General features: G+C 44.9%; 1 long non-coding RNA gene across 1 annotated transcript; it reads right to left on the bottom strand.

The window, feature by feature from the left end:
- Nucleotides 1-472,898: 472,898 nt before the first annotated feature.
- On the bottom strand, nucleotides 472,899-1,001,911 carry LOC146790002 (uncharacterized). The gene is made up of 5 exons (XR_014969890.1): nucleotides 1,001,775-1,001,911; nucleotides 803,676-803,696; nucleotides 797,295-797,318; nucleotides 574,601-574,766; nucleotides 472,899-473,167 (listed from the first exon to the last, which is right to left on the bottom strand). It is a non-coding gene; the product is annotated as an uncharacterized LOC146790002 (long non-coding RNA).
- Between the last annotated feature and the right edge of the window lie 151,522 nt (nucleotides 1,001,912-1,153,433).

Below are 1,153,433 nucleotides of genomic sequence, written 5' to 3'. Positions count from 1 at the left end.
AATTTTCTATCCTTTTTTAAAGACTATGGTTAAATTTTTAAAATTCTATAATATGTTTTTTTTAATATATTTTATAAAATAAACATGTAAAATTTATTAGCAATACATTTTTTCCTTTTTTTTAAATTTTTTTTTAGTACGCGTACCGTAAGCTTACGGTAAGCGTACGGTTTACGCAACGTCCGTAATTTATCTACGCTGTTTGCGTATAGTTACGCAATTTGCGTAGCCGCGCGTCCTCCGCGTGGGACGCGTACGCGTGTACGCTACACGCGCACGTTACGCGGAAGTGTCGGGTAGTGACTGTTATGCGCATGCGCGCAAGCGCGTGTCTTTTTTACGCGCATGCGCACTTTTGCCGTAAGCGTACCGTAAGCGTACCGTAAGCGTACGGTAGGTCATGTGATCATGAAACACAACTTTTGATTGGTTGAAACTACTTTCAGTTCTAGAACTCTCCTACACCACACCCATTCCCCTCATTTCTGCTTGTGATCCCTTGGGAGAAGGAGCTGGTTTGTCTTTGGGATACGATGGCAGAACAGCAGAGCTCTTCTGAGAGTGAGGCTAGCACTAGCAGCACTGTCTTGAGGCAGAGATCGAGGAAACAAAAGCCCTCTTATGTATGGGATTATTTTACTTTTCCTGAAGGCCAGCAAAAGGTGAATGCACCCTTAGTAACTTGCAGGCTGTGTCAGCGTGTACTTTCTAGAGGTAATCCTGACAGGAAGTATTCCTTTGGGAATCACACCATGAAGAGACACCTCCAGGATGTACACAGAAGGACACATGGTCATCTTTTTGGAGGTAACTCTTCAGAAAGACAAGCAAGTACATCCACAGCAGCTCAGCCTGGACCATCATCTGCAGGGCTGACTCCTTCTTCTGCAGGTCAGGTGAGCCCTTCATCTGTGGGGGGAGCATCTCCTTCTGCTGGCCCTCTGGAAATTAACCCTCGTTTTCTGAGGGTTGATATTCGATGTGCCTCTTGTCATGATCTAATTTGTCATAGGGAGACCAGTGTTTCCCTAGTGAACAACAAAATAGATCAGCACACTTGTCACAGAGACTAATTTTTCCATGCTTTCTTTCCTCTGTCCCTGCATGAACACAATGGTTCTTTTAAGAGCCAACCTTATCTTTCATCTTTTTTTTACATATGTTTTTAAAAACTTTTTTTTTTTTTTTTTACCGTACGCGTACGGTGCGCGTACTTTTTTTTTATTTTTAAAAAAAAACACTAAAAATCAATTATCACATTACAAGGTCCTTGAGAGACTACAATTATTATTATTGACTTACCATACTCACTCAAAAAAATATTTATTCATTTGTTTTTTTAAAAAATAGTTTTAAAAATGGTTCTAGTTTTCGAAAATGTTCTATATCAATCTGAAAAAAAAGAAAAAAGTATTAATATTTTTAAAACAATTTATAATACAGTACACATATTTACATTTTTTTCCCAAAAATATTTTTGCCTTATTTTTGCTGTTTTCAGAATATATTGCATTTCACTATAAATTGTGAAAGCAATTGCATTCATCATTTTACAGCGGGCAAAAAAAAATAACAATCACAAAGATTGTAATAAAAAAGCCCAGAATCTCTTTTTACTTAAACTTAACATTATAGAAATGCATAATATTCTAAAAAAATATCATCTAATACCAATAGTTATTTCTTTAAAATACCGTCTGATATGTTTGTTTCAGAAGTATAATCACAATATTATATCTCAAATAACTCCAAAATACATCTGATTCCATTTCCTTTAGGCCAAATAGTAATTTTAAATTTTTTTGGGGAATAAATTTCAAACGGTAATCCAATAAAATTCTAAAGTTTAATTTGTCCAGATCTCACCGATTCTCTGTAACATTTAGGTTCACGAAAATTTTTTGAATAATTTATTAAGTCCACAATAGAATTGGTTACTTTTCCGCAAGGCCAAATAGTAATTTTTAAAATCTTTTTTGAAAAAATTTCCAATGGCAGTCCAATAACATTCCAAAATTTAAATTGTGCAGATGTTACCGATTATCTCTAAATTATTGGTTTTTCAAAGTTTCATTTAAAATTAAAAAAGTCCACATTACAATTGGTTATCTTTCCATTAGGCCAAATGATAATTTAAAAAATCTTTTTTCTATAAAATTGCAATGGTAATCCAGTAAAATGGTAAAATTATTTTGTCGAGATCTTGCCAAATCTGTCTAAAATTTAGGTTTCAGGAAGATTAGATAGGAATTTGCTAAATCAAAAGGCAAACGTTGCTTGAAAATCAATTGGGAATCATTACACAGTGTCCAGCCTTTTTCACATTTAAGATAAACTGTGTAATGTCCAGAAGTAACAGTAGGTCCATCATGGAAAATTATTGCAACAGTTACAAAAGTTTTTCCTGAAATTGATAATTGCTGTCCTGTAAACTTCTTTATTAAAGTATCCAATTTTGAACCATCAGCTCTACATCGTTGCATCATTAAAATTACATACTGTCCGTATTCCTTTAAAATTAATGTTGAAAACATGTCAGATTTACACTCACCACATTTCATGCTATGATTAGCATCTTTAACTAATTTTGCAAAAGTAACTGTTTTACTCTCTGGCAATGTCAAATAAATAAACCTTTCATTATCAACATTAGAGCCACATATATTATAACAATTTTCACAACTATGTTCCCATTTATAAGAGAGACCAAAAAAAATTTCAATGGGAACTCCTTCTTCTTCCACTACCTGAAGAAAATACAACAATAATTCCTGTGCGTCTTGCTGTACATTTTGAGAAAACTGTGTTCGTCCTGAACATACATCTAAAAGTTTTCTAATTTCAGTAGCACTTTCTATTTGAGTTTTATCTTTACTTAGCTTTTGAAAAAGGAGAGTCAGCTCTGAACAGAATCTTTTTCCCTGATTTACTATTATCTGCTCTTGCAAACTTTCCAGATAAAATGCAACATTCAGCACTACATTTGCGTAGCAGTTGACACCAGAGCTATTTTCAAAATGACATCCTACAACCTGTTCTTCATTTTCCTTTTTCTTTTTGCTTACAATTACATCACTCCTCTTTTTTTTCCTCTTCTCTACATCTTCATTACAGATATTCTCATTTCTCCTTTTACGAGAAACTACACGTTTCTCCAACACAGGATACTGACCTAAATGAGGAGCATAGCTTCTTCTTAATCTATTATACTCCTTTACACAGTTTGTATCAGCACTAACTTTTGAATCATCAAAGTCTATCATGAATACACCTGATAATGTTTTCACTCGTGACAAAGCAACATATGCCATACCTTCTTTGAACACAGTTGAACCAATGTTCACAAATGCACAATCTACAGTCAATCCTTGAGACTTGTGAATAGTTACAGCATATGCTAGAGAAAACGGAAACTGCTTCCTACGTACATATAAGTCTTTCACAAGCATGAAACGAACTGTACAACGACAAATATCTTTAACTTCTTCTAACTGATCAAATTTTATTTTTAAACATTCAACTCCTTCTTTTTTCTGATAATTAATAAAACCCACAACTCTTCCCATCGCTCCATTAACTAAACCTTTTTCAACATCCAAATTTCTTCTTAAAAATACTCTACAGTTCATGCAAACATATAGATTTTTTTCTAATCCAGCTGTTTTGGAGATGTTCTTCTCTAGTGAGTCCAATTTATTTTTCATTTTGCCTGTTACTGTGACAGTAATTCTTCCATCCTCAATTTTGTCCACTGCTTCCAATTTCCTGATCTCTTCCTTTTCCAATTTCAAAAGCTCCTCATTGAATATTGAGCATTCACGTAGAGTTGGCATTAAGCAGATGACACTTTTGTTTTCTGCAATGTTCTTGTATATCTTCTCTGCAACTATTTCTTCCTTTGGAAATAAATTATGTAGCAGCCGACTCTGTAATGCTTTTTTGCCAACTTCTGTGAGTAGTCCAATCCTGATATCTTTCAGAATACTTCCATATTCTTCATCGTTTGCTTGCCTCATATTAGTAGTAAGTTCCTTGTACTCAAAGAAGGACCAAATATTTGTATTTCCGATGCTTCCCAATGACTTCTTCGTGTCTTCATGTGTGACAGTATTAAACACTGGTTGTACTTTAACTGGAGTAAGTTGCAAAAGATCTCCAAAAACTATGACGTGTTTTCCACCAAATAACATGTCATAGTCTGTCTTCAAAATTTGCTGCATTCTTAAATGCACAAAGGCAAGCATTAAGTTTGATACCATGCTCACCTCATCAATAATGAGAACTTGCATCTTCTTCAATACTCTTGAAACTTCCAAGGATGCTTCTCCAGTTAGCTTGTTGAATTGTATTTTGTTCTCATGCTCCACTGGTAACATTAGCAAACGATGTAAAGTGATTCCTTTTATGTTATATGCTGCTAACCCAGTTGGAGCAGTAACCACACAAGACAAAGTAGAATCCGTTTTTTGCTTTAGGTAGCTTCTGATGACTTTTATTAGGAAACTTTTTCCAGTTCCAGCTTGTCCGCTTACATACATCCTGATTGGATGAAATGATGTGCATGAGCACTCTTTTTTTTCATGTAGAAATCCGTGATCAATTTTGTTTTTGATCTCTTCATAAATTTGTTGCTGCTCTTGATTCAGTTGTCTTTCCAAATTTTCTAAGTCTATAAATTCTTCTCGAGCTTGATTCATAGCCGTTTCCACTTCATTCATGGCTATTGATGCTTCATTTTCAACGATTGGTTGTCCTAGGGGATCTTGACTGAGTGTTCCTGAACTTTGGCTGTCCTGAGAACTATCTCTAGCTATTTCTGCTGCAATTGTAGTTTCCTGTTCAATTTCTTCATTTAACATTTGCAGATAAGTTGAGAATGTACTGCATTGTATGCTGTCTTTGCAAGCATTAAAAGAATCTTCATAGCTCTGGAATTCTCCCAGTAGTTCATCCTCTGTACGCCATGGTTTAAACAACTGTAAAAGAGCCAAGTAGTAAAATTCCTTCTTGTCAGTAGTGTCGCAACTCAGCTTCCGGTGATTTATCAAACTTCCTTTTGTTTGCTTCACCAAACATCCTTCTTCACCAACGACTTTATATTTTCCATTGTTGATGTCTTCTGCAGCTTTCCGTGAATAAATGTAGTTCTGCAGCACTTCATAGAGACACATGTTCTCCAGATGATGACTTCTCTTGGGATAATATGTGTCCAACATGTTTGATTTCAAAATATCTGTACTTTCTGGGTCATTCTCGGCCAAATATTCAATTTCTCCTACAGATTTCAGTACCCGATTTCTCATTGCTGCAAGGCCTAAACTTGCCCAAATTATTCTTCTTGACTTCGAGTAGAGACTTGCAGAAGATAACCTATCTGAACATTCGTAGGATCCAATTTCTCGATGCGATAACATCTTCAAACTGAAACTGTACAGCTTCTTACTGACAGTCTTCTCGTGAGAAATCTCTTCCCACATTTCCTTCAATTCTGTTTTTTCTGATTTTGTAATGTAAGACATTACATATCGAGCAACAGCAATGGAATTGTCAGCAACATACTGTATATCCATGTTAGCGTTCCACATGGATAAAATGACTGGGTTGTAGTCATTTATATTTTTTGATTCTTCTTTTCTTTTAAGGTTGTAGGTATTCTTAGGTGATTTTCTTGTGATAGTATGTCTCACAGCTGACATAAAACTGTTTACTCTTCCATTTGAAAGAACAGGTCTAGGAAATCCAAATCGACATTTAGTGTAGTATTTTTCTTTGCTCTTGTATTTCCGTCGACAGTATTTTCCACACCGATGACTTTGGAAACGTAAAACTTGCTCCTTTAACTTGTTCTCTTCTGTGCTTTTTGGTATAGCACATGTTGCATATTCTTCAATGTAAGATAACACTGCTTCATCAGTATCTGTTCCAAACTTTGGGGCATCCTTGATCCACAACAGCATATGAATATGAGGAGCACCTCTTGCCTTGTACTCTTTTCTCCAAAAGAAATCCACTACTTCTCCAAGGGGTGGATTTTTTTTATTGCAGATGAAGGACATCATAGCCTCAAATCTATGATTGAAATATCTGCAAACATTAACCGGATCCAATGAGCACAGTTCTCCTGCTGTCTTGTATTCGATGTTTTTAATGTTTGAATTGGCCTCTCGTAGAAAATCCAGTAAATCATCCCAAGCATACTCGGCACAGCTTAGCGTAAGGAACCATGTTGGTGTTCCTAAATTCCGTAACATGCATTTTAGTTCACCATGGCGTCTGTACCAATATTCATTTGTCCCACGCTGACAAGCCATCAGATTGATCAGTTGTGTTTCCAAATGATCATCTCGGTGCTGCACTTTCTCCATAAAATCCTTAGCAGACACATTTTGTAAATGTACTCCACTTTTTAAAATGTGATTTACTGCATAAGACAGTGCAGACAAGTCGCTTTCAAATAAAAGATGGAACAAATAAGGAATACTTTGTCGAAATCTGGGATCTTCAGCATATAGTCTTGTAGTCCGATACTCAGAAGCTGGAATCTGTTCTGGACGTTCATCGTATCGTCCTCCTTTTCCTTTAGGAAACAGCTGGGGAAAACATCGAGCTTCCAAGCTCTCCTCCCATACACTCACGGGAGTTCCTTTTGCTTTCTTCATCTGAAAGAGATCAATATTGTCTCCTGTAGGAGAGTAGGGTCTGCAATCCTATGATCACCCAGATTTTTTACTTTTGCTTCATTGGTTTACGACTTTCCCCGGCTGTGGGCCTGCCAATCAGACCCACAGCCTAGCTGTTCTCTCTCGAAATTAACACACATGTACATTAGGTGCATCCACTAATTGGAACTGGGCCGCCTTGTCAGTCCCTGTCTCAGCATACCACAGGTATCCAGGGCATCGGTGTATCCAGGGCCTACCAGGGGCTGAAGCATGTATTATGCCACCCCTGGGATGGCCGCCCAAATCTGACACAACTGGCTGCACGACAGCTGGGGCCACGTGGTGTAATCACCCGTTGCTGTAGGTGTAGTATTCCTACACCTAAACCCTGAAATGGACACATTGATTCCTATCAGTCACTCCTATAGCAGGCCTTATCAATCCTGAAGGCAGAGTGCAGGGAATCATGTGGGACGGTGCTCTGGCGCGAGCTGAGCCCGTCGACGGCTTGCGGAACCAAGTCCTAATAGCCGTTCCATGGTGACGCGGGCCAACTACTTTTAATGCAGTATAATCCTTGCGGTTATTTGCTAAGCTTGGCATCGCATCACCTACACATGTCGAGTAAGGTGTCATACGAATGGGAATACGAACCCCTCGCCAGTCCTGGTGACGGGGTTAGCACTCCCCCCTTTTAGAGGGACACGACATGGAAGTAACCTTGAACCCCGGTTAAAGTTGACTCAAGCCTCAGCATCACAAAATGGATGCTGCCACCAGACACAAGTCTGACCTCCTGCTGCTGGGGGACCTTCCAGCAAGGGGAGCTTGGACAAAGGGTTTCCTGTCGAGGGCGGTGTTAGCACCATCCCAGACAGGGTTTGTGTATCCCAGGTAGGCAGGGCTGAAAGGAAGGTGATTGCAAGTGGCACCCCGGTGCTCACTGTGCATAGCCCGGCTCAAACCAGTTTCGGGGGCACACCAGCCCCTGAGCTGGCGCGAAGCCGGACAAAGGATAGGGGTGTAACCACCCCCCTCCTGGCTCCACCCATAGGTAGAACCTAGTCACGGGCCAGCCCCTTTTCTTAGAATAAAGGTAGGAGCGAGTCCCCTTCCCAAATTGGATAATCAGATAATCGGATAACTCCGAATCACGAACCACTTTCCACGAAAGGAACTCTTGACTATTTCTGAAGACTCTCCCTTGTGGCTAAGGAGTAGCCACCCTGCACCAGCAGGCACCACCTAAGCGCTTGCGGTTTGCTGTACGTCTCCTACGGATCAAGACTGCCCAGCTCGACGAGACCCGAGTTCCCTGCCATCTCTGACCTTTTACCTACCTCATCAGCCCAGCTGAGAGTCGTAGGTGTGACGAGACCTGCGGGACCGGCTATCCTCAGAACCTGCACGACGCTTATCTAGCACACCCACCGAGGGACCCTCGAGTGAGTGCACCTAGGGTTTGAGAAGCCCTAAACCCTGAGCAGCTCCAGCATCGAAGTCTGTCTCCCCAGCATCCCCGAGATCTGCGTGGGGGCCCTTCCGCTTCTTGCTGTTCCCAGCGTTGTCCGACCACTTGCCGACCGGCTTGTGGCCCTCTTCACGACGCTCCAAGATTATTTGCATCACCGGTCTGGTTGCTCCAGACTGGCTCTTGCTCCCCTTCAACAGAGGAGTACCACGGACCCTCCTGGTCCACTCCCGACGCCATCTTGACTCCCCCGCTTGGGTTGCCACTGCCAAGATCCGCTGCCCCTTCCTGGGCCCAGCATCATCGACAGCAGACACCTTCGTGGGACAGCTCGCCCTCCATCCTGGTCGCCGCCGCGCCTCCTGGTCCGAGGAACAGCCGAGTCCGACGTCACCCACTCACCTGGTCGAGGTGACTTCAGCCGGTACCCCCCTGGTACCCACACGATCGCTGGCTAGCGGTTGAGAACTGAGTCCCCTCTGCTTTCAGGTTTCTTTCATCACCGATCCAGGCTTGGATCGCTCTGAACATCGTCACTGGTCGCCTGCCAGCAACTTCTTCTTTCAGGCTCCTGAGACTACACGAGGACTCCCGACATCTTGCCGAACTTCACGCAGCCGCAGCCTCCGGGCTAGGTAACTCGAGCATCTCGGTGCTCCATCGCAGGTTCGCTCTACAAGTGTCCAGTTCCTTTTTCGTTTAGTCCCACTGATCGGAACACTCCGGAATCAGTACCTCCAGACTCTAACCATTCGCATTTCACTGTTAGTGTAGATGGTTTCTCGTGCCCCTCGGGCATTTGTGTAAATTGTGCAACTGAAGTATTTTCCTAAGAGTTTTGTAGTGTGCTTAGCTCCCTGACTCATAAAGAGCCAGGGTAGTCTTGTTATAAATAAATATCCTTTTATTTTCATAACAACTTGTGTGGTGTCCTTTCACTTGGTGTTCAAGGGGTATATGTGATGGTAAACAGCTGGCTTAACACGCCCTCTAGAGTTTAGCCTAAGACTGCTCGTATCCACGCTACTAGGATAGCTGGTCTATAAGGTTGACTTACAACCAATCATCAATAAGGGTCGTTTGGAATGATACACAGTGATCACTAGAATAGTGAGCACTACATATCAGGCCAACTTCTCACATTGGTGAGCAGCGGTTGGGATTTGAGCTTGCTGTTGTTTTACCACACACGTATCCTAAGAATATCGCAGTGAAAGATCACATAAGTACCCAGGTACATATAACTTAACTTAGAATACTCCGAGTTCTACTGAACCGGCTGTTGTAGTGTAACAGGGCTTAGCACACCCTGACTACAACTCTTAGCAAGGGATCAGTAGGTAAACCCATAGTGTAGGTAGGTGCAACACTTACACCTCACTAGAAAAGCATGTCGGTCCACGGAGAGTCTGCAGGGACTCCCTTAGTGGTCAGTGACCCTCCACAGGTCATGTCACGATATGCAACTCTTAGCTTCAAGGAGATGAGACAACTGTGTGCCTCCAGGAAGCTAAACCAGGGTTCTAACCCTACCATCGCAATACTGATAGGTCTCTTAGAGGCGTACGATGCTAGGAGGTCCTCTAACCCAGGTCCCCCCAGTGCAGATGGGAACATGCCTCCCTTAGAGGGAACCCTCGGTGACCCAGACCTCGACCTCCACACAGAGGAGGAGGACGAGGACGAGTTATCGGGAGACGAGGCAGACAAAGGTCCAGTGGTAGTCGGCAGGCTTACAAGGACCAACTTAAGCAGGCATGAGAATGGAACTGGGGGAGCCCCGGGCCCACGCTCAAGCAGGCTTAACCTTGGGAACGGACGAGCTAGGTCTCTCTCCGGAGGCTCTGGCAGATCGGTTCATACACATGTCTCTCAGGCACCTTCTCAGAGAGGAATGACTTCCCCTCAGAGGAGGGAGCATGAAGCGAAGATGCGGGAGGTCAATCTGAGGATCGAGCGGGAAGAACTTGCCCTCGCCAAAGAAAGACTTGCCTTGGCCCGAGAGCAGAAATTAAGTGGGTTAGATCCCACTGGTGGCAGCATTCTCAATAGAGAAAAAGACAGGGGTATAGACACTAGACACCTGAGTAAAATAGTGCCCCCCTTTAAACAAGGGGACGACATCCACAAGTGGATAACTGCCTTGGAGAGGGCCTGCACTGTCCAGTGCGTCCCCCCAACTCAGTGGGCAGCTATACTGTGGCTTTCCTTTGAAGGTAAAGGAAGGGACAAGCTCCTCACTACAAGAGCTGAGGATGCTAACAACTACCAAGTCCTGAAGAACACACTGATTGATGGGTTCGGCTTAACCACGGAACAGTACCGGGTGCTGTTCCGGGACACCCAGAAAATTCAGTCTCAGGATTGGGCTGACTTTGTCGATTGTGCCACTAAGGCTTTGGAAGGCTGGTTGCTGGGTAGCAAGGTTACTGATTACACAGGATTGTACAATCTTATCATGCGAGAACAGATTTTAAACAACTGTCAGAACCAATTGTTGCATCAGCACCTTGTCGACTCGGATCTGACCTCTCCCCAAGAATTGGGAAAGAAGGCAGACAGATGGGTCAGAACAAGGGTCAAGCAGAACCAGAATCAGAACCAGGGTGGTCAGAAGAAAGCAGACCAAAAGGGTAACAAGAACGAACAAAATGACCAGAAGTCTTCGACAGGTCCCCAACAAACCAAAGAGGGTGGGGGTCAGGCTTCACAGAAGAAGAAGACTCAAGAAGGCCAGTCAAAAAGGTGGTGCCAATACTGTAAAAGTAAGACTCACTGGTTTAGTGAGTGCACCAAGAAAGGAGGGCAAACTCCTGCCACTGCAGCCCCTAAGGCACCTGCGCCCCCTAGTACAGTCAGCAGTGGTAGTGCGCCTCCCAAGGCATTAGTTGGGTTAACCTTGGGAACCGAGGGGAGTGACGACTTAGTCGGCACGCTCACTCAGGCCGTCCTTGTCTGTACAGGGGATATGGATATGTCCCCTGATGCCAGTCCCAATACTTTGGGCAAATACAGACAGACACCTTTGATAAATGGAAAAGTGGCTCAGGCCTACAGGGACACGTGTGCCAGTGTCACCATGGTGACGCCTAACTTCGTGGACCCTGGACAGATCATGCTAGGTACCAGTTACCTAGTGACCAATGCCAGCAACGTCACTACCAATCACAGTATGGCAGTTGTTGATTTCTCCTGGGGAGGGGTAAGTGGCCCGAAAAAGGTTGTGGTTAGTTCAGACCTCCCCGTAGAATGTCTGTTGGGCAATGATTTGGAAACGTCACAATGGTCAGAAGTGGAGCAGAGGACTCACATGGAGATGTTAGGCTTGCCAGCACATGTCCTTGCTGTGACCAGGTCACAGGCCAAAAGATGCCCCACTGAACAGGTGCTGGATCCTGGAAGAACGGACCAGACACCTTCCAAGAAAAGGAGCAGTAAGGGTAAGGCTTCGCCTTCCCCCTTGCCCCAGGTCGTGGATCAAGTCTCCGAGGAGGCTGACCTTAAAGAACTGAGGGAAACTGAGCCGCAAGAGCTTGAACCTGGTCAGGTTGAGTTTCTGGGCTCAGGGGGACCCTCCAGGGAAGACCTGGGGAAGGCACAGTTAGACTGCCCCTCACTTGAACCCCTCAGACAGCAGGCCGCTGCTGAGGCTGCAGGGAACGCCACAGGTACCCACAAAGTGTACTGGGACGATGGACTCCTGTACTCCGAGGCAAGAGACCCCAAACCTGGTGCGACCAGGAGGCTGGTCATCCCCTTGTCTCTGAGAGGTTTCCTTCTCACCTTGGCCCACGAGATTCCCCTTGCAGGTCACTTACGCCAGAATAAGACTTGGGACAGAATTGTTCCACACTTTCACTGGCCCCACATGTCCGAAGATACGAAGGAGTTTTGCCGCTCCTGTGTCACTTGCCAAGCCAGTGGTAAGTCAGGTGGCACGACAAAGGCCCCCCTCATACCACTACCAGTGGTGGGGGTACCCTTTGAACGAGTGGGGATCGACATTGTCGGACCAATGGAACCCCAGACAGCATCAGGGCACAAGTTTATACTGGTGGTGGTGGACCACGCCACCAGGTATCCTGAAGCTATTCCCCTTAGGACCACTACAGCACCTGTGGTGGCACGGGCCCTACTTGGAGTGTTCTCCAGAGTGGGCTTCCCTAAGGAGGTCGTCTCAGACAGAGGTGCAAACTTCATGTCGGGATATCTGACTGCTATGTGGAAGGAATGTGGTGTCAACTACAAGTTCACTACACCCTATCACCCACAATGCAATGGGCTTGTTGAGAGATTCAACAGGACCCTAAAAGGGATGATTCACCGACTACCTGAAAAGCTTCGGCGGAGATGGGATGTCCTGATACCCTGCCTCTTGTTCGCCTACAGAGAGGTCCCGCAGAAGGGGGTTGGCTACAGCCCTTTTGAGCTTCTGTTCGGACATCCTGTAAGGGGACCCCTTTGTTTGGTAAAGGAAGGATGGGAGAGACCTCTCAGAAAGCCGGCATCAAACATTGTGGACTATGTGCTCGGTCTCCGCTCGCGGATGGCAGAGTACATGGAAAAGGCGTCTAAAAACCTGGAGGCGAGCCAAGAATTACAGAAAGCTTGGCACGACCAAAAGGCTGTCCTGACTGTGTACCAGCCTGGACAGAAGGTGTGGGTGCTGGAGCCAGTGGCCCCAGCAGCACTCAAAGACAAATGGTCTGGGCCCCACACGATCATTGAGCAAAAGGGAGAGGTCACCTACTTGGTAGACCTGGGAACTCCCCGGAGCCCCCACAGGGTGCTCCATGTAAACAGGCTCAAGGCATATGTCGACAGGGAGGGCATGGGCTTGCTCATGGCCACAGATGAGGGACAGGAGGAGGAGAGTGACCCTCTCCCAGACCTGCTCTCTCAGAACCCTGACGATGGATCAGTAGATGGTGTTGTCTTTTGTGGCAGCCTCTCTGGACATCAACAAGAGGATTGTAAACAGGTTATTCAATCCTTTCGACATATGTTCTCTCTGACACCCAGTCAGACCAAGTGGTGTACCCATGAGGTCGACACTGGGGACAGTCTGCCCGTAAAGAGTAAAATCTATCGGCAACCTGATCATGTCAGAGGCTGCATCAAGACGGAGGTGCAGAAAATGTTGGAGCTGGGAGTAATTGAACCCTCGGACAGCCCCTGGGCTAGTCCCGTAGTGCTCGTGCCGAAACCTCACACCCAGGGCGGTAAGAAAGAGATGAGGTTTTGCGTGGACTACAGAGGTCTCAATGCGGTCACTAAGACTGACGCCCACACGATACCAAGAGCAGACGAACTTATCGACCGGTTGGCCTCGGCCAACTACTTAAGTACGTTTGACCTGACAGCTGGGTATTGGCAAATCAGGTTAGCTGAGGAGGCCAAGCCCAAAACAGCATTTTCTACCCCGGGTGGGCATTATCAGTTCGTGGTAATGCCCTTTGGTTTGAAAAATGCACCTGCCACCTTCCAAAGGCTGGTGAATCGAGTTCTCACTGGGTTGGACGACTTCTGTGCGGCGTATCTGGACGATATCGCTGTCTTTAGCTCCACCTGGGAGGATCACCTGGTCCACCTGAGGAAAGTGTTAGAGGCCCTGCAGAAGGCAGGCCTCACTATCAAGGCCACCAAGTGCCAGATAGGGCAGACACAGGTTGTATACCTGGGCCACCTTGTAGGTGGAGGCCAGGTTCAACCATTGGAGAGCAAAATACAGGCCATCCAGGACTGGGCTCCTCCAACCACCCAGACTCAGGTTCGAGCTTTCTTGGGCCTGACTGGTTATTACCGGAAATTTGTCAGAAATTATGGATCCATTGTGACCCCGCTAAACGACCTGACAAGTAAAAAGATGCCAAAAAAAGTTCAGTGGACAGCAAGCTGTCAGAAGGCATTCGATGACCTAAAGCAGGCCATGTGCACAGCACCTATCCTAAAGAGTCCAGACTACTCCAAACCATTCATTGTCCAAACAGACGCTTCGGAGCTGGGTGTGGGAGCTGTTCTATCGCAACTGAATTTTGATGGTCATGACCAGCCCATAGCTTTTATTAGCAGGAGGCTGACCCCCAGAGAGAAGAATTGGTCAGCTATTGAGAGGGAGGCCTTTGCTGTGGTTTGGGCCCTGAAGAAGTTGAGGCCATACTTGTTTGGCACTCACTTCAAGATTCAGACCGACCATAAGCCCCTCTTGTGGCTAAATCAAATGAAGGGTGAAAACCCCAAACTACTTAGGTGGTCCATTTCCCTACAGGGGATGGACTTCACAGTGGAGCATAGACCTGGCACTGATCATGGCAATGCAGATGGGCTCTCCAGGTATTTCCACTTAGAGCAAGAAGACTCACCTGGTCAAGGTTAGCTTATTGTCCCAAAGTTTGGGGGGGGGTCATGTAGGAGAGTAGGGTCTGCAATCCTATGATCACCCAGACTTTTTGCTTTTGCTTCATTGGTTTACGACTTTCCCCGGCTGTGGGCCTGCCAATCAGACCCACAGCCTAGCTGTTCTCTCTCGAAATTAACACACATGTACATTAGGTGCATCCACTAATTGGAACTGGGCCGCCTTGTCAGTCCCTGTCTCAGCATACCACAGGTATCCAGGGCATCGGTGTATCCAGGGCCTACCAGGGGCTGAAGCATGTATTATGCCACCCCTGGGATGGCCGCCCAAATCTGACACAACTGGCTGCACGACAGCTGGGGCCACGTGGTGTAATCACCCGTTGCTGTAGGTGTAGTATTCCTACACCTAAACCCTGAAATGGACACATGGATTCCTATCAGTCACTCCTATAGCAGGCCTTATCAATCCTGAAGGCAGAGTGCAGGGAATCATGTAGGACGGTGCTCTGGCGCGAGCTGAGCCCGTCGACGGCTTGCGGAACCAAGTCCTAATAGCCGTTCCATGGTGACGCGGGCCAACTACTTTTAATGCAGTATAATCCTTGCAGTTATTTGCTAAGCTTGGCATCGCATCACCTACACATGTCGAGTAAGGTGTCATACGAATGGGAATACGAACCCCTCGCCAGTCCTGGTGACAGGGTTAGCACTCCCCCCTTTTAGAGGGACACGACATGGAAGTAACCTTGAACCCCGGTTAAAGTTGACTCAAGCCTCAGCATCACAAAATGGATGCTGCCACCAGACACAAGTCTGACCTCCTGCTGCTGGGGGACCTTCCAGCAAGGGGAGCTTGGACAAAGGGTTTCCTGTCGAGGGCGGTGTTAGCACCATCCCAGACAGGGTTTGTGTATCCCAGGTAGGCAGGGCTGAAAGGAAGGTGATTGCAAGTGGCACCCCGGTGCTCACTGTGCATAGCCCGGCTCAAACCAGTTTCGGGGGCACACCAGCCCCTGAGCTGGCGCGAAGCCGGACAAAAGATAGGGGTGTAACCACCCCCCTCCTGGCTCCACCCATAGGTAGAACCTAGTCACGGGCCAGCCCCTTTTCTTAGAATAAAGGTAGGAGCGAGTCCCCTTCCCAAATTGGATAATCAGATAATCGGATAACTCCGAATCACGAACCACTTTCCACGAAAGGAACTCTTGACTATTTCTGAAGACTCTCCCTTGTGGCTAAGGAGTAGCCACCCTGCACCAGCAGGCACCACCTAAGCGCTTGCGGTTTGCTGTACGTCTCCTACGGATCAAGACTGCCCAGCTCGACGAGACCCGAGTTCCCTGCCATCTCTGACCTTTTACCTACCTCATCAGCCCAGCTGAGAGTCGTAGGTGTGACGAGACCTGCGGGACCAGCTATCCTCAGAACCTGCACGACGCTTATCTAGCACACTCACCGAGGGACCCTCGAGTGAGTGCACCTAGGGTTTGAGAAGCCCTAAACCCTGAGCAGCTCCAGCATCGAAGTCTGTCTCCCCAGCATCCCCGAGATCTGCGTGGGGGCCCTTCCACTTCTTGCTGTTCCCAGCGTTGTCCGACCACTTGCCGACCGGCTTGTGGCCCTCTTCACGACGCTCCAAGATTATTTGCATCACCGGTCTGGTTGCTCCAGACTGGCTCTTGCTCCCCTTCAACAGAGGAGTACCACGGACCCTCCTGGTCCACTCCCGACGCCATCTTGACTCCCCCGCTTGGGTTGCCACTGCCAAGATCCGCTGCCCCTTCCTGGGCCCAGCATCATCGACAGCAGACACCTTCGTGGGACAGCTCGCCCTCCATCCTGGTCGCCGCCGCGCCTCCTGGTCCGAGGAACAGCTGAGTCCGACGTCACCCACTCACCTGGTCGAGGTGACTTCAGCCGGTACCCCCCTGGTACCCACACGATCGCTGGCTAGCGGTTGAGAACTGAGTCCCCTCTGCTTTCAGGTTTCTTTCATCACCGATCCAGGCTTGGATCGCTCTGAACATCGTCACTGGTCGCCTGCCAGCAACTTCTTCTTTCAGGCTCCTGAGACTACACGAGGACTCCCGACATCTTGCCGAACTTCACGCAGCCGCAGCCTCCGGGCTAGGTAACTCGAGCATCTCGGTGCTCCATCGCAGGTTCGCTCTACAAGTGTCCAGTTCCTTTTTCGTTTAGTCCCACTGATCGGAACACTCCGGAATCAGTACCTCCAGACTCTAACCATTCGCATTTCACTGTTAGTGTAGATGGTTTCTCGTGCCCCTCGGGCATTTGTGTAAATTGTGCAACTGAAGTATTTTCCTAAGAGTTTTGTAGTGTGCTTAGCTCCCTGACTCATAAAGAGCCAGGGTAGTCTTGTTATAAATAAATATCCTTTTATTTTCATAACAACTTGTGTGGTGTCCTTTCACTTGGTGTTCAAGGGGTATATGTGATGGTAAACAGCTGGCTTAACACGCCCTCTAGAGTTTAGCCTAAGACTGCTCGCATCCACGCTACTAGGATAGCTGGTCTATAAGGTTGACTTACAACCAATCATCAATAAGGGTCGTTTGGAATGATACACAGTGATCACTAGAATAGTGAGCACTACATATCAGGCCAACTTCTCACATCTCCCATAACTTCTTTCGAATGAAGAGGATGTATGCTAAAATGTTCATAAATTTCTTCTTCCTTTGACTTGTCCACTTTTTCAATTTGTCCAGTTGGTGTTTCTGTGTCTTCTTGTAAATCTTCTTCTTCTTCTTCTTCTATATAAATTGATTCATACCATTTGTTATTCTTTTTCAAATACAAATTTGCTCTTTGTACTTTCCGCACATCTACCAGCTCCTGCCAAATCTTCTTATTCTTTGTAGGTACACCATTAACCAGAATAATTAATGGTTCAGTTTCCAAAGTATCCACATCAATAGTTTCCATATCGTTTTTCAAATCCAAGGGCAAATACACCACTCTACCTTTTAAACCTCTCAGTAAATCTGAAGGAGGTAATTTACCAGTTTTGGGCTCCATACGTACTATGGTCTGGAACGGATGAACACATTGAATGAGTATAGACTCATATGTATTTAATTCAGAAAGTTCAGCAGGAATAGCATCCAATTCTAAATTATTATGTACAGCTCTGGTCGGCATTCTATTTTCCTCTAACTTGTTGTAACAGTATTTACAAATACGCTGATCTTCACCCAATTCAAAACAATTTTCTAGAAATATATATGTGCAAAATCCTTCCACTTATAATTATCTTCATTTTCACTCTTTCTGTAGAGATCAACATTCCTAGTTTGTTTTCTATAATGAGTTCTGCGGCAACAAATACAAGTAAAATTTGGTCTTTCATTAGAGACTATTGCAAATTTTGTTATGTGATCATTAAATGTGTTACTTACAGAGGGTTCTACATTCTCTTCCACTTCTTCCTCATTTACTGTGTCCTTCTCTGCACTGTTTTGTTCAGGACCAAAGTAACAAAACTGAATTTCATCAACAACCTTCTCTACATCTGATACCGTTCCTCGGAACAGAGCCCTATTCAATTCATTTAACTTTATTGCTGGACTTTTGGCAAAATACAACCGTCTCACAAACTTTCTCATTTCAGTATGATGAACAGCCAGCATCCTAAAATGATGGAAAACACTATTGCACACTTTTCTAGATAGACAAGCCAGAGAATGACCCTGCAAACCAGTATTCTCTCTCACTCTGCATGGATCCAGACTTTGAAGCACCTTAATCTTCTGTTTTACACTTTTTTTACTATATTCTCTTAGAAACTCTCGAAATTTGTCAATAGATTCCTGACGCACAGTGCAAATACTACTACAATTCCAAGTGTACACTGGGGCTTTAGGACGTCTCCCCATTGCCTCATCTGCCATCACTTGTACCTCATCTCTTGGAACCATTATCTCCTTCTCCATTATGCAACCATTTTTTACTTCGTATGAACGACCTCTGGTGTCAACTGCATGCAGCAAACTATTACTTTGAAAATAGCTCTCTTCATTAAAAAAAGGTTCACTACTTGAACTATGCATCCACTTTCCTAAAAACACTTTACAAAAGTTTGTTCTGTTCACTACTCTTTTCCTTTTGCTATGTGATTTCAGTACATTAACCATTTTGTCTAATGTACGCATCCTATTCAAAATTAAAATGAATAGTTTCCTTTTTAATTCTAATGCCTTTGCTGCAATGGCTTCAATTTCTTTTTTTCTCTTAAAAAACTTAGCCTTTTGCTTATATTTCTTCACATCCTTTATCAAATTGGACATAACTCTTCTCTGAAACATTTTTCTACGTATCTCTTTAAACGCTGTTTTTCTGTTTAAGTTTAACTTTTTAGTTGCAGAAGGTATATTTGCATTAACTAAATTCTCAATTTTTTCTTGTCCTTTTTGTTTGAAATCATTCTTTCCTGTACAGACATTTTGTACATTTTTCCTTTTTTTGAATATATTCCTTAGAAAATCTTTTTTTTGCTTACCAGAAGATTTTTTCTTCCTTCCAACATCAGCATCTTCTACTAACTTTGATCCTCTAGTTGTCTTCAAATATAGTTTTTTTTTTTGCGTTTTTTGAACTCTGGATTTTGTAGGCATCTTTAATTTTGTTCACTGCTCTTCAGCAATACCTGAAAAAAACTAAAAAAAAATTCCTTTATTTTATTTAAATATATTACTACATTTCTTTTCACAATAGTCACAAAACGAAATTTCTTTGCCAATTTGAATGCACACTAACTGCTCTTTTTTTTGGGCAAGTGAAAATCACTTTTACAAACTGTCACATTATGAAACCACTTTTCAGATTTTTTAAAAAGCCCATTTCCAGACTGCTACACTCCAGCAAGGGCAACCAGCCTTAGTGATGCTGAATGTATTTGCATTACAGACTGAAACCTGAAAACCCCACTCGCTTGTAAATACTGTGCATGATTATACATGGCAAGCACATGGGTGTGTGCTAAGAGTCTGCTTCTTCCCCCAAAAAATCGCTCCCCCTTTCCATCTAATGCAACTGTGAAATCACCAGAGCAATACGCAATAAATCTCTGCCTATAATTCCTCTCTGCACACAGAGTCATGTTTTCACATTAGTCCCAAAACGAAATTTCTTTGCCAATTTGAAAGCACACTTACTGCTCTTTTTTTTTTGGGCAAGTGAAAATCACTTTTACAGACTGACACATTATGAAACCACTTTTTTCGATTTTCTTAAATGCACATGTCCAAACTTCTTTTTCAGACCACCTCCATGTGTAACCTGGGTGGCTGCCTACACTCCAGCAAGGGCAACCAGCCTTAGTGATGCTGAATGTATTTGCATTACAGACTGAAACCTGAAAACCCCACTCGCTTGTAAATACTGTGCATGATTATACATGGCAAGCACATGGGTGTGTGCTAAGAGTCTGCTTCTTCCCCCAAAAAATCGCTCCCCCTTTCCATCTAATGCAACTGTGAAATCACCAGAGCAATACGCAATAAATCTCTGCCTATAATTCCTCTCTGCACACAGAGTCATGTTTTCACATTAGTCCCAAAACGAAATTTCTTTGCCAATTTGAAAGCACACTTACTGCTCTTTTTTTTTTGGGCAAGTGAAAATCACTTTTACAGACTGACACATTATGAAACCACTTTTTTGATTTTCTTAAATGCACATGTCCAAACTTCTTTTTCAGACCACCTCCATGTGTAACCTGGGTGGCTGCCTACACTCCAGCAAGGGCAACCAGCCTTAGTGATGCTGAATGTATATGCATTACAGACTGAAACCTGAAAACCCCACTCGCTTGTAAATACTGTGCATGATTATACATGGCAAGCACATGGGTGTGTGCTAAGAGTCTGCTTCTTCCCCCAAAAAATCGCTCCCCCTTTCCATCTAATGCAACTGTGAAATCACCAGAGCAATACGCAATAAATCTCTGCCTATAATTCCTCTCTGCACACAGAGTCATGTTTTCACATTAGTCCCAAAACGAAATTTCTTTGCCAATTTGAAAGCACACTTACTGCTCTTTTTTTTTTGGGCAAGTGAAAATCACTTTTACAGACTGACACATTATGAAACCACTTTTTTGATTTTCTTAAATGCACATGTCCAAACTTCTTTTTCAGACCACCTCCATGTGTAACCTGGGTGGCTGCCTACACTCCAGCAAGGGCAACCAGCCTTAGTGATGCTGAATGTATTTGCATTACAGACTGAAACCTGAAAACCCCACTCGCTTGTAAATACTGTGCATGATTATACATGGCAAGCACATGGGTGTGTGCTAAGAGTCTGCTTCTTCCCCCAAAAAATCGCTCCCCCTTTCCATCTAATGCAACTCTGAAATCACCAGAGCAATACGCAATAAATCTCTGCCTATAATTCCTCTCTGCACACAGAGTCATGTTTTCACATTAGTCCCAAAACGAAATTTCTTTGCCAATTTGAAAGCACACTTACTGCTCTTTTTTTTTGGGGCAAGTGAAAATCACTTTTACAGACTGTCACATTATGAAACCACTTTTTTCGATTTTCTTAAATGCACATGTCCAAACTTCTTTTTCAGACCACCTCCATGTGTAACCTGGGTGGCTGCCTACACTCCAGCAAGGGCAACCAGCCTTAGTGATGCTGAATGTATTTGCATTACAGACTGAAACCTGAAAACCCCACTCGCTTGTAAATACTGTGCATGATTATACATGGCAAGCTCATGGGTGTGTGCTAAGAGTCTGCTTCTTCCCCAAAAAAATCGCTCCCCCTTTCCATCTAATGCAACTGTGAAATCACCAGAGCAATACGCAATAAATCTCTGCCTATAATTCCTCTCTGCACACAGAGTCATGTTTTCACATTAGTCCCAAAACGAAATTTCTTTGCCAATTTGAAAGCACACGCATGCTGAATGTATTTGCATTACTGAGTCCAACCTCAAACCCTTAAACTATTCTTTTTTTTCCAGTACACCTTAATTTATTGTGAAAACATACTCCATATTATTTACATGTTCCTCACATTTAAATTTCTCCCAAAACAGAAAATGATAAACGCAACTACAACAAAAAGAATTTCCCTTTCTATTATTCATTTCTTAAGTTACCACATACATCCCCTCTCAAACTCTAAACTCACCTTTAAAATTAGTTAGTTGTGAAAGAAATGTGACACTCAAACAGCAGATTATCAGAGCCAGGATCTCTGTTGTGTTCACCTCTCTCCTCTCAGCAGAACCAGATAATGGCAAACTTTCCCTCTATTTTTCCACACATATACATGTAAGTTTCAAATCTCAGTGCTTCCCCCTTTTTTTCAAATGTAATCACACATTTCTATTGGTTGAAAACCAACCCTTTTCCAAAAGTACCCTGCCCCCAACTTGACTTCTGCCTAGTACCCTTCCCCCAACTTGACTTCTGCCTGCTACCATAGCAACAGCTCATGGAACACTGCTGTGTGGAGTTAGGTCAGAAGTTCGCCACACAATGTTTCAATTCCACAGAGCAAGAGTGCTTGACTTTTCAAACCTAACAGCAAATCCATAGTACTGTTCTTTGGTAACACATTTTTTTGTACCAATACAAAACATGCTTCTATTAGTTTACACATACAGCCTAGTTTTTATTCTAGAATGGTATGAAACAGCCAATCAGTTCTTTTTGTTTTGAAAAAAATATGTATGCCTCCATTTCCAAACTGTCTTTCTTTTCATATTGCCATTCTACTGAAAGACACCTCCTGAGTGCATCCAGTTCTCCTTTGAAGATGTTCACAGTGTGGATTGTAGGGCACAGCTATGTCTTCTGGAGTGAAAAGTTTGCAGAGAAAACAGATATGGTGAGAGACCTTGCTTTGCCAAATGTAGACATTAAATGGATTGGTCAGAGAGGGTTAAAGTGGCACCAATTGATGCCATTGGTGAAATCCTTCATGCAAATCCAACACCCTGACCTCATAATAGTGCACTGTGGTGGCAATGACCTAGGCACTTTGACTGGGGTAGGTCTGGAAATGCTTATGAAGGACACCTTTGCACAACTGTTTTCACTTTTCCCTAAAACTGCCTTTGTGTTTTCCAACATATGCCAAAGGCAAAAATGGAACTGGTCCAATCATTTCTGTCCGCAGATTGACAAAGCAAGAAAGCACGTCAACAAATCTGTTTCTGCTTTCCTCCGTGACTATGGTATGGGTGCCATTTACCACAACAACTTGCGTTTTGACATGCAAGACATTTATAGAGGAGATGGTGTGCACTTCAATGATAAAGGAAACAGAGTCTTCCTCTTGAACCTTAGACTCTGCATCGGTACTTACTTGTAGGTACCACTAAAAAATCATTTCATAAACACAACGGCTCTTTTTAGAGCCCCCTAATATCTAAACACTTAAATCTGAATTTCATTTATTTTTTTATTTTTTTTTCTACCGTACGCTTACCGTAAGCTTACCGTACGCGTACCCCGTGATTTTTTAAAAAAATCAATAAATGTTTTCTTTGTACTTTACAGTCCTTCTTTGACCCCCTCACAAATGTAAGGGGGTCTGTAACTCTCCTCATTGCCCCCTTTTCCTGTTTTCACTCTTTTTTTTCTGAGTGAAACACACAAAATGGCGGCCGCCGCTTCCTGGTTTCGGCCGATTCGAATGTTTACTAAGATCTAACAGCCAATCAGAATCGCGCTCGCGCACGCCACCGTACGCGTACCGTAAGCTTACCGTAAGCGTACGGTAAGCGTACCGTAAGCGGGCTCAGATATATATATTGATTTAAAGGCTATTTTCTCAGAATCTACTGAACAGATTTACACCAAACCTACAAAAGGCACTTCCTTGACATAGGGACTACCTCTCTGCCAAATTTCTAGTAATTCTGTTCAGCCGTTCGGGCTGTAGCTCGTTCTAAAGGTCCTATGGAAAAATGCATGGGAAAAACGTGTTTTGGGACCCCCTTTTATCTCAGCCCCCGCTTGACGTATCCCCCCGAGACTTTCAGGGTAGGAGCGGAGCGTAGCGCCCCACCTATTTTGAGAAATTCGCGAGGATTCATCGACCGGCGCCAAAGTTATTCAAAATAGAATGTTGCGGATTTCCTATGGAAAAGGGGTCCTAACTATAACTACCTACTGGCGACCGCCAGTAGGTAATATATATTTTATTCACCAAGATGCCCCAGCATTGAAAGGTGCACTCGACAGCACCCCTTGCCATCCGGCTCTTCCAGCCTCACTGCAGCCTGCCTTTCATTCATCATAGGGTGTCCTCATGCCGACGCGTTTCGAGGCTTAAACGCCTCTTCTTCATGGGCTTGGAAAGAACAGGCATTCAAACAATCCACTTCCATATGAATGTGCTTTTATTGAATGAAACGCCCTCAGTGGGCTTGGCTTAGTGCAGACTCTATTAGCAAAGCATTATGGGATATGTTGTCGCTGGAAGTACATATCATTAAATCCTTCGTAGGTAGAATATCCCGTTTCCAATAGTAAATGCATTTCTATACCCTATAGTAGGTAGATGAGTTCAAAGCAGGCATCCATTTGCAGATGGGGCGCTGTGCTTCAAAGAGAGAGCATATTTCTCTCCACGGTCTTCCATTCAACAAGGAATGGTGCTCCTTTCCACGACGCACCGCCGTGTCGAAATATTATTCACCAAGATGCCCCAGCATTGAAAGCTGCACTCAACAGCACCCCTTGCCATCCGGCTCTTCCAGCCTCAGTGCAGCCTGCCTTTCATTCATCATAGGGTGTCCTCATGCCGACGCGTTTCGAAGCTTAAACGCCTCTTCTTCATGGGCTTGGAAAGAACAGGCATTCAACCAATCCACTTCCATATGAATGCGCTTTTATTGAATGAAACGCCCTCAGTGGGCTTGGCTTAGTGCAGACTCTATTAGCAAAGCATTATGGGATATGTTGTCCCTGGAAGTGCATATCATTAAATCCTTCGTAGGTAGAATATCCCGTTTCCAATAGTAAATGCATTTCTATACCCTATAGTAGGTAGATGAGTTCAAAGCAGGCATCCATTTGCAGATGGGGCGCTGTGCTTCAAAGAGAGAGCATATTTCTCTCCACGGCCTTCCATTCAACAAGGAATGGTGCTCCTTTCCACGACGCGTCGCCGTGGCGAAATATTATTCACCAAGATGCCCCAGCATTGAAAGGTGCACTCAACAGCACCCCTTGCCATCCGGCTCTTCCAGCCTCACAGCAGCCTGCCTTTCATTCATCATAGGGTGTACTCATGCCGACGCGTTTCGAGGCTTAAACGCCTCTTCTTCATGGGCTTGGAAAGAACAGGCATTCAACCAATCCACTTCCATATGAATGCGCTTTTATTGAATGAAACGCCCTCAGTGGGCTTGGCTTAGTGCAGACTCTATTAGCAAAGCATTATGGGATATGTTGTCCCTGGAAGTGCATATCATTAAATCCTTCGTATGTAGAATATCCCGTTTCCAATAGTAAATGCATTTCTATACCCTATAGTAGGTAGATGAGTTCAAAGTAGGCATCCATTTGCAGATGGGGCGCTGTGCTTCAAAGAGAGAGCATATTTCTCTCCACGGCCTTCCATTCAACAAGGAATGGTTCTCCTTTCCACGGCGGGCCGCCGTGTCGAAATATAATTCAGCAAGATGCCCCAGCATTGAAAGGTGCACTCGACAGCACCCCTTGCCATCCGGCTCTTCCAGCCTCACTGCAGCCTGCCTTTCATTCATCATAGGGCGTCCTCATGCCGACTTGTTTCGAGGCTTAAACGCCTCTTCTTCATGGGCTTGGAAAGAACAGGCATTCAAACAATCCACTTCCATATGAATGCGCTTTTATTGAATGAAACGCCCTCAGTGGGCTTGGCTTAGTGCAGACTCTATTAGCAAAGCATTATGGGATATGTTGTCCCTGGAAGTGCATATCAGTAAATTCTTCGTAGGTAGAATGTCCCGTTTCCAATATTAAATGCATTTCTATAACCTATAGTAGGTAGATGAGTTCAAAGCAGGCATCCATTTGCAGATGGGGTGCTGTGCTTCAAAGAGAGAGCATATCTCTCTCCACGGCCTTCCATTCAACAAGGAATGGTGCTCCTTTCCTCGGCGGGCCGCCGTGTCGAAATATTATTCACCTAGATGCCCCAGCATTGAAAGATGCAATCGGTGCAGGAAGCCTTCAGTAAAATGGTTTCCTGAAACATCACGGATCCTACTAAGGAGAAAAAAAGCTTTAATATATGAAAGGGTAACAGAAACCTACTAAGGGAAGATTTAATGCTCGAAGGGGGACTACAGGTCCCAATATGCTTTGCAATAGACGATGTATTAAACCAAGCCCACTGTGGGTAATGAACTAATCAAATATGCAAATAAATGAAAATAAAAGAGAGCTTCTTCTGTTTCTCCTTTCAGCAAGCCTGTGAACAAGATGTGAGAGACATCGAAATGCGTCAGTCGATTACAAGATATTCCGCGATGCCAAGGAGACTGAAAAGGGAAGTCCTGAGGGACGGCTTCCTGCCGAGTGACCTGCCAAGCTTTCGGGCCTTTGTTTAACATGAATTTTACTCGGCTGCCCTGCCGGGGAGGGGAGCACCACCTTTAGAAGAGGGGCTGTGACTGGAACTTTTCTAAAGTCAATCGGCGCAGGAAGCCTTCAGTAAAATGGTTTCCTGAAACATCACAGATCCTACTAGGGAGAAAAAAAGCTTTAATATATGAAAGGGTAACAGAAACCTACTAAGGGAAGATTTAATGCTCGAAGGGGGACTACAGGTCCCAATATGCTTTGCAATAGACGATGTACTAATCCAAGCCCACTGTGGGTAATGAACTAATCAAATATGCAAATAAATGAAAATATAAGAGAGCTTCTTCTGTTTCTCCTTTCAGCAAGCCTGTGAACAAGATGTGAGAAACATCGAAACGCGTCAGGCGATTACAAGATATTCCGCGATGCCAAGGAGACTGAAAAGTGAAGTCCTGAGGGACGGCTTCCTGCCGAGTGACCTGCCAAGCTTTCGGGCCTTTGTTTAACATAAATTTTACTCGGCTGCCCTGCCGGGGGCGGGAGCACCACCTTTAGAAGAGGGGCTGTGACTGGAACTTTTCTAAAGTCAATCGGCGCAGGAAGCCTGCAGTAAAATGGTTTCCTGAAACATCACGGATCCTACTAAGGAGAAAAAAAGGTTTTAATATATGAAAGGGAAACAGAAACCTACTAAGGGAAGATTTAATGCTCGAAGGGGTACTACAGGTCCCAATATGCTTTGCAATAGACGATGTACTAAACCAAGCCAACTGTGGGTAATGAACTAATCAAATATGCAAATAAATGAAAATAAAAGAGAGCTTCTTCTGTTTCTCCTTTCAGCAAGCCTGTGAACAAGATGTGAGAAACATCGAAACGCGTCAGGCGATTACAAGATATTCCGCGATGCCAAGGAGACTGAAAAGTGAAGTCCTGAGGTACGGCTTCCTGCCGAGTGACCTGCCAAGCTTTCGGGCCTTTGTTTAACATAAATTTTAATCGGCTGCCCTGCCGGGGCGGAAGCACCACCTTTAGAAGAGGGGCTGTGACTGGAACTTTTCTAAAGTCAATCGGCGCAGGAAGCCTGCAGTAAAATGGTTTCCTGAAACATCACGGATCCTACTAAGGAGAAAAAAAGCATTAATATATGAAAGGGTAACAGAAACCTACTAAGGGAAGATTTAATGCTCGAAGGGGTACTACAGGTCCCAATATGCTTTGCAATAGACGATGTACTAAACCAAGCCAACTGTGGGTAATGAACTAATCAAATATGCAAATAAATGAAAATAAAAGAGAGCTTCCTCTGTTTCTCCTTTCAGCAAGCCTGTGAACAAGATGTGAGAGACATCGAAACACGTCAGGCGATTGCAAGATATTCCGCGATGCCAAGGAGACTGAAAAGTGAAGTCCTGAGGGACGGCTTCCTGCCGAGTGACCTGCCAAGCTTTCGGAATTTTGTTTAACATATATATATATATATATATATTCACTGAAAAAACCATGGGTTTCACACACGTTATAGTTAGGAATTAGCATTTAAAAAACCTTAGAAATTCAATTAAAAAACCAAAGGTTTCACACATGTTATAGTTAGCTGGACATTTCACTCGTAAAAAACCAATGAAATTCCCCCGTTATAGTTAGTTCAGCTAACTATAACTCGCGCGCCCGCAATGCACTACTGATGACGTCACATATTACATCACTCATGACATGGTCAGTGACATCACTCATGACATCACTGATGACATCTCAAATGACATCACTGATGACATCATCCAGTGAATGTGTGTTTTTCTGAAAATTAAATATGTTTTATATATGTATATCTCAAGGTCGATGGAAGAATAAATGAGTATATAAGTGTCTAAATTGATGATTTGTTTCTGAAAAATTGATTGTATAACTGACTGATTAAGTGTATCTTTTTGAATACATGGCTTAGTGAGTAATGTTTAAATGTGTAAATACCTGTATCAGTCTCTCACTTTGTATATAAGTGGCTGCATGGGTTGGTGAGTAGCTACATGAGTGTCTATATAGGTTAATAGTTGGTTTTTTGAGTATCAGTATGAGTGTCTGAGTGTCTTCATGGTGCGGTGGGGGGTATTACGTAGTGCATAGGTGCACGAATGAGTGACTCACTGTTTGTATGTGTTAAAGACAGCATGTGTGCAGGACTGTATGGGTGGATGAGTGTGTGCATGGGTGTGTTAGTGAGTGAATGACTGTCTGAATAGTGTGTTCATAAGTAACTACATATGTTTTAATCTAGTATATGTGACTATTGGTGTTTATAAGTGAGTATATGTGAGAGTGAGAGATTGGAAGAGTTCCTGTATGAATAAGTATGTGTTTCTATAAGTGATTGTTAAAAAGACTAAGTATGTGTAAGTTTCTGTAAAAGTAAGTGTGCTGGTGTGTGTATAACTGTATATGCAAGTAAATGGATGTTTGATTCTTTATTAGCATGAGTGACTATGTGTGTGAGTAACTCTATGGATGAGTGGCGTTGTGTAACAGGATGTATAGGTGTATGAGTACATATGATGAGTGAGTACATGTATGAGTGACTGTATAGGATTGTTGGTGGATGAGTGGATGTGTATGTGGATCTTAGAATTACTGAATAGGTTGTTGTAACTGTTATTGGTATGTCCATTGTTTTGAAAATTTTAGTCTCTATTTTTGAATGTTTGTATCAAAGGTTATATTAGGGTGAGAGGAGGTCTACCACTCTGTCACAAGGATAATGTCATCAGTGATGTCATTTGAGATGTCATCAGTGATGTCATGAGTGATGTCACTGACCATGTCATGAGTGATGTAATATGTGACGTCATCAGTAGTGCATTGCGGGCGCGCGAGTTATAGTTAGCTGAACTAACTATAACGGGGGAATTTCATTGGTTTTTTACGAGTGAAATGTCCAGCTAACTATAACATGTGTGAAACCTTTGGTTTTTTAATTGAATTTCTAAGGTTTTTTAAATGCTAATTCCTAACTATAACGTGTGTGATACCCATGGTTTTTTCAGTGAATTTCAAAGGTTTTTTAAATGCTAATTCCTAACTATAACGTGTGTGAAACCCATGGTTTTTTCAGTGAATTTGCAAGGTTTTTTAAATGCAAATTTTTTTTTTTTTTTCTTCTTTTTTTTTTTACATATTTTTATTTTAATTTTCTAAACTTTTTTAAAGGTTACATTTTTAAAATTCTACAATATGTTTTTTTTAACATATTTTATAAAATAAACAGGTAAAATTTATAAGCAATACATTTTTTCCTTTTTTTTTTATTTTTTTTTAGTACGCGTACCGTAAGCTTACGGTAAGCGTACGGTTTACGCAATGTCCGTAATTTATCTACGCTGTTTGCGTATAGTTACGCAATTTGCGTAGCCGCGCGTACTCCGCGTGGGGCGTGTACGTGTGTACGCTACACACGCACGTTACGCGGAAGTGTCGGGGAGTGACTGTTATGCGCATGCGCGCGAGCGCGTGTCTTTTTTACGCGCATGCGTACTTTTGCCGTAAGCGCACCGTAAGCGTACCGTAAGCGTACGGTAGGTCATGTGATCATGAAACACAACTTTTGATTGGTTGAAACTACTTTCAGTTCTAGAACTCTCCTACACCACACCCATTCCCCTCATTTCTGCTTGTGATCCCTTAGGAGAAGGAGCTGGGTTGTCTTTGTGATACGATGGCAGAGCAGCAGAGCTCTTCTGAGAGTGAGGCTAGCAGCACTACCTTGAGGCAGAGAGCGAGGAAACAAAAGACCTCTTACGTATGGGAGTATTTTACTTTTCCAGAAGGCCAGCAAAAGGTAAATGCACCCTTAGTGACTTGCAAGCTGTGTAAGCGTGTACTTTCAAGAGGTAATCCTGACAGGCAGTATTCCTTTGGGAATCACACCATGATGAGACACCTTAAGGATGTACACAGAAGGACACATGCTCGACTTACTGAAGGTAACCCTTCAGTAAATCAACCAAGCACATCCACAGCAGCTCAGCCTGGACCATCATCTGCAGAGCCGAGTCCTTCTTCTGCAGGTCAGGTGAGCCCTTCATCTGTGGTGGGAGCATCTCCTTTTTCTGGTCCTCTGGAAACTAACCCTCGGTTTCTGAGGGTTGATATACGGTGCGCCACTTGTCATGATCTAATTTGTCATAGGGAGACCAGTATTTCCCTAGTGAACAATAAAATAGATCAGCACATTTGTCGTAGAGACTAATATTCCCACTCTTTCTTTCCTCTGTCCCTGCATGAACACAACGGCTCTTTTAAGAGCCAACCTTACCTTTCATCTATTTTTTATATATTTTTTTAAAAACTTTTTTTTTTTTTACCGTACGCGTACGGTACGCGTCATTTTTTTTTATTTTTTTTAAAAACACTAAAAATCAATTATCACATGACAAGGTCCTTGAGAGACTACAATTAAAAACTGCAAATGTGATTGTAGAGAAGTGGAAAAAAGGGACCATGACATTATTGACTTACCATACCCACTCAAAAAAAGATTTATTCATTTAATTTTTTTTTTAATTGCTTTAAAAATGGTTCTAGTTTTCGAAAATTTTCTATCTCAATCTGAAAAAAAAGAAAAAAGTATTAATATTTAATAAAACATTTAATAATACAGTACACATATTTACATATTTTTCAAAAAATATTTTTGCCTTTTTTTTGCTGTTTTCAGAAAATATTGCATTTCACTATAAATTGTGAAAGCAATTGCATTCATCATTTAACAGCAGGCAAAAAAAAAATTAACAATCTCAAAGATTGTTTTTAAAAAAGCCCACAATCTCTTTTTGCATAAACATAACTTTATAGAAATGCATAATATTCTTAAAAAATATCATCTAATATCAATACTTATTTCTTTAAAATACCGTCTGATATTTTTGTTTCAAAAGTATAATCACAATAATATATGTCAAATAACTCCACAATACATCTGGTTCCATTTCCTTTAGGCCAAATAGTAATTTTAAAATTCTTTTTTTGTTTAATTTCCAATGGTAATCCAATAAAAAAAAAAGTTTCAATTGTACAGATGTCACCGATTCTCTGTAACATTTTGGTTTCCGAAAGATTAATTAATAATTAAATAAGTCCACAATAGAATTGTTTACTTTTCCGCATGGCCAAATAGTAATTTTAAAAATCTTTTTTGAAAAAATTTCCAATGGCAATCCAATAACATTCCAAAATTTAAATTGTGCAGATGTTACCAATTTTTTCTAAATTTTTGGTTTTCCAAAGTTTCCTTAAAAAATGGAAAAATTCCACATTACAATTGGTTACCTTTCCATTGGGCCAAATGATAATTTATAAAATCTTTTTATTTGTAAATTCCAAATGGTAATCCAATAAAATGGTAAAATTGTTTTGTCCAGATGTTGTCAAATCTCTCTAAAATTTAGGTTTCAGGAAGATTAGATAGGAATTTGCTAAATCAAAAGGCAAACGTTGCTTAAAAATCAATTGGGAATCATTACACAATGTCCAGCCTTTTTCACATTTAAGATAAACTGTGTAATGACCAGAAGTTACAGTAGGTCCATCATGGAAAATTATTGCAACTGTTACAAAAGTTTTTCCTGAAATTGATAATTGCTGTCCCGTAAACTTCTTTATTAAAGTATCCAATTTTGAACCATCAGCTCTACATTGTTTCATCATTAAAATTACATACTGTCTGTATTCCTTTAAAATTAATGTTGAAAACATGTCAGATTTACACTCACCGCATTGCATGTTATGATTAGCATCTTTAACTAATTTAGCAAAAGTGACTGTTTTACTCTCTGGCAATGTTAAATAAATAAACCTTTCAGAATCAACATTAGAGCCACATATATTATAACAGTTTTCACAACTATGTTCCCATTTATAAGAGAGACCAAATCAATTTGCAATGTTAACCCCTTCTTCTTCCAGTACCTGAAGAAAATAAATCAAGAATTCCTGTGCGTCTTGCTGTACATTTTGAGAAAACTGTGTTCGTCCTGAACATACATCTAAAACTTTTCTAATTTCAGTAGCACTTTCTATTTGAGTTTTATCATTACTCAGCTTTTCAAAAAGGAGACTCAGCACAGTACAGAATCTTTTTCCCTGATTTACTATTATCTGCTCTTGCAAACTTTCCAGATAAAATGCAACATTCAGCACTACATTAGCGTAGCAGTTGACACCAGAGCTATTTTCAAAATAACATCCTACAACCTGTTCTTCATTTTCCTTATTCTTTTTGCTTGCAATTACATCACTCCTCTTTTTTTTCCTCCTCTCTACATCTTCATTACAGATATTCTCATTTCTCCTTTTACGAGAAACTACACGTTTCTCCAACACTGGATACTGACCTAAATGAGGAGCATAGCTTCTTCTTAATCTATTATACTCCTTTACACAGTTTGTATCAGCACTAACTTTTGAATCATCAAAGTCTATCATGAATAAACCTGATAATGTTTTCACTCGTGACAAAGCAACATATGCCATACCTTCTTTGAACACAGTTGAACCAATGTTCACAAATGCACAATCTACAGTCAATCCTTGAGACTTGTGAATAGTTACAGCATATGCTAGCGAAAACGGAAACTGCTTCCTACGTACATATAAGTCTTTCACAAGCATGAAACGAACTGTACAACGACAAATGTCTTTAACTTCTTCTATCTGATCAAATTTTATTTTTATACATTCAATTCCATCTTTTTTCTGATAATTAATAAAACCCACAACTATTCCCATAGCTCCATTAACTAAACCTTTTTCAACATCCAAATTTCTCCTTAAAAATACTCTACAGTTCATGCAAACATATAGATTTTTTTCTAATCCAGCTGTTTTGGAAATCTTCTTCTCTAGTGAATCCAATTTATTTTTCAGTGTGCCTGTTAATGTGACAGTAATTCTTCCATCCTCAATTTTGTCCACTGCTTCCAATTTCCTGATATCTTCCCTTTCCAATTTCAAAAGCTCCTCATTGAATATTGAGCATTCACGTAGAGTTGGCATTAAGCAGATGACACTTTTGTTTTCTGCAATGTTCTTGTATATCTTCTCTGCAACTATTTCTTCCTTTGGAAATAAATTATGTAGCAGCCGAGTCTGTAATGCTTTTTTGCCAGCTTCTGTGAGTAGTCCAATCCTGATATCTTTCAGAATACTTCCATATTCTTCATCGTTTGCTTGCCTCATATTAGTTGTAAGTTCCTTGTACTCAAAGAAGGACCAAATATTTGTATTACCGATGCTTCCCAATGACTTCTTCGTGTCTTCATGTGTCACAGTATTAAACACTGGTTGTCCTTTAACTGGAGTAAGTTGCAAAAGATCTCCAAAAACTATGACGTGTTTTCCTCCAAATAACACGTCATAGTCTGACTTCAGAATTTGCTGCATTCTTAAATGCACAAACGCAAGCATTAAGTTCGATACCATGCTCACCTCATCAATAATGAGAACTTGCATCTTCTTCAATACTCTTGAAACTTCCAAGCATGCTTCTCCAGTTAGCTTGTTGTATTGTATTTTGTTCTCATGCTCCACTGGTAACATTAGCAAACGATGTAAAGTGATTCCTTTTATGTTATATGCTGCTAACCCAGTTGGAGCAGTAACCACACAAGACAAAGTAGAATCCGTTTTTTGCTGTAGGTAGCTTCTGATGACTTTTATTAGGAAACTTTTTCCAGTTCCAGCTTGTCCACTTACATACATCCTGATTGGATGAAATGATGTGCATGAGCACTCTTTTTTTCATGTAGAAATCCGTGATCAATTTTGTTTCTGATCTCTTCATAAATTTGTTGCTGCTCTTCGTTCAGTTGTCTTTCCAAATTTTGTAAGTCTATAAATTCTCCTTGAGCTTGATTCATAGCCGTTTCCACTTCATTCATGGCTATTGATGCTTCATTTTCAACGATTGGTTGTCCTAGGGGATCTTGACTGAGTGTTCCTGAACTTTGGCTGTCCTGAGAACTGTCTCTAGCTATTTCTGCTGCAATTGTAGTTTCCTGTTCAATTTCTTCATTTAACATTTGCAGATAAGTTGTGAATGTATTGCATTGTATGCTGTCTTTGCAAGCATTAAAAGAATCTTCATAGCTTTGAAATTCTCCCAGTAGTTCATCCTCTGTACGCCATGGTTTAAACAGCTGTAAAAGAGCCAAGTAGTAAAATTCCTTTTTGTCAGTAGTGTCGCAACTCAGCTTCCGGTGATTTATCAAACTTCCTTTTGTTTGCTTCACCAAACATCCTTCCTCACCAATGACTTTATATTTTCCATTGTTGATGACTTCTGCGGCTTTCCGTGAATAAATGTAGTTCTGCAGCACTTCATAGAGACACATGTTCTCCAGATGATGACTTCTCTTGGGATAATATGTGTCCAACATGTTTGATTTCAAAATATCTGTACTTTCTGGGTCATTCTCGGCAAAATATTCAATTTCTCCAACAGATTTCAGTACCCGATTTCTCATTGCTGCAAGGCCTAAACTTGCCCAAATTATTCTTCTTGATTTCGAGTAGAGACTTGCAGAAGATAACCTATCTGAACATTCCTAGGATCCAATTTCTCGATGCGATAACATCTTTAAACTGAAACTGTACAGCTTCTTACTGACAGTTTTCTCGTGAGAAATCTCTTCCCACATTTCCTTCAATTCTGTTTTTTCTGATTTCGTAATGTAAGACGTTACATATCGAGCAACAGCAATGGAATTGTCAGCTACATACTGTATATCCATGTTAGCGTTCCACATGGATAAAATCACTGGGTTGTAGTCATTTATATTTTTTGATTCTTCTTTTCTTTTAAGGTTGTAGGTATTCTTAGGTGATTTTCTTGTGATAGTATGTCTCACAGATGACATAAAACTGTTAACTCTTCCATTTGAAAGAACAGGTCTAGGAAATCCAAATCGACATTTAGTGTAGTATTTATCTTTGCTCTTGTATTTCCGTCGACAGTATTTTCCACACCGATGACTTTGGAAACGTAAAACTTGCTCCTTTAACTTTTTCTCTTCTGTGCTTTTTGGTATAGCACATGTTGCATATTCTTCAATGTAAGATAACACTGCTTCATCAGTATCTGTTCCAAACTTTGGGGCATCCTTGATCCACAACAGCATATGAATATGAGGAGCACCTCTTGCCTGGTACTCTTTTCTCCAAAAGAAATCCACTACTTCTCCTAGAGGTGGATTTTTTTTATTGCAGATGAAGGACATCATAGCCTCAAATCTATGATTGAAATATCTGCAAACATTAACCGGATCCAATGAGCACAGTTCTCCTGCTGTCTTGTATTCGATGTTTTTAATGTTTGAATTTGCCTCTCGTAGAAAATCCAGTAAATCATCCCAAGCGTACTCGGCACAGCTTAGGGTAAGGAACCATGTTGGAGTTCCTAAATTCCGTAACATGCATTTTAATTCACCATGGCGTCGGTACCAATATTCATTTGTCCCACGCTGACAAGCCATCAGATTGATCAGTTGTGTTTCCAAATGATCATCTCGGTGCTGCACTTTCTTCATAAAATCCTTAGCAGACACATTTTGTAAATGTACTCCACTTTTTAAAATGTGATTTACTGCATAAGACAGTGCAGACAAGTCCCTTTCAAATAAAAGATGGAACAAATAAGGAATACTTTGTTGAAATCTGGGATCTTCAGCATATAGTCTTGTAGTCCGATACTCAGAAGCTGGAATCTGTTCCGGACGTTCATCGTATCGTCCTCCTTTTCCTTTAGGAAACAGCTGGGGAAAACATCGAGCTTCCAAGCTCTCCTCCCATACACTCACGGGAGTTCCTTTTGCTTTCTTCATCTGAAATAGATCAATATTGTCTCCCATAACTTCTTTTGAATGAAGAGGATGTATGCTAAAATGTTCATAAATTTCTTCTTCCTTTGACTTGTCCACTTTTTCAATTTGTCCAGTTGGTGTTTCTGTGTCTTCTTGTAAATCTTCTTCTTCTTCTATATAAATTGATTCATACCATTTGTTATTCCTTTTCAAATATAAATTTGCTCTTTGTACTTTCCGTATATCTACCAGCTCCTGCCAAATCTTCTTATTCTTTGTAGGTACACCATTAACCAGAATAATTAATGGTTCAGTTTCCAAAGTATCCGCATCAATAGTTTCCATATTTTTTTCAAATCCAAGGGCAAATACACCACTCTACCTTTTAAACCTCTCAGTAAATCTGAAGGAGGTAATTTACCAGTTTTGGGCTCCATACGTACTATGGTCTGGAACGGATGAACACATTGAATGAGTATAGACTCATATGTATTTAATTCAGAAAGTTCAGCAGGAATAGCATCCAATTCTAAATTATTATGTACAGCTCTGGTCGGCATTCTATTTTCCTCTAACTTGTTGTAACAGTATTTACAAATACGCTGAACTTCACCCAATTCAAAACAATTTTCAAGAAATATATAGGTGGCAAAATCCTTCCACTTATAATTATCTTCATTTTCACTCTTTCTGTAGAGATCAACATACCTGGTTTGTTTTCTATAATGAGTTCTGCGGCAACAAATACAAGTAATATTTGGTCTTTCATTAGAGATTATTGCAAATTTTGTTATGTGATCATTAAATGTCTTACTTACAGAGGGTTCTACATTTTCTTCCACTTCTTCCTCATTTACTGTGTCCTTCTCTGCACTGTTTTGTTCAGGACCAAAGTAACAAAACTGAATTTCATCAACAACCTTCTCTACATCTGATACCGTTCCACGGAACAGAGCCCTATTCAATTCATCTAACTTTATTGCTGGACTTTTAGAAAAATACAACCGTCTCACAAACTTTCTCATTTCAGTATGATGAACAGCCAGCATCCTAAAATGATGGAAAACACTATTACACACTTTTCTAGATAGACAAGCCAGAGAATGACCCTGCAAACCAGTATTCTCTCTCACTCTGCATGGATCTAGACTTTGAAGCACCTTAATCTTCTGTTTCACACTTTTTTTGCTATATTCTCTTAGAAACTCACGAAATTTATCAATAGATTCCTGACGCACAGTGCAAATACTACTACAATTCCAAGTGTACACTGGGGCTTTAGGACGTCTCCCCATAGCCTCATCCGCCATCACTTGTACCTCATCTCTTGGAACCATTATCTCCTTCTCCATTATGCAACCATTTTTCACTTCATAAGCACGACCTCTGGTGTCAACTGCATGCAGCAAACTATTACTTTGAAAATAACTCTCTTCATTAAAAAAAGGTTCACTACTTGAACTATGCATCCATTTTCCTAAAAACACTTTACAAAAGTTTGTTCTGTTCACTACTCTTTTCCTTTTGCTATGTGATTTCAGTACATTAACCATTTTGTCTAATGTACGCATCCTATTCAAAATTAAAATGAATGGTTTCCTTTTTAATTCTAATGCCTTTGCTGCAATGGCTTCAATTTCTTTTTTTCTCTTATAAAACTTTGCCTTTTGCTTATATTTCTTCACATCCTTTATCAAATTGGACATAACTCTCCTCTGAAACATTTTTCTACGTATCTCTTTAAACGCTGTTTTTCTGTTTAAGTTTATCTTTTTAGTTGCAGAAGGTATATTTGCATTAACTAAATTCTCAATTTTTTCCTGTCCTTTTCGATTGAAATCATTCTTTCCAGTACAGACATTTTGTAAATTTTTCCATTTTTTGAATATGTTCCTTAGAAAATCTTTTGTTTGCTTACCAGAAGATTTTTTCTTCTTCCCAACATGAGCATCTTCAACTAACTTAGGTCCTCCAGTTGTCTTCAAATATAGGTTTTTTTGTGCTCTTTTTTTACTCTGGATTTTGTAGGCATCTTAAATTTTGTTCACTGCTCTTCAGCAATACCTGAAAAAAACTAAAAAAAAATTCCTTTATTTTATTTAAATATATTACTACATTTGTTTTCACATTAGTCACAAAACGAAATTTCTTTGCCAATTTGAAAGCACACTTACTGCTCTTTTTTTTGGCAAGTGATAAACACTTTTACAGACTGACACATTATGAATCCACTTTTCAGATTTTTTAAAAAGCACATGTCCAAACTGCTTTTTCAGACCATCACCATTTGTAACCTGGGTGACTGCCTACACTCCAGCAAGGCCAACCAGCCTTAGTGATGCTGAATGTATTTGCATTACTGACTGAAACCTCAAACCCCACTCGCTTGTGAATACTGTGCATGATTCCACATGGTAAGTAGCTGGCTGTGTGCTAAGAGTCTGCTTCTGCACCAAAAAAAGGCTCCCCCTTTCCTTCTAATCCAACTGTGAAATCACCAGAGCAATACGCAATAAATCTATGCCTGTAATTCCTATTTACACACAGAGTCATGTTTTCACATTAGTCACAAAACGAAATTTCTTTGCCAATTTGAAAGCACACTTACTACTCTTTTTTTTGGCAAGTGATAAATACTTTTACAGACTGACACATTATGAATCCACTTTTCAGATTCTGAAAACAGCACATGTCCAAACAGCTTTTTGAGACCAGCAACATGTGTAACCTGGGTGACTGACTACACTCCAGCAAGGGCAACCAGCCTTAGTGATGCTGAATGTATTTGCATTACTGACTGAAACCTCAAACCCCACTCGCTTGTGAATACTGTGCATGATTCCACATGGTAAGTAGCTGGCTGTGTGCTAAGAGTCTGCTTCTGCACCAAAAAAAGGCTCCCCCTTTCCTTCTAATGCAACTGTGAAATCACCAGAGCAATACGCAATAAATCTCTGCCTGTAATTCCTATTTGCACACAGAGTCATGTTTTCACATTAGTCACAAAACGAAATTTCTTTGCCAATTTGAAAGCACCCTTACTGCTCTTTTTTTTGGCAAGTGATAAACACTTTTACAGACTGACACATTATGAATCCACTTTTCAGATTTTTTAAAAAGCACATGTCCAAACTGCTTTTTCAGACCAGCACCATTTGTAACCTGGGTGTCTGCCTACACTCCAGCAAGGGCAACCAGCCTTAGTGATGCTGAATGTGTTTGCATTACTGACTGAAACCTCAAACCCCACTCGCTTGTGAATACTGTGCATGATTCCACATGGTAAGTAGCTGGCTGTGTGCTAAGAGTCTGCTTCTGCACCAAAAAATATAGTTCCCCCTTTCCTTCTAATGCAACTGTGAAATCACCAGAGCAATACGCAATAAATCTCTGCCTGTAATTCCTATTTGCACACAGAGTCATGTTTTCACATTAGTCACAAAACGAAATTTCTTTGCCAATTTGAAAGCACACTTACTGCTCTTTTTTTTGGCAAGTGATAAACACTTTTACAGACTGACACATTATGAATCCACTTTTCAGATTTTTTAAAAAGCACATGTCCAAACTGCTTTTACAGACCAGCACCATTTGTAACCTGGGTGTCTGCCTACACTCCAGCAAGGGCAACCAGCCTTAGTGATGCTGAATGTATTTGCATTACTGACTGAAACCTCAAACCCCACTCGCTTGTGAATACTGTGCATGATTCCACATGGTAAGTAGCTGGCTGTGTGCTAAGAGTCAGCTTCTGCACCAAAAAAAGGCTCCCCCTTTCCTTCTAATGCAACTGTGAAATCACCAGAGCAATACGCAATAAATCTCTGCCTGTAATTCCTATTTGCACACAGAGTCATGTTTTCACATTAGTCACAAAACGAAATTTCTTTACCAATTTGAAAGCACACTTACTGCTCTTTTTTTTGGCAAGTGATAAACACTTTTACAGACTGACACATTATGAATCCACTTTTCAGATTTTTTAAAAAGCACATGTCCAAACTGCTTTTTCAGACCAGCATCATTTGTAACCTGGGTGTCTGCCTACACTCCAGCAAGGGCAACCAGCCTTAGTGATGCTGAATGTATTTACATTACTGACTGAAACCTCAAACCCCACTCGCTTGTGAATACTGTGCATGATTCCACATGGTAAGCAGCTACCTGTGTGCTAAGAGTCTGCTTCTGCACCAAAAAGTGGCTCCCCCTTTCCATCTAATGCAACTGTGAAATCACCAGAGCAATACGCAATAAATCTCTGCCTGTAATTCCTATTTGCACACAGGGTCATGTTTTCACATTAGTCACAAAACGAAATTTCTTTGCCAATTTGAAAGCACACTTACTGCTATTTTTTTTTGGCAAGTAATAAACACTTTTACAGACTGACACATTATGAATCCACTTTTCAGATTTTTTAAAAAGCACATGTCCAAACTGCTTTTTCAGACCAGCATCATTTGTAACCTGGGTGTCTGCCTACACTCCAGCAAGGGCAACCAGCCTTAGTGATGCTGAATGTATTTGCATTACTGACTGAAACCTCAAACCCCACTCACTTGTGAATACTGTGCATGATTCCACATGGTAAGCAGCTACCTGTGTGCTAAGAGTCTGCTTCTGCACCAAAAAATGGCTCCCCCTTTCCATCTAATGCAACTGTGAAATCACCAGAGCAATACGCAATAAATCTCTGCCTGTAATTCCTATTTGCACACAGAGTCATGTTTTCACATTAGTCACAAAACGAAATTTCTTTGCCAATTTGAAAGCACACTTACTGCTCTTTTTTTTGGCAAGTGATAAACACTTTTACAGACTGACACATTATGAATCCACTTTTCAGATTTTTTAAAAAGCACATGTCCAAACTGCTTTTTCAGACCAGCATCATTTGTAACCTGGGTGTCTGCCTACACTCCAGCAAGGGCAACCAGCCTTAGTGATGCTGAATGTATTTGCATTACTGAGTCCAACCTCAAACCCTTAAACTATTCTTTTATTATACCAGTACACCTTAATTTATTGTGAAAACATAGTCCATATTATTTTACTTGTTCCTCACATTTAAATTTCTCCCAAAACAGAAAATAATAAACACAACTTCAACAAAAAGAATTGCATTTCTATTATTCATTTCTTAATTTACCATATACATCCCCTCTCAAACTCTAAACTCACCTTTAAAATTAGTTAGTTGTGAAAGAAATGTGGCACTCAAACAGCAGATTATCAGAGCCAGGATCTCTGTTCTGTACACCTCTCTCCTCTCAGCAGAACCAGATAATGGCAAACTTTCCCTCTCTTTTTCCACACATATACATGTTAGTTTCAAATCTCAGTGCTTGCCCCTTTTTTTCAAATGTAATCACACATTTCTATTGGTTGAAAACCAACCCTTTTCCAAAAGTACCCTTCCCCCAACTTGACTTCTGCCTAGTACCCTTCCCCCAACTTGACTTCTGCCTGCTACCATAGCAACAGCTCATGGAACACTGCTGTGTGGAGTCAGGTCAGAAGTTCGCCAAACAATGTTTCAATTCCACAGAGCAAGAGTGCTTGACTTTTCAAACCTAACAGCAAATCCATAGTACTGTTCTTTGGTAACACATTTTTCTGTACCAATACAAAACATGCTTCTATTAATTTACACATACAGCCTAGTTTTTATTCTAGAATGGTATGAAACAGCCAATCAGTTCTTTTTTTTATGAAAAAAATATGTATGCCTCCATTTCCAAACTGTCTTTCTTTTCATATTGCCATTCTACTGAATTACACCTCCTGAGTGCATCCAGTTCTCCTTTGAAGATGTTCACAGTGTGGATTGTAGGGCACAGCTATGTCTTCTGGAGTGAAAAGTTTGCAGAGAAAACAGGTATGGTGAGAGACCTTGCTTTGCCAATGGTAGACATTAAATGGATTGGTCAGAGAGGGTTAAAGTGGCACCAATTGATGCCATTGGTGAAATCCTTCATGCACATCCAACACCCTGACCTCATAATAGTGCACTGTGGTGGCAATGACCTAGGCACTTTGACTGGGGTAGCTCTGGAAATGCTTATGAAGGACACCTTTGCACAACTGTTTTCACTTTTCCCTAAAACTGCCTTTGTGTTTTCTAACATATGCCAAAGGCAAAAATGGAACTGGTCCAATCATTTCTGTCCGCAGATTGACAAAGCAAGAAAGCACGTCAACAAATCTGTTTCTGCTTTCCTCCGTGACTATGGTATGGGTTCCATTTACCACAACAACTTGCGTTATGACATGCAAGACATTTATAGAGGAGATGGTGTACACTTCAATGATGAAGGGAACAGAGTCTTCCTCTTGAACCTTAGACTCTGCATCGGTACTTACTTGTAGGTACCACTAAAAAATCACTTCCTAAACACAACGGCTCTTTTTAGAGCCCCCTAATATCTAAACACTTAAATCTGATTTTCATTTCTTTTTTATTTTTTTTTTACCGTACACTTACCGTACGCGTACCCCGTGATTTTTTTTAAAATCAATAAATGTTTTCTTTGTACTTTTCTGTCCTTCTTTGACCCCCTTACAAATGTTAGGGGGTCTGTAACTCTCCTCCTTGCCCCCTTTTCTTGTTATCACTCTTTTTTTTCTGAGTGAAACACACGAAATGGCGGCCGCCGCTTCCTGGTTTCGACCGATTCGAATGTTTACTAAGATCTAAGAGCCAATCAGAATCGCGCTCGCGCACGCCACCGTACGCGTACGGTAAGCGTACCGTAAGCGCACCGTAAGCTGGCTCAGATATATATATTGATTTAAAGGCTATTTTCTCAGAATCTACTGAACAGATTTACACCAAACCTACAAAAGGCACTTCCTTGACCTGAGGACTACCTCTCTGCCAAATTTCTAGTAATTCTGTTCAGCCGTTCGGGCTGTAGCCCTGTCTAAAGGTCCTATGGAAAAATGCATGGGAAAAACGCGTTTTGGGACCCCCCTTTTATCTCAGCCCCCGCTTGACGAATCCCCCCGAGACTTTCAGGGAAGGAGCGGAGCGTAGCGCCCCACCTATTTTGAAAAATTTGCGAGGATTCGTCGACCGGCGCCAAAGTTATTCAAAATAGAATGTTGCGGATTTCCTATGGAAACGTGGTCCTAACTATAACTACCTACTGGCGACCGCCAGTAGGTAATATATATATATATATATATATATATATATATATATATATTACCTACTGGCGGTCGCCAGTAGGTAGTTATAGTTAGGACCCTGTTTCCATAGGAAATCCGCAACATTCTATTTGGAATAACTTTGGCGCCGGTCGACGAATCCTCGCGAAATTTTCAAAATAGGTGGGGCGCTCCGCTCCGCTCCTACCCTGAAAGTCTCGGGGGGATTCGTCAAGCAGGGGCCGAGAAAAAAGGGGGGTCCCAAAACACGTTTTCCCCATGCATTTTTCCATAGGACCTTTAGACACAGCTACAGCCCGAACGGCTGAACAGAATTACTTGAAATGTGGCAGAGAGGTAGCCATAAGGTCAAGGAAGTGCCTTTTGCAGGTCTGGTGTAAATCTGTTCAGTATTTCCTGAGAAAATAGCATTTAAAAGCATATATATATGTGGGCGGAGCCTAACCACACATCTCATCCTGAGATCTGATTGGCTGTCAGCACTTCATCCAAGAAGTGTTGGCAGCCATCTTGGGACCAATATACATGATAGCACCTCATTAAAAAGCATTGCAGTTAATAGAAGGTTTTAAGACTTTAGTTACATTATACATCATTTGTTGATGGTACCATACTCATTTTAGGAATTGTGGTATGTTCTAAGGTGATTTCACCATGTGAAAAAGCCTTCTGCTGGGATATCATGATTGAGAGAAAAATATTTTCTCATGCTTTTACCACAGAGGTTTGGAAGGTGATCTATAGGCTAAACTGAGAGCTTATTTTCTGTAAATTCACATTATCTTTCTCAGTCATGTGAGAATGAAGTCTGACATTCTCAGTAAAACATGTACATCCAACAAGGGCAGAGACTGTCAGTTGATTCCTTTGTGTTCTACTGCAGCTTCCCAGAGTGTTCCAAAGAACTACTAGAGCGCTAACAGTCCTACTTATGATAAACGTATGGCACACCTGAAGCCATCTTGCTTGGATTAAAGTGGTAACTCTTAAAACATTTAATTTAAAAAGGAACAAAATGAGGGGGTTCATTTTTCCATAAAAAGTATGATTAGTGCTGCAGAAAGAAAAATTAGGGCACATTTTGAGTGACTTCTCAAATCCTCTTCTATTTCATTAAAAAATTCTGACATGCAGACTGAAACATGCACTTTCAATACCAGCAGCAGTTTTCCCTGGTGAGCAGTAGCTTTACTACAGTGATCTAATGAGCAAAAAGAGTGCTAACATTCTGAATTTATGGCAAATGTGTGACACATCTGAATGCCTTCTTGATGGAATCAAAGTAAAAAACTGAAAGTATTTCCTACTGAGGAGACTGCAGTAAATGAGGAAATTAGGAAACTTCATAACAAATAAGTCTCCCAAGATGGCCACCAGAGACAAAAGAGCCCAAATGTAGCCCAAATATCACCCAGATGTAGCCCAAGTATAGCCCAATGACAGAATGTCCCAGAATGTTCTTAAAAACAACTAGAGCGCTTACTGTCTTCATTATGACAAAAGTATGGCACACCTGAAGCCATCTTGATTGGAATAAACTGGTAACACTTAAAACATTTAATTTAAAAAGGAACACAATGAGGAGGTTCATTTTGCCATAGAAATTATGATTAATGCTGAAGAAAGAAAATGAGGGCACATTTTGAGTGACTTCTCAAATCCTCTTCTATTTCATTAAAAAATTCTGACATGCAGACTGAAACATGCACTTTTAATACCAGGAGCAGACTTCCATGGTGCAGTAGTTTTACTACAGTGATCTAATGAGCAACTAGAGTGCTAACATTCAGAATTTATGGCAAATGTGTGACATATCTGAATACCTTCATGATGGAATCAAAGTAAAAAACTGAAAGCATTTCCTACTGAGGAGACTGCAGTACATGAGGAAATTAGGAAACTTCATAACAAATAAATCTTCCAAGATGGCCACCGGAGACAAAAGAGCCCAAATGTAGCCCAAAATCACCCAGATGTAGCCCAAATATAGCCCAATGACAGAAGTGTGCAAAACACTTATTATTTTGTGTTTTTGCAGTGTTATATAGTGCAGACTTGTCAGGTATTGGAGTGCTTTACATGAGCATTGGTTACATCACACAAGAACAAATTCATTTTGGTTGTAGACATGGGGAGACTAAGTGATTTGACCAGAATCACAGAATGTCGAGCTGAAGCAGAAACTTCAACCTGGTTCCCCAGTTGCAAAGTCTGCAGTTCTGGAAGTAACTCCACATCCTCTCCCCTAAGTGCAACATTTAATCAAGTGGTCAACTGGATAAAAAAACATAAAGATAACAAATAATTTAAAAGTGCTTTGTCGCTATTTGAAAACTCAGAAAATATGTCCTTATTTTATTCTTTTAGAGCACTAACCATAATTTTGATGCCAATAAGACCCTCTCATATATGTAATTTCTAAAGGAAATGCTCTAGGTATTACAGTTTTGATTACATCAAAATGATGTCAGGCGTTCCACACTTTTGTAATAAATATAGAATGTTAGCAATCTAGTTGTTCATTAGGATACTGTTGAGAGGCAGAGGCCAGGGGCACGGACTCTGAAAATTGAAGGCAGGTAGGAGGGTGCAAAGGCAACAATTTAACTGCACTGAGCAGGCAGGAAGGGCCATGGAAGCACAACAGACTATGGAGGGCAGTGGAAAGGGGGGCAGGGGCAACAAACCAACTATACAGGACTTGCAAGAGAGGCTGTTGGAGGGAAGATCTATTACGGGTCAAGGAAGCTAGGGGCGGTCCCCAGATCCCCGGGAGCCACCACAGAACTGAGCAGGAGAGTGAGTCAGGGACAAAAGGGGCACCTTAATTTGAGCCGGGGTGCCTAGGAACGCTTGCTCCAAAAATGAAGAAAACAGACATATGAGACATGGAATTGGAGGCAGAATACAATGGCAGTTTAATGAGAAGATGCAACTTCAAAGAAACCGCAGAATAGAGACATAAAGTACAAAATACAGAATCCAGATAATCATACAGCTGTCATAATATTCTCTGTATCTCAATTAATGTACTGACAGAGAGAGAGAGAAAACACATCTATAAATGCATCATGAGAAACAAGTTACACCAAGGAAAATGTTACCTAGGAACACTCACGTTTACTCTTAGAGCAAGCATTCCTGCAATTACAATACAAAATCTTTTAAATGCAAAAGTAAAGAGAACAATGGTTAAACATAACATGACATTTCATATAGGTAAAATAGAATAAGATACTTCAAGCAAAGCAGAGCAAGACATTTTAAGCAAAGGAAGACAAGAGCTCCCAGCTCTTGGGGAAAACCTGCACTGCCTGTTAACCTACATACAGACGGCGAGGTAGTCCGTCGATATCTGTGGGTGCTCCCTTTTTATATCATTTTGTGGGCTCCTTTGCACGCTACATCTACCTACGTATGCTACCCAAAAGCTTCGTCTGCAGATTTTACCAGACATTTCGTCATTTACCCACTTAATGCTGACAATGGACTGGGTGAAAAGGTCAGTCTCTCAGGCCAATCGCTTATCGTAAGTTCCATAGAGCAAGCAGAAAATAATGGGTATTGTACGGGAATTCAATATATTCATGTATAAAATCTCCTCAGTTCTCCTAACTTGACGCTCTGCGGTTGCCACTTCCTTAAAAGCGGGAAACCTGCCCAGGAAGCAAGTACCAGTCCAGGATGCAGCCTACTGTATGTCGACAGCTTCAGGGGGATGTTGAACTTTGATACCGAGCACGGAGCACTCGGGTAGGGTGGGGGCTACTAGTTTGGATCAGAAGGCCTCGCAGACCTGCCTTCAGACTGCTATACACTAAAATTGCAGAGCTATGGTCAATTTAACAAAGAGGCCTACATATTGAACAGAAGGGCCTACACAGGGGTTTTATGCTGGCTGAGTGGTAAGGATGTCTCAGGATAATTATATAGCAACACAGGACCCGCTGGTCAATTTAATACGGCCTACAAATGCAGCTGGCAGGGCAAGGACAAGGGTCTCATACTTCAGGTGTGGACAGAACGGGCCAGGGGCCCCCTGTGATACAAAATCTACCCTCCTTCAAGGCTGTGGCAATGTAATAGACCATTGTGGGCAGAAGGAAGAGGCAATGGTAGTACAACCATACATGCCAACAGACCCGATTCAGCCAGGAAACGTCCAATGTTTTTAAGCTCAAATGGGCTTTATTTGATCTGTCTCCTGTCTACAATATCCTCTTTTTCAATGTAACTCAAAGGGGAAAATCAATACTCCAGTTTTTTTTCAAAATCTCCCTCTTACCAAGTTCAAAATGTTCGCAAGTATGGTACATTGGATCATGGAAGGAAATGGGATAGGGACGTGGACTTGGATAACAGAGGACAGGAGGGACATGGAGAGGTGCACCAAACTGACCCTGCAGGGCAGGCATCAGGGTTTGCAGCAGCACAATACACCACACAGGGCATGCAGGACGGGAGTGCAGCACAACAATCCATAGAAAGCAAGAGGGAGGGGACAGGACCATGCACATGGACAACAGAGAACAGAGGGGCAAGAGGCAATGGTAGCTAGCTGACCATAATGGACAGACAGGAGAGAAAGCTGCAGCATAACAGACCATAAAGGGCAGGAGGGACGGATCAGGGGCATTACAATGGAACAGACAAGCCAGGAGGGAGGGAGTAGGGCTGGGGGCAAGGGGGCAGGGCATGAGCAGCAAGATAGCCATGGAGGTCAGGCAGGATGGGCACTAGAAGCAAGACACACCATGAAGAGCAACAGTGAGACTGTGATGGCATACACACAGACCATGGAGGGAAGGTGGGAGGGGGTCAGGGGCAGCTAACTGACCACACAGGGAAGGTGGGAGGGGCCATGGCAGCACAGAAGACCATGCATGGCAAGTGGGAGAGTTAGTGGCAGCACAATGGCTATGATGGGCAAGAAGGAGGGTGGAGGGGCATGCACAAAGGACGATGGAGGATAGAAGGGAGGGTCAGGACCTGTGCACAGACAAGAAAGTTCAGGGGAAGGGACCTCACAACAGACCACGCGGGGCAGGCAGGAGGAGCAGTTGCAGCACAACAGACCAGGGAGGGCAGAAGGGTGTGGCAGTACAATGGACCATGTAGGACAGGAGGAAGAGGATAGGGGCATGGCATGTGGACAGGCAGGGTGGAGGTGGCAGGGACAGGTTACAGTCATCTGACAATGCTAGGCAGGTGGGAGGGGAGTGGCAGCTCAACAGAACACTCAGAGTAGATAGGAGTGGCAGGTCCATGGGACATGGTGGGCAAAAAGGATGGAGCAGGGGCATGCACAAAGACATCGGAGGGCAGGGGGAAGGAGAATAGGGGCAGCAAGCTAAGCACAGAGTTTAAGCAGGAGGTCAATGATGGGGCATAGAATTGGGCAATGGAGGGCAGGAGGAGTGGACTGGTACATCATACTAAATTGAGGGCAGTGGCAGCACATCAGACCATGCATGGCAGGAGGGAGGAGGCTAGTCCATGGATTCACACAACAGAGGATAGGGAGGAAGGGGATGGGGCAGCAAGCTAACTGTTCAGAGAAGGCGGGTATTAGGAACTTTATTGTTTTTAAAACATTGTGTCTGTGCGAACTACTTAAAATATGAACAAGTATGCAGCATAATCTCACTTTTATTCAGGAAGAAGAGGACGTTTGTGACTGTGACTCCGGGCTCACTTGGCAGAAACACCCCCTGACCCTCCACCCCCTATCGCAAAATGTAATGCCCGTGAAAAGGGTAGGTGAACACAGTGTTATATAGAACATAGTCCTGAGAGCACGATTGAAAATGAAAACTAGATATAGTGTATGGTATAAACTATGCACCAAAAAGTGTGATATAAGATGAACCGGGCGTGAAATATAATATGCAATACATTGTGCGCAATGACAGATTCATTGGAGAGCGCGAGATAGCACAGGCACTAGCGCGTGCTATGCGATATGCGCCTTGGAGTGTAATATGCACAGGGCAGTGTTGTGTAACCTAACTAGTCTCTAAAGTTGTAATATAAAATATGTGCTGGGGAGTGTAACGTTGCATATGCACTGTGACAAAGATATGGATCCCAGATTGTAATATGTATGGCATAGCACTGTGCGTTATAACATAGGCATCGAGAAAGGCACGTTAGATGGGGCAATATAACCCGTGCGAAGACAAGTGTGGCATGACATATTCACGGGGTGGTGTTACAGTGCACATGGGCTAGAGAGTGTCATAGCATATGCACTAGCTAGTGGAATACAACACAGAGGTGTGTGGCACTCGGCAGGCAATGGTGGGTGTAACACAGCATTGGGCTCTGTCAGGAGCACGCTGTGACTCTCAAGTGATGTTCGTCCCCTTTCCAGAGAGTAAAATAAAAAGTATTACACATCCGGCAGTGGATGTGTGTTTTATTAACCGTGAGGGGGGTTTCTTGCATAGTTTTGGTCGAATTTTTGTCGAATCCCCTTTGAATGGCTTGGTGTGCATGTGTATTAAATGTGCCCGTCAATAGCTACCCATGTTTGTATAAATAAACGACAAGGGTGTCTACCAGGATTAGGCACGGTAGGGCATCAGACATGTCAGAGCTTCACTAGTGGTGTAAATACATTCCACGTGGATTCATTGCATGCATAGTCGCCTTTTAATGAATATCACGCAAATCGTCATGGTGATAGGTACGTACGGTTTGTCCAGCATGTCCTAGGTGTGTCTATAAATATATATTTTTTAACAGTGGCCGGCCCTGGGGATTGGGGTCAAAAAAATATAATTAGGAGACTGGCCCTGGGGGATGGGGTCATCAGGGCCAATAAATTAGAATAAGAAGGGGAACCAAACAGCCCCCCTTCTTAATAAACTAAAATAAATAAAAGACTGGCATCGTGCCGGAGGCCATGCCCCCTCCGTGCAGCACTCTGCAAACGCGCCCCCAACAGGCATCTCCAGTATGCGCCAGGGAGCTGCGCTGCAGCCAGGTGTTCTGAGGCCAAGCCCCTTTTTACACCTCTCTGCAACGCAGCTCTGTGGCGCTTACTGGAGGTACCTAGTGGTCTAGTTTGACCCTAGGGACCCTTAGGATTCAAGGGGACTTAATCTCTCAACTTAGAACAGCCACAGGGCGCGTTTACACAGTGGTGAAGGGAGGGGACGGGGCCTGAGGTGACGTGTGCAAACACGCACTATGGCACGTTTTAAATTGGGGATATAATTTCCCTTCATTACTGAGGGCCCCTGGGGGCTAACTAGCCCACCAAGTGCTTCCAGTAAGCGCCACTGAGCTGCATTGCAGAGAGGTGGTCCAGGCCGTGCCACTTTTTACACCTCTCTGCAACGCAGCTCTGTGGCACTTACTGGAGGTACCTAGTGGGCTAGTTGGACCCTAGGGACCCTCAGGATTCAAATGAACTTAATCTCCCAACTAAAAATGGACACAGGGCGTATTTACACAGTGGTGAAGGGAGGGGACGGGGCCTGAGTTAACGTGTGCAAAAACGCCCTGTGGCCTGTTTTAAGAGGTAGTTTTAATCCCCATGCCCTATTATATACTAGGGGCTTACAGAGGAGGTCATGCTAATCACAGGGGGACCCCAACGCATAATGTTCCCTAGTGTATGTAGGTGTTTTCACTGTATTCTAAGTGTCTTTTAACATAGCACTGGCTCTAGGACTGGTTAGTCAGACTCAGTTACCACCAGTATCCGTCTGAAAAAGTTGAGGGTACAGGATGATTTTGCAACAAGGCTTCTTTCTGCTCTTCTTTTTGTTCTTTCTGCACGTTATCCTTCTTCATGCACTTATCTTTGTATTTGAGGACTTCTGTTGCTTCTTTCTGCACTTCTTTTGTTTCTTTCTGTGCATTTTTTCTTCTTTCTTCACATGTCCTATCTCTGTAGGCATAGTTAGAAATTAGCATTTAAAAAACCTTTGAAATTCACAGAAAAAACCATAGGTTTCAGGCACGTTATAGTTAGGAATTAGCATTTAAAAAACCTCAGAAATTCACTGAAAAAACCATAGGTTTCAGGGGTGTTATAGTTAGCTGGACTTTTCACTTGTACAAAACCATTGAAATTCCCCCGTTATAGTTAGTTCAGCTAACTATAACTCGCGCGCCCGCAATGCACTGCTGATGACGTCACATATTACATCACTCATGACATGGTCAGTGACATCACTCATGACAGCACTGATGACATCTCAAATGACATCACTGATGACATCATCCTTGTGATAGAGTGGCAGACCTCCTCTCACCCTAATATAACCTTTGATACACACATTCAAAAATAGAGACTAAAATTTTCAAAACAATGGACATACCAATACCAGTTACAACAACCTCTTCAGTAATTCTAAGATCCACATACACATCCACTCATTCACCAACAGTCCTATACAGTCACTCATACATGTACTCACTCATCATATGTACTCATACACCTATACATCCTGTTACACAATGCCACTCATCCATAGAGTTACTCACACACATAGTCACTCATGCTAATAAAGAATCAAACATACATTTACTTGCATATACAGTTATACACACACCACCATACTTACTTCTATGGAAACTTACACATACTTAGTCTTTTAAACAATCACTTATAGAAACACATACGTATTCATACAGGAACTCTTTCAATCTCTCACTCTCACATATACTCACATATATACACCAATAGTCACATATACTAGTTTAAAACATATGTAGTTACTCATAAAGACATTATTGAGACAGTCATTCACTCACTAACACACCCATACACACACTCATCCACCCATACAGTCCTGCACACATGCTGTGTTCAACACATACAAACAGTGAGTCACTCATTCATGCACCTATGCACTACGTAATACCCCCCACCGAACCATGCAGACACTCAGACTGATACTCAAAAAACCAACTAATAACCTATATAGACACCCATGTAGCTACTCACCAACCCATGCAGCCACTTATACACAAAGTGAGAGACTGATACAGATATTTACATATTTAAACATTACTCACTAAGCCATGTATTCACTATGATACACTTAATCAGTCAGTTACACAATCAATTTTTCAAAAACAAATCATCCATTTAGACACTTATATACCCATTTATTCTTCCATCGACCTTGAGATATACATATATAAAACATATTTAATTTTCAGAAAAACACACATTCACTGGATGATGTCATCAGTGATGTCATCAGTGATGTCATTTGAGATGTCATCAGTGATGTCATGAGTGATGTCACTGACCATGTCATGAGTGATGTAATATGTGACGTCATCAGCAGTGCATTGCGGGCGCGCGAGTTATAGTTAGCTGAACTAACTATAACGGGGGAATTTCAATGGTTTTGTACAAGTGAAAAGTCCAGCTAACTATAACACCCCTGAAACCTATGGTTTTTTCAGTGAATATATATATATATATATATATATAGATATATTTACTGAAAAAACCATAGGTTTCAGGCACGTTATAGTTAGGGATTAGCATTTGAAAAACATTAGAAATTCACTGAAGAAACCATAGGTTTCAGGGGCGTTATAGTTAGCTGGACTTTTCACTCATGCAAAACCATTGATATTCCCCCGTTATAGTTAGTTCAGCTAACTATAACTCGCGCGCCCGCCATGCACTGCTGATGACGTCACATATTACATCACTCATGACATGTTCAGTGACATCACTCATGACATCACTGATGACATCACTCATGACATCACTGATGACATCTCAAATGACATCACTGATGAATTTCAAAGGTTTTTTAAATGCTAATTTCTAACTATGCCTACAGAGATAGGACATGTGAAAAAAGAAGAAAAAACGCACAGAAGAAAAAAGAAATTCAGAAAGAAGCAACAGAAGTCCTCAAATACGAAGAAAAGTGCAGGAAGAAGGATAACGTGCAGAAAGAACAAACAGAAGAGCAGAAAGAAGCCTTGTTGCAAAATCATCCTGTACCCTCAACTTTTTCAGACGGATACTGGTGGTAACTGAGTCTGACTAACCAGTCCTAGAGCCAGTGCTATGTTAAAAGACACTCAGAATACAGTGAAAACACCTACATACACTAGGGAACACTATGCGTTGGGGTACCCCTGTGATTAGCATGACCTCCTCTGTAAGCCCCTAGTATATAATAGGGCAGGGGATTCAAACGCACCACAGGGCGTGTTTGCACACATCACCTCAGGCCCCGTCCCCTCCCTTCCCCACTGTGTAGACACGCCCTGTGGCCATTTTAAGTTGTGAGATTAAGTCCCCTTGAATCCTTAGGGTCCCTAGGGTCCAACTAGACCACTACGTACCTCCAGTAAGCGCCACAGAGCTGCGTTGCAGAGAGATGTAAAAAGGGGCATGGCCTAGACCACCTCTCTGCAACGCAGCGCAGTGGCGCTTACTGGATGCACCTGGTGGGCTAGTTGGCCCCCATGGTCCCTCAGGATTGAAGGGGAATTATTTCCCCAACTTAAAACACGCCACAGGGCGTGTTTGCACATGTTAACTCAGGCCCCGTCCCCTCCCTTCACCACTGTGTAAACACGCCCTGTGGCCGTTTTTAGTTCGGAGATTAAGTTCATTTGAATCCTGAGGGTCCCTAGGGTCCAACTAGCCCACTAGGTACCTCCAGTAAGCGCCACAGAGCTGCATTGCGGAGAGGTGTAATAAGTGGCACTGCCTGGACCACCTCTCTGCAACGCAGCTCAGTGGCGCTTACTGGAAGCACCTGGTGGGCTAGTTAGCCCCCAGGGGCCCTCAGGATTGAAGAGGAATTATTTCCCCAACTTAAAACGCGCCATAGGGCGTGTTTGCACACGTCACCTCAGGCCCCGTCCCCTCCCTTCCCCACTGTGTAAACACGCCCTGTGGCCGTTTTAAGTTGGGAGATTAAGTCCCCTTGAATCCTGAGGGTCCCTAGGGGCAAAATAGCCCACTAGGTACGTCCAGTAAGCGCCATTGCAGAGAGGTGTAAAAAGGGGCATGGCCTGCACCACCTCTCTGCAACGCAGAGCAGTGGCGCTTACTGGAAGCACCTGGTGGGCTAGTTGGCCCCCAGGGTCCCTCAGGATTGTAAGGGAATTATTTCCCCAACTTAAAACGCGCCACAGGGCGTGTTTGCACACGTCACCTCAGGCCCCGCCCCCTCCATTCACCACTGTGTAAACGCACCCTGTGGCCGTTCTAAGTTGAGAGATTAAGTCCCCTTGAATCCTAAGGGTCCCTAGGGTCAAACTAGCCCACTAGGTACCTCCAGTAAGCGCCACAGAGCTGCGTTGCATAGAGGTGTAAGAAGGGGCGTGGCCTCAGAACACCTGTCTGCAACACAGCTCCCTAGCGCATACTGGAGATACCTGTTGGGCTAGTTGGCCCTCAGGGACCCTCAGTATTGAAGGGGAATTATTTCCCCAACTTACAACTGGCCAGGGGGCGCGTTTGCCGAGTGCTGCAAGGAGGGTGTGTGGCCTCCGGCGCGATGCCGGTCTTTTATTTATTTATTTTTTTAAGAAGGAGGGCTGTGTGGCCCCCCTTCTTTTTCTAATTTATTTGCCCTCGGGACCCCATCCCCCAGGCCCTGCACCCTAATTTTTTTTGTTGAAAAAAATAAATTTGGAAGGGGGCAGCGTGGCCCCCCTCCCAAGGCCTTAATCGGCCCCGGGGACCGCAACCCCCAGGTCATGGCCTTTTTGTTTTTTTAAAATCTTTAGGAGGGGGGCTGCGTTGCCCCCCTCCTCAGGCCACTTATGGCCCCGGGGACCCTATCCCCCGGGGCCGGCCTTTGTTTTTCATTTTATTTTTTTTAAATATATTTATAGAAACACCTAGGACATGCTGGACAAACCGTATGTACCTATCACCATGACGATTTGCGTGATATTCATTAAAAGAGGACTATGCATACAATGAATCCACATGGAATGTATTTACACCACTAGCGAAGCTCTGACGTGTCTGATGCCCTACCATGCCTAATCCCGGCACCCCCGCCGGTGGGTACTCTCCAAGTAGACACCCTTGTCATTTATTTATACAAACATGGGTAGCTATTGATGGGCACATTTAATACACACGCACAACAAGCCATTCAAAGGGGATTCGACAAACATTCGACCAAACTATGCAAGACACCCCCCTCACGGTTAATAAAAGACACATCCACCGCCGGATGTGTAATACTTTTTATTTTACTCTCTGGAAAGGAGACGAACCTCACTTGAGAGTCACAGCGTGCTCCTGGCTGAGCCCAATGCTGTGTTACACCCACCAGTGCCCGCCGAGTGCCACACACCTCTGTGTTGTATTCCACCAGCTAGTGCGTATTATATGACACTCTCTAGCCCATGTGCACTGTAACACCACCCCGTGAATATGTCATGCCACACTTGCCTTCGCATGGGTTATATTGCCCCATCTAACGTGCCTTCCTCGATGCCTATGTTATAACGCACAGAGCTATGCCATACATATTACAATCTGGGATCCATATCTTTGTCACAGTGCATATGCAACGTTACACTCCGCAGCACATATTTTATATTACAAGTTTAGAGACTAGTTAGGTTACACAACACTGCCCTGTGCATATTACACTCCAAGGCGCATATCGCATAGCACGCACTAGTGCCTGTGCTATCTCGCGCTCTCCAATTAATCTGTCATTGCGCACAATGTATTGCATATTATATTTCACAAACGGTTCATCTTATACCACAATTTTTGGTACATAGTTTATACCATATACTATATCTAGTTTTCATTTTCAATCGTGCTCTCAGGACTATGTTCTATATAACACTGCGTCCACCTACCCTTTTCACGGGCATTACATTTTGCGATGGTGGTGGAGGGTCAGGGGGTGTTTCTGCCAAGTGAGCCCGGAGTTACAGTCACAAACATCCTCTTATTCCTGAATAAAAGTGACATTATGCTGCATACTTGTTCATATTTTAAGTAGTTCGCACAGACACACATTTTAAAAACAATACATTTCCTAATACCCACCTTCTCTGAACAGTTAGCTTGCTGCCCCATCCACCTCCTCCCTATCCTCTGTTGTCTGAATCCATGGACTAGCCTTCTCCCTCCTGCCATGCCTGGTCTGATGTGCTGCCACTGCCCTCCATTTAGCATGATGTACCAGTCCACTCCTCCTGCCCTCCATTTCCCAATTCTATGGCCCATCATTGACCTCCTGCTTAGCCTCTGTGCTTAGCTTGCTGCCCATATTCTCCTTCCCCGTGCTCTCCGAAGTCTTTGTGCATGCCCCTGCTTCATCCTTTTTGCCCACCATGTTCCATGGACCTGCCACTCCTAGCTACTCTGAGTGTTCTGTTGAGCTGCCACTCCCCTCCCACCTGCCTAGCATTGTGAGATTACTCCAACCTGTCCCTGCCACCTCCACCCTGCCTGTCCACATGCCATGCCCCTATCCCCTTCCTCCTGTCCTCCATGGTCCATTTTACTGCCACACCCTTCTGCCCTCCCTAGTCTGTTGTGCGGCAACTGCTCCTCCTGCCTGACCCACGCGGTCTGTTGTGAGGCCCCTTCCCCTGAACTCTCTTGCCTGTGCCCAGTTCCTGACCCTCCCTTCAATCCTCCATGGTCCTTTGTGCATGCCCCTGCACCCTCCTTCTTGCCCATCATAGCCATTGTGCTGCCACTAACCCTCCCACTTGCCATGCATGGTCTTCTGTGCTGCCATGGCCCCCCCCACCTTCCCTGTGTGGTCAGCTAGCTGCCCCTGACTCCCTCCCACCTTCCATCCATGGTCTGTGTGTATGCCATCATAGTCTCACTGTTGCTCTCCATGGTGTGTCTTGCTTCTAGTGCCCATCCTGCCTGACCTCCATGGTCATCTTGATGCTCCTGCCCTGCCCCCTTTCTCCCAGCTCTCTGTTTCCATGTGCAGACCCCTATTCCCTCTCTCCTGGCTTGTCTGTTCCATTGTAATGCCCCTGATCCGTCCCTCCTGCCCTTTATGGTCTGCTATGCTGCAGCTTTCTCTCCTGTCTGTCCCTTATGGTCAGCTAGCTACCATTGCCTCTTTCCCCTCTGTTTTCTGTTGTCCATGTGCATGGTCCTGTCCCCTCCCTATTGCTTTCTATGGATTGTTGTGCTGCACTCCCGTCCTGCATGCCCTGTGTGGTGTAGTGTGCTGCTGAAAACCCTGTAGGGTCAGTTTGGTGCACCTCTCCATGTCCCTCCTGTCCTCTGTTATCCGAGTCCATGTCCCTACCTCAATTCCTCGTGCCTACCATGGTCCAATGTACTATACTTGCGAACATTTTGAACTTGGTAAGAGGGAGATTTTTAAAAAAAACTGGTGTATTGATTTTCCCCTTTGAGTTACATTGAAAAAGAGGAGATTGTAGACAGGAGACAGATCAAATAAAGCCCATTTGAGCTTAAAAACATTGGACGTTTCCTGGCTGAAACGGGTCTGTTGGCTTGTATGGTTGTACTACCACGGCCTCTTCCTTCTGCCCACAATGGTCTATTATATTGCCACAGCCTCTCTTGCCAGTCCTGTATTGTTGGTTTGTTGCCCCTGCCCCCCTTTCCACTGCCCTCCATAGTCTGTTGTGCTGCCACTGCCCTTCCTGCCTGCCCAGTGTGGTCAAATTGTTGCCTCTGCACTCTGCTACCTGCCTTCAATTTTCAAAGTCTGTGCCCCTGGCCTCTGCCTCTCAACAGTATCCCAATGAACAACTAGATTGCTAACATTCTATATTTATTACAAAAGTGTGGAACACCTGACGTCATCTTGATGTAATCAAAACTGTAATACCTAGAGCATTCCCTTTAGAAATTACATATATGAGAGAGTCTTATTTGCGTCAAAATAATGGTTAGTGCTCTAAAAAACTAAAATGAGGACATATTTTATGAGTTTTCAAATAGCGACAAAGAACTTTTAAATTATTTGTAGGGGTGGGCGGAATTTGCGGAATTAACCTTCGCAAATTATCGCGAAAATGTTTAAAATTATCGCAAACAAGCAGAAATATCGCGAAGATGCGGAAGTTTTTTTCCGGCATGTTTGCGAGATTTTCTGCATGGTTGCGGGTCGCCAACTTACCCATGTGGTTGCTTGCGGGCGCGGCCATCTTGTTTTGAGTTGTTCTCGCGGTGCATGATCGCGAGAAGAAAGACGTGATCGCGCGACGCATGACGTCACTGCGGGCGCGAACTGTCGCGAGACAGCGCAAATGGCTAAAAACAATACAACATCTCATGGAGAACGCGACCGGATCAAGAAAACTTGTCGGCGAATGCAGGGATTCAGGTAAGGCGATCGCGCGCGCGCGAGAATGTATTATTTTACAGCGCAAGCAAGAAACAAATTATCGCCAAGCTGTGGAAACCGGAATTTTTGACATTTTCGCGCTCTCCGCGGAACGCGAAAATGTCAAATTATCGCAATTCCCGCGAACGGAACGAAATTTTTACCCAGGCATAATTATTTGTAATCTTTATGTTTTTTTGTCCAGTTGACCACTTGATTACATGTTGCACTTAAGGGAGAGGATGTGGTGTTACTTCCAGAGCTGCAGACTTTGCAACTGGGAAACCAGTTTGGAGTTTCTGCTTCAGCTCAACATTCTGTGATTCGGGTCAAATCACTTAATCTCCCCATGTCTACAACCAAAACGAATTTGATCTTGTGTGATGTAACCAATGCTCATGTAAAGCACTCCAATACCTGACAAGTCTGCTCTATATACAACTGCAAATACACAAAAAATAAGTGTTTTGCACACTTCTGTCATTGTGCTACATGTGGGCTACATCTGGGTGATATTTGTGCTGCATTTGGGCTCTTTTGTCTCTGGTGGCCATCTTGGGAGATTTATTTGTTATGAAGTTTCCTAATTTTTTCCTCATTTACTGCAGTCTCCTCAGTAGGAAATGCTTTCAGTTTTTTACTTTGATTCCATCAAGAAGGTCACACATTTGCCATAAATTCTGAATGTTAGCACTCTAGTTGCTCATTAGATCACTGTAGTAAAGCTACTGCTCACCACGGAAGTCTGCTGCTGGTATTAAAAGTGCATGTTTCAGTCTGCATATCAGAATTTTTTAATGAAATAGTGAGGATAGGAGCGGACCGGAGCTGGCCAAAAGTTTGGAAATTTTCACGAAGATTCATCAATCGGCGCCAACGTTATTCCAAATAGAATGTTGTGGATTTCCTATGGAAAATAGGTCCTAACTATAACCACCTACAGGCGACTGTATATATATATATATATTGTAATCAAAGTGCCCTGAAGCAACGGGAGCACACTCGACAGCGCTCCGCCAGCCGACTTTGACATGCAGCATGCCTCACTGCTCCACTTTTAAATTCTGTTGCCAACGCGTTTCAAGGTATAACGACCCCTTCTTCTTGGGCTGAAGACAAATGACATCTGAAACTCACACTCCTTCCATTTCTGCCTTTATTTATTTGCATAACTGCCCCCAGTGGGCGGACGCTTAGTGCAATTTCTGTTAGAATGCATGATGGGACACAGAGTCCCGATGTGAGCATATTTGTTCCTTCTGGTAAGTTCAAATGTACATTTGTTGCATTATCTTCTATTATTTCCTTAGTAGGATATCGAGCACTGAGGCAGGCTAATTTTCACATATGGAGCGCTGTGCTATTCCAGTCATGAAAAGTTCAAAACGGCAGCCTCACCAAACTGGTTTCAAAGTCCTCTCCCAGGCTGCCCCTCGCTCCTTCCAGTGCCGCCGCTGCCCACAGCCGGGACCCTGCCAGCTGTACCCGCTGATTGCTGCTCTTGCCCCGCCTGCGCCGCGCTGTTACCGCGTTCCTCCTGTCTCCCCTTGTGCTTCGGCTCCTGGTAGGATTGTACCTCTGTAACTCCGTCGCTGTTTCCCCCGGTGTACTGCTAGCCCCCTGTTTTATTTTCTGTATCCCCGCTCTGGTTCAGTATTGTAGTTTTGTCAGCCCCCTGTTTTATTTTTGTATCCCCGTTCTGTTAGTACTGTAATATTGTCCCCCTGTGCTTTCGGCGCCCCCGGCCCCTGCCGCGCTTCCCGCCACCTCCCCGCTCCCCGCCCCTCTCCTCTGCAGCCCTCCCCATTTGCCGCCCCACTCCCCGCCTCTGAGCTGCCCCGCCCTCCCACTGGACCATATGGGACAAGGCGGGCGAGGCGCTGTGCAGTGACCTCTGTCCCTCTGGGCCGGTCACCCCCACGCACCTCGCACACTCCTCGTGAGTGCGACCAGGCTGCCCCTCGCTCCTTCCAGTGCCGCCGCTGCCCGCAGCCGGGACCCTGCCAGCTGTACCCGCTGATTGCTGCCCTTGCCCCGCCTGCGCCGCGCTGTTACCGCGTTCCTCCTGTCTCCCCTTGTGTTTCGGCTCCTGGTAAGATTGTACCTCTGTAACTCCGTCGCTGTTTCCCCCGGTGTACTGCTAGCCCCCTGTTTTATTTTCTGTATCCCCGCTCTGGTTCAGTATTGTAGTTTTGTCAGCTCCCTGTTTTATTTTTGTATCCCCATTCTGTTAGTACTGTAATACCTCGACAAGGTAACGGTATAGTTGCGCTTTGCGCTGCGGTGTTCGCTGTGCATTTTTAACTCTCCCGTTTTGTATTTACTTTTATTTTATTTCATTACCCTTGGTTTTACTCTGGGATCAGGTAGGGGCTCCCCTCCCTCTTACCGCATTTAATTTGTTTAAGCACCGCCGTTTGGTGGGTCCTGGGTCACGGGTGGGTCCATAGTCCTGTTTGGGCACCATCTTTGGTTGGGCTGGTTTCTCTTTCCCCCGGCGGGTGCCATTTGGAGCGCTACTGCACCTGGACAGCCTCGTGGAACACCTATTTAAGGTGGTCCTCTTTTCACGGTAACCTCGACAAGGTAACGGTATAGTTGCGCTTTGCGCTGTGGTGTTCGCTGAGCATTTTTAACTCTCCCGTTTTGTATTTACTTTTATTTTATTTCATTACCCTTGGTTTTACTCTGGGATCAGGTAGGGGCTCCCCTCCCTCTTACCGCATTTAATTTGTTTAAGCACCGCCGTTTGGTGGGTCCTGGGTCACGGGTGGGTCCATAGTCCTGTTTGGGCGCCATCTTTGGTTGGGCTGGTTTCTCTTTCCCCCGGCGGGCGCCATTTGGAGCGCTACTGCACCTGGACAGCCTCGTGGGACACCTATTTAAGGTGGTCCTCTTTTCACCGGTAACCTCGACAAGGTAACGGTATAGTTGCGCTTTGCGCTGCGGTGTTCGCTGTGCATTTTTAACTCTCCCATTTTGTATTTACTTTTATTTTATTTCATTACCCTTGGTTTTACTCTGGGATCAGGTAGGGGCTCCCCTCCCTCTTACCGCATTTACTTTGTTTAAGCACCGCCGTTTGGTGGGTCCTGGGTCACAAGTGGGTCCATAGTCCTGTTTGGGCGCCATCTTTGGTTGGGCTGGTTTCTCTTTCCCCCGGCGGGCGCCATTTGGAGCGCTACTGCACCTGGACAGCCTCGTGGGACACCTATTTAAAGACGTCCCCCCCGCGCAGCGGGGTCACGCAGTGGGACGCCGTCGCTTAGCCGGAGTCGTGCCAGAGTCCTGCCCGTCTGCGCCCGTCCGCGCTGAGGACGCACTGGGCGCAACAGGTTTGCCTGAGGCTCTTGTGTGGTAAGTGTCGGGATGATTACCTATTCAAATCTCACTCTGCGATCTATTGGTCACTCTATTCCGAAGTGTGGTCAGTCTCAGATTCATCCGCTAAGTGGCCCCTATCGGTGTGCCTGCAGAAGATGGGCACTTGGCTCTCCTGTGTGCATCCGTAAGGGAATTTTCTCTACTACTCCTCGAGGTAAGGGCGTAATGCCTTCACTTCGAATATTTAGTTTAAATGTTAGGTCTCTGGTTCAACATCATATAGCCTTTTATGACCTCATACAGGAGGAGTCTCCTGATATATTCAAGATCACGGAAACGTGGTTGCAGGAACACGATGCAGCCATTATTAACTTGGCTTTCCCCCCGGAGTATTTCATCTTTACACTAAATCGGTCAACTAGAGGCGGGGGCATCGCCTTGGCTGTTAAATCTAGTTTCTCCTGTAGCTGGAAGGTCTTAAACATTGCTGGATGTGAAAGTGCTTCTTTCAAGATCTCGATCAGCCCCCAGTTTACGATCTTGGGGATGGTGGTCTATCGACCCCCAGGCAGTGATGTTGCATTTAGAGAAGCCTTCCCTGATGCTGTTAGCTCTTTGGCAATTGGCTGTGCCAATTTTTCTATTTTGGGAGACCTTAACCTCCACTTTGATAATAAGAGCATATCGGCAGTTAATAATATCTTAGCTGACCTTGAGGCCCTCCAATTGGATGAAAAGGTAGCCCAACCCACCCATATAGGAGGACACACGCTAGATCCCTTCTTTACTAATCTTTCGGAAGCCTCAATCTCTTCCATAACACCCTTGGGGTGGACGGACCATTTTTTAGTGGCCATTCGAGCTCCTTTGCCTGAGACTCCTTCTATCCTTCGTTCTAGATTCGTTTTTAGAAGGCATTGGAATAAACTTAGATTAGAGGATATACATGAGGTCTTGGCTGCAGATCCGCTGGGACCCTTGGAGAATGCTGAACTGGGTTATGACCAGTTCTGTCAGTGGATCACTAGGGCGCTTGACTTATTGATTCCTATTATGGCTAGTAAATCTCGCGCTAGAGATTCGAGCCCCTGGTATGACAGCACCCTACGTGCTTTAAAGGGTACTTGTAGGCGGGCTGAGAGAGAGTGGCGGAGGCACTATGACGCGGTCAAGAAAACGTTGTATCTGACCTCCGTCAAGGTCTACCATCGTGCCATATGTAGAGCTCGCGCGGCGTTCTACTCGGAAGAATTTGGCAATAGTTCCAATCCATCTAAATCTATATTCAAGGCCCTCAAAGATCTTTTGGCTAAAAGAACCTCTTCTCCTGTATTGGCTTCTACCTCTCATTGCAAGGCTTTGGCATCCTTCTTCTTGGAGAAAGTGCAAACTATTTACCGGGCGTTTTCTCTTACGGGGCCACCATTGGGGACTCTGGTGGCTGTCCCGGGTCTCCCTACCTTGGAGTCTCTTCCTCTGCTTCTACCGGAGGAATTTGATGGAGTAGCCCAAAAAATCAAGTCTGGATCTCCTCTGGATCCATTAAGGCCTGTCTCCTTTAGAGATCAGCTCTTTGTGGGACGCCCTATAGTGCTTTCTCTTATTAACAGCTCGCTGACGACGGGCATGGTCCCAGCTAAATGGAAGCGGGCAGTGGTCTCCCCTATTTTGAAGAAGCCTTCATTGGACCCTTCGAAACCGGAGAATTACCGGCCAATTTCTCTACTCCCCTGGCCGGCAAAAGTCATGGAGGCCCATGTTAACCAGGCTCTTTCTGACCATCTCATTAGAGCTAATATCCTGGATGATACTCAGCATGGGTTTCGTGCTGGGCACAGTACGGAGACAGCCCTTCTCGCCATGGTGGAACACCTGCGTAGGGTGTTGGATGAGGGACAGACGGCCGCGCTAATGCTGTGGAATTCTCTCTCGTTGGAGATTCGCCTGATGGACGACCTTTTGGCATTTCGTAAAGCTTTAAAAACCGCATTATTCTAATTTCTCCCCTTATTGTCCCCTGTTTTTTCTCTCTGTTGTTGTTAGGTGCGGCTATGTTTACCTTGTTATGCGCCAGGACGCCCCTTAGCTGGGGCAGCTGTGCGCAATACAAATGCCCCTAACATAACATATTGTCCCCCTGTGCTTTCGGCGCCCCCGGCCCCTGCCGCGCTTCCCGCCACCTCCCCGCTCCCCGCCCCTCTCCTCTGCAGCCCTCCCCATTCGCTGCCCCGCTCCCCGCCTCCCAGCTGCCCCTCCCTCACCCCGCCCCCCCACTCTCCTCACATGGCAGAGTGGCGCAAGCGTGCACACGCAGCGGGCGCGCCGAATGAGCGCCGAAGGTGCGCCAAAGGTAAGCCCGTCTGCGCCCGTCCGTGCCTGGACCACGCCCAGTGCCAGGACCCCTGGCCCCCGCAGACCCCAGCCCACCCGTCCGGCGTACGACGCCGCCACCCTCAACGCACTCAACGCCGGTCGAATCCCAGGATGCTACCGAGCCACCCCGAAACGCACCCACGGACCCTTCCGCTGCAACTCCTGCAAGTTCACCTGCATCCGGACCTGCACCACTCCAGCACCACCCAAGACCAAGACGAGCAACTGCAGCAACCACCTGAGGTGCATCCTGCTCAACACCCGCTCCGTCCACAGACACGCCGTCGAGCTCTGGAACCTGCTCGACACAACCTCACCAGACGTCGCCTTCCTCACGGAAACCTAGATGAACGCCTCGTCAGCGCCCGACATCGCCATCGCCATCCCAGACGGCTACAAGATCATCCGAAGGGACCGCATCAACAACAACACCGGAGGAGGCATTGCCATCATCCACAAGAACACCATCCGCATCACGACCAACACCGACGACACCATCGCACCCGCCGAACACCTGCACTTCCAGGTCCACATCAACCCCAAGACCACCCTCAGAGGCACCCTCATCTACAGACCCCCGGGACCTCGCACACAATTCAGCGAAGACATCGCCGACTTCATCAGCCCGCACGCCCTCCCCTCCGCTGACTACATCCTCCTCGGGGACCTCAACTTCCACCTGGAGAACAACAACGACCGCAACACCACCACCCTGCTGGACAACCTCGCCAACCTCGGACTCAAGCAGCTGGTAACCACCCCCACCCACTACGCCGGACACACACTCGACCCCGTCTTCTCATCCAGCAAGGACATCGCCTTCAGCCACGCCACTGGACTCCACTGGACGGACCACAGCTGCGTCCACTTCAGCTTCAGAAGGACCACGACCCATCATCACCAGCAACAGGTTGCACGCAGAAGCTGGAACAAGATCACAGCCGACCAGATCGCGACCGCCCTGAGCAAGAACCCACCCACCAGCGCAACGAACCCCAGCCAAGCGGCCACCAACCTCACGAAGTGGATCAGTGACTGCGCAGACAACCTCGCCCCCCTGAAGACCCCGCCTAGCAGACCCGGTAGCAAGAAAGCCCCATGGTACACCGACGAACTCAAGAGCTCCAAGAAGAACTGCCGAGCCCTCGAGAGAACCTCGCGCAGAGACCCAACACCGGACAACATGACTGCCCTCAAGCTCGCCACCCGTAAACACCACCAACTCATCCGCACCACCAAGAAAACCGCATTCAAGGAACGACTGGACAACAACGCACACAACAGCAAGGAACTCTTCAACATCGTTAAAGAGCTCTCCAACCCCAAAGTCGGAAACAACGACATCACCCCTTCGCAAGACCTCTGCAACTCCCTCGCCTCCTACTTCCACAACAAGATCGCAAACATACACAACAGCTTCAGCTCCCAACCGACGCATGCCACGACCGAACCACTGCCCCCCACCACCACCCTCCGCGCCTGGACCCCGATCAGCACCGAAGACACCGTCCGCACAATGAACTCCATCCACTCCGGATCTCCTACCGACCCCTGCCCTCACCACGTCTTCAACAAGGCCGACGCTGTCATCGCACCCCACCTGCGGGACATCATCAACACCTCCCTCGACACCGCTACCTTCCCAGAGAGCTGGAAGCACGCCGAACTCAGCGCTCTACTAAAGAAGCCATCAGCCGACCCCACCGACCTCAAGAACTACCGCCCCATCTCGCTGCTCCCGTTTCCTGCAAAAGTCATCGAGAAGACCGTCAACAAGCAGCTGGCCGCCTTCCTCGAGACGAACGGATCCCTCGACCTCTCGCAGTCTGGCTTCTGGGCCAACCACAGCACTGAGACCGCCCTGATCGCAGCCACCGATGACATCCGAGCTCTGCTTGACAACGGAGAAACAGCGGCCCTCATCCTCCTAGACCTCTCCGCGGCCTTCGACACTGTCTGCCACCGTACACTAGTGCAGCGACTCAGCAACGTCGGAATCCAGGAGAAGGCACTGGAGTGGATCCTCTCCTTCCTCGCCGGCAGGACACAGAGAGTCCGCCTCCCCCCATTCAGATCTGAAGCCACCGAAGTCATCTGCGGCGTTCCTCAAGGCTCCTCGCTCAGCCCTACCCTCTTCAACGTGTACATGAGCCCCCTCGCATACATCGCACGCCAGCACAACCTCAACATCATCTCCTACGCCGACGACACCCAGCTGATTCTCTCCCTCACCAACGACCACACCACCGCCGGAGCCAACCTCCACGAAGGGATGAAAGAGGTAGCCGAATGGATGAAGAACAGCCGCCTGAAACTGAATTCGGACAAGACGGAAGTCCTCATCCTGGGAGCCTCACCCTCCGCCTGGGACGACTCCTGGTGGCCCCCCGCCCTAGGCAACGCACCCAAACCAACAGACCACGCACGCAACCTGGGCTTCATCCTGGACTCCTCCCTCTCCATGACCAGACAAGTCAACGCCGTCTCCTCATCGTGCTTCAACATCCTGCGCATGCTACGAAAGATCTTCCGGTGGATCCCCACCGAGACCAGGAAGACGGTCACCCAGGCCCTCGTCACCAGCCGTCTGGACTACGGCAACTCCCTCTACGCCGGCACCACCGCCAAACTCCAGAAAAGACTTCAGCGGATCCAGGACGCCTCAGCACGACTCATCCTGGACATCCCCCGCCGCAGCCACATCTCCGGACACCTGAGAGACCTGCACTGGCTCCCGGTCAACAAAAGAATCACCTTCCGACTCTTCACCCACGCACACAAAGCCCTACACAACCAAGGACCAGGATACCTCAACAGCCGCCTCAACTTCTACGCTCCCAAACACCAGCTTCGATCGACCGGCCACGCCCTCGCCACCGTCCCCCGCATCCGAAGAGCCACCACAGGGGGACGATCCTTCTCCTACCTCGCCGCCAAGACATGGAACTCCCTCCCGACCCACCTCCGCCTGACCCAGGACCCCCTCGCCTTCAGGAAGCAACTCAAGACCTGGCTGTTCGAGCAGTAGCGGCCCCCCCCCCTAGCGCCTTGAGACCCTCTGGGTGAGTAGTGCGCTATATAAATGCTTTGATTGATTGATTGATTGATGGTGCAGCTCCCCACGGCCGGGCTGCTGTGTTTGAATATTGTAACCAAAGTGCCCTGAAGCAACGGGAGCACACTCGACAGCGCTCCGCCAGCCGGCTTTGACATGCAGCATGTCTCACTGCTCCACTTTTAAATTCTGTTGCCAACGCAGAAAGCAGAAATGGAAAGAGTGCGAGTTTCAGATGTCATTTGTCTTCAGCCCAAGAAGAAGGGGTCGTTATACCTTGAAACGCGTTGGCAACAGAATTTAAGAGTGGAGCAGTGAGGTATCCTGCATGTCAAAGCTGGCTGGCGGAGCGCTGTCGAGTGTGCTCCTGTTGCTTCAGGGCACTTTGGTTACAATATATATATATATTCACAAAAAAAAACATAGGTTTCAGAGACGTTATAGTTAGAAATTAGCATTTAAAAAACCTTAGAAATTCACTGAAAAAACCATAGGTTTCAGGGGTGTTATAGCTAGCTGGACATTTCACTCGTACAAAACCATATAAATTCCTCCGTTATAGTTAGTTCCTCTAACTATAACTTGCACGCCCGCTATGCACTGCTGATGATGTCACATATTACATCATTCAACCTTATCTGGTTAAAGAAAGAACTATAATTGCAAGGTAATGTGTGAAAGTTTGGTTGAATATATGTATGCAGCATGATTGACTGAAAGAATGCATTAGTAGTGTATGTTGAATTTATAGGTGAAGATTTATGAGGAAGTACTGCAGCGTGACACTGCAAGCTCTTTCACTGCACTGCACTGTGGCACTTCCGAAGCACAGGGATGTGACATATGTACATGAATATGTTGCAACTCTGTGCTTCCCTCTGCACTGCTGCACAAACTGCAGCCATGCAGTGACACAGGCACCCTTGCCTAATGGTGCAAGGATGTCTGTGTCGTGTGGAGATTGTTTTTGTGCAGGAAGGAACACCTTCCTGCACAAAAACAATCAGTAAAGGCATTTTCCTCTTTAAATGTATTCTGTGGAATGCAGCATGCATTGAAAGAGGAAATAATGAGGAGAAATGAAAACAATTTTCCTCGTTGCGCCTTGCTACACCAACTCTAGGATGTCGCAGCCAGCATTCACACACATCTCCAGATTTACGATTTCTCATAAATCTGGAGATGTGCCTTGTTCTATGTGTGTTGCGTGGCAACACCCACAGCAACACCTATGGGACGCCCCTTCAGCGCAAAGTTCTGTGTATGAAGGGGTCGTATTTACAAGGAGAGGAAAATCCACGCAGGGTGGCTTTTCCTCTCCTTGTAAATATGAAGGAGTGCCTGGCGCCATCACTACGTTACAAAAAGTGACGTACTGGTGGGGCAGGGTGCTTGTAAATCTGCCCCATAAGTGCTTAGGTATTGGCAGACTGATACAATAAGAATATAGTGCTGGATGGGTGATTGAAGAATTGCATGAGACTGACAGGAGGTATCCTACACTGCATGGGTACTACTTCAGTATTTAATGGAGTGGACCAATAGTATGTATCTGCTTAGAGATTTGTAGGGATTATGCACAGAATATTTTATGTGTACTTGTGATGGTGCCTAGATCATTTTATAAGAATACCTCTAGTAACTGGAATGATGACAGTGCTGCAAACAGAGTGAACACTTAATTTATAAGTGCTTACATATTGGTGAAGTGATAACATAAGTAGATAGTGGTAGATAAGTGATTAAAGAAGTGCATGGGACAGACTGGACGATTCCTACACTTCATGAGTACTAACTGGGTTTTTAGAAGAGTGTATCAATAGTATGTAGCTAGTTAGAGGTCTGCTTGGATAGTGCACAAAATATTATAGATGTACTTGTGTTAGTAGCTAGGCCATTCCATAAGTTCATGACTAGTAACTAGAATAATTACAGTATTACAAACAGAGTGTATAGTGAATTTATAAGTTCTTAGGTATTGGTGAAGTAATAGGATAAGTAGATAGTACTGGATGGGTGATTGGAGAAATGCATGGGACAGACAGGAGGATTCCTACACTGCATAAGTACTAACTGGGTATTTAGAAGAGTGTATCAATAGTTTGTAGCTGGTTAGAGGTGTGCATGCATAGTGTACAAAATATTGTATCTGCACTTGTGTTTTTGACTACACCATTCCTTAAGTATATGACTAATAACTGGAGTAATTTCAGTGTTGCAAAGAAAGTGTGTGCTGAATTTATAAGTGCTTAGGTATTGGTGGAGCGATAGGATACGTAGATAGTGCTGGATGGGTGAATGGAGAAGTGCATGGGACAGACAGATGGATTCCTAGACTGCATAGGTACTAACTGGGTATTTAGAAGAGCGTATCAATAGTATGTAGCTGGTTAGAGGTCTGCATGCATAGTGTACAAAATATTGTACCTGCACTTGTGTTAGTGGCTAGGCAATTCCTTAAGTATATGACTAATAACTGGAGTAATTTCAGTGCTGCAAAGAGAGTGCATGCTAAATTTATTAGTGCTTTGGTATTGGCAGAGGGATAGGATACATGGATAGTGCTGGATGGTTGAATGGAGAAGTGCATGGGACAGACAGAGGGATTCCTAGACTGCATAGGTAATAACTGAGTATTTAAAAGACTGTATAAAAGCTATGTAGCTGATTAGAGGTCTGCATGCATAGTGAACAGAATATTGTAGCTGTACTAGTATTGGTGCGTCAATGGTTTCGAGAATGGTAGTCTGTATTTTAGGGTGTGAGGAGGTGCATCAGAAGATCACGTAGATGACGTCATCATTGATGTCGTTTGAGATGTCATCAGTGATGTTATCAGTGATGTCACTGACCATGTCATGAGTGATGTAATATGTGACGTCATCAGCAGTGCATTACTTTAATCCAAAAAGCTGGCGGCCATATTGGCCTGGTCACGATGTGAAAATTCAGGAATTGATACAATAAAGAAAAGAAAACAAGTGTTAATATGCACACAATGTCATTTCAGCATATCTTGCCCCGTGACCGCCATACCTGTATGTTCGTCAACGTGACTTATTCATAATAAACATACTTAGAATTGCAAACATCAACATAAACAATGGATTACACATTACTATAAAGTGAAAGGCTATCGGCCATATTAATCTGGGCACGTTTCGTATTATAATGGTTCTTACACGAAAGAAAAGGAAAAAAGGGGTGTTAATATACACACACTATCCCTAAATAAAGTTCTAGCGATTATAGTTCCATTCTATTCACAGCTGATTAGAGAGGTCATGAGTGATGTAACTGACCATTTCAAGAATGATGTAATGTCTGAGGTCATTAGCAGTACATTGCGGGGGCTTAAGTTATAGTTAGCTCAGGTAACTATAACTGCTGAATTTCACTGGTTGTGTATGAGTGAAATCTGAGTCTAACTATACCGTCCCTGTAATCTTTGTTTTTTTCAGCAAATTTCTAGTTCTTTTTTTTAACGTTAAGTAAGATGCATATCACAATGGATGGTGTGGGGTTGGAAGCAGGGCCTGGCATTGTGCTGCTCCCACCCAAGCTTGCTGCTCCTGCCTTCCCTCCTCCTATCCATCAATTGTCCAAGTCCATGTCCCTGCTCCCTTATTACAGCCCTGTGTGGCCGTTGTTCTGCCACTGGCCTTCCCGCCTTCTCTGAACAGTTAGCTTGCTGCCCCATCCACCTCCTCCCTATCCTCTGTTGTCTGAATCCATGGACTAGCCTCCTCCCTCCTGCCATGCATGGTCTGATGTGCTGCCACTGCCCTCCATTTAGCATGATGTACCAGTCCACTCCTCCTGCCCTCCATTGCCCAATTCTATGTCCCATCATTGACCTCCTGCTTAGCCTTTGTGCTTAGCTTGCTGCCCCTATTCTCCTTCCCCCTGCCCTCCGATGTCTTTGTGGATGCCCCTGCTCCATCCTTTTTGCCCACCATATTCCATGGACCTGCCACTCCTATCTACTCTGAATGTTCTGTTGAGCTGCCACTCCCCTCCCACCTGCCTAGCATTGTCAGATGACTGTAACCTGTCCCTGCCACCTCCACCCTGCTTATCCACATTCCATGCTCCTATCTCCTTCCTCCTGTCCTCCATGGTCCATTTTACTGCCACACCCTTCTGCCCTCCCTGCTCTGTTGTGCTGCAACTTCTCCTCCTGCCTGCCCCGCGTGGTCTGTTGTGAGGCCCCTTCCCCTGAACTCTCTTGTCTGTGCCCAGGTGCCCTTTATGGTCTGTTATGCTGCAGCTTTCTCTCCTGTCTGTCCATTATGGTCAGCTAGCTACCATTGCCTCTTTCCCCTCTGTTCTCTGTTGTCCATGTCCTGTCCCCTCCCTATTGCTTTCTATGGATTGGTGTGGTGCACTCCCATCCCGCATGCCCTGTGTGAAATATTGTGCTGCTGCAAACCCTGATGCCTGCCCTGTAGGGTCAGTTTGGTGCACCTCTCCATGTCCCTCCTGCCCGCCGTTATCCGAGTCCATGTCCATACCCCAATTCCTCCTGCCTTCCATGATCCAATGTACCATACTAACGAACATTTTGAACTTGGCAAGAAGGAGATTTTGAAAAAAAAATAGGGTATTGATTTTCCCCTTTGAGTTACATTGAAAAAGAGGAGATTGTAGACAGGAGACAGATCAAATAAATCCCATTTATGCTTAAAAACATTGGACGTTCCTGGCTGAATTGGGTCTGTTGGCATGTATGGTTGTACTACCACTGCCTCTTCCTTCTGCCCACAATGGTCTATTATATTGCCACAGCCTCTCTTGCCAGTCCTGTATTGTTGGTTTGCTGCCACTGCCCCCCTTTCCACTGCCCTCCATAGTCTGTTGTGCTGCCACTGCCCTTCCTGCCTGCCCAGTGTGGTCAAATTGTTGCCTCTACACCTTCCGACCTGCCTTCAATTTTCAGAGCCCGTGCCCCTGGCCTCTGCCTTTCAACAGTATCCTAATGAACAACTAGATTGCTAACATTCTATATTTATTACAAAAGTGTGGAACGCCAGACGTCATCTTGATGTAATCAAAACTGTAATACCTAGAGCATTTCCTTTAGAAATTACATATATGAGAGAGTCTTAATTGCATCAAAATTATGGTTAGTGCACTAAAAAACTAAAATGAGGACATATTTTCTGAGTTTTCAAATGGCGACAAAGCACTTTTAAATTATTTGTTATCTTTAGGTTTTTTTATCCAGTTGACCACTTGATTAAATTTTGCACTTAGGGGAGAGGATGTGGTGTTACTTCCAGAGCTGCAGACTTTGCAACTGGGGAACCAGGTTGGAGTTTCTGCTTCAGCTCGACATTCTGTGATTCTGGTCAAATCACTTAAACTCCCCATGTCTACAACCAAAATGAATTTGTTCTTGTGTGATGTAACCAATGCTCATGTAAAGCACTCCAATACCTGACAAGTATGCACTATATAAAACTGCAAAACCACACAAAATAAAAAGTGTTTTGCACACTTCTGTCATTGGGCTACATGTGGGCTACATCTGGGTGATATGTGTGCTGCATTTGGGCTCTTTTGTCTCTGGCGGCCATCTTGGGAGATTTATTTGTTATGAAGTTTCCTAATTTCCTCATTTACTGCAGTCTCCTCAGTAGGAAATGCTTTCAGTTTTTTACTTTGATTCCATCAAGAAGGTATTCAGATGTGTCACACATTTGCCATAAATTCTGAATGTTAGCACTCTAGTTGCTCAATAGATCACTGTAGTAAAGCTACTGCTCACCACGGAAGTCTGCTGCTGGTATTAAAAGTGCATGTTTCAGTCTGCATTTCAGAATTTTTTAATGAAATAGAAGAGGATTTTGAGAAGTCACTCAAAATGTGCCCTCATTTTTCTTTCTTCAGCACTAATCATAATTTCTATGGCAAAATGAACCCCCTCATTGTGTTCCTTTTTAAATTAAATGTTTTAAGTGTTACCCTTTTATTCCAATCAAGATGGCTTCAGGTGTTCCATACTTTTGTCATAAGTAAGACAGTAAGCGCTCTAGTTGTTCTTAAGAACAGTCTGGGACATTCTGTCATTGGGCAATACTTGGGCTGCATCTGGATGATATTTGTGATACATTTGGGCACTTTTATCTCTGGTGGCCATCTTGGGAGACTTATTTGTTATGAAGTTTCCTAATTTCCTAATTTACTGCATTCTCATCAGAAGGAAATACTTTCAGTGTTTTACTTTGGTTCCATCAAGAAGGCATTCAGATGTGTCACACATTTGCCATAAATTCAGAATGTTAGCACTCTAGTTGCTCATTGGATCACTATAGTAAAGCTACTGCTCAACAGGGAAGTCTGCTGCTGATATTGAAAGTACATGTTTCAGTCTGCATGTCAGAATTTTTTAATGAAATAGAAGAGGATTTAAGAATTCACTCAAAATGTGCCCTAATTTTTCTTTCTGCAGCACTAATCATACTTTCTATGGCAAAATGAACCCCCTCGTTTTCTTCCTTTTTAAATTAAATGTTTTAAGAGTTAACACTTTATTCCAATCACATGACTGAGAAAGATAATGTGAATTTACAGAAAATATGCTCTCAGTTTAGCTTATAGATCACCTTCCAAACCTCTGTGGGAAAAGCATGAGAAAATAGTTTTCTCTCAAACATGATTCATGATATCCCAGCAGAAGGCTTTTTCACATGGTAAAATAACCTTAGAACACACCACAATTCCTAAAATGATTATGGTACCATAAACAAATGATTTATAATGTAACTAAAGTCTTAAAACCTTCTATTAACGGCAATGCTTTTTAATGTATATTGGTCCCAAGATGGCTGCCAACACTTCTTGGATGAAGTGCTGACAGCCAATCAAATCTCACGATGCCCAGATATCTGTGAATTTACTTTTGTTTTTTCTCAGGAACTACTGAACGGATTTACACCATTTAACCAAAAGGCACGACTCTGAACCAAGGGCTACCTTTTTGCCAAATTTGGTGTAATTCCGTTCAGCAGTTCGGGCTGTAGCTGCGACTAAAGGTTCCTATGGAAAACTGTATGGGGAAAACAAGTTTTGGGACCCCCTTTTTTGTCGGCCCCCACTTGACGAATCTCCCCGAGACTTTCAGGATAGGAGCGGACTGGAGCTGGCCAAAAGTTTTGAAACTTTTTGCGAAGATTCGTGATCCGGCGCCAAAGTTATTGAGAATAGAATATTGCGGATTTCCTATGGAAAATAGGTCCTAACTATAACTACCTAGGTAATATATATATATATATATATGAATGAAAAAACGCCACTGCCAGTGCTTCACTCGAACACAGAGACGAGAAGCGGACCCAAAAGGTATAGTGCCAATCAAAAGTGCTTTATTGGTTGCCCAGCCTGTCCGCCATAACGCGTTTCGACCCCCACTCGGGTCTTGATCACATGACACATTGCTGACGGTGCGAGTGGTATTTAAAGTGGTAAACAGGAAATGAATTTCAGGTGTCATTGCAGCCTGTTTGACATAGAAGAAATACTACAACATGTCGACTGATATACACAGTAAAATCAAACATTATATAAATACAAGAATAAATACGTACAAAAATATATATATATTTAAAACCTGAATATATCTAAAAACAGATTTTCCTATGTTACTGTGTACTTGTTATTAGGATTATTTACAATATTCACAAAAAATCCTTCTTTGCGACATTTACTTTGGGTGTCAAATACACCTCCCTGAGTTGATCGTATTGCTATCCTAAAATTCCAGGTCAATGTATGGCTGCCATTCCCCTCAGTGACCGGCTATCCTTTTCCATTCAATAAATTAGCTGAATAGATTAGTTTGGTACCGCCCAAGTGGGCCGTTGTTGTTATAGCCAATGACTCCTTTGTTACACCCACAATTTAAATAACCCACTCAAAAAGTTTGTGCAAAATAGTGCAAAAATAGTGCAAAAAGGATAATATCCTTCTTAAAAAAGATATAAGTTTAAAAACCAGTTACTTTCCTTTTTTACTAAAAAACAGTTAAAAGACGATATATGGGATCTAAATTCATATATAATATTACCAACTCCCGGTAATAGGTGTTTCATTTACATTTCCTCATATTTCATATCCCTTATCTATGAACTGTTAATGATTTAAAGTTGTCACACCCCACAAACTAGTCATGAAAAATATCCCTTATTTAAGTAATTTACTGGTTCTACAGGCAGGTAAAAAAGTCCTCACTGGCATTTAATCCGGCCGGATTTTTTGTATTGAGCTCTAAGATGTAACGTGTCTCCAAGAGGCGTAATTTGCCCTCTCGGTTACCCCCACGCTTCATTGGTGGAACCATGTCAATAACATAGTAATGAAGAAACTTGGGGTTACACTCGTGTACTAGCTCAAAATGCCTAGCGACAGGATAAGCCTGATCCTTTCCTGTAATTGCTCTGATGTGCTGGAGTATCCTTTTGTGGACCGGTAACCTAGTGCTACCCACATATTTCAGTCCACAGGGACACTCCAGCACATACACAGCATATTCTGTCTTGCATGTGGTTCTTTTCTTTATCTGGGTGGGTTCAGACTTAAAGGGGCTAGTGTAATGGGTTTTATTCTGTCCATATTTGCAGGCTTTGCAAGTAGAACACTTTTTAAAACCCTTAATTTGTGACATCCAGGTAGTCGGAGTGATCAGTTCAGGACAGTTGCTAACCAACTTGTTACTCATTGACACTGATCTCCTAAAAGTTAGAACTGGTTTTTTGGCTACTAATTCGCCAATGACGGGGTCCCCCTGTACCAAGTTCCAATTGCGGGAATAGATTCTCCTTAATTCCTGATGTTGTCGACTAAAAGTTAGAATGATCCTGGATTGTACACTCGAAGTATCCTCACTAGCGTTAACTTGTTTCTGTTTGGGGACCAAAGCATCACATCTAGATATAGCTCTTGTTTTCCTAATTGCGCTATCAATGATTTTGCCTGAATAACCCCTTTCCAAGAAACGTAGTTTACTCGCATTTTGGGCACGGATGCAGTCCGTATCGGAGCTGCAAATCCGTCGTATACGCAGCATCTCACCATACGGGATGCTACGTATTAAATGCTGGGGATGATGGCTAGAGGCATGAAGAATTGTGTTGCCCGCAGTGGGCTTTCTAAAATGCTTGGTGACCAACTTGCTATCCTGTACATAAAGTTCCACATCAAGAAAAAATGCAGAATTCTCACTTATGGCTGATGTGAATTGTAAATTCAGGCAATTCATATTCAATTTATCCACAAACGCCTCTGCACTCTGTATAGATCCTTTCCAAATAAAAAACAGATCATCAATGAATCTCAGGTATAGTACAACATGATTAACCACAATATCCTTGAGCTCGCCCATCAGAACCTGCTCCTCCCACAGTCCCATGTGTAAGCATGAGTAACTGGGGGAGAAGCAGGCCCCCATGGCCACGCCCCGGATCTGTTGATAAACCTGGTTATTGAAAAGGAAAAAATTCTGCTCAAGGCATGCAATTATCATATGTAGCAGCATTTTGTTATGGGACACACAGCTCATTGGTCTCAAGTTTAAAAAATGTTCCACCGCCTTCAGGCCATCACAATGTCTTATTGACGTATACAGGGAGGTTACATCAAGAGTCATAAATAACATGTCCGCCTCCCATAGTATATGTTCAACTTTGCGCAAAAAATCAGATGTGTCTTGTACATACGAGTTGAGCCCCCTCACCCACTCTTGAAGAAAAAAGTCCACATACTTGGAAGTGTTTTCTAAGGCACTATTAATAGCCGAAATAATTGGCCTGCCTGGTGGTTTGGCAATGTTCTTATGCACCTTGGGGATCAAGTAAAAAGTGGGGATAACAGGATGTTCCTTCTTCAGAAAACGATATTCCTCGTTGGTCAACAGGCCCCCACTTCTCCAAGCCAAGAGTTTGCGGTAGTGTTCTTCCCACGCCGCTTTGACAGAATGGATGTTACTCTTTTTATAGCAAGCTATGTCAGATAATTGTAGTTCAGCTTCCTCCATGTAAAGCTGCCGTGGCCATAAAACTACGTTGCCACCTTTGTCCGCTTGCCGCACAATTATGTCGGTGTTTTCCTCAAATTTCTTCATGAGTTGATGGTAACACAGATTCTGTTTATTTATACTGTGGCGGACTTTGTTGGTAGCACTGTATAGTTTCTTCAAGTCTTGCGCAACAAGTTCATGATAAACATCCAAATTGTCACGAAGCATGATCGGTTGAAAGGTGGATTTAGGCTTAAATGGTGTTTCAAATGCTCTGTTCGTGTTATGCTGTGAAAAGCCCCTGATGTTGGCTGCCCCTCCCTGATCGTTCTGCAGATCCCATGCTGTTTGAAAAAGATCTACATCACCAGCTGTTAATAACGGCGGACTTTCCAGATTTTCTGATGTTTGCAAATTATTTTTCCTATTGGGATGTAGGATATGAAATTTGCTTAGTTTCAGTTTCCGTACAAATCTGAAAGTGTCCATTCTTGTGTCAGCATAATTAAAATTGCAAGGGGGGCAGTATGATAAGCCTAATCCCAGGACTGTCATTTCCGCTGGTGTATATATATATATATATATTCCCATACGTTTGCCACAGTTGAAGGTGCACACAGTAACAGGCGAACCCAGCCTTGTTGGTAGAGTCCTTTATTCGGCAACAAACTGGCAACAGCGCTGAATATTTCATTTGAGCCCCAACGCGTTTCGAAGCTCCTTCTGCTCCTTGCTCACGGGGCGGCTTACAGCGTGCAGACGTAGGGGGAAAGAGTCCCGATTTGTCAAATTATGTTCTCCAATCGGCTGACGTCATCCTCAGACTTCTGGGACTCGTAATCCTCCTACCACCATAAGACCCATATTGGGTTCTGCCTTCTGTAAAATCATATCATGCTTTTGGATAGGGCCTTCAGTTCAGAGCCAGTTGAATGCATGCACAGAACCTGTCACTCTGCAATCTGGTTTCCGTGAATCGCGAAGCCTGCAGTCCACAATTCATCCAAGGGGCGGTGCTACCTTCCCGACCTGGCTCGGCCGGTGATATGTTCCCATACGTTTGCCACAGTTGAAGGTGCACACAGTAACAGGCGAACCCAGCCTTGTTGGTAGAGTCCTTTATTCGGCAACAAACTGGCAACAGCGCTGAATATTTTATTTGAGCCCCAACGCGTTTCGAAGCTCCTTCTGCTCCTTGCTCACGGGGCGGCTTACAGCGTGCAGACGTAGGGGGAAAGAGTCCCGATTTGTCAAATTATGTTCTCCAATCGGCTGACGTCATCCTCAGACTTCTGGGACTCGTAGTCCTCCTACCACCATAAGACCCATATTGGGTTCTGCCTTCTGTAAAATCATATCATGCCCTTGGATAGGGCCTTCAGTTCAGAGCCAGTTGAATGAATGCACAGAACCTGTCACTCTGCAATCTGGTTTCCGTGAATCGCGAAGCCTGCAGTCCACAAGTCATCCAAGTGGCGGTGCTACCTTCCCGACCTGGCTCGGCCGGTGATATGTTCCCATACGTTTGCCACAGTTGAAGGTGCACACAGTAACAGGCGAACCCAGCCTTGTTGGTAGAGTCCTTTATTCGGCAACAAACTGGCAACAGCGCTGAATATTTCATTTGAGCCCCAACGCGTTTCGAAGCTCCTTCTGCTCCTTGCTCACGGGGCGGCTTACAGCGTGCAGACGTAGGGGGAAAGAGTCCCGATTTGTCAAATTATGTTCTCCAATCGGCTGACGTCATCCTCAGACTTCTGGGACTCGTAGTCCTCCTACCACCATAAGACCCATATTGGGTTCTGCCTTCTGTAAAATCATATCATGCCCTTGGATAGGGCCTTCAGTTCAGAGCCAGTTGAATGCATGCACAGAACCTGTCATTCTGCAATCTGGTTTCCGTGAATCGCGAAGCCTGCAGTCCACAATTCATCCAAGTGGCGGTGCTACCTTCCCGACCTGGCTCGGCCGGTGATATGTTCCCATACGTTTGCCACAGTTGAAGGTGCACACAGTAACAGGCGAACCCAGCCTTGTTGGTAGAGTCCTTTATTCGGCAACAAACTGGCAACAGCGCTGAATATTTCATTTGAGCCCCAACGCTCAAATGAAATATTCAGCGCTGTTGCCAGTTTGTTGCCGAATAAAGGACTCTACCAACAAGGCTGGGTTCGCCTGTTACTGTGTGCACCTTCAACTGTGGCAAACGTATGGGAATATATATATATATATTTTCCTTGAAAAAACCATAGGTTTCAGACATGTTGTAGTTAATTGGACATTTCACTCGTACAAAACCATAGAAACTTCCCTGTTATAGTTAGTTCAGCTAACTATAACTCGCACCCCTGCAATTCGCTGCTGATGACGTCACATATTACATCATTCATGACATGGTCAGTGACATCACTGATGACATTACTGATGACATCTCCAATGACAACGTTGATTACATCACTGATGACATCATCCAGTGACTGTGTTTCTATAAAGTTTAAATATGTTTTATATATATGCCAAGGTGTATTGAAGGATAAGTGGGTGTATAAGTGTCTGGATGGAAGATTTAGTAGGTACGTCACTGACTGTTTAAGTGAGTTACTACATGTGTCTTATTGAATGCATGGGTTAGTGACTAAACTGTGTGAATGTCTGTATCAGTCTGTCTGCTGTTGTATAAGCTGCTCCATGGGTTGGTTAGTAGCTACATGAGTGTCTATATGGGCTACTGATTTGTTGCCAGAGTATTTGTATGGGTGCCTGAGTGTGTGTGTGGGTGCGTGGGAGGTGTGTGACTCTGAGCATACATGTTTGAGTGATTGATTCACTGGCTGTATGGGTTCAATAGTACATGTGGAAACAGCTATATGGGTGGGTCAGGTTAGTGTGTGTATGGGTGTGTTACTGAGTGAATGGATGTCTCAGTGGTACATGTCCAAGTAACTACATATGTAAAAGGCAGTGTTTGTGAGAGTTGGAGTACATAAATGACTATATATGAGAGTCAGTGATTGTGAGAGTGGCTGTATAGATGAGTGTTTACTTGTATCAGTGATTGTATGAGAGTAATTATGTGTTTGTTTCTGTTTGAATAAGTGATCTGTTGTGTGCATAACTCTATAGGTCAGTAAATGGAAGTGTGATTGATTCTTTGCCTGACTGACTAGGTGTGTGAGTAACTCCATGAATGATTGGTGCTGTGTGAGTGTATGTATAGGTGAATGAGTGCATATGATAGTGCTTTATTCATGAGTGACTGCATGTATGAGGGACTGTATGGGTGAATGAGTGGATGTGTGTCTAGACCTAGGAATCAGTGAGTGCGTATGTAGTAACTGGTATTGATGTGTCGATGGTTTTGAAAATGATACTCTATATTTTAGAGTGGATGTATCAGTGGTTATATTAGAGTGTGAGGAGGTGCATCAGATTTTCACGTGGATGATGTCATCAATGATGTCATCAGTGATGTCATTTGAGATGTCATCAGTGATGTCACTGACCATGTCATGAATGATGTAATATGTGACGTCATCAGCAGTGCATTGCGGGGGCACGAGTTATAGTTAGCTAAATTAACTATGACAGGGGAATTTCTATGGTTTTGTACGAGTGAAATGTCCATCTAACTATAACATGTCTGAAACCTATGGTTTTTTCAGTGAATTTCAAAGATTTTTTAAATGCTAATTTCTATCTATAACTTGCCTGAAATCTATGTTTTTGTCAGTGAATTTCAATGCTTTTTTATGCTAACTTCTAATTATAATGTTCATTTAACCTATAGTTTTTCCGATACCCAAGAAGGACTCAACACCCACTGCCACAACCCTCAGGACCTCCCCCGTATCACCCCTCTCCCTACTACCGTCAAGGAAGAGCAGAACAGGACAGCGAACCCTCCAAAAACGGCATGGTCCCTCAGCCATATAAAAGCTAGGGGTGGGCGGAATTTGCGAAATCCACTTTCGCAAATTATCGCGAAAATGTTAAAAATTATCGCAAACGCGCGGAAATATCGCGAAGATGCGGACGTTTTTTTCCCGCATGTTCGCGAGATTTTCTGCATGGTTGCGGCTCGCCAACTTACCCATGTGGTTGCTCGCGGGCGCGGCCATCTTGTTTTCAGTTGTCTCGTGGTGCATGATCGCGAGAAGAAAGACGTGATCGCGCGACGCATGACGTCACTGCGGGCGCGAACTGTCGCGAGACAGCGCAAATGGCTAAAAACAATACAACATCTCAAGGAGAACGCGACCGGATCAAGAAAACTTGTCGGCGAACGCAGGGATTCAGGTAAGGCGATCGTGCGCGTGCAAGAATGTATTATTTTACAGCGCGAGCAAGAAACAAATTATCGCCAAGCTGCGGAATGCGGAAATTTTGACATTTTCGCGCTTTCCGCGGAACGCGAAAATGTCAAATTATCGCAATTTCCGCGAACGGAATGAAATTTTCGCCCAGGCCTAATAATAGCTCAATGTTGGAAAATGTAGCAATCTTTTTTCCAGTAAATTTGAATGTTTTTTTGAAATAGTAATTTCTAACTTTAATGTTCCTGAGTCCTATGTTTTTTTATGAATTTCAAAGGGTATTTAAATACTAATTTCTAATTATAATGTTCATAAAACCTATGTTTTTCTTAGTAATTTTGGAAAAAGGAATGTGATATTTTGTAACTTTAATATCCTAAAAATTGTTTTTGTAGTTCTTTAAAATTTGTTACTTAAACTATATAAAGTCTTCGTGTTTTTTAAATATTAAACAGCTACATACAGTATGAAAGGGAGGCCAGCCCAGAGCCACATCTGAAGACCAACACATGTCATAGACCTACTGATCAAGCAGCTCCGCCACCCAAGAAAGCCACAACACCCACCACCACCCCCAGGACCCCCCCTTCTACCACCAAGGCAGCTCAGAACAAGACAGTGAACTTTCCGAAAACGGCATGGCCCCTCAGCCACACAAAAGCTGAATATTGGGACAGGTGTGAACAAACGATATGTGAAGGAAGCAATTCACCCATGAATAACAATGCACACAATGCAAAGTGTAGAGGTGATGTGCTGGATACATCTCAGTATGCAGAACACACACCTCTCCATGTGCACAAATACTACTGGTGCTTGTAGTGTTGTGGACGGTGGACCCAACCATGTTACCTTAAACACTAGGGAAGATCTCAGTCATGTAGCTGCGTCATCCCTCCCTGCAAGCATAAGCGTAAACGGAGTGGGCTGGTCTGACGTACGCCACTTCAGCGTAGGAGTGTGAATAAATAGGCCGGAGCTCTGGGCGTGGTTCACTTGTGGGAAGGCCAAAGCTCTGCCAGGGCGGCGCCCCTCACCCTGCCACGAGGCTGCCGTCATGACCGCCAGCCTCCTCAGCCGATCGCTGGCTTCCGCCACACAGGCCCCCAGCGGCACAGCACCGCGGACTTATGTCTCTACAAACTACTGCGTTCGATATACACTGCGGACAGCAATGCTTATAATTCAGATTGAGTCACGATTGCGGATGACGCAGTCCAGTAGGCAACAAACATTGCTTAAGTCAACACGACATGGCTGTGTGCCCTTCCTGACCGCTGCCTCCGGCCTACACTACGGTGAGTAGGGCTTACAATTCAGATCGAGTCGCGATTGCAAATGACGCAGTCCAGTAGGCAACAGACATTGCTTAAGTCAACACCACGTGCCTGTGTGCCCTACCTGACCGCTGCCTCCGGCCTACACTGCAGTGAGTAGGGCTCACAATTCAGATCGAGTCCCGATTGCAGATGACCCAGTCCAGTAGACAACAGACATTGCTAAAGTCAATGCCACATGCCTGTGGGCCCTTCCTCACCGCTGCCTCCTGCCTCCACTGCGGTGAGTAGGGCTCACAATTCAGAGCGACTCGTGATTGCAGAGGATGCAGTCCAGTAGGCAACAGACATTGTTACCAGAACGGCCTGCCCGTACGACACATCCTTGGCACAGTATATCCCATATGTGGAACTGTGTCCTGAGTCCTGAATGGCAGTGACCCCAAGTCCATGGCAGTGACCACAGCACCATACTCCCTTCGATCAGTGAGGCATATTTCCATATGCAAGCCCGGCGACGTGTGGTGCCACTAACCCTGTTCAACACAAGCCGATCCCACATGTGGAACTGTGTCCTGAGTCTTGAATGGCAGTTACCCCAACTTCGTGGTAGCGACCACAGCACCAGACTCCCTTTGATTAGTGAGGCGTATTTGCATATGGAAGACCGGTGACACGTGGTGCCACTGAACCTGAACTACAAAGGCCTGTGAGGCCACCAACCTATGCACGTGGCTGTGGGCCCTTGCTCACGGCTACCTCTGGCCTACACTGCGGTCAGCTGGGCTCACAATTCAGATAGAGTTGCGATTGCAGATGACGCCGTCCAGTAGACAAGAGACATTGCTTCAGTGCGTCCCGTCCTCACCAAGCATCATCACATGCTCATACACTCTCCATGCTTCTGGTGCCACTAACTGAGCACCTCAACTCAATGTCACGTGGCTATGGGCCCTTGCTGACCGCTACCTCTGGCCTACACTTCAGTCATCAGGGCTCACAATTAAAATTAAGTCTTGATTCATTAATTACAGAGTCCGGTAGGCAAATAACTATCACAGTCCTAAACCCTACATAATATCCTTTTAGTATCCTTGCTTCAAGAACTTTTTTTATATCAGTTATAGCTTTAGTACAATGACCAAATTCATCTTCAAGTGCAAACGAACACTCAATCGCAGTCTACACTGCGGGCAGCAGAGCTTGCAATTTGAATTTTAAATGCTAATTTCTAGCAACAAGATTGTACTCAGAAAATCCAACCCTTCGACAGTGTATTCTATACATATTTCATCTTTTCATGATATGCCTACACTGCGGTCAGTAGGGCTCACAATTAAAATTAAGTCTTGATTCATTAATTACAGAGCCCACTAGGCAAGCAACTATCACAGGCCTAAAACCTACATAATATCCTTTAAGTATCCTTGCTTCCAGAAATTATTTTATATCAGTTATAGCTTTAGAACAATCACCAAATTCATCTTCAAGTGCAAGCGAACACTCAATAGCAGTCTACACTGCGGGCAGCAGAGCTCGCAATTCGAATTTTGGACACGTGGTGCCACTAACCCTGTTAGACTAACCACTCCTGAGGCGAGATAGCCGGGAGACGTAATTGATTTTAAAGATTACTTTTAAAATTGTTGTGTTTTGATAAAGGGTTGCACTGCTTTTAAAAGATAGCTTTTAACTGAAAATCGCTTTTTAAAACTGTTGCACAATACCCCAGAACACTCCCCCACCTCACCTGTTGAGAACTCCCCGCGCTGCCGATCTCAGGGCTGCGGCGGGTCGGAGTTCTTGGCGCCAAAATCGGAGCGAGTACAAGCCACGCCCACCGACGCAGGCCACGCCCCCTTCGCTAGACCTTAAGAGCGAGAGGAACACAGGCCGCTGTCATAGACTAACCACTCCTGAGGCGAGATAGCCGGGAGACGTAATTGATTTTAAAGATTACTTTTAAAATTGTTGTGTTTTGATAAAGGGTTGCACTGCTTTTAAAAGATAGCTTTTAACTGAAAATCGCTTTTTAAAACTGTTGCACAATACCCCAGAACGGGGAACAACCTTTACAACGCAACTTTTACAACGCACTACACTTACAACGCATTTTTTACAACGCAAAATCCATTACAACGCATTCCATTACAACGCATGACACTACAACGCATTTTTAAAAACTACCTTTACAATGCATTCCATTACAACGCATACTACCTTTACAACGCATACCATTACAACGCATAATATTACACTACACTATCCAACACTTACCCTACTGTTGCACCCCCTGGAGTTAGAATAGTAATTTTTACCCCTATACTATCCAACACTTACCCTACTGTTGCACCCCCTGGAGTTAGAATAGTAATTTTTACCCCTATATTATCCAACACTTACCCTACTGTTGCACCCCCTGGAGTTAGAATAGTAATTTTTACCCCTATACTATCCAACACTTACTCTACTGTTGCACCCCCTGGAGTTAGAATAGTAATTTTTACCCCTATACTATCCAACACTTACCCTACTGTTGCACCCCCTGGAGTTAGAATAGTAATTTTTACCCCTATACTATCCAACACTTACCCTACTGTTGCACCCCCTGGAGTTAGAATAGTAATTTTTACCCCTATACTATCCAACACTTACCCTACTGTTGCACCCCCTGGAGTTAGAATAGTAATTTTTACCCCTATACTATCCAACACTTACCCTACTGTTGCACCCCCTGGAGTTAGAATAGTAATTTTTACCCCTATACTATCCAACACTTACCCTACTGTTGCACCCCTGGAGTTAGAATAGCAATTTTTACCCCTATACTATCCAACACTTTCCCTACTGTTGCACCCCCTGGAGCTAGAATAGCAATTTTTACTCCTATACTATCCAACACTTACCCTACTGTTGCACCCCCTGGAGTTAGAATAGTAATTTTTACCCCTATACTATCCAACACTTACCCTACTGTTGCACCCCCTGGAGTTAGAAAAGTAATTGTTACCCCTATACTATCTAATACTTACCTTAAATGCAATTTAATATTATGCGTTGTAATGGTATGCGTTGTAAAGGTAGTATGCGTTGTAATGGAATGCGTTGTAAAGGTAGTTATTAAAAATGCGTTGTAGTGTCATGCGTTGTAATGGAATGCGTTGTAATGGATTTTGCGTTGTAAATAATGCGTTGTAAGTGCATGCGTTGTAAAAGTGTGCGTTGTAACGACATACATCCCCCCAGAACACTCCCCCACCTCACCTGTTGAGAACTCCCCGCGCTGCCGATCTCAGGGCTGCGGCGGGTCGGAGTTCTTGGCGCCAAAATCGGAGCGAGTACAAGCCACGCCCACCGACGCAGGCCACGCCCCCTTCGCTAGACCTTAAGAGCGAGAGGAACACAGGCCGCTGTCAGAGACTAACCACTCCTGAGGCGAGATAGCCGGGAGACGTAATTGATTTTAAAGATTACTTTTAAAATTGTTGTGTTTTGATAAAGGGTTGCACTGCTTTTAAAAGATAGCTTTTAACTGAAAATCGCTTTTTAAAACTGTTGCACAATACCCCAGAACACTCCCCCACCTCACCTGTTGAGAACTCCCCGCGCTGCCGATCTCAGGGCTGCGGCGGGTCGGAGTTCTTGGCGCCAAAATCGGAGCGAGTACAAGCCACGCCCACCAACGCAGGCCACGCCCCCTTCGCTAGACCTTAAGAGCGAGAGGAACACAGGCCGCTGTCAGAGACTAACCACTCCTGAGGCGAGATAGCCGGGAGACGTAATTGATTTTAAAGATTACTTTTAAAATTGTTGTGTTTTGATAAAGGGTTGCACTGCTTTTAAAAGATAGCTTTTAACTGAAAATCGCTTTTTAAAACTGTTGCACAATACCCCAGAACACTCCCCCACCTCACCTGTTGAGAACTCCCCGCGCTGCCGATCTCAGGGCTGCGGCGGGTCGGAGTTCTTGGTGCCAAAATCGGAGCGAGTACAAGCCACGCCCACCGACGCAGGCCACGCCCCCTCCCATCCCACTAGAAAATGTGCCCTCCACAAATGCGCAGCGGACGCGCGCAGCGGGCGCGACGATGGCGCGACAGAGGCAAGCCCGTCTGCGCCCGTCCGCGCCAAGACCGGGCCCAGGGCCATATCCCCTGTCCAAAATAACCCCGATAAAATACTGTGGAAATACTCCAGCCAGGAACTTCGAGGGCTGCGACCAAACATCACATGCGCTCAAATAGAGCCACACAAAGAAGGTAAGAAATGTCTGTCTTGCCCACTCACATTCGACTTTGTTCCCGTTAAAAATATGGATAAAACCGAGATTCCAAGATATAGAAACCATATTTTGAAAATAGGTTTGATTAATGCTAGGTCATTGGTCAAACATAATATTCATACAGCCGAACTAATAGATGAACAAAATATTGATATATTATTCATTACCGAAACATGGGCAGATGAGGCATCAGATGCTGATCTGGCCTTAGCGATCCCGGAGGGATACTCTTTCTACAGAGTTGACAGAAAAATAAAACGGGGAGGAGGGTTAGCAATCATAGCGAAGGAAGGTCTTAGAATTAAAACCTCACATAAAGGTAGCACCCCAGACTGCGAAACATTAACCTTCCAAATAAAAATTACAAACAATTACACGTTTAATGGAATACTAATATATAGACCACCTAGTGCAAAAACTCCCTTAATAGACTTGTTAAGTCCATTTCTTGAATCTAGTGTGTCATATCCATACTATACCATCTTAGGTGATTTCAGTCTGCATCTAGAGAAAAATTCAGATCCTAAGACAGCAGCATTCATTGATGCAATGGCAAACTTCGACCTGAAACAGAAAGTACAATTAGCTACCCACAATGACGGACATACGATAGATGGTATCTTCACATCATGTCAGCGCTTAAACAAAATTGACACTCTCCCAATCCCATGGTCAGACCACAAACTAGTAAGATTCACTCTGGAAGTTAAAGAGGACACTGGAAGACCGGTGGAACATATTAAACAAGTAACCTACCGTGATTGGTCTAAAATTGACAACCAAGCATTTATAGAAAAACTCCAAATATCTCAGCCCACATTAGACGATAACAGTAATATAGCCTGCAAACAATTTAATGAATGGATAGATAAGGCAGTCGATCTGACAGCCCCACAAAAAAAGGCTACTCTTAAAAGAAAAACCCCTCACAACCCTGGTTCTCAGAAGCTCTAAAAACACAAAAACAAACATGTAGAAGAGCCGAGAAAAAATGGAGAAATAATTACGATACCCAACTCAGACAAGAATACAAAGATACCCTAAACAGCTACAAAAAACTAATAATAGTAGAAAAAAGTAAATACTTCGTTAAAAAGATCAACGAGTCAAAAAACTCCAGCAAAACCCTTTTTGATACTGTCAAAAAACTATCAAAGTTCGAAAACAACAACCCAGAAGCACTATCATCAGACTTCTGCAACATACTAGGAGAATACTTCGTGAATAAAGTCTCATCAGTATACGAATCCTTCAAAAATCAGAACACTGAGACAATAGAAGGGGACACATCACAGCCACCAATTCAACAAGATCAATCAGTTTTTAGATTTACACCACCTACAGCCGAACAGATTGAGAAAGAGATCCACACTACTAACTCAGGCAGCCCAATGGACCCTTGTCCACCCAAAATAATGCAGGTTTGTTCCATACAACTAAGCCTAGTACTGGAAAAATTATTCTCCAAAATTATCAACACCAATATCTTCCCAGACGACTGGAAGATGATATCTATCAGGCCACTGCTGAAAAAACCCAACCTAGATTGCGAAAATCCCAGCAATTATAGACCCATAGCCAGGATCCCTTTTGCCGCAAAAATCTTGGAGAAATTGCTAAATAAACAGCTATCCCAACATCTGACGGACGGAGATTGGCTGGATCACTCCCAGTTCGGTTTCCGGGTAGAACATGGGACGGAGACGGCCCTGATCACAGCAGTGGAGGAGCTTAGGCAAATAATGGACAATGGATCGAAGGCCGCCTTGATATTACTCGACTTATCGGCGGCCTTCGACATGGTCAGCCACGAAATCCTTATTACACGGTTAAAAACAGCATACATACATGACACAGCATGCGCTCTCACAGCCTCCTACCTAGAGAACAGAACTTTCTCAGTAGAATTAGGAGAAGCGAAATCCAAGCTGTTCAATCTACCATGCGGAGTCCCGCAGGGCTCATCGATGAGCCCTACTCTTTTTAATTTATATGTAGCTCCACTTGCACAAATAATAAGGAACAACGCTTTACTCCTATATTCTACGCCGACGACACCCAAATTGTAGTGTCAATAAGCAAGGAGGTACAGGACACAGCAGAAAAATTTCAAATCTGCATGACGAAAATCAGTCAATGGATGAGAATGAATTGCTTAAAGTTAAACGGGGACAAGAGTGAGGTCATGATACTAGGAAGAGACACAAACATATGGTCCCCCATATGGTGGCCTAAAGATATGGGAAGATGCCCAGAGCCGTCAGAAAAGGTAAAAAACCTAGGGATCATGTTAGACACTAACCTTTCTTTCGATGCTCAAGCCAGCAAACTAGCTTCGTCACTCTGGTACATTCTAAAAATGATCAAAAAGATTCTACCGTACTTACCGTATGATTCACGCAAGACAGTGGTGACAGCACTAGCCTTGTCCAGATTGGATTACGGGAACGGCTTATACGCCGGAGCAAGGAAGAAAATCCTACTTAAGCTACAACGCCTGCAGAATGCAGCAGCCAGGTTGATATTAGGAATACCAAAGTTCGAACAAGTAAGCCATAAACTAAAAAACCTGCACTGGCTACCAATTGTAAGTAGGATACATTTTAAATCATTATGCTTGGCATACAAGGCACTAAACGGAATTGGATCACAATTTCTAAAATCACATCTGCAACTATATGAGCCAAACAGATTACTCAGATCCAGCCAAATGAAATGCATCAGGGTCCCTAGATTTCGGAAAACTAACTGGGGCGGAAGAAGCTTCCTGGTACACGCAGCACGAATATGGAACCAACTACCACTAGACATAAAAACTAGTCCATCCCTGAAATCCTTCAGAAAGGAAGTCAAAACATGGCTTTTCTCCACACAGCTTTAGTCAACATCATCAGACCCAGTGGTATATCTCAGCGCCAAGACGCCCTCGGGCAATCGCGCGCTATACAAATAGATAAATCAAATCAAATCAACACAAGCCACGGCACATGGTGCCACTAATCCTTTTCAACACAAGCCGGCGACACGTGGTGCCACTAACCCTGTTCAACACAAGCCAATCCAACATGTGGAACTGTGTCCTGAGTCCTGAATGGCAGTGACCCCAAGTCCGTGGCAGCGACTACAGCACCAGACTCCCCTTGATTAGTGAGGCATATTTCAATATGCAAGGCCGGCGACACGTGGTGCCACTAACCCTGTACAACACAAGGCGTGACACATGGTGCCACTAACCCTGTTCAACACAAGCCGATCCCACATGTGGAACTGTGACCTGAGTCATGAATGGCAGTGACTGCAACTTCGTGGCAGCAACCACAGCACCAGACTCCCTTTGATTAGTGAGACGTATTTGCATATGGAAGGCCGGCGACACGTGGTGCCACTGAACCTGAACTACACAGGCCGGTGGGGCCACCAACCTATGTACGTGGCTGAGGGACCTTGCTCACCGCTAGCTCTGGCCTACACTGCAATCAACAGGGCTCACAATTCAGATAGAGTCGCGATTACAGATGACACAGTCCAGTAGACAAGAGACATTGCTCCAGTGCGCCCCGTCAGCACCACGCATCATCACAGGCTCATACACCCTCAATGCTTCTGGTGCCACTAACTGTGCACCTCAACTCAACACCACGTGGCTATGGGCCCTTGCTGACCGCAACCTCTGGCCTACACTGCGGTCATCAAGGCTCACAATTAAAATTAAGTCTTTAAAATTAAGTCTGCAATGCCCGAGGGGACGGTGCCGAGTTCCAACTGTGGGCTGCTTTTTGTAGAAGTCTGGGGGGCAGATTTTGGCGATGTTGCTGTTCTTCGGGTACAGCCAGTAGCCCAGTGTGTGTCTAAATGGCCTTTCTTGAGGCAGATGGGCGTCATTACCTCACGTTTAGCAACAGGCAGAGGTGTCACTTTCTTTCTCGCGCAGGGCCGGCCCATTAATGTATACATACCTACCAGAGCAGGGGGCCCGAGCAGAAGTGGCCTTACTTGTTTTTAAGTCACCAGTGTAAACGAATGTGTGCATTTTTTTGTATCTCCCCCACCCCCCCTTTTTTTAAATAAAAGTTCTCTGAAGCAGTGTTTTGAGGAAAGGCAATATGCAAATGCGGGCCATTTTTTTTAGCATGCTCGGATCGATTTTGAGTCCTAAACCAACCCTGCCATTGCTAATTCTGTACTATCTTTTAGATGTGGGAGCTTGAGAATACCACTAGGTTGCCGCACATGGTTGAAGACACAGAGGTGGCGTAAAAGGTGAGCTGTGACGATTTTGTGCACAATGTGTGCACTCAGTATGCCTCCTCATCTCTTCATTTCTCTCTCTCACACTCTTTCTATCTCCCTCTTACACTGTTTGTCTCTTTCTCTCTCTCTCTTCCTCTCTCTCTGTTTCTCTCTCACACTCTTCCCCTCTTTCTCTGTTCCTCTTTCTCACACTGTTTCCCTCTTTCTCTCTCTCTCTTCCTCTCTCTCACTATTTCTCTCTCTCTCTCTCTCTCACTTTCTCTCTCTCTTTTTCTTCCTCTTTCTCACTCTTTCTCTATGTGTTCCTCTCACTTTCTTTCTTTTCTCTCTTCCTCTCACTATTTATCTCTTTCTCTCTCTCTTCCTCTCTCCTTTCATGGACACATGACACACAATCTTATCTTGCTTTTTATCTAACAGGCTGTGAATCACGAATCAATGTTCACCCCCCAACACCACCAGAGCTGAACGCGTGAAAAATCTGCGATGATTCATGGCCATCCTGACAATCAACACCCAATCTGAATTGTGAGTTCAGCTGGACCGCGTGTACGCAACGGCTGAGGAGGTTGCTTCGGCACATGGTGGACCCTCTTACACACACACCGGTGGCAGAAGGTGAGCAGAGAGACTTCTTTCCGCAGCAGCGGGCAGTCACCTCTGGGTGGTGGGAATGGATAGTGTGCAGCAGTCTGTGCGCACAAGAGCGCATAGACGCCTCCAAGCAGTGGGAGTGGATGGGGTGCACCACCCTTATTGCGCATTACTGAAAAATAGAATTTAGCGTGTGCAGCTGTATATACCCTGCAATTACTAATTCTATACTATCTTTCCGATCACTAAACTTGAGGGCTGCACTATCTCCCAGCACGTGGTTGGAGACACACCGGTGGCATAAAGTTGAGCTGCAAAGATTTTCTCCAGTCTCTGGTCCTTTCTCTCTCTCACACTTTCTCTTTTTCTCTGTCTCATTCTTTCTTTCTCTCATCTCTTTCTCTCTCTCACTCTGTATCTCTCTCTCTTCATCACTCTCACACTGTTTCTCTCTTTATCTCCCTCTTCCTATCTCTCACACTATTTCTCTCATTGTCTTCCTCTCTGTCTCACTCTTTCTCTCTTTGGCTGGCTTCCTCGCTCTCTCACTCTTTCTCTCTTCCTCTCTCACTCTCTCTCTCTTTCTTCCTTTCTCTAGCTCTTTCTCGCTCTATTCCTCTCTCTCACTCTTTCTCTCTTCCTCTCTTCCTCTCTCTCACTCTTTCTCTCTCTCTTACTCTCTCTCACTCTTTCCCTCTCTCTTCCTCTCTCTCAGTGATTCTCTCTTTCTCTCTTCCTCGTATCTCACTCTTTCTCTCTCTTTCACTGTCTTTCTCTCTCTCACACTGTTTCTCTTCCTTGTAGCTCTCTTTCTCTCTTCCTCTCTCTCACTCTTTCTCTCTCTGTCTTCCTCTCTCTTACACTGTTTCTCTTCCTCTCTTCTTTGTATCTTACTCTTTCTCTCTCTCACTCTTTCTCTCTTTATCTTTCAGATCACTAAACTGGATGTCTGTACTATCTCCCAGCACGTGGTTGGAGACACACTGCTGGCACAAAGCTGAGCTGCAAAGATTTTTCCAGTCTCAACACTCCCTCTCCATCTGTTCCTTTCGCTCTCTCACACTTTCTCTTTTTCTCTGTCTCATTCATTCTTTCTCTCCTCCTCTCTCTCACTCTTTATCTCTCTCTCTTCCTCTCTCTCACATTGTTTCTCTCTTTATCTCTCTCTCATCCTGCCTCTCACACTGATTCTCTTGTTGTCTTCCTCTCTGCCTCACTCTTTCTCTCTTTGGCTGGCTTCCTCTCTCTCACTCTTTCTCTCTTCCTCTCTCACTCTCTCTCTCCTTTGCTGGGCGCATGATGCACCATCTTATCTTTCTTTTTGTCTTGCAGGCTGTGAATCACAAATGGACCAGCGATGACACGCCACGGATGTACATAGTTTTATTTGTTGTTGTTTTTGTTTAAATAAAATGTTTTATATGTACATCTATACATGACTAAGATTCTTTGTCCAACCACACAGGGACACTTCCGGGCCCAAGAAGGTTGTTGGGGGTATGTTGGTAATGTGGGAAGTGGGTTCGTTACCTGCTGATGTGGGTAGAGGCGGGGTGAAAGGGACATCTCTCACAGAAAGAACTCCGGTAAGTTTTCAGAAATGCCTCGGACAGATGCCAGCTGACGGACTGAATCACAAAATGGCTTTTCAATGCTTATGTAGTTTGACTTATGAACAGTTCGCACCCAGGCTCGCAGAGGGACAACTGTGGCCCGTCTGCTCTACTCACAGATGTAGAACTACGAGCTGTCCGCTCCCAAAGGAACAGCAGCGTATTAGCTCGCAGAGGTACAGGCACAGCAGCGTACTAGCTCGCAAAGGTAGAGAGCTGTGAGTCGATGGACTGGCTTAGCTGCGAATTGGTGATGTTGGGCACAATAAGATTGAAAGGGTTATCTTCCTACTGCTGTCCTAGAGTGGAAGTCGTACCTGTTTCTCCTTTATTCTTAATAAATCTTAAACCTTAACTGCGTCCAAATCATCATTACACAGAGGTCTGCTACATTAAATTGCATCGGAACCTTTCTTTTACATTTTCACTTGATGCGGGGCACAAGATGGCTGCTAACACTTCCTGGTTTGAAGTGTCAGCAGCCAATCAGACGCAAGCTCCTGCTCAGCAGTTAGGCACCGACCAGATATATATATTTTGTTCCTTTAATATCTCAAAACACTACTGAACGGATTTACACCATATCTACAAAAGCGTAATTCCGTTCAGCAGTTTCACCTGTAGCCTTGTCTAAACTTTCGTATGGAAAATGCATTGAGAAAACACGTTTTGGGACCCCCCCTTTTTTTTTACCCCCCCTTGACCAATCACCCCTAAACCTTTAAGATAGGAGTTGATCAAAAAAGAGAAACTTTTTGGAAAAATTCGTAAACATTCGTCAAACGACACCAAAGTTATAAGCACATGGAGGACTCCAGGAGGGCCTGCGTAACACCCCTCCCAACATGAGTAAAGCCCCGAGTCTGCAGGGACTCCAGTGGGCCCCCACAGCCCCAGCGAGCCCCCAAAATGTTTTTTTTTAATTTCCCCAAGACCTAGTCCACCCCGGGATCTCATGAAAATAAAATGCAGGGACCCGCAAAAAGTTATAAGCACATAGATGGCTCTAGGTGAGGAGCCGCGCAACATCCCTCCCAACATGAGTAAAGCCCTGGGACTGCACAGACCCCAGCGGGCCCCCATAGCCCCAGTGGGCCCCCGCTATTTTTTTTAATTCCCCTGAGACCTAGCCCACCCCGGGGTCTCATTAAAATAAAACGTAGAAACACGTGACCCCAGCACGAATTGCGCCAAATTCTTTTTTTTTTTAAATGTTTTTTTAGCCCGGGGTCCTTCTGGGACCCCTGAGCAGGCCTAGGGGGTCAGGGTGTTTCTACCCTGCCCACTTCTCTTGTTTTCTACCTTTCTTTCTCTGTTTTCTGGCGACTCGCTTCTACCGACAAACAAGATGGCTGCCAACTCTTCCGGGTTTGGAGTGTTCGCAGCCAATCACAGTGAAGCTTGTGCACGGCACTTAGGCTCCGCCCAGATATCAAAACTTTTATTTTTCTCAGCAACTACTGAACGGATTTACACCATTTAAAAAAAAGGATGCTTTCTAACCCACGCACTGCCTTTGTGCTAAATTTGTGGTAATTCCGTTCAGTAGTTTCAGCTGTAGCCTTGCACAAAGTTTCCTAAGGGAAATTGATTTTTTGACCCTTATTTTTTAAATTTCTCAAAAACTACTGAACAGATTTACACCATTTAAAAAAGGTCGCTTTCTGAACCAAGCACTACCTTTATGCCAAATTTGAGGTAATTCTGTTCAGCAGTTCGGGCTGTAGCTTGTCGCAAAATTTCCTATGGGAAAAACGCATTTTGGGACCCCCCCTTTTTTCTCAGCCCCCGCTTCATGAATCACCTCCAAGCTTTCAGGATAGGAGCTGACCTGGATAGACTTTATTTTGGGAGAATCTCACACTGATTCGTCAAACAACAGCAAAGGTATTAGCAAATCAAAAAATGCTTTTCCTATGGAAACATGGAAACTAGGTTCTAACTATAACTACCTACTGGCGACAGCCAGTAGGTAATATATATATATATATATATATATATATATATATATATATTAAACAATGCGAGAACGCTCGGTTGTCACTGCCGCGGCTCCAAACCAAAGGGCGCGTCATCTTCACGGACCAACCCAGCAAGGTCCGCATTGAATTCACAAAAAGTTCCTCTGGTAAAGGATGATGACACCGTGTCTAGTACTAATAGTAGATTTATTTGTCAGCTGCTGGACGCGTTTCGCCTGACCTGCAGGCTTGTTCACCAACAGTGTGAATAAAGTTTGCCACCATTTTTAAACACACCAAAACAAAGGTCACGTGATTAACTACAAACACAGTGTATTAAAAGAAAGACTCGTAGTTTTCCTCTATCGCAACATTGAAAACTTTTTTAAAAATCAGCAACCCACTGACACCAGTGTTGTATTTAATACCTAATATACACAAAGATCAATTTAATCCACCAGGCCGCCCTATAATCTCTGCCATCAAAAGTGCCTTAGCTAACACCTCGAAGTTTGTAGATTCCTTTTTATGTCCTTTGACTAAATGTCTTCCATCCTATATTCAAGATACAGGAGACTTCCTTAAACAGGTGTATGACTTACCTTGGGAAAGTGATTTTTTATTGGCAACTATTGATGTGACAAGTTTGTACACCAGTATTCGCCATGATGATGGCCTAAATGCAGTCAGGCATTTCTTAGGCAATCGGCCAGTCAAATTCTGGGCACATACTCAGATGCTAATAGAAGTGACGGCCTTCTGCTTGAAAAATAATGACTTCCTTTTCAATGGTGAACTATATCACCAGATATAAGGTACGGCGATGGGCACCTGATTCGCCCCAGCTTTGCTAATTTACATATGGGCTGGTGGGAGGAGCAGGTGGTCCAAAAGGTGTACCCTGAGATCTGGCAAAACAATGTGATGCATTGGGGTAGATTCATTGATGATCTTTACATCGTATGGAAAGGCACCAAGGAATCCTTAATCGACTTCATCAGAAGTCTACAAACAAATAAATCTAAAATTTAACAGTTCTATCAGCGACACCACGGTCAACTTTTTAGATTTAACCATCTACATTGATAAAGGAAAATTGGAAACAGTTTTGTATCGGAAGCCCACGGCAGGTAACACTCTGTTGCATGCCAAGAGTTTCCATCCTCAAAACTTAATTAACAGCATCCTGTATGGGGAAAGCCTAAGAACAATTCGCAACTGCAGTAACAGAGATAGTTGCGATGCAGAGCTTAAGCCACTACATGCATGTTTTCAAGCTACAGGGTATCCTGATCATTGTATAAATTCAGCTATTTCAAAAGCCAAAAAAAGAACAAGGGAAGAGATTTTGTTTAACAAAAGCAATACTAGAAAGAAAAAAGAAACCTAAATTCAAACGAGTGCAGGACGTTCAACACACAACATACATATGTGAGTAGCATTTTGACCAAACACTGGCACCTGATTCAGAGTGATCCAGTATTGGAAAAATAGTGCAATAAAGGTCCCAATTAACATTCAGGAAAGCTAGAAGTTTTAAACAAATGTTGGTCAGTAATGTGCTAAAATCAGTTCCAAACAAAAAATCATCTAAAATGTGGTTGAGCAAAAAAGAAGGTTTTGTCAGATGCACCAAATGTAAAACTTGTGTCCATGGGACTAACACAACCATGTACACATCAGGACTAGCCAACAAAGAATTTAAAATCAGAGGCCACTACACATGCAAAACGGACCATGCTGTCTACGTGCTTCAGTGTCCTTGTGGCTTGAAGTACGTGGGCAGCACGATTCTACCGGTCCACAAACGTGTGTTGCAACATCTAAGAGCCATTAAAAATGGAGATAAAGCGTATCCAGTGGCACGCCACTTTGAACGACATCATCAAAAAAATACAACTAGTTTATCTTATTACGATATAGACGCAGTGAAATTTAATGAGAGAGGAGGCAACCGTGAGAAACATCTGAGAAAATTGGAATCAATGTATATAATAAAATTAAACTGCAAAACTCCTGCAGGTTTAAATATGGAAAAACTTGCATACTCACCTGTAACAGTATATAAAATACAGTATTTGGAATTAAGCTTCTCCCCTGTTGTTTTTAAACCACTACACATTGCACAATTTTAGGTGTTATGAGGGATTGGCACACCACAATTGTCACAAAAGATATTGTAGATAAATCCACCTATTTGCATAATATATGCCCAGTTGGGCTTGAATATCTGTAGTATGTCGCGTAGACACTTGGTACTGATACTGGTTGCAGTACGTTTTTATTTTAGTACATTTGTACATTTAATAAGCATCATCAAGGAAATGTTTAATGTTGATACAACGGGCACTAGTCCTGCGTCAAGAGTATTTGTTTGTTGTCTATGCGTGATGTTACAATTTTTTACATTGCTAATAATTAATTGCGGATAATAATTTCACTCTAGATGTATCCATGCATTTGCGAATGATATCTCATTTAGAAGTGATATTACCAAGAAAAACGCTGAATTTATCAGGATTCAATGTTGCGATAGAGGAAAACAACGGGTCTTTCCTTTAATACACTGTGTTTATAGTTAATCACGTGACCTTTGTTTTGGTGTGTTTAAAAATGGTGGCAAACTTTATTCACACTGTTGGTGAACAAGCCTGCAGGTCAGGCGAAACGCATCCAGCAGCTGACAAATAAATCTACTACTACTACAAGACACGGCGTCGTCATCCTTTACCAGAGGAACTTTTTGTGTATATATAAATATATATATATATATATATATATATATATATATATATATATATATTCACTTAAAAAAACATAGGTTTCACACATGTTATAGTTAGGTGGATATTTCACTCGTAAAAAAACAATGAAATTCCCCCGTTATAGTTAGTTCAGATAACTATAACTCGCGCGCCCGCAATCCACTGCTCATGACGTCACATATTACATCACTCATGACATGGTCAGTGGCATCACTCATGACATCACTGATGACATCATCCTTGTGATAGAGTGGCGGTCGCGCGAGTTATAGTTATCTGAACTAACTATAACGGGGGAATTTCATTGGTTTTTTACGAGTGAAATATCCACCTAACTATAACATGTGTGAAACCTATAGTTTTTTAAGTGAATTTGCAAGGTTTTTTAAATGCTAATTCCTAACTATAACGTGTGTGAAACCTATGGTTTTTTCAGTGAATTTGTACGGTTTTTTAAATGCTAATTTATTTAGGTATTATTATTTTTTTATATATTTATTTTACAATAAACTACGTATTAAACATTTTTTTTTTTTTGGTTTTCACCGTGCGCGCACGCTGCGCGCACCCCTGCGATTTAAAAAAGGCTAGGGGGTCAGGAACTCTCTACCCTGCCCCCTTTTCACGTTCGCCACCTTCCTTTTTCACTCTCGCACTGAAAACAAACAAAGTGGCGGCAGACACTTCCTGATTTCGACCGATTCGAACGTTGACTAACATGTAACCACCAATCAGAATTACGCTCGCGCCCGTTAGGGTGCTCGCACGGTGCTCGCACGGTGCGCGCACCCTGCGCGCGTATAGATATTGATATGCTTTTAAATGCTATTTTCTCAGGAAATACTGAACAGATTTACACCAGACCTGCAAAAGGCACTTCCTTGACCTTATGGCTACCTCTCTGCCAAATTTCAAGTAATTCTGTTCAGCCGTTCGGGCTGTAGCTGCGTCTAAAGGTGCTATGGAAAAATGCATGGGGAAAACGCGTTTAGGGACCCCCCTTTTTTCTCGGCCCCCACTTGACGAATCACCCCGAGACTTTCAGGGTAGGAGCTGAACGGAGCGCCCCATTAGTTTTGAAAATTTCGCGAGGATTCGTCAACCGGGGCCAAAGTTATTCAAAATAGAATTTTGAGATTTCCTATGGACACACGGTCCTAACTATAACTATCTACTGGCGACCGCCAGTAGATAATATATATATATAACATTCTTTAACTTTTTAGAAACACTAACAGTCACTGGATGATGTCATCAGAGAAATTAGGCCGTTATAGTTAGGTCAGCTAACTATAACTTGCGCCCCAGCAATGCACTGCTGATGACGTCACATATTACATCATTCATGACATGGTCAGTGACATCACTGATGACATCTCAAGTGTCATCTTAAGTGACATCACTGATGACATCATCCAGTGAATGTGTGTTTCTGTAAAGTTTAAATATGTTTTATATATATATTTAAATGCCAAGGTGTATTGTGGAATGAGTGGGTGTATAAGTGCCTGAATAGATGATTTAGTAGGTGCATTACTGACTGCATAAGTGAGTGATTAAACGTGTCTTACTGAATGCATGGGTTAGTGACTAAGCTGTGTAAATGTCGGTATCAGTTTGTCAGTTGGTGTGTAAGTGGCTGCATCGGTTGGTGAGTAGCTACATGAGTATCTATATGGGTTATTGATTGGTTATCTGAGTATCTGTATGCGTGCCTGAGTGTCTGTGTGGATGGGTGGGAGGTGTGTGACTCTGTGCATAGATATGGGAGTGGTTGATTCACTGGGTGTATGAGTAGGCCTGGGCGTAGTTCACAAAGTAGCACTTCGCGAAGCTACGCAAAGTGAAGTTCGCACTACGCGAGCTACGCGTAGCACTTCGCGAACTGCGTAGTACCTTGTTCGCACTGTGCCAGATGACGTTTTCAATGATTGCACAGTGTGGACAAGCAACCGGCACTGTGCAATCATTGAAAATGGCATCTTGCACAGTGCGAGCTGTAGTTTTCTGCTGCTCGAGTAGATTTTTACTCGAGCTTCAGCTTTCTCAACGCGAACTGGTAGTTTCTCATCGCGAGCGGTCGCGAGCATACGCGACCACTCGCAATGAGAAACCTGACCTTCTCACGTTGGGAATCTCGCCGGGAGGTTTATTTTCCATTCTCACGATCGCCAACTTGCAGTTGCTGATCGCGAACAAGGAAAAAGTCTTGCCGGGATGTCATTTTGCTTGCTCATGGTCGCCAACTTGCCGTTGAGGACCGCGAGCAAGCAAAAAATGACCGCAGCACTACGCAACACTACGCTACGCTACGCGTGTTCGCACTGTGCTACGTGCAGTTCGCGTAGTGCGAAGTAGCGCGAACTTCACAAACTACGCGAGCGTAGCGTAGTGCTTTGCCCTGGCTTATGTATGAGTTCAAGAGTGAATGTGGAAATAGCTGTATGGGTGGGTGAGAGCATGTATGGGTGTATGTTGGAGAGTGAGTTATTATGAGAGTGTCTGTATGGATGAGTGTGTCATTGAATCAGTGATTGTATAAGAGAGTAAGTATGTGAGGTGGTGTGTGTATAACTGTATATGTGAGTAAATGGAAGTGTGAATGTTTCTTTGCATGATTGGCTAGTTGTGTGAGTACCTCTGGATGAGTGGTGGTGTGTGAGTTACTGTATAGGTGTATGAGTGCATATGATAGTGTTGTAATGATGAGTGACTGCATGTATGAGTGACTGCATGGGTGATTGAGTGGATGTGTGTGTAGAACTAGGAATCAGTGAGTGCGTATGTAGTAACTGGTATTGGTATGTCTATGGTTTCAAAAATGGTAGTCTGTATTTTAGAGTGGGTGTATCAAAGTTTATATTAGGGTATGAGGAGGTGCATCTGATTTTCACATGGATGATGTCATCAGTGATGTCATTTGAGATGTCATCAGTGATGTCATCAATGATGTCACTGACCATGTCATGAATGATGTAATATGTGACGTCATCAGCAGTGCATCGCGGGGGCACAAGTTATAGTTAGCTGAACTAACTATAACGGCCGAATTTCTCTGGTTTTGTACGAGTGAAATGTCCAACTAACTATAACGTCCTTAAACCTGTGGTTTTTTCAGCGAATATCAAAGATTTTTTAAATGCTAATTTGTAACTATAACATCCCTGAAACCTATATTTTTTAGTGAATTTCAAATGTTTTTTAAATGTAAATTTCTAACTATGCCTACAGAGGTAGGACATGTGCAGAAAAAGAAAGAAAGGTGCAGAAATAAGCAAGAGAAATGCAGAAAGAGGCAACAGAAGTCCAGAAAGACAAAGAAAGGTGCAGAAAGAAGCAAGAGCAATGCAGAAAGAACCAACAGAGGTGCAGAAACAGGACTTGTTTCAAAGTCATCCTGTGCCCCTAACCTTTTTCTGACTGGTACTGGTGGTAACTGACTCTAACTAACCTGGCCCGGAGCCAGTGCTATGCTAAAAAACACTTAGAATATAGTTAAACCACCTACATACACTGGGGTACACTGTGGGTTGGGGTACCCCTGTGATTGGCCCTAGTATATAATAGGGCAGGGGTATTAAAACTACCGCTAAGTCAGAGTGCAGAAAGATGCTTTTTTAAGTAGTAGTCAAGTTTACAGCGTGGTGGAGAATGGGTGCTGGGCCTCCGGCCAGTGCTCAGGAATTCCACTGCGTAGGACTTACAGGAGGTACCAGGAGGGCTTCTTGGCACCCAAACTCCCTCAGCAGTAAATTGGACTTCAGCCCCCATCCCGTCGTCTGCAAGGATGCGTGTTTGCAGAGTGGTGGAGAAAGGTGGGCATGGCCTCCGAAGACGTCTTATCAACCCACTGTGTGGAACTTACTGGAGGTAACAAGAGGGGTAGTTGGCACCCAAGGACATCCTTGGGGGCCAACTACCCCTCCTATTACCTCAAGTAATTCCATACAGCAGTATTGGTTAGTACTCTTAGCAGGCCACGCCCCCTTTGCCCACCACTCTACAAACGTGCTCCCAGGTGCGCTCTTGGATGGGGATTGAAGTCCCCTTCACTGCTGGGGCCACGCCCCTTTCTCCACCACTCAGCAAACGCGTCCCCTGGCGCATTGATAGTTAGGGAATTAATTCCCCTTGAATACTGAGGGTCCCTGGGGGCCAACTAGCCCACCAGGTACCTCCAGTAAGTGCCACACAGCTTGATTGTATAAGGTACCCCCCGGTAAAACCCTGCAATGTGTGGCAGGCAGCATGGGGTGCCGGCATTAGAGTGCAGGGTTTTACACACACACCCCTCATTTCCCCATGGGAGCCTGTGTTACAGCCACTTCTCAGGTATAACACGACCTCCTATAGGAAACAATGGGAACCCGACCAAACATTGTTTGGTGGCATTGTAATCTGGCGGTCGGAACTGCCGATCGCAAGTCAGTCAGTCCCAAATCCGAGACGGTGTCGGGCAGAGGCTTTCCGCCTGACCTCGTAATGAGCCCCAAAATCTTTTTGAACTGAACATCATAATTCTGAATCTTTGACCAGTGTGACAACCTTTTATGTACTTTAAATAAACTTTGTTAAACAAAATTCTTTGCAGCACCCACTACTTTTACCAGCACTGCAGAATATTCAAGATTATGCTTCACCATTTCAGATATTGTCAGATGTTCTTTTGGAAAGTACAAATGTCTTTCTTGTAGGCAAGCAAGCCTGTTCATTATATATTCTTGGACTTTCTAATGAACTGTATTTTACTTTATCAAGAAGCATATGCAACACAGTTTATAACTGATTGACATTTTGTAAACTAATTATTTTCTTTGATCAATTAAGGACTGTTGGTAGAATATTATGTGATTAATTTTTACTAATTTTGAAACTACTTATTTTAATTAATGCATGATTTAGTTTTTTATATTAATCTTTTCATAGTATTTTGAAAACCAATAGTCAATTGTTTTAGTAAATGCAATCAATATACATTTGTACAAAGACCGCACATATTCATGTGCACAAACGTTAACAAAGCACCCACAATTAAATTTGTTCCTGTAAAACTGTCATGAAAGATAATTACTGAAGCATCTCAATCTTTTGAAAGTGCCTTAAACGATGCATGTTTGTCCAGGGACAGTACTCATTCATTTGAGCACCCTTACTTTGAGACAAAATGAGTAGAACTTATATTTGAATTGGGCAACTCTTTCCTGTTCTGCAAAAGTAAGGGCCCGAAGTACAAAGGTGTTTTGTGGTCACAAAACCTGTGAATATCACATCCTTAGAGTTTGTGACCACTGAATATTATCTTAGTGCAATAAACAAATGTCATTTTATGAGCCAGAAAAAGGTTTTACAACTCAGAAAAGGGCTTTTGTGACCAATTCAGAATCACAAAAAGGAGTGAGTGCAAAAGAGGTGCTGTTCTCGTATTTGAGTCACTGTGCTGTGCTCCAGTGGCTCATGATTGCAATTACAGTTACAAATCATTGATCAATTGCTGTCATCTGAGACCGGGTAGTAACTGAGTTGCAAAGAGGAAGCCGTCCCTATTGGAATTGCGTTGGCAGTCTCAGGTGAAAAGACAGTGGTTTAGAGGACTACTGTAGTCTCGCCCTAATTTCATTCAATGCACTTTTTTTCAGAGCATCCCATGTCCATCTCACACACTTGGCGCCTTTAAAAAAAGTTTATATTCAAGGGATGGAAACCAGGTAGGGATATCTGCATTCTCAGCCATTTGTAGGGTGGTACAAAATTCCTGCTGCCTCATTAATATTAATGATGCTGGAGTTCTCACGCCATACACCAAAAATATATTTTGATATATGTCTGAGTGGTACAGTAGGTTGGTAGCATCTCAAAATGCTGAGCAAGTCAATGAGCAAAAACATTAACTGGTTCGCATAACATCAGACCTTTGAATCTTAAGGCCCAATGTATAGTTTAGAGGAAGGGTACTCCGTTTTAACGGAGACGCAATACCCTCTCTGCCAAGCTGAGGGTCAATCAGCCTCATTTAGGGGCTCATTTATGAGCCCCTGCGTCACTTTTGCGCCACCGGTGTGTCACTTCTTGTGACGCACCAGTGGCGTAAAACATGCGCCATGATGCGCCATATTTACAAAGTGACGCATCTACCTAGATGCGTCACTTTGTAAACCCCTGCGCTACATTCTACCTGCGTCAGGTATAATGTATGCAGGGTGGGCGTTCCCACGTAAGTAAGCATCGTAGAAGTGACGCAGTGAAATCTACGAGATTTCACTGCGCCACTTCTAGGGTGCAAATGCGTCAATATCTTGCGCCTGCCTCACAGCAGGCGTAAGACTGACGCAGGCCCTTTCACATGGGGCTTGCCCCATGTGAAAGGACACATTGCTGGAGTTGCGTCACTTTTGTGACACACTCCAGCAATGCGTCACTTTTGCGCCTACAGATACGTCAGAAATACTGACGTATCTGTGACTCCTTGCGACATGATGCGTCATACTGTAAATATGACCCATCATTGGAGTCGCAGGGAGGGCGCACTGAAAAGTGACGCATCACTGTTATCACGCAGTGATGCGTCACTTTTCATAAATGAGGCCCCTAGAGTCGAGTGGACCTTAAGTATGTCTGCTGCAGAGACTAATCTGTCTCCGCCGCTGACACACCTCACCTCAGATAGCCTAACAAAGTAGTGGCCACTGACGGTTTTCCCAATTGTCCGCACTCCCTATTTAAAGAGGAGGCACAAATGGCAAGTTTTCACCGTCTGTCACCAACCGGCAAAACCTGGCAACCAGGGGCAGTGAAAACTGAAAACTGACCCCGAAACCATGGCAACGGGGCCATTGGTTTATTTATTTTCCATGATAAATTGCCCTTGGCAATTTTATTTTGAAAATTAAGTAAAATCTTGAAAGTTTGATGCACGTGACACCAGTTCCTGGTAAACACAAGGCACTGCCGTTGGGCCAGCGGACACCTCTAAATTTGGCAGGCGGAACACCTTCGACATGGTCGGAGTAATGTACTTCGCCATGGTGACACAATCCCTCTGCCAAACTCTGAATCTAAATCTATTAGGTTTCGCTACATAAAGGCATAAATAGTGCTCAAGTGACCACAAACCCCTGTTCACAATGTATGTTCTAAAAAAAAAAAGAAACAGCACGAATTTAGCAGCTGGAGAACTGTATACTGAACTGCAGGCTACATACACAACTGCCTTCCGGGGGGAAGAAACACACGTTTTCAATGCGAGTCAATTTGCAGTTCGAGCCTAAATGTGCCCTCAACTAATGTTTAGTACACAACACTGCTACGCAGTAATTTGCCTGACATGATACATTGTTGAGGTGAGTCGTAATTTATTTGTATGACATAATTTCGAGATTCTTGTAATTGTTGCCCAATTTATATAATCAATATTCAATATAACATTTTCTTGAAATAATGAAAAGACAGAAAGGTTTTCTTTGCACATCAATGCGCTCTGCTTACCTATCTGGATTTTCCTGTAACCCGCTATTGACTGTTGTAGGCTGATTACAAAAAAAAAAACTAACCAAAAACACAAACGGCATCATCATGGCGATATGTTCTGCAAGAGGAGAGGGAGATATTCTGCAAGAGGCGATAGATGCTGGAGGCTGGAGGCCGATCTTTCTCTCAGATATTTAAATGTCTGATGGCAGCCACGCCCACTCGCCTTCCTTCTCGCTATTGGCACAAAGCACAAGGCAAGCCTCGCCTTCCTTTCTAGCACAGCCACAGCTAAACACGAGCCCAGCAACAGCTAAACACGAGCCCAGCAACAGCTAAACACGAGCACAGCTACAGCTAAACACTAGCACAGCAAGAGCTAAACGTGAAAGAACACAATCGATGGCTTGACTTTCGGTATCCTCGATCACATTCCTTTCACGTGGGCAATGACAAGCGCTTCTGTTTTATTGAACCCAGATGAGATAAGGTTTGTGACAAGAATAAAGTAAGTGCAACTCACTCCCATACACATTTCATTTTGAAGAATATTCTTTCTGCACCCTTCTTTTCTCTTCAGTTGAGCCTGGGAGCAGGGTCCGACTGGGACAGAAAAAGACCCGGGCAGCAAAATAAAAAAGACGCATCAACAGCCAAAAATACAGTCCATACACTTGTCCTTCAGACCAGCTCATTTGCCGCTGACCGCGGCCCCCACAGGGGGCCACTCGGCGGTCGGCGCCTTAGTGGCCCCGGGGCCCCGGTTACCCCTCCCCACTCTCTCCTTGGGGGGGGGCAGGGACTCAGACTGGTGCCCCCCCTCCGTGTCAGGGCCGGAAGTGACGCGCAATGCGCGTCACTTCCGGGCCCAGGTGTGAGGGGGAGGCTATTTAGCCTTCCCCCACCCTCACTGGCGACCTCTTTGTCGCCCACCTCGCCTTTTTCCCTCCCTACCGCTTACCCGGCGTAGGCGTGGTTGGGTGGGGGTTTTTGCTGAGCGTTGTAATGTTCTCCTTTTTCGTTGCAGGCGGAGTTACAGGGCGATCTGGAAGCAGGCCGGTACAAAGGGTACCTCTGCGCGGCACCACGTGGTGCCTGAGCCAAAACGAGGAGCCTCCAGAGAGGTCCCGGAAGCCGGTCGGCACCCCGCTAGGCCTGCGGGCGGTTGTGGGCCTGAACAACCGGGGGCTTGCTATGCGACGCTCCGCCCCGAGAGGGGGTGTGTGAGTAGAATTTCAACGGCACGTGATCGTAAAAGAATCACTTGGGGGGCAGCACTTGGGGGTCGGTTCCGTGCTGCCCGGCTCATCAGACGGGCAGGTGAAGTAGTTGGCCGCCTGCCCTTGGATCGCCCGTAAGATAACTGTTGGGGTTCTTACCGCGTTCGGGTTCTTTGCACGGAACCTGGAATGAAGGTTCCGTGCAGGGAATGTGGAGCGGTCGGGGTTGGCAGTTGCTGCCGGGGAATCAGAGCGTCTGGACCTGAATAAAGAAGCTCTACCTTACAACGCCGTATCTTCCTTTCATTGGCGACGGGCTGGTCCGGCTCTCGGTTCCCCCTTCATCGGTCCTGTGGTTCCGTTTCTGCCTGCACTGCTGTTGTAACGGCGGGAATTCGAGAAAATTGAGCGTCGTCGAGCTTTGGGATTGCCGGATTTGAAGTCTCCCTCCGCTGCTTTCTCTGCTGCTCTTCCTCCAGATTTGATTTGATCGTCGGCGGTGAGAGTGTTTGTTTCCTTCCCCTTTTGGTGTTGCTCGGCGCGTAGATCGGCGCGCGGCGTAAGCGCGAGCGTCACGCTCTGACGTCCCTCGCCTGGTTGTGTACAGTAACCTTGGCAACTGGATGTTCTGAAGCATGCGCTTTAGATAAAGGCTGTGCTTGGAGTTCAGCGTTTATCCTTGCAGTTTTTTTTGTTGTTGAGATGGCATATGGAGCAATATTTTGCATATGGAGCAATATTATGGAGGAATAGTTTTACCCACAATTCTTTAATCTTGGGGAAATGTACAGTCTTGTTCACGGGAAAGCACTTTTGCTTGTGCAGGAATGACTATATACAGTTATATGCACATATAATCATCCTTAAGCTCAAGAGAGCATCTCTGAAGTTTAACTAGTGTATTATATATTTTTTCTTTTTCTTTTCTCTCGCTAAAAGACACTTTTTTGTAGCAGTTGAAGGATTCCTAAGTGGCATTTGCAGCATAGTGTTAATCTTAGTGGCAGCAACTCACCCACGCAAGATTGACAATGGATAATATTACTGCTCCACCTCCATTTTTACAGTTACCTGGTCCTCCTCCTATGCTATGGCCACAATGGAAGGCCACCTTTGAGGCTTATTTGGAGGCAATCGATGGTGACACTTTCACATCCAAGAAAAAGAAGGCCTTACTAATGTACAATGTAGGTGCTGAGGCAAGGTCAATTTTGCAAACTTTACCTCTGGAGTCGGTGTGGACGTGCACCAGTGGTGGTGAAGATGGGGATGCACTAATTGTCGATGACTATGCTTCCCTGGTAAAAACTCTTGATAAAAGATTTAATCCCAAGCGCAATGTAGTTCTGGAACGGCACAAATTTTTACAGCGTGCGCAGATGCCTGGTGAATCCATTGATGACTTTGTTGCTGCTCTCAGAATTTTGGCTCTCAAATGTAATTATAGAGAATTTCGTGATGAAATAATTCGTGATCAGCTAATTGAGCGTACTTGTGACAAGAAAGTCCAACAGAAGCTTTTATCCTCTGATGATCCTGATCTTGAGACTGCTCTTATCTTAGCAAAGAGTGTTGAGCATTCTCAACTCTGCATGAAAGAGTTAAATACACCTGTATCGTCATCTGAAACCATTTCTGCATCTCAGGTCAAGCTGGTCACCACAAAAGCTTCTGTTAAACCAGCCAAGAGTAGTAACGTCAATGCTTCCCGGACACCATCTGTGTCCAATTTCCCCAAGGCGAGAGTTGAACAACATCCTTCGTGTTATCGTTGTGGTAGCACCTCTCATCTGGGAAACTTCAAGTTTTGTTATGCCATAAATCAGACTTGTTTCAAGTGCGGGAAGAAAGGACACTTAGCACGGATGTGCAAGGCAACTGTACCGCAGAGAGTACCTCCTCGTACTGTGAGGGCCATAGAAGAGGACTGCGTGTATGAGGATGATGAGCGCTACGAATTATTAATGTTGTCTTCATCATCTATACAAGAAGAAGGGGTTGTAGAGATAGCTTCTATCGGAGAGGGTCAAAGAAGGAAAAGTCCTGTGTGTATTATAAATGTGAACGGGAATGGCATGAAGTTTCTTGCTGATTCCGGTTCCCCTTTTACTCTGGTTAATGTCAAGGATTTTAAAGGTTTGGGCAGTATTCCGGTAGTCAACTCCTGTATAAGAATTTTTGCGTATGGTGGCAAAAGAGTGAAGGTACTAGGCAAATTCAAGGGAAAGTTAGAATTCAAGGGTGAGTGTATTTTCGGTACTATATTCATAGTGGAAGAAGGTGCGAATTTGTTAGGATGGCATGAACAAGGCGAACTTGGGATCATCCTTGATCCTAATCACGCCGACATGGTGCTGTCCAAACGGGAGGCTATACAATACTATGCTAGTCTTTCAGAAGCTCCTCCTGTACATACTATCACGACGGATGTGTGTGTTGAGAATGATTGGATTAAAAGTTATCCTGAGGTTTTTAGTGGGGAGTTGGGCAAACTTAAGGGTTTTCAGCACCGCATTGTCCTCAGAGATGGTGTAACGGCTGTGGCGCACAAGGTACGGAAAGTACCACTCAGTATGCGTGGGGAATTGAGGCTTGAGTTAGAACGGTTATGCGCATTGGGGGTGATCGAAGCTATTGAAGGGTCTGAGTGGTTGTCACCCATTGTTTTAGCGCGTAAGGCCGATAAGTCCCTTAGGATGTGTGTGGACTTGCGCGATCTGAATGCGTGCATCTGGGTGGATCGACAACCTCTACCCAACATTAATGAGATGTTGTCGACTTTGGAGGGTGCAAAATATTTTACTTCTCTTGACATATCTTCTGCATACCACCAGGTCGAACTGTGCAAGGACTCCAGACATCTTACGTCATTTGTGACTCCTGATGGAGCTTTCCGATATTTACGCATGCCGTTTGGGTTGGCATCAGCTTCCGCAGTGTTCCAGCGTCTCATGGGAAACTTGTTCAGGAACACTGTGGGAGTGGTGTTTTTCCAGGATGACATTCTTATTCACGGGAAGACCATACAGGAGCACGATGTCAGAGTTAAGCACGTTTTGGACATAGTCAAATCTAGTGGTCTGACGTTAAGAAGGGATAAATGTAAGTTTCTGCAAGATGGGGTAGATTACCTTGGTCACCATATCTCTGCTAAGGGTGTAGAACCAAAGATGAAGTTACTGGATGCCACTAAGGATGCACCTGAACCCATAAACAAAGACCAGTTACGCTCTTTTCTGGGGCTAGTTGAATATTACGCTAAATTTGTACCCAACTTTTCAGACAGAACTGTATGTTTGCGTAGTCTTCTTAAGAAAAATGTGAAGTATACCTGGTCTGAGCAATGTGCGTCTGATTTTAGGTTACTCAAGGAGGCTATAGTACAGGCACAGCCACTTAAACTTTTTGACATCAATGACAAATGCATTGTCACAACCGACGCCAGCAATGTGGGTCTAGGTGCTGTTTTAATGCAGAGGAGATCGGACAATAGGGAAGAAATTATTGCTTTTGCATCCAGAACACTTCGTGGTGCTGAAGGAACCTATTCTACCATCGAAAAGGAAGCGTTGGCGCTATGGTGGGGTGTACAGTATTTTCGTAATTTTCTGTGGGGTAACAATTTTATTCTCAGAACTGATCATAAACCTTTGGTAGACCTGTTTACCACCAAAGGTGGTGGTAGAGCTACACCTCGCATTGCTAAATGGCAGTACAGACTAAATGAGTTCAATTATTGCCTTGAGTATGTTGCTGGTGTGAAGAACTGTGTGGCTGACTGTTTGTCCAGGCTGCCTCTTTCTGGAAGTGTTACTGAACCTGCTATTGACTTTGTGGAAATGGTGTGTGCGGTCAGTACTGTTGCTGATACGGGAGCTGCCTTATCTGAAGGGGATTGGAAACTGGCCATTTCTGAAGATGTGGAGCTTTGCAGGGTAGTTGATTTGGTAATTCAGGGTTGGCCCAACAGTACTGCTATTCCTGAGGAATTGATTCCCTATTCGAGAATTAGCGACGAGTTGTCCCTGGTTGATGGGATTTTGCGCAGGGGTGGGTTGCTGGTTGTTCCCTTGTCATTACGCAAGAAAGTTTTAGACCTAGCCCATGAAGGTCATTTGGGTATTCGAGCTATGAAGCGGAGGGTGAGAGAAGATTTTTGGTGGCCAGGTGTTGATAGGTCCATCGAGCATTGTGTCAGGGATTGTGGTGCGTGTGTGCTGAGTGACAAATCTCAGGTAACCTGTCCGTCCTCCGTCTGTCCCGTTGCAGTCAAGGAGATACCGTGGTTTAAACTGGCTTTTGATGTGGCTGGTCCATTCAGTGGCTTAGGGGTTTCTCCTAAATACGTGTTAGTTTTGATTGACTATATGTCCAAGTGGCCGGAAGTTAAATTTGTGGATGGTATCAACTCAAGTGTGATTATTAAATTTCTGATGGAGGTTTTCCTTCGGGAGGGATTTCCGGAAGAATTGGTGACAGACAATGGTACGCAGTTGGTGTCTACTGAGATGCAAAGTTTTCTGAGCAAGCATGGCATCAGACACACACTTACCTCCCTTTACCATCCACGTAGTAATGGGTTGGTTGAGCGTTTTAATCGTGTCATCAAGGAACAATTACAGTTGGCCTCTGTTAATGGTTTTGATTGGAAGGTTGTGATTTCGGATGTGTTGTGGGCTATGAGGACAACTCCACACTGTAGTACTGGAATGTCTCCATTTTCCTTGTTAAGGGGGAGAGTTGCGGGTTCAAAGCTTAACAAGGATTGGATGCTAAGGAAGGCAGTGGATCCTCTAAGGTTGGGTGCGGTGGTGGATGTTAGAGCTGCCACTCAAGCCAGGTATGGTTCAGATTGTCCTAAGCAGTCTTCTGTGTGTGAAGGGGATTGGGTAAGGATTAAGAAACCTGTTTTTGTTCGTAAGGGTTTCTCTCGGTTTTCTGCTCCTGTTAAGGTCAGTAAGGTGAGAGATCATGTGGTTGTTCTGGAAAATGGCAAGGTCTGGAATAAGTCTGCTGTTTCTGTGGTGCCTAAGTCCAAGGTGGAGTTCGTGAAAACCAAATTTGGTGTTGATACTCAGGGTACAATTCTACCTTCCAGCACTGATACGCATGGTGGTTGCACTTCAGAAAGCAATCTTGCTCCTCAGCAGGGTCCTTTGAGAACTAAGTTTCTTCCTGCCAGAACCAGGTCATCTCCTGTTAAATTACAGGATTATGTTAGATTTTGACTTTCTGTATTTTGTGATTGATGTGTTTACATGTGGGTGTGTTCGTTTTTAGGTAATTAGTGGTTTGTGTTTTTTTTGTGAAGGAAGGGGGGTGTGTTGGGGTTCTTACCGCGTTCGGGTTCTTTGCACGGAACCTGGAATGAAGGTTCCGTGCAGGGAATGTGGAGCGGTCGGGGTTGGCAGTTGCTGCCGGGGAATCAGAGCGTCTGGACCTGAATAAAGAAGCTCTACCTTACAACGCCGTATCTTCCTTTCAATAACCCACCTATTACATATCCTGGAATTATGTAATAAACCTGCAGCATTTGTTACCCACTTACAACTGTTTCTTGTGTCTTCTTTGGGTAACCTAATTTGGGGGAGGGGGGAAAGCGGGGTGCCCCTGGGGGTACTATGGCACTCGCTACCTGTTTGCACTATAGGCCAGTCCAACCCTGTATGGGGGTGGTGAACAGTGCATAGTCTGTATAATGTAGAAGATTTTGTTTGTTTGAGGAGTCCCCTGCTGGCACTGCTGAGTGCTGTGGCTGATGAATCCTCAGGCTACCTAGTGTTTGACTTTAAATCTAGCCTCTTTCTTGCACCATCCTGCACTTCCGTCTCTTCTGAATCTTGCAGGTTATTTTCTATCCCTGTTGTTTCCCTTTGTCGCTGTGTTCCTGTCTTTCTTTTCTTCTGCCTTTCTCTCTTTTGCTCTGGGTCACTGGAGGCTCGCCTTAGGGAGCACCGGCAGCATATGTTACCCCTGTGGTGCCTTCTCCTTCTGTGTCGGAGAGACCCTTCTAGACTTGGAAATCACTCAAGAATGATTATTTACAGATGCGACCATAGTCAGTTTCCCAGCTGCTTGTGTTGGAGCTGTTTTCTGGTTAGCACCAAGGTGTGAAGTCACAAGACAGAAGAACTAGAGCATTTCACATATTATTATTATTTTCACTGTCTTAAAAAAATACCTTCAAATTAAATATGAGGTAAATATATTTGACGATACGTGTAGAGTAATGAAGGCCAGCAGTTATGTTCGATACTCTTTAAGATATGCAGAAAAAGTGTGTCACTGCATGTTTGCATGTAGTGGTATAATTGATGTGTTTATGTATTTAATTATGCTAAAAACGATCATATATAATGGATACAGGACACAAAGAGCCTTGAATGAAACATGGAGTTAACTTGTAAAGGCATTCCAACATATGCAGGTATTTGCAACATATTTTTAACCTCCAGAGCCATTTTAGGGAGACTGGAATTTGAGGTCTTCATGTTACACAAGTATCTTTGTAATACTCGCTAAACAATCTTACCATGATATGAGCTTGTGATCTGCAGGTTCAACACAGAGATCTGCTATTCAAATCATGTAACCATTTCATGATGATTTCAACTCTATTAGAACATTGTTACCATGACAATATCCTTAGGCAGGGAGTTTATTGTAAATTAATTAAAAACATACAATTATCTCCGTATATGTATATATATATATATATATATATATTCACTTAAAAAACCATAGGTTTCACACATGTTATAGTTAGCTGGACATTTCCCTCGTAAAAAACCAATGAAATTCCCCCGTTATAGTTAGTGCAGGCAACTATAACTCACGCGACCGCAATCCTCTGCTGATGACATCAGATATTACATCACTGATTACATATGTGTCTTTCTGAAAAATAAATATTTGTAATATATGTATAGCTAAAGATTAATGGAAGAAGACATGGGTAAATAGGTGTCTAAATACAGTGATGTAATATCTGACGTCATCAGCAGAGGATTGCGGTCGTGTGAGTTATAGTTGCCTGCACTAACTATAATGGGGGAATTTCATTGGTTTTTTACGAGGGAAATGTCCAGCTAACTATAACATGTGTGAAACCTATGGTTTTTTAAGTGAATTTGCAAGGTTTTTTAAATGCTAATTCCTAACTATAACTTCTGTGAAACCTATGGTTTTTTAAGTGAATTTGTAAGTTTTTTTAAATGCTAAGTTATGTATTTATTAATATTTTTTTCTTTCAGGTTTTTCACCGTGCGCGCACCGTGCGCGCTCCGTGCGCTTCGCACATCGTGCGCGTGCTGTGGGCACTCGGTGCGCTTGGCGCACCGAGCGCCCACTAGGCGTTGTGCGTGCCGTGCGCGCACGGTGCGCGCCCCCGCGCTTTTTCGTCAAAAAAATAAATGTTTTTTTTACCCTTGGGAGTCCTTCAGTGACCCCCTGACTAAGGCTAGGGGGTCAGTAACTGTCCACCCTGCCCCCTTTTCACGTTCTCCACCTTTGTTTTTCACTGCCTCAGACTGCGAGAGACAAAATGGCGGCCGACACTTCCTGATTTCGACCGATTCGAATGTTTACTGACATCTGACAACCATTCAGAATTGCGCTCGCGCACGTCACCGTGCACGCACCGTGCGCGCACCGTGCGCGCTTATAGATATATATGTACTTTTAACTGAAATTTTCTCTGGAACTACTGAACAGATTGACTCCAGATATTCAAAAGGCACATCCCTGACCTGAGGACTACCTCTCTGCCAAATTTCAAGTAATTCTGTTCAACCGTTCGGGCTGTACCTTGGACTAAAGGTCCATATGGAAAAATGCATGGGGGAAACGTGTTTTGGGACCCCCCTTTTTTCTCAGCCCCGCTTGACGAATCACCCCGAGACTTTCAGGGTAGGAGATGAACAGAGCGCCCCATTAGTTTTGAAAATTTCGCGAGGATTCGTCAACCGGCGCCAAAGTTATTCAAAATAGAATTTTCAGATTTCCTATGGAAACACGGTCCTAACTATAACTATCTACTGGCGACCGCCAGTAGATAATATATATATATATATATTTATATAATATAATATAATTATAACATAATACCAGAAAACATAAAACAATAAATTCAATAAAAACAAGAGAAATGAAAGAAGCGAAGATACAGATTCTATTGGAAACAGATCCTTCCTTTCTAAATATATTTTATTTATTAGGTTCAGGAGAGCACAAAATACATCACAATAATCAATTGACAAGCAAACCACCAAAGTCCATTTACAATAATATATTTGATTGTCACTTTTTTAAATTAATCCTCGATTGATTTCCCATCATTTTTTGGACTCCAGATCTCATTAAATGTACCACATACTTTTTTACCCTTTAATTCCATAACAGCAGCTTCTAGCTTCTGAAAGTCCCATAGTTGTTCTCATAACTGTCTCGCTCCCGGGTGATTTGTTTCCTTCTAATAGTGTGCAGTAGTCTGTCAATTACAATTGCATTGTATGTAAAGTCTCTATAATGTACAGCAGTATTGCTATCCATACCAAGTATAACACATTGCATAGTCAGTTGTATGCTATAAGCAAGCATCCTAGACAATGTATATTATCTGCAGATACTAAGGGCCTCATGTAGGTAGCCAAATACCGGTCGGTAACGGCCGAAATTCGGTAGATTTGCCGTTACCGACCGGTATTTAGTCAAGTGAGATGTAGGAGGCCAAAAACCTAAAATCGGTAAATATGAAGCGGTAAATACCGATTCATATTTTCCGAGTTCTAAAATACCGATTCATATTTACAGAATACATGTTTACCGATTCGGTAAATATGAAGTGGTAAATATGAAGTGGTAAAACGGAAAAAGACATGTAGGTAAATTCGGTATTTTAGAAATCGATGAAATTCGGTAATTAAGAGTCGGTAATTAACACAGATTGAAAGCAGGTGGTAATCATCAACAGTGCATAAAAGAAATCCCAAAATGCATCAGCGTGGACAACATGGCCGCTCTGTATGTCATTGCAAGGCGTCTACGTCTACAGGCAGCAGGACTGAGGATTTGGAGACGGGAGGAACGCATTTACAGACAGCGCATCACACTATTCCAACTGACTGAGGATGAGATACATGAAAGGTACAGGCTACACCCCCAAACCATCATGGACCTGATAAGGGACCTGCACCCACTCCTGGACCAGCCAACACCAAGGGCGCATGCCATACCACCACATGTGCAGGTACTCTGCAGCCTACATCTCCTCGCATCTGGCAGTTACCAGGTGGTGGTAGCTGCGGTGGGCGGTGTATCCCAGAGTTGCCTGTCCCGTTTCTTCAGGAAGTTCCTGGATGCCATGATGCAGAGAATGCACCACTACATCAGCTTCCCAAACACACAGGCTGACCTGCAGAAAACTAAAACTGACTTTTATCGCATGGCACAGTTCCCCCATGTAATTGGCTGTATTGATGGCACACACATCCCAATCTGCCCACCAGCTGCCACTGAGCACATCTACAGAAACAGAAAGTCCACCCACTCCATCAATGTGCAGGTTATCTGCGATGCAGGGAACATCATCACTGACATTGTTGCCAAGTTTCCTGGGAGCACCCACGACTCATACATCTTCCAGAACAGTGGGATCTACACACAACTGCTTGCCGGAGAATTTGGAGAGGGATACCTGCTAGGTAAGTAACAGTGACGCCCCATGAAACTTGCAAATCATAGTGTATTGAGGCATGTGACTGATGGTTCCCTTTTACTCACCTAGGCGACAGTGCATATGCCGTGCGGTCATTCATCCTCACTCCCTACCTACACCCATCAACCCACAGTGAGAGACGATATAAAGTGGCACACAAATCAACTCGCAACGTGGTGGAGCGCACGCTTGGACTTTTGAAAAGCAGGTTCCGCTGCCTCCACAAGAGCGGAGGCGCACGCCAGTACACACCCATCATCTGTTGCAAGATCATCGCCGCTTGTGCAATGCTGCACAACCTTGCCACGAGGAGAGGTACAGAGGTGGAACTCACAGATTTTGAGGACAATGAGGATGATACAGGACAGCCAGAGGCCAACACAGATGGAGTGCCAACAGCAACAGATGGGAGAGTGAGACGGGCAGAGATCACATGCAACTATTTCTGAGTAAGTAAGGGGACACAGGCAGTTGTTGGTTGTCATGTAGTAGTTTAATAATGCGCCACTACGCCACGAAACCAAGATAATGCAAATCAGGTAACATTGCACATTCACAAGTGTGAAGACCAGGGTTACGTCACCCAATAGTCTATTGCTACGCGGTGCAGCATCAAAGTTTGCGGCCACGCGCTACATTGTGGGATGGCACGGATTCAGCCTCCTCACTGGTGCCAGCCCCATGCCATCTGCTGCTCGTGCGTGTTTCTGGGATGGGGGTGTGATGCTGCTCCTGCTGCTGGTGTCCATGCTTTCAGCAGCATCCCCTGCACCACTTGTGGCCGCCTGACTGGTCAATAGGACCTCCAGGGCACTGGTGACCTGCACCATTCCCCGAGTGACGTCGCTGCTGCAGTGTGTCAGGCCCTCCTGCATGTTCACTGAGCGCCGGCAGAGAAGTGATGTTGCAGTTGCCAGGCGGTTGAGTGCCCTGGTGTGCCTGTCTCCCCTCTGCCGTTCCCGGCACCTTGCAGCTCTCTCTGCGTCCAACTTGCTGCACAACAGCTGCATGGACTGTGAGACGTCCTGCAGGCCCGCTGCCATGTCAGAAATCCCCGCCGCCATTGCGCCGATGTTCCTGTCCATGTGTCTGAATGTTGTTCTGAGTCCCCGCACATGCCGCTGAACTGAAATTACTGCCTTTGTTTGCAGGCGCTGTTGTTTTAACATGTTGGCCTCAAGGCCCCCAAAGACCCCATGGCTGAGATGGATTGGTGGTGGACTTAGCTCACGCGACCTGCGGCGCCGTCCTGCTCCCGTGTCTTCTCCCTGTGAGGTGGAGGGCCCAGTGGTATGTCTCCCATCCTGGGGCATCGTACTTGGCTCCGGGCCCCTGCTGTCATCAGATGATGTGTGCAACACGCGCAGCCTAGCAGCAGCACGCCTCCTCGACCTCACTATTGCAGGCGGTGATGTGGCCGGTGACTCCAGCATGAGTGGTGATGCTGGCTCAGGTACTGGGGATGCTGGCTCAGGTACTGGGGATGCAGGCTCAGGTACTGGGGATGCAGGCTCAGGTACTGGGGATGGTGGCAGTGGCAACGCTCTCTGGCCAGAACTTGTGCTGCCCATAGCTGAACTGGATTGACGGTGTGCCCCCTCTCCTGTGCCATCTGCAGTCCTGCGCGATGTTACGTCTGTGGACAGAAATGCAACATCAGCTCAGTGTACCTGAAGGCATGCATTGCAAGCAAGACAATAAATTGTTGTAACACTCTCACATTGTCCTCTGTCTGCTTTAGGCTAATGTCTGTACCATGCATCATTGTTCTGTGCTATTCTGTTCATGGTGGGGGATCCCTGACTACATCTCCCATAATGCATTGCCTGTCTGCAGTAACACATGGACTGGAGTGGGATACTCATTTCACATTGGGGGATGTGGGATAGGGGTAGGGGGGGCTACATTGCTGTGCATTCCTCTTACCTTGTTGGGTGGCGGCTCTGGCAGAGCTGTCGGCATCCCCAAGGCCCACGACACTCTCGGGCTCGATTGTCGACTGCACCAGTTCCTCCAGTTCGGTGAGGGCAGGTGCCCTGTTAGTTCCACCTCCTGTCCGGCTGGCCTCCTTCTGGATGTCCCCCATCTTCCTCTTAGTCACGATGCGCAGGTCGTACCAGCGTTTTTTCAGAACGTCAATGTCCCAGTGGGTCACTCCCACGGCATTTACCTGCGCCTGGATTGCCAGCCAAATGGTGCACTTCTCACACTCTGCCACTTGCAGGGATTGCCTCCCAAAAAGCTTCTGGTGCTGCTTCACCACCTCCTCCACTAGCACCTGGAGTTCCTTGGGGCTGAATTTCACCTTGCGCCTCCTTTCCCCTCCTGTCCTCTGGCTGGACATAGTGTAGTTTGGTCTCAACAATCAGCCACTGGCTCCCTGCCTCTCCTCTGCACTCCAAGCCTCTCCTGAGTCTGTTGATTGAGTGCACCTGCCTGGGTGTGGCCACTTCCTACTTGGGTGGGGTTTGGTTGCACAGGATTGGCTGTTTCAAACAGTCATGTGATTTTGTTTTTCCGAATCGGTATTTTCCGATTCGGTATTTACCGATTCGGTAAATTCCGATTCGGAAAATACCGAATGTTACCGATTCGGTAAATGTTACCGACTTGTTACCTACATATAACTTACCGATTCTTAAATACCGATTTGGTACGGGTCGGTATTTAAGAATCGGTAAATTTTATTTACCTACATGAGGCCCTAAGTCGCAGCTAGGACATTTAGAATGGTCTGACATCTTACATCTTACATCTATATAACGTATTACGTGTGTAATACAGTCTATCAATTACCTTGTGCTGTTGTAACCACAAATTCGAGCATTTTAACATCTTAAGTCCCATTTTTATAGCAAAATCATTTCCCTCCACAATTCTATTCAGTCACAGTTCATCAGACCATTTACCTGATATTCTATCTAACTCGTCTTCAAAACCATTGATAAATCTTACATATAGTCGGCCACTCTTTTGACTCATCAAGTATTCCTATTAATGGAATTCAATCTGTCCAGGACCCAAGCATTCCAATCTTGTCAAAGTAATCCCTAATTTGTAGATATTTGAAAACATTTATTGAAGAATCGAAAAATCCTTCTGTAAGTCACAAGAAGATGGTAATGGTTCACCGATGATTACATGTCCTATGAGCTTATATCTGTTAATGAAGGGGATCCGATATTTATTTTTGAGAGTGTCCCACATTGCTTGTAAAGTTATGGCGATCTTAAATGTACCTCTTTTAAAGTATTCTGGATCAAAATATCTTAACAAAACCAAATAGAGATTTGAACCATGGCTCATCTTATGCATTCATGTATATCTGCATTCAGGATGGTCTAGGATTAGAAATGTCATTTTATGCAACATGGGAGCCCAATAATATGATTTGAAGTCCGGAAATGCCTATTCTTCCTCTTTCATATGGGAGTTTTAGAAACCTAATTGCTTTCCAATGTTTCTGATAGTTCCAGTTGAATTGGATAAGTGCTGCAGCATCTAATTTTTTGAAGAATACATTTGGAAACAAAAGGGGAATGGAACGAAATAGCTATAGAAATTTGGGTCATGTAGTCATTTTTATAATTTTACATGCCTCTACCTTTGATAGGGAGAGTTTTTTTTCCAATTTTGAAACTGTCTATCACAATACCTCCTAAATTGTTCATTGTTGATACTGAAAATTTAATAAACTTGGCTATGTATTCTAATGGCCAAATGCACAGCTTTGTTTACAATATATTGATCTTTCACCTGTTTTTTATAATCAATGATCATTTGAGTTTTCACCATCTTTAATATATACCTGATACATATTCAAATTGTTCCTCTATATCTTGAAACTCTTTAAAGTCTCTAATACTGTAGATTAACAGTATGTGACATTGTCTCTGAATGTGGGAATTTTAAATTGTACAGCATTCAATACTAGAGGTTGCAGTAAATCAAATCAAATCAAATAAGCTTTATTCGGAAGGTTAATTTCAATCCATAAAAGCATATACAATATTATATTTCATTTTATACAATAAAAACAAATAACTTTAAAAATATATGTACAAGTTAGATAGCAAGAGACTTTCATGTAGATAATACTAGTTAGTATATGTGCAAATGGCAATCTATAGGCATGGAATAATTTCATCTTTAATTTATAAATTTATGAGTTTGGCTTTCGATTAAGAAAAGAGTGATATAGAACAATCAATACAACTTATAAAAGTACTATTTTTTGGAGAATCAGACATAATAAAAAAGATTAATGATGTTTTTAGAGCGGGAAAGAAGAAAAAATAACCCTCGTCTGCAGTATTGGGATGCATCGGGGGCTAACTCCAAAACAGCGTTTGGTACCTATTATTTACAATACTTCATCACAACAGCTCTAATAAACAATTTGCTCTATCCTCAATTATACTTGTGTACTATCACTATTAAAAGAGTCTAAAGCAATACTCTTTCGGGTTTTGATAAGATTTTTAAAAAAAATAGTAACATTAAAATTTATACACTCATTATCAAGACATTGGAGAGCCAGAAATGCTGGGCGACATTGTCGAATGCCCCAGATTTTAAGGATTGGGGTTAACCATTTCATTCTCAGGTCTTTATAGAATTTACAAAATAAAATGACATGAATGGTTGATTGTTCGGAGACAGAATCACATGGACATTTTGGTAAAATTTTTGACCAGTTGTTAACAGTTGGAAATGCCACCAGCCTATGAAAGATGTTCAACCGAAAACGAGTAAGTACAAATCTGTCATATCCTTTTTCACTTTTAAGTAAATAGAGTTGCATGCCAATTGAGGATGAGATCATAAGGTTATGGCTGACAGAAGATTTTGAAGCTTCAGTCGTAAATCTCAATCTCTCCATGTGATTCAGACAACGTTTGTTGAAATCTTTCCTTGAGACAGTCAGCATGGAGTAAGGGTTGTCAAAATATTCAGGATTCCCAATGTCTTTCATGAAGTCCCTCACATATCTTATCCATTCTATGTCACAGGAATGATCCAGTTTCAGAGCATCTTGTAGGACTAGCTGATTGAATCGATTTGTCTCTGACTTCCAGATACGATGCCACAGGATTGCGGGTTGGATTTTTATAATGTCTGTAAGATAGGGGACTCCCAGCTCAGCGTGACATACAAAGGTAGATGTAGACGATGGAACCGCCAATAAATATCGTAAAAAAGCGTTTTCCACTTTCTGCAGGTCATGAACGTTGCGGTGTCCCCAAATCCCTGCCCCATATGTCGCTACACTCCTACATTTTGCATTATATATTTTTAGTAATTCCAAGGGAGCTCTATTTCCTAATTGTTGGGAAAATTTAACAAGGGCGGAAGTGGCTCTCATAAAAAGGAGTTTTCTTAAAGTGATTGCTTGGCTCCAAGAGCCCTTTTCATCTATTAGAATCCCCAGGTATGAGTAAGTGGAAGTGGTGGCCAGTTTACTCCCATTTAGATAGATATCCTTTACCTTTTTATTTCCTTTGCCACAATTCATCACAAAGGTTTTTGAGACATTTATTCTCAAATCAATGCCTTGCATAAATTTATTATAGGATTCCAATGCCTGCTGAAGAGCTAAGGGTGTTCTTGCTAAAATAACGGCATCGTCCGCATAGAGCAATGCTGGTATGCGTCTGGTAACTGAATTAAGTTGCACTTGGGGGACATCCTGACTTCCCTCCAATAAGGCCTTCTCGAGACCGTTGGTATATAGGGTAAAAAGGAATGGCGCCAGGACACACCCCTGTCTCACCCCTCGATGGACCCTAAATGATGAGGTACATTCGCCCGCTCTACCAAATCGGACACGCGCTGAGGCATTACTGTAGAGCGCTTTCAGGAAGTCGATTAGGTGTTCCTTTACCTGCATTTCTTTTAAAATACACCATAATTTCGTGTGAGAGACGCAATCGAAGGCCGAGGAGAGATCGACAAAAGCTAGATGGAGTTTACCTCTCCTCGCCTTCGTATATTTAGCCAACAGAATAGCAAGGTTAAGGCCCTGATCTATAGTCCCCAGGCCTTCCCTAAAACCAAACTGTAGATCAGAGAGTATGTTCTTTTCTGTGGCCCATGTTTGCAACCTCGTAAGGAGAATCCTTCCTGCTACTTTCCCTAGTGAATCTAGGAGTGAAATAGGTCTGTAGCAGGAGGGATCCTGTCTATTGCCTTTTTTAAAAATAGGGACCATGATGGATTCTGTCCAACTATTAATAAGGTCCTGCGTAGAAGTCGCATTGAGGACGCGTGTTAGAATCGGAGCCCACAGGTCTGTGTTGTATTTATAAATATCTACAGGTACCCCATCTGGTCCTGGGGCCTTAGAGCCTTTACTATCATTTAATGCAACTAAGACTTCGTCTAATGAAAAAGATATCTCAATTGGGTGGACCACAGTGTGTTCAGGAAGGAGTAGTAATGATATATCCGTGCTTTCTGACACCTCCGGAGGCCCAAAGATTTTTGTAAAATGGCTCACCCATTGAGCTTCATCTATCGTTACCTCTATAGAGGGAGAATTATCGGATAGAAAGAATGGGGACCTAATTACTTTCCAAAATGCTTTACTGTCATTCTGGATACTGGCCCTATGTAGGTCTTCCCACAAGGAATTTTTTATTGTCTTTTTTCTAGTCCTAATAGCCTGGTTATATAATTTTCTTGCTTGCTGGACAGCATATTTGTCTCTTTCCTTATTATGGATGGCTTTTTTTAATGCACGATAAGCTTTTGTGCAATTTTTATCAAACCAACCTGTTTTCTTATGGTCTCCCATTTTTTTCTCCACGAACAGGCAGTTATTTATTGTTGCTGTAATATGATTAAAACTTTCTCTTACCAGTGAAGGGGGTGAAGTCTCGTTTAAAGTTGTCAAAATATGGGCTAAGGCCTTATTTACTACGGAAGATGTGGTAGTGTCAGGATCTACGAGTTCCCATTTCAGAGAATAGCCATTCGGACTATCAATAGCCAAATTGGCACAGGTACGATGTGATTTTTTCATTGTATTTTTATTATGAGAGGTGGGATTTTTACTCATAACCTTTATTGTTTGAGGGAAGTGATCACTGATAGCAATCTTATGTTTTGTAAATTGTTTTACCCTACTAGCTAAATTGTTTGAGACCAAAATGTAATCTATTACCGAGCCTGCACCTCTCCCATTATATATTGGTGAAAAAGGGATGGGAGGAGTTACTATTTCATTAGCAAAGGTCAGGTTCAGCATGAAAACAGTCTCACTCAGTGTGTTTCCAAAAGTGTTATGCGAGAAATGCGTTAGATTACAGCTCTCCTCGTCGATCAGACCACATAGCTGTTTGTTGTTGTTAGGACACAGATTAGCATTAAAGTCCCCTCCCCAGACAATCTGGGCTTTCCCTGATCTATTCATCTGAATATTGTGGATGATTTGTCTAAGTTGGTCAATTACTTCAGACTCTTTTTCTTTAGAGATGTTGTTATAAAAATTCACCAGCGTTATTATATCTTTCCTATCCGTTGTGAGGGAAAGAATTTGGTAATGAGAATCAGAGATTTCAAGAGTGATTTCTTTTACTGTCATCAAGTTGGAGACGTAGATGCATAAGCCTCCCTTTGATCTTCCATGAATAGAAGGACAGGCTGGCGTATGGAAGGTTTTAAAACCATTGATGTGAATTTCGTTTTGAGACCATGTCTCTTGAAGACACAAAATGTCCATATTCTTAATAAGATCAAGGAAGAGTTCGTTATGAAGTTTAGAATATAAACCCCATATATTCCAAAATGTAATGTTAAAATACCCTTCCTCTTTCCAGGGTGTTATAGATGGCTGGGGATCTGATCCTGATACATCTAGGTTGGATGAATTTAAGATTATGGGTTCCTCTCCGATTGTAACAGGAGCAAGTATTTCCTCGGGCAATGAATTATTCTGTGCCTGACTATAAGTACTGTCATCTCGTACTTCTAGTTGTTTTTCTGGCTCAGATATGCCCCGTTGAGATAGACTAATGGGGCCAATACCCAAATTTTCAAGTAAAGTCTCTGATTTGTTTATTAACTTCGGGGGTAGTCAGTCGGGATCCTCTAATGAGTTAAGTGCACTAAAGCGATTATGAACTGGAACACTAAACTTATGATTGGACATGATCTGGTGATGGGCCAGTTTCGCTAAGTCAGGGGGAGGACGATAAAAGAAACCTAGGGGGAGAATATTAATCCCCGTTCCAAGAGTACTCCTACCCGCCCTCCCCAAGATTTTTTCGACTAGCCAAGGTGAGCGGAAGGTCAATACCAGACAATCTCCGTTAAAGGGTTTCCTAGTTCCTCCTATCCATCCTATCCTGCGTGCCATCTTGAACTGTTCAAACAAGATTCTAGTCTCACCCACTCTGTCCCCCAACCAATGTAATGCTTTGTTCCTTAGTGATTCGCAAGTCTCATGATCATGTTGTCCTAATTGTGGTACATTTGCTAAAATCACTGTATAGGGAGTACAGGCTGGAGGAAGGTCCAAATGTGTGGGGGGTACTGACTTTAAATATGTAGTTTTCGAGGCAGGAGGGATATGTTTATCAGCAATTGGGTCACCAATGGTGGTATGATTTTGTTGTGTCTTGGGTATCCTAGAATGATTACTATGCTCGTCTGTAGTAGTGTTACCGGATACGTCAGTTTGAGGCAGGAGTCCTCGTGTTTTCCTGATATCGGTCACCTCACTTCTAATAGGCTTAGGACTAGGAGATAGAATAACCTTGATGTCGTTACCAGAAGGGAGCTCGGCCACAAGGGACTCGATCCGATCTAATCTGGCGCCAATGGACTCAACTGCTCCTCTCACAAAGGAGTCTAGGCTTTTTATGGATAAGAGAATACTCTCCAAATCAATCCCCTTAATATGTTTTTTGTGGTGTTTGCAGTTATTAATAATAATGAGGGGGTTTGTAGTATGCTAGATGGCTTATCTTGGCCCTTATTCTTTACTGTGTACTCTCTATCGCTGAGTGCACTTGGTTTACTCATAACCCTCGTACCCCTTCCTGATTTGCCAAACTGTTTCCTGACTATTTTTTTCTTATTCGTTTGTGGTGAAATTATGTCATCATGGTTGTTATGCACAATAATATCACAGGCAGTTTGTTGGATACAGCCATTGGCTGGTGGACCGGTGACAAGCTCCACGTTAGGAATAGGGTCTTGGGTAAGAGTGACTTGCTCATCCGCCTCTCTAACTTCTCCAGTCGTCAGCGTCCCTGCTGCTAAAGTTTGTTCTACTGTAGAAATTTGTTTCTCGATTGCCCCCATGGCCCCAGTTAGATATGTTAGAAGTGTTTGCTTTTTGGGTTTTTTAGTGTCCAATCCCTCTGGAGGCTCACAGCTCAGTGCTTTCCTTTTCCCCATGGTGAGAAGGACCTGATTAGTTTGTGGGGACAATATAGAATGTCAACTTGTTTGAGCTCTAGCTAGCAGATTACTATGATATGTGTCATTTGATTTCAACTCCGGAGCTGTTTCCACTATACCAGAAGATTACCTTCAGGATTACTCCGGTCCGTAGAAGAAAATCGGTTGAGGTGATGGGATGATGGAAGAGAAGGAGCAAGGCCACGAGGGAGGGCCCGGTCCGGACTCACACGGGCACAGACGGGCAAGGACGGGCCCGCCCTTGGCCCGGGCTTCGCCCGGGCGCCGCCCGCGCGCGTCCCGCGGTGCGGAGAGCGCGTCTCGGTCTTATGCCCCTCGGTCTGGTCCTGATGATGTCACTAGCATGCGCGGGGAATGAGCGGGGCTGCTGGGAGTTGTAGTATAGACCAGTATGCCCACACACTCGCCCCGGCCCGCCAATTCAGTCGTGCCTTCCCGAACGAAGTACTCCAAGAGGGTCATTTGCAGTGATTCCCTCACTCTGCTGGAAAACAGGCAAACAAGTAAGAGTGCTCCCGGTGTGCGCGTGGTTGCAGTATGTGATTCCTATTTATCTGTCTAATTTACTGCTCCAAAGAAGCAGCAAATTATAATGGCAAAATTGAATATTGTGAAGTCAGCCCATGGTTGTTATTCTAGCGTTTGGTGTTTCATATAATGCTTGCATGCACTCTATAAATTGTTTAGGGAATTTTATGTGATTTAGCCCTGCCCAAAGAAACTTCCAAGAAACAGAGTTAAATGCTTTCTCTGTATTGAATAAAATCATGCCAGCTGGATATTGAAGTGTATATGCCGCATTAAACGTGGCAGTGGCCATGTTAGTATGTTCACCAACATTCCAGCCTGGAATGAACCCATGCAGTTCATTGCTTACAAGATTATTTATGACTTGAGAATGTCGCACATCCAACGCCTTAAAATATATTTTTCCATTATCATTTATCGGGATATTGGCCGGTGCAAAAAACCTTTAATAGCTGGGTTATTTTTCTTTAGACATATAGCAATATTTACTTAATTCCAAGACAATTGTATCTCTTCGCCTACTTCAATCCCATCTGTTATCTGTACTATTAGAGGGGAATTTAATGGCTAAATCATCTTCCCTGGCAGCTATGCCCAATAGCAATGACCTTATTGCAATGTGAATTTAATCTGAGGTCAACTTCTTACTTAGCATAGTCTGCATTTCCTCATTTAGCCTGGACAGGTAGCTTTCCTAAACATATCCATTTTATAGAATTCTGCAAGGATTGACCATCTTCTGTATAGTTTCTCATCTTATCATGTTCCATGACAATTTTACCATGCATATCCTTTGTTTCTGCTATCAAGTTGTGATAATCTTTTACCCTTATCTTGTACACCAACAGGTTCCCCATGGATTCTCCATATTCCAATGCTTTACCTCTATGTTGAAAAAATTAAGCAGTAGCTTTTTTTGTTTTCTCATTGTGTACCTTCGCCCTTAATACTACAAGTTGCTGATATATCTTGCCCTTGTTACATGCAGATTTTTTAATAGCAGTTGCACGAGCTCTCTCCGTACCCTTCCCAGTTTTTCTCCCTTTATCTGTTTAATCTGACATATATTCAATTCAAAGAACTTTATTCGGTTATTAAAAAAATAACCATAAAAGCACAGTTTAAATATCACACCAAAGTTCCACAATTTTTACAGAAAGAAGAAAAGAATCAATAAATGCAAATAAAAACGTAATCATATTACAATTGATTTACGGGAATCTAAAAACATTTTTTAAAAACGCAATTACAGAAGCAATAATATAGGCATTGTCCAAATACTGCAGCGCCAAAAATGCAGGACGGCATTGTCTCAATTCCAATCTTTTAAGGACAGGAATAATCCATGTTTTCCTAGACTTAGAGTTAAATGTGCAAAAGAACAATATATGAATAGATGACCGGGCTGATTGATCATCACATGGCCAATTGCAGAGTGTTCTTGACCAATCATTTACCTCAGGAAAACTCAGAGATCTATGCAGAATATCTAATTTGAGGCGCGTTAACAAAAACCTATCATAGTCCCTAGTGGTTATCAGAATATATGGTTGTATATTTGCCGAGGTCAAAGTAAGGTAATGTGCTGCCACTGAAGTCTTGGCCATTTCACTCGATATTCTAGCTTCACTCATATATGACATGCACATATTTTTGAGGTCCTTCCTTGACACCCTACACATAGTAGATGGGTCATGATAATATTCGACATGGCCTATTTGAGTCAAAAATGTTTTGACATATTTCAACCATCTTATGTGTTTTGCCCCGTCAATACCCAGTGCATCCTTTAGAACATTGCGATTGAAAGCAGATTCTTCAGTCGTCCACACCCTATGCCATAAAAGGACAGGCTGTATCTTAATCACATCCCCTATATATGGCAAGCCCAATTCAGTATGACAAATAAATGTTGACGTGCTCTCGGGTACAGCCAAAAGATACCTGAGGAAGATGTTTTCTACCAATTGAAGTAAGTTAACATTAGCGTATCCCCAAATACCAGCTCCATAAATGGCAATTGCTACGCATGATGCCTTATAGCTACGTAACAGTTCCCCGGGAGAACGTCTACCCAATTTCCTACTAAAATTGGTTAAGGCCATCAGTGATTTACTAAATAACAGCCTTCTTGCTTTGATAGCCCTGCTCCAAGAACCTGACTGATCAAATAGGATCCCCAAATATGAAAAGGTTTTAGTATACTCTAATGCCCTAGTATTAATATAAACAGTATTTTTCTTTTTAATAGCCCCAGTCCCACACTTCATAGAAAACGTTTTTGAGCAATTAATTGTGAGGCCCAAATTAGTCATGAAGTTTGTAAAGGAAGTTACTACCCTTTAGAGACCAATGGGCGTACGTGACATCAGGACCGCATCATCAGCATAAAGGAGTGCAGGGGTAGGGTGAGTAGCTACCAGTGGCAGATCCCTGCACTCCTTAATTAAAATACCTTCAAGATTATTGATATATAAAGAGAATAGGAATGGGGCAAGGACACAGCCTTGTCGTCCTCCTCTCGAGACCCCAAAGTGCTTAGTGCAGTCTCCCCCCTGTCCAAAACGAACCCTCGCCTTTGCCCCCGAATATAACTGCCTTAAAAAAGAAATTATAGAGTTGTCCACACCCAGCCCCTCCAAAATTTGCCAAAGCTTTTCATGGACTACACAGTCAAATGCTGATGTTAAGTCGACAAATGTTAAAAACAGCCTTTCCTTTTTAGCTTTGGTGTATTTATCTAAAAGAATATGTAAATTTAGACCCTGATCAATTGTTCCCAGACCCTTACGAAAACCATATTGTAAATCACTTAAAATGGAATAATCCTCCGCCCACAATTGTAGTCTGTCCAAAACCACGCGCCCTATAATCTTAACTGTAGAGTCTAATAATGAGATTGGGCGGTAACAAACCGGATTAGCCCTGTCACCCTTTTTAAAAATAGGAACTATAATAGATTCGTACCAAGACGATAAAAAACCCCTGGAACAACATGCATTAAAAAGTTGTGTTAAAATTGGTCCCCATAGTTCCATATTATTTTTAAACAGGTCAACCGGAATTCCGTCCGGGCCCGGCGCCTTGCCACCCAAACTGGCTGTTATAGCCACATTAACCTCACACAAAGTGAAAACCAATCCACAGTCCTGAAAAATGGGTGTGGACTCCGGGGCAGCCTCATGTACCAAAATTCCCTGTGTATCCATTATTTGGTTAGAATAAAGCTTGGAATAATGAGAAATCCACTCTGACTCTGGGATAGCTATCTCTATAGTGGCTTTGGATTTATCAGCCAAAAAAGGCGCATTAACCGCCTTCCAGAATGCAGAAGAATCCCGGTCAATCGAAGCATCATGCAAAGCATTCCAGGCTTTCTCTCTTAAATGATTCTTTCTGGCAGTCAATGCCATCTTATAATTCCTTCTAGCTTCCCTAATAAGGTCCTGATCCTTCACTCTTGCCTTTAGTGCATGTTTAAGTTTAGTATAGGCCTTAGTACAGGTGGTGTCAAACCACCCTTCGTGATGATTCTCCCTCTTTTTAGCATTTACCCAGAGAATATCTTTAATTTGGGTTGATATAGTCAGATAGTTGTCTATAATTCCTGCGTAGGAGGAATTTTCGTCAAGACAGGCTTGAAACATATTATTGCACCTCTTCAGTAGCTTGGTGACAAACTCCTCCGGGTTTACTTTCGACCATTTCCAATGCATAACCATTTTGCCTACTCATGGTAATGTTCCTCAAAAGCTGCGTAGATCTGCCTTTTGTGTTAAAATCTTTATTAATCTTTATTAAACACCATAATATCAATACTTAGTGGAAAATGATCGCTTAAAGCGATGTCATGGGTGGTAAAGTTCCTAACACAGTGAGAATGTCTGCTAGATATCATAATGTAGTCTATTATTGAAAAGGCACCTCGTCCATTAAAAGTTGGACTAAATGGGACCTCAGGTAGACAAAGATTATTAGCGAACCCCATGTCACAGGAGAATGCAATGTCATTCAAGAGGTCTCCATGTACTGTATGCGAAAAATGCAAAAGACTGGTGTCTTTTCCATGTGATATCCCACAGGTGCCCTTGTCACCATTTTGACATAAAAGGCAATTAAAGTCCCCTCCCCAAATAACAAAAGCATCTTTAGTTGTCTGTGTTTGTAAGTTAATCAAGTTTCTATTCAAAGATCTAAATACTTCCTCCCACGTCACCAAGGAGGCATTATTATAAAAATTCAATATTGTCACGCACGATGCCTGATCTATATCCATACTAACGACTTGATAGTGACTATTACTAGTAACTAATGCAACTTTCCTTATATTTAGGTGGTTGCTAATGTAAGTTCAAAGTCCCCCTTTTGCTCTGCCGTGAATAGACCCAATTGCTGGAGTATGACATGTTTTAAAGCCACACATATGAATAGGCTCTTCCGCCCATGTTTCTTGTATACTTAATATCTCAAAGTTATTTACAAAATCCACCCATACATTATTGGCCACTTTTGTTCTCAGACCAGCCACATTCCAAAACACAATCTTACAGTTGTCGTTCTTCCCTTTACTGCCATTATTTCCTCCAGTTCCCTCAATGGGTGATGATATGACTTCATTATGGGGCATGGGGACATAATCCAAGGCAACCACCTCCTGTATTAATAGCCTCAACTACTACTATATTTACCGGTGTCACCTGGGGTGGTTGCACTACTTTTGTGACTCCAGGACTTGTTGTTAAATAGCCCTTGATACAACAATCCTCCAAGCCTCTGGTTATTGTGCCTTGAGTAGGGTCCTCTAATACCAGTCAGTCGACTTCCTCGAGATAGTTGAGTCTATCAAAACGGTTTTGAGTTGGAATATTAAACTGACTCCTGTAAAGTGGGGTAGAATTTTCCTGGTTAGGTCTGATATTGTTCCTGAGTGGCCATTTCTACCTATAGTACTTCTCTGAGCCTCATTTGTATCAGAGCCAATTCTCGTTGTGGTGCAGGCCTCCCCTCCAGGTTTTAAAGCCTCCTCAACTGTAGTAATCTGGCGTTCTATAGCTCCTACAGCTCCAGTAAGGTTATTAAGTAAGGACTGGCGGGAGTGCTCCCCTGCATTGGCAGATTTCTTAATCATATTTTTCTTTTCCCCATCCTCACAGTAGCACAAGCAAATCGCTAATACTAAAAATAAAATACCGTTAAACAATTACAAACAGCATAAATAATGAATAGAAGAATAAAAAAAAAGAAAAACAGTGTCCAAATCGTTTTCAAGTCACAGGAAGCCCTACAGAAGCCCCCCTTACTGCAAGGATGAATATGACAGCGCTATGGCCCAGCCCGGCCTCTGATGGTCTATGACGGGCGTACACGGGCCCGTCTTGGCCCGCTCTTGGCCCGGGCACAGCCCGGGCGTGCCCCCGCGCGCGTCCCGCGCTGCGGGACCGCCGCCGAGTTTTTCAAGGCCCTCCAGGGACCAGGGCTAAAGTGCTGCTGTGCTCGTCTGCTCCAGGGGCTGGGATAAAATTACTCCTTTTCGTGCTGCGGTCTCCCCTGACATATATATATTTTGGTGAGATACAGAATAGTACATTCTCTGATATATGTTCTAAGAGTGTCCAAGATAACATTTTGTTTAACAGTTCTAATATTGTTGTAAACAACCTCAATTATAGATTGAGTCATAAACTCTAGTTAAGCTGAGCTTTCGAGAGACATTTGAAACTTAAGTAGTTCTGAGTTGTGATCAGAAGAGTCTTTGGATCCATCTGGGTATGAATATTGGATTATATAAGAACATATCTATCCAATAGTATAGCTACTGGACACTTGAGTAATATGTATACCCTGACTCTTTCCGATGGACATATCTTCAAACAACCACATGTCCAAATACTGATTCTTTTAAAGGCTTCTCTAATAGTCACCAAATCTTACCTTACAATTAGCTTTTTTGGTTTTAGAATCCTGTATGCAGGTAAAATTACCATTAATTTGTTTTCTCTTTTTCACGTTCACAAGTTAACCTAGGCCTAAGTAGCATCAGTATTAGGCCTGTGCACCCCACACACTAGGAAATTGTTTGTTCAATATGTATCTGTACAATTGCCCTCCGGCAATATGCATTTGCCTTTGTCTTAATTTCCCTGATTTTACTACCTGTCTTGTCTATAACAGCTACACCCTTTGTTGAAGATTGTTGTGTTGTGTTCATGAAAGTCGTATACCCTATTGCCTTAACCATGTCATGTCTTTATAAGTAATGTGTGTTTCTGCTAGACATATGCTGTCAGACTTATAGTCCTCTAAATGTTATTGCATTGTTCTCCTCTTTTAGGGTTATTGGACCCACACACATTCCATGTAATCACAGTCAGTCCTGCCATCTTTGATTTGTTTAGTTTATGGAATCCAGATAAGTGGTAATCCTGTGATTCTCTGTGAAATCACACATATACACACCTCAGCAGATATATATCCATACTCCTTTGTATTTCTCTTCACCTAGTTACGTATACCACTCTTGTTCTTACTTTTTAAATTCATTACACCAAAGTCCCAACCCCCATCTGATTTCCTCTTCCTTTCGTCAAACATCAACAAGAGGGGGAATGGTCTCAACAACGCAGACTCAGCCCCACGTGCCGTTCCCCCGTAAGGCAAACCACTCTTGCCTTAACCACGCATATGCGTGGTTAAGTAATGTGTGGTCAGATGCAGAGCCGAAGGCGGGCACACAAAGAAAGAAAGATAAAGGTTTAGAAGAGGACATGGTGAGGTAAGAGGGGCTGGGGTCGGGTCTTGGGTGGGTTTGGTTAGTTTGTCGGGGTAGGCTCAGGCTGGGGTTTTTTATAGGGCAGGGAGCAGTTTTAGGGCTCAGGGCAGGGGGGCTGTGTAAGGGTACTTTACAGGTGTAGGGGACAGTTTTTAGGGCTCAGACGGTGGCTGAGATTGGGGTAGCTTTTAGGGCGTGGGTACAGTTTTTAGGGCTTGGGGACAGTTTTTAGGGCTCAGGATGGGGGAAGAGGGACAGTTTTAATGGCCAGGTGCCGTTTTAGGCCTCAGGGCGGGAGGATGGAGCTGGGTCAGGGCACTTTAGGGATGTAGGGAACAGTTTTTAGGGTTCATAGTGGGGTAGATTTTAGTGTGTGGGGACAGTTCTAAGGGCTTGGTTGGGGGAAGGGACTGCTTCAAGGGCTGGGGCAGTTTCAGGCCTCAGGGAGGCTGGGTAAGGGTACTTTAGGGATGTAGGGGACAGCTTTTAGGAATCAGGCTGGGGGACTGGTGAGTGGGTTGCTTTTGGTGCTTGAGGTTAATTTTTAGGGCTCAGGACAGGGGGAAAAGGGACAGTTTACAGGTGCAGGTGTATGATCTTTAGCACGCATGTCCCTTCATCCATCATTTCTTTTCCACAAAACTGCAGGGTAAAGGCACGCATGGTAAAGATGCGGTTGTGGTAGTGACCGCATTGTTCAGGCATGCGTTGTACTATCATATAACCCAACAAGAGGAAATAAACACCACCACTGCCATTTCCTACTCCCAACAACTCTAGGACCAGTACCCCATCACCCACTCACACCAGTGCAATTCTTGTTAACATCTTATCTCTAATACCTACTTAAAAAAACAAAATTTGATTGGCGCTGTTGTATCTTCTGGGCCATGATTCCAGAATCCAGAGAGTGCCTTTCCAACTTAATTATCTAAAATGACTCAATGTTTAAGAAGTCACTTTCCATTTTTCCACCTATTCTAGGGCTTGTAGCCCCTTTTTAAAGAAATTCTGTCCTCTTCTGATCAGGTTAAGCCTACAAGGTACCTGCATATAAACAGTAGCCTCCTAGTTCTTGCAATGGAGATGCGTGCTTTTGTAACTTCCACTATCGTTCAACAGTTTGGCTGCTGAAATCTGATATCACAAACAATGATTTCCATTCACAGTAGTAGGTAAGGCAGGTCTGACTTAAAAAAAATGTATTGTCTCAGAATGAAATGACCAATATGAATCTAGGCTGTGTGCCCGCTTGCATTTGAGACATAATATGTGAATGGTATAGTGTGCCTGCAGTAACTGGGAGTCACAATACCAGTTTTATAGATCTGCAAAATCTTTTCTGAAAAGATCTACATCAAAGGACGAGTCTCTTTCCTCTTCAACGGCCAAAATATGTATGTCAATTTTCCAGCTCTTCAGTTTTATTTTGTATTGCCTCCAGCATTGTCTGCTGCTCAGGCACAATCTCTTGTATTCTGGTATTAACTTCCTCTATTTCTGCCATTGGTTTTTATACATCTATGATTTGTGCTTGCATGTTCTCAATATTTTCATATATGCCTTGTACACATGCCTGTGCCTCCAGCTGTTCCTGTTTTACTCATATGTATTGAGAGACTGCCTCCTCACAGTGTTTCTGTATCAATTAAAACAGTTGTATCAGGGCTGGCTCGCAACCATCCTCTACAGTTGATATATCTTTACTAATGCTAGTACCCAATAAAGATTGATTTTGCCCCTTGACCTATAGACTCTTTAATGATCAACCCATCTTTTTGCTTTTGTAATGGTTGTACACTTTCTGCTTGTGTCAGTATATCCAGATTTATAGTCTCCCACTCCTGCGCTGATATTACTATCCCATCCAGGAAATATGTGCCTCTCTGGAGGCATTGTACCTGCCAAAGCCCCAGGCCCTGATGGCATCCCAGGAGACCTTTTTCGCTCTGATAGGGAGAACTGGGTAACTTACATAATGACACTATCTAATTACATTGCTGGGGGAAAGGATACCAGAATCATGGAAAGGGCAGAAGTGATCCCTATCTTTAAAAAGGGCAGTAGGACCAAGCGCTCGAACTATTGGCCAATTAGCCTGATCGATTGTGTCCAGAGGTCTTCTGCCACTGGCTTTTTGCTATGGTCCAGTATTGGATGGATGAGAATCATATCCTCTCTCCCTTTCAAGCGGGTATTCGACAGAAGACTGGCACAATCTAATAGGTCTTCTGCCTCTTCAAGCTGTACTGGAAGGTGGTTTTGCTGGGCAAGTGGAGTCTATACATAGCGTTCATTGACTTTAAATCAACGTTTGACCTTGTCCCCAGGGACAAACCATGGTGGGTGCTTAGGAATATGGGTATGCCCCCAGAAATCCTTCAAAAAGCTACATGAAGGGAACTTTGCCAGGGTAAGATGGGGTATTCAGGGACAGGTCACCAATCCCATTAAAATACAGCGGAGGTTCGACAGGGTTGCATCCTGGCTCCAACCTTCCTATCACTTTACATCAACCAATTGGTTAAGATTCTAGAATCATATCCTCTCTCCCTTCCAAGCGGGTATTCAACAGAAGACTGGCACAATCGAATAGGTCTTCTGCCTCTTCAAGCTGTACTGGAAGGTGGTTGTGCTGGGCAAGGGGAGTCTATACATAGCGTTCATTGACTTTAAATCAGCGTTTGACCTTGTCCCCAGGGACAAACCATGGTGGGTGCTTAGGAATATGGGTATGCTCCCAGAAATCCTTCAATAGGCTACATGAAGAGAACTTTGCAAGGGTAAGATGGGGTATTCAGGGACAGGTCACCAATCCCATTAAAATACAGCGGAGGTTCGACAGGGTTGCGTCCTGGCTCCAACCTTCCTATCACTTTACATCAACCAAGTGGTTGAGATTCTATCTACCATATCAGCAGACGCTGCCTCTTCAGTAAATCCAAAAATCGCCACTCTCCTATTTGCAGACAACACCCTTTTCGTTTAAAGACCCCTATGAGCTTACAAAAATTATTAAATCAATTCAAGCTCTTCTGCGATGGGAGGGGCTAGGAAATAAACACCTTCAAAACAAATCTAATGCTGCGGAACCCCCATAAGTCCTTCAAAGGAAATCTGCTTTTAGACAATACTTAGAGAGTGAGCACCTTTGATTACCTGGGAATCAAACTATCGGAAGGTATGGCCTGGAAACACCATCTCAACAAGGCCTACCTAAAATTCTCCCAGGTAACTGGGGCTCTGAGGAAGGAGCATTGTCTCTCTCATACCAAGCCAATAGCACCTGCCCTGAAACCATATAGCTGCAGGGCTGTGAGCAGTGCCCTTTATGAGGCAGAGATGTGGGGTATGGTAAGAGCAAGTGATCTCACAGCGAATATATCGATGTTACATCGCATACGATACATCGCATGCCATTACAACCTGTTACATCGTATACCATTACAACGCAAGTCATTACAATGACTTGCTGTAGGGGGCGCTGGATGGTGAAATAGTATAATTTAGTATTCCAACTCAAGTCTGTGCAACATTGCATTGTAATGGTTTGTGATGTAACAATGCAGTTTTTGCAACAACAACGTTGTAATGGCATGCGATGTATGGCATACAATGTATCAGACGTCTCCCCCTCACACTTATGGAGAACACATTCCTCAGAAATCTGGTATCTCTCCTACAAAGCACTCCTTTTGGTCCATTAAAGCTCGACATGGGAGTTAGGCTTATTAGTGACCTGGCGAAGCTTCGCCCCTTGCTATTTTGGCAGAGAATGGTCACCACTCTCGAATTGACACCCTGTGCCACAGCTTTTAATGAGGTCTGTGCTCTAGACACTACAAACAAAATAGGCAGGATCAAACCTGTTAAAAACCTTATGTCCAGCATTGTCCTATCAGGACATAATATTAGTTGTCCGCTAACCCATCCCAGAAGTCGGATCAAACTACTATACTAGGAATGGGTCGAGCAAATGCATACTCCAACAATAACCAGGGCAGACTAACTGAAAAAATTAGGGCCAGATGTGTTAAAGATTACGGAAATTGCTGTTAGCATGAGCTAAAAGCCATTTTGTTCCTAGCAGCCATTTTAGTTAGCCATATGCTTTCTCCCTCTTCCAGAGCCTTGCACATGCTCAGAAAGGCCTAGCTGGTAGAATGCACCTGCACCTAGTATAGAACTGTCAGGCTATTCTTACTGATGTAAACAGTTTAGTCTCCCATCCCACTTTGTTGAGCAAGCACATTTTGTCTACCCATATTAGTCAATAAGCATGCTTGTATGTGCCAGGACCTCCCCTTGGTTTTATGCTGACTATGTAACCTATGCATATATAAGGCCCCTGTTCTCTGTACTCCTTAGAATGCCTCCTACAGTGGCCTGAGGGTACTGTGTGACGCAATCTCCCTCATGTGAGGTTAATAAATATGTTTTCTTGATATTACAACTTCCGTGTTAATCTCTTCTTTGTAGGTTTAAAGGACCAGGTGTATCATTGAACCCCTTAGAAGGTTTTTATTTCTTCAAATGGCGCCCGATACGTGGACCTCATCGGAGAAGCGGCTATCCAAGGGAGTGCTCTTGATGGGAGACAGGAATCTACTGAGGAGGACAGGACAGGACAGGAATCTATTGAGGTGGTACCCTGCGCACAGAGATTCTCTGTATCTGCAGCCCAGTATATTTCTGGTCTTCCTGATATGATCCTCCAAATGTTTGCCGCTCCCGACTGAGAACTTCTTTGGCGTGAGTATTTTAAAACGAACGTTAGGTCACTCAGAACTTGGCAGTGAGAGGTTGTCGATTTGTGCTTGGTAAGGTTGTTGACATTTGATTTGTTTGTTTGGCCAAAGACTTTGGAATTTGGAAATATATGTAAATTACAATTTATGTAGGCAGGTAATGAGGAGATTTTTCTCTAACTTTTGAATAATTCGTAACGGCACATATTGTGTTAAGTGCCACTGCTGTATAATATTGTATATGCTACAATATTTTTGGCATGCCTGTTTTAAGCGCACATCGAAGAATGTGCTGCTTTCTTGGAGGTACCAATGTAAATCTTGACTGGACTCAGCCAGTTCCCCTGGAGGGGATACCTAAATAGGTTTAGGTTTAAAAACGTATTTCTTCCTTGGTGACTAAGTACCCCATGGAATTAAATATGTACATAAATAGGATCCTGATCTGTGCACTTTCACATTTATTAGTGGTGATATGCAGAGCACTTTTTGAGTGTTCTGCCAGCCAAAACTGCCGAATTTGGTGTATTTTGGCTTCTTGAAAATGGAACAGTCTTTGGGCTGTTTTTTGGTGCAGTTTTTTTTGGACTACTTTTGAGAAGCTTTTCTTGTAAATATGACTTACAATTAATATTTACAAATGGTTTGGTTTAAGTACAGTCGGTGGACTGTCTTTTGTTTCTGTTCGAAGTGTTGATTTGTGGGTTAATTGTGTGTTTGAATGTCTATGTGGTTTGTGTTTTGACATCGGTGGTACTTGTGTGAGTAAGTAGCGATTGCGCTCTTTGTGTAACAATGGCTAGCCTTAAGCGCGCTGTGTTGTGTGTTCTGAGTGTATGACCCCCTTCTGAAAATGTCTGGAATGATCTCAATGTGTTTTTTTTGTCATCATTCTGTTATGCAAAATATCATTGTATGAATTACATTTTAAAAAAATTCAAGAAATGAATTATGAAACACATGCTAAATAGCACATTGAAAGTAAAATAGTAACAAAGTCTGGATGTGCAAATTGCCACAATGCTAAAGATAAAATTAGAATTCACATTCAATAGGAATAAAATAGGCCTCATAGAAAGAAGGAAAAAAACAAAATTGTGTGCTTTGCAATAACTAGGACTAAGATATAAAATGTTACAGCATTTTCCTTAGATACATTGTATTAGATATTAAAAGGCATTCACATCAGATGAGTGAATTGGCTGTAATAAATACCACATTACAGAACAATAGATTTGTGCTGGCTTGAAAGGCATGTAAAGTGACGCCTGCTGGTCAGGAGCACAGCTGCATCAATAATACATTCTTGGTCCCAAGCCACAAGGACACTGCTGAGTCAACTAGATTTTAAGTTAGTGCAAAACACGGTATAAAGGCCTGCATTACAAACTGTTGATTTTAAAAGCTACCAAAGACAGTTTCATTATTTTGGATAACAGAGAAAAGATTGAAAGTAGGGATTTTCTTTCTTAATGCCTTTTTACATAAGTACATCTGTGGATCTGATGGTAAAATTATCACTGCTTCTTAAAAAGTGGCGCAGACTTTTCATATTTCAAGTAAGGCTTCTGTGCTTAGGGTTATAAATGAATGCGTTTAAATATGATAGGACAGGAATGAGGCTTGCTTTTCATATGTGGAACCACCAAATGGGTTGGTGTTATTTAAAAAAAAAAGGGAATTTTGATTATATGAAAAAAAGGTTTATTAAAAATAAGTGCACTAAATTCGTTTTTTAATCTCTATAATGCCTAATAATCATACTGTGAACTCCTAACACCAAAGTTGAATTTAAGCAGCGCTTTACCGCAATGGGGGGAACTAAAATGGAAAATGTCACTTTATCCAGGCATACAAAACTCATTTTTATAAAGATATACCTTATAAATTTCTGATCCCCCATTCCTGGGATATCTAGGGGACACTCTGGGGATGACTAATATGCCAAAACATTGTAGGTTATTCATTTTTAAGTGCCCCTAACACCAACGTTGAATTTGGGCAAAATGTACTGTTTAAAAGCAGTTCTGCCACTCAGGGCAGTTTTCAAACTGATCTCAGGCTTCAGTAATGCACACATGCAAGTATAGAACAAGCAGCTGACCTCTATACTGCTAGAAAAGCACACTACATACTGCACACAAATGAAAATAAGTATAAAAACAAGCAGGAGTTATTATCCTACCTCTAAGTTACTGTCAAACAGGAATGGAATAGGACTGCTTTTCAGCTGTGAGTCTCCATAAGTTGCTTTGAATTGGAAAAGCCGCATGGAAAGCCTTGCACAAAAATAGGACAGCTGGAAAGGGTTAAAGGACGAGTTCTGCATTTAGCAGCCTAGCACGGATAAAGGCAAGGTTTGCTTTGACCTCTGAAAATTTTTGAAAGACGAGATGACAGCGCAGGGAGAGAAAGAGAAGTTTTGCTTACTATTTCTGGCAAAAGCTAGTTTTTGTGCAGTCATATGAACAAAAGGAAATATAGTGGTATATGTGGGCCCTGATTAGAGCATAGCTCTGCCATGTATTGGCACTAATGCTTTTAGCTTAAAGATTACTGTGCAAGGGCTGAGATAAGGAGGCCATGGGATTTAGTTTGAATTCATGCGCCCTCATGTTACAACTAGTACAATTGCTAAAGGAATTGGTGGTTGGTTATTAATGATTTCTAGCTAGATAAATGTGCTATTTACCTCCTTCAAGTGCATTTGTGCCCAGCTGCCACAGATAGGGGTTGATAGTGTCGACAGAACTGAAACCTGTTTCAGGTTTCCTACTGTCGAAATGGGGGAAGGAGGTTAACTCCTCAACAAATTAAGGGTAGGCAAATTTATGTTTTCTCTCTCTTTTTCTCTCTCTCTTTTGAGCCTGTCTAAGCTGTCTGGGAAACAGCCATGAGACATTTAATTGGCTATTCAGTAATACTGTTCTAAAATTGCTAGCATTAATAAAATGAATAAATAAATATGCTATGTTACTGCCCATCCCGTCTGATGAAATTGTGAAAGGATGAGTAGTCTAGATTGCTGTTCCCTTATTTGACCTTTAAGGGGAACTAGATGTGGGTAGTTTATGTTCTAAAATTCTCAGGTGATAACACCATTATTGTTTATGTTATTCTCATGTTATATGACAGCCCTTATTAGAGCTGGTGAATGGGGTTTTTTCCTTTGAAAATGATGTTGCATAGTCCACATTGTGAAGAGTAGAATGCATAAGGTTTATAATGTCAGGGTAGATGCCCATGTGATCCTCGGCAAACATTTTTAAAGGAAAATATTGTTTTAATGGAGTTTGTTTGTTACAAAATGTTCTGCTGGTAAAATGTATGTACCCACTATGTTGAAGTCTTTTTTAGTTCTTTATGTAATATGAATCCCTGTTAAATTAGCAGTTTTATATTTTCCTGCTTCACCTCTAACATGAGAGCATAGTCCTAAGCATACAATATAGGTGCTTTTATAAAAGAAAAATCATTTTAGAAGTGTCTGCAGTCCTGTACAAGTAATGTAAAGATTATGAGTAAAATTTCCTTTTTTCTTGAGGTTCTTCAGATTAATAATATAGGAATACACAAATGTAAGGATATAGAGTATGTCTGTATTGTTTTTCTCTTTTCCTATGAATTTAGTAAATGAACACAGACTTCCTTAGCTGCTTCAAATAGTGTAATAGGTCCAGGGTTTTTACTCTCAGATAGATGAAGTGGTTCTTGGGTGCCTTGCTAATACATGGGGCCCCCAAGGACTACGAAGTATTCTGAGACTATCCTCTCTGTTGATAGATTATTTCTGTGCCTTGTCTAAAGACCTTTTCTTCTGTCCACCAATAGATATTTGCTGCCTTACAACCATTGCCAGAGGGGCCCGGACATCAGATCCAGCACCAGTCCAGCTTGAAGCCAAGGTGAAGAGAACCAGCACAGGCATTGCTGGCAACTAGGACCTCAGTGAAGGTAGAAGGCCGGAAGCACTGAGATGTGAAGTGTGTACCCCTGCCACTATCTTGGGCGAAAGACGGTGTCACAAATCAGAAAGGAGAAGTCATAGATCAAGTTTTTGGTGCCCAGCTGAGAGAGTGACAGACCGACAAGGTTGGCAAGGACGCTTTTGCTTGAGGTGACCCTTTTTGAAACAACTGCTGCTTCAGGTACTTGAGCATCAAGCACCTGAATCCTGGCTGTGAAATAAATGAAAATGTACACCTTTGTTTGTTGATCAAGAGATACCTGGGCACACTGGATACAATCTGTGGCCCCAACGAAAGAGCAGTGTGCCAGAAGAGCAATACAGGAGTTAGGGAAGGACTTGAGTTCTGGGTACAGGTGCTGTGCCTTTGGTGCCTGTTAGATTAACGTGAAGAAAACTGGTGCACTGCCTGAGACACTGGACAGGATCATTGAAAGACTTTTTCTTCTCAAACTGAGCCGTTAATGTTTTCCTTTGTTGTGAGTTGTGCAGCTCCACCGTGGGAACAACAAGAGTCTGCCTGTGAGGCTCAAATGGACACAGAGAGAAGACTCTCCTCTGGCTGGTTGTACAGCGGCTTCAATTTCCCAAGGACTTCTTTTTGCTAGTAATGTATCCTTTCGGTCGTCCCATTTTTGAGGAGGAGCAGCCCTTTGCGGCTCCTCGTCCTAATTCTCATGGCCCTGTGTGGTCCTCCTGGTCCCCTGGAGCCAGGATTGTTTTTGCATTAATATGTCTGACTGCTTTAATATTTGCATTAGGAATAATGTTTATTCTGCAAAAGAAAAGTTCATCTGAGCAGTTGACAAATGTTACTTTGCCCTTTCCTTGACTATAATGATTGATACACTAGCCCTCATAAAAGGAACACTGGAAAAATCTATTGAAAATGTTTTTACATAGAATTAGACTAGATGGTTCTAGGATTTGCTTTCTGCTTGGGGTTGAAAAATATTGATGTTTCTGTTTGTAATAATAGTCATTACTCTCTCCTGCTATCTGTATGTTAATTGTGCCCCAATGCTCTGTTCCCTTTGTGCTTCTGTCTATACCTTATATATGCCCGCTTAACAATATTTAGAATGAGAAATGCCCACCTAGCAATGGATTAGGATATTGATGAATTTATGAGAATAAATATGCAAAATATTTTATATGTTTCTTCTAGATCATAGGAATGTCTTGAGCTCATGCTAAAAGGACCGTCTGTTAAAGATTACAGGAACTGCTGTTAGCAGGAGCTAAAAGCCATTTTGTTCCTGGCAGCCATTTTAGTTAGCGATACCAAAGGGGATGCTGGACGGAGCATTTGAGCAAATCAAATACTCACCCCCAGTCAACTGATCTGGGTTTAATCCATCATCAATCTTTAGCTCACTCCACCACCCCAGTTGAGACATGGCCGTATGCAAATCAGTCTGACCCTGTGCCTCATGGGAACAGTTCAGCCCGAACTGCCAAGCCATGTCGTCCCTGGACCGGAAACAAGCATCCTGGTACCATTTTCGGGTTCATAACCCTCATCAGCCAGGCTATCTTAAATCCAGTGGCAAAGTGAGCAAGGGACCCACGTCTGGGCATACCCTGCCAACTTAGGGCGAACAAAGCAATACCAAAGGGGATGCTGGACGAAGCGTTTGAGCAAATCAAACACTCACCCCCAGTCAACTGATCTGGGTTTAATCCATCATCATTCTTTAGCTCACTCCACCATCCCAGTTCAGACATGGCCGTATGCAAATCAGTTCGACCCTGTGCCTCATGGGAACAGTCCTAGGATGCTTGTTTCCACTCCAGGGAGGACCTGGCCTGGAAGTTCGGGCTGGACTGTTCCCATTGGGCACAGGGTCAAGACTGATTTGCATATGGCTGGGTCCAAACTGGAATGGCATGGTGAGCAAAAAAACGATGGATTTAGGCCCAGATCTCTGTACTGGGGTGAATGTATGACATTGTTCTGTATTCTGTCCATCAACTGTTGTTTTTGCATTTGTCACCCCAAGAGGGAAGGGTATGCTCAGACGTGAGTCCCGTGCTCTCCATGCCACTGGAATCAAGCTATCCTGGCTGAAGAGGGCTGAAACCCCGAAACCGGTCCAAGGATGCTTGTTTCCAGTCCAGGGAGGACCTGGCCTGGCAGTTTAGGCTGGACTGTTCCCATTGGGCACAGTGTCTAGACTGATTTGCATATGGCTGGGTCCAAACTGGAATGGCATGGTGAGCAAAAAAATTTTAGATTTAGGCCCAGATCTCTGTACTGGGGTGAATGTATGACATTGTTCTGCATTCTGTCCATCATTAGTTCTTTTTGCATTTGTCACCCCGAGTGGGACGGGTATGCTCAGACATGAGTCCCGTGCTCTCCATGCCACTGGAATCAAGCTATCCTGGCTGAAGAGGGGTGAAACCCCGAAACCGGTCCTAGGATGCTTGTTTCCAGTCCAGGGAGGACCTGGCTTGGCAGTTCGGGCTGGACTGTACCCATGAGGCACATGGTCAAAACTGATTTGCATATGGCAGGGTTCAAACTGGAACGGCATGATGAGCAAAAAAACAATGGATTTAGGCCCAGATCTCTGTACTGAGGTGAATGTATGACATTGTTCTGCATTCTGTCCATCAACTGTTGTTTTTGCATTTGTCACCCCGAGTAGGAAGGGTATGCTCAGACGTGAGTCCCGTGCTCTCCATGCCACTGGAATCAAGCTATCCTGGCTGAAAAGGGGTGAAACCCCGAAACCGGTCCAAGGATGCTTGTTTCCAGTCCAGGGAGGACCTGGCCTGGCAGTTCGGGCTGGACTGTTCCCATTGGGCACAGGGTCAAGACTGATTTGCATATGGCAGGGTTCAAACTGGAACGGCATGGTGAGCAAAAAAACAATGGATTTAGGCCCAGATCTCTGTACTGAGGTGAATGTATGACATTGTTCTGCATTCTGTCCATCAACTGTTGTTTTTGCATTTGTCACCCCGAGTGGGAAGGATATGCCCAGATGTGGGTCCCTTGCTCTCCATGCCACTGGAATCAAGCTATCCTGGCTGAAGAGGGGTGAAACCCCGAAACCGGTCCTAGGATGATTGATTCCGGTCAAGGGAAGACATGGCTTGGCAGTTCGGGCTGGACTGTTCACATGAGGCACAGGGTCAAGACTGATTTGCATATGGCCATGTCTGAACTGTGGTGGCGTGGTGAGCAAAATAACGATGGATTAAACCCAGATCTGTGACTGGGGGTGAATGTTTTGCCAATGTGCAACATTCCGTCTATCACCTTGTGTGTTCTGATGTTATTCTACCCAGCATAAAATCCTGTTCACCAGGACATCTCAGTGACAATGTCTGGCCTCATGGTGCCCTCTTCTGCTACAGCTTGCAGATCTGTCCCGCTGGAGGTACTTGGCTTCCAAAAAGTTGTCTAAGTCTGAAGGTAAAAATCTTCACTGGGCTTGATGGTGACCTGCTCCCCATCCATGGCGACAAACCGGTCCTCGGATGCTTGTTTCCAGTCCATGGAGGTCCTGGCTTGGCAGTTCGGGCTGGACTGTACTCATGCGGCACAGGGTCAAGACTGATTTGCATATGGCTGGGTTCAAACAGGAACGGCATGGTGAGCAAAAAAATGATGGATTTAGGCCCAGATCTCTGTACTGGGGTGAATGTATGACATTGTTCTGCATTCTGTCCATCATTAGTTCTTTTTGCATTAGCCATTTTAGTTAGCCATGTGCTTTCTCCCTCTTCCAGAGCCTTGCACATGCTCAGAAAGGCCTAGCTGGTAGAATGCACCTGCTTCTAGTATAGAAATGTCAGGCTATTCTTACTGATGTAAGCAGTTTAGTCTCCCCTCCCACTTTGTTGAGCAAGCAAATTTTGTATACCCATATTAGTCAATAAGCATGCTTGTATATTTCAGGACCTCCCCTTGGTTTTATGCTGACTATGTAACCTATGCATATATAAGGCCCCTGTTCTCTGTACTCCTTAGAATGCCTCCTACAGTGGCCTGAGGGTGCTGTGTGACGCAATCTCCCTCATGTGAGGTTAATAAATATGTTTTCTTGATATTACAGCTTCCATGACAATCTCTTCTTTGTTGGTTTAAAGGACCAGGTGTATCAGTGAACCCCTTAGAAGGTTTTTATTTCTTCAAATGGCGCCCGAAACGTGTACCTCATCAGAGAAGCGGCTATCCAAGGGAGTGGTCTTGATGGGACATCGGAATCTTCTGAGGAAGACAGGACAGGAATCTATTGAGGAGGTACCCTGCGCACAGAGATTCTCTGTCTCTGCAGCCCAGTATATTTGTGGTCTTCCTAATTTGATCCTCCAAATGTTTGCCGCTCCCGACTGAGAACTTCTTTGGTGTGAGTATTTTAAAACGACCGTTAGGTCACTCAGAACTTGGCAGTGAGAGGTTGTCGATTTGTGCTTGGTAAGGTTGTCGACATTTGATTTGTTTGTTTGGCCAAAGACTTTGGAATTTGGAAATATATGTAAATTGTAATTTATGTAGGCAGGTAATGAGGAGATTTTTCTCTAACTTTTGAATAATTCGTAACGGCACATATTGTGTTAAGTGCCACTGCTGTATAATATTGTATATGCTACAATATTTTTGGCATGCCTGTTTTAAGCGCACATCGAAGAATGTGCTGCTTTCTTGGAGGTACCAATGTGAATCTTGAATGGACTCAGCCGGTTCCCCTAGAGGGGATACCTAAATAGGTTTAGGTATAAAAAGGTATTTCTTCCTTGGTGACTAAGTACCCCATGGAATTAAATATGTACATAAAAAGGATCCTGATCTGTGCACTTTCACATTTATTAGTGGTGATATGCAGAGCGCATTTTGAGTGTTCTGCCAGCCAAATCTGGTGAATTTGGTGTATTTTGGCTTCTTGAACATGGAACAGTCTTTGGGCTGTTTTTTGGTGCAGTTTTTTTTGGACTACTTTTGAGAAGCTTTTCTTGTAAATATGACTTACAATTAATATTTACAAATGGTTTGGTTTAAGTACAGTCTGTGGGCTGTCTTTTGTTTCTGTCCTAAGTGTTGATTTGTGGGTTAATTGTGTGTTTGAATGTCTATGTGGTTTGTGGTTTGACATCGGTGGTACTTGTGTGAGTAAGTAGCGATTGCGCTCTTTGTGTAAGAATGGCTAGCCTTAAACGCGCTGTATTGTGTGTTCTGAGTGTATGACCCCCTTCTGAAAATATCTGAAATGAGCTCAATGTGTTTTTTTGTTGTCATCATTCTGTTATGCAAAATATCATTGAATGAATTACATTTAAAAAAAAATTCAAGAAATGAATTATGAAACATATGCTAAATAGCACATTGAAAGTAAAATAGTAGCAAAGTCTGGATGTGCAAATTGTCACAATGCTAAAGATAAAATTAGAATTCACATTCAAAAGGAATAAAATATGCCTCATACAAAGGAAGGGAGAAAACAAAATGGTGTGCTTTGCAATAACTAGGACTAAGATATAAAATGTTACAGCATTTTCCTTAGATACATTGTATTAGATATTAAAAGGCATTCACATCAGATGATTGAATTGGCTGAAATAAATACCACATTACAGAAGGATAGATTTGTGCTGGCTTGAAAGGCGTGTAAAGTGATGCCTGCTGGTCAGGAGCACAGCTTTGTCAATAATACAGGGCTATTCTTGGTCCCAAGCCACAAGGACACTTCCGTGCCAATCTCTTCTTTGTTGGTTTAAAGGACCAGGTGTATCAGTGAACCCCTTAGAAGGTTTTTATTTCTTTAGATGTACGATGCTTTTTAGCATGCGCAAATCGGTCTTAGACCTGTTTGTGCACGCTAAAAAGCATTAGTCCATGTACAAACAGTATTTTGTGAGTCGCAAATAAATTGCGTCTCACAAAATACTATTTTGTGACTTGCTATTAAGAAGGGGCGTTCCCTTCCTAATAGTGACCGCAAGCCTATGTACCAATGTTTTACGACCACAATTGGGGTCGCAAAACAGTTGCAAATTACCACCTACTTCAAGTAGGTGGTAATGCATTCACAAATGGGAATGCAAATGCATGCAAAATTATTTTTTAAGGGCAGGCAGTGGTCCCAGGGACCACTGCCTGCCCTTAAAAAATGAAACAAAAACACTTTTTTTTAAAATGCATTCTGTTAGCCTTTAAGGAAAACGGCTGAATTTTTTTTAAAAAGCTGCTTTATTTAAAATCACTCCCAGACATGGGGGTCTGTTGAGCCCAGAAGGCCACCATCCCTGGGAGGGCCTGTCATTCCCAATGGGCGCATAAATTGCGAGAGGCTCATTAACATTCATGAGCCTTGCAATTTGCAACCCCATTGGGAATCGCAAACAGTGTTAAACACACTGTTGTACATGCCAAATAGCGCCTCGCAAATTGCGAGTCGCAAATGCGCAATTTGGCAGGGCATACATCTGGCCCTGACGTTCCCTAGAAAGCTATCTTGATATTATCAAGGTACAGGCTGACAAAAAGCTCTACTGCCAATTCAGGCATGGTAGTCTGCCAATTAATGCAATTACAAACTCCTGGCTGATTAACAAAGCCCAGCCAAAGGGCTGCCCCTGCTGCCCCTGCCTGCACGAATCGATGGGTCATGTTCGCTTTGCTTATACAGCATATGGAAAACCTGGGGGTAAATGGCTAACCCCACTTTGTCGACAACTTGGGACTCAAGACTTGTGTGGCCCTGCGCATATTGAAATCAGATGCAATACCTCCCCTCGTGTGCGCAACTGCGAAATTCTTGTGCCATTCTTGGGCGATCAGAAGGAGGGCACTGTTAATCCCCTTATCCACCCCTGAGATCCACAGATGTGACGACCCACCCTATCAATTACCATAATGGTCAATAATTTTAAAATGTAAACAGTCTTATTACCCTTAAACATCAACAAATTCTAGTTATTCCTCTTTCTGTTTTATTGTGAATTCTGGTGTTTTTAAACAAACATCTTAATCTTGTTGTGTAATGTCCATGAATGTAAACTTAGTGTCTGACGATCGCACAAATTTTAATGAATGCATTTGCACTTTAGACAAGGGCATCTGTCACTCTGTACAGTAACCTTTTGCCCGTCCGTGGCCTGAAAGCTATGAATTACATGACATTTGTTGTGCTTAGGTACCCATGATCGCTGCTACAGTTTCGACAACTTGTGTTATCTTATAACTGTATTTCTTTTTAATACTTACCTGCACGTTCCTTCCTAAACTGGAATGTCTGATGTTAATACTGAGTGTTTGTATCTTTTATGGTATTTTACAGAAATAATAATTTTGTCCCAGGGAAACCACAAACCAGCACCACAACACACTTAAGTCATCCAATGGGATTTGCAGCCAGCACTACTGTAGCCTGTGGTCATGTACAGAGCAACACTCTGGGGTTTTCCCTATAATAAGACCAGCTTTGCAACGCCATGGAAACATCAAATCACAAACTCGCATTAAAGCACCATTGAGAAAGTCAAAGGGAATCAAAACTACCTTACAGCACCACTGGATCACCATCCAATCCATCATTCACAACAACGCTGTGGAGTTATAGCGAGTCACCAAGCACATCCATCACAGTATTTGCACCAAATTTATAGGGGTGGCCATATCTAACAGCCGTTCAATCTCTCGACCACACCCCTTCTTCAAGACAATCATGGGATCAAACACTTTGTCTAAGCCATACTCACACACTCAGCACATCCGGCACCCACATCTCCCTAATCCACCCCACTAATAGACCGGGCACAAGTCTGAGTGTGTACTGCTTCACACGCAGGGACACCAACTGCCTCACAACATCCGTATGAGGCAACACGAAACAAGCACTGCGTCACACACAGGGATACTTAGTCCACCACAACACCCCTGTGACGATAACACAAAGCTGAGGCATGAAGCACATAAAAAGGTGGTCCACCAGATTCCCCCCCTCTGCCCCACTTTGTGAAGCGTTACAACAAACAAATGATGGACGGAATGCTGACAATGCATACATTCTCCCCCAGTCAAGAGATCTGGGTTAAATCCATCGTTCTTTTGCCCACTACACCACCCCAGTTTAGACATGGCCATATGCAAATCAGTCTTGACCCTGTGCCTCATGGGAACAGTCCAGCCCGAACTGCCAAGCCATGTCTTCCCTGGATCGGAATCAAGCATCCTAGGACCGGTTTCTGGCTATCAGCCGTCATCAGCCAGGATAGCTTGACTCCAGTGGCGTAGTGAGCACGGGTCCCACGTCTGGGAATACCCATCCCACTTAGGGCGAAAAGCGTTACAGCAAACAAATGATGGACGGAATGCTGACAATGCATACATTCTCCCCCAGTCAAGAGATCTGGGTTAAATCCATCGTTCTTTTGCCCACTACACCACCCCAGTTTAGACATGGCCATATGCAAATCAGTCTTGACCCTGTGCCTCATGGAAACAGTCCAGCCCGAACTGCCAAGCCATGTCTTCCCTGGACCGGAATCAAGCATCCTAGGACCGGTTTCTGGCTATCAGCCGTCATCAGCCAGGATAGCTTGACTCCAGTGGCGTAGTGAGCACGGGTCCCACGTCTGGGAATACCCATCCCACTTAGGGCGAAAAGCGTTACAGCAAACAAATGATGGACGGAATGCTGACAATGCATACATTCTCCCCCAGTCAAGAGATCTGGGTTAAATCCATCGTTCTTTTGCCCACTACACCACCCCAGTTTAGACATGGCCATATGCAAATCAGTCTTGACCCTGTGCCTCATGGGAACAGTCCAGCCCGAACTGCCAAGCCATGTCTTCCCTGGACCGGAATCAAGCATCCCAGGACCGGTTTCTGGCTATCAGCCGTCATCAGCCAGGATAGCTTGACTCCAGTGGCGTAGTGAGCACGGGTCCCACGTCTGGGAATACCCATCCCACTTAGGGCGAAAAGCGTTACAACAAACAAATGATGGACGGAATGCTGACAATGCATACATTCTCCCCCAGTCAAGAGATCTGGGTTAAATCCATCGTTCTTTTGCCCACTACACCACCCCAGTTTAGACATGGCCATATGCAAATCAGTCTTGACCCTGTGCCTCATGGGAACAGTCCAGCCAGAACTGCCAAGCCATGTCTTGTTTGTGAAGCGGCCTGAGCTCAGCAGCACCACAAAGGAGCAGGCGCGAGACACCATCAGCCATGCACAAGGCTTCCTGCTCCAAATGCAACTTCAAAACACACGCTAAATGACCAGGCAGGCGCTGGTTGCTGGGTCCCAGTTAGGGCACACTGGGACACTTCGGGGAGGCCTTTGGCGTGCGTCACTGTCATCAGATAAAGTGGCCTCCATTTACATGAAGGGAAAGGTGGGCATTTAAACACCATGCATGGAAGGTGTGCTTACCATGCCCCTTTTGTGTTCGCTTGTGGCTCCGGCACCCATAATCGGCATATGTGGCTTATGCGACCCCCTACCAAAATAATGAGACTCCCAAGTGGCTGCTACCCCAACAAAACACGGAATGCTGAATCCTACTTCCATGGTAATAACGAGCGAGGGCTTGTGGGTGGTAGAGTGTGGAAGTGGCTTCACACACTGAGAAAAACAGAAGGTTTTTCTGCTGTTTTTGCTGCTGAGCAGGATGTGGTTTACAGTGTACCCCTGATAAGGCAGCCAGTCGCCCACAGCAAAGAGAGGCACGGTATACACCTCGCACTGATTCACCATGCAGTTTTTAGGTCTCGCCTACGCAGCGCACATGCGCTGCCTAGGAGAGAGACCTAATGCCATCGGCACAGCTTTCCCTGCAAAGACGTGCACATGTTGCATTGCTTGCAATGGCAACGCGTGCGCGTCTAGCGATTTCCTTGCGGGAGAACGCGGCGCCAAATGGTGGTGCCATAAGGTCGCACGCTCCCACAAGGGAATCGCGCCTGCCCCTTCCCCTGCTGCCGCGTGAGGCACGCGCTTGTTTTCTAAGATGATAGCAGCAGAGGTCATTAGAGAGCCCCGCAGGGCCGTCAGGACTTCAGATGGATCTGCATAGCCAGGAGGAGGGAGAACCAATCACTTGATTTATACTTGCACGGACCCTGAGCACGGGGGCTCAGAAGGCCCATTCTGAATTGGAAAGCGAACACAGAAGTACATTCCGGACAGTTTTATATGCCAGCAAAGCCCAAACAGTGTCCTGGCGATGTAAACAAATGATGCTTACTTTTCGCACCTTGCTGAATTCCTTGTGATGAGTTCTAGCTGATACCCCTCAACTCGCCCATCCTTTCCAGGTGGTCACTCTCTTTGGACCAGGTGCTTTCTTTAAAACAAATGAAGGGCCCAAAGTTTTTCCCACCGTTTCCACTACAAAACACGCATTTGCAATGCAATAGGTCTTGCATTTATGCCTTTTATTTATGTTTTTAAAACGAAAACAAAAATAAAAGGCATTCTTATTTGCAATGCCAATGGCTCAAACTCGCGTAAATGCGAGAGCTGTTGCATTGCAAATGCTTGTTTAAATGAGGAGGTGGCGACATGTACTCTACGTTGGGCACGACGCGGTGCAAGACAGCCAGCTATGTAGAGATGAGACACCCACAGGTTTCTAAAACATACAAAGTGTGTGTGCGTATGTGGGGGGGATTATCAGGCCATGCGTCCCATGTGTGAGTCATACTAGGGGCCGACTGGGAGCGAGTATTGGGCTCTTTTGAGAACTAATTCCTGGAAAGAGTTTCTGCTTGGCTGCTTGAGCCTGGCGATGGTTGGAGCTTTTCTTGGGTGTGTGTGGTCCCCCCTCCTGGTGGCACGTCCTCTGGGTAACGAGACAGGGAGTGCCTCGTGTACGCTCAGTGGGTTGGGGTGCAGATGCCCACTGGCTGGGTTCAAAAGCTCCTGTGCGCATGTGACACGCACCCCATGCTGAGCTTAGAAACAAAACCATGGGTTGGAGGGCAGCCCTCTCCTCTGAGCACCTGATAGGAGATGCAGGGGTCAAGCAGGCATGGACAACATGAGTGTGGGTGGGGGAGGGGGTGAAAAGGCATGGACAACAGGAGGAAGGGGTGAGTAGAAAAGGCAGAACCTCATTAAAGAGCATAGTGCTCACAGTCTAAATAACACATACCATGTAACACTTGTAAAGTAAAGGGCCAATGTCCATGGGAGGATTCAAATGACGACATAAGTAGGGATAAACAACCCTATAAACTAATCCAAAGGCAGCATTTACAAAGGTGAAAGACACAAGCCAATGAAAAATATAGGCAGGGGAGTGGGTGGGGCTTCCCTCACGTACTGAACTACAGCAGAACTTCACCAGAGCTCTAGGCTCAACCTAAAAAATATATTCTGTGTACGCAATTCAAAAAGGAAGATCATCTTGGAGTCATTCTGCAGTCATCTGATTACTTCAGCTGAGCTATTCTTGTCATTATCTGGGGAAGTCATCCCAAGCCATCCTGAACTATGCCTATAGGGTTAAATATTTAAATGATTTGGCTGTTGAGTAATCACAGAAAGTACTCCAGGATTAGTTTGTGATTAGTTAATTGGAAAACATCTGATGATCATTTACCACTGCAGGATTATCCCATGATGATTTCAGGGTTAGATTAGATTACCGCCAGATAGGCTCCTGATTACTTCAGTTGAAAATATGTGATGATCTTTGTAGTGTCCTAGACAATTGTTTCGGGTTGTGGCAAAACCAGAGCTAATAGGAACGCAGAGCTTTGTGTGGGATTCTATTCCTGGGAGTTCGATGTCAGTTGCTGAAGACGTTGTGGTGGTTTGTCCAGTGTCGCAGGCAGATCTGTATGACATAAACCTTCATATTGGATACTCACCTGCAGTGGTTGAATTTCTTGCAGAAAGCCACATTTTAGATGGCAACGAGTGGCAGAGCTGCCAAATGACCCACGCGTCAGTCACGCCCTCAACAGACAGAGAACTAAACCCAAGTTATTTTGGTTCCGGGCTTCGTTTTGACTTCCACGTTTGGTTCTGTGCTGCCCTTTCACTCAGTGAGTGTTTTCTGCAGTCTCCTAACTTCTGCTATGCTTTTTGGGCTTGTCTGGTCCACCTCAGCTATTTGGCATCTGCATTTCAGATGCATTCCATGTCTATCGGCCATTTGAGAGTATCCTGGAGGTGACGTCAAGCACCCGCCTTTGGCAACATCTGTCTCTGAGCGTGCGTTTTTCCTTAGCAATGTGCATTCCCTGGTTACTGATGCGCTGTTGCTGTGTCGGCTTTGTCTTCCTGGTTTCCTTCAGCGATGTGCACAGCTTCACATTTTATGTGTGTGTCCAGCCTCCCGCATCGAGTGTGCTTGGAAATAAAGTGTTTTCTCATTTCCAGTTTTTCTAGAGGGTATTTACTGACACTGACATGTCTACATCATCATGTGTGTAGTGTGAACGGCATTGGTAACACATTTCAACGCCAATATGCACAGCTCCTCTGTTTCGTATGTGCATCGTTGTTTCACACTGATACACGCGGTTTGACTGCTGGTTATTTACAGCTGTCACTATTAGTTTTATGGCACTTCTTGTGTTGCTTCAAACTTTTTTGTAGGGGGAACATAGATCTGATTTGTTTTCTTGTACAGTGTATTATCTTTGCTTGTGTCTCCTGTCCAGTGTATTATCTATGGAATAGCAAATTTCTGCATCTATAATAGGTGGATACAATCCAGTATGTAAACCTCCCTCCTTCATTTTTGGAATCACCTGGAGAACCCCCTGAAGGATGGAAAAACTGGTTTGATGCAATTGAAACCTATTTAGGGGCTATAGTGGCTTCAAGGTTCTGTCCTGACCAAAAGAAGTTATTTTTGCTGCATTCCCTGGGTTTTGAAGGGAGTGCTATTTTTAAGCACGTACCCAACTCAGAAGGTACAGAGGTGGAACAATTAGATGACTATAGAGAGTGTGTTAATAAATTGGAAAAACTTTTGATGTTCAACCCAACATAGTAGTCTTAAGACCCAAATTTCTCACGAGGAAGCAAATGACGGGGTAAAATGACAAGATTTATGTTTCAGCCCATAGGAAACTGGTGGCGGACTGTTGTTTGGAATCTTTTACAGATCAGTTGGTACGTGAGCAGTTTATTTGTCATTGCTCTGAAAAAGCCATTCAACAAAAGTTGCTGCCATTAACTAATCCTACGCTGGAGGAAACCTAACCTATAGCCAGGAGCATTGAAACGTCGCAAACGTCCGTTAGGGAATATGAAGAACGAAAGTCTGAAAATGTGAAAATTGTTAAGCAGAAGGTCAAAGGTTCTGTTAAAGACTTTACTCAACTAAGGGAAACAAAAGCGATCATGTCTTTGTGCCTCATCCCGCACTGCTATCTTGAACTCATGTTTTTTATATATATCATCGGTTGTAAGTTGTGGGAAATTAAATTTTCCCTATCAAAATCGTGATTAGATCATTCTGCCTGATTCCATGACAGTAGTGGCACCCCTCTGCCTACCACTTATTAGATCATGAAAAAACAAGAGTAGGATGTGGTTAGTGTTACAACAGAATGTAGTCCCTGCGTGGTAATAGCTCTGTGTGTGTTCTAGGCGAGTCCGCTCCAGAACTGCTGCTGGCAGGATTTTGATAGGAAGTATAGGAAGGTGGAATCTGACTATATGGTTTCCCCCACTTTTATCCTGGTGTTTTGCTGGTTTATGACTTAGTTGGACTGGGATCCTGCTATTCAGGGCCCCAGTCTATCTGCTTTCTCTGTAAAATGGTTTGCATTTACATTAGGTACATATCTAATTGGATTCTGGTGTGCCTTATAAGCCCCTAGTATATGGTATACCATGTACCTAGGGCATAGGTATCTCAGAGGCCTACCAGGGGCTGAAGCATGTATTATGCCACCCCTGGGAAGCACTCCAAAATGGCACCACAGGTCTCCTACTGCAGCCTGGGTAAGGGTGTGCTTGCACCCCTCTTATTGTGGTATAGGCTACCTATATCACTACCATTGTACAGACACATATAAACCTATAAGCCACTCCTATGGCAGGCCTTGACAATCCTGAAGGAAGAGTGCTTAGTTTTGTGTGAGAGGGTGCCCAAGCAGAAGCTGAGCCCCTCTGCAGCTTTCAGAAATACTTCCGTATGGCTGTTCTGAGATACAGCCATACCATATACTCTTAAGTGCATTATAACCTTGCGGTAAATGCTAACTTTGGAATGGCTGCATCAAAACATGTCGCGTTTGGTGTCAAACCCTTTGTAATACTACCCCCACCAATTCTGGTGGCGGGGGTAGCATGCCACCCTTCTAGAGGGAGAGACATGTTCACTCTGGCTAAACCCGGTAGGACTTTCCTGAGCCCTGGCATCACAAAATGGATGCCTCTGCCACAGATACGGGTCTGGCCTCCTGCTGTTGACTGAAACTCCGGCAGGGGAGGCCTGGACAATAGGTTTCCTGTCAAAGGGAGGTGTAAAAACCTCCCCAGACAGGCAGATGTGTATTGGTGCTGGGCGGGAGCACTCTCTGGTGCTTTGAAGTCCTGCACTGGAGGCACATTTGGTATCCCTGTGCATAGTCCAGTTCAAACTGGTTGCAGGGGCTACCTGCCCCTGCTCTTGTGTGAAACTGGACAAAGGAAATGGGTGTAACCACCCCTCTTTCCAAGCCCACCCATAGGTGGGGCCTTAGAGTTAGTCCATCCCCTAAACTTACTATAAGTATAGGAATCCAGTCCCTAGGACTTTAGATTACCCTGGACGGAACTCAGCAACATATATCCTGGACCTTCGACGTTCTACTTTAAATAGAAGACTGAAGAAATCTCCCTTGGGGTCAAGGAGTGACTCCCCTGCTTGGCAGGCACCAAAGAAGCAACTGACCAGTCTGCATCGCTGAAGTTCCTGCTGGACGCCAAAGTCTTTGCATCACCAGAGGTGGATTTCCAGACTTCCCCGAGGCTACCCTGAGTCCACAGCAAAGCTGAGGCCCTTGGCTATCGTGGGTGACATGGAACCGTGACCCTTGGACACCATGATCTTTTGCAGCAACAGCATCTTTCTGGTCCTCCTCGAAGTTGTGCTTTGGGCTCCGAGTAGCCGCAGCCTTAAGCACCTCCTGCACTGAAGATTGCTGGCCTCCACTCCACGAGTGACCCGTGGGCCAGTTTCAAGTGCGACCGCTCGAGGCTCCTTCGCGATCACTAGCCCGTTGGCTAGCAGGTCCCCACGAATGCAACTCCTTTTCTGCTTGGGCTTTCCTGGTTGCTCCAGAAGTGCCCTGACTTACCCTTGCTGGGTGAGTCCCACAGACCTTGCTGGTCTGCACCGCAGTCCTTTCTCTGAATTCCAGTGACTTGCCGTTGCCAAGGCTTGTTGGGTCCATTCTGGTCGCCGACACTGCAGCACTTGACAGACTTTGTGGGACAGCTCGAATCCGGCTCGTGGACTTTGTTGACACCTTCTGGACCTCGTGGCTGAAGAGTCAAGACACCCATCAACTTACCTGAAGCACCCGACATCTGTGGACATTGGTCCATCCTGCCCTCGGTCACTGGCAAGTGACCCAGACTCTGTCCCCTCTGCTTTCAGGTTCCTTCCATCCTAGATCCGGGCTCATATCTCTTCGGACACTTCTCCTCTTCACGGCAGCAGCAGTTCTTTGCAGGCTCCCCTTGAAATCAACGACCCGACCCGACCCGACACCAAAAGACACCTATGCAACCGCTTCCCTGGGTGAGGTAACTCGAGTACTCCGGTGCTCTTGTGGGTGCTATCCCTAGATCTTCTTAAGTCCAAATGGGTTTGGTTATGACTCGATTAGAAGTGTCCCTAATCTTTAAATTTCCAACCGCAACATTGCCCATAGAAGATACGGGAACCCGCGGTTGTGTTTACACACTGCATACAGTCCCAGTGGGTCCCCTGTGTCACTACCTTGGGTGGTTCCTTGGGGTCCCAGCGATTCTACAGGCTCTAGGCCTTGTGTCTAGTTCAGTCGTGGTTATTATACCACTTTTTGGGTATATGGTTTGGTACGCCCCTAGGGTCCAAGCGTATATTTGTGCTATTACTGATTTCTGCTATCTTGTAACTTAAGTACTTCGAACTCCAGTCTCATAAAGAGACTAGAGGGATGTGTGTTAACCTAAATACATATATTTTAAATATATACCTGGTGTGGTTGTCCTTTCATTTGATCATTCAAGAGATTATAGACTGGTAAAACAAGCTGCTTTACATTCCTTCAAGACTTAGCCTGAAGGCTGCTCTCCATAGCTACTACTAGGATAGCTTTCAATAAAGGTTGTCTAACCTATCACCATAAGGGGTTGTTTGGACTGATACAAGGTGCCCACTAGAACTAGTGGACAGCATGTATCAGGCCACCTTCTCACAGGAAGAACTTAATTTCCCAACATCAGTTCAAGATAGCAGTGCCGGATGAGGCACAAAGACCTGATGACCTCTGATGCAGGTCTCTTCACACAACGCAGGATTTCTGAAGAAAAACAAAATAGCCCTGATGAAGTTGCGGGGATACGTCCCTGAAACAATGAAACATGTTTTGGCTAAAGAAGGTTTAATGGAGAAAATTAAAACACGACAATATAAGACAAGACAAGAATTCTTTCGTGTTCATTATATGCTTTGTTTACATTGTATTGGTTGATATAAATTGCGTGTGCTTCATGAAGCTAATTATGGTTGTCCAATCCTAGGATTGTACTTAGGGGAGTAGGGTGTATCTTCCCACTATTTGAAGACACAGCAGGTTAAATCCCTGGTCATTCACACTTTTATGGAATAATAATATGAGCGCCAGTATCCTCATAAACACCTGACTGTTCAAATCAAGGAAACAAAAGTGGATATGAATTTAAACAAAATAATTTATGTTTTAGGTGTGCAATCCTTCAGATTTTAAGAACAGATGGTCTTGCCGGCAAGGAGTGTTGCATGCAGAATTTGCAATAAGTTAGGGCACTTTGCCAAAATTGTGCCACGGTCAAGGGAACCAGGCAGGTAGAAACAACCCTGTTGTTGGAAATTGGGCAAAAGAAGTTTCTGAAAACCATTTGGACGGACTGCAAGAAGATCTACAGAACATGGTATTAGTGATCAATGATGACAAAGTGGAGTCAGGGGATCCATCCACCTCTGTGGACCCATATGTGGATGTCTCAATAGGAGACAGAGTTGTTAAATTTCTGGTGGACTCAGGTGCAAGAATGACTATGATAACCCAGGAATTATTTAATGATCTGTGGCCTGGAAGAGTATTGGATCCCTGTGACCGGCCTCCCGTGCCCTACGAAGGACATCAAATTAAATTGTCTGGGTTTTTTGAGGATTATAGAGAATTTTTTTATCAATTGTTGACATTTTTCCAATTTGCTGTGAGGGCCTTGGTTAAGTCCCCCACTGTTTTAGAAACTTAAAAGACTGTAAAGTAGTTAGGCTTTATGTCAGACAAAGAACATCAAATTGAATTGTCTGGGCTTTATGAGGATGTGTTAATTTTCAGATGGAGGACGATTTTTGGGAAGGTGCATGTTGTGGTTTAAAGGGGTGTGTATTCTAGGTTGGTGTCACCAGGGCTTGTTCAAGATGATTTTAAGACCTTGCACAATAGACCAGGTCTCCATTGTGGATGTAGGTGAAGCTAGTATGGTGGGTGGCTGTAAGGTAGAAGATGTTTGGGCATGTTCCCCCAGTGTGTTTTCAGATAGTTTAGGAACTATAAAGAGGGTTCAATATAAAATCAAGGTCACTTCCTATCAAACACAAGCTGCCGAATGCACCGTTCTCTGTCAGGGAGGATTCGGAAAGAGAGTTAGTCAAGTTGTGCAACAATTGAGTCATTGAACCAATTGAATCTTTTCTTTAGTTATCTTCTCTTTGTACTATCCCGTAAGAGGAATGGAGAACTCAGGATTTGTGCTATCTACACAACCTAAACAGGGCTATTTGGGTCAATTTACACCCGCTTCCGAAGATTTCTGAATTGCTAGCTGCGGTGTCGGGTGTGAAGTGGTTCAGTAAATTGGACCTTGCTTCTTTTTACCACCAGGTGATGTTGAAACCTGGGTCCAGACACTATACTGCTTTTTTTCTCTCCCATGGGTACTTTCAATATCGCAGGATGCCGTTTGGGTTAGCCTCGGCGGTGGCGGATTTTCAAAGGATCATGTACCAGATGTTGAGATATGTAAATGGTGTAGCTGCTTTCCAGGACTGCGTGTTACATTTTGCTAAAACTGAAGAAGAAAATGAGGTTATTCTTAATCTGGTTATATCAATAATCCAGGAAAATGGAGTAGTGATTGGCAAATGTGAATTTTGCAAAAACAGAATTGAATACTTAAGTCATGTGGTCTCGGGGATGGCATCGAGCCCAGGTCAGGTTTGTTTAAAAGGATTATTGAAGTACAGGCTCCTAGTAATAAAACAGCTCTTAAATCTTTCATGGGGATGTATGAATTTTATTCCTGATTATGCTTCTCACATTTTACTGTTGATTAAACTTTCGAAGAAAGATACCAAGATTAATTGGGCCACTTCATTTTAAGAGTCGCTGTAATGGAAAAAGAAACAATTGGCAAGTTTTAAAATGTTGAAACCTTTTGATCCCAAGCTTGCAAGTTGCATCACTATAGATGCTTCTAGTTATGGTTTAGGTGTCATTTTGACCCAGGAGAATGGGTCAGCGGAGAACACCACTAGTTATGCTTCCAGGGTGGTGAGGGGGCCAGATATTCAATTATTCAACCATTGAAAACTAATTTGCTGACTTGTTTAATTCAAACCATATGTCTGGGGTGCTAAATTCACTGTAAAAACAGATCATAAACCCCTGGTTGCCATTTTGTATGGTGAGGAAATTAAAGAACAAACACTCAGAATCTCAAGACTGTCATCCAAACTGTTACAAATTCACTTAGATATCTTACATATCTAGGGGGGCAAGAATGTGCTGGCAGCTTTTTGTCTCAGTTCGATATGCAGGAAGATGGTGTGGAAGATGTAGAGGCCATTGAGAAATGTTGTTTTATTTCTTCAGTGGATCTGGAGGGGATGTGTGCAGATACAGAGCATGATTGTGAGAAGGGATGGCTTCAGATGTAGTTATGAAAGTTGTAATGGGGTGTGTTGCTGGGGGTGGCCTAGTGAAAGGTCACTTTTTAATTTGTGTCAGCCATTCTGGAAAGTTGCTGATGAACTTTCTGTGGAATATGCTTTCCTTCTAGGAGGTGATAAGTTGGTACCGCCTATGGGGTTAAGGTTGAGGTTCATAAATATTGCTCTTGAAGGACACATAGGAGCAACATTAAAAAAAGGTGAGGCCCACTTTATGGTGTCCTTCTATGGATAGAAGGGTTGAGTAATTTGTGGACGAATGTGTGGTATGTCTTTCTTCAGAGAACGGGTTGAATGTGAGGAAACCACCTCTGAAGCCAATTGAATTTCCTGCGAGAGCCTGGGAAAACATTGGTGCTGACTTGGTTGGTTCATGTAATATGTTACCAGGGCAGTATAGTTTTGCATTGGTTGCGGTTGATTATATACTCAAAGTGGCCAGAGGTTAAGTTTGTGCCTGAACCCAGTGCCAGTGCTGTCATTGACTTCCTCAGGGAATTTTTTCTCAGGGAAGGTTATCCTCGTTTCTTGATTTTGGACAATGGGGTTCAATTTGTTAATGAGGAGGTTGAGAGGTTTCTCAAGGCTGGTGATGTCAAACATTCGAGGATGTCATTACATCATCCTAAAACCAATGGCCAGGTAGAACGCATGAACTGAGTATTAGTCAATTGTGTTCAGTGGGCAGTTGACAACAGGTGCATAGTGGTTAATGCAGTTAGGTGTTACACTTCAAGCTTTTTGTGCCCTGAACTGGTGTAACTCCCGCCAAAACTACGTCTCCCACAGTGCACCCTGTTTAGAATACTAAGCACAGCAAGCTAAATCTATTTAGCCTTCTTTTTGTTATCACCACTAGGCTCACATGATTACAATTACTGCCTGATTGGCTAGTACAAAGACAGCCTCTCAATGCTTGGTTTACTTGCCCTGGTTATTGTACCGTGCCCCTGCTTCTTTTCCTGCTGAGAAGAAAATGAACTGTTTATAATAAAGAACCTCCACCACGTTTGGAAATAGTTTCAGCACCCTATTTCGTCGGACAAAACATGTCAGTTCCCTTCATCGCGTTTATGCACACGATTGAAACTGACCTTGAATTTCCTTTCTACATCATGTCCCAAGACGCAAAGGCCGTCCAAACATTTGGATTCCCCTCTCTATTTAACTCCGCACTCCCGGAGCACTGGCAGCTGCTCTCCATGTTTATTTTGGATCAAGTTACAGACGCAATAGTCTGAAACTGTCACACACTTTCAAGTTATGCGCCTTGGCACATTTTAAAGCTGCAACCTTGATCGATCAGCTTCTTGAGACGCCCATTCCATTTAAGAAAGTGGATACTTTGTTACCTTGTTTACATTTGAATTGTGGCAGAAGAATGCCACATCTTTCTTCACGGAAGGAAGGCTTGTGTTTATTTAAGGTCAATACTGTAGAGTTGCGCTCTAGTCGTCGCGCTGACGCGATGACGTAGGCGCGCAGCGGCCATTTTGTGCTCAGTTAGTGCCGAGTCCGCGTACGGAGAAGACGGCCCCCGGCGCTCTCCCCCACGAGTATAAATGTGCTTTATGAAAATAAAGATATCGCTTCACGCCTCTTACATGTGTATCCTGGTAAGTCTTACCCTGCAAGAAACCCACTACAAATGGCGACGAGGACTGGGATTACCACACAAAACGGGGAAGACTCATAGAGCCTGCACGAGGTGTACACGTGGTACAGCACAAGATATCCACACAGGTACGCTGGAGGGAGAGCGGTACAAAAGGGGGTGGTGATGGACGGAGCATCAAAACCAATCAAACACTCACACCCAGTCAACAGATCTGGGTTTGATCCATCACCGTTCTTTAGCCCACTCTGCCACCCCAATTCACACATGGCCATATGCAAATCAGTCTGACCCTGTGCCTCATGGGAACAGTCCAGCCCGAACTGCCAAGCCATGCCTTCCCTGGACCGGAAACAAGCTTCCTAGGACCGGTTTCTAGCATTTCAGCCGCCTTCAGCCAGGCTTGCTTGAATCCAGTGGCAAAGTGAGCAAGGGACTCACGTCTGAGCATACCCTGCCAACTTATGGCGAACAAAGCAGTACAAAAGGGGGTGGTGATGGACGGAGCATCAGAACCAATCAAACACCCACACCCAGTCAACAGATCTGGGTTTGATCCATCACCGTTCTTTAGCCCACTCTGCCACCCCAGTTCAGACATGGCCATATGCAAATCAGTCTGACCCTGTGCCTCATGGGAACAGTCCAGCCCGAACTGCCAAGCCATGCCATCCCTGGACCGGAAACAAGCTTCCTAGGACCGGTTTCTGGCATTTCAGCCATCTTCAGCCAGGCTTGCTTGAATCCAGTGGCAAAGTGAGCAAGGGACTCACGTCTGAGCATACCCTGCCAACTTATGGCGAACAAAGCGGTACAAAAGGGGGTGGTGATGGACGGAGCATCAGAACCAATCAAACACTCACACCCAGTCAACAGATATGGGTTTGATCCATCACCGTTCTTTAGCCCACTCTGCCACCCCAGTTCAGACATGGCCATATGCAAATCAGTCTGACCCTGTGCCTCATGGGAACAGTCCAGCCCGAACTGCCAAGCCATGCCTTCCCTGGACCGGAAACAAGCTTCCTAGGACCAGTTTCTGGCATTTCAGCCGTCTTCAGCCAGGCTTGCTTGAATCCAATGGCAAAGTGAGCAAGGGAGTCACGTATGAGCATACCCTGCCAACTTATGGCGAACAAAGCGGTACAAAAGGGGGTGGTGATGGACGAAGCATCAGAACCAATCAAACACTCACACCCAGTCAACAGATCTGAGTTTGATCCATCACCGTTCTTTAGCCCACTCTGCCACCCCAGTTCAGACATGGCCATATGCAAATCAGTCTGACCCTGTGCCTCATGGGAACAGTCCAGCCCGAACTGCCAAGTCATGCCTTCCCTGGACCGGAAACAAGCTTCCTAGGACCGGTTTCTGGCATTTCAGCCGTCTTCAGCCAGGCTTGCTTGAATCCAGTGGCAAAGTGAACAAGGGACTCACGTCTGAGCATACCCTGCCAACTTATGGTGAACAAAGCGGTACAAAAGGGGGTGGTGATGGACGGAGCATCAGAACCAATCAAACACTCACACCCAGTCAACAGATCTGGGTTTGATCCATCACCGTTCTTTAGCCCACTCTGCCAACCCAGTTCAGACATGGCCATATGCAAATCAGTCTGACCCTGTGCCTCATGGGAACAGTCCAGCCCGAACTGCCAAGCCATGCCTTCCCTGGACCGGAAACAAGCTTCCTAGGACCAGTTTCTGGCATTTCAGCCGTCTTCAGCCACGCTTGCTTGAATCCAGTGGCAAAGTGAGCAAGGGACTCACGTCTGAGCATACCCTGCCAACTTATGGCGAACAAAGCGGTACAAAAGGGCGTGGTGATGGACGGAGCATCAGAACCAATCAAACACTCACACCCAGTCAACAGATCTGGGTTTGATCCATCACCGTTCTTTAACCCACTCTGCCACCCCAGTTCAGACATGGCCATATGCAAATCAGTCTGACCCTGTGCCTCATGGGAACAGTACAGCCCGAACTGCCAAGCCATGCCTTCCCTGGACCAGAAACAAGCTTCCTAGGACCAGTTTCTGGCATTTCAGCCGTCTTCAGCCAGGCTTGTTTGAATCCAGTGGCAAAGTGAGCAAGGGACTCACGTCTGAGCATACCCTGCCAACTTATGGCGAACAAAGCGGTACAAAAGGTGGTGGTGATGGACGGAGCATCAGAACCAATCAAACACTCTCACCCAGTCAACAGATCTGGGTTTGATCCATCACCGTTCTTTAGCCCACTCTGCCACCCCAATTCAGACATGGCCATATGCAAATCAGTCTGACCCTGTGCCTCATGGGAACAGTCCAGCCCGAACTGCCAAGTCATGCCTTCCCTGGACCGGAAACAAGCTTCCTAGGACCGGTTTCTGGCATTTCAGCCGTCTTCAGCCAGGCTTGCTTGAATCCAGTGGCAAAGTGAACAAGGGACTCACGTCTGAGCATACCCTGCCAACTTATGGTGAACAAAGCGGTACAAAAGGGGGTGGTGATGGACGGAGCATCAGAACCAATCAAACACTCACACCCAGTCAACAGATCTGGGTTTGATCCATCACCGTTCTTTAGCCCACTCTGCCAACCCAGTTCAGACATGGCCATATGCAAATCAGTCTGACCCTGTGCCTCATGGGAACAGTCCAGCCCGAACTGCCAAGCCATGCCTTCCCTGGACCGGAAACAAGCTTCCTAGGACCAGTTTCTGGCATTTCAGCCGTCTTCAGCCACGCTTGCTTGAATCCAGTGGCAAAGTGAGCAAGGGACTCACGTCTGAGCATACCCTGCCAACTTATGGCGAACAAAGCGGTACAAAAGGGCGTGGTGATGGACGGAGCATCAGAACCAATCAAACACTCACACCCAGTCAACAGATCTGGGTTTGATCCATCACCGTTCTTTAACCCACTCTGCCACCCCAGTTCAGACATGGCCATATGCAAATCAGTCTGACCCTGTGCCTCATGGGAACAGTACAGCCCGAACTGCCAAGCCATGCCTTCCCTGGACCAGAAACAAGCTTCCTAGGACCAGTTTCTGGCATTTCAGCCGTCTTCAGCCAGGCTTGTTTGAATCCAGTGGCAAAGTGAGCAAGGGACTCACGTCTGAGCATACCCTGCCAACTTATGGCGAACAAAGCGGTACAAAAGGTGGTGGTGATGGACGGAGCATCAGAACCAATCAAACACTCTCACCCAGTCAACAGATCTGGGTTTGATCCATCACCGTTCTTTAGCCCACTCTGCCACCCCAATTCAGACATGGCCATATGCAAATCAGTCTGACCCTGTGCCTCATGGGAACAGTTCAGCCCGAACTGCCAAGCCATGCCTTCCCTGGACCCGAAACAAGCTTCCTAGGACTGGTTTCTGGCATTTCAGCCGTCTTCAGCCAGGCTTGCTTGAATCCAGTGGCAAAGTGAGCAAGGGACTCACGTCTGAGCATACCCTGCCAACTTATGGCGAACAAAGCGGTACAAAAGGGGGTGGTGATGGACGGAGCATCAGAAACAATCAAACACTCTCACCCAGTCAACAGATCTGGGTTTGATCCATCACCGTTCTTTAGCCCACTCTGCCACCCCAATTCAGACATGGCCATATGCAAATCAGTCTGACCCTGTGCCTCATGGAAACAGTCCAGCCCGAACTGCCAAGCCATGCCTTCCCTGGACCGGAAACAATCTTCCTAGGAGCGGTTTCTGGCATTTCAGCCGTCTTCAGCCAGGCTTGCTTGAATCCACTGGCAAAGTGAGCAAGGGACTCACGTCTGAGCATACCCTGCCAACTTATGGCGAACAAAGCGGTACAAAAGGGGGTGGTGATGGACGGAGCATCAGAACCAATCAAACACTCACACCCAGTCAACAGATTTGGGTTTGATCCATCACCGTTCTTTAGCCCACTCTGCCACCCCAGTTCAGACATGGCCATATGCAAATCAGTCTGACCCTGTGCCTCATGGGAACAGTCCAGCCCGAACTGCCAAGCCATGCCTTCCCTGGACCGGAAACAAGCTTCCTAGGACCGGTTTCTGGCATTTCAGCCGTCTTCAGCCAGGCTTGCTTGAATCCAGTGGCAGAGTGAGCAAGGGACTCCCGTCTGAGCATACCCTGCCAACTTATGGCGAACAAAGCGGTACAAAAGGGGGTGGTGATGGACGGAGCATCAGAACAAATCAAACACTCTCACCCAATCAACAGATCTGGGTTTGATCCTTCACCGTTCTTTAGCCCACTCTGCCACCCCAATTCAGGCATGGCCATATGCAAATCAGTCTGACCCTGTGCCTCATGGGAACAGTCCAGCCCGAACTGCCAAGCCATGCCTTCCCTGGACCGGAAACAATCTTCCTAGGACCGGTTTCTGGCATTTCAGCCATCTTCAGCCAGGCTTGCTTGAATCCAGTGGCAAAGTGAGCAAGGGACTCACGTCTGAGCATACCCTGCCAACTTATGGCGAACAAAGTGGTACAAAAGGGGGTGGTGATGGATGGAGCATCAGAACCAATCAAACACTCACACCCAGTCAACAGATCTGGGTTTGATCCATCACCGTTCTTTAGTCCACTCTGCCACCCCAGTTCAGACATGGCCATATGCAAATCAGTCTGACCCTGTGCCTCATGGGAACAGTCCAGCCCGAACTGCCAAGCCATGCCTTCCATGGACCGGAAACAAGCTTCCTAGGACCGGTTTCTGGCATTTCAGCCTTCTTCAGCCAGGCTTGCTTGAATCCAGTGGCAAAGTGAGCGAAAGACTCACGTCTGAGCATACCCTGCCAACCTATGGCGAACAAAGCGGTACAAAAGGGGTTGGTGATGGACGGAGCATCAGAACCAATCAAACACTCACACACAGTCAACAGATCTGGGTTTAATCCATCACCGTTCTTTAGCCCACTCTGCCACCCCAATTCAGACATGGCCATATGCAAATCAGTCTGACCCTGTGCCTCATGGGAACAGTCCAGCCCGAACTGCGAAGCCATGCCTTCCCTGGACCGGAAACAATCTTCCTAGGACCGGTTTCTGGCATTTCAGCCGTCTTCAGCCAGGCTTGCTTGAATCCAGTGGCAAAGTGAGCAAGGGACTCACGTCTGAGCATACCCTGCCAACTTATGGCGAACAAAGCGGTACAAAAGGGGGTGGTGATGGACGGAGCATCAGAACCAATCAAACACTCACACCCAGTCAACAGATCTGGGTTTGATCCATCACCGTTCTTTAGCCCACTCTGCCACCCCAGTTCAGACATGGCCATATGCAAATCAGTCTGACCCTGTGCCTCATGGGAACAGTCCAGCCTGAACTGCCAAGCCATGCCTTCCCTGGACAGGAAACAAGCTTCCTAGGACCGGTTTCTGGCATTTCAGCCGTCTTCAGCCAGGCTTGCTTGAATCCAGTGGCAGAGTGAGCAAGGGACTCACGTTTGAGCATACCCTGCCAACTTATGGCGAACAAAGCGGTACAAAAGGGGGTGGTGATGGACGGAGCATCAGAACCAATCAAACACTCTCACCCAGTCAACAGATCTGGGTTTGATCCATCACCGTTCTTTAGCCCACTCTGCCACCCCAGTTCTGACATGGCCATATGCAAATCAGTCTGACCCTGTGCCTCATGGGAACAGTCCAGCCCGAACTGCCAAGCCATGCCTTCCCTGGACCGGAAACAAGCTTCCTAGGACCGGTTTCTGGCATTTCAGCCGTCTTCAGCCAGGCTTGCTTGAATCCAGTGGCAAAGTGAGCAAGGGACTCACGTCCGAGCATACCCTGCCAACCTATGGCGAACAAAACGGTACAAAAGGGGGTGGTGATGGACGAAGCATCAGAACCAATCAAACACTCACACACAGTCAATAGATCTGGGTTTGATCCATCACCGTTCTTTAGCCCACTCTGCCACCCCAGTTCAGACATGGCCATATGCAAATCAGTCTGCCCCTGTGCCTCATGGGAACAGTCCAGCCCGAACTGCCAAGCCATGCCTTCCCTGGACCGGAAACAAGCTTCCTAGGACCTGTTTCTGGCATTTCAGCCGTCTTCAGCCAGGCTTGCTTGAATCCAGTGGCAAAGTGAGCAAGGGACTCATGTCTGAGCATACCCTGCCAACCTATGGCGAACAAAGCTGTACAAAAGGGGGTGGTGATGGACGGAGCATCAGAACCAATCAAACACTCACACACAGTCAACAGATCTGGGTTTGATCCATCACCGTTCTTTAGCCCACTCTGCCACCCCAATTCAGACATGGCCATATGCAAATCAGTCTGACCCTGTGCCTCATGGGAACAGTCCAGCCCGAACTGCCAAGCCATGCCTTCCCTCGACTGGAAACAAGCTTCCTAGGACCGGTTTCTGGCATTTCAGCCGTCTTCAGCCAGGCTTGCTTTAATCCAGTGGCAAAGTGAGCAAGGGACTCACGTCTGAGCATACCCTGCCAACTTATGGCGAACAAAGCGGTACAAAAGGGGGTGGTGATGGACGGAGCATCAGAACAAATCAAACACTCTCACCCAATCAACAGATCTGGGTTTGATCCTTCACCGTTCTTTAGCCCACTCTGCCACCCCAATTCAGGCATGGCCATATGCAAATCAGTCTGACCCTGTGCCTCATGGGAACAGTCCAGCCCGAACTGCCAAGCCATGCCTTCCCTGGACCGGAAACAATCTTCCTAGGACCGGTTTCTGGCATTTCAGCCATCTTCAGCCAGGCTTGCTTGAATCCAGTGGCAAAGTGAGCAAGGGACTCACGTCTGAGCATACCCTGCCAACTTATGGCGAACAAAGTGGTACAAAAGGGGGTGGTGATGGATGGAGCATCAGAACCAATCAAACACTCACACCCAGTCAACAGATCTGGGTTTGATCCATCACCGTTCTTTAGTCCACTCTGCCACCCCAGTTCAGACATGGCCATATGCAAATCAGTCTGACCCTGTGCCTCATGGGAACAGTCCAGCCCGAACTGCCAAGCCATGCCTTCCATGGACCGGAAACAAGCTTCCTAGGACCGGTTTCTGGCATTTCAGCCTTCTTCAGCCAGGCTTGCTTGAATCCAGTGGCAAAGTGAGCGAAAGACTCACGTCTGAGCATACCCTGCCAACCTATGGCGAACAAAGCGGTACAAAAGGGGTTGGTGATGGACGGAGCATCAGAACCAATCAAACACTCACACACAGTCAACAGATCTGGGTTTAATCCATCACCGTTCTTTAGCCCACTCTGCCACCCCAATTCAGACATGGCCATATGCAAATCAGTCTGACCCTGTGCCTCATGGGAACAGTCCAGCCCGAACTGCGAAGCCATGCCTTCCCTGGACCGGAAACAATCTTCCTAGGACCGGTTTCTGGCATTTCAGCCGTCTTCAGCCAGGCTTGCTTGAATCCAGTGGCAAAGTGAGCAAGGGACTCACGTCTGAGCATACCCTGCCAACTTATGGCGAACAAAGCGGTACAAAAGGGGGTGGTGATGGACGGAGCATCAGAACCAATCAAACACTCACACCCAGTCAACAGATCTGGGTTTGATCCATCACCGTTCTTTAGCCCACTCTGCCACCCCAGTTCAGACATGGCCATATGCAAATCAGTCTGACCCTGTGCCTCATGGGAACAGTCCAGCCTGAACTGCCAAGCCATGCCTTCCCTGGACAGGAAACAAGCTTCCTAGGACCGGTTTCTGGCATTTCAGCCGTCTTCAGCCAGGCTTGCTTGAATCCAGTGGCAGAGTGAGCAAGGGACTCACGTTTGAGCATACCCTGCCAACTTATGGCGAACAAAGCGGTACAAAAGGGGGTGGTGATGGACGGAGCATCAGAACCAATCAAACACTCTCACCCAGTCAACAGATCTGGGTTTGATCCATCACCGTTCTTTAGCCCACTCTGCCACCCCAGTTCTGACATGGCCATATGCAAATCAGTCTGACCCTGTGCCTCATGGGAACAGTCCAGCCCGAACTGCCAAGCCATGCCTTCCCTGGACCGGAAACAAGCTTCCTAGGACCGGTTTCTGGCATTTCAGCCGTCTTCAGCCAGGCTTGCTTGAATCCAGTGGCAAAGTGAGCAAGGGACTCACGTCCGAGCATACCCTGCCAACCTATGGCGAACAAAACGGTACAAAAGGGGGTGGTGATGGACGAAGCATCAGAACCAATCAAACACTCACACACAGTCAACAGATCTGGGTTTGATCCATCACCGTTCTTTAGCCCACTCTGCCACCCCAATTCAGACATGGCCATATGCAAATCAGTCTGACCCTGTGCCTCATGGGAACAGTCCAGCCCGAACTGCCAAGCCATGCCTTCCCTCGACTGGAAACAAGCTTCCTAGGACCGGTTTCTGGCATTTCAGCCGTCTTCAGCCAGGCTTGCTTTAATCCAGTGGCAAAGTGAGCAAGGGACTCACGTCTGAGCATACCCTGCCAACTTATGGCGAACAAAGCGGTACAAAAGGGGGTGGTGATGGACGGAGCATCAGAACCAATCAAACACTCACACCCAGTCAACAGATCTGGGTTTGATCCATCACCGTTCTTTAGCCCACTCTGCCACCCCAGTTCAAACATGGCCATATGCAAATCAGTCTGACCCTGTGCCTCATGGGAACAGTCCAGCCCGAACTGCCAAGCCATGCCTTCCCTGGACCGGAAACAAGCTTCCTAGGACCGGTTTCTGGCATTTCAGCCGTCTTCAGCCAGGCTTGCTTGAATCCAGTGGCAAAGTAAGCAAGGGACTCACGTCTGAGCATACCCTGCCAACCTATGGCGAACAAAGCGGTACAAAAGGGGTTGGTGATGGACGGAGCATCAGAACCAATCAAACACTCACACACAGTCAACAGATCTGGGTTTGATCCATCACCGTTCTTTAGCCCACTCTGCCACCCCAGTTCAGACATGGCCATATGCAAATCAGTCTGACCCTGTGCCTCATGGGAACAGTCCAGCCCGAACTGCCAAGCCATGCCTTACCTGGACAGGAATCAAGCTTCCTAGGACCAGTTTCTGGCATTTCAGCCGTCTTCAGCCAGGCTTGCTTGAATCTAGTGGCAAAGTGAGCAAGGGACTCACGTCTGAGCATACCCTGCCAACTTATGGCGAACAAAGCGGTACAAAAGGGGGTGGTGATGGACGGAGTATCAGAACCAATCAAACACTCTCAACCAGTCAACAGATCTGGGTTTGATCCATCACCGTTCTTTAGCCCACTCAATTCAGACATGGCCATCTGCAAATCAGTCTGACCCTGTGCCTCATGGGAACAGTCCAGCCAGAACTGCCAAGCCATGCCTTCCCTGGACCGGAAACAATCTTCCTAGGACAGGTTTCTGGCATTTCAGCCATCTTCAGCCAGGCTTGCTTGAATCCAGTGGCAAAGTGAGCAAGGGACTCACGATGAACATAACCTGCCAACTTATGGCGAACAAAGCGGTACAAAAGGGGGTGGTGATGGACGGAGCATCAGAACCAATCAAACACACACACCCAGTCAACAGATCTGGGTTTGATCCATCACCGTTCTTTAGCCCACTCTGCCACCCCAGTTCAGACATGGCCATATGCAAATCAGTCTGACCCTGTGCCTCATGGGAACAGTCCAGCCTGAACTGCCAAGCCATGCCTTCCCTGGACCGGAAACAAGCTTCCTAGGACCGGTTTCTGGCATTTCAGCCGTCTTCAGCCAGGCTTGCTTGAATCCAGTGGCAAAGTGAGCAAGGGACTCAAGTCTGAGTATACCCTGCCAACTTATGGCAAACAAAGTGGTACAAAAGGGGGTGGTGATGGACGGAGCATCAGAACCAATCAAACACTCACACCCAGTCAACAGATCTGGGTTTGATCCATCACCGTTCTTTAGCCCACTCTGCCACCCCAGTTCAGACATGGCCATATGCAAATCAGTCTGACCCTGTGCCTCATGGGAACAGTCCAGCCTGAACTGCCAAGCCATGCCTTCCCTGGACCGGAAACAATCTTCCTAGGACCGGTTTCTGGCATTTCAGCCGTCTTCAGCCAGGCTTGCTTGAATCCAGTGGCAAAGTGAGCAAGGGACTCACGTCTGAGCATACCCTGCCAACTTATGGCGAACAAAGCGGTACAAAAGGGGGTGGTGATGGACGGAGCATCAGAACCAATCAAACACTCACACCCAGTCAACAGATCTGTGTTTGATTTATCACCGTTCTTTAGCCCACCCTGCCACCCCAGTTCAGACATGGCCATATGCAAATCAGTCTGACCCTGTGCCTCATGGGAACAGTCCAGCCTGAACTGCCAAGCCATGCCTTCCCTGGACAGGAAACAAGCTTCCTAGGACCGGTTTCTGGCATTTCAGCCGTCTTCAGCCAGGCTTGCTTGAATCCAGTGGCAGAGTGAGCAAGGGACTCACGTTTGAGCATATCCTGCCAACTTATGGCAAACAAAGCGGTACAAAAGGGGGTGGTGATGGACGGAGCATCAGAACCAATCAAACACTCTCACCCAGTCAACAGATCTGGGTTTGATCCATCACCGTTCTTTAGCCCACTCTGCCACCCCAGTTCTGACATGGCCATATGCAAATCAGTCTGACCCTGTGCCTCATGGGAACAGTCCAGCCCGAACTGCCAAGCCATGCCTTCCCTGGACCGGAAACAAGCTTCCTAGGACCGGTTTCTGGCATTTCAGCCGTCTTCAGCCAGGCTTGCTTGAATCCAGTGGCAAAGTGAGCAAGGGACTCACGTCTGAGCATACCCTGCCAACCTATGGCGAACAAAGCGGTACAAAAGGGGGTGGTGATGGACGGAGCATCAGAACCAATCAAACACTCACACACAGTCAACAGATCTGGGTTTGATCCATCACCGTTCTTTAGCCCACTCTGCCACCCCAGTTCAGACATGGCCATATGCAAATCAGTCTGACCCTGTGCCTCATGGGAACAGTCCAGCCCGAACTGCCAAGCCATGCCTTCCCTGGACCGGAAACAAGCTTCCTACGACCTGTTTCTGGCATTTCAGCCGTCTTCAGCCAGGCTTGCTTGAATCCAGTGGCAAAGTGAGCAAGGGACTCATGTCTGAGCATACCCTGCCAACCTATGGCGAACAAAGCGGTACAAAAGGGGGTGGTGATGGACGGAGCATCAGAACCAATCAAACACTTACACACAGTCAACAGATCTGGGTTTGATCCATCACCGTTCTTTAGCCCACTCTGCCACCCCAATTCAGACATGGCCATATGCAAATCAGTCTGACCCTGTGCCTCATGGGAACAGTCCAGCCCGAACTGCCAAGCCATGCCTTCCCTCGACTGGAAACAAGCTTCCTAGGACCGGTTTCTGGCATTTCAGCCGTCTTCAGCCAGGCTTGCTTTAATCCAGTGGCAAAGTGAGCAAGGGACTCACGTCTGAGCATACCCTGCCAACTTATGGCGAACAAAGCGGTACAAAAGGGGGTGGTGATGGACGGAGCATCAGAACCAATCAAACACTCACACCCAGTCAACAGATCTGGGTTTGATCCATCACCGTTCTTTAGCCCACTCTGCCACCCCAGTTCAAACATGGCCATATGCAAATCAGTCTGACCCTGTGCCTCATGGGAACAGTCCAGCCCGAACTGCCAAGCCATGCCTTCCCTGGACCGGAAACAAGCTTCCTAGGACCGGTTTCTGGCATTTCAGCCGTCTTCAGCCAGGCTTGCTTGAATCCAGTGGCAAAGTGAGCAAGGGACTCACGTCTGAGCATACCCTGCCAACTTATGGCGAACAAAGCGGTACAAAAGGGGGTGGTGATGGACGGAGTATCAGAACCAATCAAACACTCTCACCCAGTCAACAGATCTGGGTTTGATCCATCACCGTTCTTTAGCCCACTCTGCCACCTCAATTCAGACATGGCCATCTGCAAATCAGTCTGACCCTGTGCCTCATGGGAACAGTCCAGCCAGAACTGCCAAGCCATGCCTTCCCTGGACCGGAAACAATCTTCCTAGGACAGGTTTCTGGCATTTCAGCCATCTTCAGCCAGGCTTGCTTGAATCCAGTGGCAAAGTGAGCAAGGGACTCACGATGAACATAACGTGCCAACTTATGGCGAACAAAGCGGTACAAAAGGGGGTGGTGATGGACGGAGCATCAGAACCAATCAAACACACACACCCAGTCAACAGATCTGGGTTTGATCCATCACCGTTCTTTAGCCCACTCTGCCACCCCAGTTCAGACATGGCCATATGCAAATCAGTCTGACCCTGTGCCTCATGGGAACAGTCCAGCCCGAACTGCCAAGCCATGCCTTCCCTGGACCGGAAACAAGCTTCCTAGGACCGGTTTCTGGCATTTCAGCTGTCTTCAGCCAGGCTTGCTTGAATCCAGTGGCAAAGTGAGCAAGGGACTCACGTCTGAGCATACCCTGCCAACTTATGGCGAACAAAGCGGTACAAAAGGGGGTGGTGATGGACGGAGCATCAGAACCAATCAAACACTCACACCCAGTCAACAGATCTGGGTTTGATCCATCACCGTTCTTTAGCCCACTCTGCCACCCCAGTTCAGACATGGCCATATGCAAATCAGTCTGACCCTGTGCCTCATGGGAACAGTCCAGCCCGAACTGCCAAGCCATGCCTTCCCTGGAACGGAAACAAGCTTCCTAGGACCGGTTTCTGGCATTTCAGCTGTCTTCAGCCAGGCTTGCTTGAATCCAGTGGCAAAGTGAGCAAGGGACTCACGTCTGAGCATACCCTGCCAACCTATGGCGAACAAAGCGGTACAAAAGGGGGTGGTGATGGACGGAGCATCAGAACCAATCAAACACTCACACCCAGTCAACAGATCTGGGTTTGATCCATCACCGTTATTTAGCCCACTCTGCCACCCCAGTTCACGGCAGAGGGGACACCTGGGTCTCGAGCACCACCCATGAGGGCTTACAAGTCGTGATTGCACAAGGGACCCCCAGAGCCACAAGCAAGAACCCAAGTCATGGGGGCATAGAAGAGGAAGGTGGCACAAGTGCCGGAACCGCGGTGAGAGCAACCCATGTGGCAGGCAGTGAAAGGAAGGGCGTGATCCTCTCAAGCCACTGCAGAAGGCGCAGGCCCTTACATGGTCATGAGGGGGAGGTGCCCAATACGCAGCGCCCTAGGCACCTACCAGGGATAACATAAGAGGAAAAGGGGAGGCCCTGGCTGATCAAGCAGAGCGCTGCAGTGGCGCCGGAGTGGCCGCACACCAGAGCCCCCCACACCAGCAGAGATGGAGTGCACCAGGCAGCCCAAGGGGTGAAGACGAGTCACCGGAGAGAAGAGCGACACCAATCCCCTTCCTACCCAAACCGGGAGAACTGTCAATAAAATGGGAGGATTGGAAGGAATACTTTATATATTACGTGGAAGCCCTGTAAGACGAAGCGGGAGAAGCATTCCCCAGCAAAAGGAAAAGAAGTATTCTGCTGCACAACCTGGGACCCGAAGGAATCAGGGTGTTTCAGAACATCGCCCCCACGCCAAGGCAAGCAGCGGACGACGATGTTTTCCAACATGCGATAGATGACTTAAACAAACACTACAGACCAGCAGTATGCACGTCTATTGATAGATATAACTTTCAGCAAAGGAAACAGGTGGAAGGAGAGCCCATAGACGAATACGTGGCGGAATTGAGGAAATTAGCCATCACCTGTAAATTTGGCACGTTGCACGACGAGTTTGTAAAAGACCAAATTGTCATGCAAACCACCAACTCGGCGTTACAAGATAAGTTGTGGGTCAACGGCGATGCGACATTAAAGGAAGTGATAGCCATGGTGAAAAAGGCTGAGTTATCGAAGAGATGCGCTGAAGCGGCAAAAAAGGAGGCTACCCCGAGATCCATGGTGAACAAAGTCACGGAAGCCGAACCGCCGGAGAGAGGCAAAGGAGCAACGGGAGACATGAGGACACAGGGCAGGTGGTCACCCAGGCTGTTTCCGGGGAAGAAACCAGTCATGGAAGGCAAGGACATGTGCTACAGATGCGGCAGCAGGTCACACCCAGCGCACGACAAGCGCTGTCCGGCATTTAAAGCTAAATGCATGTTTTGGGAAATAATCGGGCACTAAGAGAAAGTATGTCGCCGCAAGCAGAAGACAAGAGCAGTCAAATATGTCGCACAAGAGGTGTAGGAAGACATAGGAAACGAGGATGATGATGATGACAGCGTGCTATGTATAGACGAACATGTGATGGGGATAAACTGCAACCGATCAAAGAAACCACAATGCGACCTGGTGATTGGAGGAGTACAAATTCAGATGGTAGCAGACTCTGGATCCCCCTACACCATCATACAACGCAGCGTATGGGAAGAACAGTTCAAGGACCACATTGGAGACCAGATGGAGCCCCCAGACATCCGCCCCATCACCTTTACAGGAGAACCCATCCCGATGGTGGGATACCGGCGCCTGAAGTTTGCAAGCTGTATGTAGCAGAAAAAGGTCCATCGGTCCTAGGATGGGTAGACCAAGGTGATCTCGGAATACAGTTGAATCCAAGTGGAACCACACAAGTCTTAATGACCAGCGACGAACAACGACCAGGCATAGGGAGGCTGAAGGCAGAGTTTCCCAACGTATTCGGAGGCAAAGTAGGAAGACTAACAAAATTCACGCACAGGATCGATCTCAGAAGGGATGCCCGGCCGTTATGTCACAAAGTGAGGAATATCCCACTAGCGATCAGAGATCAAGTGCAACAGGGGCTCCACAGACTGGAAGAAAACGGCATCATAGAACCGATCACGAGTGCAGAGTGGTTGGCCCCATTGGTGGTCGCCATGAAACCTAATGGGTTGTGTGTGGACCTGAGAGAGCTGAACAAAAATATCATAGTTGAAAGGTTCCCCTTGCCATGGATAGATGAGATGCTGGCCAATACCAAAGGAATAACGTGTTTTTCAACAATTGATCTCACGTCCGCCTACCATCAGATTGCGCTACACCACTCCAGTAAGAAGCTGACGTCCTTTATAACCCCCTTTGGGTGCTACCAAGTCCGCCGAATGCCGTTTGAGCTAGCTTCGGCAGCAGTCGTATTCCAGAAGTTAATGCACAGTCTATTTAGCAAGATAGAGGGTGTGCAATACTTTCAAGACGACATCCTGATAATGGGTAGGGACAAGGCGGACCATGACACCAAGTTATCCACCGTCCTCCAGGTGTTGGAATGGAATGGACTCACTGCGGAGTGGGAGAAGTGCCGGTTTGGGATGACGTCAGTCACGTACTTGGGGCATGTGATGAGTGATTAGGGGATCACCCCCAAACAGTCTAACGCCAAGGTGATATGCGATGCTCCGCCACCCAAGTCCAAAGAAGATGTAAGATCGTTCCTAGGCATGGCGGAGTTCTATAGCAAATTTGTTCCACCCTTTGCCACGAAGACGCACCACTTGAGACAACTAATATGGAACAAAAACAAATTTGAGTGGACTGAGGAAACATAAGAGGAGTTCCACAGGATAAAGACAGACATCAGCACAGCTGTCCCGCTGAGCGGATATGATCCCCGGGCCGGGACAGTTCTGACAACGGATGCCAGTGAGCAGGGTCTGGGAGCAGTCCTTATGCAGGAATTGGAAGGTGGAGATCTGGCTACCCTTAGCTTCGCATCCCGATCGCTGTCTCCCACAGAACAAAAGTACAGCTTCATAGAAAAGGAGATGCTAGCTGTAGTATGGGCCATGGACAAGTTCCATCAGTTCTTATGGGGAACGAGATTCCGATTGGGGACAGACCACAAGCCCTTGATCAAATTACTCACATCGTCAGGACATGCCACTGCGACGCCCCGCATTGCGAAGATGACGCTGAAGTTGTTGGACTACAGATATGATGTGGAGCACATCCCAGGGCAAAAGAACAAAGTGGCCGACTACCTTAGTCGAGCGGCGGCCATGGAGGAGGCCCCCAAGACGTCGGAAGACGAGGACTGTAAAGTGGCATTCATGGAAGATCACGAACAAGTAATAAGCATGCACGAATGGAGGGAAGCATACGAGACAGACACAGACATGGAAGCAGTCAAGCAATGCATCCTGAGGGGTTGGCCAGAGAAAAAGCACTTGGGAGCAATGCTCAGGAAGTTCTTTGAGGTAAGAGAGGAGTTGTCTCTCTGTGACCAAGGGATTTTCCTGAGGAGAGGGGAAAAAGTAGTTCCCCGAACAAGTTGATACCACACCTTCTGACTCTCATCCACGAGGGCCACCTGGGTATCGTCAAGACAAAATTGAGAGCGAAACAAGTGTATTGGTGGCCGGCGATGGACAACCAGATAGAGAGGCATGTGCGGGAGTGTAGCCAGTGTCAAGGGGCGGACAAATCCCTGAGTCTAATGCGACCACCCCTGGGGAAGTTTGACAACCCGGTGAACCCTTGGAAGGACCTAGCCATAGATATCCTAAGCCCGATACTGGACAATCAGGGCATCCAAAAATTTGTGTTGGTTCTTGTGGATAAGTACTCCAAGTGGCCTGAGATGGACGTACAAGAGGATATGGATACGGACAAGATACTAAAGTTCCTTACTGCAGTATTTCTCAGGGAGGGCATTCCACGTTCCATCCTAAGCGACAATGGGCCTCAATTTGTGTCCGACAAATGGAACACGTACATGGCGAGGAATGGCATTAGGATCAAACACATGTCGATATACCACCTCGCAGGGAATGGTCAAGCCGAAAGATTCAACCGAGTCATTATGGGGTCGGTGCAAGCAGCGATTGCGAGCGGAAAGGACTGGGAAAAGGAACTGAAGAGGATGGTGTGGGTGTATAGGATCACACCTACCAGCACGGGGTACAGCCCCTTCCAGATCTTGAGGGGTAGAGATCCCTTTACGAAAGATAATGTGGCTTGGAAAGAGTGAACCATCACGAGCAAGTGGTCCCCTGCAGTAGTGCATCACAATCTAGAGAAAGCTCAAAAGATATATGCGGAACACTACAATAAAAGGAGAAGTGTCAAAGAGACGGAGCTCGAGAAAGGAGAGTGGGTGCGAGTTAAGTTGGCCCAGTTGAGAAGGAAGGGGGACAGCAAATTCAGCGCACCAATGCAGGTGGAAGAAGTTTATAACCGTTCTGCCCTACTCAGCGATGGGAAGGTGTGGTCGCAGGACCGCATGTCCAAGTGCAACAAGATCATGCAGTGGAACGGATGGGAAGGAGGACAAGTGATACCGTCCCGGACTCAAGGGGCTGAGTCAACACTTACAGACAACAAAACAAGCAACCCAAGAGAAGGTGGAGGTGAAGCGGAAGTAAATGATAATGAGGGTCTGGGTAACTCAGAACTTCGGGGAAGCGATAGCAGATCTCCGGGGAAAGGAGTGATCCCAAACACCGGGGGAGGAGATGAGAGAACCTCCCAAGAGAGCGCCGTCCCTTCCTCAGGCACTCCTGTGAGATGTACCCGGAGTGGAAGGACAGTGATGAAATCTACAAGGTTTAGAGACTTTGAGATGGAGGACTGAAGGGAGAATGCACGCAAGTAATAATTTTTCTTGTTGTTAATGTATAAGGAAAAAAGGGAGATATAGGCACGCAAGTAATAATTTTTCTTGTTGTTAATGTATAAGGAAAAAAGGGAGATATGTAGAGTTGCGCTCTAGTCGTCGCGCTGACGCGATGACGCGATGACGCAGGCGTGCAGCGGCCATTTTGTGCTTAGTTAGAGCCGAGTCCGCGTACGGAGAAGACGCCCCCCGGCGCTCTCCCCCACGAGTATAAATGTGCTTTATGAAAATAAAGATAATGCTCCACGCCTCTTACATGTGTGTCCTGGTAATTCTTACCCTGCAAGAAACCCACTACAAATACCTTGACTTACAATTATGTCCGTGGGTTTAAACAGCAAAGAAAGTTTCCTACTGGTTGGGAGTATCATTGACCTTCTCCTGAATAATGGCCTGACACAATACCTTTATTTAATATTGTGAGTATATGGTGACATGAAGAGAAATGCTTAAATGACTTTGCTAAACCCTTAGTTAAGACGTGTTAGTTTTTTCTGGAGATAGTTTGAATAATATTTTCTTTTATCTCTTTTGTTTGTTATTTTTTCTGTTTACGAAGTGTTAGAGAAACAGTGTGGAGGAAACGTTCACTGTACAGAGCGAGCTCCCTTTGTCTTCATCCCCTGGTGGTCCATTCCGTTGTCCCTTCACCCCCTAGAAGGAGTAGCCATTACTAGAGTGATACTAAATACTCAGTTGGGCACTGCCTCGGGGGGAGTGGGGGTACATATTCGCTCCCGTGGATGCAAGCTCTTCTATAAGCCTGAGTTGAGTCTTGAAATTAGGTCTATGTTGTGGTTTTACCAGACCACTCCACTTCATCTACCCAAGTGCCGCCTTTTGAAATGCTGAGGAGCAGGATACTTGCTACCAAAGTATGCCCGAGTTGGATGAGCAAGTGGGTAAAGTTTGGCATGAATGTAGGCGTTTGGGATGGAAGGGCATGGACAAAGATGGAAGAAGCTTATTTAAGACAAATCACAATCAGGTGAACATGGTCATGGGGTGTGTTGGTGAAAGCGTACTCATTAAAATAGGAGGTTGTGTCAAGAAGGTTGGCAGGAAGTTTGATGGGCCTTTCGTGGTTGATAAAGTATGTGGGAGTGCGGTGAGAGTATTTGGTAGCAGTTGGTGGAATGTGGCAAGGGTGCTCAAATTCCCTCAAGGTTTGGGATCGGATAATTTGAAGGAGGAGCAGAAGGTTACCAAGGCGCCCGAAGTACGTCAGTTGGAGGAGGCAGAAGTGGAACCTGGTGTGTGCAGAAGCAACTGTTAAATACGGATTCATTTGAGGTTCAGGAAATAAACCTGGGTTCATGATCTGCTTCTCAATGATTTTGTAAGTATGTAACTTCCTGTGTTTTGTCCTGGTAAGTAGGTGGGAGAAGAAATGTGCATTATTTTACGTCTTGAAATTTTTTGTGTGTTTTTTGTAGTATTGTAGTATTGTAATTACCTTTTTCGTTTGTGTTTTTTAGAAGTATTTTGTTAGATAGGTTTTTGTAATGGGGAAATGTTTGGGCTGTTTAAAGCTTACTGTTATGTTTAAGGGAAAAAGTAAAATGTGGTGTCTTAGACAATTGTTTCTGGTTCTGGCCAAAAAACATTTGCCAGACTCATAGCTCGTAGGATGTAGAGCTTTGTGCGGGATTCTGTGTCTGGCGTCCGATGTCAGTTACTGAAGATATGGTGGTGGTGTGTCCGGTGTTGTGGCCCTCGCGGGAAGCTCTGTATGAAATAAAACTTCACATTAGATACTCACCTGCAGTGGATGAATTTCTTACCGAACACCACAATCTTGTGTTACTGCAAGATTATCTCATGATGATTTCAGGATTAAGGTGGATTACTCTACGGTGATCCTATGAGTATTTCAGGATGGGGCTGTATTATGAGGAAATATGAATTTTGCGATCAGTTATGTCCCCTATCGTAGACCCCAACGGCTCCATGTGCATGCTATAAGTACATGTATGTTCCCTCCAGTTCCAGTTTTGAAGACGCAAATATATGTGCGTCCACCGTCAACATGTCCTCTTTCAGATCCGCCATGAATGGGTCAGATATTCCATTCCTAAGTATGAAAGGCCACCGACTTTATGTGGTTCACTTTCCACATTTTACTGATCCAGCCTGTTGCCTGCCAAAAACTGTATTTCACCTTCAAGATTATCTGCTCCGCTCCTCATCCGATGCATTCCTGTCTAGTAGTTTAGGTAAACATTCCTCCAGCTACCATGCAAAGGGCCAGGCCTCGCTGTCCTCATGCAAGTAATTCATAGCCCCTGTTACCATGGAATATTCCTACCCCCTCGCATCTCATGTAGACACTTAGACGCTTGTACACGCACTAACAGTCAGTATAGAATAGATTCTATCCTAGAGACCTTTCCTTTTGGATAACACAGTTCTTTAAACATAGGATATTAGATATGATTTGGGATTAGGTTGACATGACCCCCCAGACTTCTGTCTCCACATGTAGAGCTAAATGTCAAGTCCCCTTCACCCTCTAGTTGCACGTCAATCACACGTCATGCGGCTGCGCGCGCATCTCTGCCAAATATTTCTGCTGACATTGCAGGATTCTCTTATGGATCCACCCACTTGTGACATCATGTATAATGACGTTATCTTAGTTACGCCCATATGTCCGCCTCTTTAGTTACGTATGCACATTTTATCTGTATTATCAGCTGTTACGCCTCTTGCATCTGTTTCACTGTAATGCATTTCCTATAAAACTGATTATCTGTCAATAATGTATGCCCTTCCTTCCTGAACTTTCGTGGTGATGGAATAGAAGCCTGCAATTCGAATTGTATTTCCTTTGTGAAGGAATAAAGCCTTTTAGAACCTCTAATACCACGGATTCTGCCTCTTATATTTACTGAGTTATTCTTACTAGACTTTACCGCATAAAAAAATAGTACCGGTAATGAAATATTTACCACATAAATTGGCGCCCGAATAGGGACACTTTCTCATCTCACGCGCCGGCGGTGCGTTGCAGGCCCGGTCTCCTGCCACAGCTGAACGGACAAAAACGCGTACCTGCAGGATTTCCTGTATCTCCCTCCGGCCAAGCGGAGGCGACTGAGGCTGCGATCAACACCCAGACGAGGCGGTGAGAAGTGCGAAGTATCCCGACCAGAGCCTAGCTGAGAGAGCAAGATCCGAGGTATACAGAGGCCCACCAGGTTCCGAAGTTCCGAGTCCAGTCGAGTCCAGTCCAGTCCGGTCCAGTTTCAGTTCCGTTCCGAGGCCTTCCGTTCCGAGCTACCCGGTGAGTACCATTACCGGGGAGGCATTTAACGTGCACATAGTCTGTGCCGGTCAAGACGGGTTTGGGTACACAAATCCGGTCTGCACTGTTTCAGCAGTGTATCTGTACTGTTTAGCAGTATATCTAGTATGTCTTGCATATAAATCAGTATTATCTAGTGTCAGTATTATGTCATTAACTAGTTTTCTATTAGTTATCATCGTTCGTTAAAACTGTTAAGTGTTAAATGTTTTAATACGTTCTATATATTGTGGTGTGAATGACTGTTCATTATTGTGTTTATTGTATAAAGTGTGTTCTAGTAATAAGGTCTAAAAATGCCGCTCTTTTCGAAATTAAGACAGATCAAAACTAGAAAAGGGGTACTCGAAGAAGCTGTTCCCATCCCACCAAGGGACACTCCAGGGTACTTTATGTATCATAAGCATGGCCTAGATGCCATATTATTTCTTGATTTATGGGTGGACTACACCAAGGATTTGCCAGAAAATCAGAGATGGCCCGCAGCGGGGACCTGGGACGCAGATAGCATCATGAGAGTAGAAGAAGAATTATGGAAAAAGAAAGCCAGACAGTCACAGAAAGATGCCATTGAATTATGGCGGAAAGAATCATATAGACGTACAGAAAAAGCGCTCAGACAGGAAGAGAAAGGTAGAGAGAATTCAAATAAAACCCGAGAAAATCTATTAATTGAGGAAGGTACCCGAGTAAAATCAGAACAAGTAGATAGACAAAGAAACACTCTTATGAATGGTATGTATCCTCTTCTGGCCGAAGGGTTACCTAAGGCTACCCCGGAAATACCAAAAGACTTAACTCCTCCACTGCTCTCGATAAAAGCACATCCCAAAACACATCCCAAAACAGCAAAGGACGTTTTTCTTTCCTCCTATTTAGATGACGTAGCTCCCGAGTATGCTAATGCCATACCACACACACCGCTTGCCGATGGTGTTCAACACCAAGAGCATTCGTCTGTACCCCCGCAACAACAAACTCTTACGCAAGTCCCAACAGGTCCGTCCGTTTCTACAGTTTTTCCCGCATCTACAATCTCTATCCTACGTCCAACGAATCCTTTCTTGCCCAGCACCTCAGATGGTGCTACAGGAGGTACGACAGACATGTTTGCCACACCGCCGCGAAATAAACAGACCCTTAGAGATTTAGCACTCCAACGTACACCCCAACTAGCGACATCCGACATGTTTAAAGAACAGCTTGTAGATTGTAGATACGACCCAGTACCAGGTAAACAGGACAAATTGCTCATATCATCACTACGTATACGACGAGCTACATTATATTTAATGACGATACCAGGAATGGTTGAACACCTAGACAATATATATCGCTTTGTCCAAACAGGGCGAGGTCCAGAAAGTATTAACGAAGCTATGGAATACCAGAAAGTGGATGTACAAAGACAACTACTCCGTTTTTTCATAAATTGCGTAATTAGGAATCAAGACAGGCCTGGGGCAGATCACGATACCATGCAAAGACTTGCCAAATGGGGTCAGAACATATCAGAAGAGAAACATGATAGACAGGCGTGTATAATCGCCATGTATCGAAAGATCCGCAAGGAAGTAGAACGAATACATAAAGAAAGACGAGAAGCAGACAGAGTTGAATCAGAGGAAGAGGAGGAGCAAGAATCAGAACAATTAGAAACGATAGCTTATGTAGGTAGAGGAAGACCCCATAATAATACTAGAGGCTTCAATGATCTGATACGTCCGATACGTCCAGAACATAATAGACATTTTCAAACCCCTATGTTAAATACAAGATCCCCTGAACACCTATTCCAAGCCGCTGATAAATCACTACGAGATCGAAGGGGGTACCACATGCTCGATTCCATGGACGAACAAGAATTAGCCAGGTCAGCAGTACAATGGGCTGACAGTCCCAGCGAATACAATGATGATGTACTTGCACACACGTTTCTGAATCTTGACCCATACGAACAGCGTTTAGCTAGTATATACATGATTCAACACCTCCTTATATTATATAAAAGCCAACACTCCGATCCAGGACCCTTACCTGACATATTGACAGAACTACTCACGAATATATGGAGAGGGTCAGGTACTGATTTGATTAAAGAAATTCTAGAATTTCGAAACCAATATTTAACTTTCGTATGCCCAGAACACGTTCCAGTTCCCATCATGGGAAGAAATATGTATCACATAGATAGACAGAACCCGTTACGCGAAGTACACCCAATCAGAGGTGACGGTAATAACTTTACACGCGTGTTTGTGTACACACCTATAACTAAAATGGAATTATTAGAAATGAAGAAAGTAGTACCCAGCCATGACAAGGATCCAGCAGGTTTCCACCGTGAAATAAAAGACATGTTACTCATGGGAGAGTATACCTACCCCGACATTATGAAAATATTAAAAGTCCTATTACCTGCCGGTGTTTATGAGAAACTCAAAGAAAAGGAATGGGAGGTGGGAGACCAAAAGATAGATTGGACAGCATTAGAAAACGAAGAAAGGGCCCGAGCTGCAGGAGCAGGGCTTGGGGAAAAGACTACAGCACTACCAGGATTACTAGTGCAGGTACTGCCACGTTTATTAACTACGAAAAAGGAAGACTGGGGTGCAATATCAGCCTGTAAACAAAAGCTAGATGAAGACACTAGTGATTTCTATTCCCGATTTGAAAAATGTTTTGGTATAAATAGTGGCATAAAAGCCAGTAGTGAGTCATATCCACATCTGTTTGTGACAAAATTAGTTGAAAATTCTCTGCTGCAAGTCAAGAATAGAGTATTGAAATTCGAAAGTACCTGGCAAGGTAATACCCCATCACAGATGTTACAGATGTTACAATATCACCACAATAGAATTAGAGAAGAACAAGAACATGAACAAAGACGTATGAAAGATACAAAAATGAAAATGCTTGTTGCACAGTCAGTTCCAGCTGATGGTCATCAAAAGGGTGATTCCGCAGGTCCAACGAAAGGGACATGCAACTATTGTAAACAACAAGGTCATTATATACACGATTGTCCAGTCCTGAAACATAATATTGCCACAGGTAGAACCCAGGAAAGACCACGTCCACCTAGACAGGATCAGAATCAACAACAAATCCCTCAGCATGCACAACCTAGGTTAGCTCCGCAACAATTAGCTCCGCAACAGGCAGCTCCACAACAGACCGTAGCACCACCACAAGCGCAGCCTATTGCTGCAACACAAGCAACGACACAACAGATGTATCAGTATGCACAAGCAGATTATCCCGATTATCAGCGATACACATGAAATAGCCTAGAGAGGGAAGTTGGCTTACCCCTTATAGAGGTTCCTGTAGACCAAGAGGGACCTTATGTACATAGTGAACTATTAGGGGAAGACAGAAAGTTTTTACTTGATACAGGGGCAAGCAGAACAACTATAAGACGCAGTGAAGTTCCAGGGGCACCCCTCTCAGGCTCACAAAATATTTCCCTTGGATTCTCAGGAAAACCTATAATCAATGACGTAACACAACCTCTTCCACTTACGGTCGGTCCATTGACACGTACTACAGATTTATTGCTTACTAAATCATGTCCAGAAAACTTGTTAGGTATAAAAACATTGAAAGCTCTAGGAGCCATAATATGTTGTTCTCCGGAAGGAGTACGACTATTTTTACGTGACTTTAAAGGTCACTACGTGTCCAGAGACATGGATCACCGACTGCAGAATTTACCTACACATTTATGGGCACAAGGCCCCACTGATGTTGGTTGCATGAATATTACACCATATCGTGTCACACTAAAAACAGGAGTAGTACTACCACGAATGCGACAATACAAGTTACCACCAGATGCTGTAGTGGCTTTGCTGCAAATCATTGACGAGCTCATTGCACAAGGAGTGGTTGTCGAAACCGACTCCAATGTATGTAATTCCCCGATAATTCCGATTCTTAAAAGAACGGATCCAAAAGCACCACCAGTATATCGACTAGTTATTGATCTGCGCGAATTAAATAAATGCATTGTACCACAATACCCTGGGGTCCCAGATATCTCTTCATTACTCACCGCTATTGACTCAGAAGCAACGTTTTTCACTGTAATTGATCTCAAGAATGCTTTCTTTAGCGTCCCAATAGATCCGGAAAGTCAATATCTGTTCGGATTCAGTTTAAATGGACGAAGTTTTAAATTCACACGCGCACCTCAAGGATTTACAGAAAGCCCCAGCATCTATAGCCAAGCCCTGAAACGAGAACTTGACAGTATCCACATGCCAGTTAACACTGCCTTGCTTCAATATGTCGATGATCTGCTGATCACCGCTCGAAGCGAACCTGAATGTGAAAAAGCGTCACTGACGGTTTTAAAATTTCTGGCCGACACAGGGCACAAGGTGTCCCCTTCTAAGCTGCAATTCTGTGTCCAGCGAGTTGTTTACCTTGGGCACTCGCTGTCCAAGGAGGGAAGGCAGCTTACACCTGATGGCATCCAGTTAATTGCTAACATGCCACCACCCAAGACACAAAAGGAGGTGCGGGCTTTTATAGGCCTCACTTCATACTGTAGGCAGTGGATCCCTCAATATGCATTTCTAGCAAAACCACTCATCCAGTTGACAACACAGGAGGCAGCCACATCGACTGTCCTCCCTTGGACTCCAGAACATACACATGCCTTTGAAAGCTTAAAGAAAGCTTTATGCCAAGCACCTGTTTTAGCAACACCAAGTTACAGTAAACAGTTTACACTCTTTGTTACAGAACGCGACGGTACTGCCTTGTCAGTACTCACTCAGGAACAAGCAGGATCACACAAACCATGTGCTTATTTCTCTAGTACATTAGATCCAGTAGCTCAGGCTCTTCCTGCGTGTCTGAAATCGGTGGCAGCAACAGCTTTAGCAATCAGACAAAGCGATGCCATAGTGTTAGGACATCAATTGACAGTACAAGTACCACACGCAGTAGAGGTTCTCTTGAACCGCACACAAACACAACACTTGACTATAGCGAGACTCACGGGTTACGAATTAACATTGTTTCAGCCACACATAGAAATCAGACGTTGTAATACGTTAAATCCTGCCACACTGTTGCCAGTAGGCGGAACAGATCCATTGGCACATGATTGTGTCGAAGTCATTACTATCACGACGAAACCCAGACAAGACTTGACAGATATCCCTTTGTCAGATCCAGACTTGACATTGTATGTAGATGGGTCATGTATGAGAACAAGTACAGGAGAGTTAGTGGCCGCTTACGCAGTTACAACAGACACTGACGTCATTGAAACAAATTGTATTAACACTTTGTCAGCTCAAGCAGCAGAGCTCATCGCTCTGACACAAGCCTGTGCTCAAGCCAAAGATAAGAAAGTCAACATATACACAGATTCACGTTATGCATTCGGAGTCGTCCATGACTTCGGCGTACTGTGGCGAGAGAGAGGTTATTTAACTTCTCACGGTGCCCACATCCAACACGGACCCCTCATTCAAGCCCTATTAGACGCGATTCATCTGCCTACTACAATATCGATTATGAAATGCAAAGCCCATACAAAAGTTACCGATATCATTTCTCAGGGTAATGACCTAGCTGACAGAACAGCTAAACAGACTGCTCAGAATCAGACTCATACAACTGACGCGACAAAGACAATAGTTCCGACACCAACACATTGCATGACAGTTAAGGATCCCGCCCTTGATGTAATTGACATACAGACACATGCTACACCAGAAGAAATAAAGAAATGGACTGAATTAGGAGGGATCCAAACAGATCAAGGATGGATGACGAAGGAAAAATCTATATGGTTTCTTCCCGACTCCATGGTTCAAGTCATCATTAACACTATACATAGTCCAGCGCACCTAGGAGAAAAAGCTATGCTAGACAGCATTCAACACATCTGGTTTAACAAACATTTACGAGCCGCAGCTAAACAGAAAGTACGTACCTGTATGATATGTTGTCAGTTTAATCCAGGTAAAAGCATCCCCGTAGAGCAGGGTGGATTTCAATCTCCCGATCATGCTTTTGAAGTCCTCCAGATGGATTATATCCAGATGGAACGATGTCGAGGATTCAAATATGTTCTCGTAGTTGTCTGTGCTCTTTCCCGTTGGACAGAAGCCTACCCGGTTTCAGATTACACTGCCCCGACTACTGCCAAACAGTTAGGTCGAGAATTCTTCCCACGGTACGGTTTACCACGTGTTGTCTACTCAGATAACGGCCAGCCGTTCTCATCCGAACTAATGAAACACGTTTCCCTTTTGTTAGGCTACCAATGGAAATTCCACTGTGTCCGACATCCCGAGGCAGCAGGTCTCGTGGAACGCCATAATCAAACTCTGAAAATTAGATTGTCCAAAATATGTAGGGAAAAAGATGTCGATTGGATAGTAGCCTTACCAGTTGCGCTCTTTTACATGAGAATGGTAGCACATTCTCGAACAGGGCTATCCCCGTACGAGGTGATCTTCGGTAGACCACCAAATATGTGGGGGACGCCTATACCTCGCAAAATCACTGATGTTGACTGTAATATGCTGACAGATTACCTGGCTTCCTTGATGTCTGCACTCCAATCTTGTCGTTCACAGGTAGCTGCAGCTTTTCCCGATAATACTGAGGTGAAGCCCCATGACGTGGTTCCTGGCGACCTGGTTCTGGTCCGGAATTTTGACCGGAAGACCCAACTGGAGCCTAGATGGAAATCGCCAAAATTGGTTCTACTAACTACAAGGACAGCCGTGAAGATCGAGGGATGTAAAGGGTGGTTGCACTCGAGTCATATCAAGAAATTTTATGGACTACCATCTAGTGTGAACGCTCAGCCCTGCATTCCCTCACAGACAGACTCAAAGCTCCCCTTGGTTGAACTAACAAACACTGAACTTTATAAACTGAAGTTAAGGTCTAGCAAGTCAGACAATTTGATTGTTTAAGTCCTCTCCAAGGTGAATCGGTTGAATTTGTCTCTGACATGTATCCTCTAGACCGGAATAGAGAAAGAAATCAACAGATGCAGCTTAAAAAGCATGCGTATTGTAAATCACTTCGTAGTCACTGCATAATAGCATTATTAATTTTGTTTTTTCTAAGTCTTCTGATCATCATTTCCAGCATACTATTGCACATGTATTACCCTATTCTTAAGCGTGCTTACAATGTAACTGCAGAACATTCTTTTAGCGAATTACCTCCGCATGAGTTGTCTTATAGATTTGCGCTGCGCAATAACACATTCATTAGTATGTTACATCATTCCCATCAGACCAGCAATGCCACAAATTGTTGGATATGTGGCCGACTCCCTCCCTATCAGAACTATAAGGGAGTTTTGCCCCTCTTTCCATATCCGTTCACACACAATGACTCCTGTGGAGCATGGTTTAGTTTGATTAATTCCCTAGATTCAAATTCCGCAGTTTATCAAGACAACTGGGTATGGGGGAACCTGAACCTAGTTTTGCTTAAAGTCTGCTACCCTAACAAGGAGGGACTTCCCAAAAGAACAGGAACTGATCTAGAAAATGAAGTATATGGATTAGGTAACTTTACACTTAACCTCATGATCCTGAACGTTGAATCTGAAGCTACACCAATCTTGCCCGCTATGTCAGTATTCCCAGAAAAAGGGGAATTATGTGTAAGAAAGAATGGCTCCATACACATGGGCCATAGTAAATGCACCACTGTAATAAAATTCAGTGATCAAGGCAAGTCTACATTTAGAGCTTCCCGTCATTCCTACTTCATATGTGGCCAGACCGCATATATACGTCTACCTCTAGATTGGGATGGTACCTGTTACATAGCATTCCTTCTGCCACCTGTTTTCCTAGCTCCTCCTGATTATCATAGAAATACCCATTTAGTACACAATAGACAGCAGAGAGATCTCCCAATTGTCGATTACACTGAAACAGCATGGGAACAATACACAGATTTCAATAAAGGTTTCTTTCCCTATATAGGTACAGTCACTAATAGTAAGCTGATACGTAGATTAACCAGAACCCTTGAAGCAGTAGTGAACGAAACTACTTCCGCCTTAGGCAATTTAACAGAAGAGCAGTCTGCTATGCGGATTGTTGTGCTTCAAAATCGTCTTGTCCTTGACGTCATCCTGGCCGATAGGGGCGGAGCCTGTAGGGTCATCGGATCAAGTTGCTGTGTTTTCATACCAGAAAATTCACCGTCAGTATATAAAGCCATAACTCGCCTTCATAAGATTGTAAGCCAGATACACCAGAGTCCAGGCACCTGGACTTGGTCCGGTTGGTTTTGGAGCGTGTTGTCAGCCTGGGGATGGAGAATCCTGTCCTTCCTAGGTATTGGCTTCCTCATACTATTCAGTTGCTGCTTATGTCTACAATGTGGGCCAGCGATTTGTGGTCTGTGTGCCACATCGTGTATCCCACATCCAAGTTTTCGTTCAAGATCCCGGAAGAAGAAAGAAGAACAAATGATGCTATATGAACAGATCGATGGATTGATGAAGATCGATATCTCCTGAGGGTCCGTAGGGGACAAGGAGGGAATGAGGAAATATGAATTTTGCGATCAGTTATGTCCCCTATCGTAGACCCCAACGGCTCCATGTGCATGCTATAAGTACATGTATGTTCCCTCCAGTTCCAGTTTTGAAGACGCAAATATATGTGCGTCCACCGTCAACATGTCCTCTTTCAGATCCGCCATGAATGGGTCAGATATTCCATTCCTAAGTATGAAAGGCCACCGACTTTATGTGGTTCACTTTCCACATTTTACAGATTCAGGCGAGTAGGCCCAGAATTCTATCATCAAGCCTTTTCCTGCCTTCTGCCTCTGAAAGCTCCAGTCTGAGCCTGCATCTGTATCCATGAACTTTGTCCTACTCCCTGCGCGGCTAACGGTGCCTGATCCAGCCTGTTGCCTGCCAAAAACTGTATTTCACCTTCTAGATTATCTGCTCCGCTCCTCATCCGATGCATTCCTGTCTAGTAGTTTAGGTAAACATTCCTCCAGCTACCGTGCAAAGGGCCAGGCCTCGCTGTCCTCATGCAAGTAATTCATAGCCCCTGTTACCATGGAATATTCCTACCCCCTCGCATCTCATGTAGACACTTAGACGCTTGTACACGCACTAACAGTCAGTATAGAATAGATTCTATCCTAGAGACCTTTCCTTTTGGATAACACAGTTCTTTAAACATAGGATATTAGATATGATTTGGGATTAGGTTGACATGACCCCCCAGACTTCTGTCTCCACATGTAGAGCTAAATGTCAAGTCCCCTTCACCCTCTAGTTGCACGTCAATCACACGTCATGCGGCTGCGCGCGCATCTCTGCCAAATATTTCTGCTGACATTGCAGGATTCTCTTATGGATCCACCCACTTGTGACATCATGTATAATGACGTTATCTTAGTTACGCCCATATGTCCGCCTCTTTAGTTACGTATGCACATTTTATCTGTATTATCAGCTGTTACGCCTCTTGCATCTGTTTCACTGTAATGCATTTCCTATAAAACTGATTATCTGTCAATAATGTATGCCCTTCCTTCCTGAACTTTCGTGGTGATGGAATAGAAGCCTGCAATTCGAATTGTATTTCCTTTGTGAAGGAATAAAGCCTTTTAGAACCTCTAATACCACGGATTCTGCCTCTTATATTTACTGAGTTATTCTTACTAGACTTTACCGCATAAAAAAATAGTACCGGTAATGAAATATTTACCACAATTATTACAGAATAATCTTGTGATTACTTCATAATAAGGATGCATTACTCAAGGATGGGCCAAGGATAACTTTAGAATGGGACTTTATTGCGAAGCAAACTGATTTTTGGTGGGCTATGAAAGTTGGAAAAATAAATAAAGATGCCTTTAAATTCAGTTTTTATCGTCGCATTTGCTGGTGATTCTTTGCTTTTGTTCCTCTAACTGCAATGTGAGAGGAGTTTTTTAAAAGTGAATTATGTGACAATGTAGGAAGTTCATTTTTGCAATACACAACAAAATGTGAATAACTGCAAACAAACAATATTTATCTAGCAGTTAGGAAAGCAAAAATGAATATAACTATGCAATCCTGGTGTCTTTTTCATCTCTTTAGTCTTCTGTCCCCACCCTATCTACTTGAATCACCAACAGTATCTTTTTGTCCTCATGGACCGTGTCCATGACCTGCACATTATACACTGGTGATATTAAAAAGGTAGTATTTATGTCTGTGGCAAGGGTGTTGTCTGTCCCAATAGCCGTCTCAGCATGGCTGCCCTGTAGTGTAAACACCATGGTAGTGTGCCCTGATTATTATCGAAACCCAACTCTTCAGTATTTAAAACATCTTTCATTACCTGGGATGCACTTTCACTTTTCCTCTCACTTTTACTATTGGTTTTTGCTGTCATTTACAGCAAAGTCAGCAAAAATGCTGCCAATTTCCTTATTACTCATGTTAAGTGTGGCTTCAAGCAGGCTGCCCATACTGCCTCTGCCAGACGGAACATAGGAATTGCCTCTCTCCCTGTTCTGTTGCTGCAGAACGCTCTCTTTTCAGTCTCATTCACCTGCATGCTGACTCTCTGTGTCATATGTGCTCCAGCAACAACAACTGTGGCTGCCATAGTTGCAGCATTCCGGGAAGGCTTGTGATTGTAATGTCAGCCTGAGATGGCACCTAACCTACTGACACCTCCCCCTCAACTTCCACCTTGTCTTTGCCCTCCAATGGACTTAGTTGCAGTGCGTCCATGGCATTCGGCACAAGACCATGGTCATAGTGGGTGCTATGACAGATGCTATGGGAGCGAACAAAAAGGCACACAAAGGTAGAAGCAATTGAGAGGTCTACCACATCAAGTTATTTGGTGCTGTAGATGCCCATAAACATTATCTTAATGATATAAGTAGCATTACGAAACTAAAGGGGGCACCCTGCAAAGTACAGGAAGGCCCCCCAACCCAGTAGGCGCTGTTAGGCTAGTGGCCAGCCACCCGTCCACAGTGGTGGAGGAGTCCCCATGGAGTTTGGATGCCCCCCGCACCACAGGGGCTGAGGGGGCTAATGTTATGCCACGGACTTCACTGAATATAGCCAATCTGGGATCAACCAGTAATCATTTATTTGCTACTGTAGCATTTGCTAGACATCTGGAGGTGCTGAGGTGAGGACCAGGTCCCTGCTTCCGCCCTTAACAGCCACCATATTTCCCTAAACTCCAAGAGCGTTCTTTGTTCGACACAAATTCTGCAAAGCAAATGATCATGGAGGAAAAAAAATGGTTTCACCTGCACAGCGCCTTGGGCTGTGCTTGTGATATCTATTAAATTGAGAATATCTTAAACGGGGCTTAGATCCTGCATTTTTTCTTGTTTGTCCGTGTGTTGCTTGTCAATTTACTTATCTTTCATTTCTTATGGTTGTAGCATTTTCCCTTGTGTGTTTCTCTTATTAGTATCCCATGGCCAAAGTAATAATTCTCGTCCGCTTTGGGGGATGGAACTTTTTTTTTACTATGTTGAGGCTAGACAGCATTAGCTGTTTATCTTTATTTATCCTCCCGGGCTGCACGCACTTCAACGTCTGGCTGCACGCATTTACAGTGTGCTTTTAAATGTAATGTTGTCCTGTTAGCACACATTTTTAGGTCGAGCTAGGAAGCGCATGCGCCGTCTCTTCAAGACCTGCTGTAAACACTCTACCAGAGTGTAATGTGGCATTCTGGGCTGCTTCTTGCAATTTGCTAATTCTTCGTTGCATTTTGTTTCCTTGCTCCTTATTTGTTACCGCTCCGATACATCATTTCCGGTTTTATTTGAGGATCACCGGCTAATTACTGTTCCCTTTCTCTCGTAAATGTTATCTGTTATTTGGGGACTACTTGTTCTTCTTTTGCAGAGCAGCACGCTATGCTTGGACTCTAACAATGGCGGCTGTGCAACTTTCCTTTTGTTGTGCACGGCTCGCCCAAATTCGATTTTTACAACACTGTTTTTTTTTTTACCAGAGCAGTAGTAGCAATGGCAGGCACGCGTGATATTTTCAAAATGCGCTGCTTGACCGACTTGCACCTTTTTGTTTTTTGAAACGTTATTGTTTGGCAGCGCGGCACGCTTTAAACAATAACTACCGCGTGCCTTTCTTTTCCAAATGCCCTTCCGCTCTAGTTGCACATCTGCTTGATGCGAAGATTAACCATATCACAGACGTGCTCTGATGATCCATCCCGCTTGGACTCTAACAATGGCGGCTGTGCAACTTTCCTTTTGTTGTGCACGGCTCACCCAACTCTATTTTTACAACATTGTTTTGTTTTTTTACCAGCGCAGTAATAGCAATGGCAGGCATGCGTGATATTTTCAAAATGCGCGGCTTGACCGATTTGCACCTTTTTGTTTTTTGAAACTTTTTTGTTTGGCAGCGCGGCACGCTTTAAACAATAATTGCCATGTGCCTTTCTTTTCCAAATGCCCGCTTCGCCCTAATTGCACCTCTGCTCAATGTGAAGATTAACCGTATCACAGACGTGCTCTGCCAATCCTTCCCGTGGTGTGATCGTCTTGCACTGTCCTGCCATTTCCCTTGCGCCAAATTATGAATTAATACTGTAGAGTGCAACAGTAACTTTTGCACTTTACTGCTGAAGATAAAATTAGCAGGAACAGGGAGCATATTTAACTAAACTAGGGGGAGGGCGTATGTGATTAAGACAGACACAAGTGCACTTTTATACTATTTTATTTCAAGTCGTTTCGAAATCCTTCAATATCTGAACACTTGTTCATTGCCTCAGGATAAATTACACAAGGTAACTGAACGCATTATTTGCAGGTGCCATGCAGCCTGCGGGTCACATTCTGAAAAGGTGGGAGGAGCGCATTTAGTAATACTTGGCTAATACTGCAGAGATTATAGTTAAGAAAACAACGAGAGAGGAAGGGAAAACAACACGATTACTCCCCTCAAGGGAATGAACTCAGAAACAACAAAGTCAGTGTAGAAAACACAAGGGGCTTTTTTTAGGTCAGAAGAGCATAGATCTACAAGCTCAAAACAAACACTTATGTTGTTGAGAAGAAAAACATCTACACAGATCATGCAGGTTTTGTATAAAGCCCTCACTCGCCAACCTGGTTGGTGACATGCTTCATCATCGGGCTCCACTGGGTATGGCTGAATGTGATGGCATTCGGCCATACCCAGTGTTGGCGAGTGAGGGCTTTATACAAAACCTGCATGATCTGTGTAGATGTTTTTCTTCTCAACAACATAAGTGTTTGTTTTGAGCTTGTAGATCTATGCTCTTCTGACCTAAAAAAAGCCCCTTGTGTTTCCTAATACTGCAGAGAGCCAAGCAATGGGAATAGTGCTATTCTTTAATTCAAGGTGGTGGTCTAGTGGCTGTGTTTTGGTCTTTGGAATACATGATTGAGTTCTGGCTTCTTCCGGATATTGATTTGTGAGATTCAACACAGATGGGGTTAACATCATTCCTTATGACTAGGACAGCTTGTTTAGAGTGTAGAAGGGGAGGAAAGAGGGCTTCCCTGGGGGCACACTATAACCCAAGGGCAAGGCATGCTGAAGTGTGCGCAGTCTCTGCCAGTCTCCACTTTGGAACCCTGCAGCTCTACCTGCGGCTGGCCGGGGTGTGGTGCTGGCGGCTCCCTGGGGTTGCCTTTACCGCTGCTCCTTAAGTGGTCGTTAATTGGCTGGGAATGGATAGCTTTACCCTGCTTCCGCTGCCGGCCTAGATGTTTGTCCTGCACACTTTGTCTGCTCTGTTTACTTTGCAGGCATAAAACTAATCCCTGGGGGTAATCTGGACAGCAATGTTTGAAGTACTTCACAAGGAAATCTTTGACAATTTTTCATTGGTTATGCTGGAAAAAGTAATATTGTATACTCTATAAAGGGTTGTAATGTTCATTGACAGCGATCTCTTTTTCTTCCTTTCTTCTCCTTCACCCATGTCTGTGTTATTCTGTCATGCTCTTTTATTACCACCTCACCCACCATCTCTATATCCCCCTTATCTTAAAGAGGGGACTTTGGCCCAACTGTAGTTCCCCATACAACTCTTGCATTGCAGCAGTCCTGCTTGGCTGCTGACATGAAATACGAAGATAACAAGGGTTAAGTGGTAGTAGAAATAATCTAGGTTGAGCCAAGGGCCATTTCTCCCCAGGCAGCTGTGTATCAAAGCACTTTCAAACTTTGAAAGTGTAACCCCGGCCGACTCGTATCCCTGTAATGTGTGTGTATGCACCCACACAAATTCACACTCTACATAGTTCCACTGAAGTTCATACCATTTTTTTACTCTGCACATAATTCAAAAGCACATCATACCACACTATCCCACACCACACAATTCCAAAACACATCTCAAACTTGCACTTCCACCAACCCGATCATCTCTCCACCACACACCCACTGCCCCATCTCTCCCTCACTCTGCCACTACCCCCTCTCATCTCACAATTCCCCTACCCCCTCTCATCCCTCCCTCACACTCCTAGCCTCCTCTCTATACTACCTGGTCAAAATATTACCTTCCTCTATCACCTCACACTGTGCAAAATTCCATCTCTTGCCCCTCCACCCTGGGGTGCCCCTCGTACTCATCTCTCTCTCGTACACTCTCACACTTCTCTTGCTCGCTCATGCACTCTTTCTGCCACTCTATTATTTCAATTCAGATCTTCAAGCACAATTTCCTTCTGTGCCCTATCAACATTTCCATCCCTCAAACCCACACTCTCCTCTTTTTTAAGCTCTCTTCGACATACACAGGCGCTCCCTATGTATGCGTCTATGGACTGCTGTCCCCTTAGTTCTCTTTTTCTCACACACTTTCTGCTCCTCTCTCTAGACTTCATTCCTCACTTCATGCACAAACTACCTATTCCTCTCTATCTTTCTTTCCATCTATTCTATCCAGCTCACACCTATCTATTCACACCATATTGCATAATTCCAAAACACAAATACACCACACAATTCCACCCCACACTATTTCGCAATTAACCGTGCCAATTCAACCTACATTATTCCACTCCAAACCATATACATCTAATTCACTACAAAACACATTGTCATTTACAATACCAATAGCTCTAACTCTTGCACATGCAAGACCTATTGCATTGCAAATGCTTGTTACCATTGCTTTCATTTGTATGTTTTTCTTCGCTCCAAAGCCTTTGAACAAATTCTCTCCTCCCACCGAGACTCAAACCCGGTTCGGCCAGCTTCAAATACAAACGCTACGGCTGTTACACCAGATCCTTTACCCTTGTCCACACACTCCATACCAGTGCATGTGTTTTAACTCAGTCGACAGTTAATCGTATACTCTCTCTGCCTAAAGCTACTACTGGCAGGATGTTTTTCCCCCTTCGTTATCACCCACCTACCCTGCCCACAGCTCACCACCTCCCTCTACTATGTCCAGGTCGGATGGCTCAGTGGATTAATGTTCCACTCCAGGGAGCTGTGTTCAACCTAATGGTCACAGGTTCAATTCCTAGTTGGTTCACTCAGTCTTTCATCCTTATGAGGTCGATAAAGTGAGTACCGTTGGGTAACAACAAACATCTATTTTTCAGAGTAAAGATACCCTTCTGGGTGAATTTGCGCTTTACAAATACGTGTTATGTTCTCTAGCCTCTGGTGTGGTTTTAATGCAGAGGATGTGCTAGGCCGCGTTTAATGATCCAACTTTTGTTTTGTGCTCAGCATGACTTAAAGGCATGAGTTAGTGGAAAAAGTTGCGCTAAGGTCTGCCTTCTTGCAGCTCAAGATCACTTTATTGCGATGAGAAGTGAAACCGCAAAATAACATTTTCTGCAAGGAAATGAATCGCTATTTCAATTTGAAAATTGACGGACAAGCTGTCTTTTCTGCTCCAATCGCGTTTTGTAATAGGGTGATTAGGGGAGCAGTCGAAGGTTCGTTGGGCCCTGCTGGTGGGAGAATGAGGGGGTGAAGACCCTGGAAATAATATGGTTTAACCAAACCTCGTTGAAGCGCACATGCCAGATTCGAATCTGCTCTAGAATGCCAACATACTATGGGGCAGATTTACAAGCCTCTTACGCCACTTTTGCGTCACTTTTAACATGGGAAAAGTAACGCGAAAGTGGCACAAGGGGCTTGTAAATCTGCCCCTATTTATGCAATGGAGGCATTTGTATTGGAAGGTGGAACGACTTAACATGAAGACATTTAATTATGTGGCTGCCGTTTGCACGTTAGTGGCACACTAGGGCATGTTGAATTCTTGGACATGCAACTGTGTATGAAAGTTCATTAGCTCTGTATTTTAGCAAAACTGTGGTATTATGGGCTTTTATTTGATAACTCATTGCATTCTGGGAGTTATAGTCACCCTAATTAGACCACGGTTCTAGGAGGCAGATTTATGAGGCCCGTTGTGACGTTCCGTGGCGCAGAAGCCTGCGTGATATTTATCAGGCAGCACTGAGCCACTTTTTGTGTCTTAATGCTGCCTCATAAATATCAGTCCCTTTAACGCAGTGTTCTGCGTTAAAGGGGCATGCAATGGGTGTTGCTGGGGGCGTTCCCAGCAACATCCATGGCCTTTTGACACTGCCCCAGATTTACGAGAAATCGTAAATCTGAAGCAGCGCCAAAAGCTTACGCCTCCCCAGGGGAGGCATAAGGGAGGCGCAACGGGGAGAAATATCTTTATTTCTCCTCGTTTTTCCTTTTTCTATGTGTGCTGCATTCTGCAGCACCCATACAAAGAGGAAAAACCTCTTGTGATTATTTTTGTACAGAAAGGTTTCCCTTCCTATACAAAAATATTCATCCCCGCAATGCAGGCACCCTTGCACCATGGTGCAGAGGTGCCTGCGTTGGCGCAGGCAGCCCATTGTGCGCCGGCGCAGGGGAAAAGGACAGGAATGCGCCGCATTTTATAGATACGGCGCATCCCTGCCCTTTTCTTTTGCCGTAGGGAAGCGCAGCAGGAAGGCCTGCTGCGCTTCCCTACGGCAAAACCTCATAAATCTGCCCCTAGATTTTTTTGAAGAAGTCTGCATAGGAATAAGAGATGCCATTATCTAGTAACAGTACTGCTAGAGATAGGCGAGACTCGAACCCGGTTCCCCAGTTTCAAAGACTACCTTCCCATTGGTTGCCTGTTCGTTTAGGACATACCTTCTCCTGAGGGGGCGGCAGTCATCCCGTGTTATTCCGTAACCTATTATCGCCTTTTTGCCTGAAGCTAAGGCTGCGTCAACGGCGCTGCTCATTTTATTACGTGTTATTGTGTCCCCGGCACCGGGCCATTGATTAAACAAAGGCTGTACACTTTCAAACAGCTTCTGACAGTCAGATGTTGATAAAAATCAATCTAGATGTGTATGGCAAAAGCAGTTAAATTATTTAATAAATATAATTATGTCTATGCCCCCTCTGTATTTTCCACCATGTAGACTGGGTAGTTCGTTGTGGCGTCTGTAACTGCAGCATTGCTCGAGCGCTATATTAATCAGAGAAATGAATGTGTTAATATGGGAATTATACTTTAGAAAGTTAACGTCATTTAAAAACATTTTTACATAAGGTAAGGAGGGCATCCAAATTAGGTAGCATTTCAATGTACACCCTTTAACGAAAATGCATGGCTTATTAGGTCACACCCAGGGCCGGCCTTTAGCATGGGCGAGCTGGGCCGTTTATAATTAGTGGTGTGCTGGTGGCATCTGTGATAGACTCCGCAGGTTCCATTATTATAAGTTCTCAACGGTATCAAGTAATGGTCTGACTGCATAGTAGTCAGACCCTGCAGGAGTGGACAACCTTAGGAGGATATTATCAACAAGTGGCGATATTTATCGCTAACCGCCTATAGCGTGACTTTTTTTATCGCTGTCTACCACGGGAAATTATCGCTGTGTTAGCAGCGTATTAACAACACGCCGCTAACAGGCGATAGTTTCTCTTACTGGCTGAAATGTCCGGCAATAAAATTAGCGGAACGGCGATAAAAATCCTCGCGCTAACGTTATAAAAGTGGTGATAAGCCAATTAGCAATAAAAAACGCATTTTATGCATCCCAACATGGGTGATTTTTCCCTCTAACTTAAAAAATTGCCTAACAGTCCACCTTCCATAGAAAAGATGCCCCAAAAAAAAGTTTAATGATGATTGGAGCAGCCAGGGCCAAGTGCAGCACACATAAACAACCCCCTCAAGCCACCCAACATCCAGGATGAGAGCCTGGAGGCCCCACTGGATCTGCGTCTTGAGCCTGGATGCCTCCCTGGACCTGCGTCTGGTGCCTGAATGCCCCGCTGGACCTGTGTCTGGAGCCTCGATGCCTTGCTGGACCTGCGTCTTGAGCATGAATGCCTCCCTGGACCTGCATCTGGGGACTGGATGCCCTGCTGGACCTGCGTCTGGAGCCTAGATGGCCCGCTGGACCTGCGTCTTGAGCCTGGATGCCTCCCCGGACCTGCGTCTGGAGCCTGGATGCCCCACTGGACCTGCATCTTGAGCCTGGATGCCTCGCTGGACCTGCGTCTGGAGCCTGGAGTAGGATCTGGAGGAGCTGTGGGGTCGATGAGCCGTGCCGGGACACATTGATGCATGACGATCGCCAGCACCTGGTGGTGAAGTCTGGCAGGTCGCATTGAGCCACGTAGCTGACTTGTGTGAGAAGACCGCCTTGCGACCCGTGGAGCAGTTAATGGTAGAGGCGCTCCTGCGCACCAACATAGAGAGTTCCGCTTCGCATACTACAATCCACCACTACACAGGGGTGCACGGAGGGGATTACCAATGGTGTGTGCCATCTCCCTGCATCACAGGCCGGATGATGTTGGGCTGGCCGTACGCTGTGGAGGCTGAGGCCCCTGTGCTACAGTGAACTTGTATGGCATGAGCGCTGAGCCTTCACGGCTAAGGGGACCCTGCTACATCAACTGCATCGGGAGGTCCACCAGCATACTAGGCGGCGACTGCTGCACCCAGCCGAGTGAAATCACACCTGGCTGAGGCTCCTGCTGGCTGAGTCACAGATTTGGAGAGAGTGCAGTGGATTGTGCCACGGTGTCAATGTCCAGGTAAGGAGAAGGTGGCTCGCATAGCGCAAGAGGGCCGGGGGGGTGAGTCGCTCATGCCTAACACACATAGATGACACACCCCCAGTGGCGGCTCTTCCACTATGGTGGAAGAGCGTTGTGTCACCGCCTCAAGCAGTGCAGAAAAGGAACAATCATCACATGACGATAACTCAATCAATAAATCAATCAGGGTAATTGTAAGTGCGCTACTCACCCATGATGGTATCAAGGCGCTGACGGGGGGTGCAGGACTGTTAGCCGACGAGCCAGGTCTTGAGGGTTTTCCTGAAGGTGTTCAGGGAGGGGGCGCGTCTGATGTCTGCCGGCAGCTCGTTCCAGGTCTTGGATGCAATGTGGGAGAAGGATCTGCCACCTGCTCTGGCTCTGTGGATGCGCGGGGTTTCAGCCAGTGCGAGTTTGGAAGATCAGATATCTCTTTTGGGTACTTGGAAGTTGATTCAGTCGTTGAGGTGAATGAATGAATGAATGAAATATTATTTATAATGCGCAACTATGCCCAGTGGGCGTCAAGGCGCCTAAACCAAAATATAGAGCTGATAGCAGACAGAAACAAAACCTACTGGTATGCCTTAATAAAGAGCCAAGTTTTCAAGGACTTCCTAAAGAGGTCAAGGGAAGGAAGTCGTTTGATTTCAAGGGGGAGTGAATTCCACATTAGAGGTGCCAATATGGAAAAAGCTTTGGACCCCCATCTAACCTTCTTGGCTCTGGGGATTACCAGTTGGTGTTGCTCGCTGGAACGTAAATATCTACTCGGAACATATCTGGTAAGTAATGAACCAAGAGCATCAGCCGAGCCTGCAGTTAGAGCCTTAAATGTAAGGCAAAGAAGTTTGAAAGTGATCCTTGACGGAATGGGGAGCCAATGGAGGTTCTTCCTCGCTAAGGTCATTGATGACAACCAGGGCAAAGCGAGGGCAAACCGCGCTGCAGCGTTCTGTATGACCTGTAGACGCTGGAGCAAGCCCTTGTTGGCCCCGGCGTACACAGAGTTACAGTAATCGAGCCTTGAGCCAACAAGGGCAATCACCACCTGTTTCCGCGCCTGAGGGGACAAATAATTCACAATCCTTTTTAGGGTCTTGATGACACCCCAACAGGTCGCCACCGTTCTATTCACCTGTAGCTCCATGGAGAGCTGGGTGTCAAAGATGGCACCTAGGTTTCTAGCAGATTTGGTAGGTATAGGGCAGCTGCCTAAAGAGGGGGGCCACCAGTCATCTGACCATATGTCCTGGTCCTTGCCAAAGACCAGGACCTCTGTCTTGTCCCCGTTCAACTTTAGGGAGTTGGAGACCATCCAATCTGCAACAAGTTGCATGCAGGCCCTAAAGTTAGAGGCAGTTTTACTGACAGAGTGGGTCAGGGATACCATAATCTGCGTGTCGTCCGCATACGACACTACCTCCATCCCCTGAGATCTTACAAGTCTTGCAAGGGGGGCCACATAGATGTTAAACAGGGTCGGGCTCAATGCCGACCCCTGTGGCACCCCACATTGCAACGACTTGACAGGGGAGAGGTATTCACCTAGCATGACACGTTGCTCTCGATGTTGTAAGAAGGAGCTCATGAGACTGAGCGCTGGTCCGACTACCCCTGCCTCCCTTAACCTGGATGTTAAAGTCAGGGGAGACAGGGTGTCGAAAGCTGCTGAAAGATCAAGCAGCACCAGTACGGAGGTAAGACCCAAATCTACTTTTCTGCGGATGTTATCCATGACTTTTGTCAATGCAGACTCCGTGCTATGTAGCTTTCTAAAGCCGTGTTGGGACCCATCCAAGAAGCCAGAGGCGTCGAGGAAGTTCGAAAGATGGAAGTTCAAATGGGTCTCCAACATCTTAGCAGGGGCTGGCAGCAGAGAGATGGGTCTAAAATTTTTCAGCACTCCAGGGTCCAAGGTGGTCTTTTTCAAAAGCGGCTTTACGATGGCTCTCTTCCAAAGTGATGGAAAAATGCCCTGTTCCAAGGCTCCATTCATTACCTCAAGCATCGGAGGAAGAATGATTTCTCTGCAGTTTTTAAGCACCTTGAGGGGCAGTGGGTCAAGGGGAGATGAAGATTTAGTTTTATCCAAGGTATTTGGTCCATTGTTGTGTAGGCCTTTGTCGGCGTGAGTGAGGATTTTGAAGGTGACTCTTTTCTCCATGGGGAGCCAGTGGAGTCTACGTAGGCATTGGCGGATGTGTTCATGCCGAGGAATGCCGAGGATGAGTCTGGCGGCGTTCTGTAATGTCTGGAGTTTGTGGAGAAATGACTTGTAAATGCCGGCGTAGTCTGCATTTCATTAGTTCAGTCTGCTGGTGATGAGTGCATGGGTGACTGTCTTCCTTGACTCCGGGGGGCTCCATTTGAAGGTCTTGCAGAGGATGTGGAGGGTGTTGAAGCAGCTGGAGGTGACGGTGTAGACCTGTCGGTTCATGGTGAGGGATGAGTCGAGTACGATGCTGAGGTTTTTGGCGTGGTCGGAGGGGGTAGGTGGGCTTCCGAGGGCAGCAGACACCAGTTGTTGTCCCATGCTGAAGGGGTGGTTCCAAGGACGAGGACAACTGACTTCTCGGCGTGGAGCTACAGGCAGCTGTTGGTCATCCAGACTTCGACGTCATGCATTCCTTTCTGGAACTCGAGTCTGGCGGTGGTGGGGTCTTTCGTGAGGGAGAGGATGAGCTGGTTGTCATCAGCATAGGATACGATGTTAAGGTCGTGTTGTCAGACGATGGCGGCGAGGTGGGCCATGTAGATGTTGAAGAGGTTCGGGCTCAGAGAGGACCCCTATGGGACTCCGCAGGTGATTTATGTGGGATCGGAGAGGAAGGGTGGCAGTCTGATCCTTTGGCTTCTTCCGGTGAGGAATATTCGGATTCAGTCTAGGGCTGTTCCTTGATGCCGGGGTTGTGTAGTCTGGTGACTAGTGTGCGATGGGAGATGGTGTCGAAGGCCGCTTAAAGGTTGAGTAGGATGAGGGCTGCAGAGTGGCCTTGGTCCAGGAGGGTGCGGATGTCGTCTGTGGTGGCGAGTAGAGCGATCTCGGTGCTGTGGTAAATGTGAGGAGGGAAGGGGTCGGTGTGGGCCCCCGAGTGGATGCCTTTCATGGTCGAGGCAGTGCATTCGGTTGTGACCGGAGTCCAGGTGGAGATGGTGGGCTGGCTGGTGTGTCAGGGGGCGGGGGGTCGGCTTTGTCATCTGGTGGATAGTAGGCAAAGTTGTTGTAGAGTTTTTTGATCTGGAGGTGGAAGTAGGTTCCACACTTATCGCAGAGGTCTTGGGACGGGATGATGTCTGTGACTTTACTGCGTGGGTTGGTGAGTTCATGAATGACCTTGAAGAGTTGCTTGTAGTTGGTGGAGTTGTTGAGGATTTGGTTGTGGTAGTCCGTCATGGCGTCCTTGTAGTTGGTGTAGATTTCGGGTGTCTTGGTGTTTCTCCAGTTCTTCTCCTGACATCTGCAGGTGCATCTTGCTTCTTAGAGATCGGTGGTGAACTAGGTGGCTGTTAGACCTGTCAGCCCTTTGGGTGGTCCCTCCTCATCATTATTTATTTTGTCCCACTTTTGCCTCAAACCCTGTTAGTATTTTTCCTTTTTGGGAACCACCAGACTTTTTAGTGTTGATGCAGGATCAGGGAGCCATTTTCCCTACCCCTGGAACTTCTGTCTGAGGGCCTGAGACACAAAATGGTGGCCACCCATTGTCACCTGTGACATCACTGGAACCTACTAGCACCTTCCAGAACATTCTAGAACCCTGTGACAGTGTGAGGCAGGTTTGGAATGTTGGGAAGCCAGCTCAGAGTTGACAGTTGGAGTTGGCAGTTGGCACCTGACTGGTGAAGGGAGAGCAGCACAACACTGAAGGAGGAAGGAGTGAGGCAGCAGGGGTGGAAACTTGTGCCTGGAGTGGGGTCCATAAACCCACCCTTGATACTAGTCCCTACTGACTGAGCCCAGCCTGGAGCCCTGTGTGGGATAAAGTCAAGAAGAACCAACACAAGGACCCGAACAGCCGGAACAGGCCTTGGAAGTGAAGAACAGCAAGTTCCTGACCTGTTTATTGGTTTCCCGGGAGTCCGACGTCGAGAAGCCTAGAGACCTGGGGCTGGAGGTGAAGAAGCGGCGCTGACTGGAAAGCAGACGTCGTACCCGGAGCCACCAGAGGTCGAGAGAGGGCGCCGACGGAGGTCGTGGAGAGTACCAGAGGTCGAGGAGGAAGACACCTGAGGTCGAGTGTGCGGCGTCGACGGGGGAGTGAAGTCCGCCCTCCGCAGTCGCCGGAGACCAAGGTGAAGCGTACCGGAGGTCGGGAGTGGAGATCGCACTCCGGAGCCGCCAGGACCAAGGTGAATCGTACCGGAGGTCGGGAGTGGAGATCGCACTCCGGAGTCGCCGGAACCGGAGGAAAGGAGCACCGGAGGTCGGGAGTGGAGGTCGCACTCCGGAGACACCCGGAAGTAGGGAGATCGTGACCCTGTGACGCCGGAGACCGACATCGAGCCGAGGCCGTCCGCCGACATCGATCCGGAACCGCCTCATGGCGTCATCAGGAACTGACATCGAGCCGAGGCCGACCGCCGACATCGATCCAGAACCGCCTCACGGCGTCAACAGGAACTGACATCGAGCCGAGGCCGGCTAGCGACATCGAACCGGAACCGCCTCTCGGCGTCGACACGACTCCGGCGGAGTCGGAAGTTCATAAAGAGGGCAGTAAGTGGAATAGAGGGCGCCTAAGGCCCTGTGGAGCCCTAAGAGACCATCCTAGGGGCTAGAGAGGTGTTAGGACCAGCCTGGGAGTGCCAGGGGTGGACTGAGACTGATACAGTGACCTGCGTGAGGGGTTGTGTAGGTTGGGAGAGCCAGATTCCTAGATTACACTTGACCTACCTCAGTTTTAGCCTCAGCCTTATCCAAGCTAGGTGGGACACCCTCAGGCCATCCACATAACCACAAGCTGTGATTGGGCCAAATCAACCCATAGTACCTTACCAATGAGACCTGATTTGAAAGTGTACTGATGGCTTATATTTATTGAGAGTATTGTATTCTTTGTATTTATCCTATTTATTGTCTCACAGTATTTATTGTCTCACAGTATTTATTGTCTCGCAGTATTTATTGTCTCACAGTATTTATTCCCTCGCAGTATTTATTTGCCTATGTATTTTATGCACATCTATTTATTCATTGATTATTTATGACCTGAGCTTATTTATTTGACCTACCCTTTTTTTTTACAGAAGAAGCTTTGTGTACTGTAAGTGTGTTATTATTTATTTAACCTGCAACTAAGAGAAAACAAGATAAACACAGAGATATTTTCATAAATTTTTACGGTGTAGAGTCGTTTTTGGAACGGATGAACGCATGGTTATTGTGAGGGTGTGACGTACGCTTAACACTGTGCCTTCCTTACCGCTCGAGCCAAGCTACCACAGTGTGTGTTGGGAAAAACCGGGTGACTGCTAACCTCGGTTGCCCGGGGTTTTCTAACATAATTGGTGTTCAGTGGTGGGATAGAGCTGTGCTTGCGTCCACTCGACAATAACTGTGGGTAGTCCATAGGCCTACACCGGGAGTTTTCTCAAAGCGGCCTTCCTAATTTTGAGTTTTGTTTTTTCCAAATTTACTCTGGTGGTGGGAGGAGGTATTATATAAGGTACCCCCCTGCATAGCTTCTGTAAACACCTGTCTTCTAACCTGAGTGGGCAAAATGGAGTTTGTACTGGAAGATGTGGAGACTTATACTGTGGCCCAACTCAGGGAGTTTTGTCAGAGAGAGGGGGTGTTTTGTCCCCAGGGTGCAAAGAAGGGTGAGCTCCAGACCAGCCTGAGGGCTTGGTGGGAGGCACGACGGGAAAGTAAGGCTGAGCAGGAGGACAGGGATGGAGAGCCTGTTAGCGAGGGGGCTGGGTTGTACCAATCTGAGGTGGGGAACCTGTTAGCGGGGCCCAGAACACTTTCCAGGAAGGGCAGCACTGTCTCTAGCGGGGGCTTATCTGAAGCAGAGTTAACTGACCGGAGGGAGAAAAGACAGCTCACATGGAGGTTAGCGGAGCTGGAGAAAGAAAAGGAGGAACGGAGGATGGCTCACGAGTTGAGGCTCAAGGAGATGGATCTCCAGATCTTACGAGTCGGGGCACAAACTGTTCCTAATGGTGGCAGCAAAGACCAAGAAATCACCAGGGAACCCAAACCCTACCTGCCAAAAGACATAGTAGCTAGCTATAGTGCGGGGGATGATATTGCCAAGTGGCTAGCGGCCTATGAGGTCTCTTTAAGGGCCCATGGGGTTCCAGAGAAGTGCTGGGGAGGGGGATTGTACAAGTACATGCCTCCAGCTGGTAGGGATGCATTATTGGCCCTAGAGCAGGATGAGCAGACCCACTACCCCACCATGAAAGTGGCGCTCGTAAGAAAGTTTGGACTAACACCCGAGAAGTACCGACAGAAGTTCCGGGGTAGCCACAAACTGGGCACACAGAATTGGGTGGATTTCCTGGATTATGCGAAGAAGGCATTAGAGGGTTGGATTCAAGGCAGTGAGGTGAGGGACTACGAGGGGTTGTTTGATTTAATGTTGAAGGAACACCTGCTCGAAAAATGTTTCCCTGAACTGCGTCAACACCTGGTGGATAGCAAGCTGACCAGTCCCCGGAAGCTTGCTGAGGAGGCGGACATTTGGGCTAGTACCCGGGTGTCCACAAGGGGGACTGGAGGGGATACTCAAAAGGCCGGACAGGGCGCCCCCCAGAAGAAAGAGGGAGGGGAAAACGAAAAGGAGTTCTCCAAAGGCCCCCAAAATAGTTTCCCAGGGAAGGGAACAGGATTCACCCCTAGGGCTAACCCACCCAGAAACCCTAATCCTGGCCAGAGTCAGCAGCCAAGGGTTGTCCATTGCTTCGAGTGCGGTGGCGTTGGACACTATTAGGGAGATGCGAAGTGCCCGAAAAGACCACCCCCTCCCATTGGAGGAAAGGCCCCCGGAGTAGTTAGTGCAGTGCTCGGGGAGGAGATGCCCTTAACTAAGGGAAGGGAGTGAGCGGGTGTCACTTTAGTGTCCCTGGGAGAACGGGAGATGGTTCCTAAAATCCAGGTGCCCGCAAATACCGTAAAGTATGGGCAGTGGGTCACCATCAACGGCCAAAGAGGGGAGGCTCTGAGAGACACAGGAGCCAGTATGACTATGGTACGTAGCCAACTGGTGTCTCCAGAGCAGGTAATTCCCGATGTACTCCACCCAGCCGCGATGGCTGACGGCAGAACAGGCCACTATCCGGTGGCCGAGGTTCCCTTTGAATGGGAGGGGGTTGCAGGTTCACTTCGAGTTGCCGTAAGCCCTGCCGTGCCAGTCGATTGTCTGCTGGGGAATGACATGGAGCACAATGCTTGGAAGGAGGTGGAATACCGGACTCATGCTGAGATGCTGGGTACACCTGACTGGGCCTGTGTCAGCACAAGGTCCGCGACTACCCGGAGGGGGAGTTCGTTTCGGCTGGAGCCTGGAACAAGGGCCCAGCCAGCTGCCGACCAAGGGAAGAACCGAGGACAGGAGGAGCCTGCCTCGGCATCCACGCCCCGTGTGACGGATAGGCCACCGGAGGTGGTGGACCAGGAGTCCGCGGTGGGGGATGTTACCAAACTGGAGGACCTACCCATCCCGGCTGAGTGGCACGTGGAGGGAGGGCCGACCAGGGAGGAATTCTGCAAGGGCCAGAGGGAGTGCCCTACCCTTGAGGGACTGAGGCGACAGGCCGAAGCCCAGGCAGCAGGGAACGTTGAGGGGAACTACAACGTTTACTGGGAGGATGGCCTCCTCTACAGTGAACCCAAGGCACCCCTACATGGTTCGTCACGAGCCTTAGTAGTCCCTCAACGTTATCGAGCCTTCCTACTGGAGTTGGCTCACGAGATCCCCTTGGCAGGACACCTGGGGCGAGACAAGACCTTCGCCCGTCTGGTCCCACACTTTTATTGGCCTCAAATGAAAGTGTCGTCCGACACCTACTGCCGGACATGTGTGTCTTGCCAAGCCAGTGGGAAAACAGGGGTGAAGCTGAAAGCTCCCCTGGAACCACTTCCTGTCGTTAGCACCCCCTTTGAAAGGGTGGGCATCGACATTGTGGGTCCGTTAGATCCACCTACTACAGCTGGTCACAGGTTTATCCTGGTTCTGGTGGATCATGCCACACGGTACCCAGAGGCAATACCTCTGAGGACCATAACAGCACCTGTTGTGGCTAGGGCCCTGATGGGAATCTTTACCCGAGTGGGTTTTCCCAAGGAAGTTGTGTCCGACAGGGGGACCAACTTCATGTCAGCGTACATGCGGGCGATGTGGAAGGAGTGTGGAGTGACATACCGGTTCACCACTCCTTACCACCCCCAGACCAATGGTCTGGTGGAGAGGTTCAACAAAACCTTGAAAGGCATGATCAGAAGTCTGCCTGAAAGCCTGCGGAGGAAATGGGACGTCCTCCTACCCTGTCTATTGTTTTCCTACAGGGAAGTGCCACAGAAGGGAGTGGGCTTCAGCCCCTTCGAGCTTTTGTATGGGCACCCTGTACGTGGACCTCTCAACCTGGTGAGAGACGGATGGGAAAGAACTCCCAGAAAGCTTCCCCAGGATGTGGTGAGCTACATGCTGGCCTTCCGGAGCCAAATGGCTAAGTTGTGGAAGCAAGCTTCTGACAACTTGGAAGCCAGCCAAGCAGTGATGAAGGCGTGGTATGACCACAATGCTCACCCGGTGGAGTTGGAGCCTGGCCAGAAGGTGTGGGTGATCGAACCAGGAGAGCTTAGCGCCCTCCAGGATCGCTGGTCAGGACCCTTTGAGGTTTTGGAGAAGAAGGGTAAGGCTACCTACTTGGTGGATCTTAAGACAACTCGTCAGCCCCTACGGGTGCTGCATGCCAACCGCCTCAAACCCCACCACGAGAGGCCCGAAGTCATTTTGATGATGGTGACTGACGGAGCAGAGGACGTGGAAAGCGAGCCTCTCCCCGATTTGTTTGCGTCTCAAGAGAAGGATGGGTCGGTGGAGGGAGTGATTCTCTCCCCATCTCTAACTCCTGAACAGCAGGAGGACTGCCGCCAGGTCCTGGGACAGTACTCTTCGTTGTTCTCCCTTGTTCCGGGTAGGACTCACCTGTGCGTCCATGATGTGGACACAGGAGACAGCCCACCTGTGAAGTCCAAGATCTACCGGATGTCAGACAAGGTGAAGGCCAGCATTCACAGTGAAGTCACTAAGATGCTGGAGCTAGGAGTGATCGAACCTTCCAGCAGCCCCTGGTCCAGTCCGGTGGTGTTAGTACCAAAAGCTGCACCACCGGGTGCCCAACCGGAACTGAGGTTCTGTGTGGACTACCGGGGACTGAACTCAGTAACTAAGACTGATGCTCATCCGATCCCGAGGGCGGATGAATTGATTGACCGGCTGGGAGCTGCCCAATATCTAAGTACCTTTGACCTTACTTCGGGGTACTGGCAGATCTCTCTGACTGATGGAGCAAGGGAAAGGTCAGCCTTCTCCACGCCCAATGGCCACTACCAGTTCTGTGTGATGCCCTTTGGGCTCAAGAACGCACCTGCCACGTTTCAGCGTCTGGTGAACCAGATCCTCACTGGAATGGAGAGTTTCTCCGCTGCTTATCTGGATGACATAGCCGTCTTCAGTAACAGCTGGGAGGATCACTTGCGTCACCTGCAAGCTGTTCTCCAGGCCCTGAGACAAGCTGGATTGACGATCAAGGCCAGCAAATGCCAGATCGGGCAGGGGTCGGTAGTGTACCTTGGACACTTGGTGGGTAGGGGAGCGGTGCAACCCCTCCAGGCGAAAATCGAGGCTATCATGGCCTGGGAACCCCCCAAGACCCAGACTGAGGTCCGAGCTTTTCTGGGCCTCACGGGATATTACCGTCGCTTCGTGAAGGGGTACGGTACCATTGTGGCCCCCTCACGGAGCTCACGTCCAAGAAACAACCTCGACGGGTAGTCTGGACGGAGGCTTGTCAGCAGGCCTTTGTGAGACTGAAGCAAGCCATGTGCGAGGCCCCGGTCTTAAGGGCCCCAGATTTTTCCAAGGAGTTCATTGTCCAGACGGATGCATCGGAACATGGCATTGGGGCAGTGTTATCGCAACTCAATGAAGAGGGTCTGGATCAACCCGTGGTCTTCCTATCCCGGAGACTACTTCCCAGGGAACAGAAGTGGAGTGCAATAGAGCGTGAAGCCTTTGCAGTGGTATGGGCTCTGAAGAAGTTGCGGCTATACCTGTTTGGCTCGCACTTCCTGGTTCAGACCGACCACAGACCCCTTCGTTGGCTGATGCAGATGAAGGGGAGAATCCCAAGCTGCTAAGGTGGTCTATCTCCCTACAGGGAATGGACTTTCAGGTGGAACATCGGCCTGGAGTGGACCACGCCAATGCAGACGGTCTCTCAAGGTATTTCCGCCTTAGTGATGAGAACTCCCAAGGGGTTGGGTAGCTCTCCCCACTTTCAGCTGGGGGGGACGCGTGTTAGACCTGTCAGCCCTTTGGGTGGTCCCTCCTCATCATTATTTATTTTGTCCCACTTTTGCCTCAAACCCTGTTAGTATTTTTCCTTTTTGGGAACCACCAGACTTTTTAGTGTTGATGCAGGATCAGGGAGCCATTTTCCCTACCCCTGGAACTTCTGTCTGAGGGCCTGAGACACAAAATGGTGGCCACCCATTGTCACCTGTGACATCACTGGAACCTACTAGCACCTTCCAGAACATTCTAGAACCCTGTGACAGTGTGAGGCAGGTTTGGAATGTTGGGAAGCCAGCTCAGAGTTGACAGTTGGAGTTGGCAGTTGGCACCTGACTGGTGAAGGGAGAGCAGCACAACATTGAAGGAGGAAGGAGTGAGGCAGCAGGGGTGGAAACTTGTGCCTGGAGTGGGGTCCATAAACCCACCCTTGATACTAGTCCCTACTGACTGAGCCCAGCCTGGAGCCCTGTGTGGGATAAAGTCAAGAAGAACCAACACAAGGACCTGAACAGCCGGAACAGGCCTTGGAAGTGAAGAACAGCAAGTTCCTGACCTGTTTATTGGTTTCCCGGGAGTCCGACGTCGAGAAGCCTAGAGACCTGGGGCCGGAGGTGAAGAAGCGGCGCTGACTGGAAAGCAGACGTCGTACCCGGAGCCACCAGAGGTCGAGAGAGGGCGCCGACGGAGGTCGTGCAGAGTACCAGAGGTCGAGGAGGAAGACACCTGAGGTCGAGTGTGCGGCGTCGACGGGGGAGTGAAGTCCGCCCTCCGGAGTCGCCGGAGACCAAGGTGAAGCGTACCGGAGGTCGGGAGTGGAGATCGCACTCCGGAGTCGCCGGAACCGGAGGAAAGGAGCACCGGAGGTCGGGAGTGGAGGTCGCACTCCGGAGACACCCGGAAGTAGGGAGATCGTGACCCTGTGACGCCGGTGACCGACATCGAGCCGAGGCCGTCCGCCGACATCGATCCGGAACCGCCTCACGGCGTCATCAGGAACTGACATCGAGCCGAGGCCGACCGCCGACATCGATCCGGAACCGCCTCACGGCGTCAACAGGAACTGACATCGAGCCGAGGCCGGCTAGCGACATCGAACCGGAACCGCCTCTCGGCGTCGACACGACTCCGGCAGAGTCGGAAGTTCATAAAGAGGGCAGTAAGTGGAATAGATGGCGCCTAAGGCCCTGTGGAGCCCTAAGAGACCATCCTAGGGGCTAGAGAGGTGTTAGGACCAGCCTGGGAGTGCCAGGGGTGGACTGAGACTGATACAGTGACCTGTGTGAGGGGTTGTGTAGGTTGGGAGAGCCAGATTCCTAGATTACACTTGACCTACCTCAGTTTTAGCCTCAGCCTTATCCAAGCTAGGTGGGACACCCTCAGGCCATCCACATAACCACAAGCTGTGATTGGGGCAAATCAACCCATAGTACCTTACTAATGTGACCTGATTTGAAAGTGTACTGATGGCTTATATTTATTGAGAGTATTGTATTCTTTGTATTTATCCTATTTATTGTCTCACAGAATTTATTGTCTCACAGTATTTATTGTCTCGCAGTATTTGTTGTCTCACAGTATTTATTCCCTCGCAGTATTTATTTGCCTATGTATTTTATGCACATCTATTTATTCATTGATTATTTATGACCTGAGCTTATTTATTTGACCTACCCTTTTTTTTTTACAGAAGAAGCTTTGTGTACTGTAAGTGTGTTATTATTTATTTAACCTGCAACTAAGAGAAAACAAGATAAACACAGAGACATTTTCATAAATTTTTACGGTGTAGTGTCGTTTTTGGAACGGATGAACGCATGGTTATTGTGAGGGTGTGACGTACGCTTAACACGGTGCCTTCCTTACCGCTCGAGCCAAGCTACCACAGTGTGTGTTGGGAAAAACCGGGTGACTGCTAACCTCGGTTGCCCGGGGTTTTCTAATAGTGGCTTTCCTGGGGTGCTGTTTGTTGGGCTTGCGTAGCGGGGCGAGCTTGTATGCGCCGTTGGAGATCCATGTGTGGAGTTCTCTGGCTGCAATGCTGGCGTCGGATGTGTTGAAGGCCGGGGTGGTGGTTAAGGTCTGGCGGCAGTGTAGGCAGGAGAACTGGTCATGGGTCGTGTTTGGCGAGGCCTTTTGTCAGTCTCTGAGTTTTCTGTGGTTGAGTGTGTGGAGGGTGGCTGAGCTGTAGCAGTGGCTGGCTCGAGTTCCAGGGTTCCTGGCACTGGTCGTGGTCAGGTCACGGACAGACTCAGATGGGCTTAGCTTAGGCACGCCTTCTGTGCGCCAGCGGCACATGTCCGCTGCGCAACCGCACAGCGTCTGCCATTTAGGAGGGGGAAGAAACGATCAGCTGGGAGGGAGCAATGGGCGAGGACATGGGTGCGGGGCCACAGGGGCAGCAGCATCAGGAAGCGGGAAGTGCAGGTACCGAGAAGCCAAAAAACAGATCACAAGGTAAAAACAAGGGATAACTAACTGATGTAATCATGCTATGTATCCTAAGGGGGTGGGAGGGTGGGTAGGATGGCTCCAAACACAGAGCAGGGCATGGGAGGATTAGCATGCCCACTCAAGTGCGCAATGACTGTTTGGTCGGCCCGCTTAGGCCATCCAAAGCAGTCATGCGCACTTCCCTGTTCGCAATTCAGGCTGCATTACAGCCTGCATGGAGAACCTGGCCACCCCTCTGGCCCCTGGCTGCATGACTTGTCCTGTTGCCGATTACCAATCCCACCGCTGCATCGCAGTGTTGTGATTGACTCAGGGAAGGGAGCCTGGCAGCCTACTTCCTTTTCCTGGAAGCAGACGCAGGAGAGCAGGAGCTACAAAGACACGGGACACAGCTTCGAGGTAAGACTTCCCTCAATAAATTTTTAACAACACACACTCACACACACATCCCTGGCGTCTACGCACCATCCAGTGTTATTTAAGGCATTTACCACCTCACAGCTGTCCAGCACACCCCGCACTTCTCAATGGTGGCCGCTGTGCGCCCATGCACAGCGGGCGTACCACTCATGTGCTAAGGGCACATAGGTAGTTGCGATGCATGCCATCACCTTTCATTCCATTCCAATGCATACTAATACTTGGCACATTGCAACAGTAGAGTGAGTGTTGCATAGCGGAGACATAAAGATCACTGTTCCCACTTCGGTGAGTGCAACCCAAAACTAACCTTTGCACCACAAACCCAACCATGAACCCTGGAATTCCTTTTTTGAGCCCCCAATACACACACAAAAATCACATTTGAGACAAATGCACACCCCATTTTTCATATTTTATCCCAACAAACACCCCATTTTTCATATTTAACCCCAATAAACACCCCATTTTTCATATTTTACCCCAGAAAACACCAAAAAAACCTGACTTTTCATATTTTACCCCAGAAAACACACAAGTTTTTATATTTTACCCCAACACCCCATTTTTCATATTTTACCCCAACAAACACCCCAATTTTCATATTTTACCCCAAGACAAACGTACATTTTCAAATTTTACCCTAATACCCTTACACACCTGAGAAACTTTAAATTACCCCATTACTGACCTCACAATGCGTTGTGATCAAATGCGATGTTAAGGCACCCGCATTGTCGGAGTTGCGTTGTTAACAATGTACTGCTTGCGTTGTAATGGTAGTCTCCCGTGCAAAAGGCAACCCATAGGCTATGCCGTTTGCGTCCGTCTGCCCCTGGACCTCGCTCAGCACCAAGGAGCATTTCTCTTGTACACTCCACCGATACAACGCCAGCGCCCTCCTCACCATCAACCCTGGACGCCACCTCGCCTGCCAGGACCAACCTCTGTTCCATGCCGGACATCGCCTTCGCCATCACTGACGGCTGCAGTATCACCCCCAAGAAGCACCCCGACCGTCAAGGAGGAGGCATTGCCATCACCTACAGAGGCAAACTCCGACTGATAACACACTCTAATGTGCCAAGGGTGACCATGGACCACGTCAACTCCCCGTTTTGGACCAAGCCCAAGATGATCCTCTGTGGCACCCTCATGTGGAGGCCCCCCGGGCCATGGCCCCCCATTCTCAAATACCATTGTAGACCTCATTACACCCCAGGGTCTCCCATCCACCAACGACATCCAACTCTGTGAACTCAAGTTCCACCTGGACAACCCCAGTGACCAGAGTACCACCCCTTCCTGGGGAGGGTCACCGACATCAGACGCAAGCAGCAAGTCACCTCAACAGGCCACATAGCAGGACACATGGTCAAGCACGTCACCTCCACCTGGGGGTATTTCAACTACAGCTAAAACACCAGACTCTCCTGGACCGGCCATCATTTGTAACATCACGTCTTCACCTTGCCCACCGTGCGCCACCGCCATCATCGCACGCCCTCGCAGCTGGATAAAGGCCAGTGAAGAACATCTCGTCAACTCCCTCCACATCAACACTCCACCAATGCTTCCAAACGATGACACCGCAGCGCGCAACCACCACCGATGGATCTCCAACAGCGCCGACATTTGGGCACCCGTTATGAACAGCACTGGGTCAGTACCTTCCGCCTGCCTGATGGCAGGCATGAGGGTGAGGCAGTGTCACAGGGATAGGCTGACCACATGCATTGCTGGAGTTGTGTCATGGTTGTGACACGACTGCAGCAATGCGTGCCTTTAGCACAGGCAGATACGTAAGGATTCCTGACTTATTTTTCATTACTTGCATCATGGAGTGCTGTCCAGTGATTACAGCGCATTCATGCTGTCGCAAGAAGGGTGTAGTGAAAAGTGTTGCAACGCTGTCTTGTCGCAGCGCAGCAACACTTTTCATGACTGTGGCACAGGAATGCGCACTATCTTATTGATTGTGTGCATTCCTGCACTGTAGTTTTGTCGCAGGGCCACGCTGCAACCTTGCTTGCAGCGCTGGCCAGTGCCAAAACCTGCAGATATATGGGCCCAGGTTTTTCACCATTTTTAAGACCAGCTATTTTCTGGTCTTAAGTAACTGGCTCTAACTGCAGTTAGAGCCAGTTTTTTGACTCTTCAGAATTTCAGGGAGCCCCTTCATAATATTGAGTAGTGGTGTTTGCGTGACTTTTTGCACAGGAACGCCTGCTTTGCATGTCATTAGCGATAAATATCGCTAACATGCTTTGAGATAAAAAAACGGGGCGCTATCGTAAAAAAACTTGCGCTAATGCCCGTTAGCTGCAGCTTGCTAATAGGGTGATAAAAGTGCCGCTAAAGCGGCGATTGGCGCTTGATAATATGCCCCTTAGAGTCCTTGTGTGAAGGATAAGAATGTTGCTGCTGGCAAACCACCTTGTAGAGCACCACTTGTAATGATTTTCAGCATTTAAGGCATTTCAATAATCTTGTACTTATGATTAAAAAGAGATATTTATTTGATTTGTATTAAAACTAAGCCTTTACATTACTTTGTGTTCAAATGGTGAGTCTCTCCTTTTAAACATCACATTTGTGTTGGTCAATTCATGTGAACCCAATGCATTTCATTGCAAGCCGTACCTGCACTCTCGCAGGGGACTTTTAACTTAGTAAATACTTACTGTACCAATGCGTGCGTAAACAAGGCTTTCACTCTCATTATAGCATTCTGTTGTTCTTCTGGATGTTTTTAGAGAGAGTTCCTTGTGAGAATCCTTTGTTGCCAATATTCTAAGGGGTGCATGGAGCTGGGGACATTAAGGTTATTTCAACAGCAGCACCCCTGCCATCTTGCTTCAGCCTTGTCTGGGTCCACTGCTCATTTCGGTTTGATATGCAAGTTTAAAGCAGTTTTATTCACCTGTGGCCCGTGCAGGTAAGATATATACATTTCTTTATTCGGATGCAAAGCAACCATATAAGATACAATACATCATGTAAGAAATAAGCACACAATTCATCTAAAAATAAAAGGAATACAGTAAAAGTTTAAAAACAGTACGCATAAATAAAACCCACATCACTTAATCAATCCACTCTAGATAATCTGGATTTATAAGCGGCCCGCAAGAAACTTAACACTGCACAGAGAGTCAAAGGACTAGGTAGCAGCTGTAAATCCAAAAGGGCCACTTTAGCATGCCTGAACTTCAAACATTTGAGCAGGGGCTGGAGAAAACGTTTTCACAATAGGATAAAATGTAATGTGCCCTGAGGAGATTGAAGCCACAGGGACCTCAGTGATTTGGTGAGCGGAAAAAACCCACGGGGATGCTAAAATGTGGTGAAGTTGATTAAATCTAAAACGTGTGATTACGAATCTGTCATGAGCACTAGTTAAGGCCAGGAGGTATGGTTCCATACCTGATACCGATTTTAACATTACATATGCCCTGACTGTAGGTTTGCTGAGCTCCAGATTTTCACGGATCGAGCTTAAAAATTTGTAGTGTAAATCTTTTATAATATTAACATTCCCCTTATTTAAAGTGTCATGTGCAAAGAAAATATCTGGCCTACCTATTGTCTGAAAGGAGTCCCTTATATGATATAGCCAAGGTATTTTATTACCATGCTCCGATTTCAAGCAGTCCGATGCAATTATACGATTTAAATGCTTGTGCTCGGAGGTCCAAATTTTCATACAGCACACTAGGGGTTTGGTTGCCACTTGGTCTGCCAGAAAACCCACCACAAGCTCTTTGTGTACAGTCCACAGACATTTATTTTCTGCCACCTGTAGCCTATGTGTGGGCACGTACCCCCAAATTTCACTCCCATATGTTACTCTTGAGATGCCCTTGGATTTATAAAGTTTAAGGATCACCCATATGTTACTTGTAAGATGCCCTTGGATTTATAAAGTTTAAGGATCACCTCCGGGGCCCCTGAGCCTAATCTATTCGCAAAACTAGTAATAGCTCCCAAGGAATTATTCAGCTCATTCAACTTCCCTTTTAAAAGGGCTTACCACTTTAGCTTATCATCGAATAACACTCCCATATAGGGGAAGGACGGTACCCTACCAAGAGTATGGTTCCCGGCTTTCAAGCTTTTTGGGCTGGATCCCCCGTGGGCCCACCACCAGTACATACAACTTGGCAAAGTTCACTGACAGATCCAGCCCATCCATAAATGCCACAGAACCATCTATTAGGACCTGCAGGCCCTGGCCCGTATGGGCCATGAGTACCGCATCATCCGCATAGAGTAGGCATGGCAAAAGTCTTGTGCCTGCTCGAGGGGAATCTCAAGGCCATTAATATAAACCATGAATAAAAAAGGGGCTAAAATGCACCCTTGACGCACTCCCCATGTACAATTAAAATGTTTGGAGAGGGTACCCGGATGTGAGACTCTCACTGTTGCCGATGGTATGAGCGGTGGAGAGGTGGTGCCGGGTTGGGGAGATTCAACAGACGACCACGAGGGAAAATTAAATACCTACATTTTCCCTCGTCGTTGTCTCTTGAAAATCCCCCCGACCCGGCCCTACCGCCCCACCCCTATTACCTGCTAAGTTGTCCATCCTAGGCCCGCATGATGGATATGAATTGACACGGACAATAATCAGTGGTACTAAAAACTGCCCCTGAGCACGTGCACTCAGGCTCTTCTATTGGCAGGGTCACCTGACTGGTGACGCCTGTGTTGGATGAGTGTGGGGTGGATGTATGGGCCCGCCCTTAAGGGAGTGGCTGGCAAAAATACTAGACTGTGTCCAGCAGAACACAACATTCCTCCCAAATTTTATTGTAACAAAAATAACAAACAAAAGTCCAAACTGTAGGGAGGAATGAGAAGACAACTAAAAATAAATGAAGTCTCACAGTTCTGAGATGCATTTCGCAGGACAGCGGTGGACAGGTGCAGCTGGGAGCACCTGGACATCTTGGCACGTATCCAAACTTTAACCAGGTATATCTGGACATGAACACGATGCTGATGAAGTCCGGACCTTTGCGTCAGTTGAGGGACAGTCCACCTATGTGATGTTCTTCGGCCCAGCGTACTCTTGCTGTGAGGCAATTGGTGTCTTATAGTTCAAACATAGATGCATCAGGAGCGTAGGTGGAGTCCATTGTAAACACCTGATGACAATGCTGCTTGATCCCTTGAAGACAGTCTTGACATTCTGTGACCTGTTGGAGCTTCTGTTGCCTAGCCTGGCTACTTTGTGGAATCCATTGGTGGGGCAAAGTAAAGTCCATCTCTCATGCATGGGGGAGGCCCCTTGGATGAGTTGCCATGGGACTGCCTATGGGCTGCACTGGGTCTGCACGTGTCTGCATCTGGACAGCCACAAGACTACCTCAGAGCCACCGTCTAGTCACTCGTGCAACGTCAGGGGTGGATGTGTTCTGGTCAGAACATGCTCTCACTACTGGGATCAGGATGTAAGCCAGTTAGACAAATGGTCACTGGTTCTACGGATCGTCACTCTGTATGGCAATGGTGCAGGACTCCAGTCATGTTATTTGATGCTCCAGGGATGGTGGTGATGCATGGGGCATCTGATGGAGTGGCTGCCATGAGATGACTGGTACGACAGGTGGCGATGACTTAAATTGAGTAAGGGTGACTGGCGAATGTTGGCAGTCATAGAACTCGTCAGATACTCGGTGCGGCTCTTCTTATTCAGCATGTGTGTAAGCAAACAGGGATGCCTTTTACTTTAAGCAGCTGGTGACAGGTGGCTGGGTGGTCAGACTGTGAAGAATGGGGCAGATACACAGTTCGCGCATGTAGGCGGCTTATGCTTGGTACTCCCACTGAACTATTTCCTGTGACATCACCGCACCCCGGTGGCAGGCTGGCATGTATTAGTAGGTGCACTCAGGTGATGGTACGAGTACTCGCTCGTGTCCCCTTTTGTTGACTTCTCCTGTGCACCTGTTGTTGTCTGCTTTTCTGTGATAGGATTGTCACCCTCCTATCTCTCCACTCCTTTTCTTCTCTGCAAATGTGGCAACGTGCCACGCTCTCTTTTCCTTGGTTCTTGCTTTATGTGTAATGTTGCGTCTGGCCACATGTCTTCTTTGTAACCATTGCAAAGTGGCAACAGGACACGCAATGCATGTCTTTTCTACACATGCTCTGAAAAGTGACGACAGGCCACGCATTCTCACTGGGACCTTCTGCTCACTCCGTCCTGTCCTTTGGACTATGCATCTTCTCCCATCGCGGACCAGTCACCGGTCCGGTTCTGTCTATAGGACTGGGCGTCTTTGCAGGTGTGTCAGCCATTTCATGGATGGCAGTGGAGGTAGGTGTGCTTTGATGGATCTTTCTGCAAAGCCTTCCATACCCTTCTCCTCGACAAGGCACTCTGGCTGCAACTCAGGATCGCTGTGGGAGGTCAAAATCTCCTCTTTTTTTGCAGTTGTGACAGCTTGCCACTGGGAGTGTGGGAATCTCCTCATGCCTGTAATGGAACGATGCACACCACAGGCTTAAGGCAGTGTTGGAGGCACTCTCTGAATCATCTCAGGCCCACTCCAGGGCACTGCAAGTGCAGGTAGGTTGAACACAATCTCCCTCCTTCCTGCATTTGGGCCATATGGGGCCCTTCTATGGGATCTCCTTGTTGCTTCGCAGATGGGGGGTAATCTACCTCCCGCCTACTCTTCGCTCATGGGCACTGCTCTTGCATCTTGAGGCTGTGCCGTCATGACGTTGGGTCCTGCCTTGGTTTCTGCATTCTTGGCATTACTTTGCGTGACATTCTCATTGGTGGATCAAACAGTAGCTCTGTGGTGCTGGTCGGCCAGCTGGTGCTGCTCATTTCATGAAGCAGTGCAGTGTCAGCATTCCCTCTTGGCATTCTCGCTGTATCCCTTGCATCTGGACTCTCTCTGTATCTTCTTTTGGGGGCATGCAGTGTGCAGTGTGTTTCTGCTGTCCTGTTTTCACTTTTCTCTCTCTTGCAGGTTCTCCTCCAGAACCTCTTTGCGAGCCAGCAACTGCTGGTGATGCAATGATACCACAGGAGGAAAACACTCTGACAACCGGGAGGTGCTTGGGTGACGATTCACTATCTGCTGCCCAGCAGTCTGATTAGACTGGGAGGCAAAAAGTCTCTTCTCTCTATTGTATGCAGTGGCAGTATATGGCCACCAGGTGGCGCTCTCCCAGCCAGACTTTGCTCTTTTCTTTCTTGTGTAGTGTTTCTGGCCAATGCAGCATGCTTGGGTTAGAAGCACAGTCTCTTCAGGCAACCACTGGGGCACTGCTGTACCATGGACTTGGTACAACCGCTCCCCTGTAATGCCCCGGGTCAGCCTTCTACCTGGATCAGCATGCAGTGGTCCCTGTGCTCTTTGGCAACCGCAGTCTCCACTGGTGCATGGGAGACAGGGACCTTTGTGCGCAGGTACTTGGGTAGCTATGGGGGCAGGTGCATTCTATTCTCTGACTGTCCTTGCTCCTCTGTTGCATTGGTGGCCACCTGCCACCGGGGACATACATGCTCTTTTCCTCCTCCACTGAAAGTGACGGCCAGCTCCTTCTCCTCTCGCAGGGCAGCTTGGAATGCCTGCCGTTCTCCACCAGGAGGTGTTCAGTGCAGCACACAATCAATGGCTGTGTTGTATGCTGTTTCTTAGGACTTATAGTTTTTCCCGTCCTTGCAGCAGCAGAACAAACAGTCTCTTGGTCAGTTTTAAGATCTTTCAGGCCAGCCTGGCCAGGCAGTCTCATCCCCCTATGCTACAGCAACTGTTCTCCCTTCTACGTGGCTTGTGGGGGTAGCAGCTTGCCACCAGTGGGTGCACCACATCTTTCAGCCATATTGAAGATGGTGTGCACACTGGCACACTTCTTGGGGCCGCTACCCTGCAGGGATGAGGGTATGTGGGGCTGCTGGGAGTACAGCTGCTGCCACTAGAGCTGGACACATGCAGGAAAAGCTATGTGGTGCTGCAGATACCTACTTCTTTACCTTCGAAGCCTTCCTGGTTCACCAGTTGCCCTCCTTTCCCATGGACGCTGCAGGGCTGAGAAACGCAGGTGAGATGCTATACTTCGTGTTGGGGCTGGGTTTCACAAAACAGGAGCGGCTCGTGTGTATTTGAACTATTCCGTTTCTTCGTAAACAGTGTGATTTGTTTGAGTGCGACCCTGCACCTAACCACTAGGTGGCACTACAGCCACCATGCCTCATCGACCGCAGTGGCCTCTCTCTGGGAATCCCGCTGCGGAGGGGGGGTCTCTCCTGGTGCCGATAAGGCCTCAGGCACTGAATTTCGCCGCTGCCATGTCGCACATGAAACGGGTGAGTTGTGGCTTCCCCATTCCTGCCAATTGTAGGCACCTCACAATCTTATATTACTGGGTGACCAGGCGATTCATGCTCATTTTATTGCAGGTGTTAACATCTGGAACCAATAGTAGTCTCGGGCCAACGTACAGCATGCTCATTGCTCTGTCATGCACTCGAGCTGTTTCTGCTTTACCTTCAGGGTCTGTGTCTGTGGTTGCAGCGTGGAGGTGCATCACGTGTGGCACTGGCCTTTATGCTGCTGCATCCAGTGTTCCTCCCTGGGCTTACCTCATGCCTAGTAGGTAATCGAGGAATGATTCAAGTTCGCCGCTACTTGTAGGAGTCTTGGCAGAGAGGCATACGGCCTGTGCCCCCTTTTTCCACATGCTCTTTCTTTAGGGGACACAAACACATGCAGGCGGCTGCCAGGCTATGGAGGTCAGACGCCGTTGTCCTCGCTCACTGGGTGGTGGTGTTTTGACCCGGTCTTGCCTCAGTCACAGCCTTGTGAACGGCAAGTGCAGGGATGCCTCGAGCTATACTTTCCACCCCAGAGGAACAGAAAAATGGGCACCAGCTGGAACACACAGGGTGGGACCCGCTCGTCACCAATGTTAAGTCATGGGCCCTAGGGCAGCAGGACACAACACCCACTAGCCCCCTTTTTGCCCTTCCTTCATCCTGTCATCTCTGCCGCTGGCCACGGCCCCCGCAGGGGGCCAATCGGCGGTCTGCGCCTTAGTGCCCCCGGGGCACCGGTCTCCCCTCCCCACTACCTCCCATAGGGAGGGGGCGGGGACGCCGACCGGAGCCCCCATCCTTGGGCTGGCCGGAAGTGACACGCAATGCGTGTCACTTCCGGGCCTTGGTGTGAGGGGGAGGCTATTTAGCCTTCCCCCACCCTCCTGGCGACCTCTTTGTCGCCCACCTCGCCATTTCCCTCCCTACCGCTTACCCGGTGTAGGCGTTGGGTGGGGGGGGGGTTTCTGAGTGTTGTAATGTTTTCTTTTTTCGTTGCAGGCGGAGTTACAGGGCGATCTGGAAGCAGGCCGGTACAAAGGGTACCTCTGCGCGGCACCATAGGGGGTGCCTGAGCCAAAACCGAGGAGCCTCATGGGAGGGTCCCGGAAGCCGTGTCAGAGCCCCACTAGTCCTGCGGGCGGTTGTGGGCCTGAACAACCGGGGGCTTGCAAAGCGACGCTCCACCCCGAGAGGGGGGGCGTGAGTAGAAGTTACCAACGGCACGTGATCGTAGAAAGAATCACCTGGATGGCATCAACAGCGGGCATCGCTCCCGCGCTGCCTGGCTCATCAGGCGGGCAGGCGACCCAGTTAGTTGCCTGCCCTTGGATCGCCCGTACGATAACCCACCGATTACATATTCTGGAATTATGTAATAAACCTGCAGCATTGTTACCCAACACCAACTGTCTTGTGTGTGTCATTTGGGTAACCTACTATGGGGGAGGGGGGACAGCGGGGTGCCCCTGGGGGTACTATGCTGACACAAACCAACAATACCATCATCATCCTGAGGTGAGATGGGGGAGTTCCGTAGATATTTGTGTTCAGGGGCCAGTCAATGCTTAGCCAGGGACTGACCAGTGTACACAAAAGGGGCTGCTGTTGCCACATTTAATTCACGACCATCAGCAACGGTGCCAAATTTCTGTCTACCCAGGGAGCTATCTTAGCAAAGGCCTGCTCTGATCACACTACACACATTTTGTCCTCCATTATGACATCACATGAAATTGCATCACAGGTCCTTTGGTCACAATGGCACCACAGGAAATTGTGTTTTGGTGATATTTGACACTTATGGCATCACATGAAGCGTCTACGCTCTATAAGGCCCTATAAAGTCCTCCTGGGTGTAGTTTACTGTTGAGTTAAACATCTCAGTGAGGAAACCCTTTAATTTGATATTTGGCCACATTCTTTTGTTAGGGATTCTTATTCGTAAATTAATCACATAGGTTGCATATTATAAGGTGTTATAATTCTATTTGCAACACATTATAAGGTCTTATTGTTATAAACAGTATAGTGATGATTGTTATCTGCCTGACTTTTTAGGTTTTGCCTGCACAGTGCTTGCACTGTGCTTGTTTGGTTTGTCCTCCACCTTTACCTAATTTCCTGTGGCTGCATTTCAAGCTTGCTTGTTGGCTGCATGTTTTCTTTTGTCCTCCACCCTTTACCTAATATCCTCATTTTATATTACCACCAGTTACTGCACAATATATTGCCATTCTCATTAAGTAATTCATAACACATTTACGGAGTTTCAGCAACTGATATTGCACAACTGCTCACAAAGCTAAAATATACAAAAAAAAGTATTATTAATCACATATGCGCAACCTATTGCATTTGCCAATGCTTGTTTAATTTTTACCATCCTATTCATTTGTCAGGCAGTGAGAGTTATAGTCCTAAATTTGACTAGATTTGCTGTTATTCAGAGGTCATTGCAACTCATTCATATATCAAAATGCTTGTTGACACTTCTTTTAATAGTATGGCTTGACAGCGCAATTAACACAAAACAATTATGTCAGAATCACAAGCATAGGGTTCTGGCTCCCTCCACATAGTAGGAGCCAGGAGTACGTGTTTTTATTGGGCAGAAATTGTGTGCTTGCCTTTCACAAAGCTGTGATCATTTTGTTTATTTATCGAGCTATCTGAGATTTAATCTTTAGGGACAAACATGACGTTGTAATGCTAATAAAGTGTCTCACACAATTAGGTAATTAATGGTGTTTTTCTCTGGCTGAAGCACAGCTGGACGGAGGATGGGCATTACCCTATGCCATTCTTTTAAAGCCAGATCTATTGGCATTGCCAATGCTTGTTGATACCAAGTGGTCTAAACCATTTTCTTTGTTCCAGTTAGAGAGATGGACAAAGACATAACCTGAGAGTTAATGGTTCATGCTTATAACCACAAAAACAGTAGGGAGCATTTTGAACAATGTTTTTATGCTGGCCAGGCATGTCTAAATTCCATTAAAGGACAACACGAAAAAACGAAATATGAACAAAGTGATGTTCTTGTTCCTTTTAACAAACGGTATGAGGGGTAGTTTGACAATTTATTTTCAGAAAAGCTCGAGTGGTTTTTAGGTTTCAATTTGTCATTGCCACTTATAAAAGACATAGCTTGTGTCTGTTTTTAGCTACAAATTCAAAGTGCCCCTGAGAAGTTGAAGAGTCCCATAAACCATGTAGCTGAAACGTGTACATTGTATTATGTACATAACAAGTACAGGGAGATCATCTAAAATGGCTTATTGCAAGTGCATGCCAAACAGTTTAGCTAATGGAGTTATCATTGGCAAAATGCATTGCATAGTATCTGACCAAAAAAAAGAACATTAATTTTAGTGATGCTTGCTACAAATTAAAGTCGCATCAAATTTCCAGGAGGTGGAAAAATTCGGTAGATGAAAGATTTGCCTAAATAAATTACACTATGTTCTAGAAAGAACACAGTATAATTTATTTAGGAAACATTTTCCCTGTAAAGGCAGCCAAGCCTCAATCAACAAGTGGAAGTACTTTAGCATTTATTACTGATGTAGGAGATTTATTGAATGGATTCCAGTTTTTTATAAAGGTGACAGATGGCATAAAACAGAGAAACAGATTTCCTTTTTAAGTAGACCCCATGTTCATTTGGTGATTCTTAATCATTCAGAAAACCTTGATCATCCATCTATACTCTGAAATTACAGCATTTCTTATGTTTCTCTACTCCAGCATGTCCAACAAACCACCTATTCAGTTTGCACATTTGATTACTAAACATCAAGACTGCAGATTACTTTGTGTTGAATATTATTGTATTGTTGATGTAATGATTATTCCGGGCAGCCATGGGTTTCTTCAGGCCCTATGCTCTATTTTCTTTTTTCTTGTGTGCTTACTAGTGTCAATTTGAAGTGAAGTTTTTTCTCAACCCAGTCATCCCAGATTTCCCAGTATTTTGTTTTCTTGACCTGTTTGCCCGAACGATCTAACAAAGATACCCTTTGAATAGAAAAAATCCATTCCTCCTCCATTGGGGAACAAGAAAGGATCCATTTAATACATAATTCCTGTCGGTCAAGGAGAACCAGTGCAAAAAAAAGAGCTTCATGATTTTTTGTTAGAGTTTGGTTATCAGGATCCTCTGGTAACACACCAAAGATTATAGAGGGAATACTAAGCTTTAACTCCAGACCCATAATATCTGATATGGTCTTACCAATTTTCTGCCAGAGGGCTCTATTGTCTAAAATAATTTTGTCAGCTGAATATTGCAGGAATTGAAGACAAAGAGTGTCTAATTTTGATGAGTAAGAACCCTGCACTTTGAAGACGCCTGGAAGGTCTGCTATTTACAGATTGAAAAGCAGCAGACCCAGCACGCAGTCTTTCTTTAACCCTCTGTTGATTATTATTTTTCTTGAAACATCAATTTTATGTACTACTTTTATCTGAACTCATGTGTTTCAATACAGTGACTGGATGCCCTACAGCAAAGGGGGAGGAATTCCCCATCTAGGCAACTTTCATCATAACATGAAACAATTTACTCAATTAAAGGGCATTGGGTGAACAACAAACAAACTCAATTTTTTGACCTTCAGTGACTCATGGATTAGCATCAACAGAGGAAGTATATTGTCAATATGTTGCCGCTTCCTCTGAAGACTGTGTCAATGGATTTACATGTTTTGATTGAGGCCAAAATTCCAGTCCTTAAGTCAAATTTGGCATACTGCTTGGCTTTCACATAAAGCAATGCAATCATTCGGTAATCTGGTGCTTGCATAGAATCAACTTTTTTAGGTCTCGGCTTGACAGTGCATGCGCTGTCTCAAAGAGACGTGTGGTGTTCAATCTGTGGGCTTCAACCTGCCAATAGGCTTTCCATTTGCTTGCTCCATCGCCACTCTGGTACTTTTTGTCCTCATTTGTCATGCCATGAATACATAAATAACCAAACAAGAGTCCCTCCAAGAAGACAAAACAGAAATAAAAAAGCAACGACTCCAACCTCGTACTGGAAGGGAAAAGTTTTTCTTTTTACGTAACTCTCACCCACCAGAGTTACCCTTTGGTGGCATGCTTCATCACAGGGCTCATCCCTAACCTACTATGGAAAGGGGCGGTACAAAAGGGGGTGGTGATGGATGAAGCATCAGAAACAATCAAACACTCACACCCAGTCAACAGATCTGGGTTTGATCCATCACTGTTCTTTAGCCCACTCTGCCACCCCAATTCAGACATGGCCATATGCAAATCAGTCTGACCCTGTGCCTCATGGGAACAGTCCAGCCCGAACTGCCAAGCCATGCCTTCCCTGGACCGGAAACAAGCTTCCTGGGACCGGTTTCTGGCATTTCAGCCATCTTCAGCCAGGCTTGCTTGAATCCAGTGGCAAAGTGCGCAAGGGACTGACCGTCTGAGCATAATCAGCCAACTTATGGTGAACAAAGCAGTACAAAAGGGGGTGGTGATGGACGGAGCATCAGAACCAATCAAACACTCCCACCCAGTCAACAGATCTGGGTTTGATCCATCACCGTTCTTTAGCCCACTCTGCCACCCCAGTTCAGACATGGCCATATGCAAATCAGTCTGACCCTGTGCCTCATGGGAACAGTCCAGCCCGAACTGCCAAGCCATGCCTTCCCTGGACCGGAAACAAGCTTCCTGAGACCGGTTTCTGGCATTTCAGCCGCCTTCAGCCAGTCTTGCTTGAATCCAGTGGCAAAGTGAGCAAGGGACTCAACGTCTGAGCATACCCTGCCAACGTATGGCAAACAAAGCAGTACAAAATGGGGTGGTGATGGACGGAGCATCAGAACCAATCAAACACTCACACACAGTCAACAGATCTGGGTTTGATCCATCACCGTTCTTTAGCCCACTCTGCCACCCCAGTTCAGACATGGCCATATGCAAATCAGTCTGACCCTGTGTCTCATGGGAACAGTCCAGCCCAAACTGCCAAGCCATGCCTTGCCTGGACCGGAAACAAGCTTCCTGGGACCGGTTTTTGGCATTTCAGCCATCTTCAGCCAGGCTTGCTTGAATCCAGTTGCAAAGTGAGCAAGGGGCTCAACATCTGAGCATACCTTGCCAACTTATGGCGAACAAAGCAGTACAAAAGGGGGTGGTGATGGACGGGGCATCAGAACCAATCAAACACTCACACCCAGTCAACAGATCTGGGTTTGATCCATCACCGTTCTTTAGCCCACTCTGCCACCCCAGTTCAGACATGGCCATATGCAAATCAGTCTGACCCTGTGCCTCATGGGAACAGTCCAGCCCGAACTGCCAAGCCATGCCTTCCCTTGACCGGAAACAAGCTTCCTGTGACCGGTTTCTAGCATTTCAGCCGTCTTCAGCCAGGCTTGCTTGAATCCAGTGGAAAAGTGAGCAAGGGACTCAACGTCTGAGCATACCCTGCCAACATATGGCGAACAAAGCAGTACAAAAGGGGGTGGTGATGGACGGGGCATCAGAACCAATCAAACACTCACACCCAGTCAACAGATCTGGGTTTGATCCATCACCGTTCTTTAGCCCACTCTGCCATCCCAGTTCAGACATAGCCATATGCAAATCAGTCTGACCCTGTGCCTCATGGGAACAGTCCAGCCCGAACTGCCAAGCCATGCCTTCTCTGGACCGGAAACAAGCTTCCTGGGACCGGTTTCTGGCATTTCAGCCATCTTCAGCCAGCCTTGCTTGAATCCAGTGGCAAAGTGAGCAAGGGACTCAACGTCTGAGCATACCCTGCCAACTTATGGCGAACAAAGCAGTACAAAAGGGGATGGTGATGGACGGAGCATCAGAACCAATCAAACACTCACACCCAGTCAACAGATCTGGGTTTGATCCATCACCGTTCTTTAGCCCACTCTGCCACCCCAGTTCAGACATGGCCATATGCAAATCAGTCTGACCCTGTGCCTCATGGGAACAGTCCAGCCCGAAACTGCCAAGCCATGCCATCCCTGGACCGGAAACAAGCTTCCTGGAAAGGGGTGGGCTACGACCAGTGGATACGCGGGAGCACTAATTTTGTGATGTTCCTATACATCTATGCTGGTTGGGATGGTATTGGTATGGGTTCTTTAATGCATAAAAAAGATAAAAATACTAGTGGGAAAAAAGGTATAATTTATTAATTTCCCTAGCTAATACGATTAAAAAATTGGGCTGCTGGGAAACTACTAGGGTATATGACCCACCGTTTCCCTGGTCAACTAGTTTCAAACTCTACCCCAAGGATTTGCTTCAGGATCTAAAGGAGTTGCTGCTCCCACTCCTATAGTCAACTGATCTCTAAGTAAATAGCAAATAAAGAATTTAAATAAAGGGAAAGAAATACAGCACCAAATTAGTCTGTTCTCAGGTTTTCTTAATCACTATACAAGTTGGGGAAGACAAGAAAAGAGTCATTAAAAATATGTACGGCACATGGGCCTTATACAAGATTTGTTCTTTAAGCATTCTAATAGTGATTGGGCTATATATTTCTCAAAAACATGTGAGCACACTGTGAAATGTGATAATTAAATAGAAAGAACATGGACGTACCCTCCGCCTCCTATGTAAGACCTTCAAATGGATTCCACTTGAGCACAGAAAGACCGTCACTCATGCCCTTGTCACCAGCAGACTCGACTACGGCAACACACTCTACGCCGGAATAAACAAAAATCTCACCCGCATGCTACAAAATGTCCAGAATGCCACGGCAAGACTGGTCGTCAACCTTCCAAGACACTGCCATATCTCCCAGCACCTGTGCACACTCCACTGGCTCCCCATCGAGGTTTTAATCACCTTCAAGATTGTCACCCACTCTAACAAAGCCCTCCACAACACCAGACCAGCATACCTGAACACATGACTCAAATTCCATGAACCCCAAAGGACCCTACAATCAGGCCAGCTCTCTTACGCCATGGTCCCCCACACCAGAAAGACCAGATTGGGAGGCCGCTCCTTCTCCTTCCTTTCGGCCAGAGCCTGGAACGCCCTACCGCTCCACCTCAGACAGACAACATCACTCCACATCTTCACGGGAAACCTCAAAACTTGGCTCTTCGACAGACCCCCTCCTTGATGGACTGGAACCTGCACCTCCCCCCCTCCCCAGTGCCTTGAGACCCTTGCAGGTAAGTAGTCGCGCTTAAACCAACACTTGACTGATTGATTGATATTCATTACACAAAATACACACTCATATCATACTAGATCCCAACTAGAAACCATAGGTAACTAGGAGACATTACATACATGAAAGCTACCATCTTCAGGCCTCTGATTCCAAATCGGTCATGAAGGGATGCCTGTAGTCAGACCTTCATCAAGGCTACTCCCTCACTGGGGAAAAGAGCCCGTTCTCCCGTGGCTCCAGAGATACCGAATGGGCGTGGTGGGTTGCTTTTTATGCGCAGAGGCGAAACTGTTGTCAGCATCCTAGTGGTGTTAGCGGTGTTGGACTGCTAACCCGCTAGTGGAGTGTCATACTCACTTCCTATTTTAACTTAGGTGTGCTCAGGGAAACTGGGTTCGCGCCTTGGCTGTCTAATACTGATTGCTTATTCAGTGACCGTTTACCAAAAAGGAATACAGTGAAAAAGGGTAAAGGACACAAAAAACAAAAGGCAAATAGTACAAAATGAATAGTAAAAAGGTGGCTCAGCACTTTGCAGAAAGGGGAAAAGATATCAGTAATTCGTTTACAGCACCATGTATATTAAGAAAGATTGGGAAGAAACCTGTTGGAAGTAAAACTCAGTTGGGAAGGAAACTAAGTTAGTAACAAAACACCCCATCAGTATATTGGATTCCGGTGCACGTATGGATGAACCTTGGATTTCAAAGGATGTTGTTAGCAGTCGACCAGTTGTTGTGTGCTGGACCTTGAGCCAGGCAATGGGTATAAACCCATTGCACACCGGGTAGTCATTGTACCAAATGGGGTACTACCACAATTGTGCACTGTCCAACTATTGTTAAGGGTGCTCTTTGGGGAAGTCCAAAAGTTTATGGAGAACCACTGGAGTGGACTGTAGGGTGTGCGGTGTAGTCAGGGGGACATATCCAAAATTATCCACATAAATACTCTCCACACCATGCCACATATTTTCCCTCAACATAATTTCACTCAACGGCACACAGATGGGCGCGACACAATGCAACTAAACACATTTCCATTCTACACCATATAATTCCACAACAAACCACATAATTCTACTCCACAATGCAATTCCACTACACACCACTTGTTTATAGACCCCCTGGGCCCAAACATATATTTTTCTCCTCGCTAGGAACCCTTGTAGAAAACGCGTTTTTGGGAAACTCACAAACCATATTAGGGGATTTCAATTTCTATCTCGAACAGGCAGATGAGCCTGATACAGCCCGCCTTCTTAATATCATGGAAACAGCGGAGTTAGTACAGCATGTAACTGGCCCCTCGCACACAGCTGGGCATACCCTAGATGGGGTTTTCTCTAATACCCCGGAGTTATCCTTTATAGCATTGCTACCCCTGGCCTGGTCAGACCATGCGGGAGTTCGCTTTAATCTTAATCTTATACCGCACATAGCTAGTGATCAGTATTTAACTGATAAGAAAGAAATTAGAGCCTGGAATAGGGTGCATGCAGAGGACATCTCTAATGCTCTGACTAACATTTCTATACCCATTCCTAGGAACGCGAACGAGGCGGCACTGGCCTATACCAATTTGCTCACGCAGGCATGTGCTGACCTAGCTCCTCCTAAACAAGTGCTTCTCAAAAGGAGCGTACCTTCAGCCCCCTGGTACTCGATCAACCTCAAAGCACAAAAATGCATCTGTAAGAGATTGGAGCGTAATTGGAGGAAGAATTATTCCATTACGGAAAAAAGGGAATACTTGGCTAGCCTAGCAACCTATAAAGGTATGCTGCGCAAAGCAAAACAGAAGTATTATGCCACCCGGATTTCGGCAGCTAAGAATTGCTCTAAGGAGCTGTTTGCCACCATCACAAAATTATCCTCTCCTGCACCGACCTCCATCTCGGCTAGCACAGAGCTCTGCGAAAGCATTGCCTTGTTTTTCTCCACCAAGGTTAATAATATTTTTACTAGCCTTAGCAACTCAATCAGGTGGGAGGAGAAGGCAGAGGAAAGACCTACTGAAGTGGACACGTCATCTATTACCCTGGAGGAATTTGTTCCGCTTACAGTACAAAATACCCTGGATTTGCTCACTAAAGCTAATTCAGGTTCCCCTCTTGACCCCTGTCCACTAAGGATTACTAAACTAGCACCGGGGCCGATAGCCAACCTTCTCACACCCATCTTTAATGGGATGTTCCAAGAAGCAATCTTTCCTAATATCTGGAAGATGGCTTCTATTCTCCCTCTACTGAAGAAACCGAGTTTAGACGCGACGGACCCTAACAATTTTCACCCTATTTCCCGGCTTCCCCTCTCGGCGAAACTTGTGGAAAAGGCAATGAACACACAGCTTACAGCATTCATAAAGTCATCATCCTTGCTGGATGTATCCCAGCATGGGTTTAGGGAGGGTCACAGCACCGAATCCGCTTTGATCGCGGCAACATATCAGATCAGGTTAGCAGTTGATCAAGGCGGCAGAGCAGCCGTGATCCTGCTGGATCCATCTGCCGCGTTCGATACGGTCCATCACGGATTGTTGATGGACCGGCTGAGGAAAGGAGGTGTTCGGCAAAAAGCATGGAAATTGCTGAACTCCTTTCTCTCAGAGCGGAGTCAAACAGTGGCATTGGGGAATTTTACATCTCGCCCTTTCTCCCTGCCCTGTGGGGTACCACAAGGGTCCTCACTAAGTCCAACACTTTTTAATGTCTACGTTGCCTCCCTTGCTCCCATCATTAGATCTTATGGGTTTAGTGTCACGTCATACGCCGATGACACACAGATCGTCGTGTCTCTATACCCTGGAAGTGATGTGGGAATGGATGTCAATTTCCAGGCCTGCATGTTGGAGGTGGCCCGGTGGATGGCCAGCAACTGCCTCAGGCTAAACTCTACGAAAAGTGAGGTAATGCTGTTTGGAAATAATCCCAGCTTTTGGACTCCTACCTGGTGGCCTCAGGAACTAGGAGCCTGTCCCAGCCCAGTAAGTACTGTAAAAAACCTTGGGATGGTGCTGGATGACAAACTCACTATGACACTACAGATTAAGGCAGTAGCATCTAAAACAGGCTTTATTCTAAGAATGTTGAGAAAGATCCTGTTTTTGCTTCCTCCCGAAAGTCGACAAACGGTGGTCACCGCTCTTGTGTCCTCCAGACTCGACTATTGCAACAGCCTTTATCTGAATATTCAGGAGAATCTGATGCATAGACTGCAGTTATTACAAAATGCGGCGGCCAGATTACTTACGGGTATTCCAAAGTTCTCCCCGATTTCCAAGGCTATCCATGATTTGCATTGGTTGCCTATCCACAAGAGAGTTCAATTTAAATCCTTGTGCTTGGTGTTCAAGGCCTTGAAGGGTGAAGGCGCAGGTTACTTGACTAAGCATCTTACTAGGTATGTCCCTGCCCGGCACCTTCGTTCAGCAGAGGCCGGACTGGTCTCCATTCCTACCATAAAAAAAGTCCGTTGGGGAGGACGCAGGTTCTCTTATGGGGCTGCCAAGCTCTGGAACAAACTACCTCCCCATTTGAGACTTATGGAGAATCTTCTCCTGTTTAGGAAAGCTCTAAAAACTTGGTTGTTTCAATAACTACGCCAGCTTAGAATTCAGGATTTGTGGACAGCGCCAGGACACCTACTTGGTAATCGCGCGCTTTATAAAACACCATAACATAACATAACATAACACCACATACATCCAATCCATACCACATAATTCCACATCATGCCACAAAATTCAACACCACACCACATAATTCCACTCCACTACATGCCATTCCAAAACACATAATGCCAGTCCCCATAATTACACTCCATGACACATAATACCACTTCAAGGGAGGCTTCAGCAACAATAGGATACCATCCATCTGAGTCATTGACATATAACATCTCAATATGTGCAGTCCAGCTTTGCTCAGAGACAGAGTTGCCTGCCGCAGTTGAGTATTGTAAGTCAAGCTTACTTATAAATTGCCAGAACGTTCTTGAGCATTTTGGCCCATAGATTTGTGTTGCTTATAGCAATTTTCATCCAGTGTGAGCCCTCCTTGCTTCCCAAACCTGTAAGAGGGAAGCCCCAAAGGCCTTCCATGTTTGCAATGCAACCCTTAGTCTCTGCTGCTAGCAGCAGATGACAGTCCCCAGTTTACACTCCCACTTTGGGCTAGAAAACCAGAGGGAAAACTTAAGAAGAATAGGAGGTGTCCCCACCCTTGCCAACTCCACCCCTAAGGTGGGGGAAGCGAGGTGTAGTGCATCTTTCAGTCCCTGCCATCTTGAAGATGCAGGTACCCCTCCAATCAGTGCTAGGTCTATGCCCCCTCCCAGAGGAGGGTGGCATAATTGAGGGTGTAGTCACCCTAGGTAAGGTGCCCATTGGCCCTACCTGCTACTCCCCTAAAATGCCTCCTAAATTTTGTGTTTTGTTGACTCCCCAGACCTAGAAACTAGATCTGCGCTGACCTAAAAAGCAAAAAGATGACACTACAGAGATCAATTAAAAAGACAACTGCTTTGGCCCAGCCCTACTGACCTATCTCCAACTTCTGCAAAGATGTGACCAGTCTTGCAGCCAGTGACCTCTGAAAACCCTGAGAGGACTGCTGCCTTTGAAAAAGACTCCAATCTCCTGTGGACAGTGGATTTGAACAAGCGAAACAAGCTCCATGAACCCCCCGATCCAGTGGATCTGCGTCTCCTGTCCAAGCTGCACCCGACGCCATGGCCAGAGTCTGAATGACTCACCTGGCAGTGAAGTCTCCCCAGCAATCCTGACCCCGTGTACAGCATTGGCTGACCTCTCCTACCCTCCACAACTGTGCCTGTTGTGTAAATCCAGAGACTTCCCCCGACCAGCTCTAGTAAGAAGACTCCAATGCCAAAAGGCACCCCTGCACCTGAAGCCCCTGGTCCTTGGTGAGCTGAACCGATGGTGCCCCTATGACCCCCTACACTTCTACTTACCTCTGCTGTTGTTCTTCCTCCTGCAACCTACGGTGCCACGCCTGCAGCCTCTTTGCCAAAAGAAGGATTCCCATTGAAACGCATTGGGCACCCGAGGTCGAAATTGCACCCGGCACCCAGCTGCCCCTTTGCCACTGGTGGTGTATCTTTGGTGTTGCTTTGTGCCCCAAGTATTCAATCTAGCCAACATAGCCTGGCCCCTGCAACCGATTTACCTACCTGCAAGCAGTGTAGCTCCAGGCACCCCCAGCTGCTATTGAAAAGCTTTGGGCTGAACTCAGATTTTGAACTCTGCACCCAGCCGCCCTGTGCCACTGGTGGTGTAGTGTTGGTACCTACCTGACCCTCGCCCACTACTGACCTTTGATCCCGAAGACTGGAACTGTAAGATGCTTAACCGCAAAGGATAACATTGAACTGTCCTGAAAAAATTCTAAGTGTTGATTTTTCAGAGAGCAAAGTATTTTTAATTAAAAACGTACTTACCTTATTATGAAGATCTTTGTCTTAAACAAAAGTACAAATAAAGTATAATTTTATGAAATCGGTCTGGGTCTCCTTTTTGAGTTCTGTGTCTATTATTGATCAATGTAGTGCAATAAATGTTTTACACTCCCCGTGTTGGGCCTAAGGTTGCTTGCCCACACTACCACTAGTAGAGCACTTTGGGTTTTAACATTGAGCCCTGTACACTTTTGGGGAACGTGCTATGCGAACAAATGATGGACGGAATGCTAAATGAATCATACATTCACCCCAAGTCAAGACATCTGGGTTAAATCCATCATTCTTTTGCTCACCATGCTACCCCAGTTTAGACCCTGCCATATGCAAATCAGTCTTGACCCTGTGCCTCATGGGAACAGTCCAGATCGAACTGCCAAGCCAGGTCCTCCCTGGACCGAAACCAAGCATCCTGGGACCGGTTTCTGGGTATTACCCTTCATCAGCCAGGCTAGCTTGAATCCAGTGGCACAGTGAGCAAGGGACCACCGTCTGGGCATACCCATCCCACTTAGGGCGAAAAGTGCTATTCAAACAAATGATGTACGGAATGCTGAATGAATCATACATTCACCCTCAGTCAAAAGACCAGGGTTAGATCCATCGTTCTTTTGCTCACCATGCCACCCCAGTTTAGACCCAGCCATATGCAAATCAGTCCTGACCCAGTGCCTCATGCGAACAGTCCAGACTGAACTGCCAAGCCAGGTCTTCCCTGGACCGGAACCAAGCATCTTGGGACCGGTTTTTGTGTATTAACCTTCATCAGCCAGGCTAGCTTGAATCCAGTGCCACAGTGAGCAAGGGACCCACGTCTGGGCAAACCCATTCCACTTAGGGTGAAAAGTGCTATGCAAACAAATAATGGACGGAATGCTGAATGAAACATACATTCACCCCCCAGTCAAGAGATCTGGGTTAAATCCATTGTTCTTTTTCTCACCATGCCACCCCAGTTTAGTTCCAGCCATATGCAAATCAGTCTTGACCCTGTGCCTCATGGGAACAGTTCAGACCGAACTGCTAAGCCAGGTCCTCCCTGAACCGGAACCAAGCATCCTGGGACCGGTTTCTGGGTATTACCCTTCATCAGCCAGGCAAACTTGAATCCAGGGGCACAGTGATCAAGGGACCCACGTCTGGGCATACCCATCCCACTTAGGGTGAAAAGTGCTATGCAAACAAATGATGGACGGAATGCTGAATAAATCATACATTCACATCCAGTACAAAAGGGGGTGGTGATGGACGGAGCATCAGAACCAATCAAACACTCACACCCAGTCAACATATCTGGGTTTGATCCATCGCCGTTCTTTAGCCCACTCTGCCACCCCAGTTAAGACATGGCCATATGCAAATCAGTCTGACCCTGTGCCTCATGGGAACAGTCGAGCCCGAACTGCCAAGCCATGCCTTCCCTGGACCGGAAACAAGCTTCCTGGGACCGGTTTCTAGGATTTCAGCCGTCTTCAGCCAGGCTTGCTTGAATCCAGTGGCAAAGTGAGCAAGGGACTCAACGTCTGAGCATACCCTGCCAACGTATGGCAAACAAAGCAGTACAAAATGGGGTGGTGATGGACGGAGCATCAGAACCAATCAAACACTCACACCCAGTCAACAGATCTGGGTTTGATGCATCACCGTTCTTTAGACCACTCTGCCACCCCAGTTCAGACATGGCCATATGCAAATCAGTCTGACCCTGTGTCTCATGGGAACAGTCCAGCCCGAACTGCCAAGCCATGCCTTGCCTGGACCGGAAACAAGCTTCCTGGGACCGGTTTTTGGCATTTCAGCCATCTTCAGCCAGGCTTGCTTGAATCCAGTTGCAAAGTGAGCAAGGGGCTCAACGTCTGAGCATACCTTGCCAACTTATGGCGAACAAAGCAGTACAAAAGGGGGTGGTGATGGACGGGGCATCAGAACCAATCAAACACTCTCACCCAGTCAACAGATCTGAGTTTTATCCATCACCGTTCTTTAGCCCACTCTGCCACCCCAGTTCAGACATGGCCATAGACATGGCCATATGTAAATCAGTCTGACCTTGTGCCTCATGGGAACAGTCCAGCTCGAACTGCCAAGCCATGCCTTCCCTGGACCAGACACAAGCTTCCTGGGACCAGTTTCTGGCATTTCAGCCGTCTTCAGCCAGGCTTGCTTGAATCCAGAGGCAAAGTGAGCAAGGGACTCAACGTCTGAGCATACCCTGCCAACATATGGCGAACACAGCAGTACAAAAGGGGGTGGTGATGGACGGGGCATCAGAACCAATCAAACACTCACACCCAGTCAACAGATCTGGGTTTGATCCATCACCGTTCTTTAGCCCACTCTGCCATCCCAGTTCAGACATGGCCATATGCAAATCAGTCTGACCCTGTGCCTCATGGGAACAGTCCAGCCCGAACTGCCAAGCCATGCCTTCCTTGGACCGGAAACAAGCTTCCTGGGACCGGTTTCTGGCATTTCAGCCATCTTCAGCCAGTCTTGCTTGAATCCAGTGGCAAAGTGAGCAAGGGACTCAACGTCTGAGCATACCCTGCCAACTTATGGCGAACAAAGCAGTACAAAAGGGGATGGTGATGGACGGAGCATCAGAACCAATCAAACACTCACACCTAGTCAACAGATCTGGGTTTGATCCATCACCGTTCTTTAGCCCACTCTGTCACCCCAGTTCAGACATGGCCATATGCAAATCAGTCTGACCCTGTGCCTCATGGGAACAGTCCAGCCCGAAACTGCCAAGCCATGCCATCCCTGGACCGGAAACAAGCTTCCTGAAAAGGGGCGGGCTACGACCAGTGGATACGCGGGAGCACTAATTTTGTGATGTTCCTATACATCTATGCTGGTTGGGATGGTATTGGTATGGGTTCTTTAATGCATAAAAAAGATAAAAATACTAGTGGGAAAAAAGGTATAATTTATTAATTTCCCTAGCTAATATGATTAAAAAATTGGGCTGCTGGGAAACTACTAGGGTATATGACCCACCGTTTCCCTGGTCAACTAGTTTCAAACTCTACCCCAAGGATTTGCTTCAGGATCTAAAGGAGTTGCTGCTCCCACTCCTATAGTCAACTGATCTCTAAGTAAATAGCAAATAAAGAATTTAAATAAAGGGAAAGAAATACAGCACCAAATTAGTCTGTTCTCAGGTTTTCTTAATCACTATACAAGTTGGGGAAGACAAGAAAAGAGTCACTAAAAATATGTACGGCCCATGGGCCTTATACAAGATTTGTTCTTTAAGCATTCTAATAGTGATTGGGCTATATATTTCTCAAAAACATGTGAGCACACTGTGAAATGTGATAATTAAAAAGAAAGAACATGGACGTACCCTCCGCCTCCTATGTAAGACCTTCAAATGGATTCCACTTGAGCACAGAAAGACCGTCACTCATGCTCTTGTCACCAGCAGACTCGACTACGGCAACGCACTCTACGCCGGAATAAACAAAAATCTCACCCGCATGCTACAAAATGACCAGAATGCCACCGCAAGACTGGTCGTCAACCTTCCAAGACACTGCCATATCTCCCAGCACCTGTGCACACTCCACTGGCTCCCCACCGAGGTTAGAATCACCTTCAAGATTGTCACCCACTCTAACAAAGCCCTCCACAACACCAGACCAGCATACCTGAACACATGACTCAAATTCCATGAACCCCAAAGGACTCTACAATCAGGCCAGCTCTCTTACGCCATGGTCCCCCACACCAGAAAGACCAGATTGGGAGGCCGCTCCTTCTCCTTCCTTTCGAGCAGAGCCTGGAACGCCCTACCGCTCCACCTCAGACAGACAACATCACTCCACATCTTCACGGGAAACCTCAAAACTTGGCTCTTCGACAGACCCCCTCCTTGATGGACTGGAACCTGCACCTCCCCCCCTCCCCAGTGCCTTGAGACCCTTGCAGGTAAGTAGTCGCGCTTAAACCAACACTTGACTGATTGATTGATATTCATTACACAAAACACAAAATACACACTCATATCATACTAGATCCCAACTAGAAACCATAGGTAACTAGGAGACATTACATACATGAAAGCTACCATCTTCAGGCCTCTGATTCCAAATCGGTCATGAAGGGATGCCTGTAGTCAGACCTTCATCAAGGCTACTCCCTCACTGGGGAAAAGAGCCCGTTCGAGCATCATAACCAATCAAACACTCACACCCAGTCAACATATCTGGGTTTGATCCATCGCCGTTCTTTAGCCCAATCTGCCACCCCAGTTAAGACATGGCCATATGCAAATCAGTCTGACCCTGTGCCTCATGGGAACAGTCGAGCCCGAACTGCCAAGCCATGCCTTCCCTGGACCGGAAAAAAGCTTCCTGGGACCGGTTTCTAGGATTTCAGCCGTCTTCAGCCAGGCTTGCTTGAATCCAGTGGCAAAGTGAGCAAGGGACTCAACGTCTGAGCATACCCTGCCAACGTATGGCAAACAAAGCAGTACAAAATGGGGTGGTGATGGACGGATCATCAGAACCAATCAAACACTCACACCCAGTCAACAGATCTGGGTTTGATGCATCACCGTTCTTTAGACCACTCTGCCACCCCAGTTCAGACATGGCCATATGCAAATCAGTCTGACCCTGTGTCTCATGGGAACAGTCCAGCCCGAACTGCCAAGCCATGCCTTGCCTGGACCGGAAACAAGCTTCCTGGGACCGGTTTTTGGCATTTCAGCCATCTTCAGCCAGGCTTGCTTGAATCCAGTTGCAAAGTGAGCAAGGGGCTCAACGTCTGAGCATACCTTGCCAACTTATGGCGAACAAAGCAGTACAAAAGGGGGTGGTGATGGACGGGGCATCAGAACCAATCAAACACTCACACTAAGTCAACAGATCTGAGTTTGATCCATCACCGTTCTTTAGCCCACTCTGCCACCCCAGTTCAGACATGGCCATAGACATGGCCATATGCAAATCAGTCTGACCTTGTGCCTCATGGGAACAGTCCAGCTCGAACTGCCAAGCCATGCCTTCCCTGGACCAGACACAAGCTTCCTGGGACCAGTTTCTGGCATTTCAGCCGTCTTCAGCCAGGCTTGCTTGAATCCAGTGGCAAAGTGAGCAAGGGACTCAACGTCTGAGCATACCCTGCCAATTTATGGCAAACAAAGCAGTACAAAAGGGGATGGTGATGGACGGAGCATCAGAACCAATCAAACACTCACACCTAGTCAACAGATCTGGGTTTGATCCATCACCATTCTTTAGCCCACTCTGCCACCCCAGTTCAGACATGGCCATATGCAAATCAGTCTGACCCTGTGCCTCATGGGAACAGTCCAGCCCGAAACTGCCAAGCCATGCCATCCCTGGACCGGAAACAAGCTTCCTGAAAAGGGGCGGGCTACGACCAGTGGATACGCGGGAGCACTAATTTTGTGATGTTCCTATACATCTATGCTGGTTGGGATGGTATTGGTATGGGTTCTTTAATGCATAAAAAAGATAAAAATACTAGTGGGAAAAAAGGTATAATTTATTAATTTCCCTAGCTAATATGATTAAAAAATTGGGCTGCTGGGAAACTACTAGGGTATATGACCCACCGTTTCCCTGGTCAACTAGTTTCAAACTCTACCCCAAGGATTTGCTTCAGGATCTAAAGGAGTTGCTGCTCCCACTTCTATAGTCAACTGATCTCTAAGTAAATAGCAAATAAAGAATTTAAATAAAGGGAAAGAAATACAGCACCAAATTAGTCTGTTCTCAGGTTTTCTTAATCACTATACAAGTTGGGGAAGACAAGAAAAGAGTCATTAAAAATATGTACGGCCCATGGGCCTTATACAAGATGTGTTCTTTAAGCATTCTAATAGTGATTGGGCTATATATTTCTCAAAAACATGTGAGCACACTGTGAAATGTGATAATTAAAAAGAAAGAACATGGACGTACCCTCCGCCTCCTATGTAAGACCTTCAAATGGATTCCACTTGAGCACAGAAAGACCGTCACTCATACTCTTGTCACCAGCAGACTTGACTACGGCAACGCACTCTACGCCGGAATAAACAAAAATCTCACCCGCATGCTACAAAATGTCCAGAATGCCACCGCAAGACTGGTCGTCAACCTTCCAAGACACTGCCATATCTCCCAGCACCTGTGCACACTCCACTGGCTCCCCACCGAGGTTAGAATCACCTTCAAGATTGTTACCCACTCTAACAAAGCCCTCCACAACACCAGACCAGCATACCTGAACACATGACTCAAATTCCATGAACCCCAAAGGACTCTACAATCAGGCCAGCTCTCTTACGCCATGGTCCCCCACACCAGAAAGACCAGATTGGGAGGCCGCTCCTTCTCCTTCCTTTCGGCCAGAGCCTGGAACGCCCTACCGCTCCACCTCAGACAGACAACATCACTCCACATCTTCACGGGAAACCTCAAAACTTGGCTCTTCGACAGACCCCCTCCTTGACGGACTGGAACCTGCACCTCCCCCCCTCCCCAGTGCCTTGCGACCCTTGCAGGTAAGTAGTCGCGCTTAAACCAACACTTGACTGATTGATTGATATTCATTACACAAAACACAAAATACACACTCATATCATACTAGATCCCAACTAGAAACCATAGGTAACTAGGAGACATTACATACATGAAAGCTACCATCTTCAGGCCTCTGATTCCAAATCGGTCATGAAGGGATGCCTGTAGTCAGACCTTCATCAAGGCTACTCCCTCACTGGGGAAAAGAGCCCGTTCTCCCGTGGCTCCAGAGATACCGAAGGGGCGTGGTGGGTTGCTTTTTATGCGCAGAGGCGAAACTGTTGTCAGCATCCTAGTGGTGTTAGCGGTGTTAGACTGCTAACCCGCTAGTGGAGTGTCATACTCACTTCCTATTTTAACTTAGGTGTGCTCAGGGAAACTGGGTTCACGCCTTGGCTGTCTAATACTTATTGCTTATTCAGTGACCGTTTACCAAAAAGGAATACAGTGAAAAAGGGTAAAGGACACAAAAAACAAAAGGCAAATAGTACAAAATGAATAGTAAAAAGGTGGCTCAGCACTTTGCAGAAAGGGGAAAAGATATCAGTAATTGGTTTACAGCACCATGTATATTAAGAAAGATTGGGAAGAAACCTGTTGGAAGTAAAACTCAGTTGGGAAGGAAACTAAGTTAGTAACAAAACACCCCATCAGTATATTGGATTCCGGTGCACGTATGGATGAACCTTGGATTTCAAAGGATGTTGTTAGCAGTCGACCAGTTGTTGTGTGCTGGACCTTGAGCCAGGCAATGGGTATAAACGCATTGCACACCGGGTAGTCATTGTACCAAATGGGGTACTACCACAATTGTGAATTGTCCAACTATTGTTAAGGGTGCTCTATGGGGAAGTCCAAAAGTTTATGGAGAACCACTGGAGTGGACTGTAGGGTGTGCGGTATAGTCAGGGGGACATATCCAAAATTATCCACATAAATACTCTCCACACCATGCCACATATTTTCCCTCAACATAATTTCACTCAACGGCACACAGATGGGCGCGACACAATGCAACTAAACACATTTCCATTCTACACCATATAATTCCACAACAAACCACATAATTCTACTCCACAATGCAATTCCACTACACACCACATACATCCAATCCATACCACATAATTCCACATCATGCCACAAAATTCAACACCACACCACATAATTCCACTCCACTACATGCCATTCCAAAACACATAATACCAGTCCCCATAATCACACTCCATGACACATAATATCACTTCAAGGGAGGCTTCAGCAACAATAGGATACCATCCATCTGAGTCATTGACATATACCATCTCAATACGTGCAGTCCAGCTTTGCTCAGAGACAGAGTTGCCTGCCGCAGTTGAGTATTGTAAGTCAAGCTTACTTATAAATCGCCAGAACGTTCTTGAGCTTTTTGGCCCATAGATTTGTGTTGCTTATAGCAATTTTCATCCAGTGTGAGCCCTCCTTGCTTCCCAAACCTGTAAGAGGGAAGCCCCAAAGGCCTTCCGTGTTTGCAATGCAACCCCCAGTCTCTGCTGCTAGCAGCAGATGACAGTCCCCAGTTTACACTCCCACTTTGGGCTAGAAAACCAGAGGGAAAACTTAAGAAGAATAGGAGGTGTCCCCACCCTTGCCAACTCCACCCCTAAGGTGGGGGAAGCGAGGTGTAGTGCATCTTTCAGTCCCTGCCATCTTGAAGATGCAGGTACCCCTCCAATCAGTGCTAGGTCTATGCCCCCTCCCCCAGGAGGGTGGCATAATTGAGGGTGTAGTCACCCTAGGTAAGGTGCCCATTGGCCCTACCTGCTACTCCCCTAAAATGCCTCCTAAATTTTGTGTTTTGTTGACTCCCCAGACCTAGAAACTAGATCTGCGCTGACCTAAAAAGCAAGAAGATGACACTACAGAGATCAATTAAAAAGACAACTGCTTTGGCCCAGCCCTACTGACCTATCTCCAACTTCTGCAAAGATGTGACCAGTCTTGCAGCCAGTGACCTCTGAAAACCCTGAGAGGACTGCTGCCTTTGAAAAAGACTCCAATCTCCTGTGGACAGTGGATTTGTACAAGCGAAACAAGCTCCATGAACCCCCCGATCCAGTGGATCTGCGTCTCCTGTCCAAGCTGCACCCGACGCCATGGCCCGAGTCTGAATGACTCACCTGGCAGTGAAGTCTCCCCAGCAATCCTGACCCCGTGTACAGCATTGGCTGACCTCTCCTACCCTCCACAACTGTGCCTGTTGTGTAAATCCAGAGACTTCCCCCGACCAGCTCTAGTAAGAAGACTCCAATGCCAAAAGGCACCCCTGCACCTGAAGCCCCTGGTCCTTGGTGAGCTGAACCGATGGTGCCCCTATGACCCCCTGCACTTCGACTTACCTCTGCTGTTGTTCTTCCTCCTGCAACCTACGGTGCCACGCCTGCAGCCTCTTTGCCAAAAGAAGGATTCCCATTGAAACGCATTGGGCACCCGAGGTCGAAATTGCACCCGGCACCCAGCTGCCCCTTTGCCACTGGTGGTGTATCTTTGGTGTTGCTTTGTGCCCCAAGTATTCAATCTAGCCAACATAGCCTGGCCCCTGCAACCGATTTACCTACCTGCAAGCAGTGTAGCTCCAGGCACCCCCAGCTGCTATTGAAAAGCTTTGGGCTGAACTCAGATTTTGAACTCTGCACCCAGCCGCCCTGTGCCACAGGTGGTGTAGTGTTGGTACCTACCTGACCCTCGCCCACTACTGACCTTTGATCCCGAAGACTGGAACTGTAAGATGCTTAACCGCAAAGGATAACATTGAACTGTCCTGAAAAAATTCTAAGTGTTGATTTTTCAGAGAGCAAAGTATTTTTAATTAAAAACGTACTTACCTTATTATGAAGATCTTTGTCTTAAACAAAAGTACAAATAAAGTATAATTTTATGAAATCGGTCTGGGTCTCTTTTTTGAGTTCAGTGTCTATTATTGATCAATGTAGTGCAATAAATGTTTTACACTCCCCGTGTTGGGCCTAAGGTTGCTTGCCCACACTACCACTAGTAGAGCACTTTGGGTTTTAACATTGAGCCCTGTACACTTTTGGGGGACCGTGCTATGCGAACAAATGATGGACGGAATGCTAAATGAATCATACATTCATCCCAAGTCAAGACATCTGGGTTAAATCCATCATTCTTTTGCTCACCATGCTACCCCAGTTTAGACCCTGCCATATGCAAATCAGTCTTGACCCTGTGCCTCATGGCAACAGTCCAGACCGAACTGCCAAGCCAGGTCCTCCCTGGACCGAAACCAAGCATCCTGGGACCGGTTTTTGTGTATTAACCTTCATCAGCCAGGCTAGCTTGAATCCAGTGGCACAGTGAGCAAGGGACCCACGTCTGGGCAAACCCATCCCACTTAGGGTGAAAAGTGCTATGCAAACAAATAATGGACGGAATGCTGAATGAAACATACATTCACCCCCAGTCAAGAGATCTGGGTTAAATCCATTGTTCTTTTTCTCACCATGCCACCCCAGTTTAGTCCCAGCCATATGCAAATCAGTCTTGACCCTGTGCCTCATGGGAACAGTTCAGACCGAACTGCTAAGCCAGGTCCTCCCTGAACCAGAACCAAGCATCCTGGGACCGGTTTCTGGGTATTACCCTTCATCAACCAGGCAAGCTTGAATCCAGGGGCACAGTGATCAAGGGACCCACGTCTGGGCATACCCATCCCACTTAGGGTGAAAAGTGCTATGCAAACAAATGATGGACGGAATGCTGAATGAATCATACATTCACATCCAGTCAAGAGATCTGGGTTAAATCCATTGTTGTTTTGCTCACCATGCCACCCCAGTTTAGACCCAGCCATATGCAAATCAGTCTTGACCCTGTGCCTCATGGGAACAGTTCAGACCGAACTGCTAAGCCAGGTCCTCCCTGAACCGGAACCAAGCATCCTGGGACCGGTTTCTGGGTATTACCCTTCATCAGCCAGTCTAGCTTGAATCCAGTGGCACAGTGAGCAAGGGAACCACGTCTGGGCATACCCATCCCACTTAGGGTGAAAAATGCTATGCAAACAAATGATGGATGGAAAGCTGAATGAATCATACATTCACCCCCAGTCAAGAGATCTGGGTTAAATCCATTGTTCTTTTGCTCACCATGCTACCCCAGTTTAGACCCAGCCATATGCAAATCAGTCTTGACCCTGTGCCTCATGGGAACAGTCCAGACCGAACTGCCAAGCCAGGTCCTCCCTGGACTGGAACCAAGCATCCTGGGACAGGTTTCTGGGTATTACCCTTCATCAGCCAGGCTAGCTTGAATCCAGTGGCACAGTGAGTAAGGGACCCACGTCTGGGCATACCCATCCCACTTAGCGTGAAAAGTGCTATGCAAACAAATGATGGACGGAATGCTGAATGAATCATACATTCACCCCCAGTCAAGAGACCTGGGTTAGATCCATCGTTCTTTTGCTCACCATGCCACCCCAGTTTAGACCCAGCAATTTGCAAATCAGTTTTGACCCTGTGCCTCATGGGAACAGTCCAGACCGAACTGCCAAGCCAGGTCCTCCCTGGACCGGAACCAAGCATCCTCGGACCCGTTTTTGGGTATTAACCTTCATAGCCAGGCTAGCTGAAATCCAGGGGCACAGTGAGCAAGGGACCCACGTCTGGGCATACCCATCCCACTTAGGGTGAAAAGTGTTATGCAAACAAATGATGGACAGAATGCTGAATGAATCATAGATTCACCCCCAGTCAAGAGATCTGTGTTAAATCCATTGTTCTTTTGCTCACCATGCCACCCCAGTTTGGACCTAGCCATATGCAAATCAGTCTTGACCCTGTGCTTCATGGGAACAGTCCAGACCAAACTGCCAAGCCAGGTCTTCCCTGGACCGGAACCAAGAATCCTGGGACCGGTTTCTGGGTATTACCCTCCATCAGCCAGGCTAGTTTGAATCCAGTGGCACAGTGAACAAGGGACCTATGTCTGGGCATACCCCTGGACTCTGTGCATGGTATTACCACCTATTGGCAGTTTCATATACAGAGCCTGTTTCCTACATTCAACTACAGTCCCCAGCACATATCTTCAAGTTTTAAGAAAACACACAGTGATATGCGATAGTACACGCAATTCAGAAACACAGTAGTCAAATTCTTCCTTTCTTTATTCTTTTCCTCTTTTTTTTTAAACTTGAAGATTTGTGCTGGGGACTGTAATTGCATCTTGTGTTGGCCTAGGCCACAATTTTAGGGAGACTGGTGGTTCTCTTCACCTTGCAGTACCTTTACCTGATACTGTTCTATTTGTTGATACCTGTGTGACATCACCTGAGTGGCGCCAGCTCACCTGTCTTTATACCACCGACCGTTTGAATCTCAGTTTTCTACATTGGAAGTGGAGGCTCCTCTGCAATGGCGGAGAAGTGTAACCCCACTGCCTGGCTCAGAGCCAGCAATTGTAAAATAAAACTATGTTCTTGCATCGTTTTATTTTATATTTCCTGCCTCTTAGCCAACAGTGTTGCGAGGGGCAGGGGTGAGGCATGGGAGGGGGAGGAGGAGTGCTAGTGCACTCCATTCCCTAAGTGCTCATGTGTGTTTGGCCGACCATCTCAGACCAAACAAAACACACATGCGCACTTAGGTTTTCTCCAGCCCAGCTGCATTGAGCCCCACAGACTCCCTGGTCTGATCAGGGAAGTCTATTTCCCGAGGCTGCTGGGACCAGCAGGCAAGAAGAAGAGAGGTGGGGCAACAAGAAGCGACGTGGGAGGCGACCAGCAGCAAAAGGTAAGTTGTATTTTGTTATAATATATTTTTCACCCCGCGCAACACTTCTCGCGCGACTCCACCCACCCCACCACCCTTTGTTTATGGCGGCCGCTGCTGTACATTGGTGGTGCAGCGGTGGGGTACAAGACTTTGACATTTGAGGTACCACTTGATTGATAATCACTTTCCCTGAGGAAATCCCAAAAATATCTTTATAGAGAAATTTTTCATCAATTGTCGTCTGTTTTCCAATTTGCAAAAATAGTGTCAAGGCCTTGGTTAAGTCCCCCACTGTTTTAGAAACTTAAAAGACTGTAAAGTAGTTAGACTTTATGTTAGACCTGGCATACTTAGCATGGTTTTCCCTGACTTTTTGGCTCTATCTCCTGTGTTTTTGATGCTGTGCTGGATTTCGTTTTAGCTGGCTTAGATGCTTTGGGAACTTTGCAACTGCTGATCAGTGTCAAATTGCAAGTGCTATCTGTGTAAATTGGTATTGTGATTGATTATCCATGATTGGCGTATTTGATTTACCAGTAGGTCCCTAGTAAAGTGCACTGAGTGTGCCAAGGCTGGTAAATCAAATGCTACCAGTGGGCCTGCAGCACTGATTGTGCCACCCACATGAATAGCCCTGAAAAGTTGTCTCAGGCCTGCCACCGCGGTGCCTGTGCGCAGTTTATTAACTGCCATATCGACTTGGCAAGTGTCAAGTGCCATCATTGGGGCATTAGCCCCCAATCTGCCCCACCGGGGTGGGGGGGCAAAAAGCCCACGAGACGCCAGGGGTTGGTTTTTGGGCAAATTTGAATTAGGGTGAGGGGTGCCCAAAACGGGCAGGCCCATGCCCCTACCCGCTGCCCCGCAAAAATGACAGCCTTTCTGCCCCCTCGGGGGGGAGATGGGGCAGCAGCCCCATCAGAACGTGTGGATTTGTTAGGTTTCCCTAGATGGCGGCAAGCCCGGGGCCAAAAAAACAGGTGCCCACCCCAAAACCAGGTAGTTTTGTTAGAAGTAATTTTGAATTCTCCATTTTCAGCTAAATTTGAGGTTTGCAGGGGCTACTGGATAGGATATGTTTGGGAACCCACGCAAGCCATACCTGGCTGGACTCCCCCCTGTGTATAGTTTTCAGAAATGTGTGGGTTTGGTAGGTTACCCTAGATGACCGCCGAGCCCGGGGCCAAAAACCCAGGTGACCCCCCTTGTATAACGAGGTTGTTTTGTGATAGGTCATTTTGATGTTGCCTCAATAGGTTTTGGGCCCTTGCCTGTCGCGGGTACTTGACCCACCCACGCAAGTAAGGTATCATTCGGAAGACCTGGGGAAACGCTGGGTGGGAGGAAATTTGTGGATCCACGTAGATTCCAGAACTTTCCCACACAGAAATCTGAGAAAAAAAATATTTTTTCAGCTAAATTTGAGGTTTGCAGGGGATTCTGGGTAGAAAAACGTTAGGAGACCCATGCAAGCCATACCTCGCTGGACTCCCCGGGTGTCTAGTTTTCAGAAATATGTGGGTTTGGTAGGTTTCCCTAGATGCCCGCTGAGCCTGGGGCCAAAAACTCATGGGACCCCCTTGCAAAACCAGGTTGTTTTGTGATAGGTAATTTTGATGTCACCTCAATAGGTTTTGGACCCTTTCCTGTCGCGGGTACTTGACCCACCCACATGAGTGAGGTATCATTTTTCTCGGGAGACCTGGGGGAATGCTGGGTGGGAGGAAATTTGTGGATCCACGTAGATTCCAGAACTTTCCCACACAAAAACTTGAGAAAAAAGTGTTTCTTTCAGCTAAATTTGAGGTTTGCAGGGGATTCTGGGTAGGAAAACGTTAGGGGACCATGCAAGCCATACCTCGCTGGACTCCCCCGGGTGTCTACTTTTCATAAATGTGTGGGTTTGGTAGGTTTCCCTAGATGGACGCCGAGCCCAGGACCAAAAACTCATGGGACCCCCCTTGCAAAACCAGGTTGTTTTGATGTCGCCTCAAATGGTTTTGGGCCGTTTCGTGTCACGGGCACTAGGCCTACCCACACAAGTGAGGTACCATTTTTCACGGAAGACTTCGGGGAAAGCGGGGTAGGTGGAAATTTGTAGACCCACGCAGATTCCAGAACTTTCCACCACAGAAATGTGAAGAAAATGTGTTTTTTTGACACATTTTTAGGTTTGCAAGGGATTCTGGGTAACAGAACCTGGTGAGAGCCAGTCAAGTCACCCCATCCTGGATGCACCTGTGTGTCTAGTTTTAAAAAATGTATAGGTTTGCTAGGTTTCCCTGGGTGCCGGCAGAGCTAGGGTTCGAAAATCGACAACTAGGCACATTGCAAAAAAAGGGTCAGTTTTCACTATGAAAATGTGGTGTGTCCACGTTGCGTTTTGGGCCGTTTCCTGTCGCGGGCACTAGGCCTACCCACACAAGTGAGGTACCATTTTTCTCGGTACATATTGGGAAACGTGGGGTGGGTGGAAATTTGTGGATCCACGCAGATTCCAGAACTTTTCACCACAGAAATGTGAGAAAAATTTGTTTTTTTGGACAAAGATTTAGGTTTGGAAGGGATTCTGGGTAACAGAACCTGGTGAGAGCCAGTCAAGTCACCCCATCCTGGATTCCCCTGGGTGTCTAGGTTCCAAAAATGTATAGGTTTGCTATGTTTGCCTAGGTGCCGGTAGAGCTTGGGTTCAAAATCTACAGCTAGGCACTTTGCAAAAAAAGGGTCAGTTTTCACTCTGAAAATGTGGTGTGTCCACGTTGTGTTTTGGGCCATTTCCTGTCGCGGGCACTAGCCCTACCTACACAAGTGAGGTACCATTTTCTCGGAAAACTTTGAGAAACGCGGGGCGGGTGGAAATTTGTGGATCCACGCAGATTCCAGAAGTTTCCACCACAGAAATATGAGGAAAATTTGTTTTTTTTGACACATTTTTAGGTTTGCAAGGGATTCTGGGTAACAGAACCTGGTGAGAGCCAGTCAAGTCACTCCATCCTGGATTCCCTAGGGTGTCTAGTTTTAAAAAATGTATAGGTTTGCTAGGTTTCCATAGGTGCCGGCAGAGCTAGGGTTCGAAATCTACAGCTAGGCACTTGGCAAAAAAAGGGTCAGTTTTGACTGTAAAAATAAAAGTGTGTCCACGTTGCGTTTTGAGCCGTTTACTGCCGCGTGCACTAGGCTTACTGTTGGACCAGACCTCGTGGCATGGTCCTGGCCCCCTTTTCAGGCCGACCGGGGACCGCTTCACCCTTCGGGGTCCCCCCTAGATCGTACACATCTACCCGCCCCAGCCAACGTGACCCGGCTCCTCCCGGCCGCGGCCCCAGCGAAACCCCGACATCGAGGCACCAAGATCCGGCCAGGGGGGCACCACGTGGCCACTCCCTCGATCCCGGAGGAGGGGAGTTTCGATGGGACCCCCAACCGTCTCCCAACGCCTGGGTGCGATCACTCTCCAGCCTCCCTGGGCACTGGCGCCTCTCCCGCTGGGCATCTGGCCTCTCCCAGCCCGGCCTCTCCACCCCCCGGACGCAAGGGTCCGGACATCTAAGGGCTCCAGACCTATATCTGGGGCGAACCCGCACCAGGACAGTAGTTGTATCCTGGAGTCGAGAGCCCTGCTGATCGGATCGCGGCTGACCCTACGGAGAAAAGACTCTTGCCTGGAACTATATTTCGAGCCCTGCTGACTGCGTCGCGGCTCCACCTTGCTGAGAATAAGATCCTCACGGAAGCCTCGGGGCCCTGCTGACGCCGTCGCGGCCCAACCTCGCTGAACTACCATCGGGGCCCCGCTGACCTCGTCGCGGCTCGACCTAGCGGAACTATCATCGGAGCCCTGCTGACTTTGTCGCGGCTCGACCTCTTCGAGCCGCCCTTGTGTCCGGCTCCCGACGCTCCACTCCCGGAGTCCCTCCCAGCTTGAGGCGTAATTCCTGGGCGCAGGGTACCCCCGTACCAGGCTGATACTGAGACTGTCCCGCTACCCCTTCCCCACAAAGACATTGAGACTCTTTTCGGATCCCCCGATCCACCTGTACATATTGCCAAAGAAACCTACGATAATTGCTGATAAAAATATATGAGAACTGATACCAGTGTCGAGTCCTGTGTGGCGGTGTTACTGGGCTAGTACGATTATAGGGGAAGGACCTCTCCTAGGAGGCTTCTCAGCAGCGCTCGGCTACTTCCTTGCCGTAGGAGGCCCACTGGGTGGTCCCGCCGACTCCCCAGAGGTCCGCCTTCCAACATTTGGTGGCAGCGACGGGATCCGAGCCGGACGCAAATCGTACAGCAAGTAACTCACCCGCTACCTAACCAGACGCAGAATAACCATGAGCAGCCAGGAGACCACCACGACCGCGGGGTTCCAACAAGAACGGTTGGAGGAATATACCCACAAAGAACTCAAACAGTTCTGTAAAGACAAAGGCATTTCGACCACCGGACTAGGCTCAAAAGAGGACATGCAGAAAGCCCTAAGAGCCTGGGTAGAGTCCGAAGTAGCGTCACCCCAAAGCGAAGGAACGTCAGAACGAAACGTAGCCCTACAGCCAACCATGGCCCCGGCAAATGGGGGAAGAAACAGCATGGAAACTGGCCTATCCCCAAAAGAGATACGGGAACGGGAGAGGGTCTGGACCCATGAGTTAGAACTCGCACGACTCCGGTTGGACAGAGAACTCCTGCTGGCAGAAAAGAAGTTGGCCCTAGAGCAACTATGGTTGCAAGAAGAGATTGAGGAAAAAAAACGGCACAGAGAACTGGAGTAGAAAAGGCTAACCCTTGAGCACGAGCGGAGCCTCAAGGAGCTTGAACTTAAGTCCAAAAAGGGGGAGACCGGCACCCCCGGAAACAAGGACACTCCTCCGCCGACAGAGGCGAAGGTACATATCCCCAAGGATGTCGTCAAAGAATACTACAAGAACGACGACATCCAACAATGGTTCAAAGCCTACGAAGTGGCCATGACCTCCCATCGGGTACCCCGGAAGGATTGGGGTGCCGGCCTATAGAGACGATTCCTCAGCGAGGGTCGAGACACCCTGCTACAGCTCCCGGACGACGTGATGACCTCGTACGATCACATGAAGGAGGCCCTGCTCACCCGCTATGGCCTCACCGCAGAAATGTACCGCCAGCGCTTCCGAGACTGCAAGAAACTCCCCGGTACCACTTGGGTGGAGTATGTCGACTTTAGCAGAGCCCTGGAAGGGTGGGTCAAGGGCAGCAAAGTCACCTCCTATGAGCAGCTGTTCGACCTCATTGTCTGGGAGCACCTCTCCAACAACTGCTTCGTCGAGCTGAGACAGCACCTCCTCAACAGCAAACTGACCGAGCCGCGGAAGCTCGCCGCCGAGGCCGATCAGTGGGTGAATACCCGGGTCCCCCGGAACTCGATGGGGGAGTACCAGCGGAACGCCACAGGACCACCCCGCCAGCGCGGCGGAGGAGGAGGGTCATACCGGAACCGAGACTTTACAGCAGGGCCGCCCCGGAGTCCTCCTCGGGGTCCGCCCTTGAACCGCACGTCCCCGACCCTAGCCCGAAGGGGGACAACCCCAGCCCGACCAGGACCTCGGCTAACGGTAACCTGCTACAGCTGCCAACAACCAGGGCACTATGCCAGTGACCCAACCTGCCCCATGAACCGACGAAGCGGGACCACCGGGCCTCCGCCCCGACAGCTGGCGGCCCCCGCGCTGGGGGACGGGGAGGAGGAGGAAGGAAACACCGACTCCGGGTCCACCGAGTGGGAGCCGGCCGCCATGTCCCTCGTATGCCTGGGCAGCCGAGAAATGGTGCCCCAAACCCCCATCCCGAGCAACACTCAGAAATACCAGCAGTGGGTCACCATTAATGGATGCCGGGCCGAAGCCCTCCGTGACACGGGAGCCAGCGTGACCGCTGTCCGCTGCCACCTGGTGACCTCCGAACAGATCCTGCCTCATATACTGTGCCCCGTCCGGACGGCCGACAACACCGAGAGCATGTGCCGGATGGCCCGGATTCCATTCGAGTGGGGAGGAGTGTCAGGGCTGCTGAAAGTGACTGTCCGCGACGACGCCCCGGTGGACTGCCTCCTGGGGAACGACCTGGAAAGTTCCCCCTGGGCCCAGGTTGAGCGCCGGGAGCATCTAGGGATGCTGGGACTGCCCGAATGGGCCTGCGCCACCACCCGGTCCATGACCGCTCAGGCTCACCGACCAACCATAGCGGCGGCCCCCGACGAGCCCGAGGGGCCCGAACCACCACCTCCCTCTGTCGAGGAGGAACCCGACGCGGATGCCGGGCCGCCCGAACCTCCCCAGAACGAGATCGCCTCCCTCGGGGAACTCCCTGAACTTGCACAATGGCGCCACGACGGGGGCCCCACAAGGGAACAGTTCCAGCAAGAACAGAAAACCTGGCCCTCCCTCGAGGGGACCCGACGGCAGGCTGCCGCCCAGGCCGCCGGCGACCACACGGGAACTCACTGGGTCTATTGGGACAATGACCTGCTCTACAGTGAGCAGAAGATCGCAGAACTAGGGGCCGGTCGAGTGCTGGTGGTCCCCCTCCGATTCCGAGGTTTCCTACTCAATCTGGCACATGATGTGCCCCTCGCCGGGCACCTGGGGCAAGACAAAACATACAGCCGCCTGGTGACCCACTTCTACTGGCCCCGAATGCGTAAGGATGTGGACAATCACTGCCGGACCTGCCAGACCTGCCAAGCCAGCGGGAAGACTGGGGGACAGGTCAAAGCCCCTCTCCAGCCCTTCCCGGCAGTCAACACCCCGTTCGAGCGAGTAGGGATCGACATAGTGGGGCCCCTGGATCCCCGAACCGCCCTGGGTCACCGCTTCATCCTCGTTCTAGTCGACCACGCCACCCGATACCCTGAGGCCATCCCTCTCCGAACTGTGACAGCCCCCGTGGTGGGCCGGGCCTTGATGGGGATCTTCTCCAGAGTGGGGTTCCCCCGGGAAGTGGTGAGCGACCGGGGTACGAACTTTATATCGAAATACATGCGGTCCCTATGGCAACAATGCGGGGTCACCTACAAGTTCACCACCCCGTACCACCCCCAGGGGAACGGACTAGTCGAACGTTTTAACAGAACACTGAAAGGGATGATCAAGGGCCTGGAAGAGCCCCTGAGGCGGAGATGGGACGTCCTGCTGCCCTGCCTCCTATTTGCCTATCGGGAGGTCCCGCAGAAGTCTCTGGGGTTCAGCCCCTTCGAACTCTTGTACGGACACCCTGTCCGAGGTCCCCTCAGCCTGGTCAAGGAAGGCTGGGAGACGAACATCCGAAATGCCCCTCCCGACGTCTACCGGTACCTCCTGACCCTGCGGAACCAGACCCAGAGGTTCCGGGCCGAAGCCAACCTCGAGGCCAGCCAAGAGGACATGAAACGCTGGTATGACCAGAACGCCTCCTCCATTGAGTTCGAGCCCGGCCAGCCAGTCTGGGTCATGTCGCCCGTGGACCCCTGTGCCCTCCAGGACAAATGGACCGGGCCCTTCAAGGTGGTGGAGAAGAAGAGCCCCGTCACCTACCTAGTCGACCTGGAGTCCCCCAGGAACCCCCTCCGGGTTCTACAGGCAAGCCGGCTCAAACCCCACTTTGCCAGAACGGAACTAAGCCTGCTGCTAGCTACCGACAATGGGGGCGAAGGAGACTCCGAGCCCCTACCCGACCTCCTGAGGACCTCCGACCAAGACGGCTCCATAGAGGGCGTCAAACTCTCCACCACCCTGACCTCGGAACAGCGCCACGACTTTCAACAGCTGCTGCAACCCTTCGCTGCCCTCTTCTCCCTCACTCCCGGGGTCACTCCCTGGTGCGTCCACGTTGTCGACACCGGAGACAGCCCCCCTGTGCGACACCGAGCCTACAGGGTGCCCGACCGAGTGCGTGCCTGCATCCAAGCCGAGGTCGCCAAGATGCTAGCCCTCGGCGTCATCAAACCTTCCGACAGTCCCTGGGCCAGCCCAGTGGTCCTGGTGCCGAAGGCCGCCGCCTCAGGCACCACCCCGGAACTCAGATTTTGCGTGGACTACCGAGGGTTGAATGCCGTCACCAAGACCGATGCCCATCCCATTCCTCGGGCAGACGAACTAATCGACCGCCTAGGAGCAGCCCGCTACCTAAGCACCTTCGACCTTACTGGCAGATCAGGCTCACCCCCGGTGCCCGTGAGCGATCTGCCTTCTCCACTCCCGATGGGCACTACCACTTTCGGGTGATGCCCTTCGGCATGAAGAATGCCCCGGCGACCTTCCAAAGACTGGTGAACAAGGTCCTGGCCGGGCTGGAAGCGTTCAGCGATGCCTACCTGGACGATATTGCCGTATTCAGCAGCCACTGGGCCGAGCACCTGGGGCACCTCGGGGAGGTTCTGGCCGCCCTCCAGAGGGCCGGACTCACGATAAAGGCCAGCAAATGCCAGATAGGTCAGGGATCCCTGGCCTATCTGGGTCATCAAGTGGGGAGCGGCCAGGTGGCTCCCCTCCAACCAAAAGTTGACGCCATCAAGGCCTGGGAGCCCCCCGCCACCCAAACCGCTGTCCGGGCCTTCCTGGGCCTCACGGGCTATTACCGGCGGTTCATCCAAAACTATGGGAGCATTGTGGGACCCCTCACGGAGCTTACGTCCAAGAAGCAACCCAAAAAGGTGAACTGGACGCCCCGCTGCCAGGCGGCCTTCGAGACCCTCAAGACAGCAATTTGTACCGCGCCTGTGCTGCAAGCCCCCGACTACAGCAAGGAATTCATAGTACAGACCGATGCCTCGGAGTACGGAGTTGGGGCGGTCCTGTCCCAAGTAAATTCGGAAGGCCTTGACAGACCAGTGGCCTTCATCAGCCGGCGACTGCTGCCCCAAGAGCAAAGATGGAGCACCATCGAGCGAGAGGCCTTCGCCGTAGTATGGGCCCTCAAAAAGCTCCGGCCCTACCTCTTTGGCACCCACTTCCAGGTCCAAACCAACCACCGGCCCTTGCGGTGGTTAATGTAAATGAGACGAGAGAACCCAAAGTTGTTGCGATGGTCCATCTCTCTGCAAGGGATGGACTTCACAGTGGAACACCGGCCCAGCAACGACCACGCCAACGCCGACGGCCTGTCCCGTTTCTTCCGCCTTGGCGAGGAGAACCCCCAAGGAGATGGGTGACTCTCCCTGCCTTCGGCTGGGGGGGACGCCTGTTGTACCAGGCCTCGTGGCATGGTCCTGGCCCCCTTTTCAGGCCGACCGGGGACCGCTTCACCCTTCGGGGTCCCCCCTAGATCGTACACATCTACCCGCCCCAGCCAACGTGACCCGGCTCCTCCCGGCCGCAGCCCCAGCGAAACCCCGACATCGAGGCACCAAGATCCGGCCGGGGGGCACCACGTGGCCACTCCCCCGATCCCGGAGGGGGGGAGTTTCGATGGGACCCCCAACTGTCTCCCAACGCCTGGGTGCGATCACTCTCCAGCCTCCCTGGGCACTGGCGTCTCTCCCGCTGGGCGTCTGGCCTCTCCCAGCCCGGCCTCTCCGCCCCCCGGACGCAAGGGTCCGGACATCAAAGGGCTCCAGACCTATATCTGGGGCGAACCCGCACCAGGACAGTAGTTGTATCCTGGAGTCGAGAGCCCTGCTGATCGGATCGCGGCTGACCCTACGGAGAAAAGACTCTTGCCTGGAACTATATTTCGAGTCCTGCTGACTGCGTCGCGGCTCCACCTTGCTGAGAATAAGATCCTCACGGAAGCCTCGGGGCCCTGCTGACGCCGTCGCGGCTTAACCTCGCTGAACTACCATCGGAGCCCTGCTGACCTCGTCGCGGCTCGACCTAGCGGAACTATCATCGGAGCCCTGCTGACTTCGTCGCGGCTCGACCTCTTCGAGCCGCCCTTGTGTCCGGCTCCCGACGCTCCACTCCCGGAGTCCCTCCCAGCTTGAGGCATAATTCCTGGGCGCAGGGTACCCCCGTACCAGGCTGATACTGAGACTGTCCCGCTACCCCTTCCCCACAAAGACATTGAGACTCTTTTCGGATCCCCCGATCCTGAGGTTCTGGACTTTTAAGAGTCCAGAGGTGTCAGGGAAACAACACCCGAAGACCCCTGAGTTCCTCCTGTCTCGGTGCACGAATAAACAGAGACACGGGCTTCTCGATGGCGGCGTCAAAGACCAAGGTTTATTTACTGCAGGGATACAGAAATCATAGGAACCACACAGAGGCAGAATCTACGAGACTGTTCAAATTGCATTAAGTGGGTCACTCCTTAAATACACGCAAATTGTCTTTAGGCAACATTACACGAATATTTCTCATGCCCAACCCGGTATCCCAAAAAACAGTAAATTTGACATCAAACAATAATTAGTTGTAGGTTTTCAGTATTCGATCGGGTCCTCTCGACAGTTTTCCATTCTTCGCCCGATCCTCCCCATCATAAAAATCGTAACCTCCCCATTGTAAAAGCCCAGAAGGAAAGGAGCAGAGCCAGGTGCAAAGGATTGAAATGTAGGATAAGAGGTGTTTATGGATCATAAACGGGCATTGCTACCGTCTTCGGCCTTTCAGTCAGGACAACGGACACGAGAACCAGTATAGCAGGACTGGCCTCAGGCAAGGGAGGCAGCTTGATTCTGCCTAGTCATGCAGCGTCAGCCTTTCTCGGGCTCGAGCTTACGTGTCCTTAACAAGGTTACTCTGCCGGGGTCATCGTCCATTCATTGACTATGTGAGGGCAAGAAACAAGATGGATGCCGTAACTAAAATGGATGCCATGAATTTTACGACAGAATGCCCTATTTTCCAGTGAATTCATGCTAGTTGCGCAGCGAAAACACTGTCATGTATACAATGGATCATTTGCGGTTCATTGGTACCGAAATCGTGTCAGTACTACGATACCGAATTCACGGGTTCGGATCGCTACAGAACCTCAGACCGTCCTTTTGCCCTTACATAGGCAATAACTCACTCTATGTCAGAGTCCATTTCTATGTTCATCAGGTCACTGATGTGTTGTTGCAGCATTACTCTATCTCGTGGCGTATCTCTAAAAACAGGTGGTCTTCTTACGCATGTTGAAACGCAGAGATTACATAAGGCAGGACCACACTGAACAATGAGACAGCACGAAAATAAAAATACTAATGCAACACCAGTGACTATCAGAACCTTCCATCCCCACGCAGACAACAGGCTCCAGAACCATCCCATTAATGACCAGTCACCTTCCTCTACATGAATAGAGTCAGAGATCTTATGTAACTTAGAGATGGCCTTGTATACTGTTGGCGCATTATCTGGAATAAAAACGCAGCAACTTGATTGGATCATTTTACATACTCCACCTCGATCTGCAAGTAACACATCAAGAACCATACGGTTCTGTAACGTCATGAGGCGATCCGCTTGAAGCTCAGCTGTCAAATTACTAAGGGCACCCGCAGTTTCAGTGATGGTGGATTCAACTACCCGTGTTAGTTGACGTAAGTTTCTACTGTTGGCCATAGGCCCCCAGAATGGGAGGAAACCCTTGAAAAAGTCTCCTGCCTCTTGGCCAGCAGTATCTTCTTTACTGAAAACACCTCTCACAACTCTAGTTTTGTGATAATCCGGTGCAGCAGTATTTGTCGGAGGTAACAGTTGAGCGATATAACATGAGCCTGAGAAATCAGCAGGCAGCCATGTATATGCTCTGTCTTGGCAAACAAAATAGGTACCCTTAGCAGCTAAAAATGCAGGGGAAGACTGTGACGGGAAAACATAGGTTTCGATACAGTCACTTTTCCCTAGTCGAGCTTTCGGATTCCTCCCATTTCCTTGCAAACAGACTTGACCTTGGTGGGGTACGACCCAGATCGGAGTTGAGCTCTTACGTTTGTTCTCACCCAGAGTAATGCCATATTCCGTAACATTCCAACCCATGTAAACTCGTAATTCATCCTTGGGAATGTACGGAGTATTATTGACATCTCTCACCATGTCAGTGATTCCTTTTACCAAGGCTCTATTAGCAGAGTTATACCGAGTGGAACGCGGAGGTCGTGGGGGATAGGTCTCTAGGGCATAAGCGAACATGGTCTGAAATGCCCAGAATGATCCATTATAACTAAAAGGCAGAACCAAATAAGGGATGCCCTTGTCCATGGTATGTGGTATCAAGCCACATACCCAGCAGTTTGTTGTGTTGACCACTAGTTGATGTTGGTGCAAGAGCTGAATGAAAGTGTTATTTATAAACTCAGAGCGTCAAGCTTGCTCGTGGGCAGGAAAAGGATGGAAAGAATGAAGAGAAACAACAGTCGGAGAAACAGGAGCATGGGGAGATACTGTAGATCCAACAGGTGTAAAGATCAACTGAATACCAAAAATAATTCCGCCTACCAAGGTTATTAAGACAATCAGAAGTGTCAGAGTACATTGCATTAGGAAACATTTACTGTACAATATGTCATATAATTTTGTCTTGTGAACATTTATGACATTAACCCGTCGTAATTCAGGAAGCTCCATCTTCTACAACCGTTCGCAACGGATGGTTTGTACCTGTTAAAAACTTGCCTCTGTTTATCCTGGGAGTTCCCAAGACAAACAGAAGAAACCGACCTATTGTCTGATCCCCTGCAAATTAAAACAAGGCACACGTTACGACCCTACGGTAACCCAGATGGCAAGGTGAAAGAACAACAAAAAAAATAAGAATTCTAGCAAACTTCCTGACTGAATGGAATGCAATACGATCAAAACAGTTTTACAGTTTTTCAAACAGAAAGGTAATAATGCAATGTCATTAGTTCATAACATGAGAACGTAGATTATATCTGTACTTTCCGGGTCTTGTCTGGTCTTGGAATAGTTGGTCTACAGGTGTGGAAATGTTCAACTCCACAGGTGACAAGTGTTCACTTTGTACAATACTCGGTTCAGGATTGAAAGGAGCGGTTCCTGTTGAGGTGTCAAAGTTCTGTGTTTCTGTTCGTGGGTGGTCCGTTAGGTACTCTGCATCACTGAAAGGGATGTGCCTAGGAACAGGTTCTGTCTCGGATACACCAATTCCCTGTCTAACCCAGTTGTCATAGGGGAGTGGAAGAGGGACGCGCTTCGTATGGCTGGCGTGCACCCAATTTTTCCTGCCAGCTAGGCGTACTGCAGTTCTGGTTACGAGGAGGACCTGGAACGGGCCCACGAATCTTGGCTGAAGGTTCCGAGTACGTTCAAAGTTCCGAACTACCACCTGGTCGCCGGTTTTCAACGTGTGGCCTGGACTCTCTGGCAGTTTAGGCAAGGATTCGAATACCTGTTGATGAATAAGGCTCAATTTAGCAGTCAGATCATGAAGGTAATCAATCAACATTGGGTATTCAATCTGTTTAAATTCCTTTGGCCTAGGGACTCCCCAAACATTAGCAGGGCGGCCGAACACAATCTCATATGGGCTAAGCCCTACTCGAGAGTGTACAGTCGCTCTGGTGGACAGTAAAGCTAAAGGCAGTGCGTCTGGCCAAGAGAGACCAGTGGAAGCTTGAATTTTCGCAAGTTTCAGCTTCAGGGTGCCATTGTACCCTTCAACCAAACCCGCTGACTGTGGGTGATTCGCACTGTGGAATTTCTGAAAAATACCCAGACCCGCACACACACTTCATAACTTTCCCTACAAACTCACTTCCATTGTCCGACCAAACAATCCGTGGCATACCATACCTAGGGAAGTATTCTTTGAGGAGGATTTTGGCAGTGGACATAGCAGTGTTATCCTTTAACGGATATGCCTCAATCCATCTTGAGAAGGCACAGACTACCACTAGGACGTATTTGAGATTGTTACACCTGTCCATGTGGATAAAATCCAACTGAATCACTTCAAAGGGACAAGAAGGGGGAGCAAAATGGCCAGATGGGGTTGGGGTTCCCTTGCCAGGATTATGCATCAGGCATACCATGCAATTTTTTACCACTCTTTCCGCACACTTAGTAATTCCATCGTTCTTCCATACTGGAGCTAACATTTTACAGATCCCTTTCGAACTGATGTGCGCCGCTCCATGCGCCATCGTGACTACTGCAAGTACATACGCATCAGGTAACATCCAACGCTGCTGTTCAGACAAATCGACCCAACATCTACTTGAATCCATTTTACCCGTTTTCTCCTTCCATTCATTCTTCTCATTTTCAGTTGCTTCATTCTGGATTGCTTTCACACTTTCAATCGTATTCTCACACATTCCTGATTCTGCAATCCATCTTGCAGACGTTGCAACGTACATTCGGCTCGTCATGTTCTTGGCCGTTTCTTTAGCGACCTCATCAGCAAACGCATTCCCACGGCCAACATCATCCGTAATCTTCCGATGTGCACTGCACTTCACAATTGCAACTTCATTCGGTAGGGTCAGGGATTCCAATAGATCGCTGACTAACTGTCCATGTTGGATCTTAGTCCCATGTGACGTGAGAAAACCTCTTTCTCTCCAGAGACGCCCAAAATTGTGTGCAACGCCGAAGGCGTACTGGCTATCAGTAAACACATTCACTCTCTTTCCCTCAGCTAAAACACACGCTCTTGTTAATGCAATTAATTCTGCGGCTTGGGCAGAATTCTGACTCACTCTTGCAGTCTCAACAATCGTACTCAAAGTCGTAACTGCATACGCGGCCGTCACATCACCATTCTGTAGTTTGAAACATGACCCATCGACATATAAAGTGCCGTCTGGGTCTAGTAACGGAGTGTCTTTTAAATCAATCCTACCTTTTGTCTCTTCCTCAGTTCTAAAACAACAATCATGGGGCTCCGAATCACTCGACTCCTGAGTAGTCGGCAACAGTGTTGCTGGATTCAATATGTTGCATCGCTTGATCTGAATGTGACTCGCCAAAAGCGTCAGCTCATAGCCTGATAGTCTGGCACTGGTGAGGTGCTGAGTTTTCGTTCGATTCATGAGTGTATCCACAGCATGTGGAACCATGACTACTAACATGTTGTTCATGACTAGTCCAGCAGACTGTCGAATAGACACTGCAGCTGCTGCTGTAGCTCTCAAACAACTTGGCAATGCTCTGGCTACCGGATCTAATGTGGATGAGAAATATGCACAAGGCCGCTGTTTGTCACCAAATTGTTGCGTTAATACACTCAACGCACAACCTTCTCTAACATGGACATATAGAGTAAACGGCTTACTGTAGTCAGGAGTACCCAACACAGGAGCTGAACACAGCGCATCACGTAAGTCGGAGAAGTTCTGTTGACATTCATCAGACCATGGCAAAGGGCTCGGAACACCTTTTCCAGTCAGGGCTACCAACGGTTTTGCCATGAGGGAAAAATTTGGGATCCATTGCCTACAGTATGACGTAATACCCAAAAACGCACGCACTTCTCTTTGTGTGCTTGGTACAGTCATCTGCGAAATTGCTTTGATTCTCTCTGGGGTCAACCTTCTTCCCTCCTTTGACAAAAGATGACCTAAGTAGGTCACTTCTTGGCAACAATATTGCAGTTTAGAAGGTGACACCTTGTGATGTAAGTCCGACAAATGACGTAACAAAGAAATTGTAGCTGCTTTGCAAGTTTCCTTGTCATCAGCGGCTAGTAAAAGATCGTCTACGTAATGGATCAGAGCAACACCATGAGGAAGTACAAGGGCATCTAATTGACTCTTTAATGCTTGGCTATAAATTGAAGGGCTCTCACAATAACCTTGTGGAGCGCGTTTGAATCTGAAACTGCGACCTCCTAAGGAGAAACCAAAAATGTCTCTACTTTCTTCGGCTATGGGAATGCTGAAAAAGGCATTTTTCAAGTCAATCACTGTAAACCATGAAGCTGAGGCAGGAATCAACGTCAGTAATGCAGTGATATCTGGTACCACAGGAAACTGTGGAATCACTATTTTGTTAACCTCTCTGAGGTCAATCACAAATCTGTAAATTGGAGGTTTGGAAGGGTCAGTACGTTTCAAAATCGGCAGAACAGGACTATTGCAGATGTTTCCTCTAGTTTCCTCAATCACATCTTTCTGTATTAAGTCTTTCACAATCAGCAAGAGTGCTCGTTCACCCTCATTCGAAATCCGATACTGTGGGATTCGTGGAAATTTAACATTAGCTTTCAGACTTACCACATAAGGGGGAATTTCCAAGAGGCCTACATCGTTAGGACCAGTTGCCCAAAGAGTATCAGGGAGAGAACGCAGCTCCGGTGGGAGCTTATCCATCGACATGTACATTGGAGAGATGACTCGTTTGCCTAATGTGAGCTGTACTCCCGAAGGAGAACAGTACAGTGTCGCATGCAGGCGTTTCAACAGATCTAAACCAAGCAGATTCTCATTACCACCGGTTGTTAGGATAAGGGGTGCTTCTAGTTCGCATGGCCCAACAGAAATTGACAAAGGACTAGAAACAGGATTGTGAACAGGGGCGCCTGAGAAACCTACTGAAGTGTTCGTTAAGCCAGACAAAGGTGCGCCAGGGAGTTTCGCATGCATAATTGAACTTTTTGCCGCACCAGTATCCAACGGAAACGGTTCGACCACGCCTGAGGTAACTACTGCGACATAAGGTCCACTCTGATCAACTGGAACTGATACTACTCCCTCTCTCTGCCTGCGGCTGTCCTATTGTTCGCTTCTTTGGATCTCTTCATTATGATCATAGTAATCTTCAACATGATACTGTGGAGATCTACCTGGTTGCGTAGGTTGTATATTTCGCTGATCGAAATAATTCGATTGGCGATCAGTCTGTGGTGTCATCGTACCACGCCCTCTACCTCTAGGAGCTTGTATAAACCCAACATTACCTCTCTGAGCTGGGACACCACTAGTTTGTGGGTGCAGAACTGGACACTCATTCTTATAATGACCCTCCTTTTTACAATAAGCACACTGATTCCATGCTAACTGTTGCCGGGGAAAACTATAATTAAACCTTTGGGCCGTCCCTTGCTGGAATTGTGGCTGCTGCTGAAACTGGGGTCGCTGCTGTGAATCTGACTGATTTGAACGAGGTGGATACGCCTGTTGCAAAAGAACTTTGGTCTTTAAATCTTTCATTTTCTTTTCTGATTTTTCCTTCTCTTCTTTCTCTCTATTCTCGTAATACTGAGCAGTTGCAAGTATCTGTGCTGTCGTCGACACTGCCCATGCACTTTCAGAATCCTTTAACTTGTTACTAAGCTCAGGTAATAAATTAAACACGAACTTGTCGACAAACAATCTCTGGCCTCCCTCAGTACTCATATCTTGCCCACTGTGATCTACGAAAGTCTCTTCAAATCTAGTGAAGAATTCAGAGACGCTTTCGTCCTTCTTTTGCTTGCATGCCGATAATTTATCCCAATTCACTCGTAATGCTGGCATCAGCGTTTTCATCAGAGTAATTATTCTGCCAGGTAAGGCAGCAATCAGAGGTTCAGGTTTAGCACCGCCAACTTGTTGCGCATCTGCCGCTATAATAGCTGGCCAATCACCTCCTAAGGCGATTGGGTGGTTCTCTTGCCGAATTTTGGCCCATATAGGCTGTGGCACTACATTACCAAACAACATTTCAATGTCTGCCAAATTCATGATACACGCTTGAACTGTCTGCGTTAACTCTTTGTAATAACCAGCAGGATTTTTACGTGGGTCTGGTAATGCTTGTTTTACTGCTAATACTTCAGCCCGTTTCCAAGGGATGTGTATCCACACTCTCTGGAAATGTGCCGGAGCAGCTGCAATATTATGAGCCGCATCAGCTTGAACTGCATCACGCCATATCGGTGGAACTTCCCTCATTGGATATTGTCCTCGTCGTTTCCTAGTAGTAATCGGTGAACCATCAGGGTCTCTTGTCGCTCGAAGAGGGGACTCATCCCTATAAGCTAAAATCAGTTCTATTGCTACCCTTACCTCTGGACCTATCACCATTCCTGTAGCAAATTTCTGTTGAATATTTATCAGGTCAGTGGGGACGGAGTCTAAATCATCATCTTCCCATTCCTCACGCACAAGAGAACACATCACGTCAAAAACATAACGTTGAGTCGGTTCATTCCATTGCAGAAATGTCTCTAACACTCTTCGTGCATCATACTTCGCAGCTTTCGACATCCACCTAAGAGCTGTCGAATCTAAATTGTCTCGTTCTTGGGAACCAGGAAGCTGGCTACGTCTCTGTATAGAGTCAGAAACGGGGGTCCCAATTAAAGACCCGTAGAGAGGAGTTAAGATATTAGTTACAGAGTCGGTTATTTTCCGACGAACGGAAAGCGGAGTCAGAATGTTCACAGGGTTCGGGAGCAAGGTAGCTGGAGCAGATGAAATAGTAAGGGTGGGAGTAGCAGGTAAAGCAGTTTGCGAAACGACAGGCAAAGGCGGAATGGGCAACCCAGGAAGAGGGGGTGCCGAAGGAACATTAACCACGGGAACGATAGGAGCTGTAATCAAAGGAAGTGGAGCAGCTATTCCAGGCTGACCAGCAGCTGGCTGTACAACGGGTACTGTAATACCTTGTGCATACGGTGGAGGTGAATTCAACAGGTAAGACAACAGAGGATCCTTTTCTTGATCCTCCATCGGCTTAGCAGGACATGATGGCAATACAGGGTAACATTTATCAATTGCCAAACTATATTTTCTATTCGCCATCTCCATTGCTTTCTCAGTCTCGTTGACATGCAACTGCCTAGCAGACTCCATTAAAGTCAACCCTTTCTCTTTCTGTTCTTTCTTCGTTTTCCTAATTTCTCTCTGTTTGGCTTCTTTGCGCCATACGCGAAAAGAATCAAACATTGCCGGCCGGGCTTTTCTCTTGAATAGCTTCATTTCTAAATTATCTAGTATTTCTGTTTCGAAGCTACCATGCGGTGGCCAACTAAGGACACCATCTTTTTTGGTATAACGGACCCATACTTCATTATACGTAATAGGACCCACACCATGTTTACAATAGAGCTCATACGTAGGAGTTCCAATCGGAGGAACCGAACATGAATCCTCCAACCGGGAATCCCCGTTGCAACGTAACCAGGACAAGAAACAATTACTACTGGTAGTCATGACAACAAAAACAAATTCCAACAAATATGCGCAGAGAACTTAGGCCTACCAAAATGAACCAATACCAAAACAAAGATTATCTAAACAAGAGCAACCAATGAAAATCTACGAATCAAACCAGAGCAACAAGGAACAACCAGATCGAGCGTAACTAAATACTTAACTGAAATGTGGAAGACGTCACCAAGGAGAACCCGTCTACGTCTCGCCGTACTAAGGTCTGCACCTCGGGTCCAAGACAGGGCGACAGTCAGGGCAGCGGTCCTCTGTAGCCGTCTGGGAACGGGAACCCTCGTGGAAGAGATCGTCGGGCCACTTTTACGACATGCAGGGATCGATGAAGCGGGGTACCTCCCTCCGGAATCTTCACACGAAACTTCTCAAACTTTTCAGGCTTTGGACCGGTACCGGATGACGTCGCCCTACGTTGGGCGCCAATTTGAGGTTCTGGACTTTTAAGAGTCCAGAGGTGTCAGGGAAACAACACCCGAAGACCCCTGAGTTCCTCCTGTCTCGGTGCACGAATAAACAGAGACACGGGCTTCTCGATGGCGGCGTCAAAGACCAAGGTTTATTTACTGCAGGGATACAGAAATCATAGGAACCACACAGAGGCAGAATCTACGAGACTGTTCAAATTGCATTAAGTGGGTCACTCCTTAAATACACGCAAATTGTCTTTAGGCAACATTACACGAATATTTCTCATGCCCAACCCGGTATCCCAAACAAACAATTAATTTGACATCAAACAATAATTAGTTGTAGGTTTTCAGTATTCGATCAGGTCCTCTCGACAGTTTTCCATTCTTCGCCCGATCCTCCCCATCATAAAAATCGTAACCTCCCCATTGTAAAAGCCCAGAAGGAAAGGAGCAGAGCCAGGTGCAAAGGATTGAAATGTAGGATAAGAGGTGTTTATGGATCATAAACGGGCATGGCTACCGTCTTCGGCCTTTCAGTCAGGACAACGGACACGAGAACCAGTATAGCAGGACTGGCCTCAGGCAAGGGAGGCAGCTTGATTCTGCCTAGTCATGCAGCGTCAGCCTTTCTCGGGCTCGAGCTTACGTGTCCTTAACAAGGTGACTCTGCCGGGGTCATCGTCCGTTCATTGACTATGTGAGGGCAAGAAACAAGATGGATGCCGTAACTAAAATGGATTCCATTACTTTTACGACAGAATGCCCTATTTTCCAGTGAATTCATGCTAGTTGCGCAGCGAAAACACTGTCATGTATCCAATGGATCATTTGCGGTTCATTGGTACCGAAATCGTGTCAGTACTACGATACCGAATTCACGGGTTCGGATCGCTACAGAACCTCAATCCACCTGTACATATTGCCAAAGAAACCTACCATAATTCCCGATATAAATATATGAGAACTGATACCAGTGTCGAGTCCTGTGTGGCGGTGTTACTGGGCTAGTACGATTATAGGGGAAGGACCTCTCCTAGGAGGCTTCTCAGCAGCGCTTGGCTACTTCCTTGCCGTAGGAGGCCCACTGGGTGGTCCCGCCAACTCCCCAGAGGTCCGCCTTCCAACACTTACCCACACAAGTGAGGTATCATTTTTATCGGGAGACTTAGGGTAACACAGAATTGCAGAGCAACTGTTATTTCCTTTTGACTTTTGATGCATTTCTGCCTTCCAAATGAAAGACAATGTGTAAAAAAGAAGACATTTTGAAAAATTAACTATAATTATCATGCTAGTATGGGTACTCACAATTACGGAAAGGTGCAAATATCTACTGTTTATAAACTATATATTTTGTTCCTAGTTCATAAATACATAGGTGTCTTTCATACCAATTTTTCCATGTATATATTTTCCCAAATGAATTGTTCTATACCCAACACATAATAAAAAACATTGCAAGACGCTGCTCAGTTATTGGCTCAGGGTTCGTCGGGGTCTTAGTGAACCTACAAGTCCTATATATCCCCACAACCACAAAGGTCCAGTAGATGTAACGGTATATTGCTTTCAAACAGTTCTCATAATTCGAAGAAGTTGCAGGTGAAAATGTTGGCACAAATGGCTGCTTTTTTCAACTAATTTTCATTTTTTCCTATATTCAACTGTTAGTTTCTATAAAGAAACCTTGCAGGATCTACACAAATGACCCCTAGCTAAATTCAAAATTTTGTCCACGTTTCAAAAATGTATAGCTTTCCAAGATCCATTATTGCTTTCATTCCCATTTCTACCTTTAACTGGAAGAAGTCTGAATGCACAAAAAATACCAAAAATAGGCTATGTCCGAGAAAAATGCCAAAACTGAGTAAAAATGTTAGCTTTTCTGACAAAAGTCTGCTTGTTACCGAAAGCTGGGAAGATGGTGATTTCAGCACCACAACCTCTTTTTTGATACGATTTGCAGGGAAAAAAACAGATGCTTTCATCTATAGCACTTTTTTCCCAAAAAAACAAAATGTTGCTGTATTTTGGCTGATTTCTGAGTCCCCTCCAGGGGAATCCACAAACCCTGGGTACCTTTAGAATTCTCATGATGTTGGAAGAAAGGGGCGCAAATTTGGCGTGGATATCTTATGTGGTCAGAAAGTTACAGGGGCCTAAGCGCAAACTGCCCCAAATAGCCAAAAAAGGCTTAGCACAGGGGGGAAAGGCCTAGCAGCAAAGGGGTTAATATTCTCTTAACAGTATATAGAAACGAAGATTCCACAAACACTTCTATATGCTATAGAGACAATAAATACTAACCAATGGCACTTCATGTAGAAGGTTGAGGTTAAATTCTTCACACTATTTGCATTTTAAATTCTATGGTCTCATTAGAAGCCCTACGTTTGGAATTATTATTGGTGATCACATTTATTATCTATTACATGCTAAAGAAAAGTCTTTTAGGAGTCTTATGGCTTCGGAATATCTTGCTCCTACTATGTATACTGGATAATTTTTAATTAATATTTCAACTGCACTCCAGCACTTTTCTTCGACTAGATTAGATATCCAGACTATGAGCTATGTTCATCTTAAAAACTATCCAAAATAGAATATGAAACATTTTTCCATGGAAAATGATACAGAGATATGTAAAGCAAAATGTTGTTTCCGTAGTATTACTCAATCATGTCAGGCAGCAGTTTCTCAAGTGTAATTGGAATCTGGAACATAGAGTGTGAAGATGCATAATGCTATGTAGACTGAAATGTTTACAAGTAAAAACCATTACAGATGCATGGCAGAATGTAATTTGGAACGATATAATATGCACCTTATGTTATAATGATGTACAGACCAACAGAGACTTTTAAAACCACATTTGAAGGACTTTGGTATTTCAACAGCAAGAGCTGCAATGGATAAATTGGCCAGTTAATAAAATAATGTATTGTATATTTTAGTTCCTTTTTAAATTTGTATTAATGGCTGGAACTTGTTATACTGTTGATCTCAATGTAAGAACTAAACCTGTAATAAAAACCTAAAATCTTGAACTTTGATCTCCACCAGTGCCAACTTCCACACACCCCTCATAAATGCCAACCCAAAGGGGACAAAAAACCATGTGAGATGGTACACCAATGCACTCTGAGAGTCTAAGAGACGACACAAACAGAAAGAAAATGGAGAACCTCACAAGAGCCTGCCTCCAGGAAGACCTACAAGACCTTTCTCAGGAGCTACCACCATGAATTAAAAGAGACCAAGAAGAAAGCTCTGAACCAGAGGACTGAAGCCAACCACAACAAATAGAAAGAACTCTTCACCATCATTAAGTAATCTACCCATCCTGCAGCCACCTCCAACTCCATCTCCCCATCACAAAGTCTCTGCAACCAACTCTCTGACTTCTTCCAAACAAGATATCTAAAATCTAAAGGAACATCGACCCTCAACCACACCCTAACTCTCTTCCGACCTCCACCACTAAGGTCACCCCATTCACGGAGTGGACCCCGATGACCAATGAAGACACAGAGGCTATAATGGCATCCATATACTCGGAAGCCCCCATAGACCTATAGCCCCACTTTTTCTCCAAACTAGGGAGACCCACGATCAGCATGACACTCACAACCGTCATCAACACCTTCATCGCTAAAGCCACTTTCCTGGATGCCTGGAAACACGCAGAAGCCACCCTTCTCCTCAAGAAACCATCTGCGGACCCCAAAGTTCTCAGCAACTACCAACCCATTTTCCTGCTCCCTTTCCCAGCCAAAGTCATAGAAAAGTCCATCAACCATCAGCCCTCCCACAACGTTGAGTACCACGTTCTCCTGGAGAACTCACAATCATGTTTCTGCAGCAACCATAGAACTAAGACTGCACTCGTTGCAGCCTCTGACATTTGCACCACACTAGATCAAGGCCACACTGCTGCACTCATCATCCTGGACCTCTTGGCCATCTCCCATAGCGCACTCATTTCCAGACGTCATGAAATCGGAATCCAAGGACCAGGTCTCTAGTGGGTAGCCTCCTTCCTCACTGAAATAACGAAACAGGTCAAATTCCCTCCATTCACCTCAGAACCCAAGGACTTAATGTGCGGAGTCCTGCAAGGCTCTTCAGTCAGACCCACTCTCTTCAACGTATGCATGGCACCTCTAGCAAGCATCATTCTGACCAACAGACTCAACATCATCTCTTAGGCTGACAACAACATCCAACTCATCTTATCCCACTCAGAAGACATCAACACCACCAAAATTTATTTCAAAATGTGCATGACCAATGTGGCTTGCTGGATGAGAGACAACTACCTCAAACTCAACGCTGACAAGCCAGAAATGCGGATATTCAGCAACAATAACTCACCCTGGGACTCCATCTGGTGGCCTACAGAACCAGACCCCACCCCTCACCCTCCAACGAACCTGGGCATCATCCTTGACACCAACCTCACCATGAAACATCAAATCAACACAGTCACCTTTGCATGCTTTCACATACTTTGTGTGCTCAGACAAACCATCAAATGGCTCCCATCTGACACCAGAAAGACCATCACCCTGGCCCTCATCACAAGCAGACTGGACTACTGTGACACCCTCTACTACAGCATCTCCATACACCTTCTACACAAGCTGCAAACCATCCAAAACACCACTGCCAGACTAATTCCCAACCTCCCTAGCCGCACACACATCACCTCTGAAAACTACACTGGCTCGCCATTGAGAAACGCTGCCAGTGCAAGATACTCACCCTCCCCTACAAGGCTCTTCACAACCAGGGTCCCATCTACCTCAACCACTGTCTACACTTTCACCTACCAACCATGAACCTCTGCTCTGCATCACTTGCTCTCGCCCAAACACCCCTGAGATCCATAGAAGCACAACAGGAGGTAGGGCTTTCTCTTACCTGGTAGCCAAATCCTGGAACGGCCTCCCCCAGCACATCAGGACAGCCACGTCACTTATGGAGAAACTGAAAACCTGGCTTTTCAGCTGATCTTACTTGCAGAACCCACACATACTCAGTGCCTGGATACCCTCTCTGGTGACATGTTTCACGCTCTACAAATCCATGTTACATTACATTATAGGCCCATTTTTGTTTTTGTCATGTCCAGGACTATTTTGGTCTCACCGAGTTGTTCCACTGTGACATTACACCTATCATTACAGGGAGAGAATGTTTTTATCCCACACTTACTCTCCCTTTCCTTCTATCAACCCGTACAAGGAACGTTATGCAAAAACTGACTCACTATTTTCTTTACATATTTCAGAAGCAAGTCTATGCAGCTAAATGTGAGCATGCTGAGTAATAACTAGCCACATTTTGAGCATTATATATTTAGTATTATGTGATTTGAAAATTGCAGTTTCAAAAACATTTTTCACTCTAATAGCCTTATGATCGAGTTTTTCTCATGAGCACTTCTACATGCAGATTGTTTACCTGCTGAATAACACAGAGTTTAGACTAGATTCAGACACACATAGCTTTGCTACGTTGGAAGAGTATGCCAGCTGCATTTAGTCACTTGAATTATATAGTGCCCACCCTAGCGCCCTGACATCTGTTTAGTTTTTTCCACACCTTTCGATGCAAGTCTGTTGCTTCTCTTAGCCTGAGGTGGTTCTTTGCTCACCAAAAATCTACTTATCAATAAGTGTAGTTCTATTAGGATCTTGCAACCTATGTCTGACAATGAAGGCAATTAGGAAGAGGGAGGCCAAACCCTTCATAGTCAAGGCTGAAGAAGATTGTCTTGGTGACTGCTGATTGAGGACTCTGTATAGGTTGAGGTCTGCTTTACTCACCATCATTGAAGTCCTCCCAGGAGAAGAAGATTGAGATAGTGAGAAAAAGAAGCACCCAAGATGTTCCAGAAGGCTGTTGAGGTTAAGAGGTAAGTCCTCACTTTGATCTTCCCTTCTGGTTCTTTCTTCGCCAGAGCTGGCAGAAATGTACTCTTCATAGGAGAACACACAAACACCAGCAATTGTCGTACTTTAATATTCGGGACCGCGTAGGGGACAGGGCCCTACCCCTGTCTATCTTGGTATTAGCGAACCGCAAATGGTAAATGCGGCATGTACGAGTGCTTTATATATCGTTCTAGCTATAAACGCACTGTGTACACGTTATTCAGCTTCACTACGCGGGTTCCATTTTGGAAGCAGTGGCCATCTTGTCATTGCCCTCACATAGGCTATGATGGAGTTAATACGGGCCTCACAGTACATGGGCTTTCCCTCTGACTTCTCTGTGACCTGGGCAGCTGGCTCTGCTGCCCCGGGTCAAACCGGTCTCACGAGCTCCCCTTCCTCCGTCCACCTGTGATTAGCATCAGGGTTTGACCCATCATAAAACCCTTTCATTCTACACAATCCCCCGGCTAATCTCTTCCACACCTGCTTGTTCCTGCTTTATGACTTGTTTCCCAAAACAGGAGATGCTCATGTTTATTGGGGGGTCTCTTTACATCAAACATGGGATCTGAATCTTACTGTGTAAATCATTGTGGGCTGGCCGAACTGGAATGTGGGATGGTCATCATGACTCTGCTTTTTCGTTTGTAATGTATACCCTTATATGACCATATCGTAAACCAAGGAATGTGTGCCTGGAGCATGATATTTTGTACTTAAGGAGAAGTCCGTTCCTATGATTTTCAGCAGTCTCCTGAGAACATACACGCTGTTGTACTTCTAGGATACCTGTAATTGGTCTGCAGCCAATAAACGAATCTTTGACTTCACCCAGAAGACTCTGTGTTTCTGTAGGTCCGGAACAGGGTGAACCCAGAAGTCATAGGGTGTGTGCCCCTGCACCGCTGGGACTAAAATACCCAGTACTTCAGTTTGGCGCCCAACTCGGGACGATTTCAGCGGTACCAGTCCAAGCCAGAGGTTCGTGAGGAGCTTCGTGTGGAAATTCCGGAGGAAGGCCGCCACTTCATCGACCCCTGCATGTCGACGTGGTCCGAAAGTCTTTTCTGCGAGGTTCTCCGCGTCCCGACGGCTACGAAGGACTGCTGCCCTGATTAATCGACCTGTTTTGGACCCTTGACGAGTTTGAGAGAGCGAAACAATCGAGAGAGTCTTCTGGTGACGCCATCGATCAGCAATATTCAGTTAAGTATAAGTGGAGCGTCTCCCATTTGTTTTGGTATCCTTCGGGATCATTTGAATTGGTACTTTGGAGTTTGCAAACGCCAAAACCAGAGGACTCGTGTATTCACGAGGCTATCGTAATCGATAATCCTTTGACGTTTGGATCTAGACTAGTGAGCGAAGATGCCTGGTTCTGGACTATTTGGTAGATTATTCTGTTTGGGTTGTGGAAAAGATTTCCAGCTAGAGGAATCATGTCCGGTTCCTCCGGTTGGAACTCCAACTTATGAGCTCTATGTAAAACATGGCGTAGGCCCCATTGCATATAACGAAGTATGGATCCACTACTCCAGGAAAGATGGTGTTTTAAAATGGCCCCAAAATGGTAGTTTTGATACCGATATTTTAAATAATCTGGAAATTAAATTGTTTAAGAAGAAAGCCCGGCCGGCGATGTTTGACTCTTTCCGCTTATGGCGAAAGGAAGCCAAACAGAAGGAAATCAAGTTAGCGAAAAAGAATAAGAGAGAGAGAGGTATGTCAGTAATGCAAGCAGCTGTACAATTTAAAGACAATGAAGAGGAGCAAATGAATGAGCAATTGCACAGGCAGCGTAAGTTAGGGATTGACAAATGTTACCCAGCTTTGCCACATTCTAAGCAGAGTGAGTCCGAAGAAAAGGAGAAAGATCCCCTGATGTCACATTTGTTGAGTTCGCCACCCCGTATGCTCAAACTGCCACGGCGCCTCCCCAGCTTGTAAATATGCCGCCTCCAGTGCATGTACTGCAAGCCTTGCCGCAACCGCCAGTTGCTTTGCAGCCAGTTCCTATCCCTGTAGCGCAGCCCTCTCAAGGACCGCCAGTTGTGCTTCCAACTGCCCCCGCACTTCCTGCGACTTTGCCTAATCCAGTAACTGCCTCCCCTAACACTCTTCCTTCCACCACTCCAGTATCTGTCTCTACATCCTCTTTTCTTCCCTCTGTTTTTCCCCCTGTTCTCGCCTCAGCTTCTCCTTCAGCGCGACAGCGCTTAGCTAATGTGGTTACTACATTAATGTCTCCTCTCTTTGGGTCATCTGGTGCAACTCCTGGTGTACAGCGTAAGCAGTTGCGCAGCCAATTGCCTAACCCCGATGAGAAAAAGGTAATAGATCACATGGCACGTAGATGGATCGTTTTTCCTTCACTGTATGATGTGGAATCAGTTGTCAACACTTTCCATCAATGGGATGCCCCGAAACAGAGATATGTGTTTGAGAAAATGTGCGAAATTCTCTGTGAAGAATTGGAAGATAGTGGTAGAAATCCAAACCCGCAGGAATTGTGTAGAGTGAGGTTCGATTTTGGAACTGGTATAATTGTGGACCGCGAAGTAGATAAAGCAGTTGCGGTTGTATTGTCCTTAAGGAATGACGATTGCCAACAGTCATTGTTTGAGCAAGAGGTCCTTGTGGGGAAAAAGGCAAAAGCGCGACAATACCCTATGAGAGAAGTTCCCCCGGTATGGAAGGAAGCGGTTGCAGCTGCCGGTGGTAACCCCGCTGTGGCAGCGCATTTCCAGCGTGTTTGGGTGCATGTTCCATGGAAGCGCTCTGAGGTGTTAGCACTTAGGCAGTCCTTGCCTGATCCCCGTAAAAACCCAGCAGGTTATTATAAAGAGTTGTCACAGACGGCAGGGTCATGCATTATGAATCTGGCCGACATAGACATGTTGTTTGGCAATGTTGTTCCACAGCCTCTATGGGGATCAATTCGTAATGTAGATCACAATGCAGAACTAGGGGATACATGGACTAACATTGTTGCTGCTGATGCTAGACAAACTGGTGGTGCGAAACCAGAACCTTTAGTAGCTGAATTGCCTGGTAGAATCATTACGTATATGAAGACAATAATGCCTGCGATGCGCGTAAATTGGGATAAGTTATCTGCATGCAAGCAGAAGAAAGATGAGACAGTGTCAGACTTCTTTACTAGGTTTGAAGAAACGTTTATTGATCACAGTGGGCAGGATATGAGTACTGAGGGTGGCCAACGGCTGTTTGTGGATAAGTTTGTGCAGAATTTACTTCCTGACCTGTGTAAAAAGTTAAAAGATTCAGAAAGTTCTTGGGCTGTTTCTTCTTCAGCGCAAATACTGGCTACTGCACAGTATTATGAAAATAGAGATAAAGACGAGAAAGATAGAACGGAGAAGAAAACGAAGGAACTAAAGACAAAGGTCCTTTTACAGCAGGCCTATCCGCCACGTGGAGGTGGCAATAATTATAGGCAACCCCAAGGTGTCTATCACCAACCCCAACAGTTTCAGACAAACCAGCAAATGAACGGGTATTACCAACCACGTGTCCCTGTAGGTCCCAACCAATGTTCATACTGTAAAGAGGAAGGTCATTTTAAATACAGTTGCCCTAAATTAATGCAGCGGAACGGTAATATGTATGGCGCAAGAGGTAGGGGTGGTCAGCAAGCTCCTAGAGGCCGAGGGCGTGGAAATGTTCCCCAGAACGCGCGTTCTCTGCCGCCTCAAAGTACCATCAATAGCTTTGATCAGCAAGCTAACGCGACTAGTAATACGGCACAGTATTATAATAATGATTATTATGCAGAGGACGGTGATGCAGAGAGTAATGATTACTAGGACAGCCATAGACAGAGAGAGGGAGTTGTTTCAGTGCCAGTGGATCAGAGTGGACCGTATGTTGAGGTGACTACAGCAAATGTAACGGAGCCTTTTCTGCTAGACACTGGTGCTGCAAAGAGTTCAATCATGCATTCAAAACTCCCTGGCGCACCTTTGTCTGGCGATATAAATGTTTCAGTAGGTTTTTCTGGCGCCCCGGTTAGGAACCCGATTTCCAGTCCCATGTCACTTTCTGTTGGACCTTGCGAGCTGAAAGCGCCCCTGATTCTGACAACAGGTTGTGGTGAGAATTTGCTGGGATTAGATTTGTTGAAAAGATTGCACGCTACACTGTATTGTTCTCCTTCAGGAGTACAACTTACATTAGGCAAGAAAGTGGTTTCCCCAATGTACTTGTCTAAAAACACGATGCCACCTGAATTGTCATCCCTTCCGGATGCCCTTTGGGCTACTGGTCCCAATGATGTGGGCCTCTTGGAAATACCGCCATATGTGGTGACTCTAAAGGCTAATGTCAGACTGCCACGTATTCCCCAGTACAAGATCTCTAATGAAGGGCAGAAAGCATTGTTAGACATTGTCAGCGACTTGATTAATAAGGGTGTGATAGAGGAAACAAGAGGCAACGTTTGCAATAGTCCGATTTTACCTGTCTTAAAACGAACGGACCCTTCACAGCCACCTGTTTACAGATTTGTGATTGATCTTAGAGAGGTTAATAAGATTGTTGTGCCACAGTTTCCGGTTGTCCCTGATATAACTGCCTTGTTAACGATGATTCCAGCCTCTGCTGCATGGTTTTCAGTGATCGATTTAAAGAATGCTTTCTTTAGTATCCCAATTGCAGAAGAGAGCAGAGATATTTTTGGTTTTAGTCTGGGAGGCCGAAGCTTCCGCTTCAAACGCGCTCCCCAGGGCTACTGTGAGAGTCCATCCATATACAGTCAGGCTTTGAAAGCGCAGCTTGATGCACTTATTTTACCTAGTGGCGCTATCCTGATTCAGTACGTGGACGATTTACTGATCGCCGCGGATACCGAGAAGATTTGTAAAGAAGCCACATTGTCATTGTTGCGCCATTTATCCGCTTTCCATCACAAAGTGTCTCTCTCTAAGCTGCAATATTGTCGACAAGAAGTGACCTACTTAGGTCATCTCTTATCGAAGGAGGGAAGGAAACTGACCCCAGAAAGAATTCAAGCCATTGCACAGTTGAGTGTGCCGAAAACACAGAGAGAAGTGCGTGCTTTCTTGGGCATCACTTCATACTGTAGGCATTGGATCCCTAGTTTTTCCTTATTGGCAAAACCTTTGTTAGCCTTAACATGCAAAGACACACCGAATCCTATCCCATGGTCTGAAGAGTGTCAGAAAAGTTTTGTGGAATTGCGTGATGCATTATGTTCAGCACCTGTGTTGGGTACTCCCAACTACAGTAAGCCTTTTACATTGTATGTTCACGAGAAAGATGGATGTGCGTTGTCAGTGTTAACACAGCCTTTTGGCGACAGACGGCGCCCATGCGCATATTTTTCATCTACCTTGGACCCTGTAACGAGGGCATTGCCAAGCTGTCTGAGAGCGACAGCTGCTGCAGCGATGTCTATCCGACAATCGGCTGGTTTGGTAATGGACAATACATTGATTGTCATGGTTCCACACGCTGTAGACACATTATTAAATAGAACTAAGACACAACACTTGACCAGTGCACGATTATCGGGCTACGAACTTACACTGTTAGCTAATCACATACACATAAAGAGATGCAATACGCTGAATCCAGCTACATTGTTGCCAATTCCAGCAGACTCAGATGAGATTGAGCAACATGACTGTCTGTTCAGAACAGAAGAAGAGACGAAAGGGAGAGTAGATCTGAAAGATACTCCCCTGACTGAGTGTGATGGCACTTTATGGGTAGATGGGTCATGTTTCAAGCTCCCTAATGGTGACACGACTGCTGCATATGCTATCACGACCTTACACACGGTCGTGGAAACTGCACGAGTGCCACATAATTCGGCCCAAGCAGCAGAATTAATCGCCCTCACGAGAGCATGTGTGTTGTCTGAAGGAATGAGAGTGAACATATACACAGATAGCCAATTTTGGGCGTTTGTGGAAGGAGCGTGGGTTCCTGACGTCGCATGGAGCTAAAATTCAGAATGGCAAGTTGGTGAATGATCTCCTTGAGTCACTGACCCTACCGTTGCAAGTTGCGATCATGAAATGCAGTGCGCACAGGAAAGTTACAGATGATGTTGGACGTGGGAATGCGTTTGCTGATGAGACCGCGAAAGAAACAGCACAGAATGTGAAGACTAGAATGTATGTTGCAGGTCCCGCAAGATGGGTTAATGATGTGGGAATGTGTGAGAACACAATAGAGAGTGTGAAGTCGCTTCAAGCTGAAGCCACAGAGGAAGAGTTAAGCAAGTGGAGAGAAAGTATGGGTAAGTTGGATGAGAATGGTTGTTGGATTGATTTGACAGAACATAGGCGATGGTTGTTGCCTGATGCATATGTGCTTCCAGTGGTTACCATGGCACATGGAATGGCACATATCAGTACGAAAGGTATATGCAAGTTGTTGGCTCCAGTATGGCAGAATGCTGGGATTCCCAAGTGTGCCGAGAATGTGGTCAAGACTTGCATAGTATGCTTGAAGTACAACCCTGGTAGGGGAACCCCAACTCCGGCTGGTCACTTTGCACCCCCATCATGTCCATTTGAAGTTTTGCAGCTGGACTTTATTCACATGGAAAGATGCAACAACCTGAAATATGTATTGGTGGTTGTTTGTGCTTTCTCAAAATGGATTGAGGCTTATCCTCTGAAAGATAACACTGCCCTATCCACAGCCAAAGCCCTTGTGAAGGAGTTTTTCCCTAGGTTTGGGATGCCAAGAATGGTGTGGTGTGATAACGGAAGTGAGTTTGTGGGTAAAGTGATGAAGAATGTATGTGAAGGGCTAGGGATAAAGCAGAAGTTCCACGCTGCAAATCACCCCCAATCAGCTGGATTAGTAGAACTCTACAATGGAGCCTTAAAGCTCAAGCTGGCCAAAATCCAGGCGAGCACCGGTCTTAAATGGCCTGACGCTCTGCCTTTAGCACTCCTGTCCACCAGAATGACTATACACTCACGAGTGGGACTTAGCCCTTACGAGGTCGTCTTTGGCCGCCCGGCTAATGTATGGGGCGTGCCAAGACCGGCGAAATTTAGCGAAATAGAGCATCCAGTACTGCTCGATTACCTGTATGATTTGACTGTTAAACTGCGTGTTTTGCACCAACAGGTACATGATACTCTTCCCCAAGCCTCTGAACCTCCTGGACACCCCATCAACCCTGGTACGTGGGTGCTAGTCCGAAATTTCCAGCGCAAGAGCAACGACGAGCCTCGCTGGATCGGCCCTCATCTTGTTCTTCTTTCGACAAGATCAGCAGTGCGAGTGAAAGGGAAGAAGCACTGGATTCATGGTACTCACTGCAAAGTAGTCCCCTTGCCTCTGCCATATGACCAGTGGGTCAAGGAGGGTATTGCCGACTCAGAGACAGACATTGTACCTCGCTTCGTACCATCCAGTGACGCACGCATAAGAGGCACAGTTTCAGACCAAGAGAGTGACAATATTCTGCAGGAAGCTGTGCCACCATCGAGTCGATTGGACACCACTGAGCCTGAACTTTTGTTTCAAGACCAAACAGCACCTGGCCGTCTCCGCTATAATTTGAGACCTAGGCCCATGGACAAATAAAGATTTCCTCATTATTTCCCTTTTGACATTTTTTGCTCTCCCATCTGAAGGACTTTCTTGATTTTTGTTTTTCGAACCACCATCCGGGTTCTGCCGCAGGGTCGCGGTGCCAAGACTTTGGGGTACAGGCCGAAGACGCTAGGTCGACGGTTCTGGTTAGTCTAGGGCGTTTCCCTGGACTGACAGGCGTACTCCTTAGCAGAAGAAACTCATCCACCGCGAGCGGCCCGAGTAGAGGATGGAGTTTTTTAAGATGGAGAGACCGATTGAGGAAATGAACTTTAACGCAAGGATGTGTAGAATTGTAAAAAGTAAATGTTTTGTCTTTTTATGCCTTTTTACACTGTGTAGCACAATAATGTTTATAGTAGGATTTGTGTTCTTCTCCGCTCAAAAGCCCATTGAACCCACTCAACAGCCTATATCTCTTTCTACTGCCTCCTCTCACTCTTTTCACCCTTTGCCTGAGCACGAACAGACCAGACGATCAGAGTTTGTAAATAACTCGTTTATCCAGCTCTTGCACCAGCACCAACTGGTAATGAATACGACCAATTGCTGGGTGTGTGGGTTAATGCCACATACCATTAACAAAGGTATTCCCTACCTGGTGCTGCCGTACAGTTACAATGGATCGTCATGGGCATTCCAAACCATGTTTCTCTATGCTCTAGATACATACTCCCCTCGCCAACCGCGTTCCATCAGACCTATCACCAATAATAAGGCTTTGATGAAAGGAGTTGCCGATATGAGTAGGGATATCAATGCATACTCATCTATTCCCAAAGAAGAGTTGAGACCTTATGTAGGATGGAACGCGACGGGGTATAGTATTAGTCTGGGTGAAAGACAGCGAAAAATCTCATCTCCAATCTGGGTCGTACCCCACATGGGTCGGTTCTGCTTACAGGGTAATGGTCAGAATCCTAGAGCTCAACTGGGAAGAAGTGACTGTACTGAAACGTACACCTTCCCGTCGCAGTTTTCCCCTGCGTTTCTAGCTGCTAAGGGCACATATTTCATCTGTCATGACCGAGCATATACATGGCTGCCCCCTGATTTCTCGGGCACATGTTATATTGCGAACTTGCTACCGCTGACATTTACTGCTGCCTCTGACTATCACAAGACCAGAGTTGTGAGAGGTGTGATTAGTAAGGAGGACACTGCCGGTCAGGAAGCAGGAGACTTCTTCTTGGGTTTCCTGCCGTTTTGGGGACCTATGGTCAATAGTAGAAACCTGCGACAACTGACACGTGTGGTTGAATCCACTATAAATGTAACGGCTGGTGCCCTTAGTAATCTGACAGCTGAGCTCCAAGCGGATCGCCTTATGACTCTGCAGAACCGCATGGTTCTAGACGTTATTCTTGCAGACCGCGGTGGGGTATGCAAGGTCATCCAATCCAGTTGCTGCATTTTCATACCAGATAATGCTCCAACAGTGTATCAAGCCATCTCCAAACTCCATAAAATATCTGAAGCCATACACGTGGATAAGGGAGATTGGTCACTGGTGGGGTGGTTCTGGGAATTGATATCTGCCTGGGGTTGGAAAGTTCTGATGGTCATTGGAATGATCTTAGCCATTCTTTTCCTGTTCTGTCTGTGCATACAGTGTGCTCCCGCGATATGTGGCCTCTGTGCTACCTCATGTGTAAGGAAACCTGTATCGAGGGACGAACTAAGTAATAGGATGATGCTACAGCAACATCTCCATGACTTCGTGAACATTGACCTAGACTCGGATTAAGATGAGTATAGTGATTGCCTATGTAAGGGCAAAAGGAGGGTCTGTCGTACTTTAATATTCGGGACCGCGTAGGGGACAGGGCCCTACCCCTGTCTATCTTGGTATTAGCGAACCGCAAATGGTAAATGCGGCATGTACGAGTGCTTTATATATCGTTCTAGCTATAAACGCACTGTGTACACGTTATTCAGCTTCACTACGCGGGTTCCATTTTGGAAGCAGTGGCCATCTTGTCATTGCCCTCACATAGGCTACGATGGAGTTAATACGGGCCTCACAGTACATGGGCTTTCCCTCTGACTTCTCTGTGACCTGGGCAGCTGGCTCTGCTGCCCCGGGTCAAACCGGTCTCACGAGCTCCCCTTCCTCCGTCCACCTGTGATTAGCATCAGGGTTTGACCCATCATAAAACCCTTTCATTCTACACAATCCCCCGGCTAATCTCTTCCACACCTGCTTGTTCCTGCTTTATGACTTGTTTCCCAAAACAGGAGATGCTCATGTTTATTGGGGGGTCTCTTTACATCAAACATGGGATCTGAATCTTACTGTGTAAATCATTGTGGGCTGGCCGAACTGGAATGTGGGATGGTCATCATGACTCTGCTTTTTCGTTTGTAATGTATACCCTTATATGACCATATCGTAAACCAAGGAATGTGTGCCTGGAGCATGATATTTTGTACTTAAGGAGAAGTCCGTTCCTATGATTTTCAGCAGTCTCCTGAGAACATACACGCTGTTGTACTTCTAGGATACCTGTAATTGGTCTGCAGCCAATAAACGAATCTTTGACTTCACCCAGAAGACTCTGTGTTTCTGTAGGTCCGGAACAGGGTGAACCCAGAAGTCATAGGGTGTGTGCCCCTGCACCGCTGGGACTAAAATACCCAGTACTTCACAATGGCTCCAGTGCCACTTCCAACACCAGTGTCTTTCACATTATCGGCACCGGGCTACTGTCTTTTGCCAGAGTCAGGAGTTGATCCAACCCAATTTCTCCATACTATGGAGATTTTCAGGCGGGCATTGGTCCCCTCTACAGTACTTCCAGCTCTTATTCGACCTTATGGGCCTGTGGGTTTTCGCTAAACCCTCCATTGGAACAACTTATAGTGCCCTATGATGTCTTTCTGATGCTAGGACCTTTGCCAGTTCTTCTTTCCCTGACACCAATACTGGTGCTGATTCCTGCATCACAAAGCCCCCACCTTGGGCATATCTCAACCTCCTCCACCAATCCCTCATAACGTTCTATTGGCCCCAATAAAAACTCTGCAGTCTAGGAGGGAGGCTCAGCCTTGACTTGAAAAGGAAAAGTACAGACAGGAGTGTACTGGTGCCTGTCAAAGACATAGGAACATCATGCAAGAGATATTTGGCACATATTTGGATCCTTGCTAATATTCTGAGGCACAAGATGATACAGTGAACCATGAGCACTTTTAATCCCTCCAAACATGAAAGACAGATGATCTGCTAGCCTTATGGAATGCAAGTAGGCTGAACATATCTCCGGATATAGATATGCGTCCACTTCTGGGTCCGTCCCTAGGTAGTTAGCATCATTTCATGCAATGCTCAAGAAGGCAGCAGAGGTACTTCAATTGCTTTCCCCCATCTACAGACTACTACCATGTCAGCAGAGTCTCTACTCCCAGTTAATGAGACCATTCTAATGGTCTTTAAGAATACCTGGGTCATCCTTCCCTTTTGGTGCACCCTTCCCCTGAGATTCCAGTGGTTCAGACTTCTTCTACCATTAAGCTTAATCTTGGACCCTTCCCCACCCATCCACCTGATATATAGCCTATAAAGTTAGAAGTAATGGGGAAGAAAGTATTTTCTAGTGGCTGTCTAGTGTTGCGCTCCTTCAAGGTTGCATTTCCACCACAACGCTAAACACATGCCCTGTGGAACATGGCTGAAATGGTGATGCATGAGGCAGCTGAATCAAGACACCTTTAAGGAGAAAATATATGATGGTCAGGATAAGCCCAGAAATATAATCAAAGTGGGTCCTGACAAAACACGGCCAGTGGCCATGGCCATGATATCTTTAGAGGCCTTTCTCTGTCATGCCTAGTATATTCCACAGACTTTTTAAGCAGTGACCTAACCACACTAATGACATCCCATTTGAAGGCAAACATCTTTTTGAAGACAATGGAGATGTGGTGTGGGAATGCTTTAAAGTGAGAAGTGTGATCGCCACCCCACACCACCGAAACCATGCAACAACACAAAAAACTGTTTGTGTTGTAATGTAAGAGAAAAGGCAAAAGGGCAAAAGAAGAGGCTCCTCCTCTCCAGCAACACCAGAAAATATGCTTAATCTTGCTCCTGAAGGAACCTATATGGCTAGTGGGCAGATGGTATCTCCTTTCACCAGGCCTGGGGGGCAAGAACATGGGCAAATGAGTCCTTAAAATTGTAGGAAGAGAGTATGCCCTACGTTTCCAGCAGTAACTCCCCCATTACCCATCTGAAAGTCCCTTCAGTCAAAGGATCAGAGGACCATCTGCAGACACTGAAGCAGGAAGTGGCAGCCCTGCTACAGAAAAGAGTGACGGAGTTGGTGTCTGTCGGAGGGATGGGCGGAAACAAAACCTAGGAGGCCGTATGTGGTGCTCAATTTTGATAGATTTATTGCTTTTGTGACAGTGTAAGAGGAAATTTCTCTATAGGTCCAGTCTATATTTTCATGGGTCTTTGGTGTCTTTGGATGGTTCTGTCTCCTTTGGTGTCTTTTCATGGACTGCGCCTCGTCTTTCACGTATTGGTTTTCCCTTTTTCTTCCACTTTTCTTTTTCGCGTTCTCAGGTAGAGGAGGGACGTTCCTAGGAGGCTCAGGAGAAATGAGAGAGGATGGTGAGTAACCGGAGATAATTTTGTCCTTTTGGGATAGGCCTCTACCACACCGAGTAAGTGCACGAAAGGGAAGGAAAAAAAAAACACAAGGATCCCTCTATTAGGAGTGATGGGGTAGGGAGTGGTTTGGGAAGTGCCAACGTAAAAGGGAAATAAATAAACGATGTGCACACTGTGGGCTCTTTGGGGCATATCAACAACAACCGGCGATAATTATCGCTGAGCGCACTTAGCGCTCGGTTAATTATCGCCAGCTAGCGCCGATTTTTATCGCTGAGATAGCGTGCTATTAGCAACGCTTATCTCATCAGCGATAAAAATCCTAGCGCTAACTGGCTAACGTGAGATTATTGCTGGAAACCCAGCGATAATCTCACGTTAGCTAGTTGATAGGGACTCACAAACTTACCCATGATATCCACCTTCCATAGGATATCATGGCTAAGTCAGTCCTGAAGCAGACGTAAGGAAAGTAGCGATAACAGGGGTTATCGCTACTTTTCCTGACGCTATGCTTCATAGCGTTAGGCTTGCTGATAGGAGAAATGTCGCTTAGCGACATTTCTCCTGTCATGTCAGGTCAGGAACGCCCACTTTGCATCTCATTAGAGATGCAAAGCTGGGCGTTAGGAATCCTGACGCTAAAGCAAGGTTTCACGCGTTAGCGTGACCTTGCTGATTAGACGATAAAATTATCGCCGCTTTTCGGACGAAAACGGCCGCAAAAGCGGCGATATATTTTTATCGCCTGCTTGTTGATATGCCCCATAGTCTTTTTCTTCTCGTTTGGTAATGGATATCTATCTTTCATCCAGGAGTTAAACTGGCAGTAGCTCGTCCCCACTACATCAACACAATATTAAACCCAATACTTAGGGCTGATTTATTCAAATGAAACACAAGAATAGCAAACAAAATAGATATTTTTAATGAAAGGCCCCAACCACATTCTTCTTTACTGATTTGTGCCGGTTTTCGATAGCCTATATCTCACTGGCATTTGGATTTGGCTAACGAAGGTCAAAAGGTTAACCCTTTGAGCGCCCTCCCTGTTTTCTCAATGCTCGTACTCGGCTTTCTCGTCGGAGAAATCGACACCAGTTAATTTTCCCCACTCGGGCAGTACATCTCTCCCACAGTGCCTTAACAGGAATTTGAGTAAGGTGCTATTCTCAGTGCTTCCCAAGAAGGACTGTAATCTTTGCCGGATCCTAGACCTCAGGGTACTAAACTTTTATATGCACAAGGAAAAGTTCATGATGATGTCTCTGGCTCAGGTTGTTCTGACCCTGAAAGCACAAGGCTAGATGGTGTCAAATGACTTGCATGATGTGTATTTTAACATACCAGACCTACAATCACACAGGAGGTACCTAGGCTTTATTGTAGGGTTTGCAGATTCCTGTTTGCATTCCTCCTGTCTAGGTTGACATTGTCACCACAAGCTTTCACAAAGGTGATGGCAGTGGTCGTGTCCCATTACAGGAGGTCAAGGATCTCGATATTCCCCTACTTTGACGATTGGCTGATCAAAGTCAACCCACCTTAGATGGTGAAACATGAACTGCAGGTAACAGCATCCCAATCGTGCAACTTAGGTTTTCCCATCAAGGCGGCCAAATGTCACCCAGAATCTTCTTTGCCCCTCATTTTCATAGGGGCAGTAATTAAAACATCACTCTGAGTCTTTCCTCCTCCATTTAGGATTGAAGGCATTTGGGATATGTCCTAGTAGGCTGCTTCACAAAATTCAATACAGTAGAGCCCAAAGGCTGCAATTAAGATAAACAGAGGAGTAGTCAGACAAGTTCAATGGAATACTAAGGTTGCTGGTCCATTGACAGACGTCATCATCTTTTATTTTAATAAAGAGAGATGCCCTAAGGCACTTTACTGCTCCATCTAACATGGGTATTGCTTAAAAAGGGCAAGGGTGACTCCGATGCTGGGACTAAAGATGAACATTGGCATTGTGCAAGTAGTGGTGGTGCTGAAGCACAATGTGGGAATCGCTGGGGTCAACATGAAGTAGGTAATCTGTCTTTTCCTTGCATCATCTCTCCTGATCAAGTAAACTGGTGGAGAAGGTTTTGGCATTGGTTTACGAAACATAAAAGATGCTTGGCAGCTGCAAATACGGTCTGTTGCTAAGGGCATGAATATAAAAGCATGCTAAACATAAAACATGTTCCCCTTGTAGTACATAGTTGCCGTTTGTTTTTTAATAACTGTGACTTTCTAGGACATCAGATTTCCCACTATATTTGTGGCTTGGGCAGCACATGTCATGGTCATAGTCATATTTATCTTTATTCAGAGTCATAACTGATAACCATAAAAGCATTTACATGAAAAAGACAGCTCATATCAGTTTCATTTCATTACATCTAAGAGAATATAACCATAAAAGCCACAAATAGCAACTATTCGCGGTCAATCTCCCAATGTGCACAAACAATTTAATTAAATAGACTTCATAAAAATTTCAACACTTCACTAAAATGTACCTCCCTCCCAGAACCTATATATTATGTTTATACTAATGTCTTCCTAAAATAATTAAAGTGCTTTTGGTGTTCTAGTGCGATGTTTTTCCTATAGGTTTCCTGGTTCACTACTCATCCACGCCAGTTATCACCGTGCCACCATAAACCTATATTCCCTGTGCCGTGTCCCCAAGCAGTATCTAAGTTCATCCTCTTCCTCGCATAAAAAACAGCCCATAAAAAGGATGACATTCTGCAACAAATTTCTAACGACGGCTGTGATTGAAGATAAAAATATACAGGGCGACATTGTGTAAAATATAACTGCCTTATTATTGGTAAAATATGTTGCTTCCTGTATTGAGAATAACATTTGCAAAAAAGGACCACGTGCATTGTATTCTGGGGCATTTTATGATCACAGGGACAGTTTATTAAATCTATAGACCAATCATTTGTAATAGGAAAGGTGCAGAGTCTATGGAATATATCCAGCCTAAAACATATGAGGACGAACCTATGCCTTGAATTTAAAACAGATATCAAATAGGGCTGCATGTTAACAGTGGTTAATGTCAGTTGATTATGAAGATTTTGGGAGTTCGGTTATCAAACTAAGATCTTCCAAGTGAATCATTGCCTCCCTTTCCAAAGCTTTTCTGCTGATGGTAGCTAGCGTATCAGGTTTATCAAAATAATCGGGATGAGCTATATCCACAAAAAACCTCTGTACATACGCAAGACAAGGTATACTCAGGTATGTAGATGATTTAAGACAGTCAGCTATTATCGCTCGATTAAGGACTATGAATTCTGAGTTTCGGATCATGTGCCACAGCAGAATTGGTTCCAGTTTAATTAGATTTGTAAGGTAGGGTGCACCAAGTTCAGAATGAAGTACATATACTGCTGTACTTTTAGGGACTGCTAAGAGTTTTCTAAAAAAGTAATTCTCAATAACTTGTATGTCTGCGCAGTTCTTGTGTCCCCTAATGCCCGCCCCATACAGTGCTATGCTAATGCATTTTGCTTTGTATATCTTCATCATTATATCTGGGGGGCTAGTGCCTAGTAGTCTTGCAAAGCCTCTGAGAGCCCAGCAGGCCTTACTAAAGCAGATTTTTCTATTCTCGACCGCCCTACTCCATGACCCATCTTTGTCGAATAGGACTACCAGGTAGGAAAATGTATTGGTGAAACTGATGTTTGTTCGATCTATTGTTATGTTTCTACATTTTACACTACTTTTACCACACTAAATTTTGAAGGTTTTGATTGATTCACTCGGAGACCCAATTTATTCATGTAGTCGACAAAGCTAGTCAGGACGTCTATAGGGCCATTGGAGTACGGGCCATAAGGACTGTATTGTGGAAGATCTTTACAAGCAGCCACAAGTTCTTCCCCCACACTGTTTATGTATAGGGAGAACAAAAATGGGGCCAACACGCATCCTTGTCTCACTCCTCTCTCCAAGCCGAAATCTCTAGTGCATTCCCCCCGGCACCATATTGGACCTTCGCTCTAAATCACGTATTTATATATCCCTCAGGAAGCTAATGATCAGACTTTCCAGACCCATATCTTTCAGTGTTAACCATAGCTTTACGTGAATTACACAATCAAACGCCAATGTAAGATCAACGAAAGCTAAATAGATCTTACCTATTTTAATGTGGGTATATTTGCCAATGAGCATATTTAGGTTGAGACTTTGCTCTATTGTCCTAACCCTGGGTCGAAATCCATATTGCAGATCGGACAATTTATTATGGGTATCCACCCACAACTGTAATCTCTCCGGGATAATACGCCACGCTATATTTGCTAGGGAGTCAATCAGGGAGATTGATATGTAGCACGCTGGATCACCTTTTTTATAAATCGGTACAATGATTAATTCTCCCCACGAGGGTATAAAACCTGATATGCAACACGCCCTCAGTACTTGTGTCAACAGTGGTCCCCAAAGGCTGATGTTACCCTTATATAAATCCACTGGGACTGCATCTAGCCCTGGTGCTTTCCTACTTTTACTGGATTGGATCGCTTTGTTAACTTCCTCTGAGTAATAGAGGGGGTTTGTGAGATAGGTGCTATTTCAGTAACAGTTTGTCCCTTATCTCATTGATTTACTGTGACGAGTACTGAGTAAATACCAGCAAAGTGCTTAATCCATTCCTCCTCCAGGATAGCAGTCTTGATTTTAGGCGACACCTCTATATTCCACGGGGAGGAATTTACTATTTTCCAAAATGTTCTCTCGTCCTTACTTGCACCTGCCTCCTGTAGGGTCTCCCAGGCCACCTCTCTTAAATGCATTTTTCTTTTCTTTACTGCCTGTTTGTAATCTGCTCTAGCTTGATGAACCTCGCTTTCACACCTTGGTGTTTTATGTAGTGCCTCCTTCAGGTGTTTGTGTGCTTTGCTAAAGGGAGAGTCAAACCACCCTTTATCAGTTATTTTTTTAATCCCTTCAGTGACAGAAAGATTCTCCTTTATACACTTTGAGATAGCCAGAAAAGCCCTAATGATTTCATTTGGTGTTGTTTCTTCACACATATCAAAAGCACCCTTGTTTTTAAATATTATCTGTTTTAATAGATGATTTGGGTTGATATTCGACCAACTCAGGGTATACCCATTGCGTCGTGCTAGTTCAATGTCCTCTACCTGCGGGATAACATTATTGTTTCTCTGTTTACAAAAGTGTGAAAACAATAATTGTAGGCTCAATGGGTAATGGTCACTTAAAGCTATTGAGTTTGTACAATAATAAAAAATTGAGCCAACTCAGTGGTTTGACATTAAAATGTGGTCTATGATACGGTTATCGGTCGACCCATTATAGGTTCTCATGATGTGCATATGGAATTGAAATTTTATTAGCAAATGACAAGTCATATTTATATATTAATTCATTTAGCTTATTTCCATATGTGCTGTGTACAAAGTGTGATTGACATATTTCGTCTATATTTGCCATTCCGCACATTTTTTCCACCTTATCATTACTGCACTGTTGTTTATTAAATTCACCCCCCCATAAAATGGTTATATATTTTGTACTGTCTACACTGATGCATTCTAAGTCATTATTTATTTCCTGTAGGATATCCGTTATCATTCTTGTAGTGGCATTGTTATAGAAATTAGTGATTACTAGACTGACATATCCTTTTGTATTACATACCAGTACTTGGTAATATGGATTGTTAGTCATAAAGTTTATACCAGTAAACTGTATAGTATTATTTAAGTAGGCACACAGACCTCCCCTTTGCCCTGAAATGGCTTGATGGAAGTAAAATATGTTCTGTACCCATTTATATGGATGGCTTCTGTGAGCCATATCTCCTGAATACAGATAATTTTATAATTTCATATAAATCCTAGCCATTCTATGGTCTGTATTTTACCACGCAAACCCGCCATATTACAAAACAAACATTCAAGCAACTTAGGTTTATTTTGTTCTATACTCTGTGTCTGGGTATCTGCAGTATCAACACTGGGGGTATGAGTGGTAGTGTTGGCCAGGTAGGGTTTTTTTTTTGTTTTCTCTCCCTGTTATCTTCACTAAGTAATGGTGGTACAGAAGTAGTGCTAATATCACCCACACATCCAAACAACTCAGATCTATTTTGTTCTACCCTCTGTATTTGAGTATCTACAGTTTCTGTAATGGGGGTCTGTGTGGTAATGCTGGCCAGATAGGGGTCTTTTTGTTTTTTCTCTCCATTATCTTCACTAAATAGTGTTGGTATAGGAATAGTAGTAGTGCCGTCCAAAGTTTTGACGTCAGGGGTTTTCTGTAGCTTTTCTTCCTCATTTATTTTCCCTCTGCTTTAAGTCAATCAGTGCCATCCATCGAGGATAGACATTGAAATCTATTATGGGTTGGGATTATCGGAATTTGTGGCCTCGGTCCCTGGTCGTACCTAGCATGTGAAAAGAGGTCATTTCATAAGTATAAGGGGTGATAAAAATAGCCCAAAGGGCAAGAAAAAATGCCATATCCAAGGGTGCCGACGGTCTCAGTCCTAGCCAGGACAGAATGGAACAGCTGAGGCGATCTAAACGTCAATACCATTCAATCGCCATCATGGGTTTTATGCCCATTCCCAACCACTTAACTCTCCTTATCATCTTAAATTCATTAAATAATTGGTCGGTTAATCCTGATCTAACACCCAGCCGGTTTATGGACTTATTTTGCAGGGAAATCCAGCTCTCCTTTTCATTAAGAGGTAGGGGGGGCACGTTGGTCAAAACTACCACATATGGGGCAGCTGCTGGTGGGAGATCCAAATGGTCCGCTATGTATTCAGCTACCTTTTTATCCTGATTACTCACTTGTGGAGTGGGCATAACTACACTATTTTTGTTACTATTCATGTCCCCATCACCTGGCTTTGACCTGGCCCATCGCTGCCCTCCTGTGTTTTTGCTATCTTTATTATTCAAAGAGTGTGCTGTTGTTCCTGTCACTATTATTTTATCACTTGTACATTCAATTGAATGTCCAGTTACAGCTTCTGTATTTGTGAGGGGATCTACACAATGATTTACGTTATATTTTTGACCTGCTGAAATATTCGTCAAAAGTTCCAAACAGGAATTAGTTCTTACTTCAACTTTCGTTAATCTAGCTTGTATTTTGCCCATCATGTCTTTCACATATTGATCAAGCATTTGTACGGCCTCAGTCAGGGTATTTAATTTTCCAGCAATTTTATTAAGGATCAGATCTGCAGTATTAGCTGCTGTTCGTATTTCTGGTTGGATCAGGTCCTGCTTCTGCGAACTACTCTTTTTATTCCTGCTCTCAGGTCTCTAATAGGAAGAGAACCTGCACAGTGGGCTTGGGGTTTTCTTTTACGCCGTTTAAGTGGTGGAGAGTTAGATTTGGTTGGGGAAATACTATCATTGATATATTGTATGCACCCATTAGTCTTGTTCACGCCTCCCCCTTCACTCTTTCTTCTAATTTCCTTTGCTGCTGTTATATATTCCTTGGTAATAGTACCATCAATAGGTTTCACTTCTAGATACTAGTGATCTGAATGGACATTTCTCTCTCAGTCTCCTTTCTATGGCCCCTACCCCCCCCCCCCCCCGTGTCATAATATCACAGATCGTAGGTTCAATCATACATATCTGGTCTCTGCTGGCCCCAGCCGTTCCGCTCCCCCCCCTATTAGTAAAGATTCCTCAACAGTAGAGATCTGCTTCTCGATGGCTCCCATTGCGCCAGTGATATATTTTAATAAAGATGTCTGTGTTTTGTCTCTGGGACAGATTTTTCCGGCAGTGGCTAGATGCTTTCTTTTGCCCATGTTAACATAAACTATCTCCAATTCCCCCTAGTTGCCACTGTCTCAGGGGTTGTCTCAGGGGTAGTCTCGCCAGACTATGCTTCAGGAATAATTAATGCTGTAAATCGGCAGAATTGTAAATTTTGTCTTATGGCTCAACGGCTCAACTGTTCCAATAGTTTGCCCGTCACCCCCTATATCTCAGGCACTCGCTATAGTCTCTGTGTCAACAGTCATATCAGGATCAATGTCTCAAAGAGAAAATAAGCGTTTGCCAGTACCTTGATCAAATCGCCTTGTTGTCTTGATATCACAGCTTGCTTCAATGTGGCAAGAGACGGAGGGATGCCAAAGACCAAATGTAGGGTGGGTGACTCCACCCTGCCTACTCCTGTCGCCAATGGTGCAGGACAGGACCGCCCTTGGTCTGGGCTTTGACCGGGCACGGCCTGGGTGTATCCCGCGCCGCAGGGTCAAGGCAGCGCTTTATAGCGCGATGGTCACGCCTCCCCCCACAGCAGCTGAAAGAGATTAGGCAAGGTGGTACACCCTCGGGCACCGAGTCCCACCAGAGTGATGAAACAACAGGGTCCCGTGAGCAAGCAGGACAGGAGGTCGATGGCAGCAGGAAACCAGCCCGTGTCCCTCACAGGAACAATCCCTGCAGCAAAGTGGTGCATTAAAAGAAATCTCCAAAGCGTCCCGCGCCGCAGGGGTCGAGGCAGCGCTTTATAGCGCGATGGTCACGCCTCCCCACACGGCAGTTGAAAGAGATTAGGCAAGGTGGTGCACCCTGGGACACCGAGTCCCACCAGGGTAATGAAACAACAGGGACCCATGAGCAAGCAGGACGGGAGGTTAATGACAGCAGGAAACCAGCCCATGTCCCTCACAGGAACAATCCCAGCAGCAAAATGGTGCAGTAAAATAAATCTCCAAAGCGCCTGTCTACGGGTATGCACAGAAGCAATATAGCAATGCTTACCATACCACTTGTGTGCCTCAACTGCACTGAATCTTCTCCTCTCAAGTCATTTTGTGTATATGGAAGGCTAGCTAGGTTTAAGTGCTACAGATATTAGCAGATTAAGCTTTTTGTGACCAAGTATCTCATATCATGTGTTGATTTGGTTTCCATTCAGAGGGAATGTGACCTAGTCTTTGGGGCTGCACCATTCCAACTGGTGCAGAACCAAGGCAGATTTGGATATGACTTTTCCTTGGCTGTTTAAACATTTGACCTATCACGATTTATTATATTTCATGTCAATTGTGACACCTTCAGGGAGCGAGTGCTTTTTCACTTTTAACATGGTGCATTCTGGAACTTATAGTTTTGCTTTTCACATTGCAAGTACGGGTTCAAAATACAAATTTGCTAAATTATAGGAAGCCAGGAATTGCCGAAGGTATGGCACATAGCATTGCACCACTTGTTAGACATGTATGGAAGCTAAAGTCTTACAATCTTTCCTTTTGAAGTGTCAGTAGGTAGGGAGAGTAACCCAAGATGAAACTGTTTTAAGTGGGAATATAGGGTTAAGAATCGATGTCTTCTGGTTCAACAGTGGTTACCTACTGCACCACAATGACTCCATGGAATTGTCCCACACCACCGCAATCAATACTATACTTTTGGGAAATTTCAACACTTTTCCTATCTCTGGAGCTCACTAGTTTATTAAATCGACTATAGGCTTTCCATAAGAAATTGCGTTATAGGTTGAGTGTGGTGGTAACTCCACTCAGGCAACAACCATATTTTTTGTCAGGGTAAATTATAAAAGTCACTAAATTATCCTGTGCTTGCTCCTCTGGTAGCTTGGCAAAAGAGCAGTCAGGCTTAACTTAAAGTATTTATGCAGCACCCAAACAGTAATAGAGGGAAATACTGGAAAAATACCAACCCAACTTAAAAACAGAGAGAACATTTTAACAAATAAAATGATACCAAAATGAATCAAATCAAATCAGAAGAACCAGAGTTAGTAATTTTTAAAGTTTTTAATTAAATCTAGAGCCTAAAAGATCAAAGCAATAACCACGTGAGCCTGTTCGGTCATGACTGGGTCAAAGTCAACCGTCAAGGCTTACCACAATGGTATGCGGGTCAGATAGAAACTGGTGGAATAGGTCCTGTCTTGGCTTATCTTCGGACCTAGAAAAACTTAAATCAAAAAAGTCTTGAAGAAGGTAGATGGAGTTGCTTGTCCCACATGTTTGTGTGACGTTTCCTGCCATATGGCAACGTGAATTGGGTGTTGGGGGAAAATATCGTGTGAACTGCACCACACGGTCACGCATGGGCACGGCCATCTTGTTTTCTTCTCTCTGTTAAGGTGCTGGGGCCTACTTTTCATTCCTGCCTATATGTTTTTAATCCTTCTTTCTAAAAACTTTTTTTCTGATCTTTTTAATTTATTTTCTTTGCCTCTGTCTTCTTAAGTGTATATTTTGTGTTGTTTTCTAATTTTTGTGTGTTTTTTAGTGCGTTTTGTATATTATATTACTTGCTTTCTAATTTTTTTTACTTCCTTTCCTCGCATCCCCTAATTTTTTACTTTCTATGTTTTCTTTTCCACCCACCAGCATTATGGCAGAGGGCGTCACCCAAGCAAAGAGGAGCCGCCTTCCTTGCGGAAGGCGGCGCCCGGAAGGGGTGCAACCCCAGGCCTTGTTTTCTGACATGGAGGTGGAAGAGCTTGATTTTTCGTGCAGTACCACCTCGCCTCCAGTCTGGCAGCAGGCAGCAGGCCTGGGTCTGGGTACATGATCCGGGAGCACAAGCAGAGGTGGGCAAGGGTGCGCCAGAGAGTGCATCGCTGCTCTGGGATCCTGCACACCCATAACCAGCTGACGCACTGGTGGTCTGATATCCTGGACCGAGAGCAGTAGCTGCTGGACCTGCTAGGGGCTGAGGTCGCGGGTCTTGGTGAGTAGCTAATTATAATTATTATTGTGTATTTTATGTTATTGCTAGTATTTTTTTCCCCAATAGCAAGCATGCTGCTGTTCACATGCAGGTAAGTTACATTTTAAAATCTTATAATATGTATTTGTTACTCTAGACAGGTGCTCGGCTCTATCTAATAGAACTTGTTTGCAACTTTGCGCTCGTTTTGGGCTGATTATGTAAGAGAACTTAAGTTAGGTAATGCAGACTAGAGAGACTCCTTTCTTTTGTCCTGTCACTAAGATAGTGGTAGTTAATTAGTTACCTAGTATTAGTAATTTTGCAGCCCGCGTACTGTCACTTCAGTCCTTAGTAGAACTTTTTTGTGGTTCGTGTAGTGAGTGAATAGCAACCAACAAATTTGGTGTATGCAGTATGCATGCGTCCATCTATGTATTTAAGACTAAATGCAGACTTCGTGAATTGGCCAGTGAAAGGGGGTTGAGATGATTGCAAATGAGACCAGAACATAGAAGCAAATATATTTTTTTGAATTGGCAGGCTAGGTAGGTTTAGGATTCAGAATTCAGAATGGAAAGGTGGAATAATAAAGATAGGATGGTCCGCGACCATGATACTAGTCTTCTACTAGTCGGTCTGCTTTAGCAATAGTCAATGGTTTTGCAATAGCCATTTCCTGTCAAAAAATTGTTTTGGAGGATTATTTAATATTTATTTAACACAAATAATTTTTTGTTTCTTTAATTATGTCTTACATGATCATCAGCATCCAGGGACAAGTCAAGGTCAACGAAGATGGGTGCAGGAGCCGGAGGTGCCTCCCAGGATCACTCCTGACCTGGTGGCTCTGCTGGCCCCAGTAAGTCTTCCTGTTGTTAATATTAATATATAGTTCCCTAACTTTTACCGCTCCTTATTTTGAACTATTATTTCCATTTCCTAATTTTATTTTTCCCCAAATCCTCTTCGATCTATCTGTTTCTAAATTCTTGTTATCCCTGCAATATCCTATTTACTAACGTATAATAATAATAATAATATTAATAATAATCTTTATTCAGCAGTAATCACAGCCATAAAGGAAACCACAGTTAAAAACAGCATCAAGTACATTTGTTAGAAGCAAGTCATCCAGGTGTCAGAATCTTAGATTGTCTTTGGCCTCAGTACAATTTTGTTAACATGGGTCAAAAAAAATACACATGTGAAAAATAAAAACTATTACAAATTCATTAAAACCAAATGTGCAAAGACGAAGAACTCCCTTTGAAAATCAATCACATCTTGAATTCCCTTATTTAAATACTGCTCTTAAGAAAGGTATAATAATAAAAATAGTTTGAACAGTTCAAGTGCAGCACGTGCCTGCTTAAACTTCATTTCTGTTAGGTAAGATTTGAGATACAGATGCCTAGGATAGGTATAATATTTGCATAAAAATACGAAATGTAGGGTATCCTGTGGAGACCTAATGTCGCAGCCACAGGGACCTCTATCTTCTGTACGCAAAACAAAACCTGAAGGCGATGCCACTAGATGATGTAACATATTTGGTCTAAAAAGGGTAATTAAAATCTATCATGGGCACTGGTAAAAATGGAGAGATAAGTCTGCATACACGGTACTGACTTAAGTTGGGCAAACCCTCTCACCGTAGTTTTTCTGAATTCCATGCTCTCACGATCTACCATGGATTTTTTGAGAAACAGGTCTTTGACCAGATGTTTGTCCTGTTTCCCTAATTGATCATATTTTATAAAAATATTGTCTTCCCATTGCTGATAAAGTTTCCTTTATATACCTTAACCAATTTTAGGGGGGGATGCACACCATTTGCACCATATCTTGTTCTGGCTTGTCCGAATGTACTCTAGTATGCGAGCAGCTTGGTGAACTTGATGAACTTCGCAGCAGTCAGGTTCTTACAAGAGGTCCGTTGGGGCACAGTCAGAACATTAGAAATTCGGAAAAAAGGCACATGATGTCGATTGGGGACAAAAAATTAAGACAGTAAAACAAAGAAGAGGAGTAAAAGGGTGAATGAAACAAGTCAAAAGTGGTTTAAAAGGAACTAATTATTGCTAATGTGACACATTTCGCAGTACATTTGGTTTGGGGCGCAGACACCCCCCATTTCTCAGTGGCTTTATATACCTTACCCACTGAATTTTAAGAGCATAGTCAAGTGATAGGCAATCCCGGATTGCAGCGTGGATAAAGAATGCCTATACATTAGACCAAGAGATTCTACCACTTTTCAATATATTCTTCCTTGTGTTAAAAATGTATAATGAACATGGTGGGGAGATTGTGTTTGACGCAAGATACTGTCATGGGAAACACGATGTGTTTTTAAAATACCCCTCACACACTAAGGATCCCTTAGTATCATGCTTCATCATGGGGGTCTTCCCGTCCTTCTACGAGGTGGGGCGTGCTGCAACCTACAGAGATGTGGGAGCACTTGATAAGGTGACAAAAACCTATGTGTAGTGCAGAATTAGGACGTTATTCACTTCCCTAGCTGGAAACGTTAAAAAACTTGGGGAATCATAGGAGGTCTACTATTATGAGTTGCCTCCTACTTGGTCCACATGTTTCAAAAGCCACCTCCTGTCTTTCTTCTTCAGGACCGTGCCTGATCCTTACTTCACTCACATATTATTTATATGTAATATATGTGCCTAATTTTGTTCAACCACGAAACATGCTCAACTAAGCATGCAAAAAAATCATACCTATTTGTTATCTTTTATGACCTGTAAAGAATTTTAAAAAATGACACAGTAATGCATTATTTTAAACATATCACCATCATGTGGAACAAGGTAGTTGGCAGGAAATACCACAGTGATACATTTTTCTCAATGTGATCAAATCACACCACACTTATACTTCTAAAGTGGTTGCTGTGCTACCCAATGGTGGTTTCAAGTCACTTTTCACGTTGTTGCGACACACATAACAACACTTTAAAACACCTAAAATCACACACACATTTATATGTACAAAACACACACAAAAATTGCCTGATGTTTATAAAGGCATTTCATGCTCATATTGCTCTTCATTCTTACGTAATTCTCTATTCAATTGTGGGTAATGCATACACTATTTTAGAGACTCTAGGGCTTCATGAGCTTTCACTGAAGGGGAGGGCGCCTGTAGTCAAACACTGCGTGGAAGAACGGTAAATGGTATTGTATTAGTTAAATACACGTAGTTGTTAGTCTATAGGCCGTGGGGGGGCTATATTTAAAGACCCGCCTGGGTCTTACTTACATCATCAAGGATGCACACTCGCCCTTAAATACCTTCATGTGGCTCCGTGGAACGCTGACTGAACGTCGGGTGCATCTATTTGTATTGCCTATTTACAGAAAGCCGGCTAAACTGGAGATTAACTGCTAGAATGTCAAAGTCCCTAAATGGCCGCCTGTATTGTGCTGCTCTTGATCTCGTAAAAAATTCTCTTCCTGTGAAACGTCACTAGTGCACTATTTGCCCGATTATATCAAGAATGGTTCATGGACAGGAGAATAATTGTCTAAATCAGAGTATTGGTGCCAGGCATTGATGTATTTAGTAGCCACCCCGATGTAGATACCGTAATTCTTTCGAGGTACTACTAGGGCGCTGTATTCACAACTAGAGTGCTATTTCTTACAAAATGGCCATTGTGAGTGTACTCTTCTTATTCTTGGTAAAAGACACACTTCCTGTTCGCCACCTGTTACCCTTAAAAACTATATTGTAACTCAAAACTAAGTGGCAACCCATATTGTGCTTATTAATTTAAAAGGTGTGCCATATTTCCTACATCGATGTGCAGCAGTATTAACTTTTCATTTTTGCCAAATAATGACACAGAGGCCCTATTGATGCCGGAATTTTGTGGGGTTGTGTACAGGAATTGCGTTATTTAGTGCAATTCAAATAGCATGATGTTTATCGTAAATTAGTTACTCATAGCACTATTTATGCAATAAGAAAAATTTGGCTTCCGGAATTACATTGTTCAGTGCAAATAAATTGCATGATGCTTATTGAGAAAGCGTTACAAAGTGGCCATTGAGAAGATGTTGTTCCCAGTACTCTAGAGACACATTCCCTGTCTATTTCTGATCAGCCAGAATCGTACACCCCATGTTTTTACAATCATTTGTGATATTAGAATATTTCACAGATATTGTATGAGTAAGAAATTCTTATAGTTGTCCCCAGGGAATCTCATCTTTCAGTCCAGTGTCACATGTTTTCAAATGGAACAGCCACCTCTGTTCCTTTGCAAAGAGACATCTTTCATTTGTAACTTGTTCTATCAGGGTCCATGAGATTTCTTCATGAGTGTGTCCTTTGTCTAAGAAATGTGAGGCCATTTTTGTGGTACTCTTCTTGCACTTGACGTTACTCTTGTGCTCTCCGATCCTGGTCTTCACCGGGTGTGTGGTCATGCCCACATATTCCATTGAACAAGGACAAGTAATCAGGTACACAACGTTCTAGCTGTTACATGTTGTGAATGTCTTTTGTGGACGCTGCACATAGGGTGGAGTTGGGAAACCACGTGACAGGTGTGATCACAGGTGGGGCTGGGAAAGTTAAATTAAAAAGCGGGTATTTCCTGAGAGTATGGGATGTTGAAAACCGTGGTTCAGCCGGGAGTTTGAGTGGTCGAGACTATGAAGATACTGCAGGTATATATTGGGCTGTTAAGGCATGGATACATTGGGTCAATTGGAGAGATTAGATCTTGAGTGAGGATATTTGAGGAGTAAGGAAGTCATTGAAAATATATTAAAAGAAAGTAGTTAGGATTGGAAAGAGTGGTTTAGAAGTGAGTATGGAAAGGAGGTGGAAGGTTTAAATATGTACTTGTGGGTGAATGGGGTTTCTAACAGGATTTGAACACTGTGATTATACAGGCCGTATTAACAACTGAACTAAGAAAAGCAAAAACCGGGGAGTTGGGGCATGAGTGAGATGGGCGGTATAATTGAGAGGTTGAAAACTGCAGTGCGCGGGGATTGAAACAATGGGTATTTTATTTGGGATACGGAGGAGTTTTGGGTTAACATCATATTGGTAACTTTGATGAATCAGGAGGATACATGTTCATGGATGGGCACGTTCTTTTATAAGGGATGTTTATATTTTTATATTTTGATGTCACACAGAGCAATATAAAGTTTGCGTTTGAAATTAATTTTGATTATGAATTGTATAGGGCTGATGTGTACTTTTAATATTTATAGATACCCCTGAGGAAGGTCTGAAGTCAGACCGAAATGCATTGGGTGAAAAAATATGCAGAAGGAATGGAGACAGATTACGTGCCTGGGAATAGGCCCGGATGGGCAATTCCAGTGTGATTTACAATGCTTGAAAAAGTTGATCTTCATTTCCTTGACGTAACGGATAAAGCTGGATGAATTATGCAAATTAAATTTGGATGAACTAGGACAAAATTATTGAGTACGTGTAAATATTTCGCAAATGTGCAAAAGGCTGTGCAACTCACTGTGACATGAAAACTTGCGTGTCACAATCCTGGGATGCTTATTTCAATACACGTTTTGGAACGGAGCGTGAATGAGTGTATGCAAAAAAGGAACAAAGTTTGAAAAACCAGGAGTTCTTCAGACTCCTTGCAGTGAGATTATCTTTAAATGCCGATCCACTTCTGAATGCACCCACGAGGATGAATCGCGATTAAATTGGTAACAAAAACACAAGGTTACGTCAAGGATACTTCCAAACAGATGTCATCTGGACAGAATAAGTCATCAAAAGAAAGACATTTCAAACTATACGAATCATGGCTGCATTATTTTTTTATTTTTTTATTTCTGATTAAATAAGTGTTTTCAAAGGGACTGATTGATGTTTATACAAGGAGTATGTAACATTTTTTCATCATCACGGTTTAAGTTTATTTTTTACCATTACGGCTTTAGTTCATTGGTAGATAGATCAGGGGAGGTTGCACGATTACGGAGGCTGCACATAGGGTGGAGTTGGGAAACCACGTGACAGGAGTGATCACAGGTGGGGCTGGAGACGGTAAATTCAAAAGCGGGTATTTCCTGAGAGGACGGGATGTTGAAAACCGTGGTTCAGCCGGGAGTTTGAGTGGTCGAGACTACGAAGATACTGCAGGTATATATTGGGCTGTTAAGGCATGGATACATTGGGTGAATTGGAGAGATTAGATCTTGAGTGAGGATATTTGAGGAGTAAGGAAGTCAATGAAAATGTATTAAAAGAAAGTAGTTAGGATTGGAAAGAGTGGCTTAGAAGTGAGTATGGAAAGGAGATGGAAGGCTTAAATATGTACTTGTGGGTGAATGGGGTTTCTAACAGGATTTGAACACTGTGATTATACAGGCCGTATTAACAACTGAACTAAGAAAAGCAAAAACCGGGGAGTTGGGGCATGAGTGAGATGGGCGGTATAATTGAGAGGTTGAAAACTGCAGTCGCGGGGATTGAAACAATGGGTATTTTATTTAGGACAAGGAGGAGTTTTGGGTTAACATCATATTGGTAACTGTGATGAATCAGGAGGATACATGTTCATGGATGGGCACGTTCTTTTATAAGGGATGTTTATATTTTTAAATTTTGATGTCACACAGAGCAATATAAAGTTTGCGTTTGAAATTAATTTTGATTATGAATTGTATAGGGCTGATGTGTACTTTTAATATTTATAGATACCCCTGAGGAAGGTCTGAAGTCAGACCGAAATGCATTGGGTGAAAAAATATGCAGAAGGAATGGAGACAGATTACGTGCCTGGGAATAGGCCCGGATGCGCAATTCCAGTGTGATTTACAATGCTTGAAAAAGTTGATCTTCATTTCCTTGATGTAACGGATAAAGCTGGATGAATTATGCAAATTAAACTTGGATGAACTAGGACAAAATTATTGAGTACGTGTAGATATTTCGCAAATGTGCAAAAGGCTGTGCAACTCACTGTGACATGAAAACTTGCGTGTCACAATCCTGGGATGCTTATTTCAATACACGTTTTGGAACGGAGCGTGAATGAGTGTATGCACGCCAAACTTGAATAAAAGTAAAGGAACAAAGTTTGAAAAACCAGGAGTGCTTCAGACCCCTTGCACTCATGCCCACATATTCCATTTAACAAGGATAAGTACACAATGTTCTAGCTGTTACATGTTGTGAATGTCCTTTGTTCCCACTTCGTGCCATCCGGAAAGGTGATTTCTCTGCTCTTTTTTGTCAATGGGCAAACTTTGCATGTACCACAGGGGTGGTGTCCTGCGATTGGAGACAGTGATCTCGGTTGGCCTATATGTCCACTATCACATGGTCTTGTGTGCACAACCATATCTCTAAGACTCTTCCCTCTACTATGAGAGAAGATTGGTTTTGGTAGGATCATTCCGCCGCTCTTTAAGATACGCCAATTGTTGTTGACAATCTTGGTTGTCTGATTAGAATTTGTATTGAATGTTGTTATGCAGATGGGACGTTTTTCATCTTGCTTTGGAAATGAAGGTTCTAGCAGACTTTCCCTACAATTGTTCCGTGCTCTTTTGTAGGCCTGGTCAATCACCTTCTTTGGGTACAATCTTTTCTCCAGCTTCCTTTTCAAATCTTCTGACCGATGATTAAAGTCAGTGATTTTTGTACAATTCCTCCTTAAGTGTAAAAATCGGTTATAAGGAAGATTGTCCTGAAGGAGTCTTAGGTGGAAGCTCTGATATAACAACAAGCAATTTTTGGAAGTGGATTTAAAATGTGTAGTGGTCACAAGTTTTCCCTCTCTTGGATATATATTCTAGTCGAGGAAGACTAATTCTTTGTTAGAAATGGTGCCAGTAAATTTCAAAAATTCATCTCGGTAATTTAGCCATGTAATGAAACGTCTGGCTGTGGTTTCATCTCCATCCCGGATGATTAGTATATCATCAATATACCGTTTCCATATGTTGATATGGTTACGGAATGGGTTGTTAGTATGCAGAATCTTCTGTCTCTCCAGATGGTGAACATAGAGACCAGCAATGCTGGGAGCAAAAGTGCTCTCCATGCTTGTCCAGTGCTTTTGAAGGTACAGGGTCTTATTGTACTCAAAAAAGTTCTCTTTTAGTGCTAGGCTACAGCATTCCATGATGATATTTTGTGGTGTTTGATAGTCCCAATCTGTATAAAAAAGCACCACCTCAATGATGGTCAAAGTCTCGTTGTGAGGAAGGCTGGTATACAAACTCTCCACATTACAAATAATCATTAGATGGTGCTCGGGATCAAAAGGCATGTCCTCACGAAGTATCAGAACATCCTTAGTGTCCTTCAAGTATGTGGAGGTTGTTTGCACCATTTGTCATAAGTAGGCATCTGCAAATTTTGAGACAGGTTCTAAAATGGATCCTTTTCCTGATACTATTGGGCGTCCTGGTGGATTCTTCAGGTCCTTATGTATCTTGGGGATTGGATACAGATATGGGATCCTTGGTGAGTCTTTAATCAAAAAGTCACCTTCTTTATTTGATATCTATCCGTGAGCCAAGGCCTCTTCCACCATACTTGTTATTTGTACCTTTATTTGATCCGTTGGATCATGATTTAGAATCTCGTAATTTTGTTGGTCTTGAAGAAGGCATCTGCATTCCTGGTCATATTTGTCAGCTGATTGTATTACTATAGCACCTCCTTTATCCGCTGGCTTTATTACGAGGTTGGTGTTGTTAGTTAGTTCCTTGACGGCTGTTATTTCTTCCTTTGTGATGTTTTGAAAGACCCGGTTAGCAGTAGGGTCCACATCCTCCAGTTCTTTCATAACTGCTTTTTCAAATGTGAGCAGTTTGATAGGTAATGTAGAATCCAGGGGGGGGGGTAAAGGTAGATTTCAATTTCAGACCCGTGTCTCCATCTGGTTTCTCAGATTGTAGTTTATCTTTAAAGTAGACTTGCAATTTCAGTCACCTCATAAATTCTTGCATTTCTTTGCATAGGAGAAAGTTGTCCAAATTTGCATTTGGCACAAAACCTAGTCCCTTTTCCAGGATTCGGTTTTGGTCATCCGTAAGAGTATGGTCAGTCAGATTTACCACCAGATTCATTTCCTGCTTGTTGATGCACCCGTCATGCTCCTCGTTGATACTATGGGTTGCTCTTCCTCTCTCGGTGTCCAATGCACATTGTTTCCTCTATGGTTTCTTCCTTTATTCTTCCCTTGCCGCATTCCTAAAAAATGGGTCTGCTCAAAAAAGGGGAATTCTTGGGGAGGGTAATTCCACGGGTGGTATACTCTTTGGGGATGTTTGTATGAAGGAGGACCTAAGTGTTGTGGTGGATACATGGGTGGGCCTTGGTAATGGCCCCATCCTCTAGGTCCATAATGGTTTGGGCCTGTAGTTACTCCTTGCCCCTTGGTATCTGGGACTCTTACCCCGACTAGAATCCGAACTACTTGATCCTGAATCACATGACTCATCGTCTGTTGTCATTTCCTGGGCGTTTATCTGTGGTTTCTAATCTTCCCTGGTATATGGATATACTCTTTCATGGCTGAAACAGCTAGTGTCCTTTTTTAACTTATTGTACTTGCTCTGTTTTAATGACACTTCAAAATCATTCAATGTTTTGTTCAATTCTTCCAGATGTTTTTTAAAAGTACTTGGAGATTTGTAGCTTTTTAAGCGTACTTCAATTTCTTGAATCTCAATTTTCAGTGCTTGTGCTAATCTACTGGCAGTTCTTATTATTAGCACCAGCCAATCCTTGGTACAGTGCCATGATATTAATGACCAATCTTTTTTGAATGTTTTGTCTTGCTGGAAAATAAATGGCTTGTTTCTAACTATTAGTCCTTGTGGTGCTGCGTTTGCCTTCAGATACTCGGTCATTAGAAGGCCATGTAAAGCTGTTTTTATTTGGGTTTGTCTCAATTGTGCTATTTCATCCCAATCATTGTTAGTGGTCGGTTCAGATGTGTTAAGACCTTCAAAATTCCCTAGGGATGAAATATTATTGTTTATTTCTTCTTTGGAAAATGTGAGTCCCATGTTTTCTGCCATTTTGTCGGTGTGTGTGTTTTTTTGTGTCTCTTGGTCGAGTATCAAAACTGACTTAGAGGTAGAGGGTACGTATACATATATACCTTTACTATTAAGATTCTTAGTATACTCCCACAGCTGCACGCTGTCAATAATAAGCAAAAAATCAAAAAGGGGGAGTGGAGAGGTGGAAGAGTAGAATCATCCTCCCATACAAACTGTAATTAAACAAAGAGATTCTACTACTTTTCAATATATCCTTCCTTGTGTTGAAAATCTATAAAGAAGGTGGTGGGGAGATTGTGTTTGACCCAAGATATTGTCATGGGAAACACTATGTGTTTTTAAAATACCCCTCACACACTGAGAATCCCATAGTATCATGCTTCATCATGGGGTCTTCCCGTCCCTCTACGGGGCGGGGCATGATGCAACCTACAGAGATGTGGGAGCACTTGAGAAGGTGAAAAAAAGCTAGGTGTAGTGCATAATTAGGAGTGGTAAGGTCAGGAAAAATGAATGGTGCAATGTTAAAAGTTGCCTGGCTAGTGGAAAAAATAGACTTTATTCACTTCCCTAGCTGGAAACGTTAACAGACTTGGGGAATCGTAGTGGGTCTACTATTATGAGTTGCCTCCTACTTGGTCAACATGTTTCAAAAGCCATCCACCTGGCTTTCTTCTTCAGGACCGTGCGTGATCCCTACTTCACTCATATTATTTATATGTAATTTATGTGCCTAATTTTGTTCAGCCACAAAACATGTTCAATTAAGCATGCAAAAAAATCATACCTATTTGGTATCTTTTATGACCTGTAAAGAATTTGAAAAAATGACACAGTAATGCAATATTTTAAACATATCACCATCATATGGAACAAGGTAGTTGGCAGTAAATACCACCGTGATATATTTTTATCAATGTGACCAAATCACACCACACTTATACTTCTAAAGTGGGTGCTGTGCTACACAATGGGGGTTTCAAGTCACTTTTCACGTTGTTGGGACACACATAAAAATACTTTAAAACACTTCAAAACACACACATTTATATGTACAAAACACACACAAATATTGCCTGATGTTTATAAAGGCATTTCATGCTCATATTACTCTTCATTCTTACGTAATTCTCTAAGCGATTGTGGGTAATACATACACTATTTTAGAGACTCTAGGGCTTCATGAGCTTTCACTGAAAGGGAGGGCGACTGTAGTCGAACACTGCGTGGAAGAATGGTAAATGTTATTGTATTAGTTAAATTCACGTAGTTGTTAGTCTATAAGCCGTGAGGGGGCTATATTTAAAGACCCACCTATGTCTTACTTACATCATCAAGGCTGCACACTCGCCCATAAATACCTTCGTGTGGCTCCATGGAACGTTGACTGAACGTTCGGAACTTCTATTTTTATCGCCTGCTTACTGAAAGCCCGCTAAACTGCAGATTAACCGCTAGAATGTCAAAGTCCCAAAATGGCTGCCCGTATTGTGCTGCTCTTGGTCTCGTAAAACGTTCTCTTCCTGTGAAACCTCACTAGTGCACTATTTGCCCAATTATATCAAGAATGGCTCATGGACAGGAGAATAATTGTCTAAATCAGAGTATTGGTGCCGGGCATTGATGTATGTACTAGGCACCTCGATGTAGATACCGTAATTCTTTTGAGGTACTACAAGGACGCCGTATTCACAACTAGAGCGCTATTTCCTACAAAATGGCTGTCGTGAGTGTGCTCTTCTTATTCTTGATAAAAGACACACTTCCTGTTCGCTACCTGTTATGCTTAAAAACTATATTGTAACTCAAAACGAAGTGGTCACCCATATCGTGCTTATTAATTTAAAAGGCGTGCCACATTTCCTACATCGATGCGCAACGGTATTAACTTTTCATTTTTGCCTAATAATGACACAGAGGCCTTATTGATGCTGAAATGTTGTGGGGATGTGTACAGGAATTGCGTTATTTAGTGCAATTCAATTAGCATGATGTTTATCGTAAATGAGCTAATGATAGCGCTATTTATGCATTAAGAAAAATTTGGGTTCAGGAATTATATTGTTCAGTACAAATAAATTGCATGATGCTTATTGTGAAAGTGCTACTTAAAGCGCTATATTATACAAGGGGGCCATTGATAGGGTGCTGTTCCCAGTACTATAGAGACACATTCCCTGTCTATTTATGATCAACCAGGATTGTACACCCCATGTTTTTACAATCATTTGTGATATTAGAATATTTTATAGATATTATATGAGTAAGAATTTCTTATAGTTGTCCCCAGGGAATTTCATCGTTCAGTCCAGTGTCACATGTTTTCAAACAGAACACCCACGTCTGTTCTTTTTCAAAGAGATACCTTTCGTTTGTAACTTGTTCTATCACTGTCCATGAGATTTCTTCTTGCGTGTGTCCTTTTTCTAAGAAATGTGAGGCCATTTTTGTGGTACCCTTCTTGCACTTGACGTTACTCTTGTGCTCTCCAATCCTGGTCTTCACCAGGCATGTGGTCATGCCCACATATTCCATTGAACAAGGACAAGTAATCACGTACACAACGTTCTTGCTGTTACATGTTGTGAATTTCCTTTGTTCCCACTACGTGCCATCCCGAAAGGTGATTTCTCTGCTCTTTTTAGTCAATGGGCAAACTTTGCACATAACACAGGGGTGGTGTCCTGTGATTGGAGACATTGATCTCGTTTGGCTTCTATGCTCACTATCTCGCGGTCTTGTGTGCACGACCATATCTCTAATACTCTTCCCTCTCCTAACGAGAAGATTGGTTTTGGTAGGTTCATTCCGCTGCTGGAACAATCTTCCTTATGACCAATTTTTACGCATAAGGAGGAATTGCACGAAAATCACTCACTTTAAACATCAGTTCAAAGATTTGAAAAGGAAGCTGGAGAAAAGATTGTACCCAAAGAAGGTGATTGACCAGGCCTACAAAAGAGCACGGAGCAATTGTAGGGAAAGTCTGCTAGAACCTTCATTTCCAAAGCAAGATGAAAAACGTCCCATCTGCATAACAACATTCAATACAAATTTTAATTAGATAACCAAGATTGTCAACAAACATTGGCGTATCCATTTCCCATTAAAACAGCTTTATTCGACAGATTAAGTCATAAAAGCAGTTACAAAAATACAGATGTAATTAATTATGTAAAACAGCTGCCATAATGAAGCGTATAAACTGGATGAGAGGGCATACAAAAACATCAATAAAATCATTTAAACATATAACAGGATGAAATGGCATGCATAAGTAGCCTTTAAAATTTTTGATGTATGCACTTATCATAAAAGTTAATAAAATCATATTTAAAAAAACATAATAAAAACATTTGAGGGGGGCGTGGCTAACTGCCGACGGGAATGGCCGCTCGGTAGTTTCACTCCGTAGTGCCACTCCTGCAATATCCAACTAAGCGTCTCCTGCGCCGGCCTGCTCTCTGCCCCGAAGCCGGAAACCTACTGTCGGGAGGCCCGCGGATCCCCTGGCAGAGTTTGGTGTTGATCGGAGCCGGTGCGCGGACAGTGCTCCGAGGGCCCTGAAGGTGGAAAGCTCCTGACCGGCGGTGGTGCTGCGACGCGCGGCCTGCGCGCTACGCAAGTTCGGGGCGGCGGCCTGGTCCGGAGATTGCAGCGGCGAGGGGAGGGGAGCACGCACTGCGGGGGAATCCTCCCCCAGGGTACTGATGGCGACTGCGGAGGAAGGCCCCCACCGCTAGTCGAACTGAATGCCTGATCGGACGTAAGAGGGCCATAATCTGTGATGAGCCTGCAGGTGGGAGATCGCTCAATAGCATCGGCCTAAGAGGTAGCAGTAAGTGTCAGCTGGAGTGGGGAGCAAGTGATGCTGGGACCCCTGGAAGGGCACTAAACAGAAAGAATAGGGACCCTGCGGGGGGGAATAACGCCTGTGGCTGCTACATATTCATGGTTCATTGGACGCTTGCCGTGGAGGGCGGCGGAGCCGGGGCGCTCACCCCACTTCGGAATTACTAACACAGCGGAGCTGCTGAGGGGCGACCCGGGGCTGTGTAGAGTGTGGACGACGGCGAGCCTGCGGGGGAGCTCCTGCGGGTGGGGGCTCTCGGGCCATGGCCAGGGCTGCCCCATCTGAGCATGGATTCGAACTGGCAGGAGAGCTCCTGAAGCAAAATGGGGGCCAGGCTGGGGAACCCGGGGACTGCACTCGGGGTAATGAAGGACTCTACCAACGGCTGGCACCAGATACTGCGGACTTTAGAAGACAGAGCTCTGGTCGCCCGGGCGAAGTGGTGGGAAAGGCGGATGCCCATCTGATTGTGGTCCCGCTGCCGTGCCTGCTCCCCGGCGCATGAGGCGACCCTTAAAGGAGGAGTGAGAGAGAGGCGCCTGCGGTGAAAGCTGGACCGGACCCCTCAAGCTAAAGCCCACGGGCGGGTCGCATAGACGTACTCGGGGTCTGAGCAAGCCAGATCTTCCCCCCGAGTTGGCTGCCTCCTGCGAAAACCGACAGGCCGAGTGGGGCTCTCACTGCTGGCGGCGGTGATTAGCGGGGGCGCCCAGATCACCGGAGAGGGTATCGGAGACTGAAAACATGGCGACCGGTAGGGCGAACCGGACTGCGACCCAGTCGAAATTGGATAAATTAGCATGGCAGAAGCAGCAGGCGGAGGACAAACAAGAGACCGGGTCACCAGGAGACACCTCGGAGCCTTCGAATAGGGAGCTACTGGAGGCTATTATGGGGGTAAGGACCTCCCTGGAGGTGAGAATCGACACGGTGGCCACAGACGTGATGCTGATCCGCGAGAATATGAAGAAATTGACGGAGAGAATGGGGACGGTAGAGAGCACCACCAAGGAACTGGTCACTGACACTGCCCTGCTCAAGGAACAGGTCAAAGTGCTTAGCTCCTCCCACGAGGCGATGGCCCTGCAGCTGGACGACTATGAAGGCCGAATGCGCAGAAATAACATCTTCATTATTGGGGTACCGGAGCGGGCAGAGGGGCAGGCGGTGGACCTATTTGTAGAATACCTGGTCCTTAAACGTCTGCAGCCCAGAGGACTCTCCAAATGCTTCACTATCGAGAGAGCTCACCGGGTGTTTAATTTCCGTGATCGTGATGTTATACTGCAGACGGCAAGGGCGGCCCCACCGCTCACAATGGAGAACAGTCAGATCATGTTCTTTCCGGACTTCACACTGAGAGTGCAGAAGCAGCGTCGCGGTTTTCTGGAGGTCAAGCGGGCACTACGGGAGCAGGAAATCAAGTATGCTATGATGTTCCCTGCCAAGCTACGGGTGGAAGCAAACGGAAAATCGTGGTTTTTCACCCAAACGGAGAAGGTTTGGGAATGGCTGGAAGGGTGGTGCAAAGTAGAGAAAAGAAGTCAGAAGACGTCCTCAGTAGCAGATGATGATGCGGATTGGCACCAACACAGGCGCCCCCGGGTGCAATCTGGCTCGGATCTGCAGGAGTTGGCAGGAGGGCGCTAGCCGGGCGCCGGGTGAGACTTTTTGGTTTGACTATCTAACTCTGGGCACCAGATGGATACTGGGAAATGCGACACTGGTGCTAGAAAGCCCTACAAGCAAGGACCTTTATACAAGGGGCTGTTTAGGGGTGGTTTGGTGCTGATACACGGGGGACAATAACGTTATTGACTCATTGGATCTGTTCCACTGCAACCACTACGTTAATTTGCCAAGTAGGGTAATGCCCACCTAAGTGGACTGAACTGCTCATGATTGGCCTTGGCCCGTAATAGGGGTAATAGATTAAGACATGTATACCTGTGATGGCACCGTGTGATTTCAGGGGGGGGGGGATTGGGCCAGAACCGAATGGGCCTTACATGATGTCGGGGCAGGGGGCGGGTAGGGGGGGCGCTAGTAACGGACTCATGACTGCACAGGGAGTGGGGTTACTTGCGTTCCCTAGAGTTGTTCATGGGGGGCGACAGGCACTCTGCAGGTTGGGGGTGGCGGGCAGTTCTGGACCCGCTATGCAGGGAAGCAGGAAGGGGGGTTTGTTTTCAAGGCATGAGTTCCAGGGGAGTTTTGTTAGTTGGGGGGAAGTGGGGGGAGTTGGCAGGATACAGTGACAGTATATATCGACTCGAAATGAGTGGTTGTTATGTTCAGTTGACAGCGGAAATTAATCGATGCTTAGGAGATATTGTGGAATGTCCAGTGGGTAAGCGCTTCTCTTTACGGAGGAGAACCAGCCATCGCGGGCCCCTGAGGCAAATCGACCAGTCACGACCAGGAATTCATGGTGATAGGGCAGGGGCTTAGACTTGTAACCTGGAACGTCAATGGGCTAGGAGACAAGATTAAGAGGGGAGTGGTGTTGCAGTATGTCCATCGTCAGAGGCTAGATATGGTACTCTTACAGGAGACCCATCTACATGGACACCCATGTAAGGCCCTAGACAGGAAGGGGTACCGTATGTTGGCACACTCAGGTTTCACTACTGGCTCTAGAGGAGTAGGAATACTACTGAGGAAAAACTGTCCCTACGTACACTACAGGACCTGGACTGATCAGCTAGGGCGATACGTAGCCTGCACAGGCATGTGGGAAGGTAGAGTTCTTAATATAGTCTCAATATATGCACCTCCCGGCCTACAACGTACAACATTGTCTGACGTAGCGACTCTGCTTCTAAACCTTCCAATGGGTACACTAGTGATGGGGGGCGACTTTAACTTGACGATGGACGGATTAGTGGATAGATCTACCCCAGACGTGACCCAGCAAGTGGTTCCCAGTTGTGTGATTTCATTGAGGCCCTGGGGATGGTGGACGTCTGGAGGTGGGCGCATGTCAGGGACACACACTTCACATTTCAGTCGGGGGTCCACGGGAGTCAATCAAGAATAGATTACCTATTTACACACGCACAACATATCCATGACTTTTCGGACTCACGGTGTCTGGCGTGGGGAATCTCAGACCATTCCCCGGTGTGTACTGTCTTGGGTATGCAGCGCCTGCCACACCCAGGCCCCATCCAGATTCCACCCTGGGCACTAAAGGTCCCTCACATCAGGGACACTTTGAGGACGGAGACGGAGTACTATTTTGCAGAAAATACTGGTTCGGTCACATCAGCGGTTACACTATGGGGGGCATACGGTGCGGTCGTCAAGGGAAGGGCGTTGTCGGTGATTGCTGGCCATAGGGCCGTGCACCGAAGAAGAGTTCAGGAGTTGGAGGCGGACATTCTTCGTCTTAAAGGTGTGAACCGGAGACAGACACTCAACATCTATTAAACATAAAACGACAAGACTACAAACAGATATTACTAGAGGATGTGAATGGGAGACTGTTGGCCAGCCGGCATCGTATCTACGAGCAAGGAGAGCATACAGGAAAGTTACTAGCCTGGCTGGAGCGGAAGGAAGAGGCAGCACGTTGGGTGTGCGCACTCAAGGGGGCTGAGGACACCAGATCACAGACCCACGGGAGATCGCTGAAACATTTGCTCGACACTACAAAAGTGTCTATGAAGCCACGGTTGCCTCCCAGGCGGCATGGGCGGCAGATCTCCTAGCCACTATCGAGGTGAGGGGTTTATCTGAGCAGGACAGTATGGCACTAGAAGCTGAGCTGTCCACTGAAGAAGTACATAAGGCCATACAAGATGTCTGCTCCGGAAAAGCGTCGGGCCCAAACGGCATCCCGATTGAGTTAATTAAGCCTATGGCCTCCTTGTTGGCACCTCACCTTCTCAACCTTTATAATGAAAGCTGCGAGCATGCCCTTCTACCAGAAGATGTCCAAGAAGCCGCTATAGTGGTAATCCACAAACCCGGCAAGCCGGTGGACGAGTTTCAGTCATATAGACCTATCTCTCTGATCGCCATAGAGGCAAAGATATTGGCCAAGCTACTGGCGAATCGTTTACTCCCTTATTTGCCAGACTTGATCCATCCGGACCAGTCTGGATTCACGTCTGGACGGAATACGGCACATAACCTGCGATGGGTCAACGGGGTGATAGGGCGGGTACATACCCTGGAGGAAGAGGCAATAGTGCTGGCGCTCGATGCGCAAATGGCGTTTGATACCGTGGCATGGGAATACCTGTTCGCAGTCCTAGACCGAATAGGTTTTGGCCCCAAGTTCAAGAGATGGGTCCAGCTGTTATATTCGCAGCCTAGGGCCCATGTCTTAGTGAATAACCATCGCTCCACCTCCTTCCCCCTTGGCCGAGGCTTTAGGCAGGGCTGCCCACTGTCACCTCTGCTTTTTGCTCTGGCTCTCGAGCCATTGGCGGTTTGGATAAGGGGGGATCCTGGGATCAGAGGCATGAGATGGACGGAAGAGCACGAGGACCGAATATCATTATATGCTGATGATATCTTGCTATACCTCGCCTCCCCAGCTCGTTCACTACGTCGGGTACTCCACATATTCCCGATCTTTGGGGCACACTCAGGGTATCAAATAAACTCCTCTAAATCCCAGATGTATTCCCTTTGGGGAGAACCTCCTCGAAGTCCTCGAGGGTACTCTATCCCGGTGGCCCGCCAGGGTTTCCTCTACTTGGGGATATTTATCACCACCGATACTGCATTGTTTTCCGACAGGAACCTCCATGGGGTGTTGCGGCGGTTTCGTACAGATGTGGGACATTGGAAGACCCTCCCACTGACATTGTTGGGTAGGGCGTCCCTATACAAGATGCTAGCTTTGCCGCGTTTTCTATACGCGTTACAGAATACGCCCAATCTGGTCCCCAACTCCTACTTTTCGCAGATTGAGGCAGCAGTACGAGATTTACTATGGGACAATATACCGCCACGCATAGCAATGGCTAAGCTAACAATGGGATGGTATGATGGGGGAATAGGCTTGCCAGACCTGCACCTGTATTACCAGGCCTCGCAACTGACGGCCATCAACAATTGGGTGTTCAGGAGACATGACGATCCGAGCTTTCGCACAGACCATTGGCTAATGGGGAAGGGGGGCTATAACAGAGCCCTTTACACCAATCACAAGAAATTGGGACTGACCGGCCCGACGGCGCGCACAGTTGAGGTGTGGCATGGAGCGCAGAACCGGATGGGATGGCGGGGACGTCTAACGAAAGCAACCCCACTATGGGAGCCAGACATCTTGGGGAGACTAAGCACATATGCGGGGTTCGATAAGTGGGAACTGATCGGCATCGCCAAGGTGGGCGACATGTGGGTTAAAGGAAAAAAGGCATCATTCCCGGAACTTCAGGCCAAATATCAATTAACTCCATCGGAGGGATTTCGCTACCTGCAGATTAGCCATGCCATAGAATCGGCTCGACCTAAAAATGCACCCCTTCCGGACTCCTCTCCCCTGGAGGATAGGCTCTTGTTGGACCCTATGAACCGTAAGGCCATATCACTCTCATACAGGAAGCTGATTAACAACTGGACGGATCCGATGTCTCAGGGCGGCTTGGGAGGCAGAAGTAGGGGATCTGACTGATGAGGACTGGCGTGAGGCACTGTCCTCGCCCAGAGAGGTGGCTATCCCAATGCGTCTTCGCCTGGTGCAGCTTAAAGTCCTACATAGGGTATACTATTACGCTACTTTGTTGCACAGACTTAATAGGCGGACAGACTCGCTATGCCTTCGACGTTGCGCTCAGACGAGAACATTCCTTCACGTCTTATGGGGTTGCCCCCTCATACAGAGATACTGGGTCAATGTTACCAGACAAATGGCTAGGGCATGTGGTAAGGCAATACACCCAACACCCACGCTGTGTCTGCTTAATATATGGGAAGCGACGGACCTCACACAGATTGAGCAAGAGTGGGCCACAGTGGGGTGGTGTGTAGCAAAGAGGAACATTGCCCAGCGTTGGGGAGTTGACACCATACCACTAATGACAGAATGGGCCAAGGACATGGATCATGCCATGCTTGCTGAGAAAACGGTGTTCAAGGGGAGGGGGTGCCCACGCAAATGGGATCACAAGTGGGGAAAATTGAATAAATATGGAGGAAACATATGTATCTCTCTGACAATAGAACTCAGGAAAGAGAGACAGCAGATACTTATGTGGGGAGCACGGGATCAGTAGCACACTGGTTGAGGAGTCCTAAATGGCCAGAGAGACACGACGACTCCTAGCCCGGAGACATGTAAGCGCATTGTTACAATCTGTACTATGTCTCTTTAAGTGCATGTGCCAGTCAATCTGTATGGCAGCATGCGCTGTGTTATGTTTCATTTTACATTCTTTATTCTGAATTGGAATGTAGTATGTTGATTCCAGTGGAAGCTCAGTTGTACTGGAGATCTTCATCTGGGAACAACATACTGCCGTGCTGTGTTTAATAAACACCATTTGAAGTAATTTGGATTGCAGAGTTTTAATATTGGCGACGAGGGTGGGATCATCTCCTGTCAGTTTCAGCACGGGTACGGAGAGGAAAAGAATCCAGAAGTTGAAGATATATATTTTTTTTTTATCGTGTGGAATCTACGTTTTTATTCGCTGGAAAAGAAGGAAGAAAAGGATTTGTCCGATTTCCAGTGTACATGAGCAGAAAGAAGTTTTGTTGTTCATACCTTCGCATTTGAGATATCTTAATCGCAAGACATTTGAGGAGACCGGCTCAGTTTTAAAAAAAAATAATTCTTACCGGCATCAAGTCTTCAGGAGCGAGCGCCGTATCCTGGCAACGTTTTGCAGTGACACTACGCAAGGTGCGTCATCAAGTAGAGAGAGCGCGCTTGTACCGTAGTCTAGCAGCGTTGAAAAGGGGTGTGGCTACTGGAGATACGTCATCCCGTTTTGGACGCAGGATCGTAACTGGGTTTTCAGCGTTTGTAAGCGTCAGCTACAGGAGGTTCGTCATCACGTACGGACGCAGTATCACCATAGACGACGTGTAGAACGCTGCGAGAGAATCACCATCTCAGAAGAAAACAACTCGTACGGAGAGTCGGCGCACAGCATTAAAGCGTCATCAGTTCCTAGGCAACTGGGAAGGAACTCCGAGATGTTGTTTTCGTTGAGGATTATAATGCGTTTGGAGAACCATTACGCATGTAGTAAAATCCATTAGGTTTGCAGGTACGGAGGGCAAAATTGTGCGCATTTGTTTTGAAAAGTAACATTCAAGTTTCCCAATTTGACAATTTGGTAAATAGGAGCTAATGTTTGTTAGACTTTCTTTTTGTGTGTAATTTTAAAGGAAAACAACGCGTGAGACATTTGGAATTTAAGTCTGGAGTTTGACATTTTAAAGGAGATGTATACACATTTTTAATTATTTTTCAACGTATTCTGTTTTTAAGCGTTTTTACCAAGAAGACTGTTTGGGAAATTTTTCAACTGTTAAAAATTTGTGGAGGTCTTAGTGATTAATAACTTTATATAAAGAAGCATGCAGTTTGATCCCCCAGCTAAATTTTTACAAAATAAGGGAGATCCACCTTTACCTTGGACAAGGTGGAAGGAAGAGTTCTTAACATACATGAAGGCGATTGATGGAGAGAGAATGGGGGCAGAGAGGAAAAAGAGCATTTTACTTCATTGTTTAGGGTCAGAAGGACAAGATGTTTTCAGGGCATTACCGCAAGTCACAACATTAGTTGGGGAAGAAAATCTGAATGTGTATAATGAGGCTTTACAAAGACTTGAAAAGCGATTTAAACCAACAACCAGCATTGCTTTGAACAGATTCAAATTCTACACAAGGGCGCAAAAAGAAGAAGAATCTTTTGATGATTTTTTAACAGCGTTAAGATCATTGTGTGTGCATTGCAAGTTTGGGATAATGGCAGATGAAATGATTAGAGATCAGATAATTGTTCATGTAAGAAACAAAAAGGTACAGGAAAATTTATGGGTGATGGGTAATCCTACTTTGACGGAAGCAATAGCTAATGCAAAAGCAGTAGAACAATCTGAAAGCTGGATGCAAACAGTTAGACAAAGTACGAAAAAGAATGAGTGTGTGGAAGAAGTATGTGTTTTAAAGAACAATGTAGGAAATGGTATACAAGCACAAAGTAACAAGCAGGAAGTTGGTCAGAAAAAGGCCATAATCAACAGATACAACAGCGGAAATACTTTTAGAAGTAATGTAAACAAACAAAGATCTGTTGTTAAGTTTCGCAGGGATGTGTGAATATTACAGTAAATTTGTAAATAATTTTGCATGTAAGATGGAGCCATTGAGGGAGCTACTCAGGAAAAATGCAGTGTACATTTGGGGTGAAAAACAACAGAAAGCTTTTGAAAGTATAAAAAAAGAAATTGTTTGTGCCCCCACTCTGAAACCTTTTTGTGTAAAGAAGAATTGCATCATCACAGTAGATGCAAGTTTGTATGGTATTGGTGGAGTACTTTCGCAGAAATATGGAAGAGAGGAGTGGAATGTTGCTTTTGCGTCAAGAACGTTAAATGAGACTGAGAGGAAATATGCGGTAATCGAAAGAGAGTTACTTGCTTGTGTGTGGCCAATTGAGCATTTTAGATTGTATGTTTGGGGTAATAAGTTCACCTTAAGAACAGATCACAAGCCTTTAGTAAATATTCTTTCTTCTGGTGGAGGGTGGAATTCGACTGCAAGAATTGCCAGACTTGCTTCTAGACTTCAAGAGTATAATTTTAACACAGAGTATGTTCCAGGGAAAAATGATGTAACAGCTGATTTTCTGTCAAGATTACCGTGTGGTCAAGGTGGGGTGAATATTGTAACTGAAAAGGAGTTTGTTTTTGCTATCAGGGATATTATTCCCCCACAGTTTCAAGAAATAAGTGAAACATTTTGGGAAGAGTGTGTAGGAAGAGACAAGGATTGGTCAGAAGTTAAAAAATATGTTATGGAAGGTTGGCCAAAGAAGGACCAAATTAGACCCGAGTTGTTATCTTTTTTCAAGGTTGCAGATGAATTAGGATGTGAAGGAGATTTCCTGTTCAAGAGTTATAAGTGTATTCCTCCTAAAGAAATGCAAGAAACCATTCTTAAGCTTGCTCATAAGACACATCCTGGGATTTCATCCATGAAACGTCTTGTCAGGAATTATTTTTGGTGGCCTGGTATGGATACGTTTATTGACAGAGTAGTCAGAGATTGCGAATTGTGTGCTTCAAGTGAGAAAATGTTGTTTACCAAAACTTCTCCATTGAGAATGGTAGAATGGCCAAAAGCTCCTTGGCAAAAATTAGCGTTGGACATTTCTGGTCCGTTCAGCATGCTTCCAGAAAAATGTAGATTTGCTATTGTTTTAGTAGATTATCATTCTAAGTGGCCAGAAGTAAAGTTTGTAAGTAAAATTACGACTGAAGTTGTTTTAAATTTTTTGAGAGAGATTTTTGCAAGGGAAGGGTGTCCGTCGTACCTTGTCACCGACAATGGAGTTCAATTTACTTCCTCTGTTATGAAAGATTTTGTGAAGGAGTGTGGCATAAAGCATATTTTAACGTCTCTTTATGGTCCACATGAAAATGGTCAGGTAGAGAGGTTCAACAGAGTTTTGAAGGAGTACGTTGTGGAGTCTGTTAAACTAGGTGGAGATTGGTTAAGTAGTGTAAGGGAGAGGTTATGGCTTTATAGAATCACTCCCCATTCGACAACTGAAGTCAGTCCTTTCAAGTTGTTGAAGGGTAGGGAACCAGCCTCTAAAATCTGCCCTTGGTGGTTTCATCAGAAGTGTGTCAAGCAACATTTGAGCAGCGAAGGTGTTAATGACATTGCGGTTAGAGTGGGGAACAAGCAGCAGAAAACTTGTTCTTGGTTTGATAAGAAGTGGAAAACTCAGTTTCCTTCTTTTCATGTTGGAGATTGGGTCAGGATATTAAGACCTGGCATTGTCTGTAAGGGTTCTAACAGGTATGGTAAACCTATGCAGATAATGAGAGTTTTTAGGAATTCTGTTGTAACACAAGATGGGAAGATTTGGAATGTTAGGAGAGTGGCTAAGTGTCCTTCCATTTTACAAAGTTTTGCTCAAACAGATTCACCCAATGGAACTGACGTTGAGGTTGGTATGGGAAGTGGGTCTGACAAGCAAAATGATAAGTTGTCTAGTTTTCCCAATGTTAGAATTTCTAACCGTGTGAAATATTTTCCTAAGAAATTAAATGATTATGTTTAGTTTATATTTGTTTAATTTTTGATGCAGTTTTAGGTTTTGCTTTGTATTTTCCTGTTCACTGTATTTTATTTGAATAAGGGAGATGTGTTACAATCTGTACTATGTCTCTTTAAGTGCATGTGCCAGTCAATCTGTATGGCAGCATGCGCTGTGTTATGTTTCATTTTACATTCTTTATTCTGAATTGGAATGTAGTATGTTGATTCCAGTGGAAGCTCAGTTGTACTGGAGATCTTCATCTGGGAACAACATACTGCCGTGCTGTGTTTAATAAACACCATTTGAAGTAATTTGGATTGCAGAGTTTTAATACGCATATTGCAGGGAGAGATTGGCGAGGTATGATTTTCAGATACCCAGGACTTCAGTGTGGTGGAGGGGCGTGGAGGATGGGTTGTAATGGTATGGACTGGCATTTCTACGTTGTCAAGTTATCTGTCTCTGCTGCTGTCTTTGTTACTAATAAAAATGTTTTATAAAAAAATCATTTGAGATATTTACAAATCGCAATCGCAACACAGTTTGTAGTTAAATTTGACACTTGATACGCTCCACCTTCTGCAGTAATGGCTCGATTGGATCTAATTAATCAATTTCTCTCTGATGTATCCTGGCCTATTCATCAGAAATCAATCGAACATCTCTACAACAAGAAATCAATTAGCTGTATTTCATCGCGTCATCATTAATCCTCACCTAGACGTAGGGATTTGGACCTTAATAACCATAACCACCCTAGAAATTTTGCCATGGCTCTGGCAATTGTTGCGGAAGTATCGGTCCGCTAGATTATTTTCAGCTTTGCTAGCCCTTCTTGTGCCCAGGAGCTTACAAATTGGGGGCAACCAGACACGACGCAGGACAACATACGCAGCACAAACAAAGAGTAGGTGAGCCAAAGTTTCTTTGCTAGACTTACAAACCGGATATATATCAACAGTAGATTTGTTCCATCTAGCAGTGAATGCTCTTACTGGCAGTGTGCCTACCCTAAATTGGAAATAGAGCTTCAGATCTAGCGGTTTTGTAATTTGGTCCCAGTATGGCTCCAGCTTTGGGATAACTTTATGTTCCATAAAAAGGCAAGTTAGGGAAGATGGCTCACTCAATCTAAGAGTGTTATACTGAGTCCATTCCCAGTATTTGTCCTTCAGGATCTCCTTTGTGTGGAAATTAGAATTTACAGGATCGATCCATAGTGAAGTCATACCTATGATAGACAAAGTGTCTCTAACCGCCCATAACCATTTTATACGGTGCGAGCTATCAGCCCTTATTATATCTAGAAAACCTGTCACATAGATTGAAAGCTCCGGCGTAGTCCAAAGTCTCCGCCAATAAAGTAGGGGTCGAAGTTTGGCTATAGCTGCAATGGGTTTTCTCCCAAGGTCAAATAATAACGGGACACATTGGGGTACTTTGTGGAAGCCTAGTGATTTTCCTCAGGAACCTATTTTCTGAAGACGTAAGAGTGGGTAGTTTCTCACATCACCAAAGTTCAGAACCGTAGAGAGCTGAGCTGAAAACTTTGATACTGTAAATTTCTAGGGAAGGGCTAATGGGCTTAGTGTGTGTGGAGTTATGTTCCTTGTGTAACACCCCAACAATTGCCTATGTTTATGGGATGCTAGTTCGATCTGGTGGTCCCATTTCATATTTTCCTGGAAGTTAACCCCCAGGTAGGAGAACTGCTTCACCTGTTCTAGAGGCCTATCGTTCATTCGGATGCCCCCCTTATAGGCCCTATGTGAATTAAATTCCATCAGTTTTGTCTTTGACACATTGACCTCCAAGCCCCGCTGTGAGCAGAATTCCTCAAAAGTTTTTAAGGCTTTCTGGAGTCCGCTTGGGGTCTTGGATATAATCAATGTATCGTCAGCAAACATTAGTATTGGCATTTTTTCGCCTGCTAGTACTGGGGCATCCGAGGGGATAGAACTCATGTAGTCCGCTATTCCATTAATATATGATGAGAATAACGTTTCTTAAACAGCGGCGGAATTAACCTACCAAAACCAGTCTTATCCCATAGGAGAGGGAAGAGTATTAGAGATATGGTCGTGCACACAAGGCCGTGTGATAGTGGACATATAGGCCAACTGAGATCACTGTCCCCAATCACAGGACACCACCCCCTGTGGTACGTGCAAAGTTTGCCCATTGACAAAAATCACTTTTCGGGATGGCATGAGGTGGGAACAAAGAAAATTTACAACATGTAACAGCAAGAACGTTGTGTACCTGATTACTGGTCCTTGTTCAATGGAATATGTGGGCATGACCACACGCCCGGTGAAGACAAGGATCGCAGAGCACAAGAGTAACGTCAAGTGCAAGAAGGGTACCACAAAAATGGCCTCACATTTCTTAGAAAAAGGACACACGCACGAAGAAATCTCATGGACAGTGATAGAACAAGTTACAAACGAAAGATATCTTCTTGAAAAGGAACAGGTGTGGGTGTTCCGTTTGAAAACATGTGACACTGGACTGAAAGATGAGATTCCCTGGGGACAACTATAAGGAATTCTTACTCATATAATATCTGTGAAACATTCTAATATCACAAATGATTGTAAAAACATGGGGTGTACGATCCTGGTTGATCATAAATAGACAGGGAATGTGTCTCTATAGTACTGGGAACATCACCTTATCAATGGCCCCTTTGTATATTATAGCGCTTTAAGTAGCGCTTTCTCAATAAGGATCATGCAATTTATTTGCATTGAACAATGTACTTCCTCAACCCAAATTTTTCTTATTGCATAAATAGTGCTATGAGCAGCTCCTTTACGATAAACATCCTGCTAATTGAATTGCACTAAATAACGCAATTCCTGTACACAACCCCACACAATTCCGGCATCAGTATGGCCTTCGTGTCATTATTAGGCAAAAATGAAAAGTTAATTCTGTTGCGCATCGATGCAGGAAATGTAGCACAGCTTTTAAATTGATAAGTACTATATGGGTGGCCACTTAGTTTTGAGTTACAATATAGTTTTTAAGTGTAACAGGTAGCAAACAGGAAGTCTGTCTTTTACCAAGAATAAGAAGAGCACACTCATGACAGCCATTTTATAAGAAATTGCGCTTTAGTTGTGAATACAGACCAACAAATGGGTTTAGGCTCCAAGAACCAGGGTCAGGTAGGGCCATATAACTTGTGAAAAAACGTAGGGGTACTTAACACCTGTTTGACTTCTATGCTATTTCTTTAAAGCAACAATCAAACACCAAAGGATTATAGTTTGATCTGGTTATTTATTTAACCTTTTCATTCAATGGTTTTTTATGTTTTTTCACACTAGTTTAAATGCATGAAAAGAATAACACTTTTCATTCCACAAGACATAAACGGTTTACAAACAAAACATTTAAAATTTCTACAATAAACATTTAAAACAGGTGACATCACTAAATAAATCAGATCACTATTATTACAATACACCATATCATGTTTCTTAAACAGAACAAACCTAGAGGATAACACACAATCTACCTCAAAGGAATGCTACACACAGGGAACAACAACTACAACTGGAGGGAGACACTTTTCATTTTGTTTCCCTCTGTTTAAATTGATATTGATTAATTTACGGTCCCTCTGTGTTGCTATATGCCAATGCGTTTCGAATCCCTGGCAAGAAGTACTGAGGCTCTCAAAAAATCACCATTTTGGGACTTTGACATTCTAGCGGTTAATCTCCTGTTTAGCGGGCTGTCAGTAAGCAGGCAATGCAAATAGAAGCTCTGAACGTTCAGTCAACATTCCGCGCAGCCACACAAAGGTATATACCGGCGAGTGTGCAGCCTTGATGATGTAAGTAAGACCTGGGCGGGTCTTTAAATATATTCCCCTCACTGCCTATAGAATAACAACTATGTGAATTTAACCCCTTTGCCGCGGCGGGAATTCCGCCGCGGCGCGGGGGGGTGCGGGCGGGCAGCGAGGTGGCGCTGTGCTCATGACGGAGCCGCTCCATCATGAGCCACGGTTGAGCTGTGCTCATGACAGAACGGTTCCGTCATGACTCCGCCCAGTTGCGTTGTCCCCCCGCACAGGCGGGGAAAAAGCGCCGCGTGGGCGGAGTGGCCGCCAACGCTCGTGGCATGACGGAACCGTTCCGTCATGAGCACACAGCAACCGTGGCTCATGACGGAACGGTTCCATCATGAGCGGGGAAGGGGTTAACTAATACAAAACCATTTACAGTTCTTCCACGCAGTGTTTGACTACAGGCACCCTCCCCTTCCGTGACAGCTCATGAAGCCCTTGAGTCTCTAAAATAGTGTATGTATTACCCACAATCGCATAGAGAGTAATGTCAGAATGAAGAGTAATATGAGCATGAAATGCATTTATGAACATCAGGCAATTTTTGTGTGTGTTTTGTACATATAAATGTGTGTGTGTTTTTAAGTGTTTGAAAGTGTTTTTATGTGTGTCGCAACAACGTAGAAAGTGACTTGAAACCACCATTGGGTAGCACAGCACCCACTTTAGAAGTATAAGTGTGGTGTGATTTGATCACATTGAGAAAAATATTTCACAGTGGTATCCCCAAGTTTTTTAACGTTTCCAGCTAGGGAAGTGAATAAAGTCTATTTTTTCCACTAGCCAGCAACTTTTAACATTGCACCATTCATTTTTCCTGACCCTACCACTCCTAATTCTGCACTACACATAGCTGTTTTTTTGTCCTCATCTCACCAAAGACTTTCACAGATTTAACAAGCCAAATGTTTTCATTCCTGGGGGCCCCTTTAGCTCACTGTTTCCGTCTAGGCCCCATGGCCTTCCTCACGTATTTGAGGACTGGTGTAATCATGGGACCTTAGGGGGATGGAGCACTTTCAGATCTTATTTCATTGATTGATCAAATATCTCTGTCGTGCCCATCCTATCAGGGGCTGCCAGGTGCTGGATAGGCTATCCTCCCTGGTGTCTTGATCTAACAGTGCCATGTTGAGAGCGGCTCTCAGCCATTCCTCCTTACCCGGAAGGGTGGTATCTTTCCACTTGATACACATTTCTCTTCTTGCCAGAAGAATTAGATATAAAACAAGGGCCATATGTTCCTGTGAGAGCACACCGCTGATCGAGTCATTCTTACCAAAAAACACCAGGAATAGATCTCCTACTATATCTATTTCAAGTATGGATGTTAATGCATCACCCACTCCTTTCCAGTATGTGGTTAATTCCGGGCACTGAAAAAAGATATGCATATCATTGTCATTAACAAGGCTACATCTTGGGCAGCTTGGAGGCGGGATGGGTGCAAATTTAGCAAATTTGGCTGGAGTATAATATAACCTATTTATCACGAAAAAGTGATTTTTCTTCAGGGAGGCAGGCTTTATATATTTGTATAATATCTTCAATGATGGATCGAATAATTCATCAATATGGATGGCCAATGGTGTTTCATTCCAAACTAATGTTCGGGAAGGGATCTTGACTTCCTCTGCTTCTTGAATTCGTGCATACCATAGAGCTATCTCCTTCTTCCTCGGTCGTGGATCTTGTAGTAATTGCTCTAGTTCCCAATTCCCGGCGATGTCACTTATTTCTGATTCATACCAACTCTTCAATTGAAGATATTTGATCCTTGAAAAAAGAGAGCCTATCTTAGCTGATAGAATTTCCCAAGAAAAAATGCCCTCTGAATCTACCAGATCCGACCATCTCAGCATACCTGAGTTTTTAATCGGTATCGCCAAACTATCACACATACAAGGTGGTGTCCCAGGAGAATCCCAAATTGGAGCAAAGTCAGAGAAGTACCCTATGCCCCATATCCTCCTGATATTATACCAATTTGATAGGGCTGATTTGAAAACCTTTAGCCGAACCCTTTTAAAAAACCTTGGTACACCAAATTTACACAAAAACCCACCTTGACAGCTACCACCCTCGACTAAAACCATTTCCCCTAGTACTCTCCCCCAGGCAGTTAATTCAGGATAAGTTAGTAGCATTCTGACACCTTTAAACTGAAAGTCCATCAGATACCAGTTAATGTCAGGTAGAGCTAGTCCTCCTTTAAGGAGCTTCCTCCTAAGCTTTTTCCACGACATCCTAGCATTTTTTTGACCCCATATGAAACTGCCTATTTTCCCCTGTATCTTACCTATAACTTTACTGGGGAAGGTTAGCGGGTTTGCATTGAAAATATATGTCAATTTAGGAAGCACAGACATTTTAACCAAATTGACCCTCCCGTAGATAGTCAAAGGGAGGTTCTTCCATTTAGCGAACAGATAATCTATGTCCTTTTCGATTTTCCTGAGATTTATAGATGGAATTTTATTTAAATCTTTGACTATTTTAATTCCAAGATATCTAAATTCTTTACTTACAGGGCCTCCTTTATATGTAGTGTTCCAACACATTACTTTGGTCTTATCCGAATTAACAAGGTACCCTGAGACCTTACCGAATTCCCTTAACGTGTGTTCCAATTGTGGAATTGTATACTCTGGATCACTGGTATAGACTATGACGTCATCGGCATAAAGTGCCAGTTTACATTCATAACTTGATGATTTAAATGGAATGATAGTGTTATCCAGTCTAATAGTTTGAGCTAGAGGCTCTATAGAAATATTAAATAGAAGGGAGACAGGGGACATCCCTGCCTAGTCCCTCTCTGAATTGGGAAACTAGGAGTAAGTGAGCCATTCAGAAGGATTTTAGCCGAGGCACCTGAGTAACAATGTTTAACAGTCTGCACAAACACTGGATCGATTCCCATGACCTCTAAAACGCCCCAAAGATACCTCCAACACACACGGTCGAAGGCTTTGGCGGCGTCGATTGCCACTACTGCCAATGGATCTATTCTTGCCTCTGCTAGGTCGATGTTGCCTATCAATAATTGGGTTTGTTCTTGAATTACCCTCCCCAGCATAAAGCCCTTCTGAGGTTCTGGACTTTTAAGAGTCCAGAGGTGTCAGGGAAACAACACCCGAAGACCCCTGAGTTCCTTCCTGTCTCGGTGCACAAATAAACAGAGACGCGGGTTTCTCGATGGTGGCGTCAGAGACCAAGGTTTATTTACTGCAGGGACACAGAAGTCATAGGAACCACACAAAGGCAGAATCTACGAGACTGTTCAAATTGCATTAAGTGGGTTGTTCCTTAAATACACGAAATATGTCTTTAGGCAACATTACACGAATATTTCTCATGCCCAACCCGGTATCCCAAACAAACAATAAATAGACATCAAACAATAATTAGTCGTAGGTTTTCGGTATTCGATCAGGTCCCCTTGTCAGTTTTCCATTCTTTGCCCGATCCTTCCCATCATAAAAATCGTAACCTCCCCATTGTAAAAGCCCAGAAGGAGAGGAGCAGAGCCAGGTGCAAGGGATAGAAAAGTAGGATAAGAGGTGTTTATGGATCGTAAACGGGCATGGCTACCGTCTTCGTCCTCTCAATCAGGACAATGGACACGAGAACCAGTATAGCAGGATTGGCCTCAGGCAGGGGAGGCATCTTGATTCTGCCTAGTCACGCAGCGTCAGCTTTCTCGGGGTTTGAGCTTACGTGTCCTTAACAAGGTGATTCTGCCGGGGTCATCGCTCGTCCATTGACTATGTGAGGGCAAGAAACAAAATGGATGCCGTATCTAAGATGGATGCCATGATTTAGCGACAGAATGCCCTATTTCTCAGTGAATTCATGCTCGTTGCGCAGCGAAAACACTGTCATGTATATAATAGATCATTTGCGGTTCATTGGTACCAAAATCGTGTCAGTACTACGATACCGAATACACGGGTTAGGATCGCTACAGAACCTCAGACCGTCCTTTTGCCCTTACATAGGCAATTACTTACTCTATGTCAGAGTCCATTTCTATGTTCATCAGGTCACTGATATGTTGCTGAAGCATTACTCTATCTCGTGGTGTATCTCCAAAAACAGGTGGTCTTCTTACGCATGTTGAAACACAAAGGCCACACAAGGCAGGACCACACTGAACAATGAGACAGCATGAGAATAAAAATACCAATGCAACACCAGTGACTATCAGAACCTTCCATCCCCATGCAGATAACAGGCTCCAGAACCATCCCATTAGTGACCAGTTACCTTCCTCTACATGAATAGAGTCAGACATTTTGTGTAACTTAGAAATAGCCTTATATACCGTTGGTGCATTATCTGGGATAAAAACGCAGCAACTCGATTGGATCATCTTACATACCCCACCTCGATCTGCAAGTAATACATCAAGAACCATACGGTTCTGTAACGTCATGAGGCGATCTGCTTGGAGCTCAGCTGTCAGATTACTAAGGGCACCCGCAGTTTCTGTAATAGTGGATTCAACTACCCGTGTTAGTTGACGTAAGTTTCTACTGTTGGCCATAGGGCCCCAGAACGGAAGGAAACCTTTGAAGAAGTCTCCTGCTTCTTGGCCAGCAGTGTCTTCCTTACTGAAAACACCTCTCACAACTCTAGTTTTGTGATAATCCGGTGCAGCAGTGTATGTCGGAGGCAACAGTTGAGCGATATAACATGAACCTGAAAAGTCAGCAGGCAGCCATGTATATGCTCTGTCTTTGCCAACAAAATAGGTGCCCTTAGCAGCTAAGAATGCAGGGGAAGACTGTGACGGGAAAACGTATGTTTCGGTACAGTCACTCTTCCCTAGTCGAGCTTTCGGATTCCTCCCATTTCCTTGCAAACAGACCTGACCTTGGTGGGGTACGACCCAGATCGGAGTCGAGCTTTTACGTTTGTTCTCACCCAAAGTAATACCATATTCCGTAACATTCCAACCCATGTAAACTCGCAATTCATCCTTGGGAATAAACGGAGTGTTATTGACGTCTCTAACCATGTCAGTAATTCCTTTTACCAAGGCTCTATTAGCGGAGTTATACCTAGTGGAACGCGGAGGTCGCGGGGGATAGGTCTCTAGGGCATAGGCGAACATGGTCTGAAATGCCCAGAATGATCCATTATAACTAAAGGGCAGAACCAGATAAGGGATGCCCTTGTCCATGGTATGCGGTATCAAGCCACACACCCAGCAGTTTGTTGTGTTAACCACAAGTTGATGTTGGTGTAAGAGCTGAATGAAAGTGTTATTTATAAACTCGGAGCGTCGAGCTTGCTCATGGGCAGGAAAAGGATGGGAAGAATGAAGAGAAACAACAGTCGGAGAAACGGTAACATGGGGAGATACTGTAGATGTAACAGGTGAAAAAATCAATTGAATACCAAAAATAATTCCGCCTACCAGAGTTATTAAAACAATCAGAAGTGTCAGAGCACATTGCATTAGAAAACATTTGCTATACAATATTTTGTATAATTTGTCTTGTGCACATTTATGACGTTAACCCGTCGCAGTTCAGGAAGCTCCATCTTCTACAACCGTTCGCAACGGATGGTTTGTACCTGTTAAAAAATTGCCTCTGTCTACCCTGGGAGTTCCCAAAGTAAACAGAAGAAACCGACCTTGTGTCAGGTTCCCTGCAAATTAAAACAAGGCACACGTTACGACCCTACGGTAACCCAGATGGCAAGGTGAGAACAACAAAAACAAAAAGATAAAAAAATTAGAGCAAACTTCCTGACTGAATGAAATGCGATAAGATCAAAACAGTTTTCAAACAGGAAGGTAATTATGCAATGTCATTGGTTCATAGCATGAGAACGTAGATTATATCTGTACTTCCCGGGTCTTGTCTGATCTTGAAATAGCTGGTCTACAGGTGCAGAAATGTTCGAATCCACAGGTGACAAATGTTCACTTTGTACAACACTCTGTTCAGGGTTCAAAGGAGCAGTTCCTGCTGAGGTGTCAGAGTTCTGCGTTTCAGTTCGTTGGTCCGTTATGTACTCTGCATCACTGAAAGGGATGAGCCTAGGAACAGGTTCTGTCTCGGATACACCAAATCCCTGTCTAACCCAGTTGTCATAGGGGAGTGGGAGAGGGACACGCTTCGTATGGCTAGCGTGCACCCAATTCTTCCTTCCAGCTGGCGTACAGCAGTTCTTGTTGTCAGGAGCACTTGGAACGGGCCCACGAATCTTGGCTGGAGGTTCCGGGTTCGCCCAAAATTCCGCACCACCACTTGATCACCGGGTTTCAATGTGTGGCCTGGACTCTCTGGCAGTTTAGGCAAGGATTCGAATACCTGTTGATGAATAAGGCTTAATTTAGCAGTCAGGTCATAAAGATAATCAATCAACATTGGATATTCGATCTGTTTGAATTCCTTTGGCCTAGGGACTCCCCAAACATTAGCAGGACGACCGAACACAATCTCATATGGGCTAAGCCCTACTCTAGAGTGTACAGTCGCTCTGGTGGACAGTAAAGCTAAAGGCAGTGCGTCTGGCCAAGATAGGCCGGTGGAAGCTTGAATTTTAGCGAGTTTTAGCTTCAAGGTACCATTGTACCCTTCAACCAAGCCTGCTGACTGTGGGTGATTCGCACTGTGGAATTTCTGGATGATTCCCAGACCCGTACACACACTCTTCATAACTTTCCCTACAAACTCACTTCCATTGTCCGACCAAACAATCCGTGGCATACCATATCTGGGGAAGTACTCTTTTACCCAATGTCAGCTGTACTCCCGAAAGAGAACAGTACAGTGTCGCATGTAGGTGTTTCAACAGATCTAAACCAAGCAGATTCTCATTACAACCTGTTGTTAGGATAAGGGGTGCTTCTAGTTCGCATGGCCCAACAGAAATTGACAAAGGACTAGAAACAGGATTGTGAACAGGGGCGCCTGAGAAACCTACTGAAGTGTTCGTTAAGCCAGACAAAGGTGCGCCAGGGAGTTTCGCATGCATAATTGAACTTTTTGCCGCACCAGTATCCAACAGAAACGGTTCGACCACGCCTGATGTAACTACTGCGACATAAGGTCCACTCTGATCAACTGGAACTGATACTACTCCCTCTCTTTGCCTGTGGCTGTCCTAGTACTCGCTTCTCTGAATCTCTTCTTTATTCTCATAGTAATCCTCAACATGATACTGTGGAGATCTACCTGATTGCGTAGATTGTACATTTCGCTGATCGAAATAATTTGATGGGCGATCAGCTTGTGGAGTCATAGTACCACGTCCTCTACCTCTAGGGGCTTGCATAAATCCACCATTTCCTCTCTGAGCTGGGATGCCACTGGTTTGTGCGTTTAGTACTGGACATTCGTTCTTATAATGGCCCTCCTTTTTACAATAGGCACACTGATTCCATGCTAACTGTTGTCGAGGGAATCCATAATTAAATCTTTGGGACGTCCCTTGCTGGAATTGTGGCTGTGGCTGGAACTGGGTCGCTGCTGTGAATCGGACTGATTCGGGCGAGGCGGATACGCTTGCTGCAATAGTACCTTAGTCTTCAAATCTTTTGTCTTCTTTTCTGACTTTTCCTTCTCTTCTTTCTCTCTATTCTCGTAATACTGAGCAGTTGCTAGTATCTGTGCTGTCGTCGACACTGCCCATGCACTCTCAGAATCCTTTAACTTGTTACTAAGCTCAGGTAGTAAATTAAACACGAACTTGTCGACAAACAACCTCTGACCTCCCTCAGTACTCATATCTTGCCCACTGTGGTCTACGAAGGTCTCTTCAAATCTAGTGAAGAAATCAGAGACGCTTTCGTCCTTCTTTTGCTTTCATGCTGATAGTTTATCCCAATTGACCCGTAACGCCGGCACCAGCGTTTTCATCAAATTAATTATTCTGCCAGGTAAAGCAGCAATCAGAGGCTCAGCACCACCAACTTGTTGCGCGTCTGCCGCTATAATAGCTGGCCAATCACCTCCTAAGGCGACTGGGTGGTTCTCTTGCCGGATCTTGGCCCATATGGGTTGTGGCACTACATTGCCAAATAGCATTTCGATGTCTGCTAAATTCATGACACACGCTTGAACTGTCTGCGTTAACTCTTTATAATAACCAGCAGGATTTTTACGCGGGTCCGGCAGCGCCTGTTTTACTGCTAATACTTCGGCCCGCTTCCAAGGGATGTGTATCCACACTCTATGGAAATGCACCGGAGTAGCTGCAATACCATTAGCCCCATCAGCTTGAACTGCTTCACGCCATATTGGTGGAACTTCCCTCATCGGATATTGACCTCGTCTTTTCCTAGTAATCGGTGAACCATCAGGGTCCCTTGGCGCTCGAAGAGGGGAATCATCCCTATAAGCTAAAATCAGTTCTATCGCTTCCCTTACTTCTGAACCTATCACCATTCCTGCGGCAAATTTCTGCTGAACATTTACCAAATCAGAGGGGACAGAATCTAAGTCATCATCATCCCATTCCTCACGCACAAGAGAACGCATCACGTCAAAAACATAACGTTGAGTTGGTTCGTTCCATTGCATAAAGGTATCTAACACTCTTCGTGCATCATACTTCGCAGCTTTCGACATCCACCTAAGAGCTGTCGAATCTAACATTTCTCGTTCCTGGGGACCAGGAAGCTGGCTACGTCTCTGTGTAGAGTCAGAAACGGGGGTCCCAATTAAAGACCTGTAGAGAGGAGTTAAGATATTAGTTACAGAGTCAGTTATTTTCCGACGAACAGAAAGCGGAGTCAGAATGTTTACAGGGTTCGGGAACAGGGCAGCTGGAGCAGATGAGATAGTAAGGGTGGGAGTAGCAGGTAAAGCAGTTTGCGAAACGACAGGCAAAGGCGGATTAGGCGACCCAGGAAGAGGGGGTGCCGAGGGAACATTAACCACGGGAAGGACAGGAGCTGGAATCAAAGGAAGTGGAGCAACTATTCCAGGCTGACCAGCAGCTGGCTGTACAACAGTTAGTAACTGTGGTGCTGTAATACCCTGTGCATACGGTGGAGGTGATCTCAACAGGTAAGACAACAGAGGATCCTTTTCATGGTCCTCTATCGGCTTAGTAAGACAAGATGGCAATACAGGGTAACATTTATCAATCGCCAAATTATGTTTTCTATTCGCCATCTGTATTGTCTTCTCAGTCTCGTTGACATGCAACTGCCTAGCAGACTCCATTAAAGTCAACCCATTCTCTTTCTGTTCCTTTTTCGTCTTCCTAATTTCTCTCTGTTTAGCTTCTTTACGCCATACGCGAAAAGAATCAAACATTACCGGCCGGGCTTTTCTTTTAAACAACTTCATTTCTAGATTGTCTAGAATTTCGCTTTCGAAGCTACCATGCGGTGGCCAACTAAGGACACCATCTTTTCTGGTATAACGGACCCATACTTCATTATAAGCAATAGGACCTACACCATGTTTACAATAGAGCTCATATGTGGGAGTTCCAATCGGAGGAACCGAACACGAATCCTCCAACCGGGAATCCCTGTTGCAACTTAACCAGGACAGGAAACAATAACTACTGTTAGTCATGACAAACCAAAGACAAATTCCAACCAAAATGCGCAAAGAACTTAGGCCTACCAAAACGAACCAATACCAAAACAAAGATTATCTAAACAAGAGCAACCAATGATAATCTACGAATTAAACCAGAGCAACAAAGAACAACCAAACTGAGCGTAACCCACTTAATACTTAACTGAAAGGTGGAAGACGTCACCAAGGAGAACCCGTCTACGTCTCGCCGTACTAAGGTCTGCACCTCGGGTCCAAGACAGGGCGACAGTCAAGGCAGCGGTCCTCTGTAGCCGTCTGGGAACGGGAACCCTCGTGGAAGAGATCGTCGGGCCACTTTTACGACATGCAGGGATCGATGAAGAGGGGTACCTCCCTCCGGAATCTTCACACGAAACTCCTTGAACTTTTCAGGCTTTGGACCGGTACCGGATGACGTCGCCCCACATTGGGCGCCAATTTGAGGTTCTGGACTTTTAAGAGTCCAGAGGTGTCAGGGAAACAACACCCGAAGACCCCTGAGTTCCTTCCTGTCTCGGTGCACAAATAAACAGAGACGCGGGTTTCTCGATGATGGCGTCAGAGACCAAGGTTTATTTACTGCAGGGACACAGAAGTCATAGGAACCACACAAAGGCAGAATCTACGAGACTGTTCAAATTGCATTAAGTGGGTTGTTCCTTAAATACACGAAATATGTCTTTAGGCAACATTACACGAATATTTCTCATGCCCAACCCGGTATCCCAAACAAACAATAAATAGACATCAAACAATAATTAGTCGTAGGTTTTCGGTATTCGATCAGGTCCCCTTGTCAGTTTTCCATTCTTTGCCCGATCCTCCCCATCATAAAAATCGTAACCTCCCCATTGTAAAAGCCCAGAAGGAGAGGAGCAGAGCCAGGTGCAAGGGATAGAAAAGTAGGATAAGAGGTGTTTATGGATCGTAAACGGGCATGGCTACCATCTTCGGCCTCTCAATCAGGACAATGGACACGAGAACCAGTATAGCAGGATTGGCCTCAGGCAGGGGAGGCAGCTTGATTCTGCCTAGTCACGCAGCGTCAGCTTTCTCGGGGTTTGAGCTTACGTGTCCTTAACAAGGTGATTCTGCCGGGGTCATCGCTCGTCCATTGACTATGTGAGGGCAAGAAACAAAATGGATGCCGTATCTAAGATGGATGCCATGATTTAGCAACAGAATGCCCTATTTCTCAGTGAATTCATGCTCGTTGCGCAGCGAAAACACTGTCATGTATATAATAGATCATTTGCGGTTCATTGGTACCAAAATCGTGTCAGTACTACGATACCGAATACATGGGTTAGGATCACTACAGAACCTCACTTCTGATCGGGGTTGATTAAATTAGGTGCCAATTTCGCCAGTCTCCCTGCTAATACGCCCATAAAAATTTTGGAATCTGCGTTAACCAGGGAGATTGGACGATAGGAATCTGCCGCTAGGGGGTCCTTCCCTGGTTTTAGGATTAACATTAACGTGGCCTCACTCCATGATCTTGGCATCACCCCATTGGAACAGTAGATTGAATTAAATAGCCTATGGAGTACTGGTAGGAGATCGTCTTGAAATAGTTTATATATTTCATTGGGAAGGGCGTCAAGCCCAGCAGCTTTTTTGTTCTTTGCTCGCTTTATTTGGTTCGATATCTCCTCTATTGTAATGGGAGCATCCAGTGCCTCTTTGGAGGCCTCCGTTAGAATGGGAAGAGACTTGTCTTTTAGCCAGTGGAATATCTGGGCTTGAGTGGGTTTTAGATCCTCCTTATATAAATCTGAGAATAGTGATAGCAGGGCCTTCTGTATTTCTTCCAGATTACTTGATTTGTTCCCATTACTATCAATATTTAACTCATTGATGTCATTCTTTGCCCGGTCTAGCCTAGCCTTCCAGGCCAGAATTGCCCCTGCTTTCTCTCCATATTCAAAGATCTCCATATTTCTGACCTGCCACTGTGCCTTACATTTCTGGTCTAAAAAAGACCTAAGATTTTTTCTGGCCTCCTTCAGTTTACTATCTATCGAATCTAGTTCCCCCACGTCTCCTGTAATAGCATCCCTCCTTTCAGTCTCCAGAGTAGCAATCTTTCCCTCAAGGACATGTAGTTCATGGGTCTTGATTTGGTTTTTAGAACTTATTTGAGCATGTAGTAGGCCTCTCAGGTTAGCCTTGTAGGCATCCCATACTTGATCAATTGAAGTTGATCCCAGATTGAAGGAAAAAAATTCTAAAGAAGATCTACTAATGGATTGTATTATCTCTATGTCCATTAGCATTACTCTATTCAGTGTCCATCTTGATTGAGAACGATTGTTACTTGCTGCATAGACTGCTAATGAGGGTGCATGATCTGATAAATGGGTTGGCATGACCGTAATGCTGCTAAAAAATGTTAGCGCTTCTTTATTGACCAATATATAGTCAATCCGTGAAGAATGTCTATATTTTTAACTGTAATATGTAAATACCTGGGTATTGCCTTCCTTAGATCTCCATAAATCAGCTAGGTTTAAGTTTGAAATTGGATTTTTCATGACCCTTTGTGATTTAGGGGTTGCTGTGGTGTAACTTGAATGGGAACTGTCTTTTACTGGGTCGAGTTTTACATTAAAATCCCCTCCTACTATCAGAGGGAGGTTTACCAGCATTAAGCTTCCTTGTAGTTTGACTAAAAATGAGGGGTCATCTGAATTCGGCCCATAATAAGATGAACAAGTCATCTCGGCTCCCCAAAAATCCAAGAGGGCAATTACCCATCTACCAGATTGATCCGTTTGGACAGACTTAATCCTGCAGGAGAGACCCTTCTTAACAACAATTGCTACTCCACGGCTATTCATTACTTGTTGTGAAACACAAAAACACTGTACCCAGGGAATCTTTGAGAAGACCGCATGAAATTCAGATAAATTTAAGTGTGTCTCCTGCAATAGACATATCTTTACCGGTGCAAGCTCTAAATACTTTAAAATCAATCTTCATCTACACTCACACCTCAAGCCATTTAAGTTCCAAGAAATATAATGAATCTTACGGCCGTCTTTTGGGCTACCCGTCATTACCATGGAATTTCTTATAATTAAAGCACTTCCTTATTACTCCCTTATTGAAAAAGTGTAAATCTTGGTATGATGAGGCATTGTTGTTTATTTTTTCCCTACTCTGCTCCCCACCCAGTGTTACCCCCCCTCCTTCTCCTATACCCTTAACCTCCCCTGAGTGCCCCTTTATTCCCCCATACCTCCCTTTCCCCTGAGGAACCCTCCCTTCCATTAGGCTAAGCCTGTTCGGGTATTGCTCCCTCTGACTCTTCCTTAACTAAAAACTATAAATATCACTTGTGGCCCAAAAGGACCAGACCCTCGAGCTTGACCACTATATCCCTCTCTTACTACCCACCCTTTTTTTCATGTTGGATTTTAGCGATGAACGTATCGACCTCTTCTGAAGATTGTAGCATGTACATGTGGTTCTTCCACATTACCCGAAGGGTGGCAGGAAACCTTAGTTGTGCTTTTGCCCCTAAGCTGTTTATCTCTTCCAGTCTCTTCCCCAATTCCCACTGTCTCGTGGCCGTTATGGGAGAAATATTGGATCTGATGGTAAAAGAGAAAGTGGGGTAATCGGTAGATGGCGAGGATATAGTCCCTTCTTTTAGTGCTGCTGTGAGGATTAGCTCCTTAACGGAATATGATAAAAAGTTCACTAATATTTTACGTGGTTTTTGTTTCCCAGTCTTTCTTTTGAAGGGATCTCTATGGATCCTTTGAATCTCATAATTAAGATCAATATTCGTCTGGCTCTTGAGGATTGTGGCCTTTAACAAGGTGATCAAAAATCCCTTTAAGTCTTCCCCTTCAACTGCCTCTGGGACATTTAAGAGTTTTAAATTGCTTCGCCTCGAGTGGTTCTCTAGGCGTTCCAGGTCATCCTTCAATTCTTTATTCTGAGCGGAAAGAGAATCTAACCTTACTGTGGTAGTCACTAAAGATTCTTTCAATTTTGGAATCTCTTCCTCAAGTGTTTCGGTTCTTGCCGTGATCTCCTCCAATTTTTTGGCCAGAGTCTCACAGGATGACCGAATAGCTACCTGGTTTGCCTCTGAAACAGTAAATCGCGTAGCCATCTCCGCCTGATTTGTTTCTGAAATAGTGAACCTGGATGTCATCTCTTCCTTCATGGCCAACAATAGGTCGGCTAATGAGCATGGATTTAAAGTTGAAGTAGATAGACTTGAATCGCTCTGGTTAACTCCTTGCCCTTTTTCCTCATTCTCTTGTTCTTGATCCATTTCTTGTACTGCCTCTTCTTGTTCCTCTAGCACTAAGAATCTATTGGTGAGATCTATCTTTGGATGGATATCCTGTTCCGGCAGCTTTACAGGGTCAATTTTTACAGATTGTGTAGTTTGCTCTTGGGTTAGATGCTTTTGGTCACTAATCTTGGCCGTCTTACTCTTTGCTGACCTCCACACCTTCTCTTTAAATGTAGAATTGGGAGGCAGGTGGGGGCTAGAGATGGTATATTCAACTTGACTGTCGATGGGAGAGCTGATCCTCCCCCTGCATGGGGCTTGGCATGATGTTATTTGGTGGTTGCAGCGTTTTAGCTGAAGATACAAGTGAGATAACCTGGTAGAAAGTTTTCAATGATGGATTGACTTTGGTTTTAATTACAGATTTGTTTTCCTCCTTTCCTGCGGTCTAAGCTTCCCCTGCGACTGTTTGGCAAAGGTTAACTCCCCAGGCAGTTCTTGTACTTCCAACGCCTGCTTACGCTGTCCTGGTATTGTTTGGAGATCGTTCCTTACTTCTGGAACTATTGCCAGAGGCTGTGGTACCCTCTGAGAAAAATGTATGATGTCTCTATTAGCGGCTAGGTGCGCTGCTCTTGCTCGTAATGAATATCCATTTAGTTTTGGGGGGGAGATGCCCTCTTGAGTATTAGCACTTTTCTCCATACAATCTTGAAAACGGGCAGCTCCCCTTCTCGAACAACATCACCCCCTGTGCTCACCCTGGTGTCGGCTACTCTCTTTACCAGTCTCTTTACTAATCCCAGCCCCACCAATGAGAGGGAAGGAGAGACCAGCCCCCCGGCATCCCAACACTGTAAACACACCACTCCCAGAGACCTCGGTCTGAGCCTTTCGCACTGACCGGGCCCCCCCTACCTTCAGTAACACCAGGTAGTTGGCCTCTGGATGCTGTGCTGGGCTTCCCCACAATGACCGCCAAAGCAATGAGTACAGGCCGCTGTTTCCACGCGCAGCCGCCGCCGCCTCCCACCTCCAGCGCGGACCTTCGGGAACTGCTCCCCCTCGACCCGAAGATCAAACGCGTTCGCCTCAACCGCCTCAGTCGTGGAGGGACAGGACTGCCAGTGCCTCCAAAACTCCTCTCCCATCGCCGTTCAGAAAGCGGGACCCGATGCGCTGGACGCCACCCGAAGGTAACCGCATTACAGCCTAATTACTAGCCCGGCATCAAGCAATCTTAAGGGAGACCGAGGGAGCGTTACCGCGACCGCTCACATTACGGCCGCCATGTTCCTCGTATCTCTCCAGGTGTGTTCTCCACATAGCTGTTTTTCACCTTAGTGCTCCCACATCTCTATAGGTTGCATCACGCCCCACCCCATAGAGCAGTGTTCTTCAATCTGTGGGGCGCGCCCCCCAGGGGGGGCGCGCCACCATCCCAGGGGGGGCGCGCACTCCACACGAAAATCTGATGGCTGATATTCGGACGTAACGGAGGTTTTCAACACAGCGGGATGGCAACCCTCACGCCTTCAGCCCTTGATGAGCTGTTAAGAGGTGCTTGAAGGTGACTGAGAGGGAGGGGCTGCAGCTTCAGGAGCAGGGGCATCTATTCAGATGCAAACAGCCCTGAATGCGTCTCTGCAATGTAGAGGGGCCTCACACATTCCCTTTTCTGCCCAGGGCCCCAAACATCCTAGAACCGGCCCTGATTACCCCGAGGCAGCACGTGGTTCTCTTCACAGAGCTTAATTACTGTCACTAAATTGTAAGCAAACCTCAGTTCTGCAAACATGCAGTCTATAATTGGAATAAAATAAAGAAATGGCACAATCGCACCCACACTGATTAAACAAAGTATGGAGGACAATCAGTTAAATTAGTTCTCTTGGAGTATCTCCTTTAAGTACTGTACATCACAGTGGGGGATGGCAAAACTAACATTTTGGAAAGAGAGCCTGTCTTCTCGTTGTCTTGTCCAGGAGGGGGTGAGGAGCCCTACCCCTCCCTGGAATACTTGAAAACTGCATGCCCACCCCTGTGCCCACCCTGGTGGATCCTGTTCCCCCTCCTGTGATGGCTCCTGCCCCCCCCCCAGTGATGGCTCCTGTCCCCCATGTGGTGGCTCCTGTCCCCCCCCCCCTGTGGAGGATCCTGTCTCCGCCCTGGGTGGATCGTGTCCCAGTCCTGGAATGGCTCCTGCAGCGAGGGTGAAGTTTTTGATGGGCCTCTTCTCAAAAAGGCTCAGCTCAAAATTAATATGAAAAGGTGGGCGAGTGAGTGAAGGGATGGGTGGATGGCTGGATGAATTAGTGAAAGGGTGAATGGATGAATGAAAGATTGAATAGATGGAGAATGAGAGAGGCTGGATGGATTGATGAGTGAGTGGAAGGATGGTTGAGAGAAAAGGTAAATAGCTGAATGTATGGGTGGAAGGGTAGCTGGATGGGTAAAAGGGTGGATGGATGAGTGAAAGGATGGATGAGTGAAAGGATGGATGAGTGAAAGGATGGATGAGTGAAAAGGTGGATGATGAGTGAGTGGGTGGATGGATGAGTGAAATGTTGGATGGATTGATGAATTGATAAGTGCAAGGGTGAATGGATGGAAGGATGAGTGAAAGGGTGGATGTAAGGATGGATGAGTAAGTGAAAAGGAGGGTAGATGGACAAAAGGATGAATAGATGAGTGAAGGAGTGAAAGGATAGTTGGATGAGAGAAAGGATGGATGAGTGATAGGGTCAATGGATGGATTAATGAGTGGATGAGTAGATGGATGGGTGGGTGGGTGGATGGAAGGAAGGATGGCTAAGTGAAAGGGTCGATGGAGAGGGAAAGGGAGGATGGATGGATGACTGAAAGGGTGGATGGGTGGAAGGATGAGTGACTGGGTGGATGGATGAGTAAGTGAAAGGATGGCTGGATGGGTGAAAGGGTAAATGGCTGGATGGATGAGTGAATGGATGGGTAGAAGAGTGAATGGATGAGTGTACAGATGGATAGGGTGAAAGGGTGGATGGATGGATGATGGATGAGTGAAAGGATGGATGAAGGAATGGTTGAGTGAAATGATAGATGGAAGGATACGTGATGGATAGGTTTGCAAATGGTTGAATATGTTTGGATTTGGCTGGGCTTACATATATACTATGGCGTGACCTCCTCTGATGTGTCTGTAAAACATACCTATTGTCCTGAAGTTTTGTCCTGAATTTTGACCTTCTGTCCTGAATTTGTGTCCTGAATTTTGACCCTTTGTCCTGAATTTTTACACTCACCGTCGGCAGTAGCAAAAATCCATCCACAGATTGACCGTCTCTGTGGTGAAAAACAGGCACACCCGTCACATTAATGTTGGTGGTGTTATTATCAATCTGTCATGTGTAAAACAAAGCATCCTAGTAAAAACAGTTTGCACACATTTTATCTTGGAACATTTTGTTTGTTTTGAGCTGTGTAATAAGCCTGTCATTAACCACACCCACTCACAAACCTACAGTTCACTAAACTCCCATTGCGTTGAACATTATTTGCCGGATATGGCCCGGGATATGCGGGTGGCAGTCAATTATGTAGTGTACAAGACACCAGAAATTTCTGTCAGGTGGTGGGGGGGGCCCGACATTTCAAAAAATTCAGTTGGGGGGGCTCAACCTACAAAAGTTTGAAGACCTCTGCCATAGAGGGACGGGAAGACCCCCATGATGAAGCATGACACTACAGGATTCTTAGTGTGTCAGGGGTATTTAAAAAAAAAAAACACAGTGTTTCCCATGACAATGTCTTTATGTCAAACACAATCTCCCCGCCACCTTCTTTATAGAGTTTACCTCACACTACCTCTCTCCTTATATATTTTGTGGACTGCCTAGTGGTGTTACTGTAAGACACAGAGAACACATTGGTCCTTACTACTACTAGTACCAGTGCTACTGCTCTGCCTTGCAGATTGAATGCCCAAGAAAGGTATTCAGCGTATGTTTGTTGAGATGAGAAGGCTTTCTTTTACTTTCTCATGCTCAATCAGTAAATGATGGTCATGTTGGATAACCCAAAGTTGTTTCTTCTTCTCCTCAAGATTTAGTATTATAATTAGCAGCAGTTGATGGTGAACTGATTACAAGCACCTTAGCTGGAAGGAAATATGAGGAGGAGGTGGATTGCACCATTACATTTTTCAACCCAGAAGACAATATGTCCGATTGTCCGCCAAGTTGGTCACTCTTTTTCTTTTAAAAAACTCAGATTCACCAATAGCTCTAGCCACTGAGTCCAGTCCTTTACAGATAGCCTTCTTGAGAGGCTTTTCAAAAATTGCCATCAACAAAATGCCCAACTGGATATTTTATCATTTTTGATAGGACATAAGGTCTACTCTGTTCCCACATTGTAGTGATGTGTGTGGTGTATGTATTGTATTTTCAATCTTGCTAGTGAAAAAAAAATAGGGGAGGCGTATAAGGCATATATAAAATATGTAATGTTTTTTTCTAGCCATAATTTCCACCAGTGCTGACATAGTGGGGACTGCGACACCAGCCAGCAGGGAGCAGATGCAGCAACTGCAGGGGGTGAGCCAGCAGCAGTGGTGGGCAGTGGTAAGTCATATTGCTTGGTTATTGACAATTGAATTTATACACTCGCTGTAAGGGTGGACACTGTACACTGTGCAGACTAATTTGTGAAGAGTTGAAGAAGACACCTTTTACTTAGCATTAGCGGAAGTAGAGTAACTATTGGCCTCTTCTATCTTCAAATAAGCAGCGAACGCTTTATGAAGAAGACTAGGAGTCGGACCTTGATGGGTTGACGGAAAAGAAGAAGGATGGAAGGAGGAAGGACGGGTGACATGTAATTTATGACTTGCAGAGAAGGATACGTGGGTGAAGACGGCCCGGGATGCATATATAGGTGGCTGATAGGATGCATGGGTGGTTGAAGGATGGGTGAAAGGTGGAAGAAAGGATGCCTACCGGGGGGTTTGATGGGTCAAACTCAAAGGCAAGCAGGGACGGATGGGTGGTTAAATGACAAATGTATGTTGGTGAAAGGTTTGCCTGGATGGTATTCAGTCATAGGTGAAGAAGGGATGAAGAGAATATAAAATAAACTTATACAGTGCCTGAGCAGTAAAGCCAAGGGTGAAGAATAAAAATAATGCTAGAAGACTAATGCAATGATAAATGGAAAAATCAATAGGAAGAAGAATAAACAAGGATTTGTTCTCCAATTTTTTGATTCAAAGGTTTGAGGTTGCATTTCAGACTACTCCATTGACTCATAGTAGTTTGAAAGCACAACATGTATATGTACCCACCCATCATCAATCATCTCCCTCTGACTCCAAGGCCCACTTTCTCCCTATTAATGTCACCATCGGCTGCATGGTTACAATAGTAGTATCTCACGTCATGTGACATACTGCTGTATATCATCATTCATATTATTAATCATATCATCTGCCTTGTTGTGGTCAGGGTGAAAGTGAAAATTATCATTTTTCATTGATTTAACAGCGCATGGCCATAATGGAAAAACAAATAATTGTGTAGTACAGATGCCCCACCTGCAGACAGTAGTAAAGTATTGTGAATCTGCGACACAAGTATGTCTTTCTAGTGCGCAAGCTGAGCTGACATGCTTACAAGATTAATTTAACTAAACAAGGGAGAGAAGAAGAATACTGGTCTATTACATAGTGCCTAATGCCTGAAAATCTAATAACATCCAAATCTTAGGGGCCGAGGAATCGAGGATACCACAAATGTTATGTACTGATAGTGCTACTGTGCCACTATAATTTTATGTGTATAATTTTATGTGTTACTGTTTTGCTAAGAGCATTGGTTACAATTGTCTTTTTTCTTTTTTGATATAGCTACTCCTTCCCAACCCAACAGGTAGGAAATAGCAGCCAAGACCCGGCAACGGAAGCTGGAGGTCATCAGGGCAGAATACCAGCAGCTGGTGGCCTTGGAGTAGGAGGAAGAGGAGGAGGAGGAGGCAGCAGCAGCAGCTACAGCCTCAAAAGCCCTGGGCCCCAGCCAGGCCCCCCCAGTGCCTCTGGTGCTAAGGTGCCATCCCCAGCAGCCTCCCCCGCAAGTCTTCAACCACTGCTGCTCCCCTGTACACTTCATACCTTTCAGAACCTCATGTTCCTCAGGATAGAGCACCTGGAGGCCAGGATGGAGGAGCGTTTCAACCAGCTCAATAGGAAGATCCAAGTCCTAGCTCACCGCCAGATAGACCTCTCTTGCCTCTTTTTTTTGTTAAAGTACTTTATTAGGTTTTACAAAACATTCAAGAGACTTAGTTCTTTCCATATGACAATTATAATGACATCTGGTAATCAGTCAACATACATCACAGTTCCACAGATTAGCAGGCTGCTGATGTCCGATGACATCATGTTATTGATCCACCCCCACTGCAGCCCACACCAAACTCAACCGTCTTGCACTCACTTGTAATAAGATCCAGTAGTTGTCAAATATAGTCACCCCCTTATCATATAAGCAAGCTACACCATGACATTTTGAGAATATCAGGCCAACCGCCAACTCTCTTGTCCCTTTTTTAATCTTTTTTTTGGTGGGTGGGAATTGTTGGGGAGAGGGTGGGAATGGGGGAGTTTGGGAAAACTTGGGTGTACTATTTTTTATGGACATTTGATTTTTATGGACAATTTTAAATTTGGAGTGGACTTGCTTTACTGGACGTTGGTTGGGGTTAGGGAGAGGGGTGGTGCTGATGTTGTGGGTTCCTTTCCTTCTAGTTTATATTTGTTAGGGGAATACATTTATAGTTTTACATATGATGTAAATTTTTTGGGGGGAGTTACTTTTTTACTTCATACTGTTTCATTTTCTGCAGGGCCGCAGCCAGTTTTTGAAATCTGCTGATAGTGTAACACACCAACAGATAGATGCTATACACTCACTTATCCTACTACTGCCAGTCTCTCCCCCTAGTCTATGCAGTCTGCAACTATATTTACCCCTATTGACTCAGAAGGGGAGTTGCTGTGTGAATTAATTTCCATAGTATTATGATTATTGCATCTTGAATGAATCCCCCACAGTTCTTCTCTTACCTGTGATTAGGTGAAGCAATGGCTATATGCTGATGGTTTCCCAAGGTGCCATGGTGGTGCTAGAAGTAGACAGTAGCAGCATGATAGCGGACCAGTCAAATACTAGTGAAAGCACAAGATTTAGCATTGAGATTCCACTCCCTTCTAGCAGATCTCAAACTGTAGGATGAAGAATATTCATCACAGGGAACTAATTAAATTGACAAATTGAGTTAATGCCATTTTATATACAAGATTTGCAAAAAACATGAGACAGTCACCTGAGGGAGACTAGACCAAGTAGAGTACGACTAGTTTAGTACACAAGAAAAATATTGCCAAATGAAAAAACATGATAAGCAATTCTAAAGTAAAATATAAAAAAATCAGAACGGTGGGCTAGTACAAGTTACAAACTGAAGTCAACTTGAGCTATGAAGTGGAGTGGACAAGTGTAATCTTCAGTGCTGGAAGCATGATGATGCTGGCAAATATGATGGATTATGTTTCTCAGATTTTTTTTAAATATCTGATACTTTCTGTGAATCGGTGGGCAATCTAATGTATATATAATACTGCCAGTGTGGGCTATACGTAGAGCAGAATAAGATCCTCGCCCTGCCTGCACTTAAGTTGGTGGTGCTATCACGACATCCACCCCACCAAGTTTGTGATCAATGAATATTGTAAATTAAATTTAGTCATACCTCAATAAATCGCACAGCTCAGGGGAAGATGGTTAGGGGTTCTATAAACGTATGGGAAGGGGGATTGAGGGAAAAGTTTGACAAAGACAAACACTGCTACTCATGGACAACACATTCATCTTGGCGGCCGACCATCATAAATCTGTTATGGAAGGAAAAGGAAATGCATGCATGGTGATGAGTACTACACTAGTACAGGTAAATCAAATCTACTGTCTGCCACCAGAGAGACCCAAATTACATCATGTTCTAGTAGTGGGCTTTGAAAGATAGGAAATTAAATTAAAATATCAGTAGGAGTCAAGTAAACAAACATAAAAACACACACAGTTGTAATGATTGAAGAGAAAAAATTATACTTTATTGTCAATTTGGGAGTTGCACCTCTGCATTTCTCGTGGACTGTCCGTTAATCTTGGGTGCCTGGCGGATGTGGTTCAGTAAAGTAAGTGTGAGTTATTTTTCGAGTATGACGCAGGGTAAGAAAGAGCCTGTAGATGGAAAACAGATTGTAGGGTCAAGGTGAAAAGTTAAACTGCATAAAGAAGTGCAACAAAAAGACTTTCAGAGGCAGCATTGCTAAATGCCTGTTTCTGGCAGTTACCTCCAAAAACAGGCTCTGCACCCAATTCCACTTAGCTTTAAATTTGATCAGACAGCATTGAGCACAGACACACAGCAACATAGTATTTCCCCAACTAAGTTAAACATCAATGCACGTATCAGTCAGTAGCACCACACTGACCACCACCACTACACAGACATGTGTAGGTCTGCTGTTGTGGTTTACCTTCAGGCCACTTCAAAGTCATCATCATCCAAATCGGTTGGTTTCAGTGAATTTGAAAACTTGCATCTTCTTCTGGTGGCAGTTCTCGAAGTAGTCATGCCCACGCCCTGAGTCATTCCATCATCTCTGATCCTCCTGAATCTGACTTGACGCAAAGTAAAATGTCCAACTCCATACCAACAGTGTCCCGAGTGAGCCCGGACTCAAAATGCAATGGACCGGTCTGTAGTAGTTCAATTGTTTTTATTGAACAAAAAGAAGAAAAAGATTGACTTGAATCAGTCACTTTTAGTGTATAGAGTAGACTAGAGTAGACTAGGTTTGTGTTTGCAAGCTTTGCATTAACAAAGTGACTGGTCGGGTCTGATTCTTTGAGGGAATGTAAGTAAGCATGAAACAATTTTAAAAAAGCAGTCTGGACAGTGTGGAGTGGACCCAGTTAAGGAATCTCGCTATCTGCTCTTTCAAAGGGGAAGTAAAAAAAATAACCTTCAGTGGGAAATTATTGATCAGACGTTGGTAGGCTACCATAACATTATGAATCTCAATCATCATCACTAGCAAATTAAGAGTAACAAACAAACACCAAGTCTCACACTGCCTGTCACCATATGAATTATCTCTTCTTCTCAAGTCTCAATTCAAATAGACAGACACATGATGATAATGACATATTATCAATAACAACAAGTTGACAATACAACAAACAGCAATCACTCAGCTTGCAATGCATGATCATTTATTTACCTGTTCGTCTGGTGTGCTCACCGTGATAGATTGGTGGCACATTACAGAATACAGATCATCCATTTCTTCACTGTAAATCGAATTTTCTAATAATTTCACGTGGGGCAGTCCCTCTAGGCTAGGAGGAAAGGATAGATAGATAGTCAGGGCCCAGGGTTGGAGGCAGAGGCAGGCACACATTTGTTTGTATTCTCCATCCAATGTCTGGCTTGAGGGAAATGGCTTTAGGGCAAATCAGGACTTCTTCAATGCACACAGTTGCAACTTCAATCTGGCAATAAATTATGTCTAAGAGTAAGACGGTGGGATGGATTGGTCAACCAAACACACACAAAAATAATAAAGTAAATAATGTTCCTTAGCTACATTTTTTTGGGGGGAGAGATTTGGGGCGTCAAAGAAAGAAAGAAGGAAACTAGAAAAGCCTTGCAGTCAGGGAAGTAGAGCTTGTCCTCAAACGCCAATGGTTCTCCCAGAAGTAGGTCATCTAACACACTACTTCCATGACCTGAGTTTCCATCATCTTCCTCCAGTGGTACTTCAGATGTGGTGTAATCCGGTGGTATAAAGTGCTGATCCATTTTGATCATGGTTAATCGCTCCAATTTTTGGGGCAAGAGACTGGTCCTTCTCACTGTCAGAACGGCACCAGCAGCACTGAAAACATGCTCAGCAGAGACACTTGCAACTGGGCAAGCCAGATAGCTTATCGCCAGCCTGCTGAGCACTGGCCATTGGCGCCTTTTCCCATACCAATACAGCAATAGTTTTGATCAAAGAAGACCTCAGTTGGGTAATCCAGATAGTCCTGGACCATCTGCTCAATGGTCATAGGTGCCCTGCCTTGCTCTGCCTCTTTTGCCTTTGCCTCAGCACTGGATTTAAGCTCTGCCAGTAGAAACCAATCCTTAGCCGATTTTGGGGCTGATGCTCCTGTTCTTGTTGTAGATGTTGTTCTTGCTATTGGTGGCATTAGCTGCTGTGAACCAACCCCACAGCCCTCAGGCTCTGAACTTTAAGGCTGCCTTGCTGTACTTGTTGTGCCCTGGAGGAGCGGGACTCTAATTCTCAGCCGTTCTTTTCCTAGCTGACTGGCTTGCACAGCTATCTGAGTTTTATAGTTGGCAACATTCCCATCTGAAAAATGAATGAAAGTGTCCAGCAATGGTTTATACCATGGATCAAGAATTGTGGCACAAATGTAATAGTTGGATTGTACAATGTCTCTTTGCATCCTTGCATTTGCAGATAAGCAAAGGATTAAGCCCTCCTTCAACTCATATGCTTCTTTTATTTCCTCCACACCTGCATACATTGCAGATCCCTCCTTTGGCTGTTCCTGTAGCGTGGGCAACAATGGAATAGCTTGGCCATTGGTACTGTCCTCCTTGCTGACTTCTCGTGTGAATACCTCGAAAGGAAGTAGCATCTGTGTCAGGCATTTAACCAGGCCCCATTGATCTAGCTCAATGATCATGCCTTTCATAGTTGCATCCCCTCTTTGCATGATATATTTATTGATGGGTCTGTACTGCTTAAAACAGACGTTCAAGCATGTAATGAGTCGAGTTCCAACGTTTTGTTACCTCCTGTATAAGTGCTTAAACTGGCATTCTATTATCACGTCAAATGATCCTCAGCTGCTGACGACTTTAAAAGAATAGCTGAAATGTGTGCAGATTCTTCTGCAGGTGGTCAGTGAGTTGCTGACTCAGTCTTCTTTTTTTAGAAAGTCTTGAACAATGATGTTAATGCAGTGCCCCAAACACAGGTCCCTGAAATAACCACCATCGGCCATGGCCTTGACTAGATTACTGCCATTCTCTGTGGCAACAAAACCAATGTTAAGCCCTCTTGGTTGAAGCCATTCAAAGACCTTAGTGCTAAAGTCTTTCAAAATGTTTGCAGCAGTATCGGATTTCGCCATGGAAAACATCGCTACTGTTGCATGCTTCGAAAGCGCCAAAAGAAATCTCAGCAGTGTCAACACCTGCAAATTTCTTTTCTCTAACCACCACAAAATAGATCCAGTGTGCAGTGATGTACATGTAATCAGTGGCCTGGCAACTCATCCTCATTTCTGTCGTCAGGTAGATAGTGTGAACAGAACTGCTACAAAGCTTGTCCAAGCACTTCCAGCACATTGTGATGTAGCTCTGGAACCGCATCTCCGGCAAAATAGGGCCGGCTGGGAACCTTCCATTTTGGGCAGATGGCTGCCACAAATTCAAGAAAACTCACCCCTTCCACAGAAGAAAAAGGGCAGAGGTCCCTCGCCAACATTTTACCCAGCTTTGCATTGTACAAACGTGCTGTTTGGTGGTTGCATTCGTACTGCCCTCCGGCCTAAACATGCCGAGAATGGTAGCCTGGATTTTTTTCTTTTCTAGTGCCACTGATGCAGGTGTCTTCTTGAGAGCAGACATTGGTAGTATCAATGCGTGTTTCGGTGCAGTAGTCACTGTACTCTCTTGCCTTGGACCCCTAGGTGTCTCAACCTGACTCTTGTGCCATTGTGATGTTGCTGATGATGATGTAGGTGATCCCCTCTACTGCTGGGGACAGGGCTGCTTTGTTTACCAGAGAAAATGTTTTCCTCTTCTTCACCTTCCACCGTAATTGGATCTGATTCCCTGCTCAGCCTTTCACCCCCTCCACCAACAACACTTGCAGTTTTTTGGCCGCTAAGGTGCTTCTCCAACTGGATCTGTTGTAGGGATTCTGCGTATGCACAGAACTATGCGCAGGAAACCAGAACCTTAGAGAATTGTGGTGTACCAGAAACTCCCCTCAGAACTAAGAACCCCTTATCCGACTAGCTTAGTGTCACATTCGTTATCCGAGATTTAGCTCGGCGGTCCCAATGTATAGACAACCCAGAACATGCGACTTAGTTATTCTCAGGAATGGTGGGAACCCGAAATACCCGTTTGCACATATATATCAGTCCACAACAGAATAACTAAGACATATTAAAGTTTAAAGAATTTATTCATAAACCTCGAGTCCTGTTATACAGTACTTTGGCTAACATAAGTAGACAAATGGTTAAGATCATTACCATTAGCATTGTTACAATACCATAGAAAATGAAAGGAGCGATCATATTACTAATGACAGTGGAAAACAACCACCCTCCTTTCTCTAGCAGCTAATAAAATATTATTAGACTATTAGAAGGTCTCATAGGCTTGCATAGGGGACCCCATACCGTATAGATCAGCTTAGGTGTATCATATCACAGGATCAGCTCAGTGTTCTCTGCAACAGCTCTTCTATCGAATGCTCTAACAATATGCTGCGCTGTGATATTAAAGCCCACGACATTCTGGTATTTGCAGCTGCGTGCATGTTGTGACTAAACAGTGGTACGATCACCCTGAACATAATCAGCCGGCACCGTCTAGTGTCCTAGAACAGTTCTTTACTCGATGTACAGACCAAGGGCACTAGCAACTGTTAAGGATGTATAAATAACATTCACTTGAGACAAGAACGAGTCTGCATTTCTCAAATGAATAACATGTAACAACAGTGTCGGGTGCAAAGGCAGCAAAAGCAACAAGATGGTTTTCCAACAGCTAACGTGATTGAGCTAACTTAGCACTGTAAATAGGGAGTGGCCTAAAACCATGTGACATCCCCCTTTGATCGAACCACTGTACAACCAGGGGCGAATATCCCAACAGAACGCAGAGTTCAAGATCAACGATGCAGACTAAAGAGCTTGAAATGTGAGTTCAGAAAATGAGAGGAAGAAAAAATTTCGAAGAAGAGAGAGGAAAAAAAAATGTAAAAACACAATCCATCGTCCATAGAGGCTAACGATCGTTTGTGAGAAGATAGAAAAAAATTCACTCCATTGAACTCGCCATCAGGCATTCAATTTAGGAAAGTATAAGCAGCATATGCAGCTGCAGCTTCCAGTAGAAAATCATTGGAGTCATCCGCAAAATTGGCTGTCATCCAATTCAGTAAAGAAAAAGAACACATGTGTTCCACAGGGAAATGAGCATCAAGCACTCCACGTGGACAAGAAGCAGGAATCTCGATGTAACTTCGTGCCAGGAAGTCAACTGCTGCTTTCTCGATATCCCATAATCCAAGGACTCCATGCGCCGCACCCAAGGCCATAAACCCGACTCCAGAACAGTCAAACTCATGAACCACTAAGGGATACATCAGTCGATCAAAATCCAGGTCAGGTGACACCAAGTTTGACAGACACATATCCAGAGCCCATTGGAACGGACATTCGAGACAGTGAAAGACAGGCTGTACACAAGTGAAAAACGGGAACCGGAAGGATAATCCATAAGCGACACTCAAGGTAGCCAGTGGTAAAGTCCCATAAGATTCCCACATCCGGCTACGCAGATTGAACATGCTGAATCCGTGGTCGAGTAGCGCAAGTCGTGCAGCCATAGCGTAGTGCGCAGACCAACAGGAGTATGCCAGCAATTAATGCGAGTATCAGAGGAAACCCTCCGAAAACCCCAGAAAAAATAGAATGAAAAATAGCTGGTATTATACCAAAGATAGACTGGAAAGACGTCACAAGGCCAGAGCCTACAATTTTAAAAAAATGGACCAGACCAGTCGTAGAAGAAGCATTGAAGATAGTGTGTATTAGTGTGCCAAAATGTAGGGGGAGGTCAGTATTCAAAAGCGCTTGAACTTCCGTGCGAGTGTTCGCCACCTGAAGGAGAAATGTTTCACGTGACGAAGTCAACGCAACCTCCTTTTGAGACAAAAGAGCCCTTATTCTGCTCATCCTATTGAACTCTGCTTTCAAGGTTGGAATCGTCGGCCAGATGGATATATCCAGTCGGCCTTGTGGGGGTGGGAAAAGCACGTTATTACAGCAAATTACTCTCCTTGAAACTGAAACAATATAGGGAATTCCAGCTAACATCCCACAGCAAGCCTCACTATTTAAAAGCAAATAACTACCATTAGCAAGCAGCGTAAATGATGGCGTTATAACTGGCACAGGAATGCCCTTCAATACGCAAGCTAAATTAGGGGCATTCATATTACATGATCCATGTAATTGGATATGTCTACATACTACAGAATGATCAGGAGCAGACGTACACTCCTCACCCTTCAAATAAACTTCTTTGCCGTCTCTCTCACATCGATATGTAAATGGGAGAGACCAGACTTCATGCAAGAATGCAGAACCAAGTTTTTCATATCTGCCTAAGGCATAATGTTTCATGCACGAACTAAACCTATACATAGAAATCGGTAGAGTGACCATCCCATGGATAAGCCACACAGCATAATCCGACTCAGCAACAGAAAAAGGCAAAGGTTCTAACTTTTCTATATGCAGTAGTGAATACGTAGCATCTTTCATGGACATGAATTGCTGCTTTGCTGTCAGATTAAATGGGCGGAATAAAGAAGAAATATTCATGTAATCCCACGGTACTTTCCCCGCCTTTAACGTCTGCAAAGTCCAAGCAAATTGCATTATCGAACGTAATTGATTTTGACCATGATACAACACAGACACATCGTCCTGGACAATATCTACAACAGATGAAACAATGTTATCCAATGTATATATTCTTGAAGATAAGGTATTAATACTATTATCTATTACTGCCAATACTTTTTCCATATTGGCTTGGTCAATAGCACGGAGTCTGGAAGCAGCCTCAATCTGTGACAACTTCCATACCTCGTTGTAAACAGCATACACCCATCTTTTGGATCTCCCCAATGCAGGACCTTTAACAAAATCATTCAAATCAATTTTGTCATGCAAACGTGACAAGTGAATTTTAACAGAATCTAATGTGGAATGTTGCAACCATGTCTGGCACAATTTACCTACTGAGTAGGTAGTGACAGTGTGTGAGGAAAGAAAACGTGGGTCTACTCTATCCTGTATGTACCCGGGAATTAACCCCAAAAATCTACGTTGACAGGCATCCGAACTTTTCTGCCATACCAACCAACCTTTAGGGTCTAATGCACTAATATTGAAGGTGGAATTGGAAATAAAAGACTGCAACATAGTAAGGGACAGATCTGTGTGATTCTCCCAACCAGGATAAGCTCTCAGATCCGGGATCGAGGGGGAGTTTAATTTTTTAGAAATAGCCAATCCAAAACAGGTTGTCTGAAAAATTGTGGAATTTAAAAATAACATGTGGTTTGGGATGAGGCAGGCACGATGTAAAGCTTCTGTACCTTGTACTTGCCAAGATTTAGTTCCCCAAACCGATTTGAGATCAATAGTATTTTTCCAAACGTCATACCCTCCAATTGCCAAATCGTCCATGAAGGACTTAGAAAACAACAATTTAGTGTGGGTCAAACGCACCTTTGAAATAGGTTCGTCTCTAAGCTTAAAATAAAAAGATGCATTATTGGATACACTGAAATCCGAAAAATATGAAAATTTTTCGACCAATGTTTTTGAACTACCAATCTTCGGGGCAGGGCAATGTTCCCACTGCGTAAAGTTGACTAAACTACGAAATGTGTTTGCCCTATGAAGAAAATGTGTGCCATAATGTTGATAACAAAACTGCTCTGCATAGTTTTCATTATTCAAATACAAATCCTCAGCATCAAATGCGGCATAGTATTTTAAATCAGAAAACAGTGTCTCTATAGTTTTAACATCCCAATCATCAGAGCGAATGTCTTGCTTCACCACATCACCCATAGAAACACGATATACAGATGGCACATTAATCACTTCCGTGGGCCCATGAATTTGAAATTTAACTGCATCCCATGCTATTCCATCACGGACAGGCCAGGCGGTGATATTTACAAAAGTCTGGTCCCTCTTCATGATGTGCGACGATGAATGTGGGGCCAAAGTTCCATTGATTAATCTAATTGTAGAACGTTCATTCAGGTAGTGTCCATTTATCAGCCTAAAAAACACCACCACAAAACCAATGGACATGAACAAAAAAATGCAAATGAGCACCAGCCAACCAAAAATTGTCTCTTGAACCAGGCAAAAAATTTTGAAAATTTGGAAGGGGCAGTGGAAGTCAATGATTCAGTTCCAAAGGAAGAATTAGACTGGACAATGTCAGTTGAATGCAAAAGGGGCAAAGGGACATCAGCAGGATAAGAATACTCAGCATCATCAGGCAAAGCACCATCCGCAGGTGAAACAGCAGAATCAGAAAGTACTTGCATTTCAATGGCAATCTCAGGCACGATGTCAGACGGTGGAACCACAACAGAACTGCGCATCATCGAAGGGCAAGAAACTGAAGGTGTCAGACTATGGAGTATCGGCCACCCTGTGTAGCTTGACATTGTCAACTGAAATGTACTTGTTGTCTCTGTGACCAGGAAGTGGAGGCAAAACAATTGTGCGGGTACCCTCAACTCCAAGCACCGGCACTGGTGCACGATAAGAGGGGCCAAACTCCTTCTTCTTCTCCACCTTCTCACGGACCAGATCACCAACTCTGGGTAGCCAGCCGACTACCGGAATCTGAAGTCCAGCTTCGGTCGCAGAGGATATGTGCTCTTTTGCTAGAGTGTCTCTTGTTTCTTGAAGATTCTGTAAGACAGTACAGTGGTCATCTAAGTCAAAAGGCGCGGCTGCCGCCGCCATGTCGAGACCCTCAAGGTCAGGGACAAACATTCGAACTCCGAAGAGCATCATGTACGGGGTCCTCCCACCCAGAGACCTTCTAGGGAGATTATTAAGTGCACGTTGAACGTCATACAAATGGGCTAGCCAGTTTTTGCCAGTACCTAACACCCTGGCTGTCAATGATTGCTTTAGGTCACGGTTCATTCGTTCCACAACACTATTGCCCTCAGGCCGGTATGGAGACGAAAATTTGACTTGGACCCCCAAACTTCTCATAGCTTCTTTGTAAGCCTTAGAGGCGAACGCAGGGCCCTGATCAGAGTGAAGGGTGCCACATGCAAAACTCCTTATAAAGACACGCAATGCTTTGATGACAGTCCTGGCATCAGCACTCCTGTGTGGCCACACCCAAAGAAAACGTGTGCACGAATCTACTGCAACCAAGATATACTTGTACGCAGTGTCAGAGGAAAAAGGACCGCAGTGATCTAAATAAACACACGCTAGTGGTTGATTAGATATATGCAGCTGCGTTTGTGGTGGACGCGCCACCGTAGATGGCTTTATTTGTTGGCAAATCCCACAATTGAGGACATAAGTCCGCGTATGTTTGTACAAACCGTACCACCAATAACGCTGTTGCAACAGTGACACAGTTGCGGACACTCCGGCGTGCGCAGACGCAACACCCCCGTGCGCAGCTTGTACCAATGCAGGCCTGCAGTCCGAATTGGGAATAACCCTATCCCCAACATCATTAATCCTCACTAATGGGACGTTATCAGGACTTAAGTGATAATGGTATAGAGAAGGGAAACCTCTAGGGAAGTTCGTCCCAGTCTCTGATGCAGCAATAGCTGCCAAGATGTCATCATCGATCTTACTTTTGGATCTTGTAACTGCTGCTACTAAGTTTGTTGCCACTGCTGTTTTAGCTGCCTCGTCAGCCAAACTGTTACCGACAGCATGGACGCCAACTCGTTGGTGACCAAGAGTGTGAATAACATTCACAAGGGGTCGACTGCATTTTAGTTCAGCCACCCTAGCCCAAAGCGTTTTATGCTTCACTGTGCTACCTTTTGAATCACGAAATCCATTCGCGATCCAAAACATCAGATTGTCGTTGTAAGATTGAACACAATAGTAAGAATCACTCACTATAAGAGTTGTGACTCTGTAATCAGCAAACTCCAGTGCAAGCACCAGAGCTCTAAGCTCCGCCAATTGTGCGGTACAATCACCCAAAGTCTGCGTATGCACCGCATCCTGTATGAATTCTCCATTCACGAAAGTACCAACAACAATTGCGCAAGCCGCTGAATAAGCGTGCCTTGATCCAGTTGCGGGCTGCGCGGACCCATCAGTGTATATGACACAATGGAACTCCTCCAACGGGCGCAATGTAAGTGGAGCCGGATGAACTAATTCATACTCCAAACTCTCCTGAGTCTGAAGTCCTGCGTCAAAGATGTATTCGACATCAGGCGAGGCTAAGGAGGTCGCCCATTGTATCCACCTTGGATGCAAAGCTTTAGAATTCGGCACACTTGCTTTAGTGACTGCCTCTAGGGCAGGAAATGGTGTCACCACCATCATGCGCTTCCCCTGTGATAGCGCTCGTTCTTTCAGGATTGCCATCTGAACTGCTGTCAAAACTTTTTCGACAGTGGAGAAACGGATTTCAGCCGAAGTATATAAATGAGATTTGTAAGCAATGGGAACAGTGTCGCCTTCATTGTATGTTAAGTACGTGAACCCCTCCACACCCGGTAAAATTCTTATGACCAGGTTTGTGTGGTTATCACGAGTTTGTAAATATTTCGCAGTAAGAAGGTCAGACTGCAAAGAGTGTAATGCAGCCGAATGTTCTGGCAGCCAGCAAGATTTGGTAAAAGTAGGTTGCACCAAGGCATATAATGTCTTGATACGCTGGGCATATTCAGGAATGTAGGTACGACCGAAATTCAGAAAGCCCAGCAATGATTGTAGTTGTTTCAGTGTCGTAGGGATACGAAGGCGTGCGCATTTCTCAAGGAACTGCGGAGCCAAGCCTCGGCCCTCATTGTTGAGTTCGTACCCCAAGAATAAAACTGTGTACTCGGCAATGTGGGACTTCTTAAAGTTAAACTTGTAACCAAAGTCCGCAAACATAGTAATTATGTTGTCCACGTGAGCAAGGTGTGGAAGCAACTCGTCGTCTGTTAAGTAGATGTCATCAACGTACGAGTACGCCTCCGGGTCTACCATCTCTAAGAGAGAGACCACACGGGCAGCAAATACCCCAGGACTATTTTTATAGCCCATTGGTAGCCTTTTGAACACTTTTGTTTACCACCCGAAGTAAAAGCGGTCCACTCATAACTATGAGGGGATATGTTATGGCAATAAAAACCATTGGATAAGTCGAGTGTGGTTTTGAACCTTTTTCTCACAAGACTATCGGCGAGAGCTGAACTATGGGTATTTTGCACCGCACAATTCCGGCAGTGCGAGTTTAAGTGCCGGTAATCCAAAACTAGGCGGTACGATCCGTCAGGCTTCATTACAGTGAATAAAGGATTATTCATGGATGACACACACGTTTCCATTACTCCCTGATATTCCAATTGTTCAAGGATAGCCGCGACGTGAGACCTAGCCTCACGACGCATAGGGTATTGGGGTTGAGGCTGGGGGTCGGACCGCAATGGAAATTCGTGGAGGGTAGAACTTTTATCCCACCCCACCTGATTACGATACAACGCAGGTGCAAGCACCCGCGCCCACTCCTCGGCCAACTTCTTAGACTCCTCCTTGGGCACTACGTGTCCAAAAGAAGGAAGAATGACTTCTTCCCCCCTTGGAGCGTTTAGAACGAAAGCCGGGGGCCAATCTTTCTCCGCCAATAGTATATCATAGGTGGTCGTTAGATTATCCCAAAATCACGCGTTAATTTTCCATTGTATGTCACCCTTAATATTGAGGACTACGTCAAATAATCTCTCAGGGGGGGCTATGCGAGTATCAGCAGTTTCTACTGTTACATAGATTTTAGTTGCTGTCGCCTCCAGAAATGGACGCAGTGCTCCCCGCACTACTGTAACTTCCGCCGCGCTGTCTAGCAGCGTCAGTGCCCATTTCATGTTCAGAAGCTGTGTCCGCACCATCTGAGGCATACTTCGCTGAGATAGCAGCAACTTTCTTTTTCTGAAACGGAGGACGTGGACGTGCAGAATCCTCCTGCTTGCCTTTTCCGTCCGCCTGTCGGGGCTGGTCTCGTCCTTGAGCACCCCGGCCTCTCCCACGGTCTCCTCCACCAAAGTGTGAAGCCGCCGTTTCCTGTGAAGAACGAGGAGAGCGCTGGTCAGGAACCTGAAACCTATCAGGTGACTTAATACGAGAACGATCACGCAAATCATAAGTGCGTTCAACATATGCCTGAACTGGGGACGCTGGACGAGTCTCCTGTTTCTGTTGCTGTTTATCTTGTTTTTTAGCTCGCCAATTTTGTTTTGGGAAGTTGGGTTTATCGGCTTTTGTAGACGAACTCACTTTAGTGTGCTGTACTACATCAGGAATTTTGATGACGGGTTTCACGCCTAGGGCACTACGTCCAACCATCCTATAGGCTTTCGCAATTACTTTTGCAAACTCCCTCGGCTTATCGTCATCCGCAATAAGTGCCATCATGTTTCCCACTTGAAACTGCATGGCATCTCCTTTGAGATTTCCCATAATCATGGAACATACTATATCGAAGCTGTCGATAAGCCGCATTCCCAATTCAATAGCTGCTTCCGCCCCATGGTCCTCCTGGACTTTCTTGATAACGGAAGGTAGTACCGACATAGACGTAGTGCCGAAGCACTTCGAATTGGTCGCGGCAAAGACCTTGCCCCAATTGTCACAATCGACAATGTCTGGGACTAGTTCTTTCAGCAAAGTAATAGTGAGTATCCTGTGTTTATCCACAGGACTAGTGTTAGGAAACACGGCTTCTAGTTGATCGAATTTCTCTGCAAGCCAATAAGGATACTCATCCTTATTTTGGGGGCGCTTGCCAACAACCGCGTTTACCATTACAGGACTGATCACAACCGCATGATGGTGATCAGCCCCGTGTCCCGCAACTGCAGGTGCCCCCACCCTTACAGTGCGCGACACATACTGCACTAACGCCCTATGGACCGTAATCAGGGTCGTGTGTAGTATACGTAAGCTATCCACTCCTACCGTCAGGTAGCGTGGATGAGGTGTATGTCCGGCCAGAACCGGCCAAGTAGCTCCTTCAATAGACAAAGGACCCAGTCTCGCCGGGGTGACCGTGTGGGGGAGGGCGCCATTAAACCAAATAGTGTGCTGCCAGGTTGAAATAGGAATTTCTAAAGCCATATATGGGGTATAATGAAGAGGCACCTGCGTAGCAGTGTATTTGTGGAACGTTTTATCTGTATCTTCCACAGCCTCAAAGGTAACCCAAGAGTAAAACAACTCATAAGGGTAAGTGGCACTTGCACTTACGACAAACACCACTGCCATCCCGTCATCAGGCACCCCATACGTCCTCAAATGAGCACGCAGAGACACCCTACTATGAGCGGGAATATCTACCGCCATTAGGATTAAAAAGAAGACACAACGAGATCTTCAGTAGCACTTGGGCTTAGATTAGTGTAACCTTTTTTATTATCAAGCTTGAAAGAACCTATAGCCTAAAACCTAGGTAGGTTAAACCGTCACTCCCGTTATCCGGAAACCAGAGTGAGGGCGTTGTGGACTAATAAAAGCACTACTAAGGCATCTCAGATATTAAGACCAAACGTTAGGTGCGCCATGTTGTAGGGATTCTGCGTATGCACAGAACTATGCGCAGGAAACCAGAACCTTAGAGAATTGTGGTGTACCAGAAACTCCCCTCAGAACTAAGAACCCCTTATCCGACTAGCTTAGTGTCACATTCGTTATCCGAGATTTAGCTCGGCGGTCCCAATGTATAGACAACCCAGAACATGCGACTTAGTTATTCTCAGGAATGGTGGGAACCCGAAATACCCGTTTGCACATATATATCAGTCCACAACAGAATAACTAAGACATAGTAAAGTTTAAAGAATTTATTCATAAACCTCGAGTCCTGTTATACAGTACTTTGGCTAACATAAGTAGACAAATGGTTAAGATCATTACCATTAGCATTGTTACAATACCATAGAAAATGAAAGGAGCGATCATATTACTAATGACAGTGGAAAACAACCACCCTCCTTTCTCTAGCAACTAATAAAATATTATTAGACTATTAGAAGGTCTCATAGGCTTGCATAGGGGACCCCATACCGTATAGATCAGCTTAGGTGTATCACATCACAGGATCAGCTCAGTGTTCTCTGCAACAGCTCTTCTATCGAATGCTCTAACAATATGCTGCGCTGTGATATTAAAGCCCACGACATTCTGGTATTTGCAGCTGCGTGCATGTTGTGACTAAACAGTGGTACGATCACCCTGAACATAATCAGCCGGCACCGTCTAGTGTCCTAGAACAGTTCTTTACTCGATGTACAGACCAAGGGCACTAGCAACTGTTAAGGATGTATAAATAACATTCACTTGAGACAAGAACGAGTCTGCATTTCTCAAATGAATAACATGTAACAACAGTGTCGGGTGCAAAGGCAGCAAAAGCAACAAGATGGTTTTCCAACAGCTAACGTGATTGAGCTAACTTAGCACTGTAAATAGGGAGTGTCCTAAAACCACGTGACAGATCAAGTGGTGTTTTCTCAGAAAGGTTGTTTGGCCTCTGGTATCATGGTTTGTACCAAGCTTACCCCGACGAACACTTGCTACACAAATGGAGAATATAGCAATGTTTGCCTCCTTCTTGCTAACCAAAGAGAAGTCCAAAACTGGGGATGTCAACTTTCTGATGCTTCTGGTGCGATGTACAATGTCAAATGAACTGGTAGGTTGGCATGATGTTTGACTCTCTGCAGTACCTATTTCCACTGAGGTGGTTGTGGTGGATGTAGGGTGCTATCAGGACTTTGTAAATATGACAGCTGGAGGTGGAATTGGTGGTATCTGTGTTGGTTGTATGTGTGGTGCCACATCCCTCACAGCAATTTGGGCAGGGGTAACTTCCAAGATGACTGGCTCGTCATCATCCTCCTCTTCTACATCTTCCTCCATAACTCTAAGGCTTTCCAAAACCTTCCTTTTCCCTGGCCTTGTCTTGTGACGTGTCTCACTTTCAGACTGAGCTAGGATCCATGTGTTGTCTAGATCACCAGAAGGGGGGCTTGGAAAAGAAGTTGGTGGACTAACGCTCTTTTTCCTTGCTGGGGATCTGGAAGACAATGGATCTTCTGAAAGAGTAGCTTGCGCTTCTTCCTTAGCAGGAAGCTCGATCTGCTGACCTGCCCCTATTTCAGGAGGAAATACTACTATTGGTGGTGGTTGCATCTGTTGTTGCCCACTTATCTGAGTTTCCTGCATTGATTGGGTACTATTTTGCGATAATGATAATTTAATTTAAGCATCACTGCTCATAGGCATTGTCATGATTAGACTGGCAGCATCTGCAACAGACATGGGCTTGGGCCTAGGTTGGTGGGGTGGGTTGGCTGATGCATGGTGCTGCTACCAGCTTGTTACCCGGACAACGCTGCTGCAGGTGCAGTTTTTTGTTTCCCAAAACAGGTACTGGGCAACATACCGGTGGTGGTGCGTCGCAGTTCCTTCTTCTTCTCACTGGCAACTTTGACTTCCTTGGAACTGGTACCTTTCTTTGGGGCCATCTTGAAGCTGTCAGTTAGCACGCAGCAGCACTTGTTTTAGATTCACAAGTTGAATAGCTGTCTGTGGTCACAAGTCATGTGATGCCGTGCGCAGGCACAGGCCTTCTGTCTGGCAGGGTTGTATTATGGAACAATGACCACTTGAATAACTACGGTCTAAACAACTACTCTATAACTCCTACTTAGTCTAAACAACTAAAGTTTTAACAACCATTTTTTACAACTACTATGCCTGTACCACGATTGCCTTTACCCCATTAATGTATCTATTTTACAGGTAAGTGTAAACATATATATATATCTCAGCAAAAGATTCCTTTTGGAAAAAGGAAAGTCGACGCCTTGTCTGTTGCGCACAGTAGATTTATTTTGTCAGCACAAACGTTAGACGCGTTTCGCCTGTGGAAAAGGCCTGTGGAACAGGCTTGTTCACTAACTATTCGCATAAAGTTTTTGGCCATCTTTAAACAAACAGTGATTATGTGATACGTGATGAACTACAAAATAATAGATAGTGTAAACAGACATGGACAATACATTGTTATCAATGTATGGACAGCCCCAGTGGGCTACTGCCGCAATAGACTAATTAGTACAAACAATACAGATAATCCACGGTTGCGAAGAGTCAGGCCCAAGTGGGCAGGCTTGGCACTGGTCTAAAATCATGAGCCAATTCATTGAGACCACCTCTGAATTGCATTAGTCTGTATAAAGTGCTTGTGCTATAATTAAAATAAGTTCTTAACATATTGAATCTTCAAATTAAGTTAAAATCAGGCTGTCCATACATTGATAACAATGTATTGTCCATCGTTCGAATCTCTTTATCTCATCAATTTTATTTAAAAATGTGAATTGTTTGCCTTAAGTTTAGAAATTGGTACAATAATTACTGTATACAATTTACAAGCGGCGTTGAGGCATGAAATTGTGTGTATAACTTATCGACTGTCCATAATTGTAACCATGAGCCGTTACACAAGCTAATTCCGTAGGGAACTACCAGTCTGTTTACACTATCTATTATTTTGTAGTTCATCACGTATCACGTAAACACTGTTTGTTTAAAGATGGCCAAAAACTTTATGCGAATTGTTAGTGAACAAGCCTGTTCCACAGGCGAAACGCGTCTAACGTTTGTGCTGACAAAATAAATCTACTGTGCGCAACAGACAAGGCGTCGACTTTCCTTTTTCCAAAAGGAATCTTTTGCTGAGATTTTCGGGCCGGGCTTTGGCGGTCCGTTCGTCGACGCGCCCACTGTTCTGGAGGTGGTGGGCAGACCAGAGCACCTGGAGAAGGAATATATATATGTATATATATATATATATTACCTACTGGCGGTCGCCAGTAGGTAGTTATAGTTAGGACCCCTTTTCCATAGGAAATCCGCAACATTCTATTTTGAATAACTTTGGCGCCGGTTGATGAATCCTCGCGAATTTCTCAAAATAGGTGGGGCGCTACGCTCCGCTCCTACCCTGAAAGTCTCGGGGGGATTCGTCAAGCGGGGGCTGAGATAAAAGGGGGGTCCCAAAACGCGTTTTTCCCATGCATTTTTCCATAGGACCTTTAGACAGAGCTACAGCCCGAACGGCTGAACAGAATTACTAGAAAATTGGCAGAGAGGTAGTCCCTATGTCAAGGAAGTGCCTTTTGTAGGTTTGGTGTAAATCTGTTCAGTAGATTCTGAGAAAATAGCCTTTAAATCAATATATATATCTGAGCCCGCTTACGGTACGCTTACCGTACGCTTACCGTACGCGTACGGTGGCGTGCGCGAGCGCGATTCTGATTGGCTCTTAGATCTTAGTAAACATTCGAATCGGCCGAAACCAGGAAGCGGCGTCCGCCATTTTGTCTCTCGCACTGAGTGTTATTTATCAAACATGATGCCCAAAAACATGTTACGGGGCTGTTTTGACAACTCCCTCCCACATAGTCATGTTGAGGGAGTCCCCAAACATCCCCCAAGAGCAAAAACGGTTTTATTTTTTTTTCGGTAATTTCGCCGAGTACGCTTACCGTACGCTTACCGTAAGCGTACGGTAAAAAAAAGAAATAAAAAAACACTATCCACACTTACCCCACCCCCTGTGCTTTTGGTGGCCGTAGGCCACAAAATGTACAGGGCTTATTACATCAGTAAAAAAACTATATTTTGGCAACATGAAATTATAAAATCGAAATAAAAAAAACACTATCCACATTGACCCCACCCCCTGTGCTTTTGGTGGCCGAAGGCCACCAAATGTACAGGGCTTATTAAAGTTGATAAAAACCGTGCACGGAACGCACTGCGTTAAGTGGGCGCGCACGCCTCGAATGGCGTAAAGTAACTTAGCATTTAAAAAACCGTACAAATTCACTGAAAAAACCATAGGTTTCACACACGTTATAGTTAGGAATTAGCATTTAAAAAACCTTGCAAATTCACTGAAAAAACCATAGGTTTCACACATGTTATAGTTAGCGGAAATTTTACTGATAAAAAACCAATGAAATTGCCCCGTTATAGTTAGTGCTGGCAACTATAACTCACGCGACCGCAATCTTCTGCTGATGACATATGTGTCTTTATAAAAAAAAATATTTGTAATATATGTATAGCTAAAAATGTATGGAAGAAGACATGGGCAAATAAGTGTCTAAATACAGTATTAGCATCAGCAGAGGATTGCGGTCGCGTGAGTTATAGTTGCCAGCACTAACTATAACGGGGCAATTTCATTGGTTTTTTATCGGTAAAATTTCCGCTAACTATAACATGTGTGAAACCTATGGTTTTTTCAGTGAATATATATATATATATATATATATATATATATATATTCACTGAAAAAACCATAGGTTTCACACACGTTATAGTTAGGAATTAGCATTTAAAAAACCTTAGAAATTCAATGAAAAAACCAAAGGTTTCACACATGTTATAGTTAGCTGGACATTTCACTCGTAAAAAACCAATGAAATTTCCCCGTTATAGTTAGTTCAGCTAACTATAACTCGCGTGCCCGCAATGCACTACTGATGACGTCACATATTACATCACTCATGACATGGTCACTGACATCACTCATGACATCACTGATGACATCTCAAATGACATCACTGATGACATCACTGATGACATCATCCAGTGAATGTGTGTTTTTCTGAAAATTAAATAGGTTTTATATAAGTATATCTCAAGCTCGATGGAAGATTAAATGGGTATATAAGTGTCTAAATGGATGATTTTTTTTGAAAAATGTATTGTGTAACTGATTGTTAAAATGTATCATAGTGAATACATGGCTTAGTGAGTAATGTTTAAATATGTAAATATCTGTATCAGTCTCTCACTTTGTGTATAAGTGGCTGCATGGGTTGGTGAGTAGCTACATGGGAGTCAATATAGGTTATTAGTTGGTTTTTTGAGTATCAGTCTGAGTGTCTGCATGGTTCGGTGGGGGGTATTACGTAGTGCATAGGTGCATGAATGAGTGACTCACTGTATGTGTTGAAGACAGCATGTGTGCATGACTATATGGGTGGATGAGTATGTGTAAAGGTGTGTTAGTGAGTGAAAGACTGTCTCAATAGTGTCTCCATGAGTAACTACATATGTTTTTAACTGTTATATGTGTCTTTTGGTGTATATAACTGAGTATATGTGAGAGTAAGAGATTGAAAGAGTTCCTGTATGAATAAGTATGTGTTTCTATAAGTGATTGTTTAAAAGACTAAGTATGTGTAAGTTTCTGTAGAAGTAGGTGTGGTGGTGTGTGTATAACTGTATATGCAAGTAAATGGATATTTGATTCTTTATTAGCATGAGTGACTTTGTGTGTGAGTAACTCTATGGATGAGTGGCGTTGTGTAACAGGATGTACAGGTGTATGAATACATATGATGAGTGACTACATGTATGAGTGACTGTATAGGACTGTTGGTGAATGAGTGGATGTGTATGTGGTTCTTAGAATTACTGAATAGGTTGTTGTAACTGATATTGATATGTTCATTATTTCGAACATTTTAGTTTCATTTTTTTAAATGTGTGTATTAAAGGTTATATTAGGGGAAGAAGAGGTCTGCTACTATTTCACAAGGATGATGTCATCAGTGATGTCATCAGTGATGTCATTTGAGATGTCATCAGTGATGTCATGAGTGATGTCAGTGACCATGTCATGAGTGATGTAATATGTGACGTCATCAGTAGTGCATTGCGGGCGCGCGAGTTATAGTTAGCTGAACTAACTATAACGGGGAAATTTCATTGGTTTTTTACGAGTGAAATGTCCAGCTAACTATAACATGTGTGAAACCTTTGGTTTTTTCATTGAATTTCTAAGGTTTTTTAAATGCTAATTCCTAACTATAACGTGTGTGAAACCTATGGTTTTTTCAGTGAATTTGCAAGGTTTTTTAAATGCTAATCCCTAACTATAACATGTGTGAAACCCATGGTTTTTTCAGTGAATTTGCAAGGTTTTTAAAATGCTAATTTCTAACTATAACGTGTGTGATACCCATGTTTTTTTCAGTGAATTTGTACGGTTTTTTAAATGCAAATTTTTTTTTGTCATTTTTTGTAACCCTTTGTATAAAATAATATATGTACTATCTCCTGCATTATGGAAAGTTTTTTTTTTTTATTTATGCATTTTTTTCCGTGCGCGTACGGTAAGCTGACGGTACGCGCTTCGTACGTCATAAGTACGGTGCGCGTACGTGAGTGACGTACGCGTACACCCGGAAGCAACGTCGCGGGTACGCAGGGGCGTGTAATGCGCATGCGCGATACGCAATACGTGCGTGACGTACGCGTACACCCGGAAGCAACGTCGCGGTTACGCAGGGGCGTGTAATGCGCATGCGCGATACGCAATACGTGCGTGACGTACGCGTACACCTGGAAGCAACATCGCGGTTACGCAGGGGCGTGTAATGCGCATGCGCGAGTGTGACATACGCGCTGCGTAAGCGCACCGTAAGCGTCACGTGCTCGCACGGCAGGTCATGTGACTTACAAAGAACACTTTTTATTGGTTGAAATTACTTTCACTTCCAGAAACTTCCCACACCACACCCATTCCCCTCATTACTGCTTGAAAGAACACTTTTCATTGGTTGAAACTACTTTCAGTTCCAGATTCTTCCCACACCACACCCATTCCCCTCATTGCTGCTTGTGATTCTCTAGGAGCAGGAGCTGGATTGACATTGGGATACAATGGCAGAACAGCAGGCCTCTTCTGAGAGTGAGGCCAGCAGCACCACCATGATCCAGAGAAGGAGGAAACAAAAGACTTCTTTTGTATGGGAGTATTTCACTTTTCCAGAGGGGGAGAAAAAGGTGAATGCTCCACTGGTCACTTGCAAACTTTGTGGTCGTGTTTTATCAAGAGGAAATCCAAGGAGGAAATACTCTTTTGGAAATCACTCTATGAAGAGACCCCTCCAGGACAGACACCCAAGGACCTTTGCTCGACATGCTGAAGAAAACCCTTCAGTAAGTCACCAGAGCCCAGCCTCAGATGCTCAGCCGAGTACATCATCGGCAGCTCAGCTGAGCCCTTCCTCTGATGTGGGAGCATCACCTTTTTCTTTTCCTGTGGACATCAACCCTCGATTTGGGAGGGTTGAAATGAGGTGTACAAGATGTGGTGGTCTTATTGTTTTTGGGGAGATCAGTCTTCCCCTTATTAACAATAAGATAGACCAGCATGTTTGTAGACGCTCATAATACTCCCATTCTTTCTTTCCTCCATCCCTGTATGAACCCAACGGCTCTTATAAGAGCCAACCTTACCTCTCAACTTTTTTTTATTTTTTCTTTGAAACTTTTTTTTATTTTTTTTTACCGTACGCGTACGGTAAGCGTATTTTTTTTTTTTTTTTTTTAAAACACTAAAAATCAATTACCACATCTCAAGATCCTTGAGAAATTAATAACTAATTTTTTTAAATCTTTTAGAGATAAAGTGGACCAGACCACAAAGTATGCAAGTGACCAATTGAGCATTCACCTTTTTCTCCCCCTCTGGAAAAGAAAAATACATTATGAATCCACTTTTCAGATTCTGAAAACAGCACATGTCCAAACTGCTTTTTCAGACCACCACCATGTGTAACCTGGGTGGCTGCCTACATTCCAGCAAGGGCAACCAGCCTTAGTGATGCTGAATGTATTTGCATTACTGGCTGAAACCTCAAACCCCACTCGCTTGTAAATACTGTGCATGATTCCACATGGTAAGCAGCTGGGTGTGTGCTAAGAGTCTGCTTCTGCACCAAAAAACGGCTCCCCCTTTCCATCTAATGCAACTGTGAAATCACCAGAGCAATACGCAATAAATCTCTGCCTATAATTCCTCTTTGCACACAGAGTCATGTTTTCACATTAGTCACAAAACGAAATTTCTTTGCCAATTTGAAAGCACACTTACTGCTCATTTTTTTGGCAAGTGATAATCACTTTTACAGACTGACACATTATGAATCCACTTTTCAGATTCTTAAAAAACCACATGTCCAAACTGCTTTTTCAGACCACCACCATGTGTATCATGGGTGACTGCCTACATACCAGCAAGGGCAACCAGCCTTAGTGATGCTGAATGTATTTGCATTACAGACTGAAACCTCAAACCCCACTCGCTTGTAAATACTGTGCATGATTCTACATGGTAAGCAGCTGGGTGTGTGCTAAGAGTCTGCTTCTGCACCAAAAAATGGCTCCCTCTTTTTCCTACTAATGCAACTATGAAATTACCAGAGTAGTACACAATAAATCTCTGCCTGTAATTCCTATATGCACACAGAGTCATGTTTTCACATTACTCACAAAACGAAATTTCTTTCCCAATTTGAAAGCACACTTACTGCTCTTTTTTTTGACAAGTGATAATCACTTTTACAGACTGACACATTATGAATCCACTTTTCAGATTTTTTTAAAAGCACATGTCCAAACTGCTTTTTCAGACCACCACCATGTGTAACCTGGGTGACTGCCTACATTCCAGCAAGGGCAACCAGCCTTAGTGATGCTGAATGTATTTGCATTACTGACTGAAACCTCAAACCCCACTCGCTTGTAAATACTGTGCATGATTCAACATGGTAAGCAGCTGGGTGTGTGCTAAGAGTCTGCTTCTGCACCAAAAAATGGCTCCCCCTTTCCATGTAATGCAACTGTGAAATCACCAGAGCAATACGCAATAAATCTCTGCCTATAATTCCTCTTTGCACACAGAGTCATGTTTTCACATTAGTCACAAAACGAAATTTCTTTGCCAATTTGAAAGCACACTTACTGCTCTTTTTTTTGACAAGTGATAATCACTTTTACAGACTGACACATTATGAATCCACTTTTCAGATTTTTTTAATTGCACGTGTCCAAACTGCTTTTTCAGACCACCACCATGTGTAACCTGGGTGACTGCCTACATTCCAGCAAGGGCAACCAGCCTTAGTGATGCTGAATGTATTTGCATTACTGACTGAAACCTCAAACCCCACTCGCTTGTAAATACTGTGCATGATTCAACATGGTAAGCAGCTGGGTGTGTGCTAAGAGTCTGCTTCTGCGCCAAAAAATGGCTCCCCTTTTTCCTACTAATGCAACTATGAAATCACCAGAGTAGTACACAATAAATCTCTGCCTGTAATTCCTATATGCACACAGAGTCATGTTTTCACATTACTCACAAAACGAAATTTCTTTCCCAATTTGAAAGCACACTTACTGCTCTTTTTTTTGTCAAGTGACAATCACTTTTACAGACTGACACATTATGAATCCACTTTTCAGATTCTTAAAAAAGCACATGTCCAAACTGCTTTTTCAGACCACCACCATGTGTATCCTGGGTGACTGCCTACATACCAGCAAGGGCAACCAGCCTTAGTGATGCTGAATGTATTTGCATTACAGACTGAAACCTCAAACCCCACTCGCTTGTAAATACTGTGCATGATTCCACATGGAAAGCAGCTGGGTGTGTGCTAAGAGTCTGCTTCTGCACCAAAAAATGACTCCCCCTTTTTACTACTTATGCAACAATGAAATCACCAGAGCAGTACACAATAAATCTCTGCCTGTAATTCCTATATGCACACAGAGTCATATTTTCACATTAGTCACAAAACGAAATTTCTTTGCCAATTTGAAAGCACACTTACTGCTCTTTTTTTTGACAAGTGATAATCACTTTTACAGACTGACACATTATGAATCCACTTTTCAGATTTTTTTAATTGCACATGTCCAAACTGCTTTTTCAGACCACCACCATGTGTAACCTGGGTGACTGCCTACATTCCAGCAAGGGCAACCAGCCTTAGTGATGCTGAATGTATTTGCATTACTGAGTCCAACCTCAAACCCTTAAAGTATTCTTTTTTTATACCAGTACACCTTAATTTATCGTGAAAACATAGTCCATATTATTTTACATGTTCCTCACATTTAAATTTCTCCCAAAACAGAAAATGATAAACACAACTTCAACAAAAGGAATTCCATTTCTATTATTCATTTCTTAATTTACCATATACATCCCCTCTCAAACTCTAAACTCACCTTTAAAATTAGTTAGCTGTGAAAGAAATGTGGCACTCAAACAGCAGATTATCAGAGCCAGGATCTCTTTTCTTTACACCTCTCTCCTATTCTCTTTCTATTGGTTGAAAACCAACCCTTTTCCATAAGTACCCTTCCCCCAACTTGACTTCTGCCTAGTACCCTTCCCCCAACTTGACTTCTGCCTGCTACCATAGCAACAGCTCATGGAACACTGCTGTGTGGAGTTAGGTCAGAAGTTCGCCAAACAATGTTTCAATTCCACAGAGCAAGAGTGCTTGACTTTTCAAACCTAACAGCAAATCCAAAGTACTGTTCTTTGGTAACACATTTTTCTGTACCAATACAAAACATGCTTCTATTAATTTACACATGCAGCCTAGTTTTTATTCTAGAATGGTATGAAACAGCCAATCAGTTCTTTTTTTTATGAAAAAAATATGTATGCCTCAATTTCCAAACTGTCTTTCATTTCATTTTCCCATTCTACTGAATTACACCTCCTGAGTGCATCCAGATCTCCTTGGAAGATGTTCACAGTGTGGATTGTAGGGTAAAGCTATGTCTTCTGGAGTGAAAAGTATGCAGAGAAAACAGGTATGGTGAGAGACCTTGCTTTGCCAAATGTAGACATTAAATGGATTGGTCAGAGAGGGTTAAAGTGGCACCAATTGATGCCATTGGTGAAATCCTTCATGCAAATACAACACCCTGACCTCATAATAGTGCACTGTGGTGGCAATGACCTAGGCACTTTGAATGGGGTAGGTCTGGAAATGCTTATGAAGGACACCTTTGCACAACTGTTTTCACTTTTCCCTAAAACTGCCTTTGTGTTTTCTAACATATGCCAAAGGCAAAAATGGAACTGGTCCAATCATTTCTGTCCGCAGATTGACAAAGCAAGAAAGCACGTCAACAAATCTGTTTCTGCTTTCCTCCGTGACTATGGTATGGGTTCCATTTACCACAACAACTTGCGTTATGACATGCAAGACATTTATAGAGGAGATGGTGTACACTTCAATGATGAAGGGAACAGAGTCTTCCTCTTGAACCTTAGACTCTGCATCGGTACTTACTTGTAGGTACCACTAACAAATCACTTCATAAACACAACGGCTCTTTTTAGAGCCCCCTAATATCTAAACACTTAAATCTGAATTTTATTTCTCTTTCTATTTTTTTTTTCTACCGTACGCGTACGGTAAGCTTACCGTAAGCTTACCGTACGCGTACCCCGCGATTTTTTTAAAAAAAATAATAAATGTTTTCTTTGAACTTTTCTGTCCTTCTTTGACCCCCTTACAAATGTTAGGGGGTCTGTAACTCTCCACCTTGCCCCCTTTTCAAGATATCACTCTTTTTTTTCTGAGTGAAAAACACGAAATGGCGGCCGTCGCTTCCTGGTTTCGACCGATTCGAATGTTTACTAAGATCTAAGGGCCAATCAGAATCGCGCTCGCGCACGCCACCGTACGCGTACGGTAAGCGCACCGTAAGCGCACGGTAAGCTGCCACAGATATATATATTGATTAAAAGGCTATTTTCTCAGATTCTACTGAACAGATTTACACCAAACCTACAAAAGGCACTTCCTTGACCTAGGGACTACCTCTCTGCCAAATTTCTAGTAATTCTGTTCAGCCGTTCGGGCTGTAGCCCTGTCTAAAGGTCCTATGGAAAAATGCATGGAAAAAACGCGTTTTGGGACCCCCCTTTTATCTCAGCCCCCGCTTGACGAATCCCCCCGAGACTTTTAAGGAAGGAGCGGAGCGGAGCGCCCCACCTATTTTGAAAAATTCGCGAGGATTCGTCCACCGGCGCCAAAGTTATTCAAAATAGAATGTTGCGGATTTCCTATGGAAACGTGGTCCTAACTATAACTACCTACTGGCGACCGCCAGTAGGTAATATATATATATATATATATATATATACTGAAAAAACCATAGGTTTCACACATGTTATAGTTAGGGATTAGCATTTAAAAAACCTTGCAAATTCATTGAAAAAACCATAGGTTTCACACACGTTATAGTTAGCTGGACATTTCACTCGTAAAAAACCAATGAAATTTTCCCGTTATAGTTAGTTAAGCTAACTATAACTCGCGCGCCCGCAATGCACTGCTGATGACGTCACATATTACATCACTCATGACATGGTCAGTGACATCACTCATGACATCACTGATGACATCTCAAATGACATCACTGATGACATCACTGATGACATCATCCAGCGAATGTGTGTTTTTCTGAAAATTAAATATGTTTTATATATGTATATCTCAAGGTCGATGGAAGAATAAATGGGTATATAAGTGTCTAAATGGATGATTTGTTTTTGAAAAATTGATTGTGTAACTGACTGATTAAGTGTATCTTAGTGAATACATGGCTTAGTGAGTAATGTTTAAATATGTTAATATCTGTATCAGTCTCTCACTTTGTGTATAAGTAGCTGCATGGGTTGGTGAGTAGCTACATGAGTGTCTATATAGGTTATTAGTTGTTTTTTTGAGTATCAGTGTCTATATGGTTCGGTGGGGGGTATTACGTAGTGCATAGGTGCATGAATGAGTGACTCACTGTTTGTATGTGTTGAAGACAGCATATGTGCAGGACTGTATGGGTGGAAGAGTGTGTGTATGGGTGTGTTAGTGAGTGAATGGCTGTCTCAATAGTGTCTTTATGAGTAACTACATATGTTTTAAACTAGTATATGTGACTATTGGTGTATATAAGTGAGTATATGTGAGAGTGAGAGATTGAAAGAGTTCCTGTATGAATAAGTATGTGTTCCTATAAGTGATTGTTTAAAAGACTAAGTATGTGTAAGTTTCTGTAGAAGTAAGTGTGGTGGTGAGTGTATAACTGTATATGCAAGTAAATGTATGTTTCTTTCTTTTTTTCATGAGTGACTATGTGTGTCAGTAACTCTGTGGATGAGTGGCATTGTGTAACAGGATGTATTGGTGTATGAGTACATATGATGTGTGAGTACACGAATGAGTGACTGTACAGGACTGTTGGTGAATGAGTGGATGTTTATGTGGTTCTTAGAATTATTGAAGAGGTTGTTGTAATTGGTATTGGTATGTCCATTTTTTTGAAAATTTCAGTCTCTATTTTTGAATGTGTGTATCAAAGGTTATATTAGGGTGAGAGGAGATCTGCCACTCCATCACATGGATGATGTCATCAGTGATGTCATCAGTGATGTCATTTGAGATGTCATCAGTGATGTCATGAGTGATGTCACTGACCATGTCATGAGTGATGTAATATGTGACGTCATCAGCAGTGCATTGCGGGCGCGCGAGTTATAGTTAGCTTAACTAACTATAACAGGAAAATTTCATTGGTTTTTTATGAGTGAAATGTCCAGCTAACTATAACGTGTGTGAAACCTATGGTTTTTTCACTGAATTTGCAAGGTTTTTTAAATGCTAATCCCTAACTATAACATGTGTGAAACCTATGTTTTTTTCAGTGAATTTGCAAGGTTTTTTAAATGCTAATCCCTAACTATAACATGTGTGAAACCTATGGTTTTTTCAGTGAATTTGCAAGGTTTTTTAAATGCTAATTTCTAACTATAACGTGTGTGAAACCCATGGTTTTTTCAGTGAATTTGTATGGTTTTTTAAATGCTAATTCTTATCTATAACATATGTGATTCCCATATTTTTTTTATTGATTTTGTATGATTTTTTTATTATAAATTCTTATCTTAAATGTGTTTTTTTTTAAAAAAACAAGTTTTTTTTTAACTTTTTATTCTCTTAAAACACTATGTTTTTTTGTAAAAAAATATGCAATATATCAAGTTTTCTCTTTTATTTTTTACCAAACAGGTAAGATATATTAGTATAACATAGAAAATATTGTTTTTTTTTTGTTTTTTTTTAAGTGCGCGTACGGTAAGCGTACGGTAAGCGTACGGTTTACGCAATGTTCGTAATTTATCTACTCTGTTTGCGTATAGTTACGCAATTTGCGTAGCCGCGCGTACTGTGCGTGGGGCGCGTAGGCGTGTACGCTACACGCGCACGTTACGCGGAAGTGTTGTAGAGTGACTGTTTTGCGCATGCGCGCGAGCGCGTGTCTTTTTTACGCGCATGCGCACTTTTACCGTAAGCGCACCGTAAGCGTAACGTAAGTGTAACGTACGCGCACGGTGGGTCATGTGATCATGAAACACAACTTTTGATTGGTTGAAACTACTTTCAGTTCTAGAACTCTCCTACACCACACCCATTCCCCTCATTTCTGCTTGTGATCCCTTAGGAGAAGGAGCTGACTTGTCTTTGTGATACGATGGCAGAACAGCACTCTTCTGCTGAGAGTGAGGCTAGCAGCACCACCATCAGGCAGAGAAGGAGGAAACAGAAGGGCTCTTTCATATGGGAGTATTTCAGTTTTCCAGAGGGTGAGAAAAAAGTCAATGCTGCCTTGGTGACTTGTAAGCTTTGTGGCCGTGTACTTTCAAGAGGGAATCCCAACAAGAAGTATTCCTTCGGGAATCACACCATGTTGAGACACCTTGAGGATGTGCATCCTAGGACACATGCACGACATACTAGGGGCAACCCTTCAGTAAGTCGAGCAAGCACATCCACAGCAGCTCAGCCGAGTACTTCTTCGGAAGCTCAGCAGAGCCCTTCATCTGTGGAGGCACATTCACCTTTTTCTGAACCTCTGGAAATGAACCCTCGGTTTGGTAGGGTTACTATGCGGTGTTCATTTTGCCATGATCTAATTGTTCATAGGGAGACCAGTGTTTCCCTCATTAACAACAGAATAGATCAGCACAAATGTCCAACCAGCTAATGTTCCCATACTTCCTTTCCTCTGTGCCTGCATGAACACAACGGCTCTTTTAAGAGCCAACCTTACCTCTCAACTTTTTTTTATTTTTTCTTTAAAACTTTTTTTTTATTTTTTTTACCGTAAGCGTATTTTTTTTTTTTTTTTTTAAATAAAAGAAAAAACAATTACCTCATCTCAAGATCCTTGAGGAATTAATAACTAAATACTAAAAATCTTTTTGAGATAAAGTGGAAGAAAGGGACCATCTAATTTCTCACTTACCTGACCCGCCCAACAATTTAATTTTTAATTAAAATGTAATTGAAATTACTTGAAAAAATGGTTGGTTTTTTTTGAAAATTTTCTTTCACAATCTGAAAAAAAAGAAAAAAGTATTAATATTTAATAAATCAATATATTACACAGTACACGTATTTACATGTTTTTCCCCAAAAAATTTTTGCCTTTTTTTTGCTGTTTTCAGAATATATTGCATTTCACTATAAATTGTGAAAGCAATTGCATTCATCATTTAACAGCGGGCAAAAAAAAAAAAAACAATCTCAAAGATTGTATAAAAAAAGCCCAGAATCTCTTTTAAATTAAACATAACATTAAAGAAATGCATAATATTCTAAAAAAATATCATCTAATATCAATACTAATTTCTTTAAAATACCGTCTGACATTTTTGTTTCAGAAGTATAATCACAAAAATATATCTCAAATAACTCCACAATACATCTGGTTCCATTTCCTTTAGGCCAAATAGTAATTTTAAAATTCTTTTTTGATTAAATTTCCAATGGTAATCCAATAAAATTCTAATGTTTAAATTGTACAGATCTCACCGATTCTCTGTAACATTTTGGTTTCCGAAAGATTAATTAATAATTAAATAAGTCCACAATACAATTGTTTACTTTTCCTCATGGCCAAATAGTAATTTTAAAAATCTTTTTTGAATAAATTTCCAATGGCAATCCAATAACATTCCAAAATTTAAATTGTGCAGATGTTACCGATTTTGTCTAAATTTTTGGTTTACCAAAGTTTCATTAAAAATTTAAAAAGTCCACATTACAATTGGTTACCTTTCCATTAGGCCAAATGATAATTTGAAAAATCATTTTTTTTTTAAATTCCAATGGTAATCCAATAAAATGGTAAAATTGTTTTGTACACATCTTGCCAAGTCTCTCTAAAATTTAGGTTTCAGGAAGATTAGATAGGAATTTACTAAATCAAAAGGCAAACGTTGCTTGAAAATCAATTGGGAATCATTACACAGTGTCCAGCCTTTTTCACATTTAAGATAAACTGTGTAATGTCCAGAAGTAACAGTAGGTCCTTCATGGAAAATTATTGCAACTGTTACAAAAGTTTTTCCTGAAATTGATAATTGCTGTCCTGTAAACTTCTTTATTAAAGTATCCAATTTTGAACCATCAGCTTTACATTGTTGCATCATTAAAATTACATATTGTCCGTATTCCTTTAAAAGTAACGTTGAAAACATTTCAGATTGACACTCACTGCATTCCATGTTATGATTAGCATCTTTAACTAATTTAGCAAAAGTGACTGTTTTACTTTCTGGCAATGTTAAATAAATAAACCTTTCAGAATCAACATTAGAGCCAGATGTATTATAACAGTTTTCACAACTATGTTCCCATTTATAAGAGAGACCAAACACATTTTTAATGGGAACCCCTTCTTCTTCCAGTACCTGAAGAAAAAACATCAAGAATTCCTGTGCGTCTTGCTGTACATTTTGAGAAAACTGTGTTCGTCCTGAACATACACCTAAAAGTTTTCTAATTTCAGTAGCACTTTCTATTTGACTTTTATCATTACTCAGCTTTTGAAAAAGGAGACTCAACTCAGAACAGAATCTTTTTCCCTGATTTACTATTATCTGCTCTTGCACACTTTCCAGATAAAATGCAACATTCAGCACTACATTAGCGTAGCAGTTGACACAAGAGCTATTTTCAAAATGACATCCTACAACCTCTTCTTCATTTTCCTTTTTCTTTTTGCTTGCAATTACATCACTCCTCTTTTTTTTCCTCCTCTCTACATCTTCATTACAGATATTCTCATTTCTCCTTTTACGAGAAACTACACGTTTCTCCAACACAGGATACTGACCTAAATGAGGAGCATAGGTTCTTCTTAATCTATTATACTCCTTTACACAATTTGTATCAGCACTAACTTTTGAGTCATCAAAGTCTATCATGAATAAACCAGATAATGTTTTCACTCGTGACAAAGCTACATAAGCCATACCTTCTTTGAACACAGTTGAACCAATGTTCACAAAAGCACAATCTACAGTCAATCCTTGAGACTTGTGAATAGTTACAGCATATGCTAGAGAAAACGGAAACTGCTTCCTACGTACATATAAGTCTTTCACAAGAATGAAACGAACTGAACAACGACAAATTTCTTTAACTTCTTCTATCTGATCAAATTTTATTTTTAAACATTCAATTCCATCTTTTTTCTGATAATTAATAAAACCCACAACTCTTCCCATAGCTCCATTAACTAAACCTTTTTCAACATCCAAATTTCTCCTTAAAAATACTCTACAGTTCATGCAAACATATAGATTTTTTTCTAATCCAGCTGTTTTGGAAATGTTCTTCTCTAGTGAATCCAATTTATTTTTCAGTGTGCCTGTTAATGTGATAGTAATTCTTCCATCCTCAATTTTGTCCACTGCTTCCAATTTCCTGATATCTTCCTTTTCCAATTTTAAAAGCTCCTCATTGAATATTGAGCATTCACGTAGAGTTGGCATTAAGCAGATGACACTTTTCTTTTCTGCAATGTTCTTGTATATCTTCTCTGCAACTATTTCTTCCTTTGGAAATAAATTATGTAGCAGCCGACTCTGTAATGCTTTTTTGCCAACTTCTGTGAGTAGTCCAATCCTGATATCTTTCAGAATACTTCCATATTCTTCATTGTTTGCTTGCCTCATATTAATAGTAAGTTCCTTGTACTCAAAGAAGGACCAAATATTTGCATTACCGATGCTTCCCAATGACTTCTTTGTGTCTTCATGTGTCACAGTATTAAACACTGGTTGTTCTTTAACTGGAGAAAGCTGTAGAAGATCCCCAAAAACTATGACATGTTTTCCACCAAATAACACGTCATAGTCTGTCCTTAGAATTTGCTGCATTCTTAAATGCACAAAGGCAAGCATTAAGTTTGATACCATGCTCACCTCATCAATAATGAGAACTTGCATCTTCTTCAATACTCTTGAAACTTCCAAGCATGCTTCTCCAGTTAGCTTGTTGTATTGTATTTTGTTCTCATGCTCCACTGGTAACATTAGCAAACGATGTAAAGTGATTCCTTTTATGTTATATGCTGCTAACCCAGTTGGAGCAGTAACCACACAAGGCAAAGTAGAATCCGTTTTTTGCTGTAGGTAGCTTCTGATGACTTTTATAAGGAAACTTTTTCCAGTTCCAGCTTGTCGGCTAACATACATCCTGATTGGATGAAATGATGTGCATGAGCACTCTTTTTTTTCATGTAGAAATCCGTGATCAATTTTGTTTCTGATCTCTTCATAAATTTGTTGCTGCTCTTCGTTCAGTTGTCTTTCCAAATTTTGTAAGTCTATAAATTCTTCTTGAGCTTGATTCATAGCCGTTTCCACTTCATTCATGGCTATTGATGCTTCATTTTCAACGATTGGTTGTCCTAGGGGATCTTGACTGAGTGTTCCTGAACTTTGGCTGTCCTGAGAACTGTCTCTATCTACTTCTGCTGCAATTGTAGTTTCCTGTTCAATTTCTTCATTTAACATTTGCAGATAAGTTGTGAATGTATTGCATTGTATGCTGTCTTTGCAAGCATTAAAGGAATCTTCATAGCTTTGAAATTCTCCCAGTAGTTCGTCCTCTGAACGCCATGGTTTAAACAGCTGTAAAAGAGCCAAGTAGTAAAATTCCTTTTTGTCAGTAGTGTCGCAACTCAGCTTCCGGTGATTTATCAAACTTCCTTTTGTTTGCTTCACCAAACATCCTTCCTCACCAATGACTTTATATTTTCCATTTTTGATGTCTTCTGCGGCTTTCCGTGAATAAATGTAGTTCTGCAGCACTTCATAGAGACACATGTTCTCCAGATGTTGACTTCTCTTGGGATAATATGTGTCCAACATGTTTGATTTCAAAATATCTGTACTTTCTGGGTCATTCTCGGCCAAATATTCAATTTCTCCAACAGATTTCAGTACCCGATTTCTCATTGCTGCAAGGCCTAAACTTGCCCAAATTATTCTTCGTGATTTCGAGTAGAGACTTGCAGAAGATAACCTATCTGAACATTCGTAGGATCCAATTTCTCGATGCGATAACATCTTTAAACTGAAACTGTACAGCTTCTTACTGACAGTCTTCTCGTGAGAAATCTCTTCCCACATTTCTTTCAATTCAGTTTTTTCTGATTTAGTAATGTAAGACGTTACGTATCGAGCAACAGCAATGGAATTGTCAGCCACATACTGTATATCCATGTTAGCATTCCACATGGATAAAATGACTGGGTTGTAGTCATTTATATTTTTTGATTCTTCTTTTCTTTTTAGGTTGTAGGTATTCTTAGGTGATTTTCTTGTGATAGTATGTCTCACAGATGACATAAAACTGTTTACTCTTCCATTTGAAAGAACAGGTCTAGGAAATCCAAATCGACATTTAGTGTAGTATTTTTCGTTGCTCTTGTATTTCCGTCGACAGTATTTTCCACACCGATGACTTTGGAAACGTAAAACTTGCTCCTTTAACTTTTTCTCTTCTGTGCTTTTTGGTATAGCACATGTTGCATATTCTTCAATGTAAGATAACACTGCTTCATCAGCATCTGTTCCAAACTTTGGGGCATCCTTGATCCACAACAGCATATGAATATGAGGAGCACCTCTTGCCTGGTACTCTTTTCTCCAAAAGAAATCCACTACTTCTCCGAGAGGTGGATTTTTTTTATTGCAGATGAAGGACATCATAGCCTCAAATCTATGATTGAAATATCTGCAAACATTTACCGGATCCAATGAGCACAGTTCTCCTGCTGTTTTGTATTCAATGTTTTTAATGTTTGAATTTGCCTCTCGTAGAAAATCCAGTAAATCATCCCAAGCGTACTCAGCACAGCTTAGGGTAAGGAACCATGTTGGTGTTCCTAAATTCCGTAACATGCATTTTAATTCACCATGGCGTCGGTACCAATATTCATTTGTCCCACGCTGACAAGCCATCAGATTAATCAGTTGTGTTTCCAAATGATCATCTCGGTGCTGCACTTTCTCCATAAAATCCTTAGCAGACACATTTTGTAAATGTACTCCACTTTTTAAAATGTGATTTACTGCATAAGACAGTGCAGACAAGTCGCTTTCAAATAAAAGATGGAACAAATAAGGAATACTTTGTCGAAATCTGGGATCTTCAGCATATAGTCTTGTACTCAGAAGCTGGAATCTGTTCTGGACGTTCATCGTATCGTCCTCCTTTTCCTTTAGGAAACAGCTGGGGAAAACATCGAGCTTCCAAGCTCTCCTCCCATACACTCACGGGAGTTCCTTTTGCTTTCTTCATCTGAAACAGATCAATATTGTCTCCCAAAACTTCTTTTGAATGTAGAGGATGTATGCTAAAATGTTCATAAATTACTTCTTCCTTTGACTTGTCCACTTTTTCAATTTGTCCAGTTGGTGTTTCTGTGTCTTCTTGTAAATCTTCTTCTTCTTCTTCTTCTTCTATATAAATTGATTCATACCATTTGTTATTCCTTTTCAAATACAAATTTGCTCTTTGTACTTTCCGTACATCTACCAGCTCCTGCCAAATCTTCTTATTCTTTGTAGGTACACCATTAACCAGAATAACTAATGGTTCAGTTTCCAAAGTATCCGCATCAATAGTTTCCATATTTTTTTTCAAATCCAAGGGCAAATACACCACTCTACCTTTTAAACCTCTCAGTAAATCTGAAGGAGGTAATTTACCAGTTTTGGGCTCCATACGTACTATGGTCTGGAACGGATGAACACATTGAATAAGTATAGACTCATATGTATTTAATTCAGAAAGTTCGGCAGGAATAGCATCCAATTCTAAATTATTATGTACAGCTCTGGTCGGCATTCTATTTTCCTCTAACTTGTTGTAACAGTATTTACAAATACGCTGATCTTCACCCAATTCAAAACAATTTTCTAGAAATATATATGTAGCAAAAACCTTTCCACTTATAATTATCTTCATTTTCACTCTTTCTGTAGAGATCAACATTCCTAGTTTGTTTTCTATAATGAGTTCTGCGGCAACAAATACAAGTAATATTTGGTCTTTCATTAGAGATTTTTTCAAATTTTGTTATGTGATCATTAAGGGCCTCATGTAGGAAGCCAAATACCGGTCGGTAACGGCCGATTTTCGGTAATTATACCGTTACCGACCGGTATTTTGGCCATTGGTATGTAGGGGGACAAACTTTGCTTTCGGAATTTACCGAATCGGTAAAATTACCGATTCGGTAATAATACCGAATCGGTAATGTTACCGAATCGGTAACTTTTCCGAATCGGTAATTTTACCGATTCGGTGAATTCCGAAAGCAAAATCGAGATGTAGGGGGAGTGTGTGTGTGTGTTTAAGAGTCGGTATTTACCACCAACTTATAGTTGGTGGTAAATAATGAATGTATGTGTAAATGCATTTTTACGCGCGTAGCAGTGTGCAATGTGGCACACATACATGCCCTTAGGGCATGTATGTGTGCCACATGTGCACACATGGCCGAATCAGGGGTGCAACAGGGTGTCAATGTGACACCCTGCCACCCTTGTATGTGTTCCCCCCATTACCGAATCGGTATTTACCGATTCGGTAATGAGGCATACCTTCCCATCAATGGGAAGGTATGCCTCATTACCGAATCGGTAAATACCGATTCGGTAATTACCGACTAGTAACGATTCGGTAAAAAATACCGACTCATTACCTACATACCAGTTACCACTTCTAAAATACCGATTCGGTATCGTTCGGTATTTTAGAAGTGGTAACTGGTATGCTACCTACATGAGGCCCTAAATGTCTTACTTACAGAGGGTTCTACATTCTCTTCCACTTCTTCCTCATTTACTGTGTCCTTTTCTGCACTGTTTTGTTCAGGACCAAAGCAACAAAACTGAATTTCATCAACAACCTTCTCTACATCTGATACCGATCCACGGAACAGAGCCCTATTCAATTCATCTAACTTTATTGCTGGACTTTTAGCAAAATACAACGGTCTCACAAACTTTCTCATTTCAGTATGATGAACAGCCAGCATCCTAAAATGATGGAAAACACTATTACACACTTTTCTAGATAGAAAAGCCAGAGAATGACCCTGCAAACCAGTATTCTCTCTGACTCTGCATGGATCTAGACTTTGAATCACCTTAATCTTCTGTTTTACACTTTTTTTACTATATTCTCTTAGAAACTCACGAAATTTATCAATAGATTCCTGACGCACAGTGCAAATACTACTACAATTCCAAGTGTACACTGGGGCTTTAGGACGTCTCCCCATAGCCTCATCCGCCATCACTTGTACCTCATCTCTTGGAACCATTATCTCCTTCTCCATTATGCAACCATTTTTCACTTCGTAAGCACGACCTCTAGTGTCAACTGCATGCAGCAAACTATTACTTTGAAAATAACTCTCTTCATTAAAAAAAGGTTCACTACTTGAACTATGCCTCCATTTTCCTAAAAACATTTTACAAAAGTTTGTTCTGTTCACTACTCTTTTCCTTTTGCTTTGTGATTTCAGTACATTAACCATTTTATCTAATGTACGCATCCTATTTAAAATTAAAATGAATAGTTTCCTTTTTAATTCTAATGCCTTTGCTGCAATGGCTTCAATTTCTTTTTTTCTCTTGTAATATTTTGCCTTTTGCTTATATTTCTTCACATCCTTTATCAAATTGGACATAACTCTTCTCTGAAACATTTTTCTACGTATCTCTTTAAACGCTGTTTTTCTGTTTAAGTTAATCTTTGTTGTTGCAGAAGGTATATTTGCATTAACTAAATTCTCAATTTTTTCCTGTTTTTTTCTATTGAAAACAATCTTTCCAGTACAGACATTTTGTACATTTTTCCTTTTTTTGAAGATGTTCTTTAAAAAATCTTTTGTTTGCTTACCAGAAGATTTTCTCTTTTTCCCAACATGAGCATCTCCAACTAACTTAGGTCCTCCAGTTGTCTTCAAATATTGGTTTTTTTTGTGGTCTTTCTTTAGTCTGGATTTTGTAGGCATCTTAAATTTTGTTCACTGCTCTTCAGCAATACCTGAAAAAAACTAAAAAAAAATTCCTTTATTTTATTTAAATATATTGCTACATTTTTTAGGATCTTTTCAAATCTTAAAATGCTATGTACCCCTTTCCTACAAGTGAAAATCACAATAACACTATCACAAATTAAATATCTAAAAACAGTTCCTGTGTGCACAGAGAGTCATGGTTTGAAATTAGGCAGAAAACGAAATTTCTTTGCCAATTGCAAAGCATACTTTCTACTACTTTTTTGGCAAGTGATAAGTACTTTTACAGTCTGACACATTTTGAATCCACTTTTCACATTATGAAAACAGCACATGTCCAAACAGCTTTTTCAGACCAGCAACATGTGTAACCTGGGTGACTGACTACACTCCAGCAAGGGCAACCAGCCTTAGTGATGCTGAATGTATTTGCATTACTGATTAAAACCTCAAACCCCACTCGGTTGTGAATACTGTGCTTGATTCCACAGGATAAGCAGCTGGTTGTGTGCTAAGAGTCTGCTTCTGCATAAAAAATTAACACCCCCTTTCCATCTATTGCAAATGTAAAATCACCAGAGCAATACCAAACACCTTTCTGAGACCAGCAACATGTGTAACCTGGGTGACTGACTACACTTCAGCAAGGGCAACCAGCCTTACTGATGCTGAATGTATTTGCATTACTGACTGTAACCTCAAACCCCACTCGGTTGTGAATACTGTGCATGATTCCACAGGATAACCAGCTGGCTGTGTGCTAAGAGTCTGCTTCTGCATACAAAAAAATGGCTCCCCCTTTCCATCTAATGCAAATGTAAAATCACCAGAGCAATACGCAATACATCTCTGCCTGTAATTCCTATTTGCACACAGAGTCATGTTTTCACATTAGTCACAAAACGAAATTTCTTTGCCAATTTGAAAGCACACTTACTACTCTTTTTTTTGGCAAGTGATAAACACTTTTACAGACTGACACATTATGAATCCACTTTTCAGATTCTGATAAAAGCACATGTCCAAACTGCTTTTTCAGACCAGCACCATGTGTAACCTGGGTGACTGACTACACTCCAGCAAGGGCAACCAGCCTTAGTGATGCTGAATGTATTTGCATTACTGACTGAAACCTCAAACCCCACTCGGTTGTAAATACTATGCATGATTCCACAGGATAGCCAGCTGGCTGTGTGCTAAGAGTCTGCTTCTGCATACAAAAAAATGGCTCCCCCTTTCCATCTAATACAAATGTAATATCACCAGAGCAATACGCAATAAATCTCTGCCTGTAATTCCTATTTGCACACAGAGTCATGTTTTCACAATAGTCACAAAACGAAATTTCTTTGCCAATTTGAAAGCACACTTACTACTCTTTTTTTTGGCAAGTGATAAACACTTTTACAGACTGACACATTATGAATCCACTTTTCAGATTCTGATAAAAGCACATGTCCAAACTGCTTTTTCAGACCAGCACCATGTGTAACCTGGGTGACTGACTACACTCCAGCAAGGGCAACCAGCCTTAGTGATGCTGAATGTATTTGCATTACTGACTGAAACCTCAAACCCCACTCGGTTGTGAATACTGTGCATGATTCCACAGGATAACCAGCTGGCTGTGTGCTAAGAGTCTGCTTCTGCATACAAAAAAATGGCTCCCCCTTTACATCTAATGCAAATGTAAAATCACCAGAGCAATATGCAATAAATCTCTGCCTGTAATTCCTATTTGCACACAGAGTCATGTTTTCACATTAGTCACAAAACGAAATTACTTTGCCAATTTGAAAGCACACTTACTACTCTTTTTTTTGGCAAGTGATAAACACTTTTACAGACTGACACATTATGAATCCACTTTTCAGATTCTGATAAAAGCACATGTCCAAACTGTTTTTCAGACCAGCACCATGTGTAACCTGGGTGACTGACTACACTCCAGCAAGGGCAACCAGCCTTAGTGATGCTGAATGTATTTGCATTACTGACTGAAACCTCAAACCCCACTCGGTTGTAAATACTATGCATGATTCCACAGGATAAGCAGCTGGCTGTGTGCTAGGAGTCTGCTTCTGCATACAAAAAAATGGCTCCCCCTTTCCATCTAATAGAAATGTAAAATCACCAGAGCAATACCAAACACCTTTCTGAGACCAGCAACATGTGTAACCTGGGTGACTGACTACACTCCAGCAAGGGCAACCAGCCTTAGTGATGCTGAATGTATTTGCATTACTGACTGAAACCTCAAACCCCACTCGGTTGTGAATACTGTGCATGATTCCACAGGATAAGCAGCTGGCTGTGTGCTAAGAGTCTGCTTCTGTATACAAAAAAATGGCTCCCCCTTTACATCTAATGCAAATGTAAAATCACCAGAGCAATACACAATAAATCTCTGCCTGTAATTCCTATTTACACACAGAGTCATGTTTTCACATTAGTCACAAAACGAAATTTCTTTGCCAATTTGAAAGCACACTTACTACTCTTTTTTTTGGCAAGTGATAAACACTTTTACAGACTGACACATTATGAATCCACTTTTCAGATTCTGATAAAAGCACATGTCCAAACTGCTTTTTCAGACCAGCACCATGTGTAACCTGGGTGACTGACTACACTCCAGCAAGGGCAACCAGCCTTAGTGATGCTGAATGTATTTGCATTACTGACTGAAACCTCAAACCCCACTCGGTTGTAAATACTATGCATGATTCCACAGGATAACCAGCTGGCTGTGTGCTAAGAGTCTGCTTCTGCATACAAAAAAATGGCTCCCCCTTTCCATCTAATACAAATGTAAAATCACCAGAGCAATACGCAATAAATCTCTGCCTGTAATTCCTATTTGCACACAGAGTCATGTTTTCACATTAGTCACAAAACTAAATTTCTTTGCCAATTTGAAAGCACACTTACTACTCTTTTTTTTGGCAAGTGGTACACACTTTTACAGACTGACACATTATGAATCCACTTTTCACATTCTGATAAAAGCACATGTCCAAACTGCTTTTTCAGACCAGCACCATGTGTAACCTGGGTGACTGACTACACTCCAGCAAGGGCAACCAGCCTTAGTGATGCTGAATGTATTTGCATTACTGACTGAAACCTCAAACCCCACTCGGTTGTGAATACTGTGCATGATTCCACAGGATAAGCAGCTGGCTGTGTGCTAAGAGTCTGCTTCTGCATACAAAAAAATGGCTCCCCCTTTACATCTAATGCAAATGTAAAATCACCAGAGCAATACGCAATAAATCTCTGCCTGTAATTCCTATTTACACACAGAGTCATGTTTTCACATTAGTCACAAAACGAAATTTCTTTGCCAATTTGAAAGCACACTTACTACTCTTTTTTTTGGCAAGTGACAAACACTTTTACAACCTGACACATTATGAATCCACTTTTCACATTCTGATAAAAGCACATGTCCAAACTGCTTTTTCAGACCAGCACCATGTGTAACCTGGGTGACTGACTACACTCCAGCCAGGGCAACCAGCCTTAGTGATGCTGAATGTATTTGCATTACTGACTGAAACCTCAAACCCCACTCGGTTGTGAATACTGTGCATGATTCTACAGGATAACCAGCTGGCTGTGTGCTAAGAGTCTGCTTCTGCATAAAAAAAACCTCCCCCTTTCCATCTAATGCAAATGTAAAATCACCAGAGCAATACCAAACAGCTTTCTGAGACCAGCAACATGTGTAACCTGGGTGACTGACTACACTCCAGCAAGGGCAACCAGCCTCACTGATGCTGAATGTATTTGCATTACTGAGTGCAACCTCAAACCCTTAAAGTATTCCTTATTTTTAGCAGTACACCTTAAATTTTCGTGAAAACATAGTCCATATTATTTTACATGTTCCTCACATTTAAATTTCTCCCAAAACAGAAAATAATAAACACAACTTCAACAAAAGGAATTCCAATTCTATTATTCATTTCTTAATTTACCATATATATCCCCTCTCAAACTCTAAACTCACCTTTAAAATTAGTTAATTGTAAAAGAAATGTGGCACTCAAACAGCAGATTATCAGAGCCAGGATCTCTGTTCTCTACACCTCTCTCCTCTCAGCAGAACCAGATAATGGCAAAGTTTCCCTCTATTTTTCCACACATATACATGTCAGTTTCAAATCTCAGTGCTTCCCCCTTTTTTTCAAATGTAATCACACATTTCTATTGGTTGAAAACCAACCCTTTTCCAAAAGTACCCTTCCCCCAACTTGACTTCTGCCTAGTACCCTTCCCCCAACTTGACTTCTGCCTGCTACCATAGCAACAGCTCTTGAAACACTGCTGTGTAGAGTCAGGTCAGAAGTTCACCAAACAATGTTTCATTTCCAAAGAGCAGGAGTGCTTGACTTTTCAAACCTAACAGCAAATCCATAGTACTGTTCTTTGGTAACACATTTTTCTGTACCAATACAAAACATGCTTCTATAAATTTACACATACAGCCTAGTTTTTATTCTAGAATGGTATGAAACAGCCAATCAGTTTAAAAAAAAAAAAAAATATGTATGCCTCCATTTCCAAACTGTCTTTCATTTCTTTTTACCATTCTACTGAATTACACCTCCTGAGTGCATCCAGTTCTCCTTGGAAGATGTTCACAGTGTGGATTGTAGGGCACAGCTATGTCTTCTGGAGTGAAAAGTATGCAGAGAAAACAGATATGGTGAGAGACCTTGCTTTGCCAAATGTAGACATTAAATGGATTGGTCAGAGAGGGTTAAAGTGGCACCAATTGATGCCATTGGTGAAATCCTTCATGCAAATCCAACACCCTGACCTCATAATAGTGCACTGTGGTGGCAATGACCTAGGCACTTTGACTGGGGTAGGTCTGGAAATGCTTATGAAGGAGACCTTTGCACAACTGTTTTCACTTTTCCCTAAAACTGCCTTTGTGTTTTCTAACATATGCCAAAGGCAAAAATGGAACTGGTCCAATCATTTCTGTCCACAGATTGACAAAGCAAGAAAGCACGTCAACAAATCTGTTTCTGCTTTCCTCCGAGACTATGGTATGGGTTCCATTTACCACAACAACTTGCGTTACGACATGCAAGACATTTATAGAGGAGATGGTGTGCACTTCAATGATGAAGGGAACAGAGTCTTCCTCTTGAACCTTAGACTCTGCATGGGTACTTACTTGTAGGTACCACTAAAAAATCACTTCATAAACACAACGGCTCTTTTTAGAGCCCCCTAATATCTAAACACTTAAATCTGCATTTCATTTCTTTTTTTTCTTTTTTTTTTACCGTACGCGTATGGTGAGCTTACCGTACGCGTACCCCGCGATTTTTTAAAAAAAATTAATAAATGTTTTTTTTGTACTTTTTTGTCCTTCTTTGACCCCCTTTCAAATGTTAGGGGGTCTGTAACTCTCTTCCTTGCCCCCTTTTCAAGTTATCACCCTTTTTTTCCTGAGTGAAACACACAAAATGGCGGCCGCCGCTTCCTGATTTCGACCGATTCGAATGTTTACTAAGATCTAAGAGCCAATCAGAATCGCGCTCACGCACGTCACCGTACGCGTACGGTAAGCGCACCGTAAGCGCACGGTAAGCGCACCTTAAGCTGTCACAGATATATATATTGATTTAAATGCTATTTTCTCAGAATCTACTGAACAGATTTACACCAAACCTACAAAAGGCACTTCCTTGACCTGAGGACTACCTCTCTGCCAAATTTCAAGTAATTCTGTTCAGCCGTTCGGGCTGTAGCTGTGTCTAAAGGTCCTATGGAAAAATGCATGGGAAAAACGCGTTTTGGGACCCCCCTTTTATCTCAGCCCCCGCTTGACGAATCCCCCCGAGACTTTCAGGGTAGGAGCGGAGTGTAGCGCCCCACCTATTTTGAAAAATTCGCAAAGATTCGTCGACCGGCGCCAAAGTTATTCAAAATAGAATGTTGCAGATTTCCTATGGAAACGTGGTCCTAACTATAACTACCTACTGGCGACCGCCAGTAGGTAATATATATATATATTCACTTAAAAAACAATAGGTTTCACACATGTTATAGTTAGCTGGACATTACCCTCGTAAAAAAACAATGAAATTCCCCCGTTATAGTTAGTGCAGGCAACTATAACTCACTCGACCGCAGTCCTCTGCTGATGACGTCAGATATTACATCACTGTATTTAGACACCCATTTACCCATGTCTTCTTCCATTAATCTTTAGCTATACATATATTACAAATAATTATTTTTCAGAAAGACACATATGTAGTCAGTGATGTAATATCTGACGTCATCAGCAGAGGATTGCGGTCGCGTGAGTTATAGTTGCCTGCACTAACTATAACGGGGGAATTTTTCCTGCGTGCGTGTGCCGTTCATACCAGTTAATAAAGGTTAAGGGTTAAACCTTCTCAGCTGTCCGAGTGCTCCCTAAGCGTGTGGCGAACCCAGGAGCATGATATATATATATATATATATATATTACCTACTGGCGGTCGCCAGTAGGTAGTTATAGTTAGGACCCCTTTTCCATAGGAAATCCGCAACATTCTATTTTGAATAACTTTGGCGCCGGTCGATGAATCCTCGCGAATTTCTCAAAATAGGTGGGGCGCCACGCTCCGCTCCTACCCTGAAAGTCTCGGGGGGATTCGTCAAGCGGGGGCTGAGATAAAAGGGGGGTCCCAAAACGCATTTTTCCCATGCATTTTTCCATAGGACCTTTAGAACGAGCTACAGCCCGAACGGCTGAACAGAATTACTAGAAATTTGGCAGAGAGGTAGCCATAAGGTCAAGGAAGTGCCTTTTGCAGGTCTGGTGTAAATCTGTTCAGTATTTCCTGAGTAAATAGCATTTAAAAGCATATATATATGTGGGCGGAGCCTAACCACACATCTCATCCTGAGATCTGATTGGCTGTTAGCACTTCATCCAAGAAGTGTTGGCAGCCATCTTGGGACAAATATACATGATAGCACCTCATTAAAAAGCATTGCAGTTAATAGAAGGTTTTAAGACTTTAGTTACATTATAAATCATTTGTTGATGGTACCATACTCATTTTAGGAATTGTGGTATGTTCTAAGGTGATTTCACCATGTGAAAAAGCCTTCTGCTGGGATATCATGATTGAGAGAAAAATATTTTCTCATGCTTTTACCACAGAGGTTTGGAAGGTGATCTATAGGCTAAACTGAGAGCTTATTTTCTGTAAATTCACATTATCTTTCTCAGTCATGTGAGAATGAAGTCTGATATTCTCAGTAAAACATGTACATCCAACAAGGGCAGAGACTGTCAGTTGATTCCTTTGTGTTCTACTGCAGCTTCCCAGAGTGTTCCAAAGAACTACTAGAGCGCTAACAGTCCTACTTATGATAAACGTATGGCACACCTGAAGCCATCTTGCTTGGATTAAAGTGGTAACTCTTAAAACATTTAATTTAAAAAGGAACAAAATGAGGGGGTTCATTTTTCCATAAAAAGTATGATTAGTGCTGCAGAAAGAAAAATTAGGGCACATTTTGAGTGACTTCTCAAATCCTCTTCTAATTCATTAAAAAATTCTGACATGCAGACTGAAACATGCCCTTTCAATACCAGCAGCAGTTTTCCCTGGTGAGCAGTAGCTTTACTACAGTGATCTAATGAGCAAAAAGAGTGCTAACATTCTGAATTTATGGCAAATGTGTGACACATCTGAATGCCTTCTTGATGGAATCAAAGTAAAAAACTGAAAGTATTTCCTACTGAGGAGACTGCAGTAAATGAGGAAATTAGGAAACTTCATAACAAATAAGTCTCCCAAGATGGCCACCAGAGACAAAAGAGCCCAAATGTAGCCCAAATATCACCCAGATGTAGCCCAAGTATAGCCCAATGACAGAATGTCCCAGAATGTTCTTAAAAACAACTAGAGCGCTTACTGTCTTCATTATGACAAAAGTATGGCACACCTGAAGCCATCTTGATTGGAATAAACTGGTAACACTTAAAACATTTAATTTAAAAAGGAACACAATGAGGAGGTTCATTTTGCCATAGAAATTATGATTAATACTGAAGAAAGAAAATGAGGGCACATTTTGAGTGACTTCTCAAATCCTCTTCTATTTCATTAAAAAATTCTGACATGCAGACTGAAACATGCACTTTTAATACCAGGAGCAGACTTCCATGGTGGAGTAGTTTTACTACAGTGATCTAATGAGCAACTAGAGTGCTAACATTCAGAATTTATGGCAAATGTGTGACATATCTGAATACCTTCATGATGGAATCAAAGTAAAAAACTGAAAGCATTTCCTACTGAGGAGACTGCAGTACATGAGGAAATTAGGAAACTTCATAACAAATAAATCTCCCAAGATGGCCACTGGAGACAAAAGAGCCCAAATGTAGCCCAAAATCAACCAGATGTAGCCCAAATATAGCCCAATGACAGAAGTGTGCAAAACACTTATTATTTTGTGTTTTTGCAGTGTTATATAGTGCAGACTTGTCAGGTATTGGAGTGCTTTACATGAGCATTGGTTACATCACACAAGAACAAATTCATTTTGGTTGTAGACATGGGGAGACTAAGTGATTTGACCAGAATCACAGAATGTCGAGCTGAAGCAGAAACTTCAACCTGGTTCCCCAGTTGCAAAGTCTGCAGTTCTGGAAGTAACACCACATCCTCTCCCCTAAGTGCAACATTTAATCAAGTGGTCAACTGGATAAAAAAACATAAAGATAACAAATAATTTAAAAGTGCTTTGTCGCTATTTGAAAACTCAGAAAATATGTCCTTATTTTAGTCTTTTAGAGCACTAACCATAATTTTGATGCCAATAAGACCCTCTCATATATGTAATTTCTAAAGGAAATGCTCTAGGTATTACAGTTTTGATTACATCAAGATGATGTCAGGCGTTCCACACTTTTGTAATAAATATAGAATGTTAGCAATCTAGTTGTTCATTAGGATACTGTTGAGAGGCAGAGGCCAGGGGCACGGACTCTGAAAATTGAAGGCAGGTAGGAGGGTGCAAAGGCAACAATTTAACCACACTGAGCAGGCAGGAAGGGCCGTGGAAGCACAACAGACTATGGAGGGCAGTGGAAAGGGGGGCAGGGGCAACAAACCAACAATACAGGACTTGCAAGAGAGGCTGTTGGAGGGAAGATCTATTACGGGTCAAGGAAGCTAGGGGCGGTCCCCAGATCCCCGGGAGCCACCACAGAACTGAGCAGGAGAGTGAGTCAGGGACAAAAGGGGCACCTTAATTTGAGCCGGGGTGCCTAGGAACGCTTGCTCCAAAAATGAAGAAAACAGACATATGAGACATGGAATTGGAGGCAGAATACAATGGCAGTTTAATGAGAAGATGCAACTTCAAAGAAACCGCAGAATAGAGACATAAAGTACAAAAAACAGAATCCAGATAATCATACAGCTGTCATAATATTCTCTGTATCTCAATTAATGTACTGACAGAGAGAGAGAGAAAACACATCTATAAATGCATCATGAGAAACAAGTTACACCAAGGAAAATGTTACCTAGGAACACTCACGTTTACTCTTAGAGCAAGCATTCCTGCAATTACAATACAAAATCTTTTAAATGCAAAAGTAAAGAGAACAATGGTTAAACATAACATGACATTTCATATAGGTAAAATAGAATAAGATACTTCAAGCAAAGCAGAGCAAGACATTTTAAGCAAAGGAAGACAAGAGCTCCCAGCTCTTGGGGAAAACCTGCACTGCCTGTTAACCTACATACAGACGGCGAGGTAGTCCGTCGATATCTGTGGGTGCTCCCTTTTTATATCATTTTGTGGGCTCCTTTGCACGCTACATCTACCTACGTATGCTACCCAAAAGCTTCGACTGCAGATTTTACCAGACATTTCGTCATTTACCCACTTAATGCTGACAATGGACTGGGTGAAAAGGTCAGTCTCTCAGGCCAATCGCTTATCGTAAGTTCCATAGAGCAAGCAGAAAATAATGGGTATTGTACGGGAATTCAATATATTCATGTATAAAATCTCCTCAGTTCTCCTAACTTGACGCTCTGCGGTTGCCACTTCCTTAAAAGCGGGAAACCTGCCCAGGAAGCAAGTACCAGTCCAGGATGCAGCCTACTGTATGTCGACAGCTTCAGGGGGATGTTGAACTTTGATATCAAGCACGGAGCACTCGGGTAGGGTGGGGGCTACTAGTTTGGATCAGAAGGCCTCGCAGACCTGCCTTCAGACTGCTATACACTAAAATTGCAGAGCTATGGTCAATTTAACAAAGAGGCCTACATATTGAACAGAAGGGCCTACACAGGGGTTTTATGCTGGCTGAGTGGTAAGGATGTCTCAGGATAATTATATAGCAATACAGGACCCGCTGGTCAATTTAATACGGCCTACAAATGCAGCTGGCAGGGCAAGGACAAGGGTCTCATACTTCAGGTGTGGACAGAACGGGCCAGGGGCCCCCTGTGATACAAAATCTACCCTCCTTCAAGGCTGTGGCAATGTAATAGACCATTGTGGGCAGAAGGAAGAGGCAATGGTAGTACAACCATACATGCCAACAGACCCGATTCAGCCAGGAAACGTCCAATGTTTTTAAGCTCAAATGGGCTTTATTTGATCTGTCTCCTGTCTACAATATCCTCTTTTTCAATGTAACTCAAAGGGGAAAATCAATACCCCAGTTTTTTTTCAAAATCTCCCTCTTACCAAGTTCAAAATGTTCGCAAGTATGGTACATTGGATCATGGAAGGAAATGGGATAGGGACATGGACTTGGATAACAGAGGACAGGAGGGACATGGAGAGGTGCACCAAACTGACCCTGCAGGGCAGGCATCAGGGTTTGCAGCAGCACAATACACCACACAGGGCATGCAGGACGGGAGTGCAGCACAACAATCCATAGAAAGCAAGAGGGAGGGGACAGGACCATGCACATGGACAACAGAGAACAGAGGGGCAAGAGGCAATGGTAGCTAGCTGACCATAATGGACAGACAGGAGAGAAAGCTGCAGCATAACAGACCATAAAGGGCAGGAGGGACGGATCAGGGGCATTACAATGGAACAGACAAGCCAGGAGGGAGGGAGTAGGGCTGGGGGCAAGGGGGCAGGGCAGGAGCAGCAAGATAGCCATGGAGGTCAGGCAGGATGGGCACTAGAAGCAAGACACACCATGAAGAGCAACAGTGAGACTGTGATGGCATACACACAGACCATGGAGGGAAGGTGGGAGGGGGTCAGGGGCAGCACAGAAGACCATGCATGGCAAGTGGGAGGGTTAGTGGCAGCACAATGGCTATGATGGGCAAGAAGGAGGGTGGAGGGGCATGCACAAAGGACAATGGAGGATAGAAGGGAGGGTCAGGACCTGTGCACAGACAAGAAAGTTCAGGGGAAGGGACCTCACAACAGACCACACGGGGCAGGCAGGAGGAGCAGTTGCAGCACAACAGACCAGGGAGGGCAGAAGGGTGTGGCAGTACAATGGACCATGTAGGACAGGAGGAAGAGGATAGGGGCATGGCATGTGGACAGGCAGGGTGGAGGTGGCAGGGACAGGTTACAGTCATCTGACAATGCTAGGCAGGTGGGAGGGGAGTGGCAGCTCAACAGAACACTCAGAGTAGATAGGAGTGGCAGGTCCATGGGACATGGTGGGCAAAAAGGATGGAGCAGGGGCATGCACAAAGACATCGGAGGGCAGGGGGAAGGAGAATAGGGGCAGCAAGCTAAGCACAGAGTTTAAGCAGGAGGTCAATGATGGGGCATAGAATTGGGCAATGGAGGGCAGGAGGACTGGACTGGTACATCATACTAAATTGAGGGCAGTGGCAGCACATCAGACCATGCATGGCAGGAGGGAGGAGGCTAGTCCATGGATTCACACAACAGAGGATAGGGAGGAAGGGGATGGGGCAGCAAGCTAACTGTTCAGAGAAGGCGGGTATTAGGAACTTTATTGTTTTTAAAACATTGTGTCTGTGCGAACTACTTAAAATATGAACAATTATGCAGCATAATCTCACTTTTATTCAGGAAGAAGAGGACGTTTGTGACTGTGACTCCGGGCTCACTTGGCAGAAACACCCCCTGACCCTCCACCCCCTATCGCAAAATGTAATGCCCGTGAAAAGGGTAGGTGAACACAGTGTTATATAGAACATAGTCCTGAGAGCACGATTGAAAATGAAAACTAGATATAGTGTATGGTATAAACTATGCACCAAAAAGTGTGATATAAGATGAACCGGGCGTGAAATATAATTTGCAATACATTGTGCGCAATGACAGATTCATTGGAGAGCGCGAGATAGCACAGGCACTAGCGTGTGCTATGCGATATGCGCCTTGGAGTGTAATATTCACAGGGCAGTGTTGTGTAACCTAACTAGTCTCTAAAGTTGTAATATAAAATATGTGCTGGGGAGTGTAACGTTGCATATGCACTGTGACAAATATATGGATCCCAGATTGTAATATGTATGGCATAGCACTGTGCGTTATAACATAGGCATCGAGAAAGGCACGTTAGATGGGGCAATATAACCCGTGCGAAGACAAGTGTGGCATGACATATTCACGGGGTGGTGTTACAGTGCACATGGGCTAGAGAGTGTCATAGCATATGCACTAGCTAGTGGAATACAACACAGAGGTGTGTGGCACTCGGCAGGCAATGGTGGGTGTAACACAGCATTGGGCTCTGTCAGGAGCACGCTGTGACTCTCAAGTGATGTTCGTCCCCTTTCCAGAGAGTAAAATAAAAAGTATTACACATCCGGCAGTGGATGTGTGTTTTATTAACCGTGAGGGGGGTTTCTTGCATAGTTTTGGTCGAATTTTTGTCGAATCCCCTTTGAATGGCTTGGTGTGCATGTGTATTAAATTTGCCCGTCAATAGCTACCCATGTTTGTATAAATAAACGACAAGGGTGTCTACCAGGATTAGGCACGGTAGGGCATCAGACATGTCAGAGCTTCACTAGTGGTGTAAATACATTCCACGTGGATTCATTGCATGCATAGTCGCCTTTTAATGAATATCACGCAAATCGTCATGGTGATAGGTACGTACGGTTTGTCCAGCATGTCCTAGGTGTGTCTATAAATATATATTTTTTAAAAATAATAAAAAACAGTGGCCGGCCCTGGGGATTGGGGTCAAAAAAATATAATTAGGATACTGGCCCTGGGGGATGGGGTCATCAGGGCCAATAAATTAGAATAAGAAGGGGAACCAAACAGCCCCCCTTCTTAAAAAACTAAAATAAATAAAAGACTGGCATCGTGCCGGAGGCCATGCCCCCTCCGTGCAGCACTCTGCAAACGCGCCCCCAACAGGCATCTCCAGTATGCGCCAGGGAGCTGCGCTGCAGCCAGGTGTTCTGAGGCCAAGCCCCTTTTTACACCTCTCTGCAACGCAGCTCTGTGGCGCTTACTGGAGGTACCTAGTGGTCTAGTTTGACCCTAGGGACCCTTAGGATTCAGGGGGACTCTCAACTTAGAACAGCCACAGGGCGCGTTTACACAGTGGTGAAGGGAGGGGACGGGGCCTGAGGTGACGTGTGCAAACACGCACTATGGCATGTTTTAAATTGGGGATATAATTTCCCTTCAATACTGAGGGCCCCTGGGGGCTAACTAGCCCACCAAGTGCTTCCAGTAAGCGCCACTGAGCTGCATTGCAGAGAGGTGGTCCAGGCCGTGCCACTTTTTACACCTCTCTGCAACGCAGCTCTGTGGCACTTACTGGAGGTACCTAGTGGGCTAGTTGGACCCTAGGGACCCTCAGGATTCAAATGAACTTAATCTCCCAACTAAAAATGGACACAGGGCGTGTTTACACAGTGGTGAAGGGAGGGGACGGGGCCTGAGTTAATGTGTGCAAAAACGCCCTGTGGCCTGTTTTAAGAGGTAGTTTTAATCCCCATGCCCTATTATACACTAGGGGCTTACAGAGGAGGTCATGCTAATCACAGGGGGACCCCAACGCATAATGTTCCCTAGTGTATGTAGGTGTTTTCACTGTATTCTAAGTGTCTTTTAACATAGCACTGGCTCTAGGACTGGTTAGTCAGACTCAGTTACCACCAGTATCCGTCTGAAAAAGTTGAGGGTACAGGATGATTTTGCAACAAGGCTTCTTTCTGCTCTTCTTTTAGTTCTTTCTGCACGTTATCCTTCTTCCTGCACTTATCTTCGTATTTGAGGACTTCTGTTGCTTCTTTCTGCACTTCTTTTGTTTCTTTCTGTGCATTTTTTCTTCTTTCTTCACATGTCCTATCTCTGTAGGCATAGTTAGAAATTAGCATTTAAAAAACCTTTGAAATTCACTGAAAAAACCATGGGTTTCACACACGTTATAGTTAGGAATTAGCATTTAAAAAACCTTAGAAATTCAATGAAAAAACCAAAGGTTTCACACATGTTATAGTTAGCTGGACATTTCACTCGTAAAAAACCATTGAAATTCCCCCGTTATAGTTAGTTCAGCTAACTATAACTCGCGCGCCCGCAATGCACTACTGATGACGTCACATATTACATCACTCATGACATGGTCACTGACATCACTCATGACATCACTGATGACATCTCAAATGACATCACTGATGACATCACTGATGACATCATCCAGTGATTGTGTGTTTTTATGAAAATTATATATTTTTTATATTTATGTATATCTCAAGGTCAAAGGAAGAATAAATGGGTATATAAGTGTCTAAATGGATACTTTTTTTGGAATTTTTTTTGTGTAACTGACTGTTTAAGTGTATCATAGTGAATACATGGCTTACTGAGTAATCTTTAAATATTTAAATATCTGTATCAGTTTCTTACTTTGTGTATAAGTGGCTGCATGGGTTGGTGAGTAGCTACATGAGTGTCTATATAGGTTATTTGTTGGTTTTTTATCACTATGAGTGTCTGAGTTTCTGTATGGTTCGGTGGGGGGTATTACTTAGTGCATAGGTGCATGAATGAGTGACTCACTGTTTGTATGTGTTGAATACAGCATGTGTGCAGGACTGTATGGGTGGATGAGTGTGTGCATGGGTGTGTTAGTGAGTGAATGACTGTCTCAATAGTGTCTTTATGAGTAACTACATATGTTTTTAACTAGTATATGTGACTATTGGTGTATATAAGTGAGTATATGTGAGAGTGAGAGATTGGAAGAGTTCCTGTATGAATAAGTATGTGTTTCTATAAGTGATTGTTTAAAAGAGTAAGTATATGTAAGTTTCTGTAGAAGTAAGTGTGGTGGTGTGTGTATAACTGTAGCAAGTAAATGGATGATTGATTCTTTATTAGCATGAGTGACTATGTGTGTGAGTTACTCTATGGATGAGTGGCATTGTGTAACGGGATGTACAGGTGTATGAGTACATATGATGAGTGAGTACATGTATGAGTGACTGTAGAGGACTGTTGGTGAATTACTGTATGTGTATGTGGTTCTTAGAATTACTGAATAGGTTGTTGTAACTGATATTGATATGTTCATTATTTTGAACATTTTAGTTTCTATTTTTGAATGTGTGTTTCAATGGTTATATTAGGGGGAGAGGAGGTCTGCCACTCTATCACAAGGATGATGTCATCAGTGATGTCATCAGTGATGTCATTTGAGATGTCATCAGTGATGTCATGAGTGATGTCAGTGACCATGTCATGAGTGATGTAATATGTGACGTCATCAGTAGTGCATTGCGGGCGCGCGAGTTATAGTTAGCTGAACTAACTATAACGGGGGAATTTCAATGGTTTTTTACGAGTGAAATGTCCAGCTAACTATAACATGTGTGAAACCTTTGGTTTTTTCATTGAATATATATATATATATATATATATATATATATATGTACCAAAGCTGGTATCTTTTCCAAATCAGAAAAAAAAGCAGCAGCCACGGAGTCTTCAGGCTTTTAAATGCAGTAATTTATTGTGCAGAAACGGCCCTCTCTATGCGTTTCGGGACTGACTCTCTTGTTCACGAGTGCTAGGAGCTTTTTTTCGGATTTGGAAAAGATACCAGCTTTGGTGCATAGTGAGAGGTTTGCTTCCTCACCACAGACCGCCATTGACAGAGGCGGGGGAAAGGCGGTTTCGGTGCCTCGGCACCCATGTGTGAGTGTTGTATATATATTCGCTGAAAAAACCATAGGTTTTCACACATGTTATAGTTAGCTGGACATTTCACTCGTACAAAACCATTGAAATTCCCCCGTTATAGTTAGTTCAGCTAACTATAACTCGCGCGCCCGCAATCCACTGCTGATGACGTCACATATTACATCACTCATGACATGGTCAGTGACATCACTCATGACATCACTGGTGACATCTCAAATGACATCACTGATGACATCACTGATGACATCATCCAGTGAGTATGTGTCTTTCTGAAAAATAAATATTTTTTATATATGTATATCTAAAGGTTAATGGAAGAAAAAATGGGTAAATAAGTGTCTAAATGAATGGTTTTTTTTGTAAAATTAGTTGTATAACTGACTTATTAACAGTATCTTAGTGAATACAAGTATTAGTGAGTAATGTTTAAACATTTAAATATCTGTATCAGTGTCTCACTTTGTGGATAAGTGGCTGCATGGGTTGGTGAGTAGCTACATTAGTGTGTATATGGGTTATTAGTTTGTTTTTAGAGTATCATTATGAGTGTCTGTATGGTTCAGTTGGGGATGTTACTAAGCGTATGGACGCATGAATGAGTGACTCACTGTTTGTATGTATTTTGAAGACAGTATGTGAGCAGGACAGTATGGGTGGATGAGTGTGTGTATGGGTGAGTAAGAGAGTGAATGACTGTCTCAATAGTGTCTTTAAGAGTAAGTCCATATGTTTTGAACTAGTATATGTGAGGATTGATGTATATAAGTGAGGATATATGAGAGTGAGAGATTGGAAGAGTTCCTGTATAAATAAGTATGTGTTTCTATAAGTGATTGTTTTAGAGAGTAAGTATGTGTACGTTTCTGTAGAAGTAAGTTTACTGGTGTGTGTATAGCTGTACATGCAAGTAAATGGATGTTTATTTGCATGTGTGAGTATGTGTGTGAGTAACTCTATGTATGAGTGTAGGTGTGTAACAGGATGTATAGGTGTATGAGTACATATGATGACTGAGTACATGTATGAGTGACTATATAGAAGTGTTGATAAATGAGTGGATGCGTACGTAGATTTTGGAATTACTGAATAGGTTGTTCTAACTGGTATTGGTATCTGTATAGTTTTCAAAACTTTAGTTTGTATTTTTCAATGTGAGTATCAAAGTTTATATTAGGATAAGAGGAGGTCTGCCACTCTTACACAAGGATGATGTCATCAGTGATGTCATCAGTGATGTCATTTGAGATGTCATCAGTGATGTCATGAGTGATGTCACTGACCATGTCATGAGTGATGTAATATGTGACGTCCTCAGCAGTGGATTGCGGGCGCGCGAGTTATAGTTAGCTGAACTAACTGTAACAGGGAAATTTCAATGGTTTTGTACAAGTGAAATGTCCAGCTAACTATAACATGTGTGAAACCTATGGTTTTTTCAGTGAATTTGCAAGGTTTTTTAAATGCGAATTCCTAACTATAACGTGTGTGAAACCTATGGTTTTTTCAGTGAATTTGCAAGGTTTTTTAAATGCTAATTCCTAACTATAACGTGTGTGAAACCTATGGTTTTTTCAGTGAATTTGCAAGGTTTTTTAAATGCTAATTCCTAACTATAACGTGTGTGAAACATATGTTTTTTTCAGTTAATTTCAAAGGTTTTTTAAATGCTAATTTATGAATGTATTATTATATTTTTTAAATATTTATTTTACAATAAGCTACCTATGTATATAGTTATAGATTGACTGTATCCTGTAATATGGAATGGCTCAGCTCTTTTTTTTTTAATTTGGATAAAGTTGAACAGCGTAGTTAATATCTTCTATGAACTTATAATCAGTTTAATTTTTTTTTTTAGGGTTTTTGAAGGTGCGCGCACCGAGCGCGCACGGTGTGGGCATGCGTACGTGCTCCGTGTGCGCATGCGTACATCGTGCGTGCTCTGTGCATATGTGCGCCGTATGCGCATGCGCGCGTGCTCCGTGCGCACGTGCTCCGTACGCGTATGCGCACGTGCTCTGTGCGCGCATGCGTGCATGCTCCGTGCGCGCATGGTGCGCGCACGGCAAGTCACGTGATTACGAAACAACACTTTTCATTGGTTCATAGTAGTTTCAGCTCCAGAATCTTCCAACACCACACCCACTCCCCTCATTATTTCTTCTGATTTCCTGGGAGAAGGAGCTGAGCAGCTTTTCTAGTACTCCAGTACTTGAAAATGGCAGAGCAGCAGTCATCTTCTGGGAATGAGGAGGAGACCTTTGTGCCACCTAGGCAGAGGAAAAAGAAGGACTCATTAATTTGGAATTTTGTTACTTTTCCAGAGAGCCAGAAGAAGGTGAATGCTCCTAAAGTCACCTGCACTGTTTGTGGAGTGGTCTTATCAAGAGGAGATCCGAAAAAAAAATACTCTTTTAGTATTTTCTCTATGGTAAGGCACGTTAAAGGAGTACATCCTGTGGCTTATGCTCGGGAGTCTACTCGAGCTGCTGGAGACACCCCTCCAGCAGCTCAGCCAAGCACATCCGCAGCAGCTCAGCCGAGCACATCATTGGCAGCTCAGCCGAGCACTTCATCTGCGGCCGCAGCTTCACCTTCTTCTGGACCTCTGGATGTAATGTGTAATGTGGGTGTACTTGTAAAGCGCACTGTAACTCCATGGAGTATCCTGGCGCTGAAGACCGCTGGGAAACCCGTCCTGGTTTTCCCTGTGAGATGGTCCCTTTCTGGGTATCTCCAAGGTGAAACCAGGCATCCCCGGTGTCTGTGGGGGGGCCGTTGTAGAGATGAGGCAAGCTTAATTCCCAGAGTTGCCGAGTGTGTTCCTGGTTAGAGTAGGTACCGAGGCAAGAATTATCGAGTCCATTTTTTGACCCTGGTCCACGACCCTGCCACGTCGGGAATTGAACCCTGGTCCCTGGCCGATTCTCTGCTTACGGGTCTGCCGCCTCTAACCAGTGAGTCACACCTCTCCACTCACTGTGCACCCTCTGTTCAAGAGGGTTCATATACGGCGCAATCTGTGCAATGCTCTTCTCTCTTATGCTGACACCAGCATTAACCTAATAGAGAGGAAGATACAGCAGCACACATGCTCCACCCCATGATTTTTTTTCCTTTTTTTGTTCCTCTGTTCCTCAATTAACACAACAGATCTTTTTAGAGCCACCTAACATCCAAACACTTACACTTGATTTTTAATTCTATTTTTTTAATGATTTTTTTCTGCCGTGCACGCACCTCGCAATTTTTTGAAAACAAATAAAAAGTTTTTTTCACCCTTCGGGATCCTTCAGGGACCCCCTGACAAAGGCTAGGGGTCAGGAACTCTGTACCCTGCCCCCTTTTCACGTTCTCCACCTTTCTTTTAAATGGAAACACACATTTCTATTGGTTGCAAATTTCAACCCTTTCCAAATGATTCCTACCCCCAACATGACTTCTGCCTGCTAGCATAGCAACAGATCATGGAACACTGGTGTGAGCAGAGAGGTCAGAAGTTCAGCACATAATGTTTCTAATCCAAAGAGCAAGATTGCTTGACTTTTCAAACCTAACAGCAAATCCAAAGTAATGTTCTGTGGGAACACATTTTTCTGAACCAATACAAAACATGCTTTCAAAAATGTAAACATACAGCCTAGTTTTTAGTGTAAAATGGTCTGAAACAGCCAATGAGTTCTTTTTATTTAAAAAAAAAGTATATAAGCCTCCATTTTACAACTAGGTTTCATTTCATATTGCCATTCTACTGAAAGACACCTTCTGAGTGCATCCAGGTCTCCTCCTCACTCCCTGAAGTAGACTGCTGTTCTGCCATTTTCAAGTAAAATTGATAGCTGTTCAGCTCCTTGTCCCAGGAAATAAGAAGAAATTGTGAGGGGAGTGGCTGTGGTGTTTGAAGATTCTGGAAGATAAACTACTATGAACCAATGCTTCTGAGTGCATCCAGATCTCCTCCTCACTCCCTGAAGTAGAGTGCTGTTCTGCCATTTTCAACTAAAATTGATACCTGTTCAGCTCCTTGTCCCACGAAATAAGAAGAAATAGTGAGGGGATTGGCAAGGCATTTATAGAGGAGACGGTGTACATTTCACAGATGAAGGGAACAGAGTCTTCCTCTTGTACTTTAGACTATGCATCGATACTTACTTATAGGTACCAAAAAACACTCAATTAACACAATGGCTCTTTTTAGAGCCAACCAACATCCAAACACTTAAACTTGATTTTTAATTCTATTTTTTTACGATTTTTTTGTCGCATCTCTATGCTTCCCCTGCGCTGGCGCACAAACTGCAGCCATGCGCCGGCGCAGGCTCCCTGGCACCATGGTGCAAAGATGCCTGCGTGGTGGGGAGATTGTTCTTGTGCAGGAAGGGACACCTTCCTGCACAAAAACAATCATAAGAGGCTTTTTCCTCTTTCAATGCGTGCTGTATAATGGAGCACGCACTAAAAGAGGAAAAAACGAGGAGAAATAAAAACATTTCTCCTCGTTGTGCCTCGCTACACCACCTCTAGGGTGGCGTAGCATTCACACGCATCTCCAGAGTTACGATTTCTCGTAAATCTGGAGATGTGTCTAGTTCTATGGGTGTTGCGTGGGAACACCCACAACAACACCCATGGAACGCCCCTTCAACGCACAGTGCTGCGTGTGAAGTGGCTGTATTTACGAGGAGAGGAAAAGTCACGCAGGGTGGCTTTTCCTCTCCTTGTAAATATGGAGGAGCCCCCTGCGCCACCAGTACGTCATGAAAAGTGACGTAGTGATGGCGCAGGGGGCTTATAAATCTGCCCCAGAGATGTTAAGGACATTAAGGGTAAGACAGACAAAGGGAGAGAGACAGAAACAGAGACAGAGAGCAAGGAACTGAAAAGGAGTAAGGCCGTTAGCATGACTGAGACATATGGAGACAGGGAGAGAAACATGGTTGAAAAAATAGTGATGGAGGCAGTAAACCTAGGGGAGTAGTAGAGAAGGAGTGAAGGAGTTACAAAAGAGCAGTAAAAGAAGAAGAGAGAGGGAAGGGGAATGAGAAAAGCAGACTGAGGAGAAGTGAAGAAAAGAGAGCATGAAAGTGAAGGGGTGAGAAATACAGATATTTTAAACTTACCTGACCAACAAAATAACTTAATTAGAAATAAATGTTTTTTTTTTAATTGCAAGAAAAATGGATTCAATTTCCTAAATATTCTTTCTAGATCTGAAAAAAAAAGAAAAAAAGTATTAATATTCAACAATACATTTTAGAAAACAGTACATATATTTTCATTTTTTACAAAATAATTTTTTGCCCTTTTTTTGCTGTTTTCAGAATATATTGAATTTCACTGAAAATAGTGATATCAATTGTATTCATCACTTAACAGCGGGCAAACAAATAAACAATCTGAAAGATTGTTTAAAAAAGCCCTGAATGTATCCTCAGTAAAACATACCTTGATAGAAATGTAACATATATATTAAAAATATCTTCTAAGAACAATAATTATTTGCAATAAATAACGTCTGTAAATCTTGTTGCTTAAGCACATACACCAAAATTATATCTGTCAAAGAAGTCCACAATAAAAATATTTACCTTTCCATGAGGCCAAATGGTAATTTTTAAATCCTTTTAAGTGAAATATCCAATGTTAATCCTATAAAATTGAAATAATGGTTTCTTCAGATGCTGCAATTTGTATCTAAAATTTTGGTGTTACAAAAATTAAGTAACAATTTGGTAATTCTGCAGGCAAACATTGCTTGAAAATCAATTGAGAATCATTACACAGTGTCCAGTCTTTTTCACATTTTAGATAAACTGTGTAATGACCAGAAATTATAGAAGGTCCATCATGGAAAATTATTGCAACTGCAACAAAAGTTTTTCCTGATATTGATATTTGATTTCTTACAAACTTCTTTATTAAAGTGTCCAATTTTGTTCCATCAGCTCTACAACGTTGTATCATTAAAATTACATACTGTACATATTTCTTTAAAAATAATGTTGATAACATTTCTGATTTACATTGAGAACATTCCATGTTGTGATTTGCATCTTTAACTAATTTACTAAAAGTCACTGATTTACTCTCTGGTAATGTTAAATGTATGAACCTTTCAGAATCATTATTAGTGCTGCATGTGTTCATACAGTTTTCACAACAATGTTCCCATTTATAAGAGAGACCAAATATATTTTCTATTTCTACCCCTTCATCTTCCAGTACCATAAGCAGATACATTAGGAATTCCTGTGCATCTTGCTGGACATTTTGTGTAAACTGTGTACATCCAGAACATACATCTAAAAGATTTCTAACATCAGAAGCACTTTCTATTTTAGTTTTATCATTACTCAGCTTCTCATAAAGGAAACTCAGCAGAGAACAGAATCTTTTTTTCATGATTTAGTATTATCTGCTCTTTCAAACTTTCAAGATAAAATACAACATTTAGCACTACATTAGCGTAGCAGTTGACACCAGAGCTATTTTCAAAAGGACAACCAACAACCTCTTCAACATTGTCCTTTTTCTTTTTGCTTGCAATCACATCATTCTCTTTTTGTTTTCTCTTCTGTACATCCTCATTACAGATATTCTCAATTCTCCTTTTCCGACAAACAACACGTTTTTCAAACACAGGATACTGACCTAAATTAGGAGCATAGCTTCTTCTTAATCTATTATACTCCTTTACACAATTTGCATCAGCACTAACTTTTGAGTCATCAAAGTCTATCATGAATAAACCAGATATTTTTTTCACTCGTGACAAAGCAACATATGCCATACCTTCTTTAAACACTCTAGATCCAATGTTTACAAAAGCACTATCTACAGTTAATCCTTGAGATTTGTGAATAGTTACAGCATATGCTAGAGAAAATGGAAACTGCTTCCTACGTACATATAAGTCTTTCACAAGCAAAAAACGAACTGAACAACGACTAATGTCTTTAACCTCTTCAATCTGATCAAATTTTATTTTTAAAAATTCAATTCCATCTTTTTTCTGGTAATTAACAAAATCCACAACTTTACCCATTGCTCCATTTACTAAACCTTTTTCTACATTCAAATTACGTCTTAAAATTACTCGACAGTTCATACATACATAAAGATTCTTTTCTAAACCAGCTGTTTTCGGTATGTTTTTCTCTAGAGAATCCAATTTAGTTGTCAATTTGCTTGTCAATATAATAGTTATTCCTTCATGCTGTATTTTATCCACAGCTTCCATTTTTATAATCTCTTCATTTTCCAATTTCAAAAGTTCTTCATTAAATAAAGAGCATTCATGTAGTGTTGGCATTAAGCAGATTACAGTTTTTTTCAGCTATTTTCTTGTATATTTTCTCTGGAACTATTTGTTGTGTTGGAAACAAATTACATAGCAATCGACTCTGTAAAGCTTTTCTGCCATGTTCTGTGAGTAGTCCAATTCTGATATATTTGAGAATACTTGCACAATCAACATCATTTGCTTGCCGCATATTGGTAATGAGTTCTTTGTACTCAAAGTATGACCAAATATTCACATTACCTATACTTCCTAATGACTTTTTCGTGTCTTCATGTGCAAGAGTATTAAATACTGGTTGTCCTTTAACTGGAGTGAGCTGCAGTAGATCCCCAAAAACTATAACATGTTTTCCTCCAAATAAAACGTCATAGTCTGTCTCTAGAATTTGCTGCATTCTTAAATGCACAAAGGCAAGCATTAAGTTTGATACCATGCTTACCTCATCAATATTGAGAACTTCCATTTTCTTCAATACTCTTGAAACTTCAAAACATGCTTCTCCTGTTAGCTTGTGGTATTGTATTTTGTTCTCATGCTCTACTGGTAACATTAGCAAACGATGTAAGGTAATTCCTTTTATGTTATATGCTGCTAACCCAGTTGGAGCAGTAACAACACAAGACAAAGTTGAATCAGTTTTTTTCTGTAGGTAGCTTCTAATTACTTTAATTAAGAAACTTTTTCCAGTTCCAGCTTGTCCACTGACATACATTCTGATTGGTTCAAATGATGTGCATGAGCACTCTTTATTTTCATGTAGTAATCCATGATCAATTTGTTTTGTGACTTCCTCATAAATTTGTTGTTGTTCATCATTCAGTTGTTGTTCCAAATTTGGTAAGTTTATTAAATCTTCCTGAGCTTGATTCATAGCTGTTTCCACTTCAGTCATGGCTATAGCAGCTTAATTTTCTACGATTGGTTGTCCTAGAGGATCTTGACTGAGCGTCCCAGAACTTTGACTGTCTTGAGAACTGTCTCTAGGTACTTCAGCTGCAATTGTAGCTTCTTGTTCAATTTCTTCATTTAACATTTGTACATAAGTTGTGAAAGTACTGCATTCTATGCTATCTTTGCATGCATTAAAGTAATCTTCATAGCTCTGAAAATCTCCAAGTAACTCATCCTCTGAACGCCATGGTTTACACTACTGTAAAAGTGCTAAGTAGTAAAATTCCTTTTTGTCAGTAGTGTCGCAACTCAGCTTTCTGTGATTAATCAAACTTCCTTTTGTTTGTTTCACCAAACATCCTTCCTCACCAATGACTCTATATTTTCCATTGTTGATGTCTTCTGTGGCATTCCGTTTAAAAATGTAGTTCTGCAGCACTTCATAGAGACACATGTTCTCAAGATGATGACTTCTGTTTGGGTAATATGTGTCGAACATGTTTGTTTTCAAAATGTCTGTACTTTCTGGTTCGTTCTCTGCTAAACATTCAATTTCTCGAATAGATTTCAGTACCCAATTTCGCATTCCTGCAAGGCCTAAACTTACCCAAATTATTCTTCTGGATTTGGAGTACAGACATGCAGATGATAACCTATCTGAGCATTCGTATGACCCAATTTCTCGATGCGATAACATCTTTAAACTGAAACTGTATAGCTTTTTACTGACAGTCTTCTCGTGAGAAATCTCTTCCCACATTTCTTTCAATTCTGTTTTCTCAGATTTAGTGATGTAAGATGTGACATACCGAGCAACAGCAATAGAATTGTCAGCTACATACTGAATATCCATGTTAGCATTCCACATGGATAAAATGACTGGGTTGTAGTCATTTATATATTTTGACTCTTCTTTTCTTCTTAGGTTGTAGGTATTTTTCGGAGATTTTCTTGTAATAGTATGTCGCACAGCTGACATAAAACTGTTTACTCTTCCTTTTGAAAGAACAGGTCGTGGAAATCCAAATCGACATTTTGTGTAGAATTTATCTTTACTCTTGTACTTTCGTCGACAGTATTTTCCACACCGATGACTTTGGAAACGTAAAACTTGCTCTTTTAAGTTTTTTTCTTCAGTGCTTTTAGGTATAGCACATGTTGCATATTCTTCAATGAAAGATAAAACTGCATCATCAGAATCTGTTCAAAATTTTGGGGCATCCTTGATCCACAACAGCATATGAATATGAGGAGCACCTCTTGCTTGGTACTCTTTTCTCCAAAAGAAATCCACAACTTCTCCAAGAGGTGTATTTTTTTTTATTGCAGATGAAGGACATCATAGCCTCAAATCTATGATTGAAATATCTGCAAACATTAACCGGATCCAATTAGCACAATTCTCCTGCTGTCTTGTATTGGATGTTTTCAATATTTGACTTTGCCTCTCGAAGAAAATCTAGTAAATCATCCCAAGCGTACTCAGCACAGCTTAGGGTAAGGAACCATGTAGGAGTTCCTAAATTCCGTAACATACATTTCAATTCTCCATGGCGTCGGTACCAATATTCATTAGTCCCACGCTGACAAGCCATCAGATTAATCAATTGAGATTCCAAATGATCATCTCGCTGTTGCACTTTGTTGATAAAATCCTTTGCAGACACATTATGTAGATGTACTCCAGTTTTTAAAATGTGATTTACTGCATAAGATAGTGCAGACAAGTCACTTTCAAATAAAAGATGGAACAAATAAGGAATACTTTGATGAAATCTTGGATCTTCTGCATATAATCTTGTTGTCTGATACTCAGAAGCAGGAATCTGTACTGGACGTTCATCATATCGTCCACCTTTTCCTGTAGGAAACAGCTGGGGAAAACAACGAGCTTCCAAGCTCTCCTCCCATACACTCACGGGAGTTCCTTTTGCTTTTTTCATCTGAAACAGATCAATAGTGTTTCCCATAACTTCTTTAGAATGAAGAGGATGTATGCTGAAATGTTCATACATTTCTTCTTCTTTTGACTTATCCACTTTTTCAATTTGCCCAGTTGGTATTCCTGTGTCTGCTAGTAAAACTTCTTCATCTTCATCCATATAAATTGATTCATACCATTTATTATTTCTTTTCAAATATAAATTTTCTCTTTGTACTTTTCGTACATCTACTAGCTCCTGCCAAATTTTCTTATTCTTTGTAGGTACACCATTAACCAGAATAACTAATGGTTCAGTTTCCAAACTATCTGCATCAATTGTTTCAATATTTTTTTTTCAAATCTAATGGCAAATAGACAACTCTTCCTTTTAAACCTCTTTGTAAATCTGAAGGAGGTAATTTACCTGTTTTGGGCTCCATACGAACTATAGTCTGAAACGGATGGATTAATTGAATGAGTATAGACTCATACGTATTTACATCAGAAAGTTCTGCAGGAATATCAACCAATTCTAAATTATTATGTACAGCTCTAGCTGGCATTTTATTTTCTTCCAACTTGTTATAACAGTATTTACAAATACGCTGATCTTCACCCAAATCAAAACAATTTTCCAGAAATAAATATGTAGCAAAATCCTTCCACTCATAATTATTTTCTTTTTCACTTTTTTTATAGAGATCAATATTCCTTGTTTGAGTTTTATAATGGCATCTCCGGCAACAAATACAAGTAATATTTGGTCTTTCATTAGAGATGATAGTAAATTTTGTCATTTGATCTTCAAAATTTTTACTGTGAGTTCTACATTCTCTTCCACATTTTCCTCAATAACTGTGTAAATTCCTGCACTTTCTTGATCTGGACCAAAGTAACAAAACTGAATTTCATCAGTAACCTTCTCTACATCTGATAGAGATCCACGGAACAGAGCATTATTCAACTCATTTAACTTTAGTGCTGGACTTTTAGCAAAATACAATCTTCTCACAAACTTTCTCATTTCAGTATGATGTACTGCCAGACCCCTAAAATGGTGAAAAACACTTTGACAAACTTTCCTAGAAAGACAAGCCAGAGAATGTCCTTGCAAACCAGTATTCTTTCTCACTCTGCATGGATCTAGTCTTTGAAGCACCTTAATCTTCTGTTTCACACTTTTTTCACTATATTCTCTTAGAAAGTCACGTAATTTATCAATAGATTCCTGTCGTACAGTACAAATACTACTTCAATTCCAAGTGTACACTGGGGCTTTAGGACGTTTCCCCATAACCTCATCAGCTAACACTTCTTCCTCATTTCTTGGAACCATTTTCTCCTTTTCCATTATACAACCATCTTTAACTTCATAAGCTCGACCACTGGTGTCAACTGCATGCAGCAAACTATTACTTTGAAGATAACTTTCTTCATTAAAAAATGGTTCAGTACTTGAGCTATGCTTCCATTTTCCTAAAAACACTTTACAAAAGTTTTTTTTTTCACTACTCTTTTCCTTTTGCTTTTTGACTTCATTACATTGACTAATTTATCTAATGTAGGGATCCTGTTCAAAATTAAAATGAATAGTTTTCTTTTTAATTCCAAAGCCTTTGCAACAATTGATTCAATATGTTTCTTTTTCTTATAAAATTTGGCTTTCTTCCTATATTTTTTCACATCCTTTAGCAAATTGAACATCACTCTTCTCTGAAACATTTTTCTACGAATGTTTTGAAAATCTGTTTTTCTTTTTAAGTGATTCTTTCTTACTTCTGATTGTACATTAGCATTTAGTATTTTCTTTCTATTGTCTTGTTGTTTTCTACGTGAAACATTATTTGCAGTGGATATATTTTTTCTTTGTTTGAGAATATTTTAAAAAAAATCCTTAGTCTGCTTACCAGAAGACTTTTTCTTTTTTCCAACATGAGGTTCTTCAACTAATTTTTGTTGTCCAGTTGTCTTCAAACATAGATGTTTTTGCTGTTCTTTTCTCTTTTTTGATTTTATAGGCATGTTTAATTTATTTCAGTGTTGTTCAGCAATACCTGAAAGAAACTAAAAAAATAATACCTTTATGTAATTTAAATATATTACTATATTTTTTTTGAGCTTTTCAAATCCTATCATATGAGCTGTCCCTTTCTTACGACTGCAAGTCTTACACAATAAAAGCTACACAAATTAAATCTATGACAACAATTCCTGTGTGCAGACAGACTCATGGTGTGATTCTAGGCAGAAAGCAATATTTAATTGGCAATTTCAAAACACATTTACTACTGTGGTAGAGCAAGTGATAATTACTGTAACAGCCTGACACATTTTCCTTATAGTTTAGAGAGGCAGAAAAGAGCACATGTCCTAACAGCTACTTGAGACCATGAGCATGTGGAACCTTGGTGAGTGATTAGACTAGAACAAAGGAAATGAGCCTTGGTGACATTGAATGTGTTAGCGTTACACACTGCTATCTGAAATACCACACAGTGCTGAATACTTAGCATGGGAGTGCAGGAGAAGCAGCTGCCTGTGTGCTAAAAGTGTGTTTCTGGAGACTGTGTATTGTCAGGTGCAAGAGAGATCTGCATGGACGCTTGCACAACTGCATGAAGACTGCAGAGATGTATGTAAGAGTACATGTGTGGTAAGGGTTAATTTGAGTTTTGAACATGTAGGAACTACCTCACCCATTGCAGGAGTGGAAGGACAATCTACCATGTTGATTTCAAATGTGTTAGCATTTGCCTTTCATTTGTGAGATAGTGATTTGTGCTGAATGCTAACCATCACAGTTCAAGAAAACAAGCTGCCCCTTTCCTACGAGTGCAAGTCTTACAGAACAACAGCAACACAAATTAAATCTCTGACAACAATTCCTGTGTGCAGACAGACTCATGGTGTGATTCTAGGCAGAAAACGATATTTGATTTGCAATTTCAAAGCACATTTACTACTGTGGTAGAGCAAGTGATAATTACTGTAACAGCCTGACACATTTTCCTTATAGTTTAGAGAGGCAGAAAAGAGCACATGTCCTAACAGCTACTTGAGACCATGAGCATGTGGAACCTGGGTGAGTGATTAGACTAGAGAAAAGAAATGAGCCTTGGTGACATTGAATATGTTAGCGTTACACACTGCTATCTGAAATACCACACATTGCTGAATAGTAAGCATGGGAGTGCAGGAGAAGCACCTGGCTGTGTGCTAAGTGTGTGTTTCTGGAGAATGTGTATTGTCAGGTGCAAGAGAGATCTCCATGGACACTTGCACAACTGCAAGAAGACTGCATAGATGTATGTAAGAGCACATGTGGTAAGGGTTAATTGGGCTTTTGAACATGTAGGAACTACCTCACCCATTGCAGGAGTGTAAGGAAAATCCACCCTGTTGTTTTCAAATGTGTTAGTATTTGCCTCGCATCTGTGAGATACTGATTTCTGCTGAATGCTAACCATCACAGTTCAAGAAAACAAGCTGCCCCTTTCCTACGAGTGCAAGTCTTACAGAACAAGAGCAACACAAATTAAATCTCTGACAACAATTCCTGTGTGCACACAGACTCATGGTGTGATTCTAGGCACAAAACAGTATTCCTGGGTGATACCAGTACACCTTAACTTATGCTGAAGACATACTCCATAATATCTTACAAGTTCAAGGCAGTTAAATATCTTCCAAAACATAAAATGTAAAACACAACTTTAAAAGAAGAAACAAATTTCTATTATTTATATCAAAATACACCACATACATCCCCTCTCAAATTCATAACTCACCTTTAAAAGTAGTTAGTTGAGAAAGAAATGTGGCACTCACACAGCAGATTATCAGAGCCAGAATCTCTGAGCTGTACACCTCTCACCAGAACCAGTAAATGGCAAACTTTCCCTCTCTTTTTTCACACATATACATGTTAACTTCAAATCACATTGCTTCCCACATTTTTTCAAATGGAAACACACATTACTATTGGTTGCAAATTTCAACCCTTTTCCAAATCATTCCTACCCCCAACATGACTTCTGCCTGCTACCATAGCAACAGGTCATGGAACATGGTCTGGTGTGAGCAGAGAGGTCAGAAGTTCCGCACAGAATGTTTCTAATCCAAAGAGCAAGAGTGCTTGACTTTTCAAACCTAACAGCAAATCCAAACTAATGTTCTATGGGAACACATTTTTCTGAACCAATACAAAACATGCTTATAAAAATGTAAACATACAGCCTAGTTTTTAGTGTAAAATGGTCTGAAACAGCCAATGAGTTCTTTTTATTTTAAAAAAAGTATGTAAGCCTCCATTTTACAACTATCTTTCTTTTCATATTGCCATTCTACTGAAAGACACCTTCTGAGTGCATCCATATCTCCTTGAAAGATGTTCACAGTGTGGATTGTAGGTCATAGCTATGTCTTCTGGAGTGAAAAGTATGCAGAAAAAAGAGGTATTGTGAAAGACCTTGCTTTGCCAAATGTAGACATTAAATGGATTGGTCAGAGAGGGTTAAAGTGGCACCAATTAATGCCTTTGGTGAAATCCTTTCTACATCTCCCACAGCCTAACCTTATAATTGTGCACTGTGGTGGAAATGACCTAGGCACTTTAACTGGGGTAGGTCTGGAAATGCTTGTTAAGGACACCTTTGTGCAATTGATGTCACTTTTTCTACAAACTACCTTTGTATATTCTAATATATGCCAAAGGCAAAAGTGGAACTGGTCCAACCAATATTGGCCGCAGATTGACAAAGCAAGAAAGCACGTCAATAAGTCTGTTTCCGCTTTCCTCAGAGACTATGGTATGGGTTCTATATACCACAACAACTTGCGTTACAACATGCAAGGCATTTATAGAGGAGACGGTGTACATTTCAATGATGAAGGGAACAGAGTCTTCCTCTTGAACTTTAGACTCTGCATCGGTACTTACTTGTAGATACCAAAAAACACTCAATGAACACAACGGCTCTTTTTAGAGCCAACCAACATCCAAACACTTACACTTGATTTTTAATTCTATTTTTTTTATGATTTTTGTTATGCCGTGCGAGCACTGTGCGCGCACCATGCGCGCACCTCGCGATTTTTTGAAAAAAAATAAAATATTTTTTTCACCCTTTGGGGTCCTTCAGGGACCCCCTGACAAAGGCTAGGGGGTCAGGAACTCTGTACCCTGCCCCCTTTTCACGTTCTCCACCTTTCTTTTTCACTGTTACACACCAAACACACAAAATGGCAGCCGACACTTCCTGATTTCGACCGATTCGAATGTTGACTGACATGTAACCACCAATCAGAATTACGCTTGCGCACGTTAGGGTGCGCACACCGTGAGCGCACGGTGCGCGCACGATGCGCGCATATAGACATATATGTACTTTTAACTGCAATTTTCTCAGAAACTACTGAACAGATTGACACCATATATGCAAAAGGCACGTGCCTGACCTGAGGACTACCTCTTTGCCAAATTTCAAGTAATTCTGTTCAGCCGTTCGGGCTGTACCTTCGACTAAAGGTCCTATGGGAAATTGCATGGGGAAAACGCGTTTTGGGACCCCCCTTTTTTCTCAGCCCCCGCTTGACGAATCACCCCGAGACTTTCAGGGTAGGAGCTGAGCGGAGCGCCCCATTAGTTTTGAAAATTTTGCGAGGATTCATCAACCGGCGCCAAAGTTATTCAAAATAGAATTTTCAGATTTCCTATGGAAACTCGGTCCTAACTATAACTATCTACTGGCGACCGCCAGTAGATAATATATATATATATATGACTCCACAGCGGCAAACTAGTTCCGGGTTAGCCGTAGAAAAGGAGAGCACTCACAGGAATTTGCATAAGGTGCTTTTAATGTGCAGAACCTCCCTGCACTGACAGACGTGTTTTGGCACACCGCCTTTTACGACATTGAAAGAAGAACAAGAAGCAATAAGCCAAGGGGGACAAAGGGAAAACATGCAGGCCTATGGCGGAAGCACAATGACTGCCTTCACAAAATGGCTACCAGCCACATGGTCAGGCCACAACAAGAAGCAATAAGCCAAGGGGAACAAAGGGAAGACATTCAGTCCTATGGCAAAAGCACACTGACTGCCTTCACAAAATGGCCACCAGCCACATGGTCAGGCCACAACAAGAAGCAATAAGCCAAGGGGAACAAACTGAAGACATGCAGGCCTATGGCAAAAGCACACTGACTGCCTTCTCAAAACGGCCACCAGCCACATGGTCACACCAACAACAAGCAGGAGGCCTGGAAAACAATGAACACAAGCAGGCCTATGGACATAGACTTTACAAAAATGGTCACTGGCCACATTGGGGAACCAAGGCAAATGCTGGCTAACTATTGCAATGCAAAAACACTCCCACATTGGAGGTATGCTAAACAACAACACATCATTAAGTTTAATGCAACAATGCCCAAAACAAAAATCCACAGGGCTAATAAGGTTTACAACAACCACACACATCCAACAAATTCAATAACACACAAGAATAAAAAAAGTGAAATACCACAAAAAAACACATTTTGTATTTCAATCCAATGCCATCCATGTCCTGAATGATGTTTACATTCAACATAAACCACAGAAACATTTGTTTCATGCACTCATGAGTAGCTCTGGGCCTACTGGCTGAAAGGCCTATTGGCAGACTACTGGGCTACACAGTGAATTAAATCAATATTGCATATTGATTTCAAAACATGGAGAAAATGTAGTGAACTGTGCAACATGTTTCCTTTACAAAAGAAGAAAAAATACTTCCAAAGAAACAACTAGGCTCCTACTGAAACTACAGGCCACCCACCACAATACATTTTTAAAACACCGATGAAAAGTGCAAATAAATCTAGGTGTATGGCCCCAATCAAACAAACAGCTCCAGTTTTCCAACTTACTTGTGAAATCTCAAATTCAAAGTCCTCAACTTCAATGATATATTTTTCAGCAGACACAAAGAGTGATCCTTCCAGCTCCAAATCCTAATGAAAAGTGACCAGGCGATGGACAAAGTACTGGGAGGAGCCTATTGAACAGGAACAGAACATTGGAGAATCTGAGGCACTACTTTCCTCTTGGAAAAAAAGTCCAACAAGAAAAAGGACTCCTTGCACAGAAAAACTATAGCCAAATGTTAGATTGAGGAGTTTTTTTTACTCCACATCATCATTTTGAGTAGGTTTTGATGCTGCAGACTGCAGTTGTGGTAGATTCTGCTCATTCGGCATTGCGTTAGTCACAAAACCCCTGCTGGAACTCTACTGGCGTGCATGAATGATGTGTTGGCGACCGCAAACTCTCGCAGGACCATGCGGCGCCCTAGCAACTCTTGTTGTGCTCGGGAACACCTCCAAAATCTTGTCGGCAATAGCGGGCAGCCAGTAAGTCACTCCTGCACACGTGAAAATACATTTGGGTGCACCAACACAAAGCAAACTCTGCTCCGTTGCGGAGCATATCGGCAACTCTGTGTTCTATGCGGAACGCGGAGTTGCCAAAACTGTGCAAACTCCGCGGAGTTTTAAACCCAGGGTAAGATTTCAGTGGGGCAAAGCTGCAGGTTGTATAGGAGGAGGAGTCAACGATACCAGGGAGCCACTGAACGAAGTCTCGGTGACGCTGACAATGATGGAAGAAAGAGCTTAACTTTCAGGCCTAGGAGGTCAATGCTATCAATGGGGAGCAAGTCGCCATCCGGCTCGGTGAAGATTTCTACCTTCGAACTTAAACAACTTTTTAGAAGTCAAATTTCTTCAGCAGGATGAAGCTGCAGTCTGTATCCTAAGAGGGCTTTATGAGGCAGCATACCATTGCAGAGACGTCCCTCTGAAAGGGATTTGCTGTTGTGGAGATAAATGTAGCATGATTTATCACAAAATCGGGCTTGTGATGCACCTTGGATGGATTGGCTGACAGGTAGGTCCTGGTCTTCTGTCACTTCTCTAGGTATATTTTGTTGATAAATTTGTCCCTGCTTTTTGGTTTAGGCAAGAGCAGGACCATAAAACAACTTCCAAGAGTCCAGGATCTGGCGAACACCTCTCTGGGGTTAGGATCCACTCCAGAAGATTACAGCAGCATGGTTCCAAACCTTAGCAAAGTGTTATGTACCTGTAGCTTACACAGGAGCCCAGCCAACTAGCCCTGGAGTCACTCTGGTGGTCCTGGGTTCAAGTAGCTGATACAGTTCTCCTTCAAGCATTAAGGCAGTCCTTCAAGCAGCAAGGCAGTCCTTCAGAAGTCTTTCACAGGTCCAGGAGTGTATTGAAGGGTTGTTCTGAGAGTCCAATATTTATACCTGATGCCAGTCTTTGTGTGTGGTGGTAAACTCTGTCCTACCCCTCATCTGGTTCTGGGGGATTCTTTCCTTCCATTGTCAAAGGTCCAAGATGTCTCGGGTGAGTGCTGCAAGACCACCAGTAGCTAACATTTAGAGGCCCAGGGTACATTTAGTACCCTATACTAGGGACTTACGAGTAAATTCAGCATGCCAATGAGGTGCGCGCCAATGTTATCATGTTTTGTGGAGAGAGCACAACCACGTTATCACAGGTTAGCAGTGGTAAAGTGGAAAAAGTTCTAGAACTAATAAAAGCGAAATCTCAAAAACAGAGGGGTGAAGGCAAAACATTTGGGGTGACCCTGTTGAAAGGGCAAGGTCCCACACTTTATAACTAAGAAGAACAATGTGTTGTTTACTATTAACTGGCATGTTTCAAAAAGAGATGTTTTAGTAATTGTTCTTGGAAGAAGAGCATTTGAATAATGGTCTAAGTAAAGGAGAACTGTGAACAGGGAGGCATTAGAGGACGCTAAAATAGATGGCCGCAACATTAGACAGGCTACCATCTGATACTGGAATGTAAAGAACAAAACATCTAGGAGTGAGGAGATCTTTTGGAGGTGTTTTTTGAAGATGGTGTCCCCAGGAGCTTGCAAAACATACTGGAGGAGGAGAGCAGGCTGCGGCCTAGTCAGCAATGCATGTGCCATAATTAGAGAGTGACGTAAATATGGCGACATGGACCATGCCTGTAACAGTGCTAGGGGCACATCGGGTGAGTCAGCCATGATAGCCAGAGAATGTGAAATTCCCATAGAGAGATAATGTACAAAGGGAGCAGGGGTGACCTGCGCCAAAGGACGTAGCGTGGGATCGGAGGCTGACTTTATGGGTTCTGGGCTTAGCACCATTGGGACAAATTACTAAAAACCGTATTCATAGCTGCTAAATGTCACCGTGCTAGGCCATGAGAGTCTTTCCAACATACAGGCAGTGCGGCTGATGCAATCATGGCTGGTTGTGTGTGAGATTAAGGTGGTCCCCCAGAGTAGTTAACCCTTGTAAGCATAAAAGCCTACTTAAAGTGAATAAAATGCTGATGATTACTGCATGGGGCCTTCCCTGCTACTTGAGAATTAATCCATTGATTGATGAGTCTGAGACATGAGTTCACTGGTGCTGAGCCTTAGCATCTGACGGATTCTGCCTACATTGATTGCTGCACCATGGTAGGGAGGATATTCATCCCATATCTCCTCTAACACCAGAAATGGGGAAACCCAAAGGTAAACAGCCCAAACTAACAAGAGTTTGATAAGGCCAAGAAGGTGACCAGATCACAGGACTGTGTGGATGACCAAGGCACCTCACTTTGAGCAACAGAGGATGTTGTATTGGAGGCAAATCTGGTTGTTTAGTCCTTCCTACTGGACAAGAAAGGGTGTTTGCTAACAATTGACCCTAAAACAGACTTGCACATGCGCCCCCTTGATTACATGAAGGAGAGTCTTGATAATCAGCACACCAGCCTAAATATGGTGGAGCATTTCATCTCTAACATTGAAGACGACTCTTTGGTACAGGGGAAGATAAAGAAGGAAGTGCAGGTGGAATTGGGGAAAATCAAACCCAGGAATGAAAAATTAGAGGCTTGCTCCTGTAGAAGCAATCTACACACTCTGGGATTACCTGAATGTACCAACATGCAAAGCGTTGAGGACTATTTATTGAAAAATTGTTGGTCAACATCTTTGGGTATGAACATCTCTTAGCCATATTTGTGACTGAAAGGACACATCACACGCTGGTGCCTAGGGTGGCCTCCGGTGCTCCAGCTTGACCTGTGCGTTTCATATAGTGGATGCCTCTCAGACCATGGATTCTCAATTTTTTTTAACCAAGAGGTCTCCTACTCGTCCCTCCAAGACTGTTCAATTAATGAACATGAATGACTTCATACTTTTTTTACTCATCAATCTACTGTTTTTCCATCTCTAGATTCACACAATGCAGCTGATAAGATTGGTATCATAATATCTTTGTATTTCATATACGTTTACTGTAACTCATATACATTTACTATAATGATCGTTTAGATGCTTGAAACAGACATTAATGGAAGCACAACAATCAATTTACATGGATGACAAAACCACTGATGTTAGACCTGGCACCTTGGCGTGAGTCTCCCTTCCACTTTTTTGTCGCTGTGCCTCATGTGTTTTGCTGGTGTCACAGTGCAAGTGCTCCCTATTTAAAATGTATATGTTGGTTGGATTCCAAGATTGGCTTATTTGGTTTACTGTCAGACCCCAGTAAAGTGCACCAGGAGTGCCCAGGGCTTGTAAATACAAATGCTGCTGGTGGGCTTGCAGCACTGGTTGTGTCACCCACAGAAGCGGCCTGGTAAAAAGTATCTAAGGGCTGGCACTGCAGAACCTGCGTGCAGTCTGGTGCTGTCATGCTGACTGGGTAAGTGCACAAAATTACCAGTCCCTAAACCTTCCCTTAACTTCACATTAGTCACCCCTATGGTAGGCCCAAGGGCAGGGTGCATTGTAAGCATAAGGTAGGACAAGCCCTGATGTGTGTGGCATGTCCTAATAGTGAATTACAGCCATTTTCGTTTTTCACTATTATAAGGCTACCTGTTCTCCATAGGCCAGAATGGGCTGTTAGAATTGTTACATCCTATGATCCTAATAGACCCAGGGAACATGGTAGAAATTTGAGTTTAGTATGCCTGAACTCAGAATAATAAAATACATATTTTAGTAAAGTTTATTTTAATATTCTGTGTTTGCAAATACCACTTATAGTTGGTGTTTGCTTGCCTGACCATTTCAGCCCGCCTCTGCTATGATGTGTATCTGCCTGTCTGGATGTGTGAGTGACAGGGCTGGGGAAACGCAGAGGGGTAGGCCTAGGTAGCCTGGTGGTGAATAGGAAGATTGGCAGTCAGATGGGTGGGAGGAGTACACCTGGGCTCTGAATAGGGTTGTGCTCTGCTACCACAATGCTGGCTCCACCTCCTGTGGAGCGGCTGATGTCTCTGCCCTGCACCCTGAATAGAAAGGCAGAGTCATGTCAACAGAGTGCTCAAGAACTGGTTTGGACTGGGCAAAGGCCCCTCTACCCCAGAGGAACAAAGGAATTAGGGGTATAAGTATTGGGACCCTGCTCCCAAGAAATTAGATCCTGCTGAAACAAGAAGAACCTCTGCCTTAGGAGAAGGAACTGGGAAAGCTGTAGGAGGAGTACTGTCCCTGACCTGGGGGATTGGCCTGCAGTGGTTGCCTTGCTGCTGAAGGAGAGGAGAAAGACTACTAAAGTCTTTGCTTCAACTTGTGCTTTGAAAAGATCTCCAATGGCTTGAACTAAGCTTGCCCCCTAAACGAAGTCCCAGGACCAGTGGACTTCACCCCCAGCTCCCCAGAGTCTTTTGGAAGTGCCTGCTGCTGTTGTTGGGCCTTCTGAGGGACTGCGTGTCGCAAGGAGCTGGGAGCGCGACGCAAGGAAGAGAAGCGTGCCGCCGTCGGAGCTGTTGACGTCGCATCTCGCAGAGAGTGTCGCCGCTGCAGCATCGCATCGAGCGGAAGCATCTTGCATCATTCCGGAAGTGTCTCACAATGCCGAAGAAGCGTGTCACCATCGCAGCCATCGTAGCTGTCGCATTGCACCACATCGAGAGGAGAGTCTCGCATCGAGGAGGAAGCGTGTCGCCATCGTAGTTGTCGCATCGCACCGCATCCAGAAAAGCGCCTCGCATCCACGGAGAAGCATGCCGCCGTCGGAGCCGCTGTTGTCGCATCTCGCAGAAGGGGTGTCGCCGCTGCAGCATCGCATCGAGCAGAAGCGTCTCGCTACGTCGGAGAAGAGTGCCACTGCCAAGGCCGCTGTCGTCGCATCTCGCCAAAGGTGACGCCGCTGTAGCTGACGCATCGAGTCGAGCCTTCTCGCAACATCGGAGAAGCGTAACGCATCTGGAAGATCCTGTCTTTATTTCTTTTGCACGAAGAACTTCAACGCATCTGCATCGCTGCAACACTTTCGTTGCCCTGCGTGTCGCATCTAAGGTACATTGACTTAAAGTGTCGCATTTAAGAACTTAAGAGAAACTAAGCAATCTTCTACCAACTAATCAACCGTATTGTGTATTTTTAATCGTTTAATGGTCTTGTGATAATCCTATATAAAGAATCCTTATTTTTACTATAAATACCTGTGTGGTGTCCATTTGTAGTGTTGTCACTTGGTTACTGTATATGTTCACAAATGCTTAACCTATAACGCTCTGAGATAAGCCTTGTCTGCTCGCGCCAAGCTACCTAGAGCGTGAGCAGGGGTTATTTTAGGAGTGTAACCCCTTACCCTGACTAGAGGAAAGGTTCCCTGCATGTCACAAGTACCTACCTGTGCCAACCAGAGAACCTGGATTCTAACATTGGGGGTCAGCGGTGAGGATTCTGTATTTGCATTTGTGACTCATGTACAGTAATTGGTGAACACTACCTAGTGAGTGCAGACCTTGAACGCAACCAATACTTGTTGGTAGATTTATTTTGGGACTGTCTATTTTTGAGCACTGCCAAGCTTTACCATGGTGGAGAAAGCAGCATCCATAGTATCCGTGAATACTGAATTGAAATGGGAAGAAGAGAAACTAGAAAGCTACAAGTTATCACATCTGAAATTCTTTTGCAAGATGTTTAAGGTTTCTACAACTGGATGTAAAAACAAGGCAGAGTTCTACAAGGCGCTGAGGGCCTGGGTAGAAGCAAGGAATGCCAATGAGGATGATAGTGCAGATGAGCAGCTGGATGAGCCAGTGGGCTCAAGGGGATGGAGAAGCCCTTCCCCTGCTGGTAGCAGTGTTTCTAGGAAAAGTATATCTCCAGAGGAGCTGGCAGATGGAAGAGAGGGTAGGATGCACGAAATGGAAATGGCAAAGCTCAAATTGAATGGGCAGCTGGAGCTACAGAGCAAAAAGCTGGCTCTGGAAGAGAGAAGAATACAAATGGAGCATGAAACAAAGTTGAGGGAATTAGATCTGAAAGCTAAGAGTTTAGAGTCTACTCCCTCTGGTGACAGCACACCGTCAGTGCAGACAGAATCAAGGGTGTACATACCCAAGGATGTGGTTAAGGAATTCTTCAAGAATGATGACATAGGGCAGTGGTTTAAGGCCTATGAGGTAGCCATGTCTTCCTACCGGGTCCCTGAGAAAGATTGGGGAGCGGGGTTGTGGGGACAGTTCCTTAGCGAGGAGCGGGATACACTGCTGGATTTGCCTTCAGATTATTATAATTCCTATCCCCATATGAAGGCTGCTTTGATGTCTAGGTATGGGTTGACCCCTGAGTTGTATAGGCAAAGGTTCAGGGGTTGCACCAAGATTCCAAAAAGTACATATGTTGAGTATGTGACTTTCTTTTGCAGAGCACTGGATGGTTGGGTGAAGGGTAGCAAAGTTAATGATTTTCAAGGGCTTCTTGATTTAATGGCATGGGAGCACTTATTTAGTAATTATGTTCCTGAGCTACGCCAACACCTGATTGATAGTAGGCTGACTAACCCTAGGAAGCTTGCTGAGGAGGCGGACCGTTGGGTCAGTACCAGGGTCCACAAGGGTCAAGTGGGAGATTCCGCCAAAGGTGGGCAGGGTACCCAGCAGAAGAGTGGGGGGGACAAGGGTAAACAGAGGGAGTTCCAGAAGAGGCCCCAAAGTAATCCCCAAGGGAACCAAGGGAAAGGTTCTCAGCCTCCCCCACCACAGAAGCCGACCGAGGCCCCGACAGGTACACCTGTTCAGAAGGGGCCCATCAGATGTTACAAGTGTGGTTACATGGGGCATTTTGCCTCTGATGTGAAGTGTCCACTGTTTGGTAAACCTGCACCCACTGGTGCTCCCTCCCGGCAGGTGACTAGTGTAGACCTGGGGGAGGAGATGGGTGTCCAAGGTGGGTGGGGTCCCTCAGAGATGTCCCTTGTCTCATTAGGAGACTGTGAAGTGGTCCCCCAAACCCAGCTGCCTGAGAACACTAAAAAATACAGGCAGTGGGTGACCATAAATGGCCATAGGGTTGAAGCTCTCAGAGACACAGGAGCTAGTTTGACGGCTGTCAAGCGCCGCCTGGTGTCTCAGGAGCAGGTTGTCCCAGGAGCATTCTATCCGGTTGTTGCCGCCGACAACACCGAGAGTCACTGCCCAGTGGCTCAGGTTCCCTTTCAGTGGGGGGGGGTCTCTGGTACTCTCCAGGTAGCTGTGAGGCCTGCCATGCCTGTAGACTGTCTGTTAGGGAACGACTTGGAGAGCTCACCCTGGGCTCAGGTGGAGCGGAGTGCTCACCTGGAGATGTTGGGTATGCCGGATTGGGCATGTGTCACCACACGGTCCATGGCAGCCAGTAGAGGTACTCAAGAGGTCCTGGAGCCTGAGAGGGAGGCCCAGGGACCGGCCTTAAAGAGAAGGAGCAGGGGGCGTGGGAAGCCGGCTCCTGAAGTTCCCACGGTCCAGGAGGGAGTAGACCTTGAGGGGGATGCCCTGGAACCTACAGTGGAACAGATAGCTGAACTGGGGGACCTGCCTGAGCTGACCCATTGGCAGCAGGAAGGAGGAGCCTCCAGGGAGGAATTCTGTAGGGAGCAGAAAGAATGCCCTTCTCTTGAGGGTATGCGGCAGCAGGCTGCAGACCAGGCCAACGGTGATCAGTCCGGAACACATTTCATTTACTGGGAGAACGACCTCCTGTATTCTGAGCCTAAGGTTGCTGAGCCTGGGTCAGCCCGTGTGCTGGTGGTACCCCAGCGCTTCAGAGCCTTCCTACTGGGGCTGACTCACGATGTACCATTAGCAGGACATTTGGGTCAGGACAAGACCTTTGAAAGGCTTGTCACCCACTTCTTTTGGCCCCAAATGCGCAGGAGTTCAGATACTCACTGCAGAACATGCCAAACTTGCTAGGCAAGTGGGAAGAGTGGAAGGAAGCAGAAGGCTTCACTCCAACCATTCCCTGTGGTCGGTACCCCATTCCAGCGAGTGGGGATTGACATTGTAGGGCCACTGGACCCCAGGACGGCGATGGGCAATAGGTTCATCCTGGTCCTGGTGGACCATGCCACCTGGTACCCGGAAGCCATCCCTCTGAGGACAGTGACGGCCCCCGTGGTGGGACGTGCGCTGATGGGAATTTTCTCCCGAGTGGGATTCCCTCTAGAGGTGATGTCTGACCGAGGTACCAATTTCATATCTAAATATATGAAATCCCTTTGGCAAGAGTGTGGTGTAACCTACAAGTTCACCACACCTTACCACCCCCAAGGAAACGGGTTGATTGAGAGATTCAACCGAACCCTAAAAGGCATGATAATGGGTCTTGAGAAACCCATGAGGCGTAAGTGGGACGTCCTCTTACCATGCCTTCTCTTTGCTTACAGAGAGGTGCCACTGAAGTCTCTAGGGTTCAGTCCCTTTGAGATTCTGTACGGACACCCAGTGAGAGGACCTCTAAGTCTGGTTACGGAAGACTGGGAGCAATCTCCCAGGCAACTTTCCCAGAATGTATATAGCTACATGCTGGCCTTCAGGAACCAGACTAGGCGTTTCAGGGAACTTGCTGAGGCAAACCTGGAAGCCAGCCAGGAGGAGATGAAGTGGTGGTACGACCAGAATGTCACTCTGGTAGAGCTTCAGCCTGGACAGAAGGTGTGGGTCTTGGCCCCCGTAGATCCGTGTGCGCTCCAGGATAAGTGGACCGGTCCCTTTGAGGTTGTGGAGCGCAAGAGTCCTGTTACCTACTTGGTGGACCTGAAGTCTCCTAGGAACCCTTTGAGGGTCCTACATGTCAACCGCCTCAAGCCCCACTTGGAGAGGTCCCAAGTGAGCATGCTCTTAGCGACAGATGCTGGGATGGAGGAGGAGACCGAGCCTCTTCCTGACCTCCTGTCAGCCAAGGAGCAAGATGGGTCAGTGGATGGTGTCCTCCTCTCTTCCGCCCTGATCCCTGAGCAACAGAATGATTGTCGCCAGCTGCTGGGACAATTTTCTGATCTGTTCTCCCTGGTTCCCGGTGTCACTGATTGGTGCGTCCATGATGTGGACACTGGGGATAGTACACTTGTGAGGCACAAGGCCTACAGGTTGACTGACAGGGTAAGGGCCTGCATCAAGGAGTAGGTCTCCAAGATGTTTGCCCTTGGGGTACTTGAGTCCTCAAGCAGTCCTTGGGCCAGCCCAGTGGTCTTTGTCCCAAAGGCTGCAGCGCCGGGAGACACACCCGAACTCCGGTTCTGTGTGGACTACAGAGGACTCAATTCAGTCACCAGGACTGACGCACACCCCATCCCCAGAGCTGATGAGCTCATAGATCGGCTAGGGGCTGCCAACTACCTCAGCACGTTTGATCTAACGTCTGGGTATTGGCAGATCGCCTTGACCGAGGGGGCCAAAGAGAGGTCAGCATTTTCCACCCCTGATGGGCATTACCAGTTCCGGGTTATGCCCTTTGGGATGAAAAATGCCCCTGCCACCTTCCAGAGGTTGGTCAACCAGGTGTTGGTTGGGCTGGATTCGTTCAGTGCCACCTACCTGGATGACATCGCAGTGTTCAGCTCCACGTGGGAGGAACACCTGCGCCACCTCTGGGAAGTGTTGATGGCGCTGCAGAGGGCAGGCCTCACGATCAAGGCGAGTAAGTGCCAGATCGGGCAGGGTTCAGTGGTGTACTTGGGGTACCAAGTTGGGAGTGGCCAGGTGGCACCCCTTCAACCCAAGATAGAAACCATCCTGAATTGGGAGTCGCCCAAAACTCAGACAGAGGTGAGAGCCTTCGTAGGTCTCACCGGGTACTACAGGAGGTTTGTCAAGGGGTATGGCAACATTGTTGCCCCCTTGACAGCGCTGACTTCAAGGAAGCAGCCCAGGAATGTGATTTGGACTGACACCTGTCAGAAATCTTTTGAGGCCCTGAAGCCGCTCTGTGCACGGCGCCTGTGCTTTTGGCTCCCAACTTCTCCAAAGAGTTTATCGTTCAGACAGACGCTTCAGAGCATGGTGTGGGGGCTGTTCTTTCACAGATTAATGAAGAGGGCCTAGATCAACCTGTAGCCTTTATTAGCAGGAGGTTACTACCACGGTAACAGAGATGGAGTGCTATTGAGCGTGAGGCATTTGCTGTGGTCTGGGCGCTGAAGAAGCTAAGACCATACCTGTTTGGGTCTCACTTCCGGGTTCAGACAGACCACAGGCCCCTCAGATGGTTGATGCATATGAGGGGTGAGAATCCAAAGCTGTTGAGGTGGTCCATTTCCCTACAGGGTATGGATTTCACGGTGGAACATCGCCCTGGTACCGATCACGCCAATGCTGACGGTCTGTCCAGATTTTTCCGCCTTAGTGATGAGGAACTCCCTGGGGTAGGGTAGTTCTCCCCACTTTTCAGCTGGAGGGGACACGTGTTAGACCTGGCACCTTGGCGTGAGTCTCCCGCGTGAGTCTCCCTTCCACTTTTTTGTCGCTGTGCCTCATGTGTTTTGCTGGTGTTAGCTGCTCAGAGCACTGTGCCACTGCCAACCAGTGCCACAGTGCAAGTGCTCCCTATTTAAAATGTATATGTTGGTTGGATTCCATGATTGGCTTATTTGGTTTACTGTCAGACCCCAGTAAGGTGCACCAGGAGTGCCCAGGGCTTGTAAATACAAATGCTGCTGGTGGGCTTGCAGCACTGGTTGTACCACCCACAGAAGCGGCCTAGTAAAAAGTATCTAAGGTCTGCCACTGCAGAACCTGCGTGCAGTCTGGTGCTGTCATGCTGACTGGGTAAGTGCACACACTTACCAGTCCTTAAACCTTCCCTTAACTTCATATTAGTCACACCTATGGTAGGCCCAAGGGCAGGTTGCATTGTAAGCATAAGGTAGGACAAGCCCTGATGTGTGTGGCATGTCCTACTAGTGAATTACAGCCATTTTCGTTTTTCACTATTGTAAGGCTACCTGATCAACATAGGCCAGAATGGGCTGTTAGAATTGTTACATCCTATGATCCTAACAGACCCAGGGAACATGGTAGAAATTCGAGTTTAGTATGCCTGAACTCAGAATATTAAAATACATATTTTAATAAAGTTTATTTTAATATTCTGTGTTTGCAAATACCACTTTTAGAAAGTTGGTGTTTGCTTGACTGACCATTTCAGCCTGCCTCTGCTATGATGTGTATCTGCCTGTCTGGATGTGTGAGTGACAGGGCTGGGGCCTGGTGGTGAATAGGAAGATTGGCAGTCAGATGGGTGGGAGGAGTACACCTGGGCTCTGAATAGGGTTGTGCTCTGCTACCACAATGCTGGCTCCACCTCCTGCGGAGCAGCTGATGTCTCTGCCCTGCACCCTGAATAGAAAGGCAGAGTCATGTCAACAGAGTGCTCAAGAACTGGTTTGGACTGGGCAAAGGCCCCTCTACCCCAGAGGAACAAAGGAATTAGGGGTATAAGTATTGGGACCCTGCTCCCAAGAAATTAGATCCTGCTGAAACAAGAAGAACCTCTGCCTGAGGAGAAGGAACTGGGAAATCTGTAGGAGGAGTACTGTCCCTGACCTGGGGGATTGGCCTGCAGTGGTTGCCTTGCTGCTGAAGGAGAGGAGAAAGACTACTAAAGACTTTGCTTCAACTTGTGCTTTGAAAAGATCTCCAAGGGCTTGAACTAAGCTTGCCCCCTGAACGAAGTCCCAGGACCAGTGGACTTCACCCCCAGCTCCCCAGAGTCTTTTGGAAGTGCCTGCTGCTGTTGTTGGGCCTTCTGAGGGACTGCGTGTCGCAAGGAGCTGGGAGCGCGACACAAGGAAGAGAAGCGTGCCGCCGTCGGAGCTGTTGCCGTCGCATCTCGCAGAGAGTGTCGCCGCTGCAGCATCGCATCGAACGGAAGCGTCTCGCAACGTCGGAGAAGAGTGCCGCCGCCAAGGCCGCTGTCGTCGCATCTCGCCAAAGGTGACGCCGCTGTAGCTGACGCATCGAGTCGAGCCTTCTCGCAACATCGGAGAAGCGTAACGCATCTGGAAGATCCCGTCTTTATTTCTTTTGCACCAAGAACTTCAACCCATCTGTATCGCTGCAACACTTTAGTTGCCCTGCGTGTCGCATCTAAGGTACATTGACTTAAAGTGTCGCATTTAAGAACTTAAGAGAAACTAAGCAATCTTCTACCAACTAAGCAACCGTATTGTGTATTTTTAATCGTTTCATGGTCTTGTGATATACATTGACTTAAAGTGTTGCATTTAAGAACTTAAGACAAACTAAGCAATCTTCTACCAACTAAGCAACCGTATTGTGTTTTTTTAATCGTTTAATGGTCTTGTGATAATCCTATATAAAGAATCCTTATTTTTACTATAAATACCTGTGTGGTGTCCATTTGTAGTGTTGTCACTTGGTTACTGTATGTGTTCACAAATGCTTAACCTATAACGCTCTGAGATAAGCCTTGTCTGCTCGTGCCAAGCTACCTAGAGGGTGAGCTGGGGTTATTTTAGGAGTGTAACCCCTTACCCTGACTAGAGGAAAGGTTCCCTGCTTGTCACAAGTACCTACCTGTGCCAACCAGAGAACCCGGATTCTAACAACTGATATGATCCATACATGGAAAAGCTAATTGAAACATACTAAACAACAAGACGTTGTAAACAATACAAACATATTAATAACTAAATCAAACAAAGTGTAAATTCAATAGAACAGTAAGGGTTTAGTCTGTCCTATTCTTTCTTTTTTTTTCTCCTCGATATTAAAGCTCAATCAGAGGTCCAAATGAGGTCACAGTACTAATCAGTTAATCTTTGACTATCCCAAATTATTTAGTATTAGACTTTCTGTCCTATAAGCCACTCATTAAAAATGGAGGATGCTCCTGGCCTCGGCGCATGATGTGCCAATGCATTTCGACCTTCTTGAAGGGACATGTGGATTTTCTCAGAAGGTCTTCCTCAGGGCTAAGGAAGCTTTAGTGTAGGACACTGTAATTATAAGATGGGCAGCATGAGAATGTTATACCGTTCTGTGTAGGTATTGTTATGCTTAGTTTGATTTACATATACATACCGCACTTATGGCACCATCGTTTTATGCCATATACGTGGGAAACATGGAAGGAATGGCAATCCGTTAGGTTTGCATGTTCTTTATCATCCTGTTGTTGATTTTTTTACTTCTCTATGTGTATTTTGTAAGGGATGAATAATAAATATTGGTATATCTCGCAATAATGGACAACAGTTCTATATGCTTTTCACGCATATTTTCTAGGGAGATGAGGCTCTGACATTTTTGGGGAGGGTCGTTTGTCGCCCTCAAGTGGAAATTTATTAGTGAAATGCTGGTAATAGTGCGGTAAGAGGTGCTCATCAGCTAGCGTTGTGCTGGTTATTTCATGGATTCAGGCATGCATACTGCCCCGTGGTGTCTGTGCCAGTTAGTGCCCCCTTACATAGTGACTTCGATATTCTTAATGTATTTGCTGCACACCACCTTGATTTACCTGTAGGGGATTCTTTAGTGTTCAATCGCTCGAACGGAGCTTCTTCCTCTATTGCTTCGCTCTTACCGGGAGTTGATTCTAGTCGGGCTGTGCATTCAAATGGCTAACACTTCCGCCTTCTTAAGTACTTTGAATTTGGTCGTGCACCGTAACGTTGTGATGCGTCTGGGTGCATTGCCTGACTCACGCCTGACTTCCTGTTTGGCTTGTAATTTATTGTTGATCACAAACTAACTCTTGCGGCACATGCTAATAATACTGCTGGCTCATGCTTCTACATCCTCAGCCTTCTTAGAAGGGTTTTTCCCCTTCTACCTTCATCCACCAAGAAAACGCTAATGCAAGCCTTGGTATTAAGTAGACTTGACTACTGTAATGCCCTCTTATTTTCAGCTAACAAAGCCTCCCTCAACAAACTCCAGGTTGTGCAGAATACTGCCGCCCGTCTTGTTGCCTACGTCCCCTCCAGAACACCCTCTGTATCCCTTCTTAACCAACTACACTGGCTGCCAGTGAGAAAGCGGGTTAAATTCATAATAGGCTGCACTATCTTTAAAGCCCTCAATGGCCAAGGTCCCTCGTATCTCTCGAGCAAACTAGCTTTATACACCCCAGCAGGAGCACTTAGATGAAGCTCGGAACTTCTGCTCACCACCCCCAGGGTAAAAAAGGCACGCAGTGGAGGCAAAGTATTCTCTTACCTTGCTCCTGTATTCTGGAATAAATTACCCTTTCATCTACGCAATTGCCAGAATCTACCTCAGTTCAGAAAGCTGCTAAAAACTCTTCTCTTCTAAATTCCTTTACTCTGATGTTCTCTGCTGTCTAAGCGCCGATATACCCTCATGGGTGATTCAGCGCTATAGAAACCAATAAACTTCAAACTTCATGGAAACAGAAGAGTTTGTTAGTTAATATTGCGGTTACGCACACAGGCTTTGTGCGTTTTGGGGATTTTTCTTAAATATAGAAGTGTTGCACAGCACTTTTAGATATTTGTTCTGTTCGGAGGGCACATTGCTTCTGAAAGCTGTAACTTGTTTCTGTGCACTATCGGAGATGTCTTTGCTTCTCATTGTCTGCACTCGTGCTGTTATATACAGTGCATAATTTCTGTCATTTTATTCAGACCATTTGTGGTCGTGCCCAGACGTAGAATGAATTTTGCTTCGAGTCTAGACAGCAGTGAGTCTAGACCTCTACCTCTCACATGTGTTAACACAGTCCATATATGTCCCTTTTCTAAGCAATGTGGGAGCATGGGTTCATTTGGAACTTTGCATTTTATCCGGGATCTGTGTTGCGTGATTCTCTTTTTGAATGATTGAGTGGTTTTGCCAATACAAGCCATTTTGCAGGGACAACCAACACAGTATATAACATTAGATGTGTTGTAGTTGGTGAATTCTTCATGGTGGATGGTTTTATTGCCATAGTCAAATTGACTTCCTTCAATGGTGCTGGAACATGATGTACAATTCCCGCAGCGGCGGTGCCCTTTGATGGGAGAAAGAGACAGCATTGATTGTATTGTTACTAAATTCTTTTTTTCTTTGGTGTTTGCCCGTACTAGTTGGTCTTTCATACTTTTGTTCTTTTTGAGTGCGAATACTGGAGGTTCTTTAAATATATCTAGACCTTTCACGGTGTGCCAATTCCTTATCGCTATTTTCTTCACCTCTATAGTGATACCGGAAAATATGGTGACGCAAACCAGTGGCCTTTCTTTTGTTTTTTGTTTTGGAGTTAATAATGTCTCTCTCTGGGTAAACCAAGCCCGTTTCATTGCTGATTTCATCATCTTTCGAGGATTCTCTCTTTTCAACAGTTTCTCGAGAAGGATATTGGCGTTTCGGAAGTAATCTTCTTTTTGGTGCAGTTTCGCCTGATTCTGAGAAATTGACCGTAAGGTAGGTTCTCTCTGAGATTGCGTTGATGGAAGCTGGAAAAATGCAACAGCGTGTTTAAATCAGATTGCTTGGTGTACAAAGTGGTGAATATGGTTCCTTCATCATGCTTCACCAGGAGGTCTAAGATATTGATCTCAATATTACTAGAGTTAAGTGTGAACTGGATATTTGGGTTCCTACGCTTCAACCATGTGTGGGAATTCCTCTAGTTTTTCCAGTGTGCCCCTCCAGATCATAACAACGTCATCTATGTATCGACGCCAGATCTTAATATGCCCATCAAATGTGTTGTTGTTATATACCCATAGTTCTTCATACACATCACTGCCATTCCTGGGGCAAAGGGACACCCCATTGTGTTCCCTTTTGTTTTTAAATAGTGTTCTTCATTCAATTGAAAGAAGTTGAATTTTAGGCACATTTCCGCTATTTCAACGAGAAACCTAGTTGGTACATTGTGGGGTCTGGTCCATTTTTCAAGAAAAAAGTATAGAGCTTCCATTCCTGCTTCTTGTGGAATGTTTGTATATAGACTAGCTATATCAAGAGTTACCAAGAGCTCGGTTTCTGGCTGGAAAGGTTGACCTTCCAAGATCGTAGTCGCTTGCATGGTGTCTCTAAGTTAGCTTGTTGTTAGTACAACAAGAGGTTTTAGGAAAGTGTCTATGTATTTTGCTGGTCTCTCCAGAATCGAATTCACCCCCAAAATGATAGGTCTTCCTGGGGGGTAGACTGGGTCCTCATGGATCTTGGGAAGGACATACATTATTGGCATCCTTGGGTTATCATTGAAGAGATATTTTGCTTCTTTTTTGGATATCCATCCATTTTTCTTCTCCTGTTTGTATCAGTTTAGTCATTTTGTTTTGTACCAATTTTGAGCAATCCTCATATATTTTCCAATGGTGTTCTTGATTGGCAAGCTGTTGTTGAATTTCGGCTTCATATTTCTCTCTCTCCATAATCCCAATCGCTCTGCCTTTTTCAGCCGACTTTATTATGATATGTTGCTTGCTTTTAAGATTTTCGCGAGTAATCTTTTCATTCTTGGTCAAGTTCCACTTCGTATGTTTGACCTGTGATCATAAAGCTGCTCAAGTATGGAGACAAAGACACTATTCTTCGCCTGATGAAAGAAAAGGGTTATATTTTTAATGAGGGCTACACCTTTTCTTTTTTTCCTGACTTCACTCAATCAGTACATGACATAGGACGTTTAACTCCTTCAAACGAATCCTCCATGGCCTGGGCATTTCATATGCCATGCACTATCCTGCTAGATAGAGGTTAATGCATAAAGGAAAATCAAAGTTGTTTGTGTTACCAGAATAGCTGCTAATTAAAAGTCACGATTTGCTCTGACAATAAATGGGTGAGACAGCCTGATACTACCCAAGGAGGTCAAATGAGGTTCCGCCTCTGTGCCAAATTCACACTATGATGGCAGCTATCCTCTACATTGACTTAATAATCTTACTGGTGATTACTTCCTGCTGCTGGTGTCTCCGAATCTAACTTATACACCTTATCTGCACTGTGGGCTAGAAGACCAGCACTATGTAGCTAGATCTCCCCTGTGGCCCTTGCTGCTGGTTTTATACAATGTTCTTACTAACGGCACATTTGTCATTCCTCTAATTCTCAGATTCTAGGACTCAAGTGTTTAAGTATTGTCCACTTGGTCTCTTCATTGACTGAAAGGTTATGGTTGATTCTGTCTCAAAGACATTATTTTTCTGTGTTTATAATTAAGTGATTCAGGCTAGGAACTCCATGCCAAAGGGAGTATTCTTTGAGAAAATGATACTCAATCTAGCAGCGTGTTAGGGAAAGGGGTTTTACGGGTGATTTGTATGAGGGAGGCCACACATTGGGCATTAACTACACCATACATTCAGATATTTGTGATATGCAAGATTATATCTGGGATGGGAATTAATTACCATACCACCCTGGGCAAGATATGTCAGATAAAGTTATTATCATGGAATGTAATGCAAGGTAATGATTATTGTTTAACCAGGCTACTCTTTTTGTGCCTCGCCAGACATGGTCAAAATATTGAGCAAATTCAAGAAACCCACATTGCAAAGTCAGGTATTATCAGGACTGAAAAACAGAGCTCATACCATTATTTCTCAACGTTTTACTCCTACTCTAAAGATATTGCAGTTCTAGTTAGACAAGCAGTACAATTTAAACCCAGAGAAACTCTCTTGGATGACCAGGGTCATTTTCTACTGCTTCAAGGGATGTTGCATTCAAAGCACGTCACCTTCATAAATGTATATGGCCCAAACCGAGATGACCCTGACTTTTTTCTAATATGGCTGGTACCAGAATAGTGGAATCCAATCCACGTGGAAACATCCTGTACAACGCAGTCTTACCAACGACCTGCCTTTACAATGAAGTCGCTATCCCAAATGCAACATTACCACACATTTCTTTAACATGCAATTCATTACAACGACTTGCTGTAGGGTGTGGCGTTGTTTGAACGGTGTTGGATTTTCAAGTCCAACATCTTGCCTACTGTTGCTAGACTGGAGTTGGAATAGCAATTTATACTATTCCAAAGTCCAGCACCTCCTAAAGCAAGTCATTGTAACTACTTGCATGGTAAAGTAACGTGTGGAACGTCACAGTCGAGTAAAGTGACAGTGTTTTAAATGCATGCAGAGTTCAGTCAAAAAACACAATCCATGTACTATGATATGGGGTAGAGATTTTAACACCACCCTCTGGGTAGAACTGGACAGCATGAGGTCTAGGACAAGCAGACCTGCAATAAGTGAGGTCATGGACTGATTTAGCTTACTGGACTACATTGCACAACTGACCCAACAACGACAGACTATTTATTTCACTCAGAGGTACATGGGATCAACTCCTAGATTGATCACTATCTGGGGTCCAGAGATGTGATTTTTGTGAATGAGTCCATTGTCATCACGCTAATAAAACCCAGTAAACTACCATATAGATGTGACTCTTACCACCCGTTGTTACTAGTCAATCTCGATAAAAAAATCTAAAAGCATAGCAATTAGACTACTGCCACTACCTGGCCTTGTCCACCTAGACCATACCCAATTCATTCAGAGCCGGTCTACAGTGGATAGCCTCTTTGCACTTACTAACCAAATCCATCTGGCATATTAGGCGTGGATACCATTCTAGAAGCCACTAAAGCTTTTGGGTAAAGAATGGCCATTTCTGTTATCAGTAATCAAAAAAGGGCATGGCAAAAGCACTGTTGCAATTAATCACTTGCACCAATTTCCTTCACATATCCTCAACATGTCCTTCAATATATTCCTATCATTAGTGAACTGCAGCAGATCACTGCTACACTGCTGAAGATTACTCCGCTCGTAGCCTTGCGGGAGTAAGTAAAAGAATTTTCCAAAACCAGTCCCAGGATGCTTGTTTCTGGTCCAGGGAGGACCTGGTCTGGCAGTTCGGACTGGGCTTTTCCCATGCGTAACAGGGTCAATACTGATTTGCATATAGCTGGGTCCAAACAGGAATGGCATGGTGAGCAAACACACAATGGATTTAGTCCCAGATCTCTGTACTGGGGGTGAATGTTTGTCAATGTTCAGCATTGCGTCCATCATCTTTTTGTGTTGATATAGTCACCCCAAGTTAGAAGGGTACACCCAGACATGTGTCCTATACTCACTATGACATTGGATTCAAGCTAGCCTGGCTGATTTGGAGTGATACCCCAAAACCAGTACCAGGATGCTTGTTTCCATTCCAGAGAGGACCTGGACTAGCAGGTCAGGCTAAACTGTTCCCATGGGGCGCAGGTTCAAGACTGATTGCAATATAGCTGGGTCCAACCTGAAATGGCATATTGAGAATAAAACAATGGATTTAGGCTCAGATCGCTTGACAACGTTCAGCATTCTGTCCATCATCTTTTTGTGTTGCTATAGTGCAAAGCATGTCTCCTTCATAAATGTATATTGCCCAAACCTAGATGACACTGACTTTTTTCCGATATGGCGGGGGCCAGAATAGCATAATCCAATCCATGTACTATAATATGGGGGGGAGATTTTAACAACAGCTTCTGGGTGAAACTGGCCAGCACTGGCCCTGAGACCAGCATATATGCAAGAAATGAGGTCATGGACTGACTTAGCTTACTGGACTATATTACACAATTTACCTGACAGCCACAGACTCTTCATTTCACTCAGAGGTACATGGGACCCACTCCTAGATTGATTACTAGCTGGGGTCTAGAGATTTGATTTCTTTGGACTGAGTTCATTATCATCACACTACTAAACCCAGTAAACCACCCTATAGATGTGACTCTTACTGCCCATTGCCACTAATTAATCTCAATAAAAAATTCTCAAATCAAAGCTAATAAATTAGTGTCACTGGTAACTGGCTTAGTCTGCTTGGACCATTCCAGATTCATTCAGAGCCAGTCTAGAGCTGATAACCTCTTTGCACTTACTAATCAAATCTATCTGGCATATGAGGCCATGTCTGCCTTTCTAGATGCCTCTAAACCTTTTGGCTAAAGAACGGCCATTCCTGCTATCAGTTGTCAAAATGAAAGACATGGTAAAAGCATTGTTGCAAAACTTGCAATAGATCACTGGTGCCAATTTCCTCCACATGTGTTGGACATGTCCTCCAATATATTCCTTTTGCCAGCAAATCATTACTACACTGCAGCAGATCACTGCTACTTTGCTGGTGATTATTTCACTTGTGGTCCTGCTAGGGTATGTAATAGAATTTCCCAAACCCTGAAGAAATCTTGCTAATATTGCATTAAAACAGGGCAAACATAGACCCAGAGTTACAAACCTCTCATTCAATGCAGTGCAGCACCTAAACATGCAGTGCCGCATTGTGTTAGAGGGAGAGAGAAGGAGAGAGCCATATATATAGATGATACTCTCTTCCAAGGACTGGCTCAGAATTATTCTGCTGAGCACCAGACACATACATTTGTGTCATAATGCAAATGTTTCTCAGTAAGTCTAGCATAGGTTTTGTACTGGCAGAGTTCACTTGAAGTACAAAATACTATGCTTAGACTGACTTTACTACTTTTCCAAATTTGTATATGTGCTGTTGTACAGTGCAGCACACAGGAAAAGTCTGGAAATAAGGAGAAATTAAAGCATTTCTCTGGTTACCGCCTGCTTTCAATTGGCATTAATTTTTGGCTCTAAAGCCTGTCTCAGATGATTAGTAGAAAGGGTTTTGATTGATAAACCATGCATGGTAGCATGTGAATGCCCATTTGCCACCCATGGAACGCCCCTTGATGCAGAGTAACGCAAAGCAGCGCTTCTTGCTTGTTTGCGTTAACTTTTCTTACAAACAATGCAAATGCATTTGCATAGGTTTATAAATCCTAAAAAAGATTTTGCGCCAGGTCTGCATTAAAAAAGAATGTAAATCTGACACAAAGCCTTTGTAAATCTGGGCCAAACAGTTGACATGAGCTAGATGGGGAAGACTACATGAAAATGCATTTGTTGGCTCTCTGACCTCACTACATCATCTATAAGTACAGAAACAAATTGAACAGTGTTACCAGACTTTATTTGCATTTTCTGAATTTACTGTATATAATTGCATTTGCTGATCCCACTGTTCCCAGTTCTAAGTCATGATCAAATTGCTGTGATATATCATGTTTAATCCTCAAATGATTTTAACTTCAATTGTATACATGTAAAAGGTTAGGTGCTAATTTAAAATGATGGACAGCTCGATGTACTCAATTCAGTTTGATATGCAATTCATTTGAAAGAAATAGTTGTATGTGCGTGCTGTCTTGGAGTGTTTGCTTTCCGGATGAGCACAAGTAATCATCAAAGTTAGCTGGCAGCACTTCTGTTAGCCAGTCCCAAAGTGCACAACTTCAAATAGGCCCGTGGGCTCAATCAAATTGTTGATGAATGAATTGGCTTAAAACCAAAGTTGTTTTTCTTTAATGTCAAATGTAATACTTGGAACATATCCATATGAGACTGTGTAAAGGTATCCTTCAAAACAATAGTTATTTCTTTAACAAGCATCTTCTGCAAAATGTCAATTTACTTCAATGAAATCCAGTGTCCTAAATGACCCAATGCATTTTTAGTAAACAAAACCCTTCATCAGAGATTACTAAAAATAAAACAATAGACAGTATAATAATGCAGAACTGTGGGATTCAGAGCACGATACCGCTTGTGCCAATGCACATGGTTGTGGGATTGCATGCAAGAGTATCAGTAACCATGCTACTATCATTTAGTTAAGCTCTCCGTGTACACATTGCTCTATGTATCACATTGCACTAGAATCCTCGTATATGTGAAGAAAATACCAGAGAATTAACACCAAAGTGCAATAATTGTGACCTTGATGTGTAAGACATTCAAGTCCAAAAGAATCAAAAACATCATATCGAACTTCTAAGCAAGATTCATGCAAGACATTTATCAGATCTGTCATCGACACTGTCATTCTTGGGAATACCAATTTCCCATCACAAGAATAGCTTTATTATTCCGCTTAGACATGCGGCAGATGGCAGTACAAACAACATTGTTTACAGTATAAAGAGGCCGTGCAGCATTTTATGTTGGAAAAAAAGAAAGGAAAATCAAAACTAGAATAATGGAACACAAAAGCAACATCAGGAATCAGAATAACAATTCCAGCATTTTGACACATTGAATTGAATTCAGTCTTTCTTAATTGTGGTTTCAAATTCTAGAAAGAGTTAAACCTCAATTTGATACTGATAGCCACAAGAAACAGTTACATATAGAAACCTTTTGGATCAAAACGTTTGACATCTTACACAGCTATATAACATAAATGACAAATTAGAAATATCTTGTTTTCTTAAAATTTGGCTGAAATTGTTTGTTTCATCACAATTGGTATTAAGGTGTAATGCAGGTTCAAAAGTAGAGTTATCTGGTAACCACTCATCAATGATACATCTTAGCTTCAGGACGCTGCATAAGAGTAGTTCCACTATCTATTTATTTACATATTTTGCATGCAGTGCTTCATTTTATTTGATTTCACTTTGTTCTACTAATATTATTCAGTTGTGTTACAGTACACCAGGAAATAGTACTTAGTAGCCATTGATATGGCCTTATTAAACCTGGTGGTTAGATTGCGGGTTGATGTTAACGCTTCCAACCACATGCATTTCTTTTCAATACGTGGTGGACACATGCACTCATTTTTGGCACACAAAAACATTTTGGTCATTTTATTTTTTAATTTCTTTATTTCTAAAAAAAATGCAATTCACACTGCTGGGGCGCGGTATCATGATAATGGTTTTCATCTGCTAGACACATTCTTCAACTTGTTATTGTTTCTGGGTTCATGTGAACTAAATCAATTCCTGTAATATACTTCCACACAACATGGCAAACATGAGCACATTGATTTGTTTATAGTGGTGCACTAGGTTATTTCCACTTCTGGGTTCATGTGGCTTTGAACAACTTCCTGAACTAGAAAGAATGGTTGTAAGGCAGTCAAGTAAACAATATTTTCACAAAATGTAAACACTTTTTTCCATATTTAAACATACTTTGCATGCTAGTGCTGAAAAGGGTCTCTGTCCTAGCCCATGAATAAACTGCTAGAGATAGCATGGACAGCAATGCCCTCAGGCTTCCATGTACACAATATGCCTAAGAAAAAGTCCAAAACAGTAATCAATTCTTTGCTCAAAAAAACAGTAATCAATCCTTCGTCATGTAGAACTGAGATTTATTAAGCTGCTTGTAGAATTAAGTCTCATTTGTAAATGTTATCTGCTGGTGTATTTAACAACAGGAAAATGTCCAACACAGTTGCTCAACCACCCCAGTGCATTTCGGGTTTGGATCACCCTATGTCAGGGGTAACTATAAATTATGGAGAATCACAGATTACAAATATGAATACGCATGTAAGGTCACATCATAGGTTCAACGGAAAAGGAGACCCTGCGAAAAGATTAAAGAATGTAGCTCATGACAAGATACAGAAGTGAATTCTGACAGCTATACCTCATGCATGACTTTCTAAAATACTGATGGCATGCTGTCAATCATATACAGTCTGTGTACTGTGCTCTAAGTGAAAACCCAAGTTTAAACAGAGGTTCATAAATAGAACCCCTGACATATTACAATTCCCAGTATGCATCTAGTGAGGCATATAAAAACTCTTTATGTGGAAAGACACTATATCATTGATAAAAATGCCATCACAGGGATCACTAAGTGTCCACCGAATGAAAACCCAGTGTTAAGTTGCAATGCTGAAGGTGTAAGTGCCCAAAGTGTGTTGATAGTCAAACATGATATGTCATGAAAAGAGATACAATCGAAATCCAAACCTCATGAATGAACTGGCAGGACACGCCAATCTAAGCAACAATATTTCAATGGACCTCAAGAATAAGAATATTACTGCAAAATAAAAAGAAAATAAAACATGCAAATAGTAATAAACTGCTCTGCATTAAGCGTTGCTAATGATCCCAGTGCGATGTGGGTAAAGACTACCTGAAAAGTTGGATCGGAAACCGACCAAGCCAACCACAAATCTGCAGGGACAGTAAAATCACTGAATTAAAGAGAGTGCTTATGAAGGTCACCGGTCTGACAATAAAGCAACAAAAAGAGTTTGGGGTTATATGAATATATAACCCGGATTCACCAGAAACTGAAAGGATCCTGAAACAGGACGCAAGTGAACAACCTCATGGTGAGTGAGAACAGGAACCACAGGCAATGTTTATTAAGGATGCAGGGTTGCATGCAACTTTTGAAATAAGAGCCGACTTCCCTAGGATTTTTTCCCTTTTTAACAAAGCTAACTATTGATGATTCCTTAAAAGCTGTTGGAATTTCCCCTCCTGCACTAGCAAAATGGAAAAGGTCAAGCATAAAAGGAAGTAGTTCTGCCGAGAAAACTTTATAAAATTCAGTCGGCAGACCATCATTCCCACAAGCCTTACCTCCAGGCATCGAAGTTAGAGCCCTGGAGATTTCTTCCACCAAAAAGTCAGCCACTAGGACCTCTTTTTGACCTATTGAAAGTTGAGGGAGAGCAAAGTCTTCAAAGTAAGACTGTATAGCATGATTAGCTACCTGGTAGTCAGTTGAGTAAAGGTCTTTATAATGATCTATAAAGATTTTAGAGATGTTATCTTGTCCCGAAACTTGATTCTGGGTTCCAGGAACTAACACTTCATTAATTACTGCCGCTTCTTGTTTGACCCTAGTTGACCATGCCAGTAATTTTCCTACCATCTGACTTTCTTCATAAGTCTTTTGCTGATGTGCTTTTGTACTGCATATCTCTTCCATGATGAAAAATGCCATCAATTCCCGTTTGGCCTTATTAAGTTCCTCACCAGATACCTGAGCCCTGATAGAGCAGCATCTCCTTTTATTTATAAAAGCCATCTCCACTGCTTTCTGAAGTTCTCCAATTCGAGCTTTACGCGCTCTAACTTGGGCTGCCATTAAAGCTATCATTTGCCCTCTAATTGCTGCTTTAAATGCCCCCAAACTTAAAAAAGACTCGCTGTTCCTCTGTGTAGGAAGGTGGAATCTGACTACATGGTTGCCCCCACTTTTCTTCTGGTGTTTGATGGTTTTTGACTAGTCTTGCTGGGATCCTGCTGTCCAGGACCCCAGACTATCTGCTTACTCCCTTAAACAACATGGTGTGCACATTAGGTGCACTAGTGATTGGATACTCTGGTGCCTTATGAGTCCCTACTATATGGTTCCTTAGGCACCAAGGGCATAAGTACTTCACAGGCCTAGTTGCCCAAACATTCCAATGCCCTCCACTATTGCAGCCAGAGGTTGACCCTTAGGGCCAGATATGACACAGTCACGGACAGAAAGGCTTCCATGGTGACCAGTGTCCAGAGGAAGTTGAGACCACCCCAAATAGGGCCCCACTTCCAGACTCAGACACCCCACCAGCCTGCTTCTGTACCAAAACACAATACGGGTAATTTCCCTAGACAGTGGAGAAACTCTAGAACCCCTTGGGGTAGGATTTCCCAAGTGGACCATGAGACAGGGAGCAACCATACTAGTGCAGGTTCTTCTTGATATGGCCACTCAGGAAATAAAGGCTTATCTGGACAAGGTTAGCCTTATCTCCTTTCGTTTGGGGGGGGTTATGTAGGAAGGTGGAATCTGACTACATTGTTGCCCCCACTTTTTTTCTGGTGTTTTGATGGTTTTTGACTAGTCTGGCTGGGATCCTGCTATCCAGGACCCCAGCCTATCTGCTTACTCCCTTAAACGACATGGTGTGCACATTAGGTGCACTAGTGATTGGATACTCTGGTGCCTTATGAGTCCCTAGTATATGGTACCTTAGGTACCAAGGGCATAGGTACTTCACAGGCCTACCAGGGGCTGAAGCATGTATTATGCCACCCCTGGAAAGCATACTAAATCTGACACTACAGGCCTGCTACTGCAGCCTGGGTGAGGTAGTGCTAGCACTCCTCACTGAGATATAGGTTCACTATATCTCTCCTGCAGACACATTTAAACCTATCAGTCACCCCTAAGACAGGCCCTAGCAATCCTGAGGGCAAGGTGCTTGGTTTCCATGTGAGGGGGTGCCTCTGCCTGAGCAGGGCACCTCTGCAGCACTCAGAGTCCATTCTCTGGGGCTGTTTGTGAATGCGGTCAAACCATATACTCTTAAGTGCATTATAACCTCGCGGTTAATGCTAACTTTGGAATGGCTGCATCAAAACATGTTGTGTTTGGTGTCAAACGCCTTGGAATCATACCCCCACACCAGTAACTGGTGTGGGAGTATGATCCCACCCTTCTAGAGGGATAGACATGTACCTACTGTGGAAACGCGGTAGAATCCTGAAGAGCCTTGGCATCACAAAATGGATGCCACCAGTCACAGACACTAGGCTGCCCTCCTGCTGATGACCGAAACTCGCAGTGGAGGAGAGCCAACAATAGGTATCCTGTCACAGGGAGGTGTGACCAACTCCCAGACAGGGTTTAGTTTATTGGGGCTGGGTGGGTGCACTCCTAGAGTGCTTTGAAGTCCTGCACTGGGGAAGCAGTAGGCTCCTCTGTGCATACACCAGTTCAAACCGGCTCAGGGGCTACCTGCCCCTGCTCTGGCATGAAACTGGACAAAGGAAAGTGGGTGTAGCCACCCACTCCCCTGACTCTCCCATAGGTGGGGTCATAGAGCTAGTCCCTCCCTTCCTTTCAGTATAAGTTAGGGAACCCTTGCCATTGCAAACTAGATATCCCTGGAGGATGCTCTGAAGAAGAATCCTGGACCTTCGACGTTCCACTACCTCTGGAAGATGGAAGAATCTCCCTTGGAGTCAAGGAGTGACTCCCCTCCTTGGCAGGCACCAAACTTTGCAATCAACGGTTGCAAACTTTCCTGCTCCCGCTGGAGTCTGAAGTCCCTGCAGCCCAGGAAGAGGATTTCCTGACTTCTCGAAGGCCATTGTGAGTCCCCAGCGACGCTGAGGCAAGTGGACCCCACGAGTGATGAGGAACCTCAATCTCTGGGTACAGTGCACTATTTTCGAGTGCAACCCCTTCACGACATCCTATGAACCTGTGCATTGGACTAATTGCGTTCCAAGCCTCCAGCAGGAATCCCTCGGAAGATCAGAGGCCTACCCCCCCCGATTGACCGTGGGCCACTGTTGAGTGAATACTCCTGAGGCGTCTTAGCGATCCCTTGCCGGTTGGCTTGTGGGTCCCCAGAAGACTTTTCTACAGTTCCAAAGGGCTCTCCTGGTTGCTCCAGGCCTGCCTGATTTACTCTCGCTGGGTGAGTCCCTCAGACCTTGCTGGTCTGCACCGCTGACTTTTTATCCTTTCCACAAGACTTGCTGTTACCAAGGCTTGTTGGCTCCAATCTGGTCACCGACACCGCAGTAAGCTGCAGACTTTGTGGGACACGCCGAATCCAGCTCCTGGTTGTCGTCGACGCCTCCTGGACCTCATGGCTGAAGAGTCAAGACACCCGTGATCACCTGAAATCACCCGACGATTGTGGGCATCCAGCTTCTTTGCTCCGGGTCACTGCCAAGTGACTTTTAACACTGTCCCCTCTGCTTTCAGGTCTTCCGTCTTCTGAATCCAGCCTTGGATTCCACTGGACACTTCTCCTGTCTTCACAAGCAGCAAGTCTTCTTTGGCTCCCATTGAAAACGACGCCGCGACCCGAGACCAAAAGACACCTATGCACCCGGCTTCCCTGGGTGAGGTAACTCCAGCACTATGGTGCTCCTGTGTGTGTTGGCTCTAGAACTCCTAAAACTATAAAATTCCAACCGCGACTTGCTCCATTGAAGTCAATAGGGATCCACGGCTGTGTTCCCACACTGCATGTGTCTCCTGTGGGTCCTTTACTTACCTGCCTTGGGTGGTTTCATGAGGCCCCAGCGCTTTTGAAGGCCCTAGGGCTTGTCCCCTTGCAAGTCGTTATTCTTAAGTCTCTTTTTTAGTATATGGTCTGGTACGCCCCTAGGGCCCCAGCCATATTTGTGCTTAACTTGTTGTGAAATGTTGATTTGTGCATATGTCCTTGACTTCTAACCTCATAAAGAGATTAGCAGGGAGTTCTTAGTAATAAACACATATATATTTTATATATATACCTGTGTGGTGTCCTTTCATTTAGTAATTCAAGAGATTATTAGGTAAAACAAGCTGCTTTACATTCCTCTAAAGACTTAGCCTGAAGGCTGCTCTCCACAGTTACCGCTAGGATAGCTTTCTTTAAAGGTTGTCTTAAACCTATCTACCATAAGAGTCGAAGTGTACTGGTACAAGGTGTCCCCTTTAAGTAGTGAACAGCATATACCAGGCCAACTTCTCTCACTCTGTTAACTTAAAAAAATTCCCCAATCCATTCCGTAGTATCCCCTACCCATTGTTGGTTGGTTAAGATAAGTCCATCCATCTGCCACCTGGATTTCTCTCTAGCACCCAATCCAAAATCAATTTCTAGTTTTATTAAAGAATGGTCTGAGAAAGAATTGGCCATGATCTACGTATTTGAACAGATCAAAGAGCGTGATAGTAAAAAAAAATCAATACGGGAGGATGACCTAAATTGGCTGGAATAGTAGGTAAACTGTTTTTCTACACTATGAGCCCTTCTCCAAGGATCCACCAGTTGACAATCCTGTTTAATAAGATCTATCAACTTCTTAGTCCCAGGTTTCATCTGCCCTTTTGTCTTATTAGATGTATCTACTTGCAGATTGACGGCTATGGCAGATCCCACCTGCGCATAGCCAGCTGATCGCAACCCCACCCCTTACCACGAAGGAACGAGAGAGGGTAGAAAGATGCGATGGCGGTGAGAAGCTAGTGTTGCCACCTGTGGTTCTGACTGCCCTGAGGATCGTGGAGAAGGTGGAGCCCCTGAAGCTGCTTTTCTCCGCTCCGTTGAAGAACGCCGGATATATTGTTTTTAGCCCTGCCTTGCTTCAGTCTTGGGAGCCATAAGAACTGTAATGGCCGGAGTTACTGCACAGCGTTTCCAGCTGAGTTTCTAGCTGAGTCAAGCCTGAGGCTCATGGAGAGACTGAGCTGATAAACTTCCGGTAATACACTATGCCGGTTTTCTGAAAAACTTGGAGGTCTGGACTGGAACTTTGCATAGTGCTATTTTATTGCTGTCTGGCAGTTTCTGAGATAAAAAAAAAAGGAGCTGGTTTTCTAGCTGAGCCAAGCCTGAGTCTCATGGAGAGATGGAGCTGTTAAACTTCCGGTAAGATAGTATGCCGGTTTTCTGAAAAACTTGGAGGTCTGAACTGGAACTATGCATAGTGCTATTTTATTGCTGTCTGGCAGTTTTTGAGATAAAAGAAAGTAAAGCTGGTTTTCTTCGAGGCCTTTTTTTTTTTAAAGTACTGAACCAGCCTTAATACAATGGGGAGGAATATTAAAACCCCACTACCCCAACTCAGTCAGATTCAAGTCTACCCCCTCAAACAAAAACTCGCAATGCGCAAATGAAAACGGCTCAGGGCACGTCAAAAGCGGAGAGGGAGCGAGTCCAAAAAAATCATAGAGGCTCTACTCCCATAGCTAATTCCTCAAGTTCAGAGGAGGATTGCCCAGAGCAGAGCGAAGGTGGTCTTGGGGGTCCACAGGCTAGATCGGACAATTCTTCTCAGGCAGCGACGAATTCAACTATTCTGGGCATAGAAAAAAAGAAGAAAGTAAATCGGGATAAAACGCCCCCAATGGAAAATCCAGATGGTATGCAAATAAACCCCCCCTCCTTGATGCCGGGCAAGAACAAGGAGTATGTGATTTTCAAGAAAACAACGCCCTCTCAATCTTTAATGCAGCTTCCTCTCTCTCCCCCGCAGCAGTCTCCTAAGTAGGATACTCAAGGCGTGAAAGCTGTACAAATTGATCAACTTCAGCCTTCCTCTACAACTCTTTCTAGTGCGACTCCTTTATTCTTCCACCCAATAAGACAGTCTTCTCCTCTTGCATTATCCACAGAAGCATCTGAAGGTACTAAGGAAGCGGCTCTCGAAGCAATTAAAATATCTGCAACAGGAACTGCATCGGGTTCCATATCGGGCTCTGCAGGCGGTTCTGTACTCAGTTTTCAGTGCAACATTTAAAGTATGCTTAATCTCATACTAGAGGAGATTAGGGAGATGAAAGCTACTCAGGCAGCCCAAATCGCAGCATTACATACTCGATTATCGAAAATTGAAGAAGCAATGGGGGCTATACCATCCCGTCTACAGGAGGTTGAGTCAAGAATCTCTCAGTTGGAGGACCAGATGACTTCAATTCAGCTGCAGGTTTCAGAGGATAAGAAGCAAAAGTACTTGCTGGAATTGAAATTGCAAGAGTTGGAAACTCACGCTGGACCAATCTTCTTTTTGTGGGTGTTCCGGAGGGGTGTGAAAGATTACAACCGGCTCAATGGGTAGAGTCCTTTATAAAAGACACAGTCCTTCCTGAATTCTCTGGAGACTTTACAATCACCCGTGCCCATCAAGTTCCAGCACAGCCATTTCCTAATTCCAAACTTCACAGAACTATTTTAGTGAATTTTTCGGACTATCGGATCAAGGAGCAAATACTGACCAGGGCAATTGAAAAAAAAATAAAAAATTCAACGAGAGGTTTCTCTCTGCTGCATCTTTTCAAATATGTGTGCTGCGGCTGCACGTCGCCGAAAGGAGTTTGTCAAACTCCTTTACTTATTCAAGGCACAGGGGGCGCAAGCAGCTATTGCCCAACAGTCAAAATTGGGAGTTTTAGTCCATGGGAAGGTTCATATGTTTTCAAATCTGGATGAAGCACAGGAACTTCTGCAGCGAATTACGAAGGACAAGTAAAAAGGTATAAATTGGGGCCCTCCTTTTTTTCCCCCTCTCTTTTCTTTTTTTGTTTTCCTTTTGTGGTGGGGTGGGGGGGCGCTCACATCAGGGTGCAACATCATGGCACCCGTTATGAAGGGGACCTAAGGTGGGTCTGCAACGGATAAAGGCGGGAAATTCCCCTTCTGCTAAGGGTTTGGGACACGGGGTTCTCGAGGAGGGCTGGACTTTGGCTAGGGCACAGGGTAAGGGTGGTGGTGAAAAATAAGTAAATGAGCAGAATAGTTTGTATGTAAAATGTAAGCTAAAAGAGAAAGGGAGAAGCGATAACCAGAATTTTGTAAAACAGTACAATTTAAAAAAAAGGGGTATGTTTACTGATGCAATTCTGAACAATAAGGCGAAAAATGGGTACTAATGCTCGTATTATTTCTATTAATGTAAATGGTATTTCGAAAAAGCAAAAGTATGGTGGTTTGATAAGATGGCTAGCGGCCTTTTTCCCCCAAATTTTATTTTTGCAAGAGACCCATCTAAAAACTCTTCAACCTAAACTGTTTATTCCAAAATAGTTTTCTAAGGCCTATTTTGCTTCAGCTCAGGCAGCAATTTGAGGGGTGGCTATCTATCTCGGACAAGGTTTAAATTGTGAAATTGTTCAAGTTGATAGAGCTCCTTATGGTAGATGGATCTGGATACAGGTAAAGATGGAGGGGAACTTGGTGAATCTGGTGAATTATTATGCACCTGTAGTGGATGACTATGTGGCGCTTAAAAGTATTAATGATAGAGCAAGAACGGCTAAGGCCCAATAACTTTAGGAGGAGATTTTAATTTTATCCAGGATCTGTAACTAGATACATCTAATAAGTCATTTACGATATGTGTTGGATTTAACACCTTACTCTATTGAGGTTAATGCAGAGGTTTTATAAAAACATCAGCGATAGTAGTTGTGATCGCACTCTGTAGGGGTTCACACAATGGTTTTCTAAACATAAGCAATAGTAATTATGATGGCAATAATGTCTAAAAACACAAGCAATAGTAGCTGTGATAGGGGTAATGTCAGAGAAACATTTAAATGTGATTTCAAGCTCCACTTCAACAATCAAGTACAGTGACTTGTTGTAAGAAGCAAATGTGACACAGAGTCTTCAAGGAAGATATGTGTCATAGAGTGTATTAGAGGAAACAAGCTAATTCCAGCTTATCATTGAGTCCCCTCAGAATGAAAATGTGAAAACCTTCAAATACTTGATCCAATATGTCTCACGCTGAGATAGACGTTTCTGGGTATTGATTTCCAGTTGTGCAATACTATGATTGGTATCCAACCAATGAACCACAAGAGATGAGTTCCTATTCTTGAGTCTGATCATGTATTTGTGCTCCGTCATACACATGTTTACTCTTCTCTCAGTTTTGCCCACATAAAGTAGTCCACATGGGTACTTGATAGTAGACACAACCATGAGGGAACTGATTTCTGCTGGGTGTCTTAAACAAGAAACTACCAAGGGTGCTGGGCCAGTTTTTGGGCCATGTACTCCAAGCCCCATAAGCCCCATGAGAATGGGAGACTGCCTGCTGCTCTTGCGCACCACCAGATGCTTGGTTTAAAATCAACCTGTCCCTCCCACAGCACGGGAGAGAAACTGTTGGGGTGCTGGGCTAGGTGCTAGGCTGCGGACTCCAAGCCCCATAAGCCCTGTGAGCAGGTTAGACTGCCTGCTGCTGTTGTGCACCAGGAGCCGCTTGCCTTAAAATTCATCTGGTCCTCCCACAGGGCGGGACAGAAACTACCACGGGTGCTGGGCCGCAGACTCCAGTCTATGGAGGCCCAGTGAGGAGGTGAGACAGCCTGCTGCTGTTGCGTGCCAGGCAGTGCTTGCTTTTAAATCAGCCTGGCCCTCATGCAGTGAGGGAGAGAAACTACCACAGGTGACAGGCTAGGTGCTGACTGCGGACTCTAGGCCCCAGAAGCACAGTGAGGAGGGGGGAATTGCCTGCTGCTGTTGCTCACCAGAAAGTGCTTGCTTTAATATCAGTCTGGTCCTCCCAGAGTGTGGGAGAGAAACTACAGCAGGTTCTGGGCCACGGACTCCAGGCCCCAGAAGCCCCGTTAGGAGGGGAGACTGCCTGCTGCTGTTTGGCACCAGGATGCGCTTCCTTAAGAATTAGCCTGGTCTTCCTGCAGCGCGGGAGAGAAATTACAGCTGGTTCTGGGCCAAGTGTTGGGCCTCAGACTCCAGGCCCGAGAAGTTCCCTGAGGAGGGAAGACTTTGCTCCTGTTGTACACCAGGAGGCGCTTGCTTTAAAATCAGCTGGCCCTCCCATAGTGCGAGATGCGCATGGGACATGCCTGGGTGTGTCCCAGGACGAAGACTGGACCAAGACAGACCCGTCTTAGCCCCTCATTGACCGAAGGAGGCTGAGCTGAGCCCCCTCCCTTAGGTTCCTGCTCTCTGGTAGGCATTGTTTTAATCAGCTGACAAGGTACTGTGTGTCTTATACTTTCTTCTTTCACCCTCTTGTTCCCCTCGTTGGCTCATGTGTCTGTGGGGAAATGGGGAAAATGAAAGCCAGTCCTGTGGCTACTACGGGCCCTCAGATCCAACCATTCACAACAATAGAGCATATTTTCGGTGCAGGCTATAAATGTGATTTCCAAGGAGATTCATGTGGCCGAGCGGTGTCTCTCACTTATAGCTAAGGAGCTTTCCTCATCCTTGCCATCTACACTACCCGTGCTTTTCTCCTCTACCAATGTCCACAATACCAGCTCTGATGTCGAGCAATTGTACCCTACAAGGAGTCCTGCGGCAGTGAAGGGCAGCAATACACCGTAGACAAGGTCAAGCAACAATGCCCCTTGTTAATCTGTTTTAGTCAGGCTCTAGCACATAGACAAAACAGACTTATGGAGTGGTTGTTTGGAAACACATACTCTTTATCACATGGGTATACACAGACAGGCAAATACCCAGATGAGATTGCTATTTTACCTGAGATGTAGAACCTTCACCAGTGCATGCTAAGGTACGAGGTCTGCTGCAAACACCTAGAGATCTTTAGATATATAATCACTTTGCTTCTGTAGAAGGGGAGGGGGTTAGTTTACCCTGTCTTATACAATGACAGCTCCTTTTATGATTTATGAATTACTTACTATGCTGACCGTATTTTTATATTAGGTATCTTCTTACTTATTGTGGTACACATACTGCATACTAGAGGACGATAGTTAAAATAAATATTCTAAACTTTTCTTGTGTCTCTGTCAGATCTTATAATGGACAAGTATGAGTGTGAGAGCGAAAAGGTGTGTTCTGTCACTGTGATTCCTGAGAGGGTTGGGAGTGTTGTGTTCTGGGGTGTCCAATCACTTGCTTCTCTGTGAGTGAGTAGGAGGGTGAGTGAGACACTATAGCTAGTCGGTCCAGGGCTCATGGGCACTAAGGTGATAGGATAACTCAGCCCCTTCCTACTAAGTTTCTATGGTTCCCAGCATAGTTCTGTGATTTCGCAGAATACCTGCAACATGGCACCCAACATTTTTTCTGGTACTTATTTGTGGGACCACTGAGTAGAGCTTGTGCTCGTCCACAATACCCTTGCACCTTTACAAAGTGACGTCCTTGGTACGGGGTCTTTACCTCCTCAGTTTGTAGATACTTCCTATTGCTCTAGGTTTTTCAAGTTTGGATTTTAAAAGGTTAAAACCAACTTTTGTGCTGCTGTTTGAATCCATTACATTTCCATATGGCTCAGCTACTTGTGATTCAGGGTCATTGCCGCAGGCGGTTACTTAACACTTGTTACAGGATGGAGTTCCCAATACGGGGTCTCCAGTGGTTTTCTTGGTTAGGGCAGACCCTGCATGCCGCTTCGTGGTTTATTAATTCCATTATGGGCAAACAACCACTTAATTGTGAATACTTTCCATTTTGGATTGCTCAAAAAAGTGATCAGCTTGATGCTGTTTTTTCCCTCACATTTCCTGTAGAGATGCCTGGTGTGTGTGGCATGTCCTGATAGCGATTTACAGCCAATTTTGTTTTTCACTATTGCAAGGCTACCTGTTCCCATAGGCCAGAATGGGCAGTTTGATTATAACATCTTATAATTCTAACTGACCCAGGGAACAAGGTAGAAATACGAGTTTAGTATGCCTGAACTCGGAATGTTAACATACATCTTTTAGTGTGGGTGATTTTTACATTCTGTGTTTGAAAATACCACTTTAAGAAAGTAGGTATTTTCTTGCCTAACCATCCAGTATGCCTCAGCTAGGTTTGTGTATTCCATGTCTGGTTTGTGAGTGACAGGGGGCTGGAGAGGGCTTTGGCTCCAGCAGTCTGATGAGTCAGGGCAGGGCTGAATAGGACCTGCATTGAATAGAGAGTAGGGGGAGGAGATTTCCTTTCACTTGCCTGTGCCTACATAGAATAGGGAGTAGGGGGAGGAGATTTCCTTTCAGCTACCTGGGCCAGGCCTCGCTTTCAACAATGCTGTCTTCACTTCCTGCCAGAAAGCTGCACCAGGGAGGACAGAACTGGTTTTGACAAGGTACAGACACTCTCTGCGTTCAGATAACAAAGGATTTAGTAGTATAAATATTGGGGCCTAGACCCCAGAATTTTAGATCACTTCTGGGAATCAAAATACACCTTTGCCAAGGAGAGAAACCACGAAAACTGAAGGAGGAGACTGCCCCTGTGCTGTGTGCTGTTTGGGGTTGGCCTGCAGTGGTTACTTATTCCAAGGAAAGGAGAAAAAGGAACTTTTTGTGTACTTTATCATCTTGAAGAAGATCCCCAAGGGCCTGAAGCTGAGCTTGCCTCCTGTTCTGAAGTCTCAGGGACACAAAGACTTCACCACCAGCTCCCCTGAATTTCCTTGCTGGGAATTCTGCCTGCAGAGAGGTGCCTGCTGCTGTTTGTGGGACCTCTAGAGACTGCGGGCCCGATTCACAGAACAAACTTAAGACTAAATCCTAAACTTAGTACCATTCTGGTATTCACAGAATGCACCTAGTACTTCTGGTATTCACACAATGAATTACAACTTTTGCTATTCACAGAATGAACTTAGGACTTTTGCTATTCACAGAATGGATTTACGACTACTAAACTTACGTCCGCACCCGGGCCGGAATTTCCGCACTCGGGCCGGAATTTCCGCACCCGGAGCGGAAAGTCCGCTTACGGGACGGAAAGTCCGCTCACGGGCCGGAAGTTCCGCCTATGGGCCGGAAAGTCCGGCAACGGGCCGGAAGTTCCGATTGCGGGCCGGAATGTCCGATTTGGTGGCCATTGATCATGTGAGCCAAGGGTGAACACCTGTCCGAGTCCCTACCATCCCCCACCATGCATCAGCTGACACACTCCAGCCAATCCTAGCTCGGCAACATGTATAACTGCAGAGCAGACACACACAAACCCTTTCAACATGTCACTGAATTTGTTTGTTGCACTGCCCCTTGCCATGCGGCAAAAAGACTTGAGGAGGAGGAGGAGGAGAGCCAGAGCAGAGAGGATCTTCAGACAGAGGATCAACTTATTTGGAATGTCCAGTCAAGATGTAAGGGCCAGGTACCGTTTCCCTCCAGAAATCATCTTGGATATGGTATGTGAGTGGGAGCAGGAACTTGACTCCATGACCTGCTGCTCACATGCAATACCAGCATACCTAAAGATCCTATCTGCGCTCCATTTCTTTGCCACTGGCTCATTCCAAAGGGTCTCCAGTGACCATGTGGGCATATCCCAGGCGAGCCAGTCGCGGTGCCTGCATCAGGTACTGCGATGCATCACTGCAAGATCCCACCACCACATACATATGCCACCGACACTGGCCCTGAGACAAAGGGCAGCAAGAGATTTCTTTCTCATTGCACAATTTCCACGTGTGCTGGGTGCAATTGACTGTACCCATGTGGCCCTTCAGCCACCCCACCACATTGCACACATCTTCTGCAACAGACACCGATGGCATTCCATCAACGTACAAGCTGTCTGTGATGCCAGAGGGAGGTTCATTGATGTGCATGTGGTGTTCCCCGGCAGTACCCATGACAGCTTCATATTCCGCATGTCACCTCTTGCCCGGCGGATGGCTGCGGGAGAATTTGGCAACATGTGGCTACTGGGTAAGTACCAAGCGTTAGAAAGGAGGAATATGTGTTTTTGAAATGTCTGAATGCCCCCCAACATTAACCATTGTACTATAAGAATCATAAAGCTAGATACAGGGCCCAACTGACAATGCATGTAATACAGTATAGATCATGTCCTGTGCAATTCAAAGAGGGAAATGTAACCAACTGCCCTTTCCCCTTTCCTCAGTTGACGCTGGGTATGCACTCACCCCACATCTCCTCACCCCTTACAGGCGTGCAGACACTGTACCACAGCGTAGGTACAATAGGGCACACATACGGACTCGAGCCATCATAGAGCGCACTTTTGGTCTGTTGAAGTCGCGATTCAGATGTCTCGACCGTACAGGGGGGGTGCTGCAGTACTCCCCAGAAGTAGTGTGCAAGATCATTTTAGCCTGTTGTGTCTTGCACAACATTGCCTTAACGCATGGCTTACAGATACCGCTGGAACCTCGGCTAGCTATGAATCTGGGAAACCGGGCCATGGCACATAACCGAGGTCAGGGCATGCAAGTCCGTGAGCAGCTCGTTGCCACGTTTTTCACATGAGCAACCTGTAGTGGAATGGACTAAATGTGGATTGCTGTCTGTTGCCAATGATGAAACTTGGATATACACGACTGTCAATAAATTCCTTCCTGAGGCAACTTTGCAAGCCACACTAACTGCATGTTAATCACAGCTCTTGACAGTAGTAAAAAGGTTGAGCCTGCTTCAGCACATGTGCCCACGTCAGCGATCAGTGTAGTGGATGTCCCTAAAGAATCTATTGCCGCAGATGGAAGATGATACATGTACTGCGAGACCTTGCCGGACCTCATGAGGATGGGTCACTTAATCAGAAAAGGCCATAACCATAGCATTGTCGGCCCTGTGCCATCAACAGATGTGACTCCCCCACAAATGATGCGCCCACGACGTGAGTGATGCAATGGGTCAATCAGACACCATGGGGCAGATCAATGTGGGAATTGCGCCCCTTTCACGCCGCCGTTGCATCACTTTTGTGACGCAGCGGCGGTGCAAAGCCAGCGTCATGCTGCGGGGTATGTACTATATGACGCATCTGGGTGATGCGTCACGTTGTAAAGGCCTGCACCACATCTAGGTGTTCTGGCGCAGGGGGGGGCCTTCCGGCGCAGGAACGCCTCCTAAAAGTGGCTGGGTGAAATCTACAATATTTCACTCCGTCACTTTTAAGGCCATGCTGCGTCAAAACCCTGCGCCTGCTTGAAGCAGGCGTAAGGATTGACGCAGCATCATAGGGATAGGGCACCCCCGAGCCTTGCTGGAGCTGCGTTGCGCTTGCGACGCAACTCCAGCAATGCGCCGCCTTTCCAACAGGGGATGCGTCACGCATCTGCACATCCGAGCACCACGGTGCACCGCATTGTCAATGCGGCGCATCTGTGTTGGCGCACGGGTGGGCAGATGCATCGCAACTCTTCTGACGCATCTCTGCTGATTAGCAGTGATGCGCCAGAAGTCATAAATCTGCCCCCATGTGTCTGTGATATATCCACACTTCTCCAACCCAATGTTCCGTAATACATCACACAACTCTGCAAATGAGCACCTAATATGGACTACATGTACCATAATGCACAGCAGGAGAAACTGAAACTGCAGAAATGTCTTGAAATGGTCTCTTCCCCCTCTTGTCACATTTTAATAATTCTCACATGCACTGTCTTTTCTTTTTTATCCACAACAGAACAGCAGGATGGCAGTAGATTTGATTCCTGATTGTGGATGGATCTGGATGAATACAAAATGGCTGCCAACTATTTCCGGTGATGTATTTCCTGCCTCCCACTCCCTGTCAAACATTTCCTGTATGGAATTATATATTCCGGGTCATTTTCGGAGTTTACGGCCAAAAAGCTGAAGCTCCTATTACGGATCGTACGGCCCGTGTGCGTACCCCCCGCTCCGGAACCGGAAACTGCGCTTACGGGCCGTAAACTCCGAAAATGACCCGGAACACATAATTTCATTCAGGAAATGTTTTACAGGAAGTGGGAGGCAGGAAATACATCACAGGAAATAGTTGGCAGCCATTTTGTGTTCATTCTGAGTCATCCTCTATCACAGACAGATCCTCTGACATCCTGCTGCTCTCATCCTTCTTATTATCCCCATAATGGATGAGGGTTACGAAGAGAAGGCACCCCCTTTCACTGAAAGTGAGTTGAACATCTTGGCTGAGGGGGTGCTGGGCAAATTTCCTCAGCTATATGGGGAACCTGAACACCATCTGAGCAATGCAGCCCGGGCCAGGCTGTGGGCCAACATGGCCGAGCGCTGCAGTGCAGTGGGAGTCCACACCAGGAGTGCGAGGGCATGCCGCAAGCGCTGGGAGGACGTAAAACGGTGGGCCTGGCACAAGGCTGAGTAGCTGGTGGGCCAGGCTTCCCAGCACCATGTGCATCGTCCTCACCTATCCCCACTGTACAGGAGGGTCCTGCGAGCAGCTTGGCTGACCCTCCATGCTCAGCTGGAGGAGCATGAGCAGCAGGGACATGGTAAGTGCATCATATGCTAAATGTGTCTGGGAGTATGATGTGAGTGAAACAGTGCTGTACCATTGTGTGTCCGATGCCTCCATTCACAGATTCCGTGTCCATGCAGCAGTCACCAAGCTTAAAAAGGCACACTGTGGCATATGGACTGTACAGGGCAGATTGCATTTTGGGAGTTGGAGTTTCGTCATGACAACTGGCTAAATGATTATGAGAACCTAACCAAAGGGTGTGAGGAAAGCACTTGTTTCCTGAAAAACCCAGGCAAAAGAAAGAAAGGGCAATTCCTTTCTTTAGTCCCCTCACTCACCAGGGTTTCCCCACGGTGACATGCTTCATCATTGGGGTCCTCTCAGTCCTCTACGGGCTGAGGCGTGCTGCGACTTGCGGATTTACGTAGGAGCACTGAACAAGACTATGTGTGGTGCAAGTGTTGTGGTGTGGAGTGGTTTAAAGTGGGTTAAAATAATTAACTAGTGGGCCAATCTAATTTTATTGTTGCTCCTAGCTAATTAATTAAAAAAGTGGGTAATGTGCTAGAGATAACTACTATAATGGGTAAGTGTACCTAGCATCCGTTGTCGACTAGTTTCAAGCTTCCCAAGCTCTTCATCAGGACTACACTGGGACCAGCCCAGTGTGAATACCACTCCTAGAAGACCTAAATTGGTGCATGAAATAAGTGAAAAAAATGAAAAACGCTGTGCAAATTTAGCATGCGTTACTCAAAATACATACGTAATGTACGTCTCATGGAATTATTTTAAAAGGCAAAACTGTGCCTCATGGTCGACTGAGGGGGGGTTGGACACTCGTACACTTGTACTCGTCAGGCCACCCGCCGGAAACACCTACTAGTGCACTGCCTCGCCGACCGCATACTCGAGTATGCGGTCGGCGAGGCAGTGCACTAGTAGGTGTTTCCGGTGGGTGGCCTGACGAGTACAAGTGTACGAGTGTCCAACCCCCCCTCAGTCGACCATGAGGCACAGTTTTGCCTTTTAAAATAATTCCATGAGACGTACATTACGTATGTATTTTGAGTAACGCATGCTAAATTTGCACAGCGTTTTTCGTTTTTTTCACTTATTTCATGCACCAATTTAGGTCTTCTAGGAGTGGTATTCACACTGGGCTGGTCCCAGTGTAGTCCTGATGAAGAGCTTGGGAAGCTTGAAACTAGTCGACAACGGATGCTAGGTACACTTACCCATTATAGTAGTTATCTCTAGCACATTACCCACTTTTTTAATTAATTAGCTAGGAGCAACAATAAAATTAGATTGGCCCACTAGTTAATTATTTTAACCCACTTTAAACCACTCCACACCACAACACTTGCACCACACATAGTCTTGTTCAGTGCTCCTACGTAAATCCGCAAGTCGCAGCACGCCTCAGCCCGTAGAGGACTGAGAGGACCCCAATGATGAAGCATGTCACCGTGGGGAAACCCTGGTGAGTGAGGGGACTAAAGAAAGGAATTGCCCTTTCTTTCTTTTGCCTGGGTTTTTCAGGAAACAAGTGCTTTCCTCACACCCTTTGGTTAGGTTCTCATAATCTGACGACTCAGATTATTTATTTAATTATACATACAATGGGAGGGTGAACCTAACCGTTAAAAACCTCTCTTTCCCCCTTCTTTTTGATAAACTGGCTAAATGAGCCATAATTGTGCATTTATACTGAAATCTGCTCTTCCCGCACCACTACAATTGGCACTAGGAAATCATGTGTGCATTGGATGAGCAATGGTACAGACACTGTCCAGTGTGCGCATGGCAGGCCAAAGGGTATTGGATGCTATGACTTGCATTGCATTTTTAGAGTTTGGGTTCCAATTGTGACAAAATATCATGTGCCATGGAGTCAAGACAAACTCAGAGGAGGTTTGTAAAGCGTTTATTACCACGTACAATAAGGCAGCAATGACACCACAAAAGGGACACAACTCAGGTAGGTATATAAAAATAATATCTTTATCCAACAGTTTAACTCAAGACTTCTTAAAGTGTTTCAACAACTACAATTCACATCCCCCCATAGGGGCTCAAAAAGACAATAACGTATTCACCCAAAGCGACACCCAGACTGAGTTCAGGGCCGGGGCCTATGCGACCCGTGGCGCACCAGATACCTGTAGTTGAAAGGGGCCACAGCGCGCAGCTTCTCAAAGAAGCGGAGTCGGTGACAGGCGGACTCCCAGCAACCACACGTCTTGGAGGTTGTGGTCCGCAGTCTGCACTCACAATGATCTGGGCACTCGGGGACAGGCGGGCGCTCAGCGGCAGCAGCACGTGGCTGCGGCAGCCCGGGCTGGTGGTGGCGATGACTCTCGTCGTGCAGCTCTGTGGTGGGCTCACAGCGGCAGCAGCTCTCTCTTAGCTGCAGCAGCCCACAGGACAATAGCGACAATCCTGAACAAGGGTAACAAGGGGGGACAAGGTGTGGGCGCACAGCAGCAGCAGCTATCTCACAGCTGCGGCGGCCCACGGGACTACTCACGATGAAGTCAAGTAGCAAAGGGTGCGGGCACTCAGCGGCGACAGCTCTCTTCTTTGCTGCTGCGGCCCATGGGACAAATCACGATACTGATAAGAAGCGAAGGGTGCGGGCACTCAGTGGCTACAGCTCTCTTCTTGGCTGCAGCGGCCCACGGGACAAATCACGATGATGCTAAGTAGTGAAGGGTGCAGGCACTCAGCTGCTACAGCTCTCTACTTGGCTGCAGTGGCCCACGGGACAAATCACGATGATGCCAAGTAGCAAAGGGTGCGGGCACTCAGCAGCTACAGCTCTCTTCTTGGCTGCAGCAGCCCACGGGACAAATCACGATGATGCCAAGTAGCAAACGGTGCAGACACTCAGCGGCTACAGCTCTCTTCTTGGCTGCAGCGGCCCACGGGACAGAGGATGGTCTCGGCCCGGCTGGCACCATGGTGGACACTCAGTGGCTACAACTCTCTTTAGTTGCAGCGGTCCCCATAGGTTCAGCGAAGGGCCCGGAGGTGTCGGTTCCGGTGGGCTCTCAGCAGAGGCAGCTCTCTCTCAGCGGCGGCGGCCCACACAGATCCAGTGGAAGAGTTGCAGGTGCAGATTTAGGTGGGCTCTCAGTGGCGACACCTCTCCGTTAGGTGCAGCGGCCCCTAAAGTTTTAGCAAACGGTTCAAAGGTTCAAACCTAGGCGGGCTCACAGCGGCTTCAGCTCTTCCTTAGCTGCAGTGGCCTGCTTCGGTTTTAGCAGAAGATTTCAAAGGTTCAGGTTTAGGTGGGCTTTCAGCGGCGGCAGCTCTCTTAGCTGCAGCGGCCCACTTCAGGTTTAGAAAAAGATTTAAAGATGCCCAGTCCGTGGCCCTCACAGTAGAACTAGAGGCTCAGGATTACTCGACGACGACCTCACCTGCAAGTAGGATTCCTTGCACAGGAATTCCGACGGCTGACGGGGTGAAGTTTAATGTCCCTGAGGCGTCTGCAGGAGGCACTCTCGATTTAGGCCCTAGGGTAGTTTCTTCGGCAAGCTTGGTGAAAGTGTCAAAGTCCTTTCCTCCGTGCGCTCGGACAGAGTTTCGTCTTGACATTCAGAAGGAACACACTTGGACAAAGTTCCAGCGCAGCATTTTATACCTGAAAAGTCTTTGTTCTCTAAGGTCGCAAATCGCTGACTCCAATCAGAACCAGTTTGGTGGGGTCGGGGAGCACTTGGTTTAATAGGCAACATCCTGCCCTTTCAGAATGAGGGGGTCTGCTATCAGACACCCAGTGGGAGGTGGAGCCATCATTCACCTTGCCAGGCGCAGCCCTGCTCGGATCAAAGAGTCACCCCTACCCATGCTCTGAATTCCGATCTCTCTCTCCAGCCAGGTCTGACCCAGCTGTCCCCGCTGCTCCAAAACCAGACGGCCAATACACATACTCGCAACAGCCTACAGTAAAGCGTAGGCAACAAACTACCGCATTTTCAGTAAAGATATTTCAAAACATGTAACATACAAACGGTCCTTACCAAAAGGTGCCCCTCAATGTCCTAAGCACAAACATACCAAACTCGAAGTTCCTATTAGGTTCCTAGGGACAGATGGGATGATAGAAACTAATCTTTAACGGGCCCATCCTGGCCTATAGGAATGGATCGTTTCGCAGTAGCGACAGTGAAATGGAGGGAACTCGCTATTGAAACAGGCTACACAGATGTAGGCATTATGGTTATCCTTATTCATACAATTCATTTATATACAGGGAGCATTCGCGCTTTGGCACTGAGTAGCAGTGGCACGGCACCCAGAACATCTGAATCCAGCCAATATAAAAAATAGGGAGAAGAAGGGAGACCCACACCAATGATGCCAGGTCTAACACATGTCCCCTCCAGCTGAAATGTGGGGAGAACTAACCATCCCCTTGGGGGTTCTCATCACTAAGGTGGAAAAATCTGGACAGACCATCAGCATAGGTGTGTTCTGTACCAGGGCAGTGCTTCACCGTGAAATCCATTCCCTGTAGGGAAATGGACCATCTCAACAACTTGGGATTCTCACCCCTTATCTGCATCAACCATCTAAGGGGCCTGTGGTCTGTTTGAACGCGTAAGTGAGTCCCAAACAGGTATGGTCTCAACTTCTTTAGCGCCCAGACCACAGCAAATGCCTCACGCTCAATTGCACTCCATCTCTGTTCCCGGGGAAGTAACCTCCTACTTAGGAAGGCTACCGGTTGGTCTAGTCCCTCCTCATTGATCTGTGACAGAACAGCCCCTCTACCATGCTATGAGGCATCCGTCTGGACAACAAATTCCTTGGAAAGTCAGGTGCCTGAAACACGGGTGCGGTGCACATGGCAGTCTTCAGGGCGTCAAAAGCTTTCTGACAGGTGTCAGTCCAGTTAACCTTCTTTGGCTGCTTCTCCGAAGTCAGCTCAGTCAAGGGTGCAACAATGTTGCCATATCCCTCGACAAACCTCCTGTAGTACCCCGTGAGTCCTAAGAATGCCCTCACCTGCGTCTGAGTCTTGGGGGGTTCCCACGCCAGGATAGTTTCAATTTTAGGCAGCAGGGGTGTCACCTGGCCTCTCCCCACCTGGTGCCCCAAATATACCACTGAACCCTGCCCAATCTGGCACTTATTGGCTTTGATTGTGAGGCCTGTCTTCTGCAGTGCCATCAATACCTCCCAGAGGTGGCGCAGGTGGTCCTCTTAACAGGATCTAAACACCGCAATGTCATCCAGGTAGGCGGCACTGAAGTCTTCCAGCCCAACCAACACCCTGTTCACCAACCTCTGAAAGGTGGTATGGGCATTCTTCATTCTAAAGGGCATCACCTGGAACTGGTAATGTCCATCGGGTGTGGAGAATGCTGACCTTTCCTTTGCTTCCTCGGTCAAGGCGATCTGCCAGCAACCAGACGTCAAATCAAATGTGCTGCGGTATTTTGCAGCCCCCAACCGATCTATGAGCTCATCAGCTCGAGGGATGGGGTGCGCGTCAGTCTTCGTGACTGAATTGAGGCCCCGATAGTCCACACAGAACTGAAGTTCTGGGACGGCACCAGGTGCTGCAGCTCTCGGGACCAGGTCCACTGGGCTGGACCACGGGCTGCTAGAGGACTCAATCACCCCAAGGGCAAACATTTTGGTAACCTCATCCTTAATGTAGGCCCTTGCCTGGTCAGTCACTCGATAAGCCTTGTGCTTAATGGGATGACTGTCCCCGGTGTCCACATCATGGACACACCAATCAGTGACACTGGACACCAGGGAGAACAGATCACTGAATTGTCCCAACAGTTGGTGACATTCACCCTGCTGCTCAGGAGTCAGGGTGGGGGAGAGGGCCACACCCTCTACTGACCCATCTCGCTCCTTTGCACATAGCAGGTCCGGCAGGGGATCACTCTCCTCGTCCATCCTAGCATCTGTGGCCATAAGCATACCCACTGCAGACCTCTCAAAGTGGGGCTTCAGGCGGTTAACATGTAGGACCCGCAAGGGGTTCCTGGGAGACTGCAAGTCCACCAGGTAGGTAACAGGACTTTTGCGCTCCACCACCTCAAAAGGGCCGGTCCACCTAGCCTGGAGCGCACAGGGCTCCACTGGGACCATGACCCAAACCTTTTGTCCAGGCTGAAACTCGATCAGAGTGGCATTCTGATCGTGCCAGCATTTCATCTCTTCCTGCCTGGATTCCAGTTTTGCCTCAGCAAGTTTCCTGAAGCACCAAGTCTGGTTTCTGAAGGCCAGCATGTAGCTAAACACATCCTGGGGAGGTTTCCTGGGAGGATGCGCCCAGCCTTCTTTGACCAGACTCAGAGGCCCTCTTACCGGGTGACCATAGAGCAGCTCAAAGGGACTGGACCCTAAGGACTTCTGTGGCACCTTACGGTAGGCAAACAACAGGCATGGCAAGAGGACATCCCACTTACGCCTCATGGGCTCCCCTAGGCCCATAATCATGCCCTTAAGGGTCTGGTTGAATCTCTCAACCAGCCCATTCCCCTGGGGGTGGTAAGGAGTGGTGAACTTATACATTACCCCATACTCCTCCCACAGAGACTTCATGTATTTGGGGATGAAATTAGTTCCCCTATCAGACACCACCTCTCGGGGGAATTCCACGCAGGAGAAAATCCCCATCAGTGCCTGTCCCACCTCGGGGCAGTCACTGTCCTGAGCAGGATGGCCTCAGGGTACCTGGTGGCATGGTCCACCAAGACCAGGATGAACCTGTTGCCCATGGCTGTCTTGGGATCCAGAGGCCCCACAATATCAATACCCACTCTCTCGAATGGGATTCTCACAACAGGGAAGGGCTGTAGGGGGGCCTCAAGTTTCCTCCCACTCTTCCCACTTGCCTGGCAAGTCTCATACATCCTGTAGTGAGCATCTGAGCTCCTGCGCATCTGGGGCCAATAGAAGTGGGTGACCAGCCTCTCAAAGGTCATGGTCTGCCCAAGATGTCCGGCCAATGGCACATCATGAGCCAATTCCAGTCGGAAGGTCCTGAAGGGCTGGGGTACCACCAGCACACGGGCTGACCCCAGCTCAGCAACCTTAGGCTCGCTGTAAAGGAGGTCATCCTCCCAATAGATCCAATGTGACCCTGTCTGATCACCTGCCACCTGGGCGGCAGCTTGTCACTGCACTCCCTCAAGAGAAGGGCAGGTTCTTTGCTGCTTGCAAAATTCCTCCCTGGAGGGCCCCCCTTCCTGCTGCCAATGGGTCAGCTCTGGCAGGTCCCCCAGTTCAGTCACTTGTTCCCCTGTAGGTCCCAGGGAATCCCCCTCAGGGTCTGCTCCCTCTGGGACTGTGGGAACTGAGGGGGCTGATTTCCTGTGCCCCCTACCCCTTTGCTTTAAGGCAGGGACCTGGGCCATAATTTCAGCTCCAGGCCCTCCTGAACACCCTTCTGGGCTGTCATGGACCGAGTGTTTGCACACGCCCACTCAGGCAAGCCCAACATTTCCAAATGAGATTTTCACTCCACCATAACCCATGGGGAGTTCTCTATATCATTGCCCAACAGACAATCTACCGGCATGGCGGGCCTCACAGCCCCTTAAAGAGTTCCTGAGACCCCCCCACTCGAAGGGAACCTGAGCCACCTCACACTGACTCTCGGAGTTGTCGGCTGACACTACGGGACAGAACGCATGGGGGACAATCTGCTCTTTGGACACCAACCTGGAGCTGACAGCAGTCACACTAGCTCCTGTGTTCCTGAGAGCCTCCATCCTATGGCCATTGATGGTCACCCACTGCCGGTACTTCTTAGTGTTATTGGGCAGTGTGGGGTTGGGGACCTTCTCAAAGTCTCCTAGCGAGACAAGGGTTAACTCTATGGGATCCCACCCACCTTGGACCTCCATCTCTTCCCCTCCCAGGGCTAGAATGGCAATCTGGCTGGAGGGTGAATGGGGTGGTGCACGAGGGGGTGCATTGGGGTCCCTCTGGGGACACTGGGGATCATAATACAGGTGGCCCACTTGACCACACTTGAAACAAGTAAGGGGTCTCCCCTGAACAGGCCTACCTGTCAGGGACACTGGCTTCCTCTCCGGGGGAGGCTGAGACACCACTGCTTGGTTCCCTGGGGAATTACTTTCAGACCCTTTATGGAACTCCCTAGTCTTACCCTTGTCCCCCCCATTCCTCTGCTGGGGACCCTGCCCACCTCTGGCAAAGTCTCCCACAAAACCTTTGCGGACCTGGGTGCTCACAGCGGTCTGCCTCCTCAGCAAGCTTGCTATCAATCAGGTGCTAGCGTAGCTCTGGAAAACAGTTGCTAGAAAAATGCTCCCACGCAAACAAATCGTACAACTGCTCAAAAGTTTCCACTTTGCTACCTTTCACCCAGCGATCAATTGCTCTGCAGAAATCAGACACATATTCAACCCATGTGGTACCCTCTAACTTCTTACAGGTTCTAAACCTCTGCCTGTACATTTTTGGGGTCAAACCATAATGGGTCATCAAAGCTTCCTTCATATGGGTATACACCATCCTGCTCTCCTCAGACAGGCCCAACAGGGTATCCCCACCATCACTCACAAAGCGTCCCCACAACCCTGCTCACCAATCCTTCTCAGGGACCCGGTGGGACACCATTGCTATCTCATATGCGGCAAACCATTGCCCAATATCCTCACTCTTGTGAAAATCCTTAATGACATCTTTAGGAATATAAACTCTACTCTCAGGAGTTACTAAAGGTATGCTGCCACCAGAGGGGGAGACCGGGACACTCTTCGCCCTGATATCCATCTCCCTCAACATTCTTTCATGCTCCATTTTCATTTTCTCAATTTCAATTGACAATCGATCCTTCTGGAGGTCTAACTTCTTACTCTCAATGTCCTTCTGGGGTCAGGCTCCTTTGGGATACACTAGTGCCTGGATTGGAGGGTGTTCTATCTCCACCCCCTTCTACTGCATCATCCTGCTGCCCTCCAGCATTCTCTCCCTCATCTCCAGTGGACTCTCTAGCTTCCCACCAGGCCTCCAAAACCTTCAGGTACCCCTCTTACCTAGAGAGGCCTATCACAGGGACTGCGAATTGCTTACAAAATTACTTCAGCTGTCTGGCAGTATAGGTATCTAATCTTTCCTCCTCAAAGGTGAGATCCTCGGAAGCATTGGACGTTGGCCTTCACCTGCTAGCAGTACTCATGGCTACTATTAACAAGTCACTACTAAGACAACCAACCAAACAATAAAAAAAAATAATTGTGGCTGCGTTTTTTCTACACTCACCCGTAGTGTTTACCTGTTATTGTACGTGGATCATAAAGGCAAGTCCTGATCCTCCACGCTGACCGCCAATGTTAGAAATGGGGGTCTCTAGTTGGCCAGGGCTGACGCCACTGTCCAAATAGGGACCCTTCTTTCTAAGTCAGAACAAGTGGGCTACCCCCTTTGACAACCCCTGCTCAACCCTGTGGTAACATAGCACGAGCGGATAGGCCTATCTCAGAGTTGGTGTGTAAAGTGTTTATGACCATGTACAATAAGGCAGCAATGACACCACAATAGGGACACGACTCAGGTAGGTATATAAAAATAATATCTTTATCCAACAGTTTAACTCAAGACTTCTTAAAGCGTTTCAACAACTACAATTCACGTCCCCCCATAGGGAATCAAAAAGACAACATCGTATTCACCCAAAGCGTGACACAGACTGAGTTGAGTGACCCGGGGCGCACCAGATACCTGTCGTTGAAAGGGGTCACAGCGCGCTGCTTCTCAAAGAAGTGGAGTCGGTGACAGACGGACTCCCAGCGGCCACATGTCTTGGAGGTTGAGGTCCACAGCGTGCACCCACAATGATTCGGGCACTCAGGGACAGGCACGCGCTCAGCGGTAGCAGCACGCGGCTGCGGCGGCGCGGGCTGGTGGTAGTGATGACTCTCGTCATGCAGCTCCGTGGTGGGCTCACAGCGGCAGCAGCTCTCTCTTAGCTGCAGCGGCCCACAGGACAATAGCGACAATCCTCAATAAGGGGGGACAAGGTGCGAGCGCACAGCGGCAACAGCTCTCTCTCGGCTGCGGCAGCCCACAGGACAAATCCCAAGGATGCAAAGTTTGCCAAAGGTGCGGGCACTCAGCGGCCACAGCTCTCTCTTAGCTGCGGCGGCCCACGGGACCAATCACAATGATACAAAGTAGCAAAAGGGTGTGGGCACTCAGTGGCGATAGCTCTCTTCTCGGCTGCTGAGGCCCACGGCACAACTCACGATATTGTCAAGTAGCAAAGGATGCGGGCACTCAGCAGCGACAGCTCTCTTCTTGGCTGCAGCGGCCCACAGGACAAAAACCGATGATGCTATGTAGCGAAGGGTGCGGGCACTCAGAGGCTACAGCTCTCTTCTTGGCAGCAGCATCCCACAGGACAAATCATGATGCTGCTAAGTAGCAAAGGGTGCGGGCACTCAGCGGCTACAGCTCTCTTATTGGCTGCAGCATCCCACTGGACAAATCACGATGCTGCTAAGTAGTGAAGGGTGCGGGCACTCAGCGGCTACAGCTCTCTTCTTGGCTGCAGAGGCCCACAGGACAAATCACGATGATGCTAAGTAGCAAAGGGTGCGGGCACTCAGAGGCTACAGCTCTCTTCTTGGCTGCAGCGTCTCACGGGACAAATCACGATGCTGCTAAGTAGCAAAGGGTGCGGGCACTCAGCGGCTACAGCTCTCTTATTGGCTGCAGAAGCCCACAGGACAAATCACGATGATGCCAAGTAGCAAAGGGTGTGGGCATGCAGCGGCTACAGCTCTCTTCTTGGCTACAGAGGCCCACAGGACAAATCACGATGATGCTAAGTAGCGAAGGGTGTGGGCACTCAGCGGCTACAGCTCTCTTCTTGGCTGCAGAAGCCCACAGGACAAATCACGATGATGTTAAGTAGCGAATGGTGCGAGCACTCAGAGGCTACATCTCTCTTCTTGGCTGCAGCGTCCCACGGGACAAATCACAATGCTGCTAAGTAGCAAAGGGTGCGGGCACTCAGCGGCTACATCTCTTTTATTGGTTGCAGTGGCCCACGGGACAAATCACGATAATGCCAAGTAGCAAAGGGTGCGGGCACGCAGCGGCTACAGCTCTCTTCTTGGCTGCAGCGGCCCACGGTACAGAGGATGGTCTCGGCCCGGCTGGCAGCATGGTGGACGCTCAGTGGCTACAACTCTCTCTTAGTTGCAACGGGCCCCACAGGTTCAGCGGAAGGGCTCTGAGGTGCCGGTTCCGGTGGGCACTCAGCGGCGTCAGCTCTCTCTCAGCAGCAGCCAACACGGATCCAGCGGAAGAGCTGCAGGCGCAGATTTAGGCAGGCTCTCAGCGGCAGCAGCTCTCCCTTAGCTGCAGAGACCCCCACAGGTTTAGCAAAAGGTTCAGACCTAGGCGGGCTCTCAACGGCGGCAGCTCTTCCCTAGCTGCAGAGGCCTGCTTCGGTTTTAGCAGAAGATTTCAAAGGTTCAGGTTTAGACGGGCTCTCAGCGGCAGCAGCTCTCTCTTAGCTGCAGCAGCCTGCTTCGGGTTTAGAAAAAGATTCAAAGATGCCCAGTCTGCGGTCCTCACAGTAGAACTAGAGGCTCCGGATTACTCGACGGAGGCCTCACCTGCATATATGATTCCTCGCACAGGAATTCCGACGACTGACGGGGTGAAGTCTAATGTCCCTGAGACTTCTGCAGGAGGCACTCTCGATTTAGGCCCTCGGGTAGTTTCTTCGGCAAGCTTGGTGACATTTTCAAAGTCCTTTCCTCGGTACTCTCGGACAGAGTTTTGTCTTGACATCCAGAAGGAACACACTTGGACAAAGTTCCAGCGCAGCATTTTATACCTAAAAAGTCTTTTTTCTCTAAGGTCGCAAATCACTGACTCCAGTCAGAACCAGTTAGGTGGGGTCGGGGAGCACTTGGTTTAATAGGCAACATCCTGCCCTTTCAGAATGAGGGGGTCTGCTATCAGACACCCAGTGGGAGGTGGAGCCATAATTCACCTTGCCAGGCGCAGCCCTGCTCAGATCAAAGAGTCACCCCTCCCCATGCTCTGAATACCGATCTCTTTCTCCAGCCAGGTCTGACCCAGCTGGTCCGCTGCTCCAAAACCAGACGGCCAATACACATACTTGCAACAGCCTACAGTAAAGCTTAGGCAACAAACTACCGCGTTTTCAGCAGCGGCAGCTCTCTCTCAGCGGCGGCGGCCCGCACAGATCCAGTGGAAGAGTTGCAGGTGCAGATTTAGGTGGGCTCTCAGTGGCGACACCTCTCCGTTAGCTGCAGCGGCCCCTAAAGTTTTAGCAAACGGTTCAAAGGTTCAGACCTAGGCGGGCTCACAGCGGCTGCAGCTCTTCCTTAGCTGCAGTGGCCTGCTTCGGTTTTAGCAGAAGATTTCAAAGGTTCAGGTTTAGGTTTAGGTGGGCTTTCAGCGGCGGCAGCTCTCTTAGCTGCAGCGGCCCACTTCAGGTTTAGAAAAATATTTAAAGATGCCCAGTCCGTGGCCCTCACAGTAGAACTAGAGGCTCAGGATTACTCGACGGCGACCTCACCTGCAAGTAGGATTCCTTGCACAGGAATTCCGACGGCTGACGGGGTGAAGTTTAATGTCCCTGAGGCGTCTGCAGGAGGCACTCTCGATTTAGGCCCTCGGGTAGTTTCTTCGGCAAGCTTGGTGAAAGTGTCAAAGTCCTTTCCTCCGTGCGCTCGGACAGAGTTTCGTCTTGACATTCAGAAGGAACACACTTGGACAAAGTTCCAGCGCAGCATTTTATACCTAAAAAGTCTTTGTTCTCTAAGGTCGCAAATCGCTGACTCCAATCAGAACCAGTTTGGTGGGGTCGGGGAGCACTTGGTTAACGAGGTGACATCCTGCCCTTTCAGAATGAGGGGGTCTGCTATCAGACACCCAGTGGGAGGTGGAGCCATAATTCACCTTGCCAGGCGCAGCCCTGCTCGGATCAAAGAGTCACCCCTCCCCATGCTCTGAATACCGATCTCTTTCTCCAGCCAGGTCTGACCCAGCTGGTCCGCTGCTCCAAAACCAGACGGCCAATACACATACTTGCAACAGCCTACAGTAAAGCTTAGGCAACAAACTACCACGTTTTCAGGAAAGGTATTTCAAAACATGTAACATACAAACGTTCCTTACCAAACGTGCCCCTCAATGTCCTGAGCACAAACATACCAAACTCGAAGTTCCTATTAGGTTCCTAGGGACAGATAGGATGCTAGAAAGTAATCTTTAACCGGCCCATCCTGGCCTATGAGAATGGATGGTTTCGCAGTAGCGACAGTGAAATGGAGGGTAACTCGCTATTGAAACAGGCTGCACAGATGTAGGCATTATGGTTATCCTTAATCATACAATTCATTTATATACAGGGAGCATTCATGCTGTGGCACTGAGTAGCAGTGGCACAGCGCCCAAAACATCTAAATTCATCCAATTTAAAAAATAGGGAGAGTAGAGAGGAAGGGAGACCCATGCCAATGATGCCAGGTCTAACAGCCCCCATAACCTTGAAAATCATTTTGTGAACCATACACTCTCCAATGATGATCATAATTTTTGCCCAGTGCAGAAATGTGCTGATTGTTTGCCAGCGAACAGATAATTCCTCTCTGTCTCTCCAATTCAAACTTTATTTTCCCCACAGCCTTAGCTGTGGTATTTCAAATTTCCAACATGAATGACAACCAGTCGTGCAGACATTACACCAAATTCGATTTTTTTATTAGGAGTAATGATTTCTGCTGCAAGCAAATCATATATGCAAGAATCATTTACTATTTATAGATGGATAGACACAACATCATCATTGCGTTTTCTTTAGATTATGCATGCTTTTAAAAGGAACTTCATTGACGATTTATTATGGTGCCTTGATCCGGGTATTGCTTTACAATTTCAGATATTTCTCCACATTTTGTTTTATTTGAGGGCTGAGGCTCTTCTCATCCATGGCCTTCAACAGGACATCTTCATAGTACTTGAAAAGAAAAAGGCAAGAAAGGGTTCAACACAAATTAAACTACCATAGTCTAGTTAAATTAAAATGCTCTTTGCTTAACAATGTTCCTTTGGATTTGCATCTGCGATTAACCATTTTATCATCACACAACCAATTGCTTAAGATTGTCTGAAATTGTTTATATCAAAATATGAAAATTAATATACAGGAGTCTCACAATCCACTGACTGCGCTGGTGTATGGACTCAATGAAGTACATCAGCAGGTTTAAAATACTGTAGTTGGACGCCATATATAGACTTCACCTGCACAGCGCTTGTGATGTGCTTGTGAAATCTCTTGAATTTAATATATCTTCAAAGATGGCTCTTATCTGTTCTCCAATACCCAATTACTGTGTTCATTCACTTTTGAGTGGAACTTATTTTTTTGTTAACTTCCTCTCTCTGCACACATTTACGATACTTCGACTAAAGCTGTTCAGACTGTTTAAGCCCCATTCACTGTCAAGATAAGATCCTTACCATGGAAAAGGTAGACAGATTTGAACAGTACACTGGAATGCTTGATTTTTATTACTTAGTTGTGTAAAGCAGATGCTTTAGCCTTAGAACGTTTGTGCCATTGCCTGTTCATGCCTCACATTTCTTTGCACTTTGTAGGCATTATCAGATAGATTTTTTCAACCCTAGCAATAGAGAGTTACGCCTTAGGCGGAAATACAGTAGACAAACTGAGAAGCGAGGGAATTTTGAGAAATGATGCGGACAAAGATACAACCCCGCACCCAGCACCCCTCAATAACTCTGTACCAGTTAACCCAGCAGGTCTGAAGGTTGCAGTGCTCAACACACGTTTGTTACAAAAACACCGCCTCAAGGTTTTCTCACTCCTCCAGGACGGATACATAGATATCTTGGCACTCACAGAAACCTGGCTGGACGACACCTCGGTCCCAGACATCATTGCAGCCCTTCCAGGGGACTTTGATGCACTTTGGTACAATAGACAAGGAAAGGTGAGAGGAGGGGGTGTGACCATCCTCCTCAACACTAAAATCATGGTTGCCAAGATAGTGGCAGAAAGCATTGATAATGCAGATATATTAGGGATCAAAATCGCACTGAAATCCTCCTGTCTCCTACTCCTGGTTGCTTACCGCCCCCCACGATCCACCCCCAGATTTGACAATGTCTTCTCAGAGATTGTCACTGACCTCTGCTCACGGTACCAGCACATCCTAGTGGTCGGCGATTTCAACTATCACTGGGACTTGGTACCAAGAGATAGGTTCACTAGCCATTTTGAGATAGCAATGAGCTCGATGGGACTCTATCAACTGGTGGAAGACCCGACCCATATTAAAGGGCATACCCTGGACCTCATCTGGACCACACAACCACGGGCCAGTCTACTGGACATCAGCCCCTGTGCCTGGTCAGACCACTCGCTAAGTAGCTGCTGGGCCCCGCTGGAGAGCCAATTATCACAACCACCCCGAGGGTGGAGAAAATTGCAAAGCTGGAAAAAATCGAGGCGGACAACCTAGTAGACACCCTTCGTAGGCTCCCCCCGCCAATCTTTAAGGAAGGGAATATTGACCAAGAAAGTGTAGCCCTCACTAACACCTTACGTAGTGCCATAGATTTAGTGGCACCAGAAAGGAGGGAAAGAGTTAGAGACAAGGGCAAGGGGGCTCCCTGGTTTAATGAGACTCTAAGGAAACAGAAGCAAAATCTCCGCCAAGCTGAAAGGCAATGTCGGAAAACATATGACCCTATGGAGTTGACATCTTGCAAAACCTTTCTCAACTCATACAAAAAATCCATTATGATGAGGAAAGCCAAATACTATGAGGTACGAATCATTGACGCACCGAACAAACAGAAAGAGACTTTCAGAATACTGAAAGAACTCAGTCAAAAGGCGGAAATAAAATCTACGGCCGCGCCCATCGAATGAAATATGTTCCAAACCTTCTTTCTCCGGAAAGTCTGGGACATCATCTCTGAGATTGAGACCACCCCAATCAACCAGTGCTCCCTAGTCCAAAATCTGGTCCCTCCTCCCACGAGCAAGCAACTTACCACCTTCCCTAAACTAGACTCCACATCCCTGACACTACTGATGCAACGTACTAAATCGGGCTCCCCGCTGCCCCCTGCCCCGAGTACCTTCTGAATGGCCCTTCCTGGGCTGGAAAGGCAGATTCTCGCTCTCCTGAATAACTCCTTGGAGTTAGGCCATTTACCCTCCAACCTGAAGGAGGACAGAGTGACTCCCCTGTTAAAAAAACCTGGAGCTGATGCCACTACCCCCAAAAATTACAGACCCATCTCACAGCTCCCCATCCTAGCAAAAGTGATTGAACAACATGTCCTTAAGACCCTTTCGGCGTTCCTGGAGGATCACCAGCTACTCCAAGCCCGACAGGCAGGTTTTAGTGCCCACCACAGTACCGAGTTGGTAATTTTGTCTGTTCTAGATGAGCTCAGAACGGCGGCTGACAATAAAAAACCGAGCGCCCTGATCTTATTAGACCTATCAGCGGCGTTCGACACGGTCAGCCATACACAACTAATGGCCCGAATCACTGACCTGGGCATCTGCGGACAGGCGCACCAGTGGCTCTCATCCTTCCTGACTGGCCAGTCCCAAAGGATCCAGTTGGGTGAGCAGGTGTTGGAATAGGGGCACCCTCACGTGTGGCGTCCCCCAGGGCTCTGCATTGTCACCGCTCCTCTTCAACACACACCTACAGTCTTTGGTGGCGGTTCTAGCCCGTATGGACTGCCGAGTTTTCAATTACGCGGATAACACCCAACTCATTCTTCGGATTGATAACTCCGCACACGCCCAAGACCTGGCACAAAACATCCTCAGATTTACGGTAAACTGGATGACGGCAAATTCCCTCAAAATAAACCCAGACAAAACAGAAGTCGTCTTCATTCCCACGAAAAACAATCCTTGGAGCGACCGTTTCTGGCCCCAAGAACTGGGTATCTCCCCCTCACCAGTACCCGTAGTAAAAAGCTTGGGCATCAAGCTTGACTCTGAGCTCTCGATGGTATAATCAGGTCACCACGGTGGTCAGAACATGCATAGGCCTCCTAAGACAACTGCGTACATTGGTTTCCCTTCTCTCAACTGCCTCACTACAGACGATTGTATCAGCAATAATTGTTTCCAGACTAGACTACGGCAACGCCTTATACATTGGCCTCCCGCAATACCTTATCAATAATCTGCAGGTGGTACTGAACGACGCAGCCAGACTGATTTTTAGACTGCCGAGAAGGAAGCATGCCACCCCCCTGCTTCACAAGCTACACTGGCTCCCGATTAAGCAAAGAGCTAAATTCAAGGGCCTCTGTATTGCACATAAAGCAATCTACGGGCAAGCCACACTGTACATCAAAGAACGCCTTGCAAATTACGTCTTGGGTCGCACGCTACGATCTTCCGAGGCCTGCCGCCTGGCTCCCCTAAGATACAACAGTGTGTCTAAAGGAGGTAGAGCGTTCTCCGTCCTACTCCCGCAGCTATGGAACCTACTGCCTGATCATCTACGCAAGGAACCTGCACTTCTATCCTTCAGGAAACAGCTTAAAACAATCTTGTTTAGGGAAGCTGTGCACTCTGTCTAACCCTCCCGCCTGTGCTGTTATGTAACCACCCCAATGCTCCCTGGCCCGCTCTCAAGAAAAAGGTATCTACCTGTCGGTGATTAGGCGCTATATAAGAATAAATATAACATAACTTAACCTGACTAATTTGGTCATTATGATCAAATTCTAAATGTTTTAATAAGCATTGCAAGTTAAAAATAAAGTTAATATACTAGAGCTATGTTATATTTTACTACTAAACAGGCAGCCACAAGAGCAGTTACCTTGCAGTTAAAAGGGACTTGATTTGAATGGTGCAGCAGGCCAAAAACTCCAGGGACCCCATTAAACCCAGATTATTGATTTAATAGAAAACTAAACAGGCAGTCACAAGTGCAGTTACCTTGCAGACAATTGAGTCATGATTTGAATGGTGCAGCAGGAGGGGTGGCACTGGGCCAAAACGTTTTCAGAACTCCTCTAAACACCTAATATTGCAATATTTTTATACTATAAAGGCAGTCACAATTGCATTTACATTGCAGTTATAAAGGTCTTGATTTAAATGGTACAGCAGGTGCACTGGGCCAAAAGTTGTCATAGCTCCACTAAACACCAAGTATTGCTATATTTTACTACTCAACAGGTAGTCACAAGTGCAGTTATCTTGCAGGCAACAGGACCATTATTTGAATGGTGCAGCAGGTGCAGTGGCACCGGGCCCAATAGCTCCAGGCACCCCACTAAACACTTATTATTGCTATACTTTACAACTAAACAGCATCTAAAAGTGTATTTACCTTTTAGACACTAGGGTCATGATTTGTATGGTATAGCAGGTGCCGTAGCATTGAGCCTAAAAGTTGTCAGAACTCATCTAAACACATAATATTGCTATATTTGACTACAAAACAAGCAGTTCCAATTGCAGTTACCTTGCTGTTTAAAGGGACTTGGTTTTAATGGTGCTGCAGATGCATTGGCACTGGGGCCAAAAGCTCTAGGGACTCTACTAAACCCAGAGTATTGCTAAATGTTTCTTCTATACAAGACAGTCACAAGTACATTTATCTAGCAGGCAATAGGGTCATGATTTAAATGCTGCAGCTTTTGGCAGCACCAGAACCAAATGCTCTAGGCGCCCCTGCAAAACACTTAATATTGCTATATTTTACTACTAAACAGGCAATCACAAGTGAAGGTGCCTTGCAGACAATAGGGTCATGATTTATTTGGTGCAGCAGGTGCAGTGGCACCGGTACCAAAGGTTATCAGAACTCCTCCAAACACCAAATATATCTATATTTTACTACTATGCCGGCAAGCAAAATTGCAGTCATCTTGCAGGCACTAAGGGCATGATTTGATTGGTGCAACAGGTGCAATGAAGCCGGGCCCAAAAGTTGTCAGAACTCCTCTAAACACATAATATTGCTATTACATCAATCAATTCTATTATTTCCCTCTTTCATTTCATTTTACAAAATGTTGCTATTACTTACTCACACTATACCACTAGTAACAGCACAATATATTGCCTTTTTGGATGTAAACGAATCATAAGACTTTAACATACTATATTGTACATCTACCCAGCAAGCTACAACTTACAACAAAAAACAGATTATTATTAATCAGATAGGCGAAACCTAACGCATTTACCAATGCTTGTTTTAAATATGCATTTCAAAACCTAATAGGGTTGTTACACCACTCTTTGCCCCTGGAGGTGTATTAACAATAATTAACGGGCCATGAAAGGAAAGCCTTACCTGTGAAGATTGCAAAAACAACAGTTGATGGACAGAATGCAGCACAATGTCATACATTCACCCCAGTTTAGAGATCTGGGCCAAAATCCATTGCTTTTTTGCTCACCATGCCATTCCAGTTTGAACCAAGCCATATGCAAATCAGTCTTGACCCTGTGACTCATGGGATCAGTCCAGCTCGAACTGCCAAGCCAGGTCATCCCTGAACTGGAACCAAGCATCCTAGGACCGGTTTCGGGGTTTCACACCTCTTCAGCCAGGATAGCATGATTCCAGTGGCATGGAGAGCACGGGACTCACGTCTGAGCACTAAGTGCGCCAGGTATGCCCAGACGTGGGTCCTGGGCTCACTGTGCCACTGGAATCAAGGTATCCTGGCTGAAGAGGGGTGAAACCCTGAAACCGGTCCTAGGATGCTTGTTTCCGGTCCAGGGAGGACCTGGCTTGACAGTTCGGGCTGGACTGTTCCCATGAGGCACAGGGTCAAGACTGATTTGCATGTGGCCAGGTTCAAACTGAGGTGGCATGGTGAGCAAAAGAATGATGGATTTAACCCAGATCTCTTGACTGGGGGTGAATGTTTTGATTTGTTCTGCATTCCGTCCATCAATTGTGTGTCTTTTGCTTTCTCGTTCTAAGTGTGCCATGTATGCCCAGACATGGGTCCTGGGCTCACTGTGCCACTGGAATCAAGGTATCCTGGCTGAAGAGGGGTGAAACCCCGAAACGGGTCCTAGGATGCTTGTTTCTGGTCCAGGGAGGACCTTGCTTGGCAGTTCGGGATGGACTGTTCTCATGAGGCACAGGGTCAAGACTGATTTGCATATGGCCAGGTTCAAACTGGGGTGGCATGGTGAGCAAAAGAATGATGGATTTAACCCAGATCTCTTGACTGGGGTGAATGTTTTGATTTGTTCTGCATTCCGTCCATCAATTGTGTATCTTTTGCTTTCTCGCCCTAAGTGCGCCAGGTATGCCCAGACGTAGGTCCTGGGCTCACTGTGCCTCTGGAATCAAGGTATCCTGGCTGAAGAGGGGTGAAACCCCGAAACCGGTCCTAGGATGCTTGTTTCCGGTCCAGGGAGGACCTGACTTGGCAGTTCGGGCTGGACTGTTCCCATGAAGCACAGGGTCAAGATTGATTTGCATATGGCCAGGTTCAAACTGGGGTGGCATGGTGAGCAAAAGAATGATGGATTTAACCCAGATCTCTTGATTGGGGGTGAATGTTTTGATTTGTTCTGCATTCCGTCCATCAATTGTATGTGTTTTTCTTTCTCGCCCTAAGTGCGCTAGGTATGCCCAGACATGGGTCCTTGGCTCACTGTGCCACTGGAATCAAGGTATCCTGGCCAGGTTCAAACTGGGGTGGCATGGTGAGCAAAAGAATGATGGATTTAACCCTAAACTCTTGACTGGAGGTGAGTGTTTTGATTTGTTCTGCATTCCGTCCATCAATTGTGTGTCTTTTGCTTTCTCACCCTAAGTGCGCCAGGTATGCCCAGACGTGGGTCCTGAGCTCACTGTGCCACTGGAATCAAGGTATCCTCGCTGAAGAGGGGTGAAACCCCGAAACCGGTCCTAGGATGCTTGTTTCCGGTCCAGGGAGACCTGGCTTGGCAGTTCGGGCTGGACTGTTCCCATGAGGTACAGGGTCAAGACTAATTTGCATATGGGCAGGTTCAAACTGGGGTGGCATGGTGAGCAAAAGAATGATGGATTTAATCCAGATCTCTTGACTGGGGGTGAATGTTTTGATTTGTTCTGCATTCCGTCCATCAAATGTGTGTCTTTTGCTTTCTCACCCTAAGTGCGCCAGTTATGACCAGACGTGGGTTCTGGGCTCACTGTGCCACTGGAATTAAGGTATCCTGGCTGAAGAAGAGTGAAACCCCGAAACCGGTCCTAGGATGCTTGTTTCCGGTCCAGGGAGGACCTGGCTTGGCAGTTTGGGTTGGACTGTTCCCATGAGGCAGAGGGTCAAGACTGATTTGCATATGGCCAGGTTCAAACTGGGGTGGCATGGTGAGCAAAAGAATGATGGATTTAACCTAGATCTCTAGACTGGGGGTGAATGGTTTGATTTGTTCTGCATTCCGTCCATCAATTGTGTGTCTTTTGCTTACCTGTGAAGATGGCGCCAAATAATCATAACAATTTATTTTTCTGGCTGTCTTACTAGGTCATAACTTAAAAGTAATCAGCACAGATTGAATTGATCACATACCCACTATATTAAATAGTAGCATCAAACTGCAAGGTAACTACCTGATACATTGTGGCTTCACTCAATTTTAAACAAAAATGTTAGGGACAGGGCTGCAAAGATAAGATAGAGAGTTTACATTTTTAGTTTTCCTAGACATTATTTTCTTAATGTTTACAATATAATGCATATATGAAATGATACATTGAATACTGAGTAGTGGCACATACAATTGTATGTCTCCTGCTTTGCAGTGGTATGGATTGTTGTAGCTTTGTTCCCTTGGACAGAAAGCTATAGTTCCAATTCAGGTGTCAGTCCCCTCCCTCTAAAAACATTTACCAGCAAATGGACCCCAAATGGCGATCTACTGTCCCCTACGTTTAAGAACTTTAAAGAAACCATTGACCATATGTTCTTTGCTTGCCCAGGATATATTGCACCTAGCCAGAAATGGCTCCTACCCCTCTGTAGACTTTTAGGGACCCGCAGCAGCTGATCTGCACTGAGGATACTGAGGTCAGACCCAAACTCAACTTACACCTGTGCCATTGGGACGTTACCAGGGTTGATGTGGGTGATTAGAGCAAGATCTGCATGAATACATTTGCTCAGCTTTATTTTGCCTCAAATAACACTGGTTTTAAATTGTGATTAGCAATGAACTGTGTTTTAATTAAGGCCTAATCTTGGTAGACCTGCCCCAAATTACTTTGTCCTCCCATCCTAATTTTCCTTTTTTTCCTGTTGAGCTTTTTACCACTCCCACCTATTTCAATTGTTTTATTTCCCTTACTTGGATCATGATTTATTGTATCCTATTCTTTATATCAACTTGTTGTGGTGCATAGAATACCATACAAGTTGTTCATTTGTTTCACCTTTTATGTGCATTTATGACTAAATTGTCAAATAAATCTTACCAAATTGAAATTGTAACTTTGTATGCTTCGCAAAGTGACAAGATTGCAAAGCTTTTAAACAAAAAATAAAAGATGACGTAGGCCGAACAATTCCCTGCAGGTGAATGTCTTCCTTTCCAGCGACATCAATTCCTCAAAATTCCAAAGGTAGGCGAAGTGACATCATATACTTTTTGACCTTTGACCTTAAAAACATTACAGGAAGTGATATCAGATGAAGTTTGACGCAGATTGTTTCCAGGAAGGTATGTCACATGACCTGATCTTCACAATTGGCATCGCTGAAGTTCCTTAATAACTGCATGTAGCAACACAACACAGAAAAATGTCTAATTTAGCTAAGACCTATATTATGGTGCTGACTTGATCTTTTTAAGTTCTTGGGGTGTAACACTTGCCCTGAATTTTAAAACAAGAGGGCAGCTTGTAAGCCATTTTTTTCAAATTGTACTATGGGTGTCCCAATATATTATTATTTCACCCGTTATTGTGTTACAGGTGTCTGTCATGCTTAGAATTGTCTCAAGTATTCCAGCACTAGTATTGTGCCCTGGGTGTCTCCATAAAATAATAATTAGTAAGTACCTTCAATATGAGTCAAACCACAGTGAACCTATTCAGCTGCCTTGCACAATCCAACAAATGATCACCTCTAGTTGCCTGAAATTAAACGGTGACAAAACAGAGATCATGGTGGTCAGGAACACCAAATCCCTCTGGGACTATTTAATTTGACCGTCATTTCTGGGAGACAGTCCAACTCCTTCACAAAAAGTCATGAGCTTGGGAGTTCTTTTGGATAAAGATCTCCCCATGGCCTCCCAGGTGAAGAAAGTTGCCGGGTCTTCTTTTGGCCTGTCTAGAGCTTTGAGGAAGATGCTCAAATGGTTACCTGGTGAAACCTGAAGAACAGTTGTACAAGGTCTCATCCTCTCACAGTTGGACTACCTAGGCAGCACCGTCTGTGCTCTAAAGAGATTGCAGAGTATTCAAAGTGCGTCAGTTTGTGTTTTGTTGTGCCTTTCAAATGTAAGTCTGAACGCCAGGCCTTGGCCAGCCTTCACTGGTTGCCAGCAAATAAAATATTTGACTTTAAAGCCCTCTGCATTGCCAACAAGATAAAGCATGCTCAAGGGCCTCATATCCTGAGCCATGTAATTGTTCATTATAGCAATGCACGAGATCTGAGATAAAACAACTGTTTTCTTTTGACGGTCCCCAGGATACTCCTGGACACCACTAAGTATATTCTGTAAAGCTGCATTTGCGGAACACAGCTTTGTTGATCCTTTTTCCCATTGCAGAACAGGGAACCTTGGTGCCCTATTTTCTTCATTCACATGTACAATGATGATAGGTTGCTGGAATTCAGGGAATTTTGTGATTTTGTGGAAACTACAAACAAATATTTTCTGACGTATGTGGGCATTTTTGCCAAATTTCGTAAGGTATGACCTGGTTTTCACAAATAATTATAAGTTCATAGCATCAACATCACAACCTGTGCAGTTTGTGGAGGGAGGAATTCTTATATCTGATTTGTATGGACCGTGCATCTCCTTAACCAATAAAGTAATGACCAAAGAGGGAAAAAAAAGACTGACTTGGGGAAAGTACTAAAAGATTTCCTGTCCTAGAGAACATAAGGTAATAAGGTATGTGCTAGATCCTTTACTGAAAATGCACAATTTAAATTGATATACTATAACAGTCCATACAAGCCTTATCTGCTGTCCCTGCTTATATAGGAAGTAAACATGGTTATTAGTGAAAACTGCCATAATTGTGGTAATACTGTGGCAGTAAAGTTGTGAGCTTCTGAACAGAAATTACATAAAAGTTGTCAGAACTGACAAATTTGGCATTGGCATCTATCTTAACTTCTATTTATTAGGGATAGTCTTGGTCAAGAAGCTGGGCAAAATGAGAACTACATTGATATTGCTGTATATTGTACTTGTGCAGGGGTGTATCGTTATGAATGGTAAGCTAGTACTGGGCCATCAAAATACCAGTGTTCTCGGGACCTGCGTAGGTGAGCACAGCCGAAGGGGACTTCAGATTACAAGTTGGTAGTTGAGAAATGGGAGGAGGACATGTAAGTGTCTGCGAAGAACAACTAGCTTACTGGATAGCTGATCTGACTACCACCTGCCATAAATAGTGGAATACATCATATTTAATTGCTGTATATTGTCAATACTGGAAACTGTGGAGATAATACTTATTCTGAATTTGAATGCATGTCTCTCAGTTGTAACAATTCCAGTGTCTGTGTTCACCTTCTGTGTGGAACATGTGTCATATTATTGATTATGGTAAAAACTGAAATGTGAACTGCTTTTATACCTGATGTGTTACACTCCTTTGAGGAGCCTTAAGATTGAACATAATGAAGTTGGGAAAGATTAACAGTACGATGTACAACTTAATGGTACCTAATTCACAGCAAAACTAAAAAGAAAGACATTTGTAGGTTTGATGGTGTATGCCCCTGTGAGAAACTGGGTTGTTGGTTGAGTGGGGTGTAACCCTACTCCAGCAACAACCACAGTCTTTGTCTGCGTGAACCACAAAAAGTCACCAAATTAACATATGCTTACCCTCTGGTAGCTTGGCACAAAAGCAGTCAGGCTTAAAGTAGAGGCAATGTGCAAAGTGTTTATGTAGCATTTAAACAAGAATAAAGTGCAAACACAAGACAAAAGAAATCCCACACTAATTTAGAAAAATAGAGTTATCTGACACTAAAATGAAAGCAATCAATCAGTAAAACCAGAATAAGGCAATTTTAAGGATTTCAGGTGTGTAGAGCACCTAAATGCATGAAGTGCCACTCACACCTATCTTGTAGTGTGAGACCAGAAGAAAATAACATGTTCAGGCCGACTGTGATGGAGCACAGGTGAGATACAGTGACCAAGTTGGTACCACTAAAAAAGTTACCTTTGAAGGTCCAGCATAAAGAGCTCTATTCATGGGGAAGGAAGCCATGAGGAGCAGGGAGAGAGTCGTGTGTGGGTGTCGCTGTAGCACAAAGTGCTGATCTCGTCTGGCTGATCATTGCTGGTGGTCTCTATAGCACAAAGAATTAGATTTACCGGAGCTTCTTGTTGGTGGAAATTGGTGGGAACGGGCCCGTTTGTGGCCATGAAGAGCCCAAAATGTCAAGATTTCTTCTTTTATCCAAGGTGGAGCTCAACTAACGCCCACCCTGGGTCCAGGACCAGTAAGACACCTCTTAGGGATCAGGAACTCACTCCATCAGTGGCCAGCAGGGCTCAATTATGTCCAGCTGCAGATCCAGGTGGGTCCAGTTGCAGCAGGTCAGCTGGGCAGTCTGCATAGAGGCCCAGGAGCTTTTTGTGCCCTTGGAGCTCAGAACAGGGAGTTATTACTGAGATGAAGGGTGCAGTCCCAGTTTTCCATCTCAGCAAGGAGGGTGGCCTTAAGAAGCAGGGCAACGGGGCATCAATCTGTAGTATCCACAGAACAAATCGTGTACTGAAGAGTGGATCTGAGAGTCCCCTTTTTATAGTGGTTGCCCATTTTGAAGTGGGTGAAGCTTCTGGAGTTTCTCTCTACAGAGGTGTCTGGACTTTTCTGACTCCCTGCCCTGGTCCCAGTCTGCCTGGGGATACAATAGGCTAGTGTGAAGTCGCTGATGTGACCTGAGCCAGTGCCTTTTATGTGCAAGTGTTGTAGGTGACAGATTAAGTTCCCTCTTATCTTACTAGAGATGGCCCATCCTGCCAACACCCAGACCTTCTATTGTGATGCTGTCTGGGAGGAATACACAAAGACCAACTGCCAGCTACACCTTGCCATGTGCCAGAAACAGGCTGCAGGCACTAAATGGTTAGGACAAGAAAATGGCAACTTTCTAAGAGTGGTATTTTCAGAATTGTGACTTAAATCCGACTTTACCATGAAAGATGGTTTAAAATCACAAATCCTCAGACACCAAACATTACTTTTCTAACTGCTCCTTATAAAAAGGTATCATGTATTAAAGAGGTAACTCAATGTTAACCAATGGGAGCCAAGTTAAATTAGCCATTTGCTTCTTTGGTAGGGATCGATTAGAAATGCAGGTTCCACAATTCTGATTGAGTATTTTAGCATCACTTAAAACATTTAAATCCTCTGAATTGATTTCATATCACATTATCTATTTCAGAATACAACTTTTTTTCAATAAACAGTGATGGCACTGCTTTTTGCTCTCAATAAAATCCATGAGAAGTCTCAGAATAATTGAACTTGTGGCCATTTTCCTTCAAGAGTTTCATTTCAATGCAGGAAGTGGCATAGTTAATAGAAATGCTCTCCTGTTTTGTCCTAGCTTCTACATCCAACCCACCTCCTCTTCCATTTGTTATATATTATGAATATTTATGGGTCTGAAAGGTAACTAAAACAATGAGGCCGTTCCATCATTTTTCTTTCAAGCAGCATTATGTATTCAATGATAATTAAGGAGCGGTTAGAAAACAACTTTTACCAAACCACTCCAACATTCATGTGTCACATTTATTTTTGTTTGCATTATGTAGCACAAGCAGAGGCCCTTTTCCTAAAAGAACTTTTATCACCCTTGTGATCAGGTCACACATACTCACTCACCTATACAGTCACTGATACAAGCACACACTCACTTACACTGTCACTCTCATATTCACTCACTCACCCACACAGTCACTCATATATCCCATCACTCACTTATACTGTCTTTCACATACCCAGTTACTCACCCATATACCAGGAGTAAAGTGGACTTCATTCCCCAACCAGTAGTGTGTCAGGAGCTGCGTTTGATGGCCAAAGACCCCTTAGCAATCCCACTGTAAGGGATTCCCCCACATTTCTTTAATAAAACAGTGTGCCCCAAGAAGGTAGTGGTGCCCGGGGAATTGAGGTTCCGTGAGAATCGGAATGACATTTTTGGGTATGTTCGAATATGGACGAGTTTGGTATCTACGAACCGCAAATGACGAGTTTAGTGGGTGTACGCGTTTTCGCTACGCTACTATGTACGGTTCGTCTCATTCCTGGGCATGCCCATCTGAACCCTTGGGTTCCATTTTCGATACGGTATCCATTTTGTCTCTTGCCCTCAAGTAGCCAGCGAACGGACACTGTCCGCTTCGTGACCCTGGGATTCCCAGTCTTTCGCGGAGGACACATGTTCCTTTGAAGGTGTTTTTATGATGAGGGGGATGACAGGGCAAGGGCAGATGACTCCGCTCGTGGCTCATCTTGCTGTGCTAGTTTATTGTTTCAGTCGTGCATACATTAGGCACGAGTCCTTTGATTCTGCAATTAAGTTTCCGATATTGCTCTCTACACTGTTTTCTAAACTGGTGCGCATCCTTGTTTTTTCCTTTGCATCTGTTTCTGTCCCTTCCTCTAATTCGTTACGGTCAGAATGGAATGTGCTTAATGTGGGGATAATGTGCTTTTACAGTTGGGAACCGGCAATGCTGCTGTAATTATGTTTCGGGTTTTTGAAACATGAATGCGACCTTTTTGAAGTTTACTGTGGGAACTGAGTTGTAACCTTTTGTTCGCCATGCTGTTCAATGACGAAAAATGTGTATAAAAGGAGCGATCCACTTTTGCAATTTGAAGCAGTCTCTCAGAACCTACACGTTGTGTACTTCTTGCGATTTCTGTATCCCTGCAGTAAATAAATGCTGATCTTTGACGCCGCAGGAAGTGTCCCGTGTCTCTGTGTTTTGTACGCCGGAACAGGTAACCCACGAAGGTTTCAGGTGTTTTCCCCTGGCACCGCTGGGCCTTAGAATAGCCCAGTCCTTCAGTTGGCGCCCAACGTTGGGCGACATCAGCGGTACCGGTCCAAAGCCCGACGATCGTGAGGAACTTCGTGTGAAATCTCCGAGGGAAGGTGCACCCCGCTTCATCGATCCAGTTGTCGAAATGAGTGGTCCGAAGACTTTTCCCGCGAAGATTCCCGCCTCCTGACGGCTGCGACTGACTGATGCCCTGACTGTCGACCTGTTTTGGCGCCTGGCGTAGTTCTTTGTACGGCGAGACGATAGACGGGCCTTCCTGGTGACGCCATTGCTCTTTCAGTTAAGTATTTGTGGGTCGCTCCCAAAGTAGGCTTGGTTGTTTGCATGGTTCCATTGCATTTGTGGTTCTTAGTTGTTGGTTCTTAGTTGTTGGGTTTTATTTGACAATTGCAATTGCCAAAAACCGAGGGTCTTGCATTTTTTTGCGAGGACATCGTAATTCGATAGCCCTTGAAGTTTGTAAACTCGGTTAGTGTGCACGATGCCTGGCCGTAGTACTTTGTTTGGTTTCCTTAAATGTTGCAGCACGGATTCCCGACTGGAGGATTCATGTCCGATACCTCCAGTTGGAACTCCAATTTATGAGCTCTATAGCCGCCACGGAGTAGGTCCTATCATATATAATGAATATTGGATTCGTTATACTAAAAATGATGGTGTTCTTAGTTGGCCATCACATGGTAGTTTCGAAACTGCAATATTGGATAATCTTGAAACTAAATTGTTTAAAAAGAAGGCTAGGCCGTCCATGTTTGATTCCTTTCGGTTATGGCGTAAAGAGGCCAAGCAAAAAGAAATCAAACAGTCTAAGAAAAATAAGAGAGAAGGTGCTATTGCGGTAATGTGAAATGCAGAACAGTATCAGCGAGACAAGGATGAGAAGGAGCAGGAAGTTTTTGCTAGACTGCATCATATGGCGGTGGATAAATGTTATCCGGTTTTACCGTCTAGTCCTGATAAGACGGGAGAAGAAGCGGTAGAGGATCCATTATTGTCTTATCTATTGAAATCACCACCTCCCTATGAACCAGATACTGTGGGTCCTGTTATTCCTCCTGTTCCTCAACCTGTTGTCTTGGCGGCTGCTGGACAGCCTGTCGTTCCTCCTGTTCTTCCAAATCCCATTGTGCCGCAAATTGTTCCTCCTCCGCTACCCGCTCTTTTCCCTACTCATCAGCCTATTGTTACTACTACTCCTGCTATCTTGACTACTTCTACTATTTCTACGGTTACCCCTAATGTTGTTGCTCCTGTACTTCCTTCTTCTTCCCCTTCTGTTCGTAGTCGTATATTTAATGCTGTCGCTAATCTCTATTCTCCACTTTTTGGACCGATACTTGGGTCCGATCTTTCTGATGTCTCTCAGAGGCGCAGTCAAATTCCTGATGGTAGAGAACATGAGTCGTTAGTGAAACTGGCGCGGAAGTGTCCCGTGTCTCTGTGTTTTGTTGTACGCCGGAACAGGTAACCCACAAAGGTTTCAGGTGTTGTCCCCTGGCACCGCTGGGCCTTAGAATAGCCCAGTCCTTCAGAATAGGGGCCGAGTGGGCACCCCCATATTTGGAGTGTTCATTGCTCTGGGGAGGTGGGGCTCCCCAGGGCTGTGAGAGGCTGAGCTGGACAACCGTATTGTTTAATTCTCCAGGGAGGTGGCAGTCCTCGAGCTTTGCATAAGCCTAAGAAAGGGCCCCATGAGCCTCCCTCCTTAATGCCCCCAGGATTTGGCCCACTCGGGACTTTAAAAAAAAAAAAACATGCAGGCTTGCTCCTATTTTTCAAATTTTGCTGCAGATTCACTGATCCACCTGCGAGTCTGTGGCAATTTGAAAAAAATGTTTTTTAAACCCAGCAGGGTCCCTGAGGGACCCCCCACCATATCTGGGGAGTAAGGAAATTCCAACACTGCCCCCCTTATTTTACTATTTTTTACTTTGTTTGTAGGCTCAGCTTTCACTCATACAAAACCAGTAAAATGCAGCCACTATAGTTAGTGAGCTAACTAGACCTGGGCCAAAATTCCGTTCCGTTCGCGGAAATTGCGATAATTTGGCATTTTCGCGTACCGCGGAAAGCGTGAAAATGTCAAAATTTCTGCATTCCGCAGCTTAGCGATAATTTGTTTCTTGCTCGCGCTGTAAAATAATACATTCTCGCGTGAGCGCGATCGCCTTACCTGAATCCCCACGTTCGCCGACAAGTTTTCCCGATCCGGTCGTGTTCTTCACGAGATGTTGGATTGTTGGTAGGCATTTGCGCTGTCTCGTGACAGTTCGTGCCCGCAGTAACGTCATGCGTCGCGCGATCACGTCTTTCTTCTCGCGATCATGCACCACGAGACAAGTGAAAACAAGATGGCCGCCCCCGCGAGCAACCGCATGGGTAAGTTGGTGAGCCGCGACCACGCAGAAAATACCGTGAACGGGCGGGGAAAAAACTTCAGCATCTTCGTGATATTTTCGAAACTTCACTGTACAGCACTACACTCTATGCGATTCCACTGTATGCCTGTGAGAAGCTGGCCTGGTATATGATGTCCACTAATTAAAGTAGGCACCTTCTACCAGTACAGACAACCCTTATGGTTATTTAAGAGGTCTTAGACAACCTTGAAAGCTATCCAAGTGGTAGCTGTGGAGAGCAGTCTTCAGGCTTAGTCTTAAAGGATTGTAAAGCAGCTTGTTTTACCAGAATGGAATCTTAAAGTATAGATAAAAAAAAAAAGAGAACCACACAGTAGGTATAAAAATAGGTATTTATTATATAACACTATCTTGTACGTTACAGTATCTCCTACACGAAAATAGACGCAAAGCACACAATACTTAAGCAAAGAAATGACAGTAAATAGCACTAATATACAGTAAGACCCAGGGGGACCAACTATATACTAAAAAAGTGATATAAGAACCACGACTCAAGTCAGGACAATTTCGAGAGGACATAGAAGTGCTGAGACCCCAAGGAACCACCCAAGGTGAGTAGATAGGGACCCCACGGAGTGAGTGTGTAGTGTAAGAACACAACCGCGTTCTCCGTACAAGTCCATGTATAAGTCGCGGTTAGGATTTTAAAGTTTAAGGACCCTTCCCAGTCTACTTCGAAAAAAACCCATGGAAGACAGAAGGTTGGAGAGCCACCCCACCCGTGGATACCGAAGTACCCAAGTTACCTATCCCAGGGAAGCCTGGTGCATAGGTGTGAAGTGGTGTGGGAAACCGCAGTCAAACCCAATGGAGGACTTCGAGAAAGAGTCGCTGCTGGAAGGGGAGAAAGTATCCGTTGGAATCCAAATGTGGATTCTTGTCGAGGAGTACTGGAAAGCAGAGGGGACAGAGTCTGGGTCACTTGGGAGTGACCAGGGGCTCGGTAGATGAATGACCACCAATGTCGGGAGCCTTAAAATAGCTGACGGTGACCTTGACTCTGCAGCTGCGGGGATCAGGCGATTTCAAGAATGAACAGGAGCCGGATACAAGCTGTTCCATGAAGGATGTCGAGTACTGAGGGGTCGGTGTCCTGTGGGAGAACCAACAAGCCTTGGCAACGCCAATCCATGCAGGAGGTCAGGGAAGTGTACGGTTCAGACCAGCAAGGTCCAGAAGACTCACCTCACATAGGAAAGTCAGGGCAGGCCCAAAGAAAACAAGGTTGAGCCTCAATAATTGGACCCACAGGCCAGAGGCACAGGAGTCATGAGAGGACCTCAAGCAGCTTCACAAAACAACAGGACACGGAGCACTCAGTGCGATATGAGTGAAGATCTTTGCAGAAGAAGTTGCCAGACGATGGGGCTACTCAGAGCCCAATGCACTTGTTGCAGGATTGCCAACAAGCAATTGCACTTGCAAAAGTATGTGGTGCACAGGGGTTCGGGTATTGCAGACCCCACAAGGGATTCTGCCCTCATACTGAGTGAGAGGGCAGCTCAGGCCTCGAGGGAGGTAGGAACCTACCTCCTGTGTTTCAGAACCATTCAGAGGCTGAAGGAGCTTGATATCAGCAGACCAGTCAGCAGTGTTGCAGTGCCTGCGAATGCAGGGGAGTAACTCCTTCACTCCAAGAGAAATTATCTTCAGGTGTCTTGGATGCTCCACAGGCCCTACATGGATCCTGTATGGTGCAAAGGCACAGATGAGGCAGCAGACTAGGAGGGAGATGAAGTCAGGCCCAAACGAACTCAAGCGAAGTCAAGAGTGCCCAAATGGTTGAATTGCAGTGGTTTAGTTTCTGAATCTTGTCCATGATGAATTAAGGTCCTTCAGCCAGGTAAGCTCTTAATAATCCACAGGAGAGGGTTGGAAAGATTCAGGGGGTCCTCCCAGGGGATGGTCTGGACAGGGGGATGTTACTCCCATGTCCTTTGTCCAGTTTTGCACCAGAGTGGGAGCCTTTACGAATCGAAGCCGGACTCACGGCCCGCTGCTTGCCGGAAACAAGGACCTATCATAGTCGTTGTTTTTAGGAGCAGAAAAAAGAAATAAACAGTACCTATGTGAATAATGTTTTTAACAAGCAACTTTAATTGGAATACAGTTCACGTACTAATATAGGAGTAATTGAAAACAAGGACTGATCCAGCACGAATCGGATCATATTCAGTCTTTTAAGACAAATCGGTGTTCACGTTGTTCATCAATACCAGCGCACAGGATAGGAGGAAATCAAACCAAGGACTGGTCCAATAGTAACGGATCACATACAGATTCTTCGGGCAACACTGCGCCCATGGTGTACTCCAACACCAACGTACATGACATCTAAGCCTTGATAAAGTTACTCATAGTAACGAAACACGTGTCGGCTGTTTTTGGGAGAAAAAAAACAACTTCATCATTTGGATTTTCACATCTGACCATGATCTTTCCGAAACAAGAATAGAGGACATAGAATTTTCATCTAATTCTGAATTGTTTTATATGGACTTGACTTGTTTATTCACACCTTGTATTTTTAAGTATACCATATGAAATTCTCATGTCATATATGAGATTAAATTTTGCAAAAATGAATTTCTGTATGATGTTTGTAGGAGAGTAGGGTCTGCTATCCTATGGTCACCCCAAATTATTGCTTTTTGCTTCACTGGTTTTTGACATATTGAGGCTGTGGGCCTGCCAATCAGACCCCCAGCCTGCTGTTCTCTCTACTAAATTTACACTATGCACCCTAGGTGCATAACCAATTGGAAGTGGATCACCCTGTGAGCCCCTGTACCAGTGTACACTAGGTACCCAGGGCATTGGTGTATCTAAGGCCAACCAGGGGCTGAAGCATGTATTGTGCCACCCCTGGCCTGGCCTAACAAATTTGACACAACTGGCTGATCACTCAGCTGGGGTAAGTTGGTGTAACCACCTCTTACTTAGGTGTAGTATACCTATACCTAACCTTAAATGGAACACATGGTAACCTATCAGCCACTCCTATAGCAGGCCTTGACAATCCTGAAGGCAGAGTGCTTGGTTCCATGTGAGATGGTGCTCTGGCATGAGCTGAGCCTGTCTGCAGTGGTCGGAGCCCCTTCCTTCTACTGTTTCCAGATATCGTCATACCATATACTCTTAAGTGCATTATGAACCTCGCGGTTAAATGCTATCTTTGGTTTGACTTTATCAAAACATGTCGAGTAAGGTGTCATACAAATTGGAATACTAACCCCTCGCCAATTCTGGCGAGGGGTTAGCATTCCACCCTTCTAGAGGGACACGACATGTACAGTACCTGAAACCCGGGTAAAATCAGACATAGCCTCAGCTCCACAAAATGGATGCTGCCACCACAGACACAAGTCTGCCCTCCTGCTTCTGGGAGTCCTTCCAGCTTGGGAGGTGTGGACAAAGGGTTTCCTGCCAGGGGAGGTGCGTGCACCACCCCAGACAGGATTTTGTGTATTGGTCAGGTAGGGCTTGAAAGAAACCAGACATGCCTGAGGATCACAAGGAGCCTCGGTGCATATGCCAGTTCAATCCGGTCCTGGGGCACACCAGTCCCGGGCCTGGGGCGAGCTGGACAAAGGATTGGGGGTGTAACCACCCCCCTTCCTGGTCCCACCCTTAGGGAGGGACCTAGCAGGTAGTCCGGCCCCTAGAATCCGCTTAAAGGTAGGAGCTGTGTCCTAAAGACTTCAGACATCCTGGAATCAACTTAACTACAAGAAGAAGACGGGAACTTCGATGCTCTGCTGCACAGAGGACTGAAGGAAATCTCCCCGGTGGTCAGGGAGTGACCACCTTGCTAATGCAAGCACCATCCAGCGAATCAACGTCTGCTTTGCCGCCGCCACCTGCCGGAGCCTGAGCCCAGAGACTGACAAGACCAGGACCTCCAGACCTCTCACCGCCCGTTCCACAGTCCCTGAAAAGAAGGAACCCGTGGAGGCACCGAGACACGTGGAGCCAGCCATCTTGAAAAGACCACGACAAGCTGCAAGCGCGACAACCGAGGCTCCCTCCAAGTTGTGCTTTGGGTCCTGAGAAGCCCAACATCCGAGCAGCATTTGCACCAAAGGTGAGCCCTTCAGCATCTCCACGATCTGCGTGGGGCCCTTCTGCATTTTGCCACTCAACGCGCCTAACCGGTTGCTGGCCCACTGGCTAGTGGCCATCTTGTCGACAAACTTTAAGAACTGCACCACTGGTCTGGTTGCTCCAGACTGGCCCTTGCTCCCCTCCAAAGGAGCAGTCCCTCTGACCTTGCTGGTCAGAACCATCAGCTTATTTCATTTTCCACAACAATTGCTTTTGCCAAGGCCTGTTTGCTTCAATCAAGTCGCCGACACCGCCGACAGCGAGAGCCTGCGTAGGACAGCTCGTGAACCGACTCCTGGACGTCGTTGACCTTCAGGGACCACGTGGCTGCAGAGACAAGCTGCACCTTTCTTCCTGTTTGCACCCGACATCGCCTGGTACCCACCTGGTGCCACGCGGGTCACTGGCTAGTGACTGTGAACACTGTCCCCTCTGCTTACAAGTCTTCTACAACTCCGATCCACTCTTGGATCCACCGCATCCCTTCCGGACCGACCGCCTGAAGCATCCTTGTCTTCAGGCTCCATTGAACAGATAGAAGAAACCCGACGCACTTCGAGACCTATGCACCCGCTTCCTGTGGGTGAGGTAAAGCTGGCACTCCGGTGCCCAAGTGTAGAGTATCATCTCTAGTGTCTGTGTTTTCAATCTTGAGTTCATAGTCCATCCGGAAGATCCTTTTTGCAGTAACTTTGTAACTTTTACGCACCCATTGAGAACCTATGGGAACTCGCGTGTGACTGTTTGCTCTGCACACGCAACCCGTGGACCTCCTGGTCACTAACTAAAGTTAGCTCCTTGTAGGCCCAGTGATTCTAGAGGCCCTAGGCCTTTTCCCTTTTCTGTTCGTGGTACTTATACCACTATTTTAGTATATGGTTCGAGTGGCCACCAGGGCCTATCCATATAAAGTGCAACTTCTGTGTATTCTAACGTAATCTTGTTTAACGATTTGTGCTCCTGTGCTCATAAAGAGTCTAGGGGATACTTTTAGAAATAAATACATATATATTTTGAATATATATCTGTGTGGTGTCCTTTCATTGGTATAAAAGGGGGTTACATTTGGTAAAACAGCCTGCTTAACACGCTTTAACGAGTTTAGCCTCAAAGACTGCTTAGCCTACGCTACCACTAGGGCAGCTAGTCCGAAAAGGTTGACTTACAACCACACCATAAGGATTGCTTGGCATGGTACAAGGTGGTCACTTTAACTAGTGAACATCATATACCAGGCCAACTTCTCACATTGGTGAGCAGCGGTTGGATTTGAGCTTGCTGTGTTTTACCATTGTAATCTCTTGATTACCAATTGAAAGATCACATAGGTACCTGTAGGTACATATAAAACAAGAATAGATATACTTAAGTTCTACTGAACTTAGTTGTTGTAGAGCAAAGGGAGTAGCACACCCTGACTACAACTACTAGATAGGTTTAGTAGGTAAACCCCAGTGTAGGTAGATTGCAACACATCCACCCACACTTAAGAGCAATGGCTGGGGCAGAGGGGTCCAATGTACCCATCTCTGTTGAGAGTGACCCCCAGAGGGCACCATCCATCTTTGCTACCCTAAATCAAAATGAGCTCAGGCAGTTGGCAAATATCAGGGGCCTTAAACAGCCCAAGAATCCTACTTCTGCTGAACTCAGGGAGCTTTTACAGGCTGATGAAGATCAGAAAGCTCTCAGGAAAGCCTCCCAGTTAGGCCCCTTAGGGACTGGAACAGGAGGCCCCCCTTCTGAAGATGCTACTGAGGTACCCCTTTCCAATAGACACCCCTTAGATGAGATTCATACTACAGAGGATGAAAGTGAGAAGGGTACTGATACAGAAGGTAGTGAGGATGAAGGGAGAACTAGCCCAGTGCCAAGTGTTATACGTGGCCCAGCTAACTTAAGGCTACTGGGGAATGACAATGGGATCACCCCATTGGATCTCCCTAGTGGACTTAACCAGGGGCTTGGGAGGCAAATGAATCACTCAGGTGAATCTAATGCTTCTCATACCTCTAGAGGCTCTCAAGGTCACTCCAGGAGAAGGATGACCACCCCTCAGAGGAGGGAACATGAGGCCAGAATGCAGGAAGCTCAGATGAGAATCAGGAAACAGGAGCTAGAAGTAGCTCTGATGGAAGAGAAACTGAGTAAGGCTAGGCGACCTAAAGAGAGTGGGTCTATACCCACTGGTGGCAGCATTGTCCCTAAGGACAAAGATAGGGTCTTTGATAATAGGAACCTGTCCAAGGTTGTGCCCCCCTACAAAAGTGGGGATGACATCCACAAATGGATGACTGCTCTTGAGAGAGCCTGCAAAGTGCAGCAGGTTCCTGAAGACCAGTGGGCAGCAATCTTATGGCTCTCCTTTGAAGGTAGAGGCAGAGATAGACTCCTCACTGTTAGAGAGGAGGATGTCAGAAACTACAGAGTCCTGAAGAGTGTCCTAGTTGATGGGTTAGGCTTAACCACTGAACAGTACAGGTTAATGTTCAGAGACACCCAGAAGACACAGACTCAGGACTGGTCTGACTACATTGAATGTGCCACTAAGGCTTTGGAGGGTTGGTTGATGGGAAGTAAGGTATCTGATTATACAGGATTGTACAATTTGATGATGAGAGAACAGATTTTAAATAACTGTCAAAACCAGCAACTGCATCAACACTTGGTTGACTCTGATCTGACCTCTCACCAAGAATTGGGAAAGAAGGCAGACAAATGGGTCAGAACCAGGGTTAAGCAAAAGAACCAGAACCAGGGCCAAGGGGGTGATCAGAAGAAAACAGACCAAAAGGGTGGAGATCAGAAACCTAAAGACCAGAAGTCTTCAACAGGGCCCCAAACTAGTACTAATGGGAGTGGGTCCCAGCCTAAAGGGAAGAAGAAAGAAGGTCAAAAGAAACCCTGGTGCAACTCTTGCAAGAATACAACTCACTGGACTAGTGATTGTAAAAAGGTGGAGCCCCCAACACTGTTGCCCCTAAGGCACCTGCTCCCAGTACTACTGTTAGCAGTGTTGGTCCCCAGACAAAGGGTGTAGTGGGAATCACTATGGGAACTGAAGGAGATTCTGACTTAGACAGAACCCTGACACAGGCAGTCCTGATCTGTGATGGGGACATAGATTTGTCCCTGACTGTGAGCCCCAGTAACCTGGGCAAGTACAGACAGACTCCTTTAATTAATGAAAAAGTGGCTCAAGCCAACAGGGACACATGTGCCAGTGTCACCATGGTGACACCAGGCTTTGTGGACCCTGGACAGTACATACCAGGTGAGAACTACCTGGTGACCAATGCCAGCAATGCCACTACTTCACACAGTGTGGCAGTTGTTAACTTCTCATGGGGAGGGGTAACTGGCCTCAAAAGGGTTGTGGTTAGTGCAGACCTCCCAGTAGAATGTTTGTTGGGCAATGACCTAGAGAGTTCTCTATGGTCTGAAGTGGAGTACAGGACACATGCAGAGATGTTAGGTATATCACCACATGTCCTTGCTGTGACCAGGTCACAGGCCAAAAAGTGCCTTACTGAACCTCAGGTCTTGGATCCTGGAACAATGGACCAAGCAACTACCAAGAAGAAGAACAGGAGGGTCAAGGCTGTGCCTTCCCCCCTGCCTCAGAGTGATGATCAACCTTCCCAGGAAGCTGATTTAGAGAACCCTGAAGGAACTGTCCCTGAAGAGCTTGAACCTGATCAGGTTGAGTTTCTGGGGACAGGGGGACCTGCAAGGGCTGACTTGAGGCAGGCTCAGTTATCCTGTCCCTCTCTTGAACCCCTCAGACAGCTGGCTGCTGCTGAGGCTGCTGGGAATGCTCAAGGTACCCATAAAGTGTATTGGGATGAAGGGCTCCTTTATTCGGAGGCTAGAGACCCCAAGCCTGGTGCCACCAGGAGGTTGGTTATACCTCTGCAATTTAGGGGCTTCCTTCTTACCTTGGCCCATGATATTCCTTTAGCAGGACACTTAGGCCAGAACAAGACTTGGGACAGGCTTGTCCCTCACTTTCACTGGCCTCACATGAATGAAGATACCAAGGAGTTTTGTCGCTCCTGTGTGACCTGCCAAGCCAGTGGCAAATCAGGTGACACAACAAAGGCCCCCCTGATACCACTACCTGTGGTGGGGGTCCCCTTTGAAAGAGTGGGAATAGATATAGTGGGTCCCATGGATCCTCCCACTGCATCTGGGCACAGATTTATACTGGTGGTAGTGGATCATGCCACCAGGTATCCAGAGGCAATTCCCCTTAGGACCACTACAGCACCTGTTGTGGCCAGGGCCCTGCTGGGAGTATTCTCCAGAGTGGGGTTTCCTAAGGAGGTGGTTTCTGACAGAGGTACCAACTTCATGTCAGGATACTTGACAGCTATGTGGAAGGAATGTGGTGTCAACTACAAGTTCACCACCCCTTATCACCCACAATGCAATGGGCTTGTTGAGAGATTCAACAAGACCCTAAAGGGTATGATCAAAGGATTACCTGAAAAGCTCAGGCGAAGATGGGACATCCTTCTACCCTGCCTTCTGTTTGCTTACAGAGAGGTCCCACAAAAGGGGGTTGGCTACAGCCCCTTTGAATTGTTGTTTGGGCACCCTGTAAGAGGCCCACTGTGTTTGGTGAAGGAAGGATGGGAGTTACCTCTCAAAAAGCCTAAGCAAGACATAGTGGACTATGTACTTGGTCTCCGCTCCAGGATGGCTGAGTATATGGAGAAGGCATCCAAAAACCTTGAGGCAAGCCAGGCCTTACAGAAAGCTTGGCATGACCAAAAGGCTGTCTTGGTTGAGTTTCAGCCAGGACAGAAGGTATGGGTGTTGGAGCCAGTGGCCCCAGCAGCACTCCAAGACAAATGGTCTGGACCCCATACAATCCTGGAAAAGAAGGGAGAGGTCACCTACTTGGTAGACCTAGGAACTCCCAGGAGTCCCCACAGGGTACTCCATGTTAACAGGTTAAAAGCATATGTTGACAGGGCAGACATGGGCTTGCTCATGGCTACAGATGAGGGACAGGAGGAAGAGAGTGACCCTCTCCCAGACCTGTTGTCTCAGAACCCTGAGGATGGTTCAGTTGAAGGAGTGACCCTTGGAGGCAACCTCACGGATCATCAGCAGACTGAATGTAGACAAGTTCTACAATCATTTCAACACATGTTTTCCTTGATACCTAGCCAAACTGACTGGTGTACCCATGTGGTGGACACTGGTGACAGTCTGCCTGTAAAGAACAAGCTCTACAGACAACCTGACCACGTCAGGGACTGTATAAAGGCTGAGGTACACAAAATGCTGGAATTGGGTGTCATTGAACCCTCAGAGAGCCCCTGGGATAGCCCAGTGGTTCTGGTCCCCAAACCTCACACCAAAAATGGCAAGAGAGAGATGAGGTTCTGTGTGGATTACAGAGGACTCAATGCTGTCACTAGGACAGATGCACATCCTATTCCAAGGGCAGATGAGCTCATAGATAAACTGGCTTCTGCTAAGTTTTTGAGCACATTTGACTTAACAGCTGGCTATTGGCAAATCAGATTAGCTGAGGAGTCTAAGGCCAAAACAGCATTCTCAACCCCAGGTGGGCACTACCAGTTTGTGGTGATGCCCTTTGGTCTGAAGAATGCCCCTGCCACCTTCCAAAGGTTGGTGAATCAAGTCCTTACTGGGTTGGATGACTTTTGTGCAGCATATCTTGATGACATTGCTGTCTTTAGCTCCACCTGGGAAGATCACCTGATCCACCTGAAGAAGGCTCTTGAGGCTCTGCAAAGGGCAGGCCTCACTATCAAGGCTACTAAGTGCCAGATAGGGCAGAGTAAGGTTGTGTATTTGGGCCACCTTGTAGGTGGAGGCCAAGTTCAACCACTGGAGAGTAAGATACAATCCATCAAGGACTGGTCTCCTCCAACCACCCAGACTCAAGTTCGAGCTTTCTTGGGCTTGACTGGGTACTACAGGAAGTTTGTTAAGAACTATGTATCCATTGTGACTCCTCTTAATGATCTGACATCCAAGAAGATGCCCAAAAAGGTTCAGTGGACAGTAAGCTGTCAAAAGGCATTTTATGACCTGAAGGAGGCCATGTGCTCTGCACCTATCCTGAAAAGTCCTGACTACTCCAAAGAGTTTATTGTCCAAACAGATGCTTCTGAGTTGGGTGTGGGAGCTGTGCTGTCACAACTTAATGTAGATGGTCAAGACCAACCCATTGCTTTTATTAGCAGAAGTTTGACCCCCAGAGAGAAGAATTGGTCAGCTATTGAGAGGGAGGCCTTTGCTGTGGTGTGGGCCCTGAAGAAGCTGAGGCCATACTTGTTTGGCACTCACTTCAAGATTCAGACCGACCATAAGCCCCTCTTGTGGCTAAATCAGATGACGGGTGAAAACCCCAAACTGCTTAGGTGGTCCATTTCCCTACAGGGGATGGACTTTACAGTGGAGCACCGGCCAGGTACTGACCATGGGAATGCAGATGGTCTCTCCAGGTACTTCCACTTAGGACATGAAGACGAGACTGGTCAAGGCTAGTTCAATGTCCCAGCGTTTGGGGGGGGTTGTGTAGGAGAGTAGGGTCTGCTATCCTATGGTCACCCCAAATTTTTGCTTTTTGCTTTTTGCTTCACTGGTTTTTGACATATTGAGGCTGTGGGCCTGCCAATCAGACCCCCAGCCTGCTGTTCTCTCTACTAAATTTACACTATGCACCCTAGGTGCATAACCAATTGGAAGTGGATCACCCTGTGAGCCCCTGTACCAGTGTACACTAGGTACCCAGGGCATTGGTGTATCTAAGGCCTACCAGGGGCTGAAGCATGTATTATGCCACCCCTGGCCTGGCCTAACAAATTTGACACAACTGGCTGATCACTCAGCTGGGGTAAGTTGGTGTAACCACCTCTTACTTAGGTGTAGTATACCTATACCTAACCTTAAATGGAACACATGGTAACCTATCAGCCACTCCTATAGCAGGCCTTGACAATCCTGAAGGCAGAGTGCTTGGTTCCATGTGAGATGGTGCTCTGGCATGAGCTGAGCCTGTCTGCAGTGGTCGGAACCCCTTCCTTCTACTGTTTCCAGATATCGTCATACCATATACTCTTAAGTGCATTATGAACCTCGCGGTTAAATGCTATCTTTGGTTTGACTTTATCAAAACATGTCGAGTAAGGTGTCATACGAATTGGAATACTAACCCCTCGCCAATTCTGGCGACGGGGTTAGCATTCCACCCTTCTAGAGGGACACGACATGTACAGTACCTAAAACCCGGGTAAAATCAGACATAGCCTCAGCTCCACAAAATGCATGCTGCCACCACAGACACAAGTCTGCCCTCCTGCTGCTGGGAGTCCTTCCAGATTGGGAGGTGTGGACAAAGGGTTTCCTGCCAGGGGAGGTGCCTGCACCACCCCAGACAGGATTTTGTGTATTGGTCAGGTAGGGCTTGAAAGAAACCAGACATGCCTGAGGCTCACAAGGAGCCTCGGTGCATATGCCAGTTCAATCCGGTCCTGGGGCACACCAGTCCCGGGCCTGGGGCGAGCTGGACAAAGGATTGGGGGTGTAACCACCCCCCTTCCTGGTCCCACCCTTAGGGAGGGACCTAGCAGGTAGTCCGGCCCCTAGAATCCGCTTAAAGGTAGGAGCTGTGTCCTAAAGACTTCAGACATCCTGGAATCAACTTAACTACAAGAAGAAGACGGGAACTTCGACGCTCTGCTGCACAGAGGACTGAAGGAAATCTCCCCTGTGGTCAGGGAGTGACCACCTTGCTAACGCAAGCACCATCCAGCGAATCAACGTCTGCTTTGCCGCCGCCTCCCGCCAGAGCCCGAGCCCAGAGACTGACAAGACCTGGACCTCCAGACCTCTCACCGCCCGATCCACAGTCCCTGAAAAGAAGGAACCCGTGGAGGCACCAAGACACGTGGAGCCAGCCATCTTGAAAAGACCACGACAAGCTGCAAGTGCAACAACCGAGGCTCCCTCCAAGTTGTGCTTTGGGTCCTGAGAAGCCCAACATCCGAGCAGCATTTGCACCAAAGGTGAGCCCTCCAGCATCTCCACAATCTGCGTGGGGCCCTTCTGCATTTTGACACTCGACGCGCCTAACCGGTTGCTGGCCCGCTGGCTAGTGGCCATCTTGGCGACGAACTTTAAGAACTACACCGCTGGTCTGGTTGCTCCAGACTGGCCCTTGCTCCCCTCCAAAGGAGCAGTCCCTCTGACCTTGCTGGTCAGAACCATCAGCTTATTTCGTTTTCCACAACAATTGCTTTTGCCAAGGCCTGTTTGCTTCAATCAAGTCGCCGATACCATCGTCAGCGAGAGCCTGTGTGGGACAGCTCGTGAACCGACTCCTGGACGTCGTCGACCTTCAGGGACCACGTGGCTGCAGAGACAAGCTGCACCTTTCTTCCTGTTTGCACCCGACATCGCCTGGTACCCACCTGGTGCCACGCGGGTCACTGGCTAGTGACTGTGAACACTGTCCCCTCTGTTTACAGGTCTTCTACAACTCCGATCCACTCTTGGATCCACCGCATCCCTTCCGGACCGACCGCCTGCAGCATCCTTGTCTTCAGGCTCCATTGAACAGATAGAAGAAACCCGACGCACTTCGAGACCTATGCACCCGCTTCCTGTGGGTGAGGTAAAGCTGGCACTCCGGTGCCCAAGTGTAGAGTATCATCTCTAGTGTCTGTGTTTCCAATCTTGAGTTCATAGTCCATCCGGAAGATCCTTTTTGCAGTAACTTTGTAACTTTTACGCACCCATTGAGAACCTATGGGAACTCGCGTGTGACTGTTTGCTCTGCACACGCAACCCGTGGACCTCCTGGTCACTAAATAAAGTTAGCTCCTTGTAGGCCCAGCGATTCTAGAGGCCCTAGGCCTTTTCCCTTTTCTGTTCGTGGTACTTATACCACTATTTTAGTATATGGTTCGAGTGGCCACCAGGGCCTATCCATATAAAGTGCAACTTCTGTGTATTCTAACGTAATCTTGTTTAACGATTTGTGCTCCTGTGCTCATAAAGAGTCTAGGGGATACTTTTAGAAATAAATACATATATATTTTGAATATATATCTGTGTGGTGTCCTTTCATTGGTATAAAAGGGGGTTACATTTGGTAAAACAGCCTGCTTAACACGCTTTAACGAGTTTAGCCTCAAAGACTGCTTAGCCTACGCTACCACTAGGGCAGCTAGTCCGAAAAGGTTGACTTACAACCACACCATAAGGGTTGCTTGGCATGGTACAAGGTGGTCACTTTAACTAGTGAACATCATATACCAGGCCAACTTCTCACAATGTTCTTCTTTTTTGAGATAAGGATATAACATACTGTGGTCACAATTTTTGATGACATAATAGTACGAAGCATCATCATAGTGTCTCCACTAAACAATTGTTGAACTGTCTCTGACAAATCTGTAACACATTTCTTCCACCGTCATAAAAACTTTATAGTGCCGGGGTATCTTATATGCTAAAACATGTTAGAACAGACCAAATGGCATGACTTGATATTCGTATAATCCAAAACGAGTTCGAAAAGCCGTCTTCCACTCCTCTCCTTCCGCCATACGAACCAGGTGATAGGCTCCTCTCAGATCCAATTTCGTATATACCTTCGCCCCCTTCACCTGATCCAAAAGCTCAGAAATCAAAGGCAGTGGATAACGATTCTTCTTAGTCACCAAATTTAAGGCACGATAGTCAATGCATGTACGCAGTTCGCCATCCTTCTTCGGGATGAAAAAAAGTGGAGACGACACCGGTGACTGTGAAGGGCGGATGAAGCCATTAGCCAAATATTTACTCAGATATTCCTTTAGATGGACATTTTCCGTTTCAGTCAATGCATAGATTCGACTACAGGGCAGTGAGGCTCCAGGCTCCAACTCAATTCGACAGTCGTACTCTCGATGGGGGGGTAAACGTTCTGCTTCCTTTTCATCAAACACTGAGGCGAGATCTTCATACTCTTGGGGTATTTCTTGAGTATCTAAAGCACAAATGGTCTGAGTCACACTTGCCAACAATTGGGACTGGGAGGCTTGAGCTGCCGCTGAGGAATCTGAATATGTATGAAAACAATGTTGCAAACAGTAATTGGAATTCATGCGAATTGATCGTTGAGCCCAGTCGATTTGAGGGTTATGCTCCGTAAGCCAAGGCAAACCCAGGATAAATTGGAATTGCGGAGCATCTATCAAACTGAATCGTACAGAGCTAAGATGTTGACCGGGGCCATACAACAAAATTTCCTCAGTTTCGTAGACAATAGGTCCGGAGGACAAACTAGTTCCATCTACTGCACGTACCGGCTCTGGCCGTTCCTTCCTCACGAACTGGATTCCAAGAGTCTTAGCAAAACCAATATCACAAAAATTTCCTGTGGCCCCTGAGTCAATCATGACGGAAATCCCCTCTTTGATTTGACCTCCAAATCTTATCTGTACCAATAAAATTAGATGCGGGGCCGAAGATTGCAAAGTGTTAGCCACCAATTTTAAATCTGGAGTTGACTGCTACTTCGCTTCCACCAGGGCAACCCCTTCTACTGGTGGAGCCGATCTTTTACCCAAGAATTGTTCTTTGGTCTCTTTTGGCATTCTTTCAAGAAATGACCTGGGTTCCCACAGTACATACACAACTTGCCCAAACGTCTCTTCTCTCTTTCTTCTTTCGACAAAGGTCCTCGCACGGAACCAATCTGCATTGGCTCATCTTCTGAAGTCGTTTCCTTAGACTTGGCTCCTTCTGCTTTCATCCTGTCGAAACGAGGAGGAATATATCTAGTTTCTTTGCGCCTCTCATTCTTCCTCTCATTCTGACGCTGATCAATCTGAAGAACAAGGTCAATTAATTCAGAAATCTCTGTGGGACGTTTTGGAATCTGTGAAAGACCATCCTTGATCTCATCCTTGAGACCACGATAAAAGATTGCCGCACGTTTTGCTTCTGGCCAGTTAGTTTCTACAATTAATTTATTAAATTGAGCCAAGTATGCAACTAACTCACGGTTCCCCTGCTTTAGATCTATTAGCTCATTATCTGTGGATTGAGAAATGGACCGTCTGTCAAAAATTCGTAGAAATTCTTTCTTAAATTCCTCAAATTCATATAAAATTGGATCATTGTTGTTGACCAAAGGCATGGACCAAGCGGCGGCATCTCCACTCAGGTACGACAGCATGAACGCCACCTTAGACTGATCTTCCTTAAAGATAATAGGCCGACAGAGATAGTGTAAAGAGCATTGTGTGAGAAAAATTTGGGCCTTATTCGGATCCCCACTATATCTCTCAGGAGCTGCTAAAGGAATAGTTGGTGAGATTGCATGGATCACCTGTGTAGTGAGTTCTGCCGCAGATGGGGCGGGAGCAAAAGTGGGGGATTTATCTTCTTTGTCAGGTGGGCGACTACTTCCAGTGAAATCTTCAAACTGTTGGCGTAAATAACTAGAATCTACGACTGACTTCCTGACCTCTTCTCTAAGGGACCTATTCTCTTCCATAGTATCACTTAACTGTTTTTGTATACTATCTAATACTGTGGCCAGGGCCTTAACGTCTATTCCCTCAGCCATCGTGCTCAGGTGGAAATTTCGGTTTTAAGGCACTTCAATCTGTCAAGTTCCTCAAGCTGAAGTTTGTTTTCCACAGGAGCCGATGCTGGATCTCCACTCCCCCACTCCGCTGCCGCGAACTCAGGGCTCACGAGCAGCAGTGAGGGGGAAAGGGGAATTGGACAGACAAGAGAGACTGCACTGTATGTTCTTCCAGGACTGGCCTCGTAACTTCTTTCTTCTTGGACCCTGTAATGAGAGTTAATAAACAACAACTGCAACCACTAACTCTCTCTACACTCTAATTAAAAACCTTTTACCAAAATACCTGTCCTGATACAGTGGGTAGCTGCTCTCTATTCTCAGCGAGAACCTCATTTGTGGAGGATGCGCTGTACAGATGGCAGAGACAATTCCTGCAAGGAAAATGTACACATGAACTCCCAGCCAACCAGAGACTCCCCCACCCTCTCCTTATCTGGCTACCATACCTGTCTACCTTCTGTGAGGAACCCTTGCATCTATATTTCACCTAACTTGGAAATGGAGCGATGAGTTTGGGCGAGATAGTTTTCTGGAATCTGGACTCAAGAATGATTGGTTGCAGGATTGTGAATACCCTATATATATATATATATATATATATATATATAATTGCACACCCCTCAGCGCTTTTAGATTCCATTCAAACAAAGTCACTTGTTGAAGCAAGTATGCCTTGGAGTCTGAGTTCAACACTACACTGCTTGGAAAATACGTTGCTGGTCAAATCTGGAACAAGTCTGTGCTCCCACGGAGTTTGATAAACTGAGTTCTCTCTTCTCTTTGACTGGAAGAGGACACTGATGATGCTGCCTTCGGCAAATTCAAGAAAGAGGCTTCACTTACTTATCAAGAAGAATTCTTCCCTCGCGAAACACAAGCCTCCTTACTTCAGAAGAACAAGCCTCCTTCTTCAGAAGAACACTGCCCATTCATCGAGCAGCCTGGAAATTCTCTTCATATCCGCCGAACAAACTCTGAAGGATAAGTTGCTAAAAAAAATCACGAACTGAACGCTCCACTCACGGAGCCCAAAAGGAAGTCACAAAGAGAGAGAAACCCTAACTTGGATACTCCCAACTTCTGACTGAAAATCTCTTGAGGGGAATGCGGAGCTCCAAAAGAAACCGCCACTCAGCAAAAATAGACGGTTGAAGTGCGCCGCGTATTGGCAGCGCGCGCACTACATTCAAAAGGGAAACACTGCAGCGCGGCCACAGAGTGAACTGAGGAACAGAAGCACCAACAGCGGCCATCTTGGAGGTGTGGAGGGGAGGGGGAAAGAAAAGAAAGGAATCGTCTAAACTAATAGTAAACGGAGGAAAGCGGAGAGCGATCTTGCAGACACACATCTCCGCCTTCTTCTTCCAAACCTTGCCTGACTAAAGTGTTGTAGGTGCAAACGGGGAAACCTGACCCTCTCAATTCCAAACCTGACAATAGGACTGTTTTGTATCAGATGTTTCTCACCTGCATTTGGGACATGTTATTTTTTTGGCAAAGGCAATAAGAAAATATATATATGTTAATTGTGTTATGCTTTTTTTATTTCAATTACATTTTAACTGTTGACTGTTATGATGTTTGTGGGACTATAGTGTGGCATTTTCATTAAGGTAATATTTGTTTTAAATGATAATATTTGTTAACATTTGTAGTAATTATGTCATTTGTTTAATTTGTGTTACACTTTAGACATATATTTTTGAATTTTATATGTTTTGGTTATTTAATAGAGTTGTTAAAAAAATATGTTAGTTTTTTTTAAGTAATCTACTCTCTCTTTACTGTTGCACAGACTGTAGTTGGAATAGTCAATGTTACCCCTTTGGTGTCCAATGCTCTCCCCACTATTGCACAGACTGCAGTGAGAATGGCAAATTTCACCCCTGCTGAGTCCAACGCTTTCCCTACTGTTGCATACACTGGAGTGGGAATAGTAAATTTTACCCTTCTGAGTTCAATGCTTTCCCTACTATTGCACAGACTTGAGTGGGAAAAGTACATTTTCCCATTCCTGAGTCCAAAGCTTTTCCGACTGTTGCAATGACTGGAGTGGATTAGCAAATATAACCCCTCCTGAGTCCAACACTCTCCCTACTGTTGCACTGATTGGAGTGGGAATAGTACATTTACCCATCTGAGTTCAACGTTTTCTCTACTGTTGCAATGACTGGAGTGGTAATAGCACATTTTACCCCTCCACAGTCCAAGACTTTCTTTACTGTTGCACAGACTGGAGTGGAAATAGTATATTTTACCCTTCCTGAGTTCAACGCTTCCCTATTGTTGCACACCTAGAATGGGAATAGTAAATGTTGCCCTTTCCGAGTCCAACGCTTTCCCTACTGTTTAACCCTGGGCATAGTGGGCATAGTGGGGCTACGCGGAGCATCACGGAGTGGGCCCAAATCTACGCACACTCATGAACCCTGCGTAGCCGTACTACGTGCCACCCTCTTCCCTCCCGCCCGGAAGCAGGAAGAGGGAGCTCCGGAACGCCGCAGTTCAGGTAAGTAATTTTCCTTACTTTTAACGTTGTAAGTGATTTTAAAATGAGGGAGGGCAGGAGGCGGGTGGCGGGCAACTCTGCTCCGCCGTGGCGTGTGCATAGCCTGCCTGCTAAACCTACTTCGCGGACCACGAAGTAGAAAGCACTACGCACACTCCGCAGGCGGAGCGGAGCACTACGCCCACGTTTACTACTGTTGCAATGATTGGAGTGGGAATAGTAAATTTTACCCCTCCGGAATCCAATGTTTTATCTATTGTTGCAATGACTGCAGTGGTAATAGCAAATTTTACCCCTCCACAGTCCAACACTTTCCTTACTGTTGCACCGACTGGAGTGGGAATAATAAATGGTACCCCTCCTGAGTCCAACGCTTTCCCTACTGTTGCATAGACTGGTGTGGGAATAGTAAAATGTACCCTTCGTAAGTCCAACGGTTTACCTACTGTTGCATAGACTGGATTTGGAAAAGTAAATGTTACTCCTCCTGAGTCCAACGCTTTCCTTACAGTTACACAGACTGGCATGGTAATGGCAATTATTTACCACTCTTGGGTCCAACACTATCCCTAATATTGCACTGACTGGAGTGGGAAAACTATATTTATTATTTATAAAATGCAATAGTTTTGTTAGTATCGGTAAATATATATTATTATGTGTTTGTGTATGCAAATTCATTTTATATTAAGAAATTTATTATTTTTAAGATATTTTTAGTAAAACGTATTTTTTCGATTGTTTACTTTTTAAATATAGTTAAATTGGCAATGTTTTTAAATATGTTCCAGGTTAATTGTTATGTATATATGTGTGTGTGTGTATGTGTGTGTGTATATGTGTGTGTGTTTGTGTATATATATATATATATATGTTATATTAGTAAATATTAAAATCGACAATTATTAGTATACATTAAAATTATTAATTATCATTTTAATTTATATATGTGTACATCAACATATACACCTAAATAGGTGTGTGTGTTTAACCCCTTCAGCGCTGGGCGAATTCCGCCGCGGTGCTGAAGGGTTCGAGCGCGGGCGGGCTCATGACGGAACGGTTCCGTCATGAGCACAGCTCAACCGTGGCTCATGACGGAACCGTTCTGTCATGAGCATGGAAGGGGTTAAATAAGTATATATTTATTTATATAAATATTTATATATATATATATATATATATATATATATATTCACAGAAAAAAAACATAGGTTTCAGGCACGTTATAGTTAGGAATTAGCATTTAAAAAACCTCAGAAATTCACTGAAAAAACTATAGGTTTCAGGGGTGTTATAGTTAGCTGGACTTTTCACTTGTACAAAACCATTGAAATTCCCCCGTTATAGTTAGTTCAGCTAACTATAACTCGCGCGCCCGCAATGCACTGCTGATGACGTCACATATTACATCACTCATGACATGGTCAGTGACATCACTCATGACATCACTGATGACATCTCAAATGACATCACTGATGACATCAATGATGACATCATCCAGTGAATGTGTGTTTTTCTGAAAATTAAATATGTTTTATATATGTATATCTCAAGGTCGATGGAAGAATAAATGGGTATATAAGTGTCTAAATGGATGATTTGTTTTTGAAAAATTGATTGTGTAACTGACTGATTAAGTGTATCATAGTGAATACATGGCTTAGTAAGTAATGTTTAAATATGGAAATATCTGTATCAGTCTCTCACTTTGTGTATAAGTGGCTGCATGGGTTGGTGAGTAGCTACATGGGTGTCTATATAGGTTATTAGTTGGTTTTTTGAGTATCAGTCTGAGTGTCTGCATGGTTCGGTGGGGGGTATTACGTAGTGCATAGGTGCATGAATGAGTGACTCACTGTTTGTATGTGTTGAACACAGCATGTGTGCAGGACTGTATGGGTGGATGAGTGTGTGTATGGGTGTGTTAGTGAGTGAATGACTGTCTCAATAGTGTCTTTATGAGTAACTACATATGTTTTAAACTAGTATATGTGACTATTGGTGTATATATGTGAGTATATGTGGAAGTGAGAGATTGAAAGAGTTCCTGTATGAATAAGTATGTGTTTCTATAAGTGATTGTTTAAAAGACTAAGTATGTGTAAGTTTCCGTAGAAGTAAGTATGGTGGTGTGTGTATAACTGTATATGCAAGTAAATGTATGTTTGATTCTTTATTAGCATGAGTGACTATGTGTGTGAGTAACTCTATGGATGAGTGGCATTGTGTAACAGGATGTATAGGTGTATGAGTACATATGATGAGTGAGTACATGTATGAGTGACTGTATAGGACTGTTGGTGAATGAGTGGATGTGTATGTGGATCTTAGAATTACTGAAGAGGTTGTTGTAACTGGTATTGGTATGTCCATTGTTTTGAAAATGTTAGTCTCTATTTTTGAATGTGTGTATCAAAGGTTATATTAGGGTGAGAGGAGGTCTGCCACTCTATCACAAGGATGATGTCATCAGTGATGTCATCAGTGATGTCATTTGAGATGTCATCAGTGATGTCATGAGTGATGTCACTGACCATGTCATGAGTGATGTAATATGTGACGTCATCAGCAGTGCATTGCGGGCGCGCGAGTTATAGTTAGCTGAACTAACTATAACGGGGGAATTTCAATGGTTTTGTACAAGTGAAAAGTCCAGCTAACTATAACACCCCTGAAACCTATAGTTTTTTCAGTGAATTTCTGAGGTTTTTTAAATGCTAATTCCTAACTATAACGTGCCTGAAACCTATGTTTTTTTCTGTGAATTTCAAAGGTTTTTTAAATGCTAATTTCTAACTATGCCTACAGAGATAGGACATGTGAAGAAAGAAGAAAAAATGCACAGAAAGAAACAAAAGAAGTGCAGAAAGAAGCAACAGAAGTCCTCAAATACGAAGATAAGTGCAGGAAGAAGGATAACGTGCAGAAAGAACAAAAAGAAGAGCAGAAAGAAGCCTTGTTGCAAAATCATCCTGTACCCTCAACTTTTTCAGACGGATACTGGTGGTAACTGAGTCTGACTAACCAGTCCTAGAGCCAGTGCTATGTTAAAAGACACTTAGAATACAGTGAAAACACCGACATACACTAGGGAACATTATGCGTTGGGGTCCCCCTGTGATTAGCATGACCTCCTCTGTAAGCCCCTAGTGTATAATAGGGCATGGGGATTAAAACTACCTCTTAAAACAGGCCACAGGGCGTTTTTGCACACGTTAACTCAGGCCCCGTCCCCTCCCTTCACCACTGTGTAAACACGCCCTGTGTCCATTTTTAGTTGGGAGATTAAGTTCATTTGAATCCTGAGGGTCCCTAGGGTCCAACTAGCCCACTAGGTACCTCCAGTAAGTGCCACAGAGCTGCGTTGCAGAGAGGTGTAAAAAGTGGCACGGCCTGGACCACCTCTCTGCAATGCAGCTCAGTGGCGCTTACTGGAAGCACTTGGTGGGCTAGTTAGCCCCTAGGGGCCCTCAGTATAGAAGGGAAATTATATCCCCAATTTAAAACGTGCCATAGTGCGTGTTTGCACACGTCACCTCAGGCCCCGTCCCCTCCCTTCACCACTGTGTAAACGCGCCCTGTGGCTGTTCTAAGTTGAGAGATTAAGTCCCCCTGAATCCTAAGGGTCCCTAGGGTCAAACTAGACCACTAGGTACCTCCAGTAAGTGCCACAGAGCTGCGTTGCAGAGAGGTGTAAAAAGGGGCTTGGCCTCAGAACACCTGGCTGCAGCGCAGCTCCCTGGCGCATACTGGAGATGCCTGTTGGGGGCGCGTTTGCAGAGTGCTGCACGGAGGGGGCATGGCCTCCGGCACGATGCCAGTCTTTTATTTATTTTAGTTTTTTAAGAAGGGGGGCTGTTTGGTTCCCCTTCTTATTCTAATTTATTGGCCCTGATGACCCCATCCCCCAGGGCCAGTCTCCTAATTATATTTTTTTGACCCCAATCCCCAGGGCCGGCCACTGTTTTTTATTATTTTTAAAAAATATATATTTATAGACACACCTAGGACATGCTGGACAAACCGTACGTACCTATCACCATGACGATTTGCGTGATATTCATTAAAAGGCGACTATGCATGCAATGAATCCACGTGGAATGTATTTACACCACTAGTGAAGCTCTGACATGTCTGATGCCCTACCGTGCCTAATCCTGGTAGACACCCTTGTCGTTTATTTATACAAACATGGGTAGCTATTGACGGGCACATTTAATACACATGCACACCAAGCCATTCAAAGGGGATTCGACAAAAATTCGACCAAAACTATGCAAGAAACCCCCCTCACGGTTAATAAAACACACATCCACTGCCTGATGTGTAATACTTTTTATTTTACTCTCTGGAAAGGGGACGAACATCACTTGAGAGTCACAGCGTGCTCCTGACAGAGCCCAATGCTGTGTTACACCCACCATTGCCTGCCGAGTGCCACACACCTCTGTGTTGTATTCCACGAGCTAGTGCATATGCTCTGACACTCTCTAGCCCATGTGCACTGTAACACCACCCCGTGAATATGTCATGCCACACTTGTCTTCGCACGGGTTATATTGCCCCATCTAACGTGCCTTTCTCGATGCCTATGTTATAACGCACAGTGCTATGCCATACATATTACAATCTGGGATCCATATCTTTGTCACAGTGCATATGCAACGTTACACTCCCCAGCACATATTTTATATTACAACTTTAGAGACTAGTTAGGTTACACAACACTGCCCTGTGCATATTACACTCCAAGGTGCATATCGCATAGCACGCGCCAGTGCCTCTGCTATCTCGCGCTCTCCAATGAATCTGTCATTGCGCACAATGTATTGCATATTATATTTCACGCCCGGTTCATCTTATATCACACTTTTTGGTGCATAGTTTATACCATACACTATATCTAGTTTTAATTTTCAATCGTGCTCTCAGGACTATGTTCTATATAACACTGTGTTCACCTACCCTTTTCACGGGCATTACATTTTGCGATAGGGGGTGGAGGGTCAGGGGGTGTTTCTGCCAAGTGAGCCCGGAGTCACAGTCACAAACGTCCTCTTCTTCCTGAATAAAAGTGAGATTATGCTGCATACTTGTTCATATTTTAAGTAGTTCGCACAGACACAATGTTTTAAAAACAATAAAGTTCCTAATACCCGCCTTCTCTGAACAGTTAGCTTGCTGCCCCATCCCCTTCCTCCCTATCCTCTGTTGTGTGAATCCATGGACTAGCCTCCTCCCTCCTGCCATGCATGGTCTGATGTGCTGCCACTGCCCTCAATTTAGTATGATGTACCAGTCCACTCCTCCTGCCCTCCATTGCCCAATTCTATGCCCCATCATTGACCTCCTGCTTAAACTCTGTGCTTAGCTTGCTGCCCCTATTCTCCTTCCCCCTGCCCTCCGATGTCTTTGTGCATGCCCCTGCTCCATCCTTTTTGCCCACCATGTCCCATGGACCTGCCACTCCTATCTACTCTGAGTGTTCTGTTGAGCTGCCACTCCCCTCCCACCTGCCTAGCATTGTCAGATGACTGTAACCTGTCCCTGCCACCTCCACCCTGCCTGTCCACATGCCATGCCCCTATCCTATTCCTCCTGTCCTACATGGTCCATTGTACTGCCACACCCTTCTGCCCTCCCTGGTCTGTTGTGCTGCAACTGCTCCTCCTGCCTGCCCCGTGTGGTCTGTTGTGAGGTCCCTTCCCCTGAACTTTCTTGTCTGTGCACAGGTCCTGACCCTCCCTTCTATCCTCCATCGTCCTTTGTGCATGCCCCTCCTCCCTCCTTCTTGCCCATCATAGCCATTGTGCTGCCACTAACCCTCCCACTTGCCATGCATGGTCTTCTGTGCTGCCATGGCCCCTCCCACCTTCCCTGTGTGGTCAGTTAGCTGCCCCTGACCCCCTCCCACCTTCCCTCCATGGTCTGTGTGTATGCCATCACAGTCTCACTGTTGCTCTTCATGGTGTGTCTTGCTTCTAGTGCCCATCCTGCCTGACCTCCATGGCTATCTTGCTGCTCCTGCCCTGCCCCCTTGCCCCCAGCCCTACTCCCTCCCTCCTGGCTTGTCTGTTCCATTGTAATGCCCCTGATCCGTCCCTCCTGCCCTTTATGGTCTGTTATGCTGCAGCTTTCTCTCCTGTCTGTCCATTATGGTCAGCTAGCTACCATTGCCTCTTGCCCCTCTGTTCTCTGTTGTCCATGTGCATGGTCCTGTCCCCTCCCTCTTGCTTTCTATGGATTGTTGTGCTGCACTCCCGTCCTGCATGCCCTGTGTGGTGTATTGTGCTGCTGCAAACCCTGATGCCTGCCCTGCAGGGTCAGTTTGGTGCACCTCTCCATGTCCCTCCTGTCCTCTGTTATCCAAGTCCATGTCCCTATCCCATTTCCTTCCATGATCCAATGTACCATACTTGCGAACATTTTGAACTTGGTAAGAGGGAGATTTTGAAAAAAAACTGGGGTATTGATTTTCCCCTTTGAGTTACATTGAAAAAGAGGATATTGTAGACAGGAGACAGATCAAATAAAGCCCATTTGAGCTTAAAAACATTGGACGTTTCCTGGCTGAATCGGGTCTGTTGGCATGTATGGTTGTACTACCATTGCCTCTTCCTTCTGCCCACAATGGTCTATTACATTGCCACAGCCTTGAAGGAGGGTAGATTTTGTATCACAGGGGGCCCCTGGCCCGTTCTGTCCACACCTGAAGTATGAGACCCTTGTCCTTGCCCTGCCAGCTGCATTTGTAGGCCGTATTAAATTGACCAGCGGGTCCTGTGTTGCTATATAATTATCCTGAGACATCCTTACTACTCAGCCAGCATAAAACCCCTGTGTAGGCCCTTCTGTTCAATATGTAGGCCTCTTTGTTAAATTGACCATAGCTCTGCAATTTTAGTGTATAGCAGTCTGAAGGCAGGTCTGCGAGGCCTTCTGATCCAAACTAGTAGCCCCCACCCTACCCGAGTGCTCCGTGCTCGGTATCAAAGTTCAACATCCCCCTGAAGCTGTCGACATACAGTAGGCTGCATCCTGGACTGGTACTTGCTTCCTGGGCAGGTTTCCCGCTTTTAAGGAAGTGGCAACCGCAGAGCGTCAAGTTAGGAGAACTGAGGAGATTTTATACATGAATATATTGAATTCCCGTACAATACCCATTATTTTCTGCTTGCTCTATGGAACTTACGATAAGCGATTGGCCTGAGAGACTGACCTTTTCACCCAGTCCATTGTCAGCATTAAGTGGGTAAATGACGAAATGTCTGGTAAAATCTGCAGACGAAGCTTTTGGGTAGCATACGTAGGTAGATGTAGCGTGCAAAGGAGCCCACAAAATGATATAAAAAGGGAGCACCCACAGATATCGACGGACTACCTTGCCGTCTGTATGTAGGTTAACAGGCAGTGCAGGTTTTCCCCAAGAGCTGGGAGCTCTTGTCTTCCTTTGCTTAAAATGTCTTGCTCTGCTTTGCTTGAAGTATCTTATTCTATTTTACCTATATGAAATGTCATGTTATGTTTAACCATTGTTCTCTTTACTTTTGCATTTAAAAGATTTTGTATTGTAATTGCAGGAATGCTTGCTCTAAGAGTAAACGTGAGTGTTCCTAGGTAACATTTTCCTTGTGTAACTTGTTTCTCATGATGCATTTATAGATGTGTTTTCTCTCTCTCTCTGTCAGTACATTAATTGAGATACAGAGAATATTATGACAGCTGTATGATTATCTGGATTCTGTATTTTGTACTTTATGTCTCTATTCTGCGGTTTCTTTGAAGTTGCATCTTCTCATTAAACTGCCATTGTATTCTGCCTCCAATTCCATGTCTCATATGTCTGTTTTCTTCATTTTTGGAGCAAGCGTTCCTAGGCACCCCGGCTCAAATTAAGGTGCCCCTTTTGTCCCTGACTCACTCTCCTGCTCAGTTCTGTGGTGGCTCCCGGGGCTCTGGGGACCGCCCCTAGCTTCCTTGACCCGTAATAGATCTTCCCTCCAACAGCCTCTCTTGCAAGTCCTGTATTGTTGGTTTGTTGCCCCTGCCCCCCTTTCCACTGCCCTCCATAGTCTGTTGTGCTTCCACGGCCCTTCCTGCCTGCTCAGTGTGGTTAAATTGTTGCCTTTGCACCCTCCTACCTGCCTTCAATTTTCAGAGTCCGTGCCCCTGGCCTCTGCCTCTCAACAGTATCCTAATGAACAACTAGATTGCTAACATTCTATATTTATTACAAAAGTGTGGAACGCCTGACATCATCTTGATGTAATCAAAACTGTAATACCTAGAGCATTTCCTTTAGAAATTACATATATGAGAGGGTCTTATTGGCATCAAAATTATGGTTAGTGCTCTAAAAGACTAAAATAAGGACATATTTTCTGAGTTTTCAAATAGCGACAAAGCACTTTTAAATTATTTGTTATCTTTATGTTTTTTTATCCAGTTGACCACTTGATTAAATGTTGCACTTAGGGGAGAGGATGTGGTGTTACTTCCAGAACTGCAGACTTTGCAACTGGGGAACCAGGTTGAAGTTTCTTCTTCAGCTCGACATTCTGTGATTCTGGTCAAATCACTTAGTCTCCCCATGTCTACAACCAAAATGAATTTGTTCTTGTGTGATGTAACCAATGCTCATGTAAAGCACTCCAATACCTGACAAGTCTGCACTATATAACACTGCAAAAACACAAAATAATAAGTGTTTTGCACACTTCTGTCATTGGGCTATATTTGGGCTACATCTGGGTGATTTTGGGCTACATTTGGGCTCTTTTGTCTCCGGTGGCCATCTTGGGAGATTTATTTGTTATGAAGTTTCCTAATTTCCTCATGTACTGCAGTCTCCTCAGTAGGAAATGCTTTCAGTTTTTTACTTTGATTCCATCATGAAGGTATTCAGATATGTCACACATTTGCCATAAATTCTGAATGTTAGCACTCTAGTTGCTCATTAGATCACTGTAGTAAAACTACTGCACCATGGAAGTCTGCTCCTGGTATTAAAAGTGCATGTTTCAGTCTGCATGTCAGAATTTTTTAATGAAATAGAAGAGGATTTGAGAAGTCACTCAAAATGTGCCCTCATTTTCTTTCTTCAGCATTAATCATAATTTCTATGGCAAAATGAACCTCCTCATTGTGTTCCTTTTTAAATTAAATGTTTTAAGTGTTACCAGTTTATTCCAATCAAGATGGCTTCAGGTGTGCCATACTTTTGTCATAATGAAGACAGTAAGCGCTCTAGTTGTTTTTAAGAACATTCTGGAACATTCTGTCATTGGGCTATACTTGGGCTACATCTGGGTGATATTTGGGCTACATTTGGGCTCTTTTGTCTCTGGTGGCCATCTTGGGAGACTTATTTGTTATGAAGTTTCCTAATTTCCTCATTTACTGCAGTCTCCTCAGTAGGAAATACTTTCAGTTTTTTACTTTGATTCCATCAAGAAGGCATTCAGATGTGTCACACATTTGCCATAAATTCAGAATGTTAGCACTCTTTTTGCTCATTAGATCACTGTAGTAAAGCTACTGCTCACCAGGGAAAACTGCTGCTGGTATTGAAAGTGCATGTTTCAGTCTGCATGTCAGAATGTTTTAATGAAATAGAAGAGGATTTGAGAAGTCACTCAAAATGTGCCCTAATTTTTCTTTCTGCAGCACTAATCATACTTTTTATGGAAAAATGAACCCCCTCATTTTGTTCCTTTTTAAATTAAATGTTTTAAGAGTTACCACTTTAATCCAAGCAAGATGGCTTCAGGTGTGCCATACGTTTATCATAAGTAGGACTGTTAGCGCTCTAGTAGTTCTTTGGAACACTCTGGGAAGCTGCAGTAGAACACAAAGGAATCAACTGACAGTCTCTGCCCTTGTTGGATGTAAATGTTTTACTGAGAATGTCAGACTTCATTCTCACATGACTGAGAAAGATAATGTGAATTTACAGAAAATAAGCTCTCAGTTTAGCTTATAGATCACCTTCCAAACCTGTGGGAAAAGCATGAGAAAATATTTTTCTCTCAATCATGATATCCCAGCAGAAGGCTTTTTCACATGGTGAAATCACCTTAGAACATACCAAAATTCCTAAAATGAGTATGGTACCATCAACAAATGATTTATAATGTAACTAAAGTCTTAAAACCTTCTATTAACTGCAATGCTTTTTAATGAGGTGCTATCATGTATGTTGGTCCCAAGATGGCTGCCAACACTTCTTGGATGAAGTGCTGACAGCCAATCAGATCTCAGGATGAGATGTGTGGTTAGGCTCCGCCCACATATATATATGCTTTTAAATGCTATTTTCTCAGGAAATACTGAACAGATTTACACCAGACCTGCAAAAGGCACTTCCTTGACCTTATGGCTACCTCTCTGCCAAATTTCAAGTAATTCTGTTCAGCCGTTCGGGCTGTAGCTGTGTCTAAAGGTCCTATGGAAAAATGCATGGGGAAAACGCGTTTTGGGACCCCCCTTTTTTCTCGGCCCCTGCTTGACGAATCCCCCCGAGACTTTCAGGGTAGGAGCGGAGCGTAGCGCCCCACCTATTTTGAAAATTGCGCGAGGATTCGTCAACCGGCGCCAAAGTTATTCCAAATAGAATGTTGCGGATTTCCTATGGAAACAGGGTCCTAACTATAACTACCTACTGGCGACCGCCAGTAGGTAATATATATATATATATATATATATATATTCACTGAAAAAACCATAGGTTTCAGGGGTGTTATAGTTAGCTGGACTTTTCACTTGTACAAAACCATTGAAATTCCCCCGTTATAGTTAGTTCAGCTAACTATAACTCGCGCGCCCGCAATGCACTGCTGATGACGTCATATATTACATCACTCATGACATGGTCAGTGACATCACTCATGACATCACTGATGACATCTCAAATGACATCACTGATGAGACTGCAGTACATGAGAAAATTAGGAAACTTCATAACAAATAAATCTCCCAAAATGGCCACCAGAGACAAAAGAGCCCAAATGTAGCCCAAAATCACCCAGATGTAGCCCAAATATAGCCCAATGACAGAAGTGTGCAAAACACTTATTATTTTGTGTTTTTGCAGTGTTATATAGTGCAGACTTGTCAGCTATTGGAGTGCTTTACATGAGCATTGGTTACATCACACAAGAACAAATTCATTTTGGTTGTAGACATGGGGAGACTAAGTGATTTGACCAGAATCACAGAATGTCGAGCTGAAGCAGAAACTCCAACCTGGTCCCCAAGTCTGCAGTTCTGGAAGTAACACCACATCCTCTCCCCTAAGTGCAACATTTAATCAAGTGGTCAACTGGATAAAAAAAAATAAAGATTACAAATAATTTAAAAGTGCTTTGTCACTATTTGAAAACTCAGAAAATATGTCCTTATTTTAGTCTTTTAGAGCACTAACCATAATTTTGATGCCAATAAGACCCTCTCATATATGTAATTTCTAAAGGAAATGCTCTAGGTATTTCAGTTTTGATCACATCAAGATGACGTCAGGCGTTCCACACTTTTGTAATAAATATAGAATGTTAGCAATCTAGTTGTTCATTAGGATACTGTTGAGAGGCAGAGGCCAGGGGCACGGACTCTGAAAATTGAAGGCAGGTAGGAGGGTGCAAAGGCAACAATTTAACCACACTGAGCATGCAGGAAGGGCCGTGGCAGCACAACAGACTATGGAGGGCAGTGGAAAGGGGGGCAGGGGCAACAAACCAACAATACAGGACTTGCAAGAGAGGCTGTGGCAATGTAATAGACCATTGTGGGCAGAAGGAAGAGGCAATGGTAGTACAACCATACATGCCAACAGACCCGATTCAGCCAGGAAACGTCCAATGTTTTTAAGCTCAAATGGGCTTTATTTGATCTGTCTCCTGTCTACAATCTCCTCTTTTTCAATGTAACTCAAAGGGGAAAATCAATACCCCAGCTTTTTTTCAAAATCTCCCTCTTACCAAGTTCAAAATGTTCGCAAGTATGGTACATTGGATCATGGAAGGAAATGGGGAAGGGACATGGACTTGGATAACAGAGGACAGGATGGACATGGAGAGGTGCACCAAACTGACCCTGCAGGGCAAGCATCAGGGTTTGCAGCAGCACAATACACCACACAGGGCATGCGGGACGGGAGTGTAGCACAACAATCCATAGAAAGCAAGAGGGAGGGGACAGGACCATGCACATGGACAACAGAAAACAGAGGGGCAAGAGGCAATGGTAGCTAGATGGCCATAATGGACAGACAGGAGGAAAGCTGCAGCATAACAGACCATAAAGGGCAGGAGGGACGGATCAGGGGCATTGCAATGGAACAGACAAGCCAGGAGGGAGGGAGTAGGGGTCTGCACATGTAAACAGAGGGCTGGGGGCAAGGGGACAGGGCAAGAGCAGCAATATAGCCATGGAGGTCAGGCAGGATGGGCACTAAAAGCAAGACACACCATGAAGAGCAACAGTGAGACTGTGATGGCATACACACAGACCATGGAGGGAAGGTGGGAGGGGGTCAGGGGCATCTAACTGACCACACAGGGAAGGTGGGAGGGGCCATGGCAGCACAGAAGACCATGCATGGCAAGTGGGAGGGTTAGTGGCAGCACAATGGCTATGATGGGCAAGAAGGAGGGTGCAGGGGCATGCACAAAGGACGATGGAGGATAGAAGGGAGGGTCAGGACCTGTGCACAGACAAGAAAGTTCAGGGGAAGGGGCCTCACAACAGACCGCACGGGGCAGGCAGGAGGAGCAGTTGCAGCACAACAGACCAGGGAGGGCAGAAGGGTGTGGCAGTACAATGGACCATGTGGACAGGAGGAAGAGGATAGGGGCATGGCATGTGGACAGGCAGGGTGGAGGTGGCAGGGACAAGTTACAGTCATCTGACAATGCTAGGCAGGTGGGAGGGGAGTGGCAGCTCAACAGAACACTCAGAGTAGATAGGAGTGGCAGGTCCATGGAACATGGTGGGCAAAAAGGATGGAGCAGGGGCATGCACAAAGACATCGGAGGGCAGGGGGAAGGAGAATAGGTGCAGCAAGCTAAGCACAGAGTTTAAGCAGGAGGTCAATGATGGGACATACAATTGGGCAATGGAGGGCAGGAGGAGTGGACTGGTACATCATACTAAATTGAGGGCAGTGGCAGCACATCAGACCATGCATGGCAGGAGGGAGGAGGCTAGTCCATGGATTCACACAACAGAGGATAGGGAGGAGGGGGATGGGGCAGCAAGCTAACTGTTCAGAGAAGGGGGTATTAGGAGCTTTATTGTTTTTAAAATGTGTGTCTGTGCGAACTACTTAAAATATGAACAAGTATGCAGCATAATCTCACTTTTATTCAGGAAGAAGAGGACGTTTGTGACTGTGACTCCGGGCTCACTTGGTAGAAACACCCCCTCACCCTCCACCCCCTATCGCAAAATGTAATGCCCGTGAAAAGGGGTAGGTGAACACAGTGTTATAGAGAACATAGTCCTGAGAGCACGATTGAAAATGAAAACTAGATATAGTGTATGGTATAAACTATGCACCAAAAAGTGTGATATAAGATGAACCGGGCATGAAATATAATATGCAATACATTGTGCGCAATGACAGATTCATTGGAGAGCACGAGATAGCACAGGCACTAGCGCGTGCTATGCGATATGCGTCTTGGAGTGTAATATTCACAGGGCAGTGTTGTGTAACCTAACTAGTCTCTAAAGTTGTAATATAAAATATGTGCTGGGGAGTGTAACGTTGCATATGCACTGTGACAAACATATGGATCCCAGATTGTAATATGTATGGCATAGCACTGTGCGTTATAACATAGGCATCGAGGAAGGCACGTTAGATGGGGCAATATAACCCGTGCAAAGACAAGTGAGGCATGACATATTCACGGGGTGGTGTTACAGTGCACATGGGCTAGAGAGTGTCATAGCATATGCACTAGCTAGTGGAATACAACACAGAGGTGTGTGGCACTCAGCAGGCAATGGTGGGTGTAACACAGCATTGGGCTCTGCCAGGAGCGCGCTGTGACTCTCAAGTGATGTTCGTCCCCTTTCCAGAGAGTAAAATAAAAAGTATTACACATCCGGCAGTGGATGTGTGCTTTATTAATCGTGAGGGGGGTTTCTTGCATAGTTTTGGTCGAATTTTTGTCGAATCCCCTTTGAATGGCTTGGTGTGCATGTGTATTAAATGTGCCCGTCAATAGCTACCCATGTTTGTATAAATAAACGACAAGGGTGTCTACCGGGATTAGGCACGGTAGGGCATCAGACATGTCAGAGCTTCACTAGTGGTGTAAATACATTCCATGTGGATTCATTGTATGCATAGTCGCCTTTTAATGAATATCACGCAAATCGTCATGGTGATAGGTACATACGGTTTGTCCAGCATGTCCTAGGTGTGTCTAAAAATATATATTTTTTTAAAATAATAAAAAACAGTGGCCGGCCCTGGGGATTGGGGTCAAAAAAATATAATTAGGAGACAGGCCCTGGGGGATGGGGTCATCAGGGCCAATAAATTAGAATAAGAAGGGGAACCACACAGCCCCCCTTCTTAAAAAATTAAAATAAACATAAATAAAGTCATGAGTAGGTGGCGGTCCCCGGGGCTGTGGGGCCACCGCAATTAAATGTGCGCATGCCCCCGCGACCTGGCCCACCCGGGAGCTCAATAATAACAAATGTTATTAGCAGGATTTGGCCCTGTGGGTCCTTGTGGAACCCTCTGAGCAGGTCTTAGGGGGCAGGGTGTTTCTACCCTGCCCCCTTTTCTTGTTTTTTAACCTTTCTTTTCCTGATTTCTTGTGACTCGGTTCTACTTAGTAACAAGGTGGCTGCCAACAGTTCCTGGTTTGGAGTGTTGGCACCCAATGCGAATGAAGCTCGTGCTCAGGAGGGTTCACGAACCCACCGTGGCCATAGGAATTAAAACTTTTTCTTTTTCTAATTTCTCAGGAACTACTGAACGGATATATACCATTTAACAAAAAGGGCTCTTTCTGAACAAAGGGCTACCTTATTGCCAAATTTGGTGTAATTCCGTTCAGCAGTTCGGGCTGTAGCTTTGTCTAAAGATTCCAATGGAAAATAACATTGGGAAAACGTGTTTTGGGACCCCCTTTTTCTCGGCCCCTGCTTGATGATTCACCCCGAAACTTTCAAGACAGGAGCTGACCTTAGCGCCCCACTAGTTTTAAGAAATTCGTGAAGATTCGTCAAACGGCGCCAAAGTTATTGGCAAATCAAAAAACACTTTTCCTATGGAAACTAGGTCCTAACTATAACTACCTACTGGCAACCTGAGGTTCCTTGGGAATCGGACTGACAATTTGGGTATGTTCGAATATGGACGAGTTTGGTATCTATGAACTGCAAATGACGAGTTTAGTAGGTGTACGCGTTTTCGCTACGCTACTATGTACGGTTCGTCTCATTCCTGGGCATGTCCATCTGAACCCTTGGGTTCCATTTTAGATACGGCGTCCATTTTGTCTCTTGCCCTCAAGTAGCCAGTGAACGGACACTGTCCGCTTCGTGACCCTGGGATTCCCAAGCTTTCGTGGAGGACACATGTTCCTTTGAAGGTGTTTTTATGATGAGGGGGATGACACGGCAAGGGCAGATGGCTCCGCTCGAGGCTCATATTGCCATGCTAGTTTATTGTCTCAGTCGTGCATACATTAGGCACGAGTCCTTTGATCCTGCAATCAAGTTTCCGATATTGCTCTCTACACTGTTTTCTAAACTGTTGTGCATCCTTGTTTTTTCCTTTGCATCTGTTTCTGTCCCTTCCTCTAATTCGTTACGGTCAGAATGGAATGTGCTTAATGTAGGGATAATGTGTTTTTACAGTTGGGAACCGGCAATGCTGCTGTAATTATGTTTCGGGTTTCTGAAAACATGAATGCGACCTTTCTGAAGTTTATTGTGGGAACTGAGTTGTAACCTTTTGTTCACCATGCTGTTCAATGATGAAAATGTGTATAAAAGGAGCGATCCACTTGTGCAATTTGAAGCAGTCTCTCAGAACCTACACGTTGTGTACTTCTTGCGTTTTCTGTATCCCTGCAGTAAATAAATGCCGATCTTTGACGCCGCAGGAAGTGTCCCGTGTCTCTGTGTTTTGTACGCCGGAACAGGTAACCCACGAAGGTTTCAGGTGTTGTCCCCTGGCACCGCTGGGCCTTAGAATAGCCCAGTCCTTCAAACCGCCAGTAGGCAATATGTGTGTGTATATATTACCTATTGGCGGTCGCCAGTAGGTAGTTATAGTTAGGACCCCTTTTCCATAGGAAAACCTCAACATTCTATTTTGAATAACTTTGGCGCCGGTCGACGAATCCTCGCGAATTTCTCAAAATAGGTGGGGCGCTACGCTCCGCTCCTACCCTGAAAGTCTCGGGGGGATTCGTCAAGCGGGGGCTGAGATAAAAGGGGGGTCCCAAAACGCATTTTTCCCATGCATTTTTCCATAGGACCTTTAGAACGAGCTACAGCCCGAACGGCTGAACAGAATTACTAGAAATTTGGCAGAGAGGTAGTCCTCAGGTCAAGGAAGTGCCTTTTGTAGGTTTGGTGTAAATCTGTTCAGTAGATCCTGAGAAAATAGCCTTTAAATCAATATATATATCTGTGGAAGCTTACGGTGCGCTTACCGTGCGCTTACGGTAAGCTTACGGTAAGCTTACGGTACGCGTACGGTGGCGTGCGCGAGCGCGATTCTGATTGGCTGTTAGATCTTAGTAAACATTCGAATCGGTCGAAACCAGGAAGCGGCGGCCGCCATTTTCTCTCTCGAACTGTCAGGGGGGTGAATAAAAAAGGTGGATAATGTGAAAAGGGGGCAGGCTCGACAGTTCCTGACCCCCTAGCCTTGGTCAGGGGGTCCCAGAAGGACCCTCAAGGGCAAAAATAAAAAAAAATTATTTTTCGAAAAATCGCCGTATGCGCGTAGCGTACGCGCACGGCGACATGCGGAATTACGCGTACCGTGCGCGCACGGAAAAAAAAATTTTGCGAAAAGGGAAGCTTAAAAAAAAATTAAAAAAATTGTGAGGTAAGGTTGGCTCTTATAAGAGCCGTTGGGTTCATACAGGGATGGAGGAAAGAAAGAATGGGAGTATTATGAGCGTCTACAAACATGCTGGTCTATCTTATTGTTAATAAGGGGAAGACTGACCTCCCCAAAAACAATAAGACCACCACATTTTGTACACCTCATTTCAACACTCGCAAATTGAGGGTTGATGTCCAAAGGAAAAGAAGAAGGTGATGCTCCAACAACAGAGGAAGGGCTCAGCTGAGCTGCCGATGATGTACTCGGCTGAGCATCTGAGGCTGGGCTCTGGTGACTTACTGAAGAGTTTTCTCCAGTATGTCGAGCAAAGGTCCTTGGGTGTTTGTCCTGAAGGTGTCTCATCATAGAGTGATTTCCAAAGGAATATTTCCTACTTGGATTTCCGCTTGATAAAACACGATCACAAAGTATGCAAGTGACCTTTGGAGCATTGACCTTTTTCTCCCCCTCTGGAAAAGTGAAATACTCCCATACAAAAGAAGTCTTTTGTTTCCTCCTTCTCTGGATCATGGTGGTGCTGCTGGCCTCACTCTCAGAAGAGCCCTGCTGTTCTGCCATTGTATCCCAATGTCAATCCAGCTCCTGCTCCTAGAGAATCACAAGCAGAAATGAGGGGAATGGGTGTGGTGTGGGAAGAATCTGGAACTGAAAGTAGTATCAACCAATGAAAAGTGTTCTTTCAAGCAGTAAAGAGGGTAATGGGTGTGGTGTGGGAAGTTTCTGGAAGTGAAAGTAATTTCAACCAATAAAAAGTGTTCTTTGTAAGTCACATGACCTACCGTGCGCGCACGTGACGCTTACGGTGCGCTTACGCAGCGCTTACGTCACTTTCGCGCATGCGCATTACACGCCCCTGCGTAACCGCGACGTTGCTTCCGGGTGTACGCGTACGGCACGCACGTATCACGTATCGCGCATGCGCATTACACGCCCCTGCGTAACCGCGACGTTGCTTCCGGGTATACGCGTACGGCACGCACGTATCACGTAGGCGCGCTGCACTAATTACGTCCAGAGCGCGTAGCGTCAGCTTACCGTACGCGTATTTTACAAGCGCGTAGCGTCAGCTTACCGTACGCGCACGGAAAAAAATGCATAAAAAAAAACCTTTCGATAATGCAGGATATAGTACATAAATTATTAAAAAAAGGCTTACAAAAAATGAAATAAAAAAAATTTGCATTAAATTATAATAAAAATATAAAATCGAAATAAAAAACCACTATCCACATTGACCCCACCCCCTGTGCTTTTGGTGGCGTTAAGTGGGCGCGCACGCCACGAATGGCGTAAAGTAACTTAGCATTTAAAAAAACGAAAAAAATAAACTGAAAAAACCATAGGTTTCACACACGTTATAGTTAGGAATTAGCATTTAAAAAACCTTGCAAATTCACTGAAAAAACCATGGGTTTCACACACGTTATAGTTAGGAATTAGCATTTAAAAAACCTTAGAAATTCAGTGAAAAAACCATAGGTTTCACACACGTTATAGTTAGGAATTAGCATTTAAAAAACCTTAGAAATTCAGTGAAAAAACCATAGGTTTCACACATGTTATAGTTAGCTGGACATTTTACTCGTAAAAAACCAATGAAATTGCCCCGTTATAGTTAGTTCAGCTAACTATAACTCGCGCGCCCGCAATGCACTGCTGATGACGTCACATATTACATCACTCATGACATGGTCAGTGACATCACTCATGACATCACTGATGACATCTCAAATGACATCACTGATGACATCACTGATGACATCATCCTTGTGATAGAGTGGCAGACCTCCTCTTCCCCTAATATAACCTTTGACACACACATTCAAAAATAGAGACTAAAATTTACAAAACAATGGACATACCAATAACAGTTACAACAACCTCTTCAGTAATTCAAAGATCCACATACACATCTACTCATTCACCAACAGTCCAATACAGTCACTCATACATGTACTCACTCATCATATGTACTCATACACCTATACATCCTGTTACACAATGCCACTCCTCCATAGAGCAACTCACACACATAGTCACTCATGCTAATAAAGAATCAAACATACATTTACTTGCATATACAGTTATACACACACCACCACACTTACTTCTACGGAAACTTACACATACTTAGTCTTTTAAACAATCACTTATAGAAACACATACTTATTCATACAGGAACTCTTTCAATCTCTCACATATACTCACATATATACACCAATAGTCACATATACTAGTTTTAAACATATGTAGTTACTCATAAAGACACTATTGAGACAGTCATTCACTCACTAACACACCCATACACACACTCATCCACCCATGCAGTCCTGCACACATGCTCTGTTCAACACATACAAACAGTGAGTCACTCATTCATGCACCTATGCACTACGTAATACCCCCCACCGAACCATGCAGACACTCAGACTGATACTCAAAAAACCAACTAATAACCTATATAGACACCCATGTAGCTACTCACCAACCCATGCAGCCACTTATACACAAAGTGAGAGACTGATACAGATATTTACATATTTAAACATTACTCACTAAGCCATGTATTCACTAAGATACACTTAATCAGTCAGTTATACAATCAATTTTTCAAAAACAAATCATCCATTTAGACACTTATATACCCATTTATTCTTCCATCGTCCTTGAGATATACATATATAAAACATATTTAATTTTCAGAAAAATACACATTCACTGGATGATGTCATCAGTGATGTCATTTGAGATGTCATCAGTGATGTCATGAGTGATGTCACTGACCATGTCATGAGTGATGTAATATGTGACGTCATCAGCAGTGCATTGCGGGCGCGCGAGTTATAGTTAGCTGAACTAACTATAACGGGGCAATTTCATTGGTTTTTTACGAGTAAAATATCCAGCTAACTATAACATGTGTGAAACCTATGGTTTTTTCACTGAATATATATATATATATATCTATATAGGACCTTTACACTTATTTGTAATTATTACCAAAATAGATCTAATCTGAAAACTGAATTTATGAATTGTTAATCATGTATTTTTGGCCTTGCTAATTTATAAGATGACTTATTGTTTTTAGTATTTATACTGCTGTTATCCGAGTATTTATTGTGGCTTAGACCTTTTTAGAATAATATTTTAGACATATAGTTCTTATCTATTATGTGTCTATTGTTTGTTCTGATGGTTTTTAGTCTCATGATATTATATGGTAATGTAAACATTAGCTAAGTTATCCTGATTCCCTTTGGGAATCATAGTGGTAACCATTTAACCCCCTCTCCAACAGCAGTATCAATATTAGAACTTATGCAGAAGTATTAACTTTCCTCTGTTCACATCTTTTTTAGTACACATATCAAAGGTCCACTTGAACCAACTTTGCACTATTTGCACTTTACTCATTTTTTTTTAGCGCCTTCGGATTTTATTATTCCATCCATTATTAAATTTGCATTATGCAAATATCGGGATTTATTGCAATGATTATCTATCATTGCACCTTTCGACTATATATAGTATTGAGGCCCTAGATATTGGTATTCGATTTTTTTAATAATATCTGGGGATGCACTCATGAGGTATTAGACACAGGTATAGGGCAAGTATATTTAATTATTTATTTATTTATTTTCTTACACAATCACACATGATGTAGACATAGAACGATCAAAATACCCTTACAAAGGTTATTTTCCCCCTTTTTTGGTATTAAACAGCTATTAGTAATTATTATCGATGTTCAAAATTGTAACAATTGATTTTACTGGTTTATATGATTAGTGTAAAAGAGGTATTTTACCTGTATTAATTTTATCCTACACTAAAAAATGTCTAATACATGTAATGTATTGGTGGATCGACATTAATGGGGAACTTGCTCAGTCTGTTCTCTTTGTCTATTAATTCAAACCATGTGTGATGGGTTGTTTCTTTAAGCACTAGCACTTTAAATATCAAGTAAAACTCTCTGAACATTGTCATGTGATCAAGGCCGCTTCGACGGCTGAAACGCGTAATGGCAGGCAAGGAGGAATAAAATATCTTTGAACTACTCAACGAGGTCCACGTTCGTTCTTGTTTTCCCTGGAGAAACGTGTGAGCGAAGAGAGCTCATATATATATATATATATATATATATATATATATATATATATATATATATATATTCACTTAAAAAACCATAGGTTTCACACATGTTATAGTTAGCTGTACATTTCACTCGTAAAAAACCAATGAAATTCCACGTTATAGTTAGATCAGGTAACTATAACTTGCGCGCCCACAATAAACTGCTGATGACGTCACATAGTACATCACTCATGACATGGTCAGTGACATCACTCATGACATCAATGATGACATCTGAAATTACACATTGTGGATTGCGGTCGCGCAAGTTATAGTTACCTGATCTAACTATAACGTGGAATTTCATTGGTTTTTTACGAGTGAAATGTACAGCTAACCGTACGCGTACCCCGCGATTTTTTTTTTTAATTTTTACATTTATTTTTCGTACTTTTGGGTCCTTTTTGGACCCCCTGACAAACACTAGGGGGTCTGCAACTCTCTTCGTTGCCCCCGTTTCACGTTCCCCACCTTTGTTTCTCAGTGCGAGAGACATAAAATGGCGGCCGACACTTCCTGATTTCGACCGATTCGAATGTTTACAGTCATGTAACCACCAATCAGAATTGAGCTCGTGCACGGCACCGAATGTGTACGGTAAGCTTACGGTAAGCGCACGGAGCGCGCTTACAGATATATATATTGATTTAAATGCTATTTTCTCAGGACCTACTGAACAGATTTACACCAGACCTACAACAGGCACTTCCTTGACCTGAGGACTACCTCTCTGCCAAATTTCAAGTAATTCTGTTCAGCCGTTTGGGGTGTAGCTGTGTCTAAAGGTCCTATGGAAAAATGCATGGGGAAAATGCGTTTTGGGACCCCCCTTTTTTCTCAGCCCCCGCTTGACGAATCCCCCCGAGACTTTCAGGGTAGGAGCGGAGCGTAGCGCCCCATTAGTTTTGAAATTTTCGCGAGCATTCGTCGACCGGCGCCAAAGTTATTCCAAATAGAATGTTGCGGATTTCCTATGGAAACAGGGTCCTAACTATAACTACCTACTGGCGACCGCCAGTAGGTAATATATATATATATATAAAATAAAATTATATTTGCCATATATTTTTACAATATAGGTGTAAAACAATGTTTCTTTTCAATATTTTTTAACTTACCGGTGCAAGTGTACAAAAACGGTTTTCTTGACAAAATATTTAGATCACAATAGTCAGGGCTTAGATATTATGTCAGTGAACCACTATACACTGCTCCACTCTACAGCACTCCAGTTAATGCCACTCCACTCTACTGTACGCTATTTCAGTGTGTGCTACTACAGTGTACACTATTCCAATGTTCGATAATCCACTCAACGCCATTCCCCTGTACACATCTCCACTTTACGCTATTCCAGTGTACACCAACCCATTCTACTCCATTCCACTCTATGCCACTCCACTCTAGAGCACTCCACTGTGCGCTATTCATCTGTATGCCACTACACCAGGGGTCTCCAACCTTTTCTGTATTGAGAGCTACTTCAGCTCAAGAAAAGTCCTGTTGAGCTCCTCACAAATGTTATCACTGTAAAATATTGACAGCACATGTAAACATTACACTATGACCACCCTAAGCAGGATTATCATAGTGCCACCCAAGTATTCCAGGTGATAGTACCGGAAGAAATGCTAGGGAAACAATTATCAATATTAAATGCCCCCACCTGACTGATAAAGTAATATTCAAATCTTCACATGCCTTGTGGCACAAAGGACATAATCACAGCAATAAGTCTCCTCGATTCAGCTTGACATATCTTTCAAGTATCAACTTTAAATCTGTTTTGGAATTGAAACCTTTGGTCTTCATCAGCATATCAATTTCTGAAAATATACAGATTTTTCTATCACCACTTTCCATTTTGGGCAAACAAACGACATTTTCCTGAAGAAAACCCTTGTTTTTGTTCATTTTTAGGAAATACATAGTCCGCAAACATCAGCTAGTCATTTTAATTGGGCACTCACCTGTACAAATGCCTCATATGGACAGACTGCTTCAAATGCTCAGGTATTACAGTCATATTCCATGGCCCCATAGCACAGAGGACGACTGTATAATGCCAATAATGCACACCAGTATAAATTGTGCCAAGTCTGGACACCATAAGGACCAGGATGGCCACCATATTATTAGTCATGGTCCTTATTATGCAAGGGGCAGCCACAATTATACCAGGGACAACTAAATATAGTGCAGTCATGCTCTTAAAATGTCACTGATGGCTGCCAGTGTACCATAACTAGACCACGAACACCCAAAATAGTAAAGGATGGCCATAATGATGTCATTGGGACTATTATGCCATGAACTGACACAATTGTGCCACAGACAAACCCCATATGATGGTGGCTAGCGTACCCATTTGGTAGTCCTTGACACCAGGTGTAGCTTACAGGAAGCAAGTGTTTATAATGGACGCACACATGGATGGATGCAGATGAGGCTCTTCATTTTCTCTGCTCAGGATCATAGCTTTCCTCAGCCCTTGGCTGCTCATGCACCCAACTGAAACATTTTCACTGACTCCTGCAGTCCCACACTTTAGTGGGTCAGCACTGATTACTGCTCAGGCTACCACTGCCACTCTTCATATATGGCCCACTGTTCACACACAAGGTGAAATTGATAAACCAGGGGACTACCACATGGCTAATCACCTTGTGACTTAGTCTGAGACTGGATAAAGGTGACCATGTGGCAGACTCAATAGGCCGACACAGTGTGTGTTTGATTGTTAATATTAGTCCCTGCCGTAGGCGGGTTGGCTAAAGATCTTCAGATGAGAAGTGCTGCCTTTTTTAATATGCTTAGAGTGTCTGCATAGACTATCTGAATGAGATACTGGGATTGACTTCACCTCTGAGAGCTACTTTGAGGGTACTGGCGAGCTACCAGTAGCTCCCGAGCTACTTGTTGGAGACCCCTGCACTACACTCTATGCCACTGCAAAAACAACACTTAACTGTATGCCACTCCAGTCTACAACACTGTACTCTATGCTATTCCACTGTACATAACTCTATTCTAACACACTCCACTCTAAGCTATTTCACTCCATGTGACTCCACTCTACACCACTCCACTGTATGCTGCTCCAATCTATTGCACTCTACTCCATGTAACTTCACGCCTCACCACTCCATGATGCTCCGCTCAACACTATACTCCAGTCAACAACAGTCTATGCACCTGCACTGTACCATACTATACTTCACTGCATAGCACTAATGTGTACAAGAGTTTATTCCTCTCAATGCCACTGTACAACACTGCACTTTACACTGTAGCACTTTAGAACTCTCTCTTCCACTCTACAACATTCTACCTAACTCCCTTTGCTTTGCTCCGCTCCAGTTAATATACCTTTTTTCTATCAGACACTAATCCACTGTTCTCTATCACTGCACTCTATGACACTCCACTGTATGCTACACTATGCCATTCAGTTGTATGGCAATCTATTCCATTACACTCTACCATACTGTACCACACTCTAATGTACTTTACCTCATTACACTGTTTTTATTCACTCTATGACACATTACTCTACTCCACTTTATGATACATTCTGACACTCTACAACACAGCAGTCCAGACCTCACACCACACCACTCTACAAGACATTATTCTATTATATACTATGCCATTCCACTCTGCTCAATTCCACACCCCTGTACTGTAGAACATGCCACTCCACTCAATGTTATGCCACTCCACTTAACTACATTCCACTCTACTCCACTCTACGGCACTGTACAACACTCCCCTTTATACCGCCTCACTGTACCACACTGTTCTTTACTCTATGCAACTCCACTCGACAAGACTTTACTATGCTCTGTGTCACTGTACAACACTGTACTCCACTTTATGCCCTTATACTACATTGTACCACCCTCTACTCCACTCTATGCCCCCACACCCCAGTGTACAACACTCTACTCAACTCTATGACACTTTCCAACACTCTACAATATACGTCCCACTGTACTATACAAGATGCCACTCACATTTATAACAATTTACTCCAGTGCACGTCAGGCCCTTCCTCTCTTCTCAACTCTACTGCAATGTACTCTATGATAGTCCACTCTACTTATAACCCCTCTACACCACTCCACTGTAACTCTACTCCACGGTACGCTATTCCACTGTTTGCCACTCCACTGTACCACATGCTACTCTGCTCCGCTCTATAACACTATAGTCTATGATAGTACACTTTACAAAGCTCTCATCCACTCTTCTATGCTACACTCTACTCTTAATAACACTCTAGTTGTGGAAAGTAAACTACTATTTCAAAAAAATTTTTATAAAAAAATAAAAACCAACCAAATTCAATGAATTAACTAAGGTTAATCCTTTCTTATAGTTGTGAACACTTCATTTATTCTTACTGTCCAAACCAAACTTTAAATACACATACATTAAAATTTCTTAACTTATAGTTATAACTTAAATGTATAACTTAGGCACCACCATTAAATAAATATAACTTTTCTCATTCGATAGCTACAAACAAGAGATAGTACACAAAAATGTACATTTTTAAACGTATATGTTTAATTTATGGAACACTTTCTAATTATTATAACTTGTGCACCTCCATACACCCCACGCTATGCCACTGGGTAGTTACAGTTAGGACTACGTTTCTATAGGTAAACCATTTTTTGTTTTCCTAATTACTTTGGCACTGTTTGATGAATCTACACCAAACTTTCCCCAAAAACACTCTTCCACCTCAGCTCTTTCCTGAAAAGTTGTGGGGTGATCCAGCACACAGGGGCCTGAGACAAAAAGGAGAGTTCTAAAACACTTTTTCCCCATTTATTTTTCCATAGGAACTTTAGACACAGCTACAGCCCAAACCGCTGACAGATTTACACCACATTTGACAAAGAACTAGATGTTGGGCCAGAAAGAGTGCTTTTGACAATTGATGTAAATCCATTCAGTAGTTTTCCAGCTATTAATGCTCAAAAACTTTGAATATATCATGCTGCAGAGAATAAGCGCACACGGCAGATCTATTGGTGACTACTGCCACCACATCAACAGCGATGTGGCTGCAGCCATCTGAGGACTTGGGACTTAGCCCAAGTGCTAAACAAATTTGAAAAAAGACATAAGGGGACAGGGTAGGGGCCTCATGACCTCCTAGGCCTGGTGCCAAAAAATGTTTTGTATTTTTTATTTTGCAGCGAATTAGTGGAGGATTTGTCAAATCGGTGGTAAGATTTTAAAAATAACAGGCTCCTGTGGAGTTAATGTTGTCACTGACATATTGATGTAACTATAACATTACTTTAACTTTTGTTTTTCTCAGTGAATTTCTAAGGATATTTTATAGAAAAACAGATTTTTTTTATTATACCTTATATAATGTTACTTTAAACTTTGGTGAGGGTTATTTTAACATAAAGTAAAGTTTTATTACTATATTATAAAACCAACCTTCCGCTTTGCATGTTCTTTTTCTGTGCACAGTGGGGGTTTGACTACAGGGCCTGACCTCTGGCCATACCCTGCATCATACTCCCACAGACAGCCAACCCCATGCTATGCACAGGTTTTGGCCATGCACAGCAGGGAGTTGGCAACCCGCTCGGAGTCAGCCACCCCCCTGCAGACAGCCAACCTGACTCTGAGCACTGCCTTTCAGCACACATGGCATGGGGTTGGCCAGAGGGACTAGCTGTCAGCCAGGCTCTGCACCCAACTCCCTGCAGGCAACCACCAAGAATCAGCCAACCCCACGCCGCCCATGACCTTTTCTCATTCATGTCTTAGGGTTAGCTGCACGGCCTGCGTTGCAGCCTGACTGTGTTTCCAACTCCCTACAGGCAGCTAACTCCATGTTGCATGCAGCCTTTGGCTGTGCACAGTAGGGGTTGATCATAGGTCTTCACCTGCCTCCAGGTCCTTTGGCTAAACCCCCAGCAGGCTGCCAACCCCATACTCTGCACAGCCTTTGGTGTGAGCAGCATAGAGTTATCCTTTGAGCCCAAGGGACCCCATGTCGCTGTGCCGATTATAATAAAAAAAGGGAGGGGGCCTTGCAGCTCCCCTCCTAAGCCTCATTAGGCCCTGGGGACCCCATCCCCAGGGCAATTTTTTAAGGGGGGGTGGCATGGCACCCAGAGTCTTATAAGGCCATGGGACCCCATCGGCTGAGGCCATTTTTTTCTTTACAAGGGGAGGGTGCCAGGTGATCCCCATCCCCGAGCCTCATTAGGCCCTTGGAACCCCATACCCTATAGGTTTATGTTTTTTAAAGGGGAGGGGGACCAAGTGGCTCCCTCCAGATCCTTATTAGGTCCTGGGGACCACATTGCCAAGGTCATTTTTTTTAAAACAGGGACATTTGGCCCTCCTTCCCAAGCCTTTAAAAGGCTCTAAAGACACCATCCTACAGGGCCATATTTCTTTTAAAGGGATGGTAGCCCAATACACTATTTAAAGGTGGGTGCTCTGGTGCCCACCCAGGGCACCCACTATCCACAATGTAGTGAACTGTGGGAGAGTCCCATGGCCCCCCTGCCCCAGGTGTCCCCACGCATGCTGTGGGAGAAAGCATTGCTCCTGCCTGGAAGTAGCAGCAACCTATGGTGCTCCTTCGGGCAGGAGCAATCTCTTGATATGTATCCTTGCCCATATCAGTGTGGGCAGGGAAACAGCACAAATGTCTGGTCCCACCTGGCAGGAGCATTTCCTGTCACCTGAAAGCAGACTTTGTGTTTGCACCCGTGTGGAGAGAGATTCAAAAATGATCCTGCCAGGTGGGAGCAAACACAAGTTTCCCTACCCATGCCAGTGCAGGCAAGGAAACTGTACAGATTCAAAAAGAAAAACGGCTGTGGTATATACTGCTGCACTCTGTGAAGTTCCCAGTAACGATGTACTCACTCCAAGTGTCAACAGTAATAAACACCCCAATATTTAAATTCACACAAGTAAAAGTAGAAGGAGCACTATCTTAATTAAATGATTAGTCAAACTCATGGTTTACATTCCTAAAGTCATATTTCATTATATATCCAACAATCCATAGAAACAGAAACAAATATATCAGGGAGTTAACCCCCCAAAATGAGGCAATATCTTGATTTGTATATCCGTAGATTTTTTCCTTTTATTAGCAGTTTCATATAGTGAACACACAAATACAGCCAATGCGTTTCGCCCCACCATAGAGTGACTTCTTCAGGGCTGTTAAAAAACATATCACACAACAAACACATTACATATACTTCACAGATAAGTTAACCCATACATTTACAATAGCATATAAATAATGGTAAAAACATTGCAATACATATACACCGGTCGATAATATATAATCAAACATTAAAACATTGTTTTGTATATCATTACATGTGATAATATATATACAGATGCTATATAATAAACTTCAACTAATTAATATCATAGTCCAAAAATGTCGTACATACTCCAGAAACAAAAACAATTGTACAATAAATGAAAAAAAAACAGTAAACTACAAAATTTGACAGCATCATCAATGACCCTCTATTAACCCTAATAAGGTGTTCTATACCCCCCTTATTCAGCAGTTCATGCTTCTTTTTTGCTTCTGGGGTATGTACAACATTTTTGGACTATGATAATAATTAGTTGAGCTTTATTATATAGCATCTGTATATACATTGTCACATGTCATGACATGCAAAAAAATGCTTTAATGTTTGACTATAAATTATCTGTCAGTGTGTATGTATTCCAATGTTTTTAACATTGTTTATATGCTGGGGTTCAGGCTTAGTAAGCCAAGATGGCGGTCGTACTATGAGAGTGCTCTGGACCCCTCATCAATCCAACGCCATCCCTAGCCTCTTCTAGCTATAACCTTGCAGGGGCACTGCTACTGGCGAGGTGCCCACACAAGCGTTAGCAAAACCAGACTGTCGAAAGCCCAACCGGGCGGTGAGGAGCCGCTGAAGATCCATAAAATGCGGAGAGATCCAAGGCAACATGGCGCCCAGGCAACCCGTGTCCTGAAGACCTGCTGAGACACACCCACAGTGACCCCTGAGATCAGGTTGCTACCCCACACTGCCCAGCCCAGGTGCTCCACATACCTTGATCACTATATCCAGGTGGCGGGGTGGCACTGCGGGGCCCCTGTTGAGTGAGTGAGCTGGCAGATTTAGTGACATGGCCCAGAGTGGAGGTTCGGGCCGCGGTGGCGGAGTCCTTGCACTGACCCCTGGCGGTCGGACTGCTGACGGCGAGCCGCCCTCTACATTCTGCAATAGGTGCCTGAATTGGACTCGACCGGCGATTGGTGGGAACACCGCATTGGTCCTCCTTCCCCACTGGAACCAGAAGGCAATCCTGAAGAGAGCGTGCCAGCAGTTTCTGGCATGTATGACCGGGAGGAGGTGCAGGCTGTGGTGAGGATGCCGCTGCTCTATCTTCTGAGACACCTGGGCTGCAGGTGATGAGCCGTCCTCTCCAACCTGCTGTGGGGGCCTGACCAGAGCTCGGTCTGCGATTGGTGGGAGGACCGCGCTGGCCCTCCCCCTGGCAGGTGGTTTGGTGATCCGGGCAGTGAGAGGCATCTGCTAGCTGGGGTGAAGAGGTGAGGAGGGACATTGGTTGTGGTGGGGGCCGTGGCACTGCTTCCTGGACTGCCCGGGGCTCCCTGGGCTGACCACGGCCAGACTCCTTGATACTCGGCCCACGATCGGCGGGACCTCTTCCTCCCTCTCCCCCACGTAAGGGCCGCGAGGTACCCCAGGGCCTGCCTGGCCGTCTGAGACAGCGACAGTCCCATGGATGAGCGTGACTCGATCAGAGGCCCGCAGACCAGCAAAAGACCCAACAGAATGGCACGCAGCTAGTGCAAGCACTGCAGCCAACCCGCGGTTGGTGGGGCACCTTGGGGGACACTGTGGGGGTGAAGGTCAGAAGCGAGCACCCCCTGAGCACTTACCATATGGCAAAGAGCTGCAACCCTCACCATCAAACCAACTGCGGCCCTGTGAGTGACACTGCAACCAACCCCTTACATAATCGGCCAGTGATCGGCTAGACCGTCATTCCTTCCTTCCCCCCACCCCTGGAAGGCCACAAGGGAATCCTGGGCCTGTCACCAGTTCAGCTGCAGCAGGCCCAACGCAAGAGAGAGTGACCCCCATAACTGACTCAAAGGGAGTCCAGGGAGAAGGTAGGAGGGCCACACTCCGTGGCCTGCCACAGGCGTAACCAGTGATCATCCTTCAGTGACCAGCAACATAATCAACCCGCGATCGGTGGGATGCCTAGAAGGGCCTGGCACCACCTGGGAGAGGCTCCACACCACACACTCCTGAGTATCCGGGTGTGGCCTGCTCTCAAAAACATGCTGCCTCTCTGTGTCGCTCCGTGGGCTAATGTTGTGCCTCCACCCCCGCCCTAACGGGATTCCCACTCAGCCACCCAAAGTCATCCTAGGGTCCTGATACTCCATTTGCCGCCAGACAAACAACAAGAACAAAGATTGGACAGGTGTCCTCAGAACCCAACCAATAGAGAAGACTGACCTCACCAGAAAGCCTAAGGGGAGCCCATGAGCTGAGGGCGGACTCACGCCTAGTGGCAGTGGCCATTTAGAAGCTGCAGCCTATACTAAACAGCTGCATAATCCTGCATGCTGCCAGCCGGAGGTACAGACACCGGCTCCCTATCCTGACTGATGCTCTCTCCCTTCTCTGGCTACCTGTACTCAACCGAGCGCATCCCCAGTGACCCGATAGTGGAGTGAGATCCACCATGGGGAAGGAGAAGGGGAAGAAGACTCAACTGACCCAAACCAAATTGAACCAATACGTATTTAGTGCCCCCGCCCAAAGCGAATCCGCACTCTCCACGACTGGCTGCCCCAAACGAGACCTGGCTACCATACTGAACGTCATCAAGAATTGCCAAGCATCGATGGAAACCAAAATAGGGGAATCCCAAGTGGACATGGCTCTCATCCGTCAAGATCTCTGTAATGCATCTGCCAGGGTGACAGCAGCAGAGTCCTGTCTATAAGAAGTAGAGGATGACGTCTCCACTCTAAAAAATCAAGTAAAGCAGCTTCTGACCCATAAATCAGATCTCCACAGACGGGCCGAGTATGCCAAAAACGGCTCCCGTCGAAACAACCTCCGGTTGGTTGGCCTCCCCGAGGGCACAGAAACCACTCAGGTCACCACCTACATTGAGGAACGGATCAGGTCCTGGATGATGGCAGAGGCCCTCTCCCCATGGTTTGTTGTGGTGCAGGCCCACTGCGCCCTTGCCCTGAAACCACCGCCAGGGGCCCCGCACCGTCCAATTATCATGAAAATCCTCAACTTCAGGGACCGAGATGCCATTCTCCAAGAGGCCCGCTCACAAAAAGAATTGCTCCACAAAGGGGTTAAACTTATGCTTTTTCCTAATTATACTAAGGAGGTGCAGGCCCACAGACGTTCTTATCTCCATGTGAAACAAAAGCTATGTGCTCTCAATCTGCCTTACTGGCTCCTTTTTCCCACTCGCCTTAAGGTGATGTTCCAGGGCAAATCCTTTTTCTTTGACATGCTGGAGGCGGCATGGACCTGAGCCACTGAGGACTGCCAATCCGTCCAATAAAAAGCATCCTATGATGGACCCCCAGCCGGGGCCACGTGTGGCTGCGCCTGCAGCCCCCCGTGGGAGGCGCGCTGTGTCCCAGAAACAACCCAACACGCATGGGGCAATACACCCCTCACTGGCTGGCTCCCCCCTATGGGGGGGTGGATCCCCCAGACTCCAGGACAACTCCAATGGTCCAGACCTGATGACTGCCCGGAGTCCCAGTGGCTCCCTGAGGCCCAGCTCTGAAGATACCGACCTATCACGCAGCCCCCGCATTGGACTCTAAGCGCCGTCATGATGAACACTTTAGCAAAAAGATCTGGTATCCTTGAAAATTGAGGGGCCCACTACATAGCCCTATAGCACGTCCCACAGTTGACTAACTGATCACCTGTTTCTTTTACAGGCTTGGTTTACGGGAAGTATGGGGTGGGGGGTTGGTTGGGTTTATTGACTGGGATTGTTTTTCCGGCAATTAACTGTGTTACTTTATGTTACTACGGCACCATGCACTCCACCCAGAAATCTCCCAGGGACGATCCTTGTGACGACCCCAAATGCACTCAGCCACCACCAAAACCTGGGAATTTCACCTACCTTAGTGACTCCACCTACTGGGTCCCTACTCCACCACACTGCCACAATGCCCTATCCCTACGCTGGGGTGAACCCCTGACGGTCCTCTCGTGGAACGTCAACAGCCTTCTAGATAAAATCAAATGCACTGAGGTTTTAAGGTATACCCGAAGGGTCAACCCAGATGTTCTATTATTACAAGAAACACACTTGATGGGAAACCACTGTCCCTTCTTAGTACGCAAAGGGTTTGACAGGGTATGGAACTCTGGGTTCTCCAGGGGTACTCGGGGGACAGCAGTCCACATGCGATGCTCCTTTTCCTTCTCACCGACCCAAGCACTTACTTACAAACAAGACTGATTCACTACTCTTGGAAACTGCATGGTTAATTTCATGTTATTATATGCACCTCCGGTGACCTTGGAATCCACCCTTCTAGCTGCAATGAAGACATTGTCCACCCTTCCTCAGAGCTTGGCCATAATTGGTGGAGATTTTAACGCTGTCACTGAATCCACAACTGATGCCATGGGTACCTCAACCTCCCACAGGATAGGAGGGAGCAAACGTCTCAAAGACTGGGCCTCCACACTGGGTCTCTGCGACGTATGGCACACCTGGCACCCGGACGCGCTACAGTACACGCATACATCGGCTGCTCACCATACACACTCTTGCATAGATCTCGTCTTTATGCCGGCCCTGGACTGCTGAGCTGCCTCTGAGGAAATATGAATTTTGTGATCAGTTATGTCCCCTATCGTAGACCCCAACGGCTCCATGTGCATGCTATAAGTACATGTATGTTCCCTCCAGTTCCAGTTTTGAAGACGCAAATACATGTGCGTCCACCGTCAACATGTCCTCTTTCAGATCCGCCATGAATGGGTCAGATATTCCATTCCTAAGTATGAAAGGCCACCGACTTTATATGGTTCACTTTCCACATTTTACAGATCCAGGCGAGTAGGCCCTGAATTCTGTCATCAAGCCTTTTCCTGCCTTCTGCCTCTGAAAAGCTCCAGTCTGAGCCTGCATCTGTACCCATGAACTTTGCCCTACTCCCTGCGCGGCTAACGGTGCCTGATCCAGCCTGTTGCCTGCCAAAAACTGTATTTCACCTTCAAGATTATCTGCTCCGCTCCTCATCCGATGCATTCCTGTCTAGTAGTTTAGGTAAACATTCCTCCAGCTAACGTGCAAAGGGCCAGGCCTCGCTGTCCTCATGCAAGTAATTCATAGCCCCTGTTACCATGGAATATTCCTACCCCCTCGCATCTCATGTAGACACTTAGACGCTTGTACACGCACTAACAGTCAGTATAGAATAGATTCTATCCTAGAGACCTTTCCTTTTGGATAACACAGTTCTTTAAACATAGAATATTAGATATGATTGGGGATTAGGTTGACATGAACCCCAGACTTCTGTCTCCACATGTAGAGCTAAATGTCAAGTCTCCTTCACCCTCTAGTTGCACGTCAATCACACGTCATGCAGCTGCGCACGCATCTCTGCCAAATATTTCTGCTGACATTGCAGGATTCTTTTATGGATCCACCCACTTGTGACATCATGTATAATGACGTTTATTAAATTACGCCCATATGACCGCCTTTATTAGTTACGTATGCACATTTTATCTGTATTATCAGCTGTTACGCCTCTTGCATCTGTTTCACTGTAATGCACTTCCTATAAAACTAATTATCTGTCAATAATGTATGCCCTTCCTTCCTGAACTTTCGTGGTGATGGAATAGAAGCCTGCAATTCGAATTGTATTCCTTTGTATAGGAATAAAGCCTTTTAGAACCTCTAATACCACGGATTCTGCCTCTTATATTTACTGAGTTATTCTTACTAGACTTTACCGCATAAAAAATAGTACCGGTAATGAAATATTTACCACACCTCGGATATTCAAATATTGGTGCGTGGAGTGTCTGACCACTCCCTGCTCCTCCTGCGGGTGGGGGGCCCACAGAGGCACTACGACCTATGTGGCAACTAAACGCCTGGTTTCATAAAGATTCAGAAAATAAAGAGAAAGTGGAAGGAGAACTAAGCACCTATTTCCATAGGAATGAAGGCACAGTGCAACTACAAGGCACACTGTGAGAGGCGGGTAAAGCCACAATTTGAGGCTACTCGAAAGTGTTCCTCAAACACAAACAATAGGTCAAAGACCACCGACTCTCCCAGCTTGAAGCCCTGGCCCTCTGCCTGGAGCACACATTGGGTGCAGAGGAGGGAGAAGCAGAACACTGTCAACTGCACATCATGCGAGAGGTGATAAAAATATCTAATTTGAATCTGCCAAACTGGTCTGGAGATCCTCGGTGGCCAGGGTCTATGGATGGGGGACAAGAACAGAAAATTGGTCCATTGGTTTGCCACCCACCCCATGGCCAACCAGATTGTCCCTGAAATCTGTGATGCACAAGGACAAGTCTCTCACACCCCGGTGGCAATTACACAGGCCTTTGCAGCCTATTGCAGAGAGCTATACTCAATGGACCCACTGCATCGGGTGCTGAACAGTTCCTCCTTTTTGCATGATACTCCTCTTCTGTGGCTCTCCCGGACAGAGAGCAGAAGCCTGGAGGAACCCATCACACCCAAAGAAATCAGGGTCGCTATTTCCACACTCGCCATCCATAAAACTCCCGGTCCAGATGGGTTCCCTGTGGAGTACTATGCAGCATTCTGAGAGAACCTTATCCCGAGACTTGATGCCCTCTTTGTAAAAACTATAGAGAGGGGTGCCTTCCCAACAGCCGTGGACATTGCCACCATTGTGGTCATACTTAAAGTACACCCCCCACTGCCCTTCTGTGCCCAATTCTGCCCATTTTCACTCATCGATACGAGGTCAAAATCTATGTAACCATCCATGCCACTCGCATGAAGCAAGTGCTCCACTCCCTCATCCACCCTGGCCAGTGTGGTTTCATGCCATACTGCAGCACAAGACACTGTCTCAGACGCCTACAGGTAGCCCTCGCCCACCATAGTCGCCTGACACCATACTTAGCTCTAGTGCTGGTTGATTTTGAAAAGGCCTTTGATAGGGTTACCTGGCGCTACATTGGAGAGGTGTTGGGCAGGGCAGGATTCGGGCCCTCCTACCAAAGAATGGTGAAGGTCCTTTACTCCACTCCTTCAGCCAGAGTCCTCATCAATGGCACGCTATCGGACACCTCTCTGATTGCGAGGGGGACCTGCCAGGGATGCCCGCTTTCCCCTCTCTTATTCGCCCTCGCAATAGAGCCCTTGGCGTGTCGCATCCAGAGTGATCAATCAATCACATAATTTGTAAAGGGCACTACGTACCCGGTAGGGTTTCGAGGCGCTGGGGGGGTGCTGTTACTGGTCGAAGAGCCATGTCTTAAGTTGTCTCCTGAAGGTCAGCAGGTCTTCGGTTTCTCGCAGGTCGAGGGGGAGGGTGTTCCAGGTCTTGGCGGCGCGATGGAAGAAGGACCTGCCTCCGGAAGTGGTTCTCCGGATGCATGGGACCGTGGCCAGGGCGTGGTCAGCGGAGCAGAGATTCCTGTTGGGTACGTAGAAGGAGAGTCGACTGTTGAGATAGGCTGGGCCGGTTTTGTGGAGTGCTTTGTGTGCCCAATTCCACCCATTTTCTCCCATCGATACGGAGGTTAAAATCTATGTAACCATCCATGCCACTCGCATGAAGCAAGTGCTCCACTCCCTCATCCACCCTGACCAGTGTGGTTTCATGCCATACCACAGCACAAGACACTGTCTCAGACGCCTACAGGTAGCCCTCGCCCACCATAGTCGCCAGACACCATACTTAGCTCAGGTGCTGGTTGATTTTGGCAAGGCCTTAGATAGGGTTACCTGGCGCTACTTTGGAGAGGTGTTGGGCAGGGCAGGATTCGGGCCCTCCTACCAAAGAATGGTGAAGGTCCTTTACTCCACTCCTTCAGCCAGAGTCCTCATCAATGGCACGCTATCGGACACCTTTCTGATTGCGAGGGGGACCCGCCAGGGATGCCAGCTTTCCCCTCTCTTATTCGCCCTTGCAATTGAGCCCTTGGTGAGTCGCATCCGGAGTGATCAATCAATCAATCAATCACATAATTTGTAAAGCGCACTACGTACCCAGTAGGGTTTCAAGGCACTGGGGGGGTGCTGTTACTGGTCGAAGAGCCAGGTCTTGAGTTGTCTCCTGAAAGTCAGCAGGTCTTCGGTTTCTCGCAGGTCGAGGGGGAGGGTGTTCCAGGTCTTGGCGGCGCGATGGGAGAAGGACCTACCTCCGGAAGTGGTTCTCTGGGACCATGGCCAGGTCGTGGTCAGCGGAGCGGAGATTCCTGTTGGGTACGTAGAAGGAGAGTCGACTGTCGAGATAGGCTGGGCAGGTTTTCTGGAGTGCTTTGTGTGCGTAGATCAGGAGCTTGAAGGAGATTCTTTTGTCGATGGGGAGCCAGTGCAGGTTCCTCAGTTTGGGGGTGATGTGGTCGCAGCGCGGGACGTCGAGGATCAGGCGTGCAGAGGCATTCTGGATTCTCTGTAGTCTGTTGATGAGCTTGGACGGGGCTCCGGCGTAGAGGGTGTTTCCGTAGTCGAGTCTGCTGCTCACTAGGGCCCGGGTTACTGTTTTCCTCGTGTTGGTCGGAATCCATCTGTAGATCTTGCGGAGCATGCGGAGGGTGTTGAAACAGGTGGAGGAGACTGCGTTGACTTGTTTGGTCATGGAGAGTTTTTAGTCGAGGATGATTCCCAGGTTGCGTGCGTGGTCGGTGGGGGCCGGGGGGGGACCCCAGTGACGTGGGCCACCAGGAGTCATCCCATGCGGAGGGGTTGGATCCGAGGATGAGGATTTCCATCTTGTCTGTGTTCAGTTTGAGGCGGCTGTCCTCCATCCAGTCGGCGACCGCCTTCAGTCCCTGGTGGAGGTTGGATTTGGCGGTGAGGGGGTCCTTTGTGAGGGAGAGGATCAGCTGAGTGTCATCGGCGTAGGAGATTATGTTGAGGTCGTGCTGTCAGGTGATGCGTGCTAGTGGCGCCATGTAGACGTTGAACAGCGTTGGGCTGAGGGAGGATCCTTGAGGGACGCCACAGATGACCTCGGAGGCCTCGGATCGGAATGGGGGGAGGCGGACTCTCTGCATTCTGCTGGAGAGGAAGGAGGTGGTCCAGTCCAGGGCCTTGTCACGGATCCCTGCGTCGTGGAGGCGTGTGCGTAGTGTGTGGTGGCAGACGGTGTCGAAGGCAGCGGAGAGGTCCAGGAGGATGAGGGCCACCGTCTCGCTGTTGTCCAGCAGGATCCTGATGTCGTCTGTGGCGGCAATGAGGGCGCTCTCGGTGCTGTGGTTGCTGCGGAATCCTGATTGGGACGGGTCTAGGATGTTGTTGTCTTTGAGGTGCTGGGTGAGCTGGGTGTTTACTATCTTCTCGATGACCTTAGCTGGGAATGGAAGCAAGGAGATGGGCCGGAAGTTCTTGAGGTCGCTCGGGTCCGCCTTGGGTTTCTTCAGTAGGGCGTTGATTTCTGCGTGCTTCCAGACCTCAGGGAAGGTGGCGGTCTCGAAGGAGAGGTTGATGATTTTGTGCGGGTGGGGGCGATGGACTTGCTGGCTTTATTGAAGATGTGGTGCGGGAGAAGGTCCCAGGAGGACCGGATTGCCTTATACGGCAACGACGACCTCCTCTATCTGGTGGAGCCAGCCCGGTCATGACCAAGGGCTCTCCATATCCTACACTTGTTCAAGAATGCGTCGGGACTACCTCTCAATCCGGCCAAATCCATGGTGGTGCCTCTCCATGTCTCTAGGGAATGAGTTGATTGGCAAACAGCCATTCTCCTGCATAGGCTCTCATTCAAGTATCTCGGGATCTGGGTGGCACTCCTTCCCGAATTGACCTGGTCCCTTAATCTCACCCCACTGCTCAAGAGCTTCAAAGATGACCTCCACCGCTAGCAGACCCTTCCGCTGAATCCCCTGGGCAGAGTGGCACTTTTTTAAATGATGGTTCTCCCCATCTTTTATACACCATTCAAAATCTTACACTCACCTCCCTTGCAGCTGGTTCCGTGACCTGGATGGGGTAATCACGACCTTCCTCTGGGATGGGGCGAGATCACGTCTGGCCCTCACAGCATGTCAACAATCCACTTACGATGATGGTATGGTTATGACAAACCTATTCTTGTACTTTCTAACCACTCGTCTTTTAGTGATCCATGACTGGTTCAATGGTGGATGGTCGGACCCAACCTACTCCCTGGAGCTAGAGAGCCTCGGATGCTCCAGAATCCAAGCCATACTTTACGGAACCCCAATTCCACACACCTTACCAGCAGCTACCCGCACAGTCCTCCTGGCTTGGCAGCCCGCACGGCGCCACATTCACTGGGACACCAAACTCACACTGCAGACACCGTTGTGGCATGGCACCTGGTTTTGGGAGGTCGCGACACTACCAGGGTTCCAGAAATGGGATTTAAAGGACATAACATGTTTGGGTGATATCTGGAAGGGTGAACACCTGTCCTCGATCCGAGGCCTCCAGCAGACATATTCCTTGCACTTTGCCCAATTCTTTTGCTACCTTCAAATGTGGCAGGTGATGGAGCAAGGTTTAGTGAAAAGAAACTTGCTTGGATGCAATCTTCTGAAATAACATGTAATAATGTAAGCAACAAGTCTTGTATAATACTAATAATGCATTACATACGAACATACTGTATCTAGGGAAAGCTTTTCTATGTGTATTACTAACAAGTAATCCGAGTGACTAAAGATGGCCACCAAAAATGCGGGATTTCTATTGCGCATGCGTCTACTACATCTACGTAGTATGACACTCTCTATGCTTTTGGTGGGAAACTTTGCAGCTGCGCAATAGCATTAAATATGGCCGCTTGAAACTCACATGTTAACGCATATGCTGCTGCTTGAACTAAACCTCGTAAACTCTATTAAACACTAATGCAAAAGATTTAAATAAGTAAATGGGGATAGAGTAGAGATAAGTGGTATACAGTGAAATCATTTATTTCCGTGTTCTAATGTGTCTTTTTCTGACTTTATTATTAGTCTATATTTGGGCCTCGGAGGGTGACTGAATTCCGTACTCATCTGATGTTCATGCAGGCGCACAAGAATCTGCCAAAACCCTGTGACAGCACCACTTGAAACCCAGCCAAGGCCACATCGAACTGAGACGCCTGGGAAAAGGAACTGTTGACCTGAATGCATGAAGTAATTTATATTTTGTTGCTAATTTTGTATTAAGCATAACATGAAATGCGGGTGGGAATAAAGCTATGGGTAAGTAAATTAAGGGGCGGTAACGTTAAACAATGGCCCAAAGAGAAAACATTACTTTTAATGGGGTGTGATGAACTCACCTCCTCGTCCTGACCAATCAGAATAGTGGAAAACACAAATATTGAAACTTTTAGGGGTGGTACATGAATAAAGAATAGTATAATTGAGGTAAGTTAGCTAGAGAACTTGTCCGACTTGTCAGATCTGTCTTCCTGACTCGTCACTGACCCAACACCTATGCTGTTCCAGATTCTGTCCGAGACGCTGTCTCAGACCCTGCTGCTACCAGAAACTCTGCTTGAGAAATTGAGATACTAATCGATAATCTAATCATCCAGAAGGAGATTTCGGAAGGGGGACATTTGAGGAGAGTAGTACCAGAGAGGGTGCGACACTGGCGTTGCACATTAGAAGAGGTCACCTTTCCAGATCTGAATCTGCCTGATCTTCTGTCTGCATTCTGGGAGATTCTATCTGGCCCCATCTTTAAGGAGTTAGGTTCATCTATGACCATAGGTAAATATAATTCTGCGAAATATGTCTTTTGTGCCGGTGCTCTCTCTCTTTCCCTCGCATTTTCAGGTACCGTCTTCATTGATCATTTAATGACTTTGCTATATCTGACTTACTCTGCCTTTTTGAGTGAAGGTGGTCACTGTAATTGATTCTTGACTCACAAATTATTGATTTAGATAAAGGTTTTCAAAACTTCTTGAGTCTGTGGTTATTCAAAAGTAAAAGTTAATGTCATTCTACCTTAAACTAACTCAGCAACCTGATTCACTGAGGAGAGGAAATTTCTGTTAAGATAATCGAGTAGGTAAAATTTGTCGAAGGTGAATATCAAGTTTCAGGTAAAAACACAAAAATTGATGCCAGCAAGTTTTACTAGCTTATTGAGTGAATGTTTTGGGCCCAGGTGAGTATTAGGTATGTGTGTATAACAAAAGCTGGTAACTGCGCTCCATCAATTTTTACTTGGTAGCAGAGGCATGGTTAGGTTCTAGCTAGTTAGGTAGCAAATATTGTGGATTGAATTATTGATATATGCTTTAACACCTTTTGTTGTTGTTTTCGTTGTTATTCATGTTGTCTGAAATTCCCGGGAATATTAAATAGCGGTTGGTAAATGGAAGCCATACTGCATTGAGGTTATTTGTCAGGATTCGGAAAGGTGCGGAAAGTTAGGTAAGACTAGAAGCACTGATTTAGGGATTATTTTCTGTATGAAAGTGAGAATAATTGGTAGCACAGGAGTTTGTTGGTGAAACTTTGGTCTGATATCACCTAGAAAGGGTAATACTGAAGGAGTAGCAGGTTCTCTGATGCTTGAGTGAAGAATAAGCAGAAAGGGTTTACTCGTAGTGTGTGAAGAGTAAGCGGAAAAGTGTTACTTGCAGTGAAAGAAATTGACTATTCTTTGAAAGCTAGAGAATCTGACAAAGTAGCGAATGTTTTATGTTGTTAATTAAAGCAAAATACTTATAAAATAGTAAGATAATAAGTTTTCGCATTACCTTGTAAAGGAGGGGTCAGTTGTGGATGCTGCACTAACGTTACAAAGAGTCGCGCTGGGATTGGTAGGACAGCGGCCGTGTGACTAACGCGAAAAATTGTAAAGGAGGGGTCAGTGGTAAGGAGTTATACTGACGTCACTTAAAAGTCACGCTAGTATTGGCTAAACGCACAGAGTAAAACGGATTCTGATTGCTTGCAAATATAAAGGATGCACTAGTATTGGAGAAGAGTTTGAATAGTTGTAAACATAGAAATCCCAAGAACAATAATAGATAGCGGATTGTGTATGTACGATCCAACATTAATAGAGCGTCGCCCAGACAGAAATTATTTAGGGTTTGCCTACGAGCAGTACCTAAAAGGAAGATCGCGCAAAATGCATGGCGAGAAGAGAAAAATGACATTTATGCGGAAAATAAAGAATTATTTTAAAAAGGATAAATCTATTAAAACCAGAGTAGGAATTCTCATTCCTCCTCCAAAAACTCCTGCATCCTACATGATGGTAGAGAGAGGTTATCAAACTTTTGTATGGTTAGAAAATTGGATCGAATACACAAAAGATGATGGGATTTTGGCTATCCCAAAAAATGGAAAATTAATGGAAGAATTTTACATAATTTACACACAAGAATGAATGAGTTAGAACCCAGACATAGATTAACTCAGTATGAGGCCCTAGAAGAATGGGGGACAGAGGCATTTGAACGAGATAGACCAAGGTGTCACACAAATTTGAGCAGTTTTTACCCAACATTTCCACGCGAAGCCCGAGATAAGCAGATGAAACAGTGGAGGCAAGCCATGTTAACTGAAGGATTATATCCTGTATTAATGGCTGACGAACAGACAGGAAGCAAATGCACAGAAAAGAAAAAACATTTAATGACGACAGGTGGCGGAAAATCTGACGAAGATTATTTAGGCAATATTTTAATGAAAAATCCTCCGCCTTATCAAGAAGGGCCAAGCAGAATTACCCCGAGTGCTCCACTCCTAGATACACCCTAGGTGCCACAAATAGTACATGAGAGAGCAATGGAAAGGGTACTTCAAGAAAAAGAAAGGAAAACAATAAAAATAAAAATAGATGTGAATTAATACAGAAAATGACCCAGTTAAACACACATTCTGAAGCTCTAACTATACCAGTGACTATAGGTCCTGTACTACCATTGTACGGGCATGAATTAAATTGTCCTAAAACACCTGTCATGACAACACCCATCATTGAGCCTAGAAAAGAGAAGATAATAGTTGACGACCAAGCTAGTGATTGCGAGTCTGTAATTTCATTAATGGACTTGCCGATAAGAGGGCAAATAAATGACACACCCAGAAGAGTCACACCAGATGGTTCAAAAGAAGTACGAATTGAGACATCCACCGGAACAAAAAGTGCCACCATAATAACCCCAGAAGAATTAGAAAGATGGACACGAGAAATAGAGAAACCAGATCCACCACCAAAAATACTAGATATTTTTAAACTAAGAGTTGAATTAGAAGAAATGATAGCCGGGAATGTAGGACTGGATAGGTTAAATACCTATAGTGAGGAAGAATTACTGTTCATTTGCAGAAGCATAACACGAAACACAAGAGCCTTTCATGAAAAATTAATAAATCTGGCCTCCGAAATGAGAATAGAGGTAGGGCGATAGATTGGGAAAACATGAACATGTCAGGAAGAAAACTACATGTAAAGGAATTGATGGCAATATTACAGAAATGTGAAGATTTAGACAGATGGAAAGTAAGGTGGACAAAGAAAAAGGAAGAAGCACAGACCAGTCGAGTGACATCAGAGTATTTAATTAAGAAAACTGAAAAGACAGAAAGCTTATACCCGATGAGAGAAGTTCCAGGAGAAGGGTATGTACATGTCCCATGGACAAGACAGGATATTTTGTCATTTACAAATGATTTCCAAAAACTGAGAGAGAAGCCTGTGGAATGGTACAGACAAGTCGAGAGGTTTGTGAAAGTTTCAAAAGTTTTGCTGAAAGATCTGGATGGTCTTTTTGATATAGTGGTGCCTGCTGATTTATGGACTGAATGTAAAACCACAGTGGATTGGCCAAATGATGAGTACCCGAGAAATGAGAAAACAGGAGCCCCGTCAGAAGAGGTTATCAAAAGATATAACCAAGTAATGACTTTTTGAAAGGAAAAATTCCCTCAAAAGAGACTGATTGGATAAAGATAGACAGAACAACTCAGGAAAAGGATGAGTCTGCCCATGCGTACTATGAGCGCCTCCTACAGGTGTTCAGAGGTGCAGAGATGCAATGATCAGACTTTTCAGACGAGATTGGTTTAATCCAAGGTTTAGAAATGTGGCTGAAAGACTATGCCAAAGATTTTTAACATGCCTACAATTGAATCCAGTCAAGAAAACATTAGTTTATATGGGGAAATTTGGAAAGGCTGAAGGTCCCTTTATAAGACTTCAAATTGACTTCATTCAGTTACTTGCTTGTCGAGGATTGAAATATGTACTTGTCATCGTTTGTTTATTTTCAAAGTGGGTGGAAGCATACCCCACCAGAAGAAATGACAGCTTGACAGTGGCCAAACTCTTACTGAGAGAACTTATACCACGCTTCGGTTTTCCAGTAACTATTGAATCAGACCGAGGGTCTCATTTTAAGAATGAAATAATTTGATTAATTTGTGGAGCATTTAAAATTGAGTAAAAGCTGCACTGCGTATACCGCTGAGAGGCATCTGGAGTGGTAGAACAAATGAATGGCACAATTAAGTCAAGGCTGGGAAAGGTGTGTGCATCCACTCCACTGGACTGGCCTCATGTTTTACCTCTTGTTCTGATGGGACTTAGAAGTATTCCAGACAAGAATACCAGATTGAGTCCCCATGAACAATCATGGGAAGAGAAAGAGGCAGGCATGTATACCAGGACACAGGCTATTGAATAAAACTGATGATTTGGTACTGGAGTATTGCACAGAGTTGGCTGACCAAGTGCGTTCTATATCTCACCAGGTTGGAGAAGACGCAGTTCCCAGGTAGCCGAACCAAGCACATGATCTGCATCCCGGTGACTGAGTTATAGTGAAGACTCACACTTGAGAATCGTGCCTAGCACTAAGGTGGGACAAACCACATCAGGTTATATTGGTTACAACAACAGCAGTAAAGTGTGCTGGCTTGCCTAATTGGATACATGCAAGCCATGCTAAAAGAGTACCAGCACCTGACGAGGACAAACCTCAACTGACTGAAGCAGTTGAGGGTGCTGAAGGTTGCACAGCTGAAGGATCCCAAATAATAGATCCTGAAGTAGCTGACGAAGAAAACCGAGCACCAGTCTGGATGATTGGATACCAATAGTAGATATACCAGAAGTAATTGTAATAACAAGAAGCCAAACTAGACAAGCTAGTAAGGAAAAGAGTGAGGACCAGATAGGCACAGAAGAACGCACTCAGGAGATAGAAAGCACGATTGTTAGGGAACCTGAGCAGGACCAGATAAGGAAAGTGACATTTACTCTGACAGAAGAAATCGAATTCACAGATCCGGAGACTGGGGAGGGACAGGTAGGAATTAGAGAATATGTTCAGGCAGAAGACCATCAAGAGACAAAAAGGCCTGAGCAGGACCAGATAGGAGAAGTCAAAGAAGTTCAGTTGAAAGAAGAAGAAACACCAATAAAAATTAAACTTGAACAGGGTCAGACTAGGGAAGGGGAACGCATTCAGGCAGGTGACAGTAAAATAATAAGCCCTGGCCAAGGACAGACAGAGAGAGATTCTGAAGACGAAAATAACCAAATTGTGCCTCCAACCAACTAGAACAAAAGAGCACTTGAAGAAAGTGAAAGTGCAGTGCAAGCTAAAAGAATCAGAAACGGTGATAATAAGTCAGGTGTTATCAAGAGATTGAAATATCACCTTAAAAAAATAACAGAAGAGCCAGAGCAGGTAGGCGAAATATCCAGTCGATCTGGATCATCAGCTGAAAACCCAAAACGAAAAAGCCCCAGAGCAAAAATTATAAATAATAAATTCAAAGGTCTTGAGTGAACATACGTAATTCTTGAAGATTTCGAGAATTTGGAGATAATTGAAGAGGAAGTTGAACATTTTAATGCAGAGCAAATTGACGAAGAAGTGAGACCACCCTGAAACGAATTTCCCCATCTTAAACTCAGTCCTAAAGTTGTATTGCTCAAGTAGAGAAGAGATATCTTCATATCCCATTTGAAAATGGCTGACAATAGAGCTGCTGGAAAACCAAAATGTTTAAAGAAATGTTGCAGAATGTGTATATGTAGCATATTTGTAGTACTCTTAATATGGTTAGCATTAACAGTGGCCATACCTTATTTAATGGTCTCAAATGTACAGAATAACACTAAAACACATGAAAAGGTAGCTACTATCAAAGGAGATAGAGTAGAATTAGAAGTACCAGATGAGTTAGATTTACATCACACTGTAAGTAAAAATTATACTGATTTGAATGTGTTTACCAACCTGTTAGAACGATATGTAGAAACTATTGAGGTTAGTGACTGTTCTGTCTGCATGAAATTACCTGCATCTGTAGCAGAAGGAGTGACCTATCATTATTTACCATTAACGTATGGTAGCTCCTATAGTGTTTTAGCAAGCTTATTTTAAAGAACAGGAAAATTGAAATTGTATTATTCTAATGTAGATGTGATTTTTTCTGAGGTTTCTATGTGAAAAAGCATTAACCCTGTTCTTAGTACAAGAGATTCAGAATTTATGGGTGAATATTTCCTAACAATGAAAACAATAGATAGAGCTGAAGCACATAAGCACAATTTAACATGTAAATTGCATGAAGAAGAGAAAATATTTTTGAAACTAGTTGAACAAAGGAGACAGGATTACCAAAGAAGAGCTTTTGAACCTAAACCTCAGATACCTAAATGGGCTTAGGAGGAAGAGCATTTTGCAAGTGGCAAGACTCATGCTGCTATGTCTCTAGATTTTGAAAAGAAAGGGAAAATCTGTCTCCATAGGTTAAAAACAGACTATAACAATGTATTTATTGGTTCCAGTGAATATGAGCATAATATCCTAGTAATTGGGGGATGGGGACTAAAAGGAGGGACTGATCCAGTATTTCCTTGAATCTGTTATGTGTGTGGCAATAAAGCCTACTTTAGGCTGCCAGACCATTGGTATGGGAGTTGCTATTTTGGAATAGTATTCCCTAAGGTTTATCATGTGAAAGGAATCACTGGCAGCAATGAAGACACAAATAGACTAACACGTGTAAAAAGAGCTAGTTTTTCAGAAATCGGAGGTGTCATTTTTGGTGCATTGATACCTTCAGTGGGAATTCTTGTGAATTCACGAAAAATTTGCCAGTTGTCTACAGTAGTTGATCTACTGACACTGATGGAGGATTTCTAATGATTAACACTGAATTAGTTGTGGTCAGATCTATGGTTATGCAAAATCGACTTGCCCATGACATATTATTGGCAAAAGTGTGGAGTCTGTAAATTATTGAAAATGCAACATTGTTGCACGTATATTCCTGATAAAAGTGTTGAGATTGGAAAACATATTAAAAAATATTACAAAATTAGAGGAAGAGTTAAAACCACTGGAAGTTGAAAGTGTAAGGAAGAAATTGACAAATAGCATTTCTAACATAGGTAGTTGGCTTTCTAATTTAGGTAAAGGTATTCTAGGTCAAATAATACTGCCCATAATGGGAAAAACCCTACTAGTATTAGCAATAATGTTTTGGCACAAATGCTGAAAAGGGAGAAAGAAATAAGGAGTGAATGTAAGGGGAAAGAAAAGAAAACGTGAAGAAATACAACTAGAATAGTTGAAAGGAGACTTTTATAAAAGAATGAGAGGATTACGAAGCAAAAAGGAAAAAGAAAGATATCAAAAGGTTGAAGAAGAAATAGAGACCTGCTAAAGTTGGCATCTGTTTTCAGAAAAAATTAATCACGGCAATAAATGACATCAGAGAGGGGCATGGTGGAGCAAGGTTTTGTGAAAAGAAACTTGTTTGAATGAAATCCTTTCAAATAACATGTAATATTGTAACCAACAAGTCTTGTAAATATTAATAATGCATTACATACGAACATACTGTATCTATGGGGAAGCTTTTCTATTTGTATTACTAACAAGTAATCTGAGTGACTAAAGATGCCCGCCAAAAACACAAGATTTCTATTGCGCATGCGTCTACTACATCTACGTAGTATGACACTCTCTATGCTTTTGGTGGGAAATTTTGCAGCTGCGCAATAGCATTAAATATGGCCACTTGAAACTCGCATGTTAATGCATATGCTGCTGCTTGAACTAAACCTCGTAAACTCTATTAAACACTAATGCAAAAGATTCAAATAAGTAAATGGGGATAGGGTAGAGATAAGTGATATACAGTGAAATCATTTATTTCCGTGTTCTAATGTGTCTTTTTCTGACTTTATTATTAGTCTATATTTGGGCCTCGGAGGGTGACTGAATTCCCTACTCATCTGATGTTCACGCAGGCGCACAAGAATCTGCCAAAACCCTGTGACAGCACCACTTGAAACCCAGCCAAGGCCACATCAAACTGAGACGCCTGGGAAAAGGAACTGTTGACCTGAATGCATGAAGGAATGTATATTTTGTTGCAAATTTTGTATTATGCATAACATGAAATGCGGGTGGGAATAAAGCTATAGGAAAGTAAATTAAGGGGTGGGAACATGAAACAATGGCCCAAAGAGAAAACATTACTTTTAATGTGGTGTGATGAACTCACCTCCTCATCCTGCCCAATCAGAATAGGGGAAAACACAAATATTGAAACTTTTGGGGGTGGTATATGAATAAAGAATAGTATAATTGAGGTAAGTTAGCTAGAGAACTTGTCCGACTTGTCAGATCTGTCTTTCCGACTCGTCACTGACCCAACACGTATGCTGCTCCAGATTCTGTCCGAGACGCTGTCTCAGACCCTGCTGCTACCAGAAACCCTGCTTGAAAATTGAGATTCTGATCGATAATCTAATCATCTAGAAGGGGATTTCAGAGGAGGGACGTTAGAGGACAGTATTACCAGAGAGGGGTGCGATGCTAGCGTTGCACATTAGAAGAGGTCACCTTTCCAGATCTGAATCTGCCTAATCTTCTGTCTGCATTTCTGTCCTGGGAGATTCTATCTGGCCCCATCTTTAAGGATAATTCTGCAAAATCTGTCTTTTGTGCCTGTGCTCTTTCTCTTTCCCTCGCCTTTTCAGGTACCATCTTCATTGATCAATTAATGACTTTGCTATATCTGACTTAATCTGCATTTTTGAGTGAAGGTGGTCACTGTAATTGATTCTTGACTCACAAATTATTGATTTAGATAAAGGTTTTCAAAACTTCTTGAGTTTGTGGTTATTCGAAAGTAAAAAGTTAATGTGATTCTACCTTAAACTAACTCAGCAACCTTATTAATATTTCTGTTAAGATAATCGAGTTGGTAAGATTTGGTAAAGGTGAATATCAAATTTCAGGTAAAAACACAGAAATTAATGCCTGCCGGTTTTACTAGCTTATTGAGTGAATGTTTTGGGCCCAGGTGAGTATTAGGTATGAGTGTGTAACCAAGGCTGGTAACCGCGCTCCATCACAGGCCCTGACCCTCCATGTCCCCGGCTGCACAATTGACCCTGAGCCTCAAACATTTGACAGATCTATTCGTGCACTTTACCTTTGGTCCTGGGGGAGAGGAGAAGGGCTGCTGTGCGTCTGTGGTCTCACCTGCAGTTTAAAATCGCCGCCGCTGCTGTGGGTCTAGCCTGCAGTGTGCGGAGTTCATGGACCACAGCCCCCAGAATTCCCCACTGTGGGCCCGACCCCAATTAACCTCACTTCTGCCCCCGGAGGCGCTAAAAGCGGACAAGCTTCCTCCGCGTCAGGGGCCAGAGGAGGCTGGGCTGGGCCACCCCCCTTTAAATATCACTCCTGGTCATAATTGTTGGAAGTAAGACACTATTCTTGCTCATTAGACCATACTACGAAATTGAAATCATACTCCTGTTCCTAGTTACGGTATTTTGTTTCCCTTTTAGTTTTGTGTGCTTAAGGCCACGTTATGCCTGCAGCCGTTAGGGGCTGAAGGGGCGGAAGGAGGCGGGGCTGGGCCCGCTTCCCAACATATTTGTTTAATCAGGATTAGTGAGAAGTGGAGGTGTGTTGTTCTTTGGATGCTTCCGTCTTCTTGCTAGTCGTTATATAGCGAGTCCTGATTACTGCTCCTGCCCATTATATCCTATGGCTAAAAGTAAGAGTAAGTGCCCTGCCATGGGGGGTATGGGGACATTAGATGCTTTTTTTTAAAAAGTAGAAACCGTTGTTTCCAGGGAAATTGAAATGGTGGAAAGGAGGTTATCTTTGGAGCCATTAACCCAGATTAATCTTATGAAACAACCCGGTGATACTACCTTAGGTTTAGGTGCCTTACAGGCTGCATGTCATTTTTCTAGTGGGTCGGTGTTAGAGCCCAGCCTTGTAATTTCTCCCGCCTCTACGAGTATCTCTAGTCCCCCTCCTTCACCGCCAGTCACACGCACTAGGCAGCTACAGGCCCTTCCTGTCGCTGTTACTAAAATAGCCAAGGGGAAAAGAAAAGCTAATAACGCCCCCAAAGGAAGTCGGCAACAAGCCATACAACCCAGGAACAAAGATTCCGTACATGGGCTGGCCAGACAGGAAAGTATTGTGGTTGTTCAGGACACGGTTGATAAGCATCAGGGGTGTAACGAGTGTACTGACCAAGGGGAAGTGGATATCATGGGGGTTAAGACTGCCGAACTGTTAAATCTTATGGATGAGCGTTTGCGAGCGATTATATTGCCAGTCATGGATAGACTCAATAAGATTGATGACAGACTTTTCCTTATTGAACGTCATATAGCGGGCCAGAATGCATCGATGCCAAGGCAAAATCCACCTGAGATGCACCCTTTAAGTATAGTAGCAAATAGAGTTTCTGAGTTGGTTGAGTCTGCGACGACCCCTGCTGTAGGCCCCATAAATCCTCCTCCATCTACTTCAGGAACTAATGGTGGAGTTAGTCTGGGGCCTAGGGGCCCGATGGGGAGACTAACTCCTCCTGCTGAGTATCCATCAAGGGAACGTCCTCTGTACTTGCCGCCGGAGGCCTGTCCGTATACTGTAATTTTGGCAGACGTCCCGAAAACTCTTGATGGTAGGGAAGAGCACTGGTCCTCGTTAAAAAACAAAGCCCTCCACTACTTGGCTGGTAAGACAGTATTAGGGAGCCGCCTTTTTAAAAAATTTAAAATGGTAAGAAGAGTCCCATGGGTGGGGAAGACCAATAAGTCGTTGAAGGGTGACTGTGTTGTAGTGAGCTTCAGCTCTCCTGACTTAGTAGATCACATTTTGAGGCAGATTGACTCAGAGCTGATAGAATTCAGGCCCATAATAATGACCTTAGAGCGGTTTCTTCTAATGACTCTGGGCTTCTGTTTTCCACTGTGTTGGCTGCGAAAGACAGTATTGACCTTAATGGCATTGGAGACAGAATTTTACCCCTAAAGACAGCTTGTGGAAAAGGATCTAGCCAGATGACCTCTGAGGAGGTTCAAGCGGATGGGAGAGAAATAGTTCCCCCTATTGTAACTGCTAATCTGACTGTTACGGTACCTGTAAATAGAGAGGATGTTGATCTTCAACTCCTTTCACTGAATCCAGAGATTACCGTGACACAAGAGATGGGGCACGGGGGGGGGGACCCCAATAACGAATAAAAGTATGACTTTATCATGGAATATTGCTGGCCTGCGATCAAAAAGAGGTGATACAAATTGGAAGGCCTTTCTCTCCACCCATCATATATTTGCCCTTCAAGAAACGTGGGAGGCCAAAGACCCCTATCATTTGGATGGGTACCAGTCTTTTTATAAAAATGCCGTGCCTTCCACTATGGGGAGATCACAGGGGTCTCTTGTTATTATTTAGTCTCAAGTTATTATACAGTACAGAGTTGTTAGTGACTAGTTCTCCAAACATTTTGGCGGTTAAACTTGAAGGTGCCAACTTGCCATCATTATTAGTGGTATATTTTTATAACTCATTCACTAGGTCTGATGAATTGGAACACCTAAAAGCACTGTTTACATTTTTGGACGAGCATGATGCAAATAATGTTACACCTTATTCTCTTTTACTTTTTGGCGATTTTAATATTCATGTATGTCATCTTAATTGTTTTGAAAATATTAATTATGATCTTTACCCTCAAGAAGCCTCCCATTTTGAACACTCTAAGGGTGGGATGTACCTAGAGAGTATTGTATCTGCTCTTCATTTATTTGCCCCTGTACAAGATTCTTTGTCTCCTGTCCCTACGTTTACTGGACAAGGCCTTTATAGCACGATCGATTATATTTTCGTGTCTTGTCTTTTGAAGGACTTAATAGGTGCCTTTTGTGTCACTCAAAATGCCTTAAGTGATCACAATCCTCTCACTATGGAAATTAAAGTCAAGGCTCTGATGAGGGATAATCCACTGCCTATGATTTCTAATTTAAATTTAGTTTCTAAAAATCAGGGAAGACGATTGAGATGGGATGTTATCACCCCGGCTGATTTCCTCGAGAAATTGTATAATAGTAATAACGAGGATCTAAGTCTAAGACTATGCTTGTCGACAGAGTCGCAACCAGTGGAAATCCTTGGTGCTTTCGAGAGAATAACAAAACAGAATAACAAAACAGGTAGTGGGTAACTTAACCTGTCACGGGAGACCAAGGCCTAAGAAACTAAAAAATTGGTTTGATCATGCCTGCTCTAGCGCTCATACCGCACTCCTGTTGGCACTGAAAGAAAGTGGAAAAGACTCAAGTAAGATTGTAGAGGCAAGAAGGTCCTATAAAAAAGCAATAAAGGCAAGGAAAATTGAGTTAAGAAATATGGCATGGGATGAATTGTCAGAGGCAAGTGTTTTGAAAAACAGCACTCAATTCAGGAAGGTGATTAATAGTCCACTATTTGATGAGTTGGAGAACACAAATAAAGACTGTCTTATCCCGCCAGATAGATCGGTGGACCACTTTAGTGGTCTTTATTCTGAGATTCATCAACTTAACCCAGTAAATTACGGGGACATTAAACAGGCCTCAAAAATTCACTTTAAGGACGATGAAGTCCTGGAGGCCATTATGTCAATGGCAAAAGGCAAAGCGCCAGGTCCGGACGGTGTCCCCGTGGACCTTTATAGGGCAGATCCAAGGTACTAGGCAAAGATTTTAACTTCTGTTTTTAATGCAGTATCAAAGGCGGGTGCCCCTACGTCATGGGGCAAAGCAGTTATAGTTCCATTATTTAAAAAAGGGTCAAGAGAAGATCCGGCATGCTACTGGCCAATCTCTCTCTTGGACTCTGCCATGCAGATAATGGGTAAAGTAGTTCTCGTTCGATTAACAAATTGGCTGGAAGATAAATCCATAATTTCTGACTTACAATACGGGTTCAGACAAGGAAAGGGCACAGTGGGCCAATGCCTCAATTTACATCTTATCATTGGGAAGTACACGGTCACTAAGCAGGGGACTTACATTTAGCATTTATGGATTTGTGCACTGCTTTCGATCTTGTAAATCGTCAAAAATTATGGGCCTCCCTAGTGGTACTGGGGCTTGACCCTGTGTTGATATCTTTCCTGGCGGTTATCCACGAGGACACCACCGCTGTCGTCCGCTACAATAAAGACGGGAGTCTGTCAGATGCTTGGCAGGTAAAACGAGGGGTAAGACAGGGGTGTATACTTGCCCCCCTGCTCTTCTCGCTTTACATTAATAATCTGGGTGTGGCTCTAATTTCGACTAGTAAGGATATTCCCGCATTATTATATGCCGACGACACGGTTCTGCTGGCAAGAACCGCGAGAGGCCTACAAGCCCTTTTAAATGGATTTAATGATTTTATGGTCTCTTTAGACTTAATAATACATTTTAAAAAATCACATTCCATGTCAATTGGTTGTGGGAGGCCGAAAAAGGCTAAATTCTACTGTAATGGGCAGGAGCTCACAAAAGGGCAGACCTTCCCATATTTGGGGATTGTCTTTGATGACAGGAGATCTTGGGTCATGCAACGCGCCCAGAAAAAGAACATTCTTGCTAGGGTGACAGGAGCGCTGTTGGGCTTTGCAAAACGTTTGGGGTGTAAACCCCTACCCGCTCTTATGAAGATATATAGAGCTAAGTGTGTTCCTATGGCCCTATATGGTTGCGAGGTATGGGGTTACAAGGCTACGACCGAAATCCAAACAGTAGAAAATGCCTTTTTTCGGAAATTGTTGTCACTCCCCCCATCTGCTCCTATTTTTAATATACATGAAGATCTGGGGGTAGGCTATCTTATTGACCAAATTTCTGTGGCTCCTTTATTAGGTTGGTTGAGAGTTTGGGCACAGCAACCTCCGAACCTAAATCAACTTATTATTCAAGACTGTTTGTCTCTTGATAACGCCATGTCTATTCCATGGTTTCGATATATTAAAATTAATTTGGAGTCACTTGGCTGTCTCGAATTGTTTGACAAACCAAGTGCGTTGAGTAAAGCAGAGATAAAGGCCTTTAAGACTCAGTTCTTGAGTAGGGCGATGTTACTGAGGGAAGGAGGTGAACTGGGAAAGCCGGCAGTCAGGAGGTTTGTCACACTAAGTATAGGTAGAGAGATCCAGCCATACCTGACCTATATAAACAAACCATTTCATCTGTTTTTGTTAATAAGGTTCAAGTCCGGCATGCTTACCTGGCTACTGGCTTACCCTAAGGGCTTTTTCAAAGAGGGAACCCTGGGGCCCTGTCCTTGTGATAATACCTCAGAACAAAACACGTTGCATTTGATATTTTTTTGTAAATTTTACTCTTTGCAGCGTAAGAAATTTATTTTTCCTATTCTTAAGAACTGTAATTTTGAGCAAGTGAGGCCCGCACTGGTTTATCTGCAAATGCTTGGGTCACCACTGGTATGCTTCGGAGTAGCCAGTTACATTACAGGGGCCATTAGGTGTAGAAACAGGGCGCAGTCTTTTTAGTAACCTCCCCATATTTTATTAGTACTGTTTTTAATAGTTGGAGAATGTGGACTGATGAAGTAGTAATGGTTTTATGGGATTTGTAAATATTGCAGAATTATTTGGATGATATACTTTTTATTGTGATTATGTGCCAATCGTATTGTATTGTTTTTTATTCATGAAATGTTGTAACTTGTGTTTAATCTGTATTGTGTTAGTGGTCTTATTTGACTTTTGTAATTGTAACTACTTGCACTATGAAATATTGTCCTGTGCTTTGATGGTTTTAACATTTTTAACCGAATAAAGCAATCTTTTGACTTTGACTTTGACTTTGACCCTGAATTCAGCCCTTCAGAGGCTAAACTTCTTATGGGGAACCTGGGAAAGAAGGGGATATCCCAAATGTATCTCTGTCTGATCAACAACACCACATCCACACTAGAACCTCTCAAGGCCCGTTGGGACTGATGGCTTGGTCTTCTTGAGGAGGAAGCCTGGAGAGACACCCTGATGGCCCCTAGGACACTCACGATCTCTGCTAGGCTCCGCCTTATTCAGATATACTACCTTCACTGTGCATATCTTACCCCGGTGCGGCTCCACAGGGCAGGCTTCCTCCCGATCCCACACGGTCCGCTCTGTAAAGCAGAAACAGCTGTCTACTATCACATGGTCTGGTCCTTTGTCATCCTTGTCAAATACTGGGCATCCATTGTGGCTGAGTTGAGTGAAGTGCTGGGGTGGGATGTTCCCCCTCAATCCTTGTGCCCTTCTTCTGGGGGTGATGTAGGGACTGGATGGCTCCCAGGCTGATAAATTATTTCTGGGGACAGACACTCTCGTAGCCAAAAGAGATATAACAGCAGCTTGGAAGGACTTGACATCTCCCTCCTTAATCAAATGGCGCAGGGGCATAGATTGGTGCGCCACCCAAGAAAAAGCCATCTACGAGGTGAGGGAGTGCCCAGCTAAGCATGAACGTGTATGGGGAAAATGGTTGGGACCAGTGGTTTGATTGTCCGTGGTACGGGTGGACTGATACTTCACACGAAAAGAATGGACAAATCACTGGTCAACTATGTTGCAATACCTAATATGTCAAAATGGTGCTGTGTCTATGTTGTTGCTATTAATAAAAACACCAATAAAGTTGGTTATCAAAAAGCATTGTTTATATGCTATTGTAAATGTATGTGTTAATTTATCTGTGAAGTATTTGTAATATGTTTGTTTGTGTTAAATGTTTTTGAAGAGCCCTCAAGAAGACCCTCTATGGTAGGACGAAACGTGTTGGCTGTGTTCAAGATATTGCCTCATTATTTTTGTTTCTTTCTCCCTGATAGATTGGTTTATGTTTCTATGCTATGGATTGTTGGATATATAATGAAATATGGCTTTAGGAATGTAACCCATGCATTTGATTAATTATTTAATTGAGATGGTGCTCCTTCTACTTTTACTAGCAGGCAAGGAAACTTCTGTGTCCCAGTTGGGTTTTCCGGGACACCGCATGTGAGCTGGCCCCGGGGAATGGGAATTTCAGGGCCATAGAAGGGTCAGCCAGTGGGGCTGCGTGGCCCCCTTTCCTTTTAATAGGCTTGGCGGACCAAAGGGATGCGGTCTTTAGAGGCTCGGGATTTGTACTGCACAGCCCCCTCGCCTTTCAGTGGCATATTGGCGCCAAGAGTGGACTCCCGGAGCCAATAATGGTTCGGGGAGCGGGCTGCAGAATACCCCTCCACTTAAATAATGAAAATGGCTCTGGGGATGGGATCCCCAGGGTCTTTGGAGGCTTGAGATAGGTGGGCACATGGCCCAGCCCTATTCATGCAAATTTCAGCCCAGTGGGTGGTCTCCCTGGGGCCTATAATGGCTTGGGGAGAGGGGTACAGCCCCTCCCCTTAAAGAAACAATGTGGCTCTATGGGTGGGCTCCACAGGGCCTATAGGTGAAGAATGTTGCCCCAGGCACTATTTTATGTTTGTTTTGGCAGAACTCTTGCGGGATCGCAGCAAATATTACAGATTTGTTTTTTACTTTGGCCCCAGAGGGGGTTCCTCCAGGTCCTCCCATGGGGCATAGGGGCTACACGATTCCTACGCTGCCACCTTATATTGTTTTTTTTTTTTAACATCAAGGCAGGAGACTAAGTCCCGGAGTCCTGTAATGGTTGCTAGCAACATTTTTGTTCATGTTGCCAACAGCAAATTCGGGTGCTCACTCCTGCAGGAGTCCAACTCATGTGGGAGTGAATTGGCCCAGGGGAACTAAAGCTCCCTGGACCAATCATAATGTTCTATTTTTAAACTGGCGCTCCCGCAAGAGTTTCTCAACACTCTTGAGGACCCAACCCGCTGGATTGTAAAAAAAAAGAAAATAAAATGGCAGCCATCATTTTTGAATAAAGACATGGGGACGATGCCATCAGTTTATTTATCTCACAGCGGACAATCTGTACTCTCAAGAGAATACCAAGAGCAAAACAACAAATGAAGCCTTCTACTTTGCTGGTCCAGATACTTGTGATTGGTTGACCACAACATGAAGAAAATTGTGGCCACTAGTATGAACTTAGAGACTCAGTCTCCGTGTCTTGAAAATTAAACTAAAGCAACATATAAGGGGTCAGGACAGGGGTACCCTACCCCTTGTCCCTTGTAGGGGCAGGGTTCAGGAGAGACCCCATAGGTTCAAAGTGAAAGAAAAATGTCTGCATGCCGTGGACTCGGATGATCAGTGCGGCCTCCCTGTGAAAATGTCTGGTATTGCTGCAAAGGTACCACAAGATTACTGTGGGAAGAAAACAAGACAAAATAAGTTGGGAGGGTATCAAGTGCTATTGCTTGACCATGGGGAGGGTAGCCAACAATGGAGGGCTGGTTGCCTTTGTGGAGTTGGCTGTAGGACATAATCACAGTCCAGGCCCTGTACCCAAATGCAAGCTTTGCCTGGCTGAAGGTCATGCATGGTTGTGGCTGGTAAACCTGTGGAGAGTTGGGCATCTACCGGTGGAGTTCAAGCTCACCCCTGAGGACGACCCCTTGACTCCTGTTAAAATGGTGCCCAATTTGGGGGTTATGGTGGATGATAACCTCCAAATGGAATCGCAGGCCAATAAAACTACTAGTGTCTGTTTCTCCCTGATACGCATGTTACGGAAGGTTCTTCCGCTACTACCAAAAGACACTCGATCGCTTGTAGCGAGGAGTATAATTTTGAGCAGACTGGACTACTGCAACTCTCTGTATTTGGGAGCACCGCAATATATTCTGCAGGGTTTGCAGAGAGTCCAGTCTATGGCAGCTAAGCTGGTGCTAAGTAGACAGCGTAGGTCTTCCATGACATTGGCCTTGAGAGACCTGCACTGGCTGCCTATTAAGGAGAGAATTTGTTTTAAATCTCTCTGTATTGTGTACAGAGCAGTACATGACCTGGGTTCAATCCCCTTGCAGGAGATGTTCATCTGGTATAACCCCAGGAGGCAGCTTCGCTCCTCAAGCGCAAATCTGATTACAACCACCAGATTTAAGAGATCCAGGATGGGGGGTAGAGTTTTGGTGTCGCTTATGGAACGAGCTGCCTCAGAACCTTAGACAGGCTAGCTCTCTGACTTGCTTCAGGAAGAGTCTGAAAACTTGGCTATTTCCAGGGGGTGAATGATAGATCCCTCCACTGACAATGGTTCTGTTGCTATAATGGATACCTTTCAATCAAAGCACCAGGATACCCGTAAGGTGGCAGTTTTGCGCTATATACGTTTTAAATTCAATTCAATGCTGCACACATCCAAAGGCTGTGTGCTGTGCAGGGTTGTAATAGTTAAGTATGGTAATAACATCTTACTTCATGTTCAAAGACTCTAGAAATTCAGTGACTAAAGCAAAGGTTAAACTGATGTTATAGTTAGACATGGTAATACCCTAATTTACATTTTTTTTTAAACTTAGAAATTCACTGAAAAAAAACAAAGGTTAAAGGGCCCAATTTAAACTCACAATAACACTGAAGTTCACCAGTTAAAGGTAACAGAAATAACTATAATTTGCACACTTGCCATCATTGATGACATTCCAATGATTATGACTGTTTTCTAAACAGTTCTGACACTTAGTTCTATTTAGTGAGCTACCTGTAGAGAAACTTTTCTATAGCTTGTATACTGCTATAACGTGCATGTTTTTACAACATGGTTGAACTCCTAATACGGCTTTACGGTATGGGCTCTCCATGGAGAGTTCTACACAGGACAAAGGCTGTGTATAGCAGGGGCTTCACCACCTAACAGGGTTTGAGAGTCTGTAGGTAATGGGCTGTCCATGTAATGTTGTGCACAAGGTAATGAGTATGAGTATGAGTAGTACGAATATGCTGACCTAATGTGGCATGGGTGTCTGCAGGGAGTGCCCAATCTATTAAGAGTTGTGCAAAATGTTGAGGCTGCGCATAGTAGGTACTTGACCACCTAATGGGACATCTGTGTTTCAACTTAATGAGCTCTCTGTGAAAGCAGTGCACTGGGCTAAAGGTTTGCATAGTAGGAACTTGACCTGATAATAGGACTTGGATATCTGGGGGAGTAGGCTCTCCAAAAAGAGTTTTGCACAGGGTGAAGGTTGTGTGTAGTGTAGGCTTGGTCACTTAATGGGGCTTGGATATCAAGAGGTTGTGGACTTTACATGAAAATGTGTTGCTCAGGATGTGGATAGGAGGGGCATGGCTAGCTAAGGGGCCTTGTGTGTCTAAAGGCAGTGGGATACTGTCTAATTATTTTTTCAAGCATGTATGTTTACAAGATTTTGTGCCATGTATTAATTATTTACATATATCAAAGACTGTACTGGATTGCAGAGTAAATTGTTCAGCAGTATAGAGGATGATGTAATCAATGAAGTCATCAATAATGTCATTGAGTTGTGATCAGTGATGTAATCAATTATATTATTGATGATGCCATGAGTGATGTGATATGTGAAGTCATAAGCAGTGCATAGCGGGGGCACATGTTATAGTTAGCTATGTAAACTATAAACAATGAAAGTCAGTGTTTTGCTTGTTATAATCTTTATATTTTACTGATATTATCACCCAACTATAACATCAGTTTAACCTTTGTTTATTTCAGTGCATCTGTACTTTTTTTACCATGAGATTATATAATATTATTAGACCTCTATATAATCCCATTTTAACCTTTCCTTATTGAATTTCTGAGGTTTTGTAACATAAAGTAAATTCTTATAACCCTACCTAACTATGACTTCACTTTACTCTTTGTTTTCTCGAGTGAATTTTTAGTTTTCAATGCAAATTATGATCTTACTACCATACCTAACCCTAACATCACTGGCCTGTGTTGGACAGGCCCTGTGCCAAGCCCCACCAGGGCGGCTAACCCACCTTGCACGGCAAGCCAATGGTACCACTCATCCCAAAATAAAGGGATGTTATTATCGATAAAGTAGGCCTATTGACTTTCTCAAGGGTTCACATCAACATTCAAGGCAAGCCTAATGGCTTTGACAAAGGGAGACAACATAAATATACAAGGCAAGCCTATTAAATTTGTCAAAGGGTCACCACATCAGTATATGTAGGCAAACCTATTTGCATTGTCAGAGGATATCTACATCAATGTCTAAGTTAAGTCTAATGGTTATGACACTGTGTCACTACATCATTATATGAAGACAAGCCAATAGGCTTTGTCAAGGAGTGCCCACATCATTACATAACACAGGTCTATTAGCTTTGCCAAAGAATCACCACATTAACATTTGAAAAGCAAACTTACTAGCTCTGTCAACCATATAAAACCAGTGCCAGTCTTTCTTTTACACACCTCCTGTCAAATAATGCAATCATAACACCATCCACAAAGGGGGGCAGGGCCTATAATCCTCAGCTGAACAGCAACAGCTCATGCTCTAGAAATACTATAAACGTTTCCTGGGGTCAGATTGTTTACACCCCAGGAAACATAGGATTACCTTAAAAAATTATTTCTGTAGGACTGCTGCATTGCCTCAGCCCCAACATTTGTAACACACGTTTGTTGACCCTGCCAAAACTGGGGCACATCAAAGGAAGAACAAATATGTAAATTAGCCCATTAAAGGCTTTATGGGGCACTCCTTGCCAGAAGCAGTACAAAATAAATGAGCAGCTTGGCCACTCATTTATTAATTATTTTGAATGGCCATTGGCTGCATTTTTTGATTTTGTTTGGGTGTCCTAGTCCCACCTGGACAACCACATCTGTTAATATTTTTAGGAGCGTGAGGGTAGCCCTGTGGCCCCAGTGGACCCACCAGTTACCTAACCAGCACCCATCCTGGTTACGGCCGGCCTGTTTTTTTGGTCAGTGCCCTGACCCCTTCTGGGGCACCCACAACATTTCCTTCCTATGGCGGCTGCAGGGGGAGGCCCACGGCCCTGCAGCCCTGATGGCTCCCCTGCAAGCACCCATCAGGGAGTGCATCACATTGAACAGGTTCAAAGATATTGAGTTTCAGGAGGTTGTTAAGTTTTTGTTCAACCATTTTGTTGAGTCTCTTTGACCATGCCACTCCCAATTCAATTGTTTTTTTAGATTGTTCAGTTTATGAGGCGACAAATCAGATGACCTCCAATGACCTTGAAGATCCTAGGTGTGTAGCCACCTCCTTTACCTGGTGATGAGTATAGGATGTGCATTCTAATTGCTCTCGCGCAGCTGCTCTGTCATCAGAGTTTGGAGTCACTTGTGAATCAACACATTCGTCCTTCTTACTTTGACATAAGAATTGAAAGCGACACTTCTTACGACAAGTGTGTCACGTGTTCTTCAGTGCGGAATAAAGGCCTGAGTGTAGGGAGCAGAATCCTTATCTGAAACAAGTGCGTTTGCCATCATCTTTCAGGGAGCATGTGTCTACAACCTTACACAGTGACTCCTCAACTTCTGAAGATGTCAGATTCACAGGCAGCAATGATTTGTGATCTTAGTGCTTCTTCATTGTTGTGATTATGGAAATTACAGTGCAGCACTTGGTCTTTTATTCTTTTGTTCTTATCAGAAAAGCAATCACAGTCTTGCCTTCTTTTTGACGCATGGAGTGGAAAAGATATCTTGCATAATCAAGGTTTTGTTTTGAAAGAAAGTTCCCCATCAGCAACTGTTTCAGACAGTCACATGAAAGATTTCCGTAGTTATCAGTTTGATATAAGAGTGTGAGGCTCCACACAGTACACAAGGAAGCATACAAATCTCTTCTTGTTCAAAATGACTATAGCCCTGGTGAGCTCATCACTGTCTCTGATCCATCAGCATCATCTTGGGCTTAAGTTGTTCATGTCACCCAAACTGAATAGAACAGGAACCCTCAATGTTAATTGCTCAGATATTGACTCAATTTTCTGTGTTTTACGAGATTCATCTGTGCATTATTAGCTAGCGGTTTTCACCCTATGTTACTGTCAATGAAAGCTATATGGTTTCGATCACAGGCCACGCCCCCTCGGAGGCCACGCCCACCGCCCACTGCTTAAAGGGATGCTGATTACTAGCGTCACCACTTGTAGTTACGTTGCTCCTGAGGCGGAAAGCCGGGAGAGTGCTTAATTTTAAATTTATCTTTGTGTTCTTGTGTATTTTAAAAAGACTCACTCACCCAAATTACTTGTACTGACAGCGGGATCACCGCTGATAGGATTCGGCGGGGAAACGCTATCCCAGCGTCTTGCTTCGATCACAGGCCACGCCCCCTCGGAGGCCACGCCCACCGCCCACTGCTTAAAGGGACGCTGATTACTAGCGTCACCACTTGTAGTTACGTTGCTCCTGAGGCGGAAAGCCGGGAGAGTGCTTAATTTTAAATTTATCTTTGTGTTCTTGTGTATTTTAAAAAGACTCACTCACCCAAATTACTTGTACTGACAGCGGGATCACCGCTGATAGGATTCGGCGGGGAAACGCTATCCCAGCGTCTTGCTTCGATCACAGGCCACGCCCCCTCGGAGGCCACGCCCACCGCCCACTGCTTAAAGGGACGCTGATTACTAGCGTCACCACTTGTAGTTACTTTGCTCCTGAGGCGGAAAGCCGGGAGAGTGCTTAATTTTAAATTTATCTTTGTGTTCTTGTGTAAAGACTCACTCACCCAAATTACTTATACTGACAGCGGGATCACCGCTGATAGGATTCGGCGGGGAAACGCTATCCCAGCGTCTTGCTTCGATCACAGGCCACGCCCCCTCGGAGGCCACGCCCACCGCCCACTGCTTAAAGGGACGCTGATTACTAGCGTCACCACTTGTAGTTACGTTGCTCCTGAGGCGGAAAGCCGGGAGAGTGCTTAATTTTAAATTTATCTTTGGGTTCTTGTGTATTTTAAAAAGACTCACTCACCCAAATTACTTGTACTGACAGCGGGATCACCGCTGATAGGATTCGGCGGGGAAACGCTATCCCAGCGTCTTGCTTCGATCACAGGCCACGCCCCCTTCGGAGGCCACGCCTACCGCCTATCCACTCTCATTCCATAAACATGTGCCTCTACAGGAAGCGCAGCGGACGAGCGCAGCGGGCGCGCCGATGGCGCGCCGAAGGCGCGCCTAAGGAAAGCCCGTCTGCACCCGTCCGCGAACGACCGAGGCCAGAGGCAGGTCACTGTACCCCTATTATCCATTATTCCAGCTCGCAGCTGACCGAGCTACAAGGCAAGTGGCCATTGGCGAATGTCGCCGTCAACCAAATTATCAAATATGGCCTCTTATCCTCCCAAACTTCATCCCAATTGAATTCCCGGTCGTTGCCCCGCGCCAGTTATTTTCCAGCCTCATCTGCCACTGACCACCCTCCCACAGCCGTCTCCGCAATGTATCTCAATACCAGATCGGCAGTTAAACACCAGCTCGATCTTTTCTCGCTATTGGAGTCCCACAAACCCGATATACTTTTCCTTACTGAGACTTGGTTCTCGGACAGTTCTCTCCCCTCCGTACTGGCTATACTCCCACCATCCTATTATGCTATCCGAGTCGATCGTTCTTCCGTAAAGCCCGGTGGAGGGGTGGCCCTGATTGCTCGCAAAGAACTCACGTTCCAACCTTTAGCATTCTCCCCCCTGGGCTCATCAGACTGTCTAGTTGCCCGTTCATCTTCCCTGACCCCCCTCTTACGTGCGTCCTTATTTATCGACCTCCTTCTTCCCCGCAATCGTTCCTTCCCAACTTCCAAGACCTGATGGCTACCCTAGTTGTCGACCACTCTTCCATCGCAGTCCTTGGAGATTTCAACTTTTGGCCCTCAGACCCCGAGGAATGTGCAACTTCCAAGGAGTTTTCAGACTCACTTCGTTCGCTCAATTTTATTACTGCGGTCCAAGCTCCCACCCATAGGCTGGGACATATCCTTGACCAAATTTGGTACCGAAACTGCCCGGTCACTTCACTTTCCATTTCTCCCTGTGTTTGGTCGGATCATTTTCTGATCACTTTTTCTTTATGCCCCCATTCACTTCCCAAACCCCTTCCTGCCAAAAACATCTGGGCCCGATCATGGAACCGCGTTGATGCAGCGGCTCTATCGGCCACGCTCTCTTCATCTAGCCCCGACCTCTCAGGGCTGCCATCCTCAGCACAGGCTGAATCTATCAATAGCTGGCTGCGGGCCTGCTGTGACTCCATCGCCCCTTTGAAATGCATCTCGTCCAAACGCTTCAAAGATGCCAACCGATGGTTTTCCAACGACCTATAAACTCAAAAACTCAACCTCCGCCAAGCGGAACGTCTTTGGAGACGAGATTACTGCCCCACCCTCAGACTCCAATACACCACCCTCTTAGCCCAATATAAGAAGTCTATTCTGGAAGCCAAAAAGGCTTACTTCTCATCTAAAATTCAACTTGCGGAGAACCGGCCCAGAGAAATATTTTCCATCGTTCAAGACCTGGCTTACTCTGACAGAGCTTCTCTCAAACCCCTTCCTTCTCAATCACTTTGTGACTCCCTTAATTCCTTCTTCCTCGATAAAATCAGCACGATCAAGGCCAAGATTCCTTCCTTATCTTCCTCTTTCACTGACCCTCGTTGCCCTTCTGCCGTAGCTCGCTTGGACTCCATTCTCCCCCTCACAATCGATTCTTTCACCTCCATTCATTCTATGGTTAAATCCGGCTCCCCCTTGGACCCCTGTCCTGCCTATATCCTGAAGCAGATTTATACCCATTGCCCCACTCCACCTCTCTCGTTTCTCAACAGCTCCTTATCCCAGGGTATTGTTACCCCTGCACTTAAATCGGCGGTGATTGTACCTATTTTGAAAAAACCTGGCGTGGATTCCTCAAACCCAGTCAATTACCGCCCTATATCCCTTCGGCCCTTCTTGGCAAAAGTGCTGGAATGCCATGTGGTCAGAACCTTGAGCCAATTTTTTGGAAAGATACAGCGTCTTGGCTCCAAGGCAGGCTGGTTTCCGCCCCGCACACTCAACCGAGTCAGTAATTATTTCGGTCCTAGACAACCTTCGAGAAGGTATGGATTCCAGTAAGCCTCAGGCCTTGGTCCTTCTTGATCTCTCCGCTGCATTCGGCACGGTGGATCATACCATCTTACTTTCTCGTGTCGAGGCGGCGGGAATCGGAGGGACTGCCCTGTTATGGCTCTCCTCCTTCTTGAATGGACGCACCCAAGCGGTCCGCCTGGGTGGGTTCTCAGCTGACTATCGCCCAGTCCAGTGCGGGGTCCCCCAGGGATCCTCCTTGTCCCCTCTGTTATTTAACCTTTACATTGCCCCTCTTATTTTCGCGCTACAGCAACTGGAGGTCTCTGTCTACAACTACGCAGATGACCTCCAGCTTATTTTTTCCCTCTCTCCCTCCCCCCAGTCAATTGCTAACTTTCAGTCCATCATGACTTTTATCCAGGACTGGATGAACTGCAACCACCTGAAACTCAATCCCGACAAAACTGAATTGGTTGTTGCTCCAGTCCATGGTCCTCCTCTTTCTGGCCCCCTTCTCTAGGCCCTCCACCCACGCCGGTCCCTTCTGTCAAAACTCTTGGATTCAAAATCAATAATCAACTCTCTCTCCATTCTCAAGTCAGTGCCGTCGTTTCTTCAGCCTTCCTCTCCCTCAGAACTATCCGGAAAGTTTCACGATTCTTCTCTCCATCTGCCCTCAAACTAATACTTCTGGCCATGGTGACGTCCCGCTTGGACTACGGCAATGCCATCTCTCATGGTATGCCTGCGTACCTCGTGAGGCGCCTACAACTAGTTCAAAACCAGGCGGCCCGACTGGTTTTTAACTCACCCAGGTCACAACATATTACCCCTCTTCTCAGATCCCTCCATTGGCTCCCTGTTCGGCAACGCGCTCTTTTCAAGCTTGGCTGTACCATCTTTAAAGCCCGGTCTGGCACTGCCCCGGCTTTCATTAACACAGCCATTCAAGACTATATCCCCCCTAGAGAACTGCGCTCTACAACCCAGCAACTACTGGTGGTACCTCGCTTCAAACGGAAAAAATGGGGAGGTTCCAAATTCTCAACCACGGCTCCCGCGTTTTGGAACTCCCTCCCACTCCAACTGAGGTCTTGCTCCCAATACCCCTTATTCCGCAAAGACCTCAAAACCTTTCTTTTTACCGAAGTCTTCCAATCCTAACCACCCTGCTCCCTCAGTTGTTATGCCCCTTGAGCAGTAGTAATTACATAGCGCCAAGAAACCGCCTGGTGTATGTGCGCTCTACAAATTCCTTAAACTCAAACTCAAACTCAAACTAAAATGAAATACATGTATAAAATCAATTTGGGCATTTACTATAGCAGCACAGACAACCACTTAACATAATTAAGGAATTATATTTTCCTGCATCTGTATGTTTTACGGAATATTTTCACTCAACTACTTCCATTTATAAACTATACTATTTGTTCTCTGTCAAAAAGATGAAATAATGAACAGGTAATATCAGATTACAAATCTATCAATATGACAATCAGATCTGGCGTTTGTTTGCAAAGCAATTTCAGTTATAGATGTAAGGAACAACCAGACAAAGAGGCTAGTGCTTGGTCAAGATAAACATTTTTGGGTACCTTTAAGTTTGCAGCTTTTTTGAAAACCTTTTGAAAATTCCCACCTTTTTTTGGAATTAATGCTTTTTCTTTCTGGGTTTCCTTGTTTCATCAGATCCTTGCCACCTTTTCACAACCGACAGAATGTTCGGCACATCCCTCTTGGCAACTATAACATCTTCATCGTCTGCCCGAACGGGTCTCGTGTCCGGCGGTAAGGTTGCCGCCCTTCTAGCAAGGCAAAAAACAAAATTTAAACAGGAGAAAGTTCTACTAATATCTGTGATGTATCAAACCTTTTTATTAACATAATGAAGGATGTCTCCAGCAGCTAAACAACCATTCACCATAATACAAACTGAATAGCACAAGCCATCCACTCTAGAGCCAGTGATTAAATTCAGCTGGTGCTTGCCAGGGCTTAGTCCTGGAACCTATTTCATGACACAGTGGAACTAAACTGGGGGACTTGCATCCATAATTTCAATGATTTGGAAACTTGCAATGATTTCCAAACTCCTTTGATAGAGCACGTGATGGTGGCGCGCTGCTAATGGCGGAGCAGGCCTTTCTGCCTATCTCCCTGCTGGTCGGCTAGGCACGGATGCGATGAAGAAGCAAAGGCCGTAAAATTGACATTGACACTGAGCACAATTGGCACCGAACCGGCATGCTGCAAGAGGATTAAATAGTTTGGCAATGAAAGGTAAATAATTCCTATTTAGCAGACTGTGAATGCCTATTAATGCAGCGTTGCTAAGTGGGAATGCAGGTACATGCTGATGCAGAACGGGGGGGTTTACAGTGGTCGAAGTGGGGGAACAAAGTTGGGGAGCTCTTAGCACAGAATCAGAGTGCGGGAATAACCCGAACATTGGGTCAGTGGGCCATTGGGTCAGTGGGCTGAATCAGGAGTGTGTCCACAAAGAGCAAAGCATCCCAATTTTTGGTATTTGATTGCCATTACACTGACCAGTTACAGCTTCTTACCATATTTAATTCAACTAATGGGTACACAAGTTTATTTAAGGTTTAATGAGTTTTTGACATAAAATACATTCACAAAGTGGAATACATTTCCAATCACAGAATGTCTCAAATATGCTTAAAAGTGGAATTACAAGCTTTTCTTCTCCGAGCCATGCAGTTTCTGTCATCAGCACTTGTCCTCCCTTTTTTCACAAGAGCAGTTAAAATACGAATGGAAACATTTCCTAGTTTGCAAATGTTTCCACATAACTATGGCTCCGCCATTTTTGACACATAATACATCATCTGTTACATAATCTGATGATTTTAACAAAAACATTGTTTGCAGCTAAAACGGATGAAAAGTTACAAAAAAATGTGAGTTGTGTTGCTGCAAAGTGGAGGGCCCTTGGCAAAGGTTCACTGCTCACCTTTCACGCTGCTGCATTTATATATTACACTAGTACTAATGAGGCAAAATCTTTGTTAATATCTGTAAAAAGTTCACAATAATAAAGTATCAGAAAATGTACCACAATACACTGCAGCCTTTTTTGATGAATAATTTAGTCAACACTGTGACAGCATTTTGCCCTACATTGTTGCATAATTCCAGTGCCCCCAGAGCAGACAGCACATGTTAAAAGTGCTTGTGCATGAAGCATGGAGACCATGACATTTGTGAACTTAGTTTTTTGGTGTGCATGAAAATCCTGCATTGCCGATCCCTGGTGAGTAGCACTACTATTGCTGAAACAAAGAAAATGGAGGTACCAATGGGTGAGGCGGATTGTCCTCAAAGACCCTGTGACCACAGTTAGAGAGTCACCATCGCTCTAGGGTGTGCTGCTTCGTAGGCCTGCCCACAAGACTGGAGCTGAACATCACCATAGATTGTGGTGGACAGGACTTCAAGGTTAACCTACACTTGCCACCACTAGGATGCACCTGCTGGTGCTAAGACACCAGGGCTTCTGAAGTCTAGTTGGCCTTTTAAGGTCTAGCACGGAAATGTGCTCCCTCAAAAGAGTGGTCTGGTGGACTGGTCATGAAGGCGGAATTTGGTTCCCCAGTTCCAAATTCGAAAAGCTCTGGCAATATTGCCACATCATCTCCCCCACTGAAAGCCATACTGTACCACTGAGAACAACTGGCACTACCTTCAACTACAACCCAATTGTGCCCTGCTATTAACCCTTGGATGTGACTCAATTAAAATTATGCACCAAACAAGAGTAATATGCTACTTGAAAAAAAAGTAACAGCATTCTGGAAAAAGCAAAAAACCATAGGGAATGCAAGATTAAGTAAAGCATGTGAAGTGTAAGCATGAACAACATGGTTACCATAATGCTTTTACACTCATTATTCAGAAATCAATTAGTGTTTTTGCCTCAAAAAATAAGGACATGACTACCGGGCCTGGAAGGGACCCATTGAAATGTCCATTGCTTATATCCTTAAAAAACGTATCTCTGAACACAGAGCTGCAGTAAACATTTTATAAACTGAAATAAGGAAAACAGCTGATAAGGATCACATTTAATGTTTTTCACTCCAGGCATCAACCAGGTATTTCAGTACCTCCAGGAATGGTGCACTTTCCCACATGGGGAAAACAATGTTGTTCAAAGAAAGACTAGAAAATGAAAGTAGGGCTTCACTGGCAAACTCTGTAAAGTGGCGCTAATATGTTTGGTTGTGAATAAAACCAATGTGGACATTTTTCGACCACTCTGCCTTGCTTTAACCTTTTTTTCTCTTCTTTTCGAGGCTGCAAGTTAGAATAGAAAAATGCCAGAAAAAGACTACATTTGCAGCAAAAGTGTTTCTTTATTTTTTGGATTAATTTCACTGGGGGACAAATGAAGGAAAGGAGAGAAAAGAGAGGGTGAGAGCTGTTTCTTGAAGTCACATTTTTTCAGCAAGTGAGGAGGAGCAAGACAGAGACAGAAAGAGAGGGAATAAGAGAAAGAGGAAGAAACAGAGAAAGGGGCGGAGGGCAGCTGGCAGCGGCAGAGCAGAAGAAGTGGGCACTGTCCTTGTCTTCTCTGGGAAGGAAGGAAGAGACAGAGTCCTTTTCCTTCTCTGTCCACCCAGTCCCCAAACAACAAAGAGTGTCCGAGCGTTATCTATAGGCATTGCTATTTCTGCCATCCTGGGATGTATTTTTAAGTTAAATTAAGTAGGGGAACACATTCTATTAAATTTAAAAAGTAGGGGCACGCCGTACTCGGCTGATCCCACCCACTTCAACCACTGGGGGGGTTAGCGAGAATCTACTTCACAGAATGACACACAGAACTGCCTGACCTGGTGAAGCTGGGGTGCGGGAGGCCTTGACTGTGTGGCTAGGGGCTGAAACTTGGAGGTCCAACGGTGCATGCTTCTTGGACTGGCCTGGGATGAGATATGAATTGCTTGGTTTGGGTTGTTTGGGCCACAACAACACTTTGATCACTGGCTGAAGAAAGCCAGTGTTGTGACTGCTATTTGGCCCAGGAAAATGCCCCTTCTGAGCTCCTGCATAGTGGGGTGCTCTAAGGGTGCCTCAAGCACCAAGAGGCCTATACCAGGGATAACTTTAAGAAAAGTGGGCACCCCTATATTATATCAGGAGGCCTGTAAGGAGTCTCAGGTGAGAGGGGTGTGGGAGGCTCAGTAATGGCGGTTCTGTGAGTGCAAAGGAGAGTGTGCCAACTAAGCCTGGGAGGTGAACTACGCTCCGCTCGTGGAGTTTGCAAAGTTTCTGTAACTTCGCGGTTCGCATAGAGTGCAAAATTGCCAAATACTACGCAATCTACAGCGTAGCGTAGTTGTTTTTCTTCCTTGTGCGCTCAATATGCGTTCTCGCATGCGCGGTAACGACTTACCGTGATTCTGCGTTCGCTGACTCTATTTTCTATCCGACTGTGCAAATACGAACACGTCATTCGGACGCTCTATCTTCCTTCCGGCGGCAGTGTTGGTAAGATCGCGTTGCCGAATACGCAGAAACTACAATCTGGCAAAGAATATCTCTCGAGCACGATAAAACCTTCTCGAAAATGTACATTTTGCTCATAAAACTCCTCAGATTGTGATTTGGCTGTAGTCTTTTGTGCAAGGAGTCCTTTTTTTTTTTACTCTTTTTTTCAAGAGGAAGGAAGTGCCCCTGAGTCTCCAACTTCCTGTTCCTGTCCAGCAGGCTCCTCCCAGTGCTTTACCTATGTGCTGTGGACTTTCATTTGGATTTGGAGCTGGAAGGATCACTTTTTGTGTCTGTCTGCTGCATCATATCATTGGATTGGATTTATTTGAGGACTTTTGGATTTGAGATTTCATTTAAAGTAAAGTAAGTTGGAGAATTGGTGTACATGTTTGTTTGATTGGAGCTTGTTTGTACCTACAGTTTTCTGGGATTTTCATCATTTAAAAAAAATATTGTTGTGGGTGGCCTGTACTTTCAGTAGGGGCCTAGTTGTTTTTCTTTAAAATTTCAGCCAGTAGGCCAAGAGGTACCCATGGGTCCATGTTTCTGTGGTGTCTGTTGAATTTAAACATCATGTAGGGCATGGATGGCATAGGATTACATTGCTAAATGTGGTTGTGGTGTATTTCACTGTTTGGGTAGGTGTGTTAAATACCTTTGTTGGATGTGTGTGTGTGTGATTGATGTGTAACTTTCCAATCCTTTCATAGCCCAGTTGATTTTAGTTTTTGCATTTTTGTATTATAGCTGTGTTGTTTAGCAGGCCTCCTTTGTCTGGTCACATTTAGGCCTGCTTCAGTTCATTGTTTTCCATGGTCTGTTGTGACTGTGATTGACCATGTGGCTTGGGGCCATTTTGCAGTGGTAGCTTAGTAGTGTGCTTCTTTTTCCATATAGGCCTGCATGTCTTTTCTTTGTTCCCCTTGGCTTATGCTTGTTGTTTTTGTGGCCTGGCCATGTGGGTGGCGGCCATTTTGTGAAGTCAGGCAGTGTGCTTTTGGCATAGGCTTGCATCGTCTGTCTTCCATTTCTTTTTGTTGTGAGTGGCTAGCGGCCATTTTGTGGAGCCATCCAGGTAGTGTGCTTACTTTTTCCATAGGCTTCAGTTCCAAGCTTGTGGCCTAGTCTGCCAGTAGGCCCAGAGGTAGTCATCATCAAATCATGAGTGCATAAAAACTGTTTCTGTGTTGTCTGTTGAATTTTAACATCATGGATGGCATTGAATTGAATTGCAAAATGTGGTTTTTGTAGTGGAATATCAGTTTTTGGTTGTGTGTTAATTAAATAGGGCTTTTTAGCCAGTAGGTAACCCTAGGAGTTCAGCTCGCGTAGTTTTGGCAACTCTGCACAGTGCGACAACGCGGACTTACAGTTCTTGTCTTCTTTGCGTGCTTAATATGCGTGTTCGCGCACGCGATAACGACTTTTTGTACAGTTCGCGATGCCGAACACGGAGAATTTGCAATCTGCCGAACAATATCTCGCAAGCCACATAAAACCTTCTCGAAAACGATGATTTGGTGCATTTGGCTGAAAAAACTCCTCAGGTTGTCATTTGGCTGTAGTTTGTGGAGCACAGAGTAATTTTTATTTTTTTTACAATTTTTTAAAAGAGAAAGGAAGCTCCCCAGAGACTCCAACTTCCTGTTCCTGTCCTTTGTATTCACTTTCTTGTTATTGTGGTGGGTGGCCTGACCATGTGGGTGGCGGCCATTTTGTGAAGCCAGGCATTGTGCTTTTGCCATAGGCCTGCATTGTCTGTCTTGTATTCCTTTTCTTGTTTTTGTGAGTGGCCTGGCCATGTGGTGGCAGCCATTTTGTGGGACCAGCCACTGTGCTTTTGCCATAGGCCTCCAAGCTTATGGCCTAGTCTGCCAGCAGGCCCAGAGGTACTACTCATCAATCATCATTGGTGCATGAAAGTTAAACAACTGTTTTTGTGTTGTCTGTTGAATTTTAACATCATGAATGGCATGGATGACTTTGGATTGAATTGCAAAATGTGGGTATTTTTCTGTGGTATATTTCACTTTTTGGGTGTGTTAAATAAATGCCTTTTTGTGTATGTGTTCGTTGTTGTTGCTCCCTGATGCTGCATCCATCCCATGTGATGCACAAATTTAGGGCAAACAGACTCCACTACATTTATGTTTTTGTTCTTTGCTATTCTTTTTCTTCCTGAGTGTACACAGTACAGTACACCAGGAAAGCTCTGGCCTTGTTGTCAAAGTCTCATAAATGGCTACACTGTTGTTGTTCACTGACTTACTAAAATGTATTAATTGTGACCACCCACCACACACTAAGAAGTTATATATTATATTAGTTTGATTGTACTATCTTTTGACTGTTGTTTTTCTGGCTTTTTTGCTTTTAGGTGCACAAAAGACTGAGGAGGAGGTGTGTCATCATCGCCCGTTGTGGTGCCAGACAGACGTCCTGCTCCTTACACAACGTGACGTGTGAGTGACCTGACCAGCCATCTCTGCAACTTGTGCAACTGAGTGCTGCTGACATCTGAAGAAGATGCCCCCAAAGAAAGCAGGTAGCAGGTCCTCCAGTACCAAGAAAGTTGCTATTGAGAAGTAGGAACAGAAGAAGAAGGAAGTGTCACTTTAGTCGGGTGTGCCGCCCAAGACCTTTTTTGGGACACCAAAAATGACACCTCCAGCAGCGGTGTCCGGGGGCCAAGCTGGGGGCAGCACCTCCGCATCAGTGGCCCCAACCCACCAACCCAGGCCCAAGCAGATGAGTGTGGAAGTGGTAGCCAGCCTAATGGTGGAAAGCAGTGATGCTGAGTCTGACCTAAACTTACCGCTATCTCAAAGTAGTACACAATCAACTCAGGAGGGAACACAGCAGATAAGCGGTCAACAACAACAGCCACAACCACCGCCCGCAATAATAGTTGCTGTTCCTCCCGAAGGAGGGGCAGTTCAGGAAATTGAGCATCATGCAGAGGAAGAAGAGGAAGCCACTCATTCAGAAGTTCCATTGTCTTCCAAATCCCCAGCAAGGAAAAGGAGGGTTAGTCCATCAAGTTCTTCACCAAGCCCCCCTTCTGATGATCTAGATGCCACTTGGAAGCCACAAACTGAGTCTGAGAGGGAGGCACGTCCCAAGACCAGGCTAGGGAAATAGAAGGTTCCAGAAAGCCTCACACTTATGGAGGTTGACGTAGAACAGCAGGATGATGATGATGATGATGAGCCAGTCATCACGAACATCACTTCCGACCCCGAGGAGATGGAGACCAACATTATTACCCTATCCAAAATGGCTGCGAGGGATGTAGCACGCATACCTCCAACACAGGTAACACCAACACGACCTCCAGCTTCCACATTTACATTAGCAAAGGGCCGGCAGCATCCTACATCCAGCACAAGCACCACCTCAGCAGAAGTAGGTAGTGGTACTGCACAGAGTCAAATTCAACGGTGTGAAACATGGCGTCTGGGAGCTAAACAGCCGCGAACGAGCTCCCGTCTGATGCCTGTCTTGGGAGCATTCATGTGGTCCTGTGAGTGTTTCTAGGCAGTTGGTGTGTTTAATGCCACTGCTCCCGTTACCGTTTCTCTCCCTCCCTCCCCTCCACGTGTTTTCAAGCAAGGCGATTACTTACATTCTTTTTTCTTTTGATTCACCGCGCGCCTGATTTTGCACGCGAATGATGCTCTGCTGTTAGAGTTCTCCCCGTTGGCGTGGCACAGGTGTGGAGGAGGTGGATTCCTTGCTTCCAGTTCCGGGCGCTGCACGGTAGAGTCAGCCCCTGCGTGTACGGTGCGGGAGGCGGTGAGCGGCTGGGTCTGAGAGAGCCTGGGACCTGCTGTGAGGTAGGAGATCGTCGTTTCTCCAGGACTGAGTATGATTTGAGGGGTGTGCTGGATGAGTCAATCGGGGCCCTGAGACTTCATTGGATTGAATTGGGACTGCCGGGACAGTCGGGCTCATGGGTGGTTCCCCCTGGCGGTGTAGTTTTTGCCCCTGATGCCTGGCTGAATCTGAGCGTTGTAAGAAAGACGGTGTGGCCTGACCAGCGGGGGGGCCTCAAGGTTGTATGGATGACAACGCTAGCAGCTTTCCGTGCAGCGCCCCCTCTAGTTTACAACAAAACCTTAAGACAACAGTGTGCAGGTACACTCTCTGCAATAGGGTTGCTAAATTCAGCACGGATATTGATACTACCCCACGCGTTTCTCCTCCAGTCACGGAGGTAAAAGTTACATCTAGGCAGCGTAAAGGGAACAACACAACGGATTCAACTCAACGGGGGGTAAAGGGAAGGGAAGGGCTAAGAAGGTTTCATCCACAAAAGTTAGAGTAACTCCCTCCCTGAAGACATTTTATGAGGTAATATCTACTTCCTCTGATAAAGGATTAAATATAAAAACCAGCATGGCCTTTCCTAGTGTACAGACCACTTTGTTGCAAACTCCATTGGGACATGTAGATAATTCTCCCCTTTTGCCATCTGGGCCTTTTCCATGTGAGACGGGGGCAACGGGGATGACTAGTGCACGGGAAGAGCAACTAGTGGTTATCCATCCTGCTATAGACATATCTAATGTGTCTTCAAAATCACACCCGAAAAAACAATCTAAGAATACTAAACGTGCCTGAGGACATGGAGGGGGGGATATTAAAATTGTTGTGATCTCCCTCTTAAAGGATATAATTTTAAAGGATTCTCAGGAATTTGATCTAGTATTGGACATTCAGCGAGTCCATCGGGACCCATATAAAAGAAATTCTGCTAAATCTAAGCCAAGAAAGATCTCCTTAAAAGAAAAAATCCTATCCTCAGCCCTGAAAGTTGGCACAGTCAAATGTAGTTCTTTTTCCAGTCCATTTTCGTTATATATCAGGTCCGATATATCTCGTATCACCGGCACAAAACAGTGGGAGCTGGGTAAAAGAATGACGATCTTGACTTCACCTGGGGCTAAGGCCCAATTAAGGTTTCCAGCATCCCTCCGAATAATGTAGAATAATCACATGTATAATATACGACAGATCGAGGAGGCAGATGCCCTTACTGAGAAAATCAGAGGTGGGAGTGAGGTATACACTAGGGAGGGGTGGTATGAAGGTTCTATTTTTAAGTGCAGTAAATACCATAATGGTTATCTCGCAGGCTCTCTGGAGAGCCCAGGATTATGGTTGATACAAATATGTTTTTCTGTTAGCATCCAGGGACCTCGCCCATAGGGCTTATGCCCAGAGATTCAGGGGGGGTTTCCCAGGGGTACAAGGTGCACACACAAGGGTTGCGAGGGGTGGGAGGGTGAAAGGGAGAGCACGGGTGGGGATGCATTGGGAGAAAATAAAAAAAAATATATCCTCAATCTCAGATTAGTGTTAGAAACTATACCTTTGATAGAACAATGAATGGTGCTTTTATTTCTATTGGACAGATTTTACAGTCTTAATGATTAGTAAAATTAATATTATATCATGGAATATTAACGGGCTTAGGTGCCCACGTAGGCAAAGATTAGTATTAATGTATCTTGAGCAGTCTTCTGCACAGATCTGCCTTCTACAGGAGACTCATCTGAGCAATGTTGAGTGTAAAACTGTCTTTGGTAAATATTGTTGGATTGAGTTTTTTTGCTCCTCAGAACTGGTAGTGCATAACAGAGGGGTGGCAATCATAATTAAGTTAGGGGCAAAAGGTATCATCAAGTCAGTATCCTCGGATCACTCGGGAATATGGATCATAGCACAGATTGAAATAGGGGGGGCCGAATTAACAATAGTCTCATTTTATGGTCCAAATGTCGATGATCCATCATACATTTGCAATATTCAGGCCAAATTAATAGGAAGAACTACCCCAACAATCATCGGGGGGGATTTCAATGTTCTTCTTAACCCCCAACGGGACAGGTCTAATCCTAGCCACTATGTTGGTGTCCCATGCATCCGCCGCACAAAGATCAATATGATCCATGATCTTGGGCTGGCTGATGTCTGGAGGGCCAAAAAGGGAGATAAAACAGGTTTCACCTTCTTTAGTAAAAAATACGGCCATTCTTCGAGAATTGGCTACGCCTTAACTGACAGGCTGGGCTTAGAGAAGGTTGGTGATATTTCCATCTTGCCAAGTATTCTCTCTGACCATGCCCCCATTTCTTTTTCCTACTTAAGTGCTAGGTAAAATCCCGGAACTATATGGACCCTGAAGAGGGCAATGCTTTCTGATCCCGATATAATTAGTGCACTTAAAGCTTCCACTACATACTTTTTTGCCCTTAACATCGTCTCGACTTTGTTAGATTGTGTCTGGGATGCTTTTAAGGCAAACCTTCGGGGGCAACTACACAGTCTGATCTGCTCCAAAAATAGGGCAGAGTCTCTGGAGTTTTGGAAGCTTGAAAAGCAGATAGGGATATTGGAGAAAGAGAGGCTCAGTACTCCTCAGCCATCAATTGAAGAACTGATGAGAATTAATAAAGACCTAGACTGCCTTCGTCAGGAATACAGGGGAAAACTTGAATCAAAAATTAAAGCCCAGTGGTCTGCCCATAACGTGCAGCACTTTGAATATGGTGAAAAGGTGGGGGCTCTCCTCGCTTGGAAGCCATGGGCAGATTTCGCCAAGAATAATATAAATGAATTAGTTATAAACGAGAATGGAGAAACTTCATGTAAGCATGAAGACATGCAGAAACGTCTCCTTTCTCTGTTCTCGGATCTATACAGGGAAGAGATTTTCCCCAGGGTAGAGAACATCCAAAATTGGCTGCGATCTAAAGAACTGCCTGTTCTACCTGAGGGTAGCCAAGCCACTTTGGATGCCTATGTTACAGAGAGCTAAATAACAATCTATATTAAAAAGATCAAGAATAATAAGGCTGCCGGGACTGATGCCCTCCGCGGGGAAGTCTATAAAATTTTACAGGACAAATTGGAATTAATATTATGTGAACTTTTCAATAACCTCTGTAGTGCAGAAGGCAGAGTCCCTAAATCATGGAAGGACGCTACGATTGTCCTTATCCTAAAGCCAGGAAAACATCCCCTCAAAGCCGACTCATATAGGCCAGTCTCCCTGCTCAACGCTGATTATAAAATCTTCATGAGCGTTCTGGCAGGGAGACTGATCAAGTTAGTGCCACAGTTGGTTTATTTGGACCAAAAGGGATTTATCCCGGTAAGGTTCATTCAAGAACAGACCCTGCAGCTAATCGGTAGTATCGACCTGGCTGTGACACAGTCGATGCCCTTGGCCGTGGCAGCATTTGACGCGGCGAAGGCATTTGACCGTGTCTGCTGGGTCTTCTTGTGGGAGGTCTTAAAAACAATGGGTTTGGGTCCAGTTTTTATACAGACAGTAATTATTTGCTATCAGGGGGCCTCAGCGGTGACTTTACTGAACGGTATGCTGACATCGAGTTTTAGTATTACAAGGGGAACGAGGCACGGTTGTCCCATCTCGCCCTTACTTTTTGATCTATATATGTAGCCTCTCGCCCAAGCAGTCAGATTGGATGAATTAATTGTCCTGTTTGTTGTTTGTAGGTATAATAGCAAGCTATCCCTATAAGAGGATGACTTGCTGTTGTACACAGACAATTCTGCTGAGGTCCTCCCTAGAGTAGAAGTCCTTCTCGAAGAATTTGGCTTGTATTCAGGATACCTTGCAAATTCCTCTAAGACCGATGTAATGATTTGGAACGTCGACAATTGGCCGGGTAAAACAAGCACGTAATTCAGATATTTAAGAATAACAATAGTAAATAATTTAGATGACATCCCTAAAATTAATTTAAGGAGGATGGCTAAGGAGATTGATCGCTTTTTTTAAAGATGGGCAAATTTGCCTCTTACAATATATGGTAGGGTAAATTTGGTAAAAATGGTCATCCTGCCAAAATTGACCTATCTTTTTAGCACCATTCCCCTTGAGTTTCCACATAGAACTGGCTGAGGGCTGCTCTGGGTATGGCCCATATGGACTTGGGACATTGGAATGATGATGGGTGTAACATCTGGTCACAGCTCTTAGTATGGGGCAAAGAAATGAGATTGATCTAATGCCCCTAAGTCCAATGATTACACCAAGTTTCATATGAAGAAGCTGGCCTGGTTAGGCCTACAGCCAGTGCAATCACGGAAACCGGGGGCCCTTAAGATCGAAGGATGGTTTATTGCTTATATTTGCAGAAGCTATTTGGTGAGATGAGTACTAAAAAAAAAAAGAGTCAAACTCAACGCACACCCTCCAGTTCATCCGGCATTGGAAGTTGCACCTCAAAAAAAGTTAAGCTCCCCAGTGTGGGACTTCTTTACGATTAGCGAAAAGGAGGAGAACATTGCTATATGCTCCATTTGTCATACCTCTGTTAGTCGGGGTAAGCTTGGTACAAACTATGGTATCGGAGGCCAAATGACCCATCTAAAAAAACACCACGCAATCAACTGGGAGGACCACCTTCATCGCATAAAAACTGGAACCATTGCTGTTGGTGGGGATAAAAGAGTAGAAGGTCTGCTCACGGTGGAACAGGAAGAAGAAGAAGAGGGAGACATTCTCTCTGGTAGTGGTACACAAAGTAGCCCTGTCCCCAGCACTGCAGTGGTACCGCCCACAGCCTCAGCAACATCTCTGTGGCACAAAAGTAAGAGTCAGCCTGAGACACCAAGGAGTACTGCAATGAAAAAAAGTGCGATGTTGAGCCTAACAGAAAAGAATACCAAGCAGCCTACCATTCTTAGCATGTTTACTAGGCCAGAGGGGCAGTACAAACGCAACCACCCAATAGCACGTTTGTACAATGCGAAGCTGGCTAAAATGTTAGCACTGGACCTTCTCCCTTTTTCTTTTGTTGAAGGAGTGGGTTTTCTGGAATTTGTGACAACCATCTGCCCAAAATGGAAGGTTCCCAGGCGCTACTATTTTGCCAGAGTTGCTGTTCCAGCACTAAATCACGATGTGCTGGAATTGCTTGGAAATGTCTTAAAACAGAGTGCTGTTCAGAGTACCCACCTGACAACAGACATGTGGACCAATTGCCAAGCCACTGATTACATGTGCATCACTGCACACTGGATCTATTTTTCGGGTGTTAGAGATAAGATACCTGCAGGTGTTGATACTGCTGAGATTTTTAATGACACTCACAAACATGCAACTGTAGCCATGTTTGCTATGCAGAAATCTCATACTGCTGCAAACATTTTGGATGAGTTTAGCAGCAAGGTATTTGAGTGGCTGAGACCAAGAGGGCTTAACATTGGTTTTGTTGCCATGGACAATGGCAGTAATGTAGTTAGGGCCATGAAATATGGTGGCTATTTCAGGGTCCCATGTTTGGCACACAGCATTAACATTGTTGTTCAAGACTTTCTGAAAAATTAAAGCAAAGTCGGCCACTTACTGACCACTTGCAGAAGAATATGCACACATTTCAACCATTCTTTTAAAGCCCGGAAGCAGCTGAGGGTCATTCAACGTGAGCATAAAATGCCAGTCAAAGCACTCATCCAGGAGGTGCCAAAACGTTGGAACTCACCTTAGTACATGCTTGATCGTCTGTTTGAGCAGTACACACCACTCAATGCTTATGTCATGCAAAGATCAGGGGATCCTACTGTGAAAGGCATGACTGTTGAGATGTCCCAATGGGACCTCATTAAATGCCTGACGGAGATGCTACTTCCTTATTAGGTCTTCACACATGAAGTCAGCAGCGAGGACTGTACTATGGGCCAAGCTATCCAATTGTTGTACATGCTAGAGCAAGAGCTGAAGGAGGTGTCTGAAACGTACGCAGGTGTGGATGACAAGTAGACGCATATTATTTGGTGGACACCTTTTCCCTTCGCTTATCTGAAAATACAAGGATTCAAAATAACATTGTGTCACATTGACATTACATTACTGCCTCAATTTTGGATCCACGGTACAAAGTATTTCTGAACAGTAATGCAGTAATTCCTTTTTCAGAAGTGGATGTTGCCAAGTACAAAACTTTGATAGCTGAGAAAGCCACTGACTTCAGAAATGAATGGCTCTTAATTAGAGGCCGCCACCCCAGGCCAGAACAAGTACAACAGGGCATCCAGAGTCAAGTTGTACTTCAGAGCCTGAGAGCAGTGCGTTTGCCTCCCAGCAGTCACCAACACTACCAGCAATAACATCAACAACAGCACCAAAAGGCAAAAGAGGCCAAGCAAATCGGAGCACCTCTGAACATTGAGCGGATGGTCCAAGCCTATCTGGATGACACAACAGAGGTCTTCATGGAGCAAAGCCCATTGGTGTATTGGTATGGGAAAAGAAGCCAATGGCCAGTGCTCAGCAGGCTGGCGATAAAGTATCTGGCTTGCCCTGTTGCAAGTGTCTCTTCTGAGCGTGTTTTCAGTGCTGCTGGTGCCATTGTAACTGTGAAAAGGACCAGTCTCTCACCCAAAAGCGTAGGGAGGTTAACCATGATCAAAATGAATAAGCACTTTATACCACCGGAGTACAAAATACGTGAATCACAGCAGGAAGAGGAGAGCGACTTCGATGACATAAGTAGTGGGTTACATGACCTACTTCTGTCCGAACCACCAGAGTTTGAGGACGAGCTCTTCTTCCCTGACAACTAGGCTTTCAAATTGTTACTTTCTTCCTTCCTTTATTTGTGTGTGTATCTTCTTTCTGGTTCAAATCAAATAACAACACATCCATCACCACTGTCTCCTCTTTTTATTTCCCTATTGGTGTTGCACGTCTGTGCATTTAAGTGTCTACTCCACTCCTCAGAGTCCTGCTCGATCTTCCTGAATCGCCCTAAATACATTTCCAGCAAACCAGACATTGGATTGAGATGGAGAATAGTACAATAAATGTTGCCTCTAACAGTCCCTCCATGAGAAGTGAAATGTGACTATAGCTATCTTCCGTTTTGTTTCCGAGCCGAAACGTATCACTGTCAGAAGGCTAGGCATCTGATCTGACAGTCAAAGAGAAGAGCAAGATAGGTAATGATTAATGAATGATGGCATGCATTGCATTGGATGCTTGCTGACTCAGAGCGAATGTGCATGAAGTTGAACTATACTAGTTAATCTACAAAGTAAAAGTGACTCAAGTGACAATCAATGTTTCCTTGTTGTTTAATAACCACATTGTACTCCTACTACTGCAGGTGCAGGCCAATATCTGTTGCAATTTTTTAATATGGAATATAAACTTAATCGTAGTCACTACAGGCTTGATGTTGGACAACACGTACCACACGGTCATGATAATGTCCATACTATCTTTGCACACAGTCAGTCAGTTGGATCAGAGATGATTGATGGAATAACTGTGTTTCATGAACTGGCATAAAAGGTAAACACAACAATTCAACAAGAACCACAGCAGACCTAGGCTACATGTCTGTGTAGTGGTGGAGTAGAGTGTAGTGGTATGAATGACAGTGGCGCATTGATTTAGTCACATGATTTGGAAAATGCCAGGTTGCTGTATATGCCTTTTGTCTGGCTCTGTCAAAATTTAAGGTAAATGGAGGTTGGGTCACGGCCCGGTGCTGTGGGCCTGTTCTGTGCTGGCTCCTGTCCTGTTGTTGTTGTAGCTTAATGCTGTAAATAGAGTAGACACGATGTATCCAAGCCGCATCAGTCTGAAAGTGTTCTCTCAGGAGTCTTGTCTTCTCTTCTTGCACTCCACCGTAATTGATGCTTTTTTTTTATTCAGTTATTTTTCAATACCCCTTTTGTTTTTCCATCTACACTTACAGGCTGGCTTTTACCCTGTGCTATATTGGGAGAAACAACTCACACTTACCTTACCAATCCGTATCAGGCAGGCAGTGACACCCAAGATTGATGTGCAGAGTGTCCATGGAAGGGACGACCAAGATTAATGACGAGATGCAACTCCACAATTGGACCAGGATAATACAGTAACTTCTGTATCATTCATCATTCGTCTTTTAATTTATTTGATTCCTTTTTTCTCTTCAAACATTACAACTGTGTGTTGTGTTGTTTGTTTGGTAATTGATCCCTACAACTATTTTTTAATTTTCTTAGCTAGCTTTATAAGTATCCCGGTACAGCATTTAATTTGGGTCTCTCGGAGGGCATACAGGCAAGGCAAATTTCATATTAATATACTGCTGCCCTGTACTGTCTAATTGTGTAGTAGTAGTTAGTAAGTACGACTCATTAACCATCAAGTTAACTTCATCATCATGCATGCATTTCCTTTTTCTCCCTTTATAGATTTATTGGATAATGGATTATGGTTGTCAGGACCACTGTAGCGGTAGCGAGATTAATGAATAAGACAAGGAACAAAAACCTACATTTTAGGAACAAGGTTAGATACCCCCAATGGAAAAGAAGACATATAGTATCCACGCTGATTATTAGACAGTGCTTGCAAAATTTATGAAACTCTTACAAGGAAATGACTGCCAACGATGAAAATGAACATGTTTGCAGTCTAGTGGTTGGAGACTCGCGACTCAGAGAGAGCCCAGTGCGCATGTTCCAAGAAGGAACTGCGCACTTCCACTGAAGCTGTGAGGTAGACGGAGTATCTCCTTACCACGCATGAAAAAATTCTGTGAGGAGACTAGTGTTAACAAAGCGCGAGTAGTGTTTTCTGTAGTTGTCAGGCAAGTTAACCTTTGTGCTATTCCAAGAGGATTCTAGAGAACGCATGCGCAAGGTGGGAGCAACGTAAACAGAGCCAAAATATTAGCGGTTGAACTCTGATGATATTCAAGGTGCGGTGTATGTATTTTGACACGACTTTCAGTTCGTGGAGTAGAGTATCTGACTAGCGGTAAGCGGTGAGAAGAGTCAGGTACAGACAAACTATTTGATAATTGCCAAGTGGAAGGATTTTGAAGTCTCAAAAAGATTGGAAGAACTTTTTCAATAGAAGTTAGAAACGCCTGTATAGTTACTAGTTGGAATGTGAAATAAAGATGTTGATTAATGAGGAACCTTAAAATTAATATAAGAAGGGTAGGGAGAATTACTGAAAATAATTCCAGGGTTCCATGTTATGACAGTTTTGTGATTTTGTTGTTCATAAATATTTTGCAGATGCTGTAAAAGAAAACAAACAGCAATTCCCCAAAAAACTGTGAGAGAGTAGCAATAGCCAAGGGTCTAAAGGGTAAATTAGAGTAAAAGTATTTCTAGGAACTTTCAGATAATATAGGTAGAATGTAGTGTTTATAATTTTTGTCTCCACTTGCAGATGCAGTCTAAAGCACATATCAACCCTGCAAACTCAGAAGACTGAGAGGACTTCGGTTCTCCATGAGAAGGCTGTCTCTCTTTCTCTACCACTTCCCCTTTCCCCCCTGCCTTAGCTGCGACCTTGAAAGTGTATTTTCACGTGGTCGTTGAGGTGGCAAGACATTGGGAACATCGTCGGCTCCTGTGGACCTGGTCTTGGTATTTGACAGATTGAAGTGCCAGACTTTTCCACCCGAGCCACGATGGCGGAAGGTTTTGATCTAAAAGCACTAGCGGTAGTCTTAGATGGGTTGCAAAGTCAGTTAACTCAGTCTGCTGAGGATAATAGAAGTTTAGGAGAGAAAGTTAAGAGGTCCCAACAGGAAACTCATCAAATTCGGAAAAGAATGGAGGAATTTCTGTCGGGAAGTTCTCCGTTGCCAGGATCAGAAGCTAACCAAAGTTCAGCAGCCGAGGTTGCCACTCAAGTTATACATTCAGTTGCTCCAGTGGTTCCTTTGGCTAATCCAAAGAGATTTAGCGGGGACCCACGTAAGGCTCAAATATTCCTTACGCAGTGCTCCTTACATTTCTTATGCAGACCTGTGGTGTTTAAAGAAGATCAGGTGAAGGTTGCATTCATGCTGTCCTATATGAGTGGCGATACTACTGCTTGGTCAATGCCCTTGATATCTTCTAATGACCCTGTTTCGTATGATTTTGAGCTTTTTAAAAAATAATTTTTGCATATTTTTGACAGGAGAACGGCGGATCAACCCACCAACAACGAATTGTTGGATCTTAAACAAGGCAATCATGATCTAGCAGCTTATATTGCTCAGTTTGACAAGCTAATTGTAGAAACGGAGTGGCCCGAGTGTAAACGCTCAGCGATTTTTTATCGTGGACTTAAGGACGAGCTTAAGGATGCCCTTGCTCAAATTCTAAAGAGACCACAGGACATTTCTAAACTGATTGATTTGGTCCTCCGAATAGAACATCAACTTTCTGAAAGAAGATCAGAGAAGAAGAAAGAATTTCGCACTTTTGTTCCCCGTTTAGATCGAGCTACGTCTGATAATAATAAGGCAGACAATACCACCGGCAAGGAACCCATGCAGATTGGATCCATTAGAGGTCCACTATCCAAGGAAGAACGGGAAAAAAGACGATCAAAAAATTTGTGTATGTATTGTGGTGTCTCAGGTCATGTCGTGAAAGATTGTCCTAAGAAACCCAAAGTCAGTTTTGGGTTAAAAGAAAGATCCCATCAGTAGAGGGAGTTGCGCTGGTGGGAAAAGTAGGAGAGTCGACTCCGGAATCTCAACAATTCGTAAACACTCTACAATCTGCGGCCTCGCATTTGACAGTGTCATTTATCGCAAGATTTGGGTCCAAAGAAGTCAAAGGAGTGTCTGTTATAATTGACTCTGGAGTCACGGGCAATTTTTGTGATTTGAAATACGCAAAAGAAATGGGAATTCAAGCAATTAAGAAGACGCTTTGTGAGATGGTCAAGGCTGTAGACGGCACCAATCTCACCTCTAGACCCATAACTGAGGAGACGGAAACTCTGGAGTTGGTTGGACCACAGGGTCATTGAGAGTTCTTAAGATTCAACTTGATAGATGCCCCTCAGTTCCAACTAATTTTAGAGTTGCCTTGGTTGACCGAACACAACCCAAACATAGATTGGGAAAGAACAGTTGATATGACCTCAGAACATTGTAAGAAGAACAGTTTTTTTAATTCTGGTCAGAAGATGTCTGGGTCACCCGCCACCGAATTAGCTCAACTTACCAACAGAGTATGTGTTATGGAACTGAAAGAAATACCAAAAGAATATCAAGACATTGCTTGTGTCTTCGACAAATGCAATGCAGAGAAACTTCCCCCGCATCGTGAATACGATTGCAAAATTGAGCTGGTACCCAGGGCCACGTTGCCGTGCAGTCGCATTTACGCTCTTACAGAAGCCGAAAACATTTATCTCAAGGAATACTTGGACGAATATTTGAAAATCGGTTTTATCCGGCCATCCCAATAACCAGTTTCTTCGCCTCTGTTTTTTACACCTAAAAAAGATGGAAGTCTATGCACCTGTATTGACTACAGCGCTTTAAATTTGGTGACCATTAAGAATCGGTATCCACTACCTCTTATTTCACAGCTATTAGATCAAGTCAAAGGTGCCAAAGTATATACTAAACTTGACCTAACAGGGGCTTATCATTTGGTGAGGGTTGCCGAAGGTGACGAATGGAAGAAGGCATTCCGATTTAAATATAGCCTCTATGAATATCAGGTGATGACATTTGGGTTGAGCAATGCACCAGCAACCTTCCAGCACCTAGTCAATGATGTCCTGTCGGAATTTCTGGATCGAGTGGCTGTCGTCTACATTGATGACATATTGATTTTTTCAGACTGCATGGAGAACCACGTCAAACACGTGCGAGCCATACTAAAAAGATTATTGGAGAACCATCTTTATGTCAAGCTGGAGAAGTGTTCATTTCATGTCAACCAAGTTGAATTCCTGGGGTTCGTACTATCTGCTGAAGGTGTTGCCATGGATCCATCGAAGGTGCAGGCCATTCAGGACTGGTCTACTCCAAAACAGGTGAAAATTAATTCAAAGCTTTATTTGCTTTGCCAATTTCTATCGAAGATTTATTCCTGATTTTTTTGCTAAAGTCCACCCCATCACACAACTTCTAAAAAAGGAAAAGAAATTTGAGTGGTCAGAAGAAGCAGAAGAGGCGTTCCAGTTCCTTAAAAGAGCCTTTGTTAACGCTCCAATTTTGATGCATCCAGACCCAGAGCAGGCGTTCTTTGTAGAGACAGACGCTTCAGGTTTTGCAACTGGAGGTATTTTGTCCCAGAGAAACAATCAGACGGGATAACTTCATCCAGTGGCCTATCGATCCAGGAAACTGTCGGAACCTGAGTTTGATTACACTATAGCTGATAAAGAACTGCTAGCTGTTAAGGAAGCCTTTCAGGATTGGCGGCATTACCTGTTGGGTGCCAAGCATCATGTAACGGTGTTCACAGATCATCGTAATCTACAGTTTTTAAAATCAGCCAAAACTCTCACTCCTCGACAATTAAGGTGGTCATTGTATTTTTCAGAATTTGATTTTGTGATCACATACAAACCAGGAGTAAAGAACGGGAAGGCCGATGCTCTATCCAGAATGAAAACCTCTGATGATCTGAGAGTTCCTCCAAAGGAGCCTATCATTCCCTTGGATAAAATTATAGGGGCTATCCATCTGGAAGACTTTGCCAAGGAAATTCGAGAACATTGCTCAGTTGAGGAACTAAAGTGCTGGGTAGGAGATGACGCCAGAAAAACAATTAAGAATGACCTACCATATTTTGAAGGAACTTTGTATCTTCCAACTAAAGCATTACAAGAGAAAGCCTTGAAAGGTTGTCATGACGATTTTTTGGTGGGTCACAAGGGCATTAAAAAGACTTTGAATTTGTTTAAACGATTTTTTTGGGTGGCCTGACATGGCAGCTCAGGTAATACAGTATGTGTCGACCTGTGAATTATGCATAAAGGGAAAACCAAGTAGACAAGCACCACAGGGACTTTTGCAACCTCTGCCTGATGCACCTTTTCCCTAGCACACAGTGTCCTTAGACCTAATTGTTGACCTTCCACCTAGTCAAGGTTACACAGCCATACTAGTCCTAGTGGACTCATTTTCTAAAATGAGTCACTTTGTCCCTTTAAAGTCTGTCCCTACAACACCACAGTTAGTTCAATTGTTTAATCAACACGTGGTCAGGGCCCATGGAGTCCCTCAGATAATCATCTCAGATAGGGAAACCCAATCTGTGTCAAAGTTTTGGAAAACATTTATGCACAATTTAGGAATAGACACACGATATTCGACCAGTTTCCACCCTGAAACTGACGGACAGACCGAGAGAGTAAACCAGGATTTGGAACAGTATTTGAGATTATATATGTTGGAGCAGGAAGGAAACTGGTCTGAATTACTTTGGACTGCGGAGTTCGCATATAACAATGCCATACATGACTCGACAGGTTATACACCATTCTATCTGAACTCAGGGAGGCATCCCAATTTAGTGATGGGAAAAAAACGATGAAATGGTACCAGCAGTAAAATATTGGATATTAGAATTGAAGAACTCTTATTAAAGGGCTCATATGAATCTACAGAAGGCAAAAGAATCTTACAAGAAACAAGCGGGTAAGAAGAGGAGAGTAGGTACCAAGTTTAAGGTGGGGGATCAGGCATGGTTATCCGCTAATCATTTGAGATTAAAGGGAAACAGAAAATTTCAGCCCAGATTCATTGGTCCTTTTAAGGTGCTGAAAATAATTAATCCAGTCGTGGTCAAATTACAGCTCTCAAAAAGATAAAAAATTCATCCAGCCTTCCATATATCTCTGCTAAAAAGAAATCCTCCCAATGCATGACTCGAGGAAACTCCTATGCCATTTAAGGTAGAAGAGGAGTTCGAAATCAGTAAAATCTTAGATTCCAAAATTTCCAGAAACCAATTGTACTATTTAGTAGAATGGAAGGGATTTGGGCTGGAGGAAAGATCCTGGGAGCCTTCCTCTAATGTCCATGCATCACGATTAACAAAAAACTTCCATAGAAACCATCCATTGAAACCAAAATTGAGAGGACCCCTTTTGGAGGGAGGTACTGTCAGGACCACTGTAGCGGTAGCAAGATTAAGGAATAAGAAAAGGAACAAAAACCTACATTTTATGAAAAAGGTTAGATACCCCCGATGGAAAAGAAGACATATAGTATCCATGCTCATTATTAGACAGTGCTTGCAAAATTTAAGAAACTCTTACAAGGAAATGACTGCCAACGGTGAAAATTATCCAAAATCAGGTTCGCGGTCTAGTGGTTGGAGACTCGCGACTCAGAGAGCCCAGTGCGCATGTTCCAAGAATGAACTACACACTTCAACTCAAGCTGTGAGGTAGACGGAGTCTCTCCTTACAGCACATGAAAACATACTGTGAGGAGACTAGTGTTAACCTTTGTGCTATTCCGAGAGGATTCCAGAGGACGCATGCGCAACGTGGGAGCAACGTAAACAAAGCCAAAATATTAGCGGTAGAAGTCTGAAGATATTCAAGGTGCGGTGTATGTATTGTGACACAACTTTCAGTTTGTGGAGTAGAGTATCTGACTAGCGGCATGCAGTGAGAAGAGTCTTAATCCACGTAACTTTCAGGTACAGATAAACTATTTGATAATTACCAAGTGGAAGGATTTTGAAGTCTCAAGATGATTGGAAGAACTTTTTCAATAGAAGTTAGAAACCCCTGTATAGTTACTAGTTGGAATGTGAAATACAGATGTTGATTAATGAGGAACCTTAAAATGAATATAAGAAGGGTAATTATAGGGAGGATTACTGAAAATAATTCCAGGGTTCCATGTTATGACAGTTTTGTGATTTTGTTTGTACATAAAGATTTTGCAGGTGCTGTAAAAGAAAACAAACAGCAATTCCAAACAAAACTGTGAGAGAGGAGCAATAGCCAAGGGTCTAAAGGGAAAATTAGAGTGAAAGTATTTCTAGGAATTTTCAGATGATATAGGTAGAATGTAGTGTTTATTATTTTTTCTCCACTTGCAGATGCAGTCTAAAGCACACATCCACCCTGCAGACTCAGAAGACTGAGAGGACTTCGGTTCTCCGCGAGAAGGCTGTCTCTCTTTCTCTTCCACTTCCCCTTTCCCCCCTGCCTTAACTGCGACCTTGAAAGTGTATTTTCGGGTGGTGGTTGAGGTGGCGAGGCATTGGGAACATCGTCGGCTCCTGTGGACCTGGTCTTGGTATTTGACAATGGTCGTCTTCTAAGATTGTGTTTTACTTTTGTTGTGTCCATGCGTACTGTTTAGGTCTCGCCTGATCCAGCCTATGCGCTGGTCTGGCCGAGACATTTTTTATGCGCATTTTCCAAGTGCTGCCTGCGGCCTAAAGCTTGTGTGCACGTGAGCGTGCACGCGCGCAGCCACCATGTGTCTCGCCCTGCTTGATCGCGTCCGTGATCACTTTAACTTTCGCGGGCCGCGCAACTGTGTCATTTTCACGGCCGCGAGGCCAATGCTTGTTAACATTTCCTGAATAGTTTCTGCTCCTCTCAGTCCGGGTTTGGGATCAAATGTGTCTCGCTGCATTTTTGCTGCCTCTGCGTAGCTACTTTCCATCAAAGTTCCAGCACGAGGCATAATTTTACAGGGATAAAGCTGTCATAGAAGGAGAAGACTAGAGCTGGATATGCTAAGCGCCCCCGAAATAAGAATCTAGTAAACCTTACGCGCTATTACACAGCCCTTAACAAGGCCCTAAATGCAGGGTTAGAAGGGAGAGCGCGCGGCATTCCACACTGCCACGTGTACTGGGGCCGGGTTCTACCACTTAACTCACCTTTGTGTTTTCAAAAGATAACCACCGTGCGTGATTTAAGGCCAACTTACAACCAAACCTCCTCCGCTGGCTAAATCTTGTTAAAAACACAAACTGATCTTGGAGCGGCACTGCTGTGATGAGAGTGTGTGGTGGAAGGGGGGGCGAAGGGTCAGAGTTGGGGGGTCCTTATTTAATTTATTTGTGAAAGAGATGAGGTAGCACTCATGTCCAATATCAAGAAAGAGGACTTCTACTTTATTTATTTTCTGAACCAAGGAAGCCACTGCAGGTGCTCGGAGAGGTCAAGAGCTCTGCATTGGGGTGATATCTCTGTGACGTTGTTACCCCTTCAGAGCCACTTCAAGGCGCAAGATAGTCTTTGCTGGGGCACAGGCATGCACCATCTTTCAAGTCATGCAGCATTTGTGGTAAAACTGTTAGGTAAAAACCACTTCAGCAGCCAGGCTTCTGGAGAACATGGGTTTTAATGTGGGATAGACCTTTGAACTTCACTTAGCAAACTGTAGCGCACCACTCGTTACTGATTCCTGCGCATTCCTGCCTTTTAATGGCCTGCGGGGTACATGGAATAGTCAGCCGTGTACAGAATATGTTAAATATGTGCAGTGACATACAATCCCAGAGTCAGGCCAGCCTGTAGCGAGGGTGAAACAGGCCCGAGGGCACCAGTGCTGGAGAACTAGCTGCCTTGCACGGGGTAGGCGAACTTCCCCCCTACCTGCGGTTTGATTTGGCAGAGAACAAGTCTCTTGGCGGTCACAGCCCACTCCACGAGCAGCAGCATCGCTGCCAAGAGGCCCGTCTCTTGAGAGGCACTTTCACTCTGTCTTTGCTACAGCCAGCAGCACTTTGCATGCTGCATTGCTCATAACTGTTTTCTTTAAAACACACACACAAGTTTCTCAGAATTCAATGTTCAATTGGCTAAAAAGTCCAGATTGGATAAAACATGACATGGGGGATGGGCTTGGTAGCTGTGGTATATGTGAAAACTTAGCAGAGAGGCCAAGATTCTGAATGGGAGTAGAGTGGCCAATTCTCTGGCTTGCCCATGAAGGGTGTATGCGTGCTGGTAGGCTGCTAGGGCGGAGTGTAGAGCTTCTTAGGAGAAAGTCAATACCCGGGTCCCTCGATCATACTTCTCAGCTGAGAGTATATTGCATATGTGACACTGAATACAAGTCACAAATTGTAATTATTTTTCTCTTGCGACATATTATCATATCTTTAGGATCCGCAGTACCAACTCTAGTACTGCAGATCCAAAAGCAATGACAGGAGAAAATGCTCCTTGATGCTGTCAGATTCTTTCATGTTTTTTAAATCCTGGACTTGCAAAGCCCAAGTGTTAACCCTTTAAATCCTGATTGTCAACTTTTTAAAAAGCTAATGTCTCAAAAACTACTTAACCGATTTACAGAAATCCATTGAAAGCATGCGTTTTGATTACATTGCTACTTTCATGGCAAGTTTAGTGTAAATACATTCAGTAGTTCAGGCTGTAGGCACAAATATGAGCAGACTATCCTACGGGAGCTAAAATTGGAAAACACTCCTTCCCCCGCCCCCCACTCCCTCTACATTTTTTCACCCACCCCTTTGCTTTTTCCCCCACCCACCACATTCTTTGCTTTTTTACCCCACCTCCCTCGACTTTCTCCCCTCAACCCCACCCCCTCTACTTTTCCCCCACCTCCTCTACTTGTTTAACCTTACATTTTTTCCCCACCCACTCTGCTTTTTTTGCCCCCCCTCTACTCCCACCCCCACTCTACCTGTTTCCAACCTCTACCTTTTTCCCCTGATCCCCCACATAGGAAACCTCCACTTTTTTGCACCACCCCTCCATTTTTATCCACCACCCCCTCCACTTATTTTCTTCAAAGATGGATCCTCACAAAACTTGGCATGCCAAAGCTTAGTTTATGAAGCCAGTAAATTTCCAAGTTTTGTTCAAATCCATTCAAAGGATCAAAAGAGAACTGTAAATTATTTCATGTGATTCACAATTCTGAGTTTATGTGTAGGGTATTTAGCTTCTCTAAACGAATAAAGCTTAAAATAAAAAAGCATTTCCTCTTTCTTTCAATGCTAGTAAAACAAGCATTGGCATAGCCAATAGGTCTCGCCTTTGGGACCTTATAAGTGTTTAGTTATCCAGCACAATATCCTTGGTGCAACAACATCAACTGTTGCATGGCTAAACACTTATAAGGTCCCAAAGGCGAGACCTATTGGCTATGCCAATGCTTGTTTTCTTTGTCAAACTTTCCCCAAACCCCCCTTCCCATCCATTCATCAAACCCTAACCCTCTTCCCCAGGCTGTGTGATTTATATTGAGGTGTGATGTGACTACATTAAATATACACCAACAATTGATCACACGCTTGCTGGGGCAGATGTGGTGAAAGCAACACTAATTTAATTTCAAGGCAGGGCAAGGATCTTCTTCTGCTTGCCCACCCATGCTCAGTCTATGTACAAGCCAATTGTTTTTCCAAAGGGACCCACCTAATACATCATAATTAATTGCCGGCATTAATTGGATTCATCATCGACATCCTACCACACAGCAGTAAAGGTTACGAATTAGGATTGTGCTAAGTGACTCACTCGACACAACTACAGTTTGGAACTTCTTGTACTAGGCTGTCCCCGCCACCATTATGTTTTATTTTACTTCAGCAGTTGCAATATTGTTTGTTTGTCAGTCTTCTTCTGTACTGTACTTTACTTCATTCTACTACTCCTCCCACAGTCTCTCTCAGGCAAGTGACTGTCTTTTTTTTTTCAAATGCTAGTGGCAGTGTCTACTACTACCACCACAACCATGGCATCTTCTCTATTCTCTTGGGAGACCATGCAGCCATCGCTGTGCCAAACTTAATCATCATCAATCACAGGTAAGATAAGTTTGGTGGGAGGTATAATGGACTAGGAGGAGAGACTGACAGTACTAGTAGGACAAATAACTTAGTGAGGGGTACTGCATCTATCTGTTTGTGTGTTACAAAATCAGCAGATATTTTAAATCAAACACTGGCTGTGGGCCTGCAGCAGCAAGGAAACCATGTGACGTAAATTTGTAAAACAGTAACCCACCCACAAAACATTAACATTGTACGTTTAAGTATAAATATAATTTATTACCCTAACAAAAATAAACTATCCCATTGTGACCTGACCCACCCCTCTCCCTAACCCCAACCAATGTCCAAAACCCAAAAGTCCAAACAATGTTCATAAACCCCAACACCCAATACCCACCCACCAACAAAAGGAATTAAAAAGGGGCAATCCAACGTGGTCCTAAATTCGGCGGGCTTTGAGGTGTTTATCCACAAGGATCTTGACCCGCTCCTCTAGGTCCTTCTCCAAGCGTGCCATCCGGAGGAGCATCTGGTGGCGAAATGCCCTGCAGTTGCATCGAGAGTGGGAGGCAGCAGTGCGAGATGTTATCAAAGTGCGGTGGCGGGCGGCTGCCTGACCGCGGCACCGTAACACTGGAGGCGGGGCCTGGCTGGGGCCCGGGGCATTGGAGGAGGCTGCAGCCGCCTCCTCCTCCTCTACCTGAGCCACCAGCCACCGGTACTCTTCGCAGATGGCTGCTAACTCCTTCCGTGTTGGTTTTTCTTGGGAAGGAGAATCTATATCAAGAAAGAAAAAGAATATTGTAACTAATACTCTTAGCAAAACAGTACCACAAAATTAATTCAACACATAGTGGCACAGTAGCACTAGCAAGCACAGTACATGACATTTGTGGTAAGTATCTATCCTCCCACTTCCTCGGCCTCTAATATATGTGGGAGTTTCAGGCATTATACTAGCACTATGGACTCCAGTACACACCAGTCGTCTTCTTCTTATCTCTAGTTTAGCGACATTACATTACCTTGTAGCCGGCATGCCAGCTCAGTCAGCTAAGCTTGCACCCAAGACAAACATATGAGTCATGACGTAGACTCACATTAGTTTTATTTACTACTACTGTCTGCAGGTGGGGAAGCTCATATTTTTCTATTGCGGGTGGCACTGGTCATACTCTCTCTGTTACATGAGGGAAATTGCTCAATTTCACTTTCACCCTGCCCTGAGTACTACAAAGAGGCAGATTATTTATCTGATCCAATGATCATTGCTTATATATGGGAACATGACATAAGGTCAGTAGCGGTCGGTGGTGGGAGTGCTGCTGGGTGGTGACATGGGGAGGGGGAGGGGCAGGGTGGGGGGTAGTAAACTATGGATTACGGACAATTACAGGTAAGTAAACAATACATATAAATAAATAAAACTAATTTTGTTGCGCACACTGCATCGCATTTGGCAGTGCAGTGCGCACAATAAAATGTGTTTTATTTATTTTTATGTTTACTTACCTGTATTTGGCCATAATCCATAGTTTACTACCCCCCACCATGCCCCTCCCCACGTCACTGCCCGCCAGCACTCCCACCACTGACCACTACTGCATAAGGTACTTTGTTTTCATTGATTGTGTAACCAACAGATAGGCAACCCTTTGCAGGCTGGCTGACACAATCGAAAATAAATTAACATAGGTAGGGAGCGGTGCTCGGAGTCGGAAGAAGGCGCTTGATAATATATATATATATATATGATGTGCTTGCAAACTATTGTGAGTCAACTATATTCTGAAAATACTAAGTATATTCCCCTCTGCTTTGCTACTCTGGTGCAGTTTCTTTTACATTCTCTTCAAAGTAAGACTCTGCATCCAGTAACAGTCTCCACCTATGCTGTCTATGATAAATACATCTAGGCATCCATCCATTAAAAGTAAATGTCTATCATTCTTTTTTATATATCTCTTAACAAACCTAAGTTGGTTTCACCAACAACCACCCACGTGTCCGCTTCTTCCTTGCTTGCCTTGGCTTTGAGTTTGACACAAACACCGCTGATAATTCTTGCTATCTAGTATCCACACATACTGTGTCACCCACCCAGGCAGGCATCTTCTTTCACCTTCACACTTCCTTCAACAACCTATGCATCTGATCTGATTCATATCAGCCACCTATACATGCTTCCAATGTGTCCTTCTCTGCCAGTCATATTACATCTCGCCCGTCCTTCCTCCTTCCACCCTTCTTTCCCTCTTTGTTCAACACATCCATCAAGGTCATCTGATCTGACTTTTAGTCTTCTGCATAAAACTTTCACCGCTGAGTTGGAGTCAGATAGGAGAGGCCATTGGTTACTCAACTCACGCTGCTAATGCTATTGCTAATGCATTGCTAATGCTAAGTAAAGGGTGTCTTCCTCAACCATTGTATAATGTTCACTACAACTTAATACTTAATAAGTCTCACAGTACAGTGAGTTAAGTGAACACCCTTCCAGCTAGTAGTAATGTCAATAAGAAATGAATAAAACTTATCACCGCCCGCCACTACTGCTGGCTCCCCCCCTGTAGCTCCTGCAAGTGCTGCATCTTCTTCTGTCCCCTCCAGAATGGCCACATCGCCATCGCCGCTGGCCACATCGGCACTGTTGGTTGGTAGTACGCCTAGAAAAAACATTACACATTTTTAGATGCCTGTACACCTCCCCCTATTTTATTCGTTTTCACTAGGAAGATTGAAAACAAAGTTAATACAACATACATCATCACTAGTCCAAATTGGGTACTAGAGTAGAGTCAGTAGACAGACACTAGTAGTGTTATGGTCCCTAGGGTCATCTAGTCCTACTCTACTCTTTGGAAAGTTAGCCTGAGCCATGTAACCATTTTAGATTAATCATGTCTACTCTTTTGCGCATGTTACCTCGCAGCTTGTTGTGCAGTAGACGCCTTTGAGGCGACATGAGTGTTGCGTACAAGAGAAGAGGTTGAAAAACAAGCCACTTTGTTCTGGAGTTCGGTTAGTCCGTATTGCTTAGCCATAACATGTTACACTTTTTGGCATGACTGCAAAATGCATGAATAATTGCATTATACTATCTAACGCGCACCATTTTTCTCATAATAGGCGGAAGATTCTCTTCTACAAACCAGAGATTTGCAGAGTTTATGATGCATGTAACCAGCATTTCTATGTTCTACGGTGAGGGGTCTCCCAGAATTCACACAAATCTTTTGTCTTCTATCATGCACTTGTAAATGTTTACTGTATTAATCTTATGCATTTTGCTGTTGGAGCTGGCTGTAGTAATTTCATAGAACAACATACAGAGCTTGTTATTTGAAAATAAACCTTTTGAACTTACACATAGACTCTGTGGTATTTGGTGTGGTGGGGTGGACTTTAGGGGTGGGCGGAATTGGCGGAAGGCACTTCCGCCAATTCTCGCGAGAATGCAAGCAATTTCCGCGATCACGCGATATTTCCGTGATCGCGGAAATTGGTGCTTCCGGCCTGCCGCTGCCGCCCGCTACAGGTTGCGGGTCCCTCGAGTCAGCTGTCCATCGTAGTGGGGGAAAGGGCGGAAGATGTTGCCCACCGCTGGTGTGTGGGGCGGGGCTTCCATGCAGTTCACATGCCGCCCGTGGGCCAGAGACGCCGCGGGCCAGAGACCGATCAGAGCAGCTGGTGTCCGGAACTACACGGGGATTGCGCGACAGGTAAGGACCGTCACCACAGCTAGTTTTTGACGGTCGATATGGGGAGAACAGCACACCTGCCCAGCCTCGACCTAGCTCCCGAATGTATTGTGCCGATGAATGCGTTACTGAATTTGAGCTTCAACTCGGGCACCTGCTTTATTTATATCTGCAAGTGCTTGGCCAGGCAACAATTTCCGTTCCCTCCCGGAAATTGCGACAATTCGGCATTTCCGCGTTCCGGTCGGAACGCGGAAATGTCGAATTGTCGCAATTTCCGGGAGCGGAACGGAAATTGTCGCCCACCCCTAGTGGACTTACACGAGTGAGTGAGCAAAAGGGTGTTATGTTCTGGGTTGTGTAATCATTGGGTAACTTCGTGTGGGGGTTCGGGACCTAATGAGACACTATAGCTAGTCGGTTAGGGGATTGTGGGTTCTTACTGAGGTGTGAGTAAGGTCCAACCTCCCATCATCAACATCCTATTTTCTTGTGCATAGTTCTGTACGTGGCTGTGCAGAATCCCCACAACAGTAGTAGTATGTACTATCCTATCAAAAATACTAGTCAAATATCTGGTTGGGCATTTTGTTGGTGGGAATTGTCAAAGCCTCAAGATTAAGAAGACTAGAAGAAGACAACCCAAAGGACAGGACCCAGTGGCTAGAGCTATTGGTCAATCTGAGTTTTATTCAAAAGAAAACCTTAAATAAAGAGTGGCCAACTGGGCAAGCTTAGCTACAGACAGACTAATAGTAGTAGTACAGAGAGTCATAGCAGAGGCAGTTAGAAGGAACTTAGAGGCAGGGATAACCAGAATTTGGAAACAGATAGTCAAGGTCAAAGAAGCTTTTGTAAAAAATAGAATTAGGAAGTGGAACCATAATTAATAGTTCAGAAAAAATAAGGTGCAGTAAAAGTTAGGGAAATATAATTGTTAATATCAACCACTGGAGGACTTACTGGGGCCAGCAGCAGGGCCCTCGGTAGAGGAGCTGTCCTCTGGCTGTCCCGCCGACTCGGACCCCGTCTTCTTGTCCCTAGGTGGTGCTGATCATGTAAGATATAATAAAAAAAGAGACAAACATTAAGGAGTGCTGTGAAATAAATAAATAATTTTAAAAAACGCTCAAAAAACATCTAATCAGATCGACTACTGGCTTGCGGGATTCACGGACCGTCTACTTATTTATGAACACTAATCCAGTGTTCCATAATCATTCTGAGTCCAGAATACTAACAAAGCCGAAGTACCACCTGACCTAGACCACCTATTCCAGACGGGCCAATTGTTCATTAAGTCTGCATTTCCATTTTTTTTAGCCTTCTAAAATGCATATATGAGATGGAGGACACATGCATAAATTTGTGCATACACCAAATTGTTGGTTGGTTGCGTCTGATGTTGTTCTGCTACTGACTGACACTGCTAAGCCTACCATTCACTGAACAAACTACAATAGGTTCTACGGAGGACTGGGGTAAGCAGCACTCAGTGACAGAGGAGGCGTCACGCAGACCGTGAAAAAATTATGAACTAATACTAACTAAACCTAGTATCCATCCACCACTATTTCACAGAAGGACAATGGAAGGACTAGAGTCTCTCTAGCAATAGCATTACCTAACTTCAGTTCTCTAAAGTAAACTTTTACATTAATCAGCCCAAGCTAGCGCAAAGTTGCAAACAAGTAAGAGTAGCGCCGAGCACCTGTGTCCTACAATCACAGAAGATTTTGAAACGTAATTTACCTGCAATTTAAGCAGCAGTAATCTTGTTATTCGTCAAACAATTATACAACTTATACTACTATATATTAGCTACTCACCAAGCCCCACGACCTCGACACCTAGCAGGTCCAACAGGTCCTGCTCCCGGTCCAGGATGTCTGACCACCGGTGGGCCAGCTGGTTATGGGTGCCCAGGACCCTTGAGCAGCGAAACACTGCCAGGTGCACCTTCGCCCACAGAAGGTGATTCTCCTGGGTAGGGTCCCCGGAGCCTGGCCTGCCGCCTGCTGCCAAGGTCAAGGGGAGGTGGCGCTGGATAAAAAAAACACGTGCGGCCACCTCCACCTCGCCAAAAAGCTGCTGGGCCTGCAACCCTGCAGGGCGCATTCTTTCGCAAGGCAGGCGGCTCTTGGGCGCAGACGCCTTGCCCTTGGAGCCGGTAGTGCTGCTACCCTTGGCCATGGTTCTGGGGTGTGTGGGAGGCGGAAAAGAAAAGTTAGAAGGAATAAATAAAGTTAGGGGGAAGAAGTAGGAGCTTAGAGAAAGAAGTAATATAAAACAGAAGAAAAGTAAAAAGAAACACAGTAAAAGTAGAAATAAAATGCAAAATATAAACTTAGGGACAGAGAGAGATAGATGATAAATAAAAAAAAGTCAGAAAAACAGTGTAAAAAGCTAAGGATTGCAAAGATTGAGGGAGGATAGAAAAGTAGCCTCAGAACCATAGCATAGAGTGAAAAATAAGATGGCCGCACCCATCGTGACTGCGTGGGTAAGTTTGCGCGATATTTCCCCGCGAACACGCAATAATCGTCGCGAACAAGTAAAACGCGCTCCCGAACATGACACGAACACGCGATACGCGACCCGGAACAGGAAATAAGGCATCGCGAGCGGGCGGGACAATTGAAAAACAAGATGGCTGTGCTCATAGGTGACCGCATGGGTAAGTTCGCGAGATACTATCCCGTGAGCACGCAAACAGCGCAGCAAACACGCACAACGTGCTCCCGAACAAGAAAAACGCATCGCGAACGGGCGCGCCAAGCAACTACGCACGCTCGCGTAGTGCAATGACATCTTCGCGTAGCTTCACGTAGCGCGACTATGCGAACTACGCCCAGGGTTAGTGCCAACCAAAGAATCGCTCCTGGCCTCAGATTACCAAAAATATTTATGGTTCACAAAAGGGGTCAACCCCCTTCCTGTGTAGAACTCTATTGCAGTCTATGAATTCCAAATACTTTGTGAGAGGGGGCTGATCATGGTCGTAAGGGCTGTTCTGGCTTGGACATTGGTCTGGACACTGACTGGGCTACTCATGACAACCCCATGGGCAGTGTGGCCCCTCTGAACCATTAAGGGCTCATCGCGCAAGCAATCAAACTGCTGAAGACAGGGCGAATAAATGCAGGGATAATGGCTTGGCAGCATCAGATACCAGAGCTCCAAGGAGTGGTACTGTAAAGCATGCTAAAGCCTCAGGGGTGGCACCATGCCAGGAGGATATACCTACTGAGAGTATGACAAAATCCAGGCATGTTGAAGCTGAGGGAGAGAGATTGAGTATTGGCAAGCAGCAGACACCTGTGGGCTCCTCACAGGAACTTTATGAGATTCAAGAAGCTATTGAGGCCTTAGTTTCTCTTTCAGTGGCCAGCAGCCAATCAGAGGCAGAGGAGGAGAATATGAAGCAGATTGATAGTGTTCAAGGATCAAAGACCAAGGGGCCACCTTTGTCAGATATTACCACTATTAAACTTGAAATGGCACTACAGAAAGTTAGGCCTGGACATGCACTGGTCCCAGTGCGCCCCGGGCTGCTGCTACATTTTCGACAGGTGGAGAAGTTGCTGTTGCAGGTTTTTGAAACTGGCTCCTTAGACCCAGCCAGGTTTGGTGAAGAGGAAGAGCTACTATGGGACCTCGAATGAGTTGAGCTTACCCTGACAAGTGAACAACACCAGCAGCCCCAAAAAACAGTGCTAAAAATATCAAAAGCAGGGGTGAAGCTGGGGACATGGCTTGAACGCGAATCATGGCAGCTGCGTGTGCGACGTGCTCTGCAGAGGCCTAACATTAATCCTGACAAAACAGCCTGCTGCCGATACCAGAACAATATTTCCACGCGTCACAGAGGGTCGTCGAAGCTGAAGAGCAAGTCGAGATGTGGTAAAGTAGAGGAAAACGGTGCGCTGCCAGATGCCGCGAGTGGCCTGAAAGCCGCGGGTTGCAGTGGACAAACACCCAGATGAACGCAGTCGGGGGCATGGTGCTCCTCACCATAAAGTGAGCCCAGACTGGGCTTGGAAGATATGGAGACTCCGCCCTGGGGACACGATCTGGCTGGACCAAGTGAGTCGGGACACCCAGGGGGAGGGGCCGAGAGGACAGATCTCAGTGCTTGAAATGGAGCAAGGGAGAGCCGGGCTGAGGAGCACCAGCAGCCAATGAGGTAGGGCCAGTGCCGGGAGTTCTTTTAAGCATTGGGCAATACCCCTAACAGCAGTGGACACTGGGGACAGCCTCCCCCGCGGCTCATGGGGTATCCAGTGGGCCGTGTACTGGTGATGTCCTCGGCACTGTGAGGCAGGATTCGGGGAGGAAGTGCGGTGCAAGAGTGAACAAACCTGAGCTGGGCCCTTGGGGAAATACCTACATCGTTCAGAGACTGAGGATTAAAAGGTTAGAGCAAGATCCGGTGACCCTATACTAATGCCCTGTGGCCAGAAGCGAGCATAGGAGATGGCATGAACTAAGGCAGACCCTGAGAGGCATGCGCGGTAGGCGAGGCACAGCAGGGCTCCTGGGACACCCCTCTTTCGTGACGTGATCGATCAGGGCGGGTGCCGCTGGGACCCAAAGTGGATACTGGGGGGGCAGAAATCAGAGAATTACATACCCAAGCATGATGGCAATTTGGTCCCATTATACAACCAAACACCCCTTGTAGCCAGTCGTCGACGGGGCAGACAATGGGGAACTGCTGACCTGGCTTGGGGTCCCACATTTATGCCCTGAGGAACCCCCTCGGCTCAGGGGTAGAAACTAGGGTGCTGCCTTGTAAACAAAGACACTGTGACTAGGGATAACGCAAGTCACAGCAAAGTTACGCAGATGGTTTGGCAAGAGGAAACCGTGCAGAACCACCCGGAAAAGAGTGAAAATCCCAAGCGGTGGCAGTACAAACGTGCTGGTGAAATAGCAGAAGTGAAGGCAGAGTACTTCTAAGGGAGAACGTGTAGCGTAACAGCAATACAGCACCTCAACACGGAGGAGGAGCTGAGGGCTTCCCAGAGAAGGAGCTTGTGGGCTCATCAGGCCCCAGGGAGATACACTCCTAGAACTTGAACACTCCTGCACCATGGGCAAAGCGCGGCAAAATCAGGGGGGACACTAGCGGAATAAGGAGAATCCCCATCTGACATTGAGGACTTGGGACAATCAGATCAAGCCCTTACAACCACCTCGATAAAATATTAGCAGCTATCGCAGACACAAAAGCAGCACTGCAGCAAGATATAGGGGCGGTGTCTGTTGGCCTCGGATAACTACAAGCAGAACACCACAAACTGGTGAACAGGATGAAAATTGTGGAACAATCAATTGAAACAATGCAACCAGATTGCACAACCACATCCAACAAACTGGAGAGTCTGGCAGCAAGAGTATCTTCTCTGGAAAGACGGGCAAAAGACGCTGAGGGATGTAACAGACACAAAAATATATGCATAGTAGGATTACCTTAAAATAAAGAAAGCACAGATATGGTAGCTATTTTAGAAGAATGGTTGATGACCATTGTGGCCCCAGGTTGTCTCAAACCCTTATTTGCTTTAGAGAGAGTGCACTGAGTCTCCTCACACCCTCCAGCACCAGGTAGGCCCCCCGGCCAGTGGTGGAGCACCTCTTGCACTACAAAGACCGCTACATTTTAATACAACAGGCCCGTACTAATGGACCTTATACCACATACAGCAACATGGTGTCCATTTTTCTGAACTTTACAGCCAAAGTGCAGGCCCAGGGTGCTTCCTTTTTAGAGGCCAAGAAGGCATTGCGAGAAGAGGGAATCAGATACTTCTTAATGTGCCCTTGAAAAATTACAAATCACTCTAGACAGAGCTACGCATTTCTGCCACTCACCGAAATATGTGTGGACCTGGTTGGAGACCTACAGAAACGGTGACCCCATGGCTCAGGAAAGATTGTATGGCTCTAAGCTGCCCAAACCACAGCAAAAACGACTACGACACTCGTCCAGGAGAACCCCACTACAGAAACCCTCCGTATCGCAGACTACAAAAGAGAAAAGCAACCCTGCAAGCTGTGGCTGAGGTCCTAACACAACAAATGGAGAAGGGTGTCCCTGGCAAAACCTCAGAACAGAGTGCGGGGTACTCTGAATCGGGGGCCTCAGCCAGAAGCGAGATGTCTATACCGTATGTAGCTCCACAAACTGCTGATAATATCACCTGAACTGGTCACGGTGATCTAGTGAAGGAGCACATGAGTACAAGACTGATAAGATATATGGGTTCCTGATGGCAGGAGGGAAATTTGTTCGTGCCAGAAGATATAGGGGTCTAAATTGATGAGACATGCTGTGACTAAAGCCTTATGCACCCCAACAAGATAGTCCCGACTGGAAGGGAAACAGAGACAATCTTGCACTAATTGTTTTCTTTTTTTACAGGTTTGGGCAGCCAGCCATTGTGAAGCTGCCCAAGGGAAAGGGAGTTACTTGTTGGGGTAATGTGGATTGTCTCTGAGGGTTGTTCTTGTTGCATGCCAATATGTCCACAAGAGGTGGGGGGCCTGGGGGGGGGAAGAAAGGGAGATATAATTCAAGACGATTCCTGTTATGCCGCTACTACACCAAGAAGTTAAGATGCTCTCCTGGAATGTGAGAGGCATGGGGTCAATGGCCGAACAGCACAAAATACATAGCTACCTCACACATTGAGGCATACAGGTGGCGATGCAACAAGAAACACACCTTACTTTGGAAGAGAGTGCCTGACTGAGACGCAGATGGTGCGGTCACTTGTACACCACCACATGCTCTGTATTCTCAAGTGGCATTTTAATATAGATTAGAGCAGGTATCCCCATTGAGGTGAGCAAGGTTCTCACAGACCCAGAGGGCAGATATGTCCTGATATAGAGAAAGGAAATTATACTTGCAAGCATTTATGCACCAAATCATGATCAGGTCCAGTTCCTATAACACCTGTCAAAACAGCTCTCTATACTCAACACTTTCCACATGTTGCTTGGGGGGATTTCAATTGCGTAGATGACTCCCCCATTGAATCATAGCCGGGTAATTCAGGTGACTAAGGGGTTCCAAGAGTGGCTGGAGTGATGGGCTGTGGGGGATATTTGGAGACTACAGCATGGACATATGAGAGATTATTCGTATTACTCCCATTTGTATAAATTGCGCACCAGGCTGGACATGTTTACCTGCTCCAATATTTTGGGACAGTCCATTACCAACATGTAATACCTGGGGTGCACTATATTGGATCACAACCCTTTAATGTTGTGTATTCGCCCCTTATCAGAGCCCACATTAACCCCCATATGGAAACTGGACCATGCTCTCCTGGAAGATGGCCCGCTTTATACATAATTACAAATGGTCATCACAGAATACTTCCAGTTTAACCAGTACTCAGCCGCTTCCAGGGCGACAGAGTGGTAAGCCTTTAAGGTGGTTGTACGGGGACAATGTATGGGCCACAAAGTAGGAATGAGCAGGGAAATCCTGGGGGAACTCACCAACTTGGAAACCCAACTACAGGAGAGGGAGGCTGGCTTAACCACAGATGGGGATGCTTAGGAAGAATCAAGTGACTTAAGACAAAAATACAATGAAACACTAGAACGATTGAAATGCTTTGACACCTGAGAATATCCGGGGCGGGTGCACATGGAGGGAGGTAGAGTGGGCAAATTGCTTGCCTGTCTAATCTGGCCTGAACACAAGGGAAAACCCCTATCTCCCAGATACAACTGACAGAGGGGGAGATTACGCACCACATTCGAGAAAAAAATGATGCATTCCGGTCCTAATGTGTCAAATTGTACTGTGATCCCCGATCACAGCAGAGAGAGACCATAATAAACGACTTGGCAGCCATTCGCCTAACTGTTCTACCACCTCACCAACACAAGACTTTAGGGGGGTTGGTAACTGAGATGGAAATTAGAGCAACATTGAAAGAAATGGCTGGAGGGAAAACACCCGGCCCTGATGGTTTGCCAATGGAGTTCTATATGCCCTACAGTCAAACCCTGGCACTGAAATTAGAGAAGCTGTATGCAGAGGCCTGGAAAAAGGGACCAGGGATGTGCTAGTCGTGCCTTTCCCCAAGACTAAAAAGCCACACCCACAGGTATCAGACTTTCGCCCACTCTCGATGACGAATGCAAATTTTAAAATTCTGAGCGAAATCGTAGCCACACGTCTCTTGCCATATATGACCAGTTTGATAAATACAGATCAAAATGGGTTTGTGCCGATTTGATCCACCTCTGGGAACCTACGATGGTTGTTTTCTCTGCTGCACCATCCAGACTGAGACCGGTACCTGGAGGCACTTATAATATCCACAGACTTAGAGAAGGCATTTGATTTGGTGAGGTGGGACTTTCTTGAAAGCACAATGGAACGAATGGGACTAGGGGAAGAATGGATTAGATGGATGGAAATACTATATATGCACCCATCTGTATGAATTAGGACAAACAGAGTGATCTCAAACCCCTATAATGTACACAGAGGCATGAGACAGGGGTGCCTCCTGTCCCTGCTGTTGTTTGCTATTGCAATGGAGCTTTTGGAGACAATCTTTCGGCACAAGAACACCTTATTGGCATTTGGCCTCACATGATTTCTCTCTATGCAGATGATCTGTTGCTGTAATTAAGAGACGGGGTCTGGGAACACAGCAGACTTTGGCCGTGCTGGCTGAGTATGCAAACCTAGTAGGGCTCTGAATTAATAAATCTAAGACCTAGGCCTTCCCTTTAAGGGAAGACCAAGTGCAGCCAGGGACTTTCCCGACGGGTCTGGTTTGGGCCCCCCCACTCGTTCAAATACCTTGGAGTCCAGATCTTCCATAGGTTAGAAAACCTGCGAGAGGTCAACATTAACCCGATTATTATAGATGTTATAAATTTTCCCTCCGTTCCATCTTATAAAGAGCTCTAGATTTTTTCATCTCAGGCGTACCTCTAAATTCATAAGAACTATCTCTTTTTTCCCCCTTTGCCTCCCCTTCACACCCTGTGCACCCCTACACCCTTCGGATGTTTCCCTCCCTGTGCACGTGGAAGAGTAGCCCACTTCTCCTCCCGAACCCTTCCCCCCTTGTGATTGTTGGGTGCCATGTAGCTGCACCCCTTCCCTTGTGTGCTTCTGCTGCTTGAGGCTGAATAGCCTCCTCCACCCTGGTGACCCCCGACCTGCTTTATACTTTATTTTGAAAGCATTATCATTACTGAAGTTTGTGCTCTCTTCCAACAGCCCTGTATTAATTAGGAATCTGCTGAAGTTATTCTTGCGCTTTCACAACATTATCAAATATGTGGAACTTTCCTTTTGCAAGAACCTTCAGCTTTGATTCCTGAAAGATGAATGCCTGTGCTCCCTTTGATTTGAACATGTCAATCATTCTTACGAACTCCCGATGTCTCTTTGCTGACATAGCTGACATGTGCGAGAAGATTCTAAAATTCGATACTTTTTGCGTCGATAATGTTCTTTTCACAATAGCTTTAGTAAGAATCTTTTCCTTTATACTAAAATACGCAAAGTTCAATAGGATAGTACCAGGAAATCTCACATTGGGGGACCTCTGAAAGGGAATTCTGTGGGCTATTATAATAGTCAGGTCTCCCTCGAGTTCAGGAATTGTCTTCTTCAGGAGGGTCTTGACCCACTCACATACCTGAGGACCTTCAATGGCTTTTGGCACACCTACCAGATGCAAATTAGATTTTATATTGAATTGTTCCAAGTCCTGTAACTTGGATTCAAGAATTTCTGCATTATGCTTGAATTGGGCTAGTTCCTGATCATAGGTTGAGGCTTTATCTTCCAAACTGGAGACTCGCTCTTCTACTTCATATAGACGTTCCAGAATTTTCCCTATCGATTCTTCTATCTGGGAGAGCCTGGCATGTAATGAAGCAATTTCCACCGCCTGCGAGATCTGTAGCTCCTTGATCTCTGAAAGGATTACTTCAAACATACTCTGAATAGCAATTTCTTATGCACTTTTGGCACTAATTTCCACTTTATGGCTAATTTATTGGGACTTATAACAATCAAGTGAGATTTTTAGGTAGATCTGTAATTTTTGTATGCACTTTAGGCACCATACTGCACTTTATGTCCAATACACTCGGACTTCTGGTGTATAGACGCTTCATTTTGGCTAAATCTCTTTTTAGTACTGTATTGAATATTAGTTATCTTACCGGCTATTGCTAATGTCATGATTTTCACTGGAAGGCTTTAAGGTATTCGATAGAGCCCCTTGAGGAACAAGGAGCAGCGCATCTACAGGAAATCAAAGGCTTGGTTATTGTTATTAAACACTTTAATTGCGCTGTCACTTTAATTGTTACCTACTTCAGAGATAATGTCTTTGACTCTACTGTATGCAACTATGCACTTTATTCCGCACTGTCACTTTTATAGTTATCCAGACACCAAGAATCAGTATGCCTTCAGGGGATTGTGAAGTTGATTATTTTAAATAAGCTTGCTATTCGCAATTTTATAGCTGATCTGTCTTAAATTACATCATTGTTCATGATCCATTGAAAAGATCTAGGAATAAGCAGGCAAATATTAAGCCGAATATCTATCTTTATCTGTAATGGCGCTTAGTCAGCAGGCAACTAGACACAGTGTTAGAATTCTCTCTTTTAACACCAATGGCCTGAATAATAAAATTAAAGCGTGGGCTGTGGAAGAATGGCTAAAGGGTTACTCCCCAGACAGTATCCTGTTACAGGAAACCCACTATGTTGCTAATAGGAAACTCCCATTTAATATGTTTCAGAAGTGGGCTGGCAGTAGTCACTTATCATCGACAGGCATAGCTCAAAGAGGAGTAGCAATATTTTTTTAACAAATTCTTTCCCTTTCAACCAACGTACTCCCAGATAGACAAAGAGGGAAGATGTTAGTTAATGGTATAATCAATAGCACTAGGTCGACAATAGCTATGATTTATGGCCCAATAGAGGACAATCCCGCTCCCCTAGTGGATCTGTTTCATGCATTACTCTTAATTCCCAGACCAATTCTCTTAGACGGGGATTTTGATTATTTACAGAATCCAGGATTAGACTCATCTTCAGGGTTGCAGAAACAAAAAAAAACACAGGTAGGGGAAGCATTAAAGGAATGCAAAACTAAGTTAAACCTAGTGGATTTCTGGCAGTCAAGATACCCAGAGAAAAGAGAGTACTCGTGCTATTCGTCAAAATATACCTCGGCCACCAGGCTTGACTATATTTTAATCTCTAAGGAACTATCTCAGGCTAACTGTACTTATAAACAAAATAGTTTTTCGGATCACGCATTATTAAAACTAGAATTATCAGGAATCGGTAGGGATGAAAAAAACTTAAAATGGACATTTAATATAATTCAGTTGGAAGCCGAAGACTGGTGTAGGGAAATTCATGGGGAAATAGAGGGTTTTTGTATTAACAAAGGCACTGCCTCGCTGGAGAATGTGTGGGAGGCCTTTAAGGTCACAATCCACAGGGTCATATCATCTAAACAGATCGCTACTAGGCGGGTGCGACTTTTAGAGAGAAATCACCTTGAAGCTAAAGTTAAGCTCACAAATGAGCAATATCTAAAGAATAAAAATAGCAGGAATAAACGGGCCTTGGAGCAAGCACGCCAGCAAATGCAAGATTATTACTACACTAAAGATTATACTGCTAATTCTGCTTATCTTCAGAAAGTGTACGAAGAGAGCGAGTTTACAGGTAGACTTTTAGCCTGGAAAATAAAGGATAAACAAGCTCAGAACAGGGTGCATGTATTGACTAAAGAGCTCACTGAGGGCCATATGTAGGTAGCTAAATACCGGTCGGTAACGGCCGAAATTCGGTAAATATCCCGTTACCGACCGGTATTTAGTCAAGTGAGATGTAGGAGGCCAAAAACCAGTTTTCGGTAAATACCGATTCATATTTACCGATTTCTAAAATACCGATTCATATTTACCGAATACATATTTTCCGATTCGGTAAATATGAAGTGGTAAATATGAAGTGGTAAATATGAAGTGGTGAAACAGAAAAAGATGTGTAGGTTAATTCGGTAATTAAGAAATCCATGAAATTCGGTAATTAAGAGTCGGTAATTAACACAGATTGAAAGCAGGTGGTAAGCATCAACAGTGCATATAAGCAATCCCAAAATGCAACAGCGTGGACAACATGGCCGCTCTGTATGTCATTGCAAGGCGCCTACGTCTACAGGCAGCAGGTCTGAGGATTTGGAGACGGGAGGAACGCATCTACAGACCGCGCATCACACTCTTTCAACAGACTGACGCAGAGATACATGAAAGGTACAGGCTACACCCACAAACCATCATGGACCTGATAAGGGACCTGCACCCACTCCTGGACCAGCCAACAACAAGGGCGCATGCCATACCACCACATGTGCAGGTGCTCTGCAGCCTACATCTACTCGCATCTGGCAGTTACCAGGGGATGATAGCTGCGGTGGGCGGTGTATCCCAGAGTTGCCTGTCCCGTTTATTCAGGAAGTTCCTGGATGCCATGATGCAGAGAATGTACCACTACATCAGCTTCCCAAACACACAGGCTGAACTGCAGAAAACTAAAACTGATTTTTATCACATGGCACAGTTCCCCCATGTCATTGGCTGTATTGATGGTACACACATCCCTATCTGCTCACCAGCTGCCACTGAGCACATCTACAGGAACAGAAAGTCCACCCACTCCATCAATGTGCAGGTAATCTGCGATGCAGGGAACATCATCACTGATATTGTTGCGAAGTTTCCTGGGAGCACCCACGACTCCTACATCTTCCAGAACAGTGGGATGTACACACGACTGCTTGCCGGAGAATTTGGAGAAGGATACCTGCTAGGTAAGTAACAGTGACGCTCCATGATACTTGCAAATCATAGTGTATTGAGGCATGTGACTGATGGTTCCCTTTTACTCACCTAGGCGACAGTGCATATGCCGTGCGGTCATTCATCCTCACTCCCTACCTACACCCATCAACCCAGAGTGAGAGACGATATAACGTGGCACACAAATCTACACGCAACGTGGTGGAGCGCACGTTTGGACTATTGAAAAGCAGGTTCCGCTGCCTCCTCAAAAGCGGAGGCGCACGCCAGTACACACCCATCATCTGTTGCAAGATCATTGCCACTTGTGCAATGCTGCACAACCTTGCCACGAAGAGAGGTACAGAGGTGGAACTAACAGATTTTGAGGACAATGAGCATGAGTCAGGTCAGCCAGAGGCCAACGCAGCTGGAGTGCCAACAGCAACAGATGGGAGAGAGAGACGGGCAGAGATCACATGCAACTATTTCTGAGTAAGTAAGGGGACACAGCCAGTTGTTGGATGTCATGACGTAGTTTAATAATGCGGCACTACGCCACAACACCAAGAAAATGCCATTCTGGCAACATTGCGTAATGACTACTAGCAAGTCCAGGGTTACGTCACCCAATTGTCTTAGGCTATGCCGTGCAGCATTACTGTTTGCGGCCACGCGCTACAGTGTGGGATGCCACGGATTGTGCCTCCTCACTAGTGGCAGCCCCATGCCGCCTGCTGCTCCTGCGTGTATCTGGGACCGGGGGGTTATGCTGCTCCTGCTGCTGGTTTTGATGCTTTCCGCAGCATCCCCAGCACCAGTTGTGGCCGCCTGGCTTGTCAATAGCACTTCCAGTGCACTGGTGACCTGCACCATCCCCCTAGAAACGTCGCTGCTGCAGTGTGTCAGGCCCTCTTGCATAGCCACAGAGCACCTGCAGAGTAGTGAAGTGGCAGTTGCCAGCTGGTTGAGTGCCCTAGTTTGACTGTCTCTCCTCTGCCGTTCCCGGCGCTGTGCAGCTCTGTCTGCATCATATTTGCTGCACAACAGCTTGATGGACTGGGACATGTCCCGCATGCCCGCTGCCATGTCACTCATCCCCACCGCCATAGCGCTGATGCCCCTGTCCATGTTGTCAAAAGTAGCTTTCAGTCCCCGCATTTGCCGCTGAACTGACATCACTGCCTTTGTTTGTAGGTGCTGTATTTTCAACATGTTGCCCTCGAGCCCCGAGAACACCCCATGGCTGTCAACGTGTGCTGGTGGACTCTGCACCTGCGACCTGCGGCGCCGTCTGGCACCCGTGTGTGCTCCCTCTGAGGTGGAGGGCACAGTGGCATGGCTCCCATCCTGGGGCATGGTGTTTGGCTCCGGGCCCCTGCTGTCGTCAGATGAGGTCTCTAACACTCGCAACCTGGCAGCAGCACGCCTCTTCGACCTCACAAATGCAGGCGGTGATGTGGCCGGTGACTCAAGCATGAGTGGTGATGCTGGCTGTGGTAGTGGTGATGCTGGCTGTGGTAGTGGTGATGCTGGCTGTGGTAGTGGTGATGCTGGCTGTGGCAATGATATCTGGGCAGAACTTGTGCTGGCCAGCCCTGAAATGTCTTGCCGGTGTGCCCCCTCTCCGGTAGCATGTGCAGTCCTGCGCAATGTTACATCTGTGGACAGAAATGCAACATCAGCTCAGTGTACCTGAAGGCCTGCATTGCAAGCATCACAATAAATTTCTGTAACACTCTCACATTGTCCTCTGCCTGCTTTTGGCTAATGTGTGTACCATGCCTTGTTGTTCTGTGCTATTCAGTTCATGGTTGGGGTTTCCCTGACTAAATCTCCCATAATGCATTGCCAGTCTGCACTAACACATGGACTGGAGTGAGATACTCATTTCACAATGGGGGATGTGGGATAGGGGTAGGGGGGGCTACATTGCTGTGCATTTGTCTTACCTTGTTGGGTGGCGGCTCTGGCAGAGCTGTCGGCATCCCCAAGCCCCACGACACTCTCGTGCTCTATTGTGGACTCCACCAGCTCCTCCAGTTCGGTAAGGGCAGGTGCCCTGTTCCTTCCACCTCCTGTCCGGCTGGCCTCCTTCTGCAGTTCCCCCATCTTCCTCTTTGTGACGATCCTCAGGTCGTACCAGCACTTTTTAAGTACCTCAATGTCCCTGGGGGTCACTCCAACAGCATTGACCTGCGCTTGGATTCCCAGCCATATATTCCGCTTCTCCGACTCTGGCACTTGCAGGGACTGCCTCCCAAACAGCTTCTGGTGCTGCTTCACCACCTCCTCCACTAGTACCTGGAGTTCCTTGGGGCTAAATTTCTGCTTTCTCCTCCTTTCCCCTCCATCTCTCTGTGTCTCCTGGCTGGACATTGTGATTTTGAGCTGCACAATCAGGCACTGGCTCCCTGCCTCTCCTCTGCACTCCCAGCCTCTCCAGAGTCTGTTGATTGTGCACCTGCCTGGGTGTGGCCACTTCCTGGTTGGGTGGGGTTTGGTTGCACAGGATTGGCTGTTTCATCCAGTCATGTGATTTTGTTTTTCCGATTCGGTAAATACCGATTCGGTATTTACCGAATCGGTAAATGCCACTTTGAAATTTAACGATTCGGTAAATACCACCTCGGTATTTACCGATTCGGTAAATTCCGATTCTTGTTTACCGAATGTTACCGCTTCGGTAATTATTACCGAATGATTACCTACATATAACTTACCGATTCATAAATACTGATTCGGTAAAGTTCGGTATTTAAGAATCGGTAAAATATATTTACCCACATATGGCCCTAAGAGTCACACCATAGATGAAAACACAATACAGAGCGAGTTTGTCAGGCACTATGAATCCATTTACTCCACTAGACAAGAGGTAGATAGTAGGAAGTTAGACTTTTTTTAGTGGATTACAAATCCCAGAACTAACCTCAGACCAACGTACAAACTTAATGGCTGAGGCTTCAACAAAAGAAATGGAAGGAGTGGTCCAATTAATGGCTAATGGCAGAGCCTGCGGGGAAGATGGTTTCCCGATTGAGTTTTAAAAAACATTTAGCTCAAGTCTGAATAACGAACTTGTGATATTGGCCAATCAGTATTTTACATTGTGGGAAAATACCATCCTCTTTCCGCACCGCTGTGGTCGTCAGTTTATACAAAAAATTATAAAGATGAAGAGGATATAAACTCATATATACCTATCAGTCTGTTGAACTCAGATTATAAAATCATAGCTAAATTAATGGCCAATAGAATTAGCAACTGTATAGGGTCAATAATTCATAAAGACCAATGTGGCTTTGTCGCAGGTTGAAAACTATCTTTTAACACCACTTACTTAATTGAAGCACTGGATTATTTTGCACAAAATAAAATCCCACCTCAGATCATGCTTTTAGACACTGAAAAGCCTTTATTATTCACTTGCAAAATGTGGTTTTCCCCCTGAGTTGATTACAGTTATTTCTAAATTTTACGAGGGGGACACGGCTCAAATAATAGTGAATGCCAAGAGGGTGGGTGCCTGCAGAATAGTTAGGGGGACTAGACAAGGCTGCCCCCTTTCTCCTCTGCTTTTTGCTTTATTTTATAGACTCCTTGGTCATAGCCATTGATACTATAAGTAACACAACACCCCCAATGCCTGGAATGACTAATATTAAACTATATGCTGACGACATAGCCCTTTTTTTTAAATCTGAAAGTGAAGCGCAGATGCACATTTTTAATTTATTTAAGGAATTTCAATCGATATGGGGCTATAAAATTAATACATCTGAAAAGGAGATTCCATTGATTAATACACGGCCCAAGAGGTATTTAGGGATATATCTAACAGAAAACATTAACGACCTTTATGCCTTAAATTATATCCCCTTCATTAATAAAATAAAGAATAAACTGTCAAAGTGGAAAAAGCTTCCAGTTTCAATAATAGGACGAGTAGCCATAATTCGAATGATGATATTGCCTCTATGTAACTTCCTCTTTTTAGTCATCGCTAACGCAGTCCAAATGAACTTTTTTAAGGAAGTCCAAGGTCTTTTCTCTACATTCATACGGGCAAATAAAGTACCCAGGCTTTCAATGGATACGCTTTTTAGACCAGTGTCAGAAGGGGGACTAGCTCTTCCTGATTTGAAAAAGTACTACTATGCTAATTTTGCACACACCACATACAGAACTACGAAGGTTTTAAACATCAATAGGTACGATAGCTTTTTTTTAGACTTAATTTATAAGGAATATCTAATCCGAGATTTCATGCGTTTAATAAAAACCCCTAAAAAAGTATATAAAACTCTTCAATGGAGCATTAAATGGAAAAAACAGCTATATAGACATTTTTCGATCCCCACTCTAAATGGAGAAACCCTCCTCCTGGATATCCGAGTAGGGCAAGATCTATTATTAGAACCAGAAATTATGTCCAACTGGAAAAAACAGGGCTTTACTAAAATAGGAGATTTTTTGTTGGGAGGTTGGAAGACCTGGTCTGAAATAGAACCAATGCTTAAATATAGTAAAATTATTATGCAATGGTCATTTTTAAGAGTTAAAGGCTTTCTGTTAACCCTACACATATCTGGGACGCTACCGATCTCGTAGGGCAATTAGTAAATAGTAAACCATACACAACGCATTTCAATAAGAGGCTGGGTCTCCCTGTTCCGAACCCAAAGGGCAGATACATTGTATCAGAAAGTACAGAAAAAAATGGGTAAATCAGGACGGGTTGCATATCCCTAGTATGGACTGGAATCAGATTAATACGTTTTTATGTTCCCTGCTGAAAGCGGCTTACTTTAAGCAGATGCAGTTTTATTCTAAGTGGCTGCTGTACCGCACTCCAGATTTCCTGCATAAAATCAACCCCCAGATCTCATCAAACTGCTTCCGATGCAATTTACAGGGAGGGGGGAACTGGACCCATATCATCTGTGGGTGTGCGAAACTAGATGGATTCTGGGAGAGCATCAACAGATACTGCCAAGACATTCTGAAAGTCCCCCAGGCACTAGATACCCAGACAATGGTTCTAGGGTATTCCACAAGTTTTACAGCACCCACGCTACAGAAAAAACTGATATTTATCCTGGTCCTAGCTGCTTGATCGCTGATCCTACAAAGGTGGAGATTGAATCACAGTCCCACTTCCACACAGTTAGTCAGCAAATTAAGCAGGATTAAAGAGCACAAATGAAAGTACGTTTTAAGAGCAGGCTCCTATAAGAAGTTTAAGGCCTTATGGGAAAATTTGGGTTAAAACACAGCGGTGGGTGGTTATGCTCTCTCAGTGGAAATGCTTTTAAAATATTGCTAAATTAGATTGTATAATTAATGATGTGAATTATTGCACTTTATAAACCTTATAAGTTTTTTGCACTGTGTATGGTTTTTAAACATTGGTCGTAATTATGTGGATATGCCGTTATTGTTATTAATGAATTTCTTCCTTTTTCATACTTGTGTACTATGAACTTATGAACTATCTCCCAAAAAAAAAATTTAAACCAAAAAAAACATTAACCCGATTATTAGATCACTGAGGACGTCCAAACAGTTCTGGCGCTCCCTCAAGATGTCACTGATGGCCTGAGTAGCACTCTCAAAAATGATGATGTCACCCAGACTGTTGTACCACTTTTGAATCTTCCGGTGGTGATACCCCACAGCTGGTTCTCAGACCTGAAACAATTACTCCGGGAATTGATTTGGGATGGGAACAAAACAAGGTAGCCTTGGAAATAGTACAAAGGGCAGCTGAAAATTAAGGACTAGTAGCCCCAGATTTTGAGCTATACTACTTAGCAGCCTAACTTCAATGGCTGGCCCAGTGGTTGGATGGCTGGAGTGTGGAACTACTGGGTGAGATGAGTGGGAGAAACAGTTGGGAATGGTTGTTGGCTAAATTATTACATCGGAAAGTGATCCTCCCACACCCCAATGATACCACTCATAGGAACCCTGCATGGGAATCCACTGGCCCTCTATTCTGGACCTCAACTGGCAGGATGGACCGAGGCTGGGAATACGTATGTAGGAGACTGTTACCACCTGGGAACACTGATACCTATAGATGACCTAATAGTTCAGCATGATTTTCCACATGGGCAATTTTTGACTTACCACGCACTGATGCAAACTTTTCGACACCTGTGGTGAGGTGGTTCCACTGAACCCCCCACACATAGAGTGTTCCTGGTACTACTGACTTGGGGGCTGCCTGGCATCTAGTGAAGTGGTTGTACCAAGCACTTCTTGGATCGGTTACAAAACTGCTTGACCATACAAGGGGGAAATAGGAGGAGATTATCGAGAAACCACTAACAGACAAGGAATGGACATGAGTACTGATGGGTTAAAAAAAGTATCAAGAAACTCCAACTTCAAACGATTCAATTTCATTATATACACATGGTGTATCTAACCCCCCCATAGATTAAATGGGAGAGGAAGGAGACCGATCCTGTGGTAGATGTGGATTAAGAGAAGCAGGTTTTGCACACATGGCATGGGTCATCACACTTTTCCACACTACTGTATCCACACCAAAGATTGACTCTATCAGCCTCTAATTCTCATATTTGTGATGTATTCGCGGACAAGGAAAAGGATTTCCTTTTATTGTTTAACCCTCACCCACCCTATTGGTGTCATGGTTCATCATCAGGTTCACCCGGACTCCTAAAGGTCCAGGTGGGCTCAACCATCTTTCAAGGAGCTCTTAGAAGATATATGGCCGGGGGTTAAACATTTAAAATCCTTTTGCTTCCCCAGGTATCCCTTTATTCGCGGGGATACAATGGATATTAAAAAATAAAAATATTTTGGGTCTTTTCTGGAGTTTTATGGTCCTAAGACCCTAAAGGTTAGCCAACATGTTTCTGCCCATTTATAATGCCAAAAATGGTCAAGGGCTTTCGTCAGGGCTTGAAAAAAGAGAATGATCCCTCCCTGGAAAAATGGGGTTGACCTATAGTTTAGATTCTTAGAAGGTACGGGTAGCTGTCCCCTTCATCATCTTCAAACAGCCAAAAAGTTTTTGACAATAATCACAAATTATTCTTTCTAATAGCTTCCATCACAATAAGGAGAATTAATTATCCTCCTACCTTCTTTTGTAAAACATTTCCACCTATTTGGAGAAAAAAGAAAAAACAAGAGAAAAAGAGGAACATAAAGACTAGACATTGAACTTCAATTATAGTCATAAAGTGCAGCATCAATTCGTGTTAGAGCGCACTTTTCAGAGTCATGCGTGGTTGATCACCATTCTCAACCCAAGTGAATCAAACCACCCAATTTGGGTATTGTGCACCTCCTCATAGTATAGCAAGAATTAAGTAAGGAATTAAAAATTCATAATCATCATCATACACCTACGAGATTTCTGGGAAAATGTCCTGGCCGCGATTTGGAAAACAGTGGCTCGTCCATTACCGAACACACCAGAGATTTGCTTGTTGGGCCTATTTCCCAGACTGAAACCAAGGAAAATAGGGAATAGATTCACTGACTTAGCACTAGTCCTAACAAGCAGACAGATTGCTCAAAGGTGGATGGCGCACACCACCCATTCGATAACAGCATGGGAGAAAAATGTAGATATCCGGTCTAAGGCAGAACTGGGGGCCAGTCAGAAAGATGATTTATGGGGACTACGCAAAAGCTCCATTGCTGAGCTATGGGCAGAGGTATTGAGGGACTGGGAGTCCAGAAACATAGATGAATCGGAAGGAGGAGATGAGGTAGCAGACGAACTGGGAGATGATACCCCTAATACGTGATTCTCTAACCCACCCAGTCCCCCACTCGAATACATACACAGAGGAAATATTCTGAACTAGACACCCTCCACCGGGCTACAGGACATGCAGGAGACCCCGTTACTTACAGTAGACACATTAAAAGACACACCACCACAAAGTTTTATTATAGATTGTTATTTGTTAATAAAGTGGTGAGAAACGACTGTAAGTTTCAGACTTGTCGAGGAGGTAACTCCTTAAACGAATGCATATGATATGGTACAGAATGTAGGAGTAAATAGTGTATTTCGAACCACTAATGAGAATGTAAATTAAGTGTATTCCCTGATTACTTAGTAACAGTGAATCCAGATTTGTACGGGTTAGCAAGCCTAGTTATCCTACTTGATTGTTTGTACATGTGAAGTATATATGCACATTTGCAAAATGCCAATAAGGATATGTTTTTTTTTTAAAAAGCAAGGGAGAAGCATGAAGACAGCAAGATGGCTGTGGAAGATCCGGGCACACAGGTAAAATCTACTGCGATGAGGCATTCCGAACCATCTGTGCTCGAGACTTCCAGGCTTATACAGACCAGCAGAGACAAGAGTCGCAAGGAAAATCTTTCCTTAAAAACAGCTCACTTGAAGATGCAAGGGGTACTCTGCAAACTGTCAAGATATATAGATATCCTGCAGACCCGGATTACAGCAGTTGAAGAGAAACAGAGCTTTTTGGTAAATCAAACCCAGGATAACCAACCTCAGATGGAACTTCAGGGCTCTAATCCCATCCACTTGACATTTTGAGTTGAGGACATGGAAAATCGCCTCCACAGGAATACATTTTGGATTCAAGGGTTGCCAGAAGGAAAGAAAGGAAAAGACACTTGATCCTTTGTCGTCTCACTGCGTAAAGCTACAGCCCTGCAGTTTTCTGACTGGGATCTGAGAACACACAGATTACCATTTCACAAATTTACATGGAGGCGAGGTTCCCAATATCCATGGGCAATCCTGATTTATGTAGGCAATTTAATTCCACAATAACATATTCATCAAGCAGCCCACCATAAAGCACCGGTCAGGGCACTTGGTATTGAATTCTTTGAAAGGTCTGGCTTTTCTAAAGAAACTACGGCTCGTATGTGGCAGCTACATGAGTTAAATCTGAACTTATAGAGGTTGGAGGCAACTGTTTTTTCACTTGAATCTGCTACACTAAAGACTAGCTACCAGGGCAGGAACCATTTCTGCAATGATGCGACTCAGGCTAAGTGCTTGATGGATTAATGGTCAAAGATGGCCCCGTTAGGAAGGAATGGCATGACTAGTAAAGAGTCAGTGTGAGAACAAGTAGGCCCTCTTGACTGCTCCTGTGCCAGCTGAGTGAGTTGGTATGGGGGCAGTCACACCTACAGCAGATACTACTAGGAGTAGGGGAGGGGCTATTGTCAAAGATTAGCAAGAGTTTGCATATTTGTTTAGGTGTGGAGAGATGTGTACTGAAAATCCTGGCTTCTTTTGGGAATCCAGGATAGGTAAGGGGTGGGGCAGGTGGGAGTGTCGGCAGGGGGCCAAGAAGGGGGTGGGTTTAGTTTGTCTAGTAAAAGTTGGTGAAGGATCTGCTGTGTTTTCTTTTTTGGTGCTGGATGAGGTGGATCAAAAAGGTAAAACAAGTGAGTATCAAACAGGAATGATGTGTGCAATGTGATGCAGAATATGGTGTCTATAATGCATGACAATAGTGCATGGTAGTAGCGGTAGTTGGGCACTGCATGTATGTAGCTGGAATATCAACAGTCTAAGAATGGCTGCTAAGTGCTGGCATGTGAAATAATATCTCCTCCTTCTTAAACCTCACCTGCTCTGCCTCCAAGAGACTTATCTATCTACTATAGAGTCTAAATATTTGAGTATCCGGGAGTAAAATATGCTGACAGCTTCAGGCGGAAAAGGCTGTAAGCAGGGAGTGGGGGGGTAGGTTGACAAGCCAGGGATCAAGGCTGGAAGGTCTATAAGTCTAAAATTGATCAGTTCAGCAGATGGGTCATTGCTGACATATCAAAGTATAATGTCAGATTTACTTTTTGTGGGGTGTATGCACCCAATAAAGATGATGCCTTGCCTTTTACTTTTTACTAGATGAATTGTCCCAATGGCATCCCTTTGGTAATTTGCTGTGACTATAATCAGCCATTGGTCCCACAAATTGATACCACCTCAGGCTCATTGGCCTTGGGACGCTTGAAAAAATCTCTGCACTCCATAAGGCCCTTTCTAGTAACGATATGATCTTTGCAAACTGCATCGCTGTTGCATCTCTGTCAATGAAGCTAAACCCATTCATTATTTCTGATATCAATTTTCCTTCTTTCTTAATGCCCTGAAGCTCCGGCAATAGTACTGCTTCTCCGTCAAGGTGCACATAAGACCAAAAATTGCTACTTTACAAGCAGTATTTGAGCTAAATGTTGATGCCCATGGATGATTATTTTTCGTATTACCAAAACTCAGCCTATCTGAGTGTGGGATATGATGAAAGCGCAGCCGTTATCGACGGTCAGACTCTTAGTTATACCATCCAGCGCAATAAAAGGGGCAGCCCTGTGCGTATCTTTTTACTCTAGAGCTTGAATATTCAAAAAAATTGGTCGGAGGCTGCTGATAGAGTATGGGAGCAATTAATTATCACCTGCATGAACCTTCAGAAAGAGGTGTGTGATACAGTTTAATGGGAGAAGGCGCACAAAACAGGCTCTCTGTTTGAAAAACAGTGAAGGAATGGGACAGATTCTCTCTTTTCAGATCAGAGATAGACAATTAAAGAATGTAATTGCTGGCATTCGGTATTTGTCAGGGTAGGTGCACTGTGGCTACGCCGCTATTCTATTCGTCTTTCTGGAATTCTATGCAGCACTTTATCATGAAGAAAGCTCCCCCCCTTCTTTATTAGCTATAACAGAGTATCTGGAAGGTATAAACTTACCATACTTAATGCTTATTCAAACCCAGATGTTAGAGGCCCCCGTTACACATATAGGGATAAACGCCAATTGGCTCTGAGGTGAATTTTAAACAACGGAGATCATGCTTTTAGGCAAGAACAGCATATTTGATCCTATATTATGGTGGCCTAATTTCCCCCGCCCAACAACGTTGGCGTAGTAAAAAACCTGGGTGTGAAATTTGACTCCTCCCTATTATTCCGTCCTTCCAAGCAGTGGCAGGAATGTGCTTAAACTTAATAAAATAACAAAACAAAAAAAATTGACTACCTTCCCCTTTCAGCAAGAAAAACAGTGGCATTTGAACTGATTACATCCTAATTGAATTATTGTAATAGTATATATGCAGGTACCACTAAACAAACTCTTCATAAACTTCAGGTAGCACAACATGCAGCCTCTAGGTTAATGCTAAAATTGCCATGTCATTCATTGGCCTCAGCAGTCCTTAAAACTATCCATTAGCTGTCAATCCATAAGAGAGTCCTCTTTAAAATAATTCCACTTGCTGCAAAGCCTACAGAGCAGTAGGACCAAAGTGCCTTACTAATAGATTCACTCATTACACTACATCTTGGTTTTTGAGATCTTCATCTGCTAACCTTAAACCTCCTACTTTTAGGCTCAAGACTAAAGGAGACAGATCTTTCGTGTTTTTAGGACTAAGACCTGGAATCGACTTTCCATGCAGTTGAGACAGCTGATTTGGGATTCCTTTTTAGGAAACTATTGAAGACGTGGCTTTTTATGGCCTCGGACTCCATGTGTCATTCATTAATTTGATGAATCTGCTGTAGGTCTATCTTGCTGATACTGAATTCCAGTTTCTTTTCATTAACTGTTAGGACTTTTTGATTGTTCTTTACCGCCTAGTGCCAGGATGCTCTCTTGGGAGTGACAGTAGCGCTCTATAAATGCTAGATTCATTTATTCATTCATTATAAAAGCCCTGTCTGAGTTAGCCTCAAGGAAAGCATCAGGACCGGCCTTTATTCCTCTTGACTTATCAAAACATTTCCTGACATTTTGATCCCTAGGTTTGAAGAGCTGGTTAATTCTCAAGCTTTTTTGCAGTCAGTACCTATGTACCAAGGAAGCATATAGCTTGATTTGTTTTTTTTAAAAAGGTTAAAGATCTGCTTAATTGCAGTCAGTCGTTATAAACCTAGGGGACAATCAGCAGCATGATTTTATTCTGGGATAGGAGGATGCCGCAGCCCATGTTAATACATCCATCTCTGTTTTGTATGTAGCTGAAACAAGAGGCAACCCTGGGGGCCTGATCCTACTCGACGCTGAAAAGGCATTCAATAGGGTGGCTTGGGGCTTTTTCTGTGAGGTTTTTCCAAAAATTGGGTTCAGACAAAATATATAGGGTTGATTAAAACCCTCTGCACTTCTCTATCTACTAGTATTTTCAGTTTGGTGCAAATACTGAACAGCCTCTCACTTCGGCGGTGTACTCGGCAGGGCAGCCCTCTGTCCTCACTATTGTTTGCGCTATACTTGGAGTCCTTTATCCAAAGACTTATGCTTCTGGATGCTATACCTCCATTGTACCTGAATCAGCTTACCATCAAGGTAATGGACTATGTGGGTGACATTGCCATTTTTTTTGTCATCCCCAGCGCAGACACTAGACAGGATTGTAGCTGTGGCTGCTGACTTTGGCACAGTCTCTGGTTATAAATTGAATATTGGCAAAACCAAATTATAACTATCTCGGCTGTAGTCCATACTGAAACCTGCAATGTTAGAGAGGCCACTTCCCTAGGGGTCTGCAATTTGCCATGCATAGAGCAGGTGATTTAGCGTAATTACTTGGGACTATACTATGAATCTATGACACTCTTTCTTAAATGGTATAAACTTCGGTTAGGGCTAATAGGCCGATGCAACCTAATCAAAATGGTTACCCTGCCTTGGTTCTAATACCTTTTTTCAGTATATACGGGTACATTTCCCAGGAGATTCTTCAAAACGGTAGAGATTAGTTGGCAGGGATTCATATGGGTTTATAAGAAAATGTGTCGCGCTATACGATATCTGCAGTTTCCTCAAAATATGGGTAGCCTGGCTCTTGCCTCTTTGTGGTTGAATTTCCTGTCTTCATTTGAGCTTCGACTCAGGGCAGTCATGGGGAGGACAGAATGGCAGCTATCCTATCTATTTCCAGAGCACCAGATTTTTTACTAAGCACCACCACTAACATCAGGTTTGATTGGTACAATCTATTTCAGATGGTTAAGGTTAAAGACAATGGTGTTTTATTATAGGGTTGTGCTGCAATTAAGATATCAGTGGAATTTCTGCTTTGAATCAGTTCACCTACTTTGAGAGCAACCCCAACTTACCTGTGCCCTTGCAAGAAGGTTATTCGCAGTTTTACATCAGATCAACATTAAGCAACTTGGCCAACAGTTCAGTGACAGCATATTTCAAATAATTTGAGGAAATTCCGGGTCTGTATGGAGCACATCAACAGGACTATTTTAAATACCTACAACTTAAGGAGTTTGTACCCACTTCCCAGTTAAAGGTCCCTCTATGTGCCCTAATCTATTTCTGGAGCAGCTCTACCGCCTCCTCAAATCTCAGTCCATTTGCAGTTTGTATATTACTTTTCACTCAGATCAGATCAGAAAAAGCTTTATTTGGCACAAATTGTCTGAGCCATAAAAGCACAAGATATTAGAATAAATTATTAGAGTGTTGTTAGAAGCACTGATCTCCTAAAACCAGAATTCAAACAGTGACAAAGCAGTTAAAATAAAGCATAAATGTAAATAAAATGGAATTATATACAAACGTCATGCATAAATACACCAAATGAAATAATAACCACAAGGTTACAATTGAGTTCTGCTGACACTGTTTACATGTAATCATAAAGTCCTAATGGAATCACCAAAAAAGCAAAGCCTGTTGCCAAAATTAGCACATTAACCCTTATAAACTTTTCCGGTTTCCTGAATCATCTAAGAAAGCTCTAAAATGGATTACTCTGGAGCGAAACAGGGCAACTCTATAGCATACTCTAGTGTCCCCTAATTCATACAAAAATGTAAAAGCTGCCTGATAGTAAATGTTATGTTAAATTTAGCTTATAAAGCGCACGTACGCCCGTAGGCTTCATGGCGCTGTAGGAGGTTTTCAGAGCATAACACAACAACAGGAGGACAACTTAGAACGTCTAAGGATAAGCTTCTCTAAAAAGCCAGGTCTTAAAGGCTAGTCTAAAGGCTAGAATATCCTCGTGTGACCTTAACGAAGCTGGCAAGGAGTTCCAGAGGGAGGCAGCAAGAAAATGAAAAGAGCTGCCGCCCTGACGTTGTTTCCTAACAACCGGCACCATGAGCAAGTTTTTGTGACCAGAGCGGAGGTTGCGGGAGGGGGTGTATCTGGCAAGCAGATTGATGATAAATTTGGGGCCTTTACTTTGTAATGCCCTAAAGATAATGCAGCCGGTTTTAAAAGCCGCCCTCTGGGCTACCGGCAGCCAGTGCAGGTCTGCCAGGCCTGGCCTGATGGACTGCCATTTAGGAAGCCCACAGATCAGCCTGGCCGCCTGATTTTGAACCAGTTTGAAACAATTCTCTCTTGCAAAAAGAATGGTGCTCGGTGGACTGTTCCGATCTATTATCAATGAAATGTTCTGGTAATTGTGCCCCAGCTCTCACGTTTTGGCACTGCAGTCAAATAATGAAAAATTAGAAGGTGGAAGCGAGTTTAAAGATGCCAGTGCAGTGTATTGTTAACTATCGTAAAGTACAGTTTACAACCTTGCTGCTCATCCCATACTCTGTACTGCCCCACTGTTACCTTAGGATGGTCTACTTGTTGCCTCTTCCCACAACAGGCTTCCAGAACATGCTCTCTAATTTCTTTTTTTGAAAACCTTAAGATATCCTCTGGATGAGACCTCAAATCTCGCTATGCCTGGTCTAGGCCCAACACGGTCTGTTTTATGTTCCGTAACCAGAGGATTCTATTAATCAAATCTAGGTACATACAGTCCTTAAGAATTAATTAAGTGATTGGAGTTTCTTGCTTGAACCAAACTGATTGCCACAATAATAGGGGTTTATTTTCAAGGCTATTTGAAAGGAAATCAACATCCAATGCACAATAGATGCCAGGATAGAGCAGGGTACTGACAGCAAGCTCCTTTAAAAGGCATTTTCTGTTGTCTGTAGGACACTCTTCTCCCCTATAACCCTAATCCCTGCGCCATAACCTGCAGTTAAAATTGCTTTAGCATTATATAGGGTAAGCATCTGGGCAATACATTTGTTGCCCAACCTAGAGGCAAACCTCATTAGCCCTTCATTAGTCCTTATCATGTTGGAGACACAAATCTCCCTATTGACGCTGGACCCAGTGACCTTACGCAGGGGGGGGCCTATGTCCGGGCTAGTCGGCAGGGATCACCTTATTGCCAGGCTAGCCCAGGGCATGATGGAGGGTTATCCCGGAAGGTTAGGAATGCCCTGAGAAACAAGGGGGGTGATTGTAGCGCCCCCGTACTGACCCTGACCCCTGAGCCTGACGAAAGCCGTATAAAAAGGATACACGAGCAAACAAGGACGAATTTAACGGAGATATCCAATCCAAAGTTAACTGAGACCCACCCTGATATCTCTCTCAGTCATTCGTTGTCCCCTGGGCTTCCTACACCTCCAGGGCAAACTGATAACTCCAGGGAAAATGTAGGTACTCCACCAGGAAACAACGCTACCCTCCAACATATACACTCAGATACTCACTGCTTCAATCATGCTGAGGGGCTAAAAATCTTATCATGGAGTGTGGCGGGTTTATCCTCCCTGTTGGACTCCGCCGATTGGGGGAAGTTCATAGATGAACATGACATTTGCCTATTCCAGGAAACATGGGCATTGAGGCCCTACCACCGCTTAGGGTACGTTACTTATTGGGAACCGGCAGTGAGGGCCAAACAGGGGAGGCCATCAGGAGGGCTGACCATATGGGTGCGAACGCATTTGGGTTGTGCAATCAGGAAAATCATCACTGACTCGATTGATATCATGTGCCTAGCTATGTCTTTTCGGGATAACCGCGAGTTGAGTCTGATAAATATTTATTCCCGCCCAGTGAATAATGGCCAGGTTTCCAGTACTCTCTCCAGTTTAGAGAAATTTCTGAGCTCATTCACCAACTCAGACCACCAGATAATCGGTGGCGACTTTAATTGCCACTATGAACCCTTGAATGGGCTGACTACCCCAGTGTCACAGGAAGAGGATCAAGCATGGGCAATTCCCTTATGTAATTCTTATACCACGAGGGCTTGGACACCTTTGGTCCTCCAACCTACTTCGATAACTCTCACTTTTTCTCTAAGGGCATGCAATGGAAGGTTTCCAGCAGACAATCCAGGTAAATCCACCTTTGAAAGGAATGGTCAAACATCCATTATTGACTATCTGATGCTTAGCTTGGGATTGTGGTCCAGGATCCTGGATTTCCAAGTAAAGCAACGATGCGAAAGCGACCATAAGCCCATTGTTGCAACTATGGAGGGCTTTAGTAACAGCCCACATCCCGGTAAAGACTTGATCCCTCCACCTGTTACAACCTGTGGCGCTCGTAGAGTCAGATGGGAGAAGATTGTCCAATCCCAAACGGAGCTAAGAGATATGTACAGGGAGATCTATCCCCTCTTGGAGAGGACACTGGGTGAAGCCGCTATGGGTGAGGGCTCTCTAGACCAGGCTATGATAGGATCTACACATGTAGAACTTTGCGGTATCTTGGAGACCCATTTCCATCAGGAAACCAGGAGGAAACCGGCAGCCGCGAGGGGGAATAACTCTTGGTATAACAAACCCTGTAGGGAAGCTAAGCTAGCCCTTCTATCAGAACTAAAAAAGGGAAATAAGACACCGATTAAGGAAGCGAGGGCATATTTTAAGAAAGTCACAGAAGAAGCTAAAAAAGAATGGGAGCTAAACAGATGGGAGGAGATCTCCTCTGCACTAAAGAAAAGGGACTTGAGGTCCTTTTGGAATCTGGTTAAAACTGGGTCATCAGGTTCCCAGCAAGCAGTTCAACCTAACTTAGGGGAGGAAATATGGCGTAGCTACTTTGAAGGCCTTTACGCCTCTAAACTATCAGATTCAGATGCTCCTTCTCCCCTGCCAAACGAAACCTTATCCCCTTACCAGGGGGTGGTCCAAATGTGCATGCTTGCAGAAGTTAAAATGGCTTTGAGCAAAGTTCTCCCAAACAAAGCCCCAGGCTTAGATAGGATCCCAGGTGATCTATTTAAGAGCGAGCCGGACATCTGGGTTCCCTATCTACATGCCCTTTTCAATGCAATCTTGGCTGGAATGCCGTTACCGCCGACATGGGCCGGTGCCGAGATTATACCCATACATAAAAAGGGTTCACCCCTTGATCCGGCAAATTATAGGCCAATCAGCCTAATCGACGTGGCCCAGAAGATCTTTGCGCGTATTATACTAGGGAGACTCCAAGTATGGATGGACGACTCCAACATTTTAACACCACTCCAGGCGGGTTTTAGAGCTAAAACGTCAACAATAGACCAACTGTTTAGACTACAGATGATCCACTGGAAATCCATTATCTTAGAAGGAGGCAGCCTTTATCTCTCTTTTGTAGATTTAAAGTCTGCCTTCGATATGGTGGATCGCCGACAGTTGTGGGAGTTGTTAAAAGGGATGGGAGTGCCCCTCTATTTATGCCATTTACTAGAGCGCTTACATAAAGACACCTTCGCCAGAGTTAGGTTTGGCCTAAACGGAGAACTAACTTCCCCGTTCCGAGTTGAGAAGGGAGTCAGGCAGGGTTGCGTACTAGCGCCAACCCTCTTTTCTCTTTTCTTAAACAGGCTGGTCGAGGACCTCCTGGCCTTAAGAGATGTAGACGCACCCAGGTTGGCAGGCAGGAAAATACCTGCATTAATGTTCGCAGACGACACCTTGCTCCTGTCCAGGACCCCAATGGGGATGGAAAGAATCCTGGATGGATTCGCTTCATTCTGCAGGAAAAGGAACCTGGTCATCAATGTGAGCAAGACTAAATATATGGTTCTTCATGCGGACACCACAAATCGCCCCATGACAAAATTGGATGGCTTGCATTTAGAACGGGTGAGCATTTTTGACTACTTGGGCCTAACACTTAATAATAAAATGAATTGGGGCCCCCAGATATCAAAAGCAAACTTAAAATTTACACAGATAACAGGGGGCATCTTAAAGATGCATAAAGATAGCCCATTAAAGCTAATCAGCCCATTAGTAGAGGTATACAAGGTCCAGGCAAGAGGGGTGGTCTCATATGGCGCTGAACTTTGGGGCCATAACATGGTCCAGATTTTATCTAAGTCAGAAAATCATTTTATCAGACAATTATTGGCACTACCCACGAGTACCCCCATCCAGCCTCTCAGGATGGATCTGGGCATACACCCAATTGCCGACCTTGTAGCCTCACGCCCGGTCATGTACTGGCGTAGACTATGGAGCACTCCTGAACTTGTCAACTTTCGGGAGGAATTGAAATCTATTTTGTTGCCCCCAAAGGCAGGTGCCATCCCGTGGCTAGCCTATGTAAAAAACTCTTTGAGGGCAATCGGGAGAGAAGATCTTTGGCACACACCTGAGGAGTCATGCCCTATCCTCCCAAAAAAGACCCTGGCTAAAGTCTTGGAGGAACATAACTTGATGCAGGTCCTACAGACAGAGAATAGAACTAATCTGACCTCGGCATTTCTCGAGGTGAAAATCGGATATAGTTTTGAGCCTGCACTAGACTTGATTCACCCGCTAATCGCCAAGAAATTATACATGCAATTTAGACATGGATCACTCCCCCTCTTGTCCTGGGTGCGGTGTTGATGAAGAGACAGATGTCCACGTCATATTCTTCTGTACAGCCTACAAAATCCCCCGTAGAAATGGATTATCCAGCTCGCTAAAAACTTGGGGGTTAGGAACTATAGAGATTTGTTCAGGCTGTTGAAGTATGACCCATCCCCTTTATTCGTCACAGCGATAGCTAAATTCTTATTTTCAATGTGGTTAATCAGAAGACGCTTAATACCACGATAAGGTATATCTCTGTACTATTTCCTTTTAAACATAGTGATAAATTTGCTGTTCTGGCCTAAGTGTATGCTTATATGCCTTTTTATCCACACTTTTAATGTTGTATCTTTTTATTATATTTATTGTTTTAAAGTATTGTGATGTATAAAGATGCCAGTGCAGTGTATTGTTAACTATCGTAATGTACAGTTTACAACCTTGCTGCTCATCCCATACTCTGTACTACCCCACTGTAACCTTAGGATGGTCTACTTGTTGCCTCTTCCCACAACAGGCTTCCAGAACATGCTCTCTAATTTCTTTTTTTGAAAACCTTAAGATATCCTCTGGATGAGACCACAAATCTCTCTATGCCTGGTCTAGGCCCAACACGGTCTGTTTTATGTTCCGTAACCAGAGGATTCTATTAATCAAATCTAGGTACATACAGTCCTTAAGAATTAACTAAGTGATTGGAGTTTCTTGCTTGAACCAAACTGATTGCCACAATAATAGGGGTTTAGTTTCAAGGATATTTGAAAGGAAATCAACATCCAATGCACAATAGATGCCAGGATAGAGCAGGGTACTGACAGCAAGCTCCTTTAAAAGGCATTTTCTGTTGTCTGTAGGACACTCTTCTCCCCTATAACCCTCATCCCTGCGCCATAACCTGCAGTTAAAATTGCTTTAGCATTATATGGGGTAAGCATCTGGGCAATAGATTTGTTGCCCAGTCCTGATCATGTTGGAGACACAAATCTCCCTTTGGCGCTGCCAGTCCAGTCCTGTCGAACCCCTCTCCTTATAATAAAGGGCTCTGTTAGGTTGCCCTGTCTTCTAAATCTAACTTTTGCCTCTAGATGTTTGTACAAATGGGCAAAAAATTAAATAATCTCCTTAGAGCCCCCTTTTTGTCTAAACGTTTCCTGTGTTTAACTAAATCAAAGGCACTACTAAGATTAATGAAACAAATATACAGTGATCTGTCCATGGCTTAGGTATACTTCCCCATTAATAGGGTCACGTTGAGCGATTGCTCAGCTGTCCCCAGACATTTCCTAAAACCACACTGGGCACTGGAGAGAATTTTGTTCTCTGCAGCCAATAGTTCCAATCTGTCTACCAAGACTCTCTCCAAGAATTTGGTGGAGGAGTACAGCAGTGAGATGGGCTGGTAACAGTTTGGGTAATTTCTGGAACCCTTCTCAAAAATGGGTATAATGAGAAGATTGACCAGTAGGGGGTACAAACCTGGTTCCTGCTGCTTGGAGAACCTTGGTTAGAAAAGGGGCACATTAATTGGGCTCAGATCTATACACATCCATTGGGACCCCATCTGGTCCTGCGACCTTACCCTTTGGGCTGTTGTTAATAGCGCTCACTGCCTTCTCTAAAGTAAATGTTATACAGGTGGGTTGCTCAGCTGTCCAAATGCAGAGGTCACCCTTATCTTGGTCAGACCTAGAGAGTATCCAACCAAAATGGTCTGCCCATTGGGCAGGAGTAATTGCAGATTCCATATTTTAAGTCTGTTCCCTTGGGAAACAGGAAGCTGTTAACGGTTCTCAAGAGCAGAACACTATCTTCAGTTTTGGCGGCCTGAACCAGGTTCATTCAAGCCTCCCCCTGTAGGAATTTCTTCCCAGTCTTTAAAGCATTGTTTTAATTTGCTTTAGCTGCCCTGACTGCCTTGATGTCCCTGGGGTATTGGTTTAGGATTTTAATCATCCTGTTTCTAGCCTTTGTGCATTACCCATCAAACCACCCATTCCTTTCCTTCCCACGAGATTTAGCCCTTGTTGTCAGTGATTGTTAAATGGAGTTAGATATTGTTATGTGGACATCCCATGTCTCCCTATAATTGGTTTCAGGCTCCAACCCAATTAGCAATTGGTCCAAGTTCTTTGCCAACAGGTTCTTTATAAAATCAGCTGGGTTAACACCTGCCCATTTAATTCTAACACTATTCCCACCTACAGGGGCAGCATTACAAATTTTCCCTGAATCCAGGATCTTTGGAAGGTTGAGATTCAGGTTAAGGATCACAGGGTTGTGGTCACCAATACAGTTAGACCCCACCCATAGATCTAGGATATATCCCTTTTTGGAATCTGTAATGAGAATGTGGTCAAGATTACTACCACCGTCTTTCCCCATGAATGTAGGTAAGCGGTGGTGGACACCAGTATCACCATGTTTGGCTACTTTCAGGTTTAATTTTAACATCAATTTACTGAGTGCTAAAGCATATGGACTGTGTAAAACTTGTACTAAGGTGTTGCCCTCGAGATCATGGTGCCTACATACTGGTTTGGACGTAAGTCTCCTGCCCAATATGAAAGAATTCTGGTTAATATAGGTTTTCAGATCTGTTTCAAGTGCATTAACCATCTCCAGCCTTGATGAATTTTCACTCTTTTGGACCCAATATACAACACTTACAACTGCTGGGAAATAAGTGGACTAAAAATCTAGGTTCGCTGGTGTCTGAAAAGGATATCGGCTTTAATGTTCAGTTGGGTCAAGTAATACTTAAAGGTTTGGATTGAAGGCTTAATATTTAAGATGCTATTTGATATATACTACACACCTCATTGATTGTTTAAAATCGGCCTCCTGCCATGCTCTCATTGCTTTAGGTGCTTAATGCCAGGAGCAGATGCCACCCATATCTCTCCACTTGGCCCTCTCTGAGTTTATTTTGGGCCTCGGCATTTGATAGGCAAAATAATTTGCTATGATGCTTATTGTTCTAGGCCATTGGACCTCTATTGCATACAATCTCACTCTGATTTATTTTTATGTGATCACAGTGGCCAGATAGTGTATTTCTAGAGCATGGCTGCAACGTGAAGTTCCTTATCCTAGGTATTGCTGGTATGAGTTTATCTTTCCCTGTGGTTTTGAATTCACAATTATTCACTCCAAAATTAAAAGACGCCCACTGGGAAAATTGTGGGCTCCAGTTAGGAAAAGCTTTGCTCTTGGCATACCTGACTTCCTTTCGGAGATCTTATATAACTTAGAAACTCTATACATTTTGCTGGCTATGTATGTATGGCACTGCACTTTATCATTATTTGTGAATTTGAGACATATTTGAAAGTAGTGTTATTGTCTTTGCACTAAATGTATTTTACCCTTTTGATACTTAAAAAAAAGCAATGATTTAGAATAGGCCAGGTAGCTGGGCATTTTGCATGAATAAACTGTTACCATTGAGCAATATAAATGATTGAGTGACATATATTGTGTATTTTAGAAATACCACTGCTACCACGGCCTACAAAGAACACAAGCAGGAAAAGACACTGGCTTATGTTGTTATGTTATGAACCATTGGCTGACCTAGGGCAGAGTGCAATCGGCCAAGGCAATATTTCTATCACACCTTGCACTGAACATTGGCTCACCTACCAGTGAACCAGGCTGCACAAGCCCACCACTTTAATGTTAGGGCACCCCATGCTGGGCTGTTAAGCAATGCGGGTAATGCTGGCTGGTATTCTGTGTCTATTTTTACATTTTGAACCCCAGCCAAAACAAATATGAACTTTCAGGTTGACCAATGATAGGCAAAGCCTTTTAGTTTCTTTTCCTTCCTAATGTACAACAAATAACAGAATAGAAACAAAAAAACTGCCATGTGGTCTATACTCACAGCAGGATTGAAACAATACAGGGGCAATCATTTTTTTCATTATTTTTGAAAGCTGATTCTTTCAAATACATTTCAAAATGAAATGTATGCGATGGTATTTATATATTGTTGCACAAATCTAAACAGATATCGATGCTGTACATATCAATGTGGCTGACATATGTACCACGCCAGAGAAAGAGACAATACAGTAAGGGATGACTCTAGTGCTTGCAGAAGGCCAGCATCTTTAAGAAAGTCTTTGGGCCCTGGCACTTACATTTGTTCTTGTTAATTAAGCAGTGGTTAAAGCTTCTCCTAGCAGTGGTTAAAGCTTCTCCTATGTATGTTTTACCTGTCCTCGACTGCACTTCTTCTGTGCCCAGAGTCATTGCTTTGGTATTTCAAAGCTTAATGGAAATCACTTATTGTGAAGCCCTGGAATGACACAAGTAACTATTGCATTGTTTTCAAACCTAAAGGACAATCTACCCCTTTGCACAGTGCACCTCCTTCCACTATTCTCCAATCAGGAAGCAACAAAAGGGGTCAAAGCAGTTTGATGTAGGTATGAAAAGGGAACAATATTGTAGTTTTTTGTGGACTCACTGTGTGGAAAAGCAATAAAGACTAACCAACTTTCTGAAGCATGCTGATAAAGATGACCAAATGCTTAGTACTATTGATGTCTATGTAGTACTCAGATCTCCCTAATTCTACAGCTCGGTTCTGTTGTCTGAAACTACAGCCATGCATTACCCCGAGCATTATCACTGCTTGTCTTGCCTTGGAGTCAGTCAAGCACCAAACACGGTGGCTCATAGGTACTGCAACATATGCCCCTAGAAAATAAGGAGGCAGGGACTTAAAATAAACCTGATAGGGAATAATGTGAAATAAATTATAATATTTTGACTTTCAAAGTATTTATATACATTTTGTTTAATGTTAAAATATTATACATAATTCTTAAATGACTATTTTATTATTTTGGAGTTTAACAATAAACGTAATTAAAAAATATAATGAAATTAAACTTTATAAAGTTTGATGACAACGTTTCAATAGTTTACATTTGTTCAATACATACCTTTAAAAAAAACTAATACATAATAAATAGAAATAAAAATGTTAGTCTGGATAGGATTTTTTTATTGGTCTTTAAAAATATGATAAATACATTCAATAAATAGATTTTAACTAATTATTAAATATACATTTAATTTAAAGAGCTAATAAAATAATAGCTATTTTAGATTCATGTACATGTGTTTTTATAATAAAATATTAAACATATTTTTCTAAAATTATAGTAAACTTTATTGTTTCTCCCTCTACTTTTCCATAGAGAGATCACCACAACTGTGATGGAGAGCTCTACCAATGTGTGAAAAGTTACTAGTAATAACTCTACACTCATGGTGGCAGGCAAGATGGCGTCCACTGTATGGACGTGTGAGTGAGGAGCTGCCAACTGTTTTCCCCCACCCTCGATACTGTGCGGTCAATAGGTCGAGAAAAACGGTACAAATTGTGGAGAATCAAAGGAGGAAAAACAAACAAAAGGCACGAACATAAAAACTAAAAGTAAAAACTGTTGGAAGGCACGAAAAGCCACGAAAAAAATTCAGCAGTGACGCCCTGTGAAGGTTTCCTCAGCAAGGCGCGCTCACTCCTGTGGAGTTTGAGGAACTGGCAGCTGGAGTAGCATCGGAAGGGCTGCTGGACGGGTGTGTTGGCATGCAGCAGGGGCAGCGAGGAGTTGGAAAGCGGTGAGGCTGGTGGTTTGACTGGGCTTGCTGAAACGACTGCGTTGTCAGGGCGGTTTGGTGGGGGTGTTGAAGCGGTAGCGAGGAGACAGAAAGTGCTGCATACGCCTGTGAACTGTGGACTGTGGACTTGGAAGAAGGTATTGAAACCGGCAGTGGGAGAAGTATCGGCAGAGGATTTGGAAAGCAGCCGGGACGGTGAAGGTCTAGGTCACGAGTGCGGCTGAGTGGGGGCATATCCTTGGCATATCTTTGACTCTAACAAAAAGAATAGTTAGTGATTTTGTGGCTGGGGGTTCTGTGCTAACAGCTATTGAGCATTGCTAGGTGCTGACACGCCTCCCAAAATGGCCCGTGGAGGGAAAATCAGAGCTGTTACTGAAGCAGTGAATAGGGCGGCACGTGCTGGGCGCAATGCTAGGGGCGCTGGAGGGAGCAAAAGGGGTCACGGAGAACTTGCTGCAAGGAGGTGAACAAGGGGTAGGGAGTAAAAAAGTACCCCAGATATTCATAGCCCCAAATAGAAAAAAACAGCTAACCCCTCATGTGTCTAAGGCTGCAACAGAGGAAAAAGAAGATGGAGAAATTGGCAATATCAATAATTATATAACTGGTGGAAAAGGAGGCTTTACAGCGACAAGCAGAGACTAAACAGAGTGTCATAGATACTGGCCTAGTTTTGGGAGAGCTAGTGGCAGTGACTGAATTAGGTATGATGACAATGAGGCTTCAAGAGGAGAGCAGACCATTGGAAGCTGAGACTGAACTCAATGCTGAAGCTATTAGTAGGGAGAGTGATTCAGGGGAGACATTTTTCTGTCAGACCCTTCGGAGTTGTCCGACGGTGATTGTGAATTAGGTCTTAAATCAGGCTCTTTGGCGGGATCAATAATGAGTATTGGCAGCGATTTGAATAGTACGAATCTGGAAGATGAAAATTTGGAGGTAACTATGATGCGTAAACAAATGCCAAATAAGGAGTAGGGGGGTCAGCCAGAAGCAACTAAAGACTTGTTGTGGGATTTCTCCTCCTCAGCTGAAATCACCCCTGAAGCTGCTAAAATGGATGACCGAACCGAGGGTGGCCCAGTAGAAAAACCAGACTATGAGATCTCCCTGGAGTCAATTTATCGATGTATTTCAGATCATAGAGTGGAGACCCATACAGAGAATGCAAAAACCCAGACGGCGTGTCTCAAACTTCAAAATACAGTCAGAAGGATTGCTAAAACGTGCAATGAATTTACTGAGAGGATGAAAGAGGCTGAGGCAAGGATCTCTACACTGGAGGATGGAATGGCGGCACAGAAAGCTGTTACAGTCGATATAAGTCTACATAGAGATGACATACAAACCAAGCTTGTGGACTTGGAGAATAGGCTTTGGAGGAATAATCTCAGAATTTTAGGGGTGGCTGAGGGGATTGAGGAACAGGATGTTCCCAAGTTTGTGGTGGAGTTATTTGCAGATGCCTTTCCTGAGTTGACAGGGTGGAATTGGGCTAATGACGTGCAAAGGGTATACAGGTTCCCATTTAAATAGTGGGCTGCGAAAGCTGGACAATCTGATCTAAGACCACAGGCGATTTAGATTTGTTTGAAAAAAGAATTTGGTGCGCCAGGCCATTTATGATTTGGCACAGCCTCATAGAAAGAGGGCGGGGAAGGGCACGCAATTTTTTTATCAGACCCGATAATGTCATCAAACGGTGGAGGAAAGGTTGGCAGTTGCACCAGTTAATCACTCCCTTTCAGGGAAAGGGGGCACAAGTTTTTTTGTTAATTCCTGCCACACTTAAAGTAATTTCTAAGGGCCAAACGTGCTTCTTCATCTAAGAGGTGCAAGCTAAAGTGTAGTTGATGTCTATTTAAGTAGACCTTTGGCTATGTAATGAGTCTTTTTTTCTGGCTTTGAAGTAATGGTACATGGGGACATAGGAAGATGTATTAGAATGTGGTATCACAGGTTAAGGAAGCAATTTATGTATCGGTGTGATGTAGCAAGTGTTTGGTTTTGATTATAATTTAGCCAGGAACACTTTGGAAGGGTGGGGGAACACAGGGCTGCTAACTCACTTTCCATCACAAGGGCCATTGGCCCTATTGCTTATGTAATGGGGAGAGGGGAGAGGGGGAGGGGCTTTGCTGGGGCATTAGGGTGGTATTGAGTGAGGGAACTGGGTTGGGGCATGGGGAATGGGGAGAGGGAATGTGAGGCATAAAAATTCAATCCATGATGATAAAAACGTGACATTTTTGAGCTGCTTTATTGATATCAAAACTATGATGTATATACTGGTACGTTACCGTATAAGACATGGTAGATAAAATTAGGGATTATGGGCTACGTGTTTGTTTGTTCAATGTTTGAGGCCTGAATAATAAGAGTCAAAGACAACGGGTTGCAGCTGATTTGCGGTTAATGAAACCTGATATTGTATGTATACAAGAAACACATATACCCTGGGGTAGACGTATGGTGATGAAAGAATTGGGATTTAGTCTAGTAGTGGCATCCCAGCAGTCTGTCATGAATAGGGGTGTGGGTATAGTGGTTAGACACGGATTAGGCATGATAGGGAAGACCAAGGCATACAACTTTGAGAGGTGGGCTATTGCAGAATGTATAATAGATGGAATGAAGGTTGTCATATGTACAGTCTATGGCTCAAACTTTGATGAAGCAGAAATATTAGCAGGACTAAATGTTGAATTAGCGATATGAGACACTCTGCTGATTCTACGTGGAGACTTTAATATACATGTGGAAGGGCAGGTATGGGATCCTAATAAGAAAAAGTATGCAGGTCGAAAACCGGCAGCTTATCTTAGATCAGGAATTGGTTGATGGGGGTCAACCCTAAATTGCACGGATCTGAAATATACTTTTTACTCGCACCCACACCATAAGTTAGTAAGACTTGAATATGTTTTTATGTCAAGACAATATATGGCGGGAGCAAAAATGCAGATACGGCCCAGGATTACGTCATCTCGTGGCCCATTGTTATTAGATGTCAATCTGGGTGTTTAATAGAGGGTGGGCAGACCCTTTATGTTTAATAGGAAGCTCTTGCTGGATAGTCTTTTTGTTGAACATATGAAAACTTGGTGCTCACAATTTTTAGAAATTAATAGAGGATCAGCTATGATATGGGATGCAATGAAGGCTGGATTGTGAGGAGAGATAATTAGTTATGGATGAGGTAAGAGGAAGCAACATCAGGATATGATGCGAGGATTTTTGAATGATCTCAGAAGGGCAGAACAGGAACTTATTCAGGAAATAAGGAAGGGGGTTGAAGATAAGGGAATACAAACAAAGATAGCCTGCTGTAGGGCTAAAATTAATCAGGTTTGGAGTAAGGATATTGCCTGCCAATAAAAAACCTATAAAGAGGAAAGATAAAAATTTGGTGAAGCCACAGGGAGGTGTCTGGCGCAGAGACTGCGTGTTAAACACTCTGTATAGAAAATAAATGCATTGAAGGACTCAGCTGGTGATATGGTAGAAATATGGAGGGTATATTGGGAATCTTTCATGCATTCTATACAGAATTATATATTTTCATGAGGAAAGGAGTGATCAAGCTATCCAGGATTTCCTGCAGAAAGTAGACTTATTAAAATTAGGATAAGAGGAGCAGAAGGTACTTGACTCCATGATAACAATGGAAGAGCTAGAGGAGGCAGTGGGTTTTCTGGCTCTAGGGAAAGAAGCAGGGCCAGATAAATTGCCACTTGAGGTATATCAAGTGCTGTTTCAGGTGTTAAAGAAGGATATGTTGTCTGTCATGCAAGAAGCGCAGGTTGGGAAAGCACCGCCATCATGGGATGAGGCCAACATAGTGATATTTAAAAAGAAAGATAAACCACCAGAATTACCAGGGTCTTATAGGCCCATATCTTTGTTAAATTTGGATGCCAAAATATATGCCAAAATGTTTGCAACTAGGCTGGCAAGGGTGATTACTCCTTTGGTTTCTATACATCAGCATGGGTTTATACCCGCTAGGAGCATGGTCAACCGTATAAATAGAGTAGTTGCCTTGATAGACTATGCAAACGTACATCAAGCTAAGCTGAGATTGATATTCCTTGATGCTGAGAAGGCGTTTGACCGTGTCTCCTGGCCTTTTTTGGGGCAGTTTTATATATGACGGCGTTTGGCCCACGATATATTCGAGTTGTTCAAACCATGTATATATCACCCAAAGCTAGAATATGTGTAATGGGTAAGGAATCGGAGTAGGTGTTTATAACAAGGGGAACAAGGCAGGGATGCCCTTGCTCCCCGCGGTTGTTTGCATTAAATATTAATCCGTTTTAATGTATGTTTGAAAGTAGCAAACTAATTAGTTCTATGACCTGTGGACAATATTCAGTTCGAGTATTAGCTTACGCAGATGATATTGCGGTGGCAACATCGGACCCACTGCAAATGGCTGAGGAGATTGAAAGGTTCGCCCAAGTATTTGGGGAAGTGTCTGGATATAAATTAAATCAGGCAAAAACTCTGATTATGTCTACAGAGGGGGGTGTCCTGGGGACCCTCGGGTGGTGGTGGAGGCTACATATCTGGGTATAAAAATCAGGATGGATCTACAGCAGCTAATAGATGTTAGTTGGAGAAATATAGTTGCTGGGGTTCAGCAGCTGTTGGACCGATTGGAGTGCCTTTATCTGACGCTAGCGGGAAGGTGTAATGTCCTCAAGATGTGTATATGACCTAAATTCATGTATTATTTTAGGGCAGTACTATTAGAGCTAACTTGCTTACAACTTCAAAAAGCACAAGCTATTGGGGATAGGTTTTTGTGGGGAAAAAGAAAAGCTAGGTGGGCTTTAAGCATATGATGCTGTTCCCAATTTTGCTTTCTATTATTATGTTTGTCTCCTTCAAATTATGAGGGTTATGTTAACAGAGGAGGAAGTAGAAACGGTGGGAGAAACACCATCAATATATCATCAGTTGTTGGGTTCTGAGGCGAGAAATTGTTTATTGAAATTTTGGAGTTAAGCTATTATAAAAGAACGCGATTCAAGGTGGTAATTGTGGCATACAAAGCTTGGAAGCTGTTTTGAAAGAGAATTGGGTTAATAGGGATTTGTTAAAATTCCCCAATAAACACCAGCTCAATGCTGCCACCTATATTTTGGGACTTCAGAATGGAGAAATGGAGAGCAAACAGGATTAGGCAACTAGGTGACTTTTTTGAGGAGGAAGTATTTGTCTCATTTCAAACGTTATCAAATAGATTTGGGCTGCAAAACAATGAGTTCTTTAAGTATTTACAAATTCAGGATTATTTTTGAAGCAGCAAGAGCAGAAGGGGATGAAAATCTGCGCTCTCATTGAGGCAGTTAGGTGGTTAGCTAAATTAGGTCAAATATTGATGGATGTACAGCAAGATGACATGGAGACACAAGATAGGAATTGGTCTTCCCGGTTGCATCAAGATGGATTGTATATGCAGGAATCAATAGATTTTGCAGGGAAAATCTTGCTGTCAGCTAATTTGAAAGCCCAACATTTTAAGACACTATTTCATTTGTATCACACTATCACACACCTTTGAAGATGATGAAATGGGGAGGCACAAATGATGGGAGATGTTTTCAGTGTGCGACTGAGAGGGCGGATATTACTCATATTTTTTTGGGGTGTGTGCAGCTAAATCCATGGAAGAGACATAGTGAGGGGTTTCCATCAGAGATTACAGGGGTTAATGTACAGATAACGATGGATATAATGCTTGCAGGAATTGGGGAATCCCTCAAACCAGGGAAAGGGTGCTATCTATTCAGATACCTAATATTCATAGCAGTGGCGGTCGCTAGGATATGTGTTGTGTCGCTGTGGCTGCAACAGGAAGCTCCTTCTTTTGAAATGTGGCGGGCCAAATTTTATAATATTTTTAATTTGGAATCTAGTTTATATCCTTTGAAATCAATGAAAAAACAAAATGTGGGTATTTAGATATGGGGGTCGATGATAGAGCATATGAAATAAGAAAATTATGTAAGGGATATATCATGTAATGGTCTGTCTGTTTGTTTTATTTATTGTCTTATTGATGTGTATATAAGGTATGGGGACGTGAGGGCTTATGTATTTATGTCATTGATTTGGATTGTTATTTGTCATGGATTGCATAAAAATGTATTTAAAAAAATACAAAATATAACTCTATACTCATAAATTCTGTTGTATCCGTAATATGAGGTTCTACAGGGGGTGGAGACAATTATGTATACATTCTAAATTTCAAAATTAGGAGTAGCAAAAAAGTGTGGATTTACACCTAAGTGCGGTAGAGATTTACACATGAGCATGTTTATTTATGTAAATGTACCTTTGTTAATATGCCCCTTAATTTTCTTTAAGTTCACCTTGCCAAAGAGTAATATCTTTGCTACATCTACATTTACAATGAAATGGCTTGGGGCGCATACACATCCAAGAAATTCAGTGTACATTGTAACTCAACGGGCATAAGATCAAGCAAAACTAAGCCATCCACATAAAGAACACAGGGTATGTGGCATCCTCATATTTTAGGTGTGAAAATATGAACTGAGTGCTGGGTATTGAAATGGGTGGTTATGTAAATCCCAAACAACAACACAGACAATACACAGCTCTATTTAAGGCCACTAGATACCGCTATCTGACTATATAGGTGATCTTGCATGTCTTTTTCAACGTGGTCCCGGGTACCTGAGTGCAAAATTCTCAAGATTGATAGCATTCCATCTAGAATATTGCATTTCTGCAGCTTGTACCATAGCCTCTCTATAGCCATCAGGTTAACAGCAGAAAACAAGTCAACAAACCACAAATACAATAAGCCACTAACCATGTTTGACTTCCCGACGTTTAACTATAGGGAGAAGCAATGGAGTATTATTGAATTGACATCTTTGAATATCCCCATGTTTATTTGGGATTCATTTTTTCTTTTGAACCCTATAGACAGGCACAAGTTTGCTTTGCACTCCAGCCTCCCATTCCACAATTCCTCTCCCACCACCCTTGCAGCGGACACTTTCTGCCTGCTAAGATCAGGTGGAAAAATTCTGCAGTTTTTTCCTCGTCATCAGGAGAAAAACAGCCTGGACAGTGAATGAAGTGTTACCAGGTCCAAGCAGTTAATCCTCATACTAGGGAACATCTGTAATACCTGGAATTTGGTGTGGGGATATCGGCCAGATTCATAGACCCTGGCCCCTGGTATCCCCACACCAAATTCCGTGAAACTTGTAATGATGTCCTAATTTAAATTTATTTGAAGGCCTTAGCTGGATCATCCACATGATGTAATCCGACAAATCAAATTCACGAAAGCTGGACAGCCCATAAACCAAAACATTTTCCACTATTGCTCTTGGTGGTTTGCTGGGTCAAGCCCTGTGAGTCAGTTAAATTAAGGGTATGACCTACTTAATGTTTCTTGCTGTTAGGTATTTGGGAGAAAGTGGGTTTCTGTTGCACTAAACCCCCCCTTTTTTTTGTTGCCAGACTACTGATGCTCTTTGACTTGATGTGCTATGGGGCCCTGCCAATCAGGACCCCAGGGCCTGTGTGTTTTCCCCAAAACAAAACACAATTGGCATCTCTGGCCACATGTCAGCCCCTGGTAAATGGTACCATGGGTACCCAGGGCACTCTGACCAGAGAAGGCCCTTAAGGACTGCAGCACTTATTGTGCCACCCTTAGAGGCCCTGTACCCTGACACACACACACTGCCTTTGTAGGCTGGGTGTCTAGGTGCATGTGAAAAGTTGGCCTGGTATATGCTGTCCACTAGTTATAGTGGGCACCCTGTACCAGTCCAAACAACCCCTTATTGGTTATAGGTTGAAAACAACCTTTATTGAAAGCTATCCTAGTGGTAGCTATGGAGAGCAGCCGTCAGGCTAAGTCCTGAAGGATTGTAAAGCATCTTGTTTTACCAGTCTATAATCTCTAGAGTGCCTAAATGAAAGATTACCACACCAGGTATATATACAAAATATATGCATGTATTACTAAACACACCCTCCTAGTCTCTTTATGAGACTAGAGGTCAAAACACATAAGTAACACTTCAAATATTACAGTAAAATAGCACAAATATATGTGAGGCCCTAGGGGCAAGCCAAACCATATACTAAAATAGTGGTATAAGAACCACAACTTAACTAGACCCAAGGCCTAGAGGCTGTAGAATCGCTAGGACCCCAAGGAACCACCCAAGGTAGTGACACAGGGGACCCACGGGGGCTGTGTGCAGTGTGTGAACACAGCCGCGAGCTCCCGTTAGCTTCTATGGGGAAAGTCGCGGTTAGATTTTTAAAGATTAGGGACACTTAGAATTGAGTCAGGACAAAACCTTTTTGGACTTAGGAAGGTCTAGGGCCAACACCCACGGGAGCACAGGAGTACTCGTGTTACCTCACCCATGGAAGCCGGGTGCATAGGTGTCTTTTGGTGTCGGGTTGCGTCGTCGATTTCAATGGGAGCTGGCGAAGAAGTGCTGCTGCCGGGAAGTTGCGAAGCGCCCGAAGAGATCCAAGCCTGGATCAAAGATGAGAAGAACCTGAAAGCAGAGGGGACAGAGTCTGGGTCACTAGCCAGTGACCAGGAAGGTGATAGGCAGATGCCCACCGATGTCGGTTGTTTTCAGGTGAATAAGGTGAACCTTGACTCTTCAGCCACGAGGTCCAGGAGGTGTCAAGGATGACCAGGAGCTGGATTGGAGCTGTCACACAAAGGATGTCGAGTGCTGCCGCGTCGGTGCCCGGATTGGACACAACAAGCCTTGGCAACAGCAACCCACACAGAAACAAGAAAGATGCTAGCAAGGTCTGAGGGACTCACCAATTGGTAGGGAGTGGGGCACATTTGGAGCAACCGGGGAAGCCCAAGGAAATTCAAAGTTACCCCATCAGGGACCCACCAGTCTACGGACCAGGGATCGCAAAGGGACCGCAACACAAAACACAAAATGGCGGCCCACGGGTCACTCGGGTTGACTAGGCCAACAGTCTTCGGTGGATTTAGTGCTCGAGGTGGGGGCTACAAGTCAGCCCAAGCACAACTTCAGGAGACGTTGAGAAGTCAATGCACTTGCAAATGTTCATGGTGACCAGGAGTTCCGGTTCCACGCTACTCACGAGGGCTGCGGGTCTCAGCTTTGTTGGGGACTTGGGTCGGCCTGTGAGATGTCTGGAAATCCTCTTCCTGGGCTGCAAATACTTCAGAGTCCAGTGGGAGCTTCAGAAATGCAGACCAGCAAATTGCTTCATTGGTACCTGTCAAGCAGGGGAGTCACTTCTTGACCGCAAGGGAGATTTATTCAGTCCTATAGTCTTGAGCAGAGCGTCGAAGTTCCAGGATTCAGCTTCAGAGTTTCATCCAGGGATATCTAAAGTTCTGGTTACAGAGGTTCCTTACTTATACCTAAGGAAGGGGTTAGACTAGCTCTGGGGACCCACCTATGGGAGGGTTTGGAAAGAGGGGTGGCTACATGTCCAGTTTTGGACCAGAGCAAGGGCTGGAAGCCCCTGAACCGGTTTGAGCTGGACTATGCACAGGGACACCAAAAGTGCAGGACTTCAAATCACTCAAGGATTGCTCCCACCCAGCCCCAATACACATAAGCCTGTCTGGGAGGTGGTTACACCTCCCTGTGACAGGAAACCTATTGTCCAGGCCTCTCCTGCCGGAGTTTCGGTCTGCAGCAGGAGGCCAAACCCGTGTCTGTGGCTGCAGCATCCATTTTGTGATGCCAGGGCTCTATTAAGTTTCTACCGGGTATACCAGTGGGTATATGTCTCTCCCTCTAGAAGGGTGGAATTCTTCCCCTGCTGCCAGAACTGGTGGGGGGGGGGGGGTTGGATTCCAAAGTGTTTGACAACAAAAACGACATGTTTCTGTGCAGCCATCCAAAAGTTAGCATTTACCGCGAGGTTATAATGCACTTAAGAGTATATGGTCAGGCTGCACAACAAACAGCATCAGAGAAGGGTCTCCGAATGCTGCAGAGGGGCTCTGCTCATGCAGGGGCACCCTCTCACATAAGAACCAAGCACTCTGCCTTCAGGATTGATAAGGCCTGCCATAGGAGTGACTTATAGGTTTATATGTGTGTATATATGCAGTGATATAGGCAACCTATATCACAGTAAGGGGTGCATGCACCACCTTAACCAGGCTGCAGTAGCAGACCTGTGGTGTCAATTGGGGTGGCGTTCCAGGGGTGGCATGATGCATGCTTCAGCCCCTGGTAGGCCTCTGGGGTACCTATGCCCTGGGTACATAGAATACCATATACTAGGGACTTATAAGGGCACTCCAGTTCCAATCTGAAATGTACCTAAAGTACATGCAATCAATTTAGAGAGGAAGCAGCTAGGCTGGGGCCCTGAATAGCAGGGTCCCAGCCAGACTAAAGTAAAAAAACAGTGAAACACCAGCAAAAAGTGGGGGTAAACATTGGAAGCAGATCCTACTCTCCTACAGTGCAGAACCAAACAAAGAGTCGACATGGCACACATCCCTGTGTGCCATGCCCACAAACCACTGCCCTGGCATACATCAGTCACCCCTCTATCTGGGGGCCCTATGCCAGTGGTGAGGGTACAGGTGCATGAGCCCTGTACCCCTACAGTACCCAGGTCCATTCATGGGCCCTGTAAATGCAGTGCTGCCATTAAGAGTATATGGTGCTGGGAGGTTATCATTACGAACTCCACAGCACCATAATGGCTACACTGAAGACTGTGAAGTTTGGTATCAAACTTCTCAGCACATTAAACCCACACTGATGCCAGTGTGGGATTTAATGTAAAATGCACCACAGAGGGCATCTTAGAGATGCCCCCTGAAAAACGACCAACTACCAGTGACCTGACTGAGTGGCTGCGCAGGCTGCCACCACCAGACATGTTTCTGGACCCCTGGTTCGAGAGCCTGCTGCTCTCTGGGGCCTGAAACAATGCACATCCTGGGACGAGGTGCCAAGCCTCCTCCCCCAGCTTCAAAGGCATGCCGCCTTTGTGAGCCTCTCCAGACCATTTGCTGCTTTCAGCAACTGGTCCCCACTGGTTCTACCCCCACTTTGGGCAGGAGAACCAGCGGGAAAAACAAGTGAGGGAGAGGTGTGCCCACCTCTGCCAACTCCACCCCTAACGTGGGGGAGGCGAGTTGAAGCACAACCTCGAGTCCCCGCCATCTTGAGGATGGGGGGCCCCAGCCAACCAGGGACATGCTCCTGCCCCACTCCCACTGGAGAGTGGCAGAATAGGGGGTGTAATCACCCCAGGGAAGGGACCCATTGGTCCCTGCCCTTTACCTACCTGTAACACCCCTAAATGTATTATTTCGGGGCATCCTGAACCTTTCTTCCTCAGATTCCCACAACCTAAGAAGAAAAAGGACGAAAGAAGACGCCCAGCAGAGGAGACTGCAGTGAACAATTGACTTGGCCCCAGCCCTACCGGCCAGTCTGCAGTTTCCAGAGATCCTGCACCAAAAATCGTCTTGTCCTGCAGCTAGCGACCTCCAGAACCCCTGGGAGGACTAACTGCCTTCAACAAAGACCGGATCTCCTGTGAACAGCAGCCCTGTTCAAAAGAAACTCCGAAAACAGACTCTGAGCCTGCTGAGAACAAAGAAACCGGACGCCTGGAACTACCACTGCACCCGTCGCCAACGGCCTGAGTTTGAGTGGCCCACTGGTCCCAGCGAGGTCCCCCAGCGCTCCAGAGTCTGAGTCCACCATGGGTTGACCCCTCCAGGACTCCCCGACGTCGCCTGTAGCCTCTGCACAGAGACCCCCCAATCGCGAGTGGCCCGGTAAGGTGAACTCCGACATCGAAAGACACCCTGCATTCAGCCGCCCTGCGCCCTGGAGAAAAGATCCCGAGGTGCACCTACATCCCGAGCCCTCCAACTTACCTGCCCAGCTGTTGGTTACTCCCAGAAGTCTTCCTGGGCCGAGCCTGCAGCTGAAAACCAAAACCGAAAACCTCCGTTGAAATCAACAGGGCACCCGACCTCAAAACAGCACCCTGCACCCGGCTGCCCAAGCCCTGCTGAGGGTGCCCCTTTGGTGCTAACTTGGTCCCCAATTTGCCCTGAGCTTAACCCTAGGAGCTTTGCAACCCAAAACCCCATGGCCTGCTTGCCAGCCGCCACCAACCGGAGCCCCCCTATCCTCCTTAGGATAACATTGAGCCTCAACACTCTGCACCTGGCCGCCCTGGTGCCACTGGGGGTGCAACAACAGGGCATCACTGACCCTGGGAGTCCCCTGAGTCTGACCCCAGAACCTTAACTCAAAAGACCGATTACTTACCTCAACCAATAACTCACTTTTCCTCATAGGATAACATTGACACTTTTTCTCCCAAAAAGTTTCCAAGTGTCGACTTTTGAAAACTAAGAACATTCCTTAAATATCGCACAAATAACCTAACCAAATTTTCTCAACTGTTTGCAGGAAAGGTCCCAGTGCTGAACCTAGGTGTCCAGCACTGAGTAAGAAAAGTAACTAAAAAGTAACTTACCTGTGAATTGAATTTCCTTCCATAGGATAACATTGGGGGTTCTTTGTGAAAAGGTTTCTAAGTGTAACTTTTGAAATACAAGAATATTCTTTAAAAATCGTACAAACTACAAAAACGTAATTACTTAGCTGTTTTAAGTAGATGTCCCAGTGCCGAATCTAGGAGTCTAGCACTGGATTACAAAAGTAAAGCAAAAGTAACTTACCTGCTAAGTGAATTTCCTCCCTAGGATAACATTGGTGATTCTATGTGAAAATGTTTTTGTGTCAACTTTTGAAATGCAATAATATTCTTTAAAAATCGTACCTTTAACCAAAACTCATTTACTCACCTTTTTTCAGGATATCTCCCAGGGCTGAATCTAGGATCCACTCCTGTGGTTAGAAAAGTAATCTGAAAAGTAATTAACTGCATTTTACTTAAAAAGCCTGTTCAATTGAATGTACTATACCTGCAATGTGTTGCAAACTGCTTTCTTAAACCTGTAACCAAAACCAGTACAAGTTATACTGTAATTCTGAACTGTGTTCATACAAGTCAATTACTACTGCAAAGTATGTATATGCTTACCTGTACCAGGCTTGCTTGGTTCTAGAAATACAACAACAGTATATTTTTTTATACAAAACAATTGCCCTAAGTTCAGCTCTTCAGTGTGTGAGACCATTTGTTGATTGAGTGTGTACATCAAATGCTTTACACTGTCCTCTGATACTGCCTTACTGCTCGACCAAGCTACCACTTCAGAGAGTAAGGTTCTATCTAACTTTAACCTCTGCCAAACCTCTGGAGACTCTTGGACTCTATACACACCGTACCTCACTTTGGTGCAGTATATATAGAGTAGGTTTCTTACTTTATTCCTTTAAGTTATTTTTGACCACATATATTTGAGTGGTTATAGAATGCTTTGTGTGACCATATAAATTCACAACTGCAAAAATCACTCACTTTAGTGGACAACACACAGTAAGATTTCAGGACTACCTGCTGTTATATTCTATTCATAGGGATTTCCTGAGCGCATGGCTACCCAGAAGGACCTTCCAGCACTACGAAAAACAGATATCCAGCAGAAGGGTGTGCAGATAGAAACTAAATGTTTTAAGCTGTTTCATAAATGCTATATCTGATTTGGTGTACCTTGGGTTCCGATGTAGTGCGTTTTAAAGTTTAGGTACCAGGAAAGTACAGGATCTTCTTCCACTCCTTGTCATCGTTATCCTGGGGGATTACAAACAGTTGCTGAGTGTTGGATCACAGCCTTCCAGTGGGAAAATATATTAGATACGTAGGTTTTGAATAAGTTTGGGACCCCTTTTGTGCATTGCTTTGTGGGCCATGCAATGGCCTTGATGTGTATCCTTTAAAGCACAGGGTGCCAATGAAGGCTTGCCAAGGCAGTGGTGGCAGAGTGACATTTGGGGATATTTTGAAGAGTATGTGCTTCAGCATTTTGAATGACTTGAAGTATATTTATGATGGACTTTGGACTGCTAAGGTACAAGGAATTCCCATAATGCAGTCTGTAAATGACCAAACCTTGTACTACTATCCTTTGGTAACCATCTGAGCAGTTTTCTCAAGGTTCTTAGTGTCCTGCAGGAGGTTGCTGACAGTTTATTGGCTTGTGTTCCCATTGTCATTTTTTCCTCAAGCCAAAAACTAAGACTTTTGACTTCTGATTTTGGAATAGGATGCTTGCCAAGGGGTTCGGGCCAGTTCAGCTCCATCCATCTGGATGAGTTTTTTGCTACCACCAACACCTCTATTTTTTCTCTGTTAAGTTTATTGCTACTTGCTGTCATCCACTTTCACAACATGCTTAAGACAGGCTTTTAGGGGGGTCATGGTTTTATCTGTTTGATGGGAAGGAGATAGCAATCTGAGTGTCATCAGCATATGATATTGAGGAGAAACCATGGCTGTTTATGATTTCTGCCAATGCGATAACATACAGATTGAACAGTGTTGGGCTCAGTGTGGACCCTTGAGGAACCCCACAGTTAAGAGAATAGGTGTTTGACAAAGTAGTCTCCCACAGACTTGAAAAGATCTACTATGCAGGAATGAAGTTAGCCATATAAGTGCGGATCCAGACCAATCATCAAAAGGCTAAGAATTGCCAGATTCAATTATCTCCCTATGTTTTTGCCAATTTTAATGGCTAAGTTTACTTTCTTCTGTTATGAGAAATTGCCATAATGCAGCTTCAAACTTAACCATGACTTCGTATCTGAAAGGTCACCACTACACTTCCAGTACCTCTCAGCTAGCTGCACATTTAAATGCAAAACAGAACAATTTTTGTCAAACCCGACCTTATGTACCAGGCCCTATTGTTGCAGATTGGTAGTGCCGCAGCATAATATTGGCTATACCCTTATTATTATTGATTAGGCCACATATATGTTTATTTAGAACCTTAGGAATTCAAGTGGTATGATGTGACTAATGAAGTGAAGTGCACTTAAAGCCATATAGAAAGAGCTTTTATTGTGTAACCTCAACATTTATGTACATGTGTGTTCAATAATGCTTCTTTTATAGTAACAACAAATTACCATTCTCATCACGTGTGTGTTTTAATAACATTGATTCATTTGCTTGTTCGCGTTCTCAATATGCGTGTTCGCGAGATATTTCACCCCGAGCACGCAAACAGCGATCGCGAACAGGAAAAAAGTATCGCGAACAAGCAATTCCGCGTGTTTGCGGAATTTCTGCGTGTTCGAGGAGATTTTTTACCGTTTCGCGGAGATTTGCGTAACGCGATTACGCAAATTCCGCCCACCCCTAGTGTTAATGTATTCCTTTAAAGGTATACTGCATTTACTGTATAATGGAATATGTACTTATTAGAATTGCATTTTAGACTTAGAATATGATAATTTATGTATCTATATTCAGGCAGTTACAACGTGTACTCAAATTTTAGCTTTGCTTACTTGAGCAAAGACCTTAATTATTTGGGTTTTGCAATGTTTAACCTTCAATGTTAGTGTTTTATTTGGCTGCAGTATTTTTCTATCCACTGCAGGTGCCTGGTGCATGATCTAATGAATGGAGAAAGGAATATTGTGTGAATAAGATAGGGAAGCATGAGGTGAGTTGAGGGTGATTAAAATTAACAAGCTTGAGTGCCCATGACGAGATGGTCTTGTCATGGGCCGCGGTTGCGCTGTGCCCATGACGAGACTATCTCGTCATGAACCCCGCCCGCTAATTCAACGCCCGGCACAGGGCGGGGAAAGGGCGGGGCACACAAGGGGTTAAATATGTGAATCAAGGAAGAAGAATTAGGAGTGTATCTGCAAAAGAGTATCATTTGAAGGTGGTCACTAATTGCGCCTTTGATACTGCTGCTAAAGGGTCTTTTGTGGTGATAACTAGGGAATACTCTTTAGCTTTGTTCAGTTTTCTTTCAGGCTAGGCGAGGTACAGACCTTTTTGTGCTATTCTCATTGTGTGGCTTAATGCTATGCAATCATTTCGCTTTAGAGAACTTCTACAGAAGTTCTTTTGTGCTAATACCTTTCTATTTTAATTTATTTAGTCAAGGTTTCTGAGATCAGACGAGATCAGGTGCTTTCAGGGTGGTAAATCAAGGTTTCCTTTAACTCTCTTTAGTCTATGTTAGTTGGAGAAATTAGTTTACGAATGTGAGACATGTAATCATAACCGAAATTAAGCTGGCATACTAATCACATATTTCCTCTGGAGGCTGATAAAGCAAAAATGTACAACTTTTGATCTATAAAAGATATATAGCTTAAGAAGCACCACTAGAAGTCAATTGCCAGTCCTTGTATGGATTTTCTAGGGAACTGTCACCAAGGTTAATGTTCTATTGACAATCACATCTCTGTCAATGAAAACTACCCTCATGTTTTTTATCTTCAAAATTGGCGAAAAACTTGAATAGCTGGATAAATATATCTATACAGTCAATAGGAGCCAATGAGACACCACGGCAAAAAGTTCTTTGAGCAGGGGAGTCATTGTAGATTCAGTCATTTGCTCCGCTGTTTGTTCCGCGTTGGTGCTGCTGCTTTGGATCTTTGTGCTCTTGGACCTGCAAGCAAACGCTACCTTCTTTAAAAGGAAACGCTACCTCTCACGGCCCCCGCTGCGCGGGAGCCGTTCGCCTGGTGAGGAGTGAGGGAGGACTTCAATCTGCTCCTGGTCACTGACTCCCTGAACTGCAGCGGGACTGCGAGGACCAGCAAGCACAGCGGCGCTGACTCGCCGCAGCTGGTCCTCTTCCCGCCCCCACCTCCTGCCTGGATATAGTGCAGCCTGAAACAACTCAGATCGGTTGCTGTTTGTTCCGCGTTGGTGCTGCTACTTGGGATCTTTGTGCTCTTGGACCTGTAAGCAAACGCTACCTTCTTTAAAAGGAAATGCTACCTCTCACGGCCCCCGCTGCGCGGGAGCCGCTCGCCTGGTGAGGAGTGAGGGAGGACTTCAATCTGCTCCTGGTCACTGACTCCCTGAACTGCAGCGGGACTGCGAGGGCCAGCAAGCACAGCGGCGCTGACTCGCCGCAGCTGGTCCTCTTCCCGCCCCCGCCTCCTGCCTGGATATAGTGCAGCCTGAAACAACTCAGATCGGTTGCTGTTTGTTCCGCATTGGTGCTGCTGCTTTGGATCTTTGTGCTCTTGGACCTGTAAGCAAACGCTACGTTCTTTAAAAGGAAACGCTACCTCTCACGGCCCCCGCTGCGCGGGACGCGCGTGGGTCGAAGCGCGGAGCGAAGCCCGGGCACAGGGCGGGCCCTCTAAGGCCCTCATAGGCTGGAGTAGGCTGGGCTGGGGCCTTCCCTTTTACATTTCGAGACTGTAATTCATCTTTTATCTACTGTCTTTGGTTCGTGTGGGTAAAAGGCTGCTTTGTGTTTAGTTGTGTTTCATTGTGAGTAGTTTTCGCACAAGTTAGGGAAATTAATAGGAATAATAGCTGCTTTTATACTTCTTTGATAGTGGAAATGACTGCCAAAAAATGAAGGTCTGGGAGGTTGTTGGTGGGCAGAGCCTGCTCCAAGACTAAATCTAACCCCCTACGTAATAAGGATGCTCACGTTGCGCTGTTAAAAGGTAAATGCCAGTTATTTAGCTTATGGGAAAGGGGTAAGGAAAAAGTTCCTATAGTGGGGTTTAAGTCAGAAGATAATATTGAAAGTGGAGAAGATGAAGGCCAAATTTCTGTGAGGGGGTATAGCAATCTTATTGTTTCAAGTGATCAGGCAAAAAAGATAGGGGGTGTCTACCTTCCCACTGATGGGGTGGGCGGACCCTTAGCCCCTTTAAAAACACAGGTGCCTTCACTGCAAACCCCCAGGTATAAAATTATAAATAGTACTTTGCCCCTACAAGGCCCACTGGATCCCACGCTTAAAACAGTGGAGGTTTTAGTGCATAGTCACTTACCTCCCCCTGATGAATTACTATCTAAAGAATCTCTCGCTCCGTCTCTGTCTGTGGAAGAGCAAAGTAATGATTTTGCGCTCCCAGACCCAGATATGGAGCTTTGCAAGAGATATATTGTAGATGACTCTAGCAAGTCCATAGCTCCAACAAATACCCCAGCAGTAATAGCCCCTACAGGGCTCAATTATACAGTAGTACCCCCTCTAATAAATCTCAACTCTTTATATCCCAGTCAAATATTTCTACGAGCCCTGAACTTGATATCACAGATATCCATCTCAATCAGTCTATTAGGTATGATAAACCCGTCTCTGATTTTTTGTCATCCTTAGAACATTTGCTTTCTTCTATTTTATCATTACTTGAAAAATTTGTTGGAGGTTCCGATTGTGTGTTGGACACGGTAACTCAAATTCTGAAGGTACTACTAAATAATAAACAGGGGAAGGATTCTAGTTTTAAACACGAGTCTATTCAACCAGGGCTCAAAGGGATGGAAGATAAATTGGTAGAGAATGAGTCTGAGAACGCCTCTCAAGTTTCGGTTCAAATTGAACATGATGAGAATTACCAACCTACAGATAGAAAGAAAACAGTAGTAACGTTGAGGAACATCCTCGCAACTCCATTAAAAGTTCCTGTAACTAGCTGTGGTATTGAGCCTGTTCAAGATTTGGAAATTATGACTGAAGTTGAAAAAAGGTCAGACAAGGAGTTATTCCCTATCTTTAAATCCCAAATAAATGATGGAAAAGAGGGTGTTTTGGATCAACCATATGAGGGGAAAAAGGAAAAAAACAGGGAACCCTAAAAAGAATAAAGGAAAAAAGAGGAAACCAACTCGAAGATTTGCAAAAAAAAGGCAGAGGAAAATTAATTTTGAAGAACATTCAGATATTTCCATTGGAAAAGATCTCTTTCAAGGTTCCATGATTAATACCTCCCAAGATGGGATTCGGCAAGTTAAATCAGATCAAGAGATCCTGTATCCAGCCGATCAGGGTGTTGATTTGCAGGATCTACCATCGACCCATAATGACCCACTGCTTAACCCTATACCCCCCATATCAGTTGCCTATAGTACTGTAACGGGGGGGCCTTCCAACTCTAATCCTTCTGTGGAGTTGACAAAACCTATTAGTTTCATATTAACAGCTCTTAATCCCCTAGCTGAGTCATTCCCTGATTCGATTGGAAGAGAAATGGTTCCTGAAAGGTTAAATGACGTCCCTCAAAGGGATAGTTTAGATACTCTCCTTTTAGACTTTTTTCCTCTGTTTGATACGGATTGTATACTAAATAGATCTTCGCTCCTTAAATGTTTTGAGGAGATCGAAGGTCTAAAACTTATACAAACTAACGATATAGATGTAGTAACGATCGTGAAAACAGAGGTTGGGATTTTAACGAGGGTAAGGTTTTATTCCAGACTTATTGTAAATCATATCCTTCAACGGTCAGAAGGCTTTCAAAGTACAGGGATTGATGTTATGCCTTTCCCAGAGAAATCCCAATCCGGAAGATTGGTAAATAAGCCCCCGTTAAACCAGGCTATCTCTGATAGCATAGATCGCCCTGCTGAAATTGAAGACCTAAAAATCTGTATTACTAAAAATGCACGTCATGTGACATATAAAAGTTCCCGTTCCTTCCCTACCCAAAGAAACGCTGCTGAAGAGGATCCTCAATGGTATTGGTTGCCCGGCGTTTTGTCGAGCAAACCTAATAATAATCCTGAACCATATTCTTGTCTTTAGCAACGATTTGAAAATAATATCGTGGAATGTCGCTGGATTAAAAAATAGCCCTGAAAAATTACAATTCCTACACACACTAGAGGCTAATGTGATTTGTCTCCAAGAGACTTGGTGTGTAGAGAATTTATTCGTAGGAAAGGATTATTTTTCGTTGGAGGGTGGAGCAATCCCCTCTAGGAGTGGACATGCAAGGGGCGGAGTGGCTTGTTTACTGTCTACCCAGATAAAATTGAATTTTTCCCACTATATAGATTCTAGTAAACTTTTCCAGGCAGTAACGTTGTTTAATTTCGCTAATACTGAAATCTTTAAACCAATCGTTTTGATAAACGCCTATATCCCCCCAGATGCTTGTTACAATGTAGTTTTAAAGAAGGTTTTCTCCTTTATAAAGAAATTATCTGATAAAAACCTCTTCCCCATATAATTTTGCTAGGGGATTTTAATTGTAAAATCTCTAACTTCAGTCTAGAGCTATTTAGAAATAAGCACAAAGAGCAAGCCTTGCAGATTCCTCAAGCCCTTTTTCCGGGAAACATCAAAACAAACAAGAGAGGGAAATTGCTCCTTTGAAGAACTGACAGTAGAATCATAGTAAATGGTAGTCTTCCGTCAGATACTCCGGCGAATTTCACCCACAAATCAAATCATAGTGAATCCATTTTAGATTACGTGATGGTGGAAAGCACCTCTTTTTCCCTTCTGAAGGATCTTACGGCCTCCTATACACTATATAGTGATCATAAAGTAATAACTGTTACTGTAAATTCAAATCCGCCCTTGACGGATCGTTGGTCTTTAAACAGCGAACTTGTCAGTTTTGGAGATAAATCAGGGAGATGCTATTGGAATATTAGGGCAATTAGGGGCTTGGAAAGCATTCTAGAGGTTGCAGTAAAAAACTTGGTGAACTGGAAAAGATTTGAAACAATATGTTTCGCTGATTTTATGAAGGCGGTGATCTCCATTGCAAAAAAATCGAATCTAAAAGGAAAAACCAAAGTAGTCCCTAGTTCTGTTCGTTTACTTAATACTGAAATAAACAAATTAGTAAGGGAACAGTATTTGAGTTATTCTCCCGAAAGATATCATAGAATAGTTTTACTACGGAGAAGGAGGTCCAGGGTGAAGGTCAAATTGAAAAAAGAGAGGGAAGACAACTTATGGATTAAATTGCGGGAGGCTGCATCCAAAGGTCGAGTAAGATTATTCTGGTCGCTCATCGGGGAGGGATGTGGAGTAAGATCTAGACCACTTCCAGTTCCCATCGAAGAGCAAATTTGGGTTAACTATATTGTGAACCTATATTCAAGTAATGGAACAGTGGTTGGGGCTGGTAGAACAATTGAGGACAGTTCTTTAAATAGCCCCCCTTCTGAAAAGGACATTGAAATTGCTATTAAGGGCTTGCGTTCCTCTGGGGCTATGGGTCCGGATGAGCTTCCCATTTCGGTCCTAAAACAGGATAGTGAACGGTGGAGCAAAATTCTTTTTCCGGTGTTTAACTTTTGTTTTTCAAGTAAAACCGTTCTCCCTTCTTGGAAGGGGAGTATATTAGTACCCCTTTTCAAGAAGGGTGACCGGGATGCTCCACAAAACTATCAACAAATTGCCCTCTTGGATGCTTTAGGTAAGGTCTTCGCAAAATGCCTTTTGAAGTTAATTAATGATTGGGTGGTCAAGGGCGAATTATTACCCCTCGAGCAGACTGGGTTCAGGCAAAGGCATGGTACCCTAGATAACTTAACGGCATTACAAGTTATATCAGAAAAATACATCAAAGTCCGAGGAGGGAAAGTCTATGCAGCCTTCATAGACTTCTCCACCGTATTTGACAAAGTAGATCATCCTTTGCTGTGGAGGAAATTATCAGACCTGTGCATGCCAACCACGATCCTGGAGCTGGTTCAGGCTCTTCACTCTGATACCTGGTGTAGAGTTTTATTGGAAGGGGAAAGAGGTCTCTCTCAAGTTATTTCTTCAGTTAATGGACTAAAACAAGGTTGTTTATTGGCCCCTTTATTATTTTCCCTATATATATCTGACCTCCCCCATGCCCTGTCCTATAGAGATGGTATTGCCCCTGCATTAGGGGACAAGCCGATTGTCTGCCTGTTTTACGCAGACAATATATTAATATTGGACCTAACTCCAAGAGGATTAAACAATCGGCTACAGGCACTACATGATTACGCAGAGACACACCATCTGAGGATAAATGTGTCTAAAAGTAAAGTAATGTGTATGACGGGAATGAAAAAGCTGAAATATGGGAGCTTTACGTGGTCTGTAGGTGGACAGAAGTTAGAAGTTGTAAAATCTTATGTCTTCCTAGGAAAAACAATATCTGGTAATTTAAGTGATAAGGCCCATATAGCAAATAATACCCGGAAGGCATTGGCACAATGTAAAAGTTTAAGTTCTCTTTATAGATATACTGGCAGAAGACATTTTGCCCTTCTGCTAAAGGTCTTCCGTGCCAAAATCCCAGCTTCCCTACTGTATGGCATTGAATTACTTGAATTGGGCAAATGTTTTTTTTTTAACGGTATGGAGGGCAAGATCTTGCAGTATTTAACTATGGTTAATACCGCTTGTACCGTGGCCGCTCTTAGGTTGGAATTTGGCCTGTGTAGCAGTTGGGTCCAGGGCTTCACTGGGCTAGTGCAATGGGTCTTTAATATTGTAAAGCGAGAACCCGGTACTTTAAGATATCTTATTCAAAAAGAACTACTGGGATCCCTAAAAGAGCACTCCCTAATTGTAAAGAATTTCAGAATTGCAGTTGATCTTTCACAATTGGATGAATCAGCACTTTTTACACTATCTGCATATCAGCTGAAGTCCACCTTGAAACTAGCTACATGGAAATTAAGTTTTGGGATGGATAGGGAAGCCATCATCTTAAAGAAAGGTGTTTCCCCGGCCATTGATTCCTGCCTAATAAGGAAAATACAACCCTATGTTACTTGGAACCTTCCTCATGGTGTACGCCGCTTTTTGTTTCTATTGAGGCAGGATCGTCTTCCTTTGAATAATTTATTGTCTAGATGGTATGGTTCTTCAGCAATGTGTAATCTTTGTAATAATGCTTCTCAGGATATCACTCATGTACTCTTTGTCTGCCCAGCTCTGCTTCTACATCGGCGTAAGTGGTTGAGACCAATTTCTTTAAAATTAAATATTTTGTCTGCCACCACATTCTTAGGCGCCATTTATAATCCCCCGAATGAAATGTTTTGTTATAAAATCTTCAACTTTTTAAAAAGCTTTCTAGATATATACTAGAGGTTCTCAAAATGTTCTTTTTCTGTTGTTTTTATTTTGATTTTAAATGCATAAAAATGTATTTTCCATGTGTTATCCTTTTATGTGGATCTCATTTGAGTTCCAAAATCATAAATAAAATTAAAATATTAGATTCAGTCATTTAGACATACTAAACATAGACTAGACAACATATTCCTGGCTACTTTTGCAGGGCTACACCGCCCCCCCACAGCTCTCACAAGGCAAAATTGGCAAAATTGTAAAGAATAAGCCGACAATGCCAGTCTGCACTAGCTTCATAGTCAGAAGAAAAATGTTGGCTGTTGTAATCACCAACTACCACCAAGAGCACCTGAGGATAAGATGAAACAGAATTTACTCAATCAGATTCTAGGAAATTCAGGTGAAGCTGGCCAGAGCTTATTCCATTCAGATATTTGCCCTAGAGTAACTATACCTCGGGCCCTCGCCATGCATTACTTGTACCCTCATATATTACCTCACCAATGACATCTACAATTAATGCATTGATAATATCCCTAATGATCTGGAGGAAAATGATTGATAACAACACTGTATATGTTGAGGGAGCGAGTTATAGTTACTTTAGTTCACGGGTTATGGGTTTTTGAGATAACTATAAATGGTGGATTCAGTGACTTAGTCTTCGTTCATTTAAAAAGGTATTTTCACTTAAGTATAAAGTCTGTTTAACCTTTGTTTTTTAGTATGTGTGTATACATGTATATATATATTTTTTCTCACCAAAAGTGCCCATCGAGCAAGGACGCACTCACTTGCAGATGAAACCATCAGGTTTATTTATATAGAAAGCCAGCATAGGCATCCCAAGTTGCTTCCAGCCTGATGCGTTTTGAGGTACAACCTCTTACTCATAGGCATTGCGACATGCAGAGAACTCAAATTACCTAATTTAAATACATGCCTTGCCCTTGATGGGCCACGTGAGTACTTTTAAATTACAATGCATGTCAGGCTTAGTAGTCCTGAATTGGAGTATTGCTCTCCTTTTAGTAAGTTCTGCGTAGTCACACACAATTATAAAATCCATTATTCACCCTAAGTGAGCCCCAGTTTGCCTCCGGTTTTAATTATCCTCATCCGCAGTGCTGTATGACAATATGGCACAATTCCCAGTCACAGCCTCTTATCATGATTGAAGATAGTGCCGCCCTTCATGGCAAGGCTGCAGTGTAACATTTTTTCACCAAAAGTGTCCATCAAGCAAGGACGCACTCACTTGCAGATGAAACCATCAAGTTTATTTACATAAACAACCAGCATAGGCATCCCAAGTTGCTTCCAGCCTGACGCGTTTCGAGGTACAACATCTTACTCATAGGCAATGCGACACGCAGAGAACTCCAATTACCTCATTTAAATACATGCCTCCCCCTTGATGGGCCACATGAGTACTTTTAAATTACAATACATATAAGGCTTAGTAGTCCTGAATTGGAGTATTGCTCTCCTTTTAGTAAGTTCTGCGTAGTCACCAATAATTATAAAATCCATTATTCACCCTAAGGGGGCCCCAGCTTGCCTCCGGTTTTAATTACCCTCATCCGCAGGGCTGTATGACATTATGGCACAGTTCCCAGTCACGGCCTCTTATCACGATATATAGATATATTCACTGAAAAAAACATAGGTTTCAGGGACATTATAGTTAGAAATTAGCATTTAAAAAACCTTGGAAACTCACTGAAAATAACATAGGTTTCAGAGACTTTATACGTAGTTGCACATTTCACTCGTACAAACCAAAGGAAATTCCACTGTTATAGTTAGTTCAGCTAACTATAACTTATGCCCTCTCAATGCACTGCTGATGACGTCACATATTACATCATTCATGACATGGTCAGTGACATCACTGATGACATCTCAACTGACTTCACTGATGACATCACTGATGACATCATCCAGTGACTGTATGTTTGTTTAATGTTTAAATATGTTTTATATATATATGCCAAGGTGTATTTAAGAATGAGTGGGTGTATAAGTGTCTGGATGGAGGACTCAGTAGGTGCATGACTGACTGTTTAAGTGAGTGATTAAATGTGTCTTACTGAATGCATGGGTTAGTGATTAAACTGTGTGAATGTCTGTATCAGTCTGTCTGTTGTTGTATAAGCTGCTGCATGGGCTGGTCAGTAGCTCGATGAGTGTTTATATGGGTTATCGATTGGTTGCCTTAGTATTTGTATGGGTGCCTGAGTGTGTGTGTGTGGGTGGGAGGTGTGTGACTCTGTGCATAGATGTTTGAGTGGTTGATTGACTGGGTGTATGGGTTCAAGAGTGCATGTGGAAACAGGTGTATGGGTGGGTGAGCGTGTGTATGGGTGTGTGGGTGAGTGAATGGATGTCTCAGTGGTACATGTCCAAGTAACTACATATGTAAAAGGCAGTGTATGTGAGAGTTGGAGTATATAAATGACTATACGTGAGAGTCAGTGATTGTGAGAGTGGCTGTATGGATGAGTGTGTACTTGTATCAGTGATTGCATAAAAGAGTAAGTATGCATTTGTTTCTGTATTAATAAGTGATGTGGTGTGTGTACAACTGTATACCTGAGTAAATAGAAGTGTGATTGATTATTTGCATGACTGACTAGGTGTGTGAGTAACTCTGGATGGATTGTGGTGTGTGAGTGTCTGTATAGGTGTATGAGTGCATCTGATAGTGTTGTATTGATGAGTGACTGCACGTATGAGTGATTGTATGGGTGAATGAGTGGATGTGTGTGTAGACCTAGGAATCAGTGAGTGCATATGTAGTAACTGGTATTGGTGTGTCGATGGTTTCGAAAATGGTAGTCTGTATTTTACAGTGGGTGTATCAAAGGTTATATTAGAGTGTGAGGAGGTGCATCAGATTTTCACGTGGATGATGTCATCAGTGATGTCATCAGTGAAGTGATTTGAGATGTTATCAGTGATGTCATCAGTGATGTCACTGACCATGTCACAAATAATATAATATGTGACATCATCAGCAGTGCATTGCGGGGGCATGAGTTATAGTTAGCTGAACTAACTATAACTGCGGACTATCCCTTGTTTTTTACAAGTGAAATTTCCAACTAACTATAAAATCCCTGAAACCTATGGTTTTTTCAGTGAATTTCTAAGGATTTTTGTATGCTATTTTCTAACTAAAATGTCCCTGAAACATATGTTTTTTTCAGTGAATTTCCAAGGTTTTTTAAATGCTATTTTCTAACTATAACATCACTGAAACCTATGTTTTTTTCAGTGAATTTTAAAGGTTTTTTAAATGCTAATTTCTGACTATAACGTCCCTTATACCTATGGTTTTTTCAGTGAATTTCAAAGGTTTTTTAAATGCTAATTTCTAACTATGCCTACAGAGGTAGGACATGTGCACAAAGAGGAAGAAAAGTGCAGAAAGAAACAAGAGAAATGCAGAAAGAGTCAACAGAAGTCCAGAAAGACAAAGAAAGTTGCAGATAGAAGCAAGAGATATGCAGAAAGAACCAACAGAGGTGCAGAAAGTGGCCTTGTTGCAAAGTCATCCTGTGCCTCTAACTTTTTGGTGACTGGTACTGGTGGTTACTGACTCTGACCAACTAGGCCCGGAGCCAGTGCTATGCTGAAATACACTTAGAATACAGTAATAACACCTACAGACACTAGGGTACATTATGTGGTGGGGAACCACTCTGATTGGCATGACCTCTCCTATAAGGCCCTAGTACATAATAGGGCTGGGGGATTAAAACTACCTCTACCTCAGAGGTACAGAAAGAGGCACAAGAAGTGCAGAAAGAAGCAACAGAGGTGCCGAAACAGGCAAGAGAGGTGCAAAAAGAAGCAAGTGAAGTGCAGGAAAAGGCAAGAGAAGTACACAAAGAGGCAACAGAGGTGCAGAAAGAGGCAGGAGGGGTGCAGAAAGAAGGAAGAGAAGTACAGAAAGAGGCAAGTGAGGTGCAGAAAGAAGCAAGAGCAGTGCTGAAAGAGCCAACAGAGGTGAAAAAAGAGGCAAGAGGAATGCAGAAAAAGGTAGGAGAGGTGCACAAAGAGGCAAGAGAGGTACAGAAAGATGCAAGAGGGGTGCAGAAAGAAGGAAGAGAAGTGCAGAAAGAAGCAACAGAGGTGCTGAAAGAGGCGTGAAGGGTGCCGAATGAGCAAGAGAAGTGCAGAAAGAAGATACAGGGCTACAAAAATTCGGCAAGAGAGGTGTAGAAACAGGCAGGAAATGTGCAGAAATAGGGAACAGCTGTGCAGAAAGAGGGAATAGAGGTGCAGAAAGAGAAAAGAGGGGTCCCGAAAGAGGCATGAGGGGTGCAGAAAGAAACAAGTGAGGTGTAGAAAGAGGCAACAGAGGTGCAGAAAGACACAAGAGAGGTGCAGAAACAAGCAACAGAAGTGCAGAAAGAGGGAAGAGAATTGCTGAAAGAAGCAACAGAGGTGTGGAAAGAAGCAAGAGAAGTGCAGAAAGAGGCAAGTGAGGTGTACAAAAAAGCAAGAGCAGTGCAGAAAGAACCAAAAGAGGTGCTAAAAGAGGCACAAAAGGTGCAGAAAGAGTAAGAGAAGTGCATAAAGAAGCAACAGACGTACAGAAAGAGGCAAGAGAGGTACAGAAAAAAGCAAGAGAAATGCAGAAAGAGGCAAGCGAGGCAGAGAAGGAAGCAAGAGTGGCTTGCACACCATTAGTACCAGTTTAACACCCACATTTAGCAATAAGTATCAGGTGACCATTCTAGGTTTGCAAAGGGCCTTCTACCATGCTGTAAAACATGACGCTGCATTTTTAGTAATGTTTCAGCCATTTGAGCTGGAAACAAGGCTTTTTTTGTTCAAATCTGCAGATTAGGGAGCAGATGATGGATTATGTGGCTAATGCGGAAAATGTATATTTGTGTGAAAGTCGGTGCAGCCGAACAGTCACATAAACGGGTGGTGGATTGAAGTCTCCGTGTGAAAAGGACACATGCTAATGTTTCCGCTCTCTTCAAGTGAAAACTTACCAGTATTAATGGCTTTCCGCTGTTAGATGAGGCGCTGGGCTATGGTCTGGGGGTGAGGGAGTGTGGGAGTAGGGGCAGTGTGGGAGCTGCTGAAACTTCTTGCAGGCAGAGGTGTTGCTGTCATGTGATGTTCTCACCGATAAACTCGATTACATGATGATTCCCACCGTAGAGGCTGCCCAGGCCAGATGCTGGGCACACACAGCTGCTAGTGATTATAGCTGTCAAGAAAGCTCGGTGGGTTAATGTGCCAGACGCAAAGACGCCTGGTGCGTGTGTCGTGTTTTACGAATGCCAGCAAGATAGGTCAGTGAATTATTGTGCCTGTGATGGAGATGTGTAATCATCCAGGTCCAGTTCCAGTAAGACAGCTCAGTGGGTTGACATGCCTGTGTAGAGATCCGTGTGCAACTGGCACGTCAGCTCAGTGGGTTAACATGTCTGTAACAATTATTTGTGTGTAGCCAGCAAGTCACAGATTCAAAATCCAGGAAGGCACCTCGGAGGGATAATGTGCCTGTCAGCAGTGCTTACTTTGTACACTAATATGTTTTAAATTCTCACGAGCTTTTTCAGAAGCTTTTCTCACAGGCCTGCAGCAGGTGCTATTAAAGATCGGGGTGCAGTATACCACGGCTGTGTTGCCTTGATTCCACCTCATGCCTCTCACTTCTACCCCATACATTCCCTACCACTTTATTTCACTCATGCACATTTTTTTCATTAATGCTGTCTCCCTTTGACACTGATTTTATATGTTTCTCTTCAACTTTCTTTCCTGATTTTGTGGTTTTCTCTCGCTTTTTCTGGTTGATCTCTGATGAGGAAACATTAAGTGCCTGTCCTCAAAAATGAGCGGCGATAGGCCCCACCTGAAACCATGGGCGCATAATAAGCACTGACTTTCACACGGAACTGTGTGTGACTGTCAGGTCACTGTTGTCAATCCCAGTAAAGCGGCTCGGTAGGTTAATGCACTGGCTCCAATAGAAATCTATTACTTATGACTTGTAGCTCCCAGATAGTCACACTGGAATTATCTGATTTCGCGGCTGCCACGTTTGTCGCTTGATTATGAATGTGCTCCATAATTCATCACCATCACGTGCTGCATAGCCTGCATTTTTACCCCCCCCACCCCCGAAAATGTTTCTGGTTAAAAAAATGAATAAAAACCTGTGTTAACCTGTGCCAAAATGAAAAATAGGGTTAGTTATACTATCACAAAATGTGCAGCAATGCACCGCATAATTTACATTTTCTTGCTGCATAATTTAGTCAACCATGCTGCATAATTTGACCCTTCCATGCCGAATAGTTCCAGTGGCCCTGGTCCCAGGCTTCATTTCTAGATACTAGGCAGCTCAGTAGGAGGATGTGGATGTTGCAGAGACCATAGCAGGCTGAAAACCACAGCTGCAGAACTGAGTAACATATCTCATGCTCATGCAACAGGATCTCCAAACAATGTGCAAGCCACAAATTTGAATCTAATGTTGATGTTTCAAATAATGCTTCTGCTGCAAAGAGCCATGTGTAATCTGCTGCTCGTTTAATGTTAATCCTTTTAAAATAGAGCATTTTGAATTGCTGTAGAGGAGAGAGTGTGACCTTCAAGTCACGTTTGCATCCGAGTAGGCTTAATGCAACTATTGCAGCGGTTTGTTCTGTGCAAACTGCGAACCTCGTGGTAAATCTTAGAATGTAGCTCAGTAGACTTATACCCCTGCGGCTGAGATCTGCCTTGAAAAAACAGGCAACAGAGCTTTCAATCCTTTCAGACCAGTTTAGCCTTTCATCCCGACAAAGTCCTTTAAAAAGCACACAAAGGTATGCTAATAACATGTTACTTACATAGGTCTAAATAATAGAATTACATTTTTAAAAAGAAAGGGGTTTCTAACGCGTGGAGGGAAGAAGACTTACATGGTGAGAGTCGGGATGTCACCAGGTGGTCTCTCCAAGATTAAACATAGAAATATTGTTGAATAAAGAATACAAATGTGTTTGCGCAAAGCCGGGGCAAAACCTTTTAACCAGTACTTAAACGTTTGGGACAGATTCGCCCCCTCCCTCCGCACACAGACAGATTGAAACGGAACATCTGAACCGTGCTGTACACCCGGTTGTGTTGTAGGGCCCTGCTCTGCAACATGGGGCCCGGGGGGGGGGCGAGCCACTCTATCTGGGCCTCGCGTGCACAGCGCGTAATAAATACACAGACGCGGTAATCTAGTCGGGCGCGAACTGCCGAGTTCGCCCGCCCCTTTATTTTATATCAGCACGCTCACGTCCCCCGACGTGAGCGCAAGTCGCGCATTGCCCCTCGCGCTCTAGCCGGAGGCTAGAGCGCTAACTGTAACATCCCTATATAACTGTGTCCTTGACAACAGTTCAAGCATTATTTATCGTTGTCACTTACTTGGCACGCAAAGTCTCTCAACTGGCTGCTGGGCCTGGGGTTTTCTCTCAGCACATACCATGAGGTCCCCCGAGGGGCCGGGGTTTGGGTTGTTGGTGTTGCCCTTCGCCCTGGTTCACTGACCGGGCGCTCGGTGTCCTCCGGGTCCACCCCTTGGCCGCCCTGGGGGATGGGGCTGGGCACGCTGGCTGAGAGTGCCCCGGGGTCATGCTCTTCTTCGACCTCCGTGGTTTCATGGTCGTCAGCGGGGCTCCTCACCACTTTGAACCACGATATGTTCCGGGTGACCAGTTCTCCTCCTCGCCGCACTGTCACCATGGTCCCCCACCAGTCGACCACTTTCCAGTGGCCCTTTTCGTACCTTGTCTTGAACTTTCCCCCGGGCCGTCGCTCTCTTAGAATTACTATATCTCCTGCCTGGATCTCTCTGGGCGCGGCTCTTCGCGACTTGCTGACTTTGTCATTGCGCTCCTGGCGCCTCTGGAATGCCCTCTCCTCGTCGAAGGGCGGGGCTGTCCAGCCTGGGGCGACTGGTAGCCCATCTCGGCGGGTTCCATTGAACATCAGGGCCCAAGGTGCTTGACGGGTTGAACAGTGAGGGGTGCTGCGATACTCTCCAAGAAATCGCTGCAATTCTCGCTCAGGGTCTGATTGCTCGGACACGGCGATGCGCAGTATTTTGTTGATGGTGCGCATGAGCTGCTCTACCTCTCCATTGGCTTGTGGCCACTGCGGGGTGATGCGCCGGTGGCGGATGCCATGTGATTTTAAGAATTCTTCAAACTCGTGTCCTTGGAACGGGGGCCCATTGTCACTCCGCAGTTCCTCAGGGCATCCAAACATTCCAAACACCTTTTCCAGGGCCGGGCCCACGTGCGTGAAGGCGGTGGAGGGCAATGCTTCGGCTATCGGGTACTTAGAGTAGCTGTCGATGATCACTAGCGTGACTCGCCCGTCGGGCAAGCTCCCGAAATCCACACTGATTTTCTCCCACGGGCATCGCCCATGCTCCTCGGTTATGATGGGAGCTGGTGGCTGGGCTCCACTAGTTATCTGGCATGACTGGCAGCTGTGAACTGCGTCGTCTACGTACTCGTCCATGCTCGGAAACCAGACTTTCTCCCTCATTCGAGCTTTAATCTTTTCCATCCCTTGGTGTCCTTTGTGTGCCAGCTGCGTGGCTCTTGTCCAGAGGGCGGCCGGGACAACAATTCTGGAACCTCGTAGGACGAGTCCCCCTCTGGTCACACTCAGCTCATGTCGTACCCTCCACATGTGTTGGAGGTCATCTCTCTCTTCGTTAGTCCATGAGTTAGCTGTTTGTAGGAAGTGCTGCCAGGTTCCTTCGAGGATGGTGATTTTGACCTTGACCATTACTGGGTCTTGTCCGGCCGTCTCCAAAATCTCCTCTAGCGTCAATGCATGGGGACACGCCAGGGCAGCCACCATGTCTAGATGGCTTTCGGCCTCTTCTTCCTCGTCCATTGGTCTAGGCGTGCTGCCAGTCTCAGGGTCATAGGAAGTCTGCCGGGTTTTTGGATCCTGGCCTGTATATCATGCTTAGGTGATACTGTTGAAGGTTGATGGCCCATCGCTCTATTCATGGGGGTGGGTGCAGCGCTGTTCCTCGGAAGAGTGGTACTAGTGGCTGATGGTCTGTCACTACTGTGAACGGGTGCCCGCACACATACAGGTGGAAATGACGGCAGCTCCATCGGATCGCCAGGGCTTCACGCTCGATTTGTGAGTAGCATTTCTCCGTGTCCGTTAGGGCTTTGCTGGCATACGCTAGAGCTGCCCACTGTCCTGGTCCTTGCTCTTGCGTCAGGACCGCCCCTAGTCCTACGGGACTAGCATCCACTAGGATCTCGGTCTTCTTACTCGGGTCAAAGTAGACCAGCGTGGTCTGGTCCAAGAGCGCTTTCTTGATCGCTTCGAACGCTGTCTCTTCTGTGACTGTCCACTGCCACATCATGTCCGTCTTAGTGAGGTGCATGAGCAGTTCGGCAAGGGTGGCTAAATTCGGGATGAATCGCCCACAGTAAGTGGCCATTCCCAGAAAGCTGCGGACCTCTGCCACTGACGCTGGGGCTGCGGCCGCTTTGATGGCGTGTGATTTCCGGGGTCCACTTGGATGCCTTCCTTGGTGAAGACATAGCCGAAGAATTCGATTGTTTGCTGAAATAGCTGGCACTTATCTCGGTGTAGAGTGACACCATCTTCCTGCAGACGTGCTAGTGTGGCTCGGACATGTCTGTAGTGTTCCTCCACCGTCTTGGAATATATGAGGATATTGTCACTCACATTTAAGACACCCGGCAGGCCGAGTAGAATGTCTTTAATGGTGTTTTGGAAAATCTCTGCTGCCGATGAGATTCCGAAATGTAATCGTTTGTACCGTCTCAGTCCCAGATGCGTACTAAATGTGGTGATGTACCAGCTCTCTTTCGCTAGGGTGAGTTGGCGGTATCCCGCGTTTAAGTCTAATTTTGAGAACCATCGGGCGCCATTTAAATCAGATACGATATCCTCCATGGTCGGTTTGATATGCCTCTCTCGTTTGATGCGTTACAACAAACAAATGATGGACGGAATGCTGACAATGCATACATTCTCCCCCAGTCAAGAGATCTGGGTTAAATCCATCGTTCTTTTGCCCACTACACCACCCCAGTTTAGACATGGCCATATGCAAATCAGTCTTGACCCTGTGCCTCATGGGAACAGTCCAGCCCAAACTGCCAAGCCATGTCTTCCCTGGACCGGAATCAAGCATCCTAGGACCGGTTTCTGGCTACCAGCCGTCATCAGCCAGGATAGCTTGACTCCAGTGGCGCAGTGAGCACGGGTCCCACGTCTGGGAATACCCATCCCACTTAGGGCGAAAAGCGTTACAACAAACAAATGATGGACGGAATGCTGACAATGCATACATTCTCCCCCAGTCAAGAGATCTGGGTTAAATCCATCGTTCTTTTGCCCACTACACCACCCCAGTTTAGACATGGCCATATGCAAATCAGTCTTGACCCTGTGCCTCATGGGAACAGTCCAGCCCGAACTGCCAAGCCATGTCTTCCCTGGACCGGAATCAAGCATCCTAGGACCGGTTTCTGGCTATCAGCCGTCATCAGCCAGGATAGCTTGACTCCAGTGGCGCAGTGAGCACGGGTCCCACGTCTGGGAATACCCATCCCACTTAGGGCGAAAAGCGTTACAACAAACAAATGATGGACGGAATGCTGACAATGCATACATTCTCCCCCAGTCAAGAGATCTGGGTTAAATCCATCGTTCTTTTGCCCACTACACCACCTCTCGTTTGATGGCTTTGTTTGGGAGGCGCATATCGATACACAGTCGGATCTTCCCGGACTGGTGTGGTTTCTCGGCAATCACCATTGGTGACACCCACGGTGTGGGTCCCGTAACCTTCTCAATTACTCCCTGTTCCTACAGTCTCTGGAGTTCCTCCTCTACCAGCGGGCGTAGGTGGAACGGTATCCGCCTGTGTCTGATGGCTGTTGGTGTTACCGAGGGGTCAATGTGGAGGCGTATCGGCGGCCTTCTTATCTTCCCTAATCCTGAGAATAGGCTCTTGAATGTCTCCAGCAGGTCTTCGACTTGCTTGTCCTGGACCTTCCGGAGAAACGCGATCAGCCCTAGATCCTCCGCTGCGTTTCCGCTGAGTAGTGTGTCCACTTCTTGGTCAATTACGTGAATGTCAATGACAATTTCCGACTTTTCCAAATGCACTGCTACCGTCATCTTGCCTTTCAGTGGTAGCGGCGTGTCGCTCCCGTAAGCGTCGATTTTGGCCTTGGACTGTCGGAGTTCAGGTCTTGGTCTGAGACGGTTGTATTGCTGTACGCCCATCACAGTTACAGACGCGCCCATGTCAATCACTGTGTTTACTTCTGACCCAGCTAAGAGTATGTCACATCGTGGCTGCGGTCATCTGGTGCTCTTTAGGGCTTTGGTGAATGACACGAGGTATGTTTCCCCATTGTCATTCGAGTCTGTGCCCGAGTCCTGGTAGTCCCTGGTCCTCTCATTCCTTGACTTTGGCTATGATGACAGCGACGTGTGTGACAACTGCCTCACCAACTTCCTCAGCGGTCTGTCCCGTCTGTTCCCGCTATTCTGCATCTTCCTCCGGCAGACCGACGCAAAATGGTTTTCAATGCCACAGTTTGTGCATGTTTTTCCTCTCGCTGGGCATGCTTTGTTGGGGTGATCTTCATACCCGCAGTATCCACACTGTCGGGCTTGGGTCGGGGGTCGCCGGTCACGGGGCCTCTGTGGCCTTTCCTTCGCTCGCACCGCATCCGTCTTTTCTATTTTCACTTCAACGCCCTTGTCTGTTCCCTTTACCAGGGCTTGGTCCATTTCTTCTGCCCTTGCCGCTGATAGGTCATGTGTCCTGGCTAGGACCAGGATGTCATTCATCGGGATGTTGGGTTGACGGAGTATTAATCCTCGTAGCGTCTTGCTCCGGATTCCCAGTATTAGTTGCGCCCTGATTTCTTCCTTGGCCCTGTCCCCTACGAGGTGCGTGTCTGCGAGGGCTCTTAGCCTCGTATGGAAAGCATCCACAGATTCACCTTCGCGCTGTTTTGCCTGGCGGAGTTTAAACTGTTCATAGCCTGGATTGACCTGGGGTCGAAGTGCGCGTTCAGGGCCGCCACCGCCGCCGCGTAGTCATCTGGGTTCCCCGTGTTCGGCAGGTGTTTGAATAGGAGGTATACTTCTTCCCCTGCATAATGTAGGAGGAGGGACCTCTTCACCGCCCCATCCATCTCCCTTGATCCAATGAAGTAGTTTTCCAGCCTGCCTAGCCAGGTCTGCCATCGTGGTGCAGCTGTCGTGGGGTCACCGGCTTCACTGAATGGGGGTAGTACCCTGAAGGGGGGTGATGCAGCAGCATCCTCGCTTGGTCGGGGTGTTCATCATCGCTCATCGTGGCACGGAAAACCAGCTGCGTCTGCAAAATGGACTGTGTCTCACCAGTCTTTAGTGTCCCTTGTCAGGCTGCTTCGCCTTGTCTCACCGCCAGGTGATTCACCCTTCAGGCCCTCAGGGTGTGCTGCACAGTGGCTGGTGGTGTGGTCTCCAAGAGGGTCGTGTGTGCCTCCTGGACTCTGCAGCCAGTGGACGTAGCAAGGAGCTGCTTACTTGCACAAAAATCGGTGCAGGGGCCCACCCTCGTTGCCAGTGTTGTGTTGTAGGGCCCTGCTCTGCAACATGGGGCCCGGGGGGGGGGCCGAGCCCCTCTATCTGGGCCTCGCGCGCGCAGCGCGTAATAAATACACAGACGCGGTAATCTAGTCGGGCGCAACTGCCGAGTTCGCCCGCCCCTTTATTTTATATCAGCGCGCTCACGTCCCCCGACGTGAGCGCAAGTCGCGCGTTGCCCCTCGCGCTCTAGCCAGCTAATTGGCATGACGAGTTAGGCGATCATTGTCAATGTTGCATGGAATATATCCACAGAATATAAATTGTATTTTATTTAATAGGCTGACATTACAAATTCAAGATTGTTTCCTGGCCTGTGTACTTGTAAAGGGAGATTGTGAAAGGCAGTCATGCTCCAAAAGGGGTCCTTGCCTCATGCGCAGACGGCTGCACGCAGGGGGAGGGGAGGGGGCATGAAAGGAGAGTGCTCAGGCCGGGGCTACAGGATTAACATTAGATCCCCCTCCATTCACAGGAGGATGGTGAATGCAGCGATCAACTTCCAGGAGAAGTGATGCAGGCGTGAGCAGTAAATGAGTAGAGCATGGGGAGAGCAGAACAGACCGCTGGTGCTTTCACGTCCTCCTTAGATAAAGGCGCAAACCGGTTGGGTGAAGTTGGCGCTATTTCAAACAATGCATTAATAAATCGGTCGTGTGGCTGCATGCACAGAAACCATCCGATCTTCTCCCTTCTCAGGTTTAAGTCTGTATCCCCCAGCGAGGCCGGGCACTGTTGTCCTCCTTTCTACCCATGTGATAAAGAGTGAGCACGGGTACAGCTGCGAACTGTCTGGTGCATAGAGGTACTGATGTAGCGCCAATCACCAGACCATGCAGACAGTTCTAGGACAGATCATGCCTACAGGCTTTCTCTCTATAGGGACAGAGATGCTTGAGCGACCTGCCTTCGCACATCAGGCCTGCTCCTTCTTTGGGGAAATGTAAAGCTCGCCCCTTCCAAATATCCCGAACCATCATTGACTGTATATTTTCCCACTTCGCGTCAAGTCACTATGAGGCTGCGTTGCCCGCCTCGTCTGTATTTGAAAGCATTGCCCTCAGTCTCTATTGCAAACATACTTACTTTTCTTACTAAGGCTACTGCGCCATTAGTAATCCCCCCGCCCCCCCCTCCCCCCTCAAAAAAATGCAGGGAAAGTGCAAGAAAGGATCATGTAAGACAACAACTGATAGGGCCGCGGAGACCTCTGCAAAGTGCCATTCACATGGGCACCGCTTCAAAGAGATAATTTAGTATAACACCGTCACCGGAACAGCTCCCTTTGTGCCACTCAAGGGCAAAGTTGCTCTCTCTAGCGCCTTTTCCTGGAATAGCTTGCTGGAGCGCGATTGTTGTGAACTGTCAACTATAGTGTCTGACAGGACGGTATCCCGCAGACTGAGCTCCTACGGACGATCTGGGTGCTGCTTACATGTTTAGTGGTCGACTCAGCATTTCATACTACCATTATAAATAAAGCAAGTATGGGTCATAATGCCACCTATTATTAACGGCTTTTCAGTTTGTGTTTTGCGCCACTTAAGGAGTTAATATTATTGTATCCATGCTGTATTCTGCACAGATCTACATGTAGCGCTTTGAAACATCCTTCGAGAATGTTTGCTGCACGGCATAGCTGTTGGGCGCCTCCATACAATGAGGCATATTTGAGCGCCTCCATACAATGAGGCATATTTGAACCGCAAGAACTGGGACTAGCAGATCCTTCCTTACTGCAGTGAGTAAAGTGTGTTCACATTTCAGCCAGCGTTAACCTGTGAGCATCTTGTAGCTCTCTGTGTAGCGCTACTAAGTCCAACGCAGGTCTGCGATCGGCGCTATAACGTAAGAAACAGCCACATAAACTCAACTATTAAAAGTTACCTACATTGGAAGTGCAGAGGACGCCGAGGGAATTTGTCAGTGCCTGCCTGGGAGGCGCGTTGGCTAGGCGTCTGTCAGGGTTGCTCTCTGCTGTGTCTCTGATCCAGTGCCCACTAGTAGAGGGTCTGTGTGCCTACTCTCTGTTTGCTTCCCCCGGTGCACACTGCCAGGATATCGATGAGTGCAGAACACCGTTCCTGCCCTCCGGTACCTCGTGGCTCCAGGAGCACACGTCTCTCAGTACCTGGTCAGTCCCTGCCCGGGTGTTGGCCGCTGATATCTGGCAGCCCCAGGAGTCCCAGCTGTCCTCTGGTGTCTACCTATTCGAAGTGTGTGCTGCAAGGATCCGGCTCCACTGACTGATATTTTTTTACCTGAAAGGACAGAGGAGCAGAGGCTGGGATGGGCGGAGGGACAGGGCGGTGTTGCGTAATATCTGGTATCCCCTTGGTATCATGTATCATCATCATCAAATCCTTTATTCGATATTTGAAAAATATCATAAAAGTACAATAATACAGAAAAAGAACAATTTTTAAAAAGAAACTTCATTTCAGTACATTCTGATTACATTTGTACATCACAAAATTACACTTGACCTCAATTCATTCAGCTTTGCCCCCTAGTATTCCTAAGTCTTATTGCAACTTTAATAAAATTCATGATGCAAGCCAATGTCAGCGGATTTTCAGACCTTTATAAATATAAAAGACCGACCTTGGCATGTCTGAACTTCATTTGTTTTAAGATCCTTAGTAAAAAGCTACGCCTGGGTACCGAATAAAAAGGGCATAATAAAACAAAGTGAAGGGTATCCTGCGGAGACCTATTGTCGCAGCCGCAAGTAGCCTTCTGCTCAACTGTAACAGTAAAACCAAGTGGATCAGCCAGCAGGTGATGTAAGAGATTGAGCCTGAATCGGGTGATTAGAAACCTATCATGTGCATTATGCATAAGGGCAAGGTACGGTTCCATACCTTCTACTGTCTTTACTATGCTATGAGCACGCACCGAAGGCTTACTTTCTTCAAGAACCGCTCTCCGTGCAGCTTCCTTTGCATAAAAACGTCTTTGAATTCTAAGCCTGTCCTCTGGGGTTATTGTTATTGGATTAAGGAAAAGGTCCTTACAACCTAATCCCCCCAGAACAGTCCTTACATATTTCAACCATGGAATGCACATTCCCTTGTCTCTATCCATACAGTCTCTGATTATTTGTCTGCTCAAACCTGCCTCCGTGTTGGACCAAATTTTTTGCCAAGCCATAAGATGTCTGACCTTAATCAGGTCCTCCATATGTGCCCTTCCCAATTCAACATGAGTAATATGGGCCGATGTTCTTTGTGAGGTTTGGAGGATCTTCCTCAAAAATTTGTTCTCTTCAATCTGTAATTGGTGAGTGCATGCAAAACCCCAAACCTCAGCCCTGTACATTACTTTAGGGCAGCAGATTGAGCCGTATAGGTGCATGACCTGTTCTGGAGACCACCTGCCCAACCTGCGGCCGAAACTCATTATGGCCTCTGTGGATCCTATTAATTTTGAGGCCCGCTCTTCAATTAAAAATTTAAAATTTAAAAGCCTATCAAAAGGTAAACCCAGGTAGGAAAAGGTCTTCACCTGTTCCATATTGTGTGTGCCTATCTTATATAGGAACTTTTTGCAAGGTTTAGATCCAGCCAATAATACATAGGATTTAGTTAAGTTGGCCGACAGATCTAAACTGGCCCTAAAACTCACAAACCCATCTATCAAACTCTGAAGGCATTTTGGTGTACGGGCTAAGAGTACCGCATCGTCAGCATACAACAACACGGGAACCGATCGGGACCCTATTCTGGGGGTATCTGCATTCAGTTTGCATAATGCCTGTTCTAGCTCATTTATATATAGTGAGAACAGGAACGGGGCCAAAATGCATCCCTGTCTCACTCCACTAGTGCAAGAAAAAGGTGCCGTAGTGTCACCATCCATGTTAAAACGCACTTTAGCAGAGGTATTCCAGTGGAGTGCTCTTAAAATGTCAACTAGGCCCTGATCTACCCCTAGTCTGATCATCAAATCCCAGAGCTTTTCTCTATTGACATGATCAAAAGCAGATGAGAGATCCATGAACCCCAAATACACAGCCTGGTCACTTGCGATGGTATATTTAGCCACTAATAAATAAATGTTCAGACACTGGTCTGTAGTTGATTTTCCAGTCCTGAACCCATATTGCAAGTCCGAAATTATTTGATGTTCTTCAGCCCAATCTAATAGGCGGTTTAAGACTACTCGGCCCAAGACTTTGGCCGTCACATCAATTAAAGAAATGGGTCGGCAGCACTTCGGGTCATCCTTTTTTCCTTTTTAAAAAATTGGGACAAATATAGCCTCGGACCAGGATCGGGGCATGCCTATTGCGATAGCTGTGTTTATTACCCTTGTTAGGATTGGGGCCCAGAGATCAACCCTGCTTAGATAGAGGTCTGGCGGAATTCCGTCTGGACCAGGAGCTTTGTTGTGTGTCAAGCCTTGAATGCCCACCACCATCTCCTCCAATGTAAATTCAATTTTGGACACCAGTGGGCAGGGTCTCCCATTGCCCCTCAGATTCTCAGTTGAGTGATTATACAGCAACTCAAAATGATCAGACCATTCCTCTGGGAGAATAGTAGTGCCAATAACTGGGGCAGCAGTGTCCTGGAAACAGGGTTTATTTATTATTTTCCAGAATGCGCTAGAATCTCTTCTATCTGCTGCGTCCCGTAGATCTTCCCATACCTGTAATTGGAGTGCCAATTTCCTTTGCTTAATTGCTTTTTTTATGCAATCCTACATTGTGCAATGCGTGTCTTATCTCTAGGGACTGTCTTTAGACTTTCTTTTAATTCTTTGTGGGCCCGGGAACAATTTTTATCAAACCATCTAGGGGAGGAGTTAACTTCCACTTTAGAGGTTGATTTTAATAGGCCATCTATCAGATGGGCCACAGACTCGAAAGCTTTGACCACAACAGGACCCTCCATTGAGGGGTCTAAACATATCTCAATTTTTACTTTACCTTTCATCATTAAAGATCTATAAAAGGTATCCCCATCCACTTTTGCCCATCTGAGACGTCTCCCTTGGTCAGTTGACCTCACTGTGCTAGTTGCCTTGTGCACTTTCTCCACATTGCGGGGGGAGCAGTTCTTAATCATTAATACTAGAGGATTGTGGTCACTGAATATGCTCCATTCAATGTCTGCCTCATTTATCCAGTCCCTGAATAGATGAGACACCACTATATAATCTATAATGGAGCAATTCCCTCTTCCTTTAAAAGTTGGAATGACTTTGCAGCCATCTTTAGGACCCACCAGGTCTAATGTCTGCCTTAACGCATGATTTTTCAAGACCCTCTCTAGTCCCAACCCTTCTAGGGTATGTTCAAAATGCGGCCCTTTCGCCAGTGTGCAACCAGACCCAACACCCTCCATCAAACTTAGGTTCGGGCACAAATGACAGTTTAAATCTCCCATCAAAACCACACACGGGGCCATAGCTGTCTTCCTCTGATCCAGCTCCCAAGTCATGCATCTATCAAGATCATGTATTATTTGCCCCTTCCCACTCCCTGCTATGGCATTATAAACGTTGATCAGGATAATATTGAACTTGCTTGTATGAAGCCTGATAGCTTGTAAGTTATTTGAATTCCAATTTAAATCAGTCCATACTCCTTCTAGCTGCAAATTCACATAGGTAATTAGCCCTCTCATTGCTCTTCCCGGGGCCAATTTCTGTGTGGGAACAAAAAAACACTTGTAACTTGCTAGGTGGAAGGGATTGTGATCCACCACCCAGGTTTCTTGCAAACAAATTACATGGTATCTAATAATATATTGCCTCCACTCTTGGTTATAAAATTTGGAGGACAACCAAGCTATGCTCCATGAGACCATTTCAATCCCCTCATACAATTGGCTCCCTTTTGGGCCAAAGTTGTTATGAATAGTGTGATCAGATGCTCCCAAACTTGCATCTATATCAATTACAGATATGGTCTGAACAGCTTGAGGTTGCTGTTTTTGAAGGGACACATGGGTTAATGCCTCAACAATCTTATCCTCCTGTGTGCATGCAGGACTGCCCGACATATTTCCTATTGTGCATTCAGTTACAGTAGATTTATCCTGGGGCCTCCCCCTAGTTGGGTAGTGAGTGCAAATCTTACTCGTTTTAGGGTGACTAAAAGTCATAGTTGGATGGATAATTTGAGCGGTATCCTGTACTACAAGGGTTTGCTTAGCATGATCTTTCACCCCTTGTATTCAATCCACCTCCTCCAAGGATGCAAGGGGGTCAAACCTATTTCTCAGGGTTATTCTACCTTGATTCCCCGGAGGTACAGATGGGTTTGTTACATGGGAATTCTTGCCCCCCCAGGAACACTCAGATATGTCTTCATAGGCCCAGTTTCCACCCAGTGTATTTCTTCCATTAGCGTAAAAGGACCCCAAAGGTAGAGAACTGATGTTACTATTGTAAACAGCCGGGCCCCAGCTCAATATGTGATCTACTATTCTATAGTCTCTAAAGTTTACCACCACACAGTCGCCTACTACATTCTTTAGCCTATTCCCTAGCCACCTTGCCCTTCTTACAAGTAAAATTTCCCCCTGTGCGTCCCTCGGCAATGGCCTGTGCTTATTCAGCCAATGTGTGACTTTATTTTTGAGCTCGTCATAAGATTCTATTTGACCAGGTTTTAATTCCGGGACCCCCGTGAGGATAATAATATATGGAGCCGCCTCTGGGGGTAAATTTATGCAAGGTCCATTATTCACAAGCTTAGTAGAAGGTGTTTTTCTAAATTGAGATGAGCCCAACAAATTCTGCGATGGAGGCAAGTTTTCCGGGGCCGTATTCGAGGGAGGGCCTGTGTGTGTTCTATCGCTGTGTGGGTGGTTCGAGATTGGCAGTAATGATGGTCTTGTGTTGGCGCTAGGGGGCCCCACTGCAGGATTATCTTGTTGGGTAATAGGCATATTTTCATTGAGCCGCTCTTCCTCCGTGATTGTAGTTATTTGTGCAATCAATGGGTTCCTACTCATTGGCTCTATGATGGAATTATTGGTCAGTTGAGGTAATGGCATATTACCTGCCCTTCCCCCCCTTGACTTTACCAGGGAGACAACTTTGTCCAACCTGCTCAGAATTTGTTTTGTCTGGGCATTAATACGTTGTTCAAAATGTAACTGTAGATTACTGATGATGTGGGACACCCACCCAGGAGGTGCCTGTGTGTCCTCTACTTGATCAGAACTATCTTCTGCAGCTACAACACCTGGGTTGTTGCGGGTCGGACGAGTCCTAGCCTTTTTATAATCCAGTTGCTTCTTACTGTTCGCCTTTTTCTTGGAAGCTCGTATCTTAGCCTCTTTACCATTTACTTCTGAGCCCCTAATCGGAGTTGTCTGTACAGGGGAAATAATTGTCAGTGGAGTATCCAGAGGCGAGTCATAGATAGTCATTGGTAAATTGATATCAGGCGATGAGAGTCGGCTCAGTTGGGGGGTTGATGAGAGGCGTCTTTCAGTGTGTTGAATTTCATTAGAAACTTCACCAATGGCCTTGAGCAACATTCTATCGATTGCAGTCTACTGCGCAGGTCCTTGGACGGGAATACCTTCAGAGTTGCTCATTTGTTTTAGATTTAAATGGCCCTTATCACTCAATTTAGCGGATCGAGTTTGTACTTTTGCAGCCATTCTGCTTATACTCTAGGGTAGTGTTGACACAACGTAACTGAAGCGGGGTAATCCCTTATAATGTTTTTCCAGAGGGCGCAATGATCGGTTATTAGCTATGTGATGATAAATGACCTCAAATGTATCTTTTACAGGTCCCTAACAACAAATCAGTACCTTAGTGAGCTCTCTTCAGCCTCTTCAGGTTGTCAGAGGGTTGGCCCGGCCCTGCCTCGGTCTGCCCCGGACGGCCACAGACAGCCCGCCCTTTGCCCGCGCGCGTCCCACGCTGCGTCTGCCCGCCGATGTTTTGAGGGCTCCTGACGCCCTCTGGTGACACCGGGACTCCGGCAAGGCCTTCTGGGGGATGTAGTTTCCAGAGGAAAGAGCCGTTCCCCTCACAGCAGCGTTGGTTGCGGTGACGCCGTTCCCCACACGGCTCCGCAGAAGAAAATGTGAAGCCGTTCACCTCACTGCACCTGTAACAATGGTAAGGACGTCCCACGCCGCGTCTGCCCCCGTGATGTTTTGAGTGCTCCTGACGTCCTCTGGTGACGCCGGGACTCGGGTAAGGCCTTCTGGGGGATGTAGTTTCCAGAGGAAAGAGCCGTTCCCCTCACGGCAGCGTTGGTTGCGGTGACGTCGTTCCCCTCACGGCTCCGCAGAACAAAATGTGAAGCCGTTCACCTCACGGCACCTGTAACATTGGTAAGCGCGTCCCGCGCTGCGTCTGCCCCCGCGCTGTCATGAGGGCTCCTGACGCCCTCTGGTGATGCCGGGACTTGGGCAAGGCCTTCTGGGGGATGTAGTTTCCAGAGGAAAGAGCCGTTCCCCTCACGGCAGCGTTGGTTGCGGTGATGCCGTTCCCCTCACGGCTCCGCAGAAGAAAATGTGAAGCCATTCACCTCACGGCACCTGTAACAATGGTAAGCGCGTCCCTTCGGCAGACTCCGGAGCTCTCGCCTATTGGACAGGTCAGACGAGCCCACAAGCAGCCCCTCCCACCCCAGGAGAGGCAGCCTCGGCTCTAGTAGGCAGAAGCAGCAGCGCACCGAGCCAAGCAGCTGTCAGTAAAGTACACATATATTGTTTTTTTTTTTTTTGTTGCATATTTATATAGTGCGAACTCGACCCGAAGGTATTGGAGTGCTTTACATAGCACCGTATTTACATTTCATATTCAGGCATGGGGCGATTAAGTGATTTGCCCAGAATCACAGGCTGTGGACGCGACCTCGAGGCTCGAACCCTGGTTTCCTGCACCAGAGGCGGCAGCGCAGCCGAGCTTACAGGGGCACGCAGGTCACGAAATTGAGCAGGAGCGTGACTTTCACGTGAAAACAGTACTTATGCAAGCGTTTTGTACTTAAGTGTAACTAGTTCTGAATCACCCAAAAAGGGAAAAATAAGTAAGGTATGCAGTAACTATTAGCATCCACACCCCAGCAGAGCATGAAATTACTTTAAAGGAACGATTCAATTGTATAGAGGTGAGTTATTCTGGGTCAGTGGATGCTCTGCCATTCTACACGTCGCACCAGTAGGTAACACTCTTCACACTTTACAGCGTGTGCTGTGACTTTCCCTTTTGTGTGTTTCTTTTCTTCTCCCTCAGGTAGGTATTATGGAGAATGGTACAAAGCTGCCTGGTGCGAGTGAAGGGGGCCTGCAATGGTTGGAGGATGAGGCCTCCTGATGCTGTACTATTTCTCCGGCTGGAGAGGGTCTGGGTTCGGGGTGAGTGGATACTCTTGCTGTGCTGATAGACTGCTGTGACTGAAGGGGCTGAGGGTGCTGTCGAGAGGACACCCACTTTACCTGGTGTGAGATACCCTGCTGTGAAGAGCTTGAGAGGGTGCACCTTTCATGTTGAGCCGACACATTGGTGTAAATGAAAGGGATGAGCTGGGGGTTGAGAGGACGCCTGCTTCAAGTTGTGCAACACACCGCGCTGTGAAGAGGTTCGGCTTCGGCTTGAGGAGATGGACTCTTCATATTATTCTGACACACTGGGGTAAATGTAGGGGTTGAGCTTGCGGTTCAGAGGTCACCCACTTCATGTTGTGCGACATACGCAAGAGGTTGAACCTCAGGTTGAAAAGGTCTTCATGGTGGAATGACATATGTGGAAATGTAGGGATTGAGCTTGGGGTTGAGAGAACACCCTGGGGCAGATTTACAAAAAAGTTGCGCATCTGCAGAGATGCGTCACTTTCCCTGCGCCAGCCTTAGAAACTCTTGCGCCACCATGGATGCGCCGTATTTACAATACAGCGCACCATGGCGCAAGGATTGACAGATGTGTCAGAAATTCTGACACATCTGTTGCCGCAAAAGTCACGCATTGCTGGAGTCGTGTCGCAAGCACAATGCAACTCCATCAATGCATGGGGAGGCCTATCCCCATTGTGCTGCGTCACTCCTTACGCCTGCTCCAAGCAGGCGTATGGTTTTGACGCAGTGGCGTCCTAGAAGTGGCGCAGTGAAATCTTGGCGATTTCACTGCGTCACTTCTACGAGGCTTTTTTGCATGGAAACGCCCACCCTGTATACATTATACCTGACGCAGGTATAATGTGACACAGGGCTTTACAACATGACGCATCTCCCTAGATGCGTCGCGTTGTAAATGGGCCACATTTTTACGTCGCCGCTGCGTCACAGAAAGTGACACAACGGTGGCGCAAAAATTATGCAAGGGGCTTGTAAATCTGCCCCCCTTTTTTTGTTGAACGAGAAACACTTCTATGAAGATTCTGAGCTTGGGATCGAGAGAGCATGCGCTTTATGCTGTGCGAGATACCCTGCTGTGAAGAGGTTGGCCATGGCTAGTTTCTAGACCCAGAAACTACTGAAGGTCCCACAAGAACCTTAACCATGCCATGAGCAGGTTGTGTAAGAGTTCCCTGATCCTCAGTACATGTGCGCACTCTAGTGCCAGGATATTTGACGCAGTGGGGCTACTCTGTTGTGCACCACTGAAACATAGAGCCAAGGAATCCAACAGTACGTAAAGTTTCTGGCTCACCCTACCGCCTTCTTGCTCATAGACAATACATGGTTCTCCAGATCTACTGTGGCTTGTATTGGCCCTCTATGTTCATCCTTCACCTCATTAGTCCATTTGCACGTTTTGTTCTCGCCACCTGTGCTAAGATGCTGCTGCAGGCCTTCACTGCTCCTTTGTTAAAGCTTGCGTCTCAACGCTCACATTCTTAGCATCTCTCAGTTCTGCATTTATTTGCCTGTTAATATGGTGTTCAGAGCTCAATATAAGATTTTAGGTAAGTGCTCCAGAACTGTTCACAATACCACAGACGAGGCCTGCAGAAAAGCACACTAGGCTCCCATTGAGATTTCTAGATCAGGACACCGTGATCTAGAAGTAACTTTGAGAAATTAGCATAATACTCATGATAAGGCCTCTAGATCTCATAAAATATGAGGTCTCTAGAAAAACACCACTCGAGATGAGCCTTCCAGGACCAGACACAAACCTACAAATGCGACCTCCAGAAAGCGGCACAATGCTTAAGATGTGGTCTCTGTAACTGGAATCAGTACTCACGATGAGGCCAGGGGCTTAGCTTCAGGGGGGTGGGTGTTTGGGGTGTTACATTCCCCTAATAAATGTATTTTCTGGTAAATAGTTGGGTACAGGTGCTTTCAGTCAGGTATTGTGAGATGTCAGTCGGATTTCACCAGGGATGTTTACATACACAGACAAAAACGCATGCACACACTTTCTCCCTATCAGTCCTCAAAATATTGTTTTTGTTTGCAAAATATTGTGTTTTCTCTTTCAGTACCAATCTGCATTTTTCTCCCTTACCACTAGAACGTAGGCCCCTCTCATGCACCCTGCTTGTCGTATAATGTATTTGTTAGACCTGTCAGCCCTTTGGGTGGTCCCTCCTCATCATTATTTATTTTGTCCCACTTTTGCCTCAAACCCTGTTTGAATTTTTCCTTTTTGGGAACCACCAGACTTTTTCGTGTTGCTGCAGATTCAGGGAGCCATTTTAGCTACCCCTGAAACTTCTGTCTGAGGGCCTGGAGCACAAAATGGTGGCCACCTGTGACATCACCAGCATCCACTGGAACCTACCAGCACCTTCCAGAACATTCCAGAACCCTGTGACAGTTGGAGGCGGTTTTAGAATGTTGGGGAGTTAAGAGAGAGAGTTGGCAGTTGGAGCTGGCAGTTGGCACCTGACTGGTGAAGAGTGAGCAGCACAAACTTGAAGGAGGAAGGAGTGAAGCAGCAGGGGTGGAAACTTGTGCCTGGAGTGTGGTCCATAAACCCACCCTTGATACTAGTCCCTACTGACGGAGCCCAGCCTAGAGCCCTGTGTGGGAAGAAGTCAGAAAAACCATCCTAAGGACCTGGACAGCAGGAACAGGCCTTAGAAACAAGAGAACAGCAAGATCCTGACCTGGAAGCTGGTTTCCCTGAAGTCCGACGTCGAGTAGCCTAAGACCTGGAGCCCGAGGTGGAGAAGCGGCGCTGACTGGAAAAGCAGACGTCGTACCCGGAGCCGCCAGAGGTCGAGAGAGGGCGCCGTCAGAGGTCGTGAGGAATACCAGAGGTCGAGGAGGAAGTCACCCGAGGTCGAGTGAGCGGCGTCATCGGAGGAGTGAAGTCCGCCCTCCGGAGTCGTCGGAGACCGAGGTGAAGTGTAACGGAGGTCGGGAGTGAGGATCGCACTCCGGAGTCGCCGGAACCTGTGAGAGTCGTGCCGGAGGTCGGGAGTGGAGGTCGCACTCCGGAGTCGCCGGAAACCTAAGGAGAGGAGCACCGGAGGTCGGGAGTGAGGATCGCACTCCGGAGCCGCCGGAAGTCGACATCGAGGCAAGGCCGGCCGACGTCATCGTATCTGAGGTCGCCATCGGACCGGAGCCGCCCGAAGTCGACATCGAGAAAAGACTGCCCGACGCCATCGAATCGGAGGTCGAGATCGAACCGAGGCCGCTGACATCGAGACCGGAGCCGCCTGCCGGCGTCGTCAAAGAACTGACATTGTGCCGAGGCCGCCGACGTCGATCTGGAACCGCCTCACGGCGTCAACACGACTCCAGCGGCGTCGGAGCATCAGAAAAAGGGCAGTAAGTGGAGTAGAGGGCGCCTAAGGCCCTGTGGAGACCTGAGAGACTGCTCTAAGGTGCCAGGGGTGAACTGGGACTAATCTAGAGAGGTTGTGTGGAGAGAGAGAGCCAGGTCTCTGGTATTTCCCCCCTTTATCTACCTCAGTTTAGGCCTCAGCCTTGACCAAGCCAGGGAGTAGACACCCCCAAGCCTTCCACATCCCCACAAGCTGTGCCTGGGCCAAATCAGCCCTTAGGAATTCAAAGGTGATCTGATTCCATGAGTGTCACTGTCAGCTTTTAAGTATTTATTAGGGGCACTGTATTTATTGTATCTAACCTATTTATTGTTCCACTGTATTTATTGGTCCACAGTATTTATTGATGCACAATATTTATTGGTTTACAGTATTTATTGCCTCAGAATATTTAATTGTCTGTATGTATTGCACTTGTATTTATGCCTTCTTTATTTATGATCACCCCTATTTATTGAATCATTAAGCCAGTATTTATTTGACCTGCACTTTCTAAAAGTTTGTATATTATGATTGTTATTTATTTTCTCCAATCAGCAACTAAGAGAAAAAGAAGATAAAGAAAGATATTTTCATAATTTTTACGGTGTAGAGTCGTTTTTGGAACGGATGCACGCATGGTTATTGTTTGGGTATGTTGTATGCTTAGCACGGAGCCTGATTCCTGACCACTCGAGCCAAGCTACCACAGTGTGTCCGGAAGACCACCACCACCCCTTCTAGTGTGGGAGTGGTTTTCCAACATAAATTGGTGTTCAGTGGTGGGATAGAGCTGTGCCTACGCATACTCAGCAATAACTGTGGGTAGTCCATAGGCCTACACCGGGAGTTTTCTCAAAGCGGCCTTCCTAATTGTGGGTTTTTGTTTTTTCCAAATTTACTCTGGTGGTGGGAGGAGGTATTATTAAAGGTACCCCCCTGCATAGTTACTGCACAAAACCTGTCCTCTAACCTGAGTGGGCAAGATGGAGTTTGTACTAGAAAATCTAGAAACGTACACTGTGGCCCAACTCAGGGAGATTTGCCAGCGGGAGGGGCTGTACTGTCCCCCAGGAGCAAAGAAGGGTGCACTCCAAACCAGCTTAAGGGCTTGGGGGGAGGCACGCCGAGAAAGCAAGGCTGAGGAGGAAGACAGGGATGGAGAGCCTGACCCCGAGGGGGCTGAGATGTACCAACCTGAGGTGGGGAACCTGTCAGCAGGGCCCAGAACCATTTCTAGGAAGGGCAGCAGTGCCTCTAGCGGTGGCTTGTCTGAAGTGGAGCTAACGGACCGGAGGGAGAAAAGACAGCTCACATGGGACTTAGCAAGGCTGGAGAAGGAGAAGGAGGAGCAGAGGATGGCCCATGAATTACGACTGAAAGAAATAGATCTTCAGATCTTGAGAATCGGGGCACAACCTGTTCCTAATGGTGGCAGCCAAACCCAAGAGATCACCAGGGAACCTAAACCATACCTGCCAAAGGACATAGTAGCTAGCTATGGAGTGGGCGACGATATCGCCAAGTGGCTAGCGGCCTATGAGGTCTCGTTGAGGGCCCATGGGGTTCCAGAGAAGTACTGGGGAGGGGGATTGTACAAGTACATGCCTCCAGCTGGTAGGGATGCTTTATTGGCCCTCGAAGAGGATGAGCAGACCCACTACCCCACCATGAAACTGGCGCTCATAAGGAAGTTTGGACTAACACCCGAAAAGTACAGACAGAAGTTCAGGGGTAGTCACAAACTGGGCACACAGAATTGGGTGGACTTCCTGGACTATGCAAAGAAGGCACTTGAGGGTTGGATTCAGGGCAGTGAAGTGAGGAACTACGAGGGGTTGTTTGACCTAGTACTGAAGGAACACCTGCTCGAGAAATGTTTCCCTGAACTGCGGCAACACCTGGTGGATAGCAAGCTGACCAGTCCCCGGAAGCTTGCTGAGGAGGCGGACATTTGGGCTAGTACCCGGGTGTCCACAAGGGGGACTGGAGGGGATACTCAAAAGGCCGGACAGGGCGCCCCCCAGAAGAAAGAGGGAGGGGAAAAGAAAAAGGAGTTCTCCAAAGGCCCCCAAAATAGCTTCCAAGGGAAGGGAACAGGATTCACCCCTAAGGCTAACCCACCCAGAAACCCTAATCCTGGCCAGAGTCAGCAGCCAAGGGTTGTCCATTGCTATGAGTGCGGTGGCGTTGGACACTATAAAGGAGATCCGAAGTGCTTGAAACGACCACCCCCTCCCATTGGAGGAAAGACCCCCGGAGTAGCTAGTGTAGTGCTCGGGGAGGAGATGCCCTTAACTAAGGGAAGGGAGTGGGCGGGTGTCACTTTAGTGTCCCTGGGAGAACGGGAGATGGTTCCTAAGATCCAGGTGCCCGCAAATACCGCAAAGTATGGGCAGTGGGTCACCATCAACGGCCAAAGAGGGGAGGCTCTGAGAGACACAGGAGCCAGTATGACTATGGTGCGTAGCCAACTGGTGTCTCCAGAGCAGGTAATTCCCGATGTACTCCACCCAGCCGCGATGGCTGACGGCAGAACAGGCCACTATCCATGGCCGAGGTTCCCTTTGAATGGGGGGGGGTTGCAGGTTCACTTCGAGTTGCCGTAAGCCCTGCCGTGCCAGTCGATTGTCTGCTGGGGAATGACATGGAGCACAACGCTTGGAAGGAGGTGGAATACCGGACTCACACCGAGATGCTGGGTACACCTGATTGGGCCTGTGTTAGCACAAGGTCCGCGACTACCCGAAGAGGGAGTTCATTTCGGCTGGAGCCTGGAACAAAGGCCCAGCCAGCTGCCAGTCAAGGGAAGAACCGAGGACAGGAGGAGCCTGCCTCGGCGTCCCCACCCCGTAGGACGGATAGGCCACCGGAGGTGGTGGACCAGGAGTCTGCGGTGGGGGACGTTACCAACCTGGAGGATCTACCCATCCCGGCCGAGTGGCACGTGGAGGGAGGCCCGTCCAGGGAGGAATTCTGCCAGGGCCAGAGGGAGTGCCCTACCCTTGAGGGGCTGAGGCGACAGGCCGAAGCCCAGGCAGCAGGGAACGTTGAAGGGAACTACAGTGTTTACTGGGAGGATGGCCTCCTCTACAGTGAACCCAAGGCACCCCTACATGGATCGTCACGAGCCTTGGTAGTCCCTCAACGTTATCGAGCCTTCCTTCTGGAGTTGGCTCACGAGATACCATTGGCAGGACACCTGGGGCAAGACAAGACCTTCGCCCGTCTTGTCCCACACTTTTATTGGCCTCAGATGAAAGTGTCATCCGATACCTACTGCCGGACATGTGTGTCTTGCCAAGCCAGTGGGAAAACAGGGGTGAAGCTGAAAGCTCCCCTGGAACCACTTCCTGTCGTTAGCACCCCCTTTGACAGGGTGGGCATCGACATTGTGGGTCCATTAGATCCGCCGACTACAGCTGGTCACAGGTTTATCCTGGTTCTGGTGGATCATGCCACACGGTACCCAGAGGCAATACCTCTGAGGACCATAACAGCACCTGTTGTGGCTAGGGCCCTGATGGGAATCTTTACCCGAGTGGGTTTTCCCAAGGAAGTTGTGTCCGACAGGGGGACCAACTTCATGTCAGCGTACATGCGGGCCATGTGGAAGGAGTGTGGAGTGACATACCGGTTCACCACTCCTTACCACCCCCAGACAAATGGTCTGGTGGAGAGGTTTAACAAAACCTTGAAGGGCATGATCAGAAGTCTGCCTGAAAGCCTGCGGAGGAAATGGGACGTCCTCCTACCCTGTTTACTTTTTTCCTACAGGGAAGTGCCACAGAAGGGAGTGGGCTTCAGCCCCTTCGAGCTTCTGTATGGGCACCCTGTACGTGGACCTCTCAACCTGGTGAGAGACGGATGGGAAAGAGCTCCCAGAAAGCTTCCCCAGGATGTGGTGAGCTACATGCTGGCCTTCCGGAGCCAAATGGCTAAGTTGTGGAAGCAAGCTTCTGACAACTTGGAAGCCAGCCAAGCAGTGATGAAGGCGTGGTATGACCACAATGCTCACCCGGTGGAGTTGGAGCCTGGCCAGAAGGTGTGGGTGATCGAACCAGGAGAGCTTAGTGCCCTCCAGGATCGCTGGTCAGGACCCTTTGAGGTGTTGGAGAAGAAGGGTAAGGCTACCTACTTGGTGGACCTGAAGACCCCTCGTCAGCCCCTGCGGGTGCTGCATGCCAACCGCCTCAAACCCCACCACGAGAGGCCCGAAGTCATCTTGATGATGGTGACTGACGGAGGAGAGGACGTGGAAAGCGAGCCTCTCCCTGATCTGTTTGCGTCTCAAGAGAAGGATGGGTCGGTGGAGGGAGTGATTCTCTCCCCATCTCTAACTCCTGAACAGCAGGAGGACTGTCGCCAGGTCCTGGGACAGTACTCCTCGTTGTTTTCCCTTGTCCCGGGTAGGACTCACCTGTGCGTCCATGACGTGGACACAGGAGACAGCCCACCTGTGAAGTCCAAGATCTACCGGATGTCAGACAAGGTGAAGGCCAGCATTCACAGTGAAGTCACTAAGATGCTGGAGCTAGGAGTGATCGAACCTTCTAGCAGCCCCTGGTCCAGTCCGGTGGTGTTAGTACCAAAAGCTGCACCACCGGGTGCCCAACCAGAACTGAGGTTCTGTGTGGACTATCGGGGAATGAATTCAGTAACCAAAACTGATGCTCATCCGATCCCTAGGGCGGATGAATTGATTGACCGGCTGGGAGCTGCCCAATATCTAAGTACCTTTGACCTTACTTCTGGGTACTGGCAGATCTCTTTGACTGATGGAGCAAGGGAAAGGTCAGCCTTCTCCACGCCCAATGGCCACTACCAGTTCTGTGTGATGCCCTTTGGGCTCAAGAACGCACCTGCCACGTTTCAGCGCCTGGTAAACCAGATCCTCACCGGAATGGAGAGTTTCTCTGCTGCTTATCTGGATGACATAGCTGTCTTCAGTAGCAGCTGGGAGGATCACTTGCGCCACCTGCAAGCTGTTCTCCAGGCCCTGAGACAAGCTGGATTGACGATCAAGGCCAGCAAGTGCCAGATCGGGCAGGGGTCGGTAGTGTACCTTGGACACTTGGTGGGTAGGGGAGCGGTGCAACCCCTCCAGGCGAAGATCGAGGCCATCATGGCCTGGGAACCCCCCAAGACTCAGACTGAGGTCCGAGCATTTTTGGGCCTCACGGGATACTACCGCCGCTTCGTGAAGGGGTACGGTACCATCGTAGCCCCCCTCACGGAGCTCACGTCCAAGAAACAACCTCGACGGGTAGTCTGGACGGAGGCTTGTCAGCAAGCCTTTGAGAGATTGAAGAAAGCCATGTGCGAGGCCCCGGTCTTAAGGGCCCCAGACTTTTCCAAGGAGTTCATTGTCCAGACAGATGCATCAGAGCATGGCATTGGGGCAGTGTTATCGCAACTCAACGAAGAGGGTCTGGATCAACCCGTGGTCTTCCTATCCCGGAGACTACTTCCCAGGGAACAGAAGTGGAGTGCAATAGAGCGTGAAGCCTTTGCAGTGGTATGGGCTCTGAAGAAGTTGCGGCCATACTTGTTTGGCTCGCACTTCCTAGTTCAGACCGACCACCGACCCCTTCGTTGGCTGATGCAAATGAAGGGGGAGAATCCCAAGTTGTTGAGGTGGTCTATTTCCCTACAGGGAATGGACTTTCAGGTGGAACATCGGCCTGGAGTGGACCACGCCAATGCAGACGGTCTCTCAAGGTATTTCCGCCTTAGTGATGAGAACTCCCAAGGGGTTGGGTAGCTCTCCCCACTTTCAGCTGGGGGGGACGCGTGTTAGACCTGTCAGCCCTTTGGGTGGTCCCTCCTCATCATTATTTATTTTGTCCCACTTTTGCCTCAAACCCTGTTTGAATTTTTCCTTTTTGGGAACCACCAGACTTTTTCGTGTTGCTGCAGATTCAGGGAGCCATTTTAGCTACCCCTGAAACTTCTGTCTGAGGGCCTGGAGCACAAAATGGTGGCCACCTGTGACATCACCAGCATCCACTGGAACCTACCAGCACCTTCAAGAACATTCCAGAACCCTGTGACAGTTGGAGGCGGTTTTAGAATGTTGGGGAGTTAAGAGAGAGAGTTGGCAGTTGGAGCTGGCAGTTGGCACCTGACTGGTGAAGAGTGAGCAGCACAAACTTGAAGGAGGAAGGAGTGAAGCAGCAGGGGTGGAAACTTGTGCCTGGAGTGGGGTCCATAAACCCACCCTTGATACTAGTCCCTACTGACGGAGCCCAGCCTAGAGCCCTGTGTGGGAAGAAGTCAGAAAAACCATCCTAAGGACCTGGACAGCAGGAACAGGCCTTAGAAACAAGAGAACAGCAAGATCCTGACCTGGAAGCTGGTTTCCCTGAAGTCCGACGTCGAGTAGCCTAAGACCTGGAGCCCGAGGTGGAGAAGCGGCGCTGACTGGAAAAGCAGACGTCGTACCCGGAGCCGCCAGAGGTCGAGAGAGGGCGCCGTCAGAGGTCGTGAGGAATACCAGAGGTCGAGGAGGAAGTCACCCGAGGTCGAGTGAGCGGCGTCATCGGAGGAGTGAAGTCCGCCCTCCGGAGTCGTCGGAGACCGAGGTGAAGTGTAACGGAGGTCGGGAGTGGAGGTCGCACTCCGGAGTCGCCGGAACCTGTGAGAGTCGAGCCGGAGGTCGGGAGTGAGGATCGCACTCCGGAGCCGCCGGAAGTCGACATCGAGACTCCAGCGGCGTCGGAGCATCAGAAAAAGGGCAGTAAGTGGAGTAGAGGGCGCCTAAGGCCCTGTGGAGACCTGAGAGACTGCTCTAAGGTGCCAGGGGTGAACTGGGACTAATCTAGAGAGGTTGTTTGGAGAGTGAGAGCCAGGTCTCTGGTATTTCCCCCCTTTATCTACCTCAGTTTAGGCCTCAGCCTTGACCAAGCCAGGGAGTAGACACCCCCAAGCCTTCCACATCCCCACAAGCTGTGCCTGGGCCAAATCAGCCCTTAGGAATTCAAAGGTGATCTGATTCCATGAGTGTCACTGTCAGCTTTTAAGTATTTATTAGGGGCACTGTATTTATTGTATCTAACCTATTTATTGTTCCACTGTATTTATTGGTCCACAGTATTTATTGATGCACAATATTTATTGGTTTACAGTATTTATTGCCTCAGAATATTTAATTGTCTGTATGTATTGCACTTGTATTTATGCCTTCTTTATTTATGATCACCCCTATTTATTGAATCATTAAGCCAGTATTTATTTGACCTGCACTTTCTAAAAGTTTGTATATTGTGATTGTTATTTATTTTCTCCAATCAGCAACTAAGAGAAAAAGAAGATAAAGAAAGATATTTTCATAATTTTTACGGTGTAGAGTCGTTTTTGGAACGGATGCACGCATGGTTATTGTTTGGGTATGTTGTATGCTTAGCACGGAGCCTGATTCCTGACCACTCGAGCCAAGCTACCACAGTGTGTCCGGAAGACCACCACCACCCCTTCTAGTGTGGGAGTGGTTTTCCAACATAAATTGGTGTTCAGTGGTGGGATAGAGCTGTGCCTACGCATACTCAGCAATAACTGTGGGTAGTCCATAGGCCTACACCGGGAGTTTTCTCAAAGCGGCCTTCCTAATTGTGGGTTTTTGTTTTTTCCAAATTTACTCTGGTGGTGGGAGGAGGTATTATTAAAGGTACCCCCCTGCATAGTTACTGCACAAAACCTGTCCTCTAACCTGAGTGGGCAAGATGGAGTTTGTACTAGAAAATCTAGAAACGTACACTGTGGCCCAACTCAGGGAGTTTTGCCAGCGGGAGGGGGTGTACTGTCCCCCAGGAGCAAAGAAGGGTGCACTCCAAACCAGCTTAAGGGCTTGGGGGGAGGCACGCCGAGAAAGCAAGGCTGAGGAGGAAGACAGGGATGGAGAGCCTGACCCCGAGGGGGCTGAGATGTACCAACCTGAGGTGGGGAACCTGTCAGCAGGGCCCAGAACCATTTCTAGGAAGGGCAGCAGTGCCTCTAGCGGTGGCTTGTCTGAAGTGGAGCTAACGGACCGGAGGGAGAAAAGACAGCTCACATGGGACTTAGCAAGGCTGGAGAAGGAGAAGGAGGAGCAGAGGATGGCCCATGAATTACGACTGAAAGAAATATATCTTCAGATCTTGAGAATCGGGGCACAACCTGTTCCTAATGGTGGCAGCCAAACCCAAGAGATCACCAGGAAACCTAAACCATACCTGCCAAAGGACATAGTAGCTAGCTATGGAGTGGGCGACGATATCGCCAAGTGGCTAGCGGCCTATGAGGTCTCGTTGAGGGCCCATGGGGTTCCAGAGAAGTACTGGGGAGGCGGATTGTACAAGTACATGCCTCCAGCTGGTAGGGATGCTTTATTGGCCCTCGAAGAGGATGAGCAGACCCACTACCCCACCATGAAACTGGCGCTCATAAGGAAGTTTGGACTAACACCCGAAAAGTACAGACAGAAGTTCAGGGGTAGTCACAAACTGGGCACACAGAATTGGGTGGACTTCCTGGACTATGCAAAGAAGGCACTTGAGGGTTGGATTCAGGGCAGTGAAGTGAGGAACTACGAGGGGTTGTTTGACCTAGTACTGAAGGAACACCTGCTCGAGAAATGTTTCCCTGAACTGCGGCAACACCTGGTGGATAGCAAGCTGACCAGTCCCCGGAAGCTTGCTGAGGAGGCGGACATTTGGGCTAGTACCCGGGTGTCCACAAGGGGGACTGGAGGGGATACTCAAAAGGCCAGACAGGGCGCCCCCCAGAAGAAAGAGGGAGGGGAAAAGAAAAAGGAGTTCTCCAAAGGCCCCCAAAATAACTTCCAAGGGAAGGGAACAGGATTCACCCCTAAGGCTAACCCACCCAGAAACCCTAATCCTGGCCAGAGTCAGCAGCCAAGGGTTGTCCATTGCTATGAGTGCGGTGGCGTTGGACACTATAAAGGAGATCCGAAGTGCTTGAAACGACCACCCCCTCCCATTGGAGGAAAGACCCCCGGAGTAGCTAGTGTAGTGCTCGGGGAGGAGATGCCCTTAACTAAGGGAAGGGAGTGGGCGGGTGTCACTTTAGTGTCCCTGGGAGAACGGGAGATGGTTCCTAAGATCCAGGTGCCCGCAAATACCGCAAAGTATGGGCAGTGGGTCACCATCAACGGCCAAAGAGGGGAGGCTCTGAGAGACACAGGAGCCAGTATGACTATGGTGCGTAGCCAACTGGTGTCTCCAGAGCAGGTAATTCCAAATGTACTCCACCCAGCCGCGATGGCTGATGGCAGAACAGGCCACTATCCAGTGGCCGAGGTTCCCTTTGAATGGGGGGGGGTTGCAGGTTCACTTCGAGTTGCCGTAAGCCCTGCCGTGCCAGTCGATTGTCTGCTGGGGAATGACATGGAGCACAACGCTTGGAAGGAGGTGGAATACCGGACTCACACCGAGATGCTGGGTACACCTGATTGGGCCTGTGTTAGCACAAGGTCCGCGACTACCCGAAGAGGGAGTTCATTTCGGCTGGAGCCTGGAACAAAGGCCCAGCCAGCTGCCAGTCAAGGGAAGAACCGAGGACAGGAGGAGCCTGCCTCGGCGTCCCCACCCCGTAGGACGGATAGGCCACCGGAGGTGGTGGACCAGGAGTCTGCGGTGGGGGACGTTACCCACCTGAAGGATCTACCCATCCCGGCCGAGTGGCACGTGGAGGGAGGCCCGTCCAGGGAGGAATTCTGCCAGGGCCAGAGGGAGTGCCCTACCCTTGAGGGGCTGAGGCGACAGGCCGAAGCCCAGGCAGCAGGGAACGTTGAAGGGAACTACAGTGTTTACTGGGAGGATGGCCTCCTCTACAGTGAACCCAAGGCACCCCTACATGGATCGTCACGAGCCTTGGTAGTCCCTCAACGTTATCGAGCCTTCCTTCTGGAGTTGGCTCACGAGATACCATTGGCAGGACACCTGGGGCAAGACAAGACCTTCGCCCGTCTTGTCCCACACTTTTATTGGCCTCAGATGAAAGTGTCATCCGATACCTACTGCCGGACATGTGTGTCTTGCCAAGCCAGTGGGAAAACAGGGGTGAAGCTGAAAGCTCCCCTGGAACCACTTCCTGTCGTTAGCACCCCCTTTGACAGGGTGGGCATCGACATTGTGGGTCCATTAGATCCGCCGACTACAGCTGGTCACAGGTTTATCCTGGTTCTGGTGGATCATGCCACACGGTACCCAGAGGCAATACCTCTGAGGACCATAACAGCACCTGTTGTGGCTAGGGCCCTGATGGGAATCTTTACCCGAGTGGGTTTTCCCAAGGAAGTTGTGTCCGACAGGGGGACCAACTTCATGTCAGCGTACATGCGGGCCATGTGGAAGGAGTGTGGAGTGACATACCGGTTCACCACTCCTTACCACCCCCAGACAAATGGTCTGGTGGAGAGGTTTAACAAAACCTTGAAGGGCATGATCAGAAGTCTGCCTGAAAGCCTGCGGAGGAAATGGGACGTCCTCCTACCCTGTTTACTTTTTTCCTACAGGGAAGTGCCACAGAAGGGAGTGGGCTTCAGCCCCTTCGAGCTTCTGTATGGGCACCCTGTACGTGGACCTCTCAACCTGGTGAGAGACGGATGGGAAAGAGCTCCCAGAAAGCTTCCACAGGATGTGGTGAGCTACATGCTGGCCTTCCGGAGCCAAATGGCTAAGTTGTGGAAGCAAGCTTCTGACAACTTGGAAGCCAGCCAAGCAGTGATGAAGGCGTGGTATGACCACAATGCTCACCCGGTGGAGTTGGAGCCTGGCCAGAAGGTGTGGGTGATCGAACCAGGAGAGCTTAGTGCCCTCCAGGATCGCTGGTCAGGACCCTTTGAGGTGTTGGAGAAGAAGGGTAAGGCTACCTACTTGGTGGACCTGAAGACCCCTCGTCAGCCCCTGCGGGTGCTGCATGCCAACCGCCTCAAACCCCACCACGAGAGGCCCGAAGTCATCTTGATGATGGTGACTGACGGAGGAGAGGACGTGGAAAGCGAGCCTCTCCCTGATCTGTTTGCGTCTCAAGAGAAGGATGGGTCGGTGGAGGGAGTGATTCTCTCCCCATCTCTAACTCCTGAACAGCAGGAGGACTGTCGCCAGGTCCTGGGACAGTACTCCTCGTTGTTCTCCCTTGTCCCGGGTAGGACTCACCTGTGCGTCCATGACGTGGACACAGGAGACAGCCCACCTGTGAAGTCCAAGATCTACCGGATGTCAGACAAGGTGAAGGCCAGCATTCACAGTGAAGTCACTAAGATGCTGGAGCTAGGAGTGATCGAACCTTCTAGCAGCCCCTGGTCCAGTCCGGTGGTGTTAGTACCAAAAGCTGCACCACCGGGTGCCCAACCAGAACTGAGGTTCTGTGTGGACTATCGGGGACTGAATTCAGTAACCAAAACTGATGCTCATCCGATCCCTAGGGCGGATGAATTGATTGACCGGCTGGGAGCTGCCCAATATCTAAGTACCTTTGACCTTACTTCTGGGTACTGGCAGATCTCTTTGACTGATGGAGCAAGGGAAAGGTCAGCCTTCTCCACGCCCAATGGCCACTACCAGTTCTGTGTGATGCCCTTTGGGCTCAAGAACGCACCTGCCACGTTTCAGCGCCTGGTAAACCAGATCCTCACCGGAATGGAGAGTTTCTCTGCTGCTTATCTGGATGACATAGCTGTCTTCAGTAGCAGCTGGGAGGATCACTTGCGCCACCTGCAAGCTGTTCTCCAGGCCCTGAGACAAGCTGGATTGACGATCAAGGCCAGCAAGTGCCAGATCGGGCAGGGGTCGGTAGTGTACCTTGGACACTTGGTGGGTAGGGGAGCGGTGCAACCCCTCCAGGCGAAGATCGAGGCCATCATGGCCTGGGAACCCCCCAAGACTCAGACTGAGGTCCGAGCATTTTTGGGCCTCACGGGATACTACCGCCGCTTCGTGAAGGGGTACGGTACCATCGTAGCCCCCCTCACGGAGCTCACGTCCAAGAAACAACCTCGACGGGTAGTCTGGACGGAGGCTTGTCAGCAAGCCTTTGAGAGATTGAAGAAAGCCATGTGCGAGGCCCCGGTCTTAAGGGCCCCAGACTTTTCCAAGGAGTTCATTGTCCAGACAGATGCATCAGAGCATGGCATTGGGGCAGTGTTATCGCAACTCAACGAAGAGGGTCTGGATCAACCCGTGGTCTTCCTATCCCGGAGACTACTTCCCAGGGAACAGAAGTGGAGTGCAATAGAGCGTGAAGCCTTTGCAGTGGTATGGGCTCTGAAGAAGTTGCGGCCATACTTGTTTGGCTCGCACTTCCTAGTTCAGACCGACCACCGACCCCTTCGTTGGCTGATGCAAATGAAGGGGGAGAATCCCAAGTTGTTGAGGTGGTCTATTTCCCTACAGGGAATGGACTTTCAGGTGGAACATCGGCCTGGAGTGGACCACGCCAATGCAGACGGTCTCTCAAGGTATTTCCGCCTTAGTGATGAGAACTCCCAAGGGGTTGGGTAGCTCTCCCCACTTTCAGCTGGGGGGGACGCGTGTTAGACCTGTCAGCCCTTTGGGTGGTCCCTCCTCATCATTATTTATTTTGTCCCACTTTTGCCTCAAACCCTGTTTGAATTTTTCCTTTTTGGGAACCACCAGACTTTTTCGTGTTGCTGCAGATTCAGGGAGCCATTTTAGCTACCCCTGAAACTTCTGTCTGAGGGCCTGGAGCACAAAATGGTGGCCACCTGTGACATCACCAGCATCCACTGGAACCTACCAGCACCTTCCAGAACATTCCAGAACCCTGTGACCGTTGGAGGCGGTTTTAGAATGTTGGGGAGTTAAGAGAGAGAGTTGGCAGTTGGAGCTGGCAGTTGGCACCTGACTGGTGAAGAGTGAGCAGCACAAACTTGAAGGAGGAAGGAGTGAAGCAGCAGGGGTGGAAACTTGTGCCTGGAGTGGGGTCCATAAACCCACCCTTGATACTAGTCCCTACTGACGGAGCCCAGCCTAGAGCCCTGTGTGGGAAGAAGTCAGAAAAACCATCCTAAGGACCTGGACAGCAGGAACAGGCCTTAGAAACAAGAGAACAGCAAGATCCTGACCTGGAAGCTGGTTTCCCTGAAGTCCGACGTCGAGTAGCCTAAGACCTGGAGCCCGAGGTGGAGAAGCGGCGCTGACTGGAAAAGCAGACGTCGTACCCGGAGCCGCCAGAGGTCGAGAGAGGGCGCCGTCAGAGGTCGTGAGGAATACCAGAGGTCGAGGAGGAAGTCACCCGAGGTCGAGTGAGCGGCGTCATCGGAGGAGTGAAGTCCGCCCTCCGGAGTCGTCGGAGACCGAGGTGAAGTGTAACGGAGGTCGGGAGTGGAGGTCGCACTCCGGAGTCGCCGGAACCTGTGAGAGTCGAGCCGGAGGTCGGGAGTGAGGATCGCACTCCGGAGCCGCCGGAAGTCGACATCGAGACTCCAGCGGCGTCGGAGCATCAGAAAAAGGGCAGTAAGTGGAGTAGAGGGCGCCTAAGGCCCTGTGGAGACCTGAGAGACTGCTCTAAGGTGCCAGGGGTGAACTGGGACTAATCTAGAGAGGTTGTTTGGAGAGAGAGAGCCAGGTCTCTGGTATTTCCCCCCTTTATCTACCTCAGTTTAGGCCTCAGCCTTGACCAAGCCAGGGAGTAGACACCCCCAAGCCTTCCACATCCCCACAAGCTGTGCCTGGGCCAAATCAGCCCTTAGGAATTCAAAGGTGATCTGATTCCATGAGTGTCACTGTCAGCTTTTAAGTATTTATTAGGGGCACTGTATTTATTGTATCTAACCTATTTATTGTTCCACTGTATTTATTGGTCCACAGTATTTATTGATGCACAATATTTATTGGTTTACAGTATTTATTGCCTCAGAATATTTAATTGTCTGTATGTATTGCACTTGTATTTATGCCTTCTTTATTTATGATCACCCCTATTTATTGAATCATTAAGCCAGTATTTATTTGACCTGCACTTTCTAAAAGTTTGTATATTGTGATTGTTATTTATTTTCTCCAATCAGCAACTAAGAGAAAAAGAAGATAAAGAAAGATATTTTCATAATTTTTACGGTGTAGAGTCGTTTTTGGAACGGATGCACGCATGGTTAATGTTTGGGTATGTTGTATGCTTAGCACGGAGCCTGATTCCTGACCACTCGAGCCAAGCTACCACAGTGTGTCCGGAAGACCACCACCACCCCTTCTAGTGTGGGAGTGGTTTTCCAACAGTATTGAAATATGCCAGCCCAATTGTCGGAAAATCTGAAGCTCACAGCCCCTCAAACATACAGACAAAGCTACGCCACTGGATGAGGCTAACAAAACCACGTACAAAACTGCAAATGAAACCTCAGAAATGAACACACTAGTCAAGGAGTGGCTTCTAGAACTGGACACAGCTTTTGCCATATGAGACCTACAGAACCAGACACGAAGTTCCAGAAGAGGCCTCTAAAACAGAACACAATGCTTGATATGGGACACAGTACTTGCGTTGGACCTTACTGAAAGAGACCCCCTAATGTTACCCACTAGGTTGTACTTGGGGAACCAGGATCGAGTGTGGCGGGAGGTTCAAATATCCTGTGATTCTGGGCAAATCACGTAATCTCCCACTGCCCAAAAAAATAAAAAATGGATGTGACCCTCTGTAATGCAACTAGTGCTCATGTAAAGCGCTCTGATACCTTCGTGGCGAGTTTGCGCTGTATAAAACTGCAACAAAAATAGAAATTACTACACTTTGCCTAGCAGAGCGGTGCCATCACTGCTAGCCGCTGCAGAGCGCCCACACTCTGAGGAACAGGTGTTGTGTAATATTTGGTATCCCACAGGATCGTGTATCCCTTGGCTTCGGCAGACTCTGGAGCATAAGCAGCTGCACACTGAACTGAGCAGTTGTCAGTAAAGCACACATCTCTCTGCTTAGAGTTTACCAGGGGCACGCGGGAAGATTCTCAATAAAGAACTCAGTTGTTTCGTTTGTGTATTCTGCCGTGACCTCAGATTATTTGAACAGACAGCCTCAACATATGAACTAATGCTATAATGAATCAAAATATTACTTTAGGGAAATGTAACGAAAAGAACACGAGTTAAACAGAATTAAAAGGGAGAGCAAAGCTTCACAGTAATGGAAAAAGCAAGGAAATAATGCAAAGAGTAAAGCGGTAGCAAGGAATAATTTCTGGGTTGGAAAAAAAACAAGAGAATGCATGAGAGGAAAAGGGAGAAAGAAAACATTTTGACTTTTTAATTAAAAAAAACATGTATTCAAAGCCTTAGAGATATTAAATGGACAGAAACAGCAAAAGCCTTCCTTATTTGCATGTAGACATTTGCCAGGTGGTGATATCTCCCATGACACCTCTGGCTCCCTATTCAACCCAGAGGTGATTATACAGCAAATTAACACGGAGAGCCGAGCCAAGGGTCTGCCTTCGCTCTTAGAGCCTGTGCACTAGCTGGACCTTGAAAATGTTTGTATTAACATTTGAAACTTTTGACATCAATAGGTCACATGATAACGCTGCACTGAGTAGTACTTATTAAAAAGTGATAGTCTTTTAAACATGAATTTAGAACCATTTCTTCCACCACAACTACACTGGTGACAGTGCCATTAGTAAAATAAGAGGCAAGACAGTTGTTATATGAATCCTTTCTGCGTCCCAGAACAATATCAAGCAACATTATGGTCTATTCAATCAAACACAGTAGGTTTTTGTGCAGCTGGTATTTTGAAATTATGTATTTGAAAGTGCTTGTGAAATAAAATATATGCCTAAAATCACAAAATTAAACAGGGAAGCTGCAATTTATTCAGGCTTTCTGGTTTCACTTTGTAAAAATCAGTGTCTAAATGGGTATGATTGTGTCTCCTTATTATGTTAAGGCTTTGTTTTTACCTCTTTATGTATTTTTCTGCAATTTTTATATACAGCAAACTCAACCATAAGACATTGAAGCGCTTCATATCAGCAATATTTACATTGTTAATTACATTAAACAAGGTCACAATTTCTTTTGGCATGGGGAGGTTAAGTGAATTGCCCAGAATTGTGAAATGTTGAGCAGATGTTGAGACTTGAACAGCTCTGGCCGTAAATGTCAGAACAGAGCGGTAGAGCAGAGTGGTAGAGCATTTGGTGCCCGCTGCCAGTGTAAATGGTCAAACATAGCTGCCAAAATTTCAGATTGCTTATGTGTGATATTTTCATAATTTCAGTGTAATTATGAGTGACATTCAACGACTGAGTGACACCTTAGCTTTGTGGGATTTCCAGAAGGCGCCAAAGGTAAAGCCCCTGAACAATTTCTAGAACGATGAATCAAAGACACGTTTCCCGCAGCACAACTGTCTACTATTTTTGTGATCGAAAGAGCGCATCGAGCTCTTATACAAAAACCGCCTGCAGGCACACCTCTAAAGACCCTTATTGCCAAAGTGCTCAATTACAGAGACAGGGACTGTATACTAAGAGCAGCGCAACAGGAGGGTGACCCTACTTATGAGAACAATGTAATTAGTATTTTCCCGGACTAAACACGCCTAGTTCAGCAGCAAAGAGTATACTTTGGAGGGGTAACGCAAAAGCTCAGGGCAATGGGCCTACAGTACGGGCTCCTGTATCCCCGCTAAACTAAAAGTGATACATAATGAGCGGGTGAATTTTTTCACTTCACCTGAGGCTGCCTGGGACTGGTAGGAGGTACGGGGTGAGACCAGATCAGTCTACAAGGGGAAGGAGAGATTGAATGTGCCTGGAGCTAATACAGTGAGGAGTTTCAATGGTAGAGGGAGGAGGTCCAGAAAGTCATCGCGCTCGACCCATCAAGTGGTGGTTCGCCAAGATGGATCCCTGGACTTAGAGCACAAAGACACAGGCAGAAAGGGCCAGAGTGAAACCAGTGTGAATCCTCATCTACAACAAACTGAACGGGAGGCTGTGAGAGTCTTGGTGGAGGTGGCTACAGCATCCAACTCAGACAGCAGCATGGGAGACGTGATAGAGGATATGCCACAGCTAGATGAACATTGAACTGACACAAAGCGGGACAAACATAAGTACCCCCCGAGTGGGAAGATACTATGTGTGGGATAACTGAATATGAGCCATGCGCTTAGTCCAAATGTGAAAGACGAGCATTAGCGGTGATATGAGATATATGTCAGTGGATGTGAGTTATTGGCTGGACGAAATTGATAAACGGGTGGAGTTGCACACACCCCCATCTTACCTTATCTTATCTCCTCTTCTCCTCCTATCTAATCTATCACTCTGTTATTTTTCTCACTCAGCTGCACTAGAATTCAGTCTTAGTTTATATTTCTTTCTTTTTTTAATCATTGAGCCCTCAGTAACGTGTTGCGAGTGAGTGTGTGGAATGAATGGAGAGATGGGAGAAAAGTGAGCAAGTTGTTGAATGTATGGAGGCCAAGAGTTGGGGTGAGATAGCTGGTTGATTCATTGGTGTGGATTGGCACGTTTCATTACACTCTTGCTCAGTATATAGTTTTAGATGACTTTGTGTATAGAGAATAAGTAACGTGGATTGAGTGTGAATCAGCGTTATAGTTGTAGATGAGATTTGATCGGTCCACAACAGATTTGGTTAAGAGCATGACTACACGCATAATGACACTGATGTTATGTTAGTTTTAATGGATTTGAAGGATGTTTGGGACTGGGAAATGGGGAGGGATGGAAGGGGTTAATAGCATTGGAAATGCATGAATTGTTGATATAGTGTTTACGCAGGGGGTGGGAAAAGTTGAATGTTGTGGGAAATGTACTAGTTATATGAAAGCAGTGCAAGTGACGGACAACTGCTAGCAATGATAGAGCGGCAGTGGTCGCCGTAGATATCGAAAAAGCATTCGATACGGTGGGAATACATGTGGGAGGTTCTAAAAGTATGGGTCTTGGCTGTGATATTATTGCATGGGTCCAGCTACTCTATCGGAACCCGAGTGCCCATGTGCGTACGGGTAACCAAATATCAGAGAGCATGACAATAGAGAGAGGCACACGGCAGGGGTGTCCTCTCTCCCTGTTGCTATTTACTTTGGCTATGGAACCTCTGGCCATTAGATTGCGGCGAGATATGGAGGGTTGGGGTATCACTGTTGACGGGTGAACAGACATGATCTCACTGTACGCGGACGATGCGCTTCTGTATATCTGTAATCAAGAAGAAGCTATACCGGCCCTGCTATAAGACCGTCATCTTTCCATTAGCTGCCTTAGTACGGGAAGAAATGCAAGGCCACCCTAAGGTAGAGTTCAGCTGGGAAACAAACCATTTCCGATACCTTGGCATGCAGGTGACACATAGTCCCCGAGACCAATATGTACTAAATATTGGTGCAGTTATTGCAAATCTGAAAGAGTCAATCTGCTTTTGGAACAGACTCCCTATTTCAATTATGGTACGAGTTGCACTTGCCAGAATGGTCATGCTACCTCAGTGTCTAAAAGCGCTACAAAATACATTCTGCCATATCCCGACCTCTACGTTTGCTACATTAAATAAATTACTGGTATCGCTAGTATGGGCTGAAGTATGGAGCAGGGTGAAATTAGATGTGCTTAAAATGGACATGCAGTTGGGGGCATTGGGACACCCTGATCTTAGGCTCTACTATTTCGCTGGACTATTACAGTACGCCGCACAATATAGAAAAAGCGCTCCAAGCAGACCAACATAGAGGCTTAGACCTCCCGTGGTACCTAATGATGGGCATTAAGGTTCCTAATACATGTCCATTTATAATCAGGCGGGTGACGGCAGTCTGGGAGCGCGTGGTCACTCGGGTTATTCGCAGAGCACCATACCCAAACTCGCACCCTCTACAATGGTTGCAGGGATTCTCTCAAATCCAATCTGTCATGAATATATCCAAACGGTATGAGGGGATGCACCTCGGCTGGAGACTTATCTGCAAATGGGACATTTCTGACATTTGATGAAGCAAGATAATGGTATCAAATCCCTGAGTGTCAGTTTCTTCAATATACCAAAATATCTCGCACAGTTCACAAAATATGGCCTTCTTTCCCAAAGGAGCCAATAGAGTCACATACACTGGCATTGATGCTCAACCCAGGATCCACCAAAGGCCTAATCCCCTGTTGCTATAAGGCCCTCAAAGAAGACCGCATGGTTGACACATTAATAAAAGGCAGATGGTGAGAAGACCTTCCAGTCCCCTTTATGGAAGGAGAATGGTAAAGAGTATTTGCCCATGTGCGGGAGATATCCAGTAATGCCAAATTTAAACGTATTCAATTTCACTATTTACATCGCACTTACTTGACTCCTCAGAGACTTGCCAGTTTTAATCTGGAACGCCACTCCCACCGCCCCTGATGTAGTATAGACCCAGCAACTTTCCTACATATGACCTGGTTGTGTATTCGTCTGCAGGGGTATTGGCATCAGGTAATCCAGATATTACGCACTTTCACAGCCATTAATATAGAAGCATCCATTAAGCATTGCCTGTTGGGGGTACGCCTGACCCCAAAGAAAAGAACGCGTACAAGATACAAATTCGCACTGCTAGGCCTAGTTGTAGCAAAGCAGCGTATTGCAATACATTGGACTCAAACTCTCCCCCCAAGATTGGACAAATGGTTATCGGACATGCGAGAGTGGGGTGTGGTGGAAGAAGGCCGTTTAAAAACAGTGCACACAGACGAGAATGCATAAAAAGCTATTGAAGACTGGGGGTACATGCTGGAGGGGTTGCAAAGACCTAACACCCCCACAGAGCCCAACTCAGATGACTCACAGACAACACAGCCCAATCACCCTCAGCCACACCCGGAAATGAGGGGCAGCCAGGTCCCGCACATGTAGGAGGCACAATTATTGACGAGAGGTGGGATTCCTCGCCCTCTCCCACCACATCCATTGACCATTTCACTTTGAATTGTGGACAGACAACAGCTCCAAAAAAATGCACTAAAGATATGGTAAAAATACTTTGAAAAGAAATACTGTCACTTGACACTGCTGCAAATTGTTGTTGGGTAGTTTTTTCTTTGTTGAAGTAGTTATGTTTTCAGCAATCCATATTTTCATTACATCGTATGATGATGCACACATTCATGACCTGGGTGAGTAAACCCAGATACATCACTGTGACGGGGCGTTAGACACTGTAGGACCACTCACCCATGAACGGAACTGCTGTTCAAAGGACGCATCGTTGACCCCTTCTTTCCCCCTGCAGCAACCAGAGGTGCCAGGACAACCGGTAGAGAGGTATCCCTATTATTCACAGGACTGGCCCGTGGAAAACGAACAGGGCTCCTTTAATTTCGCCTTTCGGGATGACGAGACCCCGCCCACCGATGACGTCACGTTGCTGGGATACACAAAACCTGTAGAAACCCGGAAGATGACGGACGGCGTTTCCCTGGAGGTGGAAGGCGATTCAGAGCGGAGAAGGAGGATGATTCGTGAGTGGAGAAGAGGAGGTTGCAGCACGTTGGAAGAGAGAACGGACGGAGACGACCCCGACAAGCCAGGAGGCCAACGATACCACGAAGCGCCCGGCCACGTTCCCAGGGGAGGAGCATGGCTCGAGCAGGTACGTGGAAGGGTAGCGGGCTGGTTAGGGAAAACCGCCTCACCTCCTCTGTTAAACCCAGACTCGTAGTACCTGTATTGTATCCTGTACCCTGCCCTAGTGTACCCCTCGCACGTGCACCCCTTCACAGCCACAACTGAGAGAGCGCACTGAAAGCACTGGGTTTCCTTCACTCCCGGCCCCTTTTGCCCCGGCTCACGAGACCCCGTCCTAATTCCTGGTTCTCATTTCTTTTGTTTCCACAAACGGAGTGCCATCTCTCTGAGGGATCCCCATCGCGTACTCGGCATCAGCAAAAGAGGACTGGCCAGAAGACCGCCTAGAAGCCCGCAGACGAACACCTCACTAAGTGCGCCCCAGACAGCGAGAAACGCCCGGAAGACCCCAGGACATCATATCGTTGTACAGGACTGAGTTGAGAGAACCCCTGCATAACGTTGAGAATAAAGCACTCAACCAAAACGTCATCCACTTGTTTTGTCGTCTCTGTCTCACCGGCCCCGCCACACTGGTGTCAGAAGTGGGATTCACGGTCCGTCTGTAAGACAAGATGGAAGCCCTTATCCAGCATCTCATCAAAGGACAGGAAAAATTGGAATGGGCGGTGCAGAAGCAGATGACGTCAGCCCAAGCAGACCGGGACCTTTTTCAAAACACTATTGCGGCCCACATGGAGAGCCTGCAAAAGCCACCTCTGGTTGCAATAGTCCAAACACCCCTGGAGACTCGACCCCTTTCCGCTCCTCACCCCTCGGGAATAGCCTTACAGAAATATACCCCGGGGGAGGACCCAGACGTGTTCTTGATGAACTTTGAGAGGGCCGCCAGAGCAATGGGATGGCCGGAGGAAAAGTGGCCCTTCTTCTTGGCGCCGCTCCTGTCAGGGGAGGCGCAGTTTGCATATCAGGTGGCCAACCCCACGGGCAATACGCCCTATCCAACAATCAAAGAAGTCATCTTGGATCGTCTACGGCTTGATAGTGAGGCCTACAGACTCCGCTTCCGGAAAGAGAGGGGTACACCTGGCGAGAACCCCAAAACTCTGTTTTTCCGATTGAAGATGGCCGCGGATAAATGGCTAAGACCGGCCACCAGCACTAAGGAGGAAGTGATGACCAAAATATACTTAGAGCAGTTCATGGAGGCCTTGCCGTATGCCTCTCAGAGGTGGCTCAAACAACACCCCGGGTTGTCACTGGAGCAAGCCATCGAAATGGCAGCTAACTATGCCCGAGCACAACCTAAAATCACGGGGTGGGACTATGAGAAGGGGACAAAGACACATACTCCCATCAAAACCGAGAAAAAGAAAGCGGTACCAGATACAATGAAACCTAGAACCCTAAGACTTGATGGGCCATCGGTCCGAGGGCCCCAGTGTTTCGAATGTGGAGTGTGGGGCCACATAGCTCGACTATGCCCCAAGAAACGAACGACCGAAGAGCCCATGGAGGTTGGATATCTCCCCAAAACCATAATGTATGCCGCCGATACAGGACCCTCATTTTACGTGAGTGTGTGGCTAAACGGTAGAACAGTAAAAGCCCTCTTAGATTCGGAATGCAGACAATCTGTAGTCCAGAAAAGGCTGATACGTCCCCATCAATATGTCCGGGATGTTCTAGTACACATAAAGTGCGTCCATGGGGATGTTAGGCCCTACCCTCTTGCACAGGTCACAATGAGACCCTATGATAAGGACCCGTGCACAGTAAGGGTAGGAGTGGTTGATTCCCTGCCGGAGGATGTAATTCTGGGGGTGGATAATCCAGGGTTTTTGTCCCTCTTTAATAGATCGGTATCCACTGCGACAACCCCTAGGACAGTAACGACCCTTATCTCTCCCGAGCCATGGGTCACGGACCGCAGTTTTCGTTTCGCCCAAGCCAATGACTCCACTCTATTCAATGCATGGGAAAGCGCACACATGTCCCGGGATCAGGACACCCCGAGATATCCGAGATTCCTCATAACCAAGGATCTCCTATACCGGGAGGGGGTAGAGGGGGGGGGACCCTCAGTTAGTGGTGCCCGTGTCTTTCCGAGACCAGGTTCTCTTCTTCGCCCATACCCATCTCACCGCCGGACACAGTGGGACAGAGAAAACCACAGATAGTATACTACGGTATTTCTACTGGCCCGGGATTTATAAACAGGTGAAGGACTATTGTGCGAATTGCGAGATTTGCCAGCGAAGGAACCTACATCGTCCCCCAGCAGCTCCTCTGGTCCCCTTACCCATTGTAGGACGGCCCTTCGAAAGAATAGGAATGGATTTAATCGGACCGCTGCCACGCTTCTCAAAAGGAAACGTGTACGCACTGGTACTTGTTGATTATGCAACCAGATTTATCGAGGCCTTCCCTCTACGGGCACCCACAACAGATAATATAGCCGAAAGATTGATCGAGCTATGCTCCAGAGTCGGATTTCCGAAGGAGGTTTTAACCGACCAAGGCACCCCGTTTACCTCGAAATTGATGAAGGAAGTCTGTAAAACCTTAGATATACGACACCTACGGACATCGGTGTACCACCCGCAGACGGACGGACTCGTCGAGCGGTATAACCAGTCCCTGAAGACCACACTAAAGAAAATGCTTTCGGCTGAAGGGCCTGAGTGGGACCGCCTCCTACCGTTAGCCCTCTACGTCTTGAGAGCACAGAAGCAGAGCAGCCCGGGATGTTCAGCCTTCGAACTCCTATATGGCAGACATCCGAGATCCTTATTGGAAATGACCAAGGACGCATGGGAGATGGAAGGCGAACAAGAACAAAGGGCCCTCCTCGACTACACCCAGCAGCTCCGGTCCAAAATAGGAAAATTACGGAGCTTGGCATATACCAATTTGGAGTCACAAAGACAGAAGCAAAAACGATGTTATGACAAGGGAAAAAAAATACGGACACTAAACGTAGGGGATTGGGCATTGATCCTGCTTCCGGCCTGCGCCAGCAAAGAAAAGAATGAGTGGAAGGGGCCTTATGAGGTGGTTGGTACGATTGGAGATACCACCTATCGATTACGTCTTTCACCATCAAAAATACAAACATATCATATAAACTTATTAAAGAAGTGGATAGGACCTCCCCCCACAAGCGCCCACTTGCTCCTACCCCTACCACAAAAAGAACCCTCCACCCTGAACGAACTAGTTATAAGTGATAAACTTCCACGAATACGACAGCAGCAACTACAGGAAATTCTCCTCCCATTTCAGGACATATTTTCGAACAGACCAGGGAGAACATCATTAGTGGAACATAACATCGAGACCCCGGCTGGACAGAAGGTAAAACAAAAACCCTACCGCATCCCAGCGGCTCGAAGAGAGGCCATAAAAAACGAAGTCAGAGAGATGCTGAATCTCGGGGTGATTCGACCCTCGAATAGTGACTGGGCATCACCTATTGTTATGGTGCCGAAACCAGACGGCTCGCGTCGTTTCTGTGTGGACTTCCGAGCCCTGAACGCCATCTCTACGTTTGACGCCTATCCCATACCGCGGGTGGACGAGCTGATTGAAAAGCTCGGAGAAGCCGCCTTCATAACCATGCTAGACCTGACAAAGGGTTATTGGCAGGTACCCCTCAGGGAAGCCGATAGGAAGAAAACAGCATTCATCACGGACGAAGGGTTGTTCGAGTTCACCGTGCTACCCTTCGGCCTTCATGGGGCCCCGGCTACCTTTCAAAGACTTATGAATGCGATTCAACAACCCTTCCCGTCATTTAGCTCAGCTTACCTTGACGACATCGTCGTCTACAGCGACACTTGGGAGGAGCATCTGAAACACCTAAAAACGATCCTCACCGCGCTACAAAAAGCCGGATTACACATAAACGCCAAGAAATCCAGAGCAGCGTTTAAAAAAGTCAATTATCTTGGCTTTGTGTTAGGTGAGGGCTCTATCGCACCCCAAACCTCCAAGGTCTGAGCTATTCAGGGAACCCCCTTTCCCCGTAACAAAAGAGATCTGAGGGCATTCCTAGGGCTTATCGGATACTATCGTAGATTCATCCCCAACTTTGCAGACACTGCTGCCCCTCTTACGAATCTGCTGCGCAAGGGGGTAAAACAACGGGAGTTCCTACAGCCGAATCCTATGGCTTTGCGCTCCTTTTCAGATTTGAAAGACACCATCACAAAACAGCCGGTGTTATTATCCCCTAACTTCTCCAAGCCCTTTATACTGGCCACAGACGCATCAGACCTGGGTATAGGGGCGGTGTTGTCTCAGGAGGGAGGGGATGGGCTTGAACACCCCGTACTATTTGTCAGCAGGAAACTATTCCCGAGGGAGGCCAAGTATCCAACTGGGCCATAGATAAGCTCCAATATTACCTGGAAGGGAAACCATTCATCCTATATACCGATCACGCCCCCCTGCAATGGATGCATAAAAATAGGAGTCAGAACCCCAGAATCCTACGCTGGTTTCTAGCCTTGCAGCCATACGCTTTCACCATCAGACATAGGAAGGGCAGAGATAACGGAAACGTGGATTTCTTATCGAGGGTCTTCCCTCTCCCCGAACGGGAGAATCCAGGGGGGGAGGAGTGTGACGGGCGTTAGACACTGTAGGACCACTCACCCATGAACGGAACTGCTGTTCAAAGGACGCATCGTTGACCCCTTCTTTCCCCCTGCAGCAACCCGAGGTGCCAGGACAACCGGAAGAGAGGTATCCCTATTATTCACAGGACTGGCCCGTGGAAAACGAACAGGGCTCCTTTAATTTCGCCTTTCGGGACGACGAGACCCCGCCCACCGATGACGTCACGTTGCTGGGATACACAAAACCCGTAGAAACCCGGAAGATGACGGACGGCGTTTCCCTGGCGGTGGAAGGTGATTCAGAGCGGAGAAGGAGGACGATTCATGAGTGGAGAAGAGGAGGTTGCAGCACGTTGGAGGAGAGAACGGACGGAGATGACCCCGACAAGCCAGGAGGCCAACGATACCACGAAGCGCCCGGCCACGTTCCCAGGGGAGGAGCATGGCTCGAGCAGGTACGTGGAAGGGTAGCGGGCTGGTTAGGGAAAACCGCCTCACCTCCTCTGTTAAACCCAGACTCATAGTACCTGTATTGTATCCTGTACCCTGCCCTAGTGTACCCCTCGCACGTGCACCCCTTCACAGCCACAACCGAGAGAGTGCACTGAAAGCACTGGGTTTCCTTCACTCCCGGCCCCTTTTGCCCCGGCTCACGAGACCCCATCCTAATTCCTGGTTCTCATTTCTTTTGTTTCCACAAACGGAGTGCCATCTCTCTGAGGGATCCCCATCGCGTACTCGGCATCAGCAAAAGATGACTGGCCAGAAGACCGCCTAGAAGCCTGCAGACGAACACCTCACTAAGTGCGCCCCAGACAGCGAGAAACGCCCGGAAGACCCCTGGACATCATATCGTTGTACAGGACTGAGTTGAGAGAACCCCTGCATAACGTTGAGAATAAAGCACTCAACCAAAACGTCATCCACTTGTTTTGTCGTCTCTGTCTCACCGGCCCCGCCACAAACACATATGTTGAAATGCAGTCTTGATGGAAACCCGTTGGGCAGATCAGGAGTATTGTAAACTGCATGAGGTGCAAATTTTTGTACTATAATAAAAATACGTTTAAAAAAGTATAAACAAAAGCCGCATTGCTTAATTCAATTAACTAGATGGTTTAAATTGCGGGTTCGGGAGCCGTGTGCACGCATGTGAAGGTCAGGGAGCGTGGCCTGAGCTGATGGCTGTAGAGCAACATTCAGTTATACCAAGACAGGTGAACTGCTTTCCAAAAGTGGCCTTCTAATTAGTTACATTTTCAGCCATTTATGACATTTCTTATCCAATTTACTTATCAAATATAAAGTTGCATTCAGGGACACGTAGTGTAACTTTTCTGTGCACTTTTGACTAAAAAGCCAGACCTTACTGAAGATGTTTGATACTACAGATTGAGCAGTGATAAATAAAAGTTGCTTTAAAGACAAGAAGACATGGATTCGAGCTAAATCTTTGATTCCTTAACACTCAGCATGTTATTGCTCGTGCATGGACCCTTATTTCTCACTTATCTCCTGCTAGGTCTCCATGTTATTAATTAGAGTACGCCGTTCTCCCTTCTGCACATATAACATCACAGATACGTCATGTGGGTGCTACTGCTTGCAACCCTTGCTACATCTGTGGCATCTCTCACCTTTCTAGGGGTTCCACAGGGATTCTGGTGTTGGGGGCGTAAAGATACGCATGGACCGGCCCCGAGTTCTGCTGACAGCTTCAGTCAGGGGGAGCCAGGCCGCGGGGATCCAGTCCTCCACAGTGGCGTTTCTCGCCTCTCGGAGGTGAGCAAGGGTTCCTCTAGACCACCAAAGGGCACCATACTAGGTTACAAGATCATGCACTCTGCCCTCACAGCACCTACTCTGATGGAATGAAGAGGTGCTATATTACACCAGAGATTTGGAAGCAGAGGTTGCACGCACTGCGCCCCCTCCCAAGGATCTCTTGTCACTGACTACTCCTTCTTCTTCTATTTGACTCACCCACAAGGCCTCCTCACTTTATTGTGACACCACAGTGATCAAAATCAATCAATCAATCAATCAATCAGGGGTTTGTGAAGCACACTACTCACCAACAAGGGTCTCAAGGCGCTGGGGGGTGGGTATTTACGCAGCTTTGTCTCATCCAAAGATACAGGTCTTGAGGCTCTTCCTGAAAGCTTGCAGTGTGGGGGCTTGTCTGATGCTGAGTGGGAGTTTGTTCCAGGTCTTGGCTGCGATGTAGGAGAAGGATTGCCCTCCCCCACTCTGGCTCTGTGAATGCGTGGTATTTCGGCTAAGGCAAGATCGGCGGATCGGAGGCATCTCTTGGGTGCGTAGAACGAGATTCTTTCATTGAGGTATTAGAGTCCAATGTTGAGGAGGGATTTGTAGGCATGAGTGAGAAGCTTGAAGGTCTCTCTCTTTTTGGATGTGGAGCCAGTGAAGTTCTCATAGGTTTTGGTTGTGTGGTATTGTCGTTGGATGCAGAGGAAAAGTCTAGCTGTGGCGTTCTGGATTGTCTGGAGTTCGAGGAGTAGAGATTTGTTTATTCCGACATAGAGGGCATTCCCATAGTCAGGTCTGCTGGTTATGAGTGTGTGGGTGACGATCCTTCTGGATTCAGGTGGGATGCATTTGAAGGTCTTGAGGAGGATGCAGAGGGTGTTGAAACATGTGGGGGATACGGCGTTGATCTGTCAGTGCATGGTGAGGGAGGAGTCGAGTATGATGCCGAGGTTGCGAGTGTGGTCTCTGGGGGTGGGGGTTCGCCAAGGATGGTGGGCCACCAGGTGTTGTCTCATGCTGAGGGGGTGGAACCAAAAATGAGGACTTCTGTTTTCTCTGAGTTGAGCTTTAGTCAGTTGTTTCTCATTCAGGAAGCGAGTTCTTTTATGCAGTCCTGGAATCTGTGTCTGGTGATGTTGGGTTCGTTGGTGAGGGAGAAGATGAGCTGGGTGTCAGGGTAGGAGACTTTGCAGAGTCCGTGTTTTCTGATGATGGTGGAGTGGGGGCCATGTAGATTTTGAAGAGTGTGGGGCTGAGTGAGAGTCCTTGGGGTATTCCACAGCTGATCTCTGTGGGTTCGGAGTGAAAGGGTGGAGGTCTGATTCTTTGGGTTCGGCCAGTGAGGAAGGAGCAAATCCAGTCGAGGGCAGTTCCCCGGATGCCGGTGTCATGGAGTCTGGCGGTTAGTGTGCGGTGGGAGACTGTGTTGAAGGCTGCTGAGAGGTCTAGTAGGATGAGTGCTGCTGTGTGGCCCTGGTCGAGAAGAGTGCAGATGTCGTCTGTGGTGGCTAGGAGGGCGGTCTCTTTGCTGTTGTTGCTGTGGACTCTGGATTAGGAAGAATCAAGGATCGAGTTGGCTTCTATGAAGCTAGTGAACTTGTTGTTGACGATTTTCTTGGTAACTTTGGCTGTAATGGGGAGGAGAAAGATTCTTGAGGTCTGTCGGGTCTGCGATGGGCACATGACCTCTGCGTGTTTCCTGTCATCAGGGAAAGTGCCTGTTTCAAGAGAGTAGTTGATGGTACGTCGTAGTTCTGGTGCAATGGTGGAGGCAGCTCTGTCGAAGATGTGGGGTGGGCAGGGGTTGGTGGGTGCTCCTGAGTGTATACTTCTCATGGTCTTTGCTGTGTCTTCTGTGTTGACCGGGGTCCAGGCGGTGATGGTGGGCTGGGTTGCGGTGTCGGTTGGAGGAGTAGGGTTAGTGTCTAGGTTCTGCTTTCGAAGTTGCTGTAGAAAGTTCTGATCATCAGATGAAAGTAGGAGCGGCGTTTGTTGCAAAGGTCCAGGGAGAGAGGTACGTCAGAGGATTCGCTGTGGGGTTTGGATTCTTGGATGATGCTGAAGAGTTTATTAGCGTTGGGGGAGTTGGTGAGTATTCTGTTCTGGATGAAGTTCCTCTTCGTGGTTCTGATGAGTTGGTGGTGTTCTGTCATAGCGGTTTCATAGGCGGAGCGTGCTTTGGGGGTTTTGCTGCTTCTCCAAGATTTCTCAAGTCGTTGGCACATGCGCTTGGATTCTCGGAGGCCAGTGGTAAACCAGATGGCTTTCGTGGTGCACTGTCTGCGTGAGTTTCTGGATGGAGGCGAGAGTGTCTGCGCAGTTCTGTGATTCAGCTGTCGAGTGCATTGGCTGCAGAGCTGGCGTTGGTTGTGGTTGGGGAGGACCATGGTTGAAGGGCAGAGTTGAGTTGCTCCTCGGTGATCTTGCTCCAGTTCCTAGATGGGGAGCGAGGTGTAGGCCTGTGTGTGGTGGGCTTGGAGAAGGAGAAGTAGATGCAATGGTGGTCCCTCCTGGTGGGTTTCGTGGTGTCGCTGAAGTGAGAGTTGTGTCCTCCAGCGAAAATGGGGTCACAGGGTATGTCTTGCCTTGTGGGTGTGGGTGGTGACAAGCTGTCTCAGTCTGATGTTGGCGAGGTTGTCCAGGAGGGCGGTGGAGTTGGGGCAGCTGAGGTTGTCAAGGTAAAAGTTTGGGTCTCTGAGGAATACGTAGTCCGTGGATGCGATGGCGTGGGGTGCGATGAGGTCTGCAATGGTAGTGGTGAACATGGAGCGTGGTCCGGGAGGTCTTTAGGTGAGGGTGCCGTATAGAGTCGTTCTGGGGTTGATCTGGATCTGGAAATGCATGTGTTCCATGGGGGACGTGGAGTAATTCGTGCTGGATGTGGTGAGTCGGAGGAAGTTTTTGTATATGATGGCGAGTCTGCCTCCAGGGTGGTTGGGGCGGTCCTTTCTCTGGATCTTGTATCCATTGGGGACGGCTGTTGTGATGTCGGGTGTGGAGCTGGCATTGGTCCAGGTTTCTGTGAGGAAGGCGACGACGGTCGAGAGGGTGCTGAGGAGGGTCCCAGATTTCTACTGCATGTCTGTGCAGGCAGCAAACATTGAGGAGAATGCAGCTCAGGGGTTTGGGTGCGCTGGCGTCCTGTTGGTTGGTGGTAGCGGTGGGCTTCTGGAGGTGGGTGAACGAGCAGCGGCAGTGTCAGCAGGAGAACTAGTCTTGGGCGGTGTTCGATGTTGACAGCTGGCAGTTGTATCTTCTGGGGTTGAGTGCACGGAGTGTTGCTGAGTCATAGCACTGGCGGGACGGAGGACCAGGGTTCCTGGCGCTGGTCGTGGACAGGCTCAGACGGGCTTGCCTTTGACACGCCTTCGGTGCGCTAGCAGTGTGCCCGCTGCACAGCCGCCCAGTGGCCGCCATTAAGTAGGGAAAGGGGAAGGGCAGGAACAGCTGGGAGGCAGGAGGAGGAGGGGCCACGGGAAGTGGGAAACAAAAGGCACGATACAAGTACAATAAGAAGAAAAAAGAAAGTAGGCAAGAGCAAGGTGAGATGCCCGACGACAAAGGCAAACGTAGAAAGTAGAGTCCTGGGGGCTCGAACTGTGCTTTGCTGCATGAGAGGCAGGGGCACTAGCAGGTAGAGCTGAGGCAGAGCTGCGTGCTGGGAGGCAGAGCTCATCACATCAGGGAGCCTTGCCCAAAAGAAAAGGTAGCTTTATTAAAGACACAGGACCTCATACCTTGATATCAGAGAAAGAGATGTGTATTCCAAAAGGAATTACATTACAGAAAGCTGCCAGGCTTTGAAGCTGTGAAAATCACTTACCTGGGGGCCAGGCTGCAGTGCTAAGGCACCAGGCCACCTCTCCGCCACAAGTCTGCTGGGAGTCGGTCCAGGTGATCATTACGCTTCTAGGTCCCATCTGGCTTGAGAGGCACAATGCGGTGGAAGTTTCAGCAGTGGCGGTTGGCTCCCAGCTGTGAGGCAGGCTTCCAAAGATTAACTATAGCGCGCCTATAGGCGTGCTTCTCACACAGTGTTCCCTGCAAAGCAGTCTCAGCAGGCTGTCCCGGCAACAGGGATTGGGCAAGTGTACTTGTGACGTCCTGAGTTAATCAGAGGTGCTGCGCCAGAGTGTCGGGTAAATATCATGTTATACTTTGTAGGCAGCTGAGCGAGTTGACTCAGCCTACAAGCCTGCTGCAAGCAGTGCAGACGTGCTGGTGCCAGCTAACAGGCTTTACTTTGTCAGTGTGGTTTAATTACCCGCGCTCGGCTCCAGCTTGCTATGGAGGCGCTATAAATGTGTGACAATGCATTTCAGTGCGGTGATGCGTGCCACCACTCTGAAATGCGTTAGTCTAACGCCTGATGCATGGTACTTCAATGGGCTGGTCATGTGACTGCGATTAGCTTAGCTGTTGGGCTTAGTATATTCCTCCCAGTGAGACAAAAAGGGATTAGATGTTGGCAGACTTGGCTGTTCCCTGCCCACCTACAGTTCAAAGGGCTGCCTCCAGCACACAAACTAGGGAACCTGGCACTGACGTTTTTCCACCTCAGACTTCTTGGAACCTTGGTGGGTTAAGGGAAGAACTTTCCAGAACCAAATGTGAGGGTAGCATGGGAAATTCCCAAGCTTCAAAGGCTGGCACTAGGTATACATATTGCACCTCCAGAACACCTCTTCAGTATACTTCTGAACTTGTGGAAGACTTCAGAATGACTTCCTGGACCACTAGAAGACCGCCCTGCTGCGAGGCCTGCCTTTTTAATTATTTTTGTTCTATATAGCATGAACTAGACCCACAGGTATCAGACTGCTTTACATGAGCACCAGTTGCCTTACAGGACACATTCATTTTTGTTAGGCACAGGGTTATTAAGTGATTTGCCCAGAATCACAGGATGTTGAGCATCCCTGCCGAGACTCGAACCCGGTTCCCCTGCTCTGAGGTCAACCGATCTAGCCATTAGGCCACATCTTCTCTCCGGTTCCTAGAGGTCTGTTCTGCTGCTACCAGAGGACAGCCCTGCTGCTTGAGGAATGCCTTGCTCAGTAGAGGACTTTCCTGCTTCTAGAGGCCTGCCTTGATGCTTGAAGGAGAACTGGACCATCTTCATGAACACAGGACCACCAGACGTGAGTCCAAGGGATAGTTGGCTGGCCTTCTGTGTGAACTACAGGGGCATAACACGCTGCAGAGACCTTGAACTCAGCACCTCTTCTTTGCTGGAGTGAGTTTTAACCCCCCCCTCACCAAGTGGTGCCTTCCAGGTCCTGCACTCTTGAAAGTGGTGTTAGAGATCCAGCTCCTGCCTAGCCCAACGTCATGGGACTTCAAAAAAGTTTCACAGAATGTACTAGAAGAACTGAAGAAGACAAAGAGCTACCTGACAGTCGATCCACCCAAGGTGCATTGCCAGTTGGTTTGCCATTGCAGTAGCTCCTGCTACATTATTCTACACAGCAGCAAATCCTGTTCACCAAGATCTCTCAGTGACAGTGTCTGGCTTCATGGTGCCCTCTTCTGCTACAGCTTGGAGATCTGTCCCGCTGGAGGTTTTTGGCTTTCAAAAAGTTGCTCAAGTTTGAAGGTAAAAAACTTTACCGGGCTCGATGGTGACCAGCTCCCCATTGATAACAACAAACTCCTCAGTCTGGAAATCCTGCTTCTTCTGCTCAGAGCTTTTTCATGCTGTTGTCAATGTCTTCATTGAGACTTCATCCAGTGCTCCCCGGTGGTGATGACTACTCTTTGGATTCAGCCTAATGCCTTGCCCCGCTGCACTCTACCTTCTCCTGGACTTTTTCTTCAAAAATGTATCTCAGTACGAAGTTCAGCCAAGACCAGGCCCAAACCACCTTGTGTATCTGACTTGTGCTCCATCGAGGTCAACCTTAACCTTTGACTCTGTCACGGTCTCACGCAACCAGATACACACAGTTGGCATTTTGGGTTTTTTAGGTGCTAGATTACACTAAACACTTAAAACGAATCTGGGTTTAGTGATAGGATTTCATTTGTTTTGGTGTTATTTTGCTACGGTTTGTGATATGTCGGATCCTGGAGGCAGTGCAAGGTCGTTGAGGCGTTGGCATCCGGGGACGATGTGTTGCGCAAAGAAGGTGATGCATTGGTTAGATGTGGAGGCTTTGGTTTCCAAAGGCTGTGCAGCAACAGTGATATGTCAATGTCAAGAGGGCGGTGCGTCGATTTCGTAGTGTCGTAGTCTATCCTCTGGGCTGAAGTGAAGGCGATGCATTGGTCGAAAGACTTGCAGAGCTTGGAATGGGTCGGAGTCAGGATGGTACACTGCGGATGTCGTTATGTGGTGTCCGAGACTCATGCAGCAGCGGTTCTTCAGAGGTGCTGCGGCATAGTCGGGGTTTAGTTGAAAGTTGAGGTTGTGACGTTGTGCACTTGGTGAACGGTGTCCTCGGCTTTGGTGCAGGCAGTGGCGATGAGTCAGTTTTGCAGGGGTGCACCGGTTCCATAATGACACTTTGGAGTCGTCGCGTCGGTTTACTGGTTGCAGCACAAAATCTCACTTCTAAGGTCCCAGGACTGGATTCGGCACCACTTGGCAGAGCAAGGCCCACTGCAGAGGGACTCAGGCAGGGCCGTAGCCATGGGGGGTGGAGAGGTGAGTGGGGCCCTGCCAGGGCCATAATGTGCTCTGGCCCGCCAAATGAAAGCCCCGACCTTTCAGTTTCTGTTATTTAATAAATATATTGATAAGCTTGACATTTGAGACAGTGCACGTGATATTCAGCATCAACTCTGCCTGCATTACCAATACTGAAACTGAAAGAACCATATCTGTCTCCAGAGTAAGAGACTGAGGCAGACAGACAGACAGAACCAAGGGGGTTCTGGGCTGAGGCTGTCGTGCACACCCGTGTGCACTGAACGATAGTAATTTGACTTATGAATCATAAAAACTACCTCTCCTGGAGCCTCATTACCATTGGTGAGGGCACTGCATGCAGGCAGCAGTATGACATGCAGTGTGAACACACTGCTTCTGGGCCTCTCTTATCTGTCCATCAAAGACTGGGATAGTAGAGGAATCAATCATGTTTTAAAGCATAGTCAAAATGGGCAGTTGACAAGAGCCCACACAGGGGGGCCACCTGATATGTGGTCAGGACAGTCCCACTGCATCAGTTTTCTATGTAACAGCTGTGTTTTTTGTTTTTAAATAGCACATCTGAAACAAAACAAATAAAAGAAAATGCTATCACTGACCTTCTGTTGTGAAACCATTGAAAGTGTTGGCATGTTTAAGTTGGGCTGTGTATGTGCACATTGTTTCTATTAAAGGTGACACATCGCATTTCAGCCTGTAGACAGGCTCATTAAAGAGCCAGAACTACAAGACAATGATTGAAGGACAGCGTATATGTACACAGGCCTTATGAAACCCTCACTCACTCCACTGATCTCATGTAAATAGTATACTTCAACCAGCTCTGCCATAAAACAGTCAGGCAGGCATCTTAAACAGCAGTAGGATCCCAGTCAGGCTGGTGGGTTGCGGTCTGGGCCTTAGCTCAATATGTTATGCCAGCTTGAGCAAGAGCCACGCCTGACATCTTTTAATTTTACTTTCCTCTCTTGGAAGAAACCTCTGTACAACTATCTCTAGAGACTCCAGATATAGATACTTACACTCATAAAAAATGGACAACCATGCACACAGATATAAAGACCCCTGTATGGACAGAACCACAAACATAAATGTATCCATGCACACAGACCAACATGCAGTATGTATAGTCATGAATACCCCCTACAGACTAACAGATACAGGCCCTATGCACACCTGCCAACAGTCTAATCAATGTGTGCCCATGTGGCTTTATGTAGACTCCCTCTGGTAGCAGTTTCTTCTGAAGCTGCAACTGGTATTTAAGAACCTTCAATAGTTATTGTCTCTAAAGGATAGAGCTGTTGTTTTGAAAGAATGAAATACTGGTAAAGGGGAGAGTTGGTTTAAACTTAGAGGTCCCTCTGTCCATCTATGAGTTTAGATCTTACAAACACCTAGAGCTGCAATCTCTTCTCTGTTCAATCTAATAAATGTCATGGATGGGGGGGAGTCATTCCTGTCAATTAGAGAAGGTTATTGTGCATGCTGCTGATCAACAAATATATAGATACTCATGCACACAAGCGTGCACACAGGCTCCATGTGCACAGACCAAAACCCATGCATGCTATTTTGTTCAGCAGAAGCCTCTGATATCACCACATGCTCATCTACCAGTGGACGTTAAGCATGTGCACATCAGCATGTGTTCACTGCTCCACATCACACTATGTCCTCCAATGTATACCCGTCTGTGCCCCTTCCCGCCAATCACCCTGTTCCTCCAGATGCACGACATTCATTGCTCCCAATGTAAGCAGCTTGCACTTCCCTGAACTGAAGCAAGTTATCCTGCCCTTCCATCTTGCAGAATACAAGATAGTCCCTTGCTACACATAATCTTTGAGCCTTTGTTGCACACTACACTATGCTTCCCTGAGACACATAGCCTTTTCCCCTTGCTCTTGGGTTCACTCATGCTCTTCCATATATTTATGTGAGAGATTGCACAAGTTCTGATCTTTCTTTGATTTCTGGTGCTTGCTGCAGTGCTGTTTTAAGGCATGGGCAAATTGGGCGATTGCCCGAGACTTCCAGTATCCAAAGGGTCCCCTGGTAAAGTGATCAAGATAACCAGAAGAACAGATTTTGTTTGTCTGATGGGCATGCACACTTCAGAGAATGTTAAACCGCATAACCACCTACCCCACCTTAACCCTCAAGCTCTCAGGGATTTTGTGGTAATCGAGTTAAAGAATAAACTTTCTGTCTTATGTCTCTCTTGCCATCATCACATCACCTCTTCTATCTTATCACTCTCTCTTTACCTCCCTACCAAACTCTACATTGTGTACCTATCACATTTTTCACTCTAATTGAACTCTCTCCCTCACCTAGATTTACCCAAGCTCACCATCTTTTTTTTGTATAAAGAAAGCTGTGTAAGAGCAGCAGTGTTTACCTGTACATATATTCCAAACATAAATTACCAATTTTCATTTGATCATCAAAAAACAAACAAGTAATACATTATGCACAATAACCAAAAGATCATTAGCTAGAGAGCAATCTAATCCTTAAGTGTGGAAGTATGGATGCATGTAGGATCAATGACTTCCCCTTACGTCCATGTTGCTCATGTTGTGGGACTTGGGTCACAGGGTGACACATTGCCGAATGCGTGTTGGGTGGTGCCGACACTAGAACGAAGACACACGCACTAGTTACTTCCTTGTCCAGACCAGAACAAAACCACGCCCAGAGCCCGGGGGTCCTTGTTCACACCCTTATGCTGGACTGGCATATGCCAGGCCAGCCCACTCTGCTTACGCTCACAGGGGGGACACAACGCTACATGTCCCAGGTCTTTCCTGTAGGGATCGGCTGCTCACAGGTCTAGTTGTCAGTATGCCACCGCCACTCACTCACAGCTGGTTTATACCCACACCACACCCATCCAGCACAGCCGTCACAGGACATGTGACCCTGCCAATAAAAAGGGCCTGGCGCACGTGCTGGATGCCATTTCCAGTCTGCAACTGGGTGTCTTTGTGTGTTTATCATTTCTGCCTGAGGGCCTAGGGCCCAGGCACAGCACATTGCCCGGTGCCGGGGGTGACATGATGGGGTCCACACCACAGGAATCAGCCATAAAGGGTCGATGTCATGCAGGGCACAGACTTGGTGGCACCGGATACACTGTGGCAGGCACAGGCACACCGGCAAGGCACGGTGTCTTTTGGTGCACTGAGGTAGGGGCACCTTAAGTGCTGAGCGGGTATGCAGCCTGCTATGATATGCCGTCAAGGGGGTCCGGAATGGTGGCATTATTGTGAGCCCTGCTGGACCACAGTGTAGGCCTGAGCCAGTGGGCAGTGCGGGCCTACCGCCACGTGGTGTCACCTCGTGGTTCACAGAATTAGTGGCACCTCGAGGGCTGAGCAGGTATGCAGCCTGCGATGAGGCCATGTGCACTGATATGTTTTCTGCCATAGCGAAATCAAGACCCAGAATCAAATGTGAGACCTGGTGGCCCACAGTGCAGGGCTGCATGATGTGGAGTGTGCCATGGTCTCGGGCCCCGGGTTTGGGGCTCCCACCGGCATGTAGTGGGCTCTCTTGGAGACACAACGGTGGCGGAAGGTGAGCAGTGAGGCCTGGTTGCGCAGGAGCGGGCAATCTCCGCTGGGCGGTGGGAGGGGCTGGGGTGCATCGGCCTCTGTGCACAGGGGCGGGCAAGTGCTGATGGCGTGTGCTACTGTATGGACTCTGCCATTCATGTCTCTGGCAACTGTTTCAGATGAGGGACCTGGGGACTGCAGTGTGTATCGGCATGTGGTTGGAGACACACCGGTGGCTGCAGGTGAGCAGTGTGGCCTGGGTCTGCAGTGTCGCACTCTCTCTCCCTCTTTCTCTCTCTCTCTCTCTCCCTCTCTTTCTCTCTCCCTCTTTCTCCCTCTCTTTCTCTCTCCCTCTTTCTCTTTCCCTCTTCCTCTCTCTCCCTCCCTCTCTCCCGCTCTCCCTTTCTTGATCTCTCCCTCTTTCTCTTTCCCTCTTTCTCTATCCCTCTTTCTCTCTCCCTCTTTCTCTCTCTCCTTCTTTTTCTCCCTCCCTTTTTCTCTCTCCCTTTTTCTCTCCCTTTCTTTCTTTCTTTCTCCCTCTCTCTCTCTCTTTCTCTCTCCCTCGTTCTCTCTCCCTCTCTTTCTCTCTCTCTCCCTCCCTTTCTCTCTCCCTCTCTCCCTCTTTCTCTCTCTCTCTCTCTCTTTCTCTCTCCCTCTCTTTCTCTCTCCCTCTCTTTCTCTCTCCCTCTCCTCCCCACTCTCTTTTGCTCTCTCTCTCTGTACTTTGATGGGCGCATGACACACCTTCTTATCTGTATTTCTGTCTTGCAGGCTGTGACTTACAGAATGCCCAGAGAAGACCCGCCGTGCCTCTTCAAGATTGTTGTTTTATGTTTTTCTGTAATAAAGGTTTTATTTGGATTATGTGATATGAATGTATCGTTTCCTTTTTTCTGGCCACACCTGTATGTTAGTTGTTGTGATTGTGCGACTTCAGGCAATTTGTTTGGTTCATAGTTTCGTGGAGTTGATGTGCATTCTCTTTGTCCAATGGGAGGGGGTGGGGTGGGTGGTAGGGTCCGGGAGGGGGGGTTGTTGTTGCCCAATTGGGGCTCCGTGCTGCATGTTCAGTTGCTCCTGGGCATCTGTTGTTCTTCAGGTGTGGCTCTGGGCTGTGCTCTCTTTTCTGGTGCCGGTTGTCGTCGGACTTTACACCAGATAGGAGCAGGTGTTAGTTTCCTGCTGCTAATGTGCCTTATTGCATGTTTTGTGATCTTATCGCCGATCTGGCTGGTCGTTGAGAATGTTGCGAAGTGGTGTTGTCGCAGGTTTTTTCTCGGGAACGCCTGTTCTGCATCTCATTAGCATTAGTTGCCGGGGTCATCTGTGGTGATGTTTTTTGCAGCCGCTATCGCAGGTAAACTGGTGATATGGGCTGTTAGCACCAGCTTGTAAATGGGGCGATACATTTATCGCGACTTTGGCTATGCTAAAGTGCCAATAACTCGGCGATAGATCCTTGAGAATATGCGCCTGAATGTGAAAGCTTGTGGAATGTTATCAAAAATTTGCAAAAAATACTATATCCTGCTAACAAATAAAAGGCAACTTTAGTTGGTCAATGGCTAAAGAGTAACCCATGAAAAGTAGGAGATACGAGATAATACAGCAATGCATGAGCCATAATATGTGGTATCCCGATATTAAAAGATATTGGAAAACTCAAGAAAGGGTGCCAGTTGTCAGAACAATACTGTGCTCCCCCAGTCAACATAAGTCCATGTCAAATTGAATCCCGGTAAGTTTGCACCCGAGAAACATAGGGGATACTAAATATTATAGCCTATATGGGCCATTATATTTGCTGTGCCCCAAAGGCCCTTATGTGAAAATTTGTGGAAAGAAACAACAATACGAAAGGATATTGTAATTGGCTATCAATTACAGGGAAATTTCTGTTGCTCAATAGTTAAAGGGTAAGCTATGAAAAGTAGGGGATACAAGATATTATAGCCTTGTATAAGCCATAATATTTGGTGTCCCCATAGTAAGGGAAGGGTGACAGTTGCCAGAAAAATACTGTGCTCACCCAGCCAACAGAAGACCATGTCAAATTGAATCCTGATAAGCTCTAACCAGAGAAACATAGGGGAAATCAAATATTATAGTCCCTATGGGCCACTATATTTGGTATCCTCCAAAGGAAGTGGATGTGAAAGATTGTGGAATGAAATCAAAATTGCAAAAAGAGACTGCAATCTGGTATCAAATAGAAGGCAACTCCAGTTGCTTAATCGCTAAAAGCTAACCCTTGAAAAGTAGGGGATACAAGATATTACAGCAACGCATGAGCTGTAATATGTGGTATTCCCATAGTAAAAGGTGTTGGAAAAATCAACAAAAGGGTGCCAGATGGCAGAACAATATTGTGCTCACCCATCCAACATCAGATTATGTCAAATTGAATCCTGGTAACTTCTAACTCGAGAAACACAGAGGATACCAAATATTATAGGCGGTGAAGACCATTTATATATGGTATCCCCTGTAAAATCTTGTGGAATGATGTAAAAAATATGAAAAGATACTGTAGTCTGCTATCAAATAAATGGCAATTTTAACTGGTCAATGGGTAAAGGGTAACCCAAGAAACATAGGGGATACGTGATATTACAGCAACGCATGAGACGTAATATGTGTTATCCCAATAGTAAAAGGTATTGGAAAACTCAAGAAAGGATGACAGGTGGCAGAATAATACTGTGCTTACCCAATTAACATAAGACCATATCAAATGCATTCCTGGTAAGTTCTAACTGGAGAAACATAGGGGATGCTAAACATTAAAGCCCAATGGGCCTCTATAATTGATTTAACCCAAAAGAAATTGGATGTAAAATCTTGTGGAATGATTTAAAACTGTGAAAAGATACTGAAGTTTGTTGTCAAATATATGGCAACTTCAGTTGGTCAATGGCTAAAGGGTAACCCATGAAACGTAGGGGATAAGAGGTATTACAGCAATGCGTGAGCCATAATATTTGGTATCCCCATAGTAAATGATGTTGGAAAGCATAAGAAAGGGTGCCATTTGGCATAGAAATACTGTGCTCACCCATCCAACATAAGACCATGTCAAATTGTATGCTGGTAAATTCTAACCCCAGAAACACACGGGGCACCAGAAACTATATTCAGTGTAGGCCATTATATATGGTATCCCGTAAGGGAACCAGATGTAAAATCTTGAGGAATCATGTAAAAAATGTGAAAAGTTACTGTAGTCTGCTATCAAGTAAAAGACAACTTTAACTGGTGAATGGCTAAAGGGTAACCTATGAAACATAGGGCATACGAGATATTACAGCAATGCAAGAGCCAAAATATTGGTATCCCCACAGTAAACGATGTTGGAAAGCAAAAGGAAGGGTTATAATCCGCATAGAAATACTGTGATCAGCCATTCAACATAAAACAATGTCAAATTAAATCCTGGAGAGTTTTAACCCAAGATTTACAGGGGATACCAAATATTTTAGCCGGTATAGGCCATTATATATGGTATCCCCCAAGGAAACCGGACGTACAATCTTGTGGAAAGATACCTTAGTCTGCTATCAAATAAAAGGAAATTTCAAGTGGATTAATGATTAAAGAGTAGCCCATGAAATGTAAGGGTTACAAGATATTACAGAAATGTGTGTGCCATAATATATGGTATCCCCATAGTAAAGTATGTTGGAAAGTAAAAGGAAGGTCGCTATGTGCCATAGAAATACTGTGCTCATCCAGCCAACATACGACCATGTCAAGTTGAACTCTGGTAAGTTCTAACCCCAGAAACACAGGAGATACCAGATATCATATCCAGTATAGGCCATTATATATGGTATCCCCTAAGGGAATCAGATGTAAAATCTTGAGGAATTAAGTAAAAAATGTGAAAAGTTACTGAAGTCTGCTATCAAGTAAAAGGCAACTTCAACTGGTGAATGGTTAAAGGGTAACCCATGACACATAGGTGATACAAGAAATTACAGCAATGCGTGAGCCATAATATTTGGTATCCCCATAATAAATGATGTTGGAAAGCAAAAGGAAGGGTGCCATTTGGTATAGGAATACTGTGCTCCTCTATCCAACATAAGGCGATGTCAAATTGAATATGGTAACTTCTCTCCGGAGAAACACTGGGGATACGAAATATTACAGGCCGTGTACGCTATTATAAGTGGTATTCCCTAAAGGCACCGGAGGCAAAATCTTGTGGAATTATGTACAAAATGTGAAAAGATCCTGAAATATGCTGTCAAATAAAAGGCAAATTCAATTAGTCAATGCCTAAAGGGTAACCCATGAAACATAGGGGATACGAGATATTACGGCAATGTGTGAGCCATAATATTTGGTATCCCCTTAGTAAATGATGTCGGAAAGCAAAAGGAAGGGAGCTATTTGCTATAGAAATACTTTGCTCCCCCATGCAACATAAGGCGAAGTCAAATTGAATCCCGGTAACTTCTAACCCGAGAAACACTGGGGATACTAAATAATATACGCCGTAGAGGTTATTATAGTTGGTATCCCACAAGGGTACGGATGCAAAATATTTTGAAACGATGTACAAAATGTGAAAAGATACTGTTGTCTGCTATCAAACAAAAGGCAATTTCAACTATTCAATGGTTCAAGGGTAACCCATGAAACATCTGGGATACAAGATATTACAGCAATGAATGAGCCATAATATTTGGTATCCCCATAGTAAAGGATGTTGGAAAGCAAAAGGAAGGGCGCTATTTGGTATAAAAATACCGTGCTCCCTCATCCAACATAAGGCGAAGTCAAATTGAATCCTGATAACTTCTCACCAGAGAAACACTGGGGATACTAAATATAATAGGCCATATAGGCTATTATAGTAGGAATCCCCTAAGGGTACGGATGCAAAATCTTGTGGAATGATGTACAAAATGTGAAAAGATACTGTGGCCTGCTATCAAATGAAAGGCAAACTCAATTGGTCAATGGCTAAAGGGTAACCCATGAAACATAGGGGATACGAAATATACAGCAATGCGTGAGCCATTATATTTGGTATCCCCATGGTAAATGATGTTGGAAGCAAAAGGAAGGGTGCTATATAGTATACAAATACTGTGCTCCTCCATCCAGCATAATGCGATGTCAAATTGAATCCCGGAAACTTCTAACCCGAGAGACCCCAGGGATACCAAATATTATAGGCCGAATAGGCTATTATAGTTGGTATCCCCTAAGGGTACGGATGCAAAATATTGTTGAATGATGTACAAGATACTGTAGTCTGCTATCAAACAAATGGCAATTTTAACTATTCAATTTCTCAAGGGTAACCCATGAAACATAAGTGATACAAGATATTACAGCAATCGTTGAGCCATAAGATTTGGTATCCCCATAGTAAATGATGTTGGAAAGCAAAAGGAAGGGTGCTATTTGAGCTAGATATACTGTGCTCCTCCATCCAACGTAAGGTGATGTCAAATTGAATCCTAGTAACTTCTAACCCGAGAAACCCTGGGGATACCAAATATTATTGGCTGTAAAGGCTATTATAATTGACATCCCCTAAGGGTACCAGAGGCAAAATCTTGTAGAATGATGTACAAAATATGAAAAGATACTGTAGTCTGCTATCAAGTAAAAGGCACATTCAATTGGTCAATGGCTAAAGATTAACCCATGAGACATAGGGGATACGAGATATCACGGCAATGTGTGAGCCATAATATTTGGTATCCCCATAGTAAATGTTGTTGAAAAGCAAAAGGAAGGATACTATTTGGTATAGAAATACCTTGCTCCCGCATCCAACATAAGGCGAAGTCAAATTGAATCCTGGTAACTTCTAACCAGAGAAACACCTGGGATACCAACTATTTTAGGCCGTATAAACTATTATAGTTGGTATCCCCTAAGGGTACAGATGCAAAATCTTGTGGAATTATGTACAAAATGTGAAAAGATACTGTAGTCTGCTATTAAACAAAAGGCAATTTCAACTAGTCAATGGCTAAACGGTAACCCATGAAACATAGGGGATACAAGATATTACAGCAATGCGTGAGCCATAATATTTTGTATCCCCATAGTAAATGATGTTGGAAAGCAGAAGGAAGGGTGCCATTTGGTATTGAAATAATGTGCTCCTCCATCCAACATAAGGCGATGTCAAATTGAATCCTGGTAACTTCTGACCAGAGAAACACTGGGGATACCAAATATTATAGACCATATAGGCTATTATAAGTGGTATCCCTTAAAGATACCGAGGCAAAATTTTGTGGAATGATGTACAAAATGTGAAAAGATACTGTAGTCTGCAATCAAACAAAAGGCAATTTCAACTTTTCAATGGCTCAAGAGTAACCCATGAAATATAGGGGATACGAGATATTATAGCAATGAGTGAGTCATAATATTTGGTATCCTCATATTAAATGATGTTGGAAAGCAAAAGGAAGGGTGATATTTGGTATAGAAATACTGTGCTCCCCCTGCAACATAAGGTGATGTCATATTGAATCTTGGTAACTTGTAACCCGAGATACACTGGGGATACCAAATATTGTAGCCGGTAAAGGCCATTATATTTGGTATCCCCTAAGGGAACCGGATGTAAAATCTTGTGGAATGATGTAAAAATGTGAGAAGGTATTGTAGTCTGTTATCAAACAAAAGGTAACTTCAACTGGTCAATGGGTAAAGGGTAACCCATGAAACATAGGGGATACAAGATATTACAGCAATACGTGGGTCATAATATTTGGTATCCCCATAGTAAACAATGTTTTAAAGCAAAAAAAAGGGTGCTTCTTGGCATAGCAACACTGTGCTCACTCATCCAACATAAGACTATATCTAATTAAACCCTGGTAATTTCCAACTCGAAAAACACAGCGGATACCAAATATCATGGGCCATATAGGCTATTATATTTGGTATCCCCTAAGCGTACTGGATGTAAATTCCTATGGAATGATGTGCAAAATGTGAAAAGATACTGTAATCTGCTATCAAACAAAAGGCAACTTCAAGTGGTCAATGGCTAAAGGGTAACCCATGGAACGTAGGGGATACAAGATGTTACAGCAATGCGTGAGCCCAAATATTTGGGATCCCCTTAGTAAATGATGTTGTTAGGCAAAAGGAAGGGTGCTTATTGGCAAATGAATACTGTGCTCACCCATCCAACATAAGACCATGTCAAATTGAATGCTGGTAAATTCTAACCCCAGAAACACAGGGGGCACCAGATATTATATTCAGTGTAGGCCATTATATATGGTATCCCGTAAGGGAACCGGATGTAAAATCTTGAGGAATCATGTAAAAAATTTGAAAAGTTACTGTAGTCTGCTATCAAGTAAAAGACAACTTTAACTGGTGAATGGCTAAAGGGTAACCTATGAAACATAGGGCATACGAGATATTACAGCAATGCAAGAGCCAAAATATTTGGTATCCCCACAGTAAACGATTTTGGAAAGCAAAAGGAAGGGTTATAATCCGCATAGAAATACTGTGCTCAGCCATTCAACATACAACAATGTCAAATTAAATCCTGGAAAGTTTTAACCCAAGATTTACAGGGGATACCAAATATTTTAGCCGGTATAGGCCATTATATATGGTATCCCCCAAGGGAACCGGACGTACAATCTTGTGGAAAGATACCTTAGTCTGCTATCAAATAAAAGGAAATTTCAAGTGGATTAATGATTAAAGAGTAGCCCATGAAATGTAAGGGTTACAAGATATTACAGAAATGTGTGTGCCATAATATATGGTATCCCCATAGTAAAGTATGTTGGAAAGTAAAAGGAAGGTCGCTATGTGCCATAGAAATACTGTGCTCATCCAGCCAACATAAGACCATGTCAAGTTGAACTCTGCTAAGTTCTAACCCGAGAAACACAGGAGATACCAGATATTATATCCGGTATAGGCCATTATATATGGTATCCCCTAAGGGAATCAGATGTAAAATCTTGAGGAATGAAGTAAAAAATGTGAAAAGTTACAGAAGTCTGCTATCAAGTAAAAGGCAACTTCAACTGGTGAATGGCTAAAGGGTAACCCATGACACATAGGTGATACAAGAAATTACAGCAATGCGTGAGCCATAATATTTGGTATCCCCATAATAAATGATGTTGGAAAGCAAAAGGAAGGGTGCCATTTGGTATAGGAATACTGTGCTCCTCTATCCAACATAAGGCGATGTCAAATTGAATATGGTAACTTCTCTCCGGAGAAACACTGGGGATACGAAATATTATAGGCCGTGTACGCTATTATAAGTGGTATTCCCTAAAGGCACCTGAGGCAAAATCTTGTGGATTTATGTACAAAATGTGAAAAGATCCTGAAATATGCTGTCAAATAAAAGGCAAATTCAATTAGTCAATGGCTAAAGAGTAACCCATGAAACATAGGGGATACGAGATATTACGGCAATGTGTGAGCCATAATATTTGGTATCCCCTTAGTAAATGATGTCGGAAAGCAAAAGGAAGGGAGCTATTTGCTATAGAAATACTTTCCTCCCCCCATGCAACATAAGGCAAAGTCAAATTGAATCCCGGTAACTTCTAACCCGAGAAACACTGGGGATACTAAATAATATACGCCGTAGAGGTTATTATAGTTGGTATCCCACAAGGGTACGGATGCAAAATATTTTGAAACAATGTACAAAATGTGAAAAGATACTGTTGTCTGCTATCAAACAAAAGGCAATTTCAACTATTCAATGGTTCAAGGGTAACCCATGAAACATCTGGGATACAAGATATTACAGCAATGAATGAGCCATAATATTTGGTATCCCCATAGTAAAGGATGTTGGAAAGCAAAAGGAAGGGTGCTATTTGGTATAAAAATACCTTGCTCCCTCATCCAACATAAGGCGAAGTCAAATTGAATCCTGATAACTTCTCACCAGAGAAACACTGGGGGTTCTAAATATAATAGGCCATATAGGCTATTATAGTTGGAATACCCTAAGGGTACGGATGCAAAATCTTGTGGAATGATATACAAAATGTGAAAAGATACTGTGGCCTGCTGTCAAATGAAAGGCAAACTCAATTGGTCAATGGATAAAGGGTAACCCATGAAACATAGGGGATACGAAATATACAGCAATGCGTGAGCCATTATATTTGGTATCCCCATGGTAAATGATGTTGGAAGCAAAAGGAAGGGTGCTATATAGTATACAAATACTGTGCTCCTCCATCCAGCATAATACGATGTCAAATTGAATCCCGGAAACTTCTAACCCGAGAAACCCCAGGGATACCAAATATTATAGGCCGAATAGGCTATTATAGTTGGTATCCCCTAAGGGTACGGATGCAAAATATTGTTGAATGATGTACAAGATACTGTAGTCTGCTATCAAACAAATGGCAATTTTAACTATTCAATGTCTCAAGGGTGACCCATGAAACATAAGTGATACAAGATATTACAGCAATCGTTGAGCCATAAGATTTGGTATCCCCATAGTAAATGATGTTGGAAAGCAATAGGAAGGGTGCTATTTGATAAAGATATACTGTGCTCCTCCATCCAACGTAAGGTGATGTCAAATTGAATCCTAGTAACTTCTAACCTGAGAAACCCTGGGGATACCAAATATTGTTGGCTGTAAAGGCTATTATAATTGACATCCCCTAAGGGTACCAGAGGCAAAATCTTGTAGAATGATGTACAAAATATGAAAAGATACTGTAGTCTGCTATCAAGTAAAAGGCACATTCAATTGGTCAATGGCTAAAGATTAACCCATGAGACATAGGGGATACGAGATATCACGGCAATGTGTGAGCCATAATATTTGGTATCCCCATAGTAAATGTTGTTGAAAAGCAAAAGGAAGGGTACTATTTGGTATAGAAATACCTTGCTCCCGCATCCAACATAAGGCGAAGTCAAATTGAATCCTGGTAACTTCTAACCAGAGAAACACCTGGGATACCAACTATTTTAGGCCGTATAAACTATTATAGTTGGTATCCCCTAAGGGTACAGATGCAAAATCTTGTGGAATTATGTACAAAATGTGAAAAGATACTGTAGTCTGCTATTAAACAAAAGGCAATTTCAACTAGTCAATGGCTAAACGGTAATCCATGAAACATAGGGGATACAAGATATTACAGCAATGCGTGAGCCATAATATTTTGTATCCCCATAGTAAATGATGTTGGAAAGCAGAAGGAAGGGTGCCATTTGGTATTGAAATAATGTGCTCCTCCATCCAACATAAGGCGATGTCAAATTGAATCCTGGTAACTTCTGACCAGAGAAACACTGGGGATACCAAATATTATAGACCATATAGGCTATTATAAGTGGTATCCCCTAAAGATACCGAGGCAAAATTTTGTGGAATGATGTACAAAATGTGAAAAGATACTGTAGTCTGCAATCAAACAAAAGGCAATTTCAACTTTTCAATGGCTCAAGAGTAACCCATGAAATATAGGGGATACGAGATATTATAGTAATGAGTGAGTCATAATATTTGGTATCCTCATATTAAATGATGTTGGAAAGCAAAAGGAAGGGTGATATTTGGTATAGAAATACTGTGCTCCCCCTGCAACATAAGGTGATGTCATATTGAATCTTGGTAACTTGTAACCCGAGATACACTGGGGATACCAAATATTGTAGCCGGTAAAGGCCATTATATTTGGTATCCCCTAAGGGAACCGGATGTAAAATCTTGTGGAATGATGTAAAAATGTGAGAAGGTATTGTAGTCTGTTATCAAACAAAAGGTAACTTCAACTGGTCAATGGGTAAAGGGTAACCCATGAAACATAGGGGATACAAGATATTACAGCAATACGTGGGTCATAATATTTGGTATCCCCATAGTAAACAATGTTTTAAAGCAAAAAAAAGGGTGCTTCTTGGCATAGCAACACTGTGCTCACTCATCCAACATAAGACTATATCTAATTAAACCCTGGTAATTTCCAACTCGAAAAACACAGCGGATACCAAATATCATGGGCCATATAGGCTATTATATTTGGTATCCCCTAAGCGTACTGGATGTAAATTCCTATGGAATGATGTGCAAAATGTGAAAAGATACTGTAATCTGCTATCAAACAAAAGGCAACTTCAAGTGGTCAATGGCTAAAGGGTAACCCATGGAACGTAGGGGATACAAGATGTTACAGCAATGCGTGAGCCCAAATATTTGGGATCCCCTTAGTAAATGATGTTGTTAGGCAAAAGGAAGGGTGCTTATTGGCAAATGAATACTGTGCTCACCCATCCAACATAAGACCATGTCAAATTGAATGCTGGTAAATTCTAACCCCAGAAACACAGGGGGCACCAGATATTATATTCAGTGTAGGCCATTATATATGGTATCCCGTAAGGGAACCAGATGTAAAATCTTGAGGAATCATGTAAAAAATTTGAAAAGTTACTGTAGTCTGCTATCAAGTAAAAGACAACTTTAACTGGTGAATGGCTAAAGGGTAACCTATGAAACATAGGGCATACGAGATATTACAGCAATGCAAGAGCCAAAATATTTGGTATCCCCACAGTAAACGATTTTGGAAAGCAAAAGGAAGGGTTATAATCCGCATAGAAATACTGTGCTCAGCCATTCAACATAAAACAATGTCAAATTAAATCCTGGAAAGTTTTAACCCAAGATTTACAGGGGATACCAAATATTTTAGCCGGTATAGGCCATTATATATGGTATCCCCCAAGGGAACCGGACGTACAATCTTGTGGAAAGATACCTTAGTCTGCTATCAAATAAAAGGAAATTTCAAGTGGATTAATGATTAAAGAGTAGCCCATGAAATGTAAGGGTTACAAGATATTACAGAAATGTGTGTGCCAAAATATATGGTATCCCCATAGTAAAGTATGTTGGAAAGTAAAAGGAAGGTCGCTATGTGCCATAGAAATACTGTGCTCATCCAGCCAACATAAGACCATGTCAAGTTGAACTCTGGTAAGTTCTAACCCGAGAAACACATGAGATACCAGATATTATATCCGGTATAGGCCATTATATATGGTATCCCCTAAGGGAATCAGATGTAAAATCTTGAGGAATGAAGTAAAAAATGTGAAAAGTTACTGAAGTCTGCTATCAAGTAAAAGGCAACTTCAACTGGTGAATGGCTAAAGGGTAACCCATGACACATAGGTGATACAAGAAATTACAGCAATGCGTGAGCCATAATATTTGGTATCCCCATAATAAATGATGTTGGAAAGCAAAAGGAAGGGTGCCATTTGGTATAGGAATACTGTGCTCCTCTATCCAACATAAGGCGATGTCAAATTGAATATGGTAACTTCTCTCCGGAGAAACACTGGGGATACGAAATATTATAGGCCGTGTACGCTATTATAAGTGGTATTCCCTAAAGGCACCTGAGGCAAAATCTTGTGGATTTATGTACAAAATGTGAAAAAATCCTGAAATATGCTGTCAAATAAAAGGCAAATTCAATTAGTCAATGGCTAAAGAGTAACCCATGAAACATAGGGGATACGAGATATTACGGCAATGTGTGAGCCATAATATTTGGTATCCCCTTAGTAAATGATGTCGGAAAGCAAAAGGAAGGGAGCTATTTGCTATAGAAATACTTTGCTCCCCCCATGCAACATAAGGCGAAGTCAAATTGAATCCCGGTAACTTCTAACCCGAGAAACACTGGGGACACTAAATAATATACGCCGTAGAGGTTATTATAGTTGGTATCCCACAAGGGTACGGATGCAAAATATTTTGAAACAATGTACAAAATGTGAAAAGATACTGTTGTCTGCTATCAAACAAAAGGCAATTTCAACTATTCAATGGTTCAAGGGTAACCCATGAAACATCTGGGATACAAGATATTACAGCAATGAATGAGCCATAATATTTGGTATCCCCATAGTAAAGGATGTTGGAAAGCAAAAGGAAGGGAGCTATTTGGTATAAAAATACCTTGCTCCCTCATCCAACATAAGGCGAAGTCAAATTGAATCCTGATAACTTCTCACCAGAGAAACACTGGGGATACTAAATATAATAGGCCATATAGGCTATTATAGTTGGAATCCCCTAAGGGTACGGATGCAAAATCTTGTGGAATGATATACAAAATGTGAAAAGATACTGTGGCCTGCTGTCAAATGAAAGGCAAACTCAATTGGTCAATGGATAAAGGGTAACCCATGAAACATAGGGGATACGAAATATACAGCAATGCGTGAGCCATTATATTTGGTATCCCCATGGTAAATGATGTTGGAAGCAAAAGGAAGGGTGCTATATAGTATACAAATACTGTGCTCCTCCATCCAGCATAATACGATGTCAAATTGAATCCCGGAAACTTCTAACCCGAGAAACCCCAGGGATACCAAATATTATAGGCCGAATAGGCTATTATAGTTGGTATCCCCTAAGGGTACGGATGCAAAATATTGTTGAATGATGTACAAGATACTGTAGTCTGCTATCAAACAAATGGCAATTTTAACTATTCAATGTCTCAAGGGTGACCCATGAAACATAAGTGATACAAGATATTACAGCAATCGTTGAGCCATAAGATTTGGTATCCCCATAGTAAATGATGTTGGAAAGCAATAGGAAGGGTGCTATTTGATAAAGATATACTGTGCTCCTCCATCCAACGTAAGGTGATGTCAAATTGAATCCTAGTAACTTCTAACCTGAGAAACCCTGGGGATACCAAATATTATTGGCTGTAAAGGCTATTATAATTGACATCCCCTAAGGGTACCAGAGGCAAAATCTTGTAGAATGATGTACAAAATATGAAAAGATACTGTAGTCTGCTATCAAGTAAAAGGCACATTCAATTGGTCAATGGCTAAAGATGAACCCATGAGACATAGGGGATACGAGATATCACGGCAATGTGTGAGCCATAATATTTGGTATCCCCATAGTAAATGTTGTTGAAAAGCAAAAGGAAGGGTACTATTTGGTATAGAAATACCTTGCTCCCGCATCCAACATAAGGCGAAGTCAAATTGAATCCTGGTAACTTCTAACCAGAGAAACACCTGGGATACCAACTATTTTAGGCCGTATAAACTATTATAGTTGGTATCCCCTAAGGGTACAGATGCAAAATCTTGTGGAATTATGTACAAAATGTGAAAAGATACTGTAGTCTGCTATTAAACAAAAGGCAATTTCAACTAGTCAATGGCTAAACGGTAACCCATGAAACATAGGGGATACAAGATATTACAGCAATGCGTGAGCCATAATATTTTGTATCCCCATAGTAAATTATGTTGGAAAGCAGAAGGAAGGGTGCCATTTGGTATTGAAATAATGTGCTCCTCCATCCAACATAAGGCGATGTCAAATTGAATCCTGGTAACTTCTAACCAGAGAAACACTGGGGATACCAAATATTATAGACCATATAGGCTATTATAAGTGGTATCCCCTAAAGATACCGAGGCAAAATCTTGTGGAATGATGTACAAAATGTGAAAAGATACTGTAGTCTGCAATCAAACAAAAGGCAATTTCAACTTTTCAATGGCTCAAGAGTAACCCATGAAATATAGTGGATACGAGATATTATAGCAATGAGTGAGTCATAATATTTGGTATCCTCATATTAAATGATGTTGGAAAGCAAAAGGAAGGGTGATATTTGGTATAGAAATACTGTGCTCTCCCCTGCAACATAAGGTGATGTAATATTGAATCTTGGTAACTTGTAACCCGAGATACACTGGGGATACCAAATATTGTAGCCGGTAAAGGCCATTATATTTGGTATCCCCTAAGGGAACCGGATGTAAAATCTTGTGGAATGATGTAAAAATGTGAGAAGGTATTGTAGTCTGTTATCAAACAAAAGGTAACTTCAACTGGTCAATGGGTAAAGGGTAACCCATGAAACATAGGGGATACAAGATATTACAGCAATACGTGGATCATAATATTTGGTATCCCCATAGTAAACAATGTTTTAAAGCAAAAAAAAGGGTGCTTCTTGGCATAGCAACACTGTGCTCACTCATCCAACATAAGACTATATCTAATTAAACCCTGGTAATGTCCAACTCGAAAAACACAGCGGATACCAAATATTATGGGCCATATAGGCTATTATATTTGGTATCCCCTAAGCGTACTGGATGTAAATTCCTATGGAATGATGTGCAAAATGTGAAAAGATACTGTAATCTGCTATCAAACAAAAGGCAACTTCAAGTGGTCAATGGCTAAAGGGTAACCCATGGAACGTAGGGGATACAAGATGTTACAGCAATGCGTGAGCCCAAATATTTGGGATCTCCTTAGTAAATGATGTTGTTAGGCAAAAGGAAGGGTGCTTATTGGCAAATGAATACTGTGCTCACCCATCCAACATAAGACCATGTCTAATTTAATGCTGGTAAATTCTAACCCCAGAAACACAGGGGGCACCAGATATTATATTCAGTGTAGGCCATTATATATGGTATCCCGTAAGGGAACCAGATGTAAAATCTTGAGGAATCATGTAAAAAATGTGAAAAGTTACTGTAGTCTGCTATCAAGTAAAAGACAACTTTAACTGGTGAATGGCTGAAGGGTAACCTATGAAACATAGGGTATACGAGATATTACAGCAATGCAAGAGCCAAAATATTTGGTATCCCCACAGTAAACGATGTTGGAAAGCAAAAGGAAGGGTTATAATCCGCATAGAAATACTGTGCTCAGCCATTCAACATAAAACAATGTCAAATTAAATCCTGGAAAGTTTTAACCCAAGATTTACAGGGGATACCAAATATTTTAGCCGGTATAGGCCATTATATATGGTATCCCCCAAGGGAACCGGACGTACAATCTTGTGGAAAGATACCTTAGTCTGCTATCAAATAAAAGGAAATTTCAAGTGGATTAATGATTAAAGTGTAGCCCATGAAATGTAAGGGTTACAAGATATTACAGAAATGTGTGTGCTATAATATATGGTATCCCCATAGTAAAGTATGTTGGAAAGTAAAAGGAAGGTCGCTATGTGCCATAGAAATACTGTGCTCATCCAGCCAACATAAGACCATGTCAAGTTGAACTCTGGTAAGTTCTAACCCGAGAAACACAGGAGATACCAGATATTATGTCCGGTATAGGCCATTATATATGGTATCCCCCAAGGGAATCAGATGTAAAATCTTGAGGAATGAAGTAAAAAATGTGATAAGTTACTGAAGTCTGCTATCAAGTAAAAGGCAACTTCAACTGGTGAATGGCTAAAGGGTAACCCATGACACATAGGTGATACAAGAAATTACAGCAATGCATGAGCCATAATATTTGGTATCCCCATAATAAATGATGTTGGAAAGCAAAAGGAAGGGTGCCATTTGGTATAGGAATACTGTGCTCCTCTATCCAACATAAGGCGATGTCCAATTGAATATGGTAACTTCTCTCCGGAGAAACACTGGGGATACGAAATATTATAGGCCGTGTACGCTATTATAAGTGGTATTCCCTAAAGGCACCGGAGGCAAAATCTTGTGGAATTATGTACAAAATGTGAAAAGATCCTGAAATATGCTGTCAAATAAAAGGCAAATTCAATTAGTGAATGGCTAAAGGGTAACCCATGAAACATAGGGGATACGAGATATTACGGCAATGTGTGAGCCATAATATTTGGTATCCCCTTAGTAAATGATGTCGGGAAGCAAAAGGAAGGGAGCTATTTGCTATAGAAATACTTTGCTCCCCCATGCAACATAAGGCGAAGTCAAATTGAATCCCGGTAACTTCTAACCCGAGAAACACTGGGGATACTAAATAATATACGCCGTAGAGGTTATTATAGTTGGTATCCCACAAGGGTACGGATGCAAAATATTTTGAAACGATGTACAAAATGTGAAAAGATACTGTTGTCTGCTATCAAACAAAAGGCAATTTCAACTATTCAATGGTTCAAGGGTAACCCATGAAACATCTGGGATACAAGATATTACAGCAATGAATGAGCCATAATATTTGGTATCCCCATAGTAAAGGATGTTGGAAAGCAAAAGGAAGGGTGCTATTTGGTATAAAAATACCTTGCTCCCTCATCCAACATAAGGCGAAGTCAAATTGAATCCTGATAACTTCTCACCAGAGAAACACTGGGGATACTAAATATAATAGGCCATATAGGCTATTATAGTTGGAATCCCCTAAGGGTACGGATGCAAAATCTTGTGGAATGATGTACAAAATGTGAAAAGATACTGTGGCCTGCTATCAAATGAAAGGCAAACTCAATTGGTCAATGGCTAAAGGGTAACCCATGAAACATAGGGGATACGAAATATACAGCAATGCGTGAGCCATTATATTTGGTATCCCCATGGTAAATGATGTTGGAAGCAACAGGAAGGGTGCTATATAGTATACAAATACTGTGCTCCTCCATCCAGCATAATGCGATGTCAAATTGAATCCCGGAAACTTCTAACCCGAGAAACCCCAGGGATACCAAATTTTATAGGCCGAATAGGCTATTATAGTTGGTATCCCCTAAGGGTACGGATGCAAAATATTGTTGAATGATGTACAAGATACTGTAGTCTGCTATCAAACAAATGGCAATTTTAACTATTCAATGTCTCAAGGGTAACCCATGAAACATAAGTGATACAAGATATTACAGCAATCGTTGAGCCATAAGATTTGGTATCCCCATAGTAAATGATGTTGGAAAGCAAAAGGAAGGGTGCTATTTGATAAAGATATACTGTGCTCCTCCATCCAACGTAAGGTGATGTCAAATTGAATCCTAGTAACTTCTAACCCGAGAAACCCTGGGGATACCAAATATTATTGAGTGTAAAGGCTATTATAATTGACATCCCCTAAGGGTACTAGAGGCAAAATCTTGTAGAATGATGTACAAAATATGAAAAGATTCTGTAGTCTGTTCTCAAGTAAAAGGCACATTCAATTGGTCAATGGCTAAAGATTAACCCATGAGACATAGGGGATATGAGATATCACGGCAATGTGTGAGCCATAATATTTGGTATCCCCATAGTAAATGTTGTTGAAAAGCAAAAGGAAGGGTACTATTTGGTATAGAAATACCTTGCTCCCGCATCCAACATAAGGCGAAGTCAAATTGAATCCTGGTAACTTCTAACCAGAGAAACACCTGGGATACCAACTATTTTAGGCCGTATAAACTATTATAGTTGGTATCCCCTAAGGGTACAGATGCAAAATCTTGTGGAATTATGTACAATATGTGAAAAGATACTGTAGTCTGCTATTAAACAAAAGGCAATTTCAACTAGTCAATGGCTAAACGGTAACCCATGAAACATAGGGGATACAAGATATTACAGCAATGCGTGAGCCATAATATTTTGTATCCCCATAGTAAATGATGTTGGAAAGCAGAAGGAAGGGTGCCATTTGGTATTGAAACAATGTGCTCCTCCATCCAACATAAGGCGATGTCAAATTGAATCCTGGTAACTTCTAACCAGAGAAACACTGGGGATACCAAATATTATAGACCACATAGGCTATTATAAGTGGTATCCCCTAAAGATACCGAGGCAAAATCTTGTGGAACGATGTACAAAATGTGAAAAGATACTGTAGTCTGCAATCAAACAAAAGGCAATTTCAACTTTTCAATGGCTCAAGAGTAACCCATGAAATATAGGGGATACGAGATATTATAGCAATGAGTGAGTCATAATATTTGGTATCCTCATATTAAATGACGTTGGAAAGCAAAAGGAAGGTTGATATTTGGTATAGAAATACTGTGCTCCCCCCTGCAACATAAGGTGATGTCATATTGAATCTTGGTAACTTGTAACCCGAGATACACTGGGGATACCAAATATTGTAGCCAGTAAAGGCCATTATATTTAGTATCCCCTAAGGGAACCGGATGTAAAATCTTGTGGAATGATGTAAAAATGTGAGAAGGTATTGTAGTCTGTTATCAAACAAAAGGTAACTTCAACTGGTCAATTGGTAAAGGGTAACCCATGAAACATAGGGGATACAAGATATTACAGCAATACGTGGGTCATAATATTTGGTATCCCCATAGTAAACAATGTTTTAAAGCAAAAAAAAGGGTGCTTCTTGGCATAGCAACACTGTGCTCACCCATCCAACATAAGACTATATCTAATTAAACCCTGGTAATTTCCAACTCGAAAAACACAGGGGATACCAAATATTATGGGCCATATAGGCTAATATATTTGGTATCCCCTAAGCGTACTGGATGTAAATTCCTATGGAATGATGTGCAAAATGTGAAAAGATACTGTAATCTGCTATCAAATAAAAGACAACTTCAAGTGGTCAATGGCTAAAGGGTAACCCATGGAACGTAGGGGATACAAGATGTTACAGCAATGCGTGAGCCCAAATATTTGGGATCCCCTTAGTAAATGATGTTGTTAGGCAAAAGGAAGGGTGCTTATTGGCAAATGAATACTGTGCTAAGCCATCCAACATTAGGCCACGTCAAATTGAATCTTTGTAAGTTCTTACCAGAGAAACTCAAGGGATACCAAATTTTATAGGTGGTAAAGGCCATTATATATGGTACCAGATATTACAGCAATGCAGAAGCTGTAATATGTGGTATCCCATAGTACAATATTATGGAAAACGGAGGGAAGGATGCCATTTGGCAGGAAAATACTTTGTTCACCCAGACAACAGAATGTCATGTCCAATTGGATCCTGGCAAGGTCTATCCGGCGAAACATAGGGGATACCAAATATTATAGCGTTATGAGACATTATATTTGGTATCCTCCAAAGGAACTAGATGTGAAAGCTTGTGCAATGAAATCAAAAATGTGAAAATAGCAGTCTGCTAGCAAATAAAAGGCAACTTAAGTTGATACGTGGCTAAAAGGTAACGCTTGAAAAGTTGTGGATTCTAGATATTGCAGCACTGCAGAAGCCATAATTTGTGTTATCCCCACAGTAAAATATTATGTAAAACACAGGGAAGGGTGCTATTTGGCAGGAAAATACTGTGTCTACAGAATGCCTTGTTAAATTGAATCCTGGTAAGCTCTAACCCAAGAAATATAAGGGATGCTAAATATTATAGCCCAAACAAGGGGTTATATTTGGTATCCCCGAAAGAAACCAGATGTAAAAGCTTGTGGAATCAAATGAAAAATGCAAAGAATTAGTGTAATCTACTACAGTGCAGTACTATGAGATATCCCCACAGTAAGGTCTAACCTGGTAAGCTCTAACCCGATAAATATAGGGAACACAAAATATTACAGCCAGTGTAAAGCATTATATTTAATATCTCCAGAAGGACCCTGATGTGAAAGCTTGTGGAATGAAATCACAAATATGAAAAGATACTGCAGTCTGCTATCAAATAAAAGGCAACTTGAGTTGAAAAGTAGGTGAAATCAGATTTTACAGAAATGCATGAGCTGCAATATGTGGTATCACTTTAGGAAAAGATGTTGGAAAACTCAAGCAAGGATTCTATCTGGTAGAAACGTAATGTGTTTGTAGAGCCAAAATAAGGCCATGTCAAATTGTATCCTGGCAAGTATAATCTTCAGAAAAATAGGGGCTACCAAATATTATAGGCTGTGCAGGCCATTATATTTGGTATACTCCAAAGGAACCAGATGTCTCCAAAGGAACCAGATGTGAAAGCTGTGAAATTATATCAAAAATGCAAAACAATACTGTAGGCGTCTAACAAATAAAAGGCCATTTGAACTGGTCAGTGGCTAAAAGGAAATATTTGATAAGTGGGGACAAAGATATATTAATGCATGAGCAATTTTGTGTGCAACCCCCATACAAAAAGATATTGGAAAACACAAAGAATGGTACACATTGTTAGAAAAAAATATTGTGTTCACTTAACCAATATGGAAATGTCTCATTACTTACCCATTCTAAATGTTTTCTAAATGTGAAATACAAACTGCTATAGAGCAAAGGGAGTTTGTGCTGTAACCAGTAGCACCCAAAATTGGCTGCTTGTCACTGATCAGACCAAGTAGAGGGAGTATCCACCACCTAAAACCAAATAACATATTGATGCTAAGGATATCTTTTAGCTTTCAGTTTTTTTTTTATTTGCAATGTTTCCCATTGAATTTGTCATGCCCTTCACTTTGCACCTGAAGCATCCGCCTAGTACACCTATAAACTCTGACTGTAACTTTTATGTGTTAAAGTGAAGCTTGCACTGCAGGTATTTGAATGTCTGGATTCTTTTTGGGTTGTTGACTATTACACTGTTCTTTGCCACACAGCACTTTTAGTGTTCCCAAGCCAGTCAGTCTTCTCTTTCAAACTACAAGAGCTCTTTGCATGCTGCAATTTTTCAGCCATACTGTCAATCTTAAAAGAGAAACTAAAAGTCCCGGAATGCTCAATGTAGACTAAAAAGTGATGCTTTACATCTCTCATATTAAAGAGAGACTTGACACAGGGGTTGCACCAGAAACAAATATCATTTGGTTATGTTTACTATTCTGGAACAGCCAAGTGGTGGCACCTGAAAAGGTATTTGTATAAAATGCTCTATATTCATTTGTAACAATTATGCTTCCTTTTAATAATCATTGCAGGAAATGACCATATTTTGTGTGGCGTCCTCCAGATTTTTTCCATATCTGCTTTGCTGGCTTTACAACCCTGTGCAATTTACCCCTGCTAGTAGAGTGCCTGTGCTCCTTCTTAGATATGGTTAATTTGGCTTATTCCTCATTGGAATATTTAACTTGCTTGGATGTCCCTACTATATGATGTAGAAAGTGAACACAGGGTCTGGAAATGTAATGGCACTAGAGAACTGCAGTGCCTATAGTGCCATCAACTACAGCAGCAGGGCAAACATGACTTCAGGCCTACCCTGTGTATTTCTGACTGCTGCACTGTAAAAATCTACTGTTTTTGCTAGGTAAAATCATTTCTTTTAACTATCAAAAAGTCACTCCCGAGTAGGCTGTATAGCCCACAAGGCAGTGTGCTTGGTCTGTGAAAGTAGAACAGCAAAAATATACAGTTATCAGTAGAAATATACAGTTAACATGCCCTTATAGTGACTAGCACCCAAAAGCTATTTTTACTGTGAGAAGGCTCTTGCTATCCCAAAGGGAAACACTGGAAAGTGATTGTAAAAATAAATGTTAGTATCTCCAGTTAGGGTCCAGGTACAAAAATGAAACAACTATTTTCTATTAGTTATTGAAATCCCAACTCAATGGTGTGAAGTCGTATTTTTAATGAATATTAGGGAAAGGTATATTTTAGAAAGTAATATTTTCCCTGCTTGAAGCTGCTCTGGCTAATGTGCATTCTCTCATAAGCAGTGGCACAGCCAGGAATAAGCTGTGATGAATGGTATGAAAAATGATCGTAGGGCAGGTACAATGGCTTGGAAATGAGGAGTTGTTTTTCTCTTCCATTGGCAGAAAGACCAGTGGGGTTGGCCCAGGAACTTAATTTACTTCGAAGGGGTGTGCCCTGTAACAGGTAAATCTTTGGTAACACCTGGAGATGTCCGGGCTTCTGTCCTTCTTATTAGGCAGGCCCCAAATGCTACCTCCAGAACTGTTGAAGGGTGACCTCAGAGAAGGAGAGTGTTGATTTCCTTGGTCATACATCTGGGAGGGCAGTGCACACAGGCTCTTCAGAAAGAGAAATGGATTTCTCCATCTTGGATTTTGAGAGTGAGGGGGCACTGTGGGATTGTTTACAGAAGGGCAAACAGGAACAGTTTCAAAAGCGGGTAGGGTTACAGCTAGGAACTTTTACCCATTTTCCTTGAGCGCCATTAGTTGGTACCAAGCATTAATATGCAACCTCAAGGCACCCTTTTTAATCACACTTTATGGACCTGTGGAAGAAGAGAAGAGGACCGGACCTTATTTCTGTAATAAGAGCAGAGCCTTGAAGGATTGGACTTGCTTCCCCTTGTAACCGGAACAAAAAAGTAGACGCCTATTGACCTGTGTAGCTATAGGGCCACAACAAGCTGCAAGAGGACTTTTCCATGAAGTGCCCAGCTGACCAATAACAACTGGACCTGACTTGGAACCTGCTGATGGCCTCTCCTGGAGTGAGTCTTGACTCCTAACTGTTGTTTTTCAGGTCCTGGAAACCTGAGCTGTGTCTAACTGCACGTGCCATACAACCTCTGAAAAGTTGTGACCTACAAGGTTTTAGATTTCCAGTTCTCAGGAGACCAGAACACACAAACCCATTCTATCCCCCCAAGGTATAGCCACGCTGGTTTGAAGAAAGTGTTTTCTCCCACTTGGAGCTTCTCCGCAGCAGCAAATCAGTGGGCCCTGATCGATAAGGTACCCGGCCTCATGGAGCTCACTGTTGGATACAGCCTCGCGTCTTGACCCACTGAAGGATTTTGACTTCAATTTCAGAGACTGAGTCTCAAGGAAAAACTCTACTGTGGCCATTGACTAGCAATGGTGTGTAATCCTTTTCAGTGCTTTTATCACTTTATAATTCGGTTTGGTACTTTTATTGCTTGGTGTTTTTCGACTTTATTACTGTTCAGACAGTGGATAAATAAGTCAGACAGTGCCCTAAATTAAGCCTGTCTTATCTACACCATTCCTATCAGCGGGTGGAGCTTAAGTTAATTACTGACTTTGAAGGTCCACGCTGTCTCGAGTTGTGATTATTTCTTGAGATGTATAGTTGTCCACTCCAAATATGAATCCAATTTCTTGCAATCATAGAAGAAATGCATATTTTTAAAGGACTGCTTTGTGTGCTTCTTGTTTTAGGTGTAAATCTCAAAAGGAAAAAAAAATACATAGTTGTATTGCTTTTTAGGTTGAACGTACATTTGCTGTCTGGATGACCTATTATATTGATAAAGGAGTTTGCTCCTGCCTGCTGCTTACCATTGGTTCAGTTGTGTGTCGCTCTTCTTTGTTGCTTCCTAAGTGGTTCATGCAGCTAAACCTCAGTTCAGTTGTTCGCAGAGGAGCACCACCTAAATACAGTTTCTTTCTGCTTGCATTCTTCATCTGTTGTTGGGGAGAACTATTTTTTCTTATTGTTGAAGCGTTGCACGCAATGCTTTATCACTGCAACAAATGTAAATCCCAGCTCGTATGAACAGCCGACCACCCCTGCATTTCTCTCATTCCCAGCCCACAACCCCCCATTTCTATCATCAGCCAGTGGTGAGAATAAAATAGTGGAGGCTCGCCTGGATGCTGTGAACTTAAATGCATGAAGTCTGCCGTCCGTGCGACAGTGCCTCTGCTAAGAGCCGTCTCGCTTATTTCGCTAGTACTTGTTTTGTGTTGCTGCCGCTGTATTAGGTTAGCGAGCCCTCAACCATGATTATGCAGTTTGCGATCCCTTAACCACGATGGCGCATCCAAAGCTGATTACCTTCAGCGTTGATAATATCTTAACTAATATGGCGCCCTTAGGGTGACAATGTACGGGTGCTGCGCTGGTCAAAATAATCCAGTTTTAGCCTTCCTTCTGCCTCTGGTGCTGGCTGAGCTGCTGGAGGCCCTGGAAGGCAGCAACAAGCCCGTGGGGTCCACGCTGCTGCAGTAGCAGCAGGTGAAACTGGGCCTGGTGAATCTGGAGCAGGCAACGCGCATAGCCTTGGAGCGCCATTTGTTCAGGTAGAGCAGAGGTGGTTTCCTGTCCGGGCAGGTACAGCATCACAAGTTCGGCAGGAGTGCTTTGTAATACAATACATGCTGAACACCTGAAACTGTTATCTGCATCTTTGCAAGGCATACATAATGTTTCTGGTGCGTGCTTTGGGTATAGTTTTACTCCTGATTTGTGAGGCTAGACTATTGTTTTTTCAGAGCGCAGTGCAGCCTCATTTCTTCTTCCTAGTGCTTCAGTGAATGTATGGGTCAGGTGTTTGGTGAGAGAATAAGGACTTTCACCTAGCCCATCAACTAAAGCAGTACATTAAACATTCTGGGGCCGTAATACAGATGAGTGCGCCAGCACTAATTGTCGCTGTGTGCCAGAGTATGTCTGTGCTTATGTGCATTTGCGTCTGTGCGCTAATTAACCCTGGGCGTAGTTCGCGAAGTAGCACTTCGCGAAGCTACGCAAAGTGCAGTTTGCACTACGCGAGCTACGCGTAGCACTTCGCGAACTGCGTAGTACCTTGTTCGCACTGTGCCAGATGTCGTTTTCAATGATTGCACAGTGCGGACAAGCAACCGGCACTGTGCAATCATTGAAAATGGCATCTTGCACAGTGCGAGCTGTAGTTTTCTGCTGCTCGAGTAGATTTTTACTCGAGCGGCAGCTTTCTCAACGCGAACTGGTAGTTTCTCATCGCGAGCGGTCGCGAGCATACGCGACCACTCGCAATGAGAAACCTGACCTCCTCGCGTTGGGAATCTCGCCGGTAGGTTTATTTTCCATGCTCGCGATCGCCAACTTGATGTTGCTGATCGCGAACAAGGAAAAAGTCTCGCCGGGATGTCATTTTGCTTGCTCGCGGTCGCCAACTTGACGTTGAGGACCGCAAGCAAGCAAAAAATTACCGCAGCACTACGCAACACTACGCTACGCCTGTTCGCACTGTGCTACGTGCAATTCGCGTAGTGCGAAGTAGCGCGAACTTCGCAAACTACGCGAGCGTAGCGTAGTGCTTTGCCCAGGCTTGGCGCTAATACAATATGCGCACAGACGCAAACGCTTATATACACAGAGTTCAAAGTCTTCACCAACATCACGGCGCATCACATACTGATCCTCTGTAATGTCATTGGGCTCATAATCTGGCGCACAGTGACCATTAGCGCTGGCGCAATCATCTGTAATACGGCCCAAGAATTTGCTTTATTTTGTTTGGTCTTCCAATCGAGTAAGCAACAGAGATACTGGGAAGGTGCTGCTGTGAAGGCTCACTCAAAAATGTTGAAGTCCTCAGAACAAAAAGACGGTAATGCTGCCCCTTCTGTGCCAGTAATGCCATCCCTTCCTTGCCCTCACACGGTTACAAGTTGTAAGACTCCGGAAACATGTAGCATGCCTTTTGTGTGCATGACATGCACCAGAGAGTTTAAAAAATAGGCCTATATTTGGCAGTCTCAATGCCACAAAGTGGCATAAGTGTGTTCATCAACAGGGCATTGTCAACATGTCCTTGCATCGTGTAGACCACCACATGCAGGTGCTATAAATGGGACCAGTCATCAGACTTTTCCTTCATCAGTCATAATTAGTAACTGTCTCTTGTAAGGTTTAATGGAACACAGCATTTAAGATTTTAATGGGTTCACAAATTGACAGATGGCTGAGGTTACCTCTGTCTATTGCTTGCAGGGTAGCCATCATCAAGATGGTTGTCCTCCCCAAATTTGTATACCTTTTCAACAATATTCCTATACCCCTTCCAAACAGCGTTTTCTCGACGCTCAGATCACAATTGATATGATTGTTATGGGGTGACAAACGGGCCACTGTCCGCTGGCAAGTGCTCACTCCCGTGTACAACAGAGGCAGATACGGAGTGCCGGATCTCCATTTGTATTATTTAGTAGCTCAGTGCAGCTATGCATATGCTTGGTTCCAGGATCCTTTTCCTTCACCCAGAGTCTGATCTAGTCCTCCCCGAACAATTATCCACGGTCCTACCCAAAGGCCTCCTGAGAGACCCAAACAACATTCAGACAGTCTCCACAACTAGTTGGGCCTGGGAGAAGCTTTGGCGGGTCACCAACATGGCCACTCTGTACACAACAGCCTTACCACTCCTCAACGCCCGCTGGCATCCAATTGCGGGTGAGCTGGTAGTGCAACGCACCTTAACCAAATTTGCTATTACAAAAACTGGGGACTTCTTCCCGGACGGCCATGCATTTATGTGAGTGACGACACCCACTTCCCTAACGCCACATTTATGGACAGGTTTGTGCTGGATTCAATCTGCTATGCGCGCCACGCTGCCTGGCTTTTCCCTTGAACCAGAATCGTTTGCCCCCTTATCGCTGGTCATTAAAAGTGAGCTGGGTGTCCACCTTATCTCCAAACTGTACAAAGCATGTACAAGGCTCATCCCCGTCGATGATGACAAGACCCGTAGGGACTGGGAGGGGATTTTGGGTTGCCCGATAACAGATGACCAATTGGCTACCTACTGCGCAGTCACGAAATATGTCTCCCTCCACAGCCGACACAAATTATTACACTTCAAGATTCTACACAGAATTTACATCACACCGGCCAGAGTCCTCAAACTAGACCTGTCCAGACCCCACTCCGGCTCCAAATGCGTGCCCCCCCAGGCTGACTTCGCTCACCTAGCGTGGACATGCCCTCACTTGCAACCATACTGGGAGACTGTACACAAGACATTGGGCGACATGATTAACTTGCCACTCGACCCTCTACCCAAAATTGTGCTACTGGCTACGTGGCGAACTTTCCCAAAAAGGTTCAGAAATGTGTGGCCCTTTGTTTTTTTGTTGGCCAAGCGTGAAGTGGCTATACACTGGGGCCACAAGACAGTGCCTACAGTTCAGAGTTGGTTGGGTAGCTTGGCTTCTTACAACACGAAGAGCGAGGTATATTCCACCACAGTGCCCTCTTCATCATGTCCCAGAGACATATGGGGTCCTTTCAGAACATACCTCACATCTCGACAGCGAGGCTCTGCTTCACAGCTGGAGCAAGGCATAGTTCTCCCCGGGGTTGTGTAGCTGGATTCTAGCTCACAATCTAACCACTGTAATGTTTGATTCCCGGCCGTCCCAGAGCGTATCCTATACCAAGGTTATAGCTTTTGTGTACTATGTTCTCGGCTGTGACAATTCCACATTATGATGAGGTGTTGCACTCCACTGATTGTATGAACTGCAATGTAATAACCACTGTATTGACGCTGGGCTGGGCCTTTCTGAAGTTTGTATCCAAAACATACATCTATATGGCCTTACTGGCCTTTGTATTAACTACTGATGATGACTGTACTGCATATGATGTTACCTTTGTGACAAAATGATAAATTAAGTTTAAAAAAATAAAAATGTTTGAATGGGTTAAACCAGCGTCCAAGTGCAATACTGTGTTGGAAGACTGCAGATTAGGCAGGCATCCAAACAGCTGACAACAAAGCATAGTTTCGGGGTAAGGGCACAAAACCACCACCAACTTCTCAATTGTAAATGGAATGTTATGTTTATTGAGTTCTGAGCCACAAAGTAGCCTGATATATCATCCAGTCTTGACCAAAGGTCCAATAAAGTACAAAACTTTCCTTTTTATAAATATGTTCTCTGTGTATCCATCTTTTTCTTTCCATACCGACCATCTGTAACTTTCCTACCCATGCATCACCTACCATCTTTTCATTCAACTGATCGCCCAGACATCCATGCATGTACTCATACAGCTATCCATCCATTCAAGCATTCATACAAATAGCTATCATTCCACCAACCCATCCATCCTAATTGCACCTCTGCTTCTTAAATGCACACATTATCTGGATGGTAGCCACATAATTCCACAACATACCACATGCACCGACTCTACTCTATAACACATAAATATTTACATGTACAACACCAATAGCTCTAACTCTTGTTTTCTAACTGATCACTCCACTGCAAACAAAAACAAGCATTTGCAATGCAATAGATCTCGCATTTGCGAGAGTTTAATATATCGGCATTGTAAATGACAATGCCTTTTATTTATCTGTTTTGTAATTAACACATAAATAAAAACATTGTAATTTACAATGCTAATAGCTCAAACTCTTGTGATAACGAGACCTATTTCCTTGCAAAGAAGCAGCCACCATTGTCCCGGGCTGCTTGGAAAGTGAAAGCACCCATGGTGTGATGAATGTTGCAGGAAAGCCTGTTCTGCCTTTAGTAGGAGAAACCCATTTGAAAACCAGCATTAGATTGTGATGTGCAGCATGCGGCAAATGCGTGCACCAGGTTCCGTGCGTGTACCCCAGCCATGTGGGAAACCAGCATTAAAGTGTGCTGTGCAGCGTGAGACACAAGTGTGCACAAGGACCCATGCCTTCAAAACAGCATTCTGGAAAACCAGCATGAGAGTGTGCTGTGCTGCATGAGACACGAGCGTGCACCAGGGTCCATGAATGAAAACTATCATTAGTGTGTGCTTTGCAGCGTAAGGCATGAGAGTGCACCAGGATCCGTGTGCGAAAACCAGTCGTGTGGGAAATCAGCATTAGAGTGTGTGTGCAGCGTGAGGCATGAGCGTGCACCAGGATCCATGCACGAAAACCAGCTGTGGGAAACCAGCATTACAGTTTGCTGTGCAGCGTGAGGCATGAGCGTGCAAAGGTATCCGTGTGCGAAAAACAGCCATGTGGGTAACTATCATTAGAGCTTGCTGTGCTGCACGAGACATGAGCGTTCACCAGGACCTGTGCATTAAAACCAACCCTGTGAAAAACCAGTCTTAGTGTGTGCTGTGCAACTTGAGACACGATCTTGCACCAGGATCTGTGCGCGAAAGCCAGCCATGTGTGAAACCAGCATTAGAATGTGCTGTGATGCGTGAGACACAAGCGTGCACCAGGATAAGTGCATGAAAAATACCCCTGTGGAAAACCAGCATTAGTGTGTCCTGTGCAGCATGAGACATGAGCATGCACCAGAATCTTTGCAAAAAACCAGACATGTGGAAAAGTAGCATTAGAGTGTGCTGTGTAGCATGCGACACAAGCGCGCACCAGGATTTGTGTAGGAAAACCTGCCCTGCTATGTGGAAAACCAGCATTAGAGTGTGCAGTGCAGTGAGTGACATGAGCGTGACAAAAGGGGGTGGTGATGGACGGAGCATCAGAACCAATCAAACACTCACACCCAGTCAACAGATCTGGGTTTGATCCATCACCGTTCTTTAGCCCACTCTGCCACCCCAGTTCAGACATGGCCATATGCAAATCAGTCTGACCCTGTGCCTCATGGGAACAGTCCAGCCCGAACTGCCAAGCCATGCCTTCCCTGGACCAGAAACAAGGTTCCTAGGACCGGTTTCTGGCATTTCAGCCGTTTTCAGCCAGGCTTGCTTGAATCCAGTGGCAAAGTGAGCAAGGGACTCACGTCTGAGCATACCATGCCAACTTATGGCGAACAAAGCGGTACAAAGGGGGGTGGTGATGGACGGAGCATCAGAACCAATCAAACACTCACACCCAGTCAACAGATCTGGGTTTGATCCATCACCGTTCTTTAGCCCACTCTGCTACCCCAGTTCAGACATGGCCATATGCAAATCAGTCTGACCCTGTGCCTCATGGGAACAGTCCAGCCTGAACTGCCAAGCCATGCCTTCCCTGGACCAGAAACAAGCTTCCTAGGACCGGTTTCTGGCAATTCAGCCGTCTTCAGCCAGGCTTGCTTGAATCCAGTGGCAAAGTGAGCAACGGACTCACGTCTGAGCATACCCTGCCAACTTATGGCAAACAAAGCGGTACAAAAGGGGGTGGTGATGGACGGAGCATCAGAACCAATCAAACACTCACACCCAGTCAACAGATCTGGGTTTGATCCATCACCGTTCTTGGTGAGCAAAATAACGATGGATCAAACCCAGATCTGTGACTGGGGGTGAATGTTTTGCCAATATGCAACATTCCGTCCATCTTCTTGTGTGTTTTGCTGTTCGCCCTATGTGGGAAGGGTATGCCCAGATGTGGGTCCCGTGCTCACTACACCACTAGAGTCATGCTATCCTGGCTGAACGGGGGTGAAACCTCGAAACTGGTCCTAGGATGCTTGATTCCAGTCAAGGGAAGACATGGCTTGGCAGTTCGGGCTGGACTGTTCCCATGAGGCACAGGGTCAAGACTGATTTGCATATGGCCATGTCTGAACTGGGGTGTCGTGGTGAGCAAAATAACGATGGATTAAACCCAGATCTGTGACTGGGGGTGAATGTTTTGCCAATGTGCAACATTACGTCCATCATCTTGTGTGTTTTGCTGTTCGCCCTATGTGGGAAGGTTATGCCCAGACGTGGGTCCCGTGCTCACTACGCCACTGGAGTCATGCTATCCTGGCTGAAGAAGGGTGAAACCTCGAAACCGGTCCTAGGATGCTTGATTCCAGTCCAGGGAAGACATGGCTTGGCAGTTCGGGCTGGACTGTTCCCATGAGGCACAGGGTCAAGACTGATTTGCATATGGCCATGTCTGAACTGGGGTGGCGTGGTGAGCAAAATAACGATGGATTATACCCAGATCTGTGACTGGGGGTGAATGTTTTGCCAATGTGCAACATTCGGTCCATCATCTTGTGTGTTTTGCTGTTTGCCCTATGTGGGAAGGGTATGCCCAGACGTGGGTCCCGTGCTCACTACGCCACTAGAGTCATGCTATCCTGGCTGAAGAGGGGTGAAACCTCGAAACCGGTCCTAGGATGCTTGATTCCAGTCAAGGGAAGACATGGCTTGGCAGTTCGGGCTGGACTGTTCCCATGAGGCACAGGGTCAAGACTGATTTGCATATGGCCATGTCTGAACTGGGGTGGCGTGGTGAGCAAAATAACGATGGATTAAACCCAGATCTGTGACTGGGGGTGAATGTTTTGCCAATGTGCAACATTACGTCCATCATCTTGTGTGTTTTGCTGTTCGCCCTATGTGAGAAGGTTATGCCCAGACGTGGGTCCCGTGCTTACTACGCCACTGGAGTCATGCTATCCTGGCTGAAGAAGGGTGAAACCTCGAAACCGGTCCTAGGATGCTTGATTCCAGTCCAGGGAAGACATGGCTTGGCAGTTCGGGCTGGACTGTTCCCATGAGGCACAGGGTCAAGACTGATTTGCATATGGCCATGTCTGAACTGGGGTGGCGTGGTGAGCAAAATAACGATGGATTAAACCCAGATCTGTGACTTGGGGTGAATGTTTTGCCAATGTGCAACATTCCGTCCATCATCTTGTGTGTTTTGCTGTTCGCCCTAGGTGGGAAGGGTATGTCCAGACGTGGGTCCCGTGCTCACTACGCCACTGGAGTCGTGCTATCCTGGCTGAAGAGGGGTGAAACCTCGAAACCGGTCCTAGGATACTTGATTCCAGTCCAGGGAAGACATGGCTTGGCAGTTCGGGCTGGACTTTTCCCATGAGGCACAGGGTCAAGACTGATTTGCATATGGCCATGTCTGAACTGGGGTGGCGTGGTGAGCAAAATAACGATGGATTAAACCCAGATCTGTGACTGGGGGTGAATGTTTTGCCAATGTGCAACATTCTGTCCATCATCTTGTGTGTTTTGCTGTTCGCCCTATGTGTGAAGGGTATTCCCAGACGTGGGTCCCGTGCTCACTACGCCACTGGAGTCATGCTATCCTGGCTGAAGAGGGGTGAAACCTCGAAACCGGTCCTAGGATGCTTGATTCCAGTCCAGGGAAGACATGGCTTGGCAGTTCTGGCTGGACTGTTCCCATGACGCACAGGGTCAAGACTGATTTGCATATGGCCATGTCTGAACTGGGGTGGCGTGGTGAGCAAAATAACGATGGATTAAACCCAGATCTGTGACTGGGGGTGGATGTTTTGCCAATGTGCAACATTCCATCCATCATCTTGTGTGTTTTGACATGAGCGTGAACCAGAATTCCTGTACAAAAACCTGCCAAGTAGGGAGCTGGCACCAGAATGTATGCAGTGAGCCACCAGCGTGCACCAGGATCTGTGTACGAACAAACACAGTATGGGAACTAGTTCCAGAATGTGTGCTGTGTAGCCTGAGACACGAGCGTGCACCAGTATCTGCGTACGAAAACCAGCAATGTGAGAAATGAACATCAGAATGTGTGCCACCAGTGTGCACCAGGAACCATGTATGACAAGCATTTGCAATGCAATATGTGTCACATTTGCCAGAGTTTAAGCTATTGACATTGTAAATGACATATTTTTATTTATCTGTTTTTCTAATTAACACATAAATAAAAGGCATCGTCATTTACAATGCCAATAGTTCCAACTCTTGTAAATGCGAGACCTATTCAAAGAAGCGGCCGCCATTATCCCTAGCTGCTTGGAAAGTGAAAGCACGCATGGCGCACTGAATGTTGCAGGAAAGCATGTTGTGCCTGCAGTAGGAGAAACTCATTAAAGAAAATAGTGCTTACAGACTAAAAAACACGTACCGTGTAACAACTGAAGTAAAAGGGCCAGTCCTCATGGGAGGTTACAAATGAAGACAAGGCGGTACTAAGGAGGGACTTACAAGCCTATTAACGATTCGGAAGCCAGCATTTACGAAGGCCAATGACACAAGCCAATGGCAAATATGAGAGTGGTCGTAGCTTCTATTCCATGCTCCAATACATCATACCACAGAGTAGCGCATGCGCTTCCCAGGCTCAACCTGAAAAAAAAGTAAAAAACATTCAGGCACATGCATCAAAGCTTTTCGCGATCGCAAACGGTGCAATTTGCAAAAATCGGCCGTTTGCAATCGCAAAAATAGCTTTTGCGATGCATGAAACCACTTGCCACTCACAATTTAAGAAATCGCTATATTTTGCCATTTCTTAAATTGCGATTGCATTTAAGGAATCACAAAATGCGATTCCTTAAATGCAATGCAAGAAGTCTTTTCAAAATAGCTAATTCGCTATTTGGGCCTGCTATTTACCGTGGATTCATACCACATGGTAAGTAGAGAAAACTTTGAAAAATGCACTAAAGTTCATTTTTCAAAGTTGTGGGTTACACACACACATGTCCTTGGGACATGTGTGTGCGCAACATATGTGCACGGATCAATTTCAGGGGGTGCAACAGGATGTCCTTTTGACACCCTTGCACCGTTAAACTTGCATGCACAATTTGTGAGTATCTATTGGTACTCACAAACTGCGCTCGCTATTTCCCATTCATGTGTGGGAAGCCATTCCTTATTTGCGAGTCGCAAATAAAGAATGTTTTGGAATCGCTATTATTATAGAGATTCATATGTGCATAGGATTTTGCGACTCCTTAATTGCGAATCCTTAATATTCGCAATTAAGGACTCACAAAACCCTAGCTTGATGCATGTGCCTGTGTGTCATTTACAACGCCATTAGCTCTAACTTTCACAAAAGTATGAGACCGATTGCATTGCCAATGCTTCTTTAATTAGCATGGACGCAAAAAGATAGGGCAGCTGGTATAATGCCAAGTATGTTGTATGAGTCACACTAAACATGCACTGTTATTCAACTTATTGTGCAGGTTATATGTTTGTAATTAACACCTTGTAACATATTCATTATTTGAAAATCGAAACACTTTCTTTCCCCATTTTAATACTTTGCTTTTTTCATTGCCTTTTTTTTTACCTTTACCCTTTAATCTTTCGATCGTTTTGATTATTTTTCCCCTTATTTGAACCCCTGCCGTTGTATCTATTCTCTTCCCGGTTGTATGACATAATTTCGACAGACAGAAAATCGACCTACAAATATATCGCAACAAAAATATCGATGTCAAGAATATCGACATCCTATCTACAACATGGTAAGTACAAAAATATCGAAAATTAAATATCGATGTCAAAAATATCGTTTTTAAAAATATCGTTTTTCTTTTACTTTAAAAATATATGTAAAATAAACCAAATTATAATTAGAAATTAAATAAACATAATTAAATATATTGTATAATATTTAAAATATATAATTAATATATATAATTTAATAAAACTTTAATTAAACATATACATATAATATATAATATATATACTTACTTAATAATTAATTTTAATAATAATTTCTGTACCATATACATTATTAAATGTTTTTAAAAATTACCAATACATCTATACACATAAAACAATAACATTAAGAAATATTTAATAATTACATATAGCAAATAATAATCAATATTTTTAATGTGAATAATTTTTATTATTAATGATATATTACGATAGCAAAAATAATACAAAACATATTAAATATCAGACACAATAAAACTACTAGTCCAACTCCAACAAAAACAACAGTAAGGAAAATGTTGGATACCGTAGGGGTAAAAATTACTATTCCAACTCCAAAGAGTGCAACAGTAGGGAAAGCGTTGGATAGCATAGGGTTAAAATTACTATTCCAACTCCAGAGAGTGCAATAGTAGGGAAAGTGTTGGATAGCGTAAAGGTAAAAATTACTGTTCCCACTCCAGAGAGTGCAACAGTAGGGAAAACGTTGGATAGCATAGTGGTAAAAATTACTATTCCCACTCCAGTGAGTCCAACAGTAGGGAAAGCGTTGGATAGCGTAGGGGTAAAAATTACTATTCCCACTCCAGAGAGTGCAACAGTAGTGAAAACGCTGGATAGCTTAGGAGTAAAAATTACTATTCCCACTCCAATGAGTGCAACAGTAGGGAAAACATTGCATAGCATAGGGGTAAAAATTACTATTCCCACACCAGAGAGTGCAACAGCAGTGAAAACGCTGGATAGCGTAGGGGTACAAATTACTATTCCCACTCCAGTAAGTGAAACAGTAGGGAAAGCGCTGGATAGCGTAGGGGTAAAAATTACTATTCCAACTCCAGAGAGTGCAACAGTAGGAAAAGCGCTGGATAGCGTAGGGGTAAAAATTACTATTCCAACTCCAGAGAATGCAACAGTAGGGAAAGCGTTGGATAGCGTAGGGGTACAAATTACTATTCCCACTCCAGTAAGTGAAACAGTAGGGAAAGCGCTGGATAGCGTAGGGGTAAAAATTACTATTCCAACTCCAAAGAGTGCAACAGTAGGGAAAGCGTTGGATAGCGTAAGGGTAAAAATTACTATTCCCACTCCAGAGAGTGCAACAGTAGGGAAAGTGTTGGATAGCGTAGGGAAAAAAATTACTATTCCAACTCCAGAGAGTGCAATAGTAGGGAAAACGTTGGATAGCGTAGGAGTAAAAATTACTATTCCCACTCCAGTGAGTCCAACAGTAGGGAAAGCATTGGATAGCGTAGGGGTAAAAATTACTATTCCCGCTCCAGAGAGTGCAACAGTAGTGAAAACGCTGGATAGCGTAGGGGTACAAATTACTATTCCCACTCCAGTAAGTGAAACAGTAGGGAAAGCGCTGGATAGCGTAGGGGTAAAAATTACTATGCCCACTCCAGTAAGTGAAACAGTAGGGAAAGCGCTGGATAGCCTAGGGGTAAAAATTACTATTCCAACTCCAGAGAGTGCAACAGTAGGAAAAGCGCTGGATAGCGTAGGGGTAAAAATTACTATTCCAACTCCAGAGAGTGCAACAGTAGGGAAAGCGTTGGATAGCGTAGGGGTACAAATTACTATTCCCACTCCAGTAAGTGAAACAGTAGGGAAAGCGCTGGATAGCGTAGGGGTAAAAATTACTATTCCAACTCCAAAGAGTGCAACAGTAGGGAAAGCGTTGGATAGCGTAGGGGTAAAAATTACTATTCCAACTCCCGAGAGTGCAATAGTAGGGAAATCGTTGGATAGCGTAAGGGTAAAAATTACTATTCCCACTCCAGAGAGTGCAACAGTAGGGAAAGTGTTGGATAGCGTAGGGAAAATAATTACTATTCCAACTCCAGAGAGTGCAATAGTAGGGAAAACATTGGATAGCGTAGGAGTAAAAATTACTATTGCCACTCCAGTGAGTCCAACAGTAGGGAAAGCGTTGGATAGCGTAGGGGTAATAATTACTATTCCCACTCCAGAGAGTGCAACAGTAGTGAAAACGCTGGATAGCGTAGGGGTACAAATTACTATTCCCACTCCAGTAAGTGAAACAGTAGGAAAAGCGCTGGATAGCGTAGGGGTAAAAATTACTATTCCTACTCCAGATAGTAAAACAGTTGGGAAAGCACTGGATAGCATAGGGATTCTAGAAACATAATAACCAATTAAATAATTAGTTATAAAAAAATAGCATATTATTAATTAATTTACAAAATATTTATTCTTAAATACCAATTATTTAAAATAAATATTTATACAAATAACTTTAAATTACATCCCACACTATTCCCCCTTTAACACACAACACACTACACATACAAAATACACAATACATTTAAATATCAGTTTATCTATTATTTACAATTAATAATACATTCTTTATAATTAATATACTTATTATTTACTAATTTATACATATTAACTACCAAATTACAATTATTCACAAATTAATTATTAATTAACAATACATTAATTAGCAATAACAACAAATAACAAATTATTTATATTTACTATATTTAACGTACTAATACCAATTAATTACCAATTAATAATTAATTAACAATTAATTATTCTTAATTACAAATAAATAAAAATTATCAGTAATTATTTGAATTTAATTACATCCCACCCTATTCCCCTATAAACCCACAACCCACTGCACATAAAAATTCACATAATTAATGTAATCATCAATTAATCACTTAATAAAATTAAATCACCAATTCATTACTAATTAATAATTAATTAATTAACAATACCAATAAATAAATATTATTATTAAACTAATTATAACTTATATAATTAACCAATTAATAAAATTAATTTACAATTAATAATTAATTAACAATTAATTAATCAATTAATATATTTAATTTACAATTAGTAATTAATTAACAATTAATTAATCATAAATACCAATTAAACAATACATATTAATTAATTAATTATAATTAAATTACTTCCCACCCTATTCCCCTATAAACCCACAACCCGCTCTGATACTAAAACACTAAATTATATTTTAAATAATTATTAATCTCTAAACATTTATTTTTAAATGTATTAAAATACATTACAATAATCTTTAACATACAAATAAAATACATATTAAAATACATTACACTAATAAAATATCGATATTATTGACATCGAAATTTTTCATTACGATATTACTTACATCTATATTAATGACTTCGATATTATTAACTTCGATAATACTTACCTTGGGGTCGATATTCTGTCCATCGATATTCTTGACTTCGATATTCTTTACCTACGATATTAACAACTCGATATACTTGTAGGTCGACATTTAAAAATCGATATTTAGACTAACCACCTCTCTTCCCCTCATGTTATTTCGTTACTATTCGATATGCTTTAGCAATAGATTATTTGCTTTCACAATGTTTATACACTTAATTTCTATTTCCATTACGATTCATTCTCTCTGTTTATTTCTGTCTGTCTCTCTTCATGCAAAAGTTTCAGGGGATTTATCGCCAGAGCAGAGTTTGGCATCCTGTTCGTGTATCCCCTAACTCAGCCCGAGCAGTGATCAGCTGCTTCTGTCAGAACCTGCCCGGGCTGAGTTTTGTTTCCGAAAAGTGCCGAAGGGCAGGGGAGACACGGTACCGTGGGGATACCAGATATTACACAACACTGGGGTCGAGCTACTGCATTTACAGATCAGAGGGGAGACCGGTAATCCTGCCGTATTATGGCAGGAGTCCCCCCCACACACTTTATTTTCATTTCAACCCCAGGGAGGTGGCGGTTCCCGGGACTGCGGGGCCCCCCGCACCCCCCCATATAATTTTTTTATTGCCCCCGGAGTATAACTACTTTGAAGAATGTGAAGTTAAAGCAAACTGTGGGCAATGATAAGTATTATCGATGTGATATTAATATGCATCGATTTGTGGGTTTGTGTTGGCATGCAGCGCCTGGGTGCATGTTGATACTGTTATGCACTGTGTGGTGTAATCACAGGTGAAGTTAAACCAACGTAGCATGGCGCAGCAGAGAATAATAAAAACAGAGTATATATACCACAGCATATCATAATGACATAACCCAGGATTAAATAAAATATCGCACTGCACCACATGAGAAAATGCAACATGGCATTATATAATACAACCCAAGAACGGAAAGCATGGAATAATACATCATAGTTTCTATAACAAATCCGTGACAGTAAATCAGAGCATAGCACAGCTGCATAATAACTCACCATAAAATGCACAAATGACAGGCCATATCGTTACATAATACAGCCCACGTACAAATGCACAAATGACAGGCCATATCGTTACATAATACAGCCCACGTACATTCATTAACCCAGCTTAATAGAGCATGGCAGAATAGGTAGCAAAGGGTAGCATAACGTAATAGCATAGTGTAGCAACGAACAGCCTGAAGTAAACAGCATAACAGCGCAGCGTAGTAGGTTGCACGGCATTTGACGAAGTTTTAAATGAAAACAGTGAATTTCTTTGGCAACTGTGCACTGTTCAAACAGTCCACAATTGACCTTTTTCTTGCATTTCCTTACTTTACAGTCACTGTTCTTTAGTTCGTTATTCAAGGAAACTACATTGCCCATAGTGCATTGTTATTATCTGTGTAAAACATGCCCTTGCAAAGTTCCTGGTTATATTAAACATTTTTACCTTCTGTGCATGCAGTCAAAATAGTACTTCCTTAATGCCTTTAAAGGATATAATTCTGTGTGTGGCAGGTTATACATCAGTATTTCAATTTCTGAGGACACATCACTCTATTATTGTAACTTGAGTCAGTTAGTGTTCCTTTATGCTCTGCCTCTTCTGGGGGCATATCAACAACAAACGGCGATAATTATCTCTAAGCGCACTTAGCGCTAGGATAATTATCGCCGGCTAGCGTGAATTTTTATCGCAGAGATAGCGTGCTATTAGCAACGCTTATCTCAATAGCGATAAAAATCCTCACGCTAACAGGCTAACGTGAGATTATCGCTGGAAACCCAGCGATAATCTCACGTTACCTTGTTGATAGGGACAGGCAAACTTAGCCATGATATCCTCCTTCCATAGGATATCATGGCTAAGTCTGAAAAATACCAGACGTAAAAGAGCAGCGTTAACCGCGGTTAGCGCTGCTTTTTTTGTCTCTAACAGGGTTAGCGACATTCTTGATAATAGGAGAAATGTCGCTTAGCGACATTTCTCCTATTATTTTACTCTGGAACGCCCCCTTTGCATCTCATTAGAGATGCAAGGGGAAGCGTAGAGTAAAAGGGTGCTAACATGCAAATTTGCATGTTAGCACCCTGTTGTTGATAGGGCGCTAGTTTTATCTCTCCTTTTTTGGATTTTAAAGCCAAAAAAGCAGAGATAAAGCCCTTTTTGATATGCCCCTTAGTTATTATTGGCCCTGGTGAGCAAAGGAAAGAAATCGTTTCCACCACAAACCCTGGCTGCTCAAACACATTAATGTCTTGCCAGATGGGCTGCTGTGCCCTTCAATGAAATATTGCATCCATATGCAGCAAACAGCCGGCTGACATCCGTACTCAACAAATTCCAGAAGGCATTGGACAAACTCGAATGCCTATCCTCTCAGGTAAATATATATTTATTACCTACTGGGGGTCACAGTAGGTAGTTATAGTTAGGTCCTAGTTTCCACAGGAAAAGCATTTTTTGATTTGCCAATAATTTTGGCACCGTTTGATGGATCTTCGCAATATTTTCAAAATAATGGGGCGGTCAGGTCAGCTGCTGTGTTGAAAGTTTCGAAGTGATTCGTCAAGCGGGGGCTGAGAAAAAGGGGGGTCCCAAAACTCTTTTTCTTTAAGTTAATTTCCATAGGAAACTTTAGACACGGCTGCAGCCCAAACTGCTGAAAGAATTACAGGAAATTTGGCAAATAGGAATCTTTTGATTCAGAAAGCACTATTATTATTAAATGGTGTAAATCAATTCAGTAGTTGCTGAGGAATTTAAAGAAATTCCCAACTGTATATCTAGGGATGTGAAGGATCTGTGAACCCTCCCGATCTTGTGCCTGCAATCTGATTGGCTGCCAGCACTTCAAACCAGGAAGAGTTGGCAGCCACCTTGTGACTCAGTCTGAGGAACTTCGATTTTCGATCACGATCGAATCAACCCGCCATTTTGTGGCCCGCCGCCATTTTGTGTTGCCATCACTCAGGCAGCACGGAGAACAAAGTCTATTCTGCTTTTTCTGTTGCCTGGTGTCGAAATACGCTTTCTGCCTCTATTTAGAAAGCTGGTGTTGGAACTAGCCGAGTACACTAATCCCTGTCTGGCTTTTCTAATCCCCGTCTCAACTATCTGTTGATTCACACTATTCTTTCCTGACCTTATCTTATCGACTGGCCTTCACTGTCTCCTGCTAGCATTCTCTCGTTTCACAACTGTCCTCCAACACACACAAATGTATCTCGCCACCTGCAAGTTAGTTATGAGTCTGTTAATAAATTAGTTTGAGGGTGGGGTGACAAACTTAGTTGGAGGAGAGGTCTCTTCGAGTCATCTGACACTTTTGTTTTCCAACTTTTCCCATTGGTTCCATCTTGTTTTCTAACTTTTCTTATTAGCTCTTTCTGTGTGTTTTGGGAGTGCTTTTGGACAATGTATACCAACTCTATACAGTATAAAACCCTGTGCGCCACAGAGTGAAGTGGCAGTCTCCTGAGAACCTACTTTGGTGCCAATTACGATCCGGTAAAAAAATTGCCCGTACGACTCGTATCCGGTCTTTTTACCGTACGAATCGTACAAGTGCCGTACAAACTGCCAATTACGATTCGCATGGTAAAAAGTCCATACGAATCGCATTGGGAATTATTCCCCACACGTCCTCGGGTCGGAAAATGTGTCCGACACGTCCTCGGACGATTTACCGTACAAATGTGAAAAGTGAAGTCCGACCGGGGAATCACGATCCATCCCGTGCGTCCGATGTTACAACCGTATGGAAAAAACACCGTCCGCACCGAACTCACATAGCAACCATGGAGACATGTGCCCGCATACGCGCCCAACACTCTCCCCAGCCCCCGTACGTCCGAGACGTACCCCCAGCCGTGTACGTGCCGTACCCCCATGTACGTACACCCCTGTACGTTCGAGTCGTACACCCAGCCGTGTACGTGTCCTACCCCCGTGTATGTACACCCCTGTACGTTCGAGTCGTACCCCCAGCCGTGTACGTGTCCTACCCCCGTGTATGTACACCCCTGTACATTCGAGTCGTACCCCCACCCCTGTACGTGTCCTACCCCCGTGTATGTACACCCCTGTACGTTCGAGTCATACCCCCACCCGTGTACGTGTCCTACCCCCGTGTATGTACACCCCTGTACGTTCGAGTCGTACCCCCACCCTTGTACGTGTCGTACCCCGTGTATGTACACCCCTGTACGTTCGAGTCGTACCCCCAGCCGTGTACGTGTCCTACCCCCGTGTATGTACACCCCTGTACGTTCGAGTCGTACCCCCAGCCGTGTACGTGTCCTACCTCCGTTTATGTACACCCCTGTACGTTTGAGTCGTACCCCCAGCCATGTACGTGTCGTACCCCCGTGTACGTCAGAGTCGCACCCCCACCACAACCTCCTAAGTACGGAGCGCACCCCAGGCCCCAACATCAAAACAGAATGTACGAGTCGTACCAAGCCACACACAAGGACAGCACTGTACAACCAAAAGGCCCATGTACACACTGTACACACGCTAAAAACGCACGTACACAACCAGGACAAACCAAAACAACACAAGAATACAGCATTCGAATGGCACAACGCCACTAAACATGACCTGCAACTGCCAAAAACAAACAGAGGCCCAAAACACCACCACTCCTCATAACACACCCACCCAAACTTCAAACACAGCCACACCCACCAATGGACCAATAAAAAGGGCCCACACACATAAACCATGAGCCTTTGCAACAGACTCACTGCTGCCAGACCCCACAAACAACCGACAGCACCATACTACAAGCTTCACCACACCTTACACTTGCACACCTTCACACAACCACCTTCACAAACACCCCCTCATCACATTCACACACACACCTGCACAACCACACACACACACCCACAACCATCCACACACACCCCCCACCATCCACACCCACACCCCTCACCATGCCCACTAACAAGAATCCAAAGTTCAGTAACCGAGAGTTGGAGGTCCTTGTCGATGAAATCCTCAGAGTCGAGCCACACCTCTTTGGAACATTGGTCAGACAGACCAGCATGGCAGAAAAAACAGCCATGTGGCAGACCATCGTCGATGCTGTGAATGCTGTTGCGTCCACTAGAAGGACCAGGCATGAATGCCAAGCCAGGTGGTACGATCTGCGGAGGAGGGTCCGAGCCAAGATGCTGGATGAACACAACCAGGCCAACGTCACTGGAGGAGGGCTGTCCCGCAGACCCGTACACTACCATCCCTGGGAGGAGAGGGTGATGGCCATACTGCCGGTGGAGGCAGTCGAAGGATTAGGAGGACTCCGAGACCCGGGTGAGTACACAAACAACGCACCTCACATGGGGGGAACGTCATCCACAACCAAACCCACAAACAGGCACGCAACCACCCCAAGCTATCGCATGACTCAACCACACTCCATGAACACGCACATGCCACTGGCGCCACCATGCCCCATGCACCCAGCAGGACAATGTCAAGTCACAGGCCACAGAAGACACCAACACATGACACGATAAGCCAGATGGCGGGAGGGTGGGCCCCAAAAATCACATAGTGCAACTCAGAAGCAGACAACAATGCCCTCTGCCCATATGGCCTAGGTCACAGCCAGACTAATACTGTGTCCCCACACAGGAAAGACTCGCCAGCAAATGGCGGACGCCTTGCATTAACACATGGGGGTGAAGGCACATTTTTGCACATGACAGCAGCTAATGAACAGTCAACACTGTGAAAGAGTGGCAGCACACACCACCACAGCAGCAGCGCAGACACACACACTACACCCAATGGGTGCCTGGAGATCAGAAACAAACTCACAGCAACAAGCCAAGGGCCATTCAAAGATCTGCTAACAGTGTGTGCCCAGGAAGCTGGCCTTAGGTGACAGAGGGTGACACACAGAGGGAGGGACAGGGGGACACAGAGGGAGGGAGACACAGGGAGACGGACAGAGGGAGGAGACTGACACACAGAGGGAGGGAGAGGGGGACAGAGAGGGAGGGAGACACAGGGAGACGGACAGAGGGAGGAGGCTGACACACAGAGGGAGGGAGAGGGGGACAGAGAGGGAGGGAGACACAGGGAGACGGACAGAGGGAGGAGGCTGACACACAGAGGGAGGGAAAGGGGACAGAGAGGGAGGGAGAGGGGGACAGAGAGGGAGGGAGACACAGGAAGACGGACAGAGGGAGGAGGCTGACACACAGAGGGAGGGAAAGGGGGACAGAGAGGGAGGGAGAGGGGGACAGAGAGGGAGGGAGACACAGGAAGACGGACAGAGGGAGGAGGCTGACACACAGAGGGAGGGAAAGGGGGACAGAGAGGGAGGGAGAGGGGGACAGAGAGGGAGGGAGACACAGGGAGAGCAAATCAGCCTTGTGGTGTGTGGGAATGTCTGCTCGTCAGCAGGTGGACTGCGTGCATGTAGCCAAGGGTGGCCAGTGCCAGAACCCCCCCTCTTCTCCATGGCAAAACACAGGGCCATGTCACAACCTGTGCACAAGCACAACGACAGCTACCTGCATTATATAAGTGTGTGGATCCACTCCATGTGCACATGTACAGTGCTACACGGAAGGCGCCAATGCATGGCTCGCCACACCTGCCCACTCCACTGCTGACTGCAGTCACAATTGACGCAGCAAGTAAGACTGTGCCACACATAGTTAAAGGCGCCAAAGTGGTGCCCAAGGGACACACCCATGCACAAGTGCACTGTGAGCGGAATGCAAGACAGATCCTAATTCCAAGAGGAAATGTGCCAACTTTGAAACTGATGAAACATGGATGTTGCATTGACCAAAATTAATATTGTCTCTCTCACACACAGGTCAACCTCGTGGTTCACCCCCCAACACTGGGGGGGAAGACTCATAGGACCCGGCTCTGCGGGAGCCCGATCCCACCGGCAGCGACGACTCTCACCACTCTGTGGACGACCCCGACCAACCTGGCCCCTCTGGTGTCCAACCACCTGCAGCACCTGCGTCAGGTACAACGGGGCCAACCACCACCCCCACTCCTGCCACATCCCAGGAGACACCCAGGATCCCTGCCCCACCACCACAAAGCAGCCAGGCTGGCCAGGAGGGACACGGTGTCCCGGGCACCCAGGAGGAGGCAGGGGACAACGCCAATGCCACCCCTCAGGGGTCCCGGAGACCCGATGTGCCCACAAGGGCAGGCCAGGTGCAAGTGGGCAGGGGTGGTGGGAGTGGAGGACGGCGGAGGCGCCAGCCTGACCAGATGGCTGGGGAACCGGTATATTCCCATGTCCGTAACATCCTGGACACATACCGGCAGGACACCACGGGCATGGCCCAGGTTGTGTCCACCCTCAATGAGATGAAGGGGACCCTCGATGAGATAAAGACCCAGCAGGCCCAGCAACATGCCTGTTTACTGCAACACCAACGGAGGATGGAGGAAAGACAGGCTGAGCTCGTGATGGTGTTCCAGGGGATTCACAATATACTCCGTCGGATGGCCGACAACATGGGCAACCCTCCCTGTGCCAGAAGGCGTAGAACATCACCACCCACAGGGAGGGATCAGGAGGAGGAGGAAACATCCGATGGAGCATCCCAAACATCGTCACGGCCTGCTTCTGAGGGTCCCCGCAGGAGGCTGGGTCGTCCACGGAAAGGACCGTGAGGGTCGGCGCTACATCACCATCTCCCAGGACACCTGGCCTGGCACCTGGCCCACTGGAGCAACAGCATCACAGCATCAAGAGACATTCTCTGCCACATGGACTTGCTGGTCACTGTCTGACCAATGTTGACAAAGACTGTGGCATGGACTCTGAGGATTTCCAATGGCAAGGACACCAACTCCCCTACTGAACTTTGGATTCCAAACTCCCAGAAAGCCCCTCACGTCATACCCACCCCCACCCCCCCACAAAAATAAAAATTCACACCATGAAGAGAAGATGCCTGCTGGTTGCATTATTACCTTACATGTGTCTTGTAAAGTCTAAACATGCCTGACTTCTCTTTTGACTTCAACCATCCACACCCTGGGGCCTGAGTCTGGCACAGGACACACGGGTCACAGTGTATTAGGCAAGACAGACATGGAGCACCATACACACCCGTGATGGGCCCAACCAACTGAGGGGGTGGCCGCACAACCGTGCTGACAGACACATTGAGTACAGCAACAGTCATGCGCAGAGGTCAGGGATCCAGTCCAGTGTCCTGGGGGGCACCCAGGTATGTGTAGACAGGTGGCAGAACCATGTCCTGCAAGCTTGAGTCCGGTGGATGCAGAGAATGGGGGCCTGGCCAACGTTGGATGCATGGGGATGGCACATGTCACAATACCCACACAGTCATGGACATCATGCACAATACACAGTCTCATCCCACACACACAGCTTGCATCTTGCTACTCGACACATAGACACATAGCCACTATCAGGGAAAACCATGCCAGACATGCTGGATGCACCGTGGCAACACACCAGCATTGACTGAGAAGAGGCACCTTGGAGGCATAGGGACACCTTTATTAGTCATGTTTTCGGGATTGCAGAGGCAACTTGAAGTACACATGAACACTTCATGTGGAGTAACATGTGGGTCCAACACTGGCACCCCCCTTCTGCAGCACAAATGCGTGATAACCATGGACTGGCACACAATTGTCGGCTAACAGCTAAACACCCACAGCTGCTCACGTAGAGACTGCCATACACCATTGATCCGCTGATGTAGAAGTCCCACACCATGTCAAGCCAATGCAAACCATATGTGTCCGAGGGCAGTGTTACACACATTGATGCCATCATCACAATCCACTATCCCATCACTGATGACTGTCAACAAGTCAGACCATCTATTCAGGTGTGCACAGCTGCATGTCATGTCCCATGGTGATGCTACATGGCTGCAGAGGAACCAAACATCGACAGGGGCAGTGTGCATACATCGTGAACAACTGCCACACCCAATACACCCCTGATGCATCCCTTACCTTAAGGAGACTTCCAAATTTGTCCGTGCGTATAACGCTGAGTCAGCACACGATGACGTGTCCATGAGGAATAGCAGTGCCACAACAATGCAACCAGCAGACGGCATGCGCAAGTACCTGGGGAAGAGAGACACACAAGAAGTCAGCCACAAAAAGCACAGCCACTTGCATGTGCATGTACTCGACACATGTATGGATGACAACATGCCAGGTCACAATTATGACTGGGGAAATACAACCATCACTGCCACCATCACTCCAGTGACACACCCACACACACCTCTGACTCACGTGCCATACATGCAGGTGGAGACACACATCACAACACATGCCACACGTGGAGCAATGTGTGCACACTCAGACACTGGTACTCACCACTAAGCAAAGAAGTCGCGTATGAGCCGAGTCCGGATGTCCTCTTGCGGCTCCACATCCTACACATCACTAGCCCCATTGCCAAGCCCTTCGTCCTCCACGGGTGGATGGTCCTCGTCATCTTGATCCAGGATGAGTGGCACAGCTTTCTCAACTGCCATGTTGTGGAGCATGCAGCACACCATGAAGATTTTGCAGACCTTCGCAGGGGCATATGGGAGCGCGCCGCCGGTCTTGTGTAGGCACCTGAATCGGCTCTTCAGCAGGCCAAACGTCCTCTCTATCACTCGCCTTGTCCGGCCATGGGCGGTGTTGTAGCGGAGCTGGGCCGGCGTGATGGGGTTGCGGAGAGGTGTGATCAGCCATGGCATGTTGGGATAGCCAGCGTCCCCTAAATGGGAAGCACATGAACATCGTTAGAACTGGAGAAGCGGTCGTGCCGGTAGGCTACGCTAAATACAGGACAGACAGAGTGTACCCACCAACAACACATGCTCGTTCGTTGCGCAGCTGCGTCATCATTTCAGGCACCCTGCTACGCCTCATGATGTAGGCATCGTGTGCTGATCCTGGAAAACGAGCACAGACATGTGAAATCACCATGTTGAACAGACACACCACAAGGGCATTGATGGAGTGGTAGTGCTTCCGATTGCGGTACGCTACCTCCTGTGCGTGTGGTGGGACCAAAGCAACATGTGTCCCATCTATGGACCCAAAGACATGGGGCATCCCTCCTAGGGCATAGAATCCACGCTTGACCCCAGTCAACTGTTCAGGGGTTGGGAACTTGATGAAGTCATCCAGGTGAATCAACATGGCCTCTAAGAAATCATGCAGCACACGGCAGAACATGCTCTGGTACATGCCACCAACATGAGCTATGGTATTTTGAAAGGTACCCGTGACTAGAAAATGTAGGGCTGCCATTACCTTCAGCTTGGGTGTAAGTGCCGTAGGATACCTGTGCAGCGGTTGCAGGTGTGGTGCCAGTCTCGCCGTCAACTCCAGAATCAACCATTGTGGGAAGCGGTAGCACCGGATACGATCATTCTCCCGCATGGCAGCCAAGTCCCGAATTGCTCGGGGAAGAGGCGGCGCTCTGCAGTAATTTGGAAGTGACAAGGAAGAGTGAGTGCACCACAACAACAAATAATTTGTACTGAGCACATGTTAATCTGTCTATACACATATGTTACATACGGAGTCAGGTATCTGCCACATGCCCTGGACACGTATGGCTGCCAGGTGACACTCCTACCAAGACCCAGCTACACACGGAGATTGAGAACCTCCACATGCCATGCCATGGGATTAGCTGTGTCCCAGTGCAAGTGAACAGCCAGACGCAAGACAGGAGTGACATACACCCACACATCAGCAGAAGTAGGATGCCGATTGCAGAGACTGGTAGCGGAACACTAGAGCCACAGGTCACATGACATTATACTAGGACAGCCCACACACCTTGCCAGGAAGGTGCACATGTCATGACTCACCACACACTCATTGAGAGGATGCAGACATGTCCTTGTTACGCTACTCCGTGTCACATGCATACATACGCACCTCACATCCGATACCACATGTGGCATGGTATGCAGAACAGTGTGCAATGTCAATCTACACACAGACACATGTTGGTTGCTGCAACAGCTGCAGCTTTTGAGGGTGCTCCAACGTCAACCTAATGGTAAGCCCCCACACATACATGACATAGTCACATCATGCACCGTGGGTAGTGACAAGTCAGGTGTGGTAACCCCTGTACCGGGCATCAGGGGACACTTCCGTGTGTTGGTGTCCGTGCCATGCCAGTGTCGGTCATCCCAAGTGTGCAGTACGACATGCACACATGTCCAAGGAGTCAAGGGCATGCCTGGCACACATTGCACCGTCACACATCACATCTGCACACATCTCATCATACATCTGGTGCCTTCTCGACTCAGTAGTAATGTTCCACATCACAGCCTGTCACACCTGTGCCCCACACATGTAGTAATGCACAGACAATGCCTTGATGTCCATCCATGGACAAGTATGTCCGCCCTATTCCTTCCTGTGTGCTGCCTGTCACCACTGTGATGTGTGAAAACCGCCGTACTGCTGCTAAGAGGGCCTGTGTACGTTCCCATATCACTATGGGAGTGCTGCCGTATGTGTATCCATCGTGATGGTGAGCGTACAGGCATGTGTACGGTCCGTACCACTACGAGTACGCATACGCAAGAACACCCATAGTGGTAGGGCCGTACACGCGCCTGTACGCTCCCTATCACTAGGGGTGTCCTCGCGTATACGTACACGTAGTGGTACGGGCCGTACACGCCCCTGTACGCTCCCTATCACCATGGGTGTCCTCGCGTATGCGTACACGTAGTGGTACGGGCCGTAAACGCGCCTGTACGCTCCCTATCACCATGGGTGTCCTCGCGTATGCGTACACCTAGTGGTACGGGCCGTACACGCGCCTGTACGCTCCCTATCACTACGTGTACGCATACGCGAGGACACCCATAGTGATAGGGAGCATACAGGCGCGTGTACGGCCCGTACCACTACGTGTACGCATACGCGAGGACACCCATGGTGATAGGGAGTGTACAGGCGCGTGTACGGCCCGTACCACTACGTGTACGCATACGCGAGGACACCGATGGTGATAGGGAGCGTAGAGGCGCGTGTACGGCCCGTACCACTACGTGTACGCATACGCGAGGACACCCATAGTGATAGTGAACGTAGGCACGCGTGTACGGGCCGTTGCTATGCATTTGGGGTGCCCAAGGGCCCCGGAACGCACCGTACCTGTGTGTGAAGCTCCAAATTACATAGGGGACACATGAGGGACAAGTATTAAGGCCTACATGCATGCTGGTTGTCATGGAGACCAAGATCAAATTTTGAATTTGTTCAGGAAGGTGCACAGCAGAAGTCAGTTGGAATGAATCTACTTTGTTGCAATGTGTTTGTGGGGCTGACATCATGCAGGAGAAAAAAATAGATTGAGAACCCACAGACTGCTAGGTTTGAAGGGATTGGAGGAAACATAGGATGCAAATGTGAGTGACCAATCACTCTGTACTCCTGTGCATGAGATGGGCCAGCAAGGCAGATATAAGGCAGCCAGGTCCCATGAGGGAGCACTTGCCTGCACATCTCTGTATTCCACGACCCTGCTGCTGCTACTGATTCCCTGGAACCATGTCAAGGGCTGTGGAGAGGTCACAGCCATTCACCCTGGAGGAGAACATGGCTTTGGTGGATGTGATCCTCCCACGGTACCCCATGCTGTATGGGCGGCCAGGTTGTCAGGTGAGTGCAGTGTCCACTGGCACAGACTGTGTCCATTTTTTGTGACTGTGACTTCTGCCATTGTGTCCAGGAGTGACACACATGCTATGTACAGTAGGGGGGGTCCCAGGGGGGGGAATGCCTGATGTCTCCCAGCAGTGCCCTGAGACAGGAGGGGTGGGTGCCTATCACTCCCAGCAGTGCCCTGAGACAGGAGGGGTGGGTGCAGAGTCCTCCCAGCAGTGCCCTGAGACAGGAGGGGTGGGTGCCTATCACTCCCAGCAGTGCCCTGAGACAGGAGGGGTGGGTGCCTATCACTCCCAGCAGTGCCCTGAGACAGGAGGGGTGGGTGCAGAGTCATCCCAGCAGTGCCCTGAGACAGGAGGGGTGGGTGCCTATCACTCCCAGCAGTGCCCTGAGACAGGAGGGGTGGGTGCCTATCACTCCCAGCAGTGCCCTGAGACAGGAGGGGTGTGTGCAGAGTCCTCCCAGCAGTGCCCAGAGACAGGAGGGGTGGGTGCCTATCACTCCCAGCAGTGCCCTGAGACAGGAGGGGTGGGTGCCTATCACTCCCAGCAGTGCCCTGAGACAGGAGGGGTGGGTGCCTATCACTCCCAGCAGTGCCCTGAGACAGGAGGAGTGGGTGTCTATCACTCCCAGCAGTGCCCTGAGACAGGAGGGGTGGGTGCAGAGTCCTCCCAGCAGTGCCCTGAGACAGGAGGGGTGGGTGCCTATCACTCCCAGCAGTGCCCTGAGACAGGAGGGGTGGGTGCCTATCACTCCCAGCAGTGCCCTGAGACAGGAGGGGTGGGTGCAGAGTCCTCCCAGCAGTGCCCCGAGACAGGAGGGGTGGGTGCAGAGTCCTCCCAGCAGTGCCCTGAGGCAGGAGGGGGGGTGCCTATCACTCCCAGCAGTGCCCTGAGACAGGAGGGGTGGGTGTGATGCACAGTGTGAGCCTGGATCATTGATTGTGTAGTTGCCCTCATTCCACCTGTGTCCTTTCAATGGCACGTACTGCTTTTGGCCTTCCCCCAGAGGATCATGTCCCTATGACAAAGGTGCAATGCGTTGGATGCATACTATGCCTTGTTGTAAACAGCAAATGTGTTCTAATCTGTGTCCTTGTGACATGTGCCAGGTGTATTGATGTAGTGTCACTTGTTCATCCTCACAGGTAGACGCCTCTGCCAAGGAGAAGATATGGCTGGACGCCGTCAGCGCCGTGAGGAGTGCGGATGGTCGGAAGCGGCGCCTGTCCCAGGTGAGGAAACGCTGGCAGGATATCCGGTGCTGGACGAGGAGGATCGCACAGGTCCTGCTGGGGGACTCACCTGAGAGCCATAAGAACCGCGGGCGCCGCCGTCTCTCCCACATCCAGAAACGTGTGCTGGCGGTGGTCTTTCCAGACTTGGACAGGTGCCTACAGGAGATGCAGCAGCCGGAAGGGGATAGGTACATGTGTGTTTGTTGTGTTTCACCAGCATTTGTAAGTGCACTGTTCCATGGATACACTTCCAGGGTTTATGGTGCTGTGCAGATCCTGTTACCCACAGTATTGCAGTGCTCTCCTGCCTCCCTTCCCCTCCTTGCAATGTGTTCCCTGGTCTGTGTGTAGTCACTCCATCACAAGGTTATGTAGCCTGACACCTTCTCCAAGTGTACAATGCCTGCAGCATCATGTGTGGGGGTGGTGTGTAACAGGTTTTGTGACCTTGCCTGTGCCCTGACCAGTTCTGGACAGGTGGGTTCCATGTCAGTTGGCACTAATGCTGATTCCAGACATGGGAGTTGATCTCTCGAGTGCGAGGCCTTCCAGCAGGCATGTCCCATGTGGTGGCCTGTGACATGATGTGCATGAGTGTGCGTTATGCATAGTGCAGGGATGTTAGCGTGTGTTGCAGTCATTCCCATTCAGGAGCATGGAGTTGTGTGGCCTCTACTGTCCCCAGGGGCATCTTTTCCTAGGTATCATGTGTGTAATCCGAGAATGTCGACAATCTCTGTGTCTACAGCATAGGTTGTGCTCTGTGCCATTGTCCCCTGGCACCATGTATATTGACGTGAGATGTATTACAAGTGTCCACTGTCCAGCCTGACCTGATTTTCCAAGTACATACTCACAGTGGCCATTGCCTGTGTGTCTTGTTGCAATCATCTGATGATGCCCATTTGTACATGATTATTTGGACAGGCACACCTTGGGTATTTTGTGTGCAATATTGAATTTTTGCATCCCATGTGTATTTCACCCAGACTAAGAGATGTAAGTGCTTCCTGTGTCTCCACAGATTTGTCTCATGTAGGGGGTGGGTGGTGATGGCATGGCCTACATGTCAAGACCTGTAATCTCCTTGCTAGGACTGGCCAGTGGGTGATGTTTGTCTGGACATACACTCAAGGTGCAGTGTGCCAGTCAGGTTGGGCATGTTATCAGTATTACCTATGCTGCATGTGCCTCTAGTTCCTGGATGTGGTCCCTGCTCATCCCTATTGCCTGCCACGCTGTGTGGTGCAGATGCAGTGCTGGATTGTCCCCAGGGCCTTGCTCCTCAGTCAAAATTCCATGTCATCTCATTTGCTATTGTGTCATGCTCTCCATAGTTTTTCCATGGCATGGTGGGTCACACAACTGTGTCTTGCAGGGCCTACATATGTACCTTTTTTTGTAGTTGTAACTCTTCCTTTGTTTCAGGCTATGCACTGTAACCTAAGTAGATTGGACTCATGTGACATATGTATACAGGTGTATGATTAATTTCTGTCTCTTCACCCTGCCCACAGCATCGTCGGGGGACACGGAGGGAGACATGGACACAGACGGCGCAGAGGGACCGAGCACCAGTGCCAGCGGTGACATCGTGCCTGGCACATCGAGTGGGACTGAGGCGGAGGAGAGTGAACCCGGGGACCTGTCGACTGGCACAACAGAGTATGAAGCTGACGGGTCCGAGGATGATCTCTCCGAGTGGGCGGTGGCTGCACCACCATCTGACAGCAGCCCTACATCTCGCACCGCCCCCTCCATTGGCATCAGCCGCCTCCCACGTGCTTGTGTCCCTTCCCAACGTGCCCGGTCACCACATGTCTCCTTCCTGCCAGGCACCGCACCCCCTGCCCCTGTCTCCACTGCTGCCGCCAATGCTGAGTCTGTGGACATCCAGCGGCAGTTGCAAATTGGTCAGACTGCGATCCTTAATGTCCTCCATGGCCACAGCCAGGTCCTCAACAACATGGAGGCATACTTGGAGGGCATTCATTCATCGCAGGCTGACCAACGCAACTTGCTGAGGTCCATAGACTCCACACTGACTGCAGCAGTGGGTCTCCTGCAGCGCTACATCCCACCCCCTACCCCTGCCCCTTCCACACTTCCCACTCCCATGCCTGTCCCACATACACCCAGACGTAAGCATGCACCCACCACAACAGACACAGGCACCACACCAGCAGGGAAGGTCCGCCACACACCTCCTGACACGCACACACAGGGTGAAGTAGGCACACCCACTGGGTCGGGGGGCAAACGTGTGACACACAGCCAGAGTGGGAGTCCGCATTCCACCCAATCCACTCCCTCCAAATCCCCTCCCCTCAGCTCTCCTGGCCACATCTCCCCTAAAGACCCCTTCATGGCCGCTCTGTCCCTGAGCCCCACCGTGACACCACCCTGCAAGCGGTCAAGGAAGTCCACGGTCAGGGTGCTTGAGTCCCCCCCCTGTCCACACCCTCCCCCAGTGGCGCTGCGACCCATCCCTCTGCCCCCCCCCCTCCTTGGGGCCTGTGGTTCCTTCCTTCGGGTGCAGGGGAGTCCCTGGAGGACCTTGCCGAGGTGTGCATCGCGCTCCTAGAATCCACCTTTGGCCCTGCCCCACCCCCTGTGGTGGAGTCCTCCATCCCTGCACCCACGTCGCCTACCCTTCGCCCTCCTGTCCCTGCGGTGCCTGTTCCTTCCCCCCCACATGATGCCCTCACCCCTGTGGAAGACAACGGCTTGTAACTGTGCAGGCAAGCTAGGGGAGACGCATCCCACTGTGTCCCCCATCCAGCTGTGACTCCTGGACTGCCCTATGGGCTTTGTAAATATTGAACTTACTACATGCCAGTTTTTGGATCATGCTGAATAAAGCTATTTATTTTTTGCCCTTGGAACACTCCTGCTTTGCTGGTATTGCTGTTGGTGGGGCTGCTACATGGTTGTGGGTGGTGTTCATGTGTTGGGTGTGTGGGAAATGTAGTAGTGTGCTGGTCATAGGGGGGACCCTGGGATCTGTGTGCCATCACACGGTGTTAGCTAGCTTTCTCCATTCATGTAAGCAGTTGCTGCATGGTGCAATTGTCCCAAGGTGTATTCCTTCCTCTGTGTACCTTGACTTCTTCCCTGCAGGGTGTCCCCTGACTTTAGCGCAGAGCTGTGTGTACATTAGCTGGGTGTGTGACGGAGTCCTTCAACTTTGCACATGCATGCTGAGCCATTCTCCACCTGCATCATTCGTGGCATCCTTGGTAGTCATTGTACTTGTGTATGTGGACTATTGACATGACTTCATGTGGACATGTTTTCTTTTTGGCCCTATGCATGCGTATACTCCCAGCCTCGCACACATGTGGTACATGTACTGCAGGGTCTTTGTGCACCTGACTGACATTTATGGGCATGGTATCTGTGGCTACTCCACCCTTTGCGTTCCATGGGCACTGCTGGGAGTGTTAGGCACCCACCCCTACTGTCTCTGGGCACTGCTGGGAGGACTCTGCACCCACCCCTCTCATGTCTGGGCACTGCTGGGAGGACTCTGCACCCACCCCTCTTATGTCTGGGCACTGCTGGGAGGACTCTGCACACACCCCTCCTGTGTCTGGGCACTGCTGGGAGGACTCTGCACCCACCCCTCTCATGTCTGGGCAGTGCTGGGAGGACTCTGCACCCACCCCTCTCATGTCTGGGCACTGCTGGGAGGACTCTGCACCCACCCCTCTCATGTCTGGGCACTGCTGGGAGGACTCTGCACCCACCCCTCCTGTCTCTGGGCACTGCTGGGAGGACTCTGCACCCACCCCTCTCATGTCTGGGCACTGCTGGGAGGACTCTGCACCCACCCCTCTCATGTCTGGGCACTGTTGGGAGGACTCTGCACCCACCCCTCTCATGTCTGGGCACTGCTGGGAGGACTCTGCACCCACCCCTCTCATGTCTGGGCACTGCTGGGAGGACTCTGCACCCACCCCTCCTGTCTCTGGGCACTGCTGGGAGTGATAGGCACCCACCCCTCTCATGTCTGGGCACTGCTGGGAGGACTCTGCACACACCCCTCCTGTGTCTGGGCACTGCTGGGAGGACTCTGCACACACCCCTCCTGTGTCTGGGCACTGCTGGGAGTGTTAGGCACCCACCCCTCCTGTCTCTGGGCACTGCTGGGAGGACTCTGCACCCACCCCTCCTGTGTCTGGGCACTGCTGGGAGTGTTAGGCACCCACCCCTCCTGTATCTGGGCACTGCTGGGAGGACTCTGCACCCACCCCTCTCATGTCTGGGCACTGCTGGGAGGACTCCGCACCCACCCCTCCTGTGTCTGGGCACTGCTGGGTGGACTCTGCACCCACCTCTCCTATTTCACAATATGTACGCTCATAACATACACGGATGTGGGTACGCTCCATGCATTGGAGGTGGGGGTACGTGTCATACTTACACTGTTGGGGTGGGGGGTACGCTCCTTGCATACGCGGGTGGGGGTACGTGTCGTACTTACACTGTTGGGGTGGGGGGTACGCTCCATACGTACGCGGGTGGGGGTACGTGTCGTACTTACACTGTTGGCATGGGGGGTACGCTCCTTGCATACGCGGGTGGGGGTACGTGTCGTACTTGCTCTGTTGGCATGGGGCGTACGCTCCATGCATACGCGGGTGGGGGTACGTGTCGTACTTACACTGTTGGGGTGGGGGGTATGCTCCATACGTACGTGGGTGGGGGTACGTGTCGTACTTACACTGTTGGTATGGGGGGTACGCTCCTTGCATACGCGGGTGGGGGTATGTGTCGTACTTACACTGTTGGAGTGGGGGGTACGCTCCTTGCATACGCGGGTGGAGGTACGTGTCGTACTTACACTGTTGGGGTGGGGGGTACGCTCCATGCATACGCGGGTGGGGGTACGTGTCGTACTTACACTGTTGGGGTGGGGGGTACGCTCCATGCATACGCAGGTGGGGGTACGTGTCGTTCTAACACTGTTGGGGTGGGGGGTACGCTCCATGCATACGCGGCTGGGGGTACGTGTCGTACATATCCGTCCCCACGCTATGTGATGCTTGTGCAGCCCGTCCCCAGGCCTTTGCCAAGTGGGTACGGGCCGTCCCGCCATTGTTGGGGTGACGTAGGTGTGGGCGTGGTATGACTCGTACCCACGCTCTTCAGGCGTGGGTACGGGACGTACCTGTCTGGTTGTGTTGCCGGTTCGTGTCGTCAAGAACTTCCGTTGTGGCGGTCGCTGGCTTAGCTGGACACGCCCCCACCCCCTCATAGTGACCAGGGCCTGAGGGTCAGGTATGTCCAGGGCATGTGTGCTGTGTGACTATGGTGGTGGTTTTGTGGCCTGCCCCTGGTCCTGGCCCCCCCCCTTTCCCCCCTCCCTTTGTTGTTCTGACCTTCTGCGGCGTCTGCGTCGTAACCTGTAGAGGAAGTCGACTGCTATGAGGGCCGGGATGACACGTAGGTTCGGGTCCATGTCTGTCCGTCGCGTACGGGTACTCCTTGTTCGCATCGTCCTGTCTGTCCGTCGCGTACTGGTACTCCTTGTTCGCGTCGTCCTGATTTCCCGGCAGTTTTTGGCTGCCGGCAGTTTTTGGCTGCCGGAAAATATTCACCGTGCGGGATGACGTCGGTGCGAATCGTAATTCCTGGTTCGTGAATGGCAGGCTGCGTGCGTCCCGACGTCAGGTCGGCGCTTTCCCGGATCGCATTTGTAGGTTTATTTTCGTCGGTCGGGGTTTTGTACGATTCGTACGGAAATCGTAATTCAATATTGGTATATTTTGACGACCGGGTACGCGTCGGACGGAGAATATGCTCCGTCCGACGGTTCGTACCCGGTTTTTACAGGATCGTGATCGGCACCTTTGTGTACTTCTAGGATAACTGTACTAGCTGCAGCTAAATAAATCTGATCTTCTAACGCCGACAGAGTGTCCCGTGTCTCTGTGTAGCTAAGCAGGTGAACTCCGGAGACTTGGGCGTACCCTGCGCCGCCAGGCCCAAAAGGTTCTGGTTCTTCAAGTCGGACCGAGTCACAAGAAAAAAGGTAAAAAAACATTTTAAAAAACAGGAAAAGGGGGCAAGGTAGAAACACCCCGACCCCGTATGCCAGCTCAGTGGGTCCCATAGGGACACCCAGGGCCAAAAAAAGCATTTTGGGATTTGCATTGGGTGTGTAAATCCAGCAAAAAATCAAAAGAAATTAATGCCTCCGGGTGGGCCAGGTTCCGAGGGCAATGACGTAAATTGATGTGGGGGACCAAGCAGGCCCCCGCAGCCCCAAGGACTGCCACCACCCGGGGCTTTGTTCATAAAATTTGGGGGCCTATGTGGGCCCCAAGCAGCCCCGGGGACCACCACTTCCCAGAGGCTTTAATTATTAAGGGCTGGGGCCACATGCCCCCCCCCCCAGCCCCAGGGACCATCACCATCCAGGGCTTTATTATTTTTTTAAATGCATGGGGGCTCCTGCCCCCAATGCAGCACAAGGGGACTGTGACCTCCCCGGGGCTATAGTCATTAAATAGGGGGCCACGCAGCCCCCCGCATCCCCAGGGACCCCCACCTCCCTGGGGCTATGTTTAAAAATGTAGTGTGGGGGCTCAGGCCCCCCACACTGCTCCAGGACAACCACCTACCCAGGGCTAGAGAGAAGATGGGAAGGGGGCCGCCTGGCCCCAGTCTAGGATCCCTTCATGGCCCTGGGGACCGCCATCCCCCAGGTCCGGGTCCAGCAAAGTCTCAGGGTGCCCACTTTTGGTTATTGCAGATTGCTATGGCATGGCAGGAGCACTGCTCCCACCATGCCCCATACCATAGCAAACACTACTTCGCTTCATGGAAGCGAGAGCATTGAAAATGCTCTCACTTCCATGAAGCAAAGCAGAATTACTTTTGGTCAACGGGAGCTGCATGTTAGCAGCTCCCTCTGCCCAAAAGCAATGCCGGCTCCAGAAGGAGGCGGGGAGCCAGCAAGGACCGCTGGGGGCCTTGGGGCTGCCCGTGGTCTCCAACGTTGTGGCCAAGACCCAGGGGATGGGCTCCTCAGGGTCGAAAATAGCCTGGGAGGAGGGGCCGCTTGGACCCCTTACCCATTTTAATTATTATTATTATTTTAAACATAATGCCTGGCCCCAGGGGATGGGGTCCCCAGGCTCAAAATTGGACTCAGGAGGGGGGGCATGTGGGCCCCACCAAATTTTATTTAAAAAAAAAGGTATGTCAGGCCCCTGGGGTTGGGATACCCGAGGCAAAATTGACACTGGGAAGGGGGGAAAGAAAGACAGAAAATGGCCCATAAAAACTAAAATGTAATAAGAAAGGCCTAGCCACAGGGGATGGGGTCCCCAGGCCGAAATTGGCCTCTTGAGGGGAGCTGCGTGCCTGCCTTCCTCTTTTATTTAAAATGGGTCACGCCTGGGGAATGGGGTCCCCGGAGCCCAAAATGGTCCAAGGAAGGGGGGCCACACAGCTTTCTAAAATAAAAAAACAAGAAAGTGGCAACGTGCTGAAGGCCCACCCCCTTTCTCCACTACTTTGCAAATGCACCTCCTCGCACACTCCTGGTTGGGGGATGAAGTCCCCTTCGTTCTTGAAGGTCCTTAGGGCTAACTAGCTGTTACCTCCATTAAGCCCCACATAGTGTACAATCTGAGAAGTGGTAGGATGCTGTGAGAAGATGGCCTGATATATGCTGTTCACTAGTTATAGTGGGCACCTTGTATCAGTCCAAACAACCCCTTATTGGTTATAGGTTAAAGACAACCTTTATTGAAAGCTATCCTTGTGGTAGCTATGGAGAACAGCCTTCAGGCTAAGTCTTGAAGGAATGTAAAGCAGCTTGTTTTACCAGTCTATAATCTGTTGAGTTCCTAAAAGAAAGATATCCACACCAGATATATATATAAAATATATGTTTTATTACTAAAAACACCCTCCTAGTCTCTTTATGAGACTAGAGGTCAAAACACATAAGTTACACTTCAATAATCACAGTAAAATAGCACAAATACACGTCAGGCCCTAGGGGCGAGCCAAACCATATACTAAAATAGTGGTATAAGAACCACGACTTAACTAGACACAAGGTCTAGAGCCTGTAGAATTGCTGGGACCCCAAGGAACCACCCAAGGTAGTGACACAGGGGACCCATGGGGCCGTGTGCAGTGTGTGAACACAGCCGCGAGCTCCCGTTAGCTTCTATGGGGAAAGTCACGGTTAGATTTTTAAAGATTAAGGACACTTAGAAATGAGTCAGGACCAAACCCTTTTGGACTTAGGAAGTTCTAGGGCTAGCACCCACGGGACACTGGACTACTCGTGTTACCTCACCGAGAGAAGCCGGGTGCATAGGTGTCGGGTCACGTCGTCGATTTCAATGGGAGATGGCGAAGAAGTGCTGCTGTCGGGAAGTTGCGAAGTGTCCAAAGAGATCCAAGCCTGGAACGAAGATGAGAAGAACCTGAAAGCAGAGGGGATAGAGTCTGGGTCACTAGCCAGTGACCAGGAAGGTGATGAGGAGATGCCCACCGATGTTGGGTGATTTCAGGTGAAAGAGGTGTAGCTTGACTCTTCATCCACGAGGACCAGGAGGTGTCGAGGACAACCAGGAGCTGGGATCAAACTCTCCCACATACTTTGTCGAGTGATGCAGCAACAGTGCCCGGATTGGACACAACAAGCCTTGGCAACGGCAACCCACGCAGAAACGAGAAAGATGCTTTGGTGCAGACCAGCAAGGTCTGTGGGACTCACCAATTGGTTGGGAGTCAGGGCACGTCTGGAGCAACCAGGGAAGCCCAAGGAAATACAAAGTTATCCCCTCAGGGTCCCAACAGTCAACGGACTAGGGATCGCAATGGGACCTCAAGACAAAACACAAAATGGCGGCCCAAGGGTCATTCCGAATAACCAGGCCAACAATCTTTGGTGGATTCAGTGCTCGAGGTGGGGGCTACAAGTTAGCTCAAGCATGACTTCAAGAGACGTCGAGAAGTCAATGTACTTGCAAAAGTGCAGGGTGACCAGGAGTTCCAGTTAAACGCTACTCAAGAGGGCTGCGGGTCTCAGCTTTGCTAGGGATTCGGGTCGGCCTCTGAGATGTCTAGGAACCCTCTTCCTGGGCTGCAAATACTTCGGAGTCTGGCGGGAGCTTCGATAATGCAGACAGGCAAATTGCTTCTTTGGTGCCTGCCAAGCAGGGGAGTCACTCCTTGACCCCAAGGGAGATTTCTTCAGTCCTCTGGTCTTAAGCAGAGCGTCGAAGGTCCAGGATTCGGCTTCAGAGTTTCGTCCAGGGTAACCTAAAGTTCTGGTTACAGAGGTTCCTTACTTATACCTAAGGAAGGGGTTGGACTAGCTCTGGGGACCCAACTATGGGAGAGTTTGGAAAGTGAGGTGGCTACACCCAGTTACTTTGTCCAGTTTCGTGCCAGAGCAGGGGCTGGAAGCCCCTGAACCGGTTTGAGCTGGACTATGCACAGGGACTCCAAATGTGCCCCCAGTGCTGGACTTCAATGCACTCAGAGAGTGCTCCCACCCAGCCCCAATACACATAAGCCTGTCTGGGAGGTGGTTACACCTCCCTGTGACAGGAAACCTATTGTCCAGGCCTCCCCTGCCTGAGTTTCGGTCAACAGCAGGAGGCCAGACCCGTGTCTGTGGCTGCAGCATCCATTTTGTGATGCCAGGGCTCTATTAAGTTCCTACCGGGTATACCAGTGCTGTCATGTCTCTCCCTCTAGAAGGGTGGGATCATACTCTGGGGGTATGATTCCAAGGTGTTTGACACCAAACATGACATGTTTACATGCAGCCAGTCCAAAGTTAGCTTTTACCGTTTAGTTATAATGCACTTAAGAGTATATGGTCAGGCTGCACTACAAACAGCATCAGAGAAGGGTCTCCGAATGCTGCAGAGGGGCTCTGCTCATGCAGGGGCACCCTCTCACATAAGAACCAAGCACTCTGCCTTCAGGATTGATAAGGCCTGACATAGGAGTGACTTATAGGTTTATATGTGTGTATATATATAGTGATATAGTTAACCTATATCACAGTAAGGGGTTCATGCACCACCTTAACCAGGCTGCAGTAGCAGACCTGTTGTGTTGTGAGAAGTTGGCCTGGTATATGCTGTCCACTACTTAAAATGGGCACCCTGTACCAGTCCAAACAACCCCTTATGGTGATAGGTTAAAGACAACCTTTATTGAAACCTATCCTAGTGGTAGCTATGGAGAGCAGCCTTCAGGCTAAGTCTTGAAGGAATGTAAAGCAGCTTGTTTTACCAGTCTATTATCTCTTGAATGACCAAATGAAAGGACAACCACACCAGGTATATATTCAAAATATATGTAGTTAAGATGAAACACACCCCTCTAGTCTCTTTATGAGGCTGGAGTTCAAAGTACTTAAGTAACAAGTCAGTATTCAACAGTAAAAGCACAAATACACGTTTGGGCCCTAGGGGCGTACCAACCCATATACTAATAGTGTGGTATAAGAACCACGACTGAACTAAACACAAGGCCTAGAGCCTTTAGAAGTGCTTGGGCCCCAAGGAACCACCCAAGGTAGTGACGTAGGGGACCCACGGGGGACACGTGCAGTGTTAGAACACAGGCGTGAATCGCTGTTAACTTCTATGGGGAAAGTCGCGGTTGGAAAATTACAAGTTAAGGACACTTAGAGGACGATTGCAAGCAAACCCTTTTGAACTTAGAGGTGTCTAGGGCCAACACCCACTGGAGCATCGGAGTACACATGTTACCTCATCCACGGAAGCCGGGTGCATAGGTGTCTTTTGGTGTCGGGTCGCGGCGTCGTTTTCAATGGAAGCTGGCAAAGAAGTGCTGCTGCCGTGAAGAGGAGAAGTGTTCGAAGAGATACAAGCCTGGATCGAGGATGGAAGGAACCTGAAAGTAGAGGGGACAGAGTCTGGGTCACTTACCAGTGACCAGGGGCACGATAGTCCAATGCCCACAGATGTCGGGTGCTTCAAGTGTGTTGACGGGTGTCTTGACTCTTAAGCCACGAGGTCCAGGAGGCGTTGACGATGACCAGGAGCTGGATTTGAGCTGTCGAAGTCTGACGAGTGCTGCAGTCTCGGCAACCAGAATGGACCAAACAAGCCTTGGCAACAGCAAGTCAAGTGGAAATAGAAGAAAGATGTTGGTGCTAGACCAGCAAGGTCTGGTGGACTCACCCAGCAAGGGTAAGTCAGGGCACATCTGGAGCAACTAGGGAAGCCCAAGCAGAAAAGGAGTTGCCTTAGTGGTGACCCACTAGCCAACGGGCTAGCAATCGTGAAGAAGCCTCAAGCAGGCGCACTGGAAACTGGCCCACGGGTCACTCGTGGAGTGGAGGCCAGAGATCCTCCGTGCAGTCGGTGCTCAAGGATAGGGCTACTCAGAGCCCAAAGCACAACTTCAAGGAAGCCCAGGAAGATCATGTACTGGCAAACGTTTACTGTGTCCAGGGGTCACGGTTCCACGTCACCCACGAGAGCCACAGGCCTCAGCTTTGCTCTGGACTCAGCGTAGCCTCGGGAAAGTCTGGAAATCTACCTCTGGTGATGCAAAGACTTCGGCATCCGGCGGGAGCTTCAGAGTTGCAGACCGGACAGTTGCTTCTTTGGTGCCTGCCAAGCAGGGGAGTCACTCCTTGACCCCAAGGGAGATTTCTTCAGTTTTCTAGTCGAAATAGAAAATCGAAGGTCCAGGATATATGTTGCAGAGTTTCGGCCAGGGTAATACAAAGTCTCAAGGACTGGGTTCCCATACTTATACTAAGTTTGGGGGGTTGGACATACTCTAGGGACCCACCTATGGGAGGGTTTGGAAAGAGGGGTGGTTACACCCATTTGCTTTGTCCAGTTGCGTGCCAGAGCAGGGGCAGGTAGCCCCTGCAACCGGTTTCAACTGGACTATGCACAGGGACACCAAGTGTGCCCCCAGTGCAGGACTTCAAAGCACCAGAGTGCTCCGGCCCAGCCCCAATACACATCTGCCTGTCTGAGGAGGTGGTTACACCTCCCTGTGACAGGAAACCTATGGTCCGGGCCTCTCCTGCCAGAGTTTCGGTCAGCAGCAGGAGGCCAGACCCGTGTCTGTAGTAGTGGCATGCATTTTATGATGCCAGGGCTCTAGAAAGTCTTTACCGGTTAGACCAGTGCATACATGTCTCTCCCTCTAGAAGGGTGGAATGCTACCCCCCACCAGAACTGGTGGGGGGGGGGGTAGTATTCCAAAGTGTTTGACACCAAACACAACACGTTTCCGTGCAGCCAGTCCAAAGTTAGCATTTACCGCGAGGTTATAATGCACTTAAGAGTATATGGCGAGGCTGCACCACAAACAGCATCAGAGGAGGTACTCCGAATGCTGCAGAGGGGCTCTGCTCATGCAGAGGCACCCTCTCACATAAAAACCAAGCACTCTGCCTTCAGGATTTTTAAGGCCTGCCTTAGGAGGGACTTATAGGTTTTATATTTGTGTGCAATGGTAGTGATATAGGTAGCCTATACCACAGTAAGGGGTGCATGCACCACCTTACCCAGGCTGCAGTAACAGACCTGTGGTGTCATTTTGGAGTGATTCCCAGGGGTGGCATAATACATGCTTCAGCCCCTGGTAGGCCTCTGAGGTACCTATGCCCTGGGTACATAGTATACCATATACTAGAGACTTATAAGTCACTCCAGAATCCAATTAGAGATGTACCTAATGTACATGGAAACCATTTTAGAGAGAAAGCAGCTAGACTGGGGTTCTGATTAGCAGGGCCACAGCCAGACTAAGGTCGAAAACAGTGAAAAACCAGCAAATAGTGGGGGTACCCATGTGAAGCAGATCCTACTCTCCTACAACCTCTCTTCTCTCTTTCTGCACCTCACACACCTCTCTTGCTACTTTTTGCAACTCTCTTGCTTCTTTCTGCAATTCTCCTGCTTCTTTCTGCATCTCTCTTGCCTCTTTCTGCACTTCTCTTGCTTCTGTCTGCACCTTTCTTCCTCTTTCTGTACTTCTCTTGCCCCTTTTTGTACCTTTTTTCCTCTTTCTGCACCTCTCTTGCTCCTTTCTGCACCTCCCTTGCTTCGTTCTACACTTGTTTTACCTCTTTCTGCCCTTCTCTTGCCTCTTTCTGCACAATTTTTCCTCTTTTTGCTCCTCTCTTGCACCTTTCATCTCTTCCCTTGCTTCTTTCTGCACCTTTCTTCCTCTTTCTGCACTTCTCTTGCCTCATTCTGCACTTCTCTTGCCTCATTCTGCACTTCTCTTGCTCCATTCTGCACCTTTCTTCCTGTTTCTACACTTCTCTTACCTCTTTACAGGGACGTTATAGTTAGGAATTTGCATTTAAAAAACGTATCTAATTCACTGAAAAAAAAACACAGGTCCCAGGGACGTTATAGTTAGAAATTGGCATTTAAAAAGCCTTAGATATTCACTGGAAAACACCACTAGGTAGTTTACAGTTAGGACCTGATTTCTATTCAACAGCTGTTTTTTATTTGCCAGTAACTTTGGCATTGTTTGAATAATCTTCATGAAATTTTCAAAACTAATTTGATGCTCACTACAGCTGCTGTTTAGAAAACGTCTCGGTGATCAGTCAAGTAGGGGCCCAAGAAAACACTTTTTCCCTGGGCTAATTTCCATAGGATACTTTAGACAGGGCTACAGCGCCAACTGCTGAACAGAATTACACCATATTTGGCAGAAAGGTAGCTCTTGGTTCAGAAAGCTTGTATAAGCTTTATTCAACAGAAATGTCATAAAAGCTAGAAGGATACATAAAAAAAGAATAATGCAAACATACAACGTCCTAAACTTATATAGGCAGGCAATACAACATAATAGCCCATTGGGCCCTTAGCACAAGAATACATTTGTCATATTCAAATAATTAAAAATTCATACGTCAAATAAAAATGTACAATTAAGACATCAGACAAAAATATAGAATAAAATAAGGGTAAGAACAGATAACATTTCATCTTAGTAACAAGCATTAATAGTGTTTGTAGTTAGTTCTTAATTTGCTGAAGAATTTTGAATTTTTCCTAAGATAGCAGCAAAAAATAACAAATAAAGTGCATGTGCGTGGGAAATAGTTTTTGTGTTTGGCTGGACAAACTTGGTGTCGTGGCACAATTTGTCCAAACCTTGTTCAAATTAAATTAAAGCTGTGCCACTCTTGAAAAAACTTCCCACCTGATAAGCCATGCCTGGCCAAGAAACTTTGTTACACAACAAGCAAAAGGAGGTCTGGAATCAGACCTAAGAATGCACAGAGCTGTATGGTAATCCTGTGTGCCCAATTGCTGACAAATCAATTTGAACCATTTAGCCCGCGGGATGTTATATGCCGGGCATGCAAACATTACATGAGCAATGCTTTCTGTTGGTGCTCTGCAGCATGGACAGTCTTTTGATGTGCCATTTGATGGTTGTTTCATGGACAGGGAGAGTACCAAACCTGAAAAGTATATACAACATCCTGTCCCTGGGGACCTGGATTATATCAAGAAAGGGCTCAAAATATCCAGCTTGTTTGTGTGAAGAAAATTCCATTGTTAGTTTGCCCACATTAGGTTTACAGCTCTCCTGTTGGTCAACTCACTCCCAATAGAGTCACTTAAGCTCATCTCTGCTTGGGGAATACATGATGTTATCATGCAGTCCTTTTCCCCGCACGGAATTACAACGCGGTCGTTACAACGACTGTGTTGTAATTCCGCATAACATTACCCCACAAGTCATAACAAGGACTTGTGGAGGGGGGGCGCTGGATGTTGGAATAGTATAATTTACTGTTCCAACTCCAGTCTTTGCGGGCAGTAGGGAAGGTGTTGGATTTTAAATCCAACACCTTCTCCCCTCTCCGCAAGTCGTTGTTCTGACTTTCGGAGTAAAGGTATGCGGAATTACAATGCGGTCGTTGTAACGACCGTGTTGTAATTCCCTGTGCGGAAAAGGTTTCGTAGTAAACATTGTTTACCCTCCTTGGGGGTTCTTGGCTATCCCAATGAGCTTGGAGTCCAATAACTGTCAGTGTTTTTTTTCTTGGAAATCTAGCCTATTTTGCAGCCGGTTTCTAGGCGGATGATCTCGGTGAGAGCTTCAGCATAGGGAAGAAGCTCTGGGGTCCGCCTAATGTGGGCCCAAAAAGGTAATGGACGTAACCTGGCTACATCTCCAATAAACCGCCCGCCCATATCCAGCAGAAGAGGGGTGAGAGGGATGTTTTTAGATAACATCACAAAATCTCTAAAAAATCTATGCTTGGATCTGCAAAGGTCATCGAGCTTGTCAAATCCCCAGACCTCTGCTCCGTAAAGAGCAGAGCTAACTGCTTTGGTGTCATAAACTTGGAGGGCAGGGGCTACCTGCCTGGTATGTGAGAGAAGGTTTTCTTTCCCTATTGCTCCAGTCACTCATTTGTGCCCCAGCAGCATCTATGCTAAGTGGGGCCACCAGGATATTTTCTCAGAGAGTCTGACACCTAAGTAATCATAAGTGTCTACCCTTTCCAGGGATGCCCCACCCAGCAGAGGGCTAATCCTATATGTCTTGTGGCAGTTGAAAGCCATAAATTTGGTTTCAGAGCTGTTTATGATCAGCCCCCAGTTGTCACAAAAAAGTTGGAATCTATTTAGTAGACGTTGTAACCCAACTGGGGTCTTCAATATCAATAGGGTATCATCTGTGAACAACAAGGTTGGTACCTTGTTACCCCCCAAGGTAGGCAAGTCTGCAGGAAATTCTTGGAGAAAGGTAACCACCCCGTTCACATTAAGGGAGAATAGGTTTGGGGCTAGAACACAGCCCTGTTGAACTCCTCTGTTGACAGGGATGCACTCTGTTAGTTGTCCTTGCACCCCCCATCTTACCTGGGCAAAATTGTCCTCATGCAGCTGGATCAGCAGCATAAGGACAAAGGGGGGATGCCCATCCCTCCAAGCGTCGTCCACAGTTTAGATCTAGGGACCAGGTCAAAGGCAGTCTTCAAATCGATAAATGCGAGATAAAGACTGCCCTTGCCTATCACCACTACCTTCCAGTAAATAAGGAGGAGTCAAAACACCTGATCCATGGTCCCAGTCTTTGACCTAAATCGGGCCTGGAACTGGGAGAGGATGGTTTCATCCTCAGTCCATGACTGTATCCTATGCAGAAGGACCTGGCCGAAGACCTTCTGCATAGCATCAATAAGGCTAAGTGGTCTATAGTTGGAAGGATCATCCCTAGCACCCTTTTTATAGATGGGGACCACCTCAGCGCCCTCCATGACTCTCGGACCGAGGCTCCATTAGAAATTGCGTTTGCTAGGAGTAAGATGCAACATGCCCAGTTGGAAGGATCAGCCAGGAAGAGATCACCTGGCAAACCCTCTTGTCCCGCTGCTTTAGGTAGGCACTATTTTGCTTATCGCAGCTTCTATCTCCACCAAGTTAAAGACCTCAACTTCTGCAAAAAGCCTGTTTGAGTCATCTGGATCCACAGATGGGATATCCTCTGGCATTGAATAGAGCTTCCTAAAGGGATCATACCATGCCTGGTGTGTAATATGGTTTGCAGGACAGCATGCACCAGATTTGCTCCCCCAGGTGACCAATCTCCCAAACAGGTTAGCATCTTTAGATGAACATGCTTCTTTAATCTGTTGCCAGCATGATTTGTCCCATTCTATCTTTGCCTCCTGCCCTGTATGATTTTCTAGTGGTTCAGAAAGCACTCTTTTAGTTAAATGGTGTAAATCAGTTCAGTAGTTGCTGAGAAATGTAAAGATTTCTCAGATATCCAACTGTGGCCAGGGTGGATCTGGAACCCCTCCCGATCTCATGCCTGGGGTCTGCTTGCTGCCAACTGAGTCACAAGAAGAAACATTAAAAAAAAGAAAGGGGGGAAACATGCTGATCCCCTAGGCCCGTTCATGGGGTCCCCCATGGGCTCCCAATGCCCAATAAAGCATTTAAAAAAAAAAAACCTTTGGCGGGAGTCACGTTGGATCAGTGAATCCGGCTGAAAATAAACAAAGTACGGTCTCCCACACTTCATATAGTTTAGGCCCCCGGGTGATCCAGGTCCTCGGGGCAATACAGAGTAATGATGTGGGGACCCGGTTATGTCCCCTACAGCCCTGGGGACTGCCACCTCCCGGGGGCTGATTCAGTGAAATCCATGGGGCCCACGAGGCCCCCCCACTGCCTCAAAACTGCCACCTCCTTGGAGCCTTATTAAAACATAATGCTTGGGGGCTCCAGCCCCCCACACAGCCCCGGGGACCACCACCTCCATGGGGCTATATTAAATAAAAATGCATTGGGGTGCTCCAGCGTCCCCATGCAGCCCTGGTGTCAGGCCTCCAGGCCCGTCAATGGAAATTGTTTGCACTGTACAAGCCAGCAAAATCTTCAAGAAGAGAAATGGCTGATTGGGGAGGTACACCTGGAACAGGTTGTAGCACAAAAGGAATCCCAAGATGGCTACCGAACCTCCAAACAGATACGTGGTCTAGTTGTTTTTCATATCGAGCGTTTTTGGAATCTTGGTGAAGCGGACGGTTCTTTCAAATTGTGCACTTCACTGAAGCAATTCACCTCACTGCTACCTTATTGCCTGTGCTCTGTTGTAATCCTTCGGGTTACTTAGATTATCGGTGGTTTAGTTGGCGTTTGGTTCCTTCCGTCCTAGTACCCGTCGGGTCTAGGTTATCTCCTGTGCTTTCTGACGCGGAGCCTGCACACTCAGCCTACGGCAAGAATGAGGTTTGTGGGCGTATAGTTCTCATCAGAACTCCTCCTCTATTATCTGGCGTCCATTGAAACGTCCTCCTGGAGGAAGGATGTCAAGGGGCGTCAGTCGGCGAAGTTCCCAGTGGAAGAGAGAGAAAATCACTCACAGCTAAGTGGCTTGGCAATACAAGTAGCGTGAATAACCAATTGTATCACCTAGTCTCTTGAGGCATAAAACAAAAAAACTGTTGTATATAAATGTACAGAAGAAAAAATACAGTTAAAAACAAAAGACTTACCTTCGGTGGCAAATCTTATATAACCTGTTGAAAAGAAAAGATAACACAAGTGATAAAAAATGATATTGGGAATGAATTTAAAGTTTCAGTGAATAAGAAGAAAGACATATAAGACTGAGAAAGATTAAGAAAGTCTTTTAGGAGATAGAGGTAGGTTATTCTACATAATAAAAGCATTAGAAATAAAAGCTGACTAGGAAAAGAGAATTATGAAAGATAACTATTGTGTGTTTAGTTCCTTTAGAGCTCTCGCCTAAAAGCAACACAGAAAATAACATACTAGTGTAAAAGTGCAAGAAACAGAATACAAGAACAGAAGAGAGACTCAGTATCCAGGAAGTTTGGATAGGTTTAGACGTTGAGAGAAGAACAATATTAAGTAAGATAGTAGAGATAGATTAGGAGTGACGGTAACTCTCATGTTTTAGTTTTCTAGGTTTCCTCTACCACAACACTATGAAGAACGAGGCTGAATAAGAGAGAGAGGACAGAAGCCAGAATTCCAGGACAGTCTCTTCATATTTGTTATTTTGTCCAATTCCCCCTTCCCCCTTGGGGGTCTGTTGGAGACTAGATTAATATCAGTCTCCGAAGTATCTCTGAGGGGGTGTTGGGAAATAGCGACTTCTTTTCCTGTGCAAGTTCCTCTCCTTTACAGAGTGAAGTGCCCACATTTTATACTTGCACCGGAACAGAATGGTCGAAGGAATTGATTTACAAACCCTAAGTGCATTCCTGGAAGCTTTTCAAACGGAGCTAGTTGCAGTTAGAAAAGAAAAACAAACTCTCAGACAAGAAGTAATAAGTTCTATGAAAGAAACAGCATAGTTAACCTTGAGAGTGGGACAACAAGCTAGCTCTGGTAAAGAAGCAATAGGGTCTTCCCCCAAGAGTTCAAATAGGTTAACTACGCAAGTGGCACACTCATTGCCCCCTGTTATATTGTTGGCCCCTCCAGAACGTTTTAGTGGAGACCCACAAAAGGCACGACTATTCCTCACACAATGCTCTTTGCATTTCATGTGCCGTCCTTCAATTTTCCCTGACATGCAATCCAGAGTGGCGTTTATCTTATCATACCTAAGCAGTGATGCGGCTGTAGGAGAGTAGGATTTGCTTCACATGTTTACCCTCACTTTTTGCTGGTGTTTCACTGTTTTTCGACTGTAGTCTGGTTGGGACCCTGCTATTCAGGGCCCCAGCCTAGCTGCTTCCTCTCTAAATTGATTGCATGCACTTTAGGTACACCACAGATTGGATCCTGAAGTATCCTTGTGAGTCCCTAGTATATGGTATATTATGTACCCAGGGCATAGGTACCCCAGAGGTCTACCAGGGGCTGAAGCATGTATTATGCCACCACTTGGGAAGTCACCCAAAATGACACCACAGGTCTGCTACTGCAGCCTGGGTAAGGTGGTGCATGCACCCCTTACTGAGGTATAGGTTAACTATACCTCACCCATCACTGCACATACAAACCTATCAGTCACTCCTATGGCAGGCCTTAACAACCCTGAAGGCAGAGTGCTTGGTTATATGTGAGAGGGTGCCCAGGCATGAGCTGAGCCCCTCTGCAGCCTTCGGAATCTCTTCTCCGGGGTTGTCAGTGGTGCAGCCTGACCATATACTCTTAAGTGCATTATAACTAAATGGTAAATGCTAACTTTGGACTGGCTGCACGGAAACATGTTGTGTTTGGTGTCTAACACCTTGGAATCATACCCCCATACCAGTAACTGGTGTGGGAGTATGATCCCACCTTTCTAGAGGGAGAGACATGGCAGCATTGGTATACTCGGTAGCAATCTAATAGAGCCCTGACATCACAAAATGGATGCTGCAGCCACAGACACAAGTCTGGATTCCTGCTGCTGATCAAAACTCCAGCAGGGGAGGATGGATGATAGGTTTCCTGTCACAGGGAGGTGTAACCACCTCCCAGACTGGCTGATGTTTATTGGGGCTTGGTGGGAGCACTCTCTGAGTGCTTTGAAGTCCTGCACTGGGGGCTCATTTGGTGTCCCTGTGCATAGTCCAGCTCAAACCGGTTCACCAAGATTTGATAGAGTCATAGTTGAAAACAGTAAAATTACAGAAGGGCCATCAGGCACAGAGCCCATGCAAATTGGAACAATAAGAGGCCCATTAACGAAGAAGGACAAAAGAAGAGTCAACAACTTGTGTTTGTAATGCGGTTTAAACGGTCACTTCGTGAGAGGTTGCCCAAAGAAGCCAAAAATCTTGTTAAAGCCAATGGAAAACTCCCAGCACCACCTGTAGGAGGAGTTGGACGGGTGGATGCGAATCAAGAGACAACGCCAAACGAACATCGAGTGCCAAATACCTTACAGTCATTTTCACCGCATATGATTCTGTCTATACTAACAAAATTTCGACAAGTGACCCTGACTGAAGTTTCTGTGATGATTGACTTAGAGGCCACCGGAAATGTTTGCAATCTAAAATTTGCGGCCAAGGTGGGGTTGAGAGCTATACCAAAATTCCAAAGCGAACCGGTACAAGCAGTAGATGGAATGAACCTTTCGTCTCGGCCCATTGTGAGCCATACGGAACAAGTGGAAATGATTTCCCAGGAAGGACATAGAGAAGTGATCTAATATAATTTAATCGATGCACAACAGTTCCAGTTCATTTTGGGATTACCATATCTCACTGAGCACACACCTACCATCAACTGGAGTGCCCAGACCATAGTGATGGAGTCAGACTATTGCAAGGGAAATTGTTTCGGAGGATTGAAAGGTGTGAAGAGATGTAATCCTGCTGGCTCATTGTGTGCTACAGGAGGTTCTGAGTGTATAATCGATTCTAAGGAAATACCTCTTGAATACCAGGAATTTGAAGATGTCTTCAATGAAAAAGAACTGGAACAACTGCCCCCTCATCATGTTTATGACTGCAAGATAGAGTTGGAACTGGGTTCCAATCTACCTTGCAGTCGGGTATATGCCCTGACTGAAAAAGAACACCAACATTTGAAACAGTACTTGGACAAATACCTGGCTAATGGGTTTATTCGGCCTTCTCAATCACTTGTATCATCGCCCTTGTTCTTCGTGCCCAAAAAGGAAGGAGCTTTGAGATTCTGTATTGATTATCGTGCAATCAACAGAATCACAAAAAAAAATCGATACCCTCTGCCCCTCATTTCAGTCTTGTTGGACCAGGTCAAGGGAGCACAAGTTTATACAAAACTTGATTTACAAGGTGCTTACCATCTAATTAGAGTCAGAGAAGGCAATGAATGGAAGACAGCCTTCAGAACTAGATTCGGACTGTTCGAGTACCAGGTGATGCTGTACGGACTTTGAAATGCGCCGGCCGCCTACCAACATTTTATAAATGATGTCCTCAGTGAATTCATCGATGAAAGTGTAATTGTACATATCGATGATATTTTGATTTATTCAGTAAACAAGAATGAACATCAAGAACAGGTGAGAAAAGTGTTGCAGAAACTCAGAGAGAACAAATTGTTTGTAAAATTGGAAAAATGCACTTTCAAAGTGGAATTTCTGGCTTTTATTCTCTCTCCAATGGGAATAAACATGGATGAAAGAAAGATTCAAGTGGTGATTGACTGGAGGTTGCCCTCGAGTGTAAAAGAGGTTCAAAGCTTTATAGGCTTTGCGAATTTCTATTGAAGGTTCATTTGTGAATTTTCATGAAAAAAACTTCCTCTCAAATGGTTGCTCAAGAAAGGAGTAGCAATTCAATGGACAGAGGAAGCTTTTATGGCCTTGAAAATAAATTTTACTTCTGCTCCAATTCTGTTGCATGCGGATCCCTCAGAACCATTTTATGTAGAGACAGATGCCTCGGATCAGGCTGTGGGGGGAATACTATCCCAAAGACATAAGGAAACTGGCTAGCTCCATCTGGTAGCCTATCGTTCAAGAAAGCTGACCTCAGCTCAAGCAAACTACACGATAACAGAAAAAGAGTTGTCAGCCATTAAGGATGCATTTAAAGAATGGTGGCACTACCTCATGGGGGCAAGACATACTATCATGGTCTTCACCGACCACTGAAACCTAACGTTTTTAAAATCAGCAAGAACACTAACCCTGTGACAACTCAGATGGTTGCTCTATTTTGCAGACTATGATTTTGTAATCACTTACCAGCCAGGAACTCAAAATGGAAAGGCGGACGCCTTGTCCAGGATGGACACGGAACATCAAAAGGATCAGAAAGAAATTTAAACGATAATCTCAGAATCCAAGATTATATGTACAACAAAATGCAATGATATGCAGGAACAAGTAGCTCAAGCCCTAAGTCCAGAAGAAATACAGGAATGGTCCAAACAGGAGTCGAGGGAGAAGTTCTACACCAATTGCCCTACTACAAAGGAGCCTTGTATCGACCAACTAAGGAACTACAAGATCAAGCAATGCACGAGTGTCATGACAATCTTCTGGCAGGACATAAAAGTGAATTAAAGACTGAAGATCTTGTGGAAAGGAGTTATTGGTGGCCACCGATGAATAAGAACATTGAAACATATGTTACAACCTGTGAAGTCTGCGCTCAGGGAAACTCTGAACGACAAGCCCCCAAAGGTTTATTACAACCTATGCCAATCCCTCCCTTTCCCTGGCATACCATCACCCTTGACTTGATAGTTGATTTACCTTCCAGCCAAGGTTTGGACACTATCTTAGTGTTCGTAGATGCCTTAACAAAGATGGTACACTTCTTGGCACTAAAAAGGGTTCCTACTGCTAAACAACTAGCTATCCATTTCAGCAAACAGCTAGTGAGAATACAGGGAATTCCAAAAGTAATAATTTTAGATTGAGGTTCACAATTCTGGTCTCATTTTTGGAGGGCATTCGTGAAAGCTTAGGAATTGAAACAAGATATTCAACAAGTTACCATCCCAAGACAGACGGACAGACCGAGAGAGTGAATCAAGAATTGGAACAGTATTTAAGGCTGTTCCTTCTGAATCGGGATGGGGATTGGCCTGACTATCTGTGAGCAGCAGAGTTTGCACATAAAATGCTAGAAATGTCTCCACAGGTTTTTCTCCATTTTATGGAAGACACCCGAACTCTACTGTAAGGCAAACAGAAGTCACTGTCCCGGCAGTCAAAGATTTAGTCTCATACTTCAAACAAATCCACCAAACAGCATAAAAAAATCTAGAGCAGGCAAAAGAGAAATATAAGAATTATGCTGACAGAAAGAGAAGAGAAGGTCCTCCATTAGAAGTTGGGGATAGTGTTTTGGTAATTTCTAAAAACCTTAGACTAAAAGGAAATCGTAAATTCCAACCCAGATATATCGAACCATATCTGATAGAAAAAAGAATACATCCAGTGGATTACCGGTTAAAATTACCCAATAAGCTTAACATTCTCCCAATATTTCATATTTCCTTGTTGAAAAAGACATCGCCTGATTTGAGAAAAAATTCACCTCCTACACCCATTCAGCTAAAATCTGGTCTGGAATTTAAAGTGAAAGGAATTTTAGATTCAAAAAGGGTAAAGAAGAAGCTTTACTATTTAGTGGACTGGAAGGACTATGGTCCAGAGGAGCGTTCATGGGAGTTGGAATCAGATGTTCATGCTCCAAGGTTGGTAAAATCTTTTCAGCAGAGATTTCCAACAAAACCACAGCCGGAAGGACCTCCTTTGTTGGGGGGACTGTCAGGCTTTCAATTCAGTCAGCGGAAACTGTTTGGACTGTACAAGCCAGCAAAATCTACAAGAAGAGAAATGGTCGATTGGGGAGGTACACCTGGAACAGGTTGTGGCACAAAAGGAATTCCAAGATGGCTGCCGAACCCCCTAACAGATACGCGGTCTAGTTGTTTTTCATCTTGAGTGTATTTGGAATGTTGGTGAAGTACACGGTTCCTTCAAACTGCGCACTTCACCAAAGCAATTCCCCTCACCGGTACCTTATTCCCTGTGCTTCCTTGTAATCCTTCGGGTTCCTGTGATTATCAGTAGTTTAGTTGGTGTTCGGTTCCTTCTGTCCTAGTACCCGTCGGGTCTAGGTTATCTTCTGTGCTTTCCGACTCGGAGCCTGCGCACTCAGCCTACGGCAAGAATGGGGTTTGTGGGTGTATAGTTCTCATCAGAACTCCTCCTCTATTATCTGGAGTCCATAGAAACGGTCTCCTAGAGGAAGGAAGTCAAGCGGTGTCAGTCGGCGAAATTCCCAGTGAAAGAGGGATAAAATCACTCACAGCTAAGTGGCAGCTAAGTGGCTGGGCAATACAAATAGAGTAAATAACCAATTGTATAACCTAGTCTATTGAGGCATAAAACAAAAAACTGTTGTATATAAATGCACATAAGAAAAAATACTGTCAAGACAAAAGAAAAACCAAAGACTTACCTTGGTTCGCAATCATTTTTGCTGAAAAGAAAAGATAACACAAGTGATAAAAAAGAATATTGGAAATATATTTAACGTTTCAGTGAATAAGAAGAAAGAAATATAAGACTGAGAAAGATTAAGAAAGTGTTTTAGGAGATAGAGGTAGGTTATTATACATAATAAAAGACCTACTTTTGTGGGACTGCCACCTCCCAGGGCCGGCTCCAGCAATATCCTGGGGTGTCCACACCAGGGACATTGCTGTGCGCTATGGCTTGGGAGGAGCACTGTTCCTGCCAAGCCATAGAAATCCTGCTCTGCTTTCATCTAGTGAGAGCAGAACATGCTCTTGCTTGCTGAAAGCAGAGCATGTATTTCTCCCTGCCCGCTGTCAAGCGAGCAGGGAAAAATATTTAAGTTTGAGATCCAGGGAACTGCATGTTCAGCAGCTCCGTGGGTCTCAAAGCAATGCCGGCTCCCACAGGAGGTGGGGAGTCAGCAGAGGCTGCGGGGGCCTTAGAAATGCACTAGGAAACAAACTATGGTTCATAGTTAAACTAAAAAGCACAGTAATTCAACAGTTCTGATCAGCAGGGATACTTATAACCTGTGCCCCCGCCATGCAATGCTTATGACCTCATATATTACATCATTCATGACATGTTCTATTACATCATTTACGATATCACTGATGACATCTCAATTGACATAATTGATGCCATCACTGATGACATCACTGAATATATCATCCAATGGGTGTATTAGTTTATATTATAGTTTACATAATGGCGAGTGGCAACTATATTACTTTTCTACCAAAATGCTTGCAGACTGTGTCCAGCTAATGTGCATAGGTGTTTACAAAAGCATGTACTCCTTATGCATCATAGGTGTGTAGTGGTATTGAACATGTTATACATTCTTACTTTGAAGAGTAACTTTGTGTGGAGGTGACGGTTGAAGATTTGTCTTCAGCATGTTCCAATACTACATACTAAGTATTGTAAGCAGCTTGGAGTTATTAAACAGGTTTGTCCCAGCATGACAATGTCTACATAAAATGACAGACTGTGTGCACCAGGTACTAACCTATGTATATGTGCTTCTTTGGCTTCAAATGATATGCTGTCTATAAACTTTTCAACACAGTATGAAGGATTTCGGAAGTATAATTTTCTGCATCTTCAAACATTGGCTATTTTAAGCAAATAGTATCTTTTTTGACAAGTGTTGCATAGAGTGTACACTGCTCTTAGTAGATACTTTTTAATACTCTGTGGGGAATTTTTCATGAGAGTTTCCCTGTCTGCAAACAGTGTGGCATCGGGTAAACATTCTCCAGAAAGTAAACACTGTTTACAGTGCCCACATTTCTATTCACATCAACTTAATTTCTCAATGTAGGTTCAGTGACTGTGAGGGGCTTGACACAGGTAAGAGCTGTCCCTAGTAGGGCATTCATTTTGGATTAGACATTGAGTATCTTGAGTAAGCTGGCTTCCTCTGAACAGTCGTATACTTATTGGACACCATGTGCACTGAGTGTTCCCACATATCTGTAGTTGCTTGTTTAAATTCTGTAAAAATGCTCCTGTTGGGTGGGAGCAAGCTTTTGTTTCCCTGACTGCACTCTTTTATCCATACAATAACACATTGCTCCCACCCAGCAAACAAAAACAATTGCCTGGCAAACAAAAACAGCTTGTCTGGCAACACCCAGAGTGGGTGCATGAGGGGAGCTGGCTGGGTCCAAGGGGTCCCTGAGGCTCTGCTGAAGACCCACATTTACTGTTTAGTGGGTGCCCAGGTTGGGCACTGAGGTACCCACCTACAAGCAGCACAGGCCCCAGCAGATGGGGTTCCCAGGGCCACTATAGGCTTTGGTCAATGTGGTCTCTGGGACCTAGTAAGGCTCAAAGAGGAGGGTCACAAACCCACTGCCCCTTAAAATATAGGTTTTGACCACAGAATTAGGGGTCTTTGGGGCACCTTGTGCCTCCCACCCCTTTGTCCTCAGGAATGGGCTCCCTGGGCTCCACTATTGGCTCCAGAGGAGGGACGTGTGCCCCACCCCTGATTTTGAAAAAAAGGCCACTGGGGATGGGCTCCCCAGAGCCTTTAGTGGATCAGGGAGGGGCACCATATGCCCCTTAAAAGAAAAAAATGCTCTAGGGCTGGGGCCCCAGGAGCCCTTAGTGGCTATAGGAGGGGGCTGTACACCCCCTGCACTTAATAGAAAAACAATGGCCCCCAGATGATGTGATCCCTGGGGCCTGAAGTGGCTTGGGGAGGAGAGATGCACCAAAGGGTTGAACGCAGGCCCTGGCTGAATACCAGCTCCTGTGGCCAAAGTTGGGGTAGACCACAGTGCTTGGCCATAGACACAGCTCTGTGGCCAACCCCACAGCACTCACAGCCAAAGACTGTGTTTGGAGTGTGTATATATATATCTGAACTGCTGTGATTATTTCTAGAGGCATATGGGCACATGAAGTTTACTCAAAAAAGGCTTTGGTCAAAACACGTCGTTTTTGTGCATAATAAATATTTTATGCTGTCTGGAGGTGTGCCACTGTGTTTATCCTTGAAGTTCCAGGAAATACCCAAAAAGACAATGTTCAAGACAGTTGCCTCAGCCATCGCAGGCACCGGTACTGTGGGAAGGTGTAACGGCAAGGAGCAGCATAACGCGGTAAACATATATATATATATATATTATCTACTGGCGGTTGCCAGTAAATAGTTATAGTTAGGACCCTGTTTCCATAGGAAATCCGCAACATTCTATTTGGAATAACTTTGGCGCCGGTCGACGAATCCTCGCGAAATTTTCAGAATAGGTGGGGCGCTACGCTCCGCTCCTACCCTGAAAGTCTCGGGGGGATTTGTCAAGCGGGGGCTGAGATAAAAGGGGGGTCCCAAAACACGTTTTTCCCATGCATTTTTCCATAGGACCTTTAGACACAGCTACAGCCCGAACGGCTGAACAGAGTTACTTGAAATTTGGCAGAGAGGTAGTCCTCATGTCAAGGAAGTGCCTTTTGTAGGTCTGGTGTAAATCTGTTCAGTAGTTCCTGAGAAAATAGCATTTAAATCAATATATATATCTGAGCCAGCTTACGGTGCGCTTACCGTGCGCTTACGGTAAGCTTACCGTACGCGTACGGTGCCGTGCGCGAGCGCGATTTTGATTGGCTGTTAGATCTTAGTAAACATTCGAATCGTTCGAAACAAGGAAGCGGCGGCCGCCATTTTCTCTCTCGCACTCTGAGGGGGGGAGGAAAAACAAAGGCAAAAAACATGTAAAGGGACTGTTTAGACAGCTCCTAACCACCTAGCCTTGATGAATGTGTCCCCAAAGAACCCCCAAGGCCAAAAATTCATTTTTATTTTTTTTCAAAAAATCGCCGATTACGCTTACCGTACGCGTACGGTAAAAAAAATTAAAAAAAAAAAAAATTATCCACACTCTCCCCACCCCGTGTGCAAATGGTGCCCGCAGGACACCATTTGTGCATGGCATTTTTTTTATTTGAAAATTAAAAAGCTTACCTTTCACAACGAAGCGCATAATATGTCCTCCGTGTGCGCACGGTGCGCAAAGCGCATCGTGCGTACATGGCCCACTCACGGCACTAACTGCGTAAAGTGGGCGCGCGGTGCGCGAACGCCACGAATGGCGTAAAGTAACTTAGCATTTAAAAAAACGTACAAATTCACTGAAAAAACCATAGGTTTCACACACGTTATAGTTAGGAATTAGCATTTAAAAAACCTTGCTAATTCAGTGAAAAAACCATAGGTTTCACACATGTTATAGTTAGCTGGACATTTTACTGATAAAAAACCAATGAAATTCCCCCGTTATAGTTAGTGCAGGCAACTATAACTCACGCGACCGCAATCCTCTGCTGATGACATATGTGTCTTTATGAAAAAAAAATATTTGTAATATATGTATAGCTAAAATTTAATGGAAGAAGACATGGGCAAATAATTGTCTAAATACAGTATTAGCATCAGCAGAGGATTGCGGTCGCATGAGTTATAGTTGCCTGCACTAACTATAAAGGGGGAATTTCATTGGTTTTTTATCAGGCGAGTGGCTGTATTGGGGAAAGTGCTATCGGCACACTCAAGATTGATAAACTTGGATATTCACACACTTGGATGCCAGCAGCCCACATGGGTGTTATTGATAGGACTTCCAGTCCCAGGAATCATTGCAACGATACTCACCTGAGTTTCATTTACAAATTATTAAAGGGATGAACACTGGGAGTCAGCGTGCTGGTGTTTCCTTGTGTAGCAGTAAGCCTCTGAAGAAGGGAGTAATCCTGAAACGCGTCAGGTCACTGCAGACGCTGGGTGTGCCTTTCCCTTCCCTGACCCGGAGAACGCCGAATGTGAGTGCACCCCGCCTTTGTGGGCAATTGTGGTTTTGAAAATACAGACGGCCGGCCCGGCCGTGGGGAGCACCACCGCGTATGACAGCGGCTCCGCAGCTGTTCCATGGACAGCAGAGCGGAACGAACAGGTGAGTGGCTGTATGGGGGAAAGTGCTATCGGCACACTCAAGATTGATAAACTTGGATATTCACACACTTGGATGCCAGCAGCCCACATGGGTGTTATTGATAGGACTTCCAGTCCCAGGAATCATTGCAACGATACTCACCTGAGTTTCATTTACAAATTATTAATGGGATGAACACTGGGAGTCAGCGTGCTGGTGTTTCCTTGTGTAGCAGTAAGCCTCTGACGAAGGGAGTAATCCTGAAACGCGTCAGGTCACTGCAGACGCTGGGTGTGCCTTTCCCTTCCCTGACCCGGAGAACGCCGAATGTGAGTGCACCCCGCCTTTGTGGGCAATTGTGGTTTTGAAAATACAGACGGCGGGCCCGGCCGTGGGGAGCACCGCCGCGTATGACAGCGGCTCCGCAGCTGTTCCATGGACAGCAGAGCGGAACGAACAGGCGAGTGGCTGTATGGGGGAAAGTGCTATCGGCACACTCAAGATTGATAAACTTGGATATTCACACACTTGGATGCCAGCAGCCCACATGGGTGTTATTGATAGGACTTCCAGTCCCAGGAATCATTGCAACGATACTCACCTGAGTTTCATTTACAAATTATTAAAGGGATGAACACTGGGAGTCAGCGTGCTGGTGTTTCCTTGTGTAGCAGTAAGCCTCTGAAGAAGGGAGTAATCCTGAAACGCGTCAGGTCACTGCAGACGCTGGGTGTGCCTTTCCCTTCCCTGACCCGGAGAACGCCGAATGTGAGTGCACCCCGCCTTTGTGGGCAATTGTGGTTTTGAAAATACAGACGGCCGGCCCGGCCGTGGGGAGCACCGCCGCGTATGACAGCGGCTCCGCAGCTGTTCCATGGACAGCAGAGCGGAACGAACAGGCGAGTGGCTGTATGGGGGAAAGTGCTATCGGCACACTCAAGATTGATAAACTTGGATATTCACACACTTGGATGCCAGCAGCCAACATGGGTGTTATTGATAGGACTTCCAGTCCCAGGAATCATTGCAACGATACTCACCTGAGTTTCATTTACAAATTATTAAAGGGATGAACACTGGGAGTCAGCGTTTGAAGATATATATATATATATTCACTGAAAAAACCATGGGTTTCACACACGTTATAGTTAGGAATTAGCATTTAAAAAACCTTAGAAATTCAGTGAAAAAACCATAGGTTTCACACATGTTATAGTTAGCTGGACATTTTACTCGTAAAAAACCAATGAAATTGCCCCGTTATAGTTAGTTCAGCTAACTATAACTCGCACGCGCCCGCAATGCACTGCTGATGACGTCACATATTACATCACTCATGACATGGTCAGTGACATCACTCATGTTTTTTAAATGCTAATTCCTAACTATAACGTGTGTGAAACCTATGGTTTTGTCAGTGAATTTGCAAGGTTTTTTAAATGCTAATCCCTAAATATTTCGTTTTTGAAACCTATGTTTTTTTCTGAGAATTTGTATGGTTTTTTATATGCTAAGTTATGTATTTTTAATTAAAGATATTTTTTTTTATTTAAATAAAATTACTTTATATTCATTTATATATTATCTGTATTTTTTTTAAATTATTTTTTTAAATAATTCAATTAGTTTTTTTTTTTTATAATTTTTTTAATTATTTAATGTCCTCTTTTTTTTTTTTTATTTATAAATTCTTGGGGTGCGCGCTCTGAGCGCGCACCTAGTACTATTTCGTATGTTTTTTATGAATTCCGGCGTACGTTATTTACGTACGCAAATATACTTATTGGTGCGCGCTGGGAGCGCGCACCCAGTACGTATGCGTACGTACGTACGCATGCGTCCTACGCCCTCGACGCGGTTTACTTCCGCATACGCTAAAATTACACGCAATAACGGTCGCGTATACGCGTGTTAAACGTATGCGCGCTAGGTGCGCGTATATGACGTATGCACCTGCGCGTTTACGCGTTCGTGCATACGTCATCACAGGGTGCGCGCACGGAGCTTGCGCAGTGCGCGCACCTCGGGTTTATACATAATAAAACAACATTTCTTATTGGTTATCATTACTTTCAGTTTCTAATTGTTTCAATACCACACCCAATCCCCTCATGGCAAGTCATGTGATCAAGAATCATCACTTATGATTGGTTTGAAGTACTTTCTGTTCCAGATTCTTCCCAAACCACACCTACTCCCCTCATTATTAGTTCTGATTCCTTTGGAGAAGGAGCTATTCTGTTGTTGAGAGACAATGGCTGAACAGCAACCTACTTCAGACAGTGAGCAGGACACTCTTGAGAGGCAGAGGAACAGGAAGCAGAAGGACAGCTTTGTATGGCAGTTTTTTACTTTTCCTGAGAATGAGAAAAAGGTAAATGCACCAAAAGTTACATGTGTAGCGCCCCACCTATTTTGAGAAATTCGCGAGGATTCATCGACCGGCGCCAAAGTTATTCAAAATAGAATGTTGCGGATTTCCTATGGAAACGTGGTCCTAACTATAACTACCTACTGGCGACCGCCAGTAGGTAATATATATATATTACCTACTGGCGGTCGCCAGTAGGTAGTTATAGTTAGGACCCCTTTTCCATAGGAAATCCGCAACATTCTATTTTGAATAACTTTGGCGCCGGTCGATGAATCCTCGCGAATTTCTCAAAATAGGTGGGGCGCTACGCTCCGCTCCTACCCTGAAAGTCTCGGGGGGATACGTCAAGCAGGGGCTGAGATAAAAGGGGGGTCCCAAAACGCGTTTTTCCCATGCTTTTTTCCATAGGACCTTTAGAACGAGCTACAGCCCGAACGGCTGAACAGAATTACTAGAAATTTGGCAGAGAGGTAGTCCCTATGTCAAGGAAGTGCCTTTTGTAGGTTTGGTGTAAATCTGTTCAGTAGATTCTGAGAAAATAGCCTTTAAATCAATATATATATCTGAGCCCGCTTACGGTACGCTTACCGTACGCTTACGGTAAGTTTACGGTACGCGTACGGTGGCGTGCGCGAGCGCGATTCTGATTGGCTGTTAGATTTTAGTAAACATTCGAATCGGCCGAAACCAGGAAGCGGCGGCCGCCATTTTGTGTGTTTCACTCAGAAAAAAAAGAGTGAAAACAAGAAAACGGGGCAATGAGGAGAGTTACAGACCCCCTTACATTTGTGAGGGGGTCAAAGAAGGACTGTAAAGTACAAAGAAAACATTTATTGATTTTTTTTAAAAATCACGGGGTACGCGTACGGTAAGCTTACAGTAAGCGTACGGTAGAAAAAAAAATAAAAAAATAAATGAAATTCAGATTTAAGTGTTTAGATATTAGGGGGCTCTAAAAAGAGCCGTTGTGTTTATGAAATGATTTTTTAGTGGTACCTACAAGTAAGTACCGATGCAGAGTCTAAGGTTCAAGAGGAAGACTCTGTTCCCTTTATCATTGAAGTGCACACCATCTCCTCTATAAATGTCTTGCATGTCAAAACGCAAGTTGTTGTGGTAAATGGCACCCATACCATAGTCACGGAGGAAAGCAGAAACAGATTTGTTGACGTGCTTTCTTGCTTTGTCATTCTGCGGACAGAAATGATTGGACCAGTTCCATTTTTGCCTTTGGCATATGTTGGAAAACACAAAGGCAGTTTTAGGGAAAAGTGAAAACAGTTGTGCAAAGGTGTCCTTCATAAGCATTTCCAGACCTACCCCAGTCAAAGTGCCTAGGTCATTGCCACCACAGTGCACTATTATGAGGTCAGGGTGTTGGATTTGCATGAAGGATTTCACCAATGGCATCAATTGGTGCCACTTTAACCCTCTCTGACCAATCCATTTAATGTCTACATTTGGCAAAGCAAGGTCTCTCACCATATCTGTTTTCTCTGCAAACTTTTCACTCCAGAAGACATAGCTGTGCCCTACAATCCACACTGTGAACATCTTCAAAGGAGAACTGGATGCACTCAGGAGGTGTCTTTCAGTAGAATGGCAATATGAAAAGAAAGACAGTTTGGAAATGGAGGCATACATATTTTTTTCTAAACAAAAAGAACTGATTGGCTGTTTCATACCATTCTAGAATAAAAACTAGGCTGTATGTGTAAACTAATAGAAGCATGTTTTGTATTGGTACAAAAAAATGTGTTACCAAAGAACAGTACTATGGATTTGCTGTTAGGTTTGAAAAGTCAAGCACTCTTGCTCTGTGGAATTGAAACATTGTTTGGTCAACTTCTGACCTAACTCCACACAGCAGTGTTCCATGAGCTGTTGCTATGGTAGCAGGCAGAAGTCAAGTTGGGGGAAGGGTACTAGGCAGAAGTCAAGTTGGGGGAAGGGTACTTTTGGAAAAGGGTTGGTTTTCAACCAATAGAAATGTGTGATTACATTTGAAAAAAAGGGGGAAGCACTGAGATTTGAACCTAACATGTATATGTGTGGAAAAAGAGAGGGAAACTTTGCCATTATCTGGTTCTGCTGAGAGGAGAGAGGTGTAGAGAACAGAGATCCTGGCTCTGATAATCTGCTGTTTGAGTGCCACATTTCTTTCACAACTAACTAATTTTAAAGGTGAGTTTAGAGTTTGAGAGGGGATGTATATGGTAAATTAAGAAATGAATAATAGCATTGGAATTCCTTTTGTTGAAGTTGTGTTTATCATTTTGTGTTTTGGGAGAAATTTAAATGTGAGGAACATGTAAAATAATATGGACTATGTTTTCACCATAAATTAAGGTGTACTGGTATAAATAAGGAATACTTTTAGGGTTTGAGGGTCCAGTCAGTAATGCAAATACATTCAGCATCACTAAGGCTGGTTGCCCTTGCTGGAGTGTAGTCAGACACCTAGGTTACACATGTTGTTGGTCTCAGAAAGCTGTTTGGTATTGCTCTGGTGATTTTACATTTGCATTAGATGGAAAGGGGGAGCTATTTTTCTGCAGAAGCAGACTCTTAGCACACAGCCAGCTGCTTATCCTGTGGAATCATGCACAGTATTCACAACCGAGTGGGGTTTGAGGTTGCAGTCAGTAATGCAAATACATTCAGCATCACTAAGGCTGGTTGCCCTTGCTGGAGTGTAGTCAGTTACCCAGGTTATACATGGTGCTGGTCTGAAAAAGCAGTTTGGACATGTGCTTTTTTAAGAATCTGAAAAGTGGATTCAAAATGTGACAGACTGTAAAAGTTTTTATCACTTGCCAAAAAAAAGAGTAGTAAGTAAACATATTAAAGAATTTTAAAAATTTAACCATAGTGTTTATAAAAGGTAAGAAAATTAAAATAAAAATATGTTAAAAAAAAAGAAGAAAAAAAAAACAATTAGCATTTAAAAAACTTTGCAAATTCACTGAAAAAACCATGGGTTTCACACACGTTATAGTTAGGACTTAGCATTTAAAAAACCTTAGAAATTCAGTGAAAAAACCATAGGTTTCACACACGTTATAGTTAGGAATTAGCATTTAAAAAACCTTAGAAATTCAGTGAAAAAAACCATAGGTTTCACACATGTTATAGTTAACTGGACATTTTACTCGTAAAAAACCATTGAAATTGCCCCGTTATAGTTAGTTCAGCTAACTATAACTCGCGCGCCCGCAATGCACTGCTGATGACGTCACATATTACATCACTCATGACATGGTCAGTGACATCACTCATGACATCACTGATGACATCTCAAATGACATCACTGATGACATCACTGATGACATCATCCTTGTGATAGAGTGGCAGACCTCCTCTTCCCCTAATATAACCTTTGATACACACAATCAAAAATAGAAATTAAAATTTTAAAAACAATGGACATTCCAATACCAGTTACAACAACCTATACAGTAATTCTAAGATCCAAATACACATCCACTCATTCACCAACAGTCCTATACAGTCACTCATACATGTACTCACTCATCATATGTACTCATACACGTATACATCCTGTTACACAATGCCACTCATCCATAGAGGTACTCACACACATAGTTAGTCATGCTAATAAAGAATCAAACATACATTTACTTGCATATACAGTTATACACACACCACCACACTTACTTCTACGGAAACTTACACATACTTAGTCTTTTAAACAATCACTTATAGAAACACATACTTATTCATACAGGAACTCTTTCAATCTCTCACTCTCACATATACTCACATATATACACCAATAGTCACATATACTAGTTTAAAACATATGTAGTTACACATAAAGACACTATTGAGACAGTCATTCACTCACTAACACACCCATACATACACTCATCCACCCATACAGTCCTGCACACATGCTGTCTTCAACACATACAAACAATGAGTCACTCATTCATGCACCCATGCACTACGTAATACCCCTCACCGAACCAGACACTCACACTCATACTGATACTCAAAAAACCAACTAATAACCTATTTAGACACTCATGTAGCTACACACCAACCCATGCAGCCACTTATACACAAAGTGAGAGACTGATACAGATATTTACATATTTAAACATTACTCACTAAGCCATGTATTCACTAAGATACACTTAATCAGTCAGTAATACAATCAATTTTTCAAAAACAATTCATCCATTTAGACACTTATATACCCATTTATTCTTCCATCGACCTTGAGATATACATATATAAAACATATTTAATTTTCAGAAAAACACACATTCACTGGATGATGTCATCAGTGATGTCATCAGTGATGTCATCAGTGATGTCATCAGTGATGTCACTGACCATGTCATGAGTGATGTAATATGTGACGTCATCAGCAGTGCATTGCGGGCGCGCGAGTTATAGTTAGCTGAACTAACTATAACGGGGCAATTTCAATGGTTTTTTACGAGTAAAATGTCCAGTTAACTATAACATGTGTGAAACCTATGGTTTTTTTCACTGAATTTCTAAGGTTTTTTAAATGCTAATTCCTAACTATAACGTGTGTGAAACCTATGGTTTTTTCACTGAATATATATATATATATATATATATATATATATATATATACATATTACCTACTGGCGGTCGCCAGTAGGTAGTTATAGTTAGGACCCCTTTTCCATAGGAAATCCGCAACATTCTATTTTGAATAACTTTGGCGCCGGTCGACGAATCCTCGCGAATTTCTCAAAATGGGTGAGGCGCTACGCTCCGCTCCTACCCTGAAAGTCTCGGGGGGATTCGTCAAGCGGGGGCTGAGATAAAAGGGGGGTCCCAAAACACGTTTTTCCCATGCATTTTTCCATAGGACCTTTAGACAGGGCTACAGCCCGAACGGCTGAACAGAATTACTAGAAATTTGGCAGAGAGGTAGTCCCTAGGTCAAGGAAGTGCCTTTTGTAGGTTTGGTGTAAATCTGTTCAGTAGATTCTGAGAAAATAGCCTTTAAATCAATATATATATCTGAGCCAGCTTACGGTACGCTTACCGTAAGCTTACCGTACGCGTACGGTGGCGTGCGCGAGCGCGATTCTGATTGGCTGTTAGATCTTAGTAAACATTCGAACCGGCCGAAACCAGGAAGCGGCGGCCGCCATTTTGTGTGTTTCACTCAGAAAAAAAAGAGTGAAAACAAGAAAAGGGGGCAAGGAGGAGAGTTACAGACCCCCTTACATTTGTGAGGGGGTCAAAGAAGGACAGAAAAGTACAAAGAAAACATTTATAGATTTTTTAAAAAATCACGGGGTACGCGTACGGTAAGCTTACGGTAAGCGTACAGAAGAAAAAAAAAATTTAAAAAGAAATGAAATGCAGATTTAAGAGTTTAGATATTAGGGGGCTCTAAAAAGAGCCGTTGTGTTTATGAAGTGATTTTTTAAGTGGTACCTACAAGTAAGTACCGATGCAGAGTCTAAGGTTCAAGAGGAAGACTCTGTTCCCTTCATCATTGAAGTGCACACCATCTCCTCTATAAATGTCTTGCATGTCATAACGCAAGTTGTTGTGGTAAATGGCACCCATACCATAGTCACGGAGGAAAGCAGAAACAGATTTGTTGACGTGCTTTCTTGCTTTGTCAATTTGCGGACAGAAATGATTGGACCAGTTCCATTTTTGCCTTTGGCATATGTTGGAAAACACAAAGGCAGTTTTAGGGAAAAGTGAAAACAGTTGTGCAAAGGTGTCCTTCATAAGCATTTCCAGACCTACCCCAGTCAAAGTGCCTAGGTCATTGCCACCACAGTGCACTATTATGAGGTCAGGGTGTTGGATTTGCATGAAGGATTTCACCAATGGCATCAATTGGTGCCACTTTAACCCTCTCTGACCAATCCATTTAATGTCTACATTTGGCAAAGCAAGGTCTCTCACCATACCTGTTTTCTCTGCAAACTTTTCACTCCAGAAGACATAGCTGTGCCCTACAATCCACACTGTGAACATCTTCAAAGGAGAACTGGATGCACTCAGGAGGTGTCTTTCAGTAGAATGGCAATATGAAAAGAAAGACAGTTTGGAAATGGAGGCATACATATTTTTTTCAAAACAAAAAGAACTGATTGGCTGTTTCATACCATTCTAGAATAAAAGCTAGGCTGTATGTGTAAATTAATAGAAGCATGTTTTGTATTGGTACAAAAAAATGTGTTACCAAAGAACAGTACTATGGATTTGCTGTTAGGTTTGAAAAGTCAAGCACTCTTGCTCTGTGGAATTGAAACATTGTGTGGCGAACTTCTGACCTAACTCCACACAGCAGTGTTCCATGAGCTGTTGCTATGGTAGCAGGCAGAAGTCAAGTTGGGGGAAGGGTACTAGGCAGAAGTCAAGTTGGGGGCAGGGTACTTTTGGAAAAGGGTTGGTTTTCAACCAATAGAAATGTGTGATTACATTTGAAAAAAAGGGGGAAGCACTGAGATTTGAAACTTACATGTATATGTGTGGAAAAATAGAGGGAAAGTTTGCCATTATCTGGTTCTGCTGAGAGGAGAGAGGTGTAGAGAACAGAGATCCTGGCTCTGATAATCTGCTGTTTGAGTGCCACATTTCTTTCACAACTAACTAATTTTAAAGGTGAGTTTAGAGTTTGAGAGGGGATGTATATGGTAAATTAAGAAATGAATAATAGAATTGGAATTCCTTTTGTAGAAGTTGTGTTTATTATTTTCTGTTTTGGGAGAAATTTAAATGTGAGGAACATGTAAAATAATATGGACTATTTTTTCATGATAAATTAAGGTGTACTGGTAAAAATAAGGAATACTTTAAGGGTTTGAGGTTGCAGTCAGTAATGCAAATACATTCAGCATCACTAAGGCTGGTTGCCCTTGCTGGAGTGTAGGCAGTCACCGAGGATACACATGGTGGTGGTCTGAAAAAGCAGTTTGGACATGGGCTTTTTAAAAAATCTAAAAAGTGGATTCATAATGTGTCAGTCTGTAAAAGTGATTTTCACTTGCCAAAAAAAAAGAGCAGTAAGTGTGCATTTAAATTGGCAAAGAAATTTCGTTTTGTGACTAATGTGAAAACATGACTCTGTGTGCAAATAGGAATTACAGGCAGAGATTTATTGCGTTTTGCTCTGGTGATTTCACAGTTGCATTAGTAGGAAAAAGGGGGAGCGATTTTTTGGGGGAAGAAGCAGACTCTTAGCACACACCCAGCTCCTTTCCATGTATAATCATGCACAGTATTTAGAAGCGAGTGGGGTTTTCAGGTTTCAGTCTGTAATGCAAATACATTCAGCATCACTAAGGCTGGTTGCCCTTGCTGGAGTGTAGGCAGTCACCGAGGATACACATGGTGGTGGTCTGAAAAAGCAGTCTGGACATGTGCAATTAAAAAAATCTAAAAAGTGGATTCATAATGTGTCAGTCTGTAAAAGTGATTTTCACTTGCCAAAAAAAAAGAGCAGTAAGTGTGCATTTAAATTGGCAAAGAAATTTCGTTTTGGGACTAATGTGAAAACATGATTCTGTGTGCAAATAGGAATTACAGGCAGAGATTTATTGCGTTTTGCATTGGTGATTTCACAGTTGCATTAGTAGGAAAAAGGGGGAGCGATTTTTTGGGGGAAGAAGCAGACTCTTAGCACACACCCAGCTCCTTTCCATGTATAATCATGCACAGTATTTAGAAGCGAGTGGGGTTTTGAGGTTTCAGTCTGTAATGCAAATACATTCAGCATCACTAAGGCTGGTTGCCCTTGCTGGAGTGTAGGCAGTCACCGAGGATACACATGGTGGTGGTCTGAAAAAGCAGTCTGGACATGTGCAATTTAAAAAATCTAAAAAGTGGATTCATAATGTGTCAGTCTGTAAAAGTGATTTTCACTTGCCAAAAAAAAAGAGCAGTAAGTGTGCATTTAAATTGGCAAAGAAATTTCGTTTTGGGACTAATGTGAAAACATGACTCTGTGTGCAAATAGGAATTACAGGCAGAGATTTATTGCGTTTTGCTCTGGTGATTTCACAGTTGCATTAGTAGGAAAAAGGGGGAGCGATTTTTTTGGTGCAGAAGCAGACTCTTAGCACACACCCAGCTCCTTTCCATGTATAATCATGCACAGTATTTACAAGCGAGTGGGGTTTTGAGGTTTCAGTCTGTAATGCAAATACATTCAGCATCACTAAGGCTGGTTGCCCTTGCTGGAGTGTAGGCAGTCACCGAGGATACACATGGTGGTGGTCTGAAAAAGCAGTCTGGACATGGGCTTTTAAAAAAATCTGAAAAGTGGTTTCATAATGTGTCAGTCTGTAAAAGTGATTTTCACTTGCCAAAAAAAAAGAGCAGTAAGTGTGCATTCAAATTGGCAAAGAAATTTCGTTTTGGGACTAATGTGAAAACATGACTCTGTGTGCAAATAGGAATTACAGGCAGAGATTTATTGCGTTTTGCTCTGGTGATTTCACAGTTGCATTAGTAGGAAAAAGGGGGAGCGATTTTTTGGGGGAAGAAGCAGACTCTTAGCACACACCCAGCTGCTTGCCATGTGGAATCATGCACAGTATTTAGAAGCGAGTGGGGTTTTGAGGTTTCAGTCTGTAATTCAAATACATTCAGCATCACTAAGGCTGGTTGCCCTTGCTGGAGTGAAGGCAGTCACCGAGGATACACATGGTGGTGGTCTGAAAAAGCAGTCTGGGTGTGTGCTAAGATTTACACCAAACCTACAAAAAGGTAAAAGTGAAATGCAATATATTCTGAAAACAGCAAAAATAAGGCAAAAATATTTTTTGGTAAATATGTAAATACGAGTACTGTATTTTAAAATGTTTAAAAAAAAATAATACTTTTTTCTTTTTTTTCAGATTGATATAGAAAATTTTTGAAAACTAGAACCATTTTTAAAGCAATTTAAAAAAAAAAAAAAATGAATAAATATTTTTTTGAGTGGGTATGGTAAGTCAATAATAATAATTGTAGTGTTTCAAAGTCCTTGTAATGTGATTATTGATTTTTTGTGTTTTTAAAAAGATGAAAGATAAGGTTGGCTCTTAAAAGAGCCGTTGTGTTCATGCAGGGAGAGAGGAAAGAAAGAATGGGAAAATTAGTCTCTGTGACAAGTGTGCTGATCTATTTTGAGGTTCACTAGGGAAACACTGGTCTCCCTATGACAAATTAGATCATGACAAGAGGCACATCGAATATCAACCCTCAGAAATCGAGGGTTAATTTCCAGAGGGCCAGCAAAAGGAGATGCTCCCCCCACAGATGAAGGGCTCACCTGACCTGCAGAAGAAGGAGTCAGCCCTGCAGATGATGGTCCAGGCTGAGCTGCTGTGGATGTGCTTGGTTGACTTTCTGAAGGGTTACCTCCAAAAAGTCGAGCATGTGTCCTTCTGTGTACATCCCTGAGGTGCCTCATCATGGTATGATTCCCAAAGGAATACCTCCTGTCAGGATTACCTCTTGAAAGTACACGCTGACACAGCTTGCAAGTCACTAAGGGTGCATTTACCTTTAGCTGGCCTTCAGGAAAAGTAAAATAATCCCATACATAAGAGGTCTTTTGTTTCCTCGCTCTCTGCCTCAAGGTAGTGCTGCTAGTGCTAGCCTCACTCTCAGAAGAGCTCTGCTATTCTGCCATCGTATCACAAAGACAACCCAGCTCCTTCTCCTAAGGGATCACAAGCAGAAATGAGGGGAATGGGTGTGGTGTAGGAGAGTTCTAGAACTGAAAGTAGTTTCAACCAATCAAAAGTTGTGTTTCATGATCACATGACCTACCGTACGCTTACGGTACGCTTACGGTACGCTTACGGCAAAAGTGCGCATGCGCGTAAAAAAGACACGCGCTTGCGCGCATGCGCATAACAGTCACTACCCGACACTTCCGCGTAACGTGCGCGTGTAGCGTACACGCGTACGCGTCCCACACGGAGTACGCGCGGCTACGCAAATTGCGTAACTATACGCAAACAGCGTAGATAAATTACGGGCGTTGCGTAAACCGTACGCTTACCGTAAGCTTACGGTACGCGTACTAAAAAAAAAGGAAAAAATGTACTGGAAAAAATTATAACATGTTTATTTTATGAAATATATTTAAAAAAACATATTAAAGAATTTTAAAAATTTAACCATAGTCTTTATAAAAGGTTAGAACATTAAATTAAAAATATGTTTAAAAAAATAGAAGAAAAAAAAAAAATTAGCATTTAAAAAACCTTGCAAATTCACTGAAAAAACCATGGGTTTCACACACGTTATAGTTAGGAATTAGCATTTAAAAAACCTTGCTAATTCAATGAAAAAACCATAGATTTCACACACGTTATAGTTAGGAATTAGCATTTAAAAAACCTTAGAAATTCAATGAAAAAACCAAAGGTTTCACACACGTTATAGTTAGCTGGACATTTTACTCGTAAAAAACCATTGAAATTCCCCCGTTATAGTTAGTTAAGCTAACTATAACTCGCGCGCCCGCAATGCACTGCTGATGACGTCACATATTACATCACTCATGACATGGTCAGTGACATCACTCATGACATCACTGATGACATCTCAAATGACATCATCCCGTGAATGTGTGTTTTTCTGAAAATTAAATATGTTTTATATATGTATATCTCAAGGTCGATGGAAGAATAAATGGGTATATAAGTGTCTAAATGGATGATTTTTTTTTGAAAAATTGATTGTGTAACTGACTGATTAGGTGTATCATAGTGAATACATGGCTTAGTGAGTAATGTTTAAATATGTATATATCTGTATCAGTCTTTCACTTTGTGTATAAGTGGCTGCATGGGTTGGTGAGCAGCTACATGAGTGTTTATATGGGTTATTAGTTGTTTTTTTGAGTATGAGTCTGAGTGTCTGTATGGTTCGGTGGGGGGTATTACGTAGTGCATAGGTGCATGAATGAGTGACTCACTGTTTGTATGTGTTGAAGATAGTATGTATGCAGGACTGCATGGGTGGATGAGTGTGTGTATGGGTGTGTTAGTGAGTGAATGACTGTCTCTACAGTGTCTTTATGAGTAACTACATATGTTTTAAACTAGTATATGTGACTATTGGTGTATATAAGTGAGTATATGTGAGAGTGAGAGATTGAAAGAGTTCCTGTGTGAATAAGTATGTGTTTCTATAAGTGATTGTTTAAAAGACTAAGTATGTGCAAGTTTCCGTAGAAGTAAGTGTGGTGGTGTGTGTATAACTGTATATGCAAGTAAATGGATGTTTGATTCTTTATTAGCATGAGTGACTATGTGTGTGAGTAACTCTACGGATGAGTGGCATTGTGTAACAGGATGTATAGGTGTATGAGTACATATGATGAGTGAGTACATGTATGAGTGACTGTATAGGACTGTTGGTGAATGAGTGGATGTGTATGTGGATCTTAGAATTACTGAAGAGGTTGTTGTAACTGGTATTGGTATGTCCATTGTTTTGAAAAGTTTAGTCTCTATTTATAAATGTGTGTATCAAAGGTTATATTAGGGTGAGAGGAGGTCTGCCACTCTATCACAAGGATGATGTCATCAGTGATGTCATCAGTGATGTCATTTGAGATGTCATGAGTGATGTCATGAGTGATGTCACTGACCATGTCATGAGTGATGTAATATGTGACGTCATCAGCAGTGCATTGCGGGCGCGCGAGTTATAGTTAGCTTAACTAACTATAACAGGGGAATTTCAATGGTTTTTTACGAGTAAAATGTCCAGCTAACTATAACGTGTGTGAAACCTTTGGTTTTTTCATTGAATTTCTAAGGTTTTTTAAATGCTAATTCCTAACTATAACGTGTGTGAAACCTATGGTTTTTTCATTGAATATATATATATACATATATATATATATATTTTGTCACTTATCTTGCACTGTTTGCACTTTGCATCAAAGAAAGTGAAAAAATAAAAAGGACTTTTGCAACTAGCTACCTGATGTGAGTCGCAGTTTCGAGTGCCTCCTTTCAGTGTTCTTCCATGATGGCAGTGCAATGTGAGTGGAGGTAGTCATGGAATACCTCTTTCATATATATATATATATATATTACCTACTGGCGGTCGCCAGTAGGTAGATATAGTTAGGACCCTGTTTCCATAGGAAATCCGCAACATTCTATTTGGAATAACTTTGGCGCCGGTCGACGAATCCTCGCGAAATTTTCAAAATAGGTGGGGCGCTACGCTCCGCTCCTACCCTGAAAGTCTCGGGGGGATTCGTCAAGCAGGGGCCGAGAAAAAAGGGGGGTCCCAAAACGCGTTTTCCCCATGCATTTTTCCATAGGACCTTTAGACACAGCTACAGCCCGAACGGCTGAACAGAATTACTTGAAATTTGGCAGAGAGGTAGCCATAAGGTCAAGGAAGTGCCTTTTGCAGGTCTGGTGTAAATCTGTTCAGTATTTCCTGAGAAAATAGCATTTAAAAGCATATATATATGTGGGCGGAGCCTAACCACAAATCTCATCCTGAGATCTGATTGGCTGTCAGCACTTCATCCAAGAAGTGTTGGCAGCCATCTTGGGACCAATATACATGATAGCACCTCATTAAAAAGCATTGCAGTTAATAGAAGGTTTTAAGACTTTAGTTACATTATAAATCATTTGTTGATGGTACCATACTCATTTTAGGAATTGTGGTATGTTCTAAGGTGATTTCACCATGTGAAAAAGCCTTCTGCTGGGATATCATGATTGAGAGAAAAATATTTTCTCATGCTTTTACCACAGAGGTTTGGAAGGTGATCTATAGGCTAAACTGAGAGCTTATTTTCTGTAAATTCACATTATCTTTCTCAGTCATGTGAGAATGAAGTCTGACATTCTCAGTAAAACATGTACATCCAACAAGGGCAGAGACTGTCAGTTGATTCCTTTGTGTTCTACTGCAGCTTCCCAGAGTGTTCCAAAGAACTACTAGAGCGCTAACAGTCCTACTTATGATAAACGTATGGCACACCTTAAGCCATCTTGCTTGGATTAAAGTGGTAACTCTTAAAACATTTAATTTAAAAAGGAACAAAATGAGGGGGTTCATTTTTCCATAAAAAGTATGATTAGTGCTGCAGAAAGAAAAATTAGGGCACATTTTGAGTGACTTCTCAAATCCTCTTCTATTTCATTAAAAAATTCTGACATGCAGACTGAAACATGCACTTTCAATACCAGCAGCAGTTTTCCCTGGTGAGCAGTAGCTTTACTACAGTGATCTAATGAGCAAAAAGAGTGCTAACATTCTGAATTTATGGCAAATGTGTGAAACATCTGAATGCCTTCTTGATGGAATCAAAGTAAAAAACTGAAAGCATTTCCTACTGAGGAGACTGCAGTACATGAGGAAATTAGGAAACTTCATAACAAATAAATCTCCCAAGATGGCCACCGGAGACAAAAGAGCCCAAATGTAGCCCAAAATCACCCAGATGTAGCCCAAATATAGCCCAATGACAGAAGTGTGCAAAACACTTATTATTTTGTGTTTTTGCAGTGTTATATAGTGCAGACTTGTCAGGTATTGGAGTGCTTTACATGAGCATTGGTTACATCACACAAGAACAAATTCATTTTGGTTGTAGACATGGGGAGACTAAGTGATTTGACCAGAATCACAGAATGTCGAGCTGAAGCAGAAACTTCAACCTGGTTCCCCAGTTGCAAAGTCTGCAGTTCTGGAAGTAACACCACATCCTCTCCCCTAAGTGCAACATTTAATCAAGTGGTCAACTGGATAAAAAAACATAAAGATAACAAATAATTTAAAAGTGCTTTGTCGCTATTTGAAAACTCAGAAAATATGTCCTTATTTTAGTCTTTTAGAGCACTAACCATAATTTTGATGCCAATAAGACCCTCTCATATATGTAATTTCTAAAGGAAATGCTCTAGGTATTACAGTTTTGATTACATCAAGATGATGTCAGGCGTTCCACACTTTTGTAATAAATATAGAATGTTAGCAATCTAGTTGTTCATTAGGATACTGTTGAGAGGCAGAGGCCAGGGGCACGGACTCTGAAAATTGAAGGCAGGTAGGAGGGTGCAAAGGCAACAATTTAACCACACTGAGCAGGCAGGAAGGGCCGTGGAAGCACAACAGACTATGGAGGGCAGTGGAAAGGGGGGCAGGGACAACAAACCAACAATACAGGACTTGCAAGAGAGGCTGTTGGAGGGAAGATCTATTACGGGTCAAGGAAGCTAGGGGCGGTCCCCAGATCCCCGGGAGCCACCACAGAACTGAGCAGGAGAGTGAGTCAGGGACAAAAGGGGCACCTTAATTTGAGCCGGGGTGCCTAGGAACGCTTGCTCCAAAAATGAAGAAAACAGACATATGAGACATGGAATTGGAGGCAGAATACAATGGCAGTTTAATGAGAAGATGCAACTTCAAAGAAACCGCAGAATAGAGACATAAAGTACAAAATACAGAATCCAGATAATCATACAGCTGTCATAATATTCTCTGTATCTCAATTAATGTACTGACAGAGAGAGAGAGAAAACACATCTATAAATGCATCATGAGAAACAAGTTACACCAAGGAAAATGTTACCTAGGAACACTCACGTTTACTCTTAGAGCAAGCATTCCTGCAATTACAATACAAAATCTTTTAAATGCAAAAGTAAAGAGAACAATGGTTAAACATAACATGACATTTCATATAGGTAAAATAGAATAAGATACTTCAAGCAAAGCAGAGCAAGACATTTTAAGCAAAGGAAGACAAGAGCTCCCAGCTCTTGGGGAAAACCTGCACTGCCTGTTAACCTACATACAGACGGCGAGGTAGTCCGTCGATATCTGTGGGTGCTCCCTTTTTATATCATTTTGTGGGCTCCTTTGCACGCTACATCTACCTACGTATGCTACCCAAAAGCTTCGTCTGCAGATTTTACCAGACATTTCGTCATTTACCCACTTAATGCTGACAATGGACTGGGTGAAAAGGTCAGTCTCTCAGGCCAATCGCTTATCGTAAGTTCCATAGAGCAAGCAGAAAATAATGGGTATTGTACGGGAATTCAATATATTCATGTATAAAATCTCCTCAGTTCTCCTAACTTGACGCTCTGCGGTTGCCACTTCCTTAAAAGCGGGAAACCTGCCCAGGAAGCAAGTACCAGTCCAGGATGCAGCCTACTGTATGTCGACAGCTTCAGGGGGATGTTGAACTTTGATACCGAGCACGGAGCACTCGGGTAGGGTGGGGGCTACTAGTTTGGATCAGAAGGCCTCGCAGACCTGCCTTCAGACTGCTATACACTAAAATTGCAGAGCTATGGTCAATTTAACAAAGAGGCCTACATATTGAACAGAAGGGCCTACACAGGGGTTTTATGCTGGCTGAGTGGTAAGGATGTCTCAGGATAATTATATAGCAACACAGGACCCGCTGGTCAATTTAATACGGCCTACAAATGCAGCTGGCAGGGCAAGGACAAGGGTCTCATACTTCAGGTGTGGACAGAACGGGCCAGGGGCCCCCTGTGATACAAAATCTACCCTCCTTCAAGGCTGTGGCAATGTAATAGACCATTGTGGGCAGAAGGAAGAGGCAATGGTAGTACAACCATACATGCCAACAGACCCGATTCAGCCAGGAAACGTCCAATGTTTTTAAGCTCAAATGGGCTTTATTTGATCTGTCTCCTGTCTACAATATCCTCTTTTTCAATGTAACTCAAAGGGGAAAATCAATACCCCAGTTTTTTTTCAAAATCTCCCTCTTACCAAGTTCAAAATGTTCGCAAGTATGGTACATTGGATCATGGAAGGAAATGGGATAGGGACATGGACTTGGATAACAGAGGACAGGAGGGACATGGAGAGGTGCACCAAACTGACCCTGCAGGGCAGGCATCAGGGTTTGCAGCAGCACAATACACCACACAGGGCATGCAGGATGGGAGTGCAGCACAACAATCCATAGAAAGCAAGAGGGAGGGGACAGGACCATGCACATGGACAACAGAGAACAGAGGGGCAAGAGGCAATGGTAGCTAGCTGACCATAATGGACAGACAGGAGAGAAAGCTGCAGTATAACAGACCATAAAGGGCAGGAGGGACGGATCAGGGGCATTACAATGGAACAGACAAGCCAGGAGGGAGGGAGTAGGGCTGGGGGCAAGGGGGCAGGGCAGGAGCAGCAAGATAGCCATGGAGGTCAGGCAGGATGGGCACTAGAAGCAAGACACACCATGAAGAGCAACAGTGAGACTGTGATGGCATACACACAGACCATGGAGGGAAGGTGGGAGGGTGTCAGGGGCAGCTAACTGACCACACAGGGAAGGTGGGAGGGGCCATGGCAGCACAGAAGACCATGCATGGCAAGTGGGAGGGTTAGTGGCAGCACAATGGCTATGATGGGCAAGAAGGAGGGTGGAGGGGCATGCACAAAGGACGATGGAAGATAGAAGGAAGGGTCAGGACCTGTGCACAGACAAGAAAGTTCAGGGGAAGGGACCTCACAACAGACCACACGGGGCAGGCAGGAGGAGCAGTTGCAGCACAACAGACCAGGGAGGGCAGAAGGGTGTGGCAGTACAATGGACCATGTAGGACAGGAGGAAGAGGATAGGGGCATGGCATGTGGACAGGCAGGGTGGAGGTGGCAGGGACAGGTTACAGTCATCTGACAATGCTAGGCAGGTGGGAGGGGAGTGGCAGCTCAACAGAACACTCAGAGTAGATAGGAGTGGCAGGTCCATGGGACATGGTGGGCAAAAAGGATGGAGCAGGGGCATGCACAAAGACATCGGAGGGCAGGGGGAAGGAGAATAGGGGCAGCAAGCTAAGCACAGAGTTTAAGCAGGAGGTCAATGATGGGGCATAGAATTGGGCAATGGAGGGCAGGAGGAGTGGACTGGTACATCATACTAAATTGAGGGCAGTGGCAGCACATCAGACCATGCATGGCAGGAGGGAGGAGGCTAGTCCATGGATTCACACAACAGAGGATAGGGAGGAAGGGGATGGGGCAGCAAGCTAACTGTTCAGAGAAGGCGGGTATTAGGAACTTTATTGTTTTTAAAACATTGTGTCTGTGCGAACTACTTAAAATATGAACAAGAATGCAGCATAATCTCACTTTTATTCAGGAAGAAGAGGACGTTTGTGACTGTGACTCCGGGCTCACTTGGCAGAAACACCCCCTGACCCTCCACCCCCTATCGCAAAATGTAATGCCCGTGAAAAGGGTAGGTGAACACAGTGTTATATAGAACATAGTCCTGAGAGCACGATTGAAAATGAAAACTAGATATAGTGTATGGTATAAACTATGCACCAAAAAGTGTGATATAAGATGAACCGGGCGTGAAATATAATATGCAATACATTGTGCGCAATGACAGATTCATGGGAGAGCGCGAGATAGCACAGGCACTAGCGCGTGCTATGCGATATGCGCCTTGGAGTGTAATATGCACAGGGCAGTGTTGTGTAACCTAACTAGTCTCTAAAGTTGTAATATAAAATATGTGCTGGGGAGTGTAACGTTGCATATGCACTGTGACAAAGATATGGATCCCAGATTGTAATATGTATGGCATAGCACTGTGCGTTATAACATAGGCATCGAGAAAGGCACGTTAGATGGGGCAATATAACCCGTGCGAAGACAAGTGTGGCATGACATATTCACGGGGTGGTGTTACAGTGCACATGGGCTAGAGAGTGTCATAGCATATGCACTAGCTAGTGGAATACAACACAGAGGTGTGTGGCACTCGGCAGGCAATGGTGGGTGTAACACAGCATTGGGCTCTGTCAGGAGCACGCTGTGACTCTCAAGTGATGTTCGTCCCCTTTCCAGAGAGTAAAATAAAAAGTATTACACATCCGGCAGTGGATGTGTGTTTTATTAACCGTGAGGGGGGTTTCTTGCATAGTTTTGGTCGAATTTTTGTCGAATCCCCTTTGAATGGCTTGGTGTGCATGTGTATTAAATGTGCCCGTCAATAGCTACCCATGTTTGTATAAATAAACGACAAGGGTGTCTACCAGGATTAGGCACGGTAGGGCATCAGACATGTCAGAGCTTCACTAGTGGTGTAAATACATTCCACGTGGATTCATTGCATGCATAGTCGCCTTTTAATGAATATCACGCAAATCGTCATGGTGATAGGTACGTACGGTTTGTCCAGCATGTCCTAGGTGTGTCTATAAATATATATTTTTTTTAAATAATAAAAAACAGTGGCCGGCCCTGGGGATTGGAGTCAAAAAAATATAATTAGGAGACTGGCCCTGGGGGATGGGGTCATCAGGGCCAATAAATTAGAATAAGAAGGGGAACCAAACAGCCCCCCTTCTTAAAAAACTAAAATAAATAAAAGACTGGCATCGTGCCGGAGGCCATGCCCCCTCCGTGCAGCACTCTGCAAACGCGCCCCCAACAGGCATCTCCAGTATGCGCCAGGGAGCTGCGCTGCAGCCAGGTGTTCTGAGGCCAAGCCCCTTTTTACACCTCTCTGCAACGCAGCTCTGTGGCGCTTACTGGAGGTACCTAGTGGTCTAGTTTGACCCTAGGGACCCTTAGGATTCAGGGGGACTTAATCTCTCAACTTAGAACAGCCACAGGGCGCGTTTACACAGTGGTGAAGGGAGGGGACGGGGCCTGAGGTGACGTGTGCAAACACGCACTATGGCACGTTTTAAATTGGGGATATAATTTCCCTTCAATACTGAGGGCCCCTGGGGGCTAACTAGCCCACCAAGTGCTTCCAGTAAGCGCCACTGAGCTGCATTGCAGAGAGGTGGTCCAGGCCGTGCCACTTTTTACACCTCTCTGCAACGCAGCTCTGTGGCACTTACTGGAGGTACCTAGTGGGCTAGTTGGACCCTAGGGACCCTCAGGATTCAAATGAACTTAATCTCCCAACTAAAAATGGACACAGGGCGTGTTTACACAGTGGTGAAGGGAGGGGACGAGGCCTGAGTTAACGTGTGCAAAAACGCCCTGTGGCCTGTTTTAAGAGGTAGTTTTAATCCCCATGCCCTATTATACACTAGGGGCTTACAGAGGAGGTCATGCTAATCACAGGGGGACCCCAAAGCATAATGTTCCCTAGTGTATGTAGGTGTTTTCACTGTATTCTAAGTGTCTTTTAACATAGCACTGGCTCTAGGACTGGTTAGTCAGACTCAGTTACCACCAGTATCCGTCTGAAAAAGTTGAGGGTACAGGATGATTTTGCAACAAGGCTTCTTTCTGCTCTTCTTTTTGTTCTTTCTGCACGTTATCCTTCTTCCTGCACTTATCTTCGTATTTGAGGACTTCTGTTGCTTCTTTCTGCACTTCTTTTGTTTCTTTCTGTGCATTTTTTCTTCTTTCTTCACATGTCCTATCTCTGTAGGCATAGTTAGAAATTAGCATTTAAAAAACCTTTGAAATTCACAGAAAAAACCATAGGTTTCAGGCACGTTATAGTTAGGAATTAGCATTTAAAAAACCTCAGAAATTCACTGAAAAAACCATAGGTTTCAGGGGTGTTATAGTTAGCTGGACTTTTCACTTGTACAAAACCATTGAAATTCCCCCTTTATAGTTAGTTCAGCTAACTATAACTCGCGCGCCCGCAATGCACTGCTGATGACGTCACATATTACATCACTCATGACATGGTCAGTGACATCACTCATGACATCACTGATGACATCTCAAATGACATCACTGATGACATCACTGATGACATCATCCTTGTGATAGAGTGGCAGACCTCCTCTTCCCCTAATATAACCTTTGATACACACATTCAAAAATAGAAATTAAAATTTTAAAAACAATGGACATACCAATACCAGTTAAAACAACCTATACAGTAATTCTAAGATCCACATACACATCCACTCATTCACCAACAGTCCTATACAGTCACTCATACATGTACTCACTCATCATATGTACTCTATCACTTTGTGTATAAGTGGCTGCATGGGTTGGTGAGTAGCTACATGGGTGACTATATAGGTTATTAGTTGGTTTTTTGAGTATCAGTCTGAGTGTCTGCATGGTTCGGTGGGGGGTATTACGTAGTGCATAGGTGCATGAATGAGTGACTCACTGTTTGTGTGTGTTGAAGACAGCATGTGTGCAGGACTGCATGGGTGGATGAGTGTGTGTATGGGTGTGTTAGTGAGTGAATGACTGTCTCAATAGTGTCTTTATGAGTAACTACATATGTTTAAAACTAGTATATGTGACTATTGGTGTATATATGTGAGTATATGCAAGGGTGAGAGATTGGAAGAGTTCCTGTATGAATAAGTATGTGTTTCTATAAGTGATTGTTTAAAAGACTAAGTATGTGTAAGTTTCCGTAGAAGTAAGTATGGTGGTGTGTGTATAACTGTATATGCAAGTAAATGTATGTTTGATTCTTTATTAGCACGAGTGACTATGTGTGTGAGTAACTCTATGCATGAGTGGCATTGTGTAACAGGATGTATAGGTGTATGAGTACATATGATGAGTGAGTACATGTATGAGTGACTGTATTGGACTGTTGGTGAATGAGTGGATGTGTATGTGGATCTTAGAATTACTGAAGAGGTTGTTGTAACTGGTATTGGTATGTCCATTGTTTTGAAAATGTTAGTCTCTATTTTTGAATGTGTGTGTCAAAGGTTATATTAGGGTGAGAGGAGGTCTACCACTCTATCACAAGGATGATGTCATCAGTGATGTCATCAGTGATGTCATTTGAGATGTCATCAGTGATGTCATGAGTGATGTCACTGACCATGTCATGAGTGATGTAATATGTGACGTCATCAGCAGTGCATTGCGGGCGCGCGAGTTATAGTTAGCTGAACTAACTATAACGGGGCAATTTCATTGGTTTTTTACGAGTAAAATGTCCAGCTAACTATAACATGTGTGAAACCTATGGTTTTTTCACTGAATTTCTAAGGTTTTTTAAATGCTAATTCCTAACTATAACGTGTGTGAAACCCATGGTTTTTTCAGTGAATATATATATATATATATATCAGCAAGCAGTCCCGTAGTGATTTTCAGCCTTTCGCAAGGAACACACGGGCACAGACCACACCAGCAGATGAAATCCAGGGTTTATTTACAAGCCAAAAGTGGTCCACATGACGCGTTTCGGTCGCTGACCTGCGACCTTGATCACATAAACGCGCTACGTGCAAGTAGCAACTTAAATAGGCAGGTAAGTGAACAAGTGTTGCAATATGCAGTAAAACGTAAAAAAGTGTGATAGTGCTTTACGGTAATGTAAACATATATGTAACCATGTCAATACACAATGGTGCTTTACTGTAATTTTGTGACAGTTTGGAGGCAGTGACTTGCTGATTTGAAGCTATACCATGATGCCAGTAGTAGTGAAGCAGCACTGGGATACTTCAATGCCCTTAGAAATGGTAGAGTTGAGTTCCCAAATAAGTAGGAGAACAGACTCACAGAAGTAAGAAAAAATAGAAGTGAGAGTAAACTCACGGAAACATCATGGTGCCGATATGAGAAGAAGATGGTGAGAAATAAATAAGATAATAATGGAAAATGGAGAGAGAAAAAAGTGAAGTATTAACCACTCTTATTGAAAGCGTAGTGCTGTAAGCTCTCGGTTAACAAGGCACCGATGGAACTGGCAGTAAAAGGCTATGCCCCAATGTCTGCATAATACAAGACCATCTAGGTTAGGGCGATTGAGACAATGAAGTGTAATTGCCTCCGGCTAGTGCAGTGTAATCGACTGCTCTACACGACGGTATCAGATACAAAGAAATAATAACCTGACCATAATATATACAAGCTTGCAGCGCGATATAGCGAGCCTAAAAAAAGCAAGGATTAATGTGGATCAAGGTGAAAGGGCTATGTAGGAGCAAACGGAGAAAGTCAAAATTGAACAGTATAAATACTAAATAGCAAGACAGTGCCTCATAGATTACAGTGTAAAATAGTGTGTGAAATAAGTGAAAGAATAGTGCAACAAATTATATAGTGACATATAAATGTGATGCGAAGTGTTCAAGAGCATATATCTCATACAAAATGAATATAGACCATGTGGTCGGATTCACAGAAATATATACAGCATTATGAAACCCAGCCAGGTTTCCAAGGCAACGTGAAAAACTACATTGGTAGGTTCCAATAAAGTCCGCATAATGCGTAGGAGAACATAACTCCAAAGTGGAGAAGAAAATCAGGCCCCTAGTATTGAGGGAAATTAGAGGTAGGACAGAAGACACTCAGACAATTTAAGAAAAATAAGTGTAATAAGGTACAGAAAGTTCAAAGATAGGGCAAATAGCTGAGCACAAGGAGTGGTACACCCAAGGGTTGGAGGCGAGCAAAGGGCAGACATATTGAGATGGAACAATATACAGCACAATCTGTACTATGTTGAAGAAAAACATATATCAAGGATAGCAGATTACAGATAATTGTACAGAGCTTCACTGCTGTTTAAACCATAAGGAACCTTGGTGTCGAGTTCAAGGATGTAGCGACTTTCTAGTTGTCGCAATTTCTTTTCTCGGTTACCACCACGTCTAAGGATTGGCACATTATCTATCACAAAGTACTGTAAGTGATCAAGATTGATATTGTGTGTCTCTCTGAAATGCCTGGCCACAGGATAGTTAGGGTCACTATTGACAATCGCTCTTAGATGTTATAGAATCCTAACATATACTTGGAGCTTAGTACTTCCAATGTACATGAGATTACAATTGCAGCGGAGGATATAGATAGCAAAGTCAGTTCTACAGGTGTTCTTGTGTTTTAGAGTAATAGGCTTGTTACAAAATTTGGCAGTGACTTCGGTGGTGTTAACGCCACATTTGCAAGCTCTAAATGAATTACACTTGTAGAAGCCTTTAATGTTGGAGAGCCCGTTGGATTTGATCATGACCTCTGGGCTACTTTTGACCAAAGCGTCTCTCATAGAGAATGCCTTGCGATATGTAATGGTTGGTTTGTTAGCAATCATGGGACCCAGAACTGGATCAGTTTGTACAATGCACCAGTGACGATGGAAGATGGCCTTAATGGCTCGTTCCTCTCTGCTGTATGTAATGATTAATTGTGTATCAACAGTGCCCTTGTCATAATTATCCGTGTTGATATCAATGCTGTCTGGATCAGTATTAGGGTTAGGAGCTAGGAGTGTTGTTCTAGGTATAGCATTGGCCCTGGCTCTCGCTTTGTGGATAGATGCTGGGCTGTAACCCCTATCTACAAAACGAGCGGTAGTCTCATCCTGGTGGAACCTTAGGTCAGATTCTGTGCTGCAAATTCTTCTCAGGTGGAGCATTTCCCCATACGGAATGCTAGCTATAAGATGTTTGGCGTGAAAGCTAATAGCATGGAGCATGGAGTTGCCTACAGTTGACTTACGGTGTAATTTGGAATGCATAGTCCCATTGTCAATATATACAGTGACATCAAGAAAATCAATTGTTCTAGCGCTAATGTTGACATTAAATTCTAAGTTAACAGCATTGCATTTGATGGATTTGACAAAATTATGTGCACTCTCAATGGTACCATTCCATACAACAAAGACATCGTCAATGTAGTGGAGCCAACTGACTATATTGGTTCCCCATGCTTCCTTGTGGTTGACCAAGAGTACCTGTTCCTCCCACCAGCCTACGTGTAAACATGCATAGCTGGGAGAGAAACAGGCACCCATCGCAACACCACGCATTTGCTGGTACACTGTTCTGTCAAACAAAAAATAATTATTGTTCAGGCACCAATCAATCATGAACAACAGTAAAGCATTGTGTCGATAGTGTTTAATGGAGCATCCGTGCAGAAAGTGTTCGCATGCCTTGAGTCCATCACAGTGGTTGATGCTGGTATAGAGGGACGTGATGTCCATGGATATTAAAAGGAAGTCGTCAGACCACTGTATGTTCATAATTTTGTTAAGAAAGTCACTAGTATCACGCAGGTATGAGGGTAATGACATCACAAGGTCCTGTAGAAAGAAATCTACATATCTGGACATGTTCTCACAAAAGCTATTACATGCTGAAATAATGGGGCGCCCCGGTATGGGTGAGGTGCCTTTGTGGACTTTAGGAAGAAAATAGAGAACAGGCATAGTTGGAGTTTCATGATGGAGAAAAGAGAATTCTTCTTTACTAATCATCACCTCCATCTTGTAGCTGTGGAGTTTCTTTTTGAGTAAGGCTCTGCTCTTGTTGTATTCCAATAAAGTAGTTTCTTTGTAACATGTGATGTCGCTGAGATGTCTTTGTGCTTCATCGAGGTACTGTTGTTTGGGCCATGGGACAATGTTACCTCCTTTGTCGGATTTATTCACGACTATTTGGTTGTTGTTGCACAGCTTTTTGATGAGGCTAAGTAAGTGTCTATTGCGGTTGTTGGAGCTTCTTAGTTTGCTTGTATGATGTAATTCTTTCAGATCTTCAATGACAACATCGTTGAAAGTATCAATCGCATCCTTTGGCATCATCGGTGTAAATGTAGAAGGGGGCTTGAAGGGACTGGTTATTCTGGCTGCTGTGTTGAGACCTTCATCACGCAGGAGCTGGGTGGTAGTTACAGGGAATATCCAGATTCCAATTCGCACAGAGTTCTGATATTATCAATGTCGGAGACAACAAGGTTGCTGCAAGAGTTGGTAGTATCAGGCATACTAGTGGTAAGACCGGTGTTGGTGTGTTTGGTCTTGAAGAATTTAATCAACTTGAGTTTTCTTGTAAATTTGTAGATATCTACACGTGTCTTGCTATAGTTAAAACTACTTTCCATGCAGTGCGTGAGACCCAGAGAGAGGAGTTGAGTTTCTGCTGTTGTTAAAGCAGTGTGGGTCAAGTTAATAACTGTATTAGTGTTCCCATTCATTTTCGTCGCCAATTGTTCTGTCTCTTGTTGCTGTTTGGCTTTGGATCTTTTTTGTTTCCTCCTTTCGCGCCTTCTTCTGTTATGCCGATGTCTTGTTTCTTTTGTGGTCGCTGGCGCAGTGTTTGGCGCTGATCTAATCTTAAAAAATAAAGTTCTTCTGCTAATGAAAAGTTGTTGATGGTTGTTTGTTGGTGAGTTGGTAGTTCACGACCGTCTTCTGAATTAGTACCACTGCCCATTGCAGAGCTCAGATCTGACACAGATGAGGCATCTGGCATCACGCTACTGTCGTGTGCCTCTTGCCTGGATGTCGTGGGTTTGTTGGTCCGTAGACGTTTGACAGTATCGAATTTACGCGCAAAAGTAAAAATTTGCCCGGTTTCATAGTCAGATTTGTCCCGAGCAAACTTGAACGCTTTTCTTGTTTTAATGATTTCCTCTTGTTTCTTTAATCTTATGGTAATTTCTTCACGTCCTTTAGCAATAAGGTCTTGGTGACTGGATTTATCAAGTTCGTTGTTGATATTTTCTATTTCTTTCATTGTGGCAAGCCGATCAATTTCTGCGTACTTGATTAAGATGATGATCAGTCTCATTGAAGCATCCAGGTTACTTTCAGCCCACTCTTTCAACATGAGCGGGTTATGGTTTTCAAAGCTTGGGGCAAGCATGATTCTTAGCCCACGGGGTACACGTCCTATGTCTCTGTATTTTTGCAAGGATTTGCCTTCCCACCACTTAGTGAGTTCTGTTTTTATCATTTTCTCCAATTGTCTGAGTAATGTCTTGTAGTCATTATTACCGGCATCGGGACTTGGACCGGATTTGGTAGCTGGGTCTCGAAATTCAGGTAAATTATCAAATAGCGCATCAGCGGCTGCCTCGCGCTCACGTAGCGCGTCTTTGGACATAGTAGTTGGAGAGATATATTGGCTTTTACTAGTTCAATGTGACTAATAGCGTGAAGACTGTAGGCTGTTTGCGTCAACACAAACAAAAATGCAACCTCCTTACACCTGCATACAGCAGCGTAATCATAACCACTCACCAGTAGGCTGAACAGATGCTCTGCGTGTCTTCCTACTCGCGTTGAATCTCCGCCACATCCGATGAGGGTTTAGATCGTGTGTTGAGTGGAGCAGGGGGCATTGACCTTTAAATTCCGTCAAAGAAAAGTGCTCCAGCACGGCTGCAAGTAGGTCAAGAAATGCCCTAAGAATCCGGAAGGAGGGGGTCTGTGTCACGGAGACAGCCGTACTCCGTCAATAAATCAGCAAGCAGTCCCGTAGTGATGTTCAGCCTTTCGCAAGGAACACACGGGCACAGACCACAACAGCAGGTGAAATCCAGGGTTTATTTACCTACTGGCAGTTGCCAGTAGGTAGTTATGGTTAGGACCTATTTTCCATAGGAAATCCGCAACATTCTATTTGGAATAACGTTGGCGCCGATTGACGAATCATCGCGAAATTTCCAAACTTTTGGCCAGCTCCGGTCCGCTCCTATCCTGAAAATTTCACGGTGATTGGTCAAGCGGGGGCCGAGAATAAAGGGGGGTCCCAAAACGCATTTTCCCCATGCATTTTCCCATAGGGCCTTTTGATGCAGCTACAGCCTGAACTGCTGAACGGAATTACACCAAATTTGGCAAAGAGGTTGTACTCAGTTCAGACTCGTGCCTTTTGCTTAAATGGTGTAAATCCGTTCAGTAGTTCCTGAGAAAATTAGAGTTAAAAAGATAGATATATCTGGGCGGAGCCTAACCACACATCTCATCGTGAGATCTGATTGGCTGTCAGTACTTCATCCAAGAAGTGTTGGCAGCCATCTTGGGACCAATATACATGATAGCACCTCATTAAAAAGCATTGCAGTTAATAGAAGGTTTTAAGACTTTAGTTACATTAAAAATCATTTGTTGATGGTCCCATACTCATTTTAGGAATTGTGGTGTGTTCTAAGGTGATTTTACCATGTGAAAAAGCCTTCTGCTGTGATATCATGAATCATGTTTGAGAGAAAACTATTTTCTCATGCTTTTCCCACAGAGGTTTGGAAGGTAATCTATAAGCTACACTGAGAGCATATTTTCTGTAAATTCACATTATCTTTCTCAGTCATGTGAGAATGAAGTCTGACATTCTCAGTAAAACATGTACATCCAACAAGGGCAGAGACTGTCAGTTGATTCCTTTGTGTTCTACTGCAGCTTCCCAGAGTGTTCTAAAGAACAACTAGAGCGCTAACAGTCCTACCTATGACAAACGCATTGCACACCTGAAGCCATCTTGATTGGAATAAAGTGGTAACTCTTAAAACATTTAACTTAAAAAGGAACAAAATGAGGGGGTTCATTTTGCCATAAAAAGTATGATTAGTGCTGCAGAAAGAAAAATTAGGGCACATTTTGAGTGACTTCTCAAATCCTCTTCTATTTCATTAAAACATTCTGAGATGCAGACTGAAACATGCAGTTTCAATACCAGCAGCAGACTTCCCTGGTGAGCAGTAGCTTTATTACAGTGATCTAATAAGCAACTAGAGTGCTAACATTCAGAATTTATGGCAAATGTGTGACAAATCTGAATGCCTTCTTGATGGAATCAAAGTAAAAAACTGAAAGTATTTCCTACTGAGGAGACTGTAGTAAATGAGGAAATTAGGAAACTTCATAACAAATAAGTCTCCCAAAATGGAAACCAGAGACAAAAGAGCCCAAATGTAGCACAAATGTCACCCAGAGGTAGCCCAAGTATAGCCCAATGACAGAATGTGCCAGAGTGTTCTAACGAACAACTAGAGCGCTAACAGTCTTACTTATGACAAAAGTATGGCACACCTGAAGCCATCTTGATTGGAATAAAGTGGTGACACTTAAAACATTTAATTTACAAAGGAACAAAATGAGGGAGTTCATTTTGCCATAGAAAGTATGATTAGTGCTGCAGAAAGAAAAATTAGGGCACATTTTGACTTTTCAAATCGTCTTCTATTTCATAAAAAAATTCTGACATGCAGATTGAAACATGCACTTTGAATACCAGCAGCAGACTTCCCTGGTGAGCAGTAGCTTTACTACAGTGATCTAATGAGCAACTAGAGTGCTAACATTCAGAATTTATGGCAAATGTTTTACACATCTGAATGCCTTCTTGATGGAACCAAAGTAAAAAACTGAAAGTATTTCCTACTGAGGAGACTGCAGTAAATGAGGAAATTAGGAAACTTCATAACAAATAAATCTCTCAAGATGGCCACCAGAGACAAAAGAGCCCAGATGTAGCCCAAATATCACCCAGATGTAGCCCAAGTATAGCCCAATGACAGAATGTCCCAGAGTGTTCTTAAGAACAACTAGATTGCTTACTGTCTTACTTATGACAAACGTATGGCACACCTGAAGCCATCTTGATTGGAATAAACTGGTAACACTTAAAACATTTAATTTAAAAAGGAACACAATGAGGGGGTTCATTTTGCCATAGAGATTATGATTAGTGCTGAAGAAAGAAAAATTAGGGCACATTTTGAGTGACTTCTCAAATCCTCTTCTATTTCATTAAACAATTCTGATATGCAGACTGAAACCTGCACTTTTAATACCAGCAGCAGATTTCCGTGGTGAGCAGTAGGTTTACTACAGTGATCTAATGAGCAACTAGAGTGCTAACATTCAGAATTTATGGCAAATGTGTGACATATCTGAATACCTTCTTGATGGAATCAAAGTAAAAAACTGAAAGCATTTCCTACTGAGGAGACTGCAGTAAATGAGGAAATTAGGAAACTTCATAACAAATAAATCTCCCAAGATGGCCACCAGAGACAAAAGAGCCCAAATGCAGCACAAATACCACCCAGATGTTTCCCACATGTTTCCCACATGTAGCCCAATGACAGAAGTGTGCAAAACACTTATTTGTTGTTGTGTAGTGCAGACTTGTCAGGTATTGGAGTGCTTTACATGAGCATTGGTTACATCACACAAGATCAAATTCATTTTGGTTGTAGACATGGGGAGATTAAGTGATTTGGCCAGAATCACAGAATGTTGAGCTGAATCAGAAACTCCAACCTGGTTCCCCAGTTGTAAAGTCTGCAGCTCTGGAAGTAACACCACATCCTCTCCCCTAGGTGCAACATTTAATCAAGTGGTCATCTGGATAAAAAAACATAAAGATTACAAATAATTTAAAAGTTCTTTGTCGCTATTTGAAAACTCAGAAAATATGTCCTCATTTTAGTTTTTTAGAGCACTAACTATAATTTTGATGCAAATAAGACCCTCTCATATATGTAATTTCTAAAGGAAATGCTCTAGGTATTACAGTTTTGATTACATCAAGATGACGTCAGGCTTTCCACACTTTTGTAATAAATATAGAATGTTAGCAATCTAGTTCTTCATTGGGATACTGTTGAGGGGCAGAGGCCAGTGGCACGGACTCTGAAAATTGAAGGCAGGTAGGAGAGTGCAGAGGCAACAATTTGACCACACTGGGCAGGCAGGAAGGGCAGTGGTAGCACAACAGACTAAGGGAGGGCAGTGGAAAGGGGGGCAGGGGCAACAAACCAACAATACAGGACTGGCAAGAGAGGCTGTGGCAATATAATAGACCATTGTGGGCAGAAGGAAGAGGCAGTGGTAGTACAACCATACATGCCAACAGACCCGTTTCAGCCAGGAAACGTCCAATGTTTTTAAGCTCAAATGGGCTTTATTTGATATGTCTCCTGTCTACAATCTCCTCTTTTTCAATGTAACTCAAAGGGGAAAATCAATACCCCAGGTTTTTTTCAAAATCTCCCTCTTACCAAGTTCAAAATGTTCGCAAGTATGGTACATTGGATCATGGTAGGCAGGAGGAATTGGGTTAGGGACATGGACTCAGATAACAGAGGACAGGAGGGACATAGAGAGGTGCACCAAACTGACCCTACAGGGCAGGCATCAGGGTTTGCAGCAGCAAAATACACCGCACAGGGCATGCGGGACGGGAGTGCAGCACAACAATCCATAGAAAGCAATAGGGAGGGGACAGGATAATGCACATGGACAACAGAGAACAGAGGGGAAAGAGGCAATGGTAGCTAGCTGACCATAATGGACAGACAGGAGAGAAAGCTGCAGCATAACAGATCATAAAGGGCAGGAGGGACGGATCAGGGGCATTACAATGGAACAGACAAGCCAGGAGGGAGGGAATAGCGGTCTGCACATGGAAACAGAGTGCTGGGGGCAAGGGGGCAGGGCAGGAGCAGCAAGATGACCATGGAGGTCAGGCAGGATGGGCACTAGAAACAAGACACAGCATGGAGAGCAACAGTGAGACTATGATGGCATACACACAGACCATGGAGGGAAGGTAGGAGGGGGTCAGGGGCAGCTAGCTGACAACACAGGGAAGGTGGGAGGGGCCATGGCAGCACAGAAGACCATGCATGGCAAGCAGGAGGGTTAGTGGCAGCACAATGGCTATTATGGGCAAGAAGGAGGGTGCAGGGGCATGCACAAAGGACCATGGAGGATAGAAGGGAGGGCCAAGACCTGGGCACAGACAAGAGAGTTCAGGGGAAGGGGCCTCACAACAGACCGCGCAGGGCAGGCAGGAGGAGCAGTTGCAACACAACAGACCAGGGAGGGCAGAAGGGTGTGCCAGTAAAATAGACCATGGAGGACAGGAGGAAGGGGATAGGGGCATGGCATGTGGACAGGCAGGGTGGAGGTGGCAGGGACAGGTTATAGTCATCTGACAATGCTAGGCAGGTGGGAGGGGAGTGGCAGCTCAACAGAACACTCAGAGTAGATAGGAGTGGTAGGTCCATCGAACATGGTGGGCAAAAAGGATGGAGCAGTGGCATGCACAAAGTCATCGGAGGGCAGGTGGAAGGAGAATAGGGGCAGCAAGCTAAGCACAGTGGCTAAGCAGGAGGTCAATGATGGGCCATAGAATTGGGCAATGGAGGGCAGGAGGAGTGGACTGGTACGTCATACTAAATGGAGGGCAGTGGCAGCACATCAGACCATGCATGGCAGGAGGGAGGAGGCTAGTCCATGGATTCAGACAACAGAGGATAGAGAGGAAGTGGATGAGGCAGCAAGCTAACTGTTCAGAGAAGGTGGGTATTAGGAACTTTATTGTTTTTAAAATGTGTCTCTGTGCGAACTACTTAAAATATGAACAAGTATGCAGCATAATCTCACTTTTATTCAGGAAGAAGAGGACGTTTGTGACTGTGACTGTTCAGAAACACCCCCTGACCCTCCACCCCTATCGCAAAATGTAATGCTCGTGAAAAGGGTAGGTGGACGCATTGTTATATAGAACATGGTCCAGAGAGCACGATTGAAAATGAAAACTAGATATAGTATATTGTTTAAACTATGCACCAAAAAGTGTGATATAAGATGAACCGGGGCGTGAAATATAATATGCAATGCATTGTGCGCAATGACAGATTCATTGGAGAGCGTGAGATAGCACAGGCACTAGTGCGTGCTATGCGATATGCGCCTTGGAGTGTAATATGCACAGGGCAGTGTTGTGTAACCTAACTAGTCTCTAAAGTTGTAATATAAAATATGTGCTGGGGAGTGTAATGTTGCATATGCACTGTGACAAAGATATGGATCCCAGATTGTAATATGTCTGGCATAGCGCTGTGCGCTATAACATAGGCATCGAGGAAGGCACGTTAGATGGGGCAATATAACCCGTGCGAAGGCAAGTGTGGCATGACATATTCACGGGGTGGAGTTACAGTGCACATGGGCTAGAGAGTGTCATAGCATACACACTAGCTGGTGGAATACAACACAGAGGTGTGTGGCACTCGGCGGGCACTGGTGGGTGTAACACAGCATTGGGCTCAGCCAGGAGCACGCTGTGACTCTCAAGTGAGGTTCGTCTCCTTTCCAGAGAGTAAAATAAAAAGTATTAAACATCCGGCGGTGGATGTGTGTTTTATTAACCGTGAGGGGGGGTTTCTTGCATAGTTTGGTCAAATTTTTGTCGAATCCCCTTTGAATGGCTTGGTGTGCGCGTGTATTAAATGTGCCCGTCAATAGCTACCGATGTTTGTATAAATAAACGACAAGGGTGTCTACTTGGAGAGTACCCACCGGCGGGGGTGCCGAGATTAGGCACGGTAGGGCGTCAGACACGTCAGAGCTTCACTAGCGGTATAAATACATTCCATGTGGATTCATTCTATGCATAGTTGCCTTTTAATGAATATCACGCAAATCGTCATGGTGATAGGTACATACGGTTTGTTTGACGTGTCCTAGGTGTTTCTATAAATATCTTTAAAAAAAAATAAATAAAGGCTGGCCCCGGGGGATGGGGTCCCCGAGGCCATAAGTGGCCTGATGAGGGGGGCAACGCAGCCCCTCTCCTAAAGAATAAAAAAAAAGGCCATGACCCGGGGTTTGGGGTCCCCGGGGCCGATTAAGGCCTTGGGAGGGCCAAATTTATTTTTTTCAACAAAAAAAAATTAGGGAGCAGGCCCTGGGGATGGGGTCCCCAGGGCCAATAAATTAGAAAAAGAAGGGGGGCAACAAAAACCCTCCTTAAAAAAATAATAATAGACTGGCATCACGCCGGAGGCCACGCCCCCTCCTTGCAGCACTCTGCAAACACGCTCCCTGGCCAGGTGTTATTTGGAGAATTAATTCCCCTTCAATACTGAGGGTCCCTGAGGGCCAACTAGCCCAACAGGTATCTCCAGTATGCGCCAGGGAGCTGCATTGCAGACAGGTGTTCTGAGGCCACGCCCCTTTTTACACCTCTATGCAACACAGCTCTGTGGCGCTTACTGGAGGTACCTAGTGTGTTAGTTTGACCCTAGGGACCCTTAGGATTCAAGGGGACTGAATCTCTCAACTTAGAACGGCCACAGGGCGCGTTTACACAGTGGTGAAGGGAGGGGACGGGGCCTGAGGTGACGTGTGCAAACACGCCCTGTGGCGCATTTTAAGTTGGGGAAATAATTCCCTTTCAATCCTGAGGGACCCTGGGGGCCAACTAGCCCACCAGGTGCTTCCAGTAAGCGCCACTGCTCTGCGTTGCAGAGAGGTGGTGCAGGCCGTGCCCCTTTTTACACCTCTCTGCAATGGCGCTTACTGCACATACCTAGTGGGCTATTTTGCCCCTAGGGACTCTCAGGATTCAAGGGGACTTAATCTCCCAACTTAAAAAACGGCCAAAGGGCGTGTTTACACAGTGGGGAAGGGAGGGGACGGGGCCTGAGGTGACGTGTGCAAACAAGCCCTATGGCGCATTTTAAGTTGGGGAAATAATTCCCCTTCAATCCTGAGGGCCCCTGGGGGCTAACTAGCCCACCAGGTGTTTCCAGTAAGCGCCACTGAGCTGCGTTGCAGAGAGGTGGTCCAGGCCGTGCCACTTTTTACACCTCTCTGCAACGCAGCTCTGTGGCGCTTACTGGAGGTACCTAGTGGGCTAGTTGGACCCTAGGGACCCTCAGGATTCAAGGGGACTTAATCTCCCAACTTAAAATGGCCACAGGGCGTGTTTACACAGTGGGGAAGGGAGGGGACAGGGCCTGAGGTGATGTGTGCAAACACGCCCTGTGGCGCATTTTAAGAGGTAATTTGAATCCCCTGCCCTATTATATACTAGGGGCTTACAGAGGATGTCATGCTAATCACAGGGGGACCCCAACGCATAGTGTTCCCTAGTGTATATAGGTGTTTTCACTGTATTCTGAGTGTCTTTTAACATAGCACTGGCTCTAGGACTGGTGAGTCAGACTCAGTTACCACCAGTATCCGTATGAAAAAGTTGAGGGTACAGGATGATTTTGCAACAAGGTTTTTTTCTGCTCTTCTGTTTGTTCTTTCTGCACGTTATCCTTCTTCCTGCACTTTTCTTCGTCTTTGAGGACTTCTGTTGCTTCTTTCTGCATTTCTTTTTTTTCTTTCTCTGCGCTTTTCCTTCTTTCTTCACATGTCCTATCTCTGTAGGCATAGTTAGAAATTAGCATTTAAAAACCCTTTGAAATTCACTGAAAAAACCATAGGTTTCAGGCACGTTATAGTTAGGAATTAGCATTTAAAAAACCTTAGAAATTCACTGAAAAAAACATAGGTTTCAGGGGCGTTATAGTTAAACATAGCTAACTATAGCTCTCGCCCCCGCAATGCACTGCTGATGACGTCACATATTACATCACTCATGACATGGTCAGTGACATCACTGATGACGTCACTGATGACATTGCAAATGACACCACTGATGACATCATCCAGTGAATGTGTATTTCTGTAAAGTTTAAATATGTTTTATAAATATATATATGCCAAGGTGTATTGAAGAATGAATGAGTGTATGAGACTCAGGATGGATGATTAAGTAGGTGTGTGACTAACTGTATAAGTGACTAATTCATTGTGTCTTGCTTAATGCATGTGTTAGCAACTGATATAGACATTCACACAGTTTAGGTTGTTAGTTGGTGTGTAAGCAGTTCCATGGTTTGGTTAGCAACTAAATGAAGATCTATATGAGCTATTCATTGCTTGTCTGAGTACCTGTATGAGTGGATGAGTGTCTGCGTGGGTGGGTGGGGGGGTGTGACTCTGCATAGATGTGTGAGTGGCTAATTCACTAGGTATATGTGTTCAAGTCTGTATCTGTGAAGGTCTGTATGGCTGAGTGAGTATGTGTATGAGTGTCTCTGTGAGTGAATGGATGCCTCAGTGGTACATGTGAGTAACTCCATATGTGAAAGGCAATATATATGAGTGTTGGACTATATAAATGAGTATATGTGAGAATGAGTGATTGTGAGAGTGCCTGTATGGATCAGTGTCTCCTTGTATTAGTTATTGTATTAGAGTGTAAGTATGTGTTAGTAGATGTTTAAATGAAAGTGTTATTGATTATTTCCATTACTGACTAGGTGTGTGAATAACTCTAAGAATGAGAGGCAGTGTGTGAGTGTCTGTATAGATATGTGACTGGATATGATAATGCTGAATTGATGGCTGACTGTATGTATGAGTGAGTGTATAGGTGAATGAATGGATGTGTGTAGACCTACAAATTTGAGAGTGGATATGCACTAATTGGTATTGGTGTGTTCACAGTTTCGAAAATGATAGTCTGTATTTTAGACAAGTGTTATATTAGGGTCTGATCAGGTGCATCTGCATTTCACGTGGATGATGTCATCAGTGATGTCATTTGAGATGTCATCAGTGATGTCACTGGCCATGTCATGAGTGATGTAATATGTGACGTCATCAGCAGTGCATTGCAGGGGCGCAAGTTATAGTTAGCTCAACTAACGATAATAGGCAAATTTCTCTGGTTTTATATGAGTCAAATGTCCAACTAACTATAACGTCCCTGAAACCCATGTTTTTTTCTGTGAATTTCTAAGGTTTTTTTAAATGCTAATTTCTAACTATAACGTGCCTGAAATCTATGGTTTTTTCAGTGAATTTCAAAGGTTTTTTATATGCTAATTTCTAACTATAACATGCCTGAAACCTATGGTTTTTTCAGTGAATTTCAAAGGTTTTTTAAATGCTAATTTCTGTTTATAATGTTCATTAAACCTATCTTTTTCTCTGTGTTTTTTAATTATCATCCCATTCTCAACTTGGTGAAAACTGCAAATCTCACCACTCTTCCATCAATACCTTACACCAACAAAATCGCCACAAACAAGAGCCACATCTAACGCTAATGAAATGCACAGTAGGCGTTCCCATGCAAAAACAGCACGAAAACACCACTTCCCCATATTTTCAACGACCAGCCAAATCTGCAATGCGATCCAAAAAGCAGGCGATAAGCCGAGTTAGCAGTAACAAATTAACATCAACCTTTAACTGGTGTAAGGAGGTAGACTATCTACTCCGTTATTTCGACCCAACTCAGAGCCACATCTAAGACCAACACGTGATACAGCTACTGATCATGCAGCTCCAACACCCAACAATGCCACAACACCCAGCCCCACCACCCCCAGAACCTCCTCCCGGACCACCCCCCTACTACCACCGAGACAGCACAAAACAGAACAACAGACCTTCCCAAAACGCCATGCCCCTCAGCCACACAATAGCTGAATGTTGGGAGATGAGCAACCAACTATATATGAAGGAGGCAAGTCACCCATCACTGATAAAGCACACAATGCCAAGTGTAACGCTCATGTGCTGCACAGACCTCACTATGCAAAGCACAAACCTCTCCATGTGGAGATATGCTATTGATAATTGTAGTGTAGTGCACAGTGGACGCAACCCTTTTACCTCAGGCAGTGGGGAAGATCTCGGTCATGTAGCTGTGTTGTCCCCCCCTGGAAGCGGAGTGGGCCTCTCCAACGTACGCCACTCCAGCATAGGAGTATGAATAAATAGACCAGGCCCTAGGTGTGGTTCACTTGTGGGAAGACCAACAAGTCTGTCAGAACGGCAGCCCTCACACTGACACTTGGCAGCCGCCATAACCACTGGCCTCCTCGACACAGGGCCCCTGCGAACCCAGTGGCACAGCACCGAAGACATATGTCTGTACCGACTACTGCCTTCGATCTACACTACGGACAGCAGGGCTCACAATTCAGATGCAGTGGCGATTGCAGATGTCGCAGTCCAGTTCGCAAGAGACATTGCTCCCAGTGCGGCCCGCCCAGACCACGCATCATCGCAGGGTCCACACACGCTGTGTGCTTCAGGTACTACTAACTCACTGCACCATAAGTCATCACCACGTGGACTAATCAACGCAGAATTCATTAGACAAAACAGATTGCTCCCAGTGTGGCCCGCCGGGACCACGTCTCATCGCAGGGTGCGCACACGCTGAGTCCTCCAGGTGCCACTAAATGTACAGCTCAACTCAATGCCACGTGGCTGTGCACCCATCCTGACCACTGCCTCTGCCCTACACTGAAGTTACATGTTTCACAATTCAGCATTAGTAGCGATGCAAATTGTGTAAGAGACTATATTGGGTTAAGAAGACCAAATGCTCCCAATCTGTGCAGCGCAAGTCAACGTCACCTGCCCTTTGGGCCTTTGCTGACCGCTGCCTCCGGCCTACACTGTGGAAGACCGGGGACACGTGGTGCCAACTAACCCTGTTCAACACTAACCCTGGGCATAGTTCGCGAAGTAGCACTTTACGAAACTACGCAAAGTGCAGTTCGCACTACGCGAGCTACGTGTAGCACTTCGCGAACTGCGTAGTACCTTGTTCGCACTGTGCCAGATGTCGTTTTCAATGATTGCACAGTGCGGACAAGCAACCGGCACTGTGCAATCATTGAAAATGGCATCTTGCACAATGCGAGCTGTAGTTTTCTGCTGCTCGAGTAGATTTTTACTCGAGCGGCAGCTTTCTCAACGCGAACTGGTAGTTTCTCATCGCGAGCGGTCGCGAGCATACGCGACCACTCGCAATGAGAAACCTGACCTCCTCGCGTTGGGAATCTCGCCAGGAGGTTTATTTTCCATGCTCGCGATCGCCAACTTGATGTTGCTGATCGCGAACAAGGAAAAAGTCTCGCCGGGATGTCATTTTGCTTGCTCGCGGTCGCCAACTTGACGTTGAGGACCGCGAGCAAGCAAAAAATAACCGCAGCACTACGCAACACTACGCTATGCGTGTTCGCACTGTGCTACGTGCAGTTCACGTAGTGCAAAGTAGCGCCAACTTCGCAAACTACGCGAGCGTAGCGTAGTGCTTTGCCCAGGCTTATTCAACACAAGCCGATCTCACATGTGTAACTTTGTTCTGAGTCCTCAATTGCAGCGACCACAGCACCAGACTCCCTTCGATCACCAAATGGTATTTCCACATGGAAAACTGGCGACACGTGGTGCCACTGAACATGTACTACGCAAGGTTTGTTTGGGTCACAAACGTGTGCACGTGGCTGTGGACCCTAGCTCACCGCTACCTCTGCCCTACACTGTGGGTTACCGGCGACAAATGGTACCACTAACCGTCTTCAACACAAGCCGATCCCACATGTGGAACTGTGTCCTGAGTCCTGAATGACAGTGACCCCAACTTCTTGCCAGCGACCACAGCACCAGACTCTCTTACATTAGTGTGGCGTATTTGCATATCAAAGTCATCAATGTGGAAAGTATTGCAGATGAAAAGGTAACGCAAAAGATACATTTTACACAAACTGTCGATTTCCCTTTCCACGTCCAACAATTTCCAAAGGAAGAGTGAACAGTTTTATGTCAGCAATGAGAAATACCATCACTCGAAAATCACCCAAAAATACTTATAATTTAAAAAGAACAGAAGCATCGAAGTACAATAATGATTACAATACGGAGATTTTGAAGATGTGAAATGCAAATATGAAAATACAATATGATGCACATAACTCAATTGTTGTGTCTCACTATGTCACGTCATATATTACCAACTCTGAGAACAAAGAATTGAAAGAAATGTGGGAAGAAATTTCACAGGAGAAGACACTTAGGAAAAAAATGTACAGCTTCAGTTTGAAGATACTTTCACATCGAGAAATTGAATCCTACCAATGTTTAGATCGATAGACATCTGCAAAGTCAAGAGGAACCATCTGGATAAGTCTAGGTTTTCCTGCGGCACGAAATCAAGTTTTAATATAATTGTTATAAAACAAATTTGTGATGATATAGACTTACGTTTCTTTGCTGGTCAAGTGAACTGTACAGAAAATAACAGTTGGATATGTCTAGGTGTTGATCATCAAATGGAAGATAATACTGATGTGAAGTTTTAAAAAGAAATAGCAAAGTTTAAAGTAGTTTCTGGTAAAAATCTCAACTATGTTCATATTTATTGCTGACGTACTCATTATAAAATTCAAACTAGGAATGTAGATGTACTACCACTAACCCTGTTCAACACAAGTCGATCCCACATGTCTAACTGTGTCCTGAGTCCTGAATGGCAGTCACCCCAAGTATGTGGCAGCGACCACAGCACCACACTCCCTTCGATCACTGAGGTATATTTCGATATGCAAGGCTAGCAACACGTAGTGCCACTAACCCTCTTTAACACAAGACGATCCCACATGTGTAACTGTGTCCTGAATGGCAGTGACCCCAAGTCCGTGGCAGCAACCACAGCAGCATGCTCTCTTTGATCAGTTAGACATATTTCCATATGCAACGGCGGTGACACGTGGTGCCAATAACTCTGTTCAACACAAGCCGATCCCACATGTGTAACTGTGTCCTGAGTCCTGAATGGCAGTGACCCCAACTTCATGGCAGTGACCACAGCACCACACTCCCTTCGATTAGTGAGGGGTATTTGCATATGGAAGGCCGGTGTCAACATGGTGCCACTGAACCTGCACTACGCAGGCCGGTGAGGCCACCAACCTATGCACATGGCTGTGGGCCCTTGCTCACCACTACCTCTGGCCTACACTATGATCAGCAGGCCTCACAATTCAGATAGAGTCGTGATTCCACATGACGCAGTCCTATAGCCAAGACACATTGCTCCCAGTGCGGCCTATCCACACCAAGCATCATCACAGGCTCATACACTCTCAATACTTCTGGTGCCACTAACCCTCTTTAACAGAAGCCGATCCCACATGTGTAACTGTATCCTCAGTCCTGAATGTCAGTGACCCCAAGTCTGAGGCAGCAACCACACAACATACTCCCTTCGATTTGTGAGGCATATTTCGATATAGAAGGCCGGCGACACGTAGTCCCACTAACCCTCTTTAACACAAACCAATCCCACATGTGTAACTGTGTCCTGAATCCTGAATGGCAGTAACCCCAACTTCGTGGCAGCGACCACAGCACCAGACTCCCTTCAGTCTTATTTGTTGCTCTTTTCTTTAAATATGTTTTTTTTATATGTAAATCTATACATGTCTAAAACTCTTCTTTGTCCAACCGCACAGGGACACTTCCGGGGCCAAGAAGGTCGTTGGGGGTAGGATGGTAATGTGGGAAGAGGGTGCGTTACCTGCTGATGTAGGGAGAGGCAGCGTCAAAGGGGTATTTATCACAGAAAGAACTCCGATATGTTTTCACAAATACCTCAGACAAATGCCAGCTGACGGACTGAATCACAAAAAGATTTTTCAATACTTATGTAGTGTGAGTTTTGAACAGTTCGCACCAAGGCTCACAGAGGGACAGCTGTGGCCCAGCCACTCCACTCACAGACGCAGTACTACGAGCTGTCCACGCCATTGTAGCTATCCCTGCCCTGTTCCGTCATATGCCATGCAACTCCACTCAGATTACGTTCCGACAATGGCCCCATATCTTTACCTTTCGCAGGCGTACTCGTTGGTCCTGTGCAGGTAAGTGGTCTAGTTCTCCACATCTCCCACCCAATCCCTGAGAGCAGCTTTACCCACACACCACCCTCATCCAGCACATGCATCACAGGCCTTGTGACCACGCAAATATAATAGATTGACAACGTCACATCCTTTATTGCTGGTGCTGACTAGATGCTGGACGCTCCACGTGTCTCAACCATAAAGAGTCTTTCAAAACTTGCGCAGAAGGTTACTCGCACCCTAACCTGTATAGCCCTCAGGGGCCTACCACCCCTTGGTGCTGACATCAGATGCACAGGGTTAGTGCCACCCGAAGCTCATATGGCCATCAGGGGCCTACCACCACGTGGCATGAACTTAACTTCCACAGGCTTAGCGGCCCCAAAAGCTGATTTGGTCTCCGCCATTGATGACTCAAGACTAAGCGACATGTGTGAGATCTGCCGGGCCGTGGAGAAGATGATGTGGTCTCCACCATTCATGACTCAGGACTCAGCGACATCTGTGCGATCCGCCAAGCACCTAATGTGGTCTCCGCCATTCATTACTCAGGACTCAGAGACATATCTGGGATGAGTTTTGACAGGCACGTGGAGTGCCCACTGCTGCACACTCCGGTGGCACCAGGTAATTATTTGCTCATGGATGCGCAGGGGCGGCAGTGTCTCTCTCTCTCGCTCTCTCTCTCTCTTCCTTCTTTTCCTTCTATCTCTCTAACTCTCTCTGTTCCTTCTCCCTTTCTCACTCCTTTTTTCCTTCCCTCTCTTTTTCTCTCCGGCTTTTTTCCTTCTCTTTTTCTCCATGTCTCTCGCCTTTGATATGCGCATTACACACGCCCTTATTTTGTGCTTTATTTTCCAGGCTCTGTCGTCCACATCCATGGTCCCCACAGCAGTGTTCCACCTTGTTATTTTATATTTTTTGGGATACATTTTGTTTATTACTTTATCGTTGATATATGTTAATAAAAAAATAAAGTTTGAAAAAAAAATGTAATAACGTTTCTGGTTGTTTTCTTAACTGCTGTGTAACTCTTTTTTGTTCTTATTACTGTTATTTGATGAAGTCCACCATGGTCTTAAATTTTGGAGAACTTATCGCGGGAATACTGGTGATGTCTGCTGTTTCCACCAACTTCTGAATAGTGTGTTAGATTTATCTCAACTTTACTTCCATTAAAGTGCTGATAATGAAATGCAGACTAGCCATTCCAGTGCAAAAAGACATGAGGTGCACCTTTGCAATTTATTCTAAATACTAAAATCCTGTATTAAATTGCACTGACGTAGTGGCTGCACTCACAGTGTACACACAAAATCATTTACGAAACCTCATTGTATTTATATCGATTGGGAATCCGGCGTCAGGTGCTGGATCTTGACGAGATACACTGCCCAGTTCGTATATTGTCCTGCACACGCAAAAAATCCCATCACAGCTTTCACACCAACTGCAATGTGAAACAAATTCCGGCGAAAAGCCACGTTAGCAAAAGGGATTTTACACCTGCTTTCTGATGGTGTTAAGCAGGCCGACTACCTGCACCATAAAAGCGAACACAGCCAAGAGCCACATCAGAACACCCACAGGTGCCATAGAATAAATGAGCATGATACAGGGATACCCATGAGGGCCACAAGACTCTTCGGAACAACTCTGGGACTGCCAACGCCCCCCAAACCGGCATCTGAGCAAGTGTGTCCCTATGGTCATTATGTTAGCATGATAGGCACCAGCCCTGCAACATCACAGTGTGTTATCACCTCAGTGTTGGCAGTGAGCCTGGAAATGTAGCTACGCACGCATCCTCCTGCATGCACAACGAGCGTGTGCTGGTCCAGAGTACACAGGTCAGCGCAGGGGTGTGCCTATCCAACAATGGGAACGGGGTGTCTCGGACATCACTGTGTACAGGAAGTGCGGTAAGTGTGTCTCTGTGTTCTGGTGTGGCCTGCCACAAGGGCCGCAGCAGTCGATGTTGTAAAGTGGCATGCAACACCTCCAAACGGCACTGTGATGGTGTGGTTGGAATGCAGCAGCACGTGCGCAAATAGGCATTACCCTGGTGTGCCGTACGAGTGCACGAGATACAACAGTGCACTGTACAAAAGTATGGGAGCTCCTGGGAGAGAGGAACAGCTGTTTGCAACATAACAGACAGTGAACTCGCCCATGTGCCACATGCTGGGCATCTCACCCATGATGACCACAGTCGCAGACATCCCACAACACCAACGACCCGCCTTTGTACACATCCTCTATGAATGCAGCGTGGTTTTCCCTTCTATGCTCGTTCACTGGTGTGATGTTGGCGAGTTGAGTGACTTGTGCTCCTTGTTGGTGTGTTTCATTTTGACCATTGTTTGTCTATACTTGTGCTATACTTAATTGTGCACATCTGCCATTCTGCCCATCTCCCCCCTGTCCCCCCACTCCCTGCTTCTTCCTCTTCCTGGTGCTGTTCTGTCTATAATTGTGTTGCTCCCCACATAAATACATGTAAAGAACAAATTAGAATAGTTCCTTGATTCTTTAAGGTTTCAAAACTTCTCTCTCTTGGTTTCTTTTTAATTTTCCATATAAACAGTTTTTTTGAAATATTCAACAACACATAGACATCAGAAATGCAACATATTCTATCAACACACTTTCTAGAACATTCTACAACACGTGCAGGTTAAAAGTTCATCAATCTTTTTAAACTTAACCATATTTTTTTGCAACATTTTCTCGAACATTTAACGGCACGTGCAGGTTAAAAGTTCATGATTGTTTTAAGTTCGAACAGTACCTTCCAAATGCAATTAGCAGGTGTGATTGAGTTGACAACTTTTATCCTATGATATGTACTCCACATTGAAACTGCTTTTTCTTAACCAATCACAAAGATGCTTTTCCACAAAACGAATGTGCACCCCACTTTTAAAAAAGAATGCTTTTCGTCTCCCAATCACGTATCGTTTTGAATGGCAAAAAAAAGTAGTTCCCCATCTTTAAACATATCTCTTATTCTACCAAGGAACTGCATGAGCTACAGACATCTTTCCGTACCTTCCAGCAATACCTTCAAAATGCTAGTGTGGATTGTAGGACATAGCTATATTTTCTGGTGCAAGAGGTATGCAGAACAGAGACGTATTGACTTAGACCTAGGTTTACAAAATGTGGACATTAAATGGTTTGCACAGAGAGGATTGATATGGCACCAATTGTTGCTTTTGGTTAAAACCTGTTTGCATCTCCAACACCCTGACCTCATGATTGTGCACTGTGGTGGAAACGACCTAGGCACATTGACTGGGGTAGGTTTGGAATTGCTTATGAAGAACACCTTTGGACAATTAATGTTACTTTTCCCTAAAACTGCCTTTGTATATTCCAATATATGCCAAAGAAAGAAGTGGAAATGGTCAAAACAATTTTGTCCTCAGATTGAAAAATCTAAGAAGAAACTCAACAAAGCTGTGTCTGCATACCTCAGAGACCACAAAATGGGGTCCATCTACAACAACCACATATGTTTTGATATGGCTGATATCTACAGAAGTGATGGAGTACACTTCACAGATCACGGAAATCGAGTTTTCCTGAATAACTTGAAGCTGTGCATCCGCACTTATATGAAGGTCCAACTAATCAACAACAAGGGCTCTTTTTAGAGCCACCCTATAACTGACAACTTAGGCCTGCTATTTTAGGGCCAGGTAATGGCAACTCCCGGACCCTCGCCAAAATGTATTCTCCACACAGCTGTGACGCAGCGGCCAGACCATCTGACCTTGCAGCACAGAGCTCTCACTTTGATCACCACCTTTACTTCCCCATAGGGGTGAGTAGTTTGCGCTTTACAAATACAGTCTTGATTTACCGTCACACTCCCTGTACAACACCACCTAAGCACCATATACAAGTTGGACAAGTGTGGCACAGCGCCCAGAGCACAGGGCATCACAGCATAGCAAACACAGTCTCACGGTTTCATACCCGAGTCCAGCAGCAGCTCAATTTAGCAGCATGACACTATAGGCAATACCTCACTTAATTTCCGTACCCAGCACTTTCAGACCAGTAGGTGTCAGTAGTTCACTGGCTTTACCCCGAGTCCGTCAGCAGCTCAGCTTACACCCCCAGCGCCATCAGACCCGTAGGAGTGAGTAGTTTGTACTTTAGAAATACCGAATTGATATGTGTGAATTTACATTCACACTCCCTGTATAACACCCCCTAAGCACCATACACAAGTTACAATGTTTGAAACAAAAGTTCCTCTGAGTAGGTATAACTACATACTGACACTACTTGGACAGATGTGGCACAGCGGCCTGAGCCCATGACTTCACAGCAAATGACACACTGTTTGGACTCACGCTTTCATCCCCGAGTCTGGCAGCAGCTCAGCCCTGCACCATGAGACTGTACACAATACCTCACATATTTTCCGTACCCCAGGATTTTCAGACCAGTACGGGTCAGTAGTTTGTCCTAGTAGGTATAAACACATGCTGACACTACTTCCACAGGTATAGTGCAGCGGCCACGGCACATGACTTCACAGCATAAGACATACAATTTGGGCTCACGCTTAAATCCCCGACTCCCGCACCAGCTCACCTTAGCAGCATCAGCCTCTAGGCGATACCTCATTTAATTTCCGTAGCCCAGCACTTTCACACCGCTAGGGGTGAATACTGCGCTTCACACCCCGTCGATAGCACACCCTAAACACCCCACAGAGGTTACAGTGCTTCTACACTCCTCTTTCCCACTATTTTCCCCTTTTTCCCCTTACTCGCTTCGACTGAATCACAAAATGGTGGCCAACACTTCCTAGTTGCAACCGCTTGCAGAGCTCACAACCAATAAGCAGCAAGCTCGTGCTCGTAACGCCTCAGCCAATCAGATTGCAGAATTCACAAATCTCGATATCTGTAAATTTCGATATTTCTCAAAAACTACTAAACAGATTTACACCAAATAAGCAAAAGTGTGCTTTCCAGACCAAGACCCTTCTCCCTGCCAAATTTGGGGTAATTCCGTTCACCCGTTCAACCTGTAGCCTTGTCTAAAGTTTCCTATGGAAATTAACATGGAGAAAACACGTTTTGGGACCCCCTTTTTTCTCTGCCCCCCCCTTGACGAATCACCCCCAAACTTCCCACATAGGAGCTGATATGAACAAAGAATTCGTTTGGGAACTTCATGAAGATTCATCAAACGACGCCAAAGTTATAAGCAAAACAAAAAATGCACTTCCTATGGAAACTTGGTCCTAACTATAACCACCTACTGGCGACCGCCAATAGCTAATATATATATATTTTTATATATATATATATGTGTATATATATATATATATATATATATATATATATATTTATATATATTATCCAAAGCTATCATGACAAAAAGAGCAGAGGTGTGCAATCCAGGCACGGTAATTATTCATAATCCTTTATTGTATCGTGTACGCACTGACGCGTTTCGGCTGATTGCAGCCTTTGTCAAAGTTAGATTCACTTTTGCCTCACACATTTTTAAAGGCAATCAATTAGTAAGAATAAAAGGAATACCTCTGTATTCTCTTTCTACCTCCATCTGTTTCCCATTAGTCAGAAAATAGATTAATAAATTGACTTTTAGGTATAATACATTCCCTTTTAAAGAAATATTTCACATTTTTGCTTTTTTTAAATATATTTTTTCCTATCGCCGTTTCATAAAGACAAACTGTTCTGGTCATATCAGTATATGTATTGTACTTGGACATGGGAGCTCTGAGGTTAGCAGCATGGTATCTTGGGCGAGTGCCCATATTCAATACTATCCAATTTCATTAATCAAACGATAAAAAATCTTTCCAACATCCACTGGGAATCACATAGTCATAATGGAATCCTTTACACCAAAACATTCAGACCTATAAAGTATTGTAAATTGATACTTATCAATAAATAGATAAAAGTCCTTGGCAAAACCAATCTAGAAATATATCTAATCAATTAACCAATGGTGCATCCAATGTTTCCTAATACAAATAAATGTATCAATAGATAAATACCTTCAATATACTTTATAGTTAAGAATGTCTTATGGCTTGGGGAGGGGAGATGCACCAAAGGGTTGAACACAAGTCCTGGCTGGAGACCAGGTCCTATGGCTAACCGCATATTGTGCACAGCCGAAGTCCATGCGCAGCATAGGGTTAGTTGCATGTTGGGGTTGGCCACAGTGCATGGCCACAGACACAGCTCTGTGGCCAACCCCACAACACTCACATCCAAAGGCTGTGTTTGGTATGTGTTTGTCCACCTGCAGCCAACTCCTCCACTTCACATGGCATTGCACCAATTTGGTGTCATTCCATTCAGCAGTTTTCGCAGTAGCACTGTCTAAAAAGCTTGATCGATCCCCCAAAACATCCCAGGAAGGAGCTACAGTGGATGACATTTCTGTTTGGAAAGTTTTGTGAAGATTTGTCAAACGCCCCAAAGTTATTAACAAACCATAAAGCGCTCAATCTATGGAAAAGCAGCCCTACCTATAACTACATATATAAATATATATGCCACCAGGAATCGCCTCACAGAATGCGCTGCATAAAAACGCCAGAGACGAACACGGACCCAGGAATAGGTGCTCTTAATTATTTATTTTGCTCCGTAACCTGCACCACCGCCATGACGCGTTTCGACCTACTGGAGGCCTTGGTCACATATATATATATATATATATATATATATATATATATATATATATATATATATATATATATATATATATATACCTACTGGCGGTCGCCAGTAGGTAGTTATAGTTAGGACCACGTTTCCATAGGAAATCCGCAACATTCTATTTTGAATAACTTTGGCGCCGGTCGACGAATCCTCGCGAATTTTTCAAAATAGGTGGGGCGCTACGCTCCGCTCCTTCCCTGAAAGTCTCGGGGGGATTCGTCAAGCGGGGGCTGAGATAAAAGGGGGTTTCCAAAACACGTTTTTCCCATGCATTTTTCCATAGGACCTTTAGACACAGCTACAGCCCGAACGGCTGAACAGAATTACTAGAAATTTGGCAGAGAGGTAGTTCTCAGGTCAAGGAAGTGCCTTTTGTAGGTTTGGTGTAAATCTGTTCAGTAGATTCTGAGAAAATAGCCTTTAAATCAATATATATATCTGAGCCAGCTTACGGTGCGCTTACGGTACGCTTACCGTACGCGTACGGTGGCATGCGCGAGCGCGATTCTGATTGGCTCTTAGATCTTAGTAAACAGTCGAAACCAGGAAGCGGCGGCCACCATTTCGTGTGTTTCACTCAGAAAAAAAAGAGTGATAACAAGAAAAGGGGGCAAGGAGGAGAGTTACAGACCCCCTAACATTTGTAAGGGGGTCAAAGAAGGACAGAAAAGTACAAAGAAAATATTTATTGATTTTAAAAAAAATCGCGGGGTACGCGTACGGTAAGCGTACGGTAAAAAAAAAAAAAAAAAAAGAAATGAAATGCAGATTTAAGTGTTTAGATATTAGGGGGCTCTAAAAAGAGCCGTTGTGTTTATGAAGTGATTTTTTAGTGGTACCTACAAGTAAGTACCGATGCAGAGTCTAAGGTTCAAGAGGAAGACTCTGTTCCCTTCATCATTGAAGTGCACACCATCTCCTCTATAAATGTCTTGCATGTCGTAACGCAAGTTGTTGTGGTAAATGGAACCCATACCATAGTCACGGAGGAAAGCAGAAACAGATTTGTTGACGTGCTTTCTTGCTTTGTCAATCTGCGGACAGAAATGATTGGACCAGTTCCATTTTTGCCTTTGGCGTATGTTAGAAAACACAAAGGCAGTTTTAGGGAAAAGTGAAAACAGTTGTGCAAAGGTGTCCTTCATAAGCATTTCCAGACCTACCCCAGTCAAAGTGCCTAGGTCATTGCCACCACAGTGCACTATTATGAGGTCAGGGTGTTGGATGTGCATGAAGGATTTCACCAATGGCATCAATTGGTGCCACTTTAACCCTCTCTGACCAATCCATTTAATGTCTACATTTGGCAAAGCAAGGTCTCTCACCATATCTGTTTTCTCTGCATACTTTTCACTCCAGAAGACATAGCTGTGCCCTACAATCCACACTGTGAACATCTTCAAAGGAGAACTGGATGCACTCAGGAGGTGTCTTTCAGTAGAATGGCAATATGAAAAGAAAGACAGTTTGGAAATGGAGGCATACATATTTAAAAAAAAAAAAAAAAACTGATTGGCTGTTTCATACCATTCTAGAATAAAAACTAGGCTGTATGTGTAAATTAATAGAAGCATGTTTTGTATTGGTACAGAAAAATGTGTTACCAAAGAACAGTACTATGGATTTGCTGTTAGGTTTGAAAAGTCAAGCACTCTTGCTCTTTGGAATTGAAACATTGTTTGGCGAACTTCTGACCTGACTCCACACAGCAGTGTTCCATGAGCTGTTGCTATGGTAGCAGGCAGAAGTCAAGTTGGGGGAAGGGTACTAGGCAGAAGTCAAGTTGGGGTAAGGGTACTTTTGGAAAAGGGTTGGGTTTTCAACCAATAGAAATGTGTGATTACATTTGAAAAAAAGGGGCAAGCACTGAGATTTGAAACTAACATGTATATGTGTGGAAAAAGAGAGGGAAAGTTTGCCATTATCTGGTTTTGCTGAGAGGAGAGAGGTGTAGAGAACAGAGATCCTGGCTCTGATAATCTGCTGTTTGAGTGCCACATTTCTTTCACAACTAACTAATTTTAAAGGTGAGTTTAGAGTCTGAGAGGGGATGTATATGGTAAATTAAGAAATGAATAATAGAAATGCAATTCTTTTTGTTGAAGTTGTGTTTATTATTTTCTGTTTTGGGAGAAATTTAAATGTGAGGAACATGTAAAATAATATGGACTATGTTTTCACAATAAATTAAGGTGTACTGATATAATAAAAGAATAGTTTAAGGGTTTGAGGTTGGACTCAGTAATGCAAATACATTCAGCATCACTAAGGCTGGTTGCCCTTGCTGGAGTGTAGGCAGACACCCAGGTTACAAATGATGCTGGTCTGAAAAAGCAGTTTGGACATGTGCTTTGTAAAAAATCTGAAAAGTGGATTCATAATGTGTCAGTCTGTAAAAGTGTTTATCACTTGCCAAAAAAAAGAGCAGTAAGTGTGCTTTCAAATTGGCAAAGAAATTTTGTTTTGTGACTAATCTGAAAACATGACTCTGTGTGCAAATAGGAATTACAGGCAGAGATTTATTGCGTATTTCTCTGGTGATTTCACAGTTGCATTAGATGGAAAGGGGGAGACATTTTTTGGTGCAGAAGCAGACTCTTAGCACACAGGTAGCTGCTTACCATGTGGAATCATGCACAGTATTCACAAGCGAGTGGGGTTTGAGGTTTCAGTCAGTAATGCACATACATTCAGCATCACTAAGGCTGGTTGCCCTTGCTGGAGTGTAGGCAGACACCCAGGTTACAAATGATGCTGGTCTGAAAAAGCAGTTTGGACATGTGCTTTGTAAAAAATCTGAAAAGTGGATTCATAATGTGTCAGTCTGTAAAAGTGTTTATCACTTGCCAAAAAAAAGAGCAGTAAGTGTGCTTTCAAATTGGCAAAGAAATTTCGTTTTGTGACTAATGTGAAAACATGACTGTGTGCAAATAGGAATTACAGGCAGAGATTTATTGCGTATTTCTCTGGTGATTTCACAGTTGCATTAGATGGAAAGGGGGAGACATTTTTTGGTGCAGAAGCAGACTCTTAGCACACAGGTAGTTGCTTACCATGTGGAATCATGCACAGTATTCACAAGCGAGTGGGGTTTGAGGTTTCAGTCAGTAATGCAAATACATTCAGCATCACTAAGGCTGGTTGCCCTTGCTGGAGTGTAGGCAGACACCCAGGTTACAAATGATGCTGGTCTGAAAAAGCAGTTTGGACATGTGCTTTGTAAAAAATCTGAAAAGTGGATTCATAATGTGTCAGTCTGTAAAAGTGTTTATCACTTGCCAAAAAAAAGAGCAGTAAGTGTGCTTTCAAATTGGCAAAGAAATTTCGTTTTGTGACTAATGTGAAAACATGACTGTGTGCAAATAGGAATTACAGGCAGAGATTTATTGCGTATTTCTCTGGTGATTTCACAGTTGCATTAGATGGAAAGGGGGAGACATTTTTTGGTGCAGAAGCAGACTCTTAGCACACAGGTAGCTGCTTACCATGTGGAATCATGCACAGTATTCACAAGCGAGTGGGGTTTGAGGTTTCAGTCAGTAATGCAAATACATTCAGCATCACTAAGGCTGGTTGCCCTTGCTGGAGTGTAGGCAGACACCCAGGTTACAAATGATGCTGGTCTGAAAAAGCAGTTTGGACATGTGCTTTGTAAAAAATCTGAAAAGTGGATTCATAATGTGTCAGTCTGTAAAAGTGTTTATCACTTGCCAAAAAAAAGAGCAGTAAGTGTGCTTTCAAATTGGCAAAGAAATTTTGTTTTGTGACTAATGTGAAAACATGACTCTGTGTGCAAATAGGAATTACAGGCAGAGATTTATTGCGTATTTCTCTGGTGATTTCACAGTTGCATTAGATGGAAAGGGGGAGACATTTTTTGGTGCAGAAGCAGACTCTTAGCACACAGGTAGCTGCTTACCATGTGGAATCATGCACAGTATTCACAAGCGAGTGGGGTTTGAGGTTTCAGTCAGTAATGCAAATACATTCAGCATCACTAAGGCTGGTTGCTCTTGCTGGAGTGTAGGCAGACACCCAGGTTACAAATGATGCTGGTCTGAAAAAGCAGTTTGGACATGTGCTTTGTAAAAAATCTGAAAAGTGGATTCATAATGTGTCAGTCTGTAAAAGTGTTTATCACTTGCCAAAAAAAAGAGCAGTAAGTGTGCTTTCAAATTGGCAAAGAAATTTCGTTTTGTGACTAATGTGAAAACATGACTCTGTGTGCAAAAAGGAATTACAGGCAGAGATTTATTGCGTATTGCTCTGGTGATTTCACAGTTGCATTAGATGGAAAGGGGGAGACATTTTTTGGTGCAGAAGCACACTCTTAGCACACAGGTAGCTGCTTACCATGTGGAATCATGCACAGTATTCACAAGCGAGTGGGGTTTGAGGTTTCAGTCAGTAATGCAAATACATTCAGCATCACTAAGGCTGGTTGCCCTTGCTGGAGTGTAGGCAGACACCCAGGTTACAAATGATGCTGGTCTGAAAAAGCAGTTTGGACATGTGCTTTGTAAAAAATCTGAGAAGTGGATTCATAATGTGTCAGTCTGTAAAAGTGTTTATCACTTGCCAAAAAAAAAAGCAGTAAGTGTGCTTTCAAATTGGCAAAGAAATTTCGTTTTGTGACTAATGTGAAAACATGACTCTGTGTGCAAATAGGAATTACAGGCAGAGATTTATCGCGTATTTCTCTGGTGATTTCACAGTTGCATTAGATGGAAAGGGGGAGACATTTTTTGGTGCAGAAGCAGACTCTTAGCACACAGGTAGCTGCTTACCATGTGGAATCATGCACAGTATTCACAAGCGAGTGGGGTTTGAGGTTTCAGTCAGTAATGGAAATACATTCAGCATCACTAAGGCTGGTTGCCCTTGCTGGAGTGTAGGCAGACACCCAGGTTACAAATGATGCTGTTCTGAAAAAGCAGTTTGGACATGTGCTTTGTAAAAAATCTGAAAAGTGGATTCATAATGTGTCAGTCTGTAAAAGTGTTTATCACTTGCCATAAAAAAGAGCAGTAAGTGTGCTTTCAAATTGGCAAAGAAATTTCGTTTTGTGACTAATGTGAAAACATGACTCTGTGTGCAAATAGGAATTACAGGCATAGATTTATTGCGTATTGCTCTGGTGATTTCACAGTTGCATTAGATGGAAAGGGGAAGACATTTTTTGGTGCAGATGCAGACTCTTAGCACACAGATAGCTGCTTACCATGTGGAATCATGCACAGTATTCACAAGCGAGTGGGGTTTGAGGTTTCAGTCAGTAATGCAAATACATTCAGCATCACTAAGGCTGGTTGCCCTTGCTGGAGTGTAGGCAGACACCCAGGTTACAAATGATGCTGGTCTGAAAAAGCAGTTTGGACATGTGCTTTGTAAAAAATCTGAAAAGTGGATTCATAATGTGTCAGTCTGTAAAAGTGTTTATCACTTGCCAAAAAAAAGAGCAGTAAGTGTGCTTTCAAATTGGCAAAGAAATTTCGTTTTGTGACTAATGTGGAAACATGACTCTGTGTGCAAACAGGAATTACAGGCAGAGATTTATTGCGTATTGCTCTGGTGATTTCACAGTTGCATTAGATGGAAAGGGGGAGACATTTTTTGGTGCAGATGCAGACTCTTAGCACACAGATAGCTGCTTACCATGTGGAATCATGCACAGTATTAACAAGCGAGTGGGGTTTGAGGTTTCAGTCAGTAATGCAAATACATTCAGCATCACTAAGGCTGGTTGCCCTTGCTGGAGTGTAGGCAGACACCCAGGTTACAAATGATGCTGCTCTGAAAAAGCAGTTTGGACATGTGCTTTGTAAAAAATCTGAAAAGTGGATTCATAATGTGTCAGTCTGTAAAAGTGTTTATCACTTGCCAAAAAAAAGAGCAGTAAGTGTGCTTTCAAATTGGCAAAGAAATTTCGTTTTGTGACTAATGTGAAAACATGACTCTGTGTGCAAATAGAAATTACAGGCAGAGATTTATTGCGTATTGCTCTGGTGATTTCACAGTTGCATTAGATGGAAAGGGGGAGACATTTTTTGGTGCAGATGCAGACTCTTAGCACACAGGTAGCTGCTTACCATGTGGAATCATGCACAGTATTCACAAGCGAGTGGGGTTTGAGGTTTCAGTCAGTAATGCAAATACATTCAGCATCACTAAGGCTGGTTGCCCTTGCTGGAGTGTAGGCAGACACCCAGGTGACAAATGATGCTGGTCTGAAAAAGCAGTTTGGACATGTGCTTTGTAAAAAATCTGAAAAGTGGATTCATAATGTGTCAGTCTGTAAAAGTGTTTATCACTTGCCAAAAAAAAGAGCAGTAAGTGTGCTTTCAAATTGGCAAAGAAATTTCGTTTTGTGACTAATGTGAAAACATGACTCTGTGTGCAAATAGGAATTACAGGCAGAGATTTATTGCGTATTGCTCTGGAGATTTCACAGTTGCATTAGATGGAAAGGGGGAGACATTTTTTGGTGCAGAAGCAGACTCTTAGCACACAGGTAGCTGCTTACCATGTGGAATCATGCACAGTATTCACAAGCGAGTGGGGTTTGAGGTTTCAGTCACTAATGCAAATACATTCAGCATCACTAAGGCTGGTTGCCCTTGCTGGAGTGTAACAACAAACAAATGATGGACGGAATGCTGACAATGCAGACATTCTCCCCCAGTCAAGAGATCTGGGTTAAATCCATCGTTCTTTTGCTCACTACGCCACCCCAGTTCAGACATGGCCATATGCAAATCAGTCTTGACCCTGTGCCTCATGGGAACAGTCCAGCCCGAACTGCCAAGCCATGTCTTCCCTGGACCGGAATCAAGCATCCTAGGACCGGTTTCTGGCTATCAGCCGTCATCAGCCAGGATAGCTTGACTCCAGTGGCGTAGTGAGCACGGGACCCACGTCTGGGCATACCCATCCCACTTAGGGCGAAAAGCGTTACAACAAACAAATGATGGACGGAATGCTGACAATGCAGACATTCTCCCCCAGTCAAGAGATCTGGGTTAAATCCATCGTTCTTTTGCTCACTACGCCACCCCAGTTCAGACATGGCCATATGCAAATCAGTCTTGACCCTGTGCCTCATGGGAACAGTCCAGCCCGAACTGCCAAGCCATGTCTTCCCTGGACCGGAATCAAGCATCCTAGGACCGGTTTCTGGCTATCAGCCGTCATCAGCCAGGATAGCTTGACTCCAGTGGCGTAGTGAGCACGGGACCCACGTCTGGGCATACCCATCCCACTTAGGGCGAAAAGCGTTACAACAAACAAATGATGGACGGAATGCTGACAATGCAGACATTCTCCCCCAGTCAAGAGATCTGGGTTAAATCCATCGTTCTTTTGCTCACTACGCCACCCCAGTTCAGACATGGCCATCTGCAAATCAGTCTTGACCCTGTGCCTCATGGGAACAGTCCAGCCCGAACTGCCAAGCCATGTCTTCCCTGGACCGGAATCAAGCATCCTAGGACCGGTTTCTGGCTATCAGCCGTCATCAGCCAGGATAGCTTGACTCCAGTGGCGTAGTGAGCACGGGACCCACGTCTGGGCATACCCATCCCACTTAGGGCGAAAAGCGTTACAACAAACAAATGATGGACGGAATGCTGACAATGCAGACATTCTCCCCCAGTCAAGAGATCTGGGTTAAATCCATCGTTCTTTTGCTCACTACGCCACCCCAGTTCAGACATGGCCATATGCAAATCAGTCTTGACCCTGTGCCTCATGGGAAAAGTCCAGCCCGAACTGCCAAGCCATGTCTTCCCTGGACCGGAATCAAGCATCCTAGGACCGCTTTCTGGCTATCAGCCGTCATCAGCCAGGATAGCTTGACTCCAGTGGCGTAGTGAGCACGGGACCCACGTCTGGGCATACCCATCCCACTTAGGGCGAAAAGCGTTACAACAAACAAATGATGGACGGAATGCTGACAATGCAGACATTCTCCCCCAGTCAAGAGATCTGGGTTAAATCTATCGTTCTTTTGCTCACTACGCCACCCCAGTTCAGACATGGCCATATGCAAATCAGTCTTGACCCTGTGCCTCATGGGAACAGTCCAGCCCGAACTGCCAAGCCATGTCTTCCCTGGAGCGGAATCAAGCATCCTAGGACCGGTTTCTGGCTATCAGCCGTCATCAGCCAGGATAGCTTGACTCCAGTGGCGTAGTGAGCACGGGACCCACGTCTGGGCATACCCATCCCACTTAGGGCGAAAAGCGTTACAACAAACAAATGATGGACGGAATGCTGACAATGCAGACATTCTCCCCCAGTCAAGAGATCTGGGTTAAATCCATCGTTCTTTTGCTCACTACGCCACCCCAGTTCAGACATGGCCATATGCAAATCAGTCTTGACCCTGTGCCTCATGGGAACAGTCCAGCCCGAACTGCCAAGCCATGTCTTCCCTGGACCGGAATCAAGCATCCTAGGACCGGTTTCTGGCTATCAGCCGTCATCAGCCAGGATAGCTTGACTCCAGTGGCGTGGTGAGCACGGGACCCACGTCTGGGCATACCCATCCCACTTAGGGCGAAAAGCGTTACAACAAACAAATGATGGACGGAATGCTGACAATGCAGACATTCTCCCCCAGTCAAGAGATCTGGGTTAAATCCATCGTTCTTTTGCTCACTACGCCACCCCAGTTCAGACATGGCCATATGCAAATCAGTCTTGACCCTGTGCCTCATGGGAACAGTCCAGCCCGAACTGCCAAGCCATGTCTTCCCTGGACCGGAATCAAGCATCCTAGGACCGCTTTCTGGCTATCAGCCGTCATCAGCCAGGATAGCTTGACTCCAGTGGCGTAGTGAGCACGGGACCCACGTCTGGGCATACCCATCCCACTTAGGGCGAAAAGCGTTACAACAAACAAATGATGGACGGAATGCTGACAATGCAGACATTCTCCCCCAGTCAAGAGATCTGGGTTAAATCTATCGTTCTTTTGCTCACTACGCCACCCCAGTTCAGACATGGCCATATGCAAATCAGTCTTGACCCTGTGCCTCATGGGAACAGTCCAGCCCGAACTGCCAAGCCATGTCTTCCCTGGAGCGGAATCAAGCATCCTAGGACCGGTTTCTGGCTATCAGCCGTCATCAGCCAGGATAGCTTGACTCCAGTGGCGTAGTGAGCACGGGACCCACGTCTGGGCATACCCATCCCACTTAGGGCGAAAAGCGTTACAACAAACAAATGATGGACGGAATGCTGACAATGCAGACATTCTCCCCCAGTCAAGAGATCTGGGTTAAATCCATCGTTCTTTTGCTCACTACGCCACCCCAGTTCAGACATGGCCATATGCAAATCAGTCTTGACCCTGTGCCTCATGGGAACAGTCCAGCCCGAACTGCCAAGCCATGTCTTCCCTGGACCGGAATCAAGCATCCTAGGACCGGTTTCTGGCTATCAGCCATCATCAGCCAGGAAAGCTTGACTCCAGTGGCGTAGTGAGCACGGGACCCACGTCTGGGCATACCCATCCCACTTAGGGCGAAAAGCGTTACAACAAACAAATGACTGACGGAATGCTGACAATGCAGACATTCTCCCCCAGTCAAGAGATCTGGGTTAAATCCATCGTTCTTTTGCTCACTACGCCACCCCAGTTCAGACATGGCCATATGCAAATCAGTCTTGACCCTGTGCCTCATGGGAACAGTCCAGCCCGAACTGCCAAGCCATGTCTTCCCTGGACCGGAATCAAGCATCCTAGGACCGGTTTCTGGCTATCAGCCGTCATCAGCCAGGATAGCTTGACTCCAGTGGCGTAGTGAGCACGGGACCCACGTCTGGGCATACCCATCCCACTTAGGGCGAAAAGCGTTACAACAAACAAATGATGGACGGAATGCTGACAATGCAGACATTCTCCCCCAGTCAAGAGATCTGGGTTAAATCCATCGTTCTTTTGCTCACTACGCCACCCCAGTTCAGACATGGCCATATGCAAATCAGTCTTGACCCTGTGCCTCATGGGAACAGTCCAGCCCGAACTGCCAAGCCATGTCTTCCCTGGACCGGAATCAAGCATCCTAGGACCGGTTTCTGGCTATCAGCCGTCATCAGCCAGGATAGCTTGACTCCAGTGGCGTAGTGAGCACGGGACCCACGTCTGGGCATACACATCCCACTTAGGGCGAAAAGCGTTACAACAAACAAATGATGGACGGAATGCTGACAATGCAGACATTCTCCCCCAGTCAAGAGATCTGGGTTAAATCCATCGTTCTTTTGCTCACTACGCCACCCCAGTTCAGACATGGCCATATGCAAATCAGTCTTGACCCTGTGCCTCATGGGAACAGTCCAGCCCGAACTGCCAAGCCATGTCTTCCCTGGACCGGAATCAAGCATCCTAGGACCGGTTTCTGGCTATCAGCCGTCATCAGCCAGGATAGCTTGACTCCAGTGGCGTAGTGAGCACGGGACCCACGTCTGGGCATACCCATCCCACTTAGGGCGAAAAGCGTTACAACAAACAAATGATGGACGGAATGCTGACAATGCAGACATTCTCCCCCAGTCAAGAGATCTGGGTTAAATCCATCGTTCTTTTGCTCACTACGCCACCCCAGTTCAGACATGGCCATATGCAAATCAGTCTTGACCCTGTGCCTCATGGGAACAGTCCAGCCCGAACTGCCAAGCCATGTCTTCCCTGGACCGGAATCAAGCATCTTAGGACCGGTTTCTGGCTATCAGCCGTCATCAGCCAGGATAGCTTGACTCCAGTGGCTTAGTGAGCACGGGACCCACGTCTGGGCATACCCATCCCACTTAGGGCGAAAAGCGTTACAACAAACAAATGATGGACGGAATGCTGACAATGCAGACATTCTCCCCCAGTCAAGAGATCTGGGTTAAATCCATCGTTCTTTTGCTCACTACGCCACCCCAGTTCAGACATGGCCATATGCAAATCAGTCTTGACCCTGTGCCTCATGGGAACAGTCCAGCCCGAACTGCCAAGCCATGTCTTCCCTGGACCGGAATCAAGCATCCTAGGACCGGTTTCTGGCTATCAGCCGTCATCAGCCAGGATAGCTTGACTCCAGTGGCGTAGTGAGCACGGGACCCACGTCTGGGCATACCCATCCCACTTAGGGCGAAAAGCGTTACAACAAACAAATGATGGACGGAATGCTGACAATGCAGACATTCTCCCCCAGTCAAGAGATCTGGGTTAAATCCATCGTTCTTTTGCTCACTACGCCACCCCAGTTCAGACATGGCCATCTGCAAATCAGTCTTGACCCTGTGCCTCATGGGAACAGTCCAGCCCGAACTGCCAAGCCATATCTTCCCTGGACCGGAATCAAGCATCCTAGGACCGGTTTCTGGCTATCAGCCGTCATCAGCCAGGATAGCTTGACTCCAGTGGCATAGTGAGCACGGGACCCACGTCTGGGCATACCCATCCCACTTAGGGCGAAAAGCGTTACAACAAACAAATGATGGACGGAATGCTGACAATGCAGACATTCTCCCCCAGTCAAGAGATCTGGGTTAAATCCATCGTTCTTTTGCTCACTACGCCACCCCAGTTCAGACATGGCCATATGCAAATCAGTCTTGACCCTGTGCCTCATGGGAACAGTCCAGCCCGAACTGCCAAGCCATGTCTTCCCTGGACCGGAATCAAGCATCCTAGGACCGGTTTCTGGCTATCAGCCGTCATCAGCCAGGATAGCTTGACTCCAGTGGCGTAGTGAGCACGGGACCCACGTCTGGGCATACCCATCCCACTTAGGGCGAAAAGCGTTACAACAAACAAATGATGGACGGAATGCTGACAATGCAGACATTCTCCCCCAGTCAAGAGATCTGGGTTAAATCCATCGTTCTTTTGCTCACTACGCCACCCCAGTTCAGACATGGCCATATGCAAATCAGTCTTGACCCTGTGCCTCATGGGAACAGTCCAGCCCGAACTGCCAAGCCATGTCTTCCCTGGACCGGAATCAAGCATCCTAGGACCGGTTTCTGGCTATCAGCCGTCATCAGCCAGGATAGCTTGACTCCAGTGGCGTAGTGAGCACGGGACCCACGTCTGGGCATACCCATCCCACTTAGGGCGAAAAGCGTTACAACAAACAAATGATGGACGGAATGCTGACAATGCAGACATTCTCCCCCAGTCAAGAGATCTGGGTTAAATCCATCGTTCTTTTGCTCACTACGCCACCCCAGTTCAGACATGGCCATATGCAAATCAGTCTTGACCCTGTGCCTCATGGGAACAGTCCAGCCCGAACTGCCAAGCCATGTCTTCCCTGGACCGAAATCAAGCATCCTAGGACCGGTTTCTGGCTATCAGCCGTCATCAGCCAGGATAGCTTGACTCCAGTGGCGTAGTGAGCACGGGACCCACGTCTGGGCATACCCATCCCACTTAGGGCGAAAAGCGTTACAACAAACAAATGATGGACGGAATGCTGACAATGCAGACATTCTCCCCCAGTCAAGAGATCTGGGTTAAATCCATCGTTCTTTTGCTCACTACGCCACCCCAGTTCAGACATGGCCATATGCAAATCAGTCTTGACCCTGTGCCTCATGGGAACAGTCCAGCCCGAACTGCCAAGCCATGTCTTCCCTGGACCGGAATCAAGCATCCTAGGACCGGTTTCTGGCTATCAGCCGTCATCAGCCAGGATAGCTTGACTCCAGTGGCGTAGTGAGCACGGGACCCACGTCTGGGCATACCCATCCCACTTAGGGCGAAAAGCGTTACAACAAACAAATGATGGACGGAATGCTGACAATGCAGACATTCTCCCCCAGTCAAGAGATCTGGGTTAAATCCATCGTTCTTTTGCTCACTACGCCACCCCAGTTCAGACATGGCCATATGCAAATCAGTCTTGACCCTGTGCCTCATGGGAACAGTCCAGCCCGAACTGCCAAGCCATGTCTTCCCTGGACCGGAATCAAGCATCCTAGGACCGGTTTCTGGCTATCAGCCGTCATCAGCCAGGATAGCTTGACTCCAGTGGCGTAGTGCGCACGGGACCCACGTCTGGGCATACCCATCCCACTTAGGGCGAAAAGCGTTACAACAAACAAATGATGGACGGAATGCTGACAATGCAGACATTCTCCCCCAGTCAAGAGATCTGGGTTAAATCCATCGTTCTTTTGCTCACTACGCCACCCCAGTTCAGACATGGCCATATGAAGACGGCTGAAATGCCAGAAACCGGTCCTAGGAAGCTTGTTTCCGGTCCAGGGAAGGCATGGCTTGGCAGTTCGGGCTGGACTGTTCCCATGAGGCACAGGGTCAGACTGATTTGCATATGGCCATGTCTGAAATGGGGTGGCAGAGTGGGCTAAAGAACGGTGATGGATCAAACCCAGATCTGTTGACTGGGTGTGAGTATTTGATTGGTTCTGATGCTCCGTCCATCACCACCCCCTTTTGTACCGCCTTGCTGGAGTGTAGGCAGACACCCAGGTTACAAATGATGCTGGTCTGAAAAAGCAGTTTGGACATGTGCTCTGTAAAAAATCTGAAAAGTGGATTCATAATGTGTCAGTCTGTAAAAGTGTTTATCACTTGCCAAAAAAAAGAGCAGTAAGTGTGCTTTCAAATTGGCAAAGAAATTTCGTTTTGTGACTAATGTGAAAACATGACTCTGTGTGCAAATAGGAATTACAGGCAGAGATTTATTGCGTATTGCTCTGGAGATTTCACAGTTGCATTAGATGGAAAGGGGGAGCCATTTTTTGGTGCAGAAGCAGACTCTTAGCACACAGGTAGCTGCTTACCATGTGGAATCATGCACAGTATTCACAAGCGAGTGGGGTTTGAGGTTTCAGTCAGTAATGCAAATACATTCAGCATCACTAAGGCTGGTTGCCCTTGCTGGAGTGTAGGCAGACACCCAGGTTAGAAATGATGCTGGTCTGAAAAAGCAGTTTGGACATGTGCTTTGTAAAAAATCTGAAAAGTGGATTCATAATGTGTCAGTCTGTAAAAGTGTTTATCACTTGCCAAAAAAAAGAGCAGTAAGTGTGCTTTCAAATTGGCAAAGAAATTTCGTTTTGTGACTAATGTGAAAACAAATGTAGTAATATATTTAAATAAAATAAAGGATTTTTTTTTTAGTTTTTTTCAGGTATTGCTGAATAGCAGTGAACAAAATTTAAGATGCCTACAAAATCCAGAGCAAAAAAAGAGCAGAAAAAAAACCTATATTTGAAGACAACTGGAGGACCTAAGTTAGTTGAAGATGCTCATGTTGGGAAGAAGAAAAAATCTTCTGGTAAGCAAAAAAAAGATTTTCTAAGGAACATATTCAAAAAAAGGAAAAATGTATAAAACGTCTGTACTGGAAAGGATGATTTGAATCGAAAAGGACAGGAAAAAATTGAGAATTTAGTTAATGCAAATATACCTTCTGCAACTCAAAAGATAAACTTAAACAGAAAAACAGCATTTAAAGAGATACGTAGAAAAATGTTTCAGAGGAGAGTTATGTCCAATTTGATAAAGGATGTGAAGAAATATAAGCAAAAGGCAAAGTTTTATAAGAGAAAAAAAGAAATTGAAGTCATTGCAGCAAAGGCATTAGCATTAAAAAGGAAACTATTTATTTTAATTTTGAATAGGATGCGTACATTAGACAAAATGGTTAATGTACTGAAATCACATAGCAAAAGGAAAAGAGTAGTGAACAGAACAAACTTTTGTAAAGTGTTTTTAGGAAAATGGATGCATAGTTCAAGTAGTGAACCTTTTTTTAATGAAGAGAGCTATTTTCAAAGTAATAGTTTGCTGCATGCAGTTGACACCAGAGGTCGTGCTTATGAAGTGAAAAATGGTTGCATAATGGAGAAGGAGATAATGGTTCCAAGAGATGAGGTACAAGTGATGGCGGATGAGGCTATGGGGAGACGTCCTAAAGCCCCAGTGTACACTTGGAATTGTAGTAGTATTTGCACTGTGCGTCAGGAATCTATTGATAAATTTCGTGAGTTTCTAAGAGAATATAGCAAAAAAAGTGTGAAACAGAAGATTAAGGTGCTTCAAAGTCTAGATCCATGCAGAGTGAGAGAGAATACTGGTTTGCAGGGTCATTCTCTGGCTTGTCTATCTAGAAAAGTGTGTAATAGTGTTTTCCATCATTTTAGGATGCTGGCTGTTCATCATACTGAAATGAGAAAGTTTGTGAGACGGTTGTATTTTGCTAAAAGTCCAGCAATAAAGTTAGATGAATTGAATAGGGCTCTGTTCCGTGGAACGGTATCAGATGTAGAGAAGGTTGTTGATGAAATTCAGTTTTGTTACTTTGGTCCTGAACAAAACAGTGCAGAGAAGGACACAGTAAATGAGGAAGAAGTGGAAGAAAATGTAGAACCCTCTGTAAGTAAGACATTTAATGATCACATAACAAAATTTGCAATAATCTCTAATGAAAGACCAAATATAACTTGTATTTGTTGCCGCAGAACTCATTATAGAAAACAAACCAGGTATGTTGATCTCTACAGAAAGAGTGAAAATGAAGATAATTATAAGTGGAAGGATTTTGCCACCTATATATTTCTTGAAAATTGTTTTGAATTGGGTGAAGTTCAGCGTATTTGTAAATACTGTTACAACAAGTTAGAGGAAAATAGAATGCCGACCAGAGCTGTACATAATAATTTAGAATTGGATGCTATTCCTGCTGAACTTTCTGAATTAAATACATATAAGTTCATCCGTTCCAGACCATAGTACGTATGGAGCCCAAAACTGGTAAATTACCTCCTTCAGATTTACTGAGAGGTTTAAAAGGTAGAGTGGTGTATTTGCCCTTGGATTTGAAAAAAAATATGGAAACTATTGATGCGGATACTTTGGAAACTGAACCATTAATTATTCTGGTTAATGGTGTACCTACAAAGAATACGAAGATTTGGCAGGAGCTGGTAGATGTACGGAAAGTACAAAGAGCAAATTTGTATTTGAAAAGGAATAACAAATGGTATGAATCAATTTATATAGAAGAAGAAGAAGAAGAAGATTTACAAGAAGACACAGAAACACCAACTGGACAAATTGAAAAAGTGGACAAGTCAAAGGAAGAAGAAATTTATGAACATTTTAGCATACATCCTCTTCATTCAAAAGAAGTTATGGGAGACAATATTGATCTATTTCAGATGAAGAAAGCAAAAGGAACTCCCGTGAGTGTATGGGAGGAGAGCTTGGAAGCTCGATGTTTTCCCCAGCTGTTTCCTAAAGGAAAAGGAGGACGATACGATGAACGTCCGGAACAGATTCCAGCTTCTGAGTATCGGACTACAAGACTATATGCTGAAGATCCCAGATTTTGACAAAGTATTCCTTATTTGTTCCATCTTTTATTTGAAAGCGACTTGTCTGCACTGTCTTATGCAGTAAATCACATTTTAAAAAGTGGAGTACATTTACAAAATGTGTCTGCTAAGGATTTTATGGAGAAAGTGCAGCACCGAGATGATCATTTGGAAACACAACTGATCAATCTGATGGCTTGTCAGCGTGGGACAAATGAATATTGGTACCGACGCCATGGTGAATTAAAATGCATGTTACAGAATTTAGGAACACCAACATGGTTCCTTACCCTAAGCTGTGCTGAGTACGCTTGGGATGATTTACTGGATTTTCTACGAGAGGCAAATTCAAACATTAAAAACATTGAATACAAAACAGCAGGAGAACTGTGCTCATTGGATCCGGTTAATGTTTGCAGATATTTCAATCATAGATTTGAGGCTATGATGTCCTTCATCTGCAATAAAAAAAATCCACCTCTAGGAGAAGTAGTGGATTTCTTTTGGAGAAAAGAGTACCAGGCAAGAGGTGCTCCTCATATTCATATGCTGTTGTGGATCAAGGATGCCCCAAAGTTTGGAACAGATACTGATGAAGCAGTGTTATCTTACATTGAAGAATATGCAACATGTGCTATACCAAAAAGCACAGAAGAGAAAAAGTTAAAGGAGCAAGTTTTACGTTTCCAAAGTCATCGGTGTGGAAAATACTGTCGACGGAAATACAAGAGCAAAGATAAATACTACACTAAATGTCGATTTGGATTTCCTAGACCTGTTCTTTCAAAAGGAAGAGTTAACAGTTTTATGTCAGCTGTGAGACATACTATCACAAGAAAATCACCTAAGAATACCTACAACCTTAAAAGAAAAGAAGAATCAAAAAATATAAATGACTACAACCCAGTGATTTTATCCATGTGGAACGCTAACATGGATATACAGTATGTAGCTGACAATTCCATTGCTGTTGCTCGATATGTAACGTCTTACATTACGAAATCAGAAAAAACAGAATTGAAGGAAATGTGGGAAGAGATTTCTCACGAGAAAACTGTCAGTAAGAAGCTGTACAGTTTCAGTTTGAAGATGTTATCGCATCGAGAAATTGGATCCTACGAATGTTCAGATAGGTTATCTTCTGCAAGTCTCTACTCGAAATCAAGAAGAATAATTTAGGCAAGTTTAGGCCTTGCAGCAATGAGAAATCGGGTACTGAAATCTGTTGGAGAAATTGAATATTTGGCCGAGAATGACCCAGAAAGTACAGATATTTTGAAATCAAACATGTTGGATACATATTACCCAAAGAGAAGTCATCATCTGGAGAACATGTGTCTCTATGAAGTGCTGCAGAACTACATTTATTCACGGAAAGCCGCAGAAGACATCAACAATGGAAAATATAAAGTTATTGGTGAGGAAGGATGTTTGGTGAAGCAAACAAAAGGAAGTTTGATAAATCACCGGAAGCTGAGTTGCGACACTACTGACAAAAAGGAATTTTACTACTTGGCTCTTTTACAGCTGTTTAAACCATGGCGTACAGAGGATGAACTACTGGGAGAATTTCAAAGCTATGAAGATTCATTTAATGCTTGCAAAGACAGCATACAATGCAGAACATTCACAACTTATCTGCAAATGTTAAATGAAGAAATTGAACAGGAAACTACAATTGCAGCAGAAATAGCTAGAGACAGTTCTCAGGACAGCCAAAGTTCAGGAACACTCAGTCAAGATCCCCTAGGACAACCTATCGTTGAAAATGAAGCATCAATAGCCATGAATGAAGTGGAAACAGCTATGAATCAAGCTCAAGAAGAATTTATAGACTTACAAAATTTGGAAAGACAACTGAATCAAGAGCAGCAACAAATTTATGAAGAGATCAGAAACAAAATTGATCACGGATTTCTACATGAAAAAAAAGAGTGCTCATGCACATCATTTCATCCAATCAGGATGTATGTAAGCGGACAAGCTGGAACTGGAAAAAGTTTCCTTATAAAAGTCATCAGAAGCTACCTACAGCAAAAAACGGATTCTACTTTGTCTTGTGTGGTTACTGCTCCAACTGGGTTAGCAGCATATAACATAAAAGGAATCACTTTACATCGTTTGCTAATGTTACCAGTGGAGCATGAGAACAAAATACAATACAACAAGCTAACTGCTTGGAAGTTTCAAGAGTATTGAAGAAGATGCAAGTTCTCATTATTGATGAGGTGAGCATGGTATCGAACTTAATGCTTGCCTTTGTGCATTTAAGAATGCAGCAAATTCTGAAGTCAGACTATGACGTGTTATTTGGAGGAAAACACGTCATAGTTTTTGGAGATCTTTTGCAACTTACTCCAGTTAAAGGACAACCAGTGTTTAATACTGTGACACATGAAGACACGAAGAAGTCATTGGGAAGCATCGGTAATGCAAATATTTGGTCCTTCTTTGAGTACAAGGAACTTACAACTAATATGAGGCACGCAAACGATGAAGAGTATGGAAGTATTCTGAAAGATATCAGGATTGGACTACTCACAGAAGCTGGCAAAAAAGCATTACAGACTCGGCTGCTACATAATTTATTTCCAAAGGAAGAAATAGTTGCAGAGAAGATATACAAGAACATTGCAGAAAACAAAAGTGTCATCTGCTTAATGCCAACTCTACGTGAGTGCTCAATATTCAATGAGGAGCTTTTGAAATTGGAAAAGGAAGATATCAGGAAATTGGAAGCAGTGGACAAAATTGAGGATGGAAGAATTACTGTCACATTAACAGGCACACTGAAAAATAAATTGGATTCACTAGAGAAGAAGATTTCCAAAACAGCTGGATTAGAAAAAAATCTATATGTTTGCATGAACTGTAGAGTATTTTTAAGGAGAAATTTGGATGTTGAAAAAGGTTTAGTTAATGGAGCTATGGGAAGAGTTGTGGGTTTTATTAATTATCAGAAAAAAGATGGAATTGAATGTTTAAAAATAAAATTTGATCAGATAGAAGAAGTTAAAGATATTTGTCGTTGTACAGTTCGTTTCATGCTTGTGAAAGACTTATATGTACGTAGGAAGCAGTTTCCGTTTTCTCTAGCATATGCTGTAACTATTCACAAGTCTCAAGGATTGACTGTAGATTGTGCATTTGTGAACATTGGTTTCAACTGTGTTCAAAGAAGGTATGGCATATGTTGCTTTGTCACGAGTGAAAACATTATCAGGTTTATTCATGATAGACTTTGATGATTCAAAAGTTAGTGCTGATACAAACTGTGTAAAGGAGTATAATAGATTAAGAAGAAGCTATGCTCCTCATTTAGGTCAGTATCCTGTGTTGGAGAAACGTGTAGTTTCTCGTAAAAGGAGAAATGAGAATATCTGTAATGAAGATGTAGAGAGGAGGAAAAAAAAGAGGAGTGATGTAATTGCAAGCAAAAAGAATAAGGAAAATGAAGAACAGGTTGTAGGATGTCATTTTGAAAATAGCTCTGGTGTCAACTGCTACGCTAATGTAGTGCTGAATGTTGCATTTTATCTGGAAAGTTTGCAAGAGCAGATAATAGTAAATCAGGGAAAAAGATTCTGTACTGTGCTGAGTCTCCTTTTTGAAAAGCTGAGTAATGATAAAACTCAAATAGAAAGTGCTACTGAAATTAGAAAACTTTTAGATGTATGTTCAGGACGAACACAGTTTTCTCAAAATGTACAGGAATTCTTGATGTATTTTCTTCAGGTACTGGAAGAGGAAGGGGTACAAATACAAAATATGTTTGGTCTCTCTTATAAATGGGAACATAGTTGTGAAAACTGTTATAATATATGTGGCTCTAATGTTGATTCTGAAAGGTTTATTTATTTAACATTGCCAGAGAGTAAAACAGTCACTTTTGCTAAATTAGTTAAAGATGCTAATCATAGCATGCAATGCAGTGAGTGTAAATCTGACATGTTTTGAACATTAATTTTAAAGGAATACAGACAGTATGTAATTTTAATGATGCAACGATGTAGAGCTGATGGTTCAAAATTGGATACTTTAATAAAGAAGTTTACAGGACAGCAATTATCAATTTCAGGAAAAACTTTTGTAACAGTTGCAATAATTTTCCATGATGGACCTACTGTAACTTCTGGTCATTACACAGTTTATCTTAAATGTGAAAAAGGCTGGACACTGTGTAATTATTCCCAATTGATTTTTAAGCAACGTTTGCCTTTTGATTTAGCAAATTCCTATCTAATCTTCCTGAAACCTAAATTTTAGAGAGATTTGACAACATCTGGAGAAAACAATTTTACCATTTTATAGGATTACCATTTGGAATTTACAAATAAAAAGATTTAACAAATTATCATTTGGCCTAATGGAAAGGTAACCAATTGTAATGTGGAATTTTTCCATTTTTTAAGGAAATTTTGGAAAACCAAAAATTTAGAAAAAATCGGTAACATCTGCACAATTTAAATTTTGGAATGTTATTGGATTACCATTGGAAATTTTTTCAAAAAAGATTTTTAAAATTACTATTTGGCCATGCGGAAAAGTAAACAATTCTATTGTGGACTTATTTAATTATTAATTAATCTTTCGGAAACCAAAATGTTACAGAGAAACGGTGACATCTGTACAATTTAAACTTTTGTTTTTTATTGGATTACCATTGGAAATTAAACAAAAAAAGAATTTTAAAATTACTATTTGGCCTAAAGGAAATGGAACCAGATGTATTGTGGAGTTATTTGACATATATTATTGTGATTATACTTCTGAAACAAAAATATCAGACGGTATTTTAAAGAAATAAGTATAGATATTAGATGATATTTTTTTAGAATATTATGCATTTCTTTAAAGTTATGTTTATGAAAAAAGAGATTCTGGGCTTTTTTAAAAACAATCTTTGAGATTGTTAATTTTTTTTTGCCTGCTGTTAAATGATGAATGCAATTGCTTTCACAATTTATAGTGAAATGCAATATTTTCTGAAAACAGCAAAAAAAAGGCAAAAATATTTTTTGAAAAATATGTAAATATGTGTACTGTATTATTAAATGTTTTATTAAATATTAATACTTTTGTCTTTTTTTTCAGATTGAGATAGAAAATTTTCGAAAACTATAACCATTTAAAAAGCAATTAAAAATAAATTAAATGAATAAATCTTTTTTTGAGTGGCTATGGTAAGTCAATAATGTCATGGTCCCTTTTTTCCACTTCTCTACAATCACATTTGCAGTTTTTAATTGTAGTCTCTCAAGGACCTTGTAATGTGATAATTGATTTTTAGTGTTTTAAAAAAAAAAAAAAAAAAAATACGCGTACCGTAAAGTTTTTTAAAAAATATATAAAAAATAGATGAAAGGTAAGGTTGGCTCTTAAAAGAGCCGTTGTGTTCATGCAGGGACAGATGAAAGAAAGATTGGGAATATTAGACGGTACGACAAGTGTGCTGATCTATTTTACTGTTCACTAGGGAAACACTGGTCTCCCTATAAGTAATTAGATCGTGACAATGGGCGCACCGTACTTCAACCCTCGCAAACCGAGGGTTAATTTCCAGAGGACCAGAAAAAGGAGATGCTCCCCCCACAGATGAAGGGCTCACCTGACCTGCAGAAGAAGGACTCGGCTCTGCAGATGATGGTCCAGGCTGAGCTGCTGTGGATGTGCTTGGTTGATTTACTGAAGGGTTACCTTCAGTAAGTCGAGCATGTGTCCTTCTGTTTACATCCTTAAGGTGTCTCATCATGGTGTGATTCCCAAAGGAATACTTCCTGTCAGGATTACCTCTTGAAAGTACACACTTACACAGCTTGCAAGTCACTAAGGGTGCATTTACCTTTTTCTGGCCTTCTGGAAAAGTAAAATAATCCCATACGTAAGAGGTCTTTTGTTTCCTCGCTCTCTGCCTCAAGGTAGTGCTGCTAGCCTCACTTTCAGAAGAGCTCTGCTGTTCTGCCATCATATCACAAAGACAACCCAGCTCCTTCTCCTAAGGGATCACAAGCAGAAATGAGGGGAATGGGTGTGGTGTAGGAGAGTTCTAGAACTGAAAGTAGTTTCAACCAATCAAAAGTTGTGTTTCATGATCACATGACCTACCGTACGCTTACGGTGCGCTTACGGCAAAAGTACGCATGCGCGTAAAAAAGACACGCGCTTGCGCGCATGCGCTTAACAGTCACTCCCCGACACTTCCGCGAAACGTGCGCGTGTAGCGTACACGCGTACGCGTCCCACGCGGAGGACGCGCGGCTACGCAAATTGCGTAACTATACGCAAACAGCGTAGATAAATTACGGACGTTGCGTAAACCGTACGCTTACCGTAAGCTTACGGTACGTGTACTAAAAAAAAAATAAAAAAAAAAGGAAAAAATGTATTGCTAATAAATTTTACATGTTTATTTTATAAAATATATTAAAAAAAAACATATTATAGAATTTTAAAAATTTAACCATAGTCTTTAAAAAAGGATAGAAAATTAAAATAAAAATATGTAAAAATAAATAGAAGAAAAAAAAAAAATTTGCATTTAAAAAACCTTGCAAATTCACTGAAAAAACCATGGGTTTCACACACGTTATAGTTAGGAATTAGCATTTAAAAAACCTTGCAAATTCACTGAAAAAACCATGGGTTTCACACACGTTATAGTTATAGTTATAGTTAGGAATTAGCATTTAAAAAACCTTAGAAATTCAATGAAAAAACCAAAGGTTTCACACATGTTATAGTTAGCTGGACATTTCACTCGTAAAAAACCAATGAAATTCCCCCGTTATAGTTAGTTCAGCTAACTATAACTCGCGCGCCCGCAATGCTCTGCTGATGACGTCACATATTACATCACTCATGACATGGTCAGTGACATCACTCATGACATCACTGATGACATCTCAAATGACATCACTGATGACATTATCCTTGTGACAGAGTGGTAGACCTCCTCTCACCCTAATATAACCTTTGATACAAACATTCAAAAATAGACACTAAAATTTTCAAAACAATGGACATACCAATATCAGTTACAACAACCTATTTATTAATTCTAAAATCCACATACACATCCACTCATTCACCAACAGTCCTATACAGTCACTCATACATGTACTCATTTATTTATTTATTTATTTATTTATGGTATTTGTAGAGCGCAACACTCATTCCGAGGGATATCATGGCGCTTAAGCCAGATGGACACAGCTGATAGCTATAACAGAAGGATATTAGTAGAAAGAGGGTAAAAGGTGCGTTTTCAGCTTTTTACGGAACAGGAGGTAATTGGTGGTATGTCTGAGATTATCTGGAAGCTCGTTCCATCTCTTGGCCGCTAAGTAAGAAAAGGAGCGGCCGCCCGTTCTGGCTTTATATATGCGTTTCGTCCTTGCTAGTGCTGATAGAGTGGAGCGTAGGTTCCTGGTAGGTACGTAGAATTCCATTTTGTCCTGGAGCATGATGGGACCGGTCTTGTGCAGGGCTCTGTGGGCATGACAGAGAAGTTTGAATGTGGCCCTCTGGCGCACAGGGAGCCAGTGAAGGGTTTTCAGGCATTCTGATGCCGAGTCTAACTTGCCTTTATCGCAAATCAGTTTGGCGGCCGCATTTTGCAGTACCTGTAGGCGAGAAAAAAGGTGTTCATTCATCCCTACAAATAGTGCATTCCCGTAATCAAGACGACTGACCAGTAAGGCTTGGGTGACTGAGCGTCTGCAGTTCAACGGTATCCATGGAAATAGCCTCACTAGGAGTTTCAAGATGGTGAAACCCTTGCCACAAAGGGATCGCACATGATCTTTCATGGATAGCTCATCATCCATGATAATTCCCAGATTCCTAGCGTGTTGTTTGGGGGTAGGGGCCATGCCCAACATGGGAGGCCACCACGTGGCGTCCCAGATTCGCTTGGCTCCCCCAAATAGGAGAATCTCCGATTTTCCAGCGTTTAGCTTCAGGCAGTGGGAGTGCATCCATTGAGCCATTTCTGCAAGACAGCCTTGTAATTTAGTTTTAATAATTTCAGGTTTTTCGTTTAGGGCCACCACTAACTGCGTGTCGTCCGCATATGAGCACATGCCGATGCCCCACTTCCTTCCAATGTCAGCCAAAGATGACATATAAACATTGAAGAGGGTGGGGCTCAGCGATGCGCCCTGAGGGACCCCGCAGTCAATGGAGGTAGGGCTGGACTGAGATTGGCCCAAATGTACAGTCTGGGTGCGGTTACTCAAGAAGGAATGCAACCAATTCAGAGCATTGGACTTCACTCCTTTGTGGCGGAGTATGTTCAACAGACATTGATGGGAGACCGTATCAAATGCCGCTGACAGGTCGAGCAGTATTAGTGCCACTGATCCTCCTTGATCTATGGAGGACCTAATACTGTCCGAAACTGCCAGCAACGTGGCCTCAGTGCTGTTATTAGTTCTAAAGCCTGTCTGGGTGGGATCCAGGAGAAAATTAGTTTCTAAGTATTTGGTCAATTGGACATTGACCAATTTTTCTAGGACTTTAGAAAGATATGGGAGCTGAGAAATGGGTCTATAGTTCTCAGGGTTAGCAATATCGGAACCCGCTTTCTTCAGGAGAGGGATCACAGCTGCATGCTTCCAGACAGTAGGAAATATGGCAGTTTTGAGAGATTTGTTGAAGAGTTGAGTGACCAAGGGGCAGAGTGTGAGTGCAATCTTGGAGAACACAAAATGAGGGCAGGGATCCAAAGGAGAGCCCGATTTAACTGATTGCATAGCTGTTGAAACGTCTTCCAGTGAGAGTGGTTCAAAATCTGCTAGACAGGGGATAGTTCCCATATCTGGGGTATCTGAATCTAGTATGGTATTAATATTAGCAGATCGGGGGGAGAAATTTGAGTAAATTTTCTTGATTTTCTCTGACAAAAAGGTACTAATGCGGTTACAGGCCTCAACCGTGGGGGTAAGTGTTTGAGATGTGCTGGCAGGTTTACTCAGTTCTTTCACTATCTTATATAGTTCCTTCGCAGAGTTACTGTTCTCCTCTATGCGCTGAGTAAAATGATCTTTCTTAGCGTGCTTGATGGCTAGAGTATACTTTTTCCGATTGTGGATATAGTAAAGTTTAAGTTCGGCTCTCTTGTCCTTGGATTGCCTCCAGAGATGTTCAAGCTTTTGGCATTCCCTTTTAAGACTTTTAAGATGAGGGGTATACCATTTTTCTGTTGGGGCCTTTTTCCTAGTTACCCGAGTAGGGGCTATTTTATTTAAGGTTTGTAGTATACCGGCAACGAGGGAAGCGACATCCATACATACGGGAGAGTCGATAGGGAATTCAAGTTTGACCTCCTGAAAATGTGTGTCGAAATTCGATTCCTCGACTAGTCTCTATGCTCGTTTGGAGATTCTTTGAGCTTTATTGGGTTTCTGGGGTTTACAAGAGACATCAAGTAGAAAGGATATAAGAAAGTGGTCTGACCAAGACAGAGGCTGAACCTCGGATACATGAGTTGATGCAATGTTGGTAAACAATAGGTCCAATGTGTGGCCAGCTGTATGAGTGGGGCCTACAACCCATTGCTTTAGGTTTAATATCTCCATATCTTGTTTTAATTGGGAGGTTCCCAATGCCTCCGCGTTTTCGTAATGAATGTTAAAATCGCCAACAATGAGGTAATTATTAAATTTTAGGCAGAGTGGCAGGAATTGATTGAGCAGTTTGGCTCCCAGATAGGTTTGTTGTCCTGGGGGGTTGTATATTACAGCTCCAGCCAGTATAGTAAGGCCATCGTGAAGGACTCTGAAAGATAGGGTCTGATATTCACTATAGGAGACTATTGGTTCCACTAGGCAGGTTAACTGCTCTTTAAATATCACTGCCACCCCTCCTCCTCTCTTACCAGATCTATCTTGTGTGATAATTTTGTAGTTAACAGGGAGGGCATTAGCTAGATCTGGGGCATTATGGTCGGACAACCAAGTTTCAGTGATGAAAAGTAGTTCCGGAGTTTTAGAAGTAAGTAGGTCCCAAACATCTAAAGCGTGTTTGGGTAGAGATCTAGCGTTGAGATATAAACAACTGAGAGCCATGTTACTGGTAGCATGAGTTGAATGAGTGCCCAGTGAAGAAATACCCATACTAGACCAATGGCAAGCGTGGCAAGAGAAGGGCCCATAGGATAGGCCTGGTTCCGCTCTAAAACAAGGCCTTCCGGTGTTACCCACTTTGCCTGCATATGCCAGTAGGTCATGGCGAGAATAATGAATAGGTGGGGAAGGGATTTGGTTATGTCCTGAAAGAGATATGGCCCCTTGCCCCGGCCGGTCGCGGACGGGCGCAGACGGGCTTGCCTTTGGCGCGCCTTCGGCGCGCTGGCGGCGCGCCCGCTGCGCTCGTCCGCTGCGCGTCCAGTGAGTGCACATATTATATCAGAGAAGGAGGCGAGGGGGCGTGGCCAGACGCAGTGGGCGTCACCTGGTCTGCCGAAATGGCGCCAAGTTCGAACCCTCAGCAGCGCTCAATTCAGCTGCGCAGGAAAGCCCTGGTCGAGAAGGTAAGGGGGCGCAGAGAGGGGATTACAGATCCAGTAATATCACAACAATGATTGTTTAAAAAGTTAAAATAAACGAGTATGTGCAAAATACAAGCGTGCTTCCGGCTGTGCCTCAGGAGTTCTAGTGTCCACTGTCTAATTCGCGCTGGCTGTTAGCGCTCTTTCGTAGCGTCGGCGGGGGGCGTGGCCAGATGCAGTGGGCGTCGCCTGGTCTGCCGAAATGGCGCCAAGTTCGAACCCTCAGCAGCGCTCAATTCAGCTGCGCGGGAAAGCCCTGGTCGAGAAGGTAAGGGGGCGCAGAAAGGGGATTACAGATCCAGTAATATCACAACAATGATTGTTTAAAAAGTTAAAATAAACGAGTATGTGCAAAATACAAGCGTGCTCCCGGCTGTGCCTCAGGAGTTCTAGTGTCCACTGTCTCATATGTACTCATAAACCTATACATCCTGTTACACAACGCCACTCATCCATAGAGTTACTCACACACAGTCACTCATGCTAATAAAGAATCAAACATCCATTTACTTGCATATACAGTTATACACACGCCACCACACTTACTTCTACAGAAACTTACACATACTTAGTCTTTTAAACAATCACTTATAGAAACACTTACTTATACATACAGGAACTCTTTCAATCTCTCACTCTCACATATACTCACTTATATACACCAATAGTCACATATACTAGTTTAAAACATATGTAGTTACTCATAAAGACACTATTGAGACAGTCATTCACTCACTAATACACCCATGCACACACTCAACCATCTATACAGTCCTGCACACATGCTGTCTTCAACACATACAAACAGTGAGTCACTCATTCATGCACCTATGCACTATGTATTACCCCCACCAAACCATACAGACACTCAGACACTCATACTGATACTCAAAAAACCAACTAATAACCTATATAGACACTCATGTAGCTACTCACCAACCCATGCAGCCACTTATACACAAAGTGAGAGACTGATACAGATATTTACATATTTAAACATTACTCACTAAGCCATGTATTCACTAAGATACACTTAATCAGTCAGTTATACAATACATTTTTTAAAAACAAATCATCCATTTAGACACTTATATACCCATTTATTCTTCCATTGACCTTGAGATATACATATATAAAACATTTGTAATTTTCAGAAAAACACACATTCACTGGATGATGTCATCAGTGATGTCATCAGTGATGTCATTTGAGATGTCATCAGTTATGTCTTGAGTGATGTCACTGACCATGTCATGAGTGATGTAATATGTGACGTCATCAGCAGTGCATTGCGGGCGCGCGAGTTATAGTTAGCTGAACTAACTATAACGGGGTTAATTTCAATGGTTTTGTACGAGTGAAAAGTCCAACTAACACCCCTGAAACCTATGTTTTTTTCAGTGAATATATATATATATATATATATATATATATATATATATATATATATATATATATATATATTAGACAGTTGAGTTCAATTATAGCTCATTATAACTTGTGCCACTGCCATGCACAGTTTTATCGTCAATTATGTAATTTCAGTTGTCATCAGTAATGTCAGTAATGTTATTAATGATGTCACAGAACAAGTCATAAGTGTTGTAATATGCGAGGTCATAAGCAGTGCATGGCAAGGGGTCTAATTATAGTTAATCAACTATACCTGTTGAATTTCAGTGTTGTATTTAGTTTAAAACGTATAGTGCCCAACATCCTGAGGTTTCCCTCCGACAGCAGTATATTTTGATTACGACGGTCGGAGGGAAAACCACAAGGGGACTCTGCTCCTCTTCCGACAGGCTCTGTGAGCCCGTCAGAAGAGGAGCGAAATAGTAATCACTCCAATGACGACAGAGCCAGGCTCTGCTACGATGTCGGGATTATGATGTTGGTTTCGACAACCAAACCATGTTGGCCATTGCAAGATGAATTGGCTGTCGGAAAGCGACTTTGGGGGCTCCTAGCAGGGCCCCTCTTCCCTCCTGGTCCTCCGTATATGGGCATTGGACACCCCTGCAGGAATGTAGACAAACTTCCATTCTCCAATGGAAGCTTCTGCTGTGGGCGTTTTTAACCCGCCACACTAGCTCAGATTGGAAAATTAATGCTTTCGACAGCACTATGTGCAGTCGCATCCAACTTAGGGTCTCTGAACTGCCAACCTATGGGCAGGTGGTTCCTTCCCTAAAACGGACATCGTAATGAGGGCCTAAGTGACGACTGACATTTTCACCTAAAAATTATGTCACTTTAACCTTTGCTTTTTACAGTGAATGTTTTTATTTAATGCAAAGTAAGATATTATTACCATCACCTCATCATGGCAACCAACCATGGACATTCAATCCCCCCCTTTTTTAAAAAAAAATTCAGATCCCACAAGATTCTTCTGGGAGCTATCTTGGCACCCTGAGCTCATATAAGACTCCAGCAGGAGTTCAGGGGGCCCATTGGCTCACTCAAAACACCCGCTGGATAACCCAAAAAAAATATTTTTGCAATTTTGCAATTTAGCCCCAGGGAGTACCTCTGGAACCCCTCCTACAAGATACAGGGGATCAGGGTATCCCTACCCTGCTCCCATTAAACCTAATTATTTAAAAAGACTTTCAGAACACGTTACCAAGCCCTCATGTCCTGAAATGGCAGCCTCAACATTTCTATTCATGTTACAGTAAGCCAATCAGAGCAAGAGCTCCCACAAGAGTTCCTGAGAGCCTCTCACTCCAGTGGGAGCAAGGCAGCCGACAGGAATAAAAGCCCCCTTGGCCAATTAAATCGCTCTACTTTTTTAAGTTGCGCGATCGCAGAACTCTCACAGGCTTTCTGAGAACACAATCATCCAGATATAAAATGATTTTGAACCTTAGATTCTCAAAAACGTACTGAACGGACTAGCACTAAGTCACAAAAAGCACTATTTCTGGAACAAGACCTATATCTCAGCCAATTTGATTTATTTTCGTTCAGCCTTGTTTGCAATATAACTGTTCAATTTTTTATGGGATATTGCATGAGGAAATTGCTTTTTGGGATACCCCTTTTTCTTGGCCCCCATTTGACGGATCAGCCTAAAGCTTTCCAGGAGGTGCACTGACCTGATAACTAGGTCCTAAGTATGCTTTAAATATGTATATCAAAGGGCAAAAATTGTGCTAGATTCACAGTAGCATGTGTATAGAATTGAACAAGGGTTTCCATGCACTATGTGCAAGTTACAGATTAATGAAGGACAGATTTAATAATCATAGTAGAAATGAATGTTGTGAACCCACCAGAGGTCTGTCCTTGAGTGTTAGAAGAACCGAAACTATGAACTACAGTATAACTTGATATTACTGGGCTTACCTGGAGCCAAGTTTCTTGAATTAATAGTTCTTAATAATATTTTTTGTGAGGTTATAGGTACACAAATGGTTATAGGTGCAATTGAAACCATGCACATTCCAACACGAGACATGTTTCACTCGATAACCCAGATTGCTAAGATGCATGTTTAGATGCTTCATTCATGCAATGCTGGCCATTACAACGCCATAACAGTTTCATTGTAGTTGCTACTACTGAACCGCTTGTGAGACCTACAATTGGCAGTGTTCATGAAAAACTCCTAAAGTAGAATTATGGTCAATCACATTACTTCTATGCTGCCTCAATTGTTTTTGTTCATGTTTTTCTTGAAAATCGGCTTTTATTGGGTCTCCCAAAAACACCTGATGGGAGCCAATCCACCAAGGTCCATTAAACAAATAGAGGGATTCACCGCTGATCTAACATTATTATCCTCAGAATTTTGGCTTAGGTCTTTGAAGATAGATCAATTATTCTGTGGATTGAGAAACAGTGTTATTTACCAGCAGAGACTAAAACATTATTTTAGTAATCTCCCTTTTGGATAGGGGCCAGTGTTTTTTACCAGCAGAGACTGAAACATTATTATAGTAATCTCCCTTTTGGGGATGGTGCCAATGTATAAAGAAGGCAGTTTAAAGATTAAAGTGACATTAGAGTAAAAAACTAATGCTTAAAAACAAAAAACTAAAATTGTCAAGCTGTGGTTCAGTGAGCTAACTATAGCTTACACCCCTGCCTTGCATTGCTTATTATGGCCTTACATATTACATCGCTTATGACATGTTAAATGACATCATTTATGATACCACTGATGACATCACAGTTGACATCATCCAACCTACTGCTCCTCAAATTACTTTATGAACAGCCAGATCATTTTAGGAAGAAAGTAATTAGTAAAGGGCCTACAAACATGTACACCATACAATGACTGTATGCGCATGTGTGCATCTATGAAATATAATATAGTATAAACCTGGAAACAAATCTAATTGAATATGATAACATTTATATGACAAACAGTTTAACTACTACTACAAAAAAGAGCAAACTACTTAATTGAAACAAAATAGAGACTGAGTGCAACTAGTGTGAGTTCTAGATATACATTATAAATAGGCTGTAGTGTAAATTAAAGTCCTGTTCAATAAAAATTCTGATGCATTATACATTATTAAAGAATTTATAAACTATGGGTGACTCACTCAAAAAAGCTTTAAGTCACAGAATAATTGTAAGCATTGTAATGCTGTATGAAATTCTGCGAATTTCAAGAATATGTGTACGTTGCTTTTTCAAGCATGCCTTTTCAGTGGCTAAAGCATAGATGTCAATAAGTTGACTGAAAATTCTGTCATATTAGGCACTCAACAGGTACATCTCATTAAGGTAAATAATAATAGCATTTATGTAGGCCTGGGCAAACTTTTAATTACTAAGTAATTTTGGGCATTTTGCGCTACTCTTTTGACGCACATTCTTGCAAATTATGTGATTATGCCCATTCATAAAACTATGAATAATATGGTGCAAAAATCCTACCCTACGAGCACAGGAATACCAAACGTAACACACATGAGCAGCTGTTGGCTGCCACTGCTTGTGTTCTGTTGCATTTAGCACTATTACCTTAGTGCAAAATGCATTATTGGCTCCTTTTTGGATGTAGGGTGCATTTTCCACTAAGAAAATAGCGCTGAATGCTAGGTTACACTCATTGCCTAATTTTATGTAATTTTGTTTTATTTTCACATGACTACGCTAAGGAAAATTAGGCGAGTTATACCACCCCTACATTTATTGTTTAATCCCTTCTGTGCTTGGGACTGCGTGAAGTCGTCCTCCACCAGAGGGGGATGTGCTGAGGACAGCTCCATGCAGTACTGATGCTACACCCAAACTCTCCCCAACATGCCTAACCTGGGGGTGGCAGCGCAAGCACTTCCCATGCCACCCCCCAAATCCCCCCAGGTGATCTCATCAAAAGACTCCGGGGATGCACTGGAAGCCATTTTCTTCCAGTGTGGTGAAGGAAGAAGGTACATTTTCCTCAAGGGAGGGCTCAGGGAGGGCAGAGAAGCACCAGGGCAAACAAAATGATTTTTCCTTTTCTCCAGTGTCTCTTTGCAGTGCATTCCTGCAGCACAATCGTGGGTGGGGCCGCAATGGAGCAGCAGGAATAAACCACTAGGCCACCAGGGATTTTCTTTTCTTTTTGGCAGCCTCTCTCTTGGGCAAGGGTTGCTCCCCTGTATTGGATCACATATTTTTGCAGTTTTCTGCCCCCCCGGTGGCACATCTGCCACATTTTTAGGCCCATCTGTCTCCAAAGGGGCAGAACGCCACTAGACACAAGGGGTTTTCTTATTGATATGTCGGAGAGCTGCCTCTTGGGAAAAGGTGGCTCACCTTTATAGGGTCAATATTTTAGCCATTTTCTGCCCCATTTTTAGGCCCATCTGCCCCCAAGAGGGCAGAAAACCACTAGACACCAGGGAACATTTTTGTGTGTGTGTGTGTGAACTGGAGTTCGGCTGATGATCCGTGTGTGCTGGTGTTTGATGAGCAGTGTGTGTATTGGCATTTGTATGGTGATGTGTGTGGATTGGAGTTTGGCTGGTGGTATGTTTGAAATGGGGATTTTGCCTGGAGTGTGTGTCGGCTGGCTGACGGTGTGTTGACTAGGCCTGGGTTAAAATTCCGTTCCGCTCGCGGAAATTGTGATAATTTGACATTTTCGCGTTCAGCGGAGAGCGCGAAAATGTCAAAATGTCCACAATCCGCATTTTACCGGAAATTTTTTGCTTTCTCGTGCTGTAAAATAATACATTCTCATGTGCGCGCGATCGCCTTACCTCAATCCCCGCGTTCGCCGACAAGTTTTCCCGGTCCGGTCGCGTTCTCCACGAGATGTTGGATTGTTGGTAGCCATCTGCGCTGTCGCGCGACAGTTCGCGCCCGCAGTAACATCATTTGTCGCGCGATCACGTCTTTCTTCTCACGCACATGCACAGCGAGACAAGTAAAAACAAGATGGCCGCGCCCGCGAGCAACCGCATGGGTAAGTTGGCGAGCCGCGACCACGCAGAAAATACCGCGAAAGGCGGGAAAAAAACTTCCGCATCTTCACGATATTTCCGCGTGTTTGCGGAGATTTTTAACATTTTCGCGATAATTTGTGAAAGTGAATTTCGCAAATTCCGCCCACCCCTAGTGTTGACTGGCTTCTGGCTGGCAATGTGTGGGGTTGCCATTTGGATGATGGTGTTTGAAGTGGTGTGTGCTTGGTTAATGGTCACTCCCCTCTAGGGTGTCAATTTCTTGCCTTTGCTTTGTGCCCCCCTTCTAGATGCTGATCTGCCCCCAAGGGCAGACTTCAAAGTATTTTATAATGTTAACTGTTTTATTTCTTGTCATTTGCATTTGTGATCTTAATGTTTTATTTCTTTTTTTATTCTAGTGCAAAAAATTTGATTTTCTTTGTTGTGATTCCTGATTGCGGTTTTGACACTGGTAGATCTTCACTTTGTGTACTGCCATATTTTTGGTAAGAAAAGGTTTTTAGTACTGTGTACTACAAATGAGTATCATTGCTCTGCATGAATGTGTTTTTGTAAATGGTGTAATAATAGCAGCATATTTAGCTTCTGTTTTAATATGTATCAAATTCTCCTTGGATTGGTGCAAGATGTGTACTGTGTTGTCTTGTGTATAATTTTCATTTGGTGTTCCTTTCTAGTGGGATATTATTTATGCTTGATGTGTCTGTGCAGGGTAGGTGCAGGTGATCCTCATTCTAGCTGTGTCTGTCAAGTGAGTGGTATAGTTTTTGAGTATATAGGTCTTTGTGTGCTTTGTATTGATTGAATTTTCCTTCCAGATTACTTTATGCCTGTAGTTTTACTTTCTGTTAGATAAAGTCACACTTTGTTTATTACTTATTTTAGACATTGTTGGTTATTGTTGACTTATTTGTTGTGTTACTTTTATTAGTAAAGATCATGGCTAGCCGCAGGATTGCACTCAGCAGGTTGTTGGTTTGCTTTTTTAATCTTTCTCTGACCATCATACTGAGACCGACTCTGCATTTGATGCAGAGGAGAAACTCCAAGATTCTGGCAGTGTATTTCCTGTCTGAGAGAAATCATCGGATGATGAAGCCACTCTCATTGCAGATGAAGTGCCTCTTTTAGAGGAGGCCACTTATATGCTGATAGTACACCAAGAGGCATCTGGATTGAAGCTTGGGTCTGAAATGCTTCCCATTGGAAGTGCTGATCTCTGGCTTGACCCAAACATGGTGCAGCTGGTGTTGCCTGCCTTTAGTGATTTTGCAGAGTATAGAGTCAATAATGAAAACTTGTTACCTATAAATTTATTTCACTTGTTTTTGGACCATGTATTTTTGAATGAGATTGTTGACTAGACTGATTTGTATGATCAACAGTATTTGAGGAACAACAGTGCCAGACTTAAGCCCCACTCTTGAGCTACCCGGTGGACTCCCATAAATCTGGATGAGGTGAAAAAGATCTGGGGTTTAACTTTTTTGATTGGATTGATAAGAAAGCCATCCCCTGCTTCATATTGGTCTGCCAGTACCTTGATGGCAACTGCTATATTTCCTGCAACCATGAACCACGATAGGTATTTGCTTCTACTTTGGATGCCGCATTTTGTTGATAATGTTTCAGTATTGCCATGGGATTACCCTGATTGTGACCGTCTCTTTAAGATTCGGCCTTTCCTTGGTCATTTTGTAGATCGCTTTTCAGAGATCTATGCTCCAGGGTAAGAAATAGATAGGGATGAGTCTTTGATCCTTTCCAAACGCAGTTTGGTTTTTAGGCAGTACATTCCTAGCAATGGCGCGTTATGGAATTAAGATGTATATGCTGTCTGAGAGTAGTACTGCATATGTCTATATTTTCACGGTGTACACTGATAAGGATTCTACTATACACCCCCCTTGTTGTCCGTCCACTTTTGGAGTCAGTGAGAAAATTGTGTGGGAACTTGGTAGAGGACTTTTTACCAAGGGGCACCAATTATACATAGATATCGTCTACACTGGTTTGCAATTGTTCAATGAGTTCTCTAATGTAGATACCGTTGCATGTGGCATAATCTGCTCTAATCATCAAGGCTGCCCTAAAGAGCTTGTTTGTAAAAGAATTCAGCTAGATTGAAAGATCATCACTTTTCTGATTACATTCCAATCACTCCCTGTAGGAGATGTAGAGTCTGTGTCCAAAGAGGTGTGCAGAAGGAGAGTCATATGTTCTGCCCCAAGTGTCTTTCTAATCCTGGGCTATGTGTGTCCGCATGTTTTAAATTCCAGCACAAACAAGCAAGGTTTTGGGAGCAGTTGAACTCCAGCAAGTCAGAGGTCCTGCGGGTGGGTAACAATCAAGCGCTATGGGGGGACGGGTGGTGGCCAGCCATACTGCGTTGTGCACCTATTCCTAAGCAGGTGGTGAAAGATCTTGGAGTCTGGGTAGATTCTTGTCTCAGTTTTTAGCTCCAAACCAAAAAAGTTGCGGGGAAGTTTTGGCATACTTAGGGGGCTTAAACCATTGGTTAGGTTCTTTGATCCATCAGTCAGACAAATGATCATCCAGGCCTCCATCCTACCAAGACTGGACTAGGCCAATGCGCTGTACCTAGGGGTGAACAAGATCAAAATCCTGAGATTACAGCGAGTCCAAAATGCGGTGGCTAAAACCCTGCTGGGCCTCCCCAGAACCTGCCCCACCTCTATGGCTATCCGTCCATAGACGCATAGCGTCTATAGACGGATAGCCATAGATGCTATGCGTCCACTCGGTTGGCTTCCTGTTGCCAACCGAGTGGAATTTAAGGTCCTCTGTACTGCATTTAAAATCCTCAAACTTTCCTCTCCGGCCATCCTAACCAATCTGCTGTCACCTTACCACCCTACGCGCCAGCTCCGCTCTACTAGACAACACCTGGTGATGGTGCCATGGTGCCTCGTATGAGGAGGGTACGGTCGGGCAGACACTCTTTCCCTCTTTTGGCTGCCAAGCTTTGGAATGCTCTACCATACTCTATTTGTGCCATGGAGAATTAGTTGGCCTTTCACAAAGCAATTAAAACCCATCGCTTTCCTATAGCCTAGTGTTTTCCCTGACTTCCAGCCTCTATGTTTCTGCTTCAGCGCTGGGACGCCTCTTTGCTGGGACAGCTGTGCGCTATACAAAACATATTAACATAACATAAATATGAGCATAAAAGTGAATTGACTGGTCTGTATCTTGTTATATTTTTTTCAGTTTCACTGTTGGCAGTTGTTTGATGTATTTAGTTAGAGCTGTTGTGTTTATAGTCATAGTTGGTTTTTCATCTACAATTGGTTTGTGTTTTTTTATTAAAAAAATTTGATGGGGTTTGTGTCAACAGGTGCTTGGCTTGAGGTGTGTGTGGACTGGCGGTTGGCTGGTGGTGTGCATGGGCTGGCACTTGGCTGGCGGTGTGCGTGGGCTGGAGTTTGGCTGGTGGCGTGCGTGGACTGGCACTTGGATGTCGGTGTGTATGAGGTAGCATTTGGCTGGAGGTGTGTGTGTAGTGAATTGCTGCTAGTCACTAGGCCTGGGCGGTAAATTCCGTTCCGTTCGCGGAATTTGCGAAATTTAGGTAATTTCGCGTTCCGCGGAGAACGCGGAATTGCCAAAAATTCAGCTTTCCGCGGCCTTGCGGAATTTTTTGCTTGTTCGCGATCGCAAAATGCGTGTTCGCAAGATATTTCCCCCCGAGCACGCAAACAGCGGTCGCGAACAGGAAAAAAGCATCGCGAACAAGCAAACTCCGCGTGTTCGCGGAATTTCTGCGTGTTCGCGGAGATTTTTAACCATTTTGCGGAGATTTGCGTAACGCGACTACGCAAATTCCGCCCACCCCTACTAGTCACTGTACACACATTGCAAGCCAAATGCCAGTCCACTCACTCCGTTGGAGTGATTGCTGTGTGAGTCTTATGGGCATATGCAAGTGATGGGCCCTAGATTGAAACTGTTTATTGATGTGAGTGTTGTAATGTGCTGGGCCCACAGCTGGTGGTGTGAATGTTTTTGCGTGTGTCACACATGAAAGATGTGTGAATGGCCTGGAAGGTGGTTGGTGCCTTGTCGTGGCTTTACAACTCCTGAGCTGTGAATCATTGGTTCTGTTTTTGAACTTTCAATTATTAACATTGTTTTTCATTGTTTTGAAATCTCTTGTTAATTAATTGTAAATTTTGAACCTTTCACTCACCCTCATGCCAAATCCAACCAGTATGTGTTTGTACTTAAGGTGTAGATTGTTGTCCAGTACTATTTGCCTTTTGTTGGACCCGGCCTTGTGGCGTGGTCTTAACCCTCTTGGATTGTGCTCATCCCCCGCACTGGCCTACACGTGCCGCCCTTTCAGGCCGCCAGGGACCCCTCCTCCCTTCGAGGCCCCCTTTGGATTGTACCCGTTCTCCTACACCCGCCTCAGCGGCCCCCTTTTCCAGGCCGCACAGGGACCCCTCATCCCTTCGGGGTCCCCCCCATGCTTGCTCCACGCACCAGCCCACGCAGCCCGGCTCCCTCCGGCCTCGGCCCCAGCGAAGCCCCGACATCGAGGCACCAAGATCTGGCCAGGGGGCACCGCATGGCCACTTCACCACTCCCGGAGGAGGAGAGTTTCGATGGGACCCCCACCGTCACTCAACACCTAGGTGCGATCGTCCTCCGGCCTCCCCGGGCCTGGCGCCTCTCCCGCTGGGCGTCTGGCCTCTCCCAGCCCGGCCTCTACCCCCCCCCCAGGCGCAAGGGTCCGGACATAAAAGGGCTCCAGACCTATATCTGGGGCAACCCCGCAATGGGACAGTAGTTGTATCCCGGAGTCAAGAGCCCTGCTGATGGAATCGCGGCTGACCCTACGGAGAAGAACTCTTGCTTGACACTATACCACGAGCCCTGCTGACGCTGGCGCGGCCCAACCTCGCTGAAACCTCCCTCGGAGCCCTGCTGACGTCGTCGTGGCTCGAGATGAACTGAAACACCTTAAGAGCCCTGCTGACCTAGTCGCAGCTCAAGCTCCACGAACTGATCGCTACAGCCCTGCTGACGCCGTTGCGGCTCGCCCACTCCGAGACCCGGAGTCCCTCCAGCTTGAGGATCAAGAACTGAGCCTAAGGTACTCTCGTACCCAGCTGCTACTAAAGACTGTCCCGCTACCCCGTCCCTACCAAAGACTTTGAGACTCTTGCGGATCCCTCGATCCCCCCTTGTATATATCGAACCGTAACGTCCTAAATGCTGATAAAGAATTGCTCGTCTTGATAAACAACCTCGAGTCCTGTGTGGTGGTGTTACTGTGCTAGTACGGTATAGGAGAAGGGCCTCTCCTAGGAGGCTTCTCAGCATCGCTCGGCTACTTCTTACAGTGTGGAGGCCCCCCTGGGTGGTCTCTCTGACCCCCCGAGGTCCGCCTTCCAACATTTGGTGGCCAGCGACGGGATCCGAGCCGAACGCAGATCGTACAAGCAAGTAACCCACTCGCTATCCATCCAGACGAACAGAGATCATGAGCAACAAGGAAACCACCGCGACCATGGAGTTCCAACCAGAACGATTGGAAGAGTACACGCACAAAGAGTTAAAACAGTTTTGCAAGGACAAGGGCATTGCGACCACCGGCCTAGGTACCAAGGAAGAGATGCAGAAAGCCCTGAGAACCTGGATAGAGTCCGAGGCGGGTCCCTCCCAGAGTGAAGGTCCCCTGCCCCTGAATGCAGCCACGCCACCAGCACCGACCCCAGCGAACGGAGGGAGAAACAGCCTGGAAACCGGCCTCTCCGCGGAAGAAATACGAGAGCGGGAGAAGCTCCGGACCCATGAGCTAGAGCTCGCACGACTTCGGCTGGACGGCGAACTCCTGCTGGCCGAAAAGAAATTGGCCATGGAACAGCTACGGCTACAAGAGGAGATAGAGGAGAAGAAGCGGCATTGAGAGCTGGAGGAGAAAAGGCTGACCCTCGAACACGAGCGGGGCCTCAAAGAACTCGAGCTCAAGGCCCAAAAGGGGGAGACCGGCACCCCCAGCAATAGAGACGCTCTGCCGCCCACCGAAGCCAAGGTCCATATTCCCAAAGATGTCGTCAAGGAGTACTATAAAAACGACGACATCCAGCAGTGGTTTAAGGCGTATGAGGTGGCCATGACCTCCCATCGGGTACCCCGGAAGGATTGGGGTGCCGGCCTATGGGGTCGGTTCCTTAGCGAGGGCCGAGACACCCTGCTCCAGCTCCCGGAAGAGGTGATGACCTCGTACGACCATATGAAGGAGGCCCTGCTCACCCGCTATGGACTAACCGCGGAAATGTACCGCCAGCGTTTCAGAGACTGCAAGAAAATCCCCGGTGCCACGTGGGTAGAGTATGTTGACTTTTTCAGCCGGGCCCTAGAAGGTTGGATCAAGGGGAGCAAGGTCACCACCTACGGGCAGCTGGTCGACCTCATTATTTGGGAACAGCTCTCCAACAACTGCTTCGTGGGGCTAAGACAACACCTCCTCGACAGCAAGCTGACCAAGCCACGGAAGCTCGCCGTCGAGGCGGATCGATGGGTCAACACCCGAGTCCCTCGGAGCTCGATGGGGGAGTACCAGCGAAACCCCACCGGACCCCCCCGCCAGCGCGGCGGGGGAGGAGGGTCGAACAGGAATCGGGACATCCCAGCCGGGCCACCCCGGAGTCCGCCTCGGGGGCCGCCTCAGCAACACACCTCCCCGAACCTAGCCCGAAGAGGGACGACGCCAGCCAGAACCGGACCCCGGCCCACGATAACCTGCTACGGCTGGCAACAAACAGGACACTATGCCAGCGACCCTGCCTGCCCCATGAACCGATGAAGTGGGACCAGCGGGCCCCCGCCCCGACAACTCGCGGCTGCCGCCCTGGGAGAAGGGGAGGAAGAGGAAGAACCCCTCGACGGGGGGTCCACTGGGTGGGAGCTGGCGGCCATGTCCCTGGTCTGCCTGGGCAGCCAAGAAATGGTGCCCCGAACACCCATCCCGAGCAACACCCAGAAGTACCAACAGTGGGTCACTATCAATGGACGACGGGCCGAAGCCCTCCGTGACACCGGAGCCAGTGTCACCGCTGTCCGCTGCCACCTGGTGGCCCCCGAACAGATCCTGCTGAACGTGCTATGCCCCGTCCGGACGGCCGACAACAGCGAGAGCATGTGCCAGATGGCCCAGATTCCCTTCGAATGGGGAGGGGTGACGGGCATGCTGAAGGTGACTGTCCGCGACGACGCTCCGGTGGACTGCCGCCTGGGGAACGACATCGAGAGTTCCCCCTGGGCTCAAGTGGAGCGGCGAGAGCATCTCCGAATGCTAGGACTACCCGAATGGGCCTGCGCCACCACCCGGTCCATGGCCGCCCAGGCCCCCCGTTCGTCCATGGCCGCCGACACCGTCGAGCCCAAGGGGCCCGTGCCACCACCTGCCTCCAGCGCGGAAGAAGCGGACACCGATGCCAGATCCACGGTGCCCCCCCCGGACGAGATCGCCTCTCTCGGCACACTCCCGGAGCTTGCCCAATGGCGCCACGACGGGGGCCCCACCAGAGAACAGTTCTTGCAGGAACAGAAGACCTGCCCCTCCCTTGAAGGAGTCCGGCAGCAAGCGGCCTCGCAGGCCAACAGTGACCAGACCGGAACCCACTGGGTCTATTGGGCCGAAGAACTACTGTACAGCGAGCAGAAGATTGCTGAACTGGGGGCCAGTCGAGTGCTGGTGGTCCCCCTCCGATTCCGGGAGTTCCTCCTTAACCTGGCACATGATGTGCCCCTCGCCGGGCACCTGGGGCAGGACAAAATCTACAGCCGCCTGGTGACCCACTTCTACTGGCCCCGGATGCGGAGGGACGTGGACAACCACTGCCAGTCCTGCCAGACCTGCCAGGCCAGCGGCAAGGCGGGGGGACGGGTCAAAGCCCCTCTCCAGCCCTTCCCAGCAGTCAACACCCCGTTCGAACGGGTCGGAATATGGCCCCTGGACCCCCGGACCGCCCTGGGTCACCGCTTCATCCTGGTCCTCATAGACCACGCAACCAGGTACCCTGAGGCCATCCCGCTTCGAACTGTGACAGCCCCCGTAGTGGGCCGGGCCTTAATGGGGATCTTCTCGAGAGTGGGGTTCCCCCGAGAAGTGGTGAGCGACCGAGGTACGAACTTCATCTCTAAATACATGTGGTCCCTGTGGCAGCAGTGCGGGGTCACGTACAAGTTCACCACCCCATACCACCCCCAGGGGAACGGACTGGTCGAGCGGTTCAACAGAACCTTAAAAGGCATGATCAAGGGTCTGGAAGAACCCCTACGGCGGAGATGGGATGTCCTGCTGCCGTGCCTCCTGTTTGCCTATCGGGAGGTCCCGCAGAAGTCCCTGGGGTTCAGCCCTTTCGAATTGTTGTACGGGCATCCAGTCCGAGGACCCCTCAGCCTGGTCAAGGAGGGTTGGGAGACGAAGCCCCGAGATGCCCCTCCCGACGTCTACAGATACCTCCTGACCCTACGAAACCAGACACGGAGGTTCCGAGCCCTGGCCGAAGCCAACCTCGAGGCCAGCCAAGAGGACATGAAAAGATGGTACGATCAAAACGCCTCTACCATCGAGTTTGAGCCGGGCCAGCAAGTCTGGGTCATGTCACCGGTTGACCCCTGCGCCCTCCAGGACAAATGGACAGGGCCCTTCAAGGTGGTGGAAAAGAAGAGCCCTGTCACCTACCTGATCGACATGGAGTCTCCCGGGAACCCCTTCCAGGTTCTACACGCTAACCGGCTCAAACCCCACTTTGCCCGGACCGAACTAAGCCTACTGCTAGCGACCGACGACGGGGGCGAAGGTGACTCCGAGCCCCTACCCGACCTCCTGCGGACCAGCGACGGGACCATCGAAGGCGTCCAACTCGCCTCCTCTCTGACCCCGGAACAGCACCAGGACTGTCAGCAACTGTTGCAGCCCTTTGCGGCCCTCTTCTCCCTCACTCCGGGGGTGACGCCATGGTGTGTCAACGACGTCGACACTGGGAACAGTCCCCCCTTGCGACACAGAGCCTACAGAGTACCCGACCGGGTGCGGGCCTGCATCCAGGCGGAGGTGGCGAAGATGCTGGCCCTCGGTGTCCTCGAGCTCTCTGACAGCCCGTGGGCCAGTCCCGTCGTCCTGGTGCCAAAGGCCGCCGCACCAGGCACCCCCCCGGAGCTACGATTTTGTGTGGACTACCGGGCCCTGAACGTTGTTACCAAGACCGATGCCCATCCTCTTCCACGGGCCGACGAGCTCATCGACCGCTTAGGGGCAGCCCGCTACCTGAGCACTTTTGCCCTCACCCCCGGGTACTGGCAGATCCAGCTCACCCCCGGTGCCCAAGAGAGATCCGCTTTCTCCACCCCTGATGGGCACTACCACTTTCGGGTGATGCCCTTCGGCATGAAGAAGGCCCCGGCCACCTTCCAGAGACTAGTGAACAAGGTTCTGGCCGGGCTAGAAGCCTTCAGCGCGGCTTATTTAGATGACATTGCCGTATACAGCAGCCACTGGGCTGAGCACCTGGGGCACCTCAAAGCAGTCCTGGCCGCCCTCCAAAGGGCCGGGGTCACGATCAAGGCCAGCAAATGCCAGATAGGCCAAGGATCGGTGACCTATCTGGGCCATCAAGTAGGGAGCGGTCAGGTGGCTCCCCTCCAACCGAAAGTTGATGCCATCCAGGCGTGGGAATCCCCCACCACCCAGACAGCTGTCCGGGCCTTCCTGGGCCTCACCGGGTACTACCGGCGATTCATCAGAGACTATGGGAGCATTATCGGCCCCCTCACAGAGCTCACGTCAAAAAAGCAGCCCAAGAAGGTACACTGGACCCCCCGCTGCCAGACGGCCTTCGAGACTCTCAAAACGGCGATGTGCACTTCCCCCGTGCTACAGGCCCCGGACTACAGCAAGGAGTTCGTGGTGCAGACGGACGCCTCCGAATATGGAATTGGGGCCGTCCTGTCCCAGGTAGATTCGGAGGGACTCGACAGTCCCGTGGCCTTCATCAGCCGACGGCTGCTGCCCCGGGAGCAGCGGTGGAGCACCATCGAGCGGGAGGCCTTCGCTGTAGTGTGGGCCCTCAAAAAGCTCCGGCCTTATCTCTTCGGCACCCACTTCCGGGTCCAGACCGACCACCGGCCCTTGCGGTGGTTAATGCGAATGAGGGGCGAGAACCCCAAGCTGCTGCGATGGTCCATCTCGTTGCAAGGGATGGACTTCTCTGTTGAACACCGGCCCGGCAATGACCACGCCAACGCCGACGGCCTGTCCCGCTTCTTCCGCCTCGATGAGGAGAACCCCCAAGGAAATGGGTGACTCTCCCTGCCTTCGGCTGGGGGGGACGCCTGTTGGACCCGGCCTCGTGGCGTGGTCTTAACCCTCTTGGATTGTGCTCGTCCCCCGCACCGGCCTACACGGGCCGCCCTTTCAGGCCGCCAGGGACCCCTCCTCCCTTCGAAGCCCCCTTTGGATTGTACCCGTTCTCCTACACCCGCCTCAGCGGCCCCCTTTTCCAGGCCGCACAGGGACCCCTCATCCCTTCGGGGCCCCCCCCATGCTTGCTCCACGCACCAGCCCACGCAGCTCGGCTCCCTCCGGCCTCGGCCCCAGCAAAGCCCCGACATCGAGGCACCAAGATCTGGCCAGGGGGGACCGCATGGCCACTTCACCACTCCCGGAGGAGGAGAGTTTCGATGGGACCCCCACCGTCCCTCAACACCTAGGTGCGATCGTCCTCCGGCCTCCCCGGGCCTGGCGCCTCTCCCGCTGGGCGTCTGGCCTCTCCCAGCCCGACCTCTCCGCCCCCCCAGGCGCAAGGGTCCGGACATCAAAGGGCTCCAGACCTATATCTGGGGCAACCCCGCAATGGGACAGTAGTTGTATCCCGGAGTCAAGAGCCCTGCTGATGGAATCGCGGCTGACCCTACGGAGAAGAACTCTTGCTTGACACTATACCACGAGCCCTGCTGACGTTGTCGCGGCTCGAGCTGAACTGAAACACCTTAAGAGCCCTGCTGACCTAGTCGCGGCTCAAGCTCCACGAACTGATCGCTAGAGCCCTGCTGACGCCGTTGCGGCTCGACCACTCCGAGTCCCTCCAGCTTGAGGATCAAGAATTGGGCCTAAGGTACTCTCGTACCCAGCTGCTACTAAAGACTGTCCCGCTACCCCGTCCCTACCAAAGACTTTGAGACTCTTGCGGATCCCTCGATCCCCCCTTGTATATATCGAACCGTAACGTCCTAAATGCTGATAAAGAATTGCTCGTCTTGATAAACAACCTCGAGTCCTGTGTGGTGGTGTTACTGTGCTAGTACGGTATAGGAGAAGGACCTCTCCTAGGAGGCTTCTCAGCAACGCTCGGCTACTTCGTACAGTGTGGGGGCCCCCCTGGGTGGTCTCTCGGACCCCCCCGAGGTCCGCCTTCCAACACCTTTCCTGTCTTTTTCTGCTAGGGTATATATTGTCTTGTAGGAAAATCTACCAACTAGCTATTTTCTATTGTAGAGTGCGAGCAAGAAAATCGAGTGCTAGGACGAGTCCAGGTACTATTTATCAATGAGGGGTTGCGGCAGCTCACTTCTGCTCACGTTGAGAAACCTGATGCTCGTGTACAACAAGCTTCTGCTCGAGTAGGAGTGGCAGGAAGAAACAGCGTCCTCTGGCATGTCGTGTGGTTGACATTCATGCTGATTTTACAGTATGGGAAAAGCTTGTGGCACTAAAAATCAGCACAAGTAACATGACACCCCGAAATTCCACTGCTCGTGGAGCTCTGGGGAATCTCAAGGAGTTTGGCAAACTCAGAGAGTTCCGCCCACTCTATCCATTTCCTGCAACAGTCACTAGGCCCACCCACACAAGTGAATATCATTTTTGTCTGAAACCTTGAGGGAGTGCTTGGTGGAAGGAAGTTTGTGGCTCACCACTGATTCCAAAACCTTCCATCACAGACATATGATGAAAGTGTGTTTTGTTAGTCAAAGTTTGAGGTTTGCAAGGGATTCTGGGTAACACAGTCTGGTAAAAGCCATGCAAGTCACCCTATCCTGGATTCCTTTAGGTGTCTAGTTTTCAATAATATACATGTGTGTTAGGTGTCCCTAGATGCCAGCTTAGCTAGGGTCCAAAATCCAGAGCTAGGCATATTGCAAAAAAAGGGTCAGTTTTCAGTGGAACAATGTAATTTGTCCTTCATGCGTGTCCTGGGCCATTTCCTTTAGCGGCCCCTAAGTTACCCACAAAAGTGAGGTACCATTTTTATCAGGAGACTTGGGGGAACACTGGGTGGAAGAAAGTTTGTGGTTCTCCACAGATTCCAGTATTGTCCATCACAGAAATGTGAGGAAAATGTTTTTTTAGTCAATGTTTGTGTTTGCTAGGGATTCTGGGTAACACAACCAGGTATGAGTCAAACGAGTCACACATCCTGGATTTCTCTAAGTGTCTTGGTTTAAAAAATGTACAGGTTAGTTAGGTTTCCCCAGGTGCCGGCTGAGCTAGGGCCCTAAAAGAAAATCTATTTTCAATGGAAAAATGTCATGCATGTTGTGTTTTGGGCCCTTTTTAGGTCGAGCCTACAGCAGCGCATGCGCTGTTGCTCGACTTTTGTAAGTGGGATTTAAAAGTGCTTCCCACTGGCATTTGCTGGCCTAATGCTTGCGTTCATGCTCACGTGAAAGTGCAATTACTTTCACTTTGGGCGCTGCTGCACACGCACCACTCGCGTGTTTGCGGGCACGCGCGCCTTTGCCTCTCTCTCCTGCTGCAGCCCTCACCTTTGCATTCCCCGCTACCAATGCTTGTTTATCTCGCTCCCTCAATGCGTGGAGCCTCCGTAGCGCTAACGGCCATCATGCCGTATTTCTGATACATACTCTGGTTAACAGGTGAGCATAATGTCTTAACCACATACTTCGACTCTCCTTAGCTAGGCGCTCATCTTCTTTTCACTTTCCCTTTCACAGACGCTGGAGCATCTTGTTTACCACAGTGCCCGCCGCATTATTCCTATGGGATCTGGCTATATTCGCTCAGATTGTTGACATACTGCTGCGTAGATACCTATCTTTTAATTGAGGTAAGAAGCCTGTCCTAGACAGCACGCATTATTTATTTTGAACTTACTCTCCGACATTGGGATATCCCCATTCCAGCCTGTCCCTCTGTGATTTACCGCTGCTGTATCTTTTTATTCATTTATTTGTTCAATAGGTACTTCCCTCACTCACTGCTACACTGAGAGTCTCTCCATAGAATCAGCCGCTCCACCCGGAGTTCCCGCAGCTGATCTCTCTTTTATTCTCACATGATCTATTCCACACGGGCTGAGTTCACGCCGTGTCTGCATTGATTTTGATATCCTATGATTTGCCTTCCCCTTCGACTTTTGCAGATTTATTCAACTTGAACGGCCGCATTTTATGGGCGGTGAGTTAATTGACTCTTTTTACCCAGCCTATTATACCGTTTTTTTTATTTTCACTGACTCATCCGGCTCGTTTTACAAGTCACGGGCGCTACTTGCAGCTTCAAAGCGCTCCAATATGGTTTGTTTTTAGGTCTCGCCTGACCCAGCTCATGCGCTGGACTGGCAAGACTTATTGAGAGGGCTCCAAAAAGTGCTACCAGGCCAGCCTAGAGCTACAGTGCATGTGCGCGGGCGCCGCGCTTTACCGCGATTACTTTGATGTTTGATCGTGATCGCGATCACTTTCGCGGCCGCTTTGCATAGCCAATTGGTCTCGCTTTTGGGACCTTATAAGTTTTTAGTTATGCAACTGTTGCATGGCTAAACACTGATAAGGTCCCAAAGGCGAGACCTAATGGCTATGCCAATGCTTGCTACATTTTATCACTCGCAGAAAGACGCGTATCGTTTTAGTATGTTGGCTCGGCCCTGCCAGGGCTGCAAAGAAGCAGTGGCTCGTGGCTAAAACCCACACTTTGGAACCATGGGACGGGCTCAAATCCCAGCTACTGCGCACAGCCAGATTGTGTGATCGTGTTCAATTCAGTGATAACCCCCAATGCTTTAGACCCGTTAGCTCCCAGGAAGTGGCAACTCTAGGAGCTCATTCAGCTTTCAATGTGCGCTATATTAGAAAAAAATGTACACAAATTAAAAGGGAACTCCAACTCTTGACTTCTAATTTAGGTAGCGGAAAAAGGGCAAATACAATAATAACGAAGAAAAGAACAAAACAACCGCCCGACCTCAATTGCTTTATGTCATTTATATTTTTGACCCTGAAAGGTGTTCAAGATGATTAATCAAAAATATGAACCAGAAAATAAATAACTAATGAACATTGTTTGCGATCAAATATACTTATTGATTACAATTATGTATGGCGGCTTAATAATTGGTACACACAGTACATGAAATGTATACAAAAATACACATATACTCAGAATCTCTTTAGCGGAAATGGACAACAACCCTAAGCAGTACACGAACACTGCCCCCCCAAAAACAAAATTGAGATTGATATAAAAATCTCTCACTCACTGGCATCCATTCTCAAACACTCACACACTCTACCCAAGTCAATGACGAAGTATTCAATTGTCCATCCCTGTGCTCGACGTGCATGAGAGCCCCACTTTCAGTTTTTCAGAGGCAGGCTCTCCCACTCTAATGTCGATGCGCCTGTCGGTGTACTTTGTAATAGGTCACCCCTGGATGGGTGCCGTAGTCCAGGGAGTGAACTATCAAAATATTGCTAAAATAATTTCGTGGTACAAGAATATTATATCAAAAATCTTCTCAACTCATAATATAGAAGTTAAGAATATCATTTCTTGTGAATACAATATTATTTTTTAAAATATTGTATATAATACTGCTTACTTTAATATATTTGTATTGGATATCGTTTTTTAAATTAATTTAGTCTGTATGTATTTGTATTTTTTTAATATTCCTATTATGATAATAATTTTCTTTTACTTTATTAGTATATTTTATCATTTTTGATGTGTAATTTAATCGTTTTAGCATTTAATTAGCATTTTTTAGGTCTTGCCTGAACCAACGCATTCGCTGGTCTGGCGAGACTTTTTGAGAGGGCTCCAAAAAGTGCTACCAGGCCAGCCTAGACCTACAGTGCATGTGCACGGGCGCGCTTTCTGCGCTTGACCGCGATTACTTTCACTTTCGCGGCCGCATGGCCGCTTGGCCTAGCCAATAGGTCTCGCTTTTGGGACCTTATAAGTATTTAGTTATGCAACTGTTGCATGCCTAAACACTTATAAGGTCCCAAAAGCGAGACCTATTGGCTATGCCAATGCTTGTTTATCTTGGGCACTAGGCCTACCCACACAAGTGTTGTACCATTTTTATTGTGAGACTTAGGTGAACAAAGAATAGTAGAACATGTGTCATTAGCAATTGTATTTCTCTGCATTTGTGCCTTTGAATTGTAAGTCAGTGTGTAAGAAAGAAGACATTTTGAGAAATGCCCTCTTATTTACATGCTACCATTCGTACCCAAAATTCAGAGATGTGCAAATAACCACTGCTTCTAAAGTCCATATCATGTGCCTATTTTGGAAATTTGGAGTTTCCCTGATAAACCTATTTTTTACTCTTTATATTTTACAATATGAATTACACTATTCCTTGTGCACAATAAAAAAAACATTGCAAGGTGCAGCTTTATATTGGCTTTAGGTACCTCAAGGTCTGGGGAAACCCAGAAACCTTACATATCCATGAAACCATAAGGTTCTAGCTTATGTAATGGTATATTTTGTTTGTAAACTGGCTATCATGATGAGAAGTTACCAATGAAAATGATGTCACAAATGGGGGATTATTCTTACTAATTTTCAATATTTATTCAACACTTAATTTCTTTAGGAAAACCTTGAAGGGGCTGCACAAATTACCACTCGCTGAATTCAGACTTTTTCTAGTTTTCAGAAATGTGTAAATTTATGGGATCCACCATGGGTTTCATATCCAATTCCACCACAAACTGGAAGGAGGATGATAGCACAACAAATAGGAAAAATAAGCTATCTCCTAGTAAAATGCCAAAACCTTGTTAAAAAATGTGTTTTTCTGAATCAAGTCTGCCTGTTCCCGAAAGCTGGGTAGATGGTCATTTTAGCACCGCCAACGTTTTGTTGATGCCATTTGCAGGAAAAAACACTTTCTTCTGCAGCACTTTTTTCCCATGTTTCCCCAAAAACCCAAAATGTTACAATATTTTGCCTAATTTCTCAGTCCCCTCACAGGGAATTCTCAAACCCTGAACATTTTTAGAATCCCCAGGATGTTGGAAAAAAGGGCAAACATATGGTGTGGATAACTTGAGTGAACAAAGCGTTGTGGAAGCCTAAGCACAAACTACCTCAAATTGTCAAAAAGGGCTTGTCATATAAGGGGGAAGGCTAGGATTAGCAGCAAAGGGTTTATTTATTGCTGATCGCATTTCCATCTACAGAGACAGTATGTTCCTTTCACACCTGAATACAAGTAAATAAAGAGCATAGGGGCACATGCATCAAACATTATTGCCTTCACAAACGGGCCGATTTGCAGAATCAGCCCATTTGCGAATTCAAAAAATAATTTTTAGATGCAGCAAACCCTGATTTGCGATTCGGTAACCTGTTACCGAACTGCAAAATTGGTTTGCGTTTTGGTATTTGGAAGGGGCATGTTTAGGGAGTACCTTCCAAATACTGAATCCTAACGGTATGAACGAATGTTTTGTCACTGTGAATGCGGTCATGAACCATTCGCATATTATCACCTACTTCAAGTATGTGGTAACCCATTCACAAAAGGGAAGGGGTCACCAAGGGTCCTCTTCCCCTTTGTAAATTATTGTAAAAGCATTTTTAATAGCAGGCAGTGGCCCCACAGACCACTGCCTACTCTTAAAAAATGAAACTCCAAAGTTTCATTTTTTCTTTTTAAATGCATTCCGTTTTCCTTTAAGGAAAACTGGCTGCATTTAAAGACAAAAAAGACTGCTTTCTTTAAACACAATCACAGACATGGTGATCTACTGACCTCAGCAGGCCACCATCCTTGTGATGGCGTAGATTCTAATGGCTCTCAAATTGTGACATACCTCATTAATATGCATGAGGTAGGTCTATTTGCGACCCATTCAGAATCGTCAGTGAAACTAAAAACAATTTCATACATTAGGATTAGCGATTACCTAATTGCTATTCTGAGAAAATCGCAATTAGGTAACCACTACTTATGATAGGGATACATGTGGCCCATAATCTCTACTAAACGGGTGCTTTCATGGATATGCTTTTGTCCTGCATGTAGTTATGTTCATCATCCCTACAAAGATGGAAAATAATTGGGTCTAGATGTAGCTCACTGATACCTTCCAGTATCAAACACATATAATAAACTGTCACATTCATTGAATGATGTCATCAGTGATATCATCAATGATGTTATTTGATATGTCATCAGTGATGTCATTAATGATGTCATTTAACATAGGAGAGATGTAATATGCATAAGAATACCATAAGCAGTGCATGGTGGGAGGCAGGTTTTAGCTAGCTCAATAAACTATGACTGGTGAATTTCATTGGGTTTTTTAGATTGAAAATCCATAGGAAACTTAGACACAGCTACAGCCCAAACGTGTGAATGGAATTAAACCAAATTTGGCAGAAACCAATATACTGGCCCAGAAAGAGTGTTTTTTTGAATTTATACTGTAATTCCGTTTAATAGTTTTTGGGAAATGAAGGTTAAAAAAAATAGATATTTCACACCGTGGAGGATGCATGGAGCCGACAGATCTCGGGATTAGATCTGATTGGCTGCTACCACATCAACACATATGTGGTGGCAGACATCTTAGGGCCATAACCTGAGAAAAAGAAAAAATATATAGTTGGTAGAGTGATGTCATAAAAGATATCATGACTGATGTAACGTTGGGTAATTGACAGTGCACGGTGAGAGCACAAGTTATACTTACCTTAGGGGACGAGCTGTAATTTTTTGAGATAAGAATAACTATATCTGCTGAATTTCTGAGGTTTTATGTGTGTAAAATCTGAACCTAACTATAATATTCCTGAACATTTGTTTTTTGTGTGTGAATTTCTGGTAACTGTTGTTTTTTCAGTGAATTTCTAGTTTTTTTTACATAAAGTAACATTTAATTATCATACGTTAATCCAAATTCTGCCATGCAGAGCCTGCGACCAGGGGCAGTGGTCATCCCCCAAAGCAGTCAACCCAAGAGGGAGGTACTCAGCCCTCCTCCCCAGGCTGATTTCAGCCCCAGAGACCCCATCCACCAGAGCTGACCACATTTTTTTTATAGAGAAGGGGGTATGTGGCTCCCCTCCCTGAGCTGTTTGTAGCCCCAGGGTTCATCCCCTGCTGTCCACGACTGGATTTATGGTGGAGGGGGGCATGCAGGTGTGTGAGGGGTGGTGTAGGGGTATGTGAGAGTGTGTCTGTGTGTGATGGGTGGGTGTGTAAGTGGATGTGTGGGCCTCTGAGTGCCCAATGAGTGGCTGAATGGGTATGTGAGTGGGTGTGTCAGGGGCTTTGCTGTATAGGTTTGTGAGTGGGTGTGCAAGTGGTTTTCTGGGTCTCTGAATGGGTGTGTGACTGACTGTATGGGTATGTGAGTTGTTGTGTAGGTGTATGACTGGGTGAGTGAGTGGTTTTGTTGTAGTGTAGTTCCTATATCCCTGATAGGCTCTGCGCATTGGAATAACATACACTATATATTTGACATAGGACTAAGGTCAGTATGTCTCTATCGAGTATATTACACTTAATTACTTATGTGTGCCAGTTAACTCAGAGGTCACTAGAAACTTCTTGAATATACAAGAAGGGATTAGTGTCTGACAACCGCATAAACATGACAACTTTGTTTCCTTTAAGAATCGGAAAAGTCTCAGAACCGTGGAAACAATTGATAACAGTTTCACTCAGTCAATCGTGCATGCTTTGTTTCTACAGAGTTTCACAGAAATAGAGAGACGGGTGTTTCAATAAAAGGGTTTATTGAACAGTCTTATTTCTCATGCAAGAGATATGAATTGCTACAATCATAAGACAGACTGCGGAGTACAATATGTACGAGGTTAGCAGTGAGATAAAATAATACTGCAATAGCATGGTTTGTAGCTATGACACATACATACATAAATAACATAAGCTAAAATGTGATACTCATCTGATGCTTCTAAATTGTTCTACCCCAGTGTACCAAACCTAAGTGCAGTACGAGGTTTGAAGTAGGTGCCATTTCTAAAGTATAGCTAGCTATATTTTAGTTTAGCCAAGAGTTGCCAAAAGTTTCTCCAAGTTCTAGTCAGCTCCATACCTTCGAATGAGAGAGGTTGGAATCTCTTTTCTGGACTCGATGGTCTAACCCCCCGCAAGGGAAGTCAGAGAGTACTGGAGCTGGATTCTCGGTGAGGAAGATGGCAGCGTCAAGTCAGTGCATCCGGCTGGAATTCGATCCCCTTACAAACTTGCCGTAGCGAACCGCGTAATCTGGGTTGGATCGAATCCTCCGGGAACTCTAATTTGTCAGGGCAAGTGCTGGTATATTTATACCTTGAAGGTGTCTAGGAATGCCAGTATTGACATAAATGTCGGGCAGAGGAACGTCATGAATGAACCCCTAAGGAATAGATGTTCATGCATACTTAATGAGTCCTTGGAGAAATCAATATTCAAGCTGAGGGAAATTCCTAAAGGCTTAAGGGTCTGGCTTTCCAAGAATTTGTTGTGACGTGGATGGACGGATGTAGGTGGCCATGCCTGTGTTTGGTTTGTACGGACAATGTCTAAATAAGGGTTGGATTTCTATGTCCAAATAAGGGCAATGTGAATTATACCTATATAAGGGCATACATCGGGAAACCTACATATGGAATCTAAATCTGCACCCAACACCCACTCCACTTTCTTATGAATGACGTTGCTAAATCCTAAACGTTCTAAACATATCTTAAAACAGAGTATCGCATGGGTTTGCTAAAATAAGCTAAAACATATCTAAAACATATGTCCTAAAAATACATTACGAAACCATTGCTATGCATAAAGTTTTGTACATTTAAAAGGCAATGTTCCATTCTAAGCATAGGATCACATTGGAATGCTAAATGAATGAACCAAAATATATACATGTGATGAAATGGCTCGTAAATACAGAAGAAAAAAGGGTCCGAAACCATTTCATATCAGGTTACACAAGTCAAATTGTTATTCATGACAAGGTGGCATACTGTCCATGGAAGTGTTTATCAAAGAATTCTGTTCTCTATGAATAGTTCTACTATAAACAAATTATTGTGCCAAAAACTGAAAAATACAATTTTAGGGCGGAAAGAAAAAATATAATCATAGAAAAAGTTCCAATGTCAGTATCACGTTTGAAAAAGAATGAAGGCCAAATTCAGAGTCTCTCTGGAACACTGTGTGCTTGAATCAAAAGTCAGTGTTTGGGGATGGAGAAAACAATACATTTTCTAATCCTGTAGACAACCAGTCGTCTACCGTTGTGGGTGAGATTTGGAATACCTCGTGTAGAAGATCAACAGCACATAGATGCGAAATATCGCCTTCAGCATGGGGAGCATCAGCGATGTCCGGATTGGATGTTACCTGCGCACCTGATGTTTCCTCTAGTACCTCAGCAGTAGCATGTTGCGTCTGTGAGATCTCAATGAATGCCGCCATCAGGATTGGTAGCCGGTGGGGACAACACATAGCATGGGCCGTTATCGGGTCCAGCAGAGTATCGATATCTGTAGGCATGACTGATGGGAGTGTCAGACAAATGTCCAGCACGCATTCTTCACCGCATAGCAGGCAGCGTAGAACAGGTAAGATGCAATCTTCCCAGATTGGTCTGAAAGACAGAAACCAAGTGGTGTTTAATTCTCGTAGACGAGGTAAACCCAGAATTTGGTGAACTGGGTGTCGCTGGTGATTTGGCTTGCCATATCGTAGCAGTAGGAGCAAAAATAGTATCCCTGCAACGAGTGCTAAAAGGAGCGGCAGTCCGCCAAACACAGAGTGCACGAAGTTTGGAAAAATTCTGAGGACTGCTTGAAAAAGTGCTAACAGTCCTGCACACACGTTTTTAAATACATGTACAATACCGCTCGTATCAGACATTTTTAAGATACGACCTAACATTTCTGAGAAATGCACAGGGCAGTTTGTATACAAAAGGGTATGTATCTCTGCAGAAGTCCTTGCGACTTGGAGATCATAGGTTTCTTTGGCAGAGGTCAAAGGCACAGTTTTTTGTAAGACAATGGCTTTCATTCAGCTTAGAGCATCAACTCGTATAGAAGAGATATTCAGTGAAGGCAATAAAGGTGAATCCCTGACTTTGTCTATTTGGGTAAACAAGACCTGTATACAGCAATTGACCCTGGATGTAACCGTTACTAGGTATGGGATACATGGCAGCATGCCAGAGCAGCTGTGATCATTCAACATAACGTAACTCCCATTTGAAAGTTGACCAAAGATTAGATTAATCACTACAGCTGGTGAACCATGCAGGTGGCAGGTTAATTATGTAGTGGAACCGTCACAGAACCCGTGTAAATTAATACCCTGACAAAGGAGAGAACAGCTTAGTGCGTGTTCACAGTTTTCACCGCTAAGAAACACTTCACGTCCCCCACTCCAACATCTGTGTGTGTAAGGTAAATCCCAGGATGTCTTGATGTATTCTTTACCCAACCTTTCATATTTGCGTGCTGGTATATTTTTTAGGCAATACTGAAAATGGAAAGTCGTAACAGGAAGAGTAATTTTACAATGTATGATCCACTCAGTAGCTGTTTTTTCTGCCACTGTGAATGGTAATTTCTCCAGTTTTTCAATGCTCAGCACCGTATAGTCTGCTCCACTTTGTGTCAGTTTGATCTGTCTATCAGTGAAATTGAATTTTGCAAACAGTGACGTAGTATTGATTAAATGCCAAGGCACATAGCCAGAATGCAGGTTTTGAAGCGTCCAGCCTAATAGCATGCTAGAACGTAGCTGTGACTGACCATCATACAACTTGACCAAGTCTTGTTCCATGATGTCTATGACAGAGGATAAAATGCTACCCAGAAAATATATGCTGGACGAGAGAGTCGTTAACCCATTGAGAGATTTCTCTAAATTAATATGATCAGTTTCTCGTATTTGTTCTGCAGCCTCTGCTTGGGTGATCTTCGATGCTTCATTATAAGCAGCGTAGATACTGGCATATATGAAAAGTTTTTGACGCGGTTTTCTTGATCCCAGCAAGAATTCCCTAAGGTCTGCACCTTCTTGAAGTAAAGTTAAGTGTTGTTTTACATCCTCTAGTGTAGCTTTCTGTAGCCGATCAAGGCAAAGTTTCCCTACACTGTAAGTTGTTACTACCCCCGGATGCTGTCTTTGGACTTAACGTGGGTCTGGCCTATGAAAGGTAAAACCTTGTGTTTTGTTCAGTTGTTTGTATCTAAAGGCCAGAGCAACCATTTTTTCCATTCAGGATCTGATCTGTTATTATTCAAATTAGTATGTACGTCGACCTCCCCCTGTGTAGTGCTCTCACTTGTAGGCGCAGGTATAGACGGAGTGTTTTTGTCTTTTATCTTGGCTATTCCAAGGCATGATGTTTGTTGGACGTTCAAAAACATAATTTGCTCAGGGATGATGCAGGCTCTAAACAAAGCTTCTATTCCCTGTACTTGCCAATCTTTAGTACCCCAGACAGTTTTCGTCTCAATGTTGTCTTTCCAAAAGTCGCAACCCTTTCTAGACAGTTGGGCAATAAAAGCTGTAGAATAAATCTGTTTGGTATTCGATAACATATTTTTAATTCCTGTCTTGTTGACATTCTTAAAGTAAAGTGTCTCTGCATTCGAGATATTAAAGCCTGAAAAACAATGAAATTTCATTGCAAATGTTTTCGAGCTACCCTTTGGTGGCATAGGACAATGTTCCCATTGGTTATACATAAATACATTTCTAGGTGTTGCAGATTTATGCAAGAAATGATGACCATAGTGGTTATAACAATACAGTTGTTCTTAGTCTGATGAACCTTGTAAATATTCATTATTAGTGAATGCAGTTGACATCTCTAGATCAGACATCATATTATTAACAGTTTCGAAGTCCCAATCATTAGAAAAGGTACGGGAGGTAATAAATGAAATTTTAAATAAATGTGGAATCTTCAAAAGCTCAGACGGGCAAAAAATGTCATATTCGGTTTTGACCCAAACTATACCATTAGGTATAGGAATCGCTGTGATGTTCACTGCTGACAAGTCTCTTGCTTCATGATGGGATGATTTGTGTGGCTGTAGAAGTAAGCTCACTCTTTTACTTGCTGTGTCCATTTGAATATATCTCCCATTAATCAGCATACCCAGAGTTATTACCAGAGCTTAACAAAGTCAAAAGAAGAATATTCCCAAAACAATCCATACTTCAATCCATGGTGAAACCAGATAAGTTTTTTCTAGTAGATGAAAAAAGTCTGTTGCTTGTTCTTTGAAAGTTCTTTGTACTGGCATCATTTCAGGCTCGCTGGGATCCTCAGAAAACGTATCAAAGTTCATGAATAGCCAGAAGCAGTTCTGTCAATGGTTGGAATTGCATCAGTATTTGATGAAATTGCAGGAACCAGTTGATCACTTGTTACTTCGTTGTAAACAGGTGTATCTGGACGAACTGTTATTTGGGTCTCAAGAGGTACTAGGTCCATAGCATTGTTACTTAGTCCTCTATTTCTTACTGTCGGATCTTCAAAGGTGATGAGTCTCTCAGTTTGAACCTCTTGGATTGTAGCTAGAGGAGTGCGCCTGCTACATTGGCAGAGTCCACTTGGCCTACTGTTCAGTATCGGCCACATAGTGTGGTTTGATCTGGTTGATGGACACAAATCTTTTCTCCTTTTTACCAGCAAGGGGCGGCAAAAGTACTGTTCTTGATCCGTGGATTGCTAGGACAGCTACTGGTTGTCTGTATGAAGACCCAAATTCCTTCTTATCCGCGATCTTTTCTCTGACTAGATCCCCAAGCTTTGGGATCCAGACAGACCTTGCTGGAACGGCCGGATTTTTCTCAGTGGTGGTTGGCTTCAGGATCACGTTGCTTTGTTGCTTTCTTAGTTCATTTAAGTCCTGTAAAACAGCCAAACGATCTTTGATATCAAATTGTTTGTTTTCCACCACTGTGCCTTTCATATCTAAGTCCAGAACCAATATTCTACTCCCAAACAGAACCTCATATAGAGTGACAACCCCTAGAGAACTTCTTGGCAAGTTGTTTATTGCGCGCTGGACCCCATATAAATGTTTGACCCACCCATCACCCGAACCTAATACCCTAGCTGTTATAGACTGCTTTATGTCTCGGTTTTTTCTTTCCACAACAGAATTTCCCTCAGGATAGAATGGAGAAGAATACCGCAATGCTACGCCCAGACTGGCCATGGCTTCTTTGTAAGCCCTAGAGCTAAACGCAGGACCCTGGTCAGAATGTAGTGTGCCTACTGCGTATGTGCCAATAAAGACTTGCAAATCTTTTATAACAGTTCGAGCGTCAGCTGAGCGCTGAAGCCACATCCATAGGAGCCTAGACTTAGTGTTTCTGGGATTGCATTCGTCTATGAGGAAGCATGTATATCGTTAGTCTGATGCTATCTAACAATGGTGTCTGAACTGGGCTGGCTACATTGTAGTCAGGTGTCTGGTGGCGTTCTGTACTGCGATCTCTATTGCATGCTATACAGTTATTAATCAATCAATCAATCAATCAAGGAATTTATATCGCGCACTACTCACCCGGAAGGGTCTCAAGGCGCTTGGGGGAGGGGGTCTGCTACTGCTCGAACAGCCAGGTCTTGAGCTGTTTCCTGAAGGCGAGGTGGTCCTGGGTCAGCCGCAGGTGGACGGGCAGGGAGTTCCATGTCTTAGCCGCCAGGTAGGAGAAGGATCTTCCTCCGGCGGTGGCTCTCTGGATGCGAGGGACGACGGCGAGGGCGAGGTTCGCGGATCGTAGCTGTCGGGTGGGCGTGTAGAAGGTCAGGCGGTCGTTGAGGTACCTTGGGCCCAGGTCGTGGAGGGATTTGTGTGCGTGGGTGAGGAGTCTGAATGTGATCCTCTTGTTGACAGGGAGCCAGTGCAGGTCTCTCAGGTGGCTCGAGATGTGGCTGCATCGGGGGGCGTCCAGGATGAGACGGGCGGAGGCGTTCTGGATATGCTGAAGTCTTTTCTGAAGCTTGGCTGTTGTACCGGCGTAGAGGGTGTTTCTGTAGTCTAGTCTGCTGGTGACGAGGGCCTGGGTGACATTCTTCCTGGTCTCGGTCGGGATCCATCTGAAGATCTTGCGGAGCATGCGGAGGTTGTGGAAGCAAGATGAGGAGACGGCGTTGACTTGTCTGGTCATCGATAGGGAGGAGTCCAGGATGACGCCCAAGTTGCGTGCGTGGTCCGTTGGCTTGGGTGCGGTGCCCAGGGCCGGGGGCCACCAGGAGTCGTCCCATGCGGAGGGCGACGGTCCCAGGATGAGGACTTCTGTCTTGTCCTTGTTCAACTTCAGGCGGCTGATGTTCATCCATTCGGCGACATCTTTCATCCCTTCGTGTAGGTCGGCTTTGGCGGTGTCGGGGTCTCTGGTGAGGGAGAGAATCAGCTGGGTGTCATCGGCGTAGGAAATGATGTTGAGATTGTGCTGGCGTGCGATGGCAGCGAGGGGTTTCATGTAGATGTTGAAGAGAGTGGGGCTGAGCGATGATCCTTGCGGGACGCCGCAGATGACTTCGGTGGCCTCAGAGCGGAACGGAGGGAGGCGTACTCTCTGTGTTCTGCCGGAGAGGTATGAGATGATCCATTCCAGAGCAATCCCCTGGATGCCGGTGTCGTTGAGGCGTTGGACTAGGGTGCTGTGGCAGACAGTGTCAAATGCTACGGAGAGGTCAAGGAGGATGAGTGCCGCTGTTTCACCTTTGTCGAGCAGGGCTCGGATGTCGTCGGTGGCTGCGATGAGGGCGGTCTCGGTGCTGTGGTTGGCTCTGAATCCGGATTGCGATGGGTCGAGGGATCCGTTTGTCTCGAGGAAGGCGGCCAGCTGCTTGTTGATGACCTTCTCGATGACTTTGGCAGGGAATGGAAGGAGCGAGATAGGGCGGAAGTTCTTGAGGTCGGTCGGGTCCGCAGTTGGTTTCTTCAGTAGTGCGCTGAGCTAGGCGTGCTTCCAGCTCTCCGGGAAGGTGGCTGTGTCGAAGGAGGCGTTGATGATGGCTCGGAGGTGGGGTGCGATGGTAGAGGCGGCCTTGTTGAAGACATGGTGGGGGCATGGGTCAGTCGGAGATCCGGAGTGGATGGTGTTCATCATGCGTGTCGCGTCTTCGAGGGTCACTTTGGTCCATGTCTGGAGGATAGCGGCGGGGTGCGTAGGTTCGGTCGATGGGTGCGGGGGTGGAGCGCCGAAACTGTTGTGGATGTCGGCGATCTTGCGGTGGAAGTACGAGGCGAGGGAGTCGCAGAGGTCCTGCGAGGGAGTGATGTCATTGTTGCCGGTGCTGGGGTTGGAGAACTCCTTGACGATGTTGAAGAGCTCCTTGCTGTCATGGGCGTTCTTGTCCAGTCGTTCCTTCAAAGATTTCTTCTTGGTGGTGCGGACGAGCTGGTGATGTCTGCGGGTGGCGAGTTTGAGGGCGGTCATGTTGTCAGTGGTCTTGTCGAGGAGCCAGGCCTTCTCGAGGGTGCGGCAGGCCTTCTTGGAGTCCTTGAGTTCGTCGGTGAACCAGGGGGCCTTCTTGCTTCTGGGCCTGGTGAGTGGGTTCTTCAGTGGGGCGAGGTCGTTGGCACAGGAGGTCAGCCATTGCGTGAGGTCGAGGGCTGCTGTGTTAGGGTCTGTTGTCCTGACCGGTGGGTTCTGGCTGAGGGAGGTGGTGAGCTGGTCGACGGTGATCTTGCTCCAGTTTCTGTGGGGAACCTGCTTCGGGTGGTGGTGGACCGTGTTCTTCTTGAAGCTGAAGTGGACGCAGCTGTGGTCAGTCCAGTTGAGTCCGGTGCAGTGGCTGAAGGTGATGTGGTTGCTGGATGAGAAGAGGGGGTCGAGCGTGTGGCCGGCATAGTGGGTGGGGGTGTTGACCAGTTGCTGGAGTCCGAGGTTGGCGAGGTTGTCCAGCAGGGTGGTCGTGTTGCGGTCGTTGTTGTTCTCCAGGTGGAAGTTGAGGTCTCTGAGGAGGATGTAGTCGGTGGAGGGGAGGGCGTGAGGGCTGATGAAGTCCGTGATGTCTTCGCAGAACTGTGCGCGTGGTCCCGGGGGTCTGTAGATGAGGGTGCCTCTGAGGGTAGTCTTGGGGTCGGTGTGGATCTGGAAGTGCAGGTATTTGGCGGTGTTGAATGCGTCGGTGGAGTCAGTCGAGATGCGAATGGTGCTTTTGTGAGCGATGGCGATGCCACCTCCGGTCTGGTTGTTGCGATCCCTCCTGATGATCTTGTAGCCGTCCGGGATGGCTATGGCGATGTCGGGGGCTGAGGAGTCGTTCATCCAGGTTTCCGTGAGGAAGGCGACGTCTGGAGTTGCGGTGTCGAGGAGGTTCCAGAGTTCCACGGCGTGTCTGTGGATGGAGCGGGTGTTGATCAGGATGCACTTGAGGTGGTTGCTGTTGTCCGTCTTGGTGGGCTTAGTGCTTGTTCGGAGGCAGGAGAAGTTGCAGGATCAGCAGACGAAGGGTCCATGGGTGCGTCGCGGGGACGCTCGGTAGCATCCGGGGGCTCGGGCAGTTTTGAGTGCGATGAGCGTAGCGAAGTCGTAGGTTCTGCGGGGGGCTGGGGGGCGTGGGGGCCAGGGGGTCTGGCGCTGGGCGCGGTCCAGGCGCGGACGGGCGCAGACGGGCTTACCTTTGGCGCACCTTCGGCGCTCAGTCGGCGCTCCCGCTGCGCGCGTCCGCTGCGCGGTCGCTGGGGGGGCGTCATAAGTAAGGAGCCGGAAGGGAGGGTCCGCTGGGAGGCGGGAGGCTGGGGGGCCAATGGGCAGGGAGGAGAGGCGGGACTGCGGGGTCAGCGGCGGGAAACCAGGAAGGCGAGTGACCGGGGCAGCGGCGGCGGAGAGGAGGTGAGGAGAGTGGCCAGCAGCAGCAGGAGGAGAGCGGCGTGAAGCAGAGGTCAGCGCAGGTGAGGAGGGAGCGGCGTGAGCGGGATCGGCACCAGCAGGTAGGCGACAGGCAGCAGCAGTGCGAGGTGAGTGACCGTCTGTGTGGGGCACAGGGGTCACACTGACCAGCCCGCCGCGGTCAGCTTAAGTAAGGAGCCGGGAGGGAGGGTCAGCTGGGAGGCGGGAGGCTGGGTGGCCAATGGGCAGGGAGGAGAGGCGGGACTGCGGGGTCAGCGGCGGGAAACCAGGAAGGCGAGTGACCGGGGCAGCAGCGGCGGAGAGGAGGCGAGGAGAGTGGCCAGCAGCAGCAGGAGGAGAGCGGCGTGAAGCAGAGGTCAGCGCAGGTGAGGAGGGAGCGGCGTGAGCGGGATCGGCACCAGCAGGTAGGCGACAGGCAGCAGCAGTGCGAGGTGAGCGACCGTCTGTGTGGTGTGAAGATGTGAATGTGAGTATTCATCCCTGGCCACCAGTACATCTCTTTTAACTCTAAAATTGTCTTTGAGATCCCCTGATGTATCAGACCCTCTCCCAGTTGTGCTTCGTAAATCAAAGCTGCTCTACGTTCCCTGTTTGGACTTACTCTATTCCCCACTTCAGGGATTCGAGCAAACGGAACGCCATTCGCATCATTTATATATGAGTAATTGAGTGGAAACTTTTCAGGTAATGCCGCACCGGTGCCTTTGCTTGATGCATTGACAGCCAGCATTATTTCGCTGTCTATTTTCGTTTTTGAATGAGTGATTGCAGCTACGGAAGTCGTGCACAGCCCCTTTCGCGGCTTCATCAGCCAATGAATTCCCTTCAACGTGAACGCCATCACGTTGGTGACTCAGCGTGTGTATCACGTGAGTGTTTTGTAGTCCGTTTCGCAACTGAACTACTTGTTCCCAAAGCAATTTGTGCTTGATTGTGCCCTCTTTTGCATCTTTGAAACCATTTTGAATCCAATTCTGTAAATATTCATTGTAAGATTGAACACAGTAAAAGGAAATGCACACTATCAGTGTGGGGAATTCGTGATCTGTATTTTCAAGTGCCATCTTAAATGCTTGTAGTTCAGCTCGCTGAGCTGTACAATCTCCTAGAGATTGGGTTTTTGTGACCATTGGTCTGAATTTGCCATCTCGCATGCAACCTGTAAGCTTGTTTACTCCCTGTAGCGGACTGTGCAGATCCGTCAGTATAAATTATAAATTCATACTGGTCAAGAGGGAGAATTTCAGTAGGCAGAGGACATTCGTGTTCATATTGCAGGAATGCTTGTGTTTTTAAAATGGATCAAACACGTATTCAACATCAGTTGCAGCAAGAGAATTAACCCATTGTATCCATCTCGGATGTAAAGCTTTTGCATTTGGAATGCTAGCCTTTGTAACTGCCTCTAAGGCTGGTACAGGAGTCACGACCATTATGTGTTTCCCCTGTGCTAGGGCTCTTTCTTTTGCTACATCGGTTTGAACAGCTGTCAGAATTTTTTCTTTAGAAGTTAATTTCATTTCGGCTTGTGTATACAAGTGGGATTTGTATGCAATTGGTACTTTTTCACCTTTGTTAAAAGTTAAGTAGGTGAATCCGCATTGACCCGCAGGTACCCGCACAAAATAATTTGAGTTGGCCACAAAGCCAGTTTATTGTTAAAAAAAAATCAAAAAAATCAAATAGTGCAGGAGTGTGATTGTGCTCCCTGCGAATTGGTTTTCTGCATTCACCCATCTATGAAACTTGTCAGATGAAGACCGTTTAAACCTGCAAATATTCCTGCAAGCTAGTATAGCCACCCCTTGAGTATTTGTGCTTTGAGTAATGCATGCCTCAAGCATAAAGCCCAGAGATTCAGGCAAATATTTCTTCAAGCCCTCTATGATTTTCTTGCAAACATACAATGTTGGCACAGAGATCTTCAGCTTTGTTTCACCTTTTCACATTTTCATTTAAGCCACAAAAATTTACAGGGGCAATATGCAACATAGTTGCGTAAGCCATACATATATTCTAATTCATCCAGTTGATTCTGCTGAACTACTTCACCCTGCATTGAAGCCACCTCTGTCTGTAAAACAAGAAAGCTCCATTAAGGGCCACTTAACTTTCCTTTTCCTCTTGTTTAGTGTCACCCCACCATCCCAGAAGCCCCCCCCCACTGTGACCCTCTCTACAAATCCCAAGCCTGGACTGGCTACCTTCACCTTCACTCATCATTTTCACTCAACCCCACCTCTCCTCTCAGCCTATACCATGAGGCAATCAGACCACTGATGGTCTGAACGATGGTATTTGTGTGCAAGCTCCTCCCCAACTCGCCAACTCCAAATCAAGAAACAGAAAAAATGTGTGACATGCTGAAAGAGACTCTAATATCGACTCATGAGCCTTCCCAATGTGTGAGAAACTGCTTAGACATGCTAGTGAAAACATTCTTTGTTTTTTACCTCCCCGACTCGATCCCTAATTAGATACTCATAAAAAAATTCCAGCAATTAAAAAAAGGCAAGGAAGAGTAAAAAGAAACGAAACGGTTTTTGAAGGAAAAAGAGGCCAAGCAAAGAAGACATTTAAACATTCATTCTTGTCCTTTCCAGTTCATTAAGATACTCTTTTGCTTTGACCTCAGATGTAAAACCACGGGTCTTGGTTCCAAAGATGATTTCGAGATGGTCTGGGTTCAACAAATATGTGTCTGCACCTTTCTTCTGACAGGGCTTAATTAACTGTCTTGGCCTCCAACTTCATTAAACAGTAATGTGACAAATATCAGCTCCTGTGAAAAACGTATACCCCTCAAAGCTTTGTTTAGTATCAGCATGTGCTTTTCCGAATACTGCTTGCCTGAGCAAATAATTTCCAAAATATACAATAAAGGCCCTTGACCTAACAATCCCTCCGCTCTGAGCTTCACTCTGATTCTGCTTCTGAATATGGGGGAAACAATAAGCCAATTGGTCCTTGTGATCCAAGTCCCAGGAAAACTGACCCAGAAAGGATCCTTAAAAAATCTAAACCAAAAATAGCATAGCATCACTGCCCTCAATTACTTCCTCTAGGCCCAAGACTGAGAGGCTATTTCACCTTTGTTTATTTTTTAAAATCTTCTAGTTTGCATTGCATTTTAGAGATTTCAGAAGCCTGCGAGTCAGTTTGTTCCTTTATTTCAATGAGACTTTTTTCCAATGTAGCGGTGCACATTTCAACCATAGTAATTCTCTCTTCGATCTCTATACAGGCCTTTGAGACTTTCCTGACTGCAGCCTGAAGTTTTTTTGTAGCTGATCTAGCCTTGCAGCCATCGGTGAGTGTTTATTCTTGATGCTGTTTGTTGGAATTATAAATTAACTTTAATGAGGGTTCCTCAACATTGTCCAGTAAATCTTTGTGTAATTCAGGATAGACTTACTGCTAAATTGTAGAATAATCCCAATTCATGGTGTTCTTAGATATTGTGCCACTTGATTTATCATTTCCCTTCGACTTTTTAGATCACCTGTGGCATTTCACCCTCTTTACAGTCTCAATCATATCATTCGAAATACTGCTTGCCTTACTGCCAGAGGATGAGGAACTAGTGCTCCCATTCAAATCCTCCATACCTTTAACACTCATAAACTTTTAGAAAACACTCAAAATCACTGGATGATGTCATCAGTCGTGTTATATGAGATGTCATCAGTAATGTCACTGACTATGTCACAAATTATGTAATATCTGACGTCATAAGGAGGGCATTGCATGGGGCGTAAGTTATAGTTAGCTCAGGTAACATTTTCTGCCCCCCCTTTGTCTTACCCCCCGCCAGACGGATCACTCCACAACTTTCCATGCAGAACTGACATACTGTGCCACTTTTTGTGAAAACTAGAGATTTTAATGGAAAAGCACTTTTTTGACTTGCTTATAACTTTGACCCCGGTTTGACGTATCTTCACAAAATGTTAAAAAATAGTGGCATGGTACGTCTAGTTCTGCAGAAAAAGATTCGGGGTGATTTGTCAAGTGTGGTTCAAGCAAAAGAGGGGGTCAAAAAATTGAATTCCCATAGGGATTTTAAACACGACTAGAGCCTGAACTGCTGGATGGAATTACACAAAATTTGGCAGAGAGGTAGCTCTTGGTCCAGAAAGAGCTCTTTTGTAATATAGTGCTAATACATCAGTAGTCGCAGAGTTATTAAAGGAAAAACAAAATTGTAAATCTAGGGCTGCGGATCTCCAGCGGTGGGTCCATGAAATCACGCACCACCAGCATCGCCAAGAAATGCTCACCACAACCTGACCAGGAGGTTTCGGCTGCCATTTTAAGGATCAGGGAATGGTCCCAGGGTCTTAACATTTATCTGCAAAATTATTAACAGGGTCAGGGTAGAGGTACCCTGAACCCATGGGTGTGGTAAAGGACTGTCAGAGGGACCTTAGTTGGTTACAAAATTGAGATATATTGTTTCTTTTTTCTACTTTGGGAATCTGTTGACCCCCATGAGGCTCAGTGTAGCCCCCATGTGAATTTGTGGAAGATCCACAAATCTTGATGTACTTTGAAAAAAACACATTCAGACCCGCACAGGTACTCTCATACCCATATACATACCAGCACACGCAGCCATGCACCCACTCCACTCACAGACCTACACAGGCATTTACACCCCCACTCACAGAGTCATGCAGGCACTCTCAGACCCACGCAGACAAACATAGGCACTCAAACATCTACCCGCAGACCTTTGCAGGTACTCATAGATCTACTCACATATCCAGGTAGACACTCACATACCCATTCACAGACCCATACCTCCACTCACACAGCCAATCACATTCCCATATAGATACTCAGATACCCACTCAGACACTCACATAGCCAGTGACAGACCTAGACAGGACCTCACACACCTACTCATAGACTCAGACACATACTCACAGACCCACACAGACACTCATACGGCCACACATAGACATGTACAGGCACTCACACACCCACTCACATATATACTCAGAGACTCACACACCCACTCAGATGCTCTCACACCCACTCACAGACCCACTCAGACACTCACACACCCACTGACAGAATAACTCAAACACTCACACCCACTCACAGACTCACTCAGGTATTCACACACCCAGTGACATACCCACATAAAAACTCACACACCCACTCACAGACCCACTCACAAACCCACTCTCTGATCAACAAAGTCACTCACACAGCCACTCACAGACTCACACAGTCACTCATATACCCACTCAAAAGCCCACACAGGAACTCATACATCCATTCACAGACCCACACAGACACTGACCCATCTACTCACAGATCCACACAGACTCTCATACCCCCACTCAAATACCCACACAGACACTCATACACCCACTCATAGATCCATTCTGGTACTCATGCACCCAAATAGACATTCACATACCCACTCATAGACCTATGCAGGCCTTGACACACCCACTCACAGACCCAAGCAGGGACTGATGCACAGATTTACAGTAGGGGTGGGCGGAATTTGCGGAATTAACCTTCGCAAATTATCGCGAGAATGTTTAAAATTATCGCAAACAAGCAGAAATATCGCGAAGATGCGGAAGTTTTTTTCCGGCATGTTCGCGCGATTTTCTGCATGGTTGCGGGTCGCCAACTTACCCATGTGGCTGCTTGCGGGCGCGGCCATCTTGTTTTGAGTTGTTCTCGCGGTGCATGATCGCGAGAAGAAAGACGTGATCGCGCGACGCATGACGTCACTGCGGGCGCGAACTGTCGCGAGACAGCGCAAATGGCTAAAAACAATACAACATCTCATGGAGAACGCGACCGGATCAAGAAAACTTGTCGGCGAACGCAGGGATTCAGGTAAGGCGATCGCGCGCGCGCGAGAATGTATCATTTTACAGCGCGAGCAAGAAACAAATTATCGCCAAGCTGCGGAAACCGGAATTTTTGACATTTTCGCGCTCTCCGCGGAACGCAAAAATGTCAAATTATCGCAATTTCCGCGAACGGAACGAAATTTTTGCCCAGGCCTAATTTACAGACCCATACAGGCATTCAGAGAGTCACTCACACACCCACATAGGCCCTTTTGTACCCACTTAAAGACCCACAAAGCCACTCACACACTCACTCACAGATCCACACATACACTCTCATACCCACTGATAGAACCAAGCAGGCACTCACAGACCCACTGGCATAATCACACAAACACCCACACCCACATTCAGAAATCTATGCAGGCACTGAGAGACCTACTCACTCACCTACACATCCACTTATAGAACCACAGAGGCACACTCATACCCACACACAGACACTCACACACCCACTCACAGTTTGACGCTGGCCCTTTCACACCCACTCAGAGCCCCAAACATGTAGTCACATACCCACTCATAGTCCCAAACAGCTTCTCAGACACCCCCTCACAGGCCCAACACAGGCACTCACAGACCCACTCACCCACTCAACCACCCATTTGCAGACCTATACAGGCAATCACAGAATCACTCACAGAGCCACACAGGTACTCTCATTCCTACTCACAGACCCGCACAGGTACTCTCACACCCACTGTCACAGCCAGACAGCCACATACCCACTCATAGAGCCATGCAGGCACTGTCAGACCCATTCACAGGCTAACCAAGGCACTCACAGGCCCAGTTAAAGACCCATGCAGGTAATGACATACCTATTCACAGACCCATACAGGCACTCAGAGACTCTCTCACACACCTACATAGTCACTCACACACCCACTTGTAGATCCACACAGTCACTCACACCCCCACAAAAACACTCTCAAACCCACTCACAGAACCATGCAGGTACTCACATAGCCACTCACACACCCACTCACAAACCAACACAGGCACTCACAGACCTACTCATAGACCCACACAGTCACTCCAACACCCACTCACAGGCTAACACAGTCAGTCTCATGCCCACTCACAGACCCACACACCTACTCACATATCTACTCAGGCACTCACACACCTACTCACAGACCCACAAAGGTACTCCCACACACACTCAAAGACCTACACAGCATCTAATACACACAGTAATAGACCCACACAGGCATTGAAAAACCTACTCATAAAACATTGTACCACTCACACACTCACTAACAGACCCACACAAGTGCTCACACCCACTCACAGATCATTAGAGCCACTCACACCCACTCACAGACCCACACACCTACTCATAGACCCACTCAGGCACTCACACACCTACTCATAGACTTACACACCCACTCACAGATCTACACAGGATCTTACACACCCAGTCACAAACCCACACAGGCACTCACACACCCATTCACAGATCTATAGCACCACTCACATACCCACTAAAAGACCCACAGAGGCACTCACACACCCACTCACAGACCATTAGCACTGCACCACTCAGGCCCACTCACAGACCCACAAAGGCACTCACACACCTACTCACAGAGCTATGCAGGCACTCATGTACCATACATAGTTCCACAAAGGCACTTTCACACCTACTCCCAGACAGCCCATAAAAAAACACTCTCACAATTACTCAAAGACTGATACAGGCACTCTCATACCCACTCACAGACCCACATAGCCACTCACACACGTACTAACATACCTATGCAGGTACTCACACACCCATTCAGGACTCACACACTCCCTCACAGACCCACATAGGAACTCCCGCACCCACTAACATACCTACACAGGCACTCACAGATACACTCACCCACTCACAGATCTACAGTGACACACATATCCCCAATGGCAGACACACACAGGCACTCACACACCAACTCACAGAGCCATACAGCCACTCATATACACTCTCACACCCACTCACAGATCCACAAAGCTACTCATTCACCCATACACCAATTCACACAACCACTGACACACCCATGCAGGCAGTCACACCTCCAGTCACACACCAACAAAACCACTTGCACACCCACTCACAGACCTATACAGCCACTCACATATCGATTCATCCACTTAGACATTAAGCCAAATGTAGATACAGCATTTCAAACACACATACACATACAGCCACTGAAACATCCAGGCACACACTAATACTCAGACTAACACACCCATGCACACATTGTTACAGACGCTAACACACCCAGACACACACCAGTATAGCCCCTGACACACACCGATACAGCCATTGACACACCCAGGTACACACTAATACACCCAATAACAGACACACTCCCACATCAATAGAGGCACTTACACAACCAGTCTTACACTGATACAGTCACTTACACATTAATAACACGGAAGTTAGCTCTTTGTTCGACCTGATGGTGGTTCTAAAAAGAACCATTTTTTAGTTGAGTACATTTTTAACAGTTATTTTTTATTGCCTTTTTTTCCAACAAAAAGTAAACATGGTACTTAAAGGTTAAGGTATGGGAAATGCAAAGCAGCATTTAACTTTAGTGTTCAAGAAGCATTAAGTGGCAATACGAAGTAAATGAAAGCTAACAGTGATGCTTTTTCACTCTATTCAAGAATTCACCCACAGAAGATATTATAGCGACAGGCATGTGAGTAACCATCTCACTTAATTCTTCAGAGACAGATGGTATAGTAATTTTATTTATTCATTTATTTATTTATTTTACAGAGTTTTAAGTAGCGCAAACTTGACCCAAAGGTATCAGATATCAGAGTGCTTACATAGCACCAGTTGCATTACATGAGGACACATTATTTTTTGTTAGGCACAGGGAGTTTAAGTGATTTGCCCAGAATCACAGGATGTTCAGCATCATTGCCGAGGCTCAAACCCAGTTCCCCAGATTCGAGGTCAAACGCACTAGCCATTAGGCCAACTCCTCTCCCCAAATATTTAATTAAGCAATTAAGTAATGACTGCAGCTGATGATGCTTCTCTTAAGGATGCTTTAGTGGTGGACTGTCCTGCTCCACCTGCTTTCTTCCTCATCATCTGGTTGTAGGCCCTTTCATGAATTGTTATTAAATGTTTCCAAATGGAACTTGTACCCTGTGAGTACTTCTTTGCAGTGCCCCTTGATAACAGCTTGCCACAAATACTGCACTGCACATATAATTAGCAGTAACCTTATCTTCTCCTGAGGGTATTGTAAAATGCTTCTAGACATCACTTTGTTTTCTTGCAGGTGGTGTATCTTGCTCCTCATCCTCAACAGGTTCTGAATGGTCATCCTGGGCAGAAAATGAAGCTTCATCTATTCTAACAAATAAATCATGAAAGTGAACAAAAAACAGATCACTACTGCTTCTGAATCCTCTTTCCACAGAGTTCACCAGAGAAATAACGGGCTTACATGTACATGGGCAGGGTCCTAATGTGGCATATCAAAAGGCAAGGTTTGAGAGTGTCATCGATCTAATTCACGATTCCAGTCAATAGATTTGTGAAGTTATAAAACTCAGAAAACTAGTACATTCCTTGAAAAACAGATACAGGGAGGCATATATTTACTCATGTCATTAATGAAAGTAGAAGGATGTAAATATTTAAAATAATTGTAAAAATTGTTGGTAAATCTTTGAATTGCAAACCACCGATTTATTGCAATCATGTGATCGGAATCAATACCCATAGAGTAATTGTAGTCCTATCTATGTTTAGAGACCTGCAGATGTACTGCAGTACCAAAAAGTAATTTAAAATACCTTTTAAAATGTGTATCACATATATTTATTAAAATAAATGGCTACAGTTAAAAAATATATTATGAAATTAAAAAGTGAAATTCATTGAAGTCTACTTAGTACTTAAAATAAACCCTAGAAAATAACTCAAGAAAGTAAACGGTACTGGGACATAATACTTTGAAAACAGAACTTGAAAAACCTTTGAAATTCCCTGAAAAACCCAAAATTACAGAGATGCAATAGTTTAGTAAATAGAATTTAAAAACCTTTACAAATTCACTGAAAAATAAAGGTTACAGGGATGTTATAGCTATGCTCAGATTATACACGCACAAAACCATAGAAATTCCGTAGTTATAGCTACCTGAGCTAACCATAGCTTAGTCCCCTGCAATACACTACTTATAACCTCACATATTATATTAACCATTGATATGGTCAGTGACATCACTGGTGACATCACTGACGACATCTCAAATGACATCACTGATGACATCATCAACAGAACCACTCACACACCCCCACAGCCGCTAATTCACATCCACTCACTCACCCATATAATTACTTACACAGCCACTCATTTATCCATATACCGACTCACACAACCACTCACTCACCCAAGCAGTCACTCAAACAGCCACTCACTCACCCATATAGCTACTTACATACCCATGTGTTCACCCATGAAGCCACTCACACATCAACTTACTCACCCATACAGTGTGCCAGAGCCACTCCCTCACCCAATCCACAACTCACACAACCACTCACACACCTTCACAACTACTTATATACCCATTCACACATCCATACAAGCACTCAAACATCCGCTCACTCACCCATACAGCCACTCATATAGACACCCCTTCTCTGATACAGCCACTCACACACCCATTCAGTTAACCAAACACCCACTCAAATAGCCACTCACTCACCTATACTGTCGGTTGCACACCCAGTCAGTCACCCATACAACCACTCACAGACCCACTCACTCACCCATGCAGCCACTCACATAGCATTCACTCACCCACACAGCCACTTATACACCGACTCATCCAGCAATACAGCCACACACACACACACAGCCATTCTTTCAGAAATGCAGCCACACACACAGCCACTCACTCACCCATACAGTTACTCATACACCCAACTATTCACACTTACAGCCACTGTGCACACACACACACACACTTATTCACCCATACAGCACTCACTCACACACCCATACAACTACTAATATCCACTCACACATGACTACACACAGTCACACAGCCATGCACATAATATACGTTAGAAATAGTATCACTCATTAGTAGTAGTACACAAAGTATACTTATTTAACTTTTGTAGCACCTTCATGTATACATTTAACACTGAAACTTTCAGAAACCACTCAAAATCCCTGAATGATGTTATCAGTGATGTCACTGACTATGTCATGAATGATGTAATATGTAAGGACATAAGGAGTGCATTACATTGGCGTATGTTATAGTTAGCTCAGTTAACTGTAACTGCTGAAGTTCTATGGCTCTGTGTGTGTATAATCTGAGCCTAACTATAATGTCGCTGTAAACTTTGGTTTAATCAGTGTATATATAAATTGATATACATATATATATATATACATATACTACACAAACAAATCCTGAACAGATTTGCTCTAAATTCAGCAGGAAGCTAGATCTTGGTCTGCAGATTGTGCTTTGTGTGATTAGGTGTATATCCAGACAATAGTTTTTGAGATATTAAGAGTCAAAAACAATTGTATATTTTGGCACTTGGGTTTGCGAGAGTCCTGCGGGCATCCCACAAGAGCACGAAATCACAAATGCAGCTTTGTGATTGGTCAAGATGCCAATTCTTCACATGAACCTTCATGCTCTTGCAAGAGTTTCCCATGAGTATCGCGGGAGTGAGCACTTTGATTGGCTGGCAGTTGAAATGTTAGAAATTAAATGGCTGCCACTACTGTTTACTGTGAAAAATCAGACATATTGTAATTGTATTTATATAGTACTTACTCCCCATGACATGGCGTCAATACACTTTTCGGCAAGTTGCATGCTATTCCGGAATCCAAAAAGGATTAATGATGAATAATTATAGTGAAATATGAATTAGTCCGACATGTGAATCTGTTAGTTGAATTGAAAAGTATAATGGAGGGATAGAAGAGGGAAGGGCATAGAAACTGTTCATTTAGAGATCATAGCAGTAGGAGGAAGTTTGGGATGAGTAAAGAAGAGATGGAGGAGGAAGAGTCTCTAGAGGTGCATTCAGGAAAAAGAGGTCTTGGATGATTCTAAAGAGGGGGCACTTGCTGGAAGGGTTTAGAAAGGGTTGTTTGGGAGTTCTGAATTGTAAAATGAGGACTGAGGTGGTGCAAGTAGGGATAAAGGAGAGAGGAGTCTATAAAGGAATATTTTAGAGAATGAGATGTAGAATAAGTGAGAGAGTGGTGGTAGAGGATATATTGAGAGAGGTATAAGGTTAGATATAGGGTCATGCATTGGAGTGGCTCATTTTCGTACAGTAGGAGTAAAATAATCAATATATAGATACATAAGTACATGGAAGGTATAGGTGTATAAGGGAGGTAATATATCATGATTTAAGTTGTATTGAATAAACTCAGACATTCAAGTGTTGCTGTACTTTAAGCTAAACATTGATTTTCTTATCTTTCAATAATTCAATAGGAAAGCAATGGTAGATACATAGTTAGAATACGATTTACATATTTTTCTAGATAAATAAATAGAGAACCATAAACATCTAGTCAAATAGCCTATATGCAAACAATGCAGTGATCTATATACATGTTAAGCATAGAATAATATAATCATGAGTAATATGCACATTTGTTTAAGCAGACCTAGAGAATGTCGATGTATTTATAAACATAATTATTATACACATTTATACAAAGGAATACGCATATTTAGATACATATATGTAATCAAAATAAATGCTTATATACACAGGGGTATGCTGTACATTTATATTCAAGTATGGTGATTAAGTAGGGAATAGCCAACTCTTGAGTAGTCTTCTGAAGATAGGATAGTTATCTGTGGATCTTATGTTTTGGAGTAATGAGTTCCATAGTGTAGCTGCTTGAAAAGAGAAGGATGTTCCACCGTTGTTTTGTTCTTGTAGTGTGGGATTTTGAGGCGAGGTCCCAATCTGAAGGGGAGGTTCCTTTGTTGAATGTATTTGATAAGCACTGCTATATAGTTCTCTGAGTTTTGCCACTCCAGTGAAGGCAAGTCCTAGTGTGATATCAATGCATTAGGTGTTGCAATTGTTGTGATACCATTGCAATGAGGACAGCTCTCAGTTTGAAGTCACTGATGTGTGAGTAGCTCCCTGCATGATGTTAATGCAGCAAGGGAAGGTTTTCTCCAAGTATGATGTCATTCCAATTCTGGGAGCTCATAGTGAGATCCCGGTAAAGGTAGCTAGCACTGTGACTAAATAGTTATTAGTGAGATTGCAGACCTCTATTTGGATGCACTTTATGACAATACATTAATCTAACATAATTATATTGATCTGAAAACCTCATCAATGACAGGCCCAAGGCAGACTGTGCATACAGAAAATAAACATTATCGATAGCCTCAAAGTAGAATCAATTTCTTTTTAAAATATTTAGCAGTTTGGCAACACACTTTGGGGAACATTTGTGCCATGTGGTGCATTTTAAAGCATTTTGGATCCATTAATATTGTGAAAAACGTGATGGTTTTTAACATGTGTTACAGGTTTCTCAGATTATTCATTAAAAACATTTTAGGGTATATTAGGTGTGTGTACCCTACAATGTACATGTGTTTATGGGAGTGCATAAGCCCATGTTTTTGCATTTGACTTCTTTTGGATCGAAAATGTCCCCTCCATGGTGTAGTTGTGATCCCCTGCCATGAGGGCCCGAAAGCGAGTATTTGGTATCATGGTTTTTGATTTTGGTACCTGCCTCACCTGGACTTAGTGAGTGCGGGAAGATGTAGGCCTGTCCCTTGACAAAAGTAAGGTTCTAGACCTCTCATATGGCTTGCAGGGGCACACCTGTTGTTCCCTCTTCTGACAGAAAAGACTACCATCCCAGTCATGGGCTTAGCATGTAGAATAGTGGTGGCAGCATATTGTGTTTTGTAAATCTGTAGTTGTGACCAGACCTTATTTATTTGTGTTACAGGATTGGGCCCACTCACAGCAGAAAGGAATGCTATCCCCCGGGATTTAGAGAGGAGGCATCTAAGGGATAACAACTGTGAAGATAATAGATGTATATTGTTTTTAACTAATTGTTATGACCCCAAAAGGAGTCTTGCAGGCTCATGAATAGTAAAAAGGAGTAGATGAGTTCTAAATAAGCTTTATTAATAGAAATGCATATTGTGGTCCTTGTTTTGAGAAGAAGTGTGCAGGAGACAAGTATTGTGATAATTAACAGGTTAAATCATCTTTTAAAAACATTTTGCGAATTTTACAAGACTCTCGTGGGATCGTGAAAAGTAGGAAGGAGTGGGTGATGTTTTAATACAGTTTGCTAAGCACAGTTTTTATTGTATGAAGGAGTCTTACTGGAGATGGTGTTTATTATAGTAGAACAGACTTTACTATTTATTCTGGTTTGTTTTAGAAGTGTTGTAGGTAGAGTTTAGGCTCATCCACACACCCTACTATGCAGATCCATCATATGAGAAAGAGGTCTGAAAGGATAGCCCAGTTGTTCCTCGCACCCTTCTATGCACAACGATCATTAAAGAGAGAGGTTTCAACAGGGAGGAGTCTCAGCAAAGAGTCCAGCCCCTCCACACATCCTACTATGCACACCCGTCATCTGAGAGTGAGGTCTGAAAGGAGAGTAGCCCCTCCCCAAACCCAACTATGCGCACCAGTCATCTGAGAGAGATATGAAAGGAGAAGCCAGTTTCTCTCAACACTCTACTATGCACACCCCTCATTACAAAGAAAGTTCACACCAGATAGGCCAGTACATCTCCTCACCTTACCACACATACTAGTCATGTGATAGAGGGGTCTGAAAGGAGTGACCAGTCCCTTCCCACACCCTCCAATGCATACCCGTCATCTGAGAGAGGGGTCTGAAAAGAGAGCCCAGCCCCTCCCCACACCATAATACTCACACCTATTATTACAGAGTAGTCTCAGCGGTTGTATGACATAATTTCGACAGACAGAAAATCGACCTACAAATATATCGCAACAAAAATATCGATGTCAAGAATATCGACATCCTATCTACAACATGGTAAGTACAAAAATATTGAAAATTAAATATCGATGTCAAAAATATCGTTATTAAAAATATCGTTTTTCTTTTACTTTAAAAATATATGTAAAATAAACCAAATTATACTTAGAAATTAAATAAACATAATTAAATATATTGTATAATATTTAAAATGTATAATTAATATATATAATTTAATAAAACTTTAATTAAACATATACATATAATATATAATATACATACTTAATAATTAATTTTAATAATAATTTCTGTAACGTATAAATTATTAAATGTTTTTAAAAATTACCAATACATCTATACACATAAAACAATAACATTAATACATATTTAATAATTACATATAGCAAATAATAATCAATATTTTTAATGTGAATAATTTTTATTATTAATAATATATTACAATAGCAAAAATAATACAAAACATATTAAATATCAGACACAATAAAACTACTAGTCCAACTCCAACAAAAACAACAGTAAGGAAAATGTTGGGTACCGTAGGGGTAAAAATTACTATTCCAACTCCAAAGAGTGCAACAGTAGGGAAAGCGTTGGATAGCATAGGGTTAAAATTACTATTCCAACTCCAGAGAGTGCAATATTAGGGAAAGCGTTGGATAGCGTAAAGGTAAAAATTACTATTCCCACTCCAGAGAGTGCAACAGTAGGGAAAACGTTGGATAGCGTAGGGGTAAAAATTACTATTCCAACTCCAAAGAGTGCAACAGTAGGGAAAGCGTTGGATAGCATAGGGGTAAAAATTACTATTCCAACTCCAGAGAGTGCAATAGTAGGGAAAGCGTTGGATAGCGTAAGGGTAAAAATTACTATTCCCATTCCAGAGAGTGCAACAGTAGGGAAAGTGTTGGATAGCGTAGGGAAAAAATTACTATTCCAACTACAGAGAATGCAACAGTAGGGAAACCACTGGATAGCATAGTGGTAAAAATTACTATTCCCACTCCAGTGAGTCCAACAGTAGGGAAAGCGTTGGATAGCGTAGGGGTAAAAATTACTATTCCCACTCCAATGAGTGCAACAGTAGGGAAAACAGTGCATAGCATAGGGGTAAAAATTACTATTCCCACACCAGAGAGTGCAACAGCAGTGAAAACGCTGGATAGCGTAGGGGCACAAATTACTATTCCCACTCCAGAGAGTGCAATAGTAGGGAAAGCGTTGGATAGCGTAAGGGTAAAAATTACTATTCCCACTCCAGAGAGTGCAACAGTAGGGAAAGTGTTGGATAGCGTAGGGAAAAAAATTACTATTCCAACTCCAGAGAGTGCAAAAGTTGGGAAAACGTTGGATAGCGTAGGCGTAAAAATTACTATTCCCACTCCAGTGAGTCCAACAGTAGGGAAAGCGTTGGATAGCGTAGGGGTAAAAATTACTATTCCCACTCCAGAGAGTGCAACAGTAGTGAAAACGCTGGATAGCGTAGGGGTACAAATTACTATTCCCACTCCAGAAAGTGAAACAGTAGGGAAAGCGCTGGATAGCGTAGGGGTAAAAATTACTATTCCCACTCCAGTAAGTGAAACAGTAGGGAAAGCGCTGGATAGCGTAGGGGTAAAAATTACTATTCCAACTCCAGAGAGTGCAACAGTAGGAAAAGCGCTGGATAGCGTAGGGGTACAAATTACTATTCCCACCCCAGTAAGTGAAACAGTAGGGAAAGCGCTGGATAGCGTAGGGGTAAAAATTACTATTCCAACTCCAAAGAGTGCAACAGTAGGGAAAGCGTTGGATAGCGTAGGGGTAAAAATTACTATTCCAACTCCCGAGAGTGCAATAGTAGGGAAAGCGTTGGATAGTGTAAGGGTAAAAATTACTATTCCCACTCCAGAGAGTGCAACAGTAGGGAAAGAGTTGGATAGCGTCGGGAAAAAAATTACTATTCCAACTCCAGAGAGTGCAATAGTAGGGAAAACGTTGAATAGCGTAGGAGTAAAAATTACTATTCCCACTCCAGTGAGTCCAACAGTAGGGAAAGCGTTGGATAGCGTAGGGGTAATAATTACTATTCCCACTCCAGAGAGTGCAACAGTAGTGAAAACGCTGGATAGCGTAGGGGTACAAATTACTATTTCCACTCCAGTAAGTGAAACAGTAGGGAAAGCGCTGGATAGCGTAGGGGTAAAAATTACTATTCCAACTCCAGAGAGTGCAACAGTAGGAAAAGCGCTGGATAGCATAGGGGTAAAAATTACTATTCCTACTCCAGATAGTAAAACAGTTGGGAAAGCACTGGATAGCATAGGGATTCTATAAACATAATAACCAATTAAATAATTAGTTATAAAAAAATAGCATATTAATAATTAATTTACAAAATATTTCTTCTTCAATACCAATTATTATATAAATATTTATATAAATAACTTTAAATTACATCCCACACTATTCCCCCTTTAACACACAACACACTACACATACAAAATACACAATACATTTAAATATCAGTTTATCTATTATTTACAATTAATAATACATTCTTTATAATTAATATACTTATTATTTACTAATTTATACATATTAACTACCAAATTACAATTATTCACAAATTAATTATTAATTAACAATACATTAATTAACAATAACAACAAATACCATGAAATAATAAATTATTTATATTTACTATATTTAACGTACTAATACCAATTAATTACCAATTAATAATTAATTAACAATTAATTATTATTAATTACAAATAAGTAAAAATTATCAGTAATTATTTGAATTTACTTACATCCCACCCTATTCCCCTATAAACCCACAACCCAAATAAAAATTCACATAATTAATTTAATCATCAATTAATCACTTAAAAAAATTAAATCACCAATTAATTACTAATTAACAAATAATTAATTAACAATACCAATAAATAAATATTAATATTAAACTAATTATAACTTATATAATTAACCAATTAATAATATTAATGTACAATTAATAATTAATGAACAATTAATTAATCAATTAATATATTTAATTTACAATTAGTAATTAATTAACAATCAATTAATCATAAATACCAATTAAACAATACATATTAATTAATTAATTATAATTAAATTACTTCCCACCCTATTCCCCTATAAACTCACAACCCGCTCTGATACTAAAACGCTAAATTATATTTTAAATAATTATTAATCTCTAAACATTTATTTTTAAATGTATTAAAATACATTACAATAATCTTTAACATACAAATAAAATACATATTAAAATACATTACACTAATAAAATATTGATATTATTGACATCGAAATTTTTCATTACGATATTACTTACATCTATATTAATGACTTCGATATTATTAACTTCGATAATACTTACCTTGGGGTCGATATTCTGTCCATCGATATTCTTGACTTCGATATTCTTTACCTACGATATTAACAACTCGATATACTTGTAGGTCGACATTTAAAACTCGATATTTAGACTAACCACCGTCTCAGCAGAGAGGCCAGTCCCTCCATACACCCTATTACACTCCACACACACCCATCTTCTGAGAGAGAGGTCTGAAAGCAGAGTGCAGCCCCTCCCCACATATACTATGCTCACACCTCATTACAGAGAAGAGGTCTCACCAGAGACGCCAGCCCTTCCATGCACCTAACTATGCACATCCGTCATCTGAGAGAAAGGTCTGAAAGAAGAGGAGAGTGTTTCCCAACAACCTACTATGCACACCTATCATCTGAGAGAAAGGTCTGAAAGGAGGCCTGTCCCTCTTCATGCCCTACTAATGAGATCCATCACTACATAGAAATGCCTGCCCGCTCTAATCCTACACTGCACACCCGTTATCTGAAAAAGGGGTCTAATAGGAGAGGCCCATACCTTCCCACACCTCACTACACACACCTATCATTACAAGAAGGTCTCAGCAGAGAGGCCAGTCCCTTCCACACACCCTACTATGCATATTCATCATCGGAGAGAAAGATGTGAAAGAAGAGGGCAGTTCCTCCCCACACCCTACTATGCACACCCATCATTGCAGACAGAGATCTCACCAGAGAGGCCAGTCCCTCCACAAAGCCTACTACGCACGTCTGTCATCTGCAAGATAGGTCTGAAAGGAGAGGACAGTCCCTCCTCACACCCTACTATGCATACCCATCATTACAGAGAGATGCAAAGTTCCTCTCCACATCCTACTACTCATAGTCATATTGGGAGAGAGGATTCTCAAAGGAAAGGTCAGTTTCTTTCCACACCCTACTATTCACACCAGTCATCTGAGAGAGGGGTCTAAAGGGAGAGGCTCATACTTTCCCACACCTCACTAAACACACCTATAATTACTGAGAGACGTCTCAGCAGAGAGGCCATTTGCTCCACACACTGTACTATGCATACCTGCCATATGAGAGAGAGATCTGAAAGGAGAAGGCAGTACTTCTCCACACCCTAATATGCACACCCATCATTACAGAGAGAGGTCTCCCCAGAGAGGCCAGTCCCTCAACAAACCCTACTATGTATACCTGTCATCTGAGAGACAGGTCTGAAAGCAGAGGGAAGTCCATCTTCACACCCTACTATGCACACCCATTGTCTGAGAAAGGGGTCTAAATGAAGAGATCCATACCTTCCCAAACCTTACTATGTGCACCTATCCTTACAGAGAGAGTTCTCAGCAGAGAGGCCAGTCCCTCCCCACACCCTGGTACGCACACTCGGCATGTGATAGAAGGGTCTGAAAGGAGAGGCCAGTCCTTTCCCACACCTTCTATGCATACCTAACTTCTGAGAGAAGTATCTAAAAGGTGAGGCCAGTCCCTTCCCACACCATACTACACACACTTTTCATTAAAGAAAGAGGTGTGAGCAGAGAGGCCCGTACCTCCCTACACACAACTATGCAAATAGGCTGGGGGTTGAATTTACATATGGCAATTAAGCTTTATTTTATGTTTAAAAAACCTAGAAATTCACAGAAAAAACACAAAGGTTAAAGTAACATTATTGTTAGGTGTGACAAAAATGTCTGGTTTTGTTTTTAAAAAAATATTGGAAATTCACTGAAAATTATGTCATTTGAGATGTCATGAGTGATGTCATCAATTATGTCATAGAACATGTCATGAGTGATGTCATATGTGAGGTCAGAAGCCGTGAATGGCGGGGCGCAAGTTATAATTATCACTGCTAACTATAACTGATAAAATTGTGTTTTTCTAGTTCAAAACATTACTGTTGTCACTGAGAAATGCACTACAACAGTGCTTCAACCTTTGATTTTTTCATGTTTTTTTCAGTGAATGTCTAAGATTTTTTAAAACAAAATCTGTCAGCAAGGAATAGAATAGGCCAACTTGTTTTGGGGAATATTGGCAATCGAATAAATAAACTTGTTATGAAACAAATTGGAGTATAACTATCTTCATGCTGGAGGGAAATGCACATTCCATGCACTATGTGTGGTTATCGGAAGTGGTTCATAGATTATGTGGTTCGTAGATGTGTGTGTAAATACATACATACAAATATACATATTTACATACATATACACACATATATATATATAGCATCTATCATCCTGAGCCTTCATGCACTTTACATTTATTCTTGCGATTTTGCACTCTATTCAGACCTAGGTTGTGGACTGATATTATGCCTCAACCAAATTTGAGTAGCTTGCCTGCAATCTGCAGTGGTCACCAATTAGTTTCCTTTGAATGTATTTACTATTGATTTTATTTGGTAAATTGCACTTTAAATTGTTGTGGATAGGGCACTTTTATTTGTAAAACAATTTTTCTTGGACATATTGTAAAGCAAATTTTAGGCATTTATGCAAATATTATGATATGGAGATACCTATAAATTATTTTGCTTGATGTAAAAAACGATTAGTGAGATAATACATCTACATTATGTAGTTATTGTGTTTAAAATGGTATCAATCTGAAATGGTGCAATATATGTGTTTTTTCTATGTCCATTAATTGAATCACCAGCACTTGCACTTTAAAAAGAGCGGTCATCAGCCAAAGAGTTGTCATGTGATCAAGGGCGGGATCGCCCGAAACGCGTAATGGCGGAGAATGGCTAATTAATAAATACTGCACGAGAAACATTGGGTCTGCGCTCGTTTGTTTTCGACTGAAGGAAAAGTGAAGGCGAGTGGCAGTGATATATATATATTACCTACTGGCGGTCGCCAGTAGGTAGTTATAGTTAGGACCCTGTTTCCATAGGAAATCCGCAACATTCTATTTTGAATAACTTTGGCGCCGGTCGACGAATCCTCGTGAATTTCTCAAAATAGGTGGGGCGCTACGCTCCGCTCCTACCCTGAAAGTCTCGGGGGGATTCGTCAAGCGGGGGCTGAGATAAAAGGGGGGTCCCAAAACGCGTTTTTCCCATGCATTTTTCCATAGGACCTTTAGACAGGGCTACAGCCCGAACGGCTGAACAGAATTACTAGAAATTTGGCAGAGAGGTAGTCCTCAGGTCAAGGAAGTGCCTTTTGTAGGTTTGGTGTAAATCTGTTCAGTAGATTCTGAGAAAATAGCCTTTAAATCAATATATATATCTGTGGCAGCTTACGGTGCGCTTACCGTGCGCTTACCGTAAGCTTACCGTACGCGTACGGTGGCGTGCGCGAGCGCGATTCTGATTGGCTGTTACATCTAAGTAAACATTCGAATCGGTCGAAACCAGGAAGCGGCGGCCGCCATTTTCTCTCTCGCACTCTGAGGGGGGGGCTGTAAACAAAGGCAAAAAACATATAAAGGGGCTGTTTAGACAGCGCCCATGCACATAGCCATGTTAGTTGAGTCCTCAAAGATCCCCCAAGGCCAAAAACGGTAAATTTTTATTTTTTGAAAATTTCGCCGATTACGCTTACCGTACGCGTACGGTGCGCTTACGCTAAAAATTTTAATAAAAAAAAAAAACACTCTCTGTGCATGGCATATTATTGTCATCACTTACAAATTAAATTTAACAGATTACCTATCACAAGGAAGCGCATAATATGTCCTCCATGTGCGCACGGTGCGTAACGTGGGCACGCGGTGCGCGTAGCGCACTGCGTGCCCACCTTGCGTGTACGGCACTAACTGCGTAAAGTGGGTGCGCGTGCTCACTGTGCGCGCACGGTGCGCGAAGTGCACCGTGCGCGCACGGAACGAACTGCGTTAAGTGGGCGTGCACGCCACGAATGGCGTAAAGTAACTTAGCATTTAAAAAACCGTACAAATTCACTGAAAAAACCATAGGTTTCACACACGTTACAGTTAGGAATTAGCATTTAAAAAACCTTGCAAATTCACTGAAAAAACCATAGGTTTCAGACATGTTATAGTTAGCGGAAATTTTACTGATAAAAAACCAATGAAATTCCCCCGTTATAGTTAGTGCAGGCAACTATAACTCACGCGACCGCAATCTTCTGCTGATGACATATGTGTCTTTATGAAAATAAAATATTTGTAATATATGTATAGCTAAAAATTTATGGAAGAAGACATGGGCAAATAAGTGTCTAAATACAGTATTAGCATCAGCAGAGGATTGCGGTCGCGTGAGTTATAGTTGCCTGCACTAACTATAACGGGGGAATTTCATTGGTTTTTTATCAGTAAAATTTCCGCTAACTATAACATGTCTGAAACCTATGGTTTTTTCAGTGAATATATATATATATATATATATAAAAACAAAGGTTACAGGGACATTATAGCTAGGCTCAGATTTCACTGGTACAAAACCAATGAAAATCAGCAGTTATGGTTACCTGAGCTAACTATAACTTGTGCCCCAGCAATGCACTTCTTATGACCTCACATATTACATCACTCATTACATGGTCAGTGACATCACTGATGATATCATCAAGTGAGTGTAAATGTTTTAAGAGTTTATGGGTGTTAAACATATATACTAACCTACTACAAAAGTTAAATTAGTTTACTAGGTGCACTACTACTGAGTGATACTGCTTCTCACATATATTATGTGAGTGGCTGTGTTGCCGTATGTATCCTTGTGTGTATGGGTGTGTAAGTGGCTGTATAGGTTTATAAGTGGGTGTGTGCATAGCTGTGTGGGTGAGTGAGATGTAGTGTGAGTGGCTGTATTGGTGAGTGAGCGGGTGAGTCAGTGGCTATATGGGTTAGTGAGTAGTAGTTTGAGAGGCTCTATGGGAAGGTAACTGGGTGTGTAGTGATTTTATGGGTGAGTTGGTGTCTGGGTGACTGGGTTTGTAAATTGGTGTATGGATGAGTGAGTGGCTCTTTGAATGGGTGTTTGGTTAAGTGAGTTGGTGTGGGAGTGGCTGTATTGGAGACTGAGTGTGTGAATAGCTGTATGGGTGAGTGAGCAGATGTGGGAGTGCTTGTATGGGTGTGAGAATTTGTATGTAAGTGATTGTGTGGGTGTGTGAGTGAGTGTGTAAGTACTTGTATCGGTGATTGAGTGGCTGTGGTGAGAGGCTGTATTGGTGAGTGAGTGGATGTGTGAGTGACTGTTGTTGAATAAGTGGGTATGTGAGTAGCTGTATGGCTGAGTGGCTGTGTGTATGACTGGCTGTATGGGTGAGTGACGACTGGTTGTATGAGTAGCTATATGGGTGAGTCAATGGCAGTGTGAGTGGCTGTAAGAGTGAGTGAGTGTGTGTATATGTGAGTGTCTCTATGGAGGAGTGAATAGGTGTGTGAGTACTTTTATGGGTCTGTGAATGGGTATATGAGTGGTTGAGTGAGTAGGCATACAAGAGGTTTTATGAGGTGTAAGTAGGTGTGGGAGTGTTTCTGTGGATGATGGCATCAGTGATTTCATTTAAGATGTCATCAGTGATGTCAACAGTGATGTCACTGACCATGCCATGAGTGATGTAATATGTGAGATCATATGCAGTGCATTGCGAGGGCATAACCTATAGTTAGCTCAAGTAACTATAACTGGTGAATTTCACTGGTTTTCTACAAGTGAAATCAGAACCTAACTATAACATCCCTGTAACCTTTGTTCAGTGAATTTCTAAGGTTTTGTACATTCTATTTCCTAACTATAACTGTCAGGATTGCAGTAACCGTGCCTGCCTAGCTCGTCCAGCACTACAACTACCATGATGCCCAGCGGGAGGAAGTACTTGAGGGGAGGACGCGCATCGGCAGATGCGCGTAATTCCGGTTTCCCGTCTGCCGACTCTTCCGAGCTGCCGGATGGAGAACTGATGTCAGCCAGTGAGAGCATCCTGCTTCATTTGTTTCATTCGTGTTCCAGACAGCGCCGGATGTTGGTGAGCGCTTGGGTCTCCAACGGAGGTTGAAGACGGTCCGGTAGGGTTGCTCACCTTTTCGCACCCCTAAAGCGGAATGCGGTAGTTGGCTGCTACGCATTGCCATGTTTAGTGTAAGGTTATCAGAGGAGCTTATTTGTTTGTCATGTTTGGGGCTGCAGGAGTGGCTTGTCAGACAGTGCTTGAAGTGGAGCGTGGTGGTGCCCTAAACCACACGTTACCGTTTTCACATCGCCAGAGGAAAGTAACTGTTTGGGTGCTACTGCGGAACGCGGTGGTGATTGGAACCACACGTTGCCGTGTTTTCTTTGTTGGTACCTTCTTTGATTTACGAACTGGCTCCAAGAGCGGAATGTGGTGGTAGACAACCACGCATTACCATTTCTAAGGATAGTTCTTTTCCGTTTTGCCTTTGGAGTATGATTTAGAGCTTCTTGGAAGGAAGGGACTCTAGACTGTTCACGGTTGCTATCACTAGGCCATTCGTGACATTTCACCTTTATTACTGCATGTATGTGATCTAGACCTAACATTTTCAGTTAGGCTTCAATGGCGCTTGATGGCAGAAAAACCCAATATGAGAAGGGTCCTGAGGGTTCTACTGAATTGAGAGGGAGTTCAGTTCCTGGAGAAGGTACATGAGGGGTTAGTGAGAATATATGAGAGTAGCCTGTGTTAAGCTCTGTTTATATCTGTTGTTGTTTGTTGTTTCAGGCTCCTTTCCCAGCTGTCCCTTCCCTTTCCTTTCCCTTGCCTGATCCCTCAAACACCCTGTGTACTGTGTCAGAGTGTTGGTGATATCAGGAGGTGGACCCTCATTTACTGCACCAGGTTCCTGCGGAGCCTATCTTGACAATAACAACCCTGTAACCTTAGGTTTTTCAACTGAATTTCTAAGATTTTTAAATTCTATTTCCTATTTCCTAACTATAACGTCCTTGTGACCTTTGTTGTTTTAAGTGAATTTCAATTTTTTTTAACTAGTAGTCACATTTGCAGAGTGGTGTAGAAAAGGGACGGCCTCTGACCAGCTCTTAGGAATCCTGCTGAGTTGAACTTACTGGAGGTAACAGGAGGGCTTCTGTGCCCCTAAGGAACCTCAACATCCAAGGGGACTTCATCTCTCCCAACTAGTAGTGCACCAGGAGGCATATTTGCAGAGTGGTGGTTGAAGGTGCAGGGCCTCCGGTGGAGCAAGATCCAAATTATTATTTTTTCTATTTACTAGGGGAGTGGGGCCACTCCTCCCTGGTACGATTTCAGCCTTTGGGAATTCCATCTCCTGGGGCCCAGCCTTTTAATAAAAAAAAAAAAATTAAGGGGAGTTGGTCACGCATCCACCCTTCTATGCCAATTTTGGCCCTAGAGACCCAATCCCCCAGGACCCAGCCTCAATTGTGGGTGTCATTGTCCCAGACTGAACCCACGCCGATCACTCTGTGATGGATTCCTGTGGATCGGGGACCCGACCCAGGCACAGCTATGAGGACTCTGCCATGCCACAGGCCCGCGAGGTCTAATCTTTAATTGTTTCTGCCCTCTTGCCGGCTCATGCAAGCCTCTCCTGATGGCCTCCTGTGGATTGGGGCTTGAACCAGGTCGTCACATTAGGATCCCTCCTGCCTTCAGGCCCCCATCACCACTTCAGCCTACAGCCTCCGCCTCATCCGGATTTTACCTTGATTTTACCTTGACCGGGGGTCACCTGCACAGTAGGACTCTTCCCAAGAGTCCCTACGAGTTTTCAATTGGACCCTCTTGGACCACCCGATCACTACCTCTCCCTTCCCTCCTAATCCTCTTATTCCAGTCCTTCCACGATTGGTATCCTTTGCGGTGGGTTCAAACCATGCTGCTCCACCCACACCCTCCTTCACCTTTTTCTCCGCCTTCCTACTGTATTCAGTACCTTCATTCAGTAACCTGTTCCTCATGAATATCCTAAATCGCTAGGATAGAAACGCCGTCGACATATTAGCGCAACTTCCGGAGCCTTTTAACATGGTTCACTAAAACGCATAAAATCTGTGAAATTCATGTAAATAATGTCCTGTGAACCATAAGTCCCTTTGTATTTTCTTGTCACGTTTTCACTCTGCGCCATCGTTGTTCTCACTTGTCACCTGCGCCATCCACGTTTGAGTGTCATGAGCACTTGTGTGCACAAAGTTTTACCAGTTACTTACATATTAATTGTTTACAGAGCGGCTACAATTGTTCCCAATTTGTCTGTACCCTTCCTTCTCTCACTTTTCCTGCAAATTTCTTGTATTCATCCAAATACATGATGCCTTGGGCACATTCAAATGAATTATGAGTCTCCCTGCCTTCTTTTCTTGAAAGGTACTGTGCATGCCTAATTACCAGTCTTTTCAATAATACCGTTTGATATATTGTTGTTTGTTAATACTCCCTCACCCAGATCTCAACTAGGTCTATGGGTTTACTTCTGTTGTTGATACCTATGGTCCCACCCAGGGCACCCACTTTTCTCTGATGGAGACAGCGGAGGGAGCTTGAAGGCCCCTGAAGTCCCTGCCAGCTCTTCATCTCCTGAGGGAGCTAGCATTGCTTTTACTGAGAGAGTGCTGATAAGATGCAGCTCCCTCTCTGTAAAAGCGACGGTGCTCCGCTTTCAGCAAGCAAAAGCATTCTTAACACTTTTGCTTGCTGAAAGTGAGGCACAGTTTGCTATGGCTTGGCGGAAGTGGTACAGCTCCCGCCACGCCATAGCAAACAGCTATGTCCCAGGGCGGGCACCCCAGGACTGAGCAGGAGCCAGCCCTGGGGGAATTGTGGTCCCCAGAGACACGTATGACTCCAGGAGGGCCTGCCACAGGGAGGTGGTGGTCCCCTTGTCCCCTGGGATGAGAACTGCCCCCTTCCTATCTTAGAAAAATAATTTGGGAGCCGGGGAGGTGGTGGTCCTTCGGGGCAGGAAGGGTCCCTAATGGACCGTTACAAAATAAACAAACCGAGGGAGTGGGGGGTCCAGGAGTCCCCCCAATTACTTTCACATTTGCCTCTGAGAGGTGGCGATCTACAGGGCTGCGGGGAAGGCCATATGGCCCTCCCTGCGTAAGTTATCAGTAATACCTAAGGAAGATGTGGTGCCCGAGGTTTTATGAACCCTAAGAGGCGGGCCCAAGGGGCCCCTCCTTTATGTTTTTTACATGCTTCGTGGATTTGGCCCACTCGGGACCTCCTAACAAAAGATGTGCAGGATATTGCATGTTTTCAATTTTGTCATTGATTTGCGGATCCATCAACAAATTCACAGCAAACCGAATTTAAAGAAAATGCTTTTAATGCCCTACCATATCTGGGGGGCAGGTTATTCCTGCTCTGTCCCTTTTTCATTCTTTTTTACATTTTTTGTGGGACTCTGCTTCCAGCCAAGTCCCAAGATGGCTGTCAATACTTCCTGGTTGAGGTGTTAGCAGTCAATCACATTTCTGTGGGATCCACGAGTCCACTGCAAGTATCCACATCCCCAGATATATATATTTTGAACCTTAAATATCTCTAAAACTACTGAATGGATTTACACCAATTCAGAAAAAGCAGGCTTTCTGGACCAACATCTAGCTTTGTGCCAAATTTGGTTTAGTTCTGTTCAGCGGTTCCGGGTGTAGTCGTATTCAAAATCCCTATGAGAACATCCGTAGGAAAAACGTGTTTGGGGACCCCCTCTTACCTGGGCTCCTTCTTGACAGATCACTCTGAAACTTTCAACACAGCAGCTGAACTAAACAAACAAAGGTTTTCAAAATTTTGTGAAGATTCATAAGGCGCCCCCAAAGTTATTGTCAACATAAAATATGCTTTACCTATGGAAACATGGTTCTAATATAACTACCTACAGGTGACACCAACTGACAGACTGATACCGACATTCACACAGATTAGTCACTCACCCATACATTCACAGAGACACGTATAATCACTCACTTATACAGTCAGTGACGCACCCACTGAATCATCCATACAGACATTCATACACCCACTCTTTCTTTAATACACCTTGGAGTATATATATATATATATATATATATATATATATATATATATATATATATATATATATATAGGTTTATATATATATACATACATCCATATAGTTTAAAGAAATTCACCTGCAACCCACTGGAGGGTAATGATTTCTTACCATGTGACTATAAAAGCGGTTGTAGTTTGCCTGCACAGTTGTTTGTCACCCATGAACAAGGACCTGGGGGCTTTGGTGTTACTTATCAAGAATGCAAGTTTGCCGGTCCCTCTGAATTATTCTTGTGAATTTGACCTGCTGGTGAGTGTGTCTTTGCTAGCAGAACAACTTTGAGAGTCATATATATATAATATATATATATATTATTCACCAAGATGCCCCAGCATTGAAAGGTGCACTCGACAGCACCCCTTGCCATCCGGCTCTTCCAGCCTCACTGCAGCCTGCCTTTCATTCATCATAGGGTGTCCTCATGCCGACGTGTTTCGAGGCTTAAACGCCTCTTCTTCATGGGCTTGGAAAGAACAGGCATTCAACCAATCCACTTCCATATGAATGCGCTTTTATTGAATGAAACGCCCTCAGTGGGCTTGGCTTAGTGCAGGCTCTATTAGCAAAGCATTATGGGATATGTTGTCCCTGGAAGTGCAAATCATTAAATCCTTCGTAGGTAGAATATCCCGTTTCCAATAGTAAATGCATTTCTATACCCTATAGTAGGTAGATGAGTTCAAAGCAGGCATCCATTTGCAGATGGGGCGCTGTGCTTCAAAGAGAGAGCATATTTCTCTCCACGGCCTTCCATTCAACAAGGAATGGTTCTCCTTTCCACGGCGGGCCGCCGTGTCAAAATATTATTCACCAAGATGCCCCAGCATTGAAAGGTGCACTCGACAGCACCCCTTGCCATCCGGCTCTTCCAGCCTCACTGCAGCCTGCCTTTCATTCATCATAGGGCGTCCTCATGCCGACTTGTTTCGAGGCTTAAACGCCTCTTCTTCATGGGCTTGGAAAGAAGAGGCATTCAAACAATCCACTTCCATATGAATGCGCTTTTATTGAATGAAACGCCCTCAGTGGGCTTGGCTTAGTGCAGACTCTATTAGAAAAGCATTATGGGATATGTTGTCCCTGGAAGTGCATATCAGTAAATTCTTCGTAGGTAGAATGTCCCGTTTCCAATATTAAATGCATTTCTATAACCTATAGTAGGGAGATGAGTTCAAAGCAGGCATCCATTTGCAGATGGGGTGCTGTGCTTCAAAGAGAGAGCATATTTCTCTCCACGGCCTTCCATTCAACAAGGAATGGTGCTCCTTTCCACGGCGGGCCGCCGTGTCGAAATATTATTCACCAAGATGCCCCAGCATTGAAAGATGCAATCGGTGCAGGAAGCCTTCAGTAAAATGGTTTCCTGAAACATCACAGATCCTACTAAGGAGAAAAAAAGCTTTAATATTTGAAAGGGTAACAGAAACCTACTAAGGGAAGATTTAATGCTCGAAGGGGGACTACAGGTCCCAATATTCTTTGCAATAGACGATGTATTAAACCAAGCCCACTGTGGGTAATGAACTAATCAAATATGCAAATAAATGAAAATAAAAGAGAGCTTCTTCTGTTTCTCCTTTCAGCAAGCCTGTGAACAAGATGTGAGAGACATCGAAATGCATCAGTCGATTACAAGATATTCCGCGATGCCAAGGAGACTGAAAAGTGAAGTCCTGAGGGACGGCTTCCTGCCGAGTGACCTGCCAACCTTTCGGGCCTTTGTTTAACATGAATTTTACTCGGCTGCCCTGCCGGGGACGGGAGCACCACCTTTAGAAGAGGGGCTGTGACTGGAACTTTTCTAAAGTCAATCGGCGCAGGAAGCCTTCAGTAAAATGGTTTCCTGAAACATCACGGATCCTACTAAGGAGAAAAAAAGCTTTAAAATATGAAAGGGTAACAGAAACCTACTAAGGGAAGATTTAATGCTCGAAGGGGGACTACAGGTCTCAATATGCTTTGCAATAGACGATGTACTAAACCAAGCCCACTGTGGGTAATGAACTAATCAAATAAGCAAATAAATGAAAATAAGAGAGCTTCTTCTGTTTCTCCTTTCAGCAAGCCTGTGAACAAGATGTGAGAGACATCGAAACGCGTCAGGCGATTATAAGATATTCCGCGATGCCAAGGAGACTGAAAAGTGAAGTCCTGAGGGACGGGTTCCTGCCGAGTGACCTGCCAAGCTTTCGGGCCTTTGTTTAACATAAATTTTACTCGGCTGCCCTGCCGGGGGCGGGAGCACCACCTTTAGAAGAGGGGCTGTGACTGGAACTTTTCTAAAGTCAATCGGCGCAGGAAGCCTTCAGTAAAATGGTTTCCTGAAACATCACGGATCCTACTAAGGAGAAAAAAAGCTTTAATATATGAAAGGGTAACAGAAACCTACTGAGGGAAGATTTAATGCTCGAAGGGGGACTACAGGTCCCATTATGCTTTGCAATAGACGATGTACTAATCCAAGCCCACTGTGGGTAATGAACTAATCAAATATGCAAATAAATGAAAATAAAAGAGAGCTTCTTCTGTTTCTCCTTTCAGCAAGCCTGTGAACAAGATGGGAGAGACATCGAAACGCGTCAGGCGATTACAAGATATTCCGCGATGCCAAGGAGACTGAAAAGTGAAGTCCTGAGGGACGGCTTCCTGACGAGTGACCTGCCAAGCTTTCGGGCCTTTGTTTAACATAAATTTTACTCGGCTGCCCTGCCGGGGGCGGGAGCACCACCTTTAGAAGAGGGGCTGTGACTGGAACTTTTCTAAAGTCAATCGGCGCAGGAAGCCTGCAGTAAAATGGTTTCCTGAAACATCAAGGATCCTACTAAGGAGAAAAAAAGCTTTAATATATGAAAGGGTAACAGAAACCTACTAAGAGAAGATTTAATGCTCGAAGGGGTACTACAGGTCCCAATATGCTTTGCAATAGACGATGTACTAAACCAAGCCAACTGTGGGTAATGAACTAATCAAATATGCAAATAAATGAAAATAAAAGAGAGCTTCTTCTGTTTCTCCTTTCAGCAAGCCTGTGAACAAGATGTGAGAAACATCGAAACGCGTCAGGCGATTACAAGATATTCCGCGATGCCAAGGAGACTGAAAAGTGAAGTCCTGAGGGACGGCTTCCTGCCGAGTGCCCTGCCAAGATTTCGGGCCTTTGTTTAACATAAATTTTACTCGGCTGCCCTGCCGGGCCGGGAGCACCACCTTTAGAAGAGGGGCTGTGACTGGAACTTTTCTAAAGTCAATCGGCGCAGGAAGCCTGCAGTAAAATGGTTTCCTGAAACATCACGGATCCTACTAAGGAGAAAAAAAGCTTTAATATATGAAAGGGTAACAGAAACCTACTAAGGGAAGATTTAATGCTCGAAGGGGTACTACAGGTCCCAATATGCTTTGCAATAGACGATGTACTAAACCAAGCCAACTGTGGGTAATGAACTAATCAAATATGCAAATAAATGAAAATAAAAGAGAGCTTCTTCTGTTTCTCCTTTCAGCAAGCCTGTGAACAAGATGGGAGAGACATCGAAACGCGTCAGGCAATTACAAGATATTCCGCGATGCCAAGGAGACTGAAAAGTGAAGTCCTGAGGGACGGCTTCCTACCGAGTGACCTGCCAAGCTTTCGGAACTTTGTTTAACATATATATATTTACTGAAAAAAACATAGGTTTCAGGCACGTTATAGTTAGGGATTAGCATTTGAAAAACATTAGAAATTCACTGAAGAAACCATAGGTTTCAGGGGCGTTATAGTTAGCTGGACTTTTCACTCGTGCAAAACCATTGATATTCCCCCGTTATGGTTAGTTCAGCTAACTATAACTCGCGCGCCCGCAATGCACTGCTGATGACGTCATATATTACATCACTCATGACATGGTCAGTGACATCACTCATGACATCATTTATGACATCACTGATGACATCTCAAATGACATCACTGATGAATTTCAAAGGTTTTTTAAATGCTAATTTCTAACTATGCCTACAGAGATAGGACATGTGAAAAAAGAAGAAAAAACGCACAGAAGAAAAAAGAAATTCAGAAAGAAGCAACAGAAGTGCTCAAATACGAAGAAAAGTGCAGGAAGAAGGATAAGGTGCAGAAAGAACCAACAGAAGAGCAGAAAGAAGCCTTGTTGCAAAATCATCCTGTACCCTCAACTTTTTCAGACAGATACTGGTGATAACTGACTAACCAGTCCTAGAGCCAGTGCTATGTTAAAAGACACTCAGAATACAGTGAAAACACCTACATACACTAGGGAACACTATGCGTTGGGATCCCCCTGTGATTAGCATGACCTCATCTGTAAGCCCCTAGTATATAATAGGGCAGGGGATTAAAACGCGCCACAGCGCGTGTTTGCACACATCACCTCAGGCCCCGTCCCCTCCCTTCCCCACTGTGTACACATGCCCTGTGGCCGTTTTAAGTTGTGAGATTAAGTCCCCTTGAATCCTTAGGGTCCCTAGGGTCCAACTAGACCACTAGGTACCTCCAGTAAGCGCCACAGAGCTGCGTTGCAGAGGGATGTAAAAAGGGGCACGGCCTAGACCACCTCTCTGCAACGCAGCGCAGTGGCGCTTACTGGATGCACCTGGTGGGCTAGTTGGCCCCCATGCTCCCTCAGGATTGAAGGGGAATTATTTCCCCAACTTAAAACACGCCACAGGGCGTGTTTGCACACGTTAATTCAGGCCCGGTCCCCTCCATTCACCACTGTGTAAACACGCCCTGTGGCCGTTTTTAGTTCGGAGATTAAGTTCATTTGAATCCTGAGGGTCCCTAGGGTCCAACTAGCCCACTAGGTACCTCCAGTAAGCGCCACAGAGCTGCATTGCAGAGAGGTGTAATAAGTGGCACGGCCTGGACCACCTCGCTGCAACGCAGCTCAGTGGCGCTTACTGGAAGCACCTGGTGGGCTAGTTAGCCCCCAGGGGCCCTCAGGATTGAAGGGGAATTATTTCCCCAACTTAAAACGTGCCATAGGGCGTGTTTGCACACGTCACCTCAGGCCCCGTCCCCTCCCTTCCCCACTGTGTAAACACGCCCTGTGGCCGTTTTAAGTTGGGAGATTAAGTCCCCTTGAATCCTGAGGGTCCCTAGGGGCAAAATAGCCCACTAGGTATGTCCAGTAAGCGTCATTGCAGAGAGGTGTAAAAAGGGACATGGCCTGCACCACCTCTCTGCAACGCAGAGCAGTGGCGCTTACTGGAAGCACCTGGTGGGCTAGTTGGCCCCCAGGGTCCCTCAGGATTGTAAGGGAATTATTTCCCCAACTTAAAATGCGCCACAGGGCGTGTTTGCACACGTCACCTCAGGCCCCGTCCCCTCCATTCACCACTGTGTAAACGCACCCTGTGGCCGTTCTAAGTTGAGAGGTTAAGTCCCCTTGAATCCTAAGGGTCCCTAGGGTCAAACTAGCCCACTAGGTACCTCCAGTAAGCGCCACAGAGCTGCGTTGCATAGAGGTGTAAAAAGGGGCGTGGCCTCAGAACACCTGTCTGCAACGCAGCTCCCTGGCGCATACTGGAGATACCTGTTGGGCTAGTTGGCCCTCAGGGACCCTCAGTATTGAAGGGGAATTATTTCCCCAACTTACAACTGGACAGGGGGCGCGTTTGCCGAATGCTGCAAGAAGGGTGTGTGGCCTCCGGCGCGATGCCGGTCTTTTATTTATTTTATTTTGTTAAGAAGGAGGGCTGTGTGGCCCCCCTTCTTTTTCTAATTTATTTGCCCTCAGGACCCCATCCCCCAGGCCCTGCACCCTAATTTTTTTTGTTGAAAAAAATAAATTTGGAAGGGGGCAGCGTGGCCCCCTTCCCAAGGCCTTAATCGTCCCCGGGGACCGCAACCCCCGGGTCATGGCCTTTTTGTTTTTTTTAAATCTTTTGGAGGGGGGCTGCGTTGCCCCCCTCCTTAGGCCACTTATGGCCCCGGGGACCCTATCCCCCGGGGCCAGCCTTTGTTTTTCACTTTATTTTTTTTAAATATATTTATAGAAACACCTAGGACATGCTGGACAAACCGTATGTACCTATCACCATGACGATTTGCGTGATATTCATTAAATCGGGACTATGCATACAATGAATCCACATGGAATGTATTTACACCACTAGCGAAGCTCTGACGTATCTGATGCCCTACCATGCCTAATCCCGGCACCCCCGCCGGTGGGTACTCTCCAAGTAGACACCGTTGTCATTTATTTATACAAACATGGGTAGCTATTGATGGGCACATTTAATACACACGCACAACAAGCCATTCAAAGGGGATTCGACAAAAATTCGACCAAACTATGCAAGACACCCCCCTCACGGTTAATAAAAGACACATCCACCGCCGGATGTGTAATACTTTTTATTTTACTCTCTGGAAAGGAGACGAACCTCACTTGAGAGTCACAGCGTGCTCCTGGCTGAGCCCAATGCTGTGTTACACCCACCAGTGCCCGCCGAGTGCCACACACCTCTGTGTTGTATTCCACCAGCTAGTGCGTATGCTATGACACTCTCTAGCCCATGTGCACTGTAACACCACCCCGTGAATATGTCCTGCCACACTTGCCTTCGCACGGGTTATATTGCCCCATCTAACGTGCCTTCCTCGAAGCCTATGTTATAACGCACAGAGCTATGCCATACATGTTACAATCTGGCATCCATATCATTGTCACAGTGCATATGCAAAGTTACACTCCGCAGCACATATTTTATATTACAACTTTAGAGACTAGTTAGGTTACACAACACTGCCCTGTGCATATTACACTCCAAGGCACATATCGCATAGCACGCACTAGTGCCTGTGCTATCTCGCGCTCTCCAATGAATCTGTCATTGCGCACAATGTATTGCATATTATATTTCACGAACGGTTCATCTTATATCACACTTTTTGGTACATAGTTTATACCATATACTATATCTAGTTTTCATTTTCAATCGTGCTCTCAGGACTATGTTCTATATAACACTGCGTCCACCTAACCTTTTCACGGGCATTACATTTTGCGATGGTGGTGGAGGGTCAGGGGGTGTTTCTGCCAAGTGAGCACGGAGTTACAGTCACAAACGTCCTCTTCTTCCTGAATACAAGTGAGATTATGCTGCATACTTGTTCATATTTTAAGTAGTTCGCACAGACACACATTTTAAAAACAATACATTTCCTAATACCCACCTTCTCTGAACAGTTAGCTTGCTGCCCCATCCACCTCCTCCCTATCCGCTGTTGTCTGAATCCATGGACTAGCCTCCTCCCTCCTGCCATGCCTGGTCTGATGTGCTGCCACTGCCCTCCATTTAGCATGATGTACCAGTCCACTCCTCCTGCCCTCCATTTCCCAATTCTATGGCCCATCATTGACCTCCTGCTTAGCCTCTGTGCTTAGCTTGCTGCCCCTATTCTCCTTCCCCGTGCTCTCCGAAGTCTTTGTGCATGCCCCTGCTCCATCCTTTTTGCCCACCATGTTCCATGGACCTGCCACTCCTATCTACTCTGAGTGTTCTGTTGAGCTGCCACTCCCCTCCCACCTGCCTAGCATTGTGAGATTACTGTAACCTGTCCCTGCCACCTCCACCCTGCCTGTCCACATGCCATGCCCCTATCCCCTTCCTCCTGTCCTCCATGGTCCATTTTCCTGCCACATCCTTCTGCCCTCCCTAGTCTGTTGTGCGGCAACTGCTCCTCCTGCCTGCCCCACGCGGTCTGTTGTGAGGCCCCTTCCCCTGAACTCTCTTGCCTGTGCCCAGTTCCTGACCCTCCCTTCAATCCTCCATGGTCCTTTGTGCATGCCCCTGCACCCTCCTTCTTGCCCATCATAGCCATTGTGCTGCCACTAACCCTCCCACTTGCCATGCATGGTCTTCTCTGCTGCCATGGCCCCCCCACCTTCCCTGTGTGGTCAGCTAGCTGCCCCTGACCCCCCTCCCACCTTCCATCCATGGTCTGCGTGTATGCCATCATAGTCTCAATGTTGCTCTCCATGGTGTGTCTTGCTTCTAGTGCCCATCCTGCCTGACCTCCATGGTCATCTTGAGGCTCCTGCCCTGCCCCCTTGCCCCCAGCCCTCTGTTTCCATGTGCCGACCCCTATTCCCTCTCTCCTGGCTTGTCTGTTCCATTGTATGCCCCTGATCCGTCCCTCCTGCCCTCTATGGTCTGTTATGCTGCAGCTTTCTCTCCTGTCTGTCCATTATGGTCAGCTATCTACCATTGCCTCTTTCCCCTCTGTTTTCTGTTGTCCATGTGCATGGTCCTGTCCCCTCCCTATTGCTTTCTATGGATTGTTGTGCTGCACTCCCGTCCCGCATGCCCTGTGTGGTGTATTGTGCTGCTGCAAACCCTGATGCCTGCCCTGTAGGGTCAGTTTGGTGCACCTCTCCATGTCCCTCCTGTCCTCTGTTATCCGAGTCCATGTCCCTACCCCAATTCCTCGTGCCTACCATGATCCAATGTACTATACTTGCGAACATTTTGAACTTGGTAAGAGGGAAAATTTAAAAAAAAAACTGGGGTATTGATTTTCCCCTTTGAGTTACATTGAAAAAGAGCGATTGTAGACAGGAGACAGATCAAATAAAGCCCATTTGAGCTTAAAAACATTGGACGTTTCCTGGCTGAAATGGGTCTGTTGGCTTGTATGGTTGTACTACCACGGCCTCTTCCTTCTGCCCACAATGGTCTATTATATTGCCACAGCCTCTCTTGCCAGTCCTGTATTGTTGGTTTGTTGCCCCTGCCCCCCTTTCCACTGCCCTCCATAGTCTGTTGTGCTGCCACTGCCCTTCCTGCCTGCCCAGTGTGGTCAAATTGTTGCCTCTGCACTCTGCTACCTGCCTTCAATTTTCAGAGTCTGTGCCCCTGGCCTCTGCCTCTCAACAGTATCCCAATGAACAACTAGATTGCTAACATTCTATATTTATTACAAAAGTGTGGAACACCTGACGTCATCTTGATGTAATCAAAACTGTAATACCTAGAGCATTTCCTTTAGAAATTACATATATGAGAGAGTCTTATTTGCGTCAAAATAATGGTTAGTGCTCTAAAAAACTAAAATGAGGACATATTTTATGAGTTTTCAAATAGCGACAAAGAACTTTTAAATTATTTGTAATCTTTATGTTTTTTTATCCAGTTGACCACTTGATTAAATGTTGCACTTAGGGGAGAGGATGTGGTGTTACTTCCAGAGCTGCAGACTTTGCAACTGGGAAACCAGTTTGGAGTTTCTGCTTCAGCTCAACATTTTGTGATTCGGGTCAAATCACTTAATATCCCCATGTCTACAACCAAAACGAATTTGATCTTGTGTAATGTAACCAATGCTCATGTAAAATACTCCAATACCTGACAAGTCTGCACTATATACAACTGCAAATACACAAAAAATAAGTGTTTTGCACACTTCTGTCATTGTGCTACATGTGGGCTACATCTGGGTGATATTTGTGCTGCATTTGGGCTCTTTTGTCTCTGGTGGCCATCTTGGGAGATTTATTTGTTATGAAGTTTCCTAATTTTTTCCTCATTTACTGCAGTCTCCTCAGTAGGAAATGCTTTCAGTTTTGTACTTTGATTCCATCAAGAAGGTCACACATTTGCCATAAATTCTGAATGTTAGCACTCTAGTTGCTCATTAGATCACTGTAGTAAAGCTACTGCTCACCACGGAAGTCTGCTGCTGGTATTAAAAGTGCATGTTTCAGTCTGCATATCAGAATTTTTTATTGAAATAGAAGAGGATTTGGGAAGTCACTCAAAATGTGCCCTAATTTTTCTTTCTTCAGCACTAATCATAATTTCTATGGCAAAATGAACCCCCTCATTGTGTTCCTTTTTAAATTAAATGATTTAAGTGTTACCAGTTTATTCCAATCAAGATGGCTTCAGGTGTGCCATACTTTTGTCATAAGTAAGACAGTAAGCGCTCTAGTTGTTCTTAAGAACACTCTGGGGCATTCTGTCATTGGGCTATACTTGGGCTACATCTGGGTGATATTTGGGCTACATTTGGGCTCTTTTGTCTCTGGAGGCCATCTTGGGAGATTTATATGTTATGAAGTTTCCTAATTTCCTCATTTACTGCAGTCTCCCCAGTAAGAAATACTTTCAGTTTTTTACTTTGGTTCCATCAAGAAGGCATTCAGATGTGTCACACATTTGCCATAAATTCGGAATGTTAGCACTCTAGTTGCTCATTATATCACTGTAGTAAAGATACTGCCCACCAGGGAAGTCTGCTGCTGGTATTCAAAGTGCATGTTTCAGTCTGCATGTCAGAATTTTTTTATGGAATAGAAGAGGAGTTGAGAAGTCAAAATGTGCCCTAATTTTTCTTTCTGTAGCACTAATCATAATTTGTACGGCTAAATGAACCCCCTCATTTTGTTCCTTTGTAAATTAAATGTTTTAAGTGTTACCACTTTATTCCAATCAAGATGGTTTCAGGTGTGCCATACTTTTGTCATAAGTAAGACTGTTAGCGCTCTAGTTGTTCGTTAGAACACTCTAGGACATTCTGTCATTGGGCTATACTTGGGCTACATCTGGGTGATATTTGGGCTACATTTGGGCTCTTTTGTCTCTGGTGGCCATTTTGGGAGACTTATTTGTTATGAAGTTTCCTAATTTCCTCATTTACTACAGTCTCCTCAGTAGGAAATACTTTCAGTTTTTTAGTTTGATTCCATCAAGAAGGCATTCAGATGTGTCACACATTTGCCATAAATTCAGAATGTTAGCACTCTAGTTGCTTATTAGATCACTGTAGTAAAGCTACTGCTCACCAGGGAAGTCTGCTGCTGGTATTGAAAGTGCATGTTTCAGTCTGCATGTCAGATTTCTTTAATGAAATAGAAGAGGATTTGAGAAGCCACTCAAAATGTGCCCTAATTTTTCTTTCTGCAGCACTAACCATACTTTCTATGGCAAAATGAACCCCCTCATTTTGATCCTTTTTAAATTAAATGTTTTAAGAGTTACCACTTTATTCCAATCAAGATGGCTTCAGGTGTGCCATACTTTTGTCATAAGTAAGACAGTAAGCGCTCTAGTTGTTCTTAAGAACAGTCTGGGACATTCTGTCATTGGGCAATACTTGGGCTGCATCTGGGTGATATTTGTGATACATTTGGTCACTTTTATCTCTGGTGGCTATCTTGGGAGACTTATTTGTTATGAAGTTTCCTAATTTCCTAATTTACTGCAATCTCCTCAGAAGGAAATACTTTCAGTGTTTTACTTTGGTTCCATCAAGAAGGCATTCAGATGTGTCACACATTTGCCATACATTCAGAATGTTAGCACTCTAGTTGCTCACTGGATCACTATAGTAAAGCTACTGCTCAACAGGGAAGTCTGCTGCTGATATTGAAAGTATATGTTTCAGTCTGCATGTCAGAATTTTTTAATGAAATAGAAGAGGATTTAAGAATTCACTCAAAATGTGCCCTAATTTTTCTTTCTGCAGCACTAATCATACTTTCTATGGCAAAATGAACTCCCTCGTCTTGTTCCTTTTTAAATTAAATGTTTTAAGAGTTACCCTTTATTCCAATCACATGACTGAGAAAGATAATGTGAATTTACAGAAAATATGCTCTCAGTTTAGCTTATAGATCACCTTCCAAACCTCTGTGGAAAAAGCATGAGAAAATAGTTTTCTCTCAAACATGATTCATGATATCCCAGCAGAAGGCTTTTTCACATGGTAAAATAACCTTAGAACACACCACAATTCCTAAAATGATTATGGTACCATAAACAAATGATTTATAATGTAACTAAAGTCTTAAAACCTTCTATTAACGGCAATGCTTTTTAATGTATATTGGTCCCAAGATGGCTGCCAACACTTCTTGGATGAAGTGCTGACAGCCAATCAAATCTCACGATGCCCAGATATATGTGAATTTACTTTTGATTTTCTCAGGAACTACTGAACGGATTTACACCATTTAACCAAAAGGCACGACTCTGAACCAAGGGCTACCTTTTTGCCAAATTTGGTGTAATTCCGTTCAGCAGTTCGGGCTGTAGCTGCGACTAAAGGTTCCTATGGAAAATTGCATGGGGAAAACAAGTTTTGGGACCCCCTTTTTTCTCGACCCCCACTTGACGAATCTCCCCGAGACTTTCAGGATTGGAGCGGACTGGAGCTGGCCAAAAGTTTTGAAACTTTTTGCGAAGATTCGTGATCCGGCGCCAAAGTTATTGGGAATAGAATGTTGCGGATTTCCTTTGGAAAATAGGTCCTAACTATAACTACCTAGGTAATATATATATATATATATATATATTTTCCTTGAAAAAACCATAGGTATCAGACATGTTATAGTTAATTGGACATTTCATTCATACAAAACCATAGAAACTCCCCTGTTATAGTTAGTTCAGCTAACTATAACTCGCACCCCGCAATTCACTGCTGATGACGTCACATATTACATCATTCATGACATGGTCAGTGACATCACTGATGACATCACTGATGACATCTCCAATGACAACGCTGATGACATCACTGATGACATCATCCAGTGACTGTGTTTCTATAAAGTTTTAATATGTTTTATATATATGCCAAGGTGTATTGAAGGATAAGTGGGTGTATAAGTGTCTGGATGGAAGATTTAGTAGGTACGTCACTGACTGTTTAAGTGAGTTACTACATGTGTCTTATTGAATGCATGGGTTAGTGACTAAACTGTGTGAATGTCTGTATCAGTCTGTCTGCTGTTGTATAAGCTGCTCCATGGGTTGGTTAGTAGCTACATGAGTGTCTATATGGGCTACTGATTTGTTACCAGAGTATTTGTATGGGTGCCTGAGTGTGTGTGTGGGTGCGTGGGAGGTGTGTGACTCTGTGAATACATGTTTGAGTGATTGATTCACTGGCTGTATGGGTTCAATAGTACATGTGGAAACAGCTATATGGGTGGGTCAGGTCAGTTTGTGTATGGGTGTGTTACTGAGTGAATGGATGTCTCAGTGGTACATGTCCAAGTAACTACATATGTAAAAGGCAGTGTATGTGAGAGTTGGAGTACATAAATGACTATATATGAGAGTCAGTGATTGTGAGAGTGGCTGTATAGATGAGTGTTTACTTGTACCAGTGATTGTATGAGAGTGATTATGTGTTTGCTTCTGTTTGAATAAGTGATCTGTTGTGTGCATAACTCTATAGGTCAGCAAATGGAAGTGTGATTGATTCTTTGCATGACTGACTAGGTGTGTGAGTAACTCCATGAATGATTGGTGCTGTGTGAGTGTATGTATAGGTGAATGAGTGCATATGATAGTGCTTTATTCATGAGTGACTGCATGTATGAGGGACTGTATGGGTGAATGAGTGGATGTGTGTCTAGACTAGTGGTGGGCGGAATTCGCGTAATCGCGTTACGCAAATCTCCGCGAAACGGTAAAAAATCTCCGCGAACATGCAGAAATTCCGCGAACACACGGAATTGCTTGTTCGCAATGCTTTTTTCCTGTTCACAATCGCTGTTTGCGTGCTCGGGGAGAAATATCTCGCGAACACGCATTTTGAGAACGCGAACAAGCAAAAAATTTCGCGAAGTTGCGGAAAGCCGAATTTTGGGCAATTTCGCGTTCTCCGTGGAACGCGAAATTACCCAAATTCCGCAAATTCCGCAAGCGGAACGGAATTTACCGCCCAGGCCTAGTCTAGACCTAGGAATCAGTTAGTGCGTATGTAGTAACTGGTATTGATGTGTCGATGGTTTTGAAAATGATACTCTATATTTTAGAGTGGATGTATCAATGGTTATATTAGAGTGTGAGGAGGTGCATCAGATTTTCACGTGGATGATGTCATCAATGATGTCATCAGTGATGTCATTTGAGATGTCATCAGTGATGTCACTGACCATGTCATGAATGATGTAATATGTGACGTCATCAGCAGTGCATTGCGGGGGCACGAGTTATAGTTAGCTAAATTAACTATGACAGGGGAATTTCTATGGTTTTGTACGAGTGAAATGTCCAACTAACTATAACATGTCTGAAACCTATGGTTTTTTCAGAGAATTTCAAAGATTTTTTAAATGCTAATTTCAATCTATAACTTGCCTGAAATCTATGTTTTTGTCAGTTAATTTCAATGCTTTTTTATGCTAACTTCTAATTATAATGTTCATTTAACCTATAGTTTTTTCCGATACCCAAGAAGGACTCAACACCCACTGCCACAACCCTCAGGACCTCCCCCGTACCACCCCTCTCCCTACTACCACCAAGGAAGTGCAGAACAGGACAGCGAACCCTCCAAAAACGGCATGGTCCCTCAGCCATATAATAGCTAGGGGTGGGCGGAATTTGCGAAATCCACTGTCGAAAATTATCGCGAAAATGTTAAAAATTATCGCAAACACGCGGAAATATCGCGAAGATGCAGAAGTTTTTTTCCCGCATGTTCGCGAGATTTTCTGCATGGTTGCGGCTCGCCAACTTACCCATGTGGTTGCTCGCGGGCGCGGCCATCTTGTTTTCAGTTGTCTCGCGGTGCATGATCGCGAGAAGAAAGACGTGATCGCCCGACGCATGACGTCACTGCGGGCGCGAACTGTCGCGAGACAGCGCAAATGGCTAAAAACAATACAACATCTCATGGAGAACGCGACCGGATCAAGAAAACTTGTCGGCGAACGCAGGGATTCAGGTAAGGCGATCGTGCGCGCGCGAGAATGTATTATTTTACAGCGCGAGCAAGAAACAAATTATCGCCAAGCTGCGGAATGCGGAAATTTTGACATTTTCGCGCTTTCCGCGGAACGCGAAAATGTCAAATTATCGCAATTTCCGCGAACGGAATGAAATTTTCGGCCCAGGCCTAATAATAGCGCAATGTTGGAAAATGTAGCAATCTTTTTTCCAGTAAATTTGAATGTTTTTTTGAAATAGTAATTTCTTACTTTAATGTTCCTGAGTCCTATTTTTTTTATGAATTTCAAAGGGTATTTAAATACTAATTTCTAATTATAATGTTCATAAAACCTATGTTTTTCTCAGTAATTTTGGAAAAAGAAATGTGATATTTTGTAACTTTAATATCCTAAAAATTGTTTTTGTAGTTTTTTTAAATTTGTTACTTAAACTATATAAAGTCTTCGTGTTTTTTAAATATTAAACAACTACATACAGTATGAAAGGGAGGCCAGCCCAGAGCCACATCTGAAGACCAACACATGTCATAGACCTACTGATCAAGCAGCTCCGACACCCAAGAAAGCCACAACACCCACCACCACCCCCAGGACCCCCCCTTCTACCACCGAGGCAGCGCAGAACAAGACAGTGAACTTTCCGAAAACGGCATGGCCCCTCAGCCACACAAAAGCTGAATATTGGGACAGGTGTGAACAAACGATATGTGAAGGAAGCAATTAACCCATGAATAACAATGCACACAATGCAAAGTGTAGAGGTGATGTGCTGGATACATCTCAGTATGCAGAACACACACCTCTCCATGTGCACAAATACTACTGGTGCTTGTAGTGTTGTGGACGGTGGACCCAACCATGTTACCTTAAACACTAGGGAAGATCTCAGTCATGTAGCTGTGTCATCCCTCCCTGCAAGCATAAGCGTAAACGGAGTGGGCTGGTCCGACGTATGCCACTTCAGCGTAGGAGTGTGAATAAATATGCCGGAGCTCTGGGCGTGGTTCACTTGTGGGAAGGCCAAAGCTCTGCCAGGGCGGCGCCCCTCACCCTGCCCCGAGGCTGCCGTCATGACCGCCAGCCTCCTCAGCCGATCGCTGGCTTCCGCCACACAGGCCCCCAGCGGCACAGCACCGCGGACTTATGTCTGTACAAACTACTGCGTTCGATATACACTGCGGACAGCAATGCTTATAATTCAGATTGAGTCACGATTGCGGATGACGCAGTCCAGTAGGCAACAGACATTGCTTAAGTCAACACGACATGGCTGTGTGCCCTTCCTGACCGCTGCCTCCGGCCTACACTACGGTGAGTAGGGCTTACAATTCAGATCGAGTCGCGATTGCAAATGACGCAGTCCAGTAGGCAACAGACATTGCTTAAGTCAACACCACGTGCCTGTGTGCCCTACCTGACCGCTGCCTCCGGCCTACACTGCAGTGAGTAGGGCTCACAATTCAGATCGAGTCCCGATTGCAGATGACCCAGTCCAGTAGACAACAGACATTGCTAAAGTCAATGCCACATGCCTGTGGGCCCTTCCTCACCGCTGCCTCCTGCCTCCACTGCGGTGAGTAGGGCTCACAATTCAGAGCGACTCGTGATTGCAGATGATGCAGTCCAGTAGGCAACAGACATTGTTACAAGAACGGCCTGCCCATACGACGCATCCTTGGCACAGTATATCCCATATGTGGAACTGTGTCCTGAGTCCTGAATGGCAGTGAATCCAAGTCCATGGCAGTGACCACAGCACCATACTCCCTTCGATCAGTGAGGCATATTTCCATATGCAAGCCCGGCGACGTGTGGTGCCACTAACCCTGTTCAACACAAGCCGATCCCACATGTGGAACTGTGTCCTGAGTCTTGAATGGCAGTTACCCCAACTTCGTGGTAGCGACCACAGCACCAGACTCCCTTTGATTAGTGAGGCGTATTTGCATATGGAAGACCGGTGACACGTGGTGCCACTGAACCTGAACTACAAAGGCCGGTGAGGCCACCAACCTATGCACGTGGCTGTGGGCCCTTGCTCACGGCTACCTCTGGCCCACACTGCGGTCAGCTGGGCTCACAATTCAGATAGAGTTGCGATTGGAGATGACGCCGTCCAGTAGACAAGAGACATTGCTCCAGTGTGTCCCGTCCTCACCAAGCATCATCACATGCTCATACACTCTCAATGCTTCTGGTGCCACTAACTGTGCACCTCAACTCAATGTCACTTGGCTATGGGCCCTTGCTGACCGCTACCTCTGGCCTACACTTCAGTCATCAGGGCTCACAATTAAAATTAAGTCTTGATTCATTACATTGAGTCCAGTAGGCAAATAACTATCACAGTCCTAAACCCTACATAATATACTTTTAGTATCCTTGCTTCAAGAACTTTTTTTATATCAGTTATAGCTTTAGAACAATCACCAAATTCATCTTCAAGTGCAAGCGAACACTCAACAGCAGTCTACACTGCGGGCAGCAGAGCTCGCAATTCGAATTTTGGACACGTGGTGCCACTAACCCTGTTCAACACAAGCCACGGCACATGGTGCCACTAATCCTGTTCAACACAAGCCGGCGACACGTGGTGCCACTAACCGTGTTCAACACAAGCCAATCCAACATGTGGAACTGTGTCCTGAGTCCTGAATGGCAGTGACCCCAAGGCCGTGGCAGTGACTACAGCACCAGACTCCCCTTGATTAGTGAGGCATATTTCAATATGCAAGGCCGGCGACACGTGGTGCCACTAACCCTGTACAACACAAGGCATGACACGTGGTGCCACTAACCCTGTTCAACACAAGCCGATCCCACATGTGGAACTGTGACCTGAGTCATGAATGGCAGTGACTACAACTTCGTGGCAGCAACCACAGCACCAGACTCCCTTTGATTAGTGAGACGTATTTGCATATGGAAGGCCGGCGACACGTGGTGCCACTGAACCTGAACTACACAGGCCGGTGGGGCCACCAACCTATGTATGTGGCTGAGGGACCTTGCTCACCGCTAGCTCTGGCCTAAACTGCGATCAGCAGGGCTCACAATTCAGATAGAGTCGCGATTACAAATGACACAGTCCAGTAGACAAGAGACATTGCTCCAGTGCGCCCCGTCAGCACCACGCATCATCACAGGCTCATACACCCTCAATGCTTCTGGTGCCACTAACTGTGCACCTCAACTCAACACCACGTGGCTATGGGCCCTTGCTGACCGCAACCTCTGGCCTACACTGCGGTCATCAAGGCTCACAATTAAAATTAAGTCTTTAAAATTAAGTCTGCAATGCCCGAGGGGACGGTGCCGAGTTCCAACTGTGGGCTGCTTTTTGGAGAAGTCTGGGGGGCAGATTTGGGCGATGTTGCTGTTCTTCGGGTACAGCCAGTAGCCCAGTGGGTGTCTAAATGGCCTTTCTGGAAGCAGATGGGCGTCATTACCTCACGTTTAGCAACAGGCAGAGGTGTCACTTTCTTTCTCGCGCAGGGCCGGCCCATTAATGTATACATACCTACCAGAGCAGGGGGCCTGAGCAGAAGTGGCCTTACTTGTTTTTAAGTCACCAGTGTAAACGAATGTGTGCATTTTTTTGTATCTCCCCCACCCCCATTTTTTAAATAAAAGTTCTCTGAAGCAGTGTTTTGAGGAAAGGCAATATGCAAATGTGGGCCATTTTTTTTAGCATGCTCGGATCGATTTTGAGTCCTAAACCAACCCTGCCATTGCTAATTCTGTACTATCTTTTAGATGTGGGAGCTTGAGAATACCACTAGGTTGCCGCACATGGTTGAAGACACAGAGGTGGTGTAAAAGGTGAGCTGTGACGATTTTGTACACAATGTGTGCACTCAGTATCCCTCCTCATCTCTTCATTTCTCTCCCTCACACTCTTTCTATCTCCCTCTTACACTGTTTGTCTCTTTCTCTCTCTCTCTTCCTCTCTCTCTGTTTCTCTCTCACACTCTTCCCCTCTTTCTCTGTTCCTCTTTCTCACACTGTTTCCCTCTTTCTCTCTCTCTCTTCCTCTCTCTCACTATTTTTCTCTCTCTCTCTCACTTTCTCTCTCTCTTTTTCTTCCTCTTTCTCACTCTTTCTCTATGTGTTCCTCTCACTTTCTTTCTTTTCTCTATTCCTCTCACTATTTATCTCTTTCTCTCTCTCTTCCTCTCTCCTTTCATGAACACATGACACACAATCTTATCTTGCTTTTTATCTAACAGGCTGTGAATCACGAATCAATGTTCACCCCCCAACACCACCAGAGCTGAACGCGTGAAAAATCTGCGATGATTCATGGCCATCCTGACAATCAACACCCAATCTGAATTGTGAGTTCAGCTGGACCGCGTGTACGCAACGGCTGAGGAGGTTGCTTCGGCACGTGGTGGACCCTCTTACACACACACCGGTGGCGGAAGGTGAGCAGAGAGACTTCTTTCCACAGCAGCGGGCAGTCACCTCTGGGTGGTGGGAATGGATAGTGTGCAGCAGTCTGTGCGCACAAGAGCGCATAGACACCTCCAAGCAGTGGGAGTGGATGGGGTGCACCACCCTTATTGCGCATTACTGAAAAATAGAATTAAGCGTGTGCAGCTGTATATACCCTGCAATTACTAATTCTATACTATCTTTCCGATCAGTAAACTTGAGGGCTGCACTATCTCCCAGCACGTGGTTGGAGACACACCGGTGGCACAAAGTTGAGCTGCAAAGATTTTCTCCAGTCTCAACACTCCGTCTCCATCTGGTCCATTCTCTCTCTCACACTTTCTCTTTTTCTCTGTCTCATTCTTTCTTTCTCTCTTTCTCTCTCTCACTCTTTATCTCTCTCTCTTCATCACTCTCACACTGTTTCTCTCTTTATCTCTCTCTTCCTGTCTCTCACACTATTTCTCTCATTGTCTTCCTCTCTGTCTCACTCTTTCTCTCTTTGGCTGGCTTCCTCGCTATCTCACTCTTTCTCTCTTCCTCTCTCACTCTCTCTCTCTCTCTTCCTTTCTCTAGCTCTTTCTCGCTCTATTTCTCTCTCACTCTTTCTCTCTTCCTCTCTCACTCTTTCTCTCTCTCTCTTCCTCTCTCTCACTCCTTCTCTCTCTCTTCCTCTCTCTCACTCTTTCCCTCTCTCTTCCTCTCTCTCAGAGATTCTCTCTTTCTCTCTTCCTCGTATCTCACTCTTTCTCTCTCTTTCACTGTCTTTCTCTCTCTCACACTGTTTCTCTTCCTTGTAGCTCTCTTTCTCTCTTCCTCTCTCTCACTCTTTCTCTCTCTGTCTTCCTCTCTCTTACACTGTTTCTCTCTTCCTCTCTCACTCTCTCTCTCTCTCTTCCTTTCTCTAGCTCTTTCTCGCTCTATTTCTCTCTCACTCTTTCTCTCTTCCTCTCTCACTCTTTCTCTCTCTCTCTTCCTCTCTCTCACTCCTTCTCTCTCTCTTCCTCTCTATCACTCTGTCCCTCTCTCTTCCTCTCTCTCAGAGATTCTCTCTTTCTCTCTTCCTCGTATCTCACTCTTTCTCTCTCTTTCACTGTCTTTCTCTCTCTCACACTGTTTCTCTTCCTTGTAGCTCTCTTTCTCTCTTCCTCTCTCTCACTCTTTCTCTCTCTGTCTTCCTCTCTCTTACACTGTTTCTCTTCCTCTCTTCTTTGTATCTTACTCTTTCTCTCTCTCACTCTTTCTCTCTTTATCTTTCAGATCACTAAACTGGATCTCTGTACTATCTCCCAGCACGTGGTTGGAGACACACTGGTGGCACAAAGCTGAGCTGCAAAGATTTTTCCAGTCTCAACACTCCCTCTCCATCTGTTCCTTTCGCTCTCTCACACTTTCTCTTTTTCTCTGTCTCATTCATTCTTTCTCTCCTCCTCTCTCTTACTCTTTATCTCTCTCTCTTCCTCTCTCTCACATTGTTTCTCTCTTTATCTCTCTCTCTTCCTGCCTCTCACACTGATTCTCTTGATGTCTTCCTCTCTGTCTCACTCTTTCTCTCTTTGGCTGGCTTCCTCTCTCTCACTCTTTCTCTCTTCCTCTCTCACTCTCTCTCTCTCCTTCTTTCTCTAGCTCTTTCTCGCTCTATTCCTCTCTCTCACTCTTTCTCTCTTCCTCTCTCACTCTTTCTCTCTCTCTCTTCCTCTCTCTCACTCTTTCTCTCTCTCTTCCTCTCTCTCACTCTTTCCCTCTCTCTTCCTCTCTCTCAGAGATTCTCTCTTTCTCTCCTCCTCGTATCTCACTCTTTCTCTCTCTTTCACTGTCTTTCTCTCTCTCACACTGTTTCTCTTCCTTGTAGCTCTCTTTCTCTCTTCCTCTCTCTCACTCTTTCTCTCTCTGTCTTCCTCTCTCTTACACTGTTTCTCTTCCTCTCTTCTTTGTATCTTCCTCTTTCTCTCTCTCACTCTTTCTCTCTTTATCTTTCAGATCACTAAACTGGATGTCTGTACTATCTCCCAGCATGTGGTTGGAGACACACTGGTGGCACAAAGCTGAGCTGCAAAGATTTTTCCAGTCTCAACACTCCCTCTCCATCTGTTCCTTTCGCTCTCTCACACTTTCTCTTTTTCTCTGTCTCATTCATTCTTTCTCTCCTCCTCTCTCTCACTCTTTATCTCTCTCTCTTCCTCTCTCTCACATTGTTTCTCTCTTTATCTCTCTCTCTTCCTGCCTCTCACACTGATTCTCTTGATGTCTTCCTCTCTGTCTCACTCTTTCTCTCTTTGGCTGGCTTCCTCTCTCTCACTCTTCCTCTCTTCCTCTCTCACTCTCTCTCTCCTTTGCTGGGCGCATGATGCACCATCTTATCTTTCTTTTTGTCTTGCAGGCTGTGAATCACAAATGGACCAGCGATGACACGCCACGGATGTACATAGTTTTATTTGTTGTTGTTTTTGTTTAAATAAAATGTTTTATATGTACATCTATACATGACTAAGATTCTTTGTCCAACCACACAGGGACACATCTGGGCCCAAGAAGGTTGTTGAGGGTATGTTGGTAATGTGGGAAGTGGGTTCGTTACCTGCTGATGTGGGTAGAGGCAGGGTGAAAGGGGCATCTCTCACAGAAAGAACTCTGGTAAGTTTTCAGAAATGCCTCGGACAGATGCCAGCTGACGGACTGAATCACAAAATAGCTTTTCAATGCTTATGTAGTGTGACTTATGAACAGTTCGCACCCAGGCTCGCAGAGGGACAACTGTGGCCCATCTGCTCGACTCACAGATGCAGAACTACGAGCCGTCCGCTCCCAAAGGAACAGCAGCGTAGTAGCTCGCAGAGGTACAGGCACAGCAGCGTACTAGCTCGCAAAGGTAGAGAGCTGCGAGTCGATGGACTGGCTTAGCTGCGAAGTGGTGATGTTGGGCACAATAAGATTGAAAGGGTTATCTTCCTACTGCTGTCCTAGAGTGGAAGTCGTACCTGTTTCTCCTTTATTCTTAATAAATCTTAAACCTTAACTGCGTCCAAATCATCATTACACAGAGGTCTGCTACATTAAATTGCGCCGGAACCTTTCTTTTACATTTTCACTTGATGCGGGGCACAAGATGGCTGCTAACACTTCCTGGTTTGAAGTGTCAGCAGCCAATCAGACGCAAGCTCGTGCTCAGCAGTTAGGCACCGACCAGATATATATATTTTTTTCCTTTAATATCTCAAAACACTACTGAATGGATTTACACCATATCTACAAAAGCGTGCTTTCTGGACCAAGACCTTTCCCCCTGCCAAATTTGGCGTAATTCCGTTCAGCAGTTTCACCTGTAGCCTTGTCTAAACTTTCGTATGGAAAATGCATTGAGAAAACACGTTTTGGGACCCCCCTTTTTTTTTTTACCCCCCCTTGACCAATCACCCCTAAACCTTCAAGATAGGAGCTGATCAAAAAAGAGAAACTTTTTGGAAAAATTCGTAAACATTCGTCAAACGACGCCAAAGTTATAAGCACATGGAGGACTCCAGGAGAGCCTGCGTAACACCCCTCCCAACATGAGTAAAGCCCCGAGTCTGCAGGGAATCCAGTGGGCCCCTACAGCCCCAGCGAGCCCCCAAAATGTGTGTTTTTTAATTTCCCCAAGACCTAGTCCACCCCGGGATCTCATGAAAATAAAATGCAGGAACCCGCAAAAAGTTATAAGCACATAGAGGGCTCTAGGAGAGGAGCAGCGCAACACCCCTCCCAACATGAGTAAAGCCCCGGGACTGCACAGACCCCAGCGGGCCCCCATAGCCCCAGCGAGCCCCCGCTATTTTTTTTAATTCCCCTGAGACCTAGCCCACCCCGGGGTCTCATTAAAATAAAACGTAGAAACACGTGACCCCAGCGCGAATTGCGCCAAATTCTTTTTTTTTTTAAATGTTTTTTTGGCCCGGGGTCCTTCTGGGACCCCCTGAGCAGGCCTAGGGGGTCAGGGTGTTTCTACCATGCCCACTTCTCTTGTTTTCTACCTTTCTTTCTCTGTTTTCTGGCGACTCGCTTCTACCGACAAACAAGATGGCTGCCAACTCTTCTGGGTTTGGAGTGTTCGCAGCCAATCACAGTGAAGCTCCGCCCAGATATCAAAACTTTTATTTTTCTCAGCAACTACTGAACGGATTTACACCATTTAAAAAAAAGTTGCTTTCTAACCCACGCACTGCCTTTGTGCTAAATTTGTGGTAATTCCGTTCAGTAGTTTCAGCTGTAGCCTTGCACAAAGTTTCCTAAGGGAAATTGATTTTTTGACCCTTATTTTTTAAATTTCTCAAAAACTACTGAACAGATTTACACCATTTAAAAAAGGTCGCTTTCTGAACCAAGCTCTACCTTTCTGCCAAATTTGGGGTAATTCTGTTCAGCAGTTCGGGCTGTAGCTTGTCGCAAGATTTCCTATGGAAATTAAAATGGGAAAAACGCATTTTGGGATCCCCCTTTTTTCTCAGCCCCCGCTTCATGAATCACCCCCAAGCTTTCAGGATAGGAGCTGACCTGGATAGACTTTATTTTGGGAGAATCTCACACTGATTCATCAAACAATGCCAAAGTTATTAGCAAATCAAAAAATGCTTTTCCTATGGAAACATGGAAACTAGGTTCTAACTATAACTACCTACTGGTGACAGCCAGTAGGTAATATATATATATATATATATATATATATATATATATATATATATATATATATATATATATATATATATATATATATTCGTTACCAACTTTTGTTGATCCAAAAGAAATCCAGGACACGCAGGAGTGAAATTAGCAAGATTTAATGGGCAAGGTCACGCCACATCAACACGTTTCGCTTTACAGCTTTATCACGATGTAAAAACAAAGTTTCACTTCCTGTGTTTTCATACTAAACAATTCATGGGCATAAAGGAAAGACTTCAATGGTAAACCGTCATTTCTTAGTGCAAGCAACAGCGCCATCTTTACATGTTAAATAAAAGTCTAGCGACATTTGCCAAATACCAGAGACTGCATTAAACAGACATTTCATGTTGAAATAATTGCAAGCATTTCCATTTAGTAAAAATTCTTTTATCTTAAAGAATGAAACTTTAAATTTCCGTTGTCAACACTTAATTTAGCGCGCACACAGATAATTTCATGAATTGAAAATAACCACGGAACCCTCTCAAATGCTCCGATGACTTGGTGATTCAAGTACAAATCATCTAAAAAATACTGAAAAAACCATTTCGCCCCAGTGGGCTCAAGTCTTCTTAAATAATGTAACAACGTTGTACATAATTGAAATCAGTAAAAAGGGGGCATCATATAAACGATAAATAATCTAAATTGATATGCCATTAAGTTGAGCACAAGAGAATTGCGCCCCAGTGGGCTTAAAGTTACAATGAACATCATTGAACTGTCCGTAGAAAAAAGAGGGAGGAGGAAGAAACTTTTGTTTATGAATAATCTTGACTTGCACTGTTGTATATAACAACTTATTATAACTTCAATAGAATCCTTCTTGATATATTCATGCAAAATAAAACAGATTCATTTTACAGGAAACCTCATAATATTTAAATTTCAAGATGTACAGCCATTTCTTCGCTAGAATTGAGTCCTTCCGGCATCACTGTGTCAAAATCAATAATGTACCTCGATTCCAAACATCTTAGTTGGTGCTCTCTGTCACCACCTCTTTCTTGTCGCTCAATTGCATCTAGAACAACATAAGATAGCAATTTTTCATTTTGTTTGTGTACACTAAAAAAATGACGAGCTACAGGATATTGAATATCATGTTTTTTGATTGCACGTAAGTGCTCCAGAACTCTTTTCTTTGCTTGATGCACTGTGCTTCCTATATAAAATTTCCCACACGGGCAAATTAAACAGTACACACAATAATCTGTTTTGCAGTTAAAATTGCCTTTTATCACAAAATCTCTTTTCATTTTAGGCAAATTCAAAATCTTGCAATCTGTACTATGGGCACAGGCCTTACATCGTTTGCACGTCACAAAGCCTGAAGGTCGTTTGGAGTGATTACAGTCTTTGGTGGTTATGGCATTTTTACTTAAATCGTCTTTCAGAGATCTGCTTCTTCGGAACGTGATCTGCGGATTATCATTTAGATATCCACTGAGAACACGATCACTTTTAAGGATATGCCAGTTTTTTTCAAACAGTTTTCTTATTTTAAACGCACTTTTTGAAAAAGTCGTAATAAATCTAACTGATTCACCAGTTTCAGATGGTTTTGGTTTCTGGCATAGCAGATCTGATCTATTCAGTGTGTCCGCTTTTGAAATAGCTTGTTTGATGATTTTTTCACTATACCCCTGTTGTTTAAATCTGTCACACACGATTCTTTTCTCATCTTCATACTCCTTAGATGTGCTGCAATTGCGCTTAGCTCTAAATAGTTCCCCATAGGGGATACTATGAATCAAGCTGGACGGATGAGCACTTTGGGCATTTAAAAGACTATTGCCAGCAGTTTGTTTCCTGTGCAATTTGGTGATTACCCTATTGTTCAGTATTGATATTTCCACATCTAAAAACACAATATTGTCAGGACTGATCTGGGAGGTAAATTGAAGATTTTTATCGTTGTTATTAAGGAGATCAATGAAAGATTTAACTGACTTTTCATCCCCTCTCCAGATCAGGAATATGTCATCTATAAACCTTGCCCAGGTGACAATACTGTCACCATGGGCTACCTGACAGTGGAACACCTGCTCCTCCCACCAGCCCATGTAAAGATTCGCATAGCTGGGGGCGAAGCAGGTGCCCATTGCTGTCCCTTGTGTTTGTTTATATATGTTTTGATTGAACAAAAAGTAGTTGTTTGTCAGGCAATATTTGATCATCTCTAACAACATTTCAGTGTGTGCCAGTAATGAAATTGGTCTAGCTCTTAAAAAATGCCGTGTAGCCTGGATCCCCAGGTCATGTGGTATACTGGTATAGAGGCTGGTTACATCCAATGTAACCAGCAAGAAATCTTTCTCCCATGACACACCATCAATCAATGTTAAAAAATGGGTGGTATCTTTGAGGTATGCAGGTAAAGCACTCACAAAAGGACACAAATAATGGTCAATGAATTTAGATGTTACCTCAAGTTGGGAACACATGGAAGACACTATGGGTCTACCTGGGGGCTTTTGGCTGTGTTTGTGTAGTTTGGGGAGCAGATATAAAATTGGCAACCTAGGATGCTTACAATATAGGCTGCGAAACTCATCCCACTCTAATAAGCCTTGATCTTGCCAGTTTACCAACAATTCGTTATATTGGGAGTATGAAGCTAACACATCTGATTGGTTACTAGGTGTATAGCATGTGGTATCGCTAAGGTGTATTAAAACCTTCTTTCAGATAGTCAGTTTTACTCCATACCACCACATTGCCCCCCTTATCAGAACATCTAATTACAATGGAGTCATCCTTACGTGAACTTTCAATGGCTTTAAATTGTTTCTGATCTAGGTTGCATCTAGAATCACCATTAGAATTGAATCTCATTTTCTTAAGTTCTTTGGTAATACTCTTTTCAAACACCTCGATCGCTTCACAATGCACGTTCGGTATGAATGTTGATTTGGACCTGAACCCACTTGACTCACTTACATCAGCTCTCAGGCCCCATTCATTCAAATCGCTCATGGGATCCTCTTGCTGCATTATGTTATCATTGAGCTGTGCCATAGTATGTAGAATTTCAATATCAGAAATACACAAGCGCTCAGGATTCACATTGGAAGTATTTTTTTGTTGTTGTTTTAAAGCAGCCTGGGTGTGGAACCATTTTTTTAGCTTGAGTTTCCTCAATAAGCAGAAAATGTCAATACGGGTCTGCACATAGTCTAGGCATCTAGTTGGACAAAACGACAATCCTAGAGAGAGTACATTATTTTCAGATGATGATAACTTACGCTCTGACAGGTTGACCACATTCATTTGGTTCCCCTCTTGGCACGTGTTGAAAATGCTACAGTTCTGGTTGGCTCTCCTTGTTCTTCTCCTTGACCTGGCTTTCTGGTTCCTGCGGTTCCTCCGCGCCCTCTGCTCCTTCCTCGTGTGCCGCGTCCTCGGCCCCGTCGAAAATCCTGGTCTTTTTGTGTTGGGTTCATTTTTGCTCACGTCATCATCTGGAATTGTTTCAAAAATTTTTTATTTTTGCCCGCATCAGTGTCGGGTAAATTACGGGCTAGTGTTTCCACTGAAATCTCAGAGCCTGTACTGTCCGATATATCACTTTCTTCAGTTAGTTCTTCTCTTGTCATTTTTTGAGGAATATCCACGGTTTTCATTGTTGTTACTTCGTTAAACAAGTGATCGTATTTCTTGTGAAACGTCAAGGTTCTACCCGACTGGTAGTCTTTGAAATCTCTGATGAATTTCCTTTGTTTTTTGCTTGTGATTTCATCTTCCAGTTTATTGAGTTTAAGCTGCATTTTCGCCATAAACTCTTCAAATGCTTCTTTTGAAATTAGTTTCAATAATTCTTCACTAATTCTGTCAATATCTTTAAAGATTTCAGCACGATCTTTGAGGGCATATTTTATGAGAATCCGCATCATAACCGTAGAGCATTCTTTTGAGTTCCCGGCCCACTCCTCCAGCATTTCTGGGTCCGGATTTTCATGTGTTGGAACTGTATAGATGCGCAATCCTCTTGGAACCCGGCCAACATCAATGTATTTCTGAAGGGATTCAGCTTCCCACCATTTCGAAAGTTCACGTTTATGAAGTTTTTCCAGTTTGTCATAGAGTGTTTGAATTTGCATTTCCTGATTGATGTAAATGTGCTCTTGGCTTTGTAGACCTGCATTCGGTTGCCCTTCCGTCATCTGAGTGAAAAATAATTTATTAGAGGTTTCTTTTCGTTTTGCTTCTATTTAGGAAGCCATTCTCAAACGGCGCTTGCTGGACCCAAAAACGTCTTAGCTCCAACACTCCTGTGCTAGCTGACCAGCTTGTCAGCTTACAATCTGCTATGCTCCGCTCCGTTTTTCCCCCTTTAGTAAGATCATTGGAAACAAACACTGCTTCCACCGGAGTAAGTACACCTCCGCGACTCCTGCCAGCGGTTGCGCTGCGTTTGTTAAACAATATTGCTGATCTTAAAATAAAGTTTGTTGACAATTACCGTTCACGCGGTTTGCCACGATATTGCAATGTTCCTTTTTGGTTCCTGAACGTAGCCAATTCTGTTATCAGATGGCCACCTCGGGGATAAACGGGTAGCTCCGGTCTTGCAAAATAATCCACAAACATAGGTTACGGAAGTCCGGTGCTTCAAACGCGGCGGTCCTGGATGGGCTCCGTAAACCAGAAATTCGTTACTAACTTTTGTTGATCCAAAAGAAATCCAGGACACGCAGGAGTGAAATTAGCAAGATTTAATGGGCAAGGTCACGCCACATCAACGCGTTTCGCTTTACAGCTTTATCACGATGTAAAAACAAAGTTTCACTTCCTGTGTTTTCATACTAAACAATTCATGGGCATAAAGGAAAGACTTCAATGGTAAACCGTCATTTCTTAGTGCAAGCAACAGCGCCATCTTTACATGTTAAATAAAAGTCTAGCGACATTTGAAAAATACCAGAGACTGCATTAAACAGACATTTCATGTTGAAATAATTGCAAGCATTTCCATTTAGTAAACATTCTTTTATCTTAAAGAATGAAACTTTAAATTTCCGTTGTCAACACTTAATTTAGCGCGCACACAGATAATTTCATGAATTGAAAATAACCACGGAACCCTCTCAAATGCTCCGATGACTTGGTGATTCAAGTACAAATCATCTAAAAAATACTGAAAAAAACATTTCGCCCCAGTGGGCTCAAGTCTTCTTAAATAATGTAACAATGTTGTACATAATTGAAATCAGTAAAAAGGGGGCATCACATAAACGATAAATAATCGAAATTGATATGCCATTAAGTTGAGTGGCATATCAATTTTGATTATTTATCGTTTATGTGATGCCCCCTTTTTACTGATTTCAATTGTGTACAACATTGTTACATTATTTAAGAAGACTTGAGCCCACTGGGGCGAAATGGTTTTTTCAGTATTTTTTAGATGATTTGTACTTGAATCACCAAGTCATTTGAGAGGGTTCCGTGGTTATTTTCAATTCATGAAATTATCTGTGTGCGCGCTAAATTAAGTGTTGACAACGGAAATTTAAAGTTTCATTCTTTAAGATAAAAGAATGTTTACTAAATGGAAATGCTTGGAATTATTTCAACATGAAATGTCTGTTTAATGCAGTCTCTGGTATTTGGCAAATCTCGCTAGACTTTTATTTAACATGTAAAGATGGCGCTGTTGCTTGCACTAAGAAATGACAGTTTACCATTGAAGTCTTCCCTTTATGCCCATGAATTGTTTAGTATGAAAACACAGGAAGTGAAACTTTGTTTTTACATCGGGATAAAGCTGTAAAGCGAAACGCGTTGATGTGGCGTGACCTTGCCCATTAAATCTTGCTAATTTCACTCCTGCATGTCCTGGATTTCTTTTGGATCAACAAAAGTTGGTAACGAATTTCTGGTTTACGGAGCCCATCCAGGACCGCCGCGTTTGAAGCACCGGACTTCCGTAACCTATGTTTGTGGATTATTTTGCAAGACCGGAGCTACCCGTTTATCCCCGAGGTGGCCGTCTGACAACAGAATTGGCAACGTTCAGGAACCAAAAAGCAACATTGCAATATCGTGGCAAACCGCGTGAACGGTAATTGTCAACAAACTTTATTTTAAGATCTGCAATATTGTTTAACAAACGCAACGCAACCGCTGGGAGGAGTCGCGGAGGCGTACTCACTCCGGTGGAAGCAGTGTTTGTTTCCAATGATCTTACTAAAGGGGGAAAAATGGAGCGGAGCATAGCAAATTGTAAGCTGACAAGCTAGTCAGCTAGCACAGGAGTGTTGGAGCTAAGACGTTTTTGGGTCAAGCAAGCGCCGTTTGAGAATGGCTTCCTCAATAGAAGCAAAACGAAAAGAAACCTCTAATAAATTATTTTTCACTCAGATGACGGAAGGGCAACCAAATGCAGGTCTACAAAGCCAAGAGCACATTTACATCAATCAGGAAATGCAAATTCAAACACTCTATGACAAACTGGAAAAACTTCATAAACGTGAACTTTCGAAATGGTGGGAAGCTGAATCCCTTCAGAAATACATTGATGTTGGCCGGGTTCCAAGAGGATTGCGCATCTATACAGTTCCAACACATGAAAATCCGGACCCAGAAATGCTGGAGGAGTGGGCCGGGAACTCAAAAGAATGCTCTACGGTTATGATGCGGATTCTCATAAAATATGCCCTCAAAGATCGTGCTGAAATCTTTAAAGATATTGACAGAATTAGTGAAGAATTATTGAAACTAATTTCAAAAGAAGCATTTGAAGAGTTTATGGCGAAAATGCAGCTTAAACTCAATAAACTGGAAGATGAAATCACAAGCAAAAAACAAATGAAATTCATCAGAGATTTCAAAGACTACCAGTCGGGTAGAACCTTGACGTTTCACAAGAAATACGATCACTTGTTTAACGAAGTAACAACAATGAAAACCGTGGATATTCCTCAAAAAATGACAAGAGAAGAACTAACTGAAGAAAGTGATATATCGGACAGTACGGGCTCTGAGATTTCAGTGGAAACACTAGCCCGTAATTTACCCGACACTGATGCGGGCAAAAATAACAACTTTTTGAAACAATTCCAGATGATGACGAGAGCAAAAATGAACCCAACACAAAAAGACCAGGATTTTCGACGGGGCCGAGGACGCGGCACACGAGGAAGGAGCAGAGGGCGCGGAGGAACCGCAGGAACCAGAAAGCCAGGTCAAGGAGAAGAACAAGGAGAGCCAACCAGAACTGTAGCATTTTCAACACGTGCCAAGAGGGGAACCAAATGAATGTGGTCAACCTGTCAGAGCGTAAGTTATCATCATCTGAAAATAATGTACTCTCTCTAGGATTGTCATTTTGTCCAACTAGATGCCTAGACTATGTGCAGACCCGTATTGACATTTTCTGCTTATTGAGGAAACTCAAGCTAAAAAAATGGTTCCACACCCAGGCTGCTTTAAAACAACAACAAAAAAATACTTCCAATGTGAATCCTGAGCGCTTGTGTATTTCTGAAATTGAAATTCTACATACTATGGCACAGCTCAATGATAACATAATGCAGCAAGAGGATCCCATGAGCGATTTGAATGAATGGGGCCTGAGAGCTGATGTAAGTGAGTCAAGTGGGTTCAGGTCCAAATCAACATTCATACCGAACGTGCATTGTGAAGCGATCGAGGTGTTTGAAAAGAGTATTACCAAAGAACTTAAGAAAATGAGATTCAATTCTAATGGTAATTCTAGATGCAACCTAGATCAGAAACAATATAAAGCCATTGAAAGTTTACGTAAGGATGACTCCATTGTAATTAGATGTTCTGATAAGGGGGGCAATGTGGTGGTATGGAGTAAAACTGACTATCTGAAACAAGGTTTAAGACAACTTAGCGATACCACATGCTATATACCTAGTAACCAATCAGATGTGTTAGCTTTATACTCCCAATATAACGAATTGTTGGTAAACTGGCAAGATCAAGGCTTATTAGAGTGGGATGAGTTTCGCAGCCTATATTGTAAGCATCCTAGGTTGCCAATTTTATATCTGCTCCCCAAACTACACAAACACAGCCAAAAGCCCCCAGGTAGACCCATAGTGTCTTCCATGGGTTCCCAACTTGAGGTAACATCTAAATTCATTGACCATTATTTGCGTCCTTTTGAGAGTGCTTTACCTGCATACCTCAAAGATACCACCCATTTTTTAACATTGATTGATGGTGTGTCATGGGAGAAAGATTTCTTGCTGGTTACATTGGATGTAACCAGCCTCTATATCAGTATACCACATGACCTGGGGATCCAGGCTACACAGCATTTTTTAAGAGCTAGACCAATTTCATTACTGGCACACACTGAAATGTTGTTAGAGATGATCAAATATTGCCTGACAAACAACTACTTTTTGTTCAATCAAAACATATATAAACAAACACAAGGGACAGCAATGGGCACCTGCTTCGCCCCCAGCTATGTGAATCTTTACATGGGCTGGTGGGAGGAGCAGGTGTTCCACTGTCAGGAAGCCCATGGTGACAGTATTGTCACCTGGCAAGGTTTATAGATGACATATTCCTGATCTCGAGAGGGGATGAAAAGTCAGTTAAATCTTTCATTGATCTCCTTAATAGCAACGATAAAAATCTTCAATTTACCTCCCAGATCAGTCCTGACAATATTGTGTTTTTAGATGTGGAAATATCAATACTGAACAATAGGGTAATCACCAAATTGCACAGGAAACAAACTGCTGGCAATAGTCTCTTAAATGCCCAAAGTGCTCATCCGTCCAGCTTGATTCATAGTATCCCCTATGGGGAACTAATCAGAGCTAAGCGCAATTGCAGCACATCTAAGGAGTATGAAGATGAGAAAAGAATCATGTGTGACAGATTTAAACAACGGGGGTATAGTGAAAAAATCATCAAACAAGCTATTTCAAAAGCGGACACACTGAATAGATCAGATCTGCTATGCCAGAAACCAAAACCATCTGAAACTGGTGAATCAGTTAGATTTATTACGACTTTTTCAAAAAGTGCGTTTAAAATAAGAAAACTGTTTGAAAAAAACTGGCATATCCCTAAAAGTGATTGTGTTCTCAGTGGATATCTAAATGATAATCCGCAGATCACGTTCCAAAGAAGCAGATCTCTGAAAGACGATTTAAGTAAAAATGCCATAACCACCAAAGACTGTAATCACTCCAAATGCCCTTCAGGCTTTGTGACGTGCAAACGATGTAAGGCCTGTGCCCATAGTACAGATTGCAAGATTTTGAATTTGCCTAAAATGAAAAGAGATTTTGTGATAAAAGGCAATTTTAACTGCAAAACAGATTATTGTGTGTACTGTTTAATTTGCCCGTGTGGGAAATTTTATATAGGAAGCACAGTGCATCAAGCAAAGAAAAGAGTTCTGGAGCACTTACGTGCAATCAAAAAACATGATATTCAATATCCTGTAGCTCGTCATTTTTTTAGTGTACACAAACAAAATGAAAAATTGCTATCTTATGTTGATCTTACATGACTCCCAGTCGGGCTTCCGTTCACATCGCAGCACCGAGACCGCGCTCCTTGAGGTTTCTGAAACCATTAAAGGGGTGTTGGATACCGGGGGCAAAGTCATGCTGGTGTTGTTGGACTTGTCGGCGGCTTTCGACACCGTCCCCCATGAGGGCCTGCTCGCAAGACTCTTTGAGATTGGTCTGCGGGGGACGGTGCTCAAATGGTTTTCTTCCTTTTTGGCTGGCCGCCGGCAAACGATCTGGACATCATCTGACACCGCCGTAATGCCGCCTCTGGGAGTCGGGGTCCCTCAGGGCTCTATATTGAGCCCGACCCTTTTTAACATCTTTATGACCCCTTTGGCGGCGGTGGCGGAGTCATTTGGTGCCCGGATCGTGTCGTATGCCGACGACACTCAGCTTCTCTTCTCTTGCGAGAGAGGGGCTGACTTTGACGGGGAGAGTATCCAGAATTGCCTTGGGGCTGTGTTCGCATGGTTCCAACTGAACAGCCTCAAGTGCAATTCCGACAAATCGGAGGTACTCTTCTTCGGGTGCGATACGGAGCCTAGCTGGCAGGCCTGGTGGCCCATCGACATGTTCCCTCCATCCGGCTCTTCTCCCATGGCTAAAAACTTGGGGGTTAAGATGGACAAGGGGCTGACGATGAAAGCCCAGATCTTGGGGGTAACCGGCACTTGCTTCGGCCTGTTAAAAATGCTGCGGAGGTTCTTGCCTCTCTTGTCTGAGGAGCACAGGAGGCTGACGGTGCAGGCTCTGATAGGCTCCAGGTTGGATTATGCCAACATTCTTTACCTGGGCCTGCCAGGGTATCTGCTACAAAGGCTTCAAGTTGCACAGAACGCGGCGGCCAGGGCCATCTTTGGCCTAGGTAGACGGGCCAGCGCCTCTGGGTTGTTGGTGACGTTACACTGGCTACCCATCCGCAAACGGATTGCCTTTAAGGCTCTGACCTTGGCCTACAAAGCGCTCCATGCTGTGGGAGCTAAACATCTCCAAAAGAGATTGACCTTTTACCATCCGACTCGCTCGTTGAGGTCAGAATCTCTACTTTTGGCGGCTGTTCCGCGTGTGAAGAGGGCTCGCCTTGGGGGCCGCTCTTTCAGTCTGTTGGCCCCACAGATGTGGAATGCACTACCGCTCCCTGTGCGGGGGGCGTCTACTCTCCTTGATTTTAGAAGAGGTCTCAAAACCTGGCTGTTTTCCCAATAGGTCTGCCAGTAGTTTTGCTTTCTTTTTGTTCATCTCTTAACCTCTTTTAGCTGTGTTGTGTTATTCTGAAATCTGTTCCCCTTACCTAAAAGCGCCGGGACACTCTTTTTGAGTAACCGTTGCGCTATACAAAAGAATAAATAACATAACATAACATAACATAACATAACATGTTGTTCTAGATGCAATTGAGCGACAAGAAAGAGGTGGTGACAGAGAGCGCCAACTAAGATGTTTGGAATCGAGGTACATTATTGATTTTGACACAGTGATGCCGGAAGGACTCAATTCTAGCGAAGAAATGGCTGTACATCATGAAATTTAAATATTATGAGGTTTCCTGTAAAATGAATCTGTTTTATTTTGCATGAATATATCAAGAAGGATTCTATTGAAGTTATAATAAGTTGTTATATACAACAGTGCAAGTCAAGATTATTCATAAACAAAAGTTTCTTCCTCCTCCCTCTTTTTTCTACGGACAGTTCAATGATGTTCATTGTAACTTTAAGCCCACTGGGGCGCAATTCTCTTGTGCTCAACTTAATGGCATATCAATTTCGATTATTTTATCGTTTATGTGATGCCCCCTTTTTACTGATTTCAATTATGTACAACATTGTTACATTATTTAAGAAGACTTGAGCCCACTGGGGCGAAATGGTTTTTTCAGTATTTTTTAGATGATTTGTACTTGAATCACCAAGTCATCGGAGCATTTGAGAGGGTTCCGTGGTTATTTTCAATTCATGAAATTATCTGTGTGCGCGCTAAATTAAGTGTTGACAACGGAAATTTAAAGTTTCATTCTTTAAGATAAAAGAATGTTTACTAAATGGAAATGCTTGCAATTATTTCAACATGAAATGTCTGTTTAATGCAGTCTCTGGTATTTGGCAAATGTCGCTAGACTTTTATTTAACATGTAAAGATGGCGCTGTTGCTTGCACTAAGAAATGACGGTTTACCATTGAAGTCTTTCCTTTATGCCCATGAATTGTTTAGTATGAAAACACAGGAAGTGAAACTTTGTTTTTACATCGTGATAAAGCTGTAAAGCGAAACGCGTTGATGTGGCATGACCTTGCCCATTAAATCTTGCTAATTTCCCTCCTGCGTGTCCTGGATTTCTTTTGGATCAACAAAAGTTGGTAATGAATTTCTGGTTTACGGAGCCCATCCAGGACCGCCGCGTTTGAAGCACTGGACTTCCGTAACCTATGTTTGTGGATATATATATATATATCGACAACAAACTCCTCCCACTTTTGAAGAAGCAGAGGCCACACAGGGAAACTTTTTTGGAAGCACTTTAGTGGACTAAACAGGCATGATGCATTTCGGCCTAACCGGCCTTCGTCGGATGCCAATGTATTCTGGATGCTTTCCCACCCGCGTTTTGAATTGTCCTGCCACTTTCCCATTGGTGGGAATCTGCCCCACCCCAGATCATGTGCCCGTACACTGCATGCTGCTCGTAAGAACAACAAGTCCCAGAGTTCACTGCTTCAGGTAAGTGTTCCGTGGGGATTCTTTGCTGTTGTATCCTTAATGGTTGGCAAAGTGCAGGGCAATACGCGGTGTGGCCGAATGTAAAAAATCCAGATTGAGATAACGTCCCCGGGCTTCCTCGGGTCCCCTTCACGTTCTAGCCCCCAATTACAGGCATCCGCCGGGCCGGGGCAGGAATAACAGTGTATCATCGCCCTTCGTGCAGTCACGAACCGCGTAGCAGCCGCCCTTGCTTCGCTGGAACCGTGAGGCGGGCCTGAGCCAAATCCAATACATTGGATGTAGAAAAGAACTGCAGATGCAGGAACCAGTGATGCTCAGGTCACTTGCAGAACGGGGCCTCTGTATCGCGTCTCTGGCTGACGCGAATAACATCGACAACAAACTCCTCCCACTTTTGAAGAAGCAGAGGCCACACAGGGAAACTTTTTTGGAAGCACTTTAGTGGACTAAACAGGCATGATGCATTTCGGCCTAACCGGCCTTCGTCGGATGCCAATGTATTCTGGATGCTTTCCCACCCGCGTTTTGAATTGTCCTGCCACTTTCTCATTGGTGGGAATCTGCCCCACCCCAGATCATGTGCCCGTACACTGCATGCTGCTCGTAAGAACAACAAGTCCCAGAGTTCACTGCTTCAGGTAAGTGTTCCGTGGGGATTCTTTGCTGTTGTATCCTTAATGGTTGGCAGAGTGCAGGGCAATACGCGGTGTGGCCGAATGTAAAAAATCCAGATTGAGATAACGTCCCCGGGCTTCCTCGGGTCCCCTTCACGTTCTAGCCCCTATATATATACTATTGCAGACAAGAAAGACAGATTCGTAGAATCCTATATAAAAATTGGCCAATAGTTAAGACAGATATCACCATGTCTCAAATTCTGCCAGAACTTCCCCTATTGACATTTAGAAGGGCACCCTCAATGAGGGATGCTTTGGTTAAAAACAGTCTAGAGGTGGTGACTTCCAATACTTGGTTAATGGCCAGAAATGGCTTTTTCAAATGCAATTCTTGCCGCGCTTGTAAGTTCAGAAAAAATGTCTCAGAATATGTCACAGCATTTAGTCCTGATCCAGTTAAGATAAAAGGACATCTGACTTGCAGAACTGAGTATGCAATCTATGTTTTAGAATGCTCTTGCCATCTATTATATGTGGGCAGTACGAAGTTGCAAGTCTTCAATAGGATCCTTCAACATCTCAGAGCTGTGGTAAATTCTGACCCTACATACCCTGTAGCGAGACATCTAAAATTGGTACACAAAAACAACCTCAATGACCTTAGATATTATGTCATCAGTGCAATATCGAAAAACATCAGAGGTGGAAATAGGGAGAAAAGATTGAGGCAAGTGGAGTCTGAATTCATTATGTTATTAGATACTAAGATGCCAAATGGGCTCAACAATAATGAAGATTTGCATAACTTTTTATAATGAATTATTTAATTCAAAGATGTTGAGGAATTAATGAGCTCCTGGTTTGCTTTTGAACTGACGTTTTATCCTTAATTTTACCATTTTCTGTCTAGGTTTCTAGACTTTGTTTGGTTTTATTGGATTTTAGTGTTGGTTTTAAGCTCCCAGATTTTATTCATTTTAGACATCTTTTTAAAGCCGTGCAAATTATTTGTGGTTTGTGTCTGCCAACTATTGATCAATGAATGATGTTTACAAATTTATGCACTTTATACAAACTATTTAGTAGTTTTTAATCTGTAGATATGTGTTTAAATTCTAATTTGTAAATAATTCTGACTTCCTCACTTTATCAGATGCCATCGATAAGAATGTTTTGGAGAAATTGTTGCGTGCAACTGTATGAACATTGCATTTTTGAGTATTGAAACATGGAAAAACTTGGAAACGTCAACTACAAGCTGCTATGTATTATACAATTATCAAATTTTTATATTTATAAGTTTACTTTGTTATGCACTTTACCATTAGTAATAGGTATTGCACTATTTTGCACTAGTTTTTATAATCACCGCTAAGTATGCCAAATATATTCTTTAAGGAATTGATGATTTAAAGATGCACTGTATATACAAAACTATACATGGGCAAATATGTCAAGTATTAGATGCCAACTAAAAATGCTTTATACCTAATGATATAAATGGTGACAGAAGTTACAATGGTTTTTGTCACAGAGAAATCAATCATTTGTGAATTGTAAAATAAAGGAACACTATGTTCTTATTGAAAAATTATTCGATTGACAATGTTTGATGACAGAATATTATATTTATTGTGCAATGTGAACACTATGTTCTAATTGGATGTTTAAATTTACATGTTTTATGTATATCTAGGTGAATATTTTCCTGCATTCAACAGAGTTTGGCAAACATATTGCGATTAAGTTTAATAATTATATAGTTCAAAGTAAAGTCCCATGTTTATGTTTAGTAGCAAACTGTATTGGCAATTGTCTAAGCGGTGATGTAATTGGTTAGCTTATATAAAGTTACAGATTGGTCCTGCGCGTCATGTGATCAAGACTGCCGTGGGCAGTCGAAACGCGTCAGGCTGAGCTGAGCACTTGCTTGAAAATGCACTATGCACTTTAATTTGCACCGTCAATAAAAAGAAACTATTTTCCACGAAGTGGTCCGTACCTGCTTTCTTTGGATCCCATTGGATTGTTCCAGGACTTGTGGCTGTTATATATATATATATATATATATATATATATATATATATATATATATATATATATATATATATATATATATATATATATTAAACAATGCGAGAACGCTCGGTTGTCACTGCCGCGGCTCCAAACCAAAGGGCGCGTCATCTTCACGGACCAACCCAGCAAGGTCCGCATTGAATTCACAAAAAGTTCCTCTGGTAAAGGATGACGACACCGTGTCTAGTACTAATAGTAGATTTATTTGTCAGCTGCTGGACGCGTTTCGCCTGACCTGCAGGCTTGTTCACCAACAGTGTAAATAAAGTTTGCCACCATTTTTAAACACACCAAAACAAAGGTCACGTGATTAACTACAAACACAGTGTATTATAAGAAAGACTCGTAGTTTTCCTCTATCGCAACATTGAATCCTGATAAATTCAGCGTTTTTCTTGGTAATATCACTTCTAAATGAGATATCATTCGCAAATGCATGGATGCATCTAGAGTGAAATTATTATCCGCAATTAAATATTAGCAATGTAAAAAATTGTAACATCATGCATAGACAACAAACAAACGCTCTTGACACAGGACTAGTGCCTGTTGTATCAAAATGAAACTTTTCCTTGATGATGCTTATTAAATGTACAAATGTACTAAAATAAAAACGTTCTGCAACTAGTATCAGTACCAAGTGTCTACTCGACATACTACAGATATGCAAGCCCAAGTGGGCATACATTATGCAAATAGGTGGAGTTATCTACAATATCTTTTGTGACAATTGTGGTGTGCCAATCCCTCATATCACCTAAAATTGTGCAATGTGTAGTGGTTTAAAACAACAGGGGAGAAGCTTAATTCCAAATACTGTAATTTATATACTGTTACAGGTGAGTATGCAAGTCTTCTTCCATATTTAAACCTGCAGGAGTTTTGCAGTTTAATTTTATTATATACATTGATTCCAATCTTCTCAGATGTTTCTCACGGTTGCCTCCTCTCTCATTTAATTTCACTGCGTCTATAACGTAGTAAGATAAACCAGTTGTATTTTTTTGATGATGTCGTTCAAAGTGGCGTGCCACTGGATACGCATTATCTCCATTTTGAATGGCTCTTAGATGTTGCAACACACGTTTGTGGACCGGTAGAATCGTGCTGCCCACGTACTTCAATCCACAAGGACACTGAAGCACGTAGACAGCATGGTCCGTTTTGCATGTGTAGTGGCCTCTGATTTTAAAGTCTTTGTTGCCTAGTCCTGATGTGTACATGGTGGTGTTAATCCCATGGACACAAGCTTTACATTTGGTGCATCTGACAAAACCTTCATTTTTGCTCAACCATATTTTAGATGATTTTTTGTTTGGAACTCAATCAATCAATCAATCAAGCATTTATAAAGCGCACTACTCACCCGGAGGGTCTCAAGGCGCTGGGGGGAGGGGGGTCCACTACTGCTCGAACGGCCAGGTCTTGAGCTGCTTCCTGAAGGCGAGGTGGTCCTGGGTCAGGCGGAGGTGGGTCGGGAGGGAGTTCCATGTCTTGGCGGCGAGGTAGGAGAAGGACCGTCCTCCTGTGGTGGCTCTTCGGATGCGGGGGACGGCGGCGAGGGCGTGGCCGGTCGATCGAAGCTGGCGTTTGGGAGCGTAGAAGTTGAGGCGGCTGTTGAGGTATCTTGGGCCTTGGTTGTGTAGGGCTTTGTGTGCGTGGGTGAGGAGTCAGAAGGTGATTCTCTTGTTGACCGGGAGCCAGTGCAGGTCTCTCAGGTGTCCGGAGATGTGGTCGCGACGGGGGATGTCCAGGATGAGTCGTGCTGAGGCGTTCTGGATCCGCTGGAGTCTCTTCTGGAGTTTGGCGGTGGTTCCGGCGTAGAGGGAGTTGCCGTAGTCCAGACGGCTGGTGACGAGGGCCTGGGTGACCGTCTTCCTGGTCTCGGTGGGGATCCACCGGAAGATCTTACGTAGCATGCGCAGGATGTTGAGGCACGACGAGGAGACGGTGTTGACTTGTCTGGTCATGGAGAGGGAGGAGTCCAGGATGAAGCCCAAGTTGCGTGCGTGGTCTGTTGGTTTGGGAGCGCTGCCTAGGGCGGGGGGCCACCAAGAGTCGTCCCAGGCGGAGGGTGAGGATCCCAGGATGAGGACTTCCGTCTTGTCCGAGTTCAGTTTCAGGCGGCTGTTCTTCATCCATTCGGCTACCTCTTTCATCCCTTCGTGCAGGTTGGCTCTGGCGGTGGCGGGGTCGTTGGTGAGGGAGAGAATCAGCTGGGTGTCGTCGGCGTAGGAGATGATGTTGAGGTTGTGCTGGCGTGTGATGTCTGCGAGAGGGCTCATGTAGACGTTGAAGAGGGTTGGACTGAGCGAGGAGCCTTGAGGAACGCCGCAGATGACTTCGGTGGCTTCAGATCTGAACGGAGGGAGGCGGACTCTCTGTGTCCTTCCTGCGAGGAAGGAGGTGATCCACTCCAATGCCTTTCCCTGGATTCCGACGTTGCTGAGACGCTGCACTAGTGTACGGTGGCAGACAGTGTCGAAGGCCGCAGAGAGGTCTAGGAGGATGAGGGCTGCTGTTTCTCCGTTGTCAAGCAGTGCTCGGATGTCATCGGTGGCTGCGATCAGGGCGGTCTCGGTGCTGTGGTTGGCCCGCAGCCAGACTGCGAGTGGTCCAGGGAATCGTTCGTCTCGAGGAAGGCGGCCAGCTGTTTGTTGACGGTCTTCTCGATGACTTTTGCAGGAAACGGGAGCAGCGAGATGGGGCGGTAGTTCTTGAGGTCGGTAGGGTCGGCTGATGGCTTCATAAGAAGAGCAGTGAGTTCGGCGTGCTTCCAGCTCTCCGGGAAGGTGGCGGTGTCGAAGGAGGAGTTGATGATGTCCCGCAGGTGGGGTGCGATGACAGCGTCGGCCTTGTTGAAGACGTGGTGAGGGCAGGGGTCGGTAGGAGATCCGGAGTGGATGGAGTTCCTCATGCGGGCGGTGTCTTCGGTGCTGATCCGGGTCCAGGCGCGGAGGGTGGTGGTGGGGGGCGGTGGTTCGGTCGTGGCTTGCGTCGGTTGAGTGCTGAAGCTGTTGTGTATGTCCGCGATCTTGTTGTGGAAGTAGGAGGCGAGGGAGTTGCAGAGGTCTTGCGAAGGGGTGATGTCGTTGTTTCCGGCGTTGGGGTTGGAGAGCTCTTTGACGATGGTGAAGAGTTCCTTGCTGTTGTGTGCGTTGTTGTCCAGTCGTTCCTTGAATGTGGTTTTCTTGGTGGCGTGGATGAGTTGGTGGTGTTTTCGGGTGGCGAGCTTGAGGGTGGTCATGTTGTCTGGCGTCGGGTTTCTGCGCCATGTTCTCTCGAGGGCTCGGCAGTTCTTCTTGGAGCTCTTGAGTTCGTCGGTGAACCATGGGGCTTTCTTGCTGGTGGGTCTGCTAGGCGGGGTCTTCAGGGGGGCGAGGTCGTCTGCGCAGTTGCTGATCCACTTTGCGAGGTTGGTGGCCGCCTGGCTTGGGTTCGTTGCGCTGGTGGGAGGGTTCATGCTCAGGGAGGTCGCGAGCTGGTCGGCTGTGATCTTGTTCCAGCTTCTGCGTGCCCCCTGTTGCTGGTGGTGGTGGATCGTGGTCCTTCTGAAGCTGAAGTGGACGCAGCTGTGGTCCGTCCAGTGAAGTCCGGTGGCGTGGCTGAAGGTGATGTCTTTGCTGGATGAGAAGACGGGGTCGAGTGTGTGTCCGGCGTAGTGGGTGGGGGTAGTGACCAGCTGTTTGAGTCCCAGGTTTGCGAGGTTTTCCAGCAGGGTGGGGGTGTTGCAGTCGTTGTTGTTCTCCAGGTGGAAGTTGAGGTCCCCGTGGAGGATGTAGTCAGCGGAGGGGAGGGCGTGCGGGCTGATGAAGTCGGCGATGTCTTCGCTGAATTGTGTGCGTGGTCCCGGGGGTCTGTAGATGAGGGTGCCTCTGAGGGTGGTCTTGGGGTTGATGTGGATCTGGAAGTGCAGGTGCTCGGCGGGTACGAGGGTGTCATCGGTGTTGGTCGTGATGCGGATGGTGTTCCTGTGGATGATGGCGATGCCTCCTCCGGTCTGGTTGATGCGGTCCCTTCGGATGATCTTGTAGCCGTCTGGGATGGCTATGGCGATGTCGGGCGCTGACGAGGCGTTCATCCAGGTTTCCGTGAGGAAGGCGACGTCTGGTGAGGTTGTTTCGAGCAGGTTCCAGAGCTCGATGGCGTGTCTGTGGATGGAGCGGGTGTTGAGCAGGATGCATTTCAGGTGGCTGCTTTTGATGCTCGTCTTGGTCGGTGCTGGAGTAGTGCAGGTCCGGAAGCAGGTGAACTTGCAGGAGTGGCAGCAGAAGGGTCCGTGGGTGCGTCTCGGGGTGGCTTGGTAGCATCCCGGGATTTGGCCGGCGTTGAGTGCGTTGAGGGTGGCGGTGTCGTACGTCCGGCGGGTGGGCTGGGGTCTGCGGGGGCCAGGGGTCCTGGCGCTGGGCGCGGTCCGGCCGCGGACGGGCACAGACGGGCTTACCTTTGGCGCACCTTCGGCACTCAATCGGTGCTCCCGCTGCGCGCGTCCGCTGCGCGGTCGCTCTGGGGGCGTCATAAGTAAGGAGCCGGGAGGGAGGGTCAGCTGGGTGGCGGGAGTGGGGCGGCGAATGGGAGGACACGTGGGCGTGGCCGCCGGGGGCAGCGGCGGGAATCAGATCAGCTGGGCAGCGGCGTGCGGGGCTGAAATGCAGGCAGGCAGGAGGCGGCGGAGTCAGCAGGGCAGCGAGCAGGCAAAGGTAGCAGAAGGGAGAGGAGCGACGGAGCTCAGAAGCTGAGCGGTCACACTCTGAGGGCGACTGCGGTCCCCTTAAGTAAGGAGCCGGGAGGGAGGGTCAGCTGGGTGGCGGGAGCGGGGCGGCGAATGGGAGGACACGTGGAATCAGATCAGCTGGGCAGCGGCGTGCGGGGCTGAAATGCAGGCAGGCAGGAGGCGGCGGAGTCAGCAGGGCAGCGAGCAGCCAAAGGTAGCAGAAGGGAGAGGAGCGACGGAGCTCAGAAGCTGAGCGGTCACACTCTGAGGGTGACTGCGGTCCCCTTAAGTAAGGAGCCGGGAGGGAGGGTCAGCTGGGTGGTGGGAGCGGGGCGGCGAATGGGAGGACACTTGGGCGTGGGCGCCGGGGGCAGCGGCGGAATCAGATCAGCTGGGCAGCGGCGTGCGGGGCTGAAATGCAGGCAGGCAGGAGGCGGCGGAGTCAGCAGGGCAGTGAGCAGGCAAAGGTAGCAGAAGGGAGAGGAGCAACGGAGCTCAGAAGCTGAGCAGTCACACTCTGAGGGCGACTGCGGTCCCCTTAAGTAAGGAGCCGGGAGGGAGGGTCAGCTGGGTGGCGGGAGCGGGGCGGCGAATGGGAGGACACGTGGGCGTGGCCGCCGGGGGCAGCGGCGGGAATCAGATCAGCTGGGCAGCGGCGTGCGGGGCTGAAATGCAGGCAGGCAGGAGGCGGCAGAATCAGCAGGGCAGCGAGCAGGCAAAGGTAGCAGAAGGGAGAGGAGCGACAGAGCTCAGAAGCTGAGCGGTCACTGATTTTAGCACATTACTGACCAACATTTGTTTAAAACTTCTAGCTTTCCTGAATAATTGGGGCCTTTTTTGCACAATTTTTCCCAATACTGGATCACTCTGAATCAGGTGCCAGTGTTTGGTCAAAATGCTCCTCACATATGTATGTTGTGTGTTGAACGTGGTTATCATTCTGCACTCGTTTGAATTTAAGGTTTCTTTTTTCTTTCTAGTATTGCTTTTGTTAAACAAAATCTCTTCCCTTGTTCTTTTTTTGGCTTTTGAAATAGCTGATTCTATACAATGATCAGGATACCATCTAGCTTGAAAATGTGCATGTAGTGTCTTAAGTTCTGCATCGCAACTATCTCTGTTGCTGCCTTTGCAAATTGTTCTTAGGCTTTCTCCATACAGGATGCTGTTAATTAAGTATTGAGGATGGAAACTCTTGGCATGCAACAGAGTGTTACCTGCCGTGGGCTTCCGATACAAAACTGTTTCCAATTTTCCTTTATCAATGTAGATGGTTAAATCTAAAAAGTTGACCGTGGTGTCACTAATAGAACTGGTAAATTTTAGATTCAAGTTATTTGTTTGTAGACTTCTGATGAAGTTGATTAAGGATTCCTTGGTGCCTTTCCATACGATGAAAAGATCATCGATGAATCTACTCCAATGCATCACAAGGTTTTGCCAGATCTCAGGGTACACCTTTTGGACCACCTGCTCCTCCCACCAGCCCATATGTAAATTAGCAAAGCTGGAGGCGAAGCAGGTGCCCATCGCCGTACCGCATATCTGGTGATATAGTTCACCATTGAAAAGGAAGTAATTATTTTTCAAGCAGAAGGCCGTCATTTCTATTAGCATCTAAGTATGTGCCCAGAATTTGACTGGCCGATTGCCTAAGAAATGCCTGACTGCATTTAGGCCATCATCATGGCGAATACTGGTGTACTAACTTGTCACATCAATAGTTGCCAATAAAAAATCACTTTCCAAAGGTAAGTCGTACACCCGTTTAAGGAAGTCTCCTGTATCTTGAATATAGGATGGAAGACATTTAGTCAAAGGACATAAAAAGGAATCTACAAACTTTGAGGTGTTAGCTAAGGCACTATTGATAGCAGAGATTATAGGGCGGCCTGGTGGATTAAATTGATCTTTGTGTATTTTAGGTATTAAATACAACACTGGTATAATATATAGATATAACATTCTTTAACTTTTTAGAAACACTAACAGTCACTGGATGATGTCATCAAGGAAATTAGGCCGTTATAGTTAGGTCAGCTAACTATAACTCGCGCCCCAGCAATGCACTGCTGATGACGTCACATATTACATCATTCATGACATGGTCAGTGACATCACTGATGACATCTCAAGTGTCATCTTAAGTGACATCACTGATGACATCATCCAGTGAATGTGTGTTTCTGTAAAGTTTAAATATGTTTTATATATATATTTAAATGCCAAGGTGTATTGCGGAATGAGTGGGTGTATAAGTGCCTGAATAGATGATTTAGTAGGTGCATTAGTGACTGCATAAGTGAGTGATTAAACGTGTCTTACTGAATGCATGGGTTAGTGACTAAGCTGTGTAAATGTCGGTATCAGTCTGTCAGTTGGTATGTAAGTGGCTGCATCGGTTGGTGAGTAGCTACATGAGTATCTATATGGGTTATTGATTGGTTATCTGAGTATCTGTATGGGTTCCTGAGTGTCTGTGTGGATGGGTGGGAGGTGTGTGACTCTGTGCATAGAAATGTGAGTGGTTGATTCACTGGGTGTATGAGTAGGCCTGGGCGTAGTTCGCAAAGTAGCACTTCACGAAGCTACGCAAAGTGAAGTTCGCACTACGCGAGCTACGCGTAGCACTTCACGAACTGCGTAGTACCTTGTTCGCACTGTGCCAGATGTCGTTTTCAATGATCGCACAGTGCGGACAAGCAACCGGCACTGTGCAATCATTGAAAATGGCATCTTGCACAGTGCGAGCTGTAGTTTTCTGCTGCTCGAGTAGATTTTTACTCGAGCTTCAGCTTTCTCAACGCGAACTGGTAGTTTCTCATCGCGAGTGGTCGCGAGCATAAGCGACCACTCGCAATGAGAAAGCTGACCTCCTCGCGTTGGGAATCTCGCCGGGAGGTTTATTTTCCATGCTCGCGATCGCCAACTTGCAGTTGCTGATCGCGAATGTAGGAAGGTGGATATCTGACTATGGTTACCCCCAAATTTTTGCCTAGTGTCTAGCTGGTTTTTCGACTTAGTTGGCCTGAGATCCTGCCATTCAGGCTTTCAGGCTATCTGCTCTCTCTGTAAAATGGACTCCATGTACCCTAGGTACATAACCAATTGGAAGTGGATCACCCTGTGAGCCCCTGTACCAGTGTACACTAGGTACCCAGGGCATTGGTGTATCTAAGGCCTGCCAGGGGCTGAAGCATGTATTATGCCACCCCAGGCTTGGCCTAACAAATTTGACACAACTGGCTGATCACTCAGCTGGGGTAAGTTGGTGTAACCACCTCTTACTTAGGTGTAGTATACCTATACCTAACCTTAAATGGGACACCTTGTAACCTATAAGTCACTCCTATGGCAGGCCTTAACAATCCTGAAGGCAGAGTGCTTGGTTCCATGTGAGATGGTGCTCTGGCAGGAGCTGAGCCTGTCTGGAGTGGTCGGAACAACTTCCTTCTACTGTTTCCAGATATCGTCATACCATATACTCTTAAGTGCATTATGAACCTCGCGGTTAAATGCTAACTTTGGTTTGGCTTTATCAAAACATGTCGAGTAAGGTGTCATACGAATTGGAATACTAACCCCTCGCCAATTCTGGTGACGGGGTTAGCATTCCACCCTTCTAGAGGGACACGACATGTACAGTACCTGAAACCCGGGTAAAATCAGACATAGCCTCAGCTCCACAAAATGGATGCTGCCACCACAGACACAAGTCTGCCCTCCTGCTGCTGGGAGTCCTTCCAGCTTGGGAGGTGTGGACAAAGGGTTTCCTGCCAGGGGAGGTGCGTGCACCACCCCAGACAGGATTTTGTGTATTGGTCAGGTAGGGCTTGAATAGAACCAGACATGCCTGAGGCTCACAAGGAGCCTCGGTGCATATGCCAGTTCAAACCGGTCCTGGGGCACACCAGTCCCGGGCCTGGGGCGAGCTGGACAAAGGATTGGGGGTGTAACCACCCCCCTTCCTGGTCCCACCCTTAGGGAGGGACCTAGCAGGTAGTCCGGCCCCTAGAATCCTCTTAAAGGTAGGAGCTGTGTCCTAAGACTTCAGACATCCTGGAATCAACTTGAAACTAAGAAGAAGACGGGAACTTCGACGCTCTGCCGCACAGAGGACTGAAGCCAATCTCCCCTGTGGTCAGGGAGTGACCACCTTGCTAACGCAAGCACCATCCAGCAAATCAACGTCTGCTTTGCCGCCGCCTCCCACCGGAGCCCGAGCCCAGAGACTGACAAGACCTGGACCTCCAGACCTCTCACCGCCCGATCCACAGTCCCTGAAAAGAGGAGACCCCTGGAGGCACCGAGACACGTGGAGCCAGCCATCTTGAAACGACTACGACAAGCTGACAAGTGCAACAACCGAGGCTCCCTCCAAGTTGTGCTTTGGGATCTGAGAAGCCCAACATCCGAGCAGCATCTGCACCAAAGGTGAGCCCTCCAGCATCTCCACGATCTGCGTGGGCCCTTCTGCATTTTGCCACTCGACGCGCCTAACCGGTTGCTGGCCCGCTGGCTAGTGGCCATCTTGGTGACGAACTTCACAAAATACACTGCTGGTCTGGTTGCTCCAGACTGGCCCTTGCTCCCCTCCAAAGGAGCAATCCCTCTGACCTTGCTGGTCAGAACCATCAGCTTATTTCATCTCCTACAACAATTGCTTTTGCCAAGGCTTGTTTGTTTCGATCAAGTTGCCGACACTGCCGACAGCGAGAACCTGCGTGGGACAGCTCGTGACCCGACTCCTGGACGTCGTCGACCTTCAGGGACCACGTGGCTGCAGAGACAAGCTACACCTTTCTTTCTGTTTGCACCCGACATCGCCTGGTACCCACCTGGTGCCACACTGGTCACTGGCTAGTGACTGTGAACACTGTCCCCTCTGCTTACAGGTCTTCAACATCTCCGATCCACTCTTGGATCCACCGCATATCTTCCAGACCGACCTCCTGCAGCATCTTTGTCCACAGGCTCTACGGAACAGATAGAAGAAACCCGACGCACTTCGACGCCTATGCACCCGCTTCCTGTGGGTGAGGTAAAGCTGGCACTCCGGTGCCCAAGTGTAGAGAATCATCCCTAGTGTCTGTGTTTCCAATCTTAAGTTCCTAGACCATCCGGAAGATCCTCTTTGCAGTAACTTTGTACTTTTTACGCACCCATTGAAACCTATGGGAGCACGCGTGTGACTATTTGCTGTGCACACGCAACCCGTGGACCTCCTGGTCACTAACTGAAGTTAGCTCCTTGAAGGCCCAGCGATTCTAGAGGCCCTAGGCCTTTTCCCTTTTCTGTTCGTGGTACTTATACCACTATTTTAGTATATGGTTTGAGTGGCCACCAGGGCCTATCCATATAACGTGCAACTTCTGTGTATTCTACTGTAATCTTGTTTGACGATTTGTGCTCCTGTGCTCATAAAGAGACTAGGGGTTACTTTGAGAAATAAATACCTATATATTTTGAATATATACCTGTGTGGTGTCCTTTCATTGGTATAAAAGGGGGTTACTTTTGGTAAAACAGCTTGCTGAACACGTTTCACGAGTTTAGCCTCAAAGACTGCTTAGCCTACGCTACCACTAGGGCAGCTAGTCCGAAAAGGTTGACTTACAACCACACCATAAGGGTTGCTTGGCATGGTACAAGGTGGTCACTTTAACTAGTGAACATCATATACCAGGCCAACTTCTCACAGCGAACAAGGAAAAAGTCTTGCTGGGATGTCATTTTGCTTGCTCACGGTCGCCAACTTGCCCATGAGGACCGCAAGCAAGCAAAAAGTGACCGCAGCACTACGCAACACTACGCTACGCGTGTTCGCACTGTGCTAAGTGCAGTTCGCGTAGTGCGAAGTAGCGCGAACTTCGCAAACTACGCGAGCGTAGCGTAGTGCTTTGCCCAGGCTTATGTATGAGTTCAAGAGTGAATGTGGAAATAGCTGTATGGGTGGGTGAGAGCGTGTATGGGTGTATGTTGGAGAGTGAGTTATTATGAGAGTGGCTGTATGGATGAGTGTGTCCTTGAATCAGTGATTGTATAAGAGAGTAAGTATGTGTTAGTATCTGTATGAATAAGTGAGGTGGTGTGTGTATAACTGTATATGTGAGTAAATGGAAGTGTAAATGTTTCTTTGCATGATTGACTATTTGTGTGAGCACCTCTGGATGAGTGGTGGTGTGTGAGTTACTGTATAGGTGTATGAGTGCATATGATAGTGTTGTAATGATGAGTGACTGCATGTATGAGTGACTGCATGGGTGATTGAGTGGATGTGTGTGAAGAACTAGGAATCAGTGAGTGCGTATGTAGTAACTGGTATTGGTATGTCTATGGTTTCAAAAATGGTAGTCTGTATTTTAGAGTGGGTGTATCAAAGTTTATATTAGGGTATGAGGAGGTGCATCTGATTTTCACATGGATGATGTCATCAGTGATGTCATCAGTGATGTAATTTGAGATGTCATCAGTGATGTCATCAATGATGTCACTGACCATGTCATGAATGATGTAATATGTGACGTCATCAGCAGTGCATCGCGGGGGCACAAGTTATAGTTAGCTGAACTAACTATAACGGCCGAATTTCTCTGGTTTTGTACGAGTGAAATGTCCAACTAACTATAACGTCCTTAAACCTGTGGTTTTTTCAGCGAATATCAAAGATTTTTTAAAAGGTAATTTGTAACTATAACATCCCTGAAACCTATTTTTTTTAGTGAATTTCAAATGTTTTTTAAATGTAAATTTCTAACTATGCCTACAGAGGTAGGACATGTGCAGAAAAAGGAAGAAAGGTGCAGAAATAAGCAAGAGAAATGCAGAAAGAGGCAACAGAAGTCCAGAAAGACAAAGAAAGGTGCAGAAAGAAGCAAGAGCAATGCAGAAAGAACCAACAGAGGTGCAGAAAGAGGACTTGTTTCAAAGTCATCCTGTGCCCCTAACTTTTTTCTGACTGGTACTGGTGGTAACTGACTCTAACTAACCTGGCCCGGAGCCAGTGCTATGCTAAAAAACACTTAGAATACAGTTAAAAAACCTACATACACTGGGGTACACTGTGGGTTGGGGTACCCCTGTGATTGGCCCTAGTATATAATAGGGCAGGGGTATTAAAACTACCGCTAAGTCAGAGTGCAGAAAGATGCTTCTTTAAGTAGTAGTCAAGTTTGCAGCGTGGTGGAGAATGGGTGCTGGGCCCCCGGCCAGTGCTCAGAAATTCCACTGCGTAGGACTTACAGGAGGTACCAGGAGGGCTTCTTGGCACCCAAACTCCCTCAGCAATAAATTGGACTTCAGCCCCCATCCCGTCGTCTGCCAGGATGCGTGTTTGCAGAGTGGTGGAGAAAGGTGGGCATGGCCTCCGAAGACGTCTTATCAATCCCACTGTGTGGAACTTACTGGAGGTAACAAGAGGGGTAGTTGGCACCCAAGGACATCCTTGGGGGCCAACTACCCCTCCTATCACCTCCAGTAATTCCCATACAGCAGTATTGGTAAGTACTCTTAGCAGGCCACGCCCCCTTTGCCCACCACTCTACAAACGTGCTCCCAGGTGCGCTCTTGGATGGGGATTGAAGTCCCCTTCACTGCTGGGGCCACGCCCCTTTCTCCACCACTCTGCAAACGCGTCCCCTGGCGCATTGTTAGTTAGGGAATTAATTCCCCTTGAATACTGAGGGTCCCTGGGGGCCAACTAGCCCACCAGGTACCTCCAGTAAGTGCCACACAGCTGGATTGTATAAGGTACCCCCCGGTAAAACCCTGCAATGTGTGGCAGGCAGCATGGGGTGCCGGCATTAGAGTGCAGGGTTTTACACACACACCCCCCATTTCCCCATGGGAGCCTGTGTTACAGCCACTTCTCAGGTATAACACGAGCTCCTATAGGAAACAATGGGAACCCGACCAAACATTGTTTGGTGGCATTGTAATCTGGCGGTCGGAACTGCCGATCGCAAGTCAGTCAGTCCCAAATCCGAGACGGTGTCGGGCAGAGGCTTTCCGCCTGACCTCGTAATGAGCCCCAAAATCTTTTTGAACTGAACATCATAATTTTGAATCTTTGACCAGTGTGACAACCTTTAATGTACTTTAAATAAACTTTGTTAAACAAAATTCTTTGCAGCACCCACTACTTTTACCAGCACTGCAGAATATTCAAGATTATGCTTCACCATTTCAGATATTGTCAGATGTTCTTTTGGAAAGTACAAATGTCTTTCTTGTAGGAAAGCAAGCCTATTCATTATATATTCTTGGACTTTCTAATGAACTGTATTTTACTTTATCAAGAAGCATATGCAACTCAGTTTATAACTGATTGACATTTTGTAAAGTAATTATTTTCTTTGATCAATTAAGGACTGTTGGTAGAATATTATGTGATTAATTTTTACTAATTTTGAAACTACTTATTTTAATTAATGCATGATTTAGTTTTTTATATTAATCTTTTCATAGTATTTTGAAAACCAATAGTCAATTGTTTTAGTAAATGCAATCAATATACATTTGTACAAAGACCGCACATATTCATGTGCACAAACGTTAACAAAGCACCCACAATTAAATTTGTTCCTGTAAAACTGTCATGAAAGATAATTACTGAAGCATCTCAATCTTTTGAAAGTGCCTTAAACGATGCATGTTTGTCCAGGGACAGTACTCATTCATTTGAGCACCCTTACTTCGAGACAAAATGAGTAGAACTTATATTTGAATTGGGCAACTCTTTCCTGTTCTGCAAAAGTAAGGGCCCGAAGTACAAAGGTGTTTTGTGGTCACAAAACCTGTGAATATCACATCCTTAGAGTTTGTGACCACTGAATAATATCTTAGTGCAATAAACAAATGTCATTTTATGAGCCAGAAAAAGGTTTTACAACTCAGAAAAGGGCTTTTGTGACCAATTCAGAATCACAAAAAGGAGTGAGTGCAAAAGAGGTGCTGTTCTCGTATTTGAGTCACAGTGCTGTGCTCCAGTGGCGTATGATTGCAATTACAGTTACAAATCATTGATCAATTACTGTCATCTGAGACCGGGTAGTAACTGAGTTGCAAAGAGGAAGCCAACCCTATTGGAATTGCGTTGGCAGTCTCAGGTGAAAAGACAGTGGTTTAGAGGACTACTGTAGTCTCGCCCTAATTGCATTCAATGCACTTTTTTTCAGAGCATCCCATGTCCATCTCACACACTTGGCGCCTTTAAAAAAAGTTTATATTCAAGGGATGGAAACCAGGGAGGGATATCTGCATTCTCAGCCATTTGTAGGGTGGTACAAAATTCCTGCTGCCTCATTAATATTAATGATGCTGGAGTTCTCACGCCATACACCAAAAATATATTTTGATATATGTCTGAGTGGTACAGTAGGTTGGTAGCATCTCAAAATGCTGAGCAAGTCAATGAGCAAAAACATTAACTGGTTCGCATAACATCAGACCTTTGAATCTTAAGGCCCAATGTATAGTTTAGAGGAAGGGTACTCCGTTTTAACGGAGACGCAATACCCTCTCTGCCAAGCTGAGGGTCCATCAGCCTCATTTAGGGGCTCATTTATGAGCCCCTGCGTCACTTTTGCGCCACCGGTGTGTCACTTTTTGTGACGCACCAGTGGCGTAAAACATGCGCCATGATGCGCCATATTTACAAAGTGACGCATCTACCTAGATGCGTCACTTTGTAAACCCCTGCGCTACATTCTACCTGCGTCAGGTATAATGTATGCAGGGTGGGCGTTCCCACGTAAGTAAGCATCGTAGAAGTGACGCAGTGAAATCTACGAGATTTCACTGCGCCACTTCTAGGGTGCAAATGCGTCAATATCTTGCGCCTGCCTCACAGCAGGCGTAAGACTGACGCAGGCCCTTTCACATGGGGCTTGCCCCATGTGAAAGGACACATTGCTGGAGTTGCGTCACTTTTGTGACACACTCCAGCAATGCGTCACTTTTGCGCCTACAGATACGTCAGAAATACTGACGTATCTGTGACTCCTTGCGACATGATGCGTCATACTGTAAATATGACCCATCATTGGAGTCGCAGGGAGGGCGCACTGAAAAGTGACGCATCACTGTAATCACGCAGTGATGCGTCACTTTTCATAAATGAGGCCCCTAGAGTCGAGTGGACCTTAAGTATGTCTGCTGCAGAGACTAATCTGTCTCCGCCGCTGACACACCTCACCTCAGATAGCCTAACAAAGTAGTGGCCACTGACGGTTTTCCCAATTGTCCGCACTCCCTATTTAAAGAGGAGGTACAAATGGCAAGTTTTCACCGTCTGTCACCAACCGGCAAAACCTGGCAACCAGGGGCAGTGAAAACTGAAAACTGACCCCGAAACCATGGCAACGGGGCCATTGGTTTATTTATTTTCCATGATAAATTGCCCTTGGCAATTTTATTTTGAAAATTATGCAAAATCTTGAAAGTTTGATGCACGTGACACCAGTTCCTGGTAAACACAAGGCACTGCCGTTGGGCCAGCGGACACCTCTAAATTTGGCAGGTGGAACACCTTCGACATGGTCGGAGTAATGTACTTCGCCATGGTGACACAATCCCTCTGCCAAACTCTGAATCTAAATCTATTAGGTTTCGCTACATAAAGGCATAAATAGTGCTCAAGTGACCACAAACCCCTGTTCACAATGTATGTTCTAAAAAAAAAAAAGAAACAGCACGAATTTAGCAGCTGGAGAACTGTATACTGAACTGCAGGCTACATACACAACTGTCTTCCGGGGGAAAAAACACACGTTTTCAATGCGAGCCAATTTGCAGTTCGAGCCTAAATGTGCCCTCAACTAATTTTTAGTACACAACACTGCTACGCAGTAATTTGCCTGACATGATACATTGTTGAGGTGAGTCGTAATTTATTTGTATGACATAATTTCGAGATTCTTGTAATTGTTGCCCAATTTATTTAATCAATTTTCAATATAACATTTTCTTGAAATAATGAAAAGACTGAAAGGTTTTCTTTGCACATCAATGCGCTCTGCTTACCTATCTGGATTTTCCTGTAACCCGCTATTGACTGTTGTAGGCTGATTAAAAAAAAAAAAACACACCAAAAACACAAACGGCATCATCATGGCGATATGTTCTGCAAGAGGAGAGGGAGATATTCTGCAAGAGGCGATAGATGCTGGAGGCTGGAGGCCGATCTTTCTCTCAGATATTTAAATGTCTGATGGCAGCCACGCCCACTCCTCGCCTTCCTTCTCTCTATTGGCACAAAGCACAAGGCAAGCCTCGCCTTCCTTTCTAGCACAGCCACAGCTAAACACGAGCCCAGCAACAGCTAAACACGAGCACAGCAACAGCTAAACACGAGCACAGCTACAGCTAAACACGAGCACAGCAAGAGCTAAACGTGAAAGAACACAATCGATGGCATGACTTTCAGTATCCTCGATCACATTCCTTTCACGTGGGCAATGACAAGCGCTTCCGTTTTATTGAACCCAGATGAGATAAGGTTTGTGACACGAATGAAGTAAGTGCAACTCACTCCCATACACATTTCATTTTGAAGAATATTCTTTCTGCACCCTTCTTTTCTCTTCAGTTGAGCCTGGGAGCAGGGTCCGACTGGGACAGAAAAAGACCCAGGCAGCAAAATAAAACAGGCCCATAAACAGCCAAAAAAACAGTCCATACACTTGTCCTTCAGACCATCTCATTTGGCACTCGCTACCTGTTTGCACAATAGGCCAGTCCAACCCTGTATGGGGGTGGTGAACAGTGCATAGTCTGTATAATGTAGAAGATTTCGTTTGTTTGAGGAGTCCCCTGCTGGCACTGCTGAGTGCTGTGGCTGATGAATAGTTTTTGACTTCAAATCTAGCCTCTTTCTTGCACCATCCTGCACTTCCGTCTCTTCTCAAACTTGCAGGTTATTTTCTATCCCTGTTGTTTCCCTTTGTCGCTGTGTTCCTGTCTTTCTTTTCTTCTGCCTTTCTCTCTTTTGCTCTGGGTCACTGGAGGTCACTGGAGGCTCGCCTTAGGGAGCACCGGCAGCATATGTTACCCCTGTCTCGGAGAGACCCTTCTAGACTTGGAAATCACTCAAGAATGATCGTTTCCAGATGCGACCATAGTCAGTTTCCCAGCTGCTTGTGTTGGAGATGTTTTCTGGTTAGCACCAAGGTGTGAAGTCACAAGACAGAAGAAGTAGAGCATTTCACATATTATTATTATTTTCATTGTCTTAAAAAAATACCTTCAAATTAAATATGAGGTAAATATATTTGACGATACGTGTAGAGTAATGAAGGCCAGCAGTTATGTTCGATACTCTTTAAGATATGCAGAAAAAGAGTGTCACTGCATGTTTGCATGTAGTGGTATAATTGATGTGTTTATGTATTTAATTATGCTAAAAACGATCATATATAATGGATACAGGACACAAAGAGCCTTGAATGAAAAATTGAGTTAACTTGTAAAGGCATTCCAACATATGCAGGTATTTGCAACATATTTTTAACCTCCTGATTATTTTTTACCATTATCTTGTACACAAACAGGTTCCCTATGGAGTCTCCATATTCCAATTCTTTACCTTTATGTTGTATAAATCGAGCAGCAGCTTTTTTTGTTTTCTCATTCCATACCTCTGCCTTTAATACTAAAAGCTGCTGATATATCTTGCCCTCATTATTTGCAGATTTTGTAATAGCTGTTGCATGAGGTCTCTTCGTACCCTTCCCAATTATTCTCCAGCTATCTGTTTAACCTTACATATATATATTTTGGCAACATACAGAATAGTACATCCTCTGATATATGTTCTAAGAGTGTCCAAGACTAAATTGTGTTTAGCAGTTCCAATATTGTTGTAAACAACCTCAATTATAGATTGAGTCATAAACTCTAGGGAAGCTGAGCTTTCAAAAGACATTTGAATCTTAAGTAGTTCTAAGTTGTGATCAGAATAGTCTTTGGATCCTTCTGGGAATGAAGATCGGATTATGTAAGATCATATCTATCCAAGAGTAGAGCTAGTAGACACCTGAGATATATGTATACCTTGGCCCTTTACAATAGACATATCTCCAAACGTCCACAAGTCCAAATACTCAGCTGATTCTTTGAATGCACACCGCCAATATGCATCTGCCTTTGTCTTAATTTCCCTTATTTTACTACCTGTCTTGTCTATAACGGCTCCACCCTTTGTTGAAGATTGCTGTGTTGTGTTCACAAAAGTTGCATACCCCTCGGAGCGAACAGTCATTCACGGACGCTATGCTGCTCTAGGGGGAAGGCTGCTGCCTTGCTCAGCTCTGGGACTGCGAGGACCAAGGGGCCCAGCGCCAATCAGATCTGCCTCACCTGGTTGCTCTTCCCGTTGCCGCCTCCTAGCATCAATCAACTCCTCGCGGCCCCCGCTTCGCGGGAGCCGCTCGTTGACCCTGTCTGCATAAAATCTTGGCTGGGTCTCCATTCTTGTTGTGTGCCTCGGAGCGAACAGTCATTCACGGACGCTATGCTGCTCTAGGGGGAAGGCTGCTGCCTTGCTCAGCTCTGGGACTGCGAGGACCAAGGGGCCCAGCGCCAATCAGATCTGCCTCACCTGGTTGCTCTTCCCGTTGCCGCCTCCTAGCATCAATCAACTCCTCGCGGCCCCCGCTTCGCGGGAGCCGCTCGTTGACCCTGTCTGCATAAAATCTTGGCTGGGTCTCCATTCTTGTTGTGTGCCTCGGAGCGAACAGTCATTCACGGACGCTATGCTGCTCTAGGGGGAAGGCTGCTGCCTTGCTCAGCTCTGGGACTGCGAGGACCAAGGGGCCCAGCGCCAATCAGATCTGCCTCACCTGGTTGCTCTTCCCGTTGCCGCCTCCTTGTTAACGGCCCTGGTTATAAACAGCTAACCTTAGTGACGCGCTAACGGGACGCGCACGGGCCGTAGACCGGGGCGAAGACCGGGCAAAGAGCGGGCCGTTTGAGGCCGTTCGAGGTCTGCGAGGTCAGGTCGGGGCTACCCTCTTTATATTTATTACAACAGTTCTGTCGTACCTTAATTGTTAAATCAGTTATCATTTTATACCCACAGATTAGTCAGGGGGTTGCCGTTGTTGTGGTTGCCAAACCATGTCTATAAGGCAAACACGGAGTAAGGCCGCAAATAGCGGTCCCTCAATCAATGGTCCTATGGATGATTTTATTACTCGTACTAACACAGCTATAGACCATGAGATTTCTAAACTCCAGACTCGTGTTTCCCTGGAACTGGCATCCGCTAGGAGATTGTCCCTGGTAATTGATTTGTCAAAAAAATCTTCCCTGGGCCATATAGCCACTGCGGTTACCCCGGTGCGTTCAGCTATCCCCCATTGTGTAGTTACACAGGTTGACGTTCATCACACCCCGGTTCTACCTACACTACCCCCCACTTTAGAGCCACTGACTCAGGATAGTGCAATGAATTTTCTCAATACGCCTTTCAAGCAGGATACTAGTTCTAATAACTCTATCCCTGCAATGTTTCCACCTAGGCGCTCTATTAGTAAAAATTATCAACCCAAAAAAAGATGCACCTCTCGGTCTGCTTACTGTCGTAAGAAGGCTAAAATTGTGGTTGCACAACACCTGAATTTGACTAGTGCTCCGGTTTTAAATTCTATAGAAGGGTGTGTGTCCAGGGAACAATCACATCATGTGGGAGTTAAAGAGGGTCCAGTTTCTGCTCCCTCGACTGTCCCTACGGTCATGGAGTCAGAGGTTGAGGGCTTACATGTAGAGAATGGGGAAAGGAATGAAGGAGAATTTATAGGTTTAGTTTGGGAAACCCTCAAGAAACTTCTTACCCCTCTCGATCTTAGACTCTCACGTATTGAGAATAATCTGCTCGAGATGGAAAAGAGCATTATTGCTCTGGCCACTCTCGGCCTGAGAAATCTAGAAAATCAGGGTTTTCCTGTTGTTGAGCCACCTCCTCATGTTTCAACCCCTCAAGTCCTGCAAACCTCCCCTCCTGTCCCAGCCATTGCACGTTTGATTCCTACATCAGGGACTGTGGGTGTGGATCATAGTATTATCGCCTCCATACCTAAGGCTCCAAAGCGCCCTATCCCCCAACCATCAGCTAAACCCAATGTAGGTGCACCGCATAGTCCCCCTCTTAGTGAAGTGGCGTTACATCCATCTAAGAGCCCTCCTGCTAAGAACAACTTTAGAGGGGGTTACATTGATCTCCCTCCAGAGGCCAATGATCATGTGGTTGTGCTGATGGGTGTCCCTGAGTTAGGAAGTGGCCATCATGAGAACTATGAGTCTCTGAAGAACAAGACAATCCATTGGCTTAACGTGAATAGACCAATCCCTATTGGACAGAGAAGTAGAATTTTGATGGTACGCAGAACCCCCTGGGTGGGCCCTTCAAAGAAATCTAGCCCCGGGGACTGTATAGTGGTGACCTTTGAGGACCCTCACACGGCACATTATATCTGCTCCTGGCCTACTGGTGAGGGTTCTCTTGTTACACCAAGGCCATTGCCCTTTTTTTACCCACCATGTCCTAGATATACACGGAAAGAGGACTGGTCTTTAGTACACCACCATAACTGGAGGAGCCATCCCAAAAAATTTCAAGATCCCTGTATAAACTGGAATGGTTTCTCCACTTCGAATCGGTTTGCTGGGCTTGAGGAGGTAGATTGACTCGTATGCCAACCTGTTCCCCAAGTCCCTTTACCACAGGTTTTGGGGCACAATGACTCTTTTCTTGTAGTGACTGATCCTTCGGTTGTTAGCCCCCCAAGTCTAGAGGGAACGTTTTCTGTTTTACCTATAGAGGTGAGTTTGTATACGCCATGCATTTCTGACTCCCAAGTAGTAACGGATCAACTGAATCCATCTTGTACGATCCCCTTGCCTCCAATTCAGAATGTTTCGCCAATCCAAAATGTTTCATCAATCAGGAGGTTGACTGATGTAGCAATGGCTCCCTATCACCATCAGTTTGAGCCACTGCCTAGGCTAAATAGATCTACTGCGGAGGGGGTAGGACCTGCGTCCATTTTGGCCACAGTAGATAACCCTCCAAGGCAGATTATCCCAGACGTCCCTTTGTTAAAGATTATAAGTTGGAATGTAGCAGGGCTTGCCCGTAATTTTGAAATCCCTGAATGGAATGCCTTTTTGGACCCTTATAACATCTGTCTTTTGCAGGAAACGTGGTGTCTTGAACCTAAGCACCGAGTGGGCTTTACGACCTACTTTGTTCCAGCTTCCCATCAATATGGATGTAAAGGTCGCCCGTCAGGTGGCCTTCTTATATGGGTTAATATCGCTTTAGGTTTAAGTGTAACCCAAAAGCCTACGCATTCTCCTGATCTCCAGAGGATAACCATCCTATGCCCAGGGGGTAGGAAGCTGGAAGTCTTTAACCTCTATTTAAGGGGGGCCAGGGGCGGGTCTTCTACTCTATCCTCCACAGGATTAAGCAACGATTTAGACGCCTGCTGTATTGATTCTTATATTCTTCTCGCAGGCGACTTCAATTGCTGTTTTGAGCCATTGGCCAGGGAGGATATTTTGGATACTTGGGATGAGGATATAAGGAGAGGTATTCCCACCCTGACCCTAGACCCGATCCCTAAATGGTCCCAGAGTGCGGTAGACATCAATGCACTCTGTATGGAATATGACCTAAGACCAACCAATGGTCGATCTAAATCGGATCCTTTGGGTGCGCACACCTATAACAGGATGGGACACACTTCTAGAATAGATTATGTTGTGTTGAATTATAATCTGTGGTCACTCCATTATGATATGGAGGTTATTGCGTCTTGCGATAGCGATCACAACCCTCTCTCCTTAACATTGTTTTCCCCCTGGCAGGCTGGGAACCCAGTTAAGATCCCCTATAAGTGGAAAACTTCCCATGAGCTTGTTCCTTCGTGCTGTGGCAGGCGCCTAAAGTGGGCTAAAGTAGCAGCGGATGAGGAAAGGATGGCACAGGCAGGGACCACTATGGCAGCATTGGGGCCGCGCCTTGAAGCCCTGGGTACCACCAGCCAATCTGTTTTACCAATATTCACAGAAACCATTGCGTTGTTAAGTGATTTGTTTATTATACCCCAATCCAGCGTGAATGTTTCTGCGAAAGGTGCTCCTAGGGCAAGAAACAAGTGGTACTCCTCTAAATGTCGGGTTGCAAAGGGGGAACTTATTTCCGCAGTGAAAAGTAAGGATACAGGCAACATTAGATGGGCGAGGAAACTCTATAAAAAAGTTGTGGCAGAGGCAAAGGAGGCCCATGATTATAGTTTTTGGTGGGATCTAGTGGAGGCAAGCACCAGGAAAGACTCCAAGGGGTTCTGGGAGCTGTTGAGAGCTAGGGACAAACCTCTTGATTCCCAGTTTACTTGTAATATTCCTGGTGATCTTTGGTTTGCCCACTTCTCTAAACTATACTCTGTTCAAAATGGGTTACCCCATCTTAACATGGGCCTCCTCGCCAGCTTAACAGCCGAGATTTCCATCAATGCCTGCCCCTTCAGCACTGAGGAAGTTGCAAGGGCAATTAGTTGTGTTGTATCCAACAAGGCTGCTGGACCGGACGGAATCCCGGGTGACTTGCTGAAGAAACATCCATTAGCCTGGAGTAGTTTAATTGCCTCACTTTTGAATGAGGCTTTGTTGGGAGGTTCTCTCCCTGATTAATGGAGGGGTGCTGAGGTCGTCCCTATTTTCAAAAAAGGCTGTCGGGACGACCCAGCTAATTATCGCCCTATTAGCCTGCTTGATTCAACACAAAAGGTTGCGGGCAAAGTGGTACTAGGTAGGATCATCCAGTGGGTCGAAGAAAACCAGGTTCTGTCAGACTTCCAGGCAGGTTTTAGATCAGGGATGGGTACCATCGAGCAGACGTTTCGCCTTTTAATGATATACTGGAAAGTGGTTGTGCTGGGTGGGGGCAGCTTGTATTTAGTCTTTATAGACTTGCGAACTGCCTTCGACCTGGTCCCACAAGTCCAATTGTGGAATGTCTTAGGTAGGTTGGGTTTACCTCCCTATTTGTTGGCCTTGCTTATAAAGTTCCACGAAAGCAACTTTGCCCAGATTAGGTGGGGTACCCAGGGGGAGAAAACATCTTGTATCTCCGTAGATAGGGGCGTCCGCCAGGGATGTGTGCTTGCTCCCACTCTGTTTTCTCTTTATGTTAACGGAGTGGTGGAGCATCTGCTTCAACAGCCGTCAGACGCACCATCCTTGGCTGGCAGAAAAGTACCTACGCTCCTTTTCGCGGATGATACCCTCCTAATTTCAAAGTCACCAGCAGGTATCCAAAGGTTGCTTTCTAGTTTTAAGGCCTTTTGTGATACCAAGGGCCTCTCCATAAACATAAGCAAGACCAAATTCCTTGTTCTTAACCCTCCCAGGAAAGCGGCTGTTCCTCCTTCCTTGGACTCTGTTCCCCTTGATAGAGTCAACGAATTTGACTACCTAGGTATCCGTCTGTGTGCCAATATGACCTGGAAGGCGCACCACCAAAAGGTGTTTTTGACCCATAAGAGGGTCACAGGGGCCCTGCTCAAGGAACAACGTGCCTCAGTTTTAAAACCTATTGGGGCACTACTTGATATTTATAGGGCAAGGGTGGTGAGTGCAGCACTGTATGGTGCGGAAATATGGGGTATACAAAGAGTTGACATTTTGACACACCTCGAAAATAATTTTCATAAAGATCTTATGAAGTTACCCCACAGTACCCCCTCAATTCCCCTCCTGCTAGATGCAGGCACACGCTCAATCAGTGAGCAAGCTAGGCTACGTCCCCTTTTATTATGGGCCAGGATATGGAATGTCCCTGAATTGAGTAGTTACGCAGTTGCCCTCAGCGAAATCTTATCCTTATCCGGCTGGCATAAGGTAATCTGGCTCAGGGAGGTTAAGCAACTTCTCTATGACCTGGGTTTAGGAGATGCTTGGGTCAATAGAACAGCACCCTCAAAACAAATGCTCAAGAAGATCTATTGGCTCTGGGTGGATAATGAGAGGTTGTGTAACCCTAATCATTGCAAATCTGTCGCCCAGTTTTTGTTAGTTAAGGAGATCCCTTTCAGAGAACCTTATTTGGATGCAATCTTCAACCCAGGTGATAGAGCATTATACTTCAAATTCAGGGTGGGTGTTCTTCACCTAGGATTTTTTACGTCTACTTGGAAACCTCCATACCAAACTATCCCTTACTGTCCCTTTTGGAATTTAAGGGTCGAGTCTATAGCTCATTTGTTGTTTGAGTGCCATGCTTATTCTGTGCCCAGGTCGAGATGGTTGAAGCCTTTATGTAGGAGCCTAGGTACAAGATCATATTTGGAAGCTCTACGCATATTGCGCTCAGACGCTCATCCCTTCTTTGCCTGTTGTATAGCTAAATTTTTGGGTTGGGCTTGGAGGATAAGAACTGCAAGGAAACAGCTGTTACAGTAATATCTTGTTTTAATAATTTTTAGATATTCGACAGTATATGGAATTTAATAATTATTTTATCTTGTAACTGTATTGTATTATGTCTTATTTATTGTGCGTTATGTGTTGTATTGTTGTGCTTTTATGACAAACTGTCGAAATAAAGCTTTTGAACCGAACCGTATACCCCAATTGCCTTAACCATGTCATGTCTTTATACTTAATGTGTGTTTCTGTTAGACATTTGATATCAGCCTTATATTCCTCTAAATATTGTTGTATTGTCCTCCACTTTTGGGGGTTATTGGACCCACGCACATTCCATGTAAAAAGAGTCAGTCCTGCCATATTTTATTTGTATGACTCATGGAGTCCCGATAAGTGGTCCTCCTGTGATTCTCTGCAAAATCACACATATACCCATTCCAGCAGATATATATCCATACACCTTTGTATTTCTCTTCACCTTGTTATTTATACCACTCTTGTTCTTTATTTTTCAATTCATTACCCCGAAGTGCCCAACCCCCCATTTGATTTCCTCTTCCTTTTGTCAAAAATCAACAAGAGGGGAAACAGCCGTAACAACGCAGGTTCAGACACATGGGCTGCTACCTTGCAATCTGAACCACTCTTGCCTTGACCACCCATATGCGTGGTTAAGGTAATGCGCGGTCTAGATGCAGAGCAGATGGCGGACGCAGGAAGACAGAAAGAGGAAGGATCTGGAAAGGACGTGGTGAGGTAGGAGGGGCTGGGGTCGGGTCTTGGGTGGGTGGGTTAGTTTTTCAGGTGGGGGTAGTTTTTAGACCTCAGGTGGGGGTCGGGTTGTTTATAGGGCAGGGAACATGTTTTGGGGCTCAGGGCAGGGTAAGTGTACTTTACAGGTGTAGGGGACAGTTTTTAGGGTTCAGACGGGTCGGCCTGAGCTTTTTCGTTTTTAGAGCGTGGGAACAGATTTTAGGGCTCAGGAAGGGGTAAAGGGACAGTTTTAAGGGCTGTGGACAGTTTTAGACTACAGGACGGTGGGCTGGGTTGGGGTACTTTAAGGATGTAGGGAACAGTTTTTAGGGTTCAGGACGGGATAGTTTTTAGGGCATGGGGACAATTATAGGGGCTCGGTGGTGGAAAGGGACATCTTTAAGGGCTGGGGGCAGTTTTAGGCCTCAGGGCGGGGGTGGCTAGCTCAGGGTACTTCAGGGATGTAGGGGACAGTTTTTAGGGCTTAAGGATCGGGACTGGCATATGGTTTGTTTTTGGGAAGTGGGGTTAAGGGACAGTTTACAGGGCAGGGTTCTGATCTTTAGCATGCAGGTTCCTATACCCATCATTTCTTCACCACAAAATTGCATGATAAAATAATGTGTGGTGAAGGCATGCATGGTAAAGATGCGGTCGTGGTTGAGATGGCATGGTTCAGGCATGTGTTTTTCACGCATGCGTTGTACTATCACACAACCCAACAAGAGGAAATAAATGCCACCTATGCCATTTTCCACTCCTAACAACTCTAGGACTAGTACCCCACTACCCACTCACACCAGTGCAATTCTTGTTAACATTTTATCTCTAATGCGTAATAAAAAAAAACGAAATCTGATTGGCACTATTGTATCTGTAGGTGGTGGGGGTACGGTGCGTACATACATGGGGTGGGGGTACGGCGCATACATACACGGGGGTGGGGGTACGGCGCGTACATACATGGGGTGGGGGTACAGCATGTACATACACGGGGTGGGGGTACGGCGCATACATACACGGGGTGGGGGTATAGCGCGTACATACACGGGGGTGGGGGTACGGCGCGTACATACACGCAGTGGGGGTACGGCGCGTAAATACACGGGGTGGGGGTACGGCGCGTACATACACGGGGTGGGGGTACGGCGTGTACATACACGGGGGTGGGGGTATGGCGCGTACATACACGGGGTGGGGGTACGGTGCGTACATACACAGGGGTGAGGGTACGGCACGTACATACACGCGGTGGGGGTACGACGCGTACATACACGGGGGTGGGGGTACGGCGCGTACATACACGGGGTGGGGGTACGGAGCGTACATACACGGGGTGGTGGTACAGCACGTACCGGGCCCTCTTTTCCTCATGCATCGCGGCGTACTTAGCTTTTCTGGCACTTTTTGGCTCCCGTAAAAAAATTGACGTGCGGAGTGCTGTGGGTGCGAATCGTACTTGCTGGTCTGTAAAACGCTGCCTTACTCCGTGCGGACGTCGCGTACGCGCTGTCCAGGATCGGAATTGTATGTATTTTTTAGCCGCACGGTGTTTTTTACGATTAGTACGGAAAAGGTATTTCTGTACGAATCGTACTTGCTGGTTTGTACGGTGGAATTTCCGGGTACGAGTCGTACTGAGAAAACGCTCCGTACGACCATTTGTACCCGGGTTTTACTGGATCGGAATCGGCACCTCTATGTTTGAAAATATCACTTTTAGAAAGTAGGTATTTTCTTGCCTAACTATCCAGTATGCCTCTGCTAGGTTTGTGTATTACATATCTGGTTTGTGAGTAACAGGGGGCTAGAGAGGGCTTTGGCTCCAGCAGTCGGATGAGTCAGGCTGGGCTGAATAGGACCTGGGTTGAATAGAGAGTAGAGGGAGATTTCCTTTCACTTGCCTGAGCCTACATAGAATAGAGAGTAGGGGGGTGGGATTTCTTTTCAGCTACCTGGGTCAGGTCTGCTTTTAACAATGCTGTCTACACCTCCTGCCAGGAAGCTGCACCAAGGAGGACAGAACTGGTTTGGGCTGGCTACAGACAATCTCTGCCTTCAGAGAACAAAGGATTTTGGAGTATAAATATTGGGTCCCAGACCTCAGAACTTTAGATCACTTCTGGAAATCAAGATGAACCTTTGCCCAGGAGAGAAACCAAGAAAGCTGATGGAGGAGACTGCCCCTACGCTGGTGACTTTTTGGGTTTGGCCTGCAGTGGTGACTTATTGCCAAGGAAAGGAGAAAGAGAACTTTGTGTACACTTTAACCATCTTGAGAAAGATCTCCAAGGGATTGAAGCTGAGCATGCCTCCTGTTCTGAAGTCTCAGGGACACAAAGACTTCACCACCAGCTCCCGCTGAATATCCTTGCTGGGAATTCTACCTGCAGAGAGGGGCCTGCTGTTGTTTTGGGCCCTCTGGAGACTGCGTGTCACTGGGAGCTGGAAGCGCGATGCAACAAAGAAGATGCGTGTCGCCACCACAGCAGTTGCCGTCGCTTCGCCGAAGATGCGTGTTGCCACCGCAGCTGTTCGTGGTTGCATCAACGAAGAAGCGTATTGCATCGCCGGAGAAGCGTGCCATCACCGCAGAGGTTGCCGTCGCATCACCCGAGAAGCGTGTTGCAGCGCCTATCGAGGCCCAAGAAACCATTGATTTTCCCGCACGGCCGTAGTGCGTGCATGCATGGCATCCAAGTTGTCGCATCTCATCAGAGACACCATTTTGTCGCATCGCACCGGAGCGTTGCATCACATCGAGGCGCCATCTTGTCACATCGTAATCAGAACACAGTAAGAAACCAATGCATCACCTCCTCTCTGGAAAGGAATCAACGTATCACCTCCCCTGCGCTGCAGTAAAGAACCAACGCATCACCTCCCCCGAAGCAAGGAACCGACGCATCACCTTCCCTGCAACCCTATTGTTTGTTTTACGTGACGTATCCAAGGTACTTTGAGAGTAATGTGTCGCATTTACCATCTACATTTAACAATGCAATTTCTACCATCTGAAAGTCATATTTTTGAATACTGTGTTGTGGATTTTTGTCGTTTGGTCTTGTGTTAAGTCTAGATAAAGATCACTTATTTTTCTAAACTGGTGTGGTGTCCATTTGTAGTGTTTTCAATGTATTACTGTATGTGTTCACAAATGCTTTACACACTGCCTCTGAGATAAGCCTACCTGTTTGTGCCAAGCTATCAAGGGGGTGAGCAGGGGTTATATTAGGAGTGTAGCCCCCTTACCCTGACTAGAAACAAGGGCCAAAACTTGGTCAAAGGTACCTACCTCTGCCAACTAGAGACCCCCATTTCTAACATATTGCATTGCAAATGTATGCATCTATAATAGGTGGATACAATGCAGTCTGTAAATCTCCCTCCATAATTTTTGGAATCACCTGGAGAACCCCCTGAAGGATGGAAAAACTGGTTTGATGCTTTTGAAACCTATTTAGGGGCTATAGGGACTTCAAGGTTCTGCCCAGAACGAAAGAAGTTCTTTTTGCTGCATTCCCTGGGGTTTGAAGGGCATGTTATTTTTAAGAATTTACCCAACTTAGAAGGTGCAGAGGTGGAACAATTAGATGACTATACAGAGTGCGTAAGAAAATTGGAAAAACTTTTGATGTTCAGCCCAGCATAGTAATCTTGACACAAATTTCTCATAAGGAAGCAAATGGCGGGGGAAAAATGTTGATATTTATGTTTCAGTCCCCAGGAAACTGATGGCAGACTCATTTTGAATGATTTACAGATTAGTTGGTACATCACCAGTTTATTTGTCATTGCTGTAACAAAGTCATCCAACAGAATTTGCTGTCTTTAACTAACCCTACACTGGAGGAAACGTTAGGTATAGCCAAGAGCATTGAAACGTCGCAAATGTTTGTTAGGGAATTGGGAGAACGAAAGTCTGAAACTGTGAACATTGTTAAGCAGAAGGTCAAAGGTTCTGTTAAAGACTACTCAAACAAGGGAAACAAAAGAGGATAGGATTTTTTTTTAAAACAAACTAATGCAAGTTTTAGGTGTGGCAGTTCTTCACATTTTAAGAGCAGATGGTCTTGCCCAGAGAGGAATATTGCATGCAGAGTTTGCAATAAGTTAGGGCACTTTGTCAAAGTGTGCCATGGTAAAGGGAAATAGGCAAGTAGAAACAACCCTGTATTTGCTAATTTGTCAGATGAAGTTTCTGAAAATCATGTGGACAGACTGCAAGAAAATCTACAGGACATGGTATTAGTGATCAGTGATGACAAGGTGGAGTCAGGTAATTCATCCACCTGTGTGGACCTGTATGTAGTTGTCCCAATAGGAGATAGAGTTATTAAATTGCTGATGGACTCGGGTGCAAGAATAAGTATGATTACTCCTGTGTTCTAGAAGGGCATTGCATTGAATTGCCTGTTTTTTTTGTGGATGTGTTCATTTTCAGAGGGAGGAAGATTTTTGGGAAGGTGTATGTTGCAGTTAAAATGTTGTGTATTCTGGTTTGATTTCATCAGATATTTTCCAAATGATTTTAAGACCTGGCACAATAAACCAGGTTTCCATTTTGGATGTAGGTGAAGCTAGTACTGTGAGTGGATATAAGGTAGAAGATGTTTGTGCACGTCTCCCTAGTGTGTTTTAAGATAGTTTAGGAACTATAAAGAGGTTTCAACATAAAATCAAGGTTAAGGAGGGGTCCATTCCTGTCAAACACAAGCATTGGAATGTACTGTTCTCTGTGAGGGAGGATTTGGAAAGAGAGTTAGTCAAGCTGTGCGAGAATGGAGTCATTGAACCAATTGAATCTTCGCTTTGGTTATCTCCTCTTGTGGTCAGTGGTGGCTGGTATTAAGGGGCTTAGGGGGCGTTGCCCTACCTACCAGCATCGGGTAAAACTAAAAGGAGAGATTAGAGAATGAATACCATGGAAAAGAAGTACTCACTGCTTGGTGCTCCGAAATAAAAGAAAGATTTTACATAGTTTCAGTGAAACTATGTAAAATCTTTTTTTTGTTCTTGTCTCGAGTCTTCCTGTGCACATATGCAAAGCAGGGCGAGGACTATTCCTCGCCCTCGAGGCAAGCGAGGAGGCTGGTGAAATCAGCCTTGAGGGAGTGGCTGCATGAAGCGGCAGTGCATGTATTTCAAATGAGGCGCTAGGGAATTGGCCCAGGGTGCGGTCAGTGGAGCGCCATTCAGGATAATGGGAAGGGGCAGGGCTGGCGCACAATGCAGGGGGTGGTAACAATTTCAGCACTCCTTTCGCCTCCGTGAATTAGGGTTCCTAATTGGGTATGGCCGAGGCGACCTTAGGGGAGTGGCTACGCAGCTTTGGCAGCTCCTATTTCCGGTACCCAGTTGCTAGAAAAAGAAAGGCGCCGCCGCCTGCAGCCGTGGTTTCAAACGAGCGCGCAGCAGGTTGGTTGGTTTACTTTTATCACATTAGCAACCTTTAGAAGGCGTGAAGTAGTAACAGCTGAAATAAGTGTAAGGTCTTTCTGTGTGCCATTCTTCCTGCCCACCTATCACTCCTTTCTGTCACCGTATCATGCCCCGGGCGCTAATACCCCTTTATCTGCTATCTGTACAAGTGGTCCTCAGTGTCACTGCCTCCATTATCAGGGCCTCCCTTTATGCCTGTTTGTGGGGTACGCCCGGTACGCTCTGTTGCTTGTTGGGATATTTCAGACTCCCCCCCCCTAATCTCGTTGACCATGATGCCACGCCCCTGTGTTCGGTCCAGGGGCAGTAAACGCAGACCCGGACATGTAAACAGACCAGCCGCAGGAATGGGGAGTATGTCTACGCTTGACCTCTCCCGGGCAACGGGGCATGTGTTCACCACACTGGTGGTGGGGCGAATTGTGGCGACCACCTTGAGGCCACTGTGACTGCACAATGTGACACAGGCCTCCAGGACGCACTTCTGTCTGGGTCTGTACTGGTTCGTAAAACACATCTGTAAATTAAGGCAAAGGGTCTTCTTTCTGCTGCTGTAATTTAAAGTGCCTGCTTTAAATAGGCAAGACAGCAAAAAACTGTGCACTTATTTAAACTGCATACTTTAAATAACCGCAGCAACAAACCAGACACCCTTTCAGTTCAGGTACATTTGTGTGTTTCACAAACTTGAGCAGAACATTTCGGCCCTGATGCCACATGCTGCCTTTACGGAGGCACTTCCATCACGGAAATGCTTGCTCTTAAAGGCAGTAAGTGTGAGCTCACATAGTGCTTCCCGACCGTCCCTTCTCTTACATGCTGCCACTTTCAGAGCCGCAGGCAAAGCGCCTTACCCGGAGCGGCAACGCGTGTTTGTTTCTGTATTGTTTGTAACTTTTGAACCATTTGAACTAGAAACACATTTCTATGTGCATGTGGCAAATAGATAATTATTATGCGAAAATCACTGTGGGCACAAAATTGCATAATTCTAGTGGCGCTGATTGTAATAAAACTACATGGTAGCTTCATATTTCAATGCAAATAACTGTGCATGGCAAAATTCGCACAACCGACCATCACTGCTGTATCGATAACACATCACGGTGCCTTGTTTCAGCATATCCTATTTTAACGTTTTCTGGTGAGTAACACTGCCGGGCATTGAGTGGGCCGGTAGCATTTTAGAACGGACATTGAAACGGGTCCCTGTGAAAAACACTGAAAATTTGTGAACAATAAATATAATAAGTATCCAGGTGACCCATGGCAGTGATTTAGTTCCCGTTTTTATTTCGCATCTTTTACTGAATCTTTCACTCCATTAGATTTTTAGCTGTTCCCAGGAACCTCAAGGTGCTTGGCTTTCGGAGCTCCTCTGCTGAATACATAGGTAGTGAAAGCTCTCCTGGGTTCTCGCGGGCCTGGAGTTTGCTTAAAACTTGGAGTCTGCTGCACTTGAGACATTTTAGACTCGGAAGCCACATTCTGAAAGAGTATCACCAAGTTCCAGCATGGTGCGCGTGACAAGATTCAGCCCTCGCGCTCCTGACCCTGTGATGGAAAAAGCTGTTCCAGGTACTGTATTTACAAAAGTACATTCTTTTGTCACCTCTGCAGAGAGCTGACCCTGCTGTCAGAATTGGACCTCCCATACTTACCAGAGAGGAGAAAGTATTTGGAATCAGTCGGTAGCGATAAATAACATTGATGGATAAGAATGTTTTTAGAAACAACTTATGCTATAAGGCCTAGATTTTTTTTTACTGTATAGTGAATAAAAAGCAGTTGTCAAGTAAGCATTATTTTCAGCCAGGTTTAATGCATGCAAAAAAATACTCTTTGCACTGAATGCCCTTTTATATGTTTTATATGTTGTAATCTGGAAATTGACATTTGTTTACAGTCATTGAAATTCATTCAAGTCATATAATGAGCAGGCAAAGCAATATATTAGATTGTGTTAGAGCGAAATGCCATCATTGCAGGTTAAGGGCAGGCCCTGCCTTACTTAAAGACCGTCCTTAAGATGAGATAAGACAGGTGCCTTACAGTGCTAACAGATAGCAAAAGGGTACTGCGTTGCATCTGGGAGCTGTAAATGTCTTCTTTGCTTTTAGGTGCACAAACGACTGAGGAGGAGGTGTGTCATCATAGCCCGTTGTGGTGCCAGACCGACGTCCTGCTGCTGTACACGACGTGACGTGTGAGTGACCTGACCAGCCATCTCTGCAACTTGTGCAACTGAGTGTTGTTGCCATCTGAAGAAGATGCCCCCAAAGAAAACAGGTAGCAGGTCCTCCAGTACCAAGAAAGTTGCCATTGAAAAGAAGGAACAGAAGAAGAAGGAAGTGTCACTTAAGTCTGGTGTGCCGCCCAAAACCTTTTTTGGGACACCAAAAATGACGCCTCCAGCAGTGGTGTCCGGGGGCAAAGCTGGGGGAAGCACCTCTGCATCAGTGGGCCCAACCCACCAACCCAGGCCCAAGCAGATGAGTGTGGAAGAGGTAGCCAGCCTAATGGTGGAAAGCAGTGATGCTGAGCCTGACCTAAACTTACGCTATCTCAAAGTAGTACACAATCAACGCAGGAGGGAACACAGCAGATACGTGGTCAACAACAACAGCCGCAACCACCGCCTGCAACAGTAGTTGTTGTTCCTCCCGAAGTAGGGGCAGTTCAGGAAATTGAGCCTCATGCAGAGGAAGAAGAGAAAGCCACTCCTTCAGAAGTTCCATTGTCTTCCAAATCCCCAGCAAGGAAAAGCACGGTTAGTCCATCAAGTTCTTCACACAGCCCCCCTTCTGATGATCTAGATACCACTTCAAAGCCACAAACTGAGTTTGAGAGGGAGACACATCCCAAGATCAGGCGAGGGAAAAGGAAGGTTCCAAAAAGCCTTACACTTATGGAGGTTGATATAGAACAGCAGGATGCTGATGATGATGAGCCAGTCATCACGAACATCACTCCCGGCCCAGAGGAGATGGAGACCAACATTATTACCCTATCCAAAATGGCTGCGAGGGATGTAGCACGCATACCTCCAACACAGGCAACACCAACACGACCTCCAGCTTCCATATTTACATTAGCAAAGGGCTGGCAGCGTCCTACATGCAGCAAAAGCGCCACCTCAGCAGAAGTAGGTAGTGGTACTGCACAGAGTCAAATTCAATGCACTCCCTCCAGTTTATCCGGCATTGGAAGTGGCACCTCCAGCAGGAGACAAAAGTTAAGCTCCCAGTGTGGGACTTCTTTACGGTTAGCGAAAAGTAGGAGAACATTGCTATATGCTCCATTTGTCATACTTCTGTTAGTCGTGGTGAGCTTGGTACAAACTATGGTACCAGAGGCCAAATGACCCATCTGAAAAAACACCACGCAATCCACTGGGAGGAGCACCTTTGTCGCAAAAAAGCTGGAACCATTGCTGTTGGTGGGGATAAACGAGTAGAAGAAAGTTTGCTGACGGTGGAAAAGGAAGAAGAAGAAGAGGGAGATATTCTCTGTGGTAGTGGTACACAAAGTAGCCCTGTCCCCAGCACTGCAGTGGTAACGCCCACATCCTCAGCAACATCTCAGTGGCGTAAGAGTCAGACTGAGACACTAAGGAGTAATACATTGAAAAAAAGTGCGACATTGAGCATAACAGGAAGGAATACCACGCAGCCTACCATTCTTAGCATATTTACTAGGCCGGAGGGGCAGTACGAACGCAACCACCCAATAGCACGTTTGTACAATGCGAAGCTGGCTTAAATGTTAGCACTGAACCTTCTCCCTTGTTCTTTTGTTGAAGGGGTGGGTTTTCTGGAATTTGTGACAACCATCTGCCCAAAACGGAAGGTTCCCAGCCGCTACTATTTCGCCAGAGTTGCTGTTCCAGCACTACATCACGACATGCTGGAATTGCTTGGAAAAGCCTTAAAACAGAGTGCTGTTCAGAGTATACACCTGACAACAGACATGTGGACCAGTTGCCAAGCCACTGATTACATGTGCGTCACTGCACACTGGGTCTCTTTTTCGTATGTTAGAGATAAGATATCTGCAGGTGTTGACACTGCTGAGATTTTTAATGACACTCGCAAACATGCAACTGTAGCCATGTTTGCTATGGAGAAATCTCATACTGCTGCAAACATTTTGGATGAGTTTAACAGCAAAGTCTTTGAGTGGCTGCGACCAAGAGGGCTTAACATTGGTTTTGTTGCCACGGACAATGGCGATAATGTAGTTAGGGCCATGAAAGATGGTGGCTATTTCAGGGTCCCATGTTTGGCACACTGCATTAACATTGTTGTTCAAGACTTTCTGAAAAATTAAAGCAAAGTCAGCAACTTACTGACCACCTGCAGAAGAATATGCACACATTTCAACCATTCTTTTAAAGCCCGGAAGTAGCTGAGGGTCATTGAATGTAAGCATAAAATGCCAGTCAAAGCTCTCATCCAGGATGTGCCAACACGTTGGAATTCAAATTATTACATGCTTGAGCGTCTGTTTGAGCAGTACATACCACTCAATGCTTATGTCATGAAAAGGGCAGGAGATCCTACTGTGAAAGGCATGACCATTGAGATGGCCCAATGGGACCTCGTTAAATGCCTGACAGAGATGCTACTTCCTTTTGAGGTCTTCACACGTGAAGTCCGCTGGGGGACTGTACTATGGGCCAAGCTATCCCATTGTTGTACATGCTAGAGCAAGAGCTGAAGGAGGTGTCTGAAACATACGCAGGTCCGGATGACAAAGTAGACACATATTATTTGGCGGACACCTTAGCCGTTCGCTTATCTGAAAATACAAGGATTCAAAATAATATTGTGTCACATCGACATTACATTACTGCCTCAATTTTGGATCCACGTTACAAATTATTTCTGAACAGTAATGAAGTAATTCCTTTTTCAGAAGTGGATGTTGTCAAGTACAAAACTTTGATAGCTGAGGGAGCCACTGACTTTGAAAACGAACGACTCTCAATTAGAGGCCCGCCACCCCAGGCCAGAACAAGTACTACAGGGCACCCAGAGTCAAGTTCTACTTCAGAGCCTGAGAGCGGTGCGTTTGCCTCCTAGCAGTCACCAACACTACCAGCAATAACATCAACAACAGCACCAACAGGATCATCAGCCACATTAAAAAAAACGGCAAGTGATTGGTCTCTACAGAAAGGGATTTGTACGTCCATTGCTGATGCAAAGGCAAAAGAGACCAAGCAAATCAGAGCACCCCTGAACATTGAGCAGATGGTCCAGGCCTATCTGGATGACAAAACAGAGGTCTTCATGGAGCAAAGCCCATCGGTGTATTGGTATGGGAAAAGAAGCCAATGGCCAGTGCTCAGCAGGCTGCGATAAAGTATCTGGTTTTCCCTGTTGCAAGTGTCTCTTCTGAGCTTGTTTTCAGTGCTGCTGGTGCCATTGTAACTGTGAAAAGGACCAGTCTCTCGCCCAAAAGCGTGGAGAGGTTAACCATGATCAAAATGAATCAGCACTTTATACCACCGGAGTACAAAATACGTGAATCACAGCAGGAAGAGGAGAGCAACTTCGATGACATAAGTAGTGGGTTACATGACCTACGTCTGTCCGAACCACCAGAGTATGAGGACGAGCTCCTCTTCCCTGACAACTAGGCTTTCAAATTGTTCTTGCTTCCTTTATTTGTGTGCATCTGTTTTTCTGGTTCAAATCTAATCACAACAAATCCATCAACACCGTCTCCTCTTTTTATTTCCCTATTGGAGTTGCATGTCTGTGCATAACTGTCCACTCCACTCCTCAGAGTCCTGCTCCATCTTCCTTACTCTCCCTAAATACATTTCAGGGAAGCCAGACATTGGATGGATATGGAGAATAGTACAATAAATGTTGCCTATAACAGTCCCTCCATAAGAAGTGAAACATGACTACAGCTATCTTCCGTTTTGTTTCCGAGCCGAAACTCATCACTGTCAGAAGGCTAGGCATCTGATCTGACAGCCAAAGAGAAGAGCAAGACAGGTAATTATTAATGAATGATGACATGCAGTGCATTGGATGCTTGCTGACTCCGAGTGAATGTGCATGAAGTCGAACTATACTAGTTTATCTACAAAGTAAAAGTGACTCAAGTGACAGTCAATGTTTCCTCGTTGTTTAATAACCACATTGTACTCCTACTACTGCAGGTGCAGGCGAATATCCGTTGTAATTTTTTAATATGGAACATAAACTTAATTGGAGTCACTACAGACTGAGTTGGTGTTGGAGAACACGTACCACACGTTCATGATGATGACCATAGTATCTTTGCAAGCAGTCAGTCAGTTGGATCGGAGATAATTGATGGAATAACTGCGTTTCATGGACTGGTATAAAAGGTAGACACAACAATTCAACAAGAACCACAGCAGACCTAGGCTACACATCCGTGTAGTGGTGTGGAGTAGAGTGTAGTGGTATGACTGACAGTGACGCATTGATTTAGCCACTTGATTTGGAAAATGCTAGGTTGCTGTATATGCCTTTTCATCTTTTAATTTATTTGATTCCTTTTTTCTCTTCAATCATTACTTTTGTGTGTTGTGGTTTGTTTGGTAATTGATCCCTACAACTATTTTTTCATTTTCTTTGCTAGCTTTAAATCTAAAAGTAAGCCCGGTACAGCATTTAATTTGGGTCTCTCTGAGGGCAGACAGGCAAGGCAAATTTCATATTCATAATTTCTGCCCTGTACTGTCTAATTGTGTAGTAGTAGTTAGTAAGTACTACTCATTAACCATCAAGTTCTCTTCATCACCATGCATGCTTTTGGATCATGGTCGTCTTCCAAGATAGTGTTTTACTTTTGTTGTGTCCATGCGTACTGTCTGTTTTTCTTTGACAAACCTTTCCCCAAACCCCCCTTTGCATACATTCATCAATCCCTAACCCTCTTCCCCCGGGATGTGTGATTTATATTGAGGTGTAATGTGACTACATTAAATGTACACCAACAATTGATCACATGCTTGCTAGGGCAGATGTGGTGAAAGCAACACTAATTCAATTTCAAGGCACAGCAGGGATCTTCTTCTGCTTGCCCATCCATGCTGTACTTTACTTAGTTCTACTACTCCTCCCACAGTCTCTCTCAGGCAAGTGACTGTCTCTTTATTTTTCAAATGCTAGTGCCAGTGTCTACTACTTCCACCACAACCATGGCATCTTCTCCATTCTCTTAGGAAACCATGCAGCCATCGCTGTGCCAAACTTAATCATTATCAATCACAGGTAAGATAAGTTTGGTGGGAGGTATAATGGACTAGGAGGAGAGACTGACAGTACTAGTAGGACCAATAAAATAACTCAGTGAGGGGTACCGCACCTATCTGTTTGTGTGTTACAAAATCGGCAGATATTTTAAATCAAACACTGGCTGCGGGCCTGCAGCAGCAAGGAAAGCATGTGACGTAAATTCATAAAACAGTAACCCACCCACAAAACATTAACATTGTATGTTTAAGTAAATATAATTTATTACCCTAACAAAAATAAACTATCCCACTCTGACCTGACCCACCCCTCTCCCTAACCCCATGCAATGTCCAAAAGTCCCAAATGTCCATAAACCCCAACACCCAAAACCCACCCACCAACAAAAGGAATTTAAAAAGGGGCAATTCAACGAGGTCCTAAATTCGGCGGGCTTTCAGATGTTTATCGACCAGGATCTTCACCCGCTCTTCTGTATTGATACACCATAAGTTCTACGGATTGGGATTGGCTCCTCTTTTAACTCTATTGGGATATAATAACTGAGTGACTCTCAGACTAAGCTCTTTAAGGGACATTTTATGTTTAGAATATGATTAATTCAGACAATTAAATAAATGTTGAAACTGTTCCCACAGATAATTCTTGACGGAGCTTTGACTTATATTTGGAAGTATGAATACACCGAATTAAATTTGTGTATTGGATAACTTTGATTGCTTTGAATTCACCATCAGCGCCCTGAGGAAGGATGGTACATGGAATTCCGAAACGCGCGTCGGCGCATTTTTGTTGTATATATTGTTTGTAATGTATATTATTGTTATGTATTGTCTGCGATCAATTGTGTTTTTTCTTCTCTGACCTATTGACTTGTTTCGTCCCTTATGTCTGTGGTATTTATTACATATTGTTCAATCATGTACTTTTACCAAAATGTATAGCTTCGTCTCTTTTGAGATTGTTCCTTTCTGGATGAATTGATATGTATGTTCTTTATTAATTTTGAATATTAGTTTACTGAAAAAGAAAAATAATGTTGAAAATAAAATAAAATAATATTATAGATAAAGTGTTATATTTTCTGTGGGACAATTCTATAGTGAATACAAATGAAAGGGCTTGGTTGTTGTCGTATATTGATTGTGTTTCCCAGGTCACCATCCCCTGACTCTGATGTCACAGGGACCCTCTTCTGTATTGTTTATTGAGTTCCGGGCACGTTGCTGTGAGGGTATCTAGGTCCTGTCTCTGAAAGCTTCTAGTGCTGACTGTCTACCTTTTTGTCTACCTATTTTTCAGTTATCTTTATTATCTTTAATTCTTTGCCCTTTTTTAGTTAGCTATTTGCTGGTTATGCACATTTTTTTGTTATTTTTGTCTTTGTATGCACGGATTTATCAGATTGGAATTAGTGGACTCTATTTACTTGGAGCACACTTCTTGATAGGGTTAGGGGTTCTGATACCCTTAATTCTTAAGTTTGTAATATGGACAGAATCAATACCTTTGGATTTTCTGATGAAGATTTCGCTAGACTAATAGGGGAAGGTACTACAACAGGCCTTCCTTTCTCTAATTTCAAAGGTGATAATGATGATTGGTTTAAATTGCTTAATCTCAAAAAGAAAGCCAAACGCACTGAATCCCATGCAGAGTTTATACTGGAATATCTCAAAGCAGGGGTCATTCCTAACAGCCTCAGAATCAGGAACAAACCAGCTTATTTGTCTAAATAAGGAAATTTTGGGAACGTTGATCATTAATAGCCAATAAATGCTCAAGGGATCTTATGATTCTAATTATAGAGACGGCTAGAGTGGTAGTAGACGCCCTTTTTAAGGAAATTGCTGAGATTGAAGAGACCATGAAAAAGAATAACTCTGTGGAGGAGGCCAAGAGGAAACTTGAGGACATTAATCTAGAATTGGGTTCATTTCGTGACTATTTGATTAAGAAAAAGACAGAGAAATTGCATAAAGATATACGTTACTTCACGGAAGAACGAGTCTATCCTTACCTAGGTGCCCAATACTATAATGTGTCTAGGGATCCTGCTAATCAGAGTGACCAACAATATTGGTCTAGCAATAGAATTCTTACTTTTTCCGACAATTCGAAATCTGATGGTGAGGGTGGTCAGAATACCTTTGATAATTATGGCAATAGAAGAACGGCCTTTGAGGGACAAAGAAGAAACACTCGTTTTTTAGGCAACCGACGAGGGAATATGAGAGGGAGATACAGAACCCAAGAGAGAGGACGATACCAACAAACAGACGATCCCCCACAATTTCTACAAACAAGACAAAAACAATATTGGAGGGAATAGATTTCCCTATACATATTGAACCTATTCTGATTTTTAATCTCTCTAAGACTGTCCTAGACAATCCTTCCAAAGTTCTCCTGGTTAGAGGTCTCTCGTTTATACCGAGCACAGGCTTGAATCGATTTGAACTAAACCAAGATCTTCAATCTTTCTGTCGTAAAATCTGTCTGAAAAGATACTTCGAAAATTGGGACAACTGAGAGATTGAAAATAAATCAGGATTTAGGCCTAAATCGATATTTATTCCCAATTTGGATGAGAGTGGCCCTGAGATAGGGATTTTCGAAAAGGTAGTCAATACTAAAATAAAAAAAATGATGAAATTTGTGCCTAAACCCTTAATTAATTTAAATTGTGAAGAATACAAGGCAATGCAGTCACTTTCCAATAACAAGGAACTGACTATTAAACCTAGTGATAAGGGTGGTGGGATCGTGATTATGGATTCTGACAAATATAAGATCGAAATACAGAGGATGCTCAATGTCCCAGAGAACTATACTAAAGTCATGAGCTATCCTGAGCGAAGAATTAAGAACAATATTCTGGATATTACTCAACGAGCTTTAGACATTGGCAGTATCTGTACTCAAGAATTTGAATATTTGAATAAAGATCATTTTCAGATCCCTGTTTTATATGCTCTCCCGAAGGTACACAAAGATATTGAGAATCCTCCTTTTCGACCTATAGTCTCCACCATTGGTTCCCTTACTGAACCACTATCCAAGTTTGTGGATGTGTTCCTGGCACCTATTGTTAACAACCTTCCAGCTTATGTGAGGGACACAGGTCACCTGATAAGCAAAATCGAAGGTTTAGAATTCAATACTAATACAGATTTTCTTGTCTCAATGGACATTGAGGCATTGTACTCAAATATACCCCAAGTCGGGGCCTTGGAAGCGGTGAAAAGTGCTTTAGAACCAAGTACGAATAATGTGGAAAATCTCTTTGTTGTGGAGTGTCTTGCGATTGTTTTACAAGAAAACTATTTTGAATTTGATAATACCATCTATAAACAGACTCTGGGAATTAGTATGGGAGCGGCATGCGCTCCTAATGTGGCAAACCTGTACATGGGTGCTTTTGAGAATAAGTTCATCTACAATGAGGTTGCTCCAGTTTTCAAGATTACCCACTACTTCCATTTTATTGATGACATCTTTTTTATTTGGAGTGGACCCGAGGAACAACTTTCAGAATTTTTTCTGTGGCTCAATCTATGTGATCTACATCTTAAGTTTACTCCTAAAATCAGCAAGGAGAACATCAAGTTCCTAGATATATGGATTGAGGCAATTGATGAACATATTGCGGTTTCAATGTCTACTAAACCTGCAGCACAAAACACTCCTTTGCAATACCAGAGCTACCATCCGCTCAGTTAAAAGGACAGTATCCGTTTAGTCAGTTCCTGCGCCTCCGCAGGAACTTCACCTGTATTAAATCCTTTGACATACATGCTGAGAACCTTAAAATCAAATTCCGCAACAGAGGATACCCACTTAGACTGATCAGAGAGTCTTATAAAAGAGCTAAGTATTATAATCGTGACATCCTCCTACAACATAAATCTAAAACAACTCAAGCTAGTTTAGTCTGTGTGACTAGGCATTCCAACTTCAACAACAAATTGCGGAAGGCAATTCATTCTTCTTGGCATATTCTCAACTCAGGGAATCAGATGAAGATTATACCTAAACCCATTTTTGCGTTTCGCAGGAACATAAGAAATGTATTGGTGAAATCTAAATTGCCCGAGAAGAATGAAATGATTCAGCGTTCCATTGTGGGAATCGGTCCTATTCTAGGCACACAGAAATGTGGCGGATGCCACGCTTGTGCCTTTGTTAGAACTACCTCCAGCCTGCAATGGGGCAACCAAATTTTTCAGTTTAAAGAAATGACTAACTGCAAGACCTCGAACCTTATGTACCTTATCCTTTGCCCTTGTGGCAAAGGTTATGTAGGTGAAACCAGTAGAGAAATGCGGGTCAGATTCAGTGAACACAAATCGGCCATAAACAACAACCGCACAGGAGCCCCATTAGTGAAACACTGGTTAGAGAAGCAACATTCTATTAAAGACATCAGCTGGTTGATCCTTGAACGAATACACACTCCCAAAGATGGCAACATTGATGCCCTCAGACGTAAGTCTTCTGGATATATACCGTCCAGACCTTTGAAACAGGCCTTAACGAACATCTTCCCTGGGAAAATGCCATTATGTAAATCATAGTTCTGCATTTACCCATGGTATATCTATCCTGGTGTTTATCTTCTCCTTTGCATAGAATTTTCTGCGAGGTAGAGTGTACAATTGAGCCTAGTCCTGAGCATAGTTGGATACTCCCTATCGGTATTTCCCTCCCGTATTCAATCATATGGGATATAATTACTCCGTTCCCTTTACCTAATTTGGCTGTTATTGTGCTCGGCCCCCTTTTTTCATTTTCTTTTCCTTGTTCTTTTGTTTAGACTGTACATGCGTTATTTTTTAAATCTATAAACGTCCGTTTTTTATATAAATTTTAAGGTTTTTGAACAAATGGATATATGTATCACGTGCTTAGAACTGTGTAGCATGTTGCGCTGACCTAAGCACGATCTATTATCTTTTTAATTGTCAGAGGTGGCCTAACTTATACCCTTTATATTTAGATGCAATCCTTTTCTTTCTTTTTTAATAATTGATTATTCTATTAAGAGCGGCATCCTTAGTCCATAACGTGAATAGTATATGTGTACGCCCACTTGGTTACTTCTATACCCACCTGATTAAAGTCCCACCGAACCCTGGGCCATTTAGAACATTCACCGCTATTCAGACACTTATTCAGCCACTGTCCCGTAATGGAGTATATTTGATCAATGTTGACACTCAGTGTGGGAAAGGTTTTAATATCGCAACACAGAATAGATTTGATACTCTTTCAGGACTAGAGTCATGTGATTGACGTGAGGTGTTTGTGGGTCAGGAAAATGGAAGATTGGAGGAAGTGGGATGTGCAGAGGTAACCCGGGCAAAACGGAGTCAGAATAATGTAATTTCATGGAATATAGCGGGTCTGGCCACTAAGATGGAGGATTGCAATTGGACTAGGTACATTAAGCAGTACCAAATCATCTGCTTGCAGGAGACTTGGTCCACTGACTGTAATCACTTTCTCGAAGGGTATAAGGCTTATTATGTCCCTTCTATAGCAACTATTAGGGGCAGGTCCAAAGGGGGAATGGTTATATTCATTTTGGTTGCTTTATCTTGTAAAGTACGCAGAGTCTCAACAAGTAACACTGGAATTATTGGTCTAGTTTTAACGGGGGAAAACTGTACGGCCGGTAATTTTTATGATGCTATTAATTCTTGTCCAGCTCCCAGCCAGATAGTAGCATTAAATGTTTTTATTAATAGTTCTATGAAGGACTGTGTCCATAACCTCCTGATTATGGGGGATTTTAATGTTCATCCCTGTGGGGATCCACTCTTTAAAAGTATCACAGATTTGAACTGTCCACGATCCGCGGATCTTCATTTTGAACATACAATTGAGGGGGAACATCTAAATGATATGCCTAATGATCTGGACCTAACGACGACAGTGGCATTAACTGACCCTATTATGCATTTTGAGACACCGACCTTTAAGGGTCATGGGAGGGGAACCTTTATTGATTATGTATTATTAACATCATCAATGCAGTCTTTTGTGAGTTTCTTTACTATTGAAGTCAGTGAGTTTAGTGATCACAACCCACTCACTGTACATATGAGGGGTCCGTGGTTAGCCAAAGAAGGAATTAATCTTTCTTTGGGTAGGGTGAGTACGACAGATGGGAGACGTCGTCTGAGATGGTCCATGATCACTCCAGATCTGTTGTACAAAGAGATTAAAGTCGTCTGTGCAGATGAGATCACGGTTTGTACGCAAGAAGGTGCACAGCCACACAATGTCCTTAATGCGTTTCAAAGTTTAGCGGACATGGTTTCAAAACTGCTGTCAGCTCCAGCAAAGAAGTTGGAGATCAAGGGACCTAAATGGTTTAATCAGGAATGCACAAAGGCTGCTAGAAATTTAAGAATAGCATTGGCAGCCAAACCAAGGATAAAGGCAGAAGTTCAGTTATGCCGTAAGATATATAAAACTTCTGTCGCCCGACACAAGGATTTCCTTAGGGAAGAGGCATGGAGTGAGATCCTTGATCCTTCTACTCTGCAGTGTAGCACTAGATTCTGTGCTCTGATGAGGAAACCCTTTTTGGTCCAGGAACAGGGTGATGGCTTAGAATGCCATATTGCTAAGGAGGACTGGGAAGCACATTATAAGAAGTTGTACTGTTGTTCGTCGGATGAGTCTCTTAGCTCTGCCCTCTCTGTCAGTGGTGAAACAATTAGTTTCAACAGAGGTGAAGTTATTGAGGGCATTGTGGGCTTAACAGCTGGTAAAGCACCAGGGCCTGATGGGATCCCCCCGGACCTGTATAAGTCAGAGCCTAACTTTTGGGCACCTATACTAGAGTCTGTTTTTAATGCTGCTGTGAAAGATGGGTGCCCGCAATCATGGGGTGTTTCTACAATTGTCCCGGTTTTTAAGAAGGGGGACAAAGGTAGTCCACATTGTTACAGACCGATTTCACTAATAGACTCTATGGTTAAAATTGTAGGAAGAATTTTATTGTTGCGACTCTCTGACTGGGCAGAGGAAAAAAACATCATGTCTATTTCTCAGTATGGTTTTTGTAGAGGTCGCTCTACAATAACTCAGTGCCTTAATCTCTTTTTAATATTAAGTAAGTATACTGTAGTTCAAAGGGGCACCATCCATCTCGCCTTCATGGATCTGTCTTCAGCTTTCGACTGTGTAAACAGGGGAAAGCTGTGGCAGGCGATGAGGGAGAAGGGGGTAGACAGTGGTGTGGTTGATTTCCTGGCTGTATTTACATAACAACACCAGAGCTAATGTGAGATACTACCATGATTTGAGTGTAACTGATAATTTTTCTATTGGAAAGGGTGTTCGCCAGGGATGTATTTTGGCCCCCTTCCTTTTTAATTTTTATATTAATGATCTAGATAGCGTGCTTCAGAATGTCCCGGCTGATTGTCCTAGAGTCGGCAGGCGGGGAATTCCTATACTTCTGTACGCAGATGATGCGGTTTTAATTTAGAGAACTGAGAAGGGACTTCAATTACTCTTGGATGCTTTTAAATTGTTCATGACAGACAGAGATCTTCTGGTTAATAATTCCAAATCATTTGTCATGCAAGTAGGTCAGCAACCAAGGAGGACTTTTATATTTAAAATCGATGAAGCTATAATCCCCTTAACAAAAACGTTCTCTTACCTTGGGGTCCTCTTTGATACAAAACTTAACTGGGTCCCTCACCTTGTAAAAAAGAAAGGTGAATTTATGAGAGTTAATGCTTCTATCTTTGATTTTGCCGCCAAATTAGGGAAAAAACCCATTTGTGCCATGTTAAAATTGTATGATGCAAAGTCAGTGGCAACTGCAATTTATGGCAGTGAAATTTGGGGGTATGTTGGCGGTGAGCAACTGCAGATTGCTGATAACTCTTTTTTGAAGCGTCTTTTATGTGTGCCTGCAGGTACGTCTAATTTTGTCGTACATGAAGAGCTAGGGTCGCAATACTTAAGTGATATGTTCTCTTTACGTCCCTTGACCTGCTGGCTTAAATTATGGTTGAATCAGGATATTCCATTAACGCATTTGATTATGAGGGACTTTTTGGGTCAGGATAAGGTAATGTGCACCCCTTGGATAAAATATCTGAAATCCAACTTTGCTAGGCTTGGTCATCTAGAATTGTTTGAACATCCGAGTAAAATTGTAAAAGGGGACCTGGAGCTCATTAAACGGGCCTTCCTTATGGATAGGAGGATCCAGGGGGAAGATGTGGAGCTCCAGAAACAAAGCATTAGGAAATTTGCCATGCTGAAAACTTGTGAAACTATAGAACCATACCTGACCACTGACCTCACATGAAAAATTTTTGCTAACGAGGTTTAGGTTAAATCTTTTTCATCATCTGTTGAATAGACCAAAAACGGATATTTTTAATAAACTGGAAGCACCCTGCGGCTGCGACGGAAAGTCTCCGCAGGATATGCTGCATTTTATTTTTTTATGTAAGTTTTATAAATTCCCACGCAAGCGCTATCTGGTAACTCTTTTAAAAAAACGTGATTTTACACAAATCAGACCGGCACTTATGTACTTACAACTGCTGCACAGTGACAGTATCCTCAAAATGAAGGAATTTTTAAAATTAACTGTTAAATTGAGAAATTGTCTGGACCAGTAATAATTCACTGTGTATTCTGCACTATTTTTGTCCTCAATTTTAGTAATGATTCTATGTTGTGGAAGAAAGTATATTTATTCTGGCACTTTACTTGTTATGTGTTTATTATATGTGTGACATGTATTTTATAATGTAATTGTACTTTTATGGTTTGTAAAAGAACCGAAATAAAGTTTATTGATTGATTGATTGATAATAATTGATTGAAGTATATGTTTACTCCAATTGCCTCAGACACATTATTGGAGCTTCTTTTGTGGATGCTCACCTGTTTGTCTAGATTCTCCATTCTGCCGAGCTGTCCCGTATATGCCGTGAAATTTCAATATGGCAGCACCTTGAGATATATTATGAACATGACGCGCGTAGTAGGCTTTTTCCCAGTGTTAGATGCATGCTCTTGAAGTTACGGGCTCACTATAATCTAATATGGCGACAACTCTATGGCGTTCTTCCAGGATATGCCCGTGAAACTTCAATATGGCGGCGCTCTCATGAATACGTCACCTGTACCAGCTTTTCTGTTAGCGTTAAATGTATTTCTTTCATGTTACGGGGTCATTGTAATCCAATATGGCGACGACCCTGTGACACGCTTTCTAGGATTCCCACGGACTACTCTACTGCCGGTTAGTCAGGTGATGTCTATTTGATGTTTGAACTTAGGCATCAGACCTATATATAGAGGTTTCCAGATGGAGACCTAGCATTTCTGGTTTCGTGCATACCGAAGACGCACGGCTGATCCCTGACTCTAGAGGAACTTAAGTATTGAGTAAGTATTACTTGACTTGGGCTTTGGCCATGTTACTGTTCTTGCTAGAAACTTTACAGCAACAGGGTGCTATTTGTATATAACATTTGCCATGATGGATCGTATAACTTTTGTTAAGATGAAGTTAGTGTGATTATACTGGGGCTTTTGCCTTGTTCCCTTTTTCGCTACAAACTCAATAGCGACAGGGTGCTATTTCTGTATAACTTTTGTCACGATGGACTGCTTTTGGTCTCTACATGTGACGTGACACCCCAAATGTTCTAGTAGCCTTATTTTCGGCCACTTAAACTGGTAACTAGTACTCTTAAACATATTATCATCAAGCCGGGTAGATACGGCTAATTCTATTGCTATACTCTTTTTCTGTTTGCTTCTAGATTTGTTTCAATTTGGAATCAGTACAAGGCGTTGTTAGCTATTGTTACTAGAAGCACGGACCATATGTAATAATACATCCATTATCCTAAATACCGATTAAGCCATATTAGTATTAGTTTGTGTTCCTTTAACAGAGTATTATTAAAGGGAACTCTTACAAATGTTGTCTCAACTGTTCACCAACTTTAACATTTCTTTTGGCCATAGTAATCTGCGGATATGGATGTGCCCGTTTTGAAGTGTATCTTCGAATCCAGTGTGTTATTCGCTTTGGACATATTAGTACTCCATCCGCTATAGGTTGGTGTGTGCTCTTTAGTTTCCTTTTTAAAAATTTGTGTTGATTTTTCAGACTAAAATCTGAATATTTATTTTTCTTCTTTTGTAGTGGATGCCCTTTAAGCCCTTAGCATTCAACCGTGGTGAATATTCAGAATGTCCGCGTTTTGACATTCTCTGTTCTAATAGCCTGAGTCCTTTTCTTCATATTTTCATCTGACGACAGATATATATATTGATTTATACGAAGTAAAAAGATTGTTCAAGACTCAGCCATTGCTTTTCGATAGATTGCTTTTGGCATTTTCCTCCTGCAAAACAAAAAGTATGTAGAATTTGAGCTTTTTATCTTTATTTTTAGTTTGGGTGTATTTGGTCTTTCTATATTCACTAGCTAACCCTTTTTCACTGGGTAATTGCTCTATGGTTCTTTTTACTATCCCCCTTTTTTTTAACTTTTATGTATTGATGCACCATAAGTTCTACGGATTGGGATTGGCTCCTCTTTTAACTCTATTGGGATATAATGGCTGAGTGACTCTCAGACTAAGCTCTTTAAGGGACATTTTATGTTTTAAATATGATTAATTCAGACAATTAAATAAATGTTGTAACTGTTCCCACAGATATTTCTTGACGGAGCTTTAACTTATATTTGGAAGTATGAATACACTGAATTAAATTTGTGTATTGGATAACTTTTATTGCTTTGAATTCACAATCAGCGCCCTAAGGAAGGATGGTACATGGAATTCCGAAACGCGCGTCGGCGCATTTTTGTTGTATATATTGTTTGTAATGTATATTATTGTTATGTATTGTCTGCGATCAATTGTGTTTTTTCTTCTCTGACCTATTGACTTGTTTCGTCCCTTATGTCTGTGTTATTTATTACATATTGTTCAATCATGTACTTTTACCAAAATGTATAGCTTCATCTCTTTTGAGATTGTTCATTTCTGGATGAATTGATATGTATGTTATTTACTAATTTTGAATATTAGTCTATAGAAAAAGAAAAATTATTTTGAAAATAAAATAAAATAATGTTATAAAGTGTTATTTTTTCTGTGGGACAGTTCTATAGTGAATACAATTGAAAGGGGTTGGTTGTTGTTGTATATTGATTGTGTTTCCCTGCTCCCCATCCCCTGTCTCTGATGTCACAAGAACCCTCTTCTGTATTATTAGTTATGATGATAGTACATCCAGGCATCCATCTATTAAAAGTAAATGTCTATCATTCTTTTTTATATATCTCTTAACAAACCTTAGTTGGTTTCACCAACAACAACCCATGCATCCGCTCCTTCCTTGCGTGCCTTGGCTTTGAGTTTGACCCAAACACTGCTGATGATTCTTGCTATCTAGTGTCCACCCATACCGTGTCACCCACCCAGGCAGGCATCTTCTTTCACCTTCCACCCATCCTTAAACAACCCATGCATCTGATCTGATTCCTATCAGCCACCTATTCATGCTTTCAACATATCCTTCTCTGCCAGTCATATTACATCTCGCCCGTCCTTCCTCCTTCCACCCTTCCTTCCCTCTTTGTTCAACACATCCATCAAGGTCATCTGATCTGAGTATTAGTCTTCTCCATAAAACCTTCACAGCTGAGTTGGAGTCAGATAGAAGAGGCCATTGGTTACTCATCTCACGCTGCTAATGCTATTGCTCATGCATTGCTAATGCTAAGTAAAGGATGTCTTCTTCAACCGTTGTATAATGTTCACTACAACTTAATAAGTCTCACAGTACAGTGAGTAAGGTGAACACCCTTCCAGCTAGTAGTACTAGTAATGTCAATAAGTAATGAATATAACTTACCACCGCCCGCCACTGCTGCTGGCTCCCCCCTGTAGCTCCTGCAGGTGCTGCCTGTTCTCCTGACCCCACCGGAATGGCTGCATCGCCATCGTCGCTGGCCCCGCCGGCACTGGTGGTTGGTAGTATGCCTAGAAAAAACATTACACATTTTTAGATACCTGTACACCTCCCCCTATTTTATTTATTTTCACTAGGAAGATTGGAAAAAAAGTTAATACAACATACATCATCACTAGTCCAAATCGGGTACTAGAGTAGAGTCAGTAGACAGACACTAGTAGTGGTATTATGGTCCCTATGGTCATCTAGTCCTACTCTACTCTTTGGAAAGTTAGCCTGAGCCATGTAACCATTTTAGATTCATCATGTCCACTCTTTTGCGCATATTACCTCGCAGCTTGTTGTGCAGTAGACGCCTTTGAGGCCACATGAGTGTTGCGTACAAGTGAAGAGGTAGAAAAACAAGCCACTTTGTTATGGAGTTCTGTTAGTCCGTATTGTTTAGCCATCACATGTACATGTCACACTTTTTGGCATGACTGCGAAATGCTTGCATAATTGCATTATACTATCTAACGCGCACCATTTTTCTCATAATAGGCGGAAGATTCCCTTCTACATAACAGAAATTTGCAGAGCTTATGATGCATGTAACCAGTATTTCTACATTCTACGGTGAGGGGTCTTCCAGAATTCACACAGATCTTTTGTCGTCGATCATGCACTTGTAAATGTTTACTGTTTTAATCTTATGCTTTTTGCTGTTGGAGCTGGCTGTAGTAATAATTTCATAGAACGAAGTACAGAGCTTGTTACTTATTTGAAAATAAACCTTTTGAACTTACGCATAGACTCTGTGATATTTGGTGTGGTGGGGTGGACTCACACAAGTGAGTGAGCAAAAGGGTGTTATGTTCTGGGTTGTGTCATCATCATTGAGTATCTTCGTGTGGGGGGTCGGTACCTAATGAGACACTATAACTAGTCGGTCAGGGGATTGTGGGTTCTTCTGACTGAGATGTGAGTAAGGTCCAACCTCCCATCACCAACATCCTATTTTCTTGTGTATGGTGCTGTATGTGGCTGTGCAGAATCCCTACAACAGTAGTAGTATGTACTATCCTATCCAAAATACTAGTCAAATATCTGGTTGGGCATTTTGTTGGTGGGAATTGTCAAAGCCTCAAGATTAAGAAGACTAGAAGAGGACAACCCAAAGGACAGGACACAGTGGCTAGAGCTATTGGTCAATCTGAGTTTTATTCCAAAGAAAACCTTCAATAAAGAGTGGCAAACTGGGCAAGCTTAGCTACAGACAGACTAATAGTAGTAGTAGTACAGAGAGTCAAAGCAGAGGCAGTTAGAAGGAACTTAGCGGCAGGGATAACCAGAATTTGGAAACAGATAGTCAAGGTCAAAGAAGTTTTTGTAAAAAATAGAATTAGGAAGTGGAACCATAATTAATAGTTCAGAAAAAAAGGTGCAGTAAAAGTTAGGGAAATATAATCGTTAATATTAACCACTGGAGGACTTACTGGGGCCAGCAGCAGGGGCCTCGGTAGAGGAGCGATCCTCTAGTTGTTGTCACGCTGACTCGGACCCCGTCTTCTTGCCCCTGGGTGGTGCTGATGACCATGTAAGATATATTAAAGAAAGAGACAAACATTAAGGAGTGCTGTGAAACAAATAAATCAATTTAAAAAAACGTCCCAAAAAATTTTAGGAAACAACAATTGCAATAAACTTGACCTATCTAATCAGATGGATCGACTACTGGGCTGCTTGCTGGATTCACGGATCGTCTACTTATTTATGAACACTCCAGTGTTCCATAATCATTCTGATTCATTTCCATTTTTTGTTAGCCATCAAAAATGCATAGATGAGATGGAGGACACATGCATAAATTTGTGCATACACCAAATTGTGGCTTTGTTGCGTCTGATCTTGTTCTGATTCTGACTGACACTGCTAGGCCTACCACTCACTGAACAAACTACAAAAGGTTCTACGGAGGACTGGGGTAAGCAGCACTCAGTGACAGAGGAGGGGTCATACAGACCGTAAAAAAACTTATGAACTAAAGCTAGTATCCATCCACCACTATTTCACAGGAGGACAATGGAAGGACTAGAGTCTCTCTAGCAATAGCATTACCTAACTTCAGTTCTCTAAAGTAAACTCTTACATTAATCAGCCCAAGCTAGCGCAAAGTTGCAAACAAGTAAGAGTAGCGCCGAGCACCTGTGTTCTACAATCACAGAAGATTTTGAAACGTAATTTACCAGCAATGTTAGCAGCAGTAATCTTGTTATTCGTCAAAAATGTACACAACAATACATATACTACTATATATTAGCTACTCACCAAGCCCCACAACCTCGACACCTAGCAGGTCCAACAGGTCCTGCTCCTGGTCCAGGATGTCTGACCACCTGTTGGCCAGCTGGTTATGTGTGCGCCGGACACCTGAGCAGCGAATCACTTCCCGGCGCACCTTCGCCCACCGACGGTGACGCTCCTGGGTAGGGTACCCGGAGCCGGGCCTGCCGTCTGCTGCCATGGTCAAGGGGAGGTGGCGCTGGATAAAAAAAACAAGGGCGGCCCCCTCCGCCTCGCCAAAAAGCTGCTGGGCCTGCACCCCTGCAGGGCGCATTCTGCCGCAAGGCAGGCGGCTCTTGGGCGCAGGCACCTTGCCCTTTGAGCTGTTAGTGCCTTTGGCCATGGTTCTGGGGTGGGTGGGAGACGGAAAAGAAAAGTTAGATCGGAAAAAAGAAAGTTAGGGGGAAGAAGTAGTAGCTTAAAGAAAGAAGTAATATAAAGTTAAAAAACAGAGTAAAAGTAGAAATAAAATAAATGCAAAATATAAACTTAGGGACAGAGAGAGATGGATGATTAATAAAAAAAAGTCAGAAAAACTGTGTAAAAAACTAAAGATTGCAAGGAGTAAGGGAGGATAGAAAAGTAGGCCCAGAAACATAGCTTAGAGTGAAAAACAAGATGGTCGCGATCATTCGCGACCGCGTGTGTAAGTTTGCGCGATATTTCTTGCGAACATGCAATAATCGTCACAAACAAGTAAAACGTGCTCCTGAACATGACATGCGCATCGCGAACACGCTATACGCGACTAGGAACAGGAAATAAGGCATCGCTAGCGGGCGGGACAATTGAAAAACAAGATGGCCGCACCCTTAGGCGACCGCATGGGTAAGTTCGTGAGATATTATCCCCTGAGCACGCAAACAGCGCCCCGAAAACGCACAATGCGCTCCCGAACAAGAAAAACGTATCGCGAACGGGCGCCCCAAGCAACTACGCATGCTTGCGTAGCTACGCGTAGCTCTCGTAGTGCAATGGCATATTCGCGTAGCTTCACATAGCTTTACGTAGCGCGACTATGCGAACTACGCCCAAGGTTACACATTATACATTAGTGATATTAACAAGGTAGTATTTATGTCTGTGGCAAGGGCGTTGTCTGCCCAAATAGCCCTCTCAGCATGGCTGTCCTGTAAACACCATACTAGTGTGCCCTGATTATTCTTAAAACCCAACTCCTCAGTATTTAAAACAGCTTTCATTACCTGGGGTGCAGTTTCACTTTTCCTCTCACTTTCACTGTTGTTTTTGCCTTCATTTACAGCTATGTCAGCAACAATGCTGCCAATTTCCTTATTCCTCATGTTAAGTGTTACCTCAAGCTTTGTGCCCCTACTGCCTCTGCCAGCTGGAACATAGGAATTGCCTGTCTATCTGTTCTGTTGTTGCAGAATGCTCTCTTTTCAGTCTCTTTCACTTGCATGCTGGCTCTCTGCGTCTTATGTGCTCCAGCAACTACAGCTGTGGATGCCATAGTTGCAGCATGCAGGTAGGGTATTTGATTGCCTATCAGTCATGTGCATAAACTGTCAGAGATGGCACCTGACCTACCGACATCTCAATTTCCACCTGGTCTTTGCCCTCCCCTGGGCCTGGTTGAAGTGCGTCCACAGCCATTCAACACAAAATCATGGCTGTGGTGGCTGCTTAGACAGGTGCTATGGCAGCGAACAAAAAGGCACACAAATGTAGAAGCGTTTGAGAGGTCTACCACATGAAGTTTATCTGTGCTGTGGGTGCCCACTGTCATTATCTTACTGATACAAGTGGCGTAACAAAACGTAAGTGTAAAGTACATGAAGGCCCCCCCAACCCAGTGAGGAGCTCTCAGGCCAGGGGTCAGCCACCCGTCCACACTGCTGGAGGGCGCCCACTGGAGCTCAGGTGCACCCTGCACCACAGGAGCTGAGGGGGCTAATGTTATGCCACTGACTGTATTGAATATAGTCAATCTGGGGCAACCGGTAATAATTTCTTCACTACTGTAGCATTTGCTAGCTTTGTCATGGCCTGAGGCGAGGAGCTGGTCCCTGCTTCCACTCTTAACAGCCATCATCTTTCCCCAAACTCCGAGAGCATTCTTAGTTCAAAACAAATTCTTCAAAACAAATGATCATGGAGAAACATTTTTACATTTCACCTGCGCAGCGCTTGTGATATCTATTCGATTGACTGTATCTTAAAAGGGGCCTCAGTTCCACCATTTTTCTTATTTGTCCATGTGCTTGTCCTTTTCCTCCATTCCCATTGGTTGTAGCATTCTCCCGTGTGTGTTTCTCTTATAAGTATCCTATGGCCAAAGTACTCATTCTCATCCGCTTTGGTGGGTGGAACTTCCTTTTACTATGTTAATGCTGCACAGCATTTGCTGTTTACCTTTTTTTATCTTCCCGGGCTGCACACGCTCCCATGTCTGGCTGCTCGCATTTACAATGTGCTTTTAAATGTAATCTTGTCCTGTTACCACCCATTTTTACCATTGCTGTCAGCTGTCTGTTTGCTGTTATTTTTGGCTCCAACACCTTTAACCAAATTGCCTTCTGTTACCGTGGCTCAAACCCTGTTCCACCTGCTTCAAAGACAAATGCTCTAGCTATTACAGCAGATCTTTTACCCTTGTCCCTGCACTTCATACCAGTGCATGTGTTTAAACTCGGTCGACAGTTTAATCGTATACTATCTCTGCCTAAAGCGAACTACTGGCACAACGTTTTTCCCCCTTGCTACCAAAGCAGACACCACCTCCCTCTACTCTGGCGGGTCTGGTGGCTTAGTGGATTAATGTTTTACTACACTGGCCCGTGTCCAGCCTCATGGCCACAAGTTCAAATCCTGGCGCGTCCACTCAGCCTTTCATCCTTATGAGGTCCATAAAATGAGTACCACTGTGTTGGGTAACAGAAAACATCTGTTATTCAGAGACAAGATTCCCTTCTAGCTGAATGTGTGCTTTACAAATACACGTTGTGTTCTCTAGCCTCTGGTGTGGTTTTAATGCAGAGGCTGTGCTAGGGCACGTGTAATGTTCCAATTTTTGTTTTGTGCTCAGCCTGATTTACAGGCATAAGTTAGTGGAAAACGTTGGTGTCGGGTCCGCCTTCTTGCAGCTCAAGATAACATTATTGTGATGGCAAGTGAAAGAGCAAAATAACATTTCCTGCAAGGAAATTCATTTCTATTTCAATTTGAAAAATTGGCAAGCTTTCTTTTCTGCTGCAATCACGTTTTGTAATTGGGCGATGAGCAGTCGAAAGTTTATTTTGCCTGCTGGTGGGAGGACGAGGGGGTAAAGACGCTGGAACTAATATGGTTTAACTCATGGGAACTCATAAACATTTTACCCGGGCCGCTAACTTTGGTCTGTGATGTGACCGGGGGCCGCATTGATGCCAGCAGGGTGGCGGACAAGTGGAGGGAGTTGGCAGTAAGGTGGGTGTAGGGAAAGCAAAGTCTTATGATGTACCTTCAAACACCAGGAGGAGGCAAGGTACGTAGATAAGAAGTTCTTTATTTGAAGAATGTCGCCTGTGTGGAAAGTGTGGCTCATCCCAAGCCAGCCTGTCACCAACTGTTCGGTCTAGAACCTACATACTCCTAGGTGAAATGAGGAACGCACTAGGCACAGTGCTCCACCATCCACGCTAGCAGTGAACAAAACAGAAAGGAGATTACAACACATCCTCTCCTCTTATAACAATAAATGAAACCATGAGAAGAAGGGAAAATGGCAGGAAGGAAAGGGGATGTAAGAAAGATGGAAGAGAGAGGAAAGGCCAAAGACAGAAATGAAAGAAACTTAAAATTGTTAAGTGAACATTAACCTCTTCACTCCGGCGCAAATTCCGCCGCAGTGCTGGACATTCCAATCGCGGGCGTGGTCAGGACGGCTCTCGGCCATCGTCCGCACACGCCCATTGTGACTCATGACGGCGGGGAGCCGTCATGAGCATGGAAGAGGCTAACTAACAACAAATATGAAGCAATAAGTAGTGAGATACAGTTAAAATGGTTGTGCACAACTAAAGCGTAAAGTACATATGTAATCCTTCAGATAACTCGGAGGACAATGATTGTGCATTACAAAGGGTTAAGTACATATGTAATCCTTCAGATAATTTGGAGGATGACTAGTCGATGACCTCTATTATGTCTCACATCTCTTCCAACAGAAACAGTGTGTTCACCCTCATTGGAAGAGACAAAGGCCTTACCGCCACCTTGCATTACATTGTATGCAGAATTCCTGGCATGAGAACTGCTAATGAGATCATTTTAAGACATGAACAGGAATATGTGACTAGAACAAAGGTTTTGACGATTAGCTCTAACGTTACTACCAGTGTTGCCTTTCTGGTACAGAGCTACACGTCTATAATTCCACTTATCACCATTGTCCAAAACTACACCATAAGGTAAAGTACTCATGACTCTGTAAGGTCCTAAAAACCTAGACAGATGTGCACCTGGTCTACCACTCCGTATTTTCACCCAGTCACCAGAGCATGTGCGTTTCTCAGCTTTCTTTTTGGTACACACTCCTTTGTGAGAAGGAGAGAGGGAAGTATTAGTAGGGGAAGTGTTTTTGATACAATGTCTTTTATCCAAGTAGGAACAAGTTTGGTATTAGGAAGTCTCCCACACATCATTTCAAAAGGCTTCTTGCCAGTAGCTCCATGTACACTTGAGCGATAGGCCCAAAGCATCTCAGACACTAGTAGGTTAACATCATTCCCACAAGACATGGCCATTTGAATGGTACCTTTGATGAGGCGGTTCGCCCTCTCAACCATGCTATTGCCTATTGGGTTGTAAAGTGAGGTGCGTATGTGCTTGATACCAAAGGAACACAAAAGGCATGCATCTCAGCAGAAATCAGTTGAGTGCCTTTGTCTGTTATCAAGACTGAGGGCACACTCCTTCCTCTGCGCAGATTTCTTTCAAAGAATTTATAGTGGTTAATGTAGTAATATCCTTTAGGAACTTAACTATCAACCACTTGGTATGGACATCAACGACTACCAAGCCAAAGCGAAAACAATCCTTGAGATCATACATGGGCCCAATGAAGTCCAAGCAGATAGTATGCCATGGTTGACCTAGATCAGTTATATGCCCCATAGAGGCTTGAAACCCTACCTTCAAACGCTTGTCACTTTCTTTGCAAATCTCACACTTCACAACCCAAGAATCAACATCAGAGTCCATACCGGGCCACCACCAATTCACTCTCAATCTTTCTTTAGTTCTTATTTGGCCTAAATGCCCTTCATGTGCTAACCTGATGAGATTGTCTCTCAAAGCCACAGGAGGAATTAATAATTCTCCTCTCATTACCACAGAATCACCACATACAGACAATTCATCCAGGATTTTGACATAAGGTCTCATAGAGGGAGAACCTGAGCTTTACCTTCTATTGCCTAGTAAGATTAATCGTTTAAGCTCTAACATGGAATTATCTGTGGACATTTCTTTGATCCATTCAGTTTCAGTTAAAGCTTGAGCCTCAAACACACTTAGTACATCTTGAACTGATGCAACAGCTCCATCCATTTGTTTCTTTAAAACAGCATGTTTGTCAACAGTCTCCCTGTCAAATGAGAGTCTCGACAAGGAGTTGGCTTGCACATTTTTCCAACCTTGAATGTACACGACATTGTAACAATATTCCTGAAGACGAGAAGCTAGTCTAGCCAACCTCGCCGAACATTTAGTGGTACCACCAGGTAATAATACTTTGATAAGGGGTTTGTGATCTGACTTTAGTGTGAATTTCGAAGCCCACAAATATGTACAGAAGTACTCACAACCCCAAGCAGCTGCTAACGTTTCACGTTCTATTACAGAATAATTATTTTCAGAATTGGTCAGAGTCCTAGATAGAAATGCCACTGTTCTTTCATGACCATTGTGAATCTGAGATAAAACGGCCCCAAGGCTAGTAGCACTAGCATCCATGGTGAGTACTGATTGACGTTTGATATCAAAAGGGGTAAGGATGCCTGCTTCACAAATATTTGTTTTAATGTTATCAAAGCATGACTGTTGTGGTGTATCCCATGTAAAAGTGACACCTTTCTTTAGGAGTGATCTCAGACTGTCTTTTTTGGAAGAAAAGTCCTTAACAAACTTTGAGTAATATTCAATGAGTCCCAAAAAGGACCTCAATTTGTCTTTGTCAGAAGGAACAGGAGCTAAACAGATTGCATCTAAAAGGTTTTGTTTAGGTCTTACACCAAGATCAGAGATTTCATACCCAAGATAATCAACTTTGTCAACCAAAAATTTAAATTTCTCACGTCTGAGAATTAAGCCAGATTCCCTGATTTTGAATAATGCTTCTCTGAGAGCGTGATTGTATTGATCTATAGTGTCACCAAAAGTTAAGATATCGTCTTGAAAGTAGACAATGTTTTTGACATCCTTAAACAGTACACTCATCATCCTTTGGAAAATACTGGCAGCAGAGCAAAGACCAAAAGGCATTCTGGTGCATTGAAAAATGCCATCCATGGTGATGAAAGCCGTGAGTGGCTTGGATTCTTCATGCAACTTAATCTGGTGATACACATTTTTTAAATCAAGTTTAGAAAAGAACTTACCACCACTCAACGTTAAGATCAGCTCATTGATATTCGGTAATGGAAAGGTATCAATAACCCCATTTTGATTAAGTGACCTGAGGTCAATGCAAAATCTAAATTTTCCATCTGATTTTTCAGTAATAACCACCGGTGAAACCCACATTGAGCTCCATACTGGTTCAATCACACCAGAAGAAACCAAATCATCCTTCAACATTTCCTTAACTGCTGCTCTGGCCATTAATGGAATCCTGCGCACCTTATGCTGCATAGGGAAGGCATTAGATTTCAATAATATTTCGTGTACATAACCTTTAAAACAGTCTAGTTCATCCCTAAATACATCTTTCGCTTCTTCCAAAATTTTCTCTAACGATGGGTTTTCTACCACCACTTGGGTAGGAGCTCTGGGATCAACTATGATCACATGATCATATTGATGCATCCATGCAAGGATGGGCTGTCCATCAGTGGCAACATATACTTTACCTTGCACAGATCTTCCACCAAATTCTATGGTGGAGTTCATGTATCCCAGAAGATTTATTGTTTCTCCTTGATAACCTCCAGGATTGATATCTTTGGGTTGTAGAGAAACATCGAACCATGACATATCATATATGATTTTGGCAATAATGGTATTCATTGAACCACAGTCCACCATCAATTGCACAGGTTTACCATTAAACATGAAGTCAGCTTTAGGTCGAGTCCTCCAACCTACGTGATCAGTGAGATCATCAACACCTAAAAAGTTATCAGCATGTAAGAGAACTTCTGTAGTTGCACAACATTTTGAGACATGGCATTTGTATTACCTTCTATCATAGCAACTCTCTGTTTGAAAGATTGCCTGCACATATTAGAAAAATGACCTCTGCGCCCACATTTCTTGCAATTTTTATCAATTGCTGAACATTTACGATAATCAGCGTTGTGAAAAGAGCTGCCACATCCATAGCACGATCTAAATTGTTGTCTACCTCTTTGAGTAGATTTACCTGACTTAAATATAGCTGCAACATCTGAATCTTCTCTAGACACAACAGATACCCTCTTATTTTTTACCCAACTCACGCATACAATATTGAGATTGTTCAACAACTTTGGAAATATCTATTGCATCTTTTAGAGAAGGATTTTTTGCAGCCCAGAGTCGTTCTTGCTTTTTTTTGCATTTGCATTGTACTATTAATTGGTCACTGACTAGTTCATCATTCATCACCACAAATTTGCATTTTAGAGATAGTTCACAAAGTTTAGAAATAAAGTCATCAACTGACTGATTTTCCTCATACTTATGTGTATAGAATTGATACCAATTCATGACAATATTAATTTATTTAGCAAATCTAATTTCAAGACATTTCTTAGCTTCCACATAAACATCTTCAATGGCATTTCCATTAGGTAGAGTGGCTAGAGGCAGATATTTAAAGATGCGTTGTCCTTCTTTGCCAAGATTGTTTAATAAAAGTGCCTTGTTCCTTGCAGCACTGAATTTCGAACCATCAAGTGCATCTATGTAATTTTCAAACATAGGTAGCCAGTCTTCCCATTCAATAGATAGTGGACCAGGAGAAGCAAAAAAGATGGGTTGTGAAATAATTTTTCCCTGAGATTCCATATTGTTGTAATATCAAAGTATCAATTTTGAAGAAACAGTATTAATATCAAAGTATCAATTCTGAAGTAACAGTATTGGAATAATATGGTATTCGTGAAAATTCTTGAGGTGATTAGTACAGCGTATCAAAAATGCAACTGTTGGATTAGATGTGTGTATCACCGATGAGAAGTGAAAGTCAGGATGATACACTGCACAGCAAAGAACAACAGAAGCGCTGAATAATTTAAATTATAAGCGCTGAATAAACAACTAACAGCCTCATGCATCAAGCCAAAATCCAGTCGGTCAAATACCGATTCGCTACTAGCTCCCGGTATTGAGTTAAAAATACCCAATCCCAATGCATCAACCCAAAAGCAAAAATCGCTATTTAAGGAATCCTTAAATAGCGATTCCTTAAATAGCGATAGCATTTAAGGAATCCCAAATTGAGATTCCTTAATTTAAGGAATCTCAATTTGGGATTCCTTAAATGCAATGCATGAAAGTTAAAAAATTAGCGAATTCGCTAATAGGGGGAGCAAATTACCATGAAGATGAACTGCATGGTAATTTGCTAAAAGTTTGAAAAATGCACTTTTGTGCATTTTTCAAAGTTTCATGTTGCGCACACACATGCCCTTGGAGCATGTGTGTGTGCAACATATGTGCACATATCAATTTCAGGGGTGCAATAGGGTGTCATTTTGACACCCTTGCACCCTTGAAATTGCATGAGCAATTTGCGAGAACCTACTGGTACTCGCTATTTCCTCATGCAATCTCCAATTCATTCCTATGGGCCTGGAGGCCCATAGGAATGATTGGAATGGCATTCCTTAATTGCTACTCGCAATTTGCTAGTAGCAATTAAGGAAAGTTAAGGAATCGCTATTTGAATAGCGATTCCTACATGCATAGCCTTTTGCTATTCCTTATTAGCGATTCCTTATTTTTCGCTAATAAGGAATCGCAAATGGCATTGTTGATGCATGTGCCCCAAAATAGCCAGTACCTTTATAGAAATCCAAGCGATGTGTTTTACTGAAGGTGAAAAGTTGTAGAGAGTAGAACATGCGTGAGAATTAAAAAAATTATCGATCGGGCACTATTAGTTGCGCGAAAGTGAAAGATATTCCTGCAAAATGGCCACCGACATCGTTAGAGTATGCTTTCAGGAGGCAATATAGCATGTTTTACAAGCGTGCCTAGCGTGCCCAACTTCTCGTTTCTGGCGCGGTTGGGCACATGGTTTGACAGAGTTATTGTGACGTGCATTTAGAGCCTCACACGCTGTTGTTGGGAGGGTGCACGTGTGGACAATGCCCTCGAGCACAGACACAGCCAACCGTCACCGGACCTACGGTAATCCTCAGTATTATTAAAATGAGATCCTCACCGTTAATGGCATCAAAACCGCTTGGAGAAGGAGGAAGAAACCTGGTCAAAAATCGCACTCCATGGAACGAGGCAGGAAGTACCATTTTTTCCGTAAAACTGCACCCAACGTGAGTTCTGAGCCACCACCACCGCAGGAACACTGGCCAACTTTTCGCCAATCTTATGATGTACCTTCAAACACCAGGAGGATGCAAGGTAAGTAGATAGGAAGTTCTTTATTTGAAGAATGTTGCCTGCGTGGAAAGTGTGGCTCATCCCAAGCCAGCCTGTCACCAACTGTTCGGTCTAGAACCTACATACTCCTAGGTGGAAGGTGGAACGCACTAGGCACAGTGCTCCATGCTCCACACTAGCAGTGAACAACACAGAAAGGAGATTACAACACAAAGCATGTACTTATAGTGTCTGAATTGCACAATGGGAAATCCGAAAACCTGGGATTAATCTTAGCTTCCCCACTTTACAAAATTGTGTGACCCTAGGCAATTGTTTTATTTGTCTTTTCCTCCTTTTTCTTCATTATCACAAATATGAGGACCAGAGGGAAGAATTAAAGTTTCTAAATTCATGTTTCAAAACTATAACTTTTAAAATAATACTTCTCAAAATAATATAATGTGTGATATAATCTGATGTATAAAAGTGAAAAGGTTCTGCATGTTAAATACACTTTTTGTATTTTGGAGAGACTATCATATTTTCACACTTTTGCTGCAATATGTCTTTTAATATGAAGATGTTGGGGATCTTCATAGTTAATTCCTTCCTTTAACACACACTAACATTTAGCTAGATACTTGACTGTTTATTTGTCATCCTTTTATTGTTAGTGCTGAGATGAGTAAAGAGCAGCTCACAGCTGCCATTGACCAGGGGGCTGCATGTAAAGGTCGGGAGGGCCACATGCGGCCCCTGGGCCGTACTTTGAGTAACAGTGGTTTAACCGAAACCTTGTTAAAGTGTACATGCCAGATTCGTATCTGCTCTAGAATGCCAACATACTAATAAATGCAAGTAATAGGACCCTTTGTATTTGAAGGTGGAATGACTTAACATGATGACATTTAATTATGTGGCTGCGGTTTGCACGTTTTGGCACACTGGGGAATACAGAATTCTTGGACATGTTGTCCAACAGTGTATGAAAGCCCATTATATCTGTATTTTAGCAAAACCATTGCAATGCAGGCTTCTATTCAATAACTCATTGCATTCTGGAACGCGCAGTCACTCTAATTAGACCAAGGTTCTAGATTGTTTTGAAGAATTCTGCACAGGAATGAGAGCTGCCATTAACTAGTAACAGTACTGCTAGGGATAGGCGAGATTCTAACCCGGTTCCCAAGCTTCAAAGGCTACCTTCCCATTGGTTCCCTATTCATTTCGGACATACCTTCTCCTGGAAAGAGGGGGCGACAGTCAGCCCGTGTTATTCCGTAACCATTAGTATCGCCTTCTTGCCTGAAACATAGGCTGCGTCAACGGTGCTGCTCATTTTATTACGTCTTATTGTGTCCTCGGCACCGGGCGTCTTGCTTAACCCCTTCGGTGCTCATGACGGAACGGTTCCGTCATGAGCCACGGTTGAGCTGTGCTCATGACGGAACCGTTCCGTCATGACCACGCCCGCGCAAGATTCCGTCAGCACAGCGGCGGAATCTGCGCAGCATGGAAGGGGTTAAACAAAGGCTGTATACTTTCAAGCAGCTTGTGACATTCAGGTGTTGATAGAAATCAAAATAGCTTTGCCTGGCAAAATCAGTTAAATTATTTAATAAAAATAATCATGTCTACGCCCCCGTGAATAATCCACATGCAGATTTGTAGTTTGTTGTGGCGTCTGTTACTGCAACATTGCTCGATCGCTATATTAATCAGAGAAATGAATGTGTTAACACAGGAATTATTCTTTAGGCAGTTGACGTTATTTAAAAACATTTGAAGGTATGGAGGACATCTAAATTAGGTAGCATATCAATGGACGTGGATTAACCAAAATGCATGCCTTTACAGGTCACAAGCAGGGCCGGCCTTTCTCATGGGCGAGCTGGGCCATTTATAATTAGTGGTGTGCTGGTGGCATCTGTGATTGACTCCGCAGATCCCATTATTATTATACTTTCTCAACGGTATCAAGTAATGTTCTGACTGTATAGTAGTCAGACACTGCAGGAGTGGACAATCTCAGAGTCCACGTGTGAAGGATAAGAATGTTGCTGCTGGCAAACCATCTTGCAGAGCACCACTTGTAATGATTTCCAGCATTTAAGCATTTAAATAATCTTGTATTTATGATTAAAAAGAGGTATTTATTTGATTTGTATGAAAACTAATCCTTTAGATTACTATGTATTCAAATGATCAGTCTCTCCTTTTAAACATCACATTTGTGTTGGTCAATTTGCTAGGAACCCAATGCATTTCATTGCAAGCCGTACCTCTACTCTCTCAGGGGACATTTACCTTAGTAAATACTTACTGTACTATTGCATGCGTAAACAAGGCTTTCTCTCTCGTTATAGCGTTCTGTTGTTCTTCTGGTGTTTTTTGAGAGTTCCTTGTGAAAATCCTTAGTTGCCAATATTATCAGGGGTGCATGGAGCTGGGGCATTAAGGTTATTCTAATAGCAGCATCCCAGTCATCTTGCTTCAGCCTTGTCTGGGTCAGGCGCTCATTTCTGTTGGATTTGCTAGTTTAAATTGTTTTTATTCACCCGCGGCTCCTGCATGTAAGAGCGGTGGAGAGGTGGGGCCGGGTTGGGGAGATTCCACAGACGACCACGAGGGAAAATTAAATACATACATTTTCCCTTGATGTTGTCTGTCGAAATCCCCCCACCGGCCCTACCGCCCCACTGCTCTTACCTGTTCATGCTGCAGCTGGTTTTATTCTTTCATTATACCGTGGGCGATGTTTTTAACAACCCAATAACCCCCTTTTGTCCTTCCTTCATCCTGTCATCCCTGCTGACACACACCAACAATACCATCATCTTCCTGAGGCAGCTAAGCTACCTCTGATTTAGGTGAGCTGGGTGAGGTATGGAGATATTTGTGTTCAGGGGCCAGTCACGGCTTAGCCAGGGACTAACCAGTGTATACAAAAGGGGCCGCTGCTGCCTCATTTAATATGGCCTGGTACTACCTATGCCCCCTCCTCCCTTGTCAAGACCCACACAATATCAATAACAAGAGTTTAGTTGGAAAAGGGTTTGTAGATAACCCCCGGCCGTATTTATTAACAAAACTAATCAAACAATAAATAATAACAATATTTACAAAATTACGCAGACAATCATATAATTGACATTGATTACATTTGATATGTACAGATATCAGATGGCTATCCTTCACATAACTCTAATACAAGTTATTCCTATCTGAATCTAAGCATAACATCATACATAAACATAATGGCAATTATTTTCTGCGTTTCCATGTTTGAGCCTACGGCAAGGTCAATAACTGGAGTCAGATCCTTATCAATTAGGCTACGCCCTCCCACCGGAGTGAACATGCGCAAGGGGCCCGTTCACCGTGAGGGTACTTCCCCCCCAGTTACCCCTGTATGCTCTGTATACTATCTCCATCAGGGGCCCTTGCAGTTCTGCGCCCTTTACTGACGCCATTGTGCATGTGTGGGGTGGCCAACCAGCCTAGGAAAAGCGTAACTCCCCCTTCCCCCTCACCCATACAGCCAAAAAGGCTGTAACTGCCCCTGGAGTTCTAGGAGGGATGACTTGTCCCTTCCCCTTGGGCGACCCCATTCAAGAATGGCGCCGCCCCCTAAGGACCTTAAATTTACTGCTCACCAATCATGACCTTACCGCCTGACCACGGAATCGCACTAAAATACGACAATATTTACTTTAAAAAAGGGGAAAAACAAGTTATTTACACATCAAAACCTAAAACGAAAAAAGAAAACAATCATACACTACACAACCTCTGCTTTAGGGGATGGTGGCTGGGCAAAAATTAAATTGCAGCCTCCTAGTGAGGTTGCACTACAGGCTGGGGAGTGTGGAAGGCAAAGAGGAAGATTCCTCTGCTCCCCAGCCTTTTATGGCTACTACTAGCCCCAGACCGGTTCTGGCCGGCCTGGGGGGCTGGCAACTTGCATGACCCAGAAGTGATTCCTTTCACTTCCAGGTCACGACCCCCCAGCTTCTGTCCAATGAGGGAGGAGGCGCGCCTGTCGCATCACTGCTGTGCACGAGAGGCCCGCCTCCCCGGTCGTCGGGAGCCGGCAGGACCGCCATATTATCGGCGTGTCCGATGCCGGCCCCGCCTCTTCTATATAGCCTGGTACTACCTATACCCCCTCCTCCCTTGTCAAGACCCACACAATATCAAGAACAAGAGTTTAGTTGGAAAAGGGGGTCGTAGATAACCCCCGGCCATATTTATTAACAAAATTAATCAAACAATAAATTATAACAATATTTACAAAATTACGCAGACAATCATATAATTGACATTGATTACATTTGATATGTACAGATATCAGATGTTTATCCTTAACATAACTCTAATAAAAGTTATTCCTATCCGAATCTAAGCATAACATCATCCATAATCATAATGGCAATTATTTTCTGCGTATCGATGTTTGAGCCTACGGCAAGGTTAATAACTGGTGTCAGAGCCTTATCAATTAAGCCCCGCTCTCCCCCCTCCCCCGCACCCATACAGCCAAAAAGGCTGTAACTGTCCCTGGAGTTCTAGGAGGGACAACTTGTCCCTCCCCCTTGGGCAACCCCATTCAAGAATGGCGCTGCCCCCTAAGGATCATAAATTTACGGCTCACCAATCATGACCTTACCGCCACTGGCCAGCATAGTTGCCCGACTATCTGCCCCCCCACCACCATGCTATCTAGGAGGTCATGCCATGCTTTTCAAGCCCACTAACCATGTCAGCAGATTCTCTGAGAGGATTGCATTACCTACCGTTGATAAGTGGGCATTGTCTTTTAAGAAGCACAGGTCCCCCCTGATGCACCCGTGGACGATCGTCTGTAACTGAGGAGACCTAAACAACCTCTCTATCTTGTTTTTGATCCTTCTTACTGAGTGGTTCAGTGCCCTCACAGACTCCCCCCCCTCCATTGACATCTAGGTACCATTTGCGACCATGCTATGGTGCATCCCTGGCATGTTTTTGCTAACCAACCCACCTCTGTTATTATGGATTCCACTAGCCCTCTTCTACCCAGATTTGCCAGATCATTCCCTCCTAGGTGTAAGATAATGATATCCGGGCGGGGACCTCTTTTTCTCAATAAGTCCCCTACAAAACCCCTGCACTGACTCAAACAAAGGCCCCCTCTCCCATGGAATGAGACCTTTAAACCAGCCTGCTCTGCCCTGTATATGTAGTTCCCCGAAAAGAAAAAATCCTTCAAACGTTTCACTTATGAATGGCCTATAATCCAAACCACCTGTGCTCCCGACTCTGGAAGAGGTGCATGTCCTTGCTTCGCTAGTTGTGGATGATCCGATGCCAGTTTCCCCCCTGCGTGACAGGTTCGAGAAACTGTAGAGATTAGCAGAAATAGACACGCATCAGTACAGTGCACACGGCCCACTTACAACATGTGCAGCGGCACATAGCATTTGTAACAATTGGAGGACCATCTCCCAATTCTCTTGACATTGAGGCTGTGCAAGCCCCTTGCTGTTGCCTCTGTCGCAGCCCCTATTCTAAAAGAATGAGTTCCAAAGCAATTAGGATCTAAACCTTCCTGCTTAACTGCCATATCCATGACCCTTTTAAACGGAAACTGGGTGAGAGGTGTACCGTCTGCATGGATTAATAGTGTCCCACCCCCTGTAGAAGGTCTATGTCGCAAAAATGCTTCCAATTGTGCTACGGGGCAGCACAGATTGCCATGTGCTCGATGCAGAACAAACCCCTCACCGCGGGCCTCTTGGTCAGTTTTGGACTTCTTAATGGATATTAGTAAGGCGTCGCCATGTACCTTTACATGGTCTAACTGCAAACCCCCTTGTGGATCCTGTTTATTCTGGGCCACCAATTCCCCAATGCAAAATGTGCCATAAAAGGCTAGTGAAAAAGCCACCCTGAATAATAAAGCTTCCCCTTTGGTGTTGCAGACAGCGTCAAGCGTCCCCAGTAAGGCTGCTAGCAGCTCCACTCCTATTGAATGTCTTGAGTTGGGTGCTGTTCCCTGGATGCGCTGCCAACCCTTTAAAGCCTTCCTGACTGTGAAGCTATCAGTGGGATCCCCTTTGTCCCTGGTTCGGGCGAAGAAAGATATTGCTGCCACGTGGCACCTGGCTGCTGCCACTGAGCGCCCCTCCTCATGTAAAACACCTAAATAACGTAGCAGTGCCCTTGTGGCATGCCATTCTTCTGCCCAATCCTTTCCCAAGAAAGTACAATATGCCCAAAACGCCCCTTCATAGGCTTTCCTGGTCATGGGAGCTAGGCTAGCTGCTACGAGGTTCGGTAATTGGGGGCACCAATCAGCCAAAGTACTTCTGGGAAGGGTGTTGGGTTCGCTTCTGCAGACGGGAGGTGTGTTCTGAAGACCTGCATCTTGAAGCGAGAGTGCATCAGCAGCATTATTTAACACACCTGGCACATGTTTAGCCTTAAACAGTATGTTCTCTTTCATACACAACAGGACTATCTCTTTTAACTGGCGAAGGATCATCTTACATCTTGCTGCTTGCTGATTGATGCATTCCACCTCAGTCATGTTGTCACACCAAAATACCACAGATTGGTTACGCAGTCTGTCAGGCCATGCCGTTAAGGCCACCCAGATAGGAAACAATTCTAAGAAGCCAATGTTAGCCGTTAATCCATTCTGCACCCATGCGTCTGGCCACTGTTGCGCCACCCGCTCATTGCCAAGTATGGCACCAAATCCCACACTACCCGCAGCGTCAGTCCATAAACCTAACTCTGCAGAGGTAGTAGGTGTACCGGGCCAGACCACCCTGCCGTTTAAGTCCTGCAGGAATGCCATCCAAATCCGCATGTCCTGCCTAACCTCATCTGACAGCCTGGTGTGATGGTGCTTTTCTTGAATCCCGGTCATGGCCTGGGCGATAGAGCGGGAGAATGGGCGTGCCATTGGAATCACTCTGAGGGCGAAGTTCAATTGTCCTACTGTTTGCTGCAACTGATGCAAGTTAACCTTATCCTTGGCCAGGCATTGCTGTAAAGCTGTCCCTAATTTTTTAATCTTGTCTTCCGGCAAGCGGAAACACCCTTGGACTGAATTTAACTCAATACCTAAGAATTCAATCGTTGTTGTTGGTCCAACTGTCTTTCCCAGCACCAGGGGAACCCCAAAAGCCCGCAAGAGTGTGCAGAATTCCTGCAGTGCCCACGCACACTTCTGAGAGCGAGTTTGCACCACAGGCTGGGGAGCGCGGAAGGCAAAGAGGAAGATTCCTCTGCTCCCCAGCCTTTTATGGCTACTTTAGCCCCAGACCGGTTCTGGCCGGCCTGGGGGCTGGCAACTTGCGTGACCAGGAAGTGATTCCTTTCACTTCCAAGTCACGACCCCCCCAGCTTTTGTCCAAGGAGGGAGGAGGCGCGCCTGTTGCGTCACTGCTGCGCATGACAGGATGCCTCCCCGGTCGTCGGGGGCCGGCAGAACCGCCATATTATCAGCGTGTCCAATGCCGGCCCCGCCTCTTCTATTCACTACCCATCAGCAAGGGTGCCAAATTTCTGTCTACCCAGTGAGCTATCTTAGCAAAGTCCTGCTCTGGTCACACCACACACATTCTGTTCTCCATTATGACATCACATGAAATTACATCACAGGTCCTTTGGTCACAGCGGCATCACAGGAAAGGGAGTTTCTATGATCTATAAGGCCCTATAAAGTCCTCCTGGGTGTAGTTTACTATGAGTTAAACGTCTCAGTGAGGAAACCCTTTCATTATATATTTGCCACATTCTTTTGTTAGGGATTCTTATTCGTAAATTAATCACATAGGTTGCATGTTATAAGGTGTTATCATTCTATTTACAACACATTATAAGGTCTTACTGTTATAAACAGTGTATTGATGATTGTTATCTGCCTGACTTTTTAGGTTTTGCTTGCACAGTGCTTGTACTGTGCTTGTTGGTTTGTCCTCTGCCTTCACCTAATTTCCCCGTGGCCGCACACATTTCAACCATGCTTGTCTGCTGCATGTTTTCTTTTGTCCTCCACCCTCCACCTAATTTCCCCATTTTATATTACCACTTGTTACTGCACAATATATTGCCATTCTCAATCAGAAATTCATAGCACTTTTCCGGAGTTTGAGCAACTGATATTGCACAACAGCTCACCAAGCTAAAATATACAACAAAAAACGTGCTATTAATCACATGTGCGCAACCTATTGTATTTGCCAATGCTTATTTAATTTTTACCATCCTATTCATTTGTCAGACAGTGAGAGTTAGAGTCCTAAATTTGACTAGATTTGCAGTCATTCAGAGGTCATTGCAACTCACTCATATATCAGAATACTAGCTGACACTTCCTTTAATAGTATGTGTTGACAGCGCAGCTTATGCCAAACAATTATGTGAGAATCACTAGGATAGGCTTTTGGCTCCCTCCACATGTTAGGAGCCAGGAGTACATGTTTTTATTGTGCAGAAATTGCGTGCTTTCCCAAAAAAGTGCTTGCCTTTCACAAAGCTGTGATCATTTTGTTTATTTATCGAGCTACCTGAGGTTGAATCTTTAGGGACACACATGACATTGTAATGCTAATAAAGTGTCTTACACAATTAGGTAGTTAATGACATTCTTTTAAAGCCAGATCTATTTGCATTGCCAATGCTTGTTGATAACAAGTGGTCTAAAATATGTTCTTTGTTCCAGTTAGAGAGATAGACAAAGACATAACCTGAGAGTTAATGTTTCATGCTTATAACCACAAATACGGTAGGGAGCATTTGGAACTATGGGGGGGGGATATTATCAAGAAGTGGAGATAATTATCGCTAACCGACGGGAAATTATCGCCGTGTTAGCGGCGTATTACCAACACGCCGCTAACAGTTTCTCTTACCGGCTAAAATGTCCAGCGATAAAATTAGCGGGACAGCAATAAAAATCCTCGCGCTAACGTTAAAAAAGTGGTGATAAGCCCATTAGTGATATAAAAAAAACGCACGTTAGGCAGCCCAACATTAGTGTTTTTTCCCTCTAACTTAAAAAATAGCCTAACAGTCCACCTGCCATAGAAAGGATGCCCAAAAAAAAAGGTTAATGCAGATTGGAGTAACCAGGGCCAAGTGCAGCACACATCAACAACCCCCCTCAAGCCACCCAACATCCAGGATGACCAGGATGAGAGCCTCGATGCCCTGCTGGACCTGTGTCTTGAGCCTGGATGCCCCACTGGACCTGTGTCCTGAGCCTAGATGCCTCCCTGGACCTGCATCTAGACTAGTCTGGATGCCCCGCTGGACCTGTGTCTGGAGCCTGGATGCCTCGCTGGACCTGCATCTGGAGCCTGGATGCCCCTCTGGACCTGCGTATTGAGCCTGGATGCCTCCCTGGACCTTCGTCTGGAGCCTGGATGCCCCTCTGGACCTGCGTCTTGAGCCTGCATGCCTCGCTGGACCTATTTCTGGAGCCTGGAGTAGGATGTGAAGGAGCTGTGGAGTTGATGAGCCGTGGCGGGAGACATTGATGCAAGACAATCGCCAGTACCTGGGGGTGAAGTCTGGCAGGTCGCATGGAGCCACGTAGGTGACCTGTGTGAGAAGATCACCTTGCGACCCTTGGAGCAGTTAATGGTAGAGGCGCTGCTGCGCACCAACGTAGTGAAGTCCGCATCGCATACTACAATCCACCACTACACCGGGGTGCACGGAGGGGATTACCAATGGTGTGTGCCGTCTCCCTGCATCACAGACCGGATGATGTTGGGCTGGCCGTACGCTGTGGAGGCTGAGGCCCCTGTGCTACAGTGAACTTGTGTGGCGTGAGCGCTGTGCCTTCACGGCTAAGGGGACGCTGCTGCATCAAATACATCGGGAGGTCCACCAGCGTACTAGGTGGCGACTGCTATACCCAGCCGAGTGAACTCACACCTCGCTGAGGCTCCTGCTGGCTGAGTCACAGATTTGGAGAGAGTGCAGTGGATCGTGCCACAGTGTCAATGTCCATGTAAGGAGAAGGTGGGACGCCTAGCACAAGAGGGTCGGGGGTGAGTCACTCATGCCTAATACACGTAGATGACACACCCCCGTACGAGTTTGGAAGATCAGATTTATCTTTTGGGTACGTGGAAGTTGATTCCGTTGTTAAGGTATTTGAGTCCATTGTTGTGTAGGCCTTTGTCGGCGTGAGTGAGGATTTTGAAGGTGACTCTTTTCTCCACGGGAGCCAGTGGAGTCTACGTAGGTGTTGGTTGATGTGTTCATGCTGGGGGATGCCGAGAATGAGTCTCGCGCCGTTGTTCTGTAATGTCTGGAGTTTGCGGAGTAGGGACTTGTAAATGCCGGCGTAGTATGCGTTTCATTAGTCCAGTCTGCTTCTGATGAGTGCATGGGTGACAGTCTTCCTTGACTTGGGGGGCTCCATTTGAAGGTCTTGCGGAGGATGCGTAGGGTGTTGAAGCAGCTGGAGGTGACGGTGTAGACCTGTCGGTTCACGGTGAGGGATGAGTCAAGTACGATGCTGAGGTTTTTGGCGTGGTCCGAGGAGGTAGGTGGGCTTCCGAGGGCAGTGGACACCTGTTGTTGTCCCATGCGGAAGGGGTGGTTCCAAGGACGAGGACAGCTGTATTCTCGGTGTTGAGCTACAGGCATCTGTTGATCATCCAGACTTCGACGTCATGTATTCCTTTCTGGAAGTTGAGTCTGCCGGTGGTGGGGTCTTTGGTGAGGGAGAGGATGAGCTGGGTGTCATCAGGGTAGGACACGATGTTGAGGCTGTGTTGTCAGACGATAGTGCGAGGGGGGCCATGTAGATGTTGAAGAGGGTCGGACTCAGAGATGACCCCTGTGGGACTCCAAACACAGAGCAGGGCATGGGTGGATTGGAATACCCACTCAATTGCGCAATGACTGTTTGGTCAGCCCACTCAGGCCGTCCAAAGCAGTCATGCGCACTTCCCTGTTCGCAATGCAGGCTGCATTACAGACATGGGACACAGGTTTGAGGTAAGACTTCCCTCAATAAATTTTTAACAACACATGCTCACACACATATCCCCCCGTCTACACACCATCCAGTCTTATTTCCGGCGCTTACCACCTCACAGCTGTCCAGCACACCCCGCACTTCTCAATGGCGGCCGCTGTGCACCCATGCACAGCAGGCGTACCACTCGTGTGCTAAAGGCACATACGTAGTTGCAACGCATGCCATCACCTCGCATTCCATTCCAATACATACTAATACTTGGCACATTGCAACAGTAGAGTGGGTGTTGCATAGCGGGGACATAAATATCTCTGTTCCCACTTCAATGAGTGCAACCCAAAACTTACCTTTGCACCACAAACCCAACCGTGAACACTGGAATTCCTTTTTTGAGCCCCCAATACACACACAAAAATCACATTTGAGACAAATGCACACCCCATTTTTCATATTTTACCCCAAAAACAAATGATTTTTCATATTTTACCCCAGAAAACACACAATTTTTTATATTTTTCTCCAACAAACACCCCATTTTTCATATTTTACCCCAACAAACACCCCATTTTTAATTTTACCCCAAGACAAACGTACATGTTCAAATTTTACGCCAAAACCTTTACACACCTGAGAAACTTTAAATTACCCCATTACTGACCTCACAATGCGTTGTGATCAAATGCGATTTTAAGGCATCCGCGTTGTCGGAGTTGCGTGGTTTAATGATGTACTGCCTGCGTTGTAATGGTCGTCTCCGGTGCCAAAGGCAGCCCATAGGTTACTCCATTTGCATCTGTCTGCCCCTGGACCTCGCTCAGCACCAAGGAGCATTCCTCTTGGACACTCCACCATTACGACACCAGTGCCCTCCTCGCCATCAAACCTGGACGCCACCTCGCCTGCCAGGACCAACCTCTGTTCCGTGCCGGACATCGCCTTTGCCACCACTGACGGCTGCAGTATCACCTGCAAGGAGCACCCCGACTGTCAAGGAGGAGGCATTGCCGTCACCTACAGAGGCAGACTCCGACTGACAACGCACTCTAATGTGCCAAGGGTAACCATGGATTACGTCAACTCCCGGATCCAGACCAAGCCCAAGAAGATTCTCTGCGGCACCCTCATGTGGAGGCCCCCAAAGCCATGGCCCCCCATTCTCAAATACCATTGCATCCCAGGGTCTCCCATCCACCGACAACACCCAACTCGGTGAACTCAAGTTCCACCTGGACAACCCCAGTGACCAGAGCACCATCCCTTCCTGGGGAGGGTCACATACGCAAGCAGCAAGTCACCTCAACAGGCCACATAGCAGGACACACGGTTGAGCACGTCACCTCCACCAGCGGGTACTTCAACTACAGCCAAAACACCGGACTCTACTGGACCGACCATCATTGGTAACATCACGTCTTCACCTTGCCCACCGGACGCCACCGCCATCATAGCACCCCCTCGCAGTTGGATCAAGGCCAGCGGAGAACATCTCGTCAGCTCCCTCCGCACCAACACTCCACCAATGCTTCAAAACGATAACACCACAGCGCGCAACCACCACAGATGGATCTCCAACAGCGCTGACATTCGGGCACCTCTCATGAACAGCACTGTGTCAGTACCTTCCGCCTTCCTGATGGCAGGCATGAGGGTGAGGCAGTGCCACAGGGATAGGCTGGTCCCATGCATTGCTGGAGTTGCGTCATAGTTGTGACACGACTGCAGCAATGCGTGACTTTAGCGCTGACAGATACGTCAGCATTCCTGACGTATCTTTCATTACTTGCGTCATGGAGTGCTGTCCAGTGATTACAGCGCATACATGCTGTCGCAAGAAGGGTGTAGTGAGAAGTGTTGCAACGTAGTCTTGTCGCAGCGCAGCAACACTTTACATGACTGTGGCACAGGAATGCGCACGATCTTATTGATTGTGTGCATTCCTGCACTGTAGTTTTGTTGCAGGGCAGCACTGCAACATTGCTTGCAGCGCTGGCCAGCGCCAAAACCTGTAGAGATATGGGCTTAAGTTTTATCACCATTTTTAAGACCAGCTATTTTCTGGTCTTAAGGGCTTGAGACAGTTTTTTGGCTCTTCAGAATTTCAAGGAGCCCTTTGATAATATGGAGTAGTGGTGTTTGCGTACCTTTTTGCACGGGAACGCCTACTTTGCATGTCATTAGCGATAAATATCGCTAACATGCTTTGAGATAAAAAAACGGGCCGCTATCGCCAAAAACCTCATGCTAAGGCCCATTAGCTGCAGCTTGCTAATAGTGCGATAAAGTTATCGCCGCTTTAGCGGCAGAAAAGTGCCACTAAAGCGTCGATAGGCCCTTGATAATATGCCCCTATGTTTTTATGCTGGTCGTACACGTCTAAATTCCATTAAAGGACAACACAAAAAAAACTGGATATGAGTAAAGTGATGTCCTTGTTCCTTTTAACAAAGGGTATGAGAGGTAGTTTGACAATTTGTTTTCAGAAAAGCTCCCCACAATGTATTCTGAGTGGTTTTTAGTATCCAATTTGTCATTGCCTATTATAAAATACATAGCTTATGTCTGTTTTTAGCTACAAGTTTAAAATGCCCCATAGAAGTTGAAGCGTTCCATAAAGCTTGTAGCTGAAACGTGTACATTGTATTATGTACATAACTGGTACAGGGAGATAATCTAAAGTGGTTTGTTGCAAGTGCGTGCCAAACAGTTTAGCTAATGGAGTTATCATTGGCAAAATGCATTGCATAGTATCTGCCCAAAAAAAGAACATTAATTTTAGTGATGTTGGCTGAAAATTAAAGTCGCATTTAATTTCCAGGTGGGTGGAAGAATTTGGTCGATTGAAGATTTGCCTAAATAAATTAGACTATGTTCTAGAAAGAAAACAGTGTAATTTATTTAGGCCACATTTTCCCTGGGAAGTCAGGCAAGCCACAATCAACAAGTGGAAGTACTTTAGCATTTATTACTGATGTAGGAGTTTTATTGAATGGATTCCAGATTTTTATAAAGGTGACAGATGGAATAACACAGAGAAACAGATTTTCTTTTTAAGTAGACCCCATGTCCGTTTGGAGACTCTTAATTATTCAGTAAACCTTGATCATCGATCTATACCCCTAAATTACAGCATTTCTTATGTTTCTCTACTCCAGCATCTCCAACAAAGCACCTGTTCATGTTGCACACTTGATTACTAAACATCAAGACTACAGATTACTTTGTGTTTAATATTATTGCATTATTGATGTAATGATTATTACGGGAAGCCATGGGTTTATACAGACCCTATGCTCTTTTGTCTAAAATAATTTTGTCAGCTGAATATTGCAGGGATTGAAGACAAACAGGCACATGCATCAACGTTTTTTGCAAGTGCAAACGGTGCGATTCGCGAAAATTGTCCGTTTGCGCCCGCAAAAAGGGCTATTGCGCTGCATCAAGGTGTAAGGCACACGCAATTTAAGAAATCGCAATTTATTGCGATTTCTTAAATTGCGATTGCATTTAAGGAATCGCAATTTGCGATTCCTTAAGTGCAATGCAATAACCACTTTTAAATAGCGATTTCGCTATTTGGGGGCACAAATTACCGAGCAATTGAACTTGGCGGTAATTTGCAAAAACTTTGAAAAATGCACCAAAGTGCATTTTTCAAAGTTTCATGTTGCACACACACATGCCTTTGGGGCATGTGTGTGCACAACATGGGTGCACATCACAATTCCAGGGGTGCAACAGGGTGTCCTTTTGATACCCTTGAAATTGCATGCGCAATTTGCGAGTACCTATTGGAATTTCCCATTCATTCCTCATAGGAATGTATGGAGAGCCATTCCTTAATTGCGATTCGCAATTTGTGAGTTGCAATTAAGGAATATTTAGGAATCGCTATTTTTATAGCAATTCCTACTTGCAGAGACTTTTGCGAGCCCTTAATTTTGATTCCTTAATATTGCAATTAAGGACTTGCAAAATCATACCTTGATGCATGTGCCCCAAAGAGTGTCTAATTTTGATGAGTGAGAACCTCGCACTTTGATGACACCTGGAAGGTCTGCTATTTACAGATTGAAAAGCAGCAGACCCAGCACGCAGCCTTTCTTTAACCCTCTGTTGAATATTATTTTTCTAGAAACGTCACTTTTATGTACTAATTTTATCCGAACTTAAGTGTTACGATACAGTGACTGGATGCCCTACAGCAAAGAGGGAGGTATTCCCCATGTAGGCAACTTTCACCATAACATAAAACAATATACTCAATTGAAGGCCATCCGGTGATCAACAAAAAAACTCAATTCTTTTCACTTTCAGTGACTCATAGATTAGCATCAACAGAGGAAGTATATTTTCAATATGTTACTGCTTCCTCTGAAGACTGTGTCAATGGAATGAAATATTTTGATTGAGCCCAAAATTCCAGGTCCTTTAGTCAAATTTGGCATATTGCTTGGCTTCCACATAAAGCAATGCAATCATTCGGTAATCTGATGCTTGCATAGTATCACTTTTTTAGGTCTCCGCTAGACAGCGCATGCGCTGTCTCAAATAGACAGCTTCAACCTGCCCATAGGCTTTCCATTTGCTTTCTCCATCGTCACTCTGAAATTCTTTGTCCCCATTTGTCAATGCATGAATACGTAAATAACCAAACAAGAGTCCCTCCAAGGAGATAAAAGAAAAAGGAAAAAGCAACAACACCAACCTCGTGTGGAAGAATTTTTTTTTTTTTTTTTAAGTAACTCTCACCCACCAGGCTTTCCCCTTGGTGGCATGCTTCATCATAGGGTTCATCTTTAACCTGCTATGGAAAGGGGCGAGCTACGACCAGGGAATACGTGGGAGCACTAATTTTGTGATGTTCCTATACACCTATGCTGGTTGGGATGGTATTCAAGTGGGTACTTTAATGCATAAAAAGGATAAAAATACCTAACTAGTGGGAAAAGGTATAATTTATTCACTTCCCTAGCTGATATGATTAAAAAATGGGGATGCTGGTAAACTACTAGCGTATATGACTGTGAGGAGGACGAAGCGGCGAGCGAAGCGACGAGCGAAGCAGCGATAACCCGGAAGTGGGAAACAAACGGCCCACGCACGAGCGGGCCGGAAATAGACAACGGTCTAGTGTTGCCTCCAGAGGGGAGGGAGCAGTCCATGACTAATGCGGAAGAAAAAGGCACAGAGAACGAGGAGGCAGGTCGCGTCGGCGGAGTTGGGGAGGCAGGAGACAGCAGAGACGGAGCGGCGAAGGAAGATGGAAGAGGAGTAGCGGAGAAGACCGGAGCCACAAGAGAGCAGCAGACACCGAACCAGCAGCGTGCATTATACACTGCCAGCATACCCGGCGGGCTGAGAGAGAGAGAAGACGCCCCGGGTCCCAACGCCACGGTTCTGGGAACAGGCCATGGCACAAGGCGAGTATCCATCAGGGGATCGTTCTGGTGGGGGAGGTGGGAGGATACTGGGAAATAGAGCACTTGGGTGAGAAACTTAGACACCTGCACCCCACACCAAAACCCTGCCCACAGATTGAACGGTGACGGTAGCAGTCAGGAAACTGAGGAAAAAGAACGTTTATTCACCCAACCTATTCTCTCTCTCTCTTCCCCCTCCTTATTGTTTTGGCTATTGCAAGCAAGAAAGAAATTCAGGAGATCCCTGACCCGAAGTACCAAGACCAGGACTTGCTTAGGAGAAAATCAACTCCTATATCATCTGTTGTTTGTTTTCTTTTAACCATATAAAGGATAAGCACTCCATACCTTTTTGTGAAGCAAATAATAAATCCCCTCTTCACCACCAAGGTGTCCTGTAGTCCATTAAACTTCACCCTAAAAGCCCTCTCGGCCACAATGACTCACCGTTTCCCTGGTCAACTAGTTTCAAGCTCTACCCCAAGGCTTTTCTTCAGGACCTAAAGGGGTTGCTGCTCCAACTCCTATAGTCAACTGATCTCTAAGTAAATAGAAAATAAAGTGTTGAAATAAAGGGAAAGAAATACAGCACCAAAGTAGACTGTTCTCAGGTTTTCTAAATCACTATACAGGTTGGGGAAGACAAAAAAAGAGTCATAAAAAATATGCACGGCCATGGGCCTTATATAAGATTTATTCTTTATGCATTCTAATAGTGAGTAGAGCTATATATTTCACAAAAACATGTGAGTACACTGTAAAATGTGATAATGAAAAAGAAAGAACATGGACGTACAGTACACAAAACACAGAACACACACTCATTTCATACTAGATACCAAATGGAAACCGTACTTAACTAGGAGACATTACATACATGAAATCGACCACCTTCAGGCCTCATGAGTCCAAATTGGGGAAGAAGGGATCCCTGTAGTCAGACCTTCATCAAGGCTACTCCCTCACTGGGGAAAAGAGCACGTTCGCTCGTGGCTCCAGAGATTCCGGAGGGGCGTGGCAGGTTGCTTTTTACGCACAGACACGAAACTATCATCAACATCCTCGTGGTGCTAGCAGTGTTAGACCGCTAACCCGCTAGTGTAGTGCATACTTACTTCCTATTCTAACCGAGGTGCACTCAGGGAAACTGGGTTTGCCCCTTGGCTGTCTAATTCTGATTGCATATTCAGTGTGCGTTTACCAGAAAGGAATACAGTGAAAAAGGGTAAAGGACACATAAAACAAAAGGCAAATAGTACAAAACTAATAGTAAAAAGGAGGCTCAGCACTTTGTAGAAAGGGTAAAAGATATTGGTAATTCGATTGCAGCACCATGTATATTAAGAAAGATTGGGAAGAAACCTGTTGAAGTAAAACTCAGTTGGGAAGGAAACTAAGTTGGTAACAAACCCCCCACATCAGTATATTGGAGTCGGGTGCACGTATGGATGAACCTTGGATTTCAAAGTGTTGTTAGAAGTCGAACAGTTGTTGTGTGCTGGTCCTCGAGCCAGGCGATAGGTATAAATCCAAAGCACGCCGGGTAGTCATTGTCCCAAATGGGGTACTACCACTCTAGTGCACTGTCCAACTATTGTTAAGGGTGCTGTATGGGGAAGTCCAAAAATTTATGGAGAAGCACTGGAGTGGATTGTAGGGTGTGCGGTGTAGTCAGGAGGACTTATCCAAAACTAACCCCATAAATACTCTCCACATCATGCCACATATTTCCCCTCAACATAATTTCACTCAACGCAACACAGATGGGTGCCACACAATGCAACTAAACACATTTCCATTCTGCACCATATAATTCCACAACAAACCACATAATTCTACTCCACAGTGCAATTACACTAAACACCACATACAACCAATCCATACCACAGAATCTCATATCATGCCACAAGATTCAACAACACACCACATAATTCCAGTCCACTACATGCCATTCCAAAACACACAATACCAGTCCACATAATTACACTCCATGGCACATAATAGCACTCCATATAATTCCAGTACACTCAATGCTCCATAATTACAGTCCACATATTTGCACTGCACACCATTTCACGTAATTCCACTACACATAACTCCACTCAACATTACACAATTTCGCAACAAACAATTCCAATCCAACCCACATAATTATACTCCACAATCATCCACTCCACTATATGACACATGACTAAAAGACATTGTGATTGACAAGGGCTATAGTTCTCGGATTGCCAAGACCTATTGACTTAGCCAATGCTTGTTATATAAATGTAAATGTACATTGATACTTGTATAGCGCACTACTCACCCGCAAGGGTCTCAAGGCGCTTGTACGAATACCGCTGTGGAACCCATCCTGGCTTTCCCTGTGAGGCATCCACTCCTGGGCACCCCCAAGGTGGAGGCCAGGCATCCTTAGCGTTATGGGGGCCATTGTGGAGATTAAGCAAGCTATTGCCCAGAGTTGCAGAGTGGGACTCCATGATTGGACTGGCACCGAGGCGAGAATTATCAGGTCCGTGGAATTTTTGAGCCCAAGACCCGCCGAGGAGGGGAATTGAACCTTGGTCCCGGGCTAGACCTCTGCATCAGGGTCTGCCGCTCTAATCATTGAGCCACACTTATCCTATATATTGGATGTAATATAGATACTTCACAAGAATATGGAGCAATCTGTGTTTCAAAAGTGCTGTGGTATAGGGTGGTAAGAGTGGGCACCCAAAAATCAATTGAAGGCTTAAAAAGTACATTAGGGAGCGCTAGAGAGGTGGCTAACAAAATGGCCTCACTCCGATGAGGTTCCTGTTGCCCGGGGAAACAATCCAACATAATCCTGCCTATCAGGCTGCAGAGTCGAACAGAAAGTGCAGCCCTGACTAGGGGATACCTAGTACGGAATAAGATGTGGAAAAAATAATCGCCGCCAACAGCATTGTACACTCGCAAAACACAACCTAAATCGGGCCGTGGGCAGGCAAAATGGCAGCTGGATTCTTACAGGAAGACCAGAGCTGGGCCCGAATTTAGCCCCAAATAAATTACAAAGACAGTGGTTACCTCTGACCGAGCTGCTGTGAGTGGTGGGACCCCCCTGATTGCCTCCAACTGATGCGCTCACAGGCCTGCTGACTCGTGCCTCCGCTGGAAGAATTGGGAGGCTGTGGGCCTGGGTGAAGCGCCTTTGAAGCAGCAGCCCCTGTGGAGGGCCTATGGAGCAGAGAGTCACAGTGGAGGAGCGCTGCGGTGCCTGTCTGGGGCCTCCCACTGTCTGCAGTGGGATGAGTGCTCTATCCCCATGCTGCCCGAGTGCCGGGGTAAAGGTGAGGAGGGTAACGCAGCCCTCTGGGCCGAGGGACGGACCTCTGCTGCTGTGCGGGCTGGCAGGGGGCCTCTGCTTGGGCTGCTGGTGCTCTGTGGGCATGCTGGTGACTGCAGTCTGCGCCCGTGAGGGCTACTAAATTCATAAGGCAGACAGAGTGAATCGGTCGGCAGTGGGAGAGCTGTGGGAGCTGTGGGCTAAGCTAAAGGCATTTAAGATCGGGCATCTCCAGGAACAGTGTTTATAATTCCTCAAAAATCAAGAGGAGACAATACAATAATAATAAATAAATAAATAACAAAAGTGAGCTGGGGGAAGAGAAGGAAAAAAAAGAGAAAACAAAACTTTAAGAACAGCCCACTAAGTTATAGTGGGGAGATCGTCATGTAAAGAAGCAACAAACTTATGAGCACGTTGACTTCAGCAGCCACCGCATTGATTACACAGTGTAGTGAGCAACCCACAGCATTGCATAATAACACTGGAATATTGTAAAGGGCACCATGAGTCAAGATATCCAACTTGCAGTGTAAATATGGGCAGAACAGAAGGCAAACAGGCGGAACTTCCTTTTAAAGTGCGTAAGACTCCTAGAGCCCCGGCGGGGGATGCAGTCTCATCGGGGGCTGAAGGATCCCAACTGGAAGAAGCTAATGTCCAGACTTTACTCCTTACAATGAAACAAAGCCTCAACTCTATAGAATCAAAAATGGATGCCCTGAATGTACAGAGGGATTACAATACCCAAAGGCTAGGGAAACATGACAGATGGAGTGGCGAAACCAAACAAAGAATTTTGCAGCTGGAGGACGTCACTGCTTCTGGAGGTGAAAAGATGCAAAATATGGAGCGCCTACTGAAAGTTATAACGGCAAAGAATGAAGACTTGGAGGCGTGCTCCCAACGCAATAACATTCGTATTCTGGGAGTGCCGGAGACAGCGAACACTGGTAAAATGGAGGAGTAGGTGGAGTGTCTGCTGATCAGCCTATTCTATGACTCCTCCTTCTCCAAGGTGCTAATAGTAGAGCACACTCATCGATCTGTTGCTGCTAGGCCACCACCAGGATCCCCTCCAAGAACAATAATTGCGCACCTCCTGAATTACAAAGACAGGGACACGGTGCTTTGCTTGACATGGGAAAAAAGGGATCTCCAAAATGATGGATACTCCATCTCGATATTCCCGTACTTCACGCTGATGGTCAAGGAAGTGTGGAGGAAATTTCTACCAGGAAAAACGCAAACTTCAGCAGGCCAATATCCCGTTTGCGATTCTTTATTCAGCAAGATTGTGCATCACTCAGCAGGGTAAACAGTTTGTATTCCACACTCCCCAACAAGAGCAGGATTTTCTAAAAACGACTCCCGCAGCCACAGATTGGAAACAGAGAAAGACGATTCCAGGTCAAATTCACCGAACTTTGATGCAGACTGAGATGACAAGCCCTGGATCTGCTGCTCCCGTTATCTACACGAGCTGTATCATGAGCGTTATGTACTCTATTCCTTATAACTATATTGGGGGGATGTTGCAATTCGGCGAATGACACAACTCTGTAAATGTAAGAGTGTATTGACTGCAAACGGCGACAGGTGCTTAACTATTTAGATTATCACCATGTCCAAATAGCAATGTTGCCGGAGACCCATTTGAAACCTGGTTCTCTGCCAAGCTTTGCTTGCAAGTGGGTGATGCTTAGATGCTTCGCTTCATACTCTACCTACTTGAGAGGCTTTGCCATCTTAATTTTAACAAGCATTGGCATAGCCAAAAGGTCTCGCCTTTGGGACCTTATATGTTTTTAGCCATGCAACAGTTGATGTTATTGCACCAAGGATATTGTGCTGCTTAACTAAATACTTATAAGGTCCCAAAAGCGAGACCTATTGGCTATGCCAATGCTTGTTCTGGTTGAATAGAAGGTATGAGGCTAATTCAGTCAATTAGGGTCCGATGGTCTGTGCCCATGATGTTATGAGTTCACTGTGGCTCTCATTCAAGATAGCCAAAGCTGAAGGAGGTTCTGCAGCAGTCAACAGTTGTGGCTGATGCCTATTCTATGTGACAGGGTAGTGCGGGGGCAGCGCAGGGAAAAATAAATATAAAATAAATCAATATACAAATGCTTTCTGCTCCTGGCCGTGCCAAGCTGCTCCTCTGCTCCTGGCACTGTAGTTCCCAAGAGCACAGTCTCCCAGCTCACAATGCAATCCCAGTGCTTCTCTCATGCTATTACTCCCATCATGAAAGAAACGCTGGAATTGGGCGGGGCAAGTGCTTAATTTGAGCCGCAGCTTTCCTATGCTAAGCACCGGCCCTTAATTAATTTACGGTGCTCGGCACGGGCACCTAATTGTCAACACCATACTCAGAACAGTCCACCACATGGTGACGCTGCTCATCTAATTTAGAGATAAGCAGAACAACGGTAGTTTAGGAATTCAATATACATTAAAATTGCTCATTCCTGTCTCTCCAGCCATTCCTTCAGCTTTGTGGACCTGGAATAATCTGAACTGTCCCATTTACATGTGAGAGAGTTAGTAATTGTTGTGGCCTCCCTGTTAGAGCCCTGGCAATTAAAATATTACAAATTAAACACTTGGTGGAGCGGGCTGATTTCAGGCTCCAGCAGGGACTGGGAGCCTGCCCTGTTGGTGACGCTGTAACCTGGCCCCGCCCCTCCCCAGATTCGACTGACTCAGCAAACTCGGGCAAGTCAATGCAAAATAAAATGCTAATAAAAGTGTCTTATCGTCATTTTATTTTTCATTTTCTGCCTTTAAGCAGTGGGGCAACGCTCCGAGCCGACCCTGACAGTCAATATTTGAATCCCTATGTAGGTCTTCTTTCCTTGCCCGAAGAACTCTGTCATTCTATTGGCTATTAGGGGCCACTGGCAGTGTTCTTTCCAATCTCATCTATCTTCCTGCCATTTACTTCACTAAAGGCTCTGTTGATCGCATAGGAAGAGCCGGGGCAATATCACTGAATCAAAGCATACGGCATCAGCTGTTATGTTACTGAAGGGTTCCCTATGAGTCTAAGCCTATCAGCTCCATAGACATTCTGTGGAGGATAGTGTTTGCATTCCTAATGAAAGTCTCTTAAATGTCTCCCATTGTGGTTGGAAAAGGACGTTGTTTTGTCTTACCCTGTCAATGAGTTCAAACAAATTTGGTCATGATCAAATGCCTGTTTCTAGATAAAATGTTCCTTTATCTAGAGAATAGGTGAAATAAACAGTGTCAGCTGTATCCTAAAAATGTAATATTCAGAGCTAATATTCAAAAGTAATATATGTTCTTCCGACTTTTTTTTTTCAAAAACATTTTTTACAAAATGTCCTTATTACTTCAAAAAAGCTAAAGTATTAAACTGTAAATACAGTTCCTGTGCGTTCCCTGTGAATTCTGCAAATTGCAGCAAGGCAGATGTGTGCACTTCTTTGTACAGAATGTTGGTAGATGCGCTCTACTCAGTAATCTTATAACAAAAAGGCATAGCTATATAAGGAAAATGATTTACTAATTAGAAATTGTATTGTATCGCAATGCCCTTCATATAGTGCTTCACTTCCTTAATGAGGCATCGAAACAGCAGACGGGTGGCACTCTACACCACCCAGGGGTTTTGTTGCAAGGGTTGCCTATGCTGGAAGTGTTTTGGTGTTCTGCACAAGCAGCTACATGCATTGGCGCCCTTAACCGGTGTTTCTGAGCCCAGACGTGTATTGGCAAGAAGAGTGAGTGCTAGGATGCATCCTCCGTTAATCAATTAATTTCTATGGATGATCAAGCGGGTCTCTATGGAATCTACCCATGACAAAGGAGGTGGGACCTGGCAAACGCTCTCTATATATTCCCCCAGTGCACCAGGTGAGCAGCCCTGGGGCTTGCATTGAATGCAACCGGCAATGATAGATGATCCAAGTCCATCTAGGAGTGGGAAGGAGTAAACCATAGCCTATAGTCAACTTAAGTTTGTGTCTGCTGAACCGCAGACAGGGCCGTCTGTCAACATATGAGAGCTTTAAAGCTGCACATCCGAACCTAGTGAAAGCAGTCAAGTGGAAGCTGAAGAACTAGAGGTTTAATGTTTATTAAATGCAACTTCCCGGAAGCTCAAGAACTAGAGGTTTAACGTTTATTAAATGCAACTCCCCTCTGTTGATTGCGGGCATATTCTACTTAATAATTTAGAATTTTGGAAGAAATTTGGACGCATCTATTTTGGCAACAATCTGGATTCCACCGTCTCCTCTTTCGGATGGTATTGGATTAATAATATTTTGTAAGAACCGCAAAAAAACGAATGCTCTTAGCTTTTAAGGTATGACGTGTCACTTTACCAGTGAAGATTTGCCAGTTAGCCCGTGCATGTTTGTTACTCTGCAGTGGAGTATTTATGCTTTCTTGTATTCGGTTGGTCTGGCTCGATAAGGAGAGCCTAGGACAGATGCGCTGCTTTCAGTGAGTGTGATTTCAGAGCAGTTGATAAAGTGTGCACGTTTAATTGATGTCTTGGGGGAAGGGCACTTCTGCGAAGGTGCCTGTCACACACTACCTCACGCTGAAGCTGAGGGAAGCACCGTGGAAGGCTCCCTGGCAAGCTTGGCAAGAACAGCGGCTGGCTGAAAAGGTCTTCTGTCTCGGGCTGATTACCATGAAGCCCGCCTACCACGTCTGATTGGCTGAACAGGTGCTGACGGGCAGAGGAGGCCGCACCTCCCACTGCCTCAAAGAACAAGCATTGGCCGCGCGGCCGTGACAGTGACGCGGCCGCGAACGTGAAAGTGATCGTGATCGCGGGCTGTAAGGGTGCCCACGAGTGATGCACTTAATGACCCATGACGGAAGCGTGTGGTAGCATTTTCTGAAACCCACTCACTAAAAGTCTCACGAGTGCAGCACATGCGCTGGCTCAGGCGAGACCTAAAAAGGGGTTAGCCATTGTCCCACTTGCGCACGGACTGATCCCCAAGGCAGATACTGCATGATGTGGGGCTGATTCGCTGGGCAGTCAGTTACAATTGTCAATTGCTGCGCACCGAATGTAGATGATACACAGTTATTTGATGCCTTACTGGGTTGCTTATTAGAGGCTGGGTCAGCGCATCTGGTATGGGGAGGAAATTTTAACTTGGCCCTTAATCCCAAAATACATACGTCACCTGGCACTATAGAACACCACGTTAGAGCAGGTAAATGCCTGAACAACATAATCACAGAACAACATATGCTAGATACCTGGAGAGTCTTACATGCTACACACAGAGAGGGCACGTTTTACTCCTCGGTACACGCAAGCTGGTCCCAAATTGACTATTGATTACTCTCAGCTGGAATGTTCACATGGCTTAAAGAAGCAAGACATTTCGCTAGAACTTTCTCAGACCACTACCCGGTACTTTTAACGCTTCTCCCTCTGGCCAATGAAACTCCATATCGTTTTGGAGGCTCCAACCCACAACACTACTGGATACTGCATACATACAGGAGTTAAGGCAGGAAATCCAGGATTTCTTCCCGCGGAATGTGGGCAGTGTGAACACGCTGGCTAGCTTATGGAAGAGCTTCAAGGTAACCATTAGTGGGCTGGGCATTTAAAAAGGGGGGCATATTGTGTAACATAAGAAACACGTAGTGCAAACTGGAACAGTCAATTAAATCCACTGAGCAGGCCCTTGTTGAGGCGCCAACCGTACCGCTACATGCATAGCTAAAGGAACAGATAATAGAGTACATAGACACATCAGAACGAGAAATCCTTTTTTGATCTTAATATGCTCGTGACCGAGCATGCTGTGAGGGTGAGAGACCTAGCAAGGCCCTAGCAGAGACAATTAGAGCCCCCTGATTCAAGAACAGCATATTTAGTGTGGATCATGAGGACGGTGTATTGACCACTGACCCTGCAATAATCTTAAATATATTTGCATCCCATTACAAATGGTTGTACAGTCACAGAACTGGGCAGATCGATGTGGCAGAATGCTTTGCAGATACAGCACTTGGGTGGATAAATGATAACCAAAGGGAATTCCTAGCTGCTGACATTGAGGAAGATGAGGTTCAGGAGGCCATACTGCAGCTGTGTTGGGGTAGAGCCCCTGGGCCCGATGGGCTGCCAGCTGACTTTTAGAAATGTTGTATTGATGATGTGGTCCAGATACTCAAAAAAGTAAATGATGAGGCCATTGAGAGCAGCATACTCCCAGCATACTCCCTCAATCTATGCGGCAAGCCTGATAATATCTCTCCTCAAGTTTGGCAAAGACGCTAACAAATGTGACGTGTATAGGCCACCATCCTTAATAAATTGTGACTTTAAGGTTTTAACTGAAACACTAGCTAATAGACTTAGCCTGCTAATGTTGAGTCTAGTACTGCCTGATCAGGCAGGATTCGTACCTGGGAGAGCAACTTCCCAGAACCTGCGCACGCTCTTTGCCCTATCACAAGGTACCGATCCAGAGTCAAATGCAGTGGCAGTCTTCTTAGATGCCAATAAGGCATTTGACTCATGGGAATGGGATTATCTGCTTGGGAAGAATGGGATTTCCAAAAGCATATCTGAACATGATAGCTCTACTCTATAATCACCCCACTGCAGTGGTACAACTGAATGGGCTATAGTCTGAACCTCTCCACATCTCCAGGGGCAGGCACACGCCAGGGGTGCCTGCTGTCCCCCCTGTTGTTTGTCCTTGCTATTTAACCCTTGGCAGCAAAGCTACGGCAGCATCACAGAGAATATGCCATACCATTCCCCACAAGACATATCCTAGTCTTGCTTTATGTTGGTAATATTACTCTTTACCTGCATGAGCCGAGCATCAGCCTCAATCCCATTCTCAGAGAATTTATCAGATTTGGAGACATTTCGGGAATACATATCAACAGAGGAGTTGGCCTAACGGTTAGGGCGCTCGACCTCGGACCTGGGGGAACTGGGTTCAAGTCTCGGTAACGACGCCATATCACTTAATCGCCCCTTGGCTAACAAAAAAATTAATGTGTCATCATGTAATGTAACTGGTGCTATGTAAAGCGCTCTGATACCTGACTGGATTCGGGTCCAGTTTGCGCTATATAAAACTCTGCAAAATAAAAAATAAAAAAAATCAAATCCCAGATATTTCCTCTGACCCCATCCACTCCTGAAATAACACCTGATTTCCCGCTAGCATGGTGTGACTCAAAGATCAGGTATCTAGGGGGGAAGAGTCTTAGGGATAGAAAGGAGATGTTGAGAGCAAACTATGGTACTGCACTAGATGCAATCACTGACTCGATGACCAGATGGATATCACTGCCATTGTCAAAGACGGGGAGGATATCCTTGATGAAGATGATGGTGCTGCCGAAATTACTCCATTTATTCATCAATATACTATATCATCCAGGTTGTCCCTACTTTAGGGAATTCAGATCCCAACTCATAAGACTAGCTTGGGGGGGGGGGGTCAAGCAACCCAGAATCAGCTGGCTGACATTGACACTCCCATTTTCATGTGGGGGTTTTGAGGCGCCTGATATGGAGCACTACTTTTATGTGTCCAGGCTCTTCACACCATATACTGGCTTCATCCTACACCTTGCATGCCTCATTTAGCAATTGAACAATGGTATATGACTCCCCTCCCCACCACGGCCTTCCTTGGAGCCGCTATTCCGGAAAGCAGTACTGAATACACAATGGTGGCGAGCACCAACTTAGCATTGAAAAAAATGGATCGAAAAAGCAGGGAAGCCCCTATTGTATTCTCCGCTGCTCCCTCTTCCATACTCATACATGACTCCCCCATTTGCTCCCATCTATTCTGGTCCCATTCCCTCTTCACTCTAGTCTGGGCAAGCGTGTAAGCTTTCCTCACTTCCCGTGTCTGGATCACATTGCTGGCTCTTATCACATCAGCTAATTGTTTGCGGTGGTTCCTCCACTCTTTAGTGAACCAGGAAAACTGTGACCTTGGCTTCTTGCCTTTTTCTGATGATGTCTTGGTTTAACAAAGCAAGTGGCCAAATTCTTAAATAGAAGGTCATGTTGGGCCGGGATCTCGTCCAACTCTCCCTGGCAGTTAAGCAATCTGTTTAAGTCTGCAGTACTTTCCAGAATATTTGACTTGACTACTTTTAACTTGTCTTCGTCCATAACAACCTGTGGCCATTTTAGTCACCTATTGTCGCTCGTTGGGTGAACCTCCCTGGTCGTGAGGGTGAGCTGTGTAGAATTCTGGGAGATATTCCACAGAGAGACCAGGAGTAATTCAAGGGGGTGGTGGTCGCTGTCTGTAGTATGGCACACAGTCATATCCACCACTCTTGGCCACAATCTCAGGTCCAAAAGAAAATACTCTATACGACTAAGGTTGGTAGTTCGATTGAATGTATTAGCCCCTTTTTCATCAGATATTGTGTGGCCATTAGCTGCCCTAAGGCCGAACTCAAGAGTGAGGGCGTTGAGCTGGAGCGCTACTTGCGACCATTTCTTGATATGTGGCAAATCAAGATAGGAAACAAGCGACACCTCTTCTTCCTCTCTACCCCCACAAATGTCCTCCTTCTCAAGAGGTTCAAATGTGGCATTAAAATCACCAGCTACAACCAATAAAGGCTGGGGGCCATATTGTCTATTAGTTCCTCCAACTCTTGGAAGGTAGTTGATCTGCTGCCTGCTCTAGTTCCTCGAGCATAAACATTAAAGAGACCCATAGCAGTGCCATTTGATCCCCTGAATTGAATAGCTAAAATATCGGAACTACTAGTCCTAAGCTCCCGTGCTTTGCATTGGAGGGCAATTTTCACTCAAATCAGGAGCCATCCCCCCCCGATGGGCGACCTAGATTATTACAACGTGCATGGTAGTGAAATGTAAGGTAGCCAGGAATGCATTCTGGAGTAATAAAGTCCAAGTTTCTTGCAAGATACAAACATCAAACTTCTCGATGAATTTGATCCAATGCATAAGGGACATTTTTGGCCTCTCCTCTGCCACGTTTCATGAGACCAAATTAAGACTATTAGAGTTTGCTGGCTCAATAATAGTGGAGAAATAGATACTAATATTTGCAACTCCTAAGTAACAGATAACAACTCATCATCAGTTGCAGGGGCGTTGGTTTGGGGAACATGCACAGAGGCGGCTATGTAATGGCTATCATGGGTTAATGCTATAACAGTGCAATTAGAACTTACCATGTGTGAATGTGTACATGCAGGAATATCTTGCAGTTTGAGTCAATCATTTAATGCTAAGATGGCGTCAGAACCTGGACTGATATTTGTGGAATGTGTAGTGAGTAGCAATGAAGGTTGACGGGGTCGGTAATTAAGCTGAATGCCAGTAGGGTTTGTGGAGCTCACTTTAGCTTCCAGGTCTGTCAGATTGTGGGCCACGTTTCCATCGGCCATGAGTAGCTCATGCAATTTGTTTGAGTGTTAAAGTGAGTAAGTCTTTTAGCTTGCAATAGTTGTCCCAAATAAGTGGGCGGCAGACCCCTGACATTGTGAATCCAGTGTATCGATTTGTTGATTAATGAGTCTTCACCTTCATATTTATCATGAAAGAAGATTTTTGGCATGCAGGTCATGTAGTTGCATTTAGGGGGCAAACGAGTCTTTTCGCATCTGCTTATAGCGCTTGTTAAGAAGTTTGTTGTGCCCCGTCTCTCCTAATTGGATGGAGTCTAGATTCATTAGTGGGGAAAATCGGTTAGTTAGAGTGAGACCCGTATTTGGGGAGCCTGGGCCAGAATTGTAGGTGGTGCTGAAGGCGATCCTAGAACAATTGCTTCTGCACTGCGGGACATTATTGTAGGACAAGCAGATGTCTTGTTAGTGCTGTGTGTGGTGGGTTTGTTGAACATTTGAGGAATTCTCTTTTACAGACTTGGTTTTGGGTTCATTGAATGAGTGGCTAATTTGGCCCAGTCCAAAGTAGTGGAGGGAATGAGTATACCTTCACATTCTATTAAAAGGTCGCCGATCCGGTCCAGGACGCAATTGCTTTGTACCAATTTGCGAGCTTGTTTAGCTTTGGTAGTTTTGTGCCGAGCTTCCCCACTCCCACAATCTGTCGACTTTCTTTTGACCATATTAAAAAAAGAAAAAAAAGGTGAAATGATAATGGGAGGGGAAAATAAAAAAATAAAAGATATAAAAATATTACAATGGATAATGGCTAGGTCCCCGCACTCACATGTGACTACACTACCACCCTACAAATCCACCAACCGCTAATGCTCTGGAGACCAAACGGGCCTCAAACCCTCCTCCCCTAATAGGCACAACTCTAACAGTTGACCTAGTTGCACTATCTGGATACAAAAGGTTAAAAGCAGTGTTAAATAGTAACAGCAAATATATAACAAGGCAAAGGCATAACGTCCTCAAAATCACTTACTAAGCGGGCACAAACAGATTGGTCAATCACTTCTACTGGCCAGGGATGTCACAGAAGGTGAAGAACTTTTGTCAATCCTGTGTCACCTGCCAAGCCAGTGGCAAGGCAGGTGGCCACACAAAAGCCCCCTTAATTCCACTTCCAGTGGTTGGGGTACCCTTTTAAAGGGTAGGGGTCAGCATTGTGAAGGAAGTGACCCAATTCTGGTCACTGATGCCCACCTCTCGGCCTTCCACTAAAATGAAGAGTCGGTAAGACAGTAGAGAATACAAACCAATAACAGTTTATTCAGAGTGCACTCAGAGCGGATCCCAATCTGCCCAGTCGCTTAGGAGTGCTGCAGAGGGCAACCAACGAAAGCACTCTCACCATGGACTTTTCCAGAGAGATGCAGCTGGACAGTAAATTACAAGGGAGTGAGTTTCGATTCTGAGTCCAGACACGCAATATCTACTATTCAAGGTCACTCTGCCTGTGCCCGCCACTAGACATTGGGGGAAGACTTACATCTAAGAAGAAAGGTACGCACTAATAAGAATGGTGCATTCATTAGTGTGGCAGAACTCAGCGCCAAAGAAACATAACCTAGAGAAGGCAGTTTCCCGTAAATGGCAATGCATTGGTTTCGATCATGATACAAAATGGCACCGATACCCAAAATGGTGCAGCAAATGCTGACTTACGAAAAGCAATGCAAAAGCATAATTTTTATTCCAACTGACCCTCCTTTCAGCATGAGCTAAGTAATTTTGTGTCACAGCCAAATGAGACATATAATTCAACATATCATGAATACATTTTTAGGAGCACTTCATATTTTCAGCTTCAGGAGGGGGAACAGTGAGAAATGAAGTAGTTTCAAAAATACCATCATCTATTTGCATGAGGTCATCTACTTCCTTTTGAATCATAATTGTTGCATTAGTATCATGAACTCATTTTCTTTTTGGAGCAAGAAGGGTGATGCAAATAGAGCAACATAAGGGGAGACATTGGACCAGGACACAGCAAGCAATCAAAATTACAATGAAATAGATCACCCTTTCAAGGATCCACCTCATCCACCAAAGAATGGTCAACTCTAAATTCCCACTCTCCATTTCTTTAACATTTTCCAAGATGTCTAAAATGTGTAGGGTAATATTCTTTTCCATATAAGTGATCCCAACAACACACTGATCTCCTACTACTACGCACACACCACCACTTTTAGCTAGGATGAAATCAACAGCATATCGTGTTTGTTCTGAATATAGCCACATAGTTTCCAATTGGGTGGTGATGTCACGCAGAGCCGCTACTGTGGAGTTAGACAGTATCTGTAGCTTACATCCAAAATATTCTCTAGCTTTTTCACCCCTGGCAATTGCAGTACCACCAAAGGTAATAATGGAGGAATAAATATACTCAAAGGTGATACCATTACTATAATTGTTGACTTCAAAATCCGTTACCCCGTCACAGCACTCTGCAGTCAATGTTCTTTTTACCCATCTCATATTTGTCTTACTGTACTTACAAGGTACACCGAGAGGGAGCACCATCCCTTAGGCAACATCATCTGTACCGTCATAAACATTGGAATAAGTGCCATTAGACAAAAAAATAAAATCGAGGGTGTGCATAAAGGGGACCTTGAGAATCTACAGGAGCATTTCTTGTGTTCATTCCAAAAGTGCTCGACTCCTTCTTTTTCACTAAAGACATCGTATTTTTTAACCATATTATTCTAGAACACTTGACATGCAAAAATGTATCAGTACCGTTCATTATTGGGCAACATGCAGGATAATAACAAGCTTTTCGAGAAACGGTTAAATCTCGGTAATGCCAACCCACTAAGGTGATGTTCAGCTCTTTCCTGTACAGGTTATCACAATGCGTATTATTGTCACAACCCAGATACCCCTTTCCTAATGCCTTCCTATAATATAAACAAGGACCAGGATATTACATTCCAAACTCACCCCTTACTTCCACAGATTGGGCTGGGCGGATATACGTATAATTGACCAGTGACAATGGGTAGCCAGACAATAAACTTGTAACTAATTCAATGGGATAACCAAAATCTCTTATGAGTATCTAGAAAGACATTACTCAGGGCTTCCCTCTTAGTGCGTATTTGAGAAACAACCTTACGTTTAGTACATGACGGTGCATCCTGATCACATTCCAAGACCCAAGACACCCCAGCCAGAATCAACAGCAGTAGTAACATAAAAATAGAACATATAATATCTTTTTCTTAGTAGACCAAAATATACGTGTATGAACAAGGGGAATTACTAGCTGCTCTTTGTCAGCAACCATTCTGCCAAAGTGGTGCATAATAAATGATAAAGCAAAGGGGCAAAATGGCAGCAGGAAGAATATACAAGTTCCCAGTGTCCGTCAGAGCCTCACTGGTACATCAAAACGTTGGCGTTCCTGAGCACTGGCGGTGGAGCTTGCTCTGTCCTAAGCTTGGGTTCCCACATCGACCAGGATAATGTACCCCCAAGGGGATACCTTTGATCTATCCTGTCCAACTTTCAAACAGTGCACTAATCTCACATCACCCTAAACTAGCTCCATTGGTACTATAGCAAAGTACACCTAACTTACACAGTCCATCCCTAACTAATCTGACTTCTCATCTGGTGCACTGTTCCTCAGCCGAGGACGCAGATAGTACCAGGTGACTCCAGGCACAGAGGGATCAATGAAAAGGGGCTTCTGAATAGCCCTTATTTCTGGGGGTACTGCTGCATTCAGCATTTCATCATTTTCCTCATCTGTTTTGGTCCAGGTCAGCCTGGCGTCACTAAAGGAGACAAAATGAGGTACCATCAACACACTCAGAGTCCCCTAATCCATTTCTCACCCACTGATCATAGGGCAGAGGTAGAGGCACCCTTTTGCAATGGGTGGAATGCACCCAAATATTTCGGTCAGCAACCTTGACAGCTGTGCGTGTAGCCAAGAGGACCGGCTCTGGTCCCTTCCAGGGTGGCTCCAAACTCTTCTTTCGCTGGAAATTTCTGATGAGAACTAAATCTCCAGGCTGAATGTCGTGTCTGGGCCCCTCTGGTGTGGCTCGCAGGGATTCCCGGACCTGTAGGTGAATAGAACGCACATTTTCAGTTAACTAGCAAAGATAGTCTATCAATAATGGATACTTCAATATTGGAGAACCACCGAGGGCGCTGGACGCCCCAAACATTTGCTGGGAATCCAAACATGATCTCGTACGGTGACAATCCTATCCTAGAATGTGCTATTGTTCTTGTCAAAAAAAGAGCTAATGGTAAAGCAACTGACCACTGCAACCCCTTGGTCACCTGAATTTTTGCCAATTTCAGTTTGAGAGTACCATTGTACTTCTCAACCAAACCTGCTGACTGGGGGTGGTTAGCAGCATGAAACTTCTGTTTTATGTGCAAACCAGGCCTGGGCGTAGTTTGCGTAGTTTTGCTATGTGGATCTCCGCGAAGTTACCAAAAAACTCAGCGAAGTCACACGATTGGCGGAGTGCAGTGCAAACTGTAGTTTGTGAATGTATTCCTGCAGCTCGGGTAGAGATTCTACCCGAGCGGCAGCTCACGCTAGCGGACTTACCGATCACGATTGCGATCGCGAACTTACCGTGATCGTGAGCGGGGAAAAAACTCAGTTGCACATTGCGAAGCTGAGTTTTCTACAATCCGCGAGCTCCGCGGAGTGCAGAAAACTCCACAAACTCTGCGAACGGAGCACAGTTCACCCCCCAGGCCTGGTGCAAACCATCACACATTAACTGAATTAGCTTGGCATTAAAATTACTTTGTTATCACTCCAAATCAAATGTGGCAAGCTGAAACGAAGAAAGAACTTCTTTAGGAGTACATTTGCAGTCGTAACGGCTGTATTGTCTTTAGTGGAACAAGCCTCGATCTATTTAATGAATGCACAAACAACCACCAAAACATATTTCAAATTATTGCACCTATCCAATTCAATATAGTCCATCTGAAGGACCTCAAAAGGGAAAGTGGGTGTTGCAAAATTACCAGGTGGTGTAGGCGTACTCTTTCCAGGATTTTGTATCATGCACATCATGCAATACTTCAGTAGGTGTGCAGGTGTTTGTGATATATTATTATTCTGCCATACAGAGTCTAAGAACTTGCAAATACCCCTAGCACTAAAATAGGCTGGGCCATGAGCCATCGTAACTACAGGGAGAACATATGCATCTGGCAACATCTATCTCTGCTTCCCTGACTTATCAATCCAACATCCCTCATCATTCAATTTTGCTGTACTTTCTTGCCACATTGCTAATTCCTCTATTGTGGCCTCACTTTGTATCTCTTTCACATTCTCAAGTGTATCCTCAAACATGGTAACTTCAGGCACCCACTTAGCGGGACCCCCTACAAACATTCTTTTCATTTTAGTCCGGGCTGTTTCCATAGCTGTCTGATCTGCAAAAGCATTTCCTCTCCCTACATCATCAGTGACTTTCCGGTGGACACTTCACTTTACAATAGCCAATTTCTTTGGGAGTGTCAAAGCAGAAAAAAGCCTCAGTATAAGGTGCCCATGTTGAATTTTGGTGCCATGCGAAGTAAGAAACCTTCTCTCAGCCCAGAGTCGCCCAGAGTAGCATGTGACTCCAAAGGCGTATTGGCAGTCAGCATAAATATTGACAACCAGTCCCTCACTCAATTTCATGCTCGTATTAAGTCAGCAAGTTCAGCAGCTTGGGCTGATTGATAGGGAACTCGTGATGTCTCAACTACAGTACAGAGCATGGTGATAGCAAACACAGCAGTTGGAGCGCCATCTGGTAATTTAAAACAAAAGCCATCAACGAGTAGTTCCACTTGGGGGTCAGATAAGGGAACATCAGTCAAGTCTACCCGTCCTTTCGTCTCTTCTTCGTCCAGAAGATGCAATCATGTTTATCAATCTCATCATTCTCCGAAGGTAGGGGCAGTAACATACCTGGATTCAGAGTGGCACATCTTTTAATCGTGATGTGATTTGCAAACAATGTTAATTCATATCCAGTCAGACGGGTACTGGTGAGGTGTTGTGTCTATGTCTTATTCAAATGTGTATATACAGCATGGGGTAACATGACTGTGAGGTCAGTATCAAGTACGAGTCCAGCCAATTGTCTTATCGAGACGGCCACAGCCGCGACCGATCTTAGACAGTTCGAGAGGGCTCGTGCGACAGGGTCAAGAACAGCAGTGAAATGAGCACACAGCTGTCGCTTATCTCCAAATTTTTGTGTTAAAACAGAAAGCGCGCGAGCAGCCATCTCATGAATGAACAATACTAATGATTTGTTGTAATCAGGGGTGTCAAGTACTGGAGCTAAACAAAGCGCAGTTTTTAATTGCTCAAAAGAATGCTGACATTCAGGAGTCCAAGGCAGGGGCTCATGCATGTCTTTAATGGTTAATGGAAGCAAGGGATTGATTAGTAGCGAATAGTTAGGTATCCACTGGTGACAAAAGGAAGTGATACCTATATAAGCGCGCACATCTTTCTGAGTTTGTGGAAGGGGCATTTTAACAATTGTACTGATGCGCTCCGGGGTCAATCTCCTACCCTCCTTCAACAGCAGGTGACCTAAATAGGTGACCCCTGTCGGCAATATTGAAATTTAGAAGGGGACACCTTATGTCCATGTTGGGCCAAATTCAACAGCAATTTAACTATACTGTCTTTGCAACCTTGTTCCGTTTCAGAAGCGATGAGCAAGTCATCAACATATTCCACCAATACATTACCTGAGGGAAGCAAAAGGGAATCCAATTTGGACTTTGAAGCCTGACTATAAATACTTGGACTCTCAATGTAGCCCTGAGGAGCTCGACAGAACCTAAAGCTTCTGGCAGCTAGTGTAAACCCAAACAAGTCTCTGCTATCCAGATGAATAGAAATACTAAAGAAAACATTTTTCAAGTCAATGACAGAGAAGAATTGAGCAGTAGAAGAACTCATTGTCAAAAGAGTAGTGATGTCAGGGACCACTGGAAACTGGGGAACCACTATCTTATAAACTTTGCGCAAATCATTCACAAAACGGTAAACATCTTCATGTTCATCAAGGGAAACTGAGGGTGTCTGTTTAAGAATTAGAAGGATGGGGCTATTACATACATTAGCAGTCCTCTCTTCAACCGCTCCCTTCTTGATCAAATCCTGAATAATTTGCAATGAGGCTCACTCTGCTGCTTGTGGTATTTTATACTGAGGGATATGGGGTAAAATAACATCATCCTTAACCTGTAACGAGACTGGAGGTCTCTGCAGTAGTCCCACGTCTGTATCACCTGTCACCCATAAAGTAGGTGGTACATTAACATATCCAACAGGAAGAGGAGCATCTTAGGACAAACACTGTTTAGCACATACTACATCTGGACCCTTTTATCAGATGACCCAGTGAGGCTGCGGCACTCTGGTCCCTATCAGCTCCAACAGCTCCACGGCCCGTCCACAGGAACCTCGTCCTCTAGGGACTGCTACCTCCTGCAAAAGCACAGGACACTCACTATGCCAATGTCCTTCCTCGCACACTGATTCGGACCCAAAGGCATCATATTTGGCTGTCTACTAGTGTGTGGAAGCTGTCGGGCAGGACCACCACGTCCAGTACCATTCCCTCTAAAAGCCTGCAGTACCAACACCTTTGTCTTTAAATCCTTATTTCTTTTCTCTGTCTTCTCTTTTTCCTCATTATCCCTATGCTCAAAATACTGTTCCATTTTCAAAATAACAGAGGGGGAAGAGGTAGACCATGTGCTCTCAGAAGCCTAGAATTGAGTCGCAATTTCAGGAAGCAAATTAGAAACAAATCAATTAATGAACAACCAAACACTTCCCTCAATAGACAAATCCTGTCCACTTAGTCTAAAAACGTACTTTCAAACCGAGTGAAAAAATCCGACACACTCCCATCCTTCTTTTGTCGAAAAGCCGATTATTTAGCTCAGTTTTCCTTTCTCAGTGGAAGAAGAGAATGCATATACGTAATAATAAGGCTGGCAATGCCAACATTTCCGCTCAGGGCTTATCACCTGGCTTTCTTTCCCAGTTCCATGCCGTAATTTGATCCCATGTACCTCCTAATTCCACAATATGATCTTGCATGTGCACCTGCCTCCAAATATCAACCGGAAACAGTAAACTAAAGAACATTTCAATATCAGCAATAATCATTACCGTGGAAGAGGCAGCTTCAGTCAATTCTTGATAATATGCAGTAGGCGTTTTCCTACTATGAGTCTTAAGGGATAAAATCTTATCTTAAGATGAGTCTTAAGGGATAAAATCTCACTTCTTTTCCACAGAGTATAAACCCATTGCTCCTGAAACCTGACCGCCGCTGCTGCTCGGGTAACATTACCACAGCCATGAGTTAATTCCGGAATCTCAGGGTGAAATATAAGATGAACCTCTCTCATCGGAAACTGAGACACCGACTTCGGACATTTCTCATGCAATCTTCCCCTATAAGCTATTATGGTCGCAACATTAGCAATGACTTGTTCTGGCCCTAATTCACTAACATAGACTCGATCTCTGATATTATATAACATTTGAGGTGTTTCTGCTCCAAAGCACTGTTGCCAAAGACCATTTAAAGTTGCACCCATATGTTTATGGGCATGCTGCTGTATAAAGGGCTCAAAATCTCTCATTGTTGCCCAAACATCCTCTACATTATAAATAGGATTACGGGACCACTGTGCAGTCTGATTGGCTATTACCTGTTTCTCATCATGATCCACATCAGATCACACTAAGGGTCCCATGCGCTCCTTAAATTTCCTCCAATCCCTATCCTCAAATCCACGCACCGGTGTCCCACTACTAACTAATGTTGGAGGATAGAATTCCATAGTGCAGTGGGTCCCAAACTGTGCGCCGTGGCTCCCTGGGGAGCCGTCAAACCAAGCCAGGGGAGCCACGCACCAAGCACTTTACTGCACTTAATGTTGAAGGGTCTGTTGGCTTCAAATAAACTAATTAGACTTAAACGCATGATGTCGATGATTTGTAAGCGACATGTCTAAAGCTGTAAACGTAGTGCTTAATTGATGGCATGTCGAGGGAGATGACCTCCATATTTCACTGGATCCCCACCTTCCAACACTCCCAAAGTAAGTCGAAGATGCCTGATTTATTTTGTTAGACTCCTTAATAGTTTTGTTTTTTTCCAAATGCATTTTACACCAATGCAAGTTATCAGGAAAGAACAGTCCACACACATTTCCAGACAGGCCTGCTCTCTCCTTGAGCACAGTGAAGTAAAACATCATAGAAGGCATAATGCCAACATTTGGAAGCAAGAAAGAGGGACATTTAAAAAAAAAAAAGATAATCTGAGGAATTTATTTTACTTGCTTTGATTTGAAGGCAATTTTAGGGAGTAGACAGCAAAAATAAAACTGTATGTGGTTTAAAAATTATGAGTCACCTTGCTGAGACGGGTGTGTTGGCACCAATGACATGGGTAGAAATGGAAGAGCATGCAAATATTCTTCAAGTGCAGAAAGACTTTGGCAATGAGGCCTACATGCATAGGAGTGCTTTCTAGCACTGTAAGTGGGATAAAAATGTTTGAGAGGGTACTCTAAAAAAGGCATAGGCAAAGAAGTGTAACTAGGAATATTTTATTAGAGGCGCCACCTTAGTAATACAAAACATCCTGCGTATATGAATATAATACCTTCATCAGCTTCATCCCATTTATTTTCAGGGAGAAAAATGCAAGTACTCCCGAGGCCGGGCTTACATCCCCCCTACCCTCTAAAATAAGTAACAGTGTGGGATCCATGGGCAATGGCCAATGGGTCAAGGGAGCCGCAGGTCACAACAGTTTGGGAACACTGCCATAGTGGGATAAGCAACAGAAGTGTCAGGAACTTTCGTCGCTAATTGCTGTGTCACAGGAGAGAGAGCTGGCGAGAGGGGCGCTGAGACAATAGGTGTGGTAGGGGTACTAACAGTCACAGTTGCCACAGGCGGCAAAGAGACAGAAGGAGGAGGAGGGGCCGAAGCTACAGCCACTGTCATAACAGCGTTGGACACAGGGACAGAGACAGTGGACACCACTGTAACAGGCAGCTGTGAGGGGACTGGAACAGTGGGATATATTCTTTTGGGGCATATGGAAGCAGGGGTTGAGTATCTAACAATTCTTCCACAAAAGCGTCATTTTCCTGAACCATATACGATTTTTCAATGTGTAATTGAAACCTCCTATCCTCACATTCAACACCCTTTTCCTGTTTTTTCCTGTCGTATGCTACAGCCTTCTAAGTCAATGTCTGTATTTTTATTTTTGGGCCTCTTTTTCTGCCTTCAATCGCCGCTGTCTAGCTACTTTCTGCCATATTCTGAAGGAATCAAACATAGACTGCCTACTTCATCTCTTAAACAGCTGTTCTTGTAAATACTCAATGTTTCGTTCATCTAAAGTGCCTGTCAACGGCCACTGCAACTTGGCATTGTCCCTTATATATTTGTGCCATAATGTAGGAAACATAATAGGGCCAAGACCATGCTTCACATACCCCTTTATTCTCAGCCCCCACATTACGAATCACCCCGAACCTTTCATGACAGGAGCTGACCAGAGCGGGCAATAAAGGGGGCTCCCAAAACATGTTTTCCTCATGTTAATTTCCATAGGAAAATTTGGAACAGGCTACAGCCTGAACTGCTGAACGGAATGTTGGAGGGAGGCCCACCGGGTAGTCGGGGAGACTATTCCGGGCACCTTCCTACCGCAAAGTTTATAGCCGAGCGCCGCTGAGAAGCCCCCTCGGGGAGGTCTTTCTCCTATATTCGTACTAGGCCCAGTAACACCACCACACAGGACTCAAGAGTAGTTGCGAGATTAGATTCTTTATCGGCAGCAATACGGGCAATATTTACAGAGGGATCGAGGGATCCTATCAGAGTCTCAATGTTCGTTCAAGAGGGTAGGGTAGCGGGACAGTCTTAGTGCCAGCCAGGCACGGGAGGGCTCTGCGCCAGACCTTGGATGCTGGTCTCAGAGCGGCTCGGAAGTGGAGAGCCGCGACGTCGTCCGCAGGGCTCGGATGGTAGTTCCGCTTAGGTCGAGCCACGACACGGTCAGCAGGGCTCTGGTGGTAGGTCCGCTTCGGTCGAGCCGCGACGAGGTCAGCTGGGCTCTGGTGTTAAAGTTCAACAAGGTCGGGCCGCGACGGCGTCAGCAGGGCCCCAAAGGTTCGTGAAGGTCTTTAAGCATGGTGGAGCCGCGACGTCGTCAGCAGGGCTCAAGTGGTGGTTCAGGATGAGTCTTCTTCCGTAGGGTCAACCGCGATCCGATCAGCAGGGCTCTTGACTCCAGGATACAACTACTGCCCTGTTGTCGGGTCGCCCCAGATATAGGACGGGAGCCCTTTGATGTCCGGACCCGGGCGCCCGGAGGGGGCGGAGAGGCCGGGTAGGGAGCGGCCAGACGCCCAGCAGGAGAGGCGCCAGGCCCCAGAGAGCTGTGGGGTGATCACACTTAGGTGTGGAGAGACGGTAGGGGGTCCCATCGATACCGCCCTCCGCCGGGAGTGGGAAGGGCTCACGTGGTATCCCCCGGGCCAGGGGTTGGTGTCTCGATGTCGGGCCTCGCTGGGACCGAGGCCGGGTAGAGCAGGGTCATTCAGGTGGTCACGTGGAGTGACGTGCAATCCAAGATGGAGGAGTCCCGATGTGCATGGGACCTCGTGCGGCTTAGTGCGGGGAAACAGGACCACGCCACGAGGCCGGCTCCCACATGCGTCCCCCCCAGCTGAAGGCAGGGAGAGTCACCCATCTTCTTGGGGGTTCTCCTCGCCGAGGCGGAAGAATCGGGACAGGCCGTCAGCATTGGCGTGGTCGTTGCCGGACCGGTGTTCAACAGTGAAGTCCATCCCTTGCAGCGAGATGGACCAGCGTAACAACTTGGGGTTCTCGCCCTGCATTTGCATGAGCCACCGCAAGGGCCAGTGGTCAGTCTGGACCCTGAAGTGGATACCGAAAAGGTAGGGCCGGAGCTTCTTGAGAGCCCATACCACAGCGAAGGCCTCCCTCTCGATGGTGCTCCACCTCTGTTCTCGCGGCAGCAGTCGGCGGCTGATAAAGGACACCGGTCGGTCGAGGCCCTTGGCATCCAGCTGGGAGAGGACTGCTCCGACCCCGTACTCCGAGGCATCGGTCTGGACTACAAATTCCTTGCTGTAGTCGGGGGCCTGTAGCACAGGGGCAGCGCACATGGCCGCTTTGAGAGCATCAAACGCGGCCTGGCAGCGGGGCGTCCAGTGCACCGCCTTGGGTTGTTTCTTTGAGGTGAGTTCCGTAAGGGGGCCCACAATGCTGCCGTAATCCTTTACGAAGCGTCGGTAGTAGCCTGTGCTGCCTAGGAATGCCCGGACAGCGGTTTGGGTGGCGGGGGGCTCCCACGCCTGGATGGCGTCAACTTTTAACCGGAGGGGGGCCACCTGGCCACTCCCCACCTGGTGGCCCAGATAGGTCACAGATCCTTGACCAGTCAGGATTGGAGCTGAAAGGGCTAGTTTTCCCCGGTTGAGGCAACAATCTCATAGTCAGGCTAGGCTGGTCCGAGGAAGGCGTCGATGCGTATCTGTAAGATCGCTCTCCGCCTTCCTACGGTCATTGGTAGCGTAGTAACATTTCTACCCCTTCCTTCCAAGATGGCCGCTGGTCGGTCCGCTTCTTCCCTCCCACTGTTTCTCTGCTGTGGTGCAGTGTTTCTATTTTAAAGTTGTGCGCGCGCTTCCAATACGCGGCGCACTTCAACTGTCTAATTTTGTGGAGTGGCGGGGTTCTCTCGAGCTCCGTCCTCTCCCGGTAAATTTCTAGTCAGAGTTTTGGACTTCTAGTATAAACTAGTTACCTTTCGAGAACTTCACTCAGTCCCGCAGTGGGACATTATTTCGAGAAAGCCCGCTGTATCTTTGAAGGACTTCGAAGGGAGAATCTGTGGAAAAGTGGGCATCTCGTTCACGACGTGAGGTCAAGTTCTTCATGAGTAAGGAGGGTGAGAGGTTAGGCGAGAGAGCTGGGCATTTTGAGAAGTAAGTGTGCCTTTTTTCTCTCACATTCTTGGAGCGTCAACCTTCCAGTGAACTTCGTTTCTGTGATTAGAGACTCTGTGGGTCAGTAAGCATTTCAGTTCCGCTTATGACTCACGTATTCCAGCAACAATAGTCTTCAGTAAAGAGTTGCCAGTCAGAATCAATTCAGAATACCAGTGGATAGTAAGAAAGGAAAAGAGACTGAAACAAGAGAAAGAAGAAGGAGTAGTTTTGAGTCAAATAAAGACTTCCTCAGCTTTGATCTCAAATAAGCAATTGTAAATATATATATATATATTTATTTAAGAGAATTCACCTACCAGCTTCATCTTCGGAGTGCAGAGTCCAGCAAGAAGATTAGCCAATTATCCTCAACCTCATATCTCAGCTCTTCACTTAAAATATTGAATAACCTCTTGTTGGGAAAACAGGGTAAGCTGGAGGGAGAGAGTTGGGTGGAGTGGGCTTAAGGAAGAAGACAGGGTTTCACATGTGAATTTTCATTACAGGATTTGCTGCACGCCAACAGTACTGCCCCTCTTTCTCAATAAGATACCCAGCTGATTGAGTATAGAGAGTAGCTACCCACTGTGTCTGGACAGGTATAGTGTGGAATAATTTCATTTGTAATTCTTAAGGGTAGTAGTTGTGGAACAGTTGTTTATTAACTCTCGTTACAGGGATCTAGAAGAAGAAGGTTCGAGACCCGTCCAGAAAGAAGACACAGTGCAGTCTCTCTTGTCTGTCCAATTCCCCTTTCCCCCTCCTCGCTGCTCGTGAGCCTTTGAGTTCGCGGCAGCGGAGTAGGGGAGTGGAGAACCAGCATCTGCTCCTGTGGAAACCAAACTTCAGCTTGAGGTACTTGACAGATTGAAGTGCCAAAAAACTGAATTCCACCCGAGCACGATGGCTGAGGGGATTGATGTTAAGGCTCTAGCTACAGTATTAGACAGTATCCAGAAGCAGTTAAGTGATACTATGGACGAGAATAAGTCTTTGAGAGAAGAGGTCAGAAAGTCTGTCTTAGATGCAAGTTATTTGCGCCAACAGTTTGAAGAGTTTTCTGGGGGAACCCGTCCATCAGTCCAAGAAGATAAGCCCTCCTCTTTTGCCCCAGCCCCTTCCGCTGCCGAACTCACTACACAGGTGATCCATGCTATCTCACCAACTATTCCATTGGCTGCTCCTGAAAGATATAGTGGGGATCCGAACAAAGCCCAAATTTTTCTTACTCAATGCTCCCTACACTATCTCTGTCGGCCAATTATTTTCAAGGAAGATCAGTCAAAGGTGGCGTTCATGCTGTCGTACCTGAGTGGAGATGCCGCCGCCTGGTCTATGCCGTTGGTGAACAACAACGACCCCATTTTATATGAATTTGAAGGCTTCAAGAGAGAATTTCTACGAATTTTCGACAGACGGTCCATCTCGCAATCCACTGATAATGAGTTGTTAGATCTGAAGCAAGGGAATCGAGAATTAGTTGCTTATTTGGCGCAATTTAATAAATTAATTGTAGAAACCAACTGGCTAGAGGCTAAACGTGCTGCGATTTTTTATCGTGGTCTCAAGGATGAGATCAAAGATGGTCTATCACAGATTCCAAAACGTCCCACGGAGGTTTCAGAATTAATTGACTTAGTTCTTCAGATTGATCAACGCCAAAATGAAAGAAAGAATGAGAGGCGGAAAGAAACCAGGTATATCCCTCCTCGTTTTGACAGAATGAAAGCAGAAGGATCAAAGCAAAAAGAATCGACGTCAGAAGATGAACCAATGCAGATTGGTTCCGTTCGAGGTCCGTTGTCTAAAGAAGAAAGAGAGAAGAGACGTCTGGGAAAGCTGTGCATGTACTTTGGGAACTCTGGTCATTTTGTGAAGGAATGTCCAAAGAAGCCAAAGAACAATTCCTGGGTAAAAGATCGGCTCCACCAGTAGAAGGGGTTGCCCTGGTGGAAGCTAAGGAACAGTCAACTCCAGATTCGAAATTAGTGGCAAATACTTTGCAATCTTCGGCCCCACATTTAATTTTGTCGGTTCGGATAAAGTTTGGAGGTCAGATCAAGGAAGGAATGTCAGTCATGATCGATTCAGGGGCCACGGGAAATTTTTGTGACATTGGATTTGCTAGAGCTCTTGGAATCGCCTTTTTGAAGAAGGAACGGCCGGAGCCTGTACGTGCTGTAGATGGAACAAGTTTGTCCTCCGGTCCTATAGTCTACGATTCTGAGGAGATTTTGTTGTTTGGACCCGGCCAACACGTGAGCTCTCTACAATTCAACTTAATCGATGCTCCGCAGTTTCAATTTATTTTGGGTCTGCCCTGGCTCACCGAGCATAACCCTCAAATTGATTGGGCTCAGCGATCCATTCGCATGAATTCACATTTTTGTTTGCAACATTGTTTCCAATCCCATCCAGATCCATCATCTGCTTCACAAGCTTCACAGTCCCAAATTTTAGCCAGCATCCCAAAGACCATTTGTGCTTTAGATACTCAACAAATTCCACAAGAATATGAAGATCTAGCCTCAGTTTTTGATGAAAGAGAAGCTGACCGTTTGCCTCCCCATCGTGAATATGATTGTCGCATTGAGCTGGAGCCGGGAGCCTCTCTGCCCTGTAGCCGAATTTACGCATTGACCGAAGCAGAAAATGTCCATTTAAAAGAATATTTGAGTAATTATCTGGCTAATGGCTTCATACGCCCTTCACAGTCACCGGTTTCGTCTCCACTTTTCTTCATTCCGAAGAAGGATGGCCAGCTGAGAACTTGCATAGACTATCGCGCCCTCAATTTGGTGACCAAGAAAAATCGTTATCCACTACCTTTGATCTCAGAGCTCTTGGATCAGGTAAAGGGAGCGAGGGTGTATACTAAATTGGATCTGAGAGGCGCCTACCATCTGGTCCGCATGGCTGAAGGAGAGGAGTGGAAGACGGCCTTTCGCACTCGTTTTGGTTTGTTCGAATACCAAGTTATGCGCTTTGGCTTATGTAACGCTCCAGCCTCTTTTCAGCACTTTGTAAATGATGTGTTGCGAGAATTTTTGGATCGATGTGCAGTGGTTTACATTGACGACATCCTCATTTTTTCTGCCAGTTTAGAAGAACATATTCAGCACGTCAGGTCCATTCTGAAGAAGCTGCTTGAGAACCAACTTTTTGTCAAACTAGAGAAGTGTGTGTTTCATTCGATACAAGTGGAATTTTTGGGATTTGTCTTGTCACCCAATGGTGTTTCCATGGATGAATCTAAGGTAAGGGCCATCAAGGAGTGGCCCTCCCCGAGTTCAGTGAAGGAAGTACAGAGTTTCCTCGGCTTCGCCAATTTTTACAGGCGTTTCATAATGAACTTTTCAGAACGAGTTTGTCCCCTCACGAAGTTGCTCAAGAAAAAGGCGAAGTTCGAGTGGAATGCGGAAACAGAAGCAGCCTTTAATGAACTCAAAAGCACTTTTGTGTCATCTCCAGTGTTGCTTCATCCAGATCCTGGAGAACCGTTCTTTGTGGAAGCAGATGCCTCCAATTTGGCCATTGGAGGAATTTTGTCTCAGCGCCATAAGCAGACAGGACAATTACATCCTGTAGCTTTTCGCTCCAGGAAGTTAACAGCTGCAGAGATAAATTATCCCATCGCGGATAAGGAACTGTTGGCAGTCAAGGATGCGTTTTTGGAGTGGCGTCATTATTTATTGGGTGCCCGGCACGTAGTGACCGTTTTCACGGACCATCGAAATCTTCAGTTTTTAAAATCCGCCCGCACCCTCACGCCACGACAATTGAGATGGTCACTCTTTTTTGCCGATTATGATTTTGTTTTAACTTACAAGCCTGGATCAGCAAATGGAAAGGCGGACGCCTTATCTCGTTTGAGTGTGAGCGAAGAGGGCAAGACTGGAGAAGAGGGAGTTATCATTCCTGTAGATCGAATTATCGGAACTCTCACTTACACAGACATAGAAAAGAAACTACAGAATACACAGTCTCAAGAAGAAGTGAGGAATTGGACTGCCAAGGGAAAAGAATTCCAAGTCAAAGAAGGAAGGCCCTATTTTCAAGACAAGTTGTTCGTATCTAATGTGGATTTGCGAAGGCAGATCATTGAACACTTCCATGATGAGCCTCTAGCTGGACATAAAGGGGTGAAGAAGACATTGTAGCTGATCCGAAGAGAGTTTTGGTGGCCGGCAATGGAAGCTCAGGTGCGGCAGTATGTAGCCACTTGCGAGTTGTGTATCAAGGGAAAGACTCCTAGAAGGGCTCCACAAGGTCTTTTACAGCCATTACCGATAGCCCCATACCCTTGGCATACCATTTCCATGGATTTCATTGTGGATCTCCCGTCCAGTGGTGGCCTCTCCGTCATTTGGGTGGTGGTGGACCATTTTTCTAAAATGAGTCATTTTGTCCCTTTGAAGGCTCTTCCCAATGCCACTCAGTTGTCCAAACTGTTCACACAACACATTGTAAGGGCACATGGTATTCCAAAGACAGTCATTTCAGACAGGGGTCCTCAGTTTGTCTCTCGTTTTTGGAGATCTTTTTTAAGAAGGTTGGGCGTTGACTCTCGTCTGTCCACCAGTTTCCATCCAGAGACGGATGGACAGACGGAAAGAGTAAATCAAGAATTGGAGCAATACTTGTGCATGTTCTTGTTGGATCAGGAAGGTGAGTGGCCTGACCTGATATGGGCAGCCGAGTTTGCTTACAATAACGCCGTTCATGCATCTACTGGTTACTCCCCATTTTATTTGAATTCAGGAAGGCATCCTAACACACTGGTAGATAAAGAAATCAGCAATGTGCCAGCAGTGGAGACAGTAGTACAAGAATTACATTTGGCTTATCGATTAGCTTCTAGAAATTTGTCTAAGGCTAAGATTTCCTATAAGAAGCAGGCAGACAAGAAGAGGCGTCCAAATCCAGTTTATGAGAAGGGAGATCTGGTCTGGGTTTCTACCCGAAACTTACGTCTGAAGGGGAACCGGAAGTTCCAGCCTAGATTTGTGGGGCCTTTTCGGGTAGACCGGATGGTTAATCCTGTCAGTGTTAAGGTTCGTCTTCCTCCAAGGTTAAAGATTCATCCAGTCTTCCATGTTTCCTTGCTCCAGCGTTGTCCTGAGGGTTTTAAAGTCAAGAGGTCCCCTTCGTCAGTTTTGGTGCAGGGAAGTGAGGAATTTGAGGTGAAGAGAATTCTAGATTCTAGGCTTCAAAGAGGGAAGATTTTCTATTTAATAGATTGGAAGGGTTATGGTCCTGAAGAGAGATCCTGGGAGCCCTTTTCCAACATCCATGCTCCACGTTTGCTCAGAGAGTTTCATCGCACTCATCCCACTAAACCCAAGGAGGAGAGGAGGGGGGTTTTGGTGGGAGGTACTGTCAGGATTGGAGCTGAAAGGGCTAGTTTTCCCCGGTTGAGGCAACAATCTCATAGTCAGGCTAGGCTGGTCCGAGGAAGGCATCGATGCGTATCTGTAAGATCGCTCTCCGCCTTCCTACGGTCATTGGTAGCGTAGTAACATTTCTACCCCTTCCTTCCAAGATGGCCGCTGGTCGGTCCGCTTCTTCCCTCCCACTGTTTCTCTGCTGTGGTGCAGTGTTTCTATTTTAAAGTTGTGCGCGCGCTTCCAATACGCGGCGCACTTCAACTGTCTAATTTTGTGGAGTGGCGGGGTTCTCTCGAGCTCCGTCCTCTCCCGGTAAATTTCTAGTCAGAGTTTTGGACTTCTAGTATAAACTAGTTACCTTTCGAGAACTTCACTCAGTCCCGCAGTGGGACATTATTTCGAGAAAGCCCGCTGTATCTTCGAAGGACTTCGAAGGGAGAATCTGTGGAAAAGTAGGCATCTCGTTCACGACGTGAGGTCAAGTTCTTCATGAGTAAGGAGGGTGAGAGGTTAGGCGAGAGAGCTGGGCATTTTGAGAAGTAAGTGTGCCTTTTTTCTCTCACATTCTTGGAGCGTCAACCTTCCAGTGAACTTCGTTTCTGTGATTAGAGACTCTGTGGGTCAGTAAGCATTTCAGTTCCGCTTATGACTCACGTATTCCAGCAACAATAGTCTTCAGTAAAGAGTTGCCAGTCAGAATCAATTCAGAATACCAGTGGATAGTAAGAAAGGAAAAGAGACTGAAACAAGAGAAAGAAGAAGGAGTAGTTTTGAGTCAAATAAAGACTTCCTCAGCTTTGATCTCAAATAAGCAATTGTAAATATATATATATATATATTTATTTAAGAGAATTCACCTACCAGCTTCATCTTCGGAGTGCAGAGTCCAGCAAGAAGATTAGCCAATTATCCTCAACCTCATATCTCAGCTCTTCACTTAAAATATTGAATAACCTCTTGTTGGGAAAACAGGGTAAGCTGGAGGGAGAGAGTTGGGTGGAGTGGGCTTAAGGAAGAAGACAGGGTTTTACATGTGAATTTTCATTACAGGATTTGCTGCACACCAACAGTACTGCCCCTCTTTCTCAATAAGATACCCAGCTGATTGAGTATAGAGAGTAGCTACCCACTGTGTCTGGACAGGTATAGTGTGGAATAATTTCATTTGTAATTCTTAAGGGTAGTAGTTGTGGAACAGTTGTTTATTAACTCTCGTTACAGGGATCTAGAAGAAGAAGGTTCGAGACCCGTCCAGAAAGAAGACACAGTGCAGTCTCTCTTGTCTGTCCAATTCCCCTTTCCCCCTCCTCGCTGCTCGTGAGCCTTTGAGTTCGCGGCAGCGGAGTAGGGGAGTGGAGAACCAGCATCTGCTCCTGTGGAAACCAAACTTCAGCTTGAGGTACTTGACATGACCGATCTGGCACTTGCTGGCCTTAATTGTGAGCCCGGCTCTTTGGAGAGCGGCCAGGACTTCCCCAAGGTGTCCTAGGTGCGCGGCCCAGTGGTCGCTGAAGACAGTAATGTCATCGAGGTAGGCCGCGCTGAAGGCTTCGAGACCGGCCAGGACCTTATTTACCAGCCTCTGAAAGGTCGCTGGGGCGTTCTTCATGCCGAAGGGCATCACCCGGAAGTGGTAGTGGCCGTCGGGGGTAGAGAAAGCTGATCGTTCTTGTGCGCCGGGAGTGAGCTTGATCTGCCAGTACCCAGCGGTGAGATCAAAGGTGCTTAGGTAGCGGGCGGCCCCTAAGCGATCAATCAGCTCATCGGCTCGTGGCAAAGGGTGGGCATCGGTCTTGGTAACTGCGTTCAGACCCCGGTAGTCGACACAGAATCTGAGTTCGGGGGCCGTGCCGGGGGCGGCGGCCTTCGGCACCAAGACTACCGGGCTGGCCCACGGGCTGTCGGAAGGCTCAATGACTCCGAGGGCGAGCATCTTGGCGACCTCGGTCTTTATGCAGGCTCGGACTCGGTCAGGCACTCTATAAGCGCGGTGTCGTACAGGGGGGCTATCCCCCGTGTCCACGTCGTGGACGCACCAGGGGGTTACCCCAGGCGTGAGAGAGAAGAGGGCAGCGAAGGGTTGCAGTAGCTTCTGGCAATCATGGCGCTGTTCCGGTGTCAGGGTGGCGGAGAGGTGGACGCCCTCCAAGGAGCCGTCTTGGCTCGAGGACCCCAGGAGGTCGGGTAGGGGCTCGGAGTCACTTTCGCCCCCGTCGTCGGTAGCCAGTAGTAATCTTAGTTCAGTTCGGGCAAAATGGGGCTTGAGCCGGTTGGCGTGCAGGACCCTGAGGGGGTTCCTTGGGGACTCCATGTCGACCAGGTACGTGACGGGGCTCTTCTTTTCAACTATCTTGAAGGGCCCGGTCCACTTGTCCTGCAGGGCGCAGGGGTCCACGGGTGACATGACCCAGACTTGCTGGCCTGGCTCAAACTCGACGGCTGAGGCATTCTCGTCATACCAGCGTTTCATATCTTCTTGGCTGGCTTCAAGGTTGGCTTTTGCCAGGGCACGGAACTTTCGAGTCTGGTTCCGCAGGGTCAGGAGGTACCGGTAGACGTCGGACGGGGCACTTTGGACGTTCGCCTCCCAACCCTCCTTGACCAGGCTGAGGGGCCCTCGGACGGGGTGCCCATACAACAGTTCGAAGGGGCTGAAGCCCAGGGACTTCTGTGGTACCTCCCGGTAGGCGAACAGGAGGCAGGGCAACAGGACATCCCATCTCCTCCTGAGGGGCTCTTCCAGGCCCTTGATCATCCCCTTCAGGGTTCGGTTGAACCGCTCGACCAGTCCGTTCCCCTGGGGGTGGTAAGGGGTGGTGAATTTATAGGTGACCCCACATTGTTGCCAGAGGGATCGCATGTACTTCGAGATAAAGTTCGTCCCCCTGTTGCTCACCACTTCCCGGGGAACCCCACTCTGGAGAAGATGCCCATCAGGGCCCGGCCCACCACGGGAGCGGTCACAGTTCAGAGGGGGACAGCTTCTTGCTACCGGGTGGCGTGGTCGACCAGTACCAATATGAAGCGGAGGCCCAGGGCGGTTCGGGGGTCGAGGGGCCCCACGATGTCTATCCCCGCTCGTTCGAACGGGGTGTGGATGGCTGGAAATGGCTGCAGGGGGGCTTTCACTCGTCCCCAGTCTTCCCGCTAGCTTGGCAGGTCGGGCAGGACCGGCAGTGTTGGTCCACGTCTCGTCTCATTCGGGGCCAATAGAAATGGGTCACGAGGCGGCTATAAGTCTTGTCCCGCCCGAGATGTCCGGCGAGGGGCACGTCATGTGCCAGGTTCAAGAGGAATTCTCGAAATCGGAGGGAGACCACCAGCACCTGGCTGGCCCCTAGTTCGGCGATTTTCTGCTCGCTATACAATAAGTCATTGTCCCAATAGACCCAGTGGGTTCCCGAGGGGTCCCCCGCAGCCTGGGCGGCCGCCTGCTGTCGGGCCCCCTCGAGGGACGGGCAGCCCTTCTGTTCTTGCTGGAATTGTTCACGGGTGGGGCCCCCGTTGTGGCGCCACTGGGCCAGCTCGGGGATCTCGCTGAGGGGAGCGACCTTGTTGGAAGAAAGTTCGGATGGCCCGGCCTCCTCGTCAGGTTCCTCCGGGCCGGAGGAGGTGGATGGTTCGGGGCCCGCCGGTTCGTCGGGGGCCGGGGCCGCAGCTGGCTGGACGGTCGTGGACCGAGTGGTGGCGCAGGCCCACTCGGGTAGTCCTAGCATCCCCAGATGCTCTCGGCGCTCCACCTGGGCCCAGGGGGAGCTCTCCAGGTCATTCCCCAGGAGGCAGTCCACCGGGGTGTCGTCGCGGACAGTCACTTTCAGGGTGCCGGACACTCCTCCCCACTCGAAGGGGATTCGGGCCATCCGGCACATGCTCTCGGTGTTGTCGGCGGTCCGGACAGGGCAGAGGACATGTGGTAGGATCTGTTCGGGGGTCACAAGATGGCAGCGGACAGCGGTCACACTGGCCCCAGTGTCCCGGAGGGCCTCGGCCCGTCGCCCATTGATGGTGACCCACTGTTGGTACTTCTGGGTGTTGCTTGGGATGGTGGCGCGGGGCACCATCTCTCGGGATCCTAGGCACACAAGCGACATGGCGGCTGGTTCCCACTCGGGGGACCCGTCGTCGTGGTTCTCCTCCTCGTCCTCTCCCTCCCCCAGGGCTGCGGCGGCAATTTGTCGGGGAGGTGGCCCCGTGGTCCCGATCCGTCAGTTCACGGGGCAAGCCGGGTCACTTGCATAATGGCCGGCCTGCTGACATCCGAAGCAGGTTACGGTCGGTCGTGTTCCAGACCGGGCGATAGGGGTCCCTCTTCGGCCCTGGGTCGGGGAAGGGTGGTTGGTTGCTTGACCTTGTGGCGGGCTTCTGGGCGGCCCGGCTGGGAATTCTCGACCGCGGTGGGACCCCCCTCCTCCGCCGCGCTGGCGGGGAGGGCCCGTGGTGCTCCGTTGGTAGTCCCCCACGGGGTTCCGGGGGACCCGGGTGTTGACCCATCGGTCCGCTTCGGCGGCGAGCTTCCGGGGCTCGGTCAGTTTACTGTCCAGGAGGTGTTGCCTTAGTTCCACAAAGCAGTTGTTGGCGAGGTGCTCCCAGACAATGAGGTCGAACAGTTCGTTATATGAGGTGACCTTGCTCCCTTTGATCCATCCTTCCAATGCTCGGCTGAAGAAGTCCACGTATTCGACCCATGTGGTGCCGGGGATCTTCTTGCAGTCCCGGAAGCGTTGCCGGTACATCTCGGCCGACAGTCCGTAGCGTGTGAGTAGGGCTTCTTTCATGTGGTCGTACGAGGTCATTACGGCGTTGGGAAGTGGCAGCAGGGTATCCCGTCCCTCGCTGAGGAACCTCCCCCATAGGCCGGCGCCCCAATCCTTCCGGGGTACCCGATGGGAGGTCATGGCGACTTCGTACGCTCGGAACCATTGCTGGATGTCGTCATTTTTATAGTATTCCTTGACGACATCCTTGGGGATGTGAACCTTTGGCTCGGTCGGGGGCAGAGCGTCCCGGACTCCGGGGTTGCTGGTCTCCCCATTTTTAGCTTTTAGTTCAAGTTCTTTAAGGCTCCTCTCGTGCTCGAGGGTTAGCCGTCTCTCCTCTAGCTCCCGATGTCTTTTCTTCTCCTCGATTTCTTCTTGTAGTCGTAGTTGCTCCAGGGCTATCTTTTTCTCTGCCAGTAGGAGCTCCCCGTCCAGCCGGAGTCGGGCAAGGTCCATTTCGTGCGTCCGGGCCCTTTCCCGTTCTCGGATCTCTTCGGGGGAAAGGCTGGTGTCTGGGGTGGTTCGCTCCCCGCTTTCAGGGCTTTCTGCATTTCTTCCTTGGTGCCCAATCCTGTAGTTGGGATCCCTTTGTCTTTGCAGAATTGTTTGAGTTCTTTGTGGGTGTATTCCTCCAGTCTCTCCAACTGGAAGGTTGCGGCCACGGTTGCTTCTTGGCCATCCATGGTTCCCTTTTTCTCTCCTCGTCTGGTCAGGTAGTGGTTGCGTTACTTTGCTTGTACGATTGCGTTTGCTCGGATCCCGTCGCTGGCCACCAAATGTTGGAGGGAGGCCCACCGGGTAGTCGGGGAGACTATTCAGGGCACCTTCCTACCGCAAAGTTTATAGCCGAGCGCCGCTGAGAAGCCCCCTCGGGGAGGTCTTTCTCCTATATTCGTACTAGGCCCAGTAACACCACCACACAGGACTCAAGAGAAGTTGCGAGATTAGATTCTTTATCGGCAGCAATACGGGCAATATTTACAGAGGGATCGAGGGATCCTATCAGAGACTCAATGTTCGTTCAAGAGGGTAGGGTAGCGGGACAGTCTTAGTGCCAGCCAGGCACGGGAGGGCTCTGCGCCAGACCTTGGATGCTGGTCTCAGAGCGGCTTGGACGTGGAGAGCCGCGACGTCATCCGCAGGGCTCGGATGGTAGTTCCGCTTAGGTCGAGCCGCGACACGGTCAGCAGGGCTCTGGTGGTAGGTCCGCTTCGGTCGAGCCGCGACGAGGTCAGCTGGGCTCTGGTGGTAAAGTTCAACAAGGTCGGGCCGCGACGGCGTCAGCAGGGCCCCAAAGGTTCGTGAAGGTCTTTAAGCACGGTGGAGCCGCGACGTCGTCAGCAGGGCTCAAGTGGTGGTTCAGGATGAGTCTTCTTCCGTAGGGTCAGCCGCGATCCGATCAGCAGGGCTCTTGACTCCAGGATACAACTACTGCCCTGTTGTCGGGTCGCCCCAGATATAGGACGGGAGCCCTTTGATGTCCGGACCCGGGTGCCGGAGGGGGACGGAGAGGCCGGGTAGGGAGTGGCCAGACGCCCAGCAGGAGAGGGGTGATCACACTTAGGTGTGGAGAGACGGTAGGGGGTCCCATCGATACCGCCCTCCGCCGGGAGTGGGAAGGGCTCACGTGGTATCCCCCGGGCCAGGGGTTGGCGTCTCGATGTCGGGCCTCGCTGGAACCGAGGCCGGGTAGAGCAGGGTCATACAGGTGGTCACGTGGAGTGACGTGCAATCCAAGATGGAGGAGTCCCGATGTGCATGGGACCTCGTGCGGCTTAGTGCGGGGAAGCAGGACCACGCCACGAGGCCGGCTCCCACACGGAATTACATCAAATTTGGCAAAAAGGTAGCTCTTGGTTTAGAAAGAGACCAATTTTTAAATGGTGTAAATCTGTTCAGTAGCTCCTGAGAAATTTAAAAACTAAAATTATCGATATCTGAGCCCCTAGGGCATGAGCTTCACTCTGATTCACTGTTAACACTCCAAACCAGGAAGTGTTGGCAACCATCTTGTGACTCTATATCCGAGTCACAAGAAAACAGTAGAAAAAAAAAGTGAAAAACAAGAAAAGGGGGCAGGTTAGAAACACCCTGACCCCCTAGGCCTGCTCAGGGGGTACAACAGGGACAACCAGGCCCAAAAAAAGCATTTAAAAAATAATTTCAGCCAAATTTGCGCTGGGTGCACGAATCTGGCTGAAAATAGTTTTTTTTTAAACAAAGCATGGTCTCCTGTGCTTTGTTCGTTAAAAAGCTCTCTGGTGGGCCAGGTCCCAGGGGCAATTCTAAATTATGCATGGGGGTGGCACGTGGCCCCCCTGCAGCCCTGGGGCAGGAACTGTTCCAGGTCAGCACTTGTTCCGGCGTATAGATACCATGCAGCATCCAAGCCTATCCACACCTCGTGTGCCCAGCACCGCCGTTACTGGATCTTATGCTCACTTCCTGCTGCTCATGGGTGAGAATCATGTCCTTAAATGTAAAGCTGAGGGTTCGGATGTGAGGAGGGGGCTTTACTTCATGTCAGCAGCATTCAAAGTATTGCTTCATGTGGGTAAAGTGAGTGGGCTGCTAAAACGGGGCGATTCCATCCACACTCTGTAATATTTCAGCGTCATATCCTCACTCAGTGTGAAATCTCGCATCCATGTGGATTCAGCCTGTGTCTGGTTATCGTGTTATGCAAACAAATGATGGACGGAATGCTGAATAAATCATACATTCACTCCAGTCAAGAGATCTGGGTTAAAACCATTGTTCTTTTGCTCACCATGCCAGGCGGTCTTTTCATGAAATATATTTTCAAAAGTCATGCTGTTTAGAAATACACTTTTAAGTGTTCTGTGTTTTTTTTTTACTCTGCTACAGTTCTTCTTTAAAGCGACCGGGCAAGAAGCAAAGGCATTCAGGAGTGTAAAAATGCACCACCCTTTGAAGGGTGTTTTCATTTAAAGAAAACCCAAACAAGCGTTGTCAAACATAATGAGATTGCAGACCCCCAAGATTGGTGGTTGTTGACGGGGTAAGATTGGGTAAGCGGATAACATTGAACTTTTTCAATGACACTGGATGGACACTTTAATGTAAACTCACCAACATATACTCGGGAATATGTACATTACTCTGTGTACAATATGTAGAGCATGGTGGTTACGTGGAATAAGTCTAAATTCCGCATGTACATTAAATTATTAAATCTTCCACGATTGGTACGTTTTGTAAGTTAGGGCTGCCGGTTTGTAATAAAATATTTTTTGCTTTTCCAATACATTCAGCGCCTTTCTGCTCGCCCACCTACTCCACCATTTTTTGTTCCCTGCGTATTACAAATGACACGCTGTGTGCAGTCTTCCACAGTGAAATAGCTGAAGCCAGCGGGAAGCTTCTTCTGTTCGTTTACGGGATGCGTTGGAATATGATGGCCACTGGGGACTGGACTGGCCATGCCACTGTGACGGAATATGAGGCGCAGGCAAGAAAAGAAAAGAGGGGTCACTTCATAATCACACCAACACACCCCCGCCAGCACTGGATTTGTTAAAAAAAAGAACATTTTCAGATGGCAGAGTTTTTCTCGGGAGTCTGCCACCAGCACGGGTGAAGACCGGGTTTGGCGGATACCAGGGCACGATTGTCTTTTTTCCCATCAACTCATGCCCCTGGCTTCCAGCCCCGTGCTCTGTCTCTTTATCTCACTCCAGCTGGTTATTTTTCACCTCATCCCTGTGTACTCCCTCTTTCACAATTTCCTGTCTTTCTCTTTATCCTTCCTCCTCCTTTCTATTTTTCTCTCTCGCTTGCTGAGGGACGAAGTTTGTTTGTGAAGTAAAAGTCTTCGTCAATAAAAAGAGAGCTAGTACCCACCACTATCAGCCATTGGTGTTTTGCCCTCCAAAGCCACCTTGCCCGGCGTGTTCATTTGCGTTTACATGCGAAAAAAAATAATAATATTACAAAACCCTCAATATTATTTATTTTATTTTGCATTTCAAACTGTAGGCAACCCCACTTTAAAAAATATTATTTTTTTAAAATATTTTTAATAAAGTTTGTGGCAAACATTACACAAAAATCAGTATGTATCATTCGTCTTCATGCATTGAGGAGTACCAAAGCTGCGTACACAGTAGGGTTAACAACCCAATCATCTAACAGGTATAGACAGCAATCCAACTAACATGTATAATCGTTCCATTTTTTTTTTTTTTAAAGTTTGAAAAACCTTTATTGAAAGTAAAGGAATTTGAATCACAACACACTGCCTACATCTGCAGGTGGGCTGGCATTGCGTTGCATCAATTGTGGAGATGATAAAGCGAAAGGGCAGGAGAATACACAGCAAGCCGCCTACAACCCCGACGGGCCGGCTGCGTTAGTTGGAGTATTGAGCCTTAAGGGCTGTGGCAACATTATAATCATGTATTACTAAACATTACCAATAACAAAAAAGAAAATTGACGTTCCCTCCAGTGCACTTTAACCCCTTCGATGCGTGTGACGGAGCGGTTCCATCATGCGCGTCGGTCGCGCTGTGCGCATGACGGAACCGCTCCGTCACGGCCACGCCCGCGCAACGAACCTTCAGCACGGCGCGGTAATCCGCGCCGCGCTGAAGGGGTTAAACAAATTATGTATATCTAAGGTGATGATGCTCTCCAAACAATGGGTTATAGGGTGTTGACCTGTGGTGTCCCATGTTTCGGTAGATGAAATGTATGTGCGAGGGTGGGGATTCCCTTTGCATCGTGTCATTTGTCCTCTAGGGTGTTGTAGAGTCAGTATCGGTGGTGTGTTCCAATAGATAGGTTTGTAAGGTGGCCCAGATGTCTTTTGGGCGTAATGAAGGGGGCTGGAGATCAGCGTATGTTTGTAGTTGCTCTTGGCAGTAGATAAGGTCATGGGGCCAGTCCTTAAATTTTGTGCTCTCCCTCTTCCCCACCTACAGGCAATTCTCCTCTTAGCGAGAAGGAGCGCATGAGAAGTGTATTTTCGTAATTTGGCAGCGAGAGGTTCAGTGTACCCTAACAGTGTAGTCAGAGGGTCAGAGGGAATGTGTAGGCCTGTCATGCGGTCTAGTGCTGTTAGGATCTCCGACCAATAGCGTCGAATGGGTGGGCAGTCCCAAGCTACATGTTTAAAATCAGCCCCCTCTATTCCACAGCCGTCACAGTTGTCGTTATCTCAAAGATGCAGCAGGAACAACCGTACTGGCGTGTAATAGAGGCGGTGTACATATTTGTAGTGTATTATTCTAAATCTGCTGCTGGCGGATATATCTTCCGTTTGTCTGCAGCAGAATGTCCACTGTTCCTCAGTAAGAGGGTGTCCTAGTTCCTCCTCCCATCTGCTTCGGGCCAAAGGGGGGTCATATTCTCTATTAGATTGTACCATTCGGTACAAAAGTGAGAGCACATGCATGGGGGCAGCCTGCTGCAAAAGTGCGTGTAGTGGGGGCATAACAAGGGGCTCTAGTGGAAAATCAGGTATAATAGCTTTCACATTCTGGCGCAGTCTGATATAATAAAATCGCTCTAGAGGGGTGGGGTTTGTATCATTAAAAAATGTGTCACTTGTGCTGAATTTCCTCCTGTGTAGAGTTGTCCCCAGGTTTGTATGGATAGCTTATGGAAGAGCCAGCGGCAGCCGCCTTCCTGTGTAACCGGGGTATCCTGTCACTCAAGGAGAGGCAGGAGCGGGGAGTACATAAGTGTGCATTGTGTGGCCTTAGCTAGTTCGTACCAGGCGCTGGTAGTGCATTGGACAGTGATAGATGCGAGGTGTTTCGGGACTTCAGGGATGCTGAGGTAGGCGGTGCCTGGGGTAGGAGCCATATAGCCATCCTCTATCTCAAGGTGGGGCATGCAGGGGGGGCTTCATCCAGTGTGCGGCATAGTGAGCTTGTTCACAGCTAAAGTATAACTCCACATCTGGTATAGCGAACCCACCTGTACAAAATGGGTGCATGAGGGTGTCCCATCACAGCCTGGCCTGCTTCCCTCCCCAAGTAAGTCGTATAAGCTGAGTCCTAATGGCCGAGAAGAAGTGGCGGCTGGGAGCAAAGGGGATATTTACAAATAAATATAAAAGCTTGGGTAAAATGATAATTTTTATGAGAGCCACTCTGCCAGCCATTGACAGGGCCATTGTAATCCATCTCGTGATTTTGTCCGTTATTGAATCTAGCGCCCGTCCATAGTTGGCTCTCATCAGCTCTTCGCGATTGCGAGATATGATTATTCCAAGATAGGTGAGCGTGTCATCGCACCATTTGAGGGGAAAGTCCGGTTTGAATTTTAGAGTTGATTTGGTGAGGGGATCTATCTGGGATTTGCCCCAGTTAATGTTGACTTCAGATTACTGCCCAAAGAGAATGAATAGCCTGAGGATGGGGTTCAAACTTACTTCCGGGTGACGTAAGTAAAGGGTGAGGTCGTCAGCGTATAAAGAGTAACCCTGGGTGTAGTTCGTGTAGTCGCACTTCGCGAAGCTACGCGAAGATGTACTTGCACTACACGAGCTACGCGTAGCTTCGCGAGCTTGTGTAGTTGCTTGGGGCGCCTGTTTGCGACGGCTTTTTCTTGTTCGGGAGCGCAGTGAGCGTGTTCGGGGAGCTGTATGCATGCTCCGGGGATAATATCTCGCGATCTTACCCATGCAGTCGCCAATGGGCGCGGCCATCTTGTTTTTCAATTGTCCTGCCCGCTCGCGTTGCCTTATTTCCTGTTCCGGGTCATGGATAGCGTGTTCGCGATGTGCATTGTCGTGTTTACTTGTTCGCGATGAATAGTGCATGTTCGTGAGAAATATCGTGCAAACTTACCCACGCCGTCGCGAATGGGCGCAGCCATCTTGTTTTTCACTCTATGCTATGGTTCTGGGCCTACTTTTCTATCCTCCCTTTATCTTTGTAATGCTTTGTATTTAAAGCATTTTTTCTGACTTTTTTTAGTTATCATCTATCTCTCTCTTTGCCTAAGTTTATATTTTGCATTTTATTTCTACTTTTACTGTACTTTGTTTACTTTTATAAAGTTCTTTCTTTCTTCTTCCCCCTAACTTTTTTTTCCCCTTCTAACTTTTCTTTTCCGCCTCCCACCCACCCCAGAATCATGGCCAAGGGCACAGCTAGTGCCAAGGGCAAGGGACTGCACAAGCAGACAAGGGCCGCCTGCCTTGCGGCAGAATGCGTCCTGCAGGGGTGCAGGCCCGGCAACTGTTTGGGGAGGAGGAGGTGGCCGCCCTTGTTTTTTTCATTCAGCTCCACCTCCCCTTGAGCTTGGCAGCAGGTGGCAGGCCCGGATCCGGGTACGCTACCCAGGAGCGGCACCGTCGGTGGGCGAAGGTGCGCCAGGCAGTGTTCCGGTGCTCTGGGGTCCGGCACACCCATAATAAGCTGGCCCACCGGTGGTCCGACATCCTGGACCGGGAGCAGGACCTGTTGGACCTGCTAGGTGTCAAGGTCGTCGGGCTTGATGAGTAACTTATTGTGTATAAATTAAATTTGACGAACAACAAGATTACTGCTGCGTGCTACGCGTTGCTGGTAAATTACGTTCCAAAAAGCAAAATCTTCTGTGATTGTAGGACCCAGGTGCTCGGTGGTACTCTTACTTATTTGCAACTTAGTTTGCGCTAGCTTGTGCTGATTATGTAAGAGTTTATTTTAGAGAACTGAAGTTAGGTAATGCGATTTGCTAGAGAGACTCTAGTCCTTCCATTGTCCTACTGTGAAATAGTGGTGGATGGATATTGGATACTAGGTTTAGTTTGTTAGTATTAGTTAATAATTGTTTTATGCGGTCTGCGTGACGCCTCCTCTGTCACTGAGTGCCTCTTACCCCAGTCGTCCGTAGAACCTTTTGTACTTTGTTTAGTGAGTGGTAGGCTTAGCATGGTCAGTCAGTAGCAGAACTTGATCAGAATCATGAAACCAACCCACAATTTGTTGTATGTATGTATGCACAAATGTATGGATGTGTCCTCCATCTCATCAATGCATTTGATGGCTGAAAAAATGGAAATGTAGACTTAGTGAACAATTGGCCCATCTGGAATAGGTGGTGTAGGTCAGGTGGTACTTACTAGGCTTCGTTAGTATTTGTAATCAGAATGATTATGGAACACTGGAGTGTTCATAAATAAGTAGACAATCCGTGAATGCAGGAAGCAGCCAGTAGTCGATCCATCTGATTAGATAGGTCAATTTTATTGCAATTGTTGTTTCCTAAAATGTTGTTTGACTTATTTTTCCAAATGATTTATTATTATTTGTTTCACAGCACTCCTTAATGTTTGTCTCTGTCTTTATTATATTTTACATGATCATCAGCACCACCCAGGGGCAAGAAGACGGGGAAGACGGGGTCGGAGTCGGCGGGGGAACCAAAGGACCGCTCCTATACCAAGGCTCCTGCTGCTGGTCCCAGTAAGTCCTCCAGTGGTTGTATTGACATTATATTTCTCTAACTTTTACTGCATCTTTTTTTTCAGAACTATAAATTATGGTTCCACTTTCTAATTCTATTTTTTACAAAAGCTTCTTTGACCTTGACTATCTGTTTCCAAATTCTGTTTATCCCTGCCTCTAACTAAGTCCCTTCTAACTGCCTCTGCTATGACTCTCTGTACTACTACTTCTACTACTATTACTCTGTCTGTAGCAAAGCTTGCACAGTTTCCCATTCTTTATTGAAGGTTTTCTCTTGAATAATAAAACTCTGATTGACCAATAGCTCTAGCCACTGTGTCCTGTCCTTTGAGGTGTCCTCTTCTAGTCTTCTCAATGTTTAAGCTTTGACAATTACCACAAACAAAATGGCCAACCAGATATTTGACTAGTATTTTGGATCGGATAATACATGATACTATTATTGTTGTAGTGGTTCTTCAGAGCCACATACAGAACTATGCACAACAAAATAAGATGTTGGTGATGGGAGGTTGGACCTTACTGATCACACCTTAGTCCGAAGAACCCACGATCCCCTGACCGACTAGCTATAGTGTCTCACATTAGGGTCCCACTCCTGACCCCCCCCACGAAGAAGATACACAATGTTGATGATGACTGAGACAGACAACCCAGAACATAATAACACCATTTTGTTCACTCACTTGTGTAAGTCCACCCCACCACACCAAATACCACAGAGTTTATGTGTAAGTTCAAAAGGTTTATTTGAAACAAGTAACAAACTCTGTACATCGTTAATATGAAATTTAATTTACTACAGCCATTGTCAATAAGCCAGCAAAAAGCCTAAGATTAAAACAGTAAACATTTACAAGTGCATGACAACAAGAACAAGAGACAAGGGGCCATGTGTATCAAGCCTTTTTCCCGTATGCAAACGGGATTGGCCCGTTTGCGAATTGGAAAAAGCTTTTTGGGATGTTTCATCCCAAAAGGCCATCGCAAAATAGAGAATTGCAAAATTTGCGATTTTCTATTTTGCGAATACAAGTAAGGAATTGCAAATTGCGATTCCTTAAATGCATTTCTGGAAGCACAAGAAATTTGCTATTTGGCCTTAAGGAATTACAAATTACCACCAACTTCAAGTGGGTGGTCATTTGCTATTTTGTTTAAAAAAGCAAATTTTTGATTTTTTTAAATTGCCATATGTCGCACATACATGCCCTTAGGGCATGCATGTGCGCAAAATGTGCACATATGCATATGCATATTTCAGGGGTGCAACAGGGTGTCCTTTTGGCACCCTTGCAACCTTGAAATTGCATTCTCAATTTGCGATTCTCTAATTGGTAATAGCACATTGAGAATGTCTCCCCATTCATTCCTATGGGCCTCCTAGCCTATAGGAATGAACGGGAAGGTATTCCTTATATGCGAATCTCAATTTGCGAATCGCAAATAAGGAATATGTAGGATTCGCAAAATTTCTAGCAAATCCTACATACATTGCATTTTGCGATTCTCTAATTGCGATTCGCTAAAAATCATAATTTGAGAATTGCAAAGCTCTTTTTTGATACATATGGCCCAAGATCTTTTGAATTCTGGAAGACCCCTCACCGTAGAACGTAGAAATACTGGTTACATCATGCATCATAAGCTCTGTAAATCTCTGGTTTGTAGAAGGGAATCTTCCGCCTATTATATGAGAAAAATGCTGCGCGTTAGCCGTTAGATAGTATCCTGGTGAATGCAAGCATTTTGCAGTCATAGCAAAAAGTGTAACATGTATGTGATGGCTAAGCAATACGGATTAACCAAACTCAATAAATGGGTTGTTTTTCGACCTCTTCACTTGTACGCATCAGTCAAGTGGCCTCAAAGGCGTCTACTGCACATGTCAATAAGCTGGCAGGTATAATTAAATATGCGCCAAAAGAGTAGTAGTCGACATGATGAATCTAAAAGGGTTACACATGGCTCAGGCTAACTTTCAAAAGAGTAGAGTAGGACTAGAACCATATCACTACTAGTGTTTGTCTACTGACTGTACTTACTGACTAGTGCTGATGTATGTTGTATTACATTTTTTTTTTATGTTCCAAGTGAACACTAATAAAATAGGGGGAGGTTTCCAGGCATCTAAAAATGTGTGTTTTTTTTTCTAGGCACACTACCAACCACCAGTGCCGGCGGGGCCAGCGGCGATGCGGCCATTCCGGAAGGGGCAGGAGAATCGGTGGCACCTGCAGGAGAGTCAGGGGGGAGCCAGCAGCAGTGGCCGGCGGCGGTAAGTTATATTCATTACTTCTTGAAATTACTACTAGATGGAAGTGTGTTCACTACTTCACTGTACTGTGTGACTTATTAAATTGTATTGTGGACTTTCTAATGGATCTGCATAGGGATATCAAGGCAAATATTAGATATGCACAGGATCTCCGGGTTTCCAAGGAATTCAATATTGAAATAGGGGTGAGGCAGGGCTGTATTCTTACCCCTTTCCTGTTTAACCTACACATCAATGATCTTGAAGGAGTCCTGGTAGCTACGGGGGCAGATTTCCCGCATGTAGGTGACCAGGGTCTCCCCGTCCTCCTATATGCAGATGACGCCGTCCTGATAGCGAGAACCGCTAGAGGACTCCAATCTTTATTAGACGCTTTCTTGAATTTTATGGGGTCCCGTGACTTAACGATTAATAATGCAAAATCTTATGTCTTGCAGGTAGGGGATCGTCCCACGGAAAGCTATTCTTTTTCCGTAGGTTCTGTGAAGGTCCCCACTACATCAGTTTTTTCATACCTGGGGGTCCTGTTGGATGATCGCTTGAAGTGGGGGCCCCTCATTCTAAAGAAAAAGGGGGAGCTCATCCGAATAACTGCCGCCATTTTCAACTTTGCTGCTAAGATTTGGAAGCGCCCAATTGCAGCCTTGCTGAAAATCTATCAGGCTAAGGGTGTGTCAACTGCATGTTACGGTAGTGAAGTCTGGGGGTATACCACAGCTGATGCGCTGCAGGTGGCAGAGAATAACTTTTTAAAGTGTCTACTGGGAATGCCAACCTGTTTATCTAACCTAATAGCGCATGAAGAACTGGGGGCCCCATTTTTAGGTGATACTATTGCCCTGTGTCCCCTAGTGTTCTGGCTTAAGTGCTGGCCAAACAAGGAGCTAAAGCTCACCCAGGTGATCCTAACGGACTGTATGACCCTGGAACATATGACCCGAATTCCATGGTTGCAGTATGTTAGAGGTCGCTTTACGGAATTGGGGCGCCCGGAACTTTTATTAAAACCATCAACTATAAGAAAAAAGGATGTGGAACTGGTTAAAAAAACATTTATTTGCACCAGGAAGCTAGAAAGAGATGAACAGGAACTATGCAAACCAAGTGTCCGTAAATTTCTGACCCTAAAAACCCATCCATTGGCTGAGCCCTACCTTTTGGGAACATTGGCCACCTATGAGCGGTTTTTACTGTCCAGGTTTCGTCTCGATTTTTTCCATCTTTTAATTGCCGTTCCGAAAGGGTGTAGCAGAGGACAGGTGTTAGCACCTTGTGGTTGCGACAACCTGTCTCCACAGGACCTGCTACACTTTATGTTCCTCTGAAAATTTTATGAAGTACCTCGGAGACATTTTTTACTCCCCCTCTTAAAGAGGCTTAATTTTGACCAGGCTCGCCCAGCACTTTTGTATTTACAGCTGTTGAAACCAGACTGTATAATCTTTATTGTAGGTTATCTGAAATCTTTGGTGAGAACCAGGTCCTGCCTGGAATATTAGTTATTTCAGGGGGAGGAGGTTCTCATAGTTCTAAGGTATGTCTCTTATGTGTTCTCTATTTTTAGCACAGAAATGTACTTATTGTACCTGACATATTTTATTTGTAATCTTTTATGGCTATGGACTGTAGATTATTTTAATGTACCTCTTTTATGGGATGTGTATATACATTGTGACTTTTATGGTTTTCACACTGTAAAACCGAATAAAGTTTTATGAAATGAAATGAAGTTGTAGTGAACATTATACAACGGTTGAAGAAGACACCCTTTTACTTAGCATTAGCAGCGTGAGTTGAGTAACCAATGGCCTCTTTTATTTGACTCCAAAATCAGCTGTGAAGGTTTTATGGAGAAGACAAACTCAGATCAGATGGCCTTGATGGATGTGTTGAACAAAGAGGGAAAGAAGGGTGGAAGGACGGGCGAGATAAAGAATATGACTGACTGGCAGAGAAGGATATGTTGTTGGAAGCATGCATAGGTGACTGATAGTAATCAGATCAGATGCATGGGTTGTTGAAGGATGGGTGGAAGGTGAAAGAGAATGCCTGCCTGGGTGGGTGACACAGTATGGGTGGATAGTGCTAGATAGCAAGAATCAGCGGTGTTTGGTTCTAACTCAAAGCCAAGGCAAGCAAGGAAGGAGCGGAAGAAGGATAAACGTTTACTTTAATGGATGTATGCTTGGATGTACTATCATCAATAGAAAGCATAGGTGGAAAGTGTCACTGGAGAGGCTTACTTTGAAGAAAATGTAAAAGAAACTGCGCCACAGTAGCAAACGTAGGTGAATATAGGTAGTATTATCAGAATACAGTTGCCTCGCAGTAGTTTGCAAGCACGTCATATATATATTATCAAGTGGAACCCCCTTCCTCCGACTCTGGGGACCACTCCCTACCTATTAATGTATTTTCGATTGGGTCAGCCAGCCTGCAAAGGGTGGCCTATCTGTTGGTTATGGTTACACAATCAATGAAAGCAAAGTACCCTCTGCAGTACCGGTTGGTGGTGGGCGTGCTGGCGGTCGGTGACATGGGGAGGGGCAGGGTGGGTGGCACTGGCAAGTAAACTATGTATTACGGCCAAATACACGTAATCAACATAAAAATAAATAAAATTATTTTCATTGTGCGCACTGCCCCCGCCGAATGCGATGCAGTACGTGCAACCATTTTTTTGTATGTATTGTTTAATTACCTGTGATTGTCCTTAATGCATAGTTTACTATCCCCACACTGCACCTTCCCACGTCAACGCCCGGCAGCACTCCCACCACCGACCACTACTGACCTGATGTCGTATTACCATCTATAATATAAATATAAGCAATGATCATTGGATCAGATAAATAATCAGTCTTTTTGTAGTACCCAGGGCAGGGTGTAAGTGAAATTGTTCATTTGCCCTCATGTAACAGACAGAGTATGGCCAGTGCCACCGCCCGTAAGGCGTCATACAAAAATATGAGCTTCCCCACCTGCAGACAGTAGTAGTAAATAAAACTAACGTGAGTCTGCATCATGTGACTCATATCTGTGTCTCTTGGGTGCAAGCTTAGCTGACTAAGCTGGCATGCCGGCTACAACAAGGTTATGTAATTGCGCTAAACTAGAGATAAGAACAACACGACTGGTGTACCGGAGTACATAGTACAATTATAATGTCGGAAACTCCTACAAATGTTAGAGTCCAAGGAAGTGGGAGTAGAGATACTTACCACCAAATCACAAATGTTATGTACTGTGCTTGCTAGTGATACTGTGACACTATGTGTTGAATGATTTTAGTGTTTCTGTTTTGCTAAGAGTATTGGCTACAACATGTTATTTTTCTTTCTTGATATAGATACTCCTTCCACATCCACACCAAAACCATCTCAGAAGGAGTTGGCCGCCAGGGCCCGGCACCGTAAACTGGAGGCCATTTGCGAAGAATATCGCCGGCTGGTGGCTCAGGCGGAGGAGGAGGAGGCAGCTGCAGCTGCAGCCTCCTCCAATGCCCCGGGCCCCAGTCAGGCCCTGCCTCCAGTTTCATGGCGCCGTGGTCGGGCAGCCGCCCGCTGCCACGCCTCCATCTCAACCACTGCTGCCCCCAACCCTGCATGTAACTGCAGGGCATTTCGCCACCAGCTGCGCCGCCGGATGGCACGCTTAGAGGAGAACCTAGAGGAGCGGGTACAAATTCTGTTGCATAAACACCTGAAGGCCCGCCGACTATAGAGGACCTTGTCATTTGCCACTTTTTTAATTCCTTTTGTTGGTGGGTGGGTTTTTGGGCGTTGGGGATTCATTCGAACATTGGGACTTGGACTTTCGTTTCGTTGTGGACATTGGTTGGGGTTAGGGGGGGTTGGGTTAGGTCAGAGTGGGATAGTTTATTTTTGTTAGAGGATATTAAATGTTATACTATTTACTCATACGATGTTAATGTTTTGTGGTGGGTTACTGTTTCCGAATTCAATCTAAGTTACATGGTTTGTTACTTTGTTTCCATGCTGCTGCATGCCCGCAGCCAGTGTTTCATTTAAAAGATCTGCCGATTTTGTAACACACAAACCGATATATGCAGTACCCCTCACTGAGGTATTTTTAATTGTCATAATAGTACTGTCAGCCTTTCCTCCTAGTCCATACCTCCCACCAAACTTATCTTACCTGTGATTGATGATGATGAAGTTCGGCAGACTGATGGCTGCATGGTTGGTTTCCCAAATGAACGGAGAAGATGCCATTATTGTGGTGGTAGTAGTAGACACTGGCAATAGCATTTGAAAAAAGAAAGAGAAAGTCACTTGACTGAGAGACTGTGGGAGGAGTAGTAGAACAAAGTAAACTACAGCATGGGTGGGCAAGCAGAAGAAGATCCTTGCCCTGCCTTAGTTGAAATTCAATTAGTGTTGCTTTCACCACATCTGCCCCAGCAAGCGTGTGATCAATGGTTGGTGTACATTAATGTAGTCACATCACACCTCAATATAAATCACACAGCCCGGGGGAAGAGGGTTAGGGATTGATGAATGGATGGGAAGTGGGGTTTTTTGGGAAAGGTTTAAGAAAGAAAAACCGACAGTATGCATGGACTCAACAAAAGTAAAACACAATCTTGTAAGACGACCATGATCCGTTATCAAAGAAATCAAAGTATAAAGTGAGAAAAAGGAAATGCATGCATGCTGAGGAAGAGAGCTTGATGGTTAATTAATGATAATGAGTTGTACTTACTAACTACTACTTCACACTTAGACAGTACAGGGCAGAAATTATTATTATGAAATTTGCCTTGCCAGTCTGCCTCCCTCGGAGCTCAGACCGAACCAAATTACATGCTGTACCGGGCTTACTTTTATTTTTCAAGCTAGCAAAGGAAATGAAAAAATAGTTGTAGGGATCAATTACCAAACAAACCAAAACACACAGTCGTAATGATTAAAGAGAAAAAAGGAATCAAATAAATGTAAAGACGAATGATGAATGATACTAAAGTTACTGTATTTTCCTGGTCCAAATGTGGAGTTGCATCATTCTCATCATTCCTCTTGGTCCTCCCTTCCATGGACACTCCGCACATCAATCTTGGGTACCACTGCCTGCCTGATGCGGATTGGTATGGTAAGTGTGGAATGTTTCTCCCACCATAGCACAGGTTAAAGGTCGGCTTGTAATTGTAGATGGAAAAACAAAAGGGGTATTGAAAAATAACTGAATTAAAAAAATTAAACTCAATTACAGTGCAGTGCAAGAAGAGAAGACAAGACTCTTGAGAGAACACTTTCAGACTGAGGGAGGTTGGATAGGGTACATAGTGTCTACTCTACAGCATTAAGCTACAACAACAACGGGACAGGACTCAGGAGCCAGAACAGCCACAGAACAGGACAACCGTGGCACGGGCCAGGCACCCTACCCCTTACCTTACATTTTGACTGAGCCAGACAAATGGCCTATGCACTGCAGCAACCTAGAATTTTCCAAATGAAGTGACTAAATCAATGTGCCACTGTCTACTCCAATCCACACCACTACACGGACATGTAGCCTAGGTCTGCAGTGGTTCTTGATGAAACTGTTTACCTTTATGGCAGTCCATGAAACGCAGTTATTCCATCAATCACCGATCCAACTGACTGACTGTGTGCAAAGATAGTATGCTCAGCAGCATCATGATGACCGTGTGGTACGTGTTCTCCAACACCAACTCAGTCTGTAGTGACTGATTGAGTTTATAATATATTCCATATTACAAAATTGCAACAGGTATTGGGCGGCACCTGCAGTGGTAGGAGTACAATGTGGTTATTATTAAACAACAAGGAAACATTGACTGTCACCTGACCTGAGTCACTTTTACTTTGTTGATAAACTAGTATAGTTCGACTTCATGCACATTCATTCGTAGTCAGCAAGCAATGCCAAGCTTCCAATGCAATGCATGACATCATTCACAATAATCACTCATTACCTGTCTTGCTTTTCTCTTTGGCTCTCAGATCTGATGCCTGCCTAGCCTTCTGACAGTCAGTGATGAGTTTCTTTCGGCTTGGAAACAAAACGGAATATAGCTGGAGTCACGTTTCACTTCTTATGGAGGGACTGTTAGAGGCAACATGTATTGTACTATTCTCCATCTCCATACAATGTCTGGCTTGCTTGAAATGTATTTAGGGAGAGTAAGGAAGATGGAGCAGGACCCTGAGGAGTGGAGTGGACAGTTATGCACAGATGTGCAACTCCAATAGGGAAATAAAAAGAGGAGACTGTTGATCGATTTGTTGGGATTAGAGTTTGAACCAGAAAAACAGATACACAGTCACACACAAATAAAGGAAGGGAGAACAATTTGAAAGCCTAGTTGTCAGGGAAGAGGAGCTTGCCCTCAAACTCTGGTGTTCGGACAGAAGTACGTCATGTAAGAACCCACTACTTATGTCATCGAAGTCGCTCTTCTCTTCCTGCTGTGATTCACATATTTTGTACTCCGGTGGTATAAAGTATTGATTCATTTTGATCATAGTTAACCTCTCCACGCTTTTAGGCGAGAGACTGGTCCTTTTCACAGTAACAATGGCACCAGCAGCACTGAAAACATGCTCTGAAGAGACACTTGCAACAGGGTAAGCCACATATTTTATCGCCAGCCTGCTAAGCACTGGCCACTGGCTTCTTTTCCCATACCAATACACCAATGAGCTTTGCTCCATGAAGACCTCTGTTGTGTCATCTAAATAGGCCTGAACCATCCGCTCAATGTTCAGGGGTGTTCTGATTTGCTTGGCCTCTTTTGCCTTTGCATCAGTCATGGACTTACAAAACCCTTCCGTAGAAACCAATCACCTGCCGTTTTTTTAAATGTGGCTGATGATCCTGTTGGTGCTGTTCATGTTATTGCTGGCAGTGTTGTTGACTGCTAGGAGGCAAATGCACTGCTCTCGGCCTCCGAAGTAGAACTTGACTCTGGGTGCCCTGCAGTACTTTTTCTGCCCTGGGGTGGTGGGCCTCTAATTAAGATCCATTCGTTTTCAAACTCAGTGGCTTCCTCAGCTATCAAAGTTTTGTACTTGGCAATATCCACTTCTGAAAAAGGAATTACTTCATTACTGCTCAGCAATAATTTGTAACATGGATCCAAAATTGAGGCAGTAATGTAATGTCGATGTGACACAAAGTTATTTTGAATCCTTGTATTGTAAGATAAGCGAGCGGCTAAGGTGTCTGCCAAATAATATGGGTCTACTTTGTCATCCACACCTGCGTACATTTCTGACACCTCCTTCAGCTCTTGCTCTAGCATGTACAACAATGGGATAGCTTGGCCCATAGTACAGTCCTCCCTGCTGACTTCACGTGTGAAGACCTCAAAAGAAAGTAGCATCTCTGTCAGGCATTTAACGAGGTCCTATTGGGCCATCTCAACGGTCATGCCTTTCACTTTAGGATCTCCTGACCTTTTCATGACATAAGCATTGAGTGGTATGTACTGCTCAAACAGACACTCAAGCATGTAATACGTTGAGTTCCAACGTGTTGGCACCTCCTGGATGAGTGCTTTGACTGGCATTTTATGCTCAAGTTGAATGACCCTCATCTGCTTCCGGGCTTTAAAAGTATGGTTGAAATGTGTGCGTATTATTCTGCAGGTGGTCAGTAAGCTACTGACTTTGCTTTCATTTTTCAGAAAGTCTTGAACAACAATGTTAATGCAGTGTGCCAAACACGGGACCCTGAAATAGCCACCATCTTTCATGGCCCTAGCTACATTACTGCCATTGTACGTGGCAACAAAACCAATGGTAAGCCCTCTTGGTCGCAGCCTTGCTGTTAAACTCATCCAAAATGTTTGCAGCAGTATGAGATTTCTCCATAGCAAACATGGCTACAGTTGCATGTTTGGGGGTGTCTTTAAAAATCTCAGCGGTGTCAACAACACCGTCAGATATCTTATCTTTAACACCCGAAAAAGAGACCCAGTGTGCAGTGATGCACATGTAATCAGTGGCTTGGCAACTGGTCCACATGTCTGTTGTCAGGTGGATACTCTGAACAGCACTCTCCTTTAAGGCTTTTCCAAGCAATTCCAGCACGTCGTGATGTAGTGCTGGAACAGCAACTCTTGCGAAATAGTAGCGGCTGGGAACTTTCCATTTTGGGCAGATGGTGGTCACAAATTCAAGAAAACCCACCCCTTCAACAAAAGAAAAAGGGAGAATGTCCAGTGCTAACATTTTAGCCAGCTTCGCATTGTACAACCGTGCTATTGGGTGGTTGCGTTCGTACTGCCCCTCCGGCCTAGTAAGCATGCTAAGAATGGTAGGCTGCGTGGTATTCCTTCCTGTGCTCACCGTCGCACTTTTTTTGAAAGCAGTACTCCTTGGTGTCTCAGGCTGACTCTTACTCTTGTGCCACTGAGATGTGGCTGAGGATGTGGGCGTTACCACTGCAGTGCTGGGGACAGGGCTACTTTGTGTACCACTACCACAGAGAATGTCTCCCTCTTCTTCCTGTTCCACCGTGAGCGGGCTTTCTACTCGTTTATCCCCAACAGCAATGGTTCCAGTTTTTATGCGACTAAGGTGGTCCTCCCACTGGATTACGTGGTGTTTTTTCAGATGGGTCATTTGGCCTCCTGTACCATAGTTTGTACCAAGCTTACCATGACTAACAGAGGTATGACAAACTGAGCATATAGCAATGTTCTCCTCCTTTCCGCTAACCGTAAAGAAGTCCCACACTGGGGAGCTTAACTTTTGTCTCCTGCTGGAGGTGCCACTTCCTATGCCGAATGAACTGGAGGGTGTGTGTTGAATTTGACTCTGTGCAGTACCACTGCCTACTTCTGCTGAGGTGGTGCTTGTGCTGGATGTAGGACGCTGCCGGCCCTTTGCTAATGTAAATATGGAAGCTGGAGGTCGTGTTGGTGTTACCTGTGTTGGAGGTATGCGTGCTACATCCCTCGCAGCCATTTTGGATAGTGTAAAAATGTTGGTCTCCATCTCCTCAGGCCCGGGAGTGATGTTCGTGATGACTGGCTCATCATCATCATCATCATCATCATCCTGCTCTTCCTCATCAACCTCCATAAGTGTAAGGCTTCCTGGGACCTTCCTTTTCCCATGCCTGTTCTTGTGACGTGTTTCCCTCTCAGACTCAGTTTGTGGCTACCAAGTGGCATCTAGATCATCAGAAGGGGGACTGAAGAACTTGATGTACTAACCCTCCTTTTCCTTGCTGGGGATTTGGAAGACAATGGAACTTCTGAAGAAGTGGCTTTGTCTTCTTCCTCTGCATGAGGCTCAATTTCCTGAACTGCCCCTACTTCGGGAGGAACTACAGCTACTATTGCGGGCGGTGGTTGTGGCTGTTGACCACTTATCTGCTGTGTTCCCTCCTGCGTTGATTGTGTACTACTTTGAGATAGCGATAAGTTTAGTTCAGGCTCAGCATCACTGCTTTCCACCATAAGACTGGCTACCTCTTTCACACTCATCTGTTTGGGCCTGGGTTGGTGGGTTGGGCCCACTGATGCAGAGGTGCTGCCCCCAGCTTGGCCCCCGGACACCGCTGCTGCAGGCGTCATTTTTGGGGTCCCAAAAAAGGTTTTGGGAGGCACACCAGACTTAAGTGACACTTCCTTCTTCTTCTGTTCCTTCTTCTCCATGGCAACTTTCTTGGTACCGGAGGACCTGCTACCTGCTTTCTTTGGGGGCATCTTCTTCAGATGTCAAAACAGCATTCAGTTGCACAAGTTGCAGAGATGCCTGGTCAGGTCACTCACACGTCACGTCGTGTACAGCAGCAGGACATCACTCTGGCACCACAACGGTCGATGATGATGACACACCTCCGTCTTTTGTGCAACTAAAAGCAAAAAAGCCGGAAGAACATCAGTCAAAAGATCAATAATATAATATATAACTTCTTAGTGTCTTGTGGGTGGTCACAATTATTAAATGTTATGAAGTCAGTGAACAACAACAGTATAGCCATTTATGAGAGTGACAAGGCCAGGGCTCCTGGTGTACTTGTACTCTGTACACTCAGGAAGAAGAATAGCAAAGAACAAAAACATAAATGTAGTGTAGCCTGTTTGCCCTAAATAAAAATGTGTGCATCTTATGGATGCAGCATCAGGGAGCAACAACAACGAACATATACACATAAACTAAAGGCATTTATTTAAAACAGCCAAAAAGTGAAATATACCCCCCCAAAAAAAGTAAAGCCCACATTTTACAATTCAATCCAAAGCCATACACGATGTTGAAATTTAACGCACAACACAAAAACAGTTGTTTAACTTCCATGCACCCATGATGATTGATGAGTAGTACCCCTGGGCCTACTGTACGACTAGGCCACAAGCTTGGAGGCCTATGGAAAAAGCACAATGCCTGCCTCCACAAAATGGCCGCCACACATGCTCAGGCCACCCACCACAATAATAACAAAAAAAGTGATTGCAAAGGACAGGAACAGGAAGTTGTAGTCTCTGTGGAACTTACTCCCTCTCCTAAAAATATTTTTTTTTAAATAAAAGGGACTCCGTGCTCCAAAACTACAGCTGAATGACAACCTGAGCAGTTTTTTTTAGCAAAATGCACAAAATCAGCGTTTTTGAGAAGGATTTATGTTGCTCGCAAGATATTGTTTGCCAGATTGCAAATGCTGCGTGTTCGGGATTGCGAACTGTACAAAAAGGCTTTATCGCGTGCGTGAACACGCATATTGAGAGCGCGAAAATGACAAAAACTGTAAGTCCGTGTTGTCGCGCTGTGCAGAGTTACCGAAAGTACGCAAGCTGAATCCCTAGGGTTACCTACTGGCTGAAAAGCCCTATTTATTTAACACACACCCGAAAACTGCTATTCCACCCCAAAAAACACATTTTGCAATGAAATCCAAAGCCATCCATGGTGTAAAAAAATCAACAGACAACACAAACTGTTAATATATATAATGCACCAAAGATTTGAGGCTGACTACCTCTGGGCCTACTGGCAGACTAGGACAGAAGCTTGGAACAGAATGGCAAAAGCAAGCACACTGCTTGGATGGCTCCACAAAATGGCCGCTACACAACCACAACAACAAGAAATGGAAGACAGTCAATGTAAGCCTATGGCAAAAGCACAATGCCTGCCTTCACAAAATGGCCGCCACACACATGCTCAGGCCACCCACCACAATAATAACAAAAAAGTGATTACAAAGGACAGGAACAGGCAGTTGTAGTCTCTGTGGAACTTACTTCCTCTCCTAAAAATATTTTTAAAAAAATAAAAGTGACTCCGTGCTCCAAACTACAGCTGAATGACAACCTGAGGAGTTGTTTTTTAGCAAAATGCACAAAATCAGCGTTTTCGAGAAGGATTTATGTTGCTTGCGAGATATTGTTTGCCAGATTGCAAATGCTTCGTGCTCGGGATCACGAACTGTACAAAAAGGCTTTATCGCGTGCGCGAACATGCATATTGAGAGTGCGAAAATGACGAAAACTGAAAGTCCGCTTAGTCGCACTGTGCAGAGTTACCGAAAGTACGCAAGCTGAATCCCTAGGGTTACCAACTGGCTGAAAAGCCCTATTTATTTAACACACACCCAAAAACTGCTATTCCACCCCAAAAAACACCTTTGCAATGAAATCCAAAGCCATCCATGGTGTAAAAAAAAATCAACAGACAACACAGACTGGAAAGAAATGGAAGACAGTCAATGTAAGCCTATGGCAAAAGCACAATGCCTGCCTTCACAAAATGGCTGCCACACACATGGCCAGGAGGACACAACTACAACAAGCAGAAGCCAAGGGGAACAAAGAAAAGAAATGCAGGCCTTTATGGAAAAAGAAGCACACACTACTAAACTACCACCACAAAATTGCCACAAGCCACATAGGCACTCACAGTCACAACAGGCCATGGAGAACAATGAACTGAAGCAGGCCTATACATGACCAGACAAAGGAGGCCTGCTAAACAACTCAGCTTTAATACAAAAATGAAAATCAACAGGGCTACCAAAGGATTGGAAAGAAGTTACACATCAAGCACACACATCCAACAAAGGTATTTCACACACACACACACACAAACATTGAAATACACCACAGCCACATTTAGCATTTCAATCCTATGCCATCCATGCCCTACATGATGTTGAAATTCAACAAACACCACGAAACTTGGACCCATGGGTACCCTACTGGCTCAAATTGCAGAGAAAAACAAATAGGCCCCTATTGAATGTACAGGCCACCCAAAACAATGAAAATCCCAGAAAAATGTGGGTACAACTACAAACAAGCCCCAATGAAACAAACACACCAATTCTCCAACTTACTTGTAGTAAATTAAATCTCAAATCAAAAAGTCCTCAAATAAATCCAATCCAATGGTATGATGCAGCAGACAGACACAAAAAGTGATCCTTCCAGCTCCAAATCCAAATGAAAGTGAACAGCACATGGACAAAGCACTGGGAGGAGCCTGCTGGATAGGAACAGGAAGTTGTAGACTCAGGGGCACTTCCTTCCTCTTGAAAAAAACAGTTAAAAAATTAAAGGACTCCCCTTACACAAAAGACTACAGCAAAATCACAATCTGAGGAGTTTTTCTGAGCAAAATGATCATTTTAGAGAAGGTTTTATGAAGCTCGAGAGAGATATTCTTCGCCAGATTGTAGGTTTTGCATATTCGGGATCGCGATCTTACCAAGACGGCCGCCGGAAGTCAGCTCGCGAGCCCGAATGATGTGTTCGCGTTCCTACACTCTCGCGGGCTTGGGCAGCCATATTACAAATCTCGTGGCGTACGCGAACGGACAGAAAAGCAAGTTGGCGATCGTAGAATGACGGTAAGACCTTACCGCGCGCCCAAGAATGAATATTGAGCGCGCGAGAAAGCAAAACTACTACGCTACGCGCTAGATTGCGTAGAAATCTGCAACTTCGCGCTCTACGCGAATTGCGAAGTTGCCTAAACTTTGCAAGCTCCGCGAATGGAGCGTAGTTCAATGCCCAGGCTTAATAAAGAGATGAGTATTTGTCTTTCTGGATAGATGATGGCATGGTCCATATGGTGTTGTCGAATCTTGGCGGCAAGGGGCTCGATAGCCAGGGCAAAGAGGAGGGGGGACAGCGGGCACCCCTGCCTGGTGCCTCTGGCCAGCGGAAAAGAGGAGGACCTTATGCCATTAACCATCACTGTGGCACGGAGCCCTGTGTATAGTATATTTATCCAAGCCAGGAATGGGGAGGGAAACCCATGCGCAGTAAAACAAATGATAGGTAGTCCCACTCCAGGGAATCAAATGCCTTGGTGGCATCAAGGAAAATGGTAGCCTCATCCTCCTCTGGGTCAATATCGTGGAGTAATGCGAACAGAGTGCGTAGATTATGGGCAGTGCTTCTAGTCGGGACAAATCCCGATTGATCCGGGAGGACCAGCACTGGTATAAGGGGACTAATGCGGTTTGCGATTAGTTTGGCTAGGATCTTGGCATCTACGTTTATGAGGGATAGGGGCCTGTACGAGTCCAGTTGTGTGGTCTGTTTACCTGGCTTGGGTAGGGAAATAATAAGCGCCTAGCGCATTGTTTGGGGCAAAACACCGGATTCTGGAGCCTCTTCAAAGACGTGCTTCAATATCGGGAGGAGTAGATGATAAAATATTTTATAAAATTCAGCTGGGAGGCCGTCAGGCCCCGGAGCCTTGCCAGATTGTAGTTGCATAATAGCGGAGATAATCTCCTCATCTTCATGATGAGCAAGAAGGAATTCTCTCTGGCCGTTTCCCAGCCAGGCGATAGCATTGTCTTCAAAGAATGAAGTAAAGTCTACTGGGGCCTGTCGGTGGGTTACATACAATGCTTTATAGAACCTTTGAAACGCGGCGAGGATATCAGAAGTGTTTCTGTGTGTTAGGCCGTCCTCATCCTCAGTCTCTAGGACAGTGTTGGTGAAGCGAGGGGGTAGGATGGAGGAAGACAATGCCCGTCCCGGTCTCTCACCTTCTCCGTAGCGGCGATCCCAGTGATCTTTCCCCCTACATTTGCATCCCCGTTCCGCCGATTCCTGGTACTCTGTGAGCAGGGTGTGTATGTGCATTTTCAATGTTGGGGAAGGTGCAGATTGTATAGCCGACTCAGTTTGTTTAGTGTCTAATTCTAATTTCCGGAGTGTATTGCGGATATCTTTTAACACTCCCCCGCTTTTGGCAATACAGACGCCTCGTATGGTGACCTTAAAGGCCTCCCATATCGCGGAATATTGTAGACTGAGCCGTTATTGCGGAGGAAGAAGTCTGACACCTCCTGCTCAAGCTCATCTTTGAAGACGGGGTCTAACAGCGACTGTGGGTTGATGCGCCATGAAAGGAAGGGGGTTCCTCATGTGGTGGCATGAGAGATAGTAGCAAGGGAGAGTGATCCGAGTATGTGCGAGGAAGGAGGGATGCGTGCGATGTCCAGGTTGCCAGTCCTTTGTCGACCAGCTAGTAATCTATACGCAACCAGGAGGAGTGGGCAAAGGAGTAGCAAGAGCCCTGACGAGTCAGCGGGTGGAGATTTCTCCAAGGATCTATAAGGTTGTGATCTGTGACTATGTTTTTGAGGGTTAGTTGCACATTGGTGTAATGGTGAGGTTGCGTGTGCGACCTGTCCAGACTCGAGTTGATGGTAGCATTAAAATCTCCCCCCCATATTAAGTGTGTGGACCCCACGTCCTGTATCTTTCCCCATAATACCGGAAAAAATTCCGGGTCATCGGTGTTTGGCCCAGAGCAGGATACCAGTGTTACGGAATGTGCAGAGAGCCTTCCCACAGAATATTGTATCGGCCCTGCGGGTCTGCATAGGATCCGATGGGGGTGTAAGGCAGCGTGTGTTTCACCAGAATCAGAGTGCCTCGGGCATATAAGGAATAGCATGAGAAGCATCTGTGGCTTGCCCATCGGGTAGCAAAAGTGGGGAGTGAGCTGGAAGCCAGGTGTGTTTCCTGGAGCATAGCACAGTGGATGTTGTGTCGATCCAGATAAGCGAGTATATGTCGACGCTTGCGGGTTTCCCCAGGACTCGCACGTTCCATGTCAAAAAGTTATACTGGAGGGTTATGGTTCGGGATTCCATAGTGTATGTGGAAGATAATGTTGGCGTAGAATGCGATTTGTGTGGTTATAGAGGACTACATCACCAAGTGTGGTCACAGTGGTACAGTGCAAAAAGAGTACGTTGAGAACAAACCCTAATCCCTCCCCCCTCCCACAACTGCAACCCCAACTTGCCGTGCCTTGTTCCTCCCCCTCCTTAACAATCCCGTATACCCCACTCCCAACTGGGAACAGTAAGGTAAAGCGTCAAACATTTCACTAAGTTCAAGGTTTAGGGTTCACCTGGTGGGTGGCAGCTAAGGGGCGGCAAGATTCACCTCGCTAGGGCAAGGGTGCTCGGGTGAATTGGTATAAGTCCATCTTGGCATAATGTCTGGTACGGTACCCAGCTAATTTTGAGACCTTCCATTGGTGGGAAGTGGAGCATGTATATCAGTGCAGGCGTGCTGGGCCCATCACAGGGCAGCGAAACGGAGATTTTCCACTTAAACTATGTGCATCGCACTGCGCCATGAGGAGTCCAGGAATTGGCGAAATAGGGCAGTGTGCATGGTATATAGCTGGGAGCATGTTATCGTCTGCTATGAGCAGAGCCTAGACGTACGACCACTGAAAGTGTTCTGCAGAGTGCGAGGCACAGGCCTTGTTTCCCGCTAAGTCCTCGTTATGTGAGCGGGGGCCGTAGAACTTTAGTCACAGTCCGCAGTAGTCGTGGTGGTCCTAAGAGTCGCTGCAGAGGCATGATATCATTGTCAGTTATTACAGTGTCTGCTGCGAAAGGTGCTACTCAATGTCTGAGGCGCCTCCATTTTGTTCCAACCGGTGTTCAGGGGACACCCGGCCACCAGGCTATTTATGTAGGGCCTTGATGAAGTCCTGGGCATGTTGCGGGTTAGTGAAAAAGTGTTGTTTGCCTTGGTATGTCACTTTGAGGTGGGCCGGGAAAAGCATAGTATATGGAATATTGAGCTATTGAAGTTTTTTCTTGACTTGGAGGAATTTGCGTCTCTGCTCTTGGACAGCCATGGTAAAATCAGGGTAGATTGATATCTCCATTCCTTCGTATTTGAGGTGTCCTTTCTCGCGAGAGAGTCGGAGGGCCGTGTCCCTATCGTGGTAATTCAACAATTTGGCTATGATGGGGCATGGAGGGGTCCCGGGAGCAGGTCGGCTCGCCAGCGAGCGATGCGCTCTCTCCACCACAAGGACTGATGAAAATACCTCTCTGCCAAATAGCACTGTGAGTAGGCATTCCACGTAATCCTTAATTTTCCCGGTGGCCGTCGACTCCGGCACACCTAGGATGCGAAGGCTGTTCCTTCTTGACCGTGATTCCAACTCCTCGTTTTTAGCAGCTATCACTTTTAGAACTCTGTCCATCTTGAGCGTGCGGCTAGTGGTAGCGCATGACGTGTCTTCCAAGTCAGATATTATTTTCTCTGCCTCGGTTAACCGGTCATCATGCTTCTCCACTCTGTGAGTGAGGCCATCCATTCTGGCAGACATGGAGTCCATTTTAGATTCTATAGACGTCATGCTTGACTGCATTACAAGCAATAGTTCCTTCAGGTCTGCTGTGGATGGAGTAGGAGCATCAGCGCGCTCTTCGTCAGGCTCCGTCTGGGAGCGGGGGGTTTTCCGTGTGTCAAAGTTAAGTTTCGGCTGCTTACTGTCTGGCTTCCACATGGTGGCCTGACAGGAGGCCCTACGATTCGTCAGGGGCCGGAGGGGATACGTCTCTTACTCCAGATATGTGCACTCAGTGAGCTGCGGCGGGGGCCAGAAGTGCGAAGTATGATGACAGCAGGGGGAGCGGGTGTCTCGTGATGTGTTTTCTCCTGCCATGGATGGTGATGTGTATCGGCGTCAGTTCGAGGTGGTGGAGTTTCCCCGCTATGCGCCCCAACAGCCTCGGCCAAGCGCTCTGCGAGCAGTTGATTGGTATTACGGTATTGGGGTCGAAAAGCGGGCCAAAGGCCTCTGTGAGAGAACAGCTGGGCAGTCAATGGTCCCTCCTCATAGGTACCACCCCGGAGGCACAGACGTAGCCCCACAGGCCCGGTGCATGGTGGCCCTGAGTGTGAAATTATGGGGATGTGCAGTTTGTCATCTGGTGTCTTCTTAGGTGAGGGGAGCACGTGTTCCACCCCTTCTGCTCCCCACAGTGCCCAGGAGGGAAGGGTCAAGCCCTATCAGTGGTCCAGCAGGTCTTAGGCCGTGTCGCTGCTTCAGCAGGGCATCAGGGAAATGGCGATCATTTTAAGTCTCCTAGCTGTCCCTCACCTCCGCAGCACAGCAGGCCCTGAGTGTAGAAGGAGTGCAGCATCAGTCACAGCCACAGTGGTGCATGCAGGGCAGCCCCCTCCCCTGGAATCAAGCATTCAGCTCATGGCCTGTCTCCCCCGTGCAGCTCATCCATCCAGGGGCAAAGTGTTTTAGGCCGCACGCTGGCGGGGCTCTCTTCCCTCGGCCAGCCTGGCCGCTGCCACAGCCTGCAGCGCAGGAAGTGGTAGGGCCACTCACCTTGCCGGATCGACACGAGGGAGCCACGGGTGCAGCAGCAGACCCGGCAGGGGCCCCCCAACTGGCACGAAGCACTCACCACAACAGTCCAGCGTAGCCTCCTCCGGGGCCTCCAATGCCACTATCACCCCGCAGCGCCCTGGCAATGGGCAATGGGGGCCTCGACGGCAGCAGCTGGTGGTCTACCACCCTCACAGGTGTCACTCCGCACTCCAGGAATCTCCAGCCAGTAGGGGTGAGCCGCGCAGCATGCCACCGTCTCCCCAACCTACTAGCACCTTAGTGGGCAGTGCGCCAGTGTCGCCTGTCGGCTATCTGGGTGCCGCGGCCGCCATTTTGTGGATGCCAGCGGTGGGGATCAAAGGGCGAGCCATCCCAGATCGGGGCAGTTTAGCGCTCCTCAGCTGACAACAGAGGCAAGAAACATGTTGACCAAATGAGAATAGGACGTAGGCATCTAGGCACTTAACCCCTAGCTTTACGCCACTCTATTGACTTTTAAAAAGGCAATTTACCTACCAGAATAAATACAATTCAAGGAATAATTGACCTGTTTTAACTCACTTACACTACATCTACACTACTGGGCCCCTCACCCCCACTGCACCAAACGGCAGGGACAAAAGACCTCCGACAAAGAGCCCCATTTAGGGGAGCCCGTCAGGCATTGCAGCACCGGCACGACGAGGAGCAAGCCCATATGATGAAGCATGAGACCTAGCTTGCTGGGTGTGTGAGGGCTCCAGTTCCGAAGAGGGGTCTCCCCCTCTCACTTTGAATAATAGGATTCACTTATTGATCCTACATATCGAACCTAGTATTCGCCGACCTTATATGTCTCCTTACCCTTAGGAACTGCATACTCATCTTTATACACAATGCTGACAACTATACCTGTGAGCAGCAGATCAAACAGGGTAGACCTGGGACATGTAGCGTTGTCCCCCCCGTGAGCGTAAGCGGAGTGGGCTGGCCTAGCGTATGCCAGTCCAGCATAAGGGTGCGAACAAAGACCCCGGGGCTCTGGGCGTGCTTCCATTCTGGGCTGGACAAGGAAGTGAATAATGCGTGTGTCTCCGTTCTAGTGTCGGCACCACCCGAAACGCATTCAGCGATGTGTCACCCTGTGACCCAAGTCCCACAACATGAGCAGCATGGGCGTAAGGGGGAATCATTGACCCTACATTCATCCATACCTCCACAATTGCAAGATCATAGACATGGCACATCGGTGTGACAATGAATGTTTAATGCACATTCAATGGAGTGTTGTAGCTGGAGCAGTACAGGGCCATGCAAACCCCACTTTACATTGTTCTTCATGGAGGGCCAACCAGAGTCCTTCAGGGAATGACAAGTACATCAGAAGAGGAGTTCAGTCTGCGGTCTGATAGCTGTGTCATTGGTAACCAAACAGAATATGGCAGTCCATGTCGAGGTCCGAGTTGAGTGTTGCAGAGTACATTGGGGGACAGTGGAAGGTGATGATGCAGAGGGCAGAACCAAGCAGAAACAGGCTATATGGCAGAGATGCATGCTATTGAGTCCTTCTGACCAGGGAAGCAGATTCATCTGCATCTTTGTCCTCTGCTGTTGCATGTGCCTCACATGTGGGTGGTGGTGTTCTGTCTCCAGCAATGTGTGGCAGTGACACCTCAGGGGCCGGAGGTGGAATGTCCGCCGCACTGTGTGGCAGTGACACCTCAGGGGCTGGAGATGTGGATGGAGTGGTAGCAGCAGCATGCAGCAGCGCCAGGCCTTGTGGCAGCAATGCAATGAGGATGGTCTTTAGGGCATTGAGGGACCCAGCTACCTCTCGCAGGTGTCCAGCTGTGGCAGCTGCTCTCTCCACCCACGTCCGCTCCCTGTCCTCCATGAGCCTCCGCATGAGTCCCAAATCCTAGGCGAGCTCGCTGGAGCCACTCTGACTGGACAGTCGTTCTTGTCTCTGAGTCAGGACTCTGGATATGTCAGCCATGGTTCGTTGGAGGGCATGGAGTGGACTGTCCGTGTCCGTTAGGGACTGTGAGTGGTCCCTGATGGGACTAAGACACCCAGGTATGGTGTCTAGTTTGGCTTCCATGCGGTTGAACCCCACCCGCACCTGTTCAGCCAGCTTCTCCTGGCACACACGGAGTTGGAAGGCCATGTGTTCATCGTGGTGGTCCTGGGAGGCAGCCATGGTGGTGGGTGCTGCCTGCTGTGTGTACTGTGCAGGGTGTGGGTTCTCCTTGTAGAAGCTGGGCTGCTCTGCTCCTGGTGGTGGGGTGCGGAGCCTCTCCACGAGCTGTTGGAGGGCTTCGGAGTCGAAGATGTGGTGGTCCTCTTCCTCATCAGAGAAGAGAGTTTGGGACTGCTCTGCAGGAGGTGTTGAATTTCCCTCTGCAATGTGAAAGGGAGATGCAGTTTAACATTGTGTTCACATGTATGTTGACGCATTGTACATGTTTACATGCAGACTAAATGACAGTGTACATTTTGACTGTTTGTGGGGAGCTGCCTATATGATGCGGGACAGTGGACATTTCGACAACATCACGGATGTGTGGTTGTACTTGTACATTGTCTTTTTTTTTATTGAATTTTTTTTATTGAAGTTCTTGTATCATAATTTCAGTATAATTTCAGTATAAAAATAACATAAAATAAAAACTTAAAATTTTGTCAAACTTCCTCGTCCCACCAATTCGCTGTGTATATCGCAGTTCACTCTTTCTAACATTCCTCATTTTTTGAAGCCAGGAATTAAACAAAGGAACTTGTACTGACTTCCAGTTCTGGAGCACCAGAGACCTTGCCACTGCCATTGCAATAAAAAATAGTTTAACCATCTGTTCTGTCAAACCGAGATTAGAGTCATATCCATACAGTATTAATTTGACGTTATAAGTGATCTGGATCCCACAATACTTTTGCAAATATTCGAAAATCTCATTCCAAAAGGACACAATTTAATGTGAGACCAGTTAGCAGGAGTATATTGCTGACATCTAAAACAGGTGGCACTGGTATTAACGTACATTTTAGCAATGGCAGCAGGAGTGCGAGCCATTTACTAAAAAATAGCATCCTTCTCCAATTATATCCTCGAAGAACACTAAAATTCAGCTTATTTATACTTTTCCATGTGTTAATAGTAAGTGCATGATTCTCCTGTTCTTGCCATTTTTTAATAGCTTTCTGGCTGAGATCTACCTCGATATGTTGAGCTAAGCAACGTTTCCATGCCCCTGGCTTCCGCGTCCGAGGAGTCAAGAACAAATCGTCCCATAACTGACTGTAGGAACCAATAAGTCTTGGCTCCACTTGTTCCAACATTTTAAAGATCGAAACATAGGAACCCAATAACATAAAATTCCCCGAAATTAATAGCTGCATCTCTCCTGGTAACAACCAAGCCCCCTCCCTAAAAAATCTGATAAAGTATAAAACCCAACACGTTCCCATTGCAGTACAGTATCCACTCCGATTTTCATTCCCATAAAAATGAGAGCATTTCTTAAGGGAGTTCTAATATTAAACTGCGGGAGAGAATATCTTTTAAGAAAAACGTCACGACGCTTAAAAAACCAAAGCATCATCTTGTATCGACTAAGTTTCGGTGATTTAGGGATATGCAACGGAAATGGGGTCTGAGCCTCATGACAAATTTGATCAAAAAATAAATTAATACAGACATTTGGACTCTGGATTGCAGATTTAAATCGCTCTAAATATTGGGCAAAATATGCGCTATAATAATCTCTGACATTAGGTACGGATAGACCTCCCAATTCAGTTTCCACATAAAGAGTCCCCATTGCTATCCTGGGACTTTTTTTTGCCCATATAAACCCTGAGAATAACGATTCCACTTTTGAAAAAAAGCCACTGGGCAAAAAGCAAGGAATGGCAGAAAATAAAAAATTGAAGAGCGGGAGAATAGACATTTTTATAAGTGCCACCCACCCCAAGATGGAGAATGGCAACGAATTCCATCTGGTAAACAAGGATTGAACCTTACGTAGAAGAGGATCAAAATTCAACATGACTAAATCGGAAATCAGAGTAGAAAACATAACCCCCAAATACCTCTTTGGTCTTAAATTAGTGCATCCAAGTAAATCAACATGTAAATCCACCTCACCGCCACCACAAACTAGTATTTCCGTTTTTTTTTAATTAATTCGATAACCTCCCAAGGCTTCGAATTCTTCAAAAAGCTGTAAAGCAGCAGTTTGAGATTGAATATCCGTCTTAATCAACAACATGATGTCATCGGCATACAGTTTAATTTTTGCCATAGAAGCGATCGGAGGAGGAATATCCACAGATTCACGAATTGCTGTAGCTAACGGCTCAATAAAAAAAGCAAAAAGAATAGGGGACAAGGGGCAATCCTGCCTGGTGCCCCATTGGGCCGATACTGTACCGACCATAACAGAATTAATAATTATATTGGCTTTGGCACCCGTGTACAAATTTTGGATTAAACTAATGATTTGTGGCAGAATTCCAAAGTGCTTTAAAATAACAAATAAAGTTGTCCATACCACCAAGTCAAACGCTTTTTCCGCATCTAATAATAAAATTAAAGCAGGGATTTTTTTTGTCTGAAAGTAATCTAAAGCCTCAGTGAGAAAATGTGTGTTGGTAACTATTTGCCGGCCTGCCACAAAACCATTCTGATCCAGATGAATAAGATCTGTTGCAATAGAACTAAAACGTATTGATAATAGTTTAGTAAGAATCTTATAATCAGTATTCAGTAATGTGATAGGCCTATATGAGTTAGGGTCTTTAGGATCTTTACCTTTTTTCGGGAAACTAACAACTGTCCCCTCCCCAAAAGAATCTGGAATTTGCCCACCCACTAGCATATAATTAACTAATTGTAATAGTAAATCAGAAAAGGCACTAAAGAAAACCTTAAAAAATTCAGCTGGGAGGCCATCCGGGCCACAAGCCTTGCCAATTGGCAAGTTCTTAACCACTGATTCTAATTCTGCCTTAGAAAATGAACGCATCATTGCTCCACTATCTGCCTGAGATAGAAAAGGCATATCATATCTAGCTAAAAAATTGGAAAGCCTAGAATGATCTATCTCTTGATGTTGGCTGTATATCTGTTTATAATGGGACAACATTATAGTGCCAATAACATCAGACTGTGATGTTTCTATCTGGGTAGCAGGACACTTTAGAATACGGATCAAATTTGCGGCAGCTTGCTCTTTTGCCTGCCATGCGAGGAGTTTACCAGAGAAATTACTCTCCTCATAAATCCTCTGAGATTGTACCAGAAATTGCTGTTCACTCTGTGTAGAAAGGAGCGTACTGAGTTCACATTTGGCCTCATTTAATTTGTTTTGCGCAACACTAGAAAAGTTAGATTGTCGAAGCAGAGTAAACGTACGGATTTTTTGATAAAGTAAAGTCCTAGCTTGTTTGATAGCGCGCCATTCTTCTGCGTCTTTACCGATTATGATGCCTCGAATAAAGGCTTTTAATGAGTCCCAAATAATGTGCAACGGAGCTGTATCCGAATTAGGAGCAATAAACTCGACAATCTCCAATTTTAAAAACGAGACCCAGTTACTATCTTGCAGATATACCTTATTAAACATCCATCTCTTAGGGGGCTTAATTTCTTCCCCTACTTCGAATTCAATTACCAGCATTGCGTGGTCTGAGAAGCCATTATGCAAACATTTTTGATGAGAACATTTTAATAACCTAGAGACCAAGAAAAAATCTATACGAGAATTCCATCTGGTAAACAAGGATTGAACCTTACGTAGAAGAGGATCAAAATTCAACATGACTAAATCGGAAACCAGAGTAGAAAACATAACCCCCAAATACCTCTTTGGTCTTAAATTAGTGCATCCAAGTAAATCAACATGTAAATCCACCTCACCCCCACCACAAACTAGTATTTCCGTTTTTTTTTGATTAATTCGATAACCTCCCAAGGCTTCGAATTCTTCAAAAAGCTGTGAAGCAGCAGTTTGAGATTGAATATCCGTCTTAATCAACAACATGATGTCATCGGCATACAGTTTAATTTTTGCCATAGAAGGGATCGGAGGAGGAATATTCACAGATTCACGAATTGCTGTAGCTAACGGCTCAATAAAAAAAGCAAAAAGAATAGGGGACAAGGGGCAACCCTGCCTGGTGCCCCGTTGGACCGATACTGTACCGACCATAACAGAACTAATAATTATATTGGCTTTGGCACCCGTGTACAAATTTTGGATTAAACTAATGATTTGTGGCGGAATTCCAAAGTGCTTTAAAATAACAAATAAAGTTGTCCATACCACCAAGTCAAACGCTTTTTCCGCATCTAATAATAAAATTAAAGCAGAGATTTTTTTTGTCTGAAAGTAATCTAAAGCCTCAGTGAGAAAATGTGTGTTGGTAACTATTTGCCGGCCTGCCACAAAACCATTCTGATCCAGAGGAATAAGATCTGTTGCAATAGAATTAAAACGTATTGATAATAGTTTAGTAAGAATCTTATAATCAGTATTCAGTAATGTGATAGGCCTATATGAGTTAGGGTCTTTAGGATCTTTACCTTTTTTCGGGAAACTAACAACTGTCCCCTCCCCAAAAGAATCTGGAATTTGCCCACCCACTAGCATATAATTAACTAATTGTAATAGTAAATCAGAAGAGGCGCTAAAGAAAACCTTAAAAAATTCAGCTGGGAGGCCATCCGGGCCACAAACCTTGCCAATTGGCAAGTTCTTAACCACTGATTCTAATTCTGCCTTAGAAAATAAACGCATCATTGCTCCACTATCTGCCTGGCATAGAAAAGGCATATCATATCTAGCTAAAAAATTGGAAAGCCTAGAATGATCTATCTCTTGATGTTGGCTGTATATCTGTTTATAATGGGACAACATTATAGTGCCAATAACATCAGACTGTGATGTTTCTATCTGGGTAGCAGGACACTTTAGAATACGGATCAAATTTGCGGCAGCTTGCTCTTTTGCCTGCCATGCGAGGAGTTTACCAGAGAAATTACTCTCCTCATAAATCCTCTGAGATTGTACCAGAAATTGCTGTTCACTCTGTGTAGAAAGGAGCGTACTGAGTTCACATTTGGCCTCATTTAATTTGTTTTGCGCAACACTAGAAAAGTTAGATTGTCGAAGCAGAGTAAACGTACGGATTTTTTGATAAAGTAAAGTCCTAGCTTGTTTGATAGCGCGCCATTCTTCTGCGTCTTTACCGATTATGATGCCTCGAATAAAGGCTTTTAATGAGTCCCAAATAATGTGCAACGGAGCTGTATCCGAATTAGGAGCAATAAACTCGACAATCTCCAATTTTAAAAACGAGACCCAGTTACTATCTTGCAGATATACCTTATTAAACATCCATCTCTTAGGGGGCTTAATTTCTTCCCCTACTTCGAATTCAATTACCAGCATTGCGTGGTCTGAGAAGCCATTATGCAAACATTTTTGATGAGAACATTTTAATAACCTAGAGACCAAGAAAAAATCTATACGAGAATTCCATCTGGTAAACAAGGATTGAACCTTACGTAGAAGAGGATCAAAATTCAACATGACTAAATCGGAAACCAGAGTAGAAAACATAACCCCCAAATACCTCTTTGGTCTTAAATTAGTGCATCCAAGTAAATCAACATGTAAATCCACCTCACCCCCACCACAAACTAGTATTTCCGTTTTTTTTTTATTAATTCGATAACCTCCCAAGGCTTCGAATTCTTCAAAAAGCTGTGAAGCAGCAGTTTGAGATTGAATATCCGTCTTAATCAACAACATGATGTCATCGGCATACAGTTTAATTTTTGCCATAGAAGGGATCGGAGGAGGAATATTCACAGATTCACGAATTGCTGTAGCTAACGGCTCAATAAAAAAAGCAAAAAGAATAGGGGACAAGGGGCAACCCTGCCTGGTGCCCCGTTGGACCGATACTGTACCGACCATAACAGAACTAATAATTATATTGGCTTTGGCACCCGTGTACAAATTTTGGATTAAACTAATGATTTGTGGCGGAATTCCAAAGTGCTTTAAAATAACAAATAAAGTTGTCCATACCACCAAGTCAAACGCTTTTTCCGCATCTAATAATAAAATTAAAGCAGAGATTTTTTTTGTCTGAAAGTAATCTAAAGCCTCAGTGAGAAAATGTGTGTTGGTAACTATTTGCCGGCCTGCCACAAAACCATTCTGATCCAGAGGAATAAGATCTGTTGCAATAGAATTAAAACGTATTGATAATAGTTTAGTAAGAATCTTATAATCAGTATTCAGTAATGTGATAGGCCTATATGAGTTAGGGTCTTTAGGATCTTTACCTTTTTTCGGGAAACTAACAACTGTCCCCTCCCCAAAAGAATCTGGAATTTGCCCACCCACTAGCATATAATTAACTAATTGTAATAGTAAATCAGAAGAGGCGCTAAAGAAAACCTTAAAAAATTCAGCTGGGAGGCCATCCGGGCCACAAACCTTGCCAATTGGCAAGTTCTTAACCACTGATTCTAATTCTGCCTTAGAAAATAAACGCATCATTGCTCCACTATCTGCCTGGCATAGAAAAGGCATATCATATCTAGCTAAAAAATTGGAAAGCCTAGAATGATCTATCTCTTGATGTTGGCTGTATATCTGTTTATAATGGGACAACATTATAGTGCCAATAACATCAGACTGTGATGTTTCTATCTGAGTAGCAGGACACTTTAGAATACGGATCAAATTTGCGGCAGCTTGCTCTTTTGCCTGCCATGCGAGGAGTTTACCAGAGAAATTACTCTCCTCATAAATCCTCTGAGATTGTACCAGAAATTGCTGTTCACTCTGTGTAGAAAGGAGCGTACTGAGTTCACGTTTGGCCTCATTTAATTTGTTTTGCGCAACACTAGAAAAGTTAGATTGTTGAAGCAGAGTAAACGTACGGATTTTTTGATAAAGTAAAGTCCTAGCTTGTTTGATAGCGTGCCATTCTTCTGCGTCTTTACCGATTATGATGGCTTTTAATGAGTCCCAAATAATGTGCAACGGAGCCGTATCCGAATTACGAGCAATAAACTCGACAATCTCCAATTTTAAAAACGAGACCCAGTTACTATCTTGCAGATATACCTTTTTAAATATCCATCTCTTAGGGGGCCTAATTTCTTCCCCTACTTCGAATTCAATTACCAGCATTGCGTGGTCTGAGAAGCCATTATGCAAAAATTTTTGATGAGAACATTTTAATAACCTAGAGACCAAGAAAAAATCTATACGAGAAGAGGATCTGCATCTTCCCGATCAACAAGTAAATTCTTTTTTTTGTGGGAATTTTAATCGCCATGGGTCACAAAGATCCAGTAAGGATATATTCTGCATAATAGACCTTCTTGACTTTGGTTTAGATTGTTTCTTCGAAGCACCAGTGGAATCTAATTTTATATCCATAAGAATATTAAAATCCCCGCCTATTACTATATCCCCCCTAACCGTCAGCAATGATTGAAATAACTCCTCAAAGTTGGGGGCGCGGTCTTCCACTGGGGCATAAAAACTAACAAAAGTTATTGGCCTATTCCTATCTTTTATTACACACGTGGCCCAACACCACCGCCCTGCCCCCCCATCTTCAAACTGGATAATTTCCGCATCTAAATTCCGATTTAAGAAAAGCGCGACCCCCTTTTGAGATTCTTGAGCGCAAGAAAACCCACGATATGAGGACCAAGTTTTAAACATATAAAAATAATTAATTTTATCCGCAGGAATATGAGTTTCTTGCAACATCACAACTGCTGGGCACTCTGTTTTAATCCATAGCTCGATGGCTCGCATTTTTTTCCTATTATTCAGCCCATTAACATTAAAGGAAATCACTCTAAGCCCCCCAATAGACATTTTTAAATCATTGAAATTAACTTCTTGCCAACATATTTTCCCATCACCGCCCAACAAGAACTTCAATTTTCCATTTTTTCCCCCACCCAACCCATTCCCCCACCCAGGTGCTCCCCCCTGCACCTAGCCCCGTGGCACTGTACTTCACCTTCGCCTCCCTCCCACGCTGGCCACATGGCACTGACCCCTCTCATAAGGGCGCCTTGGTGTTGCGCCCCTGTTCCCATGACCTCCCAGTTCCTCTCCTGCCCCTCTCCACCCACACGATAGCATCCAAATTTGCAGAGGCAAAAAAAATATAAAAGGGAAAAAAAAAAGGGAAAACTTCCAGTAACCATCAGATCAAATCAAATCCTAACCCTACACCAACTGGTCAAGCATCTCACGTGCCTCATCAACATCAGTAAACAAATAGAATTTGCCCTAATCAAAACTTTTAGCTTTGATTGCTGTGCAATCGATGCTTGAGCGCCTTTGTCCTTAAATAACTGAAGAATCTTTACAAAGTCTTTTTTCCGTCTAGCAGAGGCAGCCGACATGTCAGAAAAAATCCGGCACTTAGTAGTAGGATTAGCAGAGAATTGTCTTTGCTTGAAAGCCTGTGATAGGATTACTTCTTTAACACGAACATCAGCAAAATTAACAATGATAGTCCGGGGAAACGGAGAATTGGGAAATGGGCGAGCTGGAACTCGATGCGCCCGCGTGATTGTTAAATCTCCCTTAAACTCAGGAACAACCTCTCAAGAAAAAAAAGAAGTAATCCATTGCATCATATCAGACCCCTCAATATTCTCTGGTACGCCCACTATTCGAAGGTTTAACCTTCTATTATAATTTTCTAATTCGTCCAGTTTAAATTAAAAAACCTTCGAAGATTTAGATACACAAGCCATCTCTTTCTGCACAATGGTCAAATTGTCCTCCAGTCCCGAAATTCTAGTCTCAGATTCTTGAAGTCGATTTGGAAAGGTAGCCATCGAATCTTCAATTTTATCCAAACGCTTGGTAATCACCTCCAATTCCACCTTTTGAAATTGCTTCATCTCTCCTATTTCTCCCAGAATCAAATTCAGCATGTCCTTCACTGAAATCTGAAAATCCCCAGTCGTCTCGGTAGCCATCCCCATAATCGATTTCTGAGGCATAGTAACACCAATGGAATCTAAGTTAGATTGCGACAATACAGTAGAGGCATCCGTAGAGGCAATCGTAGAAGTACTGGTAGAAAAGGTAGAAAGTTCTTTATCACTGAGAAAGTGGCTCTTGTGTTTAAAAGTGGAGGGTCTGTTAACTCAACTAAGTCGCCAGTCGACATCGTTGAGCCTAAATTCTCAGAATCTGTCAAAGGAGGAATAACTGTTGGATGAATTGGAAGGGTTAGAGTCCCTGGTAGCACTGCACGAATACCAGCTGTGTTAGCAGAGACATGTGTTGCGCCCTTTCGCTCAAATAACGGAAATTGTTTAGAGATTTTAGGAACACAGACTGTCGTAACCTCTTTAGACGCCTGTAAATCAAGTGAGGCCGCTAGATTCAAACACTGAGCTATTTCAGGTAATTTAACTTCTGAACCCAGTAAAGCCATATCCATTCCCCCCCTCACTAATAATGGATTTGCGAGGATTCTGTTGATGAACCTGTATCGGGCAGCCACCCGAGAAATCGTCCTCGCCTTCCCCGGAGCTCTCCGAATTTTCAACAGAAGAGGTTTCTCTCTCTGCTGCTGACTCAGCCCGCTTAGCCCTTTCTGAATTCTCTTTCAGTTGCTGGCGTCGTATTCTCGCCTTGGCCCTGGCCGTCAATTGTTTGCCCATTATTAGAGCCAATCCTGTCGAGATGCCAGAATTACCTGGAATCGCCGGTAAATCCGGAAAATCCACTCTCAGTAAATCAGCTCTCGGACCTCCTTCCAGGGCAGAGCAATACTGAAGCCCGGTGATAAGAAATAAACGGGGACTCACTTCAGACGAGTCCTACCATTTAGAACGCTAAAGTACCTTGCAAAAGACCAAGCAAAGCCGTGATGCTGCAGCTTCAGCCCAGAATCCGCCGGTGAGCCCGTAGAACACGCCGGACCTTCAAAATTCCTCCAGAGCGTGTCCTCTAGCTGCCGCCGCCGTCAGCCGCCTGGCAGGAGAGGGAGGGGCAAAGGAACCAGGTGCAGGTGCTACGTGGAGTCGTGGAACTCCACCGTAGAGCTGCAAGCACCTGCTGGACGTACTTGTACATTGTCAACTCACATTTCCCTGCGATGCCATATGTGATTGGCCAGTTTCTGCACACATGCGGCACCAGTTGTGTCCTCTGTTCTGTTGTGGATGTGTTGCAGATTGTGCCACATCATTGTTGCTGCTGATGTGCTCTGTGACGCATTTTGGAGGAGTCACCCCTGCAGTTCGGATTTGGCTGCCCCTTATCCCTTACATGCGGTGTGCCTCTGACTTCTGTGCTTATACAGTGCTGGGATGTTGCATTCTTGGGTGCATTGGTCTCTTGGTGGGAGTTGGGGGTCTGGGGCATGGTTTGTCCACAGCTGTGCTATGCTTAATTGTGCATGTGTGCCATTGTGCCCATCTCCCCCCGTGCCCCCAATCCCTGGTCGTTACTCACCCTGTTGCTGTTGTGTCCGGTCATGTTGAGCAGTGTCCAGGCCCCCAACTCCTGCCACCGTCTCCCCACTGATGATGGGGGAGCTCACTTAGAATCTGCCAAGAACGTGCCTGCAGTTATCCTGCTCGTTGTTTTGGGGACAGCCACTTCCACAGGAGTCACCGCAGATACCGGACTCCCCTTCCCTGCACCCCCCGCGGTGCACACCCCACCGATGCAGTTGTCCAGCACCAGGAGACGCACAAAAGGATTGCCGGGCTCCCGCAGCGCGGGAGCTCACTTAGAATCTGCCAAGAACTTGCCTGCAGTTATCCTGCTCGTTGTTTTGGGGGCCGCCACTGCCACAGGAGTCACCACAGATACCGGACTCCACATCCCTGCACCCCCGCGGCGCGCACACCGCCGACGTGGTTGTCAAGCACCAGAAGGCGCACAAAAGGATTGCCGGGCTCCCGCAGCGTGGGCCGCGTGCGGGCATGCCCGGGCCACGCCCGGGCAAAGCCCAGGCCAAGGGCAGGCCCGTCTGCGCCTATCTGCAGCCGGACGAGGCAGGGCAGGGCCACCCCCCTGTGCACAACGACAAACATCAATGTGTGTAAACTGGTAAGAGAAAGACATTTGTTTTTGTTCCCCTGTTATCTAAAAGCTTTATACGGATTAACAGTGGGAAAAAGGAAACTACCATTAAAGGGGAAAGTGCTCCCAAAGAGTGCGCCAATTACCAAATACTTGAAAAATGCTGTGGGGCTTATTAATAGTGAAATTGTCCATGTCGAGGAGCAATTGGCAGCTACACAAACAGCTCTTGATGCGGCCCTAAAAGAATCTGTTCATGAAGGCGGGAAGGCAGCAGCCATAAATGTGTCTATTTTGAGAAACATAGGGGAGGAAATTGAGTTGATAGTAGACAACATCTCTGTAAAAAAAAGTGTACATAAAAAACCTACTCCATGCGTGTTAAATACATCCCTGGAGATTTCGGTTTCAACCGATGACACGCTCTCAATATCTGCCCCGGCAGAAAAAAAAAGGAAGGCCTGCGTCCCATAAATAATGTGGTGGAGCATCAACCAACCAAAATTAAACCGAAGCCCAAGCAAAAAAAGGGCGACAAAACCTAGGGACCCTAAGGGGGGAAAATAACCCTACCAACTCAAAGACTCAAGACCTTGAGATATTATTTAAAAGACACCATGGCAAACTGGACAGTATAGAAAGACGCTTAATGTCAGAGATTAAATTGTTACAGAAAGACATGGCTTTCATAACGGAAATGGTGAGTGAAATTTTACCTTCTAAATCTTCGAATAAAGTTACCAGTATCTCTAAACCCACTAAGCCTATTTCTACGTCGATGGAAAATGCCAGAGAAAACAGGGCAAAACTGTTATCCACCCTTCTAATCAAAGTCAGGACACTCTTGTTGAAGGGAACATATTGACACTAAAAACTCCACCTTGTCTAAGGCCGCACAAAGTTGATATTCCACCGGTCATAAGGGAGCAGCAAAATATACAATCAAACTAGGATAAATAGAACCAAAGAAGATAATAATGACACCCAGGGGACACTAAATCTACCACCACAGGCGACCCCTTATGTTATTATCTTAAATAATGCTCCAAAATCAGTGGTAACTCAGAAGGAAACATATGAGTCCCTGAAAAATCAAGTTGTTCATTTGTTTTCTGCCAATGCGGATGTCGGGGTGAATACATTGCAAGAAGCTATAATCATGATAAGGAGAGTGAATTGGGTGGGTAATTGCAGAAAAATATCTCGGGGGGATTGCATTGTTGTAAATTTTCGGGATTGGAATTTGGTGGGTGATTTGCTGAATTTTTTGCAAAATTATGAAATTGGGTATATTCCCGAAAATGCTAATCACATAATGGCTGTTCCATTGGGATATTTTTATAGACCTAGTTATAGTAACGCCTATTTAACCACGAGCCAACAGCCATATTTACCACAATCCATAACACTGCACAATAGATACTTAGGAGCAGATTTACAAGAAAGTGACGGATCTGTAGCGATGTGTCACTTTCCCGGCGCCAACATGCCAAATGCTTGTGTCACCATGGATGCGCCGTATTTACAATACGGCGCACCATGGCGCAAGGATTGACAGATGCGTCAGAAATTCTGATGCATCTGTTGACGGAAAAGTCACGCATTGCTGGAGTCGTGTCGCAGGCACGACGCAACTCCAGCAATGCTCAGGGGCGCCCTATGCCTAGCATGCTGCGTCACTCCTTACGCCTGCTTCAAGCAGGCGCAGGGTTGTGACGCAGCATGGACGTAAAAGTGACTCAGTGAAATCTTGTAGATTTTACTGCGTCACTTTTACTGGCCTTCCTGCGACGGAATGCCCACCCTGCATACATTAAACCTGATGCAAGTTTAATGTGGCGCAGGGCTTCACAACGTGACGCATCTCCCTATATGCGTCACGTAGTAAATCGGCCCCAACTTTTCCGCTGTCGCTGAATCACAAAAGTGACGCAACAACGGTGCAAAAGTGACGCAAGGGGCTTGTAAATCTCCCCCTTAGCCTTAAGAAGATGCAGTGATATAGATTGACTTAGAGGGGGCATAGCTAGGCCATTTGAAACGAAAAGGGACTAAACCATTAAAATGAGAGTGGGAGCAGCTGCCGTTAATATGATCACACAAAGGGAGCTAAACCTCCTGCATTGCACCTTGGATTGTTGTGAGGGAGATATTGACATATCTAATTCAGCGCAGATTATAGAAGATGATGATTTAATAGTATCATCGCATAAATGCAATCTGGATAAACAAATGAATTGCAACATTGATTATATTCCCACTCTTAACACAAGTAGAGCTAGCCCGGGCAAATACCAAAGTGAATCCCTGAATCTAATGAAACGAAAATGAATGACGAGGCCTGGCTGAAAACGTTAGATGGGTGTGCGCTAGCTTTACTCCAAGAAACATGCTCCACTGAACCTTTTTTTATAAATGGTTATCAAATTGTCTGTACAAATGCCAGTCCATCTAGGGCGGGACGAGCCAAAGGAGGTTTAGCCACCTTAATTGCTACCACATCGCCCATGAAGCTCATGAAAACACATATATCAACAAAATAATACCAGATTTTGCATCTGCAATCGGTAGAAAAGCAGGTTGTCATTATAATTAATTTATATAATAATGTATTTGATAAATCAAAGAGTAAAGTAATTGGGAGTCTTGAAAAAGATTTGGATTATTTCCTTGAGGGGATAGGCGGTGACTATGTATTAATATGGGTAGGGGACTTTAATTGTGGTATATGTACCTATGAAGTAGGGGAGCCCTGTGAATATTGTGATCACCTAGGAGACAGGATGCCCCACTTCCCCCATGACCCATATGGGGAATCCAATAATAATGTGGTGCATAAATATGATCTGCTGATCTTGGATACCACCGTTGGAGGGGGGAATCTACTTTACCAACATATGTAGGAGTACGGTCATCTTCAACTATAGACCACATTATTGTGTCAGCAAACTGTAGTGAACTGGTGGAAAATATACTGATTAACCCCAGTTTATTCAGTGACCATCACCCATTAACAGTTTCACTAAGATTAAAACTCAGCCAAAAAGAACAGGGCAAGAGATTGGAAAATGATATTGAAACACAGGGGAACAATGGAGTGTCAATAAAATGGTCAGGAGTAAACCTGGTCTTATTTATGACAAAACTAAAGGAGAAAATGCAAGATGATATAGAAACCTGTCTGGATAGCTCCGCCCAGAGTCAGGAGATCATAACTGCTTTTAATAAAATTATAAGTGAAATTGCTGATGTTTTAAGTAATAAAAACCAGTATAAGGTGTGAGTTTCTAACCCGAGATGGTTTAACCATGAATGCTCTAAGCTGAATGGGGATTTGAAGCTGGCATTAAAACAAACACCTAGAGATAGTATAAGAGTTTGTACTCTGCAAGAACGAAAAAGGGAGATACTCGAAGGGGCGTGGAAGAAATTAATCCAGGCTGCAGAGCTAAAAGACCCAGCCCTTTTCTGGAAAACAGTTAATCACCCCTTTTTTAACCCCTTCTGTGCCCATGACGAGCTGGACTCGTCATGGGCCGCGGTTGCGCTGTGCCCATGACGAGTCCAGCTCGTCATGAACCCCGCCCGCTAATGCAACGGCCGGCACAGGGCGGGGAAAGGGCGTGGCACACAAGGGGTTAAAGATAATACAACTTTAAATATTGATATTGTGGTACCCCCAGATGACTGGGTGGTCCACTTTGAGCGGATTTTTAACCTAGATGGTGCGAAAATAAGTGAGATTAGAAAAGGAAATTTGATAATGTTGAACCCGTCAACTCTTTACCAATATTGTCAGATGAAATTGAATCAGCTTTAAGAAAATGTGCGAATGGTAAAGCTGCAGGCCCGGACGGAGTACCAATAGATGTTTTTGAGCATGATATAGACTTCTGGATACCCATCTTAACAAATGTTTTAATGCCACCATTGGGGGCTTTTTACCAACTACCTGGGTCGAAAGTACCATCGTACCAATTTTTAAAAAAGGCGATAGAGGAAAGCCAAATTGCTACCGCCCAATATCTCTTCTTGACTCCACGTCAAAACTGATGGGCCGTATAATGTTGGAAAGACTTGAAATCTGGACCAACGAGTAGAAAATACTGACCGATGTATAGTATGGTTTCAGAAGAGGAATTGGGACGGTAGAGCAGTGTTTAAAATTAGAGTTACTTATAGGGAAGTACACTTTGGCAAAGGAAGGGGCGCTACACCTCTGTTTTGTTGACCTTACTAGTGCATTTGATTTAATTAATCACAGCAAACTGTGGCAAACACTGAAAGGGTTAGGGGCCCCCCTTTATATAATCACATACCTATCACAGATCTATACCCATTTAACATCTAGGGTACGATATGGTAAGAGGGGCTATTGTACACCTGATTTCAGTGTAAAGAATGGCATCAGACAGGGTTGTGTATTAGCGCCCCTCTTTTTTTCTCTATATGTTAACAATGTAGATTCTTTTCTACAAAATCTTAGTGTAAATGCTCCGAAAGTTGGGACTCGTATAACCCCTGTACTGATTTATGCAGACGACGCTGTCCTCATATCAAGGACAGCGAACGGCCTACAAAAACTTATAGAAAATGTTGCCCTGTACATGACAAAGAAAGATCTGAAAATAAATCTAAAGAAAACTTTTGTAATGACATGTGGGGGCAAAAATCCTAAAAATAAACAACACGATGTAGGTGGAGTTTTAATTAATAGAGTCTCATCTTTATCTTATTTGGGGTTGCTTTTTAATAAGAATGGTACGTGGAACTCCCATATCGATGTATGTAATATGAAATTTTTAAGATCAAGAGAGAGTATTTTTAGATTTTTGGCGAAGATAGGAAACAAACCTAGCTGCGAAATCTTAACACTCTATCGGAGCAAATGTATTTCAGGGGTCTGTTATGGAGCTGCTATGTGGGGCAGGTCTAACATCACCTCCCTTCAGAACCAAGAAGATAAATTCTTAAAAAGATTATTGGCAGTCCCCTATGGGACCGCAAACTACATAATCCACAAAGAATTATCAACTCCATACATTAGTGACACAATAAATATTGCAGGACTCGCCTTTTGGCATGGCATCTGTTCTAAGGACAAAACAAAACTCACAAAAGACCTAATTATGGACTGTCTAGCACTTGATCATAGCAGGAAGATTCCTTGGCTGGAGTACATTCACAATATTTTAAAACACTGTAATCCGGACATGGACAGAAGTGACCCCTTTCCTATATTGGAATATAGTAAACAGGAATTTAAGCATAAATATTTAAAACTAAAGGAAAATGAAAGAGATCAGTCTGTCAGTTAAAAACACACTGTCATGTCATATTGTGAACGACCTTTTGTGAGGGGCCTACAGCCATACTTAGTACTGGTGAAAAATGTACAACAGGCTAAGGATGAGTACGTTACATTATTTAGTTGCTTTCCCTAGAGTGGAAAAATGGTGTCAGAATCTACCGAAATGTCCTTGTGACGGAAAATCCATGCAATCGACGATGCACTTTATTCTCTTTCGTAGTTTTTATAAGGATATCTGGAAATCATCAGTTTCAAAACCCCTATTTTTACCAAATATGCTTTTTAATTATAAATATGCATTCAATTTTGTATGTTGTTTAGAAAATGTGAAAATTATAAGTACTGTAATCCGCTTTATACAGCTTGCAGTCAGGAAACAAAAAGATTATTCACATCTTGATGCATTGCTGTAGGAAAACTTGGATGATTATTCTTAAATATTGCTTTGTTTTTACTACTGATTCATTGCCAAAAATGCTCACTTTGTATTCCAGGTCTCACTATATATTTTTTGCACCAGCACTTTATTTCCCGTGACTGAACGTATTAACCTTTGATTAGCTTGCAAATCCTTAGCCCCATTAAGAACACCAAGATTGATTAATGAAGGTCATATGGACTTTTCGATAAAATATGTCACAAATATATTTTAAATAGTTCTTTTTCTGTATTTGTCTTTTAAAATATTTGGAATAATAATGTAAATTTAGGAATGTTTTTTATAGTATGCTTTTATGGTGACATTTGTTGCACCGAATAAAGCTGATTTTGATTTGATTTGAATTGACTGTGGACACCATTTCCTCCATCTCGTTCAGCTCCTCCTGTGGCGCTGGACTGCCACCTCCAGTCTGCATTGCTGCCTTCCGGTTGTTTGCGAGTTTCTGATTGGTTTTGCGCTTAACATCATTCCAGCACCTCTTGACCTCTTCTATTGTCCTCTTCTGCACTTAGACTGCATTTACCTTGTCCACGATGTTCTCCCATAATCCATTTTTAGTTGCCAGTGACACAGTGGAGGTGACGAACAGTAGTTGATGGTGTTCTATCACCTCCGTTATCAGGATCCTATTTTCCTGCAGACTGAACCGCTTTTTTCTTACTCTTCTTCTCCTTGACCTTCCCTGACCCCGAGGTCCAAGGCTGGTCCTCCGGGGGTCTTGTGGAGTTCTGGTTGTCCTCTGCACTTGCTCCGGCTGACTCCATTGTGCTTCGCTGTTGTTTGGCTTTTGTATGTGTTTTTTTTCCCAACTTTTGTAGTGCATTTTCCCACATGTTGCGTGGGGATTGCAGGCCCATGGCTGGTTTTCGCTGATTTTTGTATCGCGATTTGCTTCATCGCCGCTTTTTTCGCGATGGTGTTACGCATTTTTGCGGCGTCACGTTGATTTTAGCGCGTTCATTTGATGCATTGTGGTGGGTCTATCGCATGGTGCCGCCATGTTGAGAATACCATGTTAACACAGTGTTATTTTCCCGCAATACATTGTGTTGTGAAGAGTTGCGTTAAGCTACTTTTGCTGTAGTTATCACACATTTTTGAGAATATCCCCCTAGGAAAATAAAAGAAAAATTGTAAAGAACTCAGTTGAACTCACCATGGAACTTTTCTGGATTCAATAGAGAAATAAATGTTTTCAGTGGTGTCATTTTCATATCGATACTTTGGCCAACTCGGACCAAGCTCCCTTATCACTAAATATGCCATTAATTGATTATGTCTACTGATTTAGTCTGTATTTCTTTTTAGCCACCCCTCGCTTTTTTTCAGATTATCACATGCAGACCAGCGTACAGAAATACAGTACATCACTTGGGTCCAGTAGAAATTATTTGCAACTGGTCTCTGATATTTTTACTCCTCTGGACTTATGAGGCACTTGAAAAGGCGCCCGTTGAAGCACAGAAACAAGAGACCACCCGGCGTACAATATGGAGGAAATTTGGTTGTCTCTGTTTCTGTGGTGGGTGACAACTACAAGTTATATTAAGTAGTAACATAATGTGGCTGCAACTCCCTGAGGTCTGATGTCTGCTTCCCGGAGGGCTGCTTCTGCTGTGACATCATCGGTGACTCAGATATGTTGTGTCTGGCGGCACCTCGACTACCACACACGTCGGTATTTCAGTCATGTCTCTAGTCGGTGTCTTACAGGTTCACGCTCTTTTTGTTCACCGGTGTGAGGTAGATCGGTAACTCAAGCGTGCGCATTCATTGCCTACCTCCCTCGCATAAACAGCACGCGGCAGGCCCCGGGAGAGGACGTCATCTGGGTCTATGTAAGGGCAGATTAACAAGCCTTTTGCACCACTTTTTCCATGTTAAAATTGACACAAAAGTGGTGCAAAGGGCTTGTAAATCTGCCCCCTAGTTTGAAAGTGAGATATCGTGTAGAAGAGTGGCACAATGAACGGTGCCCGTATGGCACTCACTAAGCCGTTGTGTAATAAAGTGTGAAATGCTATAAACAAACAATCCCATTCAGGGGCATAGCTTTCATTAGTGCAGTTGGTGCAATAGCACCGGGTCCCAAAGTCCTGAGGGGCCTACTGAGCTCTGACCATGCTGATTCTTACTACACCGTTATAAAGAAGGGTATACCCAAAATCACTGGGACCTGGGTGTAGAACAGTATAGATCGTGGTGGTCCCAGTACTATTACATCAAAACTTTGTAAAAATTGTATCAAAGAAAATGAATCAAATAAAAAAATTAACTGGTGCTAAAGTGTTATTTAATCACACTAAGCACCTGATGCACATTTTTAAGGAAGCAATTTACAGAAAACATTAAAATATGTCATTGGTGTGCCCAACTGATTGGAGGGGAGGGAGGAAGGTTACGTTAGGTGCAGTGGTGAGGCAAGTGACAAACAATACTCAAGGGTATCACAAACAAATTGTTGGGCATGCTATTCAATGCCACACATTCATAGTATAGTTCATAACAGATAGATTACAATCATTTACATAGCCATGTACAGTAGAAGATCACAGTGCGAGATGCGCTGTTGATGATACTGGCATCAATGATGTGTCGACGTTTCGACCCCTGATACCATATAGGTTGGTTCTAATCCTTACTGACGGGGTCTTCCTCAGGACAAAAGTGAAAGTGAGGGCAGAGGGACACCTAAGGGTAAAATAAGGGATTTGTCAGGTCCAATAATTAAATTAAAGACGAGAGCAAAAGCAAGTGTAAGACACTATATTTACCGTATCTGATAAGGGGGAAAGCCTAGTAGGCACAACGTTTCGTCAGGGACGATGGGGCTTCAAAGGCTCCAAAAATGATAGGAGAGAGTGATGAACACCTGTAGAAATAAGGTTTCTGTCAAAGAAGGCCTCAAATGAATCAAAGGTCACTATGTTGAAGAGCCCAAAATAATGGTAAACTTACTCAAGAAGAGGGGGTGAAATCCATGCTATTCCTTCAAAGCAGTGTGAATGCTGCTAGAAAAGCCGTGGCCAAGCCATCGGTCCAAAGGTGAAAACAATCACGAGTAACTTCCAAAGTTTGAATTCAGTTAATCTAGAGGAAAAGGGAGGAGGTGAAAACTTTATAGGTTGTGCAACTATATATAGTCATATAGCCATTGTTTATAGTTTATAGTCTTAATGATTATTATAATGATACCCTCAGCCAAATTTTGTCAGAAATAACGATTGACTATTTGGGGAAATACCTTAAAAAATCATGTACTATTACCATTATCTTTTCTCTCATTATTTAGACTTGCGGTTATCCTCAGGACAAGTATATTAGGATACCTTGCTGCTTGGTGGAATTTATATTTGCAATATAACAAAAGAGAGAGAAAGGGATTTCACAACTAAGTTGTAAGGGGTACTCCCAGTCCCCTGAGGTATACAAAATAAACAAAGAAGGGGGTATCCTTAAATGAGAGAAGGTAAAGACCTTCTGTCTGTTAGAGAGTTCTCAGAGAAGTAAAAAGAGAAATTATTTCTTTTTTATGAAACCCCTCACTCACCAACCTAGTTGGTGACATGCTTCATCATCGGGGTCCACCCGAGCAGTCGAATACCACTCGGGTGTGCTTCAACGCCTGATTACAGCGGAGCAGGTTTGTTATTATATCAGTACGTGTAAGTGACGTGTGTGAGTGAGTGAAATAAAGTTAAAAGTAATCCTACTGTACTCCCTAACAAATTTAATATGGAGCAGCAGGGTCACGATTAAAAAAGTGGTGAAATGTAATACTAATGTAGGTTTAATTTGACCTAAAGTATTATCCAAATAATGACGGTCTACATGTTTCAACCTTTAAGTGTAATCACAGGTTTTCGTCAGGACCTATCGACACACCGGGTGGTCTACACGCACTAAGGTGCATCCAACTCTGGAGCGTCTGTGTGCCACCTATATATACTTGCGCAGGTGGTAAAAAGGGTTCAGGGAGTCCTCTGTGTACAGATGAACCTGAAAAAAGCACATACAGTTCTGGGCAATCAGAAAATGATCTATTTAGAATTAGAATGAACAGTGCCCATTTCCGTGTGAACTCTCATTTATGCGCATATAATCACCTCATTCTGAGTTATGCGCCCCATGTAATTACCATTGGTTGTTGGAACCGAGCATTCGTTCCATATTATGCAAAATTAGAATCACACATCAAGTATAATCACAATTACTGTGTAGCCGTAAGACACCCACGATTTCCACAATGATTTAGAGGGTTGATGCTAATTTCGCATAATATGGAACGAATGCTCGGTTCCAACAACCAATGGTAGTTACATGGGGCGCATAACTCAGAATGAGGTGATTATATGCGCATAAATGAGAGTTCACACGGAAATGGGCACTGTTCATTCTAATTCTAAATAGATCATTTTCTGATTGCCCAGAACTGTATGTGTTTTTTCAGGTTCATCTGTACACAGAGGACTCCCTGAACCCTTTTTACCACCTGCGCAAGTATATGTAGGTGGCACACAGACGCTCCAGGGTTGGATGCACCTTAGTGCGTGTAGACCGCCCGGTGTGTCAATAGGTCCTGACGAAAACCTGTGATTACACTTAAAGGTTGAAACATGTAGACCGTCATTATTTGGATAATACTTTAGGTCAAATTAAACCTACATTAGTATTACATTTCACCACTTTTTTAATCGTGACCCTGCTGCTCCATATTAAATTTGTTAGGGAGTACAGTAGGATTACTTTTAACTTTATTTCACTAACTCACACACGTCACTTACACGTACTGATATAATAACAAACCTGCTCCGCTGTAATCAGGCGTTGAAGCACACCCGAGTGGTATTCGACTGCTCGGGTGGACCCCGATGATGAAGCATGTCACCAACTAGGTTGGTGAGTGAGGGGTTTCATAAAAAAGAAATAATTTCTCTTTTTACTTCTCTGAGAACTCTCTGACAGACAGAAGGTCTTTACCTTCTCTCATTTAAGGATACCCCCTTCTTTGTTTATTTTGGAATTTATATTTGACCAAAAATCCGTTCGTTATTTGGTGGGTGTTCTATTATTGAATTGCTTTAAATCCTTGGGATCTAAATGGTAACTAACACCATTTGTTAGTAGCTTTGGGTTATGTAGGGTGCTCTTTATAATACTTTTCTTTCACCAAATTTCTGGGTGTTCTTTGCTTTTAATCTACTTGACTATCTCATCAGAACTATCTGGTAATTTATGAAGACCTTTTTCTATTAGATATTTTAAACAAATATGAGAAATGTCTCGTTATGCTTCAGGAATCTGATAATATTTTTATCTAATTATTATGAACAAGCTTTGATAAAATGTTTGATTTAAAATCTATCAAATTATTGTAACATATTAGGATGTCTTGATTTGTTCCTAGTAAACCATTTCTGTAGATGGTTTGTCTGAATGTAGATCTGATCTATTTGCTTGAAACTTCTTCTCTTACTCTTTAACTACAATATTATTATATATCTTGCATTGCAGCCTTGACAAAGTCTAAGGGAAGACTAAACACGTGTTGGCAGTTTTTGCTTTTGTGGATCTATCATCATAAGAAAATAAAAATTGGCTCTTTGAAGAAATACAGTGCAATGGACTCTGCTTTTCCTATAGATTTGGAAATCTGGACTGGTTGACTTCCTGTCTAATAATCATTGTATTGATTGTGAATATTATAGATTGGGCAATAGGCTAATACATGGGCCTGAAATTTGAATGTTCTTATGGACATAAGGGTGTGCGGATCATTTCTTTCTAAACTTTTACAATATAAATTATTGTAATCTATCTGTTATGAACTATACTTTGAATATGTGGCATTGAATAGCATGCCCAACAATTTGATTGTGATACCCTTGAGTATTGTTTGTCACTTGCCTCACCACTTCACCTAACGTTACCTTCCTCCCTCCCCTCCACACAGTTGGGCACACCAACGACATATTCTAATGTTTTTTGTAAATTGCTTCCTTAAAAATGTACAACAGGTACTTAGTGTGATTAAATAACACTTTAGCACCAGTTAATTTTTCTGTATGATTCATTTTCTTTGATACAATTTTACACTGTTTTGATGTAATAGTACTGGGACCACCACGATCTATACTGCTTCTTAATACCCCAGCAGCAGTCAAGGGGCCATTTTCTTTGCTGACACCAGGACCCATGGCCTCC

This window comes from Triturus cristatus, chromosome 10 (assembly GCF_964204655.1).
Source record: "Triturus cristatus chromosome 10, aTriCri1.1, whole genome shotgun sequence".
NCBI classification, from domain to species: domain Eukaryota; kingdom Metazoa; phylum Chordata; class Amphibia; order Caudata; family Salamandridae; genus Triturus; species Triturus cristatus.
The sequence above is the reverse complement of the archived record's forward strand: the minus strand, read 5'-3'. Positions and strand labels throughout refer to the sequence as shown.